At 39.7% G+C, this 839,086-nt stretch overlaps 2 protein-coding genes, 1 long non-coding RNA gene and 2 pseudogenes across 13 annotated transcripts; 2 read left to right on the forward strand and 3 right to left on the reverse strand.

The window, feature by feature from the left end:
* Positions 1-7,471: 7,471 nt before the first annotated feature.
* Positions 7,472-41,609, reverse strand: LOC109276919 (vesicle-associated membrane protein 8-like). 4 transcript variants are annotated; one of them, XM_019466209.2, is made up of 7 exons: positions 41,462-41,609; positions 36,102-36,172; positions 32,062-32,158; positions 29,752-29,853; positions 20,063-20,221; positions 9,169-9,249; positions 7,472-7,659 (listed from the first exon to the last, which is right to left on the reverse strand). In XM_019466209.2, the coding sequence occupies exons 1-7, from the start codon at positions 41,537-41,539 to the stop codon at positions 7,648-7,650; spliced, it is 600 nt and encodes a 199-aa protein (XP_019321754.1). In that variant the 5' UTR covers positions 41,540-41,609; the 3' UTR covers positions 7,472-7,647. The 4 variants fall into 4 exon arrangements, with proteins under 4 accessions (XP_019321754.1, XP_019321746.1, XP_019321738.1 ...); XM_019466201.2 differs by lacking the exon at positions 7,472-7,659 and adding an exon at positions 9,041-9,083; XM_019466193.2 differs by lacking the exon at positions 7,472-7,659 and having other exon boundaries at positions 9,041-9,249.
* Positions 41,610-231,183: 189,574 nt separating this feature from the next.
* On the forward strand, positions 231,184-800,928 carry RASGEF1B (RasGEF domain family member 1B). 8 transcript variants are annotated; one of them, XM_053901455.1, is made up of 17 exons: positions 231,184-231,259; positions 345,632-345,679; positions 436,253-436,306; positions 640,568-640,654; positions 774,881-775,063; positions 776,762-776,884; positions 777,503-777,640; positions 783,795-784,007; positions 784,483-784,557; positions 786,149-786,244; positions 786,368-786,470; positions 787,908-787,987; positions 789,081-789,176; positions 794,211-794,306; positions 794,898-795,021; positions 796,415-796,487; positions 799,552-800,928. In XM_053901455.1, the coding sequence occupies exons 4-17, from the start codon at positions 640,589-640,591 to the stop codon at positions 799,574-799,576; spliced, it is 1,491 nt and encodes a 496-aa protein (XP_053757430.1). In that variant the 5' UTR covers positions 231,184-231,259; positions 345,632-345,679; positions 436,253-436,306; positions 640,568-640,588; the 3' UTR covers positions 799,577-800,928. The 8 variants fall into 8 exon arrangements, with proteins under 8 accessions (XP_053757430.1, XP_019321784.1, XP_019321793.1 ...); XM_019466239.2 differs by lacking the exon at positions 231,184-231,259 and adding an exon at positions 244,027-244,212; XM_019466248.2 differs by lacking the exons at positions 231,184-231,259; positions 345,632-345,679 and adding an exon at positions 345,839-345,953.
* Positions 363,711-364,194, reverse strand: LOC128776587 (60S ribosomal protein L23a-like; annotated as a pseudogene).
* Positions 515,174-523,670, reverse strand: LOC109276966 (uncharacterized). The gene is made up of 3 exons (XR_002084919.2): positions 523,527-523,670; positions 522,440-522,507; positions 515,174-515,869 (listed from the first exon to the last, which is right to left on the reverse strand). It is a non-coding gene; the product is annotated as an uncharacterized LOC109276966 (long non-coding RNA).
* Positions 708,439-708,838, forward strand: LOC109276961 (28S ribosomal protein S16, mitochondrial-like; annotated as a pseudogene).
* Positions 800,929-839,086: the final 38,158 nt, after the last annotated feature.

The following is an 839,086-nucleotide window of genomic DNA, read 5'->3' on the forward strand; positions in this document are numbered from 1 at the left end:
AATTCTAGGTTTAGTGAAGAAATCAAATGGCACTTTGGTTCTTGATCATATGAAGTATTTTTATGCTAAAATTGCTCAAGGTTTTAGTTCTATTCACCAGTGTTCTCAAATTTTATGATGGGATTATTTCATCCATTCTGTTGCACACTCAATGGGGTGTTGGCATTGTGTGAACTTACTCTTCAGTTCTGGGAAATGCTGCTGAAATGGTTCTTTGCTCATCTTCACCACCACCCCAATCTTCCTTTTCTCTGGAATTTTTATTTGAATGTGAGCCCTGGACCTCTGTTTTCCGTTGCAGTATGTTGATTTTTTACAACTTCTATGTTACAGGTTTTTTTTTTAAGGTTTTAATTAGCTCTAATTTCTAAGACCTTCCCCCCTCACCTTCATTATAAATTAGCAATGTGTTCTTACATGGACGCATTATTTTTTCTCAATCTCTAAGGTTATTAATAACTTTAAAGGTTTGTTTCCAAGATAACTTTGCTGTTGCTTTGAGCTTCTGCCTCATATTACACATTTTCCTCAAATGTTTGGTGATCTGTGGCTCATATTTAAAAGCTAATTGGATGTTGTGGATTGGGCTAGGGTTTAACTTTTGGGATTCAAGTCAGATCCAAGTGATCTGACTATTAAGTGCTCTGTCGTTTTATTGAGGAATCCTTTGATATTCCCCCTCTCCCTCACACCCTCCCCCCTGCCCTGCAGCCTCTGGGCCTTCCCTACCTGGTCAGATTCACCAGAAGTCTTTGTCTACTCTCCTACCAGAAGGGTGGAAAAAACGCAAAAAACTGGCTGCCAGTGTTTGGGATCCCAGTGAAGGAAAACGGCTGAGGGTTCTGAACAAGTAAAGTACTTTATTTTCTTCTCGCTATGCCTGTTGAGTACAAAGACCACCTTTTCTTATGTACTTCAGATAAACTCCAGTTTTCTGCCAGGAATGGGTTTCTGTTCATCAATACAGAGGAACTAGGGGTTTAACTGTCAAACATTTTGAACCAATCCTCTTACTCCTTTTACCTGTTTTTAAAGGTACCTGAGCTGTCCATTGCTAAGCCTTTGCAGGGGTTCTGTGGTACAGTCTGGGAGGGATATCCTCATTGCTGACAGCCTATTTGGTTTTCTCGTTGGTCGAGTCTGTTACCACTTGTTCATAAGCTTTGCAATTTCCCAAATTTTGTTGCTGTTGTCTCCTTTCCCGTTCTTTGTCCTCAAGGTTTTTAAATGTTGTCTCTCCACCTCCCACCCCCCACCCCCGCCCTTTAAAGTAACGGGTTTTAGTAGGATTTCAGAAGGGACTAGAAGTGATAGGGTCTTATTTTTTAGCAGCCTTTTTTATTTGCGTGGGGGTGGTTGGTGACGGAAGGTTTGGGAGAACATAAAGGGGCAGGTAAATTAAAATCCAGATAGTGTTCTAGAATAATACCTTCCAGAATTTGGCCAATAAATTTCATACGTAGTTTGCTAGTTTATTACGGAACCAATCTCTATTAATGGACAGTGTTAGGTAGCTTTTATTTCAATTCTCCACCAGTTTTGTAGACTGATTAGAGCTGTCAATCTTCCTTCTTTTCAAGTAATGTGAGTTTTCTTGGTCTGCCGGCCTAGTTCAAGTTTTGATACCTTTGGTTTACTAGGTGTGTGCTACCAGGTGAGTTACAATCTCTCTTCTTGGGGTTTTGGGCTTTTATTCCTTTCTTAACCTTCAATGAGCTTTATAAGGTTACAGGTTTTGTTACTACATTACTCTTTGCACATTGGGATGGCAGTTGCTTCATTGATGTGCACAAGTTAGAATACATTATGTGGAACATCTGTCCAGGTGTCCTTCATGCTGAGGTAATTTTGAAAGGTGGTTTCATTAACGTTAGCATCTAAGTTACAAGGCCTGTGCATTCTGTATGCACATTTGGTTTTTTACTGCTTGGAAAAGTTCTTTGAAATTGTTATCTTGTACTTTAAAAGTACCTTATGGCGTTGAGGTATTGGGAAAATCAAAACAACCCAATGCCTACCACAGCAAATTTTGGTTTTCTGAAATGTATAATTTTATTTGGCTTGGGGTCACATTAACTTGAAATGTCAAAATCTAGGTGAGTAAATTTCTTTGGGAGCAGTTTACTTCTAATTTATCAGCTCTCTAACATTTAAGCATGACTCCGAATTATTCATAAAAACTGATTTTTACTATCTACTTTGGGCAAGCTGAGAGTGCATTCTTTATCTTTTCTTCACTGCTGGCCATGTTGAAGTCTAGCCTGAAAATCTCCATGGCTGAAATAATTCTGGCAAGATGAATATCCAATTGTACAAATTGAATCTGCCTGGCCTGCTAATTGCTGTCAGTTGCCTATAATCTGGTAAAATTGGAGAAAGGTTAGTTATAATCCTCATTTCAAAGAGGCTTGAGCCCATTTACATCGGAATCCATCAGAATTGTTTAGGTGTTGCCTGGGAACTTGGATTTCACACCCCCCTCCAAGTGATCTTCGCTACTCTAAAGTTTTAGGTATTGTTGCTTTAAGATGGTTAAATAATGCTGTTTCATAAAGATTTTTTGTTTTTACTTTTATTTCGGGTAAAGACAAAGGTGTGTGTTTCATAAAACAATGCCACTCAAGCATTTTAATCATGATCCCTTAAGTCTCGCTTGGGAAAAAAATCAGAAAGACTTGGCATTCTAATGAGTGTACAAGATGATGAGTGTATGTGCTACGGAAGGCGAGCACCGAGATGACAATGAGTAATAGTGTACCAAGTGGGGGAAGAGATGTGGTGGAAGTAGCAGTAGGCTGGGAACGTGGGGAGTTGGTTTTATGATTTTTTAAATTAACTATAGGCGATACACTTTCCTTATTGCCTGCATATTGCCCCACTTTAGTTTGTCACTGATGTCACTCATCCATTCCATTGTGAATTGGTAATTAGTAACTGAAATTGACTTGCTGTAGTTTTGGGTTGGGCTTGTTACATATTGTCCCACTATCCTTAGCATCTTTTAGATTCTCTAGTAATTTCCAGCAGCCTCTTATTTTCAATGGCTGTAGTATAGAAGTAGCCTTAGGTAACAACTGTGGTATCCAAGGGACTATGCAATTTAGGAAGACAGCAATGGGTGACTGCTAAGTGTTAATTTACCCCAGTAAGCCCTGTACATTTGGGAGGACAGAAGGGAGGCTCTGAGGGCATGAAAAAAGGACCTTGCAAAATTACTGTACTGCTTTTAAAAGGTGATGCTTCATAAGAATTAGATCTTAAGTAAGAGCAAGGTGTTCTTTGTTGTTAACAGTCCAAATCAGTTACTTGTCAGGAGAGGAATTCTTTAAAGTCTTCGAGAAAGTACAGAATAGGCATTAGGGGAGGTGCTAATTCATTTAACAATGATAGAAGTTACTGAATTCTATTTTGGGAAACTTAAGTCACTTGATAGGAAGATCATTTAAACTTCAAGGTTAATTGGTATACAATTTATTTTGTAATTGGATAGGCTACATTGTTTGCACTTCAGGATTTAAATGCGAGGTTATTTTTCCTGCCTCTCATTTCTCTGAAAAATAAAATATTTGAAGAAACTTAAGAGGTCTGTTAATGTTACTAACCTAAAAGCGACATTTAACATGTCATGGAAGCGATGCTTTGAATAAATACTTAAGAAAAGGAATTCTATAATTCCCCTTTGTTGTTGTATGGATGGCCTTGGATTACACAAGGCTTAATCACACTTTTAGAAGACACTTGCCAATCTCACTAAGTAGAACCCGTTTAAAATAAAAATTGGAAGATGGCTCTGGCTATTACAAGTGTAGTTAAATTAGCTAAGGCAATAAAGAAAACTTCAAAATGCTCAGAAATTTGTTGTACATTGCTTCTACAATCATTGATATATAATAAAGCATGCTACTACTAGTCAATTAGTTTTATGTATTAAGACCTATCAGCATGTCTTTGTTTTGTTTTTGGTTTTTTTTTAGTACCTGGTTGACTTGATTTCACACTAACGTGATGTTCTCTGTACCATTTAACATTTTCAAAACCTATTCTCCTCCAGCAAATTCTGTTAGAACCAGTATTTCCATTTCCGGAAGCCTACTTTTAAGAGTTCATACTAAGTTTATAGTGGGCTTTAGTGGGGTTTTAATTTGCACTAAATTTTCTTTTCTGGAAGATTACTTATGTTCAAATTTATAATGTAGTGCTTCTGTCTTACAATTAAACTCTTATAGCACTCATGCATTTTTTGCACTGTCTTTTTGTTTTTCTTTTTTTTTTCAATTTAAGCTTTCCCTTCTTGGATGAATACTTTGAAATAACAGGTCTTATTCTTAGTTGAAAAGGTAAGAACTATCATATTTAAAATGTAACAGTTTTAAATGATGGGATTCTTTTGAAAGATTATGCAAAATGGTCAAATAGTTTTTTAATTTGAAGAGTCACTGAATTCAATGGAAGAAAGAAGGGTCATTTTCAGTTTTCTCCAGGATGTTCAGGAGGAAGGATAGTGAGAGAAGGAAGATTCTGTATGGGGATATTCAGTCTCTGGCCTCTACTGGGTTTGCTGTCAAATGTGGTGAGACTGCTGAAAGTGCTGGTAGGCATCTGCTATTCAGACTTGTATATATTTCTCAGAGGATGGCAAATTGAATTAGATGTGTAAAGTTGCACTAATGTTCACCAAGGTATTCCTACTCTGAATACAGAGGAGACCTAACATAACATTATTGTTCCACTATTCCATTTCCTATGTTTGTGTTCCTCAAGAATTCGGAGGCATTTGGGTCGTTCCTAGTGCTGGCCTGCCAAGAGAGAGGCTGACATTATGGCAGATCATGGTATGATGCTTAGAAGGTCTTCACTCCCTCACAAATGATCTCTGTGACCAGTTTGTGATTTGCCTTTTTGTTCTATAAAATCAGGCCAAGTTAAATAATGGGTTCTGTTATTTTAGGTTCTGCCATGATTCTATAATGAGAATATTAACTTTATTTTTTTAGAAGTCTCCTAAATATTTGGGGGGGGGGGAGGGGCAGAGGGAGAAAGAGAAAGAATCCCAAGTAGGCTTCATGTTGCCAGTGCAGAGCCTGACCTGGGGCTCCATCTCACAGCTGTGACATCAGGACCTGAGCCTATATCAAGAGTCAGACCACTGAGCCACTCAGGTGCCCCAAGAATATGTACTTATTTAAAATAAGTTAAAATCATCTTTTCAGATTTATTAAAATGTATAGGATATTGTCTAGCAGACTTAAAGCAATTTCTAGTTTAATACATAATTCAATGGAATAGACTTTAAAAAAAGAATGTTTCTGAGGTCCAGCTCTGTCATTTGCCCTGTGATGTTGGACAAATAAAATTTAACTTGTCTAAGCATCAGTTTTCCAACTGAAAATTATTTCTCAGATACGGATGTTTGATGATAGGCATGTGAATGTGCTTTGGAGTTAGTAGTTCTCAACTTTATCGTAAGGTTAAACACACTTTGAGGCCCTATCCCAGCCTTAAGTAGAATCTTCAGGGGGAGAGTCCAGGCATCTATATTAAGATCCCTGAGTCTGCGAGTTGAAAACCAAAGCTTCATATTTATTGCTATGACCGTGTTTAAGAGCTATGGAGATCACACGTAGGAAAAGGTATCAAATGTTAATACCTATATGTGCTGGGCAGTCTGAATATGAAGAGTATAATGTGGCCAGGCTTGTGGGGACTAGATACACATAGCTGTCTACCAAGATGGGATGAGTGCCCTTTGCAGTTTGCCTGGGCATCTGCTAGGACTTCCCACTTGTGCTTCTGTAACTCTTCTGGGCTTGCCTGGCTATGAACCTTCAGATTTAGTGTAGAGGTCCCTTGAGTTTGGTGAGTAATTTGAGATAAGCAGAAAGGCTAAAAAGGTTCTGGATTACAGAATAGTGTAAAAGCCTTTATAAATAAGAAATAAGGTCAAGGAAGCATTTTTGTGGGGAATGGAGGAAGAATATATCGAGTTTTGGGGATTTAAAATTTAAGGTGTTTGCATGATATCTAAGTGGGTGTATCCAGTAGAGAGTTGGAAAAAGATTTGGAATTCAGAAGAGAGGTTACTTGCTGGAGAAGGCAATATCATGGGAGTAAATAAAAGCACCCTAGAGAGTGTGGGAAATGAAGAGAACCAAAGGCTGAGTTCTGTTGCAGGCCATTTGATGAATGAGTGCACGATTAGACTCCCAAAGGCCTACTCTGCTTTCTGCACCCCCCCCCCCCCCCGCCCCCACACACAAACAAACAGCAAGCAGTGCCTTAATTTGCTACTCCTCTCTCTTACTAGCCCAGTGGAGTCAGGCAAGTGACATAGCTTATCCAGTTTTCTTATCTGTAAAATGGAAATAAGAGTCCCTACCTCAGGGTTGTGAGGATTAAAAAAGAATCTGTAATATAGTTAAGTGTTTTAACTGTCTTTGACCTATTGAGATAAATTCTTTTTTTTTTTTTTTTTTCCTTTTTAAGTAGGCTTCATGCCCAGCATGGAATCCAAACTTGAACTCACAACCCAGAGATTAAGGCCTGAGCTGAGATCAAGAGTTAGATGTGGTTTAACCGACTGAGCCACCCAGGCACTCCAAGATAAATTCAATTTCTAGTAAGATCCAATTACCAGCCCCACTTACAACCCACAAAATCTCCATCAGTGACTGGAGCTGGTGTTGATCATTATCTTTCTTGAATTTATTCTCTGCTGCACAATGTGCCACTTAAATAGGCGTTGTTTTAAATGTGCTTATGATTTTTTTCAGTCTTGCTGCCTCAACTGGAATGTTAGCTTCCATTGGGATTAGGTCCATTTGTTACACTTCCGTGTATAGCCACTAATTTCTCAAACATCAGTTATCTCTATTGATGTGGTAACTTACAATAAAATTGTAATGTTTTAGAACTATTTTGGTGCAGAGTGGGAGCTCAACAATGTTTGGATGCATAAATCAATGAAAAGTCTAAGATTGCCTTAATATTTGTTTCTATCTACTCAGGTATTTTCTGACAGATGTAGCATAAATAGCAGATAAACACTCCTTACTAAACGAGTGCTTTTCTTCCTAACTCTTAAGCTCTAAGACAGTTCTAAGACTGGGAAAACCAGCATTATGTGGGACTTAATAGCCTGGAACCAGAGTGATAGCTTGTGTCTTATTTGTGCTGCAAGTGGAGAGGAGCTTGTCACAACATGCTCTTCATTTTTAGGCTCCTGGGTCTTGGCATCCTAATATGTAAAATTGGGGAGGGGGTAGATTAAGTGATCTTTAGGTTCATGTCTTCTAGCAATACATATGCTAGTATTCACTGGCAATCAGGAAACAAATACATTGTTTTATAAATATACTACAGAAATGTAAGGGAGACACATTATATGGACTTTTAAAATAATAGCAAAATACATGGCAATTCTCACAATGCTTCTCTTTAAATTTCTGTCTCCCCCCCCCCCGCCCCAAACAACCTACCAACCTACAAAAAGCAAAAATATTCCATGTGTCTTATCTGGACCACAATTGAGGGGTCAGATAAGATACTCTGAGTTAAAGATACAGATTTCATATATACAACAGCCAGGACATGAATTCATAAAATCTCAGCTTTCTAGGTGTGTGACCTTGAACATGTCATTGAACTTGGCTATTTTCTGATCTGCAAAATAAAGATAATATGAGCAAATATTTACACAGCACTTTTCTATGTGCCTTACATTATACTTAATAGTTTTTACTTCTTTATGTCATTGTAAAATTAATGAGACATTCCTCCTCCAAAGCACTTAGTGCATTATATCAGAGTACATATTCAATATAACACCCATTTTTTCCTGACATAAATTACAGAAACTCTAAAGTTTCTAACATTTAAAATCCTTTAAAAAATACTTTGTGCATGGAAAGGTGATACTGTGCTGGAGGAATAACAAGCTTGGTGTCTATTTAAAGTGCTGATACTTGATCATTAGAATTAAAATGAGCTATCTACCAGATAGGAACCCATGTTTTTACTCTTCCCCATGGATCACTAAGTGATTTTTAAAACTGACTTTAGACCTCAAGTTCCCATTTAAGAAACAACTCATGATACCTTGTTACCAACTGCAAAGTGAAGCTGGATGTTTTGGTTATTAGATATCTTAGTGATTTGAGGTTATTGAGTGAAATGTAGGGGGAAAGCTATTAGGGTGGTAAAATGGGACAGGAAATCTCCAGGTTTATTGGAGATACAATACAGCTTCCTAATTTTAAAATCTTTACCCAAGGAAATGTCTAGTATAAAACAATGGTGTGAGTAGTCATTTCAAATGAAAGAATCTGTGGAAGAGGTGATTGTTTATTTCTGGACTGTGTACTCATGTGAAGAGTTATTAATTTTTATTTGTATTTAATTTTAGAGCAAGGGAGGGGCAAAGAGAGAGGGAGAGACAATCTTAAGCAGGTTCCATGCTCAGTACAGAGTCCAATGTCGGGCTTGATCCCATGACCCTGGGATTATGACCTGAGCCAAAATCAAGAGTTGGACACTCAACCAATTGAGCCACCCAGGCACCACAAGACTTCTATTTCTAAGGGAATTAATGAGATCACAGTCATTTTTATTCTGAGTAAGAAGGAAAATATTAGGGATTTAATGCCAAAAATGCAATCATTTTTTTCCTGTTAAGTAATAGTTAACACTTAAATAGCATTTACTATGTGGTAGACATAATTCTATGTGGTATTATTACTAGCTCCCTTTTACAGATGAGGAAACAGACACAGGTTAAACAACTTGTCCAAAGTCACCTGATGGTATCTTGCAGGGTGGAGAGTTAAACTTCAGTGGTCTGATTCCAGGGTTTGTGCTTTTAATCTTAACAAAGGGCAGAGAGGCTGGGGAAGTAGCTGGAGCAGTGGGGAAAAAACTGGCAGCATTACAGAAATGGAAGAGGTACGAAAATTAATAAAGCACACTACAAGGACAAGGAAAAACTTCCAAAACCCTCTTCCTTCAGTCTTCCTACCACTGGAGAATGCTATTTCATAATTGTTGATTGTAGAACTCTCTATTTACACACAACAATTTATTAGTAACTGCTGGGGATGGGGAGAAAAAGGGTCAGGGTCAGGTTGGTATTACATTTGTACTTAAAAGAATGATGATGATTGAGAGGAGAATTACCACAGTGATGATTATAATCTTTCTGAAGTGTTTCCACCATATCCTCCTGAGAATCTTTCTTGTTTTTTGGGACTCTTTGGCCTGAAATAAAAATAAACACAAATTTAATGTTTTCTTTCTGTATCTGGATTAATGGACACACTTCAATACCTAATAAAGCTATGTAAAAGAACAGATTTAGCTTGGTTTTGAGCAATCCCAGAGAGTGTCACAAAGTCTGCACAGCTTTTATAAAATGATGCACCAAGATTCCAGGTGCCTTACTCATTGAGTTCAGCTGTAATTTTATTAATATTAATAAATTAATATTTAATAAATATATTTAATAAATATTTATTATTTAATAAATATTTAATAAATTAATAGAATTTATTAATAAATAATTAAATTAACTCTGTGACTGTGACCAAGTTAATAACTCTTTGAGCCCCAGTTTCCTCATCTTCACTTTATGATTTTACTTAAATGCCACTATCCCTTACAACCCTATTTAAAATCGCTACCCCCATCTCCATCCCAGAAACCCTATTTCCCTTCGATACATTATTTTTCTCTAAAGTATTTGTCTCTTGGGGTGCCTAGGTGGCTCAGCCAGTTAAGCGTCTTGACTGGCTCAGGTCATGATCTCATGGTTTGTGAGTTTGAGCCTCTGGCTCTGTGCTGACAGTTCAGAGCCTGGAGCCTGCTTTGGATTCTGTGTCTCCCTCTCTGCCCCTAACCCATTTGCACTCTGTCTCTGTCTCTCTCAAAAATAATCATAAAAAATTAACATGTTCAAGGTATTTATCTCTTATCTAACATTATGTAAATCTTATTTATTGTGTGTTGAGAATGTAAGCTCTGCGAAGGCAGGGATTTTGGTCTGTTTCATTGACTGCTGTATTCCCAACAGTGCTTAACGTAGAATACTCCTCTATTTTTCTTTAGCACCCGTATATTGCTATTGAGAAATGTGATGCTATTCTAATTGCCAAGTCTTTGTATTTTCTCTCTGAAAACATTTAAAATCTCTCTTCCTTTTTTAATGTTCTACAATTTCAATATTACATACATGCCCTGCTATGGTCCTTGTTTTGTTCATTCAATCTGGAAACTCGTGTTATTTAGTTCTAGGAATTTTTCTTGTATGCCTCTAATTTTCTCTCCTTTGATTTCTTCATTGTCTGAAACTCCTGTTGTTCATATGTTGGATCTCAGACTGATTCGCTGTCTTATCTTTCCTCTTTCTCTTTTTGCTCTCCTTTCTGAGAGAATATCTCAACTTTATATTATAATAATTCTACTGAATTTAAAATTTTTACTATTGTTTTAATTTCCAAAAGATCTCTTTTGTTCTATGAATAAGCTTTTACATAGCTTTTCATTCTTGTTTCAGGGATGCATTACTTTCTATTATTTCTCTGAAGACAGAGAAAGGTTGGGGAATGGTCACCATATTCAAAGATACAGATACTCAGGATAAAACTTTTCACTTGATCCATCGGATTTTAATATGCTGGTCACTCTGGCCTCAACTGCATATGGTTTCTGAATTTAGACCCTCTCTGGTCTGTTGTCTTTAGGTACTTATTATCCTTTTGTCAGGGGTAAGGAGAGGAAGTGATGTGGCTCTAAAATGTAGGGAAGAGGCTCTGCAGGTAACATGTTCCTTTTAAAGACTTTATACCCAGTCTCCTCTTGAGACTTCTATTGCATGTCTACTTTTACAAGTACCATGTATCTTCAATTTCTGATTCTTTCCAAAGTTCTATGGCCTGGATCAGTTTGCATCTTAATGTCTTCTGGTACAAACTTAGGTTTTGAGGTTTTTGCTACTAAAAAGGTTAAAAAGTACTCATAATTGGTTTTCTAGCTTCCAAAATTGTTGCCATCTCTTACCTGTTGTCTTTTCCTTTGTTTTTTGTCCTAGTAATTTATACATTAAAATTCCTAATTATTGCTTTACCTATAATTTTATTGGAATTTTGAGTGTATGCCAAGATAAATGTATCTGTTTAATCTGTCAAATAAAAATCCATGACCCATATTTATCTGTAGGCAGACTGAGAGAAAGCTTACTGGCCTTTTTGTTAAAAAGCCAAATGGGCTTTTTTTTTTTTCCCCCCCTTTAAAAAAGCTTATTTATTTTGAGAGAGAGAGCACTTGTGCACAGGTGTGAGCATAAGCAGAGCAGGGGTGGAGAAGGAGAGAGGGCTCGATGTCAAGAACCATGAGGTCATGACCTGAGTTGACAGGAGTTGGAAGCTTAACTGACTGAGGCACCCAGGTGCCCCCAAATCAGCTTCTTAAGGACATTCAGTAGTCTTTTATATAAAGATCAAGGGGAAAAGAGAGGTAACTAATTTTGCAAGTCAAAAAATAGAGGTTTTTGTGAGAATGATTATGTGGTATCTGTGTGAAAAATATTCTGAGAAAAACTGTAAAATACTTCAAATATGTTTTATTGAGCTGCTTCTACTCAACTGTCCTCAAAGAGGAAGTCATTTTTTTCTTCATATAATCATGTATGCATAAAAGTGGGATTTGTTTGGAAGGTAAGGCAGTAAAGTGAAATAAAATCTCTTACTTTTTTTTGCCATATTTTTTGTGGGATTTAGATGTTGCCACTTACCCCATAAAAAAGACAAAATCTAATAAATTAATAGATCTGGCAGTATGGTAGACTAAGTAATCCCATAACCCTCCTGCCACTATTACTACTCAGAAATGCTAGATAAAATATAATAAGCAAACTTAAATTCATAGCAGAATTGGGAAGAAAGTCAGAGTACAGCCTGGTGCCGAAACTTAGGCAAACAGTGAGAAATTGCACTTCTGGTGCAGCTTGTCTGGATTTGAGAGGGTGAGGACATTGGCTTCTGTCATCCAGGGCTTGGGATTTCACTGCCCACAGGCACAGCAGGCTACTCTCTGGGCTCCATGAGGAGAACATGGAACTATATTGAATTTTCATCTTTCCTGCTAACTAGGCTCAAAACTTTGGAGTCTTCCTTAACTCCCTCTCACCACACATGCAATCTGTCAGCGACTCCAATTTGTTCCACCTTCAAAATGTATACAGAATCCAACCACCTCTCACCACTTGTACTGAACTAAATATTCATTTTATGTTACCTACACTTTCACCACTTTCTTTGCTCTTTAATTTTTTGCTGAAAGTCAGATTTCTCCTCAGAGAGAATTTTCCAACTACCTAAAATACCTCCTTTAGAATTTCCTTAGTGCAGATGTGATAAACACAGCCAGCTATCCACTGCAGACTTTAGTTCCCCTCTCATAATGTAGAATTATTGCTGGCAAGAGACTCTCCAATCACAGACCACATTTATCAGGCTCTTCACCCCACTCTGTGCTGTTTCCCTCTCTGCCTCTTGTACGTATGCAAAGCTGTAAGACTAATTCGTACCAATAGGTCGTGAGTAGAAATGATGGTGTCACTTTTGGGCTGAAGTGGCTATAAGCAAATATGCTTCTTCCACTCCATGTTTAACCAACTGCCACCTGAAATGGAAAGACTCTAAGGCCCCAGGCAATGGCAGAGTCACAAAACGGAAAAAGCTTGGGTTCCTGGATTGCCATGTGAAATTATGCCCACAGAAAACCTGTTTTAAATTGTTATGCAACCAAGAAATAAACCTTTATTTAGTTCAACAGTTAGTGTTTCTCTAATACTGCAGTTGGTAGTAGGATGAGATGTTATTAAAAGAGTCTAAAACATGTGGCATTGGCTTAACCATCAGGTGGTAGGCAGTGAAGAAACTGGTACTAGAGGCTGGAAAGATAAAGACCTATATTCTTCAGAATAAAACACTGGATAGTTTTACCAGTGCCTGTGACAACTTGGAAGGCAAATTGCCTATTGAGTCTTTCACTTTGGAAGAAAATGTTGGAAAACAGAATGGTAATGGTGTGAGTTCTTGTTACTGGCTGCATTTATCAAGGTACCAACTGGCTGGTTTGCAAGAAGAAATGAAAAAGGAATAGGGTGAAGAAATGTGGAACACTGAAACATTAGATAAGCTTATGTTTTTTTGGTCCAGAAATAGAAATATTGAAAAGGTCTTTAATGACAAATGCCCATTAAGAAGATTCTGTCCTCCCTCGATAACAGAAAAACTCCAAACCTATTAAAAAAAAAAAAATGGGAAAAGGACTTGAACGGACTTTCATCAAAGATCTATAAATGGCCAATAAGCATGCGAAAAGATGCTCAACATCATTAGTCATTGAGGGAATGCAAATCAAAAGGAGATGCTAGTTAAAAAAATGAGATGCTAGTTCATACCCAGTAGGATGTCTATAATTAAAAAAATGGAAAATAACAAGTGTTGGAGAGGATATGGAGAAATCTGAACCCTCTTACATTACTGGTGGGTACTTGTGGCTACCCTCTTACATTACTGGGTTCAACCACTGTGGAAAATAGTTTGGAAGTTCCTCAAAAAGTTAAACACAGAATTACCATATGATATAGCAATTCCATTCCTATGTATACACACAAAGGAATTGAAATCAAGTATTCAGACAAAAATTTGTACATGGATGTTAATAGCATTATTCACAGTAGCCAAGGCAGAAACAACCCAAATGTCCACCAAATGATGACTAATAGATAAGCAAATAGGGGTGTTTCCATAAAATGGAATATTACTCAGCCACAAAAAGGAATGAATTACTGACATATGCTACAACATGGATGAACTAGGAAAACATGCTAAGTGAAAGAACCAGCCACAAAAGACCGGATTGTATGATTCTATTTATATGAGATAGCCAGAATAGGTAAATCCATAGAGACAGAAAGTAGATTAGTGGTTGCCAGGGCCTGGGGAATAATTGTTTAATGGATATGAGGTTTCTTTTTGGGGTGACAAAAATGTTTTGAAACTAGTAAGGTGTTGGATATACAATACTGTGAATGTATTCAATGCCACTGAATTGTATACTTTAAAAATGTTAATTATACCTTATATGAGTTTTACCTCAATTAAAAAAAAAAAAAGATTCTGCCCGGTGGTGGAGACGAGGTTAAGGGTGCAATATGCTTCCTATCCAAGCCTAATGGCCTCAAAGTAGTTGTCTTTAAATTGAGAGGGAGGCATGAGGGCAAGGAGCAGGAGCAGGAGCAAAGAAATAACCGGGTTTCAGAATATTGTCCAGAAAAGAACTTTACATGTGGATACAGGCACTTGGAAACAACTAGAAGCAAAAAGATTCAAAATCAACCAAGTTTTGAAATGGAAAATAAAGCAGAACCTGGTCCTTTGAAAAGACCAAAACAAAAAAAAAACAAAAAACAACTTGATTAAAATAATTGAAAGGCTAAGAATGAGGAAATTAAACCAACCACAGGCACAAGACAAAAGTTAAGAATACAACCGCATATAGCATATAGTATAAGTTTTTATACACGGCTAGAGTCAGTCTTTTGAGGCAACAAAGGTAAAACTATAGCAGTGCATCCTACAACACATACAAACATTTAATGTGAAATTTGTCATATTAACAGGTTTAAGAAGAAAAATCATTATCTCAATTAATGTAAAGATAGCATTTGATACAATTCAACCCCCTTTCATGATAAAATTTCTTAGCAAATAAAGAATAGAAAGGAAGATTTATAAGTTGTTAAAAAGTATCTATCAAAATCTGAATGTAAATTTAATACTTAATTGGGAAGCATTAGAAATATTCATTTTAGGGGCGCCTGGGTGGCTTGGTCGGTTAAGCGTCCGACTTCGGCTCAGGTCATGATCTCACGGTCCGTGAGTTCAAGCCCCGCGTCAGGCTCTGTGCTGATAGCTCAGAGCCTGGAGCCTGTTTCGGGTTCTGTGTCTCCCTCTCTCTCTGCCCCTCCCCTGTTCATGTTCTGTCTCTCTCTGTCTCAAAAATAAATAAACATTAAAAAAAAATTATAAAAAAAAAAGAAATATTCATCTTAAATTGGGAACAAGTATTTCAGATATCACCATTTCTAGTCAATATTTTACTGGCATTCCTAGATAACATAGTAAGACAAGCAAAAATAAATAAAGAGGGGTGCCTGGCTCTAGGTGGAACACGTAACTCTTGATGTTGGGGTTTTAAATTGCGTACAAGTATTTCAGGTATCACCATTTCTAGTCAATATTTTACTGGCATTCCTAGATAACATAGTAAGACAAGCAAAAATAAAGAGGGGTGCCTGGCTCTTGGTGGAACATGTAACTCTTGATGTTGGGGTTGTGAGTTTGAGCCCCATGTTGGGTGTAGAGGTTACTTAAACAAAAAAAAAATTAAAAAATGAATATATATGGGAAAGGATGAAAAAAATATAGTCATTATTTAGTATATGATAAAATTTTTATGTAAAAATGCAAAGAAATCCATAGATAATATTACCATGAAAGTTCAGTAAGATTTAGGATACAACATTAGTATGCAAAAATTGATTGTGTTCCTACTAATCAAAAAACAGAGTCAGAAAGAGACCTAGAAAAATGGAGACCTAGCACATTCAGAGATGTGAAAACAATATTTTAAAGATGTCAATCCTCCCCACATTAATGTAATTCCAACTAACATCCTAAAATTGTGTGTGTGTGTGTGTGTGTGTGTGTATGTGTGTGTGTAACTCAAGATGTAGATTCTAAAATTCACTGAAAGAGAAAGCAAGACTTGCTAACACAATTTTCAAAAAGTAGAATACCATTCACTATAAGATATTAAGACTTCTTATAAAACCACAGTAATTAAAACAGTATAGTACTGGTCCAAGGATAAAGAAATGGATTAGTAGATATTAAATATGTATAGGGAGGGGCACCTGGCTGGCCTACTCGTAAGTGCATGTGGCTCTTGATCTTGCGGTCATGAGTTCAAGCCCCACGTTGGGTATGGAGATTACTTAGATAAATTAAATAAAAAGAAAAAAGAATAGAGTGTATATATATATTTACATATACATATATGTACATACATATACATATATACATATATGTAAATATATATATAATTGGCATTACAAACCAAACTTGGAAAGGCTGAGTGCTATTCAATAAATGGTGTTTGGGCAACTGATTTTTTGTACAGAAAATTATAAAATTTTGATTCCTACATCATACTCTATGCAAAAAACAAAATTCCAGATGTTTTAAAGATCCATGTTTAAGAAGCAGAATTTAAAACTTTTAGGAAACAATGTAAGAATATCTTTATAACTTTGGGAAAGGAAGGAGTTCTTTTTTTTTGAGAGAGGGAGGGAGAGAGCGCTAGCAGGGGAGAGGGGCAGAGGGAGAGAGAGAATCTCAAGCAGGCTCCACACTTCGTGTAAAGCCCAATGCAGGCCTTGATCCCAGGACCCTGGGATCATGACCTGAGCCCAAACCAGGAGTTGCATACTCACTGAGCCACCCAGGTGCCTCAAAGGAGTTCTTAAACAAGACCCAGAAAAGCATAAACCATGAAGGACAAGACTGATAGATATATTTGCCTAGATGAAAGTTAAAGACTTCTTTCCTAAAAAAGGTATTTTACATAAAGCTGAAAGCCAAGCCACATACTGGGAGAACATATTTACACTTTATACAACTAAGTATCAACAACTAAGAATTGTATACCATTTTTTATCCTTTATTATACATTAGTATTTTATGTATTTCCTATAAATTATTTTAAAAGATAAAGATTCACATTAGCAAAATGGGCAAAGGATATCAACAGGCAGTTAGTTCACAGAACAAATTCTAATAGTTAATAAACATAAAAATTGTTCAATGTCATTCAAAATTAGGAAAACACAAATTAAGACAATAGTTATCTTCTTTCCCTTACAGATTGTTAAAAATCATAATCTCATAATCCCAAGTATTAGAAAGAATGTGGGGCAACAGAACTCTCATATACTACTGATGGAAGTATAAATGGCACAACACTTCTTAAGGAATTTTGAAGTATTTAGTTAATTTAAAGATGCACATATTTTAAGATCCAGCAATTTCATTTCTCTTTCTACATATAGCAGAGTGAGGGTTCTACAATGAGATCAAGCATCCCAGGGAGTTGCATGAGATGCTCCACTGGAAAGCAGGAAATTAATTTTAGAACTTCTCTTTGTTTATTTTAATCAAAAAAATAGGAAGGGAATGAACATGTATTAATGTACAACATATGGATAGGTGCTGACACCTTCCCTAAGTGTGTACGTAAAATGATACATGAGGACGCTTAAGGTTTTTTAGGGGTAAAGTGTAAATTCCCTAGTGACAAAGAGTTGACCCCTGCCTACCCCTTTATCCATTTACCTGTAGTGTATTGCAATTCCTATAATTTACATGCGTCTGGGGAAAAGAATTTATGGGCAATATTATTTAGTTTTAACTAAACTAAAAAGTACACATGTGGCTTAAAAATTCTACCAATAAAGGGGTGCTGGTTGGTTCAGTAGGAAGAGTGTGCAACTCTTGATCTTGGGGTTGTGAGTTCATTACTTAAATAAATAAATAAACTTAAAAAAAATTATACCAATAAGGCAAACATAAACAACAAAAACATGGCAAAGAGGATATATCTCTTCTAGTTTGAGTATTTCATCTGCCATATTTAGAAATAAAAATATAATGATTATAATCAGATCTGACTTTTAATCACAATTACTATTAAAAACATTCTTATTAATATTTTTCTTAATCAGAGAGAAACAGTTTTAATCTTCTTAAAAAGCCAAATTATTTAATATTTTATTTCATCTTCATCCCATTCTTTTAATTACTACTTTCCTATATGCTTTATATTATATAGTGTTATTATAGAAGAATATATAATTTAGCTATATATCTAAATGCATTCTCAAGAATGCACTTGTAAATTTGTAAAATTACAAATAAGTATGCATGACCAAAAAACTCTACAGATCACTGTCTTAGAAACAGTTTTGCAGGGGAACCTGATTGAGGTGACTCAATCAGTTGAGTGACTGACACTTGGTTTTGGCTCAGGTCACGACTCATAGCTTGTGAGCTGGAGCCCCACATCAGGCTCCACACTATGGCCCTCCCATGTGCACTCTCTCTCTCAAAATAAATAAACAAAAAGAACAGTTTTGCAAAAGTGTACCAAGAGATATGAATAAGTTGTTCAAAGCAGTATTGTTCATAATAAAGTTAGAATCTACATTAATGTTTATTAAAAGGAGAAAAAATAAGTATACTGTGTTTATGTATTTTTAAGTTTTTTACATTTTATTTAGAGAGAGAGAGAGAGAGAGAGAGAGAGAGAATGGGGGATGGGCAGAGAGAGAATCCCAAGCAGGCTCTCCACTGTCAGCGCAGAGCTGGATGTGGGGCTTGAACACACGAATTTGAAATTATGAACCTGAGCTGAAATCAAGAGTCAGTGCTCACTTGACTGAGCCACCCAGACGCCCCCGACTACGTTTACTTAAATAGTAATGATATGCTGTCAGAAGTTAAACTGATAAAGCTAAGTGTGTCCAAATAAATACAGTTCATAAACATAATGTTGAACTAAAATCTTATGTTTTAGTTCATTATATGTACATCATAATGTCACAAACATAAAGTTAAAAATGCAAACTAAGAATGTAGATACATATATACCTACAGATACAAATCAGGACTCAAGCATACAAATGATTCATATCAAATTCATGATAGTGGTTCTGGTGTGGAAGGGGAATGGGCTTGGGAAAGGTACACAGGGACTTTAATCATAGTCTAATTTCTTTTTCAAATTTTTTAATGTTTTTTTTAAAATTTATTTTTGAGAGGGAGAGAGTGCGAATGGGGGAGGGACAGAGAGAGAGGGAGACACAGAATCAGAAGCAGGCTCCATGCCATCAACGCAGAGCCTGATGTGGGGCTCGAACTCATGAACTGTGAGATCATGACCTGAGCTGACATTAAGAGTCGGACGCTTAATGGACCGTGCCCCCACGCGCACCCAAAACTATCTTCTAATAGAAAATTTTGAACACATACAAAAATTGACAGAATGGTATAAAGAAACCCTATATACTCAACATCTAGTTTTAACAATTATCAACTTATGGCCAATTTTGTTTCATTTATACCTCATTCTACTCCCCCACTCCTGAACTATTCTGAAGCTGATCTCAGACATTACATAAATTCATTCAAAATATTTTAATATGTATTTCTAATAAGTGACTTTTTAAAAACATAACCATAATACCATTATTACATCTAAAAACCAATAATATTTCTTACTGTCATCTAATATCCAGTCAGAATTCAAATATCTACTTATTCATGAAGTTGTAAATGTTCATGTTTAGAGTTTGTTTGAATCAAATTTCAAATAAAGACCACACACTGAAATGATACACCTTCTAAATCCATTTTTTTGGTAAGTTCTCCCTCTTTTTTTTCCCTTGAAATTTATTTGTTGACTAATCTGTGTGTTTTTTAATGTAAGAAATACATCTGTTATGCAAATAAGTACCTCCTACTTTAATGGGTTTTAAATTTTCATTGTTTTATAATTAATACTTTAGTTGCATTCTTATAATTTTTTTTTAATTTTTGTTAACATTTATTTATTATTGAGTGACAGAGAGAGACAGAGCATGAGCAGGGGAGGGGCAGAGAGAGAGGGAGACACAGAATCTGAAGCAGGCTCCAGGCTCCAAGCTGTCAGCACAGAGCCCGACGCGGGGCTCAAACTCACAAACCATGAGATCATGACCTGAGCTGAAGTCGGACACTTAACCAACTGAACCACCCAGGAGCCCCTATAATTTTTTGATAAAGCCATAGTTTGGTGACATAGGATTATCTCACAGTATTCCTGATATTCCTCACAGTATTTCCTTTTGGCCATTTGTCTCAAGTCGTAAGACACTGTTTGGATATCAAGACAGGTGAACATCACTTACAGTTGTTTGGAGATCATCGGTTTTATCAGTGAAGATATTCAATCTTTCTTCATTTTCCAAAATTTCATCAATATTTTTGGACATAATATTTTTTACTTCAGTTACTTGGCTCCTCAGTGTAGATATTGAGCTATCACCTTGATTTTTATTGTATTGCATCTATATAGAAATGAAATATAATACAAATATTATTTTCTATAAATAAAATCTATGATAATAGATTGTACAAATTAGAACAAAAGTGTCAAAGGCGCATTTCAATTGTATTTCAGCATAAGGAATCAACTAAACTTCAACTTGTCCCACCTTAATCTTGCTAAAAAAGGGGAGAGGGTGGATGGAAGAGTGATATTTCAATATATTCAATCAGTGGTGGAAGTCTTTTTAAAAATTTAAGTTGTTTATTTATATATTTATATAGACTTTTAAAGAGAAGTTTTAGGGGTGCCTGGGTGGCTCAGTGGGTTAAGTGTCTGACTTCTGCTCAGGTCATGATCTTGCGGTTGGTGAGTTTGAGCCCCGTGTCAGGCTCTGGGCTGACAGCTCAGAGCCTGGAGCCTGCTTTGATTCTGTGTCTCCCAATCTCTTCCCCTCCCCCACTCATGCTCTGTCTCTGTCTCTCTCTCTCAAAAATAAACATTAAAAAAATTTTTTTAAATAAAGAGAAGTTTTAGGGTCATAGTAAAATTGAGTGGGAAGTATAGAGTTCTCACATACCCCTTATCCCCTCCCTACACCCCTCCCCCTCCCCAAAGCTCCCCATCAACAACCTGCACTAGAGTGGTACATTTGCTACAATGGATGACCCCACACTGATGCATCATTATCACCCAAAGTCCATAGTTTACATTAGGTTTCACTGTTGGTATTGTACATTCACTTGGTTTGGACAAATGTATACTGACATGTATTTACCATAATACAGTATCACACAGAACAGTTCCACTGCCCTTAAATTCCTGTGTTCCACCTATTCATGCCTCCCTTCTCCCTAAGCCCTGGCAACAATTGGTCTTTTTACTGTCTCCATAGCTTTGTCTTTTCCAGAATGTCATATAGTTGGAACCAAGTACTGGCTTTTCATATTGGCTTCTTTCACTCAGTAATATGTATTTTTTTTAAGTTTATTTATTTATTTCGAGAGAGACAGAGACAGATCGAGTGGGGGAGGGGCAGAGAGCTAGGGAGACAATCCCAGGCAGGCTCTGTGCTGTTAGCACAGAGCCGGGTGTGGGGCTCCACTCATGAAACCGTGAGATCCATGACCTGAGCTGAAACCACGAATTGGACGCTTAACTGACTTGAGCCACCCAGGCGCCCCTCACTTAGTAATATGTATTTAAGTTTCCCACATATCTTTTCATGGTTTGATTTACTCATTTTTTTTTTAGTGCTGAATAATAGTCAATTGTCTGGATGTACCACAGTTTATCCATTTACCCATGGAAAAACATCTTGGTTGCTTCCATGTTTTGGCAAGTATAAATAAAGCTGCTATAACATCTGTATGAAGACTTTTGTGTGGACATTACTTTTCAACTTATGTAAATAACAAAGGTGTGGTTGTTGGATCATATGGTAAGAGTATGTTTAGTTTTGTAAGAAACTGCCAAACTGTCTTCCAAAGTGACTGTAGCATTTTGCGTTCCCATCAGTAGTGAAGAAGCATTCCTACTGCTCTACTTCCTTGTCAGCATTGGTGTTGTCAGTGTTTTGAATTTTGGCCTTTCTATTTAAAAATTATTTTCATGTTTATTTATTAAAATTTTCTTTAACGTTTATTTAGTTTTGAGAGAGAGAGAGACAGAATGCAAGCGGAGGAGGAGCACAGAGAGAGGGAGACACAGAATCTGAAGCAGGCTCTAGGCTCTGAGCTGTCAGTATAGGGCCCAATTTGGGGCTTGAACTCACAAACCATGAGATCATGACCTAAGCCGAAGTCGGAAGCTTAACCGACTGAGCCACCCAGGTGCCCCTAAAGTCTTTATTTTTAAAAGTAATTTCTACAACCAACATGGGGCTTTAGCCCACAACCCTGAGATCAAGAGTCACATCCTCTACAGACTGAGCTAGCCAGGCACTCCTTTAGCCCCTCCCCCCCTTTTTTTGAGAAGGAGAGAGCATGCGCATGTGCAAGTGAGAGTGGGGGGAAGGGCAGAGGGAGAGGGAGAGAGAGAACCCTAAGCAGGCTCCACACCCAGCATGAAGCCTGACTCAAGGCTCCATCTTACAACTGTGAGACCATGACCTGAGCCAAAATCAAGACTTGGACACTTAACTGACTGAGCCACCTAGGCGACTCTGGCCCTTTTTTTTTTTTTTTTTTAATTTTTTTTTTTTAACGTTTATTTATTTTTGAGACAGAGAGAGACAGAGCATGAACAGGGGAGGAGCAGAGAGAGAGGGAGATACAGAATCTGAAACAGGCTCCAGGCTCTGAGCTGTCAGCACAGAGCCCGACGCGGGGCTCGAACTCACGGACCGTGAGATCATGACCTGAGCCGAAGTCAGACACTTAACCGACCAAGCCACCCAGGCGCCCCTCTGGCCCATTTTTAAATCAGGCTGTTTTATGTTATTGTTGAGTTTTCAGAGTTCTTTGTGTATTTTGGATAACAGATGTATCTTTTGCAAACATCTTCTCCCAGTCTGTGGCTTGTCTTCTCATTCTCTTGACAATTTTTTGAAACAACCTTACAATCTGTCTCTTAATTGGTGTATTTAGATCATTAACTTTATTATTATTATTTTTTTATAGAGTTTATTGTCAAGTTAGCAAACATACAGTGTATACAGTGTGCCTTTGGCTTTGGGAATAGATTCCTGTGATTTATCACTTATATATAACACCCCAGTGCTCATCTCAACAAGTGACCTCCTCAATGCCCATCACCCATTCCTCCTCCCCCCGCCTCCGCCCCTTCAACCCTGTTTGTTCTTTGTATTTAAGAGTCTCTTATGGTTTGCTTCCCTCTCTGTTTGTAACTACTTTTTTTTCCTTCTCTTCCCCCATGGTCTTCTGTTAAGTTTCTCAAATTCCACATATGAGTGAAAACATGATATCTGTCTTTCTCTGACTTATTTCACTTAGCATGATACCCTCCAGTTCCATCCACTTTGTTGCAAATGGCAAGATTTCATTCTTTTTCATTGCGAGTAGTATATATATATATATGTATATATATATATATATACACATATATATATAGTAGTACAGTAGTATATATATATATATATATATATACTACCTCTTCTTTATCCATTCATCAATGGATGGATATATATATATATATATATATATATATATATATATATATATATACATACATATACTACATCTTCTTTCTCCATTCATCAATGGACATTAATGGACATTTGGACTCTTTTCATAATTTGGCTATTGTTGATAGCACTGCTATAAACATTGGGGTACATGTGCCTCTATGAATCAGCACTCCTGTATCCTTTGGATAAATTCTTAGTAGTGCTATTGCTAGGTTGTAGGGTAATTCTATATTTAATTTTTGAGGAACCTCCACACTGTTTTCCAGAGCGGCTGCACCAGTTTGCAGTCTCACCAACAGTGCAAGAGGGTTCCCATTTTTCCACAACCTCACCAGCACCTGTTGTTTCCTGAGTTAATTTTAGTCACTCTGACCAGTGTGAGGTGGTATCTCAATGTGGTTTTGATTTATACTTCCCTGATGATGAGTGATGTTGAGCATCTTTGCCTGTATCTGTTAGCCATCTGGATGTTTTCTTTGGAAAAGTTAGACCATTAACTTTTAAAGTGATTATTGATATAGTTGGACTAATATTTACCATATTTGTTACTGTTTTCCATTCATTGTTCTTGTCCTTTGTTCCTATTTTATGTGGTCCACTTTATCCATGTTAACAAAAATGGTCATTCCAATGTAGCGTTATATATAAAAAGCTACAGCTGCAGAAAAATATTAAATAATAACTTATTGAACACTTAGTATGTGCCAGGTGCTGTTTTAAGCACTTCACACATATTAACTCATTTAATTTCCAAACCACCGTATAAGGTAGTACTTTTATCATCTTTTATTTTCTAAAGAAGAAAACAGAGACTGAGAGAAATTAATAAGGTAGTCAATGTTACACAGCTAGAAGCAAAACAAGGATTCAGACTCAAGTTCCAGAGATCAAGCCTTTACCCATTGTATTAATGACCTTAGTTTTGTGAATTTAAAATGTATGCATAAACTTATATATATTATAAACATATAATGTATACAAAAATGTATACTTACATACATGTGCATACATTTATATTTATATGTATGTTTATACATATAAATAATTCTGGAAGGTTATACACTAAACTGTTAAGAGTGCTCACCTCAGGGGGTTTGACTGAGATTGTAGGAGATACTCGTATTTTGCTTCATATACTTTTGTATTATTTTACTTTACTAATGAGCATTATTTTTTAAGCTTTATTTATTTTTTAAAAATTTTTTTTTTTTCAACGTTTATTTATTTTTGGGACAGAGAGAGACAGAGCATGAACGGGGGAGGGACAGAGAGAGAGGGAGACACAGAATCGGAAACAGGCTCCAGGCTCTGAGCCATCAGCCCAGAGCCTGACGCGGGGCTCGAACTCACGGACCGTGAGATCGTGACCTGGCTGAAGTCGGACGCTTAACCGACTGCGCCACCCAGGCGCCCCAAGCTTTATTTATTTTTGAGACACAGAGAGAGAGAGAGAGAAGGAGAGAGACAGAGCGTAAGTGGGGGAGGAGCAGAGAGAGGGAGACACAGAATCTGAAGCAGGCTCCAGACTATGAGCAGTCAGCACAGAGCCCGACGCAGGGCTCGAACTCATGAACTGCGAGATCATGACCTGAGCTGAAGTCAGATGCCCAACCAACTGAGCCACCCAGTTGCCCCAACTAATAAGCCTTATATTTTAAATTAAAAAAAAAACCCTGCTCGTTGGCAAGTGGTCAAATCCACCTTAGACAGAACTCTGATCTTGTTGGTTACTGGAACATGCAACTTACAATTGATGTTTTGTGAGGAGCTCACTAGGTAAATGTAGAAAAGAGGAGGTTGCTAGTTGAACTGTGTCCCCCAAAAGATATGTTCAATTCCTAACTCCAGGAACCTGTGAATGTTACTTTATCTGGAAATAAGGTCTTTGCAGATATAATTGACTTAAGATGAATAGTTAATTTTTTATTTTTCTTTTTGTTCCTTTTTTCTTTCTCTCCTTTTAAAAAATGTTTAAGTTTCTTAACCTAAGAGAATCATTTAAGATTTGTTAAGATAATGTATTTATAGTCCATTCATTGGCATGCAGATTATACACACACACACACACACACACACATATATTTAAATCTCTCAAAACATTTTTCTTTTGTTAATTATAGTATAAGAAATTCAACAACTTTTAAAAATTTTCTACAGATTTAATGCTTACCAGGTTAGTTTATAAATGTTAAAAAGAAATGTCTTTGATGTCAGATGTGTTACTGCTTAAAATATGCATGTTTTCATATGGTAACTAGTTTTGGGGGAGCTCTGTCAATAATATATTTTGGCTGTGTAGAATATGCAGAATTCTTCATAAAAAATTTATGAATTTAATATAAAAGCATCTATCCTTAATTATTTTTTAGGCATTGTGGTAGACACACCCTATGGTGACCCCCAATGTATCACATCCTTGTAAACCGCCCCTCCCCACCCCCAAGTGTGACTTGCTTCTAATTAAGAGTAGCAAAGGTGATGGGATGTCACTCTTGTGATTATGTCACATTATATAATATTTAGTAGACTGGAGTGAGAGAGATTCCTCTGCTGGTCTTGACAGGGAAGCAGCCATACTGAGGACAGCAACTGGCAAGGACCTGTTGTTGTCAGTTCCTAGGACCTGAGGGTGTCCCCTGGTCAATAGCCAGTAAAAAGCTGCATCCCTGGCACAGTTGTAAGGAAATGAATTTTGCAACAGGCTCTGAATGAGCCTGGAAGCCAAATCTTCCCCAGAGCTCCTGGATGAGAACACAGCCTGGCTAACAAACTCACTGCAACTTTGTGTGAGACCCTGAGGAGAACTTGTTAAGTCCTGCCTGGATTCCTGACCCACAGAACCTGGGAGATAATAAATGTGTGCTGTTTTAGGCTGCTGATTTGTACTGATTTGTTAAATACATAATTAGAAAACTAAAAAAGTTACACTGAGAATATTTTAATACGGAAAAGTTCATATACAGAGTGAACAGTATAATGCAGAGTGAACAGTATAACCCATCCCTATGCACCCATCACCGAGTATCGACACATGGCCAATCTTGTTTCATCTATACTACTACCAATTACCTCTTCCCCAAATGTATTGTTTCAAAGCACATCCCAGACATTCTATCATTTTAATCTGTAGATGCTTCGGTTTGTATCTCTAAAAGATATGGCCTCATTTTTCTTAAAAATAAAACTACAACATCATTATCATATCTATAAAAATGCCTTAATATCATCAAACATCCAGTTTGTAACAAATTTATAAAAAAAATCATAGTTGTTTTGTTTTTTAACATTTGTTTTGCTGATCCAGGATCTAAAGTCCGCATTTAGTTGATATGCATAAGTTTCTTTTAATCTGTGGATTCTCCTTAACTTTTTCCCCATTGCAATTTATTTGTTGAAGAAATTTGATTATTTGTCTTGTAGAGTTTCTCATATTCTGGATTTTGCTGATTGGATTGCTGTGTATCATTTAATGTGGTCACTGATCTATTTCCTGTAAACTGGTAGTTAGATATAAAGGCTTGGTCCTATTCAGGTTTGATGTTTGGGCAAGCCTACTTCAGATGTGTGCTATATACTACTTACTGTGTGACACCAAGAAACACATAACTGATGACTGATTGTCTCCCTTATTGTGACCTTAGGAGAATAATCAATGGATTTAGGTATTTTAAAAAAAAATTTCTTTTTTACATTTATTCACTTTTGAGAGACAGAGAGAGACAGAGCACAAGCGGGGGAGGGGCAGAGAGAGAGGGCGACACAGAATCTGAAGCAGGCTCCAGGTTCTGAGCTGTCAGCACAGAGCTGGATGTGGGGCTGGAACTCACAAACTGCAAGATCATGACCTGAGCCGAAGTTGGACGCTTAACTGACTGAGCCACCCAGGTGTCCCAATGGGTTTAGGTATTTTGAGTCAGTTTCATTTCATTTATTATGAATTTCCCCATCAGCGTTTCACCTAATTTTTTCAGTCATCAATGATCACTGCCTAGATCTATTATTACATTAGGGATTGTAAAATAGTGAAATTTATTACCTCTTCTTTGTTTATTAGCTGGCGTATTTCTATATTTGGTCTATATAAAGACCAAAAAAAAAAAAACAACAACCTTTTTCCCTACCAACTATTTGTTTTATCTGAAGTACAGTTCATATAAGAAAGTCAGAATAAATGGTTGAGCCTTTTATTTATTGGTTTTTGGAGTGATGAGGTGGATCCTTAGAATCTTCCAGAGCTGACTGATGAGGGATTATTCCCCCTCTTTGATAGTATCTAGGAACTCAAGGGAGTTTTAACATATATGATGTGTTACAATCCACTGCAGTTATTATTCTTTTTGATGTTCAGTTATTCCATTACTGACAAGTGTTAGCTACTTCAAGTTGGCTCCTAAAGTCTTTTGACAAGAGTACAGTGAACTTTGAAAGCTTCCTTTTTTTCTGGTATGACAAAATGTTTCTGGCTTATATGTTTCCTGCCTGACATCAGCAATTAGGTCTTATTCTTTTTAGTGTAAAATGGTATTTAGAGACAATAATCTAGATGCTAAGGGGGCACACTGCTACTGGGTTGGTCATTATTTCTAATGTTTTTCAATAGACAACCTAGGAAATACTTTTATTTTTTATTTTTATGATGTTTATTTATTTATTTTGAGAGAGAACAAGGAGCAGAGAGAGAGGGAGAGAAATAATTACAAATCACGAGGGGCCCGATCTCACAAACCGCGAGATCATGCCCCGAGCCAAAATTAAGAGTTGGTCACTCGACTGACTGAGCCACCCAGGTGCCCCATTATACTTTTTTTAAAAGAGAAAAAAGGATTGATATATTTTCAGTGAAAAAAATTTCAATATGTAACTTTCAATTAAAATTTTCAGTATTTAATTTTCTTTAAAATTTTTTTTTAATTTTCAAGTAAAATTTAGGATTATAAGGTTTTACTCACTTCTTTGACTTTATATTTGCAACTATTGCTGAAAACCTTGATTCCTAATGACATTAACTTGATTACTCAAAGTAATATATTTATATAAACCAATTTTAGAAGAGCAACACCAATGTCATTATTAACAATGGGACACTTGAAAATAAAAACTTTAATATTTATTTTTTAGTTCTTTTGTCATTAGGGTATAATCTCACTAGGAATATATAAATTGTTGTTTCTTAAAGTCGATTGAAATAAGTTTTCACTGTCTTTTAAGTCATCAACTCAATACACAATTAGGTTCTATGCTGACAGCTCAGAGCCAGGAGCCTCCTTTGGATTCTGTTTCCCTCTTTCTCTGCCCCTCATCCTCTGTCTCTTTCTCTCTCTCTTAAAAATAAATAAACATTAAAAAAAAAAACCTATTAGATTTTTTTTTTTGAGTTTTAGGGATTACTTTTTTAAAATAAAAAAATTGTTATGATAAGATATACAGAACAAAATTTACCACTGTAATGATTTAAAAAAATTTTTTTAAGTTTATTTATTTTGAGAGAGAGACAGCAAGAGTGAGCAGGGAGGGGCAGAGAGAGAGAGGGAGACAGAATCCCAAGCAGGCTCTGCACTGCCAGCTCAGAGCCTGATGTGGGGCTTGAACCCACAAACCATGAAATCATGACCTGAACAGAAATCAAGAGTTCGATGCTTAACCCACTGAGTCACCCAGACGCCCCTACAATTGTAATGATTTTTAACTGTGCAGTTCAGTGGCATTAAGTATATTCACATTGTTGTGCAATTATCACCACCATCCATTTCCAGAACATTTTTCATCTTCCCAAACTGAAACTCTGTACCCCTTAAACACCAATTCCTCCTCTTCCTTTCCCCCCCAGGCTCTGGCAACTGTTGTTCTACTTTTTGTCCCTACAGATCTGACTTTAGGTACCTCATATAAATGGAATCACACAGTATTTGTCCTCTTGGGACTGTCTTATTTCACTCTAGGGACTATTTTTTAAAAATTTAATTTAATAGTATTCTATAATTATGTAAAATATTTACATGGTTCTGAAGTCAAATTTGCAAAACAAGTTTCATTCAGAAAGGCCTTGTTTCTATTCCTGCCCCTTATCCCTATGTAGGCAACCATTAAAATGTTTTTGATTTATCCTTTTCTTGCCCCCAATCTCCCTTTTTGTTTTTGACTATAAGCAAACAAATAAATATGTTTGTATTTACTCCCTCTTTCTTAAATGGCTGCATATAAGATTGGTAAACAAATAATGGTATACCATATATACTTTATCTATCTTGCTTTATTCACTTACCAATATATTGAGGATATCATTCCTTATCATTATATAAGAATAGAAATCCTCAGTTCTCATCTTTACAGCTCTTATCTCCTAATTCCAAACTGATTTTTCAGCTGTCATACAATGTTTAGGAGTACAGTTGGAGGTTACATACCATATACTTCCCTAATACTTGTTGAAAATCTGCAGCAACTGCATTTGAAGGAGAAAAATGTTCTTGTGACATCAAAGGATTTCTCAGAAAAGTGTCGCTAACCTAGGGACATTAATGGAAATGTTTAACCTGTGTAGATAATTTAACTGGAGAATTACAGAGCAAATGTTTACTTGAAGCAAAATCTGGCAGAAATGTGAAGTAAAAGAATATTGTATTTCCGCACCGTTTCTAGCTTTTTGGTGGGAGAGTGTCCTTTCTAATTAAAGATGCAGTATTTATGAAAACTGTGCTTGCTCAGTCTTCTCCACTGCTGCAGTACAGATCACAATCTCACGTAGTGAGACTGCAGATACCGCTTGGAGCCTTTCGTATGTCTGAGGACTTGAGGGGAAGAACAGATGTTCACCTCTGGGAGACAAAGAAAGATGGATGGCCACGATATTTTCTAAATAAATGTGCCCTCCTGCTCCTACCCTCAAAGTCCACTCAACGATAACTAAACAATCCCAACTAAGTGTCATGATACTATCTTTCAAACCCTTATGGTTGTTAAAGGACATTGCAAAGTCTCAGGAAGGAATTCTTTCAATTGTTTGTACTCGATGTTGTATTCCCCAGAAGTAGTGGTAAAATTTATGTGGTTGGCAATTTGGTATCATCTGGTTTTGAAAAGGTGGTAAAGTTGGGATGTTTTGTCACAGTAGCAGAGAGAGAAAAAATTAGAGTATAGTCAGTTAAATGGCTAACAGTGTTTAGTATCTAGACTCTAGGGATTGTCAAGGCATATCTGAAGAGTGAATTACAGTTCTTATGATCCTTGATTCTATATGTGGTACAGTTTGAGCTGTATTAAAGCAAGATGGTACACTAAACAAATAAAATATATACATAATTCATGAATATGAATGGAAAATAACAATTAGTAACTATAGGATAGCTAATTTTTCCATGAATATTTTTTATTATAATATTGTTCTGAATTAAAAATTTGTGCATAAAATTAAAGATTAGTATCATTTACTTTTTTTTTTTTTTAACATTTATTTATCTTTGAGAGACAGAGAGAGACAGAGCATGAGCAAGGGAGGGGCAGAGAGAGAGGGAGACACAGAATCCAAAGCAGGCTCTAGGCTCTCAGCTGTCAGCACAGAGCCTGACGTGGGGCTAGAACTCAAAAACTGTGAGATCATGACCTGAGCCGAAGTTGGACACTTAACCCACTGAGCCACCCAGGTGTGCCCTTTTTTAACGTTTATTTTTGAGAGATAGAGACAGAGCATGAGCAAGGGAGGGGCAGAGAGAGAGAGGGAGAGTATCATTTACTTTTTTTTAAAGTTTACTTTATTTGAGAGAGAGAGAGGGAGAGTGAAAGAGTGAGAGAGTGAGCAAGCTGGGGAGCAGCAGAGAGAGACAGGGAGAGAGAGAACCCCAAGCAGGCTCTGCACTGTCAGCATGGAGCCTGACACAGGGCTTGATCTCACAAACAGTGAGATCATGACCTGAGATGGAATCAATAGTCGGATGCTTAACTGACTAAGCCACCCAGGTGCTCTAGTATCATTTACTCTTTAAAATAAGAAACAAATGTAATATCTGGGCTATAAAACTACTCGAATAATGGGTTAGCCCTACTCTGTGTCTGAGACTGGCTTTTATAAAGTCTCCTTGGTGCTGGTTGGAGATCAAACTTGGGGTGATAATCAGCAACAGCTGATATCTATTGAGAAGGCTAATTAACCTTTAAGAAATTTATAAAATCTCATGAATGTATGTAAGTACATATACATACGTGTTGTATTTACCATATTTTATATTTTCTGACAATTTTCAGTTAAACTTCCCTAAAGATAGTACGTCTTGATTAAACAATTTTTTTCTTTTCATTTAACTCTTATAATTGATTCATATTTTCAACCAGAAGTGTCTTGTATATAATTACTTGTAAATTAAATACACATGCTATTGAAAAGGTATATTAAATATTAGTAAAGTTTAATTTCTCTTTTACAGAACAAGATAAACACAAGGAGAGAGCCTAATAGATCTGTGTGGATAGTCTTTGCAGACCTTGCTTTAGGGTCAAGGGAAGTGTGAAAACAGGGCAGATGAAGGATAGAGTCAAATCTCTGAAGGTAAAAAAAAAAAAAAAAAAAAGAAATTTCTGAGGGTCATTAATAGCTCTGCTTTATAGACAAATCAGTGATCTGCTTTTGGTTAGTGACACTATTACTAACACAGTATAAAACAGAGACCTCATAATTTCAATAACTGAAAAAAATCCTTAAAGTAGTGTAAGAAGTTACTTACGTTTTTAAGAAATGCAGATGGTGTTATTGTATCCAAGGCATTGTCTGTGGCACATAGGTAAGTGATTCCATCAATAAAGAGAGTATGGTAGACAAAGCTTTGAAAAGAATACATTCATTTACATGATAACACTGAAGACATTAAGTACCCTCACAAAGAATATAATTTTGTTTCCAAGCTCTCATTAGTAGTATACAAGCCATATAGATAACTTTTTACAATAAGAATTAGAAAATCTTTCATATATGTGAAAAATTAAATTATATTAAATAGAAACTATAAAATTTGAATATGTATTTAATATTGTATCAGTAAAAATGAAATACAATAAAGAGAAAACTCTATATTTAAAATGACTTTGAATTAAAAAAAATTTTAATGTTTATTTTTGAGAGAGAGACAGAGACAGAGACAGAGCACGATGGGAGGAGGGGCAGAGAGAGAGAGGGAGACACCGAATCCGAAGCAGCCTCCAGGCTCTGAGCTGTTAGCACAGAACCAGAAGTGGGCTTGAATTCACGAACCATGAGATCATGACCTGAGCAGAAGTTGAATGCCCAAGGGACTGAGCCACCCAGGCACTCCTAAAGTGTCTTTGACAGAATCACTCATTCCAAGACTGAATCAAGATTCTCATCTTGATCAAATAGAAAATGCTATGTTCACTCATTTTTACTATCCCTCTATATTTTTTTAAAAAAATTTTAACATTTATTTATTATTGAGAGATAGAGAGAGACAGAACATGAGCATGGGAGGGGCAGAGAAAGGAGGAGACACAGAATATGAAGCAGGCGCCAGGCTCTGAGCTGTCAGCACAGAACCCGACCCGGGGATTGAACTCACAAACCGCGAGATCATGACCTGAGTCGAAGTCAGACGCTTAACTGACTGAACCACCCAGGTTCCCCGATCCCTCTATCTTTAGGTAGACATATTTAATTTTGGTATTTCCTGGCTTTCTATTATGATAGATTAGAATTTAAAAGTTGTAAACTGTTAATACTAAATATTCTGAAGAACCAGATGAACTGGGGAGGGGAAATTAAACTCCCCTATAGTGTGCAAAAGTGTATCTGAGCTGACCTTTTGTGCTTTCTCAGAGTCACATATTAGCAAGCTAGAAGACTCTTGGAAAGTACCTCTATCTTTACTGCCCAACAATCTAGAAAATTTAAAAACATGGCAACAAAAACAGTTGCTTGGTCCCTAGACTTTCATCTAGCCATTTTGAATACTCTATATTCAAATGGTTAACAGGCAACAGCCCTGGTCAAATGCTAAACTGGATATACACGAAAGTGATGAATCTTAGAAACAGGTAGAAAAGATAATCCCAGAGACAGCAAATGTAAGGCATGTGCCCTTTCAACGTAAATCCTTCATGTCTTATCATGAATATAATATGCTACATGTATATATATATCTGCTACAAATATTTTTAATGATGATATTGACTGATACATATAATTTCCACTTGGAAAATGTTTTTATTTCTAAATTGGGAGGAGTCTTTGTGGAAAAAAAAGTTGCTAATTCTATCATCTCTCTGAAAGTTATATGTGTGATCTGAAGTAAATTGATATTGGATGTATGGGAGGAGATATTTTAATTTTATGCTTAGTATGTTATTACTGAGTAACATTCAGACACCATCTTTAGGGGCTCCTGGGTGGCTCAGTCAGTTAAGCATCTGACTCTTAGTTTTGGCTCAGGTCATGATCTCATGTTGTGAGTTCAAGCCCCACGTGGGGCTCTGTGCTGAGACTGCAGAGTCTGTTTCTGATTCTCTCTCTCTCTCTCTGTCCCTTCCCTGCTCACACACACATACACTCTCTCTTTCAAAATAACAACAATAATAATAATAATAGTGATAATAATAATAGAGATAACTTGTCTTAAAAAAAAAAAAAAGAAATCTTTAAAAGTTAAAAAACCCTGGGGCAGCTGGGTGGCTCCGTAGGTTAAGCATCTGACTTCGGCTCAGGTCATGATTTCACAGTTCATGAGTTTGAGCCCCATGTGGGGGTTTGTGCTGACAGCTCAGAGCCTGGAACCTGTTTTGGACTCTGTGTCTCTCTCTCTCTGCCCCTCCCCTGCTCATTCTCTCTCCGTGCCCCACCCCCCCATAAACAAACATTAAAAAGAAAAAGAATTTTAAAAGTTAAAAAACCTTGATTACCTGATGTTTAAGATATACTGGTAACTAACAAAAGCAAGATGAGGAAAAGTGTGTATGATGTACTACCACTTATCTATCATTCTCATATTTTTTCCTAAGGGAAATGCACATATATATGCATGTGTCTCTTACAGGAAAAAAAGCAAAGAAAAAGAAAATGACAAACTAAAAACTTAGTCAAAATGGTTACCTGTATAGGGGGAGAGGGAGAACAGTGCAGAGAAGAAAGAATAAAAATTAGACTTTTTGCAGGAAACTTGTTTTCTCAATTTGATTTTGGAATCACATATATGTTTTGCCTAATAATAAAATGCTATCAAATCAAACTTTAAGAGAGAAATGCTTAAAAATAAAAAACACAAAGACAAAAATGAACTTAACTTTGTATCAAGTAACCCAGACAAGAGATGATGGTGTGCTTCCTACGGTAATGGTGGAGGTGGTCAGGTTCTGGATATATTTGGAAGGTAAAGGCAACAGGATTTGCTGACGGGCTGGATTTGGATGTCAAAGAGACAAAAGTCGAGGATCAGAAAGGTTTCAGGCCTGAGGAACTGGAAAGGTGATATGTGGAAGACTGCAGGAGGAGGCTTGGTTTTGGACATAAGTTTGCAATGTCTATCAGATGTCCCACAGAGATGTGGAATAGGCAGCTGGATATATGAATCAGGAGTTCAGGAAGAGGTATTCAAAGGATTCAAATTAGAATACACAATATAGGTAAGTAAATTGTAGATGAGAAAAGTGTCTTTTTGAAATCGCACTGGCTAAGAAGTGAAAACAAAATTAGAATATCACCATTTTACACAAGGAATATCAATGGCTGCTAGCATGGCAAAAGGAGACAGAAGCAGACACATGTACCATCTCATGAAAAAAACACCTACAGTCTTGCCGTAGGGATCAAGCCTGTGGATTCAGCTGCCTGAAACATGGTATACTGCATTTTGAATATGCAATCAGCAATACCAGAGTGTGGGAAACTCTACACTCTACAGGTTCTTCAATGATAAATTGTAAGGAAAAGAAAGGGATGGAGAGGGAAAATATAGAGATTTAAAAGACACCAAAAGAAAAGAGCCGGCAGGATTAGGCACTCATGTTTGAGGTTGCCTATTTGGGTTGAGGCAATGAAGAAACAGGGTGAGTAACTGCTATAGAAGCTGGAACACTGGTTGGTTTGGGGGAGAGGGAGAAAGCTGTGGATGGGACAGGGCACATGGCCAAAAATATTCTGTATTTTTGGCTTGGGTGGTAGCTGCATTGGTGGGCAGGTTCCCTTGTAAAGCTTCATGAAGTTATCCTTTTGCTTGATGTGTTTTTTGTATTTTGTTTTATTTTACAGTATAAAGGTTAAAAGAAACCTACTCTTGAAAAAACCAATGGTGAGTCTAAAAATAATAGATGCTCTCTTACTCTCCACCTGTTCTTTCACTAGCAAAATGTTTTCAAGACTGGCTTAGGCCATACCATGTAATGTCCCAAGTATAGCTTAGAGTGGTCTTATTAAAGATTTTTCAAGTGGAAGTTTCCTTTTTTATTAAAGAAATATTTTGGGTATACTAAAGAAGTATGAAGAATAAGATAATGAGAACACTTTAGACCTACTATCTGCTTAAAATGTTACAGATACCATAATGTCCCATGTATACCCTTCCCCAACTTCGTTTTTCTCCCTTCCCTTTGCAGAGGTAACCACTATCTTGAATTTGGTGTTAATCATTCTCATCTGATCTTATACTTTTACATATAGACGTTCTCTCTTCTGAAGGTTCAATCAAGAGCATGTGCAACCAACATTTTTTTCTCATGTCATTATTATTGCTAAAAAGCAGACCTTTATTAGAATGTAACTTACCTTCCCATCTGCATTATGGTCTTTGGCTCGGCTCTAAGAAGCACCAGTCGAAGCACTGTTGCCGCTGCTTCCTAAAAATAAATTATCAGCGTTTACTTTGTGGACGATTGTAGTGTCTTTCATTATGCCTCCTCCTAAATTTACCAATGTTCTCACTGGTTTATTAAAGAACAAGTGTTCATGAGGAGAACTAATGGGTAGTCATAATACACGGTGAAAGGCAAGTTATAAAATATTCATTTGAATATGAAGGAAAATATTAAAATTACACAAATATATGTTGTGTGGATACTTACATGTGCAAATGCAGGTTGCTTAGAGTTACAGCTTACATATGGCTTTAAGGCTGGGAAGCACTATCTAATCAAGTATCTTTTCAGTGTCACTGAAATATGTAAAAATGTTAATGGGTTAAAAGTATTCAGCTCTTATTCTCTGAATATCCTAAGCAGTCTTTCTTTAAAGATAAAAATTTTTATCCAATATTATTTACTGATCTCTTTTTATGAAAGAAATAATTGCCAAGATCCCTTATTATCTGTTTCTTGTAAGGCTCATTTTCTGGGGAAAAATGTGCAAGGTGTTAATGACTATCCAGAATATCTTAAATATAGTTAATTGTATGGAGTCCTATTAATTTACTTTAGAAGTGTGAAAGGAACCTGAAAGTTACCTAGGAAGACTTGAATAGTCACATTCCTAATTAGCTTTTCCATTTCCACAAAATGACACTTGAAATAAAAACTTTTGGGGAGGGAAAAACTTATTATTAATAGTAGAAAGTAAAACGTGAAATTCTTGGTAGTGCTTGAACAATCCAGGCGGTATTGTCCAGGGGAAAGATTTCCTATGAAACACAAAAAATCAAGGGAATATATAAACTTTCAGTTACTATATTATCATTACTGGAACATTCTCCTAGCTTTCACCAAGTGTCCTTTTTAGGTTATATAAACAAGGAAATCATAGCAAAATCTGAAATAAAGTGAATGGCAACATGAGGCAGGAACATGACTGACAAAGTAGGCTCTAGCTCTATTTCTGGAATTACTGTGCTACACACCTTAAGAAAGTGACTTGTTTGGGTCTGTTTCCTCATGTGAAGAATGAAGGAATTGGGCAAGACGCTCTCTAGAGTCCTGTCCAGCTCCAGGACCCTATAACAGCAGCGGATTTGATCTCACAATTAAGCTTTGGTAGATACTAATACTTTTCTAATGAATGTAAAATATTTGTGACATTAATATTTAGCACTAAGGAAAGACACGATAGACTGTTCCTTAAAGCTCCTTGTCACCCTTTTTCTTCCCCCTGGTCAGCTTTCTGCACAGCAGTCATGCCAAACCTTTAATCCTCTCCTCTAATTGCATACTGGTCCAGCCCATTCCACTGTCTTACTTTCCTGCATGCTTCATAAAGAGAGGCCTTTGGCCTTATGAATTGCTTCAGCTTTCTGTCTCTCTTCTTCCTTGTTTGTTTTTAAGTTTAGTTATTTTTGAGAGAGGGAGAGAGACAGAGAGAGCGATTAAAGGAGGGGCTGAGAGAAAGAGGGAGAGAGAGAGAGAATCCCAAGCAGGCTCTGCACTGTCAGTGTGGAGCCCAATGTGGGGCTCGAATCCATGAACTGTGAGATCATGACCTGAGCTGAAGTTGGACGCTTAACAGACTAAGCCACCTAGGTGCCTGTTTTTTTTTGTTTTTTGTTTTTTTAAGGTTTATAGTTTTGACAGACACAGAGATTGCAAGCAGGGGAGTAGCAGAAAGAGAGGGAGAGAGAGAATCCCCAGCAGGCTCTGTGCTGCCAGTGCAGAGCCGTACTTAGGGCTCGAGCCCATGACCTGAGCTGACATCAAGAGTCAAACGCTTAACATACTGAGCCACCCAGGTGCCCCAATTAGTTCTTTATGAGAACCTACTATATACTATGGATCATACACTGCAAAGACAGAGATGACATTCCTTGTCTTGAAGGAATCTGATCAGAAAAAGAAGATTCCAATTCAGCCTGGTAAGTAGTTTCTTAAAGGTATGTAAATTAGCCTAGGCATAGAGAAGGCTTCAAGGAAGAATTGAGAAAAGTTTCAAAGTCCAGAAGAGGTTATATTACTAAAAAGTGGAGAAAAATGGGGTTCTAGGGAAAGGGAATGGAAGCTGCAAAGGGAGACCTTGGTGAGATCAGCATGAAGTGCAGGGTAGCCAGAGCACAGGAATATTCAGGAAGAGAAGGAGGCAGTCATGGAAAAGCCCTACCACGTAGGGCCCTGAATTCCAGGCTAAAGGAGTATGGGCTTTACTCTGAATGTAATCAGGTGCCACGAAATGATTTTAAGCAGGGGAGTGACTCATATTTGCTTTTTTTTTTTTTTTTTAAATTTTTTTTTAACGTTTATTTATTTTTGAGACAGAGAGAGACAGAGCACGAATGGGGGAGGGTCAGAGAGAGGGAGACACAGAATCCGAAACAGGCTCCAGGCTCTGAGCTGTCAGCACAGAGCCCGATGCAGGGCTCGAACTCACGGACCGTGAGATCATGACCTGAGCCGAAGTCGGCCGCTTAACCGACTGAGCCACCCAGGCGCCCCTCATATTTGCTTTTTAGGAACAATCACTTGAGTAGCAGTGTGGAGGCCAGTTCTGAGAAGGATGAGGCTAAAGTCTGAGAGATCATGCCTAAGAGGTATTTTTTTTTCTTTTTTAAAAATTTTATTTATTTATTTATTTATTTATTTACACAGAGGGTGCAAGTGAGCAATGGGCAGAGAGGGAGAGAGGGAAATTGAGAGAGAGAGAGAGAGAGAGAGAGAGAGAAAACAGGGTTCACCCAAAGCAGGGCTCAAGTTTGTCCGATGCGGGAATCAAACTCACAAACTGTGAGATCATGACCTGAGCCAAAGTCAGATGCTTAACCAACTGAGCCACCCAGGCACCCAAGAAGCATTTTCAATAACCCTGGTATCAGGGCCTAGAAGGTTCAGAAGCAAGGATTTGGTTTTAAGACATATACTGGAGATAGAACTAATAGAACACAATGACAAATGAACAAATGTAAAAGTGAAAAATGGGCAGTTGAAGAGGACTCCCCAGTTGCCAGCTTGAATGGCTCAGTAGAACTACTCAGCAAGGTGAGAAACAGATGAGGAGGAATCTTCTAGGAAAGATTATTAGCTCTGGACATGGTATGTTTGAATGTCTATTGGGCAATGTAACTGTCGAGAGAGATCACTCTGGAAGTGGACTTGGCAGTGGTCAAGGTAAAGGTGTCTACGGGTGTGAATGAATGTGTCACGTTAAAAGAGGATGGAAGTAAGAATCTTGAGCAACATAGCACTTCAGGGACTGGTAAAGAGGAGAGCCAGGAAGGAGACCAAGTTCTCTGTCTCTATATTCAGACTCCTCCATTCCCTGAGAGAAAGAAGACATTCCTCTGTCCCAAGACTCACATCTCCACTGCTATGCTGGATTCCATTCCGTTGAGCTCCTTCAGGGCTTACCGTACTAACAACCTCCTCCTCTCTTAGATCTTCAACCTTTTCTCCTTCCCATTAGCCTACATACATTGAGAATCTTCCCTGTTTTGAAACATGAGGCCTCTTCCTGGATCACACTTCCTCAGCTTTCACTCTGTCTCCCTCCCTTTCTAAATTCTCATAAAGATGGTCTAACTACACTCACCCTACTTCCTCATCTCCCAATCAGTTGGCCCAAAGCAGCCTGGCTTCCGCCTCTACCACTTCTTCCAAACTGCTAACTATGTGGTCACCAATCACCTGCTGATTGTAGAGTTCTAGGAGTACCTTTTAGATCTTGTTCAACTTCTTTGGGGTATAAAACATTCTTGTAACTCTCTTCCCTTGGCTTTCAGGACACCACTGCCCTCATTTGGTGTCCCACTTGTCTATTTTGCTCCTGAACAGTGTTCTGCCTTTTGGTCCTTTTCTCTCCTCACTCCCATACTTTTCTTTTCCACCCCCTTCTACTATCCTCAACTGTTAGCCCTGACCCTCTGAGGGCTACCCTGTTGGACATTCTTCGACTTAAATCTTTTTGGAATAAGGTGGATAAGGAAGTACATAAATAGATTGGTGTCTTCTAACAGGCAACAAAATCCAACCTGTCTCAAACTGTACTCTCTTCTCCTACATTCCCTCTGACTTCCTCCCTCACAATCCTGCTCCTCCATCTGTAGTTTCAATCTTGTTTAATGCCACCTAAGAAAAAAATTTAACGAATCATCACATTGTACACCTTAAATTTACACACTGTCATACGTGAATTATGGCTCAGTAATTGTGGGGGAAAAATATAAAAAAAAAAAAAAAACAAAGAAAAAAATGGAGAATCACCTTGGCATGACCCTATTCCCTAGTTTTACAAAGTCTCTAGGATCTGCCCCCTCCTTCCTATTTGCACTGTCATTCGCCCTTACCTCAGGCCCTGCAAACTCCTAGAGAACAATACCATCCTAACTGGTTCTTTCCCCTTCAATCCACCTTCCATATTGTAACTAGACCAAATTTTGTGGAAGATGAACCAGATCCTGCTATTAATGAATTTAATTGCTCAACAGGTTCCCCTGCGATAAGAAAACAAACTAAATATAGGACTCTTCCTTAACTAACCTCTGCCGGCTTTCTTGACCTCATTTTTAGCCCTTACATACTGTGACCCTGTGCTCTAGCCACACTGAGGTTCTTGAGGTTCCCCCAACACACTATGCTGTTCCCTCTGAATGCAGGAGTCCCCATTTCCCTTTCCCGTCCCAGGCTAACACTAACTCTCAGAAGGCTTCTACGCCAAGCACCCTAATATCACCTCCGCTGTGGTCAGCAAGCGGCCACCCATCCTGAGTGCTACAGACGCAATCCCGACCTATCTCCGCTGGCAGACTTTTTACACTGTAGGACAAACTGTATATAGCCCATGGTCATAAAGAGACAACGAGCTCATCAATGGGCAACTCCGGGTCCTGTTTTCTTTTCAAATAACACCTTTACCAAATAACACATGTTCAATAAGTGTGTTTTGAACTGCAAGTCATTTCTCCGCAGGGGAGAGAAAATCTTTTTAAGGGTCTCCGGAATTGCAGCAGCACGTGGCTACTAATCACCGCCAAATGGGTCGCGCGCACCACCAACCCCAACCCCCAGGCGGCGCACGTGTGGCTCCGCAGTTCGGAAGCACGCCGGCGCTCGCCCGGGATTCACCGCCTCCCAGAAGCAGGCCTTTCTCGGGGCGGTGCCTCTCGTCCCCAGTGCCGGCTCCCAGCCGCCCGGCAGCGCAGCGTCCTGAGGGGCGGACCCGGCAGGCGCCACCCTTGAAGTGCGGAACCTGCCAAGGCGGAGGTCCGGACCCAGGGGTACCTGATAGGAGCCGCCGGTCAGGGACAGCTCCGCTAGGACCGCTCGGCCATTAGCAATACAGCTGTAGGTGATCGTCATGGCGGGCGGGCCAGTTAAAAAAAAGGCTCCCGCCGCACCTAACCGCCGGACACAGCCTCGGGGCCGTACCTGGGGCGGGGATCCGGGCGGTGCTTGCGCAGGCGCGAGGAGCGATCGATTGGCGAGGAGGGTGGCGGGGCCGTCCCTGGTCTGGGCAGAGCCTATGAGGAGACGGGGGCGGGGTTTCGTAAAAAGCGGGCTTTGGGTGAGTGAAAAGTTTCTCCTTCGTCGTTATCCTCAACATCTTTTGGTGAGAGCCAGTTTACTTCACAGTACTTACCTACCTATGATTCATTCACAGTCTACGACGTGTAAAGTATAGCCCTTGACTTAAAATACACCAACTCAGCAAGTATTTGTTGAAACCCCACAGTGCAGGCCCTGGCCCCTGGCGTTGGGAGTTCGTACTCTGCAAGTGGTTACAGAGGCATAGGCAGGCAGACGCCAACCTCAAGTGGCATGTGTGTGCCGCGGTGGAAAGATAAACTGAGTTGCAGAAGCTGGAGTGGAGGCAGCTAATTGTCCTTGGCAGAGGGAGCAAAGCTTCCAGTGTCCTTCTGGTTTAGGAGGGGCTGATATTCTCTAAGTGGGGAAGGATAGGACAGTGTTAACAGAGGGAACAGCTTCTGTAAAGGGTTTAGAGTGGCACGTGGGTTTAGGGAATGCATATGAGTGAGTGTGGTAGGGTTGGGCAGGAGGTGAGAGGGTAGGAGTGGTAGAATGACTTGTTATTCTAGATCTTGAGTTCCCTGACAAGACTTTTTTAAAATATAAGCTTAAGAGAAGGTCATATATTTTCATTAGCAGGTTGTCGTGGTGGAGTGAAAAGAAGTTAGACAAACTTGGATTAAATATAGGCATTGTTCCCACCCCCACCTCCTGTCATTTGGAGGACCGGGGAACTCTTGATCTTGGGGTCATGAGTTTGAGCCCCACGTGGGGTGTAGAGATCACTTAAGTAAAAAAAAAAAAAAAAAAAAAAAAAAAAAAAGGCATTGTTATTTACTCTGTGCCTTTATTGTAACTTAGCCTTTCTGAGACTCAGTTTCCTAATCTATAAAATGGGGAAAGTCATCAAGTTTAAGTAATTAGGCAAAATACTCAGCATACCGTAGATAAGCAATTGCACCCTTAGTGTGATAAATACATTAATGAGAATTACTTTCTTGCTCCCAGTGGTATAACTTTAAAGGAAAAACAATCGATGTCCTTCTGGGGTGATTGGCAGAGGTGAAGACAGGTAATCAATTGAGCTTATTTTAACCCAGTGCAGTCAGATTGGATTTGACAAGGAGGTAGCAAAACTTGTCTGGACTGTAGCTCCTGAGGAAAATGCTTTGTTGAATCATGTATACTCCTATATAAAGGAAATCTTGAATCAGTGTGTCTTATCAGCTTAGAGAGAATGTCTTGTGTTACAGGTGGGGGTCACGTATTAAAAGCATTGGTCACATTATTTGTATGTAGGAACATGAAATACATTAATTCTGAGGTAATCGTTGGAATATTTGTTTTGTTTTTTAAGATTTTACTGTTAAGCCATCTCCACACCTACCAACGTGGGGCTAGAACTCACAAGGATCGCTCGCTCTACCGACTGAGCCAGTCAGGTGCCCCTCGTTGGAATATTCTTGCTTACAGTAAAAATAAGCTGAATAAACTTGGCCAAATTGCAGCACCCCTTGTGTTTGGTAAGTGGTGGAGCCAAAAGAGACTGGGCAATGAAGTCATGAGCTGTAGTAATGACAACATGCATCTGGTAGTTGAAAGGGTGTATATGGGGCCTTCCTCATCCCAGTCTCACCTTGTCCCATTGAAACAATCCCGTAAAGCAAGTGTGATGGGTTCAGTTTGCACAAGCCACAAATTCAGGCCCACAGAAATGCCAAATGTAAATTATAATACAACTCTATCTTTCTTTGAGCCCCATTTTACCTGATATCTGAAGCTTAATCTAGTCAATGCCAGGTTTCCTCAGTCAACTCCAAATTTACTTCTTCCCTTCTTTCTATCCAGGGTAGGGGCGGCATCTGTGTGTGTGTGAGGGCCTTGGTGGTGGGGGAGACCTGAGTCGTGATAGTCGTCTCTTTAAGGTGGCTCCTGCTGCTAACGTTTGTTTTCTGTCTCGGGTCATCAGTTCACACACTGCACTGGGAAACTCAAGGCCCCTTCAGCCACTCTGGTTGTCTCTCAGCCACTTTTGTAGCCCTCCTGGGGCGAGGAAAACTTTCCCCTGCTCCCTCATGCCATTCTGAGGTGGTGGGAGGCTTGAGAGGCTGTCTCGGGCCTCTGGCCAACACACCATGCTGCCACCCCTCCGGTCATGCTGTCGTCGTGTTGTCATTCTGTCGTCATGTGGGAAGCAGCTCTTGGACCTGTCTCACCTGGGAAGCAAGCCCTTGGGTCCCCAATTAACTGAGAGCTTTCTCATCACCACACTCCCTCACCCCTCACCTTCCAGTGGGGACTCTAGCTAATTGGATTGCTTCCTTCGGACTCTGTCCTCTTCCAGCCTGTGGAAACTCCAGCAAGTTTAGGTGGGGAACCTCCTACCACCCAGGGCATTCTTCCCAATTTATGGCATTAATGTTGGCTTCTGCTGCCTAAAACTTTTCGTATACTCTCTCTTCAGGGAGTTTCCAAAACCTATTTTGAAACTTTAAGAACTGAGAATCTTTTCCTTCTTCCCCTGCTCTTCCACCTCTGCCCCTTCTCCTCCTCCATTTTCTTTGTTCTCTATTTTTATGCAGAGAATAACAGAATGAAAAGCAACAGGTAATATGAAACATCACCGGCATTTTTGTCTTTCCCTTGATTTTTTTTTTTTTTTTTTAATTTTATTTTTGGGACAGAGAGAGACAGAGCATGAATTGGGGAGGGGCAGAGAGAGAGGGAGACACAGAATTGGAAACAGGCTCCAGGCTCCGAGCCATCAGCCCAGAGCCTGATGCGGGGCTCGAACTCACGGACCGCGAGATCGTGACCTGGCTGAAGTCGGACGCTTAACCGACTGCGCCACCCAGGCGCCCCCTTTCCCTTGATATTTTGACAAAACCTTGAGGGTGGAGCAGAGTGGGTGGTGAGAAGCTGGATCCGTGGGAAGGAGAAATCAGACATTCACTATTGTCCTTTTTTTTTTTTTTTTTTTTTTAAATATTTAAGTGTTTATTTTGGGGGAGGGGAAGTGAGAGAGGGAGGGAGGGAGAGAGAGAGAGGGAAAACGAGTAGGGGAGGGGCAGAGAGAGAGGGAGACACAGAATCCAAAGCAGGCTCCAGGCTCTGAGCTGTCAGCACAGAGCCTGAAGCGGAGCTCGAACTCACCAAACGCGAGTTCATGACCTGAGCAGAAGTTGGATGCTTAATCGACTGAGCCACCCACGCACCCCCACTATTGTTCATTTCTTTTAAAACAAGCTTTTAGACTTTATGACTACTGTCATTGACTAGTGAACCTACTGCCATTGCTTTTTACAGATTATCTTCTCAGATGGAAAAGTCACTAGTTTTTAAATTATCCAATTTCTTAGGTCACCGAGGAGTTTGTAAATATTCCATAAGCTGGAGACTATCAAGCACTCATTAATTCAGGATTATTATTTAGTAATGAAATTCTCCTCTAAAGGATTTATTCCTCTTTTACTTCTTGCTCTTCAAAATGAGAATATTTATATATTTTTTTCTTACAGTATGTAATTACTGTAGAAATTCAAATGATATGGCAGTAAAAGTCTTTCTATTTTTACCAAACCATAAAAAACTCACTGTAATAATCTAATTTATATTCCACTGTTTTGATGCATTTTTATATTTAACATTAGTGATACATGCATACTGTTTTTTCCAAAATCTGTTTTTTAAAGAATATTTTAAAAATTGTTTTTATTATTTATTTATTTATTTTGAGAGAGACAGAGTGTGAGCAGGGAAGGTGCAGAGAGAGAGGGAGACATAGAATCTGAAACAGGCTCCAGGCTCTGAGTCAGCACAGAGCCCAACGTGGGACTTGAATTCACAAATCACAAGATCATGACCTGAGCTGAAGTCAGACGCTTACCTGACTGAACCACCCAGGCGCCCCTGTTTTGTTCTTAAATCCATAACATGTTGCTTTCTTTGACCATCACATATATTTCAAATATTTTCTTCTGAGATTTATCATTTCCTTTTTCTTTCTGGTGCCTATTCTTTTGCAGACATTTTTGTTTTTTGTTTCTTACTTAGTTAAACATAATGTTTTTTATTATGATGTTGGAACTTAGACAGGGCTTCCTTTCCTGTTCCCATATGAAAATATTTCCTTAATTTTCTTCTGTTACTTTTGTTTGTTTTAATGGTTAAGTCTTTAATCTACCTGAGATTTGTTTCTTTGTCTCTTGTGAGGTAAAAATTTATGTTTTTCCAAAGGTACAGCCAGTTGTTTCAGGCCACTTACTTGAAACGCCACTTTTGCCATAAACTAAATTCTTCCACAACATTGTTTATTGGATTTTAGAGTTGACATACATGTCCTTTTCTGTGCTGATATCACAGTGATTCAATAACTGTAGCTCAAAATGCTTTAAATTTCACAGATTGGAAAGAATTAATATATTTGCAATATTTAATATTCCTATCAGGAACATGGGTTGACTTTCTATTTATTCTTTATTATAGCTTCCTGTAAGAGCTCTATGAATTTCTTCATAAAGGCTTGACAGATTTTTTTGTGTGTTTATTCTAGGGTATTTGACTATTCTTGTTTATAGACTTTGTTCCTCATTTTGACTTAAAACTGGTAGTTTGTGGCAATAATAATAATAATAGTAATAATTATTATTATTTAAGTAGGCTCCATGCTCAACATGGGGTTTGAACTCCCAACCCTGAGATTAAAAGTCCCATGCTCTACCAACTGAGCCAGCCAGGTGCCCCTGTTTCTGGCATGTAGACCATCTCTTGGCCATGATGCAGTTTTATCGAGTGCAACAGCCAAGAAATAATTCTTGAGATGTATGGTGCAACTTAGTAAGTTTATTTAAGTTGCATGAGGATGGGAGTCATGGGCAGAAAGGGCTGCACTTTTGCTGAATGAAGCTGGTGGTTATATGCTCAGTGCTCTAGGGGGAGGGGATATGCAGCGAGTATTAAATCATAAATATCTTCTTTGAATTTCTACTCATGAAACTACTTTCATAAAATTTCTCTGTTGCTTATCATTCATTTTGGTGTTAACTATCAGTGAGATACACAAGCAGTCATGAATCCCTTTCAGGATGTAGCAACCAGCACGTATTTGATCCTTGTCAGAACTATGTGGGCTATAGGTCAACATTCGGGGCTAAAGGTGAACATTTTTCTGCTTCTATCCTTCACCAACCATATTTAATTTATTTACATATAACCACTGCTCTGTTGTATTGTAAACTCCTTAAGGCCAGGAGCCTCATGCACGGCACATAGATCATGTCAATAGTAGGATACTATTGCTGACTCTCATATTAGGCTTTCCATTATATTTAGCAGCTAAGTGGAGGGGAACCTCAGGTAGCAATGACATTTGTGGAAACTGGATGATGATTGAAGACAGTGTAGTGGAAGGAGATTGAAGGGACTTTGGAGTCAAGCAGACCTGGATTGTAATGCTGACTTTACCACTTTCTAGTTGTGTACTCTTGGTGTCTTTGAACCTCGGTTTCTTTCTTAGGCTCATCTCTGAACTTAATTCAGAAAATGAATTAACATACCTAAAGCATATGGTGACTGGCCCCAGGAGGTGTTTCAGTGTGGATGGCTGTTATGACCATTATGAGTCCATATTGTCATGGAACGAAATCAATAAGATACACGTTTAAGAAAGCACAGCCAGGCATATACGAGTTGCCTCTTAATAGATTCAGTGAACATATTCGAATCATAATTCAAGGCACATGATACAGAAGTTTTCCAGAATTCTTCCTTTTGACAGATGTGTTATGTGTTGGCTTCTCCTCTGTAATAAATTTCCTGAGAACAGAGGTCAAGTATTACCGATCTTTTTATCTCTAGCCCCTCACGCAGTGGTGGACACAATTTAGGTGGCTGCGTTTCCTAGTATGAAGTACAGTAATTTATTTAACCATTCTTCGCCTACCTTTATTTTTTGTTGTTAATACAAAAATGTTGGATTCTCATCTTTGCTAGGAAGTGTAGCCAGGTTTAAGAGAGGGTATGTAGATGGCAAACATCTCTGCAGGACACCCAAATGTAACTATTATATTATAGTTGGTTTTAAATCTAATTGCTGTGTCAGGGCCAGCAGAGGGAGCACAGAGCACAGCTTTGAAAGACAGTGCAGCTGTACTGGGGAAGAATGAAAAAGGCTACTCAGGACTTTTACAGAGGAAGGAAATGACAGCTAGGAAGAAGGTCATTCCTTACTTTTGTTCTCTTCTGCCTTGCTTTCTTTTGTAACTCATTCAGGCCCTGACAGGCCTGTTCTCATCTTTTCTTTTGCCCCTTGCTCAGCAGATTTTCATAACCCTTCCCTTCCCTCTAGTTAATTACACAGGAAGACCCACAAGTGCAATCATGTTCTCCAAGCTGGTTTCCCTTTTAGGCAGCTTCGTTACTTAGTTCAGATTCAGGGATGGACATTGGTGTGGGTCCCAGAGAAACACTGAAGAACCCAGGTGCCTTGATTCACAATTCCCACTGAATAAAGCCACTTGGTGGTGGTGGTGGTGGTGGGGTGGTACTGAAAGGGCTGAGTTGAATTCTTCTCTGCATGAGGAATTGAAGAGGTAAGTGAGGACTGGACAGAACGGTTAATAGGGAGTGGGGTTCCTAGAGAGTAGAGAAAATGTTACTTCCTGCTTTATTGTCTTGCATAAGCAGATTTATGACAGGTGCAGAACCACATGTGACATGTCAACAACCACAAAGAAGCTAATATAGGCCAGTGTTTCTCATTTTTTTCTCTGAAAATACAAGGATGTTAATAGACATGTGAGGATAAGATCTACGATCAAGTAACTGTGTGGAAACTGCATTAAAAAAATTGAACAGATTTCTCTACTGTGGAAGTTCTTAGATCCTTTAGCAGACTAATAAATATGGTTTGTGAATCTCTGGCAAAAGGATATTATATGCATGTGGGATTTCCCAAACTTGTATGGACTGAACATTTTTAACAGATGGCATCTATGGGATGAGTATTTTATGAATCCCATTTTGGAAAGTGCTGAAATAGACTTGTCTAATGTTCAGGAAATTAGGCAATTACTCCAATGAGATACAGTCACGAAGAACTTTCAAAAGGGCACTGTTTTCTTCAAAGATCTCCTTTGACTTCCCATTCCCACTGAAGGGGGGTGTGGAGGAATGAGTTAAGTAGTTAATGAAGGAATAGCAGAATCTCAAGTGGGACTTTCTGAAGTCTCTCGTGTCCCTCCCCCCACCCTCCTGCGAGAGATTCTCACCACCTCATCCCCGTATTTGAGGATCTCTTGAATTGTGCCCACTACTGTAACTGGGAGTGATCGTATCTCTCAGGTGTATTGGAGGAGATAAAATGGTTGTGAACTATTCTCCTACAAGTCAAGTACAAAATTCTCTGCCTGTTGTTTAATGGTTTCTATTGTATTTCCCAGCCCCAGTATCTCCCAACTTTAACCTTCTTCTTCTCCCCATTAATTGCCACCATAGCCAAGTTAATCTGCTCACTGATCTGAGATCATATTATGCTAATTCTGGGCTTGAAGCTTCTGTTCACATAATTTTCCTCACATTCTCCTAATTCTTCTTCTATCCTTTGAAATCCAGCTGAAGACCTTCAGAGTAGTGTACCAGCTACACCACTTATTTTTTTTACATTAGGGGTTTCAGCCATTAATCGAATACAGCTAATTCTTTGTTAACAAGCCTGTTGGGTTTCAAAAGTTAACAAGTTGATTGTTTGGAATGTAGAGCACTTTTCTCTGCAGAAATATTGTAACTGAGTCAAGGTGTATTTGAAATAGAAATAGTAGAAAACAATCTTTAGTAATTAAACAAAATAGCAACTCTAGTGATTAAACAAAACAGGGAATCAATAAGATTGAATTAGCTCACTCCCATTTATCTTGGTGCTGGTGTTTAAGGAAGAGCAGGTTTAATTAAAGGAGGATAGAGAGGTGTTGGAAATTAGTGGATATTCTGAATGGGCCTTATGGGGCAATTTCACAGGCTTTTTGTTATGTCTTTATTACTTCACAACTCCTAACTCTGCATGTCCATGATGCTGGTGTCTGGCTGTTAGTGCTTTTGTACTTAGCCATGGTTTGGATTATTTTTGGCTTAAAAAAGGTTATGAGAGAATGTCAGCAAAAATGGCAGAAAAAAGGACCTTCAAAAATTTTCCTCTTCATAAGGGCAATGATAAAAAGACAAACTCTTTGGAATTCATTTTATAACATATATATTTGTTGAATCACTGTGTTATATAGCTGAAACTAATATATGTCACCTATACTTAAAAAAAACTTCAGAATTGGGGCACCTGGGTGGCTCATTTGGTTGGGTGACCGACTTCGGCTCAGGTCATGAACACAGTTCATGAGTTGGAGCCCCGCGTCGGGCTCTGCTGACAGCTCAGAGCCTGGAGCCTACTTCAGGTTCTGTGTCTCCCCTCTCTCTACCCCTCCCCTGCTCACACTCTGTGTCTCTCTGTCTCTCAATAATAAATAAACATTAAAAAAACAAAAAACAAAAAAACCCCTTCAGAATTAAAATTTCAGAACTCTAGAAATTAACCAAAGGCTTATTTGGTTAACCCAAGGATCCAACCCAAGAATCATTTACTCAAGAAAAGTGTCTGAATCTTAGTAAGAATGGTGGGCTCTGTGGCATTATAACTTACCCTAACCCCACCACCCACTTTCCAGTTATGTAGTAGCCTTAAAAAATAACACCCCACATTCCTGGGGCAGCTTGGCAGCCACCAGAGAGGGCAGAATGAATTTGGAACTCTTTCAAAGTCCCATTCTCATAAAATTGTCATTATCTGATCTGTCTAGTGCTTCTCTGGAAGAGTTCACTTACAAGGCTGACTCAAAACTCAGTGCTAAAAACTAACCCCCCCCCCCCCCCAACCGCCCCCAGCAGGGAACATTGCCAGAAAACAATTACAGGCAAGGGTTTTAACTTGTAGATGCTTATATGATGGATAACAGTTGAGCAAACAATAGACTAACCAAAAGCTTAAAAGGAATAGCTGGTGAATGCACTGTCCATAAGGGCTTTGAAAAACTTGGACATATACCTGGTAATCTAGAAGGCTGTGTTACATGGAAGAGCTCTGAGCATGCTTGGGAAAGATGTGAGAAGGCCCTAAGCTGTCCTGTCTGACTGACCCTAAAATTTTATGCAAGTGGGAAGTGAAGGCTGAGTTTGAAAGACATGCTCCAACACTACACCGAACTACTCACGGCAAAGCCTGGGAGATTTATTAGTTCCAGGTGTTTAAGGATATTTCTGGCCAATCATTAGTTGACCAATTAGCTGACTAAGTAGGGACGCTAACATAACAAAGAATGTAGACTTTACAAAATTAGTTCAGAAAAGTCACTAAACAAACAACTAAGTATAGCAAGTGGCAACATTAAACTCTGAAGGTAGGGGTGGTGGATCTGACTGTCAGAGTTGTCACATTGTATTATTTTAAATGTCTGTTTTTTAAAAAAAATTTAAATGTTTATTTGTTTATGAGAGAGAGAGAGAGCGCTCATGCAAGTGGGGGATGGGTAGAGAGAGGGGGACAGAAGATCTGAAGCAGGCTCCACAGTGACATCAGCAAGCCTGATTCAGGGCTTGAACTCATGAACTGCAAGATCATGACCTGAGCCAAAGTCAGACACTCAACCAGTTGAGCCACCCAGGCACCCCTTAAATGTCTAGTTCTTATCAAAAAAATCATGAGACATACGCATAAACAAGAAAATATGCTCCATAAGAGGAAAAAAGTAATCAATAGAAGTCATTCCTAAGGAATCCCAGATGTTGGACTTACAAGACACAGATTTTAAATCAGCTGTTTTAGATATTCCAAAGAACTAAAGCAAACCCTATCTAAAGAATTAATGTATAATAGTGACATTTCAACAAATAGATAATATCAATACAGAGATAGGATTTATGCAAAGGAAACAGATATAAACTCTGGAGTTTAAAGTATAAAAACTGAAATGAAAAAAAATCACTACAGGAGCTCAACAATAGTTGAACAGGCAGAAAAAAGAAATAGGGAATTTGAAGATGGATATATTGATATTATTCATTCTGGGAAACAGAATGAAAGAAGAATGATCAAAAGTGAATAAAGCCTTACAAACCAGTGGGACACCAACAAATGTTACCAACATAAGCATAATGGAAATACCAGAGGAGAGGAGAGCAAGAAAAGGGCAGAAAAAATACGTGAAGAAATAATGGTTGAAAACTTCACAACTTTGATGAAAGATATTCATCTAAACACCCAGGAAGTTCAGAAAACTCCACATAGGGTAAACTCAAAGGGATTCACTCCTAAACATGGTGTAATCAAACTGTTGAAATCTGAAGGCAAAGATAGAATCTTGAAAAGGTGGGTACCTGAGTGGCTCAGTCGGTTAAGAGTCTGACTTTGGCTCAAGTCATGATCTCATGGTTTGTGAGTCCAATCCCTGCACTGGGCTTCATGCTGGCAGTGCTGAGCCTGCTTGGGATTCTCACTCTCACCTCTCTCAATCTGCCCCTCTCCTGCTTGTGCTTTCTCTCTCTCTCTCAAAATAAATAAATAAACTTAAAAAAAGAATCTTGAAAATAGCAAGAGAGAAGGATTCATTACATATAGGAATCTCAATAACATTAACAGTTGATTTCTCATCAAAAGTCATAGAAGCCAGAAGACAGTTGAATGACATATTCAAAGTGCTGAAAGAAAGAGAGAAGGGAAAAAAAAAAAGAAAAACACCACCGTTAGCCACAAATTCTATGTCTGGAAAGAAGAAATAAAAACACTGCCAGATAAACAGGAACTGAGAGAATTCTTCATTAGCAGATCTGCCCTGTAAGAAAAATTAAATGAAAGAACACTATATAGTAACTCAAATTCACATGAAGAAATAACACCAGTAAACACATAGTTAAATGATAATATAAATGTAGCTTTTGTTTGTTACTCCTCCCCCCATATCTGATTTAACTGCATAAAGTTATAACTATAAAGGTATGTTGATGAGCACACAATGTACACAGATCTAGTTTTTGATAATAACAGAAGAGTGGAGGGTAATGGAGCCATTTAGAGCAATTTTTAAAATATACTATTGAGGGGCGCCCGGGTGGCTCAGTCGGTTAAGTGTACGACTTCAGCTCAGGTCACGATCTCGCAGTCCGTGAGTTCGAGCCCCGCATTGGGCTCTGGGCTGATGGCTCAGAGCCTGGAGCCTGCTTCCAATTCTGTGTCTCCCTCTCTCTCTGCCCCTCCCCCGTTTATGCTCTGTCTCTCTCTGTCTCAAAAATAAATAAAATGTTAAAAAAAATTAAAAAAAATATGCTATTGCAATTAAGTTGGTACTAATCAGAACCAGATTGTTATAAATTAAGATGTTACTGGTAATCACCAGGGCAACTAGTAAGAAACTAACCCAAAAATATATAATAAAAGAATTGACAAGGGAGTTAAAATAGTACACCAGAAATGTCTATTTTAATACAAAAGAAAGCAATATCAGAGAAATCAAGGAGCTAAAAAAATCAGAGTAGAAAACAAATAGCAAAATGGGAGATGTAAATCTTATCAGTAATTAAATATAAATGTATTATACTCTCCAAATTAAAGGCAGAGACTGGTAGGATGAATTAAAAAACATGATCAACTGTATGCTGTCTGTAAGAGACTCACTTTAAATTAAAAGACACAAATAGTTTGAAAGTAAAAGGATGAAAAAAGATATACTATGTAAATAGCAATCAAAGAGGTGGTGTAGGTATACTAATGTGAGGCAAATAGACTCAGACAAAAATGTTACTAGAGACAAAGAGGATGTTTTATAATGATTAAAGGGGCAATACATCAGGAAGACGAAAGCATCCATGCATATAACAACAGAGTGTCCCATTGTATGAATTAAAAACTCCCAGAATTGAAGGAGAAAATAGGAAATTGAAAAATAATAGTTGGGACTTCAATGCCTCACTTTCACTAATAGGTAGAATAAGGAGGCAGATAACAAGGAAATAGAAAAATTGTATAACATGATACACCAACTAGACTAATAGACAACTCTAGGACACCCCATCCCCAAACAGAATGCATATTCTTCTCAAGTGCAAATGGAACATTCTACAGGATAGACCATACATTGGGCCATAAAAAAGCCTCCATAAGTTTAAAAGGATTGAAATCATTACAAAATATGTTCTATAACCATAAATCAATATAATTAGAAATCAATAACAGAAGGAACTTTGGGAAAATATATATGAAATATATGAAAATTAAATAACACATTCCTAAAATAACCAGTGGGTTAAAGTAGGAAATCACAAGAGTAATACATCCATACTTTCAGATGAATGAAAGTGAAAATACAACATGTCAAAATATAGGATATAGCTAAAAAACATACTTAGAGGGGAATTATTTATGGGAGTAAAGATCCTAAGTACAAATTCTATAAATAGATAAATACAGAAGACTATCCAAGTCATGTTCTCATGTGATAGCAGAGAAGCAGGAATAAATAAACTCAGTCAAGCAAGCTTTTTCCAAGCTTCTGCTTGTGTTACATCTGCTGATATCCTGTTGGCCAGAATAAATGACATGACAGAGTCCAGGGGAGGGGCATGATACACTCCTCACAGTGGGAGGGCCTTGGTGCTCCCACTATTGTATTTCCCTATTAGGTTGCTCGTTTCTGTTTCCCGGTTTTTGAAGTAGGCATAGGATTGCAAGAACCCAAGATAAAAGCAGTGGAAACCATGTTGCTTTCATTGTTCAAGATCTGTGGTTGCGAATTAATATTTAGCATGATTTTATATGTTAGAAAACTGCTTTAACTGTGTATTCTAATCATTGGTGTCCATGGGGGAAATATTTACTTGTTGTGTTACGTTCCTAATTAGCAGGGTCAGTTCTGTTCAGATGTCATTGTTTAAAAGGTACTAGAAAAGGATTCTTTGATACGGTTTATCTTTTAGGGTGTCTGTCTTGAATTAGGGAGTCCTGCTGGAGTTCTCTTAATTAGCTCAGAATTAATAATCTTTCACTAACCGGTGAAATTGAAGGATGGAATTGGAAAAAGCCTGAATATTGTATCACATAATTTTTGTATTGTCCACTTGGTGGTGGAGTTGTTTTTAGAAAGCAGTGTAAAGTAATAAGCTAAGCAAAAAAGTAGTAGAATCTCATGAATTCCTTGCCATGAGAAAAACGCAGCACACATTTCCAGTAGATATTCTTCTAGGCAGCATTGTTACTTTTATTAAAGTAAAAGAGCTAATGTAATCTCTTAAAGTATAAGAGATAATATCCCCCCCCCCCCCCCAAAGAGGTGTGATAATTCATTTCCCAGCACATCAGATGAAGCTACTTGCTTAGTGGTTAGAGTTCAATACTCAAAAATAGAGATTTTAGAAATTGTCTTAATTTGGGTAATCCTGAACACCATCTAATCTTTTTTTTCTTTTTGTTTAATTTAGAAAAATCCTTGTGTAAAGTAATTCTCCTTATGCAATTTTGTCTAAGTCCTCCTACTCAAAGTGTGGCAACACTGGTATCACTTGTACTTGGGAACTTATGAAAAATGTAGAATCTTGGCCCTCACCCTAGATCTACTGAATCAGACTGCAATTTAACAAGATCTCCAGGTTTTTTGCATGTTCTGTAAGATGCACTGTTCTCCACAGGTAACATGCAAGCAGTGGATGATGAGGTAGAAAAGGAAGAGAAGTAGGACAGGTATCAGGACTGGCATCATTTAACAGATATTCACAGACTTATTTTCAACCTTTAATTGCTTATTTGAAGGCATCCTGAAATGCTCATGCTCTAGCACTGGAGACTGATTGTAAACACGAAGCTACCTAGAGTTCTTTCAGATTCCAAAAGAAAGAAAGCAGAGTTATGTCAGTTATTTTCATACTCACCAATCAGTCGTTAAAATATGGGAGATTCTGGAGACTGGCGTTCTAATTTGGCCCAGCCAAAAACTGATGGTGTCACATACGGCAAGACCTTAATCTCTTAATTTTTAGCTTCTTTATCTAAAAGTGAGGTGGTTCAGCAGGTTTATCCTTTTCAATTTTTCTAAAAATCCTGTGGTTTTAGGTACAGTCAGGGCTGATATTCTGCTGGTAAACCCAGGTATAGCCATACCTGTCTTTATATTGGCATCTGCTTGGAGTGCCTGGTGCTGGTGTCCCACTGGTTGTTACGTAGTTTGCTCCTAACTAATGATTGAAGGGGAACTAAGTACCAAGGACTGTTAGGAACTAAGTATTATCACTATAGGTTCCAGAATCCTTGCATGTCATGGATTCAGATACATGTAAACATAGGCCTGTGGTATAAGAAAGCGGAGTCAAACAGTGTAAGGAGTAGAAAGTACATGGGCTTTGTGTCAGTCTTGGGTTCATGTTTCATGTCCTAGTTTTGCTGCATATTGGCTTGTATGGGTTTATTACCTAAATGCACTTGGCATCAGCTTTGTTTTGTAGCTGAAAAATAGGATTAATATAATAATATGTACCTCACAGTATAATTATGAGGAATTAATGAGATAATTTATACAGAGAATCTGGCAAATGATAGATGTTCAATAAATGTTAGTTTCCTTTTCACTTATGTATCCATACACAGAATAACTCGTACAAAAATTTTTTCTTCTGGAAACCTCTGTAATGCGATATACTGAACGAACAGAGGCACTGGGTGCCTTAATAATGATAAAAGAAGATCAGGGCATCTGTGTGGCTCAGTCATTTAAGCATCTGACTTTTGATTTTGCCTCATGTCATAATCCCAGCGTTGTGGGATTGAGCCCTGCATCAGGTTCCACACTGGCAGCACAGAGATTGCTTGGGATTCGCTCTCTGCCCCTCCCCCACTCACTCTCTATCTCTCTTTCTCTCAAAATAAACAAACATTTAAAAAAATAATAAAAGAATGGGAATGCAAGCTGGTGCAGCCTCTCTGGAAAACAGTATGGAGGTTCCTCAAAAAACTAAAAATAGAACTACCCTACGACCCAGCAATTGCACTACTAGGCATTTATCCAAGGGATACAGGTGTGTTGTTTCAAAGGGACACATGCACCCCAATGTTTATAGCAACACTATCAACAATAGCCAAAGTATGGAAAGAGCCCAAATGTCCATCGATGGATGAATGGATAAAGAAGATGTGGTATAGATATATACAATGGAGTATTACTCGGCAATCAAAAAGAATGAAATCTTGCCATTTGCAACTAGCGGATGGGACTAGAGGGTATTGTACTAAGCGAAATTAGTCAGAGAGAGACAAATATCATAAGACTTCACTCATATGAGGACTTTAAGAGACAAAACAGATGAACATAAGGGAAGGGAAACAAAATAATATAAAAACGGAGGGGATAAAACAGAAGAGACTCATAATTATGGAGAACAAACTGAGGGTTACTGGATGGGGTGTGGGAGGGGGGGATGGGCTAAATGGGTAAGGGGCACTAAGGAATCTACTCCTGAAATCATTGTTGCACTATATGCTAATGTAAATTGGATGTAAATTTGGATGTAAATTAAAAAATAAATAAGCTCTAAAAAATAATAAAAGAATATAGCTAACTTTTACGGGAATTCCAATTGGGGAGGAGGAGTTTATAACTCCACCTAGGATTCTTGGTTAAAATCAAAGATGACTTTCTTCTTTAGGCCAGTGGCCTTTAACTTTTTTGTTTGCCTGTCCTCTATAAAAATTTTGAAACAAAAGCAGCCATGTTCTCCACATACAGTAAAAACAATTTTTTAAGGTTTATTTATTTATTTTTTTGAGAGAGAGACACAGTGTGAGGTGGGGTGGGGAAGGGGGTGGGGGGAGCAGAGAGAGAGAGTGAGAAACAGAATCTGAAGCAGGCTCCAGGCTCTGAGCTGTCAGCACAGAGCCCGACATGGGCTCAAACTCATGAACCGTGAGATCATGACCTGAGCCAAAGTTAGACAGTTAACTGCCTGAGCAACCAGATGCCCCTCCACATACATTTTTAAATTTACATCTAAAATTTTTTCATCATAAGTTTAAATAGTTGTAAAGGATACAATTTCTGGTGTACTATAAATATTACCATTAAAAAATAAAACTACTGTTTATCTCTCTTAGATTTCAAATGTTTAAAGTTTGTAAGAAGCATGCTGGGAAATTCCAACCTGCAAGGAAGGCCATTCTTGTATTTTTACAATTTTTTTTAAAGTTTATTTTTGAGAGAGAGAGTGTACACAAGTGCAGGGGAGGGGCAGACAGAGGATCCCAGGTGGGCTCTGTACTGTCAGCACAGAGCTGGACATGGGGTCGAGCCCACAAACCGTGAGATCATGACCTGAGCTGAAATCAAGAGTCGGGGACTTAACTGACTGAGCCACCTAGGGTGCCCCTACAATTCTAATTAGTGAGAAACAGCTTGGTGAGGATTTGCTTTCCCCAGTGTCTCATTCTGTGCCCTGGGTGCTTGTTTTGCTTCATTTCAAGAAGAGAAGGTGAAAAGTTACATATTTTTTTCTGACAGTTCAACACTCCATCTTTGAATAAAAGGGAGGTTGGCAAACTTTTTCTTAAAGGGCCAGATAGTAAATATTTCAGACTTTGAGGATCATACAGTCTGTGTCACAACTACTCAATTCTCCCTTATAGTGTAAAAGTGGCTGCAGACAATACCTGAAAGGACAGGGCTGTGTTCCAGTGAAGCTACTACCCTATTAACAATCACTCTTGGGGCGTGCCTGGGTGGCTCAGGTGGGTTAAGTGTTGGACTCTTGATTTTGGCTCAGGTCATGGTCTTATGGTTGGTGAATTTGAGCCCTGCGTTGGGCTCTGCACTGATGGTGTGGAGCCTGCTTGGGATTCTCTGTCTCCCTCTCCCTTTACCCATCTCCTATTTGCTATCTCTTTCTCTCTGAAAATAAATAAATAAACTTTAAAAACAACAACAACAAAAGCAGTCACTCCCTCCACCTGCACACAAGCCCTAGGAAACTAGGCTTTTAACCTTCTGTCTCTCGATTTGCCCAGACTGGACTTTGGGAAGCCTACTTAGAACTTGTTCTGGTGATTTTGTATGAACCTGATTCTCCATAGTGAATTTCTTTCCGCCTGAAAGGCCTTGAGGGGCTTCTGTTTCTTTAAAAAAATTTTTTTTGTATTTATTTATTTCTAAAGTAATCTCTATACCCAACATGGGGCTCAAACTCAAAACCCCGAGATCAAGAGTTCCACTGGCTGAGCAGCCAGGCACCCATGGGGCTTCTGGGCTTCTGTTTCTTGCACTGAACTTTGATTGGTTCAGTCAGAGTTAAGAGACAAACCTAAATGACATATCATTTTCAGCATTTAAAAAAGAGCTTGTTTATTAATATGTGATAAATGGTATGAAATCATTATATTTATATTCAATTGTATACAAGTAAACATATCAATATTTACAGCATGCCAAAAATTACATCCTTTGAAGACATTTAGAATTATGGTGAAAAAAATTAGATATTTCATTTAAAACTGTGCAAGATACATTGTTTTTTAACTTGTTAAAGGTGAGAATCAAGCTAAGGAGTCTGAAGTCTTGTGTTAGGCAGGGTGTCATTATCTCTAGAATGTTCCTTGAAAATAAGGCTTTGACTATACTTTTTGGCTTCAGTCTTTAAACAAAAGTTTGCCAGCTTTTCCAAATCATTTTGTTTGATTCCTTAAATGACAAGGAAACATGCATTTATTATTTAAAACTTTTTATTTTATTAAAAAAAATTTTAATGTTTATTTATTTTTGAGACAGAGGGAGACAGAGTGTGAGTGGGGGACGGGAATAGAGAGAGGGAGACACAGAATCTGAAACAGGCTCTGGGCTCTGAGCTGTCAGCACAGAGCCCGATGCGGGGCTCAAACCCACAAACCGGGAGATCATGACCTGAGCCAAAGTCAGACACTTAACCAACTGAGCCACCCAGGCGCCCCTAAAACTTTTAAACAATATAGATGTGATGGTCCTACCTTTAACCACACTTTTTAGAGGTTAATCATAATTAACAGATTTTTATCCTTTGAAATCTTTCTCTGACACAGGAGATGTAAAAGAAATTTACTTGGTACATTAGATGATCTCTTGAGGTGCTTCCTAGCATCTAAGATTTAAATACAAATTCAGTGCTTTTCACTGAGCTCTCTTTGAATTCCTAACACAGTGCCCTACCTCTGATGCTGAATGAATCTTTGTGGACACTGATCTCTAATTTAAATGATTCAAAGCCTTGACAAAGAGGTAGCAAGTAGATTACTTAAGATGTGAGTCTGAAGCGCACATCCCTACATGTAGCAAAGATCCTCTACAGTGCTTTTTTTTCAATAATTGAAGATTTTATTCACTTTTTAAATGAGTTGATATCTATTATACAGAAATAACAAATGTCTTTTTTGTCAAGTACTGTGTTCTATATCCGGACAAAATGAAGTGAGTGCTTATGCTATGTCATTAATACTAATAATACCTGACACCTATAATTGCTTTGTATTTTCTTTTTTTTTCAAATTGCTTTGTATCTTACAAAGTACTTTGAGGTGTATCTTATTTGACCCTACTGAGGCAGACTTAGTAAGGGTTATACCCATCTTAGAGATAAGTAAATGAAAGCTAAGAGAGGCTCATGAACTTACTCAAGGTCACATAGTTAGTGGCGGAAACTGAAAGAAAACATGTTGACTTTAGTGTTCTTTTCTCAATCTACATACAAAACGTTGCCCAGCAATTGCCTTTATTAAATGAGAATTTGGGGGGTAATTATGGGATGGCTGGCAAATACTACTGCAATTTTCAGTTACTGTTGCACCACTTCCTCATCTTGGAAGCTAAGTGACAGTTTAGCACTTAATATAATTCAATAAGTTAGCTGTGGCCTGAGGAGGGTGCTCTTATTCAACCCAAGGTTTGAGAATTGATGTTAAATTTAGTTTGTAACTACATATTGCCTAAATAAGTGAGTGCAAGTGTATTTATCTTGCACCAAATAGAGTATTTTAGTTCAGTTTCATATATGAATACACACACACATACACACACACATACATATCATATTCAAAGAACTGAAATCTTGTCTTTTCCCCTTACTCTGAATATACTGTAGATTTAAAACAATAAAGAATCTTCCAAAGTTGAGATTGATTTAACTGTGATTCTGAAAGGAGGGAGTGAAGGGGGAAATGAGATTGGATCAAACCAGCACTGAGAAGATGGTCAGCAGCTGGTCAAATTCCTTTAAGGAGCCCTTCTGACCTTTGTCCAACCCAGTCCTGACAATGCAGACATCACATAAATTGGATTTCCTGTGTGGGCATTAAGTTTTTGGATTAGCTTGTCTAAACATTTGGCTAAACCAAAAATTATGAAGTTAACACTGTTTTTCTTGATTTACTGATATTAGAATTAACCTTAGATTCTGCTTTTGTATCCGAGCTGCCCCATTTATGGACTAGCCTGGGTAATACCTTTCCTTGGATGGGCTAGGTTCCCTTCCCTGTACTTGCCACTGTCACACACCCAGATACTCAGGTCTCTCTTGAGCAGGTGCTGTCCCTTCCACCCAAGACTGGGAGGTCCTAGACAGATTAGGAACATCATGTGGTCTGTTGACTCAATGATCACTCTCACTGTCTGGCCTCTAGCCAAGACATTAATTTATTGAAACCCATTATACTGTGGTACATTTAATTCCTTAAATAGTGTCAATGGGTGATGGGCATTGAGGAAGGCACTTGTTGGGATGAGCACTGGGTGTTGTGTGTAAGCAATGAACCATGAAAATCTACCCCAAAAACCAAGAGCACACTTTACACACTGTATGTTAGCCAAGTTGACAATAAATTATATTAAAAAAAATAGTGTCAGACAGCAGTGACCCTGCCACTTCCTAGCCTGGAAAGTCTAGGCAAGTTACCCAACCTTTGGGTTTCGCTTTCCTCACTTGCATAAGGCTAATAATGGTACCTACCTTAAAGTATGGTTGTGGGGATTTAAAGATGCTGTAGGAAAACCTCTAGCACATGGCCTGATGGATACTTAGTATTATTAACTATCCTTGGGTATAGGCTCCAAACTTAGGGGGTAGGGTTTTTTGGGTGGGGGAGGAGGTGCAAGACTAGTAATAACAAGTTTAGGAACAATAAGTTGAAATAGGGAACAAGGAAAAATTCCTATAAACTCATAAGCAGGAACTTAATATTAGGAACTTAAGGAGAAAAGACTCAGAAAGGAAATTAGTGGTAATTTTGGGAAATAGCATCCTGGGTATGAGAGGTGGTAAAGGGGGCTCAGGTTAGAGTTGGAGATCTAGCAACTCCTTCCTTAAGCCATCTAACAGGAAGGATGTCTCAGTGTTAAATATCTCCAGGGTGATGGCTGGAGTAGCTCAAGTAAAGGAAGATCAGCACTTGCATTATACCCAGGAAGACAGAGATAGGAAAAATGTGTAAATTGACACCTGAAATGATGAAAATTCAACAGTGATTCATTGCACATCTATTCCATTTATCCCCTCAGTGTTTGACTCTTTCAGAGTTTATTTTTACATGGTTGAAATAACGTATGTGCTTATGATTTTTTTTTAGTAAAGAAAGATCTCTCTTTTGGAAATTTCAAATATTTTTTGATTTGGCAAACTTTTTATAGCAATCGATTATTGAATTCTCAACAGAGCATTTGAAGTGATATGTTTAGTATGCAATCATTTTTTACTGCTGAAAAATAGAGGATTCTCCCAATATTCTTATCATCATTTAAATTTGTGTTTTAAACTTATCCTCATCTTCCTTCTCTGTTTTCAACTTCCTAAATGCTGCAGAGAGAGGACGAAGCAGAATTGATGTGAACAAGACTTCCCTGAGAAAGGGGAATCTATTAGAGATATAGGATACCTTAGTGGACTCAAGAAAAGATGCAGAAGAGTAGTGTGTATTTCTGTGTATGTTTGGGAGATGGGATGAGGATGGTTATGTAAAAGGAAGTGTGTGATCAACTTAGAATTAAACTTCAGTTATCTATTTTAAATGACATTCTTGATTCCAGAATCTTTTTTATTTTATTTTTAATTTTTTAAAAAATTTACATCCAAATTGGTTAGCATATAGTGCAACAATGATTTCAGGAGTAGATTCTTATTGCCCCTTACCCATTTAGCCCTTTCCCCCCTCCCACAACCCCTCCTGTAACCCTCAGTGTTCTCCATATTTATGAGTCTCTTCTGTTTTGTCCCCCTCCCTGTTTTTATGTTATTTTTGTTTCCCTTCCCTTATGTTCATTTGTTTTGTCTCTTAAAGTTCTCATATGAGTGAAGTCATATGATTTTTGTCTTTCTCTGACTGACTAATTTCACTTAGCATAATACCCTCCAGTTCCATCCATGTAGTTGCAAATGGCAAGATTTCATTCTTTTTGATTGCTGAGTAATACTCCATTGTGTATATATACACCACATCTTCTTTATCCATTCATCCATTGATGGACCTTTGGGCTCTTTCCATACTTTGGCTATTGTTGATAGTGCTGCTATAAACATGGGGGTTCATGTGTCCCTTCGAAACAGCACACCTGTATCCCTTGGATAAATGCCTAGTAGTGCAATTTCTGGGTTGTAGGGTAGTTCTATTTTTAATTTTTTGAGGAACCTCCATACTGTTTTCCAGAGTGGCTGCACCAGCTTGCATTCCCACCAACAATGCAAAAGAGATCTTCTTTCTCTGTGTCCTCGCCAACATCTGTTGTTGCCTGAGTTGTTAATGTTAGACATTCTGACAGGTGTAAGGTGGTATCTCATTGTGGTTTTGATTTGTATTTCCCTGATGATGAGTGATATTGAACATTTTTTCATGTGTCAGTTGGCCATCTGGATGTCTTCTTTGGAGAAGTGTCTATTCATGTCTTTGGCCCATTTCTTCACTGGATTATTTGTTTTTTGGGTGTTGAGTTTGATAAGTTCTTTGTAGATTTTGGAGACTAACCCTTGATCTGATATGTCGTTTGCAAATATCTTCTCCCATTCTGTTGGTTGCCTTTTAGTTTTGCTGACTGTTTCCTTCACTGTGCAGAAGCTTTTCATCTTGATGACATCCCAGTAGTTCATTTTTGCTTTTGTTTCCCTTGCCTCTGGAGACGTGTTGAGTAAGAAGTTGCTGTGGCCAAGATCAAAGAGGTTTTTGCCTGCTTTCTCCTCGAGGATTTTGATGGCTTCCTGTCTTACATTTAAGTCTTTCATCGTTTTTGAGTTTATTTTTGTGTATGGTGTAAGAAAGTGGTCCAGGTTCATTCTTCTTAATGTCTCTGTCCAGTTTTCCCAGCACCACTTGCTGAAGAGACTTTCTTTATTCCATTGGATATTCTTTCCTGCTTTGTCAAAGATTAGTTGGCCATATGTTTGTGGGTCCATTTCTGGGTTCTGTATTCTGTTCCATTGATCTGAGTGTCTGTTCTTGTGCCAGTACCATACTGTCTTGAAGATTACAGCTTTGAAGTATAGCTTGAAGTCCAGGATTGTGATGCCTCCTGCTTTGGTTTTCTTTTTCAAGATTGCTTTGGCTATTCAGGTTCTTTTCTGGTTCCATACAATTTTTAGGCTTATTTGTTCTAGCTCTGTGAAGAATGCTGGTGTTATTTTGATAGGAATTGCATTGAATATGTAGATTGCTTTGGGTAGTATCAACATTTTAACAATATTTGTTCTTCCTATCCAGGAGCATGGAATCTTTTCCCATTTTTTTGTGTCTTCTTCAATTTCTTTCATAAGCTTTCTGTAGTTTTCAGTGTATAGATTTTTCACCTCTTTGGTTAGATTTATGCCTAGGTATTTTATGGTTTTTGGTGCAACTGCAAATGGGATCAATTCCTTGATTTCTCTTTCTGTTGCTTCATTGTTGGTATATAGGAATGCAACCGATTTCTGTGCATTGATTTTATATCCTGCAACTTTGCTGAATTCATGAATCAATTCTAGCAGTTTTTTGGTGGAATCTTTTGGGTTTCCCATATACAGTATCATGTCATCTGTGAAGAGTGAAAGTTTGACCTCCTCCTGGCTGATTTGGATGCCTTTTATTTCTTTGTGTTGTCTGATTGCTGAGGCTAAGACTTCCAATACTATGTTGAATAACAGTGGCGAGAATGGACATCCCTGTCTTGTTCCTGACCTTAGGGGGAAAGCTCTTGGTTTTTCCCCCTTGAGGATGATATTTAGCATTGGGCCATTCATATATGGCTTTTATGATCTCAAGGTATGCTCCTTGTATCCCTACTTTCTTGAGGGTTTTTATCAAGAAAGGATGCTGTATTTTGTCAAATTCTTTCTCTGCATCTATTGAGAGGATCATATGGTTCTTGTCCTTTCTTGTATTGATGTGATGAATCATGTCAGTTGTTTTGCGGATATTGAACCAGCCCGGCATGCCAGGTATAAATCCCACTTGGTTGTGGTGAATAATTTTTTTTAACGTATTGTTGGATCTGGTTGGGTAATATCTTGTTGAGGATTTTTGCATCCGTGTTCATCAGGGAAATTGGTCTATAGTTCTCCTTTTTAGTGGGGTCTCTGTCTGGTTTTGGAATCAAGGTAATGCTGGCTTCATAGAAAGGGTTTGGAAGTTTTCCTTCCATTTCTATTTTTTGGAACAGCTTCAAGAGGATAGGTGTTAACTCTTCCTTAAATGTTTGGTAGAATTCCCTGGAAAGCCATCTGGCCCCGGACTCTTGTTTTTTGGCAGATTTTTGATTACTAATTCGATTTCCTTACTGGTTATGGGTCTGTTCAAATTTTCTATTTCTTCCTGTTTCAGTTTTGGTAGTGTATACATTTCTAGGAATTTTTCCATTTCTTCCACATTACCCATTTTATTGGCATATAATTGATCATAATATTCTCTTATATTGTTTTTATTTCTGTTGTGTTGGTTGTGATCTCTCCTCTTTCATTCTTGATTTTATTTATTTGGGTCCATTCCTTTTTCTTCTTGATCAAACTGGCTAGTGGTTTATCAATTTTGTTAATTCTTTCAAAGAACCAGCTTCTGGTTTCATTGATCTGTTCTACTATTTTTTTGGTTTCGATAGCATTAGTTTCTGCTCTAATCTTTATTATTTCCTGTCTTCTGCTGGTTTTGGGTTTTATTTGCTGTTCTTTTTCCAGCTTCTTAAGGTGTAAGGTTAGGTTGTGTATCTGAGACCTTTCTTCCTTCTTTAGGAAGGCCTGGATTGTTAAATACTTTCCTCCTGTGACCGCCTTTGCTGCATCCCAGAGGTTTTGGGTTGTGGTGTTATCATTTTCATTGACTTCCATATACTTTTTAATTTCCTCTTTAACTGCTTGGTTAGCCCATCCATTCTTTGGTAGGATGTTCTTCAGTCTCCAAGTATTTGTTACCTTTCCAAATTTTTCCTTAGGTTGATTTTGAGTTTGATAGCATTGTGGTCTGAAAATATGCATGGTATGATCTCGATCTTTTTGTACTTAGGGCTGACTTGTGTCCCAGTATATGGTCTATTCTGGAGAACATTCCATGTGCACTGGAGAAGAATGTATATTCTGCTGCTTTAGGATGAAATGTTCTGAATATATCTGTTAAGTCCATCTGGTCCAGTGTGTCCTCAAAGCCATTGTTTCCTTGTTGATTTTTTGATTAGATGATCTGTCCATTGCTGTGAGTGGGGTGTTGAAGTCTCCTACTATTATGGTATTACCATCGATGAGTTTCTTTATGTTTGTGATTAATTGATTTATATATTTGGGTGCTGCCACATTTGGCGCATAAATGTTTACAATTGTTAGGTCTTCTTGGTGGATAGACCCCTTGATTATGATATAATGCCCTTCTGCATCTCTTGGTACAGTCTTTATTTTAAAGTCTAGATTGTCCGATATAAATATGGCTACTCTGGCTTTCTTTTGTCGATCATTAGCATGATAGATGGTTCTCTATCCCCTTACTTTCAACATGAAGGTATCTTTAGGTCTAAAGTGGGTCTCTTGTAAACAGCATATAGATGGATCTTGTTTTCTTATCCATTCTGTTACCCTATGTCTTTTGATTGGAGCATTGAGACTACTGACGTTTAGAGTGAGTACTGAAAGATATGAATTTATTGCCATTATGATGCTTGTAGAGTTGGAGTTTCTGGTGGTGTTCTCTGGTCCTTTCTAATCTTTGTTGCTTTTGGTATTTATTTATTTCTATATATATGTATAAAAAAAATATATATATATATATATATATATATATATATATTTTTTTTTTTTTTTAATCTTTTCTCCCCATCAGAGAGTCCCTCTTAAAATTTCTTGCAGGGCTGGTTTAGTGGTCACAAACTACTTTAATTTTTGTTTGGGAAACTTTTTATCTCTCCTATTTTGAATGACAGCCTTGCTGGATAAAGAATTCTTGGCTACATATTTTTCTGATTCAGCACGCTGAATATATCCCCCCACTCCTTTCTGGCCTGCCAAGTTTCTGTGGATAGGTCTGCTGCAAACCTGATCTGTCTTCCCTTGTAGGTTAGGGACTTTTTTCCCCTTGCTGCTTTCATGATTCTCTCCTTGCCTGAGTATTTTGTGAATTTGACTATGATATGCCTTGTTGATGGTTGTTTTTTGTTGAATCTAATGGGGGTCCTCTGTGTTTCCTGGATTTTGATGTCTGTGTCTTTCCTCAGGTTAGGAAAGTTTTCTGCTATGATTTGCTCATGTAACCCTTCTACCCCTATTTCTCTCTCTTCCTCTTCTGGGACCCTATGATTCTGATGTTGTTCCTTTTTAATGAGTCCCTGATTTCTCTAATTCTTAAATTGTGCTCTTTTGCCTTCATCCTCCTCTTTTTTTCTGCTTCATTATTCTCTATAAGTTTGTCCTCTATATCGCTGATTCTCTGTTCTGCCTCATCCATCCTTGCTGCTGTGGCATCCATCTGTGATTGCAGCTCAGTTATAGCATTTTTTATTTCATTCTAATTTTTACTTCTTTTATCTCTGCAGAAAGGGATTCTAATCTATTTTCGACTCCAGCTGGTATTCTTATTATCGTGATTCTAAATTCTGGTTCAGACATCTTGATTGTGTCTGTGTTGGTTAAATCCCTGGCTGTCATTTCTTCGTGCTCTTTCTTTTGGGGTGAATTCCTTCATTTTGTCATTTTGAAGGGAGAAAAGGAATTAATGAGGTAGAAAAATTAAAATTAAAAAAATATTAAAATTAAAAAATTAAAAACACACACACACCCAAAAATAGAATAAATGATGCTAGATCCTAAGTATGTTTTGGCTGGGTGCTGAATGTCATTTGACAGATTAGAGAAAAAAAGCCGGGGAGGGAGAAAAAAAAGGAAATCATTTGAGAATTTGAAAAAATGAATACACTGAAGTAGACTAAAATGAAATGATGGGAGTAAGATAGAATTTGAAAAAATATACACAAAAGTAAAGAATATAGTAGAAAAAATTAAAGAACAATATTTTTAATAAAAATTAAAAATAAAAATTAATTTTTTCTTTTTCTGTATTCAAGAAAAATAAAAGAAATGGAAAAGAGAAAAAAGAAGAAAAGGGAAAAAAAGGAAATCATTTGAAAATTTGAAAAGTGTAGACTTTTCACTGTAGTAGACTAAAATAAAATGATGGAAGTAAAATAGAATTTGAAAAAATTTACATGAAAGCAGAAAATATAGTAATAAAATTAAAGGAAAACATTTTTAATAGAAATTGAAAGTAAATTTGAAGTTTTTCTCTTCTGCCTTCAAGTAAAAGAAAAGAAACAAAAAAGAAAAAAGAGAAAGAAAACAAAGGAAATAGTTGAAAAATTTGAAAAGGCAAATACACTGAAGTAGGCTAAAATAAAGTAGTGGAAGTAAAATAGAATTTGAAAAAATTTACACAAAAGTAAAAAATATAGCAATAAAATTAAAGAAAAATATTTTTAATAAAAATTGAAAATAAAAATGAATTTTTTCTCTTTTTGTATTCAAGAAAAAGAAAAGAAGTGTAAAAGAAAAAAAAAAAAAGAAAGAAAATTGAATAGATGGACCTGCTAACAGATTGAAGTAGGACTGAAATTACTTCATTTTTCCCTAGAAGTCAGACTGTGTAGCGCTTTATAGTCCATAAACTAAGCAGACGATGAGACTTGTGTTCTTGAAGAGTGAAGTTGGCCCAGTTGAGTGGGGCTCAGTATAACGGCTCCGCTCTCCACTAGATGGCGCTGCTAGCCTACTGGGGTGGAGTGTTGTGGCACTCGTAGGTGCATATGCACATGCGTGGGAGTGGTGAAAATGGTGCCACCCAGCTACCCAGTCTCCAGTATTGGAACTCTGATCTCCCGGATCAGCAATCGTGCACCCGTCCTCTGTCTTCAGCTTTCATCCACTCCCCACTTTTTCACTGTCCGTGACCAGGCCCTGGACAGTACCTCTCTCCTGAGTTTTGTCTCAGATGCGGCTCTTTTCCCCGGCCCCTTACTTCTGAAGGACTGCGGCTTTGACCCGTTCCACCCCCTCTGCGGGAGAGTCTCACCGAGCAATGGCTGAATGTTGGCTGCACCCAGGAACGCTTGCTGGACCCTGCTGCTGCCAGTGCCCCGAGACTGGCCAGGTGCCAGACTGCCCCAGAAAAAGTTCGCGAGATAGTGTAGCAGCAGCTTTTCAGGGATTATGGAAGATCACAACACACATCTGGCACCAGGCTTCACCCTCAACGACCTTGTTCCAGCACCAGCGAATGTGGCCATTTTCTGGGGTCTGCTGGGACCAGGTGGTTTCAACAGTCTCTACCAAATGTCCTTCCAGCAGTGGAACCGCTTTTCCCTGTGTGGCCTGAGAACCTCCGGACCCCACTCTGTTCCTGGGGATTCGCCTTTCCCACCAGAGCACCGCCAGGTATCAAGCTGCGGAGTTATAGCCTTTGCGCTCCCCTTATTTACAGTCTTAATGGAATTTAAACCCTCTCCTTTCTCCTTTCTCCCCTTTTAGTTTAGTCCCTGTGGCTGTTTTCAATTTTCCACTTTCTCTCCAGCTGCTTTTGGGGAGGGGTGTTTTCCCATATTCTCCCCCAACCCAGTCTCTGTCCTCTCTCTGCTCACAAAAGCACCTCCCTTCCCGCACCTTCTCACTCCCCAAGTTCACCTCTCTGTGCCATGTACCTGCTGAATTCTGTGCAGGTTGTTGAACAGTTGTTGTTCTGTTCAGGTTGTGCAGATTGTTGTATTAATCCTACAATCAGTTTTCTAGGTGTATAGGATGGTTTTAGTGTTGCTCTGGCTCTATTTCATGGATGCGAGACACACAAAAAATTTCCATGCTGTTCCACCATCTTGGCTCCTCTGATTCCAGAATCTTAATTAAGTAAACTGTAGTAGTCGGGCTAGGCTAAGCTATTCTATGGAACAGATAAACCTGAAAATCTCAGGGGCTTAACAGAACAAAGGTTTATTTCTCTAAATATTTACATTATAGTCTGATGTAGGTCGGGTAGCTCCCGTGCTTGGCTCTCCTCCAGGTGGTGACTCAGGGGTCCAAGTTGCTTCTTTTTTGCCACTCTGATGTCTTAGTACTTTGTTACCACCACATGGATGGGAGAGAGGGTGTGGATAAGGTACATCCCTTTTGGATTAGAAGTGACACATCACATCAGCTCATGTCCCATTGTTACGAGTTAGTGACATGATATAGAGCATTCTCCAGAATAGATCACATATTAGGCCACAAAACAAGTCTTAAGAAATTAAAAAAGATTGAATTCATATCATGCATCTTTGACAGCCACAACACTCTGAATATAGAAATCAACCACAAGAAAAAATCTGGAAAGAACACAAATATGCGGATGTTAAGTAACATGCTACTAAATAATGAATATGTCAAGCAAAAAATAGAAGAAGAAATAAAAAAATACATGGAGACAAATGAAAATGAAACCACAATGGTTCAAAATCTTTGGATGCAGCAAAAGCTGTTCTAAGATGGAAGTTTATAGCAATATCAGCTTACCTCAAGAAGCAAGGAAAATCTCAAATATATAACCTAATCTTATACCTAAAAGAGCTAGATAATGAACAAACAAAACCACAAACCAGTAAAAAGAAGGCAATAATAAAGATTAGAGCAGAAATAAATGAAATAGAAACTAAAAAAAACCCAAAACAAAACAATAGAACAGACCGATGAAAACAGGAGCTGGTTCTTTGAAGAGATCAACAAAATTGATAGACATTTTAATGTATTGTTGGATTCAGTTTGCTAATATTTTGTTGAGGATTTTTGCATCTATGTTCATCAGAGATATTGGCCCATAGTTCTCCTTTCTTGTACTGTTTTTATCTGGCTTTGGTATCAGTGTGATGCTGGTTTCATGGAATGAATATGAAAGCTTTCCTTCCTCTTCTCTTTTTTGGAATAGTTTGAGAAAAACAGGTATTAACGCCTCTTTAAATGTTTGGTAGAATACACCTGTAAAGCCATCTGGTCCTGGACTTTTGTTTGTTGGGAATTTTTAACAATTTTTTTGATGGTTTTTTTAAAATTTATGTTTCTTTCTTTTTTTAATATGAAATTTATTGTCAAATTGGTTTCCATACAACACCCAGTGCTCATCCCAACAGGTGCCCTCCTCAATGCCCATCATCCACTTTACCCTCTCTCCCACCCCTCATCACCCCAATTTTATTCTCAGTTTTTAAGAGTCTTTTATGGTTTGGCTCCCTCCCTCTCTGTAACTGTTTTCTTTTTCCACTTCCCCTCCCCCATGGTCTTCTGTTATGTTTCTCAGGATTTACATAAGAGTGAAAACATATGGTATCTGTCTTTCTCTGTATGACTTATTTCACTTAGCATAACACTCTCCAGTTCCATCCACATTGCTACAAAAGGCCAGATTTCATTCTTTTTCATTGCCAGGTAGTATTCCATTGTGTATATAAACCACAATTTCTTTATCCATTCATCAGTTGATGGACTTAGGCTCTTTCCATAATTTGGCTATTGTTGAAAGTGCTGCTATAAACATTGGGGTACAAGTGCCCTATGCATCAGCACGCCTGTATCCCTTGGGTAAATTCCTAGCAGTGCTACTGCTGGGTCATAGGGTAGATCTATTTTTAATTTTTTGAGGAACCTCCACACTGTTTCCAGAGCGGCTGCCCCAGTTTGCATTCCCACCAACAGTGCAAGAGGGTTCCCGTTTCTCCACATCCTCTCCAGCATGTATAGTCTCCTGATTTGTTCATTTTAGCCACTCTGACTGGCATGAGGTGGTATCTCAATGTGGTTTTGATTTGTATTTCCCTGATGAGGAGCGAGCGATGTTGAGCACCCTTTCATGTGTCTGTTGGCCATCTGGATGTCTTCTTTAGAGAAGTGTCTATTCATGTTTTCTGCCCATTTCATCACTGGATTATTTGTTTTTCAGTTGTGGAGTTTGGTGAGCTCTTTATATATTTTGGATACTAGCTCTTTGTCTGATATGTCATTTGCAAATGTCTTTTCCCATTCTGTTGGTTGCCTTTCAGTTTTGTTGATGGTTTCCTTTGCAGTGCAGAAGGTTTTTTTATCTTGATGAGGTCCCAATAGTTCATTTTTGCTTTTAATTCCCTTGCCTTTGGAGATGTGTCAAGTAAGAAATTGCTATGGCTGAGGTCAGAGAGGCTTTTTTTCCTGCCTTCTCCTCTAGGGTTTTGATGGTTTCCTGTCTCACATTTAGATCCTTTATCCATCTTGAGTTTATTTTTGTGAATGGTCTAAGAAAGTGGTCTAGTTTCATTCTTCTGCATGTTGCTGTCCAGTTCTCCCAGCACCATTTGTTAAAGAGACTGTCTTTTCCATTGGATATTCTTTCCTGCTTTGTCAAAGATTAGTTGGCCATACTTTTGTGGGGCCAATTCTGGAGTCTCTACTCTATTCCATTGGTCTATGTGTCTGTTTTTGTGCCAATACCATGCTGTCTTGATGATTATAGCTTTGTAGTAGAGGCTAAAGTCTGGGATTGTGATGCCTCCCACTTTGGTCTTCTTCTTCAATATTACTTTGGCTATTCGGGGTCTTTTGTGGTTCCATACAAATTTTTGGATTTCTTGTTCTAGCTTTGAGAAGAATGCTGGTGCAATTTTGATTGGTATTGCATTGAATGTATAAATTGTTTTGGGTAGTATTGACATTTTAACAATATTTATTCTTCCAATTCATGAGCATGGAATGTTTTTCCATTTCTTTGTATCTTCTTCAATTTCCTTCATAAGCTTTCTATAGTTTTCAGCATATACATCTTTTGCATCTTTGGTTATATTTATTCCTAGGTATCTTATGATTCTTTGTGCAATTGTGAATGGGATCAGTTTCTTTATTTGTCTTTCTGTTGCTTCATTATTAGTATATAAGAATGCAACTGACTTTTGTACATTAATTTTGTATCCTGCGATTTTGCTGAATTCATGTATCCATTCTATAAGACTTTTGGTGGAGTCTATCAGGTTTTCCATGTATAATATCATGTCATCTGCAAAAAGCGAAAGCTTGACTTCATCTTTGCCAATTTTGATGCCTTTGATTTCCTTTTGTTGTCTGATTGCTGATGCTAGAACTTCCAACGCTATGTTAAACAACAGCAGTGAGAGTGGACATCCCTGTCGTGTTCCTGATCTCCGGGGGAAAGCTCTCAGTTTTTTCCCCATTGAGGATGATATTAGCTGTGGGCTTTTCATAAATGGCTTTTATGATGTTTAAGTATGTTCCTTCTATCCCGACTTTCTTAAGGGCTTTTATTAAGAAAGGATGTTGAATTTTGTCAAAGGCCTTTTCTGCATCGATTGACAGGATCGTATGGTTCTTATCTTTTCTTTTATTAATGTGATGTATCACATTGATTGATTTGCGAATGTTGAACCAGCCCTGAATCCCAGGAATGAATACCACTTGATCATGGTGAATAATTCTTTTTATATGCTGTTGAATTCGATTTGCTAGTATCTAGTTGAGAATTTTTGCATCCATATTCATGAGGGATACTGGCCTGTAGTTCTCTTTTTTAGCTGGGTCTCTGTCTGGTTTGGGAACCAAAGTAATGCTGGCTTCATAGAATGAGCCTGGAAGTTTTCCATCCCTTTCTATTTTTTGGAACAGCTTGAGAAGGATAGGTATTATCTCTGCTTTAAATGTTTGGTAGAATTCCCCTGGGAAGCCATCTGGTCCAAGACTCTTATTTGCTGGGAGATTTTTGATAACTGATTCAATTTCTTTGCTGGTTATAGGTCAGTTCAAGTTTTCTATTTCTTCCTGTTTGAGTTTTGGAAGTGTGTGGGTGCTTAGGAATTTGTCCATTTCTTCCAGGTTGTCCAGTTTGTTGGCATATAATTTTTCATAGTATTCCCTGATAACTGCTTGTATTTCTGAGGGATTGGTTATAATAATTCCATTTTCATTCATGAATTTATCTATTTGGGTCATCTCCCTTTTTGTTTTTGAGAAGGCTGGCTAGAGGTTTGTCAATTTTGTTTATTTTTTCAAAAAACCAACTCTTGGTTTCATTGATCTGCTCTACAGTTTTTTTTAGATTCTGTATTGCTTATTTCTGCTCTGATCTTTATTATTTCTGTTCTTGTGCTGGGTTTAGGGTGTTTTTGCTGTTTGCTTCTATTTCCTTTAGGTGTGCTGTTAGATTTTATTTAGGATTTTTCTTGTTTCTTGAGATAGGCCTGGATTGCAATGTATTTTCCTCTCAGGACTGCCTTGGATGCATCCCAAAGCATTTGGATAATGTTGTATTTCCATTTTCATTTGTTTCCATATATTTTTTAATTTCTTCTCTAATTGCCTGGTTGACCCATTCATTCTTTAGTAGGGTGTTCTTTAACCTCCATGCTTTTGGAGGTTTTCCAGACTTTTTCCTGTGGTTGATTTCAAGTTTCATAGCATTGTGGTCTGAAAGTGTGCATGGTATGATCTCAATTCTTGTATACTTATAAAGGGCTGTTTTGTGACCCAGTATGTGATCTATCTTGGAGAATGTTTCATGTGCACTCGAGAAGAAAGTATATTCTGTTGTTTTGGGATGCAGAGTTCTAAATATATCTTATCCAATGTACCATTCAGGGCTCTTGTTTCTTTATTGATCCTGTGTCTATATGATCTATCCATTGCTGGAAGTGGGGTATTAAAGTCCCCTGCAATTACCACATTCTTATCAATAAGGTTGCTTATGTTTGTGATTAATTGTTTTACATATTAGGGGGCTCCTGTATTCGGCACGTAGACATTTATAATTGTTAGCTCTTCCTGGTGGATAGACTCTGTAATTATTATATAATGCCCTTCTTCATCTCTTGTTACAACCTTTAATTTAAAGTCTAGTTTGTCTGATATAAGTATGGCTACACCAGCTTTTTTTTTTTGACTTCCAGTAGCATGATAGATAGTTCTCCATCCCCTCACTTTCAATCTGAAGGTGTTTTCAGGTCTAAAACGAGTCTCTTGTAGACAGAAAATAGATGGGTCTTTTTTTTCTAATCCATTCTGATACCCTATGTCTTTTGGTTGGAGCATTTAGTCCATTTACATTCAGTGTTATTATTGAATGATATGGGTTTAGAGTCATTGTGATGTCTGTAGGTTTCATGCTTGTAGTGTGTTTCTGGTACTTTGTGGTCCTTGCAACATTTCCCTTAGAATCCCCCTTAGAATCTCTCGTAGGGCTGATTTAGTGGTGATGAATTCCTTCAGTTTTTGTTTGGGAAAACTTTTATCTCTCCTTCTATTCTGAATGACAGATTTGCTGGATAAAGTATACTTGGCTGCATATTTTTTCTCTTCATCACATTGAAGATTTCCTGTCATTCTTTCTGGCCTGCCATGTTTCAGTAGATAGGTCTGCCACTACTCTTATATTTCTACCTTTGTAAGTTAGAGCCTGTTTATCCCTAGCTGCTTTCAGAATTTTCTCTTTATCCTTGTATTTTGCCAGTTTCACTATGATATGTCGTGCAGAAGATCAATTCAGGTTACTTCTGAAGGGAGTTCTCTGCCTCTTGGATTTCAATGCCTTTTTCCTTCCCCAGATCAGGAAATTCTCAGCTATGATTTGTTCAAGTACACCTTCAGCCCCTTTCTCTCTCTCTTCTTCTTCTGGAATTCCTATGATACAGATATTGTTCTGTTTGATTGCATCACTTAGTTCTCTAATTCTCCCCTCATCCTCCTGGATTTTTGTATCTCTCTTTTTCTCAGCTTCTTGTTTTTCCATAATTATATCTTTTCATTCACCTATTCTGTCTTCTGCCTCTTCAATCCATGCTATGGCTGCCTCCATTTTATTTTACACCTCATTTATAGCCTTTTTTAGATCCTCATGACTATTTCTTAGTCCTTTGATCTCTGTAGCAATAGATTCTCTGCTGTCCTCTATGCTTTTTTCAAGCCCAGCGATTAATTTTATGACTATTATTCTAAATTCTTGTTCTGTTATATTGCTTAAATCATTTTTGATCAATTCGTTAGGTGTTGCTACTTCCTGGAGTTTCTTTTGAGGAGAATTCTTTTGTTTCGTCACTTTGGGTAGTCCCTGCAGTAGCTCCAAACTGCAGGGCACTTCCCCTGTGCTGTACAGAGAAACTTGTGTTGGTGGGCGGGGCCACAGTCAGACCCAATATCTGCCCCCAGCCCACCACTGGCGCCACAGCCAGACTGGTGTATACCTTATCTTCCCCTCTCCCAGGGGCAGGACTCACTGTGGAGTGGTGTGGTCCCTGTCTGGGCTACTTGCACACTGCCAGGCTTGTGGTGCTGCTTCAATGGGATCTGGCCAAGGGTGTATTAGCCAGGGTGGATCTGCAAGGTGCATAGGGGCAGGAGGGGCAGGCTTAGCTCACTTTGCCATTGGTGGTCCCCTGCGGGAGGGGCCCTGCAACACTGGGAGGGAGGCAGGCCCATCAGAAGGATGGATCCACAGAAGCACAGCATTGGGCATTTGTGTGGTGCAAGCAAGTTCGGTGATGGGAACTGGTTCCTTTTGGAATTTTGGCTGGGGAATGGGAGAGGGAAATGGCACTTGCCAGTGCCTTCGTTCCCCCACTGAGCTGAGCTCTGTTTTCCGGGACTCAACAACTCTCCCTCCCAGCGTCCTCTTGCCCTCCCCGCTCTATGAGAGCAGAGCTGTTGACTTTTAAGATTCCAGATGTCAAGTCCTGCTGGCTGTCCAAACTCATGGAGTCCAGCCCCTCTGCTTTTGCAAGCCAGACTTTGGGGCTGTGCCTTGTGGGTGGGCTGCCCCTCCCCCCCCCCCCCCCCCCGGCTCCCTCCCACCAGTCTGTGTAGCATGCACCACCTGTCTGCCCTTTCTATCCTCTTCCGTGGGCCTCTTGTCTATGCTTGGCTCCAGACAGTCCGTTCTGCTAATCTTCTGGCGGTTTTCTGGGTTATTTAGGCAGATGTGGGTGGAATCTAAGCAATCAGCAGGACGAGGTGAGCCCAGTGTCCTCCTACACCGCCATCTTCCTGGGATATGAAGGCTGGCCCACAGGGGATAGGGCGCCAGGCTCTGTGCAGAAAGAGGATGCTCAGGATGCTCCTCTGGGCTGTCCCTCCACTGTGGGATCCAAGATCTTTTTATTTATGTTGAGAGAGAGAGAGAGAGAGAGAGAGAGAGAGAGAGAGAGAGAGAGACAGGGTGCAAGCGGGGGAGGGGCAGAGAGAAAAGGAGACACAGAATCCAAAGCAGGCTCCAGACTCCCAGCTGTCAGAATAGAGCCCAATGCGGGGCTCCAACTCGTGGAACACGAGATCATGATGTGAGCCAAAGTTGGACACTCAAGTGACTGAGCCACCCAGGCGCCCTGAGACTTTTTAGATTACTGATTCAATTTCATTGCTGCTAATCAGTGGGTTCAAATTTTCTATTTATTCCTGCTTATTTTAAAAAGTTACATGTTTCTAGGAATTTATCCATTTCTTCTAGGTTGTCCAATTTGTTTGCATATTATTTTTCATAATATTCTCTTACAATCTTTTGTATTCCTGTGATATTAGTTGATATTTCTCCTCATTTCTGATTTTGTTTATTTGAACCCTTTTTTTGTGTTCATCAATAGATGAATGGATAAAGAAGTTGTGATACACACACACACACACACACAATGGAATATTAGTCAGCCATAAAAAAGAATGAAATCTTGCTATTTGCAGTGACTTGGATGGAAGGAGTATAATCCTAAGTGAAATAAGTCAGAGAAGGACAAATACCATATGATGTCACTCATGTGTAGAATTTAAGAAACAAAACAAATGAACAACAAAAAAAGAGACAAACCAAAGAACAGACTCTTAACTATAGAAAACAAACTGATGGTTACCAGAGGGGAGTAGGGTGGGGGGATGGGTGAAATAAGAGAAGGGGATTAAAGAGTACATTTATCATGATGAGCACTGTGTATGTATAGAATTGTTGAATCTCTATATTGTATCCCTGAAACTAATATAACACTGTATGTTAACTATACTGGAATTAAAAAAAAAAAGAGTGACAACTTGATAGAGTTCAGGGACTAAAACATAGCCTTAAATAAAACAGCAAAAGCTACAAATTTTCCCATTAAAAAAAAAAAGAATTAGTGACATGATCCCACCAGAATTTACAGGGGCTGGGTGAGAGGGGAGCACATGAATATTTGGTGAGGCATTAACTATTTTTGCCATAAACACATTGCCTCCATTATGTTATTCTGTGTCCTTTATCTTCTTGTGGTAAGTATCTCATGGGATTAGCATCAGGAAAAAGTTTTCTTTTTCCTGATGGGTATACCCCTCTCTCTCTCTCTCTCTCTCTCTCTCTCTCTCTCTGTAGTCAAGAAATTTAAATTTAATGTCTGCTGATCTCAGATTTTTGGTAGCTATCATCTATTCTGTTCCTCTGCTGGGTTTCTAAAATTATTTTATGATTTTATTTTTATTAAAAAAATTTTTTTTAATGTTTATTGATTTTTGAGACAGAGAGAGACAGAGAATGAATGGGGAAGGGGCAGAGAGAGAGGGAGACACAGAAACGGAAACAGGCTCCAGGCTCTGAGCCATCAGCCCAGAGCCTGACGCGGGGCTCCAACTCACAGACCGTGAGATCGTGACCTGAGCTGAAGTCGGACGCTTAACCGACTGAGCCACCCAGGTGCCCCTATGATTTTATTTTTAATGGACATATTGTATTTGTTTTTATTTTAAGTTACCACCTTCCTTTCTAGTTATAGCTCTTATATTGACAAGGATGTTTTTGCTGCAGCAGAAAATTCAACTAATGGTTCAAACAGTGAATGCTTTATTTAATCTTTCAAGGCTTGATTAAATTCGATGGTACAACAATATCATAGATACTTTATATGTATATCATGTATACTTTATTTTACTTCTCTGCAAATCTCACTGTTTGGTAGTGTACCCTGCCCCCCACTTGTCATGAATAGCTTAGTAGTTCTAGATGCTACATACCATGGTAGACCTTGGTCAGGTCTGGGTCTTGGGATGCAAGAAACAAATGATACTCACCAATGATATCCAGATTACTTATCATGGCATGGCTGCAATGTAGTGCCATGCATGCAGGCATGCATCATTTCTAGTTGTTGTATAATACTGTGTTATATAACCTGAGGAAAATGTTGTAAATGATGCTGGTGACAGCTTAGGAAATTGTATCTAGAGTTGGATGTTAATCCAGGAAAATGGCTTGTTAAAGTTTTTGTAGTCATGTAAAGAAATTATGTTGGTATATCAGGTGACATGTTTGGCAGGGTGGGGTGGGGTGGGGGTGGGGGTAGTATTAATAGAAATGGTGAGAAGCAGGTGGATCCTGGATATAGTTAGAAGGATTTGCTAATGAACTGGAGAGAGACAGAGATGCTGAGAATGGCTCCAAGTTTTTGGCCTGAACAATGGGAGGAATGGAGCTGCCATTTTTTAAGAACAATTTTTTTAATGTTTTTATTATGTTTTGAGAGGGAGAGAGAGAGAGAGGGAGGGAGTGCTAGCAGAGGAGGGGCAGAGAGAGAGAGGGAGGGAGAGAATTCCAAGTAGGCTCTGCACTGTCAGCACAGAGCCCGATGAGGGGCTTGAACCCATGAACCATGAGATCATGACCTGAGCTGAAATGAAAAGTCAGATGCCCAGCTGACTGAGCCACCCAGGTGTCCCTGGAGCTGCCATTTATTGAGATGGGGAATATTGGAAGAAGTTGGTGGTGTTTCATAAAATAAAATGGATTAGGTTGTTAGCAATAATTGGTGGCAGGATACTATAAGGAGTCTGGACTGGAGCTAAGATAGAATGCTGGAATCAGAGCACTGCCCCAGGTCCTAGGACTTAGACAGAAAAGATATGTGGCATAGGCAAGGACTGCTGTATGCTGGAGCCCCTTCTTCGCATTCCAGACCATGTTTACCTCCAGGCATCATTGGCTACAAGTGTTAAATTTACAAAGAGCTCTGATATCCATTATTCCACTCAGCCCTCAGGAGAGCCCTGTAATATGGTGACTTCTCTTATGTCTGTGACTGAAGACTTGAAAACAATCTCAGAAAAGTTGTTGTTCATGCATCATTTAATAAACATTTATTATGTGCTGGCTATATGTCAGGAAAAAAACCCTAGCTCTCCTGATTCAAGGCCAATATTCTTTCCACATATCTACTTCAATATAGTGATTCTGGCTTCCCTCTTCTCTGAAATTTGCCTCCCAAATATTCCTATTCTATTGTGGTTTTTAAATGTCTACAAATTCATTAATACTTCTAATTCCCCTCTTCATGAATGTGGGCTGGTTCACTTCTAATGAATTAGAATGAAGCAGAAGCGATGGTGTATAAACACAGAGACCATGTGGTGAAAGAGATGGCCAACTTCCCTATGAGAAGGACCACAGAGTGAAGAACTAAAGCCTTTGGGCAAGAGACATGTCAGTGACCTTGTAGTCAGATCCCCTAGTCCCAGCCTTGCCTTCAGATGAGTCTGTAGCCCCAGCCTACATCCTGACTTCAGCCTCACAGCTAGAACCATCTCAATAAGCTGCCCTTGGATTTCTGATTCTCAGAAACTATGTGAGATAATAAATACTTGTTCTTTTTTTTAAATTGAATTTTTAAGGGGAAGGTTCCAAGATGGCAGAACAGCATGGAGGTTTTTTTGCATTTCACATCCATGAAATACAGCAAGATCAACACTAAATCATCCTGGACATCTAGAAAACTGATTTGAGGATTAACACAACAATCTGCACAACGGCCAAGTGGGATTTATACCTGGATGCAGGGCTGGTTCAATATCCTTAAAACAATCAATGTGGTTCATCACATCAATAAAAGAAAGGACAAGAACCACATGATCCTCTCAATAGATGCAGAGAAAGCATTTGACATAATACAACATCCTTTCTTGATAAAAACCCTCAAGAAAGTAGGGATAGAGCCTCAAGATCATAAGAGCCGTATATGAAAGACCCAACGCTAATAGCATCCTCAATGGGGAAAAACTGAGAGCTTTCCCCGTAGGTCAGGAACAAGACAGGGATGTCCACTCTCGCCACTGTTATTCAACATAGTAATGGAAGTCTTAGCCTCAGCAATCAGACAACACAAAGAAATAAAAGGCATCCAAATCAGCCAGGAGGAGGTCAAACTTTCACTCTTCGCAGATGACATGATACTCTACATAGAAAACCCAAAAGAGGGGCGCCTGGGTGGCGCAGTCGGTTAAGCGTCCGACTTCAGCCAGGTCACGATCTCGCGGTCCGTGAGTTCGAGCCCCGCGTCAGGCTCTGGGCTGATGGCTCGGAGCCTGGAGCCTGTTTCCGATTCTGTGTCTCCCTCTCTCTCTGCCCCTCCCCCGTTCATGCTCTGTCTCTCTCTGTCCCAAAAATAAAAAAAAAAAACAAAACAAAAAACGTTGAAAAAGAAAACCCAAAAGATTGCACCAAAAAAACTGCCAGAACTGATCCATGAATTCAGCAAAGTTGCAGGATATAAAATCAATGCGCAGAAATCAGTTGCATTCGTATACACCAACAATAAAGCAACAGAAAGAGAAATCAAGGAATCGATCCCATTTACAGTTGCACCAAAAACCATAAAATACCTAGGAATAAATCTAACCAAAGAAGTGAAAAATCTATACACTGAAAACTATAGAAAGCTTATGAAAGAAATTGAAGAAGACACACACAAAAAAAATGGAAAAAGATTCCATGCTCCTGGGTAGAAAGAACAAATATTGTTAAAATGTCTATACTACCTAAAGCAATCTACATATTCAGTGCAATCCCTATCAAAATAATACCAGCATTCTTCACAGAGCTAGAACAAACAATCCTAAAATTTGTATGGAACCAGAAAAGACCCTGAGTAGCCAAAGCAATCTTGAAAAAGAAAACCAAAGCGGGAGGCATCATAATCCCAGACTTCAAGCTGTACTATAAAGCTGTAATCATTAAGACAGTATGGTACTGGCACAAAAACAGACACTCAAATCAAGGGAACAGAATAGAGAACCCAGAAATGGACCCACAAACGTATGGCCAACTAACCTTTGACAAAACAGGAAAGAATATCTGATGGAATAGACAGTCTCTTCAAGTGGTGCTGGGAAAACTGGACAGTGACATGCAGAAGAATGAACCTGGACCACTTTCTTACACCATACACAAAAATACACTCAAAAAGGATGAAATACTTAAATGTAAGACAGGAAGCCATCAAAATCCTCGAGGAGAAAGCAGGCAAAAACCTCTTTGATCTTGGCCGCAGCAACTTCTTACTCAACATGTTCTGGAGACAAGGGAAACAAAAGCAAAAATGAACTACTGGGATCTCATCAAAATAAAAAGCTTTGGCACAGTGAAGGAAACAATCAGCAAAACTAAAAGGCAACCGACAGAATGGGAGAAGATATTTGCAAACGACATATCAGATCAAGGGTTAGTCTCAAAATCTACAAAGAACTCATCAAACTCAACACCCAAAAAACAAATAATCCAGTGAAGAAATGGGCCAAAGACATGAATAGACACTTCTCCAAAGAAGACATCCAGATGGCCAACTGACACATGAAAAAATGTTCAATATCACTCATCATCAGGGAAATACAAATCAAAACCACAATGAGATACCACCTTACACCTGTCACAATGGCTAACATTAACAACTCAGGCAACAACAGATGTTGGCGAGGATGTGGAGAAAGAGGATTTCTTTTGCATTGTTGGTGGGAATGCAAGCTGGTGCAGCCACTCTGGAAAGCAGTATGGAAGTTCCTCAAAAAATTAAAAATAGAACTCCTACGACCCAACAATTGCACTACTAGGCATTTATCCAAGGGATACAGGTGTGCTGTTTTGAAGAGGCACATGCACCTCAATGTTTATAGTAGCACTATCAACAATAGCCAAAGTATGGAAAGAGCCTAAATATCCAGTGATGGATGAATGGATAAAGATGTGGTGTATATATACACAATGGAGTATTACTCGGCAATCAAAAAGAATGAAATCTTGCCATTTCAACTACGTAGATGGAACTAGATGGTATTATGCTAAACAAATTAGTTGGTCAGAGAAAGACAAAAATCATATGACTTCACTCATATGAGAACTTTAGGAGACAAAAACAGATGAACATAACAGAAGGGAAGCCAAAATAAAAACAGGGAGGAGGACAAAACAGAAGAGACTCATAAATATGGAGAACAAACAGAGGGTTACTGGAGGGGTTGTGGGAGGAGGGATGGGCTAAATGGGTAAGGGGCATTAAGGAATCTACTCCTGAAATCACTGTTGCACTATAGGCTAACTAACTTGGATGTAAATTAAAAAAATAGATTAAATAAAAATACCAAAAAGTAAAAATAAATAAAATTAGATTTTTTAAAAATACTGAAAAAAAGGACAATCCATAATTTCATAGAAGAGTAATATCTATTCCCAGAAAAATTCCAGTAGTATAAAAAGGAAAAATTAAAATGAAACTCTCCTTCTCCCACTCCTGATCTCTATTTCTTTTTTTCCAGTTTTATTTAGATGTGATTGGCAACTCACATTGTAGTAGTCCAAGGTGTACAATATAATGATTTGATGTATGTATAGAATTGTGACATGTTTGCCACAATAAGTTTAGTTACATCCGTGAACCCTAATCTCTAGTTCTTCATTCCAAGATCTCTTGGATCCCAAGGACCAAGTTATTCTAGAAATTTTTCATGCATATGCAGTATGTGCATGAATCCTTCTACAATATTCACCAAAAGATCACATGATGCTCTTTTGAAATACTTAATATATTTTGAAGATGTCTTCGTATTAGTGCTTACACACCTATCTTATTCTTCTTAGTTGGTTTTCCATTTTTGAATGTACCATATTTCTTTTAATCATCATATAGGTATTCAGGATATTTCCAATACTATTTTCTGTTATAAAATATTGTGATATTTTCATGCTTTTGTGAGCACCCTCAGGTAAATTCCTACTGTTGTAATTCTGACATCAAAGGGTATATGCATTTAAAGGTGACACTGCTCACCTGCTCCACAATCTTTGTCCCCAGTTTATATTGACAAAAGTATGAGAATGCTGTCTCCCCACAAACATGTGCCTATCTTTGATATGCATTTTTTTGGCCATTTTTCTTTTTTTGAGAATTGCTAGTGCCTAGTAGAGTGTTTATCATATAATATGGAACATAATAATAGCAATATCTAGCATTTTCTGAGCCTTCTTATACTTTACATATATTTTAATACTTACAAAGACCCAAAAAAGTAGGAACTGTTATTAGGAAGCTTATGCCTGATGGGTCACCTGGGTGGTTCAGTTGGTTAAGTGTCTGACTTTGGCTCAGGTCATGATCTCATGGTTTGTGGGTTCAAGCCCCTTATCAGGTTCTCTGCTGTCAGCACAGAGCTCACTTCAGAACCTGTCCCTCTCTCTTTGCCCCTCTCCCATTTTCACGTGCACATATGTGTATGTGTGCACACACATGCTCACTCTCAAAAATTAAAAAAAGAAACATTTAAAAAACATGGTTATGACCGGTGAGAAAACCAAATCAGAGAGAGGTTAAATAAAGTGCTAAAGCCCAAGGGTATCTGGCTGGCTCAGTTGGCAGAGCATGTGACTCTTGATCTCAAGGTCATGAGTTCAAGCCCTACATTGGGCATAGAGTTTACTTAAAAACAAAAACAACTGGTAAAGGTCACATCAACCAGAAAGTGTGGAGCCAGGATGCAAATGATACTGAATCTAAAAAAAATAGTTATTGAATGATGAATGAATGACCTGTTTGATTCCTTTGTTCATTTTTCTACTGAGTTGTTTTTCTTTTTTATTGGTAGGCACTCTTTATATATTATGACTATTAACTCTTTTTCCGTTCAATGTGTTACAAATATTCTCCCCAGTCTGTTACTTGTCTTTAATTTATTTATTTGTCACATTTTGGTATTCATTCATTAATAAAACCCCAAATCAATAGTTAAAAATATTACCCAGATAGTGTTGTTAAAATTTGTAGTGGCCATTTGAGAAAAGTAGTAATAATTTAGGTATACAGAGGAACTATGATGTGGATAATATAAGGTCTCACTAAGTTAATCTAAATATGAAAAATAACCTCAAGGGAATTAGTTGCTTTGTTCACACTGAGGTACTTTAAAATTACATTTCCCCTTTAGGCATATTTATAATTGAAAAAGAAGGAGTTGGGGGTGTTCATGTATATTAGATTGACATTTGGGGAAATGAATTTTTACTTCATCTGTAACAAATGAATCCTAATCAGTTAAGTGGCTCTGGGCTAAAGGAAGTATAGTAACTTCGTCTCTTATTTTGTTTCCATTTTTTAAAGTGGCCCTTTTTGGTCCTGTGAAACTCTTCCTGTCCTGCTGGCTGAATCACATATCACTTCCCTTGAGGCCTCTAACCTTTCTTGGAGCCCCTAAAGCATTTGACTTTGAGACTCCGTGTCAGACACCTTTCTTACTGTCAGAGCCCCACATTTGTTTAGGTGTCCTCAGGGATGTGATCATGCTCTAGCTTCAGAGGTTGAAGCAGAATCGGTCAAAGCCTAAGTGCTCCCGACTTTAGCACTGGGGGGCTTGTTAAACATTGCTGATACCCATTCCCAGAGTATATGATTCAGCGGGTCTAGGGTGGGGTGTTCCTAACCCTAACGAGCTTTGAGGTAATGCTGATGGCTCAAGGACCATACTTTGAAAATCACTGACCTAAGCCAGTCATGATGATCCGAAATCCTTTGCCCATGATTGGTTTAGGTGTATTATTCTTGATTTTCTCTATTATGTCATGTGGATATCACACCTGGAAAGTGACACAAAAGTAATTTCTCAGGTGATAGCTCTCAATATGTTCTGTGTACAATATGATCACCATTTTATATGATATCTGTGCTTTCGTTTCTAAAGCTTGTGCCCATAGCATAGACCTAAGTACGTAAATACACAAGATGCATAAACATGTGTTTGCAACTCTGCAGTTCAGGTTAACTGCTTTTGTGGGCAAGTCTGGTACATGACCTTGGATATGAGAGCAGCTTGTGTGTGAATTTTGCTTTTCCTGTTCTGTGCTAACTTCTTGAACTAGCTTAATTTCTTGGTCTTTGATTTTCTCATCTGTAAAATGAGGATAATCATTCTGAATTTATGGAGTTCTGAATATTAATAATAATGTTTGTAATGTGCCTGTCATATGGTAGACAGTCAAGATAAGGTCTGATAAGTATTATTATTGTTATATGGCCATTTCCGAAGGTTTCCAGGTTAGTAGCAACTTGGTTCTTTGGTATTAAGGCCCTACCACTAGACTTGTAGTAGTCACATTCTTAGTTAAGATTATGTGCTTACTGGGGTACCCTGGTCCCATCTGTCATTCTCATGGCACCTACCTATGTTATGGACCAGCACTGTAAGAAGAGAGTGGATGTAGCTTTGTCCCTCACTTTCTGGGCCTCTGTGTCTCAGTGAATATTGCTACTTCTAATTGGTAAAAATATTACTAAGTGCCAGATAATCCCTGGTTCCTTTTTAGCTGATCAAAAGAAGGATATTCTCTGAATTACTTATTGAAGCCTAACCATTTAATATTACTCTAGTCGCCTGTGAAATTTATTCAAGAATGTAGGGAGATGTCAAAGCGTGGCCTTTGTAAGTTTTTCTTTTTCTTTCTCTATATAGACTCACTGAGGACTGCTGAGAATAACCCAGAAGCCAAAGGGTACAGAGTTTATTATTCTTCTTCAAGCCACTTAGACTTAAACTAAATATTAAGAAAATGGAAAACTCAAAATAAGCCATGATGAAGTCACCATTTTTCCTAATGTTCTACATTTGGTACATTTAGTCAATAATGTTTTGATAATATTCATGTGATTACTTCATGCATTATTATTAGCTATTCATTTAAAATCTAATTTATTGGTAGGGCAAGGGTTTACTCTATTTTTGTGAAAACTCTGATTCTACAAGACATTGGAACTTTTCAAATGCAGATTTTCACTGCACTTACAACTACTTCAAGGTTGACTTCCAAATCTGTACTAGTGGTACTATGGAAACCTTCTAGTGTGTGCATGGGTCACATAATTATAAATTATACTTCTTGCTCATTTCAGTGCTTTTAATAATTCTTTAACAAAACTTGAAAGGCCAGGGAAAATGCTTCACAGGGGAAAAGCAATACAGTAATTTTATTTTCTCTTTATTGAATCAATGCAATTTATTAAAAAAATTTTTTTTAATGTTTATTCACTTTTGAGAGACAGAGAAAGACAGAGTGTGAGTGGGGGAGGGGCAGAGGGAGAGGGAGACACAGAATCTGAAGCAGGCTCCAGGCTCTGAGCTGTCAGCCAGCACAGAACCGGTGCGGGGCTTGAACCCATGGACTGGGAGATCATGACCTGAGCCAAAGGCAGATGCTCAACCAAATGAGCCACCCAGGTGTTCCAACTTTCACATCATTAGAAGTCACACATATTAAACCAGTGTGAGTTTTCTGTGATTATCACTCAAACTTATTTACTAATCATTTCTCTAAATAGCAAGATAAATCTCCACTCAGTCTTTCCCTCTCCAATAGTCCCATAAGAAGTCATTTTGCTATTAGCCTGGAAATGTTCCAAAAGCAGAACAGTGTGCTGCTGGCAGTCTGCAGTGTGGCCTCAAGGGGGACATCAGATGTTGGTTCAAATGTGACTTCCATGATCTTGATCCCACATCTGAAAGTAAAGATGCAGTGTGTCTCTGTAAAGGTGGTGCTGAAAAGGAGTGTTCTGTCTCTGCCAGCCCATCAGCCTCTGGGGAAGTGCAATCGAAAAGCCATCGGTGGACTCCTGGGCATTTCCTTTAATCTGGGTCTTTTTTGGGGTTTTGAAATATGGTGGGAGCAACCAATTTAAAGCAAGCAAATGCTAATCAAGCAAGCCAGCTGTAGGAGCAGCTCTCATCTGGGGATTTAAAAACACTTTGCAAAACATTAAGTCATTAATCTTCACAGAGGCTCTCTGGAGTCACAAGCATCTATCACCACCCATCTTTGCCACTAGGAAACCTGAGAATTCACAGGCACAGTGTAGGGCTGCACCCAGGGTCCCAGGTGGGTCCTGTAATACAAACTGTGATCTGATCATCAAGCTCTGGCATTGATCTTGTGAGTAAGGCAGAGTGGGCATGTGGGAAGATGTGGCTGATGTGATGAGGCCACGTTTGGGTCTGTGGAAGTGCTGGCTTCATCTGGACCTCACCCAAATGAAGCTGTGTGTCATCTGAGGAAATAGTAATAGCAAAAAACTGAACTGTTACGTCTGGCTTTAGTCCTTTCCTTTCACTGATCATTTCTCTCCTTACTGTTTCCTCTTTCACTCTTTCTCTCTCTCTCTCTCTCTCTCTCTCTCTCTCCCTCTCCCTCTCCCTCTCCCTCTCCCTCTTTCTCACTTAAATTTATTTATCTTGAGAAAGAGAGCAGAGGGGCAGAGAGACAGAGAGGAGAGAGAGAATCCCAAGAAGGCTGACATTGTGAGTATGGGGCTCAAACTCAGGGGCTGTGAGATCACGACCTGAGCTGAAATTAAGAGTTGGACACTCAACTGACTGAGCCACCCAGGCACCCCTATAATCACTCTCCTAATTAGATTTCTCATGTCTAAACTCATAAATTCACAGCCTTTTAGAACACAAAGAAACATCAGAAATTGACCACTTAAAAAAATTTTTTTTTAACGTTTATTTATTATTGAAAGACAGAGAGAGACAGAGCATGAGCAGGGGAGGGGCAGAGAGAGAGAGGGAGACACAGAATCTGAAGCAGGCTCTAGACTCTGAGCTGTCAGCACAGAGCCCGACGCAGGGCTTGAACCCACAAACCGCGAGATCATGACCTGAGCCGAAGTAGGACGCTTAACCGACTGAGCCATCCAGGCGCCCCAAAAGTTGACCACTTTTAATCTTTACATAAAATTTTTATAATCAGGGCAGGGGTATAATGTATTGACAACGAAAGCCTAGGCATTGGGGAAGACCTCTGTTCCGATTGCTTTACATTTCCCCATGAAAGTCTGGCCCATGGGAGTTGCTTCATAAATGTATTTTGAGTGAATGTATGAATGAGTAAAACTATATTGGGGGTAAGGGTCGGAAGGAAAGGAATTGTGGCAGTGGTAATTGTTCAGATACTGTTAAGATGAGGCTCAGAGATTTACTAGGTCATCTTTACTGGTTGCTATACTAGTGGTTGGGAACCTTCAATATACTTAAGGCTCTAATTTATAAGACAAAATACTGAGGATCACAGAGTTTAAATGACATGCCTGAAGTTTCATAATTCATATAGTAAAATTTGAGAAATCACTGGATTCTTTCCTACTTGTGTAGACCTAAAAACAATTGGCATAATGTCTCGCTAAGTGAGTTAAAGTCCTGGTCTGTCACTTGTTATCTGTGACTGGCCAAGGTCACTTAATTCTAATAACCAGTTGTTTCTTCATCTGTAAAATGCTAATGATACTAACTTTACAGGGTCCTTGTGAGGATTAATAAGATAATGGATATGAGAATAGTTAGATGGTGGAGCATTATATATTAAGAAGTAGGTACTTTATAATTCTATTTGAATATAAGGTTCTTACTGGAGTTTTTTTCTGAATTACGTATAGCAGCTAACTCATAGTGACTCATTAGACTTGTAGACACATTTGATTGTTGTTAAGCCAAAGGGTGTATTATCTAGAAAGGAAATGTCATAAATATGTCTGCTAACGTCAACCATTCCAAACAAAGAACAATTAGATATTGCATCACTGGCAGTGTTGAAATGGAAAAATTAGAAAATATGCAGGAAGTTTATTGGAGGCTGGCTGAATGGGTAGAGTTGGTATTTGTTTACTTGGTGGCAACCCAAGCATTCACTTATTGAGTGTGAGCCTTTGATTGTACTGAGTATATTGGGTGGCTAAATCTTCTACTAAATTTTACCAACGGACAGAGCTGTACTAGGAGCTGCCATCTCCCAAGCTCTAGACTTTCTCTCCCTAGCCCCATGCTGTAGCCAGCATTCACTGCTTTTTTTTTTTTTTTTAAATGTTTATTTATTTTGAGTGGGGGCGAGGAGCAGTGAGCTGGAGACGTAGAATCCAGAGCAGCGTGGGTACTGTCAGTGCTAAGCCAGATGCGGGGCTCGAACCCACAAACTGTGAGATCATGATCTGGGCTGAAATCAAGAGTCAGATGCTTAACCTTTGAAGCCACCCAGGTGGCCCAGCATTCGCTGCTTCTGATCCCAGAGCCCCGCAGGTCTATTGTCTTTAGCCCTTGCTTGTCACTAGATTTTCGGAGTCACAGATAAGCTTATTTTACTTTTGGGTGTAAACTATACCTTTAAAATTTTAAAAATAGGTATTTACTATGCTTTTGAAAAGGAGGTAGGGGTGGGCTTAACTCTGCTCTACCCCACTGACATGCTGTGGGGCCTAGATCCCCTCTTTAGGGATGGGGCACACCCATCCACCCCGACTGCTGGGAATATGGGCTGCCAGAGGTTCATAGCTGTGTCCTTCACTGTGCTAGCTCCTCTGTTGCAGGAAACTCCTTGCCCAAGGTTATGCCTCGTCTTGGCTGATGGGGGTGTACGAGGTCCTATCGCCTAGCTTCAGTTCTGAGCAACTCTGAAGGGCTGTCCCAGCTCCAGAGCTCCCCGAAGGATTGGCTGAGAGCTTGGTTGCAAGTCTATTGCTGTTGGCTCCTCCCTCTGCCCAGCCCTGCCTTCTTCACGTCCTTATAGGTAAAATATCTCCCGAGAACACTGTCTGAAATCCTCCGGCACACAATGTTCTATCTAAGATTCTATTTAGGAACTCAATCTAAGACAGATTGGAAGCTCACCAGAGAAACTACTCAATGGCCTGCTGAAAAAATACATCCGTGATTTAACCGGTATGGTTGATGTCTATTACATATTTTCCTGGTAAGCCTTTGCTTTTCTGGAATTGTTTTCCATTACTTCCGGAAACCCCCCTTCCCTGCGAATCCAATTACATTGTTTGTTACAGGAGCAGCCATATCCTTTTTTTTTTTTTTTTTTTAGTTAATTTATTTTTTAAAAAGAGAGAGAATAGGGGGAGGGGCAGAGAGAGAGAGAGGGAGGGAGGGAGGGAGAGAATCCCAAGCAGGCTCTGCATGGTGAGATCATGACCTGAGAAACCAAGAGCGGGATGGACACTTAATCAACTGAGCCACCCAGGTGCCCCAGGAGGTACCATATTCTTATGTGACCCTACTTTTTATAATTATTTTTCTAGCTTAATCTAGGCCAAACGGTAATTTCTGCTTCTTGCAACCAAATGTTCTAAACTAGCTCACTAAGTTAAAGCATTATTTTATACACCAGCAAATTAATAGGTGTGATTTATTAGATTAATCTACTGCAGCCCAGCAGAGGGAAGGTTTTAAGATAGGATAGATGAATAAAAATATAAAATATGTATTATTTTTTTTCCTTAACATGAAAAGGTGTATACAACCATTGTAGAACACTTTGAAAGGAGGGAGAAAAGAAAGATCATAATCCTACTGCCTAGAAATAGCTATTATTAATTTTTATATGTTTTCTTCTAGTATTCATCTAGGGTTACATATTTATGTAAATAAATTTTCTGTTAGGACAATGGGATCACACTGTTGGCAAACTTTTAAAATGTTTTTTTTTTTTTAAAGAAGATATTTTTTAAAGTATTTTTTTAATGTTTAATTTTGAGAGAGACAGAGCATGAGCAGGAGAGGGGCAAAGAGAGAGGGAGACACAGAAGCAGGCTCCAGGCTCCAAGCTGTCAGCACAGAGCACAATGCAGGACTCAAACCCACAAGCCATGAGATCATGACCTGAGCCGAAGTCGGACACTTAACAGACTGAGCCACCAGGCACCCCTAAAATGGTTTTAATGTATTGTGAACATATTTCATATCATGAAGTATTCTTCTACTATGTACGTTTAAGTAACTACATAGTATTCCAATGTATGGTTATATCATTATTTATTGAACCAAATACAAATTTAGGTTGTTTCCAAATTATTTTTGTCACCAGTGATATAGTGACTGAGATCTTAAGGTAAATCTTTGAACACAATTCCCAGATGTGTAATTGCTGAATAAAACCTTTGTAGATTTTAAGACCTTTCATAAGAATTACTAAATTAATTTCTAAAATGATTCTATCACCCTATACAGCTGCTAGCATGCTATGAGAGTACATTTTTATAATATTGGGTTGTTTTCTTGAAAGAATTTTGTCAACTTGATAGGCAAAATGATGCTTGCTTTCTTTAATTTGTATTTCTTTAATTACCAACAAATGAAACCTGTTTTCATGTTTATTATCTCTCTCTTTATGCGTGTGTATAAAAGTGTATGTACACACATACGCATATCTAGTTGTGCCATGTGTCAGGGTGTTAGTTGCCTACTATGTCCTTTGACCAAATTTTTCTTGGCATGTTAAACTTTTTCTATGTAATATAATGCAAATATTTCTTCTCATTTGTCATTTGCCTTTTAATTTTGTTCACTGAGTCTTTTGATGGATTCAGTGAAACTTAATAATTGTTTCTTTTGTGATTTCTGTTATGCTTGGGGAGGTCTTATCTGACGCTAGGGCAAAGGAACTTTGATGGGAGGTGGGTTCATTTGGGGAGGGAGGCAAAAGGGAGCAGACAGAGAGAAAGGTTGATTAAGCCTGAGGCTAACTCCAGAATCCTGACAAAGGCTCCGGAATTGTGTCTTCCCCTCCTTAATTTTACAGATGAAGGAGCAGAGGTCCAGGGAGAATAAGAAGTAAGATTGAAGTAGTGGATTACAAAGTCTCCTAATAGCAGCATTATCCGTAAAGGGATATATTGCATTTTTATAAAATATAATTAATTTAGTGTTGGTAAAAAGGAAAAAAAATTCCTTTTGTGTTCTTCCTATATGCTTATGTTGCTTACAACATTGAGCTAAAGAATTTAAAATGCCCCTGAAAGCTGATTACATCTTTACACATAGAATTGATGGTTCTAATTTCTTTTTATTGATTGTGTAGCGTTTTATAAAAGCTGTATGGATGTCATGGTGCTTACCCAAAGCAAACTCACCGCAGCAGTCACCATCCATACATAATTGTTAACAGTGTCTACAAATTAAACTGGAGCTACCGGAAACCAAAGAGGAAGAACAGCCTATATAGTATTCAATATCAGGTAGTTTGTCTTGTTGGCTCAAGGACTAGAAACAAACAGCAAATGACAGAATATTCCAGAAGCAGTCCTCACATCTATGAGGTGGAATGCAGGGCTTCCAGATTTGACAAATAAAAATATAGGGCACCAGGTTAAATCTGATAAACAATGAATGTTTTTACAGTACGTCCCAAGTAAAGCATAGGATGTAACTAAAAATTTATTCACCATTTATCTGAAATTGAAATTTAATGAGGCATCCTGCATTTTATCTGGCAACCCTAGCAAGCAGGACCTTTTGTTATACATATTAAAATACTAAACCCATTGCATGCGTGGATGAGCCTGGTTCTGTATCACTGCAATTACAGTGGTTGAATGAAGAAGGTACTTTGAAGGAAAAGTTCACCAAGAAGCTCACACTGATGTGAAAATTAGCAATAAGAAGCAGAGATAGTGGGGGCACCTGGGTGGCTTAGTCAGTTGAGCATCTGACTCTTGATTTCAGCTCAGGTCATGATCTCACAGTTTGTGGGTTCAAGCCCCACATCGGGCTCTGCTCTGACAGTGCAAAGCCTGCTTGAGATTCTCTGTCTCCCTCTCTCTCTGCCTCTCCCTGTGTCTCTTTCTCTCTCAAAAATAAACATTAAGAAAAAAAGAAGCAGAGATACTGTATTAGAGTTTCAGGGCTCACATTACAAAATACCATGAACAGCTGATTCAAAATAACAGAAACTTGAGTCACGGTTCTGGAGGCTGGAAGTCTAAAATCAAGATGTTGGCAGGGCCATGCTCCCCCTGAAATCTGCAAGGGCATCATAACCTGCCTCTTCCTACCTTCTGGTAGTTTGCCAGTAATTCCTGGTGCTCCTTGGTTTGCAGCTACATTACTTGAGTCTCTGCCTCTGGCATCACATGGCATTTCCTTGTGAGTCTTAGGTTTCCTATGGCACTTTCCTTTTCATAAGGACACCGGTCATATTGAGTTAGGACTCACCTTACTGACCTCATCTTAATTTGATTACATCTGTTAACACCCTATTTCCAAATAAGGTCATATTCACAGGCGCTGTGACTTCAATATACCTTTTTGGAGGGGTACAATTTAACCTATAGCAGATAGGATTGCCTAATACCTTTAATTATATATAAAAAATAAAATTAACTGTAGTCATTTTATTATTTGCTAATTCTAAGTACAGATACTGACTGGGCAATCAGCTCCTATTCAGATATTCTCTACTGGAACGATTTTCATTTTTAAAAGGACAAATAGAAGTTTTTATGTGAGGTTCTAGAATTTAGGCTTACAGCTTTTGCCCGCAGCCCAAACTTAATGTTAGAAGGAGGAAGCTCTGGGGATTGCAGAAGTTCATATTTCCCTGAACATAAGGCAAAATGTTCTTTCAAACAAAAATAATAGTCATTGCCATGGACTCTCAGGTGTGATAGTCAAGTGGAGACTACCTCTGCAGTCCCAGAGGGACCCCTCATAGCCACTTTAGTGACTTCTGTTACAATTATCCTAGAAGAGAGGGAGAGATGTTATAAAACCTTCAGAATCTTTTGCTTTCAAAACTTGTAAATCATTTTTAAAGTGCTTTGGAGGGGTCTTTAGACAACACAATCAGTGCAACTCCTTAGTGGCAGACAGGTTAAAAGGAGAGCCTGAACAAGTAACAGAGGTGACCACGTAACACTTGGATTTAAATTATGATACCAGCAACATGATATAGTTAGTCCAAGGCTAGACCAATTCCATTTTCTAATTCAGAAGAAGTCAAGGAAAGGAGGGCATTTGAATATATTTATTCTTGGAAAGATGATATGACAGCATTAAAGAAGAATTTGAAAAAAATTTAAAAATTGCTCTGATCTCAGAAACTTTACACAAGTTTGTTCATTTCTGTAACTTTCCACTCCTTTTGTAATACAGTGACATACTGTTCTTTTTTCTTTTCAAATTTTTATTTAAATTCTAGTTAGTTAATATAGAGTGCAATGTTGGTTTCAGGGGTAGAATTCAATGATTCATCACTTACATACAACAGCCAGTGCTCATCACAACAAGTGTCTTCCTTAATGCCCACCCGTCTAGCCCATCCCCCACCCACCTCCCTCCATCAACCCTCAGTTTATTCTCTAACTTTAAGAGTCTCTTATAGTTTGTTTCCCTCTCTCTTTTTTTTCTTCTGTTTGTTTCTTAAATTCTACATATGAGTATAATCATATGATATTTGTCTTTCTCTGACTTTGCTTAGCATAATACACATCATTGCAAATGGCAAGATTTCATTATTCTTGATGGCTAAGTAATATTCCATCGTGTGTGTGTGTGTGTGTGTGTGTGTGTGTGTGTGTATGTGTGTGTGTGCCACATCTTCTTTATACATTCATCAGGTGATGACGTTTGGGCTCTCTCCATAGTTTGGCTATTGTTGATAATGCTGCTATAAACATCGCGCTACATGCATACTTTCAAATCTGTATTTTTGTATCCTTTGGGTAAATATCTAGTAGTACAAATTACTGGATCATAGGGTAGTTCTATTTTTAACTTTTTGAGGAAGCTCCATACTATTTCCCAGAGTGGCTGCACCAGTTTGCATTCCCACCAACAGTGTAAGAGGGTTCCCCTTTCTCCACATCTCACCAACACCTGTTGTTTCTTGTGTTGTTAATTTTAGTCGTTCTGACAGGTATGAGGTGATATCATGGTTTTGATTTGTATTTCCTAGATGATGTGTGATGTTGAACATCTTTTCATGTGTCTGTTAGTCATCTGGATGTTTTCTTTGGAAAAGTATCTATCTATTCATGTCTTCTGCCCATTTCTTCACTGGATTATTTGTTTCTTGGGTGTTGAGTTTGATAAGTTCTTAATAGATTTTGGATACTAACCCTTTATCTGATATGTCATTTGCATATATCTTCTCCCATTCTGTAGGCTGCCTTTTAGTTTTGCAGATTGTTTCCTTCACTGTGCAGAAGCTTTTTATCTTGATGAGGTCCCAATAGTTCATTTTTGCTTTTGTTTCCCTTGCCTCTGGAGGCATGTCAAATAAGAAGTTGCTGTGGCTGAGGTCAAAGAGGTTGTTGCCTGTTTTCTCCTCTAGGATTTTGATGGTTTCCTGTGTCACGTTTAGGTCTTTCACCCATCTTGAGTTTATTTTTGTGTATGGTGTAAGATAGTTGTCCAGTTTCATTCTTCTGCATGTTGCTGAGCAACATACTGTTTTAATGTTGGTGTTTCTCTATGGTAAAGTAAAGCATATTTTTGTCATTTAAAAATATTTCCTTTGAAAATTAAGGCCATCTGACTTTTTTTTTTTTTTTAATTTTTTTTAACGTTTATTTATTTTTTTGAGACAGAGACAGAGCATGAGTGGGGGAGGGTCAGAGAGAGGGAGACACAGAATCTGAAACAGGCTCCAGGCTCCGAGCTGTCAGCACAGAGCCCGACGCGGAGCTCGAACTCATGGACCGAGAGATCATGACCTGAGCCGAAGTCGGCCACCCAACCGACTGAGCCACCCAGGCGCCCCAAGGCCATCTGACTTTAAAATACATCTCCTACTTGGGCCTATTATGTAGAAAGATTACAACAAAGTTGTTAGGAAATTGTTTCACATGGTAAGTAAGGTTGATCATGACAGGGGACTTTGGTTGTTGTTGGAGAGGGTTGCAGACTGAGTGCCTTTCCCTGTATGCTTGTGATCAGGTGTACAAATGTTTTGCCCCACAAACTTAAGTCTAGATATAAGAAATTATTTCATTTCCCATGATTTTTTTTCTGTTCATTTGGAGTGGGAGGAACTATTTTTTGAAATGGATTCATCTCTGATATATTTTTTCACTGTTTGTTCTTAGGCAACATCTGTTAGTCACTAACCTGGACTTTCTCTGAAAGGTTTCACTCTGTAACCAAAAGTGATGTATTTTCTTGGCAAATCCTGACTCAATAGACTTGTAGATGCTGGATATTTCCAAGATAGGAAGACCCTTAATAGGGAGTGGGTGGACTTACAGAGTGATGGGGGAACTTCATCTGCATTTGCTCTTTTGACACCTTTTAAACTTGAACCATTGGTAAGGAAGAAATAAACCTTTCACTATTTGCAGATGACATGGTACTATATAAAGAAAACCCTAAAGCCTCCACCAAAAACCTATTAAAACTGATGAATGAATTTAGTAAAGTTACAGGATATGAAATCAATTGATAGGAATCTGTTGCATTTCTTTTTTTTCCCTTTTCTCTTCTCTTTTTTTTTTTTTTTTAATTTTTGAGATAGAGTGTGAGTGCAGAAGAGGGGCAGAGGGGGAGAGAGAGAATCCCAAGCAGACTCTATGCTCAGCATGGAGACCGATGTGGGACTCAATCTCATGACCCTGGGATCATGACCTGAGCCGAAATCAAGAATTGGATACTCAACTGACTGAGCCACCCAGGTGCTCCTGTTGCATTTCTACACACTAATAATGAAGTAGCAGGAAGAGAAATTAAGAAAAGAATCCCATTTACAATTGCACCAAAAATGGTAAAATGTCTAGAATGAACTTAACCAAGGAGGTGAAAGACCTATACTCTAAAAACTATAAAGCATTGATGAAAGAAATTGAAGATGATACAAACAAATGGAAAGATCATGGATTTGAAGAACCAACATTATTAAAATGTCCATACTACCCAAAGCAATCTACAAATTGAATGCAGTCTCTATCAAAATACCAATAGCATTTTTCACAGAACTAGAACAAATAATACTAGAATTTGTATGGAACCACAAAAGATCCTGAATGGCCAAAGCAATCTTGATAAAGAAGGACAAAGCTGAAGGTATCAAAACCCCAGATTTCAAGATATACTACAAAGCTGTAGGAATCCAAACAGTATGGTACTGGCACAGAGATAGACACATAGAAGAACAGAAAAGAGTAGACAGCCCATAAATAAACATGCTTAGGTGCTCAATTACTCCATGACAAAGGAGGCAAGAATATAAAATGGGGGAAAAGACAGTCTCTTCAATAAATGGTGCTGGGAAAACTTCACAGCTACATGCAAAAGCATGAAACTAGACCACTTTCTAACTCCATACACAAAAATAAACTCAAAATGGGTTAAAGACCTAAACATGAGACCTGAAACCATAAAATTCCTACAAGAAAACATAAGCAACAATTTCTTTAACATTTGCCTTAGAAACATATTTCTAGATATGTCTCCTCAGGCAAGGGCAGCAAAAGTAAAATTAAACTATTGGGACTACACCAAAATAAAAAGCTTTTGTATAGCAAAAGAAACCATCAACGAAAACAAAAAAAGCAATCTACTAGTTGGCAGAAGATGTTTGCAAATGATAACCAATAAGGGGTTAATATCCAAAATAGGTAAAGAACTTCTATAACTCAACACCAAAAAAACAAATAATCTGATTAAAAAATGGGCAGAGGACCTGAATAGGTATTTTTTTTTTTTTAGAGAAGACATACAGCAGGCCAACAGACACATGAAAAGAAGTTCAACATCACTAGTCCTCAGGGAATTGCAAGTCAAAACCACAATGAAGTATCACCTTACACCTATCAGAATGGCTAGAATACAAAAGACAAGAAATATTAGGCGTTGATGAAGATGTGGACAAAAAGGAACCCTGTGTATTATTGGTGGAAATGCAAGTTGGTGAAGCCACCAGGGAAAACAGTATGGAATGTCTTCAAAAAGTTAAAAATAGAATTACCATATAATCCAGTAATACCACTACTGGATATTTACCCAAAGAATATGGAAACACTAATTCAAAAAGATATACACTTCTATGTTTATTGCAGCATTATTTACAATCGCCAAGATATAGAAGCAGCCCAAGTATCCACTGACAGATGTATGAATAAAGAAGATGTGGTGTAAATATACAATAGAAAATTACTCAGCCATAAGAGAGAATGAGATTTTGCCATTTGCAACAATACAGATTTGCAACAATACAGGTTACAAGTGAAATAAGTCTGTCAGAGAAAGACAGATACCATATGATTTCACTCATAAGAAGTAAAACAAATGAACAAAGAAAAAAAGGAACAAATAAAAACATACTCTTAAATACAGAGAACAAACTGATGGTTGCCGGAGGGGAAGTGGGTAAGGGAATGAGTGAAATAGGTGAAGGGGATTCAGAGTACACTTACCATAATGATCACTGAATAATGTATAGGATTGTTGAATGATTATACTATATACCTGAAACTAATATAACACTGTATGTTAATTATGCTTCAATTAAAAAAAAAAGAAAAAAAAACTAAAGTTGAACCATTGGTTAGGTCAACCCCCTCCCATCATTCACTTCCTCTGCTTCACCCTTTTTGGTGCTTGAAAGCTAGTACGACTGAAGCCTCTTGTATATTCCCACTGTGGCCCAGTTTCAGAGTCTGTCCTCCCCGAAGCAGGACATGTGTGGTGTCAGTTCCCTCACTTTGCTTAGCACTAGTCATTTTCCTAAACCTGAGATTTGGGTACACTTGGAGGCTCCTGCCTCACTCCCTGGCTCTCTTGTGTTGTTAGCCAGGGTTTCACCCTCCAATGACTACTGGGTTCTAACACTCTCCCTATGCTGCATCCTCTCCATCCTGTGTGTGCCAGGAATGTGTTCTGGCTGTCAGCTCTGGGCCCTGTTAACTTGTTTTGTTCTTGCTCAGCTTTCTCCCATAAGCTACAGAACTGCCTCTGCTTCCAGGATAGGTAACATAGGCTCTGCTTTGCCTTGGACCAATGTTATCATGTAACTCTGGACTCCTTCTTGACCTTGGATTTACAGCTGCTATTTTCCACCCACTGCTGAGTAGCCTCCCACAGTCTTTTCTTGGACTTCCTTTGTGGATCTTTGTTTCAATCACTGACGTTCTTTCCGTTGTTCCCAGCCCATGTTCTTTTGCTGGCTGGATCTTTTCAGGCAACTGTCCTAACCTGACTCTGAGGCACATCTGTGGTATCCTAATCTGCTTCCTCCCCACCTGTTCTGTGCTGCTGGGAAACGCCATCGATCTGACACTGAGTTCTGAGATATAACAAGATGGGCCCACTATTTCTGAACCATTTGTGGATTTTTGTCTTGAGAGTTTTACCCATGCTGATATTGGGTCTTCTCAAGTTCCTTCTATTTTTGCATTATCTATTTCAGAACTGTGGTAAAGACAGCTTATAGGACATGCTCAAAAGCATTTGTTGATTAATGAGTGCACAAATGAATGAATGGAAGAAAAAAAATCCAAAGCTCAGGAAAGGTATCTGATCACTCACAATAGATAGTAGAAGAGCTTGTTCAAAACCAGTTCTGCTTGACTTCAGTGCCCATAGGAAAACACCCAAAGTGACAGCTAATAGATGGAGTGGAAGAAATACTCATAATTTTGTCCCTAGCTAGGGCGAGTTAAAGAGGAAACATTGATAGTTTTTAACCTTTTTACATGGCTTCTAGTTTTATTGATTGTGTCTTGGAATGTCGACTGTGAACTGTTGTACTGTTGCAGTGTCTGTGATTATGTTGGAGAAATGGCAGTTGTTTTGTGTGTGACCCAGGCAACATGTACTGCTCATTAACAGCAGTGAAAGTGAAGGTTCTCTTGAGAGGCCTGGGAGGAGAAAAGCACCAAATGGGGACTTGAGACTTGATTGTCATATGGTTATGTTGTAGCATGAGGCAAACATGTACCCCAAACAATGGGCCTCATGCTTTTGTGGTCATGTATCAGAAAAGACTTGGAATAAAGATGTTTTTTCTTATCCTGGGAAGGTCTTAGGAAGGTTTTGAAGGCTCCTACGTATGTTCCAGTGTTTGAGATATTCTGTGTAGACATTCTTAATCTTTTGTGTTTTTTCTTTTTCTTTTTCTTTTCTTTTCTTTTTTCTTTTTTTTGTGCCATGGATCCTTTTGGCAGTCAGAAGAATGTTTTTGAATGCATAAAATGAAATGTGTAGGATTACAGAGAAAACAAGTTTTATTGGAATCCAGTTCATATGATATAGAGATCTAGTAACTGTTGTAATTTTGAATTGGTGATGTGTACAGATGAAATGGCAAGGAATCAGCAACAATGTGATGTGATAGAAAAATATCTGGGCTTTCTGTAGGTGACAAATTCATAGGTGCCGCTAATACCACTGTGGTTGGTGCACCATATTATAATGGAAGGAAACCTAAATTAGAGGTTTGTGGGGGAAAAAAGGTCATTCTTTTTCTAATCCAAGTTCACAATGCCCTAGGTGAAGAACCCTTTTTCTTTGGATAGGAAGACAGACTGGTGGTAAAGCAGCCACTACAGATCTGGTCACCCAGGCCTCCTCATAGGTGGCAGCAGGATCTATAAGGCAATTACTGTGTGACAACTGAGCCCAGATTCATCACTTCACCTCTTTATGCATCACTTTCTTCTCTGTCACTGAATGAGATGTGCTGGCTCCATCTTTACCCAAAGGTTAAATGTAGTGATCTCTGTCCAATAAAATATGTCACATGCCTTCATGTCCTTAGAAGCAAAGTCAATATTTAGTAGGTGTAATTTCATCTAGACAGATGTAGGGAAAATTAAATGGGAGAGATCAGTTTTCATTATTCATGACTCTTTCTTTACCCAGTTTTTTTTCTTCTTTGATGCCCTTCCTAATAAATATCATCTCTTGATAATAATTTCCAGGATCAAAATGAGAAAAACCTGGGTTAGTCCTGTTTCCTCCTTCAGTAAAATGTGGCTTGTTACCATGTCATTATTAATAATTTAATAAAATTTCTTTGTTAGTTGAAAGATACTGAGAAAAACCAAAAAAGCAAAAAAAAAAAAAAAAAAAAAAGGAAAAATCACCTTCAATTCCTCAACTATTTTAGAGAGCTGCATGCAGTAAGAAATGGAAGTCATCCTGTTCTCTGCACTCCTCCCCCACAAGATAAACACAGGTAATAGTGTGGGTTTAAAATTTTTTTTCAGCTTTCCTCAGTCCGGTATCTGTGTGTGGTGTGTGTATGTATGCACGCTTGTGTGTGTTTGTATACATGTGTGTTTGTGTATGTGTGCATGTGTGTATGTGTGTGTATTTTATGGATCATTGTAGTCAGCCGTGGTAACTCTACTGCTTTCTATCCGGGGTGCTTTTCCATACCATTTCTTTGGCCAGATCGGTATTTTTAGAGGTGGCACTTCATGTATTCCATGTGGTCCTTGGTGTTGGTCACAGAGCACTGCCCTCCCCTGACGCAGGGATGACAATTGAGACATGAGCCTGGTGGGCTATAGGGATTGGTTAGTCAGGAACAGGGATTTGTAGGATATTATCTAGGTTGACTCACTCAACAGTCTTTCAGCATCTACTTCCTTTGCTCTCCTTTGCCGTGGAGTTCAGAATGTTAAATTTTCCCAGATCCCTTTGCGGTGGAGATGGACATGTGCCGTTGTTCTGCCAGTAAGAAATAAACAAGTCTGCTGAGAGTTTTGGGGGAGCCTTTGCTTTCCTGATGCAGACGCCACTGCTGCTTCCTTCTCACACGGTCCCCAGAGGTGTGCTAGCTGGAGCAGCAGGTGCTGCCTTCAGACCACAAGGAAGACTGACAGAACATCAGTGCCTGTGACTTGAGGCCATCAAGCTGCCTGCTTTGGGGATTCACTGTGGTTGAAACTCTTATGTGCTGAAACTAGTATTAGTTGGATTTTCTGTCACTTGCCTCTAAATGCAAACTCTCATTAATTCAGCATGTGTCTCAAGCTGGAACAATTAGTAAAAGAGAAGACAGCCTCTTTCCTCTGGCATCGCTCAGTCGGAAGGATAGGAGTCTGGGTGCTCAGGGACCTCTTCAGCCACCCTGGAAAATGGGTTTATCTGAAGAACAAAAAGTGTGACACACTCAGGAGAGGACAGCAGAGCCTGATGCTATCCTTTGAGTTCCTAAATCTAGTCATGTCTAAAGCCAGGAGCTCCGGGTTTATGATAATGTTTTCCTTCTTGCCCTGCGTGTTTAGTTATGTTTCTATTTATTTTTAGTTTTGTTTCTCTCACTTGTGATCAAGAATCTACAAATGACTCATTCTCTTATACTCACATGTATGCCTCTATTCCACAGAGACATCTAGGGTTAGTAGTTTGATATATGTCCTCCAAGATACTCTCTCTCTCTGTCTCTCTCTCACACACATACACACTCAATATGTATATACATATAGGTATTTTATATTTAAACACAAATGGCATCATACTTTATGTATTTTTATGTATCTTTTCTTAACACATTTTGTGTATCTTTCCATTTTAATATATAAAAATCTACTTCATTCTTTTAATAGGTGCATAATATATCATGGAAAAGTTTTATCAAAAAAATTTTTACTCTTATTTCTCTTGATGGGCATTTGGATTATTTTCACACGTCTCTGATTATAAACAGTAGTATAGTGAACTTTCTTGCAAGAAATCCTTGTGCAGTTGTGCAAGTATTTTCTAGGATGGTTTTCTTTTATACGTAGAACTGAGCATGTCAAAGTATTTGTATGTTTTGAAATATGAATAGATGTTGGTCAATTTATTTGCACAAAATTATATTAATTTAAACTCCTACTTATCCCCAGAACAATAAATTAATTAAAAAATTTTTGTCACTGGGATGCCTTGGTGGCTCTGTCGGTTAAGCGGCTGACTTCAGCTCAGGTCATGATCCTGTGGTTTGTGCGTTCGAGCCCTGCATTGGGCTCTGTGCTGACAGCTCAGAGCCTGGAGCCTGCTTTGGATTCTGTGTCTCCCTCTCTCTCTCTGCTCCTCCCCTGCTTGTGCTCTGTCTCTCTCTCTCTCTCAAAAATAAATAAACATTTAAAAACAATGTTCTTTTAAAGAAATTTTTTTTGTGAAGCTGTCAAGTGTCAAAATATCATTGCACTGTTTTAAATAAGCATTTTTCTGATTAGTAATGAAGATGAATTTATTTTAAAATATTACTGACCATTTACAGTTATTTTGTGAATTGTTTTTCATATTCTTTGCACTGTTTTTCAATGAGTCTGTCTTCCTTCATTAATTTGTATGGTCTCTTGTGTATTGAGGGCTATATTAATTTTTTAGTGACTCTGAGCATTGCAAATAATTTCTTCCAGGCATATTTTTGGGGGGGTTATCTTTTATTTTCATTTCAGATTTTGGCAAAACTAGGCTTAACATGGGATTTTATAGTTTGATAGTTGTTTTGAGCAGTTTATTAGACTAATGCCAGTGCAGATGCTCCACTTGTGTATTTCATATCAATAAATATTGGTTGATTATTTACTGTGTTCAAGAGTGTAGCATTAAAATTTTTAAATTATTATGGTAAAAATATACAAAAACATAAAATATATCACTTTAACATTTTTTCCCACAATTTATTTATTAATTAAAGTTGTTTTTGAATGTTTATTTTTATTTTTTTGAGAGCAAGAGAGAGAGAGACAGAGTATGAGCAGGGAAGGGGTAGAGAGAGAGGGAGACACAGAATCCGAAGCAGGCTCCAGACTCTGAACTGTCAGCACAGAGCCGGACACAGGGCTCGAACACACAAACAGTGAGATCATGACCTGAGCCGAAGTTGAGCGAGATCATGACCTGAGTCATCCAGGTGCCCCTCTGTAATTTAAATCAGAGGAAACATTTAAGCGAACTTAGTATGCATAGCAACTGGTAACAACTGGATTTCTTAGCACACAGGACTAAAGATCACAAACATATGAGATAAAAATGTCCATTGCACATAATTTTTAATAACTTTAAATGCTAAATAATTAAAGAGTTTTTTTTTTTAATTTTTTTTTCAACGTTTTTTATTTATTTTTGGGACAGAGAGAGACAGAGCATGAACGGGGGAGGGGCAGAGAGAGAGGGAGACACAGAATCGGAAACAGGCTCCAGGCTCCGAGCCATCAGCCCAGAGCCTGACGCGGGGCTCGAACTCACAGACCGCGAGATCGTGACCTGGCTGAAGTCGGACGCTTAACCGACTGCACCACCCAGGCGCCCCTAAAGAGTTTTAATTGATTTTGAGGCAATGGGTATATGCATTTTTACTTTTCAGATAGAGATATTATAAATATAAGTCACATTGATAAAGTTTTGTGACTTTTAAAAGTTTGAAAACTTGGCTTACAGAAGTAATTTTCCTGACTCAAGCATGTATCTGAAAACAGTGTAAGTATTTCTTTGTTTTCTTAAAAGCACAGGCTGGTTTATTTTTAGTGACAACAATAATTTTCATGAAGGAGAAAGGAGGATAAAAGTGTATGAAAGGTCAGTTCCTCAAAATTTTAAATTTGAATGATACCACGTCTCAACATATAGCATTATGACATGTTCTTTTTTTTTAAGTTTAATTAATTAATTAATTAAATTAACTTGTTTTATTTATTTTTAAAATTTACATCCAAATTAGTTAGCATATACTGCAACAATGATTTCAGGAGTAGAGTCCTTAGTGCCCCTTACCCATTTAGCCCATCCCCACTCCTACAACCCCTCCAGTAACCCTCAGTTTGTTCTCCATATTTATGAGTCTCTTCTGTTTTGTCCCCCTCCCTGTTTTTATATTATTTTTGTTTCCCTTCCCTTATGTTCATCAGTTTTGTCTCTTAAAGTCCTCATATGAGTCAAGTCATATGATTTTTGTCTTTCTCTGACTAATTTCACTTAGCATAATACCCTCCAGTTCCATCCACATAGTTGCAAATGGCAAGATTTCATTCTTTTTGATTGCCGAATAATACTCCATTGTGTATATATACCACATCTTCTTCATCCATTCATCCATCGATGGACCTTGGGCTCTTTCCATACTTTGGCTATTGTTGATAGTGCTGCTATAAACATGGGGGTTCATGTGTCCCTTTGAGACAGAACACCTGTATCCCTTGGATAAATGCCTAGTAGTGCAATTGTTGGGTTGTAGGGTAGTTCTATTTTTAATTTTTTGAGAAACCTCCATACTGTTTTCCAGAGTGGCTGCACCAGCTTGCATTCCCACCAACAATGCAAAAGAGATCCTCTTTCTCTGCTTCCTTGCCAACATCTGTTGTTGCCTGAGTTGTTAATGTTAGCCATTCTGACAGGTATAGGGTGATATCTCACTGTGGTTTTGATTTGTATTTCCCTGATGATGAGTGATGTTGAGCATTTTTTCATGTGTCGGCCGGCCATCTGGATGTCTTCTTTGGAGAAGTGTCTATTCATGTCTTTGGCCCATTTCTTCACTGGATTATTTGTTTTTTGGGTGTTGAGTTTGATAAGTTCTTTATAGATTTTGAGACTAACCCTTGATCTGATATGTAGTTTGCAAATATCTTTTCCCATTCTGTAGGTTGCCTTTTAGTTTTGCTGATTGTTTCCTTCGCTCTGCAGAAGCTTTTTATCTTGATGACGTCCCAGTAATTCATTTTTGCTTTTGTTTTCCTTGCCTCTGGAGACATATTGAGTAAGAAGTTGCTGTGGCCAAGATCAAAGAGGTTTTTGCCTGCTTTCTCCTCGAGGATTTTGATGGCTTCCTGTCTTACATTTAAGTATTTCATCCTTTTTGAGTGTATTTTTGTGTATGGTGTAAGAAAGTGGTCCAGGTTCATTCTTCTGCATGTCACTGTCCAGTTTTCCCAGCACAACTTGCTGAAGAGACTGTCTTTATTCCATTGGATATCCTTTCCTTCTTTGTCAAAGATTAGTTGGCCATACGTTTGTGGGTCCATTTCTGGGTTCTCTATTCTGTTCCCTTGATTTGAGTGTCTGTTTTTGTGCCAGTACCATACTGTCTTAATGATTACAGCTTTATAGTACAGCTTGAAATCTGGGATTGTGATGCCTCCTGCTTTGGTTTTCTTTTTCAAGATTGCTTTGGCTATTCGGGGTCTTTTCTGGTTCCATACAATTTTTAGGATTATTTGTTCTAGCTCTGTGAAGAATGCTGGTGTTATTTTGATAGGGATTGCATTGAATATGTAGATTGCTTTGGGTAGTATCGACATTTTAACAATATTCTTCCTATCCAGGAGCATGGAATCTTTTTCCATTTTTTTTTTTGTTTGTGTCTTCTTCAATTTCTTTCATAAGCTTTCTATAGTTTTCAGTATATAGATTTTCCACCTCTTTGGTTAGATTTATTCCTAGGTATTATGGTTTTTGATGCAACTGTAAATGAGATTGAGCCCTTAATTTCTCTTTCTGTCGCTTCATTGTTCATTAACAATTTTTTTTAATTAAAAAAATTTTTTATTGAGAGAGTGCACGCATGCATGTGATGAGGGGAGGGGCAGAGGGAGAGGTAAAAAGACAAAATCCTAAGTAGGCTCCTTGCCCAGCCCAGAGCCTGTAGTGGGGCTGGATCCCAGAAGTGTGAGATCATGATCTGAACCAAAATTTAGCATATTGTCTTTTTTTAAATGTTTATTTATTTTTGAGAGACAGAGTATGAATGAGGGAGGAGCAGAGAGAGGGAGACACAGAATCCAAAGCAGGCTACAGGCTCTGAGCTGTCAGCATAGAGCCAGATGGGAGGCTAGGACCCAGAAACCATGGGATCATGACCTGAGCCGAAGTTGGTTGCTTAATTGACTGAGCCACCCAGGAGCCCCAGCATATTGTCTTTAAGTTTCATATGTGTTGTAGCATATGTCATGATTTCCTTCCTTTTTGACACTGAATAACATTTCAGTGTCTCACCACAAAAACAAAAATGTAGCAGTATGAGGTGATGGGTGTGTTAATTAAGTTGATTGTGGTAATCATTTCACAATGTATGTGTGTATCAAATCATCACATTGTATACTTTAAATATATGCAATTTTATTTGTCAATTATGTGTCAGTAAATCTGGAAAAAAAGTGCTGTTTAAAGATACATGCATAAAAAGATTTTATTTTAGGTATGTACCTTATTTTGTTCCTCCCTTCATCTATCGATGGACACTTGAGTTGCTTCCAGCTTTTGACTACTGTGAATAATAATGCTGTAGACATTGGTGCACACATATCTGTTTGAGTCCCTGCCTTCAGTTTTTAGGTTTATACCTAGAAGTGGCATTGCTGGGTCATATGGGAATTCTAGGTCTAATTTTTTGAGGAACTGCCATACATACTATCTTCTACAGTGGATGCACCTTTTTCCATTCTCAGCAGGAATGCACATGAGCCCCAATTTCTTCATATCCTCACCAACACTTGCTGTTTTCTATGTATGTATATATGTATGTATGTATGTATGTATGTATGTATGTATGTAGTAATAGCCATCATAATGGGTATGGAGTGGTATCTTATAGTGCTTTTAAAATGTTTATTTATTTTTGAGATAGAATGAGTGGGGAAGGGGTGGGGGTGGGCAGAGCATCCGAAGCAGTCACCACGCTGACAGCAGCAAGCCCGAGGCAGGCTCGAACTTACCAAACGTGAGATCGTGACTTGAGCTGAAGTCCTACACTGAACCCAGTGAGCCACCTAGGTGCCCCTCATCGTGCTTTTTAATCAGCATTTCTACATACAATGTAGAATGATCATTCGTGACATAAATTATAAGTGTTTTTTTTTAATTTTTATTTTTGAGAGAGAGAGAGAATGCAAACAGAAGAGAGGGCAGAGAGAGAGAGAGAGAGAGAGAGAGGGAGAGAGATAGTCTTAAGTAGTCTTCACTCTCAGCATGGAGCCTGACGAGGGGCTCAATCCCATGACCCTGGGATCATGACCTGAGCTGAGATTAAAAAAAAACTGGATGCTCAGGGGTTCTCAGTGGCTCAGTTGGTTAAGCAACCGACTTCGGCTCAAGTCATGATCTTGCGGTTTGTGAGTTCAAGCCCTGAGTCCAGCTCTGTGCTGACAGCTCAGAGCCTGGAGCCTGCTTCAGATTCTCTGTCTCCCTCTCTCTCTGCCCCTCCCCCCACTTGCACTGTCTCTCTCTCTCTCAAAAATAAATAAACATGAGAAAGAAATTTAAAAAAAATTGGATGCTCCACCGACTGAACCATCAAGGTACCTCATAAGTGATTTTTTTTTTAAAACTCAAAACTACTAATGTTCATAAATGGTTTTCTTAAAAAAAAACTACAATGAGGATTTACCATAATGTCTTTTTTAACTTCTGCTTCATTTATTTGCATTCTAGTGTGCTTTCCTGAGTGGGACAGTAGGGTAGAAGTATATTTTGTGCACCAGGAAATTACTGTAACCTGCATGTCAGTAATCTGAGTACACCCATTTCATGTACATGTGACTATGCCAGATGTTAGTGAAGTAGATGAATAAAATAAGATCTCTCATAGTCTGTGGTATGTTTATAGATATGGGGGAAATTTTTTGTTATTGATGCTGTTAATGGAATTTGATGTAATAAAATAGCCAACTATTTCCAAGATACAGCAAGACATTTATATTGGACTAAGCCTTTACACTCCTCTCAGAGGCCTTGAATCACCTCCTGGAGGAGCTGCCTTCCTCCTGACACTGCCACCTTTGCTGGTTGCCTTGCTTACTGGAGTCTGAGGTTAGGCCCTGTATCTCTCTGGCTTCACAAACCCACATGCTGAGCCCCAGTGCATGAAATTAGCTCTTTATGTCTGCGCTTGGACACTCAAGCCATGGCATTTGGCCTCCTGAGTGGGTACTGGGTCACTGGATGGTGGGCCCTGAGGGACCTTGATCAAAGAGCACCAGAGATAGTACGGAACTAGGCAAATAAACCCTCCTTTTCTCCCTTCTTTGGACTGCTCCGGGGCCATTATTTCTCGTAATCAGTTAGAGAAGCCCCACGTACCAAGGAACGGTCCAGCTGCCTGAGTGGTGTCACTCAAGAGCGTTGTGAGGCAGTCGGTGATCAGGAGGTGGCACTACATTGCATTGCTTTGCTTCTTTCCTCACCTCTCCTCTTCCTTCTCGCCTAAACTGTCTTGGACTTACAACTTCTGAATAAAGTATCAGCACTTTACTTATTTATTATTTTATTATTTTATTTTATTATTTATTAAGGTTTATTTATTTATTTTGAGGGAGAGAGAGCATGCCTGTGCGTGCTCACGAGCAGGAGAGGGGCAGAGAGAGACAATTCCAAGAGAGCTCCCTGCCCATGGGGGCAGGGGGGTTCGAACTCAGAAACCCCTGAGATCATGACCTGAGCAAAATCAAGAGTCGGTCACTTAACCAACTGAGCCACTCAGGTGTCCAAATGATAGCACTTTAATGCTCACTGTTAAGTTCTGCTTCCTAGAGGAATTAGGCAGAAACATCACCCAATGTATATTTTATGCTGAATTGTTCTTTTTTTAAAATTTTAACCATGTTTATTTATTTTTTAAAATTTACATCCAACTTACCATATAGTGCAACAGTGATTTCTGGAGTAGATTCCTTAATTCCCCTTACCCATTTAGCCCATCCCCCCTCCCACAACCCCTCCAGTAACCCTCTGTTTGTTCTCCATATTTATGAGTTTCTTCTGTTTTGCCCCGCTCCCTGTTTTTATATTGTTTTTGCTTCCCTTCCCTTCTGTTCACCTGTTTTGTATCTTAAAGTCTTCATATGAGTGAAGTCATATGATATTTTTCTCTGACTAATTTTGTTTAGCATAATACCCTCTAGTTCCATCCATGTAGTTGCAAATGGCAAGATGTCATTCTTTTTGATGGCCAAGTAATACCCCATTTTGTGTGTGTGTGTGTGTGTGTGTGTGTGTGTTTGTGTATACCACATCTTCTTTATCCATTCATCCATCGATAGACATTGAGGCTCTTTCCATTCTTTGGCTATTGTTGATAGTGCTGCTATAAACATGGGGGTGCATGTGTCCCTTCAAAACAGCACAACTGTATCCCTTGGATAAATGCCTATTAGTGCAATTGCTGGGTCATAGGGTGGTTCTATTTTCAATTTTTTGAGGAACCTCCATACTGCTTTCCGGAGTGGCTGCACCAATTTGCATTCCTACCAGTAGTGCAAAAGAGATCCTCTTTCTCCCCATCTTCGCCAACATCTGTTGTTGCCTGAGTTGTTCATGTTAGCCATTATGATGGCTTTTTTCTCCCCCAGTTCAACTCTCTGCACCGCGTACCTGCTGAGTTCTGTGGTTCAGGTTGTGCAGATTATTGTGTTAATCCTCAAATCAGTTTTCTAGGTGTGCAAGATGATTTAGTGTTGATCTGGCTATATTTCATGGACACGAGATGCAAAAAAGACTTCCATGCTGTTCTACCATCTTGGCCCCTCCTGAATTGTTCTGAACTAGCAGAACTTATAACTCTGGATGGGTATAAGAGATCAGTGAATTCTGAGATTTTAAAAATTGCCTTTTCTCAAAGCAGTTCAAATGAAGGTCCCATTTCTCCTTGGTATTAAGTTATGATTATTGAAGTTTAGTGAAAAATTCATTAGAAAAATAAGATGACTCCTGGGGCGCCTGGGTGGCTCAGTCGGTTAAGCAACTGACTTTGGCTCGGGTCATGATCTTGCCATTCATGGGTTTGAGCCCTGCATCAGGCTCTGTGCTGACAGCTCAGAGCCTGGAGCCTTCTTCAGATTCTGTGTCTCCCTCTCTCTCTCTGTCTCTCCCCCACTTGCACTCTGTCTCTCTCTCTCTCTCTCTCAAAAGTAAATAAATGTTAAAAAAAAAAGAACAAGAAGATGACTCGTATTATCATATATTGTTATCTTTTACTGGTCATACATGTAATACATGTTCATTGCAGAAAATAAAGAGAAGAGATGGTCAGTAATCATAACACAGGGACCACAGTTGGTTGATATCTTTTCAGCCTATTTTCTTTTTTTTTTTTAAATTTTTTTTAACGTTTATTTATTTTTGAGACAGAGAGAGACAGAGCATGAACAGGGAGGGTCAGAGAGAGAGGGAGACACAGAATCTGAAACAGGCTCCAGGCTCTGAGCTGTCAGCACAGAGCCCGATGCGGGGCTCGAACTCACGGACTGTGAGATCATGACCTAAGCCGAAGTCAGACGCTTAACCCACCAAGCCACCCAGGCGCCCCCTTTCCAGCCTATTTTCTATGTGTGTATGTGTGTGTACAAATGCATGTATATGTATGTATGAATGTGTATATCTTTTTATAAAAACAGGACTAAACAATTCATTCTATTTTGAAACCAGCATTTTGTACTCAATATATTAGGAATATATTTCTATTCCATTAGTTCTCCAACACTGTTCTTTTGCCTGGCTGCATAGCAGTCCATTAATGTTATCATCTGCTCCAATATTTTTTTATGAATATAACTTATTGTCAAATTGGCTTATATACAACACCCAGTGCTCATCCCAACAAGTGCCCTCCTCTCACATGCTCCAATATTAAGTAGGCTCTTGTGAGAATCATATGTAGAAGAATCTTTTTAAAAGTTATTGGTGATCTCTAAACCACTATACTAACGTAAATGATAATAATTATTATTTGTTGAACTAGAAAGTTGAAGACCTCCTTTTATTTGTGGTTATGTTTTTCTGCCTCATCTCTCTAGCCTTTGTCTTTTCTGAGTCATCTGTCCAGAAGAAGTTTAAAATAATAGTAACCAAAGTTAGTGAAATTTTCCGTGCTTCAGTGCAAGGCATATGAATTCTGGTGCTCCGACGAAAACTCATGAAAAGTATTATGCGAGTTTTTAAGTCATTTCTCTTTGGAGGTCTGGTGAAGTGGATTAAAAAATGAGCTTACTCTGTGTAACTTCTTTATGCATGCTTAACTTTTTCTGTTCCTAATAAGAAATGTGTGACCACCACATACTCTGAGTGGGCAAGCGTTCAGTGTGATCTCAGACATGTCAACGCTTTCTGACACTGCCTAATGACTTTTGCTGTGTGAAGAATAATGGCACCTGGAGGGGTTGCAGTAATGAGCAATTTCTTTATCAATAATAGATGGAACTAGTCAGTGCCAAGGTCCAAATTGTTAGGTAAATTGGACACAGGTCTCTAGTGGTACTGGTGTTTCTCCATGATTATCAGAGAATAGTTTCACTTACTGTATGAATGGAAAGCTGGGCAGTAATTTATGAGTATGTCCTAAGGGAGATCCTTTGCCTGGTAGTGAATGTCATCCTTTGCTTGCTAGTGGTGTCTGGTTTTGGATAGGAATTGGCAGGACGTTGGGCCTTGTGTGTTCAAATAATCTGTAGTTAAGAAATTGTTAAGCATTTGCATCTTTACATTACTCAGAAAGAAGCTAAGGCACACATACCGGCAAAATAATACAAGATACTTTCCTCTGGCAGCTGAAGACAAGATTCATTTTACTCAAGTCTTTGGCCATGGTGTTCATGATAATTCAAGGCGTTTTCCGACCTTGAAGATCCTTTGGGGGTTTTACCTGAGTCAGAAAAATTGCAGTAAAAGGAACAAAGCATTTCCTTCAAGTGTAAAAACTTCTGAATTGGGCCCAAAAAATGTGGATTGGTCTGTAGCAGAGCATTCTTTTTTTCCAGGCAGGTTTAATAATGATTAATGTTTTATTTATAACATTTACCAGAGAAATAAATCCAAGGCTGTGGCTTCAGAAATCTGTCTAAGGAATCAAAGAGAATCCTTCCCCTTTCTGGGAAAGGCACTGTTCATTGTCGTAGCCAAAGAAGACTTAAGAACACCTTTGGGGTGCTTTGGGCCTTCTTCACTTTTCAGGCTGCTCATGAAATGGTCTTATCTTTATTAACTCCCTCACATTAATTAGATTACATATTGGAGAAATATATGTTTAACTGCAATTAAATGTCTAGAAATTTACTGTGTGAAAAAACATTTATAATAGTCCTCTAATCAGCCAGCAATGTGGTAATAAAGCAAGGGAATTGTGAAACTGACTCAAGTTGTTTAAGTGTTTTTAATAGTACTGTTTAGAGTTTTGGATTCTATTCCTGTTGCCTGTCAAAATACAAATCTACCTCCTGTGGTGCTTATCATAATGTTTGCTTTTCTTATTTATCACTTAAGCACTTCTGCATTTACCTTACTGGAAGATTTTTTTTTTGAAGAAGAAGTGTGGAAGCTCTTTGTTTATCATTGGTTAAGGTGTTGAATTTGACTCTAGATCTACTTTCCAGAAAATGGATTCTAACTATGATTTGTGTTTATTTTTTCTGTGACATTTGACATAGTTCGCATTAGCAAAGCTGACCTTTGTTTGATTCCAGTAGCTGTTTCTTTAAAAAAAATTTTTAAATGTTTACTTATTTTTGAGAGAGAGAAAGAGAGAGAGAGTATGATTGGGGGAGGGTCAGAGAGAGAAAGAGACACAGAATCTGAAGCAGGCTCCAGGCTCTGAGCTATCAGCACGGAGCCTGATATGGGCCTTGAACCCATGAACTATGAGATCATGGCCTGAGCCGAAGTCAGATGCACCGAGTCACCCAGGAACTCCTCCAGTAGCTGTTTCTAAGTGATATCTTTATACTCCTTTTCTTTTGAGTTTTGGAGAATGCCATGTCCCTGCTGTGAGATGTCACTCAGCCATTAGCATGTGACATTGAGGAGACAGTTGTAGGAGGTGATTTAAAGGAGAAGGGCCCATGAAAACACAATATCAACTCTGCCATCATTGCCCCTCATCTTTCATCCAAGGAAACCCTCCTATTCCAGAGGAGGACCAGAGACTTCACCACCCTTTTCTGTTACCACCTTGGCTTTCACATATTTGTCCCTTGGCTACCCTTTTTTTGCTTTAACTGTGGACAGTTGAGTAACCCCATCAACAATCTACTGTTTTTAGGACACCAAAGCAAAGACATAATTTCTCTTTTCTCTTAAGAAGTGTAGATATCCTGCTCCCATTTTGTTATTGGTTAAGGAGATGTGATGGGCCAGGATTTCCTGTCCTTCAGAGCTCCTCTTCTTTAGAGACCTAGCTCTGCTTTAATTGTGGTTAGTATCATGCCAGGCACATGTAGTTGCTTAAAAATATTTCTTAAATTGGGGCGCCTGGGTGGCTCAGTCGGTCGAGCGGCCGACTTCGGCTCAGGTCACGATCTCGCGGTCCGTGAGTTCCAGCCCGCGTCGGGCTCTGTGCTGACAGCTCAGAGCCTGGAGCCTGTTTCGGATTCTGTGTCTCCCTCTCTCTGACCCTCCCCCGTTCATGCTCTGTCTCTCTCTGTCTCAAAAATAAATAAACGTTAAAAAAATTAAAAAAAAATATTTCTTAAATTGTTAAAAATAACATTCAACATTTGTGGAGTAATCACTATAAGCTGGGCACTATTTTAAGTGCATTGTATGAATTAGTGCATTTAACAAATAAAAGGATGTTATGAAAGATAACAGAAGAAAATGATTCCAAGTTTGGTAGACATTAATCTGGTACATATTTTTTGTCTTTGAATTCTTTAAGGTTTATTAGAAATGGTATTTAGAAAATTACCTGTTATAGTTATTAAAAATTTTAATACTACATTTACTTAACCAAGTATCTCTGAAATACTATCACTGTAACAAGTAATCAACATAAAGGTATTAATTGTATGTTTCACATTTTTATGTGAAATCTAATCTGGTAGATATTTTATTGAAATTTCTGGGTATGTTTAAACCCACGTTAGGGGTTACTAAGAAATATATACTGAATGCACTATAAACTTTTCACTCTTCTGTGCTTGAAGCAGGTGTTTAAATAATCTCACGGATCTGAGGAAACAGGAAAGAAATTTATATCTCTCTTTTCTCATATATCTCTCTTTTCTCATATGCAGTGATTGGATGTTTTGAAGTTTGGAAGTTGTTATTGTAAACCAAAATTATTGAATATTAATAGTATTTTCTTATATGTGTTTGAAAATGGATATTTTAATTTTATGCCACAGAAACTTGTGTAATGATAAACTCTTAGTGGATTGTTTTCTGACACATTATACTATTTTCCCTGAGAAGTCTTTTGAATGAAGAAAAGGTCTATCCTGAATACTGTAAAAATTGATAAATTTTTGATAAATAGCATGGCAGTGACTTTTACATCTTTGTCATAGTTCAAGACCTTTAACTTTGGATCTCAGTAAATGTTTGTTGAATACAGATAATTTGGAAAACAGGCAAAAAAATCATCCATATTTTCATCAAGAAACACATCCACCATTAGCATTTATGGGTATTTCATTCCCTATCTTTCCCCCAAGGATAATGAAAATGCTTCCATGTTATTATTATAATCTTTGTACCCATCATTTCAACTATGTTTTTTGAAAATGGAAATATCTTCATATCCCTTTTCTCATTATAATATGAAAGAAATAACAAATTCAAACCTTAAGAAATGCATTAAGTGCAAAATAAAAATTCTTTATAATTTTACTTCCCAGAGATAAGGTGTTTAATAGTTTTATCTGTCATTTGAAACACCTACTTATTATTCCATTCAGTGGGTATAATTTACTTAGGTTTTTAATTTTTGTAGGTTTTTCATTATTATCGGATATTTAAGATTTTTCTTCCAATGTTAGCTATTATAAGTAATACTCTAGTGAATATTTCACACATAAAGCTTTTCCCATATTTATTTCTTTTAGATAATTTTTTTCAAAATGGAATTATTGGATCAAAACCTATGAATGAACTCAAGGCCTTTGAAAAATATTTTCAAATTGATTTCAAAATGGTAATGCCAATTTACATTTTCAATAAGGTGGAAAGGTTTTAACCTGGTATAAAAATACCAGGTTCACAATACCAGTGCCAGAGTAGAGAATTATCATTCAACAAAGAACTTGCTAATGTTATGAGAAAAACAGCACTTCTCTGTGGTTTTATTTTGCATTTCTTTAATTTCTATTGGAACATTTCCCCAAGTTTGTTTATTCGTTGTATTTTCTTTTGTGGATTGTCTTTTTATATTATTAGGCTATCAGAGTTGTGAGTTTCCCTTTGTTGTATATATGAGCCCTACAAATTGTAACGAGAATGATCATTTATCTACTACATAACCTAATTTTTTCCCTCAGTGTATGCTTTTTAATTTTGAATTTTTTTTATTAGTTTGGAGAAATTTTCCAAGTTTTGGGTAATAAAGTTATTGATCTTTTGTTTCTTCTGTTGGTTTTAAGCTTAGGAATTCCTTCTCCCTCCAGAAGTTTTATAGCTTTTTTCTGCTATGAGTTTTTTTTTTTTTTTTCTTTGCTATGAGTTTTAACTACTTAACTTTTTGATCCATCTGGACATTACTTTAGTTACAGCAAGAAAGGAAGTTCTCTATTGGTTTTTCAATTTTTAATCTCATGTTACTGACATTTATTAAATAATTCTTCCCCTCTCTGCTGTTTTATGATAACTCCAATATCATACTTTAAATTTTTAGGTACCAAAAATTGATACCAAAAGTTAGGTAAGGTCTAAATCTGAGTTTTTTGTTATGTGGGTATGAGTGCCTTTTACATATTTGCTTATGTATTACATGATTTTAACTGCCTTAACTTTAGAGTTGATTCAGCACATATTTATCGAGAGCTCACATGTATTAAGCTCAGTAATTTATTAATAACATTTCTTTTATACCTGTTTATTTGATATTCTTACCTACTTGCTCTTTCTGATGAATTTTATATACATATATATATATATATATATATATATAAATTTTTTTTACATTTATTTATTTTTGAGAGAGAGAAACAGAGCACAAGTGGGGAAAGGGCAGAGAGAGAATGAGACACAGAATCTGAAGCAGGCTCCAGGCTCTAAGCTGTCAGCACAGAGCCCGACATGGGGCTTGAACTCACAAACCGCGAGATCATGACCTGAGCTGAAGTTGGGTACTTAACCGACTGAGCCACTGAGGTGCCCCTCTAACCTCTTTTCTTAGTTCTACTAGTTTTGAGAATTTTCTCTTAGGATATCAAGGTAGTCATTCACCTGCAAATAATGATAATTTTGTCTTTTTCATTCCTGTATTTATAATTTTTATTTATTAATATAAATAAGGTGAAATCTTCTTTGTTTTGTGCTTAATTTCAGTATAATGCCTATAGAATTTCTTCATTAAGCATGAGAATAATTGTTGGTTTGATATAAAAAATAGCTTCTATTTACTGGGTGTTTATCATGTACTAGGTGCTGTGCTATATATACATGAGGTCAATAGTGGTGTTATTTGCCCCTGGGTCTGTTTAACTTCAAAATTACCTTTTAAGCTGTTAATGAAATCAAGAATGGAGGTTAATTTCATCAAATACCTTTTGGCATCTGGTGATTTTTATTTGTTGATGTAATGGTGTTATAAATGTATTTTTGATACTTTATATAAATTGATATTCTTTCGTATTCCAAGAGAGAATTTCAATAACTTCCAATTATTCATATATCAGGGTGAAAAATAGTTAGGGTAAATGATTACATGGAGAATTGTCTTATGAATTTTCTTGTTTAATTTTTTATTATAGCATATTCTATTAATAAATGTCTCATGACTGGGCCTTTCTTACTTTCCCTGTTTAGTTCTATTTGGTTACCTTAGAAGATATTTTGTTAAATTCTATTTGCAAATATTTTACTTGTAATTTCACTCATACTCTTAACTGAAAATTTTCAAAAGTCTCCTTTCTTTTCTCCTCCCCTCCTTTTCCTCTTTTCCTTTAAAAAACATTCTGCTATTTTTGTAAGGTTTTGGCACCAGGGCTAAATTTGCTTTTCTAGAATTAATTAGGTTGTTTTCCATTTTTTACTTTGGAGCTGGATTTATTTGTTTGTTTATTTATTTATTTAAAATTTATTTATTTATTTTGAGAAAGAGAGCATGGGGGAGGGGAAGAGAGAGGTAGAGACAGAATCCCAAGCAGGCTCGGTGATGTCAGCATAGAGCCCGATGTGGGACTCAAACTCACGAACTGTGAGATCATGACCTGAGCCGAGATCAAGAGTCAGACCCTTAACTGAGTGAGCCACCGAGGTGCCCCATGGGTCTATTTATTTAATATGACACTCTCTGTTCCTAAAAATTTGAAAGACTTCACTTGTAAAATAGCATGAGCTGGGAACATAAGCATTCTGGTAAATAAGACAAGAAAAAATGTGAGAAGATAGGATACATATTTTTATTCCTTGCAAATGTCTGCTTTTCTTTATAAGTTAATTTTCCTTCTCAAATAAGAATAACAAGGACCTTTGTACTTTTGAGATTAATATATATTTTAATAGGGAATTTTCCTGCTGCAATAATGACATTTGCTGTTCCATCAGTTCAGACTTGATGCTCTGTTGACATTAGTGATCCCTGAAAAGCTTCTTGATGGTTTATTATTGTATTCTTGTTCTGCCCAGGCAACAAATCCACTTATTTTCCTCTTTGTTGGCATCTTGTTTAGAGCGTTTTATTATAATGACCCCTGAGGCTCTGCAGAAGGCACGATGTCCTTCTCCTTTGGGAGAAAGCGTAGTGCAGATTCTGGGAGCAAGGGCTACTTTGGAGATAGACGGATCTGACTTTCCAAGCCCATCACACCACTTATTAACCGTTGACTTTTCTAAGTCTCATTTTCCTAATTTGTGAAGTGGCAACAGAGATAAACCTCAAGCCATTGGTTTTACTAGAAAATAGTTTTAAAATGCTGAGCATCGATTCTGACGCACAGTAAACAATCAGTGGTAGCTCTTCTTATTTGATGTTTCATGTTCATTGCCTCTTTAGACCAATGGTGTCAAATGTGTTCGGAGATATAAAAAGTGCTACCTTTTTAATTTAAAAATAACTTTGTTGAAAAAAATAACTTTATTGAAGTATAATTTGTAAAGATGCAATGCTTCCATGAGTTTTGCCAAATGTATACACAGTCAAAATATAGCACATCGCCATCTGCCCGAATGGTCCCCATGTGTTCCTTCCCAACCAGTCCCATCTCCTCTTTTCAGTTCTTAGGCAACAACTGATCTACTTCTAGATTAAGTTTGTTTTCTGTTGACTTTCCTGAGAATGGACTTATGTGGTAGGCACTCTTTTACATTAGATTAGTTTTTTATGTTTTATTTTCAGGATAGTGTTTTAGAGATTCAACTATGTTGTTGCATGGAACAGTTTTTTTTTTTTTTTTTAAACTGCATTTGGGTTGTTTTCAGTTTGGGGCTTTTATGAATAAGGCTGCTGTAAACATCCATGTAACAGTTTTTAAAAAATGAGTGTGTACATATATTTTCTTTTGCAGGTATTTGGGAGAGGAATTCCTGAGTTACCTGGTCAGTGTGTGTTAAACTTCCTAAGAAATTGTCAAAGAGTTTATCAAAGTGGCTATACTGTTTTACATTTCTACCAGCAGTGTCTGCGAATTCCAGTTGTTCCACATCCTTATATTTAATATTGTCAGTTTTTAAAATTTTAGCCATGTGAGTAGGAAACTACTGGTATCTCATTGTGGTATTAATTGCATTTCCTTTGTGACTAAAGATGTGGAGCATCTTTACACATGCATTTTGGCATCCCATGCATCTCCTTTTGTGAAATTTCTGTTCAAATATTCTGCCCAGTTCAGCTGGCTTATTTGTCTTCTTGTTACTGAGTTAGAAGAGTTCTTATATATTCTGGAGATAAGTCCTTTATGTCAGATATATGAGTTTTGAATATTTTCTTCTAGAATTTTTATAGTTTGGCTTTTATATTTAGGTTTATGATCCATTTCAAATTAATTTTTGTGACCAGTAAAGATCAAGGTTCACTTTTTCCCATATGGATATCCAAGCACCATTTGTTATTGAACATAGATTGACCACGTATGGATGGGTGTTTTTCTTACTCTCTATTCTGTTCCATTGATCTATATGTCCATTTTTGCTGGCATAAAAATAGACATTTTTTATTACTATAACATTATATTAAATCTTTAAATCAGGTAGTGTGGATGTTTTGTTCTTCTTTTTCACATTTTTTTTGCTATTCTAAGTTCTTTATATTTCCATATACAGTTTAGAGGCAGCCTGTCAGTTTCTGCAGTGAAGTCTGCTGGGATTTTTATTGCTATTATGAAGAATCTATGGATCAATTTAGTGAGAATTGACATTTTAAGAATATTGAGTCTTCTGACCCTGAAAGTAAGTTATACATTTCCACTTATTTAGGTATTTATTTTGTCTCAGCAATGTTTTGTTGTTTTCAATGTAAGAACTCAAACACATTTTAAAATAATTGTCAACAAGTATTTAGTATTTTTGATTCTGTTATAAATGATATTGCTTTATAAAAAAATGTTTATTTATTTTTGAGAGAAAGGGAGAGACAGAGACAGAGTACAAGCAGGGGAGGGGCAGAGAGAGAGGGAGACACAGAATCTGAAGCAGGCTTCAGGCTCTGAGGTGTCAGCACAGAGCCGGACACAGGGCTTGAACCCGCGAGTCGGGAGATCATGACCTGAGCTGAAGTTAGAGGTTTAACTGACTGAGCATCCAGGCCCCCCAATGATATTGCTTTTTAATTTTAATTTCTAATTGCTTATTTCTGGAATGTAGAAATACAATTGATTTTTCGGTATTGCCATTGTATCCTGCTACCATCCTAAATTCACTTATTATTTCTGATAGCTTTTGTCTAGATTCCTCAGGATTTTCTATGTATATGAGGATATTGTCTACTAATAACAGCAATTTTATTTCTTCTTTTCCAATCTGTATGCCTTTTATTTCCTTTTTTTAAACGTTATTGCATTGGCTAGGACTTTTAGCAAAATGTTTAATAAGTGATAAAAGAAGGACTTCTTGTTTCTGATTTTAGAGGGAAAGCATTCAGTCTTTCACCAGTAAGTGTGTTAACTGTAGGTTTTTCTATATCAGCTAAAGACATTCTATTCTATTCCTAGCTTGCTGAGAGTTTAACATGAATGGATTTTGATTTTTCTCAAATGCTTTTCCTGCATTTTATGAGGTAGTCATATTGTATTCACTTATTTTTTTGCCAATATAGTGAATTACATTGATTGGTTTTCTGATGTTAAACCTTTAGTTTTGGGGACAAACCAAAACCATTTCTGGGATGCTATTTGATCATGGTATTTTACTCTTTTTACATATTGTTGGGTTTAATTCTGCGGAAATACCATTTATTTCATAAAGGTGGGTGATAGTCACATAGGATTTCATGTAACATTAATTCTGTTAAAAGAGATAGTGAGATGCAAGGTATAAGGTAGAGCAAACGTTTCTCTAAAATTAAGATTGTAGCCATCAAGGATAATAAGTGGTATGTTTTGTTGTCATAGTATTAACTGACACTAAACCAAAACTTTGTTTTACAGAAAAGTCTTTAGAAATGTAGAAAATTCATAAGAATTTTCCTTCCTCATATTTTTGTTGAAGTTGTCAGTTTATATTCCTGCTAGTGAGCTATAGAAAGCTTTCCAAATGGACTTCAATTATTCTACATGCCTTGAGAGCTGACAAATACAATAGCATAGACATTTTACATGGTCTCTGCAGTCCAATATCAAGACCTTTGTTCCCAATAGAATTTAAGTAATGTAAATAAAAGTCATGGGGGAATGAAAATAAGCAGAGCAAAGTCCTTAGGAGTAAATCAGTTATGAATGGTGATCCAAGGGTTATGCTTCTGATGCTGTTGAGGATAATTCTGCATTGTATTATATCTGAAGCTATGACTGTAAATCTGTAAGGTTGTCATTAGATTTGTCACAAAGGAATCTCTCTCTCTCTCTCTGGTAAAAGATAAAGTTCTTACCAGTCATCCAGGGCAAATGTGTTGGGACCACTTAAAAATACACAATGCAAACATTGCTTAGATTTACACTGAGGTGTGAATACCCTTCTTTTGAGAGTACCATAGTCCTTTCCCAAGGACCTCCAGGTTCTTCTGGTGCCCATTTACAGAAAGGGAGAACCACTCCAAGTATTAATCCAGAAAGCAATCTTGCAATAAAAAATCAGCATGAATACTAGTTCCTTTATGTATGAGACTCAGGAGTTCTGCTCTAGTATGAGGACTTTTTGAAAGCAAGATCTGCACACAGCTCTGGGTCTTGTATATTGTAGGGACTCAGGAAATGTTTGTTTAAAGAATATGTGGACATTTCAATGACAGAATGTGCTTTCTAATATGACCAAAAGTTCCAGTGTCAGAACTACCTATATTCCATAGCAATAACAGTCTAATTCCTGGGTTATAGGTTTTTAATATCCAAGGAACACTAACTTTTTATTGATAGAAGAATATTAGGTAAATGAGGACAAGAAGAGTTTGATGCCAGAGGTTTAACCTTATAAAGAAATCACCAGAGGTGGGGACCAGCAGAATCAGCATTTCTTGATAGCTTAGAAAGGCAAATTCTCTGGCCCCCATCCTGGACCCCACTGATCAGAAACTCTGGAAGGGGGGCCCAGTCATTGTTTTAACAAGCCCTCAGGTGAGACTGATGCATGCTAAGGTTTGAGGACATTGGTGTAAGGGCATGGATTCTCAACCATGGCGGTGAAAAATAGGCTCATCTGAGGAACTTCTAAAATATACTAATTGGTGAGGCGCCTGGGTGGCTCAATCGGTTACATGTCTGACTCTTGATTTTGGCTCAGGTCATGAGCTCACAGGTCGTGAGATTGAGCCCTGTGCTGTCAGCGCAGAGCCTGCTTGGGATTTTCTCTCTCCCTCTCTCTCCCTATCTCTCTGTCCCTCCCCTGCTCTCTCTTTCACTCTCTCTCTCAAAATAAATAAATAAACTTTTAAAAATATGTACTAATTTCTTGGTCCTACCCTAGATCAATTAAATCAAAGTTTCTGAGAATTGGGGTCGATGTTTGTTAAATACTCTCCAACTGAGTTTATTATTCAATCAGGGAAGAGAACCACTGACTGATATAGGGCACTGGTCTTATAAGGTTGTTTTTGGCTTTGGCATTTGTTTTTTACTTCTTTATTGAAGAAAAAACTTACATGCAGAAAAGCAGGTACATCATAAATGTGTATTTTGATAAATCATCGCAAGGTGAACATACTTGTGTAACCAACACCTGGGCCAAGATGTAGACCATTACCTGCACCTCTTCAGTCCCCTTGAGCTCCCCCTGATCATTACCCTTGCATCCCTCTTACATTACACATGCTTTCATGTAACCACTATTTCAACTCCATACACTATTGATGAGGTTTGTAGGATGTTATTTATTTATTTTTAATCGTGGTCTGCATCACTGACATTAGAATCACCTGACATTCTTGTTAAATTACAGATTCCTCCCCGCCTCAAATCAGAACTTCTAAGTTAAAATCTTAAAAAAAATTTTTTTAACGTTTATTTATTATTGAGAGACTGAGAGAGACAGAGCATGAACAGGGGAGGGGCAGAGAGAGAGGGAGACACAGAATACAAAGCAGGCTCCAGGCTCCGAGCTGTCAGCATAGAGCCTGACATGGGGCTCGAATGCACAAACCGCGAGATCATGACCTGAGCACAAGTCGGACACTCAACCGACTGAGCCACCCAGGTGCACCACTAAGTTAAAATCTTTAGGGGTAGGAGTATGAATTTTTAATAAGTTCTATATTTGTTCTTTGCACTGAAATTTGAGAACAATTATAACAGTCATTTCTGTCACTTATTGTGAATCTTCTATGTGCCAATACTATTCTAAGTGTTCTTCATATATTCATCTCATTTAATTCTAACCTCGACACTCTGAGATAGATCCTATTACCATTCTCATTTTTTTTTTCCAGATAATTAAACTGAGGCTTATTAAGTTAAACGACTTGCCCAAGGTTATACAGCTGGTGAGAACCAGACTCAGCTTGCAGTCTTGTATGTGCTACCACTAGCGTATTTTGTTTGTAGTAGGGAAACTAGGTGAAGAATGCAAATGCATCAGAATAACATTGTCCCATCTCTAATCTTTTTTAAAATAAGTGATCTGGAATTAGGAGACAAAATCCAAATTTCTTTGAGGACCACTCTTGTTTATCCTCATTTCTTTTGCTTTTCTTTCTTTCTTTCTTTCTTTCTTTCTTTCTTTCTTTCTTTCTTTCTTTCTTTCTTTTTCTTTCTTTCTTTCTTTCTTTCTTTCTTTCTTTCATATATCATTTCAAAATTCCCACATGAAGAAAAAGTCATTTGAAAAAATAAATTATTGTTAGTTTTAGTGACTTAAGGTACTACCCCTCTAAGTGGTTTCTTAAAAAATGAATCTATTTAATGCAAAAAAGAAAAAGAATCCAAGTTTTAATAGAAGAATTTTAGGCCAAAGTAGATGGGTCATTTTCAGTGTAAATGGGTATGTTTGGGGGCGTGGGGCCACAGTAGGATTCACAGACTATTTTCTTCTGTAGGTGAGTGACTGTACCATACACTTCCTAGTCTGTTTAGTGTGGTGTCTATTAGGTAGGAACTGCATTCTCATTCATATTGAAATTTATAAAGCAATGCAACAGCTGAAACTCTTGGTTTCATCTTTTTAGAACAAGGGTGGACAAATTACAGATGCTATGGCTGGTTCCAGTCCTTAAGCTATAGCGGCTTTTACCTTTTTAAATGTAAATTTGAAAAGACTGTTAACCTTTCTACTGGAACAATTGCCAAAGGATTGAGCACATTGTTTCTTGGCTCATAAAGCCTAGAAAGGTTTCCTATCTGGACCTTTATGGAGATTTTACTGACCCCCCATTTGGTAGATAATTCTGACATTGCAAGTTATGCCAAAGAAAAGGAGCGCACTCATATTGTTTAGGACATATAAACCTTATTATTAAAAAAATTGTTTTTAAGGTTTATTTATTTATTTAAAAAATTTTTAAAACATTTTAATTTATTTTTGAGAGACAGAGAGAGACGGAGCATGAGTGGGGGAGGAACAGAGAGACACACACAGAATCTGAAGAGGCTCCAGGCTCTGAGCTGTCAACACAGAGCCCGACACAGGGCTTGAACTCATAAACCGTAAGATCATGACCTGAGCCGAAGTCGGATGCCTAACCGACTGAGCCACCTAGGTGCCCCAAAAGTTTATTTATTTTTGAGAGAGAGAGAGGGGGGGGGGAGGGGCGCAGAGAGAGAGGGAGACACAGAATCTGAAGCAGGCTCCAGGCTCTGAGCTGTCAGCACAGAGCCTGATGCAGGGCTCAAACCCATAGACTGCGAGATCATGACCTGAGCCGAAGTCGGATGCCTAATCAACTGAGCCACCTAGGTGCCCCAAAAGTTTATTTATTTTTGAGAGAGAGAGGGGGGGGGGGAGGGGCGCAGAGAGAGAGGGAGACAGAGAATCTGAAGCAGGCTCCAGGCTCTGAGCTGTCAGCACAGAGCCTGATGCAGGGCTCAAACCCATAGACTGCGAGATCATGACCTGAGCTGAAGTCAGATGCTTAACTGACTGAGCCACCCAGGTGCCCAGACGTATAAACTTTATTGAATTAAGATGTGTTTGTTGGATGAGTATTGTGTGTGTGTCGGGGGTGGGAGTGTAAGCTAAAGGTCTGGGATCCTCTGCTTAGTTGTGCTGGAGGAGTATAACCCAATATGGTAGCCCTCAGGCTCTGATGATATTCTGTTTATTGAAATCAGTAAGTATTTGATAACTATTCTTCTTATTAACCACAACCTAAGATTTAATTTAATTTCTCAGACAAGCTTGGAGCTTGTTGGGAGAAATGAACTCCTAAACCTGCTTTCCTAAACTCTATTACTGATTACTTTCTCCATGTCAGACATTAGTCTCTAAGTGGTTTACATTATTTTATTTAATCTTCCCAACTTCTCTGTGAGGAATTATCAGCTTCCTTTCACAGATGAAGAAATGTGAGACAGAGACTTTTCCAAGGGCTCTGGCTCTGATTCCTTAAAGTGAGATGTAGGGACGAGGGACCAAAGCAGGTGTAGCCAGAAACAGAGGAAATCTCCACACTGAATAATAAGCCAAGAAAGCATTATTATCCAAATGTTGAATCCATCTATAAATAGGAAATCTCTCTTTTTTTCTGGAATGTGCAAGCAAATTAAAAAACATCCTTTATGCACAGCAGGATTTCGGAACAGATGCACACATTGCTGCTTACTGCTCAGTTTTCAATTTGTTCTGCAGGCCATGGAGACAGGCCAGCTCTATATGTAGGTTGGAATAGAAAAACGCCCAAGTGCCTGAATTCTCTATAGCAACAACATGGGATTCAGGAATGTGAGGCAAAAGGCTTCCTTCCTTTCTGCACTCCTTTCTGGCTACTCACTGATGCTTGAAATGCATTTAACCAGGGACAAAGGCTTTGAAAGTCATTAAGAAACACTTCACAGCAGCCACTCCTGAAGGCTCGCATACCATTCTGTATGTCTTAATCCTTATCATACTGTATAGACAGGGACTGTGAATTATATTTTTATAATTAGCATCCAGCACAGTGTCAGGCCCTAAATAAGTTGATTATTAAATATTTGTTGAATGAATAAAAGTTACACTTGTACTTAGGTATAAATGACTCATATTAGAACCTTTCCCGACAGCTGGTTCTGCCAGGGCCTGGGTGCTGAAGGGGCCCCAGGAGAAGAGGAAAGAACCAGAGGGAGGAGGCTGAGAATACTAAAGAAACATCATCTCCTTCACAGTTTCCCTTGCAGCCAACCCTAAGTTGGTTCACTGAGAACGGAGCTGCTCGAGAGACAGGGGAAAAAACCTATGTGCTGGCTGTCATGCAAAATGAAAACCAGTGGGTACAGTCACTATGAGCATTTCCTTTAGTGCCCAAAGTGCATAGTGGGCTGCCTAGAGCTATAATCCTGTGCCAGGACTACTATCACATATCTTTTGGGTATCGAGTCTAAGCATAGAACTTTGGTTTTGTTGTTTGCAGTGACTTTTTTCTTCTGTGACATGGTTTTAGGGTTTGGTGTTAGTGACTATGCACATCACTAACTTCATCTGCAGTTCCCAGGGGACACGTCATTGGATAATGCTGTCCCATACCTAGCAGGCTGGAATGAGTGACATGTCCAAAGCTGACCAGAAATGCTGGACCAGAAATGCCCAGTAACACTGTTCTGGGAGCAGTCTTCAGCTAATAGCCGGTGGGTGTTTGGGAACAAATACCCCACTGCTGCTTCTCCTGTTGGATGACCTGAGAATGTGTATTTTATACTGTTTCCCCATTTCCCCATGGTTTAGGCTGTAGTCACCCCCAACAGTAACTAGCTTGGCATCATACCTTTGGTGACTTTTTTCCCTTCCCTCCCTCATTTCCTGCTCAGCTATTGGAGGTAAGGCAATGGGTTTTGCTCATTCCAAAGTACACTCTAGTATCTTGTAGTCATCACTTAAAAACTGCTGGGTTTGACACTGAGATACCACCTCATGCCAGTCAGAGTGGCTAAAATGAACAAATCAGGAGACTATACATGCTGGCGAGGATGTGGAGAAATGGGAACCCTCTTGCACTGTTGGTGGGAATGCAAACTGGTGCAGCTGCTCTGGAAAACAGTGTGGAGGTTCCTCAAAAAATTAGAAATAGATCTACCCTATGACCCAGCAATAGCACTGCTAGGAATTTACCCAAGGGATACAGGAGTGCTGATATATAAGGGCGCTTGTACCCCAGTGTTTATAGCAGCACTTTCAACAATAGCCAAATTATGGGAAGAGCCTAATGTCCATCAACTGATGAATGGATAAAGAAAATGTGGTTTATATACACAATGGAATACTACTTGGCAGTGAGAAAGAATGAAATCTGGCCATTTGTAGCAGCGTGGATGAACTGGAGAGTATTATGCTAAGTGAAATAAGTCAGGCAGAGAAAGACAGATATCATATGTTTTCACTCATATGTGGATCCTGAGAAACTTAACAGAAGACCATGGGGGAGGAGAAGCGGGGGGGGCGGTGGGAAGTTACATAGAGATAAGGAAGCAAATCATAAGAGACTCTTAAATACTGAGAACAAACTGAGGGTTGATGGGCAGGGGGGAGGGAGGGGAAAGTGGGTGATGGGCATTGAAGAGGGCACCTGTTGGGATGAGCACTGAATGTTGTATGGAAACCAATTTGACAATAAATTATATATATATTGAAAAAGTGCTGGGTTTGTTTGAAAACATTTTTTTAATGTTTATTTTTTGAGAGAGAGATAGAGTGTGAGTGGGGGTGGGGGGGGTGAGGGTAGGGGGATGGGGCAGAGAGAGAGGGAGACACAGAATCTGAAGCAGGTTCCAGGCTCTGAGCTGTCAGCCAGCACAGAGCCAGATGAGGGGCTGTAACTCACAAACCTGAGACGAAGTCGGCCGCTTAACTGACTGAGCCATCCAGGTGCCCCTGGGTTTGTTTTATTTTGTTTTGGTTTTGGTGAGGGTTGGGAGAAGTGCGGGGTGGAGGTACAGGGGTGTGAAGGTATGGGTTTCTGTTGACATCGGATTTCCCTGGCTCACTGTGGACTGTTAATTCATCAGTGTTGAGGGAATGAGAGTCCTTCTTGTCTACTAGTAATTGCATCACTTGGGAAAAATCTCCTCTGCTTGAAATACAGTTTTTCACAACCAGTCTTTTCCTCAGTTTTTGCAAAGCTGATCTGATGGCCTTGCTCAAGAGCATCTCCTCAGAAAAGCCCCGATGAGAAAAGCCATTTAGCTTCCATTTCAATCAGGTACCAACACCCGCTTGCCCTTGTCCTCGTCCACTTTATTTCCCTCATCTGGGCAGTGGTGGGCACATACTGGCATGCAGTGGAGCCTTTAGGTGAGATGTAAGGGGTGACGCAGCTCTGCTCCGTGCTGTGTGTCGCCCTGAGCGGCAAGTTTAGGCAGCTTGCGACATAGTAAGACAGCGGTGTCAGAGTATTATGAACATGTCAGGATGATGAATTTACTTTAACAATATTACCATTGGCGGCACACGCAATGCACTATATCTCAATCTGTCATTTTCCATGGTCATGTATTGTGTGGAATCAAGCTACTTTTTTTTTCTTTTGGTATTGAGTGACGCTCCTAATGGTGGTGGTGAGAAAAGCAGAAGTGGATAATGATTTTGGGTAGCCTTGTTTGAGTTAACCGTTGTTGCCAGGAGACAGGGAGCTAAGGGGTGTGTGTGTGTGTGTGTGTGTGTGTGTGTGTGTGTGTGTGTCAGAGAGAGGGGGGGGGCAGAGGGAGACACAGAGAGAAGGAAGTGTGGGAGTAGAAACAGGGAAAGGGCGAAAGAGGGTGGAAGCAAGGTTATTATTAAAGCATTTAAGCCCTGGGGTAAAGTCTTTGTTAGGTCATCCAGGAGACCTTACAACATAAGGATTTACCTGTACTGCCTTCTCAGGGTCAGCTTGCTCAAAAACAGGGTGGGAAATTGGCACCTTTTATTTGCAGCCCCTATTTGGTTATCAACTTGGAAAATGATTTAACATGTCATGCTTTTCTCCATTGTTTTCAAGTCTGCCATGAACCCCCACTCACCCTGTGGCTGCTGGTCACTTCCTGGGGCTCTCAGACACGTCTCATTGATAGACTGCTGCTTCTCTGCACAAGGACAAGCAGAGAGTTTGATATAGATGAGGCATCCTTCCCATTTCCTGCCATATTCCCTTATTCCCCTCCCAATTGCCAGCACCTCACAGTGGGGTATATTAGTGTACTTGACTTTCTTTGCTGGACAGTTGGGGAGACAATGAAAAGAAATTAAAAGAGGGGCACCTGTATGTCTCAGTTGGTTAAGCGTCCAACTTCAGCTCAGGTCATGATCTCATGGTTTGTGAGTTCGAGCCCCACATCAGGCTTTCTGCTGTCAGTGCAGAGCCCACTTTGGACCCTCTGTCCCTCTCTCTCTGCCCCTCTCAAAAATAAATAAACATTAAAAAAGGGAAATTGAAAGGTAGGAGTTGAAAATTTATATCTGTGGGAATATACCCTTTTGGAGGATTTAAGAGGAAGAAATGCAAGAAATGAAATCCTTCACGGGAGAGTGCCTGTAGTAAGCTGAAAAACAGCTGCACAAAGATATGAGATCCTAATCCCTAGAACCTGTACATGTTCCCTTATAAAGAAAAAGTCTTTTCAGATGTAATTAGATTGAGGATCTTGACATAAGGAGATTATCCTGGATTTTCCAGGTGGGCCTTAAGTCTAGTCACAAGTGTGCTTCTAAGAGAGAGGCCAAAGGAGATTATGCACATATAGGAAAAGGGGGTGTGAAGAGGGAGGCAGAGATTGGAGGGATGTGGCTTTAAGCCAAGGGATACAGATAGCCACCAGAAGCTGGAAGAGGCAAGGAAACTGATGGGATTCTTGTATGGGTGTGTTCCTCATCTCAGAATCATTCCTGTTTCATATAATTCCTTCTCACTTCCCTCCTTGAGAGTATCTCCAGGTCTTGTTTGGGAGACCCCACACCTTTCTAGGAACTATTCCTCTTCCTTCCTTCGTCTGGGAGTCTGTTTCCCCAAGTCTGAGTGGTGGGGCCTAAAGTGATGGCACCCCACCATGGAAGATGTGATCGTAGATCTAAACACGATGGAACTGTCTAGATGGAGGTCAGATGAGGGTGGGGACTGTGATACCCCAAGTCTCCCACTGTGATCCAGACTGGACAGGGGTCTCCCTTTTGTGTCCTCTTTAAGATCTCACAACCAGAGTTGAGTTACTTCTATTTTGTCTCCCAAATTCACACACACACACACACACACACACACACACACACACACACACACACATTCCTTTTATGGACAAACATGAATTCCCAGAGACAGTGCAGTTTAGACCCATAAGGAGAAGGAAAAAAAATCTCTAACTGCCTCATAATTTGTAACGTGTGGTGCTACCCATCGAGTCAGTCCACTACATATTGTGCCAAGCAGTGTTGGTTCCTTTTCTCCATTCTCCCTTTTATTTGTTTATTTATTTATTTAAAAATATTTATCTTTTTTTTTTTTTTTAAAAGCTTATTTGTTTTGAGAGAGAGAGAGGGGAAGAGAGAGAGGGAGAGATAGCACAAGTGGGTGAGGGGCAGAGAGAGGGAGAGAGAGAATCCCAAGCAGGCTCTGCACTGTCAGGGCACAGCCTGATGTGGGGGTTAAACTCACAAACTGTGAGATCATTACCTGAGCCAAAATCAAATGTCTAACGCTTAATTGACTGAACCACCTGGGCACCCCTCATTTTCTCTTTTAAATCGTTCCCGTTAGGATCTACTGGGAACAAGTAGAGGGTCTAGTATCAGCCCATTTGGCTCTTAATGGGTCTCTTTAATCATCCAAAGGTTAGTATTCATATAATTGCCTTGCTAAGGGCTCAAAGTTTTATTCTAGTTTTTATATGACAGAAGGAAGGTAACTAACGTAACGTTGTATATCAACTATACTTCAATAAAGAAAAGGAAAGAAAAAGAATAAGGGGGCAAGTGATTTATGTTTCCATTCACTCAGTTGACTGGAACTGTGGGAGTCAGTTCAGAGGTTCAGGGAGAGAATAATTAGTCTCATTAAAGGAACAGAAAGAGGAAGGTCTGTTACGCTTAGAAGTTGTGTTGACAGTTGATCATTGTTGAGATTTAAGAGTGGACTAGACTCTCTCTTACCTTCTGGTTTTCTGGAAAGCAAAATGGAGCCCTAGTTGGGCTGTCTTCTGGAGTTCTCACCTAGAAAATGTTAGCTATGCGTAAGAGTTTCTTTCTCTTGACATATCTGCCGATATTGTTAGACTTTTTAATCTTTTGCCAGACTTCCAAATATGAAATAGTATCTTACTCTGGTTTTAATTTGCTTTTCTTTGGTTATTAGTGAGCTTAAACATCTTCTCATATGTTATTCAACCACTGGATTTTTTTCCTCTACAAATTGCTTGCTCAATAGCCATTGTTCTTTTTCTGTTTGTTCAGTTTAGGTTTCTCATGTTGATTTATATGATTCAAGATACAAATTGATGTTGAAATATCTTAAGAGTGATGTTATTAAGATAGAGATGTAGATATTCCTGGCTGTTACCCCCCCACCTCACAAGAAGACCAGGTAGAAGCTGTCCATGGACAAGATGAGACACCACTGTGAAGATCCTAGAATCTGGGAGTGAACCTGAAACACTCCCCTGGGCAAGAGAGACTGAGACAGACCACTTTAGAAGTGTAAGAGGAGCACTACCTTTTGACTGCATTGCCTCTCCCCTAGGCTGGCACAGCAAGAGGGTGCCCCAGGGTCAAGAGGGTGCCCCAGGCCTATGGTTTCTCTAGTGGGAAAAAGAGAGCCCAAGGTGTTCATTTAGCTCCCCAACATTACAAGATGCTTCCTGGGAGGCTCACTGGGCTTATCCTGTCCTGGACTCCTGGACTCGGAGTCCAGCCAGTAGCACAGCCTGAGGCCCTATCCAATAAGAGATTGTGGAGCATGCCCACAGCCCTGCTCGACTATGGAATCCAACCAGAGGTTGTGCTGTCAGAGAACACAGCCTATGACTCTGCTGGCCTAGAAGAGATTGCAGAGTCCCAACTGTGCCCACCCCCCAAGCCCAAGACCATAATACAGCCAGCAGATCTGCCCCCACCCAGCAGCCCCACTTGAACCATGTATGGAACCACAAAAGACCCTAAGTAGCCAAAGCAGTCTTGAGAAAGAGCAAAGCTGGAAGCATCATACTTCCTGATTTCAAGCTATCCTACAAAGTTATCAATCAAACAGCATGGTACTGGCATAAAAACAGACTCATAGAACCAATGAACCAGAATAGAGAGTCCAGAAATAAACCCACACATATAAGGTCACCTAATATTTGACAGGGGAGCCAAGAATACTTAATGATGTAAAGATAGTCTCTTTAATAAATGGTGTTGGGAAAATAGGATATTGACATGGAAAAGAATAAAATTCTGTTCATTCCTTATCTTTCACAACTCACAAAAATTAGCTCAAAATGGATTAAAGACTTAAATGTAAGACCCCCAAATCATAAAACTAGTGGAAAACATAGGAGGTAAGTTCCTTGACATTGGTCTTGCCATTGATTTTTTTTAGATATGACACCAAAACCACAAGCAATAAAGACAAAAATAAACAAGTGAGACTGCATCAAACTAAGAAGCTTCTGCACAGCAAAAGAAATGATCAACATGAAAAGGCAACCTATGGAATAAGAGAAAATGTTTGCAAATCATATATCTGATGGGGGGTTAATATCCAAAATATTTGCCCAATATGGCAAAACCCGAAAATAATCCAATTTAAAAAATGGACAGGGGCACCTGGGTAGCTCAGCTGGTTGGATGTCTGACTGTTGATTTTGGCTCAAGCCATGATCTCATGGTTTGTGAGACTGAGCCCCACATCAGGCTCCATGGTGGTAGCACAGAGCCTACTTGGGATTCTCTGTCTCCCTTGCTCTCTGCCCCTCCCCTGCCCCTCCTCTCAAAAATAAATTAAAAAGAAATGAAGGATCTGAATAGACATTTTTCTAAAGAAGATACACAAATGGCTAACAGGTACATGAAAAGGTGCTTGGTATCACTAATTATCACAGAAATACATATCAAAACCACAATTACATCTATTAGAATGGTTATCATCAAAAAGACAAAAAATCACAAGTGCTAGTGAGGATGTGGGGAAAGGGAACTTGTGCACTCTTCCTGGAAATGTAAATTGGTACAGCCACTCTGGAAAACAGTATGGAGGTTCTTCAAAAACTTAAAAATAGAACTACCATATGATCCAGTAAACCCACTTCTGAGTCTATATCTGAGGGAAATAAAATCGTTTTGTAGAGATATCTACACTCTCAGGTTCATTGAAACATTTACAATAGCCAAGACATGGAAACAGCCTAATTGTCCATTGAAGACTGAATGAATAAAGAAAATGTGGTGTGTGTGTGTGTGTGTGTGTGTGTGTAATATTATTTAGCCATAAATAATGCTATTTGTGACAGTATGGATGAATCTTGAGGGCATTATGCTAAGTGAAATAAGGCAGAGAAAGACAAATACTACATGATATTACTTTATGTGGAATCTAAAATATATGGATCTCCTAGAAACAGAGTAACTTGGTGGGTGCCAGGGATAGGAGTGGGGTCGGGGAAATGGGTGAAGATGGCCAAAGAGTATAAACTTTTGGTTATAATATGAATAAATTCTGGGGATCTAATGTACAGCATGGTGGCTATAGTTAACAGTGCTATATTGTGTTCTTGAAAGTTGCTAATAGGGTAGATTTTAAAAGTTCTTAGCATACACAAAGATGATATTTATGTGAGGTGTTAACTAACTTTATTGTGGTCATCATTTTTCAATGTATGTTATCAAATCATGTTGTATACCTTAAACTTATACAATATTATATGTCAATAATATGTCAATAAAACTAGGGGAAAAAGAAATGGCTTCTCTCAGTCCGTGGCTTATTTTTTCACTTTATTTATTTGTGTATTTATGTATTTATTTTTGCCAGATGGGGTTTTAACCATTAATGCAACTGAATTTATCAGTCTTTTTCTTTGTGGTTTGGCTTTTTCCATTTTATTGAAGAAATACTTTCTTGCTCTCAGATCATAATGATGTACTAGTATATCTCTCTGTGGAAGTTTTAGATTTTTAAATCATGTTTATGTCTTTTAATACATGTGGAATTTAGTTTTTATATACAGTATGAAGTAGGGATCTAAATTGTGTATACATTTACATTTGGAGTTCATTGTTTTAGCATTATTTAGTTTAATTATAATACCACCTTTGTTTACAGGCATGCCTCAGAGATGTTGTAGGTTCAGTTCCAGACCACTGTGTTGAAGCTAGTATTGCAATAAAGTGAGTCAAGTGAATTTTTTAATTTCCCAGTGCATATAAAAGTTATGTTTATACTATACTGTAGTCTACCAAGGATTCTGTGTAAAAAAAACAATGTACATACCTTAGTTAAAAACACTTTATTGCTAGAAAATGCTAACCACCATCTGAGCTTTTAGAGAGTTATAGTCTTTTTGTGGTGGAAGGTTTTGCCTTAATGTTGATGACTGCTGACTGATCAGGGTGACTGACCAACCTTGCTGAAGGTTGAGGTGGCTGTGGCAATTTCTTAAAATAAGATAACAATGAAGTTTGCTGCATCAATCGCCTCTTCCTTTCATGAAACATTTCTCTGGAGCATGTGATGCTATTTGATAGCATTTTACCCACAGGAGAACTTCTTCAAAACTGGAGTCAGTCCTCTCAAACCCTGCTGCTGCTTTATCAACTAAGCTTATGTAATGCTCTAAATCTTTTATTGTCATTTCTTCACCAGGAGTAGATTCCATCTCAAGAAGTCACTTTCTTTGCTCATTCCTAACAAGCAACTCCTCATCTGTTAAAAGCTTTATCATGAGATTACAGCAATTCGGTCATCTCTTCAGGCTCCACTTCTGATTCTAGTTCTCTTGCTGTTTCCACCTCATTTGCAGTTACTTCCTCCACTGAAGTCTTGAACCCCTCAAAGTTCTCCATGAAGGTTGGAATCCCCTTCTTCCAAACTCCTGTTAATGGTGATATTTGGACCTCTTCCCATGAACCACAAGTGTTCTTAATGGCATCTAGAATGGTAAAAGATTTCCAGAAGGTTTTCAATTGGTAGTTGTGGTAACTGTGGTGGCTATAGTCTTACAAAATGTATTTCTTAAATAATAAGATTTGAAAGTCAAAATTACTGCTTGATCCATGGGCAGCAGAGTGGATGTTGTGCTAGCAGGCATGAAAATAGTGCTAATCTTGTATATCTCCATCAGAGCTCTTGAGTGGCCAAGTAAATGTCAATGAGCAGTAATGAAGGAATTTTGAGAGGAATCTTTTTTTTCTGAGTAGTAGGTCTCAATAGGGGCTCAAAAGATTCAGTAAACCATTTGGTAAGCAGATGCACTGTGATCCATGCTTTCTGGTTCCATATACAGAGCACAGGCAGAGTAGATTCAGCCTAATTACTGAGGGTGCAAAGATCTTCAGGATAGTAAATGAGCATTGGCTTCAACTTAAAGTCACCAGCTGCATTAGCCCCTAATAAGAGTCAGCCTGTCCTTTGAAGCTTTGAAGCCAGGCAATGACCTTTCCCCCCTTGCTATGAAAGTTCTGGATGGCATCTTCGTCCAATATAAAGTTGTTTTGTCTACATTAAAAATCTGTTGTTTAGTGTAGCCACCTTCATGAATGCAGGTCTTCTGGATGGCTTGCTACAGCCTCTCCATCAGAGCTTGCTGCTTCACCTTGCACTCTGGTGTTGTGGAGGCGGCTTCTTTCCTCAAGCCTCATGAACCAAACTCTGCTGGCTTGAAACTTTTCTTCTGCAGTTTCCTGACCTCTCTCAGCTTTCAGAGAACTGAAGAGAATTAGGGCCGTGCTCTGGATTATGCTTTGGCTTAAGGGAATGTTGTAGTTGGTTTAATCATCTATCCAGACCAAACTTCCTCCATATCAGCTGTTTTGCTTTCTGTCATTCATGTGTTCACTGGAGTAGCACTTTTAATTTCCTTCAGTAATTTTTCCTTTGCGTTTACAACTTGGGTATCTGTTTGGCTCAAGAGGCCTAGCTTATAGCCTATCTTGGCTTTTGACATGCCTTCCTCACTAAACTTAATTATATCTAGCTTTTGACCTAAAGTTGAGAGACGACTCTTCCTTTCACTTGAACACTTAGAGGTCGTTGTAAAGTATTAGTTGGCTTAATGTCAATATTGTTATGTCTCAGGGAGTGGGGAGGCCTGGGAGAGGGTGGGTGAAGGGCAGGCGGTGGCACAGTCAGAGCATTTATTAATTTATTAATTAAGCTTTCTGTCTTATATGGACATGGTTTGCCATGAGGTAGCATCAAATATCACAGATCACAGTTCACCATAACAAATATAATAGAGGAAAAGTTTGAAATATTGAAAGAATTACCAAAACGTGACACAAAGACATGAAGTGAGCAAACACTGTTGGACAAATGGTGCCAATTAGACATGCTTGAGGCAGGATTGCCACAGACCTTTAATTTGTAAAAAATGCAGTTTCTAAGCACAATAAAATGAGATATGCCTGTGTGTGTATTTGTATTTATAAAATACCATATATAAAGTGTCCATTGATCTATTCATCTATTTCTGCTATAATACTGTTATAATAATTAGAACTTAACAATAGTAAGCCTTCATAGCTAGAAGAGTAAAATCCCCCTCCTCTACCTTCTTCAAAATTGACCCAGCTATCTTTGACTCTTTACCATATTTTTGCATGATTTAGCATAACTTAGAACATACGTGTACAATTTCATAACCTGCCATTTTCCATTTAACTTGATAACAGAAGATTTAAAAATGTTATTAAAACTTTTACCAAATTTTAAGATTGCTCATACTATTCCCTGTGTGTTGCATCATATTTTATTTAGCCATTCCCATGTTTCTGGACATCTAATTTATTTCCATGTTTTCTCATTATAAATGCTAACACTGTTGCAAATATTTTTATGCATAAAGGGTTTTCCATCTTCAGGATGATTACATTAGAGTATATTCTCACAAATGGAATACAATTGATAATTTGATTTTCAAAAGAATTTTACATTCTCTCCAGGAAGTTTTGAGGCTTTACATGTAACCAGATCTTCACCGGCCTTAGGTAGTCTCATTTTTAAAATGACAGAAAATCTCATCCGATTTAATACTTTTGCTTCTAGCTGGTCCTGAAGAGGTAATTTTCTAGAGACACTGAGTGATATTCCTAAATAATGAAGAAGAAATGGGCTAGCAATAATTATTTGCATGGAGATGGCATTTGAAGGAGGGAGAGAAGAGGGGCTTACAGAAATTAATCCTAGGGTAGCTCGTTTTTAAAGTTTAAAAATTTTAATTTTTAAAAAATGTTTATTTCTTTATATTTTGAGGGAGAGAGAGAGAGAGAGAGAGAGAGAGAGAGAGAACAAGCAGAGGAGGGGCAGAGAAGGAGAGAGAGAGAGAATCCCAAGCTGATAGCACAGAGACTGACATGGGGCTTGAACTCATGAACCATGAGATCATGACCTAAGTTGAGAGCACAAGTCAGATGCTTAACTGACTGAGCCACCTAAGTGCCCCTAGAGTGTCTCTTTTGGTTTGGTGTCAGGAAGAGGGTATTTCTGTTGGCTTTACTAACTATACACTCATTTCTTCCTCATGTCCCTGATTCCATATGCAGATTTTAGAATAAAGTGGCTTTTTGACAGATTATTTAAATCCTAGTGAGGTAGAACAGTATTCAGATTGTTTATAATGACTATAATCAGTGGCAAATTAGTTCAGCCTGTCTCAGTTCATTCTCTCTGACAGCTTCATGTTTATTTCACACTATAGAGGATGAAAAAGAAAACATATATAAAGGAGAATTGTTTTATTGTCATTTAATTATATGAATACTAACATAATCAAGAATGTGTTTAGGACTCTGTCCCAGCCACAAAAGGAAACTGAACCTTAAAGACCAAGCCAATTAGATTTCTTTAGGAAGTTTGGTTTACTATATTTGTTTCCTACATAATAGTTTCTTTTTGTATTGAGTTCTGTCAAATTGATATTTTTCTAGATGGAAATTTAGGAAATAGACAAGTCATGGTAACTGCAAACCATCCATGATTTCTTGACCTTTGGAATGTAGTGTATGGGATACCGTATCTTCTCGTCATGAGTTTGATGAATCATGCACTTTTACCTATTATTGCAATTAAAAAGTTAAGAATACATTAGATCTCCAGAACTTCAGTCATTGAAACATCATCACCTTTGATCAACATTTCCAATTTCCCCTTCTGGCAACCACTGTTCCACTCCCTGCTTCTATGAGTTTGACTATTTTACAAGCCTTTTTTTTTTTATAAAATTTTTTTTACATTTATTTTTGAGACAGAGAGAGACAGAGCATGAACGGGGGAGGGTCAGAGAGAGGGAGACACAGAATCTGAAACAGGCTCCAGGCTCTGAGCTGTCAGCACAGACAGCTGTCGGGCTCTGAGCCCGACGCGGGGCTCGAACTCACGGACCGCGAGATCATGACCTGAGCCGAAGTCGGCCGCTTAACTGACTGAGCCACCCACGCCCCTGAGTTTGACTATTTTAGATTTGACATATAAACGAGATCATGCAATGTTTGTCTTTCTGGATCTGCTTTATTTCACTTAGCATAATGTCTTCCAGTTTCATCCATGTTGTTGCAAATGGCAGGGTTTTCTTATTTTTTTTAAATGTTTATTTTTTTAGTTTGTTTTGAGAGAGAGAGAGAGTGCGCATGGCAAAAGGAGAGAGAGAGAGAGAGAGAGAGAGAGAGAGAGAGAGAGAGAGAGAGTCCCAAGCAGGTTCTGCACTGCAGCACAGAGCCTGACATGAGGTTGGAACTCATGAACCATGAGATCATGACCTGAGCCAAAATCAAGATGCTTAACCCACTGAGCCACCCAGGCACCCCGAGGGTTTTCTTCTTTTTACAGGCTGAATAACATTTTATTGTTATTTATATATACCACATTTTCTTTTTTTTTTTAATTTATTGTCAAATTGGTTTCCATACAACACCCAGTGCTCATCCCAACAGGTGCCCTCCTCAATACCCATCACCCACTTTCCCCTCTCCCCACCCATCAACTCTCAATTTGTTCTCAGTATTTAAGAGTCTCTTATGGTTTGCCTCCTTACCTCTATGTGACTTTTTTTCCCCCACTTCTCCTTCCCCATGGTCTTCTGTTAAGTTTCTCAGGATCCACATATGAGTGAAAACATATGATATCTGTCTTTCTCTGCCTGACTTATTTCACTTAGCATAATACTCTCCAGTTCATCCACGCTGCTACAAATGGCCAGATTTCATTCTTTCTCACTGCCAAGTAGTATTCCATTGTATATATAAACCACAACTTCTTTATCCATTCATCAGTTGATGGACATTTAGGCCCTTCCCATAATTTGACTATTGTTGAAAGTGTTGCTATAAACATTGGGGTACAAGTGCCCCTATGCATCAGCACTCCTGTATCCCTTGGGCAAATTCCTAGCAGTGCTATTGCTGGGTCATAGGGTAGATCTATTTTTAATTTTTTGAGGAACCTTCACGCTGTTTTCCAGAGCGGCTGCACCAGTTTGCATTCCCACCAACAGTGTAAGAGGGTTCCTGTTTCTCCACATCCTCACCAGCATGTATAGTCTCCTGATTTGTTCATTTTGGCCACTCTGACCGGCATGAGGTGGTATCTGAGTGTGGTTTTGATTTGTATTTCCCTGATGAGGAGTGACATTGAACATCTTTTCATGTGTCTGTTGGCCATCTGGATGTCTTCTTTGGAGAAGTGTCTACTCATGTTCTGCCCATTTCTTCACTGGATTATTTGTTTTTTGGGTGTGGAGTTTGGTGAGTTCTTTATAGATTTTGGATACTAGTCCTTTATCCAGTATGTCATTTGCAAGTATCTTTTCCCAATCCGTCGGTTGCCTTTTAGTTTTGTTGATTGTTTCTTTTGCAGTGCAGAAGCTTTTTATCTTCATGAGGTCCCAATAGTTCATTTTTGCTTTTAATTCCCTTGCCTTTGAAGATGTGTCGAGTAAGAAATTGCTGCGGCTGAGGTCAGAGAGGTTTTCCTGCTTTCTCCTCTAGGGTTTTGATGGTTTCCTGTCTCACATTCAGGTCCTTTATCCATTTTGAGTTTATTTTTGTGAATGGTGTAAGAAAGTGGTCTAGTTTCATTCTTCTGCATGTTGCTGTCCAGTTCTCCCAACACCGTTTGTTAAGGAGACTGTCTTTTTTCCATTGGATATTTTTTCATGCTTTGTCAAAGATTAGTTGGCCATACATTTGTGGGTCCAATTCTGGAGTCTCTATTCTATTCCATTATACCACATTTTATTTATCTATTCTTCCTTTGATGGATACTTAGGTTGTTTTCATATCTCAGGTATTGTGACTAATCCTGCAATGAACATAGAAGAATGGATATCCCTTTGAGATAGTGATATCATTTCCTTCAGGTACATATACAGAAGTAGGATTGCTGGACCATTTGGTAATTCTATTTTTAATTTTTTGGGGAACCTCCGTCTTGTCCTTGGTGGCTGCACCAGTTTGTGTTCCCACCAACAGTGTGCAAAGGTTCCCTTTTCTCCACAGCCTCACCAACACCTGTTATCTCTTGTCTTTTTGATAATTGCCATTCTAACAGGTGTGTGGTGTTGTCTCATTGGAACAACATGGTCTGCAGTTAACATACTGTATTGTATACTTGAAGTTTGTTAAGAAGGCAGTTTCTGAAGTTTTCTCACTATATTAGTTCTCATTTAATAAAAAAGAAAGAGAAGGAAAGCAGTAACTGGAGTGATGGGTATGTTAATTAGCTTGATTGTGGTGATCATTTCACAGTGTATACAATGCTTTGCTATTAAAACATCAAGTTGTACACTTTAAATACATACAATTCCTATGTGTCAATTATACCTTGATAAAGGTGAAAAATAATTTAAAACTCAAAGCAAGAAAAGGTTAAGAATAATTTTAATATACCCACATATTTGCCTCTTGATGATCTACTTGAGTACTTCTAGGAGTTATTCCAACAGATGTTTAGTTCTGGGTCTGTCTTATACCTTCTAGGTGGTGTCTCTGATTAATGCAAAGAAATGTTGGTATTCACATAAATAGAACACAAATAGAAAGAAATATCTATTAATAGAAATTATGTACAATTTTCTTCTAAAAATCTGGTTCCACCAAGAGAATGTGGGTATCTACATTCACCAACACAGGAAAACAAACCTTTACCAAACCCATATGCACAAGGAGAATTATAGTGAAGGTCTGCCTACATCAAAGACTGTCTGTGTTTGTCACCTGGCACCACTAACATATCAGCTGTATGATCTTAATCAAGTTTCTTAACTTTATGTGCCTTGTGGTTTCCTCATCTTTAAAATGAAGTTGTAAAGATGAAATGAGTTAACATGTATAAATTGTTTGCACCTGTAAGTAGTTGGTAAATGTTGGCTATTATTACTAGTTTGTATCTGGAACCCTGGGCAAAGTCCAAAGGCAGTGAATACTTTGGGTCTCAGGGAGACTTCTTGGGCCTTTGTCTGTTCCGAAAATTCCAGAAATGCTAGTGACACAGGTTGTGCTCCCTGGAAGCAGCTTCTAAAATGGGGATTAGCATGGTAATTTGAAACTCTTCAAGAGATCATTATCTGTGGAAGAGAATAAAGCAGAACTGGGGAGAGGTGGTTTCTGTTTTCCCTGATTAGATCTTGACTGATAAATATATACCTTTTCCCTCCTCCAATTAGCAAGAAAACTCCATGAAGTCAGGGGCTCTGTTTTTGCACCTGGATCTAGCACAGAGACTGGAAGGAATTTCAACAGCACTGTAGCCATTCTGAGTCCTGGACTCATTGGCAGCCCCTATCACCATCCAGACTTTTCTGTGAAACCTCAGATGCCAACATAACACATTCTGAAGACAATTTCAGTCTTTCTAACTCTCTCATTACTTTCACTGCAGTTCAAAAACAGTATAGAAAATGAAAAAGCAGAATTTATAGGTCTGTTTTTTATAGTAAGCTTTAATTGGAAGTAATATAATACTGTGTATTTCTTCTCTATTCCTTGCCCCTCTCCCTCCCTCCTTCCTTCCTTGCATCTCCGCCTCCTTCTTCTCCTCCCCCCTCCTCCTTTATTTTGCCATGGCTGCCTGGAAGCCTAGAGCCAAATCTTTCACCTGAATATGGTGGCTGTTTCAATCACCTTTTTTTTTTTTTTTAAATTAAATACCTGTTTATTTACATGGCTACTAGAGACCAGGTACTAGAGATGCCAAGAGAAGATGTGACTCCTGCCCTCCAGGAATGCTAATAGAAGAAACAGACATGTGAGTACACATGCTATAATGAAACCAAGTGTAGGAGCTCTCTTGGAATGCAGCAGAAGGCCTAATTCCGTGGGGGTATAGGTAAGCTATCACAGAGGGTTTGCATCTTGAAGGATGGATAGAATTTCTTCAAGTGGACAGGGAGAGGTAAGGCATTCCCAGTAGAGGAAACAGTAAGGAGTAGGAGAGAGTTTCTGGGTCCTTAAATAGGCTGCCACAGCTCGGGCTTGGAGGGCTATGTGGATCAGGGCTGATCTCAGTGGGAAGAGTCAGCCAACCAGATCATAAGGGCCCTAAGGCTTTTGTCAAGGAATTCGGCCATCACCCTGTGGTGATGACAAACCTCTGAAGGGTTGAAGTAGGTGAGCACCATTATGTAATTTTCATATTTACATATAATTTGTATATTTTATACAAATAGTATAAATAGATCTGAGAGGTCTGAGACCAGAGGCTCTCACAATTATTTAGGCAAGAAACAATGCCTGGCATAAGGGATGGTTTTGGGCTTGGAGATAAGGATATAGATTAACATGTGTAAGAAGGTAAGACTGATAGGATTGTGGGTAAGAGTGAAAATTCTGGAGCTGGGCTGCCTGGGTTTGAATCTTAGTTCCACCTCTTAGTAGCTGTGTGACCTTGTTACTACTTAAGCTTGGTGCTTCAGTTTTCTTCTCATACCCTCCTCATACCCTACTGTAAGATATTACTTAATACATTAAAAAAACCACAACAACTTAGAGAGGTATTGGCATATAGGAAATTATATTAGGTGAGGCAGGGATGGAATTAGGATGACACCAGATGTTGGCTTGGATGACAAGATAATGGGAGTCTTGTTAATTGAGGAAAAAAGAAAAGAGAAGGAATAGCATGTTGGAGGCAGGGTAGCTTGAGTTTAGTTTTGGCTTTCTGCATTTGAGAGAAATCCCAACTGTAAATTGTGCACTGATCTAAGCCAGTTCAATTTGCAAAGCTATTAGGTTCTTTTTGGTTGATATAGTAAGGACCTGAAAATCTAAGATGGATGAGGGTCAGCTATTCTATAGAATGATATCAGGTCACACTGGTAGCAAGTTTTAGAGCAATTTCTTCCATGCACACAGACTTTTATATTTAAGGTGGGCATTTATTGGCAAGAAGGCACAAAATAATTAATATAAGCTGTTTTGTAAGGTTGATAGAGTCATTGTCCTCTGTCCCATTAGCTGTCACAATGCCATCTCCATAAGAGGTTCAGCTGTGGCAGATACATGAAGCAACAAGCCCTTAGTCCCAGTGGCTGGAGAGAGGATTATTGAGGTATAAAATCTCAACCACTGTCCATAAAGATTCATACTCTAGGTTCTGCTGTCTCCTTAAACCTTACCCTTGTGAGGGAGGAGAGTGTTTTGAATGTATTTTATTCAATAAATATCAATGAAATAGTACTCATTTCTCCATCAAGAGAGCTTATTTCTGACTTCCTTTGGGCTACTCACTTAACCAGTGAAACTCATTTTTTAAATATTCATTATGCTAATTAGTGAACTCTGGTGTTGATGGAAGATAAAGATAAGAGAAGCGTGTGTAATAGTCACAGCTGGAGCTGGGCTTCATAACTGGAGCACTAGCTGACCACCCTTAGGACATGGATTCCTGGTTAGGTTAATTGGTAATACCTAAGGTGCAACTTAAATTTACCAACGTGGATATATAGGTATCTCTGTCTATGCTGGGGCATGTTAAAGTACAAATGCCATAGTTCAAATCCAATAGGCAATAAGATATATGTAAGAGTGGGGCTCAGGGGAAAAATCTGAATTGGAAACTTATTTTTGGTTGGCATATTTATTCCTCCCCCTTATTTTTTATAACACCGCTTTCCTCTTTTCATTCTTTTTGTTGTTGTTGTTGTTGCTGCTTAAGATGAGTTTTTATTTTTTATTTATTTATTTTTGAATTTCTTTCTTTTTTTTTTTTTTTTTTTAATTTATGTCCAGGGGCGCCTGGGTGGCTCAGTCGGTTAAGTGGCCGACTTCGGCTCAGGTCATGATCTTGCGGTTCGTGAGTTCGAGCCCCGCGTCGGGCTCTGTGCTGACAGCTCAGAGCCTGGAGCCTGTTTCAGATTCTGTATCTCCCTCTCTCTGACCCTCCCCTGTTCATGCTCTGTCTCTCTCTGTCTCAAAAATAAATAAAGGTTAAAAAAAATTTAAATTTATGTCCAAATTAGTTAGTATATAGTGCAACAATGGTTTCAGGAGTAGATTCCTCAGTGCCCCTCCTCTTTTCATTCTTATTTCATGAACCATTTCTTATGTATCTTTATTCTTCCCTGTAAGTCACTTTAAATCCTTTTTGGACATTGGAGTGTATAAATATCAATAAATAAGACTTTCCCTTCCATATCACTTGTTTTAAATTTCTACTAAGAACGATTTCTTCTGCAACTGACTTTTAAAACCATGTGCAAGATATTTATTGTCCCTTTTATTTTTGTCACTTTCTTTAAATTACTTCAAATTTTAGGTCAATTTCAGATTTGGACATATACACACACCTTTTTTGTTGTTGTTTTGAACCTTTTTTTATTTTGTTGCTCCTATCAGAAACACTTCACAATAATGAAACTGATGCATTTTGCCATTCAGTTGAGAAAAGCAAGGTTTTATTCTTCATATTTTTAAGCAAGGATATAAACCTTAAATTTTCCATTACTGCTTCCTTCACATAAGTGACTCTCCCCAATTGCTAGTCCTCAATTTAAATGTCACTGCTAGTTACATGGTGATGATATTTTTATATTACATACTGAAAGGAGCAATAACTATTTTGATTTAGTGATATTTTAGGGATATTTTCTTTTATAGGCTTGGAAAAAATTTTATTTTATATAACAAACATGAAAGTGACCAAATCCTAAGTATTTGGTCCCCCAAACTATCACAAAGTTAACACACGTGTATTTCTTACCCTGGTCAAAAAATAGAACATCACCAGTACCTCTACATCCCCCTTTATATCTCCTCCATATCAACAGCTCCCCTTTCTACTAGAAACATTTGTGTACAAGCATTGGTATGAACATATGTTTTCATTTCTCTTTGGTAAATGCCTAGGAGTAGAATGGCTGGGCTCTATTTTAGGTGTATGTTTAACTTTAAGTAAGTGACCAACTGTTTTCCAACAGTTGTACCATTTTGCATTCCCACCAGCAGTATATGAGAATTCCAGTTGTTCTACATATTCTCCAACACTTGTATTTTGGGTTCCTGGACCCAATGTCAACATGAGTTGGGGAGTTTCCACCAAGCAATTCTTGCACTCTAGCACTCTAACTGCAACCTATGATTCAACTTAATTCTGACCCTGTTTACCTGGAGATAGTGTCAGATTCCACAGGTTCAGTCCTACAAGACTGCCTCTCCCCAACTTCACATGCCAATCACAAGCCCCAGGTTGTTACCTGTGCTTCTGACCCACTAGCTATGGATTGGGGGGTTTCAACAACTTCCTCCTTGGGTTTGATTAATTTGCTACAGTGGCTCCTAGAATTCAGATAATTCTCTTCTCTTCTCTTCTCTTCTCTTCTCTTCTCTTCTCTTCTCTTCTCTTCTCTTCTAAATATGAAATTTATTGTCAAATTGTTTTTCATACAACACCCAGTGCTCATCCCAATAGGTGCCCTCCCCAACACCCATCACCCTCCCACCCCCCATCAACCCTCAGATTTTTCTCAGTTTCTAAGAGTCTCTTATATTTTGGCTCCCTCTCTCTCTAACCTTTCTTTCTTCTTCTTCTTTTTTTTTCCCTTCCCCTCCCCATGGTCTTCTGGTAAGTTTCTCAGGATCCACATATGAGTGAAAAAATATGGTATCTGTCTTTCTCTGTATGACTTATTTCACTTAGCATAACACTCTCCAGTTCCATCCACGTTGCTACAAATGGCCAGATTTCATTCTTTCTCATTGCCACGTAGTATTCCATTGTGCATATAAACCACAATTTCTTTATCCATTCATCAGTTGATGGACATTTAGGCTCTTTCCATAGTTTGGCTATTGTTGAAAGTGCTGTTATAAACATTGGGGTACAACTGCCCTATGCATCAGCATTCCTGTATACCTTGGGTAAATTCCTAGCAGTGCTATTGCTGGATCATAGGGTAGGTCTATTTTTAATTTTTTGAGGAACCTCCACACTGTTTTCCAGAGTGGCTGCACCAGTTTGCATTCCCACCAACAGTGCAAGAGGGTTCCCATTTCTCCACATCCTCGCCAGCATGTATAGTCTCCTGATCTGTTCATTTTAGCCACTCTGACTGGTGTGAGGTGGTATCTGAGTGTGGTTTTGATTTGTATTTCCCTGATGAGGAGCGACGTTGAGCATCTTTTCATGTGCCTGTTGGCCATCTGGATGTCTTCCTTAGAGAAGTGTCTATTCATGTTTTCTGCCCATTTCTTCACTGGATTATTTGTTTTTCGGTTGTGGAGTTTGGTGAGCTCTTTATAGATTTTGGATACTAGCCCTTTGTCCGATATGTCATTTGCAAATATCTTTTCCCATTCTGTTGGTTGCCTTTCAGATAATTATTTTCTTACTAGATTACTGGTTTATCATAAAAGGAAATAATTCAGCAATAGCCAGATGGGAGAGATGCATGGGGCAAGGTGTGGGGAAAGGGACACAGAGCTTCCATGCCTCTCCAGGTGCACTGCTCTCCCTGCATCTCCACATTCACCAATCTGGAAACTCTCTGAACCCTGTCTTTGGGGTTTGTATGGAGGCTTCATTGCATAGGCATGGTTGAGTAAATCATTGATTATTGGCAATTGATTCAGTCTCCAGACTCTCTCCCCACTACCTCCCATCAGGAGGGTGGGACTGTAAGTTCCAATTCTCTAATTACATAGATGGTTGTCCTGACAACCAGCCCCCATCTCTAGGTCCAAAAATCACCTCATTAACATAATGAAAGACACCTTGATTACTTTCATTACTTAGAAATTCTAAGGGTTTTAGAAGCTCTGTGCTAGAACAGGGGACAAAGACCAAATATATATTTCTTATTATAAATCACAGTATCACAATGTTAGTAAGGGCATTCTTAAGTTTTTTACATTCTAGTGTATGTGTAGTGGTATCTCAATGTGGTTTGAATCTCATTGTGGTATCTTGTCAGAGCTGTCAGCTAAGGACCTAGCTTGGGAACAAATCTTGTAGAGTTTGGGTGCTGGCCTCCTGGGTATTGTATATACACAAAATCAACAGCTGATTAGCACAATGACTCCAAATGATGGATTGGTCTTTTTATTTATTTTTTTTTTGCCATCAGTTCCAGTGACCAGTTTGTGGGATTTGTGCATCTTATTCCTACAGCCTTAGGCTCTGCCACATTAGGGGTATTATTCCAAGGTCTGATTCAGGGTTGGTAACACTTTTGCCAGAGATAGAGTATGGGTTCCACTAAATTTTGCAGAACCACAAAATGGAGTCCTTTGCCAGTAGGATAAGAGCTGCAGTAGTAGGGAAAGCCTGGTGGAAGCTTTTGAGATTGTCCCCTTTCCCATGGCCAACATAGTAAATTAAAAGTCGTTTCACATCCTGGGCATCAGGGAAGAAATTAATGCCACCATTAAAAACCTTAAAGGATAAAAGGGTGATAGTTCCCATCATATTTCTATTTAATTAATCAGTTTTTCTCCACAAAAACCAGACAGATCCTGATGATGATAATAGGCAAACTACCACAAATTAACCAAGTTGCATCTGTAGTTGCAGCTGCTGTGCCAGATATGGCACCTTTTCTAGAGTAGGTTAACAAAGCTTTACGTAGTTAATATTTGATGACCAGTGATCTGGCAAATATTCTTTCAGTTTTTCTCAGGAAGAATCAGTAGTAATTTGCAGGCATATGGGATAGACATCAGAATGGTCTTGACCCAGAAAGATGTTAGTTCTCTCATGTTTAGTCATAATATAATCCAAAGAGCTCTGGTCCACCTGGGTACTCTTCAGAACATTATATTGATCTACTGTATCAGTGACATTGATTAATTTTGCTGGATGAGCCATAAGTGACAAGAATGTTGGAAACCTTTGTAAGATACATACACTCCAGAGGATGGGGGATAAACTTGATGGAGAGTCAGACATCTGTCACATCAGTAAAATTTTAGAAAAAGTATTATGATCTGGGTCATGCCAGGGAATTCTCTCTGAAGTAAAGGACATGTTATTACAACCTCTACCTTCAATCATGAAGCAGCAACTTAGGTCTTTATGTTGTCGAGGCAGAATATTCTTCATTGAGGAATACTGCTTTGACCCATTTGTTGAGTAACACAGAAGAAGGCCTCCAGTTTTGAGTGTGGCCCAGGGCAGGAAAGAGTCTCACACTTGATAGATTACTGATGAGTCTACTCAACTCATGACTTGGATTTGACAGATCTAGGTCCAGGATGGGCAACTGAGGCTTCATGCTCACATGATAAAGATGAAACCTCTGACTGTGGTGCACCATGTGACCATGAAGTATGAACTCAGTGAGAGGTACCAGTGCAACAGTGGTGGATGACATGGATGTTGGGCCACCTGCTCATGTAGCTTATTTGTGCCCTTGGCCCTGTTCATGCCTGATTCCAGATGTAGCACTACATCTTTGGACTGGATTACAGTTGGTCCTGATTGACCCAGCTTGTACTTCATGGAGAATTCATTATGATTAGCTGATGAAGAAGGAAAGAGGCTGAATTTGTTCCATAGATGGTTTAGTTCAGGATGTGAGTGTAAACCAAAAATGGACTGCAGCTATATCATATCCTCACTTGGAGTGGGAAAGATAGCAGTGAGAAGAAATCATCCTAATTGGCAAAGCTTTTGTCATTGTCTCTGATTATTCAATTTGTCTGGAAAGAAAAGTGGCCGGAGGTAAGCCTAAAGACTCACAGGCAATGGAGAATGCCTTGGATGATTGGTCAGGTGCCTAGAGGAGATAACAGAAGACAAGACACAAGGATCTCTGGAAAAGAGGCATATAAACGGATCAATGGGACTGGGTGTAAAGTGCTGCATATATTCATGCCTGTCAGAAAGCATCCTCAGTGATGAGACACTCAATAGCCATATAAAATCAGTTGACATCTACCAATTCCTGCCATTGATGATCACAGTGTTGGTACGATTGGGATCATGAGCAGAGTAGCCAGTTAAGCAGGGATGGAGATTATGTATGGGCCCAAATGCATGGATGCCCACTTAACAAAGGAGACTTAATTACTGCCACTGATGAATGTCTACTCTTCCAGCAGCAGAGAGAATACTGATTACCCAGTACAGCACCATCCCTTGAGGAAGGCAACCAGCTATTTGGTGAAGAATTGATTCCATTGGGCGTCTTCCATCTTGACCAAAATTGACATATATTTCAGACATGGATTTGTCTTTCATATATTCAGGTCTTCAGCCAGCACCACCATCTGAGGGCTGAGGAACCTACTCTATAGAACGGAAGGTAAGACAATGGCCACATGACCATTAGATCTATTGGTCCTGTTAAATATTGCATTATTCAGAAGCTGCCTGCCACACAGTGGGATGAAATGGTCTTTTGAAGGTGCATATGATGCACCAGCATGGAGATGATATCCTATGAGGATGGGGCAGACTCTTTTGAGTTTTCTATGCACACAATATATAAATTAGAATCTTCCATGAAATATTGAACAGAATTGGTAATATTTGGCATTTCTTCTCTTTCCTAATTTCTTTCCTACTGTTCAATAGTGTCAAATTTTGTTTGTATAGATAAAGGCCATGTTATTGGGGACATAAATTTAGAGTTGCTATAATTTCCTGGGCAATTAAAACTTTTATCATTATGGTTCTGTGTCCTTTTTCTCTGCCTTTTTTGTCTTAAAGTCTACTTTATCTGTATTAAGATGGCTACATTGATTTCTTTGATTTGTACGTGCATATTGTATCTTTTTCCATTTTTTACTTACACATTTTTGTATCTTAAAATTTTTTTTAGTGTTTATTTATTTTTGAGACAGAGAGAGACAGAGCATGAGCCGGGGAGGGGCAGAGAGAGAGGGAGACACAGAATCTGAAGCAGGCTCTAGGCCCTGAGCTGTCAGCACAGAGCCAACGCAGGCTCAAACTCACAAATGGTGAGATTATGACCTAAGCTGAAGTCACACGCTTAAACTACTGAGCCACCCAGTCGCCCCTTGTATCTCTACTTTAAAAAAGTGTTTCTCTTTAAAACAGCATACAATGTGGTTTTTGATTTTTTAAAACCCAGTCTCATAATCTTTGTCTCTTAATTGGAACATTGAGTGTTTTTATGTCTAATGTAATTACTGATATATAAATCTACCATTTTCCTTTTTCTTTCTCCTTCTGGTCCTTTTTTGAATTAAGTATTTTTATTATTTATTTTTCTGTATTAATAGATTAATTATAAGATATTTTACTATGCTTTTAATGGCTATTCTTGATTGTAGATTACAATCTGCATCCCTGATTTATCAAAGTTTAACATAAATTAGTACTTAAAAATTTTTTTTATAATGTTTATTTTTTGAGAGACAGAGTGCAAGTGGGGAAGGGGCAGAGACAGGGAGACACAGAATCCAAAGCAGGCTCCAGGCTCCGAGATGTCAGCACAGAGCCTGACGCAGGGCTTGAACCTGCGAGATCAGGATCTGAGCCCAAGTTAGACGTTCAACTGACTGAGCCACTCTGGAGCCCTATAAATTAGTACTTTTACCTTTTCCCAGAAAATTCAAAAACCTTAGAATACTTTAATTCCATTTGTACTTATCCTGATCTATTATTGCTGTTTATTTAATTTTCTCTGTATTTTAAGACCTGCAGGATTTAGTGTTATTGCTTTATACAATCACTATTTGTTTACTTCCCATTTTTTCTCTCTTCATTCCTTTATTTCTTACATCTTTAATATTTTACCTATGATTACTTTTCTTTTGCCTGAAGGAAACTTTCAATATATTTTTTATATAGGTCTAGAAGTGGCTCTCAGGTTTTGTTTGTTTGTTTGCCTGCCTGCAAATGTTCTTATTTTACCAGCATTCTTAAGGGATATTTTTGTTGGGTATAGTTTGGCAGCTTTTTTCCCCTTTGGTGCACTTTGAAAAAAATATACATTGTCTTTTGATTTCCTTTGTCCCTGTTGAAAAGTGATATTTTCTGTTGTGAAGGCATTATTTCTTTTTGTAACGGGGAGTGCTTTCAAGATTTTTCTCTTTGCCTTTCTCTTTCAGAAGTTTTACTATGGTTTGCACAAGTGTGTTTTACTTTGCATTCATCTTGCTTGGGGTCATAGGGTATTTTGGAGCTGTGACACAGTATCTTTCACCAATTTGGGAAAATTCTCGGTCATTATTTACCTATTCTTTCTATTCTCTTCCTTTTAGATTATACTTACCCTTTCACTGTATCTCCTGTGTGTATTACTCACTTTTTTTTTTCCAGTTTATTTATTTATTTTGAGAGAGACAGAAACAGCATGAGTGGGAGAGGGGCAGAGAGAGGGAGAGAGAGAATCCCAAGGAGGCTTCACGCTGTCACTGTGAGATCATGACCTGAGCCAAAACCAAGAGTCAGATGCTTAATTCACTGAGCCACCCAGGTGCCCCGTCTTACTCAATTTTTATCCTGTCAGTCCTCTTGTTTCTTTCTTTCTTTTCTTTTCTTTTTTTTTAATTTTTTGACTATAGTTGACTACAATGTTACAGCACTTTCAGGTGAACAACATATTCACCTGATTCAACAACTCTGTTATGCTGTGTTCACAACACAGCACCTGTCACCGTACAGCACTATTACAGTACCATTAACTATATGTGGTACCTTTCATCTCTATGACTTATCCACTCCATAACTGGAAGCCTATATCTCCCACTCCCCTTCACCCATTTTGCCCATCATCCCACTCCCCTTCCCTCTGATAGCCATCATTTGTTCTCTGTATTTATAAGTCTGATTCTGCTTTCTGTGTGTTTATTCATTTGTTATGTTTTTTAGATTCCATGTATAAGTGAAATGGTTTTATGGTATTTGTCTTTCTCTGTCTAACTTATTTCACTTAGCATAATACCATCTAGGTCCATCCATGTTGTTGTAAATGGCAAAATCTCATCCTTTCTTATGGCCAAGTAATATTCTATTGTGTATACAGACACACACACACACACACACACACACACACACACACACACCCCATTCCTTCTTTAACCATTAATTATCAGTGGACACTTGGGTTGCTTCCATATCTTAGCTATTGTAAATAATGGGGCAATAAACATAGGGGTGCATATATCTTTTCGAATTAGTGTTTTGTTTTCTTTGGGTAAGTACCTGGTAGTGTAATTATTGGATCCTATGGTATTTCTATTTTTAATTTTTTTGAGAAACTTCCATACTCTTTTCCATAGTGTCTGCACCAATTTACATTTCCACCAATAATACACAAGGGTTTTTTTTCCTCCACATCCTCACCAACACTTGTTTCTTGTCTTTTTGATTCTGGCCATTCTGACAGGTGTAAGGTAATATCTGATGGTGGTTTTGCTTTGCATTTCCTTGAGGATTAGTGATGTTGAACATCTTGTCATGTGTCTGTTGACCATTGGTATGTCTTCTTTGGAGAAATGTCTATTCAGGTCTCTGCCCATTTTTAAATCAGATTATTCAGTTTTTGGTTGCTGGGTTGCATTAGTCCACATATTTTGGATATTAACCCCTTATTGGATATATCATTTGCAAATGTCTTCTGCCATCCAGTAGGCTGCCTCTTTGTTTTGTTGATGATTTCCTTAGCTGTGCAGAAGCTTTTAATTTTTATGTAATCCCAGTAATTTATTTTTGCTTTTGTTTCTTTTGCCTTAGGAGACATATCTAGAAAGATGTTTCTATGGCTTATGTCAAAGGAATTACTACTATGTTATCTTCTAGGAGTTTTATGGTTTCAGGTCTCACATTTAGGTCTTTAATCTAAGACCTAAATGTAAGAAAGTGGCCAGTTTCACTCTTTTGCATGTAGCTGTCCAGTTTTCCCAGCACCGTTTATTAAAGAGACTGGCTTTTCTCCATTGTATATTCTTGCCTCTTTTGTCATAGATTAATTGATCACATCAGTGTGGATTTATAGTTTGAGCAATTTTTGACTTATCTTCCAATTCATTAATTCTCTTTTTGACTATGTCTTGAATGTTGTTTAACACATAAAAGCTTTTTTTTTTAAGTTTGCCTTTTATTTTTATTTAATTTCAGTAGAATTAATGTACAGTACCATATACAGTGTTTCAGGTGTACAATATAGTGATTCAACAATTCTATACATAACTTAGTGCTCATCACAGTAAGTGTACCCTTGGGTTCCTAGGGGGCTCAGTTGGTTAAGCGTCTGACTCTTGACTTCTGCTCAGGTTATGATCTCACAGTTTGTGAGATTGAGTCCTGCATCTGTCTCCGAGCTGACAGTGCAGAGCCTGCCTAGGATTCTCTCTCTCTCTCTCTCTCTCTCTCTCTCAAAATAAATAAATAAATTAAAAAAAAAAAGCACAAAACAAAACAAGTATACTCTTAATCCCCTTCACCTATTTTATCCATCCCTCCCACCTCCTTTCTGATAACCACCAGTTTGTTCTCTATATTTAAGAGTCTGTTTTTTCATGTGTCTCTTTTTTTCTTTGTTCATTTGCTTTGTTTCTTAAATTCCGCATATAACACATAAAATCTTGAATTTTAATTATTTTATTTAAAAACTTTGTAATTCTCCTTTGGTTCTCTGTCACAATTTCTGGTTCTCTTCCCAAATTAAGAATCTTGTCTTTTATAGCCTTGAACATATTAAGTATAGTTATATTAAAGTCTGTGCCTATTAACTCTATGGGGAGTCTGGAGACCCTCTCTAGTAGGTCTGTATTTGATTGCTATTTACTTTTGTCTTTAGTCATATTGTCTTGTCATCTCAGGTCCCTTAGCTATTTTGATTAAGTGCTAAAGATTATGAAAAACTAGAGATAATTTGCAGCTCTGGATATTACCTTCCCCTCAGGGAGAATTTATATTTGCATTTATGTAGGCTAGGTATGCTAGAAATCCCAGATCTTCCTAATCCAATCAGCGTTTGAAATGCAAAGAAGTTGAGCTTCAACCTCTATAGGGGCTGATCTGTTTTCAGTTTACCCTTAGTCATAGTGGGTAGGTCCTCAAGGATCTCAAATTGTATGTTTAGAGGGTTGGGGGAGGCTTTATCAGCCACTTCTCATTTCCCAGTTGGCCCTGAATTCCTGTCCTCCTAGCCCTGTGAGTCTGTTAAAACCTCTTAATTGGGGCCACCTGACTGGATGGCTCAGTCAGTTGAGTATCCGACTTCGGCTCAGGTCATGATCTCGTAGTTCATGAGTTCACGCCCTGCATCAGGCTTGTTGCTGTCAGTGTGGAGCCCACTTTGGATCCCCTGTCCCCATCTCTCTCTGCCATCCCCCCATACTCTCTCTCTCTTTTTCTCTCAAAAATAAAATAAACCTTGCCAACAAAACAAAACAAAACAAAACAAAACAAAACAAAACAAAACCACCTCTGATCAGCTTCTCAGCCTCTCAGCTCCTACTAGTGGAACATTGACACAATTCTCTGGTAGAAAAGTGGCTTCAAATTCCGGGCTTTCTTCTTGGGTTTCCTTATTTTTCTGGGCCAAGATTGTGTAATTGTTTGCTGTCTTACTATCTGTGCCTTCAAACATTCAAAAAATATTTGATCAATTTTTCAAGTCATTCTCAGCAATAAGTTTGGTCTAAATCATCCAATCTGTATTAATGAAAGTAAAAGCCTTTTTATTTTTTTCTTTTTTTTTTTCAACGTTTTTTTTTTCAACTTTTTTTTTATTTTTGGGACAGAGAGAGACAGAGCATGAACGGGGGAGGGGCAGAGAGAGAGGGAGACACAGAATCGGAAACAGGCTCCAGGCTCCGAGCCATCAGCCCAGAGCCCGACGCGGGGCTGGAACTCACGGACCGCGAGATCGTGACCTGGCTGAAGTCGGACGCTTAACCGACTGCGCCACCCAGGCGCCCCAGTAAAAGCCTTTTTAAATATGCCTTTAATACTCAAAGAATTGTATTCTTACCACTCAAGAATTTCTGTAGAAACACAAGTGAATGCTTTAAATTAAGGTGAGATTATTACTTTAAATTTGCTTGAGTTTGATTAAAAGGATATGCCTATCTATAAAATAATGAATTTTCATGATTGAACTATATATCACCTTTTTAGATCCCCATTTCCCTTTCAAATTTGTGCCAATCATAGGCAAAATAACCCCAAATTCTTTTTGGTAGTCCTTTCTAACACATCTGAGATTGGATGTTAAATGAAACAGGGCTTATGAACTGAATAAGCTGGGGATCAGGACACTATGCTTTGTAAGTTTAAATCTTGTATTTTTTCATCTCATTTGGAAATTAGCTCAAACTTCTTTGATCTGGGGATGAATGAAATGGATTTTGGTTTTATATATACTTGAGTCAGAATATCGAAGAGGAAAGAGTATTGCCCTGAGAGTCGGAATGTTGACGACAAGGTAGAATGGGAGTAAGAGACTCAGCAAGAGGTAGATGAAACTGAAGAGGAAATAAACAGACTACTTACATACCTACCACTGCTCACTCAGAAATTTTCCTTCCAGAGCTTATTTTTTTTTAAAGTTTATTTACCTATTTTGAGAGAGACAGCGACAGTGTGAGTGGGGGAGGGGCAGAGAGAGAGGAAGAGAGAATCCAGTGCAGAGTCCAGCACAGAGCTTGAACTCACGAAACTGCGAGGTCATGAGCTGAGCTGAAACCAAGTTAGATGCTTAACTGACTAAGCCACCCAGGTGCCCCCAGAGCTTATTTTTTCTCCCTCATTGGAAAGGTTGTTCATTTTCATGCAATTTCTCTCATTTAGTAGACAGAGCTCACTGTGGATCAGAAAATCATTACTTATCATTGTTTTATCATATTACTATATTATTATCACTTACCACAGTGTGATACCAACCCAAGGGAAATTGAGCTGATTTTATTTTTCCTGACTTTCTGGACCTAGCGCACTTGGGCTTTCATTTTTTTTTTGACTAGGAAAATAGTAAAATTTATGTGTAGACAGCGTCAATTCTCTGGAGATATATGAAGAACCCAGAGTCAATTTTTTTTTCCACATACATAACTAGACTGACAAATGACTCGGTAAATGACAGTAAAGTAAAATAAAATTTTCGAAGTGGACTCCAGTAGAAGAATTTTTAATGTCACAGCTTATCACAATATGGATATATCAACTATGATATTTGGACAAATATGGTTAGAAAGAAAAACACCACGATTTCTTATTTTATGGGGCAGAAAATGCACTCAGTGTTTTTTTTTTTCTTCCATTTAGTGATATCTGTGGTTTCTTTCCTAGGATGTATTTCTGTATTAATAATGTGTGTATATATGTGCATACAGACTTACACATTACTTCTGATTACACTGGTTACTTATGACTTTTCATATGTGGGTTATTATCATTTTGTAGTTTATATATGCACATTATATTGAATATTTCTTTAGTGTCGATGAGAAAATAAACCATTGGTATGAGAAAACACTGGCATTACAAGGTATTCATCTGGAATTATTCAACCTTTCAGAAGCAAATGAGAAAGATTATAGGATTAGACCAAATCCAGGATTTCTTTTCCTCTCTGCCCATCTGTATTCATTATAGTTGAAAGATAGACAAATGAAACTATTGGTAGCTCAGTCTTTAAAGCTTTATTACAATTTAAAAGCATTAAAAAAGAGAGAAAATGGAAAAATCTTATCAAAGGCTAGAAATGATCATCATACTGAATAGTTGAATTTTCCAGCTTAATGACAATGAAGAATGAAGATAGGTGTTGTAAAGATATGACTTCATTATTGGTATCACTCAGTATTCTCAATTGCAAAAATTGAGTATAGAGCTTTTAAAAGCCTCTGTCAGCATACAGAACTGACAGTTTGGCACATTACTGGAGGAAATGGAATGGGTCAGTGATTTTCAATTCTATGTAAACTGCAAGCCCACAGCCTCGGCTATAACACCAGAATCCAAGACTTCTCTGGACTCTTGCTGTGGTTATTGTTATGCTTCTTGGACCCAGGAATTTTGATCAAGAAAAAGGAAAGACCAGAGAGCACTAAGCTGCTACATGAATGCAGAGGATATTGTCAGTTTTCTCTCAGAGAAAAAAAAAAAATCTATTTTTCTTCCCTTTCCCCAAAGTAACTTCCTTATAATCTAGGAATCCACCTTTGCCAACATGGCTCATGGACTCTGGTGGCAGATGGGCCCATGTTCAGTTCCAGGGGGTTCTGATTGGTGTAAGGGTAATTCTGTCCCTACTGTCATAGCGATTGGTTCTGGAATAGACATGTGTCATAATAACAGATGCTTGCTGGGCACCTTGGGTATTTTCTTTAGCTTTAAGAGTGGGCACCAGACATCTCTTCCTCTGGGCACATTTACGATGTTAGTCCTGGAACTACTACAGCCAACTTGAAGCAGAGACATGGAAAGAGAATAGAGAGAATCAAAGAGAAACGAACCAGGACCCTGACCCAGTCATCTCTGATCACTGCTTGGAGAGCTGTGAAGTAAAAATTTCCTTAATTGTTCATGAAATTTAAGTGAGCCATTTCTTGCAGCCAAGATTATTCCTACTGATAGAGAAATGAGGTCCACTTCAAGCCCCAGTGGTTCCTAATCCAGAGGACCACTCACAGGGTCTGCTTCAGGTATCCCTTGGCCAATTTGATCTAACAAGGAGGGTCACAGAGATGCTCTCCTCTGCTCCAGACCTATTTTCAAATTTTTTATGTCGTGGTCATGCTCTCCAAACTTCTCTGGTTTGTAAGCCTAGAGCCCTCCTACAAAGGCCACCTTTGCTGGGGTAGATCTTCTGGATGCAGTCTGATCCAGATCCCTCATCTTTGGCGCACAAGTGCCTGCCACGGTCACTCCAGGCTGTGGAGAAATTTCAAAAGATTCTTCTCTCTGGTAGTCCACCAGCTCCAACAAAAATGTCTAATGAAAATATTTGTCTGTGGGAAATTCATTCTCATGCCTGGCTTCTCTAATTTACCAATGCAAATTTAGTTTTTAAACTAATTTTGATCCAGGCACACAATCAGTTTTGGGAAGACCTATTGAATGCTTGTCAACTAAAAGTAGAAGCTACTGTGATAGAGGTAATTTGACAATAGAAAGTCTTTGTCAGGTGTGAAAATAAAACTGGAATCCTAGATGATCTCTAAGCCCAGTAAGAATAGCTGGCTTGCATTCCTGGGGTAAAATATCTATTGTGGGGGCTACTCTATAATACAAACTTACAGTGAAGCATCTTTGATGTGCATGGTGTAGAATATTGTGAGCCTGCAATCAGATAAGTTTTGTACTTTTGTTTAAATAGAACTGTCAAATCAAGACCAGGAGAAAGTGGGCGGGAGCTGGTGACCCCCCCAATCAGGAATGGTGGGGTAGGGATCACTGTCCTGAGTAAGAGATTTACCTATTGAGGTAGCTTCTGGTTTTATTTATTTACTTTTATTTTTTTTTTAGAGAGTGAGAGAGAGAGCAGGGGAGAGGGTCAGAGTTGGCGGTGGAGGGTGGGGTGGGGGGAGCGGGAGAGAGAGAATCCAATGCAGGCTTCTCGCTGACTCTGGGCTTGATCCCATGACCCTGGGATCGTGACCTGAGCCAAAATCAAGATTTAGACACTCGACTGAGCCACCCAGGTACTCCAGCTTCTAATTTAGAAGCCAGTGGTTCTGTGAAATTGTCTTTCTCTCTGTATATACATATTTAATACATGTATTGCAGGTCACTACACATAAAGGGCCACTGTGTCATATAGTAAGCTTAGGGTGACTACAAAGAATGGCATTTTATTCTTTGGAGGGTCTAAGTGAAAGTGACATAAATCCCCACCACGTTCATATCTGTACTCATGAAATTTTGTTGAGAATTCCTGTGAGAGAGAATGTCTCAGTATTGAGTCAGTTTTGTGGCCTTGAGCTAAGACAGTTGACAAGACATCTTATAATAAGAATAAGAGGGCAAGATGCCCTAAGGGCTTCACATACATTTATATCAAAATGCTGTGAAGGAAAATCAATGTTTTGCTTCTAGCAGTGAAAATCCAAACCTCACCAAATTACTAGGGATGAACACTTTATTTTCAAACATCAGAGAGGGGGATAACCTCCCCCACCAAGCTGAACAAATCCTTTACCATGACTCTGGGTATAACAGTGTGGTAGGCTTGGCAGTGACCTTATTTTGGAACCACAATGACCTCATTCCTCCTTCCATCCAAGCCTTTTTTCTGTTAAGTTTATTTATTTATTTTGGGAGAGAGAGAGAGAGATTGAGAGAGAGAGAGAGAGAGAGAGAGAGAGAGAGAGAGAGAGAGAGAAAGCAGGGCAGGGGCAGAGAGAAAGAGAAAGAGAAAATCCCAATGTGGAGCTTGAACTCACAAACCGTGAGAGATCATGACCTGAGCCAAAATCAAGAGTCAGAAGCTGAACTGAATCACCCAGGCTCCCCATCCTAGTCTTTTTTTTTTTTTTTTAAATTTGTTTTTTTTAACGTTTTATTATTTACTTTTGAGACAGAGAGAGACAGAGCATGAATGGGGGACGGTCAGAGAGAGAGGGAGACACAGAATCCGAATCGGGCTCCAGGCTCTGAGCTGTCAGCACAGAGCCCGACACGGGGCACGAACCCACATACCACGAGATCGTGACCTGAGCTGAATAGGACACCCAACCGACTGAGCCACCCAGGCGCCCCCCTAGTCTTTTTTTTAAAATGACCTCAGGGAAGCCTTTCCTGATCACTCCATCTAATATTTCACATCCTCTTTCTCTGCATCATGTTTCTGTAACACTCGTCTTGCCCAGAAGTAGCATCTTAGAGAAGGATTCGAGTGCAAGTAGTTGGCATGGGGGTGATCCCCAGAAGGCCAGTGGCGTGTGGGAGACTGAAACAGGAGTGGGTAGGAAGCCAGTTCAGGGTGCGGCAGTCAGCAGTTTACTGCTGTGGGCAGCTGGGACTCAGTTCTGCCAGGGCCTCTGGGAAACTGCACGGACATGCCTTGGAGGATGTCTGAAGCATCAGGAAGTTGGCGTGTTTATCCATCAGTTCTCATCAGTGGGTGTTGAGAGCTGCTGTGGGGGCTGGGGTTGCTGGTGGTGGTTGCGACTTTAACTTCCCAGTGGTTCCTGTCTCTGAGCTTGGACAGGTGTCCTCCAGCTGCCAGAGAAAGCCCTCTGCTTTGCAGAGGCTCCCAATAGGAGGTGGGAACAGAGTCCAAGGGAATCTGAGAGGGCACTGATCGTATCTGCTAGAGGATTTGTTACTCTCTAGTGGACTGTATATTTGTTTATTTTTATTGTCTATTTCCTACTATAATGTAAACTTCATGAAGACGGGGATTTTTCTGTTTTGTTCACTGAATGGCACTGGAAGCATGGTCTCTGAATTATTCACTCAACATTTAACAACACCATTTAGTGCCTACCTGAACCCTGTACCGCTCTCACACTCTCTGACACTATGGTCTCCAAGGGGCTGTGTTGATTCCCATGGTCTTTATACCTAATCCTTAGCCTGTACCTAGTCAAGATGAAGAATTACAAGGGGGAAGATGATAATTAGACAAACACTGTTGTTGTAATGCGTATTATTGTAACTAAATGAATAACTATGATGGCATGAACTGCTAGGTCAGAGAAAGATCACTTGGGAGTGGAAGAGAAAATGAAAGCAGCAGATTACAGTGCTTACTCCAACCCCAGCTTCCACAGACAGCCTCCTTGCTAACTCAGTCTGGACATGTGGAACCCCAAATCCAAAGCGTGTCTCTGGCTGACGGCAGGGTTCAGGTCTCATAACCAAGAAAGATGCTTTTGCTTTGGACTCCATGCTTCAGTCAATGCAGACTTAGATCTGCCAAATGGCACAGATGACTCATTGGGTGTGTAATTAGCAGCTATTCCAGAGCATTTTAAAAACATGTACGACTGTTAAATTACATCACACCTGCCCTGGATTTTTTCCTGTCACACTAAGTCCAAGTTTAGAATATTTATCTCAAAATATTTGGCTTATCTTTGCAGCCCATCACTGGGCTCTCTCTGAATCCCAGTTTTATCCCTGGTACCTTCCTGGTATTTCTCAATTTTACAAGTCAATGTTTTTTCTGTTTATTTTTATTTATTTTGAGAGAGAGATAGCAAGTCAGGGAGGGGCAGAGAGAGGGAGACAGAGAATACCAAACAGGCTTCACACTGTCAGTGCAGAGCTTGATGTGGGGCTGGATCTCATGAACCGTGAGATCATGGCCTGAGCCGAAGTCAAGAGTGGGTTGCTTAACTGACTGAGCCACCCAGGTGCCCCATTTACAAGCCAATGTCTAGCTCTCACTTACCTGCCCTGTCCTTTCACTCTCCTCCATCCAATGCTCACTCCCACCCACCCCTGCCCTTTCCAACACACGATAGATGTGATTACTATTCTTGAAAACTGAGTCGTAGGGCATCTTAGAACTTCAGTCAATAGGAAATATAAATGAATTTTTTGTATATAGCCACACCTCTTTCCCTTATATTAGTGGTATTCCTCAAGGATTGAAGGTTGAAACCCCTTTCAAGTTGCATTTACACAGTTTCTAACTTTGAAGTGTTCCTCTGCAGTCGAAACTGCAGGCAGCCAAACGTCTGGATACCCAGTGCAAAGTATCAATTGTTCTTGTTAACATTTTGTAGTGTGGTTTCTGGTTGGAGACTTTTCTCTACCCAACAGAGGAGTATACACTGTTTTCAAATAATTTGTGGGAACCTCTAGAGTATATCCCCAATGTTGGAGAGGAAATTTATTTCTAAATGCAAATCCAAATAGTTTTTAAGTGTAACTATAGAGAGGAAAATTCAGGGACGTGTGTTTATGCAGGCCCATCTGGCTTGGAGGTAAAAACCTCAAGAAGAGGTAGCTTTTGCTAAATAAGGTCATCATCAAAATAACATTTCTGAATATTATTTATCCTGCGTTATTATGCTGGGCACTGCACAGAGCAAAGTGGTCATATCCAAGCACCCGGGAGAATTAAAATGTGGTTGGGAGGTCCTGTACCCCAACTCATCAAGGTTTACAAAGGGGACCAGTGAGTAGAGGAATGAGTACTAGTGGGACCCTTCTGTCCCAAAGATGCTATGTGGACAGAGCAAATCCGCCGCATTATAAGGTCACATCTACCAGAGCCACATGGGTGTTGCCTAAGACCTCGGTTTTCCATCTCCAGAAGTAACAACAGGGGCACAAACAAGCAAATGAACAAACCACGTGGTTGTGCAAACACTACAAAAGTAGACAGAGAAAAAGCCTTTACATTATGTTAAAAAAATTAGGGCCAACAAAATGTACATTTTTATCTCTGAGCTCCCTTGGTGTTTCATAAAGGTTTTCTCCCAAGTAAAACAATGAGCTTGCTGGTGTGATGAATTCACAGACGCCTCCTTTGGCGTGAAGTATTCCTGTGTTGCAAATCACTGATTTTATTAGATGGCACCTCTAGCAGCAGTCTAATGCTGCCTCATGAAAAATCCATAACAATTCAATCTAATTTTAATGATTCTGGAAAATAATAGTACGTATTTGAGAACGGGCCACTTGCTCATATTCCTACTTTCCTGTCATGTCTGTTAAAGTGAATGTGATTCATGGACTTTTGTGGCTATTTTTTTTTTAAACAGTGTATCAACCCAACTCAGTTTATATCTTTATCTTCACATATCCTCCCTTCTCTGTGTATTTCTCGCATCTTGCATATGTTTACAGCTTGTTTACTTATTCATTTGGTTTCTAAGCTCATTGGAGGAAGATCAAAACTAACTCAGTTGAACATTTAAACCCATTATGACCCTTCTTCACAGAAAAATGCACATAATGGCTTTCTTTTTTGTTTTAGAGTGTAGCTGAAAATAACTATACCTGACGATTCTCTTCAGGCATATAATTAGAGAGCAGGAGGAGCTTCTAAGATAAACAGAAAATTGACGAAAGCCAATCTTAGAGTAGATTGTAACTCTGTGCTATTTGCCTTTTGATTCCTTTTGTTTACTTATGTGTAAATCTCTATTCATGTGACACCTTCATTGTGTGAAAGTCATGCTATTTTCCTGTCAGGGTAAACCCTCTGGGAATACACAAGAACTTGATGTGTGGTCTCAAATAGGTCACTATCTTTTTTTTTTTTAATATGGTTACAATAATTCATCTTCTAGAAGGCTAATACTGGAAGAGAACAGGATACTACTGTATTTTTGTATGATCTAATTCTTGTGTATTAGCATTACCATCTATCACTAATTAGAATGTACACAACCTTCAATATCTCAGGGTAAGAGAATACGTTACTTCTTGAGTTCCATAGTTGTTCACATTCCTTTTCTAGATATACATAGTTATTAGATTATGTTCATTGCGTGATTTTTCCTGTCAGGATCATCATTTACCAACAGCAAATATGTAGTTTGCTAATAAAATATTAGCCTATACCTATGTTTCTATTCCTGTTTTCTGGTACATATGCTTTTAGTGTGACGTATTTCTATTGGTGTACAATTTTAGCAAGATGAAGACAGTTGGTATTATTCCTTTGTTTTATTACATTTTAATGGTTTTAACCACCATTTGTTGTCTGCTGCTATTAAGAAATCTAATCTTGGGGTGCCTGGGTGGCTCAGTCGGTTAAGCATCCAACTTCGGCTCAGGTCATGATCTCACTACTTGTGAGTTTGAGCCCCGCATCAGGCTCTGCGCTGACAGTTCAGAGCCTGGAGCCTACTTTGGGTTCTGTGTCTCCCTCTCTTTCTGCCCATCTCTCATTTATGCTCTCTGTCTCTCAAAAATAAATAAAGATTCAACAATTAAAAAAAAGAAATCTATCCTTGAATAGATAATATAACACTTTGAAAATAAGTGGAAACAAGGATTTCCTAAAAGAAAATCAGAGTACTGAAATAATGGTAGAAGTCTGTTCAGTTGCCTCAGTTTTCCTAGTTAGAACAGAGTAGTCTGGAGAGATACAATTGAAATAAATGCAAGGTTTGTTGACTTTGCTACGTGCATATGCACACCTATGTAGGAGTGTTTGCCCAAATCACCATCTGTGGAGGTCAGGGAGGTCACAGTCTGCTATATGACATATTACATAAACAGTACTTCTGAGAACATTGGCGATCACCCCTAGAGGGGTGTGTCGTTTCATGGGTCAGATTCCATCTATATTTCTAAGTCCTGCCTTCCTGAACTTTAAAGCCAAATATACCTGTCTCATCCTATTGTCCCTCAGGTTAGTAAAAGATTTATTAACATACAAAAAGGTAAGAGAACCTAGTCCAGACAGCCTGTTTATCTAGAAAACTACTGATTTGGATCATACCATGTAAAATCTACTTTCAAAAATCCAAAGGAGAAATAAGTAACTTAATATATGAATTTTGGCTGATTTTTCTTGTGGTGGATGGAAATGTCAATGAACCATTCATACATTCTCTAGGGAATTACAGAATATTTGTCTTTAAGTGGGTTTTTGTTAAGTATGAAAATCTCTTACTGCAGTCTTTTTTTTCCTCCAGAGAGATCTGCTAGTGGGTAGGCTGTGGAATAGTTGATGCTTTCTCTTTTTCAGACCATGTCAGTATTTGTATTTTAGCACTTACAACATATAGGTTTGGTCTCTCTAATTCCTAAGACAATCCTTGATTGATCTTGAACACGGTGGGCTTTATTATGGTAGACTTGGCCTCATGAATTGGTGGGCATAGAATTACTGGTGCAGTGCTATGTTCTGTATCCAGGGTGCTTGGAATAATGCTAGGGTTGTCAGGCAGAGGTACTTTGGGCATATTCATGCTTCAATATACATATGATGCCTTATCAAGATGATTATTTCTTTTGCATGATGACTCATCCTAATACTACCATATTGAATTGTCCTCTTCTTGACCACTTTTCTGAATGTTCTTCCTTGGCCTTCCAGCCCTACTTTCAAGACACTTAAGTTGCTGGGACATAAAAATAAGATAGAAGAAATCCAATTGTCTAGAAAGTAGTAAAGAACATCTCTAGAGCATCTGGGGAAATTTTTCTGGTGTAGCCTAACTCCTGTCCACTCACTCTGGATTCTGGCAGTTTTCCTTATAACTCTTATGGCTCCTAGACAATGAGAAGCCTGACTGGGGAGAGAGTTTGCACCTTGCATTCACTGTCTCTTTTTTTCATAACTTTTCCTCAGCTCCTGAAGTTCTCCACAGTATCAGAGTAATGGATCTATGATGCTGTAGGTGGTTGGTGCAGCAGTATGGGGAAAACGTTTAACATTGTTCCAAGGGATATATAAAAACCACAAAATAAATGTGGTACAGTTCCCCAAAGGTCAAAGTATTTTTTCTTAAAGCTCTACAATTTAGGTTGGGCTCACCGGGGTGATTCTGATGCTCTGCATGTGACTGCTTGAACTAGAATATTTAAGGTGGCTTCTTTACTCACATGTTTGGTGCCTCAGGTGTGAGGGCTGTAAGAAGTGGGGTTAGCCAGCCAGGCAGCTCTCCCTCTTTCCACATGGTCTCTCCATTCGGGGAGTGAGACCTTTTATATGGTGACCCAAGGCCAAACTGTGAAATCACTTATCAAGTTTCTGCTTGCATCATAGTTGCTAATGTCCCATTGACCAAAGTAAGTCACGTGACCCAGCCTAGAATCAGTGTGGAGAGGGATTGAAGTCTAAAGGCATGATTCATTGGGGGTTGCCTACCACATGGAGGAATTACCTGAATTTTAGCAATGAAACAGGTAATTTCAAGATTTCAAGATTGTCTTTATGGTGGGCCAAGACTCATGTACTCTGGATAATGCATTTACTCTTCTCTGTTGCTGAGAACTGACCCAGGCCAGTTTGGCATGCCCATCTATTAGGTTCTTTTGGTATATCCTCGGAGATATTAATGGTTAGAGGTAAAGAGGGTCAACTGCTCTTTTATAACTTTGTATCAGGTTATGAGGGAAAGCAAGTCTCAGATCAAATTCTGCCATTCACATAGACATTTCTATAGGCAGGCATAAAATAATCCTAAATTATTTAGGGATCTCACCCAGGGCTCCATTCCTAAGGACAAAGATTCCAGGGCTCCCAAGAGTCTTACCTTCCTTTCCTTTTTTTTTTTTTTTTCAGTCATAGATAGTGTCTATAAAATATTGTAGCCAATTTGTATTTCTCCACTGCCACTGACTTCCCAAATGAAAGCCTCATTTGTATCAATTAACAAGCCACTAATTCCACCAATGAAAATCCACTTCTAACATTATTCTGACTAGGAAAGCTCTGGTAGTGGAGGGAGAAAACAATGTCTGAAGGCTTTTTAGTCATTACCTCTAGTGTATGACTTTTCTAATAAAATTTAGCTAATCATCTCCAGACTGTGGATTTCTGACCAGGGCAACATCTTATCCCAACAGTGTAATTGTAACTGACACACACTATCTATACTAGGGAATATTAAAGAATAGGTACTGTAGCGTGTACCTTAAAGGGTGCTTGCTTTGGTGGAAAAAATTGAGAAGCCTTCAGCAGCGTATAGGAAATTGGGACCTTGAGGATTATGCTTTGTGGATTCATTGCTTTTGGAAACAGCAACATCCTAGTTCTCAGGTAACTTGTTTCTAAAAACATTTTTTTTTAAATGTTTACTTATTTTTGAGAGAGAGAGAGAGAGAGAGATTGGGGGAGGGGCACAGAGAGAGGGAGACACAGAATCTGAAGCAGGCTCCAGGCTCTGAGCTGTCAGCACATAGCCTGACGTGGGGCTCGAACCCACAAACTGTGAGATCATGACCTGAGCTGAAGGCAGATGCTTAACCAACTGAGCCACTCAGGTGCTCCGGTAACTGTTTCTAAAACTGAGTTTTGTGCACATATGAAAATTCCATGATATGTGAAAATTTTATGAAAGTATTTTACTTATTATTATTAACTATTTTAAACATATACAAGTGTAGAAGCTGTACCCATCACCTAGCTTCCATGACTACCAATATATGACCAAACTGTTTAATCTCTTCTTTATTCTCCCTGCTTTCCACCCAGCTGCCTGATTTTAAAGTAAGTCCCAGGTATCATGTCATGTCATCTGTAAATACTTCAGTGTATTTTTCTAAAAGCAGATAAGAATTCTTATTAACATAAGCATAATACTATTAATTCATCTAAAAAATGAACAGTTCCTCGATATTTAGTGTTCAAATTTCTCTGAATCATAAATGTCTATAATTGGCTTGTTTGATTCTGGATTCAAACAAGGCCCAGAGATTACATTTGATTGATATGCACCTTGGGTCCCGAACAGAGTTTCCAAATGTCAACGCTATTGACACTGGACTGGATAGTTATTTGCAATAGGGGACAGTCCCATGCATTACAGGATACTTAGTAGCATCCTTCACCTCTGGCTTCCAAATGCCAATAGCACCAGCCCTCAATGCGTCAACCAGAAATGTCTCTAAATATTGCCCAATGTCCTGTAGGAGTAAAATTGCCTTAGTTGAGAGCCACTGATCTAGCATTCATGTTTAAATTTCTGGCGAAAATAGTTCACAGTTGGTATTGTATATTTGTTGTTGCATCATATCACAAAGCATAAAATAATTGTTTATCTCTTTTTGATTAATGATTTCATGTGTTGTCTACCTGATTTATCCATGCTAAAGTTTCTCATTTGTTTTTCACCCAAGAATTTTAATAGCCATTGATGATTGTTTTATTAGGGATTGCAAAATGGGGATTTTACAGTTTTATCATTCTTTCTACATTTATCAGCTGGGATTCTAGTATAAAGAAAAATGTTTCCTTATCAATGATTTGATTACACTGTAAATGAAGAAACACTATTCCTCTACTCACAACATTTCTGACACTAACTATGTGGATTTTTCACCAAGTAATCTTCTACCTGCAGGTTAAGGGTTCGGTCTCACAAGATTGCCCCCTACTTCTGATGCCAGTTGCCAAGTCCCAGATTGTTACCTATACTTTGGACCAATCAGCTATAAATCGGGGGGTCTTATGACCCCCTCCTTGGGTTCAGTAACTTGCTAGAGAAGTGCATAGAACTCAGGGAAACACTTTACTTACTAGATCACCAGTTTATTATAAAGGGTACACTCAGGAATAGCCAAATGGAAGAGACACATAGGGCAAGGTATTGGGAAGGGGCACAGAGCTTCCATGCTCTCTGGGCATGCCACTGTCCCAAGATGTGTTCACCTATCTGGGAGCTCTCTGAACCCTGTTGTTCAGGGTTTTTATGGAAGTTCCATTATATCAATTAAATCATTGGGTATTCTGATTGAGCTCAACCCCTAGTCCCTCTCCCCTTGGAGGTTGTTGGTTGGGCTGAAAATTCCAGTCCTCTAATCACACGGTTGGTTCATCAGCCAACCAGCCCCCGCCCTCCAAGAGTCACTGTTAGCATAAAATCAGGTGTGGTTAAAAGGGGTTTATCATGAATAACAAAAGATGCTCTTTCCACTCTTTATCACTGACAAAATTGTAAGGGTTTTAGATGTATGTTCTGTGCCAGGAATTGGGGATAAAAGCCAATTATATATTTCATTATTTTACAAGATCATGCTCCATCCCCTGGCCTTTGGACACAGATGCCTTACAGTAAACTGCTTGTACAAGTCAAAAGATACTAGCACATTACTAGAATCCATTTAATCATTATCCAGTCCATCATCATATTGTATGAAAATGTCTCCTAGGGAGACACCACTCAGGTTTGCAGGCTTTCATCAATCTTGTCAGGTTCCAAAAGGAGGAGAGGGGTGGGGGGTCTCAGCAATATATGTTCTTCATTTGCTTTTTTCACTTAACAATATATCTTGAAGAATACTCTATAGCAGCGTTTATCAATAGCAGCACTATGGACCAGATGATTCTTTGTTGTAGGGAACTGTTCTGTATATTGAAGGATATGTAGCATCCCTGGCTTCCACCCACCTGATACCAGGAGCACCTCTATCTGCCATTAGACAATCAGCAATGTCTCCAGACATTGCCAAATATCTCTTGGGGTGGGGGGAGCCAAAACCATCTGAGAACCAGTGCTTTGTAACAATGTTGAGAGCTTTCTCATTCCTTTTTAAGACAGCACTATACTCCATTTTGTGACTGTACCATAGTTTATTAAGTAACAACCTACGGATGAGCATTTAGGTTGTTAACAGTGTTTCACTATTACAAAATGTACTACAGTGAATGGTGTTTTGCCTACATCATTTTATGTTTTCACTAGTGTATTTGTGATAGGATTCCGAGAAGTAGGATTGCTAGGTCAATGGGTAAACATGTGTGTGTGATCTATCTCGAATTCCCCACCTTGGGGGTTGTACTATTTTTCATTCCCTACAGCAAGGTATGGAAGTGCATGTTTTCCTATAGCCTCACCATAGAGCATGTTACATATTTGGAATTTTGTTCGTATGTTTAAGAGACATTGGCTTTAGATTTTAAGTCAAAGAAAGTTTTCTCCATTTTCATATTATAAAAGAATGACCTATGTTTTCTCCTACTACTTACATATGTCTAGGTTTAACATTTAGATCCATTTGGAATTTATTCTGGTTTATGGTATGAGGAATAGTTTCAATTTTATATTTTTCTATATAGCTAACCAGCCACCCATTAGATAGACAATTTCTTCCATACTGATTTGAGATTGTGCCTTTATAACATCCTAAACTTCCATATTCAATTTGACATAGTTTTGGATTTTCATTTCTTTTTCTATTAGTCTATCAATGCATGTGCCTATACCAAAGGCTTTATAATATGTGCCTGGTAGGGCTATCTTTCCTGTCCCACTATTTGTTGTTATTGTTGTTGTTGTTAAATTCACAAAACAACTTAGGGAGAACTGACATTTTCATAATGCTGAGTTTTTCTATCCAAAATTATGACATGTCTGTCCATTTATTCAAGCCCTCTTCTATGTCTTGCAGGAGTGTTTTATAGTCTATAAACATTTTGGTCATCATACAACTCAAAGAGGAAGGCCCTCCTTCTCCCATTTCACTCACAGGGCACACACGTTTTGAGACTCATCTTTTCATTTTTGTTGTCATGATCATTGAAACCTGATTCTACCTTTCTGGAAACTTGGGAGGTAGGGAGATGAATTGCATATACAAGGAATATGGGCTTTGGAGTTAGGCTGCCTTTGGTTTGAATTTGGTTCTGTCATTTATCAGCTCTGTAATTGTGAGCAAGTCCTCCTTGGAAATTTAGAGATTTTTACCTTTTACTGTAATAAAGATGGAAAGAGATAACATATGTAAAGCAGCTAGCACAGTGCCTGACACGAATAAGAGCTCAGTTTCCATGGTAGCTGATACTAGGTGGAGTCACTTAATTTTCCCAGTAAGTATCCTGGTTGTGAACAATTTTCCAGTATGGAATTAAAAACCATATCACCGGCCTTCTGTGTGTTTGAAACATGGGTATCTCCTACATCACATATCTGTCTAAAAAAAGAAATCCATCCACCTTCTATCCATGTTAATTTCATCCATGCTTGGCAATACCATGCTGCTTTGTGCTTTTTCTCTTTTTCCATGAGTTGGCATTTTTTTAGACTTTACATTTTGTCTCATTTTGACAAAATGCTGGAATAACCTGCAAGTCGTGGTAGAAGTTTCACTCATCTGAACAGTGATGGATCATCTTTTCTAGGAAGCCATCAATCAACAGCAGCTAACAAGAATATGGAGTGGGGCAGGAGTGGGAGGGGGCCTGAAGGTCACTTTACTTGGTTCACTGACTACTTGCCACGAACCCTTTTGATTGATGTTGTGGAAATTTCTGCTGATAGCATCACTATTTCAGGACAGCGTTGACTTGCTTTCCCTGAGCGGATTTCTGATTTTAGTTGAGAATCAGCATTCTAAACTTTTGAAATTTCATGCAGACAGCAGCATTAATTGAGCACCCACTGAATACTGAGCACTGTGCAACGGAGTTAAAAGTCAGTAGAAGGCCCAGTGGTGGCCTGTCCCAGGCTGGGTGTCTGGGTTAGGCCCGGCTACACTCTGGGGACATGGGCCTGACTGGTCCACTTAGAGAGCCAAGGAAGGTGGGCTGGTCAGTGCTCAACTACCAAGGAGTGTTGGTTCACTGAGGGAAGAGTCATTATGGGGAAACCGAGTTAGGGAGCAGGAGTGAAGTTGGGATTCTCTTTTGGAGAACAGAGAATGAAATTTGGTGCTGTGGCCAACAGAGCAAGAAGAGGCAGTCCTGTAGTCCTAAAGCCTTGGTTGAAAGCTGTAGAGGCTGAGCAGATGGTGGGGCAGGAGTTAGGCCAAGGTCAGAGGCAAATAGCCAGCATTTCTCTTGAGAGATGGTTGTGCTGACAGAGTGTGGGGTATAGTGCACATTTTTCAAAGGGCAGTCCTAGACATCTCCAGGAGTCAACCACTGAGCAGTGGCCCCTCATCTTAAAGGGACCCTATCCTCAGGTCAAAGAGATTCTGTGCCTGTAGCTAATAGGCTCAGCACTCTATAAGCAAAACTGCTGTACAAGGCAGGGACAGAATTATACATATATATATATATATATATATATATATATATATATATACACATACCTACACACAGCAGGGACAGATCTATATGTATGATTCTGTCCCTGCTGTGTACAGCAGTATATATATATATATATATATATATATATATATATATATATACACACACACATATATATATGTGTGTATATATGTATATATACACACATATATATATATGTGTATGTATATATATATATATATATATATATAGAGAGAGAGAGAGAGAGAGAGAATGAAAATGAGCAGAGGAGGAGGGGCAGAGAGAGGGAGAGAAAGAATCCCAGTCAGGCTCTGCGTTGTCAGTGCAGAGCCCAATGCAGGGCTCGAACCCATGAACTGTGAGATCATGACCTGAGCTGAAATCAAGACTCACTTAACCTACTAAGCCACCCAGGCGCCCTGGAGGACAGAATCATATTAATAATTGCATCTATATTTAATGCTTCACAGTGTTATCTCTTGTTTTACCACACAAGTATAAATGCTGTCCTTTTCCTATGAAGAGGATTCTAATGGCTTCCCATTAACTCTTGTCCTTGGCATTGTTTTCCCTAAAGTGTTTATGGACTTGGGTTGATTAGACCCACTTCTGAGGAGTCAGGAGTTAGAATTGTCAGAGTGAAACCATGTATTATTGTCTACATACACACTTCTGTGGTATGCACACACACTCACTTATTCAACTGAACATTCTTATTGTGCATCCATTAGGTAGCAGGCACTGCTTTGGTGCTATAGACGTACAAATATTTCTATGTAAAGGATATATCTATATGTTTATTATGCCATACTATCACCTCTTATCCAGAGGTCAGACTGGTGGCAGCCTCAACCATTCAGAATGTAAGTTGGAAAAAGGCAACAAGAGAGGCTTGAAGCTGCAAACTGCTGAGGACTTGATTCCTTAGGAAAGACAGAATTGCCCTCAGGCAGTGGCTCAGAACAACTACGTGTGTAAGGCAGCAGATGATAGCGGCAGGACTCACTGACCTCGTGAGAAATGATAGCTGACAGCAGCGGGAGGAGACGGAAGAACTCTCGAGAGCAGAAGCATTTCTTTTGAATTCTCCCTTGTTCTTCGGCACAGTGGTCCGAGGCCATTAGGAGTAAGCAACCACAAGGACCACAAGAAACTTTTGAGCGCAGTACTGCATTAAATAGCCCCACACTTGATGTTCGTAATGGTACTAGTTCATATTTGCGTAGCTTTTTTTTTTTTAACACTATTCTTTACATTACATGGTCTTATTGAGTCAAAGGCAACCCCCCTATGGCAGCATGTATGAGAATCACCCAGAGGGTTTGTTAGAATAGGTTGCTAGAGCCCAGCCCTAGAGTTTCTGATTCAGTAGGTCTGGGGTGGGGCCCCCAAATCTGCCTAACAAATTCCCGTATGTTGATGATATTGCTGGTTCAGGGCCATCACCCTATGGGGGGGTATGTTTGGCCTCTTGTATTACTATTGTCTCTATTTTCCAAGGAGAGGAAATAGGGTTTCAGAGAAGCCAAGTACTTAACCAAGGCCACAAAGGTGGCAGAGTTTAAGTGTTCTGAGAATAAGTGTTTTTTGAACTATGTGCTGTTGTCTCAGATTTTTTTCCTTAAGAATTAAGAGAAGGTTTAGTACGTTTTAGATTTTCATCAAAATGCTTGGAATTAAAAACATTGCTATTCTGGCTATTATCAAAAAGACAAGAATAGGTACTGGTGAATATGTGGAGAAAAGAGAACCTTGGTGCCCTGTTGGTAGGGATATAAATTAGTACAGCCATTGTGGAAAACTGTGGAAGTTCCTCAAAAGATTTAAAATAGAACTACTTGGTGATCCAGCAGTCCCACTTCTGGGTATGTACCCAAAGGAAATAAAATCAGGATCTCCAAGATATATCTACACCCCCATATTCATTGCAGCATTATTCACAATAGCCAAGCGATGGAAACAATCTAAGTGTCTATCATTGAATTAATGGATAAAGAAGATGTGAGATGTGAGATTATGTATTTACATATATATTACATTTATACTGTATTATATGAGAGGAGATCTTAAATGTTCTCAACACACACGCACCCATACACACACAGATAATTGTGTGAGATGATGGATGTGTTAACTAACATTATTGTGGTAAGCATTTCACAATATATAAGGATCAAATCATCATGTTGTGTACCTTAATCTATATAATGTTACATGCTAGTTATATCTCAATAAAGCTGGGGGAAACATTGCCATTGTAGTTTATCATAAAGTTTATGTATTATGGCATATATTCTTCCTTGACAGTGTTACATGGGCTTTTTGGTATGTCCAGCCTCCATTCCACTTAGGACATTTTAAGCTTTGTTTATTTATTTTTGAGAGACAGAGAAACAGAGAGAGAGTGAAAGAGAGAATTCCAATCAGGCTCTGAGCTATCAGTGCAGAGCCTGATGCGGGGCTTGATCTCATGAACCGTGAGATGATGACCTGAGCCGAAATCAAGAATCTGATGCTCAACCAACTGAGCCACCCAGGTGCCCTACATTTAGAATATTTAAATAAATGCTAAGAAATTAGGATGAGTGGTTAAAAAAGGAATACAAGGAAGTGGGTTTTTGGATTGACTGGGGCAGGTGCAAATCCTTTGGAAAAGAACCATGAAAGAGTGGGAAAGCATGAGATTTCATAGATGAGAAGGAAGCTGGTATTTTGGGAACATTTCCCTGTGAAATTAATCTGCATTGCTTGTATTGACTTTGACTTGATGTTGCTTTTCTCTGCAATGGTCTCTTCTAACTGAACAAGCATTCTACTTCCAGGCTTGGAATGTCTAAGAAAAATCTATTCTGTTCATATATATGTGCCCATTTTCCGTCTCTGTAAGTGATTTTCTGTGAGCCTCTTTGTCCTAGCGCCTTACTGAATCAATTACAGAATTATGATGAAGCCTCCTAAGAAAGAATGTCTAAAGCCATCTAAGGTAAAATTCTGGGATTCCCCCATGTCCTTTCATTTCAAGACTATAATGCAGAGAAATGACATTAGTTTCTTAGGCTATAACCAGGTTGTATCAGCCGGATTCAGTCAGGAAAACAAAGCCACTGTAGGTATTTAAAACGTTAATACAGAGATTTAGAAGAGATTTAATACACGATGGTGCGTATGAAGCCATGGGAAAAGCTGGAGGAGTGGGAATCGTGGATACTACCACCAGCTCCAGGTTTACTGCCACGAGGAAGTGTAGAGCCACTTCCGCCCAGAATCACTCCCACCCACTTCAGAAAAGGTGGCCCCACAGCTTCTCTCAGCAGCGAGTGGCTAAAATGACAGGAAAGCAAAGAGGCTGTTGGAAAGGCATATCCGGGAAACTCACACATCCATCTGCCAATGCTGCCAGAGAAGGAGGATTGTCTGCATCCTCTCTTCCACCTTTCGAATCTTGCAGAGGCGCAATCTCTTCAGATTTAACTTGTTTAACAGGATCCACTTTGGAAAGTAAGGTTTGTGTCACACACAGATGTGGCTGTGGTCTCTTCCTCAAATTACCAACTAGGGGTGGATCCATGGAGTCTCTCTGGAAGTATACGTCCTCACATCTCATTACCAAACCTCTAAGCCGTGAAGTCTCACTGCAACCACAGAGTCTGGATTTGATTTTGCCTGACAGGTATTAATGACTTATTATTGATTACATTTTTATTTATAGTAAAACCTTAATTCATGGGAATCTTGCTAAAGCACAAACTTCCATTAATTATATTTTTCTCTCTCTGCATGATTAGAAAAGAAGTTTTACCACTAGAAAAGCTTCAATGAAAAGTTTTATTTTTATCCAAAAAATTAAAAAACATACCTAATTAATATATAACCATTGTATAAAACAGGGGAAAATATAATATTTTAAAATATATAAGTAAGTATATATTTGTTTAATATCTTTTTATTAGAAATTTAGTAGATTCCAGTTTTTGTTTTTGACTTTAATTACCAATGGTGATATAAATACTCTGATACATGCATCCTACAACAAGCAATATCCTTAGATAAATTGCTAGAAGTAGATATTTTAGTACCTAAAATAATGTACTTTTTGGAGATACTTGAAGTTATAAATTAACTTTCATAAAGATTAGGACACTTTTAATCTCTTACCAGATGTGAATGGCAGTTCCCAATTTTCTGAACCCTCACCAACATTGGTTCTTATCATATTTAGAAAAGCTGTGCTGGGGTACCTGGGTGACTCAGTTGGTTGAGTGACTGACTCTTGGTTTCAGCTCCCATCATGATCCCAGCATCATGGAATCGAGCCCTGTGTCTGGCTCTGAGCTGAGTGTGGAGCCTGCTTAAGATTCTCTCTCTCACCCTCTGCCCTTCTTCCTTGCTCACGCTCTCTCTTTCTAAAAAAAAAAAAAAAAACAATAATAATAATTTCTAAAAATGCTAACTTGATAGTTAAAAATTGTATTTAATTGTCTTAATTTGATTTTCCATGATGACTTAGAGAGGTTGAACCTTTGTTCATATGTTGTCAACTATTTACACATACTCTCCTGATGAAGTCACACCTTTAGCCTATTTTCTTTTCTGTTGGGTTGTTAGACTTTAAAAGTTGATTTGCAGTAGCTCTTTATATATTAAGGGTAAAATCACTTCTCTCTTATATATGTCAGAAATATTTGTCTCAAACTGCTGTTTGCCTTTTTGTTTTTCATCTTTTATAAAGCCTAAAGAGTTTAAAATTTTTATTTCATCAAAATTTCAATCCTTTTTAAAATGTTGTTTGCTCTTGAGGGCATGCTTAGAACGTCTTTCATCTAATATTATATAAATATTCCATTATTTTTCCCACACTTTTATTTTATTTAAAAAATTTTTTTCAATGTTTATTTTTGAGAGACAGAGAGAAACAGAGCTTGAGTAGGGAAGGAACAGAGAGAGAGAGGGAGACACAGCAGCCAGCTTCAGGCTCTGAGCTGTCAGCACAGAGCCCAATGTGGGGCTCAAACCCACAAACCGTGAGATCATGACCTGAGCTGAAGTCGACAGACTGAGCCACCCAGGCACTCCAATTTTCCCGTGCTTTTAAAGTTTCATTTTAAGTGTTTACACTTTAGTTCCATTAGGAATTTCATTTTGTGGAAAGATGAAACCTGGAGTGATATTCAAAATACTTAACAATGAGCATGCTATGGGTGCTGACCAATCCGAGTGAATGCCAGCCTTAAAAACTGAGTATAGCCACATTGGTTATTCTTGTTGAATATTGGACCTGGATGAAATAGATTTTTTTTCCTCATATGGTCAGATTACCCTGACATATATCATATCTTTTCCTCATTGATTTAAAATGCCTTCTTTATCCTAAATTTGGACTCTTTCTGAACTTCACTATGGACTTCCAATGAAATGACTGCCTAATTCTACCTATTCCTAGTAAGGGAGTAAATTCAACACTGTTTTGATTACTGTAGCTTCAGAAAACATTTGGCTATCTCATAGAACAATTCTTTAAAAATCTTTTCAAATCACTGTGACTGACAAGTAGGGAAAGGTGTCACCACACTGACACCTGATCACCAGGAGACAATAGGGCTGCTGTTACTCAGTGGAGGCAAGGAAGGATGTTTCACTCTCAAGTGTTCCATTGGGACATCTTTTGATGCTCTTATCCCCAATTAAAAAAAAAAATTATACTAAAGAAAAAACATGTATGGGGAAATCTAAAATGTATATTGTAGTAAAAATAGATCAGATTTACCTAGTTTCAGACCAGAGTGCTATGCCAGTCTCCTCAAAGCAGAGGCATATGAGGGAATAATTCAGAAATGCTGGAAAAATTAGAATTATTTCAGAAAATAGCGTTAGGAGAAATTCCATAAGATTTCTAGTTTTGAGTTGTAGCTCTTATGTAATTTTCTTTAGGAGATTATTTCTAATATTCCAATCATTCTTAATATTGGGAACGTTTTGTTGGTTTTCCATTTTCCTCTTTTGGGTTACTGCTATTTTTCTTGATTCATTTCCCTTTTAATTATATTAAATAATTTCGCTTATTTCCTTTTAAAAGTTATTTTGTTTTCTCCATTTCTTAGATACTACCTAGTTATTTCCTGAGTGTATGTGTGCTTCATGCCTACATGTTTTTATATGTGCTGCGTTAGTAACGATAGTACTGCTTGTCATTTTCTTGAAATGTCTCATTACTTTCTTTGGTCAGTAAAGCTTAATGCACATGTGAGATTAGTTATTGAAGTAATAATTAAGAACTAATGTGATTGTTATTTCTGTGATGAATGTAAATAATATGTATCTCAGCTTGGATGTAATGTTATGTAACTTTTGTTTGATAAAATATAATCTCTGGGGGCACCTGGGTGGCTCAGTCGGTTAAGCGTCTGACTTCTGCTTAGGTCATGATCTCACGGTTTGAGAGTTTAAGTCCTGCATCAGGCTGTCTGCTGGCAGTACAGAACCCGCTTCAGGTCCTCTGTCTCCCTCTATCTCTGTTCCTTCACTACTTGTGCTCTCTCTCTCAAAAATAAGTAAATATTAATATATATATATATAGATAGATATAATGTCTGTAATACATTATTGTTCACATATTTCATTGATGGTCATTCAGTAATTTTTCAAGTTAATTTTGACAGGGTCACATTTCACATATTATTGAATAATCTATATAATGAGCTTCTTTATTTGGAGAAGACAACATTATTTTACAGTTTTATGGAAAATATTATGATGAGACTTAGCAGCAGTTCAATTATATTAACAAATATTACTGAAGTTGGTACTTCTGGGTTGTGGGAAGTTTTGTTTATCTGTGTTTGCTTACCTGTGTTTAAAAATTTATTTTTTAATAACCACCTACTGCCTTGTTTAAAAAAATAACATTTTAAACATTGTGTTTTTTTTTTCAACAGAGCTCAGAGGGTGCCCACAATAAAAGAGATAAAGAAGGGAGTGTGGAGTACAAGATTGTAGTTTGCAGTTTGCAATTCTGCTCCTTCCCTGATTCTTAAGGGAGCTGAGCAAAAGTAATTTTTATGTTCTTCACATTTTCTAGGAATGCATTATTTAAGCAGGTGAATAATATTTAAATTTTTAATATTTATGACCTTTTATATGAAAAAGAAATGTGAGTGCTGGAGACTTTCTACTTGCAAAAAGTCTTTTCGGTTTTTCCATTTATGTTTGCAATCTGAAACGAATTCTGAAACGAATATACTAAGCATCCATATAAGTTTGCTAGAGTTGCCAGAATGAATACACAGACCAGAGGGTTCAAACAACAAATTTATCTTCTCACAGTTCTGGAGGCTACAAGTCAGAGATCACGGTTGTGATCAGCAGAGTTGTATCCTTCTGAAGACCATCTTCCTGTGTCTTCACATGTTTTTCCCTTTGTCCAAATGTCCTCTTCTCAGAAGGACACTAGTCATATTGGATTAGGGCCCACCCTAAGGAATCATTTTAACTGAATTGCCTTTGTAACGGTCCTCTCAATATGAAGTCACGTTCTGTGATACAGAGGGTTCTTCAACATATTAGTTTTTGCGGGGGACACAATTCAGTCCATAAGGGCAAAAATGTGCCTATCTATTCAGATGCTCTTTGGTTCTATAACCACACAGTGGCTCATGTCAATGGTATTTAACTTTTGAGTTGTTTTTTTCTTAACTTCTCTGAGTTAAGGACTCCTTTGAGAATGAAAACCAGGGCCCCTCTACCCAGAGAAATGCATATACACACTCAATTTCACATCAACTACCTCCTCACCCTACCTATGGCCCCCTAGGTCCAGATGCTATTAAAACCATGAAGCCAGGGAATTCAGTGATCAAATCCATCAGACAAGTTGTCTGAAGGTCACAAAACTTAGGAAGGTTCACCAGTACTAATTACAATTTTAGATCTTTCACCTAAATGTTTATAGTCCGTTGGCTATAAACTTGACAATTCAGGGAACTGAAAGTAGCTCCATAAAATCCTCACTGTAGCAAAATCAGCTCCCAAGTGCACGCTGAGAGGTCTCCTGAGTAACTGGGGCAGTTCTCTTCATTTCCAAAGAGGTCTCCTGATGCCAGATTTTAAGCACAGATCCTCAGTAAGAGAAGCCAGGCCTGCTTTTAAGCAGTCCCTGGGTGTGGGCTCCCCTGCCTCCGTGGGGTGCTTCCTGCAGAGGTATGGTCTGGTTTTGGCTAATCAGTGGATAGGAGGATCGTAGACTTATTGGGTTGATTTTCTCCTTGGGGACTTTTCCCATCTAGAACCTGAACTTCTCTGGAACTCGAGACTCTAAAGGAACTTAATATTACTCGAGGCTGAGTCAGAAGTCCAAGAGCTAGGCCTCTAACCAGTCCCTAAAAATGACAAGGATTATGTACCTTTGGTAGTGTTATCATTTGTGAATAAAGAAAAGGGAAAAAACCAAGCCAGCATTTATAGAAATGAGTTCTATGCCAGTGTATAGAGCTTTCTATAGAATGCATGGACTTGAATAAATGCTTAGACCCCTTGCAGAGAATATTTTAACAATTCTGTTTTTTTCTGGTACATTATATAAATGTATCAGTCTGAGGCCAGTTACTAGCTTTTATGTTGTTAGCATGGCACTTTGTCATGGTTTGTGTCAGGAAGGAAATTGGTATTTGGGTTCATTCTGTTTCTGAAACATTAAGTAGTTCTTTCTAGCTTTTGTTTTGCAGTTCATTTAAATTTGATTTAAGTCCATTATCAAAACAAAATTCAAAATGCTTATTCAAGAATACTGTGAAAGTGAGAATCACATAAAATTCCATATTATATAGCTACACTAAAAGTCTATACACAAGCCAAAAATATAGTGAAGGAAAAAAACTTACTTATCTACCAAAAATTCTTTAATTATAAAATTTTAATGTTTCTCTAGTTTCTCATAAGTGCATTTTATTTTCTTTGTCCTTTTGTTCATTTGCAAAATTATGCAGTTTTGAAACTATATTGTTACAAATATATTTTTATTGGAAATTAACTGACATACTAAAGATTGTTAACAAAATCTAATTTTGCTTAAAATACTGATTCAGTAATATGAAATAAACCTATGAATATATAAAACAAACTTGTATATTTATTATTTATTTATTTATATATTTATATATTGATTGATTGATTGATTTTTGAGAGAGGAGAGAGAGAGAGAGAGAGAGAGAACCTGCATGGGCAGGTAGGGGCAGAGGGAGACAGAGAGAGAGAATCTTAAGCAGGCTCCATGCTCAGCACAGAGCCCTGATGTAGGGCTTGATGTCATGACCCTGAGATCATACCCTGAGTAGAAATCAAAAGCTGGACGCCTAACTGACTGAGCCACCCAGGCACTTCCTATTTATTATTTTTTTAAAAAACAAACTTGTTTAAGAAGGAAATTTAGAGATCCTGTATTTGGATGAATTAAAACAACATCAGTATTAATATTTTAATTTCCTTTCCCAAATATGAAAACTCTTTTGATGTACCATTTAGTTTTATGTCACTTTATTGACCTTTAGTTGTCTGTACTACATAAGTAAGAAAAATCGTGAATATACAAAACTAATGTTTTTTTCTTCAAAAAGACTCAAGGAAAGGTTTATGGGTTAGATATTATTTGAAATAAATCTCAAAACAGATACTCAAAAATGGTTCAAATTACTTGTAAACAATGATCAACTTTTAACCTTAGTAATGGTGATAGTATTTACAGTTTTGGCTACAGATGGCAAGAATTCCTTATAAATACCTTTTTTTTTTTTCCCCAACTCAGATTTTATTCAGATTTCATCAGCTTTTTCACACATGTTCTTTTTTTGTTGTTGTTCCAGGAGCCAGTTCAAGATACCATATTGTATTCATTTTATTGTATCAAATGGTTTCTGTTGTTCCTATATTTTATAATAATTTCTGAAGAGTAGAAATTCTGTGTGTATGTGTTTATGTATTTTTCTTGTCCTCTGTGGCAGAATGGCAGAAGCAATCTTATGTGATTTGGAATCAAATTGACCTGAGTTTTAGTCCTAATTTCCTACTTAATTCTGGGGCATTGGTGGAGTCACCTAAACTCTCTAAATTTCATCCATAAAATAGAAATAATAATAACAATAATACCTGTCTCAGTGAGCTGGTGAGACTAAATGTGAATATACAATGAACTATAGCAGCAATTGTTGGTAGTATTATTACTTACTGTCTAATAAAGATACTAAAGAAAGAATTATCTGGAGAGCAGATGGTCAAAGATGATTTTTAAAAATGCGAGGAGGGGGAGTGGCACAGAAAATCACAACTTGACAAAGTCTGAAATAATCAGCAATCAATTGTTCAGCAGAATTAAGAAGCTTTCCTATTTCTTGCCAGCATATTTATATCAAATGTGTAACAGGGGGCCAGTTTTATTACTTGGCATGTTCCTGGCCATTTGTAAGGAAAATGTTCAGCAGCTGTTGATCTGGGAGGCAGATGGATGGATGACATTTATGAATTATAGTTTTTAGGTGGAGAAACTGAGGCACCAAGTGGTTAATTGTTTTCCCCAACCTTCCGCATCTATGAAACATCAAATCTGAAAGTATGGTTCATGAATATCTCCTGCCTTCCAGCTATGTGCTGCAGAAAGAAATTGCCAATGAATGAGATGGTAAAAATGGGGGGCTTTCTCTCAGGGAGGCCAGCTGAAGAGTCGTGCTTTTGTGTCTGGTACAGATGGCCAACTGGTAGTGCTTACCAGGGCTTCCCTCCCCTGCAGCCACCCACCCTCAAGTGACAGCTTTTTGCATCTTCTTGTCTAATTAAACCACCAACAGAGAATGCCAGTTATCTGCTTGCGTGACACTTCTGAATATTAAGTAGAATTTGTAATTAATTATTTTTTGAAAGGCTTGATCCTCTATAATTAAATAAATCTTTGCAAATTAATAATAGGGTAGCATGGTATGTGGACTGAAAACACCGTGAGCAACAACTTGGCAGTGAGGGAAGAACTTTGCATCTAATACGGTGTGTCTATTGATCAATCCTTGATAATCTGAATGCTCCTGGACTAACATCATGATGTGTTTCTTCTTTTTTCCATATTCTCGTGCACCCAAGTGGAACCAATTGTTTCTGCACAGGGTAAGATATAAAAATGCAGATTCGCTTAAATAACTTATTGCCCAACAAGGCAGTCTGTGTTGTACACGAAAATATGCCGCAAGCAGCTGTCTGCCTCATATCGCCCTCTGGGTTATGATTGTGGTGCTGTTTAGTAACTTTTGTGTCTTTTTGTGCTGGTGGCAACATTGAGACCTGATAACGGATGCTGGCAAGATCTTGAAAGCCAAGGCATGGAAAGAATGCTTTTAATCAGACGGTCATATTCTTCCATGATGAGCTTGTGGGGTGTGACAGAGCTGGCCCACCCCAATGGACAATCCAATATGCCACGCTGTCTAGATGGGGACAATCCAATATGCCCCCACTGCTATTTTGCCCTGGAGAGGCTGGGCAGCTGGGGAAGCAGGAGACCCATTGCTGGGATGTATCCTGCCTCCAGGGCCTGGCATCACAATTTTGCTTATTTGGTGGAGGCTGTTTAAGTCTGTGGGGGTCTAGGTTGTTGGCTGCCAAAGCTGGATTGGACAGGTGTTTAGCCAGGAGCGGTAGAGGGGGAGGATGATGGGTGGAGTCAGGTGAGCGAAAATGGTCCTGCTCTTTCCTTTCACTGCATCCCATTCCCTTTCCTTCCTCCTCCTTTCCCTATCTCTGTCTTTCCCATTGTCCCCTTGTCTGCTTGTGCATTTTTGTTGTAGTTGTTGGTGTGAGTATTGCCTTGCTTAGATTGCAGCTGTGAGAGTAACAGGATCATGCCTCAGCATTATAACATTTCAGATCTGGGAGGTTGTCTTCGGGGTTCTGGACCAGCCACAGAGAGTCGTGAATCTTAAAGATTCTGGAAGGATTTCAGGGTTTCTCCTAGGGGCTTGACTTTTTGTTACATGAATCTAGGAGTGCTATATGGCTTAGATGTAAGGGTGATGGTTCTAATGATAATTATTATCATAATAATTAATATGCATTGTATAATGCATACTCCGTATACCTTGTCTTTTGACATTTTAGTTAATTTTTTAATAGGTAACATGTCTTCATGATTCACAATGGAAAAATTAAAAGAGATACTTAGTAAAAATGTACACTCTCCCCTCCACTGAGTTATCACCTGCCAAAGAAATAAATATTATCCATTTATTATATATCCTCTCTGAGGTTTTTATGCATAAGAAGGAAAATAGGAACACATATATTTCCCCCCATTTCATGGCACAAGCAGTGACACATTATACATTGTTCTGTACTTCATGTGTTGTTTTTATTCAATCCTCACAGCAGTCCTATGTGGAATGAGCTGGTTGTTATTACCTGATTTTACAATTAGAATTCAGCTGTAGCTGCGTAACTTGCTTAGGGGCAACATAGCAGGGTGGTGGAGCCAGGATAACCCTGACTGTCCAGCTTGATCAGCTGTGATCTTGATCATTAGGCTGCCCTGCCCTGCTGCTGTGGACTCTCCACACTTCCTGCTGATTTGCACAGGCTCCCTGGGGGCTCAGTGTGGTGCTGCCTCCGACCCACAGACTCCAGGCAACAGTTAGGGAACTTACTCAGCTCTGCATCCATTGGCATTTCTTTTTCTTTTTCTTTTTTTTTCATGAAGTAATGATTTCTAAAAAATTGCATTCAAATATATATAACGCATAAATATATCATCTTAACTATTTCTGAGTATATACGTCGGTGACATTAAGTACATTGACATTATAGTGAAGCCAGTCTCCAGAATTTTAAGCTGAAGCTTTACCTCTTAAACCATAACTGCCTATCCCTGCTTCCCCAGTTCCTAGTAACCTCTATTCTACTTTCTGTCTCTATGAGTTTGACTACTCTAGGTAGTTAATACAAGTGGAAGGGTACTATTTCTCTTTCTGTGATTGGCTTGTTTCGTGTAGCATAGTGTCATTAAAGTTCATCCATGTTGTTGTATGTATCTGAATTTCATTACTTTTTAAGGCTGAATCACATTCTGTTATGTGTATACCATATCGTGTTTATTCATTCATCTGCTGGGAGGCACTTGGGTTGTTTCTATCTTTGGTTATTGTGAAAATAATGCTGCTATGAACATAGGTGCACTAATACCTGTTTATATGTCTACTTTCAATTGTTTTTGGTATACACCCCAAAGTGGAATTGCTTGATCATATGTAGTTCTATTTTTAATTTTTTCTCAAAAAAAATTTTTAATGTTTATTTTTGAGAGAGAGAAAGAGAGAGAGAGAGAGAGAGAGCAAGCGGGGGGAGGGGCATAGAGAGAGGTAGACACAGCATCTGAAGCAGGCTCCAGGCTCTGAGCTGTCCGCACAGATATGGGACTTGAACCCACAAACCATGAGATCATAACCTGGGCCAAAGTCAGATGCTTAATTGACTGAGCCACACAGGTGCCTGTAATTTTAATTTGTTGAGGAACTGTCATACTGTTTTCCATAATGCCTATACCATTTTACATTCCTACCAGCAGTGTACAAGGGTTCAATTTCTCTATATCCTCCTCAACATTTGTTATTTTGTTTGTTTTTAACAGTAACCATCCTAATGGGTGTGAGGTGGCATTTCTTTTATAACATTCCATTAAACACATTTCTTAATTCTTGGGTGGGGCCCACCTGCCTCTTCTTACCTCAGGTCCCTCTTGCAGGGGGGGGGGAAAGGAGCAACCAGCCTGGAGGCTGAGTGAAGCCGGTGGCTCAGCTCAGTATACCTGCTCAGACCTCTCCACCCCCCTGGGTCCTTGGTGACTTCCCTCTGTGCTTTAGAGTGGCCACATCTTCTTGTTGGTTATCAAGAGAGATTTTCTTGACCTTTGCAAAAAAGACAGGACAGGATCCTGGAATGCAGAGAAACCTTTCCCATCTTGTAGGTTTCACACATACTTTGTTCTTGGATGGCTGCTTGTTTTGTTAAAGTGGGAGACTTTTTAAACCCAGTAACATTTTCTTTTTTAAAAAAAAATTTTTTTTTTAACGTTTATTTATTTTTGAGACAGAGAGAGACAGAGCATGAATGGGGGAGGGTCACAGAGAGAGGGAGACACAGAATCGGAAACAGGCTCCAGGCTCCGAGCTGTCAGCACAGAGCCCGACGCGGGGCTTGAACCCATGGACCGTGAGATCATGACCTGAGCCGAAGTCGGATGCTTAACCGACCGAGCCACCCAGGCGTCCCTAAACCCAGTAACATTTTCATTCAATAAATCAAGTCATTTTAAGACAAGCCCTTCTTTCACATTTACACCAGCCTTTGTTTTATCCTCCCTGGGAAGAAGATGTAAATGTTTCCACCACAGTGGAATATTGCAGGAGACATTCTGTACGGTGCAGACTCTCCAGGTAGTGATTCAGTTAGGCACTTAGGTGAGCCATTTTTTTCCATCTTTCATCTTTATTCCATCTTTCAGTCTTGGGCTCTCTGGAGGTATTTCTTGGGAATGATTAGGCAGCTTTAATCACTCAGGACCCAGGCGTGGTCTCAGAGTTGTACCCGAGTGAGGCATTTGTCTGGGTTCCCACTGTAACCCCAACCTCTAATGCAAGGCTTAGCTGCCACTGGGAAGGAAGGAGGTGGAACACTTTTGTTTGGTGCTGTAATCCATTCTCGAACTATCTTCTCTGTGTCCCTGAACATAGCCATTTAAAAAAAGTGGTACTCTTTTTTTTTTTTTAATGTTTATGTATTTTTGAGAGAGAGAGAGACAGCATGAATGGGGGTGGGGCAGAGAGAGAGGGAGATACAGAATCTGAAGCAGGCTCCAGGCTCCAGGCACTGAGCTGTCAGCATAGAGTCCAACGTGGGGCTGAAACCCACAAACTGTGAGACCATGACCTGAGCTGAAGTCAGATGCGTAACTGACTGAGCCACCCAGGTACTCCAAAAGTGGTATTCTTTTTAATAATAAAAGCAAATACATGCTCAAAGCAGAGAACTTGGAAAGTGAAGAAAAACACACTACTATAAACATTGTAGTTCATGGGATTATAACACAGATACTGTTTTACAGTCTACTCATTGGCTTAAAAGATTGTGTAATTGTCCTATACTACTAAATATTGTTTCACTGTGTAACTTTCAATAATAATATTCATGGCATAATATGGATATACTATATTTCATTAAAAAATTCCTTTATTGTTGAAAATGTAGACACTTTCCTTTCTGGCTATTGTGAACTTTTATGAACATCTCAGTACATATATATGTGAAAATGATGCTATTTTTAAATGTTATTTTTGAAAAGATGTATAAGAAGGTCTGTTTTATCACAGGTGGCCCTGACACCACAGGGAAGTGAGTTGACAACATAGAGACAAATTTTGATAAAAGGGAGTGTAAAGAGAGCACCTTCCCTTTGAATTAAGTTGAAGCGTAAATGGGCACTCACAATGACATCAGCGAACTCAGAACAAACTCAACAGCACTATTGCCAATTTCATTTGCCAGGGTTCTAAGATGTTCAGGATACTCTTTTTTTCTCTCTCTGTTCATGGTCCCGATTAGTGGAACCGTTGGCAATATCTCTCTAACAAACAACCATACTCTCAAAATGTACATCTAATGCCATTGTTTATTTGTTTTGTGAGCTGTTAGATGATCAGAACAGTACATTTTCTGAAATAGTCTGTATTTCCTCAGGACATTTCTTTATTTCTTATTTTATGAACATTTCTTCACTTCTTATTGTAGGGACAAAAGCATTACAGTATGTTATGATATTTTTAAAAATCCTATTTTCTGGGGCGCCTGGGTGGCGCAGTCGGTTAAGCGTCCGACTTCAGCCAGGTCACGATCTCGCGGTCTGTGAGTTTGAGCCCCGCGTCAGGCTCTGGGCTGATGGCTCAGAGCCTGGAGCCTGCTTCCGATTCTGTGTCTCCCTCTCTCTCTGCCCCTCCCCCATTCATGCTCTGTCTCTCTCTGTCCCAAAAATAAATAAAAAACGTTGAAAAAAAAAATTAAAAAAAAAAAATAAATCCTATTTTCTAATGAGGATAACACCACAACTGGAAGCCTACATATTCTGACCAGTTAACTTGGAATCAGACAAATCATAGGTATGGTAAATAATATGTCATTAGAAAAAGAAAATTCTTTCTATAAATTTTCTAAATTTTTCTTAGAGCAACCAGAGACATTCAAAAAGTGTTTCCACAGGGCTGCCTGGGTGGCTCAGTTAGTTAAGCGTCTGACTTCGGCTCAGGTCATAATCTCATGGTTCGTGAGTTTGATTCCCACACTGGGCTCTGTGCTGATGGCTCAGAGCCTGGAGCCTGCTTCAGATTCTGTGTTTCCCTCTCTCTCTGCCCCTCCTCTGCTCACACTCTGTCTCGCTCTCTCTCAAGAATAAAATAAACATTAAAAAAAAAATCAAAAAGTGTTTCCACAAATTCAAGTCATATAAAGTGAGCATGAAAGCATGGCATGTATTATTTATTCAAAGGGCCCCACATGAACATAGAAAATATACAGATAGACTATAAAAACACAGTTCTAGGGGGTGCGTGGGTGGCTCAGTCTGTTAAGCTTCCTACTCTTGGTTTTGCCTCAGGTCATGATCTCATGGTTTGTGAGTTCCAGCCCTATGTCCGGCTCTGCTCTGCAGAGCCTGTTTGGGATTCTCTGTCTCCCCCTCTCTCTGCCCCTCTCCTGCTCTCTCTTTCTCAAAATAAATAAATAAACATAAAAAAAAAACCCACGGTTCTACAATGTAATAAATTTGGCCCACATCTAGATCTTCAGGGCTGAAGAAACTAGAGAAAGTCCTATCCCACCTCATTTGAGAGGTAAGGAAAATGAGTCCCACAGTATTCAGTGATTTGCTAAAGGGCACTGTGCTTACATTAATTTAACATGTAATTATGAAGGTTTGCTTCTCTTTTTAAAACTCAGATACAGTAAGCAGATAGTGTGGTGGGCTTATCAGGACCCCACTTGAAGGCAGAAACACTTGTTACCCCAAATACTAGGAATGTTGGCGGCAGGTAGCTCCCAGCTGGGTCCCCCTACGGGGACTTGTCCTTGGTGGCAGAAATTATTTTTCCCAAAGGTCACAGTCTTGTTTCAAGGGGCAGCTTGCATCTGAATCTTGGGCTGTCTGGTTGATGAGGAGGTATAAAGGCCTGGCCCCCTCAACCCCAACAGAGACAACTCTAAAGAACCAGGAGGATCAGCTGAAACCTTTGTGGCCCAAGTTCTCCCTCTGCACAATGCTGCTTTCTTCCCACCTCCTACTAAATGTCCTGCAAGCAAATTTCAGTTCAGAGTTTGCTTCTTAGGGAACTGAACTGCGACATTAGACAAATCACTGGGGGATATTTTGCATCATTGAGTCTTTATTTTTATTTATTTAATTTTTAATTTTAGAGCGAGTGTACACAAGTAAGGGAGAGGGGCAGAGGGAGGGAGGGAGAGAGAGAGAGAGAGAGAGAGAGAGAGAGAGAGAGAGAATTTCAAATAGGTTCCATACTCTGCATGGAGCCCAATGCGAACCCTGGATCATGACATGAGCTTAAATCAAGAATCAGTTGCTCAACTGACTGAGCCACCCAGGGATCCCTGGATCATTGAGTCTTTAAAAAAATATTATATCATGAATTTTATGTTGATGTCTTAATTTTTTTTAATACTCTTTATATATTTTCTTAGAGAGTAAACAGAGGTATTCAAAGTGGTTCTGTTAGCTCAAGTTTGAATATATATGTATACAAATAAGTATGTATTGTATACAGTGTACATAATATGAAAACACATGCATTTCTGGTAATTTTGCAGCATCTCAATAAGGACTTAAATATGGATGGGGTGCCTGGGTGGCTCAGTCAGTTAAGTGTTCGACTTTGGCTCAGGTCATGATCTCACAGTTCATGAGGTTGAGCCCCACGTCGGGCTCTGTGCTGACAGCTCAGAGCCTGGAGCCTGTTTCAGATTCTGTGTCTCCCTCTCTGCCCCTCCCCGACTCGCATTCTGTCTCTCTCTCTCAAAAGTAAATAAACATTAAAATTTTTAAAAAAAAATTTTGGAAAAAGATGTACCTCATTTATTAATTTTTTTTCATTCCTTCCTTTCACATCCAACATATCCAACATAGTCACAGTCATGATTAAAGGGAAAAGAAAATTTCCCAGGTTTTGTGTTTGGGAAAAAGGGAGGGATGATTGGTGGAAATAAGGAAATGAAAGATATTTGTGAGCTAATCTTATGGAAATTAAATCTGAGGATTTAAAAGTAAAAGAAAACATACAGAAATAAAATAAATGGCCAGGGCGCCTGGGTGGCTCAGTCGGTTAAGCGTCTGACTTCAGCTCAGGTCATGATCTCGCCGTCCTTGAGTTCAAGCCCCGCGTCGGGTTCTGTGCTGACAGTTCGGAGCCTGGAGCCTGCTTTGGATTCTGTGTCTCCCTCTCTCTGACCCTCCCCTGTTCATGCTCTTTCTCTGTCTCAAAAATAAATAAAAATTAAAAACAAACAAATGGCCATGTATCTATTACCCTGAATTCATATTTGTTAACAAATTATTATATTTAATCTTTTGAAATATGAAATAAAATGCTACAGATACAACAATGAAGATTTCTCTCTCAAAAAAATTTTTTTAATGTTTATTTATTTTTTAGAGAGAGCATGGGGGAGGGGTGGGGGGTGGGGACAGAAGATCCAAAGCAGGCTTCATGCTGACAGCAATGCGCCTGATGCTGGGCTTGAACTCATGAACTATGAGATCATGACCTGAGCTGAAGTAAGACCTTAACTGACTGAGCCACCCAGGCACCCTAGTGACCTGGGGATTTCTCTTAACAACATGGTACGGCCCCTGGTCCTCCCTGTTCTTGGTGCTTGTTTGAGTCACCAGTCACAGAGGCCAATCTTTGATCCCAGCAACACCAAAAGGGTGAACGTAGACAGGAGCCATGTGGAAGTGTCACTGGGTACCACCTATGTGTGGATAGGCACCCTAATGGAGTCAGGAAGGTACAAATTGAATTGCAGAGGATAAAACTTCAGTGAACAAACCCTTTGGGAAAATCGCTTCTCCTATAAGACAGTCAGAAGCATTTAAAATTCTTCATTAAAAAAAGTGTAGATTGAATGGCTTGTGTAAAGGGTTTGGAATTCATGGTGAATTCATAAAAACTCCTGATATTCCCAAACATGTTTCTCCTCCACTTTCCCTGTTCCAGTAAATCTGCTGAGTCACATGAGTCAGAAGCCTGGAAATCTCCTTGAATTCTCCTTACCTGACACACACAATTGATTTAACCTTCTAAAGGATTGTTCAAATCCATTCCTTCCTCTTTATGCTTGCTTCTGTCTGATTTGGAATCTCATCGGTTCTGGGTTGGATTACTATACAAGTTGACCAGCTCGTCTTGATACCCTTAATCTTGCTCCCCTGCCACTACTCTATCCCACCTCCCATGCAGGATTTGCATCGCCAGCAGTGTGGGTCTTCCTAAAATGCAAATCTGGCATATCTTTCTTTCTTTTTTTTAACTTTTTAAAATGTTTGTTTGTGTATGTATGTATGTATGTATGTATGTATGTATGTATGTATTTTCAGAAGTGAGAGAGAGGGTCAGAGAGAGAGGGGGACAGAGGATCCAAAGCAGGCTCCATGGTGTCAACTGAGAGCCCCATGCAGGGCTCGAACTCATGAACCCTGGGATCATGACTGAGTAGAAATGGGACGCTTAAATGACTGAGCCACCCATGTGCCTGCTCCCCTGCCTTTAAAAACGTTTTTTTTTGTTTATTAATTTTTGAGAGAGAGAGAGAGAGGGGAAGAAGGCAAGCAAGGGAGGGGCAGAGAGAGAGAGGGAGACACGGAATCTGAAGCAGGCTCCAGGCTCTGAGCTGTCAGCACAGAGCCTGAAGTGGGGCTCAAACCCACAAGCTGTGAGATCACGACCTGAGCTGAAGTTGAAGGCCCAACTGACTGAGTCGCTCAGTTGTCTTTTTTAAATATTTATTTTATTTAGAGACAGAGGGAGAGAGCCTCCCTTCCCTTTTTAAAATATTTATTTTATTTATTTTGAGAGAGAGAGAGAGAGAGAGAGAGAGAGAGAGAGAGAGAGAGAGAGAGAATTCCAAGCAGGCTCCATGCTGTTAGCACAGAGTTCCATGCGGGGCTTGAGATCATGACCTGAGCAAAATCAGGAGTTGGACACTTAACGGACTGAGCCACCCCGATGTCCCAGGCATACCTTTCCTTCTTAAAAACAACAACAAAAACCCCCAACTCATTGGCAGTTCCCCACTGCTCATAAAATAAATTCAAGCACCTCTGTGAGGCATTAAATCTCTCGCCATCCTGGCCTCTGGCTTTTGGCTTCATGAAACACCTCTCCCGGCTTCATGATTCATATTCCAGTAATGCCAAACTGACTGTATATCCCCGCACCAGTATTTCCTACCTCCGTGCCTTCGATCATACCTCTTGAGATATGATCCTTGTTCCTACCACTTCATTTGGCTAACTCCTACTCATACTTCAAGATTCCACATTCCTGTTTTCTCCTTGAGGAAATCTTGACACTTTCTTTCAGCACAGCTATCTGTTTTTACGTCTGTCCCTCCTATTCTGGTGTGAACTCCAAATCCTATTAAACTCTGCATTCTAACATCACACATAGTACCTGTACTTAGTCAATGCTTATAAATTTTGGTTGAGTATGAGATCAGTTTAGCTGGGAAAGAGGTTGACATACTATTCAGAACACCAGGTGGGTGACCAGACCTAAGCAGTGTGTGGACCACATAGAGCTTGATAGAAATCAGTGATACTAGCTGGGGCATCTCGAACACAGGCACGTCACCTGAAGTGGTCTTCTCTTTAAGAAAGAGGCAGAGGGCTGGGCACCAGGTGTGTTTTGAGTCTTTGTTGAACCTTTGAGAGCCTCATGGGCTCACACAAGCGAGATCACTGGAGTTGGGAAAGAGTGTGGACTTCATGTCATTGGGCAAGTGGAAGGGAAACGTGGATATGGTAGATGGGACAAGATGTAACTGAGTATTGCAGGAATGCACAAAAGCAATAGGAAATTTTGCATGGAAGGGACTGATCAGAAGACATCTTCCTCTTCCTCTTCTTCCTTTTTCTTTTCCATTCTTTTCTCTCATTCACTTCTCTTTTTACTTCTCATTCTGCTTCTTCTGCCTCTTTCCTTTAGTTTTGGCAGACATATTATATTTTATGTCCCAAATGACCTTTCAAAAGTAGTAGCACACAAATGAAAAAAGGTAGAGAAAAATCTGTGGAAGTATAAAATAAATTTGGGCTCAAAAGGAGGGTTGAAATTAAAGAGATGACAAGTAAAGTGGCTCATTCATTAAGCTGGGCATCACCAGCTTAAAATCAGTTGTAAATCAAGTACTTGCGTTATGCAAGGCATATGGCCTTGGTGCATAAATCTTGTAACGTTATTGCTGCTAAAATAAAGTGCAAGCTCAAAATGCTGGGTTAAGGACCAAAATAGGAAAATATATAGTGTTAGGTGATATGGCACAAAGCTTAATCTCCCTCAGGCCTGTCAATCATGCATAAGGTATTGAATATTTTTGGTCCTTTGTGGGTCAGAATTTGCATACAATATTTACAACTTCTTATGAATAGTTTGAGAAGCTCAGGATGAATACTGTGCATGTGAGTATTTATATCACAGGTAAAAGCCACCAGTGTTAGGATAAGACCATAGCAGAACTTCTATGCTCTTGGATTTATGGTGTTTTTGCTTGAAGGAGTTGTTTTCTGTGCTTAGTTCAAAATATGTGCACAGGTCAGGACATCATTTCAGCCTCTCTACTAGTTGTTCCTCACAGTGTGGGCCTTTGACCTGTATTAGAATAAGCAACTGAGGTGCTTGTTTTGGTCCAGATTCCTGGACTCACCCTCAGGTTGACAAGGGCAGAATACCAGGGAGTGGGTGCTAGGGCTCTGCAGTTTGGTGAGAAGACATTAGTGCCCACTGTCTGCAGCATGCTGTGTTCTGAAAGTGATGTTCATACCCAAGCAGCATGGACTGAAGAGACTGAAACATCATGTAAGCTCACAGTCACATTGGATGGAAGATGTGGTTAGCTGTCAGAGATTGCACTGGGGTCAGAAACTGTAGGCCATACCATTCATGTTTCACACATGGCAAAGCTGGTGAGTTTTGAGGGGCTGACTTAATGGTGGTCAAGGGCTCCCGGGTGGCAATGGGAGACCCTTTCCTGGTGAGACGACAAAGCAGTGGTTGGAGCAGTGCCCATGACCTTGGAGGGGGCCCTGCCGGGGGGTATTAACCACAGTTGTGTTTGGCTGCCTGACTCATGCATGGGAGGTTTTTCGGAGGGTGTGATCCTGACCTTGAGCAAAACCGCACAGGGAAGTGGTATGTTTTTGTAGGCTGTGAATTGCATCCAAGCCACCGCCAAATTCATCTGCTGCTCTGTACAGCTCCCGAGCCTTCAGCCAGCCAGCCCTTCTGCCACTGTGGCAAAGCAGGCCTGCAGGAAAGCTTCAGGGCCAGATGCATGGGCAGCGGGTCCACTGTATCTTAGTGCATGGAACAGAAAGTTGTATCATGATCCTTCTTAATGGCTTTCAACCCATTTGATGATAGCCCAGAAATTTAAACATATTTTCCTGCCTTGATCCACTCCCACTCTGATAACCTAGAATATTGCTATATCTGTTATATTATTTCTGTCTCTAGCAATATAATTCCTAATAAAGAATGTCATTGAAAATGCACCCTCTATTTTATTTAATAGAAGCATTAGTGTCTGTGATATACTCACATGACATCTTAGAAAAGGATATTGGATTTGTTCCAAGAATTTTTCAGGTTACTCCAGCATCTGGAGTATGTGAACATTCACTACTAATTCTAAAAGATGCTGCTTCTCTATTATACCATCCAGATTCATCATTATCAGACTGAGGGGTTATGGCTCACTTGTTTTGGGTCTGAATGTTCCTGTTGGGCTACAAGCTACAACATTTGCAGTGCCCCTAAGGACTTGAAAATGTTACCATTCTGACTTCACAGAGAGCCTCACAGCTCTGCCTCTGCATCCGTCTAAGTTAGAACCTCCCTACAGACCTCAGGACTGTCATGCTTATAACACATTTCTATGGATGCCAGCAGGGGTGCCCACACTTAGCTGAGAGAGAGGAGAAAGAAAGACAGCAAAGATCCTCTAACTCAGAGTTTTTGATAGTCTTACCCATTGGTTCCTGGGTTCTTTTTTGTTTGTTTATTCATTTTTTTTTTAGGTTCCACTTATGAGTGAATCATATGGTATTTGTCTTTCTCAGTCTGACTTATTTTACTTAGCATCATACCCATATTGTCGCAAATGACATGATCTCATACTTTTTATGGCTGCATAATATTCCAGTATGTATTTGCCACATTTTCCTTATCCATTTGTCTGTTGATGGACGCCTAGTTTGCTTCCATATCTTGGCTATTGTAAGCAGCGCCACAGTAAATATAGAGATGCATAGATCTTTACAAATTAGTGTTTTCATTTTCTTTGGGTAAATACTGGGAAGGAGGAGAAAGAAAGGCAGAGAGTAAAGGTCTTCTAACTCAGAGTTTCTGATAGTCATACCCATTTATTCCTGGCTTCTTGCTTTAATCTCTGACCTTCCAGATTCCGGGTCTTGTGAGTCTAGAGCTATCACACCTACCGGTGGTTCCCTGCCTTAGCTGACCTCTCTGGGACGCACACCTTGTAAGACTAATTCTTGTAGCCTACTTTTGCCTCTCTCACCAGCAGTAGCTGTCAGATCCCACCAGGCAAAGCAGGCCCAGAGTAACGACTCTGTCTGGCTCTTTGGATTCTGTTTCCACCAGAATCTAGAACTTAGCCAGACCTGGACCTAAGCTCTGTGTGGGCAGGTACTATGTTGATCTGCTCACTCTTACATTTCCTGTGTAGCTGGTACTCAATAAATGCTGGCCAAATGTTGAATGAAGCTGTGAATAGACTTGACACTTGAAGTAGTAAATATATGTTATAGGATTGGGAACATAGAAGGAAAATTATTTGAATAGGAGAACATAAAAACTGTGATTCTCTTTCTCATGTTTACAATAATTCCTGTAGTTCCCTCTGTTATCAAGAGATCTTTCCTGTATTCTTCTCAGTTCTCAGCAATAACAGGCAAAAATTGCTTTGCCATTCCAAAATACTGACCTAATAGGATTTCCCCTCTGTAATCTGAACTGTACACAGTACAGAGAAGAAGGCAAAAAAACTTCTCCAAGTCAGGGACTTAAACTGAATAGTTCTGGGGCCTAAAATCTAAGAGAGACCACTGTAATTAATGTTCCTGACCCTGAAACAAACATTTTTCTTCTCCCTCCATGTTAAACTCAAATAGCATATGAACCAACTTTTCTGCCAAAAAATGCTTTTTTAAAAATTGAGGTACAATTGGCATATAACATTATATTGGTTTTAAGTGTATGCCATAATGATTCAGTGTTTGTATAGATTATGATATGGTCACCACAATAAGTCTAGTTAAAATCCATTGCCAATACAGTTACACAAATTTTTTTCTTGTAGTGAGAACTTTTAAGATTACCATCTTTTCAATGTGCAAATATGCAATACGGTGTTCTAAACTATAGCCACCATGCTGTACAGTATATCCCTAGGACTTATTTATTTTATATTTGGAAGTTTGTACCTTTTGAGCCCCCTTTGACCACCCCAAATCCCTATCCCCACCCTTACAACCATCAGCCTGTTCCCTGTATCTATGAGTTTGTTTTTAAATTTTTTTTTAACGTTTATTTATTTTTGACACAGAGAGAGACAGAGCATGAATGGGGGAGGGGCAGAGAGAGAGGGAGACACAGAATCGGAAGCAGGCTCCAGACTCTGAGCCATCAGCCCAGAGCCCAACACGGGGCTCGAACTCACGGACCGCAAGATCGTGACCTGAGCTGAAGTCGGACACCCAACCGACTGAGCCACCCAGGTGCCCCATGTTTGTTTTTAGATTCCACATATAAGTGATCTCATATGGTATTTGTCTTAGTATAATGCCCGCATGGTCCATCCACATTGTTGCAAATGGCAAGCCTTCCTTTTTTTTTTTTTTAATTGCTGAATAATATTCCATTGTGTATATATGCCATATTTTCTTTATCTGTTCATCCATCGATGGACACTGTTTGTTTCCATATCTTGGCTATTACAAATATGCTGCAGTGACCATGGGGGTGCATATATATTTCTGAGTTAGCTTTTTTGTTTTCTTTGGATAAATACCCAGAAGTAGAATTGCTGTGTCATATCCAAAAATTCTTAATAAATGGTATTGAACCAGAATGGAATAAATGCATTTTTTCTCGTCCCAACTTTTATTTGTTGTAAAATAAGAATTGGCATATTAGTGTCTTCTCTGAATTAAAGCCTGAGATGAACAGCATGTTTCTAATTCATCCTTTTATTTATTTTTTTAAACTCTGACTTGGCTTGTCTTCTTGGCAATCATTGCAGTTTGTCAAATGACCTCCTGGGGCTGATATCACTATGAAAAGTTTGCACTGACCATTCCCTTAGAAAATTGTATTTTTCCTAAATGAAAGAACTAGAAAAAACAAACAGACCCTTGAGGCAAAGCCAAACTCTGGATAAGAACATATGTTTTTGCATAAATTTTAAAAGAGCAGAATGTACCTCAAGATATGAAGAGCCCAGTGAACTCTTAAATTGGTCCATGGTGTGTGTGTGAAGGGGAAAGATGGACAGAAAGGGGTTTCTAATATCTGACCTAAGGACAGCACCAAGGGATCAACAGCATGGTGGTGATTAGTATGGGTACAGAGCTATAGGTTTTCAAGTGTTTCCTCCTCTGAATCTCTCAGCAGTCTTACAATGTAGTTGGGTAGGCAAGATCATTCACTAACCTCCTCTTCTACATAAGAAATAGATGTTGTCTTCAATAAAAATTAAGGAAAAAAATAAATGGATGTACAGAATGTTGCTAAACCTCATTCAGCAAGTAAGTGGCAGAGTTGAGGATCAAACCTAGGTCTTTTGACCATGATTCTTGCTCCTTTCCAACATCATCTCCTGGAATAGTGACTACTGTATGTTCTTCAGGAGCTAACAACAGGTCACCTAGTCTACTCTGTTGCGCATTGCCTGGACTGGGGTTGATGTGAGATACTTGCTTTTCACATAGCTTTGGTTTTGGTTTCTTCAGGATATTTATTTATTTCGGATGATTTTCTTTCTTTCTTTCTTTCTTTCTTTCTTTCTTTCTTTCTTTCTTTCTTTCTTCATTCCTTCCTCCTTTCTTTCTTTCTTTCTTTCTTTCTTTCTTTCTTTCTTTCTTTCTTTCCTTCATTCTTTCTTTCTTCAAAATGCTTTCCCCAGCATACTATTGCTGATTAGGTCCAAATTCCTCAATAAATATTGGAATTTTACCTACCTGGAGTTTGTTCAAATACACTAATATTTTTGATATAAACATAAGTCAAAGCTATCATAAAGAGAAATTTGAAGCATGTTCATAGGGTTTGGTTTTCATTCTTTGGTTGCTTTTAGACCTAGGTTGTTGGGTTTAAATAGTGCCATAAATTGTGTTGTCTCTGACAGAGTGTAGAGTGGAAACCTCATGGCATTACCAAAATGTTTGGTTTCCTTCTAAATTTCTCACTGGTTGTTAGTTTTGATTCTTTTCTGTGGAAGGAAAAGACATTAAAACAGATTTATCCCATAGCTGATTCTTGATTATACCCATCTGCAATCCATTATCTGAAATTCTGAATTATAAAAAACTTTGAAAATCCTATTTTTTTAAATAAGTTATGCAAACTTATTTGGCGAAAATACCCAGATTTTAACTGACAGAAGTTTAGGCCTTATTTATTCCATTTAATGTGGATATTTATGTGTTTGCTTCAGGAATAGTAATATAAGGAGCTCCCCAGATCCCATATAGTGTATTCCTAATAGTGGTTGCATAAAATCTGAAAAATTCTGAATTCTGAAATGCATCTAGCCCCAGGGGTTTTAGGTAAGGGGTTGTAAACTTCTTCTAAAGAAGAGAAGAGAGGCATTCTGTGAATAACATAGAATAATGGAGAAACACAAGCAGTGACTACAGTACTTTTCATTCACATTAGTGGCCCCCCTGATGGAAGATTGTACATCTTCGTACCGTTAAATTCATGCACACCCATATGATTGATTGATTTTCTTTGGCAAATGAAATGTGAGCAGAAGAGATGAGTCATTTTCAGGCAAAACTTTAAAAGGCAACGGGTAGCTCTCCATTTTCTCTTTCTTCTGCCATGAGCTCAGCAGTGTTCCAGATGAAGGCTTAGGTCCATCATCTTGTGTTCCCGGTGAAGCCTGGCATGGAGCTGTGGCAGGAGATGCCATATGGAGACATAATGTGAATGAGGAAAAAACCTTCATTGTTGAAGCCTCTGCAGTACAACCTAGTCTATCTCCACTGACATGCAAAATCAGTGTCTCTGGGATGGAGCCATCCATTAATGTAACATCTGTGGGCACCGACAATTAATGACCAACAGTCAGTATCCTGTAGGTGTTCCCAGTTCAGCTATATGAATGAACGGTTAAGAAAGAGATACCAAGTCAGGCCTGGACTGCTGTACTGCTATGCTTCCCCCCAACCCCCAACACTCAGTGTTGGTTTCCATATGTAGACCCAAGGCCAAGTATCTGCTGACTTCAGGTATCCAAAAAATACTTGGACATTAACACATTTTTTACTTTACCTGATGTAACAAATTACATCAGTAACTCATGCTTATTATAAGAAGTCAACACAAAATAAAGAATACAAAGAAAATGTTTATTCTCTTTTTCTCTCCTAGTGGGTGTATCTTTCCATAACTTTTTCAATACTTGGCAAATATATATAGATATATAGGGTCACTTTTTAATGTTATCCTACCATGAACATTACTCTGACATGAATATCCATTCAATTCAGTTATTAGCTCCAACTAGACAAATGATTCTTTTAATATTAGCTTCTTTTATTATTAGCTTCTTTTATTGAGTGCTTACTATGTCCAAATAACTCTTGCAAATACTTTAGTTGATCCCTTTGTCAACCCTGGGAAGGTAGGTGCTGTTATAAGCATTTTCCATTGCTTATGAGAAAGTGAAGGCCTAGATAAACTGAGTAATTTGTGAGAGTCACACAGATTAAGAAGTGGCAGAATGAGAAACCCAGGTGGTCTGAGTCTACACTCTATGCTCCTAAACTGTGCTGTATCGCTTCTCTCATTGCAAAATAGTTCAGAATGAATGGGCAATAATTTACTCAATCATCTCCCTATAGATGGAGATTTGAAGGAATTTCCTTTTGTTCCTCTTCTTATTTTGCTACTTCCAACAATGTTGAAATAAACAACACTGAAATATACATACTGATACTCTTCTTATCTGTTAAAAAGAACCCCATGTAAATTTCTTCCTGTGCGAATTTCGGAGAACCCTACCAACCCTGGGAGTCTTGGTCCTGGTTCCAGTGACCAGGTAGGAATTCCTGCTTCATCAGTTCCTCTGAACTCTCCACATATCTCTCTAGCTCAGAGCAGACTGCAGAGGCCTGTTTAAGTCAACGCAACTTGCATTTAGAAACAAGAGGAAGTGAACTGTAAGGGATTATCCTCTCCTAGATGTGTCAGATGCAATCACACGGCATGGATTTATGAAGCGGAGTGAAATATTTGTTTTGATTGCTCACTGATTAAGAATACACTCTAATGCACAATCTTGACAGACATCTAGGGCAACTACCCTTACTTTAAGAATCTGGGTCAGGTTTGCCCAACTTCTTCTAATTCAGCAGTCTCATTTCATTAAAGGATTATGCAAAGAAACCTCAGCTGGGTCCACACAATTGGCTGCTTCATCTTTGGTATTTAATATTGCAGGACCCTAGCAGTCACCAATGTTATTGTCCATTGATTTGTAATGTCTTCTTCCTCACTGTTTAGTATAGAGTTAGAAAAGCAGTTAGCTGGGGAGCTTATGAAAAATGGACATACTCTATGAAAAGTGGCATATAATTTAATAATTTAAAATAATTCATTAAGATATTTGAGGTGAGGTATTGGACTAACCCCATATGTTGGAGGTGCTTAAAAAGGGGGTTTGCAAAATTATTTAAATGGAAATGTTTAAAAATCTCAAGAGGAATGTTTAAAAAATTTAATCTAGAAGCACTGCAGGGCAGGTATTTATCAACAGATTGCTACAATGTACTAACATGAAATTGGACAGTGAAAGAGTTTTGGTTATTTTAAAGTAAACTATCCAGGGAAATGCAGAGAAGAAAGTCATAGCATAAACAGGGGGATCTTATGTTTGTGGCTAGGTAGTGTATTTCTGTGTGGGGTAAGGGGTGAGGGTGGATAAGCATGTGGTCTCCTTTAATTTTTTCAGGACAATGTAGGCTTTAGGATAACCAAGAGTCACTCTATACAATGTATGTTTGAAAGAAATGCATTCAAGATCTTAAAAATTGATGTTTGCCTATGTAAGAACTTCTGCTTCAAAAGCAAAGCATCTACATCATTTCTGTTCTGAAGTGTTTGTCTTTCTTTCCTTAACAGCCTTCTCCCTTTTTATTTGCATTTCTGTGGGTGTAGGGGAAGGGCACAGGAGCATTTAGGGAGGAAGTCTTGTCCTTAAGCATGCAGTTTGCAGGCCTCAATCCATTCTTTTATTCTGTTCATGCAAGGGTGGGAAATGTGGCAGATATTTTAACCCTCCCACATTATCTAGAATACCACTCTTCCCCAGTGAGAGCCTGTTTCTACATCCATGGTGCTGATTAAGATGCTAATTTCACCAGTGGAGCTCTATTTCTGAACTCTATACTCATTAGCAAAAGCACAGGTGAAGACTGAGATATGTATACCTGAGTGCAATAGCAGAGTCCCTCTGGTGTGTGGACTTTCACCCCAAGACTGTGGGTTCCTGATTAGGACAACTCACTGCCCCTTGAGTAAAGCTTAAGCCAACGAACACATTATTGTGTTCCATTGTCTTTACTAAAGATTTTAAAGTAAATCATAGACATTTAACTGGAAGGACCTATGAAGCCCTTAAACTCAGCTGCTCTCCGTTTTATTTCCATCTTTCTATATTCATACAGATTTTGCCTTTGGTCACATATTTCCATTTCTAGCTCAGCTCCAGCCCCAGTATTACTCATGATGACAGTTCTCTTTGTACACCTAAGTCTATGAAAAAGCATCGTTACTTTTTTGAGTGACCATTTAAGTTACTTTATGTACTATTGCTGTTGTGCTAGGCACAATGTTTTGGCCTTAAAGACGTAAAGCTCTGCCAAAAAAGAAAAATATTTACAAATTTCTCCCTGGTGTGGAATGCCTTACACTTTGGTCCTTTAGGGCCTGCTTCCTTTTCACCTGTGAAGTGAGGGCCTTGAACCTTCCCTGTGAGCTCTGATCATCGGAGATGGTCTTCCTTGCCCTAGCAGTTACACCTTAGGCTAAGTCTGCAGAGCCTGTGAGGCAAAGCTGTGGAACAGGATCTGCATTATATTTTATTATTATTATTATTTGTTATTGTTTTTAGAGAGAGAGACAGTGAGCATAAGCTGGGGAGAGAGGCAGAGGGAAAGAGAGAATCTTAAGCAGGCTCCATGCTCAGCATGGAGCCCAACACAGGGCTCGATCACATGAGCCTGGGATTATGACCAAAGCCAAAATCCAGAGTGAGATGCTCAACTGACTGAGCCACCCAGACGCTGACTTGGGTGTAGGTATTTTCCTTTATGACGGTGAATCAGAGAACTCTGGACATTGCTAAGTGATAATCCAGCCAGCTCTGTTCCTGTAATGACTAGTGGACGTGTATGGTGATTGTGCCAAGATTCTGCCATAGGTGAGGTATCCTTTAGGCCAGGGGGTACATCAGAGGGAGAATCCATGGAATTCAACTGGCTTCCTTCAATTTTTATGCAATCATTAATCAAAAAAGCATGAAGAGTGTGACAGTCTTCCCATGTTTGCTTTTAAATTGAGTTTTGCCCTCTATGCAGGTGGCATAATTTGTTCAAGGCAGCAGACTTTGCCTCTGAATATTGAGAGTTGTTTTAGATGGAATAATGAGCTGGTATTGATGTCTGTATTTACTCTCAATTTAAATATTATTTTATAATTTTTTTTTGTTTTAGTGTTCATTTCTTCTTTAATGATAGTTACTCCCATTACACAGAAATTCAATATAGTGAAACTTAAAAGAAGAATTTATAGGTGTAGGTATTTATTCAATTTTTGGTACCTGTTGACTGAATTCAAGGAATTGCAGACCTTTGCTGATATTTCAATAAAAGGACTTTGTCATTTGTTCATTTGTTAATATATTCTACTGGTTGTTTCTCTCTCTGCTCTCCCTTCTTCAGTTTGCAAGGTTTTGTTCATCTCCAAAAGGGAGCAGTTTAGGCCATGTGCTTCAATACTTCCTGAGCCTTCTATTCCCTGGAACATATGGGGAAGAAGGATTGGCAGAAATTGGCTGCTTTTTCAGCCCATTTTTTCCCCCCTGGATAATTTAATTCAGTTCTTTGCTCTTCCTTTAAGTCATCAAACCATCAGGTCAAGCAAAGAAAAAAAGCATACTTATGGTCATACTTGATTATTCTTAATTTATTAGAAAGTAAAAATGTAAGGATAGAATATTATATTTTTCTATAGCCTTTAAGTGTGCTTTTTATTGTGTTTTTAGCTAAATTTTTATCTCTCCCTACCTCCCGCCATTATCCTTTAGCATAATATACTTTTTTATGCCTCTTCTTGTGACTCTTGATGAAATTTCATGACCCTATGATTCTCCTTTAAATTCATGTTTGGTCAATCTATTTCCTTTTTCAGAGACACTCGTTAGTTTTTTCTACCTTGTTCTGTGCCCTGGCAGTGGGACAACTTCAGCGGGCTGCCTCATCCTCTGGCTCTTGGTTGGTTTGGCCTACGGAGGTATTGGTGGGGATTAGAGGGAGGGAGGAGGGTGGGGCCTGTGCATCCATGGCCCCTCCCCTCTCTTTGTAGCATCCAGGGCATTAGCTGCATTTCTGGACAGTCTTATGTTTTCTGTAAACTGTCCCTGGCCACACCGCTACTTTGTTTCCAAATTCCAGCAGCCCTCTTTGTCCTTTCAGGCTTATGGATATTAACAAGGACCACCAATAACCAACTGCATTGTCTCTTGAGGTTCCCTGCCTCTAGTCCACCCCATCGTAGACAGGCTCTTGGTAAAACTTTCCTCAAGTTATTACACTGGAACGTGCCATCCGTGCCTTGTGGGCCCTGACGGAGAGGATACTATAATAAATGCCTGTATTACTGAGAGGTAGTATGGTCTAATGGTTATCTTCCATTTGGCACCAGACCGATTTGGGTTCGAATACATTCCCATCACTTGCTAACTTGGAGTGGGGATTATTTTACCACTCTGCGCCTCACTTTTTTCAAATTTAAAGTGGGGATAATATTACCTACCTCACAGAATTGCCATATGAATATGTATGAGTATTCAAAAATGTTAAGTATCATATTAGTTTAAATACATACATACATACATATATATGTATAGATACAATGTTTTAGTTTCCTCTCAATTTACACTGAGTAACTTCCTCACTGGGGAAGCCTGAGCAGTTACAAAGCAGTGGATTTTAGTTCCTCTACACTTTGTGCTGCTGATCTTCCAGTTTCAAGTTATGTGGACCTCCTCTTCCCTTGTGCCCCTGGAGTTTCTGCTGATCTAAATGACACTTTGTTTCCCACGGGTGGTTCTGGCTGCTCTCACCTCAAGTCTGTGGAATTTTCAGGAGACTCTCATTCAAGTGGTGAGTGCTAGACACAGGGGGTCCCTGGTGAAGTGAAAATCTGCTCAAGGGTGGGCATCTTAGCCCTGAGTGTTGGCTGCAGACTGCTCAGGTGCTATGCATCCTTGGGTAATCCAAGTGCTTTATAAGATAACTGGGTTTTGTTTCTATCTGCTTTAAACTGTATCTCTAAAATGTTATGAGAACACTGGCTAAGCCTAGAGAGGTGTTGCAAGGATTAGCTAATTGATTATTTTAAATGCTTTGAAGCTGGCAGAGGGTTCAGTAGGAAGGACAAGCTAAATAATTTTTGCAGGCTCAGTGGGAGTGCAAAGTGCACTAAATGACTCTTCTAATTTGTTTTGGTCTCTAGTAGGACTCGCTTATTGTATAACATGTCTCCTTAAAATGAGTTATGTATGTTACTGCATTTAAAGCATGACCTGGGGAAATGTTTTAAGATAAAAAGGTGTTTGGAAAATACACAAAACTTTTGTCAAATGGAGTTGCAGTTACTGAAGCCACCTGAGTTTTTCTGACTCCAGAAACAAAGATATCGGTACACTGGCATATTTACATATTTCCCCCTCTTTCGAGTATCGTAAGCATTTTCTTCACTGTACTGTGTCTAGTACACAGTACTAGTCCATTGGCATCTAGTCCATTGGTTTTTATGAGCTTGAAACCCTGAGCTATTAAAGGGTAAGCCTGTGGTACGGCTGGGGGATCCATCCCTCCAACCTTGAAGAGTGATTAACACAGAAGCATTAAAAACACGGCCCATTTTCTTTTTAAATGACTTAGAATTCGCTGAGTGTTTAATACTTTACTCCTGCTGGGACTTCTGTCCAGTATCCTCACCTCATCTTTGGAGACAGATGACTTTCCGGGGTGGCGAGCCAGGGAAACAGATCATTACATTTTTCTCTTTAACTACACACTGGATAAGCAATCCACTATTTATTGATTTAGAAAAATTCTTGTCTTGGATTTAAGATCCAGTTGAATGGGATATAGATGTCTGAGGTTCTTTTAATATCTCATTAAAAAAAAAAAAGATTAAACAAATTCCATGGTCTAGATGTCCCAACATCAAGCTCATATCCTTCTACTTCCAAAATATTTTAATATGGAAGAACTAGATTCACTAAAACTGGAAGGAAAAAAGAAATGGAGAAAATATCCTGAACAAGTAACATATAAGTTGAGATGTGTGCAGGACGAGGGGTCCCTGCCTGGGTGGTTGTGGAAGGAAGAGTACATGTTGACGATGGGCAAGCAGCTTGGATCTACGTGTCAGTGTCGATTGCCACTTGCTTCTTCACTTTTTTTCCCTCTGCTTTTTCAAAGTTGCAGTAAATTCAGAGCCTCCATTCTTGGTTCCCACAATTGCCTTCTTTATTAGGTATGCAGGGGAGGCTTTTCATTTTATACACATGTAGCACAGCTGTAAGTTGTACCATGTTTTACTACAGATCCCTAAAGTTAGATGAGCCCTAAAGAAGTAACAGTCTAGAATTTCTTGCCTTCTCTTTTGAAAGATCCCTGCAGAGAGGAACAATGTCTTTAGTTGAGTAAAGAGACTGTGGCAGGGCTGATCCTAATACATTCCTTGCAAGCTAAATTTACAAAGAAAGAGGAGGAGATCTGTCTTCTGGATACTTAAAATCTAAGATGAAAGATGAAATATAGAGTAATGGATGGGACTGACTATTCTAGTTCTCATCTACGATGCACAGACTTTATGATGTTGTTGTTGTTGTTGTTATTAAGAGTGAGACATGGAACAACTATCTCACCAGTTCTGTAGTGACAGCCTCAGAATGCGTTGCCTCTTAGAACTTCTCTTTGCTTGCACTGACCCTCCGCTTAAGAAATCTGCTAATCCAAAGGTCCACCTACTTTTCATACCTTATCTAAGAACTCTGAGCCCAACCTGTAAGCCATAAAAAATTGAATTTCCCTAATGAGACACTATTTCAGAATTTGTGTGTTTTCTCTTGCCTCAATGATTCAGTAAAACTCAATACTAAAAAATAAAACTCAAAATAAAAGCTTGCTTATGTCCTTACAAGGGCTTTTCCACATAGACAAATTTTAAAAATGCATCTTTTGAGGGTCTGGAGGAAGGTTTTTGGCTGAGGGTGAAGACTGAAAAGTTCACTGAAGTTCGTGTTCAGTCTGGATCTGCTGACCAGACAGCATGATGGGGTGCTTTTGCAGTCCCAGCCTTCCTCCATCAGGGCATCTGCTTATCCAGTTTCTCCCTGATGTCCCCAAGGGAACTTCTTCCAGGATCTCTTCATAGAGTTTTACAATTTCTGGCATAAGTATTTGTTGGGTGATCAAAGGCTTGGACGCCAAGGTACTCTGAAGACCCTTAACATTTCTGAGCGTCATCCCCAGAGATATTCAAGAATCCCCAGATCTGCAAACACCTCTGTAGTGTGTAAGTCCCCCACAGGATGCGTTTTTTTGTTTGTTTGTTTGTTTTGTGTGTGTGTTTTTTTTTTTTACACTGGCTGGAGCAGTCACCAAAATAGCTTCAGGATTCCTTTCCCCACTGTTTTCATATAGAGCATATTGTGGACTCTTTCAAGTCCTAGATCCAAGTTCATTGCCAAATTTAGCATTCTGCCCTTTCATGTATCCAAAATTCCCATGGGAATTCAAGACTTGTTCTCATAGCTCTGAAGAATCCCCAGGGAATTTCAAATTATGCTCCAAGTACTAGGTTTCTTTCATTCATCTTGCTGTATTTCCTCTGATGCTACAAGATGGCACTTTTCCCATCTGGTGGCAACTGCGATGGCCTACTGTGGCCGTGTTCCTTTTGCTGCTTGGCCTGAGAGTGGCTTCTATATGGCTCTTGTCCATTGAAACCACTGCTGAAGCTAGTACCTCTGTGGTTGATGCCAGCCAATACCAATTCCCAGGATGCCAGTGCCTGGTGGTGGGGCCCTGTTATCTGTACCAGGAGGGCTGCTTCCCAGGCCACAAAGCTACGAGCACCAAGGCTGGGATGCCCTATTTCAGAGATTACAACTGTGGTTGTAATCCTTCCTCTTTAAATCATCCTTCCTCTTTAAATCAAGCTGAAGTACAAAATGATTCAAGATAGAAGAAGATTCAGAGACACTTGTAACATAAAAATGTACAAGAGATCAGGTCTTGATCTAAGGGTCATGAGTTCAAGACATTGGGCTCTGCGCTGTGTGTGAAGCCTATTAAAAAAAAAACAACTAATTGTGTTCTATACTATGGTTCAGTACGAAAGCCGGTGTGTAAAACAATTTGAAAATACCCAAAGTCACCCTCGAAATTCCCTTAAATTTCTCCTAGACTACGTATAAATGGGCACATTTATATGCTACACTGAAGATCGATATATTATCTTCTGATTAATCAGACACAGCTGGTTTTCCCACTGACATTGAAACAAACCATTATTTCTTTGACTGCTAAAAGTAGTTGACTTGTGTTTAGAGGCCATGTTGTATCAGAAATATGGATCTTTAAATACTAAAAGCCTATGGAATCCAGTAAGATATTCATGCTCTGAGAGGTTAAAACTGAAGTGGACTAAGGGAAAATGTGGTTTTCATTATACCCATTTTTTAAAAAGTTAAACTGAGGCCCAGGGAGGTCAGGTGACCTGCACATTTAGAGAGAGACAGAGTGGCATCTAAACTTAGGCAGTCTGGCTCTTGTGATCTTGCTCTTAATTGCTTTGCTTTATACTTTTAACCATGATTGCACAACTCAAATGATCTTTTCTCTCTCTCTTTTCACTCTGGGCAGGGTGGAATTTACCAATTTAAATGTTTTTAATGGTGTGACTCCATTGCACTTTCTTGTTGTAGCAAAAATCAAGCTATACTGCAAGGCATCATGTATACAAAGAGATGATGCTCTGTGTTCTCGCCCTTAGACAGAACAAATGTTAACAGCTTGTGCATTTCCCCCCAGGATTTCTTTATTTCTGCCCCCCCCCCCCACCTCCAGGATTTCTTTTATGCATGCACTCACACACATTTTTTTTAACACACACTTTACTCTAATTTCCTTTTCCACTTATCAATGTCAGAGACATTTTTCTATGACAGAATGTAGAATTCCACCTCCTTCTTTTAAAGAGCTTCTTTAGTGGGTACCTATGATTCCACTACATGAATAATCCATCATTTATGTTTGTGTATTCCCTTACTGATGGATACTCAGGCTTAGAAAAAATTTTTCCAGGTTTTTACGATTCTAAACTCTGTGGCCAACATGCTCATTTGTTGTCTTAGTATGTTGTGGATTTACTTTTTAGCCTTAAATCTTTAATCCACATGGAATTTGTTTTGTGCAAGAGGTGAGGTGGGGATTATAGTGATTTCTTGACTTTCCTCATTCAAATGATTACCCACCTGAAGAGATTCAGTCTCCAGGCACCCAGGTAAACACGTTGCATCTGTTATAGGAATACATTAAAAACTGTAATAATGGGAATCTCTATGGTGGAAAATGATCGGCAGCATGTTGAGAAGAGGTAGCAGAAACAGCAGGCTCTTCCAGTATGGACTAGAGCAGGGAGCTCTGCTTTGGGGTTGGAATGCTGCATTTTAATTAGCAATATTACTCCCAAATGTTTAGCTGCAACAGTGGGGGGATTAGAGACCCCTGCCTGCTCATCATAATTCAGAACCTGAACATCAGAGTGTCTAATTAGATCTCTCTCTTGAAAGGTCAGCCAATGAAATTGTCATGTTGTGTCACTCAAGGTCTAGAAGTTACTCTGCTATAAGCTTGATGGATTTTTTTTTTTTTTTAAACTTAAAAGTTGCCTGTTCACGTCTAGGGTCTCTTGGCAGTCTTTGCTGGATGGAGATTCTGGCAGGCCATCATGCAAAAGACCTAGGAAATCTTTCAGCCACTTAGAACAATTCTTGTCCTTTATATTATTTTTCTTTTATCACTTTGGACACTATGCTGCAGAGGACATGTGTATCATCATAAGCTCTTTGGTGTATATTCCTATTCACAAGGAAAACAATATTCCATTCAGTTTTTGTTTGGGGGCTTGGCTTCTATAATTGAAATTACTTGATGGGGCGTCTGGGTGGCTTAGTCAGTTAAGCGTCTGACTTCGGTTCAGGTTATGATCTAACGGTTCCTGGGTTCGAACCCTGCTTCTGTCTCTGTGCTGACAGCTCAGAGCCTGGAGCCTGCTTCAGATTCTGTGTCTCCATCTCTCTCTGACCTCCCCTGCTCGCGCTGTCTCAAAAATAAATAAATGTAAAAAAAAAATTAAAAAAAAAGAAATTACTTGAAATTCTGTAATTTCAATTAATTTCCATGAGAAAAAAACTCCAAATAAGCTGTGCTCTTCTGGAAATTTTATCGCCACACAGAAATTATTGGAGCTAGATTTTCTCAGTTTTATCAGTGAAGTAAGTTAAGGAACTACCTTCATTCTTTTAAGCCACTAGGATCTTAATTAGAATTCTGTATGGGGTGACAAGTTCGGGGGGGGGGATGTGAATTATGGGCAATCCTTCTACACGACAGTTGCTGCTGTCTTGCTCCACTTAGCCCCTGCTAGAGGGCTGCATGCTCTTGGATGCTCAGAGCTGTTGGGCTCTTAGCCTAAGGATCTGAGACTAGGGGGAGGGATAATCCAAAGCTGAAAATTATCCTTACTACAATTTCAGTTATATTATGGGTTAAGTTAGCCTTTGTGGGGGGTATCAAGAAAATCTTATTATTACTAATGATGATATTTTCCAAAGTGTGGTTGCATCAGAATCACCTGGTATTTAATTAAAATGCTGCTTGTTGGATTCCATCCCAGAGTCAGAATCTCTGGTGGCGGAGCTCAGGGATCTATTTTTAAGCCACCTCTGTGATTCCTTTGTGCATTAAAGTTTGAGAACATTTGATTTATAACATTACTTTTATGGGAAAAATGTACTCCTACTTCCAACCAGTCGGCTTCAAAGTGTAGCTTTGGAATGTAGCGTGTGGGTACGTTGGGGCTGGCACGTGTGTGAAATCAGTGGTCTGCGTGACCTTTACATTGTAAAAGTGTCAAACTAGGGGCACCTGGGTGGCTCAGTTGGTTGGGTGTCCGACTTCGGCTCGGCTCATGATCTCATAATTCGTGAGTTCGCGCCCCATGTCGGGCTCGCTGCTGTCAGCACAGAGCCTACTTCAGATCTTCTGTCCACCCCGCACCCCGTCCTTCCCCTGCTCACACTCAGTCTCTCAAAAATGAATAAACATTAAAAAAAAAAAAGCGTCAAGCTAACAACTGGTGAGTAGATTATGGCTCAGGGTATTCAGCTTAATTGAGTTCTAAGGTATGGAGTGGAGACTATACAAAGACAGCATTGCTGCCAGAGTTAAAGCGCAGAACGGGGTTATTCAACTAGAAGGTGAAGGGACGAGAGTGGTTTAAACATCTGTATCCAGGCATCAGCTGGTTATTCTGCTCTTGGAGATTTGGATAAGAGGGTTCAAACCCTGGAGCCATCCCCTGGAGTGTCTAATGCCATTCCCAAGATTCCTGAAAATCTTGGGGGTCTTGGCTCCCAGGGTTACTTCTGGGAGAATCCCCTTTTTCCGTTTTGTGTCTTGGAATGGTCCTTTATCTCTGTCCGGTATGGTAGGCCCTTTCTTCTTGATCCCTGCAGCCACCAAGAGTTGTTTCATTAGTCAGAATCTTTATGGAAGATTGTGGAACCAAAGGTAGGAGTCAGCTTGCCACATCACGTGTCACAGAATATAACTTACAGTCATGGGTTAAACATTCCTGTCCTTAAAGGGAATTGGCTACACCACCACAAGGGTAAGTCTTCCCGGTCTAGCCACTTCCTATTGTATCCTAGCCTCTCTCTGCCTTGCTGCTTTTCTGCCTGCTTTGTCTCAGCCATATCTCCACACTTGCTCTCAGGAACTCCAAATTCTTCTTACTCTCTCATTCACAAGATGTCAACAGTCTAGAGCCCCCACTCCCAAATTCACAACCCAGGACAGCTTTTGCATACCCAATACCAACTGAGGTGCTTGGCTGAGCAAAAGGGCCAACCAGTCTTTTCCTTAAAAGAATTCATCCTCCTTAGAATACAATTTTGGGATTAACTAGACTTTTCCTAAAGTCTATTACATATTTCTTCCATGGAAACATTAATTCTGTCGAGGCTCTCCTGAACGCATAAAAGCTGAGAAAGAATCTTTCCTTCCTACATCATTAAAGAATCTTTTTTTGTTGGGAGATGCTCATCCAGAAAACATTAAGCAGGATTTTTATAAGGTTTTAAAAGGCAGGTGCACATCAGTGCACTCCCGTTAGTGAGCCGCATCAGTCTTTACAACACTTTTGCTAACGTGTTTGGGAATAGACCATTTCTGTTTGTAGCCAAATAAATGAAAGCAGAATCATTTCCCACTTGCCCCCAGAAAGAGTGATACCATTGCCAGGTGAGTGGCATCTACAGGGCCACTCAGGGCATTCTGTGTCATAAATTGTATTTTGAAAATAAAGCAACAGAGTCAAATTGTTTACAGGCAGTGTGCTATCTTTCCATCTTATCTTTTGTATGTCTGAGAGCTTTCTGTTTTACTCGAAATGGAAAGTCATTTCCCAGATGAGAGATCATTTTATTTAGTGCTCTTATTTTCTTGGTAAGTATTCTGAATTTTTTCCTATTAATTTCTATTTTTATGCACAGTGATTCTCAATTGGTGAGAAAATTATGATCTCATAATCTCTTTTCCTTGTACTTGCTGAATGATTAGCCTCATTTGCTGTGTGAGTTCCACTTCACGGCTGTGAAATGATGACTCTCCCTGACTCTGGCTAAGCATGTCGGCTTGATGGCTTTGACCTTTTCCACGAAAACAAGGGAGATGAAATGCTGTGACATGTGTGTAAATTGTCACTCAAATGGGGTTATTTTGGCTAACAGCTCGAAATACATGCTTTGCTAAACTCACAGAAGGTACCAGTAGACTGTTTTGTGTTTGGGGTTTTCTAAGGCATCAGAGAGTCTTGCAGTTTTTAAGCAAGGAGAAAAAAAAATCCTGATTAGCCGTTAAATACAAACAGTAAATTTACAACCTGAGTCACAAGCTGTGTGAATGACTGCATTACAGATTCCCACAAAAAAACCCTGTTCTTGAATCGTATAGTTAAATCTGCTTCATCTGCACTGCCGTAGATATTACTTCCCCTGCACTTAATTGGGATAACTGACAAATTCAGATTCACAGCATTCAGTAACTCCAAGGGATATATAAATATCTCACCAAATCCATTTAAATGGTATTCTGGATTTGGTCAGGGGTCTCACTGTAGTAATTTGCAGGTGTGACTGATATTAACTTATAAATTTCCTGTGACTGGTCCTTTGTTGATTTCAGGCCTCCCCCCTGTTTGATAATGATTGCTCAGCAAGCATATTTTACCTTCCTTCTCTGCAGGCCCTTTATTGCTTTGAGACGTCTCTCTCTCTCTCTCTCTCTCTCTCTCTCTCTCTCTCTCTCTCTCTCTGTTTGTATGTGTGTGTGTGTGTGCATGTTTTTAATAGTAATACATGAGACAGTATTTCCCACTGGAGCAGATTCATACAAGCTCGTGGAGCCATTTCTTACTTGGCATATTTCTCTCTTCACTTGGTTGTACTTTTTGTGAAGGGGACCTGGGCTCTGACTGGATAAGCAATGCCAAAACAATAGGGACGGTGTAGAAATATACACATGCTCTAACAGTCTGTACAGCATTGCGCTTGGCTGATAATTCTGTGATATGATTGTTAGTAATCACCATTAAGATGGGGTTGAAGTCTAGCGTAATAATCCTAACATGTTGCAGTAATGGAGCTGATAGATTTACATATGGGTGAAAACGAGTGGTTTTTAAAATTCGTTTTCTTTTTCATGACTGAAAGCGAGATTCTCATTCCCTGACATTAGAATATGATCTTTCTATCATTTGTTCTTTTTTTCTGTCACTAAAATAGTATTCTACATTGTTCATGGTTGAATTTCTCACTGCTTAATTTTTGACTTTCTTGAGAGACATGAAAAAATGAATTGTGCTACAAACATGTAAGATTATTTAAGACAGAACTGCCTGGCTTGTGTTATTAGTAATTATTGTCCTCAGCTAGCATCTCTCTGTTTAAATAGAAATCTTTAGGGTATTTCTTACTGCAGTTAGACTTAAGCCATTTTTTAAATTAGTTTAATTTAAGTTACATTTATTTTATAACCAACTTTATCTTTTCACCTTCATTGAGGCATTATATTGACAAAAATTATATATATTTAGGTTGTACAATGTGATTTTTTAATGGTATGCAATGTGATGATTTAATATACATATACTTCATGAAATGATTATTGCAAGCAAGCTAATTCCTATCTATCACCTCACATAGTTACTTTCTTTTTTCTTTTTTTCAATTTGAGCCATTTTGGTGGTAAAATGAATTAGCAGTAGTATGATCCTGTACATAGGGATGTGTCTTTTTTGTTAGTAATGAAGATGGAAGACATTTCTAACATTCATTATTACTGATGAGCATTAAGATGGGCATAAAACCTATCTCAATGAGATAAGCATTAAAATAAGGATGAAACTTCTAATAATAATAATGGCCATTATGTAGCAAATAGTTAATACTGAGAACTTATTATGTGACAGTCAGTGATGTAACTGGTTTATGTATGTATGAACTCATTTAATCTGCCCAACAACTCTATGGGGTAGATTTTTATTATCCCAGTTTAAAAACGAGAACCCGAAGAACAGAGAGGTTAATTAACTTGTCTGAGGTCAAGGAAGCCACAGAACAAAGGATTGTAGAATTGCCAGATTCAGAGGGAAACACACACACACACACACACACACACACACACACACACACACGACACTCATGCCATACTTGCTTTCTTTTTGCAATATTGGGACATAATTACACTAAAATTATTCATTGTTTATCTGAAATTCAAATTTAAATAAATGTTCTGTGTTTTATCTGGCAAACCTAAACCTAAATTTTCTAGCTTCAGAGCCCATGTTCTTAACCTTCATGCTAATTCTGCCTAAAACCCGGGCTTAACTGATGAGTGTTGACTTTGCACATCTTAGGTCAGTTCTTTTTTATATCTACTCAAGCTTTCGTTGTTCAAGAATGGTCTTCTTCCTAGAAGTAGGACTTACTATCTATATTAGTGAGAATATGTAAGTTAGCAAACATATACTTTTAATTCACTCTATGTTCAGCATTGTGTCAAAGATTAATAAGGCATGGTTTTGCCCCTAAAAGAACTCACAACCCAGTAGATGAGATGGGTATGTAAAAAGCTAATCCTATTACTATATACTAGTAGCTTTGTTGGAATATGAGCTGTACAATCTCGTAAGAAGTTTGGGGAGGGCATCTTAACGTAGGGAACATTTGAATTGGTCCTTGAAGGATGAATAAGAGTTCATCAGGGAAAGAAACTATTGGTGGGAAGGAAACAACATGAGAAAAGGCAAAGTTATGTGAAAGTTCATGGTGGAATAATTTTTTTAAGGTAAGGTCCACATGCTCTGCCTGATAGTGGATGATCACTGCGGAGTGGGATATGGCCACAAGGACTTCAATGCTATATTCAGAAAACTTACCTGGACAACTGGAAGCCACTGAAGATTTTAAAATGGAGAAGTGGCATGATCAGAGATGTGTTTTAAAACCATAACTCTAGAAGCAGTGAGACAGACTAGAGAGGAAAGGCTATGGGTCATGCATTTGGAAAGGACAGCTGTGGCGTGGACATGCAGGTGGGTCTTGGGAATGGCTGAATTTGCTCAGGAGAGTATGCAGACAAGGGGAGGGGGAGGTCTCAAGTCCTGGGGACATTGACATTTAGTTTGGGGGTAGGATGAGAGAAGACAGAAAAAGAGAATAAAAAGGGCAGTCACAGAGCAAGGAGAAACAAGAAATGGCAACATTATGGAAAACATGGCATGAGATAGTATGGAGGACAATGGGTTCCTCAACAGGGTCAAATAGTATGTCCAAAAGAGATGATGCCATTGGGCTGGACAACTGGGCCATTTTTATTTCCTTAAAAAAAAACTTCAGCTTTCATGGGCCATTTTTTTTTTGTTTTTTTTTGTTTTGTTTTGTTTTGTTTTGTTTTTTTTTTTTTTTTAATATATGAAATTTATTGTCAAATTGGTTTCCATACAACACCCAGTGCTCATCCCAACAGGTGCCCTCCTCAATACCCATCCCCCACCCTCCCCTCCCTCCCACCCCCCTTCAACCCTCAGTTTGTTCTCAGTTTTTAAGAGTCTCTTATGCTTTGGCTCTCTCCCACTCTAACCTCTTTTTTATTTTTTCCTTCCCCTCCCCCATGGTCTTCTGTTAAGTTTCTCAGGATCCACATAAGAGTAAAAACATATGGTATCTGTCTTTCTCTGTATGGCTTATTTCACTTAGCATCACACTCTCCAGTTCCATCCACGTTGCTACAAAGGGCCATACTTCACTCTTTCTCATTGCCACGTAGTACTCCATTGTGTATATAAACCGCAATTTCTTTATCCATTCATCAGTTGATGGACATTTAAGCTCTTTCCATAATTTGGCTATTGTTGAGAGTGCTGCTATAAACATTGGGGTACAAGTGCCCCTATGCATCAGTACTCCTGTATTGCTACTGCTGGGTCATAGGGTAGGTAGGTCTATTTTTAATTTTCTGAGGAACCTCCACACTGTTTTCCAGAGTGGCTGCACCAGTTTGCATTCCCACCAACAGTGCAAGAGGGTTCCTGTTTCTCCACATCCTCGCCAGCATGTATAGTCTCCTGATTTGTTCATTTTGGCCACTCTGACTGGCGTGAGGTGATATCTGAGTGTGGTTTTGATTTGTATTTCCCTGATGAGGAGCGACATTGAGCATCTTTTCATGTGCCTGTTGGCCATCTGGATGTCTTCTTTAGAGAAGTGTCTATTCATGTTTTCTGCCTGTTTCCTCACTGGATTATTTGTTTTTTGGGTGTGGAGTTTGGTGAGCTCTTTATAGATTTTGGATACTAGTCATGGGCCATTTTTGAAAGCAACATTGACAACCTCTTCTCTGTGGCGGTTTGGATGTGGTGTTTGCTACAGAATGCAATTCAAATGCTCTAAGTTGCCTTCAAGCTGATATTCTCCAAGAGTCCATTTTATTTACATGATGCTCCAGCTTCTGAAATTCTGAATTATTGTGCATAAAACAAGAAAAAAAATTATATGGGAAATATTATGGTCTAATACCAATTCAGAATACTTCAAGGTATAAGGACTTTGGCTATTTCTCAGTGGCATCAGAGGAGATGTGCTCCCGGTGTTGATGGAACTCACTCAGCTAATCCACTTTGCTGGATCTCTGACTATTTGCTCCTCCAGATCCTCTCTTTGTTCTCCTCTAGGCCCAGGAAGATGACCTGAAAGTACTGCCATAAGGAGATCCCCTTGCCTTCTGGCTTCTTGGTTGGGTTTGCCCAATGGGAGGAACTAACAGTATGTTGGAGAGAGGGAGGATTGGGGCGTCCTGCTTCCTCCCTGCTGGGCTACCACAGGTTGGCTGCTTCCCTCTCTTGAAGGCCATAACTCCAGAGTCAGGCATGGACTTTCCCAGAGCTCTTCTCCCTGGGTTCTGATAAACCCATGCCTTATCCTTGCCTTTTCAGGCCCTGGGTGGTAATCTCTTCCCTCTCAAATACTCCCCCGTGTTATTGGCTCCAGTGTATATGGTCACATATGCTTAACTGACTGAGCCACTCAGGTGCTCCTGTGCCATCCTATATAAATAGAAGTTATTACAATAGTAATCCTACTTTTCAGTGTTATATCATTATTAGGATACTCTGTCTCTAGCCCTACTTTCCAACTTTAATTCTTTTAAGGAAAAATATGAGGACCATTTTTTGATCAGGATGGTTTAAATTTAATCTTATTTGTTGCAAACACTTTATGATCTCCTGAGTTACCTTACAATCTTGTGCTTTTGTGAGTGTGAAACATACCACAGAACCATAGTTTTTGAGAGGAAATCTGAAATATATTCTAAACATCACATTTGATGATGATAATTTTTTTTGTTCTGGATGAGAGTATCTGAACATATTGTGAATAGAATAAGCAACAGAGGTCTGACCTGGGTAGAAAGGGTCATGTAAAAATGATCCCACTAGCATCTTAAATGCATGTAGACCTCAAAGACATGTCCACTCCTATACATGTTCTAGTGGAGCGTCATTACACCTTACATGGCAGAAAAGGAAGTGGAAACTGTATGAGTCTGAGTCCCAGGGCTAGAATGCACAAAACTGGGGCTGGAAATTTAGGCCTCCTAACTTTCACTTTCATGATATGTTATCCCACCTTTCATTCTGGAATTCTACAACTCCGATGGTAATGTTTGCAGCCACGTTGAGGGAGAAAGAAGCCAGAGAGCCTGGGGTGCTCTGCGGTCAGTCTCTTTAAATTTTGTTACTTGCTGCTGGTGAGAAAGAGTTAATTTGGCAACAAAGCCACCATAAGGTTACATTCATCCGAGAACCATGTAATTGGAATCCAACCTAGTGTTATAATTAACAGATACAGCAGGATCCTTATCTGAGGGGCAGGATAGATGTTGAATTCAGAGCAGAGGATGAATGTTGAATTCAGAGAATGAAGGCTGACTTACATCTCCTGTCCCTCTCTCTTTAGCTTGTTTTCTTGGTAATTTTCACCATCAACTCAGCCATATTTATGTTTGATAAAGTGATTCTTACTACTCTAAAATTCTTCAAATGGTCAAACCTTTATTTTGACTTTTATTTGGAAAAGATTTGGAAAAACAACTCTAGGACCCAAATGAATACTGTGCTCAATTGTAAAATTTAATGCAGTGAAACTAACAATTATAGCAACACTGCCATCTAACTCAAGTTAATCAATAGCGTCCTAGTTGCATTTGTACTTGAGAATCATGGCAGTGGCAAATTTACTGCTGCGAGCTTGAACTATGGAGAATTAATAATGATGGCATATTGTCCTATTGATGCAGCTCTGGTTGCCCAGCTGGAGTAGGGAATGATGGTCTGGTGCACTTTTTATGGCTCATGCAAATGAGTAGATAGTTGTGGGAATAAAGTTCTCTTCTTGATCTATGGCAGGAGATAGCTAGTCTGCAAGAGTTCATTTCAGACTGTAATTAGTTTATTCATTAAGGTTGGGGAATTCAATGACACAGCTGCATGAGGTATCATTGAAAGCTACCTGAACATATGGCAGAAGGATAATGCAAATTTGGCTCCTGAAAGAAAAAGGCAAAATGGTACAGCTTTGTGCTTTTATTTTATATCCTACAGTGATTCTCTGAAAGGGGGTGGTGAGTTGATTACACTCCAAACCTCTTAATATATGTTGATTTTAGATGGGGGGGGGGTTATTTATTTTCCTGGAATGTTATATACAGTGCATATAAGTGTTTATAACACATCCCCACACACATCCCTAGACATCTAGATATATACACAAGAGACTGAATGCTACTCTTTGCTCCCTAGCAAGAGAGACTAACACCTATACCTGTTAATAATGTTTCTATCTCCCCTTATGTGTTTAGAGTTAATTAGCAATATAACAAAGTTTTAAGTTTGATTAGAGATGCGTATACAGAGGTGAAATGAAACTATTGGTTATGTCCAACTTCTGTTAAGACTTATAGGTATTCACACATAGATGTAAAAATTCACCCTTGCTGGTGAAATGCAAGCACTTGGATAGAACAGATTCTCTTAAGTCTATTTTTTTTTTTTTTGTACCGTAAAGACTAATCTGACTTCAGACATACCCAGGGTTATAAGGTTTAAAATCCATATAACACTTGACTTGCAGAAGCCAAGGCCTGTAATTCAAGTAGGTTATAGAAAGAATCAAATTTGCATTGTGGAAGGAAGCCCAGTAGGTTAAAAAAAATGACTGGAGCAAAGCAAAACTTGATTTGAACCATTACACCAAACCATTCTTACTTACATCTCTCTTATATTCTTCATATGTCACCAATAAACACTCTAAATGAAAATGTTATTGAAGTCAAAGCATTCAACCAGGGAAACAAACAGGTGTGGAATTGTGACAGATCTCTCATACCTTTGTTCCTGGCAACTGATTTACTCCATAATTAGTGTCAAAAGCTATTTATTGATGACATCATGTGCTCATAACACTAAGGATTTTTCTTCTTGTGACTCTCAATCCAAACTGATGGATAACACAGATGAAACAAAATTCTTCTGCCAAAACTTGGATGTTGATTTAGGAAGGAATGCACAAGAATATGCAGTAAGTTGATACTAGTGATTGTTTCCTGGGCATCTGATTGATTAGAAGGAAGCTTTATATCCTATTCTGTAGTTTTCTGTATTGTATAAATTTTGTTAAAGTGTGTATGTGGGGGGGGGGGTTGGTCTCATAATGATTCAAAGTCTTTCATTTTCAGGAATGTAAAATCACTTCTGTGGAGAACCTAATGTCTGTGGTTTGTGGCTCTGAATGAGAGGTGGTTGAGAGAGGCAAAAGGGGACAACCACAGCTGTTAAGTGGTAGCTCAGGGAGATGTTAGGGACCAGAGTGCGGTTGGGATCTGAAACTCATATGTGTGTCAGAGCAAACCCAGCAGCAAATTCAGCCAAGGGATGGGTCAAATTAATTGAACACATGAAGAATCAAGTGATGATAAAATTGAGGTGTTGGGCATGTAGCGTAATCTGGATCTAGTCTGATGGTGGTCCACGAGAGCTGAAATGAAATGAATCAGGAGTCAGATGGTGCAGTGCTGGAGTCAGGAGACCCTCTTACATAAGACAGCTTTCCACCTCACTACCTCCCCCCCCCCCAAATTTCATATCTTTAGGTAAAATATTGCCCATAACAGAGAGAAACCTACTCAAATGTACGTAAGAGGAGGCAGTGGAAACATGTGGGTGGCTCAGGGAGTACAGACCTTGACTCTCTTTGCATTAATAGAGCCTGCTGTTAACCTCAGGAGAGGAGAAGCAGCAGAGTTTTGCACCTCCCGGATCACACTAATTTACCTGGGTTGTGTTGTTCATTTAGAGTCTAGACTGTTTTGTCCTTCTCATTGGGGGATGGTGAAAGCTATTCCTTTCTAGAAAATGTGTTTGCTAAGGGGTATCTATTGACTGATTCCTAATTACTCAACCCTCTACTGATGTTTTGTGTATGAAGAAATAAAAGTTACGACCTCTGCCTTTGGGAATTTTATAGCCCTTTTGAGGGGCCAAGAGATACAATCATTTATTCATTTTTACACTCACTCACTCACTATGCTGGATGCCACATCTACGACAATAAATGAGTAGAAACATCCTTGCCTTCATGAAGACTATAGTCTAATGAATTACTTAAGTGATGCAAAACTTCTGTTTTACTTGCTTGCTCCAAATGCCCTACCTTCTTGCTTAAGTCACTTTTTGTTTTGCAAATGCAGAATAGAAGAAAATTAAACAAGGCCTGGTACTATTAAAGCTTTGTTAATTTTCCAAAATGGTTTGAGCACATTTTCTAGTGTCTGGTGAAGAATTGTGATAATTAAAATTCAGCTATACTAATTAAAACAAGTGAACAAAATCTGTTTAATGTCCCTTTCTCACAATTTTTAATTTCCTTTTTGCTTACTCCTGACTTTGCAGAATTTTGTAATCCTCACTGGAGTTGTCCTGTCATTAGGGAAATTTATGAAGTTATATAGTTCAGTAAACCTGAGGGAATTATATATCAGTAATATTTGAATAAATTTAGGTTCCTTTGGGTCAATTCCTTTAAATCAGTGAGTTTAAGCTGATAGGTTTTCTGAAAGTCAACCTTTCAGAAGAAATTCTGACCAATGTTTATTATCTTAATATGTTAAGGTTAGAACTGAGTTTCCATAGAGTTCCCCAAATTTCCTCAGGAATGAAAAGCTGTATTTGTGATATAAAATCAGATACATCAAAAGTACCCAGAAGATAGACAGGAAGAAAGAAATCATACAAACTACTAATAGAGACTGTCTCTGGGTGATGAGATCATGAGGTTTTTGTTTATTTATTTACATCTTTTTATATTTCTGTGTCTCAATTTTAACATATGGGATATTTGGGGAAGAGTAATGATAGCAAGTTCTAACCACTTTCATGGATTGAGATTGCTGCCAAATGTAGGACTTTTTCTTCAAAGGCAGGTCTCAACTTCCTTTCAAACAACTTGAGATGGAGGCATCCTCTGGCTCAATTTGTTTTATAAATTGTTTTATTTATTAATTTAGAGCACTAAGTCGTCAGGCTCTACAGAGCTAGTTTGATTGAATAAGGGAGAGCTTAGCTTCATCTCCCTAATTTAGTCCAACTTTGAAAAATATAGTGCTGCCTTGTGATTTAGTGTAATATTGATTTGATGATTTGATTGATTTTGATTGTAATATTGATTTGACGATTTTGATTGTAATATTGATTTGATGCTAATAGCAATAGGAACAACAATAACAAGTAATGTCTTTACAAGGTGTTGAATCATAGACATGGGGGAGTTTTGAGGGAAATCAGATTTCTACCTGTCAGTGTAACTTTCAGCTCCACTCCCCACTCCAGAAATAGGAGAAACTTGGTAAGTTGTTCCAGGTGAAATGAGAGAGTTCAGGTCTGGCTTCATGAGAGCGGGATAAAGGTTCAGGCCATAAGGTGTGTGCCTGAGAAGGGGATGGGCTTTAGAATCTAAGAGCTGGTTTCAGTTCCTAGCTCCCTCACTGAATAGCTGTGTGACCTTTGACAAATTATTTAACCTTTCTGAGCTTCCTAACCTATGAAATATGGAAGGCAATTTCACCTTTCAAGGTTGCTTTGCGTCAGTAATGTGCATAAAACGTTTACCATTGTGCTTGGCACACATAGCTATTTTTGGAACGGAAGAAAGATGCCTATAGGTGGAAAAGTCCTCAGATGGCTTAATATCCCTGATTACCTAATTTGACAAAATCAACCTTTCTCGAGAATAATTGTCAACTCTGACAGGAAGTTAGGAACTTTGGTAATACAGGATGTATTACAAAGCACTATTGGGATTTAGAATCTTGTTAATGACATTGAATGGTTCTGCAAGCAAGGAATGAGTACTGTTGCCCAAACACCAATTAACTTCACCCCTCATTAGTAATGTGTGCCTGCGGACATTATTTCTTTTGCTCTATCTTATCTCACTAGGATGCCATCCAAGAGAACACTTAAATAAAAATCCAGTTGTCATGTGTTGCTGTTAGCAGAGCAAGTGTAAACACCATTAAGGTTAAATGTATTACACTAACCTCAGCTGAATGAGCGACAAGAAGGCCAAGAAGTACTCCATCTAAGCTGAGGAACAGCCGATTTTAAATGACAAAAGGGAACCTTCTAAACTTAGACCTGGGTTTAATTAGGGGTGTTGGGCATTCTTACCTGAAATCACAAGAGTAACCCGTTTAAAGTTACTCCTTCATTTGGGCGCGTTTATGACTTGTGATTATTCTTCCTGCTCAAGATGACAACTGAGGATATTTTATAGCCTTTTCTTCCTCTTTCTCCTTTTTCATTCTCGTCAAGAATTATTTACTGAGCATCGATGATGACCAGAACACTGAGCTAGATTTTGAGAGAGTCAAAAGTATAAGACAGAATCGCTGCCCTCCATATCTGTGCGGGCAGCTTAGTTATAAATAGAAAGGACAGAATAGCCACAGTAGAAGGTAGTTTTTGATGAGGAATGGCAGATGAGTTTCTATAAAAAATATTCTGTGTTGACAGGTTAGTAAAAATAGAGATTGAGCCTTTAGCTCCTTCCACCTTTAATAGGTGACAACATTTAATTTACCTTCAGTTTTCCCAGACCACAGTGGGTACTGCCTTGATCTACCTTTTCTACAGGAAGTAACATCCCAAGGTGTCACCTGGACCTTGAGAGCCATGGTCCATTAACACTAATGAGTGACTTATGGTTAAATCCTCGTGGATCCTGCTGAACATCTCCCTGAAGATATTGGTTCACATTTCATTTCAGTGGGCATCACACCAGCCTGCACTGAAATTGCTTGCATCATTTAACCTGTAAAGGTGTCCAACAAACCTATGATTTATGGTTTGGAAAATATTCAGCTTAGTCCAGGCTGTTATTGAAAATTTCCCGGTTTCTTGGTTACGGTTTCATGTTTTGGTCAAATACAATTATAAATTTCCAGGCCCTTCTTGTTTCCTGTAGGACTTGGGTCAAGATACTTTACATGTGTAATAATACAACTTTAAAATGACTGTTGTAACAATAATAGCATCATGTAAATGTACTTCTGAAAGCTAGAGGTTTAAGTTAAACATCCATGACAATTGAGTTGCCAGACTGTATATTTTTGTCATTATAATGATTTGTAAAATAACCATCAGATTCACAGGCATGTGGGTGAGCAATTCTTCAAATACTTTCATGAACAACCCAAGGGAACACACACACACACACACACACACACACACAAATCAAATTTCTATTTCCTACATAATTTTGAATAGTGTTTATATTAATTGTATCTATCTTGATTGTAAATGTGATGTTAGGAAACATTGTTGAGATGTGTAAGTCAAGGTCAATAAGAAGGTGTTCTTTTATGTGGTTTAGCCATGAGCCACAGCTTGAGGGCTCACCCTTCTAAGGCTAATGAGTCTTCTCTCGATTATCCTCTAAAGCTGTAAGGTTCTAAACCTTTGAACTTCTGGGGAGGGGGTGGGCAGGTTCTTTGTGCTTGCGTGTTTGCCCTTTTGTTTGGGGAACTGGTCCTCACCAGCATTTCCTAACAAATAGAGTCCCTGTTGTACTCTGGCTGTTAGATTGGGAGCCATTAATAATTGGCAATTTGTAGCTGTCATAATGATGCAGGGGATTTTCCAGATGGCTTTTCCCTTTCTCTTGAGAGGGACTAAGACTTCTGTTTATTCTTTTTGATGGGGTTTTAATCAAACAGACATTGGTCTTGGCCCTTGACCCTGGTAGGGACAGGACCTGGCTGTCTCATCTCTGGTCAGGGGATAGGCTCACATGCTTCTCAGAGCTCTGGCTTTCTGATAAAGGGACAACTTCAGGAGGGTGGGAGTAAGGTGTATTAGGATGGAGGTGGTAGAACTATTGGGGTGTTGAGATTGTAAAGTTGAAAAGGAAAAAAAGAAGGAAAGAAATGCCCATTTTATTTTTTAAAATGATGAAACCAGTTGTTGAGGGAACAAAAAGTAGGAAGATGAGAATATCATGTTTCTTTTGGGTCTATCTTTACACTACTCGCAGGCAAGGTACTTAAGACAAATTTTTTTTTTGAATGTCTATTTATTTATCTTGCACGTGCCTGAGCAGAGAAGGGGAAGAGAGAGAGGGAGAGACAGAATCCCAAGCAGGCTCCTTGCTGCCAGCACAGAGCCCGATGTGGGGCTCAATCCCAGGAACTCCAAGACAAGTTTAAATTTGGAACAAAACTGGTAGTTTCTGCTATGAAGTTTTATAGCAGGTAACCTTCTTAGCTCTTACTTTGTTCTCCTTCTTGTCCAACCACAGCTCCCACCCAACCTTAAGAAAAAAAAAAAGGGCTGCCTAGGTGGCTCAGTCAGTTGAGCGTCGGACTCTTGGTTTCTGCTCAGGTCATCATCCCATAGGCGTGAGATTGAGCCCTGTGTGGGGCTCTGAGCTGACAGCGTGGAGCCTAATTGGGATTCTTTCTCTCTCTTTCTGCCCCTCTCTCTAGCTCTCTCTCTCTATAAAATAAGAAGAAAAGAAAAAAAAAAAGGAATTTACTGTCAAGTTTTATAGTTGATGTTACCTGAGCAGCATTATGCCTGAGTGGGGAAAGTGGTAGTTGGGAAATGTCTTTCCTGTGAAACTGACGAATGTTCCAGTGTCAAGCTTCCTTCTGCCTCATAGTTCTTGTGCGTGGGCTGCCCTTTGACCCCGATCCTGTTCTCTGTGCCATCACCGAGGTCTCTGCTTAAACATGACCTCCTTGCCTACTTTGCCTGACCTGGTCCATCTGAATAAGATCCTCCCCTCCCTGCCCTGCTTCCTTCTTCCTCGTGGCCCTCATCAGCCCCTGGGTAACTGCTTATTGTCTGCCTCTCCCCCAAGAAAGAAAGCTCTAGGAGGACAGGGCCTATCTTCTACCGCTACATCCTACCTGGTGGAGCTTCACCTTAGGCTCTGCATGTACAACCTGGGCCTATAAAAACACAGCTCTGCCTTGTTTGTGGCATTATCATAGGTGCTGAATTCTGTGCTGTATAGCTGTTCACGTTACATTTCCTTTTTTAAAAAAAGTTATTTATTTATTTATTTTGAGAGAGAGAGAGAGAGCATGCATGAGCCGGCGGGGGGTGGGGGGAGGTGGGGAGAGAGAGAGAGAGAGAGAGAGAGACAGAATCCCAAGCAGGCTCTGCTCTGTCAGCACAGAGCAGAACGCTCTGTCAGCACAGAGCCCAATGCGGGGCTCAAACTCACAAACCATGAGGTCATGACCTGAGCCGAAATCAAGTCGGATGCTTAACCAACTGAGCCACCCAGGCTCCCCCACATTGTAACATTTCTGAAATCAGGATACAAATTAAAAATTTACACTTAATTAGTGGTTGCCACCCATCAAAGTCACTACTAAATTAATGTACATCTTGTAACTAAATGTGCCTTAGAATCAAGGAAACTATTGTAGACAGAATGCCCCCCTCACCACCCCATGCTGCACCCCAGAGATGTCCATGTCATAATCCCTGAAGCCTGTGAATATGTTACCTTACATGGCAAAAGGGACTTTGCAGATGTGATTCAGTGAAGGATTTTCACATAGATTATCCTGGATTATCCAGGTAGGCCCAATGGAATCATAATCATCTTTATGAGAGGGAGGCAGGAAGGTCAAAGTCAGAGAGGAAGATTTCACTATGGAAGCAGCAGTTTTAGTGCTTACAGGACCTCAAGTAGGAATGCAGACTCTAGCAGCTGGAAAAGGCAAGGAAAGGGATTCTCCTAGAGCCTCCAGAAGGAACACAGCCCTGCCAACCATTTTAGACTTCCATCTCCAGAACCATAAGATAATAGATTTGTATTGTTTTAAGCCACTAAACTTGTGTTGACTTGCTCTAGCAGCCATTGGAAACCAATACAGGCATGTTATTATAGACAATAACATGTATTACATTCTGGAAATTTTTGATGTCCAGCTTTGTAATCTTCTTGGGCATTGCTAAACATATGTCACAGACTCTGTCTTTCTGGTAAGACAATGTCATTGATATTTCAGGATCTAGACAGGGTGCAGTTGTTGAATCTTTTGACGCCATTTCACAGATATTGTCAGTGTTCCACCCATATCCCTTTGACCTACTCCAGATGTCAGCTATAGATAGTTCTTATATTAGAATGACCAGTCATCTCAGTTTGCTAGGACTTAGGGGATTCCCAGGACACAAGACTTTCAGTGCTAAAGCCAGGACATTCCTGTGCAAGGCAGATGGGTTGTTCACTCTACCTGTACATGGGATGTCTACCTGCATGTGTTGAAGACATTCTCTGGCCATAGGCCCCTCCTCATCTTCATACATGGTAGAAATTAACACTACAGAAGCATCCTACAAATAACAAGGGGTGAGAATTGATGGATATGTGTCCAGCTTCCCTACGTGGACTGTGGCAACATTCCGAGGCATATTTCATGCAATCACCTAGAGGGCCCCCTCTGGGATTGAGCCTGAATTGCCTACTGTGCTCATTAGTGACCCTCTTATTGACTTGTCTTGCTACCTTATCTTCAGCCCTCACCAAGTTTCCTGGACTATTTCCCAAATAAACTTTTTATACCCAGTCCTTGCCTCAGGATCTCCTTTTGGATGAGCTCAAACTGGAACATTACCCTAGGCTCAATCATCTTATGTGATAAAGTCCCAAATCCTTCACATGGTCCCAAACATCTGGACTCGGTCTTCCCCTCTAGCTTCATCCCTGCTGCCCTCACTCTTGCTCACCCATATCCAACCACATTAGCCAGTAATCAGAATCTAATCTGTTACAAATTCCTTCCTCACATAGGTCATTTGCACTAGCTCCTCCTGCTTGAATGCTCTGCCAAAGTTGTGTTCATTCTTTAGGTCCTCAATCAAATGTCACTTCCTCATGGAAGTTTCCCTGGCCCTCCAGATGATGCATGTTCTCTCTGACCCTCCTGCACTTTTCCCTCATGGCACTTACTACAGATAAAATGAGTTCATTATTTTATTGGAGGATGATTATTTGTTTATGTGGGTCTTGCAAAGGACTCGAGCCCACTAAGATTATACGGTGTGGATGTAAGGGAAAGCTTGTGGGGGGATGACAGGAAGAAGTGTCAGTGTCGTACATGTGTCCCTGTCCTCTGGCCAGCTAGCTGATGTGTTCTGGGTGAGGCATAGCTGGACAAATCGTGGTAAGTGCTCTAGGAGAAGGGCCCTGCTCTTTATCACTGTACATATTTACAAGGTAACTTGGAGGAGACGGGGGACATCTAGTCAACGTGTGACAGGGGAAGCTTCCTGGACAGAGAGATGGCCTAATTACACCAGAGCTTAGAACTCTCAGCCCAATTTTTAAATGGAAAGCCCTATCATTAAAAAAAAAAAAAAAAAAAAAGAAATTGAGGCCATTCTTTTAATATAAGTATATTTATTGATAGGTTTATACACGTAACACTGTCAAGCTAAATGCCAAATGGTAGAGAAGCTAAATTTCTTTTTTTTTGACATAATCATAAACAAAACAAAATAAACAAACATAGAGATAAATATTTAAAAATAGAAGTTGTAAAATTTCTTTGCACACCCTATAGATCATTTTGTGTGGGCCCCGAGGTGCACCCACCTCTCAGTGGAAATTACTGCTCTAGCACAGTGCTTTCCTGAGCAAAGTCTGATATGGTAGGCCTGGGTGGGGCCTGGGATGCTGCATTTCCAACTAGCTCCCAGGTGATGTCAGTGGACTTGGTTTGTGAACCATACTTTGAGTAACCTGGCTCTAAAGCATCTTGTCATCCAAATATTCATAAGCCACTGAGCTTTAGATGCCCAGGTTAAAAGAGGAATGTGACATATTCTGTTATTTTGGAATGATTTTCTTGTCTCATGCTTTGCTATTTCCAGGCAGAATCAGCGGAACGTGTGTGACCTTCACTGCATTGTTGAATGATTGCCCATCAGAAAATACAAAGAGTAAAAGACTACTGGGCAAGGTAAAAGTTTGTTGACTTTATTTCTCCTGGCCTTTAAAATCGAATTATCTGTTCCTGTTCCTGCAAAGACATGGCAAAAACGAGCCCATAAACAGGCTCCCTGCTGGATGCTTTTCATGTGCCATTTCAATTCATATGTGTCTTTAATGGCAGAAGCCTGTCTGAATACAAAGACATTCACTATGTGTGCATGTGTGCGTGGGTGTGAGGGAGAGAGAGAGACAGACAGACAGACAGACTGACTTGGCCTTCTCTCCTGACCCTCTCTACCAGACCTGTTGTGAGGGATAGGGCAAATCATTCAGGCTACGAGTGTGTGCTCAGGGATGCAGTGAGGATTTCCCAGCTAGTGACAGACTCTGAGTGATTTGTAGGCGTTTGTGTGCTGATTGTCTTGCCCTCTAGGCATGAGCTGTGTTGTATCAGGGGGGCAAGAGGGTTCCAATAGATTTAATATTCCTTGTATGAGCTTCAACCATCTGCCCGTCAGCTCTCAGTGTGAGCATAATATATGTTTCCAGAATAAAACACAAAGCTTGCTTTTTTCCCTCTTTGCCCCCCACCTCTTTCAGACTTTTTTCAGTTTGGATCATTTGTGTTTTCCTTCTCTTTTACGGTAGGTTACTAAGGTCACTCTCTCTACAATTATATTTACTTTTCCTTTGTTTTCTGATGCCTCTGGCATGTTTTAATAAATGGTTTACCTTTTCCTGATCACCATGTACCCTCTACAGAACTGTATCCTTGAAATTAATAAGGATCTGTGAAATCTTCTGATGCGTGCATGAGGTGGCTGGGGTTAAACTGTAGCCATTCCCAATGGGTGCAGATTAGACCCTTGACATCTACAGATTCTTCCCTGGCTAAATCTGAATGCTGTTTTCCTGAGGGATGAAACTTTAACCTTTTTCCTCCTTTGCGGGAAATCTTGTGACTGTTGATGGGCCTGTCCTAGTAGCTATAGCTCATTGCAGGACTAAAGTTATTTGGCGATTGGGTGCCTTTGAACCAGAACCCTTGTGTCATTTAAGGTAATTGGCAAATGGGAATCTTAAACTCTGAAATGGATGAAAATAAGTGAATCCAATCAAAGCAAGTTCTTAACTTAAAACCTCACTTAAATTGGAGAAATTTAGTGGGAGATTTAGAAAGGTTTTTAATTTATATGCAAGTTGGGTAGGAAACCTACTGGGACTCTCCTTGCTTTGCCCAGCAAGCAAATGTCAGGCAGGGGTGACTAACAGAAAGTGAACTTGGAATATTCTCTTGTGCAGGCTTGAGGGCACTGGGGTCAAAATTCTTCAGTCATGCTCATTTTTATTTAGTCAGAAAAATGTGCATGTTTTTGGATGAGACAGTGTATATTTAAAAACTCCTTCCTCTTTAAACTCATTTCACATTTGGCTTTTCCTACAGGGGGAGCTGAAAGAGGCCAATCCCTTGCCGCTCTTCTAGTCTAATGATGATGGGATGTAGGGAAGGTTGTGGGCTCTGGAGGGCTGCCTGGATGCCTGGCCAGGCTCCATCTCTTTCTAACTGCGTGACCTTGGGAAGGTAATAAACATCGCTGCTGTAGTTTCCTCATTTGTAAAGTAGGGACTATGATTGTGTTACCTGAAGGAGTTGATAAAATGATCAAATATAAAAATGTATAAGAATATATGCAAAGTGCTCAGCACAATGCCTCTCCTATATTGCCACGTTGGTTATTGTTACTGCTATTACCACGGAAATGGAAGTTGGAGAAAAATGGACTTGTGGATTCCACATCATGACTTGTGCTGCTTGGCTGTGGAAAATGTCTGAAACACACCTCTGCCCACGGAGAATTGAGAAGTTGGGGCTGATAGGGGAACAAACAAAGAAGATAGAAATGATATTTTTTCTTTTAAAAAAAAATTTTTTTTAAACATTTATTTGTTTTTGAGACAGAGAGAGACAGAGCATGAACGGGGGAGGGTCAGAGAGAGAGGGAGACACAGAATCTGAAACAGGCTCCAGTCTCCGAGCTGTCAGCAGAGAGCCCGACGCGGGGCTCCAACTCACATACCGCGAGATCGTGACCTGAGCCGAAGTCGGACGCTTAACCGACTGAGCCACCCAGGCACCCCCCAGAAATGATATTTTTTCAAAAAGCTTTGGTTTAAATTTGTGGCTGCTATAGAACTCATGGAAGTGTGCGGTTGGATGGGAACCATTCCTTCCTTTCAGGTTGGCACAGGATTAGTCTTGTCCTTCTTCCTCTCAAACCCCAGGTGTTAAGATTTGGTCTGACTTTGAGTTGTTTTTGAACTTGTGGGACTGATGGAGTCCTAGGGATGACCCTGTCCAGAGCTCTTTACTCTTGCTGAGTGTCTAATGCAGAGCAGATCTGGGCCTCTGTGGATAGTTATAACTGAACCAGCCTTTAGCAGGATGGTGTGCTTCTGGCCAGAGCTGACAGCCTGTCTGTTCCTTTGTCCCATCTGTCTTTCATGGGGACTTTCATAGATGTAGGCCACACTGGTTAAGATGGTGGACCAGTCCTGGGAGGGTGTAAAGCGATGAAATGCCAAAATAGCATTTACCTCCATTTGGATCTTCAGCTTTCTAGCGAATCCCATAGAGGGTACTTTCCCTGTGGAAGACCCAGGTGATCACAGGTTTAGCTCTATCCCTACAGCAGCCCTGCTCTTTAGCATCGGCTCCCTTTCTCTGCTCCACTGTTTGTGGGCTTTGTGGCCACCATGCTCCTGGGTGGTGCCATGGTCATGGCCCTGATGTTCCTCTGCCTAATGTTAGCTACAATGCTACTTGCTGCTGCCCATTGATGCACTTGGCACCCAGGCTCCATATTGGTGCCCCACTTCTTTCTGAAGTGAACTTTGGTTCTCTACCCTTGAGCCAAATGGTTCCTAAGGGTATGGTGTAGCCTTGATGTACTGTGGGTTTTGTCACTGTTATGCAATATCAGTCTTCTTATTGTCACTGGTGTTGTTTGGGGCATTACCACTGTCACTGGCACCATGATGAGCTAGACCTTTCCCACAAGCACAGTGACTCTTATATTAAGCCCCAAACTGAAGGGGGTGGGGGTGGGGGGGGGAGATGTAGCTTATTCTCTTAGTTTCTTATCATACCTATAATATTATAATTTTCCCATTTATTGATTCAATTTCTCCAGGCTACACCTCTCTCAAGAGTCATAGTACAAGTTCCCTGCAGGGCTGAGTTGGAAGCTGATTGATATCACACTGAATGGCTTAACCCCTTCAACAGCTTAACTTCCTTTTGTGTTGAGCATCAGCCAAATATATTGACCTAAACCTTGAATCTTTCCTGTGTTAGAATATGCCACCCTCCCATCTTAGACACCCAGGGCAGGGCTGGGAAAGCCAGAGTATTTCTTTGCTCATTGAAGAGCCTCTGGCCACCAGCTTCAAGTATTCTGCAGAGATTCTCTCAGGGAGTCCCATTACAGCTTTGTAAACAAATAAACCCTAGCAGCTGAGCCAGGACTAAAACCCCAAATTCCTGCATCAGGAGAGTAGGCTTGGCTGTGATGTGGGAGTGGTACGTCAAGGAAATGATGCTGAGCTCTTTTCCCTTCCTCCAACACATACATATAATCTCTCTCTCCCTTTTCTTTTCTTCTGTTTTGCACCTAGCTCAAGAAAAATGCTATTTTTCAGGGAAAATCTCCTCCCTGGCATGATTTAGAGAAGGTGTAGAGTTTCACACAATGGGCACTGAGTAAATGACTTAGTGGAGCTTGTGGGCTATCAGGAGATTTAGAATCTGGGCCCTGCTCTGCCAGTATACTAGCTGTATAAACTGGGTCAAAAGCCTTAACCTCTCTGTGCCTCTGATTCTGTAGAGTGGAGTGGGGGGGAGGAGAAGTGGTGGATTGGACTAAATTCTTAAAAACACTCTCTTTTTGAGGGAAATGAGCTTCTAACAGCTAGTGAGGGAAAAGGCCTAGTGTGTATCAGGCTTTTCCTCCCCTTCTTGTTGGCAGAATGGGGGCCCGGACAGAAGCCACATACTTGCTTGTTGTACCAAGAAAGAAGTGAGGCAAATACGAAGTTTAAATCAATAACATGACTTGAGCACAGAAGATGGAACTATTTTCTTCCAAATTGTTTTGATTGCGGCCAGTACCTGCTGTTTGGTATGAAATCCATTCAGATCATCAAAAACCCAAGGAGCATACAGTGCATGAAAAGATGTTGTAATTGGCACCATTGTAACTCTGTACGGTGTGTGATCTTAGTGCGAGGAGGGAGGATTGTAGGAAAACTTGTAATCTAATTTTCTTTGTTGTAAAATAGAATGTTACCATTGTATTCCTGTGGAATAATAATTATAACATCTCAGACAAATAGAGCGTCTTTCTCAGGAGGTGCTTAAAGAGCTCAGTAGACCTTCAGTCAGCCTTGTAAACACAGTGAAACCTGGCTTGGTTGCATTTCTCTCGACTGAAAATTCCTATTAGACAGCATCTCCCCTCATCCATCCTACTGGGATAAATGATTTTTATGCTGGCGAGGCTGACACCCCGAGAGACACTGAAGTGCCTTCTGCATCATCAAAGAATTATGAAACCTTCAGTAGTGTTTCAGTGTTAATTGCAATTGATGACAGCCTAATTTTTTGAAAAGTGGTAATTCATGTGTTGCATAGATGATAATTAGTCAGAATAGTTGATTAATCAGACTGCTCTGTTTTTTGACCATACTGAAGTACAGTATTTACAGTAACTGCAATACCGGCTCTCCCTGAGAGCCACGAAGGAAGCAGGATGAATTAAAGTAGCATTCTTTCTTTTATTATTATTTTTTTAATTGCAGTATAGCTGATATACAGCATTATGTTAGTTTCAGGTGTACAACATAATGATTCGATATTTGTCTATATTGTGAAATGATCACCACGATAAGTCTAGTTAACATTCAGCACCACACTAGGTACAGAAATTTTTTCCCTTGTGATGAGAACCTTTATAATTTATTCTCTCTTAGCAACTTTCAAATGTTCAATACAGTATTCTCAACCATAGTTGCCATGCTGTACATTACATCCTCATGACTTGTTTTCTTTATAGCTGTAATTTTGTACATTTTGACCCCCTTCCCCATTTTTCCAACTGCCCCCACCCCATGCCCTCTGGCAACCACCAATCTGTTCTCTGTACCTATGAACTTTTTTTTTTTTTTTTAAGATTCTACATGTAAGTGGATCATACAGTATTTGTCTTTCTCTGTCTTATTTCATTTAGCATAATGCCCTCAAGGTTTATCCATGTTGTCTGAAATGGCAAGATTTCATTTTTTTTTTTTAATGCTTTTTATTTATTTAAGAGAGAGAAAACGCATGTGTGCACAAACCAGGGAGGAGCAGAGAGAGAGAGGGTGAGAGAGAGAATCCCAAGCAGGCTCTGTGCTATTAGCACAAAGCTCAAATCGGGGCTGGATCTCATGAACCATGAGATTATGTGAGCTGAAATCAAGAGTTGTATGCTTAACCACCTGAGCCACCCAGGCACCCCAACATATCATTCTTTTTTTATGGCTGAATAATATCCCTCTGTGTGTGTGCTTTATTCTTCGACTTCTACATTAGTTTCTAAACTAAATGAGAAGAGAAAATAGGTAAGTTATAAAAATAGATTATATGCGCTGCTTATGACTTTGCCATCCTTAGGGTCATGGCTATTATTGATAACTAGACTGTTAGCTCTTACAGTAAAAGTGAGTGTCTTTAAAATTGAATTTTAGGGGCACCCAGGTGGCTCAGTCAGTTAAGCGTCCGACTTCGACTTAGGTCATGATCTCACTGCTCCTGAGTTGGAGCCCTGCATCGGGCTCTGTGCTGACAGCTCAGAGCCTGGAGCCTGCTTTGGATTCTGTATCTCCCTCTCTCTCTGCCGCTCCCCTGCTCATGCTCTGTCTCTGTCTCAAAAATAAATAAACATTAAAAAATTTTTTTAAAAAATTGAATTTTGGGGGCACCTGGGTGGCTCAGTCGGTTAAGCATCCGACTTCGGCTCAGGTCATGATCTCACGGTTCGTGCTGTGCTGACAGCTCAGAGCCTGGAGCCTGTTTCAGATTCTGTGTCTCCCTCTCTCTCTGCCCCTCCCCCACTCATGCTCTGTCTCTGTCTCAAAAATAAATAAACATTAAAAAAAATTTTTTTTTAAATTGAATTTTGGATGATATTTTGTAGAGCCTCTTCACAAATTCCTTAAGCAAAGCATCAGTGCAGTGTATTTAGCTAATTGGTCCACTGCAAATGTTTTATTAAAGGAATAAGATATTGTTTTTAAGTTTATTTATTTTGAGGTGGGGAGAGGGGCAGAGAGAGAGGGAGAGAGAATTCCAGGCAGCCTTGATGCCGTCAGCTCAGAACCCAATGCCAGGCTGGATCTCATGAACCTTGAAATCATGACTGAGCCAAAATAAAGAGTCGGACGCTTAACCAACAGCCACCCAGGTGCCCCTTAAAGGGGTAAGATCTTAAATCAGTTAAGATTAACTTGAAAACTTTTTTAAATGTCCAGGTTCTTCATGATGAGGTCTTCAAAAAAAAAAGTATTAGAATTGATGTTGTACTCAGGTTCACTGCAAAGAATGAAAAATTCAAGAATGTATAAAGAAGAAAATAAAAATAATCTATTATTTTATCACCCTGAGAGAACTGTTATTGCCTTTTGGTATATCTCCTTCCATTTTCTTCTGATGTATACATGTAAACATTTTACTAAGTTAGCACATACTGCATGTACTGAATGCTGTCCCCCATCCACATTATATAAAGGACATTTTCTAAGTCAGTAAATATTTTCTAAAAATATACTTTATGCTGACTATATATTTATGAATCATAATCTGTCAAACCAATCTCCTGTTGTTAGGTTTAGCAGGTTTACAAATTTTGGCTTTATAATGCTGCAACAAATATCTTTACTCATTTATTTGTCCATCCATCCATTCATTCAATCAACTTTTATTAAGTAGTGGGTGCCAGGCTGTGGGCCATGAGTTGAGGATATATCATTAATCATAACCTTTCTGATAATGTTTATTACTATTACTAACTATTGACCAGGTACTTTATTAGTATTAGTATGTTAATTATTGTGTCTGGAATTTTCGCTGTAAGCATCTTTGCTGTAGATGTCTTTGCTGCAAGTGTCATCACTGAAAACATTTTTTGCCATATAACTAATTGGCCATAAGGCCATTTTTCCATAAAAGATAAAAAAAAAAAAACACAACTGGTTGACAGCTTGGTTTGATTTCTTCATTGACACAGTACTCTCATTTTTATATTTCATAAACCTTAGCCTTCATAATGGTCTATACAGTGGTGTGGAGTTTTGAACCCACATGTCCCACAGTTTAGGAGCATCTATCAGCGGACATGTGATAATATACCAAGAATAAACAACCAAATACAAAGCCTAGTTACAAATGTGCATCCTAGTATTTGGAAAACTGGCATCTCTCTCAGTGAAAGAAGAAATTTTAACAAATGAAGAAAGAGTGTGATGCTGAATAAGAAGATGAATCAATAAGCAAAAAAAGTGTATAATATTGTGAATGAAATACTTTGGAGAAAGTGGTTAGATACAATCCACAAAGTAAAATTAATTATTTGCATGGTATTGCCATGAATCTACACTATACATTTTGAATGTATTAAAATATTTTGTATTTTGCAATTGTCTTTTTTTCTTAATTTTTAAAAAATGTTTATATTTGAGAGAGAGAGAGAGAGAGAGAGCAAGAAAAGGGGAGGGGTAGAGAGAGAGGGAGATACAGAATCTGAAGCAGGCTCTAGGCTCTAAGCTGTCAGCACAGAGCCTGATGAGGGGCTCGAACCCACAAACTGTGAGATCATGACCCGGGCGAAAGTTGGACACCTAACTGACTGAGCCACCCAGGTGCCCCTTCAGTGAAGTCTTTTTAATTTTGTTATCCTTATCCGTGTTTTATTATATCTTCTTTAATGAATGCTCCTCTTGTATTTTTCATGATTTTTATCTTTATGGCAATATTGCCTCATGGCCACTTGGTTATGCAGCAAAAATGCTTGTGGTAAAGTTGCTTACAGTGAAACTATGTAGAACCATTAATTATATGAATGTATGTTAGTATAATAATCATTGTAATAAGTTAGTATAGTAGTAGTAATGAATTAAATTCTTATGAGGTGGGTGTTATCATCCCTATTTTCCAGATAAGGAAATGGAGGCTTAAAGAATGAAAGTACTTGCCGGTAATCACTCAGCTGGTCCTTGACAGAGCTAGGGTTCAAACTTAGGCAGGCTGACTCAAGTCCTGCTCTTTTAAGCATGACGGGGACTGTGTCAGTAAAAACGACACTTGCTCCAATGGCCATGAAACGATTTTAAACGCAATACTCTTTGAGCGATTCTCTGGTTATTTTTTAGGATAAATTCTAGAAATAGAAATACTGAGTCCAAGAGTATGAACAACCCTTCAAGGTCCTAAATGGGGGAGGACCAGAGCTGGTTATTTATTTATTTATTTATTTGTCCTGGGTGTCTGCCATCATGCTACTAGCTAGGTAGACAGCAGGTAATAGGTGTGGTAATGATTCAGGGCCTGGGCAGGCCCTGGAGAAAGGCTGGGCAGTGCTCTTGCTATCGAGGCAGGGTCGGTGGGACTGCCCTTTAGAAATGTTTATTTCCTCTTGATGCAGTGTGGCAGAGGGGAGGCGACATGGAGAGGAAGAGTTCATCAAAGGAATGAGTCTAGACCACAAGTGAAATGTATAGCCTTTTAAGATGAATATCATCACAAGAAAATGCCTCTGCTCACTAAAAACCACCAGTTCAGCTAAAGACTTTCTTGATGTAGTGTAGCTTCCCTTGCGCTACACCATAAGTTACTCACATACAGCAAATGACTATCTGTAAATATTCCTTCTGCCCCCTCATTACTGCCACATTCTCCCTCAAGTCCCCCTTCCCCAGATGAACATTACCTGTCCTTTGCCAGCTTTCTGTGATGCAGTATCACATACTAGCAAAAGCACAGACTTGATTGGCCACTGTCCTAGTCTGATTCCTGTCTGTGCCCTGTAGGTTGGACAATCTTTTCTTCTTAAAATTGAAGTATCTTTGACACACAATGCTACGTTAGTTTCATGTGTACAACGCAGTGATTTGACATGTGTATATGTTATACTATTTTACCACTAGTGTAGCTACCGTGTGTTACCATGTAACACTGCTTCAATACCATTGACTATTTATATCCCCTGTATTGTACCTTTTATTCCTATGGCTTATTCACTCCATAACTGGAAGCCTGCATATCCCACTCCTCTTCGTTCCTTTTGCCATCGTCTGGCAACCATCAGTTTGTTCTTGATCTGTTTGTGCTTTTTGTCAGTTCATTCATTCATTTTTTTTTTTTTTTAGATTCTGCATATAAGTGAAATCATATGATATTTTCTTTCTCTGTCTTATTTTACTTAGCACAGTACCCCTTAGGTCCATCCATGTGGTCCCAAATGGCAAGATCTTATTCTTTGTTATGGTTGAATAATATTCCAGTGTGTGTGTGTGTGTCACATCTCCTTTATCCATTTAGCTATCAATGGACACTTGGGTTGCTTCCATATCTTGGCTATTGTAAATAATGCTGCAATAAATATAGGTGTGCATATATTTTTTTGAATTGGTGTTTTCATTTTCTTTGGGTAAACGTCCAATACTGGATCATATGATATTTCTATTTTTAATTTTTTGAGGAATTTCCACACTGTTTTCCAGAGGCTGCCCCAATTTACATTCCCACCAACAGTGCACAGGGATTCCTTTTTTTCCCCACAACCTCACCAACATTGACTGACTTTTTGATTCTTAGTTTCTTACCTTTAAAATAATACAGAGTTGGGGATGCCTGGGTGGCTCGGTTGAGTGTCTGACTTTAGCTCAGGTCATGATCTAGGGTTCATGGGTTTGAGCCCTGTGTCAGGCTCACTGTTGTCAGTGCGGAGCCTGCTTTGGATCCTCTGTTCCCCTTTCTCTCTGCCCCTCCCCCCTCATACTCTCCCTCTGTCTCAAAAATAAACAAAACATTAAAAAATTAAAAAAAATAATACAGGGTTGTTATGACAGGCAAATGTAGTGCCATGAGCAGAAAAAAATAACAGCTAACCTTCACTGAGTTCTTACTACAAGTATAACAAAACAGAACACTGTTCTAAGGGTTTAAAATGCATACATTTACTTATTCTTCAAAATAATCTGTGATAAACTGGATTCTAGAAAGCTCTCATGGTTTTCATCCCTGGTGTTACTTCTGTGATTATGTTACATGATGTGATAAAAGGGACTTTGAAGATGTGATTACATGACTAAGCAGTTGACCTGGAGATAGGATTATCTAGGTAGGCCTGGATATTATAATCACATAATCCCATGGGCCCTTTAAAGCAAAAAGTTTTCTCTGGCTGTTTGTAAAAGAAATCAGAGAGATTTAAAGTATGAGACGGGCTCAACTTGATTGCTGCTTTAAAGATGGGAGGGGTCACATAAAAAGAAGCCTGGGCAGCCTCAAGGAGCAGGGGGTGGCCGGGCTGACAACCAACCAGGAGGCAAGGACCTCAGACCTACGCCACAAGGAACTGGGTTTGGAAGTGGATTCTTCCCAGGGCCCAGAGATAAGAGTCCAGCTGGCTGCATATTGGTTTCAGCCTTGTGAGATCCTATGCAGCAGAGAACGCAGTTGAACCCACTCCCAGAACTATGACATGATCCATGGGTGTTGTTTTAAGATGCTAAGTTGTGAGAGCAATAGAAAACAAACACAAACCATATGCAGTAGCTACCTTTATTATTTGCCTAATTTGCAGATGCCCAAAGCAAAGCACAGAGAAGTGAAGTCACTTGTCCGAAGTCTCACAGCTATTAAATATCAGAAGTGGGATTTAGTAGTCTATCCCCAGAGCCCATGCTCCAACCCAGCGACACAGTGCCTGAGCCATTTGTAGGTACTCAATGCATATTAGTTTCCCTTCCCTTTTCTTTTTAGTGTAGCCCACAGGGCACCTACCTGCTACATTTCTTAATTTTGCTGATGTGGGTTGGCTGGTGCTGTGCCAATGGGATTCTGGATATAGAATACTTGGAGCATTAGTTTTACTCACTGGAGTAGGTCTTTTTATATTGTAACAAACCTGACTGAATATTTCATAGGCTAAAATGAAAAAAGATAAAACTAGAGATTTCAAAGAAAATTTGTTTTTGATAATCTCTTTACTGTGAAAAATAGTTGACTGCAAAAGTTGGAGAAGCACTGAACTGATGCATTCAAACTAATTTAGTTTAACACCTTTCCTTCCCGTTTCATTTCCTAAATCCAGTGACTTTGCTGTACCAGCTAGAGTTCTGGAATCTGAATCGGGAAATCTACATCTAGCTATTCATCACCATCCACCCAGCTATCCATCTTCTATTCATTCAGTCAAACAAGATTTACAGAGTCCTTCTATAATGCCTGAAGTGTCTCTAATAAAATGTGACTTGTGAAGTAATACAAACTTTTCTAGTTCTGCTTCCTTGTGTAGAACATTAGGTGATTTGACAAACTTTCCTTAGGGTCTCTATGGCCAATCAATCTGTTGCTTTTACAGTTCGGGTGTGCCCCGACTTCTGGATTTGTTAAGGTAGGGCAGTGCTTCTCAAAATCCATCCCAGGCACCACCTGCATCAGAATCTCCTGGGGTGCTTAATAAAAAAGCAGGTCCTGAGGTTGCCCCAAACCTTCTGAATCAGAAACACCGGGAGTTGGGGCCCAGGACTTCTGGTTTTAAACAAGTTCTCCAGGTTATTGCTATGCACACTAAAGTTTGAGATGTACAGCTATAAGGATGCAACACAAGTCTTGTGTCCTAAAAGTATCTCCCTTATTAAAAGACAACAAGCCTTATAGGTTTGGGAAAAAAAAACAAAAACAAAAACAAAAACAAAACCCAAAACAGGACCATACCTGTCTGTGTGTCTCCTGCCTTGACCATCCTTTTTCACCCTAACCCCTCACCCCAGCCAAGGCCAAGGAAGGAGCTGTGACTGTGATTATGGAGCGGATCTAGCCCAGCCCCCGTGCCTTCAAAGTCACTTTTCCCCTTCTGGGCTACCCCTGCCTGCTCCATTCAATAACAGGGGTTAATGTGAGGAGTGGGCGTCCCTCCTCCCAGGCTCTGGAGCCCTTCCCTTCCCCAAAGGGAGGGTGGGGCTGGCGCGTGCCGGTGGGGGAGCCCCTCTGGGCAGCTCGCGCCTTGCAGCAGCCACTCGTCCGGTCAGTCAGCGGCCCGAGGCAGCCGCCTTTCCCACCCCGGTTCGCGTCGAGGAGGGGGAAACTGGAGAACTAGGTCATCCTGGCCCTCCTCCCGAAGCCGACCCTCCCGGCCGTCGCCTGCCGGTCTCCAGCCGCGCGAGGCCGCCGGAGTGGCCGGGCAGGTGCCTGCGCCGCGGTGCTGTGCCCGCCCGCTGCCCTTGCCCGCGCGCTCCGCCCGTCCTGCGGCGCCGTTGGCCCTCCCGCCACCCCCTCGGCGGGGCCCTTCCCTTTACTATGGTAATGGTGACATTCAGCGGGAAAGGCTAGCGCGGACCGCAGCGCCCGGCTTCCGCGCCGCGGGAGGCTCGGTCGGCGGAGCGGGCTGCGGCGGCCGGGCAGCAGGCGCGCTCGCCCGGGCCCCGGCCCCCCCGGCCCTCCGGCCCTCCGGCCCCCGACCGCCGCGGGGCTAGCCCCCGAGCCCCGGCCTCGCTGGCCCCGCGGGCTGCGCGCGAGCCCCGGCCGCCCCGGCTCCCCCGCGGGGCGAGGACGCATCCGGCGCTTCGGGAGGGAGCCTGCCTCCGCGCTCGTATATGGCAAAGTTTCTCGCCGAGCTCCTGGGCTGCACGTTGCCGAGCAAGGGCGCCTCTCCCATGTTCGAGGTAGGTGGAGGGTGTGTCCCCGCAGCGACGGGCGTCCGCGGTGGCGCGGCGGCGGGCCCCGAGCGGGGCCCTGGGGTCCCCAGGAGTTGACAAGTGTGTGCGGTCTCACATGCGTGCTTTCCACCTGCAAGTCTGGGGTGGGGCAGGGCGAGGAGGAGACCTGAAGCCCGGGAGGCTGAATCCTCGCCTCCTGGACCTCAGTGAACCTGTTTTTCCTTCCTTCGTTGACAGGCGAGCACGTTTTCTGTCAGTCTGGACTGAGTTTTGCCAGTTGCTCTTTACCTAAAATGCTAGGAATGCCTGAAAATGAGCAGGATCCTGCAGTCCCTCTTTGCTGCTTACTTTGTTGTAGTGGTGGTGTTTTTTTTAACCCTTTAATCTGAAAAAAAAAAAAGTTAACGGTAAAAAATCTTTAGGTCAGGAGGTTTCCGCCTTTTTGCCTCCTCCTGCCCCCTTCCCCAAACCCCCAGCACGCTGCAAACTCCATTGAAGTTAACTCATTTCTTCTGTGAGTGAGATACATCGGGGATGAGAAGAGTTAAAGTGGGGTTTGCCAGATCAGGTGAACAAATCGCAATTCTGAAGGCAGGTACATCTAATTGCTCACACCTGCCTGAGGTGGCAATGATGCTGCTGTAAGCATCTCTGCAAGGAACCGTTTATGAGAAGGCTGGCTGGCTGGTCCTACTGAGGGAAATGGTGGCAGCCACTGTTTTATGGGAAACCTATATTGGCTGCTCGTAGGGACAGCCTCACACTGTGTACGGCAACCCCCCCTCTCCCCCTTCCCTCCACAGTGGGAACAGAGTGTATCCTTTGTCTCTATCTACCACCCTCCTCCAACAGACTGCCTGACAACTAGGCCTGGACCAGAGGGCAGTGGCAGTGGCCAGTGTCCTGAGTTCTTGCTCGGTACTCCTCACTCAGTCCTAGGGCCTGACTGGTCCTCCTGACAGCCTTGGGGCTCCTCCAGGAGCTACCTCTCTGTCTGCAGTTTCCTAGCTGGTCAGAGAAAGCAGAACTTGGGGTCCTCTGTCATGGATGTGAAAGCTCGTCCTTCAGCAAGGCAACTCTTGAGGCTGCAAACTCAGACTCTTCCCTGGCTTCTAGTGCGTCTCTTCTCACCTTTGGCTACTGTTGGTGTTCCACCTTCTATGGCCACGTTCCTTCGATCTTAGAGCTCAGATTGCCCAACCCATGATCTCTGCTGTGTGACAGATTGGTTTTTAAGCAGGGAGATCTCAATAAGAGGTGATGGAGAGGAGCTGGGAACACAACAGCAGACTGAGAGAAACCAGACTGAAATGCTTGGGTGCTTGGTGGCCTGAAATCTAAAAAGAAAATAATGAAAAGCCTGAAAAAGTAAAGTTTTTCAGGCCTGCAGCTAAAATTAGCCGTCTCCTTTGGCCTGTTACATCTCTGCCCATTTCCCTCTCTGTGATGTCAATGTTAGTTAGTGTTTGGGGGTCATTCCAGAGAGGTGAGATGCTCCTTTAGAATTGCTTTTCTCTCTGACTTGTCCTTTACTGTATTTAGATTTTTGTTTTTGTTTTTTTAATTTTTAAAAAATATTTATTTTTGAGAGAGAGAGAGAGAGAGAGAGAGAGAGAGATACAGAGTGTGAGTGGGGGAGGGGCAGAGAAAGAGGGAGGCACAGAATCCAAAGCAGGTCCAGGCTCTGAGTTGGCAGCAGAGAGCCCCGATGTGGGGCTCGAACTCACAGAGTGTGAGCTGAAGTTGGATGCTTAACCGACTGAGCCACCCAGGCGCCCCTAGATTTTTGTTTTTATTTATTTATTTTTAAAGATTTTACTTTTAAGTAATCTCTACACCCAACGTGGGCTCGAACTCACAACCTGGAGATCGAGAGTCTCACACCCCACCAACTGAGCCAGCCAGGTACCCCATGGATTTTTGTTCTTAAATTACCAACCCACATCAAGCAATTTTGTTGTCTTTGGTTGTTTATTCCTGTTTTATCTTCTAGCCAATAGATGCCCCACCTTGATTTCTTGGAATAATTGGCTCTCAATCATCGCTGGTTTGAGGGAGACTTAAAAAGTAATCAGAGACATACTTAGACAATTAAGAAAATGAGTAGCTGTTTTGTCTTTTTTTTTTAACATTTAATTTATTTTTGAGACAGAGAGAGACAGAGCATGAACGGGGGAGGGTCAGAGAAAGGAGACACAGAATCTGAAACAGGCTCCAGGCTCTGAGCTGTTAGCACAGAGCCCGACACGGGGCTCAAACTCACGGAGCTCGAGATCATGACCTGAGCTGAAGTCGGACGCTCAACCGACTGAGCCACCCAGGTGCCCCGGCTGTTTTCTCTTTGAAAGCTCTGGGGAAAGGAAATTCCCTCTGTCCTTGCTAACTCCATATATCTTGCTTTGTGCTATTTGCTGGGGGCAGAAGCCAGAGTCGTATCTGCTCTCTCCCTCTTTCTACAAATGATTGATACAGTGTTAGCTGAATCACCCCAGCAGGTATCACTTTTAATCAGTGTTGGTAGAAGAGTTAAGAGATCATCCCTTCCCCACCTATAAGAGTACATCTGCTCAAAGAGGTGAATGACTGAGTATGGAATGTGTTTTGAGGTTGCTTTCTTCTCAGGCAACACATTCTTACTCATAAATGAAGAGGCATTTGTTGAGGCCTCTATATTTGGGAGGGAGAGAAATGTGTAAGAAAGATATTCTTAAGCCTTTCTAAATATTCATTTCCTAAAAGCGAAAGTGCTAGGACATGAGAAAATTTAGGCAACTTTTCATTTCCACCAAATGCTCTCATTCTAACTTTGGAGGCTACCTTTAGTGTCTGGGGGGTCACGAGAGGAGGTGGATGTTTTCATAAGGAATGGCCTTTGGTTCCATTTTGGTTAGGAGGTGGCCACGAATGTAGGCTCTTCCTACCCAGGCCAGTTTGGTTTGCACAGAGGAGATTCTGCACAGTACCTGAAAGGGTACTGGATCCCGACAGGACCTTGTGTGTGTTTGCAGGTGTCTGACAAGGGCGAACAGGTGACTGGTATGGAGAACACAGAGGCAGAAAGTCACTGTGGCTGGAAAACAAGTCGAATGCATACCTTGTTGTGTCATTGTCAGAGGCTAAGGACCAATGGTGTGTATTTGGAACACAGTGTCTTCATGATCATGTTGTTCATCTTCCCTTTACTTTTTCTTAGTCAAGTATTTAAGTTTACGAACCAAGTCTTTAAGAAAGAATTATTAAAATTTCAAGAAAAAAAACCCCGAAAGGATAAGAAGTTTACCTCGGTCACAGCAGTGCCCTGAGCACTGGTTAGATTTTTGGGATAATGTTTGTATGCCTCACCATACTTGCATAGCTTCTGCAGAAAGAGTGGGCTTGCTGGATATTCTGATGTCTAGAAAAGTAGGACATTGTAAGCATAGAATGGTGGTTTCAGACCTAGCACGTCCTACTTATGTGTGTCCTGTAGGCTTAGATGGATGGATGTCTGGCCCTGACCTCCATTCCTGCCCCTGTTGGCTCTGACATATTATGAACCTTTGCATTGTGCCTTCATGATAGTCAATGATGGAGTCTGGTTTAAGAGCAGAAAGTGGCAGGAGAATTATAAAGTCAGAGGCAACTGCTTTTTCTCCTTCTGGACCCCCTTCCCTCAGTCAGCAAACCTGCATTGAAAAAAAATTTTTTTTAATGTTTAATATTTTTGACAGAATGTTAGTGGGTTAGGGGCAAAGGAGACACAGAAAGGGAGGCACAGAATTCAAAACAGGCTCCAGGCTCTGGCTGTCAGCACAGAGCCCGACGCGGGGCTTGAACCCACAGGCTGTGAGATTATGACCTGAGCCAAAGTCCGATGCTTAGCCAACTGAACCACACAGGTGCCCCTGCAAACCTGCATTTTTAATGCTGTGACCCTTCATCATCTAACCCGGAGGGGTACCTTTCAGGAGCCACATCCACTGGGGAGAACACATCTGGCTCTACAGAAAAGGGGTGTTCAATTCCATTCCACTGTTTCTGGATGTGGTCTCTAGAATTGTCATACCTCATGTATGTTCTACTTATTTCCACATTCTGTTTTCTTATTTCCACCGGTATTGCTGCCTAACTATGACTATAGCTTTATTTTAATTTATACATAATACATAATAACTGTCATTTATTGTCTACTCTGGTGGGTATTGTTCTAAGGGCATAATATACACAATCTCAGCTATCTTCCCTAATAGGTTCGCGATATAGGTGTTTACAACCATATACTTTACAGATGAGAAAAGTCAAAGTTTATAGAGTTTGAATAATTTGGTTAAGGTCACTTTAGGATGTGCTAGAGTGAGGATCTCAAAGTTCACCTACCTTCTTCAACTATGGTTACTTGGTATTTGGTGTTTTTGTCTTTTGTTTTCTACCTCAGTTCTATTCCTAGCCATACTCTTTCTCTTTGGAAATAGGAAAGGTAAACACCCTCATTCTTTCATTCTTCCATTCTTTCATCATCACTGTGTTACCACTGGGATGGCACGAGTACCTTACTCTTGGAAATGTTCGATCAAAGGCTGGTTGAACTCAGAGGAATTGTTAAGGGAAAGATTCAGTTCAATCACCATAACCCTTTATAGCTAGTTTCCACTTATGAGGCATTTCCTGCACGTCCTGTTTTATTCCCCAATGACATTATGAGGTAAATAGTGTTGAAGTGAGGAGGCCAGGGCTCAGGGTCATTACCTGAATTGTCCAAGGTTACTTCCTACCTCGGATCTGATCCTGGACTCTGATTCCACAGTGCTTTGCCAGCCAGCTGCATTGACTCACCTGATCTTTTCCTGGCCTCTGAGTTCTGGCTCATCCGCTCGATCTTTTGGACCATTGCCAAAGTCATTTTCTTTAATAGCCCGACTGAACACAGTGTCCATTTATATACCCCCAATTCTTTGGTGGTTCCCACTGCATGCAGATGCCATAGGGGATGCAGTTTCCCCTTGACAGTGTGGTCACTACCTAAATTTTCTTGTCCAGTCTTTCCTTCTTACTGTATTCCTAGCACGCTAGCAAACTTTTGTCTATATCCATTTCTTGGTCATGTCCTCTCACCACTAAGCTGTTGCTCTGCCTGGAGTTTTCTTCCGCCAATTCGTCTATTGATGTTTCCTCTCTCTGCAAGGTTCCTCTCAAATTTCGCCTCCAGATCCAGCCCCTTGGACAATAACCAGCCCTCGACTGCAGGCCCCCTGAATACTGTTTGTTTCTATAGGAGACCTAGGACATCTTTCTCTTGTAACTTCTCCCTCCATGCTTCAGTTGTCTGTCTTCAATGGAGATAATAACATTGTCGAATGCAGGTGGTGAGGGTTAAATGGGTTGGTGCCTGGAAAGTACTTAGAATAGTGTTCCATGCATGGTCATTGCTGAGGTCCTTGCCTATGCATCTCTGACCTCTTCAGGATCAAAAACTAAGTAATTTTTCTTTCCACAGCACCCACCAGAGTATTGTACACATCATTTTGCATCACATGATGGATCAAACTGATCTCATTCCGGAGGTTCATGATTTCCTTCGCCCTTAAACTATTTGTGATGTCTCTGAAGTTCCAATTTAACCAGCACCCTGTATCTTTATTTGCTAAATCTGGCAACCCTATCTTGCCATTCCCCTCCTCCCATCATAACCCAGCCCCTAGACTCCAATCCCACTCAATTGTAGAAGACTTGTCCCCCATCTTTCCTGCTTAATGGTTCCTATTGTGGCAGAGATCCTGTCCCAGGCCAAGGGAGACACCCATAGGGAATTGAAGTTGGACAGCTATCTGTCCCCACTGCCTCACTAGTATGGAAATGATGGAGTAAGCAAGCTTTCCTCTGCAAGTGTCAGGTCTGTGACTGAGAGAGGTGTATCACTGGCGTCCTGTTTATTCACTATTCATGTGTTCACCGGTTCACTCACTCACTCACTCATTTAACAAATGTTATTTATTAAACCCTAGCTTTGTGGTAGGCACCCCATGGAAGCCTTCCTAAAAGACATTCAAACTGTTTTAACTGTGAGCCACAGTAAGAAATATATTTTACATTGCAATCCTGAATGCACATAGCTATTTATACCTATAACATTGAAATTAAGTTTCAAGAATAACACTTTTACTTATGACAGGGGTTGTACTTTGATCTTTGCAGTTCTGTCCTTTCCATTCCATTTCTTCCTTTCTATTAAGAATTAAACAGGGAAAGACCTGCTGAATTGATTTCATGAGTTGTGACTCATAATTTGAAAAGCACTGCTATAGAGGATGGTAAGATTCTATTTTTACAGAACAATTTGTGTTCCCTCATTATTCCAGTACTATACTTACACATTATTACACTATACATTAGGAGAGTTTTGTGGTCTACTATGGGAAGCCAGTCACCATGAATAACCTTATTTCTTGGGAGAAAATATTTTCAGGGTTTCAAACAATTAATTTACCAAATAACGTTTGATAAATATTCTGCCTCTAAATTGGGTTATAGGTTTGGCATGTTACCTGAGCATATTTTATGATGTGCTTTTTATTTAGAACACTGTAGTTGGATTTCAATTTATTTCTCTTTGCATCTACTAACGACAAATATGTCCCACTAGCTGAATTACTCCCTAGGTTACATTTACGGATCTTTCCATTTTTTATATTTTAATTGACCCCAACCCTTCCCTCTTGAAAGAACTTAAATTTTCAAGCAGTCTTTTTTCCCCCTCTAATTTGCCTGGTAAGGATTTTGATTTTGTTCATTACAATGAGCTCCTTTGTTTAAATGAATCTTACATGCTCTCATCCACTTGGTCATTCTGGTGGGCTTCAAGCATCTGAAGAATGAACCATGTGGTCAGGTTGTTTTGAAAGCAACTAATTTGGATAAGGCTGTAGCTTCAGTGATTGGATGTTGGTGCTTGATCATAAGAGAGAAGTTTGAGAATAATAGCTCCTGTTGCCACAGCTGGGCTTTCGATGAGGGTCATTTGAATTTTAAGCTAATGGATACTGAGTTTGTCTTGTAAATTCACAATTCAGTTTGTTTGAGGGCCAATTGGATTGCTCTATCACATCTGAGCCATTGTGTACGCACAGGCAACTCTACTTACCTTTTGTGTTAGCTGCTTTTAAACTCTGCTTGTGGTCCTAAATGCATGCATTTCATTTATAGGAATATTTGGTCCCATTATGATTAGATCTGTCTAATGGCTTCTTGCTGAGAGACCATTACATGATTTTTTCCTTTTTGTATTTTGATAAGTAAAGGCTGGTGTTCAAATGGCCAGTGCTGTCTGCATGTCAAGAGGAGCAGGGATAGGAGCTTCACTCTTTGATTTATTTCCTTTTGCTTAGTTCTTTTCAATTTGTAATAGTATTCTTGTACGTTATGAATTTCTTTACTTCACAAGTCTTTGATAAAATACAATAGGTCTAGTAGTGACTTTTGTATTTAAAAAGTTCTACCTACTTGGAGTTGCCTATTGAAGTGTCCCATAAATAAAATGACAGCTTTTATCTACCTGAATTTTGTGATGAGTAAGGACTATGCTTTCTACCCTTGGAGAATCTTAAGTGTATTCTAGGCCTATTTCTCTACATACCTATAATATATTAAGTATTCTATATCCCTTTCAAAACTCTACACTTTCAAACCAAAATGGAGGACCCATCATTCCCCTGTACCCGGCTGGAACCCACTTCTCCTTTCCAACTCGATTGTCAGCCAAAAGCACCACATATTTTCCTAGAGTAGCACTTTGGTGCCATTTTTTGCTTTCTTTTTATTTCATGAACAATCTGTCAGTGACTCCCATAGATTCTTTCTTGGACTTACACCTTTCTTTTTATCCCTACTAGTCTTTGTATACTGATATGACAAGCATGTATTTACTTATTTTTAGAAAGGCATTTAAAAGAATATTTACTTATTTATTTATTTTATTTTATTTAGAGAGCTAGTGAGCGAGCATGCGTGGGTGGGAGAGGGGCAGAGAGGGAGATAGAGGGAGAGAAAGAGAATCTGTGCTGTCACTGTAGAGCCCGACTTGGGACTTGAACTCATGAACCATGGAATCACGACCTGAGCTGAAATCAAGAGTTGGACGCTTAGCTGACTGAGCTGCCCAGGCACTCCTGACAAACATTTATTGATTATGTACTATGACCAAGGAGTTGTAGAGTCTGTAGGGGATTTCACAATAAGTAATAATCAGTTTGCTTCTTTCAAGTCTCCATCTTCTCCCCTTTTCCTGAATATGCTGCTAGTATACCGCAATTCCTTTTCATTGTCACTTTCCTATGTAAGAGTCTGCCTGTGTGACTTTCTGTATCCAAAGGCTCAAGTCTTTAAGTTCTACCTAGGGTATTTTTAAGGTGCTGTTGTTAAATGTCTTACTCTGACTAGCTAACTTTACTTCCTGCCATTAATTTTCTTCAGGGATCCTCATAGGTCATATACAAATTCTTGACCCTGTGCCTTTGTTTAGGCTACTTGTCCTATCCTTTAGTATAATGACCTATCTTAATTTTTTCCATTTTTCCTAACCAAACCCTACCTAATTCCATAGTAAGGACCCAGCCCTTCATGAGCCTTCTCCAATTACAGGAAAGAGGCTAAGAGTACACAGGCTAGAGAATCAGATACTTGGTTTCCAGTCTGGGCTCCTCCACTTCTGAGCTATGTGACCTTAAATAAAATACATCCTTGCATCTCACTTTTATTTTTTATAAAATTGGGATAATAACAGTAGCTATCTCATTGAGTTGTTAATGAGGATTAAATAAGGTAATTCAAACAAAATACTAAGCATAGTGTTTGGCATGTAGTAATTGACAAATGAGAAAATGATGATAATTATATACTTTCACCTTTTGTTTCCAAAATATACTTTCACCTTGATCCCAATACCCTGGGGTCTCTCTCTCCTTTGACTATCTTAGGACATACTTTATGCTTTTCTGAATTCTCCACAGTGCTGAGCACAACCTAGGTGCTCAATCAGTGCTCATTAATTTTGAAAATATGCCATATGCTGTTTTAGCAAAATCTGGGAACCAATTTATTTCTGAATATATTTAATTGTATTTTATGGAAATGTGACAGCCACTGTCCTTTAGTGACTTACCCCCTAATCTATGGGATGTATATTGATGCTAAGTTGGGCTGCAGTTGTACCAATGACGATAATGTACTTTTACATACAACTCTGGCAGAAGCAGTACTTGAAAAATGTACCAATTATAAATGCTATTTGAATGAAATTCAACCATAGATTGCAATATAATTAAACACAGTATTTTGCAATTGGTTTGCAAACATGTGTCCTCAAAATAAGTCAAGTGAAGCAAATCCATGCTATAAGTCAAAATTTTATTCATCAGACTTTTATGTGGCATGCTGTTGGTAGAGAATTCTGGCTGGAGGTCAGGTTAGATTATTCCAAAATTAATTTACTCCAAGAACACTTACCCAGTGGGCTTTCTTATCATATTTCCAGTGGGAAAGAGGGAATAATGATGCCCTGCTTCTCAGGAAGCTGTTGGATGGCCTGAAAGCATGGAAATTTACTTTCATGGAGATTATTTGAACTCTGCTAGAAGTCAAGGGAGGGTGCCTACAGAGACGCACATGGGACTGAAAACTAAAGGGTGGCAGCATTATGCATCGCAAAGAACCTACAATGGGAGTCTTAAGATCTGGATTCTGAGCCTGGCTCCTTTCCTCACTGGCCGAATGCTCCTGGGGGAAATCTCCTTACCTCACTGAGTGTCAATTTTTATAGCTCTGAAATGAAAGTAACAATATTCGATTTGCTCTACTCCCAGAAATGATGTGAGGCTCCAGTGTGGTAATAAATGTGAAAGTCTTTCATAAAATGTCAAGCATTATACAAATGTGAATTGCTGTTACTGATGCTGTGATGGAGAGCACAGAAAGAGGAGGTGCCTACTTAGCATCCTGGGCATGCAAGAATCTGTTGGTGAATGGACTGTCAAGGATAGTATGGATGGTCAAGAATAGAAATACTTGTGTTTCAAAGGTACAGAAGGAAATATGAAGCAGTCATAATTTACAACTCGAGCTTCAACCCCCGTGCAGTAAGCCCTGGACTCCACTTGTACCTAGGGATTTACTTAAGGAAATCTCTACTTTCTAAGGACTCATTTAAGGACTAAGCTTAAATGAGTTTATGAATGAAATTCTATCAACATCGGGAGCAGGGCATGAGCAGATTTCAGTGGCATGGGGCAAATTGCAAGGAGGGATTGTGGGGCTCTGAAGAAAGTCTGAGAGTCTAGGATTGTATGCTGCAGAAATATATAGTGGCTGTTATTTGAACTCCCTCCCCTTTCTGTCTGTCTCCTGAGCCTAGCTACCCTGTGTCAGAAAAAAGAACTTGGCCCCACAACAGGGTCATCATATGTCATTCAGAGAGTAGAACTCAGAGGAGGGAACCCTTTCAGTGCAAGGGGAGCTCTGATGGCCTGGGCAGAGCAGCAGTAAGTAGTCTCCTGCAGTAGTAATTCAGGCACATGGGCAACCTAGAGCCAGTGCATCCTATGGTTGCCTGGACTGGTTCGAGAGCTCAGATGATGTAATTTCCCCCGGAGGACACCTACCAATACCAAGGAAGGTGGGATCCTTGGAAGAGAATCTGATGTTCTCAGGGTGGAGGTGGGTTTATGTGGCCAGGAAAATTTGGGTATGTGATAAGATGATTTCATTTGTAATCACATTTAGGTACAGAATATTGGTCTATATAATCCTTAATCAGTGTCCTTTCATATTCCATTTTGAATCAGTGTAGGCCATTTGTGAAATCTAATGCCCTAGGCCTTTGCCTTTTTTTTTTTTTTTTTTTTTTTTTTTGGTCCAACAGCTTATTCTTGATGTTCATTTTAGCCAAATTTCATAAATGTTAAAATGTGTTGTGTGTCTGTTAGGAGAAAGAAGGATGGTATGGGAGTGGTCAGATGCATGTACAGAGCTACACAGACAGGAAAACACACAGTGATTTGCTTCTAGAAGGGCCATGATGATTAAACCACATGACCATTGTTTAACATGAATTCAGAAATCTCATTGATTTTATTTACCAGCTTTGTTCCAAAACCTTAAATGTGTTATGTACATGAGACCAAGTGCGTGGGACCCTGATTTTCAGGGGTTAACAAATCAAACTACTTTTTCCTTTGAATTTCTCTTTTGCTTCCTTCCTCTCCTCCAGCTTAAGGAAGGTCCTTTCTGTGACATAGCTGTGTGCGACTTTCATTTTTTCTATCTCACTCTGCAAATAGAAACTGATTTCATTTTTTCTCATGTATAAGGAAATAGTGCATCTGATTTCACAGGCCAGAAAGAAATGATTGGAAAGCAGCCAGCCAGGCCCTGGGGAACCCCCTAAAATTATCCTCTACCTTATGGACTGTCCAGATTGTTTGTATGTGTGGCTAGGGAAGATGGGGGCAGGGAAGTGGGATTTGGGAAATAAAATTTTCTCATGCCCAGATGCTGTGAGTGAGTCAGATGGCTGGGTGAGTTTACCCTGATACCTCCTGTGATTTTTAGGAGTTCATTTGCTCAGTGCCAGGTTTGGATGTCCAAGCAGCTGGGCGGACCCTCTGGAGTTCTAGTTAATTCAGCTCCCTGTCTGCACATTGTGTGGACTTCCCTTATGTGTGAAAACTTCCTAGATAAATAAAGGGGTTTCTGTAGGGCTGCATCTTGATTGGAATTGCTGTGGGTTAGAGTGACTAAGAAATATACTCTCAATTACCAGAGTTGATGGATAATAGGCAATAATAACAGTTCTTTAGAATTTACCAAAACACCTTGCATACATAATTTTATTAGAAATGGAAAAACAGTGGGGAATTATTTGACTCTATTTACAGATGGAAAAATTAGGGAACAGGGTTAAGAAATACTAGCTTTGGAAAACAGCTTGGGTCTAAAATTATCCAGTCAACCTTATACATAATAAAAATAATTTATCACCTTTTCTATATATGTCTTCCTCCTTAGTAGAATTAAGAAGATACCACTATAAAAATGCCACCAGTTGAAACCATTACTATGAAATTCTTTGAAAAATCACAAAGTAGTACCAAAAAATGTAAGGTATCTTATCTCAAATACAGTTTGGAACAGTGCAAGGTATACTTGAATACCATAAAATGTTATTATTTAAATGAAAAACTAGGGGGACCTGGGTGGCTCAGTCATCAGAGCATGTGACTCTTAATCTCAGGGCCATGAGTTCGAGCCCCACTTTGGGTATAGAGTTTACTTTAAAAAAATAACAAAATAAAAAAAATAATTAATTTCATCATTAGTAAAGGTTCTTCCCTTTTCTCGCCTTGAAGAGGAATATGATAACAATTGAGAGAAACTTTCATTATCTCTTTCCAAAATTATTTTCAAGCCCTTCTTTGTCCTACAAAATTAGCATAAATCCCACCTGCCATTTCTAACTATCCCCATCTCTTCCTTCAGGTTCCTTATATCATTGGATGAAGAGTCCCCAAGCTGTGACCTATAAAGAATAATTAGATTTTTCTCTTGACAAACCATTCCTAAGGTACAACATGTTGGGGTGATTGCCCAGGATTTTATGTTGCAGCATCTCCTATCCTGCTGGTGGCTGAGAGTGTTATCAATAGTAGACAATAATCAACGATTTTGTGGCACAGTGCTTTATAGATTTTGAAGCACTTTGACTGAATCCCCTGAATGATTCTTAAAGTATTGTCATCCTCATTTGACAGACTTAGAAGCTGAGGTTCAGAGAGGTAACATGAATGTCCCCAGATAACCACAGCCAGAGAACAATAGAGCTAGGACTTCTGTTTCCATGTTCTCCCGGTCTTTCTAGGGCAACCTAGGTGTTTACTGTGATGCCCTCACCAATGTAAGGGAGCAACCAAGCTTCATATACATAAGTCGTCTCAATAATGACTCCAGTGTCACCAAGGCAAAAGTTGGTGTTCCCCACTCCCTATATCGTTAGTGATATTAAAGCCTGCTTTTTTTTTTTTTTTTTTTAAATAGAGATGCATACAACATTATATTAGTTTCAGGTGCACAACAAAGTAATTTCAAATTTGTATATATTGTGAAACGATTACCACAATTAAGTCTAGTTAACATCTGTCACCATACAAAGTTACAGAATATATTTTGTCTTGTGATGAGAACTTGTAAGATTTACTCTCTTAGCAACGTTCAAATACGCAGTACGATATTATTGACTATGGTCACCATGCTGTACATTACATCCCAGAATTTATTATTTTATAACTGGAGGTTTGTACTTTTTGATCACCTTCATCCGTTTTGTCCATCCCACCTCTGGCAACCACCAGTCTGTTCTCCGCATCCATGAGCTTTTTTATTTTTAAGATTCTGTGTGTAAGTGGGATGATATGATATTTGCCTTTTTCTGTCTTTGACCTATTTCATTTAGTATAGTGTCTTCAAGGTCCATCTATGTTGTCGCAAATAGCACAATTTAATTCTTTTTTTATGGTTGAATAATACTCCATTGTGTGTGTATATATATATATATGTATATATATATATACACACCACGATGTCTTTATCCACTTGTCTGTTGATGGACACTTGTTTCCATATTTTGGCTAGTGTACATAATGCTACAGTGAACATGGGGGGGGTGCAAATGTTTTGAGTTAGTATTTTTGTTTTCTTTGGATAAATACCCAAAACCGCTATTGCTGGATCATATGGTAGTTCTTTTTTAAACATTTTTTGAGAAACCTCCATACTGTTTTCCATAGTGGCTGCACCTATCTCTTGTCTTTTCTTTTTTTTTTTTTTTGATAATAAGGCTGCCCTTTAATGATTATCTTCTAGAGTTTAACCTAAATCTTTACTCTGTCACTCATCATTTATTATTTGTGTGACCACAGGCAAATCACTTCTCTAAGCTCAATGTCTTCATCTATGAAGTGAGGACAGTGATTGTTATCCTTATAAATGAGAAAATACATGTAAAGTGTTACATACTATGCCTGACACATAATTAACATCAAATGTTACCTTTCTTCTTCTTTTTCCAGTTCATAACATTTTAGCACTGTTCCTCCTGTATTAATTCTTTGGAGGTGGGGTCTGTTTTGAGTGGACATGTGATGGGTGTGGGGAAGGCTCCATTATAGATGGCACCTATTGTATACTTTGTCTGTGGCCCACATGAAAAGCTGGTTAGATGCCACAGCACTAGTGATGATAAAAGATTGGTTTAATTTTTACTTTTTTTCCTGGCCAAATAAACCAGTGTGTACTTTCTTTCTGAAGTCTCTTGCTTACAGCATTCTGTGCTCTGCTGATTACTCATTGAACGAGTATTCATTTAACCCCAATTATGTGTCCTATATGTGTGCTTGGTGCTATAAGGATTACAAAAGGAACAAGACATAGCCTCTGCCCCAAGTGTACTTGAGGAGGCTTGACTTCTAAGCATGAAAACAGAGGGCTATTCTGAACTGAGTGTGTGGTAGAAAACCAGTCTGCCTATTCTGGGGAAAAGATTTCACAGACTAACTCTTTCCAGTGTGCTTCCAAATGCTGTGACAACCACTTAAAATATTTGTGAAAAGAAGCAGTCAATTCTGCTTTTCCAGATTGATGCTATAAATAGGGAGAATAAGTTATTGGTGTTTTATAGCTTTTTAAGACACAGCAATGATTAAAAATGGTAAAAAGGTGGTGTTATGCCTGAGGTTACATCAAAACCTTTTTGAAACAGTGTCTCATTATTGTATTTTTTGATTTTGTTTTGTAGTGCCTTAGGCAAGTTAATTTCCACATATGTAAAATGCTCTAAATAAAAATATCTCACTGGGCTGTTATGCAGATTATATGAGATATGATGTAAAAACACTTAGCATAGCACCTGGTACATGGCAGCAAGTATCCAATTAGCAATAGTTTTCTTTCTACATTGGCAGATATGCTCCTTGTCTTTTCTAAACTAGAGGTTTAAATTAAGTCCTCCTTTTGAAGCTCCTCCTCCTTTTATCCACTTTTATTTTCCTATCCCCTGGAGCATTTCATAATGTGTGCAGCTCAGCATGGCTTTACATACATAGCCCATCAAAGAGTTAATAATGCTGTGCTCCAACCTTTCTAGTTTGCTGGAGCTACTTAATCAGAGAAATCATTGTGGTTCTTTTCATGCAACTCACTGATGTCCAAAGCAACTAATTAGAAAGAAGGAGTATAGAAAATCAATCTTTACTAACATTGACATTTCTTCCAATTTAAGCAATTGGTTTGCTTACATTCTTTGTGAAAACCTGTTGAGATCTAAAATTATCCCAGATGACTACATTAGAGAGTTCTAATAGGTTCTTAGTATCAGAATAAAGATTATTTGAACATTAAATACATAGAATTTGGAAGAGATCCAGCATATTGCATGAACTCACTAGACAAGTAGCTTTTACTCATGACACCATTAAAGAAGCCTCATATCAAGTTGGGGGACAGTATAACTCTTTGAGAACCTAGCCTAATTAGAGGGAACCGGTTTGTGTTAGGTATTTCCCTTTGCACCTCTAGTTCTTCATCTTTCTCTAGTCTGTACTCTAGGAAGCCAACCTGTACGAAATATATCCACAGGGTTCTCTTGGCCTCAGTTTCTAATTGGGTTTGGCCAATGGGGAGCATTGGCCAGAGACTGGAGGGAGTGGAGATTGTGAGGGCAAGGCATTTATTACTTCATCTTCCTATTTACAAGGTCACCTTGAACTGGCTGTGTCCCTCTAACTAAGATCACAGCTCCTGTAAGGTGGTCTTCTCCATATAGCCTCTCTGTTTCCAACTTCCTGCAACACTCCCTTCTCTTACTACTTTCTGGGGGGAGGGGTGGGTGGGTAATGGGGTATGTTACTAGCTCCAAGATATTGTACCATGCCTTGTGGTTTTTCTTATACCCTTCTTGTATCTTTGTAAATAGTCAGAGTTTTACTGAACTTCCCTTTAAATTACCCAATTTGAATATGTCATCTGTTTCCTATTAGAACTTCAAATGATAGAGGAACAATAGCAACTTCCTCTTGAAAGGTCAAAGTGACCGTCTGAATTACTGGTTTTTAAAAAATTCTGCCAATTCATAAAAGTGCTGTGTGCCTTGTTACATATTCAAGTAAAAGTGGATGAATTCACAAGAATGATATATAATGATGTGGCTTGTGTTTGTTGTGTTTTGTGATTAAATGGAATATTATTTGGGTTGAATGAAGATAGCGTTAAAGCTTCAGTAAATGCCAGTGTCGTAAAAGAGTAGGGCCTTTTAGAGGCGGAGTAGATGCTGAATGCATTGCATCTTAACTTTTTAACTTGCATGTGAGGAATCTGAATCACCAAGAAGTTAGAGGAGTTGCCCAAGGTCAGACAATTAATATGTGGCAAAGCTGGGTCTTGAACCACATCATGTGACTCTAAGACTAGTGGTTGTTTTGGTGCTCCAAATTGTGAAATAGAGTTAAATTCAGTTTCATTAAGCAAAATACATGGATTTGACTTAAATTGGTCAGCTTGCAATAAACTAAAAATGTACTTCAGTGTGGTGGTGTGGGTTTTGATTTGTTTTTAAACAGGAAATTAGGTGCAAATACGAAATTTCAGTTTACAATCACCCATCTGTCACATCAGCTTAGCCAAATAGAACAATGTTACAAAGATGTTAACATTTTTTTTTAGAATTTGTTTATTCATAAGGTAATTTTTGTTGTATAGTACTTTTAGTTTCAGAATATATGATTTATACTATTTCTGGGTGAATACTCAGCAATACTAATCCCAAAATATATTTTATTATTAAAAGAGTTTTGGGTAAACTGGTCTCTCACTGTTTTTATACCAGAAAAATATTTGATTTTTGATTGCATATGTGGTGTATGTACCCTGAGAATTGGAGTAGTTGTTACATGGAAGGTGTCAATGTTTCTGCCCTTAAGATCATCACAACCTATTGCAAGGGATATGGGATAGAGATTATATCCCATTGGAAAATAAGTGGGGTAAAATTTCTGCCTAAGTCACCTGTTAGCAGGACCTATAAGATGACCCTTTCATTTAAAGTGTAAGCCCCTGAAGTCAAGGGTGAAAAAACTGATATTTCTTCTACCTGTCTCCATGGTAGACAGGAAAAATGATACTTAGTACATATTTGACAAATAAATGAGATCACAAAAGATGTTCTTGTAGTATTTAAGGTGTAAGAAGGGCATTTGGACTCATCTGCTTTTTTATCCAGTTCATAGTTGTAAGACTAGATGGTTCACACATTGAGAGAATTACTTTACTATACATTGTGTGTGGGTGTGATGATTTTTTTTTCTATTTAGGTTTGCATATAGAAAAATTAGATTGTCAATTCAATACTATCTAATAAATTAAAAAGTGAAACTGTTTAGGTAAATGAATCAACAGGTTGATTTAAATCAATTTTACTATGAAACATCATCAATTTTCTTATACATGAAATCTTGAAAATTAATAAATATAAGCAGTTTATTGGCTTTTTAGTTTTTGTGCTTTGATACCATGAAAATAGTGATTAACACCAGCCAGATGTGTTCCTTTTCCTTGTACTTTTGAATCGCAGTAAGATGGTCTTTGCTCCAATTCTGCTTTCCTTAATACTGCACATTACTGTATTACGTGCACATTTTAGAATTTTTAACTATCAATTTTGCCTCTGTGTAATGCAAATAGATGCCATTCCCTTCAAAACATAAATGGGTACTTGTTTTATTTAATATCAAGATTGGCTCAATTATCTTTTGAAAGGTGGAGCTTTCAGAGAGACAGATCTGCTGAAAAGATAATGGTCAACTATGTGCTTACCCAGACATGAAAATTAGATTTTGATACTGACATTTCACCCCAAAAGAAAGTTAAATAGAAAGTTATACAGTGGTCCCCTAGAGAGAGGACCTCATTGCTCTTTTATTACTCATTCCATTAAATTAGTTTTCTTCCTCATTTGACCCCAAAGTGGAGGAATACAAATCTGACAGTTTGCAGGACTCACATTGAGCCATGTCTGTGAGTGGGTGGATTCATAGTATGCATATGTCTCTCTTTTTCCTTCTTCCTTTCTTCCTTCTAAAATGGTAAGAACCGGGGAAAACTCTCACTTGTGAAAACACACAGCCAGTTCTCTCTTTTCTCTTTTTCTCTATTTCCCTTCTGTATTGCGAGAGTAGAAATCTGTTCCTCAGAAGAGGTCCAGCAAGCTTTCTTGCTATCTCTAGATTCACTCTTTTCATTACACACTGCAACAAATGTGGAGTTACTGTCCTAACAAGAAAATCAATATTAGACAGTGAGAAGAACTATATTTATTTCTTCACTGTTGTATCCCCCAGAACATAGCAATGTTTTCCAAATAGCAGTCTTATATAATTAATACACAAATGAATACATTTATAAAACCACACTACACCATGGAGACCTTCCTTTCCCCCCATAATCAGGGAAACTTAAAAAATATTCTACTCCATGAGTGTACATACTAAAAAATGTAGAATATTTCTTTGATGGACTCCTTCCTCCTTTCTCTTTGACCTTGAAGACTTGTAGATTTGACTTTCATATTAACCTGACTTAATTTGCTTTCAAATATTGAGGTTGGATAGGAAGGATGTTAGCATTACTTAATGTGAAGGCACTCTACCCTAAAATATTTTATGATAACATTGGTTTTAAATTATAAGATATATTATGATAGAAACTTCAATGTTGTTTAAATTGATTAAAAATATTGGTATATGTCTGACATTTTTAATTTATAAAACTGAAATTTTATTCTTTTTAAGTTCCTAGTATTCAATTGAAGAGTAGAGAAGTGTGAAATATCATGTAGTTTTACTTACATTTTTGGTAATTGTTTTGTTTGTCCATTTAGATCTTTTGAATTTTTTAAAAAATAAATCTTTAATCACAATTAATTGGAACATTTAGATAATATAGAGATTTTCTTCACAAGGCATATGTTTCTGTTATATTCTACGATGTTCATAATTTTGAAAGGTGGTTACAAAAAATAAAAGTGGAAAATTTACTTATCATAAATACCACATTAACTTGAAATATTAAGATATATGGACTTTTGCTATAACAATTTTTAAAACAACATAATTGGCTTTTCTGTTTGAGCCAGTCTTTTTCCTACTTCTTGTGACTGTCCATGGTGCTGAAAGCATACTGTCTTGTTTTAGCCATAGTCGCAAAATGATGGTGATGTGAGAAATTTCTAAACTAATCCCTCCATTTTCAGTGAAAATTCTAGAAAGCAGAACTCACTTACCCAGTTTGCTACAGCTTGTAATGACTGATCAGGATAAATATCCATGTGTTTTCTCCACTTCGCCATACTGGAAAACCTGGCTTCAAACCTAGAGAACTCGTAGTAGAGTTAAATGCACAAAACTCTAGGGTTCAGTTTGAAAAAGCAGTTTCTGTATTGTGAGTCTTCATAAACCTTTTGGATGTGGACAAATATGTAAGTTTTTTCCCCTTGTTGTGTACACTGATGAGATTTCATCAGCTTGTAACAACCCTATTAGGGCTCTAAATCCTGTTTGAAAAAAACAAAACATTCTGAATTATTCCTCAGCTCTGAGTCTTTTGAAGACCTTCTTAAAAATCTGACTGATTTTGGAGGTGCCTGGGTGGCTCAGTCAGTTAAGCATCTGACTTCAGCTCAGGTTATGATCTCCCGGTTCATGGGTTTGAGCCCTGCATTGGGCTTTCTGCTGACAACTCAGAGCCTGGAGCCTGCTTTGTATTCTCTGTCTCTTTCTGTTCTTCCCCAGCTTGTGCTTTCTCTCTCCCTGTCTCTCAAAAATAAATAAAAACATTAAAACAATAAAAACAATAAGATCTGATTTTGGAATACTCTCCAAATGTGAACAACTGCCTCATTATCTTAGGATAATGAAATAATGATAATTTATTTAAACTCAGTGTCCACTCATGGTTTTAAATAATCATTTGGGAAAGGTGGCAAGATTTAGAGGAATAAATCTTGATACTGCTAGGTTAAAAATCTAGATAAAATATGAGCCACCCTTAAAAATTATTCCTAGAAGAATTTTATCTGGTAAGGCTTTATTTCCTTCCCCAATAGTTTGAGATGCTACTTGTCTGTAGCAAGTTTGTTCTTGCATGTTGGATTGCTAATTTTATTTTCCCCATAATTTTTGTTTTTGTTTGGCTGTCTTTAGGAAACACAAAATCTGTTTTGGTACCTCCTTTGAAAAAACTAATAAGATCACTTCTTTTTTTAAAAATTTTTAAATGTTTTATTTATTTTTGAAAGAGAGAGAGAGAGAGAGAGAGAGAGAGAGAGAGAGAGAGAGATAGAGCATGAGCAGTGGAGGGGCAGAGAGAGAGGGAGACACAGAATCCAAAGCAGGCTCCAGGCTCTGAGCTACTAGCACAGAGCCTGATATGGGGCTCAAATCCATAAACCATGAGATCATGAACTGAGCCAGAGTCAGACACTCAATTGACTGAACCATCCAGGCACCTCTATAAGATCACGTCTAAATTTTTTTTTTTTTCTGAGAGAGAGTGTGCGTGCATTTGTACAAGCGCAGGGGAGGGGGAGGGGCAGAGGGAGGAGGAGGAGGAGGAGGAGGAGGAGGAGGAGGAGGAGGAGGAAGAAGAAGAAGAAGAAGAAGAGAATCTTAAGCTCCATGGCCAGCGTGGAGCCTGATACAGGCCTTGGTCTCATGACCATGAGATAATGACCTGAGCTGAAATAAAGAGTTGGATGCTTAACCAACTGAGCCACCCAGGTGCCCCAATAAGGTTACTTTTAGAATATAGGGAAATTAAAAATAATATAGACATTTGTCTTCCAAATGTATCTAGTGGGGAAAAAAAAGCAACAAAACAAAACACCCTTTAAATTAAACCTGTGTATTCACTGTACTATGTAAGTGCATATTATTTACTCCTAACTGTATTAGGAAAAATTTAATTCATGACATTGCCCTGGCTTATCCTTCTTATCTTGTACTTTAGATTGTTTAAAAATTAACACTCATTATTTTTATAAATCTTTATTGGGGTGTAATTGACATACAGTAATTTGCTAGGAAAGTGTATTTTACAATTGCTGTAAAGTATACAATTTGCAGGTTTTTACATATAAATATACATGTGAAATGATCATAATCAAGGTAATGAACATATCCATCATTCCCAAAAGTTTTCTTATGCCCCTTTATAATCTCCCTTCCTGTTCCCAGCAACTACTGATTTGTCTTCTATCATTAAGGCTTAGTTTGCATTTTCCAGAATTTTACATCCATGGAGCCATACAGTTTATACTCATTTTTCTGGAGTTTTATCTTATTCCTTTATGTCATTCATAGTCCTCTGTTTTTTAGTTTGCTTTGACTCTCTGCATTGGTTTCTGTGCATTAGATAAAACAGCCAACTCTCTGTCTTGAAGGAGTGGCCTCATGTAGGAGATGAAACGTATTCAATTCTGCCCTACCTCTTGGTTGTCTCTCAAACCTTTGTGATGGTCCAAACAGTCTGCTTTATTTTTAGTGGCTCCCAGTAGTTAAAGGTGTGCCAAGACTTGTTATTATCCCAAAGGGGAAGATCTCAGGCAGCATCTAGATTCAGGCTGATTGGAAACCAGATGCTCAGGCAGCAGCTTTTAAAGTGTGCAAATATACCTCTTTCAGGGGAAAATCAGGAGATGGGTATTTCTGTGTGTTTCTTCTGTGTTGGGAGTTTTACTCATTTTTGTCTTGCTTGTCTCTCGCTATTTTGTGATCAATCCATGTTATTGTATCTATAGTTAATTCTTTATTTTTTTTGAGAGTACTTTTTTATGTGGATATGCCAAAACTGGTTTATTTATTCACTTGTTGGAAATTTAGATTGTTGTTTTTGGCTCTGACAAAGTTGCTATGAATATTCATGAACAAGTAGACATATACTTTTATTTCTTTTGGATAATGCTTAGAAGTGGAATGGCTGAATCATATGATAGGTGTATGTTTATTAAGAAACTATAAACTGATTTTACATTTCCATTAGCAGTGTATGAGTGTTTTAGTTCTCCACATCCTCACTAGCATGGTTAGTATGGTTAGCCCTTGTACTTTTAGCCATTCTAATAGATATGAAGAGGTATCTCATTGTGGCTTTAATTTATATTTCCCTAATGACTAATGATGTTGAACACCCTATCATGAGTTTATTTGCTATTCATATATCTTCTTTGGTCAACTGTCTATTCAAATCATTTGCCCATTTTGATTTTTTTTTCTTATTATTGCATTTTGAGAGTTCTTTATTCTGGAGACAAGTACTTTATAAGTGATTTGCAAGTATTGTCTCCCACTCTGTGGGTTTTCTTTTCATCCTCTTAACAGTGTCTTTTGACAAGAAGTTGTTTTTAATTTTTATGAAGTTCAATTTGCCATTTTTCCTTTAATTGATCATTTGATGTATTTAGGAAATACTTAATCCAAAGGCACAAAGATTTTCTCCTATATTTTCTTGTAGAAATTTCCCAGTTTTACATTTTACATTTATGCCATTGATCCATTTTGAATTAATTTTTGTACATAGTGTGAGATATGGATCAAAGTTCCCCCCTTTTTTTTGCATACAGATATGGAGTTATTCCCACTATTTATTGAAAGATGATCCTTTCTCCACCAAATTGCTTTTCTATCTTTGTTAAAAATCAGTTGTCTGTGGAAACATTCTGTACTTTGTTTTTAAATTTAAGATTAAAAAAAATTTTTTTAATTTATTTATTTTGAGAGAGAGTGAGCAGTGGAGGGGCAGAGAGAAAGAAGACAGAGAGAATCCTAAACAGGCTCTGCACCGTCAGCATGGAGCCTGCCATGGGGCTCAAACTCTTGAACCATGAGATCATGACCTGGGCTGAAACCAAGAGTCAGGCAATTAACTGATTGAGCCACCTAAGCACCCCAACATTCTGTACTTTCTACTAAATGTTACTGGGAACCTAAATCTGCTCTGAAAAATAAACTCTATTTTAAAAAAGGAAGAGGCAAAAGCAAAAAAAAAAAAAAATGAGTTGTTTACATAATGTGAATCTATTTCTAGACTCTCTGTTTCATGGATTTATTTGTCTATCTTTGCACTAATGCCACATTGTCTTGATTGCAGTAGTTTTATACTAAGTCTTGAAGTCAGATCCTTTAACTTTGATTATTCTTTTTCAAAGTTGTTTTTGGCTATTTTAGGTTTCTTACATTTCCATGTCAGTTTTAGAATCAACTTACAAATTTCTACAAAATAACATGCTGGGACACAACAATATTGTATCTTCTGATAATAAACATAATGTATCTTTCACTTTTTTTTTTTTTTAACGTTTATTCATTTTTGAGAGACAGAGTGTGAGTGGGGGAGGGCTAGAGAGAGAGAGGAGACACAGAATCCGAAGCAGGCCCCAGGCTCTGAGCTGCCAGCACTGAGCCTGACACAAGGCTTGAACCCACAGACTGCAAGATCATGACCTGAGCCTAAGTTGGATGCTTAACTGACTGAGCCACCCAGGCGCCCCATAAGCACAATGTATCTTTCCAATTCGTTTAGGTCTTTTAAATTTTTTCTCAGTGATATTTTATACTTTTCAGTGGATAGGTTTTACACATCTTTTGTCATATTTATCCAAGTATTTCGTATGTTTAATGTTATTGTAAATTGTATTGTTTTTTGAATTTTAATTTCTAATTGTTCTTTGGGAGTATAGAAAAATACAATTGGTTTTTGTATGTTGATCTTTGCTTTTTTTTAATGTTTAGTTTTGAGAGAGACAGAGTGAAAATGAGGGAGGGGCAGAGAAAGAGGGAGACACAGAATCTGAAGCAGGTTCCAGGCTCTGAGCTGACAGCACAGAGCCCCACGTGGGGCTGGAACTCACAAACCATTAGATAATGGCATGAAGTTGGATGCTTAACTGACTGAGCCACCCAGGCAACCCTGTATGTTGATCTTTGATCCTGCAACATTGCAAACCTCACTTCTTAGTTCTAGTTGCTTTTCTGTACATTATATTTTATTTTCTATGTAAGCATATTGATATATTTTTCTTTTATTATTTTAAAGATGTTTCTTCATTGTCTTCTTCTCTACCTTGTTGCCCATGAGAAATCTGCTGTCATCCTTCTATTTTCTTGTGTATGTAAGGTGTCTTTTTTACCTTTGCTGCTTTAAAATTTTTTTTATCGGGGCGCCTGGGTGGCTCAGTCGGCTAAGCGTCCGACTTCGGCTCAGGTCACGATCTCACAGTCTGTGAGTTTGAGCCCCGCATCGGGCTCTGGGCTGATGGCTCAGAGCCTGGAACCTGCTTCCGATTCTGTGTCTCCCTCTCTCTCTGCCCCTCCCCCATTCATGCTCTGTCTCTCTCTGTCTCAAAAATAAATAAAAACATTAAAAAAAAAAAATAAAAAAAATAAATTTTTTTTTATCATTGGTTCGAGTAATTTGTGGTGTGTATTGGTATCATTTTCTCATGTTTCTTGTGCTTGAGTTAATGAGCTTTTTGGTTCTGTGGGTTAATATTTTTATCAAATATTTATTCAGAAAAATTTTTTACTTCCTACCTCGTCTTCTTCAGGACACCAATATATGCATATTAGAGCTCTTGAAATTGTTTCACAGCCCATTGATTCTCTGTTTTTAAAATTCTTTTTTCTCTTTGTGTTTAATTTTGGAAACTTTCTATTAGTTTGTCCTCAATTTAATAATATTTTCTTCTACATAGTTAATCTGCCATTAATTCCTTCTAGTGTATTTTTCTTTTTAGACATTGCAATTTTAATTTCTAGAAGTTCAGTTTGGGTCTTTTTCATATCTTCCCTATCTCTACTAAGTTTTTGAAAATATGAAATATAGTTAAAAACTACTGTAATGTCTCTGTATGTTAATTCTAACATTTGTGTCAGTTCTGGGTCAGTTATTTTATTTTTTAAGTTGTGGGCCGTTTTAATTTTTTTTCCCCCCTGTTAAGCTTTGTATTTTCCAGCTTTCTTGCATGCTTGATAATCTTTGATTGGATGCCAGACATTTTAAGTTTTGCCTTTTTGAGTGCTGGACATTTTTGTATTTCCATAAATATTTTTGTGCTTTATTATTTAAAAAAAAATTGTTAGGGTCACCTAGAAGCATGTTTAGTCTAGGGCTGATTATTCCTCACTTCTGAGGTATCATTCTTCCAAACACCCTACCTGATGACTCCTGCATTCTGATGGTTCTTTGCCTGCTTTGTGGGAACAGGCCCTGTTCCCAGTCCTAGGTGAGCTGTAGGTACTGTTCTTTTCTAATCCTTTCAGGTGCTTTCCCCAGCCTCAGCTCTTTTTCTCACATTCATATGCAAATCAATTCCCTGCTAAATTGTTTTAGAGAGATCTTCTGCAGAACTTTGGAGTTCTGTTTTTGTGAAAGTTTTTCCTTTTTGGTATTCCATTGTACGAATTTCAGTTGCCTGGTCTCCCCAGACTCTGAGTGCTGCCCTTTCATCTCGGAATCAACTGGATTTCCTCTTGATTCCCTTTCTCTGGGTTGCAGCCTGGAAACTCTCTCAAGGCAGTATACTGGCCAAATGGAGGCCTCATCTTACTTGTTTCTTGTCTCTCAGGGATCATGGTTTTTTGTTGCTTGCTATCCTGTGTCTTGAAAACCTTTGTTTTATATATTTCATTTGTTTGGTTCTGTGGTTTCAGGCTGGAAGGTAAATCTGGTCTCTGTTACTTCAGATACTCTCAGGGAAGTAATTATATGCTACACCATGTGCCGGATGCAATAAATATAGCTGTAGGAATTCAATAAAAAATAGAAGTAATTTCTAGAGTGATAGGAGAAAGGTACATGGAAAAAGGGAATGAACTGGTATTTCAAGGTTAAGTAGGATTTGGATATATACAGTGGAAGTATCATATCCCTGTAGTCAAAGAGAGTCCTTCTCTTGTCACAGAAAAGCTATGAAGACATGAACGAACAAAACCTCTATTGTTGACTATTTTAAGCTACCGGTCTACATATTTACCTCAAGGAATTCTTTTTGCTTATCCATGTCTTTTCAATGGAAAGTATTAAGAGATTTAGTGAAATATAAAAGTCGGTCATTTGAGAATAGGTTGTTTGTTAATATAATACCAGGTTTTAATTTTCAACATCAACTTATTTTTTGAGTTTTCATTATAAATAATAAATGTTAAATAGGCTTTGAATCAAGTAGGTCTGGATTTGAATTCTGGCTCTGTCATTATGAACCGTGTCTTTAGATCAGTTACTTCTCTTAGTTTCAGTTTCTTCATCTTTAAAATGGGGATAAAGGGGGTGCCTGGGTGGTGCAGTCAGTTAAGTGTCTTACTTTGGCTCAGGTCATGATCTCATGGTTTGTGAGTTCAAGCTCTGTGTTGGGCTCTGTGCTGACAGCTCAGAGCCTGGAACCTGCTTCAGATTCTGTGTCTCTCTTGCTCTCTGCCCCTTGCCTGCTCATGCTCTGTGTCTCTCTTTCTCTCTCTCAAAAAAATAAGCATTAAAAAAAAGTTTAAAAATGGGGATAATGATGGTTGTTATCAGGGTTAAGTGAGATCATTCATATAAAGTATTTGGAACAGAGCCTAGCAATGACTGAACCACTCAATAAATGATTGTTGCCACTATATGTTATACTATGAAGGCAGAATGACAGTTGCATGAAGCTATCTTGTGGCATTAAATCTTCTGACATAAAACTGTCCTTTTGTTTTTTCCTCATTGACTAATATAGCTGATAAAACTATACTCAAGTGTAATATTCCTCTATTCGTCTTGTAAGCTTCATTTTATTTAGTATTCTCAGTCTTTGTCTACATGATAACAGACATGTGGGAAAAAATTGAAAAAGCATTGAATGTGGATGACTGGGTTCATCTTAATAGCCATGCTGGATTGACCAGATGTGTTAATTAACACAGACCTTGACTGTGTTAATTCTGTTTGTGTGTGCTTCTCTTCCCAACTTTTTATAGTTTGTAGATTTTGTAGCCACTGTTCCCACATTGGTCCACTGTGCTTTCCAGTAAGCACTTGTTGACAATTTTTGGGTTTTCCTGTTCTCAGATTCATTAGATATACCCTTTGCTTTTTTCTCTTTCCTCCTTCATGGCATAACAAATGGGTCTTGTGGCTGCTGGTGATTTACCCCTATCGACTCAAATTTTCAGGTTCCTGGGGAAATCTTATTATTTAATTGTCACCATTTGATGTAAATATTGCTCATGGATTTTGGTTTTGGTATCCTAGTTGCTCTGTTTTTATGGGGGGCATTTGTGGAGATTTAAAAACTACATTGTGGCTGCCATCATATTCCCAGAATTCCTTCCTCATCAGTCTTATTTTTCACATTTATCTCTTTATTTGAGATATAGCCAACAGTTTTCTGGAAGCTTTGACCCAAAGGTTAATGAAATGGAAACTAGATTGTGATAAAAGAAACTAGCCTAGCTGGAGGTGGCTTGCTGGTGGGATTCTTTTAATGCAGGCATTTAATTTTTCTGGATGTGTCTGTCTGTGACTTAGGATACAATACTTCCTTATTATTTAATTTGCAAATATGATAATGTATTTATCATTTTTATGCATTTCAGATATGCCATGTATCAATTTATATTTTCCTGCCCTATAAATATGAGAATTGCTCAAAAATCTCTGATATAGCACCATTACTTAAAATTCAGGTATTGGTTTTACTCAATACCACCAGAATTATAAAGGGATTTTACTTTTGCCACGTTGAACACTTTTTAAAAAAGTCTTTGTGGTGAGCTGAGGTTGCTTTCTTTTCTTTCCCTGATTTCTTATTTTTCTTTATCTTAAAAATCATTTGGATTGAAATGTAGGAGATAAAAAGGTTTTTTTTAGGGTTTTCATTGGCTTCAAACCCAGAGTGTGTCAATTAAACCAATCCAATTTCTTTTGGAACTTTGCCCCCCCATCCCCCCCTTTTTTTTGAGGAAATTAATCACTGCAGAAATAAACATGTCATCTGGTCATTTGCAACCTTATGGATTTTTGTTCAAGTTTAAAATTGATTAGTAGAAGCAGTGCTGGTAGTGGTCTGGGGTGAGTGAGAGAGGAAGGAAGCAGAATTAATTATCTCCCCAAATCTATCACACTCCAAGGGCATTTTCTGCAGAATCATTATTGTGAGTGTATTGTTGGACCATGAAAGGTGAGTGTATTAGCAATTTTACCTGATTCACAGGAGAAGAAAATTGGAATCTGAGGATTTTTTTAAAGTCATGGAAAATATAATTAATTCCCAAACTTCCTCCTTGTGTACTATGTTCTTCTGTAGAAAAAGCTGAACTTTTAACGGCATTAATCACTAATGACTTACTTTGCCTTACAATAACCATTTTCATTTAGTTTTCAGAGAGATTGAGAAAGCTCTCCTGTTGGAAACTACTGATCACATACATTTTTGTATACAAGTAGACTTCAATATATTTGGATGATTTACAGTAAGAAGAGGTTTTCTTTCTTTAAAAAGATCTTTTTTAATGTTTATTTATTTTTGAGAGAGTGAGAGCTGGAGTGTGAGTGGGGGAGGGGCAGAGAGAGAGGGAGACACAGAATCAGAAGCTGGCTCCAGGCTCTGAGCTGTCAGCATAAAGCCTGATGCAAGGCTCCAACTCAAGAAGTGTGAGATCGTGACCTGAGCCAAAGTCAAATGCTTAACCAACTGAGTCACCCAGGTGCCCCAAGAAGAGGTTTTCTTCTCATCTGATTTCATCTCTTGGTCCCTAGTACTGCCCCTCTGCTCCTCTCTTGAGGTTTACCGAGTGTGGTACCCACTTTAGGACTGTTTAATCCCCAATTCCCCAGCTATTGTCTCCTCTCTGAAAAGCCTCCAAACATCAGCTGTGTTAGTAAGAATTAATCTTTCCATTCTTATTTTGCTCAAAACTCAATTCCTACAGGAAGCCTCCTCCTATTAAATGCTATTTATTCCCTCTAATGGTGCCATTGGGCAAATGCCCTCAGCACATATATATTTGATTTTAACAATAATGTTTCCCACTAACTTAATATAACTTCCAATACAAACTGAGGTGTTAATAAATGATTATTAACTAACCTATCACCTGTCCTTGTAGGAGAACTATTAAATAAGCCTCATGTAAGATTCTGTATTTATTCAGGTTTTGAGTGTTTGAAGGTAAATGATTTATGGAAACAAAAGAGGATGAGTTTAGATGAATTTACAGAATTATTTTTAGCAAAATAGCTATTATGTATTACTGTGTACCAGGCACTCTACTGAGGAAACTCGATTATCTTGTCTAGTTCTCCCAATACTTGGAGATAGGTACTATTATGATACTTATTTTATGAGTGGTAACCTTGATGCTTAAAGAAGCTAGATAAATTGTCCAAGATCACCTAGGTAATAAATGGCAGAGATGTGGTTTTATTACAGGCAGTCTGCATCTAGAACTTTTGTTTTTAACCCCCCATTCAGCTCTTAATGCCAAGAATAAGAACACCATGACGAAGCATCTTTTTTCCTTGTCCATTTTTATCATACCCGCGTAGATTTAAATGATCCAGAACAGAGTTTTACAAAATCTTGTTCCAGACAACCTGCATCAGAGTCACTACTATCATTTAACCAATTCATTGGCTAAGCATGGCATGTGGGATATAATCTAAGATCAGCTTTAGATTTTTCTCCCACTATCCTGGTTTTAGTCAGAGGTCCACTCCATACCAATTCTTGCTTTAGGACTGTTTTTTCTTTCCTTGTACAGATGAGATGTTCAATGTCGTGGAACTGGTTTGAAGCATTTCTTTTGTAAATTTTCGCATATGGAAGGGGAGGGTAAGTTGGTGTGTTTTGCACTCACTTTGATATTTATCATATTGTGCCTGTGCAGAATATCTTCATTTTGCCCCTGTAGACCCACTCCCTATTCCTATCCATCCTCTTGTGTGGCCCAAGAGGGTGACATATATGGAGCCATTTACCAATGGGCTCTGTTGCCTTCTGGCTTCCTATTGAGTTTGGTCAATGGTGAGTCTGAGAAGAAGCCAGGAAGAAGGGAGGAGCATGATGTTGGCTTAGTAATTCCTTGACTCCCTCTCTACAGGATTTTCTTTTGGGCTGCCTGCATTCCTCAACAAAGGTTATAGCGTTTGTCAAGCAGTCCTCTCCGCATTCCACCTTCTGATTCTGGTGTCAATTTCCTTCTCTTGTCCTTTTGGATCTAATGATGTTGACTGTTGCCTTACTGCTGTGAGACCTGGGGCACTGTATTATCTCTCGTCATTTCCCTTCCCCTTGTGCATACTGTACACTCTGGCCACAACTTTTGTGAATACTTCCTTTATTAAGCTTCCCTCACATTAACCAGCTTCAATGTGCAGTCTGTTTCCTGCTGGGATCCTATTTGATAAGACACCCTAGTTGAAACTGATTTTGTGATGCTGTCATTTTAACATCCTGTTACATAAATGTATTAAAAATATAGATTCTTTGGACCCTTACTAGACTTACTGAATCACAATTTCTGGTGGTGGCAGCATTTGGGATTCTGCATTTTTAACAAGCATCTCTGATGATTCTAGTACTCACTAAAGATTTAGATTTAACAGAAGTCTAACATCTATTTAGGAAGAAGAAATCAAGTTTTGAGTGAGGCCCAACCTCTAGGGATTTAACCATTTTGCCAGCCTAGAAGGCTTACTGAGTTCAAATTGGCAAAGTTCTTTGGGTTTCAGTAATTGAAAAATACTGTGTTCATACTATGCACAGAGCATTTGTGTTTTCTTGTATTTTCTTTCAAAGTTGGCTTAATTCTTTTAAGTGAATTGATATTTTTGACTCCCATACAAATCTCCTATGCATGGTTTTTTTTTTTTTTATACTTTTCTTGAGATTATAGACATGGCTTACCAGTATCTATACAAGGTAATTGTTGGCTTAATACCATTTGTTGTTAATACTTCAACAAACAATGTTTTAAATAACTATTACTGTACATGCTTTGTAGAATATTTTTTTAAAGGGAGATTTTTGGAGTTACTTTTTTAAAAAAAATTTTGATGTTTTACTTATTCTTGAGAGAGAGAGAGAGACAGAGAGACAGAGACAGAGACAGAGACAGAGACAGAGCATGAGCAAGGGAGGGGCAGAGAAAGAGAGGGAGACACAGAATCCAAAGCAGGCTCCAGGCTCTGAGCTGTCAGCACAGAGCCTGACACGGGGCTTGAACTCATGAGTGGTGAGATCATGACCTGAGCTGAAGTCGGACGCTCAACCGACTGAGCCACCCCGGCACCCCTGGAGTTACTTTTAATGGAGATGTGGCAGGCTTAATAATGGTCCACCAAAAATGTCCATGTCCTAATCCCTGGAACCCTAATGAATGTGTTAGGTTACTTGCCAAAGAGGAATTAAGGTTGTAGATGAAATTAAAGTTGCTAATCACATGACCTAGATAGGCCGAGATTATTCTGGAACATCTGAGTGGTGTTAATGTAATCACAGGGGTAGAAAAGGGAAGCAGAAATCAGAGCAATGTGATCTGAGAGGGACTAGACCTGTTGTTGGCTTTGAAGATGGAGCCAAGGATTGAAGACTTCCTCTAGAAGCTGGTAAAGGAAATGGATTCTCCCCTAAAGCTTCTGGGAAAGAGCACAACCCTTTTGACACATGAATTTTAGCTCAGTGAAACCCATGTTGGACTTCTGACCTACAGAAATATAGAGTGATACATTTATATTGTTTTAAGCCACTAAATTGATGGTATTATATCACAACAACAATAGAAAACTGATCCGAAGGGTTAAGGGAAATAAGGGGAGGGAGGTTTCAAATAGTAAATCAATACTTTAACTGGGGTCACTTACTCTGCAAACCCTTGAAGTAAAGAAAGGCTGTAATTGCCATGTCTGAATGTTTGAAAATTTAATTCACTCCTTTGGAGCTATAATGGGTGACATCATGACTTTTTGATATTTTAATTATGATGTTGGCATGGGAGCAAATTGCACACTGAGAGTGAGAACTGGGAACCTGTGGTGCACTATTGGACCCATTCTAAGCCAGGGCTTGACTGTCTAGGATGTAGCCGAGTTTCAGTGAATGGCAGGCCAACCCCCAGGGATGATATCTCCATAGAGAACTTGTTCTTTTGTGTCTCTGGGAACCTGTTAGCCCATTGCTGTGCAGGTAAAGGAGGCTGGGCAAAGAAAGAGCAGGAGCACATGTGTCTGATTATCTTTCTTATCTTTTCCATTTTCTATTGTATTTTTTAATTTTACTTATTATCTCCCAATTTTCATATTGAAATGTTCTCATTTTCTATCATTTTTAATTCCCAAGAATTAATTTTTGATTTTTGAATGATGATAAGGACTCCCTCCTTGACCAAACTTTAGTCAGGCTCTGCTGACTCTTTTTGACTGTGCCTCCCTTTGGTCGGCTAGCCCAATTTTAGCAGGAATCCTGCTGAGCCAGTTTATGGAGAATTCGACCCACCCTCAACCCTTGATACCCAATCAAGTTCTTCATCCTCCTCCCTTTGAGACCTCACAAACTTCCTTAGTATTCCATCTCAAATTTCCATCTGATGACTCCCTCAATTCAGCCTGTTGTCCACAAATCCCCAGCTGTCCCTGTGGCTTTCAGAGTTGAGCTCAGTCTCTCTCCCTTACTGCTAATAGTTTGAATCTCTTTTGCAGTAATTTTGAATAAAGTCTTCCTTGCCTGTTAAACTTGTTCAGTGCAGTTTCTCTTGGACACTGCTTCTTTTATATAGACTCTTTTTCTTATTTTTTTCAGTTCAGTATCTTATCAGAGAACATTAGTGGTGTTTATTTTTTTTTTAATTTTCTCTGCATTTTTTTCTATAACTTTAGATTTTTTTGAGTTTTTTTTTTTTTTTCCTGTTTTTCACATTGAAGAATGAAGCACTAAAATTCTGATTGGAAGTCCTGTGTGTGACTTGTGAACTGAAGGGCTTTGGTGTAAGATAGCTGGGCCAGGCCATTTCATTGCCTCTGTGCCTTCCTGAAGCAATTCCCCATGGATAGCATGGCTCCTTTCTCTGGGGCTGGTGTTTGGAGGGAAATTTCCCAAACTCTCCTTGCCTGTTGGGAGAGAGAGAAGCAGAAAGCTAGCTATGTGAGTTCTGGAAGCAAAGGTGAGTGAGAAACTAGGAATCTCATCTTTCAATATGTGGTTTTTAGGTACCCCACCTATTTTTGTGTCCTATCCCTTATTCTTCATCTCCCTGGTGACTCCTAGTCCACACCTCCTGAATCTAGAGTCTTCTCAGGGTGGGGAAGATAGGTAGAGGTCTCATACAATCTTAGGCAGACTCCTAGCTAATCTTCCTGTTTTAACCCTGCCCAATTGCCCACTCTTGGAGGTACTTAGTAACTCTAATTACCAAGTCTTTTCAGCATTCTGAGGAAGTAATTGCTTGGTTTCTTGGTTTATTTCACTGCTGGTTTAGGGTTAAGTTTTTTTTTTAGGTCTGCTAAGTCAGTACCACCAGAAACAATATTTCATTTCTGTTGTTTCCTAATTTTTTTTTTTTTTTTTTTGGTCTTTTCTCAAAGTGGAGTATGAGAAGGTGTTCAGTGCATCATGTTTAACTGGGAGTAAATGTGTACATTTTAGAAAGGTTTTCAAGATAATTATCTTCTAGTTTCCTCTCAGTCAGCAAGAAATTCAATTCATGTTAACATCCAAGTCCTCCCAGCAAATTCAGAATTAATAAATGGTGATGGAACTATTGATTTATTATGTAAATAGGTATACTATGTTTGCTTGACACTTTTTAAAAGGCATAAAGCAGCACTATATTAAATAAATCCAATTGAAGGAAAAGAATTCACAATGGAGAATAAATTACATAAGTGGAAACTACCTTACCCACCATATTGCATTAGAGCTGAAGATTATCTCAGTAATCACTTAACAATAGGGGTCCATATTGATTTTAACTGCTAATTATGTCAGGGATATGCCCCCGAGTTAGAATTTTAAATTTAATTCTGTGTAATCTGAAAGTACTTCCTGAACTCTGAGTTGTAATTTAAACAGAAAAAAAAAATTACAGAACTCAGCAAAACAACAAATCTGAGTAGTTAGTTTATCCCACATGAACTGATTAAGAACTTTTTCATCATTTTTTTTATCATGGCAGGGTCTGGCCTTGTGTTTTAGACCAAGGAGTTATAAGCTGGGATATTTAAGGCTAATCCAAGTAGAATAAAGCTCCAGACAAACTCAGAATTAATAAATGACAACAGAACTATTCCATGGAACTAAGCCATTAAGAGTGGATATTTCCTTTGTTTGTCCAGGGCATTTGAGTGAAAAATAAAAACTTGATTGGAATTTAAGGAGATGTAAGCAAAATAAAGAAGGATCAGGAGTAAATATGGAGGAATATAATGAAATCCTGTTTGGTAGAATCTAAGACTCCTATTTCTCCGGAATAATGTTTCAAATCTCTGCCCTCCTTTTAAAGGATGTAAAAGCAAACATTGATGACAGCTTTTTTTCCAGAGCCAGGAATGATTCTTGGATCAATCTTGGTCATGTTCTTCATTTACATAAATTTGGTAGTGGCTGAGGTTTTTGAGAAATGTTTTTAGGTCATTATTGATCAACTCAGCTGATCAAAGGACTCTGTTTAGAGTAGGGTCCTCAAGTATCATATGAACAGTACATTTTCTTAGATGTTTGGATCCAACACAGGGTTTAAAATATCTTGTTAGTAGATAGATATGAATTTTTGGCTGTCAAGGAGATGTGGAAGATTAGCTGAATTGACTCCCACTTCACTTCATTCCAAACTCATGTTATAATGTTCCAGAACCTTCCCAAATTTTAAAAAATGCTTCTTATTAAAAGCATAGTTCAATAACTTGATGCCAGGTGGTGAGGAGAATCAATTTCTAAAGAATCTTCTGGCACATTTATGTTTTGATGACTAAGATAACCTTTAAAAATATCCTTTCAGTAAGCTGCTTTTACCTGTAAAATAAGATTTATATTTAGACACTCTTTCAACAAAGCCAAAAAGTTTTCCATACAAGGAAAGATAGGTTGTCATGCTGTGTCTTTAGTTTAAATACAATGAAAGAGACTTACAAATTATTTTCTCAAACTACCTTTGCCAAATATCCAGCTAGACTATTGTCAGTATTTCAGTCTACAAGTATGTATTAAATGTCTTAACACGTCCTGGGCTACAGAAAACGTGTTTTCTTATTTAATTTTATGAAAGCACCTACCACAGTTCCTATCACGTGGTAGATGCCTAATGAACATTTTCTGGACTTCATTACCTGTTAAACTTTTTGACCACCCACTTAAAAGTTCTTCAAAACTAAAGTATTAAACAGGACTTAAGTCTTTTAAGCAATTGAAGATGAAGAAATGTTTGAATCATAGTCTTGAAGTAAATACATTACCTGTGACTTAACCCACAGACAGAGTTGATATTTAATTAGTATCCAATAAAAATATAAACTATACCTGTTGGAATATTGCTGTTGCTCTGACTACCTCCTCCTCTGGGTGCCCTCAGCACCCTGGACCTCCCTACAATGCAGCAATTGAAAAGTTAAAACCTGGACAATGGGGGTGGGGTGGGGATAGGAGTTGAGAGGTTGGAGGTGGAGGGTGGAGGTCTTCAGGGTTCATAGTCTATTCTGATTAGTCAATGTCTAGGATACACTGTTATTGAATATCTTGATATTGCCCTTCTCTACTCACCAGGTGATTTTTGCTTAGGGAGTGCAAATAAATGTCAATATTAGCTGGATGCAGATTTTATTAGTAAGCATATAGGGGAGATGCTTATAGTAAGGGGGATAGAATGTAGCATTTCTCAAGCTCTCGTTCATGGAAATATTTTTTCATTCACTTGCAAAATGTTACATTGAACAAAGTTGTGCTTATTTCTTTGATGTAGGACTTTTCAAAGCTGTTAATATATTACTTTACATGTTAAGTCTCTAGGAAAGGGATATCTCTATTTCTCAAACTTATTTGACTGAAGAACCCTTCTTTCCCCCTATGGGACACCAACTGATATCAATTGATAACAATGTGTACTAAAATCCTAAATATTTAGAATAGTCCTTGCTTCTCATATATGTTAAAAAAATTAGCATTATTCACTCTTTGAATTATCAGGGTTCTGGCAAGACAGAAGAAAAGTTAGATTTGACTATCGTTTTAGTCAGGCTAGGTTAGGTCATGTGTAGGAACGTGTAACTCCTGAAACTCCGAGGTTTAACACAGCAGTTGCTCACGTAAAAGTTTCTGTAGGTTGAGACACTGCCCTTCCAGTAGTGGCCCAGTATTTGGGCTGTTTTTTCCTTATAATGGGGAGCACATGGAATGTTTGGTGGGCTTTACTCTCTTCACCGAAACTGTATTGCAAAAGTCAGGATTATGTAGTTCAATATGTTGATTTTCCTTCATTTTTATTTTGGCAAATAAATAAAAAGCTACATGTTTTTGCCTTCTTCCAAAAGTTGTTTTTACCATTCTTCAGATTTGCCATTAAAAAGTATCCATAGTCTTTCTTAGCTCATGCTTAGAGTATATACCATTTTTATCATTGCATGATTAAGTATTTAGCTCAAGTTTTAAAATATACAACCTATGCTGTAAACATACAGAATTGAGAGTTTGGTTATCAGATTTCTCTGCTTTTTGCCACTTTGTTTATATATTGATGTTGTTCATTTTAGTTTTACTTATTCTGGTGTCTATTTAGTTAATTTGGGTGTAGCTCTTTAAGAACTCTACATTTTTTTTCTAAACAATGTCTTTTATCACGATTATTTCCTAAAAGACACTTGCCAAGTGAGAAATCTCTCTTGATTTTATCACAACTGACAGTCTTGTTGAAGAGATATTCTTGTCTTTGTTGTCAAGAGGATAGTGCAAAAGATATTATCAGGGACAGAACTTCACAAGAACAGCTGAATAGAGTATCCTGTGGTGCCTGTTCTAAATCAGTTGCTACTAATTTTTCATTGTTGTGAGTAGCACTTCCACTCACATTTGTTCAGATGTTCATAAAGCCCCCAGTGTTGCCTTTGCCTCTCAAGACGCTGGATAATCTTCCTGAATTTGAACACTTTATTGTTAAGAAAGGAGTGACCTTAACCTGGTATGACCAATGCTGAAGGATGCCTTGAGAAGGGAAGAAATGAGCCCTTTATACTCATTACTTAAATATTTTTCCAGAATGATTTGGACTTAATGGGGTCTACTAGTATAATTTTCTTTTTCATAATGCTATAGGGGAGGAAAAATATCTTTTCCTTCTACCCTTTTAAGTTTTTTTGTTCGGGCCCTTATGACAAGACACGTTAACAATAGAAAAGCATACAAATGTAATTAGTAGAACTTTTGACATGACAGCCTTGACAATGAAATGAAGACCAGAAGAAGTTGTTAAACCTGAGTGTTTTTATGCAAGGTTTGATGAACAGTGGAAAGTTATGGAAAAAGGTGATAGGACAAAAAAGATATGAACTAAGTGTAGTAAACTGGGAGAAACAGCAAGCCCTGTTTGTTCAGATTCCTCTCACGTCCCTCCATCTTGGAAATAAGGATGTTCTTTTCCTCCCAGTATAGGGAGCCCACCACCCACATGAGGGTTTTATGACCTGCTTGAGGGGAAGGTCAGAAAGTCCTTCCTGAACATGATGTTTGTCAAGTTTCTTTAGCCTAAAATATTTTGAGGTGCATGTTCTGAACTGCATCAATGCTGTGAGTAAACACACTAGGAAGTTCAGTGGCTCCAACTGCACCCAAGACTTTTCCTTTTTGGGTGCTCTTACTTTTTCTTCCCACTGGCCTTTTCCAATTTAAGAGATCGATAATGAACAAATACTGGGCAGCAGATATACTAAACCCCTATTGATAGCAGTTTCTCCGGGCGCCTGAATCCAGGGCTGTGAGAAAATAATTTTTCCTACAAAGAAGCTGGAGATGGGGTTTAGAGTCCTCAGTCTTTTGGATCTTTAAAATAAAAATATTTTAATAATTTAAAAGCAATATGTGCTTGCTGTAATAATATTAGAAATGACAGAAAAAGAAAAAGAAAAAGAAATCTTCGTTTAGCTGCTACCACTCTCCTACACAGAAATAACCACTGTCATCAGATCTGTATTATGGTCTTTTATGACCTTTTTAATACAGGCATAAATAATTTCTCAAGGTTGCAATGATAGTATAGACACAATTCCATGTTTTCTTTGCTGTTATGTTTTATAGACTGTTTTCCATGCTTTTAACATAATCTGTATATTTATCATTTTAGTGGCTGTTGAATGGTTTACTGAGTTGACATATCATTATTTGAAATTGAATTATTGTTAGAAGAAACAGATTCTTCGAGAACCGTTTCCCTTTCTATCCTTTTTGTTTGAGCAGAGTTCTGGAATGTATAGGTCATTCTCCTCTCCACCTGGGGCATGTGCTCACCTATTCCTTAACATTCCTGTTTTCCCTCCAATGCTTGAAATATATATATATATATATATATATATATATATATATATATATATATATATATATATATATATATTTTCATCTAGGCATGTGAGTAATACTAGAAATTTATTTGGAAAGAAATAGTTAAAGAAGTATTTTCTCAGGAAAATCTTTTTGGATGGGATTGAAGGCAGGGTTTTTCCTTTTATCTGACATTCAATTCCAAATGAAAATAGAAGGAACTGCAGCTGTATTTTAATGACAGAGTTGTGCATACATAGGTCTGAGGAACTTTTTGAAACAGAAAATGATCACTAATGCCTTGAACTGATTCATTATTGTGTGTGTACTTATTTAAGCATATTCTTGGGTCCTCTGCATTCAGACAGCCTGATTTGTAATATATGCCATTCTTTTCCATGCTTTGCATATCAGAGATGATGCCTTTTTTTTCTCTCTCCCCCTACTGCTGCTGCCTCTACCTGGGATTATGCAGATTCTGGTTTAAACCTCTTTATTCTTTTCTGCAAGTGCACAGCATGATGGGCTTCATTTCTGCGAGTAAATGATAATGGATTTCAGCTTTCACCAGTGACATTTGGAAACTACATGTCTTATATAATATGTGTGCCACACAATAAAAATGGTCACCCTGTCTAACGATGTGAAAATGTAAATAAAAATGGAGTGTTGTCAATATGTAGAGGCCACCTCTTAAAACAAAAGTGTGTGTGGGGGGGCTCCTAATTATTTTAATGGAGCCAATTTCATGATTTTTCAAGCTGGATATAAGGACAATCTTATCGATAATGGGTACTTGGGATAATCAAGGGAAGGCTGTTGGAAGGGATTTAATTTATTCTGTCAGATATTCAAGGCTATAAAACATTTCAACAAATCAAAGCCATCATTTGAGGAATAACAAAGATTAAAAGGCAGCATTGGCTACCATACGCTTGTGTCCTTCTTGCCCTTTCATCTGAGTGCCTGTTTTGTATTAAATAAAGCATACTTATCCCTGATTAGCATTTATTTCTGTCTCATTGGGTGTACAGTGCTTTTTCATGCTTTAGATGTAAAGGGACTCAACTTCTCGTCTAAAATAACTGAGTATCTTCTGTTTATAAAAATGAACACAATGTGTGAAGGGTGTGGAGACAGAGTTTTGATAAATTGTTCAGGCCTGGGCTTTATGGCTGTAGTCTGTGGAGGGAGGAGAGGCCAGGGCACTTGAAAAGAGCAGAGGTATTTCACTAAAAAGCAATGACCTTGAGGATGAGGCTACCGAAACCTCAAATCCCAGTTTTGGTTCTTGAGGCAAAGAAACCTTTGCCTTATTCCTTTATTCTCCTTTTCCTTATTCCCACTAAGGGAATTTGCTTATTCCCTACCATCAGAGAATGGGCATCAGTTTCCTGTCTTTATGAAAACACAAGTTATTGAGCTTCTCACTCCCATGCTATTTATTCTGTAAGAGAAAGAGGGGGCTTTTCTGCTCCAAATGCCCAGGGAGGACCCTTCCTCATTTCATATTCCTGAATCATCTGGGCCCTTGCACTTGGAGTATTGACCTGTGGCAGTGACACCTCCACCTCTGTGTAATATGTCTTTCAAGTGAGAAGCCTCTTCTGGTCAATACTGAATCAATTTGCTCTGGCAGTCTAATTGAATGCCTCCCTCAGACAAATGGGTCACCGGGGGAAAGGGGAAAACCTTGATATGCAGATAAGAATCGAAGCCCCAGAGAAGGCTGTTTTAAAAATGTATATTCCTCCTGAGAAGGAGCCTATGTAACGAAAGCAGTGCTAGCTATTTGCTCAGCAAAATGAACGTAAATCAATCTGCTTGCATCCTCCTTTTTATTGCACTACTTTTTACTTTAACTTGATCCCTGCAGAGAGAGAGAGAGAGAGAGAGAGAGAGAGAGAGGGAGGGAGAAAGAGAAGACCCAAAGTCCAGAATGAGACTAGGATGAGCTTAAAATTTTGATTATGTAGATTTTTTTAAATGGCACACTATTTCCATTTAGCAAATTATGCTGATGTTTAAATTATCTGATATCCTTAATATTAATAAAAGACAGCTTTTTGTTTAGATGAGCTTGTTTTTTCTCTCCGTGTTCCCTTGGGGGTTTAAGGGAAGAAATGGGCAGAAAACTCTGCTGTGAGAGCTCAGCATTGTGTTAGCCTCTTTCTAACACCTCACTCTTAGTTCTTACTCCAGCTCTACGAGAAGTAGTAACCCTTGATTTACAGAGGAAGAAACTCAGAGAGCTTGGATAACTTGCCTCAGGTAATTTAGTTGCTTATCTATGTGAACCAGATTGTGGTGTCTCCAAGGCCAGTGCTTCTTTTTGTATAGGGTTAGATTTTGATAGCAGTTTCTAAAGTGGTATCTCGGGGATAGCTCCTTTTGGGCATCTTTCTATCTGAATGATGCAAAAATGGACACATACTCTGTGTATTAGTTTCCTATTGCTGCTATAACAAATTGCCATAAACTTAGTGGCTTTAAACAAATTTATTATATTTCAATTCTGGATATCGGAAGTCCAAAAATGTGTCTCTCAGGGCTCTAAAATCAAGGTGCTGGCAGGCTTGCATTCCTTTCTGGAGGCTGTAAGAGAGAACCTGCTTTCTTACCTTTTCCAGCTCTCGAAGCTGCCCTCATGCTTTGGTACATGGATCCTTCCTTCATTTTCAAAGCTGGCAGTGGCGGGTTAAGTCTTTGTCACATTGCATTATTCTGACTTCTGTTTCTGTCACTGCTGTGATTATACTGGGCCCAACTAGATAATTCAGGATAATCTTCATATCTCGAGGTCAACTGATTAGCAACCTTAATTCCATCAGCAACTTTAATTCCTCTTTGCTCTGTAACCCGACATAGTCACAGGTTCAGGGAAGTAGGACATGAACATTTTTGAGGGACCATTATTCTGCCTACCATATGAAATCTTTTAACAGAATAATACACTTGTGAGTGACCCAGCATTTGAAATCAGATTGCCTGATTTAAGTCTTAACCCACTACTTTCTCACTGTATGCTTTAGGGCAGGTCGAGTGCATTCTCTGTGCCTTGGCATCCTCATCTATAAAACAAGAATAATAATTTGTTGTGGAGATTGAGATTATGTATACAAAGTGCTCAGTATGTGCCAGCACACTGTATACAGTAGACATCCAATGAATATTGGCTATTATTATTTACAAAACATCACATGCATGCGTGGTGCTTTGTGTTACACAAAGGTTTCACAGTTATTCTTGTTAGATTTCAAACCATGCCGTGGCACTTATTGTTAATATATTTCCAGTTTATTGTGAACTTATTTTAAATCAAAGCTGTAATTGTTAAAACAATAGCTTAAAATTAAAGGAAACTTTGGGGCAAATCCACCATATTAATACCTCATCATAATTATTTAATATTTAAATATGTCTAGGTTTTTACCTTTACACATTCTGTAGTTACTTATAAACTTCTAGAGAGGAGGGACAATGATTTTGTTTCTTCTGTAGACTCAGGCTTGAACATAATTAGCAAGAATGAGTGCAAGTAAATGCCTGAAGGAATCCAAGGAGGCTGAAATGGCTAAAGGTGAGGGCATGGGCTGGGAAATGGTGATGCTTTTGCATTCTCTTACTTTTTTTGCTGCATTGAAAGTCTCCTACTGTGTCCCTTAATTTTGATGTGTTTAAATCTTTTCAACTCAGTGAGGACATGGCAACTTATTAAGAGCTGACTTGACCAATTCAGTGAATTTGGCTTTAACCATGTGCAGGTAACAGAAAACTGGTCTCAAATTGGCTAAATCAATGAGGTGTTTATTAGCTCACGTAACTGAGAAGTCACAGAGGTAGGTCATGCTGGAGCCAGTGGTTCACTGATAACCATCATTTTGTCTCCACCTTTCTCTTCTCTGTTTTTGCTAAGACTGCTTTAGCCTAAGGCTGGCCTCCTTTGTGGTCATAAGACAGCTGCTATCAGTTTCTAGGGGCTCCATGCTCCCTTGCTTATGTCCTGCAGGAGGAGAGAGTACAACTCTCAATAGTAGTCACAGAAGAGTAAAGAACTATCTTTCTTAGAAGCCTCCAAGAAGTTCAGTTCCCACATCTCATTTGCTTAGATGGAGTCTCAGCCTCTTTAGTCATCCCTGAACAAATTATAGTGACCATGGGAGATGAAGTACTCAAGTTGCATGGTGAGAGGAGGTGGATTCTGAGTGGCCAAACACAGCAAATATGAAAACAACTCAGAGCATCTGGGGGCATAAAAGAAACTCTTCTCCTAGGTTGTGAAATCTGGCTGAGTTGGGGGTCCTAGTCCTTTATAACTTTATCAGCAGGTCTCTTTAATCATCCTTCTTGGTCATCATCTTGTTAATTTATGGAGCATTTCTTAAAGATTTTGATGCAGAGATTTGCTTTTAAAGTGCTAAATACTTCATTTATTTACAAGGATTTATCAAACTTACTCAAGCCAGATGCTCTTCTAAGCCCTGGGGATTCAGAAGTGAAAAAAACAGAGCCCCAAACTTTAAGGATCTTACCACTAAATAGAGTCTCTGAACTGCCAGGATCCTTAGTTTCAAGGGTTAATTCATATCCGATTCTTAGTATGATTTTTATTGTGTCAAAGTTAAGTGTTCATATCTGTACATGACTATAAAGAACCCACTCATCCCAGAGGGAGCAATTTTGGAAAAGAATCAAGTAATATGGATGAAAGGTGCATAGTCAGTAATGGAGATTGACACAACTTAAACTTCTCATATTAAAGTCATAAACATGGGGTGGCTGGGAGGTGGGACAAAGTGTTTGGGAGTGGAATATAGAATGAGGTGGTATCCTGAAGTGCCTGCTTTGGAGGCTTGGTGTGAACTGAATTGAAAGTGGTTTGAAACCATGCAGTTACATCACAGTTCGTAACCTCTATTGGGAGGCCCTAGAGAGGAACCTGGGATCGAATCTGTCAATTAAAATCCTATTTTCTCTGCAAGAAGTAGGTCCTCTGGGTCATCCTGAGAGCTTCCACTGATGATGAACTTCACATTTTAACTGCTTTCTCTCTAAATAACTACCTCCCTAGGGTGGAAGGTGCAGATCCCTTGGTGCATACAAAACTTACTTAAGTCATGAATTGACTTCCTGTAGGTCAGTACAGGAAATCCCAAAGGGCAAGGGTCTAGACTAGGGGCAAGAACTGGAGTTAAACCAAGGTGCTTAAACTGTATCCACTCACGTGGTTGCCATTTTCTCTCCATTTGTAATGGTTCAGTGCTGGAAGAACAGAGGAAGCCTAATTATATGGAAACACATTTGGTGTTATAATCAAATAAATTTCAAAGAAAACTAAGATGACATTAATGGTATTTTTAGTAGTTATACATATGACAATTAGTCACAATGATATGTTCTGCCAGTTATTCTAATTAGTATTAGTTTGACATAGCTGGACCAATTTTGCATTTTCCCTTTGCTTTGTTAGTTTTTCAGTATCCATAAGTAGCAGTAAGGCTTGTTGGGGGATCCTTGGAGAGGACCTGTTAAATAAAACTCTCTGTCTTCCCTGAGGGCTAAGAAAGGTGAGAAGTAAGAGAACCGAATAAAACTGATGGGGGTTAAAAATACTACCTTTATTACTCAAAAAGGCTCAGTTGGTGGATATATTTAATCATACTTTCTTACCTGGTTATTGGCTGTGCTGGACCAAGGCAGACTCTCTGTGGGTGGGGGAGGGGGATCTCATAGGGGATTTTAGGAGATGACTTGGGGCTGCCCTGGAGAAACAGCCAAAAAAACCCAAGAGATAGAAGGGAAGAGTTGAGCTGATCATGTCCAGTTTATTCCTCCAAATTCATCCATCAAATAGGTTAATCCCATAGAGACGTCATGGGTGTTACACTAAATGAGCTCCCTTTATCAAGAGTAGAGAAGTATTCCCTTTGTGTAAATAATTTTTCTAGATATTTTATGAAGTTTAATTCTCTATATACTGACAAATTATGCTGTCAACTAGAGGCAAGGTCTTGGGTTGCCACAAGAATTTTTATCTTCTATCATCCTCTCTTCTACCCCATCCTCCTCCTCATAGACTAAATCTGGCCCCTGGGCTCAGGCTTCTTGAGGTCCTCCTTTATATTTATTTAAATTATTTAATTATACTAAATCTCATATTTAATCCTACTCAGTAGGTTTGTAGCTTGTCATGTACCAGTCATTTTATATTCATTATCCCATTTAATCTACAACAAACCTGGGGAATAGGATTTATTCTCATTTCTAGATGTGGAGATTCTCAGAGAGAATTTATCCAAGGCTAAAAAGAGGGTAGTGAAAATAGGAATCAAACCTGTGTCTCTACACCTTAAAGCTGAGAGAAACTGATAACTCCAAGCACATTATTTCTCCAAGTCTCAGCAGTGGTGAAGAATAGGTTTGAATTGGAGATGAACTGTACCCACCCTGACCTGTGAAATGAGAAAGTTCACATAGGTCTTTGATAGAGGTGGTTCTGGTTAAGAGCATAGTTGGACACTGAACTCTCTGAAAATGTGGAGGGAAGGTAAGAGAAGACTAACTTACATTTTTTTATGATTTTATTTTTAAGTAATTTCTACACCCAACATGGGGCTCTGAAGCCACAAGCCCGAGATTAAGAGTTGCATGCTCCTGAGCCAGCCAGGTGCTCCACTTACATTTTTAATATAGGCATCTGTCCTAGCCTGACTCTACATGGAGAGAAGTTAAAGCTGGGCAGGCTGCAGGGTTAATTTTTCTAGCTTTCTTGCACACATAGACATGAACTGGGGAAAGGCTTGATTTCCCTTTGGCAGGGGGGAGCCCTGTGGTGGAGAGATGGTCAGGTATGTATACAGTTGAGCAGTTTCTTGATCTACTGTTCTCAGGTACCTGTTCTCACCCATTGGCCCCTGAAGGCATCCTTTCTCTTAAGACCCCTCTTCCCTTTCCTCCTCTTTCTCCAATACAGGAAACTGGCAGGAGTGGAGTGCATGGCAACCTGCACTGCTAAGAACTCTTGTGGCTCCATGGTCAACAAGAACTTCTCTGTTGTTGGTAGAGGAGAGAGAAAAAGAAAGTGTATATTCTATTTTTTTCCCTTGAGGAACGGGCAGCTATGACCATGCATACTTGTTTCTGAAGATCTATGGTTTTTTGACCACCTTTGTCTCTGGAGCAGAATGTTTTCCTTCACTTTCTTCTTGGTGGATAATGCCATAGTGTGTGCCCCCACTCCCAAGCCACTAGTGTAAATATTAAGACAACTAGTCATTCAAATTCCATCTACCTATAACAGAGCACTAGAAACTGTCATCAGATTGACTGTACCACATGCATAGCAACTTTTTGATTCAAGAAACTTGCAAGTGTTAAAGCTCAGGGTTGCTGTGCTGGTGTATTTATAATGGCTAATTTTTTTTTCTCCCCTCCCTTATCTGGATACCTAATAAGAATATGAACATCTCACCCAGAACTATGGACAAAAAACCCAAGCCTGTGGTGTGTGAATGACTAAATATTTGGCTGAAACTTGATATCTGGTACATTGATAATTCTAATTGGCATTTGTAGATTTACTCATTTCTCCTCCTTATACTAAAAAGCAAAATAAATAAAAGAAGAGCAATGAAAATCCATTTTTCTTCATTTCCACACTGTTCAAGGAAACTATATAGTAAATACTCCAGGAAACTTAACTCAATTTTAAATTCTGTAAATAAATGTGAAAAGAAAAAGAAAACCCATGTTTGATTGATTTCTTCCACTCTGCATCCATCTCCTTTACAAACAAACTGGAAACAATGACAGGATTCTGTTTCATTGATTTCTCTCTTGGTTGGGATGATGAAGGAGTTCATCAGTCATTTCTTTAAAATTGTGTCTTTGAGATATTTGTGGTGTTCATGGTGTACTTAAGAGTTTAGTCCTTGAACTGATTGCCAAGCAGAGACTCATTTACAGACTTCAGTAGAAATATGTAACCTACACGTCCTTGAGTTTGGCAGGACTTACTGAAAAAGTGCTCATATGTTATGTACAATATATTTTCTCATAAGGCACCTTAGTGCCATGTCCTAGATCGAAATGGGCAAGGTGATTCTGGCCAAGAACATACAGATGGTTAAAGCTAGCCAGGGATGGAGGAATTTGGTTTAGGTTTAATTTGAAAGAGTCACCAAAGGGTGGTTTGTCTCAATTTTCTTTGTGTAATTGCAAAGACTTGTGGTGAGCAAAAGTTGGGGGGAAAATCCTTATATTTTTTGAGAGCTGACTATAGGCTAGCCCTTGTGCTAAATGCAGTGGTATACTGGTAAATGTTAAACAATCATTTAACAAAAATTTTAAAAAGCCCAAACTGTTTTCATTTTTGGTATCTGCCAATTTTCTGTGGTGTAAATATTCCCACTATGGCTAACTGCAAGCCATGAATGTGATGTTATTGAAAGGGTTGAAAGGGGAGTTGGGAAGAGATGCTACCAGTTGACTCTTGTGAACTAATAGGAATGAACTTCAGCATACCACTGGCTGAGTGTTTTATATGTACTGAACTTTCATAACAACTCTATGATTTAGGTGTTGTAACAGCCTCATTTCAAAGATGAGAATGCTGAAGCACCGAGAGGTAAATTAACTTACCCATGTTACATGGCTGGTAAGTAGGATAGTAGGATGTGCTCACAGTAATCTAGCTCCAGAGCCTGTGTTCTTAACCACAATTCCATATTAACTGCAGCCCATGTAGTAGTTTCATCTGCAGTTTGGAAATTTGGTGGGAGTATTGTTTAGAATATGAGATTGTTGAGTGTGAAAATTGTAAAGTGGAAAATACTGGATTAATCTCTAAATTTATATCTATGTAAGTTCATCTCTGTAAATTACTTAAGATAATGGCTATGAGGGACCATCAGTTGGGGGCTAAAGTAGTGCCCACATGTGGAAATATCTTTAAGACTAAGTGAAAAACATCTCAAGGCAGGGCGTTTGAATAGAAATATGGGGAGACCCTGTGGATGGATGGTGATGATGGGCTAAGACTCTATCAGCAGGGACTGATAGTGTCTGACCCACTGGTTGGGCAAAGGATGTTTAGAGATTAGGTTATAATCACAGTTTGATTATATTATTATACTGTTTTCACATACATGTAGGAGAGTGTCTCAGTCTTCTATTTTGAATATATCTAATTTCACCAATGGTAATCCATTTCTAGCATCTGTTATGCCAATTAAAAGCCACTAATTTCACCAATGAAAACCACTGTCAACATTTATTAAGCCAATTGTGAAAACCTCTGGTGTTGATCAGAGATAAGGATAGCTGAAGGCTTGTAGTAGTTGCCTCTGATTAAATAATTGGTGGCTGACAACCCCTGGAGAATGAATTTCCACTTAGGGCAACTGTAGTTACCATGTGGTTTAAACAAACAACATATAATACCATGGTGAAACCAAATACGAGTTGTGAGGGGCATATCCTTTGTCCCAAGATATTTAAGTATTTTGAATGTTCTTTCTAATCATAGGGCATCATTATTCCTCTCCTCTAAGGACTGTCTCCAAGACTGCAGAGACAAAACCATAGCTTTCTTTTCTTTGTGGTACAAGATTACAAACAAGGGCAGAATGCACTGTTGTAAATAGACATGAATGGAGACAGTCTGGTTTGATAGAAATATACTTTCAGTTATTGTGATGAGTTAAACTATAGAACTTCCTAAAAGGATAGATATCCATTTTTCTGTCATGTAAACTTTGTTTCCCTAAAAAATGAACTGAAAGAAATGCTAGAAAAATGTAGAAAATAAATCCCCGCCATCCTCTATGTAGTTCCTTGTTTTTCATTTCTTTGAAATTCAGTGTGGTAAATATTGCTCATGACTTGAAGACCAAATGAAATGTGTAGTAACTTGAAACTCTGCCTACCATTAAGTCTGTTTTTTTTTTTCTGGTAATTTTGTGTGTCAATGCAGACAGATTGATGGCTTGTCCCATTAAGGTGAAAAAGACAAATAAAGAGAATAGACAATTAACCTTCCTAACCAACCTGCAAAATGAAATATTCATGGAAACTAGGGTTCTTAATTAGCCAGGGGCCATGGAAAAATGAGTTTATGAAAGGCCACTTGAAAATTAAGATTGCAAATACATCTGGATTTTTACATTGTTTGGGGTAGATCCTAATTGGGATCTCCAATAACTCAATGATAAAAATCTTATGTCAAGTTCCTTAAGAGTGTCTAGATATGAAGTGATGATTTTTGTTGATATTTGTGTCCTAGAGAAGAGGGTTCAAAATTTGATGTGCAATATTTTAAAGAAGGATTTGAATGAATGGGTTACTATCTTTCATTGTGGAGTGCTTATGCCTGGAATAATTCTACACTTTCTGGCTTCCACATCTTTGAGTATATTTCCACCTGTCTGTATTGTCTTATCCTTGCTCTCTCCCTGACTTCTCCATTCTGAACTATATTGTTTCTTTTGTTTGTTTTTGTTTGTTTGTTGTTTTTTTTTTCCTTTGGTGCTAAATCTGGTATTTCTTCAACTATAGGTAAGTGAAGCCAGGGAGGAGACTTGGATTTGGATCTGGATCCATTCTGGGTCTTTGTGGTGGGTTTAGAAAGATAGGTCCAAGTGCAAGTGCTGGGAATTATGTGTGACAAGTTGAACATGGTACCTGATGAGGAGGGCCCATGAAACAGGGATAAGAAGGCCCTTGTACCCACCAGGCCTACTCTTCCATGCCTGATACTGATAGGTATCAGTAATTGATCATGACATCCTTTCCTCTAGAAACTGGATGTGGCCTTGGACTTCTTTTCAACAAAGTGTTCTAGGCAACTAGTACACTTAAATGAATGCTATGTGTGATCTAATTGGGTCACTCATCTGGGGGATAACAAATCAGATAAGGCAGTGTCTAGAATAGCAGTCAAACAGGCCATAGGCATTGTTGGAGCAAGCTGTTAGCTACTAACTGGCCTGGAACTCCAGTCTTTTGAAGAGTGACAGGCAAAACATGAACCACTCAGTTGTGAAGGGACTGAGATGGGGAACAGGACAGAATTCTAGAACTAGACTGTCAAGTGGGGACTTGTGCTCAAGAAGGAAGAAAAGTCATTTTATCAGGACTGGGGAACAAGGTTGAAGCTGAGTTAACGGCCAAGAGAGCTTGATGTTGTTCCCCGGAATAATGGGACAGAAAGGAGAGACAGAAAAACAATCTTTATTGGGCACCTGCTGTGTGCCAGGGATGGTTTGATGCTTTACTGACCTGATCTTATTTCAGAGGCAGCTTCTATAATCATCCCTTTTGCCTAGGTTTATTCCTGGGCTGGATCCAGGCTGAGCTGCTGGATCAGGCCAGAGCCTTCACTTGCCCCCTACTCTGATTACTTGTCTTTTAAAATCCCCAACTAGATTTTAAGCTCTTGAGGGAAGACATGGGACCTATTGCTGCTTTGTATTCTCCCCAGGGTGCTACTTGCCGTAGGTAGGACTCAGTAAATATTTGTTAATTGATTGCTATATCCTGGTACATGCAAACCTACTTTAGAGGAAACATATTTCTGGGGACTGTGTCTCAAAGCAGATCTCTGTGAGACCAATCTCAATTGTCCTTGCACTGTGGTCTTGTGGTCACTGAGTGAGCAGGTAACAACAGTAAGAAATGAAGTCTGGATCTAAATGTTGTAAGTGATTGGTCAGAATTCACTCAGTGGATTGCTTTCCACATCGAACCTCTGTGAGGAAGAGTCTGGGCTAACAGCTATGAAAGCCAGAAAGGAAACACAGTGCTGAATTCTTCCAGCCTCTCTAGGCTGGGACTTTACGAGTCCCAGGATATGCCTCCCATACTCTCTGTTCACCTCAGCTTGCCTTTTGTGCTGTCCGACATTCCCACAGCACTTACTTGTGTCTCTAAGTCAAGCCCAAGAGACTGTGTGTTAAAATACAGCCAGTGTCTGGAAGATTCAAATTAAGCCAGTATCCTCTGTTTTGCAAAATCAAGATTATGGCGCTCTATTAGGGCTGTCAGGTTAAGCTTGGAATGGCAAAATAATTTGAGAGGAAACCTGTGTCCAAGTAAAAAGCAACCCTAAAAGACAGGCCCAATCAACCTTTCTCAACATGGGCCACCTCCCTTTAGGTATTTGTGGTGGATGCTGAGACATGCAGGTAAAGTAACATGGGCTTGGTTGGGGGGGGGGTAGTGTTTTTATTTTGTCACTTACTTGTTTGGGCAAGATAATAAAATTCTCTGACTCATGGTTTCTACATCTCTAAGATAAGGGTAACAATGCCTGCATGTACAATTTTTTATAAAGATTTTGGAGAATGTTCACAAACTGTGCAGCATGTAGTAGATACCCAATAAAGTGTGGATGTTATTACTAAACTTTTGGTTGGTTTTTGGAAAATAGGGGATGAACCCATTCTTATCTGTTTTTATTCTTTTCTGACTTCTCCTTTATCCAATAACAAGCCAATAAACAAGCCAACCATCCAATAAAATGTAAAGTCATTGTGATGCATCACTTTTTTTTTCTTTTGGTATCTTTTACTCATTGGATATGGAAGTATTTATCATTTATTATTTTGTCACTCAGGTCACATACCAGAATGCATGTGCAAGTGCAAAAACATGAAGTACCTGCTTATAGTTAGAGCATTTAATCCAGACTATTAGGAAATTCACAACAGAGAGACAAGGGCAAGGTGAATCTTTGATGTACAGATGCTATCGAAAGAAGCAAACATGAATTCCAAAATGCAAATATTGAGGATGTCTCCCTACTTCAGCCCCATGTCTGTCAGGTTCTTTCTTCAAAATTGTAGTTCTGGGATTGTTCTAGCTTTCATTCATCTTTGGATCCTAAGTGATATTCTTATTTAGGAGCTGTTTTTTACATATCTTAGGCACTTGTGGCAGATCAGTGAGATGTACTAAGGCAGTTATAACCCATTAACATCTTGGTACACATTTTTAAGTTAAGGAAACATAAACTCATGATAAAATGGAACTTGCTATGTTGTATGTATGTGTGTGTGGCCCCAGTCACTATAGAACTGTTTAATATTCTGCAAAAATATTTTTACAAGCTCAGTTCCAGTTACTATAATCATGGCAATAATTTTTCACACCCCAGCACCTATTAAATTAGCAAGCCAGTTCTTTTCTTGAGCCATTATTCAAATGGATTCTGTCTGCATTCAAATTAATTTCAAGATCATAGAAATTAACAATGGGAAAGGTACATTAAATCACCTACTCCATTTATTTGCTACAGGACAGGAGAATTGATCTTTACATCATAATCTCTAGTGCTTTGTCCAGTCTGTTTTAAATGTCTTGAATAAGTGTTATTCTGATTCTGGGTGGTCATCTAATAAAATTCCAGGCAAAATTCTTTTTCACAGTCTACTGGAATATCTATGGATTTTCTGGTGCTTTGCAATTTGCCAGTGCTCAGAGCTGCCAGGAATCAGGCAATGAATTTTCTAGAAGAGTATGAGTGTGTGTGTGCATGCATGCACTCATTGAAGAGGGTTGGGTAGATTGTGTGGGGGGAAGAGAGAGGCAAAAAGAAGGCAACTTGAGAAGGATGATATATTTGATTACATTTGAGATCTGACAGTTGTTTGCCCTGACTAAATGCCCTTCAGGAATTGAAGGGAGCAGTAGGCATAGTCACTAACCAGGGGAGGCAATGAAAGATGTGGGTAGGTCTGATGACAATTTGAGTGGTAGTTAATGAAATTTTGTGAGGTCAGTCATCTAAAAGCCAACTAAAACATCCTTTAATTTAAGGTTGTACTTTATCAATCTTACACATGGATAGTTTAACTTATAGGCTCTAAAGTAGAAAGTAATAGTCCAGGCATTCTAATGTTAGCTATTTTTCTTTCTTTACAAATTTAGTTGCAGCATTCTAATTAGATAGATAAATGGATAGATACATCTATATTCACCATCCAACTCAAGAAACAGAACATTATTAGCACAACAAATCCTTGATTGTTGTTTTAGTTAACTCAAATGAGATAGAGAAAAGGCATGAATCAAACACTTTGTAAATATTAGGGCACAAGGCTAGACCAAACTTTAAGGTCTTATTACAACTTATTCATTATTCAAATTAAACATGCTTCACAGAAGCCAGAGAAGGAATTGGTGCCCTAGAACTGACATGAAAAGCATGAGGATCCCTTCAGAATCTCATGGAATATAAACATCTTTACATTCATTCACCCTCTGTTGTGCTGCTCAAATTCTCACTTGAACATCCAGGACAAGTATTTGTTCAACTCTTGCTTAAATACCTCCTGTGGTGAAGAAAATCATTAGCATGCACAGCTTCAGTAATAATGGTATGAAGGTTCTTATTTCCTTTGAGACCCAACCCTACAATTTTGAAGAAAGAACCTGACAGAGATGGGGCTGAAGTAGGGAGACATCCTCAATATTTGCATTTTGGAATTCATGTTTGCTTCTTTTGATAGCATCTGTGCATCAAAGATTCACCTTGCCCGTGTCTCTCTGTTGTGAACCCTGTGTCCTCAACATGTCTGCCCAAGGGTCTTACACTTAAGGGCTGTACAGAGCTAATCTAATCTCTTGGAACAGCTCCTCACACGTTTGAACACAGTTGCCATTCCTCTTTTCTCAACCCTCTAGTGCTCCCCTTCCAGTTTCCTTTTTTTTTTTAAGTTTAGATATTTATTTTGAGAGAGAGAAAGAGCAAGCAGGAAAGCGGCAGAGAGAGAGAATTACAAGCAGATTCCACACTGTTAGTGCAGAGCCTGATTCTGGCTCAATCCCATGTACTGTAAAATCATGACCTGAGCCAAAATCAAGAGTCAGACACTCAACTGACTAAGCCACCCAGGTGCCCCACCTCCCAGTTTCTTAAGCTAATTCACTCTTTCCAAACACGGTCACTTCCTTTGCTTGGTTTGCACCTGACTGTCTTCAGTGGTGGCTCCAGGTAAACCCATTCTTCACAATGTTCCTGAAATATATTCCTTCAGTGCTCGGGACATAATGAGGGCTTACTATATACTTGCTAAGTGGGTAAGCATAGCCTAATCAATCCTGCAGCATATTTATCTAGTATTGTAAGCCTTAGCCTACAAAAACAAATTTTCTTCATTATCTCCCATATTCTCTTCTTGAATCTCAGTTCTCATTAGAATAAAAGGTGAAAACACAACCTTTGTTTCCAAATCCTTCAGTCTCTCAGGAACTGATCCATCTTTTTTGATAAGCCAAAAACACAGCAAGAATTACTTCAAGCCTTCCTCTCTTCCACCTACTCTTCAAAAAAAGGAAACCAACTTGTGTTTAACATATATAGAATTCTCTCAATGCCAGCTAAAACATATTGAATCTGCACAAGGCACAAACTACAGAGCCCTCTCCCAGAACCTTCAGAGGACATGGCATAGATGTGACAGCAGTTGTATGGTGGTTCTACTCAGGCTGCTACTGGTGTAAGAGAAGTCCTTGTGCAAAGTAGGAAAAGGGGCCCTGGCTGGCAGGCTCTTAGACCCACCCCGTTTCTGTCCTCTTGGTAGCCCTATTCCCTTCTCCACCTGGCACTGTTGTGGGCTCACACTCAGACAAGCCAGAAAATCAGATGGCTGATAATAGGAAAAACTCTTGGAAACTCTGGCTGGTTAAAGGATGATGTTAGGAAAAGAAACAAACCAAATGCTAAGAATTATTTTAAGGGGAGCGAGCCAAATGAATTTGTTTAAATTTGGTCATTCCTGCCAACCAAATACACTTTTGCTCAGACATGGGCAATTTTACATAGAAAAATATTAACAGAGCCCTTCAAGGGTGAGGAAAGCTTGCAATTTGGAAGTGGACTGGCTGTGAGTCCAGGACTGGCTGATGCTGTTGAGTCCACCAGTATGGGACCACCAGCCTTGCCTGGTAAATGGTGCTGCACAAGACAGAAGGTGGAGGAGCCACCACAGCAGGTTGCCTGAGGCTTGATGGTCACAGCTCTCAAGCCCAGTTATTTGTCTGGAGATGAAAAGCTGAGCTCATAAGGAAGTGGAGAGTGCTGGAAGAAAGAATTAGCACATCCCTCCTAGGGAGGCCAAATGTTAGATCAATCACTTCCAGCCACTGCAGGGACTTCAGGGAATGAGATGTTAATTTATGCGCATTGCCATCAGGAGGCTGGGAAGCAAGTGTTGTAATCTGCCTGATTCTCAAACCGACAGAGCTGCCTCTCTGTAATCTTTGGGTTCCAGTCAAGTGCAGACCGCTCCATGGCAGTGGCCACCTATGACATGAGCAGACCAGTTCCCTTCCCTCACTCCCCACTATTTCTTTCTTCCTTCTCCCTGTACAAGCCTGAGATGCTCTGGTGGTAGTACAATAAGGAAAACTTTGCATCCACATAGAACAATTGGTGACTGACTGAAAATGCTTTTCTGCAACCTGCAAGGAAACAGTGAGTGTGTGAAAAAGAAATAGGTTCATTTCATGTGGTTTTGAAGAGGCCATTTGGAACCATGGAAAATAACACCCAGCTTTGCAGAAATGGAAAGTTGACCTTGCGGTTTGTGTATGGCTTTTTTATCCCTCTCACAAAAAGCGTATAATCTGTCTTTTTTGGGGAGGGGGTTGGAGAAGAGGTAATGGAACCATCAGCAAGAAAACCAGAATTCACCCCCCAGCAATATGAATAATTGGAAGTTCTTAAATGGAAATTGGCATGGTTACAGATGACATAACATTTGTTGATGTAAAATGGGATGTCCCCAGAGGCATAGATAGCTTTAATTGTTCCTGTCCCAGAGCTTTTATGAACCTGGGAATAATCTGTATTTTGTAGTATCTTTGTGGCAGGTGCCCTGGATAGCAACAAAGACATGTTTTTAATAAAGTTCTCTTTCCAGACAGAGCCGGAAGGCTTACAGAGCAGTGCTTTGTACTGCATGGCAAGTGTGATATGCCAAAGTTAATTTCCATTTCTTTTTGTGTTCTGTCACATATAGGACACCCTGTAGGGTTTAGCCATGTTCTTGACCTTGATGAAGCTCTCTCTTCATTTTCTGATTTATTTCCTCATCTCTGTGTGTTTCTCACTCAGGGTGCTGGGAGGGAAGATTACATGGTTGGACTTTTGAAGAGGAGAATGGGAGGTGTTCTTGGTCCAGTGTGTGGAAAGGTTAGACTGAACAGTCCAAGTGAGGGGACTCCTGGTGGACCTCTTATGCTGATGGCTCTTGCCAACATCTAAGAGCTTGGAAAAATGTTATGACTCTGGGTCATGGAGGAGAGGTTTGTGTCATTATTTCTGAGGCTGGTTGATCCTTAATGTCAGTGTGCCATGGTTCACTGATTATTCACAGAATCACAGGTGAAAAAGCCTGACCTCAAGGGCTGTCTTTACACTGTGTCCAAATTCACATCCACTAAGTTCTAAGTCTTCTACAGACCATGTTTCAGTGGAAATCATCTTTGTATTGTATCCATTTTTTTATTAAAAATTTTTTTTGATGTTTATTTTTTTAAGAGATCGAGAGAGAGAGAATCAGAGCACAAGTTGGGGAGGGATGGAGAGAGAAGGAGACACAGAATTTGAAGCAGGCTCCAGGCTCTTAGCTGTCAGCACAGAGCCCGATGCGGGGCTCAAACTCATGAACCGCAAGATCATGACCTGAGCTGAAGTCAGACACTCAACTGACTGAGCCACCCAGGTTGCCCCGTATTGTATCCATTTTTAATGTGCACTTCTTTTCTCAGTAAGGTGTTTTACACAGTGCTCTGCACAGCAGTGAAAACATTCTTGGATTTTGAGATATGCAACCTACTTCCATGGCTTGACCCTTGGCACAGGCTTCAGCAAGGACTGGTCTGTCTGTGAGGTCCAGATACCGTGCCTTTCACTCTTACCCACTCTCTTTGCATTGCTGCAGATATCACTAAGTTGAGATCTTTTATCTCACTGAGATGGCATTGCTCTGGGCTTTCTGCCACTCTGGTCTCCACTGCTTCATCTACCCAGGCTACATTTCATGGCCTATCTCTTCACTCAACACTCTGCTAAAAACAGGCTAAGGAATCTCTGTCCTTATTGAACTTATATTCTAGTTAGGAGGGAGAGAGTTAAAAAAAATAAGTAAAAAAGAAAAGCAACATCAGCATATCTACATGTAAGTGTATATGGGAGTGTCAGTGCAGGGTTAGATCTTGTGCTACAGTGCCGTCCCCCTCCCCTTCGTAAGAGCTCTGCTAGGAAACTACCATCTTTTTTCTGGGTAGCCATGGCCCCGGACTTCCTTATCCTTCTGGGAGTTCTATTACAAACCCCCATAAAAATTGAGCACAGAGGGAAATTGTGCTGAAGGTGGAGAGCTGTTTCAGTAATGGCACAGAAACAGAATCCAGTATGGTAATCTGAAAATCTGAGGCTTTGACTTCATCCAGATCCATGCATTCAATTTGGGCTGATTTAAAAAAAATCTTTTTTAATGTTTATTTATTTTTGAGAGAGAGAGAGAGAGCGAGCATGAGTAGGGGAGGGACAGAGAAAGAGGGAGACACAGAATCCGAAGCGAAGCAGGCTCCAGACTCTGAGCTGTCAGCACAGAGCCTGACATGGGGCTCGAACTCACTGACTGTGAGATCATGACCTGAGCTGAAGTCAGACGCTTAACCCACTGAGTCACCCAGGTGCCCTTTGATTTGGGTTGATTCACCTAATTAATTGTAGCACTGAAATATTGTGCTCATTACCACTCACTTCTAAAAGAAAGGGATGCACGTATAAGGAGTGATGTGGTACTTTGCCATTTAAATAAGATATTCATGAACACAATCTCATTTTAGCCTCACCTCGGTCTTAGATGGCAGGCACAGCAGACAGCATCTTCCCCATGATAATATCATACCTACGAATTCCAGTCTTACTGTGTTTCCCTAAGTAAGTTACTTAAATCCTCAAAGCCTGTTTGTTCATCTCTAAAATGGGGATAACACTACTTAGCTTGCACAGTTCTGGTGAAGTTTTAATGAAAAAATGTAGATAAGGTACCTAAATAATGCCTGACACATCATAGGAATGCTAAATGACAGCTATTGTTGTAATCATTAGTATCTACAGTTGAGGAAACTGAGGTTTAGAGAGCATACTGCATAACAAAAATTTGTCAACCTGAGTCACAGGCACAGCATCCTTTTAATAAGAATATACTGTTTTTGAGAAATCTCTTTATGATTTAAAAATATTCTTTTTTAATGTTTGTTTTTTGAGAGAGAGCAAGCACATGAGCGGCGGAAGGGCAGAGAGAGAGGGAGACAGAGCATCCAGAGTCAGCTCTGCACTGACAGCAGAGAGCCTTACACAGTGCTTGAACTCACGAACAGTAAGATCATGACCTGAGCTGAAGGCAGCCACTTAACTGAGTTACCCAGGTGCTCCAAGAAATCTGTTTACGATTTAAAAGGTAAAGGCTGGGCACCTTTTTCAGGGCCCCCGGCTGGCTCCCCAAGCATTGGGAAGGCTGGCATCTGAAAGTCAGGACTCTCCAGCAGTAGGAGAAGGCTTAGGTAACAGGAGTGGAGGGGTGGCCCTGAGAGGGGCATGTTTCTCATTTTGGTAGGAAATGTGATGAGAGGTATAATGGATATATGTCCTCTGGTTAATTTGCATATCATCCATATCTTTTTCTTCCTGATCAAATTTTCCACTTTGCTTTTTAAATGAGTAAATAAATACACAAATATGGTTCCATCACTTACTTGCTGTAATTATGGCTGTGGCCTAGTCTCACAATGGCTGTTGCCCCACTGTAATGATAGATCACATCATGCATAGTGTGAGGGGGTTGCCTGGTTGGCTCAGTCAGTAGAGAATGCAACTCTTGATCTTGGGTTGTGAGTCCAAGCCCCATGCTGGCATAGAGCTTACTTAAAATTAAAAAAAGGAGGGGCACTTGGGTGGCTCAGTCAGTTAAGCATCTGATTCTTGATTTCAGCTCAGGTCATAATCTCATGGTCCATGAGATCGAGCCCTGCATAGAGCTCATGCTGATAGTGTGGAGTCTGCTTGGGATTCTCTCTTTCTCCTCTCTCTCTGCCCCACTCCCCACTCATGCTCTCTCTCTCTTTCAAAGTAAATAAATAAACTTAAAAGAAAAAGGAATAATGTGAGGAATAAATGAGTGTATGCCAAGCATTTAGCATAGTTCCTTACATGTCTGTTACAAAGGCTCAAAAAGTGTTAGCTATCATTATCATCGTTGTTTTAAAAAGCAATGGTAAGATCTTTTGGCTGGTATATATGAAAATATATAAACAAAACACAAGATATATAAACAAAACATTTATTGAACCTTTCTGTACATCAGACCATCTGCTGGGAGTTTACCTACTCATCACTGACTTGATCCTGGTGTGAGGCCCATGCACTGCTGGGGCAGAAACTAATATCATTCCCATTTGTTGTATGTGGAAACTAAGGCTCAGAGAAAATAAGTGATTTTCAAAGTCATTCAGCTAATAAAAGGCAAATCAGACTGAAATCCAGGTTTTTTTGCTTAAAACATAATGCTTTCTCTATAATCGCATGGTGTTGCTCTCCCCTGACCTGCTTTTGCCCATCTCTGCTGATTACCATGCTTTCCCTGAATTCTAGTTTGGCATTGTGGCAACCCAAATTCCTTTGCTTGGAGTCTTCAGGGCTGGCTTTCACTTTCTTGCTTTACAAAGACTTTTAATGCTTAAAAAAGGTTTTTTTTTTTTTGCATTTAAAATTTCCTGTCCTCCAGTTTCCCAAATCCACAAATTCAGTGTTCTACCTCCTATATCTCATTAAAGAATTGAATGATGGCTACATTGAGTAATCTTCGGGATTTATGCTGAGAACCTTGAACATGGTCATATAAAGAGGAAGATAAATTCAGAAGTGGTGGCCGTACCTACCATCTGTGAGAGAGACTCAGAGCATCATAGTGCTTATATGTGTGTTTCAATCAGTGAATGAAAATTTGCCAAGTTGGCCAATTGGTTGTAAAAGAGTGAATTATATAATGTTTCTTTACAAAATGAAAGCTTAGTTTTGTTTGATTTTTGGCCTGGTTTCAGTTTCATTCTTGCCTTTTCCCCTTTGCCAGGGCACTGCTTCATCTGCTCTAATTGTTGCCTTGGGGTCTCCTATGATCTACTTGAATACTGCAGAGCCCCAAAGAGGTCCAGCAACAGTCAAAGCTTGTGTGCACTAGGCTGCATGCTGTGTGATTACACTGGCTACGGAAATGCAGCAGCCTGAAGGGGGCTCCATGAGAGGGATGGGCTTAATCCCTCATATCCCCTTGCCATAGGCTGAAATCAGACAACTATTTAGTAATCTGGACATTTCTAGTCGGTTCTCATGGAGAAAAATGATAAGGGTCAGATCTATAAGTGAGTCATTCATATATTCACCTGTTTATCAAAAAGTTATTGGGGTTCTTGGGTGGCTCAGTCCATTGAGACTCTTGATTTCGGCTTAGGTCATGATCTCATGGTTGTGAGTTCGAGCCCTGCATTGGGCTCTGCGCTGACAGTGCAGAGCCTGCCTGGGATTCTCTGTCTCCCTCTCTCTACCCCTGTCCCCACCCTCTCTTAAACATAAAAAAAGTTATTAAGGCCTCCTATGTATTCCTCTCTAGAAGGTAAGCTCCCAATATCAACATGCTGCCTTACATGATAATTTTCTGTTGAATGAATGAATGAATGAGTGGAGGAAAAGCACTATGCTATGGGAGCATGTAAGAGGCAGACTTAATTCCTCAGAGATGACTCTGGGAGGAAGAGATACATAAGAAGAGATGAAGGGCAAGTAGACATTAGGCATGAAGTAAGAAATATGTTTTTGTGGATCTGAATCCAGCAGTGCAGTTTTCTCCAGAGCCCTCATCATGAGAGTGGACAGAAGGGGGCAAGGATGGGCACATCCAGGCACAGAGAGACCCTTCAGAATAAGAGAGATTGGCAGCACAAGAATAGCAGTGGACATGGGGAAACAGATAGCTTGATCCATTTTTTGCTTATTCAACAAATACGTACTAGCATTAACTATGTGCTGGCACTTAAAAAAAATTTTTTTTTACATGTATTTATTTGTTTTTGAGAGACAGAGAGAGATAGAGCACAAGTGGGGGATGGGCAGAGAGAGAAGGAGACACAGAATCTGAAACAGGCTCCAGGCTCTGAGCTGTTAGCACAGAGCCCGACGTGGGGCTTGAACTCACAAACAGCGAGATCATGACCTTAGCCGACGTCGGACGCTCAACCTACTGAGCCACCCAGGCACCCCTGTGCTGGCACTTGTTAACACTATTCTGTATGCTTTATAAATTCATCTTTGTAACAAAAGTATTGTTCCCATCTTACACATGGGAAACTGAGGCACAAAGAAGTTTAATAACTTACCCAAGGTCATATGGTAAGTGGTAGATAGAGCCAGGATCCAAACCCAGGCAGCCCATTTTCTTTTTCTTTCTTTCTTTCTTTCTTTCTTTCTTTCTTTCTTTCTTTCTTTCTTTCTTTCTTTCTTTTCTCTCTCTCTCTCTCTCTCTCTCTCTCTCTCTCTCTCTCTCTCTCTCTCTCTCTTTCTTTCTTTCTTTCTTTCTTTCTTTCTTTCTTCTTCCCTCTCTCTATTTATTGTCAAGTTAGCTAAATACAGTGTAATCTTGGCTTCAGGAGTAGATTCCCATGATTCATCTCTTACATACAACACCCATTGCTCATCCCAATGACTGCCCTCCTCAATGCCCATCTCCTGTTGTCCCTACCCCCTGAACCCCCCAGCTTCATCAAACCTCTGTTTTCTGTGTTTAAGAGTCTCTTATGGTTTGCCTCCTTCTCTGTATCTTATTTTTCCTTCCCTTCCCCAATGGTTATCTGTGAGGTTTCTCAAAGTCCACTTATGAGCGAAATCATATGATATCTGTCTTTCTCTGACTGACTTATTTCACTTAGCACAATACCCTCCAGTTCTATCCATGTTGTTGAAAGTGGCAAAGTTTCATCCTTTTTCATCACTCAGTAGTATTTCCCATCAGGGCTCATTTTCCTAACCCCTTCACCATGCTAACTCTTGCTGATGAGCAAAAAAAGTTGATCAGACACATGGTCTTTCAAGACAGGACAGGCACCTAGAGGCTATCTTTATACAAGGGGAAGGAGGCTTTCTGTATCAACACTGACAACTTTGCGATAATACAGGAATCTACATTTCTGTTGCATTTAAAAAGTTCTTAACCTTTCTCACCTTTGCTATTGTATGTGAAGAGGAGGCATGGGGGGCTGGGAGGGGGAAAGACAGAGAGAGAGAGAGAGAGAGAGAGAGAGAGAATAAGTGGGGGGAATTCTAGTTCAGCGTTTTGGGTATTAGGCTCTGTTCATTTCTAGAAGGTGATCACTGCCAAATCTTCCTCCTGTGTGCCCAAATCTGCTTATTTATGAAGTCTGACTGTTACTTTTGTTTTTCATTGCTCCAGACACAATCAGAATCTCCAAATACATTTGTAAAAAACTGTACTGTGGTAAGAACACTTAGCATGAGATCTGCCTTCTTAAATCTTTAAATGTATGGTGCAGTATTGTTAACCACAGGTACAGTGTTGTGCAGCACATCCCTAGAACTTGTTCATCTTGTGTAACTGACACTTCATGCCCATTGAACAGCCTCTCCCTCTTGCTCCCTCCTCCAGCCCCTGACAGCCACTACCCAAATAATTTTAAGGTGTCTGGAATGGTAATGATCAGAGTCTGGTGCAGAGATAGTATGAGGTGTCCTTCTCCAAATTACCTAGACAAAACTTTGATGCAAAGATTTAGCAGACATAGTTGTAATGATTACCCCAAAGAACACATTTGTGTATTTCTAGTAAGATATTAAAACGATGTCTATGTTTACATTAAAAAAACTGATGGCAGATTTCTCTTATAAACTTTCCCACATGGAGCTCTTCTGGTGTCCTATGTTTGCTAGTGAATATAATGCCTATAATGGGGTCCAGAAGAATTCTGTGAAAGGCCAGTATCGATAAGATTCATGATATGAGACAGTTGACAGGGTGCTGGTAATTCAGATTTGCTAGGCTGGATTGACAGAAATGACTTGGTGAAAACAGCACGTAGCTATTGTTTCCAATAGATTTTGCTTCTAACCTGTATTTAGTGAGTAGTGCCTACAGCCAATTGTATATTGGTTTCTGGACTAGGAGCCCAAGCTCATTTTTCTCTCCCTAAAAGCGCTATCATTTCCAGAGGGCAGTGCGTGTTAGAAACCTGTTCTTGGGGCTGCTTTGTCAGGAGAGGGAGATATAGTAAGAGGCTGTCGGGAACAAACAAAGACATCCTTGACAATGGCGATTTATCTTGCTACCTGCAACATGCCCTTTGGTGTGATAGCTGCCTGGGCTGGCTGGGATTATTTATCTTGAGCACACACTGATATATGGAAGTGTGCTCCTGGCAGGCTTCCTTGCTTTCTTCCTTTCCTGCCTGGCTGGTCTCCTCCGTTCATCCTTCCATATCAGAGGGCTGTCAGCCAGCATGGTCCTGGGGAATTAGAGGGGAGGGCAAGTGCCTGGAAATATCTTAGGAGAAATGATCTTCTTTGCAAGCAGAACTTGCTCTAGTTTCTTTTTTTTCCTGTCAGGCCTTGGGAAATCAGATGCCTCAGAGCTCAAGCTCCTAGCAGGTGCAAGGAGTGTGGGACTATGCTTCTTTCTGGCAGTGATCTCATTCAAGCAGCCCCTCTCTCATCTTCTGCCTTCAGAAAGGCCTCCTTCCTTTCTTTCTGCTGCTTGGGCTTGTTCCTGGTGATGCTAACACATGAAAGTTGCAGGAGAACCTCTGGCAGCCACTCTCCTCCATTTATGCTTCAGAAAATGCTGCTCCCTCTGTTAAGAATCTTGCCCCCCCCCCCCCCTTTACTCTTGACTGACTTCTGCTGGTTATTCACACATTCAGTTCAGGCATGACCTTTTCTCAGCACCGCTTGCCCAGTTACCCATCTTAGACTGTGCAGTGAGTTTTTCAGGCACTGGGAAGCTGGAGAAAGAGCTATTGTTCGGGGTGCTTGGGCATTGGCTCAGATATCTTCCCCCACTCCCAGCACAAGTCCGCAGTGTGCATGTGTGCACAGACACACACACACCACACACACACACACACACACACACACACACACACTTTCTCTTTTTCTCTATCTTTCTCTGCCCCCCAAAGAGAATGTGCTCATATCTTTGCTGGTTTAGTTCATAAATCAGGCAAGCCCAGTGTCTGTGAGTGGAATTAGGCTTGCAGAACATGGAAGTCCTCAAAAGGCTTTTAGCTGAGAAGAGTTTAATGAAGGAACTATTTCCAGTAGGGTGGGTGAGTTAAAGAACCAGCAAGGGGTAAAATACTGAAGAACGAGTGACAGCAGGAAGGGACAAGGCTCAGGAATAAAGCTAGTGGGGCCTTGAGCGAGATGGTACTGCACAACAGGGCTGACCCACGGGAGCTGTGGCCGCAGAGAAACGCAGCCTCTACTTGAAGCCTAGTGAGGCAGGGAGGGGGTAGGGGAAAGTCGTCTATCCTCCAAGATGAAAGAGGCAGAAGGAAGCCTGGAAGTCGGAGTCCATAGAGGGCACACTTCTGGGGCACAGAGCAAGGCAGAGAAGCTGTGGAGAGTACAGGATCTGTGGGCAGGAATTAGGGGAGGTTGCAGTAGGGAGTAAATCAAAAATAGCCGGCATATGAACATTCCGTTTGTTCTGTGAACCCCTCTGGCAGTCTGGAAAGCTAACAGGCCCTTTTTCAAAATAATGTTTCTAAATACAAAACACAGAATACATAGGATGACAAAGGAAACCAATTATATTGAAATACAGCTATCAAAATACTAAAAATAAATTGTGATACAATAATATATATGCTGATTTATTAACACATGAGACTAAAAATATCTGGTGGTAGATCTAACAATTGCCAAGCTTTCTAAATAATGATAAATGTAAATGGTATTTCAAGACAACTGCAACTGCTGAAATGAATACGGAAATATCTGTGATGTTTTTATTGATGCTAAAATCTTAGGTTCTTCTAATACTACCATACTTGGTTGTCTACATTCATAGTTCAGGAATGTGCTAAATTTCAGTTGAGTAGAGTTTAGTAACACAGATCAATATATAATTTTCTCCATCTAAGTTCACAGACATCTGAATTCTATCCAAGGGTTTCTTAGGGGTCTGGAGACTCAGGGTCAAGACTACTTGCCTTAAATATAAGTGCGAGGGTGTTAAGATCTAGTGGAGTGGTGTTGTAAGCCTGACTATGAGAAGGCAGCAGTATAGCCAGGATCCAGGTTCTTATCAGTAGTGAGATCGTCCCCATGCAGTGTCCCAGGGCCCTAAAAATACATGCCAAGAATGATGTATTTGCTCATTTCTCTGGTCAGCGTCTACTTCTGTAAGTAGTATATCCTTGGCTATGCTAGAATGTAAATATATATATATTTAGGTATGTGTGTGCATTTAGTCATGTCCAGTCCAGTCTCTCAAGGTCCCAAGAAATTTGAAAGGAAACATTTTGGTCCAGGTTTCCTGAAGATGGAGGTATGCATCTGTGAGTCTCTTGGAGCTTTGTTATACAAAAAAAAAAAAAAAAAAAAAAAAAGGCACTTGTCTCTTGGTGAATTTTATGTTGCATTTATCCAAGGTAGTTCACTTGTGATCTAGGAGAAGCAACAGATCTCTGGTTGTTTTAAAATTATTATTATTGATAACAATACTGATGTCTTTTTAAAAATTTATCACTTTTTAAAAAATGTTTATTTGAGAGGTAGTGAGCACGAGTGGGGGAGGGGCAGAGAGAGAGAGAGAGAGAGAGGGAGACAGAGAATCTGAAGCAGGCTCAGTGCTGTTAGTGCAGAGCCTGACACGGGGCTCAAACTCACAAATGGTGAGATCATGACCTGAGCTGAAGTAGGATGCTTAACCAACTGAGCCACCCAGGCACTCCTCAATACTGACAAATGTCTTAATTTGCATAATGTACTATTAAATCCATGTTCTTATTTGCTCTCCACTCTAACTCCTGAGGAGGATAGCTCCGTTATAGATGGAAGAACTAAGTGTCAGAGGGGCTAAGGGAAATGTGGGAGCCAGGACTAACAGATAATTTAGTACTGGAAAAAACCTAAAGTACAATCCACGTGGTGACTGTTATGCATGCCTGTGACAAGGTATAAGGGTTGAGATGAGGAGGAACACTGATGAGATGTTTGAGTGGAGAATAATGACTGGAGAATAATGAGAATAATGAATAGAGATGTTTGAGGTGGAGAGTTCAGCGACTGCCATCACCAGGGGGATGGTTGTGGTGTTCTGTCATGTGGTGTTCCTCTAGATTGTCTCAGTTCTGAGCTTTGATGATGTTCCAGAACAATGGCTTTGAACAAACATTCAATTTAGTGACTTTTCACGTGGTTCTACTTTGTTTAGATGATATAAGTCTAGATATTTGGATTTACCTCAACTTATTGAATAGACCTGGGAAACAGCTTCAATGTCACCTAGAATTACCTCCTTATAACTTTATAAATGAGGAAACTAAGACCCAGAGAGGCAAAGTGACTTGTCCAATATCACAGAGGTGGCTAGTGTGGAGGACTGCATGCAATAAACTGAGGAGAGTAAGAGGGCAGAGTTGACTTTCAACAGGGAAAATTTTCTATAGAAGTTGATTGTTGAGTTTTAATGGAGGTGAAAGTTCTAGTAGGTCTATGGAAAGAGAAGGATTGCTATGGAAAGAGAAGGACCAACAAAAATTTTAACTATCTAGCTGCTGGATAATAATGGCAGATAGTAGCCAGGGGGTTATTGTAGCTATGGACCCATAAGATCTTTAGACATAGCACTCACTCATACACCTTCAACTCCACACCTTAATCCTGAACCAGTGCAGAAAATAGAAACTCATTCTGAAAGGACATGGTGTAGGTAGTAGGCAGAATACTAAGATGGCCCCCAAGATTCCCAACCTCCTTTATATATTCTTTATAATCTCCTCTCCCTTGAGTATGGACAGGTCTGTGAATGTGATGGAATTCACTCCTATGATTAGGTTACATTACATGACAAAGATGAAAGAATTTTGCAGATGTAACCTCAAATCAGCTGATTTTGAGTGAGTCAGAGGGATATTATCCTGGATAGTCCTGACTTACTCAGTGAGAGTTATTCAGAAGATGCAGAGAGTCATAGTAACAGAGATTGTCCTGCTGGCTTTGAAGTAAGCCTCTGTGCTGTGAGAGACCAACATGGCTAGAACTTGGGACAGCTCCTTTAGGAGCTGAGAGCGACCTCTGGCTGCAGCCAGCAAGAAAACAGGGACTTTAGTCCTATAATTCAAGGAAGTGAATTTTGCTCACCACCTGAATGAGCTTGGAAGAAGACCCCAAGCTCCTGATAAAACCACAAGCCCAGCTGACACCCCAAGACCTGATGAGAACCCAGTTAGGCTCTGCCTAGACTTGTAACATAAACTATGAGGTAATAAATTTTTGTTAAAAAAAATTCCCTATCTAGGTAGGTGCCACTTTCCTGGAGTGTCTCCAAGTCCAGGAGCATAAATTCAGGCAAGAACAGCCCCTTGGGAGATACATTATTTACTCTTGGATGTCAGGACTGATGTGTTTTTTCATAGTATAACCTATTAATTATACAGGCCAGTAGCAGCAGATTTTCAGAGAATTGACTCATAATTTTGTGAACCATTCTGCAGAGAAATAGTTTTCTTGGGAGTCACATCCAGCTTTGTAAGAAGCCTTACTTTAGAGAAGATAATATTCCTGGAAACCTACCAGAATAGGTCTTACCCTCCTGGATATAGGATTTCTTTATTTTAAGCAAAATCTTTGCTTGCTTGAAGAAATGAATCTTTCTGATATATGAGGGAGCACACTGGTGTTTTTCTTTTCTGTTGCTTTATTATCTAAGAGTACCTTTTAATTCTTTCTTGTACTGATAAAACAGAAAATACTGAAAAGCGTTCATTTCTATTTGGCACAAGACTTCCTGGGAGAGGAGGACTTAGACCTTTGAATGGGACTGCCCTCTTTCATCCCATGAGACGGTGCTTTGTTGCATGGGACTCTCTTCATTACCTGCATTTCTCGTGGTTACCCTGCTGCTTGGCTTCCATTCTACAGTTTGGGGTTCATCTGTTCTGAGAGGAAAAAGTAAGGTTGGAAAAATTCTTGCTCAGGAAGAACCACTTGGTGGCATTTACTTATACACTTCTAGTGTGCAAATTCTTTATTTCAACTCTCAATCATGGCGGAACGCTTGTCAAGAAAAGATTGTTCTAGTAATCTTCAGCTGTATCCTCCAGATCATTCTAGACTTTGTGGCTTTTCAATCCAAATCAAAATGGCTGACAAAATTCTACTTTGTGGTTAGCACAGAAGGGGGCTTTAAGGAATCATGTCCATGATCAAGGAAGCCCTAAAATGTGGTGCTATTGGTTTCTACAACTCGGAGTGTCCAGGTTCCCCTGAGAGCAGCGACCAATGAGGGGCAAAGGGAGAAGTGAGAACATTGCCTCTGAGGAAGCACGCCAGATTAGTTCAACGGCCTTTGAAATTCAGAAATAAATCTCTGACTGGGAATCCTTATAAAGTGACTCGGGAAAGTGGAAAGAATACTGGACTAGGATTCCATTCTTTGCTGTTAATAACTGATTGGGTAACCTTGGCTAATTCATAGAACCGTTCTAAGCCTCAACATCATTAGGTATAAGAATGGGTCTTTCTGTTCAATTTCTTTGTCCTCAAAGAGCAGAAACTAGCTGTCACCACCTTAAGCAGAAGAGGATTGTTTGGAAGGTGCTGGGCTGCTCATGGAACATGCAAAGGCTTGAGACCCAGGCTGGAAAAGGACAGGAACAGAACAGGTGTGACTGAAGTCTGTGGAGCAGGAGTGCCTGCCACAGTAGTGAACGTGGTCAGCCTTGGTGGGTTCTTAGAGGCATAGTTCTTAATCCCCTTTCTACAGTAAATACTTGTCTCTGCTAAGTAGCTACCCAGCTGGGGCTAAGTTTCCCAGCCCTTCTTGCATATAGGTGTGGCCATGTAACCATTTCTAACTAATAGAACCTGAATGGAAATGATGTATGTTGCTTCCTGGCCATAGTGTTTCAGAAGCAGGGATGCTCCCTCCATGTTTCTTTCCTCCTCTGCTGGCTGATGCAGATGACTACACCTGGGCATGGTGGTATCAAAGGATGAACCACTGGGAGGAGTTTCAGGAACATCCACCTTGTATTCTTACCTGGGTAGAAATAAAATTTTATTATGCTTGAATTTTTGTACATATATAGATCTATTTGTTACATCAACCAGCATTATCTTATAGGAAATAGGTTCCTTTGGCTAATCTCTGATCTTATTATTCTATGTTTGTCATATCTTCAAAACCCATTGTCTGTCTGAACTTATAGTGGAAAGAGAAGACCAGTCTACATTTCCTGTACTTATCATACCTATAAGAGGACACAAATATATGATTAAAAAATTGACACCCTAAAGATTTATAAATCATCTTCCTAACTTCTTCTACCCCAATTTCCACCCTTTGAGAGACAGTATGGCATAGTGGTTAAGTGTGTAGACTATGGAGCCAGAATGTTTGGATGTAAATATTGCTTCTGTTGCTTACTATTTCTGTGAACTTAGGCAAGTTACTTAACCTTTCTGTGTCTCTGTCTCTGAATCTGAAAAATAGGGATAATAATACTACCTACCTCAGAGGGTTATGAGAATTCAATGAATTACAGTAATCCTCTTTTATATATACATCCTAAGATCCCTACTAGATGCCCGAAATTGCAGAGAGTACTAAGTCCTATATATGCTATATTTTTTCCTATATGTACAAATTTAATTTATAAATTTGGCACAATAAGAGATCAGCACTAATAACCAATAATAAAATAGAACAGTTATAACAATGTAGTGTAATAAAAGTTATGTGAATATGGTCTCTCTCCCTGTCTTTCTCTCAAAATATCTTATTGCACTGTACTTACCCCTCTTCTTGTGATGATGTGAGATGATAAAATAACTATGTGATGAGATGAAGTGAGGTGAATGATGTAGATACTGTGACATAGCATTAAGCTACTATTGACCTTCTGATGGTAAGTCAAAAGGAGGATCATCTGCTTTCAGACCATGGTAGACTGTGGGTAACTGAAATTGCAGGTAAGGGAGCAGGGGGGACTACTATGGTACAGCTAAGCACTTAGAGTATTTTCTGGCTTGTAGTAAGCACACAATACATGTCATTTCTTATAATTTTTAGGACTTATTGTTGTGGTTTAGCCTAGGACTTCCAAGAACCTTTGCATTTGTGTTTAGTTCTTTCATGTTAACATCAGGAGAATCCAGGCAGCTTTTACATAAATGGATGATGCCACTGTTAATGGGACAGAGATAAATCTAACACTCAATAAAATGACTGCAAGCACTTAGTGACCTTGTGCATTAGAAATCTAAAAACATGATGATGATAGTTTTATACTTTATAGTGCTTACTATGTGTCAGGCATTGTTTTAACTTCACATATATTAGCTCATTTAATCATCACAGTGAATCTGTGAGGTAGGTATGATCATTTTCCCTATTTTACAGATGGGAAAGTTGAGGCACAGCAAGGTTAAATTGCTCACTGCAGGTCACACAACTAGTAAGTGGCAGAGTTGTTGCTTCAAATCCTGTTAGTCTGGCTGCAGAAGCCATGTGTGGGTCCTGCTCATATTTATCACCTAGTCAAGGGTTTTTAGCACTTCACTCTTTTGTGAAGTCTTTCCAGGTCTGTTCAGGGGGGTTGTTCACTGTTTTTTATGCCAGCCACCATAATATCTTGGACTGTTTTGGTTGCAGTGGGAACCATGCTGTGTTGTAGTTATTTGTTCATGCTTCTGTGAGACCCTTGTGCATGTTGACTAGACTTGTACTTCTCAAACTTCAAAGTGCCAATGAATTGCCAGGGGCTCTTGTTAAAATGCAGATTCCAATATAGTAGGTGTGATAGTTAATTTTATGTGTCAACTTGACTGGGCCATTGGATGCATGGATATGTGGTCAAGCACTATTTCTGGGTGTGTCTGTGAGGGTGTGATTAACATTTAAATCGGTAGACTGTGTGTAACAGAATGCCCTCCCTAATGCAGGTGGGCCTTATCCAATCAGTTGAAGGCCTAAATAGAATGAAAAGGCTGACCCTTCCCTAAGCAAGAGAGAATTCTTCCTGCTTAACTGCCTTTAAACTTGGCCTCCTCCTGCCTTTAGACTGGAACTGAAACATCAGCTCTTCTTGGACCTCAAAACTGCCATCCTTGGACTAGAACTAAACCATTGGCTCTCCAGCTTGCCAACTCATGCTGTAGATATTGGAACTTGTCAGTGTCCATAATTGTGTAAGCCAATTCCTTAAAATAAGTTCCTGTGTGTGTGTGTGTGTGTGTGTGTGTGTGTGTGTGTATCTATATCCATAGCCCCTTTATCTTTATCTCCTATTGTATCTGTTTATCTGAAGAGCCCTAACTAAGACAGTAGGTCTGGGGCGGGACCTGAGATTCTGCATTTCTAACAAGTTTCTAGATAATGCTGATGCTCCCAGGCAGTGGACCACGTTTTGAGAGGCAAACACAAGACTGTCACGCTCACCTTTCTATCCTGGGTCTCTAATACGGAGTAGGCACCCAGAACATTTCTTTTGACTATTTTGAATTAAGTTTTCTTACCAGGTGAAAGATTCTCTAAAAGGAAATTCAAGGAAATGGTGATAAGACGTGATTTTGAAAGCTGTAATTTCAACTTCAATGTAGTCCAAATTTGACCTAAATTAAGAGAAAAGAGAAAAGAAAATCAGAAAAATGACAAATTGTAAGAGCTAACATCTAGGAAATGGAAAGTAAGATTAATGAGACTGATTGGAACCAATGGAATCTATTAGTGGTTATGCATAGTAAAGATGAAATTAGTTTTAGCACTTGTGGTTTTAATAGCATAGATTTGAAACTACACACTGCCTGTGTATCTTAACATTATGTAAAATTTAGTTCCGTGCGTTCATGCACCAAAAGTCATTATAATCATCTGCAAGGATGATAATGTATCCATGAAGTTTGAGCCTGATAACCCTGAGTAGTTTCATGGGTCATTATTTTCTGCTGTGGACATGGTGTAGCCCATTGGTGGTGTTTCCCTCTTGGAACTTTGCTCCTGAAGTTTGGTGACAATATAGTCAGCTCAACAATTCAGAGTTTGATTTTTGTATGGTGAGTGTTGACAACATGTTTCATCATTGACTTTGTTTTTTCCTAGTAACTAAGGTATATCTACCAGATTCGTGAACCTGTGACTCCTTGGGTTAAAATAACCTCCGGAGGCACATACAAAAGAGAAGTGCTAAAACAACAGCAAAGGGAGACAGTAGGGGTAAGATATACAAATAGACATATACATACAGTCTAAGATGCTGTTGATTTATAAATATCGCTAATGTATGCACTGGTAAAATTTAAAAAAATACACTAAAACATATTATTATGTTATAATAATGTGACATTATTAGATTTTAATATGCATACCAATATCAGAGGTGTCAACATGTGAAAAATGCATATTTTAGGATTTCTAAAATACACACATGTATACATGTGTGTATGTATGGATATATAAATAAATGCACATACTGATTTATACACTTAGATATATAGGCAATATTAAAAGGTATGCCTCTAATATGTTGAAGACCAAACTCTAAATGGGAGGCTACAGATACTCTATGTAGAATGTACGGAAAATATGTTTCCTCTGAGCTAGAATATGAGACCACTAGTGATACTTTTAAGCCCGTTTGTTTGTTCGTTCATTCATTCATTCATTCATTCATTTAAAGTAGGACCCATGCCCAATGTGGGCTTGAACTCACAACCGTGAGATCAAGAATTGCATGTTCTACCAACTGAGCCAGCCAAGTGCCCCTTAAGCTTATTTTAAATGTTGGGAATGATTGAAATAGAGTCCCTCTGTAATGTTCCTAGGGCTTAAGCTATTGCAAGCTTTAAAAATAATGCTTATTTTGCCCTGTGAAATTAAGGATCTCCAGTTAGTAAAGAGAATTATAATTCAAATAAAAGCTATTTGGTTATTCATATGAAATATATACTCTATGATATGTCTTCATGCTATCTTCAATTTTTTTCCCCAGACATTTTAGTACAGATCTGCTGCTTTTTAAAATCTTATTTGATCTGAGGTCTTGCTCTGATTGACCCTGTTAATCAAACCAAATTGCCAAGGCTTTCACTGGTGTGACCTTGGTTAACATTGCAGGGCAAGTTCAGAATTGCTTCATACATACAGAACTCCCAAAAGTTCAATAATGATCTTTAGGGTATGTGGACTTTGTGACAAGTGGAATGGACTTTATGTGAGAAACAATTAAAATTGCATCAATACTCACTAATGTCTTGCATCGAGGGATCAGAATTGTGAAAAAGCTATGAACCCCAGGAGCATGATGGATATTGTAGGGCAACCACAGTTGTCATGGAAAAGCTAATGATCATTATTTTTCATGGATGAACCTTTCACACTGCCAATAAAGCCTTTCAAATGGGTGGACATGTGTCCCTCAGGGAACACATTTAGGCATTGCTAAAATCTGTTTTCTCTCTTCCCTCTCCCCAAAGTCCCTTTAAGAGATTGATTATTTAATCTTGAGCCTTGTTTTATTTCATGTTGATTTCTGTTGATATCTTACATTTGACTTAAGGCTAGCTTATTCACTGCTAAAGCAAGAGATAGAAGAGGATCATTAAGGAGCTACCAAGGTAGCAAGGCTACAGGTGTCAATAACTATAAAATCTCATTTCTTTTAGGACCATAGGCATTCTGCAAAATATTATTATGTAAAGTGCATTTTTTTTGTCTTGAAAAAAGAACCAACACTATTTCAATAATGATAGAGATGGGAGCTAACGGTGCTTGCAGTTAACAGTAATTGAGTGTCTCCTGTGAGCAGGGCACTGGCAACAATCCTATAAGGTAGATTCTGTTACTAGACTGGTTATACAGATGCAGACACTGAAGCACAGAGGTGTTTGATAACTTTTCTGAGTATCAGTCAAGGTCCTGGCAAGAAATACATTCAAACTGGGTAACTGGAGGAGAGTTTATTAAAAGGGTTATTTACAAGAGTATTGGCAGGGTTTAGAGCAACCAACATAGAGTCAGCATTTCCACTCCTAGGACTGAGGGGATGGGGCCATGGAATAGTTCATGGATCCAAAGCTATATGAAGGGGGATTGCCTGAAAGGATCTGTGGATTTGGGGAGAGAGGTGTTGTTAGGCTCAAAGACTCCGCAGGAAGGGAGCTGGAGAATAGATACCCAACCTCACTCTCCTTCTGCTCTTGGATATCCTGCTGGTGCCTTCCATTGGCTGAATCCCACTGGGAACCAGAGGGCAAAAAAGCCCAATGATACAGCCCCAGTGGCCTAGACTTCTGGGGCACAGAGTTGGAAGGACTATCATCTAATTTCAACACCAGGGCTCCTAACTATTGCCTCGTGACTTCAGGTTGCCTTTCAGAATGAATCTAAGATTTAAAAAAAATCCGTAGAAATGTCTTAGCAGCCCCAAACATCATTTACTCATTCTTTATTATTCACTTAAAATTTCATTAAACTCTCTAGTATTACATAGTTCTGGAAGAACATCTTTCTTTCCCTGGATTGCATGAAGTTCAGATTTATCTTTGGCTCTCAATGACTATGTGTTTTGTTATTTCACTAACCCTGTGTGGAGTGTTCTTTTATTTTTGGAAACGATTCTCCAATAATTATTTTAGCTGAGAAGAGTAAGTTCTTATCTTAAAGTGATCTTTAAGCCAGGTAGGTTTGGACGTATTTTGCAGTGTCAAGAAAGTATCTGTTTCTAAAAAAGACAAGAAAATTGCCTTTTAGTGTATGTGTCAAAAAGCCAAATTGTCTGGAGAAAATAATCCTCCTTGTGAACAGGCAGGTAAATGAATAAATGTTATCTATTTTTAAACTGAAATGTGGTTATTTCCATAGATACCTGATTCATAAGGATTAATTATATAGTTGTGTTTTCCAAAGCCATTTGAATTATATATAGCAATGGTATGATAAATTTCTAACTTCTTATTCAAATATTTCACATTTTTCTTTCTAAACTCATTGATGTGCAGTGCCTTAAATAAAAGTTAATAGATTCAGTTTTCCATTTTTATATTCACCTGCCACAAGATATATTTTGGAAATGTATTAGACTTTATCAGTTACAATGCTTTTTATTTTTCTATGGTTGAAAAAAGTATAATGAATACTTTTTATGTTAAGATGGGTTCATATTGTGATGGTGTTTTGACCAGAGCAAGGTATTCTTTGTAGGGAATAGGGAGCCTCAGGTTAATCAGGAGTCTACATCTGGTCGTGGGACATGTGGTAGTCACATTAAACTGGTGGCAGCCAGTTCAATGATTATTCTGCTTAATAGCAGTAATAACTAATAGTAATAACTAACTAGTAATAACTAGTTTCATAGTTGCACACGATTGCATAGGTATCTTCAGCCTGAACTAAAGGATAGATCACTTATATCTGGGAGTGTGATCAATCTGGATCTTTACCAGTGTTTGAGATGTCACAATTGTATATCAAGTATCAGGGAGTTGTTGTTTCTACCTCAGTAAATATCAAGTTTTCCTACTCTTTTTGCTCGATGATCATTTGTTAGAACATTTGATGGGACAGAATGCACAGCAGCACTTAAAACCCTGAAGACCACATATCTGAATACCTTGACACAAATATTAAGAGAAGGACTATGATCAGACTTTGTAGTCTGCTTCTCAACCAGAAGTCCAGAATGCCCAGATTAAACCAAGAGATTAGATCCCATACCAAATATGAAGAGCCCACAGAACTGGGTGGGGTTATTATGCACATTACCTATTTTCTTTGTTTGCTTCCTGGATTTTTTTAGTGCTATTAAAGATTCAAGAGAGGTCTGTGGCCATGTAAATACAAAATTCTTACTCTAGAATGGCACAAGTCCCTCTCCAGAGGCCAATATTATATTTCAGGTGGCTCTCTTCTGAACCACTCTGTCCAATTTGTTCTATACGCTTGGTACTATTGTTTAACTTTCCTGCAAATCTCTGAACCATGGCATCTAGGCTTCTTATTTTCATAGCTTCTTTTAAAGCATGATATGAAGACGGTTGAGAATAGAAGAAAGCAATCAAGCATAGGGGCACTTGTACCCCAATGTTTATAGCAGCACTCTCAACAATAGCCAAATTGTGGAAAGCCTAAATGTCCATCAACTGATGAATGGATAAAGAAATTGTGGTTGGGGCGCCTGGGTGGCTCAGTCGCTTGAGCGTCCGACTTCAGCTCAGGTCATGATCTCGCGGTCCGTGAGTTCGAGCCCCGCATCGGGCTCTGGGCTAATGGCTCAGAGCCTGGAGCCTGCTTCCGATTCTGTGTCTCCCTCTCTCTCTGCCCCTCCCCCGTTCTTGCTCTGTCTCTCTCTGTCTCAAAAATAAATAAATGTTAAAAAAAAATAAATTGTGGTTTATATACACAATGGAGTACTACGTGGCAATGAGAAAGAATGAAATATGGCCCTTTGTAGCAACGTGGATGGAACTGGAGAGTGTGATGCTAAGTGAAATAAGCCATACAGAGAAAGACAGATACCATATATTTTCACTCTTATGTGGATCCTGAGAAACTTAACAGAAACCCATGGGGGAGGGGAAGGAAAAAAAAAAAAAGAGGTTAGAGTGGGAGAGAGCCAAAGCATAAGAGACTCTTAAAAACTGAGAACAAACTGAGGGTTGATGGGGGGTGGGAGGGAGGGGAGGGTGGGTGATGGGTATTGAGGAGGGCACCTTTTGGGATGAGCACTGGGTGTTGTATGGAAACCAATTTGACAATAAATTTCATATATTGAAAAAAAAAGTTTAAAAAAAAAAAAGAAAGCAATCAAGAATTTCCCTGAGCAGTTATGATTTTAGTTCTTATATTAGGGCTCACTTTTTCTCCTTAGGCACAGTTTCTCCTAGAGCACAAACTGATGGGTCAGAATGGGCCTTGGGTGATGTTAGGGACAATCCTGAAAGCAAGCATTAGTTCATAAAAGTAAGATGTTCCTTTTGAGTTATGGGAAGTAGTCAGTAGGCTTTTCTTCCACAAATACAATACTAGTCTTTGGGGGCTGCACAATGATCTGATTTTGGCCAAGGTACTCCTAAAGAGTTACCAAATAGTATTGTAACATTTAAGTGCCACCCATAAGGTAGAGTTAAGCATCACACAGTGAAATTTGTAGTATCAAGGGAATTAGATAGGTCTGAAGCAAAATTAAAAAAAAAAAGCTAACATGTCATGTGTGTAAAATCTGTGAAAGGGAGACAGCTTCCAAATGCACACCAACTTAATAAACCACAACTATCTGTCTAAGCAGTGAATACATTCCCAGAAAATAAAATATTTTTTTCCCTTGAGAATTCATTTATGCTTTCAATTAATTTGGGGCTTTTTGAAATATGTCAGGCATTGCATATGTTGCAAAATAATTGTCTAAGACCTTGTTTTTCCTTTTTTATCATACTGGAAATAATTAGTATAGCCAGTGAACCCTACACCTAATGCAAGATCCCTCATGAGTATTTCTACTGCTTTGTGACTCTGATACTTGTTCCTTTCCCAATCCCCTTTGTGAACATCTGGTTGCCCAAGTAGTTCAGAATCCTGGAGAATACTTGTGTGGGTCTGCGCCCTGTGAAGCTGTATGGGTATTCATATACATGTTGCTCATTATTTGGGAAATGGAATTGATAGTAGGGGAGGTGTTAGAAGGTGGAGGAGGGACAGTAAAAGGACCGCCCCTACCCCCCCCCCCCCCCCCCCCCGACTGAGAAGGCACTTTGAGACAGACGAGTGAAGCAGCTGCTCCATACTGTTTACACAGTTTGTTCAGGGTAACTTACTGAGGGGCGGGGGGTGGATCGGCTGACAGTGATCTAGGTGCTATGCAGCTATTCTCTTCCCTGAAAAGTTCAGACCTTAATCCATAGCTTTTATAGAGTGAGGGACAATGTGGTGAAGTCAAGGGTACTTTCTTTCCTAAAGTGGCACCATCTTTGTGCCAGAGGGAAGAAACTGTGTTATCTCTACCAGTCATGCAAAGTGGTGCCATCCTTGTGCCAGAGGGAAGCTCAGAGCAACTTTTCCATTTCCCAGTTAGCGTATACATTAACCTCCAAGGGGCTTGGAGCACATAGCCCTGAGTAAGGTTATTGCGCAGACATGAACAAGATGGAGGGCCAAAGATGGAATGGGTGTTATCAGCTCTCCTACATTCCACCCCTGGCATCCTATGGCTCGTATAATCTTTACATGCCATTCTTCTGCAGGGACCCTCGAGCCAGATATCGGGAGATGACTTGTATTCCTATGCCACGAGCAGCAATATAAACAGCAGCATGAGATTAACATACTTATAAAGCAAGCAGCAATGTGTAGAACTATGGTTTCTCATTGACCCAGTAAAGAGGTCCTTTCTGTAGACCCAGCAGTCAGAACGATTGTTAATTTCAGGGTAAGACGTGGCCTATGACCGGAAGATGTTTTCTGACACCACAGGAAGGGACATCAGCAATGTGAGGCTAGGGGCAATAAGAGATGTTTTACAGGCAATAAATATGACAAAGATGAGGGTGCCTGGGTGGTTCAGTTGGTTAAGCGTCCGACTTCGGTTCAGGTCATGATCTCATGGTTTGTGAGTTCGAGCCCCACGTCAGGCACTCTGCTGTCAGCATAGAGCCTGCATCAGATTCTCTCTCTCTGTCTCTCTCTCTGCCCCTCTTCTGCTCACACACACTCTCTCTCTCAAAAATAAACAAACATTAAAAAAGTAATAAACTGAATCTATTGATTACCCACCACACACAAAAAATGTGACAAATATTCATTTAGCAACAACACGGTAGTGGTTTGGTCCCCATGAGCTAATACCACCCCTGGCTGTTCACCATTCCTCATTCTTGGATGATGGGGGCAATGGCCACTCTAGCTACTTCTTGCTGAAAAGGGGCACAGATCAGGATTTGAGGAACGAAACTGCCTTGCATCCAACCGCAGTTATTCCCTAGTACCAAGCTGAGACCCCATCCTTCTAGTGCTGGTGTTTTTAGAACTCTCACGTATAGTCTTAACAGCTTATTCCACATTTCATAATGAGGGGAATTACATCAGTTCAGTTGAACAGTTGTCTCATTTCAGGAGGCGGTCTTGCAGGAAGGTGCTCAGAGTCGGGTCTATGGTGTACAAGCTATTAGGTAGAAAATTCAGGATCCTGCCTGGGTTTGTAGGTAAACAACATTCAAGGACAGTTAATCAGAACTAGAATCTAATACCCATAATAGTGTGTCACCAAAACAAATTTTTTTTTTCCTGTCTAAAGCCACTTTCATTTCCATCAAAAGTAGCCAAATTAAGACTAAGTTGGTTGTAAAACAAGTCCAATTTTAACAAGCTTGGCATAATTATTTACATAAGTGAAGCAAGAACAGTGACTGGCCATTTAGGCTTTTTTAAGTTTGCCTTGCTGGAACTTTTCATAACAAAGTTCAAATTGAGCTTTTAAGAGCCTTTGAAGGCTAGGTGCTAAGCCAAACACTTATCATCAGAGTCACTTAGAATACCTACAGATTTGGGTTACTTCCTCTCTTCTCAAGGTCCTCCAAATATCCTGAGGTTCCTGAGCCTGGCAGGAAGTGACCTTTGCTCCCCTGGTAAGCCTCCTGGGAACCCTGTAAGCAAGATACCAGGATGATTTTTTCCAAGGGGCTTCACTGGCCTCATAAAGTAAATCTTGGTTCCTTAAATCTGTCTTGTCATATCTGAGCCTATGTACATATGTCTCAAATGTAACATTCCAGTCAAAGCCTTGGTAATATAACCAGTGTTTTTAATGGTATCATGTTACAAGAAGAAGAGATTCTTATTGAACTTATGCAAATAACTATAACTGATTTCTCTTATGATGGAGTCTTTTGGTTTCATTTAAGTCAGCCACCATAGCAGCTACTGTAGCAATGGGCTGATTAATCATAGGTGCAAGGATAGATACTTAAGTCCCATACCAGGCTGACTATGAGAAACGGTCTTTCATCCTCTGGTATCCCACAGCTGTAACACCCAAGCTGCTAAACTTTCTCAGTTCTTTTGTTTCCCCCACAGTTTTGGACAGGATATCTAGCAATTCCTTAGGCATTTTGGTGGCATCCTTACACTCAGACACTGGTCCAAAATGCTCAAAAAACCTGGTCAAATCTCCCCACAGGGAGGTGGCTGACCAGCTGGGGATTTCCTCCATAGACAATGGGCTTCCCTCTATGGACAATGGGATTTCTCCTGAGGATGGTGAGCTTTCCCCTAACACGGTTCTTTTACCCATGCTTGTTTCATTTTTGGTCTCCTGGCTGGCTCACCAGTTGTTAGAAGGTGGAGGAGGGATAGTAAAGTATCCTCTAGATTAAGAAGGCACTTTAACACTGAAAAACAAAGCAAGCTACTCCATACTATTTACACAGAGTGTTATTCAGGGTAACTCACTGATGAGAGGGATCAGGCAGATAATGATCTAGGGACTATACAGCAGTGTCTCTGCAAAGTCTGGACTTTCAGCCTCAGCTTTTATAGATCTAGGGGCATTATGGTGATGTCAAAAGGTAGTTATCTGAAACGATGCCATCTGTGTGTTGGAGGGAAGCTCACAACAATCCTTCCTGCATTCTGGTTAGGGCATACACTAACCTCCAAGGGTCCTGGAACACATAGCCCTGAGGGAGGAGGTCATTGCATGGACACAAACAAGGTGGGGGGCCAAAGATGGAGTCAGTGTTGTCAGCACTCCTACAGGAGGGCAAAGAGAGATCAAGTGAAGAACATGGGAAGATCTAAGATGTTTTCACAATGCAGCATTGAATCGTAGAAAGGAAACTAAGGCCTTGGGACAGCAATTCTGTTTTTTAGGACATAGCTCACATAAAGCAGTCTTTGACCTACCTAAGAGTATTTGGCTATATTTTGATGTGGTCTTAGATGAAAGTATCTTGGGTTGAGTTATAGCTAGAGAACCTTGTGGACTTAAGAGTTGGCTGAAGGAATATCACGAGGACATATGAAGATTACCTCTTAGCCAACAGTGGTCATTTCTTGTCTACTTGCTCTGTGCCAGGAAATGTGCTAAGTGATTATGGCATTTTCTCCTTTAACCCTTATAACAGTCCTATGAAATGGCTCTTAATAGTAGTCTTATTTTACAGATGAAGAAATTAAGGCTGAAAACTTAGAAGCTGAGCTTGGAAAGCTTAGGTAGCATGTTCAAGGATGTATAAACAGAAATACGGTAATGCTCATGTTTGAAGACAGGTTTCTCTGACTCAGTAAGGTATTTTAATACAATAACAATTTAAGCATGTAAGTAATTGCGGGAGAAGCCTCTATGAGACCTGAAAGTGAATGTCAGTAGTTTTGCGCGGTAGGGGTGCCTTGGTGGCTCAGTCGGTTAAGTGTCCAACTCGTAATTTCAGCTCAGGTCATGATCTCATGGTTCTTGAGATCAAGCCCCACATTGGGATCTGTGCTGAGAGCATGGAACCTGCTTGGGATTCTCTCTCCGCCCCCCCCCTTTCTTTTTGCCCCTTCCCTACTCATTCTCTCTCTTTCTCTCTCACTCTCAAAATGAACAAATAAACCCTAAAAAGTAATTTGGCATGTTCAATAGGGTCCCTAAGCTCCTAGCATGTTTGCAGTGGTGTTGGAGAAGTACCAAGTGGGTCTTCTGGGAAAGGGAGGTTTTAAATATATAATTGGGGAATTTTCATTTAGTGGCTAAAATTCCTCTGGGAGTCCTTTGAAGAGCTGATGTCTAAATGGAGAACAATGAAGGACAGTTGTGACCCCAAAGCCAAGTCAAAGTATTTTTAATCTAGGAAAAGTAGAATCCTCTCTTAGACCTTTGGAATAGATCAACAAGCAGAATTTGTAGGAAGTGAGAGACATTTATCAGTCCTCAGAAACTGCAGGTAGGTGGGAGTGGAGGTCTCCTGATACTGAGGCTTATGGTTGGAGAAACCCAAATTGAAGTTTTTTAAGTGTAGGTCGCAGAGCAGGGTTTGTATTTCAGACCATAAGGAATCTATTATACTTTGGGGGTCTCCCAGCCCTTCTTCTGAAGTATATAGGGATGACTCTGACTTAGGGAAAGACCGTCTTGTGAAGAACATGGGGTTGTTGTTACTAGAAACTTTGGGAGTCTACACTTCCTGTATATTTCTATCATCTTGAGAGTTAGGAGGGGAAATCAAAGCAATGGGAGTGCTACCGGTCATAGCATTTCATGTCATCTGTCATTTTAAGGAAACATAGGTTTTATCATTTGGGATTCATCTTATATTCTCCAACTAATTAAACAGGAAAATTAGAAGATCAGTATCTACATTCCAAAGAATCCTGTAATTTAAAGAAAAAATTCACAGTACAATTTTTTTACATAGAGTTACTCCCTGGGCATTAAAGTACACATTTATACGGCATTAATTAATTCAAAATGACTAGGGAGAAAGGAACATAGATGTGAAGAGTTCGGAGCCACTATCAATTGGAGATCAGTCAGAAATAAAGATACATATCTCTAAGGCAAAATATGAGTCAAGAGGAAAGCTGGATTTTATTTACAGACATTCTATTCACAGGCATAGCTTCTTAAGCATACTTGTGCTGGTTTTGTATAATGCTGTTGCTGACCACCTCTATTCATCTTGGTGTTTCTATATGGCTGATTCCACAAACTGTTGTCAAGAATAGGAAGTCAGCTTTCAGTGACCATACTATAAGGATCCCTTTCTTGAATAGAAAGGCTTGCCCCTAAGATAGTCATAGATCAGTTATATTTTTTTATAATTTCAAATCAGCATTCAGTATTGACAACCTGTGTCGTAGAAAAATAATGGTGCCCTGCTTATATATAATCTCTGTTTGTGAAATCTCTGCATAGGATTCTGTATAGACAAGTTCAGCGTTGTGTCTGGAACTTTGTATTTCTTGTATTTTATTCATTTATAAATAATACAAAGGCTATCCAGGATCTTATTTCTTTTTACCACAACCATCCTTCTTTAGACCAGTATAATATATGACTGTGGAAAGAGAAATGGAATTAGTCCCCACATTTTTGAACCCCCTTTGCTTATTAAGTGTCACAAAATAAGACATGAAAAACAAAAGAAACATGAAGGTGGAAATATTTTTAACTGAAAAATAGGTGAAATAACTAAACATTAAGGTAAGTACTCATTGATTTACCAAATATTACATTCAAAAGGCAATCTGCCTGCTTGACTTCTCTCCTGAGATGCCTCACAAACTTTTCAAAAGTCTATATTCTAAATGGAGCTCTACATTTTCTTCTCTGAACCTGTCCCCCTCCCCCCCCCCCCATCTCCAGTTTCCCCAATTTCCACAAGTGTTCAGGCTGGAACTCTATGAATTGCTCCTGATACACCTCACACTCATTTTACAAGCAAGTTCTGTTGACACATACGTACAAGCAAGTGATTCTGAAATGTCTTTAGTCCATCTGCTTTATCCACAGACATGGCCATTTTCTTTCTTTTTTTTTTTTTAATGTTTATTTATTTTGGAGAGACAGAGCACAAGTAGGGGAGGGGCAGAGAGAAAGAGAGGGAGACACAGAATCTGAAGCAGGCTCCAGGCTCCTTGCTGTCAGTGCAGAGCCTGATGCGGGGTTCAAACCCATGAACCATGAGATCATGACGTGGGCCAAAGTCAGACACTTAAGCAACCAAGCCACCCAGGTGCCCCCATTGCCATTTTCTTAGTACAAGACATTCTTTTGTTCACCTGAACTACTGTATTAGTATGCTAACTGGCCTCTTGTCTTTAACTTGTGTATCCTCCTATCTATTATCCACCCAGAGATAGGAAGGATTTAAAGAAAACCATCAGACCATTTTTGCTCCCTGGTTATAATTCATCAATACCTTCCCATTGTACTTGGAGCAAAATCTAAAATCCATATAAAGTCTACACAAAGGGCTAAAATCCATATAAAGTCTACACAAAGGGCTAAAATCCATATAAAGTCTACATAAAGGGCTACAAAGTCTTGTATGATATGCCTTCTGCCTCCTTCTTCAACCACTCGGTTTCTGTTCTTTAGCCAGCACTGATCTGTTTGTTGAACACGTTGTGTACTCTCTGCCATAGGGCTCTGCTGCACCTCTGAGTGCCCAGTATTCACATAGCTCTCCCATCCTGTAGGTCTTGGCTCAAATGTCACTTCTTCATAGGGTCCTTGCCTCATAGGTTTCTCTTGTTATTTTCTTTCTGAGTTTCTTATTTCATTTATAATACATAATACAAATTTGTAATTATTGTTTATCTGTTTGCTTATGTATTTCTTTCTTCCCATTCCATATGTAAACTCCATAGAACAGAGACAATTACTTGTAAACAAGTTCCTTGCCCAGGTCTTGCACACAGTAGGTAACCAGTAAGTAGTTGTTGAGAGAATCATCTTAGAATTCACTGCCCCACAGAAAATTTGAAAATAATAGTTGATTTCCCAGGCACCCCATAAAAGTTTACTTATTTCAAGGATGCAATTTATCCATGGCTCTGGGATTAGCAGCCTGAGTTATGGTTCTATGGATTCATAGCAGGGGCTATGCAGTGGGATTCAGGAAAAGGAGAAGGAATGATTTGCTCTCACTTTCTTACATACAGATTTAGCTGTAAGCTCAGTTATGAAACTGAGAAAGTTTGTCTTCAGCATCTTTATACTTCCTTTCCCGAAGACTTTATTTCAGCTGCTGTAAGGGGCAGAAATCCATTCAGGAAAAGCCAAGAAAGAGGAGATTAGATAATGGGTAACCAAGGATAGGAACTCGATCTCACAGAAATAGGAACTGGGAAGCCAGTGAGACATACAAGATATCCCCAAATGGCATGATTGACAAAGTAAGAAGAGAACAAGGGGAGAGTAGAGGTAGAGGCCAAGGGAAGAGATTCAGGAGAACAGAGATGTTAGTGTCAGGAGCTGCAGAATGGTCAGGTAAATGAGGACTGCAATTTGGCATTTAAGAAGATCATGATGACTGGGGTATAGAGCAAGGTGGCAGTTGGTGGGGGGGGGGGTCTGAGATACAGAGTAGTAGGCAGTTACCTCCCAATTTCACCTAGAGCTGATCCTGCACAAAGGAGTCTCATTTAGGTCTGTTTGAATACTTTGTTAGCAGCTCTTGGAAAGGGTTTGTTGAAGAAGGAGGTTGAAGCTCTTGGCTTAAATGAAGGTTCTGGATTATTTATGGATTTAATTTATCCCTGTGATCCATGTCCCCAGTTGACACAGACTATTAAGAGTTAGCTGCATTCTTTTCTCCTTGAAAAAGTAGGAAGAATATTTAATCATAACTGCGTTGCACTAATACAGATTTTAATAAAACTGGGCTGAGCTAGGACTGGGAAATTGCATAAGTGATTGGAGAGCGAACGTTCCTCTGGGTGCACTCTGTGCACTGGCATAATTCTTAGGATTGAAATACAGTATTTAATCCAAAGAGAACACAGCGTTTTCATAAATGCAGTTTAAAGTGCATGTGAACACATGCAGCACACATGAACAGAATATTCTGGGAATTTTAAGCCTCCCTATAACTTGGGTAAAACTTAAAAGCACATCTGTGATGAATTTGATAGCATGTTCATTTAAATTAGTTTACTTTCTGTGGAAATCAAGGTAACGACTATTGACTGAACCCCTCCACCCCTTGTACATACTCAGTCTTTCTTTGAGTGTAAGAGAGAGGGCCTGAAGAATTATTGCCATCTGGAGCTTAGAGATCATCTTGTACAGCTTCTCCATTTTGCAGTGAAGCAACCGGGGGGATGGCTAACAGAGGAGAAATGACTTGTCCAAGGTGCCTAACTGTTTTAATGCCAGAGCTAGGAAAAGAACTGAGTTTAGGGTACTTGCTATAGGGCAGAAACCACATTACTACTAATGTTAGCAATAAAAAAGCGCAATCCTACCAACTCTTCTAACTCCTCTCTAGATAAATATCTCTAACCCTGCCAGAGTTTTCTTTCCAAAAAGAAATCCAATTATGCAATTCCTACTTATGTAAAAGTCTTTAATGGCTCCCCACTGCCTATGGGGCAAGGTCCACACTCTTTTGAATAATAGCCAGAACCCTACCTATTTCTATGGTCCAATGTAACTACCTCCTGCCCTTCAAGCTCTGCCTTTCAGACTTAGCATCCATGTGCGGTCACAGAATCATAGCCTCATACTTTTTCACAGTCTCTGCCTGAGATTCTTAACCTTCTTCCAGTGCTTCACATTGCCTGTTTATCTTCCAGACTCAGCCTAAGCACCACTACCTCCCAGGAGCCTTCCCACACCTTCTCCCTTTGTGTTCCCTTTCTACGATTTTGCATTTCTGTTAGAATACATGCCACATGGACATTATTTACTTGTATGTATGACCATTGCACTAGGGAATCCTTGAGTTCAGAGAGAATATCTTACCATGTTTACATTCTGAGTGCCCAATGCCTGGAATGTCTAGGTGCTCAGTAAATGCTTATGGAATTGAATCAAACAACAGCAACAACACATTCAGATAGTTGTGACCCCCTAGTAGAAAATTTAGGTAAGATTATCTGTGAGCCCTTACATTTGAAACTGCCCTACTTTGTCCACCTCTTCCATCTATTGTCTATAACCTTACAGAGAATTTGGTTGAGTTGCTGTTCCCCAGGGATACTGTCTGCGTTTATTGCTTCCCCATGCCCTGGTAAGTGGCATTGACCCTGCTTGGCAAGCCCATCCTCCTTGTTTATTTAGAAGTTACTGACTACCTGTATGTCTGATATTGTACTGGTCTTTTTACCTGTCCAAGTAGGACTCTACTATTCAGGCTATCCAAGTCTTACACTTGTGTCTTCTGACCAATGGTCTCAGCCCTCTTTACTATGTTAGCACTTCCTATAGGTACTGTGTATTTGACATGTGATAATATGTACTACCTTCTTTGGTTTTTTCATTCCGGGCATATTGACCTACCCAACTAAAATATGACTCTTGAAGGTAAGAACTGTATCTTCAGCTCCTAATTTTATGAATCACCTTGGTAGTTGTTGGCCAATGGTTGAAAGGACTAAGGGAACTATTTTCTAGTGAAACTCTAATTTTTTTTCAATGTAGCTTTTATTTTATATTTTAAGTATTTTGCTTGAATGTTTCTTTTGCTACATAGATTCCAGCAAAGGATAGTCTAGTATCGGTCAGTATTTTTTCATCGAGTACCCAGCACTCTCTAAGATCTATTTTTATTGAGATGTAATTGATAAATTACATTGTATTTGTTTCAGGTGTACGACAATGATTTGATATTTGTATATATTATGAAATAATCACTGCAGTAAGTCTAGTTAATATATATCACCATACATGGTTACAAAATTTTTTTCTTATGATGAAAACTTTCAGTGAATAAGTGCCTACTATGTGTTTTCTACTCTCTAAGCAACCTTCAAATCTGCAATATAGTATTATTGACTATAGGCATTATGCTGTCCACTACATCCCCATGAATTATTTATTTTATAGTTGGAAGTTTATACTTCTTCTTTTTTTTCTTTCTTCTTTTTTAAAAGTTTATTTATTTTGAGAGAGAATGTGAGTGTGCACAGGGGATGGGCAGAGAGAGAGGGAGAGAGAATCCTGAGCAAGCTCTATGCCATCAGCACAGAGCCTGACATGGGGCTTGAACTCATGAACCCTGAGGTCATGACCTGAGCCGAAATCAAGAGTCAGACGCTTGGGGTGCCTGGGTGGCTCAGTCTGTTAAGTGTCTGATTTCAGCTCAGGTCATGATCTCGTGGTCCGTGAGTTTCAGCCCTGGGTCAAGCTCTGTGCTGACAACTCAGAGCCTAGAGCCTGCTTCAGATTCTGTCTCCCCCTCTTTCTCTGCTCCTCCCCTGCTTGCATGCTTGCACTCTCTCTCTCTCAAAAACAAACAGACATTAAAATAATAATAACAATAATAATAATAATAATAATAATAATAATAATAATAATAAAAAGCCAGACGCTTAACCAACTGAGCCACCCAGGTACTCTGGAAGTTTATACTTTTGAACCACCTTCACCCGTTCCCCCCACAGACTGCGGCAACCACTAATCTCTTCTCTGTATCTGTGAGCTCGGGCTTTTATTTTGTTTTGTTTCCTTTTGTTTAGATTCCACATATACTAGTGAGAATATTTAGTGAGGCAAATAGTATTTGTCTTTCTGTGTATGGCTTCTTTCACTTAGCATTATACTCCCAAGGTCCATCCCTGTTATTGCAAATGTCAGGGTTTCCTTCTTTTTTATGGCTGAATCATATTACGTGTGTGTGTGTGTGTGTGTGTGTGTGTGTGTGTATGTATATATATATATATATATGTATGTATGCATAACACACGCACACCACATTTTCTTTATTCATTTAGACCCTATGATTTTGCTACTGGAATCACCTGAGTGTGTTTGTGATGATGCTATGCAAGAAGGCAGGTCCGGATGGCTGTGGTCAGGGATTCTGGAATTGAAGAGTGACTTTTGGAAGCATAATTGTCTGAGTTCATTAAAAGTAAATCTCCCAGATGGGAAGACTAGATCATGTAAAGATTTCCTCAAAGTGCAGTGATTTATAGAATTAATACAATAGCAATTAAAATCTGGGATAGAGAGAAGAGTTTATCTGAGAGAATAAATAAAATTTACAAAGGAGTTTCTTTTTTTTTTATTAAAAAAAATTTTTTTTTAACGTTTATTTTTGAGGCAGAGAGAGACAGAGCATGAACGGGGGAGGGTCAGAGAGAGACGGAGACACAGAATCTGAAACAGGCTCCAGGCTCTGAGTAGTCAGTACAGAGCCCGACGTGAGGCTCAAACTCACGGACAGTGAGATTGCGACCTGAGCCAAAGTCGGATGCTTAACCGACTGAGCCACCCAGGGGCCCATGGAGTTTCAATAAAAGTGTATTTGAGAGGCTATTTCTATCAGATTTTAAAGCAAAAAAAGTTGTAATAATTAAAATATTTTAGTACTCATCCACAGATTGGAAAATAAATTACTATTTTGTTGATTTGATGTCTGTGTGTATGTTTCATATAATGTATATGTAAAAAATGCCTATAACCAGTACCACCCTGCTCCTAGTCTTTCTTGGAGCTAGCAGTGGAAAAAGCCTTGCATATGCCTTTCCTTCTCCCCTTCCCAGAGGCAGTAGGAAAAGAAACTGGATTATCCCAAAATAAAGGCATTGGGAAGTGTGTCACAAAACCATGGCCCTTTCACATAAAAAAATTTTAACTATATGATTCCAGAGATAACATAAAAACAGTGGAAAGGGCCAGATTTTTTCCCCTGTAAATATTGTTGAAATGACCAAGTAGCAATTGGGAGGGAAAATCAGTGCAAACCATCTAATAAGATAAATACCAAATGAAACACATAAAAATCGAACCATAGTCCAGCATGAAGAAAGTGATTTCAAGAGTTATCAAACTCTAGAAGGGATATATATTTTACAAGCTTGGGGTTTAGGCAGGGGCTTAATGGTGACTTCATAGCACATAGAGGCCTGTAGTAATTGTACTGACTCTGTCCAGCACCGTGTCCCTAACAGCATCTGGCACATAGTAGGTTCAGTAAAAGCTTGCAGAATGTGGGTGTGCATGGATGTTTGAGGCAATGTGTAGACCCTTCCATCTGATAAAGTGTGAGAGTTCTCTGTGTGCTTGTTCTCGTCTTGGCTCTCTGAACCCTGAAGAGAGGAGATGAAAAGACCCCACAGGGCCATCAGGCACCACTTCTGCTGCTTGAGGGCTGTGCTGTTCTTGTTCAGTGGGATGAAGGTGCAGACAAGGAGGAGATCCTGGAACCATAGAGAAAAAATAAAGCTCTCTCAAGGATATAGGATAGGGAGTGGGTTGAGGGGGAGACTTAGTGAATTTCTAAATGCTCTTTAAGTGATCTCAATCCTCTTCCTCTTTTGTGGCGGCAAATAAAATGATTGCCTCTCCTGCATCATGTCTTTCTCTATGTACAAAATAGCTAATAGAGGGCTGCAAACTGAAAAAAGAGTTCCTTCTTCTGGATTTTTGTTGGTTTTATAACTGCTTGAATACAGGGATCAATAAATAGACTCGTTGCACTATAGTAACGCCTTGTTTACTTGTCTGAGTTCCTTCCAGAAGGCAGGCCTTTGTCTGTTTGATTCACCAGTGTATCCTCTGCACTAAGCTTATGCCTATTTTAGAGTAGAAACTTGAAAACGTGTGTCAAATGAATGAATAAGGGCCTACTGTGTGCCTTCAGAGAGCTGTAAGTGAAGACCTGTAAGACACAGCCTTTGCCTTGGAATTTATCATGTAAAAATATCTGGTCTTTATTAGTGTTTTCCTTGGGGCGCTGTGTTTTCAAGGAATGCTCAGTGTGTGAATTCTACACCTTAATTAGCTTTGGAGACATACGGATCCAGAATACATTATAATCATTTGTCTCGGCCTTATTCGTGCACTGGGTTCATCATTGTTTTATTTTGAGCACAGCTCCTTCTTCCCCTCTCTACTGTAGAGTTATTAATAGTAATCGGAGCTTCCCGGCGTCAGTCAGCGGCATGCTGAAAGGGATGTTCAAAAGAGATAGGAAGGATTCATCTCCCAAGTAATTTGTATGCCAGGGAGTACCACTCCTTAGAAATCCTGTTCTCTGTAGCTGACACGGTTCACGAGAGGGCTGGCGTGGAGCAGTGAGCCACGGCAACCAGAGTAGACAGGGAAAAACTGGAGCCTAGAGCTAAAGCCCTCCCCTATCCCAGGGCTGAACAGGTGCTAAGGGGGGTTGCCTGGTAGAGGCACCAGCTGGCTGTGGGAAGAAAGAACAAGGCAGATCGGCGGACCAGGGAACCCAGGTGATCACAGGGCGGTCCTAGCAGAGGCTCTGAATGTAGAAAGCAGATAGCAAAGCATATGGGAGATGATTAAGTGGAGTGGTTGAGAAGGGCAGCTTTTGAAAGCAACCCAAGTGTCTCTCAGTGGATGAATGGATAAGCAAAATGTGGTGCGTACATACCGTGGACTATTATTCAACCTTAGAGAGGGAGAAAATCCTCATATGTGCCACAGCATAGATGAACCTCGAGGACATCATGGTAATGAAATAAGGTGGTAACAAAAAGACAAATACTGTATGATTCCACTTACTTGAGGTTCCTCAATTAGTCAAATTCAGAGACAGAAAGTAGAATTGTGGCTGCCAGCGGCTAGGGGAGTTGGGGAATGGGGAACTGTTTAATGGGTGCAGAGTTTCAGATTTGCAAGATGACAAAGTTCTGGAGATTGGTTGAACGATATTGTGAATGCAGTTAACATTATTGAACTGTACACTTAAAAATGGGTGGTACGGTAAATTTTATGTTATATGTATTTTACCATAACTGAAAACTTAAAAAAAATCAGAGATAAAATAAAGAAAACAAGAAAGGCGTCTTTGAACACAAACTGAGTCCAAATCCTGGCACAGACACTGACTAGATGAGTGCCTTTGGGCAAATCAGGTAACTTCTTTGGGCTTTGGTTTTCTTTTTAATATAGGGGTGACAGTTATAGTACCTATTCTTTCGGCTTCTTGCGAGGATTAAATGAGATACCGTATGTAAAGTCCATGGCACTTAAAAGAGCGCAATGGTGTTCATTTTCACCATGATTATCAGGAGAATGTGTAACAGTTCAAGTATATAAGCAGGTGGTTTGCTTTAGGAAGTCTGTGAGCATTCTATGGGCATGGAGTTCCAGATTCAGATTGAGGGACATGACTTCAGTTTGTAGTGTGACCTATAAAAAGCAAGGTATAGCCCCATGCCAGGGTCAACAAATACTTATGGAGTACATACTAGCGGCCAGGTGCTGCTTGAAGGGTAGGGAGACAATAACGTGATCTCACTCACAGTATGGTGGATATGTTGTCAAGTTTTTAAGGTGAAGATCCAGTTATTTTATCTGGATACATGATAGGCACTTAGTATTAGGTATATTACAGAAGCCTGGTCAGTTAATAGAATTATGGCACCGCAAGACAAGGATTGGATTTACAACTAGAGTAACTTTACGTATTGAGATTTTTCCATTTGCCAGTGACAGAAATCGCAAGTCAACATAGCTTGAGCACAAATTTTAACGTACTGCTTTACAAATGGAAAATCTGGTAGTATACCTGACTTCAGGCGTGGCTGGACCCAGGTGTTCTAATGATGTTGGAAATCTATCTCTTAGCGAGTCTTCACTCTGCTTTTCCCTGTATTGGCGTCATCCTTAGGCAGTTCATCATGATGGTGGTAACACAGCCAGTAATGCTGCTTGGTTTCTATTCTATCAACTTAACCCTCCTGTTCTTCCTCTTTCTTTTCCTTTTCTTTTTCCCTTTTTTTCTTCTCTCTTCTGAACTATTCCATCCAAAAAGCCATTAAGTGGGACTGAGCAAGCTAAGAGTCTTTGCTGGGGGGCAGGGGTGGGAAGCTGTGGTGGCACAGAGCAGGGTGTTCAAGCCCAGCAGGGGTGAGAAGGGTGCCCACATGGGAGTGATGAAGCCCATTTTGGGTAAGGAGAGCATTCCAGCAGAGGGTGATCTTGGCAGCGCATCCTGGGAGAAGGGCTGCTCAGTGTTTTGTGTCAAAGCCCGTGTGAGGTGAGGATAGTAGTCAGTGCAAGTTGTTGGAGATCAGGAAGGATGAGGAGCATGCTCACAATGGAGGGCCTGGCGTGGAGCCCAAGGGGGGTGAGGAGGGTGCCTGTGAAAGGGGATATCCCAGAAAAAGGTGTCAGAGCCTGAGAAGGGTGAGGGGGCTCTCCCTGTAGGGTGGAGTGGCTTGGGAAGAGGTGTGCAAGTCCAGGCATAGCGTGAAGGGCTTTCACAGGGGAGCCAGGTTCTCACTGTGAGAGCAACGTGTTTCAGATATGAAAGGGAGAAAAATAAATGCAACCCTGTTAGATTGGATTGAAATTTTATTTTTCACTCTCTGATCAGTAGGTAGATATAGATAAATAGATAGATGTAGAAACAAATATAAATGTAAATGTGTATGTATATGCGGTAGTGGTGTGTGTGTATCTATGTACCTATGTTTCTAGATACTATTATTCACTAAAAGAAGCCAGGGATTCCTGGGGAAATAGTTGAGTGAAGGGCTGGGGCAGGGAAGACCCAAGTTGAGCCTGGAACATTTTGTGCATGAAAGCAAGGAAGGGCTAAAGAATGCGAGACATACGTTAAAATGACTCAGGAGCAGTGTAAAGGGCTCCCACTGGCCACACATGGGACAACTTGAGCTTCAAAATAAATAATGATAGCAACAGGTTAATGCCCACTGAGTAAAATCAGGGAAGCCTGAGTTGAAATTGACACAAATTGAAAGTTGATGGCTGTGAAAAACGGATATGTATGTACTATCATCGCAAACTGTTTACTAATTACAATGGGAAAGGAATGTGGAGGTGACGTCTCCTAACAAAAGACTGGTATTAGAGGTGTCCCATAGTCCCTCCAGGTCCACTTGTGACGTCTTCTTTCTGCTCCTCCCAGGGAGGCTGGCCTCTACTGACCTTCACTCCCTTGTCCTCTGGTTTCTACTTGGGTTTGGCCGATGGACAGTGGCACCAGGTGATGAGAGGGTAAAGGGCTAAGTTGTCTGGCTCCTTGCTGGCTGGGCTGCAGTCTGGCAGTCCTGTGCTTCAGCAGTGAGCCTTCTCTGACATCTGCAGCTCTCACTCCTGGCACAAAACCCTCCCCTGGGCCCTGTTGGGGCAGCAGTGATAATCATTTGCCACTGTTGTTAGCTGGAGTGAGTCCCCATTCTTTACCGATTTCCCTTAATCCTGTCTTCACCTCTGTATAACATCCCTTCGTTAAACCCTCTTCAGGGCGCTCCCTGTTTCCTGCTGGGAGCCTGACTAATACAGCGTTATAGTATTATTAGCAGAAGGAAGGGCAAACGGTAACAGCAGATGTCCACGGCAACTGATGCTGACCCGCCATTGCTCCTAGATTAGAACGTCCAGTCATCTCCCCTATAGATAGGATTGGGCCCCCAGATGTCAAGTGACCTGGGGTGTGGAAAGAGAACAACATCAGAGCAGCAGCTCAGTGACCAGAGAGGAATTTTGTCCCAGTCATGTATACAGATAGTCCTCTAAAAGGAAAGACTCCTTAAATTTATGTGGGAGAGTCAGATACTTTCCCCTTGCCTTCATTCAAGGAGGTGGTATCCCTCCTTACCTTATGAAAGAATCACAGTTCACAATGTCCTGGGCCTTTTGAATTAAACTGTCCTTGTGATTTCTTCCAAAGACGATCAAATAATAAAACAACCCGAAGGTCACGGCATTATCGTCTTTCAAGACTGTGCAGTCTTGACTATACCATTAACACTGGACAAATCATAAGTGGCAGATGTTCTTATTTCTGGAAACTTTCCGTTTCAGCCACTCCTTCTTGTGTTGTTCTGGGAAGCAAGCACAGACAAGGACATGGAGTAGGCTTTCTTAATGTCAGATCAGCTCAGAGGTGTCCTTTGTTCCAGCCTCTGAACATGGGGTGACACTTTGGAGTACAGCCTGCTAAGAGAGCAGGCAAGCACTCCCATGAGTTATTGGGTTGCTAAGCACCCCATTTGCAGAGTGATCCCATTAAATTACCCTGTAGCTCCAATTAAGGGAACTCAGACCAGAGTCCATATTTAAGAGTGCTCCCTTGTCAGTTTTATCCTGGGGTTTAAATTGAATTCTTAATGTGGGTAGGGCAAACTGAAACATTTCCTAATTCTGCTAGATGTAGCAGAGGAATCATGCACAGGAGCCCCCTTTCCAATGTGGGCGGGGAAAATGGGTCATATCTGCTGGGAGAGATCACTTAAATTCCCTTTTGTTTTCCATTAAAGTCCTGCACACAATGTACTCAGTCACAACAGCGAACTTAGATGTCAGAATACTCATTTTCATAAATGGGTCTGGAAAACAGTCACATTCACCCCTTGCTGTTTTCAACTTTGGAGTAACTTTATAGAACACACTATTTTAATTACCACTGACTTACACGAGTTAAGGTCAGAAGTCCAGGATAGGCTGGTATAATTGGATGGTAGAAGAAAATCCTGGATTTCTTTTATAAAGTTGTTTTTTTTTTTTTCCTGTTGGTGCCTCGTGTGTGTGTGTGTGTGTGTGTGTGTGTGTGTGTGTATGTATGTGTATGTGGGGGTGGAGGGTATGCCTCAGTATGTAGACTATTTTCACTTAAATGTCTTGCAGTTTACAATAAAATACCATGCAGATGGTCCCCAAGGTAGGCACACCCAATTTGTGAATGTGACTGTGGTACCAGTTACATAATCACCCTCCCCCAACCTTCCTCACCACAAAGCTTCTCTTCTCTCCCTCCCTTCTTGTCATTTGCTGGCTTCAAAACACAATCTTGGGGTCCTTGGCCACTGATACCAACTCGAGTCTGACTTGGGTAAATTTCTGATCCACTACCTCTTTTCCATAATATCCTTTCGTCCTCTTGAAGTAATTATGCATGCAATACAGTTTCTGTGTATTTTGTGATTTTCATTACTCTGAACTCTGCTCATTCTTCCTTGGGCAATTTTCTGATATAAATGGTAGTGTTTAAGACCATGAATCAGACAGACAGGTTCAAGTCTTGGTTCTACCACTTACTAGCATTATGACTTTGGGCAAATTATTTTGCTTTCTGTGCCTCAGTCTTCCGATTGATAAAGTTGAGATAATAATATAATTATACTCATTTCTTAGCCATGTTATGAATATCATGTAAAACAATGTAAGTTGGATGGTGTGGCAGGAACACATTGTAAGTGCTTAAAAACATGATTTGCTGATGTCTGCTATTATCTTTGTTTCTTCTTTTTCTTCCTTGCTCTATCCTCTCTTTTCTAATTTTCCTCAAGTGTTTGAGAAATTTTTTTTCCTTTTTCCTTTCTTTTTTTTTTAATGCTTATTTATTTTTGAGAGAGAGAGAGACAAACGGAGCATGAACAGGGGAGGGACAGAGAGAGAGGGAGACACAGAAACTGAAGCGGGCTCCAGGCTCTGAGCTGTCGGCACAGAGCCCGACATGGGGCTTGAACTCACGACCGTGAGATCATGGCCTGAGTTGAAGTCAGATGCTTAACTGACTGAGCTACCAAGGTGTCCCAATTTTTTCCCTCTTTTGATGATCTTCCCCCATTTCTGTGTTCTTCAAGCTGAGGTACAGGTGACAATAGGCAGTAGTCATTCCCTAGTGAGGGCTGGCCTGGGCTCAGTGTCATCTGCTACAGGGAGCTACCTGACACCCTACTTTGTTTTTCTGCTAGTCTTTGCCTGTTTTTAGTCCTGAGTGACCCTATGGCTCCTAAAGATCAGAGTAGTGCTGGGGATACACTTGCATCAAGAAAAGCAAAACTATCTGCTTGGGAGGGGAGGGTGAGGGCATCAGACGTATTAGTAGTAAATAACATTTCTTGACATTTCTAACAAGGCCTCTTCAGAATTCCAGAATTTCTACCTTAGTCTCTATCCTCTTCAAATTAAATATGCTTTTTGATTCATTCAGTTTTTGAAGATACTGTTAGTGGGAAAAACAAAATGGTTTCTTAATTGACTTGATCATTTTTCTGCTTTGTATGACTGTTACAAAATAGTATACTATTTTTTATTGAAATTGTGTAGCATCTTAGTAATATTCAGCATTAAATAGGCCTTTGTGTTGTAGCCTGTAGAATTATTTCTATGGGGAAAATAAGCTCTAAGTCCTTAATACCTAACTAATGAAAGAAATCTTTAGAAGGCTACAGGTTTGTAAATGGGGGACTGAATGTATAGTATGATATGTACAATGCAGGTCAACTTTTACAAGGTCCAACCTCCATTCTGTCTAGATAAGACAATGACCAGGAGAGACCCAAAAACTCATTTAATATCAAATAAAAATGTTATTTCTCTGGAATTGGATTGGATTTTGTATTAGTCAAGGTTCTCCAGAGAAACAGAATTAGTAGGACACACACATACACACACACACACACACACACAGAGAGAGAGAGAGAGAGAGAGAGAGAGAGAGAGAGAGAGAAAGAAAGAAAGAAAGAAAGAAAGAAAGAAAGAAATGTATTAAAAGACTTGGCTCATGCAGTTTTGGAGGCCAAAAAGTCCCACAGTTTGCTATCTGTAAGCTGGAAAACAAAGAAAGTTGGTGATATAATTCAGTTCAAGTCTGAAGGCCTGAGAACTAGGGGGTCAGTGGTATAAGTTCTGGAGTCCAAAGGTTTGAGAACCATGGCTCCTGTGTCTGAAGACAGGAAAAGCTGGATATCCTAGCAGAAGAAAAGAGAGAGATCATTTGTCCTTCCTTCTCCTTTGTGCTCCATTCAGAAGCCCAGGGGATTGGAAGATGTGCCCCCAGCTACCGTCCCCCCCCCCCCACTACACCCCCACTGGTGAGGGTGGATCTCTTTACTCAGTCAACTGAATGAAATGCTAATCTCTTTCAGAAACACCACACAGATACACCCAGAAATAATATTTTACCAGCTATCTGGGTGTCCTTTAGCCCTGTCAAATTGACACATAAAATTAACTATCACAACTTTTAATCCCCTTTATAAATGGAAGCCTGTCCTTTAGCTCAGGTTTATTCTCATGGCTAAATGGAGTACAAAGTCTGAATCCATGGATGATGGATAGAATATGATATAAAAACCCAATTTCTAAATTTCTAAAAATATAAACAAACTCAGAATTTGTTTGCTTATGTTTTTAAGTTGGAAAGGTTGAAAAACTGTTGCAAAGCTACTTTTGGACTTGTTTGAGTAATTTACCAACATTCAGCCCGTTTCAATTATCCTTGCCCACCCACTGGTTCAACCAAATTAAGAATTTTAACACCAGGCATTTAAAAGGGAAAGGAAAAAGAGATTCATGTATTTGGATTCTTCAAAGAGAAAGTGAGAGGGAATTTGTGCCAGTTTCTGTATTTTCTTACTTCTCATCCCAAGTTACTGCTGTCCTTGGCAGGCAAGTCTTCCTCAACTTGTAGTTTGTGTACCATGTATCTATTTGAATTCCCTGGGGTGCTCATTAACATGCACATTCCTGGGGACCACCCAGAATTTCTGATTTGGAATTTCTGGAGTTGGGGTTTGGCAAATTGCATGGCTAACAGCCCCCCAAATGATCTTTATGAACTCTGAAGTTTGAGGACTGCTGATGCAGACATTCTGCCTTAGGATGTTAAGTGGTTGACAGTGAATGTGATGTTAATGGCCCCTTTTTACTCAGGATTTGGTTTTACTGGACCTCCACATTTTAGATTCTTGACTTTTTGAGGAGGATTTGTCAGGGTCTATGTAATATTAGTTTGTTGGGCTGCCATAATAAAATACCATAAACAGAGTGGCTTAAAGAACACAAATTTATTTTCTCACAGTCCTGGAGGCTAGGAGTTCCAGATCAGGGTGTTAGCAAGGACTGGTTTCTGGTGAGATCTCTCTCCTTGGCTTGCAGATGGCCGTCTTCCTTGTCTTTGCATGGTTTCCTCTGTTGGTGCATGTTGTCTGTGTCTTCATCTCATATTCTTACAAGCACATCAATCATATAGGATTAGGGCCCACCCACTGAACCTCATTTTATCTGACTTACCTCTTTAAAGGCTCTATCTCCAAATACAGTCACATTCTAAGGCATTGAGAGTTAGGACTTCAACAAATGAATTTGGGGGGAAGCAACTCACCCCATAATAGTCTAGATTTCAAACCGCTGTGTAAATAAGTGCAAGATGAACACTGCAGATTTATGATCAGGTTCCCTCCCCATTCTGGCTTCTGTCCATTGAAGGGATGCTTACTCCTGGTTGGTCTCTTTTTTTCTCTCCTCTAAGACAGCAGGAAGGAGGAAGGGACAATGAGACCTTGATTTTCATTGGCTCTGTTCTTCCTAAGCTCCATTTCTTTGAGTGTGGGAGAGTCTAATTACTGAGACTCAACTGCTTAAATGACTAAGAATGGTGGTTCTCAAAGGAAATCTGAGAAGCCAAACTCTCCTCATAAGTAATATTAAGATCTTTCCTTTTTTTTTTTTTTTTTTTTTTTTTTTTGTTAAACTGGATGACATCTGCACTGATTGTGCAAGAGCAGGGCTGACCAGAACTGCTGGTGCTTCCACATGAATTGAGGCAGTAGCACCAAAGCTGTACTAGTAGTCATTATATAATTTCACCACAGTGCATTTGCATTGCAGGAAATAAAATGCCAGTTTCACTTAAAAATGCCCTTGTTGAAATAGTAAAAATTACTAGGTTTGCTATATTTCAGCCTTTGAGTACACCTGTTCTTAGGATGATAGGTGACAAAATGGGAGGTATGCATAAAAGTACTCTGCTGCATACAACTTCCAGTGGCTGTTTTGAAGGAAAGCACTGGTATGATTGAATTGTGAGCCAAAGTAGCCTCTTTTTTTCATGAAACACCATTTTAACTTCAAAGAACGAGTGATGAACTCTGGTTATATTCAGACTCGTGTGGCTGGCAGACGTGTTCACAGAAATGAATGAAGTGAGCCTGTCACTTCATGAAAAGCGACTGACAGTGTTTGCTGCCCATGATAGAATTCAAGCTTTCAAGTGAAAATTGGAATTTTGGAACACTTGTATCTGTTACTGTGAGCTTGATAGCTTACCAACATTTGAAGATTTTATACTGAGGTTGGTGATTAAAAAATGTGATTTCTTTCATATTACGTAATGAAATGTGTCAATATTTGGGAAACCTACATAATTCATGGAACCACTCTTTTCCAAATGAAATAATACATGATGCTACAAAATCATGTGTGGGTGAAAGATCTATGTGTGGGTTCAAGATAGGGGCACCTGGGTGGCTCAGGCGGTTAAGCATCCTCCTTTGGCTCAGGTCGTGATCTCGGGGTTCGTGGGTTTGAGCTCTGCGTCGGACTCTGCTGTCAACTTGGAGCTTGGCGCCTGCTTTGGATTCTGTGTCTCCCTCTCTCTCTGCCCCTCCCCCGCTTGCACTCTGTCTCTCTCTATCAAAAATAAATAAACGTTAAAAAAAAGTGCAAGATAGACCAGCAAATTCTTATGTAGCAGTTAGTTATATGATTTCAGATTCTTATTGCAACCGACCTTTAAGAAACTATAATTGTCAAGTTTTTGCATATTATCAGAGAAGAATATTCACTATTATCTGAATGGATTATTACAAATGCTCTTTCCTTTTTCAACCACATATCTGAGTGAGGCTGAAGTTTCTTTATTTAATGCAACCAAAAATATATTCTTATCAAAGTAGATTAAATGCAGAAGCAAATATGAGGATCTAGCTGTCTTCTATTTAAGCTAAACATTACTGATTTGCAAAAATATAAAGACATGCCATTTTCTGACTAATTGTTTTTGTATTTAGGGATAGACACAAAATACGTAAATAAATTTTATTTATTTAACATGTAATGGGTTTTTCATTGCTATTTTAAAACAAATTGATAAATACACATTTAAAAAAAATTCTCAGTTCCAATTTCTAATACAGTGACTACCTATGCATATAACCCAATAAACAAAGGCTCTTTGGGAGCCCCAATAATTTTTAAGAATGTGAAGGGATCCTGAGATCCAGCAGTGTGAGGACTACCAAATTAGACATTTTTCTAGCTGTATTGTGGTAATTGGTTTAGAGTTAACTTTGATTCATGGTGCAGTTAGAGCCAAATATATTCACTATCTGAATGCTAAACATAGTAAGGTTGACTTTTGCTTTTTTCTCATTGGGTGAAAAATCCTATTGGTATTCCATACCAAAGTATTCTCATGCATAGATTAATGCTTGTTTTACCTTTCCTAATTCCAAATAAGATTAGATAATCATGAACCAACTGGAAAACAAAAAGTCTTCTCTAAGAACTAATGTTTGTGAGAGTTTTATTTCAATGTAATGAAAATGTGTTTAAATTAGCAGAGAGTAAATTCTGCCCTATAGAAATGCACTTGGAAATCTTGCCATCAATGTACTATTTTCCTCATTCTGCTCCTGTTTTGTCCGTTTCCATTTTACAGAGCATTTGTGCCCTTCCCCTCCTCATCTTTCTTTCACACCTCTTCTTTTATTCATCCCCCCCCCCCCCCCCACCGCCTTTTTCCTTTTGCCTTATTACAGCTGGGGTTATTTCCTCACATGCTGCACTTTGTGGTTTCTGCAGCGTCCTCTAGGAAAGATGCTGAATCAGTCACTATGAGCAAGGCACTGACAAAGTGTAGGTACACCTTCACATTCTCAGCTCCAGACCTTCCACAGTCTTCTGTTCAACATGGGACTAAAATTCAACATGGAACTCTATGCTGTGCTTCCGTTCTTAGATTTCTAGAGTCTGTGAGGGAAGGATAGGGAAGAGGATTTTAACTTAAAACTTATACCTTCTAAAAGAAATGACTTCAGAATAAGTCCTGCTGTTTCACTGGGTGCTTCATAGATTTCTTTCTCATTTTTCCTCTAGTCCAAAAGTCACTCCCGAGTCGGCCTGAAATCAAGCACGAAGCAAAAGGTATGTTTTTTTCCCCTCTGCATCATTCTGTAAAAAATAATTATTTTGGTGGATGCTTTTATTTATTTTTTTAAAAGAGAATGATTTCTTTTTTGAAGGTAAGGATACTCCCAGAAACAAGGTATTTTGGAATTTTCATTTACTTTGCTTCTACAATAGCAAACCTGAAATGGGAGAAGAAATCCTTGAAATGAAATGGAACAAGAGAGATTCTGGAAACCCAGTGACAGAAGCTGAGAATTTCTCATGGCTTACAAGCAATTCTGAAAGCAAGGTCAGAAGATAATGTGCCAGATTCAGTTCTCGTATTTTTTAAGCCCTTGGCAATGAAGGAATTTGTTTCTATCTCAGTTCATGTGTCCACTAAACTTTATTCTCTCAGGATCTGTTATGGAGAATGACCCTCACCTATGACCTGTGGCGAATTGGCTAAAACATGAGCTCTGAGTTAGAAAGAATTGCTTTCAATCCCTGGTTCTGTTACTTTATTAGCTATGTGACCTTGGACACATTTGTACAAAGAAGATGATTGTACCTACTAGTGTAGTATATTCTAAGGATAAAATGAGATAACATATGTGAAAACACTTATATCGTAGTGCCTAGCACAAAATAGGCATTTAATTTTTAAAATCCTAATATTCTTTCATTGATACTTTAGATCAAAACAATAGAAAATTTGAAATTCCAAAATCTTAATCCTCAGACACACAGACATACACATTTACATATATTTAAATTATGTTAATTCCTGGTGATACATAGGGCGATGATATAAATAGATTTATTAGAATTTGGAGAAGTCCATGTTAAAAAATTATTCTAATGTCGATGTTTGAACTTGTTGGAGTACTTGCTGAACCTTTGAGGATAATGGACGAGTTAACTCAGAATACCTTTCTTGATGTTAATTGTTAGAGAAAAAACACTTCAAGAATGCAAAGCATCTAAGAGATGCTTAAGGAGATTAAAAGAGGTAACATCTGTGAAAGCACTAAGCCCAGTGCCTAAGTACATAGTAACTGTTTTTATTAGCAGAACATCATGTTGCTTGGGAAGAAGACAGGCAGACAGGGGTTCCAGCCCAGCCTCAACACTTACCTGCTAATAACAGCTAACACTGATAGAGCAAACACTGTGCTCCAGGTACAGTTCTGAGCACTTTCCAACGATCAACTTATTTAATACTCTCTACAGCCCTCTGACATAGGTGTTCGTGTATCCCCAGGGTCTGTTGGCAGAATGAAATTACACCAGTGATTTGAACAGAGAAAATTTAATATGAAGAACTGTTACCCGGTTGTAAAGTTGTTAACTAGGTAATGGGAAGAGTACAAAACATAGGGGAAGGAAAGAAAAATAAGAGAAAAACAGAAAAGGAGACAAATCATAGGAGACTCTTAAATATAGAGAACAAACTGAGGGTTGCTGGAGGGGAGGTGGGTGGGGAGATGGGCTAAATGGGTGATGGGCTTTAAGGAGGGCACTTGTTGGGAGGAGCACTGGGTGTTATATGTAAGTGATGAATCACTGGGTTCTACTCCTGAAACCATTACTACATGGCATAGAGCATTTTTGCCCTTGACTTGAATTTAAATAAATTAACAAAGGGGCATCTGGGTGGCTCAGTTGGTTAAGAGTCCGACTTTGGTTCAGGTCATGATCTCACAGTTTGTGAGTTTGAGCCCTGCGTCGGGCTCTGGGCTGACCGCTCAGAGCCTGGAGCCTGCTTCGGATTCTGTGTCTCCCAATCTCTCTGCCCCACCCTGCTCGTGCTCTGTCTTTCTCCCTCTCTCTAAAAAATGAATACACATTTAAAAAAGTTTAAATAAACAAAAAGAAGACTATAGGGGTGGGGGTGGGGAGCAATTCCAGGAAGCAGGTATCACCCCCAGGGTGGAGGGAATAAGGCAAAGAGATTGGATTATGAAAACTTCTTAGATCTTTAGAGGAAGGGCCCCACAGAGTTGAGGTTCAGACCTCTGAGGAGCGGGTGCTGGCCAGCATGCTGTGAGTCTGCACATGTGGCCAGACTGGACTCAGTGGCTGTGCAGGAAGCACAGAAGGATAATGCTGCTGGTGTGAGGCCCAGAGGAAGCACAGCTGAGGGAGCAAGTTCCTTCTCGCTTCTCCCCCTCTGCACCCCCTCTAGTGCTTCTCACTGGCAGAACTAACAAGAAGCCAGCTGACTGTGCAGGAATGTGTTTCTCAGAGCCCCAGGCCTAGATCACAAACCAGGTTACAGAAAGAAGGGTTTGGAGATGAGAGATAATAATTTAGCAACTGGTACCATTATTAGTTCCTTTTCGTAGATGAGGAAACAGAGGCAGAGATGTGTTAAGCTCTGTTTGCCTGGTGTTGTGCTCTGAGTATTTGTGCCCCCCTCAGATTCAAATTGGAATTTGATGATATTAGGTGATGATATTAGGATGGGGGACCTTTGGGAAGTGCATGGGTCATGAGAGCTCTGCCCTCATGAGTAGGATTAATGCTCTTATAGAAGAGACCCCACAGAGCTTCCTTAGCCCCTCCTCACAGCAAGATGTGTGCAACACAGTGAGATGTGAGCACACGGGCACCCTGATGTCAAGCTTCCAGCCTCCAGAACCATGAGAAATAAATTTCTGTTGTTCATAAGCTACCCAGCCTGTGATATTTTGTTATAGCCACCTGAATGTACTAAGACACCCATCTAGAATGAGGCCGGTCAGAAATTAAACCTAGCCAACCTGGCTCCAAAATTTATGCTTTTTAAGTTCTTGTACAAGTAACCATGGGCAAAAACACTCCAAGTCTTATTTTTAAAATCTACAAAATGAGGGGCACCTGGGTTGCTCAGTCGGTTAAACGTCCAACTTCAGCTCAGGTCACGATCTCATGGTTCATGGGTCTGAGCTCCATGTCAGGCTCCACACTGAGAGTGCGGACGGAGCCTGCTTGGGATTCTGTCTCTCCCTCTCGCTCTCTGCCCCTCCCCTGCTTGCACTCTGTCTCTTTCTCAAAAATAAATAAATGTTTGAAAAAAAAATCTACAAAATGAGAATTATAATTCCCAACTTCTGGGGTTGTTCTAGGGATTAAATAATATAAATGATGTGCTTATTGTATTTCTAGTACATAGTAGGTTCCTAATATTAGCTCTTGCTAAATATGGCATTTCTCTTGTTTTGAGTAGAGGGACCTCATTTTGCCTCAGTGACTCTATGTGCAGTTTCGAAAGGATTGCTCTTGGCCTTGGGACGATCCCATCTACAGTGAGTTGTTCATTTAGTTGATTATTGCTCCAGGTTAGCATGTGTAAGTGTTTATGTCAGAAAGTGAACAGCAGAGAGAATTTAATACTGGAGCTTGACCAATGGAGGTTTTATTGATGATGTCCTTAAAAATCAGAATTTATTAGGGGTGCAACACGGCACTGAATTAGTCTTTCAATTCAGATTTTAAGAGGTGGGGGAAATCGCTGAATTTATTTATTCATTCTTTGACACAACAGTTATTCATTGGGTACCTAATTGCACCAAACATTATCTAGGAGTGGTATCCAGGAGTGATATAAACAGAGAACAGACCCTGCCCTAGAGACTGTTTCTTCCAATCTGGGGGGGGGGGGGGGGGGGAGGGGGGAGGGGCATGTGATGCATCAACCCAGATGCTTATTCTCACTCCTTGTTTTTGACAGGTGTATATGGGTGTATCTTTCTTGCTATCATGCTATCATGTGGGTAAAATATCTATTGGGCCTACTACAGAGTTGACTAGTACCCAGTGGAGATTGTGTGGTGGTAGAGAGGTGTTAGGGAGGGCAACTGCCTCTTCCAAAGGACAGTCGTTCAATAACTGGGGAAGAGGTGAGTCTCAGAGCAGACTCAGGGGCTGAGTGGGAGAGGCCGGGAGGCAGCAGCACTGGAAAGCTCTTGGGCTTCTGGTGGGAGGTCATACAATGTTTGTGTGCAGGGATAGGAGAGTTAAGGGCTCCAGGCCTGGTGCTGTGATGCTGTATGGGCCCTTTTGTCCTTGCATGATTGATAGACTGGGGGACAGGACCTGGGAACAGGCAAGGCCTCAGAGCCCTGGAAGCAGCTGAGATAGTATCAGGAACCTCTCCCATAAAAATTGGGTTGTTTTTATGTTTTATTTCCTCTCTGTGTTTACTTTCTGTCTGCCTAAAAGTGCCATATATCCTGGTATCCCTAAGGAACTAAGGGAAGGGCTTTATATATGAGCTTTGGCCAGAATTTTAAGGCGAAGCTGTCGTGGAGGCTAGCATGGTAGCCATTCATTTGGCAAGTAAATACTCTGTTACCCCAGTGTGGAATGTCAGTGAGCGAGGCTGAAATAAATAGAAGACTCTTTTGTCTCTTTCCCACAAAACTTACTTTCCTACTCCCCAATTATCTTTTCAAGATTAATAACAATATTAGTAATAGAAATAGCATACAATCAGTGTTCTGGTTGCTTTGCAAACATTCCGTGGTTGCACTGTTTTCATTCGATTTTAATCAGAAAGAAAATTGAACTGCCAAAGCCTAAGGTTAACAGAGTGTTTTAAATATTTTGTCTCCTGCCCAAACATTTCTCTGGTGTTCAGGGATCTTGAGTTTACTACATATATCCTTTTTTCTATTAAAACCATCTCTGCAGATCTGATAAATAAATTCACAGTAAGTTACACTTGAATTATGTGGTTTAAAGTCTAATCTCTCCTAAGAGTATTTGCATTTTAATAGGTGATAGAGCTAATGAAATGGAGTTGAAGGGGTAGAATTTTCTGGCATTAGCAAGGAGGGAACAATTTTGGGTTGGTAGAAAGATCTTATCCTTGCTTCTAAAATTACATCGTTTACCTGTAAGATGGATTCTGGAGGATATATTAACTGATTAGATGATCTAGGGTCACAAATGTATACAGTGGGTGGTGAGTCAGTCCTCTAATTTGGAGCATTGAGGTTGGCATTTTGTTGCTCAGCCCATGATCATCTCTTCCTCCCACCCCATTCCCCACCCGCCTCCTTATTTATGAGCATAATGTCCATCCTTCCCACAGAACTATTACTTTCCTCCAAACAAAAATTGTGTTTTGTTAGTATTTGTACCTTTCCTCTACCTCCTCCTCTATGGTGCCTAGTGTCTGAGAGCTTTCTAAATGTTTATATCTGAGTAAACCTGAGTATATTTAAGTAAACCATGTTATGGACAATAATGGAGCCCTGTGTTAGTCTCAGGTCCCTGGAGAAGTAGCTTTTAGGTTTTCCTGGTAAAGACTAAAAAAGACTCTTGAACATTTCCTGTGGTATTATTTTCATTTTCTAATTCTATCTTTATGCTCCATCAGCAGTGTTCTTTTGCCCTTCTATGCCCTCCATTCAATCCCCACCCCTCACACACAGCATGGTACATTTGTTATGATGGATGACCCCACAGTGATGCTTCATTATCACCCAAAGCCCATAGTGTACATTAGGGTTCACTCTTGGTGTTGTACATTCTATGCATTTCAAAAAGTGTATGACGTGTATCTGCCATTATAGTGTTCTACAGAATAGCTTCCCTGCCCTAAGAGTCCTCTGTGCTTCACCTGTTCTGGTCTCCATCCCCAGCCTCTGGCAGCCGCTGATCTTTTTAGTCTCCACTGTTTTGCCCTTTCCAGAATATCATATTGTTGGAATCATACAATACGTAGCCTTTTCAGGCTGGCTTCTTTCACTTTATAATATGCATTTAATGTTCTTCCATGTCTTTTCACAGCTTGGTAGCTTATTTCATTTTAGTGCTGAACAGTAGTCTATTGTCTGGATGTACCACAGTTCGTTTATCCACTCACCTACTGAAGGACATCTTGGTTGCTTCCAAGGTTTGGCAATTATGAATAAAGCGTCTATAAATATTCATGTGTGGGTTTTTACGTGAACATACGTCTTTCATTCGTTTGGGTAAATACCAAGGAGTGTGATTGCTGGATCAATTTTTCTTTTTTCTTTTCTTCCCCAAAATGACTCACAGCCTTTGCTCAATTGTCTTTGAGTACCTGCTTCAACTTGTGTATTTTCTCAAGTGTCCTTCCTGTTCCTGGCTGTGTATTTCATGCATGGAGCCTCTAGAGTCCCTGAGAATGATTTACGCCCCACTTGGGAGAATATAAGGAAAGAGAGACACACTATGTAACAACAGTACAGAGAAATTTTTAATGAAGCAGCTAGATTTGGGCAAGTTAAGTAAAAACCAGAATATGAGCACCCAAGAGTTAAAATTCTGTCTGCTCATGTGTTCCCACTGGCATCAGAGAGAGTCATTTGGGCCTTTTACGTAGCTGCGAGGATCTGAATCTAGCTTAAGGGAAATTGAAAGTCACTGCTTTCTGGTAGTGGCAATTCCCCTTGAAGGTCCTGACAGGAGATGGGAAGGAAATCAGAATCCCTGAAGTGGAGCCCATATTATCTTTCATCTGTGTTATCTTTCCATGGCCTATGAAAGATACCAAGTGGCTTTCTGGAAGATGCAGCCCAAATAAAAAATGCCAAACAAGCAAGATGAATTTAAAAGAGATGGAGATCATCTCTACAGACTCACAACAATGGGGGACTCTAGGAGAGCCTACTATTTTTTCCAGAAAAACAAAATTAAAAATAACAGACACCTGAATTCACATTTCTATGTTTTGGTTTTTAAAAATGCTATTTTACTTTTCTAGAAAGAGGGAAGTTTTTCAGTTGAATATTGTTCAAAGGATCAGTAACTGTGTGTCAGACACACTGACAGTAACCTTTACAATTATCTCATTTGTGAATTGTATCCTTAAAAAACCCGGAAGGACAAACCAGGCATTTCAGCAATGTAGGTCAAATTCTATTGCCATGAGCTCCAGGGGACGGGCTGTCCAGTGCTTTCTTTCCCGCCTCCTGAACTTGGGTTATACTGAATGGTATTTGGAAAATAGGAGCCTTAGGCTGAGGCTCGGGAAGACTGTCGTGGGTTTTTAATGTGATGGCATTTATTAAATGGGTATTGGAGTCATTTCACTTTTCATTTTATTCCTATTCTTTTCCCTTGCCTTGGTGAAGAGCAATCTAAGTCTAACCAAAGCTTGTAGTCCCTCTGTGTCTCATTGTCCTGTGACTCAGGTCAAAGGTCTCCTTCATTCCTGTCTTCTCTTCCTTAATTTTCCAATACCCTGAGACATTCCAAAGACACAATGTATACTCAGACTTACTTAAGTTTAAGCCTAGTATCTCCAACTCAAAAGAGTTGGCTTCAAGGGTGGTGTAGGCCAGCAGTTCTAAGAATCCCTTTTATCGAAGAGCAAATGATATTCGTATAAATTCTGTGGGAGTGAGGCCTGAGCTGGATTGTCAAAGCATCTGCCATATATATCTGGAGCAAATGAAAAATAATAATGCCTCTGAGTACAGCTCTCCTTATTAAATATTATATATGGTCACTACCCAATCCTCCTGTGGTATTTCTTCAAGCTGGTCCTTTAATGGGCTTTTCTAACCTGAATTCAATCCAGTGTTTCAGAATGACAGTCTGTCTACAAGGAGAGCTAATGAGCTTAAACCTGGTAGTAGGAGGAGATTAGGTGAGGTTATACCAGGAAATGTCACAAAGGGTCCATAAAGCAATCCAAGTGCAATGCGATTTCTTCTCTCTTTCTGTCCTTTTAATGTTTATTTATTTTGAGAGAGATAGAGGAGGGAGCAGGGGCAGAGAGGGGGGAGAGAGAGAATCCCAAGCGGGCTCCATGCTGTTAACGTGAAGCCCGACATGGGACTCGATCTCATGACCGTGAGATCATGACCTGGGCTGAAATCAAGAGCCGGACACTTAACTGACTGAGCCGCTGAGGTGCCCCAATGCAATTTCTTCTTGTAATTGAAGGGAATATGAGCTCTGAAAAATTCATGGCACTTCAACTCAGAATTGATCTAGATACCCTTGTGTCAGACAGTTCTGAAGTCAAAACTTTGATTTTGTGTCCATAGCTTTCTCTAAGTGGCCTTTTATTTTAGGTTAACAAAAAGAAGGTATTTCAATTTACATAAATTAAAATCTTCCATCTTTCAGAAATGCTTTAGTTAGGATTTCAGAAGGAAAAATGAAAATATATACATTTCATTCATAGACAATCTCTATGCAGAGATTTGGCATTAACAGCTTAGTATGTTTTGCCCATTTGAGTGATTTTTTAAAATTTGAGCATAGTTGACACACTATGTTATATTAGTTTCAGGTGTACAATTTAGTGATTTGATAAGTTTATACATTATGCTGTGCTCACCACAAATATAGCTACCATCTGTCCCATTACATTGCTACTACACTATCATTGACTATATTCCTTATGCTCTGCTTTTTATTCCCATGACTTACTCATTCCATAACTGGATGCCTATACCTCCCTCTCTCTTTAACCAATTTTGCCCAACCCTCACCTCTGGTAACCATCAGTTCTCTGTATTTTTAGTTCTGATTTTGCTTTTTGTTTGTTTATTCATGTTTTAAGATTCCATTTATGAATGGAATCATATGGTATTTGTCATTCTCAGTCTGACTTATTTCACTTAGCATTATACCCTCTAGGTCCATTCATGTTGTTGCAAATAGTACAATCTCATCCTTTTTTTATGGCTCAGTAATATTCTATCGTGTATATACACCACATCTTCCTTATCCATTCATCTATTGATGGACACTTAGGTTGCTTCCATGTCTTGGCTACTGTAAATAACACTGAAATAAACATAAGGTGCATGTATCTTTTTGAATTAGTGTTTTGATTTTCCCTGGGCAAATACCCAATTGTGGAATTATTGGATGATATGGTATTTCTATTTTTAAATTTTTGAGGTACCTTCATACTATGTTCCATAGTGGCTGCACCAGCTTCCATTCCCACCAACAGTGTACCAGGGTTTCCTCATGTCCACATCCTAACATTTGTTATTTTTTTCTTATTTTGATTGTAGCTATCCTAACAGATATGAGGTGATATTTCATTGTGGTTTTGACTTGCATTTCCCTGATGATTCGTGATGTTGAGCATCTTTTCAGGTTGTTTGTTGGCCATCTGTGTGTCTTCTTTGGAAAAAATGTCTATTCACATCCTCTGCCCATTTTCAAATCAGGTTGTTTGCTTTTTTGGTGTTGAGTTGTAGAAGTCCTTTATATATTTTGGATATTAACCCCTTATCAGATATATCATTTATCACTTGCAAATATCTTCTCTCATGCAGTAGGTTGCCTTTGTGTTTTATTGATAGTTTTCTTTGCTGTGCAAAAGCTTTGTGTATGTGTATATATGTATGTCTGTGTGTGTATATATCTATCTATATCTATATCTATATCTATATCTATATCTATATCTATATCCATATCTATATCTATATCTATATATAGAGAGACAGAGAGACAGAGACACCCAATAGTTTATTTTTGCTTTTGTTTCCCTTGCTTCAGGAAATATATCTAGAAAAATACTGCTATGACTGATGTCAGAGAAATTACTGCCTCTGTTTTCTCCTAGGGTTTTTGTGGTTTCATGTCTCACATTTAGGTCTTTTATCAATTTTGAGTTTATTTTTGTGTATGGTGTTAACAAGTAGTTCAGTTTTGTTCCTTTACAGTGAGCTGCCCAGTTTTCTCAGCACCATTTACTGAAGAGACTGTCTTCTCCCCATTGTATATTCTTGCCTCCTTTGTCATAGATTAATTGACCATGTAAATGTGGGTTTATTTCTGGGGTCTCTGGTTTGTTCTATTGATCTGTGTCTATTTTTGTGCCAGTACAATTCTGTTTTGATTACAACAGCTTTGTAGTGTATCTTCAAATCTGGAATTGTGGTATCTTCAGCTTTGTTCTTCTTTCTTAGGATTGCTTTGTCTATTCAAGGTTTTCCAATTTTGTTCTTGTGATTTATTTAGTTTAATACCATTGTGTTCAGAAAAAATGGCATAGTATTATTTTAGTCTTCTTAAATCTATTGACGCTTGTTTTATGGCCTAATACGTGATCTATTCTGGAGAGTTTTCCAGGTACTCTTGGAAAGAATGTGTATTCTGTTGTTTTGGATAGAATGTTCTGTATATATCATTATGTCCATCTGGTCCAATGGGTCATTCAAATACATTGTTTCCTTACTGATTTTCTCTCTGGATAATCTATCCATTGATGTAAGTGGACTGTTAAAGTCCCCTACTGTATTATTATTACCATCATTTTCTCTCTTTATGTTTGTTAATATCTGCTTTTTGTATTTAGTTGCTCCAATGTTTGGTGCATAGATATTTACAATTGTTATATCCTCTTGTTGGATTGATACCTTTATCATTATGTGATGCTCATTTTTGTCTCTTGTTACAGCATTTATTTTAAAGTCTATTTTGTCTGATATAACTTTTACTACCCTGGCTTTTTTTTTATTTTTATTTTTTTCCACTTCCATTTGTGTGGTGAATGTTTTTCTATCCTTTTACTTTCTGTCTGTGCCTTTTAGGTCTGAGGTGAGTCTCTTGTAGGCAGCATATGGATGGGTCTTGTTTTTTAATCCATTTTACTCCTATATGTCTTTTGATTGGAGCAATTAGGCTGTTTACAGTCAAAGTAATTATGCATAGGTATGTACATATTGCCATTCAAAAATTTGTTTTCTGGCTGGTTTTTTTAGTCCATCTTTGTTCCTTTCTTCTTCTCTTGGTCTCTTTCTTTGTGATTGGCAAGTATCTATACTGTTTTGTTTTACTTTCTTTTTATTTATTTATTTATTTATTTATTTATTTAAAAAAAATGTTTATTCTTGAGAAAGGGAGAGAGACAGAGTGTGAGTGGAGGAGCAGCAGAGAGAGAGGGAGACATAGAATCTGAAGCAGGCTCTAGGCTCTAAGCTGTCAGCACAGAGCCTGACATGGGGCTTGAACCCACAAAGCACAGGATCATGACCTGGGCTGGAGTCAGCTGCCCAACCAAGTGAGCCACCCAGGTGCCCCCTTTCTCTTTATTTTTTTTGTGTGCTGTCATAGGTTTTGGGTTTGTGGTTACCATGAAGTTCATATATAATATCCTAAGTAGCAGTGCATATTAATTTGATGACTGTTCAAGTGCAAATACATTCTTAAAAAAACAGAAATAGGGAAAAAATGTTCTTTCTTTCTTTTTACTTTTTTTAATTCCTTTTTACTCCCTTCTCCACACTTTATGTGTATATTGTCATATTTTATACCTTTTAATTCATATTTATGTTTAATTATGGCCATTTCTTTTCCCCTTAAGTGCCTTTAACATTCTTGTAATGCTGGTTTCGTGGTGATAAACTCCTTTATCTTTTGTTTATATAGGAAATTCTTTACCTTTACTTCAAATCTGAATGATAACCTTGCTAGATAGAGTATTTTTGGTTGTAGGTGTTTTTGTTTCAGCACTTTGACTATATCATGCCACTCCCTTCTGGCTTGCAAAGTTTCTGCTGAGAAATCAGCTGATAGCCTTATAGGTGTTTCCATCTAGGTAACTTTTCGTTTGTCTTTTGTTGCTTCTAAGATTCTCTTTTTATCTGAACCTTTGACACTTATTTTGTGCCATGGTGTATCTCCTTGGGTTCATCTTGTTAGGAACTCTCTGTGCTTCTTGGACTTGGATGTCTGTTTTCCTGTCTAGGTTAGGAAGTTTTCAGTTATTTTTTTCTTCAAAAAAGTTTCCTACACATTTTACTCTCTCTCTTCTTCTTCTTATGGGACCCCTATAATGTGAATGTTTGTTTGTTTAGTATTGTCCAAGAGATCTCTTAATCTATCCTCCTTAAAACAATTTCTTTATTCTTTTTGTTGGTCAGCTTATGTGCTTTCCATTACCCTGTTTTCCAGATGATTGATATGTTCTTCTGCATCCTCTAATCTATTGTTGATTCCCTCTGGTACTGTTTTTTTATTTTAGTTATTGTATTTTTCAACTCTCGTTGGTTCTTTTTAATATTTTCTATCTCTTTATTAAAGGTCTCATTGAGTTTTTTTTCATTCTTTTGTCTAGCCACGTGAGTATCTTTATAATTATTACTTTAAATTCTTTATCAGGTATATTGCATATCTCTGTTTCATTTAGTTCTTTTTCTGAGGTTTTTTTTTTATTCTTTCCTTTGCAGCATATTTCTCTGTTTCCCTATTTCGTTTGACTTCATGTATTTGTTTCAATGGAGTAAGCAAAACGGCTACTTCTCTTAAAGTTGAAGGAGTGGTGTCATGTATGGTCCCCTATGCAGACTGTGTGTGCTTGGTGACTTTTGCTGGCTGGTTGGAGCTGTGGCTTATAGGCTAGTTACTGTTTTAAACAGTGGCTTTTTATAGAAAGAATAAAGAAAAAAATAATAAAATTAAAAAGATAATAAAAGAAAAGAACAAGAAAAGCACAAAACCAAAAAGAAAAAAAATTAAAAATTAAAAAAAATTAAAAACTAAAAACTAAAAAAAACCCACAAAAAAGTCCCATAAAACCATGGCTTGTTTTCTGTGTCCCAGCACCACAGTACAGCTGATGTGGGCTTGTGGACTCTGGGCTTTCTGAGGTCACAAACTTTCTGTGACAATCTGACCCACCAGTTATGGCCTCAGGACCCTGAAATTATGGCACCTGTAACCTGCCCCTTATGGTGGCCAGATCCTGCTCCAGTCTGGGCTTTTGAGGTGGAAGGGGAGAGAATGTTCTCGGTTCCTTGACCCTTTTAAGCCATGGCCTTTTTTCTGTGCCTCAGCATGTTTAGGGCTGGTATGGGCTTGTGGACCCCAGGCTCACTGAAGTTGTAAGCTCACTGAGAGGACTGGACCCACCTGTTATGGTGTCAGGACCCTGCTCTGGTCTAGGCTTTTAAGGCAGGGGTGGGAACATAAACCATGTTGTTCTCCAGTCCTTTTGACCTGGAAAACTTTCCCGCAGCTCCTCTGTTCCTTGTCAGAGTTTGTGTTGTCTCTTATGTGCTAGTTGCTCTTTCAAATCATGGGTATTTTTTTTCCTGTGCCTGAGGACAGAGGGATCTATTCCTGGTCCCTCAGTTCTGTCTCTCCTCATTGCCATTGGTAGTAGGGGTGGGGTTCCCTTTGTTATCGTGTCTCAGTCCCTCTTGCTATTCTCTTGCCATTCTCTTTATCTTTGGGTTGTTCAGTAGCTGTTCAGTCAGCCCTCTGTTCTTTTTCAGAAGGAATTGTTCTATTAATAGGTGTAATTTGTTGTGTTCCATGGAAGAGGTGAGTTTAGAATCTTCCTATGTTTCTATCTTGAACTGGAACTCCATTTGAGTGATTTTTTAAAAATACTGAGCCAATATATTTAAATGTGAGTGTTTTTACATAAATACCTAGATTTGGAGCTTGTCCTGAAATATTGGAATACCTGGAAAGTTAGCATGATTTCCAAATGACAGTAATCAACCCTAGCTGAGCAGCCACTCTCCTCTGAACAGGGCAAGGCACCTCCAGTTCACCACATTCCTCCTCACTTTGTCCCATTGTCATCCTGATACCCTCCAACTTATGCTCTTTATGTTTTCATGACCCTGAGAGATATTTGAGTTTTTGAACTCTAGTCTATTGGATATCATGCTTCTTCTATTCTTGAGGCATTTTAAGTCCTCATATAGATATTTTAGTTGAGATCAACTCCAGATGTCTTCTAGCAAACACATTCTATTTGGCAATTAATTAGGGTTCAATTTGTTTTAGTAACATGCTAACCTTTAGTAAAGAATAATTTTAAACTTTTTTTTTTGGTTGAAACAGATTTTCTTATGTATTATGATATTTAAGGCTTTCTGGTAAAAGATAATTTGGTTTCATAAGTCTTGCATTTCCCATCAGATCCTTGACTTACAGTAGTTCTGCATTCTGTTTAAACTAAGAATAATTATCCTTTAAAATGGAACCAAAGTTAGGAATCTGATACATGAATATCCTAGCTTCCTACATAATGATGGAAGTCCAAGTCCAGACATTATTCAAAACATGAATGCTGCAAACAAAAATATTCTCAAACATCAAAAATGTGATCACAAGACAAACCAACATAGGGATAAAACAGGAGGGAGAAATATGATAGGCCACAAAAGGAGGAGTGGCAAGGAAAATCTAGACATTAATATGCAAATTGTAGGGTTCCTGGGGGCTGCTGCCTGAGCTGATGGTTCCAGGACCACAGCATCACTGCCATGACCAGGTCTAGATCTAGGATGTGAGAGGTAAGGTAGATACAAAGTTTAAGAGGGTGCCAAAAAACTTAGCAATCATGATAAGTACTTTGATGCATGATTTAAAACATTTAATACAATATTTTATAAATAAAATTAATGCAAAAAAATTGATGATGTATAAAATGGTCTTGTTGGCCAACATGCTGAAATTTGGCCAGCACTTAGGAATACTTACCCAATGCCAGGTATGGAGCTAAGTACCTTTCATGCTTTTTAAAAAAGTTTAATATATAAAACAACTTTATGAGATAAATTCTATTATTTCCCATCCTTCTTCCCATTTTATAGGTGAGAAAACTGAGGCTTAAAGTTGAGTGACTTGTTCAAGTTAGAGCTTTTAATGGATAGAGCCAGGATCCAGGCACTTGTATCCAGAAACTGCTTGTGTTCAGAGTACTATGGGATTGCTCAGCCTACAGTTAGATCATCAAGTTCTGTGGATGTTGAGATGACTCTACTATCCTGGTATTCCTACTGCATAGGGATAGGTTCATGACCTCAGAGTAGCCATGTGTAGACTGACTTGGGGGAGCTGAATTAATTTGATGGCAAGATATAGCTTATTGGTTTTCCTATGCTACATGGTTTCTGTCCCAGCCAGTGTTAGGAGGAGGGGGAGAAGAAGGAAGAGTGTAGGCAGTGGGGAGAGAGAGAGAGAATCAGGAAATATGTATGCATACAGGGAGAGGCAGAAACCTAAAGACTGTGAGACCAGGATAATGAACTATTGTAGAGGTAAGAGTAAAGAGGAAGAGACTGTTTCTGCATGAAGTTCAAGCTCAGAATGGAGAGCAAGGGCTCCCTGCTGCTGAAGTGGACCCATGTATCTCAGTGCTAGAGCTGTAGTGAAATGCTGCTTCAGTCTCTGGGAGTTCATCTGAGGTCACTCCAGCCTGTTTTCTGCTTCCTTACTGTGTGTTCTTCCCCATAATTCTCTACACATCCATAGCTTAACAGATAGCCTCAGGTGTACCCCATAACCTGAAATAGACTGGCAGGCCCTTATTCCCAGTTTCGTGGGTCTCTCTTCCCAGCCTCAGTTGCCCTGTCCTCCTGTCCTTTCTCTGTTTTTACCCTTTTCCTGGCCATGTTGCCTCCTCTTGCTTTAATGGAAGGGTGCTCATCAGTGGAGCCATGTTTTTCCTTCTGTGATGTTTTATGAAACTGTAAAGACCCCAGTGGTCTGTGATCCTTCACTGACTCTCCAGTCAGTTTCTTTATGCCCCTGGGGCTGAAGGCAGAGGGTCAAGAGCCAAGAGGGTTGGCCAAGAAGTGTCCAGTGTCTGAGAGGTAAGAAAGAGAGGTAAGAATTGGTTAGATTTGCAGTACACTCTAAGCACATCTGCTTACTTTAGTGGCCTAATTCTGATGGAATATTACCTTCAGCTGCAGACTTGCTGCTAATGCTGCAACCAGACTTGTAATACAGCTGGTAGATTTTGCAGGAGCACTCAGTGCACTAAAAATAATGATCAACCCTCTAACTCAGGGGCTCTCAGTCCTACCAAATCCAATAACCCCCCTCTGGCAGTAAATATTTAACATTTTGTAACGACTCCTTTACTATTTGTATGGACAATATGACCTACTTACACACACTTTAAATAAAATTCTCTAATTGTATAAGAAGAAATAAAAGGAAAGTGAATTAATAAATGAAGCAAATGTAAATTCTTGGGCAGGACCACACCAGACACATAAAAAGCTGTCGGATATGTTTACCTCTTTTTAGAATCATTGAGAATGGGATGGCGAATAGTGCAGTCTGATACAGAGCTTTTATATTAGCCACTCAAAACCCATGAAGAATGTTATGGTCAGTGACATGATTTCCCAAAATGGAAACTATGGTAAGCAGAGTAATGGCTTTTCCAAGGATGCTTATATCCCAATTTCTGGAAACTGAATATGTTACCTTACATGGCATAAAGATTTTGTGGATATGATTAAGTGAAGGATCTTGAGATGGAGAGGTTACACTATGTTATCCTGGTGGGCCCAATACGATCACCAAGGTCCTTATAAGAGAGAGACAGCAGGGTCAGAGTCTGAGAAGATGTGACAATGGAAGAGGAGGTTGGAACGGTGCAGGGCCATGAGCCAGGGAATGTGGGCAGCCTCTGGAAGTCAGAAAAGTCAAGGAAAGGGATTCTCTCCAAAACCTTCAGAAAGTACATAAGCTTGATGACCCATTTCAGACTTCTGATACCTAAAATTGTCAGATAATAAATTGTATGGTTTTAAGCCACTAAGTTTGTGGTGATTTCTTACAGCAGCAAAAGAAAACTAACCTAGTGACTGACTCTTGCAACATTCCAAATTACCGAAGTTCAGTCTTTATAAGATTTATATGATAGCTTTCTTCCTGGGAAATTTATTGAATAGTCAAAGTGGGTGACAGTATTTTGTGGTTATATGTAAAATGGAGCTCGCTTGTAGACTGAACTAATTATAAACAGGGTTTTCACTGTGTTGCCAGGTTTTCTGTTTTCTCACTCTTTAGGTCTCTGCTCTCACCCATTTGCAGTTTTGCTTCACCTTTTGTTCAGCTTCCACCTTGTTTTGAGTTTCCTTGCCTTGTGATTTCACCTTCCCTTTGCAGAGTAGCCCTTCAAGATGTTTCTGCAAACATGGTTCCCTCTCTTAGGCTGCCAGATGTTAAAATTCTTATGTCAGGAACATACTCTTCCTTCAACCTAAAATGACCTTCAGCCTGCAGTTCCTAGGTTTGACTGATGCCTGGTGATCCTTCCAGAATTTGGTACCATCATTTCTAAGCAGCTTCTTTATCCTCCACTGTCATGGGTAGGTCCTTCTCTTGGGTCTTCATTGGTCCCTGAACGTATTTATCTTTTATCTATCATCTATTTTTAAATTTTAATATGTAGACACTGTGCTAAATACTTTAGAATATATTTTGTCATTTAAATCATGTATCAATCCCATGGGTTATTTTTTAATCCCTATTTTACAGGTGGGGAAACAGACTCAGTGAGTAAATATTTAAAACCTAAAGATGAAAAAATGATTCTTTTTCTTAGAATTCTTTATATTTACAAAACATTAAATTTCAGTGGATTATATTTAAAAAGATTAAAAGTTTACAGCTTTTTACTCATTGGTTATCATTTGTTAGGCTTGTATGTATATACAGAAGTTTCTAGACTATGCCCCAAGCTCTTCAGGATGCTTCCCTTTAGAGTGGATGAATGGTTTACTTTATACATTTGTGGTATTTGGGCTTTTTACAGTGGTCAGTTAATGGAGTCAAATTTATTTGGCTTCCATGTATAAAGCCTAAATAAAAATTAAAAAATAAAAGTTTGTATTATAGTTAAACATAGTGTATGTGTGTGTATAGGTACAAATTTAATTCATTCACAAATTGTTCCATACTTACTTACTGAGTGTCACTATGAACCAGGTTGTGTTCTAGGCCCTGGGGATAAGAGAGTGAGTATTAAGAAAGACAGTGGAGCTCTCACTATAGTGGGGAGTATATTCAACACTGCATCAGGCAGTCACAGTACTAAGAAGAGAAAGAAATCAGGATAAGGTGATAGAAAGTGGTAGGAAGTTCTCTATTACGTAGTCAACGAAGGCTTCTCGGAGGGGCTGTTACATGTGCATGAGGCTGAATGAAATAAGGGAGAAAGCTGTGTGAATATCTGGTGAAATGTCTTCCAGAATGTAATTTGCAATTATTATCTAATAGTTTGGGTTTTATTTTGAAATCAGACTTAAATATATGAATATTACTTTTTTTTTTTAATGGTGAAATACTTTAGATTTAACCACCTGGACTTAGTTTAGATGATCCCAATTTTGTTGGCAACATCCAAAGCATCATAGTCAGGAGCTGATCAAACATATGCCTTCTTCTTTCCATTGGGCCTGATCAGTGTGTTGACCTTGGCCACGTCAACATCTTAGGGCTTCTTCACAAACTGTTTGATCTGGTGTTTGTTGGCCTTGACATCTACAATGAACACAAGAGTGTTTTTGTCTTTTATTTTCTTCATGGCTGACTTGGTAGTCAAGGGGAACTGGATGATGGCATAGTGGTCAAGCTTGTTTCACCTGGGGGAGCTCTTTTGAAGATATTTGGACTGCCTTTGGAGATTCATTGTCTTGGGCCTTCAGAATGTAGATGATGCATGGATTTTTCTTTTCTTTTTTTTTTTTTTGGTGACTGTGGACACTTTTCAGCACTGCTTTCTTGGCTTTCAAAACCTTTGCTTTGGCTTCAGCTTTGGGAGGGTCAAGGGCTTCCTTCCTCACTATTGGAGCCATCATTATGAAAGGGCTGAATGAAAAGTACTTATTGAGCATGTGCTAGGTGCTTGGTGGGTGAGGTGGGTTGTTGGATAGCAGGGAAATGTGAGATCTGATGGTGGCTACCTAGTTTACAATCTTGATGGAAACTGAGAACAACACATATAAAAGTATCAAATGGAAACAGTATACAGTTATCTGGTGCTAAATTGTGTGGTACAGATTCTAGGTTTGACGGGACCCTGTTGGGTCTTACAGTTTCAGCAGTAAGAGTTTAATTTTGCTACATTTGAATATTTAAAAAAATGTTTATTATTTTTTTTTGAGAGGGAGTGTATGTGAGTGGGGGAGGGGCAGAGAGAGAGGGGGGCAGAAGATACAAAGAGGACTCTGTGCTGACAGCAGAAAGCCTGATGTGGGGCTCAAACTCATGAATTGTGAGATCATGACCTGAACCAAAGTCTGACCCTAGATTTAAACATTTTTAAGGACAAGTCTGTAGACTGAGGCAAGGTGAGAAAAATGTTCTTTAATGGAACTTTAGTTTTCATTCCTTTGGAATTTCCTTCTCTTAAGGAGCTATTTATGGAGTCTGTGAAATGTGATTCTAACTGGGGATAGGAAATGATTGGGAATCCAGAAAATCGGTTTGCATCCTGTGATATTTTGAGTAGTGGTAGCTTTCCACGGACCCAGACTCCTGAGTCACTGAATATGGTGGGAAGGGTAACAAATGCATTCTTTTTCCTACTTCTCTTCCCGATCACTTCTCTGTGCTATGAACAAGTGAAAGTTGTGATCTTGATTTAGACTTGTAATCAAATGGATATCATCCATTGTCTAGCACAGAGCTCTTGATAATGCCTCCCATTTGGAGCTCTCAATAAATGATTCATGACTCAGATAGGAATATGCTAACAGTATTTGTGCTGGTGGGATTATGACATTTTTGGCATTTTCCAAGTTTTCTGCTTTCCGCAAATCCCACTCACTCATAGTATGGCTTCTGATTATACTTTGGTTTCTGATTATATTACCTTTGAAATAAAAAAAAAATGAAAAAATAATTCAAAGAAATCATTGGATTTATTACATTATTGAGTGCTTGTTCAGTTTGCACAATAGATTTTCTTTGTTAAATTTAATTTTTTGCTTCAAAGATTTTATGCTTGAATCAACTTTTTCTTTTATTTAATGATGAGTATTATTGCAAGCATTAATTATAATACCTAGTTTTCACATTATAATTCTCATCCTAAAATGTATAAACATATTTTTTAAATTCAGTAATCCCTTAAGTTCAAGCCTGCATAGAAGATAGGCTTCAAGTATTTACATTTTATAGAAGGGCTTGAAGGCTAGGTGACTAAAACAACAACAACAAACCAGTTACATTTGCAACGCTGCCTGGTCTGTTCCTAAAGCTACTACACAGGATGCTAGTGAGAACGTTTCTGAAATATATGTAAGGGCTGCTACAAAACTGAATTGGAAGGCTTTCCCTGTGGTTTTGATGAATAATTTGATTAGCTGAAAAATCAAAGACTATATTCCCCCTTGTTTTGTTCTCTGGTGTTAGAATTCCAGGCAATGATCTTGACGAGCTGCTTCTCACATGGGGGCCTTTGATTGTTTTGGAAGAGCTTTGTTGCGATGTGTGCATGTCAATGTCCTGGCCCCGGAACTGTTGTCTGTGTGTACCTTCCTTGCTCATCTTCTGCTTTGCTCCCTGTGACGGGATCGGACCTGCCACGCTGGATTGATTCCCAGGCTCCTCCTTGTCTGTTGGTCTTTGGCAAGGGTCAGTTTATGGGGAACATTAGGGTTAGAGGGTGGTAGAAGCCAGGACCCCAGATCCTGCAGGAGACCCCAAGTCCTGCCTTCTTTTGTGATTCCTCCAGCTTTAGGGCTGGTGGTAGCTTTCTGCTATTGCCAGTCTCTGGGCTGTCTTGCTTTTCTGTTGGGTTTCTCAGCCTCTCTTCCATTAACTGTGCTATCAATTCTCTGTTACTAAAGTCTCTGATGTAGATATATAGGTGGTTTCTGATTTCCAGTTAGACCTTGAGTTATCCAGTTACCAGTTCTCAGGGATGATTGCCAACAGAACGAACCATTGTCTTTGTGAGAATTTTCAGACAGTTAAAGTCCATGAAATTTACCTCATTTTAGACCTTAAAGAAGAGAATAAAGTGGGAAAATGGAGATAATAGTCTTATCATTTTCTAGGCAGGTCCTTCTGAGCTAATGGTTTATTTTATATACTGCTATAAAATGAGACGTGTTAATTATGTTGACCTGTGAGGTTCTTTATTGTCCACCTTAGATTAGTAACATTTCATAATTAGCAAATGATATAATGTAGTATAAAATGAAACTGCTGTAATATAGCGATTGAGTTGTTTCAAAGTTTATCCCTAAAAATACAATATCTTTGTCATTATGTGAGAAAGACATTCTCCTTATTAGCATACTACAAGATAGGCTGGGATATGAGTTTATGTGATTTTTCTAAGACAGAGGGAAAATATCTATCCAGCATTAACAAGTATGTAGTGATAAGTAAGGAGCTATCATTTCTTTATATATTTTTAAATGTTTATTTACTTTTGAGAGACAGAGACAGGGCACGAGTGGGGAAGGAGCAGAGAGAGAGGGAGACACAGAATCCGAAGCAGGCCCAGGCTCTGAGCTGTCAGCACAGAGCCCATTTCAGGCGCGAACCCACAAACTGCGAAATCACGACCTGTGCTGCAGTTGGTGCTTAACGCTTAACCAACTGAGCCACCCAGGCGCCCCTAGAGGCTATCATTTCTTTAACCGTGTGGAGTTCTGCAATGGGGAATACATTGGACTAGCAATTATAAAACACAAATCTTGCCCTTGGTGAGGGTCACTAGAGACAAGAATGGGCAAGTGATGTATTGAGCAAGGGCTCTATAAGAAGTGAGGGCACAGGTCAGGGCAGAGGGAGAAGATAAGCATAGATGTGTTTTAGCTCACCTCTAGCCATGACCTGATTGCCTGGGGAACTCTGGAGCATGAATGACACCACAGAGAAGCCCCATGTTGAGACAGGGTGGCTGAACTTTGGTTCATTCAGTCATTGACTGTGGTGGCCCCTGCATGGGGTATAAGTATGTAACCTCCACAGAGGGCATTCTCTGGAGAAAGGTTGTAGCTGTGAGCTCCTAGCAGCAACACTGCAGCCTCTGAGGGATGGGTAAACTGACCTATAAAGGAGCTTTGTACGGGCACCCACAATAGCTACTATAGATATCAATACACAGCACCCTGTCTCCACCACTTATAAACCCTTCGGCAGTGGGCAAGACATATAATCTCTCCAAGTCTCCTGCATTTGTTTAAAAAATGAAAAATACAATAATAACCACTCTATCACTTTTCCTATTACTCATAAATGTGCTTTGAAAGAAATGAAGTACTCTGGAATATTTATTTTTTAAATGTTTTTTTTTGAGAGAGAGAGAGAGAGAGAGAAAGAGAGAAGATCACAAGCAGGCTCCATCCTGTTAGTGTAGAGCCTGATGCAGGGCTTGAACTCATGAACCATGAGATCATGACCTGAGCCAAAGTTGGAGCCTTAACTGACTGAGCCGCTCAGGCGCCTCTGGAATATTTTCCTAAGTAGCTAGTCTATTGGGGAGACAGCGCAGGGTTATAAAGCTGGTTTGAAAATGCCAGTTTTAAACATGATCAGGATATTCCCTTGGATTCCTCTGAAAACATAGCCCCAAACGAGGACTTGGGTGAAGGTAGTTTATTCTGGAGATGATGCTAGCAGGCAGCAGTGAGGGGGTGGGGGTTGTGAGGCAGAGACGGAGGGTAATCCAATATACAGCTGTGCTACTGAGGTCCCTGCAGTGGTGTGGGCGGGCTCAGTCATGCACACTGGGGGCAAGCTGTTAGCAGGCAGGGAGCGAAGGCACGAGTGGCACTGTTCACCCCAGTGCCCAAAGTCTTCTGTCTGCTACTACCACGCTCTTGGTGTTGCTCAGATCCATAAATCCGCTTCATGAATTCTATTCTGTCACTGATTCTTCAAAGACTAGGCTGTCCCTGTCTCTAAGAAAAGATTTATCAATGCAACCAGCTACAGGCCCTTTTGCTGCAGCTGATTTTGAGGCTGCAATGGATAGCCATCATCTCTCTCCTCCACTATCCATTCTTGACTTCCCTCATCCACAACCAACACTTCTCAGGATGCTTGCTCAGTGGGTGACCCAGACCCTCACCCCTGGTGGGGAGGTCGAAGCCTGGGTTGACTGGCTTCCTACAATTGCTTGTTCTCTGTGATCAGTTGGTGTAGAAACACCCCAGTGTATCCCAAGATATCCAGACTTATTCCTCCTTTTTACCCATTGTGTAGCAGCGACTCTGTCTCCTTAGGATTGTCACAGCCAGTTTCTCTGCTAGTATGGGAACTCCATTCTGTACCTGTGATCCAGTGGCATGAAGAGCCTGAGTGACCAGCGGGTTTACAGCTTCAAGCTCAGCGTCTCATGGAGAAGTATTGGCTTCCAAGAACCAGAGCCTCTATTTTAGCAAAGGTTAAAGTTGTAGAAACGAGAAATCCCAGTTAAACAGTTGTGTCACTGGGAATGATGACAAGAGTCAACCTTGCACTCCTTGGTGGCCAGACCTTTGTTTTCCAGGTTTGAGATACAGAGCACCAGCTTTGGGGTGCACAGTATTGTTTCAGTGCATATAATGAATCCTGGGGAATGGCATCCCAACCCTGCCAGTTGTAGACATGGACTGATGCCATATTTGAGCCAAAATGAGGCCATTCTCAATCCTAACAGATAGGGTCCTTCTAGGTGATGCAATATACAATAGGACCCGTGGATTCGGGGGTCAAGTATCCACTGTTGCATCTTCTCTAGGAGAGAGGTGGTCACCATAAAGCGACTCTAACTCACGTAACCAACTAACTCTGAGATCAGAGGCAAGCCCAAAAGAAGGTCAGTCAGGGCACCAGGTATGTTTGCTACAGTTACTATCACAGATCTTTTGTGAGGTTCCTCCTTGCATGCGATGCTAGGCTAGCGACTATACCCAGGAAGTGCACTAACACTAGCTATCTCTTATCTTCTATCCTGTTCACACAGTCACTCAGGAAATACTGGGTAACTTTTCCAGAACTGTGCCAGGTTCTATGTTAGAGATAGAAATATGAGTAATTTTCTGTCCTTTGGAAACTCACCACCTAGTACAGGAAATAGATATATAAATAGTGAACTATATTTTGTAATTGATGCTTTTTAATATAGTGAATACAAGAAAAAGAGTAATTTTGCCTGAAGAAGTTTGGAAAGACTTCTTAGAGGAGGTGATACTTATGTTGGTCATTATAAGATGAATATGAGTTTTCAAGAGACATTGGTAGACAGAAGGAATGCTGGGTAGAGAAACAAGCATGAACAAAGGCACTGAGACATGAGGGAACATGGCACGACATGGGAATGACAGGAGCTTTAGGTACTTAAGAAAAGGGTATGTGTTGTTGGGATGGGAAGGGGGTAGTCAGAGAGGGGCAGAATGTGAGGAGAAAGGAAAGGTTTAACCAGGTCAAATGGAAAGGCCCTGTATTGTATTCGAAGGAATTTGGACCTGACATCTCCAATGTAGACATGTGTGTATAGGCCATTAGCACAGTGGAAACATTAAACTGGGATGTGAATGGGTAGATAAGACAGTGTTGTAGTGAAGTTCCCAGAGCCTATGCCATAGCATTACCAGAAGGCTGGAGCTGGAAGGAACCTTTCCTGCCATTTTCGAAAGTGTTTCAAATGATATCCTACAATGGACATCAACATAGTCCAGTATGGTCAGAGCTACTCTGAAGCAATGAAGATGATGGGGTCAGAGGAGTCTGAAGGGAAGGAGCCCTCAGACCTAACTAAATGCCCCCTTGCTCTTTTTGTTTACCAGGTAAAGAAATGAATAGTTGTATGAAATCATGTGTGATTTACCCCGGGCTAGAACAAGAATCTTTGAGGGTCTGAAACCCTTTCTCCTTACGGTTATTTTCTTCAGATATCAAAAGGTTATGGACACAGAATCTCAAATGACATGTGCGAACTTTTTTTTTTTTTTTTTTTTTTTTTTTTATAAAATATTGAGTGTTAATAAGAGTCTAGTCAATGTTGGCTAGTCTTACTATTTCAATTAACCAAAGCACACAAACAAGTATGTTTTGGAAGCAGGTTAGGGGAAATGTGAGGGAGAAATGGGGTAAGAATGTGCTGAGTCCCTGCTTGGATGGCGACTGGGGAAGGGAAATATGGGCATCCCTAGTGATGGGAAGTTTGTCAGAAGTTGTCTCTGACATGTCCTGTTCCCTTTTTCTGAAATTATTCCAGTCTCAACATTAAGCCTAGAAAATCAACAAAGACTTGGAAAAGGGGGGGGGGGTCTGAGTGGTGTTGGAGGCAAGTTATAAATACTCTATCTCCTTGTTGCTTGGAGCTCTTATCTTTTGCCTTATGGTGACATCTATCTTCTTTTTAATTTGATCCCTAAACTAGATATCTCCATTGGATGAAAGGAGCAAAGTGGGGAGGAGAAAGAGAGAAGAGGAAACATGCCCATGAGTGGGGATAGCAGGACACAGGGCCCTGCTAGAATTACTTAGGGGGCATTTTTCAAACCACCCATGGCTCTTCTTCCACTAGTATAAATGTTAATAATACTTCCCTGTGGGAGAGGTGAGGTCACTAGTGAGCCACAATAGAATATGTCCTATCCCTTAAGCGTGTTAGGGAGAAAAGGGGCTCAGAACTCCTGAATTAACTGTTGTTTTCACCTTACCCTTCTGATAAATTCTGGGAGAATCCTTTCTAATTTCATATTCTTCATGACATTAGAAAATGGATAGCTCCTGGTGTTTGTTTATTTATGACAGCCCTCAGTTTATAATTAATCCTAATTAATGATAGCATGATAAAAATCATAAATATCACTGCTAAGAGTCTTAGGCTCATATGCTAGATAGTTCAGGACAAATGTCTGCATTTGTTTCATGTTTTAGCAATGGAAAATGGAATAAGAGGGAGGATGTTTCCTATATGTTTATTGTGATACTGTGTCATAAAAACATTCCCAGTGTTCTAAGTTGGTTTTAAACACCTACAAGTATGAGTGAGTAATAGCGATGTGAAAAAAAAGATCACAAAGAGCTTTGTGTTTTGGTAATTTGTGGGCCGTAAGGATGGATGAGGGGGAAGATTTAATACTTTATAACCACATCTTTTAAATAAAATAAGTTTAGTACAATTGCGTTGCTTGCTTCCATGAATGGAAAAGGTTTTTTATTTCTCCAGTGTATTTTAGAAATATTTAAGTCGTGAAAAGAAAGGGCACAGGGTTAACTGTATTGTAATTTTATCCTTTTTTTTTTTGCTTTAAAAAATTCATCACAGAAATATATGCACATGGTTTTAAAAGTCAAGTAATGCTAAAAGGCTTACATATAAAAAAAATAGCAGTCATCTGTGCCCTCCCTCAATGCCATTCTCCAGAGGCAGTTAACGGTTTGCAACTCTTTTCATGTACTCTGACTTCCTATTTTATGAAGCCAGAATTTTCAGTCTCATACCTTGTCTTCTTACCTTCTATATCTTTTCAAGATTGCTATTTCACAAGTTTGGGTTAACTTCGTGTTCCTGGTTTTTTTATTATTTTTACTAAGTAAATATTATTTTTTACTGAGCCAAATAGGCCAGGATTCCATTTGCTTTACTTTATAACCTTTTTTCTTTTTTTAAAAAGAAATTTTAAGTTTATTTATTTTTGAGAGACAGAGAGCACAAGCAGGGGAGAGGCAGAGAGAGAGGGAGACACAGAATCGGAAGCAGGCTCCAGGCTCTGCACTGTCAGCACAGAGCCCGATGCGGGGCTTGAACTCACAGACCCTGTGATCATGACCTGAGCCGAAGTCGGACGCTCAATTGACTGAGCCACCCAGACGCCCCACCTTTTCTCCTTTTTTAAAAAAAGTGAACTATAATTAACATGCAGTATTATATTAGTTTCAGGTGTACAATATCATGATTCAGCAATTCTCTACACAGTGCTCAACAAGATAAGTGTTCTCTTACTCCTCTTCTCCTCTTCACCTATTTATTTTATAACCTTTTATTTTTCCTGAAATTAGTAATTGCCTCATTCATTATTTTTATCTGTTTCACTGCCTTCGGATCTTTGGTTCAACTCTTCCGATACCCTCCAGCAGCTTTGTAAAATGTCTTTCCTGAGATTTTTCTCAGAGTCAAACCTATCTAACAATCTGTTATATTCTGTCCTCTTTAAAAAAATTTTGTTTTTAATGTTTATTTATTTTTGAGAGAGAGAGAGAGAGAGAGAGCGAGAGCGAGCGAGCTGGGGAGGGGCAGAGCGAGAGGGAGACACAGAATCCAAAGCAGGCTCCAGGCTCTGAGCTGTCAGTACAGAGCCCACCGCTGGGCTGGAACTCACGAACCAGGAGATCATGACCTGAGCCTAAGTCGGAAGCTTAACCAACTGAGCCACACACACGTCCCCTGTCCTCTGTTTTTATTTTTTTTAATTTTTTTTTTAACGTTTATTTATTTTTGAGACAGAGAGAGACAGAGCATGAACGGGGGAGGGGCAGAGAGAGAGGGAGACACAGAATCAGAAGCAGGCTCCAGGCTCTGAGCCATCAGCCCAGAGCCCGACGCAGGGCTCAAACTCACGGACCGCGAGATAGTGACCTGAGTTGAAGTCGGAGGCTTAACCGACTGAGCCACCCAGGCGCCCCGTCCTCTGTTTTTAAAGAGGTCAGTTACTCTGCTCCGCCCTGGAGTGGTTGCTCCCCGGACCTGCTGTAGGACTGCTGTCCTTTGCCTAATTCACTTTGCTTCTCTCTCCTGTGACCAGGACGTATGTCATTTTTCTTTCTTAGTTTGTTTTTTAATCCTCCTTGGCTTCCTGAAAAGCTATTGGAGGTCAATTTTCTGAGACTTTAATATTTGACAATATTTGCTGGACTTTGACACTTGATAGTTTGGCTAAATCTAGAATCCTTGGTTTCAAATTATTTTCTTTTGAAACTTTGAAGCTATTACTATGCTGACTTCTAGTTTATAATGTTGCTTTTGAGAAGATGGATGCTTTTCTTATTTCTGATCCTTTTCCTGTGACCACTTTTTCCTTGCTACAAACCTTTAAGATCTCTTTATCTCTGGTATTCTCAAATTTTACAATGCTATCTTCAGTATGGGTTTCTTGTTGACTCATTTTGCTGTGTCTTTTAAGCAAGAAACCCATGTCCTTCAGTTCTGGCAAATTTCCTTGAATTGTTTCTTTGAGAATTTCTTCATTAATGGTTTCTCTGTTCTCTCTTTTTAGAATTCCTAGTGGCTAGATTAAACCTCTACCTTCTGACGTTTTTTTGTCCTATTTACCATCTTTTTGTCCTTTTGTCCTATTTTCTGGGTGAATTCCTTGACCTAATGTTACTGTTCTTTCACTGTAAACTTTAGCAATATTTTTAATATCTAGAAGAATTTTCTTTTTTATGTTTATTTTTACAGTATGTTTTCATTGCATGGCTCTAGTCTCTCCCTCCACTGGTAGAGATGCTAATATGCACCCTTGGAGGAGAGGAAGGCACTTTTGAACCTCTTTGCCATGAATATGTCATATCCCTTGGGCATGTTGGGAGAAGAGTTTCAGAACCCCTGAGAATATTGAAAAAGTGTCTTTGTAGTTTTGATTTTCTTCCTGCATTGTTTTAGTTTCTTCTTAGTTTTTTTTTTCTCCCTCATTATTTGTTTGCTTGTTTCACTTGGTGTTACAGACTTTCCTCAAATGCCTGGAGTCTGTGGCTGTCCATTCATGTTTATGAGTGAATCTTTAGAAAGCTGATTGGAAGTTGTGTCTGTTCTTTGGACTTTTCAGATGATGGGCTTTGTTGCAAGGTCGTTATGATGACATGGGTTTTTCACTGGGGACCTTCAAATGTCAGAATCTGTAGTGTTTCGTCTGGGGGTGGTTAAGATTTTCTAGAGAAGTTTTCTTCAGTCTTCTGGATGTTGCCTCTGTTTAGTCTGCAGACTTTCACTTAATCTCCCTGTTTTAATCTGCACACCTCACCTCCACTCTCCCTTTTGCCTCTTGCCTCTGAGTGTGGACCCTCACTTTCTTCCTGCAGCAGTGGTAGAGGGGTGGTCAGACGCAGCTTTATCCTACCTTCTGTGCTACCCTGTCTGGATCCAGTAGGTATTTGTAATTTGCTTCTCTTCATTATCTTCCTTTGTAAGCATTTAGATGTGTTCTTCCTTCTTTCTGGCAAGTCATTTACTTCTCTATTGCTTTCTGCTGTCTTATAATTTAGTTCAGAATTACAATTGTCTCAGAGTCTGATCAGAGATTCAATTCCTGTTTCTGATTTTTACTTCCTTGAGTATTAGGGTGATTTTTAAAATGGGAGAGCTTGGACCATCTTGAAACTGAAAATCCAGCAGTAATCACTTTAATTATAATGGAAAATAATTGGGGATGGCTAAGTAAGTTGCTGAATGGAAAGACTTTTTTTTCTCTTAAATTTCCCGTTTGCTAAAAGCTGAAACACTGATCTTATGAAAACATTTTTCTTAAATTTGTGAAAGTGGATGGGGAGACCATGAAAGTGATTGATTATGGCTGAAAAATCATATTGCAGCTTTTTCCCCATCATTGATAGTGTGAGAATTTCTTCCTTTCTTTTCATACAAATTCATATTTTCAGATCACACCAAGATTTGAATACAATGGAAGGAAATTGTGAATTGTCCAGGCTGTCCGTAGTGCTCTGCATCTTTGCACAGAAATCCCAAGTACAATCTTAACCTATGGGAAAAGTGCTCAGTATTCTGGTGTCATAGAACTGATGTATCATGTTTAAAGTAATGGAGAGAATTAGATGAAGAGTCTAATGGCTGGGTTAGTTTGGGAGAAGGATGCGAAATTGTCTCCTTAGAGAGTGGTTTTGTGGGAGTGATACAAACAGGAACTAGGTTATAGGTGGTCAGAGAAGGCGGTTGATGATAATTGCTATTGAACATTCACTTTGTGGCGGGGACTGTGCTTGGAAATGCTTTCTGTTCCATTCCATTTCCATCCTTATAATAACCCTATGTGGAAAATACCGTTACCTTTATTTCACAGGTTGAGAAGCAGAGGATGAAGTGACTTGACTGAATTTACACAGACCCAGTATTCAATCCCTGGAAGCCTGCCCCTGGAGCCTCTGCTACTAATGTAGTCTGCAGTGACAAAGAGGCCATGGAGACGATATATAAAAAAGGGATGCAGTGGGTATAGACAAAGGAGGCCTCTGGTATGGGCAAGGGAGGCAGCCTGTATTGACAACATTCAAGGAAACCGTGCCCCAGGGTCTTGCGAATATTGCTGGAATGAGGGCGTGAGGAAAGGAACTGGGTAAACATTTGCTTCTGTTTGAGTGCGTACCTCCCAGCGCCCCTCCACCAATTAGGAGAGCTGTCTTCAAGGATGCTGCCTCAGATTCTGAAAAGAAGACCCCAGGACACTCATTAATGAGAGGAGGGGAGTCACAGCTGACAGAAAAATAAAGCTCTCAGTGGGAGACCTGAGGCCCTGGTAAGGCCTGGAACTTGTTGACTGAGCAGCAAGAGACCCCCTCTCCCCAGTACTGGGCTCCCCTCACTCAATAGCCTCCCTGCTGCATGTTCGAAGAGCCCTCTCCCCCATGACTCGCCTTATATGGGACAATTAATGAGCAGCGTGATGACAGGAGACACCTCTCCATATTGCTCAAGCTTGGGCTTGTGACCAGACAGTCTGCCATTGCCCTCCTGGTTCCATTAGAGAAGAAGTGCCTTTTCAGCAGTTTGCAAAATTAGGTTGTGAAAGCAAAGGGCACGGAGTTAACTGCATCACATCTTTCATTTATTTAGTCGATTGCTTATGGGAGAAGCATGGATTTAGAAGGGAGGGCTGTTTTGTTCTAAGATGTAATCCCTCTTTAATCAATATTAAGATACTTATTAGACTTACTTGGGACAAGAATGGCTGGATTCTGTTACTCACTAATTTAATACAAAAGGAAATCCCTTAGAGTTTTCAAAAGGTTTTCTTCTATGTAACCGTTTTTGTTTCTAAGAGGAAGGTGTTATTTTTCCCTTTCTAAGATCAGGAGACTGAGGCTCAGAGATGTCTATGTAAGTGCTATGCCCAAGGCCATGCAGGGTTGAAACACACATGGAACTAAGATTGACTTGCTCATAATCCTGGGTCTTTCCTCAGTGTCCTATTGAGTTGCGTGTTGTGTAACATTTGCTAAAGCCAATAGCTCTTCGAGGCTTTAAAATCATTCCTGTCACAAGGTCCCAGGAGATCATCCAGGAAGAGTCAGTCAGTTGCTCGTTAGACATTTCTTTTTTGATCACATGAGTCCTCACTACATTTCTAGGCACATGGAAAAAAAAATCAGGTCATGTTTTAGGTCTTTAAGACATTTTCAGTCACATTGGAAGGTAACTAAACAAAATACTTAGGGAACAATTAAGTTCTTAATTGCTACTAAATGGTAAACGTGGAGCTGCTCAAAAAAAGGGAAAGAGATGGCAGAGGCTGAACTACCTGGGGAATGGAGACAGTGGAGACATGTGAGTAGATATGGAGGAATGGGTAAGGATAGAAAGATGGTTGAGGCCGAGAAGGGCAAGAAAAGGTTTTTCCTACCAAAGGAAACAGAATTAGAATACGCAAGGGCCAGCTTCAGAGTTTGAGGAATGTGTGAATGTGCAGATATACATCTCTTTGGTCTCTTTTCTTCTCTTGGTTTTCTTTCTCTCACAAGACTGCATAACTCATTGAGTATATTGTCTAACTTTAAATTCTAGCCACTTCCTTCCCCAGAATTGATTTGAAGGAGGTTTTTTTTTCTTCATAACACTTCTCTATGTTTATCAGAATATCCATATGGAAATAATTTGTATTATTTTAATAAATTTAGAAAAGATAAACAAGAATAGGACTGTCATGCAAATGTCTCAGTGCCTACATAGGGGGAGAACCTCCATAAATGTGGCAGGCAGAACTAGGCATTGCCCTTCAGTATTTCCATAGTGTTGCAAATCATCTCTTTTCTTCACTACACCATGAGCCCCTAGAAGGAAGAGACTATGTCACATGCATCTTTATATCCCCAGTCTCTAGTATATACCTAGCTGGGAGAGGTTATTTAAACTTTACCATTCATTTATTTGAATGAATAAATGCACATAAAGGGAAGTCTAGCTTTCATCCTGTGTACTAATTAAGATAATGATAGCTGCTATAATAAGTAAGCCCCTAAACTTCAGTGACTTTGTACAACAGAACTCTAGTCATCACGCATAATAGTCGAATGTGGTGTCCATGACTGATGAGTGGCCTTCCTCTACTTGGTGATTCAGGAGCCTGGGCTCCTTCCAGCTCATCGCTCTGCTTTCCACTGGGGCTTCAGAGCCCACTGTAGCTGGTGGGCAGACTGGGAAGAGAGTATAAGGAGGGCACAAACAACACACATCACTGTGTTCACATTCATTTAACTAGAATTAGCCACATGACCTTACCTAGGAACAAGGGGGGCAGGACATGTGGTCTGTGGCTGGGCAGCTTTCTCAAAGAGACTCAACACCCATCATCATGGATGAGAAAAATATGGATTTTAGTGGAGAGTTTGCCATCTCTACCACATCTGACCTTTAGCACTACCTGCTCTGTGACCTCAGGCAAGTTCATAGCCTCTCTAGATCTCAGTTCCTTACTTGTAAATGGGGATAATATGTTTATCCTGTGTGATTGTTGTAAATATTACATGGTACATATATTTGAAGTAGTTAGTAGTAGTACTTAATATATAAGAGATGTTATAATATTGTTACATTTTGGGGCACCTGGGGGACTCAGTTGGTGCCTGACTTTTGACTTCAGCTCAAATCATGATCTTACAGTTCATGGGATCGAGCCCTTCGTTGGACTTTGTGCTGACAGATCCCCTCTCTGCCCCTTCCCTGCTTGCACATGTGCACCCATGTACACATGTACTCTCTCTCTCAAAATAAATAAACATTAAAAAATGTTACTTTTTCATACTTCAATTCCAGTAAGATACTTACCGTGTTAACATTTTTCTTTAACCATGACCATAGCACATACAGAACTAGGAGGACAACCCAAGAGAATATGTAGTCTCATGTCTTAAGTTAGAGGAAGAGGTGGAGATTTTTAGATTAGTAACTCCTACTGGGGCCATGACACACACTAAGGCTAGGGTAACATATGGTGCCTGTTTGGTACTGTGGACTTTAGATAAAAAGAGGATTTTTTTTTTTTTCCTTCAAAACTTACTACAGATGTGCTAAGAGAAGTTAGATATTGTCAGTGTGAAAAAATGATTCTTTTGTAGATTCTCACTCCTTTCTAGTGGAGCTAGATAGAATGGGATTATTACAAGTTTATCCCATAGACCAAGGAGAACAAAGGAGTGTAAGGACTCAGGGCCATGGGGAAAGAAGGGAAGGGAAGGAGAGGGAAAAGTACAGAGAGTAAGAGAAGGGAAATAGAGCTGGGATGGGCCCCCTGGGTCTTCCTTTATTTCCTAGCTGTGGGAGTGTATTGGCTGCTGAAGGCTCATAGCCTAGCCAGGTCCTCTCCCAGAGATTGCCCTTGGTTGTAGGGAGGTGCCTACTCCAAGGTCAAACCCCTCCTAGTCAAGGTGGCATTACCAAGACCCATTGCAGAGTCTCTGAAGAGCCATCCCAGATTTGCACTTCCCAGCGGAGTTGGCTGAGGTTTTGGTTGCAACTGAGTTCAGCTTCTCCTTCTGCTCGGTTCTGCCAGGTTCCTACACCCTTAACAGCTGTGGTTCCCAGCCCACTTCCAGGAAGTTTCCTGCACAGGACTCCGCATCTCAGAATCTGTTTCCTGGGAACTGTACCTATGAGAGAAGAGAAGGGAAGGGAAAGGAAGTGTTATGCCCAGAATTTGTGATCCCCAAAGACCACCAGGGAGCCGAGTCCGATGCAAAAGCAAAGAGCCTTTATTTGAGCTAGCTCGAGCTCAGTCTCCTACCTGCACCGATGCAGCGGTGAGATGCCAGAGAGAGAGAGAGAGAGCGAGTTTCAAAAGCACAAAGGTTTTATAGGGATCTAGGGGCGGTTGGTGGGGTAATGGTCGTGGCCTTAGCCGATTGCCTGGGGAAGGGTCAGAGTCCCATTGCGCAGGTTGCCAGGCGTGGTTTGAACGGGAAGTTCGAACGGGTGAGCGGGAAGTTACTCAAGGGGAGGAGGCGTGGTCTGAGGTTTTAGCTGGAATTTCTTTCTGTGGTTTTCCTGGAAAGGGGGCCATGTCGGGGACATAGTCACTCAAGATGGAAGACACAGAACAAAATGGAGTCGGCCGGCCTGGGTCCGCTCTTTCAGAAGGAGAGCAAAGGAAGAGGAGAGGACCCACAGGAGAGGGAACTTTTGCTTTTGGATGGTCTTAGGCAGCACTTCCTGAAGGTGCCAGTATAAAAGGCCTCCTTCCTGTTTACCTCCGGGAAAACTCAAGGTTAAACAATATGACTCTGGCTTCAAGTGGAGGGCTCTGTGTGTTCTTCTGGACACCCTTGATATGCTTGCCCAGCTATCAGTGAGTTTGTTTAATGATGGATTGCTCTGCTCACCTTCCACTATTAAGGGCCAGTGCTGGTGTTATATAGTAATTCTGCAGGCAGAATGTGCCTTTTACAAAATCTGTTTTCTCCCTGCTTTTCTGCTTGCCACCAAACATAGTCTAACTTACCAAGTTCTGCTCTGAACAGAACAACCATGTACCTTCCACATTCACGTGTTAGAAGAAAAGAGGAAAATTTTATTTATGGCTTCTATAGTGAAAGGCTTTCACCCAGAGGGCTTATGTTGCTTTTCACTCCTGCCAACAGGCTATGAAAGTATGTTTTATGGTCTTCTGTGCCAAGCACACAGTGGGCCTGTAAAATAGATTAAAAAAATTTTTTTTAATGTTTGCTTATTTTTGAGACAGAGAAAGACAGAGCATGAACGGGGGAGGGTCAGAGAGAAGGAGACACAGAATTTGAAGCAGGCTCCAGGCTCTGAGCTGTCAGCACAGAGCCTGACGGGGGGCTCGAACTCACAGACTGTGAGATCATTACCTGAGCTGAAGTCGGATGCTTAAGGGATTGAGCCACCCAGGCGCCCCAGCATTTTAAAATGAATTGCATGGAATCTGTAACCAGTGTGACCTCACTGGCTGCGGTGAAAAGGATTCCTGGGAAAGCTCAGGCCCTGAGGCTGCCATGCACCTTCAGGCATTCCCAGCCTTATCCATTTGCTATCTTTTTTATGGACTTATTCCATAACAGAGCTCCCACTTCAAGGATACTGTGAATATTCTAAAATTTTCCTCTGTTTTAAAGGGTTTTGTTTTCTTCATGGGTGGGTTTGCCACCATGAGATTCAATTTCCCTGATAGAAGTGTGTGCTCTGCCTCTCATGTGTGATTAATTCAGAGGAAGCATTTATCCGTTGTGATCTAAATGTGTATTTGTTTTACCCTCAGCCAACAAGACAATTACAAATGTTGTCTTTCCTGCAACTATAGGCTTGGAAATGCGGTTGTCACAGTGAAAGCTACAAAGCGTATGAGTTCCAGGCTCTGTGCTGACACTTGACTAGCTGAATACAAGTAGGAGCCAGAAAGTGAAGCATTTTTCACTTGGAGATGATCAATGCTTTTCTGCCCCACAGAATTTGGCAATGTGCTTTACTTGGGCCTTAATTTGACCCAGAGCTGTCCCTGGAAGCATGCAGAGTGACATGTGCTTCTTCCTCCTGCCTTAGGGTCCTTGTCGACTCCAAAATCTCTGATGGGTCCCAGAATCTGGGACAGACTCTGCCTGCAACTTGAGCAAGTGGCTCATTCTGTATTCTCAAGGATGGAGCATCTCCATTGCTATCCTGGGGAAGGTGGAGCCCAATGGGACCATAAATCCACATCTCTCAGACCTATTTGCCTAAAACCCATTACTCCTCTGTTGTCACATGCTGAACATTCATTCATAATAAATACGTTTCTGCCCATAGTTCTAAAGACAGAGATGATGGTGAAAATAAGCTGATAACTGTGCCATCTTTGTTATTAAAACTGGAAAAAAAATATGACTGAGGTGGTGCCCTTCCTACTGACAAGCCTGAATATCTGATGCTATCCTGTGATGGTTCCTTAGGGAGTACTTTTATGTCATTGTCTTATAACTGTCACTCTACTGTGCCAAAGGGAAACTTTATTGTCATTTGCATATTCTGAAAGTTTATTGAATTTTAAGAGATGTGTGCCTGAAAAATAACTTGTCTGGATATATTTAGGAATTTGCATTTTTTTTTTCCTGGTTGAAACTGCCAAGCCTGGCTCCTACTGTAATCATTTATTTAGTATAGCTTTATGTGGATTTAGTCCAAGTACTTGGGATTTAAAAAGGTATGAGCCATGATTCCTGTACATCGTAAAATGAGCAAGTAATACCTGTAAGCAAGTAGTTGGTGTCCTGAACCCTCACTGGAGCTATGTACCAAGCGCTCCGAGTGTAGACAGGAAGGAGGAGGGAAGAGCCAACCAAATCAAGCTGGGATACTACGGTCACAGTGGAAATGGCATTTGAACTGGGTTGTAAAGAGTAAGGAGGAGTTTGGAAGAGTTTGGATGGTAGAGATAAAGGATAGGAAAATATAGCAAAGATCACCCCAGACAAAGGGCAGAGCATGATAAGGCAAGGGTATACAACACAATGGGGCATGTTTGTGGATTCGAAAGGCATTCCGGGGGCAGAAAGGCACACAGAGATTGTCAAAAGCTCTGTATGATAGTTTGAGGGATTTGAAACTTAGGTGGAACCATGGAGGCTTTTAGGAAGGAGAATGAGGATAAGAGTGAACAGCAGTCAAATACTGCACAGAGGGTGAGTAAGATGAGAAGTAAGGTGAGGTGGTAAACAGATCAGCCAAGGGCCCTGGTAACCCTGGAGGGAGCAGCTTCAGCCAAGTGGTGCCGGTGGAAGCAGGCAGCAAGGAATTAGAGTAGCTTGCAGGTCAGGGATGTCAGCTATAAAGGGAAGGGGAGAGTGTGGGATGGTAGATAGAGGATAAAGGATGGTATGGGAAGATGTATTTTTTAGAATGCTAAAGATTTGTGAGGATGGTTCACCACCTTTGTGAACTGTTTGCTATTTGTATGTTCTGCTGGACGTCTCTGATGTGTTTGACTCTCCTGAAATCCCCAGGTAGAAATGGGTGTTGCTTGGACTTTCTTCTTGGCTTTTGAAATACTCAAGGAAACCTGGCTGCTTACATATTTGCTTTTCCTTACTAGACCATAAGTGGCTTGAAGACTGGGATTGTGTCTCATACCTGACACTTAGTAGGTGTTCAACTGGGGTTTGTTGCAGAATGACTGAATGACGATGTAAATGTTGCAGGTTGAAGAGAAGGAAACCATGGACACAGAGAGGTTGAAGATAAAGAGAGAAAGGAGACATTGATAAGAGGAATTTTCAGAAGGTAGAAGGGGATAGATCCTCCAAAACAGTGGTCAGCAAACTTTTCTGTACAGGGCTGGATAGCAAGTATTTTAGGCTTTGGGGGCCAGGTACTGTTACTAAACTCTGCCATCACAGTGTGAAAGCAGCTGTACATGATAGATAAAAGAATGAGTGTAGCTGTGTTCCAGTAAAGGTTTGCTTATAAAAAACAGACGTTGACCTGTGCGCTTGAAGAACTAGAAGGGGAAGAGAAATTGGCACTAGCTAGGAAGGTGTAGGAAACTGAGCTAGAGAAAATGGGGGAGGGGAGGGAAGTTGAAGGAAGTCGTTTGCATAAGAAAGACTATGTTAAGAGAGGAATGGAGCAGAAGTGGGAACAGAGTTTTAAGAAGAATGGAGGGTGCTTGGGTGGCTCAGTTGGTTAAGCTTCTGACTTTGGCTCAGGTCATGATCTTGCGGTTCATGAGTTTGAGCCCCACATCAGGCTCTGTGCTGACAGCTCAGTCTGGAGCCTGCTTCAGATTCTGTCTCTGTTTCTCTCTGCCCCACCCCTGCTCACACACTGTCTGTCTGTCTCTCTCAAATATAAATAAACATTAAAAAAAAAAAGACTATTAAGATGAATGAAAGCATTCCAAAAGAACTCTCTAAAGAATCTTATCAGAAATATACTGGGAAAATTTTAGGACAGCGGTGGAACCAGGTAGAGTTGATACCATGGTCTCAGTAAGCAGAGTTATGTGAATTTCATCACTTTCATAGGAGTATCAGCTTAGTGTACACCCGAGTGCTATGCCCTAGTGAGGGGATAGACATTTTTCCGGGTCTTGGGACATCCACAATGATCCCCATCTCATGAAGGCCAGGAGAATTAATGAATGGCCTTTCCTGCTGTGGGCAGGATGGCGAGTGCTGACATCAAGGTAGTAGCTTGCATGGGCTTGTCATTTCTTCCATTAGGGTTAGGAATCTACCATTTTATGAACCCAGAGTTCCCCTTCTTTCCCAGGCCCCTGGTACCTCCAATTTTTTGACCCTTAGACATAAGGGTTTTCTGTATCCCATTTCAGGGAATAGAACATTCCACTTGCCCACTTTATCAAGGGAAGCTACTAGGATAGTCTTCGAGTGGTCCTGTACCTTCTCTTAGTTGACCAATAAATGTCCATTACATTTGCAATGCCAAGCATTAGTATTTTTCTACTGGTGATTACCTTGATTTTCTCTTCAGAGATACAAAGGTTCTCACCAAAACGACAACAACAACCAAAAACCAAAACCCAAAAACAAACAGTAATTATAATGAGAACCACAGAAATATAATCCCTGGCAGGGAACCTATAGCGTTTTCTGTGGACTGCTACTTTGGACCTCTATTCCATGCTCCCTTTACTATGCTCTCCACTACAGGAGAGGCCAGAAGGTTATAACTTTGGAGATTCTCTCCCAGGTATGATCTGGATTTCTCCTCTGGGATCACTAGTATGTGACTTGATGTAGAAAAGGAACAAGAGGCAAGGTGTGAGGTCTCACCTTCCTGATTACATTGGCTTCTGCAGCCCTTGGGCTCTCCCATGCTGATGGAGGAAGCTTGGTCCTATCAGCAGGTCTCTGATAGGCTGTGCTTCAACACAGGTGACAGAAGTTTTTTAGATTGTAACAGAGGCTATGTGATTATGGGAGCTGTTCTTGGAAGCTTAACTTAGTCTATCTCTCCATTGCTTCTACTGAATTTGCTAAGCACCTAATACCTGGCAATGAAATATGTTTTTGCTTAAACAAGCTATAGCAGTATCTATTGTCTGCAATAAGACCTAACCTGATGCAGTGTCCCATCAGGCCTGCAGGCTGAGCTAGGAAGTCCAGAAAGGGATGGCTGCATTTTGCAGGCATGATGGTGAGGGACTAGATTGAGAGGCAAGCAGAAGCCAGGACCCACATGCAGATTGAAATGGTGAAGCCAGGTGGAAACTGAGAGTTTGGGAGGGTGGGGAAGTCTCCCAGCACAGGGGGTCTTCATTGAGGTAAGGGCTGCTTTCACTGGGTGTAAACAGGTGAGGTACATCTTCGTATCCATGAGGAAAACACTAATGCTTATATAAATCTCCCAATGTGCTGTTAATGGAGTGACATTTAAATTTGATCACAGAGTGCAATAAAGTATGACTGAAAAATTAAATGAACCCCTTTTAGACGCTTAGTAAAGATTTTTTTGTGTGTGATTATGATGCAGTAAACTGCAGTGAGATGCCCATGCTAGGCCATTGCTGGGTCCACTCACCATGTTCATTGTCAATGAGCTGATGGATCTCTGCATGCCATGGCCCTTTAGGAGTTATTTGCAAATAGCGAAACCACAAATACTTATATGTTTTATATGTTAGTTGTAAGCTTGTTTCTTAGTCAAACCATCAGATTAGATAGTAAGTAGGCCAGCCACATCTTTATTTTGCTTTAAAAGTGCTTCATATGTTAATCAGAATCTGGTGATTATTTAACGAATACCTGATAACTGAATTATGTCATTCAAATGTGATTGAGACCTTAAGAGTCTGTGGATAAAAATGAAATCATTTTATCACTAATGTCTCATTTATAAATCCCTTACTTGCTATCTCATGCGAGACTCTCAGATTTCCCTCAAAGTTTCCCTCACTTAAAACTAACAAAGACCTGGGTTTGTGTTGACAGCAAATATTTTTATGGAATTTGGTCAGATGGCTGGAAAGTAGATATATTTATATCTGTTCTTCCAGTTGTTTTTAATATTTGAATAATTCATCAGAGATCACACACTGAAGCCTGCAAATGTGTTTTGTGTGCATGGCTTTTATAAAATGTATGAATTCATTGCCAACAATAAAAATCAAGAAATGCTCCTGGAAAATCCAGGTCTCCCAACAACATAGGTGCTCACCTTGGCTAAAACAGAGTAGCTGCTGTCCCATCAGGAGGCACGTGGCAGGCCATCTCTGGGAAGTCCCAGCCAGACTTCCTCCTTTACACTGGCTGCCCGACTCCTGTGAGCATTTAAATTTATGACCACATAATAGCTTATGATTGAATAAATAAAAGTTGTCGCTTAGAACTGGAACATGGGGTCCTCTGAAAAGAATCAATGATGTTAAGAATATTTAGCCATCAGTCATGAAAATTGTATTTGTAGTGTAATTGTCCTTGTGAAAAAAATTATTTGGATTTCTGTTTTGGGCTATATAGATTATGAAGATTGACCAAGTAATTCCTATCCTACGCTATCACTAGCCTCTTCATCTAACATCCACTGAGCGCTTCCTCTTGCTAAGTTATTATTTATGCAACTTGGAAAACATTTTTGCAACCGTGGTATTCGTTTGTCTTGTCCCTCTTGGTGATCCTCTTAGGTTGCTTATTTAGTCTATTGTTTCAGATTATCTATCTTGGCTACATTCCTGGGGGAACTGGTTCTGCTCTATTTTCTTCTCTTTCTTCCAGTGTGTTGTTTTGTGCACTAATATCTGTATCATCTTTTTTCTCTTTTAGTTTGAAAAACGTATCAGTCAATGAAGGAAGCGTATGCTTGGAGAGTGAACATAGACCTGCAGTCACTATTTTGATAAAACATACACAGAAATCCAGTGTAGTATGTATCAAGGAATTAAGTTTATTCATTTATTCATTCAGTTGTTCACTCATCACATACTTCTTGGATAACAAATGTGTGCCTGGTGTTTCTAGATCCTAAGGATGCTCTAGAACCAACATCCAGCCACATTCCATGGGGGAGTCAGGCAGTAAACAAATATCTGGTAATATCTTATGCCAGTGGCATGAGGAACAATGAAGGAGGGGGATGATGGAGTCATGTGGGTTCTATCCTAGATAGCAAGGCAAGTATGGCCTCTCTGAAGAGGTGACGTTTGAACATGGAACAAGGGAATGAGCCCTGTGGATGTTTGTTGGAAGCTTGGCTGGCTGTTGGAACAGCTCTTGCAAAAGTCCTGAGGAAGGAATGTTCTTGGTTTGCTCCTAGAAAAGCCTGAGGCTAGTGTGACTGGAATGAAATACCTGAGGGAAAAGGTGGGAAAGGTCCAGGTTCATGTCAGGTAGGCTTCTGAGGCTTTGGAAAGGAATTTGGGTTTTATTTTAACTGTGATGGGAAACCAAGTAAAGAAGATTTTTTTTTTTTTAAGATGGGAGACCCTTGAGCATCTGTCTATACATAGATGAGATAATGCCTGATCAGTGGTGGGCATAAAGTTCAAGTTCCACACAACTAAAGTGGTACACAGAACTTGGCTGTAACTATGGTCACCCTTTGCTCTTGTCCTGCCATTGCCCTGGGGTTCTTCTCTTCTCTTCTCTTCTCTTCTCTTCTCTTCTCTTCTCTTCTCTTCTCTTCTCTTCTCTTCTCTTCTCTTCTCCCCTCCCCTCCCCTCCCCTCCCCTCCCCTCCCCTCCCCTCCCCTCCCCTCTCTCCTCTCCTCTCCTCTCCTCTCCTCTCCTCTCCTCTCCTCTCTTCTCCCTGACCCCCTCCTGTTGGTGCAGGCTGTTCCCTGGAGAGTGTAGCACAGTGCAGAAATGGTGCGGGCAGGCTTGTCATACATTTGCGATTTGTGGTATATCCACATTGGTATTCATTTGAGTCTTCTGGGAGAACGTGGATTCCAGGAACAGTGGTCCACATACTTTTTGAATATGCGATCTCACCAATATGAATATCTGAATGTTCACTCAGGGACACATCTGTGCTTATTGGAACTGACGGCGGAAGCTCTGGCTGCATAGCAAGCTTTCTGTTCACAATTCTCCAGGTGCACATTTGGATGGATATGCATTTAGTCAGGTGCATCCATTAGAAGGGATAATTTTGATAGACAAACTAATTTGTAATACCCCATTGACCAAATGACAAAAGCACTCACTTTCCCATACTCCAAAGTACCTCAGTAATTACCTAACTGTTTGGAATTATTCTCATGTTAAAGACCTTATTACTTTTCCTCTTGTAACCACTGTTGGGAGGGCACTGGTTTATCTGTTTTTCTAGTAGAGAGGGTGATCTACCATTGGGTTCTAACTAAAGCCCACTGATAATAAGTGTTCTCCTTGTCAAAAGTTAATTTTCATCATACGTTAGAAAAATTATTATAGTATTGTTTTGTTCCTGTTTTCACTTTGGTGTGATTTTAACTCAAAGTAATATGCAACACAACTCAAAACATTACGTCATCTACTACTCTGCCCCTTGTTTCTAATTCCCAGGACCTGACTCTTTTATTGCCAGCTTCAATTTTTGAACTTGCTGTTCCTGCCTTTTATGCTCTTCCCCAACATACCCACATAGTTCCATCACTCATTTCCTTAAGGTGTCTGTACAAATGCCAACTTACTATTGAGGCCTTTTCTGACTATCTTGTATTAAATACATATCCTGCTATGGCAGTCATCTCTTTTGCTCTGTATTATTTTTCTCTATAGCATCATCACTCCCTGGCATGCTGTTTATTTACTTGGCTCCTTGTTTATTGCCTCCCTCACTAGAGTGCAAGTTCTGTGAGAGTAAGACCTTTGTTTTGAATATGGCTTCTTTCCTGAATTCCTGGAGCAGCGTTGCACACAAAAGAGTCACTCAGTCAATATTTTAGAAAGTGGACTATAATGAGTAATGGCTGATGAAGTCAAGTTCAAGCCCTAGAGCCCCATTAGCAGTATATTCTCACCAAGTGAGCAACATTCCATACAAATATTGAAAGCCCAAAGTAAGCAATCTTTCTAGCCAAAGATTTATACAGGCCAGTTTTCTATGGGTATTGGTTGTTTTCTCTTAGGAAAGAAACTTGCAGGTGTGATTAACAGACTATATTGGAGTGGGCCTTTGAATTTGTTCTTCTCAAAATTTGCTCTGCTGACCAGCAGCATTGGTATCACCCCAAGCTTGTTAGAAATGCAGGATCTCAAGGTCTACCCAATCTGCTTAATCAGAATCTATGTTTAATGCAGTAGAAGCCCATGTAAAATTAAGGTTTCAGAAGTACAGCTCTAAGTCACCTGACTTTGACCCAGAAATCAGAAGAGATCTTCTAGAACTTGGTCACTTAGTTTTGGAAATCGTCATTAGTAAAAGGGTCATTTTAAGTACTTCATATTTTTTTTCTCATTAATTTGAAACAAATAGGGAATTTGGGTTGGTCACTTAATCTCTCTGTCTTCAAGTGCTTTCTCTCTAGGAGGAGGTATTTGGTCTAAATGTTATTTGTGTGTGTGTGTGAGAGAGAGAGAGAGAGAGAGAGAGAGATTGAGAGATTGGGATATGCCTTTCAGTCAGAGAAGATCTGTGGATATCTTCAGTTTCACTTTCCACTCCCCGCTTCCTATTTCTATCCTCCTAGTGATCTGTAGGGCATCAGATGGAGACATTGACTTTCTGAGAAAGATGATGTCCATATTCTGTTTGAGGAAAACAGCCCAATGTTCTGGTCCCCAGAAAGAATACTACCCAATGTGTTAGTTAGATTGAAAACAGTAGTATTTGCACTCGAACTTTGGGTCAGGCCATTTGTGATTTACATCATAAACTGACATAATCCAACAACTTGATAAGGTGAAAATACTGCAGTTGTCTCCATTTACAGTCGTGAAAACCAAGGTCAGAAAGGGGTCAAATCTTTGTCAAGTTCACACACTTCACAGAGCGGAGAAGCCCAGATTCCAACCCAGGAAGTCTGGCCTTCGGGCCTGAGCACTTCACTTTTTCTGAAGAGGAATCTTGCAAATTAGTAATATCTATTAGAGAGAAATATGGATTAAATGTTGGTGAAAGGCAGTTGGGCACTTCATTGGGACTTGTTTGAAAGGCAAAAATATGACATACTGTATTTTGAGCTGAGTGATCAACCTTTTTTTGGAGGCTCCTATGTAAACCTTTTGTTATGCAAAACTGCTAATGGGATTTTCCAATGCGAAAGCCTTCTGGATGATGAACAAGTTGTATGTATTATTCACTGTAACTCCTAACAAGTAGAATAACTTGAGGTTGTTAAAACGGCTCTCAAGCCACCTTCAGGCTGTCATTAGCATGCAAGTGCGGGCAGCTCAAGTGCAGTTCCACGACTTGGTGACGGGAAGGGAAGGAGGCAGTGAGAAGCAACCCACATGTGTGTTTAACACCTTCTATGTGAGGCCTGCGCTGGATGTCTTACATACGTTCTCCTACTCAATCTTCACAACATACCAATGAGATAGTATCATTCCCTCCCATTGTACAAGAGGGAATACCAAGGTTTTTGGCCTTATAAGTACTTGCTTGCTCTGAATCTCACCACTAACTGCTAACTGATGGAGGCAGGATTCAAACCCGGTTTAGTTGATCTCAAAGCTCATCCCCATTTAGCACTTTGGAGAATAACTGGGAGATGCATATGGTGATATGTTTAAAATATTAGAAGTATGGATTTCAGATCTGTTTATTTAAAAGACTTTATTTATTTTGAGAGAGCGAGAGAGAGTGTGTGAGTGAGCAGGGGAGGGGCAGAGAGAGAAGGAGAGAGAGAGAGAGAATCCCAAGCAGGCTTCATGCTGTCAGTGCAGAGCCTGATGCAGGGCCCCATCTCATGAACTGTGAGATCATGACCTGAGCCAAAATCAAGAGTCGGCCGCTCAACCGACTGAGCCACCCAGGTGCCCCGAGGTCACCATATTTATTTAAAAAATAGATATTTCCCCATCTTAGTAAAATGATGCTATTCCCACTGCCTTCCAGCATAGATTAATTGACAACAGTAATATCAGTAAATTAAAAAAAAAAGATAAGTGGTTTCTGAAGACATCACTGAGTCTCTAAAAACAAGAGTAGTGAACAACTGGTTTTTGTGTAGTCAGACACATTATCTACTGCATCTCAGTCCTGCTAAATTATCCATTCGTTTACTTTATTTGGGGGGAGAGGTTGACTTTGCTCGGAGGTAGCTGAAGTTATAAATACGTACATATGTCTCCAGCCATCTTAACATGCCACTCCACAGTTGGTGTGCATTGATCTGTGCTGTAAACACGCTTGGCAGGAAATCCACCCTAGTCTTCATTCTAGTGATTTGATTCACTGGATGCAGTTACCCTAATGCTGGCAGAGTCTTCAAATTAAAAACCCATGCTGATTTTACCTATCCTTGTTCTTAGCTCCTACTAAGATATGAGAGACTTTGATTCAAACAGGTCAGCCCAGCCATCCCTGTGAGGTGGAATTTCTTGACATATTTCTAGACATGTTGAAGGCAAAGTCTGCAAAGGAGAGGTGAATCTCTTTTTGCTAAAAGTGCAGAGTATTTTTCACATTGCAAAAGGAATGCAGCCGAACCTCTCAGTCACCATGGAAGCATGTGGCTTTCTGCATTTTACAAAGTGGCTTTCGTAGCCTTTAATGAGGCAGCAGCCCCAGAAATTGCTAGGGAATCAGCAGATTTCCCCCATTCCCAATTTAAGTGGTTTCTCTCTTTTAAAATTAAGGGCTTTCTGGAAATCCTCAAAACAACCCATTGTTATGCTGCATCTTCTGGTGGCCTTTCTTAAATAGGGGGTCTTAAGTTTAGTAATTTGGGAAATCATTTTTGAATGTAGAGTTATCAAAGCTTACAGGGTGATCATTCTAATTTGAATAACCCTTGCAGTGTCTGGTGCAGAATGAAAAGGAAGGCCAGTCGCATCTCCCACATCTTTCCTTAGCTGGGGCTTCTTAAAATCCTCCAGTTATTCTCTGGTGACAGTATTTTTTCAGCTTCCTGAGGCAGCCAGCAAAACTCCAATGTAAAAGGATTTGTCATTTTGATTCTAGTCGAAAGGAAGCATTTTGTACAGTACGCGAAAAAATATAGAAGTCTTTTCAGTGGATGAACAGCCTATTATCCATAGCGAAACTACTGTGTTTTATGTCTGTCTGAGAATTAGTGATTACAGCGACAGCCCAGGCAGGAAGCAGCTAAGCCACTGCTGAATCGTCGTGGCCTGAAAATGGATGGGAGCTTTATTTTTTTTTAAGTACTTTCACTTGGTTCCATAGTCTCCCTTTTCTAAAGTACAAATGAGCTCTTTGGTTAGAAATCCTGAGGGTAAAAGGCAGCTACATAAATGGAGGAGACATTCTCTGACTGCCCGGTCAGTTTTGCAGTTGGACAGGAATGATGGATAACCGATTCATTCCACTGGTGACAAAGCCTACCTCTTTGAAACCTGTTTACTTCTGTTGGATGATCCATCACCATTTCCCCACTGCGTCTGTGATGACCAATTGAAGAGGAAGATCAGTACCTTCTATGACTAAGGTGTCTCAATTTTAGCAAGCACATAAAACAGTCTTTTGTGGAGCTTTACGGCAGCTTCGGTATTTAGACACCATGACCACTAAGGTTTGAACTCACCTTTTCTGCTTTTTGGGTATAAAAACGCTCCAGGAGGGGGAGACAGGAAAAAGAATGTGGCCACAGAAAGGGCTGTTGGATTAGTTGAGGAACTCGTAGTCATCCTAATTAGATCGAGCACTTTTTGTTCTTGGACTCTGTGCCCACGGTGTGGGTGTGCGACTTGTGTGGTCACACAGTATGGGGTCTCAGAAGAGCCCTGTGCTTGCTTCAGGGCCCTGCTGTCTGTCACCTTCTTGAAGTTCTTAGTAATGTTTGAGCAAGGAATACTTTTTGTTTATTTTGCACCAAGCTCTGCGAATTATGTAGCCAGTCCTGCTCATAGTTTAATCTTAAAAAGTGGTAGAGCAGGGACTCTGCCCAAATATTTCTGTCTCTTGTTTGTTACCAATTGGGATTGCTTTCCTTTTTGATTTTTTTTTTGTTCTGTTTTTCTCCTTCTGTTTCTTCTACACAGAAAGGAAATTTCTATAATGTACAGTTAAGAGAAGGCCTGAGCTGGGGTCCTTCTTCATTTACTTGCTATGTGACCTTGGGCAAGTAACTTTATTTCTTTACGACTTAGTTGAATTACTAGTAAAATGAAATTGATAACGGCATCTAACTTACAGGATTAGATGATGCTTATAAAGCTTTTAGCATAGCACTTGGCCGTGGCAAACACTCAGTAAATAAGAACTGTAAATTTTATCTTTTACTGATTTTCTCCAATATTTTATTATGAAAATTTTCAAACACATAGAACGGTTAAAGAATTTTATAGTGAACACCCATGCCCATGTTTTAGATTCTCCCATTAACATTTCATTATATTTCTTTATTGTATTTCTACCCATCTCTCTATCCCTCTAACCTCTATATCTGTCCACCGATCTTATTCTTGTGATGAATTTCAAAGTCAGTTGCAGCCGTGACTTCCCCTAAACATTTCAGCAAGTAAATCATAAAATTCATTATTTGTTTACATATTTTTCTTTTGAGGTAATGGACGTAGAGTGAAATGCCCAAATCTTAAGTATATAGTCACTGAGTTTTGACAAAGGCTTGTACTTGTTTAACCCAAATCCTTATTAAATTATGGAACATTATCATGACCCAAAAAGTACCCTCATGCTCCTTCCTAGTCAGTCCTTGCCCACACCCCCACCCCCACCCCACCTCTGTTTTTTTTTTCAAACCTTAGATAAGTTTGCCTGTAATGTAACTTTATATAAAGGTAATCATACAGCATATACTCTTGTATAAGACTTGAGGCACTCAACATCATGTTTTTGAGATTCATTCATGTTAGTGTTCTTTTGTTTGTCTTGTTGAGAACTAGTCTATGTATGACTATACCATAGTTTGTCCATTCTCCTATTAAGGGACACCTGGACTATTTGTAGGTTTTAGCTATTATGAATAAAGCTGCTATGAACATTCCTGTAGAGATTTTATTTTTATTTTGGTGGAATTGTTAGGTCAGAGAGGAGTTATAGATTTAGTTTTATAGGAAACTGCCATAAATCATCCCCAAATGGCTGTATCTAGTAGTGTGCTCTATCAACTGGCTCTCCAAAAAAGAAAAATGAGAAAGAGGAGGGGGAGAAGAAGGAGAAAGAGAAGACGAAGAAGAGGAACAAGAAGAAAAAAGAGGAAGAGGAGGGAGAGGGAGAGGAGGAGGAAGAGGAAGAGGAGGGGGAGAAAGGATCACTCATAACACTAAGTGCAAAACTGCCAATTCCATGGTGTAAATACTTCCACCATGGCCAATTGTAAGCTGCCAATGTGAAGTTGTTGAGGGATAAGATGGGAAGAGTGTACATGATTGATTCTTGGGGCCAGTGCAAGCCCGCTCCTGCACACCGCTGGAAGTACCATTTTATATTCCCACCAGCACTGTAGAAGAGTTTTGGTTGTTTCATATCCAGGTCAACATTTGGTGTTTTCAGTCTTTTTAGTTTCAGTCGTCTTGATGGATGTAAAATGACATCTCATTGGGATTTTAAATTTGTATTTCTCTAATGAGAATGCAGACGTGTTTACTGGCCTTTCATAAAACTGCTTTAATGATGGATCTGTTGAAATCTTACCCATTTTTTATTGGAAAGATTTGCCTAAGAAACCTCGAGTTACCTCCAAGTGTTGAAGATATTTCCTACCTTTTGTTGTAAAAGCTTTATTATTTAACTTTTATGATAAGCATGCAATCCGTTTCAAATTAGTTTTTGTATTTGGTGTGAAGTAGAGGTCAAAGTGCATTTTTTTTGCATATGGATATCCAGTTATTATAGCAACATTTGCTCTGACATTTCTTTCCCTATTAGATTGTCTTTATCAAAAATTAAGGGAGGGGCGCCTGGGTGGCTTAGTCAGTTAAGCATCCAACTCGGCTCAGGTCATGATCTCACGGTTTGTGAGTTCAAGCCCTGCATCGGGCCCTGTGCTGACAGCTCAGAGCCTGGAGCCTGCTTTGGATTCTGTGTCTCCCTCTCTCTGCTCTTTCCCCACTCATGCTCTCTCTCTCTCCTTCAAAAATAAATAAACATTAAAAAAATTAAAGGAATGTTTCTGTTTCTTTTCTCTATTCTGTTCCAGTGATTAATTGGTTGATTACCATGCCAGTTAGGTATTGTCTTGATTGCCGTAGCTTAATAGTCTTGAAGTCAGGTACTGTAAATCCTCCTAATTTATTCTTCTTTTTAAGATTACTTTGGATAGTTTAGATCCGTTGCATGCATCATATTTTCCCCGAATTTAGTCTGAGAACATAGCAAATCATTTTTTAATAATAACCTGTCCACTTTTAGAAGTTAAAAATTCCTATTAAGCATTTAACATATTATGAATATTTTATAAATACTAAGCACCCAATCAGCAATTCTCCAACACTGTAGTAAAACATTGTCATTATTACTTTATTTCATGCAAAGGGTAAGTAGAGCACAGGGTTACTTGATAACTGCCGTATGGCTGTTAGGTAAGGTAGGAATCAGGTTTTCTGCATTCAGAGACAGTGAATTCCATTAAATCATGCTGCCTGCAGCAAATAGTGTCAGTTCTTAATAAAAGAAGGATGCTAGATTTTCTAGTGGTCTGTCATCAGGTAGAAGTCTTAGACTATTTTTGAGTAATAAATATGTGCCAATAATGTTGGTTATTTCAGTGACCTTTCTTGACTTCTATAAGAGTAGAAGGAATTCTACTGATGTCAAACAACATCCCCCTTCCAAAACCATTCCTAGTCCATGTTGGAATCCCTTCTGAGAAATGTTAGAATTTAAGGGAGCCAATTAATCACATTCCCCTTCCTTTGGTTTTTAATTTAATTTAAAAATTTTAAGGTTTATTTATTTATTTTGAGAGAGAGAGTGAGAGAACGAATGGGAGAGGGGCAGAGAGAGAAGGGGGGAGAGAATCCTAAGCAGGCTTAATGCTGTCAGCATGGAGCCTAATGTGGGGCTTGATTTCATGAACTATGGGATCACAACCTGAGCCCAAATCAAGAGTTAGATACTTAACTGACTGAGCCATCCAGGAGCCCCACATTCCTCTTCCTTTTAAATTCTGAAACACTTGAGAAAGATATATAGAAGTCAGAGAAGAATCAAAGTCTAATACTGGCAAAGTTGGTTCAGAATCATGTGATCAAAGTGGGCTTCCTGTTTCTTATCTCCTGGATTGAGCTTACTTCCCAGATGCAGTCTATGTAATCAGGTAACTGGACTTCTCACCCCATAGGGTCAGCATCTATCCTGGGAGCACTCCCACAGAGAAGCAGGAGTAGGGAGAAGAATGCATGCCATCTGTGTATAGGCAGCTCTGAAAGAGAGTCTAGAGACAGCCTTGGCTAAACATGAGCATTGAATCTGTCCTCTGTCCGTGGGGAAGAACATAAAAGGGTGAGAAGAGAAGGCAGAGCAAAGATTTCCCTCTAAGTCGAGAGAGATGGGGTCAAGGCCCTTGGAGGAAGCATCTCTGCTTGGCCCTTTCAGCATGGGAAACCCACTTCTCAGGGCAGCCTACTTATTTTTAAACATCTCTTGTGATAAATTTCTTCCTTATCTTAAGTTGAAGCTGCCTCTTTAAAGTGCTACCTTTTGGCCCTAGTTCTGTTCTCCTGATACTCATGGGATAAATCTACATGTTGTTTCAGCAGACTTGAAGTACCTGAGGTGCTTGTTGTTATTTCCTTGTTCCTTGGCCCATGTTTAGCAGTTCTTAACTTTCTCAGATTGTGAAATGTACACTGTGTGTTTTCACCTGCCCAACATCCTTTCATCCATTCTCTCTTCTGGTAACAGCCCTCTAATTTTTCTTCAGGAAACCCCCTATTTCCTGCCTGAGCTATTTAATGGGATGGGTTTGAACACTGCCTCTCTCTAGTCCCCTTGTCCTTAGCTCTAGGAGTGGGTAAGTGATCCCATGACCAGTCAGTGGGTTTGAAATCACCAAAGTCAAGAACCCATAAGAACTTTCACTTCAGGAGTATAACTACATGCCTAGAATATTATCTTCCGGTATACTGTATCACCAAAGCAATATGGATATTTACAAATATTTTATTTATTTGTCAAATTTAACGTCCCATCCATTTTCAGGAAGAATTAAGCACTAGCTAGATATTTCTTTAGCTCCATTGACTTGCTATCATTGGAGTGACCTCCAGAATGGCTGGAGAGAGTTGTTGGCAGATTATGTCTGAATCCTCTGCCCCTTGATTGCACACAGATTTTAATGAATATGCAGACAGGGCCCTTTCTGCTGGGTGAGATTGCCTCTGTGAAACTGACTGTTCTGTTCCATAAAATAAAATGAAGTAATCTATACTTCCCTTTGGATTCCTATAATGTACAATGAATGATGAAGTTTTTATCTTACCCTTCTTATTTTCCATAATTAAGAATGAAATTTATTTAGTGAACTGTACTGGCTACTTAGTGTTCTTGCATTACCCGAGGTAATTGTTACTCAGAACCAGTTCTTTATTGCCGGCATTTAAAGGTCTATTTTTCTTTTGTTGTGGTTTCTTGGCTTTGCTCCTGGCAGGGATGACAAATTAATAGGCATCAGGTACTAAAAGTATTTGCAATTAGAGCAAAGTGGTAATAAAGGTCACCTGTTCCAAGAAAGGTTTTCTTTCAAAAAAAAACAAAAAACAAAAACAACACAACTGCTTAAATCAATGCACGTTGTATATAGATTGTTGTCTTTGCTGCAACCCCTTTTCCACAAATCAGGTCTTAAATATTTTTTCTGCTGATTTAAAATGGACAATAATTACAAATGTTAATCTTTAGCTTGATCGTTGTCATTTGTATTTTGTACTAGATCTCTCTGTTATAGACAAAAAGAAATAATGACACCTGTTTTAGCCTCATCCCATTTATTTATTCAAGAAATATTAATTGAACACTTCTTATGTGCTTGCATCTGGGGATGTAAAGACTCAAGGCTACAGGCTGTCCCCTTGAGGCATCATAGTCCATAAGAGAGAGAGATGGAGAGAGGATAATTGCTAAGCAATGTGATTAATTTAACAACACAGAATGTTGGAAGTACAAGGGAGGCTGTGATTAATTCCATCTTGAAAGGTTAGAATGGATAGTCTTTAGGAAAGAGATGTTTTAAGGGATGAGTAGAAGCTCTTTCTGAAAGCTTCAGAGAAGTGAGAGAAGTGGGAGAAGAGCATGTCAGGTGAGGGGAGGAGCCTGTGCAAAGCAAGGCAGTGTCAAACAATCTTTTTCATTTTGAGAATACAAGCAATTTGATGTTTTTGAAATATAAAGTCTAAGGTAGGAGATCTGGAAGTCTAGGCTTGGGGGTCATGCATGAAAGAACCTGTGTTTGTCCTGTGTTAAATTTTCTTTTTTTGGAGATAAGAGGATTTTTAAAGCAGGGGAATAGCATGATTAGCATTATGTTTGGTAAGATCTCTCTGGAAGCCATCTATGAGTAGATATTACTTGCTAATTTTAATGAAACATGCAGTTAGCAGCCAACTGTTTATGATAATATGAGTCTAGGAAAAGTGAATAATTGAAGCCCTTGGATGAAAATTTTTTGGCATAAGTAAAAAAATAGGTATTAGTCCCTTCCACTGTTACTAAATAACTATGTGACTTTGAGAAAGTCATTTAACTTCTCTTGGTCTTGGTTTCCTTCTGTTTCTTCATATAGCCAATGAGGTAGCTGAATAGATTCTCTGAAGTATCCTCCAGTGCTAGTATTTTATGGGTATCACCCAGTGGATTTAGTTTCCTTCCTTACCAGGCCAAGTAAGAGAGTTTAAGTGGAAAAGGAAACCAGATATCTCTTGCCCTGCTCTACCAACAAAAGACAGGGCATGCTATATTTTCTGGGGAGAGGAGAGCTTGCTTTGATTAATGGACAATTGCCAGGCGTCTTTTAGGATGGTTTGCACTTTGATAAATAGGAAACTTCATTTCCAGATAAAAGTTTAAAAATCTGTGAAGATTGAAGGCAGAAATCATGTTTTATTTATCTTTGTATCTCTGCTGTCCTGTAGTAAATTTTCCTTCTAAAGCACTAACTGGAAGAAATTTCCAGGGGCCCTTTTAATTGGCTTCTCTTTGCTCATTATATTTTCTATGCATCTACTTTTCTATTCTTAGTTTGAAGCATTCTTTTTCATTTGTCTCAAGGCATATAGATTCAACAGAAAATGCAGGAAAATAGCTGTTTCGTGTCACCAGAATACGTTGAAGAGTAGGCTTTTCATTATAATATTCTTCATTCAAATTCAGAATAATATGGTGGCAAAATAGTTGTTCCTAAGTAAAGGAATTATCCAGTGCAAAGGACCACAGAGAACTAAATCTTAGAAATATTTTATCCTGTGTTTTAGAGTTTGTAATAATTCAGTTATTGGCATTTGGATTAGACTATATTCATGGTCAGATTGAGTCTTTTCACCTTTATGATACCAATTCCGATGTAACATACTTGACTTTTGATGTAAGTGATACTTGTACCTTTCAGTACCAGTGCAAAAGGAAGATGATATACTGTATGAAGGCAGACGTCTGGAAATCAAGAGTTCTAGAAAGTACTTATTTTTAAAAATAGAATTTATTGTCAAATTGGCTTATGTACAACACCCAGTGCTCATCCCAATAAGTGCCCTCCTCAATGCCCATCACCCATTTTACCCTCTCCACCACCCCCGCATCCACCCTCGGCTTGTTACCTGTATTTAAGAGTCTCTTGTGGTTTGCCTCCCTCCTTCCCTCTTTGTAACTATTTTTTCCCCTTCCCTTCCCCGATGGTATTATGTTAAGTTTCTTAAGATCCACATATGAGTGAAAACATATGATATCTGTCCTTCTCTGACTGACTTATTTCACTCAGCAGAATACCTTCCAGTTCCATCCACATTACTGCAAATGGCATGATTTCATTCTTTCTCATTGCCAAGTAGTATTCCATTGTGTATATAAACCACATCTTCTTTATCCATTTATCAGTTGATGGACATTTAGTCTCTTTCCATAATTTGGCTATTGTTGAAATTGCTGCTGTAAACATTGGGGTACATGTGCCCCTATGCATCAGCACTCCTATATCTCTTGGGTAAATTCCTAGTAATGCTATTGCAGGGCCATAGGGTAGATCTATTGTTAATTTTGGGGGGAACCTCCACACTGTTTTCCAGAGAGATCGCACCAGTTTGCATTCCCACCAGCAGTGCAAGAGGGTTCCTGTTTCTCCACATCCTCACCAGCTTCTATAGTTTCCTGATTTGTTCATTTTAGCCACTCTGACTGGTGTGAGATGGTGTCTCAGTGTGGCTTTGATTTGTATTTCCCTGATGAGGAGTGACGTTGAGCATCTTTTCATGTGTCTGTTGGCCATCTGGATGTCTTCTTTGGAGAAGTGTCTATTCATGTCTTTTGCCCATTCCTTCACTGGAATATTTGTTTTTTGGGAGTGGAGTTTGGTGAGTTCTTTATAGATTTTGGATAGTAGGCCTTTGTCTGATATGTCATTTGCAAATATCTTTTCCCATTCTGTCAGTTGCCTTTTAGTTTTGTTGATTGTTTCCTTTGCAGTGCAGAAGCTTTTTATCTTGATGAGGTCCCAATAGTTCATTTTTGCTTTTAATTCCCTTGCCGTTGGAGATGTGCCAGGTAAGAAATTTCTGTGGCTGAGGTCAAAGAGGTTGTTGCCTGCTTTTTCCTCTAGGGTTTTGATGGTTTCCTGTCTCATGTTTAGGTCTTTCATCCATTTTGAGTTTATTTTTGTGTGTGATGTAAGAAAGTGGTCTAGTTTTATTCTTCTGCATGTTGCTGTCCAGTTCTCCTAGCACCATTTGCTAAAGAGACTGTCTTTTTTTCCATTGGATATTCTTTCCTGCTTTGTCAAAGATTAGTTGACTATACATTTGTGGGTCCAATTCTGGGTTCTCTATTCTATTCCATTGGTCTATGTGTCTGTTTTTGTGCCAATACCATACTGCCTTGATTACAGCTTTGTAGCAGAGGCTAAAGTCTGGGATTGTGATGCCTCTGCTGTGGTTTTCTTCTTCAATATTACTTTGGCTATTCAGGGTCTTTTGTGGTTCCATACAAATCTTAGGATTGTTTGTTCTAGCTTTGAGAAGAATGCTGGTGCAATGTTTATTGGGATTGCATTGAATGTGTAGATTTCTTTGGTAGTATTGGTATTTTAACAATATTTATTCTTCCAATCCATGAGCATGGAATATTTTTCCATTTCTTTGTGTCTTCTTCAATTTCCTCATAAGCTTTCTATAGTTTCCAGCATACATATCTTTTACATCTTTGGTTAGATTTATTCCTAGATATTTTATGGTTCTTGGTGAAATTGTAAATGGGATCGATTCCTTGTTTTCTCCTTCTGTTGCTTCATTATTGGTGTATAAAAATGCAACCGATTTTTGTGCATTGATTTTGTACCCAGCTACTGGTGAAATCATGTATCAGTTCTAGGAGTCTTTTGGTGGAGTCTCAGGCTTTCCATGTAGGGTATTATGTCGTCTGTGAAGAGTGAAAGTATGACTTCTTTTTTGCCAATTTTGATGCCTTTTATTTCATTTTGTTGTCTCATTGCTGATGCTAGGACTTCCAACACTGTGTTAAACAACAGTGGTGAGAGTGGACATCCCTGTCATGTTCCTGATCCCAGGGGGAAAGCTCTCAGTTTTTCCCCATTGAGGATGATATTAGCTGTGGGCTTTTCACATATAGCTTTTATGATGTTTATGTTCCTTCTAACCTGACTTTCTTGAGAGTTTTTATTAAGAAAGAATGTTGTATTTTGTCAAATGCTTTTTCTGCATCTATTGAGAGGATCATGTGGTTCTTGTCCTTTCTTTTATTAATGTGATGTATCACATTGAGTGATTTGTGAATATTGAACCAGCCCTGTAGCCCAGGAAGAAATCCCATTTGATCATGTTGAATAAATCTTTTTAAATGCTGTTGGGTTTGATTTGCTAGTATCTTGTTGAGAATTTTTACATCCATGTTCATCAGGGATATTGGTCTGTAGCTCTCCTTTTTTTTTGGGGGGGGGGTCTCTGTCTGGTTTGGGAATCAAGGTAATACTGGCTTCATAGAGTGAGTCAAAAGTTTTCCTTCCATTTCTATTTTTTGGAACAGCTTGAGAAGGATAGGTATTAACTCTGCTTTAAATATCTGGTAGAATTCCCAAGGGAAGCCATTTGGTCCAGGACTCTTACTTGTTGGGAGAGTTTTGATAACTGATTCAATTTCTTCACTAGTTATGGGTCTGTTCAAATTTTCTATTCTTCCCATTTGAGTTTTGGTAGCGTGGGGGTGTTTAAGAATTTGTCCACTTCTTCCAGGTTGTCCAATTTATTGGCATATAATTTTTCATAGTATTCTCTGATAATTGTTTGTATTTCTGAGAGAATGGTTATGATAAATCCATTTTCATTCATGAATTTATCTCTTTGGGTTCTCTCTCTTTTCTTTTGAGAAGTCTGACTAGATGTTTATCAATTTTTTTTCAAAAACCAACTCTTAGTTTCATTGATATGTTCTACTGTTTTTTTTTTTATTCTATATTTTTTATTTCTGCTCTGATCTTTATTATTTCTCTTCTTCTGCTGGGTTTGGGGTTTCTTTGTTGTTCTGCTTCTAGTTCCTTTAGGTGTGCTGTTAGATTTTTAGTTGGGATTTTTCTTGTTTCTTCTTCTGTTTTTTAATTTTTAACGTTTATTTATTATTGAGAGACAGAGAGAAACAGAGCATGAGCATGGGAGGGGCAGAGAGAGGAGGAGACGGGGAATCTGAAGCAGGCTCCAGGCTCTGAGCTGTTAGCACAGAGCCTGATGCGGGGCTCAAACTCACAAACCATGAGATCATGACCTGAGCCAAAGTCGGACGCTTAACTGACTAAGCCACCCAGGGGCCCCTCTTATTTCTTGAGATAGGCCGGGACTGCAATGTATTTTCCTCTTAGGACTGCCTTTGCTGCATCCCAAGGGGTTGGATTGTTGTGTTTTCGTTTTCATTTGTTTCCATATATTTTAAAATTTCTTCTTTAATTGCCTGGTTGACCCATTCATTATTTAGTAGGATGTTCTTTAACCTCCATGCATTTGGAGGTTTTCTTAAGATTGATTTCAAGGTTCATAGCATTGTAATCTGAAAGTGTGCATCGTATAATCTCAGTTCTTTTTTATATTTATTGAGGGCTGTTTTGTGACCCAGTATGTGATCTATCTTGGAGAATGTTCCACGGGCACTTAAGAAGAATGTATATTCTGCTGCTTTAGGATGAAAAGTTCTAAATATATCTGTCAAGTCTATCTGATCCAGGGAATCATTCAAGGCCATTGTTTTCTTTCTTTTTTAAAAATAATTTATTTAAGTTTACATCCAAGTTAGTTAGCATGTAGTGCAACAATGATTTCAGGAGTAGATTCTTAGTGCCCCTTACCCATTTAGCCCTTCCGCCTTCCAGCAACCCTCTGTTTGTTCTCCATATTTAAGAGTTTCTTATGTTTTGTCCCCTCTCTGTTTTTATATTAGTTTTTCTTCCTTTCCCTTATGTTCATCTGTTTTGTATCTTAGAGTCCTCAGTGAGTGAGGTCATATGATATTTGCCTTTTCTGACTGACTAATTTCTCTGAGCATAATATCCTCTAGTTCCATTCATGTAGTTGCAAATGGCAAGATTTCATTCTTCTTGATTGCCGAGTAATACTCCATTGTATATATATATACCACCTCTTCTTTATCCATTCGTCCATTGATGGACATTTGGGCTCTTTCCATACTTGGGCTATTGTCAATAGTGCTGCTATAAACATTGGGGCGCATGTGCCCCTTTGAAACAGCATACCTGTACCCCTTGGATGAATACCTAGCAGTGCATTTGCTGGGTATTAGGGTAGTTCTGTTTTATTTTTTTTGAGGAACCTCCATACTGTGTTCCAGAGTAGCTGCATCAGTTTGCATTCCCACCAGCAGTGCATAAGAAATCTTCCTTCACATCCTTGCCAACATCTGTTGTTGCTTGAGTTGTTAATTTTAGCCATTCTGACAGGTATGAGGTGGTATCTCTTTGTGGTTTTGATTTGTATTTGATGATGAGTGATGTTGAACATTTTTTCATGTGTCAGTTGGCCATTTGGATGTCTTCTTTGGAGAAGTGTCTATTCATGTCTTTGGCCCATTTCTTGACTTGATTATTTGCTTCTTGGGTGTTGAGTTTGATAAGTTCTTTATAGATTTTGGAGACTAAGCCTTTATCTGATATGTCATTTGCAAATATCTTCTCCAATTCTGTTGGTTGCCTTTTAGTTTTGCTGATTGTTTCCTTCACTGTGCAGAAGAATTTGAAAAATTTACAAAAAAATAATATAATAGATAACATTAAAGAAAAATAGTATGAATTGAAAATAAAAATAATTTTTTTCTCTTTCTGTATTCAAGAATAAGAAAAGAAAAAGAAAAAAAAATGAATAGATGGACCAGTGAACATACTGAAATACGATTGAAATTACATCGGTTTCCCCTAGAAGTCAAACTATGAAGCACTTTATAGTCCCTGAACTAAGCAGGCTGAGAGAATACTGGTGTTCCTGAAGATTGAGGTTTGCCCAGTCGGGCAAGGCTTAGTGTAATGGCTCCGTTCTCCACTAGATGGCGCTGCTAGGTGTGTTGTGCGTGAGTGGGAGGGGTGGAAATGGCATCACCCAGCTACCCAAGTCTCTAGTATTGGATCTCTGTTCTCCCTGACAAGCAATTGCACACCTGTCCTTTGTCTCTGGCTTCTGCCCACTCCCCATTTTTACACTGTTCATGACCAATTCGTCAGGTTGCCAGGTAGCACCTCCCTCCTGAGTTTTGTCTCAGATTTGGCTGTGTTTCCCAACCCCTCACTTCTGAGGAACTGTGGCTTTGACCCCCTCAGACCTTCTGGGCGAGGGTCTCACCAAGCAATGGCCGGGTGCTCGCCCACCCCCAGGAATGTTTGCAGGACCATGTTGCTGCTGATGCCCAGAGACTGTGCCTGGGTGCCAGCCCACCCCAGAAAAAGTTCATACGATCATGTAGCAGCAGTGTTTCAGGGATTATGGAAAATCACAACACATATCTGGCACCAGGCTTCCCACTTAACGTCCTTGTTCCAGCACCAGCAAATGTGGTTGTTCTCTGGGGTCCGCTGGGATCTTTGCCTGTGGGGTGGCCACACAGTCTCTACCAAATGTCCTCCCAGCAGGAGAACTGCCTCTCCCCATTTGTCCTGAGGACCCCTCGGACCTCTCTCACTGCTCCTGGGGATTCACCTTTCCCACCAGAGCACTCCCAGGTATTGAGCTATGGAGTTTCAGACTCTGCGCTCCCCCTGTTTATAGAGTCTTAATGGAATTTAAACCCTCTCCTTTTTCCTTTCTCCCTTTTTTGTTCAGTCCCTGTGGCTGTTTCCACTTTTCCACTTTCTCTCCAGCTGCTTTTGGGCGGGTGCTTTTCTCACGTTCTCCCCCCATCTCCTTCCTCTCTCTGCAGGCAAAAACAGCTCCCTGCCCTCCGCAGCTTCTCTCTCTCCCAGTTCACCTCTCTGCGCTACATACCTGCTGAGTTTCTGTGGTTCAGGTTGTGCAGATTGTTGTGTGAATCCTCAAAGCAGTTTTCTAGGTGTGCAGGATGGTTTAGTGTTGATCTGGCTGCATTTCAGGGATGAAAGATGCAAAAAAACAAACAAACAAAAAAACAACAAAAAACTTCCATGCTGTACTGCCATCTTGGCCCCTCCCTCATGGCAGTTGTTTATTGATTTTCTGTCTAGATGATCTGTCCATTGTTGTAAGTGGAGTATTAAAGTCCCCTGCAATTACCACATTGTTAGCAATAAGGTTACTTAGGTTTGGGACTAATTGTTTTATATATTTCCGTGCTATCAAATTCGGTGCATAGACATTTATATTTGCTAGCTCTTCTTGATGGATAGACCCCATAATTATTATATAATGACCTTCTTCATCTCTTGTTTAAAATCTAGTTTGGCTGATATAAGTATGGCTACTCCAGCTTTCTTTTGACTTCCAGTAGCATGATAAAGTTTTCCATCCCCTCACTTTTAATCTGAAGGTGTCCTCCGTTCTAAAACGGGTGTGTTGTAGACAGCAAGTAGATGGGTCTTATTTTTTTTTTTTTTATCCATTCTGATACCCTATTCTTTTGATTGGAGCATATAGTCCATTTACATTCAGTGTTACTATTGAAAGATATGGATTTAGTTAGAGTCATTGTGTTATCTGTAGGTTTCATGCTTGTAGTGGTGTCTCTGGTCCTTTGTGGTCCTTGCAACATTTCATTCACAGAGTCCCCCTTAGGATCTCTTGTAGGGCTGGTTTAGTGGTGATGAATTCCTGCAGTTTTTGTTTTTCTGGGAAAACCTTTATCTCTCCTTCTATTCTGAATGACAGGCTTGCTAGATAAAGGATTCTTGGCTGCATATTTTTCCTGTTCATCATATTGAAAATTTCCTGTCACTCCTTTCTGGCCTGCCAAGTTGCAGTAGATAGGTCTGCTACTACCCTTATGTATCTACCCTTGTAGTTTAAGGCCCCTTTATTACTAGCTGATTTCAGAATTCTCTCTTTATCTTTGTATTTTGCCAATTTCACTATCATATGTCATGCAAAAGATCAATTCAAGTTACGTCTGAAGGAAGTTCTCTGTGCCTCCTGGATTTCAATGTCTGTTTCCTTCCCCAGACTGGAGAAGTTCTCAGCTATTGTTTGTTCAAGCACACATTTGGCCCTTTTCTCTCTCTCTTCTTCTGGAACTCCTGTGATACAGATATTGTTCTGTTTCATTGAATCACTTAGTTCTCTAATTATCCCCTCATGATCCAGAATTTTTTTTTACCTCTCTTTTTCTCAGCTTCCTATTTTTCCATAATTTCATCTTCTTTTTCACCTATTCTCCCCTCTGCCTCTTCATTCCTTGCTGTTACCACCTCTATTTTATTTTGCGCCTGATTTATAGCATTTTTTAATTCATGATTACTATTTTCTAGTTCCTTGCTCTCTGTAGCAATAAAATCTCTGCTGTCTTCTATGCTATCTTCAAGGCCAGCAATTAATCTTATGACTATTCTAAATTCTTGTTCAGTTGTATTGTTTATATCTGTTTTGAGCAATTCTTTGGCTGTCATTTCTTCTTGGAATTTCTTTGAGGAGATTTCTTCCTTTTCATCATTTTGGCTAGTTTTCTGTCCCTTGTGTGTTTTATTTTTTTAATTTTTTTTTTTTTAATTTTTTTTTTTTTTAACGTTTATTTATTTTTGAGACAGAGAGAGACAGAGCGTGAACGGGGGAGGGTCACAGAGAGAGGGAGACACAGAATCTGAAACAGGCTCCAGGCTCTGAGCTGTCAGCACAGAGCCCGACGCGGGGCTCGAACCCACAGACCGTGAGATCATGACCTGAGCCGAAGTCGGACGCTTAACCGACCGAGCCACCCAGGCGCCCCCCTTGTGTGTTTTAAAAGCTTGTTATATGCCCTGTACTTGTGAGCACTACTATATTAAAGAGGAGTCATGCACTGTCCAGGGCCTGACCCTTCAGGAGGTATTTATTGGAGAGTGTTACTTGCTCTCTGTTGTGACTTTGGTTACTTTATCTTCCTACTCATAGTGATGTTTTGGACCCTCCACCAGGTGTGCTGTGATTTGTTCATTGAAGTAGACCTATGGCCTGTCAGGTTGTCCTGGTGGGTCCCTCGAAGTGACTCTGTCTCTTTTCCTCCTGGACTCTTGGGGTTCAAAGTCCTTTGGCTTCAACACTTCTTTGAGAGATGAGGGAACTTTGATCCCCCTACTTTCAGCCATGTTGGCCCCTCTTTCCCTAGAAGGTATTTAAATACCATTTTAAAATGACCATAATGATAAAAGAATCACAGCATTTTCTATCATATTTACTTTGTTTTTGAATATGTGGTTAATTCAGTTTTCTGAAAGTACCTAGAAAATCATTGTGAAATTCACATTCAGTACCCTTACTTTTATTTTCTGAAGGTGTTTACATAATGCTTAAAGAAAGAGAAAATAATCACAACTTCTCTCTCTCTGTCTTTATGCAGACCTACATAGTTTGCATATTTGCCAAATTTAATGTTAAAATGAAAAGCATCTTCAATCTTTCTCACCAGTGTCTTTAAGTCTTTACTTTTTCCTCTGAATTATTTAAACTGTGTTTCTTAACTCCATTTACTTGCTCTTTTGTTTCTTGGATAAAATACCTATAGTTGCAGGAAATTCAGTCCTCACTTTGTCTGAGAGTATTCTGTTTATCTGTGGAAGTTTCAGTGATCAGTTGGCTTTGGAGTGACTAGTTTTCTCATTATCATAGGCATTCAGGTATATATCTGCTAACGGAAGTATACTACCTAAAGACATAGTGTGATTGGCTTCATTCATGTGGAAGAATAATGGGTTCCATTTAGGGAAAACATGTACTGTATCTTAACAGCATGAGTCAGCAGAATATGGCAGTTAACAACATGGGCACTGGATTCCAGCCGACTGGATATGAACCTCAGCTCTGCCACTCATTGGTTATGTGAGCTTAGGCAATTATTTAATCCTTCTTTGCCTTACCAGTGATAATAAACTGTATCTATTAAAATAGATATCTACTTGGATAATAAACTATATCAAATAGAGTGTGTTGTGAAAATGAAATAAATTAATTCATTTGGAAAACATAGATCAAAGAATTAAAAAAAAAATTAGCTATTATTTGAGGTCCTGCTCATTCCTTTTCAATTTGGTACCAGAAAGGGATGTAGGAAGAGGAATCTGAAAAGTCTTTATTTTTTAATGTTTAGAAGGGCTCAGGGCACCTGGGTGGCTCAGTCACTTGAGTATCTGACTTTCACCCAGGTCATGATCTTGCAGTTTGTGAGATGAAGCTCTGTCCTGACAGCTCAGAGCCTGGAGCCTGCTTTGGATTCTGTCTCTCTCTCTCTCTCTCTCTCTCTCTGCCCCTTCCCTGCTCACTCACTGTCTCACCCCCCCTCAAAAATAAATAAACATTAAAAAATTAAAAAAAAAAGAAGGCCTCTCCACAGTCAAATGTCTGAGCTGTTTTTAAGTTAATCTCTCCACTTCGTCACTTAAAAAAACAAACAAACAAAAACCCACAAAAAACCCCAACAAAGCAAAACCCCCAAAATACCTGCACTGTAAAGGGCCAAAACAATTTAAAATTTTAAGTGTCTCAAAAATGCCTTAAAAATGCCCATAGCCTCCTTTATATGGTGCAAAGCAGGAAATAAATAAGAAGTTTGGTTATGTGAAGCACGGGGTTCAAGGAGAAGGCAGGGGTCATAGAGAAAAGTGATATTTAATTTAGACATGGTGAGTCTGTATTCTGTAAATCATTCAGGTGAAAAGATTTAAGAGGATTTTATATGAATTTGGAATAATAGTCTATGAATGGAAATATGTATTTGAGAGTTTTGGACAACTGAAAGAGCAGAAGTTGTTTGGAGAAATGGAATAATAATTAGTGGGCAGATGATTGTGGTCATAGAGCATGATATAACAGTTTAGGATTTTAGAAGTAGAGCAGTCCTGGCTTATGACAAACTGTAGTATGAGAAAATTGAAATTAAGAGGATGTAAAAGAGGGTAAATTTTCACTTTTATAATCACATTGGAAAATGACTTTGCTGTTTGCAGAATTCTTTTTAAATAAAATAATGAGGGGCATTAAGGGAACTGGATTAGAGGTCTGAATGTCTTCTTTTCTAGCTGCCCTGCCTAATTTCTCCTACAACTTAGTCCCTGGTAGAAAGTAGCTATTCTTAGACTCATGATAAGCTTTGGCTTTTTAAAAAGACTTCTTTAAAGGAAAGATTGAGGTTAAATAATTTGACACCTATAAAACCTATTTCTGTGCAAAATAAGTTGCCAACAGTGATGTAATGAAAATACTTGATATTAGCTGTCAATAGTGAATGTTAAGTGTCCCAATGTAGGGAAGGTAATTGACCAAGGCAGGTGTGAACATGGCTTAACTATAGATAAGATTGAGGTCTTCTGAAGAGTTCTCCTAAGTTCTGCTCCCACTCATAGTGAAGTTCACTTGGGTCATATAGATGACTTGGGTACCTTATTGTGAAGGAACTTTATGCTACTGGGCTTGTTCATAGACTATGTGCTGTTGTTTTCTTCTCAGGCCTCACACAGGGTCTGGCTTTCACCCTCTTCCCTACTTCACTCAGCACAGTTTTACAGTAATGCCCCATAGATGTTATATTGTATTCACCACTTTGAAGTCTTTTGGAGCAGTAATGGTTTAATTCTATTTTTGAAAGAAATTCTTGATGATCTATAAATTTATGTGTTGATTATATCAAGATGATTTTGACAATGATCACCACTTTAAATCCTTAACCAGCCATTTATAAAAAATTAAAGAGTTGTAAAGATACATATATACATATAAATGCATTCTCCAGACAAATGCATTCTCCTTGTTATTCCCTGAGGCTTTAGGTCACAAACCATCTTGTAATCTCCAGGTCTACTGGATGGGAGTATGTCTGACACCTTTTCCCAAAGTAGATCTGACTGAAAACATGGTCTATTACTTCCCCAGCCTCCTTTTTGAGTTTTATTCTGTACTATTGCATCCCTCCTGATGGTCAGGGGAAGCAAGGAAAAAGGAGGACATGCCTCTGGCTGGTTAGCACAGAAGAACTAAGGCGCAGCTTTTATAGAACTCATTTATCCTGGATTTAACACTACTTTATGCTTGCTTTTCTGAAGAGGAGATGTGAAGGTGAGGGAGGAAGAGAAGTAAACGAAGGAGGAGAAGAATGGTACCCCTGCTGTGAGACAAGCCTCGGGAATCTAACAGGAAGAAGGCAGGAGAGAGAATCCTAAAAGAAGTTAGGATTCCAAATTACCATAGCACCTTGAAGGCAGAGCTTTAACCTTTGTCATACACAAAACTTCACCTTGTATGACCCAATACTATCGTTGTCTCCACCACCGCCATCACATGCTCTTCTTGGAGTGGAAGTAAGAAAATGGAGGAGAGACTTGGGCTCCTTCTGGGAGATCAACATTTGTTTATTTGTTCACTCAACACATTTTGATGTTCATTGAGTACTTATTTATATAGTCATTGTTCTACACACTGTGTGGCTAGTGGGAAAGAGATTTAGAGAAATTGGAATTTTGATTGTTTCTGGATTTATACGGAATAAAAAATAATCTCAATCACTCTTATAATCTCCCTGATGAACAAATGTTATGTACATATGGATTGGTAGTTTCTACACCACCAACCTATGAAATGTTAGAGTCTTTTACTCCTTTTCTTCTATATATTTTAAAATAATTTATTAATATATTTAATTATTAAAGATTGGGAAATTATCCAGGTCTGTTTTCATTCCAAGGTAAGAAGTTGTTTGGAGACATACCAATTTATTGTCTTGGCAGTTTGCTTAAACTGGCTCTATGGTTTTTAGTCTTCTGAAAGCCAGGGTGAAGAGTGCCAGGTTATTTGGCAAGATTTCTGTTCCACTGTGCAGTCAGACAGACATATGCTGAGCTGTGGAATAAACCCAAACCTTTTCTTAGACTAGGGACTTATGAGGCCTCTGAGGATGTAGGTCATGGTCACTACCATATACTGAAGAACTTTATATTGAAGATCTGCCAGTGCATAGCTGAGATGGTAAACTTGTGGCTTTCTGTTGAGAGCAGACATGAGCCATTCTGACTGAATGTGGAGTTTCTGGACTGCTGGTAAATTGGCTAGAGATTACCAACACAGGGATGTCCCCATGCTGACATTTGGCCAGAGAATTTGGCACCAAAGAAGGCCTTCTTGGCCAGCTCCTGTGAACAAACTGGCCTAGAGTTTGACAATGAGAGTTGATAGTAATCCAAGGCTAAGGTGCTTCTTTGGAGAACATCTAAAGTTCCGTTTTTACTTATCTTGTTTTTGTATCTTTTCATAATTATAATTGAATAATTTATATATTTCTCTGTTAATAATTGCACTTGAATTCAGCTCATCTGATCTGCTTTTCTATTATACTAAGTGAAATTATCAGTTATTTCTAAAGAGAGAATTGGTATTGTGTTCTTTTTGTTTTCAGTTAAGTTTAAGAAGTTAAACTGTATCTTTGGGCAGTTTAGGACGTTACATACACTTCTGATGGTGGGGTTTGGAAACCTCTTCCTAAGTTACTAGGAGTGAAGAATCTGGTAGGAGTAACTGGATGTGAAAATGTGAAATTAATGACCAAATCTGCCATCTTATAACAAGTTTCTTGCCCCCGTGGTGAACTTCTCTGTACAAGTGGAAAACTGGAACAGCAACAGGTTGGTCCCTTTACTTAAGTAATTAATTAAAAAGTCTTGATCCTTCCTTGGTGAAATGGAGGAGATTTCCAACAAGAGAATAAAGTTTGCAGTGTTGGCGTGGAATGTTGGAAGCTGGACAGCTCCATCACCGGGATCAACCTGGTCCAATCTTTTTGCTACTTGTTCCATGTTTTAATGGGTTAGTGTCTCTCTTGAGTGCATATTTATTTAATCTTTTGCTCACATTTGGCTTTCTCTCTTTAAGTCTTCATTTTTGTCTTGTTTATTTCAGGTTTTCATGTAGTTGCGATATATGGAGACATGACTCTCATGTGTCTTATTTAATTTTTTCTCTAGTTACAAATTCTGTTCTCTCAAGCAGAGATCAATGAATTTTGCTCTACATTTCAAATAACAGTAGCTATTATTTTTAAATAACTAGCCATGAGCTTTATGACATAGGTGTATTCTTTTAAATTATGCCCTCATTTGAATATCTGCCTGTACTGCTATGTTGAAATACAGTTATCTCTGATTTAGTATGATTGCCTATTTTCAGACAATGCATTCTTGAAAATGTGCATGAAAGATGATCAATGGACTTCAAAATTTTAAGATGCCATGGGGTGGGATGGAGAGCTAGTGCTAGAGAGCTGAAATCTATTCCAAAATCCTGATTACTCCTACCCTTTTTTTTTTTTTTTTAAATTTTTTTTTTCAACGTTTATTTATTTTTGGGACAGAGAGAGACAGAGCATGAACGGGGGAGGGACAGAGAGAGAGGGAGACACAGAATCGGAAACAGGCTCCAGGCTCTGAGCCATCAGCCCAGAGCCTGACGCGGGGCTCGAACTCACGGACCGTGAGATCGTGACCCGGCTGAAGTCGGACGCTTAACCGACTGCGCCACCCAGGCGCCCCACTCCTACCCTTTTAGATACTATCTTCATTGATCTATTTATCTTATTTCATGTTACATTCTTTAATTATTTTCTTTCCTATAGACCATACAATTGACAAGCTTAAGTCTCATCATTTCCTGACTGAAGTTGGGGTTTGTCATATTTGATAAAGCTAAAGTTTGCTTTTTTTTTAAATCCAAAAGCATAATCTTTATCTCCATTGATTCTTCTTTTATGAATTTCATTGAAGTTTAGTAGTATTATTTATATAGGTTGGACACATTTCTTGTTAAGCTTATTGTTAGGAATTTATTCATTTAATTTCTGGGCTATAAAGAATCTATTGACTTTCTTACTTTGATTTTTCTAAGCAGACAATCATGTGATCTGCAAACAATGACATTTTTGTCTTTGTTTCTAATATTTATTGTTCTGATTTCTTTTCATATTGCATTGGCTTTTAATATAACATTTTTTTGGGCTTTTAATATAACATTAAACAGTAGTTGCAGTGGGCACTTTGTCTTTGTCTTTTATATCATGATTTTGATGAGATCTTTATTACTTGTTACTAATTTTAGCATATGAATGAATTGATTTTTGTTGCATTTTGGTTCAAAATGGGGTAAAAAATAGAACATAATTGCACGTAGAACATAATGGCAAATAATTGCACATAAAAGATACTATGACAGAGGTAAAGATGGTGTCACTTCTGGAATTGAACTAGTGGTCAGCTAAAAGCATTGCCATACAATGGCCTGAAATGATCCCTAGGCAGTTTATGTTCAAAAGTCTACTTTAGGATAGAAACAATTTTTTGGATATATTTATGGAAATGTGAGGTGTATCAAGGTTCAAAGTTATAAATATGACATCTTCATATAAGAAATGTGGCTGTGACTATTAAAAACATGGTCTGAAATTTAAAAAAAAACATTATTTTCTGAGATTAGACCACCAGTGATCAGAAACTGTAGAGGGTACGACCCTCTTCCTCATTACCTCATAAACAAAAATTGGAACATGGATTTCTGATTGTCTATGAATTTAGACCAAAGTAAGTAGAATTATAAAATGAGAAGGGCACCTAATAAGAAGCATATGCATACCTAGGGAATTAAACTGCTTTCGTGCAGTTAATTTGTGGGCATGTTTAAATTAGTCTTAATTACTTGGAAATACAGATAAACAAGCATCAAAGTACTCTCTATTAAAAAAAAGCATTTCATGATAGCAAAAAACCAAAGTCTAGAAATACTAAAAGATAACTTTGTAAAACTTTAGTTGAAGAAGTTTAAAACATTTTTCTCCCTGAAGAGGCTATAGGTTTTGTTTTGTTTTTATTTTTTGGTAAATTATAGTGCAATAGTATATTAAAAGTAACTCTTTGGAAGAGGTTTGACTGAGAATCCCTCTGGGATGTCTTTAGTGGATCAATGGAAAAACAAATGCATCTGTAGTAGCTCGAGGCTTCATGGCTGCCTAGTTGGCCTGGAGCCCAAAGGGCAGTCACCAGCATTCTTTATGACATCTCCAAAGATGTGTGATGATCTCTGGTGTGGTTAAAGCCACTTTTCTTCTCTTGTCTGAATTGGAGGGTGTGACAGAATAAGAAGATATGTTTACAGGTAGGTTCCCCCCTCCAACATGGACTTCATTAATTCTTTTTGTACATCCAGTGCTCCAGTCAAACTAGATTGGTAGCTGTATCCCAACACTGCCACCATTCTTTGCACCTCTGAGCCTTTACTCTTGTCTGTTACATCTGTCCAAAATTCCTTTTCTAACTTTTTCATCTGTTCTACTCCAACCCAGTGTTGAAAGGCTAGCTGATCTTGAGTAGGTAAAAAAGAAAATTGTAACATTGCCTCATTTGTCTCCTCTTCTCCCAGTGTTGAAAAGCTAGCTGATCTTGAGTAGGTAAAAAAGAAAATTGTAACATTGCCTCATTTGTCTCCTCTTCTCTCTTGTCACTCCTCTGCCACCAACCAAACACAAAACCAACAAAATCAAATTCTCTCTGAGCTTCCATAGCACTGTTTACTTGTTTGTTACATTCTAGTTTGTACAGCAATTATTGTGCATTTTGATCTCTACCAAATTATCAACTCATAAAGGAAGAAAAAAGTATTTTATTCATTCGCCTCTTCGTTATGTATTCTCTGCTTTCTCTCTCCTCACTTTTCACTGTACTTTGCATATAGTGGATATTATAACAAATACTAAAGTATCTTAAAGATAAATTCTGTCATTACAATGAGATGAGATCAATGTACATGGCATGCACCATCTCAAACTCTCTGAAAAGGGCAGTTAAATAAAAAGGTAAAAGAATCAAGGGAATTTTTCTTTTTTTTTTAATTAAGTTTTAAATTTTAATTCTAGTATAGTTAACATACAGTGTTATATTAGTTTCAGGTGTACAATATAATGAGTGATTCAACTATTCTATACATTATTCAGTGCTCATCATGATAACTGTACTCTTATTAAAAATTTTTTTAATGTTTTATTTTTGAGAAAGAGAGCATGAGCAGGGGAGGGGCAGAGAGAGAGAGAGAGAGAGAGAATGAGACACAGAATCTGAAGCAGGCTCCAGGCTCTGAGCTGTCAGCACAGAGCCCAATGCGGGGCTCGAACTCACAAACCACGAGATCATGACCTGAGCTGAAGTCGGATGCTTAACCGACTGAGCCACCCAGGTGCCCTATCTTTTTTTTTAATTTTTAAATTTATTTTGAGAGAGAGAGAGAGAGAGAGAGAGAGAGAGAGAGAGAGAAAACAGTGGGGGAGGGGCAGAGAGAGAGAGAGAGAGAGAGAGAGAGAGAGAGAGAGAGAATCCCAGCAGGCTCCATGCTGTCAGCACAGAGCCTGACCCAGGGCTTGATCCCACGAACTCTGAGACCATGATCTGAGCTAAAATCAAGAGTCTGATGCTTAACCAACTGAGCCACATACGTGGCTAGGGTACCATTCCTCCACTCACCACCCCTCTGGTAGCCACCAATTTGTTCTCTATAGTTAAGAGTCTGTTTCCTGATTTGTCTTTCTTTTTCCCCTTTGCTCATTTGTATTGTTTCTTAAGTTCCACATATGAGTGAAATCATATGGTATTTGTTTTTTTCTGACTGACTTATTTTGCTTAGCATTTTACTCTCTAGCTTCATCCATGTTGTTGCAAAAGGCAAGATTAAAAAAAATTTGTTTAGTGTTTATTTATTTTAGAGACAGCATGAGTGAGGGGAAGGGCAGAAAGAGAGGGAGACACAGAATCTGAAGCAGCTCCAGGCTCTGAGCTGTTAGCACAGAGCCTGATGCGGGGCTTGAACTCATGGACTTTGAGATCATGACCTGAGCTGAAGTCAGACGCTTAACCTACTGAGCTACCCAGGCGCCCTGCAAATGGCAAGATTTTTTGTTTTGGCTAAATAATATTCTTGTGTGTGAGTGTGTGTGTGTGTGTGTGTGTGTGTGTGTATACATATACATACATACACATACATACATACATACATACATACATACCACACCTTCTTTGTCCCTTCATATGGACAATTGGGCTGTTCCTGTAACTTGGCTTTTGTAAATAATGATATAATAAGCAGGGTTGCATATATCTTTTTGAATTAGTGTTTTTGTATTCTTTGGGTAAATATCCAGTAGTGGAATTACTGGATCATATGGTAATTCAGCCTTTTAATTGTATGATGACCCTCCATACTGTTTTCCACAGTGGCTGCACTAGTTTGCATCCCCACCAACAGTGAATGAGTGTTGCTTTTTCTTTACATCCTTGCCAACACTGTTGTTTCTTGCGTTTTTGATTTTAGCCATTCTGACAGGTATAAGGTGATATCTCATTGAAGTTTTGATTTGCATTTCCCCGATGATTAGTGCTGTTGAGCATCTTGTCATATGTCTGTTGGCTATCTGTATGTCCTTTTTGGAGAAATGTCTGTTCATGTCTTCTGCCCATTTTTTAATTGGATTCTTTGTTTTTTGGGTGTTGAGAAGGGACTTTTTCTTGAAAGTATTTTAAGTCAAAATTATGATGGTAATGTACCTAGAGCAAGATGGCTCTCATTTAGCTAGATCATGTCACATTCCCTGGAGACACACTCTGACGTGGAGATTTGTGTAGAGGGAATTTACTGGGGAGTGTGGGATGGGACCAGAACCTGTGGAAGGGAGGCAGGATGGAAGCAGGACTGGGCAGTTCCAACATAGGCCTCAGCTGGTCTCCTGGAGAGCTCTGGAGTGAGCTCAAAGTTGTTCCGTCTTGATTTTGAGTCAAAAAGGTCAAGTCTTTATACCACCATGTTGACCTTTATTGGAAAAGGTGACCTTGGGCTAGATGACCCTTTTTTTGCTGAAGGCAGTGACTAGATGGTGACTTGGCTGAGAGCTATCAGCTGCCAGCATTCCCAGAAGCTGGGGGAGTGAATGCCTCAGTTTTAAAGAGGGGATCTGAATGACATATCTTGGCACTATTTCTATACTAACAGGGTTAGGACACTGGTTGGTTAATTTAAGAACTCAGCTAAAGAGGAGAATCATAAAAACAATACATATATATCCACAAATACTTTATTTCAACTTAAAGCATATCAATGTATATTTATTTGCCAATCTTTTAATTATAGGAATAAGGCCTTTATTTGAGTAGACTGTCTGGTTGATGTTATATATCTTTTACAAGTGACATAAAATCATTGTGTAAAAAATTTAGATACTTGTGAAACATATTATACATATTTTGAAAGCAGTATTTTTACTGATTTGCCTTTATTACGTCTTTGTTTTAAAATTTGCTTTATATTTTATCATTGCATAAATGCACATCTATTTTAAAATATCACATAGTTCTATAAACCTTATAATTAAAACAGCAATACTCTATCCCACCCCTTCTCACCTCTGAGCCTACTCTCCATAGGCAACTATTTCAACTTTTTTGGTCTGGATTTACCTCCATACACATATCTCTATTTTAAATTGTTGTTATTGTCTTGATTTTTCAGTTTAGGTAGTTTGCGTTGATGTCTGCTATACAAACTAATTATTTAGTTTTCTTATATCTCCTGTATTTGTCTCCCTGGCCCCTTTCTTCAACACACACTCTCCCCTTGGCTTCCAAGTGTGGTTATGTTCTAAAGTTGTGGTTGATATTATTGAGCCTATGTTACTATCATTTACAGGTAAACCATGTAGTATGTTATGATTGCATTTACTTTTCTATGTAACTTTTATGTGTGTGTTTTTTTTTTTTTAAGAGTTAGTGATTATCAGAAACTCTCTCTGTTTCAATCTCTTCAACTGTAAAATGGGAATAATAACTGTACCCACTTCTTTGGGTAGTCAGAGCCATATAAGTGTTAATTACTAATTTTCATTGACTTTTTAAAAGTTTATTTATTTGAGAGATACAAAGACAGTGTGAGTAAGGGTGGGGCAGAGAGAGGGAGAGAGAGGGAGAGAGGGAGAGAGAGAGAGCGCGAGCGAGAGAGAGAATACCAAGCAGGTTCTACACTGTCAGTGCAGAGCCTGGTGTGGGGCTGGAACTTATAAAACCGTGAGTTCATGACCTGAGGTGAAACCTAGAGTAGGATGCTTAACCGACTGAGCCACCCATGTGCCCCTATTGACTTTGTTTTTTATCTTTCAGTCCCTAACTCATCTCACACTTCTGACCATTATAAATCTCCTTTTAATACACTTCACCACATATTAAGTGCTCAATGAATAACTGTTGAAAGATATGCACAACCAATACTTTAATTGTACTTTATGAACAGCAGAGTAATTTAATTGAGAGGACAATGCATTCAGAATTGGGAGGCCTGGTTTAGGGCCTGGATCTGCCTCTACCTAACTGTATGACCTTGGGCTGGCATATTTGATCACAGCTTTATCATCTGCAAATGAGAGAATTGAATTAGGTAATCCCTAGGGTATTGTTTAGCTCTGTAATTCTATTAATGAAATGAAGGATATGCAGAGAATACCAAAGTGTATACAATATAAGATTGTAATGATATTAACGGCCACCACTTCTAGCAGAAGACCTCCCGAAGACCTCTTAATAACCTGTCAGGCAAGATTATGAAGACATCACTCACACTGAGATAAAGGAGAATTTTGCTTAGTCATTCTGTGCCAGCAATTGTCCTGCCCCTTTGGGACACCTGGTTGTAATTTGAGGGAGCCACCACTAAATGTCGCTATAGGTTACTTAACAGTGGTCAGGAGAGCTCTAAGTGTCAGCCTACAAGCCAAAGAGCTACCATGTAGTTTCCTTATAGATTTGGAACCATGTACTTGAAATACTTAAATTCAAACATAAGGAAACACTAAGACGGAAATTATGATTTTAAAAAGCAGATGGTAAAACCATCTAAAATGCCCTTTACTTCTTCCATTTGCCTTTTCCCTCAAAGGCTGTTTCTGCGTATCTAGTTACTGGTGTAAACTGGGTAAACTGGTATTTAAAGGAACTCCCAACTGAGGAATTGCTTGACACTTTGGCCTATATGTTCATGATTTCTTTCTTCTCAAGATAAAGACAGCAAGCTACAGAAGGAACTATGGAATTTTCTGTTTCCTGCTTCTTGCTTCTGTTATATCTCCAAGCTTATCTACAATCCTAGGCACTTTATTTCATTAATTTTATGAAAATATGGCATATTTTAACATTAATATTTACTTATTTTAACATTTCTCAAATTGTAATGCTTTATATAATCAATGGGAACATATAATTACTATTTTTTCTTTTTTAGTGATGTCTTATAATCAATGATGTCTTACGTGATAAAATACCATATCTGCTATTATGGGATACCCATTTTTTTTTAACGTTTATTTATTTTTGAGACAAAGAGAGACAGAGCATGAACGGGGGAGGGGCAGAGAGAGAGGGAGACACAGAATCAGAAGCAGGCTCCAGGCTCCGAGCCATCAGCCCAGAGCCCCACGCGGGGCTCGAACTCACGGACCGCGAGATGGTGACCTGAGCTGAAGTCGGACGCTCAACCGACTGAGCCACCCAGGTGCCCTAATGGGATACCCATTTTAATTTATTAGAATTTAGTGCTATGTCAAAAGTTGTTTGATAGATAAACTTCCTTTTCTAGTCTGATTTTTTTTTAAACAGTCTCAGAGTGGAAGAAAGCACAATATTTATTGAATGTCCACCATTCAATAAAGTGCATATATGATTGTATTTAATCTTCATCATGCTGTGAAGTGGGGTTTTTTGTTTGTTTTCATTATATAGTGAAGTAAACTTTACACTTTATAGTCAAAGAGGCCCAGAAAGTTCAGTAACTTGTACAAAGTCATACTGCTACAATGGATCACTAATCAAAACAGTGCATTTTTATGTATTTTGGCTACAAATCTTATACTTTTTTTAACAATATTAATTACACTGATATTTTGTGGTGCACAGCTTCTCTTTAGCAGCCCATACAACTCAGCCCTCTTTGAACAACGTACAGCTGTCTTCTGAGAGCCCTTTAAAAATGTTGAGGTGTCCAATTAAACAATATAGGAATGTTTTTTCTGAACTTTAGCCTCAATCTTTGTGATCAGAAGTATGCAGTGAGACTTGATGTCCCTGAGATATGAATTGTTTGTTGTTCCATGGGCTTCCCAGAGTAAACAGTGTCCCTGCAACATGGGGCACAAGACAGCTCAGCTCGTTCAGGGCATTTGGATTTCCTTCGTCTTCTGGCAGACCATTCTAGGAAACCATTTTCATTATACCTTGAATTAAAAAAAAAGTTTCTAACTTATAGAAAGCTGGTTTATCTACTTTAGGATATGGTTTCAATCAGAGTTTACAAGCCTCACGGAGGGCCAGTCTGTATGTTGTTAATGGGAAGGATTTAGTTGTTCTTCCTTAAGTGCCCAAGGGGCAAGGCTGAGAAACAGAGCAAATTTCTTTCAAAGGTCTTTGTTGTGACCATCCCTTGTATGCAAATGGCACTTACGGGTAAAGTCAAAAAGGATGAGAGAACAGAAGGCAGTTTTCTGGTCGTCATTGTGTTTGCGTAGGCCTGGGGTAGCTAAATTTTCAATTCCCTGCAACTCTCAGAAATTGCTGGAAAACATTCTCTTCGAATTACTCACCTCATGTCCTGAAGGCCATTTGTTGTCTACAGCCTGTACTTACGTTTTCTGTTTATAATCCTCTTTATTTCAAATTCTCTTATTTCTAAATCTAAAAACAAAACATTAGCAATCTGTTGGAGGTACCGTTCCATTCATCTGTCTAGGGATTTATCGTCAAAATACTTCTTTTATATCAGCAACTTGAGGTCTTACGATGATAAATAATCTTCTGTCCTGTTTTACAATGATTTCCCAAATAGAGGGCCCAAGATAGCATGTATAGTGTATAATAGCCAAAAATTCAAGATTGCTAAGAAATGAGTTGATCACAATTGCTTAAAATTCCCTTGACTTAAAGAGAATACTGTTTGCATGGGGCACCTGAGTGGCTCAGTCGGTTAAGTGTCGGATTTCAGCTCCGGTTATGATCTCATGGTTCATGAGTTTGAGCCCCGCATCAGGCTCTGCATTGATGGTGTGGACCCTGCTGGAGATTCTTTCTCTGCCCACTCCCACATGCTTGTGCATGCACATGCTTTCTCTCAAAATAAATAAACCTTAAAAAAAAAGAAACAAGAAAACCATTTGCTGATGCAATTTTGAAATGATGTATTTAACTTTCCATCTCTCAAAGGAAGTAATGACTCTATTATATGTTATCTGGGTAACATTGGATAAAACCTGTTTTCACCTATTCAGAGCCATCTGTCCGTGTTTGCAGTGATTGCTCTGGGAAGGAAGGCCAAGTGATAGCTATGAGGCTTTTCATTTTATCTGAGATTCTTGAATCCTCCCATGTGAAATTGATGAGTTATATGATATATGTGGCAAAACGCAAGGAATTCAACAAATACTTATTGAGCACCAGCTATGTGTCATGCATGGTACCATATGCTGTCACTGACATAGTTCCTGCCTTTGGGGGAACTAATATTCTATGAGGGGTGCAGACAAGTAGACAGTTACAGTTCACTGTGATAAGCAGTCTGACAGGGATTAGTGTGGTATGAGGTGAGAGCACATAGCATGGTTCTGATTTGGAAGATCAGGGAGAATTTCTTTGAGGAAGTGCTATCTCCTAGGTTTCTTCTAGGAAGTGCTTTTCTGTGACATTCTGGTGTTTCTACTCTTCTGACTGTTTTTTGTTAATTTCTTTAGCTGGTTCTTTCTCTTCATCTTAATAAATATTAGTGCTCCCTAGTGGTTTGTCCTAGTTCCTTATTTCTTATAATCACACATTTTCCTAGGCACTCTCAATTATAACTGTGGCTTCAACTACCCTTATACACAGTTGGTGCCTAACTATAGCAAGTCTTAGGCTATTAAAAAGAGCTTTATGACTTGAGAGTTTTCTGTAGTTGAATCAATAGGTTGTGATGAGTAAGGAAGAGAGAAGAATCAAAAAAGACATTGAGATTTGTGGTCGAAAGAGGGAATACAATGGTCTCACCAGTAAATAAGATGTGAACAATTGGAGACAGTTTTTCAGTAGGGGAATGCAATGTGTTCAGTTTTGGACAAGTTGGAGATGCCTATGGGACATTCCAGTGCAGATATTTAATAGACAAAGATATTTAATAAAATAATGAATCTGAAGCTTGGGAGGGAGGTTGGGGATGAACATCCATATTTAGAATGATCATCATATACTAATAGTTGAAGCCATAGAATAGATGGATTATGTTCATATTCAATAAATTAAAAGAAAATCTATGTACCAGCCATTGTGACATTTAGAATAGGAATATGAATATGGCTTGGCCTCTGCTTCCAAAGACTGCTCTGGGGTAAGGGGCATAATCAAATAAATGCAATATAGTGTGGCAAAGGTTATTGTAGAAATATGTGCAAAGCACAGAAGTGGCACAAAGTAAAAAGAGATCACACAGGAAGGATGGAAGACGTGTAAGAGAAGCAAACTAGGATCGAAACAACTCCTAGAACTTCTCCAAAGAATATGGGAAGCTTCACAGATTTGCTTGTCGTCTCCCAAGGCACATGTCACATCTCATTCATCAATATCCTCCCAGCAGAACCCAGCCTAATGCTTGCAACATAAGTGCTCTGTAATGTTTGTTGAATAAATGGGCCCAGGGCAGTTGGAAATAAATGAGAAAAAAAAAAAGCATGGGATTTCCTCAAGCCCTAGGGAACACTTTAATCATCTCTTATTAGCCTTTCACGTTGGGGGTACTTGTGCAGGTGCAACTCAAATTCTCTGAAGAAATGAAGATGTAGCAATTTACAATGAGGACAAGGGCTGCGTCTGGCAGTGGTCTAATTATGAAATGTGCTTATGGCAAGCTAGATCTTTTATTTTTGTTTCTGGTGCACAGTAAAGTTGTGGAGCCATTGTTTTTTTGTTGTTGTTGTCAAACTGTCACTTACAGTGTCTGAGATAATATGGTGCATCACCATTCATTTAAATTTTTTTTTTTTTTAACATTTATTCATTCTTGAGAGTGAGAGAGACAGAGCATGAGTGGGGCAGGGGCAGAGAGAGAGGGAGACACAGAATCTGAAGCAGGCTCCAGGCTCTGAGCTGTCAGCACAGAGACTGACGCGGGGCTCGAACTCACAGACCGCGAGATTGTGACCTGAACCGAAGTCAGACACTCAACCGACTGAGCCACCCAGGCGCCCCATCACCATTCATTTATTAATGACAGCGTCAGGCTTTTAAACAGGAACCATCACATTGGGCCTTGCAACCTCCATGCTTGTTGTGTGTCCATTTAAATGATTTGTAATCATCAGTAATTATGAAAATGTCTTTCTTTCTTGACCTTCTCCCTCCCCTCCTACCCCACCCTCTAAGTTTACATGTTAGTATTTTATCAGCTTGGATTACAAATTAACATCCTTGACTTTCTTTTCTTTGTTTTTTCCTAAAGATATATTTAGTTATATCTTAGTAAACAAAATACTATGAAAAAGAGAAAGACATTGTGTTAAAGCCTTATGATAGAAGATATTCCCACCACTTCATTAGTCAGATCCCCTCCAAGAGTTAAGCACCTGCAACGTCATTGTTCAAGGCTGGTACCAGTTTCAACCCCATCTTTCCTGTGAAGTTTGAAGGAAGGACTCGTATCATTAAACACCTACAACTAAGCTTGAGATGAATATACTTCATACCATAAGTCATTATCCATGTAGTTTAGCCAAGAGCATGAAGATTTTCCAGTTTATAATAACCTGAAGATCATTCAAAGGAGGCCAATCCCTCCTCCCTGCTCCCAGCTACTTGCTCTTCTTGAGCCCAGGCTTCAAGTAAATTTGTAACTTTTTCCTTGCCTCCCCATTCACCATAATGGGCTTAGTGGCACAGATATAGCCCGTGGGTATTGGCGAAGTCCGTAGAGTAAGTGTGGCTGGAGACAGAGCTGGAGAAGAAGTCTAGAGTTCCCAGAAATAATAGTAATAGTTACTTTTTTAAAAAAATGTTTATTTTTGAGAGAGATAGACACAGATTGCAAGTGGGGGAAGGGCAGAGAGAGAGAGAGAGAAAGAATCTGAAGAAGCTCCAGGCTCCAAGCTGTCAGCACAGAGCCTGACATGGGGCTCGAATTCACGAACTGCGAGATCATGAGCTGAGCCAAAGTCAGACGCTCAACCGACTGAGCCACCCAGGCGCCCCAAAGATAGTTACTTTTTATTGAGCACACATCCTCGTAAATTCTTGCAAAATAGTCTAAGGTAAATGGTCTTGTTCTGATTTTACAGATAAGGAATTGAAGCTCAGAGAATTTAAGTGATGAACCCCAGTCCACATAACGACGGGGCAGAGCTGGGATTTTGGCCCATTCCCTTTCCATTAAGTTGCCCTGCCTCCTCGGAAGCACACTTTAGGCCTAGCCATGCTTTTATGTGAGTGTCTTTTAGAAAAAGGTGTCAGGTTGCTAAGAGATACATAACAACAGTGACTTTCTTCTCTGTTCTTGGGAAGGCAAGTGGTGATGTGCCAGGGCCGAGGTGGGAATGAGGAGGAATGCAACAGGGAGGATGAGAGTATAGATATTGGTAGCAGCCAGTAGTTGGCTGAAGATGTGGATTCTCTTCTGTTTACTTCAAACATGAGTATGAGTAGGCAGGAAATGAGAATAAGTTTAGTGACAACACTTCTCTCTACATTAAGGAAATGCAGTCTTAGAGATGAAGGATAATTGGAATAATTAATTTGGAGTAAAGATCCCGACTTTCTAAAGATTCATGACCATGGTGAATTATGCTAGTAATTTGGAAGGATACACTCCCAGCTCCTCAAGGGCATAACAGTTCCAGGGAAGTCCACAGACCTATGCAGCGTGAGCAAAATGGTATTTCCTTCTGTGAATTTCTTTGTTCCTTGGTGCTCTCTTTGGCTTTACCTAGTGGCAGATCTGGAAATCTGGAGCTGTCAGCTCAAGTCCAGTCCCTGCAGAGCACAGTGGCAATGTTCCAATTCCTTATGGTGGTGAGTGTGAAGACGATTCTGCATGCAGGGTAATATTTATGGCTTGTCAGCTGTTGGCACTATAGAAATGGGCTCAAGATGGCTAGAGCAGCTTTAGTGGATGATGAATGTTTAGAATGATGATCTAGGGAACTGAGTTACAGCACAGCCTCCTAGCGTCAGAACGTTCTAGTCCAGAACATTCCCTAGAAGAAGAAATTCTTGATTCAGCAGTAACCCAGGGCCAAATATGACCAGAGATGTTGAACATTTGCCTTGGACTTGCTGTTTACCTCAGAAAGTCCATTTGCTCATAGCTTTGTGTGTGGTATGTGTCTCCTTGTCCACTTCCCTGATACATCTGAAGATGTGGGTGATTGAAGGGGCTTATGTCTGTTTCCACCCTGCCCTTGTCCCATGACTCAGTCAGTTGATCATCACCCTGAGCTTAGTGTTAATATTTATTTCTGAAGAGTAAGACAGAATAAATCTATCCACGTATCAATGCCGTTATGTGTACAAAGTATTTTAAAGTATATGTTTTTCATTTCATCTGCATAATAACCTTCTATGTGGGTAGGAAAAAGTCTATTATGTTCTCTTGAAGATGGGAGCCCATGATTTAATCACAGTTATGAAAATAGTAATTAGTGGAATCAGGACTAAAGTCAGGTGTTTTTGATTCCTAGGTCCATACCCAGAGGCAGACAAACTATAGCTTAGGGGATGAATCTGGCCCACTGCCTGTTTTTGTACAGCCTGCAAGCTAAAAGTGGTTTTCACGTTTTTAAATAGTTGGGAAAAAAAGTAAAAGAAGAATAATATTTTGTGACATATGAAAATTACACGTAATTCAAATTTCAGTGTCTGTAAAATAAAGTTGTGTTGGAATACAGCCACACTTATTGATTTATATATTGTCTATGACTTTTTCATGCCGAGTTGTGACAGAGACCTTATGGCTCACAAAGTCTAAAATATTTACTATCTGTCCTTCTATAGGAAAGGCTTGTCAACCATGGTGATAGATGATTAGTGAATAGAGATCCCGGTACATATTATGGTATTAGATTGCTAGGGTTACCATAAAAAGCATAAACTGGGTGGCTTAAAACAACAGAATTTCATTGTCTCACAGTTCTGGAGGCTAGAAGTTCAAAATCAAGGTGGCAGCAGGACCATGATCTCTCTGAGACTGGGTAGAATCCTTCCTTGCCTCTCCCTGCCTTCCGGTGGTGGCCACGAATCCTTGGTGTGCCTTTGTTTGCATCTGCATCCATCCAGTCTCTGCCTCCATCATCACATGGCTGTCTTCACTTCATCATCCTTCTGTGTGTGTCTGTGTCCAAATTTTCCCCTTTCTATAAGGATAGCAGTCATATTGGATTAGGACTCACCCTAATGGCTTTATCTTAACTGGATCATCTGTAAAGACCCTATTTCCAAATAAATTCACATTCATAGATCCCAGGGGTTAGGACATTAGCATCTCTTTTTGGGGGACACAATTCAACTGATAACACTTTTTTCACTATAATGGATTGTCCCCACATTAGCATTAGTCTTCTTCTTTCCCTACCTCAATCCCTTTGTTCCTCCTTCCCTGCTTCTTCCTTTTCCTCCCTCTTGCCTCCCTTACCTCAGTCACTATACATTCAGCAAACGTTTATGATGTCCCTACTGTGTCCTCATCCTTACACCCATCACTATGCTAAAGCATAGGGTACAAACTTGATGAAGTGTTGGCCTCTGATAAGCAGTGTGGGTCAACTTCTATCAAGGGGTTTGTATAAGGGACAGTAGATATTACAGTCAAGATTTGGAGGGATCTTAAGCATCTAAATTCCCCAATATTGAGTAATAATATTTCAAAATAATTGATTTAAAGTATTTAAATTTAAATAATTGATTTAAAGTATTTAAAGTATCACAGCTTACTGACTCAAAAATTATAGATGCTAATAGACATAGAATTTTAATGTAGACTTCCCTTACTGTTCTTTTAAAATCAAAATGTACTGAAATATTCTGCTCCTCTCATTTGCTTCAGTTCCTTCTATCTTTCTTCCTTTCAGCAGGTATCAGGTCCGATTAGGATATTCTGCTCTGGGAAGAACAATGGAATGACCCTGAGTAGGGTCATTTGGCCTTGTTATATTAAGTTGATGGCTTTAGAGAGATTTGGTCTGCAGCCTTGAGAAATGAAGCTCGACATCACTCAGTGGGTGTCATTTGCCCCAATATGTTGTATTTTGTTGTGTCTTCATTGAGGCTCTTTGTTGTTCTGCTCTCTCCTCCTGGCACTAATTGGCTATGTTCAAATACTGTCATGAAGTGCATGAAATGTGTTCTGACAGCTTCTCCTCCCTTTGCCCCAGAGCATACCATCTTGTTGGTCTCACAGGATCTTCCTGGCCAGGGTCAGGGGTATGAGGGTGCAGCCAAGGGAGTCTGGCCTCTTCATGGTGATTCTAGTGGGGGCTATTTGTGGACAACAGCCTCGGGTGCCATCATTTTACCTCTATGTTATTTGTAAGCCATGGAATTCCTTCTGCTTGCTGTATATTCAGAGCTTCCTACTGGTTATCTACCTCAAAGATACTAACCTGGTGGAAATATCGAAGGTCCGCTCCCTGCAGGAAGGGGGGGAGCTGGTACTAAAAATGTAATACCTCTTCTCCCAACGGTATTCTCTTCCTAGAGTTCCTAGAGTTCCTAGAGTTCCTAGAGTTCACAGTTGCTGTCAACCTTAACTTTATTTTTGGACTTTATATATACATTTCTCAGTTTATGTTCCACCTAGCCCTTTTAAGGGAGCTTAAAAAAATCTCGTATATAATTCACTATGAATGCAAAGGCTCATTAGCTTTTATAAATGATGCTGAGTAAGAAGAAATTAGTGTTTATCAGTAAAGAACCTTTGATATTGGTATTGTCAGACTGGAGCAACCTCACTTTGTTAGTTTTTAAATGAATTTCTTATTGTACTCTGATGGTTACAGAGTACGATTCTCATAGCACAGTTCTACCCTAGAAATACTTCTGAAGGTCAGTGACCTGAATCTCGATTTGACTACTTACTAGTTAAGAACACCCGGGCAAGTCACTTAACCTTTCTGTTTCTTGGTGTCTTACAATGAGATTAATAACACTACTTTATAGTGTTGTTTGGAAGTTGAAGTGAAACGATGTGTGTCAAGGTGCTTTAGAGATTGGAATTTTTATGTAAATGTCAGAAGGCATTGGTATTGCCACTAATTAAAATTATACTTATGGAAATTCAAAGACACTTTTTCCTTTTTGTGAAGTCAAAAAAGGCATAGTTATCATTGTTGCTAACTTGCTGTGGGTATAGCTGAGACCACTGATTCTCAAGGAATGGTTCCCAGACCAGGAGCATCAATCTAACCTGAGAATGTGTTAGAAATGCAAATTCTTGGGCCCTTTCCCATACCTTCCACATCAGAACCTCTGGGAGGTGCAACCTGTTTAACAAGACCTCTGGGTGATTCTCATGACACTAACACTTGAGACCCACAGACTTAGATAAGTTATGCCCAATTGGGTATGTGTAGGTTCTGAATTTGCTGATTATTTTCTTAATATGGCTTTCCTCTCAGACATGGGAGGGATCTGAAAAATACAAATGTGTGCACCTAAGATTGAGTTACCACCATTAGTTGACTTCCTGCAATATGCCTACTGGGTGTCCCATTTTCAGCATTGACAGAGATCCTAGGATTGGAGGTTCTGGAAGCATTACCTTTGTTAAACACAAACTTGTCAGATTATGACGGGGACCCAGTGAGGGATTTAAGGTGGCATATTAACAGTTGAATGAGAGGGCTGTAAACTATTCAGTGAGATTCAATAAAGCTGCACTGAGCTTGATTCCTGTTTTGGCTACCTCTGAATATCAAGTGTTGTCGTCCCTCAAACAGTCTTTAGTCTTCCTCACATGAACACTCACCTATTAATGAGTCTGGGCCCTACCCCTGAGATGCTCTGCCAGGTCTCAGAAAAAGCCAAGTGCCCTATTGTACACCCTGTATTTTCCCATCATGTCCCTGGATTGCAGCTATATCGTGGCGGTCATGACAGGTGGTCGGTAGTTACTTGGGTGAAGTGAAAAACAGAGCTATAAACTTAATTAAGCTGGAGGAGGGGAAGGTGGTGGGGAAAACATTAGGGAAATCACGGTGCTATTGTGTTGATCCACAAGGGCAGAGGTACATGGAAGGTGTTTAATAAGTATTGAATGAATGAATGAGGAATGAATTTCGTGTTTTGGGAGCTAACCTGCCTATTTAACTTAAGAGCATCTATCTTATCCCAAATGAACAGACATTATGCCTTGATTGAGTGAACTATTAGATATGTTTAGTTTTAAATGCAGACATAAATAGATTTGATCTTTCCATGGTTCGAATTTCCTCCCATCAGCTTTCCCTTAATTATCCACAAGTGTTCCAAACCTTCATTAGCTAAATAGGATGCAGATGATGGTCATTAGTCTGGGATATAAATCCTGCTGGCACATTCAATGGCTTTTCACTTGGTTAATTGAAATTTTCAGTATTCATGGACTACAAGAAAACACTGTAATTTTATCATTTATTCAGGGGTATAATTTTTTTCCTTCAGCTGGTCGTGTTTTATAATTATGCACTTAAAAATATGAATGCCACACTTTGCCTGGGGGCATGCCACTATTTTCAGCGTACATGTATCAATACTAGTTTACTAAAGCATGAAGGCCAAATGGAAATTTATGCTTTGTCTAGAAATCCTAAAATTGGCCGACTGTAATGTCTAAGAAAGCATCCAAGTAGTGTGTACTTTGGGGACCCATCAATTCACGTGTAAATGACTTCCAACTTGTTAGCAATATGAGTAGGTCTAGTCCTGACATCTATCACTGAGTAAGAAGTCATCCAGTGTGCCTGTGTGGTACAAATGGCAGGTTTCAAATGGAGATGCTTTACGCAGGCGTCATTCCTTTAAATGGTGCTTAGCTTTCAACTGTTTTTGACCATTTATCAAAACTAGCTGTCCTGTTTTGTAGTGCCTGGCTGAGTGGGAAACACACATACACACACATACAGGAACAACTGGCGCTTGGAATAAAATTTTGTAACATTACCATCTATCTCAGAGATTCGGTTTCTGAATTCCTTAACTTTTATAATCCAATGCTTAAGCCATTCTCTTGCACCTGGCTTTGTGCCAGTTTAATCAAGTAAGCATCATATGTTTGCTGTTTTTAAAATATAAATCTTAGTTACAGACATTACATGGCAGAAATCAGCTCGGTAGAGTTACAGTGTATCTGTTTGTTTGTTTTTTCTAAACCTACTTTAGTGGGACTGAGACAACGTTGTAATAACTCTCAGAGGTAAACTCTCTCTTAAAAAAGAGTGTAGAACATATGGAGTCTCTTTTCAGTGCTCATTTTGCAAACTGGAGACTCCCATCAGTGAGAATGGGGTGAACAGCTGCCCTTCCCGCGTGTTTTTGTAGGCTGGACTGGATGAGCCATCAATCGCTGATTCTCCGTTTGGGTTCTTGGACCAAGGCCTTACGAGGGCCAGTTTTTCATCACAAGTCACTCTTCCTTCTGCGTTGCTTTTGCCTTTCTGCCCATTTGGAATATTTCTATAAATGGTTGTTAATGTTAATTTAAGGAAGATGTGTTTAGCCACCTCAGTCTTCTAAATTGACCATTTTATAAAATGTTGTGTTATGCTTTTGTGGATCACCTGTAAAACTCTCTCTACCTCTGTTAGGTAATCAAGAACTGACCATGTTATTCAGTCAAATGTTCTTTCCTCAGAGGATGGAGGGAAGAAGTAGGCAGTATATTCATCGATTTCTAAATGATGTGCCTAATGAAATCAGGCCCATTTTCTTTAAATTAGCCAGGGTTCCCATGACCTAAAAGGACATGAATATGGGTTTCCTCATTTCAAAATGAAGAATTCAAGACCTTATGGTCAGCCATCCATCTTAAGCTCACAAGGAGGTCTTTTAAGGAGGGACACTAGAATAAATGCCTAGATTCCTGAGCAATGGCCCATTGGTTTATCTGTCTAGTGATTCTATCATAAAAGGCCAGCAAACTTCTAAGTCCTAATAAGGGATCATGTTCAACTAGAGTAAGTCAGTCACAACCAGTATCTGCCCTTGGCAAAGTGTATCAAAGTAAAGTATATTATAGTGGACACCACAGGGCTCTGCACAGATGTCCCGGTTGCTAGGGGAGCAGCTGGCTGACTACTGTCAGCTGTCGGCCCTCTCAGGAAATTGCCCTTGGCTAAAAATAGTCATCTTGTCCAGGGTCATGCCTCCTTTCCAGGGCAGCTCTTAGCTCCTCCCAAGATGGGGACCAGTCTACCCCAGTTCAGGGCTCCCCGTTTGGTGGACTGAGACCTTCGTTGAGTTTGTACCGGGGCCTGACTCCCTCCTCTGCTTGGCCCCGCACCCTTCCCTTTCCTTCCACAAGTGGAGTTCCCGAGAGCATCCTCTTAAGTAAACCTCCTGTGTGCTAATCTCCATCTCACAGCCTGCTTTTTAGAGAGCCTGATGTGACCTATGTTTTTTATATCTTTTCCCAACGCCGTGAGTGTCCAGTGTCCTCATTATGTAAGTCTTCATTTCTCTCCTATCAAAATCTGCTTTTGAAATTTATAGGAAAATTAAAAAAAACCTATCATCAAAAATCTGCTCATAGGAAAGAATCTGGTGAACTCATTCCCTCTAAGGTATAACAGACCAACAATTATAATACATGAAATTTTTAATTTGCCCCTTTGCATTGACACTTACACCCTAGCATCCCTTGAGAGTTTGTCTATGATGATTCAAAGACTGATTGGAAAAACAGAGCTCTAATAAGTGAGATTTCAGGTATCAGTATATAAATGGATAACAAGTAGGGCCTCATCTTTCTAGATTCATTTGGCGAATTGCTACAACTTCTATGTATAATACTGTTCACCCCATGCTGGTCACCTTGCCAACAGGGTTAGAAGCCAGTGCTCTAAAAAGTCATTGTGTACCATTGTGCTTGTGCTCCTGTGACAAACGCAGCATCATGCACACTTTGGTGGAGGAGACTCATTAGGGGTTTCCTCTTTAGTACAAAAATATTGATGCAATAGTCAAGAAGGTCACAGTGTGGGTAAGTCACCATGTTTTGAGCCTTTCATTTCCAGTAATTAAAGTGAACATGTTATTGGAAGGTTTAGAAAGCCCACCCAAAGTCATTTACAATAGCTGTAATTAGGAAACTGGAATGCCAGTTCAAGTCTTTCGAGGGGAACAAAATGAGACCAACCGAGCGTGTAAGTAAAATCCCCTTAGAAAATGGCCAAATTAAGGATACAGACTCTCATTGACCCATGCCCTACCTCTTCCACACTCATTCCAGGTACTGAGATTTCACTGTACATTTGTCCTTTAGTTCAAGTGGTTCCTTTCTATAAATGTAGCATTTCTATAAATGTAGAGCTATTTGTATTTTTTTTTTTTTTTTTTTTTTAGTGAAGCCAATTTCACCCATCTCTGACTCTCATTTCTCCTCCAAACATGTTTCCCAGGTCACCTGAGTCTATTCTCGAAGGTTGAATGGCATTGTTTAATTTCAAAGATCATTTCCCCTGGGGCTAGCATACTAATGTCTGAGTTCTTAGACATGTTCTTTAATTTATTTTCCCCACTGGTATATCTTAAACTTACTTAAAAATGCAATTAGAGTGTCTCAAGTTGCCTCCACATGGAAGCTAGAATTTGGGTTCTCCAGATTTTGACCATTAGACTGTTTCCTGGAAAAAAATAAGTTACCCCAGCCAGGGAATCAGGGTCATTTCAATGACTAGCTCCCTTTGAGTTTAGACCACTGCTTCTCAACTGGGGGTGAGTTTCTTACCCCCCTCCCCCAGGGGACACCTGGAAATGTCTGGATACATGTTTTGGTTGTCACGACTGAGGTTGAGGGGATGTGCTGCTGAAATCTGGTGGGTAGAGGCCAGGGATGCTGCCTAGCACAGCATGCCCCCACCTTCACAACAAAGAATTATCCAGCCCAAAATGTTCATAGAAAAATCAATAGCCAAGCCAAGTGGATAATAGACGATAGAAATATACAAAATAGAAAATGTATTTTACTACTATTTGGGAGTCTTTTATCTCTTTTTCTCCTTTCTCCCTTGGCTTCACTTTGTAATGTTTTTATATGTGAGGCTGCTTTTCCAGCACTGTGCTTCCAAAATAGTGTTTTGGGATAGGGACTGCAGTTTTTTGTTTTTTGTTTTTTTTGCATCCATTCAGTGCATATTATTGGATACCTTTTTTTGTGCCAGGCACTGGGCTAGTGATTGGGCTATAGCAATGACCAAGTCTTGTTGGGTCTTTACCTTCCTGGACCAGGCATTTGAGAGTAAATATTGGGCCCTCTTTCATAACGTGGTGCTTATGTATACAAGTACATAAAGATGAAGGAGGATCATTAGGAAAACATTTGATGGGAAGATTACAGGTGGGGTGGTTCAGTGTAGCATGTTGAGAGCTGTTTCTTTGGCTTTTCTCTCTGTCTCTTTACTGGCTCAATCTTTGAATGACAAGCAAGAATCTTTCCATCCAAAAAAGAATACTGAAACAAAAGAAACTAAAATACACCTTTCAGCAGCAAAGGACAAGATGGCATGGAACTTCCATAGTATATCCAGTCCTGTCAACATGGGCTGCTATTTGTCAGGGTTGTAATTAGGTCAGTGGGTTTAATTATGGTAAGAAGAATGAGTCACATGATCTTATTCTCTTTGAGCAAAGATGGCTGTTTCTTTTAGGGGAGCCATTATTTTTTTTTCATTTTCTTGATAATTCTGTTGTGTCTGTTTTTATAAACTTTTCATCTTGCCCTTCTTTTTTGAAATTTGCTTTTCTTCTTTTCTTTTACCACTAACATTCTTCCCTTCTTTTCTTTTTCCACTTTTAACTCAAACTTTCTAGATAACTTTTATACCTTCCCTCCCAAACAAAGCAAAAACACAAAAACTGCCAGCAAACCATGTATCAAGATCATACCAATCTAAACCTTGAACTTATTTTTTTCATTAAAGATGCTTTTTTGTATATGTATCCACATCTGTGTTTTTGATCTTTTAATGCTGCATATTATTTTGGGCTAGAATATATGCTGGCTCAGATCTTAATTATCTTTAGGGCTTGTCCCAAAACAAAGCAAAATCATAGGTGAGGTGGGAGATATTTTTATGTTATGCAAGGAAAGAATGTGAGAAAGTTTATGTATATTAGATCTGTAAGCCATACCAAAGTCTTTATTTGTTTTACATTTCTTTTTTCTTTGACTCTCCAACCAAGATAAAATTGTCGGCATAAATATGTATATGTGTGTATACATATGTATATACATTCATATTATATCTATATGAATGTTTACTGTAACATAGTTTGTAACAGCAAACAAAAATAAGCAAAAAGCAACAACAAAAGGTCCAAAACCTGGAAATTACCAAATATCCATCCAGAAAGGAAAGTATACATAAATATGGCATATCTCTATTATGGAATATGATGAGGCTATTGAGAAGAATGAGCCAATCTATATGAACTGACCTGGAAAGGTGCTGATACTATATCCATTCATTCATTCATTTATTTATAGAGGGGGAGAGAGTGTGAGTGGGAGAGGGGCAGAGGGAGAGAGAGAATCTTAAGCAGGCTTCATACTCAGCATGGAGCCCAAATGGGGCTTAATCCCATGACCCTGGGATCATGACCTGAGCTGAAATCAAGAGTCAGCCATTCAACTGACTGAGCCACGCAGGTGCCCTACTGATACTGTGTTCTTAAGTAGGATGATATCTCAAGAAAGAAAGAAATTTCTGTACGTGTGTATGTAACATACAGATAATTAATATGTAATTCATGTAATTACATATAATGTAATATGTATTTGGATAAATGGGGAAAGTGTGTAAGGATTTTGTGTTCACAATTTTTATTATTGAGTACCTCAAGAGACTAGGTTTGAAAGGAGATGGACTCATTATGAATATATGTTTTGTAATTAAAGAAAAAGTAGAAAGGTTTACTGAAAAATATTTCTGTACCATTTATGTGGTTGACCACAAAATCTTTTAACTCTTCACAAAACAGTCCAAAAGGAGCAAGCTTGCATATAAATCCCAATTGGCCTTGCATGCTAAAGTGCTTTTTTAGTGGCTCATGAGGCCAGGAAAATAAAAACATGTAGCTAGAAAGTAAATCACGGGGAGAACAAATGTGCTAAAGAAAGTAGAGATGTGATGGCAAGACCTGGTACTGCTATTCAGATTCACAAATCTCTTCAATGGGGAGAAGCTCCACTTCATCACTCAGGCTCATAATAGGTTTCATCTGAAAGATTGGGCATTTGACATTTTGCACATCTTTAAGATAGAGTACCAAGGTGGGTTCTAGAGTCAGACTTCTTGGCTTTGATTCCTCACCTTTTTCCAAGGTATGTGATTTTTGACAATTAACCAAATTGTGCTGCAGCTACCTTGTTTGTGAAATAAAGGTATATAAGAGTCTTATCTCACCCTATTGTTGTTGGCCCATAATCGATGTTCCAACTTGGGTAAGGTGGCAGTGGGAACAGTGAAGGGCAGGCAGTTTTTAAAATCCAGAGAAATCAATGGGGTCATAAGAAGTGGTGCCCACTATGGATTGCAAATGAACAGGGCAGGGTCAATATCATTACACTTTGATGATTCTAATGTGTCACCCGCTTTCCTGTTTTGTAGACCTCCATTTTCAGCACATTGGCCAGTGAAAAGTCCTTATCTGACTGCAAAAAGGTAAGTTGGCCTCCAAGATTTCTAACCTGCTGTCAGAGTACTAAAAGGCTTCAGAGTTGATGACATTCAATGGAAAAGCTATGGGATCAATGAGAATGTCCTGGTGACATGTTGTAGCTCCCTTTCTTCAGAGATGGCAATTTGAATGGTTCTCTTTAAGGATGTGGAAAACTCTCTGTTATCATTTGACAGCATTTTGTTATAAAGCAGCTCTGGTTGCATATATTTCTATATTGCTATTATCTGACATTTCATTCTGCAAGATGAGCATCAAGGGAGTCCAGGACAAGCTGCATTGCAGGCATCTATATCTTTGTTTCCAAATTTAAATGTAATAAACATAAACTCAACACAGTATAAAAATGATTTTGCATTTTGAAAGCTGATCATATAGCATAAAAATCTGGTTTGGATTCACCACAGTCAAGTTTGAGAAGCTGTCATGCTTTGCAAAAGGATTAGCCTCGCTAGCATCTGATGGAAGACGTTCCTGTAATGGATCATGTCTGGAGACTGCCTGCTATTGCAGTAGCAGCGTGTCTAATTCCTGGCCTTCGCAGTCCAGGGGGCACTTTTATCCGCCTCTTTAATCTCAGGTTTAACTAGATCTTCTCCTTCTTGAGGGGAAAGAAGCGATTTCACAGTCTGAACAACTCAAATAAATTCTTTGACACTATCTATTGATATGGAAAACCAGGTGCATAAAGAGTTGACCTGTGCCTCATATATTAGTAACTTGGCATTTCTTAGGGTTTTATATCATGACGTTGTTTTGCTGTGCTGGTTTTGCTTATGAATTTACTTGATATGGAAATAGGTAGCTGGGATCTTCATCTTTAAAGCTGATGTGAGGATCCACTATTCTGAATGCCATCCATTTCATTATCTTGATAGTTATTTATTGCCTATTAAATCTCCATCTTGATTGAGTTCTGCTGTGTTCGTCTTGGTCTGGCTGTCTGAGAGTAAGGTCTGTGTCATATTCTTAACATTATGGATCCTAGAGGATGAAGGGACTTCGGGGCTTCTCTAGTCTCCCCTTTCTCCCAGAGTGGGACTGCCATTGGTATCATATAAAGATGGACTTAGCCTCTACCTTGATACTCTATTGACAGGGAACCCAATGACTCTGACTGTTCACTTGTGAGACAAATCAAACTATTAGAGGATTCTTCATTTTACTGAACCATTATCTGTCTCCTTTTGATTTCTAAGTTTTAAAGTATGAAGGCAGTTAATATGCTTTCTTCTGAATCTTCTCTTCAGCTCACCTATGGGTTAATGATTTTCCTTCTTTATTTCTAGTAGAATATTGTTATAATTGATTTCCAAAATCATAGACTGCTGGGATCTATCTGGTTTCAAAACTTGGCTCTGCTACTTACCATTTATGTGACCATGGGTTAGTTACACAAGCTATCTGTGCCTCACTTTTATCATCTGTAGAATAGGGATAATAATTATATCTACTTCACATGATAGATGAGTAATATACATAAAGTATTTAGAACAGTGTTCAACACATAATCAATGCTCTATTAGGTATGATTATTATTATTATTATTATTATTATTATTTCTAGACCAGGTAATCCTTTTTTGTTTTGCATACTCTTTGTTACCAATGTCAAAAATTATGTATTGTTCTTCAGTTGTGGTCAGTTTGGCAAAAGCACTTTGAGACTTTTCACTCTTCATTCAGCAGCTTTGTTTACATACTTGGTGTATACCAGGTACATCATCAGACATGGGCTATGATGCAAGGGCAATCTACAGGCTTTCTTTAGTGTAGCACTAATGATCTAGTAACACAACGTAAGATGGCATCAGTTTCTATTTATCAGTCATATCCCTCTGTGGGCCTTTTGAAGGGTGAAGTCCTTGCTCATGCTCTTAAGATATTTTCACATGAGCTACATTAAAACATGACTCTCTTATAAATTTATATAGATGAGTCTTTGAGTATGAATATAGGCCATTATGTTTATTTTATTCATTTTTATAATTTTGATCAATCCAGATAATTTTAAAACCCAGTTCTGTTATCCAACTTATTTACTACCTCTCTCAGTTCTGTGTCATGCACAAAGTAGCATAGTCTCTGTGACTGTGCTTTCATTCATCCAGCCAGTCAGTTACCAAGTGTTCACTGAGAACCTGCTATATGTTTTGAACTGGAATATCATGGTGAACAAGTTACGTATGATCTTTTCCCTCATAGAATATATGCATAGTTGTTGGACAAGTAAAATTGTGATGGATGATATGATTCTCTTTTTCATTTGGGAGGTTACAAGATCTTATACCAAGAGAACCTAACCTAATCTAGGAGTCAGGGAAAACTTTCCTGAAGAAGTGGACTTCTTGCAGATACCCAACGTATAAGACCCCCCCCAAAAAAAATAAACATAAAAATAAATAAATAAAAGCCTGATAATGGAGGGCCTTGTAAACCCAGAGTTTGGATTTATTGATTTATTAAATCTTGGATTTATTGATTTATTGATATACTGATTCAGGTAACAGGGCCCGGGAGGAAGTTGATGAGTTCAGATTGGTATATGTCAGGTTTGTAGTGTTTGTAAGATCTCCAAGCAAAGATGACCAGCAGGCATTTGGGTATGTTGGTTTATAATTCAGGAAAACATTCTAAGAGATGTGAATATGGGAGGAATATGCATATATAGAACAATTGAGAGAGGAGGAAAGGACAAGATTGCCTAGGGAATGTGTGAAGAAGAATTGAAGAATGTTTATAAGAATCCAGGAGCATTGGTATATAAGGGCTGGGAGAGGACTATTTCCTGTGAAGTAAAGTGAGAAGATAGGGCCAGAGAAGCTGGAAGAAATCAGAAGAATGTGATGTCGCAGAAATCAAATCAATAAAAATAGAAAGTCGTTAAAAATGAGGTAGTCACTAGTATAAAAACTGTTGCTGGGAGGTTAAGTAAAATAAGGACTGAAAAACATCCCCTAGGTTTATCGATATCCTAGGTCATTGTTGGTTTTAGTGAGATCCAAGTGATGGGTGTAGAAGCCAGGTTACAGTGAGTTTAGGAAGGAGATAGAAATGGTAGAATGGTCTTCTTTAAAGGAAAGTGTTGGAAAAGGAAGGAAAGAGGTGAGTAGTTAGTGGGGAGTTACTGGGTTGAGGAAGCGTCTCTTCAGATGGGATAGATTTGAGCAAGCATGGTTAAGTGCTAGGAAGAAGACAATAGAAAGGTAAAGAGATGCTAAAGCACAGCATTAACCTTAGATACATGAAGGGATGCCTCTTGCTGTAAAGTAGCAGGGAAGGAAGAAAGGATAGAACTCATATGGTTAGGAGTTATGAAAGCAGGGAGACAGAATGGGGCCATGTCATTAGACAACTCTGGTCAATTCATCTACTTTTTTGTTGAATTTTTTGGTGAGAAGGTGGTATTATTATCAACCAACTTTGAGTCTACACAACTATACTGCTTCAACAGTATTTATTTAACCTACAGATATTCCTCTACCATATTTTACATAGTACCATGCACATGATCAGCAATCTCTGGCTGTCTTGCCTATTCAGTTGGGGTCTGTTTTAATAAAATTACTCCCAAATCTGTGTCTCAAGTAATGAAAGCTCTTCTGAACCCTAGATCTGTGTTGTTGATTAACTAGAGGTCTTTTTCACCATGGTGCCCCATAGACCATGTTTTAATGTAAACAAATTTTTTACACATATTCTCTCTCATGCTGAACTTTTCTCTCTTCTAGTCACCACTCCAGTTAATGGCTTTACTGTTCCAAGCTAGAAACCTCAGTGTCATCCTTGATTTCTCCTGTTCCTTTATTTTCCACATCCAACTAGTTATCAAATTCTGTAAATTCCATTTTTAGATGCCCCTAGAATCTATCATCTCTGTCCTTTCCTTCTTATTCCTCCTTTGGAAGGTTGTAATAACTCCTTCTTTGCTCTTTTCTTACACCAAGTCTTCTCTTCCTCATTCAATTTTCCAAAACACTGCCAGAGTTACTTTCTAGAAAACAAACAACAAACACAATTATTCATGTCAAACCTCATTTAAAAACATCTAAGTGCTAGGGGCACCTGGGTGGCTCAGTCGGTTGGGCGGCCGACTTCGGCTCGGGTCATGATCTCGCGGTCCGTGAGTTTGAGCCCCGCGTCGGGCTCTGTGCTGACAGCTCAGAGCCTGGAGCCTGTTTCAGATTCTCTGTCTCCCTCTCTCTGACCCTCCCCCATTCATGCTCTGTCTCTCTCTGTCTCAAAAATAAATAAACCTCAATATGGGACATTTAAAAAAAAAATCTAAGTGCTTCAAATTTTATTCAAAATAGACCCCATACTCTTCTGTATAACTTGACAAGTTATTCCCATTATCTTCAGCCCCATCTCCTGGTATTCTACTAGGTGCTGGGATCTAGAGGCCTTGAGCAGACTGCTTCTGAATACAAAACTTTTTGATAACCTTGTGTCTATGTACAGATTGTTTCCTCTTCTTGAATGCTGTCTTCCCTTTCTTGTTTGCTTAAAAACTTAGTCTTCTACGGAGAGACCCCTCACAGTATCATTTCCTTTTCAAAGACTTTCTTGGTTTCTCCAGGAAAGATGAGTGGTTTTACCTCCTGAGTTCATAACATTTTGTACTTACACCAAAGTATAACACCTAACAACAACCACAAAGCTTGTCAAATGTTTACCATATTCTCGGCCCTGTGAGAAGTGCTTTACGTGGATTCTATCATTTGATTTTTATAACAGTCCTCTGAGGTAGGTAAAATTATTACTACCGTTTACAGATAAAGAAATTGAAGCCTAATGACATTGAAGACCTTGTGTGGGAATATTCCAGTAGTGGGTGTTGGAGCCAGGATGTGAATCCAGGCAGTTTGATGCCAGGACCATTGCTTTAGTGTTTTGCTACTTCCTTCTGCCATTGGATTCTAAATACTTATCTATGGGTTCAGCTTTCCTCTGAACTATCTTCTCTTAGAGGGGAGGAACAATGACTGATTCTGTTAGGATGAATAATACCCTGCTGGTAGTAAGAGCTAATAAAGTTTTATTGAGTGAATGGATTTGCTGGATACATGATTGTCCATTAGTGTAATATTCTGGGACTATTTAGTTTGTTAAAAACAACACAAAAGTTTTTTCCCCCTTTTCCTAGGAGTTGAGAAAAGAATATTTACACTCAGTTTATTTTTGAAGGCAATTTCTGTACTAAAATAAGGTATTAATGGATAGCTGGGCAGCAGGATGTGATTCAAGTGTTTCGTGAAAGATAGCAAATACCCTACTTCCTAACCACTACCACTCTTTAATTTGGAAAACCTAAAAACATTTAGGGAATATATATGAATCCATTCATTCATTCATGATTATTTATTGAGTTCCACCTGTTGCAAGGCTGTTATTGTTAAACATGTTATAGAGGAAAAATGAATATGCCAAGATATGAAGAGACATAACTCTAGGGAATGTATTAAATCAAAGTAGACTCTTATAAGATAGGCATAATTTATATCTTCTGATTTCTTTCTTCTATAACCTCTCTACCCCACACTATTTAACTAAAGTAGACACATGGGGGGATGTGTACTGTGGAACAAGCAGCAGAGAATGATCCTCAAGCATGTTCCATGTCTCCTGCTACTTGTTTTATGTTCATTGATATTTATATCTTTGTGTCTTGATACTTTTAAGTCTCTCAGTGCAAGATATTTGGACCCAGATATGTCAACTCAGCTATTTTTGTATAGGGACATTCTGTCACTGGACTATTGAACTTCCAATACTTTAATTTGAAATAATGGGAAAAACATATTATCTTCACCCCTTCTCGGAGGCTTTTTGCTCTGACCCTGACTCCCACCCCTGGTATACAGGTCACAGATAGGTTAGGGGTGATGGACGGGTGAGGGTGATGGATGGGGCGAGGAAGGGGTAAAATGAATCCCAGGGATGAGTTAAAATATTAGAGATTTCCATTCACAAATTACTTGGAAATGAAAAATAGGGGTTTTCCGGTTTGGTGTCACAATGACCTGCTTTATCCTGTTGTAATGTTTATCTATATATGGTAACCTAGAATCCCAGCCACAATCCTTGTCTGTATTCGTACAATAGGTTCCTCTGGTTAGAGAGTTTATTTTAAAAATTCAGCTACCATTTTGATAGTTTGTTGTACCATGGGTAGGGTAAAGCTCCATTTCTCTCTCTGTATGTCCCTCTGTTCTCTCTCCCTGGACTTCTGATATCTTAACCCATATCAATGACAACTTTTAAAAAATAGTATATTTAGGAAATGTATCCCTATCATATAGAAAATATTGTTTTTAGAATATGTGGGAACCTGAAGGAAACCTATCTGTTGGTGGCAGCAATTTGTGGGATTATATGTGGTTGTGTTGACTGTGCTAACTATGCGCCCTTGGCTTTGACTTGGGCCCATCCACTATTACTAATGATATGTGAATGTGCAGAGCATGTACCCATATTGTCTCTTAGCCCACTGTGTGATATTTTTATTTTTAATAGACATAAGTGATGCTTCCCTCACAGAGGCAAGGTAATTTTACTTCAGGAAGAGATAATTAAGAATATAGAATGTATGTTGGAAAATTCGAGTTTTTCATCAGTGTTGATGAATCGGTCTCTGGGTAAACACTGCCCAAGATAGTAATATCAGTAGTTAAGATATTTACTCACAGTTGGTTCCTCAGCCTTGTGAAACTATACTGTATCTGGCTTCCTCTTTCAAAGACTAAGACTTAATATCTAGACAGTGTTCATTGACTTCTACAAAGCTGGCTACCAAAGTCTCAGCTTTTTGGCAGAATTTCTGGGCTGGTAGGTCATGGTGGCTTTTCCCCATGCCCCTGAGAAAGGGCATAAGACCAAATCAACCCTGTCAGCATCAAGGAAATTCCTCTGTCCTCCCCTCTCCACCCCCTGAAAGACAGAATCCCATGTTCTGGAGCAGTCACAATGAAGGGTATCATTTCAAATAAATTTAAATGCTGTTTACTTAAAAAAAATTTTTTTTTTTAATGTTTAGTTTTGAGAGAGAGAGAGAGACAGACAGACAGAGTGCGAGTTTGGGGGGGTGGGCAGAAAGAGAGGGCGGGCCAGAGAGGGAGACACAGACTCCGAAGCAGGCTCCAGGCTCTGAGCTGTCAGCACAGAGCCTGACACAGGGTATGAATCCATGAACCGTGAGATCACGACCTGAATTAAAGTTGGACACTTAACTAAGTGAGCCACCCAGGCACCCCTGTTTACTTTTTAAATAGATTTTTTTGGGAAGCTAGGAAGGTTCATTTTTGGAAGAGTCTGTTTTTGCTGACTTGATGTAGTGCTCTCTGTTGGGTAAGGGATGATATATGTATATTTGTAAAGTTCTATCCCTTTTTCAATGTGCCAACACAGGCCACTAATTTATGGAAAGGACAGGTGTATCTCCTTGAACAGAGGGAAGCACTTTACCCCTTCCTCCTTTCTTGCCTCCTTGCCTCTCCCCAGCCTTACTCTCCTAGCAAAGAAAGAGTTCTTAGCATTCATATGCAATATTTAGGATATGATAGGTGATTCTGGATTCCATGCACTCTTCTTTCATCTCTTATTATCTGATTCTGGTTTTTATTGTTTCATTTTTCCAATCCCACTCTCCCGAGATGCAACATGGTGCAGGGGTTAAGAACACAGGATCTGGAGACCAATTTCTGTAACTGGAGTCCCAGCTCTATCATCCATCAGCTCTATATCTTTGCCCACAGTTACTCAGCCTCTCTGTACCTCACTTGTCTCATGTATAAAATGAGACAAATCATGGTATAAACCTATAGAACTGTTGTAAGGATTGAATAGGTAGATCCATGTAAAATTCTTAGAACAGTGTCTCAGTATGAGATGTTCATTATTCCACCCCTGTGCTTGCAGAGAATAATTTGAGCCTTGGTATTTTGAGTCCCTTTGTCTTTTTGCTCTAAAAGAGTAGCAGCATCAAAGAAAATACATCAATAGATTTGAGCTAAAATGCACTAGTTGCACTGGAGAAATACCCTTGTATGGGTCTCTAATTCTTAGTAATTCTAATTCTTAATAATGAGAATGCACTCAAGTTCAATATTATTATGGGTTTCAACTCTGTCGGAGCAAAGCATTTCTTAATAAATGAAACATAAAGCCTTTCTAATAGTACAGTGAGTACATTTTTCTGTATCTCTAGCATCTTTCACAACTTTGAGTCCGTAGTAGACATTTAATAATGTTTGTAAATTCGTAAACTTGGCATAGTATCATTCCACCAAAAGCTTCCAACAGAGGGCTCAAGGTGGAAAAGGAAGGAATGGGGAGAACCCACTCTTTGTATGTCCTCTTATGCCAGCACCTAGAATATTCACAGGTAGGTAAAAATACCTTATCACTTGCTTGGAGGTACAGAATAAAATATAAAATATCCCTGTCCCTCAAATAAATATATATCCATTGCCTTTTCTAAATGTTGAGATATGAGTTCCTTTGCCCATTAGCCTATATTTGTCTCCTTTTTGTAGGTATAACATACACCAGGCATTTTTGCAACCATAATTTCTAGCCTATGCATCTCAATAACTTTTACAAATTTCTTTTTCTTTTTTATTTATTCTTCTTTTTCATCTTCTTCATTTCTCTATTTAGCTTTCTCTACTCCCTCCCTCCTTACTTCCTTTTTTCTTCCCTTGACCTAATATATCAGGTAACAAGGTATAGGTTATAAGCTGTGTCCATCTCCCCATCCTACTCCCCATGGACACATCAAGTTTATTCAAATCTTCTTTAGGCCCTGATTGAGAGGGTAGTTTGGATTCACCTAATAAATTCCCCAATTTATTAATTAGTACATATTGAAAGTCTTTCATGATTATTTGGAGGATAAAAGACAAATGAGAGCGTCTGGGTAGCTCAGTTGATCAAGCATCCGATTTTGGTTCAGGTCATGATCTTGTGGTTTGTGAGTTCGAGCCCCACATCGGGCTCTGTGCTGACAGCTCAGAGCCTGGAGCCTGCTTTGGATTCTGTGTCTCCCCCTCTCTCTGCCCCTCCCATGCTCATGCTCTGTCTCTCTCTTTCTCAATAATAAATAAATGTTAAAAAATTAAAAAAAAAGACAAATGAGTCCCTGTCATGAATGAACTCATAGTTTAGGGGGGTGGGCAATACTATACTTGGATAAATCACAACAGGGTAAGTTCCATAATGACTGTATAAACAAAATACTTTGATAGCAGAGAAGAGGTTGTGATAACTTTCCCTGGGAGAGCCACTAATTTGGTCAGTCTCCCCCTCCTGTTCTTCTCTTACCAGGACAACATCTAAATGCCCTTCTGGGTTCTCTCTGCTTGGTGGCCAGGACTATTTATGTTTTGAGTCAGAGGCTGGAGGGTGGCCTTCTCAAAGACTTGCCTGCCCCATTGGAATTAGTGGGATAACTCCACTGTTGCTAGCATTTTAAATATTGTTATAGGAGATCATGTGCTCTGTCCTGCTTCTGGGGTTGAGCCTAAATTTAATGATCTTTAAAACCACAGACTGTGTGGGCTTGTGGACTGCCTACATGTGTTGAAAAAAAATGATGCTGCTGGTATGGAATTGCAAGATAAGCAGAGAACCCGGTAAATGACTCAGTGGGAGTTTTCCCCAAGGGAAGGATAAAGAAAAGAGTGTACTGTTTTTTGGCAAAGGAAACTGGCACTTAACATGATTATTGCAACTCTGGGCACTTGGGTTTTCCCACCGGGGAGATCAAATGTGATAACAGCAGAGCTGCTCTTCCAAAGCAGAACCTTCGTGAGCTTCAGTCTCCAACTGAGATGTCAAATGGCCAATATCCCTGGCAAGAAGAGCAGTTTAATTAATTAGAGCCTTGAGCTGGCAGCTTGCCGCAAAAGCACCTGAACTTGGTTGCCTGTGAAGAGAACTGCAGAAGGCTGCTTCCAGGGACTCGCCGCTCCCCCAGAAGACTGCCTCAAGTGTCCACCTGTCTCCATGGGAAAGACTCCTGATGAGGGATCTGTTTCCACTTGATTTTCTTTATAGAGAGGTTTCTGGCAAGTCTTTTCCTCTCCTGAAGTCCTAGAGGTGGATGACAAAAAGGAAAGTGTTGTTTTCAGTTTCTGTTTGGAGAGCCACAAAGGCCGGCATCTGGAGTAAGCAGAAGGTGTCTAATGAAAGGTTGCACTCTGGTGAATCCGAGCTTGTGATCTTGCATTATGGAAAGCTGGAAATCCTAAGGTTATTCAAGCAGGAAGAGGTCTTGCGGCTGGTCTAGAGTCATCAAGGTAATCTGGCATTTTGAGAACCATCCCCCTGTTACCTCTTAAGGGACTTTGAGACTCAGGTGTCAAAAGCAATGCTGCCAGGTGTCTCAGAGGAAGCATCCTGCAGCTTTGCAAATGTTTTGTGTGCCCTTGTTGTGCCTCCATGCAGCACCTTCTGCTCAGGGTTGCTATAGGGATGCCCTCTGGAAGACTGTCTTCAGTTTACTTCTAAAGGACAGAGATAGGCTGGAGGACAGAGCTATGCTTACCCTTCCTTGCAGAGATATGCTGAGGTGCAAATCACATGATTGCAATGAGGACCACTGACGGTGCAGCTTCCGGTCCTGCTCCAACCAGGGCATCTGGCTTTCTTCCTTTGGTTTCAGTATTAATCATGACAGGGGAAATTACTCTGTGTGACCATTTCCTCAGTGCTCCTCGTAGCTCTCTAAAGTTTTCCAAAAATCTTGTAGGGCTCTAAAAGAATGTGGTAATGTACTTTTACTCATCAAGTGGAATTATTTCATTTGTCGGTAAACATAGGCCATGTAATATGTAGAATATTTATAGCATCAAGTGATATAATCTGTAGTTGTATATAAGTACTAAATGACTCTGGAGCCAAACTGTCTGAATAAAATGCTGCCTCCAGCATTCATTAGCTCTGTGATGCTCAGCAAGTTACTAAGCCTCTCTGTGCCACCATTATTATTTATTATTTCTTCTTCTTCCTTTTCTTCTTCTTCTTCTTCTTTCTTCTTCTTCCTCCTCCTCCCCCTTTTTCTTCTTCTCTTCCTCTTTCTCCTCTTCCTCCTCCACTTCCTCCTCCTCTTCCTCCTCTCCTCCTTCCCTTCCTCCTCCTCCTTCACTTCCTCCTTCTCCTCTCCTTCTCCTCTTCCTCCTCACCTCCTTCTCCTCCCCCTCCTTTGTTTTCAAATGAGAAAATATAAAAACATAAATGTAAAATTAAGATATTGTGTTATGGAGTGCCTAAGTTAGCAAAGTACAGTATTACTTAAGAATGTGGGAATGACCAACTAAGGATATGGTGATCAAAGTCTGGAGACTAAATGGCCTTAGCCAGACTGAAAAGAACAAGGTGAGAAACCAGGTGAAAGATGTTTGGGGAACACTACTTTTTGGGGGTGAAACTAAACAACAGACACAAAAGGAGACAAAGCTAATGAGCCAGGAGAGAGGGTCTGAGAGTTTGAAGACATTGAGAAAAGGTGAATCAATTGGCACAGGAATGTTTTGGAGATGGAGAGGAAAGGATGCTGGCCATGGGAGCCAGAGCACAAGTATAGAAATTAACCTTGACTAGAAGGAGAAATACCTCACCTGCACAGAGAGCATTTCAGGATGAATGGATCTGGGTGGGGATAATAAAGTTACCTACCTCAAGGAGTTACCGCTTGGTGATGACATCAAACTCAAATCTCATCAGAGTCTACTTCATTTCTGGAACTGGCTTCTCTTGATCTAGAGACAGATCTATCTACCCCCTCCATGGCAAATTATCTCCCTCCCTCCACAGGCAACAGACAGTGGTAAGACACAAGTGAGATAAGCACATTACTTCCTATCACCAGAAAGGGGAAGCAGACTCACGGCAGCTGCTGGGTGTGTAAGCTGGACATCTGTGCGTTACTTTGGGTAGCCTTCGCTTCTGTCTCTAGGGGAGACGGAGGCCCCTGGCTCTGCCTCTGAGAGGGTTTTTTTTTTTTTTTTTTTTTTTTTTTTTTTTTTTTTTTTTTTTTTTTTTTTTTTTACTGTTACCCTCTTTGGCCACAAATGAAGGTGGCATTACAGAATATGCCCTCACCAAGCTGTGAGCACAGACATCAACACTGAATACTATACCTTGCCCACTTCTAGCACCCACCTGCTGACGTAGACAACTTCATTCTTTTTTTTAATTAATTAATTTTTAATTTACATCCAAGTTAGTTGGCATATAGTGCAATAATGATTTCAGGAGTAGATTTCAGTGATTCATCCCCTATGTATAATACCCAGTGCTCATCCCAACAAGTGTCTTCCTTTATTTTATTTTTTTAAATTAAATTAAATTAAATTAAATTAAATTAAATTAAATTAATTTATTAATATGAAATTTATTGTCAAATTGTGTCTTCCTTAATGCCCCTTACCCATTTAGCCCATTCCCCCACCCACAGCCCCTCCAGCAACTCTCAGTTTGTTCTCTGTATCTAAGAGTCTCTTACGTTTTTCCCCTTCCCTGTTTTTATATTATTTTTGCTTCCTTCCTTTTATGTTCATCATGTGTTTTTGGAAGTTCCTAATAGTTTTTCACATGGATTTCTCAGCCTTCCTTGTGGAAGTCTGCTAACTGGTTAGACGATGGAAGTTGGTCATTGCTTTGGCTGCTAGCTTTCCATGAAAACACTGCTTACCTGTCAGCCAGGTGGGCGGGCAGGCACCACTGCTGTGTAGCTCTGCTTCAGCCCCTGGCAGGGGGCTGCTATTCCTCAGTGATAAAACTGGAGAACGCCTCTCCCCTCCAGCTCTGCGAACAGCTTGGGCCCTCAGTACTGCTGTTCTCAGAGTTCCACAAAGTCTTGCATGAACACAGTGTCTTCAATTTAGGGTCTTACCACCTTCCCCACTGAGGCTCAGGACCCATTCCTGAATCTAGGAGGAAAGGTATATGCCACAGCATCCTCTCCATTATGCTCCTCATCCATATCTTTCCTTTCTCCTGAACACCCTTGTACTGAATTTTCTGCCTTCTCTTTTCTTTTATCCAAGCACAGCTCCTGTGTCTCAGTCCATTAACGTATGTGCTCAGATGGTCGCCAGCTCAGTTTCATAATAAACAGGGAATCTTAGAATCCCAACCTGGACAGCTAGGATGCTCTGATAATCTACTTCTTCAAGCTGGGAGTAGCTCAAAGTCTTTGCTCCCAAGAGTCCTAGTTCTAGAAACGCATGAAGGTTAATTAACCAAAATGTTGGTCTTTTTGTTCCTTCAGACACCAGTCATTGCTAGAGGAAATCTGTGTTTATGTTTCTAATGCTCTCTATCTCTGTAATGTGCATTTCAGCACTGTCTGGATTTAAAGGATTGAGAGAGTCAGAGTGTCTGTAGATTCTTATCTTGACCTCCATTCATAAACAAAGGAAGCTAGATCATTTATCGAGCCACCCATTCAACATCCTTAGAACCAAGCTTGCTACCTCAGCATTTTAAAAGTTAAATCACTATGTTGTACACCTGAAACTAATGTAACTTTGTGTGTTTAGTATACTCAAAACAAACAAATAATAAATAAATAAATAAATAAATAAATAAATAAATAAATAAATAAAAGTTGGCTTTTGTATGCAGGCAAGCTATTTCTAGTGGAATCAGAGAGTACCCGGTAAGGTCATAACCTAGTCAGGAAAACCTGCCAGTTTAGCTTTAACTTAATGTCATTTTATTGCCATTTGTAAAGTTTTTTAAAAAAAGATTTTATATTCTTTTTAAGTCAGTCTCCTCCCTCCCTTCCTTCCTTCCCTCCTTCTTTCCTTCCAATTCCAGTATGGTTAACATACAATGTTATATTAGTTTCAGGTGTGCAATATAGTGATTCAGCAATTTTATACATTAGTGCTCTTCATGATGAGTGTACTCTTAATCCCCTTCACCTATTTATCCATCATCCCCCTATCCACCTCCCCTCTAGTAACCATAAGTTTGTCTTCTAAAGTTAAGAGTCTAGGGGTTCCTGGGTGGCTCAGTTTGTTAAGTGTCCAACTCTTGAATTGAGCTCTGGTCATGATTCCAGGATCATGGGATCGAACCCCGCCTTGGACTCTGCACTGAGCATGGAGACTGCTTGGGATTCTCCCTCTCTCTCTTTCTCTCTCCAGTGCTTGCACACTCTTTCCCTCTAAAAAAAAAAAAAAGTCTGTTTTTTGGTTTGTCTCTTTTTTCTTTGTTTATTTTTTTAAATTCTGCATATGAGTGAAATCATATGGTATTTGTCTTTCTCTGACTCATGTCACTTGACATTATATCCTCTAGATCCCATTCATGTTGTTGCAAATGGCAAGATTTCATTTTTTTTATAGCTGAGTAATATTCCATGCCCCCCCCCCCCCAACATACATCTTTATCCATTCATCTATTGATAGACACTTGGGCTGCTTCCATAATTTGGCTATCATAATAATGCTGAAATAAACAGGGATGCATATATCTTTTCCAATTAGTGTTTTTGTATTTTTTTTGCTAAACACCCAGTAGTGTGATTCCTGGATCATAGGGTAGTTCTATTTTTAATTTTTGAGGAACATCCATATTGTTTTTTACAGTGGCTGCACCAGTTTGCATTCCCACCAGCAGTGTAGGAAGGTTCCATTTTTTCTATATCCTCATCAACATTTTTTTGTGTGTGTGTTTTTGATTTTAGCCATACTGACAGGTATGAAGTGGTATCTCATTGTGGCTTTGATTTGCATTTCCCTGATGATGAGTGAAGTTGAGCATCTTTTCATGTGTCTGATGAAAAGGTATAGCCTTTAGGGTTTTCTAGAGCCTAGAAAACCTAGTCTGTTTGCTATCTGTATGTCTAGTTTGGAGAGATGTCTGTTCATGTCTTCTGCTCATTTGAATTGGATTATTTGTGTTTTTTGGGGTGTTGAGTTGTATCAGTTCTTTGTATATTTTGGATACTAATCCTTTATTGAATATGTCATTTGCAAATATCTTCCCCCATTCCATAGGGAGAAGTTTTGTTGATCGTTTCCTTTGTTTTATAGAAGCTTTTTATTTTGAGGAAGCCAATAGTTTATTTTTGCTTTTGTTTCCCTTGCCTCAGGAGACATATATAGAGAATGTTGCTGTGGCTGATGTCAGAGAAATTACTGCCTATGTTCTCTTTTAGGATTTTTATGGTTTCAGGTGTCATATTTAGGTCCTTAGTCCATTTTGAATTTATTTTTGTGTATGTTGTAAGAAAGTGGTCCGGTTTAATTGTTTTGCATGTAGCCGTTAAGTTTCCCAGCACTGTTTGTTGAAGAGACTGTCTTTTTCCCATTGAGTGGTTTTGCCTCCTTTATTGAAGATTAATTGACCATTTAATCATGGATTTATTTCTGGGTTCTCTAATCTGTTCTAATGATTTATGTGTCTAGTTCTGTACCTGTACTATACTGTCTTGATTACTATACCTTTGTAGTATATCTTGAAATCTGGGATTGTGATACCTCCAACTTGTTCTTCTCTTTCAGGATTGCTTTGGCTATTCAGAGTCTTTTGTGGTTCCATACAGATTTTAGGATTTTTTTTTAGTTCAGTGAGAAATGCTTTTGGTATTTTGATAGGGATTGCATTAAATCTGTAGATTTCTTTGGATAGTATGGAAGTATAGACATTCTAATAATATTTGTTCTTCTAATCCATGAGCATGGAATATATTTCCATTTGTTTGTGTCATCACTTTCTTTCATCATGTTTTATAGTTTTTCAGAGTATGGTCTTTTACCTCTTGGCAAGTTTATTTCTAAGTATTTTATTATTTTTGGTGCAATTATGAATGGGATTGTTTTCTTAATTTCTTTCTGCTCTTTCATATTTAGTGTATAAAAATGCAACAAGTTTGGTATATTGATTTTTTTTTTTATCCTGTGACCTTACTGAATTCATTTATCAATTCTAGTAGTTTTTTGGTATAGCTTTTAGGGTTTTCTAATATAGTATCATGTCATTTGCAAATAGTGGCAGTTTTATTTCTTCCTTACCAATTTGGATGCTTTTTATTTCTTTTTCTTGTCTTTTTGCTGTGGCTAGGACTTCTGGTACTATGTTGAATAAAATTGGTGAGAGTGGACATCTTTCTCTTGTTCCTGATCTTAGAGGAAAAGCTCAGTTTTTCACCATTGAGGATGATATTAGCTGTGGGTTTTTCACATATAGCAAGCCTTGCCAGCAAGGTCCATGATGGTCTGATGTGGGAGTGAAAATTCGTGCTACCTGGGAAAATTCGTGCGGAGGCCAGCTGTGTTGGAGAAGTAAGATCCTGGGAAATGCATGGGGGCAGGGCAGGCTGTAAACAAGCTAGGTGGAGAGTGTTGGCATTGGTTCCTGCAGGTGTCCATGTATCTAGGCTGGGAGACTGCTCTTTTGTTCATTGAGAAATCTCCCAAAGATCCCTGCCCTTGCACTGTGGTTAGTAAATAAATCTCCTTCCTGTATATACCAGGTGTTTTTTAAACTGCTTCATCTATGCTGTATCTCTGAGAGGCTGTTTGTTGTGCTGTCTCTTTAAAGGCAGGATTCAGTTTCCTATCGCCCTCCTGGCTCTCCAGGAGCTGAGCCCACTGATTTTTAAAGTTCCAGGTATTAATCTCTGCTGATTATAAGAACTTGTGAAGTTTTCAAACTCTGGATTTCAAAGCTAAATGTTATGGGGCTTTGTCTTTTGCATGCTGGGTGCCTGGGGTACTTGGTGTGGGGATCTGTTCCTCTGCCCTCACCGTGCCCACCAGATTCCTCCCTCCTGTGGACGTTCTGGAGGGTCCATTTAGCACTCAACTTTGCCTCCACTCTTCCTACCCTCTTCGACATGGCCTCTTCTCTACACTTAGCAATGGAGAATCTGTTCTGCCAGTCTTTGGGTCATTTTCTGGGTTATTTACACTAATGTGGATGTTACCTAATTGTATCAGGAGGTGAGTTTAGGATCTTCCTACTCTGCCATCTTCCCCACACAAAAAAAGAAAAAAATATTTTATTATTTTTTTAAAATGTTTATTTATTTTGAGAGGGAGAGAGCGCTCACTCACAAGTGGGGGGAGGGGCAAAAAGAAGAGAGAATCCCAAGTAGGCTCCATGCTGTCAGTATGTGGTGCCCAACATGAGGCTTGATCCCATGAACTGAGAGATCATGACCTGAGCTGAAATCAAGAGTCAGATCTTTAACCAACTGAGCCACCCAGGCACCCCCAAAAAATGTTAGATGAAAGAATAGTCATAAGTCCAGGAATAAAGGAAACTGAAATAAGATTGATTCTACAAAAATTAGCGATATATACTCTTAGAAAATAATATTGATTGATTCAAGGGAGATTATTGGAGTTAGCACAATGTTATGATAAGACCTAGATCTTAGATTTGATTTCATTATGGATTTGTGTGGTTTGGGGGCAATATCTTAATTTCAGCATCTATTTCCTCATTCACCAAATGGTTATAATAGCATTTAGGCCCAATATAAGAAGCGTTTTTGGGGATTAACTGTTCACCTGCTGCAGTGGCATGAACGTGGTTCCCTGGTGTGAGGGTGGAGAAGAGGAAAAGAGGGAGAGGTGAAGAAAGAAGACCATGTTTGCTTTCTGTAAAGTCCATGGGAGGATAGAAGGGGAAGATTTTTTTTTTTAATGTGCAGTTTTTATGAAGGGAAGAAGAGAGAGGAAAGGTCCACTTGGGGGAAATTTATTGTGCTGTTTCACGCTTTACTAATGAGAGAAGCTGGAGGGAGGGTGCCCCTCTTCACGAATCAAACTATGATGAACCCTATGTACTATTGGCTCTTCAAAGACAGGAACAATAATGCTATTGTTTCTCCCAGCACATTCAGACTGAGCAATGAAACAGAGCTCGTTTTTAATAAATGCCTGTTGAATGATGAATAAATGAATGAATGGATCCAAGGTATAAATTAACCATATGAGGGTACAAAACAATCTTCAGATAAATGCTTTTTGCATGAATGAGTACGCGTCCACACAACTCATACTTGATTGTACAATTAAAGTATAAAAACAGGTGGGCACAAAACAGTTAAAGTGTAAAACCCCAGGGAAACAGCAGGTACACTGCTGCTGCTGTTGCTACTAAGGACATTTAGGAATTTATTCATATGATAAAGGAAATGACCATGTAGATGTAGTTTGGGGACTTCCAAATAATAAAGGAGTCTCTTTTGTACTTTCAGTATGCAGATTTATCTTCCAAAAACTAGAGCAATTTTTAAAACCCCTATTGCCACAGTGATACAGACAGTGTTTTCCAATTATGTATTGGGAAAGAGCAGTGGCCCCTGTAAAATCAGAGCTGTGTTAATAAGGTATTTAAGTCTGACCTGGAAGTATTTGCCAAACATTTAGACTTTAAGGAACTGTAAACCCACCAGGGCTGTGTTTGTTCACTGCTGATGCTCTGTTTACATTGGATGCATAAATGAGTGAATCAGGGGAAATTGGATAAGAATTTCTTGAACCTGTGGGGCACCTGGGTGGCTCAGTTGGTTAAGTGCCTGGCTTCGCTCAGGTCATGATCTCACAGTTTGTGAGTTCAAGCCCCGTGTTGGGCTCTGTGCTGATAGCTCAGAGCCTGGAGCTTGCTTTGGATTCTGTTTCTCCCTTCCTCTGCCCCTTACCTGCTCACGCTCTGTCTCTGTCTCTCAAAAAAAACAAAAACAAAAAAAAAAACAACACAACAACAACAACAAAAAAAGAATTTCTTGAACCTTCTATTCTTCTGTTAAGCTTGCTGGAACACTAACTCCTAGAAAGTATAGGACAAAGAGCAGATTGAGTAGATGGGAGATTGTGATATATAACAGCCCCATTCACAGGAATGTTTAGGACTTGGCACGGAAGAAATGGAAGAATGCAGTTATCTGCAAGCCTGGACAAGTTTTTTCTGACACTCTAAAGTTCGTGTTATGCCACTTTGCTTTTATGGAAGACCTACATTAGTGTCTTTTTATTTTTTTTTTATTTTTAATTTTTTTTTTTTTTGCTAACCAAAGGAAATTAGAAGAGGATTTTTATTTTTACAAAATGGTAATTGCTTCTCTTTATAACATTTCGGGTTTAGGATAGGTTTTATAGTAACGTTCTACTTTTGGATAGTGGAGGAAAAGTATTTTTCATTTAAAAACAAAGAAGAATTTTAGCTGGCATAGGGAACAACCAAAGATAAGCAGGGTATAGATACGACTCAGGAAATAATATCAATAAGAATATACAGTTATGAGATGTACTTTAGGGATAAAGAATGAGAATATTTTTAATTTCTTGGATAACCTCTGGGGAAGGATTTTTTTTAAATATAATTCATTGTCAAATTGGCTAACATACAGTGTGCTCTTGGTTTTGGGGGTAGATTCCCATGGTTCGTCACTTATATACAACACCCAGTGCTCATCCCAACAAGTGGCCAGGCCCTCCTCAATGCCCATCATGCATTTTCTCCTCTCCCTCACTGCCACCCATCCATCCTCAGTTTGTTCTCTGTATTTAAGAGTCTTTTATGGTTTGCCTCCCTCCCTCTTTGTTGTCCTCCCTATTTTTACCCTCTTCCTTTCCCCCATGGTCTTCTGTTAAGTTTCTCAAGTTCCACATATGAGTGAAAACTTATGATATCTGTCTTTCTCTGACTGACTTATTTCACTTAGCATAATACCTTCCAGTTCCATCCACATTGCTGCAAATGGCATGATTTCATTCTTTTTCATTGCCAAGTAGTATTCCATTGTATTTATAAACCACCTTCTTTATCCATTTATCAGAGACATTTAGTCTCTTTCCATAATTTGTCTATTGTTGAAAGCATTGCTGTAAGCATTGGGGTACATGTGCCCCTATGCATCAGCACTCCTGTATCCTTTGGATAAATTCCCAGTAGTGCTATTGTTGGGTTGTAGGGTAGTTCTATGTTGAAGTTTTTGAGGAAACTCCACACTGTTTTCAGGAGTGGCTGCACCAGTTTGCATTCCCACCAACAGTGCAAGAGGGTTCCTGTTTCTCCACATCCTCACCAACATCTGTTGTTTCCTGAGTTGTTCATTTTAGCCACTCTGACTGATGTGAGGTAATACCTCAGTGTGGGTTTGATTTGTATTTCCTTGATGATGAGTAACATTGAGTATCTTTTTATGTGTCTGTGGGCCATCTGGATGTCTTCTTTGGAGAAGTGTCTATTCGTGTTTTCTGCCCATTTCTTCACTGGATTATTTGTTTTTTGGGTGTGGAGTTTGGTAGGTTCTTTATAGGTTTTGGATACTAACCTTTATCTGATATGTCATTTGCAAATATCTTTTCCCATTCTGTTGGTTGCCTTTTAGTTTTGTTGATGGTTTCCTTGGCAGTGCAGAAGCTTTTTTTTTCTTTCCTTGATGAGGTCCCAATAGTTCATTTTTGCTTTTAATTCCCTTGCGTTTGGAGATGTGTCAAGTAAGAAATTGCTGCGGCTGAGGTCAAAGAAGTTGTTTCCTAGGGTTTTGATGGATTCCTGTCTCATATTTAGGTCTTTCATCCATTTTGAGCTTATTTTTGTGTGTAGTGTAAGAAAGTTGTCTAGTTTCAATCTTCTGCATGTTGCTGTCCAGTTCTCCCAGCACCATTTGCTAAAGAGACTGTCTTTTTTCCATTGGAAAGTCTTTCCTGCTTTGACAAAGATTAGTTGGCCATACATTTTGTGGATCCAATTCTGGGTTCTCTATTCTATTCCATTGGTCTATGTGTCTGTTTTTGTGCCAATACCATACTGCCTCGATGATTACAGTTTTGTAGTAGAGGCTAAAGTCTGGGATTCTGATGCCTCCCACTTTGGTTTTCTTTTTCTTTTTAATACAAATTGACAAGAGTTTGCCAACATAGGGTAGAGACAAATACCAAAAGTCTTGCTAACTTTAGGGTCTTTAGAATAAGAGAAAGAGGAGCAGTAACACTGGTAATGCCAAGCCACTTGAATTAGCTGAGCTTTCTTAACACTTCTGTATCCTTAGATATGCTGCTATTCCTTCTACTTTCCCTCTGACTCTACCAGGAAAGCACTTCATTAGGACCTTAATCACCTGTTACCTCTGTGTCAGAGCCTTCCGTGACTCTCCAGGTTGTTTCTGTTCTTCATTCCTAGCACACTGGACATTTGTTTTGTTTTTATAGTACTCATTCATATATGTTTATTGAGCACCTACAGTGTGCCAAGCACTGGAATGAACAAGATGAAATTGTTTGTCAGGGGTTCACAGTCCAGTGAAGGAAATAACATTTACAGTAGACTAATAAGAAAAAGGCTAAGAAGGATGTCCCGTGGAAGGCAACTTCGTGGAGAGTGGGGTGTATTCAGACCATTTCAGAAAGCTTAGGCAAAGAGAGATAGGCTAGAGGAACCTATGGGTACATTTCTAGCATTGCCAGTAGTTCAGTGTGTAACTACCCCATGTCCAGTTCTTGGAATTAAACTGACTTGCCTGTAATGTAAACCACACACGACAGATGGCATTAAGGAAAACTGCATGGAACCCTGCCAGTTCCATCCCATTTGCTTCCATGTTTGATCCAGACATGTTTGCTTTACTGCTCACTCTCATTTTTCCAGATTCTAAATTCCTGACTCTATCTGAGATAGAGATCTACCTCTAGAGTGTTCCTCAGGTTCTTAACTCTTCCTGGCCCTCCTTTGTATACTGCTGCTGGTTTAGCTTTCTCACCCACCCCTGGTCTCTTCCAGGTGAATTCACTCCTCTTTAGGTCCTAGTACCACAGGGAGCCACCCCTACCTGGTTCCTCAGCTGGTGCCACAATCCTCCTGGGAGGCTGGGCTTTCCATCATCCATCTGGATAGAGTCACTGCTGCTACCTTTTGCCTCCTGCACCTGAGAAATAGGCCTGGGTGAGAAGACATAGACATGGCCATGAGGGGCAGCAGATGACTGGGCTTATGGACTAGAGCCCAAAGAGGTAAATTAAGGAGGCAGAGTGGTGTCTGTTTCTGCTTTTGAGGTTAGGAGCTTAGGCAGAGGTTATACCTGCTCACTATACCTTAGAAACACCCGAGGAGAATGAGCAAAACTAGAGATTCCTGAGTGCATCTCCCTTCCCTGAGATTCTGATTCAGTTGTTCTGGCAGGAGGCCTTGGAACTGACAAACTTTGAAGCTCTCTGGAGGATTCTACTGTGCAGTCATAGTTGAGAACCATTGAGCTAAGAGTGTGAGTAGTTTTCCATTCGAAGTCCTTTTTCTTATTAACTGGCCCTGGTTAAGTGGACTGAGTTTGCTATTTAACCTGATCTCCCCCATGCTGTGGACATTGTTCCCATGTGTCTACTAATGGGGGTCTGAAAAGCAGTGGCACTTCCCTCATTGATCTTTATTTTATACCACTCCTAATGTGGCCTCAGTGCTTTTACTTGATCTAGAACTAGAGCTTAAGCTAAATGTGGATGGCTTCCATATGTTCTAAGCTCAAGTCATAAGCTGTCTCTTGAAGACCATCCTCATATGGGTTTCAGAAATTGACAACTGGAAGTCCTCTGTCTAAATACTTGCACAGGTATTTTCCTGAGTAGGTGTTGCCATGTTCTGTGTGTGTGTGTGTGTGTGTGTGTGTGTGTGTGTGTGTGTTTTAATGTAGTGCTTCTCAACAGAGACACATGTCAGTCATCCTGGGGGAATTTGTCTAGATATACATACCCATCCTAACCAGCTCTCCCAGGAAGAATATTTGGTCTGTGAGTAGATCCATGATAGCATTTGTGCATACATGGTTAGGAAAGACTTCCCAGATAAGTCTAATAGTTCAGACCCTGACTGATCCTCTGCTAAAGGTGAGTAAGTTGGAACCAATTATTTGAAGATTACCTGGAGAACATCATTATATATTTGAACTCTCACCCTGAAAAGTGCAGCCATTTGTGATGGAAACTGCTAGGCTAGCTGCCTACCAAATCTGTTCCATCCCTTCTTCCAAGGGGAGAATAGATATGCTTTTAATTCACAAGGACTGATAGACTGCTATTATGAAGGATTTCACAAAGGACCTGCTCCCCTCCCATGGCCACAATGAAGGTTGTTACCCTTACCAGTATGGCAGAACACAGAGCACCTAACAGTTAGCTGTACTCTGTTCCTTAGGAGAATTCCTGCCCCTACAGTTAATATAAAGCCTGACCTCTAATTCCACGTATCAATTTATGTCATGAATCTAGAAGACACAGTTCAAAATCCTGCTTGTCCAGAACCATCTGTCCTCTGCTCTTTTCCTTATACTAATGGTCCAATGGAATGTATTATGGCTTCTTCTACATAGAAACTGACATTCCATGTATCTCAACATTGCTGAATTTTTGTATAATGATTTACAGCTTTCCTCCATACAAAAAACCCTACAGCTTCCCTCGCTATTTTTTTTTTTTTTGCTTCACCTCGATTGTTACTACAACTTCTGGCACTTACCTAGAAAAGTTACCAGTTACTCGAGATCTGTAAGACATCATTTTCTATGTCAAGAAGTAATTAATTGCTAATTCTTGTAGGCTCTGGGAATCAGAAAAACAATCTGGATGAAAGAAACCTTACATTCCCAGTACAAATACAGAGCCTGTCCCAGACAAAATATGGAGGACTACTTTCTGGATTTATTTAAAATCAACAGAAATAATGGAATTTCACTATCCTGTGCCTGTGGACCTAGCCTGGCTTTCAGTGTTTCCTGTCACATTTGCCCCTCAGAAACTGCTTCCTCCCAGACCCCCCTTCTTAGTGCAGCTCCTAGAGACTAAGGTAGGGAAGCAGAATATATGGGTGTGGACTTTCTACGACAGAGAGCAAGAATGCCTTACAATACCCGATTCCAGGGTATATGGGTATATGGGTATGGGCCTCAGCCCACCATTCATCTCAGCAATTCCTCAGTCATACCAGTGTGTGTGATGTGGCAAATCCAGGATGGCCTGAAGACCTACTGCCTAGGGACAGGCCAGGGAAGAATGGCATGCACTTTCGCCTAGCCTTTAAAAATGGAGTCAGCTATGAACAAAAGCTGCAAAGACTAGCTGGTAGTGTTCATTACTACTGGCAGTCTCCCCTTTGATTCTGACTGCTTGCCCTCACTCTTTTTCTAAAAATTCAGATTTCAACAACCACCTGCACCTCTTTCCATATTGGTCATGCTTTCTACCTCTCCCACCAGTATTTTGGACTTCTACTCTCCTCTAAGTCTTCTTGCTCAGTTTATCCCCACCCCACTTGTCTTAGTCCATCCAGGCTGGTATAATGAAAATATCATAGACTAGGTGGCTTCAAAAACAAATATTTGTTTCTCACAGTTCTGGAGGCTGGAAAATTAAAAAAAAAGGCACTGGCAGATTGGTGTCTGGTGGAGGCTGCTTCCTGGTTCATAGACAGCCATCTTCATGTATATGTTTCTTAAAATATATATAAAATAGAATAATTATTTAAGGGCCTACATCTTTCTGCATTGTAACAATAATTTGGAGGAAGAATTTAAGCTACATCTTGAGAAAAAATGGTGGGGCTCAAAGCAACCAATGTCTGATATATGAAGCTGACTACTTATAAATTGTCCAGAATATGGGATTGAAGCACAACATTCCAATGGAGTTTATATTTGGACATAAAATGGGGGAAGCTGATTAATGCAATCAATACTAGTAATATGCTGCAGCAAATAACGATAGATGTTAAAGGTAAAGTGAATACCTTTTGAAAATGTAGCCACAATAACAACTGAATTATTTTTTTCCCAAAAGGCTAGGGAGAGTTGGCAGGTAATAATTTGAAGATATTCAAATTCCTATTAGAACAATGAAGAGAAGAGGAAATTTGCTTATAAAATGAAAGTGGACAAGTCAGGTGACACTGAGGCAAAACTGTGAAGCTAGAAAGTTTCATTGTGGAGCTCTCTCATAGGCACAAAAAGTGATTAAAAGTGGGAAAAGTGCAAACAGAGCTAAGGTGTCAAAAATGAAGAAACAAAACATTTAACAGCAAACATGGTAGCTCAGGAAGTGAAGAGCACAGTCAAGTGTTGAAGAGTGTGAGTGAACGTCTAGGGCTCACAGATTTGCTGTTGTGCTACGTAAAACTTTTTGAAGACTGTATGGGAGGAAAATCTTTGGCAAATAGGATGAAGGAGGGAAGAAAAGAATGTCAAAGGCTAAGAAAGATATTAGAAATTGGAGGCCACCACCATTTCTGAAAGTATATTATAGTAGACTTTAGCTGTAGGACTACCTGCAGTGGTCAGCTAGGTCCACGAAGGGCACATCACAGTGTGTTGTAATAGAGCATATGTGGTGGGGAAAACACGAAGGAAAATCACAGAACATTCCAAAGGAAAAGGTGAAGAGAAGGTATGTTATATTTGAATTAGTGATAGGATTTTGTTTGTTCCAACATACCATGATTATTTTTAAGACTATGCAAAAATATACAGTGCTAATGAGATGTGTTGAAAGATCTTTAAATTATTCCTAGGCCATGTGGCCAGTATATGTGACCATTTCTAAAATCATTGATTAGAAAGGATAGAAAATGAAAGCACTAGGTAAAATGGTAGCCAATACATGACTTTGTGCATAGTCTGTTGATAATCTATTAGTAAGGTTCACCCAGAGAAGCAGAACAAGTAGAAGACCTATATCAAGAGATGTATTTCAAGGAATTGGTATACGGTTGTGGGGCTAGCTAGGAAAGTCCAAAATTCCTAGAGCAAGCTCTCAGGAAAGAAAAGCTAGAACTCCCAGGCAGGGGCTGAAGCTGCTGTCCATGGGTAGATTTTCTTCTTCTGAGAAGACTTTAGTCCTGCTCTTAAGGCAGTTCTGAATGATTCAGGTCCACCCAGATTATCTAGGATGGTCTCCTTTAAAGTCAACTGATTATGGATTTTAATCACATCTACAAAATACCTCCATGGTAATAGCTAGATTTGTGTTTGGTTGAATGATTGGAATTTTAGCCTGGCCAACTTGGCCCATCAGGAGACTATCAAACTATCAAATTTTCTTAAGAAAATTTGGTAAGAATGGGGTGTTAAATGGAAAAGGAGAAAATTATAGGAACTCAGCCAGGGAATATCCTGGTCACTTATTCTGACAATAAGAGAAAGGGAGATTGCATTTAAAATATAAGAGTGGAATTGAGAAATCTGGATGGTGTAAGTCATTAATTCACTCACTTCATCATTCACCTATCCATGTACATGCTCATTCATCAAACATTTGTTTCTAGTTAATGTAGAGATACTGAGATTATAGCAATATGACACAGCTTCTTCCAGTAAGTATGTCCCAGGCTGGTGAGAGAGATACATATGTAGAAAGACATTTTCAAGATGTATGTTTTAGAATACAATATTATAGCAGTGTATATATGCGATGGTTACAGCAAGGCAGAGCAATGATGATAGTAGACAAATCAAAATGGACTTGCACTGAATGTGTAAAATGGTGATAGACCAGTGAGAATTCTAGATGTATATGAGGAGAGGATGAATAAAGAAAATGGGAATAAAATAAAGGGGATAGAAAAGTTACAAGCATGGGAGGGTAACGCTTCTTATGCTAATTTTCCTCTTACATATGCATGATGGGTGGCACCCCGAAAGAGTATGTGTGATCCCACCAGCGGTAATGAAGCTCCTTTTATGGCCTGTGGAAAAGTAGCACAATCTCAGAGGGCAGCTGTGCATCTGCTAGACTAGAGGGAAAAAAACACACTGTATAGAATTTTTTCTCACCTCAGGGTTACGGAATTTCATCTTTAAGAAACCTTAAGATAAGAGTGATGGTTGAGTGTATGGGTAACTGAAATACCAGATGTCTGCATTGGCTCAAAAGATTCCACTGGAAAGAAATGATTTTTAAGGAAAACATATCTATCCCAAAAGACACCAGTTTATGTTTCCTCCTTTTCCCTTCTGCCCTTGCAAAATAGATCCCCCCTGTATTAATTTGGACTGTTGGTTGCAAGTAACAGAAATCAATTCAAACAGGATGAACAAAAATTGATTATTTGTGAGAATGCAGGAATAGATCATAGAACCAAGGGGTAGGCAGGTAGCCAGATTTCAGAAAGGGGCTGGGCCTGGGATCTTCACCCTGTCTCTCCTCTCTTTTCTCCTTATTAATTTCATTCTCTCTGGGGAGCAGTGGTCTTTGGTCTCATCCATAGGGTGAAATATCTGCCACGTCGTGGAATAATTGCTCCAGACTTAACAATTATAGATGCAACCACACATAGAGATTTTCCCAGTTCCAAATTGGATTGGCTTAGTTTGGATCAGGTATCTGCCCTGTTTAATCAGGTATAGCCCAGGGCTTTGCCTAGAGAGGCCATGAGGTCTGTTGTAGGAGGGATGGATCGTGCACTAGTTAAACCTCTCCAGGGAACCACAGGGAAAGAGAAAGGAAAAGTGAAGGACATTGTGGACCTTTAGTCTCACCTGTGAACTTGATTCCTCTCTTTATTTGTTTTCATCCTGACCTATGGGTGGGCCTTATTTTCATAGCCCTAGAAAATTATGATGTCCAAGATCCATAGTGAAATCTTGAGGAAACCAACAGCCAGTGTGCTTCATTTGTGTTTCCATTTTAGTAAGACTGTAGTAACTCAGTGAATTAAACAGCTACCCTTCCTTTTCTTCACTTCAATCTACCTATGCCAGGAATTAAGAAACAAAAATTCAGTAGATCATTCTGTTTTCACCTAGCTCCTCTTATGTGCTTAGTTTTGTGGAGATCAATATCAGAGATACAGAGGGAGCAGAAGACATGGATCTTGCAAGAAAGAAAGAAAGAAAGAAAGAAAGAAAGAAAGAAAGAAAGAAAGAGAAAGAGAGAGAGGAAGGAAGGAAGGAAGGAAGGAAGGAAGGAAGGAAGGAAGGAAGAAAAAGGGCTTATCTATTGGAACAATAAAAGAGAAGATTGAGAATAAAGCTGCATTATATCAGTGTGTTCCAATAGAACACATTACTATGATATGTATAATATCAGAAAGAACTAGAGGAATAAAATACTTGGGACACTGTCTTCCCTGTGACTCATGTTACCTGCCAGGCCAGTCTTCTAGGTTTAGAGTGGGGAAAAGCATCCCCTGCCCCTTGCACCCTGTCTCCTTCCTCAGGGAGAGAAGAGAAAGGCTACTGAGATTGGGGTTAGAAGCCCCAAGAAATGTCTGGATGGGGAGAAGGTGAATATGAATATTGAAATATTTCTGAACTTGACTAGTAGTTTTTGAAATCAAATTTATTAGACTTCTCTCTCTATTATGCCATACTGCCTCTCTCTAGATGTGTAAGTGATGGTAATCACTCTATTTTTCTGAGCTTTAGTCCTAGTAATAGTATTATAATGATAATATATTTTACATGGTTAATACCCTAATAAGAATACTACATATAAGATTAAGTGAATTGTATTTGACAAACTTCATTTTAGAAAGCCAACAGGAAAAACCACATCCCAATGAGATTAAACGCTGACTTAAGTCCTCAAAGCGGGAAATTGCTAAGTTAATTTTGCCTTTATCACTGCTCCATTCCCTATTCCTAGAGGGCTTTGCAGCTGCTCTTGGAACCTGTACCCCAGAGCCTCTGAAGCACCTGTTGGCTCCTGGGTGAATGGTGGTGAACTTCAAAGTGAGTTTTTCCTAGTTACTGTTATTACCTATCTCTCAATGAACCCTATAAAGAGCAGTTAAGCAGATGAAATTTAAGTGAAAGAATTTAGAGATTTGTGAGGAAAGACTATCAATAGGTTTAAAAATAATTTAGTATCTCCTAGCCCTGGATAATTTTCTCCTTCTTTAATAAACAGTTCAACAGAGTGAAATATTTGTTTTTGGCAGAAAGGGGCTATGTCATTTCTCAGTGTATCAGTAGTTTCAGAAGCTTGGTTTTATAAAAATAAATGATCTCAAAAGTACCAGAAATTACCCCTCCCTCCCTCCCTCCCTCCCTCCCTCCCTTCCTTCCTCTCTCTTTTTTTTCTTTCTTTCTTTCTTTCTTTCTTTCTTTCTTTCTTTCTTTCTTTCTTTCCTTCTCTCTCGCTCTCTCTCTCTCTCTCTCTCTTTCTCTCTCTCTGTCTCTCTCTCTGTCTCTCTTTTGAGCACAGGAAGGGCAGAGGCAGAGAGAGAATCCCAAGCAGGCTCTGCGCCATCAGTGCAGAGCCCAATGTGGGGTGCAATCCCATGAACCGTGAGATCATGGCCTGAAGCAAGATCAAGAGTCAGATGCTTAACTGACTGAGCCACCGAGGTGTCCCTAAAATTCTTAAAGCTAAATTTGAATTTTAAAAACAAACCTGTCACATCATACTTTTAGGGAGATGCAATGGAATCTCGCTCAGAAATTATACCACAAAGGGAAATGCCTCTGATTGTGGTTGCTTCCTAAGGTGTGAGTAAGGACTCAGGAAAGCAGCCACAATTTTATTGTAATAAATATAAATAGGAAATATAATATTTCCCCTCTTCTCTATAGTTATACTTAGTGTAGTAGTACATAGGATATTCTTTCAAGGTTATAATGGTTAATTTTATGTGTCAACTTGGTTGGGCCCTGGTGCCCAGATATATGGTCAAACGTTCTGGATGTCTGTGTGAGGGTGATTTTGGATGAGATTAATTTAAATTGGGGGACTGTGAGTAAAGCAGATTGCCCTCCACAATGTGGGTGGGCCTGATCCAATCATTTCAAGGCCTGACTAGAGAAAAAGACTAACCTGACCCTAGCAACAGGGAATTCTGACAGTAAATGGCCTTTGGACTTGAACTGCAATGTGGCTATTCCTTGGGTCTCTAGCCTGTAGGTACCACCTGCAGATTTTGGACTTGTCAGTCTCCATTATCGTATGTACCAAATCCTTAAAATAAATCTCTGTCTGTCTCAAGTGTGTGCATGTGCGTGCACATGCACGCATACATGCACACACCCTTCCTATTGAATACAGAGGTTGAGTTCCATTATTTAAAGAAAAAAATAAAATGAAAAAGAAAAGGGCAGCTCCCTTTAAGAGTAGCTCCCTTTAAGAAATTATTTAAATTTTTTTTAACGTTTATTTATTTTTGAGAGAGAGAGAGAGAGACAAAGTGTGGCAGGAGAAGGGCAGAGCGAGAGGAGACACAGAATCCAAAGCAGGCTCCAGGCTCTGAGCTGTCAGCACAGAGCCTGATTCGGGGCTCGAACTCACAGACTGTGAGATCATGACCTGAGCCAAAGTTGGATGCTTAACCGACTGAGCCACGCAGGTGCCCCAAGAATTTATTTAAATGGTGCAGACTCTATTAATTCCTTCAAAACACTCCCTCTTGAATGTATAAGTTTATTAATCATTTAAAAGGTGCTTTATTTAAGCAAGCACTTAATGAGTTGGAACAAAAGCTGTAATAAGTACATTATGTGGGACACATTTTAACAAGTATTAGAGTGTGAACTCATGGAAGACAGGGTCGTTTGCATCATATTGAGTTCAATCTCTGATCTATTGTATTGAACCTTATGAAATTGCCAATATTAGAGTGTGTCTGACTTATTAAAAGAAGTAATTGTATATGGTTCAATCTAATAAATGTATATCACATATTTTTATGGTTCAATCTAATAAAAGTATATCACATATTTTTATATGATAATGGCCAGAAAAGAATACTTCCAGGTTCTTTCTTCATATACATAGTTTCCTTCGTTTAGAATCAGTCATTTATTTATTTATTTTTAGGGCCAGCAAGGTAAATATAAGTTGGAGGTAATCAAATACTGTATGTGAAGAATACACAAACTTGGGCAGGATGATAGGTTCTTTTAAGTATTTTTCATCAACTCTTGAGATTTCAGTTCTTTTGTGAGTATACTGCAACAGCCCTGAGATCACAGATACAATCTCTCCCCCCACCAATGTACAGCTTCTTGCCTCAGTCACTACCATTCCATGCAAGTGAACTGGCTATGTGCCAGGTATTCATGCTGTTGCTATTGAAGTGCTAGCTGATATTCAGTGTATCTCTTAAATGGTGTTGATAAATCTGCGCAAGAATAACGTATGACATTTCCAGTGATCCCTAGCAGGGCAAGATCCATAGCTGTAAAATACCTTACCAGTTTAGAAAGCTCATTCTCCTTTCATCTTCACACAAACATCATGGAATGCATTGTCTTTCCCATATTTATAATGGACAAGATGCAGCCTAGAGAGCCAAACTCACTTGCCGAGGTTACATAACTTAATGGAAGGAGCCGGAACTGTAAATTACTCCAGACACCGGTGCTTTGCCACCTAGAGATTGATTTCCAGCTTTCCTGCAACTTGCTCTTCTTCTGATTCAGTTCTTCCCATTTTGTGGATTAGCTCAACACTGGACCTCAAGCTGCTTATGCAGCAGGATTCTGTGAACATTTTCAAAGCCATTTCCAAGGAAAATCTTAGCAGCTCCCTGCTGCATTCTGGTGAATGGTCTCGGCTGTGTCTGGGCTTGCTCTTGTTCCAAAATGCAGTGCTGTCTTAGCAAACTTTCTGTAAAGCGTGTGCACTTTGAAAGCGTAGCCATCTGCATGCAGTAGAGCTGAAAATGTGGCATCAGAACAGCTGGCTGGTTAAAATACAACCTCCTTGTGGAGTGCATTCCAAAAAAGACGACATCAGGATACCCATGTAGCTGCTGTATAGTAAGCTGAATTCAGAAACAGTGGAAAATGTGAGAGGAAAAATTTGTGAGGGATTTTTCGAGGCTCTGCCTCAAGTGCCAGAGAACAACAGGGAATAAGTGGGAATTATGTGACCATAGACCAGCCTGGCTGTTAACTACTGTGAACTGAAGAGTCCTTTACCAGTGAAGGTGCAGAGGGATGATTAGTCTCAGACAACATGCCCTGGAGGACAAGGGCTGTTCCTAACTCTGATTTGTGTCTAACTAAGGACTGTGCATTGGACCCAGACACTTGCATTAGAAGAGAAAAATTGTCAAAGTCAGCAGAATGTTCTTTGTGGTCACAGAATAACACCGACTCTCTAGTTAAGGCAAAATTACCCATCTCTTTCAATATGTTTTCGCACCCTTGCTGGTATCTTTTATTCTTTGAAGGAAAAAAATTGCAGTTCTCTTTTGCTATTTGGGTTATCTGAATAGTAGACTGTCTCCACTACTGCATAAACTCACAGAGTTTGTGAATATATCTTCAAATTTAGTTCACAATTTCCCTAATTATAGATTTTCTTTCCTGTGAATTTATTTTTCAGTCTTTTGCCTAGATATTTATAGTTGCTTCATGCTTTCTGGCTTAGTGCCACAGGGGCAATTCTGGCATGAAACATACATTAGCAGACTAGAATACAAGATCAATCTCTTATCTTACTAATTAGTACCCGTTCCTGCTGACAAAATCTTCAGGTCTTAAAAGGAAAACAAACAAGTTACCTGAAAAGCTGAGGTAAGATATGTATGTAATTTCACTTGGCTGGCAGAGGAATTACCTCTGTCAGAGGAATTTCCAGTGCTGACTTTCTGGTTGGTACAACTTAAACAGCAGCCAAGGTAACAAAGCTGCCTCTGGCCTTGAGTCTCACAGCTAGTGAATTGAGCCTCACTTTCCCCACTGTAAAATTGGGACCATCAGGGTTACTCTGTAGTGTTTGAAGATCAAATGAGATGATGAATAAGAAATGCTTTGTTTGGTTTTTTAAAATTTTTTTTGTTTATTTATTTTAGAGAGAGAGAGACAGAGACAGAGCCCAAGTGGGGGAGGGGCAGACAGAGAGGGAGACACAGAATCCGAAGCAGGCTCCAGGCTCCAAGCTGTCAGCACAGAGCCCGACGTGGGGATTTGAACCCACAAACCGTGAGATCATGACCTGAGCCAATGTCGGATGCTTAACCTACTGAGCCACTCAGGCGCCCCTGAATAAGAAATGCTTTGTAAGCTGTAAAGTGCTGTAAGAGCTTTAGCTGTGGTGGTGATGATGATGATGATGATGACAATGGGATATGATTTTGGGAAGTCAGTTTCTACACTGTCAATTTTAAAGTTGCCCTTTTATTTTCTTGTTCTCTTTAGATTAATGAACTTGTTTGTAGGTATCATAGTAAGAACACAGACACACACACACACACACACACACACACACACACACACGCACGCACATCACACAATTCTCTGTATATTTCTTCTAAGAATTACCAAAAGATTAGCTTTAAAAATGGCTACACGGAGTTTTGAGACAGGCTGGCAAACTATGGCCCACAGATGAAATCTGGCCAGCTGCCTGTTTTTGTAAATAAAGTTTTATTGGAACACAGTCTGTCCATTTGTTTACAAATTGGCTATGGCTCCTATGCTGCAGCAGCAGAGTTGGTTTCTTGCACTAGAGCAGCCCAAGAAGCTACAATATTCACTGTCTGGCCCTTTACAGAACATATTTGGTGACACCTGAATTAGATCAAAGGGTTTGGCATAATAAAAGAAATGTTAACATTGTAGTATGAGCATATCCTTTAATATCCCCAGTGGTTCATTGAAATGGACATTTTGATACATTGGTGGTGAGAAAGTAAATTGGGATAACCTTTTGGAAGAGCGATTTGGCAATACATATCAAGAGTTTGAAAAATTCTCATCCAATTTTAGTCACTGAATACAAATACTATGAATATTAACAGTGCTTACTGTTGAGATATGGTACTTCAAATGATTTTAAAAGCGAACAAAGGCTCTTCTGATTTTAAAATTCCCTGCTGTTGGGGCACCTGGGTGCCTTAGTGGGTTGAGTGGCTAACTTTGGCTCAGGTCATGATCTCACGGTTCGTGAGTTCAAGCCCTGAGTGGGGCTCTGTGCCATCATCTCAGAATCTGTAGCCTGCTTTGGATTCTGTGTCTCTCTCTCTCCCTGTCCTTCTCCCGCTCGTTCTGTCTGTCAAAAAAGGAATAAGTGTTAAAAAAAAAATTAAAATTCCTTGCTGTCACTTGGGAATCTTCATAAGAACCAAATAAAAATACAAACATACCAATGTACATAATGTTGTGGGGGGAAAAAAGCCCCTGGTTCAATGTCATTTTAGTGGTTGTTGCTTATGGAGCTATGGAGTGAAGCCCTTTGATATGTATAGAAGCATCTTGCATTTTATTTTGCAAGTTTAGAAACATTTTAGATTTCCTTTAAGTTGAACAGATCCTGGGCTCCAAGTCCCTCTAGTACTTTTTAATCCAATGTTTCTGCTTCTCTTGTAATTGATACACATGCACATTCACACAAACACACATACCCAAAAGGACAATTAAGTATTACAACAAAAATATTGTTGTTTCAACGTCTCTTTTTCTAGAGCAATTAATTTCATGTGGAAAGTCTTTGTGTTCAGGGGGCCTGGGTGGCTCAGTTGGTTAAGCGTCCGACTTCGGCTCAGGTCGTGATCTCGCGGTCGGTGAGTTCAAGCCCCGCGTCGGGCTCTGTGCTGACAGCTCAGAACCTGGAGCCTGCTTCTGATTCTGTGTCTCCCTCTCTCACTGACCCTTCCCCTGTTCATGCTCTGTCTCTCTCTGTCCCAAAAATAAATAAAAATTAAAAAAAAAAAGTAGAGAGGGAAAGATGGAAGACACAAAAAGAGGGATTAAAAATAAAAAGAGTCTTTGTGTTCAACCAACAATCTCTTTTCATTGGTGGAAAAGAATTATAGTGGCTAAATACATTTCTGTAAAGATTCAGGAAAACAAAAACAAAAACCTGTCTCTTGTAGAACAACTAAAGCTGCAATACCAAAATTTTGCCCTCAAAAAGAAAAAAGTAAAATAAATAAAATACAAGTTTAGTGTCCTAGCTGTGGTTTAAAAATGACTTTACAGTGGAATCTATTTGCATTTATTATTCTTCTATCATTGGTAGTAATAGTAGTTCATTCTCACATTCTTCCTCCAGTGAGGAATGCATCAGAGAAAGTGGTAACTCATGGCAACCAGACGCTGTGTGAGAGGGGCAAACTAACTTGAAGTGTACTTAATACTTTTTTGGCAAGAAAACCTTATGGAAGCAATTTTTCTTTTCCCAATTTTCATAATTCGCAAATAGCGCCCTGTGGAATGTCCTAATGAAGGTGCTGTGGGATACGTTACTAGTGGTTGGAACCTAGTTAACAACTTCTGGAGTTCACTTTCAAAGCTCTATAACTGTTGTAGAAAGTCTGGGGGCTTCTAAGGGCATTCGCAAAAGCTGAACGAGGGCTTATGAAAAGCGTGTTGTTTTTTTTTCACACCTAGAGGTGCGATTTTGGTGATTACAAAGTGACTTTTGTTTCAAGAAAGAGTCAAGAGCCAGACTCATGAAAAAAAATAGACTGTGTATGCTGTGTATTTATTGATTAAAATAAGAATGTGTGGACAAATATGATTTATAGGTAACCATGCCCCTGGGTATCAGTAGAGTGCTACTTGTTTGGAAGGACTAGACACCCTGATGAAAAATTCTAAGAGACCTGTTTTTTTTTCCCCACTTAAATACACAGGCACACCACAAAGTGTTATTTCAACGTGGAAATAGGATGAGTATTGTTTCTATTTTTACTGTTAATATTTTCACCTGCAAAATAGAAAAACTTGACAAACTGATTATTAAGTCTAAGAATATAGACAAAAACATGAAAAAGTTAGGACATGGGGGAAAGTGCTCATTGTACTTATCTCCCTAAAACAAGACTTGGTGACAGTTCTCAAAGGAAAAGAAACCATCAAATCTTAAAGATGAGAATTAATGGAGATTCTCTGCATTTGCAGAATGGACTGCCTTCGTTCTGAAGACCATTAGCCCATGGTGACTGTGTTAATTGTACTTTGCCCTATAAATTAAGTTGCAGAGTAGATTTTACCACAGGGGGAAAAGATTTTACCTGGAAAGTTATATTTGTGATGTGTGTGTGTGTGTGTGTGTGTGTGTGTGTGTATGTGTGTGTGCACGCATGTGTGTGTTATGATATATACATATGTGTGTATACAAATGCGTGTATCTATCGTATGTCTATACATTCACATACATGCTACAGCATTATTTGCAATAGCAGAAAACCCCAGAAACAAGAAACTCCAATGTGTATCAATAGGGAACAGACTAAATAAACCATGGTTCTATAAAGCAGCTTTTAAAAGGAATGAAATAAATCTCGAGGTGTTGCTATGTTCTCCAAGACATAAAATCAAGTAAAAAGAAAAATGCTAAGCAGTATGAATGATTTTATATATATGTATGTATAAATTTATATGTATGTGTGTATATATATACATATATATACACATATATATGTATATATATGTATGTATATGTATATATATATATATATAAAGAAATGCACACAGGTACACATAGGCTAATGAATGATAACTTGTTTTGGAAGCATGCGTAAAAACTATTGTGAACACTTAGACTTGGAGAGGAGTAGGCTTTGGAGGAGAGAGAATTTTACATTTCATATGTCTTTCTGAACTGGATACAGGTTTTACTATGTTTATGTAATAATTTTCTCATCTCAAAGTGTCAAGGTTTATCCAAGGGGTAGTAGGAGGTTTGTTTTGTTCCATATGCTTTTCAGCATTTGAAAATATCTACGTTATTAAAAACAACATTTGTTAGCTAGAATGACAGTTGACAGACTTTTTACCTATCCAGAATAGTAAGGGAATTTTAAAATTTTAAATTTTTCGTTGCTTTCTGTGCTACAGTTAATAATGAAGTCAGGTGGTACCTACTGCCATCCCTAGCCTGTTATCACTTCTGTTATCCATGCTGCTTCCTGCAGAGAGGAAACTCGGCAGAGGACGCTCTTTGCAGCTGTATGTGACACATGTATTTAACCACCACAGTTGCAGTTATAATTTCACATCCTGACAATGCACAAAGTTGACCAGATCTAACAGCCAGTAGTTTGATAATGGAAAACACAGGGGCTTACAGTTCAGGGTTTAAATTTTCTCGTGACTTCAAATTCCATAATCAAGAGAGCCCAGCTTTCTGAACTGTCACCTTTCTCACACGGAAGAAACCAGAGAAAGAAGTGAAGAGATCAAGGAAAATCCAGTGGGAGCCATATATCTGTATTATCACCTGTAGTATCTGATTTCTAAATTTGATGTAGACAGTATGTCTTCAGTAAGTATATAAGTACAGCTTTCATCAGTATATCAACACTTATTTGAACTTATGTTGTGAGACAAATTGGGGAAATATCAGTAGTACCTCTAACTTAGGGGTTTGTGATTTAGATTGCTTTGGAGTTAGCTCTCTTTTGGTTCATCCATGGAACCAATATTGTCAGAGAGAATGACCCTAAATCCACTCACATCAGATAAAAGGAGGGATTATTGTTGAAGGGAAAAAAAAATATGAGGATGCATTGGAGGGAGTAAGAGATGCAGAGATAAATTTCCCAGCATCCCCCACTTCCCCCAAGGCAGCATATTTCAGTACCAAGAGAGGTCTTCTTTTTTTAATTTTTTATATTTACATCCAAGTTAGTTAGCATATAGTCCATCCACATTATTGCAAATGGCAAGATTTCATTCTTTTTGATTGCCGAGTAATACTCCAGTGTGTGTGTGTGTGTGTGTGTGTGTGTGTGTGTGTGCCCATTCATCTGTCGATAGACATTTGGGCTCTTTCCATACTGTGGCTATTTTCAGTAGTGCTGCTATAAACATTGGAGTGCATGTACCCCTTTGAAACAGTACACCTGTATCCTTTGGATAAATACCTAGTAGTGCAATTGCTGGATCATAGGGTAATTCTATTTTTAATTTTTTGAGGAACCTTCATACTGTTTTCCACAGTCGCTGTACCAGTTTGCATTCCCACCAGCAGTGCAGAAGAGAACTCTTTCTCCGCATCCTCGCCAGCGTCTGTCATTGCCTGAGTTGTTAATTTTAGCCATTCTGGCAGGTGTGAGGTGGCATCTCATTGTGGTTTTGATTTGTATTTCTGCCAAGAGAGATCTTCTTTGCCATGATTTCTTCTGCTGGGGGAAAGTGAGAGGGTGTCCGTGAGTGCCTGGCTTCTCCAGCTGTGTGGGATGCTGCCAAAGAGGATCATTTTCTCTCTTGCCTCATCCAGAATACTAGGTCATGTGCTGAATGACTGGGGGTGGGGGGTGGGAATGGGAAAAGGCTGGGAGAGTGGCAGATAGGATTCTCAGAGGGCATTAAAGGGATGTGGATCCTACTAATTGCATCATGGACTCCATCAAGAAGCCCTCCCACAAGCTGCTGGCCATATCTCGCCCACAGCTCCCCCTAATTGGCCATGAGGCACCCCAGCACTCCATGCGCCCCCTTCATACATACCCTCACCCTGTGGCCAGCTTTCTGTGCATGCTCCTGATCATGGCGAGTGAGCTTATGCAGATGGCTAGTGAGCATGCACAGACACAGATGGCCAACAGGTACATGACAACATCTCTAATCATCAGGGAAATGCAAATCAAAATCACAATGAGATATCTATCACCTCACACCTGTTATAATGGCTATCATCAAAAGAAGTGAAAGATAAGTGTTGGCAAGGATGTGGAGAAAAGGAAACCTTTGTGCGTTGTTGATGGGAATATAAATTAGTACAGTCACTATAGAAAACAGTATGGAGGTTTCTCAAAAATTAAAAATAGAACTGTCATGTGATCCAGCAGTCATACTTCTGGGTATTTATCTAAAGAAAATGAAATCAGACTGTTGAAGACATATCTGCACCCCCATGTTCATTGCAGCACGTTGTTCACCACATCCAAAATATGGAAACAACCTAAGAATCCATTGATGGATAAATGGATAAAGAAAATGTGGCATATATAGCAAATGGAATATTATTTACCCATGGGAAAGAAGGAAATCCTACCATTGCAACAACATGGATGGACCTTGAGGGCATTATACATTTTTATAGACAGAGAAAGACAATGCTGTATGGTATCACTTATTGTGGAATTTGAAAAAGCCAAACACACAGAAACAGAGTAAAATGGTGATTACTGGAGTCTGGAGGGTGGGAGATATTGGTCAAAGAGTACAAATTTCCAGTTATATGATAGATAAGTTCTGGATATCTAATGTGCAGCATGGTAATTATAATTAATAATACTGTGTTTTGTACCTGCAAGTTACTAATAGAGTCGATCTTAAATGTGCTCGCCACTAAAAAGAAATAGTATTCATTTGAAATGATAGGTTTTTTTAATGTTTATTTATTTTTGAGAGAGAGAGAGACAGAGACAGAGTGTGAATAGGGGAGGGGCTGAGAGAGACACACATAGAATCCGAAGTGAGCTCCAGGTTCTGGGCTGTCAGCACAGAGTCAGATGTGGAGTTCGAACTCATGAGCCATGAATCATGACCTGAGCCGAAGCTGGACGCTTAACTGACTGAGCCACCCAGGCACTGTTGAGGTGATAGTTTTGTTAGCTAACCCTACTATAGTACCCATTTCACAACAGATAAGTGTATCAAATCAACACATTGTACACCTTAAACCTACACAGTATTAAATGTCAATTATATCTTAATAAAGTTGGAAAAAAACTTGTTAATCATGCATATAGAGGTTATATCTTACTATGCATACTCATTACTTTGGGGAAGAGAAGAAATCCCAAACTGTAGTATAGTTTATCCCAGTAGGAGATTTGACTTTTAAGACCAATACTGACGTAATCAGGGGACCAACATTACTTTAAAGCATGGTATTGGTTAGAGACTGGAGGACATCTGTAATGTCTATTTCTTATCAGATAAATGATGAAAATCTTATAGACACTGGGTGCTTTTCTGAATGGAACTTTATAATCAGCCCTTTGCATAGCAGTTCAACTAATAAGCTGCCTAGGACTCTAGGTGAATTTTTTTCTTTTCCAAAATTGTTTCAAAGCTCACTCTAGCTAAGAAGCTCTGATATATGACAATTTCCTTCAAGTGATTTTTCAGGTATGATGTTCTCTAAATAGACTCAATGTTTAGTTTAGATGGGAAATTATACAATATTAAAGCTATAGAATCATCACTTTTCTAAATATACTTTCAAAATGTTATTCCATCTTCCCTCTTAAAAAATGCATATTTGAATCTGTTGGTCCAGTATTTTACAGGAAGAAACAAGTGGGTTTCAGGCATAACTGTGTTACTAAAGGAAGCAGGAAGGCACAGAGCCTATGATTACAATAGTTTGTGGTCAAGGAATTCTTGAGATTTAATTATGATTTTGCTACATGACCAAGTTTCTTTACTTTTCTGAGTCTTGGTTTTCTTCTTACTGAACATCAGAAGTACTTACTAATTAGTGTTGTTGCCAATGCTGATGAGATAATATTGATAGAGGACATATTCCAGAATCAGGTATACAGCAAATGTGTATAAATGTGTCTTTAAATGTTGTTACTTTTAACTATTATTATACATTTTTACTATTAACACAAAAAAATCTGTCACATTCTATGCAGGATTGTGTATCTCCTTTATTGATTTCTGATTCTGTCTATTTATTTATGGACCAAGCTATGTGAACCTAAATTTTTTCTTGGTAAGTAAAGTGACTGTTTTAACTGTTGCTTAAACCTCATCAGGTGCTATCTTTTCAGATGTTTCTGCATTTACCCTAAAATTGAAAAGACGATATTATCCATTATGTCACTGAGTGATCCCTACTCCCTCCTTGCATGGGAATTTTCCCCTCAAGTGGTTCTAGGAATAGCTTTATCTCCCTTGGGAAAGTAGTGTGTTTCCTCTTCTCAGATCAAGATGATTTATGTGACTTATCATGTTTTCCTCTTAGTCTTGTTTGTCAGGAAGATTATAGTTGTTCTTTTTCACTCAATTGCAACCACTTGACTTATTGTTATATTTTGAGTATTTTTCTTCTCCTCTTTACCATTAAAAATATTTGCTTATTTGTTTGTCTTCCTTTTATCCAGTGTCTCATATCCTTTCAGGAAAGAGGAGAGGCAGAAATGTATGTATTTATATGTGTATATATGTATATGCAGACCTACATATGTATACACATATCTTCGTACAGAAATACTTCCATATGAATTTTTATCTGAAAGTTTGACACCCAAGTTTAAATTTTGATATTAGCAACTTCTTTAATCCAACTACTGCTTTCTTTCCCTGTGTTCACTTCCTTCACATGTTTTTCTAACCCATTTTCTTGGTGCCCAAGATGCTATATTTCTAAGTGGGGAAGACTCAATGAAAATGAATAAAATGGTCATCAATGAGTATGTCCTACTAGGGGGTTTGAACTCTTGAGAAGAAGACTGGGCATAATGAGGTCAGAGTTGCTTTGCATAAAAAAGTTGAAATTTGAGCCTTGAATATTATGCTAATTCTTTAAAAAAAATTTTTAATATATATTAATTTTTGAGAGAGAGAGACAGATAGACAGACACAAGATCCGAAGCAGGTTCCAGGCTCTAAACTGTCAGCCCAGAGCCCAACGCAGAGCTCGAACTCATGAACTGTGAGATCATGACCTGAGTCAAAGTCACACGTTTAACCCACTGAGCCATTCAGGTGCCCCTATGCTAATTCTGATGTAAAAAAAACTAGGGTAAGGGTGGGCTGTTTTCAGATATTATTACTGAATTTAATGGGATTGCACTAGTTTGCCCATAGCCTCAGGTGAAATTGCTGTTCTTTATCTTGGTACTTGTTTTTTTTTCACCCTAGCTACACATAAGATGTCTTTTCATATCTGCAGGGTAAGAGAATGAGTTTTGTTTTGTCACATGCCTGACTCTGCTCTTAGAGACAGGGAGAAAATATGGCTTAAGAGCCCCTGGTTGTTGAATCCCATTTTCTTGTCATTTTGTAGTACACTTGTAAGATATTTCTCAGGACAACTTAACTATCCTTGCTTAATGTTGTCATATTTTCCTCCTTGTGGTTGTTTAAGACGACAAGAGGCCTTTTATCCTGTTTCGTGAGGAAATGCAATGTATTATTAATCATGATTACTTTATTCATAAGTCAACACTGCCTCAGCAGAGCCAGGATCACACCAAGGATAACTCTTCCTGTGTGAAAGAATGCTTTCAGGTCATGGACCTCTTCAGGGATGTTTCTTTTCATCTCATAGAATGTTTTTTGACTTTAACATAATGGTGGATTTTATATAGGAAAGCTGTTCCCCTTTTGGTACTCATTTTGGACTTATTTTTTCAATGCCTATTGAACTACCATTGTGAGTTTTATGCCATGTTGGGGTCTGGACTGAATATAACCAACACTTGGTACCTTAAAACTGTAGTGAAGGCTGAAGTAAGAATATAAGGTGGTTGGAAGGTAATTTTTGTTGGTCGTCTTTCAAATTTTGATTCTAAGATCAAACACTGGATATGGGAAGGGTTTTTTATAAATTTGGCATAGGCTCTGTTATTGAAATTGGGGTGACCAGTTGTCTCATTTTTAGCACTGAAAGTCCTAGGTCCCAGAAACCCCTCAGTCTCAGGAAAACTAGGCTAGTTGGTCACACTAAATTTGAAGCTCAGATAGAAACTATACCATAATTTGGCCACAAAGTGGTTTGGACTCTGGGATCTTAATTTCTAGTAAGGCTATCTTAAACACAAAATTCTGTTTTCAAGGAAATTACGCCTACTTATTAGCTTAAGTAAACATGCCTTATTATAAGGAGTGTTATGAAAATCAAAGAAAAATTGAGCAACCAGGCTCCAGGAGAAGTGATATTGGGTGGCTCTGAGGATCTCAGCAGCTTAAGTTCAAGGAGTTTTAATCTGGTATTCTGCCATTAACATAGTCCCTTAGGCTCTATGCCCCATAGTTCAAATATTTGAGAACAAGAATCTCAATGGCTCAACAGTGTCTAAGGATTAGATTGTTTCCTCTTAGTGCTTGTATCCAGACCTGGTCTATTTAGCAGTGGCTCAGGGCCCAGATAGAGATCATTGCAATTGACTGTTTAGCATCCATCCCATCCCAGCTGATCATTGTAATTTCATTCCCCTTGGCTGTGGTTTGATTAGGAATGGATATGTTACCCAATTCTGGTCAATGATACCTAAGGGGAATCTTTTAGAGGGCTTCTGGAAATGGTTCATAAATCTTCAGAATGAGACACAAGTCCCCTGCGTACTGCTCTGTCTACTTTTGTTGCCTGGAATGGTGGCAGCCATCTTGCTGGTGGCCTGATGATGAGAATCACACAAGAAGGGCAGAAAACAGAGAGAAATCCTAAGTCTTTGATGACATCTTTGAGTCAGTAAACCAACCCAGAGTGAGCCCTAACTCTGGACTTGCTGTAATTTGAGAGTTAAGAAATTCTTTGTTTAAGACATTTGACAACTATATAATGTATCTAGGATGTATAATATATGCTAGTGGAATAATGCATCCTCCTCCTTCTCCTCATCATCATATGTCCTAACAAACACCAACTGGGTCAGCTGGTAAGAGTTGGTAGGGCTTCTCCTATGGGTGGGATATGTTCTTTTTTAAAAAAAATTTTTTTTAACGTGTATTTATTTTTGAGAGAGAGAGAGAGAGAGAGAGAGAGAGAGAGTGCAAGGTGGGGAGGGGTGGGGGGGGGGGTGGGACAAAGAATCTGAAGCAGGCTCCAGGCTCCGAGCTGTAAGCACAGAGCCCAACACCCACGAGCTGTAAGATCATGACTTGAGCTGAAGTCAGACGGTTAACCACCCAGGTGCTGGGTGGGATATGTTTTTTAAGAAAGCATGAGAGGAAAGAAAATGAGGGGTACCACTTCTATATGGGTAAACCAGAGATACACTGCATCTTCTCTTCTTTTACTATTAAATTTTTTAATGCTCATTTAATTTTTGAGAGAGAGAGAGAGAGAGTGAGCGCTGGGGAGGGGCAGAGAGAAAGAAAGGGAGAGAGAAATCCCAAGCAGGCTCCATGCTGTCGGCACAGAGCTCCATCTCACAAACCATGAGATCATGACCTGAGCTGAAACCAAGGATTGGACATTTAACCAACTGAGCCATCCAGGTGCCCCATTTCTCTTTTAAATCCCTGTCCAAATGACTTGGTTCCTGTCGTGAGTGTGCTGGATATATACTCCCTTTCTCCTTAAAGAAAATAAAAGATCCTGTGTCCTCTTACTTACCAATGCAGTGGTGCTAGTCACATTTTGAGAATGACTTCAATAAGTGATGAGCTCTGCTATTAGTTTCTGGAAGGGAGGAATGAAAGATAACTAAAAAATAGAGCTATCATGGTAAGGTAGACATCTTCTAATATTAATTGGACCAATTAACTTATTCAGGGAAGTATTTTGTTTGGTTACCCAGAATATACTGTGTAAGCACTTCATTTTGGAGTATGTACAGGAAGTTTCATTGCTCAAGGGCAAATATTTTACAGGTGCTTATACCTATACATAAATATTTTTAAAATGGCAAAGCTAGGCATTTGAATAATATTTATTTTTATAATTGTTCAGGCTTAAAATTTGCCATGTTTGTGTCACTGAGCTCTGCATATTATGATTGTTGTTTCGTGTGTGAGTTAGATTGGGAGAATCTTGGATTTTCCCATGGTAAGAGGGAAGCTTCTTTGGAAGGAAGGTTTTCTTTCCAGCCCATCTAAAGGTATTAAGAGTAATCTGACTGGCTGCTAAAGCATATGGACAGAGCTGGCTTGACAGGTATGTGGGCTATACAATCACACAGGACCCCACCTTCAGAAGGGCCTTGTGCTTGATTTAATCTGCTATAGCCATCTTGCAATTCTTAGTAATTTTTTTTCATTTTTTCCCTACTATATTTTCTGTTTCATTTTTTTCATCATGACAAATGTACTCATGAATCCCGATGCCTTAATTCTCCCACCCCCTACCCACCTCTCCTCTGGTAACCATCAGTTTGTTCTCTATAGTTAAGAGTCTGTTTCTTGGTCCCCTTTGTTCATTTATTTCTTAAATTTCACATATGAGTGAGATCATATGGTATTTGTCTTTTTCTGACTGACTCATTTTGCTTAGCATTATATTCTCTAGTTTCATCCATGTTGTTGCAAATGGCAAGATTTCATTCTTTTTTTATGGCTAATATTCCAATACACACATGCACACATAGATACATACATACATACACACATATCATATCTTCTTTATCCATTCATCTATTGATGGACACTTGGACTGCTTCCATAGTTTGGCTATTGTAACTAGTGCTTCCATAAACGTAGGGGTGAGTGTATCCATTTGGATTAGTGTTTTTGTACTTTTTGGGTAAATACCCAGTAGTACAATTCCTGGATCATAGGGTAGTTGTATTTTTAATGTTTTGAGGAACCTCCATACTATCTTCCACCGTGGCTGCACCAGTTTGCATTCCCACCAACAGTGCATGAGGATTCCTTTTTCTACACATCCTTGCCAACACTTGTTTCTTGTGATTTTGATTCTAGTCATTCTGACAGGTATGAGGTGATATTTCATTGTGGTTTTGATTTGCATTTCCCTGATGATATGTGATGTTGAGATCTTTTCATGTGTCTGTTGCTACTTGGATGTCTTCTTTGAAGAAGTATCTGTACTTACTGGAAAGATGTTGTTGAAGCTTATTGTTTATAACATTATACACTATCTTTATTATAGGGATCAACGAAAGATACTTCTTTTTGTTCTTAGTACCAAGAAAGCTTTTCCTGGCCAGTTTAACTGCTTTATCTCTAGGATATAGAACGGTATGGTTGTGTTTTCCTGGTTGTCTTGGTTGCTAGAAAGCTTTGAAACAAGTAGCAAATGACTAAATGCACAAACCTCATTGTTTGCATATTGGTTTTTTTTTTGTTTTTTTTAAATTTTAACGTTTATTTATTTTTGAGACAGAGAGAGATGGAGCATGAACAGGGGAGGGGCAGAGAAAGAGGGAGACACAGAATCTGAAACAGGCTCCAGGCTCTGAGCAGTCAGCACAGAGCCCGACATGGGGCTCGAACTCACGGACCGTGAGATCATGACCTGAGCCGAAGTCGGATGCTTAACCGACCGAGCCACCCAGGCGCCCCTTTTGCATATTGTATAGTAACTTCATTTTTGCTTTCATCTTCCACACCTCATTTTCTTTCTACCTTCATTTTCTCACCCACTTATTTTTTTAATAGCAATCTATTTTTGTGGTGGCATGTGCAATATGCTTTAAATTTCTCTGGAATATGGAGTATAATAATAACTGTATAACAAAAATTATTTTTTGCATATGTTTCCTATGTTGCATATGCACTATGTTTTCACCTGGGAGCATATAAGGAAAACATTTTTAAAGGGTGGCAAGATTTGAGGGGCAAAGGACAATGACAGAGTTTTTTTTACCATGTGAGATACAAAGAAGTCATTTATTTTATTTTCTATTTTTTGAGAGAGAACATGTGAACGAGCTGGGGAGGAATGGGGTGGAGAGAGAGAGAGAGAGAGAAAGAAAGAGAGAGAGAGACAGAGAGAGAGAGAGAGAGAGAGAGAGAGAGAGAATCTTAAGCAGGCTCAATGCCCAGCACAAAGCCCACACTCCCATGAGTGTGAGATGATGACCTGAGCTGAAATCAAGAGTCGGATGCTTAACTGACTAAGCCACCCAGGAGCTCCCAAAGAAGTCATTTTAAAATGGTGTGAATGCAAGGAATAAGGAAAATATTCGATGATAATAAACTTGACTTTGAAATAGATGCTTTCTCTGAAATTCAATTGTATTTGAGTTTTTTTTTCACGGTGACTCTTGAAAATCTCTCCATCTTTTCGTGCCTCATTCTCATCTCTGAAAAGTAGATAATAACATACCATATGTTTCCAAATATTTAGGAGAAGTATTTATTATTACCAGAGTTAAAAAAAAGCAGAATTACTCTTACTATAGGTATTTTTATAAGCACGAAGAATTCATTATTGTTGATATATTTAATAAAGCCACTTTTATTTCAGTGCTGTTTCTTATAGGGCTTTTTTTTTTTTTTTGGCAGAGAGTGGAAGATTGCTAATATACTGGATATAAAGTAAGTTTAGGAAGAAATATGTGAAATTGTAATATGTGGCTTTGTTTTCTCATTTCAAAGTTGCATTGTCATGCTTTCCCATGAAATTTTTGACCCAATAATGAATTTAATATTCATTCACTAATGTTTATTGAGAACCTATTGTGTACCAGGCATTGTCCAAAGTGATAAGAATACCCTTCTTCCGTGGTGTTCACATTGTAGCGATTTCCTCCAAATTGTCTTCATGTATTTCTCACACATATGTCCCTTTTCCAATACTGTATTTTATTCTCTTATTGGCACGTTAAAATCAAATTTGCCTGAGATATAACATCTACCAATGTTCTGAGTTTTCCTCCTCTTTCTATTTTTACTGATCAAATAGCTGGAAGTTTCATTTGATTTGCTAGTGAACTACATATTTTACTGATTATAGGGGTTATGTGATGTTCTTGATTTGGGCTAATTTACATAATTTCCTGATTAAGCTACATATTAGCCTTTTGACCTTTGCACTTCTTCAAAGTGCAGAGAATAATTAGGCTGCACAATTTGATAGACGGAATTTACATCTGCTAAAAATTTTTTTTTACCTCAATTAGCAGACATTTCTGATAATATACAGAGTTTCTTTCAGGCTAAATGTGAATAAGTTATTTTCATTCTGTCAGGAACTGCACCATTGAGCATTGCCCATATTTAAAACAAAACAAAACAAAACAAAACAAAACAAAACAAAACAATGCCACTACTTCTAAGCAAGGAAGAAAAATAATCAGAGCATTTGCCAATGGAGGACAGCAATTTCCTAGTACCGACAGTGTCCTTGCTTTACCACTTGGAAGCAAAAGGGGGTGAAGTTGTTTGTAAAAGCACATGAGTTTGCAGTTAGCACTCAAATAAAAATGTAGTACAATGCCTAGTTAGGTGAAGACTTGAAATTTCTTCTCTAGAAGGAATGCCATTTAAATATTCAAATCACTTCTCTGACTAGATGGAGAAAAGCCACCTTGAAATAGCTTTGTCCTGAGGATAATTATCCTGGAGGAAAGTAATAATGTGACCTTCTTTTGTAAGGCTTGGCAAAGGCCAAGGAGACTTTAAGCCATGATTCTATGGTTTTTTGAGGCTCACTGTTATCAGCAGCTCTCTGGTGGTTTTGATAACTCTAGGATGTCAGTCTCCTTTCCTAGTTCAAAGAAACTCATCGTGAAGAAAAGAGAAGTCTCACCTTCTCGTTGCTGCTTCAACATCAGGACATTTAAGTCTGTGGTGGCATTGCTTTAGGAACACAGGCTACAGCTATGTTACTGTAGCTAAAGAACAAAGACATTGGAAGTCAAGGGGGTTAACCTTGTGGAAACAGAATTTCGTTTCCTTGGTAGATCAGCTTGGCCTGCATAAGGATCCAAGCCAGCCCAGAAGCCATGAAACAATGGACAGAATCCTTTCGGGCTGTGTGAATTTTTTGTAGTGATTTCGTGTGACAGTCACAAGAACAACTGAGAAATGAAAATGGCAAGTGGGCTGAAGAGACTTACCAGTTTTGTCAATGTGAAGGATCTGCGATAAGGACTTTTAGTAAACTTCCAAGGATCTTGAACAACTCTGGGGAGGGGGAGAAACCTCCGAAAAGGGGAAACTCTTAATCTGCATGTTAGAGTGGGGGTGGGTGGGTGTTAGAGGTGGATATTTTTAAATATGAAGAATAAGAGAAATGAAGCGGAATAATCTAATTATATACATAATATTAGCCCATGTCAAGATGTTTGCAAGTGGATCAACTGTGACTGTTTTTCTACAGCAACGCAGGAGAGTGGCTGACACTCTAACAAGGAGTACTGCACTGAAGCAGCCCTTGCGGCTGCTTGGTGAAATAGCTAGTGGGGTTTTTCCAGTGGTTAATGTGAGTGGTATCATTTCAGTTTAAAGTGTTCCCACTTGACTATGTCTGTGAATCTTTAAGTAGGCCTCTTGCTACTGGAGAAAGACTGTGCAGAGTTTTAAATCCAAGACTGTTCTATAATCTTACAATCCCTCTTACAATCCCTTACAATCCCTCTATAATCTTACAAGCAGGGCAAAAGGAGTGCTACCTCAAATCACTTCAGTCTCTTTTCTGTTTCTCTCAACACATGGAAATAGTTTTCTTATGATCTGAGAGGGACTTTATTTGGTTCTCTTGGCCAAAGTAGTGTCATCATGGGGCTTTAGAATGGACTTTGGTTTTGGGTGCCTTGGTGGCTCAGTTGGTTAAGCTGCTGACTCTTGGTTTTGGCTCAGGTCATGATCTCACGGTTTGTGAGTTCCATTCCTGCATTGGGCTCTGCACTGATAGTGCAGAGCCTGCTTGGGATTCTCTCTCTCCACCTCTCTCTCTCTCTCTCTCTCTACCTCTCTCTCTCTCTCTCTCTCTGCCCCTCCCCCACTTGTGCTTGCTTGCTCTCTCTCTCTCTTTCAAAATAAATAAACTTTAAAAAGAAAAAGAATGGAGTTTCACTTTTATCTTCCCACTACTCCAGTAGACAGTCCGATTATTTTTCCTGTGTTAAGACTGGTTGTAATGCCCATGGGCCCCTGCAAAACTCTCCAAGGGCACATTGCACAATAGTGCTTCAGCAGAGTATAAGGGTGAGTTTCTCATAGATCTAAAATATGTCCTAGGGGTGCCTGGGTGGCGTAGTCAGTTGGCCATCCATCTCTTGATTTCAGCTCAGGTCATGATCTCATGGTTCATGAGATTGAGCCCTGCATCGGGCTCTGTGCTGGCAACTTGGAGCCTGCTTGGGGTTCTCTCTCTCTCTCTCTCTCTCTCTGCCCCTCCTGCCTTCCCTCCCTCTCTCTCAAATGAATAAATAAACTTAAAAAAATATAATATGTCCCAGAGTACTTTCTCTTTTCCACTTCAGGAACTATATATAGTATTTTAAATATTCAACATTTAATGGTCATGAAAAGCTATGTCAGGAATAACAGGTCTGATATTGCCTGGCACAGGATCTGGCACATAGCAGATAGACAATAAATGCCTGTTGAAAAAAATAAATGAAAAATTGCATATTAAGAAAATATCTATTTGGAAGGGGAGGAACAAATTAGCAATAAACTGGTAAATCACTGTCACATTTACTAACTTACAAAAAGTCTGCATAAAATCCCAAGGAATAACTAAAAGAATCCCAATTAGTGATACTTAGAAAAAGCACATGGCCTGTCAACATCCCTGCTGTCTGTCTGATTGGTGAACATAAGCAAAGTTATCTAATCAAAGAAACTAATCACAGCCATCGCTAAGGAGAAGGAGGTAACTCTTTTGGATTTTTAGTAAATTTTGAAGGCTCTTGAACAAGTCAGGGAGCAACAGAAACCTGAAATTTATATTGCAATTTTGGTAACTCCAATGTACAAGATTAAATTAAATGATCTCAGTAGGCTCTAAAAAACCCCAGGTCACCCATACACATTACTCATATAACCACATTTTGTTTTTCATGTAACTACTTTATGATGTATAAGAAGATACAAAGAGAATCTCTCAAGGTACCAGTTAATTGTAAGCACAATAGCTTTGGTTGGAAAGTGGTAATGTTGAGCCAGAGATAATAAATATACAAGCATTTAATGCCTTCAAAAAGGTATAGACTATACTGTATTACACCTTCTCTGTATAAAAAAAGGCATGACTAAGCTTTCTCCTTAAATTAGAAGATTCACTGTGAATAAAAAGGCACCCAACTCAGGTAATTATTCCAAACCACTCATACATTTTATAAGTAGCTGAGCTGGAGGCAGAATAATGGAATTCTTTGAGTTCAGGTGTGATAGGAAGTTTGACCTCACAGAACTAAGCAAAGTGCCAAACCTGGCACCCACCTGGGGTATCTATAGATCGCAGGTTGTCTGAAGCCTGGGTTTGAATAGACCACATGTGCACTAAAGGAGGAAGCAAAGCCTAGAGCTGCAAGCAGATTAGGAAGTCAGGACAGAGTTTGCATGCAAACACAGAGCAGTATGCTCAGTGGTATGCCAGAAAATTTTCTGCCCCCAAGATGATGTGGCTATGCACCTGGTTCCTTTTTTTACAATTAAAAAAAATGTTCATTTATTTTTGAGAGAGTGTGAGTAGGGGAGGGACAGAGAGAGAGAGAGGGAGACACAGAATCCAAAGTAGACTCTAGGCTCCAAGCTGTCAGCACATAGTCTGACGTGGGGCTCAAACCCACGAACCATGAGATCATGACCTGAGCCAAAGTTGAACACTTAACCAACTGAGCCACATAGGCGCCCCTATGCACCTGTTTTTAGCTTTGTCTCTGGGTAGCACAAGGAAATAAAGAAAACTGCCTCCTCTGATAACCCCTGAGCATAAGCTTACACTCACACTGGATTGTGCCTTGAATTCACACTGTCTTGTTGGGGCCCAAACATTCCAAGCTGTATGTGAGATGGCCCTGGCTGATGTGGGCTCAGGTGGCAAGCAGAAGCCAAACAAACTTCCCTGAAGGTATGTGCTTTAAATAGGGCCTCCAAAAATCCCACAGATGAGGTTCCAAGTCAAATGCACTCATAATTAAAAAAAAAAATCCCTATATACATGAGGAAATAAACTACCACAAGTGAGAAATAGCAGTAACAAAGAACTATAGAAACAGATATGCAGGAGCTACCAGCATTGGAATGATCAACTATCAAATGTAATATGTAATAATAAAAAATGGAAGGTAATCATTTCACCATCGAGAATAAGAAGATACCCACTATCATTGCTCTATATTCTCGACTGGGGCAGGAATGAATCAATGGCCCACGGTTTCTATTTGTATTTTCTTGACTAATAAATAAAACTCTAATATGTCTATATTATCTTGCTGTGTACCATAACATAGCACCCCAGAATGGATAGCTTAAACAACATAAGTTGATTTCCTCCCAGTTCTTAAGGCCTGAAGTCTGGATTCAGGCTGTCAGCAGGGTTGGTTTCTTCTGAGACAGTTTTCCTAGGCTTGTAGACAACCATTTTCTCCCTGTGTCTCTGCTTGGTGGTCCCTCTGTACATCTGTGTCCAAATTTCCTCTTCTTATAAGGACATCACTCAGATTCAACAAGGCCCATCCTAATGACCTAATGGTAACCATCTCTTTAAAGATTCTTTCCAAATACAGTCACATTCTGAGGTATGAGTGGGTTGGAACTTAAGCATATGAATTTTTGGAGGACATAACACAGCACATAACAGTGTACAAGGGTGATAAGTGCAATAGGGAAAAGTAAGGTGGCTCAGTTGGTTAAGCATCCAATTCTTGATTTCGACTTGGGTCATGATCTCATGTTTCATGGGTTCGAGCCCTGTGCTGGGCTCTGTGCTGACAGTGCAGAGCCTGCTTGGGATCCTTTCTCTCTCCCTCTGTCTCTGCCCCTCCCTTGCTTGTGCTGTCTCCCCTTCCCCCTCCCCCCAAATAAATACATAAACTTAAAAAAAAATAAGGTGGGAAAAGGGATTGGAAATATCTAGAGGCTGCAGTTTGAAATTGGGTTGTCAGGTATAGTTTCACTGAGAAAGTGACACAAGCAAAGACCTCAAGGAAGTGTGGAAGCAGGCCATACATGTGTCTGGGAGTATTGGTGTATTCCAGAAAAAAGTAACAAAATACCATTTTATATTTATGATATCAGCAATAACTAACAGGTCTAAGGACACCAGGTTTTGGCAAGGATATTGAGAAATGGGAACTCTAATACACTGCTGGTCATAGGGATATAAATTGCTGTAAACATTTTGGTAGACATTGAGTCATTTCCAAGTAAGACTGAAGATGCTTATGTACTATCGCTTGGCTATTTCAATCCTAGGTATACTCACAAAGAAACCTGTACCTAAATATTAGGACAGAAGTATAAGAATATTCATGGCAACATGGCAATATTCATAGCAGCAAAAGAGTTGGGAACAATACAATGTCCATCTAGCAGAAGAATTAATAAGTAAATTTGATGTATAAATAAATGAAATATTCTATGGCAGGAGAACTGGATAAAATATAGCTCTGTGTGTCCACATGGATGGCTATAAAAATAATGTGAAGCATATATACAGTATTCTTCTGCATAAGTAAAGTTCAGAAACAAGCAAATTAAATTATTTCTTTTAGGGACACACACACATGGTAAAACCACCAAAAGCAGCAAGGGGATAGTTAAGGGGATGATTAGGTAGGATGGACATAACTGATAGATCAGATATGGGTTCAGGGGAAAAGGATAATCCAAGACAATGCTGGTGGTTTGTCTTGAGCATATGGTAGCATTTACAAAGGTGGGGAAGCCCAGGAGAGAGCAGATTTGGCAGAGAGAGGGGTAACTGGGAGCTCATTTTTGGACAAGTTAGTTTTGTCTGTTATATATCCAGGTGAAGATGTCAAGTAGGCAGTTATATCTATGGATCTGGATTACAGGGCAGATATGAAGGCTGAGACAAAAATTTCAGAGTTATAAGCATGTAGATGATTGTATCAGTTAGAATATTTCCTGTTACAGGATACCTGGCGGGGGGGGGGGGGGGGGGCTCAGTTGGTTGAGCATCTGACTCTTGATTTCGGCTCTGGTCATGATCTTACAGTTAGTGAGTTCAAGCCCCACGTTGGGCTATGCTGACGGTGAGAAGCCTTCTTGGAATTCTCTCTCTCTCTCTCTCTCTCTCTCTCTCTCCCCCTCCCTCCCCCTCTCTCCCTCTTTCCCTCTCTCTCTGCCCCTGCCCTGCTTGCACTCTCTCTTTCTCAAAAAAACAAAACATAACAGAAAGAATATTTCCTGTTACACATAACAGGAAACCCAAATAGAAATAGGTTAAATGATAATTATACATAAGAGGAAACCCACGTATAGATCTGGTTTGGTTTATATAGCACTTTGATGATTTTTTCAAAGATCCAAATGTTTCTTTCTTTCTGTTGTACTGCTCTAGTGTCTGCTGCATCCCAAAGTTGGTTTTTGTGTATTTGATATCAGAGCAGTGGGCTTTCTTATTCATATGTGAAAGGAGGAGAGAGAGGCAAAGAGAGACAGACACACACACTGACTAACTGTGGCTCTCAATATAAAAAGGTCCTGGCCAAGAAACCCCTAAAAAGCCTTTGCTCACATCTTATTGGTCCAAACTGGCTTATGTTTGCTCATCCCTGAACCAGTCACTGGCAGAAGTCATGCTATTTCTACTACTGACTTGGACAGAGTGCCTGGAGTGGAATCAATCCGTGAAGTCAACCTCAATGTCAATTATTTAAACCCAGGAACTCAAGTAGGGAAAAGGTAAAGATACAGGACAGAAAAGAATCCAGGTTTGTATCCACTGGAATTCTAATATTTAGAAGCTGACCTGAGGAGGAGGAAGAAACAGCAAAGTAGATGAATGAACTGTGGCCAGTGAAGGAAGGAGAAAACCAAGAGAGTGTCATGTCACAGGTAGATAGAAGAAAGTGTTTGTTGGGGGAGGGGGCCGCCCAAGTGGCTCAGTTGGTTAAATGTTTGACTTTGGCTCAGGTTGTGATCTCATGGTTCATGAATTTGTGCTTCTCCCTCACTCATGCTCTTACTCTAAAAAATAAAATGGACATTGAAAAGTAAAAAGAAAGTGTGGGAAACTGCAAAATGCTTCAAGGGACAATACAATGAGGCAGAAAAGTGATCTTTGGATTTTATTAGAGTCAGGTAAGGCCATTGTACTGTAAAGCATTCATTCTCCATTGGGGTGGGGCTGGAGGCAGGCTACTAACTCCAAATGCATGAAATCCTAGTATAGGTAAGTTATTGTTTCTGGAGGAAGAGTAGGAGTGGTAAGAGTTTATAGTTCTTTTTTCCATTTACTAATTATAAATTGATAATCATTATGAATAGTAGTTGTCCATAATTGGCCTTATTATGCAGGTAAAAATATCCCTTTTTTGGAACTTTACAGATAGACCAAAGATCATCTAGGAAGAAAAAAAGCAAAATGAATATGAAAGTATTAAAATCTGATCTCTTTATCCTCCTTCTTGTTGGATTCCTATACATTCTTTTTTATTTGTGCATGCCTGAGTAGACCACAGGTGTGCAGAGGGCAGGTATGTCAAAATTACCTGACTACACATGTGAAATTTGCATGGATGTCAGTGACAAGTCCATAGTCCCTTATGTTGAGAAATAAAATCATAGAGGGATGGAATGCTGTAATGCTGCATGTTCAAAGCTCAGGAGAGACAAAGTCAAAAGTCATATAGAGGAGGTAAGGGCCAAAAGAAAAGGGAATATGAAAGAATGATAATATAGCAAGTTTTGCAGGCCATTTGGACTTTCTTATATCATTCCTTCAAAGTCTGTTTCTCCCTTGAATTCTGAGCTTCTTCAGGTAAAGTACTGTGTGTTTTTACATTTGTGTTTTCAGGGCTTAAATAGAGTGCTTTGCCTATAAAGGTGCTAAGTAAATGTAAGGACAGAGGTTGAATGGAATGGGCCAGGTTGGCATAAGACTTAAGTTTCCTAAAGGAAACCAAGAGTTTTGCTTCATTGTGTGAAGCTATTTGTTATGTTGTAAAACCTGAAAAGAGGACCCCCATGTTAAGAAATTAAATGTTTCCTAAAAGGCTCCATTGATTCTATTAAGCCAGTGGTTCGACCAGGGACAATTTTGCTCCCCAGGGGATATTTGGGAGCATCTGAAGACATTCAGTGCAGTTTTCCACACAGTAAACTGTGCATTCACTTCCTGTTTCCTTGTAGAATAGAGCCTATAGTGATTTAGGTAACGATACCTGGAGAAGAGCAGAACCAATCCTTGATTTGCTGGTTATGTGGAGCTTTTAAAAATATTCCATGTGGTGTTTTTGTCTAGAATTTACAGACAGACACCTTGGGGTGACAGAAGTTGAACTTCACCTGTTTATATCACTTTTCTGGATAGAAACTTCATCATTCTTCACATGAGGACATAACCTAGCACACCTGGAATGCACAACAAAGAGAAAACAGCGATCAAATGAATGGTAGGGTGTGCGATGAAATGTACCATTTTGCCTCTCTCCACTCCCCACTTTGTACTCAAATGGCACAGTGCTTAACCATGTAACAATGCTGCTGTGTCCACTTGGGCTTCCCATTTGAAAATGAACAGCAGTTGGTGTCTGACAAGCTGAAGGATGTTGAATAAAGGTTTGACACAGCTGTAAATGGTAGGGAGCTCCCCAGGATAAGGCAGAGAGTGTTTGGATCATTTCAGATTTGCCAGGCTTCTGTGCAATCACTTCTGCACACATAGTTGCAGTGTCTCTCATTATAATTTTAAATGCTGAGCTTATTTTTTAATGCACATAAATTGCCTTCAATAGACTTGGTGATTGAACACAGTAAATATTTTTCTGTGACACTAAAAATAGTAAGAACTCTGGAAAGCATTTCTCTTTCCTTTCCGGCAAAGGCTTATCTTCCTGTAGAGCGTGAGCTCTTGAACCTGATCATTTACACACACTCTTCTCACTGCGTCTTTTGCCATCTTCACTAAGGTGAGCTTGGTCAAATCCCACTGCCCTTAATAAAACTGAGTGGGGCTGGGCCATCTGTCGCCCTTGCATGTGTGGTGGGGGAGTGGGGTAATGCCTTTGGGAAAGGTGGTGGATTTGGGACAGAAAGGACCTTCCTCCATCCAGATACCTTGTCACATAGCTGGGCTACTGCACCTTGATTCCTTATGGCAAAAAATCAGCTTGCTCCTTCTGCACATTTTCAAGGGCCTGCCATCCCCTGAGGAGCCGTTCATGCAAATTATATGTGGCAAAGCTTGTCTTTCTGTGTTTTCTGTGAGCACCCACCTTTACATTGCTGTGTTAGCAATCTGGTGTCAGACTAAGGGGCCCCACCATCTGGGCCCCAAGAATGCATTCTGGAAAATGATCTTGATGGGTGGTGGAGGGAACTTACATTAAAAAAAAATCCATGTTTATGGTTCCAAGTATGATTATCTAGCATTGCCCTAAATAAAATAGCTTTTCTTCCAATTCATACAAAGGACAAGCGGATTGAAAATGAGAAATAAAAATGTATAGCCCAGGACAGAGTTCACAGATATTCAGAGGGATAGCCCTTCAGACATTTCACTTTAATGTCTCTCCATATTTTCAGAAGCTGGTGCATTTCTATCTTGCCTAATAGTTTTATAAAAGTAAAATAAGTTATTGTGCAGGAAGAATGAATGGGGTTCTATTGATTCTGCCATTTTGTTTTCTCACATTGTTGCCTTAAGTCAATACTTTTATATTTCAGTAATTTTATAGAGAAAAAGGTATAGAGAAAATATCGCTAATGTCTTCTAACATTTGGGAAAGTTCTCATTATGTTGATAAATCTCCTTTTGGGGAGCGAGAAGGCGGCCACTAGAATGAGTCATCTCAGGTCAACAGCATGAATTCAGCACAGGAATTGGATATTTCGGTCTCTGTGTGTCAATCTCTCTTTTGACCCCTGATACTCTGTTGAGATTTTTCATCTGTAAAACAAGGGAATTGTGATCTGTTCCGCTACCTCTCCTACTGCTAGATCTAGGATCCCTGAACTGTTCATTGTCAAAGATGTAGTAGGCCTGTGTTCCTGATAACACTGTGATTATTGGCCTCAGCTGACTCCATACAAAAATGAGAAGATGCTTTTATTTTTTTATTTTAATTTTTAAAAAAATTTTAATGTGTATTTTTTAGAGAGAGAGAGGGAGGAAGTGGGGGAGGGGCAGAGAGAGGGAGACACAGAATCCGAAGCAGGCTCCAGGCTCTGAGCTGTCAGCACAGAGCCTGACGTGGGGCTCGAGCCCATGAACCAGGAGATCATGACCTGAGCTGAAGTTGGCCGTCCAGATGACTGAGCCAGCCAGGCTGGGTCAGCCAGAAGATGCTTTTGAAGTTCCAGAGAAATTGAGTGTCTGTTCCTTGAGGGCAAAACACTGACTGAGCATCCTTTCTGGTCTGGTATGTGTGTGCATTTGTGTGTGCAGAGGTCACCGAAAGCTGCTGCTGCTGGGGATCAGGTCCTGGGCGCTAGTGCCAAGTGGACCCTAGGAGCAGGGAAAGGTCTTTGGGGCTTTGCGGCCCACTGTTGTTACGATGCCAGCAGGAAGGGATAGCCTCAAATACGCTGCTGAGACAGCAAAGAGGCTTCTTGCCAGAGAGGCTGCTGCTTGGCAAGGCGAGAAGAAGAGCTGTGAATCTATCACCCAGTTGGCAACAGGCCTGGTGGTTACAAAGGGTTGACACACAAATCCAAGGGGCTCTGGCTGTGATTTTTGAGTAGACCCCTTCTGGCAGTTCTTCCCTGGAGCTCAATCGGCAGGAATGAATAGATGACATAGACTCGCAAGTCTTTTGTAAAAACAGGCCAGTCATCAGTACATCCATGAATAAAATACATTTACTGATAGGATTGCTAAGAAAATGACATCCACAGAGTTATCTTTTATTTTTCAGTAAATGGGTAAAATACGTCATGGTATTTTTTTAAATTTTAGGATGTTGTAGAATGTTAAATGAAGACCTCAGGTTTGGAAGCTAGCTCACTTGAAATGTGATCTTCAGGTATTATTGTGAGGAATACAAATAAGGGTGCTTCTCAAGAAAAGGGAAAAGATGGAATATGCTGAATCCTAGCATAAAACTCTACATGTTGACCTCTGTTGTGGGTTGAAGTGTGTCTCCCACCCTCCCACGCCCCCCAATTTGTAGGTTGAAGTCCTAACCCTCAGTAGCTTAGAATGTGCCTGTATTTGGAGATAGGGTCTTAAAGAGGTAATTAAGTTAAAATGAAGTTATTAGGGTGGGCCAATATGAATGGTGCCCTTAAAAGAAGAGGAAATTTGGACACAGAGACGCATAGAGGGAAGACCATGTGAAGACACAGGGAAAAGACAGCCATCCACAAGCCCAAGAGAAAGGCCTCAGAAGAGACCAGCCCTGCAGGCACGTTGGTTGCAGACTCCTGGCCTCCAGAACTGGGAGAGAATAGATTTCTATTGTTTAAGCCCTTCAGTCTGTGGTATTTTGTTAAGGCAGCCACAGCAAACTAATATACCGACCAATTTAATTGGGAGTCATGTGAAATGGGCTACAAATCTTATCAGAAAGAGTCTTCCTTCATCTGATATGTAAAAAAAAAAAAAACGTCTAAGATGTATTCTTTCCAGCTCAGTCCACACAGTGAAACAAAGAAGCAGGTTGAGAAATTGTAGCCAAAAGAGAGTATTGCTCTCTATAGAGAAGAACAAGCAATCTATAATCTGTTAGCTAGTCCTCCAGACGTTGCCTTCTCCCTCTCCCTCTTTCTTTTCTATCCTTCTCTCTCCCCTTCATACCCTCACTCATATACAACCACATCCATGATCTTTAGGCCTGTGTGAGAAGTATCATTCCACATTCATTGGAGAACTGAAGGTGGCCTGTGTGGCTGGAGGACCGAGAGCAAAGGAAACTGACATGCAGTGAGGTTGGAGAGGTGCACAGGGACTAGATGACCACAGACTATGACAAGAATTTTTATCCTAGTCCTCACAGCAACAAGAAACCGTCCAAGGATCTTAACTGGGGAGGTAACAGTAATCAAATTTTTATTTGAAAGGATCGCTCTACCTATAATATAGATAATGGATTGAAGGATGCCTATAGTAGGTCCAGGAGTATCAGCTTCAATGGTATTCTTATAGCCCAGGCTTGTGGCACTGGAGATGGAAAAAATGGATTTAAGAATTAAGAGGTTCACCTAACTCCCATTAGGGTGACTACTATCAAATAATTAGAAAATTGTAAGTGTTGGAGAGGATACGAAGAAATTGGAACCCTGTGCACTGTTGGTGGGAGTGTAAAATGGGGCAATCGCTATGGGAAACAGTACAGTTATTCTTCAAGAAATTGAAAATAGAATTACTGTACGATTTAGCATTTCTACATCCGGGTGTACACCTCAAAGAATTGAAAGCTGGGCCTCAAAGAGAGATTTGTGCACCCATGGTCATAGCATCATTATTCTCAATAGCCAAAAGGGAGAAGCAACCCAGGCATCCAGCAACAGATCAATGGATAAACAAAATGTAGTATATACACACAATGGAATATTACTGGGCCTTAAAAAGGAAGGGAATTATGACACATGCCACTATACAGTTGAACCATGAGGACGTTATGCTAAGTGAAATAAACCAGTCACAAAAGGACAAATACTGTATGATTCTGCTTATATGAGGTACCTAGAGTAGTCAAATTCATAGAGATGGTAGAAGAATGGCTGCCAGTGCTAGGGGAGGGAAGGAATGGGGAGTTATTGTTTAATGGGAACAGAGTTTTCGTTTGGCAAGATAAAAGTGTTCTGGGGATTGGTTGCATAACAATGTGGATATTCTTACTAGTGAACTGAAAAAAAAAGAAGTTGGCAAGTTTCGTGTTATATATACTCAACCACAATTTAAAAATTTCATTAAAAAAAAGAATTAAGAGATATAATGGAAATAATCTGATCATGGGTTGGATATAAGTGATTAAGAGGAACATCGAGGATAGCTCTTAGGTTTCTGACTTGCAAAATGGCTAAAAAGTGGTGTTACTCACTGATTTAGCAGACAAGATTATGGGACCCAAGTAATAAGTGCTGTCTTACACATTTTTTTAATTAAAAAAAATTTTTTTTAACATTTATTTATTTTTGAGAGACAGAGGCAGAGCATGAGCAGGGGAGGGGGAGAGAGAGAGAGAGATACAAAATCCAAAGCAGGCTCCAGGCTCCAAGCTGTCAGCACAGAGCCTGACTCAGGGCTTGAACTCACAAACGTGAGATCATGACCTGAGCCAAAGTCGGACGCTCAACTGGCTGAGCCACCTAGTTGCCCCTTACACATTTTTGCTTTGAGATAGAGTTGAGACGTTCACATGGTAACATGGAGTAGGCATCTGGATCTATGTTGGATCTATGCTGCTTAGAGGAACAGCATAGGGTTGAGTCACCAAAGTACACATGAATGAGAATGTGGGCAGGAGGTTAAAGGAATGGAAGCCAATCCGCATCAATTAATATGGAGGTTATTTAAAGGTTGGGTAGGAACAAACTGGGGGTTGATGGAGGGAGGAAGATGGGTGGGACATGGGCTAGATGGGTTATGGATACTAAGGAGGCACTGGATTGTGATGAGCGTCGGATGTTGTATGTAAGTGATGAATCACTGAATTCTACTCCTGAAACTCCTGAAACTCTACTCCTGAAACATACTGCACTGTATGTTAACTAAAATAAATAAAGAAAACAACAACAACAGAAATAAAGGTTGCGGGGTGGGGGGGAGATGAAAGATGAGCTACGTAAAGAGAGAAAAGGATTCCAGAGATATTTGTGAGGTAGAATTACACAAATATATGGACTGATTGGTGAGGGGGGTATCTATTAGAGGGTCATGGTTAACCCCTTCAGGTTCTTAATTTTGGGAATTGGGTAGATGGTGATGTCATTAATGAAACCTAGAATATTTAGGAGATATAAAGGAAGTATAAAGACATCCTAAGTTTTCAACCTGTCGAACATGAGGTATTTATGGACAAAATCAAAGTTGAGCATGTAATAGGCAGCCCAATAATGAGTCTGGATCTCTGTCACAAGCTCTGTCCTAGGGAGCTAGATCTGGAAATCAACAGCATAGAGGTGATAGTAGAAGCTGTAAGAATGAGCAGAAAAGACCAAGGAACAGGCATAATAGAAAATAAGAAGGCTGAATACAGATCAGTCAGAGAAAGATGAAACCCAAAAGGAACATCAAAGTAGAGGAGAAGGGGGAAAATACTGTTACAGAATCCAAGTTTAAGAAGGCAGGAGGTATGAACTATGACACTTTGTACAGCAAGGCTACTGAGATTAGGGCTGAGAAATACCACTGGACTGGTCAGTAGAGAAGTCCTTGATTGACCTGAATAATAGTTTCTGGAAAGTGGTTGAAAGACAGGAAGAATTTTGAGTGGAGTGAATTGGCAGTAAAGAAATGGATTATACTTTCTAAAGGTTGGCCAGAAGAAGAGGGGAGAGTGAAGGAATTGGCTAAAGGAAGACGGTGAACTGAAGGAAGGTTTTTATTAACTGGAAAGTGGTGAGAAAATCTATAGACTGGAAGGAAGAAAGTACTGAAAACAAAGGTTAAAAAATACAGGAGGAAAAGGCATGGGAGACCCCCAAAGAATATGAAAAAAGACAAAATTGATGCACAGAAAAAGAAATGTCTAGTTCTTAAGCATGTGAGGGAATGAGGTCAGAATAAGCATGGCTATGGACATATTTGGTGACAGTGAGGAGGAGAGAGGGGGAGGTTGAGGAGGTTCATGCCTGATTGCCTCTATTTTACTGTAAAATGAGAGACAGCTTCATTTCCTGAGAGCAGCAAATAGGGAATGGAGTCAGGGACTCTAAGATAGTGATGAAATCTTGAAATATGAAGGCAAAGAGGAAGTTCACTAGCTTAGGCTGAATAATTGCTGGGTGGTACGAACAGAGTTTGGGAACCATAAGTACAGTTGATATGATAGTGTAATCTCTTTTGAAAGTGATCCCTGGTCTGGGTAGAAGAACATGGAAGGCAGATGGTGCATGAATTAAGGAAGTTGAAGGGCAAGTGCAAAGAAAAAGGTTAAGTGGTGAATGTGCTAGTAAATGAGGGGTTGAAGTGATGATTTGTTGAATCAATCCTGGAAGAAGGAAATGAAGCCAAGTGGGTTGAAAATGAGAAGTCAAGCCACATGAGATCTGAATGAAATCTAAAAGCAAAGATATTCAGAGTTAGAGATTTGAGAGTACCAGGCAAAGAAAAAGATCATGGCTAGGAGAAGGCATTGAGTAAAGCATGGTTAAAAGTCATTGAAAGTTAAAAAAAAAAAAAAGACATGGGCTTATTTTTATCATGATTTACCATGACAAATAAAATGAGGTGAAATCTTTGTCAGTAGTGACCAGCCAGGGCTGGGGTAGCAGAAGATATGCTTAATGATGATTGATTATGAGAAATTTTCCCCTTAGTAAAGAGCATTTGCTCGCTCATTTATTTTTGTGCATGCTTATTTACATAAAGGGAATGGGCTGTCTGGGTTTTTCCATTTCCAAAGTCAAATAAATCCCCAGGAGCTGGAGAAAAAGCAACACAGATGTGATTGCTGCTTTAAATAATGAATTTTCCCTCAATGCCACCAAATTGCAAATGAGTCACAATACACTCATGATTATTTCCTTAATGAAAATGTGACCTTAAGACATTCCCAGCAACATAGTAAACTTCTGTTTGTTGGTACAACAGGCTTTTCATTAACTTTTTCACACATGCCACAGGATCCATTTTCTGTTTATCAAAGCTTTATATTTGAATCTCTCCTAAGTTTTATATATGGACTTGGAGAGTTTTCCTTTTCAGCGTCTAAGAGAGTGGAAGGCTCTCCCTTCCAGTTCTCCAAGCACCAAAGCCACTAAAAGCAAGATGGATGACTGGAACAATTTGCAACCTTGGATGACAGTTGTCCTGGAAAATTTAAAATCCCTGTAAAGTTCTCTTAGTGAAATACTATTACCTAACTAGCTCAGATTTAGTCTTTATGGTTTGTGTTATCCCTGTTTGCTTACATTGAGAACAAAGTTGATAGAGGTGGAGAAAAGAGGTTAGAGGACTTAAAAAGTTTATGTAGCTTAGGCAAAGTCCATGAGGCTGAGCTGCGTGGTTTCTATGACTCAGTTCTTTCACTTCTAGGTGATTTGTTAAGCATATCAGGTGTCGGGCTGTGCCTTGTAAATTATCCATCGAGAGTGTTCCAAATTATTTATGGTGCAGTTTTATTCTTCGTAGCTGTGTCTTAAATGGCTGCATAGAAAAAGCCACAGCAAATTTACGTGAGCATGACTTCTGTCACCTGGTGAGGCACTGAGATGGCCAGGGCACTGTGAAACATGCATTTCTCAGGCTTCACTTTCACGGGCCAGAAAATAGCCTGCTATTGTTTTCTTCTGTCTGGTTGTCAGTGATGCTTCTGTCAGAAAGTTAATTGTTCTGGTCTGGATCAAAGGGTTTGGTCAAACAGTATGGGTAGAAGAGACACTGAAGAGTCACGGAAATGTTGTTTGACAGAGCCAGAAGTGGGTAATGGGCGGGAATCAAGGTCACTCAGCTGACTCAGGGCTACCAAGGGGGCAGGTTAGCTCAGCACAGTCCGAGGGAAACTGTCCTTCTCCATGTCTCCCTAGGTATCAGTGGATCACGAATCTTTTCAAATGCATTCGTATTCCTTACAGACATACCAGTATTTCCTGAAACTGGCTACTACTCTTACCTGACCCCAGGCCACTGTTCAATGTCAAAGCATTTGGATCTGCTTTTAACCAACAACACAGATTGTCTAAACCTTGAGTTCCTGACCTTTTTCCAGTGAAGTCCCTATCAAAATTTTTGCTGTGAGAAATCACAATTACAAAGGAGATTTGCAGATGTTAGAGTCCACCCACTGCTCTAGATATAAAAAGGTTTCCCTTGGTTGAAGAAGGTCATCAGAGAACTGTCTACCTCAATCCTTATTATTGGGGTCTTGTCAAAGTGTTTTAACTGAATTGCACTTTGGGGTTGGAACTGCTCGTGGCTCCCAGTGCAGGTTGACATCAGCAACAGCTATTGACTATTGCCTTCACCATGGGATGTGTTTGAGGGCATTGCTCATCACATCCCACAAGGTCCCCTTTATGAGGTCCCACAGGGGACATTGCTTTTAGGTCTCAGTACCAGAAAAAAACCATGTTACTCCCGGGTAGTTGGTTTGTTTTCCTCTTAAAGTTGCAATTCATCTTGTAATATTATGTGTTTCCTCTTTGTCCTAACCATTAGAAAGTTAGAGCTGAATTGGGGACATAGTTCTAAAAAGTACAATGCTAATTTTATCCTTAGCTTTATTACATTCCCATCCAGTGTACCTTTTTTTATACTGACTCCTTCAAGCAGTTTATATCCTTTTGTGATTGAGGTGTTAAGAACTAAGTGAAATTCTCTCTAATGTGAAGAAATTATGGTACACGGTCTCAAGTGTTTGCAAGTAAAATAGAAAAAAGTAAAAAACAGCTGCTGATGTTCAAAGAAAACGAAAGAACGCACAAGTGGAATTGGCTTAGTTCAAAGTGTTTGTCTCTTGGAAAGAATGTGTGCTGTACAGCTTTGTGTTATTTATTTATTTATTTATTTATTTATTTATTTATTGTCATTTAAGTCAAGAAAAAATGGCTAGATTATGTACTCCTTGGAGTGTGTTCTATAGGGCATTAGTTCTTAAAGGATTCTATGTTCAAATATGCTTGGGGCCCTCAAGGAATATACTTATTTAGCTTTTTAAAAGCCTAAACTGCAGAATTTCTAGAAGTTCTTAGCATACATTCATTATGGATCTTCAGGAGGCAGCTTATGTGATGCAGAGTTCTAAATTTACTTCACCCTTTATTTTTCTTGGAGCCTCTTCAAGAGCTTATCTTCTCTGAGAAATGCTACAGTGGAATAATATCATTATTATTATTATCATCATCATTATTATTATTAGGAAGGACTTTGTTTTCTCTTAAAAGTATAGGGCATGTTTATTTAATTTTGAATGAGTGAGAGAGAGGGACACAGAGTGTGAGCAGGGGAGGGGCAGAGAAGGAGGAAGACACAGAATCCAAAGCAGGCTCCAGGGTCTGAGGTGTCAGCACAGAGACCGACACAGGGCTTGAACCCAGGACCATGAGATCATGACCTGAGCCAAAGTCAGACACTTAACCAACTGAGCCATCCAGGCGCCCCTCCTTGCTTGTATTCTTAATTTCTTATTTAAAATTTAAAGTGACAGTGCTCTAAGAACATAAGCAACGCAGACATTTATAAACCATGTATGGTACTTTGTGGGCATATTTAGCAGGGTCTTTCATATTTAGGTTATTCCTTCTTAATGTTTAAGATTCTTAACTATAGAATCATGTGATGTTGAGGTGGAGTCCTTAGCAACATTCTGATTTAATGACATAGTTACACTTCAGGAAGGCACAGTAGTGAAGTGGTTGGAATTTGGAATGAGACATAGTTTCAGTTATGTCTCTATTACTTAGTAGATATGTGACTTTCTAGATCTGTGACCCTGGAAAAGTTACTTAAATTCTATCAGCCTTAGTGTCTTTGTCTGTAATGTGGGGGTTACAGTGTACCCATCTCATAGATTTGCTGTGGGGATTAAATTAATTTGTGTGTTTGTGCCTGTGTATAGTGTCTAGCACAGTGGTTTTCATGTAATAACTACCTAATAAACAATAACTATTATAATTTTTCTTTAGTTAGCAAATATTTATTGAGCAACTGCCAGGTAATGGGTACTGTGTTGTATATATGGTTGTAAATACAAATGAGGCACAGTCCCTGCCTTTGAAGAACATAGGCGAGTAGACAAATAACAGTTACATAAAGGTGTAGAGTGAAGAGGTTATGAATTAATGATAAATATAAACATAGAGTGGAGTCATAGAAGAGAGAACTGTCAGTTCTTTTGGGACAAGGTGGAAAGGTGGCTTACATGAGGATCCCTAGTAAATGCTACACTGGAAATTAAAAGGTGATGAGGTGTTTTCCAGGGAGAGGACAGCGAGGCCAGGGCTGCTGGTGAGAGGGCTTCCAAACTGACTTATGAGAATGAACAGAGGAAGAGTAAATTTGGGAAACTACAGGGAGCTCAGAATAGATGTGAATGACACCTGTAGGCAGAGGTGTGAAACGGCGTGGCCAAGGTTGGCAGTGGCTAGATCATGAGGATCTTGGATCCCAAACGGAAGTGTTTGCAAATTATACTGTGAGATTGAGGCATTGAGGCATTTCAGCAGGGGAGTCACCGTATCAGGATTGTTTTAGGTCAGTACTAGTCCATTTGCAGTCAGTGTACTTGCTGCATTAATATCACCTGGGAACTTTACTAGAAATGTCAATTCTCAGGCCCCACACAGAGCTACTGAATCAGTCTCAGCAATTTATGTTCTGGCAAGCTCTTGTAACATTAAAGTTGGAGAAGCACTGTTTTAGATGGATCACTCTCTGTACTTTATAGAGGATAAACTGGACAGTCTCCAGTTAGAAGCAGAGAGATTAATGAGTGAAGAGCCATTGTCTTCAGTGGAATGATGGCAAGGTCTGAACTTAATCAGGTGTGGAGAAAAAAGAGGAAGAAACAAATAGTAGAAATATTAATAAAGTTTATTTTATGGAACCTTAGTCATTGCCTGGGTATTGTATTAGGAAAAGGGATGATTCAGGGATAACTTCAGGTTTCTTGTTTTATTTAGGATGTGATATTATGCATGGAAATAGAGAATATAGGAAGAGTATAAGGGGTTTTTGTTTGTTTTGTTTTGTTTTTGGCAGTGAGAGGGCTGAATTATAATGAGTTTTGTTTCTAGTATATTAGAAATACCTGTAAGACATCCAGACAAAAGTGTACTATTGGCTTTTAGACACAAGAGCCCAGTGCTGAGGGATGATGTCTTGACCAGTGTCAAGACTTTTGTGTTAATGGATTTGGGGCTCACAAATATCAAAGGATGGCTGAAGAAGCAGGAATGAATGAAATTGGAAAGTACAGAAATTGGGTAACAGCAGATGTATTAGTGGGCTTTTCTTGTAAGGCTGTTTATCTCTCTGATCTCATCTCACACCATTTGCTGTCAGCAAGGTACATACCAGTCAAACTAAAGCACTTGATGTTCACTGAACACACGTGCTATCTTAACCTCTAGGCTTTTGTGCATACTGTTCCCTCTGTCACAAACATTCCTTGCCTCATTCCTTGTTTAGCTCTCTGCATCTAGCAAATGCCTATTGATCCTTCAAGACCCACCTCCAGAATGATCCTCTATCCAGGAAAAGTACCCCTTCTAGATGTTTGCTTAGGGTTACTACATGAGTAAAATGGATTCTTTGCTTCTTTTGTGCTTAGGTCCTGATGTTAACGTCTATGTCTGTTAAACATTTCACCCGTCCCTGGCAGGATGCCTGACACGTAGCAGGTGCTCAATAGCTAAGTGTTGGATGAATAGTGAAAGAATGATCAGAGAAAGAAGAGTTTTCAGAGGGCCAAGAAAGCAAAGTGTTAGAGGTAGGAGTGTAAGGAGGGAGTGATGGCATAGAAACCAGTGATGGAAGTTTCTAGAATGGAGGGGTCAGTAGTCTTAAAAACTTCCAGGCAATCTTGTAACATTAAGACTGAAATGGCCATGGGATTTAACAATCAGGTCAGTGGTGCCCTTTTCCAGAATAGTCTGATGGAGTGAGCCCTCATAAGAAATCAGACTGCAGGGGTGCCTGGGTGGCTTAGGCAGTTAAACATCAGACTCTTGGTTTTGGCACAGGTCATGATCTCACAGTTTGTGAGTTCGAGCCCTACATCTGGCTCTGCACTGACAGCACAGAGCCTGCTTGCAATTCTCTCTATCCTTCTCTTTCTGCCCCTCCCCCACTTTCAAAATAAATGCTCCCTCTCTCTTTCAAAATAAATAAATAGGGGCGCCTGGGTGGCTCAGTCGGTTGAGCGTCCGACTTCGGCTCAGGTCATGATCTCGCGGTCTGTGAGTTCGAGCCCCGCATTGGGCTCTGTGCTGACAGCTCAGAGCCTGGAGCCTGTTTTGGATTCTGTGTCTCCCTCTCTCTCTGACCCTCCCTTGTTCATGCTCTGTCTCTCTCTGTCTCAAAAATAGATAAACGTTAAAAAAAATTCAAAATAAATAAATAAACTAAAAAAAAAAAAAAGAAAAAAAAAAGAAATAAGTTTGTAGTATGTGAGGAACAGCTGGTAAGTAAAAGAGAGGAACCCAAGACTATAAGTAACTGGCCCAGGATAGAAAGGATGGAAGGAGAAGACATGTGGCCAAAAGAAGATTCTTTGAAATGACAGATGATTTAACATATATGTGCTGTTGAATAAAGGTCTGGTGTAATTAGGAATCTAAAGTAAAGGAGGAAGAGAAAGAATGATAAGGGAACCAGATTCCAGTTTGAGGAAGGGATCAAGCTTCACAAAGAAGGATTAATCTTAAGCTGGAAGAGGGCCTGGAAGGGAGTGGAGACGGGTGTGGACACAGACAAGTTTATAGGGGTGGGGAAGGGAGTTTGGAGAGTTGAGGATTGATAGCTTAATTTTCTCAGTGGAATAGGGGACAAACTAGAAGTTCCTGTTTATGAACTCTGTGTGTGTGTGTGTGTGTGTGTGTGTGTGTGTGTGTGTGTGTGTGTGTTTAGGGTTGGTTTGGACAGGCTGGGTTGTGCTCATAAAGGTTCTAAGTAGCCCTGTAAGACCTGACAGAGGGCCCTGACCAGAAACACGTTATTTTTTTTTTCTCAGAAAAGGAAGTCCTATCATTTTAAGGGTAATACTCTTTATGAATTGTAAGAGTTTATTGATTTTGATGAGAACTTTCCATTGAGTATGTAGGGAGTGCCATAAGGTCATTATTGATTTATGATATGATGCTCAAGAGACTATCACTGAGGAAAAAATAGGTATCCTTCCATAATTCAAGAAATGTTATTTGTCTCACTGTCAAGATATTTATATGCTATGTAAATGATCTGAACATTTAATAACAATGTAATCGATGTAAGCTTCCCACATTACAAGAGGAAGAGGGAAGAATCCAACCATGTTATTACTTTGGTTGAGTTTGTCATATCCTGTAGTTAAATGTATTAGCAACCCATGCAGTGCTGCTTTGAATAAACTATTAATCAGTATAAAAGTATAAATATATGCACCTTGAAATCATGATTTTTTTGGTCCCAAGTGGCATCATAATATTAATCACTAACATCTTCCATAATGCCATAAATTATGCTATAAGCTTTCCTAAGGTAATCCCACTGAAATGTCATAATAACAAAAGGAAACATTTAAGGCAGGAAATATTTAAGGCATATTTTATAGATGAGGAAATGGAGGCTTAAAAATAGGTAGCTTTCTTCTCTTTTGGCTTGCTATTCAAAGGAGATGTAAAGTTCAGAAGGCCTGATATTTAGTAAGCTTAGAGTTCTGCATCTGAACTACAGTTTCACAGCTTTCCCAGTTTTCCAATTTTACAACATTGAATAACCTAGTTATAGAAGTTTAAATGTCCAGGCTAGCCTAGACTAGCCCCTGTGCTCATGTTGGACAAATACATGGCATAGTGCCTTCCCATTCCCCCTCTGTGTATGCTGCAGACATTGATGATCAGTCGTAGCCTGATTTTCTTGGAGCCCAGAGTTGGCCTCAAAGATCTTCATGAGATACTGCTCCAAGCAACCACTACTAATTGATTTAACATCTCAGGCTAAAATACCCAATTATTTTGTGAGTCACAGCTGGTAGACTGGAATATAGGTTTGGAACCTCTGAGAAGCAGCAAGGATGGGATAAGACCAACAAGAGCTTTAATGGCGGAAACACCTGTGAAGATAAAGAGGAAGGGAGAAGTTGTAGGCAGGGAGAGCCTTCAGTCCACACTACAGGCTTGACATCTGCGAAAGGATGGAGGGAACAAAGGACTGGATAAGTAGGGTCTCATATTGTAGCATAGTTCGGAGAAAGTCTCAGCCAGGATGATGAGTTTCTTGAGCCAATGTGTCTCTTAGAAGACTCCTCCATTGGCAGGAATGGGCTGGCTCTCATACTTGCCCCCCTTACCATACTCGGTCACTGGCTATGAGGCTGGAGAAAGCATGGCCTCGAAGCTAGAAGCCACAGATCAACTATGCTCTCTAAGACAGCGTCCCTTGATAGAGATCTGAGTGCATACCTCCATGGCAGCCATAGCAAGTATCCCTACAAATGTCTTAGCTGATTCTTTATAGATCTGTTAGCAACTGTGATTTTGCTGCCAAAGCTGACAATTCACAAAGCCACTGAAGATTTCTGAGCAGGTAGAAGATGAGAACTCTAATTCTCTTTCTTGAAGCTGTGGCTCACGTCTCTTGAGTTTTCAGGAGTTGTATGTGGGAGAAGTTCCTGTGTGTTTTTGAAGTCCTTGTCTCCTCCCCTCTGCGTTAGAGTCTGAGGAAGAAGGTTAAGTGCCAGCCACTTTTTTCTTCTTTTTCATTTGGCAACTAATCATTGGTCTTATCACTTCATTCAGTTGGAAATTATGTTTCACTTCCACTTAGCAAAAGCCATCCTCTTTGTTACAAGGATTGTAAGATACTAACTCAATTTTTAAAGTAAAACATTGTTATGTACAGGGAATGTGTTTAAGATCTCCAAATGTTCCCTAAAATTACAAATATAGAAATGTTTACACTGCTCATTGGCTTTCTCCCAAGTTATATTTTCACTGAAAGACATATGCATTTATTTTTCTTATGTGACAGGCATTTTTTTTTTTTTCTGAACAAGGAATCAAAGATTCTGCCACATCAAGAGTCACTAAGAATAAGTAGCAACTCAGCAAAGCTGCTTGGCTGGCAAATAGGTTTATTCACTAGCTAAGTGAATTGGTCCTGTGTAGTGCTCTCAGAGCATGTGGGACTCGATGTACTCCTGTAAAATGACACCTTACCACACTTTTAACAATGACAACAACCGCAGCTATTACCTACCATTTATTTATTGCTCATTGCCAAGGCACTGCATCTGAAATATATTGATGCCAGCTATTTACAACAACCCTGTGAGAAAGATGGTACTATCTACCCCCTTTTACAGAGAAGTAGAAGAAGAAAAAGGATCAGAGAGAGATTAATAAGGTTACAGTTAGTGAGGGGTAGAACTAATATTTAAAGCAACCCACTCCTTGGCTCCAGATTCCAAATTCCTCTTTTTAAAAATATTTATTTATTATTTTTGAGAGAAAGAGAGAGCACGTGTGTGGGGGAAGGACTTAGAGAGACAGAGACAGAAGATCTGAAGCAGGACCAGCACTGACAGCAGAGAACCTGATGCGGGGCTCAAACTCACAAACCATGAGATCATGACCTGAACTAAAGTTGGATGCTTAATGGACTGAGCCACCGAGGTGCCCTCCAAGCTCTTAACTATTATTTAGGTTATTCATAATGAGCCAGAAGTTGTAGGTCAGATCACTTCAGACTAGCCATCTGCTACATACAATATTATATCCCCCTCTCCCCAGTTTGATCAGATTTGCCTTTAGGGCTGGATGCAAACATCATATAGAACACATAAAGTTAGTAAGGCAGCCTCTATCTAAATATTGTAATTGTGCCTCACAACTTAAGGTTAGCCCAAGAAAAAGGAGCTTTGTAAAGGACTTTTCTAAGGCACATTAAAAATAGAGAACAGTTTCTTGTTTACCTCTTCTCATAGTTTTCTTGGGGCTGAGGATTGTGTTATATAAGCTATAAGTGAGCAGAGGCCATGTCTAGCTCATCCCCAGCTCCTAGCACCATGCCTAGAATATAAAGGAAGCTCCATTCAGATAATGCACTGAGAATTGCTGGCACACTGCTGAGAAAATGTGATTGTTCATTTAATAGAAGATCATAGGCAGGAAAAGAATATTGTAAGTTCATTTAAATGAAGATGGAAAAATATCTAGAATGACTGTATCCTAAGTCGCATCCGTAGTCTACTCTTCTTTGAGGTCAAGGGTGGTGCTTTGTGGATCTTATTTTCCTAAAGGACACAAAAAGGGGCAATTGGCTTAGCCATTGAGAAGGGAAAATGAAAAGGAACATCTGACTGCTATTTTTTTAATGCCTTATTACAAGTCCTGGAAAAATGTGTATAGCAGATCAAAACAGCCAGGTGTTTGGATAACAGCCCTCTGGGGCCAGCTGGCAGAGGGCAACTGGTCATCAGAGTAAATGGAAAAAACATCCTCTAAAAAATGAAGAGTTAGCCCAAGAGAGGGCACAGAAAAGCACCCAGTGTGGGGGAGGCTATAAACAGATCATAAATTATGTGGATGAAAGAGCATTGAAGGAGCACATTTTAGAAGGTGCTGGGGTCTAATAAAAGGTCTCTAATCAGCAGAGGCAACCGTCAAGCTAGGGATGTCAATTGAACCTTCAGATGTTGGTGGATCAGAAGACATGTAAAGCATTCAAGAGGGAGAGCAACTCACTTCAGTGCATGCTCTGATGACAACCACCAACCCCAGTGGTCTAAATTACAAGGCAGGTCTCTCCACCTTGAGTGCAGGGGATGAAAACTACTAAATTTCAACAAATACAATGTAACTAATGGCCTTATGAGGAAGTAATTCAACAAATATGTCTTGGATTTTGAACTTGTCGTTTAGTAAAATTATGGACTATATTTAAAAGGAAGAAATTCAAATTATTGCTGTGGTCTCCCTATTCTCCACCCCCTTCAGTCTTCTCTGACCCCACTTATGTCTGTGTTATCATAGAAGACAACTAACATTGCTTGGCACTTGCTACTTATAAACACTGTTATAAGTATTTTCCCATAAATTGTTCATTTTCACAGTAGCTCTCTAAGGTGACACTGTTATTATCCCTATTTTATAGATGAGGAAACTGAGTCATAGAGAGGTAATTGATAAAGGAAAAAAGGACACCTAAACCCAATAGGGTAAGAGAACATTGTCCCACCATTGTTAAAATAAGCTTCTGGTTATGGTAACCGAGAGCTGGAGATGAAAGGTAAGAAGGGCAGACAGGAATGGGAGAAGATTTTTGCAAATGGCATAATGGATAAAGGGTTAGTATCCAAAATCTATAAAGAACTTATCAAACTCAACACCCAAAAACCAAATAATCCAGTGAAGAAATGGGCAGAAAACATGGATAGATACTTTTCCAAAGAAGACATCCAGGTGGCTAACAGACATGTGAAAAGATGCTCCACATCACTCATCATCAGGGAGATACAAATCAAGATCACAATGAGATACCACCTCACCTGTCAGAATGACGAAAATTAATTCAGGAAAAAAACAGATGTTGGTGAGGATGTGGAGAAAAGGGAACCCTTTTGGTGGGAATGCAAACTGGTCCAGGCACTCTGGAAAACAGTATGGAGGTTCCTCAAAAAATTAAAAATAGAACTACCCTACAACCCAGCAATTGCACCGCATGGTATTTTTCCAAGCGATACAAAAATTCTGATGCCAAGGGGCACATGCACCCCAATTTTTATAGCAGGGCTATCAACTAATTGAATGGATAAAGAAGAGGTGGTGTGTGTATATATGTGTGTGTACACATACACACACACACACACGCACACACACACAATGGAGTATTACCCAGCTATCAAAAAGAATGAAATCTGGCCATTTGTGACAACATGGATGGAAGTAGAGTGCATTATCCTAAGTGAAATAAGTCAGTCAGAGGAAGATACATATCATATGATATCAGCGCTATGTGGAATTTAAGAAACAAAACAGATGAATATAGGGGAAGGGAAGGAAAAATAAGGTAAAAACAGGGAGGCAAACCGTAAGAGACTCTTAAATACAGAGAACAAAGAGGGTTGCTGGAGGGGAGGTGGGCCAAGGGGATGGGCTAAATGGGTGATGAGCATTAAGGAGAGCACATGTTGGGATGAGCATTGGGCATTACATGTAACTGATGAATCACTGGGTTCTACTGAAACCAATACTATATGTTAACTAACTTCAATTTAAATAAATTAAAAATTATAACATTTGAAAATTTATAAAATCATAAATATAAAGTAAGCATATATATATATATATATATATATATATATATATATATATATAATTTATATATATGAAAGAAAAGGTCAGACAGGAGAAATTGGCAAGAAACTAGAGAAACAATCTTTTAAAATTTTTTTTTTAAAACAACGTTTGTGTGTTTTCAGAGAGAGTGAGCATACACCAGTGGGGAAGGGGCAGAGAGAGAGAGGGAGAGAGAATCTCAAGCAGGCTCTGCACTGTCAGCACAGAGCCCAATGTGGGGCTTGAACTCATGACCCGTGAGATCAGGACCTGAGCTGAGATGAAGAGTTAGATGCTTAACAGGCTAAGCACCCAGGCACCCTGAGAAACCACCTTTTTAAGGGGCAAGAACACCAGTCTTAAAAGAAGAAAGGTAAGAACTAGGCCCAAAGTCTATAAAATGAGACCAATATTTACTTACTAAAGGGACTTGAAAGCTGAAGGAAAATCACTAAATTTTAGAAATAAAACCCATCTGGTCATGCTCAAGTCAGCCCAGTAATTACAAACCTTGGAAAGGCATTGGGGAGAAGAGAGTGCAAGAGAGGGCAAGAGAGCACAGGCGGGGGTGTGCAGAAGGCAGAAGAGCTGTGCTGTTGCCTGTATAGTGCTGGCCATCTGTCACCGTCCTTAAACCCTAAGGGCTTTGGCTTCCACACCCTCTCTCATCTTCTGTGGGGTCCTCGGAGAGAAATTAACCGGGCTCCTACTCCCCTGGCACAGCAGTCTGTTGTTACACATATGTTCAAATTGAGACCCTGTCTTCTATGAGAAGCTGTTTTTCATTTATGCATATGTAAGCCGAATCAGCTTAACCAACCACTAGAGGTCCAAGGCCATTCCTAGCAGGTGTCTTTCTCCACCCCCGCCCTCCCCTGTCCACCTCCCCGGCTTCTGCTGTTGCCTTCAAAGCAGGTGCCCTACCCTGAGTCTTATAAATGGAAAGTGTCCACATATAAGGCCTCTCTCTGCCTCACGACTCTTCACCTCAGTCACAGCAAGAGTCGCTACGGCCAAGAACTGGGCCAGCAAAAATACAAAGATGTTTTTCAATGAGGCAAAAATATGCAAACAAACTGGTTTGAAGGGAGGTGCAAGGCAAATCGAGAGTCTGAGCTCTTGACCTAGGGCAGAGGGAGGAAGCTCAGAAATCAACGTGCTTGTGGCTCAGAAGTAGGCATGTAGGGACTCCACTGATTTCAGTATCCTATGTGAGTCTAAAAGGAAAAAAATAAAACATGAATACTCCAAACTTTATCAGATTGCACTCCTCACAACAAAAGTTTGGATTAAAATTTCTCTCATTTCATCAGATGTCTGATATTGTTTATTTGAAGTCTTCATGTAATAAATATGGAAGAAGTTATCTCTTCTTCTAATTTCCTCTGCTTTGGTTGCAACTTTGGGTGTGCCTAGTTCCTGGGGACGCAGCCCCTCTTCTACTGTGGTGAGACAGTTGCCTCCTGGCCTATGTTTCTACATCTCAAGGGTTACTATCTCTTTTGTGAGGAGCTAATCTCCCAAACTGTCATGTTGAGGGTATGAGATGGGTGCAGACAGTAAACTTCCTGAGAAGAGACAGGGTCAAAAATACCTCACCCAGTTGGAAACCGTAGCCAACTGGGGCAGGCAGAAGTGTGTGTGTGTGTGTGTGTGTGTGTGTGTGTGTGTGCACGCCTGCCTGTGTGTGTGTGCCTGTGTGTATCTATGTTTGTGTGTGTTTATGCATGTGCACATCAATCTGCTGGCAACATCTATCTTGTCAGTTTATCAGGCAAATCTTCAGGATTAACTGACTGGAGACCTCTTTTTAGAGTAGACTTGCTTCTTTGTTTTTTTTTTAATGTATTGTTAGACACAGGTGTATGTACAGGGTTTGGTCCGACAGTGGTTCTCTGCACTGGCTGTATAGTGCCAATACCTGGGGAGCTTTCAAACTACCAGAATGTGTGGGAAAGTCTGCTTCAATTGGTCTGGGTGTGGTTTGTGCAGCAGAACTTTTAAAAGCTCTCCAGATGATTCTAATTTGCAGACAAGACAGCACCAAAAGTGTAGAGCTCCTTCCTAATGAGAACCTTAAAGAGGATTCCTTAGGCTAAGGGGCCAGATGAAAGGACATGTTATGATGATATCATTAGTTGTAAAGAGGAAAAGATACTGCAAGTAAATATTTAAATGCAGGTCTTTCTGTTTACAAAACAGCAGGACCAAAAGCTCTGAAGTAGTAGGGGAAGCCACAGAAAACACTCGATCTCTTCCAGTTGTATTCTTGCAAATGCATTTATGTCAAAGTATATTATGGCCCCCTTCTCTTAAATACTAGGAGAGGCTCAGGAAGCCTGGAGTCCAGAGGTACAGCTCTATTAGCAACATGTCCACTTATTCTCCCTGGAGAACTCCCTGGAGTTCAAGCAACAGAATAATCTCTACAAACAAAACCACTGCTTTCAGCGCACATCAAGATAGACACCCAAGCCAAGCTGTCTAGATCTGTCACCCCCAATTTCCAGGTGAACAGACTGTGAAACCAGAAAATTATGCCACAGGGGGTTTGGAAAAGAGAATGGCAGTCAGGTTTGCATTGTCTTTCTGCATCACAGACACTCAGGCAACTTTCCATGATATGATTAGATTTCAGTCAAGGAATTTCCTTCCTTATAATTTTATCAAACAGTGTCAAGGATAACACACCTTTGCTGAGCACAGCTGTGTACCAGGCATTCTGCTAAGGACATTAAATGGATTATCTATCTCATTTCTTTCACATCCTCTACAGGAAGTAGATGGCTGTTTTCTTCATTTTACGGGTGAAGAAACTGAGACTTAATGTGGCCTTATGACATGGTCATTATCTTGTGTCTAGTAAATGATAGAGCAAGGATTTAAATCTAGATCTGTGACTTCAAAAGTCATGCTTTTATTACTGAGTTACTGCCCTTGGTTTATAGACTTCCAGAATAAAGCATTCCAATTTTCCTTGTTTTTCAGTCCCTTGGCTTATCCCTTTCTAAATCTGAATCCTAGTAATTGTACGGATGAGCAATTTTTTGTTGTTGACTTATTTAAAAATGAATCTTTCTCTAAGAGTTTGCCGATGCATACGTGTACTCAAACAATAGCTGACTTTATCACTGGGGATTGAGATGTTTCTGTATGCAATCTGATTAATCACAAGAAGGGAACAACAGCAATAAAAATTAAAGAGCTGCTGAATATGCTCATGTGCTGATTCATGCCATTGGTGCTGCTATTTTGTCAACATTGAAACTGGATTTTATCTTTATACCGTTCCTTTTCTGTTTGAGCTAATGGTTGTGATAGCATTTTGCTCAATCTGCCAGAGATACTTGAAAATCTTCGCAAAGTTATCATTAGTAAGTAATGCAAAACAGAGCCAGTCAGGGTTTCTCTGTCATGGATTCATCGAGTGAAGATATGAGGCATGAGGATACCTGACTTTTTCTAACATTGGCTGTATACCACAAAGTAATAAACAGAGAGGACAGGAGGACAGCAAATGAAGGTTCTGTTAAATTGCATTTGATGTGTCTATATAAGGGTCCCCATGTATATGTCTTCTACTAACTTCTATCCTGCACATTAATGTGATGCCTAGCCTCTGAGAAATCTTGTCATTTCAGTGTAGGCTGAGCCTTGGGTTTACTACCTAAGCTTGCCGTGTTCTTCTGAGGGCCTAGATGGGATGGCTCTTCTGTCACAGTGGTGTGTATCTGGCCATTATAGAATGGTCAGGGACTCTTGCCTGGGTCTCTGCACTTGAACTCACAGTGTCAGCAGGTGAAGGCTGTCCATGTGAATTTGTGGAATCTCTAGCACATCTAAAATCCGTTTCAGGGGCGCCTGGGTGGCTCAGTCGGTTAAGCGTCTGACTTCAGCTCAGGTCAGATCTCGCGGTCCGTGAGTTCGAGTGCCGCGTGGGGCTCTGGGCTGATGGCTCAGAGCCTGGAGCTTGCTTCCGGTTCTGTGTCTCCCTCTCTCTCTGCCCCTCCCCCGTTCATACTCTGTCTCTCTCTGTCTCAAAAATAAATAAACGTTTAAAAAAAAGTTTAAAAAAAATAAAAAAAAATAAAATCCGTTTCAACCTTCTCAGGGTCTTTTGAGGCCAGAAAGCCTAGAATAAATAAATCTGAAAGATCAGTTTATTTCCTTTTGAGGCTTGTATTCCTCTGATGCCAAGATCAATTTTTTTTTTACCTCCTCAAATAAAGCAGGTGGCAGAAAGTCTTTTTATGCTGTTGGGCTCTTCTAATTTCTGGGCTCAAGATTTGACCGGACTTGAGAAGGTGAGGGGAAGAGGTGATGCTCAGTCTCATTCATTGGTTGGCAGAGCAGCCGTGTGCCGCTCTCCGTGAACCATGGGCAGGAAGCATTTGGCTGAATGCTGGAGATGTCCTTTGATGGGGAGACCAGGTTTTGTTTCCTTCTGGTTATAATATATATCATAATTTATATAATGATATCTGTATAATTATATATATTATGCTATACTATAAGTTATCACTAAAATGAATTTTGGAAATAATGCAAAGATATGAGCAAAACCTAGAAAGAGGCTGTAGTGGTCAGAAGGACATTGTAGTGTTCGCAGGGCACTCCACAGCTTGCTTGCCCTCCAGACACTTGTTGGAATTGCACTTCCCCACAATTCCCTTGAATTAGGCGTGGTCTTATGACTGCTTTGGCCAGCCAGGTGCACATGGACAGGAAGCTGAAGCTCTGAAGGCCGAGTGTTGCAAGGCTTGCCTTTCTGCTCGCATGATGGGTGCTGCTCCATTAGCCCCGGTCCCTGAGGAAATCTTCTTATGGTTCTGCTTGGGCTATGTACAGAGAACAAGAAGTAATCCTTTGTTATTTGAAGCTACTCAATTTTGGGGTTATTTGGATTGGCAGCATAGGCTGATTGATAAGGAAATCATCATGTTAAAGCCTCCATTTTTTTTTTAAATATGAAATTTATTGTCAAATTGGTTTCCATACAACACCCAGTGCTCACCCCAAAAGGTGCTTTCCTCAATACCCATCACCCACCCTCCCTTCCCTCCCACCCCCCATCAACCCTCCGTTCTCAGTTTTTAAGAGTCTTTTATGCTTTGGCTCCCTCCCTCTCTAACCTCTTTTTTTTTCTTCCCCTCCCCCATGGACTTCTATTAAGTTTCTCAGGATCCACATAAGAGTGATAACATATGGTATCTGTCTTTCTCTGTATGGCTTATTTCACTTAGCATCACACTCTCCAGTTCCATCCACATTGCTACAAAAGGCCATATTTCATTCTTTCTCATTGCCACATAGTATTCCATTGTGTATATAAACCACAATTTCTTTATCCATTCACCAGTTGATAGACATTTAGGCTCTTTCCATAACTTGGCTATTGTTGAGAGTGCTGCTATAAACATTGGGGTACAAGTGCCCCTATGCATCAGTACTCCTGTATCCCTTGGGTAAATTCCTAGCAGTGCTATTGCTGGATCATAGGGTAGATCTATTTTTAATTTTTTTGAGGACCCTCCACACTGTTTTCCAGAGTGGCTGCACCAGTTTGCATTCCCACCAACAGTGCAAGAGGGTTCCCGTTTCTCCACATCCTCTCCAGCATCTATAGTCTCCTGATTTGTTCATTTTGGCCACTCTGACTGGCGTGAGGTGATATCTGAGTGTGGTTTTGATTTGTATTTCCCTGATGAGGAGCGACGTTGAGTATCTTTTCATATGCCTGTTGGCCATCTGTATGTCTTCCTTAGAGAAGTGTCTATTCATGTCTTCTGCCCATTTCTTCACTGGATTATTTGTTTTTTGGGTGTGGAGTTTGGTGAGCTCTTTATAGATTTTGGATAGTAGGCCTTTGTCTGATATGTCATTTACAAATATCTTTTCCCATTCTGTTGGTTGCCTTTTAGTTTTGTTGATTGTTTCCTTTGCAGTGCAGAAGCTTTTTATCTTCATGAGGTCCCAATAATTCATTTTTGTAAAGCCTCCATGTTGAGAGGTAGTAGAAATATGACAAAGGAAATCGCTCAAGAGGAAAGGTCTTACAAATTTCTTGTTTGCTTGTTTTAACCTTAGGAATTGCTGGCCAGAAAATAGAGGAAAGGATTGAAAGGTATTAAAATGTCCAGGCCAAGCCCTATAAAGCTCCTGTTTTTTTTTTTTAATGGAGTAAAATATATATAACATAACATTTCCATTTTTTATATGTACAGTTTAATGGCATTAAGTATATTCACACTGTTGTGCAGCTATAACCACCATCCATCTCTAGAACTTTTCATCATCCCAAACTGAAACTTTGTACCCATTAACCAATAACTCTGTTTCCCGTTTTAACCTCCTGGCAACCACCACTTTACTTTCTGTCTCTATGAAGTTGACTATTTAGGTACCTCATATAAGTAGAATCATATAGTATGATTTTTGTATCTGGCTTATTTAAAGCGTCTTTTTTTTGTAAAAAGATTGCCTTCTAGTTTTTGCTAGCAATTCCTTTATCTGTCTAGCTATTTCCAAGACAGTCTTAGCTCAGAGAAGAGAGGAGTGACAGGAATCTGCCATAATCACTGACTCTGGCAGTGGGTTGAGGCGGCTGCATGCTTTCCAGGCCAGAGGTCAGTAACCTTTCCAGACTGGAATGCCAGAGTTCTAAGACCTGTGCTTCCCTTGGGTCAGGGGTCAGGGATGGTTTCCAACCCTGAGTGACCAAGTTCTGCCTCCTACTGATATGGGAAGGCAGGTTGCCATATCCTAAAATCGAGGTAGAGAGCTTTGATTTCTTTCAGTTGTAATGATTGAGCGCATTGACAGCAGGTGATTATAGCTTTCAAAAGGGGCTATGACAATGATGACAGGTCCCAAAGCCATGGAAAACCATCCTATGGACCATCAGAGAAAGAGGAGGGAGGCTTCTTCATCATTCTTTTCACTTAAAGAAACGTTATGTTGTGGGAAGTTGTCTGGGTCAGTCTTTTTGCTTTTTGGCAATTGCTCTCCCCCGCCCTGCCCCAAGAATTGTACTTGTTAGAAATACATGAGCAGTCCAGGGTGAACATTGGAGGGGCGAGGGATGGCCATGGGAGTAGACTCAGTGGCACTGATTTGAGGGCACATGGGCAGAGTGGTGAAATCTCTGTATTCTGGCCATCTTGAGGTTTGGAAATCATCACAGTCAAAGGTTTATTTTTTTTTAAAAAGGGTCATAGGAAATTTCAATAATTGCCATAAAGATAATAAAATTGTTCTCTAGTTTACATATCTCCCCAGAGGTATCATCTATGTGCCAGGCATTTAACTGGGTGCTGAGGATTCAGCAGAAGCATAAACACACATGGTTTCCTCCTTCATGGAGCTCCCAGTCTAGGGAGCAGACAAATTTTAATCAATAAGTCAGTCAATAAGTATTTATTGAACCTGTATTATGTTCCAGACACTGGGGATACTCTAGGAAGCTAAGCAGACACAAATCATGTAAACAAAATGTCAAATTGTAACTCTAATAGGGGCTAGGAAAGAGATGCGTTCTGTACTGTGGGAGCCTATAATCCGAGTTTAAAGTAGCCAGGGAGAGCTTGCTTGGAGATCCAGGGCACAAAAGAGCTTCACCAGCTGAAACGGGACAAATGTGCACTTGAGGCAGAGGGAATGGCACTGCAAGGGCCTTGCGGGTGGGAGCTTGGGGAGAATGAGTATGAATGGAAGCCTTTTGTGGTTGGAGTGGGAAGAAGGGATTGGTGGACAAGGTAAGGCGGGGAGGGTAGGTGGGAGCTAGTCCAGAAAGGTATCCTTATAAAAGTGAGAGGAGAATGACCTGTTATTTTCCTTGTTAGGATGTGTGCATCTTTTCTTGGGACGCCTGGGTGGCTCAGTCAGTTGAGCATCCGACTTAGGCTCAGATCATGATCTCGCAGTTTGTGAGCTCGAGCCCCACATTGGGCTCTCTATTGTTGGTGCAGAGCCTGCCTTGGTTCCTCTGTTCCCCCTTCTCTGCTCCTCCCCCACTTGTACTCTCTGTCTCTCTCTCAAAAATTGATACACATTAAAAAAAAAAAAAGAATGTGGGTATCCTTTCTTTTCCTTCTCAGTATGCCATCATGATTAACAAAGAGCGTAGTTTCTGGAGCTAGACTGCCAGGGCTGGATCTCTGCTTTCCCACGTATAAGCTTTGTGACCAGAGAAAGGTGTAACATCTCTGCATCAGTTTCCTTATCTGTAAAATGGCAACTATAACAGTACCTACATCATAAATTTGTCAGGAACATTAAATGAGTCTATATATGTAAAGTGTTTAGAACAATACCAGGCATGAATTAAAAGCACCATGTGAATAAGACCTATTATTAGGCCCTGTATTGTAGAGAACATCACTAGTCACCAACTGTTGTTCCCCAGTTACTTCACGAAGGAGAAACTCAAACCGAATTATATCCAGAACACATAATGTTTGCATGAACAGAAAAAAACCTAAAACAAACTGTAGGTCTCTTCAGTGTCCATTTATAGTATAGAAAAGTGCATTTCTCAAGTAAATCACCTTAGAAAAGTGCTCTTTCAAAGCTGAGAGAATTAAAATACCTTCTCCTTTGCCCAGTGTGTATTTGAGATTTTTGGAAGAACATATATTCCTGATACTGATTCAGATGACACTTGGAACTGACTCAGGGCAGAACTTACCTCAAATCCTTTCATCATTTTGCCATCGATGTAACTGAGTAATCTTAGACGGTAGAGTCAGAAGCAACCTTAGAGATCAGCTAGTCATTTGTTCTGATTTAATTGGCTGTTGGTTTCTGCATGAAGTGATCACATTAGAAAATAAGAGCTGCCAGTTTAAGAATTTAATAGACAAGTAATTAATTAATTAATTTATTTAAAAAAAAATTTTTTTTAACATTTATTTATTTTTGAGACAGGGAGAGACAGAGCATGAACGGGGGAGGGGCAGAGAGAGAGGGAGACACAGAATCGGAAGCAGGCTCCAGGCTCTGAGCCATCAGCCCAGAGCCCGACGCGGGGCTCGAACTCACGGACCGCGAGATCTTGACCTGAGCCGAAGTCGGACGCTTAACCGACTGAGCCACCCAGGCGCCCCGACAAGTAATTAATTTAACTGAGATGCTTCAGTGAAAATCATAAATACCATCTGCAGCTTCTCCTTTGGAAAGTGGTGATACATTTTTGCTGAAGTTTCCTTTCTCTTTTAAAAATCTATTTCTGAAAAATAAAAATAATAAGCAGCCTTTGTACCTATAGGTTTGGTAACATTGTGAGTCATCAGGCCCTCCATGTGGACGATGCTGTATTATTAAACAAACTTCTATTGAAAGCTCACTATGTCTGAGGCTTGTGATGGATGCTTTTATATGATGCCTCATTTAATCCTCATGGTAATTATGTGGAGTCCTGGGTAGGTCTCGGGCCCCACTGGCCTTGGATCCCATCTCACCCTTCCTGTGTTGTGTTCTGTATTGCAGAAGACTGACTCCAGCAGCTGCAATTCCTAGCGTTTCCTGTCCAGTGGTTCCTTCTTGGGTTTGGGCATTGGGAGGCACTGGTAGAGACGTTGGGTGGCAGTGGGGAGAGAAGTCAGGGTATTTCTTCCATTTCTCTGCCTTGGGCTGTGCCTTCTCTATGGCTCTAGCTCCCATGGGACTGTCCGGCCATGGTTCTAGCTTCCACTTGGTGGCTCTGCCTCTAGGTTCCAATAACATTATCCGTTCCCTTGGTCTCTCTAGCCAGGGGATGGTAGAACTTCCTGCCCTTACTCATCTCTGGATTGCCCCATTGCCTGCTGTTTGGCTTCCAGATTCCATCACCTGTAAAATCAGTTCTCTGCATTAAAAATAAACTAATTTCTTCTTTCTTGTTTAGGCCCTAACTGATAGAGTTCAGTATAAATATACGTGTGTGTATGTGTGTGGAAACAAAGGACCATATAGGCTATATATCACAATTTTTTTTCTTTTTAAATTTAATTAAGTAATTAACTTATTTATTTAAGAGAGAGTATGCACAAGTGGGGGAGAGGGGCAGAGGGAGAGACAGAGAGAAAGAGAGAGAAAATCCCAAGCAAGCTCCACACTCAGTGCACAACCCGATGCGGGGCTTGATCCCACGAATCTGGGATCATAACCTGAACTGAAATCAAGAGTTGGATGCTCAACCGACTGAGCCACCCAGGTGCCCCAATATATATCACAATATTAAGCTCAATAGTAGAAATCTACCAATGAAATCAAAGTCCTAGCACTTCTAAGTTCATATGTACCTTTTCTATTGTCATGTTATGGTACCTTCATAACTCTCTAGGAAAGGTAAACCCCTTTTTATAGAGGTGATCCCTCTTGGATCATCAGTATCATAATGGGGTTTACCACAGCTCTGTTTTAGTTCAATTGGATTGATGACTTATTGCGGGATGATTTTGAGGGTCAATATCCTACATGTGTCCAGAAATGGAATTATTAGGCCTTGAAGCAGCACATTAAAAAAAAAAAAACAAACCCTTTTATGTGACTACTAAAGCTTCGCTCCTTTGGGAGTCCTCAGTAGATCCATGGAGCCACCAAGCTCTGACCACTCTTGAGAACTTTATTCCTCATTTTGAGTTTAACTCAGAATCATGATATGGACACTCTTAAATTATTGGTAAGTCCCACATGTAAGATCAAAGGCTTTGGACTTTGCCATAATTTTAGACTTAATTTTTTAGACTGTTTATAGGAATAAATCACAGGCTAGAATGTATGTGGTCTGAAAACACTGAAGGATGCTTAGGATAGCAAAAAATCAATAGGGCTCGACAGTATTTTTAGATTTCTAGAATATCCTTAAAGGGTAAGAATTTGTCCAGGGCCCGGCAAGGGGTGAGGTAATTAACCCCCTCAGATTCACCTGGGGTCAGGAGCAAGCCTTGAAGGGTGGTTCTCATACCTCGCATACCCCTGCCCTGCAATAGGGCTGGTCTATGTGCTGCCCTGAGGCGTGATCTCATGCCTGCCTTTTCTTACCTCATTGTCCTCACTTCTGCTGGTCCTCTCACCTGCACCCACACCGGCACTGTTCAAATCCTCCCCATATATCTTTCACAGCCTGAGTGCCACTTGCTGCCCAATTCCTCCTAAGTAACTTGTTTTCCTTCAAACTCTTACGGTGTGCCTACTTCCCATGATCTTGTACTTCTTCATTTTACTGGGTTTTATTACGCTTTAATTTCTCCAATTGCGTTAGCCTTGTCTTTCCAAGTAGATCACAAACTCCTTAAGAGAAGAACTATTTCTTACTTTTGATCATCTGCCACACTACCTCGTACAGAGCCAATACGTGTTGAATAATTGATTTGGTGTGAAAACTGCTTCAGTCTTCTAGCTCCCAGCCACTTAATCTACTTAGTTACCTTACTGCTGTCTTCTTTAGCCATTGGGCAGCCACTGCACAGTACAAGTTTTGAGCACTAACATATTTCTTCCAGTCAAAAGAGAACCATGACAGAGTTCCAGACACGGTGGCGAGGAGAGAGGGAGAAAGAAAAAAGTGTATTTAGAAACCCAGCTTGTTCTCTGACCTCAAAGAACTTGTTTGCTGGAAGTTACTGAAAAACAAAGCTGCTCAGAACATTTATCAGTCTGTCTTCAGACCAGAACAATTATCAGTCCATCTTCAGACTCTGGGATGTCTTCAAACAACAATAGGAAATGACATATGCCAAGAAATTCTTGGTGGGACGTTTGGGTACAAAGGGTTTTCTTTCTTTCTTTTTTTTTTTTTTAATGTTTACCTGTTTATTTTTGAGAGAGAGAGAGAGAGAAAGAGAGAGAGAGCCAGAGATACAGGGAGACAGAGGATCTGAAGCAGGCTCCATGCTGGCAGCAGAGAGCCCTATGCAGGGCTTGAACTCACAAACCATGAGATCATGACCTGAGCCGAAACCGAGAGTTGGATGCTTAACTGACTGAGCCACCAGGTGCCCCCAAAGGGGTTTTGTGCTTTAAGAACATTAGCTTCTACATCCATATGAAAGACCAGAAGGTCATGGTTGAGTAACTATTATTTACTGAGCTAAGAATGCTATGGTAACTTAAATCTATATGCTGGATTTTTCACCACAAATGTAGATCTAGGTATTCTAAATTACACTAAAAATGAGAAAACTGAGATCCAGAGTTTAAGTAACTTAAAATAAAAAAGTCACCTCCTCCAAGAGGCCTTCCCTGGACCAGGATGGGTTAAGCACCGTTAGATTTCCCATAGCAACCTGTGGCTATCTTATCATAGTCCCTACATATTATTTTATATAGTGAGTAGAAAGTAATATAATCATTTATTTTATAGATGTGTCTCCTTTGTTAGATTGCAGCCTCCTTAAGGATAAAGTTCAGCTTCTGAGTTTTCTCTGTGTTACATTTATACTCCCACTTTCATACATGTCATAGACCTTGGGGTTTTCTACCACAGAATGCCCTTCAGTTATTGAGAATAATTACCAGCTTTATTATACAGTCAGGGTTCCTCTGTGTGTCTTCCTTTTTTATGGAAGAGAGCATTTAGGACATTTTCTTTCTTAGGAGACACCAGCCCCACTGCATTTTAGTGGCCAGAAAGGCTCTGTTTCCACAAGTTAACATCAAAAGAGGATAGCTTATAGTCATAATTGCTCCCTGGGAGAAGGGTTGCCACGGACACTGGAGAACATTCACGGTTAATTTTATAGAACCATGGCTAATGGGACAAATCACTCAGCCATGGAGACTCCTCAAGCTCAAAAAGCATAGAGATGCAAAGAGGGAAGCAGGTCATGGGCTCTGCCCTGGGCTTCTGAGGGGGTCTTTGGCAAGGGGAAAGCAGGCAGATGTGACTCACCAGGTCAACTGTGGGTGGCATTGGACTCAGCTGTCACAGCTGGGCTGACATCAGCAGCAGGGGATTGACATCAGTGCAAAGACAGCATCAGCGAGCGAGCCAGGAGTGTGTGGTAGGGACAAGCAGGGTTTGAATACCCAGAGAAGAAAACCTTCTGTTGGGCAGGGGGGGGGGGGGGGGGGGGGGGGGGGGAGGAGGACTACCAAATAGCAGCAGTAAGCTGGGTTGTTTTTTTTTTTTTTTGCCATCCAAGGTCTAACTAGGCACAGCTGACTTGGTGCTCATCTAAGGAGGTGCTGTGATGTGTCCTAGATCACATGGAATATTAGAGGTGAGGGTGAGCGGTAAGACTCCCAGGCCGGTGCTCTCTCCATACACCATACAGAAAGGGAGACAAGAGCAGATTTTTACAAAAAGTTGTGAAATCAGGTTAGGAACAACCTGACCCTTGAACAGCCTGCTTCTCAAAGCACAAAAGGTCTTTTGGGTGTTTAGTGACGGCAGTGATTTGACATAGCAGCTTTTCATTACTTCCTGGAGGTGATTCTTACAGATTAAGCCAGAAAAAGATTGCCGTAGTGCAGTCATCATGCATGTGCTGATCTTTATTGATGTTAAGAAGCAAGAAAGAGATTTAAGTGGGAACCCTTCCTGTGCAGGCAATACTCTGCCTTTCAAACAGGAAACCGTAGTGCATAATTAAGACTATAATAATCTTTAAAAGATAATAAGCAGCTTGAATTCCCTAAACACTTCACTTTTTCAAAATGCTTTGATGAATCCTATCTCATTTGATCTTCATAGCTACTTCTGCATAACTTGGGAGGCAGTAGTAATCACCCATTTTGTAGATGAATCCGAAACCAGAGAGGTTTGGTGATTTGCCCAAGACCACACAGCAGGTACTGTCAGAACTGAGACGAGCATTTTGCTTCTTTATCTGGTGTTTTTGTGTAGTAAAGTTCACAATCCCTTATCTGAAATTCTGAAACCCAAACAAAAACAACATAAGTCTATTTTTTTCTTTCCTAACTCATTTGCTGGCAAAATTTTTACCTATCTTGATCTAGTTTTGGCAATAAAACCTGTTTCGAGATGACGTGAAGCTCTTTTTGTCCTCTTTAGGGAGAATATTCGTATGTTTTTTACCAAAATTTTCATGTGTTCAGTTGCAGGATGCTGCCCCAAATCAGTGTGTTATATTTATTCTATTAGTCATATTGTCTTTCTACAGTCTCTCCCCAAAAAATTCTGATTTCAAAAGCACAATACCAGAGTTTTGGATGATAATTGTAACTCTGAAGTAGACTGTCTTTGTCATCTAACAGAGGGAGGCAATAAGGTATTTCCATTAACCAGAGATTCTGGTTAACAGTCACCATAGATGGCGTACATGTATTGCTAATGTTGAACAAATGAGACCATAATGAAATAGACTTAATATCAACTCAGCAGTTGTTGTGAGAGTGAAATAAGATAATTCAGGTAAATCATTTATCACAGCGTCTGGTTCATAGGACACATTTCATAACGAGAGTGTTAGCTATTATCTTTCTCAATAAACTTTGTATCCCCATGTTACAGATGACAGAGGTTAAGTAACCCACAAGGTCACATGGCCAGTAAGTGGCACCGCCGGGGACGAGACACCCAGGCTGACTGTTCCACCCAAAGCATATGCACGACCAATGGGGTAGAAATAATTCTAGGATCTTCCAGGGGGCTCTAGAAGTCCTTCCAGATCATCATTATGAAAATTAATTACTGAATCATTGGACTGCAGCATGTGGAAGTGTTGTTTAATAGCCTGCTGGTTAAGAGGTTTTGCTGGCTACAGATAGAAGGAGTAGGAGAGGGAGAGGGAGGGAGAGGGAGACAGAGAGAGGGAGAGAGAATAAACTAGAGAATGTCTTATAAATTAAAAAGTTGGAATGACTTTATGGAACAATTGGCAAACCTCTATGTCAGAGAATTATTACAAGAATATTAACTCCTTTGGATAGACTAGATGAGGTCTTCCTGGGAATTCTGGCAAAGAAAAGATACTCCTAGGACTTTCCCCAAAGTTCTGTGGACTAGGCCAGTGAAACCTATGGTTTTTGGGTAGAATAATAACTGTGTGTGTGTGTGTGTGTGTGTGTGTGTGTGTGTGTGTGTGTGTGTGTGTAATGAGAATTCCCTCCCCTTCTACCCTCCTGACAGCTCCCCTGATGACAGCTTTTTTGCCTTCTCAATTTCCTGCTTTGAACCTAGGAAATTTTCATTTGCTTTGGTGGGGAAGGTGGTGGGCTGAGAGAGAAGGGGCAAGAAGAGGAGAGTGGGATACAGATCCTTGAGAGAGGAGAGGAGAGGAGAGGAGAGGAGGGAAGTGCTTGCTTCAAAAATGGATTCCAGTCCAGCCTCCGTCCTTCACCACTCCCATCCCAGATGGTGAGAGCAGAGCTCCCATGTCTGTGCCTGTGGTCTGTCCGGGCAGCCTGGCAAGACAGTGAGCCCCTCGGTGGCTAAGCCCGAGATTAAGAGGACCTCAGTGCCATTGTGCTGGCAGCTGCTCAGGCTCACCCGTGTGCCGTGCGGCCTCAGCGCATGTCTGGTCTTCCTCGCTGTTTGGAGCAAGGCACTTGAAAGGCGCCCCCTCCCCCAGACTCCTTGACATTTGTCCAGAGATTAATTGGGCTAATCCCCTTCTTGGAAGAATAGGTTGGAGAGTATGTATTCAGGGAGGGTGAGGAGGCAGGCCAGGATTGAAGAGGCTAGCATTAATGAAGGCACTGGGGCTTGCTGGAGCCTTTGAAGGAAGAAAAGAGCAAATTTCTCTGCTGTTCCTGGACAAGGCTGACAGGTGGGCAGGGAGACTGCGGTTCTTCTGTTCCGCCCGGCTTTGCCAGAAGGTCTGTGCGCACCAGCAGTAACAACTTTTGACAGCACCAGCTGTCACTCAGGGAGGGAGCGCTCCCGGCACACCTTGGCCTGACATTCTCGTTTCTTGTACTGAGGGCAGAGGGTGAGAGCCCCAAGATAGGCCATCCTGAGTGTGGAAGACACGCATTGCCCGGACGCTTGTCTGGGATGCTTACAAAAGTGTATATTTACAGATTGTTTTGAATCAAGCATTCAAAATAAACATCATTTATTACTTGAGATTTATGGTCGAGGGGAGGCAGGGGGCCGCGTACAGTGTTTTCTTGTGCTGTATGCAGCTGTCCATACTCGACAAGGGATGCAAGTCTCTTCACCTTATTGTCTAGTAATAATAGCTAGCGTTCCCTGGGAGCTGCGTGTGTGCCAAGGCACCGGTCTAAACATTTTACAGGTATTAATTAATTTCCTCTTCATAACAGCCCAAATGAAGTAGATGCTAATATTGTCTCCATTTTACAGAGTTAGTACTATGCCCAGGATCATTTGTAAATCGTGGCACCAAGGCTCAAATTCCTACAGTCTGCACTGGCTGCACTGCTAACAGAGAAAAGGGACTAAGCATTTTGCCTGGGCTAGTCTCGGTTTGGAACGTGACTTCAGTGAGATTGAACAGTTAATTGAGGATAATGCATCCCGGGAGAACTGAGGATAAAAAGCCATGGAAATGCTCTGAGGTCCCTGGGAACCCTCTGAAAGATATGTGCCTAATTGTACTATCGGTAGAAGATTTCCTCCAGCTAACAGGATTGCACGCATGTGCTGTGTTCATTGTCAATTGCTGTAGGCACCAGCTTTAACAAATACGAAAGGGCTGGTGGTTAATCAAATGAACTTAAGAGAGTTCTTTAAATGGGATTTATATTGATGTCCATCATAAAAACTATCAATAATGAGGAACTTAAAAAACGTCATTGCGAAGTGAAAGGGAATCTGCAAAGGTATGAATATCTGTTCATCCTTTATCAGAGGTGAGGTAACCAGGTCAGAGAAATGACAGATGCTAATAATGGCAGAACAACAATGGGGAGGCATATCTTTGTGGTTTTGAGCACTGTGAGAGATCTTTGAGTTCGGAGCATCTAACGTAAATCTGTTTGTTTCTTCTATGTAACCACTGTCCACTCAGCAGGTAGCACACACACAGCCTCTTTGGCCAGCGATATTCTTTCCTATTTTGAGAATCGGTTTCCTGGCACCAGAGACCAGTGCAGATTCTTAAGTGGGGTTCAGGAAGAGAAGGGAAAGTAGATGCAGAGGCAAATCACCCCCCTCTTTGAACTTTAAATCCACCTAAGAAGGAGTACTGTCTTCATTTTATGATGAGGAAACTAAAGATCAAGGAAGTTGCTAACCCAAGACCACACAGTGAGTAACTGGCCAGACTGGACCTGTGCACAGGCTGTGACGTCCAGGGTGGTGCTTTCTGCATGGCCTCCACTCCTGCTTGTCACCATGTGTCCAGCACTAGGTGGTGAAGATGGTGAAGGAAGGAAGGGGAGAACCTCATCTTGCCAGACTGGCACCATACCCCATCCCTCCTCGGCTTTGTTGCCAGACTGTTTTTGCCACATCCTAGTCAGTCTCCTTGCTATAGGCAGGGAAGGTGTGGGGGGAAAGGAGGTAGACATCCTTGCTTCCTAATTTCCCTCTTATATCCTTCTCCCAGTTCAACCACAACACCCTCTCTCACCTCCTAACTGCTCTCATCCCATGTGGATCTTCACTGCTTGTTTGAAGCTGAGAGCTCACTGCTGGTGGCTACTTAAGATGGAAAATGACGGGGGCGCCTGGGTGGCTCAGTCGGTTAAGCGGCCGACTTCGGCTCAGGTCATGATCTCGCGGTCCGTGAGTTTGAGCCCCGCGTTGGGCTCTGTGCTGATAGCTCAGAGCCTGGAGCCTGTTTCAGATTCTGTGTCTCCCTCTCTCTGACCCTCCCCCGTTCATGCTCTCTCTCTGTCTCAAAAATAAATAAACGTTAAAAAAAAAAAGATGGAAAATGACAAATGACTTTGGTAATCTTTGGTAAACTCCTGGGCTTGAGATATTTGAGCTCACAAATTGAGATCTAGGTAGATCTTTCTGTGTAGTTGGGAAGGTCTTTCCCCCCCCCCCCCCCCAACGTTCGTCACTGGAGCAGAGTTATAGGCTCATTACACCCAGAAAAAAGCTTGATGCTAGAGTTTGTCAGAAGAGAACCTGTCCCAAACCAAAGATTTCCAAATAAACTATTAAAACAGGCTCTTTTTACAAGTTGGGATCACTAGCAAAATCTCTTGCTTCTCCATATGTAGAGTCTTCTGATAAAATGCTCAGTGGTATTCAAGTTGTACTACTTTTTGCATAAATATCAGCCTTATTTATACAAGGTAATATCATATATATCTATCTGACTTTATTTTAAATTTTAAATGTATTTATTTATTTTTAGAGTGCATGCGAGCAGGGAGGGGTAGAGAGAGAAAGAAAAACAGAATCCCAAGTAGGCTCTAAGCTGTCATTACAGAACCTGACCTGGGGCTCGAACCCACAAACCATGAGATGACAACCTGAGCCAAAACCAAGAGCCCAATGCTTAACCAACCAAGCCACCCATGCACCCCATACCTGACTTTATTTTAACATGGTTTAATTTGATAGGTGACAGGATCAAACCCAATTTTTCCTTCGTGGTACTGATATGGTGTTTTGGGTCCACATAGCCCACTGCACGTACCATTCTATGGTCTTTCACTCACATGCCTTTGCCTCACATCAGATGTGAATGCCTTAGTTGCATGGACCGTGTTTTAACTTCTTTTGCATCTTAGTGGAACATCTTTCCACCCTTACCCTGTCCAATCCATTTTCCACTCAGTAGCCAAAGAGAGCTCTTGTGAAAACATAAATCAGATTGTGTCGTTTTCTTGCTTAAAACCCTTCAAGGTTTTCCCATTGCCTTAAAATACAATGTGCATGCCTGACTGGGGCTCACCACTCCCTGCAAGTTCTGGCTCTTGTCTCCCAGCTGTAAGCTCCTGGCCTTGGCTCAGTGCTCTGCTGCCTCAGGGCCTTGGAACCTGCTCCTCTCTCTGTCTGGAATGTTCTTCCCCTGGCTTTTGTACAGTTGGCTCCTTTTCAAGCCTCAAGTCTTAAATGCTTAAATGTCACCTTAAATGTCAGAAAGACCTTTCCCTGAACACTCCACATGAAGCAAGTCATTTCTGTTATGTTCTACCTCTCCACTCTGTTTAAATTTCCTTATAGTATGTATCATGTTCAGCGATTACTTTTATTAACTCACTTTGGGTTCTCTGTTTCTTTTATTAGAGTGTAGGCATCAAGAGGCCAGGGGCCTCTTTCGTTCACAGATGGATCTTCAGCACAAAAAATAGTGGTTGGTATGGATCGGTGCTCCATGTATATGTGCTTAATAAATGCATGCATGAATGAACAAATGAACAATCACAGAGATTTTCCTATAGTCATTACCCAATAGGAATTACGTGTAGGGATTCTACCAATGGTTTGAAACTTTTGTATTTACCCAAATGGATGGTGTGACCCCTCATGCTTGTGAACACATGCCAACCACAAGAGAAAGGCTTATTCATATTATATATTTTATTATTATTATTATTAATTATTATAAGAGAGCACTGCCTGAGAACGAGAGCAGAGACAAGGGACCCAGTGCTACTCTGCTTGTCTGCTGCTCCCGCATAGTCTGGATACCTCCTTCTGCTGAACCCTGCATCTTTTCAAGCCTGAGACGGCCACACTGCCTTTGGACACTCTTGAGTACAAATGAGAATGAATTGGGAGATTCTCAGTCCTGAATTTGAAAGATTTTTCTTCATAGCTCTTTAAATAACGCATCTGCTTTTACAAGAAGCTTTAAAAGACATGGAGGTGGATAATTAGGATCTAACCCCTCGTAAGGCGGCCGCTGCCCTGATGACAACATCATGCCCTCCGGAAGCTGGCCATCTTCAGAAACTGGTTATTTATACTGTCATATCCAAAGCCTAGGTTTCTTTTTCAGATCTGGTGCTAGCATGCTGAGAAGCAAAGGAGTGAGCCTCACTGACTCTATAGACATTTAGGGTGACTTATTTTTGGCTCTGCCGGAAAATTTCCAAATTTAACTTAAAGGAAAAGTGACCAGACCCCAACAGACTAAGGTGTGCTCAGTACCTCTATTGTTCCTCAATTTATGCACTAGGGGCCTGGGAGCATACTGTGGAAAATAACTTCTCCAAAACATATTATCAAGATCGTTTGAAATGTATTTTCTGAGACAAAGATGTTATCTTATTTAAAATTTTGTATTTGTTGGGACACCTGAATGGCTCAGTCGGTTAGGTGTCTGACTTTGGCTCAGGTCATGATCTCATGGTTCATGAGTTCGAGCCCCACGTCGGTCTCTGTGCTGACAGCTCAGAGCCTGGAGCCTGCTTCGGATTCTGTATCTCCCTCTTTCTCTTGCTCCTCTCCCATTTGTGCTCTGTCTCTCTCTGTCTCTCAAAAATAAAATGTTTTTTAAAAAAGTTTAAATCAACTTTTAAAAAATAAATAAAAATTTATATATGTTTATATTTATAGTGCTTACTAGAATTTCCAGTGTACCATTTTGGTTAAGTTCCTACAGCACTATTAATAATAGCTAATGTGGACTCAAAATAGAAAATGACAAGGATTATTCTAATAACATTCAGGAAAAATTTCATCCCTGCATTATCAGCTCTGAGATTGAAAAATAATTTCCTAAATTGTGGCCTAAGGTGATAATCTCCTAAATACTGTCTCTTCTCTCAGTTCTTATTTTGTTTATTGCCTTTGAATCATTTATGGATTTAAAGCCACCCCACTGAGTACCAACTCATCTCTGCCAGGTGCACTGGGTCTCAATGGGTTGGAAGTGAAATGTGGGATCCCAAGCAGGGAAAGAGATGGAAGCCACACTCACAGTTTATTTGCTCACAGATGTTCACAGAATAGAGGCTGAAATTTAAGAAGCAGTTTCTTTCTCTTTGTATTTGTGAGGAGACAAAGAAAAATGGTTGTGTGGGGGTTGGGGAGGCAAGGGGCAATGAAACTCTGAGAAGAATTGGGAATATCCATGTTCATCAGCCCTGGCAAGAGAATAAACTCATTGACAAGGGTATTGATTTTTATTCTCAGGAACACAGACTAGGGCATTTGACTCTTGATGAATCATTACCAAGTGACTTTTACATGAGGAAGGAACTAAGGCTTGATCCAAGATGAGGACTCCAAGAACCATCCATTGATTTCTCCCCTCTCCCAGCACCCTGAAGAGCTGTGGAGGAATCATTATGCAGTGTCAGGGTCATGACAACTCCCGATGCTTTGCGATACTGCTTAGACCTTGGCAACAGATTCCCCCTCTGCCTATGTCAGTGACGCCAGTTTTGGTCTGTGTTGACTGCGGTGACAGGTCGCCTCCTGGTACTGAGTTCTCTGTTCTCTCATGCAAGGAAAGGGAGGACATTGTGGATGAAAGAAAGACATTTGCTGTGACTCTCTAGGCGAGGACTTTCTAGGCTAGAAGTGTAGAAGCCACAGTGTTTCCTCCTGTGTGCGCTGCTCCTATAGTCAGGGTTAGTCACCAAAGGAGTAATTGCTTTTGGATTATGACTTTTGTGGTCAGAACAGCTAGATTTCTTTTAGATTTGATTAAGTGTTGGTGTTTAAGATGCTTTTCCAATGTGTTAGGATTCTTCTAAAATTGCACTTGTTGTGATGAGCCCCGAGGGTTGTATGTAAGTGTTGAATCACTAAATCCTACACCTGACACTAATATTACACCATATATTGGCTAACTAGAATTTAAAAACTTGGGGGGAAACTTATTACATATATTTACATATATTTTAAATTAATGCTAGGTTTTGCAGGCCAGTAGACATTATTCCATTCATATTGCCAAAGATCTTATTTAAGAAAACATCCGTGATTAGGCTTACTAAATCAGGACATTCTTTTATTTTCCTATCTCATTTACTAATTATGCAAAATAATTTTTTTATCTCGTTCAGCTAATTTCCACATGACATTTAAATTTGTCAATCAGTTACTCTTGAAACTAATCAGATGATGTCAAATCCCTAAACTTTTAATAAACAGGTTCAAACCCCACAAAATGTCTTCATTTGAGAGACTGAAAATAGATGTAAATCTTTAAAAAGAGCAGATAAGAGAATATTTTAAGTGAGACATAGTGTTTTCAGGCAACAAGATCACGTAATCATGGGAATATTTCCAGACATCTGTTTTCAAAATGTTCTCTTTTTTAAAAAAAAGCAATTTCTAAATTCATTGTAAAAACACTCCTCCATTATGGAGGGGTAGATTTTAAAAGAAAATAGAATTACATTTTTAAAAAAATGAATTAGTGGATTTATTGTTTTGAAAAAATACCTTCTAGATACCTTACAGGGGTAGCAATCTCTTATATTACAGAGCACATCAGAAGATTTGTATTTATTAAAAGAGAAATACGAAACTCACCTGTAAGCCTGAAAACTTCAGTATTGCCATGAGACAGTGGAGTACCAGAGTTTCATGGATACTGCCATCCCATTGCAAAATACTCTAGGCAATTAATGAATAGTAATTGAGTATGTAAAGGGGAACATGGTGCTCTGAGTGTTTTTTTTTTTAAGTTTATTTATTTATTTTGAGAGAGGGAGAAAGCATGCGAGCAGAGGAGGAGCAGAGAGAGGGAGAGAATCCCATGCAGGTTCCTTGCTGTCATCACAGAGCCTGATGTGGGGCTTGAACTCACGAACCATGAGATCATGACCAGAGCCAAAATCAAGAGTCAGACACCTAACCAACTGAGCCACCCAGATGCCCCACTCTGAGTATTTTGAATAAAATAACTTATAATTCAGGCCGGGAAACATGTATGCAAGAAGAGAAGAGGAGAATCCTTCTTTCCTCACAGCAAACCAAGATATCCTAAAGCCATTTCTCTCTCCTAATCTTTAGGTCCTTTCAAACTCTGGGGCATTCTAAAGGAATGCCTGAATCTTCTCTCTGCTGCTGGTGATCAGTCTTAAAGGGGCAGATGGCACCTTGTTTACAATAGCCCTGGGGTGAGGATATCAATTACCTATTAAAGGGAAGGAACTCACGGCCCAGAGGAGATACTCATTGCACCAAAGGTCACGAGTCAATGACAGTTTAGGACCTAGAACATTAACTGGAGCTTTATTCACTCAAACACCCAATTTTCCGGGACAGAAAGCAGGCTGGTTTCCCCTAAAAGATGGATCCTTTTTCTGTGGCATCTGACACTCCATTTTTCTTAATTACCTAGTTGTGGTGCTCAAGAAGATGTGAATGTGTCTGTGTGGGACTAAAAGATAAAATCAAACTGTTCAGATATGAAGCATTGTGTGAACTGAAAGGGACATGTTATGATCGACAAACTGTCAGAAGAAATAATGATGAAAAATTTCATTCAACGATAACTAATTTCCTTATTGAAAGGAATCAGTCTTCCAATACTGTTCCACACCATGTACGTACTAAACGGGGCCTTAACCTGTGCCTTCCCTAGCGGCACAAACAGCACCCCCTTGAACCGTACAATGCAGAAGTCCTGGCCCCCTGTGAGGGCAGTGCCAGGTACATAGTAGGTGCTCAGTAATGCACCTGGATGGGTGCACCCTGGATGGGTGCACTGGATGGGTAAATGCACTCGGTGGTCTCTTCAACTTCCAGAATCATTTCCCTGTGAGACTCCAACACACCCTCTAGTCTTCCTGGTTGGGGGGTTGAGATACTGGTGCATTGTGTCACCTATTGTGTTAGTAGGCAGGAACCATATTATTCTCTTCCTTTTACAGGTGCGCGTGTGAGTGGCTAGTGATTGACAGTTTAGAAACAAGACTGCCTCTGGTTTTACCTTGATCCTGTAGTCCTAACTTGCTCTTTGGTCAAATAATAGTGAATTAGCCTGGACCTACAGAACAGTGGTCATCCAACTAGCCATTAAGTGAGCATTTTTTAAAAACTTGTTATGGCCAGGCTATCCTGGGAAGTACAAAGATAGATGATATAAACTCTGCTCTCAAATCATTAGTTAGTACATGGCAACTTCTAGAAAGTTGGGGGTTATCGGAAGGGGGCAAGTCCATCAGGTCAGAGGCTTCCCAAGGTATTTGCACTTAGAAGAAGACTGTGCTGTTGGCCTATTTTGTGGGCCCCTTAGAATATGGTTTAAAATGGAGATGTCAGAATTGAATTTTAATGATATTCAGAAAAGAGGAGAAAGATGAAGCTTCTATGGCTCACTCTTACCCCCTGCCCCATCTGTTCCCCAAACATAGGCCTGGGCAGCACTCAGTTTCCCTCCCCAGGGGAGATCAGTGTGGCGGCAATGTGAGAAGGACAAGGAGGGGGCAGTGGAGGTCTGAAGAAAACAAGATGGTTCGGAGTAGTGTGAGAGGGAAAGGCTGTATATGAAAGATGTGCTATGTATAGAGATGTCGTTGGGGTGCCTGGGTGGCTCAGTTGGTTAAGTGTCTGACTTTGGCTCAGGTCACGATCTCCCGGTTCGTGGGTGTGAGCCTTGCATCCAGCTCTCTACTGTCAGCACAGAGCCTGCCTCGGATCCTCTCTTTGCCCCTCCCCACTTGTGCTTTCTCTTTCTTAAAAATAAACAAACATTTAAAAAAAGATGTCATTAATAGTAGCTAACATTCACTTAGTGCTCCCATTTGTCAGAGACAAGTCTCAGCACTCTGCATTCATTGAATCTTTGTAACCACATGTGGTTGATATTATTAATATTATAGTGTTGTTCAGATAAAGAGATGGAGGCATGGAGTCATTAAGTTTCTTGCTCAAGGACACACCTAGTATGTGGTAGAGGTGGGTTTTGAATACTTCACCACCGCTCTATGCTGCACAATACAGGAGTCCTCCCTTCTCTGCGGTTTCTGTTAACATCAGTCTGAAAGCAGATGATCCTCCTTCTGACATCAGAAGGTCAATAGTAGCCTAACACTAAATCACGATTCCTACATCATTCACCCCACTCCATCTCATCACATGGGCATTTTATTGTCTCACATCATAAGAAGAAAGGGGAGTTCAGTACGGTAAGATTTTTCAAGAGAGAGAGGGAGGCCACATTCACATAACAGTATATTTTTATTAGTACATTAATAGTGTATATTTATTACAGTATATTGTTATAATTGTTCTATTTTGTTATAGCTACTGTTGTTAACATTTTGCTGTGCCCGATCTGTAAATGAAACGTCATCATAGGTATGTATATATAGGAGGAAACATAGTGTATACAGTGTTCCATACCATTTATGGTTTCAGGCATCCACTGGGGGCCTTGGAACACGTTCCTCCTTGGATAAGGGGGTACCACATATGATACTTGGATGTGAGAAGTACATTGAATGTAGGGCCCAAGGTGGGCACCCAAGTATCTAGTGTAGAACCACCCCCACCCCCCATGATATTATCATTACGATGGGGAACACCAGAGGAAGAGCAGATTCGGGAGGCCAGCAAAGAGTATGGTTTGGGACAATTTGAAACTAAGGCATCTTTGGGACCTGTAGTTGGAGATGTTGAGTTAGCTGATGGTATAGGGTTCTGGAATTCAGGAGAGAAATCTGAGCCTAAAAGAATTTGAGATAGATCTAAACAAAAACAAAGTAACAAACAGAGAAATGCACATAGCAGGAAGCCAAACATTTTTATAGTACTTGAAACTTTGACCCTAGATTTTGAGCAGCTGATTTTCAGAGTTGCTAGTTACCACGATCCCTAGCATTTATACAAAATAGGCTTTCACACATAAAGTTTATTTCTCTGGCTCTTCTCTTAGAGGGCCACACTGAGTGGTAATTTTTTTCTTCTATAGCCTTGATGGATTTGCAACCATACATCTGTAGTCTTCCACTCAGCATTTGTGGCACCGTTTGCCAGCATTATTGGTATAGTTTGTGTCCGTGGAACTGATTGACATATGCGGACATCTGATGCACCGTATTGGTCCCATGAACACTACGTACCCACCAAAGAAGCTGACTGATAGCAATACTGAGAAAGAGGGGAGATCCTGTTGGTGTTTTTATGAGTCCGTGAAAATAATGTTTCTGGGCTTATATGTTCAATAAATCTACTTGCAAAACCGATGGAACATTCTATATTGTGGGGAAGATAAATTAGCCTGATGCCTGTGCAGTTCTTTGTTTCCTGTTCAATAAAAGAGGGCTGCCCACATAGAGCTATTGCCCACAGGAAACTGGGTTTCAATCTTTTAATAAAAGATGTCCTTGAAGGGTAACACGTGCACCCTCTCCAACCCCAAATTAGAATATGCCCCTATTTTCGGACCTTGGATGAATGCCTATCAGAGAATCAGTTTCATGGAGATTTTGGGTGATGGGTGGTTTAAAACCAAAGGTCTTCAGCATTAGATTAGTGGTGGCTTCCTGTGGCCAGAAGTCATTCCCACAAAGCATCTTCTGTCTGTCTTTCTGTGGGGTGGAGTGGTGGACAGTGCCACTCCACACGAGGACCTGGCACTCGCTGGGACTTTTCGAGGCAGAAAATGGACAGAAAATTACAAAGAGAAAGAAAAATGGCAACCAATACATTAAGCAGTGCACAGTCATTCTGAAGAAAAGCTGGGCCTGCAGATTTCTGAATAAGCAGGATGATAGGTGCCCCAGGACATGCCTCTAATTTTCTCTCTCTAATAGGAACTGCCTGAAGGGCCATTCCTTCTATTCTGTGTGCAGCCAGGATAGCTGTTGCTAAGCGAGTCACCGCTGAGAGAAACTGATGTTTTCTTGAAAGAGGCTTTAGCATTATTCTTCCATCTCTCTCTAAACTACCAGTGTTTAAAATTTTTAAATTGTCTTCCCCTACTGATAGAAAAACTTCAGTAAATGTTTGTATTCTTTTTTTTTTTTTTTTTTTTTTTTTTGAGACAGGGAGAGACAGAGCATGAACAGGGGAGGGTCAGAGAGAGAGGGAGACGCAGAATCTGAAACAGGCTCCAGGCTCTGAGCCATCAGCCCAGAGCCCGACGCGGGGCTCGAACTCACGGACCGCAAGATCATGACCTGAGCCGAAGTCGGCCGCTTAACCGACTGAGCCACCCAGGCGCCCCGTAAATGTTTGTATTCTTAAATTGTGTGTGTGTGTGTGTGTGTTTACACTCATGCCCGCCACTGACTCTTACATAATAAACATTTGAAAACTCTGCCCCTTGCCTATTCAAGTGAAGCTCTTTGGAATGGACATGGGTGAGCATGTCATCAGTATTTCAGTTATAAATTGTTAGTAGTTGTTAGTGAAAAAGAAAAAAATTGTTGTAATGCCATATGTGCATATATATCTTGATACCTTAAACTGAGAAGTCTTGGAATGAAGAGAGAAAAGACTGGAAGACACTTCTCTAGCATCCAGCAGAGAAGCGATTATGGAAGTCAGCACATTCCTCTGTTCAGTGGTTATGCACTGAACACCTACTTTGTGCCTTCAAAGAAAGCAGGTCTCCGCCTGAATGAGCCTATGTTCTCCTGAGGAAGCCCAGCTGCCCTGTTCCATGACTCAAGCGGGTGCCATTTACCAGGCAGCATGGAAGCCCTTGGAGGGGTGGTGTTGGTGAGGAAAGGAAACTTAACTCCTGCTGGGGCAGGTAGAGATCAACAGTGTGAGGAAGAATAATGCAGTGGGAGGGGAGAGATGGTAAAACGGGCTGCTCCTTCTGGTGGGACTGAGACAGCTCGGCAGCTGGGACACAGCTAGTCCTGTGGATATCCAAGGAGGAACATTCTGGGTGTTGATTTGGGGTCCCATCCTTGCACATGAACACAGCCCAGCAGGCCTGAGAATGACCTCCTGAGTGGCTTGCAGGCTCCCGGGGAACAGGAGGCCCATCCTCGGCAGCTGTGAGCTGCCACATAAATAAGGCACCAGAGCTTTGTTACACTCAGTCTGCTCCCTGTCAGGCCTGACAAGGCAGCCCCCTTTGTGCTCCCTGATAATGGATTTCCTTTCTGAGGCGCCATCAGGTTCTGAAACACGAACCGTGAACTGGTAAGCCCAGCTCCTGTGTCCCCGCTTCTCCCTCTACAAGGCCGGGTCCTCAGAAGCTTTTAAAGACTTTTATGAACGTGGATTGTCATTGTCTTGTATAAAATGAATGTCCAAGCTTTGCACGCAGTTTAATCACCAGCTGGCTAGACCTCAGCCTGTGGTTACGAAAGTCTTTCAGAAAAATCGGCCCCTCGGCCACTGCTTGTGAGGAGGGAGAAGTATAAACTTCTGTTGTGAGGAGAGTTGGGAGTCTTTGCGGTCTCTCCCCCTTATGTTCCTAGTGAGCTTTTTTTTTTTTTTAACTTATAGAAATAACGCATTTCTTAGTAAGTTCAACAGTACAATGGTAGAAAAAATAGCAATCTCCAACCCTTCTCTAATAATTTGTATAGTAGAATAGAGCAGAGGTCAAGCTTACCCACACTGCCTGATGTAGACCCTGCCTGCCCCTTGCTAGTGACCTTCACAAATCAATCTATTTTGGCCTCATTTTCCTTATCTATAAAATGGGAGTCATAACAATCTTTTACTTACTTTACGAGGTTGTAGTATTAAATGAGTAGCACGTTATACATTTACAAATAATATCTGGGAAAAAGTAAGCACCATATTCATATTGACTCTTTTTAGCATAGCTATTAGGAAATGTCATTTGTTTCTTTGTTTGCTCGTAAATCATCACATAGAATTTGGCAACTCATTTTTTTTTTTCTTAATTAACCTTAGTTCTATTGCAAGCATCTTTCTAGATCCAAACCTAAACATATGTAGATGTTATGGTCAATTTTTAATAGCTGCATACTACTACTTAATGTGTACTGCCATTTATTTGTTTGAACATGTATAACACTTCAAGTAGGTTGTTTCTAAGTTCGTGCTCTTACAAACAATGTAGCAATAAGGACTACTGCACATATACCCTTTGTTCTGTTGCTTTAGTTTCTGAAAGATTCTTCAAAGTGGGATTGCTAGATGAAAAGTTCAGAGACTCCATCTTCTATTCTTTTATGATTTGTAATTCTATCTTGAAATTTTTTTATTTGGTTAAAGTTGACATAATGTCACATTAGTTTCAGGTGTACAACATAGTGATTCAACTTCTCTATACGTTATCCTCAGCTCACCACAAGTATAGCGACCATCTGTCACCCTAAGTTATGAGATTTTAAAATGGTAATAGATGTCCCAAAATATCATAGCAATTTGCACTCCTACCAGAAATTTATGAGTGCTCGTTTCCCCGTGTGCTTACCAGCAATGGATATTATCAATCTTTAATTTTTTCCAGTCCAGCAGGCAAAAAATAGAATCTCATTGTCCTCACTGACTACCAGTGAGATTGGGTATATGGAAGGGTTCTAAGCTGAGGCATTTAGTAGTAGGATTTCTGGTTTGAAAGATCACTGGGGCTCCATATGGAGAGTCAACGAGGATGGGAGTAGGGAAGGCTTGTCTGGAATTATGGAGGATGGTCAGGAGGTTGTTTCTGTTCTCATACTTTTATCTATTATTTTGACACTAATCTCTACTCCCAGATGTCAGCCTCTAACCCTGACCTTTATCCTGGCTGCCAGCATCACTGTCCTTTTGCTGTAACAGGCATTACTGTCTGGATGCCACTTGCAGAGAAAGCTCAGCCTCAAAATGTCCAGAACAAGTCTCTGTCTTCTGTTTTCCCTCTCCCCAAATCTATCCCTTCTCTTATTTTTCTTGATTTAGTTAATGGCCTCACTGTCCCCGTAACTGAATCTAGGATTAGGTTTAGTTAGTCTTGCCTAAACTACAGCACTTTGGAGTCACCCTTCAATCCTTGTTCTCTACCTCCCACGGCCCATCTGTCACCAAGTCCTGTGATTTTACCTCTGTCTGGTCGCTTAAGTCCTCCTTGTGTGTCATTCTCTTTGCAGCTGCCATTTGATCACACCTCCATCATCTCCTTCTTGCTTATTATATACCTTCCCAAGTTCCCAGCCTGATCAGACGCCTTAGTTCTATTCTCTCTGCTTGGAATTTTCTTCCATCATATATCCCCAAACAGTGAAGTGAAACTCTCCTACACTCAGCTTGAGACTTCCTTTTCCTGCCAAGTCCTCTGTTGCTCACACTCGACTTCAGGAAGGACCAATAACTCCTTCTCTTGTGTTCCTGTTGTACTCTCTACATCACCCTGTACTTGAATCCATAGCACTGTCTCCTTCAGAGATCTCTGACCTCCTTGAGAACATGGGCCATGACTTTCTCATCTTTTTATCCAGCACACTACTTGGCAAAAGGTACTAGTTAACAAGAAAGGCACACTGGTTTAAACTTTTGTGGCTAAGAATTAAATTACTAGTAAGTAAAATGTCTTATCTTTAATTTTTTAAAAATTTTATTCATTTTATTTTTTTTAAAAAAAGGTGCTTAGAACGTAGTAGTTTGTTATTTATTCAAACACTATTTTACTTTTTTAAATTTTATTTATTTATTTTGAGAGAGAGAGCAAGGCAGAGAGAGAGGGAAAGAGAGAATCCCAAGCAGGCCCCGTACTGTCAGCACAGAGCCAGGAGATCACGACTAGGGCCAAAATCAAGAGTCAGATGTTTAACTGACTGAGCCACCCCAGTGCCCACCTTCTAAGAAATTTGGAAAGAAACTGAAAAGTGGAGATAAAAAAGTGGTATCACGTCATCTATGTTTTCATTTATAATTTTATGTTGCCTTTCCCCATCTTAGTAGAATGAGTTCATAATAATCAATAGTGGGATGAGTACCTCCCATCTTTATGTCCCCATTCCTAAAGTCTGGGAACCCTAGAATAACCCAAAAAGAAGGGAGCCTGCTGTAATATTAATTAATACTGGGAAGAGAAGGGCAATCCTTTAATATAGTAAGAGTTAAGAAACGCGTTACCGGAATGTTATCTTTCTCAATGTTTTGATAGATGTAATATGTTCCAGTGTGGTGCCATGGAGTTTACAGCTAAATTCCTGTGGGAACCGAGCTTGGGATGAATTGAAATGGATAATGGGTGCTCATCTTGAAACACTACCACCCACTGTATGCTTTATCGCTCATCATAATGTTTTTTCCCTCAATAATGAAGTTTCTCAGATGAGATTCTGCTGACCTTCCTTATTCATTTTCAATGACCAGCGTAAATGATGAGCAGACTAGTATCTGTTGTCTACTTTATGGTAGGGCTTGAAAAAGACAAGGGAGATGAGCCAAATCTCATCCCACCAGACCTTTATATCATTAGACTCAGAAACAAACAAAGCAGTTGAACTTCCTTTGGGATTTCTGGTGTGTGCTTCATCAGCTATGATGGTAAATCTGTTTTGTAACTGACTCTTCTCCCTCCTTCTTCCATGATGAGGGATGTGGTTGCAATTTCAATTTGTGCAGTATAACATCTTAATTTCTATTCTCAATCCTGTGGTGTTGGACATTTAAGTTTTTCCCCGTCTTACTGTTGTAAAAATTATAGTTAATAAATATTTTAGGCATTAAGCATTTTTCTGTATTTCAGACTTTATGTCCCTAAGCCATTTCTAAATACAAAACTACTGAATCAAAGGATTATTAGAACAGTTTAAGGGCCTTGATACATTTTGCCCATTTTTTTTTCAAAAGGGTTTTTCAAATTTACATACTCCCCCGTTATGTATGAAAGTGGCCATTTTGTCACACCATTTCAAAGAGTGAGTGTTGACTATTAAAAACTAAATCCCTGCTAATTTTCTAGGTGATATATATTATAATAGGATATTTACAGATGGGACCTCACATCTTCAGGAAATCTTCAGACTGACCAAGATTGTTCATCTGTTTGTAAAGTTTTTAACTAGACTCAAAGTCTGTTATAGATAACTTTAAATGTTCTGATAGCCCTACAATTCTAGGCTACTCTGAACATTATTTCCATTTACAAGGTACACAGTTACACTTCAAAAATGGATTGTCATGAGTAGTCAGTCTGTGTCGTCTTTGTGTAGGAGGGATGACTCCTGTAAGAGATGGCAGAGGCCCCAGGGAGAAAGGAAAGGAAAGATGTTTGATTAGGGGTAAGTTGGGTAATCAGGGAAAGGATGAGCTCACTGAAATTTGCTAACCGTAAATCGTAGTGTTATGACCAAAAGGGTTGTTAGAGAATGTAACCAGGGGCTTGCTTGCTTTTACAGCTTAAAAAAAAAAAATCACACACATTCCTCTAGATAAAGGCAGGGGAGGGGAAAGGGTAAAACGACAGCAAAAAACCTTGTGAGTCTCCACTACCTTTAAATCTAGACCCTCTGAACATCATTGCAATTCATGGAGGGTCCCTGTTTTTCAAGATACTCGGTTGCCTCTGTAGAGTTATCTGCCCTTCCTGAGCTCCTAACATGCAAACTGCAAGGTTTGGATATCAAATCACTATTTGGAAATCATAATTTCAATGTTCCCCAGAGCAGGAAGTTGCTATTTGTGGCAAATCCTTCTCAAACTATCTCTAGCACTTCACAGATATTTTCTCACTAGTCACCACATATTTTTATTGTTGTTCCTTAATATTTGGAAAGTTGGTCTGGTAAGATAAGATTCTGCTGCACTCCCTTATTTGTTTTTAATGCCCAACCAAAGCAATCGACAAATGTGTATTGTTGTCTACTTTGTGGTGGGCCTTGAAAAGGACTGAGAAGACTGGCCTAATCTCATTCCACTAGCCTCTTCTGTTTAGGAAAAAAGCTAAGGTGATTAGTGACGGAATTCTGCTTCCAAATAGATTACAGTCAAGTTTAATAGAGACACACATCCACTAGCAATGGAATTATTTCAGTGGGTAATATGTGCTAAATGTTGGGGTACAACTGTGAAGACAGACCAAAATTAATAAATAGTTAAATTTTTCTAGAGGTTAACAATTTAGAAAAACTTGCAAATAAATCATTCTTATTTGAGGTTTGCTAAAACCCTGCTGTGTATTGTAGTGACATTTTATAGCTATTAAATAAACACCAAGTAGAATTCCATGTGTCAGGACATAGAAAGGAACAAATATCTCAAGTTCATGGCTCAGTGAGAAGGTTCACCTTCCTGGATTAAAATATTCCAGGGGCGCCTGGGTGTCTCAGTTGCTTAAGCGTCTGATTTCAGCTCAGGTCATGATCTCATGGTTTGTGGGTTCGAACCCCATATCAGGCTCTGTGCTAACACCTCGGAGCCTGGAACCTGCTTAAGATTCTGTGTCTCCTTCTCTCTCTGCCCCTTCCCCACTCATGTTCTGTGTCTGTCTGGCTCTCTCTCTAAAAAAAATATAAATAAACATTAAAAAATTTTTTTAAAAAGATGCCACAAAGTGACTTGCAGGGCATGTGATTTCCAAGGTATAGGAACCTTTGGAACTAAATTAGATATCCTTGATTTTTTTTTAAGTTGTGATTCGAAATATGATGTCTTAAAAGTGACGCTTGCATGGATATACAAGTTGAATTGGGATGAAGAGGAACTGATTTATAGAGGCTGACTAAATAATATTGTAATAGCCAATGTATGATACACTTGGACTTCAATTTGGATGGGAGGCTGGTGTCAGATGGAGAGCAGAAGTTCTAATTGAAGGATGTATCAAAAGTCAAACATGGAGATCTTGGCAGTAAAATGGATATGGTTGATGACAAATAAGGGGAGAAAATTCGATTTTGAGGCTGGGAAAAAGAAGAATGGCAGTTCAGCTGGCACAGACCCGGCTCCTTGAATTCTCAGGCAGGCAAACAATTCTCTGAAAGCATTCCTGTTGCTAGTGGAGCACAGGGCTGGAGGTCATGACACAGCAGTTTTCCGGTTTGTTTATAATCACAAAGTTAATTTGATTGGGGGGAGCTCTCAAATAAGAGCTAGGGAGACTGCAAACCTGAGGAATAAGTCTGTCAAAGCAATGCTTCCAGTGTTGGTGAGTGTGTTTTTCTGCTGCAAGGACATCAACACTAAACCACTTTATCCCATTTTCTCTGCCTTGTTTAGGGAAGGGGTTTCTGCAAGCTGCAACATGGACAGTTAAGACGAGAGTTCTTTTGTAAGATTTCCATTTGTGTAGATTTATAAAGTTTTCAATCTCCTTGCAGAAAAGTAGATATAACTATTTTGACAATTTGTATTTTTCTGGTTTCCCCTAACAGACACAGTTGCTGAATACCCCTTTAGAACACAGTACTGCTATTTTAGTAATGCGGACATTTGAACAGGTCAGTGGTAACAGAAGCTTTCAAATACAAGGGTGTTCTAAGCAGATTTCAATATAATTAGTAGCTCATGGAATAATTATATTTTCATGTTCCAGAGTTTTTCTCATTTTAATAATCAGGAATATTATATAAGAGGAGTATTATGTAACCAGATCTCACAGATTTTAGTGAATAATGGAGAGGAGGCTAGGTTAGGTATATTTCATGGATATAGAAGAGTCAGAATTTTTAAATGGCTTTTTACTTTACCCGAGTCTCTGTGTGAGGGAGGCAAGGAAGCAAAATGTGAGGAAGCACAATGCTAACAGGATTTTTTTTTTAACGTTTATTTATTTTTGAGACGGAGAGAGACAGAGCATGAACGGGGGAGGGTCAGAGAGAGAGGGAGACACCGAATCCGAAACAGGCTCCAGGCTCTGAGCTGTCAGCACAGAGCCCGATGCGGGGCTTGAACTCACGAACCGCCAGATCATGACCTGAGCCTAAGTCAGACGCTTAACCAACTGAGCCACCCAGGCGCCCCCCAACAGGATTTTTTTAAGTAATGTATTTTTTTTTTAATTTACATCCAAGTTAACATATAGTGCAATAATGGTTTCAGGATTAGAATTTAGTGATTCATCACTTCCATCCATATAACACCCAGTGCTCATCCCAACAAGTGTCCTCCTTAATGCTCCTTGCCCATTTAGCCCATCCCCTCCCCCACAATCCCTCCAGCAACCCTCAGTTTGTTCTCTGTATTTAAGAGTCTCTTATGGTTTGCCCCCCACCCTGTTTTTATATTATTTTTGCTTTCCTTCCCTTCTGTTCATCTGTTTTGTATCTTAAATTCCATGTAGGATTTTTAAATCCTTTTGTTCCAGATCTTTCTTGAGTAGATGAGACCTTAAGTCAATAGTGGTAATCAGTGGCTTCCGGAGGCAGACTCTTTGATCTGAAGTGGGGAAAAAAAAGGTATCTGGCCAAAGACCTTCCAGTGTCTGGGGCACAAGAGAAGCTGACAGTTCTGCCTTCTTTCTCCTTCTCTCCTCCACAGACCACTCTTCCTCCTCTAGTGAAGTTTTCCTGCATTCTCTGAACTTTGCTAGGTTATCTGTATGGACTTTCTGCTCTGGAAATTATCATACATTGTGCTGTAAAAATGTATTCCAGGCTCTTCACAGCAAGTTGACAAGCATTTCCTAAAACCTACTACTATATAGTCCATACTAGTTCCTGTGCAAAAAATTTCCTTTATGTTGATTGAGTCTGGGTCTTTGTCTCTATGGAAGCCTTGATAGAAAGCTAAGTAATACTTCCAGTAGGATGCTGTTTGTTTGGGATTTGGAGAGTAATGCTGGGACAGAAGTTCATTAGTGAATTAGTGAATATATATATATATATATATATATATATAGTGAATATATATATATAGTGAATATATATATATATAGTGAATATATATATTATTATTATATCTTATTTAACATTTGTTAGGAAAAATGGTACCTCCTATACCCTCTTAGTGCTCAGTAAACTGATATAAACTATATTAAGGTAATGATGTTGGTAAAAGTTGCTTTGTCATTCAGAAACACATTTCCATCATTGGGAAATAAATCGTCTTGAGTGGATAATTTGTGTAATGTTCCTGTTGTGCCTCTTTAACTGGGTGTTTCATGTATGGAAAATACGTGTAACTTTTTTCGAGAGATAAAGCCGCAGAATTTATTCAGACCATTTTACTGCATCTGCTATGTGGAGGCAATTTTTTTGTTTTGTTTTATGGAAAAATGATTTTTTTCAGTAGATTAATATGGGCATGATGTATTTCCATGGTGGGAATGAAGAGGGGGATGCAGAGGTAGAGTTGGGAGAATATAGAGGAGAGAGACCTAGGTAGAAACAGAACAGATCCTAATAAAGCCTGTGTGTCCTTTAGGAAAGAGAAAAAGGCACAGCTGCTCCTCTGAATCTAAAATAAATAAATAAATAAAGATTTGTCATTTAATTATTCAGCTACATACGCCCTGTTAGTGATGAGGGTGAAGAGAACTGAATAATCTATTTAAATTAAACTGTCACAAGGCATTCTTCGGGGCCCTGGCTACTTCTCTGACTCACTGTGGGAGGTTTGCTTTTGGGGTTGGCATCAGCCCAGTCGTGATGGTCTGATGTCCTTGCCAGCAGAAACTAAGGGGTGGGGAATGAGTGGGGCGCAGGGGGAGAAGGATACTTGGGACACCTGTGCTTACCCTCCCAGACTCAGGGAAACACACTCCCTATGAGAACACAAACCCATGCCTGCTCCTGTGATATATCATACCCTGTAATTCTAGGGCAAATCATCATTCCTTTGCTTGCTTTTGAGATCTTTTTTTTTTTTTTTTTTGCCGAACCAAAGTTGGACTTTTCCACAAGATTCCCTACCCAGCGTTTAAAGCTCGCTCTGATCTATTCCCCTATTACTTTTGTTCCATTACCAAGGTTCTGTAGCCTTCAGTTATAGGACCCAGGTGCGATTATGCTAGCAGCTAAATCTGGTCCCTTGATAACTAACCAAAGGCAATGGCTTCCTGCAGAGGCTGCTCTAGACTTGGGCTTGCTGTGTGGTCAGACTACTAATTGCTGCCTGCGACGTTTGTCCCAAATGCCTAGGAATGAAAATATTCTAGTCTAAGACTCTTGTTCTACCTCTCCTGTGAATTTGAAGTTACATTTGGATGGTTCTAAAGGGGGCAGGCAAGGTGCCTGAGGTCATAGCTCTTCTCTGGGTCTCACATTCCTCACCAGATAAAGGAGAGGGTTTTCTTAGGTCATTGCCAGCTCTAACACTAAGAGATCACAGTGTCCACATCTTTATCACTGTTTTCCTACCAGTTCCTGCTCAAATCCCATCTGCTTGTGAGGCCTCTTTGACCAGACTCCCCCGCCTCCGTCAAAATTAATCTCTCTCTTTGCAATATCATCTCACCATGTTCCATTATAACCCTCACCGCAGCCTGCTTTGTATTTTCGGCCTTGGATGTGTATCTGTCTGCCTGACTAGACTGTTAAGTCCTGGGTATCAGCGCTGCTCATGTCTTATTTATCTTTCCATTTCTCACAGTGCTTCCTGCACTGCAGGCAGGCACTTGAGAAATGTCTGAGTTGAACAGAACTTCTCACTTGCAGTCACAAGGAAATGATCTGTAAGCAAGAATTTAGGAATACAACAGGTAAAGTCTCAATTCTTATTAACCTCATTAAGAGTGTAGCAATTGAGGAGATAGCTCCTTGCTACCAGACCAAAGTTAATTAAAAGGACAGCTGGCTCCAACAATCCTAGTTCCCTAATGCACTTTTAAAGTTCTATAGCAAACAAGGTTCTTTCAATTCCTGCCAGATTAATGACCCTACAAAGAAGGGGCCTCTACAGATATTCCAGGAATAGCAAGTCTTGGAATCCACTGCGCACAGAGACTGATCAGAAGTCTTTTTCACTCTCCTAAGACAGAAAATTCAAAATGGTATTATTTCAATGCATTCTTCAAAGATTTATTGAGTCCATAGTATGTTCAAGGTTTTGGGGGACATACAAAGCTGAAAACACAATTAGCAAAGTGAGTAAAATGTCAGTTATGGGGTTCAGAGGGAGAAAGCTCATATCTGACTGGACAAATCCAAAAAAGCTTCCTGTACAATGTAGAATTTGAGGATGGCATTCAAAGATAAATGCAATTTAAGTAGATGAGCAGAAGTGAGGAAGTGGGGAACGCTGGAGCATGGATTAATAGTCCAGTTTATTCAGGATAGGGGTTATGTATGTCAGAGCAATGGGAGATAAGACAGGGAAGGTAGAGGGGGTTCATGCTGCGTGGGATATTAGATCCCAACTGGGTGGCTTGTCCTGAAATTGGCAGGCAGTAGGGTGCTATAAAAGGATTTGATCAAGGGAGTGAATATTTTCAATCAGAGATCAGCAAACTCTGGCCAGTGGGCTACATCCAACCTGTTGTCATGTTTTATTGGAACATGGCTGTGCCCATTTATGTATGTACTGTCTGTGGGTGCCTTTGGGCTACATGGAAGAGTTGAGTGATTGTGAACGAGACATATAGCCATATGGCCCACAGAGCCTCAGCCATTTACTCTCTGACCTTTTATAGAAAAAGTTTGCTGACCCCTGAGGAACATCACTTGTTCATTCACCCATTCATTTATTCACTCACATATTGATTAATTCAACAAACGTTCAGCATTTCCTGAGTGCTAGGGATATGCTCTGGTGTGGTTTTCTTTCCCCATTATTTAATTTAAAGTTAGATCTTTATTCAAATTGCTCTTCAGGATTATTGACTGAATTTAAATTATTGTGTGATTCATTGATAGACTTGCAGTTTCTTCAAATGCTCTGAAAATGTTCATTTTTCAAGCATTCTTAGCTAATCTTTTTGGGGCTAAAGTTCAAGGAATATCTATATATCTATATATCTATATATCTATATATCTATATCTATATATCTATATATATATCAATGATTAGGTACAAAGCAAAAATATAAGATAGTAAAAGTTAAATAATGCAGTGGAAAGGTTATCATATTGTAAGTTAAAGACAGGGAAGCCAGTTATACTATATAGATGGTCCCTAACCTTCAGGTTTGACTCAAGATTTTCCAACTTTACGATGGTGTGAAAGCACAATACACATTTAGTAGATACTGTTCTTTGGATTTTTAATTTTGATCTTTTCCCAGGCTAGTGATATGCCATACTGTACTCTCTTGTGATGCTGGGCAGTGGCAATGAGCCACAGCTCCCAGTTAGCCACGTGATCATGAGAATAAACAGCTGATACACTTATAACCATTCTGTTTCTATACAACCATTCTATTTTTTACTTTCATTGTAGTGTGCAATAAATTACATGAGATAGTCAACACTTTAGTATAAAGTAGGCTTTGTGTTAGATGATTTTGTCCAACTGCAGGCCGTGTCCGTGTTCTGAGCACCTTTAAGGTAAGCTAACCTAAGCTATGATGTCCAGGAGGTTAAGGATAGTAAATGCATTTTCAACTTAATAATAGTTTCAACTTATGATGGTAGGTTGAGAAAGATATGTGTAAGCAAAAATTAATTTGGCCTCCTTATTGATAATGGTATATCTTAACTTTTCCTCTAAGGAAAGGTAACAGTAGAAGGGAAGGTTACAGGCCAGCCTCTCCAAAGCCTCCTGCCCACCCCACGTCTATGCCAACTGTTCCCACCACTTTCTCTGTCACTTCTGTGACTTTGCATGTTGCTATGGAAAGTCGTCCTGTGACTGCATTAGTTTGCTGGGGCTGCTATAACAAATACCATAGGCTGGGTGGCTTCAGAGAAAACAGGAATGTGTTTCCTCATAGTTCTGGAGGCTGGAAGTCTAAGATTAAGGTGGCAGCAAGGTTGATTTAATTTTGGGACCTCTCTCCTTGACGTGTAGATGGCTGTCTTCTCCCTCTGTCTTCACATGGTCCTTTCTCTGTGTGCTCACATTTTCTTTGTGTCCTAATCATCCCTTTTCTCATAAGGAGCCCAGTCATAATTGGATTAGAGCCCATTCTAATGACCTCCTTTTACTTTAATCATCTCTTCAAAGACTCTCTCCAAATACGGGCACATTCCAAATTACTGGAGGTTAGGACTTCAATGTATGAATTTGGAGGGGATAGTGATTCTCTTCCATTTTCCCCATAAGGGAGAACTTTTCCCCCTCAAGTGAACATGAGTAGCGGTAGTGTGTTCCCCATCTAACATTTATGTAATAAGTGAAAAAGCTCATAACGAAAACGTGTGATTATAATTGAATATATAACGTGTGTATTATGTATAGTGCTCTCTGTCTCTTCTGTCTCTATATATCACATTTGGTAATATAAATTTATAACTATATATAACACACGTGCACATATGCACACACATGTTTATTTTTTATTTTTTTATTTTTTCACACACATATGTTTAAACTCATGTATAAAATCAGAAGACTGAAAGAAAGCATACCAAAATAATAATACTAGTTATCTTTTGGTTGTGAGACTATGGATCCCTTTTTTTCCCTCCATGTTTTAGTATTTATCAAATTGTCTACAATTAATATGAATCACTCTTTATTTTTAAAGTTTATTTGTTTATTTTGAGAGAGAGAGAGAGAGAGCACCAGCAGGGGAGGGGCAGAGAGGGAGGGAGAGAGAGAATCCCAAGCAGGCTCTGTGCTCTCAGCAGAAATCTCATGAATCATGAGATTATGACATGAGCCGAAATCAAGAGTCAGATGCTTAACTGAGCCATCCAGACACCCCAATATGAATTACTCTTGAAAGAAAAAAAGCACATTTACTGAAATTTAAAAAGTAAATAAATTATGCATCCCTAGACAAGTTATTCATAAGAAAATAACTGGCAGTTTTCATTGGCTCTTTTGGAATAAGTCCTGCCATAGAATTATTGCAAGAATTAGTGAAGCACTTTGAAAAGGAATATTCTAAGAACAAATTACTCTTTCCAGAAACCCGAAAAAAAAAGTCAAATTTGAACCTTGACAGTCTATGAAGAAGTGAAAAATTAATAAGAAAACATTAGAATACCAAACAAGTAAAAATACGAAGTTCTAAACATATTTTAAACTTTATTATCAGAAGGATTATGCTAACACGGCAGTGCTGATTATCTTTGAGACTTGGACTTATGAGTATCTCTTGTTCTCTCATTAATAACATATGACTATGTTTTAGTCATAATCATGTATTACTTTAATAATCAGAAAAGAAAAGTGAGTTCAAGAGCTAGCAAGCTGTGAGACCGACAGAGAGGCTTAATCAGTGTACTGACTCGGTCTTGGGTTTGGTTAGTGTAAGTTTTACCAGCAAGATAAGGAAATTTCTTCCAATAAGAAAGGTAGCAGAATTGAACATTTTTTTTTCCAGATTGAGCTTGGTCCCTGACCTGGCTATGGGCTTAATAATCTGGGGCTTCTTAAAAATGGGTAATGCCCATTGTCGCCACAAAGACATAACGCAAGGTTCACCTGCAGCTGTCTGTGGAATGCAGGCGGTGGGCCTGAGTGATAATGCAACCCACTCATGTTTCCTTTGGCCTGGGTAGTTTTTTAAGAAAATTGAAGATTTACAGTGGGTTCTACTCCTGAAGCCAAGACTACACTGTATGCTAATTTCAGAATAAAAAAAAAAAAAAAAAAGCATGGGACGTCTGGGTGGCTCAGTCAGTTGGGCGTCTGACTCTTGATTTAGGCTCAGGTAGTGATCCCAGGGTTGTGGGATTGAACCCCGCGTTGGGCTCTGCACAGAGCAGAGAACCCGCTTAAGATTTTCTCTCCCTCCTTCTGCCCCCCTCTTGTGTGCTCTAAAATAAGAAAAAAAATTAATTAATTAAAAAAAATTTTAAAAAGCGAAAAAAAGTAAAAAGAAAATTCAGACTTAGATTAAAAACTTAGGATTCTGGCTTCTAAAGACAAAACACGAAAATATTTGGTGTGCATTCCAGTATGGACACCAGCTCTAGGAAGGTGTAGATGCCACTGGTCCCTGTTATTTCCCCAACATTGGCATAATGTCATGGCTGCAACTCTTCAACACACCTGTGCGGCTCCACTGACTAGTAAGCCGGGCCATGAGCGCCTCATGTTTCAAGAAAAGAGCTCTCCTGGGGAGAGGGGAGGATTCATAAATGTTTGATGTGTACACGTTGGTGTGTTTACTCATGTCAATCACCTGCCTGCCCCTGTAACGATTTGAAGTCATGACCCTTGTGTGGACATTGGGGAAGTTGTGCTGAGAGTATCTCCAAGGGTAATAGAACCCTAAGGAAACAGGTGTCACGGCCCAGGACCAGGCTGGGTGAGACTGAGGGCAAAATTGTCAGGGATACTACATACCTCCCCTGTCATCCTCCCAGAAGTTCTAAGATATTTACCCTGTTGAAAAGCTGTTAGTCAGAGAGGCTTGGTGATGGCATGGAAACAAGGTACTCCCACGTCTCAGTGTCGTAGGAAGCAGGTTTTATTTTTTCCTCATACTGCATATGTCCTTTGTGTGTGACTAGGGACTCTACATTGTGTTCTTTTCACTTTGCCACCTCAGCTGACAAGCAGACGATGCCTGGAACATTGCCAATAGCTGTGGTAGAGGGAATGAGTGATATAGTAAATTGCTCACTGGCTCTCAAAACTCCTGCTTAGAAATAATACGTGTTTCTGCTCACATTTCATGGGGCGGATTAAGTCACATGGCCGTGCCTAACTACAAAGATTATGCCTCACACAGTCCTCCCAAACCCAGAAGTCAGAGAGTCAGAAACGTTTGGTGGATATCACCAAGGACTATGGCATAAACCTCTGGAATCTCTCTTAATTGCTGGTCCTGCAGAAAGAGTTCAAATCATTCTATCTTAAATTGAACTTTAGAAAGGAGTGACTGATAAACATTAACCTGACTGGTCATGTTGACATCTGAGGGATCAGGGACCATGTACTTGGAAATGAACTTCAAGGAGGTGGGCCCTGTTTGTCCAGTAGGAGTTGCTCTGTGGCATGCTGAGTATAGTGAACTTTTAAATAGTTCCTCACCCAAAGCCTTAAACACCATTCCCACTGTGTCAGCACAGCAGAAGAGCAGAAGCTCTTGTTTCTTTCCAGAAATAAAAAATAAAAGATAGATAAAATGAAACTATTATTTTGACCCGTCATTGCTCCCCGTCTCATCCCATCCTCAAAATGACTTTCAGCATATGTGATTTTTGGACATGGCATGATTTGAACGTATTGACAATTTAGTATATTCTTTGAAAGTCCCATGAAGTCTACACAGATATTCTCCAGGTATGTTTGTATAGTGGTAGTGAACGTCTTGCTAAGCATCTAAAATTAGATCATCGAATAACCAAGTATGATTTCAGAAAACTCTCAGAACTTCTATTCACAAAGTCAGTGCACTTGACTGGTTTGCATTTTCCTAAGGGAATGCATCAGTATTGTTCCCTGAAAGATTTTGGTGGGTGTACAGAAGTATTCAAACAGACAACTTATTCTCTCAGGGGGAATTTTAGCTACTGAAAAGATGTATGAGCAGTCATCAAGATTTATACTGCTGTTTATTTTTAAAGTACCTCTGTAGGATGTGTCTTTGTAGTGCGAGGAAGAGGAAGGTTAATTATTGAAAGATTTCAGACAGCAATAGAAATATTTTGCCTAAAAATGTGATTTGAAGCTGGGAGTAGTCTGGTATGGCTGGGCATTTATTTTCTTTAATCAAGGAGGGGTGATAAGAAATATTTCTATATATTAATTAAATAGAAGACATAGAAGAAATGGTGGGGGAAATTAATGTTAGAAAAGCTCTATATTACTCACATATGATTTGAAGTTCTTTTGTTTTCATCAAAGACTCAAAAACCTCTTTTGTGGGTCTCTTTATGTTTTACCTACCCTGTTCAAAAGGAGAAATGAAAAATATAGTTAGAATTTCTTCTTAGGAAGATCTTCTCTTCTAAAGTACGTAATCCACAATGACATAATTATTTGATCTCCCCAAGTCAAGATCCATGAAAGACCCAGTCTCAGGGCTCAGAAAGCAAAATCACACAGCTCAATTTGGCCAGTGATCTCATAATATGTGAAAAATCATAGTTTGAGTTGTATGTATCAATGGATTTCTAATGACCGGTTTTGTGTAAGTAGAAACCCTTTGGATTAAGAATAGGAATGATGATGGCCTCGATAAAAGGGACAGGAGAATCAACTGTCCCTTTGGGAGAGTGGGAAGTAACCACCTTGAATGCCAACAAACTCCCCAAAGTCCTCACCTAGTATCCTGGCTTCCTTCAGACTGACTGTTCTCAGACTTTCCTTCCGCAGAGCCGGCTCCCCAGCGGCCTTTCTGCAAGACGTCTGGCAGTCTAGCGCTCTCCAGAGAAAAGCTGTTCATCCCAGGCAGCAGGAGGTTGTATGCCTTCTTTTCACAGCAATAGGTGGCTTGCTTTCATCTAAGGATCACTGAAGGGCCTTGCAAAGAATAAAGAAATACTTGCAGATCATGGAAAACATGTTACCCCATTGTACAGATAGAGAAGCTGAGCCAGAGAGACTTATAACATTTTTTAATTAAAAAAATATTTATGTTTATTTTTGAGAGAGAGAGATAGAGAGACAGAGAGTGAGCGGGGAGGAGCAGAGAGAGAGGGAGACACAGAATCCAAAGCAGGCTCCAGGCTCCCAGCTGTTAGCACAGAGCCCGACACAGGGCTCGAAACCATGAACCATGAGATCATGACCTGAGCTGAAGTTTGTTGCTTAACCAACTGAGCCATCCAGGCGCCCCAAGACTTAAAAATTTAAAAGGTCATTTTCTCAATTAAAGCAGAAGTCAGAAGGCCTATGTCATGACAGTGATTCTAAAGGACTGATCTGATTAAATCACAATTCATAGGCACTTTTTTTTTTCGTCTTCAAAATCAGCCCTGCAATTAAAACATAATTATGCTTTGCTCTTTTGTGGTACCTTTCACCCAGGGAACAGAAAGTGCTTCACAAACATTAATTAAGCAGCACAACACCCCTGTGAGGAAGGTAGGAATTATCCTTCTCTTAGATGTGGTGACATGGAAACAGAAGAATTTAGAAGCTATCCGTGATTACAGTGGGGATTGTTGTCCAAGTTTCCATATGGTTGAAGTCTCTCTGTAGTCTTATCATTCAGTTAAATGGTCTTTGAAATGCATTAATAATCTTTTGTGGAAAGCATTTTCAACTGCTTGTTGTTATTAGCATTTTATTATTTTTTATCTGTGCTGTTGTGAGTTCTTTTCATTGCATATCTATTTTTAATATTAAGTCAGAGCTCAAGTTACAGGGAAATCTTTGGTATTTTCATTTCTTTCAAATCTGAAAGTCATTTTAAGTGTTTTTATCTTTCAGTAAACTTTTTATTGAACTATACTGAAGTAATACATAGGTAGAGAAAAGTGCAAATATCATAAATATAAGTCTTGGTGAATTTTAACAAAGCAAATATACCAGTGTACCAGCACAGGGCATTAACAGCACCCAGAATCCCCTTGCCTGTGTGCCCACATCCGGTTACTGCCCTCCCAAAGATAACCAATAGTCTGCATTCTCACAACATACATTAGTTTTGTCTATTTTTGTACTTTAGATACATGAATCGTTCTGTAGGTACTCATTTATGTCTTCCTTTCTGTTAAAAAAATTGAGGTAAAAATGACATACAACATTGTAATGGCTTTAGGTGCATAACATAATGGTTTGATAATGTGAACTGATCATCACAATAGGTCTAGTTAGCATCTGTCACCGTACAATATCAATTATACATCATTACACAAAAACAAACAGATCACTACCTAGTTACAAATTTTTTTTCTTGTAATGAGAACTTTCAAGATTTAGTCTTAGCAGCTTTCCAATATGCAATATGGTATTATTAATTATAGTCTCTGTGTTGTACAATACAGCCCCATGCCTTATTTATTTTATAACCAGAAGTCTGTATCTGTTGACTTCCTTCACCCATTTTGCCCACCCTTTACTCCCTGACTCTGGCAGCCATCAAACTCTTCTCTATATCTATGAGCTTGGGTTTTTTGGGTTTGGGTTTTGTTTTACATTCCACATACAAGCAAGATCATAAGACATTTGTGTTTCTCTGACTTATTTCACTTAGCATAATGTCCTCAAGAGCCATCCATGTTGCTGCAAATGGCAAGATTTCCTTTTGTAGGGCTGAACAATAGTTCGCCATTGTGTGTGTGTGTGTGTGTGTGTGTGTGTGTGTGTGTGTGTGTGTATGTGAAATATTTGTAACATTTCCTTTATCCATTCATCTATCAATGGATACTTAAGTTGTTTCCATATCTTGGCTATTATAAAATGATGCTTCAGTGAACATGGAGGTACATATATCTTTTTGAGTTTATGTTTTTGTTTTCTTTGGATAATTACCCAGAAGTAGAATTGCTGGATCATATGTCTTCTTTCATTAAGCATTATGTTTGTGAGATTCATCCTTGTTGTTGCCTGCCATTATAGTGAGTTCATTTTCATTGCTATAGAGTAATTCAGTTGTTTAAATACACCACAATTTCTTTATTCTACTGTTGATGAACAATTGGCTTTTTTTTTTTTCCAGTTTGGGATGATTTGAGTATTCTTTTTAAAAGTATGTTGTGGCGCCTGGGTGGGTCAGTCGGTTGAGCGACCGGCTTCGGCTCAGGTCATGATCTCGCGGTCTGTGAGTTCAAGCCCCGCGTCGGGCTCTGTGCTGACAGCTCGGAGCCTGGGCCTGCTTCAGATTCTGTGTCTCCCTCTCTCTCTGCCCCTCCCCCACTCATGCTCTGTCTCTCTCTGTCTCAGAAATAAATAAACATTACATTTCAAAAAAATAAATAAATAAAAAATAAAAGTATGTTGTTATGCACTTTCTTCTTGAATTAGGTTGAAGTAAGTAAAAGTTATTCTTTTCATTTATCATGGAGGCATTGAGACAAAAGAATGATGTGTACTAACAAGTTACTAAATGTTATTCGTATAAAGAGGATTGAAAGCCTTAACCTGTTTCCCAGTTGTAGAACAGGAATAATTAACATTTTTCTCTAAACCTGAAAATATCACCTGCCTTATTGGTTGGTTAAGTTCAAAAGAGGCAGCTTAGAGAAGTAAAAAGAGCTCAGGTGGCAGGTAAACCTGAGTGTGAATTCTCACTCTACCACTTACTGTGTGACCTTAGCCAGCTCATTCAATGGCACGTTTCTTAGCCATCGAATGGTCTCTAGGTGGGGCACCTGGATGGTTCAGTCAGCAGAGCATGTGACTCTTTAAAAATTTTTTTTAATGTTTATTTATTTTTGAGACAGAGAGTGACAGAATGTGAGCAGTGGAGGGGCACAGAGAGAGGGAGACACAGAATCCGAACGAAGCAGGCTCCAGGCTTTGAGCTGTCAGCACAGAGTCTGACACGGGGCTCAAACTCACGAACCATGAGACCATGACCTGAGCCGAAGTTGGACGCTCAGCCAACTGAGCCATCTAGGCTCCCCAGGGCATGCAGCTCTTGATCTTGGGGTTGTGAGTTTGAGCCTCACATTGGGTGGAGAAATTACTAAGAAAAAAAAAAATCTTGAAAAAAATGGTCGGTGGGTTTGCTCAAAGATTTGAAACTAAATACATAGCACTCAGTGGGAACAAAGTGAATGGCATATATTATTAGGTATTTTCTGACCCAGCGTGACTCTTCAGTCCTACCAAATGTTAGTCTGACTTGGTTTATAGTTTTGGATTATTAAGAATACTTACTTGAAAAATTCAATAAATAAGTGTACAGTGAGTATAGAGACATCTATTTTCAAAGAGAACTCTAATAGTAAAGGGAATTTCAACATTAAGGATTTCTGTATTTCTTTTTTGAGATATATTAATGAACATAGAGTGGCCAATTGATTCATTCCTGGTCTCTAGAAGAGTTTATCATACTTTATCATATAATAAAAGAGCAGATCAAATATCATCACAGACATACTCTGTAAACAGCTTGATTTAATATATGGTTTAGGTTTGGAAAATTGCTTGGCTGTAAGGTCAGATTTCGGTGAAAGTGGAAACTTGGGCAGCAAATTGCTATGGAACGTTGTGTTTGTTGGATCCTAGATCAAGTAGCTTCATGTTAAATGATATTTTAGAAATGATAACAGTTGTCACAAATTGGATGGGAGGGGTGGATTTTTTTTTAATTCATCTGATTCTCATGTGGCTGGTTGCCAGTTAAACACATTTTACATTATTTTTGAGTTTCTACGGGAGAATCATGTATCTGAATCACTGCTTTGTCCTATTCTACCTTTTCCCATCTGAGGAAATGGTACCCCGTTGCTCAGGCCAGAGCCTGAATGTTCTTGACTTCTCATTCTACCCAGACCTATCTAAATCAACAATTCCTGCCAGTTCCTCCTCCTTAATATTTTGTGAATCCACCCACTTCTGTCTATCTTCCTGCCACAACCATAGTCTAGTCTGCCAGCATCGCCCGCCTGGATCATTTCAGGAACCTTATACCTCATCTTCCAGCATCCATTTTCCCTCTTTTGCAATACTATCCTGATGTTGTAGCTACAAGTTAGCTTTCCAAACAAAACAGAGCAGTTCCGTTTTCTGCTTTAGCCCTTTTAATAGTTTCACACTGAGTTTAAGGTAAAGTCTATACTCCTCAACTCAGCCTAGAAAACAGTCCTTGTTTCCTTTGCTGCCCTGCCCCAGAGATTGCACACTGCAGTCACATAGGCCTTTTTCCTGGTCCTTGAATGCACTGTGTTCCTCCTTCGCATGCTTCTCTCTATACCCTTTCTTTTCCTTGCAAACGCCTACTCATTCTTCAGGTCTCAGATTTAGTATGTTTTTGTTTTGTTTCATTTTGTTTTGAGGCAAACATCCCGTGACTCCATCCATTAAATTATTGGTTCCCTCCATTGTTTACTTTTGTAGCACCTTCTATTTGTATTTATAATACTGTTCATACTTAGAATTTTGCATTTAATGCTTACTAATAGTCTATAAGCTTTATGAGAGTAGGGATTCTATCTACTTTGTTTACTTATGTGTCCCTATTACTAAGTCCTCAATAAACCTTTATTGACTGATTCAGTCATGTATTTCTATAAGTTCGGATTAGATTGTTAGTACCTCCAAAGGAAACAGTGGACCCATTTTTATCTCTTCACAAATGTGGAAGTGATTATTTTAAGACAGTTCAGGAAATTGTCCATGTTGTTTGTGAAACTAAAGATAGAAAACTCTGCAAAAGGAATTATAAAGGCTTTATGCTGAAACTGCTGTTTTTCTTGATTTATTTTGTTATCAGTAGATAGGCCTTAACTTCACAATATAATTTAAAGAACAACAACAAAATACAATGCGTACGGTCTTTGATATCACAGTAACACTATGCAGCAGGAAAGTTCCCCACAGGAACTCCCTTTCCAGTCTAAGTTTTCTAAGCTTTTAATTACTTCTCTTCTCCATGTGCAGCAAGACCATCTGAAAGCTCAGAGATGATGCCTCTTTGCCTCCTGCTACATCAGCTGAGTGCAGTGTTCGTTCCTCAGAGTGGAACATGGGAGCCATTTCACTTACATCACCTAAGGTTTTTACTACAAGTGCAGATTCCTGCTTTTCTCAGAAACCTGGAAATTAAAGTCTCTGGTGGATGAGGCCCAAGGAACTACATCTTTAATAAGACTCCAGGGTTTCAAAATTATTGGGCTAGTGCCTAGTCATTACGTGTTAGGAACTGACAATAGGCATATATGGTACTAACTTGGAGGAACACAGAAATACAATCTCTGTCTACCTTTGTCACTAAGGCTCCCCGTGTTAGCTTTAACCTTGAAATAAGCCTGAATCTCTAGCATGATAGAGCTCATAGAGACACAGTGAAAAAGACCTTAAAAGACCATTTGGTTACGTTTTGTGCTTCAGGCATATTTATACCCAAACTACCTGGGATTGTTAATGGACTTTTCCCTTACTGGAGATGTTTCAGGGCAGAGAACCCATTAAAGTATCTTGGGTTTTTCACTGACTCTATCAGATCATCTTAGGTGATCTTCTTGTAACTCTAAAACCTTTTGGCTTTACTTAACTAAGGTCCATTTCTTCTTGTTTGGTACCTTGTAAATGTAGAGAACAACTAACATGGTCACATTCTTAAAATACTTACATACAGACACCCCATTATTCACTAGGACTAATGCTGAACGGTACCCTAAATACAGACTCATTGAGTTGGAAGCCATCTTAAACACTACTTAAGTTGAACATTCTAATTTTACAGACATGTAAACAAATGTAGGGATTAGATGTCATTCAGTTATACATCTGATGGATTTATGAATATATTTCAATACCTCAAATTAATTTTTATCTTGAGTCGTATTTTCCCATGGTGCGGTTGGAAAGCATCCGGTCCATCTAAATTCGAATCTGCTTTTAAATCCTTCTCTATCACCTACTACTACCTGTATGATTTCAGCACCTTATTTGACACACTTGAGCTTCATTTTCATAACATTGCACCATATATGAAGATAAAATCTACTTTTGTATAATCATATTGAGAACTAAATGAGATAACACATAATGCCTGGCACATAGTAGATGCTCAGTTAAAAATTCATGTTGTTGGTGCAACTTTTTTTTTCTTTTAGGAGGTTCCATGCCCAACATGGGGCTTGAACTCACAACTCTGAGATTAAGAGTCACATGCTGTACTGACTGAACCAGCCAGGCACCCCAGTGCAATTTTTGGAAGGCAGTGTTGCAACATGTATCAAAATATATGATATGTATACCCTGTGACTTGGCAATTCCAGTCAACATAGTGAAATCAAGCACCACATGCAGAGTTTGGAAATCTACAAAGCAGCTGGCTATTACAGGGCTTTAGTTACATAGTTGGTAAAGGCTTATTTCCTCAAAGGAGAATCTCCAGTAAAATCTTGATACAACCCAAACCACCTCCTACAGTGATGCTGTCTTCTTCTTTTTTTAATGTTTATTTATTCTTGAGAGAGAGAGAGAGAGAGAGAGAGAGAGACACCTGCATGAGCGGGGGAGGGGCAGAGCAAGAGAGGAACATAGAATCTGAAGGAGGCTCCAGGCTCTGAGCTGTCAGCAGAGAGCTCAAAGCAGGGCTCAAACTTTCAAGCTGTGAGGTCATGACCTGAGCCACCCAGGCGCCCTATGCTTTCTTTCTTTCTTTCTTTTTTTGTGATGCTGTCTTCTGACAACTTTCTAGAAAAAGTTAACTGCACCTACATTGGTCATAAGAAAAATAATCATGATTAAAAGGAGTTCATAGTTTACTTAGTGTATATTTTCTACCAACCCTAAGTTTACTCACTGAATCTTTGCCATAACTCCGATGTAGATAACAATATTATCCATATTTTAGAGCGATTAAGTAACATATGCATCCTGTGGGGGAGCTGTGGAGTGGAAGCCTTGTCACACGGTTAATGATTGAATCAGGATGAGACAAGCTAGTTTGATTCCAGAGCCAAGTATCCAAATCCGTAAATCTTATTGGTAGGGATTTAACAAAAATTACTGTGAGTGCCCATCGCAGACTTTCTGAGGCACAAAGGTGTAAAGCAGGTAGAGTTAAAAACAACTGTTGGGGTGCCTGAGTGGCTCAGTTGGTTAAGCGTTGGACTCCTGATTTGGGCTCAGGTCATGATCTCACGGTTTTGATAGATCCTCACTGCTGGGCTCTGTGCTAGCCACAGGTAGCCTGCTTGGGATTCTCTCTCTCTGCCCCTCCCCCACTCGTGCTCTCTCTGTCTCTCTCAGAATAAACAAACTTTAAAAAAATATCAACTGTCAAAACCATTATGCTTTCCTGTCTTTCCATGCCCTCCTATGTGGTCTGCTTATTAAAAAGAAAATATACTACCATACATGTGATTCCCTTAATAACAATAATCAATTACTGTGCTCTTATTTTTACCCACCAAACTCTTTACACAGTCTTTGAATTGCCTCAGGGAGTGGGGTCCTCGTTTGAAAGACCTTGATGAAGAGACCTAATTAGGTACAGATGTCCTTGAACACTTGTTTTACTTACTAATGGTTGGGTGTAGATTTCCTTCTTTTCCCTGGTCAAGGAAGCTGAGGTTCTGAGGCAGCCACAGACTGCAACATAAATATGGGGAGGAAGGGAGGGGAAATCTTGGGAAACTCAAAGACCTGATATTTCCCAGACATGCCCCAATCTGCTTTTGACCTTACTCCAGAAGGCGTGGTTTCCACAACAGTGTATGTAACGTAATGGGACCCCTCTAAAGCAGGTCCGCCTGACACCGTAGACTTTCCTTTCTTGTAGCCTGGGATTCTCCTCTTTGGTTCTAGTTGCTAAGGGCTGAGAGAGGGACTGGTGCTTGGACCGCACACTGCAGGGGCATACCTCCTTTCTCCACCGCAGCTCCGGTCTCAACACTGCTTCCTTCCCCACCAACATCACCGGGCTGGGTGGGGACAATTTGTGCCCCAGGTCATATGTGCCATTTACAAGTGCTCATTAATTATATCCTCCTATACTACTTGTAACTAGCCTTTCCTGGTGAGTAAACCGAGAGCTAAAACAGCTTCTCTTTACATTTGGCTGCAGAAAATACTGAGAAAGATTTGGGAGGTGAGAGAATCTGCCCGAAGCAGCACGGGGGTGCACACAGAGCCAGCCAGAACTCAATTCCGAGCGTTTCCAATCTATTAGGCAAGATTACCTCCCAGTTTGCTGTGTGGGCCGCCTCATTCTCCTGACCTGGTTATCTCCTGACCTGAGTTTTCTTTTTTGAGACGAACAACAAGGTTAGAAGAAGGGTCAGCCGTCTGGGTGACTTGGCAATGGCTTCCATTAGGACTGCTTCCTTTCTCCATAATGATGCAATTCAATCTCACAGTTTAAATGCTTGTCCCAAAATATTTCAAAATGTGAAATGCATACGAGCCAAATGACAAAAATGTTTTTTTAAAACAACAAAAACATGGGCTTCTTGTCATCCACCACACTGGCTGTTTCTGTGTCTGTTCAGTCAGTAAATTATTCTGTCTGATCTTCATTTCTGATGATATCCAGATGGTCTAAAAGTCAATCTTTTCTGAAAAGGAGAAATTCTCTGTAAAAAGTCAATAGCCTTTATGTTCAGCTGGTGTGGATAGGAATTAAACGGAATGACACAGGATTGTCTGTACCCAATTAATACTAATTGATATTTAAACAGTTACAGTGCCTATATAGTCAACCTGGGGCTGGATTTAATTATTGTTCTGAAGTCTTAAAAGGAAAGTATATTTTTCCCCCAAATGATCATTTTTGTGAAAGCCCAAATTGCTAATGTTAACTTTTCTTTTTTTCTATTTCTCTCAAATCTTCTGGAATTAAAATACTGTTTTGATGGGTTCAGAGACATTCTATAGTCAACTTACCACAGGTAGACTCAGAGAGTTTAAAAAGGGTTGTGGTGTGTTTAAGGCTTATTCTGTTTGCTTTTAAATGTAACCTTAAAATGGTTAATAATAGCACAATGCTAATATAATTTTGAAGTCACTATCGTTTATCAAACTTCTAAAATTTTTTTTAATGTTTATTTATCTTTGAGAGAGAGAGAGAGAGAGAGAGAGAGAGAGAGAGGGAGAGAGAGCATGAACAGGGGAGGGGCAGAGAGAGAGGGAGACACAGAACCAGAAGCAGGCTCCAGGCTCTGAGCTGTCAGCCCAGAGCCTGATGGGGATCTCGAACCCACAAACCATGAGATCATGACCTGAGCCGAAGCAGATGCTCAGCCAACTGAGCCACCCAGGCATCCTTCATTTATCAGACTTCTAAAACAAAATGGTAATTTTCTTTTTCAGAATGAAAATATCAATATTAGCTTGTATTTATTGGGTCTCTATACTAAGCACTATGGTAGATACTTTTTTTTTGTTATCTCAGTTCTTTTTAGAACCCAGAAGGTGGACATGATTATCCATATTTTATGGACATAGAAACAGAAGCACAAAATATATCAGTAACTTCCCCAAATTGCAAAGGTTATAAGAATAGGAACCCAGGAGTGTTAGACTGAAAATCTAGCACTCTCCACTTCTGCAAGATAATTTACCAAATTAAAACCCCCACAGACTATGTTCGTATACAACAAATGAAAGGTAAGCTTTGGTACATGGTTGCTCATTACTGCTAGAAGCCAATGGAAATAGGTGACACTTCACTGCCCCTTTTCCCACACATAGATGTGTTCATATCAGGTTCTAGAATACCACTTACTGATTTTCTTACTGGCTGGATTAGGGGAGAGAACCCTACATAATTGTACATTATATGGCAGATACTTAGATACAGAACTTTGGAAATGCTTTTAGTTGTGAAAACCCAATAAAGAAGTATTAGGATTTGAGAAACACTCTGGGAAGTGGGGAGAAAACCGCAAAATGGATGTTGCCATACAAAGACCAGATATTCAAAGAATATAAAAACTCCCACGTTTCCCTTGTTATCTCCATCTTTCCCTTTCCCAGCCAATCCATCTCTCTTTGCTTTTGTTTTTATTCTCACTGTCATGCTTTGCGATTATAAACAGCTTTCTTCTCTAACTCACCCGAAAGATGTAACCGCCATCCGCCAATGTGGGAGCTCTCACCGTGAGTGTAAATGAAGGTGGCCATGGGCACCAGTGTGGGCTTGGAAGCGGCTGCCTGGACACTGACTCCTCAGAGTGTGCTTTGTGAACCAGCAGCCCTTGGTAATACCTGGGAGTCTGTTAGAAATCTCAGGCACTATCCCAGACCTAAAGAATCAGAATGCACCTTTTAACAAGAGCCTCAGGAAATTTACATACATAGTAAGTCTGAGAAACACAGACCTAGGAGAGTCTTTAGGTCTTTCCCTCCAGAGTAGATTTACTGCTCTGAAGAGGAAAGGAATCACTGAAGAACACCAGTTCTGGGTTCTTTCTCAAATTAGCTATGGTTAGGACCAAGGCTGTCTTGTGGGTGGGGAAACGTGTCACTGCAGGGAGCAGGACAAACCTGCACAGGTGAAGTGTCTGGTGCAAATTCTGGTTGCCATTTGACTACACCGTTGATGAGGTTGTCACAAAGCCAGTCCTCTGCAGCCTGAGTTCTTGTGGCTGCTACTTTAATTCCCGATTAACAGGTACACACACAGACACCCATGCACACACGTGCACTGCCACCCACATCAAAAATAGCCATGTATGCACCTAAAGAAAAGGGAAGAGAGAAATTCAAATCTATTATATGCCTACTTGCCAGCATTGCGGCAGGTGCTTTTATCCTAAAGACTAGACAGCATGCAGAAGAAAATCAGGTCTTTGTGAGCACACATTCAATTACGAGCCAAACTTCATTAAGCAGAACCTTTGCACATTAAAGAGATCTATAACTGGTATTTTTAATGATGACCTCATTAAATGATTAAATTAAATGATAAGATCCTAAAAATCTAAATCATAAAAGAGTAATTAAATTATATTAATTAGAGTTCTCATGTTTATAATATCATCTTAAGCGTCTGTTTCCAAGGGACTTCAAATGAAAAATACATATTCTAGCATAAATATTATGCACTTAACCCCAGACGTTAGTGACTCGAAAGGGATCCTGTTTCCCAAAAATGGTTTTCTGGGATTGGAGACTGTGTGTGAGTACCGTAATTTATCCGGCCAGCCTCTGGGAAGGCTGTGTCTTACAACATTTCTTTGTTTTATAACTTGTAAAATTTCCCCAGAGTTTACCCTGCATATGGACTGCTACAGAGTTACTCATGCTTCCCTTCCTAGCATGGGGTTACTCAAAGAATCCGTGAATGGAGTTTTAGTCCTGTCACTGAGATGGCTAGCTGGAAGATTCATTTGGAGCTGTCACTGAATCCCTTTGGGTTTCATGTTTGTCCTCTGTGAAATGTTAGTGAGCTTGACTGGACTCTAAGATCCCTTCTGCCCCACATGAACATTCTAGACTCTGTGAACAGAATAATTTAAAATAGAACATGTCAACAAGGATTTAGATGGGTTCAGCTGGGTCTCATAATATGCTTCCAGCCTTTCCTGGCAGATGCCAGTGAATCAGCATGATCTTGACATAATTTTCACTGTTCCATGAGAGTGTCAAATAATTACAGTGCAAGTAGTTTTCCACAGATCTAAATTTATATGGTATTTATTTTTATCAAATGGTATTGATGATAGATGGTAATTATTGTTTTTATTTTACAAAGTAAAAAAAATGGTATTTCTAAGACATCTGTCTATATTCTGCTTGTCTAATTAGTCTGATCTATAAGTCCAAAAAAAAAAAACAAAACAGGATTCACGAATTCAGACATCCTAATCACATACAATCTTGGGTTCTATTGAACAAGTGATTTTCACTTTGAAATCATTTTGGTGGGGGCAATGGGATTCTGGATCTCCACTTCTGCTACAGCCAGTTACTATCTCTTTTTTTTTTATGCTATATTACTTTTATTTTATTTTTTTTCAATATATGAAATTTATTGTCAAATTGGTTTCCATACAACACCCAGTGCTCATCCCAAAAGGTGCCCTCCTCAATACCCATCACCCACCCTCCCCTCCCTCCCACCCCCCATCAACCCTCAGTTTGTTCTCAGTTTTTAACAGTCTCTCATGCTTTGGCTCTCTCCCACTCTAACCTCTTTTTTTTTTTTTTTCCTTCCCCTCCCCCATGGGTTTCTGTTAAGTTTCTCAGGATCCACATAAGAGTGAAACCATATGGTATCTGTCTTTCTCTGTATGGCTTATTTCACTTGGCATCACACTCTGCAGTTCCATCCACGTTGCTACAAAGGGCCAGATTTCGTTCTTTCTCATTGCCATGTAGTACTCCATTGTGTATATAAACCACAATTTCTTTATCCATTCATCAGTTGATGGACATTTAGGCTCTTTCCATAATTTGCCTATTGTTGAGAGTGCTGCTATAAACATTGGGGTACAAGTGCCCCTATGCATCAGTACTCCTGTATCCCTTGGGTAAATTCCTAGCAGTGCTATTGCTGGGTCATAGGGTAGGTCTATTTTTAATTTTCTGAGGAACCTCGACACTGTTTTCCAGAGTGGCTGCACCAGTTTGCATTCCCACCAACAGTGCAAGAGGGTTCCCATTTCTCCACATCCTCTCCAGCATCTATAGTCTCCTGATTTGTTCATTTTGGCCACTCTGACTGGCATGAGGTGATATCTGAGTGTGGTTTTGATTTGTATTTCCCTGATGAGGAGCGACGTTGAGCATCTTTTCATGTGTCTGTTGGCCATCTGGATGTCTTCTTTAGAGAAGTGTCTATTCATGTTTTCTGCCCATTTCTTCACTGGGTTATTTGTTTTTCGGGTGTGGAGTTTGGTGAGCTCTTTATAGATTTTGGATACTAGCCCTTTGTCCGATATGTCATTTGCAAATATCTTTTCCCATTCCGTTGGTTGCCTTTTAGTTTTGTTCGTTGTTTCCTTTGCTGTACAGAAGCTTTTTATCTTCATAAGGTCCCAATAATTCATTTTTGCTTTTAATTCCCTTGCCTTTGGGGATGTGTCGAGTAAGAGATTGCTACGGCTGAGGTCAGAGAGGTCTTTTCCTGCTTTCTCCTCTAGGGTTTTGATGGTTTCTTGTCTCACATTCAGGTCCTTTATCCATTTTGAGTTTATTTTTGTGAATGGTGTGAGAAAGTGGTCTAGTTTCAACCTTCTGCATGTTGCTGTCCAGTTCTCCCAGCACCATTTGCTAAAGAGACTGTCTTTTTTCCATTGGACGTTCTTTCCTGCTTTGTCAAAGATGAGTTGGCCATACGTTTGTGGGTCTAGTTCTGGGGTTTCTATTCTATTCCATTGGTCTATGTGTCTGTTTTTGTGCCAATACCATGCTGTCTTGATGATGACAGCTTTGTAGTAGAGGCTAAAGTCTGGGAATGTGATGCCTCCTGCTTTGGTCTTCTTCAAAATTACTTTGGCTATTCGGGGCCTTTTGTGTTTCCATATGAATTTTAGAATTGCTTGTTCTAGCTTCGAGAAGAATGCTGGTGCAATTTTGATTGGGATTGCATTGAATGTGTAGATAGCTTTGGGTAGTATTGACATTTTGACAATATTTATTCTTCCAATCCATGAGCAGGGAATGTCTTTCCATTTCTTTATATCTTCTTCAATTACCTTCATAAGCTTTCTATAGTTTTCAGCATACAGATCTTTTACATCTTTGGTTAGATTTATTCCTAGGTATTTTATGCTTCTTGGTGCAATTGTGAATGGGATCAGTTTCTTTATTTGTCTTTCTGTTGCTTCATTGTTAGTGTATAAGAATGCAACTGATTTCTGTACATTGATTTTGTATCCTGCAACTTTGCTGAATTCATGTATCAGTTCTAGCAGACTTTTGGTGGAGTCTATCGGATTTTCCATGTATAATATCATGTCATCTGCAAAAAGCGAAAGCTTGACTTCATCTTTGCCAATTTGGATGCCTTTGATTTCCTTTTGTTGTCTGATTGCTGATGCTAGAACTTCCAGCACTATGTTAAACAACAGCAGTGAGAGTGGGCATCCCTGTCGTGTTCCTGATCTCAGGGAAAAAGCTCTCAGTTTTTCCCCATTGAGGATGATGTTAGCTGTGGGCTTTTCATAAATGGCTTTTATGATGTTTAAGTATGTTCCTTCTATCCCGACTTTCTCAAGGGTTTTTATTAAGAAAGGGTGCTGGATTTTGTCAAAGGCCTTTTCTGCATCGATTGACAGGATCATATGGTTCTTATCTTTTCTTTTATTAATGTGATGTATCACGTTGATTGATTTGCGAATGTTGAACCAGCCCTGCATCCCAGGAATGAATCCCACTTGATCATGGTGAATAATTCTTTTTATATGCTGTTGAATTCGATTTGCTAGTATCTTACTGAGAATTTTTGCATCCATATTCATCAGGGATATTGGCCTGTAGTTCTCTTTTTTTACTGGGTCTCTGTCTGGTTTAGGAATCAAAGTAATACTGGCTTCATAGAATGAGTCTGGAAGTTTTCCTTCCCTTTCTATTTCTTGGAATAGCTTGAGAAGGATAGGTATTATCTCTGCTTTAAACGTCTGGTAGAACTCCCCTGGGAAGCCATCTGGTCCTGGACTCTTATTTGTTGGGAGATTTTTGATAACCTATTCAATTTCTTCACTGGTTATGGGTCTGTTCAAGCTTTCTATTTCCTCCTGATTGAGTTTTGGAAGAGTGTGGGTGTTTAGGAATTTGTCCATTTCTTCCAGGTTGTCCAGTTTGTTGGCATATAATTTTTCATAGTATTCCCTGATAATTGTTTGTATCTCTGAGGGATTGGTTGTAATAATTCCATTTTCATTCATGATTTTATCTATTTGGGTCATCTCCCTTTTCTTTTTGAGAAGCCTGGCTAGAGGTTTGTCAATTTTGTTTATTTTTTCAAAAAACCAACTCTTGGTTTCGTTGATCTGCTCTACAGTTTTTTTAGATTCTATATTGTTTATTTCTGCTCTGATCTTTATTATTTCTCTTCTTCTGCTGGGTTTAGGCTGCCTTTGCTGTTTTGCTTCTATTTCCTTTAGGTGTGCTGTTAGATTTTGTGTTTGGGATTTTTCTTGTTTCTTGAGATAGGCCTGGATTGCAATGTATTTTCCTCTCAGGACTGCCTTCGCTGATCCCAAAGCGTTTGGATTGTTGTATTTTCATTTTCGTTTGTTTCCATATATTTTTAAATTTCTTCTCTAATTGTCTGGTTGACCCACTCATTCTTTAGTAGGGTGTTCTTTAACCTCCATGCTTTTGGAGGTTTTCCAGACTTTTTCCTGTGGTTGATTTCAAGCTTCATCGCATTGTGGTCTGAAAGTATGCATGGTATAATTTCAATTCTTGTATACTTATGAAGGGCTGTTTTGTGACCCAGTATATGATCTATCTTGGAGAATGTTCCATGTGCACTCGAGAAGAAAGTATATTCTGTTGCTTTGGGATGCAGAGTTCTAAATATATCTGTCAAGTCCATCTGATCCAATGTGTCATTCAGGGCCCTTGTTTCTTTATTGACCGTGTGTCTAGATGATCTATCCATTTCTGTAAGTGGGGTGTTAAAGTCCCCTGCAATTACCACATTCTTATCAATAAGGTTGCTTATGTTTGTGAGTAATTGTTTTATATATTTGGGGGCTCCGGTATTCGGTGCATAGACATTTATAATTGTTAGCTCTTCCTGATTGATAGACCCTGTAATTATTATATAATGCCCTTCTTCATCTCTTGTTACAGCCTTTAATTTAAAGTCTAGTTTGTCTGATATAAGTATGGCTACTCCAGCTTTCTTTTGGCTTCCAGTAGCATGATAAATAGTTCTCCATCCCCTCACTCTCAATCTAAAGGTGTCCTCAGATCTAAAATGAGTCTCTTGTAGACAGCAAATAGATGGGTCTTGTTTTTTTATCCATTCTGATACCCTGTGTCTTTTGGTTGGCACATTTAATCCATTTACATTCAGTGTTATTATAGAAAGATACAGGTTTAGAGTCATTGTGATGTCTGTATGTTTTATGCTTGTAGCGATGTCTCTGGTACTTTGTCTCACAGGATCCCCCTTAGGATCTCTTGTAGGGCTGGTTTCGTGGTGACAAATTCCTTCAGTTTTTGTTTGTTTGGGAAGACCTTTATCTCTCCTTCTATTCTAAATGACAGACTTGCTGGATAAAGGATTCTCGGCTGCATATTTTTTTCTGTTTAATACATTGAAGATCTCGTGCCAATCCTTTCTGGCCTGCCAAGTTTCAAAAGAGAGATCAGTCACAAGTCTTATAGGTCTCCCTTTATAAGTTAGGGCACTTTTATCCCTTGCTGCTTTCAGAATTTTCTCTTTATCCTTGTATTTTGCCAGTTTGACTATGATATGTCGTGCAGAAGATCGATTCAAGTTACGTCTGAAGGGAGTTCTCTGTGCCTCTTGGATTTCAATGCCTTTTTCCTTCCCCAGATCAGGGAAGTTCTCAGCTATGATTTCTTCAAGTACACCTTCATCACCTTTCCCTCTCTCTTCCTCCTCTGGGATACCAATTATGCGTATATTATTTCTTTTTAGTGTGTCACTTAGTTCTCTAATTTTCCCCTCATACTCCTGGATTTTTTTATCTCTCTTTTTCTCAGCTTCCTCTTTTCCATAACTTTATCTTCTAGTTCACCTATTCTCTCCTCTGCCTCTTCAATCCGAGCCGTCGTTGTTTCCATTTTGTTTTTCATTTCGTTTAAAGCGTTTTTCAGCTCCTCCTGACTGTTCCTTAGTCCCTTGATCTCTGTAGCAAGAGATTCTCTGCTGTCCTCTATACTGTTTTCAAGCCCAGCAATTAATTTTATGACTATTATTCTAAATTCACTTTCTGTTATATTATTTAAATCCTTTTTGAGCAGTTCATTAGCTGTTGTTATTTCCTGGAGATTCTTCTGAGGGGAATTCTTCCGTTTGGTCATTTTGGATAGTCCCTGGAGTGGTGTGGACCTGCAGGGCACTTTCCCTGTGCTGTGGTGTATAACTGGAGCTGGTGGGCGGAGTCGCCGTCAGACCTGACATCTGCTCCCCGCCCACCGCTGGGGCCACAGTCAGACTGGTGTGTGCCTTCTCTTCCCCTCTCCTAGGGGCGGGATTCACTGTGGGGTGGTGTGGCCCGTCTGGGCTACTTGCACACTGCCAGGCTTGTGGAGCTGGGGATCTGGCGTATTAGCTGGAGTGGGTAGGCAAGGTGCACAGGGGCAGGAGGGGCAGGCTTAGCTCCCTTCTCCTTTGGTGATCCACTTCAGGAGGGGCCCCTCTTCCGTGGGCCTCTCATCTGCGCTTGGCTCCGGAGATTCCGTTCTGCTAGTTTCTGGTGGTTTTCTGGGTTAGTTAGGCAGGTGTAGGTGGAATCTAAGTGATCAGCAGGATGCTCGGTGAGCCCGGCGTCCTCCTAAGCCGCCATCTTCCGGTCCCGCCCTGCTGCCTCAGGCGCCTTCTGGCTCCCCTTAGCCATTTTTTGTTGTTCCTGTGCCTCTAAGCCCACAAAAAATCACGGGCATGGGGAGCGGGCGACTGGATCATCAGACTGACAGAACTCCCTGGGGAAGATCAGCCCGTTACTATCTCTTAAGTTTCTGTAATACCAATCATGCAGATAGTTCACACTCCCTGTGTGCATGTGCACATCTGTGTGTGTGTGTGTGTGTGTGTGTGTGTGTGTGCGCGTGCGTGCACACGTGCTTGGCACCAGTACTCAATATGTTCTCAGTGTGTCTCGTTTGTTCTCCCAAAGAGTTTGGAGTTAGACACAATCCAGAAGCTATGGACTATTGTCGCAGAGTTTGCCCTGCAATCAAACTGCCCGGGCTCCTAGATCCAGCACAGAAAGCTGTGTAACCTCGAGGAATCGACTTACTTTTCTATGCCTAAATTTCCTCATCTGTCAAATTTCAAAATTAACATTAACTACCTGATAGGGTTGTTCTAAAGATTTGCTGAGATAATCCCTTAAGTGTTTAGTATAATGCCTGATGCATTGTAAGGGCTCAATACATAACAGGAAAAACAAGAAACAGAGAACAAGCCAACAAAAAACCTTTGGGAGTCAGACAGATGTGCGATCTGACACAACCCCCCTCCATCACCATTCCCACCTCCTCCATTTTACTGGGTATCTTTAGACAAGTTACTTAGAATCTCTGCATCTTGTTCTTCTCATCTATGTAATGCCTGCCTCACACATTTGTTGATCTCACCATTTGTCACCAGTATCAATTAAGTTATTATCTGTAAAGTACTGAAAATTATGCTTGACTCATTGTAGTTTCACAATGAATGCTTTATCTCCTCCTTGCCCTTTCACAAATCTGTGTTCCACACAGCCCACCTTTGTATGTGGCACATACTAACGATTAATGGATGTTTATTGCAGCCCTGTACTATCTCTCTCACCACCTCTCACTTACCTTGTTACTCTACAAAGTTCCTCTACAAAGAAGAGCAGAGACCAGCAATCTTACTGGTTGGGACTCCAGATACTTAGGCCTGTTGGCTGTTCCTCTGCTGTGGCCAAGACTGATCCTGATGAACTTCTCTGATGACCAGTTTATCAGGAAAGACACTGGATAGGGACATTTTATGATATCTTGTCACAATTCAGAGATTTATGGGCCCAACACATTGTTTTAAAGACTTGCTATATTTTCAGAAGGTTGTGGCTTGATATCTCTCTTTCCTGAGAACTCCAACCTCTTCCTTTTTTGCAGTTCTCACATTGTCAGTTCATGAGACAAAGTGGACTGCTTTGTTGAACTCTACCACAGAGACTGGCATGCGTGGGGAAGACTTCTAAGACATATTTGGGGGTTTATACTGACATACCTCTCATGTTAAATAAATTTCATTTGTCTTGAAAAAAAAAAGGGGGCACAGCACAGGGAATACAGACACTTGTGGTAAGCATAGTATAATGTATAGACTTGTTGAGTCGCCGTTGTACATTTAAAAGTAATATAACATCATATGTCCTCAGTAAGAAAAAAAAAAGGAAGAGAAAAAAGGACAGCACTCTTTTAAGAGCCATTTTGGAGTGAGATAATGTTTATTTTCAAAATCGTTGGGATGAGGCAATGAAGGAGTGAGTGCAAAATAAATCACTAAAACATTTATGAATATATATAAAAAATCCTGCCTAGATATTAATGTTCTAGCATATAAGGATGCAGAGCTCATTGCACTAAACCCTGGCCCCCTGTCTTTTTTTTTCTCTCAACTTCTTATAACCTGGAACATGTTCCTTTCCCTTTATCTTTTTAACATTGTTTAAAAAATTAATCTAGCATTTTAGGAGAGATTCCCTTCAAAATGTGAGAATTTAGAAGGAGTGGTTAAAATTCTGACTCTTTAAGACTTGAAGATGTATTTTCAAAATTATGGGCTAATAAAGTGGAGGGTGTGTTCTGCAATGATGGGTTTCCCACGAGGCGGCAGATGGCAAGTGGCCAAGAACAGGAAAGGAAGGAGCGCCATGACTGGAACATTCGCTTTGAGCACATTTGTTGGAATGTGTTGCTCCTCAGGTGTCTGCCTTATCCACTGCTCAGAACAGAACATTCCTTTACTGTATTTCAAGCACCTAGGGTAGCTCCGGACACAGTACTGTTTGCAACTCTTAGAAAAAGAGATTGTAAAATCTCATTAAATATTTACCCTCTTGATAAAGCTCTGTCAAAAGAATGAATTTGGACTTGTTTTGGTGCCTTTTCCTTGGCACCCTTTTTAACATACCTTTTTGTTACTATGTGACAATGTGTCTTGGGTAAAATGTGATTTTTGAAGAGCCTCACCCCCTCTTGGGGAGACAGAGTAACAAGTAAACAAAACATGTGTTGACATTCACCAGATTAGATCAGTTTTTCCCAAATTTAAATTATTCAGAGACTGTTCATGATTTTCCTTTTGCCTTATCTATATATCACCTCTTGTATTACTCCATAGTTTTTTTCTTTAAATAATATCTAATAAATTATTGGTGTTATGTTCTGGTTTCCTAACATATATAAAAAGAAACCCATGACAAGTAAAATTAAAATTTTAAATGTGTGTATTTCTTAAAATCATCCTTTATGACACTAGTGATAAGCACACTAATGTTTGGGAAACATTGAACTGGGTTGTCCCACTGTTGAAGTTGAAATCAGGCCAAGGCTACGTTCCTAATAAGGGATTGGGAATGTAGGAGTTAATTTGCATAGCCAAGGTTGGTAGAAATACCTGTAGGTATGCCCAGGTATTTAAGGCCTTCTTCCCTTTCTGTCTGCTCTATTCAGCCTGCTCTATAATTCTAATTCTGTGTGTCTGAATGTTAGGCCTCCTCCTTCTCTTTTGTGTTCTTGACCTCCATTCTTAATTACTACCTCTGCTTCACCAGTGATTGTGATCTATGGGTTGCCAACCTCATATGAATGAAAACCTGGTGCTCACACATAGATGTCTCTTTGCCCTGGTTTCCTTTTGGCCTTTTCGACTGTGGGATTCCCCCCAATTTCTATTATTATGAAATTAGCAACAACAAATTAGTACAGAACAGCAAATTAAGGTCTACACTGCTTAGGAAAGAATGATCTGGAAGGATTTTGTGTGATTAGGAATGGGGCTGTTGTCAATTAAAAAATAAAATCTTGTGAGAAACTTAAACAGTATGTCTGCCTGTGTCTCTCATGATCATTTTATATCTTAACTATGAAAAATGTGGACCACCCTCACTGGTTCTCTCATTATCTCCTGAGCCAAAGTAGTTTTCATTGCTTCAAGAGTAATGGTTTCCAAATATTGTTAAGCATTTCGCTATCTTTCACATGCATCCCCAGAGACAGTTTCAGGACAGGAGAAATGGAAATTGAAAGACAGTGAGGAAATTTACTAGTCTAAAACTCAGCCTTCTGCTTCTGGTTTAGGACTCTATTCACTAATCTTTATTTCCTCACCTCTTTTCTCGAGCTGAAAATAACATGTATAAGTTGTCATCAGATAAAAAATACCTAAGACTCTTCCTTTAACAACATATTCTCTAAATAAGATGTGGATGTTTTTTTTAAGGGACAAAATCTGTATGTAGCCCTGCTAAGTAATAAGTAATAAGTAGTTGGTTTACTAAATTCACAAGAATTCCTTTAAGATAATACCAATGGATGCTGTACTTCTGATAAATGGGATAGAATTGGGGGGCTGTGAGGTTCTACTGTAACATTAGTAGTTTTCACCTGTGGTCTTATACTGATGCAATTCAAATCACCTTTTGGGCAAGGAAGGGTCATGCCATCTGTTGAAACATTAAATAGAGGAACATGCAGAGATGTCCTATACTTTTCAATTCTCCTTTCTCTAAAATGTCTGAGTTTTTACCTGGGTTTTGGAAATATGGAATTCCTGAGTCATACGAACCACCTAAGCAAATTTAAAACCAAAGTGGCCCGTTGAAATGGGACTGTTGCCAAGGGCGGAGGTAGAAAACATGTTCGTGTGTCTTTGAGGCTAGGACAGGATGTTATGCATGGTGTGTGGGCAGCTGTTAGGTTGGGAGTCCTCTGAGAGATAGCTGAGTGTGCTGTGCCTGCGAAACTGACTCCTTTCCTCTGTCACAACCACATCGTTGTATGCGTGTGATGGGTGCAGCCCTTTACAGTGATATCTGCGATAATGTTTGTTCTTGCTTTTGTTGGATGTGTGGAACTAGTTCCTTCTCATCACCTGTGAATGTCTTCAAACCTAACACAGGCTCAAAAGCATGGTTAAGGAGAAGCAGAAATGGAAAGCTCTCACCTCGTGTTTTTTTTTTTTAATAATTTATTTATTTTTTTAAGTTATATCCAAGTAAGTTAGCATATAGTACAACACTGATTTCAGGAGTAGATTCCTTAGTGCCCCTTACCCATTTAGCCCATCCCCCCTCCCTCAACCCCTCCATAAACCCTCTGTTTGTTCTCTATTTTTAAGAGTCTTTTATGTTTTGTCCCCCTCCCAGTTTTTATATTATTTTTGCTTCCCTTCCCTTATATTCATCTGTTTGGTATCTCAAAGTCCTCATAAGAGTGAAGTCATGTGATATTTGTCTTTTTCTGACTGACTAATTTCACTTAGCATAATACCCTCTAGATCCTTCCATGTAGTTGCAAATGGCAAGATTTCATTCTTTTTGATTGCCAAGTAATAATCCATTGTATATGGATACCACATCTTCTTTATCCATTCATCACCTGCAGTTTTTTAATGATGGTTTTCAAACTGTTAACAATACTGAAAATGTTTGCTAAGATAACAGAGCCAAAAAGGGTACAGTAGACTAAGAATATCAGAATAACAGATGCTTGGGCTTGACAGACGAGACTCACTTGAAAATGAACAAAGAGTGTACTTGCAAGAAAAGGGAGGCCAAATTTTTCTCTTTAATAGTCTGCATTTTTTTCTTAGCTCTATATTTCTTCCAAAATCCCCACACATGTACCTTGTGTCTCCACAGTTTCTAAGGCAAAGATGAGGCCCTTTAAGATTAAAATAACCTGTTTATTCATAATTCAGTTCTTAATTCTGCTAAAGTAAATAAACTAATAAATAATTGCAGAATTCCTTAATCCTAAAGCTCTATTTTGGCCCATTTAATTTCTTCACTTGACTTTGATAACATAAACACTGATAATTCATATATGGAAAGACAAGCACCTTGATTGGTGTTTTTTCTGAGTGGCAACTCAGAAGCAGCCCCATCTACAGAATTTCTGTCGCTGCCTTTCAGAGTCTGCCTTGATGTATCCATGAACTGGATCCTTAAATCTATTGGTGGAAATTCACGTTGCATCACCCCACAGACCAAAACCATCAGTGGTTTAAGTAACGTAATCCATCACAGTGGAAAGGGCACTGAAAACCTGGTTTCAAATCCTGGTTTTGTCACGAACGAGTTTGGTGACTTTAAGCAAGTAACTTCTTTGGCCATCACTTTTGATGAAATAAAATTGTTGAATCAGATCTGGGCTTGTCTCAAGTGCAAATTCAGATTCATTGGGAGTGGCATGCCGGATAATGTTGAGAAGGATTAAAAGACTACATCCACTCTCAGAGGGAATGCGCATCCTCTTTGATTCAGGTTTAGGCTTATCCTGATAGATTAGCTCTGTCTGTCCCGGACAGGTAATGGCAAGAATGCCTTGTATGTGCCAGCCTTAGCTAGAGTTGCACTCTATGGTGCATTTCATCTTTATTTGTGAGAGGTATAACCCATTTCAGAAGCAGCATGACTATTTTATAATTTTCAGAACCAGAAGTAGAAAATTCTCTCAAACAAGACAGGCTTTTAGAGACTCAATTCAAGAGTTGGAACTCCTTGGCTGAACCTCTCATACTTTCTTTCTGACAATTAATAAGCAGGTGGAACGAATGGCCAGATGATGCACCCTGTCTGGGGAATCAATGGAAGCATCTAGAAATTCCTTCTTCATTCAGGCTCATTAGGTGGGACTTGGAAGGTTTACTTTGCTTACTGTCAATCAATTTATTTTTATTTTATTATTATTTTTTTAATTTTTAAAAATGTTTATTTTGAGAGAGAGAGAGACAGACAGAAAGAGACAAGGAGAGAGGGGGAGAGAGAGAGAAAGAGAGACAGAGAGAGAGAGAGAATGAATGAATCCCAAGCAGGCTCCGCACTGTCAGTGCAGAGCCCAGTGCAGGGCTTGATCTCACAAACTGTGAGATCATGACCTGAGCTGAAATCAAGAGTCTGACACTTAACTGACTGAACCACCCAGGAGCCCCCAGTTGATCAATTTATAATACATTAGTATGAAGTGCATAGACCTAGTTATAATCTAGAGACTTTATATAATTTTCATTCGCTAGGATCCGCTCTGAGAGGTCTTCAAATCAAGCAAAAATCATAAAATTATTTAAGCCTACATAATCTTAAGGAGAAAGTCTGCCATGTAAGTGTAATATTGACTTCTACACTTACAAATTTATGATAAATGCCCTGAACAGCTTAAGATACACAAGTCTGTCTTTTGTGGGTTTGTTTGTTTAGTACAGGTTTTCCTACTTCCTAAAAATGTGAGGGAAATTTGCGCCACTGTTTATTTATCCATTAGAATAATTTGCCTGACTTGAAGCTGAGGTTTTGGAATCACTATTCATTACCATCTGGAGTGTACTGTGTCTTTGAGTAAGACTTAGAGTTTGGGAGTTCCAGTCTTTTTTTTTTTTTTTTTTTTTTACTTGATATATTCCTAAATTTAGGAAAATTGTTAAACCCCTGTTTTTCTGCTTCCCTCCCCAAATGATTCAATACTTGCTTTTGTCCCTTGACTGTGCCTCAAGGACATTTGAAGAATCAAAGAAGAAGCTCCAGGAGATGGATCCATCAAGGCCCTCTAGTGAAAGTCACTCCTGTCATTGTCTGCTAGGTCCCAGTTACTTATCCTGGGCCTTTCTTTATGTTAAATATCCCTGCATATTCTTTTGAGGACAAAGATGCCATTTATCTGAGAGTTATAGCACCCAGAAACTGCAGAGGCTCAGAAGAAATCATTTTGACTGTGAAATATTAATACAATTGTTACCTTAATTCACAAAACAGGTTCACCTACTTTGTAACTTCTTAAATGTCTGGGAGAACTTATGCAGCCAAGGCTGCTATCAGGGCATAAGAGTGTGTTGGCAGGTGCCCTAAACAGGTTTTATAAAACCACTGTAGACTCTTATAGTTTCTTCATCTGTGGTCGCTTGTTCTGCTAAAGGCAAAAAGGAACAGGAGTAACATGTCATGACTTCATTGTCCTTAAAAATTTATTAACTTCAAGAGGACAGCTGCATATATTTTCAGAGAATACAATTTTATTTCAACCAGTCCTCTCTTAGACTGTAATTTGAACAGACTTTATTCATAGTATTAGAACTGGTTGACGATTTTTCTGCCAATATCCATCCTTTCTCCTTTCCAACCAATGTCCTCATTCTTTATTCCATATGACCAGTGGTGCATGAGTCAAGGTTTAACAAAATCATGATCTCTAAAGGAAAAAACAGGGGTCGTGATTTATATCATTTGCTAATTTTTTGGTGCAAATACTCCCATCATGGCCATTTTCAAGTTGCCAACGTGTCATCACTGAACTCAGATTTGGGAAGAGATGCACAGTAACACATTCTATAATATGACCACCACCCAAAACTGTAGGTATAAATGCACTGAAGAGCATAGATAATAGTATCAGGTAGTAAAATATTGAGAAAGTGGTGAGTTTTGAGTATATATGACTCTTGTTTTAAACATAATTTGTTAGTACCTATACTTTAATTTTTTAAATAACAACCAGTGTTTAACAACTGGCCCACAAAATTCCTAAAAATTTAATAGTCAGTTCATGTGAGCTCGTATGGACTGGTCCCAGCACCCCATTACAAAGGAGATATTTAGAAACTAAAGTTTATTAATTTCCTGGAATGCTCGAAAAACCGGGCAAGGAAATGTAAAGTGATTGTAAACTCCCATCCTAAGCAAAGTAAATTAAAGAGCAGGGATATGTCCATTTAACATGCTTTATTTGGTGCCAGTACACAACCCTGGCATTTGTGCACTTAATGCACAGATCATATCAAAAGCAAAGAGTGGGGAGACGAGGCTTGCCAGATAGGCCTCTCCTAAAAACATCAAAAAGCCTCTTCAGAATTTTGAAAGGAATATAAACACAACTGAACACAAACCAAGAAGAACTTGGAGAGATACATTTTTACAAAGTTAGTTTAATCTAGACAGTATAAACATATAGAGATAGTATTAAATCTGTCTGGAAAGGCAGTACTGCAGATAACATTGTTTATTGTGTATGAAATGAAGGAAGTAAAGAAGACAGGCCAAAAGGAAACAGATCCTTACAGTTTGATGTATGTAGGTAGATTAAGAAAGTACATTTTGTATTTACTTTGGCTATAAGTGAATGGATCTGAGACCACCACGAGTCAGTCTTCAAAGCTCGGCTGCTTTGTTAGAATAGCTTAAAGTGCCAGAGGGGAATATGGATTCTTCTGTGTCTAGAAATAGTGGGCAAAGATTTGTTTTACAAATCTTTCTTCTTCTCCTCCAGAAACTGCTTCCAAACAACACATTCCCTCACCGCCCACTTCCTATTGATTCTCCCTTTTCTACTGTTGCCAAGCACTTACCTGGAGGTCTCCTTATCCATTTCTTGCCTAGTCTCCCTCACGGTCTCCTCCCAGCATTTGCTGCTCTTGGAATTACAGCTTGAGTCACAGTTCCGGGAAGGCTATCTTGACCCCCACGTTCTAGCTGGAAGACACGATGAGTTGAAATGACTTGCTTATTGGTATTTCTCTCCCAATAGACTTAAAACTGCTTGAGGTTAGAAGTGTATCTTATTCTATTGTATCCTATGTGCCTAGATCAAATCCTGATTTTGTAGTAAGTGCTCAAAAAATGCTTTTTCTGAATGAGTAAAATAAATGAATCAAAGTCCACAGAGGAGACAGAATCCAAAGGAAGCTAGAAGGCTTTCCATTGCTTAGTATACATAGTAACATCTATATTACTAGGTGATAATATTGCCTTACCACTCTCACTGAATAAAGGAACAGAACAAAGTCAATTAAGAATTTTCCTTTAATGATCATGCCTGCTATTGCCTTCTTCATGCCAGTCCCTGTTATTCTCCCATTAGTTACATTAATATCCTTGCCCCCCTTTGCCCTAATTGCCTTCCTGGGCTACTTGCTTACCGTACCAAATACAACAGATGGTCTGTAATTACCTGGGATGAAATGAAGGAGGACAGTCATTTCCAATGTTAGGGACTCACCACCCCTGAGCACCTGTGTTACTTCTCTCCTCCCTTTACCTATACCTGAATAATTAAATGCACGCTCCTTTGTATTACTCTTTAGCACTCTGGCAACAGAGTGCTATCTTTATAGTCACAGAGATGAAGCAAAGTGGAGTAAGGAAAAATTACAGGTTGGACAGGTGTCTGTCTGGTGATAGCCTAAATTATTATCTTCACAGGAAGCAAAAAGTTGATGGAGGCCTTTTACACACCTCTAAAGACATGAAATTCAGGTTCTAAATTAGAGGTAGAATTACATTATGTAGTTTGATATTTTGTTCTCAGGCATATGAGAGATGTCTGGAGATAGAATAGCTTTAGAACCTATAGATCGGGACTGTTTAAGTGGGAAGATATGTCACATGCACGATTTTTAATAGGCAGAAATACCTTGCACTTTGATTTTTCAGAGATTTTCTCCCTTCAGTCCACTAGACTAAGCATGGATTTTTTTTTTTTTTAATTTTTTTTTTTTTTTTTTTTTTTTAATTTTTATTTTTGGGACAGAGAGAGACAGAGCATGAACGGGGGAGGGGCAGAGAGAGAGGGAGACACAGAATCGGAAAGAGGCTCCAGGCTCCGAGCTGTCAGCCCAGAGCCTGACGCGGGGCTCGAACTCACGGACCGTGAGATCGTGACCTGGCTGAAGTCGGACGCTTAACTGACTGCGCCACCCAGGCGCCCCTAAGCATGGATTTTATTCACTGCTCTCAAAGCCATTTAGGCACAACTGGTGACAGTCCACCAGCAGCGCGAAGAACTTTTACTTCCTTTGTGACCGCAGCATATGGAACGTCCCATTAGCATGGATGACATGATCAGTCTTTACCTATACTTTTTCCACTTGTTAAATCAGAATCAGAATATCTGGGAGTGGGACCCAGGAATCTGCATATTTAGCAGGTTCCCAGATTTTATTGATAGACTTGCAGACTAATGTCTACCTATTTAGACCATTAAAAAAATAAATAAAATGCAACAAATACCCTGTCATTTCTCTGTAAGCACAGTGGAAACAGCATTTTTCATCGCTGCCGTGAGTTGATAAAGGGATGTGTTGGAGAGCCATGTTGGATGTGTGTGGCAGAACCTGAGCTATGGTGGGTGGAAATTTGGAGCAAGCTGTAAAAACTAGTAGCCTTATAAATGGATAGCAGAATGGCCTATCATTGAACATTGTACATTGTGTATGAAATTGCCTGTTGTAGAACAGGCAATAATATAATAATACAGGTGGGACTGAACAAGTAAGTTTCCTGGGTCCCAGATAACAAGTACATTTCTTTGCATGGTGTCTAGATATTAGGTGAGATACGGACTAAGAATTGTTTAGGCCTATTTATTTATTCCATTCATTTGGCAGATAATTTGGGGGAACTCACTTTGTCTCAGGCACTATGCTATATTCTAGGAATATAGATGTGAGAAAAACTGATGAATTTCCTATCCTCTTGGGGCTTATAGCAATGTGGGAAGGAAGATATTAAATAAATATTCCTGGAGTCACAGAAGTAAGTAGACAGGTACATTTTGTGGTAAGCGCTGTGAAAACAAACTACAAGGTGCCAAGAGAGAATGACAAGAGGATCTAATACAAACCAGGATAAAACATTTAAATTTCTAGTGCAACTGATAACTCAGCAGAAAAACCTACTGCTATTTATTATTATATATGGAATAAATATCATCAAAATAACAGCAACCATTAGTGAGTACCAACTATCTGTTTTGGCACCATGGTAGATTTTTCCAAATGTTTTCTTGCTAACCTTCCCGATGGCCTGATAAGGTATGTCTTATTTCACACATAGGAAAGCAAGTCTTTCAGAGCTCTTAAATGCCTGAACTGGGATTCAAATTCCGATACCAATGCCTATATTCTACTCACTGCAACACATTAGACAGATTCCATAGAGCAAACTCTTCATAGGTGTATCTGAAGTCATCCAGCCTACTATTCAACACCTCATTTTATAGACTCAAATGCAGGAGCCAGGCACCTATAAAAACTCAAGTGGAAACTTGCTGATAGTAGAGCTGAGTCTACAACCCAGGTTTTGAACCTTAGTCTAAAGCTCTTTTCACTCTACCACATTCCCACTGCATATCACAATTATGTGTGCCCTAGTAGGAATTTAGGATTTGATTGAATCTCCGTGCTAGGCTGTAGAAATAATTCCCACTTTCCAAAAATCATGTTATATGGTTCTTATTTATAATTATTTCCATAGTTCCCTTCTGAATATTCAAAAAAACCATCCTATGATCATTAGTAGTAATGTGATGTTCTTTAAGTGCAAATAATGTGCTGTTGCACACTCTTTGTACGGAATGTTCTTCTCGGTTGTATTTTCAGTAATAGGAATGGATTTGTTTTTTCTACCTTTTGCCCTGGTTACATTAATCCCAAGAGCACCAATGGCAAGGGGTCTGAGATCCATAGACCTGCAGCCTAAACATGGTATATCTTCCTAGAGCATTAATTTAGCCAGTGGCAAGTATTTTTTTAACCCTTTTCTTTGACATTACAGCAAACATGAATATACTAAGGAATAGAATGCAATATTAGAATACATTTTTTAGGTAAATAGAAGACTTCAGAGAAATTATATGGATATAGCCAGACATTTCAGACTAATATTTTCAAAAGCATACTGTGTCCCCTCAGTGTATCCCCTGTCCATCCTGCAGCCCACATTCATATCCCTGTGCCCATACACATCCACTCTTTTCTGCCATTAGGGATAATTTGGTGAAAACAAAATGGAGCAAATGTGCCTTAAATTCATCATGTACTCAGACCTTTATCTATTTATGAAGGCATGATGGGGAGGAAAATTTTGTGCTTTGGAATCAATAAGGCTTGAGTTTGAATCTTGAAATCATAACTCCCTAGCTATGTGACTTCTATACTCTGAGTCTCAGGTTATCTAGCTGGGTATTAGAGATGTATTGTGTACACCATAATCCTATTTTTATAATTAAAAGAGATTAATTAATAGGCCAGTATCTAGGGTATAGATGGCATTGAAGAAATGACAGTTGATCATGATCACATATTTGTCAGCTGGCAGGCGGAGGGTAGAGGCATGGAGTGTGGCCAGGAAAATGAGGAAGATATTGATCCAAAAGAATTTCCATCACATCTTGGCTTCTAGAGTATTGAAACAAGATGTAAGAACAAAATACACACACACACACACACACACACACACATACATGTGGGTATACATGCACATACACTCACATACCTGCACTCGTGGAAAGAGGGGACAAGCAAATAGTAGGTGGGAAAAATCAGACCATAGGAGAAAGACTTGAGAAGCTTGAAACTTTATGAAATATCAGGAGAATGAATTGAACTGTCACAAGGAAACCAACAGTAGCCTTTCCATCTTGTTTCCTCTCAAACACTAATTTATGAAAAGTTAAGGAAACAATCGGGATATGCTTTTTTTCCCTCTCACAGACATTTTATTTTAAATCTAGTCTTTATTTGCTTCACGTCTATTGCAAGACTGATATTCATGATGTCAGGGTTAGAAATTACATTGTACCAGAACTTGTGTGACTCAGATCTTGCCTTAAATTTGAACTTTTTGATTTTCCGGTTTATTTTCCTACTTCCTGTTTCCAAGGACAAGAGCTTTAAAAAGATCAGAAAATAATTATCATACAACATTAGGCCGGAAAAAATGTTTTTATAAGTCAAGTGCAAATTCATCAGAATGATACAGCTTAAAATATCTTTGGTAGGCTATATATAAGTTTATAGGCAAAAAAACCAAAAACCAAAACAACAACAACAACAACAACAACAACAAAACCCTTGTATTCAATTCATCCAAGCTATGAAAACTCTACTGTTGGTTGACAAAATCAGCCAACAAATTCCTGTAGTCCTCATACATTATGTTTGTAAGTGCCCTCCCCCCGACACCCATTGTGCATGGAAGCCTAAACAACAGTTTTGTATAGATCCATCTTCGGTCTGGGACGAACGTGAAGGGAAGAAGTAAAGAGAAGGCAATTGCTCTGAAGATCAAAGTGTTAGGCTTGTCCGCTGGCCTGGGGGAAGTAGATAGACAGAATTCCATACCCTCCTCCGGAGATGATATTCTACCTACTTCTGTTCTATCTCAGCTGCCACCTGCATCTCACTACACTGACTCTCACCACCCTCTTTGGGAATGAGAAGATAAGGGTCCTCATATCACATTCTCTAGGTATAGAGAAGACGACTTCCTGGTCTTTATCTTCAAGCCGGCAGCATCTCCAGGTTGTTTCTTGCTTAAGCACATAAGGAGGCTTAACATTTTCTTACTTTTTTAAAAGTTTGAATGTTACCTCTAACAGTAAGAGGATCTAAGAGCAATAAGAATCTCCCCGAACCACATTCCCCCATAGCTCTGTCATACCTCCTGCTCAGATATACTTCTCAGAGCCTCTCTTCCTTATACCTTTTGAGGATATTCAGATAGACCTATCCCATTGAAGAATCAGAAATAGGAGGAAGTGACAAAGCTCTTAGAAATGGTTACATTTTTCCTCTCTGCCAAATATCTCTGAACATTGCATCACACCAAGATCTACTGTGGTCAATTCTTGCTTAGCTGGAAAGGTGTTATTGGCTGGCTAGCTGGCTTTGGAGAGAAGATCCACTGCTCATCTTAATAGTGTATGACTAAAGCATAAAGAAAGGGAAATGCTGACAGTTTTGATCGGAGACAAAGATGGTCTATACCAGATGCACACACTTGTCAGGCCCAATGACTCATTACTTGCTTCAAAGAGACGTCATGAGGCACAGGGGCCTTGAGACTCGTTCTGCCTTGTGGCACCTGGATAAGGTGAAAGGAGTGGGTATTGAAGGGATCCTGACAAGTACCTTCTGAGCATCAGCTTCCAAAGAAACCCCTGGGTATTTTATTTTCACAGCTTAAAGAGTTTGGGCAAATTTCCTCGACCACTGAATTGACTGTCATTTTATAGACACAACCATAATTAGGAGTGTTTGTTTTCATAATACGTACTTTGAGATGACAACCGTCAGGACAGAGGGTCAATACTGTGACTTCACTGAAGTCAAGAGCACTTGGCATTTGTGGTGAATTGTTGTTGCCTCTCTCCATTTCAGCAGGAGAAGCAAGTTTAGAATTTGAGGCTGAGTGTAGGTTTTCTTAAGACTTTTCCTAGCCATGGGCAGTTACCTACAGAATGTGATACGTGGAGCATTTCTTCATTCCACAGATATTTACTGAGTCAGGCACTATACTAGATGCTGGGAGAAAACAGAAGAAGCAAGTCCCTGGCCTCACAGAGTCTATAGACCAACATGAGAGTGGCCCATCAAGTATTTCCACAGGGAGTTGGAACCCCAGACCTCTCACGGGCCCCTACCAGCCTCAGTAAGTACTGTGGTTTCTCAGCTCTCCATCAAGAGTCAGCAAAGTCTGGCCTGCTCACCTGCCTACCACATCATCTCCTGAGGAACTTGTTTGCAATGCATATTTATGGGACCTACCCCAGTCCTTCAGCTAAAAATCTTTGGCCTTTTTAACAAATGTCCTCAAATATTTCTTATGCCATTAAATTCTCCCTGCACATTTTAACTATGATGAGCCTTTATAGTGTTTCTGAAAGAGGGAACACATGAGCAAGGATGTTGGTCTTTGGTGGAGTGAGCACTGGATTTGTGGCTTTCAGACAGGACATCAAATGTTGGTTTCTCCAGTTGCATCTTTGCTTTTGAGTCTAAGTTTGCTTATCCCTAGACCATTGAAGGATTGTACATGATAGTGCGAAGTTGTGGTCTATGATAGCTTCTTTGACTTTGTTATCTAATTAGTAATAAGTTACTCATAAACAATGTTAGAACATAAGCCACGGACACGAAGAAGATATTTGTAATACTTATATACAAGGCACTATATACTATTCATATTAAGGAATTATTTATTTGTACATAAAGAATTCTACAAATCAGTAGACAAAAGACATTCATATAGAAAAATGGGCAAAGGGTGTGAACACACAATTCACAGAGAAGAAAACTGAATCAGAAAAACCTCAATCAGTTACGAGGAAATATGAACTAAAACTATCATGAGGCACTGTAATCTAACATTAGCAAAAATTAAGGTCTGACAATATCAAGAATTGTCACCATGTGGGTGAAATGGTACTTGACTGCATTTGGTCTTGGGAATATAATTTGATATGCCCACTTTCATATGCCCACTTTCATATGCCCACTTTCAACAGGTAGTGTTGAGGCCATGTAGTAAAATTCAAGATATAATACCTAGGTCTCAACATTCCACTTCTGGGTACATACGCAACAGAAAAATCCACATCTTGTAGGTGTGCACAGAGTTATGCGATAGGATGAGTATTGAAACCTCTCTTGTAAGAGTAAAAAAAAAGAAACAATCTATACATCCATTTAAAAAGGAATGGGTAGGGGTGCCTGGGTGGCTCAGTCGGTTAAGCGTCCGACTTCGGCTCAGGTCACGATCTCACGGTCCGTGAGTTCGAGCCCCGCGTGGGGCTCTGGGCTGATGGCTCAGAGCCTGGAGCCTGCTTCCGATTCTGTGTCTCCCTCTCTCTCTGCCCCTCCCCCGTTCATGCTCTGTCTCTCTCTGTCTCAAAAATAAATAAACGTTAAAAAAAAAATTAAAAAAAAAAAGGAATGGGTAAGTAAAATGAACAGTTAGAAGTGATCATCTAAAGTAACTGATTGAATCTCCAGAATTTTATGTTGAGTGAAAACAGAGAACCAAATACTCAGTATGAATCATTTATATAAACAAAATATATTTCCACTGGTAATTAACACAAAAAACAAAAATAATATTCTAGGTTCTCTAATGCACATTTATGTTTGTAAAAGTTTTTTAATGAAATAAAAGAAAATTTGTTGCATGAGAATAATAGGAAAGGGATAGATAGGTGGCATAAAAAGATGTTTGACTATCTGTCATTTAACTCCATAAAAGCAAAATATTAAAACCTGGAAGAGAGACAACCAAACATTGACAGTTGCTAAATCTGGATCATAGGGCTGTGAGCATTCGTTATTATGTTATTCTTTATAGTTTTCTATAACACTAATGTTTTTGAAAATTAAAAAAAAAATGAAACCAATTACTCTTTGTTTTCTCATCCCTGGAGAATCTATATGGATCTACAAGAGGTAATTGCTAACCTGGAATGCAGTGAGGGGTCCTGGGATACCTACTGGCTGGGCCATCTGGGTTGACTGGGGACTGTTGGAGGTCCCCAGAAGACTTTCAGGACTCACCCATGGAGGGAGGCCCCAAGAATGTGAACCATGTTTGTAGTATATTTGTATTTGTTTTTAATGCTCTCAGCCACTATTTATGTAGACAGTGAAATTACCACTCAGAGACTCAGAGAATAAATAGCTCTTTCTTCTCTTCCATGTCCCTGCTTCTCACCCCCCACCCACCTGCGGTTTGGCAGCCGCACTCGACTGCCTTACAATTGGCCGCCCCTCTCCATTTCTATTTTATCTTCCTGTCTGGGAGGTGGTTGCTGTGGGAGTACGAAGGAGACAAGGAAAGGAGAAAAGATGGAGAATGTAATTGACTCTGTATAAACGAAGGACATCTCTTGGCTTATCCAAAAGGTCAAGTTTCATGCCCTGACCCACGCATGATTTTAGAGATGAGGCACTGGAGATTCTCACTTCCAGGCTCCTCAGCAGTTTCGTAGTGACCCGGAAGTTTTATGCTGCCTGTCTTCCAGAAATGTGGCACATGTGTGCGCGTGTGCGTACACACACACACACACACACACACACACACACACACTCCTACCTCCCATGTTTTAGTAAAACCTCTGGTTTGTTTGGGCAGCATCTACACCAATGAATAAACACCAGGGTTCAAAAGAGTGGAACACAAGGCATCACGTTCATTTTAACCTGCTCCCCCATGTATGCATTTAGGTTTCAAGCTCCAAATGATACAAGCCAGAGGAAAAAGAGCGTATTTTTCTCTGCAATTAATGTGTTATCATTTGGCTTTGATATGCAACTATCCAGGCCTCTCTCTTCTTGGAATGAGGTTGGATGTTTGTTGATTCTGTCCACCTAGCGAAGAACTGTCTTGGTGTCATATAAAGCTGTGGTTTCCAAAAGATGTGATCCTAGTGCCAGCAGCATCGGCATCACTTGGAAACTTGTTGGAAGTGCACATTCTTAGACCCTCCCCAGACCAGCTAGTAGGTAAAGACCCTGGACCATCTGGGTTTTTAACAAGGCCTCTAGGTGATTCTGCTGCACAGTGAAGTCTGAGAGCCTGTGTTACAGAGAAACAGCACTGATCCAGGGATCTGGAGATGAGAGTTCAGATCTCAGTGCCTTTAAGCAGCTGTGCCACCTTGGGCAAATAACTCATTAAGATCAAGTGTTTCTTTATATATATTGTAAACAGCAGCTATCTAATGAATGAGTAATGTCTATGAAAGTTCTCTGAAAATTGAAGGATGGTATAATTTAAGTTGTTATTATTGCTGTTATCTCATCCTGGGAGTGGTTTTGTTTGGTAAATCAGATGTTCTGATTTAAGACTCTCTTCTGCTTCTCTTAGAAGCAGCTTGTTACTATCCATGAAGAGTTGCCAGATTTAGCAAGATACAGGACACCCAGTTAAATTTGAATTTCTAATAAACCATAAGTATTTTTTAAATATAGATATGTCTCAAATATGGAGCGGATATACTTACATTGAAAAATAACTCATTGTTTTTAAAAAGTCATACATTTGTAATAATTTAATCTGGTGTCCTATATTTATTCTGGCAACCCCATATGTATAGGGTCTTTTTTTTTAAGATTAGAAACTGGGTCTTCATGATTTCAAAATGTTCATGGATAACAAGGAATGCTTCAAGCTTCAAGTAACAGAAACTCTTAGTTTTTTTTTTTTTTTAACAAAAGGAGTTTATTTATCTTATATAGCAGGTAATCTTGGAGAGAGACAATTGTAGGAAAGATCCAGTGGTTCAAAGACATCAAGGATCTAGTTCTGAGTTCCTGTGATTCTCTTGGTCTTTCCCTCCTGATCACAAAATGGCTCTAAGCATCATACCCTCACAGAGCTTTCTTGTCAGACAACTTCATGGTATCAGGAAGAGGAATTTTTTTTTTCAGAATCTTCCTGGAAAACTGGAAAATTACCTAGCTTTTCCATTCACTAGAGTGGAGGAATGAGCTGGGAAGCATTTGGGGTAGCTGAGTGGGGTAGCTAAGTATCTGCCAGTGTTGAGCAAATATTTATTGAACGCCTACTATATGCCAATCCTTGTGTCTAGTGTTAGAGACACAGAATGTGTAAGACAAAGTTCCTGTCCTCCAGGAGATTTTCCTCAGGAAGGCAGAGTTAACACAAGATTTGATATCATTAGCTATGTGCTTTGTAGAACCCTAGTAGGTTCTAGGTGTAATGAGAGCCTGGGGCGGGGGGGGGGGGGGGCACTTCTCTCAGGTCAGAGTTGAGAAAAGGCCTCCTGAGGAGACATTACTTAGCAGATAGTAGATGCTTGGGATTGTGTGAGGATCAAATAAGTACATGTATATACAAGTCTTTATTGTAGTTTCTGCACCTAATAAGGATACAATAAATGTTAGCTCTTGTGATTACTATCATAGTGGGAGTCAGTGGGTGCTCTGTCACATGGATGCCCATCTTTTATCAGCTGATCTAGATTAGGACATATGACCTGCCTTACCTTATACAAGGTTAAGAGGTTGACTATGAGTGGTGAAATTAAGCAGAAACTAGGCAGATGGCAGAGCCAGGGAAACTAAAATTCATACATCCAAAGAACTGTCTAATCAGTGTTCCTCAAAATTTTTATAGCCCCTGCTTCTTTATGTATATAAGTGTATGATCCTCATATGATTATTGATGTTAATTGAAATTTAAAACAAATTCAAAACTGTAGCTGAAACCAAATCAAAACAATGGGACAATATACTGCTTATTTTCAAGTTGTATCACATCTCCCCTTCCCCAGCAAAATCCATTTAGGCACCTACCTTTTGCCTACCTTGTTAATACATTATTGCTTTGAAGATCATGTGGATTGGTGGGTTTTAATTCTGTGATTACCCAGGTCTCTGGATGGTGCTACTTCAGGGACTAAAGAGAAGGCCAAATTTTCTAGACCCATGTGCATGCATGCACATGTGCGCGCGCGCACACACACACACACACACACACAAAACTTCCATATAGCTAGAGGTCAAAAGCCAAGATGGAAGAGTCAGTCTCCCTGCTCTACTAACGGTGACTTCGGGCAAATTTTTTAACTTCTTTGTGCTTTGGTTTCCTCATTTATAAAACAAGAATGACAATGAAATTTCCTATCTTACAATGTTAAGAGTGAGAATTAAATGAGGTAACCCACCTGGAGTGTTTATTAGCACAAAGCCTGGCAGATTCTAAATATGCAATGATTGTGACTTTTTAGTGGTCCCATTTTTATTATTACATATTGGTAGTTTGAATTACGACTTTATACAAGAAAGAATTTCAGTGCCAAAAAAGAAAACCACAGGAAAGGCCACTGTTCTCATCAGCACCCCCTTCCCCACCTTCTTCTATAGCTTAAGACACTGAGGTCTGGAGAAGGTAATTGACTTGTCTGAGGTCATTTAGTTAGTGGTAGACTTGAGTCCAGACATCAGGTCCCCAGACCATCAGGGTAAAGATTATACAGATTCACAGTTCACAAGGTTTTTACAGCTCAAAAGAATTTTACTTGAATTATTGTAAAACTGGCCACAGATAGCAAGAGTCGATATGAATGTATCAGGTACTGGTTTCCATGCTTTGAGGTATGATGTGAACCGTGGATATACCCACTGTAACAGCAGATATTAGCATCCACTTGGCCACTGACTTTTCGACTGCTACCCCAGACCCGTTCCACCCTCAGCAGTTTTAGAGAACAATCTCTCCTCCTGGCTGGCTGAACCCTCACTGAGCCACCAAGTAAACTCAGGGAGGTGGGCTTAGAAAACTAAGTTGTCCCTTCCAGAGAAGAAAGTCACCCACACTCCTTATAGGTATTCCATTCTCATGGGCTCCCAGTCTGGAATCCCAGAATTTATCTTTAATTCTCCTTTCCTGCCCCCCCCCCCCCATTCCTATGTTACTGTCTAACTTTTCTCCAAAACCTGGGTCTACTTGTTTCACTAATGTAATCTCTTCTACTAGCCAGGTCATTCCTCTCACTGGACCCAGCAAGTCATAAATCTGGTTAAGATGGGCTTGGACAATAGGAGTTATTGTCTCACATGACGAGAAATCAAGGAAGGCAGCTGCAGAGTTGATTCAGTGGCTCAATATTGCCATGGGTGCTGGACCAATTCCTCTCTAATTTTCTTGTGTTCATTTAATGATACAAGATGACACGTACCACAGCTCCTGGGATTGTGTCCTTTTAAGACAGTGTCCTGGGTAGGACATTCACCCCTCCCTGCCCTCTCTACCCCTGTCTCTCCTTGTTTATGATAGAAGACCTTTCCAGAGTCCCTCTGGACATTCCCTTCTGTGCCAGGATGGATTCAGTTGTCTGTGCCCCAGCTGCAGGGGCATTTGGGAGACTCTGAACTCTGTCAGGTAGGAGGAATGGAGGGAGGAATGACTGTTTGGTAGGTGTATCAGTTTGCTGGGGCCACTGTGACAACAACAGCCTGGGTTTAAACAGTAAGTATTAATTTTTCCATAGTTCTGGAGGCTGGAAATTCATAATCAGTGTGGTGACAGCATTGATCTCTTCGGAGGCATCTCTCCTTGGCTTGTAGATGGCTGTCTTCTTGCTGTTTGTTCCCATGGCCTTTCCTCTGTGTGTGTGCATCTCTGGTGTCTCTCTCTATATCCACATCTCCTCTTCTTATGAGGACACTGGTCAGATTGGATTGGAGCCCACCCTGAAGGCCTCGTTTAATTTAATCATCTCTTTAAAGGCCCTGTCTTCAAATACAGTCACATTTTGAGGTACTGGAGGGGGGGCGGCTAGGACTTCAATATATGAATGGGGGGGGAGGATACAATTTAGCACCTAACAGTAGGTAACCAACTGTACCTGTCACCTTGCCATTGACAGATTTCTTTCTGCCTTTCCCGGAGTCTTTGCTTGTTCTATCCCTCTGATCCACAACCACCTTCTTCTCTTCAGATATCCAAAAGACACTCATTTTCCAAAACAAATCCAAAGTTCTCCTCCCCCAGGGATCCTGTTCCCACACCTTTCCTCATCTTGCCAGCCCACTTAAATTGAATTCTGCCTCTCAAGCCATATGTCTGCATCTTCACTGTTGAAGATTTGTCAGCTGGGAATAACTCAATTAGAGCTGATATTATAGACAAGTCATGACATCACACAGTGTGAATTCTTGTTTAGACAAAACCTGGGTTTTATTGAACTTTGAAGCTGGGAAAGAGTCATCATGCTGAGATCGGAATGTGATCTGAAACCTTTCCTCAAATCTGCAGGTGAGTTCATGGGTGTCACATGTTAAAGTGGGGACGTGAGAGGAACTTGGGACTCAATCTGGGATCTTTTGAGGGGACTTTAGAATAAGAAGCTGGAAAATGAGTATTTAGTTACAAAAGGGAAATTGGTTGGGCACCATTTTGTATACGTTGAATTCCCAGTGAGGAGATCCTCCACAGAAAAATAGTCTTGTGCTATATGCTTTCTCCTCTCCACGTGTTATGCTTATTATAATGTGTTAGTATGGAAATGGGAGAATGGCAATTTCAAGATTAAAAAACTCAGCTCGTAGACTTTTATAGCAGCAACCATGTTTCAATTTTATTTTGAAATGTGCAATTAACTCCCTCATCCTCTATAAAAAGAATGTATGTCTCAGAGGAGGGATCTGGAGTCGCTTATTGATAAGATCCTCCTGGGTATGGAATTCTCATTTGCCACAGCTTCTCTTGGTGACTTTTTAAAATGGACTTTTGCAAGGTTATTTTGAATCTGGAATTTTTTTAAAAAGAAACTGCTACTACGTTGGCCTGCTTTAAGGCGCTGTGCTTTTTTTGTTTGTTTTGTTTTGTTTGTATTTTTTGTTTTTTGGTATTTATTAATTTAATATGATTTATAGTCAAGGAAGCTAATATACAGTGTATACAGTGTGCTCTTGGTTTTGGGGGTAGATTCCCATGATTCATCACTTATATACAACACCCAGTGCTCACCCCAAAAAGTGCCCTCCTCAATGCCCATCACCCATTTTCCCCTCACCCCCACCCCTGCCATCAACCCTCAGTTTGTTCTCTGTATTAAGAGTCTCTTATGGTGTGCCTCCCTCTCTGTTTGAAACTATTTTTTCCCCTTCCCTTCCCCCACAGTCTTCTGTTAAGTTTCTCAAGTTCCACATAGGAGTGAGAACATATGATACCTGTCTTTCTCTAAGGCACTGTGCTTTCAAGTTGCTCCCCTCTGTCAGTGCAAAGGTCTTTTTATCTCTGATCAGTGATGGACTTCAAAGAGAGGGACAGGTTTGCACATCGTCCTCTCCACCAATTCCTTTTTTTGTAGCTTTTATTGAAAGGAGGCCAGTGCATGCCTACATACATGACATGCACACAACGTAACAGGTGTCCTGGGCCAGAACCTTTCTTTCAAAGGTCAGCCCCCCAGTGATGTTATGAGCCATGAAAATGGTCTTGCAAGTCAACAGCACTTTGTTGTCAGGCTTATAAGGAAAATATAGTGTCAGAAGTTTGGCTTTATGGTTAAATGATCCTCTATTTTGTCACATGCGCGTCTGGCATGCTTTCTTATTTAAATCAGCGGAGGTCTATCAACTCTAATCCACTGTGGTAAGTTCTAAGTTCCTGGCATAAATAAAGTGCAGTAGGAACATGAAGCAAGGCACCATTAGCTCTGTCTGACAAAGGAAGAATCAGAGATGAGTTGAGATGGAAGGAAGCCTTGAAAATTAATAGAGTCGAATTTTGCCAGATTGGAGAGTACATAGAATTCTGGGCAAAGGCAACTGCATGGAGGGGTGAAAATGCAGGGTCTGGTGAGGAGATGTAGAATCATCACAGAATAGTCAAGGCACTGGGACAAGGCTGGGTAGTTGAGATTTTAGAGAGAAGAAACAAATGCACAAATTAGGTCTTACAGGGTGCTAGGTATTGTGAAATCGGACAAAGGAGCCTCAGTGGAATAACAGAGTATACAGAAAAAGATCTTGGCACTAATATTTCATACGATTGTAGGGACCATAGACTAATAGTTGTAAAGTAGTTAGAAAAAGTGTTGTATTACATGTTCTTAATGAAATTATTTGGACAATAAGTGCATATATAGTAGACACAGGGTTTGTGTAGAGGTCAGCATATTCACAGAAGTCTTCCTGGAGCGGGTGGGGTTGGGCCAAGGTCTGGCAGGTGAGAGAGACTTGAATTATGAGAGAGGAGAAGAGAAAGCATTCTCCCTGAGCAAATGAGTAGGACTGTGGGGGCAGAGGTGGTAGATATGAAGGACAATAAATAAATGAGCCCAGGTTTATGCTGTGGAGTTGATTGGCTTACTTAAGTACTTCTCAATACTGACTGCGCTTTGGAATCACCTAGGGAGATTTAAAAAAATATTGATGGCTGGGCCCGTCACCCAGAAATTCTAACTAAATTGGTCTGGAGTGTGGCCTGAGCAACAGGATTTTTAAAAGCTTCCAGTTGATCAATGGTAGTGTATAGCCGGGTTTAGTACGGAGACCAGTACATTCCAAGATGAGGACTTTGGATTTGGTTTGACGGGCATTGCATGTTCTTAAGTGATGGAGAAATAGAAGTGATCTGTTCGAGGAAGATGGTGGTTAAAAAGTGCATTGGAGAGAGTAAAGCTCATGGAAATGAGCCCAACCAGAAATTCATGGGGAAGTCCCGGTGTGAATTATCAGAGCATCAGGCTAGCCTTGTGTCCTTGAGCAAGGAAGGAAAAGGGCAGACCCCAGAGATGCATTAAAGACTCATCCCGAGGAGCACCTGGGTGGCTCAGTTGGTTAGGCTTCTGACTTCAGCTCAGGTTATGGTCTCATGGCTCGGGCATCCAAGGCCCGCGTCAGGCTCTGCTCTGACAGCTTAGAGTCTGGAACCTGCTTTGGATTCTGTGTTTCCCTCTCTCTATGCCCCTCCTCCCTCTGCCCTCCCCCTCCCCCCCAAATAAATAAACATTAAAGAAAAAAAAAAAAAAGACTCATCCTGAGAACCTAATGACAGCAGGATTTAGCAGGGAGAATGCTGATTCTGGGAGTAGATGGACATGGGTTCAAATTGCAGCTCAGCCCAGTTTTTAGCATTATGTCCTGGGCAAGGCCTTTAACTACTCCTTTGGGTCATCTCTCTGCTGTAGAGATGATAAACCTGACAATTGCAAAGGAGGAAGAGTAAGATGAAATATACAAAGTACCTAGCATAGAGCGAGTATTCGATAAAAGCAACCTATGGTATCATTTCCATAGGGAATTTAAAAAGCTGACTAATTCCATAGGGAATTAAAAAAAACTATGGTATCATTTCCATAGGGAATTTAAAAAAAAAAGAGCATTTATTTTGCAGACAGACCAGTGATCTAAACCCAGCTCAGCCCCTTGAATATCATGTGACTTTGGATAAGGGACAAGATTCTCCACACAAATCTTCCCATCTGTAAAATGGGAACAGTAAAATAGTACTTCCTTTCTTTTTAGGGTCCAGTATTATTCCCTTGAATGAATATAGTACATTTTATTTACCCATTCCTCAGCTGATGGACATGTGGGTTGTTTCCACTTTTTGGCTATTATGAATAATGCTGCTGTGCACATTTGCATACATGCTTTTTGTATGGATGTATGTTTTCATCTCTCTTGAGTATATATGTGGGAATGGAATTGCTAAATCATATGGTAACTCTGTGTTTAACATTTTATTTTCCACAGCATGTGTACTACTTCACATTCTCTTAAAAAAAATTTTTTTTAACATTTATTTATTTTTTGACAGACAGAGAGCATGAGTGGGGGAGGGCGGGGGGGGGGGGGGAGACACAGAATGTGAAGCAGGCTCCAGACTCTGAGCTGTTAGCACAGAGCCCCATGTGGGGCCTGAACTCACAAACCATGAGATCATGACCTGAGCTGAAGTCAGATGCTTAACCACCCTTACTGTCAATATGTAAGAGACCCAATTTCTCCACTTCCTTGCCAATGTTTGTTATTATTTGTATCTTTTATTATAGCCATTTTAGTGGGTATGAGGTAGTATCTATTGTGGTTTTGCACTTTTCTATTAGCTAATTATGTTGAGCATTTTTTAATATTCTTAGTGGCTATTTGTAAATCTTTGGAGAATTTTTAAAAAATCCTATGCCTATTTTTAAATTGGGTTATTTGTCCTTTTATTATTGAGTTATAAGAGTTCTTTATATATTCTGGATGCAAATCTCTTATCAGATATGTAATTAGCAATTATTTTCTTCTAGTCGGTGGGTCATCTTTTCACTTTCTTGATGGTGTCCTTTGAAGCACAAATGTTTTAATTTTGATGAAGTTCAATGGACCTATCTTCTTTAGTTCTTTGTGTTTTTGATGTTGCATCTGAGAAAATTTTGCTCATCCCTAGGTCATGAAGATTAACTCCTATGCTCACCTCTAAGACTTTTATAGTTTTAGTTCTTACATTTACATGTGTGATCCATTTCAAGTTAATTTTTGTCTGCAGTGTGAGGAAGGAGTCAAGTTCATTCTTTTGCAAATGGGTATGCACCACTTGTTGAAAAGACCATTCTTTTTGCAATAAATTGTTTTGGCACCCTTGTCAAGAATGTGTATATCTAGGGGCGCCTGGGTGGCTCAGTCAGTGAAGCATCTGACTTCAGCTCAGGTCATGCTCTTACACTCCATGAGTTCAAGCCCCGCATCAGGCTCTGTGCTGACAGCTCAGAGCCTGGAGCCTGCTTCGGATTCTGTGACTCTTTCTCTCTCTGCCCCTCCGCCTCTCGTGCTCTGTCTCTCTCTCAAAAATAAATAAACATTAAAAAAAAAAAAAAACATTTTAAAGAATGTGTATATTTAGCCTTATGCTGTCTTATCTTTTCAATGAGAAATAATTCAAGTTCAGGAAATCTTACAGGACACGCTGTTACTATTCTCCTTTGTTATTTCATGCCATTGAAACATTTTAAATTATCTATCGTTGCTTTTTAAAAAAATTGATCTCAGGTCACCTGAGTGGCTCAATCAGTTAAGTGTCTGATTCAATTTTGGCTCAGGTCATGATTGTGGGATTGGACCCTGCATTGAGTGTGGAGCCTGAGTGTGGAGCCTGCTTAAGATTCTGTCTCTCTCCCTCTCCCTCTCTCTCTCTCTCAAAAAAAAAAAATTGATCTGATTTAGCTTTATTCTGTATTTCACATAAAAAATTGGTGGTGAGAAAATTATAGTTGTTTTTCACTTTTGCAAGAAAAAAAAAGCAAGCGAGCAAGCAAACCATGCAGACTTGGCTTGAGGTCCCAGCTGTGGTCCACACACTGTTGTTCACTGTCACACATTCTCCCAAACACCTCTCCCTTTCAGCATACTTTCCTTTAATGCAGAACCCGTCTGGACCAACAGTAGGTTTTGTGGTTGGCTAACCATGCTTAATTCTTTCTTTGTGTTCATCACTGTGGACTTTCAACACAACTCGAGCAGTCTTGTTTATCTACCTCAAATGTCTCAAAAATCCTTTTAGAAATGTGCATTGTTTCTCTACCCTGAAGGTAAAACACCACAACCTTGTTTAAAGTAAAGCTCATGTGGCTAGTAGGTTAGGAACAGAAGGATTGATTGTCCTCCCTCTGGGTCTCGTCCTCATTTGTTCAGCGAAAGGATGAAGAGCAGGGCTAAAAAAGAGCCAGCAGCCCCGTTCGCCAGTGCTACTTTCTGTTGAAGGATAAGGCAGCATATGGGGCTGCCTTTCATGGGACATTCTGCCTACAGAGTGCGTGAAAGGCAGGCAGTGGGCATCAGGCCTTAGGGCAGAGTTAATCCGTATCCTCATGGGCACAATTGATTTCCAAGTCTTCAAGCTGCCCCAGTTGTGATCTCGGGACATCAGACTATCAGAGCAGAGGGTAATTTGAACCCAGAAAGGACAGTCAAAAGTGATTCCAGAATGGAATTTAGTGTCTACTGATCCCTCCCCTGGCCTGGACTATCAGTGATTATCTCCTTAATGACATATGCTACGGTATTTTATGTTATCTTTGTAGAGAGGAGCAAGGTGGACATGTGTGGAAATGGCATTTCAGTGCATCCAGAAATAGTACCGAAAAGACAAACAAAATGGCCTCGAATCATTTTTGTCAGATGATCTAAGGAATTAGCACTAGGTTTGGTTTTCTCTGAAGCCTGGATAATTCTTTAAAATAGCCCAAGGAAAAAAAAATAATAATACAAATAAAATAGCCCAAGAAATTAATTTGTTGACAAATTTCTTTTTAATTTTTTCTTAACATTTATTTATTTTTTTGAGACAGAGAGAGACAGAGTATGAATGGGGGAGGGTCAGAGAGAGAGGGAGACACAGAATCTGAAACAGGCTTCAGGCTCTGAGCTGTTGGCACAGAGCCCGACGCGGAGCTTGAACTCACGGACCGCGAGATCATGACCTGAGCCAGAGTCAGACACTCAACCGACTGAGCCACCCAGGTGCCCCTAATTTGTTGACAAATTTCTGAAAGACAACTGTAATTATGCCATTCATATAATTTGTGCCCATTTCTGCTTTGTCCTTTCTGGGTACTTGCCAGAGATAAAGGATTAGTTTATTCCACATCAGAAATGGGAACTTACTGTCCCTACTGAGGTACTTCTTCTTTGTGGTTGAATATAAGGTAGAAAGGCACAAGTTACAGGAATATCATTTATTGAAATTGGATTTTCCTTTGAAGAACTGTGTATTTATCAATTTAATTTGTAACATAGATGTATTCTGAAGCACTTACCTTCAGTAGAGCCTATTACTTTGAAGTTCTAAATCCCTCTCTAAACCTTTTCTAGGCTAAGAGTTTCCAATCTTTCTTGACTACAAGTTGATTTCAAATTCAAAATACTCGTGGTTAAAAAGCTGATTCTCAATGGTGGACAGTCGAACCTGGAGGGTGTTTAGAAAAGCGTGGTTGTCACAGGGACTGAAGGACTACTGGAATAGAGTGGATGGAGCAAGAAATCTAAATGTCTTGAAATACGAGGGACAGTCCTGCACAACAAAGAATTTCTCCCCGCCTCGGAATTGTGAACAGAGCCCCCTGCACGGAGAAAATGATCCATTCACCTGCCCCCGAGTCTTGTCCCTATACTTTTGAGTGGACTGATGTGTACGTGTCTACACATCCTGGACCTGATAACCAGAATGAGCAGTCACTGGGTGGTCTGATGCAGTTACAGTATCACCTAGGTCTGTGGTGCTCATTTTTCTTACTGCTTCCCCTGTGACCTGAACTCAGCCGAACTATCCCTAGGTACCATCTTCTCCCCAGTCTCATTCCTGCCACATCCTGGTATTCTTATTACTAATAATAACTAACAGGGGCACCTGGGTGACTCAATCAGTTGAGCATCTGACTTTGGCTCAGGTCATGATCTCGCAGTTCATGAGTTCGAGCCCCACATCAGGCCCTGTGCTGACAGCTCAGAGCCTGGAGCCCGCTTTGGATTCTGTGTCTCCCTCTCTCACTGCCCCGAACCCTGCTCGCACTGTTTTTCCCTCTCAAAATAAATAAACATTTAAAAATTAAAAAAAAAACACACAACTAACATAGACTGAGAGCTTATTTTATAGTAGGGAGGGAGCAAGATGATTTTTATGCATTGTTTCATTTTGTCACCATCATGATCCCCAGAGGTGGATGTTATAGTATCTTCCACAGAAACTAAACTGTTACTTTGAGAGGTTAAATAACTTCCTTAAAGTTGTAGAGAGGGAACAAAGAGGTTGTAGAGCTGGAGTTTGGTCCCAGGTCTGTCCATGTCCAAACCCCTCTCCTTGTATCCACTGTGCTGCATTGTCTCCCAGCCTTTGTCTCGTGGCTAATGGACTCTGCATGGGCTTCCCTGCCAGCTTGTTAACCATATATGCTAGGACTCCTTCCTTTCCTCGTCCTCATCCTAGCCTCCTTTGCCTGGCTGATTCCTACTTAGACGCCAGTCTCACTTCCTTGAGGAAGCTTTTGGTGACTTGCCCACTTTGGAGGCAGGGACCTCCTTTCTGTGCACCCTCAATTCCCCCAATCATGGGCAATAAGGACATAAGTACAGTTCATGTGTCAGTACCCCTTGTTAGACACTAGGGGATCATGGCTTTTTTTTTTTATCACTCTCTTCCTGATGACTAGCTCAGGCCCAGCACATATCAGGTGCTACACACGTATTTGTGGATGTGGAGAGGGTGGCCTGGGCTCACCCTTTGGCTCTTGCCATTCTAAGAGTGGCTCAAGTGGGTACCTCTCCCTGGTTACAACCAGCCCTCAGGATTGGGACCCTCTGCTAGGCCAGCTCTAAGTGAGGGGCCTAAGCTCTAAGCAGAGCTTGGTGGGGAGACCAGCACTGGTGGAGTATGGTGGCAGGGATTTTCATGAGAGAGCTGGTGGGGAATTTGTGGTACTATAGCAAGACGTACAGGACAAGTGGGACAAACTGTCATAATGTGGACTCCTTGGGCCACATAAAGAATTAGAAAGGGCTTCCTGATCCCCTAATTTCCTCTGACCTCAGTGCAATTTAACTAGAACCCAACGTGGGTCCAATGGAGTCCCCATCCCCAAACCCTCCAAGCAACTTGATAGGAAGAAAGTTGTGGGTTTCAGGAGAAAAACAATTGAGAAGGAACATTTCTTTAGGAATGCTTTTGGTACTTAACATTAAAAAAAACTAGGTCATTATTAGTCAACAACTCATGCATTTATTTTGATGAGCTTAGATAGATTCTCAACATAATTATTACATTGCGGTGGTGCCTACTGTATGCCAGGGTCATTAAATATGTGTATGTGTGGGTTCATTTGTTTGTTTATTTATATATCTTTCTAATGCTTACCATACTTCTAAGACGTTGGTGTTATTTTCACTATTTTACACATAGGAAACAAAGTTTATGTAAGTTGCCCAAGTTCCTGCACCTTGTAGCTGGCTGAGATGGAATTTGAACTTGTGTCTGTTTGAATCGACAGTCTGATGAGCTGTTGGTTGCCTCATACAAATGCATCACTGCTGTTTTGTCCCGCTGTCTTGTCACTTCCTCATTCTTACAGAGACAGTGTTGTCTGTCACTGGGGTGAGCCACGTGGCCCAAGAAAGCATGAGGAAAAGAAGACTCAGGAATGACAGGGGTGGGTGTGTGCAGAGGAGAATACTTGGCCTTTCTTTGCCAAAAAGTGGGATAAAACCTCTGCCAAGTTGCACGTGTAAGTGATCTCTGATGTGACCGGAAGCCTTTCTTCTCCTTTAGGATCTTCTTCATCAAGCAGAAATGATTGAAAATGCCCTGGGTTAAAGAATTTACCTCTGTTTATTCTTATCCAAATTTTGTTTTTTAAACCCAGAAAAATATTCACTCTGACTCAACCAGGAAACCTGTATTCATAAATAGATCCTCCTGAACATAATCAAAATGATAATTTCCTCCTCTGGGCTAGACCAACCCTGGTCACCCCACTGCAATTATTGTCTATCTGCCAGGCTACTGTGCCATTTCATTTTGTCAATCCACACTCATTTCCAGGCAGCGCAAAGAGTGGGTGTTTTGTTGTTGTTGTTGTTGTTGTTGTTTTTCTGCAGCTCAAATCCTCCCAGTCTCCAGAGGCAAGCGTGACTGCTGTAAGTCAAATCGAATTTGCAATTCCCAGGGTCGCTTTTATCACTGTTGTGCAAACACCATTCTCCAAAAAACCTGTCTGAGGAGCAGCACTGGATACCCCTGTGTCTCCTGACTCCACCTCCATGCATATTCCTGTCAGGCTGGCACAGATATGGCCTGGTGATACTATGAAATGGCTGTTCTTTTCTGAAGTGCTCCCCACATATGTGGCTCCATTAACGATGGGGGTCATCACTAAATAAAGGAAATGAGTGAGTGGAGGGGGAATTGTAAGTGTTCCCTGGAGGTTAAATATTTTAAATGTGGATATGTGTGTCCATTTACGACAGGGCCGCTTCCTGTCCTGAATCCCCTCTGCAAACATAGGACAATGTCACGAGGTGTTCGCCGTGGATAATTACACAGCGTGCTGCAGGGACATCTTTAGAGGTTGTCATCAGGAGAACTTTTGATGATAGGCAGGTGAAGACTCTATTTCCATTGTCCGGAGAGAGAAGCTGATGACAGCGAGATTTCAGCATTGTAGCCTGTGTCTGTCAGCACGATGTAATCAGCTTCTGATAATTTAGAGGCAGTTTTTCTGCTCAGTGAATGATTTAGGGCCTTTTATTCTGTGATTGCCAGCACTTCTTTCACATAAAGGGCACGGGGAGGGGAAATGAGATGAAACTCAAACACGTCCATTTTTCCAACTCATCGGCAGGTTTACTGAAGGACGCCCCGTAGGCTGGGGAGAATAACACCCATAGCTGGGGTGCCTGCGATGGCTTTTGGAGGAAAGTATATTTAATAGATCTGTATCACTCCATTCCTAAGAATTGTCACAGAAGAAATTTAAAAAATAAAAGTCAGGAAGCAGAACTCCCATATTTGTGCCCCACCTATAAGGTGTAAGAAGAGAACGTCCAGGTCATTATGGCTGAGGATCTCACCAACGCCCAGTCCACACCGTGCTCCTGGAAACTGTCTCTTCCTCCTGTTTCCTTAGTCTCTTTTGCTTCTCTCCTCCCTGTTGGCACATCCTCAGCCTCCTTTGCTAATTCCTAGTTTTTCCATTCCTCACCGTGATGGGGGAACAAGGTTAGTATCTCTAGTTAGTATCTCTTCTCTGCTCCACTGTCTTCCCCAGAACAATTCCATACACTTCTGTGTCCTCACTCACGCTTGGATCCTTTAAGGCCCGCGCTAAGCATCTCACTGCCTGCTGGGTATCAACATAGAGTCTAGTAGGCACATCAAAAATCAAATAAAACTTGGCTTCCCTTCCTTTCCCTGCATCTCCTGGGCCCCTAATTCCCGCAATTGCTTATCATCATGAAAAGTGTCCATTTATTGCTGCTAGAGCAAAGATTGCTTCACATCCTGTGTAAAAAAATCAAGAAGACTGTTACAATGGAAAATCCAATACCCTTTAACCCAGCAATCCCACTTTGGGTTCCATCTTATTGAAATCAAAGTGCTACTCTATATAAGACGATATGTGTAAGGTTGCTTATTATTTGTAGTGGTGGGAACTTGGCAGTGACCTGAACATCCATTAGGGAGAGTAGATGGCAGTGAATTATAGGTACTATGCAGCTATTTGATGGGAAATGTAGCCTATGTATTCTGAAGTCAAAAAGCAACTTGCAAAGTAATGTGTATAATATTATTTAATTCTTGTACTAACAAAATGAAAATGATAAAAAACCTATATGTGTATATGTGTTTGTGTGCTTGAATGGACATGAGGAAAGAAGTGGAAGGATGTTCACACTATTAGTATTGTGTCCCTGGTTGGGGCAGTGGCCAGGAGGAGTGAGGACATGTTGCTTTTGTTTGTTTTGTTTTATTTTGTTTTGTTTTGTTTTGTTGCACATGTTGCTCTTGTAATATTTGAAAAAAAAATCTAATTGTTCATCCTCCCATATTTCTTGCTAGTCATTCAAATAAGAATATTAGCATCATTTTAGTCACGCCCTTTCCCTTCCTCTTTCCAAGGATTTATTGTTTTTATGTTTGTATCCTCCATTACACTATAAAGCCACTGTGAGCAATGACCTTCTGCATAATACCTTGCATATATGTCTTAATATTGACTTGAATGAAGATTCTCGTGTGTGTCATTGCTCCATATTTCTCTTATAGATATACGTCTAAGCTTTTATTTCTAATTCAGAGAGATACTGATGCTTTCATCAAACTCTCAAGTACATATTGCCTTTCCCCACCCTGCTTTGGAAAATTGCCCTGGGAATATATAAAATATTACATCATGTACTTTTCCATCCCAGGTTTACTTATTTAGTCTTTTCTTACACATATTTTTACTTACCTCTGCATCCTGCTTTCAGGATCATTTAGAGTTCTCTGAGCACGAGGCAGGTAGACAGGGGATAAACAGCCCCCTGAAGAGCTGTGTGCATATTTGCAGTGATTCAGGCAAATAGTAGCACACGTGTCAAACATAACGATGAAGAATTTGGTCAAACATGTAGGTGACTTCTGAGATCAAATGTTTGGCGATATGAAACCACAACACTCAGGCATTTTAAAACCAACTCTTTAAGCCTAATCTCTGTACTAAAGATCGGGTAGGGAACATTTTGCTGTACCCAAGGGAACCTTTCAGCACACCCACGACCTTCATACACCCACATCCAAACACATACACATAGCAGTGAACTTTACCTGAACCCTAACTTGCTGAATCATTATTTCACTGGCTTTGCTCCAGTGGCTTTCCAGGACTGATGGTTAATGTGTGAGTCTCCTGAAAGGGGAGTGGTAGATGTCCCGTCAGTCCTGATGAGTGAATTGCTGTATCTTTCCACCAGTTCTGCATGCACTGTTCTAGTCTGCATTCCACAGCCTTGAACAAATTCTGATGCAAAGATCTGCCGTTGATCATCCTCATAGTTTGTGGGATTGCACAGCACATTGAGTGACCGGGCATGATGTCATTTTCATGCAAATAAACAAGAACACAGGATCTCTGAAAGCTTACTGAGTTAAATCATCAGTATGCATTTATATTCCCAACACTTGTCAGGCCAAGAGTTCAGCATAATAGCAAATATTAATCACAATGTTCCTTTGTTCCTGGAAGTTGCCATATATCACTATTGCCATTTTATCAATAGGGGAAGTGGCGACCCTGTGACTTACCCACAAATATACTGCTCATAGGAGACAGAATTTGACATTGCATTAAGAAAATACACTCTGCAAATAGTGAGACCCCACTAGTTAAATACAATTGACATGGAACAAATTGTGGATCCTAAAGAATGCCACCCTTTGTGATAATATCTCCATACAGTTATATTAATAGGTTCTAGGTTGAACATGGCCAATAGATAGAATTTCGTGTAGGAATTGTGCTTCTTGAGCTCTGCTATCTGTGTGTTATGCATATTTTAAGGGTTGATATCAAGCTAGTAGCTATTAGGGGGCTGTACTTTTTTCTATTGGAAGTTAATTCTGAAGATGCCCCTTCACTCCAATCATTTGACTATTCTGGTTAGAGTCAACTCTTTGGAAAGATATTCTTATACATCTTGGCTCTTTATTGATCCCACCTTCCCTGCAATCCTCCTCCCCAAATAAATAGGAAATACTACCCCAAGCAGAAAAATGTCCTCTGAATGAGTATAATCACCTAGCGTTAGAAGTTAGCGGGAGCTTTGCCCAGGGAGAGGAATTAGAAATCAGCCCATAAAAATAAATGAATCTGTTTCCATAGTGACGGGAATCTTTCCCTCCATAGTTTTTATCTTGCGTTCCCCCACAGATCCCTTAGGCAGAATAACAATAAACTCGAAGAAAACATTTTATTATCTTAATGGATTCTTAATTTAAAGCCAAAAGCCTTTAAATTATCTTCCCAAGGATACCATTGGCCATAACTTTTGGAATTGAATACCTGAACAGAGTTGTGGGAGGAATGTTACCTCCCAGAACCCAGCCAAGAGGGAGATGCAGAGTGGGGAAGACCTAGTGGGTTACACATGCATTTTGTATGCAGCCTTCCTGATGGGTAACACACCTGTCATGTTTAATATTTCATTGGTGAAGGAAATGTACATCTGTCTGTGTTCATCTGCCGAATGAAATTTTGCAGTGATGAAGCCTGCATGTGGTGAACACGACAGGGCTTCCTCATTACGTCCCTAAATCGTATTCCACAGCAACTCGGAGGAATCCATGCTAGCAGCAAAGCCTGAGCCCCTGCTCTTTCCCACCAGCCAGCTCCAGGGGGCCTTTACCTTTGTCTCTGCAGCTGTGACTGGGCCTGCCTCTGCCAATCACACTGAAGAGGCTGAGGGAGGCCCAGCTGCCATTGTGAGAAACACAGTGGCAGAGACAAAGGACCCAGCAGAGCAAATTCCTGGGCAGAAACGTCCTAGGGTGCAGGTGAGAAACTGGGAGCTTCCCCGGGAAGACAGAGCAAGTGGGAATTGTCCTGGTAAAAACATGGCAAACTCATTGTATTAGTGGTCCATGTGTGCAATGGTGCAAGCTGCATGAATGGACATTATTTCAACACTGTCAAAAAACTAGATGTGAAAGGTCTCAGTAAATACCCTTGATTTTCTGAAGTCATCTCAGTAGAAAAAAGTCTCTACTCCCTTCTTCAGTCCCTTACGAGGGATGAGGGTGAATCTATGTCTTAGTTCTCTTGGAAGGTCTTAGTTTAATGCTTGTTGTCCCAAGATAACTATTAATGCCACCCCTCTCCAGTCTCAATAATATCTCAAAAGTTTGGACAATAAACACTAAGGTCACTCTGTCGTAATCAATAAATTTAAGTCCAGTATTCCACTACTGACATTTTCTCTGTCTCTTCCTATAAATATCACATGCTTTTTCCTAGATAGATTTTTGCAACTTTCCCTTAGTGCAACAACTACCAGGTGTGGACTCTTTCAAGATAAGTGGAGCCATGAAGACATTTTTCTCAAGATGAAAATTGGAGAAGGAAGGAGTTGCTTCTTTCTTATATTCTAATACTTAGGTTGTATAATAACCTAATCATTACTTTTTCACTCCAGATGCAAATTTATTGAGGAGAAAAAGAAACTATTACTTACCTTTCTATTACCCATTCTATTCATAGGTATTTAGTAGACATGTACAGATGCAATCATAAAGGAATGAATACAGCAGTAGGAAGGGAACAGTTTATTTGGGCCTGAAACCAAATAAACTTTTGGGGAGAGGGTTTGGGAACTAATACATGACAGTTGGATAGATAAGGCAGAAAAAAAGAAAGAATTTTGAACACTATCATTTTCTTTCTCATAATTTGTTAACTTTTCCTAATTATAAAATATTGCATGTTCATGTTCATTTATGAAATTTAGAAAGAGAAATAGGCCAAAAAGAGAAAGAAAGAAAGAAAGAAAGAAAGAAAGAAAGAAAGAAAGAAAGAAAGAAAAGAAGGAAGGAAGGAAGGAAGGAAGGAAGGAAGGAAAGGAAAGGAAAAGAAAAGAAAGAAAATCAGAATAACCATGATGAGCTTTGGGGGGTTTGGATGTCTTGTGTTTCCTATTATGTTCACAGACATATAAATGTGTGTCTGTACATTCACGTGGTTTTTGTCATACAGTTCGTTACTGGAACCACTACTCTTGTAAGGTCTGCACTGTCGCAATTAACAAGATTTCTTATAAAGTAGTCTGCACTTCTTGTTCAGGTGGCAAATGGGAACTCAGAATTATCTGGAGAATTTTTGTGAGTTCTCCAAGTGGCAGAGGAGAAACATGAAGAAATAGTGGAGATTGTTTTTATTGTATTATTTGGTGGCGGAGACACCATCCTTTCCAAGGATATTCTGCCTTTTTCCAGAGTCTTCCATCACTAAAGTTCAAGTGAGTACTCTCAGGAATACAGGACTTGGAATCAAAATATTGGTACATAATTAATCATATAATGGTGGTCTAAGGCTGGGTGAGTTATTTTTTTTTAATTTTTTTGAACATTTATTTATTTTTGAGAGACAGAGAGACAGAGCATGAGCAGGGGAGGGGCAGAGAGAGAGGGAGACACAGAACCCAAAGCAGGTTCCAGGCTCTAAGCTGTCAGCAGACGGCCCGATGCGGGGCTCGAACCCATGAACCGTGAGATCATGACCTGAGCTGAAGTTGGACGCTCACTGACACCCAGGCACCCCAAGGCTGGGCGAGTTCTTTAACCACTCTGAGCCTCAGTTTTATCACTATGGAAGCATTGGTTCTCATCACATGACATCATTGTGAAGATCAAAGGAAATCAGGAACATACTTGACAACACAGGCGGTGATCATTAGGTGATGGTGGATTTAAGGAGTGGTGTAACATGTTCTTTATAGTTCCTTATGGAATGGTGTTGGTGTGGAGAACGCAGCATTTGGGACATGGAGATAGGTTTGAGATTGTGTTTCACCCACGATGACTTTGTGATTGTTAAGGCAATTTAAAAACTTTTTTGAGTCTTTGTTTCCTCATCAGCTGCCTGAAATCATGTATAAAGTGTTAATTTAACAAATAAAATTTGACATTATAACAATGATTACAATAGTGATGACACGATGATGAGGAGGATGGTTTCCTTGTTGGTGGAGTTGGAAAGTGGAGAGGAGAGGAGGAAGAAGATTTCATAATGTATCATAATGATAGATGAGAGAATGATATTTTACTATTAATGTCATAAGCCCTATATCCTTGAATGGAGGTGTACTTGATTTCAGCTGTTTTCAGCCATGGCTCTGCATTAGAAATCACAGGGGAAGATGAGAAAACAAGCAAAAAATAATACCTGCGACTAGTTAAATAAGAATCTCTGAGGCGTTACATTGGATATCATATTTTAGAAAGCTCCTTCGCTTGTTTTCGTAGTCTGTCGGGGGTGAGAGCCACTGCTACATGTCCCTGCCTCCAGAAGGAAGCTCTTGGTAAAAAGCAATGACTAAGTTTTATAACTCAGGAGACTTGAACAAGAAACTTGTGGGGACTTCGTACCCCACGTTGGCAGGAAGCTGGAGAAACTAAGACTGAACCCATTGGAGCTGGAGGAGCCAGCCCTCCCAGGGAAAGAAGCTCCCTCCCAAGTGGCTGGATGCTTTAAAGCACAGAGTTCAAAGGCAGCAGTGAGTTCAGCTCAGCAGGGCAGACCTCATTGTGATTCCAGGCACTCATCCTTCATCTGGATGGCTGTGGCAACCCCCTCACTGTCTCCCTGTCTCTAGCCTTAACCCTCTGCAAGCTGTTTTCCACACAGTCTGGCCAAAACCTGTATTCATTCTCCATTGCTGCACAGTAAATCATCACCAACATGGCAGCATAAAACCACACCCATTGATTAGCTCACATTTCGGGAGGCAGAGGAGCTGGATTCCCTGCTCAGGATCTCACCAGGCAAAATTGAGATGTTGGTTGGCTGTGTTCTCATCTGGAACTCAACACCCTCTTCCAAGCTCATTCAGGTGGCTGATAGAATTCAGTTCCTTTCTGTTGAAGAACTGAGGTTCCTGTTTCCCTGCTGGCTAGCAGCCAGGGACCAGTCTCAGCAACTACAGACCATTCCCATTTCTCATCACATGGCCCTTCCAGCAATGGAGAATCTCCCTCATAACAAATGTATCTCATGCTTTGAATCTCTTTTGCCAGGAAGAGGTCAATTCCTTTTTTTTTTTTTAATTTTTTGACATTTATTTATTTTTGAGAGATGGAGAAACAGAGCATAAACGGGGGAGGGTTAGAGACAGAAGGAGACACAGAATCTGAAGCAGGCTCCAGGCTCTGAGCTGTCAGCACAGAGCCTGACGCAGGGCTCGAACCCACAAACCCTGAGATCATGACCTGAGCCGAAGTCGGATGCTCAATCAACTGAGCCATCTAGGCACCCTGAGGTCAATTCCTTTTAAGGGCCCATCTGATTTGGTCAGGTTCACCTAGGATTGTCTCCCTATCTTAAAGTCAACTGACTTGGAACCTTAATTACATTTGCAAAATCCCTTCACAGTGGCACCTAAATGAGTGTTTAAGTCAATAACTGAGAGAAGATGTGTGTGCACAATGGGCTGGAAATTTGAGGGACTGCCTTAGAATTCTGCCTACCATGGAGTCTAAATATACGCTTAACACTTTTCAATGGGTACTTATTTTACCTGCTGAAGAAAGCCCATGCTCCTTTGTATAGCATATAAGGCTCTATATAATCTGGCCTATCTATCCAGACTTGCCTCTCGTAACTCTGTGCTCTGCCCCTTACTCCAGCTGTATTACATATGTCTGCATCTATTTGTTCATAATTTTGTGGCTTTGTACACCATTTTGGTTTTCACTTCTAAGCTTTAGCTGATGGTGTTCCCAGTGTTAGAATGCCTTTCCCATCTGTATATATATGATCCAGCACGGGCTTTATCCTCTAGGAGCCTCCCTTGATTCATCCATTTTCTCAGTAAATATTTGTTAAGCACGTATTATGTGCCAATCATGTCTCAGATACTGGAGATCTACTAGTAAATCTGGCAATGTCTCTTTCTCTCTTACAGAGCTTACCTACCAGTTGGGTAAACAGGAAAAATGCAAAAATAATTATAAAATTTGTCAAATGGTGATAGTGCTCTGAAAAAGAGTGAAGCAAAAAGAGAGAGAGAGAGTGATAGGCAAATTGTTATTTTATATACCACTCACCTGTAATGCTTCTGTCATAGGTGACATTTAAGCAAAGATACAAAGGAAATAAGAGTGAGCAGTGGGGAAATATGAGGGAGAGCCTCAAGGTTTTTCCCTTCTGTTTTTTTTGTCTCCATGATTTGCTGAATGGACGAATGGGGGGGGGGGGCAGGGAGAGAAAAAGAAAAAGAAAACAAAGAGTGTTCTAGGCCCATGGAACAGCAAGTACAAGGCTCTGAGGTGGGAAGTCCTTTGATGCTCAGTTAATATTTGCCTGGCCTGATGGAAGCGATTAGGCTTTTCAGGGAAGAACTCTAGCCATTGGCAGCTGAACAGGGAGGAGAAAAAATAGACGTCATGGTCCGATTCCTGGGCAAGGACACTAGTGAGTACGACAGGGCATCATCAAGTACCAACAAGTAGTCTGTGTTCACGGCAGAGTACTAGGTCCCATGGGGCCCTTAGGCCCCAAACAGGGAAACTGAGGCTGGAAGGACAAACTCAAGACATTGAGGGTAGGGAACTCAGAGAGAGTGGGCCGATCCCTGCTGATTTGAGTTGTCACCCTCAGTACCTGCTCTGTACTTTGAAAATCCCTATTGCCATTCATCTCATTTCATTGAAAATAATGGTTTACAGGCCCGTCTCCCGGCCTCCCAGAGTTGGGAATTAGTAAGGGTCTCCCCTGTGTCCCTGGTGTCCAGCAAAGTTGCCATGAACCAGTCTCTTCTGGCATGGTTGTTGGTTCACAACCCTAGGAATTCCCTGGGTGAAATTTGAAGCTGGCCCTTATAAATGGAGGGTGGAGAGAGGCCAAAGAAAGAGGCAGGCCACTCCAGATTGGTGGGTGGCAGGCTTCATAAGCAAAGGAACTTACATATGAGGTCTATCTTAGGCAGCTGCAAAGTGAGTAGATCTCTGCACCTGCCTGCCAGAGCCTGAAAAGTTTATGCAGAGGCCTTAATCAGGTCTAGTCACAGTCCAGAGTCCACAGATCAGATGGTCTCAACAATACCTTAGTCTCTCAAGGTTGTGTTCTTGAGATGGCCCTAGCCATGGGAACAGTGGGCAGAACATTCCAAGGACAGGGGAGAGGTGAGGAGCCTCCAATTGTCCAGGTCCATCTCTTCAGTCAACCAGTGGTCACATCCTCTTGAGGACCTCCTTCAACAATGGTCAAGTTGCCAAATGGGGTGGGGGTGAAGCATGAAAGCTGACAGGACCTGTAGGGTTTGGTTTGTTGACTAGGCTTCTCTGATTGACCTTTTCAAGGTAGCTTGGATAACATAGTGTTTGCTGCAGGGATATATATTGACTTAGCACTCTAATTAAAACTAAAACTGGAAAGCTTTCATGATACCACTCTAGGGGATGATAAAGTACACTCACTCACCTTTCTCTTTCTCCTTCACTTTCTGGGCCCATCTCCAAGTGGTAGCTTGTTTTGTTTTCTTTGTTATGAGGCTTTTTCTGCATAGTCATAGTTTCTACTGCTTCATAATTTTGGATTGCACGTGCTTTTGGCTTGCCATGAACCCAGCCCTTGTTCATGGCATTTTTTCAGCTTCAGTTCATGCCACCAACTGGTACACTCTGACTGCATGACTTAATTCAAATTTAGGAGACAGAGAACTTAGTTGTCCCAGCTCATCTTTTTTTTAATACCAGCAAGCCAAAGGATTAGCTTAGCTCAGGTGCTCACCATTAGCTTAATTATCTGAAGCTTGGATGGGAGTAGGAGGAAGGAAGTAAAGAAAAGGGATTATGCTGTATAAAATGTAGCTGCCTAGATACCAGGGGCTGAGGAGGGTGGTTCCCTCAAAAGGCAGTATAGGCAAGCAGACATTAGTTGACATCTCTAATTTGAGGAATGAGATGCACCCTTGAGGAGGAATTGAGAGTTCACTGTGGAGTTTAAATATCATCACTAAGTACCGAGAGTCCAGAGCAGGCTTGTGAGGGAACAACGAAAGCAGTATTCAGTAAATCCAGCAAAGGCCAGTTGGGAATAGGAACCAGTAAGCCACCAGAGGAGGAATGTAAAGAATATCTCTAATGGAGACTCATCTATTTCTCTGCAGAGGTTAGCATCTGCCAATCCTACTTTATTAGGCAATGGAGGAATAGGGCAAGCCCTCAAGGCCATATACATGTAAGATGGTGTTAAATTGCTCTAAGACAAGAACTGAAGGGATGCTGAGAGTTTGTATAATTATAGCTGGCATGTTCCAGTGCTCTGGTTCTCATTCACTGAAGACTTACTTACTTTGTGTCTTAAATACTGGGAGTGTGGCAACCCTTCCCCACTCTTGATGCTCCCTGTCTCCTTGGCCCAATTTATTTTTGTTCATAGCATTTTTAACTTTCTTAAATTCTACCTATTTCACCCCTTTATTTTTTATTTCTATTTCACCCCTTTATTTTTTATTTCACCTGTGGAATCTAAGATCCAGGGAATCTGAGCTCCATGAAAGCAGGGATGTTCTTGTTCAGTTTTATATTTGCAGCATCTAGAGAGTGCTTTGCTCAAAAATAACTTATTGAATAAATTAATGAATTCCATCATCGATCTAGGTTACTCGCACAGGAAGAAACAGATCATATTCATAAATCAGAAGCTATCTAGGTGTTCCCTGGCAACACTGATGAGGCATGTATACATTTTTACATTTGAGTATTTTCCTCTATTAGGCATAAATATGTCATCAACATGCTTACCAGTATATTAGTCAGTATAGGCTACATTATACTGTGATAACAAATTGACCTCTAAATTCTTAGTGGTTTAACTTAACATACACAGTGCTGGGTAGCAGGAGCCTCTACTCCATATAGTCACTCAGGAACCCATGCTAACAAAGCCTCCGTCATCCTCTGACGCCATTGCCTCAACATGATACAGTTGGCTGCTACAAGAGAGAACAAGGATAATTTATAACTCTCTTCATGTTTGCTTTGAGTTTGCTCCTTTCTCCAGTAAGACCACCTCTTTTTCCAAGATGACCCATGTATCCAGGAAGGAGAGGAAAACTCAACTCTATCATAGCTAGTGACTAATGCTATGGAAATATCATTTATATTTCGTATGAAAAGCTCTTGGAGAACACAGAACTGACTTTTGGGGTTAAGTTGTTTAGTTTAATAAGGTTTGAAATACAGGTCTAGAAGTGAATAATGATAATAACGTGAATGTTATTCCATATGTATGAGCAACACTTGAAGCAAATTTATTTTATTTTATTTTTTTTAGTAAATTAGAGGGAAACAAAACACACACAAGGATGTCATGAAGTGGTCACTGATGCACTCAAGTGATTCAGTTAAGATTCTGGCCTGTTGTGAAATTCTGTATCTGAACCACCACTCTCAGTACTCATTCCCCTTCCCCTCATAGAGAGGAAATTTGTTTTTACCACTTATTAGTGTGAAATTGCTGCAACAGAATCCATCTTTCTGAATAGAGATGTCTATTCGGACCTGACCTCCAAGGCCCCATTAAGCAGGAAAAGCAAGAGCTTACTATTTTGGAAAGGCAACACATTCTGGCTTTTTATCTTATTATAAGGGAAATTCCATCTTACCAGCTCAGCCACTGACCTCCAACACTCAGGCTTGGCAGGAAAAGTTGTGCATAGTCTCAACAAGCCCAGTTTTCATAAATTCGCCCTGCTTCTTATGGGAAATGTTTGCAGAAAGCAGTTATATGAACAGGCAAGGAATAATGCCCTGTTCCTCTTACATTCTTTTAATTTATGGATAGACTAGTTGACAAAGTGGCTCATGCAAGCAAAAGAAGTAGAATATTAGGCAATGTAAAAATAGCATTCACTTTCATTATTATGAAAGTATCTTCATTGTAAAAAATACTAGAAAATACAGAAATGCACACAGAATGCAACTTAGCAATAAGGACTCAAAACTGTATTCATTGTCACCTATTTTGTGCAAGGAAGAATGGTAAGTGCTGGGATAAACCAGTGAATAAAACAGATAGAATCCTTGTCCCCATGGAGTACTGTTCAGAGATAATCACTGTTACATATTTAACTGTCAAACGAATAGCCTCCCAGTCATTTTTATTTATTGTATTTTATTTTTGAAGACTTTATTTTTAGCAGTTTTAGGTTCATAGCAAAATTGAGAGCAATTTCAGAGATTTCCCATCTACCCCCTGCCCTCACACACACAGCCTCCCCCATTATCCACAGCTTCCACCAGAGTAGTACATTTGGTACAACTGATGAACCTATACTGACACATGATAATCACCCAAAGTCCATGGTTTACCTTAGGGATCACTCTTGGTGTTGTAACTTTCATGGATTTGGACAAGTATAGAGTAACATGATGACATATATCCATCATCACATAGTATCAAAGTAGTTTCGCTGCCCTAGAAATTTCCGGTGGCTCCACCTATTCACCCCTCTCCTCCAACCCCTGGCAACCACTGATCTTTCTACTGTCTCCGTATTTTGCCTCTTCCAGAATGTCATACAGTGGGGATTATACAGATTGGCTTCTTTCACTTAGCAATATGTATTTAATTTTATCCATGTCTTTTCATGGCTTTACGGTTTAATTATTTTTAGCACTGAATGATATTCCATTGTCTGGATGTAGCCACAGTTTATTTATCTATTCACCTATTGAGGGACATCTTCAATTGCTTCCAGATGTTGGCAATTTTGTATGCAACTATTCAAAATTTTGAATAAACATCTGTTTGTAGGGTTTTCTGTGGACATAAGTTTTCAGATCCCTTGGGTAAATACCAAGGAGTGTGATTACTGGATTGTATGGTAAGAGTATGTTTTGTAAGAAATCGCCAAATTATCTTCCAAAGGGGATGTACCATTTTCTATTCCTGCAAGCAGTGAACGAGAGCTTCTGTTGTTCCACATTTGCCAGCTTTTGGTTTCATCAGTGTTCTGGATTTGGGGCATTCTTACAGGTGTGTAGTCATATCTCATTGTTTTATTTTTAAGTTTATTTATGTATTTTGAGAGAGAGAGAGAGTGAGTGCAGGAGGGGCAGAGAGAGAAACCCAAGCAGGCTCTACACTGTCAGCGCAGAGCCCGATGCGAGGCTCAAACTCATGAACGGTGAGATCATGACCTGAGCTGAAACCAAGTTAACCACTGCTTAACTGACTGAGCCATCCAGGCATGCCTCATTGTTGTTTTAATTACATTTCCCTGATGATATATGATGTGGAACATATTTTCAGATGCTCATTTGTCATCTGTAAATCTTCTTTGGTGAGGTGTCTGTTAAGGTGTTTGGCCCATTTTCTAAACTGGTTGTTTTCTTATTGTTGAGTTTTAAGAGTTCTTTCTTCTTTAATACACACACAAAAATTTTTTTTAAAGAGTTCTTTGTATATATATATTTTTTTTTTTTTAATTTTTTTTTTTAACGTTTATTTTTGAGACAGAGAGAGACAGAGCATGAAGGGGGTAGGGGCAGAGAGAGAAGGAGACACAGAATCGGAAGCAGGCTCCAGGCTCTGAGCCATCAGCCCAGAGCCCGACGCGGGGCTTGAACTCACGGACCGCGAGATCGTGACCTGAGCTGAAGTCGGACGCTTAACCGACTGCGCCACCCAGGCGCCCCAAGTTCTTTGTATATTTTGGATAACAATCCTATATCAGATGTGTCCTTTGTAAATATATTCCTCCAGTCTGTGGTTCGTCTTCTTATTCTCTTGACATTGTCTTCCACAGAATAGAAGTTTTTAATTTTAATGAAGTCCAGCTTATGAATTATTTCTTTCATGGATCGTGCCTTTGGTATCATATCTAAAAAGTCATCACCATACCAAAGGTCATTTAGGTTTCCTTTTATGTTATCTTCTAGGAAATTTATAGTTTTGCAATTTACATTTAGGTCCGTGATCCATCTTGAGTTGATTTTTGTGAAGGGTGTAAAATCGGTCTAGATTCTTTTTTTTTTTTTTTTTTTTTTTGCATGCAGAAGTCCACTTGTTCTAGTACCATTTGTTGAAAAGAATGTCTTTGCTCCATGGTGTACCCTTTGCTCTTTTGTCAAAGATTAGTTGACTGTATTTATGTGGACCTATTTCTGCCTCTCTTCTCTGTTCCGTTGATTTATTTTTTCTATTCTTTTGCCAATACCAGCCTGTCTTGATTACTATTGCTTACTTCTAATCATTTTCATTTTTGTTTGTACACACACACACTTCAGGAGAATGAACCAAATGGGTATGGGTATAATTTACCACTGCTTTGAGTGTAGCCTATTTTCAAATCAAAGTCATTCTCAGAATATATGAGATTCTCAGATCCTCCAAATCAGGACACATGCATTGGACTTACATTAAAAATTACAAAAGGAAAGCAAACATCTGCATGTGCCACATGATTTTCACTAAATTGATACACTTAAGGGCTACATTTCAAGTATATGGATGGCATCCTTAAAAAGTAACCAATCAAGCAAGTCCTCTTGATCCATTACAAGTTTTAATATTAAGCTGAATTCTTAATGTTAAGAGTAATACTGACCTTAGCCAGTTTCCAAATTTCAGCCAAAGCAATAGATTTCATAGAGACCAGAGTTTAAATTCAGCCAGAGAGGGGGAGCCTCCTGGATAAAAATAGAGAAAACAACTCTTCCTTGCTCTGAATTCTGTTATGTTTTCTGTTACACTGTCATTTATTTGGCAGTCAGGTACTAAGAGATTGTAGTTCTTATCATACCAGGTCACATAGAGTTCAGATAAAGACCAAATGTAATGATGCATTGTGGTGCAACAAATTTTTATTATTGTTGGTGTTATTTTACTATTTGTATATGCACACTGATATTAGAGGGTAAATCCTGAAGGTAAAAAGAGAATGCTAGGAAGAATATAGTGGCTGTGTTGTTATGTTTTATCTGTATTTTTAACTTTCTATAAGACTTTAAGTAATGAAAATCCATTAAAATAAGGGGGATAAGGAATTAGAGGGAGGGTGAGTCAGAGAAAGCACCTAAATACCAGGTTCCAAACAAGCGGTGGTGGTTCATCCTCTGAGTTTCTTAAATGGATTTTTTTTTTATATTTATTCATGTTTGAGAGACAAAGACAGAGCACAAGTGGGGGAGGGGCTGAAAGAGAGAGAAACACAGAATCTGAAGCAGGCTCCAGGCTCTGAGTTATCAGCACAGAGCCCGACGCGGGGCTCGAACTCACAAACCACAAGATCATGACCTGAGGCTGAAGTCGAACTCTCAACCGACTGAGCCACCCAGGCGCCCCAGATTTTTTTTTTTTTTAATTCAGAGCCTAAATGGATTGTTATGCATCAAGAGCTTAATTCTACCCAATCTGTCTTTAACTGTCAAGTACATTTTCATGGTTCAGAATCATCTTTTTTTATGATTATAAATTAAATGGTGGAGACACTCAGAAAGAATAAAGTGTCCATTCAGAGTATTGCTTGAATGTTGTTACTGGGGTTTACGTCTTCCTGGTATTGCACAGTTGGGCCTGGCATCTGCTACACCTGCTCTTCACTACAAGCGGCTGCCTTTCCCTGACAATGGAAAGGCATCGCCCTGTCCTTGAATATGACTGAAGATGAAGTGCATGAAGATGTCTAGGCCCACCTGGTGTAATGCGTGGAGGAGTCAGCTGCCCACGTTCTCAAGGCTGAAGCAGCCCCAATGGGAGGAGCAGCTGATATGCATGTGCTTACATCGGCCCATGCTGCAAAACCACCAAACACTAGCTTTGCATTTGGATGGGGGACACTTCTCTTCAAGGCTGATTAATTATACAATTTGCGTCTAGCAATCACTTGTCAATTATAAGCAGCAGGCAGCAGATGATACTGTAACTGTCGGCTCAATAGTAATTTTTAGAGAGAAGTGTTCAAAATAGAATTGGTTCAGGAAACAATGTAATTAAATAAGCAGCCAAGGGAAAATATGTTAACTCTTCTTATTGCCTTACTCTACCCTTTTCTATTTGGCTGAATGGAAGTTTTTTCTTAGGAGTTGTTAATGCTGATTTCTTTCCTTTTTTTTTAAATGTTTATTTACGTTTTTGAGGAAGAAAGAGACAGAGCGTGAGCAGGGGAGGGGCAGAGAGAGAGCGAGACACAGAATCTGAAGCAGGCTCCAGGCTCTGAGCTGTCAGCACAGAGCCTGATGTGGGGCTTGAACTCACAGACTGTGAGCTCCTGACCAAAGCCAAGGTCGAATGCTTAACTGACTTAGCCACCCAGGCACCCCTGTTACTACTGATTTCTAAATGGATACCAATGTTGCCTTTTGATGTGACTTGATTTTATAACTACAGCTGCATAATATGCAGAAATGCTGCTAGTGTTGGCAAATCTATTCAATTTAAAATTTTTCTGTTAATGTTATCTAAGTTTTAGAATAATAGAAACTTGAAAAGAGAATTGAGGGAAATTCCACCCAAGGAAGGAATACCCTTTATTTTAGTAAAATGTCCTTAAAGCATTTATCAGCAACCATGCATCAGTAACATTTTAGGCCAATCAAACTACCAACAAAAAACTAAAAAACTACCAACAACATAGCGATAGCAACAAGGCAAAAACAACCGTCAAAAACGCCAACCAAAACACATCAGTCTTACAATCTGTAAAATTCTTACTGGCTAAGTCAGTTCAGTATTTTGATAAGCTAGTTCAAATTTAGTATTTATTTGTAAGAATAAAATAAAATAAATGTATCAAAAAACAAAATTATAGTCTTCTCTACTCTGTACCCCTCCTGAAAAAAAATGTTTAATTTTAAAGAAAGACCTGAATGTAGATGGTGAAGAAACATATTGCTCCTTGTGACCTAGCAGTGTTCTGACCGGTGAAGTTTTAGGGTGCAAAAAATTTTATGAATATCAGTTACTATTATTATCAGATAAATGCTATGGGGCATTTACCAGAGTTGGAATGCCCCATCAGTAGCTGCAAATCATTAGTCATGCTCTCCATTCTATCGAGTGTCCCTTCCTTTCCATGACAAACCGGCCATCTTGCCTAGGACGCTCTACACAGATACTGGGAAATGTAAAGAACCTTGGAAGGTAGTTGGTGCTGTCTAATGTCATTTAGAGTTAACAGAATCTGTTCTAAATGTTCCTGATAAATTAATCAACTCTTTTCTTATTTTTTTTTTTAGCGTGGTATATCAGTGAACAGCATAGCTTTTGGAGCCAGACAACCTTGGGTTCAAATCCTGCTTTGTAATTGTATATAGATTATCTTAACCAATTTATCTCAATGTATTAAGTGTTGGCTTCTTGTTATGCATAAATATTAATCATACTTACTTCATAGGGTTTACTTAACATACTACCTGCATACAACTGTCAGGTAGAGCAATTAACTGAGATTATTCCTGGTTATCTCTCTCTCTCTCTCTCTCTCTCTCTCTCTTCTCTCTCTCCTATCTATCTGGATGTCTGTGTGGGTGTGCAAACACTTCTCCTTACTGTTTTCAACCTGTAATACTCCTCTCCAGGTTTTTCACATGTGTTATGAAGTTCCTAGTTGTAAGCAACAGAAACAAGCTCTGGCTATTATAGGCAGAAAAACAAATGTCGTAAAAGATAGTGCTGGAGGAAATATACATTTGGTAGCATGCCTATTGGTACAATCACTTCGGGAAACTAGTATAGTTTATTAAAATTGAATACAATCTGGTAATTCTGGTAATTCTACTCCCAGCTATATACCACATAGAAAAAAAAATATATATCTATACCAAAAGGCATGGGTAGGGATGTTCATAGCATTATTATGCATGATAGCCCCAAATGGAAACAGTACAAATGCCCATCAGCAGTGAAATGGATAAATTTTTATATGTTCATAGACTGGAATACTACAGAGCAATGAAAGTAAACCAATTATAGACGTATACAAGCATGATGAATCTCAAAAACATAATGATAAAGAAAAGAATGAAGATCCAAAAAGATACATTTTGCATAATTTCATTTGTGTGAAGTTCAAGAACAGTGGGGAACAGGGGAACCCAGTGGGGTTAGAAATCAGGATAGTGGCTTCCTTCACAGGCATGACCGGGAGGAGTTTCCACCTGGATGGAACCTTGACTGGCCTCCAGGTTGCTGAGCAGGAGACCATCTGTCCCAAAGGAAGGAGAGAAAACTTCTATCTTCCTTGACCTGAGAGGTCTGGGAAGCCCCAGACTGCTTTGATCAGAGAGATGAAAGGAAAGTCAGACCAACCGAGGGACAAGGGGGCAGAGGTGATTCCATGTGCTAAACCATAACTGCTTTTCAAATTTTTACCTTTCATAAGAAAATTTCAGAGGAAAATGTCATTGGCATGCATCCTCTCTAACTAATCTACTAAGCATCACTGTAAATTCGATTTCTTTTTTTTGTTTGGAAGAAAAAACATTTGCGTGGTACTATACATTCTAGTTTGTAAGTCATGCTCATACGCTTTATCTCATGTGGAGTATCGCTCTGAGATTTGAAGACAATGCCAAAAATGCCCCTATCGTTGTGTCTGATCAGAGTGACCATTCATTACAAAACTATGAGGTAGGTAGGGCAGGTAAGAAGTGTCTTTACTTTGAGGAATCAAAAAGAAAAAATTCTCAAACTCAGCTCTTCTGACACTAAGTACTATGCTCTTCAAGTTGAATGCAGTTTGGATAATGTATAATATCTAAGAAAACCAAACAGCTGATTTAACAATTGAAGTATAAAATGAGCATATAGTGCTCTGCTATAAACCCTATACCAGATGCGTCTCTGAGCATGTCCAAGTAGGAGTTACCTTTGGTCTTGGTCTTAAGTCTAGCCTAGATGGCTTTTCTTTTGCCAGGAGGAGCTTATCTATTGGTTAGTCAATAACTGCTTCCATAAAATGCCATTCCTGTTCCCTGAGAAGTATAGCCATAATCACATGTAAATATCTAAAATGATATAAAGTACATGGTGTAGACTCTGCAACGTGGAAAATATTTTTAGGTATTTTTTTTCTTGCCCTATTAGAATGGAGAGGGCTGCTTTGGACTTATAAATCACTGTAGAATAGGGGCACCTGGTCTGACTTCAACTCAGGTCATGATCTCATGGATCATGAATTCAGGCCCCATGTCGGGCTCTGTGGTGACAGCTCAGAGCCTGGAGCCTGCTTCTGATTCTGTGTCTTGCTCTCTCTCTGCCCCTCCCCCAACTTGCTCTCTGTCTTTCTGTCTCTCTCTGTCTCTCTCTCAAAAATAAACATTAAAAAATTGTAAATTGTTGCCGAATAGAACATTCAACCAGGGAACCCAAAAACCCAGTGATGGGACAGATGCAGTGTTAGGTACCCACTGTACCTGCCCCCACAAATGCAGCTCTTGGTTGTTCTTCTTTGCTCTATTTCCTATCAAAACCTGATCTTATTCTCCTTTGGTCATTTTCCCCTTATTGTGAATTAGAACCCACATGCCATCTTTCCCAGGGAATTTTACACACTAGGCCTTTTTGCCAATAATTAATTACAGAATGAATGTCTTTTCCGTACAAAAGAAATCTCAGGTGCAGATAACCAGTGGGTGGAGCATCCTTCACCTTTGTACTTGAAATTGCACTGTCTGTCTGCTTTCTGGGAAGACTGTGTCCATGGGTTATGGCTCCATTTGTGAACTGCCATCTGACCTCACTTAATTTCTAGTAGCATAAGGAAATTTTAGGATGACTAGTTAAGGGCTATGTTATTTGGAAATGTTATTGCTATGCTCACTTCTTAAAATGTTAGACTAACTCTGAACAATCATTTAGCTTCAAGGAGGGAAGATCGATTAAGACATCTTTCACTTTACCATGTCCAGATCTGAAAAATGAATCCAAGAGTCACTGTAAGAAAGATATGAGTACAGTCAAAATACATCTGCTTAGGGAACCGAAAAAAGCTTGAAAGCGTGAGAATAAAGGCTTATTTCCTTTTTCCTTAGAAGTTGTGTTGGAGTGTAAAGGATGCATGGGTATTTTCATTTTTTATTTTTTGCATTGCATAAAATTTGTACTAATATCAATTGATTGGATCTTTGAAAACAGAAATTTTGTCTGTATTGTTTCAGAATCCAAAACTTAGCCTGAACCTGTTGTTAAAGGGCATTTAGAGGTGCCTGGACCAGATGAAGCTCATACATTTTCAGACAGATCATTTTTAGTGATTCCAGAATCCAGTTTGACTGCCTTTGTCACTTGTATTTTACGTGAGCTCCTGATTTGGGAAAAGTGCTGGAATGTATCAAGTACAATTTGTCGTAGTCTTCTCACATCATATCAAGATAAATTTGCCTGAAAGCATAGGTTTCACCTATCATGCCATGCACACTGTGGCAGTTTGTATAGACAAACGAGTTTTTAAAATACAGTTGAATTTTGTTAGCTCTTTTTTAACTGCTTACCAACAAGATTGGTGATTATCTTGCCGCTACTTTTAGTACATGGCAATGCTACCTTAGTACCTGGCCGTGCTTAGAATTTTAGGAGGGTTCCTGGCTTCATTAACTGCAGGGCCCTCAGCCAAATGCAAATGCAGGACCCTTGGTTCAAAAAACAGGTGAAACTAATGCCATTAAATGTACTAACATATATAGTGTTGTCCTTTCTTCTGAAGTCTCTGTCTCGTCATGGTGTTTTTTATTTGCTGTTGTCATTCCACGTAAAGAAATATTAAATCAAATTATTAGTATGAATTTTATCACTTATATATACAGATTGCAATGCTAACTTTAAATGTAAATATAAGAGCATTTAACTTTTATGCAGACCCACTGAAATTAAACAATACTTACTGGCTTGCGTAAGCACATGTATTTCATTCTTGCCAGAACAATGGACATACTGCACAGTTAACTCAAGCGTTTTTATTCCACCTCTTGACACACACATACTATACCAACACTTTCTACTTTTGGTTTATGGAGGAATCAAGAAAGACTATAAGGAAAAAGAATTGTGGATTGCCCCATCTTTTCCTTTCTTTCTATATGATCATTTTTTAGCCTAAGTGGCTGGCTTACGGGAGAATAAATATGATTAGGTTCCTTAGTTGTTCATGTTTCTTAAAGCACTATTGCCTTCAATAGGCAAGTTCAAGTCCAAATGGAAAGCATGGTCTGATGGGGCTCTTAGTGTCTCTGTTTACTCATGTGTAGACATAACGCACTTACACCTTGTACTTGCACTAAGTCTCTCTCAAATGCCACCCGTTGTGGTTCCACTGGCATTTTATGCTCATGAGACATTGCTGACACCGTATGCAAATAAGATGACAAGCAGCAGCAGTCATACGTACTGTGTGTATTTCCTCTATACGTGTGTATCCTCCAACCATCATCCCATCGGATTTCACTTACAAAATGAAGTTTCATGATAAAATTATTGAGAATTTTAAGATGGCAACAACAGAGCATTATGCCAAGCACAGGGTTCTTGTGAGCACTGAGTTCTGTGTATAGGTAGAGCTGGCTCCTATACCCATGGAGCTGGCTCTGAATGTTATAGTGGAACTATAGTGAAGGTGATTTGTTGCCAAAATGTCAGCCAGAGGATATCTACCATAATTTACTTATATCTTGCTGATTTATTCACATCACCTGTACACATTTTGTTCCTTTGCTGTGGAACAAAAAGCACACCTTAGTTTAAAAGTTAAGTTGGTTTAAAGGTTAAAGTTAATTGATATCCCTAATTAATGAGCAGGTTTTTATACCTTTGATAGATGACTTCTTTTTCCCATTTCCTACCCATGCTCTAGAGACACCTCCACTCTCATTTGGGAACACAAAAATATAATACTCATTATCTGGATATATTTACAAGATGGAGTGAGGGCATTTACTAGGCACAGGCAAAGAACCAAGTAATATTAAAAACAAAAGAAAACAAAACAAAACAGGGCACCTGGGTGACTGAGTCAGTTAGGCATCTGACTCTTGATTTGGGCTCAGATGATGATCTCGTGGTTCCTGAGATCGAGCCCCGTGTGGGGCTCTGTGCTGACAGCATGGAACCTGCTTGGGATTCTCTCTCTCTCTCTCTCTCTCTCTCTCTCTCTCTCTCTCTCTCCCCTCACCCTGTTCTCTTGTGCTCTCTCTCTCTCAAAATAAGTAAATTAAAAAAAAAAACCCTTGAATATTGTTCAACAGTTAGCTGTCATGAGGACAATAGACTGATTCTTTTGAATCCAGTTTTCTTCTCTATATCCTGAAATGTCACTGCCTATTTTAGTTCCCAGGATCCTGCCTGAACTCTGGGCCTTCAGCCTCACACTCTAATATGTTCTTCACCATGACACCACAGTGATTTTTGTAGAGCACATGGCCGATCTAGGTGCTCCTTGCCTAAAATATTTTGCTGGATCTTTCATATCTTCATGATAATCATCATCCTTAAACGTTTGACCCTGCCGTCCTCTCCAGCTTCCATGATAACCTGTGTCCCTTCAGACAATTTGCAGTTATTTAAATACCTTTGCTCTCTCATCCCTCCTATATGTGTGTTAACCTACTGCTTAGAAAACTCTACCCTGTTTTCTTTGCCTGTTCTCTTGTTTAAGAAGCGTCTTAGGAATTCAGCCATTCGTTCATTTACCTATTCATTTATTTACCCGATGTGTATTTGTTAAGTGCCTATGGTATGTCAGGTGCTGTGTTAGAGTTTGGAGACACAGTGATGGATAAAAATAGAGAAACCCTGACCCGGGGGGAACTTAAGAATTATGGGGAGTGGAGACAAATAATACATATTCAGTATTTTTGCTATAAGCACCTTCCCACAAGTATATTCATCACAGGCATTTTCACTGCATAACTAATTGGCCATAAGATAATTTTGGTATAAAAGATAAAATCATGAAAAATGAAAAGGACCTTCATTCAAAAGAACATAATGAAACATGAAAAATGAGTAATAAAATTGAAAAGATTTTATTGTAAAATATGAAATATTTGAATACATGTAAAATGTATATAGTTTTATGGCAATATTACACAAATAACTGATTTTATTTTGCAGATTGTACCTAAATGCTTACCTTCAAAGTCTTTTGGTCATAGTTTTATGCATTTGTGGGGGTTTTTTTGCTTATTTATTCCTTTGTCTCCTTTAGCATCTTGCTTTTTCTTTTTTCACTGAAATTTCTTCATTCATTAAGAGAGGTATCAGTTTCCAAACACTGGAATATATATTTGTAACTAAGCTTTGTATTGTGTTGTGAAACCCGTCTACACTGTTATGTGTTCTTGGCATATTGTCACATGTCTACTGGTAGACATTCCTAAGTTCTATCAGAAATGTGGGTTCAAAATTCTGCACCACTGTATAACCATTATCAGGGCTAAGATTTTTTTTTAATGAAAAATATTTTTTTATCTATCTATCTATTTATCTTAGAGAGACAGAGAGAGAGAGAGAGAGAGAGAGAGAGAGAGAGAGAGAGATCATACATGTGAACAGGGGAGAGGGGCAGAGGGAGAGAGGGAGAGAATCTTAAGTAGGGTCCATGCTCAGCACAGAGCCTGACATGGGACTTGATCCTATGACTCTGGGATCATGACCTGAGCCAAAATCAAGAGTCGAATCCTCAACCAACTGAGCCACCCAGGCACCCCAAGGCTAAGTTTTATATAATATGCAAAAGGGTTTACTGTGTCCATGGAGAAATCAAACTAACCTTCAACCAGTTATCTTTTTATCTCTTAGGGCAAAATTGCCTTGTGGCAAATGAGTTATGTGGTGAAAATATTTACGGTAAGGAATCTACAGCAAATATGTTTATGGTGAAAACACTACCTAGAACCCAAATAATATGTGCTTTCTTATTAAAAGTCCTACAAATACAGGTACAAAAAGTGCCCAAATCAAGAACAGCTCTGATAAGAGCTGCCAAGGAGAAATGCTGTGTGGGATGAGAACACAGAAGGAGGGAAATAGAACCCGTGGAAATGACAGCTGAGCTGACACTGAAGGGAGAATTGGAGTGACTTGGAAAGTGAAGTGAGGAGGCTGAGTGGGATGCAGGCATGGGGGGAAAGTTTTTCCAGAGGAGAGAAGAGCATAAGCCAAGGTCCTATGGCAGAAGAGAACCTGTCACTCAAAACACCAAAGGGAGGAAAATGGTGCAATATGAGCCAGGTGAGGCAGAAAGAGGTTTGACCAGGGAGGGTCTTGTAGGCCAAGATAAATTTTAGTTTTTATCTGAGAGCAGGAGGAAACCTCTGGAGTGTTAGATTTAAGGGGAAAGGCAGTAGAGCAGGAGGGTCATAATTCCATTATTCTTAAAAAGACTTCTCAGTCTCTCAGGTATAGTGTGGAGAGCAGATCTGAGGAGAGGAACAGTGGAGAATCCTCCAGAAGTCCAAGGAAGAGTTGTTCATGAGTGAAAGTAGGTAGAAGTGAGTTTACCACTCGTGTGAAGATTTCTTGATTTCCCTGAACCTCACCCGTCTCCACCATCAGGACTGGATTAGAGCATCTTTCCTTGTGCCTCCTTGAAACCCTGTGTTTGTTGTTGTTGTTGTTGTTGTTGTTGTTGTTGTTGTTGTTGTCATTTAATCCACACAATGAACTTGTTGCAGTGGGCATTATCATTATCTTCATTTCCTGTGGGAGGAAGTATAAAGTTTGGAAAGGTGAAGCAACTTGCCTGGGTTTCCACAACTAGTAGATGGTAGAGCCAGTGTCTGTGAGAAGGGGAGGCGAAGGTGTGAGAAAGAACTGGGGAATGACTAAGCCAAGTGTTTGCATGGGAGAGAGAAGACAATTTTGGCTGCCCAAGAAAGTTCAAGTTGAGACAGGAAGACAGGTTGGAGCCAAAATGTAGTACAAAATTGCCATCACATAATGATACATTTAAAAAATCAGAACTCCAAAGTAGCGAGTGCTCTCTGCACCTTTTGGTGCCCAAGGAGCACCCTGATGCAAACCCACGGTCCCCCCACATGCCTGACCTGCACCCTTACCACGTCCTCCCCTCTTCTTGGAACCCTAGCAAGAGTCTGTATTCCTTGCCTCTACTTCCTTACTCCCTAGAACCCCGGAATAGAACAAGTAATTGTTGCCAGCTCAACCTCCACTTTCAAGCAATGTTTAAGTTCTCATGATTTTAATTGCAACCCCTTTCTTAAGTCTCTCCATTTGTGTGGCCCTGCTGCGACTTGGCTAGTCCAGATTTTCAGGCATTAGCCCATCTTTCCGGATTTGTTCCAACGGCAGCTTGAGTAGTTACAGTCTTTTCCCCTCTCACATTCGCGCTCCTGTCTGCCAGCCAAGGAATCCATTCAAACATTGTTATGAAAGAATCCTGGGCTTCCCGCCTACCTTTCCTGTGCCATCTCTCACCACCTCTGCCTTACCCTGTAAGATCTAACAGCTTCAAATTATTTGTGGCTCACATAAAAAGTCAACATTTCTTTTTACTCCATACCTCTTGCCCTCATGATATTTCCTCTTCCTGAAACACTGTAAACCATGTTTCAAATCCCCAGCCCCCTCCAGCCCCTCTGTGCCCCACACCACTTCTTTGTCTTCCTAACTTTGCTTTGATCTCTTGTGCTCCACTCCTGCACCAGCTCCTCTTAGAAGCCTCCAGGTCACAGGAACTGCTCTCCTGGCTGGGCTGGTTGCTCTTCCTCCTCAATCCTTAATATGCACTGCTCCTTTTGGATCCTCTCTTGCCCCCTGGACTTGGGTGAGCTCCTTGAGGGTAAGACAGCCTCTAATTTGCTTTTTTTTTAAATTTTTTTTAACGTTTATTAATTTTTGAGACAGAGAGAGACAGAGCATGAACAGGGGAGGAGCAGAGAGAGAGGGAGACACAGAATCTGAAATAGGCTCCAGGCTCTGAGCTGTCAGCACAGAGCCCAACGCAGGGCTCGAACTCACGGACCGTGAGATCATGACCTGAGCCGAAGTCGGATGCTTAACCGACCAAGCCACCCGGGCGCCCCAGACAGCCTCTAATTTGCCTGAGTATCCTCAGGGCCTGCTCAGTACTGATGTACAGAACATCACCCATTCAAACTCTGTATCTGCTTTATCACCAGTCGCTGAAGCACCCTTTCTCCAATTCATTTGGGAACCTTTCCTACACTGACTACCTAAAAGTCCCCAAAAGGTTTCTGCCCTAAAAGCTCTTCCCCTGATACTATCTTTCTTGCTAAGATGGCTTGTGTTAATTATTCACAGCTACCATAACCGAGTATCACAGACTAGGTGGCTTAAACAATTTATTTTCTCATAGTTCTGGAGGGTAGAAGTTTGAGTTCAAGGTGTCAGAAGAGTTGGTTTCTTCTGAGACTTTTGTCCTTGGCTTGTAGATGGCCGCCTTTTCCCTGTGACTTCACGCGATCTTCCTTCTATATATGTGTATGTATAAATCCCTTCTTATAAGGACCAGAGTCATTTGGATTGGGACCCTAAGGACATATTTTAAATATTAAATCACCCCTTTAAAGACCCTAACTCCAAACACAATCACATTGTGAAGTACTGGGAGTTAGGATTTCAACATATGAATTTTGGGAGGACACAATTTAGCCCAGAAGATGCCTCTTACCCGTTGATAGCTTTCCCCAAATTGACTGCCAGTCTCTAAGCAGCCCTCATCTGCAAAGATGCAGGTTACAGCATCCCTGGCTTCCTCCCTCCCTCCTGTTGAAAGCTCCATTGTGATCACCTTAGATTTGGATCTCGCAGGGCGCAAACATTTGGGATCATTTTGGGTATGAAATTGACCATATGGGAACATATGACATATGAAGTGACATATGGGAACTGGGAGATCAATTTTTTCTATGTGATGTTTTCTCATGTTGACATAGATGACCTCTCATTTTCATTTTCCTTCCTATCTTTTCTGAACTGCTAGAGAATTTAGGGTTCATATCATACAAGTGAATAGACCATTGTGTGGTGTAACTATCACGTCTTGGTTTTGACATTCCAAAGAGATGTATAATTCTTTGGTGGTGCTGATTGTTTTCAAATATCTTGCTTTATTTTGATCGTCTTTTAAGAAAATACAAATTATATGCTATACTTTTTATTGCTGAAGTAATAAAATCCCAGACAGGTCACACATCAAGTAAGTGTCACAGCTGTTCTCAAATTCAAATCTTCACAATAGGAGGCCAGGGCCCTTTCCATTATATCATTATTATCTTATTTACTAGGTCCCTAGAGCTAGACATATATTTGTTTTATAAGCATTTACTTTTATGAGCCTATGCTTATTTTATTAACTCATAATTGATTACTTTTAAAAAATTTATTTTAATTTTATATTAAATTAAATTATATTTTATTTAATTTTAAATAAATTTATATTTATTTTAAATAAACTATTTAAATATATGTAAATAAAATAGTTTATTTTAAATATATTTAAATAAAATAGTTTATTTTAAATATATTTAAATGTTTAATATGTTTAAAATAATTTATTTTAAATAAATTATTTTAAATAAATTTATAATTATGATTTACAATGTAAACTTTTGAATATTTTTTATTTTTTAATTTATTTTAGAAAGAGACAGCATGAACAGTGGAGAGGGGTAGAGGGAGGGAGGGAGGGGGAGAGAGAGAGAGAGAGAGAGAGAGAGAGAGAGAGAGAATCTCAAGCAGGCTCCAAACTCAGTGCAGAGCCCAATGAAAAGGCTCAATCTCACGGCCATGAGATCATGATTGGAGCTGAAATCAAGAATCAAACATTAAACTGACTGAGCCACCCAGGCACCCCAACTTTTGAATATTTTTTAAAGATAAAAAATAAATTTATCTATATAAAGTTATTTAATAAACTTCTGTAGCTTTCCTATTGTATCTGTAGCTTTTACAATTATTATAATCTATAATTGTTAAAATTTTTATTGAAAACTTTATAAGCCTTTGTATTAGTTATTAACATTTCTATACAAAAATTCTTATAAACTTAGCACAGAGCTAAGTTATAGTACTCAGAGGATAATTTATTGACTGACAAAGGGGAGGAAATCTATTAAACCATAATAGAGATTCATAGGTATGTGATATTTCACTCTGAAGAGGGCATCAAGGAAGAATAAAATAGAACATTTGTTACTCACATGAAAGAATAATATTAACATTTTTTATGCATTTTTTTTTGTTTGGGTGAGCCAAATTCTAATTTAAATCCTCTAGGCGAGCCTATGGTGTAGGTATCATCTTGTTTTATATTTGGGGAAACTGAGGCTTATCGTGATTCAGCAGCTCTTACTCAAGATCTCAAAGCTAGCGAGTTATGGGGCCAGAATTTGAGCTCGTGCCTCTGACTCCATGCTTATTGTTTCACTGTGACACAATCTGAAGAAATTACAGTATAGAGACATAGTCAGCAATTACTCATTGAAACCAGGGACATACTGGGTACAGACACTTGAAGTAATGAAGCCCATAAAAGGGGCGTTGTACTGCTTTGGTTGGTCATCTGACACTGAGTTACTAACCCCCGTGGGCTTTAGTGTCTTCATCTATAAATATGTAGTTAATTGTGACATCTTTCTCATAAGTTTGCTATATATAAAAAAAGAGTTGTGTGTATATGTACATGTGTACATATATGACAAATATGAATTTTAGCTGTGTCAACCAGTTTAATCCTTTTGAAAAACAATAATTGGATGGTATAGAATAAAAGCCATAAAAAAGGTCCATATCTTTGGCACAGGAGCCCTACTCCTTGAAATATGTTCTGAAGAAATGATTCAAAAGAAAAAAAGAGTATACTTGCGTGTTAATTATAGGAAAAAATAGTTTGGTTGTTCCTCAGAAGGTGGAACATACAGCTAAATTATGATCTAGCATTCCCACCCCTATGTGTATAGTCAAGAGAAATGAAAACATACATCCCATCCATTGGACATGAATATTCATGGATGCCTTATTAATATCCACAAAGTGGGAACAACTCAAATGGATGAGTAGATAAATAAAACGTGGTATATCCATTCAGTGGAATATTTTTCACAATGAAAAAGGATGAATTAGTGATACATGCTACAACAGTAGGATGAACTTTGAAAATATGCTAAATGAAAGACCACATATTATATGATTCCACTTATATAAAATGTACAGAATAGGCAAAAATATAGACAGAAAGTAGACTAGTGGTTGCCTGGAGCCTGAGACAGGGAGGAGAGCCGCTGGAGAGATGCTGAATGACTGCTAGTAGATAATGGGTTTCTTCTGACAGGGGACAAAAATATTTTAAAATCACATTGTGGTGATGGCTGTACAATACTGTGAGTAAACTAAAAAATGTTGAATTGTTCACTTACTATTTTTTTTTAATTTTTAATTTTATTTTAGAGAGAGAGTGAGCAAAAGCAGAGGAGAGGGGGAGGGGAGAGAGAGAGAGACAGAGACAGAGACAGAGACACAGAGAGAGAAAATCTTAAGCAAGCTCTACACTCAGCACAGAGCCTGAAATGGGGCTCAATTCCACGACCCTGGGCTCCTGACCTGAACTGAAATCAAGAGTCGGATGCTCAACCGACTGAGCCACCCAGGCGCCCCTTCATCGTGTGCTTTATATGGGTGAATTATATGTGACATGAATTGTTTCAATACAACTGTTTTTTAAATTTCAAAAACAGTTAGAGGAAAAATGGAAATAATAAAAATATCTACCAAGATACCGAATACATTATGTTCTATTTTGTTGATGGAATATTATGTAGTCACTAAATATTAAGTCCAAAGACTGTGTAATAACAGAAAACATGTAATGTGATGTTAGGTGGAAAATGTAAAAGAGTGTGATGCAAAGTGGTGTCGTAGCTAATTATACGTGCATTTGGATAAAGGCTGGCAGGAAACTCATAGACACAAGCAGGCAGTGAAGGGAATGTGTCTCTTTCTTTCAGGAGTCCCATTAATGTTGTTGAGTGTTTCGAAAGCACTTGTTTTAATGTTCTTTGTAATGGTAGCCTTGTGGTAGGTACAGGTGCTACTGAAGATGCATAAAACATAGCAAAGGAAGGCAGAAGCACAGGAGACATTTTAAAAACCAGCATGTGAAACAGCCAAGAAATGGAAATTTACATGCAAAAATTTAGCTGAGCATTTAAGGGAAATGAGTACTGAGGGAGGTGCTGAAGAATGCATAAGCAGGGCGCCTCTACCAGAATTCTGCCCAGAAAATATAGAAACTGGACTATTTGTGGGTACATTTGCCCCTGTGACTCTATGCCTGCAAGTTTTAGAGGGAGAGGAGTTTCATATACTGGAGCTGGTCTAGGTCTGTGATAATAACCCAAAAGGAAGTAGGAAAACTTAGCAGTATGCACAGTTTACTTAAGTTCACCAAAATTGTTTTAGAATGTGGAAAAAGGGAGGAAGTCTGGGTAAGCCTAAGTGAGTCAACATTTAATGGCCCTCCACCCAGTTCTCCTCCCTTCCCAAGGCCACCTCACCTCTGCATCTGTGCACTTGACCCTTGCAAGGAAGCAACTTCAGCGGGGATGGGCGGGGTGAACCCAATTCCCTGTTGGTTGGCCTCAACCATCAGGTCAGGCGGCCAGAGAAAACAGGGGCCAGAGCAACACTGACGACCTATAGCATGTCCTTTTTCCGGAACTTTCTCCTTCCTGGGTTCCCACTGAATGTTTGCAATGTCCCAGTTCCCTCAACATCCTAGGTCCCAGAAACAGCTGATGACTTTTGTGAGGAGCAACTCAAGTGCTGCGTTGGCAGTTCTTTAAAAGCACTCCCAATCATATTTACTCCAGATAAATAATGTGACAAGGCAAGGCTAGATGGAGGCATGGCAATCTTTAAATTAGGTTCTGGTTCCATCTCAAAACAGAACACATTGTTCCTAGCCCCTAGGTGTTGGGGAGGAGGGGTGGGGAGCTGATGGACAACAATGTCCATCAGATTGCTGAGGGAGGACTCATTCTTTCCTTCAGGGTTATTAGATTCATTTGAGCTGCCCAGCGATGCACCCTTAAGTAGATGCCATCTGGACTGATCCCACTGTTCAATCAACTAGCTGAGCCTAACAGGTGATCCTTATGTCCTTTAAAATCCTAGATTATTTCTGTCCTTTAGCACCAGGGATTGCTCTTACCTTTCAGGCGCCAGGATAAACACTGAAGGTTGTAATTACAGTTCAAGTCCTTAACCACTTCTTCCCTCTCCCTTTAGGAATTCAGTCATAGAACAAAAACACCAGGTACCTTTCCCGTGGGGATCTCTGAGCAGTTCTGTAGCTTCTCAGGGGTGCTCTGAAGTTATTACGAAAAGAAGATGAGGGCAGTAATTGCTCTCTTTTTGCAGGGAGCTGCCTGAGGCTTCAACAACTTTTCTCTAATTCTCTGTAATTCCACTTGGTCCAAGTCCATTCTCAGCACCCCCGTGCCCCACATTTAGCAAATGGGGAGTTCAATGCAGAGCAGCAGTTAGCACCAGCCACCCAGCCGCTCAACCCCCCGAACAACAACAGCAAAACCTTATGTGGAAATCCTGAAATGAGGAAAAGATACAGAAAAAGGGAGACACTGGCTAATAATAACTGTATGCCCATCACTACTTTGTGTTGCATATGAACCCATGATTTCAGAAATTCCCTTGTAGGTATGGCTGAAAATCATCACACATTTCCCCACCAAACCAGTAATTTCTAGGTAAGAAATCTATGTTTTGCAACTACTGGGTTTTTTAGTCTTAACTATACACAGTGCAAACATATCAAGGGAATCTTTAGTCTAAAGAAAATCAGGCTGCAAAACAACCTAAGAAAACTAGTTGTATGTTGCCATAGCAACTGGACCAGCCTCAGAGTGAAGGGCAGAGTTCTTCAGATTCATCTACTGTGTCTGCATATTGACTTCCTTAAAACAGAATCATATGTCCTGATCATCAACATTTTCATTTAAAAAAAAAAGTTGTAATCTCAAGTAGATATGTTTTGACCTTTTCCCTGGTGCCATGCAGTGTCTTTTTATCTCTGGAAGGTGGGGTTTGGTAATGGGAGCCCTTGGAACTTTCATCATGGCTTCACTAATATGGTTAGGACCTGAGCCAACAGGGTTTGATAGTAATTAAACTTTGATGGCTGGAATATGACCTGTGAAGTGAGTTGCTAGTCTCCATTTAACTCCTAATGGACAGAAATCCTCACCTCCCTTGGAATCCAACCATAACCCCTGTTTTCAGACCCGGGGAAGAAGGCAGATGTTTGAATGACTTCTCCTAAGGGTAAACTACAGGGCTTCTTCCCCAGAAATTATGCCTCACCTTTCCAGGTCACAGACATCTCCACAATTAGTCTCAAAATATCCTGCATGATGTGTGTTGATAATGCAAACCACATTCACAGGCAGGGCCACCCTGGAACAAGTAATTTGCCCAGGGTAAGATAATTAGTAACAGCAGGGGTAGAGATTCCAGAGGGCCAAACTCTATCCTTTGCTAAGACCACTGAAAAATCTTCTTTTCACTCAAGGAACATGGCCAATTAATGGACAGCAGGAGGTAGGGATGGATCAATACTTGTTAATTAATTTTTAAAGGTCATTTTTATTTTATGGGGTTATTGGTACCTACAGTTAAGTGTTTTTCTTCAGTAACAATCCTCTTGGTGTCTCCTCTAAAAAGACTGCAAAGAGAGTGAAAAATGTGTGTTATGGGCATGAGAACTGGGAGCTGGAGAGAGCCGGATCTGGAGGGTCTTTGGAAATTAGTGACTACATAGAGAAAAAGATTCAGCTGGCAAAAAGAAAGATTGCTCTAACAGAAAGCACCTACAGTATATCTTAGTCAGTTCCTGCAGCTATGACAAAATGCCATAGACTTGGTGTCTTATAAACAACAGAAACTTCTGTCTCACAGTTCTAGAGGCTAAAGCCTGAGGTCAGGGCTCCAGCACTGTTGGCTGAGGGCCCCTTTCTAGGTTATAGACTTCTCATTGTATCTTCACACAACAAGGAAGCTCTCTTGTGTCTCTTTTAATTAATTAATCAGAACTTAATCCCATTTATGAGGATTCTACTTTCACGATCCAGTCAGTTCCCAAAGGCCCCATCACCTAACACCATCACCTTAGAGATTAGGATTTCAACATACAGATTTTTGCAGGGACACAAATGTTTAGAGCACAGCAATGTATAAGACCAGTGCTACACTGTGAAGGATTCAAAGATAACTAAGACACGAGTTCTTGTCCTCGGTAGCTCACATTCCCAGAAGAAAGTGACAAGTACTCTAATAATAGTACATGGACTTTGTGGTAGGGAGAGATTTACTCTGACTCTAGTCAGAAGTAGAGGAAAATACAATCTACAGATTTAATGTAATCTCTATCAAAATACCAACAGCATTTTTCACAGAACTAGAACAAATAATCCTAAATTTGTATGGATTCACAAGAGATCCTGAATAACCAAAGCAATCCTGAAAAAGAAAAAGCTAGAGGCATCTCAATTCTGGACTTAAGTTATATTACAAAGGTGTAGTCATCAAAACAGTATGCTACCAGCACAAAAATGATGAATAGATGAGTAGAACAAAATAGAGAGCCCAGAAATAAACCTATGATTATATGGTCAATTAATCTTTGACAGAGGAGGCAAGAGCATGAAATGGGAAAAAGACAGTCTCTTCAACAAATGGTGTTGGGAAAATTGGACAGCTCCATGCAAAAGAACGAAACTGCACAACTTTCTTATACTGCATGCAAGAGTATACTCAAAATGGATTACACCTAAGTGTGAGACCTGAAACCATAACAATCCTAGGAGAGAGCGCAGACAGTCACTGCTTTGACATTGGCCACAGCAACTTTTTCTGGATATGTCTCCTGTGGCAAGGGAAACAAAAGAAAAATAAACTTTTGGGACTACATCAAAATAAAAAGCTGCACAGCAAAGGAAATCATCAACAAAATTAAAAGACAACCTACTGCATGGGGGAAGATATTTGCAAATGACATATCTGTTTAGTATCCAAAATATGTAAAGAACTTATAAAACTCAACAGCAAAAAAAACCCCCAAATAATCTGATTAAAGAATGGGCAGAAGACACGAATACACACTTTTTCAAAGGAGACATCCAGATGGCCAACAGACTCATGAAAAGATGCTCATCATCAGTCATCATCCGGGAAATGCAAATCAAAAGCACAATGAGCTGTCACCTCACACCTGTCACTATGGCTAAAATCAAAACACAAGAAACAGCAAGTGTGGGTGAAGATGTGGAGAAAAAGGAACCCTCATGCACTGTTGCAGGGGAATGCAAACCAGTACAGCCATACTGAAAAACACTACTGAAGTTCCTCAAAAAATAAAAAATAGAGTTACCATATGATACAGTAATTGTACTACTGGATAGTAACCCAAAGAAAATGAAAACACTAACTTGAAAAGTTATATGTGCCTCTATGTTTATTGCAGCATTATTTACAATAGCCAGGGTATGAGAGTAACCCACGTATCCATCAATAGATGAATAAAGTTGTGTATATACATACATACACACACACACAAAGACGTACATAATGGAATATTACTCAGCCATAAAGAAGAATGCAATCTTACCATATACAGTGGCATGGATGGATCTAGAAGGTATAATGCTAAGTGAAATAAGTGAGAAAGACAAATACCATATGATTTAATTAATATGTGGAATTTAAGAATTAAAACAAATGAACAAGGAAAAAAAGAGACAACCAAAGAACAGACTCTTAACTCTAGAGAACACTGATGGTTATCAGATGGGGGGTGAGTTGGGGGATGGGTGAAACAAGTGAAAGGGATTAAGAGTACACTTTTTTTTTATTTATTTTTTAAATGTTTTTATTTATTTTTGAGACAGAGAGAGACAGAGCATGAGCAGGGAGGGGCAGAGAGAGGGAGACACAGAATCTGAAACGGGCTCCAGGCTCTGAGCTGTCAGCACAGAGCCCGATGCGGGGCTTGAACTCACAGACCGTGAGATCGTGACCTGAGCTGAAGTCGGACGCTTAACCGACTGAGCCACCCAGGTGCCCCAAGAGTACACTTATTGTGATGAGCAGTGAGTAATGTATAAAATTGTTGAATCACTATATTGCACACCTGAAACTAATAGAACACTATGTTAACTATACTGGAATTAAAATTTAAAAATAAAGAAAAGAAGTAGAGAAAAATAGCAAAATGTTTCTTAGGGAATCTGAGCTGGGCTTAATAGGACAGGTAGGAAATCATAGGCAGATACTAAGGAAAGGATATTTTAGGAACTGGGAACAACATTAACAAAGGCATAGAATGGAAGGAAACACATTGAGTAATGTGGCTTGAGTTTTAGGTTAAATTGTGGGACAGAATTAGAACTGAGGCAGAAAAAGTAAAAACAAAACAAAAAGAAAAAGGAAAACAACAACAAAAAACAACCCCCCCTCCCCACCCTGCCACAAAAGTCACTATTTGGAGTATTCTGAAAAGCAGCTAGAGAACTTTGGATAGTATCCCACATAGAATTAAAGATTTGAAGACTGACATTGACTTGTGGCCAGTGTTTTTGTGCAATGAGCTATTAGTAAAGTTATTTTTGTTTTAAAAAGATTCACATAGTCTGATTTATGTTCTAGGAAGATACCTTAACAGATTAGGCTGAAGTATTTTGCATCTAAGTCAATATGTGTGCATGAATTCCTTCAAAATGTCTTAAACGGTTTTGTAATATGTCCTTGTACAAGGTTAACTGAGTTTGCACAGACTGCATATTGAAGATGCCCGTGCAAAACTGCTGACTTAGGTACTTCAAGTGACAACCCTTAGGTTTATGTGCTTGAGGCACTATTGTGAGCAACTGGAAAATGGTTCTGTGCAGCAGAAAAGCCAGCCAAGTCTGAAATCTCTCTGTGTCTCTCTCTCTCTTTCTCTCTTCATGTGTTTCATTTCTTGCAGGAACAGCAATGGAAGCTTTCGATGTACAGCAGCGGCATAACTCCAGTCTGCTTTACAAGCCCTCTGACTGAGAAGCCAATTGGCAAAGTAAGAATGAATCCATTTCTTACTCAACAGTATGATCTGAGTGTGTTGGCTGTTATGCCTTTTGTCTTGAGCTATTTGGGTGAAATAATCAAACTGAGCTCATAAAAGTGGTTGATAAAATCCAAATTTTGACCGGTCTGGTTGGCCCTAGTGTACCCTTGCCCTTAGCAAAATGTTAAACTGAGAGATGTTAATCTGAGGTGCCTGTGTTCAGCTTCTACCCCCACTCCCATCCTGCTGATGTCCTCCCTTTCAATGTCCTGCTCTGATCTCTTTAACTTACCTTCCCTGGTCTATCAGAACTTGTTAGAAGGAAAGAGGGTGCTTTTAGTAATTTACATTGTAGGGGAGAGGGGAAAAAAAAAACAATTTTTTTTCTCTACTCCCTTAGGCTTAGTACCTGGGGTTATGCAAATCAAACTGGAAAAAAAGAGACAGATAAACAAGAGAAAATGTTTATTACTACAAATAAGGAGCCCTTCATAGAAAAGAAGTGAGGGGCCAAAGAAGCAGTTACATATTCCGGGCTTATACTATTTTAACAAAAAGCAATAAAATGTGGAGAAGTGCAGGAGAAAGGAGAAGGTCGGGGGGGGGGGGGGTGGTGGGGAGAGGTTGGGCTTCTCAGAATGGTAAATTGTGAGAAGATAAACATATGGAGAAAATTAATGGGTTGATAAGAGTTATTTATTAAGTTTGTTATGTAGACTCAAGTTGGTGCCTTACCCATTGATAAGAATCATCTCTGGTGATAAAGTCATCTTCTTGCTGGTATGGGAGAAGAAGACACATTTAAAAATTTATGTAACCTTTGGGGGCGCCTGGGTCGCTCAGTCGGTTGGGTGTCCGACTTCAGCTCTGGTCATGATCTCACAGTCTGTGAGTTCAAGCCCCGTGCCAGGTTCTATGCTGGCAGCTCAGAGCCTGGAGCCTGCTTTGGATTCTGTGTCTCCCTCTGTCTCTGCCCCTCCCCTGCTCATGTTCTGTCTCTCTCTCCTTCAAAAATAAATAAACAATAAAACATAAACAAAAATAAAAATGTATATAACCTTTAGAAAGGGAGATTTATGCCCTGCTTTTAGACTGAAAGTGATGGGGAACTGTTTCTTAGTTGACTTCAGCTCAAAATAATTCTTTTGGCAAACTGGCATATCTGGGAGTGGCATATTCTGATCCCCTTCAACATGTTAGTGTTAGGTCCAACCACAATACTACTTTTAACAACATACCTGTTATTCAAACTCTCTTGTGCAATGAACGACTACTTCTAGAAGAGAAATTACAGGTTTTGCCTGAAGTGCTACTCTTCTGAACCTGAAATCATACCCATCAATCCCACCAAGAAGTATAGAGCGTGATGGTTAAGTTTGGGCTCGCTAGAGCCAGCCTGCCTGGGTTCAAATCCCAGCTCTGCTATTCACTTGCTATGTGACTTTGAGCAAAGTCACCTGTAAAAAGGACATCATTACAGTACCTGCCTCATGGGACTGTCACCAGATTAAATAATTTAATATAAATCCATAACAGCAAGTTTTAATTTATTTTTTATTTTTTTTACGTTTATTTTATTTTGAGAGAGAGAGAGTCAGAGAGAGAATCCAAAGCAGACTCCGCACTGTCAATGTGGAACCTGATGTAAGGCTTGAACTCACGAACAGTGAGATCTTGACCTGAGCTGAAACCAAGAGTCAGACACTTAACCGACAGAGCCACCTAGGCGCTGTGTAAGTTGTTATTTTTACCTATTTTGTTCACTATGTATCCAAGCACTCAACAAATTATGCAAGTGAATGAATGAATAAATGAAAGACAATACACATGGTAAGCCTAGAGGAAGCATATCCTCAATTTGTTTATGTCAAGAAATGGAAGCTGGGGCGGAGTGGGGGGGTGGCACCCCTGAGTGGCTCAGTCGGTTAGGCATCTGCCTCTTGGTTTTGGCTCAGATCATGATCTCATTCATGGTTTGTGAGTTTGAGCCCCGCATTGGGCTGTGTGCTGACAGTGCAGAGCCTGCTTGGGATTCTCTCCCTCTCTCTCTGCTCCTCCCTGGCTCATTCTGTCTCTCTCCCAAAAATAAATGAAAACATAAAAAAAAAAAAGAAAAAGAAGAAGAAATGGAAGCTGAGGAAGGGGATAGAAGAGAAGCATATGTTGGGAAGAGAAGCCTAAGTCTGGTATATTGAGCACACCTTACCAGAAGGACCGCAGTATATCTGGGATTCCTGCTGCCTTTCTGTCGTTTGCCCAGTAGAGCATCTTGGGGCCACACACAATCCGGTGCCCAGGATGAAACAGAGCTGCTGTTGACAAAGTCAAAAACAAACAAAACTTCTTGTAATAGGGCTTTTCTCTCCAACTTATAGGTATCTGTGGGCGGAACCAGAATTTGTTGTACCTTTTTTTTTGTAGGTACTCAATAAATATTTTATTTTATTTATTATTTTTTAAATTTATATCTGAGTTAGAGTTTTTTTGTACTTTTTAAAAGGAAATGAATCGGGGCGCCTGGGTGGCTCAGTCGGTTGAGCATCCAACCTCAGCTCAGGTCATGATCTCATGGTCCGTGAGTTCGAGCCCCGCATCAGGCTCTGTGCTGACAGCTCGGAGCCTGGAGTCTGCTTCAGATTCTGTGTCTCCCTCTCTCTGACCCTCCCCCTGTTCATGCTCTGTCTCTCTCTGTCTCAAGAATAAATAAACATTAAAAAAAATTTTAAAGGAAATGAATCTATTTGCCTGGCGATTCCTGGTAATTTTGCCTTGGTGGCAAGTCCCGCCCAATGCAGCAGTCCACAGGGTGTGAAACCCTGGCCCAACAGAAGCCTCTTCCTCATGCAGTTGCAGGCCTGACGTTTTGCAGGCATAGAAGGGAAGCAACCCAAGCTACTTGGAACTGAGTTTCTGTACTTTGTATTCAGTGGGTCTGCACTTCCTCTCTGCTGACTTGAGTTCCTAGTGAAAAGAGTATCACTTGGCACAAAGATTAAACAAGCAAACAAAAACCCTCTCCGCACATCACAAAATGTGTTGGCAACTGCCCCAGCCCTTCACTGCCTTGTCTCTGCTTCATTCCCCTTCAGCCCCACCTATTTTGTTTATATAGGTTCTTTTTTTAAAATTTTTTTAAATTTTTATTTATTTTTGAGAGAGAGAGAGAGAGAGAGAGAGAGAGAGAGAGAGAGTGAGCATGAGCAGGGGAGGGGCAGAGAGAGGGAGACACAATCCAAAGCAGTCTCCAGGCTCTGAGCAGTCAGCACAGAGTCAGATGCGGGGCCCTAACCCACAAACTGAACCCTGAGATTGGGACCTGAGCTGAAGCTGGACAGACACTTAACCAGCTGAACCACCCAGGTGCCCCAACTTTGTTAATATAGGTTCTAAATAGACCAGCAGTTTGTGGGGACAGAAAGAAGACATTTCAAAGGCTAACATCAGATGTCAATAAACCTTGGAGGGCTCTGTTTTGACTAAGTTTCACTTCATCCAGTAGACAGTTTACTGAGTTTACTGAGTTTACTCAGTGTTTTCCTACACCTGATCAGAAACAGTAACAGCACTATAAGAATGGTAGGGAGTGACTTTCTGGAATGCTTTTCAGAGAGCAGAAGGAAATTAAGTGTAGTATGACCATTCTTGGTTTGATGGTATTTCACTCTGATTCTCAGGTCTCTCCCCTCTGGCAGGGCAGAATTAGCAGCCAGGTATCCATACAGTGGCACCGGGACTGTCTTGGGTTGAGTGGATTGCTCCAAAGCTCTGGCTTCTGGGATCTATACATTTGCTGTCAAATACTCTAATGAATTCGTTTTGCAATCAGCTCTGTTTGCCATCTACCTGAAGGGGGAAAAGGATGCCAAAAATGTAAGCAAAGTCAAGCTTTTAATTATAGGGGTCAATGGAAAGCAGCATTGGTGTGAATAATTGAGTCTATGGTTACTTGACCCTGAATCCAAACTCTCTTCCTCACATCAAAAAATGTTCTGTTGGGTGAAAGGCTGCACGCCGGACCCAGTTATGGTGTCCCAAACTGAACCAAGGACTACTGTTCCCTTGCTATGGGGGGTGTAAAGGTGTTATGAAAATCCCAATTGGATAACAGAGAATACCAATCTGAAAAAATAATATTTTGGGACCGACTCCAGTCTTATAATTAAATGATAACTCTTCATTAATGGTTATGATTAGAGGGTACATATAAAGGAGGAAAACTTCCGGGAGCAGAGAGGGAAAAGCCAAAGAAATCACTCTGGGCAGCAGGAAAGCAAGCCTGGAATGTGTGATTATCCACTCTCAGATCAAGAGGAGTTGCGTGTTTTATTTTGCATAATTGGAGTCAGCGCCTTTTGAACGAAGCATACAAATTTATGTAAATAAGAATGCAAATGTTAAAAATATATGTCTTGGGATTTCCAGGGGATGACCTGGCAGCTTTGTCTTCCTTGCCTTTGCAGCTGCTAAATATCGTGTTGTGAAAGCTCAAGATGAACTTATTCCCCCAAATCCCACAATGTTATAACTGGAGGACTTTCTTTGTAATTCATAGGAGATACTCTGGAGAATGAATTAAGACAGACTACTCTTTAATGTATTTGACCGTAAACATGTTGCCCCCAAGAGGTTGCACAGGCTAGCAGTAAATGCAAAAGGGATTTTGGGATTTCAATAAATTAATGGCAGATCCAAAGTGGACTGTTGAAAGGGAATAAGACAATGATGATGGAGACAAAAACAGGGATTTTGAGAGATAAGTAACATTAGAGGACGACATAAAATTTAACTTAACAGGCTCTCCCACAAAATTCTCATTGGCCCTACTGGCAAGACAAGAGACTGGGCTGAAAGAAGCATTATTTCAGCTCAGCAAGCATTGTGTAGATCATGCGGAGTCAAAACAACCCAGTAAAGTGCCATGACCTTGGCAAATTGCGCAGAATACACAAAGCAGATGGAGCTGTTTTTAGATTAGGAGCTGCCCATGACCATGGCTATGCCAACCTGCCTTTCTCAAAAGGAATTTAGGTGATAGGTAAGCATGTCCCCAGTCAAAAGGAAAGTAACTTTAACTTGATTTGACTAGAAGGAAATGGAGAGAGACACCGCCTTGAAGGATAGCAGTGTTATTAAATGGAAGGGTGGCTAACAAAACAAACAAGGCTCCCTGGGCCTTCTGTATTTCCGGGTGAGCGAAAGGGAGACTGGAGGAGGTAGTTGGAAGTAACTGGATAAACAATAGATAAAAAGAAAGGAACTGGTGAACTCAGAATCAACAAAATGGAGCACCGCTTTATTTCAAAGGTGGGAGGCATCTGTGGGAAGAAAATAAAGAGAGGTGTCCCTTTAAAAGATTAATCTTTAGCTCCTTTTAGCACTTGGAGAATATTTCTTATCAAAGGTAAGTTTAGGGTAGCAAACAGGGACATTTTAAGAATAGTCTTACAAGTGACAGCCCACTGAGAATCATTGAATGTTACATCATGATGTGGTAGCTGGATCTGGATAGATAGCACCTATTCTGTGAGAAGCACCTTGGGATTAATATTCAATATTCAGGGCTCTCAGTGACCCGAGAGAATGTAGAAGCCAACCCACAGGCTTACTGCTGCTTCCAAAAAAAAAATACCAAAGTCAGGAATAGTAATTAGAAAATAATAATAATGCTGAGCAAAGCAAGCCATTACAACTACTACAGTTGCAGATAAACAACATTTTAATTCTTTGAGCATGAGCTGTATGATTGGATCACTATCTCTATACATTTAGCTTCTGGTCTATGGAGCAAAATGCATTAAGTATTTCTCTTCTAGAGCTTTTTGTGACAAGGTGAGAAAGAAACTTTGAAAGTAAGGGGTCAATTTTCTTCTTGTGAGATAATGGAAGTTTTAGTTGGGATATGTCCATCCAGCTAAAGAGCACATTTTCCAACCTCCCTTGCAGCTAGATGTGGCAACATGATGAGATTATTGTCAGTGGGATGTGAATGGAAGTGATGTATGCAAGTCGTGAGTTATGCCTTTTGTAGGGAAAGGCATGCCTCGCTTGCTGTCTGGACTACAGATGAGGTAGCAAAAGCAAGAAGAGCCACCTTAGACCAAGAGAGGATGGCAGAAAAATGAGATTTAAGCGTCAGGGTTTCTGACTCCATAGAACTGTTGACTGCTTTTGTTCAGCCTTCTATTGCCTGAGACAGAAATCAACTTGCATCTTGTCTACACCACTACTATTTTGGCCAGTGGTACAGTGGCCAGTGGTATCCTAGTGCACAATTAGACCATGGGGAAAGTGGCTGCATGCTCTGTGAGAAGTCACTTAGAATCTAGTGAAAGTAGAAAACAGTAGGCAATATCAATTAAAGAAGTGAAAATGCCTAGTTGCTAAGACCCATCTCCCAAATTGAGCCTGAGTAAGGAAGGCGAGATAAACACATTAAGGTCTGTCTCTGCGAATGAGGTGATGAGCAGAAGTCCGCTTAGCAGAGAACCCTGTCTTTGAATTCTGAACATAATAAACTCAGATATCTATCATACCCTGAATTTCGTAAAAGCTCCCCCTGGAACTGAGGCAAACCAGTTTGTGCTGAAAATACTCAAACTCAGGAACAGCAATGGGACCCATTATCTGGTCAAATAACATTTCTATTGATATTCATTGTATGTAGGAGCTGCCATTAGTTTGAAAATATTTATAAATATCTTCATGCATATATTTGACATTGTATTCTATTCTTTCACCATTGGAAGCAGGTTTGGATTCCCTGGGGTAAACATTTTGGGCTCCAGCTTTTGCTATAACCCTGTCACACAGGATTTTTGTCAGCTATTTTCAACTTCTTGTCCTTGTTCATAATGGTTGTTAAAGTAGTATTCGATGTGAGTGACCTACTGCATCTACAGACATAGAATTTTACAAAAGTCAGAACCCCTCTACTGTCCTGTACTGGCCCACCTTAGAGATACTGCAGGTTTGATTCCAGACCACCACAATAAAGCAAATATTGCAATAAAGCAAGTCAAGTGAATTTTTTTTTTTTTTTGCTTCCTAATGTATGTAAATGTTATGTTTATACTCCGCTGTAGTCTTTTAAGTGTGCGGTAGTATTGTGTCTAAAAACAAATACCTACCTTAATTAAAAAATATTTCATTGCTAAAAAATGCTAACCATCGCCTGAATTTTCAATGAGTTTTTTGCTGGTGGAGGGTCTTGCCTTGATGTTGATGGCTGCTGACTGATCAGGGGGTAGCTGTGGCAATTTCTTAAAAGGAGACAACACTGAAGTTTGCCACAGCGATTGACTTTTTTTTTTTAAACAAATGACTTCCCTGGAGCATGAGATGCTCTTCGATAGCAATTTGCCCATAGGAGAGCTTCTTTCACAACTGAAGTCAATCCTCTCAGACCCTGTTGCTGCTTTATCAATGAAGTTTATGTAATATTCTGAATCCTTTGTTGTCATTTTGACGGTCTTCACAGCATCTTCACCAGGAGTAGATTCCATCTCAAGAAACCACTTCCTGTGTTCCTCCATAAGAGGCAATTCCTCATGTGTTCAATTTTTGTCATGAGATTCCAGCAATTCATTCACATCTTTAGGCTCCACTTCTAATTCTGTTGCTATTTCCATCACATCTGCAGTGATTTCCACCAAAGTCTTAAATCTTCAGTTTGTAAAAAATAAACGAGAACAAGATCTACAATATCTGTGAATCACAATAAAGTGGAGCACAATAAAACAGTAGAAAATATCAATTAAAGAGGACTGTCTGCAAATATTAAATAACCAGAGATGAGAATATATATCCTTTAAATTTAGATTCTTGGATTCCCACTATTACCCCAGCATACCCTTGGCTGAAGTTTGGGTCCACTGGCAGGAGTTCACGTGGGTAACAAATGCAACCTGATGCACCAGGACAAGAAATCTATCCATCCCAGTATTCCTAGCAGAAAAAATGGCCCCATTAATAGGTCTGATAAGCTCCAAAGAGTTATAATAAGGTTTAACAAATATGCTTAAACCAATAGCTGTTCAACTTATATTCTCCCATCAGTATATAAAAATATTCAATGCAAGATCCCAAAACCTACAGAAAATAAATGAAATATGAACAATGAATATCTATAGAATATATTTTATTAGGTCTACAAAATTCATCGGTTCAGAAGCAGGTAGATGCCTATACACTATAAAAATGGGAAACAACAAACTTGAACAAAAATCATTCTTATTCTGATCTTGCCTTACAGCTTATCTATAAAGGTTGAAATATATGGTACAACATGTACAGCCATATTATGATGTACTTGATGTTTAAATATGAGGTAAGTGTTTTATTAACAATACACACACACACACACACACACACACACACACACACACACACACCAGACCCTTGCTACTGGAGACTGTGCCATTATCAAAGGTCATGGAGTCATATTTATATTACAAAACTCCTGTTTATTCTTTTCTTATCTCAGTGTGCTGACACTTTCCCATTAACACTGCCCTGATGTCTCTCCCAGAACCCAGCTGAAAAATATCAACCGGAACTTCTGATAGAAAATGCTTAGTAGACTACCTCATCTGTTATTGACAGAAAGAGAAACTTTAATTTGTCCAACCTGGGAATAGGGAAAAAAGATCTAAGACTGCCATAAGATACATATACTCTCTATTCACATAGATCTTAAAAAAAAAATAATATCACTAAACTCTGAGAAATAACACTGTAGCATTATCAGCAGAATTCATATAGAACTTAGGCAGTTTTGCTTCCTTCCCAATACTGAGTTCCCTTGAGAAAGCCAAAGGAAGCCCTTCTTGAAAAATTACAGTCTAAGCATTCTATGCCAACCAAATATCCATGAAGAAATAAATAGATATTGAATGGCTTCCATGTGTGAGGCAATCTGCTATAAACAGTAATCCAGGTTGGTTGGGTATAAGTGATAACAGCAATAATAATTATTGTAATAACCACCATTGTTTGAGGACTCTGCAAAACACTAACCTAAGTTCTTCATATCCAGTCTCCCATTTAATCATTTTACAGATGAAGCCTAGAGAGGATAAAGAACTTGTTCAAGGTCACAGAGCTAATAAATGATAGAGTTGGCATCCAAAACTAGGCATGCCTGACTCAAGAACCCCTGCCTAACCACCTGCTGGAGAGATGGGTTTTTATTTGGACGATCTCTTTTCTGTTCCTAGTTAAAATATAATCAAAGTTTCCCGAGAGCACACAGAAGGATGCCAAAAAAGTATGACCTGGCTTATATTATGGGTCACTCTGGCTACAGCTAACCAACCTTAGATTTTCATTTTCCAAAGGCCCCAGTTAAAAATAGCAACCCTGCACAAGTGGAAATAATGTGTGATCATGCAACGTTAGGTTGTCTCTTTAAAGGCAGTTGCTTTACAAAGAACTTTAAAGGGGGTATGAACTGCAAAGGTATCACCATGAGGTTACTCAGATCAAAATAGTATCCTTCAGAAGCCTTTCCATATATTTTGGTGTCCCAGTTTGTCTCCATTCGGAGAAAGAGGTTTCGTGTTCACCTAATTCATGAGGCTATGCGTTTAATTTTAAGAACTTTAACACTTTCAATGAAGAGTCAAAGTGGTATTATTAAATATCATTAAAGTTCAATTTAACAAAAGAATCGCAATAAAGCCAAGGGTAGAGCTGGAATCTCCACTTGCCACTAATGCCTGGTAAGGTTTTCATATAGACCGTTTGGGTGCCTGGTGAAATAAACGAGTACGAATGAAGTGAACGGAGAGTAGATTGCATAAAAGTTTATGATCTGAAGAATAAGGGAGGTAATTAGTGGTGCGGTGAACTCCCCAATTGTGTCTACATTTTTAAAGGTCATTTCCTGCATTTTATGAGAGATGGGGAATTATATTTGGGCTCCCATAGAACTTTACTTTTACTATTATGAACATTTATTTCACTGGACCTCACTTAGGGTTGGTTGATTGCATGTCTGTCTTTTGCAGGGCTTGTAATCTCTGTGGCTGGGGGCTTAGGCGGGGCAGGATTGTGCCTTGTTCATTATTTATGTCCTCAAATCACCAAGCCTAATTCTTTCCACATTGTAAGCTGCTTTCCACATTGTAAGCTCCCCGTTACCAAGGGGAGAGAAGTGATAGAAAAAGAAAGGGAAAGAAGTTCTCATATTGTTGTATCTTAGATCCCTGTTTTCTTGATCACCTGGGTTCAGCCTGCTTTTCATTCAATGCCTTCTGAAACCTCTCTAACAAACAGTGAAAAACAGTGAAAAATTCAACTTTACCTTAAAAGACATTTGCTTACAGGGTAACTCTTAAAAGACATTATTCATTTGCAAAAGGCAGAAACTGATTTTTATAGCAAGAACTTACAAAGGGAAATCAGCATTTAGATTACAATAGAAAAAGAGGTTGAGGGTGGGAGGGTGGGAAGTGTTTCCATTCTTTGTGGCGTAGAAGATTCCTTCCTTCACTGTACCAGAGAAAGTAGTCTTGCCAAGGTCAGTAGGAAAATCCTTACTGCTAAATCCAGAGTACATTTCAGTTCTTCTTTGGCTTGACTCAACTGACCTTTTCTTGCAAGTTGTTCCTCTCTTGGTTTTTTTTGAGAGCTGACCCTGCAAATTCCCATCTGACCTTCTCAGTCTCCTCCACTGTTTCATTCATCTTTCTTCCTCAGTGATGCCTCCGATTTTGCTCTCTAGTGTTCCATTCCTGGTGCCCATTAAAAAAAAAAATCAACTCTCTCTCCTTAAGAAATTTTCTTCATTCTCTTGTTTTATTGCTCAGTATGTTCAAAAACTAAAGCAATTGGCCCCTCATTCCCTTCTGATTCTGCTGCTGTATAAATGCTCTGTACCTCTCCCAGTGAAGCGTTCCTACGTTCTTCCCAAAACTGTAAGGCAGGTACTTAGGTCCCATCCCTCATTCTTTCTCTTCCATTCAGTCAGCCATGCAATTCAGGTGGCTCTGAATCCTCGACATTCACCCTCTTTTCCCCCCTTGTGATTGTTGTAATTAAGGCCTTTGTCATCTCTCCTCTGGTTCCAGATGAACTCCCTAACTGGTTCCCCTCTCACCACTCTCACCTTCTTTCAGCACCCCATCAATACCACTATAGAGTTATCCTTTCCAAGTGCAAATATGATCAAGCTCCTTACTTGACTGAGAGGTGGAGTGACTTCCCATTACTACTGAGTTAGGCTGAATGTCTCAATGGCAGAGTGAGGCATGTATGACGACATACCTCCTGGCCACCCCAGCCTCAGCTCCATTGCTCATTCCCTCGACTCCTACACACTACTTCACAGCTCTGTGCCATTGCGCAAGCTGTTCCTGCCTAAGCCCCTCCTCTTTTTCAAAATCTGTCTTACCATTCACTTCCACTTTTCTTCTGCTCCTCCTCCACCCTCTATTCTGAGTTAAACCTGTACTTGTTTTCTATTACTGCGTTGCTCTTACTTTGTTGAAATTGTTTGCTTGGATTTCCGTCTCCTCTTAGTGACGGACCATGTTTCTTTTCTTTGTATTCCTCCCTGTGTGGCACAGTGTATGGCACACCCCAGGCACTGAATGGTCTGGAAATCTTATTTGTGCTTGTGAATGCTTTGTTTATTTCACCACAAACCTGGAATCCAGAGCTCATTCAAACCCAGAATTCAGAACTTTTCTTCCCACTTACAAATTTTAGGATTCTCTTGGCCAGATAACCCAACTCTAAACTTTCATTAATTAAAGTAAAACACTTCCCACAGATGATTAATGCCCACTGTTATGCTGGAACTCATTGTAAGAAAAGGAAAGTTTTTTTTATCAATTATAGACCATGAAGACAGGGCCTTGGCCAATGTGTATTCCTCCCTATTTAACTGATAACAGTGAGATAGTTGAGGAAGATGGGTATATTATCCTGTTTAGGTAATTCTACCAGATCTATTTTATTAAATAGGATTGCCAAGGGAGCTAGAAGTGTCTGCTCTGCCTGTAGAAGGTAAGAGTGATCATGGTCAGCATTTCCAGAAGCGGCCTATGCAAAGAGAAGGAAAAATGGTTGGTTACTGGCTTCAGCTTGGACAGATAGGAAGTCAGTCATGAAAGAAAGTTCAGCCTTTTGTTCCTTGAAAATATCTGACCAGTTTAAAATCAGGCATTCTGATAGGTTAACTCCAAGTGTGAGAAGATGAGAGGCTTGTACATATGGATTTCAGTGTCTCACAAAGAAGAATTTGTAGCACTAAAACTTACACTTTTTCATTTTAGTCAATATTAGTAATCATAAAAATAAAATTTTATGGCATCCTTTTTTCAAAGAGCAAATTAGATACAGAAAAATCAAGAATCTTCACATATTTTCATTTTAGCATGGAACAACTCTTACTATGAGAAAATTATACATTTATAATTATATGATCAGACAATTTTACTAAGAATAGTAGGTGAATATCATTTGATCCATGGTGCTAAGTATTCTGGGAGATACTAAAGAAGTTATTCCTGTCTTAAGGGATAAAGAATGGCTTATTCAGCACTGGAAGGTAATTTAAATGTCATCTAGTCCAACTTCTCATCTGATGCTTAAATCTGTCCTACAAACACCTGCCAACCCTCCTGTGGCCATTTCCAGTTAGAGGGAGATTTCTACCACCTGAGGCAGTTCATTTCATATTTATATAGCTCTTATTATTAATGATAATAAATAAGGTGCATTGCGTGCTTACTATGTGTTAGACACTGGGCTAAGCATTTTATCTTCAAAAATCCTGCTTAATCTTTATCATAACCTCATTAAATGGTACTGTTATTATTTCCATTTTAAAGATAAAGGGGAAATTGAGGCTTAGTGAGGTTGGGCAGCTGCCCAACATCATCCAGCTTTAAGCAGAGGACCTGGTTTTGACTACATAGTCTACGTTCCTTTTTTTTCCTTTTTTTTTTTTTTAAAGTTTATTTATTTATTTTGAGAGAGAGAGAGAGAGAGAGAGAGAGAGAATTCCAAGCAGGCTCTACACTGTCAGCACAGAGCCCCACATGAGGCTCAGTCCCATGAACTGCGAGATCATGACCTGAGCTGAGATCAAGAGTTGGACACTTAACTGACTAAACCACCCAGACACCTCAACATAGCCTACATTCTTTTTTTTAAATTTGTTTTGAGAGAAAGAGAGAGAGAGAGAGAGAGAGAGAATGAGCAGAGAATGGGCAGAGAGAGAAGGAGATAGAGAATCCCAAGCAGGCTCCATGCTGTCAGCACAGAGCCCAATGTGGGGCTTGAACTCATAAACCGTGAGATCATGAGCTGAGCCGAAACCAAGAGTCAGACGCTTAACCAACTGAGAAAACCAGGTGCCCCTAGTCTACAATCTTAAACAGTATGCACATGCAGCCTCTCTAATTCAACCTCTTCCCTTTGGTGACATGAAATATACCTTCTTATAGCTTCTATTCATGGGTCCTAATATTCAAAGGTCCTAATTTTTAATGAGGTGGCACTAAACACGTCCAGCCTCTTTTCCACATGGTAGGTCTTTAAATAGTTAAGACATTTATCTTATCCACTCTACCTCCTCGATATTTCCACTGGATACCCAAGTGCATTGCCTTCCATTTTTCCTTGTGTGCATTGATTTCAAGGTCCTTCAACATAGTGGTCAATGTCCTCTGGACAAACCCCACTTTGGGGTCTGATACATTTAACACAGCATAAAGTCATGAAATCATAGCTTAAAATCCAGCTTTGTTAGAAGAGTAGAAACACAAGGTTGAGTCATATGCTTGTGGTCAACCAAAGCCACTAAGTGTTTTGCTTATATGTTGATAAGCTATCTGTCTGGTATTGTGTATTCTTTACACAGTTAGCTTTTTTAACTGAAATTTAGAGTTTCATACTTCCCTCAGTTACATTTTACCTTAAGAGTATAGTATATTGTTTCTAGAATGCTATAGTCTTTTAGGATCAAAATGCTGCAACTTAGTATTTTTTATCTTTCCCTTTGTATTTGTTAATTTTTGCCATATATTAAGCCACCCTAAACTTGGTGGATTTGGTTCCTAATTCTATGTGTCAGAACTTATGCTGGGCTCAGTTTAGCAGTGTTTCTGGACTTCACCACTCATATATCTGTGGTTAGCTGCTAGGTCACCTGGAGGCTGGTGGGTCTAAAAAAGTGTCAGCTGGGATAGCTAGTCTCTGTTCTACATGGTTTCTCATCCTCCAACAGGCTAGCCTGGACTCGCTCACATATCAGAAGAGAGGTCCCAAGATAGTAAACAAAACCAAGAAAGACCGTTTGAGTCCTAATAAACTCAGGACAGAGACACCATCATTTTCCCTGTAGCCAGTTGGCCAGAACAAGTCCCAAGGCCAGGAATCTTCAAAGGCTGGGAAAACAGCCTCCATCTCTTGATGGGAGGAGCTTCAAAGTCACTTTACAAAAGGCCACCATATCAGAAGACATGAAAATTGTGGCCATTTTTTTTAAATCTCTCATACTCTTAGGGTCATGCCATTTGCGGATTTGATAATCACATCATCAAAATTATCCTTTAAAAAATTCATAGGAATTTCTGGGCGCCTGGGTGGCGCAGTCGGTTAAGCGTCCGACTTCAGCCAGGTCACGATCTCGCGGTCCGTGAGTTCGAGCCCCGCGTCAGGCTCTGGGCTGATGGCTCGGAGCCTGGAGCCTGTTTCCGATTCTGTGTCTCCCTCTCTCTCTGCCCCTCCCCCGTTCATGCTCTGTCTCTCTCTGTCCCAAAAATAAATAAAAAACGTTGAAAAAAAAAAAAATTCATAGGAATTTCAATATAATAGGGTCCAAAAATGAAGTCCTATATAGCATAGTACTTTGGCTCTTACAACCTACTTAGACAACCATAACAAACACACTGTAAACAGTAAAAGAAAAAACTTACATGTTAAATAAACTATGCCATTTTCTTTCTAAAGACATATAAAGAACAAAGAGATCTTTAAGGCCAGTACCAGGAAAAGAAATGTAGATGACTGTAAACTTGATCTAGATTTGAAAAAGAAAAGGCTAGAATCTGAGTTAAAAGAGAAATGAGAAAGGTGTTCAGGTTAGGAATTAGCATGTGTAAAACCAAATAGACACAGAATAGACCAGAGTGACAATTTTGAAGAGTTCCTCTGAGGAGTAAGTGGTGAGAGAAAGGGAGGCCAGGTGTGGGGGACCCATAATGAGAGAACTTGAAGGTGGAAACTTGAATTTGAATTTGATTTTGTAAATAACGAAGAACTATGGATGGTTTTGATCAAAAAGATAATGTGATTCAAATTTTTGCACAACTAACCTCATATTAGTTAAATTTTTTGAGTCAAGAAACCATTTTTTTGAGTCAAGAAACCACTGAGAAACTCTTACAGCTTTTTTATTCCTGATTTAAACCAAATACCTGATAACTTTTTCTTAAGGTAGTAAAAAACAAAACAAAACAAAAATGACCTAAATAATTACCCTGTCAATGAGATTTATTTCTGCCGATTTAAGGAGCAGACAGAAGGTGTCAACATCTGGAAAGAGGTGACTATGTTGTTTTTCTTAAAGAAGAAGAAAAAGGAATGTAACTACTTCTGCTTATATTTGAGTCATTATATCATGTGTACAGATTTTTCAAGGTTATTTCCCTCAATGACAAAATGATAGTTTGCAGAAATAAAAAGCTGACATTTTCAAGATTTAAAACTTAGTGATTGAACAAAACCCTGAGTAATCACAAAAGTCCTAGTTTTCCATTCTGGTATAGAAGTGCTCTTACAATAAGTTAAGAGGTCATGACAGACACCCAACCATGTCAGATACTCTCAGTCTGAGTCCTAGTGTGGTATCTCTGTAAGTAACAGAATCTCTCTCCAATGTACCAATGTCAGGGCACAGAGAGTGCTGGGAAAATTATTGAATATTTGGAAAATAGTCTGGGGTCCCACTGAGAAAAGCTCTATGGCCAGTCAGAATTCCATCACTCGGTGGATGGTGCAATAAAGGCCATCTTCACTACTTGTCTGGAGACATTCTTGGAATACATACTTTCTAGAAGAAATCAATTTAAATCCTCATCTCCCTTGTACACTGAAGTGAATTTCAGATTGATCCAAGATTTAATGTTAAAAAGAAAAAAAAAAAACCAAAGTCCTAGGAAAATACTTAATGATCTGATACTATAATAGAGCAAGACTTTCTAAGCTGAAAAGTATTAGAAACCTAAAAAAAAGTATTAGAACCCTAATGCACTACTGGATCCAGGAAATAATTATCAGTGACCATTAAAACTGATAGCTCAAACATTGATTGCCTGCAATGTTGATTACTTGCAACCACTAATTAACTTTAACATCAGTAAAAGTGAGACACGTAGATGTTATGTGTCTCGTGACATGATGCAAAAGGAGGTTCACAGTATCACCTGTGAAGTATTCTGTCTCTCTAAAATTAATCCTGAAGCTTACCAAATCTGTACCTATAAATATCACTTGATAGAAAATTCACAGGATAGAGAAATGTAGTAAATGACATCACATGGATATAATCATCCAAATCTAGAAAGGGGGCAGGGGTATTCCTTAGGACAAATGACTCCGTTTTTTCAACAAATGAATGGCATAAAATATAAAAAGGAGAGGGAACTTTTGTGATACATGACCAAACACAGTACATGGGTCTTACTTGAATCTAGATTTTAAAAAATTCGGCAATGATATTTTTAAAAATCAGAGAAAACTGAGTCTGACTAGATATTAGGTATTAAAGAATTATTGTAAATGTTGATGGGTGTATTGATTGTTCTTTGAAAAACTGTGATCAACTAGAAATATATTTTGAAGAACTTATATGTGACATGATATTGTGTCTGAAATTTATTTTAAAATACGTTAGCAAAAAAACAGTGAATGCATGGGAGGGAATGTATGATAATTTTTGTCCTCGGTAATGAGTACATGTGGATTCATTATAATATTTTTTTCTATTTTTATATAAGTTTGGAAGTGTCTGTTCAAATTATCTGAAAGTTGTTGGAAAAAAATATCACAAAGGAAAAGGTCAAGGTAATATACAACATAAACAAAATTAAGAGTTTCTATGTTCTCTTAAACAACAGGCTGGGGAAAATATTTGTTACAAATGTGACGAAGAATTAACATCCATTTTGAAATGCATACATGCACATACATATATGCATACAGGCTGATAGGAAAAATGCTAAGAACCCAATAGCTAAATGATATAAACATTGAATTCAAAAGGGATAATGCAAATTGCTTAAAATATCACTTTAGAGATAATCATAAAAAAGCAAGTTAAATCCTTTTCAACTGCTAAAGTAAGCTGTTCTCCAGAACATATATGCCTTTTGTGCCTTGGAAGACAATCATTTCCTATGATCAATGGAGAAAATTTTTTAAAATAGCAACAGATATTTTATTAAATGCCAGAGAAGTGTCATGTACAGTAAGAACTATGTTGGGAAAGTCCAACACTTCCAAGGGCTGATAAAATTCTGGCCAAGAGGCATGATGGGCCTGAAGAGGGAGTGCATTAAAAAAAAAAAAAAAAGAACTCGGGGAGCGGGTTGTGACACGGAAGGGCCTCACAGGATGCTTCTACAGGTGTTGACAGTGTTCTTAATTTGGTTACTAACTACGTGAGTGGTCCTTCATAACTATTTCTTAAATTGTATATATAGATTTCATGCCATTTTAATACATGCATTATATCTTATAATAGAAGTTTGTTCTAAAGTAAAGTCCAACCAGTATGGTCATCCACATTGTTTGAGTTGCCTTATGTGGTGGTTGGCCTGAAATTGCCCTGAGTGAGCAAAGAGGAGGATGACTGCCTTGGAATGGGGTCTGCATGGGAGTAGCAGACTCCATTGAGGTTCTAGAGTGGTGCAAGCTGTTTCTCAAGAGAAATTCTTAACTCATGTTTGGTTCTAGGGGCTCCCCAGACGCATCATTGGCTGCTGAAGAAGCGTTCATCTCTGGAACTACCTGAAAATTAGAATACCCCAGAAAAACCCAAGAATTCCCTGAGAATTTTCTTTTTTTCCAACAGTTCTTTGAGAAATAATTGACATACATTACTGTAGGAGTTTAAGGCATATAGCATGATCATTTGATTTACATATATGGTGAAATGATGACTGCAGTAGATTCAGCTAACAGCCATGTTCTCATACAGATACAATAAAAAGAAAAGAAAGAAGAAAAGAATAAAGGAAAAAAAAAAGGTGTTCTCCTTATGATAAGAACTCTTGGGATTTACACTCTTAACAACTTTCCTATATATCACACAGCAGCGTTAGCTATAGTCACCATGTTGTACATTATATCCCTAATGTTTATTTATCTTATAAGTAGACGTTTGTCCTTTTGACCAACTACCTCCAATTCCCTCTCCATACCTTGCCTCTGGCAACCACAAGTTTGATCTCTTTTTGTATGAGTTTTTGTTGTTGTTGTTGTTTGTTTGTTTGTAAGATTCCACATACAATTGACACCATATGGTATTTTTCTTTCTCTATCTGGCTTATTTTCACTTAGCATGATGACTTCAAGGTCCATTCATGTTGTCATAAATGGTAAGGTTTCCTCATTTTTTACGCTAAATAATATTCCATCATGAATATATATCACAATCTCTTTATTCATCCATCCATCCATGGACGCTTAGGTTGTTTCCACATCGTGGCTATTATAAATAATGCTGCATTGAACGCGAGGGTGCAGATAACTTTTCCAGTTAATTTTTTTAGTTACCTTTGGATATATTCTCAGAAGCAGAGTCGCTAGATCATGTGGTAGTTCTATTTTTTAAAAAATTTTGAGGATCCTCCATACTGTTTTCCATAGGAGTTGGACCTGTTTCTTTTTCTAATCCCATCCATATGGGATATTTTAATGGCTAGAAGAGCTCCATATACATTACACATAAAGCTAGCATCAAGACATCCTAAGAATGGGCAGGCTCTCAAATGGTTTTCTAGTAGTGAAGATGGATTTATTCTTATTTCTTTTCATCTTTTTACCTAGTTCCCCCAGGTGACTAATACCATGTGTTCATAAGATGGAAAGTGAAGGTAAAAGAATAGATGATTTGGTTAAGCTATGATCTTACAAAATCAACCAAGTTTGTACTCCAGTGTTAACTCTCAGTTCTAAGATGCTGTGTGCAGTTTGTAATTGGTGTGTCCAGAAGGCTGGCGTGTAAAGCAATTGTGTCAGGTCAATATCAAATCCTATTCTTAGCATCAGGTGCTCAACCATGATCTGTCCATGGTCATGCACTTTAAAAGAAATGATAAATGATAAAAACAACCAAAAATGTCAAAGAAAGATGTGACCATTTGTTGATACAACTGTGGAGATAATCAATTTACAAAGTCATTTAGAACAAGGAATTAAGGCTTTCCCTGAAACCATACAACTCACATTATGCTCTATAATTCTCTTTCCCCACTTGTCTTCTCAATTTGCTCCAACTTTATCAAATTACCTGGAACCTGATTATTATACTCTGTCCTCAAGAAAGTTTTTCCTGGGGACAAGGGAATTAGTCTATAAGTTTCATCCATGAGTTTGAAAATGTTAATTAATGACAAATTAGAATGGCATTTACAATAGATTATTTGCAATAGAATTTGGTTGTCTTTGCTTAGTTTTACAAAAAAAAAAATCCTCTTTTTGTGTTTATGGAAGTAATACTTTCAATGTTCTTCATTATGGCTAATCTGGAAAATTCAGGGAAGGTCAGCAGGAAACAAAAATTTCCACAATCCGAAGATAGCTACAATCCAAAGTTAACATTTTTTTGGTATTTTCTTCCTACTTCTGCATGCATTTGTGTTATATAACTAAGATTATAAAACATATGCAGTTTTGTACTCAGTTCTTACTTCACATTCCTATATGAGCATTTTACAATGTCATTACATGGATTTCAAAACTATCATTTTTTTTTATTGAGGCATACATTAACATGCAACATTATATTAATTTCAGGTGTGTAACAGAATGTCAAAAATCTCAATCTTAATAAATAATATTTGAGTATATCATTATAGCTTAAATTATTAAACAAAAATTTTTAATGTTTATTTATTTTGAGACAGAGACAGAGACAAAGCACAAGCAGGGAAGGGGCAGAGAGTGGGGGGAGAGAGAAAATCCCAACCAGGCTCCAAACTGTTAGCACAGAGCCCGATGCGGAGCTCAGACTCATGAACTGTGACATCATGACCTGAGCCAAAACCAAGAGTCGATCACTCTGCTACCTGAGTTATCCAGGTTCCCCTTAAATTATTCTTAAGTTGTGGATATTTTGTTGTTCCTAACTTTTGTCATTATCAATAATACCAAAGTAAAAAACATGAACATACTTATACATAGATCTATATATGTTTCTCTAATTATTTCTTTATAATTTTTCCTACACATGGCAAAGGCCAGAAACTTTTAAAATGTCGCAATATGTACTGCCTAGATGCATTTCAAAAGGTTATTTAGTATGTGGTTCTACTAGCATTATATCCGAATGCTAATCTCACTATACCTCTATCATCACTGAATATTATAATGTTTAATCTGCCAGGTCAAATCATGACATCTCATTGTTTTCATTTGCTAGTGTTTACTAATGGGGCTGATTTCTTTTCCTGTATCTATTTGGTTCTTTATTTTTATACTTCTGTAGAGTGTATGTTCACATCTTTGATCCATTTTTTTATAAGAACTTCAGTTTTTTTTTTTAATGTTTATTTTTGAGAGAGAGAGAGAGAGAGAGCACATGAACAGAGGAGGGGCAGAGAGAGAATCCCAAGCAGGCTCCACACTGTCAGCACAGAGCCCAAACCCATGAACTATGAGATCATGACCTGAGCTGAAGTCAGACACTTAACCAACTGAGCCACCCAGGTGTCCCAGAACTTCAGTTTTTTATATTGGCCTTTTTTTTATATGTGTGACAGGATAAAAGGAAACCATACTGAACCGTAAATGTTTGTGACCCCTCCCCCTTTTCCTCTCTCTTTCCCATCCCCCATTTCTCTTCTCATAAGAAGGAATGTTGAGCCTTCGGCTCTGTTAATTGGAGAGAAGTGTGGTTGGGAGAATACAGGCTAAATTATGTACATAAGTAAAGGCATGGCAATATATAAATGAATAAGATGTAGACATGTGGAAGCAGTTAACTGGGGGCTGCGCGGGGGGAAGTTATGGGAATAGCAAGAAGTTGGAGACACTGGACAGGAGGGAGAAGGAGAAAAGAAAAAAGGCCAGAATAGGCTATAGTTTGGAGACAGGATACTAAGAGATATGAATAGCTGCTCTGATTGATGAGGCTTCATGAGAAGGATAGGCAAAGAGGATTTTTAGTAAATTTTACTGTATTTTATGCAGTGAAACCCCATATTTGCTGTTACCTTTGCTTCTCAAGACAAAATAAAACCATGTTCCCTAAGTAAGTAACTCTATTACTCTTCAAGGTCATGGAGTTGGATTTGTGTTTCTTTTATATGTGTAATTGAGTTAGAATGCACCTTAAGAAAGGATCAGATAACCCATGTTTATTATTAAGGCTGAACTCACATAATAAATATAAATAATGCCGTAATGTGTTTAAACAAATATTTCCCCCCTATTGGCTGTTCCATTTTGTTTAAGAGAATTTGCACAGACATTCTAGAAGGTGGAAATAGCAACTTAGAAAAGTTAGACTGCAGAACGGTCCTTTCCTATTTGGGAAAGATGTATCCTTCCTTCCATCCTTCCTTCCTTCTCCCCCCCCCCCCCCTCCAAATGTGTGATATTACACACACATATAATACAGTGAGGTTTGAGAGAACACCCTCCCGCCCAAGTAGGTCACTTGGGTCAGCCCAGGAGATGACTTGTCACAACCAGTGAGTATGCTCACAGTTATTTGTATTATTATGATACTTTTTTACACTTAAGTGAGTCTCTATAGCTGCATATATGTCTTTATATGGCTACATTTACGTGTGTGTGTGTGTGTGTGTGTGTGTGTGTGTGTGTGTGTGTGTGTGTATGTTGGACTTACCCAATATCATCACCTTGCTTTTCTTCCAGTTTTTCTGTGGCATTAATATTTATATTTAACACTTAAATAATTATGGGATAAATGACTTTTGATATAGGATGAGTTGAGAATCTAGGTTGATTATTTTTTAAATTATCCAATTTGATCTAATGTCATCACTGGAAAAGTTAATTCCTACCCTGTTAGTATGTAACACTCACTTTATTATGTATCAAATTCTTAGAATCACTGGACTTTGTCCTTTCTTTTTTATGAGTATGCTGCATTTATTTTTGTAAATTTACAGTACCTTTTGATATTCCCTATTACTTTTTTCAAAATTATTTTGGGTATATTCTAAACATTTGTTGAAACTTTATCAAAAGTATTCTAAATCTATAAATGACTTTGCAAAATATTGAAATCTTTACCACATTTGCTCATCACATTTAGAATAAGGAATATCTCTCTGTTCTGATATTTTGTCTGTTTATTGGAAAAATTTTCTTTATGAAAGGTACCACACAATTTTTAGTCAAAGTTATTATTATACATTTATATATTCTGTTGATGTTATAAATGAGATTTTTTTTCTCATAATATTTCCAAACTGGTTATTGTGAATACTTAGAACAAATTTTGAACTTTGAATTCTTATTTTGAATCTGATCATAGTGAACTTTAAAAAAATTAATTCTAATATTTTATTAGTTGGTTCTCCCGGAGTTTTCTAAACAGATTTATGTCATCTATAACTAGAAGTAAAATGTCAGGAAAGACATGTAATCAGTTTTGTTTCTTATACTTTGATTGGAAGATTTTCTAGGAAAATTTTTACCTAATATTGAAAAACAATGGGAAGATCATGGCTAACTATGGAACACCCAGAGACATTCCTGTGTATTCAGAAACAGGAGAAGGATATTCATTAAGACCACATTTCAAATGTTATTTAACCTTCTCATTAACTTAATGGGGAAGGCATTATTGAAACAGAATACATTTAAGCTTGAGGGAATACCTAATACAGCAATGATACCATATTTTAGATGAGGAAACCAAAATGCAGACTGGTGAGGAACTTGCCAAGGGTCAAGCAAATGGGATTTGAACCCATGTCTGTGATTTGCCAGTGTGCTGTTCACTAGACCTTTTTGCCTACTTGACCTTTCAGCAAAAGCAAAGAATTTTATTTGTAAATTGCTTAAAAATTAATAAAATGCTTTTATACTTTGCATCTGATTTCTTTTCAGAACTAACCTTTGAGTTAAGCGAGCCTGGGATCATTCCTAAATAATACCAAATAAATATTAAAACTTTGTCTCTTACCTCATAGATGGTTTAGCTACCTCACAGTATCATCCACCTCCTGAAACAAAACAAAACAAAACAAAACAAAACAAAACAAAACAAGTAAGGCAAAGCCCTCAGAGAATGGCTGTTCTTCCAGTTCAGATATGCCCCTGATGCTTTAATTACATCTGTGGGTTTTCTCTTTCATATATATTTGATAATCTTGAATTGGTGTAATTTTGTAAGAGGATTGGTGTGAGTTTAGGGGTTTGGGAGAAACCCAGATGGAAAGACTCATTTTTCTATTATGTTGAAAAGGAGAACTACAGGAGAATTTTCAAGTTACACGTGGATGAAATTTGTATGAAGCAAGGTGATAAGCTTTTTTTCCCCAGACAATTTCCAAACCCACAAAGAGCAGCATTTGATATATTTTGAAACTGAGAATAGAGCCCAGATTCCTCACAGCTTGTCTGAGGTTTTAGCAACAAGCATTGGTGCCAATCTATGAACTGATACAGTTTCTGCTTTTCTTTCAAGAACAATCATAGCATTATATGTTTTTCCAATCTTTCCATTACAAAGAAAATGTAGATTTAGGGTTTAGGTGCCTGTGTTGTTTCTGTGTGCCTAACCTGTTTGGCTGGACTTCACAGTGGCCTTTATCCCAGATTTTCTGGTCCCGTGACTAAGATCAGGTTAGGGTGGGGCTCTGCCTTTCTTATTCTGAGTTACAATGGCATGGGGAAGCTGGAAAATACCCACTGTGCCCTCATAAAAGTATTTGTAATGGGTTCAGTTAGGAAAACAGTACTCAAGGGATTTTTTGAAGAAAGATTAGATGTCTCTCCATTAAACTGGTGTGTACAGTGTGTGTGTGTGTGTGTGTGTGTGTGTGTGTATAGCCACTTCTGGTAGGGAAAGGATTCTTGAAAGAATATTGGAGCTTTTTCTGAATCATTTGGAAAACAGTTCTTAGATGTCTTAATATTCAGGATTATTTTAATAGCATTAACAGTAATCAACTTTGTCATCATTTAGGTTTCTTATACAGTGTGCCCATACTATGAAATATTATCTAGCCATTAAAAACTATGTATTTAAAGCATATGTAATAACTTAAGGAAGCTGTTTTATAACAGTCAATAAAGATTTCAATTCATGAGCTCCTAGGTGGCTCAGTCAGTTGAGCGTCTGACTTTGGTTCAGGTCATGATCTCACGACTTACGGGTTCAAATCCCACGTCGGGGCTGCTTGGGATTGTGTCTCCCTCTCTCTCTGCCCCTCCCCCACTCATTCTCTCTCTCTCTCTCTCTCTCTCTCTCTCTCAAAACATGAATAAACATTAAAAAAAATTTTTTACTGTCAATTCAGATTTAAATTGTTCAAATCAGGTCTCTTTTGGTTGTCTGCAACAGTGAACAAGCTCAGATAAAAGGGGCTTTAAGTATGTTTGAGAAGTCTCATGAGAATCAAAGCATAGGAATCAAGGATGCATGGATCTCTTAGAATTTGCATCTGGAAAATTACTGAGCCTAAAACTCCTTTCTTGGGCACTGAATTTCCCTGTCAGAACTTCTCTCTACATGCATCCTCCATATTTTTCTCTCTACCAGGCCCACCTCTTCTCCTTAAACATAGATTTCGCTGTTTCATACCTTCAGCTTACACATCTCCAGATGTTTTCTTTAGTTTCTGTTATATCTCACATGTGTTCATCTTAGCTATATTACTCACTGGCCTCGCCTCTCAGTCCCCCAATTCCAAATTCCTAAACTGATTGGCTCAGCTTGTCTTTTTGAGTCAGACCACAATTTGTCAGTCTAAGAATAGGCCACCCTTGAGTCTGGGCTAGAAAGATCAGGTCACTTTGGTATGAGGTATGTACCCTTAGGCTGGAGGAACCCTAGGTAAGAAGCATCACAAATGTGGCTAGTCCTTAAATCCTTTGTGGAAATAGGCATGGATAGAAAATAGATTTAGGGAAATAAACCAAAATATTAACAGCAGTTGTCCCTGTACAGTGATACTGCAAATTGATTTCTTTTTCTTTATGTTGTCTAATTTTTCTTCAATGAGCACATATTATTTTATAATTACAAACATAATAAACTTCAAAATACTAAAAAATATTTTTAAAGGAAAATGGTGTTAAAACTAAGAGAGATTTCAGGATGATATAATTCAACACCACTTCCATTTACAAAGGTTGCAGCAAGCCCACGTAATTACATGGCTTACCCTGAGTGACTTCCCCAAGGTCACAGAACAAGGGAGACGCTAAGCTCCAAGGCTCCTGACTTGTTCCTGAATAAGCTCAGCAATGCGCAACACTGCTTTGTCTGAACCAAATCAGATAAATGCCCGTGATGGCAAGTCAGAGCCTGTAGGTAGTGGATCCCTGAATGTGAGATCTATCATAAACTATGCTCTAAATTTTTAGGACTTAGGCAAGTTTGTTAAAATAACACCCAGTTGACTTGAAACAGAACTCCAATAACCAGGTTTCATTAAACGATCATTTTGCTATGAACTGTATTTTGCTTCTACTTACACACTTCAAACTGTCAGCTCTGCTTTGTGTTAAAATAATACCGGGGCGCCTGGGTGGCTCAGTCGGTTAAGCGTCCGACTTCGGCTCAGGTCACGATCTCGCGGTCCGTGAGTTCGAGCCCCGTGTCGGGCTCTGGGCTGATGGCTCAGAGCCTGGAGCCTGCTTCCGATTCTGTGTCTCCATCTCTTTCTGCCCCTCCTCCGTTCATGCTCTCTCTCTGTCTCAAAAATAAAAATAAACGTTAAAAAAAAATAATAATAATACCAACAATAGTGATGCCGCGGAGGAATTAAGAAATTTCCAGACATGAAGTACAATCTACCTCTACGCTTGCATCTGTCTGTCTACTGAGGTGGTTTTGGCTTCCTTCCCTCCCATGTGTTTTCTCTTGATGAATTAACATGATCTCTTAAGAAGAGAATAAAGTCTTTTGGGGTGAGAGTGAAGTAGAGGGTAGGAGGGGCATAAAATCAAATCTACGCTAAGGGAGAAAAGAAAAGAAAAGAAAAGAAAAGAAAAGAAAAGAAAAGAAAAGAAAAGAAAAGAAAAGAAAAGAAAAGAAAAGGTAGAAGACTCTTAAGGTTTTATTCAAAAATAGGCCGTCAAGCTACCATGATATACCAGGCCTGACAGGAAAAGGTTCCCACACAGTTTGAAACTGGCTCCTGCTTAACCTGGAGGAAACAAAAGCCCTGAGGGATTTAGTCAGTTCTGGCCATCGAAATGCTTAGTGATAATCCAGCTCTAACACATTTAAGGTATGTGAATTCCTCTTGCTTACAGCCTCAGAGAAGCTTGAGATATGATTCAGGTAGAAGTCCCTGGGCCATTTAAAATTTATTTCATTGTTGGCTTAGTCTTCTAAGATGAAGCTAATACGATATATGTCACAAGAATGACAGACACAAGATTCAGAAAATCTCAGCAGTCTATAATGGTAGCTTGAAAAATCATTCCCAAACAAATGTGATGAAAAAAATTTAATATAAATAAATATAAATTCTAAATGGAAAAAAACAAAAATTAATCATGAAAGTAAAAGATAAGGCAATGTTGCTTGCTAGCAGTTGACATAAAAACATCTTTGAGGTATTAATTTCAAGTTAAATATGAGTTAAGCACATCCAAAACAATGAATAGAGGGAAAAACATGCAAAATAATTTTTTAAGGTTTTAGTATTTCATATTAGAAAATGGCACAAGCAGACTGGAACATGCTCAAAGTAGGAAAGAGAGTACACAAATCATGTCCTAGGGAATCAGGAATATTTATCCTGGATAAGGATATTCAGTTTGGGGTAGGGAGGAAGATGAATATATAATGGTTTTCAAATGCTTGAAGACTTCCTCAAGAAGAAAATTTTTGAATAAACAGTCTAACCTTGCACCTAAAGGAATTAGAAAAAGAACAAGCAAAACCCAAAGTTAGTAGAAGGAAGGAAATAATAAAGATCGTAGTGAAAACAAATGAAATAGAGACAAAAAAAATAGAAAAGATCAATGAAACTAAGAGTAGGTTCATCGAAAGGATAAATAAAATTGGTAAACTTTTAACCATATTCACCAAGAAAAAAAAGTGAGGGGATTCAAATAAATAAAATCTGAAATAAAGAGGAAAAGTAACAACTAACACCACAGAAATGCAAAGGATTGTAAGAGACTATATGAAAAATTTTATGTCAACAAATTGGACAACCTAAAAGAAATGGACAAATTTTTAGAAACGTATAATTTTCCAGGACTGATTCAGAAAGTAGAGAATCTGAACAGACCAATTACTAGTAACAAAACTGAATCTGTAATCAAAAAACTCCCAACAAACAAAAGTCCTGGATCAGATGGCTTCACAGGTGAATAATAACAGACATTTAAAGAAGAGTTAATATCTGTCTTTCACAAACTATTCAAAAAATGAAGAAAAATAGAAGGAATGCTTCAAAATTTATTTGATACAGCCAGCATTACCCTGATGCCAAAACCAGACAAAGACACTCCAAAAAAAGGAAATTAAAGACCAATGTCCTTGATGAACATAGATGCAGAAATCCTCAACAAAATGTTAGCAAACCAAACTCAAAAATACATTGAAAGGATCATTCACTATGATCAAGTGGGATTTATTACAGGGATGCAAAAATGGTTCAGTATATGTAAATCAGTCAACATGATACAGCACATTAATAAAATGAAGGATTAAGATCATATAATCATCTCAATCAATGAAGAAAAAGCATTTGACAAAATTTAACATCCATTCGTAATAAAAACTCTCAAAAAAGTGGGTATAGAAGGAACATACCTAAATATAATAAAGTCCACTTATGGCAAATCCTTAGTTAATATCATACTCAATGGTAAAAAGCTAAAAACTTTTCCCCTAAGATCAGGGACAAGACAAAGATATGCATTCTCATCACTTTTATTTAACATAGTACTAGAGGTCCAAGCACAGAAATCAGACAAGAAAAAGAAATAAATCTTATTAAAATGGGAGAGGAAGAAGTAAAACTGTCACTACTTGCAGATGACATATGTAGAAAACCCTAAAGACTCCACCAGAAAACTATAAGAACTAATAAATGAATTCAGTAAAGTTGCAGGGTGCAAAATCAATATATAAAAATGTTGCATTTCTGTACACTAACAACAAAATAGCAGAAAGAGAAATTAAGCAAACAATCTCATTTATAATTGCATTAAAAAATATAAAATAGGGGCGCCTGGGTGGCTCGGTCGGTTGAGCGTCCGACTTCAGCTCAGGTAACGATCTCGAGGTCCGTGAGTTCGAGCCCCGCGTCGGGCTCTGGGCTGACGGCTCAGAGCCTGGAGCCTGCTTCCGATTCTGTGTCTCCCTCTCTCTCTGCCCCTCCCCCGTTCATGCTTTGTCTCTCTCTGTCTCAAAAATAAATAAACGTTAAAAAAAAATTAAAAAAAAAAGTATAAAATACCCGAGAATAAATTTAACCAAGAAAGTAAAATACCCCTATTTTGAAAACTATGACATTGATGAAATAAATTGAAGATGATGTAAATAAATGGAAAGATATATCATACTCTTGGATTGGAAGAATTAACGTTGCTAAAATGTCCAGGCATTTTTAAAACTATGACATTGATGAAATAAATTGAAGATGATGTAAATAAATGGAAAGATATACCATACTCTTGGATTGGAAGAATTAATGTTGCTAAAATGTCCAGGCATTTTGAAAACTATGACCTTGATGAAATAAATTGAAGATGATGTAAATGAATGGAAAGATATACCATACTCTTGGATTGGAAGAATTAATGTTGCTAAAATGTCCAGGCTACTCAAAGCAATCTACAGATTCAATGCAAAACCTATCAAAATGTCAAGAGCATTTCTCAGAGAACTAGAACAAACTATGCTAAAACTTGTATGGAACCACAAGACCTTGAATAACCACAGAAATCTTGAGAAAGAACAATGCTGGAGGTATCACATTCCCAGATTTCAAACTATACTACAAATTATAATAATCTAAACAGTATGGTACTGGCACAAGAATAGACACAGAGATCAATGGAACAGAATAGAGACCCCAGGAATAAACCCATGCTTATATGTTCAATTAACCTATGACAAAGGAGGCAAGAATTTATATAATGGAGAAAAGACGGTCTCTTCACTAAAATGGTGTTAGAAACCCTGGACAGCTACATGCGGTTTTCACCTTACACAAAAGTAAACTCAAAATGGATTAGAGCCTAAATGTAAGACTGGAAACCATAAAACTCCTAAAAGAAGACATAGGCAGTAAATTCATGGACATTGGCCTTAGCAATGCTTTTCTGGAGATGTCCCCCCAGACAAGGGAAACAAAAGCAAAAATGAACTGTCGGGACTAACTGCATCAAACTCAAAAGCTTTTGCACACTAAGGGAAGCCATCAACAAAGCCAAAAGGCAATCTGCTGACTGGGGAAGGATATTTGCAAATGATCATCTGATAAGGGGTTAATATTCAAAATATATAATGAGCTCATGTAACTCAACACAAAAAAATCAAATAATCTGGTTTAAAAAATGGGGAGAGGATCTGAATAGACATTTTTCCATAGAAGATATACAGATGGCCAACAGATACATGAAAAGATGCTCAACATCACTAGTTATCAGGAAAATGCAAGTCAAAACCACAATGAGATATCACCTCACACCTGTCAGAATGGCTAGAATCAAAAAGCTAAAAAATAACAAGGGTTGGTGAGGATGTGGAGAAAAGCGAACCTTCATGCCCTGCTGGTGGAAATGTAAATTAGTGCAACCATTCTGGAAAACTTTTTCACTCAAAAGTTAAAAATAGAAGTACTATACAACCAGCAATTACACTTCTTGGTATTTACCCAAAGAAAATGAAAACAAAAAGGTATATGCATGCCTATGTTTATTGCAGCATTACTTACAATAGCCAAGATATGGAAGAAACCTAAATGCTTATCAATAGATGAATGAATAAGGAAGATATGGTATATATGGACAAAGGAATATTATTCAGCCATAGAAAGAATGAAATGTTGCCATCATGGATAGACCTAGACTGTATTAGGCTGAGTGAAATAAGTCAGAGAAAGATAAATACAATATGATTTCACTTATATGTGGAATCTAAGAAACAAAACAAATGAACAAACAAATGAATAATAACAACAAAATAGAACCGGACTCAGAACAAACTGGTGATTGCCAGAGGGGAAGAAGTTGGGGGCTTAGGTTTAATGGGTGAAGGAGATCATGAGGTATAAACTTCTGGTTATAAAATAAGTAAATGACAGTGATGAAAAGTATAGCATAAGGAATATAGACAGAATATTGTAATAACTTTGTATGGTGACAGATGGTAACTTCACTTATCATGGTGAGCATTTAGTAATGTACATAATTGTCAAGTCACTATGTTGTACCCCTGACACGAATATAATATTACGTGTCAACTATGCTAAAAATAAAAGTTATTAAAAATTACAAAACATTAAAATTAAAAAAAAAAAAATTTTAATTTAAAAAAATGCTCAAAGGATCCTTATGCAGTTAGAAGTCTTTGGTAAAAGACCAACAGGTTGAATTTACAGGAGGCAAATTCCAGTTCAAAATGGAGATAAATAAAATAAAGATCCTCCATCTTTATAATAATCAGAGCTATGCCCAAACTGGAATGAACTGTACAGAGTTCTCTTATTTAGAAGAGTTTTAGCAGAGGTTTAAAAATGTACTAGATGATGGTGGGGGTTCTCCTAAGACTAATGATATGAGTCTGTCTGCTAAAACTTAACAGTCCTTTAAAGCATTGTTTCTCTTTTTACACTATTCTCTGCATTAACTTAGTGGTATCACTGCCCTTGTTATTTTAAGGTAAACATTGAGACAATTAGGATATTAAAATGACTTAAAAGAGCAGTAAAACACCAGCAGTCTCGGTTGCCCCATGCATGCCTCAAGTAATGAGTTCACTTACACTCGTGGGGGTGGTGTTATGAAATCTCTACCGTATTTACTTACAGTTCTCTCTGCAAGCATTTATCGGACATCTGACACAAGCTAGGCAGACACTGTGTCAGGGTCCAGGACCCAAACATGAGAAAGACATGGTTCCTCAGGATGCAGTTTTATTTGGGGTTATAACCCACATATTGTGATATGTTCTTCATGCTAAAATGAACTTCTGTTTTAAACTTCCTTGATTTAATGCTCCTCCGTTTTTCAGATGCTTTGACCTCCTTAGATGAGTGTTGTTCAGGTATATGTACCTTGATGAACCACCTGTAATATATGACTTTCAGTTCAAATCTTTCAGTGTATTCAAGTTAAGAATGTGGTTTTATTGCATTTCTGTTTAAGTGAGCTAGAAAACAAATGAGTGTGTATTTGTTACCAACATCATCCCCTATGGTGCTGTCTTTGAATATCTAGCAGGTTTATTCAGTACGTATATATGAAGGTATCTTATGAGTTGAGCTGGTGAAATTTAAATTCTCAAGAAATATCTGATAATTAGAGGTCCTTTGATCTGATCTATTCCCTGGTTAATGTGTGAGCAGATATTGGCCTGCATTAAGCATTAAGATAAAAAAAAAAGGGAGTTAAATGGAGGTTAATTTTGCAGGAGGCGTTAGTGGTATCCAACTGGTTCTTTGGACTTTTGCTTAGACATGAGGCAACTGGCAAATTGAGTTCCAGTTTTACTTGCTCCTGAACTACCTTGCAACTAGCTGCTTTCTTTGTATTTTTTTTTACAAATTAAATCAAGTTTTTTAAATAAGCAATCTCTAGGGTTGCATGCAATTTGCTAAAACCACCAAAGTTCATCTGGGTTTGTGAGGAGAGGGGTCAGGGAGGAGAAATCCTTGACCAAGCCTGTACTACTACTTTTGGGACTGAAATGTGATCCTTTTCAACAGAAGAAAAGACAAATTAATTCCCCAATGGAGAACAATCATTCTCCTTAGCAAGCTGACCATATCTTCATTGTTGCTTGCTGCTTAGGTTTGGCTGTCTAATGAGTCCATATTCTGAGGATTCAAGGATACGAGCCATGTTCTTAGAAAGATTCATACACACTTTTTGGAATACTCATCTCCTTCAACAGATAGCACAACACAATTGACTGTAGGTTACTTTACTTCAGGGTGTCCGACAACTCTTTTAGAGACAATAATGATAACCTATGACTATTTTCTTTTAAAATGCGTTAGCTCTGAAGCAAAGTCATGCTTGGTGAAACCCACACTCATTCACGAAAGATACAACTGTAGGAAAATGGATGGAGCTGTCCAGCTTAAAAATTAAACAACAAAGTTTGTCAAACAGCAAATGAGTTTGCTTTATTTTATTTATATTTTGGACATCGATTAATTTATTGGTTTATCACAGGAGAGGTGGGGGGATTGGAAGACCCCCTATAGCAGTGGAGGAGTCACAGCCTGTCCTCAGAGCTACTTCTCAGTCAGGACACAGGACTTCATGGACGGGAACTTGTCCCAGGCAGCATGGGCAGTTGGCCGTAAAATCTCAGGGAAGTACAAGGTACATGACTAGCAGACAGTAGGACAGGAACTTAAGGTTGATTAGATCCACCTGCAGGAGGTAGGCATTCAGCTCCTTCAGCTTCAACAGGAAGTCCACCATGTTGGCATGCCATTGATCCCGTTGCCCCTGATGGCCCCCACCCTGGAATCCTTTGTGTGCAGCTGCACCCAGCTGGCTGCAGGTCGAAGTGCCTGGAACAGGGATAGCTGGGGAGGAGCATCTCCAGGGCCTCAGCACCCACGGGGCTCTCCTGTGTGTAGATCTTACTCCACATGTACAGGATGATGGTCCTCTCAGCCTCTGTCAGAGACATGGTGGGAGTTGACCTGGTAGCAAACTCAGAAGTAGCAGAAAAATTGTAACTCGGGACTTGCAAACTGTGGCAAACCATAGGCAAGTGCAGAGAACAAAGGAGGAAAGCATCCTTTTATAGAGAGGAAAGGATATAGTTGGCCCAGGTTGTTTTGAACAAAAGTTCATTAGAGGAAAATGAGAGTTGGAAGTGGTGGTGGCTTCTCATTGGCTACAGGGTAGGCCAGCTTGCTGTTTCCTGGCTGAGAGAAAAACTTCCTTCCTGCTGGACTATTAAGCTGCCAGGATTGGTAGCTTGAGAGCTCTCTCTTCCTGGCTTCCTGACTCCATTTTGAGTGAGGTGTCCTTTATTTGTTTTCACAGAGCTTAATAACAACAGTGAACCAGATATCACTAAATTATATAATGTCTTCCATGCAGTCTTATGAAATGCAAGAAGGATGCTTTTTCAAAGTTGTATCTGTCTATATTAGGAACAGAAATATCAGATGTCTTCAGCAGTTGCTGGGATCCATGAAGAATCTCTAATCTATATTTTAACAGTCCTGGTAACCCTTAGGTTGGAGTGGCTGAAATATCCATACCTGGCAGCTTTAGAGGAGTTCCTTCTAGGATACTCTTCCCTAGCAACCCTGGGAACAGCACCTTCACTGTCTTTCCTGCTGTCACACCTGGACCCTGGCTCTTGCAGAAGTCAGGCCTGTAGCTTTCCTCACAATAGCAGAAGCTCAGGGGCACCTGGGTTGCTCAGTTGGTTGAGTGTCCAACTTCAGCTCAGGTCATGATTTTGCGGTTCATGAGTTCGAGCCCCACATTGGGGTTGCCTCTGTCAGCCTGTCAGAGCAAAGCCCGCTTCGGATCCTCTGTCCTCCTCTCTCTGCCACTCTCCCATGTTCACTCTCTCAAAAATAAATAAATATTAAAAAAAAAAAAAACAATATCAAGATCTCGCATTGTTCTGTTTGTGGTTCTTTTCAGTATTTCACAATTTTGTCAAAAATGAGCAGAGCGTAAGAGCAGACTCAAAAGGATCCATTTTGCCGTTGGGTTTTTAAAAATGTATACATAAATTTATATTTAAGTCTGGACAGAGAGGGTCCATGTACATAAGTCTTCAAGACTGACTTATTCTTTTCAGTGTGTAAGGAAGCATGTTCAGTACAGGTGTCCTTACTAGGCAGGCTCACGCTTTTAGCATCCATTCATGTTCATATCATACAGCATCATACTGTCAACCCAGGTCAGTTTCCATGCCACACATTTCTGAAAGTCAGCTGAGACAACTACAGACTTCATTGCCAGGAATCTCCAAGCACCATTCCTCTATGTGCAGAGTCATGAACTGTTAATATGAGGGATGAAACAAGAAAAATTAATGTGATTTTGCATCTAATTAAGAAAATTCTCCAGTCCTGCAAAGTCAGTCTAGGTTCTTGTCTAATGATTCTTAATCAGTTTCTATGGCTTTACTACAGCCCTGCACCTTTATATTTTTCTCAAATTCTACTTCAGGCTATTAGACATTGATTCTGGCCAAAATTTTTTCTTCTTTTAATAGTTTTCAGATGTCCCATGTATAGTGTGGCCAAGATAAAATATGAATGTGTCAGAAATAAAACTGTTCACAAGCCATCAGTATAAATGCCTTGCTCATAAATGATGCATTCTAGGGAGGAAATCATGCTAGTATTTCAAGAGGCTCTGACTGCTCTTGTCTCCCAGTTTGATGGGAATCAATCTGGACTCCTACGAATCAACTGTGCATTCTTATTCTAGTAATGAGGTGAACCAGAGAAACTTTAAAGCATCAAAATATCAATTGGAGCTGGCTTGCAATAAATTAAGGTCCACCTTTACAGGTGGTTCAGGATATCACTGTTGGGTATAATAGCTCTTACAGCTTCAATAAAGCATTTAACAGAAGACTCCCATTTAACATCCTTGATGATGAATCTAAGTAGGACATTGATAATGGCCTAAGAAAAAGGCATCAGCTGTCAGACTATATTAAAACACACAAATGAATTAATGGCTCTTGATGATAGTGTTACTTCTAAACTCAGACCAACCAAGGCCCCAGGCCAATGAGAACCAGAGAGTTGTTACATTAGGTTGTGTCCCAATCTTGTTCATTAGTGAGTGGGGTCTGGAAATAGTGTTTCCTCTGATTAAACTCAACCCTAATGCCCTTGTGAGCCCTGATCCACAGCTTTCCTTAAATTTTATGAGCATGGCGACTCTGTTTGCCTAGCCCATCTTCTAAGTCTCTGGTGCCTAGTTACCTTCTTTAACTCTTTAGCCCGAGATGACTTTCTTACCTGGTTTTTGTGTAACCATTTTCCTTTGAACTGGACCTTGCTTCTTGCCTTCCTTAACTGGTCTCATCCTAGGTTTCCAGGATTAACTGGACATTCATATCATTGCCAACTAGAGCCAAATACCTCAAGATCCAGACAAGATGACCCCCTAAAACCTCTCAGATCTATCTTTCCTTTGACCACTGAGTCTGACCCAGATTGGATTGAGGTTCTTCACCATCCCTCAACATTTGTTTTGATGTAGCAACGCTTCCCAGCTTTAATGAGACTGACTTGGTACTGGCTTAGTCTTTTCTCCCAGGCAAGAGCTTCTATCATAGCATAGCCTTGGCTAATCCATGCAATGAGACATAGAGGTGTATTGCATAACACAAAGGGAACTTTCCAAGAGCATCAGCAATCTAGGATATTTCAAATATTCTCACAGATGAGAAACTGCCGAAGGTAACCTCTAACATCATTTTGCAAATTCAGGAGTGTGGCAAGCTTAAGAAAATATGCTTTTCAAATCCATTAAATTATAAACCAAGAGTGTGTTGTGGAAGTTACATCATGAGGAATTAATATTTATTATTCTTTACTATTAAAATATGTGAATTTTATATATTCAGCTGGCATTGAGCAATGCATCTCAGATAAATTTAGTAATACCCGTTAAATGATTCTATGGCAATGAATGCCAAATAAATTTTATTCTACTTATAGTTTATCAATAATCAGAAAAAATAATTTACCCCAAAGCTCCTTGCTAAAGTTCAGAGACTATATAACCACAATTAATACTGCTGAAATTGCAATGTAAACACACAAAATGGCTTTTTCACAGAAAAAGCTCCCATGTAACCCTGAGAGAAGCCTAGGAAAACCTCTTGGAAAGGGAAGCCATTCACAGACAGAATGAATGGTCAATTCAATCATCATAAGGGATCAACTGTATAAAGTAGCCAATATATATACCTGGTTATTATCTAAGGAAATCAGAGTTTGAATGAAGGATCTGTCATTACTTTTGGATCCCACTAATCCATTACTTTATTTGAATGTTAGAAAAGTATATTTTGTTTGAAGAAACAATCGACAGCTGAGCTCTGAAGATAGTATAATATAACAGTGGTCCTTCAGTGTTCCATTGCATGAGAATCACCTGGAGAACTTATTTAAAGAGCAGATATCCAGGCTGTACTGTGGTAGGTTCAGCTTCGGAGCTTCTGAATGAGGCTCAGCAGTACATATTCAAAATAAGCACCCAGATGATTTTGATGCTGGTCTCATGAAGGCCACTTTGAAAAACTGGGGGAGAAATATAGAGTTTGAAACAGACAGAAGGCTTCAAATCCCAATTTGAACCACTTATTTGTTTGTAGTCTTAGTCAAGTTATTACACTTTCTGAGTTTTAGCTTCCTCATCTGTAAAATGAGAATCTAATACTCTCATGGGACTGCTTTGAAAATAGAATGAAATGTGTGTAAAAAGCACATGGAGCATATACTGGGTGCTTGATAAATGTTAGTTTTCTACCTAAGGTCCTTGGTGGCTTATAGCAAAGGTGTAATGATAGGATGAAACTTTGAGGGAAACTCTAAGTCCACTATTAGTACATGACTATGTAATCTATTACTCAGACATGGACACTTCTGAGAGTAAAAGGAAGTGCTATTTTTTTAATATTTACTTCGAGAGAGAGAGAGAGAGAGATAGAGAGAGAGAGCATGAATGGGGGAGGGACAGAGAGAGAGGGAGAGAGAATCCCAAGCAGGCTCCACTCTATCAGCGTGGAGCCCCATGCCGGGCTTGAGCTCCTGATGGCAAGATCATGACCTGAGCCGATATCAAGAGTCAGATGCTTAACCAACTGAGCTCCCCAGGTGCTCCAAAAGGAGATGCTATTAATAATTGTGCTGAGACAACCAGAATAACCCCAGGGCTGTACAGTCACCCTGATTATTAGTAAGATGAAAGACCGCATAATTGCACTGCCTTACCCCAATCTATTCTACCTTCTTAAACTGAGAGAACAGGATGTGGTCTTTGCTGTTCACTTGGCAAAAGCTTTTCAAATACTGTTGGTAATCTTGCAGTCAGAATCTGTCCTTAATACATTTTTAGTGTCACTGCAGTGCCTAGTATCAGAACTATGTACTAAATAAACGTAGTAGTTTCCTCAGAAAATAATTTTGAATGCTTAAATGATTTAAATTCTGTGTTAATCCAATTTTCCCAAATAAAAAGCACTCTAAGTCAATTCTCATTTTTTATTATATCTGAAAATTTCCAAATAACCAAAATAATAGGGAATAGTACAATTCTATTCAAATTCCTGTTTTTATTCTTTAAAAACATTTTTTAAATGTTTATTTATTTTTGGAAGACAGAGAGAGTGCAAGCAGGGAAAGGGCAGAGAGAGGGAGACGTAGCAGGCTCCAGGCTCCAAGCTGTCAGCACAGAGCCTGACATGGGGCTCGAACCCACAAGGAGTGGGATCATGACTTGAGTTGAAGCTGGACACTTAACCGACTGAGCCACCCAGGCATCCCCGTTTTTTTTCTTTTATATAGAATTTATAGAATAAAATATTCTCTGCCTGTGAATCTCAGAATGCAGGGCAACTGACATCTTCATATACTTCAGAGTGTTATTTTAACAGTAAAGGCTGGTTGCTCTTCATTTTAACAGGATCTCATACTTGTTGTCATGATAGGAGAGACAGAAAATAAGGGAATTTTAGCTCTTTAATACCCTTGAAACCTAAATCATTTTACAAATGGGAAATCAAGGAATATTGATTTGAGGATATTGTACAAAAAATGTTTGTTAAATTAGCCTAGGACCAGAAACAATCTAAATGTCCAAAAAGGTGTTTAAATAAGTAATAAGAGCAATTCTCAAAATGTAATCCGTAAACCCTTGGGATTGACTGTGAGGTCAAAACTATTTTCCTAATAATGCTAAGACATTCTTCATCTTTTTCATCGTCTTGACATTGGCACTGATAGTACAAAAGCAATGGTGGTAACACTGCTGGTGGCTTAGCATGAATCAAGGCAGTGGCACCAAGCTATACCGGTAGGCGTTATAGTCTTTGCCACTGTACACGTCTGTTAAAAAACAAACAAACAAACAAACAAACAAACAAACAAACCAGCTGGTTTTACTTAAGAATGTCCTTGATGAAGCAGTACAAAGGACCAATTTCATTAAATCTTGCCCCTTGAGTACTTGTCTGTTAATAATCTCTGTGACGAAATGAGAAGCATGCGAGAAGCATTGTTATATACAGAAGTATAGAGGTTGGCTCAAGGAAAAGCACTTGTATAAGTGTTTGAGTTGCAAGTTGAACTATAAAGGGACATTTTTACTTGAAAAGCTGACAGGCAAACTGTAGTTATTCAGAAATGGGTATTTGGCAGATACTTTCTCCAAAATAAGAAGTGGACTTACCTCTTCAAGGAAAACAATGGACCACATTAATTGTCAGTGGTAAAATTTGAGCTTCCAATAGAAAATCAGAATTTTGGAGAGCCCCCAAGAACTTGACACATTCTCAATTCTTAAAGACTTTTGTGGGGAGATTGGTGGTGATATTAATAAATACTATTCTGTGATACAACATAATAAAATAGACCAACATTTGGGAGATCTGCATTACTCAGTAAATCCTATTTTCCAAATGATTAATACATGATGCTATAAAACATGCAGAGGTAAATGATCCATTCAAAGTGTAAGAGACCAATAGATTTTAATATAACCAAGTAGGAAAAGTTTATTTATGTGATTTCAGATTCTATATTGCAACTTATCATTAATATACTTCACCCTCTTTGATTTTTTTTGTACAGAAAATATTCACAATTATCTGAAAAGACTATCAAAATACTCCTCTCTTTTCCAACTACATGTCTATGTGAGGCCAGATTTTCTTTATATATTTCAACCAAAATGAAATTTCACAACAAATTGAATGCAAAAGCAAATATGAGAATCCATTTCTCTTCAATTAGGCCAAACATTAAAGAGATTTACAAAATTGTAAAACAATGCCATTTTTTCACGGTATGTCTGGAAAATATAATTAATTTTCACCAAATATATTTATATTAATATGCAGTGGGCTTATAAATGTCATCATAATTAATTAACATATGTTTAAAATTTTTCTCAAAATTGATTTCTAATACATAGACATTTGTATATAGTAAATTTTACATAAGTTTCCATATAAATAAGAAATCTTTGGACTCTTAAGTAACTTTTAAGGGTATAAAGGTTTAATAAGAGACCAAAGAATTTGAGAACTGCTGAATTATGGAATATTAATAAAATGGAATTCTATGTGACAGTGAAAAAGAATGAAATAGATTTGTAAGTACTTACTGGAATTTACTCTATTATATATTGTTTAGCTAATGAGGTAAGTTATGTTACAATATGTACAGTATGCTTCCATTTGTATAAAAATAGGGGAATAAGGATCATAACAATACAGTTACATATGCATAACATGCACATTACTGTTTATGAATGGAGATTTCTTGTATATCCTAAACTATGGTTGCATCTGGGAAAGTGACCTGGGGTTTTGGCAGATGGGAGAATAAGTTTTCATGATATATTTTTTAAAAGTACAATAGATTTATGCTATTAAAAAAAATTACATTTTGCATTTAAAAAATTACTATAGATTCATGCTATTAAGAAAACTAATAATTAGAAAAACAAAAAAACATATGGGAAAGTGATAAATTGAATACTATTAGATAAAAATACTCAATAGGACAGACCTGGCAACAGACCCTAGGCATATTAACACTGAGCTTGCCAAATTTGGCTCCTGAACTATTAAAAGAAATGGCTCCTTTTGAGTTCATAGTATCAAATTTGAACTTCCACCATAGCAAATAAGTACTTTTTGTCCTGCTTCCTATCTTTCTGCAAATATTTATTTTTCATTAATGTTAAGCAATTCTGCTGGCAGTGCTTATTTTTGTTAAAAAGTGGAATGGCAAAATTTCATGGGCAGGAAATGTCTTTTCTTCTCGCCAGATTCAGTTTATCAGAAGAGGGAAAGCAAGACAAACAGAGCCTGAAGGACAGAAAAGATAAGGTCATGCTCAGAAATGACTAAAAGGAACAAGGGAAAGAATTAGGATGAGGAAAGGAATGGAGGACATGGGAGAGGAAGGAGGCAAAAGAAAGTGCACCAGGGGAAAGATGAAGAATGATAGAGAAAGAAAGCTGGAGGGGAGGGGGCAGAATTAGTATAAGGTCAGAGAGCAAGCACATAGAGATAGGGGAGGGAAAGAGAAAAATAGAAATCCAAACAAAGGGAAGCTGAGTCAAAATAGTCTTGTTGAAGGGAAATAGCCCCCTTAGCAAGGAACTGAGGGATAGCTGACTTTGGCTCCAAGAGAAATGGGAGTGGAAATCACTGGACAAAAATCCAATGGAAATTGAGTGGGATGTGACAGGAGAGGATCCAGAGTATTTTGATTTGGAGGAGACTTTTTTTTTTTTTGAGATGTAAATTCTGAGGAGTTTCCAGGCACAAATGATGAGTCCCCTAAACTTTCTGAGTCCCCTAAACTTTCTGGTTCCCTCTGGAAAGCTGAAAGCATAGGGAAGGCAACGCTGAGCTGTGATGGCTGCGTAAAAGAGACGCAGAAAGAAACTTCTGTGATCCCTAATCCTGTGAGGAGAAAGAGAGGGGGCGCCGAATGAGTCCTTTATCCACCGGCCACACAGCCCAGCCGGAGTCCAAGGCTGTCTCAGCAGCTGAGCGTCAGCGCCATCAGCGCCAGTCACTTTTGACCCAGACAGTCCCTGACAACACGGAGTTCCACCCACCAGCCTCTGACTGGGGCCAAGGGCTGTGGGCGGCGGGAGTGAGCAGAACCACCTCCAGACTAAAATATTAGGGAAATGGAAACTTTGAGAGAAGGGGGAAAAGGGGATTGGCATCAGCAAAAGTGAAACTTTCACAGTAGAAAAATTTGAGTGCTTAAATCGGGGAGCAGAAGTAGGAAGAGGAACATTCATCAAACAAACAAGTATAGAATACGCCCAACTGAATTATTCCTTTTAACGAGTACTTATTCCGTAATAATAAAGAATTTGGGCATTCTGAGTCAGCAGTTTGTCAGTGTTGTTACCATCTCCTGGGATCCCGGATTCCCCCAATTTTATCTCGTAAGGCTGAGCTGTGGCAACCAGTTTATGTCAACCATCATCTGCTCTTTGCAAGCAGCTGGTTGTACCCAAGGGAGTCACAGAGCAAGTTACACGGGACACCAAAAGAACTCGCTGCACAAGAATAATCTGCTGATTTACTAGTCTAAGACATTTATTAGCCTACAGTGGATACTGAGATGAGCACCCATAAAAAGCAAGGATGGCATAATTTAGCCACATTCTTGTCTTTACACGCTACTACCTCTTGTCTGTATATTGTCAGTCTATAGGGGGATTATTAACATAATGGTCCTATATTGGACTAACATTAACCAAGAAGCAAGTGTTCTCAAGTAATGAGAAAAGTGAGCAAAAGGTTAAAAGATTACAGTACTAACAGATTATCTTGAAACATCTGGGGATGAGTCATTCCATATAGTTGGCAATTTATCCCCTGGAACACAGGAATATTTTTGCTGTAATTGTTTTATGTGGAAATCATATTAAACAAACATAATTTATTCTCCTCTTTCTTAAAGAGTATATTCTAGTTATAATTTTTCCTTTCCTTTATTACTCAGTATTATAAAATTCAGTTATTATTATAAAATTCAGTTATTTTTCTCTACAACGATATAGGGATGATCTGAGTCCTGCGGAAAGATGTAAATTTGTTTGCCTCCTATGCTCAATCTCTCAATCAACTGAATGTTTAAAGGTTGTCTCCTTAATTTTCTTTTTATAGCTTTCCATCACTTTCCTTGGTGCTAGGCTGTCAGCAGCTGTTCCACACCCCCAGATTCCTCCAGATTTGTCTCTAATCTACTAAGCTTAGAATTCAAATAGCTATGTGTACAAAAATTATGGATAAGGTACCGGGAAATAGGTTCAGAGTCGGTACAGGGAGCAAAACACCTGAATTTCAGTGTGACAAATTTGTCAGTCTGTTGTGAACTCTGTGACATCATTTGGATGCTCACAGTTGCTTTTGTTTGTTTGTTTTTTAAGTTTATTTATTTATTTTGAAAGAGAGAGCATGTGAGCAGGGGAGGGACAGAGAGAGGGTGAGAGAGAATCCCAAGCAGGCTCTGCAATGACGGCGCATAGCAGGATGCGGGGTTCGAGCTCACAAACTATGAGATCATGACCTGAAACCAAGAGTCAGACCCTTAACCTACTGAGCCACCCAGGTGCCCTGTCACAGTTGGTTTTATTTTATTTTATATTCTCATCTATGATCTTGTTAACAGAGACTGCCAGTTGAATTCAGGAAACATGAAGTACTCTGAACATAAATTGAGGAAATCCTAGGCAATTATTAAAGCTTTACTGAACACAACCTTGACAGTAAAAATAATATTTGTGGAAAGGGAGGGAAGATCCCCCCCCCAAAGCAAAACACATTTATTTATTACTCTCAAAACGCAAATTTATGGTTATTTTGTAAAATTTCAAAAATAAAAAGGAAACAAGTATCTCAAAAATATTGCTGGGGTGCCTGAGTAGCTCAGCCAGTTGAGCATCTGACTTCAGCTCAGGTCATGATCTCACAGTTCGTGGGTTTGAGCTCCACATCAGGCTCTGTGCTGACAGCTCGGAGCCTGGAGACTGCTTTGAGTTCTGTTTCTCTCTCTCTCAATGCTCCTCTCCAACTCATGCTCTGTGTCTCTCTCTCTCAAAAATGAATAAAACATTAAAAACATTTTTTTTAAATTGCCAAAGATACCTGCTGTGAATATTAAAATCTTTCATACAAACTTACAGATATGAAGGGGTACGTGCACCCTGATGTTTATAGCAGCACTATCAACAATAGCCAAGCTATGGAGAGAGCCCAATGTCCACTGACTGATGAATGGATAAAGAAGATGTGGTATATACATACAATGGAATATTACTCAGCCATCAAAAAGAATGAAATCGTGCCAATGACATGGGTGGAGCTAGAGTGCATTATGTTAAGCAAAATAAATCAGTGAGAGAAAGACAAACACCATATGATTTCACTCATATGTGGAATTTAAGAAACAAAACAGATGAACATATGGGAAAGGGAGGGGAGAAGAGAAGAGAGGGAAACAAACCACAAGAGATTCTTAATGATAGAGAACAAATTCAGGGTTAATGGAGGGAGGTGGGTGGGGGATGTGCTAGATGGGTGACGGGTACTAAGGAGGGCACTTGTGATGAGCACTGGGTGTTGTATGTAAGTGATGAATCTCTAAATTCTACTCCCAAAACCGATATTGCACTTTATAGTAACTGACTAGAATTTCAATTAAAATGTGAAAAAAATTAGTAAAAATTTTAAAAAATGTTAAAATCTTTCAGGAACTGCCATTTAAATAACTGGTTTTTTTTCTACATAGACCGATAAGATGGAGGTGTTAAGTAACTCTAGTCATTTTGTATATGCAAGTTTGTTGCCTCTCTACTTAATATATCATAATTAGTTTTTGCCTTACTAGATAATCTCCTTTGACAGCTTAATGATTGTATAATACATTGAATGGATGTCCTTCAATGTACGTATCTATTGATCATTGTACATACTGGCATATTCATATTTTCCCACTTTATGAATTTATCTAATTTTGGCATATATATTTATTTATTTTTATTTTTTTTAATGTTTACTTATTTTTGTGAGAGAGAGACAGAGTGTGAGTGGGGGAGAGGCAGAGAGAGAGGGAGACACAGAACCTGAAGCAGGCTCCGGGCTCTAAGCTGTCAGCACAGAGCCTGATGCGGGGCTTGAACTCATGGACCATGAGATGGTGGTCTGAGCCAAAGCTGAACGCTTAACTGACTGAGCCATCCAGGCACCCCTAATTTTTGGCATTGTTAAAATTTTGGTGTTTTGAACATAATTGTTCTTTTATTAGATGGTTGTAAAAGTTTTCCTTAAGATTTTATTTTGTCAGTTTTACCCATACTACTCAAAATGAAGTCATTTTTTTCTAGCAAAATATATTTGTACAAAGAGATGAACTAAAAAACAATTCATTTAGATGGAAATGTTCCTGACAGCAGACTCTGTGAAAACACACTAATCAAAGACATCTGAGGTTGTTTTGCTTACTCAGATGTCAGAAAGTTCTTTCTCTCTTGCTCATCCTACTGATTTTAAACTCTGTATTTGTTTTTTCATTTGAAATACAGTGGACTCCTCTTATGTGGATCCTGAGAAACTTAACAGAAATCCATGGGGGAGGGGAAGAAAAAAAAAAAAGAGGTTAGAGTGGGAGAGAGCCAAAGCATAAGAGACTCTTAAAAACTGAGAACAAACTGAGGGTTGATGGGGGGTGGGAGGGAGGGGAGGGTGGGGGATGGGTATTGAGGAGGGCACCTTTTGGGATGAGCACTGGGTGTTGTATGGAAACCAATTTGACAATAAACTTCATATACTGAAAAAAAAAAATGAAATACAGTGGACTCGTAAACAACTCAGGAGTGAGGGTTGCTGGTCCCCTGAACAGTCAAAAATTTGTGTATAACTTTTGATTCCCAACACTATTTTTTACAACCGTCTGCCTACTATTGACCCGAAACCTTAACAATAATATGAACAGTCTATTAACACACATTTTGTATGTTATGTGTATCACACACTGTATTCTTACAATAAAGTAAGCTAGAGAAAAGCTAATGTTATTAAGCAAATCATAAGGGGGGGCAACTGGGTGGCTCAGTGGGTTAAGCGTCTGACTTCCGCTCAGGTCACGTATCTCACGGTTCATGAGTTTGAGCCCCATGTCGGGCTCTGTGCTGACAGCTCAGAACCTGGAGCCTTCTGATTCTGTGTCTCCCTCTTTATCTGCCCCTTCCCCTTCTGCGCGCTCTCTCTCTCTCTCTCTCTCTCTCAAAAATAAACATTTTAAAAAAATAAAAAAAAAAAAAAGAAAATCATAAGGAAAATACATTTGCAGTCTGTTCTCTATTGGAAAAAATCTGCATATAAGAGGACCCCTGCAGCACAAACCTGTGTTGTTCAAGGGTCACCTGTAATAATTTTCAAAGAGCACTCTTTTTCTGAGTCTTCTGTATTCTCCAACTTATAAATAAAATTCTTTGGCTCCTTTTTAAGTAGCGGTGACTCAATCCTTATATTCAAACCAGGTATATTGTTTTTATATTCACTGGAAATAAAAGATGATATTACTTCACAGCATCCCAATGGGCAAAGAAAATTGCTATTATAGATGTATATGCCACCGGGAAATCTGCTCACTACTGATCTTTTTCACAGATATCTTGAGAAAGAAAACACAGCTTTCATTTCTGTGCTTCTGAAGTACATGAAAAAATATAGCAAGGAATTTAAAATCAGATTATATGACATCAAATTTATTAGAATTTATTAATTTTAATTCTCTAGCATGAATTTCCAGAAAAGGAGAAACTTCCCTTTGGAGACTCCATAATAGATTTAAAATGCATAAGCCAGGTGTTAGGCCTCTCCCAAAGATTTAACGTTTCCTTGAAAAAGAGTCTAAATGCAATAAGTTAAAGTAACCTAACTAATTTGCTGAGGGACAATTTAGCCATCTCAGATCTCCTAGTAACATGCTTTCTGACTGTGGGCTAGCCACTGGCTTGTCTAGGCCTCAATTTCCTTATTTGTAAAATGAAATGGTTGTAGGAGGAGATCTGAGATCTGAGATCTCCTGGGATCTCTCAAAGACAGCCTGCATGAGAACGTCAGTCCATCTGAAAAGCTAAGCTAAGGATATCCTTTAGGTAGGACACTGATTCAACTACCAGTAGAGATTGCAGGGGAAAAAAATCAATACTTTCTCACTTTCATTATTACAGTTGCTGGTTTCATTTCCTCCTTTTTAGGAATCCCCTGCTGTGATGTACAGGAAGGATGCTTGCAATGGAAGTGAGAGCAGAAACTCCAGGCAACATAGGAAACACTGAGTGAACCTATATGCCTGGATGGGGGTCCTGGCTATTTATGGTTCTGAGTAATTTGGAAGGAAAGGTATTTAACAGTATCCACTTCCTCAAATAAAACCTTCCTTATATGAAGGTACTGCCTAAAAGGTATTAAGTGTATGAGTCAAAATTCCAAGGCAAAACCTCCCTTAAGAATTTTCTTATAAGGGAAATAAATGTTGTCACCTAATGTCAAAGGTCAGTTGGAATATTTTTTGTCATAAATACCTATACTTGTACCAGTTAAATAGAAAACAGTGAGGGAGCCATCAAGTAGAAAAGCTCTTGAGCAAGGCTGGTAATAGAGATGTCTTGTAAAGAGCATGGATTCATCAAAGATTTATTTATGAGTGGCTAGTTCAAGTCCATCCAGAGTACCATTTTATTTTGCCAAGTAGGTGATTGGTGGGAATATGGACATGCCACTCACGGGGGCCAAAAACACTGCTCGAATTCCGCATCTCTTGTTGGCTGTTCATGCTGCAAGCTATTTACAAGAACCATGACCACCTGTAAGTCTGGGTCTACAATAGCATTTTTAGTTCTTTTCTGAACACAACATGCAATAGAAATACATTTGAAACTACGAACCAGTAATCACATATATGAATACGTGTATGTATGAATATAAGTAAAAACATCTGAAAAAAGTCTCAGGAAATGATATACCCACCATATGGGATGTACCATGAGCCTCTATTTAAGTCTATGCTGCTTTATTTGTTAAAAGCGTATGGCAACCTACTATACTGACTATGTGATCCACAGATAGGTTGCAGGCCATAGTTTAAAAACCACTGGCCTAGATTAATAATGATGATGATAAATATAAAAATAGTACATAATAATAATACAATAAAAGCATCAACCAACAGGACCCTGAGCCTTATTTAAAATAATCAGAGTTAAGAGTGACCTACAGTAGAAGATGTGGAGGAACTGTCTTCCAATGCAGGAGGATTTTCTGAGATAATAATTGACAATCACTTCGGAGACTCTTTGTCCCCATTCCACCTGTGTTCCTGATTCATCTAAATAGTGTTGCATTAGGTCTTTGAAAGATCTGCATCTATATATATTCTGACCTTAACTGTATTTGAGAGTTAAAGGAAAATTCAATTGTATAAAACACTATTATCTTATGAACTGCTAAGAAAGAAAATATGCTGTCAGTTGTGATTCCAAAATGCCTTTGGTTATATGACACATCTCTGCTTCAGAGATGTTAAAATGTGAGAAAAAGATTTTTAAAAATCTTTTTAACATTTATTTATTTTTGAGAGACATAGTGCAAGCAGGGGAGAGGCAAAGAGAGAGGGAGGCAATGAATCCGAAGCAGACTCCAGGCTCTGAGATGTCAGCACATAGCCCGATGCAGGGCTTGAACCCACAAACCGTGAGATCATAACCTGAGCCGAAGCCAGATATCAACCAACTGAGCCACTCAGGCACCCCATGAAAAAAAATGTTTAAATCAATACTAGACTCATCACTTGAAGAGTTCTCTTCAAGCCTTCTAGGTCCCCTGTTCTTCCCTAGGTAAAACCAACAGGAGTTTTCTTATTCGTGGGGAAAGTTACAGAAGATTATACTTTATTAATCCTATGAAATTTCATAGAATTTCATAGAATTTTAAAGGCACCCTCAGTGATAATCTGGACTATTACATGTTAACAGTTGAAGAATCTGATACCCAGGGAAATGATGTGACTCACCCCAGATAACATACAAAAGGAAGTTAAAAAACAAATGAAAAGATCTAGGTTGTCAGAGTGGAAAGGAGAAATAAACAGTAGCATGGAGAAAGTCAAGGTTGGAACCAAAATCTTGGTCTATTTAGTCTGTCTCCTCAGTTTTTGATATGGAATTGGTCATATGAAAACAAGGCCATTAAATGGGGGACCATCAGTGCCCCGTATGTTTTTGATCCAGTATCTCCATTCTGTGAAGAGGGAGAAATTATTGCCAGACACTGCCTCTCTTAAATATCTTTTTAGTCATAATATTTTTCCCTCCTCAAAAGCTCATGAGGTACCTTACTTGGTTTCAATCCATTTATTTATTTTCTGTTGGGCTATCAGGATCTTCCACCACCAACTCAATTCCCTTATTTATTATTTATATCCGACCCATTCCCCATAAGGATTAGTTGGATCGACCTTTCTGTCTAGTTAACATCATCTATCGTACTGTCCTCATTCTCACTGACTCTTGACAAAGTCCCAAAGTACTGCACATTATGCAGATCTGCCTGCTATCAGCCGCATGTGGTCTTCGGTTGCTTTACAAATGCTTCTCCTGCCAGTTCCTGTTTGTTTTTCTTTTAGACCCAACAGTTATCCCCCTCTTTTTATTATTAATAAAACAGCCTTTTATTAATGGTGTTTTGTGGTCCCTGTATGCTTGAAACACATTCTACATTCCTTTCATTTGACTCAGCAGTTGACTTGAAAGATGCTAACCGATCTCAAATTTGTGTATATTGTGCTCCTCTAAGGGCACAGCTTTGGCACTGCCCATGACTTTGAGGATGATGCTCTGTCTGAAACATTCTTTGATGGATATGGCCCCTGTCCTCGGAGCCGGAGCTAACCACTTAGTGGGAAGGAATATTCAAGTACACGCACACGCTCCACACTGAGACGCAGGAAGGAGCACATGAACAAAACAGCAAAGTTCTATTAATATTTATTCAAAAGAGGCTAGTTCATCAGCTGGTGAGCAGCCAAAGGTGCAGACCATTTGACTAAATTAGAGACTGACCTACCAGCCCAACACTCTCTGCATCTTAACACGTAACCCATACTTAACTGTTTCCAGGTCCTCAAGGTTACTCTGTCATCCCCTGTGCCTTTATCTGTGTACCTTCTCAGCCTAGAGCATCCTCACCACTTTTTTTTTTTATTCAATTAGTGTTTCTTGAACCTGCAATATGCAAGACCCTGTAGTGGCTTTGGGGGCTGACACAGTGATGTATTAGATGCAACCCTTGTTTTTTTTTTTTTAATATATGAAATTTATTGTCAAATTGGTTTCCATACAACACCCAGTGCTCATCCCAAAAGGTGCCCTCCTCAATACCCATCACCCACCCTCCCCTCCCTCCCACCCCCCCTCAACCCTCAGTTTGTTCTCAGTTTTTAAGAGTCTCTTATGCTTTGGCTCTCTCCCACTCTAGCCTCTTTTTTTTTTTTTTTTTTTTTTTTGTCCTTCCCCTCCCCCATGGGTTTCTATTAAGTTTCTCAGGATCCACATAAGTGTGAAAATATATGGTATCTGTCTTTCTCTGTATGGCTTATTTCACTTAGCATACCCTCTCCAGTTCCATCCATGTTGCTACAAAGGGCCATATTTCATTCTTTCTCATTGCCACGTAGTACTCCATTGTGTATATAAACCACAATTTCTTTATCCATTCATCAGTTGATGGACATTTAGGCTCTTTCCATAATTTGGCTATTGTTGAGAGTGCTGCTATACACATTGGGGTACAAGTGCCCCTATGCATCAGTACTCCTGTATCCCTTGGGTAAATTCCTACCAGTGCTATTGCTGGGTCATAGGGTAGGTCTATTTTTAATTTTTTGAGGAACCTCGACACAGTTTTCCAGAGTGGCTGCCCCAATTTGCATTCCCACCAACAGTGCAAGAGGGTTCCCGTTTCTCCACATCCTCTCCAGCATCTATAGTCTCCTGATTTGTTCATTTTGGCCACTCTGACTGGCGTGAGGTGATATCTGAGTGTGGCTTTGATTTGCATTTCCCTGATGAGGAGCGACGTTGAGCATCTTTTCATGTGCCTGTTGGCCATCTGGATGTCTTCTTTAGAGAAGTGTCTATTCATGTTTTCTGCCCATTTCTTCACTGGGTTATTTGTTTTTCGGATGTGGAGTTTGCTCACCACTTTCTTTACCTGGATCACACATATCCTATCTGAAATATCTCAAAAGAAGTACTTTCTTACCACTGCTCTGTCCATGTTCCCCTTCACTGTGCAACCATGGAGCCCTGAGCAACTATGGCCTGTCATGGCATTTGTCACAATATCTTGACTGTCTGTTCACATGTTTCCTTTCTCAACTTGCCTGAGAGATACCTGAAATAAAGTACCAAAGATCCTTTTTGAAATTTTGGCAACTACAGTGGTGCTGGCAGCTTGTCAATTCATATTGTCCAAAAAAAAAAAAAAAAAAAAAAAGGAAGAAGAAGAAAATAAATTTGAGAGAAATACTGTATCCACCAGTGGATGGAATAACTCTGGAGTTAGTGAACAAACAGAACCACGGTTAATCCTCCTAGATATTAGAAGTTATTCTTAGAGTCAGGTTGCTCTTTAGAGTTTATCTTTGGTGTGGAATGAGTCATATACGCTTGTTAGCAATACTTTAGAAAAAAATATCTTCTAAAAGGTTAGAGCCAGTTGGACCTCTGTTTCAATGACTCATCAGACAGCCTTAGAAACGTTGTTTCTTTCTTTAATACTGTAGTAGTTTTATGACTGCCATAATATTGTTGACACGCTATATCAATCTGCTCATTTTCTCTTGAATTATGATTTTCTTTACTTTTAAAATGTAGTTATATATGTATCAGCTTTAATACAGATCTATTAATTCATTTCACTTCACTTTATTCTCTACTATTGCTACCACCCCATTGACAGTGTTTTGGGAGCCAGGGAAAGGATCCTCTTTAAGTAAGGAGAAGGCAATTGGAGTCTATTTTGAAGTAATCAATGATAAATCTGATTATCAGTCAATTTGCATTCTTGAAACTTATAATCTGAGAGGTATTCCTTTTACCTTGAAGAAGGACATCTCTGGACAGCCCAATGGTGGGACTCAAGTATAAGTCACATTAGCGTGTCTAACTTCCCTGTTTTGCTAGGGTCAGCAAGTTTAGGGTAGTGAAGATGAAGTGGCCTCTGTAGTCACATTCCAACATCTGTGGAATGCCACATGCATTACGGATGACACAAAGGGCATCTGAGTCACATGAAGCTTGATTTAACTTCCTCTGCCATTTGCCACGTGGGTGATATAGGGCAGTCTACTTTACCTCTGTGCCTGTCAACTCATCTGTAAAATGGGATTTATTATTTTTTTTAATGTTTATTTTTGAGAGGGAAAGAGACAGAGTGCAAGCAAGGGAGGGGCAGAGAGAGAGGGAAACACAGAATCCAAAGCTGGCTCCAGGCTCTGAGCTGTCAGCACAGAGCCCGGCACGGGCTTGAACTCACGAACTGCAAGATCATGACCTGAGCTGAAGTCAGATGCTTAATGGACTGAGCCACCCAGGTGCCCCTGTAAAATGGGGTTTAAAACACCTGCCACATAGAGTTGTTCTGAAACACGTATGTAAGAGAGTACCTGTAAAGTCTCATATGTGTTTAATGTCAGGTACATATTAAATCTTAAAAATGTTTATTATCAATAACAGTATCACTTCTAGGCTATTTTATAAAATTGTTACCTCATTAAATAATCTTTCATTAGTATCTCATACCATTTAAATTTAAAAACGAGCCTATGGGGCTTTGGCACCACCTTTGACACTGTAGATTTGGAATTTCTTATGTAATTTGTTTCATATTGTTTATCACTCAGGATTTATTGCTGGCTTACCCTGTGCCAGGCACAAGTATTATTACAAAATTGAATCATTCATAGACCCAGAATACCATTATAGGTATTCGACAGAGTTCCTTGTACGTGGAGTCCTTGGTAAAACTGCCTGGTGATTTCTTTTGGTTGAATCAATGACACTGGAAAATTTTACTGATCCAGGTAAAGCCTGAGTTGGGGAAACAGCATTATAAAATGACTCATAAATTCAAAGAGCAGCTTCAAAATTATTTTGTCCATGATATGTAGGAAGACAGATTTTGATAAATCAGCAGAAAACAAGAGAGACTTATTCCAAAAAATCTAGACATGCCTACTTAGGCCATGAGGAATCACCTCAAGGTTCTGCTTAAGTTGGTTGAAGGGAAAATGCTATAGGCAGCAAATCTATTTAAAAGAATATTGCATTTTGGAAAGTTGTCCACAATTTAGTTTTAAGTGAAAGACAAATTTTAAAATACAGAAGATGTAGACATATAAACATTATAATGTGGAGAGAGAGTGGTGGGATTGCAGGTGGAGTTTTTTTTATTTGTGTGTCTTTCTAATTTTTAAAAAACAAGCATATACATCTTCTGCAGATAGAGATAAAAGCCACATAAAAGAGCAAGTGAGTGCTGTTTAAAATGTATCCGAATGAAGTTCAAGGACTTCTATAGCACTTAATATCACCTCCTAACAAGTGATTTAAGTATTGACAGAAAAGTGAAGGGAGAGGTGGATTTGATTTAAAGTATCCACACTGACAGGTCCCTGGAAACTGCAGTGCTTGCGGAAATACTCAGCAATACCTAAGAGTACAACGCACATGTCTACATTTATTTCCTATCCATATGGGCAAGAGCATCTTACACAAAATATTTTATTCTTATTTTTGAGAGAGAGAGAGAGAGAAAGAGAGAGAGAGGGAGAAAATCTTAAAGCAGGCTTCATGCCAGCGTGGAGCCTGATGCAGGACTGGATCTCACAACCATGAGATCACGACCTGAGCCGAAATCAAGAGCTGGATGCTTAACCAACAGAGCCACACAGGCTGCCCTTCCACAAAATGTTTTAAAAGTTACTTTTGCCAGGATCATTGAGACCAACATGCATCCTACAATATTTCAGTAAAAATAGTTGTTATAAACTGTGTTATTTATTTGTTAAAATTATAATCCTATCATAAAAGAGAAGAGTCTGCATGCCATTGCAAGAGAAGGACACAGGAACCTCTCGGTAAAGAATTGGCTTAACCGGCTAGTGATAGACTTGCAGAGCTTATTCTAAATCCAGAGGATTAAGAAGAACTAAACAAACAGAATTTTACCAAAAAAAAATTTACATTCATAAAAATTAATGTTGGTCATATGAAGCAGAAGCTTTCAAAGAAAGAGTAAGCTTGTGTTGCCTTCCAAAGTGAAAATCTCAGTAATTAGAATTCAAAAATCAGTATGGAGAATCGCCATATAACTGCTTAACAAATTATAACAAAATAACAAAGCACGCCAAATGTCAGACCACAAAACCTCACAGAACTCAACTTCCTCCTCAACCAGGAAGGATAAAGGCAGTCACAAAATAAAGAATGCTTTGTGTTTCAAGTTTTGGTTTAGATTTGCAGAAGCAGGATAAAAAGAACATTTTCTAAAATGAAGCTAAGACATCTTGAAGGTGAAGTCTGCTGGCAAGAAGCCATCAGACATTGAACTTTCAGTTACATGTCAGTTAAAGTGGAGGTCCAGGTTAGAGAAAGAAAAGCCAGAGGTAGCTACCTTGAAAGAGACATCCAATAATGCTACCTCTATGACCTCTTGTCAATCAAAAGCTGATGTTGGTTGGGGGCAAGGGGATCTGAGGGAGAGGGAAGATGTTGGGTATGCCAGGGAAGGATGGTATGATATTGGTTTGTTCATTTTTGTGTGGCTTGTTCCTTTCAGATCTAAATCTTTCATGATTGAGGAAGTAGAACGTAGGTTAATTATACATGTCTTCACTCTGATAATGTTTTGTGATTAGCCTCTGCCTTTTCCTGCCACTCCAAACACTGCTTGTCTTGAATGACAAATTATATGTGCTGGGAGTCATTGATCTTTCTTGGTTATTAATTCTTATTTATCCAGAAATCCATGGATAAAGAGTAGCAATTCAAGCAGAGACAGGTAGTAGTATTTCTAGTCTTACATTTGTAGACTTCTCAGGAGTGGGACATAGGCGAAATTCCAAATTGTAAAATACATATTTAGTTAAATAACAGATGATTTCTATTGTTGGGGCATGACCATTCCAATAGAGTTAAGGAGAGCAAAGTGAAACTCTCTATCAGGATTATTACATATGACATAACTTTGCAGTTAATTGATTAGTCATGGTAAGAACTAGATTGTGGTACTCCATGTAGGGGTCCAGTCTGTGCTTATAATAATAGTAACTTTAATTAAAATAGAAAGTGTCATTTCTTTCCGCAAATATGTTTTTGCAATTGTGTAAGCAGAATATGGTGAAAATGATTTCCCAATTGTTTTTAACCTGAGTACTATCCCATTTACTGTCCAGAAACATAGTAATTTGTTTATAAAATCTAGCCTTTATAAAAAGAAAGCGGTGTTAACATATATAAAACATAAACGTTAAAAATATATATATATAATATTAACATATTATCAATGATGCTAAATAGCTAGCTGTGTGATTTTTTTATTTTATTTATTTTTTTTTCTGCTGTGTGATTTTTTAAAATGTTTATTTTTGAGAGAGAGGGAGAGTGAGGGAGAGAACGAGTGGGGGAAGGGCAGAGAGAGAGGGGGACAGAAGATCTGAAGCAGGCTCTGCGCTGACAACAGAGAACTCATTGTGGGGCTCAAACTCATGAACTGTGAGATCATGACCTGTGCTGAAGTCAGATGCTTAACCAATTGAGCCACCCAGGGACCCTAGCTGTGTGACTTTTTGTTTTAAGGATAGATTCTGGATTGTTCATTTGAAAAAAATATTTATTGAGCATCTATTACTTGCCATGTAGTAGGGAATTCTCATCTCCAGGCATTTACAATTTAGTGGAGGAAACAGATAAAAGACAATAAGAATTCATGTGATAAATATGAACTTTAAAGAGAAGGACAATATGCTATAATAAATTTTGTAATTTATTGATTTGTTTTTCTGAAATGTATAAGTTTCCACTAGACTTAGGGCCAGCTAGATCTAGGGGCTCAAACAATATTATCCGGACCAGGGGCACTTTCTCTGTCTCCATATCTCAGCTTTGCTTTCTTTGTGACAGTGTCATTCTGAGACAGCAGACTGGCTCTGACAGCTCCAAGCTTACTCCCACCAAAACAGAAACTCCATCCTATTAGTTCTTGCAGTGGTCCCAGTGCTGAGTCTGATTGACCCTTTTTGAGTCCCATGTTCATTTCTTATGCAAGCACTGTGGTCCTGTGATATACCACTCTCATTGACTCCCTGGTCATATGGACTAACTTAGCAATGGGTGAGTCTCCAAGGAAGAACCAGGGTGCTACTAGCAGAAGAAATAAGAGATGTCCACCATGTATGATCACTGATTATATTAAACAGTATGAGCTCCCATGAGATTTAATGACTCCATGCTTTATCAATTTCTATGTCATATCAAATATATCTATTCTATACTTGAATATGATCTGTAAGGAGAAGTCTATATTGGGCCAATCAAGATGAACATGCACAGTCACTTACTCAAAGTGAAGTCCATCAAAGAGCTGTGCAGTATTCAAACATACCACTGAGAAGCCTGAGGCATGAGGCAGCAAGGTGGAAACTAAGAGACTGCTTTGGAAATTGAGGTGCAATAATGAAGAGGAAAGGAAACCAACATAAAAATAGAAGAAACAGGGTGGACCCAGTAGAGTATACTCCCAAATCCTTCAATCTGTTGATATTTAGGAGCTGCCTCTATGAATGGTCTTAGAAATTTGTCCTACTAGCCCAGAGAGATCATATAAATCAAATGAACTATGCTGACATCTCCAAAGGCAAGGGAATTAAAAGCAAAAATAAACTATTGGGATCTCTTCAAGATAAAAATCTTCTGCACTGCAAAGGAAACAATCAACAAAACTGAAAGGCAACTGACAGAATGGGAAAAGATATTTGCAAATGACATATTGGGCAAAGGGCTAGTATCCAAAATCTATAAAGAACTCCCCAAACTCCACACCCGAAAAACAAATAATCCAGTGAAAAATTAGGCAGAAAACATAAATAGACACTTCTCTAAAGATGACATCCAGATGGCCAACAGGCACATGAAAAGATGCTCAACGTCACTCCTCATCAGGGAAATACAAATCAAAACCACAATGAGATACCACCTCATTCTGGTGAGAGTGGCTAAAATGAACAAAGCAGGAGACCATACATGCTGGCGAGGATGTGGAGAAACGGGAACCCTCTTGCACTGTTGGTGGGAATACAAACTTGTGCAGCCGCTCTGGAAAACAGTGTGATTTCTCAAAATTTAAAAATAGTTCTACCCTATGACCAGGCAATAGCGCAGCTAGGAGTTTACCCAAAGGATACAGGAGTGCTGATGCATAGGGGTACTTGTACCCCAATGTTTATAGCAGCACTTTCAACAATAGCCAAATTATGGAAAGAGCCTAAATGTCCATCAACTGACCAATAGATAAAGAAGATGTGGTTTATATATACAATGGAATACTACTTGGCAATGAGAAAGAATGAAATCTGGCCATTTGTAGCAACACGGATGGAACTGTCTCAAGAGTGTTATGCTAAGTGAAGTAAGTCAGGCAGAGAAAGACAGGTACCATATGTTTTCACTCACATGTGGATCCTGAAAAAATTAATAGAAGACCAGGGAAAAAAAAAGAGGGAAGGAGACAAACTATAAGAAACTCTTAAATACTGAGAACAAACTGAGGGTTGATGGGGGTTGGGAGAAAGGGGAAAGTGGGTAATGGGCATTAAGGAGGGCACCTGTTGGGATGAGCACTGGGTGTTGTATGGAAACCAATTTGACAATAAACTTCATATATTAAAAAAAAAAAAAGAAACCAATTTGACAATAAATTATATTAAATAAATAAATAAAAATAAAATGCGTAAACTGACTATTAACCAAGAATATATTAAATCAGTGTTTCACTTTTCAATTTATGTGAGTGAAAGGACACCTACTGCATTTGATTTGATGTTTTTATTTATCTGCATTTTCATCTCTTACACGTTTTTAAGAAACCAAACACTATATTCTCTTGAATTTCCTGTTTTTTTTTTAAATTTAAAATTCCAAATTTAGGTTCCTGATTATAAAGTAAATGTGGAAATTCTCACCATTTTGTTGTTGTTCAATCTAAGGTAAAATATCAAGCCATGGGCCCCAAAGAACTTATTAAACCTTTGCTATGATAGATAATACTAGCATTGTGCTAGATAATACTGAAGATTATGAAAATAAAGACTGAGCACTTGATTTACTCATTTATTTAATAAATATTTATTGAACAAAGAAAAAAATGATCTATGTTGACTTTCAAGTAATTTTTTATGTTTATTTATTTATTTTGAGAGAAAGAGAGAGAGACACACACAAAGAGAGAGACAGAGCAAGTGAGGCAGGAGCAGAGAGAGAAGGAGAGAGAATCCCAAGCAGGCTCAGTGCTATCAGTGCACAGCAGGAAATGGGGCCCGAACCTATGAACGCTGAGATCATGACCTGAGCCGAAACCAAGAGTCAGATGCTTGACCAACTGAGCTAACAAGTACCTCTGATTTTAAAATTACACACTAAAAGAAATGTTTTTTTTTAATTCTTTTTTTTTATGTTTTATTTATTTTTGAGTGAGACAGAGAGACAGAGCGTGAGTTGGGGGGGTGGGGGACACAGAGAGAGGGAGACACGGAATCCGAAGCAGGCTCTAGGCTCTGAGTTGTCAGCACAGAGCCCGTCACGGGGCTTGAACCCATGAACCACAAGATCATGACCTGAGCTGAAGTCAGACTGAACCACCCAGGTGCCCCTAAAAGAAATGTTTTTAAACGCTTTAATTTTTTATCTCAGATAAACAGCAAAAGCAAGAAACAAACAAACAAAAAAGTTTAAAAACTTAAATTCAATCCTTTCTTTTCAGAGAAGCATATTTGTTTGATTTTCCAAAATATTGCTTGAATGAGGCTTTAACATGGCAGGTCAGCTACGTAAACAGGAAATTTATCAGTAATTTATCAGTAAACACATAACTGTGTTTTTCCACAAGACCAAGCTGTCCCAGTGATTTCCCAGTAAGTGTGTTTACTTTATTAAAGATCTATTTTCATAAGCTAGAGGTCATTACTAATCATGGCTGCCATGAAAATGCCATAAGTAAACCGAAAAATAGGCACATTGAACAAATACCACAGTAGAAATCCAGGCTTAGAAATAGTCATTTACTAAAAAATTAAGCCAAGGTACTTATCATCTTTAATATGTTCCCAAATCTTTCCAATTTAGAGACTGCCTAATGTTATATTACAATTACTTGTTACCCCCTCTATACCTCACAGCAGTTTGTATCTGTTATTATAGCATGTATCATGTTGCATTTTTATAAAATGTTATATGCACCTTTTTGTGGAAAAGGATTTATGACACATGCCACTTACATGTCTGCCTTTGTACCTGGACTGTGAGCTCCTTAAGACAGAGAGTAAATCTTTATCTTTTTATCCCCATGAACTGTGTTTGGTGCCTACAATTATACTTTATAAATGTTGAGTAAAATAAAGAATGAATAAATGTTTCACAGACCCTTCCATTTAACTGAATTACTGAACTCCTGTTTATTATCACCTTGATTAGTTTCCTGGTTTAAGTGCTTCAACGTTCAATTCTATGTAAGCTAACCAGCTTCCAAGTATATACCTGCTTGTAAAATTAGATGATGACTTATGCCAAGATTGTGGAATGACAGCTTAGTCGTGGGTCCGGTTCCCTGCTGGAGTGCTTGGCAGTGTCTGGTTAATTCACAAGAGAGACCCCCATTTGCCTTTTGGTGTTGAGTGAAGAAGAGAGTCCTGGTGACAAAACTGCTGGGATTAGACACATGTGGGTATGTTTGGCAAATTCTGGAGTCTGCTCCAAAGCAGGTTAGGGGACTGTGATATCTTCTGGAAGAGAATTAATTTTAAAAGAAAATAACCAAGCATGACAGACCAAGCCGATGGCACATTTTTCCTTATTTTGGAAGGAAAGAGAATTCTGTGCTCAGCCAGGTCTGTCACTTGTATTTGTCTCCTCTGCCTGCCATTAGACGCAAGGAAGGCAGAAGGATGATAAGTCAAAGTTGGAATAACTCTCTTAATAAACTCTCCAACATTTGGGGTTCTGGTTTAAAGTACTCTGGGATCCCTCAAATAGAGTGTAACACAAAGTAGGGTCAGCCATTCTGCTTCTGCCCCTTCCCCAGCAGCATTTTATCATATTCTACTACATAGTCTTAAGGGAAGAAGTTTAATCTCCTATCTTCATGTTTGCAGAGAAGGAACGTTATTCTCCTCCTGTTGGGACTGTGGTCTTTGAAACTAAGCTTCTAGCTTCTCTCCCAACCCCACACCTGCTTCCCACAAAGGAGGAACAGGAGCTCGTTTCAGGGAGAATGCCCACATGTTGAAAGTGACTCTCCTGCACAGAGATCTCTTGCTCTGTAGGACCCCTCAGGAGAGCAGAGGACACTCAGAGTCTCTGGCTTGCTTTGTTTCTGTACGAGAAAGCACAAAGGGAGAGAATCAACCTCGTACCCTTCCCTCTCTACTCTCTGGTCAGCCAATAACTGGGTTGATGAGGCAAGTCTGTGATCTTCTAAGCATCTGCCTGGGTGCTGAGTTTGTTCCAAACATCCATCTTCCCAACCCACCCCAGGCTCCAGTTGGCCCCAAGGTCTGCATTTGGATGGGGATGGGATAAAACACTTTGATTTTAGATCCAAATTGCATTCTCCAATCCAAAGTGTACCCAAGTTTGCAAGACACATTGGGCACTTTCCCAGTTCATTAACAATCTGGTTCATTAAGAAACTCGTAAGTGATCATCAATTAACTATCAGTTCCTAGAGTCTGTACTTTATCCATTGGGATTAGATAGGGAGTCAGGGTGGATCATAACCTCCTCTCCCATACACCCGAGATACTGCTCTGCCAGTCAAGGCCCAAGGAATCAGTGGGCTTTGGCCAACAGGGTAGTGGCAAAGGAGTGACATGCGCCCTAGAAAAGCCAACATGGCAGGCCTGATGGAGCAGTGGTGAACTATGCTTGGAGTAGCTGGGCGTTGGTGGGGGGCTGCATTGCCTAGCAGGAGTCTGTTCATGATTGCACGTGAGAATACAAGATACTACCTGGTGGCTTCCAGAAATGTTTGAGGCTAGAGAAGCTTTACATGGCTAGTGAGGACCTGCATCATGTTGGTGAAGCCAGTGATAATTAAATTATTCTTTTAAGTGATCTCATTCACTCACAAACTGATGGCTGCCAGGAAATCATGGCTACCCTTATTCTACTCTCTAACTGAGCACTTGTTCATCAGAGCACCTTGTCTGAAGCAGGCGATTATAGTAGGGATATGAACTGATTAATTCATTTGAAATGCTGATCATTCACATATTGCTGTTTAAAGGATTGCCAGTTGAAATAAGAAAGCCACTATTGTTAGGAGGTGTTAATGTGCTAGCTCAAGAATTTTAAATTATGTTTTGTTCATTTCTGAGTGAGTTTGGAGTATGAGTAAAAAGTAAGTCTGCAAACTAGAACTATGAAGGCTTATTCCTTAAATAATGTTTTAAAGCCGATGTCATTATCCAAAACTGATTCTCTGTGTCCTAAAGAAATTCTCTTTCTTGCCGCCTCAAAACCACATTGCGGATCAAAACTGTTCTCAAAGTGAGTTTTTTTCAGCTAAGTTATTATTTCAGAAGATAATGCCAAATCTACATACAGTTTACATTTGAAAACTGTTCCAACAAATAGATGCTACTTACTTTTTTAAATTTGATTTTTGACTCATCTCCTAAATATACACAAATATACACATGCATACACAAAATTTTATTTTGCTATAAAATGCATCTTTTCATCTATAAATATTATGGTTATAATTTTAGACATTTCCTTTTTTCTCTAAACAATTACTTATTCTCTTCCAGATAGTGGCAATATTTGTTTCCGAATTTCATTGAAATGAAAGCTAATAGAATTCTGAAATCACAGAAAAATTTTCACTTGTACAAAATTTTATTTATTTGTAATAAATATTTTTTATTTATTTATAATATTCATATGGTTTCTATTCTTTTTCCTCTCAAGAGTAATGTTTATATTAGTTTTCCCCTATCTTCTGAATCGGTATCAGAGATTTTTTAAACATCAAATTTGCATCTAAATTGAGTTTGATAAACTTTCATGTCACCCAACTATTCCATGTATTTAAGGGATTAGTTACAAAATGACACGTGTTCTCGATATTCTAAACGATTCTAAACAAGGCCGTGTTTGGGATGTTTTTCCAACTGTGTTGACAAACGGACAAATAGAAATTTTTTCTGCCATCCTGCCTCAGTAGCTTTATCTCAAAGTTAATAATAAGAGTGTTCTGATCACAGAAAGGCAGTTTGATGTGGTGGAGGAAAGGAGTAGGACTTTGGAGAAAAGGAGACCAGGGCTCAAACTACTTACTAGTTGTGTGATCTTGAATAAGTTATTGCACCCCTCTGGACCTCAGTTTCTGCATATGTGCAATAGGGATCAGGCATGTGTGCCGGGAAGATTAAGCAAGACACTTTTTGTGAGTACTTGTAACATGGTAGGCGCTGAAAAATGCCAGTTTTATTATCTCATAACATACTTCTTCCTGGAAGCCAGGCCATTTCTATGGATTTAATATACCATTCATCTTTTTAATAGTTATAAAGTCATGGGACTTTGGGACTATAGGTTACCTTAGAAATCAGTTATTTAATGGAATTTCACAGATAGGGAAACCAAGGCACTGGAAAGTTGAATGGTGTAGAGAGTCCTTTTCTATATGTTTTGTAAAATAAGGAAATTGGAGCCAGAATCATCACTTGCTCACGTTTCCATCTGAAAATGGTAGGAACAACCAACGCTCACAAAAGTGGCAATAGGTGTGAGGCAAACTTCATGACAGTTCATGGTTCATACCTCAAGTAAGATAAACCCAACCTATTCTGAGAGAGGGATTTCTTCACTTTACTATTATGATGCATCTGAATGCTTTGTAGAATCCTGAAAATTATGAACTGAATGAACATAATCAGTTGTCTAATATCGAAAGAAGTAGACATTGACTATGATTGATAATTCTACATCCCAAAGATATTTCAGATGCACTTTCATTTGAGACTATTACTATTGTTATCAACTGGGCCTTGAGAAGTAAGAAACTCGAAGCCCTAATTCCCATGAATTTACTACGTAAAGAGGGTTTCATATTCCTCAGCAGAACAAAAGGGTTGGATTAAAGCTGTATTTCCCATATTGCAATCCTTTACATCACCACTTCACAATTTTCATTGCATACAAATCTGTAATGTTATTTACTTTTTCAAATGGCTTCACTTTTTAAACTTAACCTCATCCTAAACCATAACGCCTAGCACATTTGCTATACTGATTTTTTTTAATTGTTTTTAATATTTATTTTTGAGAGAGAGAGCATGAGTGAGAGAGAGAGGCAGAGAGAGAGGGAGACACAGAATCCAAAGCAGGATCCAGGCTCTGTGCGATCAGCACAGAGCCCGACACGGGGCTTGAACTCACGAACTGCAAATGCAAGATCATGACCTGAGCCAGAGTCGGATGCTCAACCAACTGAGCCACCCAGGCGCCCCGATTTCATTTTTTCTAATATAAAGATAATTTCATGACTATTAAAATAAATACCTGTCTAAATACCACCTAAAATCACCTCATGTACCACTCTGGCTTCCTTATGGCCCGGCAGAATCTCAGTCTTATTCCTGCTCATCCCCGAGTCTAGTCGGAATAAAGTAAGATTTGCGACGACGAAACCCTTTCTATTCTCAAGTGTTTAGTCTGTGGGATAAAAAAGCCACCACCTTGGATCCATGTGCTTTTTGGGGGGAAGGGAGTTGTGGTAGGATCCATGTGCTTTTGAGTAAGCACTAAGAGAACACGAAGGCAAATCCAGTAAAATTTCCTGTTTAAAATATTGTTTAAAGAATCTAATCACCACCATGAGAAAGTATATTTTCAGATTACTTCCAATGGCATCGAATTAAGTCCAAATCTTTCATAGCAATTTGTACTTACCCAAGGACACTTGATCTAAAAACTAACATTCTTTAATAACATTCCTAAAAGACTATGGAAATTTTAACAAGCCCCAAAACAGCATTCCTGCAAAAATAAAATATTTGAATAGGAACAAGTGGGAGAAAGCACATAAAAAATTAGCTCTCATTAGTGAAGAATGTATATTTTGGAAAAGCTCTTGGAGAGTAAAAGGAAATCCCAGCCCCACATAAACGTTCCCTAGTAAACCTCTTGATTGAACTGGTTCATTTTCACAAAATTCTTTCTCTTCACCAAGAACTTAAAACTGCATTTCATCATTTCTCTCAAATTTAACAAGTCTATTTTCTTTTAGGTTTCACTAAATGCATAAGTAGAATCATGGCTATTTTCTATTAGATAGGTAGGTGATGCATAGATGGCATGGATGTATGTAGATAAACATATACACCCACGTATTCAGATGTATGTATACAGATATCTGTGTAATCAACACATACACAGAATGCTTTACTTGGAGGGACTTTAAGGTTCATTGAGCCTAGCACCGCCCAAACTGTGTTATACAATTTGCATGCAATGTTAAGGAGTTTCCTTTACGAAAAGGAAGCCATGGGGTGCCTGAGTGGCTCAGTCGGTTAGGTTAGGTTAGGTGTCTGACTTCTGCTCAGGTCATGATCTCATGCTTCACTGGTTTGAGCCCCGCGTTGGGCTCTGTGCTGACAGCTCATAGCCTGGAGCCTGCTTCAGATTCTGTGTCTCCCTATCTCTTTGCCTGTCCCCTGTTCATGCTCTGTGTGTCAAAAATAAATAAAACATTAAAAAAAAGGAATCCATGATGAAATAACTTTGGTAAACATTGGACTCAACAAACTTATAGGGGCACCTGGAGTGGCTCATCCGGTTAAGCGTCTGACTTTTTATTTCAGCTCAGGTCATGATTTCATTGTTTGTGGAGCCTGCTTGGGCTCTTTCTCTGCGCCTCCCTCGCTTGCGCTCTCTCTCTCTCTCTCAAAATTAATAAATAAGAATTTAAAACGAACAAAACAAAACAAACTTAACAACTTAGAACACTACATATATATTGAATTTTCAAGAAGGGCATATAGCAGTGCTTCTTAAACTTTAATGCATCTAAAATTGCATATTGAGTAGTTCTGGGATGGGATCTGGCATTCTGCTTTTCTAGGAAGCTCCCCAGTGATGCTGATGCTCCTGGTCCAAGAACCAAACTTTGAATAGCAAGGGTATAGGTTTCCTAAAACTTCTTTTACTTGTGAAACTAGTAAATACGCATGCCCTCCTTATACGTAATTGTTTTTTTGAGATGGTTGGTTGGTTGGCTGCCTTGTTGATTGTTGTGTGTCGGTTTTGAAAGTAGACATCAGTGTTTTATAATTTTTGAGACTATTAATATAGCTGAATCCCCTCATTTTATAAGGACGGTGAATATCATTTTAAAAAATCACTCTGAGTTTACCCAGTTGACTTTTACCTTTTCAGTGGCTTTGCTTTGTTTCATACAAGTTGTAATTTGGGAAAACTTCAAGTCCTGTACCATTGTGAGAAGGGGTGAAGGACATAAAAAGACATGTGTTTTTTGAGTTCTCTTTCAATGCACAGTGAAGGATGTGCACTTTACAAGCACAATAAAAAATGTACTTGACTCCTATAGCCAGACGAAATTTTACTAGCAAACAATTGTTTGGATTTATATTAGACATGTTTTTTTGTTGGCTGTCGAACGCTTAATCATGGGATCATACAGCAAAGTACCCGAGTGCTTTAGGTAGCCAGCAGACCAGCAACCCAACCCTCTTCCACCTCCTAATCCACTCACCACCATTCACCTCTCTATCCACTTGTCGAACCATTCACTCATCCACTCACAAATCCAGTCTCCACCCATCCGTTCAGTCATGCGACCACCACATGTCCACCTACCTACACAACCACCCACCCATCCATCTCCACACCCATCCCTTTACGTTAAGTTGTTGAACAATATTCACGTGACATGGTTTCTTTGCAAACAGAGTAAAGGCAAAATTGCTCTGTGAGTTTAGGGTAGGTAAAAGAGCAAATGACAAAAAAAAAAAAAAAAGAGTAAATGGCATATTATTTTAAAATCTCCTAATGTACAGTACTTCCTTATGCACTAAACTCCCAATCCGTAAATAAGAGTTTTTCAGTGGTGATTTTAAACAGTGGCTGGGATGGTGCTCATGTAGGGAGACAAACAAGCTGTCTGTGAGAGGAGATCTGAGTTGTCTAACATACCTCCTTAACCTGACCTTCCTCATTCTTCACTCCATGAAGTGTTCATTCAGTCCTTTCCTTCCACATTTCCTAGCATTCTCCTTCATGCTAGTCTCCAGCCAGCTAAACTAAGTTACTTGGAATTGCCCAAACCATGCCCGTAACTTTTCTCTCCAGCTGGACTACACTTCCTCTCCATCCTGTATGTCTAGTTCACAGCTTAGTATGTCTCTTTTCTCCCAAAAGTTTCCCCAAATCTGCTTTCCCTGATTTGTCATCCACACTTCTCCTGTGGTAATCACTACTTTGACCTTGTATTCTAGTTATTTATGGGTATGTTGATCTCACCTATTAGGCACAAAGCTCCCTAGGAAAAAAAATGAGGTCTGTGCCTGATTTTCTTTGCATTCTTCATAGACTCTCAAACAGAGCCACTCAGTAAATTCATTTCTTTCTGGAATGAGTGAAATTCACATAAACTTCTGATTAAATGAAAACTGAGTGTGCTGATTTCATGATTAACTAAAGAGTTTGAAGCCAAGAAATATCCCAGTGCCTATAAAATTTTAGTTAACTATATTGGTTCGTTATTATTCTGAATCTTTTGTAAAGTATTTTGCCAAGTCCTTGCCTGAGGATGCTAATGTGTTTCAAAGTGATGTTAGAATCTTGATTTAATTAAAGTGTTGACCTACTAGGGGCACCTGGGTGGCTCAGTCGGTTAATCGTCCAACTTCAGGTCAGGTCATGATCTTGCAGTTCATGGGTTCGAGCCCATGAACTCGGGCTCTATGCTGACCTGCAGAGCCTGTTTCAGAGTCTCTCTCTCCCCACCCGCTACCTCTACCCTGCTTGCATGTGCACTCCCTCTCTTTCTCTCTCTCTCTCAAAAGTAAATTAATACACTTAAACAAAAATAACATATTGACCTTCTGGAGCATAAGCTGTTAAAATAATAAAGAATAAAATAATATATTCTTACTTTTAGATATATTAATTCTTACATTATTTTTCTCTCTAAAATATTCCTTCTATTAATAGTCGATTCAATGTCAAACTTGTAAAGAATCACATAAGAGTTTTAGTCTGGGACTTAATGTCCAGTGACAATTTCTACTATAACCTCTGGCTTTCAGATCACGTTGGGGATGCAAAGTCTTTTTACCATCGGCAAAATTCTTACCCATCCTTTTTCCATTTAGGAAAATGATTATAGTTTTTGTTATTGCTATTCATTCCTTTACGTTGTCTCAAACATTATATGAATTCTTAATAATTATAATATGAAAGAGAGAGATAAAGAAGAAAAGAAAATGACTCAGCTGGTAGCTCAAAATAGTATCCTACAGATTTGTCCCAAGGCTGGAGATATGACTGCATTTATGTTAAAATCTTTATTTTCTGAAAAACATGTTTCTTCAAGTCCAACATCTTTAGGCATTAGTTTTAGTAACTTTGCTGATTGTATGATTGTATTGAGGTAGACCTACATTGTACCTTTGGTGTTTCTTTATCATCAAAATCTTTAAACTTTTTTTAAAAAATATTTATTCATTTTTGAGGGAGAGAAAGACGCAGAGCATGAGTGGGGGAGGGACAGAGAGGGAGACACATAGAATCTGAAGCAGGCTCCAGGCTCTGAGCTGTGAGCTGTGAGCACAGATCCCAATGTGGGGTTCAAACCTACAAACCATGAGATCATGACCTGAGCTGAAGTCAGACACTTAACCAACTGAGTCACCCAGGCGCCCCCAAATCTTTGAACTTTAAAATGACAATGTTTGCTACAGCTTGTGTAGCAGAGAGGTGAGGTCCATCCTCCACCCCACCAGAGGCCTCAGAGCCAATCTGGGTCAGTGGTGGGAAGCTTTGAGGTGCTGCAACGGGCACACGGGCCCAGTGCACACAGCTGCACCATGGCTTAGCTCACTGTTGTCCTCTGCAAGGGCTACCATGGAGGTCACATAACCATCCGCCTTGACCTGAGTGGCTGTACTAACCAGCATTTCTACCACATTGTGGCCAGTTGTATCCCAGGGATGGCCGTTGGTGGAGCAACTTGGCTCCTATGATCCACTGGCCAATAGTCATGGAGAGAAAATGGTTGCTCTCAACCTGGACCAGATTTAGCATTAGATGGGCCATGGGGCCCACCTCTCTAAGCCTGTGGAGAAGTCTCTGGGTCTTTCTGGCTTTTCCCCTCTGTATCCCATGATGATCACAAATGCTGAGAGGCCATGAAGGCAAAGGACACATGAAGTCCTCTTAGCATCTCAGAAAACTGATACAGAGTCTAGAGAAACAAAAATGAGCTGACTTTGAAGACAGGGCATTAGGAAAAAGGTCAAAGTCCTCTTACAACACTTGTGCAGAGTTCCGAGTTTTATTAGATTTGGGAGTCAATAAAGTGGAGTTTTCTAAGTCAAAAATAAATAAATAAAATGACAATTTTGAAAATTAGCTACCATACCTATTTTTACTTTGGATCGTGACAGGAAAGCATGAAAAGGGTTTCATCGACATTGATTCCGTTGTTGATGTAAATTTACCGGGACCTTTTCAGACCATAAGTCAACTGGCAAGTGCTGTAGGATGGAGCTGCTCCCACAATTGCCCAGGAGCTCCTGTTATCATTCCTCAGTGGCCAGACTTTGTCAGCCCTGTCAACCGAATGGATTCCTTAATTTGAGAGACATCACTTGATTCCGGTGACCATGAACAAATTTAACACATGTATAAAATGTTGTCATGACCAGAGTTCTCCATCACGTCTCCCTGCCAGGTGACCCTCTGTAACTGCCATGCTCCCGTTTGCCTTTGGCTTAGGACTATGGCCTTGGGCTCTCTGACCACCAAGAATGGAGTGATTGTGGGGGTGCCTGGGTGGCTCCGTCAGTTAAGAGTCGGACTCTTGATCTCGGCTTAGGTCATGATCTCAGTGTTTGTGAGTTTGAGTCCTGCATTGGGCTCTGCACTGACAGGGCTGAGCCTGTTTGAGATTCCCTCTTTCTCCCTCTCTTTCTGTCCCTCTTGGGCTCTCTCTCTCTCTCTCTCTCTCCCTCTCAAAATAAATACATCAACTTAAAAAAAAAATGGAGTTATTGTGGTTTAGGCACCTGGAAGTATTGCCCTTTCATTAAAGAGGAACAAAAGAAGGAAGGACGAGAACAGTACGTCAGCCTAGTGGTTTTCCTTCTCTCTGTGCCTTGAACAGTTTAGCAGACAAATGTTGGGACATACTTTTTAATTTCCAACAGTGTGAAGGGCACTTTTTCTTCAGTACTTATAAATGGGTCCTCTGGCACTTACTGGAAGTCCCATCCAGCCTGCCTGCCTTTGGAAGCCTCTCTTGACATTGGCATCCTCCATTGAAAGTCCCTCTCCTACTATCCCACCTCCCTGTCAGCTGCCCAGGATAGAGCGCCTCTGAGAAGTGGTCCCCGAGGGACACTCCCCAACCTGGCATGTACCAGCTCTCCTTTTTCGCACGTATCTGCCAAGTCTATAGCCCAGCCCCTCAGTCTTCCCCACCAAACCCTTTACCCTATGAGGCCTTGGAGGCAAGAGGGACCAGGGGAACTATCAGTACTTTCTCCTCTAGAAACCTGTAGACAGACTCATTTCATCATTTCTAGCATGGTCTCCTTCAGAAAAGATAGTTTAAATTGCAAACAATCCACTTTGCAGGCAATTGGGAACACAGACGGTTTGATTTGGGGACACTGTGTGTTTACGTTGAGGAAGTGAGGTTGCATATACAAACTACTGTCTGCTGCTGAGTGAGCACTTAACATTTTTTGATACATAACTGAATTCTCTGAAGACAGGAAACAGCAGGCAGCTGGTCTTGCACCCATTCAAGAAGCACTGTGCTCCTTTACAGCAAGAGAGCTGAACTCTCTTACAGCAAGAGAGCAATGAACTGTGCTGTCCGGACTGGGGCTAGGTATTTTGTCAGTCATTCAAAAGTCTCTTCTGATGGTGTGTCCATCAAATAGCAGGTCTGGGAAGTACTGCTCAGAGATGCTTGGTCTTATTCTTTGAAGATTAGAGTGGGGAGGGAACGGGAACCCAAAGTTGCACATAATTTTTTCTTTGCAGCTGGAGAAACTGAGGCAATGAAAAGAAGGACATTATGCAGGGGCCCAGAGGGGAGCCTGCAATTTTGAGAAAATGATCTTCATTTACCCTGTCATTTCCACGTAGCTGGTTGAAAGCTAATCTTATTTTTAGATAAGCTTAGTTGTCTGGGTTATTATTGGCCACTCCATCGCTGGGATATGTGGTGTATTTCAGGAATAAGGTTGGTCAGACCTTATATCTGATATATAAGTCAGATTTATATCAAGTACAAAATTTAAAAAATAGGTTTATTTCCTTATAAAACTATATATATTTTTAACGTTTTATTTATTTTTGAGACAGGGAGAGACAGAGCATGAACAGGGGAGGGTCAGAGAGAGGGAAACACAGAATCTGAAACAGGCTCCAGGCTCTGAGCTGTCAGCACAGAGCCCGACGCGGGGCTCGAACTCATGGACCACGAGATCATGACCTGAGCCGAAGTCGGCCGCTTAACCCACTGAGCCACCCAGGCACCCCAAAACTATATTATTTTTGTATAAATTCGTATTTATTTATTTTTGAGAGAGAAAGAGAGAGAGAGAGATAGACAGCCAGCATGAGCAGGGGACGAGCAGAGAGAGGGGACAGAGGATCCAAAGAGGGCTCTGCATGCACAGAACAGAGCCCCATGCAGGGCTCAAACCCACAAACCTCGAGATCATGACCTGAGCCAAAGGCAGTCACTTAACCGACTGAGCCACCCTGGTGCCCCCATGCACGGTGTTCTTTATGTCCATCACTATGATTATTAAGATCTTGTCTCTCACATCAATAAAGCTCCCTTAATGAGATAAAAAAATGGTTCCACAAACTTAAACACTTCTAGAAGTCTTTTTTTTTAAATCTAAACTAAATTTTGAAAAAGCCCAGCACAATATGTACCAGAGTTTTTAATAAGATAATTTTTCATATCACTTTAGGAAATTTAATCTTGTCATGAGATTAAATGAGTCTCTTGGAGAAGAGACTCTTCCATCTATCCTGAAATGCAAAGCAACTCTAAACGGTCCTTTTTGTGCTTTATCAGAGATGATGGAGATTTTTTATTTTTCATCCCGGTTACAAACGTCTTCAAACTTCAATGGACAGAGTTCCCTTGCTGTTACAAGAGAATTCTGGAATGCTGGGTCGATCTGTGCACCAGGTATCCTCACCCCAAAGAGGACAGAGGTGGAAGAACAGATTCTGTTGCCACTTTCCCATGTACTCCTCTCACATCCACTGTGGGGAATGGGTTTAAGGGTGTGGGATCCTCAGTGAGGTAGCCATGATTTTAGAATGTTCTATTTGTCTCTAGACTCTCTTGCTTGGGAATGGGATTATTCTATATTAGAAGAGCTACTAGTGTCCTCTCCAAGTAAAGCAGGAAACATTTTTAGGAAAGACTAGAAACATATTTTTATAATTATGATAACACTGGGTTGTTCTTGGATCATAAATTAGTCTCTTCCTTCTTAACCTTCCTTTCTCTTTTTCAGAGATTGGCCAAAAAGTTACAAATATTTCAATTCCTATTCTTTAAGGAGATTTTTAAAAATTTTTCATGTTCTTTCTTCCTTTCTATGTGATTTTATTAAGGAGTCCTGATTAGCATTCATAGTAGTGTCTATTCCCCTTTTCCCTTTACTTTTTGTTTGTAAATCATTGGCTGTTTTACAATTTTTATTTATGAAACAATGTTTATGTAAGAGACAATTTACATTTCGGAAAGAGTCCTTAGTGATTAAGAGAGAGAGCTCTGGAGCCAGACTTCCTGAGTTCAAGGCCCAGCTCTTCTAACTACTAATTTTGTGAACTTGGCAAGTTACTTAAACACTTGTGCCTCAGTTTCCTTATCTGTAATATGAGAATAATATCTTTTCCAAGGGTTTATTTGTAGGATTAAACAATTTAATACATATAAATGCATAGACCAGTACCATACAAAAGTAAAGGCTCAATTCATATATGATTCTTGCAACTATCATCATTAGTCTATCTTTATACAGTTAATAAATATATTATATGGCAACCTATGACATCCCTCTTAATGCCTAAGAAGCTACGACTGATTTTTTATTTCTAAATTGGTTAAAACCAACATATTTTTCCCTCTTTAGACAACTATTTATCCAACATAACTTTCTGAGGAAAGCTTAGCTTTACTTAGTTATCTAACGAGATAAAGTATACAAAGTACTCTGCAAATCGTAAAGTACTATACAAATGTCATTCATTATAACGCCTACTACTAAGAAAATTTCTATTTTCCAGATGCCATTATTTAAGAGAGGTCTTATCTTTCCTTTTGGAAATAAATTTGAGGTTATTTTCCCATAAAGAAAAATCTTCACAGAGTCTCAAAGATCTCAGAGTAAGATTTGTTGATGACATTTTTCATTATTGGGATAAGGATTTAGATTGTATCAGATTGAAACACATTTGCAATTTCAGCTTTCCTTCAACAAAGATATGAACAGATTGCTGTCTCTTGTCTATAAAACAAAACAAAGCACTCTTGGTTGCAGGAACTGCAAAAATAAATGTTAAATAAAATAGGTATCTAGAAACTTCGACCGTTAGGTCATTTGATGTGTACTGAATTTGGCTAACTGTAATAATTGCATATCTTAAGAAATTTCCTAAGAAGGAGATATCCAGTCTGCAGACCAACACTCGACTGCTGAGATTTCTTAGACTGTCACACACAGTATTCTCTCCTTCTTCAGTTTCCTTTTGTACACACAATGCAAGTCTCCCCTAAATAAGACCCTATCATGATACATATTATCCTCTTCTCAGGCTGTCAGCCCTATACAATCTGGCATTTCCTTATCAACCTATAATGTTGTCATACATAAAGTTATTTCCTGAGTGTATTTGCCTCCTTAGGTAAAGTTTAAGCCCTTGAAATTAAGGATCATACTTTATACTGTTCATAATCTTTTTACAATGGCCAGCCAAGTCCTAAGCATATAGTTGCTCAGGGAATGCTAATTGATTGGTTGATTGATTGATTGACTGATTAATCAAAACTCACGTGAGACTCTTCCAGAATCTAATGAGACAAAACCCACCTTTTCCCCAAATGAAACAAGACCTCATAACAGAGTTTTTTCACTTTGCTCAACCTCTTGTACAGCCTTCTCTGACGCTCCTGTGACGGGCAGATAAAGCACTACAAAGGAGAAAGATCTCTAGCTGGAGTTTAAAATGTCTGGACTTCAAGTACTAAATGCAAGCAGAATATTTAACCTCCTTGACCATCAATTTTCACATCAGTAAAATGGGAAAAATGATGTGTGCTGCCTCCTCATTTTGAGAATTGGGGAAAATATTTTATATAAAATGCCTAGCACAATGTCTTGTGGGGGCAGAGTAAGAGTAGGCTGGTAAACACATACCAAAGTGGAGGTGCTGATTTGACATTCACGGTGGTTTTCTCAAAGACTCAGTATGTCCAAAACCAAGCTCATGATTTCCCCCAAACCTGGTCCTCCTTCAAAGAATGGCACCATCATTTGTAGCAATGTGGATGGAACTGGAAGGTATTGTGCCAAGTGAAATAAGTCAGTCAGAGAAAGACAGATACCATATGTTTTTGCTCATAGGTGGATCCTGAGAAACTTAACAGAAGACCATGGGGGAAGGGAAGGGGGAAAAAATGAGCAGAGAGGGAGGCAAACCATTAGAGACTCTTAAATACAGAGAACAAACTGAGGGTTGATGGGGGGTGGGTGAGGTTGGGGAAAATGGGTGATGGGTATTGAGAAGGGCACTTGTCGGGATGAGCACTGGGTGTTTTATGGAAGCCAAGTTGACAATAAATTATATTAAAAAACAAATAAAACTATATATAAATGGTGACAAACTAAAAAACAAACAAACAAAAAACCCACAAAAAACAAAAACAAAGAATGGCACCATCACCCATCCACTTATGTAAACTAAAGTCTGGAATCCATCTCTAACACCTCTCATACCTTCTCCCATACCTCCCGTGCACAAACCAACACAGACTCATTACCTGCTGAGTCTTCCCACACCTCCCCACCTGCCACAACCACCAGATCGGTAGAAACTACCATCATCTCCCACTGGGTCCACCACAACACCTCCAACAGAGCTTCCTTCATCTATAAGTCGCTCCAATGTTCTCATAGTACAGGAGCGACCTTCCTTTATGAATGCAAATCATATCTCGTCTTTCCCTTGCTGCCTACCACTTTTAGAAAAACAAATACCCGAACCCTTCACTTGGCCCATAACATCTGGGATGATCTGGCCCATACTCTGCACGATATTTTCTGTTTGCCCCTCCGTATCCGCTTTATCCCTCTCCACCCCGTCCTGGGCCCCAGGAGCTGACTTTTATGTTCTGCCTCAAGGGGCTCCCTCTCTGTATGATTTATAGCTCATTTGACTAAAGAAAGATGGGAGATGGGAAGGCAGCTGGAAATTGCAGCACGGTATTTATTCCCCTGAATGTCTCCCTGCTGTGTAACCTCACACTGGTTGCATCTCCTTACGGCCAGGGCTTCTGTGAGCTGTCTCTTTCCTGTAGCTCTTGTCTTTCATAAACACTCACGCCTTCCACTGTGGTGCCCAGGCATAGTGACAGCTTTTCATTCTTTTCAACTTTGCATTCATAGTGGGTGCTGTACATCCCTTGTAGATTCCCCTTTACCATCCAGACACCATTGTAAAGAGTCCCTTGATTCACCTGTCCTCAGTGGCCCTGTTTGAGTATGCCCTGTCTTCTGCTAAACCTCTGACTGAATCATTCTTCCCTCCTCAAGCCACTGGCTTTTCAGTGCTTCAAACATGTCAGGCTTCCTTCCACTTCTACCTGGGTGAATCTTTCTCTTCCCCTAGTTAATGCTAATGAACCCCTCAAGTCTCAGCTCAGATATTGCTTCCTCATGGAAGCTTCTCCTGACTTCCAAAATAGGTCGAGTAACTCTACCGTATGCTTTCCTACTCTGTGCGGTTTTCCACAGCGCTTATCATTGGATAACAAGCACATCATCTAAATAAAGTACGTCTCTGCCATTATTGTAGGAGCCACATCTGTTTTGCTCATCACTGTGCCCAGTTCCTAACACACTGGGTGGCACGTGTGGTCCTTAGAACATAAATGATAAAAGAATGAACGCATTCAGTTTGGTAGCTGCTATCTAGAAAAATGCCAGTCTTGAGGACTGTATAAGTGGATCCCATTTATTTACTTTGTAGATCCATGTTCCATACGCTTAACCGGAGACAAAGATTACTTGTCATTATTTCTTCCAATCACAATTTCCAAAGCCAAGCATTTCAAAGTTACACGAGGAATTCTCTGACTACCAACTTGCCTCAAATGACTATCCCTCTCCTCTTTCTCTGTTCCTCATTGAATCGTTTTTCCCTTCCCATATTTCCATTATTTCTTGTTTGTAGCCTGGGATGCCCTCCTCTCTCCACCTACCCATATCCACGTAACTAACTTCTTTAACTCCGTCAAGGCTTTGCTCAAAAGTTTCCTCAATGGGGCCTACCCTAACCACGCTATTTAAAATTTCAGAAGCAACCTCCTCTCTGAATCAGCCACGTCTTGCTCTGTTTTTTTTGATAACTTTTATCGTCACCTAAAATCACTGATATTTTTATGACATTTATTATTTATTGTCTCCTCTAGTAATATCAGGCATCTCGAGTGCCTCCAACAGCACCTGAAACATAGTAGGCCTTCAAAAATGTTTGTTGATGAATTTATTTCATGCCCTTTTCTCAACCTTTTACTTGTCTGCACCTCTTTGTTCACATCTCTTCTTTCCCCCACAAACCAAAAGGCAATTATAGATTCCAAGATTGTTTCTTGCCCCTTCCTCTGCCTACACAAAACTTTACCTAGACAAAAATGGATGAAGGGGAGTGGGAGATACAGGCTCCCGGTTATGGAATGAATAAGTCATGGGAATAAAAGGCACAGCACAGGGGACATAGTCAACGATATTGAAATAGCATTGTATAGTGACAGATGGTAGCTATACTGGTGACGAGCATAGCTTAACATACAGAGAAGTTGAATCACTATACTGTATACCTGAAACTAATGTAACATCACGTGTCAAGTATACTCAAATAACATTTTTTTCACTAAAAAATAAAGAAGAAAGAAAAACTTCACCTAGACAAAACTTTATGATGAAAAAAATTTTTTAAAGAAATCTCATGTGTTTTAAAGGAAATGCCGTAAATACTTCGTAAATTATTAATTGAGCAATGTGAACACAGAAATCGTGCTTTTTGGATTAGATGTCCCGCACTCAGTAAATGTTTTGTTATGAGAGCAATAAAAATGAAAGCAGATGTTAATGAAAGTCCATAAAGGCATAAATAAAATGCCTAATCTCTATTTGCTAAGCAAATAGAGAATTCCTATCTCCATTTTACCTTAAGTCACTTTAGAAATATTGCATAAAAAGCAAATTTGTCATAGAATCTAACAGTAGAAACTTCTTATGAATTTGTATCTATGCCAGCCTGTGTTATTTCAGCATTGATGTTCAGAATAATTAGTCAAGGCTCTGCAAGATCCCAGAGTGCCTTCTGAATCATCCAACATTACATTCTCCATTGAATGTTGGTTATCCGTGCCCTGTGGATGTGGTCACCCTTCTGTAACTAGAGTATTTCAACCAATCAGTCTAACAAGAAGTACCTATTAAATGACTAGTATGTGCTCATCCTACCACTGTTTTATTAACCAGAACAGTGTGTCTCTGAGGATGCTAAGTACCGAGAATCTCCTGTATCACTAACAACTACAAATAACTTAGTCTGAAATTGCTTTCACCCAGATGCCGCTAAATGGCTGAGGAAAAGGAGAGGTGAAATCTGGTTACCATTCCTGTCCTTTCTCATCCCTTCCTGATGCAGCCTCTTCTCTGAGGCATCTACCTCCTATCTCCTCGTGATTAACCATGTTGAAACTCTAATTGTTTCTTTTTCCTTTAAGGGAAGCACGGTAGAAAATTTGATCTGAAATATTTTGTGAATCTTTTCCCCCTTTTACATTACATGTTAATAAAAGAGTAATTAGGAAGTACAGAAGGGAAAGCAAAGAAAAATCAATTCCTAGGTCTCCCACATATTTCATCATGGAAGGTAACTGCTGTAAATTTGGGGGAGTTATTTATTTTCATGGTTTTTATACACACACACACACACACACACACACACACGAACAGTAATCTGAAACATGTCCATGGTGGTAAGCTAGAAAAAGAACAGCCCAACCCTATAAAAGTAGCATCTATAAAAAACATACCTAAAAGAAAAAAAGAAAGAATGAAAACCTAGCCTCTAGGGTAAAGGTTAACAACTGAACTGTCATTTAGAGTTGATGATTTGCTTTCCCCTAAGCTTAAGACTTTCAGGGAATTAGTTTATGATCCCAGGCAGCTTTCTTGTCAGGGGGAGGGTGCCCAGTTAGCCCTAATTATTACATTTTGTTTCACATTCCCACTTAAACAGCTAACCTTTTTTCTAATGGGTCTGGACTCTGGCAGCCACAGCGTGAACTGACGGGAGGGGGCGGGGTGGGGGGAGCTGTTCTTTCTCTAAATGGCCTTTTGTGTGAGGATAATGACCCCACTCTCTTGAATAGGGTTTTTCTCTACTTGCTGTAGCTAAATGCATCATTGGAGAAAACAAAGCAAAGAGAAATTGCAGTAAAATGGTACATAATGGCCCCCTGGGATGGAGAGTAGGCTTGGCTCTCAGACTTCCCTCTCTTCTTTTTCTAAAGTTTCATACAGAATAGTATTTTACCTGGGAGGTGGGGAAGGTGGGGAGGGAGGTGGAGACTGGCACCCTGAGTGATTTGGGCAATGTTTCGCGTTGTGATTTGAGAAGACAAGCTGCCACTGAGTTAAGGGGTGCCTAGCAGTCTTCTCAGTAGAAATAATTCTCTGCTTCTTGATCCAGAGCCTGGGTCAGAATAAGTGCTCAAAAATAAGAATTTCTTCCTGGTCAACCTCAGGCTTCTGAAGGACACTGGTCATTCTTGTCCTTGTGCTACAATTCTGTTGTGATACTTGAATTCACCACATCCATGGCACGTGGGTGAGGGGTGGGGCTTGCGAAACAGATGATGAAAGCTTTTGGAAACCCACGTTATGTGTTAAGATTTAGAATTATGTTTAAAAATTCCATATAATAGGAGCAATGGTATAAAAGTTCACAAAACTTTAAGGCAGATTTTGATCCACCTGGTTTACATTTAAAATTAAATAAGGGAATATCTAGATTTCTCTGTAGTCTCAATAATAGGTTTCATTACCTTGGTGTAACTTAAAGTCACAACAGGGCAATTTTAAGGTCTAAAGACTCCCTACTCATACTAATTCACTATCCTCTTCTGTTGACTCTCTTCCTGTATGTAAAAAGCACTTTGCAAATTGCTAGACATTTTATAAATACTAGCCAGTGATCTAATTACTCACCCTCTTCTCCTCTAGTGAATTCCCTCCATTGCTACTTATTTGCTGGGTGCTTACTCATTACGGCCAATCCATTTCTCCCACCTCATCCCTTGGGTATTTTAATGGTTTCATTTAATAAAGTAATAACCCATAATGGGTTAATAAAGGGCAGTTAAGGATGCTGGAGTACAGCCCTTGGAAGATCTGTAGGGTACTTCTCTAAGGTGATTCATTTCCCCCTACTTCTGGGTGCCTTAGGTACCTCATCTTAAAGGGGGTAATAATAATACATATCTTTTTTACTCAAACAAGATTTGGTATGGCACATGTACGTGTGTTTACTATTTTTTCAGGTGGGCCTCTTCATCAGCCAGAGAGCAAGAAACAGGACTGAAACACGGACAGAAGGGAGCCGAGGAGATTTTCACTCAACAACTAGCTTTGCAAGGAGACACAACTGTTAGGAATTACAATATATATTAGTTGAATATAATCATTTTTGTTTCATCAGAAGAGACTCTGAATAGGTTTTAAGCAAGTTGCACTTAAAAAAAATTTTTTTTATAACGTTTATTTATTTTTGAGACAGAGAGAGACAGAGCATGAACAGGGGAGGGTCAGAGAGAGAGGGAGACACAGAATCCGAAACAGGCTCAGAAACTGTGCTGATGGCTCAGAGCCTGACACGAGGCTCAAACTCACGGACCGCGAGATCATGACCTGAGCCGAAGTCGAATGCCCAACCGACTGAGCCACCCAGGTGGCCCATGCAAGTTGCACTTTTATAAAACAGTATTCATTTTAAAATTCGGTGAAGTTTGGAGAACATTCAAGCAATCCAACTCCTTCTCAGTGAAGGTGTAATCCAGCCATTTATATGGATTCCTACACTTCCCGGAAAATTTGAGGCAAGTGCAGCTTTGCCCAATAGTTTCGGGCTGCATGGCACTAACGGGAAATACTGATTGGTTTATAAACCCTGCCTTCACATGTGGACTAAGTGCCTTTGACCCTTTCAAACTTACACTTTAGATGTGACCTAGTCTTTTTTTTTTATCAGTTTATTTATTTACTTTGAGAGAGACAGACAGACAGGGAGGGGCAGAGAGAGAGAGAGAGAGGAGACAGGGAGAGAGAGAGAGAATCCCAAGCAGGTTCCACACTGCCAGCACAGAGCCTGAAGCAGGGCTTGAACTCACAAACCACGATATCATGACCTGAGCCAAAACCTAGAGTCAGATGCTTAACCGACTGAGCCACCCAGGTGCCCCTAGATATGACCTAGTGTTTATAACCCATATGAGAATCTGAAAGGTAATGAATGTTTTTAATGTAGGAAGGCTGGTATATCTTAGACTGACACTCCTCTTAAGTGCTCTCTTTTGGTCTCTACATGTGTCATCATGAGTTAAACCATTTACTAGTGACCTGGATCAGTGCAGACAGGCTTGGGAAACTTACAAAGCAGATGTTAAACAGTGAAGGCTAAAATAAAGAAAGGTCACAGACTAGGGGGAGGACAATTACAATTAGATCATTATTGATGAAATGGTGACATTCTGTGTCCCTTTACATTACATGTGAAATTCATTCATTCATATATTCACAAATCTTTACTGAGTATCTCTTATTTGCTAATCATCATATTAAGGTTCAGGAACACAGAAGATAAATAAAACACGATTATCATTTCAATCAGGAGGTCACATTCTACTACAATATATGAAATGTAAGTAACAAAATAATAGCTCTCATTCAAGGACTTCTCCTGAAAATCATTGTTAAAGGGTTTTCATGGCCTAAGAGATACTAATTTTTATACTATATTTTAAAACTTACCTCCCTGGAAAAATAGTCACTTACTTGTATGAAGTGTATTATAGCAATAAACCATTTATCTTTAAGAATCATCATGAAGTTCACCTACATGTTGAGATAACTAAAAGTCTCACGTATCAAAATGATATTTAAATACTTTTACATCCTTTCGTTATTTAACCCATGCAAATGAAATTGTTACATCAGGCATCAGAATTGTACATGAATTTATAGTTTTAGAAATTTCCACAAATATTTGTCAAGAACTCAGGGAGAGTAATGTTTCTTGTGTAGTGCTAAACATTGGAAATGGGGGAGGGGATTTAAAAATCATAATTATGGTCCGGTTTTCCATAAAGTGTGCATCTGCTTAAATGTTAATGATGGTGTAAACAGGAGTACCTTGCGTGCCATAGATACATATCTCATCTATTAAGAGGGCACGTGAAACTCTTGTTAGAAAAATAAGGAAGTGGGTGGGGGCAGGGGAGGAAAATTTGCTTCGGACTTTTAAACCATAGCTCCTGACTTTCTTATCCGAAGACAGTTCTTAAATTTGAAATCCCAACTGATCTAAGCAAATTTTTAGCTTGCCAACTAATGAGTTTAGAAATGACACCCTCCTGTTGTTGCTTGATTTTCTTTCTGCTTCAGTTGTTCTTTCAGATAAAATGCTGAAATGCCAAGGAAGCAATTTTCAGAAACACATTGGTAGAGAAACCGCGGCTATATATTGAGATCACATGTAGGTGGACCTCACTGGTATTTACCTAAAGCCTCTATAACATCCTAATATTATTTAAAGGCAGAAAAATCCATGCTTAAGGAAGGGAACTTCTTAGCTTGGGGAGACAAAAGCAGAATAAAATTGCATGGCCATGAAGTCATAAAAAGGCTCTCTTCTTTTAGTTATGATTGCCAAATTCAGTACAACCTCGCCCTAACATTGGTTTGAGAGTAAATTTTTCAATATAAGATAAACTTGCTTAAATCTGGTCCAAGATAAGCTTTTAAAAAGCAGTAATATTAGACCCAAGCATTTTACTTAGATGATCTCATTTGGTCCTCATAACAACCTTATGAGATAGGTACCATAATTTCCTTCATTTTACAGATAAGGAAATTGAGATTTAAGCAACACAGAGGTTTAAATAACTAGCCCACATTTATAATTAAGGAATGGCAGGGCTGGAATGTGAACATAGATAAGGCTTCTCAAAGCCTTATTTATTTATTTATTTTTTGCCACTTCCTTGTCCAAAATCTCCAATGGCAGCTAATAGCCTATCAATCCAATTGATAAGAGATCATTGGGCCAGGATGTATCTTTGGAGAGCAGAGAATGAATGAAGGAATAGTCAGGCAAACACACAACATTTTTTTAAAACTAGCTTTGATGAAAGTTGCTAAAGGAGTGAATTTTAAAAGTTCTCATCAGAAAAATAAAATTGTAACTTACACATGGTGATGGATGTTAACGACTTATTGTGGTGACCATTTTGCAACATGTACACACATCAAATCATTATGTTGTACACCTGAAACTAAATGTTATTTGCACTTGTATCTCAATTAAAAAAAAAAAAAAAACAGCTTTCCAGTTTCAGTTCACCCTATGAGCTGTTGGTTTGCTCTCATTCTCAGATCCATTCTCCAATCTTCTCTGTCCTGCTTTCATGCCTTCTGGCTTCTGGCTGGGTTCAGCCAATAGGAGGCACTGGCTGGAGAATAGAGGGCTGGAGGAGAGAGAGGTCAGGGTATTTCTTCCTCATGTCCTCCCTACGAAAGTGCCTGTCTCTGGAAGTAACTGCATCTTTCCTGTCAAATGGCTGCTCCCACCCTATAGAGGTGCTATCAGCCTCCTCTTACTAGGCTCTAGGTGCTTCAGTATCCCTTATTTCTTCCCTTAGTCATACCTTTTTAAGTCATGTATTCACTAAAGTGGTACTTGAATTATCTGAAGGAAATGCTGTTTCCTGCTGAGACCTGAATGATAGACTTTGTCTTTCTGGTCTTATTCCTCCCTCCTCTCTCTATAAATCCATTCACTCTTTCATTTATTCAACACATATTCACTGAGCCAGGCACTCTTCCAAGGGCTGATGGTGAAGGACAGCAAGGTAAAAAAAAAAAAAAAAAAAAAAAAAAAAAAAAAAAAGCAGACAAGATCCTTGCTTTCTTGGAGCTTAAAATAGCTCATGCCTTCATTTCCCTATGCTTTTGTTCATTACCTTCTCTCCACTCATCTCTTGACAATTGTAATTTTTTAAGCCCTAGTTCCAATATTTCTTTTTTAAAATGTAAACATCTAGATTTCTTTTGAGCACTGTGAAAGGCTAGGTTTCTGTGCTAAGAACAATTCTAAAAAGAATTCTAGAAGTTTCCCGGTCATGCCATCATTCCAGATCTTCTTTCCAAGAAACCATAAATCTGAAAAATCCACAAAAGCAGATGGAATTTTCCTGAGTGGACTGCAGCTGACTATTTGCCCCTTTGAAATGTTTGGTTCCCCCAGATGATAAATAAATGCTTGTGGCAAGGATAATCTATCGGATTATTGAAGTATTTTTCCCTAATCATTTCTAAACAGATAGCAAGGCTTTTGTGCTCCCTCAAGATAGGGGTGCGTTGAGGAGAACAGATGTTTTCTACAACCTGCCTTCTTGACCTTTGTTTCTAGAGGCCCGAACTCTTGAGGAAATCATGGTAATAGGGAAGAGATGAAGGTGGAAGGAGGCAGTAAGCCTGACTTCCAATCTTTCAGCCAGGGCAAAGATCCAGGAAGGCTAGACCGGAAAGTACCTGAGCTCCCTGCATCCCCTGCCCAAAGTGGCACCAGGATATAGAAGCCCCTGCCTTGGAGTGCCTGGGTGGCTCAGTCGGTTAAATGTCCAGCTTCAGCTCAAGTCATGATCTCAGGGTTCATGAGTTCGAGCCCTGCTTCAGGCTCTGTGCTGACAGCTCAGGCCTGGAGCCTGCTTTGGATTCTATGTCTCTCCCTCTCTCACTGCCCCTCCCCCACTCACACTCTGTCTCACTCTGTGTTCTCTCTCTCTCTCTCTCAAAACTAAACACTAAAAAAGAAGCAGCAGCAGCAGCAGCAGCAGCAACCGCAGCCCCTGCCTTTGAGGGACACAAGTAGCAAGATGCAAAATTACCTTCATCTTCTCTGAAGTTTGGTTTTCAAATAAAGTAATGACATACTTTTAGAGGCCAATGTTGCTGAATTTCCTAGCAGCTGGACAGTGCTGCCTACTGTTGTGTTTTCCAACATTGGGGTCGTGATGCTTAGTTGACATCAACTCAAACATATGTCTAAATTTATATATGAATCATTAAATTGTATGTTCAAAACCCCAAGCTACTTATAAGAAATAGAATTGTAGTTCCATAGGTAAGTAGGAGTATTTCTTCCAAAAGGGCCTTTTGCTTTCTTGTCTGCTCGTTTATGATAGTGGGGCAGTGGGAGAGAAAGATTAAAAGAGACACCGCGTGAAAGAGAATTGGTGAGATTCAAGAGATGTTTTATCAAATCATTATAATTTAGGGTGGGAGTTGGCAAACTATGCCGACTTTTGTATGACCCACAAGCTAAGGATAATTTTTACATTTTTTAATGGTTGAAAAAAATCAGAAGAAGAAAACCATTTTGAAATACATGGTGAATTCAAGTTCAACATATTTTTTAAATGTTTGTTTATTTTTGAGAGAGAGCATAAGCCGTGGAGGGGCAGAGAAAGGGGGTGGGCAGAGAAAGGGGGTAGGCAGAGGATTTGAATTGGGCTCTGTACTGACAGCAGATAGCCCAATGTGGGGCACAAACTTGGAGCCTGATGTGGGGCTTGAAGTCACTAACTGTGAGATCATGACCTGAGCCAAAATCTGACACTCAACCAACACCCAGGAACCCCTCAAATTAAGCATATTAATATTTTTTAATATTAAACATAAAATTCAAATGTCAGGTCCATAATAGTTGTATTGGAGCATAGCTATGCTTATTTTTGTGGTTGCTTTTGTGCTACAATACAGAGTTGAGTAGTTGTAAAAAAGACCCAAAAAGTCAAAAATATTTACTACCTGGCCCTTTACAGAAATTTGCTGACCTTTGATACAGAGTGAATATGGTAATCCTTGTTCCTAGGCTTTAAACTTGGCTGTTCAGGAGAGGATCTGGTGACATAATATCTAGATTTATTTTTATTTATATAAGGAGTAGACAAAGGTAAAGTTGGAATCAAAATAGACTAAATCCAAAAATGGTGCCATCTCTATGAGTTAAACAGAAGTCAATACATTTTGAGTGAACATAGCCAGACACAGGAAGTTCTCTTAGAGACATTATGAGAGCTGGCATTTATAGAACTCTTACTATGTGCCACAGACTTCATTAACAGCTCAATCCTGAAAACCACCCTGAAAGATGGGTATTTTAAAGATGTTATTTACGTGGACCACTGAGTTGAAATATAAAAATCAAAAGGCTGTTCAATCCACGTGAAACACTAGAAGTCAGAGAGCAAAGAGAACATACTTCTAAAGTACAATGGGAAGGGCTGGGGTTTCTGCCCACCTGACGTGAGGTGTGGTCTTGAGATAAAAAGACCAACTTTAGGGGCACCTGAGTGGCTCAGTCAGTTAAACGTCCAACACTTGATTTTGGCTCAGGCCATGACCTCATTGTTCCTGGGTTCGAGCCCCACATCAGGCTCTGGCTGACAGTGAAGGACCTGCTTGGGATTCTCTCTCTTTGTCTCTCTCTGCCCCTCCCCAAATCACCCTGTCCCCCCCCCTCTCTCTCTCTCAAAATAAATAAACATTAAAGAAAAAAGACCAACTTTACAGAGCTGTTTTAAGGAATCAATGACCTAACTGATGTTAGGAAAAGCACCTAACATTGTCTGGCAAGCAGTGGTTGCCCAGTAAAGGCTGGTTTATTTCCTTCCTCTTTTCTAATTAAATTTCATACTTACTAAGATGAATGCAGCCTATGCATAAAGGAAGATTGGAAAAGCAGAGCAGTAGTTAATAAAAATGGCTATCCACCAGGACTTGGCAGTGGGTATGGGGTAGACAGGGATGGGAGTGGGAACATAGCTTCTCTATATATTATTTTTATATTGTTTTGATTTTTAAACATGTAAATTTATTAGCTACCAAAAACCTAAATTAAAAATCTGTAATAAGAATTAATTTAGGACCTATACATTTTAGAGCCTCCCTGGTAGAAGCCTACACAATTTTATGTTAGTGGTTTTTCCCATATGTTGATTTTATTCCATTCTATCCTTCTTTTTTTGTTTTTGTTTTTTTAGATTTTTTAATTTTTTTAAAGTTATCTCTACACCCAATGTGGTGCTCAACTTCACCACTCCGAGATCAAGAGTCTCATGTTCCACCAAATGAGTCAGCCAGGCACTCTCCCCCCAACCCATTCAGTTCTTTTAAAATTTATTGTTATTTATCTTTTAGAGAGAGAAAGAACACGCGAGCAGGGAAGCAGGGCAGAGATGGGGAAAGAGAGAGAATCTCAAGCAGGCTCCACACTAAGCATGGATTCAGGGCTGGATCCTACAACCCTGGGATCATGACCTGAGCTGAAACCAAGAGTGCAACACTCAACCCACTGAGCCACTCAGGCAGCCATGTTCTTTTTTCTAATGTACTTAGGAATTAACTTGTTCCTTGATTTGGACACATTATACATATCCTAATTTCTTTGTTTATGCAGATAACTCCCATGGATAATAGTAATTCTTCAGCCAGCGGTTCTTCTTCTTTTTTTTAATGTTTATTTCTTTTGAGAGAGAGAGAGAGAGCACAAACAAGGGAGGGGCAGAGAGAGGGGAGACAGAGAATCCTAAGCAGGCTTTGTGCTGCCAGCACATAGCCAGCCACTGGTCCATTTTTATAACTGAAACTTAGTTCTGAGAGCTTGTTATACCTGGTTTTCAAATACTTTTTAAAATACTTGTTATTTAGAAATAATACTTTTCAAATACTTATTGTTTCAGTGCAGGAGCATTATCGGTACAAACACATGTAGTCTATAGTAGGTAAAATACTGACTACTTACTGATGCCATCCCAAATTAAATAATAATACACTTAGAAGTTCAAAGAATTGTTTCTATTGTTTCTAAACTTACCAAAACATGGCAGTGGCTTGTGATTGTGGAGAGTAGAGAATCAAGTCCTAGCTCCTTAACACAGGTTGTGACAGTCCTCTAGGGCCGGGACCCTGTCTTCCACGCTGCCCATGTCCTGATGGCCTCTGCTTCACCCTCCGACATCACAAACCACTTGGGGGTCTCAGTGTCCGCATGCTACTCCTCACCTCATGCTGTCTGTCACTTAGTGGAGGCTTAGCAAAATATTTGATAAGTTGCTGAGTGAATAACCGATAAACTTTCTGATATTGATTTAATTTTCCAGAATGCTGTTTCTATTGGAAAGGAACTAGTTAGGCTAAATTACGTATGTCAACCCCATCCTTCTTAATAATTCTCTGTTGCTTTCTAATTTTTTTAAACTGTCTCTTTATGAGCCAGCTCTCCTGAAGTTTAGTGCATATGGATCACACCACCTATAGGTAAATTGGTGAAAACAAGTTTTGAGGCCCACTGAGCCTGTGGCTTGGAACAGATACTGGAATAAAGTATTGGGAAGCACAGGCAGAAGCAGAGACTTAGTCGCCCCACCCACAACTCTAGCAGAGTTTCTGGGCATAAAGCGGGTCCGCAGTCTACCCTGAAGAACAATAACCACTCCAGAGTCTGTTTTCATTCTCCTTCTGAAGACCTCAGAGATCAGATTCTATGAGTTAGCATAATATGCAAGGCTCCTTGTCCGTTGGTCCCAATTTCCCTTTTTTGAGCCATTTCCCCCAATGAAGCTCTCTGTTCCAGTTAGTCAGTCTCCTGAAGATATATGCTCTGTCAATTTCTACCCTCTTAAATCTTACTAAATCTTAATCATATCATTCCCATTAAAAAAATTCCCTAGGTTTGTTTTTTAAAGTATTTTTTTGTTTATGCCATTTAAAATTCTATATGTCATAAAAGCCTAAATAAAATTCATGTCTTTCCCATAATCTTTCTCTGCACCTGCTGTTTATACGATAACCTCTAATACTTGTCTATATGTTCCCTAATGGCTTCCTGGTTGCATTTGTTTTATACATCTTGTTTCCTCAAATAGAAGGGATGTTCTTCTGAGACATAATTTGGGTTTTCTACTTCTTTATCATTTCTCATAATGCCTACCACAGGGCTAGTTGGACTGCTAGGTGCTCTAAGGATACCAGTTAAATTGAATCTCCAGAAAGCATTTTTGAATTGGGAGGAAGAGAATGAATAGAATGAATACATACTATCTGCCATGATGGGTGTTCATTCTTGGTTATCTCATGTCATTTTCACAAAATATTGCCAAGTATGTGTTATTAGCCTTATCTCTTAGAGGTGAAGAAACAGATGTTCACAAACATTTAGTGACTTATCCAATGTCACACAGATAGTATATGGCAGAGCAGGATTTGAAAACGCATTTGCTTGATGTCATAGATTTTTCCCCTCTCTCTTTCCACTCAATATTTTAACAGTGGTAACAATCTTGAAGACTGGAGAGGATAAAATGTTATAATGCATTCTTAATGGGTAATCTGATGAAAAAAAATTAGTTTTGCCTATAAAATGGCATTTGTATCTTTTTAAAAAAATTAAATTAAAATCACATAGGGTACAACTTCTCTTTATCAAATAAAATATGGAAATAAGAGAGAATCACTAGGGAAATAAAGTTGATAGTTAAAGAAATACAACCTTAAGGCTCCTGGGTGGCTCAGTCACTTAAGCGTCTGACTTCAGCTCAGGTCATGATCTCGTGGTTCATGGGTTCGAGCCCCACATCAGGCTCTCTGCTGTCAGCACAGAGCCCATTTTGGATCCCTTGTCCCTCTCTCTCTGCCCCTCCCCTGCTTGTTCTCTCTCTCTCTCTCTCTCAAAATAAATAAATAAACTTAAAAAAAAAAGAAATCTAGCCTTGCCCTTCTTAGTTAACTATCAAAAAAATCCTGAGGTTAAACACACTTCAGATTTCTCAGTTTCTTGGAGAACAGCAGGGACATCAAAGCATATCTAATACTGTCTACAAAAAGGTCTTTTAAAGACCGAAATATTTTCTTCCTTTCTCTCTTGCTTTAACTTTAAAAGACAAACCAAGATAGTAACACAAGTGTAATTTTGAATGCTTTCCCAAACAAAATCTAGGCCCGAAATGCCAAGAAGACAATAGGACAAAAAAGAAATCTTGTAAAATTCTTGAAACCCAGATCCTCTTTCCACCTCCAAACTGCATTACCCACTCCCCAGGCTCCTGAGCCTCCCTCCTACCCTAGAAACAGAGGATGTGTTTGTTTTATCCTTTCTTTGTTGTGCTTTTTCTTTCTCACTGAATGGGAGACACCTGAGTCCTATAGTGGGCTTGCTGGATGTAGGCAGACTGTCGCTGGTAGCTGCTTGACCCAGGCAGGATGATGCGAGGCAGACCCAAGGAAGGATTCAGCTCCTCTTACAGCAGGACCACTCCCCATGAGAAACTCTCAAGCTCCCTTTGGGAGAGGACTACAGAAAAAAATGCATTGTATTGACATCCTCCTTTTCAGTTGTTCCCACCACCTTCCCTTCCTGTGAGCTCTGGAAACTCACATGATAAGTCATACCCCTGTATGTCCTCTAGCTGACAGATATCATTCTGAGGCTGGATAATAAGAGGAAGGGAAAGGATGGTGGGGGGCGGGAAAGGGGCTTTTTTGAGGAGGTTGAAACTTTTTTTACATAGAAAAACCATTTCCCTTTGTTCTAACCCCAGGCTTGTTTTAATTTTAAGCTATTAATTTGAAATAGCTAATCAGTTGCCACAGGCATACACACATTGCCAAGACTGCAAAATACCTGCCCTTTTCTAATCAACCCCAAAGTGATAATGATTTATATGTATAACGCACACTTAGCCTGAAAAGCCCAGGCAGTTTCTACAGGATGATTTGCCTATTTTATTCAGTAGGACTTTCTAATTCATACTAATGGCTGAGAGGCCCATGGAGGATTACAGCATGTTCACAACTGAATAATAGAGTGAACACACACTTAAAAAAAAAAAACCCACAAACTCTAGGAAGAAACTCTACAAAGCTTATTTTGGCCATTTATTTGGGCAAGTGTCATTTTGCTTTGAATGTTTATCATTCTCAATGGGGTACTATGGGAAATGTCCCAGGAGCCCCCAAAGAGAAGTAAGGTTTACATAGCATGAGCTGTCATTGCTGCTCTGATACCAAATATTTACTGGGAAGCAGGATGGGTTTCTTCATTTAAATGAGAATTATTTGGTTTGGCTTAACGAAGCAAGAATTAACTGTTAGCTGTATCACTTAGCCCACTGCTGTGATGTATTTATCTTTATTAAGGAAACCTAATACATTCTTGGCAGGTCACAGCGACATTTCACATCTGAGGGAATTGGTAAGAAAGAAGACCCTTGGTTCTAATTGGAATGACAGCAGGAATTTGAACAGCATGCAGTAAGAGTATTGAAATGTTACCGCCGTCCCAATTAGAGTTTGTGTCCTGTCTTCTACCCACGTGCCAATTAGATCTTCACTAACCTTGCAAAGCAAAGTCCTGACCACCTCCTTAAATCCCACTCCAGAGATTCCATCCCCATAATGGGTGTTCTCTCTGAGAGCACAACTCAGCATCGTTAAGTGCCCAACCCAGCGTGGCAACTTCTTTTGGCATTCTGCCATTCAAGTCAACTGCGGCGTTGACCCAAGTGAGATTATGAAATTTATCTTGGGAACATCATAATCCCAGGGAACATGATTGCAAAAAGGTTGGTTTAACTTGCTGGAATTTGACTTATCTTTTCCAAAAAGCCTTTATCAAACTAAGGTGTATTTAATATCGTGATTAAAATATACTAGAAGGGTGCCTGGGTGGCTCAGTCAGTTAAGCGTCTGACTCTTGGTTTTGGCTCAGGCCATGATCTCCCAGTTCGTGGGTTCGAGCCCTGAGTTGAGCTCTGTGCTGACAGCCAGAAGCCTGCTTGGGATTGCCTCTCTCCCTCTCTCTCTGCCCCTTCCTTCCCTGCTCACACTCGCTCATACTCTCTCTCTCTTCAAAAATAAATGAACATTTAAAATAAAATAAAATAAAATAAAATAAAATAAGATAAAATAAAATAAAATAAAAATACTCGACATTCAAATGAGATTTCTGAGGCAAAATATTTCTATTATTGTATCGTTATAGTATTAGAGATAAGGAGTCTTAAGAAAAAAGGATGAGAGAAACAAGAGAAGTAACTGAGGATTCCTTTTTCAAAGAGAAATTCTATTCACCATGCTACTTTACAATAGTGCTATTTTATTTTAGTGCCTGCCTCTCAAAGACCTCAATATATTTTACAAAAAAAAAAAAAAATCCTTTTATTATTGGTGTCTTAGGTTCTAAATTTTGTAACATCAAAAATATGCTTTTTTCCCAGTCATGAGAGAATCCTTTTATTTTTTTATAGCAGAAACATCATTTTGGTAGAATAATTGCGTTTGTCCCTTTCTATAAATTCTTGTTGCTGTTACTATTTCAAGAGAGATAGAAACCCCCCCTCCATTGCCTAGAATGGATAAGGAAAGTGAACATCTTCAGGCCACATTCTCATTATGGAGTTTGTTTTGAATTCAGTGTGGGAAACATGGAAAAATAAGCAGAACACTGAATTAACTTAATTAATTAATTTAAATTTAATTAATTAACAATTAATTAATTAATTAATTAATTGCTGTATTGCATATGATAAATTGCCAGTCTGTAAAGTGAATCAGTTGGACCTCAGATACAATACTTACCCAATGCTATTTGGATGGTTCTAGACTGAGCAATTGTTTGGCGAAGGTGTGTCCACAGAACACATAGATGTTGTAGGTAGGAGTATTGGTAATTCAATTTCCTTCAGCCAATTCTGAACAGATCCCTGTATGTGTTGGTAAAGGAACTGAACATGTTCCTTAAAGATGCCCTGATGTTCTTTTGGTCCAAGTTTTCTCTCTTTTTGTTATCATAGTCATATACTAACTGAGGTAATTCCATCCTAATATGCCCGTTACCTATCAAAATGGATGTCCCAGTACATTTCCCCCACAAGAGATGGCTTCTATGGATAAGCCTTGCACAGGTATCTAGATTGTCATATGCTCTAGAAACCTGTTGGGTTTTACTGTAAATGCTCTAAAATGTACCATTGCTAGTTTTAGGGTGTGTGAGTACATGGGAAACTGTCAACCAAAAATGGAGCTTGACTTTTACTGTGCCTCTTGATATTGAAATACAATTCTTTTTCTCTCTCTCTCTGCTGTAAGCTTAGAAATGGACTGGAACAAGTTAGTTGACACAATGGTGGCTTAATACTTTTCAGCCACTGATATGTAGACAATCAGTGCTTCATTTCCAATCATCGCTTTCTCTGGAGCGTTGTTTTTTGTGGCTCATTTGGAGCCAATAAAAAGATTCTTTGAAAAATCATTTCTTCTAAGCTCTTTCTGCCCTCTCTTTCAAGATGCAGAGGCAACAATTTCATGGACTATTCATTAATAATTTAACCCTCCTATGTTACAGTGGAAAGTGTCAGGGAATATCACATTTTATAAGGACGTATCTAGAAAATAGCTTTATCAGCGGGCATCAACTTGTCTTTACCTAAACACGGACATTGGACAGTGCCCACTGGCAATCTGCTGAATTCTGAGGAATAAATAACAACACAATCCTTCATAGGTTTTTTTAGGTTTATTTTTGGCCCTTGATGTCCTAGATATAGAAATATGCAGGAAGAGATTTATTTGTCTGTTGAACTCTTTGCTCTGTGTGGAATTATTTGAAGAATTATTTTAAAACTAAAATATTTTACTATACAAGGAGTGAGAGTGCGATCATGGAATGTTCCTCTTCCTGAAGTTGCTAACTGGCAATCCCTGCTAACAGCAGGCTACATCCAGCCCGCAGACATGCTTTCCGTGGTCTCTGTTTTCTTTTCTTTTAAAAAAATTTTTTTAATGTTTATTTATTTTGGGGAGAGACAGAGCACGAGCAGGGGAGTGGCAGAGAGAGAGGGGGTCAGCGGATCCCAAGTGGGCTCTGCTCTGACAGCCTGATGCGGGGCTCAAACTCATGAACTGAGATCATGACCGAGCCAAAGTCGGAGGCTTAACCAACTGAGCCACCCAGGCTCCCTTCTGTGTTTTCTATTAATTAACTAAGAAGCCATTTGATGCAAACTGGAAATTTCACATAGAAATGGATTGAGGGATTTAAAAATATCAATAGCGGGTCTGCACTAGCCCTAGGTAGGAGCTAAGTAGCAACTGCCCCCTTTAAATGGGGCTTAGGCCCTCCAGCAGATGAAGGGTGCACCCCCTCATGTCAGTCATAAATCTTTTAGTTGCCCCTTTATTTTTTTAAATGTTTATTTTGAGAGAGAGAGAGAGAGAGAGAGAGAGAGGCAGAGAGAGAGAGAGGGCGAGAGACTCCCAAGTAGGCCTCGTGCAGTTAGCACAGAGCCCAACGTGGGACTCTATCACATGACCCAGGGATCATGACCTGAGCCGAGATCAAGAGTTCGAAGTTCAACTAACTGAGCCCCTTGTGCCCAGGGCAACTCAGGTGCCCTTAGTTGCCCCATTAGAGTGGCATGAGCCCTCCATTTTGCCACTGTTCTCCTCTGCAGATCGCAAATCAAATCCTACTCTAGGTTTACCAAAGACATGTACTTTTGTGATCACTGTTCTTGACAAAGAACTTTTTGATATCATAATCTTTATTATAAATAATAAAAAGAAACTATGATAATGCTTTTTGAGTTCCATAAGTACCTTCCTTTCCAGGAAGATGAACAGTCATTCATTAAGCACCTATCATGTTCCATGCACCTTTCTTACCCTATCTCACGGGATCATCACAACTCTATCAAGTGGGTATTTTACCAACAAGGGAAGTGGAACTCAGAGAGACTAATTTGCCCAAGATCACACAGCTCTTAACTGACAGAACTAAATGGCATTTCTAGGCCTGCCTGGTTCCAAAGCCCAGACTCATCTACTAAGCCTCCCAGAGACTTCTGATGACTGCATACAAAATCTCATTCTTCTTGCCACATCCCTGCGAGAATAAGGAATTGAATCAGAGGGGTGGAAGTGGGGAAGGGAAATTTTTAAGCTTTTTCTTCTCAATTGTTATGTCATCATTTCCTCATTAGAACCACAATAAAATCACCAATTTTGGTTTCTGTAATTCCGCCGGAGCTGTGAAACGTATGTGTGGCTCCTGTAGGCTGCTAGAAGGTTGGCATCCACGTGACTTTTATTTTTTCACTCCTCAATTGCTGCACAGCTGTACAGAGCTCAAATTGTAATAAAAGTGGTTTAGTGCAAACCATACATACATAATGGTCTTTGATTTCCCCCTAGGCTTTGAAAATCTCTCTTAATTATCTGCCTGTACGCTTGGAATTTCTTTGCCAAGTCTATCTTCATTTACTGAAGTGTCTCCAGAGCACCACTTTTAGAGGAATTTCTTCAGAAGTGGAAACTGGCCCCAAGCCCTCATGTTGGGGAAGGTCAAGGAGAGCAATAAAGTTGACTTAAAAACTTACTCCAGCGGGGAAGTCACTTAAGGAAAGGTACTCTGTGCCTGCCGTGTAAGAAAAGTTGTAAAGATAGAGTAAGGGAGGCAAAGAACAGGCCGAACTGGAGGAACTAATAATTTCGTTCAGCTGATTACCTGGGTGGAGGAGGAGGCCTGCCTTCTGTTCTGTGTACCTCTAAATTCCTGCCCACCCCAACACACTTAAACCACCTTCCCAATACCTCCATTCATAGAGTCTTTCATCCATCAGTTACCCATACAAGCCATCTTTGAACACCTATATAAAATGACATCTCTCCATTCCCTTGTATCCCCTTGCCCACTTTACTTTTTCCTTTTCACTCTTACAATGGCACATGATATAATATATTCAGCTGTTTTATATATTGTTCGTCTTTCTCATTGATGTGTTAGCTGTCTGAGCACAAAGAACCTGGTCTGTTTTGTTTACTGCTATACCCTTAACACCTTGTTTGTGCAGAGCACATAATAGTAACTCAATAAATATGTTATTGAATTTTCAATATGTACTTAGGATCTAAAAATGAATAAGACGTAGTTTATACCTTCAGGTATTCATAGATCTTTTTTTATTGATAGATTTTTTTAGAGAGAGAAATAAACATAGGGGTGCCTGGGTGGCTCAGTCGGTTAAGCATCTGACTTTGGCTCAGGTCATGGTATCGTGGTTCATGAGTTTGAGCTCCACAACAGGCTCTGTGCTGACAGCTCAGAGCCTGGAGCCTGCTTCAGATTCTGTGTTTTCCTCTCTCTCTGCCCCTCCTCCACTCGTGCCCTATCTGTCTCTCTCTCTCAAAAATAAATAAACATTAAAAAATTAAAGAACGAAAGAAACATAAATGCAACTCATACCATACCGTGACTTGTATTCATGGCTTTAGCAGAAGTGCTTTAACTGGTTAGCATTGGATTCAATGGGTGTGATGGTTAACTTTATCTGTCAACTTGACTGGGTCACGAAGTACACAGATATTTGGTCAAACATTATTCTGGACATGTCTGTGAGAGTGTTTCTGTGTAAGGTTAACATTTGAATCAATAGACTGAGTACATTGTCTTTGCTGATGTGGGTGAGCCTCATCCAATCAGTTGAAGGCCTGCATAGAACAAAAAGGCTAATACCATATTGCTGCCACCACACCAGCCCCTCACTCTGTAGGTGTCAGAGGGAACTCCTCCTGCCTGACTGCTTTGACATGGGTCTGTTCTATTCTTCAGACTCTGAAACATCAGCTCTTCTTGGGTCTCAAGCTTGCCAGCTTTCAGACTAGAACTTACACCACTGGCTCTCAGGCCTTCAGATTCTGACTAGAACTACACATTGGCTCTCCTGAGCTTGCCAACTTGCCAGCTGTAAATCTTGGGACTTCTCAGACTCTGTACTCATATAAGCCACTTCATTATAATATAGATAGATAAACAGATAGTTCGATCTCCCATTGGTTCAATTTCTCTGGAGAACCCTAACTAATATGCTGGGTCAGGCATGCTAACTTTTGAAAGTGTTATGCCCTGCTGCTCTTAGAAGCAGATACCAAAAGGGTTAAAATGTGCAGGAGGTTTACTGAGGAAAGTGCCCATGGAGGATAGGGGATAAAGTGGGAAACAGAAGGAGCAGGCAGGGGAATCTTCAGCCCTTTCAGTGTAGGTCTGAAATCTAGGAAAGGAAAGAGGGAAGGAAGGACTGAGTAGGAAGAGTTTCAGACAGAGTTCTGAGAAAGTTTTGACCATCCTGATGGAAAGTCCCCACGCCAAAAGTGCCCATCTGAGGAATCCCCCCTTGAGACAGGAATGACCCAGCTCTAGTCCCCCACTGTGCACAGTTTTTGGCTGGGAGCAGCCCTGGGGAAGTGTGGCCTCTGAGTGAATGCTCAGTAAATCCAAAATATGCTGGAGGCTATCAATTCACCATGTGCCACCACAGGTTCTCTCAGAAGGAGAATCTGAGCAGGGCACCCTCATGCCCCTTCTTCTAGAATGCCCTCCTGAGGTTGAGTGTGGGCTTTCACAAGTTTTGGCAACCATAGAATCTGTATGTAAGGGAGACGATATGTTTTTAAGGGGAGATCCTAGGGACTTCATGGGGCACACGATCTTACTTAGATTGTCTATTTACCAAAGCCAACTTTGGAGCGGTCTCTGCTCACAAGCAAGAGTAGGATATGGTGGTGGGAATTCAAGGAAAGTGGGACATGGAAGCTGGAGTCTTAACTGGACTCTGCTATGGCCAGTAGCATGGGGACAGCAAGCACCTGCCATCCCAAGGGATAAGAGAAGGACCTGATGTTGGAAAGCAATCGGTGCATGGACCAGCTTTGGTACCCACACTCGACTTGACAGACCTCTGGCTGGGACTTTGAAGATCTGGCTACATTTCAATAGACTTAGGAGGAATATGGCAGAGATCAGCTTTCCTTAGTTGGAGCAGAAAATCTCCTGTGAGTGGGCAGGAAAAGATACTAGGCCACCTGTTCTTCTGGCAAACAAAACAGTGCTTGTGTTTGTTAAATGATTATAAATCAAGTTCTTTCTTTTATTTCTCCTTTAGGATCAAAATTTATTAGCAATTCGGAAGATTTGTGTGGGCTGGGCTTCCCCTGTAAACATTCCCCTCCGTTAATGTATTTCCCCAATTCTACAAATTAAGAGAACTGTCACTTAAAACTTGTAAAAAAACAACCTTGTCAATTAATTTTGATGGAGTCATAGTGATAAAACATTAGCATTAGACAGGAATTTGGAGAATAGGGAAATCGAAACCTGGAGTAATGAGTGATTGCCCAAGATCACCTGACTGATTAATGGCAGGAAGAAGCCTGGAACCCAATATTTAGTTTTCAGGCCAGACCTCTGCCCACCATGGTAGCCTAGTTTTCTTCTCTGATTGTACCTTGCTTTTTTTTATTTTAAGACCTTTAAGTTAAATGCATCCTTGGTGAGCCAAAGACTTTTTGTGACTTGTTTTCTAGGAAATCCCTTTTTTCCTCTGGCTAAGAGTTTAGTGACTTAATTTTAGAAATAAAACAAAAAGTAGGGCCGTGCTGCAGGAGCCTCTATAAATTCCATTGCCTTGAAAACTGACAGTGGCGAAAGCCTAACGTAAACGCTGTGAAGGGAAAGACTAAGAAGCTGAGGGCCTGAAATCACCCAGCTTTGTAAGCAGTAGATCCAACATTTGTTTACCGAGCGATTGCAAGATTCCAGCAGCTGCTTGTCTGGGGACTCTGAAGTTTCTTTGAGCTGGAAGGAACCTTGACAATTATCTATGAGGAAATACAGCCCCAGAAAAAGCAAGTTAGGACTGGAACACACACCTTCCAGCTCTCAGCCAGACGACTGTATACACCAAAATACTTTGAAGAGTCCAAATATGAGACTTTTAATCTAAGACAAATGAGTGCCAATTAGGAAGTCGTGTCAAAAGTCAGAGCACATTGGCAATGATAATCACTACTGAGCCCCTCTTACGGTCCAGGCACTGTTCCAAGCACTTTACATGGATGGGCTACTTCTGTCACTGGGCTATGCGTCAGCTTCACCACGTCATGTCCCAACGACAATCCCCAAATCCCAGTGGCCTACAACAGCAGAGGCTTGTTTCTCATGTGTTGTTTACTGGTTGCGGTGACTGAGGCTCTGCTCCACATGGCTTCTCCAACACAGGATCCAGCATGAAGAAGATGACCTTTGGTGAGATACATCAGTCTTGTGGCCAGGGTCAAAGGGCATAGTGATCCTGAAAGCCTCTGCTCAGTCATGGCATCTGTCACTTATACTTAAATTCCACAAGTCAAAGCAGGTCATAGGGCCAAGTCCGATGCCGATGGAAAGAACACATCAAGTCATGTGACAGTGAGCAGAGACGTGAGACAATGAACAGAGATACTTACATCTATATTTAAATTGAATGTTACATTTAATATATATTATACATTACATTTTTTTAACATGAGAGGCAGCAAAATATTTGAAACAATATCGCCATCTCCCACAGTGGGGGGGTCACCCCTTTACATTTACTAGCTTCTTTAATCTCCACAACAAAACCCATGTGATAGGTAAAAATATCATTTGATGCCCCACATTCATACAGTTAAACAGCGCTGGTATTTGAACCCCAGCAGTCTGGCTCAGGAGCCCACACTTCATCAGTAGGCTATGTCACTTTTCATAATATGCTGCCTTTAATCGGATAACCCTCTGACCCAGTTCCTCTCTCCCCCTCTCCCTCTGCCAACTCGGAAAGTCTGCCTGATGCCTAACGCCGAGACTTCAGCCATCTGTTATTTTTACCTGCATTGCCACATTCACTTATTTATTCAAAAAATATATACTGAGCATCTGTGAGCATGACATGATACCCAAACAGTAGGTGGAGAGTGGTTAGGAAGATAAATCAGCAACAGATGATGAGCTCTGCTCTCACAAACCTAGTCACGACATGCAGAACTCAAGTGCAGGGAGTAAGCTGATAAATTGTAACATGTATGAACCCACAGGAAATTGCTATGGGGAAGGAATAAGAGATTTCTTCAGAGGAGGGAGGCCTCGGAAAAGATGGGAGATGGGTATTTAGTTTAGCCTTTGAAGGAAAAGTTGGGTGTGAAGATGCACAGGTGAGGGGAAAGAACAATGTGTGAAGATAGGCTTGAGGGATCATACGGGGCAGCAGAGGCTTTAGTTCAAGGCACATGCTCAGCGGGGGCATCAGAAGCATTTATGGCTTAAAGCATAAGAGACTCTTAAAAACTGAGAACAAACTGAGGGTTGAGGGGGGTGGGAGGGCGGGGAGGGTGGGTGATGGGTATTGAGGAGGGCACCTTTTGGGATGAGCCCTGGGTGTTGTATGGAAACCAATTTGACAATAAATTTCATATATTGAAAAAAAAAAAAAGAAGCATTTATGGCTTGTCTCGGCAACACATACTGGCAAGAGTAAAGAAGACCTGGGGCGCCTGGGTGGCTCAGTCGGTTAAGCATCTGACTTCGGCTCAGGTCATGATCTCACAGCTCAGGAGTTCGAGCCCCGCATCGGGTTCTGTGCTGACAGCTCAGAACCTGGAGCCTCCTTTGGATTCTGTGTCTCCCTCTCTATCTCTGCCCCTCCCCCTCTCACATTCAGTCTCTTTATCTCTCTAAAAAATAAACATTAAGAAAATTTTTAAATAAAAAAAAAAGAATAAAGAAGACCTTTGTGGGACACCTGGGTGGCTCAGTGGAGCCAGTTGGTTGGAGCCAGTTGAGTGGAGGCTCAGTTGGTTAAGCGTCCAAATCCTGATTTCGGCTCAGGTCATGATCTCACAGTTTGTGAGTTCGAGCCTGATGTCAGGCCCTGCACTGATAGCACAGAGCCTGCCTGGGACTCTCTCTCTCCTTCTCTCTCTGCCCCTCCCTTGCTTGCTCTCTGTCTGTCAAAATAAATAAATAAACATTTACCACCCCCCCCCCCCCAAAAAAAGGCCTTTGTCACTTTATCTTACATTGGTGTTCCAATACTGGGTCACACTGCCTGTAGTGACTAGTAATGACTATTTCTAAAACTTCTGTAATTCTGAATTCTAAAACTCCTTTGCAATAATACAATTATATTGGATTATGTTTAATAAACTTTAGAAGTGTTACATTGATAAACATTATCTTCTAAAATATGCCAAATATTTTAAGAAACTATGTTTTGGCTCTTCACCATCTTTAAAAAATATACCAGCAGCTTTAAAAAATGAAGGTAGATTTCATGTCTTTAAATGTCCAATGGGCTCTGCAGTAAAACACGGTAGAAAGAAAGTATAATCATTTTGGCGGGGAAAATTGTTTTCACTCATTCATTCAACCAGCAAATATTTAATGTAAACAAGCAATTATTCTAGGTGTTGGAGAGGCAGCAATGAACAAGAGGCACAGATTTCTGCCCCCATGGATTGTGCATTTTGCTGAGTATGCAAAGAGTTGTAATGGGAACCAGAAAGCTCAATTGCACATTTATGGAGGAAGCAGACCTTGATTGTCAAAGCTGACTAGTATCATTTTTCTTCTGCAGAGCGCAGGAAGTCATTGAACATCTTCTGCAGAGAGGACATAATGAGAGCTAGGCTTTAGGGGGTTAATCAGGCAGCATTGTGCATGTGTGTATTGGGTGGGAGGAGTGAATTAGAAAGGGACTGGAAATGAAAAAGGGGCATCCAGAAAGTATCTGATATCCAGCAAATAGAAAAGCAGTCCGGAACCAGGGTAATCAGAGTGAATGTGAAGCCTGGACAAGATGTGAAAGATTGCCATGTGGTGAATAGCAGGAAAGGAATGGGAGACTGAGACACAAGAAAGAAGCAAAGTTCCTATGGTTTGCAGCCTAGTCTCTGCAGGGGTAAGGGGGTTTAGATATAGAGTGGGCATGCACATCAGCTTCGAAGTTGATTCTGATACTAACAGCGGTGAAGCTTTGGGTAGTTTACTTAAGCTCCCTGAGCTTCAGAATTTGCCCAATCTGTAGCAGTGAAATAGAACCCCTAAGTTGCAGGATTAAATAAGATAATAAATACAACGTACAGAACACAGACTATACTCTCAATAGCTTTTTGTGGTGATCATTATGGCTATGTGGAAGTTGAACTGGCTTGGGGCATGCATTTGAAATAACTGTAGGACATCCAAAGGGAGGTGTCAGGTGAGCAATCACAAAGGTGGGAGCCTTAGATGAGCTCCTATATCAATTACTAATAGTAATGTCTCATAGGAGATCCAAAGGGAGATGTTAAATAGATGATCAGAGAGGAGCCTTACATTAGTCCCTATATTAATTAATAACAGCAATATATTGGCATTTATTTTTTATGTTTTTAAGTTATTTATTTGTTTATTTATTTATTTATTTAGAGAGGGTATGAGCAGGGGAGGAGAAGAAAGAGAGGGAGAGACAGAATCCCATGTGGAGCCTGATACACGGCTCGAACTCATGAACCTGCAAGATCATGACCCGAGCCAAAATCAAGAGTCGAACGCTTAAGCAGCTGAGCCACCCAAGTGCCCCCCACGTTTATTTTTGAGCATTTGCTGTGCTAAAAATTTGACAAGCTTTAGCTCAGTCAGCCCTCACAGGAAGCCCTGTAAGGAAGATACGGTTGACATCACTATTTTAAAAAGAAAAAAAATGAGATTTAGCTGACTAAATTTAGCCCAACCTACACAGCTAATGAGAAACAGAACTTGAATTCAGGTCCTCTTGACTCTGAAGCCTTCAAGATATGGAGTGGCAAACCTGGAGGTGGCCAGGAATTGGGTTTGAGAATGCTGACTCCCCCTGCCCAAGCACCCACAGACACACCCATGCCACCACGTGGCTGGCCCTGAGTCTCCTGCTGTGTTCATGAAGAAATGAGGTCAGTCTGAAGGGAACCACCCTGCCCACCGGAGCAGCCCTCTCTTGTGGATTGGAGCAGATTTTATTGGTTTCACTCAGATACCAGTCAGTGAGCCTAATCATGATCATAGCTCTTTGGGCTCTCGAAAGGCAGTCACTGTCCTTCCTAGTTTACTGTCTCCTTTCTAACCAAGCCCCCTGGGGCTAGGAGAAAATGCAATGGAAATATACCAACCTAGGAGACGAGGTCCAGATTCACTATGGGCCTCCACCATTTACTACCTGTGTGATTTGGGGCAAGCTCCTTATCCTTTGGGGGCCTCTTTCTCTTCCTCTTTTGCAAAGCAGAGATAATGACCCAGGCTCAGATCAAACAACTAGGAAATGAAGGTATTTGCAGAAGGAATCACCATGTAAATATCAGCTGTTCTCTGGTGGCATGGTGGCATCGCCGGGTCCTTCCTAACGGTGGCCAACTGGAGGAATGAGACAAATCGGGATCTTTTTACCCTCAGAAGATGTCAACATCTTGAGCCACAGAATGCTTCCAAGGGGAACATCTTGCCTGACCCTGTAATTACACCACCTTGAACTTTTGTAAAACCTATTTAAACTCCTCTTTTGTTTCCCAAGTGCAGCCATATTGAGTCATTTTTCACTCAAGAAAAAGTGTCACATTTGCAGTTCTGCCCCTTCTATTTTGATGTTAATTTTAGCATTACCTGTGTGGATTGCGGGGTTTTGATCCAAAACAAGCCCTGCTTGGAATAGAACAGAGGCGGCTCTCTGACTCACTTAACAGTTTAAAAATCAAGCATGTGAATAGCTTTGCCATTTCTCAGTGAACAGATCCTGGCAACAAAGCCTACTGTGGTGTTCTTTCCTAATAATTTTCTGTATGATGATCTGACAAATTGGCTTTCAAAAATCCACGGCACAAAGATGGCATTTGCCAGCGAGTCTTTGGGAAGAATTTGCTATTATCAGAAGCAAGCATGATGCAAATTGTCCTCTGTGTTAGTCAAGGGGGGCTTGACTTTGCCTTTTCATTCTAAGTCAGTCCCTTTAAAATATTAACTCATCCCGGTGAGCAAAGACCTGCCTTTTTCTGAACGTTCACTTCTCACACCGCCTCACAGGCAGGCGTTTTCTTGTTTTTCTTTTCTTTTCTTTTAATGTACGATCTGGCCTGTCTAAGGAGACACCAAAATGCCAGAGCAGTGGAGCGAATAATCGGCATTTACTCTGGGCTCTGCCGCATTTTCGAACCAGAAGGACGACAGAGTTGAATGAGTGGGGGTCTCTCTGCATGTGGCTTTGTGCAGCCGGCCTGCCAAGCATTGCCATTCTAGCCCTGGAACCTGTGCCAGACTGTTAATGTCTTAATGCTTATTCAAGTGTCAGGGAGCGCTGGCAGATGTCAGACAGAATGGGAGGCTGTCAATAAGGAAATTACTTACATTCACAGGGTGATTGCCGCAGTCTGGCAGGTAGCGTTTGAAAAGAAGGAAGCAGAGGGGAAAAAAAAAGAAGGTGGCACCAAACAGCTTTGGGGGAGGGTCCTTTGTATCTATATCTAAATTGTTTAAAGATATTTTATTTTCCTGTTGTTTCTAGAGCCAGACTCCAGATACAGCGGTCTCAGGTCGATAAATACGCAAGCAGTTGTTTTCTGTTTCTGGAGACTTAAACAGAAGAACTGCACCACTGGGGCCTTTTGTTTTTGACACATGACAGATAATTCAGGTTCTTTCCTGAGCAGCAGAATTCCTTTCGCTGGTCATTGGGAAACACACATATGGTTTCTCATACTTTATATATTTCACTCAACGCCTACTTACGACCTACTATATGCTAGGTGTGCTAAATAGCCCAGTGACTAAATGTACACAGGAGATTTATTTTATTTGTTATTTGTTGAAAGTTTATTTATTTTGGGAGAGGGACGGAGTGAGTGAGTGGGGGAAGGGCAGAGAGCGGTGGGGAGAGAGAGAATCCCAAGCAGGCTCTGTGTTGTCGGCAAAGAGCCCGACTCAGGGCTTGAAATCACAAACTGTGAAACTGTGACCTGAGCCAAAGCCAGGACTCAGATGCTGAGCAGACTGAGCCACCCAGGCGCCCCAAGAAATATATTTTAAAACTCATTCGTTACATTCGAGGGAGGAAAAAGGCATCCTCTTTGCTGTGTGGTTTTAAGATTAAGAATTTGAACTAAGTAGAATCCCGCCCATGCAGATCTAACAGTGCCTGCCTGCTTCTTTGCCTGCATGATGAGGGGGACTTGAGGAATGGGTCTTCTGGAGAAAGAGGCTTGCAGGCAATCTTGCCTTTAAAAGCTTCTCTTAGTTATGGATTTGCCATGGTGATTCTATTTATTGCCTCCGTATGCCTGTAAAGCTCTTTTCCTGCCCTGTTTCTTTACTGGGCTTTACACCCCCCCGCCCCACTCCTCCACGTATGTATGTGTGTGTGCTTGGAAGGGGAGGGGGCAGAAATATCATTGGCATTAGTCAGTGCTCAGACGCAATGGTCTAATTACAAGGGGAAAAGTGCACATGTAGTTACAAAACGTACCTTTTAAATGAAAGGTCAGGACCCCCAGAATCACCCTGGAAACATGAGACACCTCCAGTGTTTATCCCTGATGATGACAAAAACACCATTGCATTTAAAGGGGAGCATGGCAATTATATTCATAGTTAATGGTGGCTTTTGGAGCTGTCTACACTTAATGTCCCATATCCCCTATTTAACATAGCCCCCTTTAATAATTCAGAATTTCTCCCAGAAGAAGTAGAAGAGAGGAAGTCAGGCACATGTGTTATTTGCTTCTAGACTACCTAAAGGAAAGCAAATATTTTACTAATGGAAACTCCAGGACTACAGGTGCCCAGGAATATAGGCATTGAGGACAGAGAACTTTTTCCCAGAGCACCTGAGTCAACTGAACTCCTGAAAGATACTGCTTCCAGGACAGGACTCCATGAGAATCAAACCCCAAACCCACTGGCTTAAAGGTGTGTGTTTGGGGGCGGGGGGGCAGCTACAGGCCAGACTTCATCTGGACAGGGAGGTGGCTCTGGCCGATCCCCATGGACCCCACTCCCCACCGCCTTTCCTGGCCAACATAGCTCCTCTCCCTGCCCACAGATGAAGTGGTGTGGAGTTTGGGTTCTGGATGAGAGTGTGCTCATGGCCACATCAGCACAGCCTCCCATGAGCACCCAGCCTCCCTGCTGGTCTTGCTATATACTCATGGATTGCCAGGGTGCACACCTCCATCAGTTTAACACTAGTCTTGGATGAGGCTCCCGGCCTTTTGAAGGGCCCCCTGACCCTTCGAAATGCCCTCCCCAAGGAGGCAAGGGCAAATTTCTGTCTGAAAAATCTGGTGTCACATAACTCATCACAGCTTTCCTTCTTTTCCTTGCTAAGCTGAAGCAGAGAGTAATCAGGCTGGAAACTCTCTGTGGCCCACATACTAGCTTTGAAACATCTTTCCTCATTAGAGCTATATGTTCTCCACCCACACCCTCGTAGTCCTTACCCACCTACGTGATGTCAGTCCAACCCTTTCTCCTATATGCTGCAGTATTAAACTCTGAGTAAAAGAGCATGCAAATCAATCAATCAATCAATCAATCCAATGCCTAATGCTGAAAGAAATACTTGAAAACACAGAGAAACATGCCATCAGCCAGACATAAGCAATATCATGACAAAATCCTGGAGCCGTCGGGAAAACACCACAAAGCATTAAGTTTCCTGTATGCATTTATTTTCCCAGTTGGTTACTTACAATATACTGCTCATTTTGCTGAAGCACTCTATTTTTTTAAAAATTAAAATCCATAGAGGGGTACCTGGGTGGCTCAGTAGGTTGAGCATCCAAGTCTTAATTTTGGGTCAGGTCATGATCTAACGTTTCTTGAGTTTGAGTCTACATCTGAGCTCTGTGCTGACAGTATAGAGTCTGCTCGGGACTCTCTCTCTCTCTCTATCTTAAAATAAATAAATAAACCTAAAAAAATTAAAATCCATTGCATTTTCAAGTTATTTTCTTTTTCTCCTCTATCCTTTCTACTTTTATGCTTGCTAAATTTATTATTCTAAATCTTTATGTTTCCTTTATCCTATTTTCTAAGTGGATATTGGTCAAGGAGTAATGAGAAAATTAAAGATAACAAGGCCATAACTATCATTAATTAAGTAGTTACTAAGTGCTGGGATAACCTTGTGAACCATTACCCCTATTTTACTGGTGAGGATTAAGGTTTAGAAATGTTAAGCAACTCTTGTTTTGTAATCCCAGCTCAAAGGTCAAAGTTCCTCAGGAACTACCCTCAACTAGGACAGATACCTCTTTAAATGTTCCTATAATCTTGTAACATCTTGTACATTTCCTTCATACTTCTTATGAGAGTTTGTAACATTACATTTATTTGGATAATTAATTGATTCAAGAATTTCTCTCCCAAGACTCTGAGTTAGAGTATAGCAGAAACCACATCTGTTTTTGCTGTTACTGAGCCTGATACACAGTAGGATTATAATACATATTGAGTGAATGAATATTGGAAGGACTTGCTTAGTGAGTAAATGAGTTCTTATCTGTCCAATTCCAGAATTCAAGAGGTTTCGTGTAGGCAGCTATGCTGCTGTTTTAATGAAATCCTAGGTGACAGAATATGCAAAGTTCTATATAAAGTGCAACATTAAGTCCTGCTAGCTGAACTGCCTGGGTTTAATCCCTGACACCAGTAGTGGATTTTTCAGGCTGTTTCATCTTGGACAAATTACTTGACCTCTCTGTGTGTCGGTTTTCTCATTTGCAATAGAAATAATAATGAACTCACCTTATATAATTATGAATCTTAAACAAATGTATAACTCCTCAGAAGAGTACCTGGTATTTAGCAAGTTTTGTATATGTGTTAGATATTATTACCATTCAGGAATTTAGCACAGGAAAAAAAAAACTCACTCAAAGAGTCCTATGTGATAGTATTTATTCATTGACTCAAACCCCCTGTTCTTGTCCTTCCTAAAGGAGGATCCTAGAGATTTGATCTCAAAGATGTAGCCCCAGGTTTTTCACTGTCAAATGGAAAACACCCAACATGTGTCCATCTTGAGATTTTTACTTTAAAAAAAAATTTTTTTTTAACATTTAATTCATTTTTGAGAGAGAGACAGAGCACGAGTTGGGGGGTGGGTAGGCAGAGAGAGAGGGTGACACAGAATCCAAAGCAGGCTCCAGGCTCTGAACTGTCAGCACAGAGTCCGATGTGGGGCTTGAACTCATGAACTGAGAGATCATGACCTGAGCCGAAGTCGGACGCCCAACCCACTGACCCACCCAGGTGCCCCAATTACAAATATTTTAAAAAAAATATCTAAAACCTTCCATTGGGCCCACATGCTGCACAATCTTTATCCGTAGTGTGGAATGAGGCAGAGCGATCAGGGGCCTGACCCAGAGGCCCTCTGTCCCATATTTCATCACAGCCTGCCCCTTCTTGGCTGTCTGGTCTCTGGGAAGTCCTTAACTAGTTTTTGTCTTCTTTCCTCAACTAGAAGACAGAGATGACTTCAGATTGTTGCAATGGTTAGATGAGATAAAGTTCTAAAGAACCTGATAAGTCAGAAATGCTTAGTGAAAGTTGGTTTTCTGTTGCCTCCTGCCTTCTTATTTTCCTTTTTATAGTTACTCAACCAGAACTTAACCAATACTCTGCTGTCCTTTTGTGCCTCCTCTGATCATTTTTTTAGATGACCCTTCCTATGGCCAGGGTCATCAAGTGGCCCTTTCCACCTTCACATTTTCTAGGTCCTGCCCAGGCTCAAAGTGATAGAAGCAGAGTAGTAGAGACATTCAATCAAAACACCTGAGTGGGAATTTGTCTCCAGTTCTGCTTCCGAGTGGCTACTTGATTTTGAGCAAGTTATTTAACCTTTCTCTGGGTTTCCTTTTGGGCATCTGTAAAAATGAGACTCATTCTCCACGATGTATGTTTTGTAATCGTGCCTTCCTTCCTGTGTCCTATCTGTTCATATCTGTGTCATAATGGCATCCACAGTGGTACTGTTTTCAGTTTACCCTTTTCAAAGCCTTTCATATCTATTGTGTTATTTGGTAACCATATCAAAATTGTGAGGGATTCCAGTTGGGCTGTCACTCTGTTTCCAGATAAGGAAATTGAGTTAAGAAAAGGAGAGGATATATGACACGGCAACATCACAGAGAGCCTAGAATCCAGACATATTTTACTGTGGCCTGTCAGACTTTCCTGGGACGCATGTCATTGGGCAAAGTGCTGGCAATGCAGCAACAGTCACCTACAGTCACCTACACAGGCAAAGGTAACTGATAACTAAAGCAATAGATGCTAATGAGTAAACCGCAATTCCTTTTCATTTTATTGATTTGTCTGTGAAGAAAGAAACCCTTTTTCTTGGGTGGAATTCATTGTGTGAGGTCATCCCATCTCTTACGGATTCCATGAAGATCTTCATGAGAGAAAGAGATTAATTTTACTTTGACATCATTACTTCAATTTTATGTAAGCACTAGCCTTGGGATGGATGCCTTTCAACAAGGGTCTCTTTAGATTCTAAATTATTCATGTTTTCTGGTATTCTAAAATTTTGCAATTCTGTAGGACAACAAAAATCCAAGTTGGAAATTAGATTGCTAAGTTTCCTTCTGAATCCATGTTTTAGGTCTGGGGGTATGAGAAGTACACAGAGTTTCAGTTTCATTTTTAGTGAAATTGAGACATAACAGAATTTACTCCAAAGCTGTGCAACAAGAATAAGAGAATAAGAATGTCTGGGTTAGTTTGTATTTTTCAAAAAATCTACATTTTCCTAGGACTTTTACAAGGTCTTTAAGGAACATTCGCATTTTTAAACATGTGTATTCGCACAGTTTAAACATTGATAAAATGGGAAAAGGTGTCTGTCGTGTGAGAAGTGTCCTTCCTGTCTGTCCCTCTTGCTGTATACCGCCTACCTACTTCCCATCTCCTCCCCAAATAGCTAACCACTTATCAGTTCCTTGTTTATCTGCTTAAAGATCTTTTTCACGTATGAAATAATACAGTACAAATATATGTGCCTTCTTGTTTTACCCTTTTATATACGTTATGGCATACACTGCATAATAACCTGTACCTTCTTCCACTAAGTCTATGAGCCGTGCATATCAGTACATCGTTTCCTTATTCTTTCCTATTATCCTTGCAAACTGTTTGATTCTGTGAATGTATCAGAACTTACTTATCCAGTTCTCTAGTGGTGGACAGTTAGTTACTTCTGATCTTTTCCTTGAGGAAATGAATAGCTTTGTTCATGCGTTACTTCACATAACGAAAGGAGCGTATCTTTAGGACAATTTTCCTTAGCTGCTATTGGTGGATCCAAAGGAATGTGCATTTGTAATCCTCCACAACAGTGGATTTTTGCTAATATGATGAGTCAAAGAAGAAGGTATTTTGCTATAGTTTTAATTTACATTTTTGTTAATATGAGTCAGATTGAGCATTTTTCCTTTGTGTAAAAGCCTTTGCAGATACAAACTCGCATGCTTGATCATTTGCTGATTTCCTGTTGGTTGTTGATGGTTTTCATTTAGTGCAAGTACAATAAATAAGCATATATTTACCATCTCTAAAGTTTGCTATGGGGTAGGCTTCTCTTTGAGGAGAAAGTGGCCATTCTTATCTCCCTTGTATTTAAAGCTACAGATGATTAGTTTTGACAAACCCTAACGAATCATGCATCTTTTTATCATTTTTAAGATTTGGCCAAAGTTGAATTGGAACAAATAGAAATATAACTATACCCAAAGTCCTTATCTTTCCCCTGCATCCCCCCATATGGTTGAACTTTTCTCATTATATTTCAAAGACACAATTACAACTGAGACAAACTCCTAGTCTTTCTTCCTTCGTGAGTAATTTCAGAATCATTTCACCAGTCCTTATGAGAAGAACTGGAAGAACTGATAATGTGAAAAGAAAAAAAAAAAAAAAAAAGGAACAGAATCTGTCTGCAACAGAATCAATCTAACACTACAGCTAAATGATTGCTCTTTTTTTCCTCTCTTAGATATTTGAAAACAATTATTTTTCCATTAATATATTATTTTCAGAAATTTGAAAAATCGTGGCATGTTCTAAGTTTGCTGAACATGCTATAAAATTAGCCTATTGACTTCCCAAGACATTAATTAGAAGAAAAGGGAAAGCTAGAGTGTGAAAGGAGAATGAGACTGCCTATGCACTGAATATTAATGAATTGATTGATTCAGCGTGTATTATTGAGCTGCAGTTATGAGCCAGGCTTTCTACCGGCCCCTGAGGATGTGTATTCGTAAACAAGAAGGGCATGCCCTTCTCAGAGCTTGTGTTCTAAACCAGTCCCTCTGTATCCTGATTACAGTGAGATTCACTTGGGGAAGCTTCACAACAGTCCAGTGTCTGGGCCCATGACAAGAAACTTCAGGGGTGCAAGTTGGGAACAAATATTTTTCAAAACTCCCCAGATGACGCTAAGTGAAGCTGGAGTGGAAAATCACTGGTGAGCTATACCCCAGAGATGGCTGTGAAACCACAAAGTATTTTGAGGAGGAAGTGGTCATGGAAATTTTGATATGATGTAACGTGAGCTGCACAGCAGCGACTTTGAAGCGTTCTTGGTACAATGTTTAACTTATAAGCAATAAAGCCTTAAGACCGGCATTCCAACTTAGAGATAACTTGGAAGATAGAAGAACAGGTTAAATGACACCTCCAGGAAAAATATCAGACAAACCCAGATTGTGGTACTTTCTCCAAGACTAATGGCCTGGTTTCTTTTAAAAAAAGTCCATGTTGAGAAAAGCAGAGAGGTTTGGGAGTGAGATGGGGACTGATACAGATTAATAGAGAATAACGAAACAACCACCAAATGTAACACCTTGATTACATCCTCGTTCAAAAAATCTTTGGGAATAAGTTTTGAGGACAATTTAGGAAACTTAAGTATTTAAATATATACTAGAAAATAAATGATATTAGTTAATATTGTTGATTTTTCATAGGTGCTTAGCTATATTATCTACATACAAGAATGTCCTTATTTTCAGAAGATGTATGCTAAAGTATTTAAGCATTTAAATTTAAGGGTATCAGCAACTTTCATGTGGTTTTTCAACAACACATATAGATAAGCAAATATAGTCACATTTTTTTTTCCAAAAAATCTTTTTTATTTATTCATTTTGAGAGAGAGAGAAGGAGAGAGAGAGAATCCCAAGCAGGCTCCACGCTATCGGTGCAGAGCCTGATGCAGGGCTGGAGCCCATGTACTGTGAGATCATGACCTGAGCCAAAATCAAGAGACTCGGTCGTTCAACCTACAGAGCCACCCAGATGCCCATCGTCACACTTTTTTAAGGCGTTTGAAAGAAAGTGAGGTATTAAAGATGAGACAGGGTGCTGCATAGTGATGATAATTTAATTCACTACCATTGATTGTATGTGCCAGATATCATACTAATGACTTTATATGCATATTAATTCATTTTAAAACAGCCACTATTATTTTAATTTTACAAATGAGAAAGCTGAAGCTTGTAATAAGGAACCAACTTAAGTTCAACTGAGCCAGAATTTGAACCAAGTTCTTTCTGTTTCCATTGTGGGTGATCTTGATTATTAGGCAGCATTGCCCCACCTCCAAACTGTGCTGTAACCACTTACGTGGTAATGGAAAGCACACAAGCTTTGAACTTTCTTCAATTACAAGAGTTATTGCAATGCATATCCATCTAATGTTTATGTGTCTGCTCTATGGACTGGGTCCTCCTTAGTTAGACCATAGTTAGGCCCACCTGGGTCCAAATCTTGGATCTGTCATTTGTTAGATGTTTGTTCTTAGGCAGTTTTTAAAAACATCCCTTGGTTTTAGTTCCTCTTCTGTGAAGATGGAGATAATATTAAGCGCTTTGTAGGATTTTTATCCAGAATAAATATATACAGAAAGCACTTAGCACAATTGCTGACATACAGCCAATCCTTAATAAATGGTGGTCACCACCCATCCCTCTACCTTTTTAAAAATTTAGTTAGAATTAAATGACTCATGGTTATACAAAAAAACTCCTGATACTCAACGTGGTTGCCAGGGCTGGATCCTGCAATCATTAACTATCAATTTGGCATCAGGGACCATGGCTTTGAATCTCTAAAACCTGCAACAGGAGAATGCAACTCATATTCACAAATATGTGCTTATTAGTATTAAATCATCAGCATAATAGTCATTATGATTCATTTATTAAGGCCGTGAGTTTATCAGACCTCTGCCTTCTTTTAATTAGTAACACCACAACACTGATAGAAGCAGGTCATCATGAAGCTGAATACTTCAAAACGAGCTCTATCTGTCCTTGACTTAGGTAGCTGAGCATCTGACATCTTATGAGTCTAATACATGCGCACAGAGCAAAGGAAAGTCCTTCCAAAATCTCTCTTGGAGCCAGCGGGCACACACTGGCTCAGAATAGCCCTGGACTGTTCCATGTTCCACAAGATCTATAACTCCACCTACTTTATGGACAGGCTGGTTTGATAAAAGAGGAATATTTTAGGGAAAGTGGGTTTGGTGAACTACATAGTAGATCAAAAGGTAGCAATATTTTCACTTATTTATTTATTCAATAGATATCGAACACTCACTATATACCAACTATTGCTGTGGGCATTGGTATTATAGATAAGGTCTTTGATCACACGTACTTTTTAATCCTAATTATTCTAGTAAAATTTTTATTCCAAATTTAATTCTAATAGTAATTACATAAATGGATAAATAAGATAATGTTAGAGAGTGATAATATGATCCTAAGGTTTCTTTGAGGGGCCTCTTCATTGTTAGAAACGACCTAGAACTAACACCTATACTGGCAATATTCATGACTGACTCCTTGTCCTTCAGGTCTTACTTCAAGAGAAGCCATCCTTGACCCCCGCTCTGAGAAGGCCCCATAGCTGTTCTCCATCTTAGGAATGATCACTGTGATGATTGGTTATTTCCCTGTTTTAAGCATGTCTTGCCCACCTGGAAGGAAGCGCTATGATAGAAGGAACCTTGTCTGTTTTGCTCTCGTTGGTTTCCAAATGCCTCTTACAGGATCTGGACTGTGGAAGTTTCTCAGTAAATATCTGTGAAATTAGGGCAACCAACCATTCCAATTTGCCTGCAACTGAAGATCTGCCCAAGACTTATGGTTTTCAGTGCTAAAACCAGCACAATCCCAAGAAAATGGGCATGGTTGGTCACCCTACAGGCAATGCGTATATGTTGGATAAGAAATTAGTCCCAGACCTTCCATTATTGAAGTTGAATGTCAGGTCTCATTAAACCAGACCCAGAGCAGAGGTGTCACTATGCTATGATGCGATTACTTGTAGCCACTGCCTCCAGTGTGGCCACGGCTTAGGGAAAAGTGAAAGAAGCTTCCCAGGAACTCTCAAATGTCATAATCACTATAATAATGTGCACATTGAACTCCAGGGAAAGGATATGCCCATAATCATAATGTTAGTGGGGTTGGGTCAAGTCTTTCACTCACTTCTGATCCTCTTCAAGCCTCTTGGCTAGCTGCTATCTAGATGGAACTAGTCTAAAAACTAATAATTAAAAACTTAATATGAAGGAGCATTTGACAGCTAGAAAACACCTCTGAAATCATCTCATCCAATTCCCTCATTTTACAGTTGAAGAAACTCTGAATCTGAGTGTTAAGTTCTTTAGCGGAGAGCCAAGCTTTATAGGATTCTTTTTCTTTGTTCCCATGCTAATGAGAGTCCTTTTGAAATATTGGTCACTGCTCTTGCTCTCTAGGTGAGAAAATGTGTCCCTTCCACTGTTTGCTTTCAACTAGCTGTCCTGTTTTGCATTTCTTTCCTCATTTTATGTGCTCTGGAACAGCTTTTGCTAGCCCTTTTGGCAAATGACTTTTTTCAATATACTGGTTGTTTCTCCTCAAAAGAATTCCTGTTTAACAGGTTCAAATATTCCCTCTTCCTTGAAGCATGGGTTGATTACTCTGAGATTTGGAGTGAAAATTTTTCAGCACTATGTGGTTTGAAGAAAGAAAGAAAAAGAAAGAAAGAAAGAAAGAAAGAAAGAAAGAAGAAAGAAAGAAAGGGAAGGAAGGAAGATGAGGAAAAGGAAGGAAAAAGGAAAATCTAAAAACTTCTGTAAAAATTTCTAGGGCCTAATAAACAACTTACTTGTCAGATGAGAATTTCCTGGAGCTTATGTCATTGAGATATACATTAAAGGATTGGCTTTGGCATTATATATGCGTTTTTCCTTACCAAGGGAAAGACATAGATCAAAATTCACATTCATTTTTATTTTGTTTTGTGTTGTGAATCAAAAAATGATAATATGTCTGCCATTAGCCTTAATGCAAGACCAGGGGCAGGACTAACCCAAATCGCATCTATTTAGAGATATTTTAAAAACATTCTGTCCTGGTTCAACTATTTTGGGAAAAGAATACAACTTAATGTTAGCATTTAAGAATTTTTTTTAATGTTTATTTATTTTTGAGAGAGAGAGAGAGAGTGCAAGCAGAGGAGGGGCAGAGAGAGAGGAAGACACAGAATCTGAAGTAGGCTCCAGGCTCTGAGCTGTCAGCACAGAGCCTGATGTGGGGCTCAAACCCACAAATCACAAGATCATCACCTGAGTCTAAGTCTGACACTTAACCAACTGAGTCACCCAGGCGCCCTAATGTTAGTATTTTGGAAGTTAGAAAGTTTGGATTCATGACTGCCTTTTGTAATAGCTGGTGTTTAACTTTTAACTTAGGAAGGAAGGACATTTCAAAAGGAGTTTATGAAATCTTTAAAAAATCACAACAAAACAAAATTTAAGACAAATGTTTTATTTATCTGGGGAAACTTTATCCAGACTGAGATATTTTATTTGACCCTCTGTTATACATTTCATGCTATGAGAGGTGTGAGGTTCATACCTCCATAGAGAAGGCCTTGTCTTCTCAGGCCTATTTCCTTACAAGCTTTTTCTTAGGAGATAATCCCTTTTAAATTGTTGAGCAATAGTCTGGACCAGAGAATTCCTCTTCTTTTCCAACTCTTCCCAAACTCCACATCTATAAGTAACAGCAGTGTCCTTCCACCCCATTGACTCGTCCAAACACATCTCCAAACACATACTTTGATTCTCTCAATAGACCTGAAGTAAATGGACCAATCCACGAATAGGGAGACCTGTCAATACATTCAACCTCCACTTTCCTTTATTTCTTGACCACTCTTCAGAGACAGCTAATTGGAGACAATTATGTGAATAATTGTAGATTCTAAAATTATCACTAGTTAATTCCAGACCCTGGAAACGTTAATCATATGCTAGTGGTGTTAGTCTGCAAGAGATTCGACTTTAAAGCAGGCTTCAGTCAAGAATCAAAGCTCTTTTGTGTGTTTACTCACAATATGCATCACCGTGTGAGGGGGGATACATGCAATTACATCAGAAAGCAATATCAACCGTGTGAGATGTATAACATTACTTACCAAATTTTTCACAACTTACACTTTTGTATAGTGAGACCAAATGAAACTCTCTGGACTTTTGGTTGACAGTTACACTTTATAAATGTGATTAATCAGTGCACAAAACAAGGTAAAGCAATAACTTTACCATTATAGATTTCCTTAAAATGTAAGCTTTAAATATGGACGTTTAAGGTTATGCAGTATAGCTATATGAAAATATCCAGCTTTAATTACAAAAATTGGGGTTTTTTTGAAAAACTTAAAAAATAAAATAAAATTATAAAACTTGTGTACTCACCACCCACAAATGATAATAATGGACATTTTGTCATAGCTGCTTTATGTCTTTATGAAAGAAATCAAACACTATACAAAAAATTGAAGCCCTCTTTGCCTCCTATCCTAGTCCCCTCTCTACCCCTTTCCAGAGACAACTGTTCTAATTCACTAGTGAAACACACTTAAACTATATGATCTGCTCTCTTTGTTTTTGTGCAGAAAATCTATTTAGCATTATGTTTTCTATAACAATATCTAAACATATATATGGAAATGCTGGCTTTACTATGGAAATAATATTATTCAACTGTCAAAATAAATGTTTGGATACTTTACAAAATTAAACTTCACAAAATTATCTAGAAATCACAACTATGCTGTAAATATTTTTTAAAAAATGATATAGTCTTATGAAAATCAATCATTTTAGTAGATGAAAGAGAAAATACCTTAGGTGTATGGTTTCATAATGATGACAGTAACTGCTTATTAGAGAAGCTTTTTTGATCAACATAATTTCTTTTTTTTTAAATTTATTTTAAAGAGAGGTAGAAAGGGAGAATCTTAAGCAGTCTCCATGCTCAACACAGAGCCCGATGAAAGGCTTATTTTCATAACCCCGAGATCATGACTGAGCCAAAACCAAGTCAGATGGTCAACCAACTGGGCCACCCAGGCGTCCTGATCAACATAATTTCTCAAATATACTTTATGGAGTCTGATTGATACTTTACAACATGGTTACTTTAAAGATAAAGCAACTAAGAGTTTACTATTTTATTATCTTGAATATTAAATAAGACAAATGGTAATGGCAATATTTAGAGAATTCTAATGAAAAATATGGGCAATTTCTAGAGAATTCTCCTTTATCATTTCCTCAAGGAGAATTTAACAGAGAAAGTTTGTCATCAATATTTGAAAACAAATTGTACTTCTACAATGTCAAAGTAGCTCCATAGATTTCACCCTTGCAGAAATAATTAGGAAGTAAAATCGTGTAGTTTTTGAAGTTTTGGGCTTATCATCCAGGCTCTTTGACTTGCATAACTTTGTTATTATCTTGTTGGATGGTCTTGGAGAGATCATTTAATCTCTCCAGAATTCAATTTCCTTTCATAAATGCCTTGGTTGGTGGCATTGGGGTGGGGAAAGATTAAAAGAGATGGTCATTAATATTTCTACCAGTTCTAAAATTTTATTATTCTATTATTATTTCTCCCTTCTCCTTTCCCATTCAATGTTCTAGGACATAGATTGGTAATTAGTCAAAACTGAGGGGATCTTCTAGCAAAATAATCAGGCTTAACTTTAAAGGGTAGAAGAATTTGAAACAGAAAACCTTTTCTTAATTCTTCATAAGATCAACTTATTCACAAGAAAGCAGACAAAAACCACTAGAAAGAGAAAATAGAAATACATTTATATTTACTACTCACTATACAGATTTTATAAGATTAATACTTATCTAAATAAATTCATGTTAAACAAAGTTGAATTTATACTCAAAACAGCATTATATCTTGTCAAAATGATGCACGTTGCAGGTTATGAAATATTTGTGCAGAAAATAATAAGTCACTATATATTATATAACCGATGGAGATGATGAGATTGTCTCATAACCTTATGATCAGGCCAAGGTATATTATTTCTCAATGCCAATATCCCTCCTGAGGATATTAGAAATAATTACTTCGTATGAGTAAATGAGAACTGGCAAATGAGTGAAACAGTAATGCTGATAAAGGAAAAATAATAAGTTTGCCTTTCAACAGTTCTTATCTAGTATAAAGGAAGATACTGTAATTTTTTACACCTCCCTAGGGGATTTTGAAAACCTACTACATTTCCCATGTGGTCGTTACATTCTTTTGTACAACCTTAAGTAAGTTCTGGGAGATAAAAAGTCATGGTGATACAGGATCACATGGATCTGTGGAAGAGAGTTCCCTGGAGTTATCTTTTCTAGTCAATTCCTTTGTCCTTTGGAGTATCTTCTCAGCAGAGTCGAATGAATGACTATCGTTAGTATTTTTAGTGATCCCAGGAAAGGAAAATATATGCCTCTGCAATGACAACTGTCAGAAATGAATGACCCTCACAGACCCAACGTTCTCCCTAAATGAGATAATGGATGTGAAAGAACATTGTCAACTATAATAAATGCTGGGAATTACTATTGAGATGACCATTCCAAGACTGACCCAAACATGTGTTTCATCACAAAAATCCCTTCTAAATGGCAGGGGGTGAAGGTGTTGACGGAGGGGGGAACGGAGGGACTCGGAATCTTGAATATCTACATCTTTGTGTCTTGCCTTCATCATCCTTTTCCCAGGTTCCAGGGAAATGCATGTACACAGGTCAATGCCAAACACATACACACTTTGCATTACTATGAAATTCCAGTGTGGTCCCCAAGTGAGCTAGGTTGGCCCACAGACAGAATTCCTTTTTCTCAGGGTAGAAGTAGGAAGAAGGTATGGCACCAAACTTGCCAAGCAGCCTCCTTCACCCTTTCACTCTCAGCAATCCGATGATGAGGAAAGGGAAGTCCAGGAAAATCACACTGAAAAGGAAGGGGAAAATAAGGGGTTTTCTCTAAGGTCTGGGGCGAGGCTGATCCAATTTGTCTGCCCAACACCTTGCACAGTAACTTATCCTACCATTGCAGCCACGTGGAAGAGAGAGTCCAAAGACAGGGGATCCCCAAAAATGAGTCCTATGCCTCCAAAATATTTTTGTCTTGACTTAGCCATACCACTATAGTATTTCATCATCCTGTGTAAAAGGGGTGGGGATGGGGGTGGGATAGTTATATGTTGTATTAACAGATCTTGCTTAGGTCATATTAACATACCTTGCTTAGGAACTGTTAAGTGATGGTTTCCAAATTGCATTTGATCATTCTTCATGTTTTGCTTTATAAAATTCTTATAAATCTTTTGGTAAAATGCAAGATAGACAATGTACATCATACTTAGTGGGTTTGTCTTCCTTGGTTTTGAAAGTGAGAAGGCCATGGTTGTGGTCTAGATTGACTATTGATAAGTAGGGTGATCAGTGCCTTCATTTTCTTACATGTATAAGCGAGGGCTAAAAGTCCTTATCCTTAAACTGTTCATCTCCATATTCCAGATGACATTGAGAAAGTGAAACGGGAGAAAATGTCAAAGTGTTTTGGAGAGTTACTCGGCCATTTCACAAGGCCTTTTAAGATCCAGAAAGAGGGGTTCAATGCAGAAAAAGGCTGCTTTTCTACCTCAGACATCTTTAATATTTTTCTTACACTGAAGCTGTGATCTGTTCCTTTATTCTTTTCTCTCTTTAGTCTTATTTTGTGTTATGGAGCCTCATTTTTCTTTCACATGGCAAATTTTACATATTTGAAGGCAGTTCACTTTGTGAGATTTTCATTTAAAGTTCAGGTGTTGGGGTGCCTGGGTGGCTCAGCTGCTTGAGCGTCCCACTCTTGATTTCGGCTCAGGTCATGATCCCAGGGTCACGGGATTGAGCCCTGTATCAGGCTCCGCACTGAACATGGAGCCTGCTTAAGATTCTCTCTCTCTCCCTCTCTCTCTCTCTGCCTCCATTCTGTCCTCCTCTCTCTAAAATAAAAATAATAAATAAAAAAAACAAAGTTCAAGTGTTTTAAGAAAATATTAAACCACAAATAATATTAAACTTGTGTCTCAAATAATAAACATTGCTTTCCAATGAAAACACTTGGCCTCTAGCTTAAATACATATATCTACTAGTTTTAACAGCAATATCTTAGACATGTAAAATGGGTCAAATTAATGGTATATTTTTTTAGGCAGGATTTCATAAATCTTATAGTAAGTAATTAAATCCATTTTATTTTATTTTTAAAATTTTTTAATGTTTCTTTTTTAAGAGAGAGAGAGAGAGAGTAGGGGAGGAGCAGAGAGAGAGGGAGACACAGAATCTGAAGCAGACTCCAGGCTCTGAGCTGTTAGCCCAGAGCCTGACGCAGGGCTCAAACCCATGGACCTCAAGATCATGACCTGAGCCAAAGTCGGACTTAACGGACTGAGCCACCCAGGTGCCCCAGTAATTAGATTCATTTTAAAGGGTAGGAAGATGGGAGCACTGGAATCAGAGAGATATAGGTATAATTTATGGCTTCTTCAGCTGTACGGCTATGGTAAGTTATTTACCTTCCTCAGTATCATTCCTTCCTCTCAGAAATGGAGAAAATAGTACCTACCTCTCAGAGTTTGGGCAAGGATAAAAGATAATGTAAGTAAAAAAAAAATGTAACACAAATACGGTGAAATACTCAACACAACGTAAAAGGAGTGAAAAATATCAACATGTATCAACATGAATAGATGAGCAAAGTCAAATGTTGGAGGGACAACATTGAGAAACATAAATAAAGGTAAGAGTATATTTAGGTAAATACACTCACATGGTACTCACATAAAATAATACCATCATTGTTCATGCAAGGTGGATTGAAAAACACATACTAAATACAGTGTGAAAGAGTCAGTGCCTTTGGGATGGTGAAAATAGGATTTTAGATGGGAAATAAAGGAGACTAATGATATAAAATAAATACATTAAATATAATAAAATTTTAAAAAGAGTATTGGACATGAATTAGTCATGATGATTGCTCTAATTTTGTGCACTTGAGATCCAAGAGGAAGGGAAGAGAAAAAAAATGTTTAGCACAGGGCCTGCCATATAGTCAAAGCTTAATATAAGTGGCTACTTTTATCATTTGAGTATCCTACTCAGCAGGGCTTTATTTGCATCAATTTGACTGGTATTATTGAGCTTACCAACATTTACAGGGATAAGAATTGAGCCAGTGGAGTCAAAAGACCAAGAAAGAAACTATGGGAAGTAGAAAATGGAAAAAAAAAACTTTTCATGATAGAGAATAATTGATACAAAATCATAACAGCGATTATTTATTGAATACTTACCATGTACTGGGCATTCATTAAGTCAACCAACACATATTTATGAGTGCTTATTGTGTTAGACATTATTCTAGACATTGGACATACAGCAGGAAAACAACTACAATGACAACAACAAACCATGCTGTTATGGGGCTTATATTCTAGCAAGGGGAGAGAGGCAATAATAAGTAAAATATACAATATGTTAAATAATAGTAAATTCTATAGAGGAAACAACAACGAAAGATATGGAGTGAGGGTTAGGGAAGGCTTTTCTAAGGGACATTCCTCCAAACCCATTTCACATATTATCTCTTTTAATTAATCTCACACACTGTGAAGAAGTTACTTTTATAAACTATGCTTGCTACCTTCATATGAGTAAGTTGGGGCTCAGAGTCCTTCAGAATCTCTTGTAAGGTTTGATAACTGGCTAAATGATAGGACAGGATCAGAGTTTGGGCCACATAGCTCTGGAGCTGTCCCTTCATGTATTACTTCTCATATGGGGAGCTAGAAGGGACTCTGGGAGATCCACCAGTATGGAGAGCAGGAATGGTTTGGTAAAACATTAAATCAATATTACTGTAGTGTCCCTTTTAGAGTTTGAGGATCTAAAGTAAACATTTTTTGTTTTGGTGGAAAAAAACTTAAGAAAGAAAAACTGGGCAAACTCTTCCAGGGTGGGGGGTGTATCGAGAGGTTATTAAGGCTATGTCAAATATTTCCACTAAGAAATCCTGATTTAGTCCAACCCTTTTAATTAATTGCTACAGGCCAGGGAACCTCAATATTGTACATAACTTGCACAACCGCAAATGGCTTGTTTGTTACAGAACCAGGATGGGAAAACTGATCTTGAAAGCCAAAACAACAGCACAACCACAATAGTTAGGCTGGGCAGCCAAGAGCCTCTGTGGCTCTCTGCATGACCGCCTCCTACTGAGCTCTTTTGGCTGAATGGCTTCTCCTTTAAACTTCCGAGAGGCTTAAAGTGAATTACTGAGTTGGGGAGACCCATTTGCAGAAGAAAAGGAGAACGTATAATTAGAGGAAGAGAAGTGAGAGGAGGCACAGATGAAGCTAAGAATAGGCAAGGTGAACTTCAAGATGACTGTTTCCACACTAGGAAGGAGGGGGAGACAAGGAGAATGGGGCAGGGACACACAGGGTTCCTCTAGCTCAGTAATCCTAATTATAGTCCTATAAGACAGGTATGAATAGTGTTGTTTTTTACATATAGGAAAACTGAAGCTCAGGAAAGATACTTTACTTACTCAAGGTCATGTAGCTAGCAAGAGTCTCCTAATGTTTCAAATTTTTTCTTTCCTTGAGTCTCTTTCTCCCCTTATTTGTTTCCATCGTTTCTTCCCTTCAGTCTCTTTTATTTGTACAAGGTGAAGCATTGAGGTTTTTACCCTTTTTCTAAAATAGTTATCAAGTATCCAATGATAGAGTATGTGGTTACCATGACAACACAGCCTTCACTGAGGACTGGCCTCCCCTTTGCCTCCAGAATCATATTTCATGGCACAGATTCCCTTCCTTTGTGGAACTTATAACAGCCTCAATTTTGTATTTTGTTTGGGTGACCATTTGCTTAACGTTTGTCCTCCTCTAGACCGGCTGGAAGCTTCACAATGGCAGGGGCCAGCCTACTTTTGCCTGGAGCCTGCCCCCAGCGTTTTGCACAATGCCTAGCATTCGGGCTCTGCGTAAATATTTGCTAAGCAAATGTTCTTGTGGTTTCTCTCAAGCTCTCTTCTGAAAGTATATGTACAGTAACCTTTAGCTCATGATTATGCTAATAGATACTGTATAACGAGTCGGGCCGGTATTTACAGGTAGTACACAGGTAAATGAACACACACACACACACACACACACACACACACACACACACACACGACTTCACAAACAGCCCCGGGCAGGCGGACTCAGGAGGAAACGCACTTCATTCTGAGCGGGCCGAACCGACGCCGGTAAACAGCACTGAGCCCGGCTGCACGGGCCTCCGCATTGTAGGAGGGCACCCGGGCGACCGCGCCGCGGGAGTCCCCAGCGCCCTGCGCCGCGTGGGCCGGTCCCGGGCGCTGGAGGCGGTGGCGGCGTGGGCGGTGAGCTGCGCCGTGATTGGTCCGCCCCTACCGGGGCGGGGCGGGGCTGGCGGCGGGAGGCGGGCTCGGAGGGAAGGGGGTGTGCGCCGCGGCTGAAGCCGTAGTTTCAGTATAAACAAGGCACCCGACTGGTCGGGCGGAATTTCTTTTCCTTCTTCGCGCGCGCTTTAGCTCTCTTTTCTTTGGCCGCGATTGTGGGCGCGCGGCAAACAGCCGGGAAACCGAGGACCCGAGGTACATCTGCAGGTGGGTTGTTCCCTGGCCAGCCAGTTCTCCCGGAGGGGCCTGAGCCTGGCAGCGGGAACGCGCGGCGGTGCTGTCCTCTGCGCTGTCCCAGACGGCCCCGGAGCTGCGCTCGTAGCGAGCCCGGCTCTCAGGCGCCCCGGCTGCCGGGTGCGCCTCGAAGAGGCGGGAGAATCGGGGCGACCAAACGCTCTCTGGCACAAAGCGCCTGGCAAAAGCTAGAAACCGAGGGAGTCGCCTGCCTGGCCGCCGAGGTCGCCTGGGCTGCCCCGGGAGCGGACCGGGTGCCAACAGGTGCGGGGCCGAGCCGCTGGGGCGCGGGCAGGGGCAGACTTGGGTTTTGCTTTGCGTCTCTCGCCCGGATCCCGAAGCTAGGCCTTTTCTTTGACATGTTGGTAGTTTTTGAGGGTTTGTCTGAGTTCTAGTCGCGTTCATCCTTTCTTCATTCTCTCCTCCTTTCCTGTGCACTGCTAGGTTGTTTCCTTCTACTTCTTGGCTAGTTTTCGTGCGTGTTGGCGGTGGGGTGGGGAGATTGTTTATTTTTGGTGTCGGTGCCCTATAATCTAAGGTCTGATTCTTAGGAAGGGACAGGGAGCAGAAGTCATGTGCTCGCCACTGACGAGGTGATATTTGTTCATGCCTCCGTTCACCTGGCGAATTTGGGACACACCGAGTCTCCCGGCACTTGCCCGAGCTCAGGTGAGTCGCCTCGAGACACCTGGCTAGGTTGTAATAACGTGAGCCAAAAGTACCTAGGAGCCTTGTGGCAGCTGGCATAAAAGAGGCTCCACTTTCTAGGGGAATCGTGGGGACAGCTTCAGCGCTGTACAAGGGAAAAGGGGGGAAAGGGGCTGGTAGGTGCACGCCTGTGTATGTGTATCTGTCTGCGTACCACTTGAGTATTGCTTCACACCTTACCCCAAGCAAATTGACGCAGTTCAGGAGAAAGCAAGGTATCCAAGTCCACTCACAGTGTCGAGGGTGGCACAAGTGAGATAAATAGCAGGAGGAGATCCCTGGGCAGCGACTTTCTCTTCTGAGTGTGGATGTGCCCATCTTCGCCAATGAATTCGGTGGGCACAGTGTGTGTAGATGAATATGCACACAAATTTGTGTGTATGTGTTTGGGCCGAATACGTCTCCAAGGAGTCCTTCGTCAGCAGCACCATGTGACCGCGGTCAGGAACTGCTGGTGTGCGTAGATCTATATTTAGCCCTGGATGATCTCCAACGGCGGAGGGAGGGTCTCTGAACTGGGTGCATAAAGGGGAAGAGTCTAGGGCTCAGGGTGTTGCACTCTTGAATAATGTCTGGTACAGTCAGACTCAGATGGGGTGAATAATTATTCTTTCCTCCTTTTGAAAACAGTAGCCAGAGCTTGGCATGTGATAGCTATGTCTCAATTTAAAACGTAGTTGGACCACTGTGATAAAACCTATGCTAAGAAACAAGGAGGTTACAATTAACCAGATTGTAGGCGTGATTGGACATTTGAGAGGAATGCCACTGGTCAGATGAGGTTTGAAGCAAATGTAGAATTGATTTTCAAAAAGAAATAAAAGTAAAAAATTTTGGCTGTTGAGATTTTTATGACAGAATAAAAGAATGACAGCTTGTTAGGTCCTGTCATTAATGGTTACTTTATATGGGGTGGGGAGGTGGGACAATGGTTGGGGCAGTGAGGACTCTGGGGTGCTTTTGACAGAGATCAGGGCTCACAAGCATTGCTGTATTATCCCTTTCAAGCAGATTTTTTTTCTGGCAAAGATGAGAAGATCAGTCAATGATTAGTAAGTTTCTTGTTGGCATTATTCCACTACATGTAGGTCAATCCTTTGTTTTCCTGGAGGTGGCAACATTTCTGGCTACTAAGCATACTGGCCTCCTACTTTCCAGTTCTCTAATGAAGTGTTAAATTCTTAGAATTTATTTCTCCCATGGTTCATTTTCAGTCTTGCTCCGTTTTATATACTCCCCAAGACATTTTCTCCAATACTACCACACCTAATACCTGGGATAACAGTGTCTTTTGGAATAGAAAATCACTGGAAAGCGTTTACATTTATTGTCTTTTTCCCCCAGCTTAGCATCTAATCTAATGTATTCTTAGGTATATATTACTTACTGTTTCTAAATATGTATTATTTCTTACAATACATATTTCTTATATTATTGGTAGCATTACGTTCTTACAATCTAAAATTAACCACTGGGTGAGTTTCTGTGCTAAGTAAGGTACGTAATTATGGCACATTAAATGATAGAATCAACATTATCAATCTCCAAAGGCTACCTGGAAGAAGTGGACTTTGGAGAAGCAATTTGGATGGCTCTGGAGAGTCTTCCCTGAGACAGGAGATGGGGAAAAGAGGGCATTTCTCCCTTACTTGGGAGAAGAATTTGAAATCCCTGAAGCAGGGATTGAGAATCTGGCATCTTGATTCTGATGCCACAAATAATAAATGGTAAAGACATTATAATGTATTGTGAAGTCTTACAGAGAGAGACAAATGGTGCTATTGAATATACCGCTTTAGATTTATGGCATTTTTGTGGTTAGTGGTCGTATTCAGGTATTATCTCCCTACTCCCTTCACTTTTCTAGAAATACAGTTGTTCTGTTTTGGTTCTCCAGTTAAACCTACGAAAAAAAAAAAAAAGATGTATACAACCCTTGATTATCTTAAAATAACAGATATTGTAGCCCAGTGCTGTGGGCAGATATCTACTCTGGGAATAGGGAGGTGCGTCCTGTCTGATCTGGAGCCCTAACAAGTCATTTGTTGTCTCCTTCTACCTGCAATATCTGTAAAGTTGATGGGGTATTGAGCTAGATGATTTATAAGTTGCTTTTAGTTCTTTGACCGTGGATTTATTCTGCTGTACTATCACTTCGTGCATTTGCATCCTAAATGGGGTGGAAGATTGGGGATGTAATGTCTGCAGTTACTTCCTGGGTATATGGTTCAGCTACTTGCTGGGTATATGAAAATGAAGCAAAGAGAGTGAAGTTTCTTTCTATTGATAAGCACTATGTAGAGATTTAATATTTTCTTGACCTGCTTTCTTTCCCCATAAGTGTATTAGAAAATACTAATTATCAAAAAAGTTGAGTTCGAATTTTTTTTTTTTTTTACTTATTAAGTCAGTGTTAACATTTATGCAATTTCTAACCAGTCTTTGACCAATAATTTTTTTCCTTAGGTTAATATATTTATTATTCCATTTCAAGGTATGTCTGTATCTAGAAGTCATTCGTTTGATTCAAATTTTATTAGGAAGCCCTGGTATGAAAGCCAGTTTTACACAGCGAGAGTACAAATTAACCTTGTAAGGGAGGAAAACACTTTACAGACTGCCTGTATCTCTGTATTTATCAAAAAGAGAAGGGACAAACATAGTTTTTCAAGAACTTGGAGCTGAAAAATAAAATTATTCCAGGAATCATGTTCCATAATAAAATGTAAATGGAAGATTCTGCTTGTTTACTAAGTGTCCTCACTAAGTATCAGGTCATTTTCCTGCTGAAATGAATTGGGTTTAGAAGAATAAACCCTTTCAGTAAAGGATGCTCTCTGTATGATACTCTGTAATTTGTCTTGAGAGCTTATGCTATAAATTTTGTTTAATGTTTATTTATTTTTGAGAGAGAGACAAAACGTGAGCAGGAGAGGGGCAGAGAGAGAGAGAGAGAGAGGGAGGGAGGGAGGGAGGCAGAATCTGAAGCAGGTTCCAGGCTCTGAGCTATCAGCACTGGGACTGATGTGGGGCTCAAACTCGCCAACAGCGAGATCATGACTTGAGCCGAAGTCAGACACTCAACTGACTGAACCACCCAGGCGCCCCCGAGAGCTTATGCTATAAATGATGACTCAACAACTTTATCTGTGCCATCCAGTATGATAGCCAATAGCCCCATGGAGATATTTAAACTTCAGTTTAGTTAAATTAAACAGAATTCAAAATTTAGTTTCTTAGTTATGCTAGGCACATTTTACATGCTTAGTAGCTAACTTGTGGCTAATGGCTGCTATGTTGGATAGTGTAGAAGAGGAAAATTTCCAATATCCAGGAAGGTTCTTTTTGACAGCATGTAATTAGATAATGATGATTTTGATTATCCAGAAGATCACTTTTACCCCTCTGGGAAAATGAAATAATTAATTCTCATCATAGATAGGCACTTAATACCTAGGAAATAAGACCAACTGACTTTTTCAGCCAGTATTTTCAACTGTACAACATGAACAATGCCACTTTCCTAAATTCAATCATATGCCAAGATGACAAACACCAATTTCTTAGTTTTTATTTCACCCAGAACTCGAATTGTCCTTTTACTTTTCTAAACCAGCACTCACCCTTACCACTGGAAAGCACCAATTTTTACAAAGACCAGGAACGTGGAGTCATCTACTGGTAAGATAAGGAACTACATGGAAGTTGTAGATGATTCAAAACAATGCACAGAGAATATCAACCTGTTTGTTCTGTGATCTGTGCCCACACAGTGAAGATTTATCTTGTAGAAAAGTTTTATATGACCCTCCAGGCCCATTTAGAGTTGCCATGTAGTGAAATATCATTTTGTGCTTTAATAAACTGTTACCAAGATATCTCCAAGACAAGAGACAACAAATTTTTGCTTTGATCTCCTTCCAAGGAAACCAAAGGTAGTCAGTATTTGAGTTACAACCCTCTTCCTCCATCAATTAGGAATTAGTTAAGATTTCTAAAGTAGCATCCAGAATAAATCAAGCAAAATGAAATAACACCTTCTTTAATAAAAAAAAATACCGACTTCCTGCTCCCACCCTGGTTATAAAATTTACTAAGCCTTTGGGGCTCAGTTTCAAAGAATGTACCTGTCTGGGAGCAAGTTACTTTTTAATCACATGCCAGAGAAGTGAGTTGATTCTGAGTTGTCTACTCTGCATTGTTTGCTCTCTCAGCGACCATACCTCTTTTCTCAAGGAGGTCAGAAGAGCATTTCTACAGTTTCCAGAGATGTTGCTAGAAATCTCTGCCTTTAGGACTCCCACTGGCTCAGGAACGATGCGAGAGGATAATCTAGACATTTTCAAGCTCAAAATAAGCCACATTTTAGATAGTGTCAGAAACGTGACTTTTACTTTCACCCTGACTCAAAAGCCCATGCAGCTACACTGTATGAGCATGAGGTCAGTCCTTGTATTCTGAGATCCAGAAGTGCCAAAAGGAGGCTAGAAGCACTGGAGGAAACCAGCTGCAGTAAAGCTGAAATATGTGAATGTGTTCTCCTGCAGCTTGCTGGATCCTCAAATGAAAAAAGGAAGAAGGTGCATCTCACCGAAGTGCAAAGTTCCTTTGGAATCTAGATGGGAACTGGGAAACCGGTAATTCCAGGATATTAAATTAAGCCTCTCGTCACTAAACAAATACACTTTCAAAGTTCAGCTGTGATAGGGAGGCCTTCCTCTACTTCAGTGGGTTGGTTTGTTTTCTTTTTAATTGGGACACATGCCTAGCATTTAAACAGAAACTAAAAGATAAGCGATCAGTATAAACGCATTGGATTTGTTCAATATTTCACCAAAGTACTCTCTGATGAAATATGGATTCAAAGCCCCTTATACCTTTTTTTTTTTTTTTTGAGTCCTACCTTTTCTAGCTCATTCTCTTAAGTGTACAGGAAATGCTGATTTGACATTCTGGTAGAGATTTACCCAGCACCTACAGCAGATGTTGAAGGATGGCTTTTGATTTAGTTCCCACACCCATCTTTACCTCAACCTCTTTTCCAATTTGAATTGTCACCTGAAACCACCTTATCCCGGTGCACCTGCCTCATCATAAATAACATTGTGCAAAAGCAGCCGCTAATTCAAACACAGTCTGCTGTTTAGAAAAAAGCAGCTTTTCATCTGGTGCTTTCCTTGGTTTGAAACCATTAGGCATGCCTTTCAAATCCATTCATCCCTTAAATCACCCAGAGCTTGCCTCCTTGCTTCTGGATCAATGTCAGGCTGAACTTTTTCAGAGTCCTTGGAAGAACATGATCTATCTTTGTGACTGAATTAGCTTCCCCTGTAACATATCTTGCCTGTCAACCAACTTTTCAGCTTACCAAGTTAATTTTAAGAAAGAACATTCATCTTGTATACCTGAGTTGGATACATCCTATACTTCCCTTTGGGAAGTTTTCCAACAGAACTTGTAATCTGTATGCTAATTTTCATGGCTCTGAGCTTTCTTTTAGCCTGGTTCATTGTTTTAAAAACCAAAATCTGTTTCCCGTTGTCTCATGACATCTTTCCCCATCCCAAGGTACCGTCACAATTTAAGGGAAAGAAAATACCTGTTTAAATATCTGGACCCAAATCAGAAGAAGTATCATTTAAAAATTTTCTTTAACTTCATTTGATCGGTACTAACTCCAAATACAAGTATTCCTTGATATCTAAGGAGCCAGGCTCGAATGTGTTAGACCAAGTTAGACGAGTAGATAAGTTGTATCTAGGCTCTGTGCAGGCCTGCACATGTGCTTCCTAACCTGGGGTCTGCACTCCCTCAAAGTACATGCAAACTTGTAGGTATATTTCTCTGAGGGCAGTGTGGGGAGAGATTTGTCATCTCCCTAGAAAGTTAAGAGCCACTGGCCACATAGAGTGTATTCTGAGTTTCCAGGAAAGGATTTACAAATGAAACTTTGGGAGAATTGCTTAGGAGATTACCCCGTCCTCTGCCTTATCTTTCTGCTAGTGATTTGAATAAAGTCAGCAGTTTTTCCAAGTATTTCATATAAATCTCTTTTTCTTCCCAAAGGAATTAACTATTTTGAAGTTTGACGGAATAGTAAAGTAATGCCAGTATTTTACCTTAATGCTGTCACACATTCTAACTTGGGGCAAGTCAGTTTTTCCTAAACAAGATTTGTGGTTAACAGGTCCCCACAGTTAGGTGTATTGGACAGGGTGAAATTTGTGCTAAGGAAGGGAGGTAGGCAGTGGAGATGTTGGTTTTGAGATTATGTTGCGAAGGGTCAAGGGAAGTAAATTGAGAGTTTAAAGGACACCAGGGACAGAAAATATTAATTCTGAGAGCTGTAAAGGGAAGGTTTGCTGCAGATAAGAAATCAGAACTACACTGAGATGAAATAAATAAGTAAATGGAATCTCTGGGATGAGAGCAGCCTCACCCTTTGCCCTTCTCCCACTACAGAAACCATCAGCACATGATTCCTAGAGTTCGTAGTGCCTGGGGACAAATGCTTTTCTGGATTCTCATGTCCAGGTCTCGGATGTTTTCTTTGTTTTCTAAAACAAAAACCAAGCTAACATTTAATCTTCTGAGCCTCATTTTTCAATTCCAGAACTGAAGCAGGTAAAATTCAAGTCTTGGATTACAAATCTGAGTAATACTGAACAAACAGTAGCTCTTTTTTTCTTTGTTTTAAGTTTGTTTGTTTGCTTATTTATTTTCAGAGAGACAGAGAGAGAGAGAGAGAGAGAGAGCATAAGCAGGGGTAGAGCAGAGACAGAGGGAGAGAGAGAATCCCAAGCAGGCCCCACTCTGTCAGCCCAGAGCCAGATGTGGGGCTTAAACTCATGAACTGTGAGACCCTGACCTGAGCCGAAATCGAGTCAGTTACTTAACCACCTGAGCCACCCAGGTGCCCCTGAGCAAACAGTGGGTCTCGATGTGGGTAATAACAGGGAAGAAAGATATTTGAAAGAAAACCTGCTGTGTTTATTCTTAGGTATTTAAGGTGCGCTTCCCAAAGAGTACTTTCTGTACCATTCTCCTGACCTCCCCTTGTTTGCCAAATGCATCTGTTACACAAGGCAGTTGTTCTTTCTAGAAAATGGCTAGACTGGCCACTTGTTAGAGATTGTCCAGAAATGGGTTTTCAATACTGTGATCCATGATCTTTATTTTGGTCATTTGTCTCATTAAGATTTTTTACTGGAAATGTATAAAGTAAGCAAAAGCAAATATGACTGCATTTAACTGAATCTAAGATGCCGTCCATTGTAAGACACTTTTATTTCATGTATCACTAAAAAAGGAAACAATATAAATTATTCTGATAACTTACAATTTGGAATAGAATGGTGGACTTTTCGTTTTATGGGTTAAATACTAAAAGTTCAAGGAAGACCATTTGCAGTGTAACATGACATAGTACAATAAATTTTGAACCTGGAACTTGGAGATCCAGGTTTGAAACACTGTCCTATGTGTCCCTTATCTGAAGTGTAATCCCAGTCAGTTTTGATAGTTCTTCTAAACCTTAGCTTCTTAGGTAGTCAAAACAGAGTGAGGATGTCTGCCAAACAGGGTAGCTGTAAGAATCCCAAAAGGCATTTGTAGGCAGTAAACCTTACACAAACAGGAGCTGCTGACATTCCCAGAGCCTTCTTCGATGTGTATCTAGGCATTTCTCAGGTTAGCAGCCCTGAAGGGGCATCAGAGAAGTAAAGGAAGGTAAAATGTGGAGACCTTTCCCTGCACAAAGGAACCCATAGTAGCAGAATGCACAACTGAGGAAGGGAATAGGCCTTAGGGCCAATACCTTAGAATTGAAAAGATGCTATCTTGAGTTTAAGGCAAGGTAGAAAAATATGAGCATTGTTCACAAATAAGGGGCTGGGATCTCTTGGAGTGACTTGAATCTCAGCATTTGATTGCTGCTGTGTGCAAGTTCAACAGTCAAGATAGTTCATGGGAAAATGAAATCAGTTGATTAGCAGAAGTTAGAGCTGATTAGAAGGCAGCAAATGACCTGTGACGGTCTCTCTTCTTAAAATTGACTTTATCTCAGTTTGGTTTCCATTGCTATTAGCAGTATTTTCCTTGGTGCTTGGTTGGAAGGGATTATCTAAGTGTTGATATTTCATAACTCCCAAAAGAGATCCTGTGAGTGATATAGTTTCCAAGGAACAATACAAAAACCTTTAGCCATCATTGCTCTAATAATGCTCTAAGAAGAACTTTGCTCTAAACGAATATGATAGTTTTGTTATACTTTATACTTTTGGAAGGAGTGAGCAAAATTGGGAATAATTTTCTAAATAAAAAACCTATGTGGGGGGCAGTGGAGGCGAATTACCTTCTGAAGTCTCCACAGCTACGAAGCACCAGATTAGGGCTTCATTAAATCTGAGCGCTTGGTCAAATCTGAGTCCTTGTGTGCTTCGTGGGAGTGAATAATTGAGAAGTACACATACTTGGTGGCTTTTGGTGCTGCTTCCTTAAAAGGGGACTGGATGACCCTTGACTATTGTTGGCTAATGCTTATTGTCAATAACAGAAGGCAGCAGGAGTGCAAGATTCAGGGGAGTCCACTGGGGTCACTTGATGCTATAGACACATCACTGTGAGATCTTAGCGTGGTTACCTCATTTCACCTTCCAGGTTCTTAGTTCGCACATTTATAAAAGCAGGAGACTGGAGCAGATTGTGATGGCACTTGGGCTTTGGCTTCTTCCATGGCCATTTTTGCAGTCATTGCTAATCACTTAGGACACACATTCTCCCACTTAGTTACAGCCTTTCAATTCTTCTTATTCATCCTCTGGCCTCCAGGCACCCGCTTCTAATTACAGTTGGAAAATGGAATGAAATCTATTTTTCATTCTTCACCAGATGATTTCAGTGGTCCTTCTGAACTCTGAACATTTTCTGATTTTCTGAAATTCCCAAGTCTTTTGGCCAACCATCTCCCAACATCATTTTATTAGGGATGGTTTCAGTAGTGATGAATAGGTAGAGAAATCAAAGAAAATCCTTGGCAAAAAGTACTTGGCAGAAAAAAAAAAAAAAAAAAAAACCCAAACAAGAACCAACTGCAAGGGCATGACAGAATGAGTTTCAACTGTCATCCTGTTTGTGAAGGACACCGTGTGGTTTTAACCATCTAAAGCTTTTTTAAGCCAGAGGTAGGTAACCAAATTCAGATGGACAGTTCCCTCCAGGCTGTCAGAAGTATCTTTTAGGTGCGTCTCATCTTCGGTCCCAGAGTTTCAGTTTAAGGACATTTTGAGTTTCTCAGCAAGGTAGATGGGCTCTTTTTTTTTTTTTATCTTCCCACCAAGGACAACTCATTTGCAAAGATTATATTGCACATGAATCGTACTAATAGAAAACTAGCAATTTGAAGAGGACAGAAACACACTTTGTCCACTGTCTTATAAAATGTTAACATTGAGTTATTTAATAATTATTTGTATGTGCAAGGTCTTACCAACTACATATGGAGTATTTGTGTTACTGTTTGCATCCCGTGTTCCTGATCCTGTGGCTGTTACGAGTATGTCCTGCCTCAGCCAGAGGCGTGGCAGTGATGGTGCAGGTCGTGACCCCTCTCCCGGCATGATTCTCAGTAATCAGCTTCTTCCTATTCGAGGCTTTTGCTTTTTGCATTCTCCCTCGGCACTGGTTTGTGGATGGGATAGAGTACAAAATGCTGAAGCTGGTTTTCTATTTCTTTTTCTTGATTCTTCCTTCCCTAAATGCTGTTTTCACCTTCCAGGTTGTCCTTAAAGTAGATGTGTTTTGTTTTGTTTTCTTTTCCCCAACACCCAACCCCTGACCATTCCTGCCGAGGCACGTGCACGTGTTATGATGCGGCGATCCCCGTTAGCTGCTGGAGCTGGAATAGATGCGCTAGGAGCAAAGGATGTGCCTTCTCAGGCAGGCCTCCACTCCCCTCCCCCATTCGGATGCAAATATCTTTTGGCATCTTGAAAAGAAGGATTAGCCCAGGTTGTGTCCTCCTGCAGCCTCCACACACCCTGTCCCCATCAGTCCAAAGCCTTCCTTCATTGTTTGCCTTCTGCAACTCTCAGTCTGGCAGCTCCTGAATGCCTCCATTGTCCAGACGTGCTGTCAGAAACCAAGAGTCTATTCTCAGGGTCGGGAGCTCTGTCCCTAGGAATCCAAGTAATAACTTAATAGCTTCTGGCCTCTACTGAGCACCCTCCAAACAAGGGCTTTGTGAGCTGCAAAGCACACAAATGGAGAGAACCATCATGGGGCTTCTTGTTCCCCAAATCAGGTGCCTCTCAGCCCACGTGTTTACTGAGAACTGAGGCTTTACAGAGCCCCCACCCCGAAAGAATTTGACACAAAGGGGCAAAAGTCAACAGCATCAGCTCTTCCAAGGGAGCTGGAGTCAGCATTAACTCTTGATACGTACGTTTGGAAACACACATGCACTTCACGTGCACGCGTGCACACACACACACACGGTGTGCTTTAATTCTAGGCCTCTCTTACAATTCCGTTTGTCCAACTTCTGTTTTGGTTGTCTCCTACTATGACCACCGTTAGTCTGATAGTTCTTACTTGCTATGTAATTCTTCCTAACCAGCTGGGAAGGTTTGTTCGTTTCTGCCTCTGGGTAACACTTGACTCAGTCAGATAAAGCAATTGGAAGCCCAGTTCTCTTCCTGTGAAGGAGGGGTATCTAAATGTGGCAGCCAGAGATTTGACTCTTCAGTCCAAACTGGGTCCTTTGATCTAAGCATTTTATGGCATTTGACTGAATGACATGGGTACTCAAAAGTATGCATACATGTGTTACTCTAAGAGCAGTTTGCTTTCTTGATGGATTCTGATACTGGATCAGAACCTAACCTATTTTTAAAAGTATTTATTCCCTCGTTGCCATGAAAGCCTACTTTTCTTTTGGACTGCAAATGACTCACACTATGTTTTCTCCTTTTTTTTTTTTTTTTATTCATTTTAGGAAAGCATGCCTCAGACTCCTCCCTTTTCAGCAATGTTTGACAGCAGTGGTTACAACCGAAACCTCTATCAGTCTGCAGATGACAGCTGCGGAGGGTTGTATTACCACGACAACAACCTCCTCTCTGGGTCTCTGGAAGCACTCATCCAGCACTTAGTACCTAATGTGGATTACTATCCGGATGTAGGTATCCCTGTTACTGTGAAACACATCGTTGGTATTCTTCAGAAAAAATACACTGTAGCAGGCAGGGACCCTAGATACTACTGAATTATATCTGGGTTGCCGAGAATTTTTCGAATAAGAAACTGCCTATTGATTATTCAGTATTTTGAGATCAAACTGAGCCTGGGTATGATCCAGGTTTTGATTATTGTCTGCAGTTTGGTTTCTATTCAGGGTTGGTACCACACTGTAGACAGTCAGATACCATGTAAATGAAGTATCTGTAGCTTTAATTCATGCATATACCTTGGTCCTTGCATAGACATGCTAGAGGATGTTGGATACTCCCAGAATATTTAATGCCTTTTTGGTTTCCAGGCCCATCGCTATGCTGAGAAAAGTGAAGTTCATAGGCGGAAAAACTTCATAGAAAGGAGAACAAGAGTTATATTCAAGATGCAATTCTTTATAGATTGCTAATATTTTACTTCGATAGCCAACATTTATATAGATAACACTTTCTATCTCAGGAATCCATTTACATTTTCTCAGCCTTTACAGCAATTCCAGGAGGCCAGGGAGGAGAACACTGAAATTCAGAACGTTGAGTAATCCACACACAGCCTCAACCCCTATCCGCAGTCAAACCTAGATTTTCTGTTTCTGGGCAAGTGGTGTTCCTGCCCCCCCTCCCCCTTCCTTGTGCTACAGCTGCCCCTGTTACTCAACAACAGCTGGTTGTTGATAAAGATTGCATGAAAATATCTAGACACTAGATTCATGTTTTTACAAATATAATAATGACCTTGGTGTGTGAAGGATAGTTTGTGCTTGCCACTGTAATTCACCATAGTGTTCCCTCTTGAGTTCTCTCTCTGTGTGTGACTTGTTACATAGCATTTTGAAATATGTTGCCACACAGGGAAAACTTGTAATCAAAAGTAAAAGGAATCCGTTGTTCAGTCGTGTAAGTGTTTATGAGCTACTAAAGGCGCCTAAGGGGGGTAAAAAAAAGAAAAAAAAGAAAAAAAAACATGGAATTTTTCTTTTCACTGGGAGGCTGAAACTATTATAATAAATAAGCTCTACTTCATTACTGGCTTCTTGGGAGACAATGTAGTTAAAGAAAAGTATATAGTGTGATACTGTGTTTTATCAAATTGCTTAGCTTTTGGGCAAGGAAATAGATCACTTGCAAGCCCACCTTTGAATGTTCTGGCACAAGCATACAAACACTACATTGTGCCACCCTGGATGCACTGGAGAGTTCTTGAGCTGATGTGGGTTGGTGGGTTTTTTTTTGGTTTCCATTGAGTTACCATAACATTTGGACCCAGAACAAGATTCTGTATGGGTGGTATATTTAAGTTAGATCTCTTTCTCTGCGCTGAAGTTCATTCCTCTTTACTAAAATGAGTTAGGTGTCCTGGTATACTGACTCCAGAGGCTGGACATGAAAATGTGCTTTGAATAATTTCGGTAGATAAACTTACCTTGTACTTCTGGGTTTTTTGGTGTGGTTGAAGGGAAGAGATACATCAGAAGGCAAAGGAAAAATCCATCCTCAGGTGTTTTACTGCTAAGCATTACTTTTGAAACGGTAGTATGTTAACTTTGACCCAGAGAATTTAATGGATTAAGATGTATCACATATGGGAAAGATACTAGTTTCGCGGAGAATGTAACCGTGATGATTTTTTTTCTCTCTTGCCACAGAGAACATACATATTTACCTTCCTACTCAGTTCTCGGTTATTTATGCATCCATACGAGTTAATGGCCAAGGTTTGCCACTTATGTGTTGAACACCAGAGACTAAGTGATCCTAATAGCGATAAGGTAATGATATATCTTGAACTTTACAGTTTTCTCTATTAGTATGCTTTCTCTTTTCTATTTCTATTAGGATTGGTAACTGTGTGGCTTAGATTTTGTGAAGTTGGTTTCCTTATCCGCAGGCTGAGGGGCATGCATGGTATCATGGCTGTGCAAAGGGAATTGGGAATGGTATAAAGGACACAATATAGGGTAGGACGCCAGAATTATTAGTGTTCATTTTCATCTAAGATCTTTATTTCTCTACCATTCTTGGTCCTATTGAAACATTTCAGTATATAAAAATACTGCCATGTTAATACCCGGGAGAAAAGCCATCATAATGTGTTTGCTGGTCATTATGAGCAGTATGGTACAGTTGTTTTAAGATAAACTGTCATGCCCTTCATGTCAAACAAACAAACAAAACCCCACAATATAAATTTAATGCCATGGAAGACCCCTAGATCCTGCCTTAAGTTGGTGGTACTTGGCATTGACTTAGGGGAGGGGGACTAGACTTCTTCTTTAACCCTAAAGACTTTGCACTAGAAGTTTACCAGTGACACTGTTTGCAATTATGTGTTTGATGCAGTCCATGGTGATAGACATCACTCAATGAGATTTGCTTTTTCTCCCCAGAACCAGATAAGAAAAATTGCACCCAAAATCCTTCAACTCCTGACAGAATGGACGGAAACGTTTCCTTATGATTTTCGGGATGAAAGAATGATGAGAAACTTAAAAGATCTGGCTCACCGAATAGCCAGTGGCGAGGAGGTTGGTATCCTGTATCTAGCAAAACCACTCGAATTTCCAGGCCAAGCCTTGGTGGGAGCTGGTGCTGAATTATGCATCAGACTCTCCACTGCTTCCTTTCTGTGTTGCCTTTGGGCATGTCTTCGACATAGCACAGTGGTCTGTTTGGTGTGTCAAATGGGGATGATTGTACAATCCCACTTCAAAGGGACATCATCTGGAGTTTTATGTGATTAATTTGGAGGTATGTTCATGTCCCTTCATGCATAGGATTCACACTGCAAGTGTGTTTTAGTTTTACTTATACTTTCCTTCCTTCTAAAAAGATTTGACATAGCAAGTTAGACATAAACACAAATAGGTATAAAATAAATAACCTAGGAATATATTAACAGATAATAAGTTGTGTATTGATACATCATGAATAGAAATAGACAGTTCGTACCGTGGAAGGAAGAAAACGAATAGGCTAATGTTGAGAAGCAGTGTAGTAGGACAGGACTGCTGTGATTTGACTGTAAACTTCAAGTAAAAGAGAAATACAGTTGGTTATGAAATGTTCACTGTCAGAAAAGAGAGAACGTACTAATTTTTCAGGGCATTAAGTTAAATGAAATTTTAAAAACTTTATTTTTTTAAATGCCTATTTATTTTCGAGAGACAGAGCGTGAGCGGGGGTGGGGCCGAGAGAGAGGGAGACACAGAATCCGAAGCAGGCTCCAGGCTCGGAGCCGTCAGCCCGGAGCCCGACGCGGGGCTCGAACTCACGGACCACGAGATCATGATCTGAGCTGAAGTTAGACGCTTAACCCACTGAGCCACCCAGGCGCCCTAAAAACGTTCTTATGGGGGCGCCTGGGTGGCTCAGTCGGTTGAGCGTCCGACTTCGGCTCAGGTCACGATCTCGCGGTCCGTGAGTTCGAGCCCCGCGTCAGGCTCCGGGCTGATGGCTCGGAGCCTGGAGCCTGCTTCCGATTCTGTGACTCCCTCTCTCTCTGCCCCTCCCCTGTTCATGCTCTGTCTCTCTCTGCCCCAAAAATAAATAAACGTTAAAAAAATTAAAAAAAAAAAACAAACCAAAAAAAAAAAACGTTCTTATGGAGGAGTTTATATAGGGGGCATAGAATGAGATCAGGGAAACGGCTCCATATGGTTTTTATAACAAATGCTCCTCAATGAAAACTGAGGCTATAAGATTAATGTATAATTAGCAAAGGTCATTCTTTGGGAGAGGAGAAGACAAAGAGAAAAAGATACAAGTCTTTTGGTGCCCGGAAGCAGATTCAAGGCTAGCACCTAGGATAGGTAGAAAAAGAAAGTAAGTAAGGTTCTTGGATAATCTTTCATAAATATCACTACCCTCAATTGAGCCTTTGATAAGAGCTAACTCGCTGTGAAAGATTCGAGGTGATCCTCTTTGAAGCAAGCCTGCAGGGCTGATATTTTGTGTTGAGGCTTGTTGGGCAAGGATGTCTTTGTAGTTTCTGTGCTGCCAGTGAGCTCCTGGGGACAAGTGACCTAGGCACAGACACCACACTTCTGCCTAGGAAAAGACTGACAAAGCATTTGGCAGTTGCAGAGATGTCTTGTTTCATTTGTCTTAAAATGCATTTTTCCGTTACAAATGACCTTCCTTGAGAACTCATTCTTTCAGTGGTATGCTATAAAGATCACGTAACATGATACCGTCTGTTCTCTCTACTTCGGGGTGAATCTATTTTAATACCATTTCCCCCAACTTAAAAAATTATATAAGATTTGCAGTTGAAAAATTTGTACTTGCTTCCCTGCAGTTATGCCCTCATGAAAATGGAATTAACCCTTTTACCCTTCCCTTATGACATTATATTGAACCCTGGTGCTCAAGACAGCCATGATTTATTTCTGTAAGGCTGAACGAGTGGTTTCCTGAGTTGTTTTGCAAGTTATGACTGTTACCATCATTTTGCCAGTTTGCATGTAACAGGTTCTAGCAAGGTATGAATTGGTAGGTCCTTCACTCAGAAAGGCAAAAGTTAACAAGTTAACTATCACCGGGCAGTTTTGTAGTAAATCTTACATTAGTGGGGTTATCTGTTGGGTTGCTAGGCAGAATCAATCCTGGCTCAGTAAACTTAGCTTATGACAAGATGCTCAAAAGATTAGTGGCATCGTAAGGACTTTTTCTTGTATGAAGGCTGAGTCCTGAGTTAGTGCTTTATTTTAGCTAAGTTGTACTTAGGTACTTGATAGGTCAGTCAACTTACCTTCCCTCTACTGCCTTTTTAAAAAGTAGAAATGGTTGCTTGATCCTCTCCAAAGGAAAACCTTAAAAATCTTCTTTAGATAAGGAGTCAGTGTTCTGAGAATTCCAGATGAGTGGCCTTTTGTTTTTCTCGTCATGGTAGTCAGTGAGGGAGATCATTTCTATCAGTGTTGGACAGATTGGATCCAGTCTTTTTTTTTTTTTTTTTTTAAACAGGATCAAGGCACTCAGGGGTCGGGTGGGACCAAAAAGGGCCAAACAGCCTTCTAACCTGGCTTCTTATCAGCACTCCTACGTTAATAGCAAATCCATGATAAACCTTGAGATTTTCCCATGGTTTTGAGTGTGAAAAGAGGAGACAGGAAGCTAAACCAAATCAAACCAAGGAATTGATTAACCTGGGGCTGAGCAGACCAGTGCCACCTGCCTTGGTCAGGTTGGGTTTTACAGTGACCTGTTGTTCCTGTGGCTACTTGAGGCCAGTGTTCTGAATCAGGTCCACACTTGGCAGCTGGCTGATGTGAGTATGCTTTGGCAAGTTCCCTAAATTCCTTCCTTGCTTCTTCTTCATTTCTATAAATCATGGAGGTAACTGCCCTGTGTTAATGTCCCTGTCAGCTCAAAAATTCTGTGATAGATGCTCCTTCCTCAGGTCTTTGCTTGGGAGGCCACATATCTGTTATGTGCTTAAGTGTCCGTCCTCAGAGAGACCTACCCTCACCACCCCAACCACCATCCCCCTCAACGCCTCTCATTACTGGCTTTCACTACTGTTTTCTCCATAACACTCTGTGACTAGTAATTACTTCATTTTTTTTTATGACTTGTTTTTCCTGACTCCTTGCTGTGCCCCCTTGGTTTGTCCTAGCTCAGTGCCTGGCATTTAATAGGTATTCAGTAGTGTTTGAATGAATGAATGAAGAGATGAACAAACAGACTAACCAGTTACTGGAATAGGAAAAAAAAAAAATATTTCCCTCCCCAGGAAGGAGTGTGGACTTGGGTTGAGACTTGTTGCTTCTTGCCTGGGACTTTAGGGATTTTTTTTGGCAGTCAATGAATCCAGGTGTGCCCTATATATAATTTTGTCGGGTTCTGCTGAATCTGCTAGGACACTTCTGCATAATTTGGCTTAATATGTTTCCCCCTGGGGATTTGCCCAAAATGAAGTGGTTTATTAGGACTTGCCTGCAAGAAACATGAAATGGAGCTAATGATTGAATTACATGACAAATGGCTATAGTGGGTAAAATGCAATTTTCTCTTCCTTAAGGGGCTGGTCTTTATTCTATCTTTATTTGCCAGGTAATTACTGTCACTGGCATTTGAAGTTATAAAAAAGAATAAGTGCATATTTAGCAATTCATGACTCAGTAAGGAAGCATGCTTAACAACACAGAGCTTGGAATGGAATCAAATGGCAGCAGGAAACTTAAAAGATGTCATACATATATACTCTATTTCTCTGCGTGTCTCTCTGTCTCTCTCACACACAGCTCTACCCTATAGCCTGTCATATATGTTTTCCCCTTACAGTTTGCTGTTTTTTTGCTCACTAGCTGAATCCTTGACTATATATCCCTCTACCTCTCCCCCCCCTAAAAAAAAAAAACACTTTTTAAAGTGTAAAATAAGAATCTTTCACCAGATATGCTAGTAGAACATTGATTCTGAATCTTTGCTACATATCAGAATCACTGGGAACATTTATTATGATATTGGGACAGGGGACTAAAGAAACCATTTTAAGTTCATAGATTTTTAATGTAGCTCATGATTATGAAAGTAGAAGAGCAAGGGAAATAAGGACAAGGGATTTATTATATTTTTGTTTTGTTTTTATTGATTGTTTTTATTGAGGTATAATTGACATATAACATTAGTTTCAGATGTACAACATCATGATTCGATATTTGTGTATATTGTGAAATGATCACATTCTGTCTAATTGACACCCATCAGCACACATAGTTACTGAATTTCTTTTTCCTTGTAATGAGAACTTTAAGATTCATTCTCTAAGCAACTTTTTTTTTTAATGTTTTTTTTGAGAGAGAGACAGAGTGTGAAAGGGGGAGGAGCAGAGAAAGAGAGAGACACAGAATTTGAAGCAGGATCCAGGCTCTGAGCTGTCAGCACAGAGCCCGACGAGGGGCCTAAGCTCACGCACCGTGAGATCATGACCTGAGCTGAAGTCGGACACTTAACCGTCTGAGCCACCCAGGTGTCCCTCTGAGCAACTTTCAAATGTGCAATACAGTATTATTAACTACAGTCACATGCTGTAATTAACACCCCTAGGACTTACTTATTTTATAACTAGAAGTTTGTACCTTTTGGCCACCTTCACCCATTTGCCCCTACTTCACCTCTCATGAGGGATATAAAAGAGCCCTTGATTCAACCTTGAACTGCTTCCGATTCCAAAGAAAAAGGCATTTTCTTCGAGTGACAAGCATATTACCAAATAGATAGCATCTTCTAAACTGATAACCGTAATGCTGTGTGGAAGATAGGTTTTTTGAAGGTTCAATTTTTTGAACACTTAGGGATTTCATTAATGATTTAGGGTGTCCTGTGAATGTAGAGAGAAAAAAAAGGTCATCTAGTGGACCAGTTTAAGGAACTGAGTGGAATAGACACCAGAGAAGCAGAGAAGAAGAAAAGAAAAAGAAGGCTGTGCATGCTTTTTGGCCTTGCCTGAATAAGAATCGATCATTTCCAGATGCATTTGTAATTGTCCTTAAGTATGCAAATACCTATTCATCTGAGTTTTTGTAACTTTTGCTCTGGTAAACCAAATTGCCTTTGTAAAATAATATGGCTCTTATACTTGTAGGTGAGATGCCATTCAGTTTTCAAATAACTAATTTCAGAAAGTAACATTGTAGTACCTTTTAAAAAGGGGCTAAGCATGGAGCATGATAACCATAGGCCTTTCTAACATCTAAATTCCCTGTCCTACTTCGGAGGTATTAAGGACCGCGTTAGCATATGTACCTTTCTCTGGTAATTTACCTTCAAGGATGCTTGTCATTTGTTTGGCAATTTGGGGCTAGAAAAGGAAGAATAAAAGAAGTCCATAACTTACATCATGATAATAGTACCTTAGGATGGATAGGTTGTGAAGTTATTTCTTTGACTTAATGAGTGTTTTGAAAATCAAGAGAATGACGTTTATCTCTAATACGTGCATTGTTTTAAAAACCAATTCCTCTTAAGTGTTGTGGCAGTAGCATGATGCAGTAGCAAACAAGGTGGCTGAGGGTAATAGCAGGTGGGGGGGGGTACTGCCACGTGGAAGACTTGGGTCGTGAACATTAGCACTGACTCACGAATGCAAAAGAAATGGACATGAGCCAAATGGAGGTCAGATACCAAAAATGAGTATCCACTTCCTAGTAATCCATGTTACACGTGGAAGTCAAGAAGGTGGTTGGGGGGGTGACTGGGAAGTAATGGTACTCTCTGTCAGGTTGCTGTGTGTGCTCCTAGACTAATGAGATTGGGCATGATAGGAGTGCAGAAATCAGGAAGGTGACCGTAAAGAAAAAGTGTTAGGAAAAGGATGCTCTGAGTTGAGATCAATGTATTTTAACCAAAAGTAAGCAATACATTCCTGTGCCAGCCCAGAGAGCATTTAGTCGTATGCAGTCGCTAATCTAAGACATCACTGTGGGGCTTTCATAGCCTCGCCTAAATTGTACTTTCAAGAGCAGCCTGAGAAAAGAACTAAATCTTACAGGTCTGAAAAGATTTAGTTACGTGTCTCTCGTAAACTGTTAGAGCTGGGCCGAAGCCTCCTGTAACTGGCCTGGTGGCTGTCCAACATCCAGGGAAAAACACTTAAGTACATAGGCTCTGAGTTTGCACAGCGGTGAAAATAGATGTGCAGAACAGGGATGTAATCCTTTGCTTGTTCCCTGACAGACATACAGGAAGAATGTCCAGCAGATGATCCAGTGTCTGATCCGCAAACTTGCCACACTCAGCCAGTATGAGGAAGTCCTGGCAAAAATCAGCTCCACGTCTACAGATCGGCTCACGGTTCTCAAGACCAAACCACAGTCCATACAGAGGGACATCATTACTGTCTGCAGCGACCCTTACACCTTGGCCCAGCAGCTGACTCACATAGAGCTGGTAAGGTCGTTGTCTACCCTGCCCTTTGCGACCGCAGATCTGGTTTGCTGTGGCAACCACACAAGTTGTTTGTCAGGGGTAATGTCATAGGAGAGGCTAGAATAATCCAAATGGGAAATAATCTGTGAAGTAGCTGGAATATGTGTGGCTTAGACATTTGAGATGAATGTTTCTGATTTTCTGGGAATTCACTTTAAAATAAATACTAAGCAAGACTGAAGAGTTTATTGAACTTCCTCATCTTCCCCCTCTACTTTTCCATAACCTGCTCAGCCTTTCACTATCTTGCATAGCACTGACCTAAGAAAATTGTCTCTGCTCAGATCTTGAAGATGATGACAACATTTAGGGTTAAAGGCTCATTTTACAAGCTGCATAAAAAGTGGGGGCGGTGCCAAAAGTCAACACAAGGAGTTGACAGTACATTTCTTCTTGTTTCCTTTAACACTGTTGACCTGTTGGTTTTGTGTTTCAGGAAAGGCTCAGTTATATTGGGCCAGAAGAATTTGTTCAGGCGTTTGTACAGAAGGACCCTTTGGATAATGACAAGGTAATCAGTCTACCCAGAGGTCAGCCCTGAAATTAGAAATGGAATTTCTTAGTCTGTAATAGTGGGTACAAGAGGCAGGAATTGGAACTATTTTGTCTTAGGTTTTAAAATCAGAAGGTTTTTTTTCTTTTCAGGCCACCTGGGTGGCTCAGTTGGTTAAGCATCCAACTTTTGATTTCGGCTCAGGTCACGATCTCGTAGTTCATGAGTTTGCGCCCCTCATTGGGCTCTGCACTGACAGCATGGAACCTACTTGGGCTCCTCTCTCTCTCCCTCTAGAGCTCTCTGCACCTCTCTCACTTATGCATGCTCGCTCTCTCTCTCTCTCTCTCAAAATAAATAAATAAACTTAAAAAAAGAAAGTTTTTCATTAGTCATGTCTGATTCATTGCCATTTTTCTTAAGCCAGATCTTCAAGTGCCTTTACCATATTTTACCGTATCACGAACCTTTAGCCTTTTCTTCCTCCATATTGGGAAATTTAATAAGCAAGTAGATGCAGGATTTGTGATGATGAGGTAGGAAGTAAAAGCATAATGGTTTTAGCAGATTAAATCAGAAAGAAAATACAAGAGAATGTTCTGCTCATGATTCAACAATAACAGGGGCAGTAAAGACAGGATGCACATCCAGCCACTGAGTAAGGGGCTTTACTGTTTGCCTCTTGTTATAAGGTGAATCCCTCATGACAAGTTTATTGCCTAAGTGAAGCTCACATGTAAAGAAAATAACACTGAGCATGGACTATATAAAATCAGTGTACACACATAGGAAATTTCTTCCCCCAGGGACCTCCAGAAATATTTCGAGTTGTTAGGCAAAGACTGTATCACCCACTAATGAAATCCCCCCTTTGGGAGTTAGGGGCAACAGCTGTTTTCCGGCCTTAGAACAGCTTCCCTCAGTACAGGAAGTGCGGATTAGGTTTTGCAGTAGAAGGCTAGCAGACTTTTTTGTTTCTTTGTATCTTTTGGAAGGAAGGAAAGAGGGGTGTAATTAACTTGTTCAAACTTGGCCTTGAACTCCAAGATGAGCTTAACTCCTTTTGCTTTCCTTTTGAATAATGTGTCATTCACCCTAAAGACCATGTTGGTGTAGACTTCCATTTACCTACGTTGGAAGATACTTAGTTTCTCAGTATATGATGCTCCAATATTTTGTCCTAGAGTTAATTTTAAGAGAAAATGTTCTAGTCCCCTGCTCTCTTGGCCTCTTCTTTCTGTGTTGATAGCAATTGGTATTCACACCCTATTAAGAAGTCAGGAATGTTTTAGAATGCAAGCAAACCCCTCCTTTGTGCTTGTGAGGACAGTTCCCACTGAGAGTGACTTAGGGAAGGGCACCATCTTGAATGCATCAGAGTATATTTCTAGATCTTACAGGTGTCACCTGACTGCACTAAGACATTTTGATATTTCTGTGAAAGGAGTCAAGAACGTTAGTGGTTTTCTCTCTCTGTGTCCCCACCCCCTCATTTTAGAAAGCTGTCTTAACCCATAAATTGGAATAAAGGCCCATATCTGACAAAGATGAAACCTGATAAACTCTTGTTTTGTCTCCAACTCATGGTCTCACTTTGCTCTCTCTGTAGAGTTGCTATAGTGAACAGAAGAAGACACGAAACTTAGAAGCTTACGTGGAATGGTTTAATCGCCTCAGCTACTTGGTTGCCACAGAAATCTGCATGGTGAGAAAATGAGTTTTCTCATTCTCCTAGCTCTCTCTATTATTTTTTCATACTTATTGGGTCTGTTGGATCTACATGTTGGCTAACTGCCCCCTCCCCCCTTTTTTCCCCACTTCTGTACAGCCTGTAAAGAAAAAGCACCGAGCAAGAATGATCGAGTATTTCATTGACGTAGCTCGGGAGTGTTTTAACATTGGCAACTTCAACTCCTTGATGGCGATAATCTGTGAGTGTTTTCTGGAAGATACGTGTCCTTTATTTTTATAGGGCCTATGAAATATGTCTACTAAAAATTTACAAATAGTACAGTTTTATTAATGAAAACTCTACTTTTTAACCCTGAATTGTCTTAGAATGTTCAGAATGCTTTAAATGTCCAAAGTCACATAAGTATGTATACTCTTTTTTAAGTATACAAGAATTCATGGAATATATTCAGTTTGTCCTCATCTGAACATTTATCTGTAAAAGCTCATAAGTGAGGTACTTTTCTAAATGAAGGATTTAAACAAAAATATTTGGGCAGCTTGTGTATCAAGCATTATAGAGATGCCTGATCTGAGGCTAAATTTTGTGATTCTGTCAGACTGGAGATGAGGGGGCCCTGAGAAACTGAAACATTTTCTGACTGCCCATGCAATACTTACCACCTTACGGCGCCTTATTACCCTAGTACACAAACTTTGCTCCTCCTTTATATCCTGGGGATTTTAACACCAGTGACCATGTTTCTTTTCATTGGTTTATTCGTTTCGTTCATTTTATACTGGTTGTCATGCCACAAGTATTGATAATGACTCTTTCATTTAAAAATACCCTAATTGATAGGATAAATTATATGGTTCTCCTACACATTGTAGGTATTCAATATTTACCTGACTCTCTAGGGTCAAAGTCAGTTTGAAGCCAGAGAATCCACCAAATTTAATTCAATCCCTTTGATCCTGATAAATCCCCCCTCTCACCAATTCTGTTTTCCATTTTCTTTTTGTTATAATTTTCCTTGTCTTCTCCCTAAAATACTTGCCAAATTTCAGCTTTTTGTCTGGTTTACTTCATGATGATGCTGAACAGATAGATAGATCATAGAAATCAGATACCTGTAAGTCCACAGACTACGTAATAGAAGATTACTTAATTTTCCCCCTTATCCCATTAAGAAAATGTCAAGACAAGCCATGTCATGGGAGAAAGTATTTGTAATACACATAGCTGAAAAAGAACTTGTATCCAGACTCTATAAAGGACCCTAAGAATCAATAAGAAGAAGACAAATAACCCAGTGAAAGAGGGGGCAGATACTTGGACCCTTCACAAAAGAAGATATACTAATATTCAATAGGTATATGAAACGGTGCTCTGCGTCATCAGCCATCGGAGAAATACAAATTCAAATCGCAGCGTAATACCATTTCACACACTGGAATGACTGAAATTAAAAGGGCTGGTTGAACCAAATATTGAGGATGTGGAACAAGTGGAATTTTCATATATTGTAGGTGAGAGTGTGGAATGGTATCACTACTGTGGAAAACTGGCAGATTTTTAAATAAAGTTAACTTACACTTAGTAATGAGCACTTTTTTAGAGGATAACTTCAAATGACTTACTTCTCCGTTTCAACTTTTTCTCCCTCCCCCTTCCCCCCATTTTAAATGGAAAGCTGGCATGAACATGAGCCCAGTCTCTCGACTGAAAAAAACATGGGCCAAAGTGAAGACTGCGAAGTTTGATGTTCTCGAGGTATGTGAAGCGGATGCCTTGCTGTGAAGTAACATTTTATACCCGGAAAGTGGAACTCTTCGGTGTGAGCTTGTCTCTTGATCAGGGAGTGCTACAGAGAAGAAAGCCCATCTCTTCTTATAGACACAGGAGATGGAAGGGTGTTAGAATTGGCAGAGGGGAGAATAAATCAGGTTGCAGGCCACCCCTTCCCTAGACAGAGGTGTTCATTTTAGGGTGAACTCACTGAGGAAATGGTGACCTGTCAGTTACATCCCATTGTATGCCAGGATGGAATCTGGGTCCTGAACCACTGGGAGTTCTATTTCAATGTGGGCCTACTACCTTCATTTATTTACAGTGTCCCAGGGGAGAAGTTCCCATCGCTACAGAAATACTCATTCACCATCCTTTCAGCAAATTTAGCTAACCTGTGAAAAAGCTCTTCTGATATAATTCTGAACATAGTAAGAATTGTACATGAAGGCATTTGTGTTTGGGTCATATTAATGTCATTATTGCCTTGGTGTGTTGGTGCTTTGAATCAGCTGTCTTTGGAGATAATGTGTTCTTTCCTAAGTTTTCCTCCAAATTGGGAAGTATCATTGGATATGTTGCATTATGCTTTTATTCATATTGTGTAATAAATTTCTTCTCCTTCTTATAAGATAGTATGCTTCAATTGCTTATGAATGATTTGCTAACAAATGCAAAGGATAAGTTCACTGCAGAGTGTTGGATCATTATGCATGGCTAACCATCAACTGACCCATTAACCTTTAGATGAGACCAGGAATTGGTTTCCTATGCTGGGGTTTCATTCTTTGTTATCAGTTTTAAGTCTAATCTCAACAGTGAACCCGGAAAGAATTTGTTCTAGGTTTGATGTGATCGAAGCTGACATACGCTTGTTTAAATAAGGCAAACCTCAGGAAAGGAAACATTTGTGTTCTGATATGTTTCATGCCTGTGTGTGTGTATGAGAGGGGTAAATCCTATTCTTAATGGGTTCCCTCACCTAGTGTGATTTTTTTTATGTAGAGTTAATAGGATCTTGCAAACTTTCTGCAGATGAGAAGTAAATGGTTAATACTCTTCTCTCTTTTGTGGACAGCATCAGATGGACCCTTCAAGCAATTTCTACAATTACCGAACAGCTCTTCGTGGGGCAGCACAAAGGTCTTTAACTGCTCACAGCAGCAGAGAGAAGGTGTGTACTTAAAGGGGTTTTATTCATGGTAGAGTTCCCATGTTGTTGCACTGAAATGCATAGAGAAGGAAAGTGCTAAAGAAAGGTACCATGTTATTATCCATTACAAATGGATATTATTGTGTTGTTAGTGCATTACTTAAATGATCATTTTGTAACATGTCTTAGTTGTTTTTCAAGCAATAAATTAAGTACTATGTTAAGATGACTGATAACATTAGAATAATTTGACTTCATGGAAAATAGACATTTTAGCTCTGCACAAGATAGCTAACTTAATGTAACCTTGTTTCTTAAAAGAATTAGCTTACCTCCCATGGTTAAGTCATTTATTTTCAGAAAGTAGGTTACTTGCTGTAGCATTAGGCCTGCTGTTACTAATTGGATATGCGGGCGGCAGAAAAAGAATGAGGGTGATGTCTGAGAAATTAATGGTCCTTATTCTATCTACCCTCACCTTAAACAATTTAATGCTACATCCCCTTGATTCTGAGGGTCCTGTCTTGCCCATGTCAGTGTTCTGTTTCCTTACATGGAAAGGAAAAGTCATTTCAACATTTAGGGATCATGTTATCTGCAAAGTTAACCCATGGTGATGGTAAATGGGCTGATGAAGTTGTTTGATGAGAGTTATTTCTTGCTTAGATTCTATCATCTTTTAAGTTAAACTGTGTCTTCAACAAATTTTTTAAAATGAGGGTAAAAAACACTTCAGGGCATCTCAATCACTTCCACAAAGAAGCTTCAGCTTCAACGATCTAAAATAAAGACAAACACAAAAAGAAACGCCACCTTCTGAAAATGTTAAATTGGTTCTCAGCAAAATCCAAAATATCAGTTCGGATAACATTTGAGAGATACTGTGAATAGGTTAATTTTTTTTTTTTTTTTTTAAATAAAGAAACAAGGTCAGAGAGGGGATGAAGCAGAGAGAACTCTCTTTAGCCCGACAGAGTGTACCAGCTTTTACACTTTACTTGCTCAAATCCCAGCACACCTGTGACAAGATTGAAAAAAAAAAAAAAAATTGAATGAGAAGTTTCTTAAGGTTGAGCTTCAGAAAGTCAACATGTGGGGGGCTGTCTGTATCTTCTCATTCACCCTCGCAGTTGGATGCAAGTTTCTTTCTGTGGAACCCTCCAGGAGAGCCAGGAGACTATAGAATCCTGTCTCTAAGCAGGGAGCTCTAGTCCTGGCCAAAGACATTCTGAAGTCCAGCCCCCAAAAAGATTATACTTGTGGGACTCTAATAGCCTTTTCCAGAAAATAGTCCAAGGTATTTACCCTTTACGTCATTTGATAAATTCTGTCTGCTTCAGTTTTGTTGTTTTTTTAAACTCAGTTATGTGTGAGCATATGAGTTATACTCTCTAGTTCACAAAACAAATGAAATCACCACTGTTAAAAAAAATTCCATTGCTTTTTCACAATTGGCCTCAAAGGCTGTGAATGAAAACATCTCTGGGTAAAACACATCTTTTATTCAAGAGAATTGAAGTGAGGGTAAATTCTCTTTATTCCTAAGTAATTTAAAAATCTTCGTAGCAACGTGATTAGAGTAATAGTATCTTTAATATTCTTTCAGATTTTAAGTTTATGTGGCCAAAGTGGCACATCTCTAGGTACCATATCAAGGTACAAATCAACTCTGTCTTCCACACAGAGGCCCTTAAATGATCTCTAAATAGCTGTTTTTCCTGTGGGTACTCATGCCTCCAGGTTTTTAACCATTCCTCATATGATTACATGGTTTTAAATCCTTTTACCATTTCATTTATGTTTGTGGAAACTTGTTCCTGCCCAACAGCATTCATTTCTAGGTGTGAAACTGATAATGAGGTATATTTACCAAGTCTCTGAATTAAGAATATTTTTAAAGGGGGGCACCTTTCAGTGGTAGAGCATGACTCTTGATCTTGGGGTCATGGATTCGAGCCCCACATTGGGGGCAGAGATTACTTAAAATCTATAAAAATATATTTATATATTTCTATTAATATTTTCTTATTTATATTTATAAATATGTTACACATTATATAAATATATTTATAAATAATTTTTTATGTTTAATTATTTGTTAACATATTTATATATTAAAAATATATATTAAAAAGTGAAAAAAAGAATATTTTGAAAGGAAATTAGAAAACATTATTACATGAGAAGTTCTCCCATTAAAGACATCATTGGCAAGACCTCCCAGTAACTGTAGACTTTTGCTGTCTCCTCTTGGTAACCCATACATCCACCTTAGTGCCTGGAAACCCAAAGTCCTTAAAACTTTCCTGATTTTTATCATGTTAGATTTGTTGTAGGGGGTACAGGTATGAAGAGAACTCTCAATGAGTAAATTAGAATTTGAAGAAGCCTGTGAGACTTCTTTCTGGCATGTGGGCATAAGGGGCATAAGGAACAGAACAGTAAAGGGAAATTACTTAGATTTCTATATTCTTGGAAGAGTGATTCAAACCATTAATAGTGGATCAATCCAACAATTCCACTTCTGGGTCTTTATCCAAAGAAAATGAAAAGATACATGCACCCCTAGATTTATTGCAGCATGATTTAAAATAGCTAAGATATGGAAACAACCTTGAGTAGCCACAGATGGATGAATGGATAAAGAAATTGTGGTGCATATACACAACAGAATGTTATTCAGCCATATAAAAAGAACGAACTCTTGTCACTTGTGACAACACAGATGAACCTCCTCAAGGACATTAAGCTAAGTTAAATAAGTCAGACAAAAACAAATACCAGATGATCTCTCTTACATGTGAAATCTCTGTTTCTCTCTCTGTCTCTCTCTGCTCTCTCTCTCTATGTATTTATATGATCATCTTGTAGGCACCACGAATGTAAAAATTAAAGGATAGCCTCTGTGCCTCGGCCAGAGGCACATGACAGGAAGTTAGGAAAAGTTTAAATATCAGTGTGAGAATGGTCAACACCACGTGAATCTCACTGCCCAGCACTGAGAATAGAGTGCAGAGATAAAATTCTTGCTTAAAAGCTGTCACACTATGCAAACATTGCACCTTGATTATAACTTAGTTTTCATTTCCCTATGATGGTGTATCCTTATTGTCTTATAAGTGCATCAATAATAGTTTTCCCTGTTTATGGGCCTTACTGTTTTTTTGGCAGTGCTTAACCGAGGTCAGACCTAAATTATTGAATTTAATCCTCACTACAACTCAATAAGGTTGATTTCATTTTAGGTTCCATTTTAATGTGAGGAAACTAGGTTTTTTTTATACCAGGGCTTGGTGAACTTTTCCCATTAAGGGCCAGACCATAAATATTTTAGGCTTTGTAGCTCATACAGCCTCCAATGCAACTAGTCAACTCTGATGTGGAGGCATAAAAGCAGACATGGACAATATGTAGATGAGTAAGTGACTATGGCTATTTTCCAGTAAAGCTGTCTGGCCACTGTAAGTTGAATTCCCTACAATTTTCATGCTCAAGAAATATTATTTTGATATTTTCCCAGCCATTTAAGAATGTAGGCCATACCAAAACAGGTCCTGGAGCTGTGCTGGGCTATGGGCCTCCATTTGTCGACTCCTGGGTTGTGCCGCCAATAAATTGGGGGACCACATTTTAAGCTGATTCCAATGGAATCTAGAACCCACACTTCCCAATTAGAGGAGGTCTTTCAAAGAAATGAAGTTCAGGTGTGCTTTTATGCTTGTTACTATAGCTGTTTCGTTCTAAAATAATAGAGAATTAGCCAGTAATATTTGAAGGAGGGGATCGTTACTAATTTGGCTTTAGAGACTTCCACAGACGATAGTAAATGCTTAAAAGTATATTCAAAGACACTATCAAAACTGAAGATTCACTTTGGCTATTTCAGTGACCAATGAAACAAAAATAGCCAAAGCTTGCTTTTTAAAAATGACTTTATGAAGAAATCTGAATTTATCTCTAGAGATGAAAACTGGTACTTCATATTTGTGTGTTTGAGCCCAAAGGTATGTTCTCCAGACCTCCCATTCATTTAGGATAGATGCACCCCATGAGTCATAAGCTTAGGGAAACTTCAAAAACCTGCTCTCCAGTAAACAGCTGAGGCGCACAACTTGTGTTTGGAACGTTATTTGCATTGTAGCAAATTTAGAGTCTTCAGAGACTTGTTGGCATTTGAGTGAAAGTGGAAGTTACTATGTCAGAGCTTTGTTCTTTGTTCGTTATGGACTTACCAGGATTTAGGATGCTTTCTTAGAGATTATTGTTTTAGGGTGATTAATTAAATACCACCTCATCAAATCAAAGACACGAGGTAAAGAAACCTTACTGGAGGAGGTTTATTGTTTTTCAAACAGACACTCTAATTTACACATTTATATTCCTCCTTCACTTGTACACATCTCCCAACATATTGTGCAAGGTACTGCTTAGGTGATTTCCCATGAGGACAGGTGCGTACTTGTTCTGTTCCATGAAGGCCAGGTTTACTCAAGAGGAAGTATGTAGCAACTATTACCTAAAATCCTGACCTCTCCCATGATCTTGAGCAATGAATGTTCATCTAACAAGACATTCCTCTAGAATGTAGAAGTCTCATTGATCTAACAGCACAGATTGTAGCAGGGAGTTGGGTCACGCATCTTGAAATCTTGGGACCTGCAGCGACAGGTATTCCGTTAATATTTTGCTCTAACTAAAGGGGTTGCTAAATGAAAAGCAAGAGTTCTTTTAGATCTCTCCTCCTTTGACGGCTAGACCTTTTAGATTTATTATACGCTGTTGCAATGGGAAAAACTGCAGAAACTACCTGAAGCCATCTACTTCCTAATGCCTATTGTCTCTGCTGCGTTTTGGTTAGTAATAGCATTTGCATCTTAAGCAAAATTATGTAAGGGAGGAAACTAATGTCATGGGAGGTAAACAAAACACTATCTTAATTCATGGTAGCCTTTTATGTAATCTGGAACTAATGTTGTTCATTAATTTCTTGTACTGTTTGATGAGAAGCTAAATATTTATTTACCCAAACAAATGGAAATCTTTTGTTTTCTCTAGATTGTGATACCCTTCTTCAGTCTTTTAATCAAAGATATTTATTTCCTCAATGAGGGCTGTGCCAACCGCCTTCCAAACGGCCATGTCAATTTTGAGGTAAGAATAGGCTGCAAGAATCTGTGCACAGAGAGGGTCCAGGCCCCCCTACGTTACATCTCAGGCCAGGCAGCCTAAGCTTATTCTGAAGTTCTAGAAGAAAGTTTTCTCCTTATTGTTTTGTAAGACAATAACAATACTGGGGCGCCTGGGTGGCTCAGTTGGTTGAGCATCCGACTTCAGCTCAGGTCGTGATCTCACGGTTCATGGGTTCGAGCCCTGCGTCTGGCTGTGTGATGACAGCTCAGAGCCTAGAGCCTGCTTCGGATTCTGTGTCTCCCTCTCTCTCTGCCCCTTGCCTGCTCATGCTCTGTCTCTCAAAAATAAATAAACATTAAAAAAATTTTTAAAAAGAAAGAAAGAAAATAACAATACTGAGTAGAAGAAAGCAGCTGCAACATTATTATTCATTAATATCTAGAGGTACATGAGTACATTTATACTTATTCCTCGCAAACACCTATAGCGAGTTTTTATCAAATTAAGAAAATCATGTAGTTCAGTTGATTAGAAGCCAGAAGGAAACATTAAATGGAATGCTCAGGATTTTTGATGGCTGCCTTTAAATGCACTTCTTTTATTGTTTCCTAGAAATTTTGGGAACTGGCCAAACAAGTGAGTGAATTCATGATATGGAAACAAGTAGAGTGTCCATTTGAGAGGGACCGGAAGATCTTGCAGTATCTGCTCACAGTACCAGTCTTCAGTGAAGATGGTGAGTAGGCCTTTCGGCTGGAACTGCCAGCAGCATCCACAACCCTGCAATTGGGAGATTCCTGTATCCATGCTTGGTGCCTGGTTCCTCCTATCGTAGGAGGCCTATCTTCTGACCTACTCCACTTGAGAGTTTTCTGTTGAACAGGAAACCGTATGATTTATCCCTAAAGTAGTTGAATCGGGCACTCATTCTTCACCCATAAGTAGTTTCTGTGTTTAAGCATTCTTTATAATACTAGATCTGCAAAGCTTTGGGCACAAATGGAAAGTCATTGAAGGATCTTTTTCCCCTTGTTTGGACATGCTTCATTGGAGAAAAAAGGTGTTTTGTTTGTGGTATGTTGATATTAAAAGTAATTTGAAAAAAGCAAAAATAAAAAAATAGTGGCTACCTGCTGCTTTTTGAAAAAGTAGTGGAAAATCTTGACCCGTTAAAACATTAAGGAATTTGGGGGGCTCCTGGGTGGTTCAGTCTGTTGAGTACCTGACTTCAGCTCAGTCATGATCTCGCAGTTTGTGAGTTCAAGCCTCACATCGGGCTCTGTGCTGACAGCTCAGAGCCTGGAGCCTGTTTCAGGTTCTGTGTTTCCCAACTCTGCTCCTCCCCGACTCATGCTCTGTCTCTCTCATAAACAAATAAACATAATTGTTTTTTTTAAATTAAGGAATTTGAGGCAGAAACAGTGATTGTCTATACTGAAAAAAAAAAAATTGGTTGGAAGAGAGTTAAAATTTGTAAAAGACTTAGGGATTTGTTGTACTGATCTTTTATATCCTAATATTCTAGAAATCAATAGTATTTTTCCCAGTAGATTGATAGTGTTTTTGATAATGACTGAAGTGCATTTTGCACTAATATTACACATTCCAGAGGGGGCTCGATTGTTATTAATCTCTACAAATAGGATTAATAACACACTTTAAAATCATTGCATGAGTTTCCTTTTGATTTACAAATAAAAAAAATATTAGAGGGGTGAAAATTTGACCTAGAAAATCTGGCTTTTTAGCTTCTAAAGGTTTTTTAAAAATCAAGGCTACCAGGAAAGGATCTCCCTCCCCTCCCCGTCTTCATAAAGAACATAAACATGAGCATAGGATAGCATCATGCGGCTTGCATTTGTAAGCTGTTTTGCCTCATAAACCGTCAGTTAATTAAGTGCATTTTTGGCCTAGAACCCGTTGGGTTTTGGGTCTGAGATGGTCAATCAGGGGCAAAGTGACATTCGGTGTTCGTAATGAAACTGTGATGCTTCTCAGTTGTCATTGGATTATTTTAAAGAGTTTTGCTGTAGGGGTGGGCTCCGGTTAAACAGGAGATGGATGGGGGCGGGGGCAATACCAAGAGAAGGCCTCAGTGTTAATGCATTCTTACCTGTGGTTGATTGTAGCACTCTACTTGGCTTCCTATGAGAGTGAAGGACCTGAAAATCACATAGAGAAGGACAGATGGAAGTCCCTAAGGTGAGTCTCTGTGCTTCTCATTGCTGGTCTATGGGCCATATCGGACGTACCTGGGGAAAGCCACGTGCTTTTCTGTAGGAAGTCCCTCCCCGTGTGTTCTGAGTCCTTTCTGCTCCTTAACTCTTGTCAGCTGGATTTTTGTGGCTTAGAGTCCTCATCATTCAGTTTTATCGCCTTTCACTTTTTTATACTGTCAGATACACAGTGACTCTCCTCTCCTTTCTTTCTCCCGTTATTTTATGGAAGAACTGAAATTACCCCATGGTATGGTCGAAAGAACACTGACTCTCCTCATCATCTAAAACAATAACAAGTTCAGACTATATTTCCGAACAGTTTTAAAACTAAAATTTTATTTGACCTCAGATAAAGGAGATCCAAGTACCAGTTGGCTCAGTAAATCTAAGCGTGTCACTCTTCTTAGTGACTGGATCTTGGTCCCCACTTTGGTTTGAGAGAGAGGAAGCTGGGACTTAAAAGACAATCCAGAACCTATTCAAATTAAAAAAATCGTGTTAATCTATTGGCATTCTCAAACAAATGTATTTTCTAAAAGAAAACAACAAGAATAGCTAAATGTATATTTTAACTATTTTAGATATTTTAATAGGTAAAATAGGCCAAGATATAGTAATCATGTAATCAGAATTGCTCTACTTGTATTTCTACTAAGAACCTCTGGGAACACGTGCCTTTTTGTACCAGGGTGGACAAGCATGGTCCTGTTCTTCCCGGAGTCATTTGGGAGTCTTCATTTTACTCGGTATTGGGCTAGGTTTTGCGAACCAGGGTGTCTGAGATATATTTGGTTTTGTGTGATTTCATTTGTTTCAAAGGAAAAGTTAGATTTTCTTTGTACCTCTCAACGTGGAGGGATGAGGTACAGAGGCATTGAAAATATCAGCCTTACAACACGTCATGGTGATGGGTAAAGGACTGGACACGTTTTGGTTTTTGTTTTTTATCCCAGACACAGACGTAAAGAAGGTGTGGCCAACACCTGCAATCAGAGGATATAACAGGGCTTGCTGGGTTGGTGCTCAGTTCTATTTTTAATGACATTGTGGGCCTGCCAGTGGCACATTTCTATTAAAACTTTGTATTACTCTGTGCTGGTATTGAAGGGTATTTACTGCACTCTTCAGCATTGTTCATGTGTAATACATGAGGCTCATAGTCCACATCTTGCTGGAAAAAGGATTTGGGAATTACTCCTTGTCCTCCTAATTGTTAGGTGAACTTTGCTTTCCACGCTTCTCCTCTTCATAATCCTTTCTTTCTTTCTTTCTTTCTTCCTTCCTTCCTTCCTTCCTTTTTTTAAAGCATGAGGTTGATATGGCCCTTGAGCATAGCTTAGCTCTGGTTACTTTTCCTAGAGACTTTTAAAAAAAGTAGTAAGCAGATAAATTGGTTGTACAAAAATGATGCCTGGTATCCGTGTGACCCATGAAATCCAGACACTTGAAAATAGTCCAAACCTACCACATCCTTCTTTTCCAGTTGTTATTCTTTTATGCCCTATTCCTCCTGATTGGTGGTTAGTTTGGAGGGGTTTGTAAGTCAAAGTAAAGATCGAATTGTACAATCTCTTCTCCTGTTTGTATGTATTATACAAACAGTATACAGTACCAGTTAACATTTGATTGGTTGAAATGTGACCAAAGAAGTTAGTGGAGAATTTAGAAATGCGAAGTGAAAAAGAGGGGCCCTGGACTGGCTTAAATTCAGACGCAAATCCGTGAATCCGAGCTGAGCTGTACTCAACTCAAGTGTTCAGTAATAATACTTCTGAGAAGCATTCATTGAGGGACTGGCCCCGACACAAATAGTGTGACTGGTATACAGAGAAATATGTATATAAACACAGTGAAGATGTATTTTTGGTATAAAAGACTAGTTTCACATGAAAATTGTTTTTTGTTTTTTTTTTTAATTTAAGTTTATTTATTTTTGAGATGGGGGATGGGGAAGGGCAGAGAGAAAGGAGAGAGAATCCCAGCCAGGCTCAACGCTGTCAGACGTGGTGCTCGAACTCACAAACTGTGAGATCATGACCTGAGCCGAAATCAGGAGTTGGACACTCAGCCGACTGAGCCACCCAGGCGCCCCAACCTGAAAATTGTTTTTAAGGAGCCCTGAAGACCAAACTGCCCTTTGAGTCCGGGTGTAAGCCATGCACTCTGCCCTTTCCATATCTGTGTAATGTCCAGCCCCCCCCCCCCCCCAGAGCCTCCCCCCTCCCTGACTCGTATCTCCCCAGAAAGAGTCTAAGGCAGTTTTCTCCTGTTACAGACCAAGGCGTTTTTTTGTAGCTCACTGCTTCTTGTCTCCCCTACAGTGTAAGCCCCCTGAAGGCAAGCACAGTCTTCCTTGTGCTCCTGCAGTGTTGGGTTACTGCAGGAGGCCAAGGCATAGCAATCACCAAGAGGATAAAGAGGGGAAATAGGCTATGAGCGTTTGCAAAACCCCGTGTGTCAAGTGGGTACGAAGACTAATTGTTCTAGAGTGATAGTACCTACCTGAAAACTTATATGTGCATTAGCTTTGAAGGCAATAAGATAATTTCACATAGACGCTTTTCCTGCTCACCCTAGAGTCGTTCATCCAGACACACTCAGCAGTGGCAATGACAAATGTACCTCCGAGGGGAGACACCTTTCTTGTCGCTTGCTATTTAAATGCTCTCAATGGACATGTAATGTGAAGACGCTTCTATTTACTGAGTAAACCCATCTGCGATAAGACCAGTGCAGACGCGAAAGCTTTTTATAATTAATGACTTCTGTTTGTCTTCTTGTTTTTGTTTTAATATAAAGCCACTCAAAGCTTTACCTAAAAACAAAGCTTTTGCCGTCTCCGTTAATATTTATTTGAAGTGACTAGCAAGTCACTAGCACAAAAACAGATGGACTTCAATGCTTCGTATTTTTTTCTTTCTCTTTTTAATTACATGTAATCAAACTTAAAGCCTAGGAAAGGTGAAACTAGTATCAGACAGGGCCCTTGAATCCTTACCGAAATAATCTGCCACTTTTGTTCTCATCCTGTCTTCTTTACATCGCAGGTCCAGCCTCTTAGGCAGAGTTTAACCAACGGGGGATGCTGACTGTCACTGCTGCTGCTGCTGTCGCTCGGATCGCTGAAGGGCTGGCCTTTGTTTTCTGGCATCTAGTTCTACAAAAAAACATGCTAAGTCCCCGCGAGCAAACTCACTCAAGAGCAGATGGGGGACTTGTTTCCCACAGCTGACAGATTGACTCGGATTTTGTGAGAGACTGAAATGTTCGCTGAAGACACTTGAGAAAGAATCCTCTACAGATCCCAGCTCTGCACATGATTCATCTTCTGGAATTTCCATGTGAATCACAGCTCTGCACCTGGATGGAGCTTTCTTTTGTGTGTGTGTGTTTTTTATTTGGTTGAACATTTGCTGCTAATGGGACTTGCCCAGCTGAGTGCTGGCTCTGAGGAAGCCCATGTTTCTTTGTTAACTTAAATGAAAAAGGGAGAGGAGGGAAGGGAGAAAACCTTCCATGTAGATCCCCGCTCCAGCCCCGTGGTATCGCCAGGAGGGGTAAGACTGGTTGAATGCTGACTCTGGACTTTGTTTCCCTTTAGTGTGTGCTGTGTTTTGAATTCCTCTCCTCCCTCTTCCTGCAAGATTTTGAGTTGGCTGCTGGTTAGCAAACTCCTTTTTACCCATATAAGTTATTTAATATAATGAAGCTCAACACTGTGGTAGGAAAATAGCCACTAGGAAAAAAAAAAAAAAAAAAAAGCAGAGTTTGTCACTGGACTGCTTAATGTTCTAGAAGGACTTTTCGTTTTCTCTGCCCTTCTGAGCTGTTTACAACTGACCACTGTGTTCTACAGATGTATTTTGCCGTAGTTTTTTGTTACTTAGTTTTCCATCATGCCAATTTTGTTTTCCTCTTGTAAATTTAAATTATCTGACTTTAAGGGTCTTGGAAAAACCCACAGCCAAATTACAATTTAATTTCTTGAACAGACTGATTTTTCATTATGTTTTTGGAGCCTGTCGGTGACTAAACGTGAACAAAGAATAAATTGGAAAGTGACCGGCCCCCTCCCCTCCACTGCAGCAGTGAACGCAAACAAATGGAAAACATCTTGCCGTTAACTCAAAGGTCGATCTAGTTGTGAAATAGTTTGCCTTGTTAAACATCTCAGTAAGGGTGTAGTTGCTCTGCAAACAGCCATTCTATTTATTTACTCTAGGAGAAACTGTAGAGTAGTAAACCGCGCTGATGAACAAAACAAAAACATCGTGTTCAAAACAGAGATGTATTTGAGAACCTCATGACATGGTTTCAAAACACAGAGCATGTATATGTATGCTGCACGCCGTCTCTGCAGACCTGAAACGTCTCCAAGCTGTCCCTTTACAACCATCAATATATTTTACACTCTGCGGCCAGGACTTGTGGCGTCTCTCCTTTCTTTTATGGATGCGACTGTGGGGGTGGGGTGGGGGTGGGGCTGCTGTCAAAGGAGTTCAACTCAAGTGACTGGCTAGGAGTGCGTCCGTCCTTGAGGAGGTGGCCTTTAGTAGGAGTATTTACGTGGGCATTTGCTTTCTGGAACTGGGTCAAAGTAAGCATTTAATGAACTGCACCTGCCAGGCACTTTCCAAGTGTTTAGCATGGACCAGGATCCTCCCTTTTTGGCACATGTTGGTAATAATAATCATAATTTGTCTAAGGCCCATAGCTAATGAGAGGCCCAAAGATTTGAAAGAGAACTTCTTTTTTTTTAATGTTTATTTTTGAAAGAGAGAGAGAGAGACAGAGTGTGAGCAGGGAAGGGGCAGAGAGAGAAGGAGACAAAGTCCGAAGCAGGCTCCCGGTGCTGAGCTGTCAGCACAGAGCCTGACATGGGGCTCGAACTCACAGACCTCGAGATCATGACCTGAGCCAAAGTCGGACGCTCAGCTGACTGAGCCACCAAGGTGCCCCTGAACAAGTCCTTCTGATTTCAGAGTCCAAGCTTTAACCATGCTGCCAAGCGTTCCCCAAATTCAGTATAACCTCTCAGACTTGCAAATAGCATGGTCATCTTGGTTAGGTGCAGATTTGGATTTGGAGGACTGGGGTGGAGCCTGGTGATGCTAATGCTATTGGTCCTGGAATCTGCTAAGAGTTGCAAGGCACGCCACAATACTGCTGCCTTGCCCTGAGGAACGCTCCTCCCTGAACTCCAGGCCCCTTTAATGGTTGCCATGACAGCAATGATGTTTATCTCTCAGCCACCTACATCCAGGGTCAGCTACCTCTGGGCTGCTGGCCAAGTCTGCCTGTTTCACAGGGCCCACAAGGTAACAATGGTTGAAAACATCAAAAGAATAATATTTTATGATATGTGAAAATTATATGAAACTTACATTTCAGTGTCCGTAAATAAAGTGGGACACAGCCACCCTCATCTAGTCGTGCATTTTCTTGTGGCTACTTTTTGCTGGAGAGTTTTATAGTTGTGGCAGAGCCTGGATGACCCACAGAGCCTCAAATATTTACTTTACGGCCCCTTCCAGAAAGTTTGCTGACTGACCTCTGATCTAAAGTGGTCATTTTGAGCATTACATAAATGAATTTGCAAAAATGCTATAAGGTCTCTATGATAGCATTAGATACATAAAGTGGCTGCTGAAAAAATTTTACCAAAGTGGTATTAGGCTTATGAAATGTGATTCCAAGTCTATTTAAACAAAAAGTTTTCACGGAAAGAGTTACCATTCTCACACAAACCCTCTTGTTTCAATATCTAGATAAAGCAGCGGTTTAAATTGTGTACTTTAGTCATCTGTGGAAATCATTTACTATTCTCCTCTTTGTGCTGTGTGAGTATTTGGACTCCCCAGCAGGTGATAGATACATGTATAATTTATGTGGCTGGATGTAAGCCTGGGTAAACACAGCATAAATAGCACCAGGCCATGTCAGTCCATAGGTTTCAATTCATGAGGTAATCTGTCCGGGCACGCCAGACATTCCGTAGAAGCAGGCTTGGAGCTGAGGCCTGGAGGGAGCCTTAGAACAACCTGGATTTGATAGGGAAAGAAGAATGTACCTTTCTCTATGTGAAGCGTCCCCTGGGTTTGTAGGTACAGGCTTGAGCTCCCCAGGGGTGGCCTGCCTTTCATCTAACAAAGAACATCATTGGATATGATTGTCTTGCCTTTGTTGTTGAAGGTTTTCAAGATCAGCTTTACCTCTCCACTTGGCCTGGCTCTGGCACCCCTGCCCACTTTCTTACCCGTCTTGTAATTTTCTCCTAGCATGCTTCTTTCTGTGCTTTTCTTTTTCTAACCACTGCCCATATGCCCCCTGCACTTAGAATCTCCAGAAAGCACACCCTACCATTGGAAGCTGAGTCGCTAAACTATAGAGGAATGTTGCACCGTAGATTATTAACATCTTCTACCCTTTGCTGGGGTACATTTTGTTGACTCTGTGACCTGTCTCAACAAAAGACAGTGTCTCCCTCTGTTCCAAACATATCTCACTATCCTGATGGAGAACGTACAACTGGGGGTAATTTTCTTTTGGAGCTAAGGGTTCAAAGGAATTCCTAAATTCATTTCCGGGGGGGGGGAGGGGGGGCGGGGAATATGGTTAGTTACCTGGAAACTACTAACTAAACATATAGAACTCAAAGTTATTCTGATAACAAATCCATCAGCTTTACCCTTAAGACATTTTTTCTTATTTTTTTAAGATTTTATTTTTCAGTAATCTCTATACACAACATGGGTCTTGAACTTACAACCCCAAGATCAAGAGTTGTATACTCCACTGAGCCAGCCAGTCACCCCACCCTTAAGATATTTTAAAAGGAAAGATGTTTGCCAGAAAATTGAGGTACTTCCTGGATTAAGTCAAGCCACAGTTTTTTGGTTTTTTTTTTTCTGGATTTGAATGATCAGATAAATCCCTGAGTTCTCTGCTTCATGTAATCAAGATCACCAACTCCACTAAATGCTAACAAGAGATGTTGGGGTTTGATGTTTATGTAGCAAAACCTAACAAGTTAGGGACCTAACATTCAAAACTAGCAAATAAGGCTTGCTCCATGCAAAATAGACCACTGTCCTAATTCTATATTTAAAATTAACTCCTTCTAAAGGGTATACATATCTGCCTTTTTTTTTTCTTTTTTCTTTTTTTTTAGGTTAATGCAATAAGGAAATTCCCAGGTTGCTAATTCCCTTTTTGGGGTTAGCAAGCTTCAACAGGCTTAATTCACACTCTGAAAGCCTAGAACCCTGTTTCATTTCTCTACAATTTAATCTAATAAGAGAAGAAACATCCAAATGTGTGTGATCACATTCTGGACAGTATGAGGCATCTGTCTTAGAATATTGTTAACTGTTAGCCCACTTAAGTGTAAATATGTACACAATCAAACATTTTAGGATTTCTAGGCAATGTTTTATAGATCATAATTTAGGAATTAAAGAGGAAAAAGGGAACTGATATTTCTTAGAATCAAGAAGAAAATTACGTACTTCTCGAAGGGTGCCAAACCCATGGGTTTTCTACCAGAAACAAAGTTTGCATTCTTTTCCTTTTTTCCACATACACCACTTGGATAAAATGGTAGTGTGAAATCCTCTTTCTCTGGATGAACTACTCTGGGAAAGTAAGTTCAGCAGAGCATATTGTCAACCTGGTTAAAACATGGCAGTTGGAGGGACTGTGGGCACTATTAGATTTCTTGCAAAGCAGTTATGAATTCTCATAAGGGCAGGTGAGCAGTGTGGGGAGTTAATGTGTGTTGAGTGTGTTGAATGCACGAGCAAGCAAATTATCAGTCTGGTTACTGGAGGTCTTTGCTTCCTTTCGGTGAAACAAATCTCAAATGTACCTCTAAGACATTTGGATTTTGGAAATAAGTATAAATTGAAATAATTCTGATCCATTCTTATGGGTAGGCCTATGCCCAGAGATCAACAAGGGAAACCCAAAGCACTGAGGTTTGTTTTCATCATGGTGATTATTAATTAGACTGTTAACACTCTCCTGTGCATATTAGTACCTATAATCATAACAAGAAATCCATCTTTAAAAATAATATTGGAGTCCATCATTTAAAAAAAAAATCCTGGGACCCCAAGATTGTTTAAGGTTCTGGGATAATTTGCAACCACTATGAGAGCATTAGATGAGTAGTATGAGAGCCAAGCACTAAACCTCACTGTGCTTAGATTTGTAGGACTTTGGGGCAGTCTCCCCACCTTTCCACACCTCGGTGTCCTCATCTGCAAGTAATAGGTCTGGACTAATTGCCCAGGAATGGCCATCCCAGATCTAAGAGACTGTGGTTTGGGAAAGCACTTTCTCAGCTTGCATGACTGAAGGGTGAATTAGCAAGTAAATACAGCATCCTGCCTTTGTGCCTCCAACCTTCTCTCTTCCTGCCTGCCTCTTTGGTGTTTTGTTTCATTGTGTTTGAAGAGGGAAGGGATCGGAGGCTAATTGCTACTCCATAGGAGACACAGGAGTGCTGTAGGCACAAGTCACCTCTGCAGTTTTGCCTCCCTTTGGGATAGAGTTTCTTTACAGCGAAAAATGACCATTCCTCACACCAGAGACCAGCAAACACCCTTTGAATGATTTCAGAGGTGCTAGATTAAGAAGGCACCGTTTCTGAAGACTATAAAAATAGCTTTGTGTGTAGACTACTCTCTGCCACAGCAGCTGTTGTAATTGTGCTTGTTTATATAGATAAAATCATACATAAATTGCCTGTTCACACCTAGTCATTTACAAATGAATCACGATTTGGCTTAAAAGACCAAGATTCAGACAAGTGACGATCTGAGCGCACCTGTGCATTTTGTCAACTTTCATTTCTTGGGCCAGAAGGGGGGCCCACCCATTAGAGGAAGTCCCAAGCTGAAGGAGACCAGAAAGGACACACATCAGTCCCCTGAGGTTGGACCCCTTCTTGCCTGGAGCTACTAATGCTCCAGGAATCCTAATCCAGGAAGATCTTTGCAATACAGAAAAGATCAAAGGAAGACCATAACAAGCAAGAATTCAGAAGAGGGAGAAAAATGTAGAGGGGTTTGTACATAACAAAGTTTTTGGCAAATTGAAGAAGAGGTGTGACATTGGCAGAGCTTCTGAGACACTCAGAACATTCAAAATCGAATAAAACAATGAAGCTAGGAAATATGTGGGGAAATAAGTTATTTGACACTAAAATGATACTAGGTAAATGAATAGAACTAGATAAGTAGGAAGATTGTTCTCAGCCATAGTAACTTACTTAACTGACGCCATAAAATGTTTTAAAATTCTGGAAACTGGGCATCACCAATCCCTCTTCCCCTATTGATTTTTATTTATTTTTATTTTAGAGAGTGAGCATGCATGAGAGGGGGAGAGGGGCAAGGAGAGAGAGGGAGAGAGAGAGAGAGAGAGACTGAGAATCTTGAGCCTCCAGGCTCAGCATGGAGCCTTACAAGGGGCTCAATCCCATGACCCTGGGATTATGACCTGAGCCAAAATCAAGAGTCGAATGCTCAATGGACTGAGCCACCCAGGTGCCCCCTCCTCCCCTATTCAAGAGTTGCCAAGTCCTTTGATGGAAGGCAAAGAGAAGCTTGCTGGATTGCTTATCCTCTCAGCCAGTTCAGATGTAGGAAATAAGGATAATCCCTGGGGTCCTTAGGTACCCCTCAAAGGGACACTGTAAAACGCTTTCTTTCCTTCAGAGTATTCTCTTGGCTTACACATAAAGCACTCCTGCTGTGATGTCAGGCACACAGTGGAATAAATGGGGCCCCTTAACTCTGCCCTTAAATTTTATAAGACAATGAAGGTGCAGACCTATCACCAAAATATTCTTGCACATGGAACTCCCTATATTCGGAGAGTTTAGAGTACGGTAAAAACAGTTCTTTGGTTTTTCTCCTCAAGGTATTTTTTTTCAGCCCACATCTGTCGATCTGGAACAAGCCTGAAGGGAGTTTGACTCTTCCTCATCCAGCCTCACTGAGTTTTCAGTTCCCAGACTCTGTCCTCAGTGGAACTATGGGTTCTAGCAGAGATGGAAGGAATGAAGGACAACGGTTGTATTACTGCTAAGATTGGCCACTTCTTTTAGCACAATACGCAGGTGCTTTTGGATCTATAGAGCCTCTCTTCTCTTTGCCTTAACAAAGAGTCCTAGCAGTCATCTCTGCTTGGAATGTGCCCGGGCTCCAGGACGTCGGTGGTCATGTGCTTCATGGGACTGGGGGATGAATGGAGGACACAGCTTTGCCAACAACAGACAACACTATTTCCAATAAGGTCGGTAAATTCCCAGCTCCCATCCTACCGCCTTAACACTCTCTGTGTCCTGGGGCTCCCCCTCCCTCCTGTCTCCAAAGCAACATCACTTTTTTCAGGGTTTACTGATCTTAGCTAGCAATTTGAAGGTTTGAATGTGTTAATTAATTCATACTACTATGTGATTGAGAATCATTTAATGTCAGCTTTCTAAGTGGTAGAATTTTAGGGCATACAATACAGTGACATTTAAAAATTTAGGCAGAGAGGGGAGAAATGTAGATGAGAAGGACTTGTAAAGCCATGAAATATAAGATCTTTAAGGGTTTTACGAAGCGATTGATTAGTTTCATCATGAAGCTGGTTGGTGACTGGGTTGGGGCCAGAACCCCAATCTAGGACTGTTGCCTCACACTAAGTAGATTCCCTCGAAGGCTGGGACTCTGCCCAGCTTCCCACCCTTAGCAATTCGTGGCGTTTTCAGCTATTCCAGCACTTTTGAAGTTACAGATTCTCTGTCAAAAAAAAGGTGGGGGGGGGGTTGGTGGTGGAGAAAATCTCATCTGAGATTTACTGAGTCCCTACGCATGTTGCAAACTGTGTGAACTGCCAGAGATCTTGAGGCGTGATTGAGACCCAGAACCTATGTTGAAGGGCCTCACCTTCTCCTTAGAAAAATCACCCTTGTAGCGTAACAGATGGAGAAAAGGTTTGGGCTCTGGGCTGAGAAGGTGCACTTTATCCTAAATGTCTATATGGAGCTACTGAAGAATTTTCAGCAGTGAGGTGACGAGGTCGAAAGTGCCTTTTAGCAAGATAACACTGGCTGTTCAGTGGAGGCTGAATTGGCACGGGGACAGGGGTGTGGTCATGAGGAGAACTTAAGGGACAGAGGAGACGATGCTCCTCTTAGACCAGACAATAAATTAGGAGAGCCTGAGCCAAAATAGGGAGGATGGAGAGGAGGAGAAAGATTAGTATAATATTGAGAAGGCAGAGAACTAAAGCCCTGGGGGAAGGTGACTGAGTGGGTGTGTGTCCTGGAGGATGAAGAGGAACTAAGTTCAGGGAGCAGGAGTCGTACACAGGTCTGTGTTAGGGGCTGAACTGTGTCCCCAACAAAGATGTGTCGGAGTCCAAGTGCTTGGGGTAGGTACCTAGGTCCCAGTCCTAGTCCCAATAGCTCAGAATGTGACTTCATTTGGAGCGAGGGTCTTTCAGGAGATAATCAAGTTAAAGAGAGGCTAAATTAGTGTGGACCCAAAAGCAATCCAGCTGACATCTTTACAAAGGGAGGGGAGCTGACACAGAGACCGCGGTCACCGGGAGAACACCATAGCAGGCAGTCACACTGCTACAAGCCAAGGAGCTACCGGAAGTTGGGAGACAGACCCTCCCCTGTGTCTTCCGAGGGAGCAGACCCTGCTGACGCATCTCTGATTTCCAGCCTCCATGACTCGGGTGGGAGAAATCGCTGTTGTTCGAGCCAGTTTGTGGTGCTTTGTCATAGTAGTCGTAGAAAATTAACAGTATGTCTCTTGTGATTAAATGATTTATTAGCTGAAGTCTGCCATTAATTAAACTTCCTCTAATAAAGAGAAGGTTTATAAAAGGGTTAGGTAATACTTCCAACACTTTACTTTGAACTCCACAACGGCAATCATCCCATTTTCTTGCCAAACATCCTGTTGAGGTTCCATGTTTCATTTATTTATTACCTTCAGTTGTATCCTATCTTAATCAATGCAAAATGAATAGGGAACTTGAAAAGTTTACATGAATCCGTGAAGGTGATTAAATACACCGCTGATGAGATCTGGTCCTGGGGCCCAGCCCATTGTGAGATGGAATATCTGGGCCAAATGGTAGAGTTGGAAAGGACTCAGGAAAAAAAAAAACATACTCCCTCATTTTACTGTTGCATATACTGAGGTCCAGAGAATTTATGTGACCCTGGGCTAGTGATTTAACAAACGGGTGACAAGGCTAGCAGTTAACATTTACTCTGTTGACCTGCAGTCAATTCTTTCTCCTTCTGCTGGTTCAATGCTGACTTTCCCTTGGAACCGAACTGGTCTGATGCTACCCTAGCTTCTGAATGCAGGTGTTAAAATCAAATGACACGAGACTCTCCATTGTCCCGTAGTTCCAGAGAAGAGATGTCATAAACAGAACTAGTAGTCCATAGGAGAGCAAGCACAAAGTGGATGTAAAGAGGAAAGGGAATTATTTCCTTACTGAATATATCTCACTGGCTACTTTACAGGCTCCTTTGCCTATTGCTTCACAGTCTCAAAACACTGTGTTACCCCAGGCTTCAGGGACTCCTTTATTTACTTCATAGGTGACTTCATTCAATCCTGTTACTTTAAAATCCTCTATCACCTGAGGTCTTTTCCATTTATGGCTCTAGGCTTTTTTCTCAGAGGTAGATTTACCTTGAAGCTTAAACCTTAGCCCTCTTATTGTATAACCCCTTCTAAGACCCTGGCCCTAATTTTATATTGAGTCTCCAAGTCTTTATCTTAAAGAAGCTTCTCCTAAAATTGTATAAACTCTAGATTCCACAAGTCTGGATCCATGCCTTACTGTCCCCTGGACTTCAGACTTGTACATCATACCTCCACTCGGATGGCTGTGTCCAAAATACAAAAGCAAAAAAAAAAAAAAAAAAAAATTGGGATTTTCTTGCCAGTAGTAGTCATTGGTGCTAGTCACTGAGTATTTCCAACTCTGATTTCCAAGCATGTGGTAGGATTGCATTTCCCATCATCCCCTTTGAAGTGAGGCAGAGCTCTGTGATTGCTTTGTCTGATAAAATGTGAGTGGAAGTGACTTCACTTCCCAGCAGGAGCTTTGGAAGCCAGAGTTCAATTCACGGTGCTCTCTTCCGACCGTTGTGGGGTTGGAGGAAGGGTGTCAGGAGGAAGCCTCAGGCCTTCTGGGTCCCTGAGTGATACTCTGAGAAGAGCTCCCTGCCAACCGGCGATGGACGTGTACTGTGAGTGGGAAAGAGGTTTATGTGAGTTAAGCCAGTGAAACCTGGGGGTCCATTTGTTACCACAGCATAGCCTAGCCTATCCTGATTGATATACTTCCCCAAAACGTCCTCCTTCCGGTTTTTCCATCTCAGTAAACACCAACTCTGTCCTCTGGGTTGCTCAAGCCAGATCATTTGGCCTCAATCTTGCTTCCTCTTTCTTCCACTGCACATCAATAGCCCTGTAGACTGTGCCTTCCAATATATCTAGAAATGGACTACTTATCACCTCTACCCCTTCCACCAGGTCAAGACACCATCATCTTTTCCACCATCATCATCTTGCAATAGCCTCCCAAACTCTGTGGCTTATGTGCCACATCTCAGCTAGGGGGGTGGTTTAGGACACAGGTCCATTTATGTGGCTCATCCCATTGCCCATATTATCATAACGGTTTCACATCTGGCTCCAAGTGAAATCCATGGTCCTGTAAGATTTAACCCTGCTGCTTTTCCAGTGTCACCTCCTACCATCCTCCCCTTCACTCATTCAGACCCAGACACACACTCCTTACTAGTCCCTACATACACCGAGCCTTGTCCTAACCATCCCGTTGGCCTGGAGCCTACTTCCCCAGTCAGGCTCGTAGCTCGTTCCCTCTTCTTCATCAAGTCAGCTCAGATGTCTCCTTCTCAGTGAGAAGTGGTTGGTCCCCTCTTGTGATATTGTGATTTGTAACAAGAAATATATATTTGGTCTTGGTCCCTTCCTGGTTTCTGACACAGAGCTTCCAAACCCTTGGAATTTTCAAAGCCAGGAGAGTCGGCAAGGAGTCTTTTGTTATGTTAATGAGGTAAGTTTTGGAAAGCACAAAAGGAAGGGCCTGGTTGCCAGGAGAACCAAACACATGGTTAGAGGATTGGAACTTTCACTCCCACCGCCCTAACCTCAGGGGAGAAGAGAGAAGCTGGAAGTTGAATCCATCACCAATGGCCAAATGATCTGATCCATTATCCCTACGCAATGAACCCTCCATAAGAAGCAAAGAGCAAGAGTGCAGAGGGTGTCCAGGTTGGTGAACACATGGAGAAGCAGAGAGAGCGGTATGCTCAGAGAGGGCATGAAAGCTCTGTGCCCCCTTCCCCAGACCTTGCCCTATGCTTCTCTTCCAACTGGCTATTTGAGTTATATTCTTTTATAACAAATTGGTCATCTACTAACTACAATGTTTCTCCGAGTTCTGTGAGCTGCCCTAGCAAATGAATCAAACCCAAGGAAGAGGTGGTGGAAACTTCAGATCTATGGCCTGTAGGTCAAAAATTCAAGTTACAACCTGGACTGCCCGTTGGCATCTGAAGTGAGGGCAGTGGGCAGTCTTGTGAAATTGAGCCCTTCACCTACGGGATCTGACTCGGAATTCAGCAGAATCATAGGCTGTAGCTGGTGTTGGAGAATCGCTTGGTAGTGTGCCACCCACGTGTTGCAAATGGAGATCAGAACTGTTTCCCCTAAGTCAGGAACCCGCTGCCCAACACTGAGTTGGTGATAATGTATTAAACTTACTACCACATGCTAGGTTCCCTGTTAAACTCCTGATGGAAATACACTAATTTACTCACAAATGTCCTGTGAAATGGAAACCATTCTTATTTTTATTTAAGGGGCAGAGAAACTGTGGCATGGAAATGTTAGAAACTTGTTTGCTGTCACAAAACTGGTAGGTGACACAACTCAGATTGATCTGTATCAGACTATAAAAGTCATGCTCTTAATTGCTACATCATTAATTGCTATGTCATAGATTAGGAAAATCCCAAAGACGTAAGAAAACTTGATTTTGGCAATTTTTAAAATAAGCATTTATGTCATCCTATTGGTGAACAAATTGAGGCCATATCACAACATGGGAGAATCCAGAGTTGCCGGGCAATGGCTCCCGGAGAGTGGGTTAAAGTCAGCACCCGCTCGCATACAGGTTGCTAACAGAATGATGGTGTTCTGATCCTGTCCTCATTGTGCTCTCATTTTTATCATTGACCAGCACGAAGACTGAAGAGTTCACAAAACTGATGAAGTTTTTGTTTCACTGTGGTGATGAATTAAACCCAACCAGATGAAGCTTGACAGACTGAAGTTAGGTTCAAAAGTCACTCTTATAAATTCAGGTGGAGGAAGGTGAGTCTCATAAAAGTTCATGTAAAGGACACTAGTGAGTCTAACTGACAACGTGCCTCCACTGTACTAATATAGGTACTTTTAGTAGCCATTTCAGTCTTCTTGAGAAAAATCTTGCATCCAGATGGAGGAAAACTAGAGGTCTAGAGGCAGGGGACTGCTAATCCACATCTGTTTTATGTCATCCTATTGTCTGGTCATCCTATTGTTTTTAGTTCTGAGTGCCAGGCTTGACGAGGAACATTGACAAACTCAGGAGCACCAAGAAGACAGTGATAAGTATGGTGAGGTTTTAGAAATCAAAGCCACGTGAGACTTTGCTGGACCCAGAGTTACTTAGCCGGAAGGGAAGATGTGGTGGAAAGTAACCACTGTCAGAAATCCTACTCTGTTGTGTAAGAGGGAAGAATTTGGCCCCAAAAGGGAAAATTACCTGGAGGCAGATTTCAAGTCAATGCAAAGAATTTTCTAATCAACATATATGTCCTGTGTCTCTAAGAGTTACAGGAGGTATTCCAGGGAATAGTAATGTGACCATACCCCTGCCTTCAAAGTGCTCACCGGCCGGTAAGAGAGACAGTTTGCTGGCTTGTAAACATCGACTTGCTCAAATGCAACCATTAAAGCCGCTGCAGAAGTCAGCAGTGGCACAGGGGAGAAGTGAGTGACTCCCTCTCCCTCAGAGGTCGGGGACACATAAGAGAAATGATTAAGCATAACATAGAAGCACAAGTATGAGTTTTGCAGGGGGCTGTGTGCGAGGGACATGCTCCCAGGAGAAACCAGTAAGGGAGTTAAGGGTATCATATAAGGATGGGAAGAAACCCAAGCAAAAGTGCAATTTCAGGTGAAGTCCCAGATTCAGCTGGATCCCCACTCCCACGAGGAGGATAAATTACACTCAGAGTTCGTCCTTCTAGAGGTAAAATAGTGGGCCTTTGGTACTTCCGCAGCAGTCTGTCGCTGGTTATGGGCACGGTGATGGAGGAGCGGTGGGGCGGGGCGTATAAAACTCCCAGGCGTATGGGGAAGCGGCAGGGCATCTCCACCGAAATCCTCTGAGGGTCACAGGTGCTGGGTGTGGCCATTTAGCAGCAGCACATGCTAAAGATGAAGGAGGGGTGCAAGAAAATGGTTAAAAGATCACATATAGCCAGGGGATCTGGGTCCATACTACCAGTGTCTTCTGTCAAAGACACGGAAGGGAGGGTCTTCTGGCAAAAAAAATCTAGCTGAGCAAAGGCATGACAAATGACATGTGCTTAGAGGAATAGATCCAGCATCACTCAACAGAAAAGGTGACTAGAACATAAGGAGGAGGGGGCGCCTGGGTGGCTCAGTCGGTTAAGCGTCCGACTTCGGCTCAGGTCACGATCTCGCGGTCCGTGAGTTCGAGCCCCGCGTGGGGCTCTGGGCTGATGGCTCAGAGCCTGGAGCCTGCTTCTGATTCTGTGTCTCCCTCTCTCTCTGCCCCTCCCCCGTTCATGCTCTGTCTCTCTCTGTCTCAAAAATAAATAAACGTTAAAAAAAAAATTAAAAAAAAAAAAAAGAACATAAGGAGGAGAAATGCTAAAGAGCTAGGGTGGTAGAATTTTGCGGTACTAAGGGAAAAAAATTCCAGCAGGTGAGCTCAAGAGAGACCGGAATCTTAAGGAGTCCTAGGGGACAAAACCTGTAATATACTGACACTTCACCGAGGCTGATTCTGGAAGGCGGTTCAGGATTCAGGATGCCCTTGGGATCTCATGGGCAGGAATTAACAGAGTATTTAGTTCTCTGATGGATTTTTTCCACCTTTCCTGATTCAAAATCCAAGGTCAAGAATCTCTTGGCCTAGCTAAACATCACTGACCTTGTCTGAGCCGAACTTTTTGAATCAGCACGCTTCTTAATTTGCTGTAAGCTTTGGGCAGGTACCAGACCCTGGTGCCCAACAACTGTCCCTGGGAGCACAGGGCAATATAACATGGGACACACTACAGGGGAGATGAGAACAGTGGTGGCCACGGTCCAGGTGCTGTGACTGACCGGAATAAACTTTCCAGGAGCCAGATCAAGAAGATCCTTGCCTCAGTTATCCATGGCTGTGTAACAACTCCGCAGGGCCGGGACTAGGGTGAGGTGGGGCAGGCGAGTAAGGCATGTAGGATACAAAGTGTCAGGAGGCATCCCTGTCAGTGTTGTGGAAATGTGAGCAAGGGCTTCCTTACAGTTTGCACCACAGATGCTTCACTTGCTTTACCCTAGCACCCACCCTCAGCCACCCCAAAACTTAGTGGTTTGACTCATGAACCTACGGGTCAGTAATTCGGAGCGAGCTGAGCCGGGCAGTTCTGCTGGTCGAGGCCAGGCTCGTTCATGTGTCTGTGCTCAGCTGGAATTGGCTGGTTGGTGATGGCCTGGGCTGGAATGTCTAGGGTGACTGGATACTCTCTCCATGTGGTCTGTCATCCACCAGCCCGCTGGCTTGAGCTTGTCCCCATGGACTTCCAAAGGTCCCAGAGAAGAATAAAAGAGGTCACACGTCCAAGTCCAGACTGAAGAGGTGGAGAAACGGCCTCCATCTCTCGACAGGAAGAGCTGCAAAGTCACTTTGCAAAAGTGCACGCATACAGGGAAGCGGACATCTGTGGTCATTTTTCAATTCACCAGAGCCTCGGTTTGCCAAAGAAAGGAGCTTCGTTTCTACCCAGTAGTCAAGGAAGCCACCGAAGACTTTTAAGCCATGGGGTCATATGATCAGATAGGATGGTAAGAAATGTCACTCTGGCAGCTGCAAGAAAGAAGGAAGGTTGGCAGAGTGAGATGGGAGGTAAAGAGACCAATGAGGTGCAGGTGAAAAACGACAAAAAGTCTAGAGAGCAACAGGGAGGAGAGAAGTCAGGAGCAGGCATATCTAACAGAACGATAAAACTGGCATGCTGGAAAAGCAAACTGTGGAACTGAAGATTAAAGCCATTTCCAGGTCAGGGTTTCCAGATTCAGCTGGGCTCTCAATGCTTCCTTCTTCTTGGGCTCCTTCCAGCCTTCACTTTCAAAACGTCTTCCACTTCCAATGCTGTTCACCCTCAGCTGACCATCTTGCCTCCTCATTCACTAAGAAAACTGAGATCAATGGGAAAACCAACCCATCTTCCACCTCCCTCCACCTACTCTCCACCCTCCTTCCCAACTGGGCTGCCAGGGCTCTCTGGGGAAATCTCTTCCTGTTCAAGCTTCAGGCCTTTCCCTATGATCTCCTCCCATCTTCTCCAGTCTCCTTAGGCCTTGCTCTATCTCCTTTTATGAAGTTTCAGTACTATGGGGACAAAGTCACTAAATGTATTATAGAGCTCTCCTTTTAAAATTTCCTTATGGGTACAGCTAGCAAATAATCAAGCCTTTCAAAAACACTTCCGACATTTTATACAAAGAAGGTGGCCAATAATGAGGTTTCTTTGTTCCTGGTTCCAACTTTGAAACTGTATGAAGAGGGTTAATTCTCGCTTGAGCCCGCACACCATATTTTTTATTCTGGGTAGCTCTGGTATTTTACCTGAGACAATAAATTGTCAGTGAGGTGCTCTGGGGCCCAAAAGAGATGGGAATGCTGGAAGAAGATCAGAGAGTAAGGACAGACAAGACTGAGGGAGTAGGCGGGATTCATTTATGTGGAAACATGAAAGCAGAGCTAACTAGGCAATGACTAATGATACGATAACTGTCTACAAACACCAAGTGTGTATGATGTGAATGCCAAGAAGTCGTTGCCTCACTCAGCACAAAGATACAATCTGAGCAGTAACATGGTAGACGAAAGAGATAGAGCATCCTTAGTTAGAGTCACCAAAAAAAATAAATAAATAAAGGAGAATAGAGATCAAAATGATTTCCTGAAGACCACTTCCTTTCTCTGAGGACAACTACTCTTCACTCACTCGTTTCTTTCTTCTATAAACTTGAAGTACTTAAGGAGCTCTAAAGAAGCCATCTCTTCAGCTCTTTCCATTCATACTTCAGAGGTCCCAGCCTCTAACCTTTCCTTCATTTACCGAGTGGCATGGCCTTCCTGAATCCTCTCCATCGTTCCTTTCCAACAACGTTCAGCCAAGAAATTACTGCTTAAAAGGCCAAAGCAATAGTATCTTGATGCATAACTTAACTCATCTCAGGAAAAAAAAAAATCGACACCTGGCATGATATTGCATTCAAGCGGACTGTTGATCCTTGAGGCACACCTGCCTGGAGAGATGAAGGTTCAGGGTGGGCTTTCACCACTACTGAAAACTCACCTGTCATGGACTCAGGAGTCCACTGCTCCCGGTATTCTCCCTTCACTCACTAAATCTCCCTTTCTTCTATGTGACATGGGCTCGCCCCTACTGTCATCATCTTCATGGAACACCATGGTCAGTGGTAGGCTCATGTCAGAGCAGAGGCACTGAAAGTGTCCCTCTTCACGGGAAATTTATCATCGGCATCACTGAAACCAAGGAAGTCACAATTTCACAGTCATCCATTCATTCAATGACCTCGCACGGCATGCAGACACAGCACTAGGTACTTCACTGAAAGCTTAAAGCTGGCCTCGCAAAGGGTGCCCAAGACGTGGTCTCAGCTTCCGGGGGCTGTCTGAAGGTTGCTTCTGCCATTCCATACACGGATTAGGAACTGCACTTCACAGAGCGTTCATGTCCAAGACTGCGTGCGCTGTAACGGGTAGTGGAGGATCATGGGAGTTGTATGTGTAGACAGGACAGGGTTGAACAGGAAGGAGATGGCTGTTTCTGAAGCTATTTGAAGAAGAAACACAAGAAGGCTTATTAACTGTGGCAAGATAAAGATGAGAGGTGGAAAATTATGAAACTTACTAGACCAACCGCGGAGAAAACGTGAGTCTGTGAATCTTGTACTAGCTTCCAGTGAGAGCTCAGAGAGAAGCCATGGACCCAATGAATGGCCAGAGCATCCCATCCACAGCATCTCGAACAGAACAGAACTGGGGGTTGCGGATAAAGGCATAGATTGCTGAACTTTTGGAACGGGATTACCAACTTTCAAAAAAGAAAACTGGGTATTAGGTACTTGCGGGGTCTTTGTTGCCCTCAGGTGGTGGAAACAAGGATAGCTCTCAAACTCTAACAGGAATTCAGTTTTCTAAGCCGCAGAGAGGCTGGAAGCTATTACATTTGAAATTAATGATTGGGTTTGAAAGCTTTGACTTCATTCGGGTGCCAACCCAGTTTGAGAACCTTTCCTGTTTTTATATGGTCTGTATTAGTTGCCTTGATTTCTACTTCTGCCCCTCTTGTAGAATTCCTCCAGTGTTAGGTGCAGACAGCTGTATCATTGGGGAAATGCTGCCACCTGGTGGGAGATGTGAAAAGAAGCCCTGAGGGCCTGCAAGAAATGGTTTACCCTGGAGAGAACACTGAATTTAATGGAGAAAGGGGGAATTCAGCCCTACACGAAATTGGGCAGCTGGCAGAATTGACCTTTGACATTTCTATCCTCCCTTTTGTAGGGAAAGGACATACACTAATTTTGAATTATAGGTTTGCCACTTCTGTGTGACCGTAAGTAAATTCATTCATTAGCCTCAGTTTCCTTATCCATAAAATGGACATCACAACACTTACAGAACACACTAAATATTATTTCCCTTTATTATTTGCCTCTATTATCCAAGGAGCTTCTTGTATTTTCCTAGCCCCCTCAGGCAGAAAAGAATTGCCCTGCTTATATTAATTCACACTGAAGTGTATGTGACTGCCTGTGCTGTTTTGGAGCGATGTCATCCCACAAAATGTAGGAGGGCAAAAGTAAAGGTTTATTTTTATAATTGAACGTAAATTTCTAGTTTTTCAAATTCAGCTCAGTAGAATTCCAGCCAAATTGAAGACTCATTTAGCTCAGTTTCTGCTTAAAGCCTCCATTGGCATATCCTCCCACAGGGCATAATGGGCTGGTCACCTCTTACTCTGGAACTCATCCTATACAAAAGTCAGATCCTGATGCAGGGGAGTCCGCAGGCCCCACAGAACTCTGGTTTCATGGAAAAGAGTCCAAGGACATGGTCTAAATCTTATCTACTTAAGGATATGGCACCAGTGCTTGTATATTTCTTCCTGCTTCTTTACAGTGGTAAGGGGAGAAATGGATAATAAAACTGGAGAAATGCTTTTAAGAAATGATATTTTTAACAATGGATAAGCAGTAGGGCCACTGATTTTCGTTTTCCAAAGTAAACAACTTGAAAGATGGTAACTGCATGCATTGGGAACCTAGGCAGTTCCTATATGACTTATATTTCCTGGAAGATTTTGCTCATTTCCTGCAGGTGTTGCCTGCTTCTGTAATAGTACTGTTCTTAAGGAGAAACACAGATCCCCAAACTCCTGCTACCTGGCCCATGGAGAGGGCTGGAGATTTTCCGCAGAAATTCTCCCCACCTCACACGTGGCCAGTAGAGGGAAGCCTGCTGTTTTCTGGGAGAGGAGAGCACTTTGTCTCTGCCTGGGGTCTCCTTAGCCCCACCCCCTTTCCATTGGCCCAGGACTTTCTCCCTGTATGGTTCTCACTTATCTTCAGTTCACATCATATAGGAACCGTTTTTCAGCTTCAGTCGTATTTACAAATATATTTCTTAGGGAACACTTAGAAGGCATCAACCAGCCTTGAGTTTTAGGTAAATGAAGAAGAAAGACCAGTTACATACTAAAGCCATTTCTATGTCAAGTGTAGTAATTACTGAGAGGCGAGGAGTGTGTTTAGATGGAATTTTCAAAAAGTCTCTGAAAATTATTTTGCGAAATTTAGAGCAGTTGGTAAAGTGGGCGGATATCGTGGTAGTGTGTTGCTACCTGTTACCTGTAGTGTTTTGTTAGCACACAGAGGGCATTACCTTCAGAAAAGGGACACTTGGTTTCCATTATTGGCTTGGGTTCCTACTTGTTTCTGAAAGATTTTTTTTTCAAACATTTCAGTGGAACCACTCATGAGCCCAGCATGGCCCGCCTTCAGCCTGTTATTCGAGGTCATGTGGAGGAGGGCTCCTTAGATTATCCCCTTTCACTTAGTGACAAATGCAGTTTGCCTCCCACTCAATTCCATCCCTCTGCAGCCAAAAGGTCTTCCAGCTCCTTGGAAACGCTTCAGTCTGATGTGGGTCATCCGAGCAGGTGGTATGGACAATTCCTTTTTTATAATGCTAGGCTAAGGAAAAGTCAGCCTAAATGAGCAAGGTACACAAAACATGCACGTATGTGTTCACACACATCCCAACTTTTCATCCCATGGCCTGGCTCTGGGTCTGAATCTGCCATCATGAACACGAGGGGCCAATTATCACGGCACTTACTCTTTTCCAATGCTTTGGAACAAAATTATCATAAACGAGTGACCCTGACCTGAAGTTCATGAATAGGTTGCAGAGGACCTGTGACCTCCTGAAATGGAATGTAAACTGTTTGTGTACGTATATTTGTGTGTGTTTTGCTATGTATATTTTTCTGAGGAGAAAGTCCATATATTTCCTAGAGTTCTCAAAAGAATTTTGCAATTCCCCAGGGGCCCTGGCACTAAATGGCATTCCAGTGTATAAGAATTTGGTCCTTTAGACCAATGAGTTCTCTTCTTGGGATCCAACTATTCCCTCTGCCGAGAGGAAAAAAAAGAAAGTTAACCAATATCTATGGAACATCAATTACATGCCAGGCATGTCCACACAGAGTAGCTCACCTAGTCATCTCAACACCCATGCAAGGTCAGTATCATTCCCCTGTTCACAGACACGGAAGAGAAAGCCCACAGAAGTCAAATAACTTGCTCAGCAAAACCTGGCATTCAAAAAAGTATCCCAGTCTCCAAGATGCACAACCCAGCCACTACCCAGCTGCCACCCCAGGATATTGATCATCTGCTGTCCTGCTTGACTTGGCCAACTCTCTCTCTTTGTTCTTTAGCCACCCTCTTGTTCTGTGAAAATCAACCCATTTCTATCTGGCAGTTGTCTGACCCTTTCCTCATCCATTCTTTGTTTACACACTGGTCACATATGGGTGGTTCCTGCACCAAATTTGTCTTGCAAATATTTTTTTAATGGTGAACAGTGTTTCATCAGTATATAGAAACTGGGATGGTTCACATGAAAGTTTGGATTTCAACTGTTTTGGAAAAATCAGAAGGGCCAGCATTACCAAGTCCACATTCTGTCTTGATAAATGCAAGCTGGAGGAAAGAGAGTAGAGGGGACTCATGTTCTCCATTCATGATGATCCTTACCACTCACTCTGGGCTCTTCTCCCTGGCCTGTGCATCACTCTCCTGTGACACCTGCTGGGGACCTTTGGCATCTGAATGTTCTACTCCCGGCCTCCCTTTCTCTTCCCTTCCTCTTTTCCTTCCCTCTACTGTGTATACTTGCCCAGTGAGGGGCTCTCCCTCCCTATAGTGCATACCTTTCATTTCTCTTTGCTTTCTTTGCCCTCTTTCTCAGGTTCATCTCCTCTCTGTGTCCTCCTATATCCTAATAAAGAATGAGAGACAAGCAGAGACAAATGGAGATGATGTTGTCTCTCTGTAGCATGTCTGAGCTCTGCAGACCTAAGGTACTAGGCAGAGAGAAAAGGGCCCATGGCTTCCCCCCTAGTCAATTAGTCTCTCTTTTCTAGTTTCCTTTAAAAAGAAAAGGAACAACCTGGCATACATAAGGGTTTTAGATGCCAGTTTTATCTCAACTGTCTTTTTTTTAAATGCTTATTTATGCATTTTGAGAGAGAGGGAGGGAGGGAAGAGAGAGGGAGAGAAGGAATCCCAAGTAGCAGCTCAGAGCCTGATGCAGGGCTTGAACTCACGAATGGTGACCTGGGCCAAAATAGAGAGTTGGACGCTTAACCAACTGAACTACCTGGGTGCCCCTTATCTCAGCTGTCTTGCATCTCAAAAATGAACAAATAAACAAAAAAGAGCAAAATGGTCAAGTTGGAGTTACTGAGAGAAGAGCTGAGTGAATGTTGATCTCACCTGCGCCCACCTCTCTTCTCCTGGATTATGTGTGACATGTAGACATGGACGTTCTTGGGCCGCAGTGGGCTTTTTCTGTGACACTGGGCACGCGATTCTTTGATTCCAACATTCCACTCTCTGAGTTCAGCTTCCCAGATATGATTAGATAGTCCGCCGTGTGGATTTGTTTATGGATATTTTATGTAGTGTGAGTTGTGCTGAAGTCCCAACATCTGTGCAAGTCAGCGAGCAGGAGATGGGGGGTAATGGAGATGGAATAGTACTGAGGGTTCCCCTTCTTGATGATGACAGTACATCTATCAAGTTCTCCAGGATCAACATACCCACTCAGTTCAGTGATGTTGAAAAGGTCAAGTCCTGGGGTGCCTGGGTGGCTCAGTTGGTTAAGCGTCCGACTTCAGCTCAGGTCACGATCTTACGGTCCGTGAGTTCGAGCCCCGCGTCGGGCTCTGGGCTGATGGCTCAGAGCCTGGAGCTTGCTTCTGATTCTGTGTCTCCCTCTCTCTCTGCCCCTCCCCGGTTCATGCGCTGTCTCTGTCTCAAAAATAAATAAACGTTACAAAAAAAAAATTAAAAAAAAAAAAAAAAAAGAAAAGGTCAAGTCCTGCAGGAGAGAGGGTGGCACATGTCACTTGGGAAGAAACCCACAAGGCTCTGCAGGTGGCCACCATCCCTGCATTGTCAACGTCACACACAGTGTGGCCGTCAGTACCCTACTCTTTGTTCAATGAATTCGTCCCAAATAGTATTTCATTCTGGTGGGTCTGGTGAATGGAAACATATTTTCCCATTGGAAAGAAGCACCCCACTTCAGAAATGTTTAATCGGAATACGTGGTTTGTCTTTGGCAGATAGCGGCTCTCATCTCTAAGTTCATTTATCCATAACAATTTCTCCACTACATTTTCCATCACAGATACACATCAGACATTTAAAGAGACTAGCTAGTTCAATGACTTCAAACCTTAGGACTGAGGACAGCTAAGCTAATGCACGGGACCAGAACACCAGAGCTGCCTGGCCTAATCTGTTCTGACTACATAATGGGATACTATTTTAGATTTGAAAGGGCTTGAGAATCACTGAGCTAGCCACAGTGGATCTTTTCACAAGTTTGAGCTCTTGGATGGACTAATCTTGTGCAAGCACAGAGCGAGGTAGCAGTAGAATCCGCTGCTCCCAGGCCTGAGCTCCCCCTGCCCATCTGCCACCGGAACCATGAGGAGATCCCTTTGGGCAACCCCTTGGAAGTAGTCCCTTTAATATGTCCGCAGTGATAGCATTTGAGGTATTCGTCTGAAAACACTTCTTGTTTTCTTTGGTTTTATTTTCCTGTGTGCTATGAAAAAGACAAATGCAGAGAAGAGCAGGTAGGGATGGAAAATTATCTTCTTACCTATCTTAACTCCCTTCCCTTTGCTTGTGGGCCACAGTATGGACATTACCCTCCTAGCCAATAAAACGTACCTTTTGGATATTGTAGAGTCTGTCTCTGTTCTCCTCATGCCTTTGACAGAGGCCACGAAACTGCTTTTTGGGTGCATTCAAGAATGGCATTAACTCCGGTAAGATTTCCAGACTTGCCATGTACCTGCTCTATCCTGTTTCCTCATGGACCATTGTTCATTGTGAAACCATACATTCATGGAAACCTTTAAAATTTTTTTATTTTATTGTATTTAAAAAATTTTTTTTAACGTTTATTTATTTTTGAGACACGGAGAGACAGAGCATGAACGGGGGAGGGTCAGAGAGAGAGGGAGACACAGAATCTGAAACAGGCTCCAGGCTCTGAGCTGTCAGCACAGAGCCCGATGGGGGGCTCAAACTCATGGACCGCGAGATCATGACCTGAGCCGAAGTCGGACGCTTAACTGAGCCACCCAGGCGCCCCTAAATTTTTTTATTTTAGTGTTTATTTATTTTTGAGAGAGAGAGAGACAGAGTGCGAGCATGGGAGGGGCAGAGAGAGGCAGAGAGACACAGAATTCGAAGCAGGTTCCAGGCTCTGAGCTGTCAGCACAGAGCCTGTCACGGGGCTTGAACCCATGAACTGTGAGACCAAGACCTGAGCCGAAGTCAGCCGCTTAACCGATGAGCCACCCAGGTGTCCCATATTCATGGAAGGCTTTAGATGACCTTGAAGAGCTCATCTGAGATCCAAAATCTTGATTTTATTCTGGGACCTGCCACCAATGCTTTCTATGACCTCGGGCAGTTTACTGGGTTTCTCTGGTTCTCTCTTTCACTCGTTCATATATAGGAGTGTTAAATAAAACATTTTCCCCTTTTGAAAATGTTAGCTGCTTATTTTAAGGAATTCCATTCACATATTTAAAATATTTACCACATGCATGTAAAACATTATAGACATGCATTTATAGACATAAATTATCTACCACATGCATCATGGACACTGGGTGTGGGGAAGGAGATGCAAAGTAAAGAAAGGAACTAAGAGGGATGTCTGACTGGCTCAGTCAGGAGAGCACACGACTCTTGATCTTGGGGTTGTGGGTTTGAGCCCCACGTTGGGTGTTGAGATTACTTAAAAATAAAATCTTTAAAAAAATAAAAAGGAACTAAGAACTTTATGATGAGGGTGTTATCCCTATTTTATACATAACTAAACTGAGACTTGGAAAAGTTAGGTCACACAGGGCCACCAACCTAGGAATATCTGGCATTCAAACACAAGTCAATTTAGTATCAAAGCCTCTGTCCTTCTCATCATCTTATATTTGCCACAAAGATGATTGGAATATGGCTTCTGTTCCCAAGGGGCTTTCAGTGTAGAATGGGCGGTAGTACATATACAGTAACAATTTAAGGAATAGTCTTTAAATTCTGCATAATTTAAGGCTGTGGGAAATAACATAGGGCTATGGGAGAATGGTAAATGCAAAGACTATTTAGGGTTATGTTTGGGTCTTTGTTGTTGGTGGTGTTGTTACCATAGTCGCAGCCTGAGCCTCTTATAATTCTGAATTCAAAGATGCATGGATGTGTATGAGGATACTCTGACGTTAATGGGGAAATCCACGCCACGGATGACAGCAAATACTGGTGTCAAAGATATTCAGTCAGCTTAAGCATTCCAACAGCTGTGAGGACCAGGCACTGGTGTAATTCCCTGACTGTACCCCATCCCATCTACCTAGGGTTCACAATTGAGTCATCTCCATGGCTCAGTGACATAGCCATCCCCCCTAGGATCTGAGCTTATCCTGCCTCTGCTATCTAAGGGCAAGTTAACACCATTCCCCAATGTAGGAATGAAGGATTTCAGATGTCCCACTGCAGCGTGCTGGAAGGAACCAAATACTCAGGCTCAGCAAAGGTTAAACCCCAGGCCAGATTCCAGATTTTTATCCTCTGAAGCTCTATGAGGGAGTTATTACTGCGTTCGGAGAATAAGAATCTGACCCAATGAAAACAAGCCAATTTATAGCTGTGTTACAGGCACATTCCACGTGTAACTCTCAACTAGCATTACATGCATTACATGCTAGATATGTGTGCAGCCCAGTGACCATTGTTACTGCCAGACCCAAGGCAGATTCATGTGAGTTTTAGATGTGGCATTCTTGGGATCAGACCCACCAAGTTCTGGGTAACCAGAGGGCTGCTCCAGTTGGAACACCTGTAGCCACTGCATTGGGGATTAAGAAGCACTTGTTCCTGCTGTAAGCCTTGCCAAATGTCTCCACAGCACAGAAATGGGATCCGGCCTCCATGGAGGGCAGAGGCCCCAGCTTGCATCACATTCTTCTAGGCTTAATCTACTCAGCAACCGAAGTGGAAACAGCTTTCTCCCCACTCATGGCCAACTGAGTGCGCAATTTAGTCTAATGCCATCGTTAGGCCTCCTTGTAACTAACTCTGCCCCCCACTCCTCCAGACAGCTATTTAGGACCCTGCTGAGGGCATGATTTGGGGTATGACAGTTCTTTCACAGGAAGGAGAATAACCTGTTAGGCACCTGGAAAAAGGTGAAGCTTTGACTGGCCATGACAACTTAGTTAATATTTATGTTTAAACTGCTTCCTTTATTCAGCTGAACAGGTAAGAAGTTATGAAGGTGGGCACAATAATATAGAACAAGTGCTTCTGGAACTTTTATTTAAGACTGTGATCCTGGGGTGCCTGGGTGGCTCAGTCAGTTAAGCATCCAACTCTTGATTTCTGTTCAGATCATGATCTCGCAGTTCGTGGTACCGAGCCCTGTGTCAGGCTCTGCGCTAACAGCTTGGATCCTGCTTGGGATCCTCTGTCTCCCTCTGTCTCTGCCCTTCCCCTGCTCATGCTCTCTCTCTCCTAAATAAACTTATAATAATAATAATAAAAAAAAAGACTATGATCTTGTGCCTTCAAGTGTGGCCCAATTCAATACACAGACACTGGCCTTCTCGGTGCATGTCTCCATGACTTCATTCCCAGGAGCAGGAACTGGGACAGGCAGCTTGGACTGACTTCATGAAGCCTGACAACTTGAGCACTCGAAATTGTTTCAAGGAATGGCAGAGCCCGGATTGTGGTCTGCGATGCTCATGCTTCCTGGACTGTCTGAGCCAGCCCCCCGGAGGAGGCCTTTTCAAAAAGGAGTGGCAAGTATCATTTAGTGTTTGCTTAGTAGTTTTTGATGCTAAACCCATAATTTCAACCATTATTTTTAACAAGGACCCCTTTGCCATCTAGCTGTAATTTCTTATATCCTGTCTCTTCTTTCTTCAGAGATAGTATGATAGGATATCCTGGAAGAGACTTGGGACTTGATTTTTTCTTTCTTTTTAAATTTTTTATAATGTGTATTTATTTTTGAGGACAGAGAGAGACAGAGCACAAGCGGGGTGGGGGAGGGGGTGCAGAGAGAGAGGGAGAGACAGAATCTGAAGCAGGCTCCAGGCTCCGAGCTGTCAACACAGACCCCAACATGGGACTCGAACTCACGAACCACGAGATCATGACCTGAGCCCAAGTCAGACACTTAGCTGACTGAGCCACTCAGGTCCCCCCTTAATTTTTTTTCTAAATGCTAAGGAGAAACCAAGAGAAATGTCATTTAACATTATCAAAAAGTATTTTCTGCCTTATTAGAAATGGCAGGTTAATTTACCTTTGGAGCATACTATCCTCTTGTTCTAGGCAAAACTAAAACAAAACCGAAATACTTTATTGGTAGACCAGTTTCATCATGCAAAAGTATCCATCATTGTTTTGGATGAAAAACTAGAGGCAGTGAGCCAACCAAAAACTGAGAAATGAAATGTTCCATCGTTAACACAGCCAGTGAGCTTGAGGTTAGTAGCATTGCGTCTCTCATTTTTTGTTGTCTCCAAAATATGGAGAAGGAGAAGTGTTCAGCACAGAACAGGCACTCAATGCACATCTGTTGACTGATGGACTGACTTGTTATCGCTTTGGAAGTGGTTCGGGTTCCTTTGCTCCAGATTGGGGTCGTCTCTCATCTTGGGCTTTGCCTTAACTAGATGGTATGTGTTCCTCAAGTCATATGCAACTTTAATTCTCAGAAGATCATCATTTAAAATGCACCAAAGAAAAACCTTTTTTTTTGTCTGAAAGTCATTTTACTTTTATTTTTTTTCAATATATGAAATTTATTGTCAAATTGGTTTCCATACAACACCCAGTGCTCATCCCGTGAGATGCCCTCTTCAATACCCATCACCCCCCTCCCCTCCCTCCCACCCCCCATCAACCCAAGAAAAACCTTTTAGAGAATCCCACTGGGAAACTTCTGTGGTGAGTGTCTTAGAAAAATGAAAGTGGAATATATTTTATTTGTTTGCTTTTTTTTTCCTAAACCAAACTGTTTTTGCAGTTAGGAAGGGCTACTACCACTGATGTGATTGGTAGTCTCTTCCTTCCCCAAAGTCTCTGTTGTTTTTTTTCTTATGTATGTATTGTTAGAAATGACTGCATCTCACCATACTCATTTCCCCCAATATCCTCCCTGAGTTTAGCAAGAACATCTGTTCTGCATGTATGCAACTTTTGGTCACGATGGGAAGAGATCTCTCTCAAGCCCCTCTGGAACATTGAGAGAAAAAGGTCCTGGAAAGAGACTACGAATGTTGGGCTGTTCTGATCTCTAATAGCCTCCATATGAAGGTAGTGAGAAGCAGAGAGCAAGCAGGTTGAAAACAATTGTAAATTGAAAAAAAAAATCATTCAGACCCCTAAGGAAGACAGACCAAGTAAAGATAAAGCTCCAGGACAACTGAAGTGACTGTATAGATTTAAAAAATCATTGTACTCAATGAAATCTTGCCCTTTGCAATGATGTGGATGGAGCTGGAGAGTATAACATTAAGTAAAATAAGTCAGAAAAAGACAAATACCATATGATTTCACTCATTTGTGGAATATAAAAAAAACAAAGAATGAGCAAAGGAAAAAGGAGAGAAAGACAAACCAAGAAACAGACTCTTAACTACAGAGAATTAACAGATGGTTACCAGAGCGGAGGTGGGTAGGGGGATGGGTGAAATAGATGATGGGGATTAAGGAGGGCACTTGTCATGATGAGCATAGGGTGATGTAAGGAAGTGTTGAATCACCATACTGTATATCTGAAACTAATATAACACTGTATGTTAACTATACTGGAATTTAAAATAAAATAAAATTGGATTAAAAAAAAAAACATTGGGGGATGCCTGGGTGGCTCAGTCGGTTAAATGTCCAACTTTTGATTTGGGCTCATGTCATGATCTCTGGGTTTGTGAGCTGGAGCCCACATTGGGCTCCATCCACACTGACAGGGTGGAGCCTACTTGGGATTCTCCTTCTCTCCCTCTCTTTCTGCCCCTTCCCTGCTTGCACATGTTCTCTCCTTTAAAATAAATAAGTAAACATTAAAAAAATTATCGTATTCGTGCCTAAAAGAGATAGTACATTACTGAAGGAATGTACTACGGTCAAATATATGGTATCTCAATTAAAAAGAAGAAGCCGCTCTGGAAAAGAGTGTGGAGGTTCCTCAAAAAATTAAAAATAGGGGCGCCTGGGTGGCTCAGTCGGTTGAGCGTCCGACTTCGGCTCAGGTCATGATCTCACAGTCCGTGAGTTCGAGCCCCGCGTTGGGCTCTGTGCTGACAGCTCAGAGCCTGGAGCCTGTTTCAGATTCTGTGTGTCCCTCTCTCTCTGACCCTCCCCCGTTCATGCTCTCTCTCTGTCTCAAAAATAAATAAATGTTAAAAAAAATTAAAAAAAAAATTAAAAATAGATCTACCCTATGACCCAGCAATAGCACTGCTAGGAATTTACTCAAGGGATACAGGAGTGCTGACGCATAGGGGCACTTGTACCCCAATGTTTATAGCAGCACTTTCATCAATAGCCAAATTATGGAAAGAGCCTAAACGTCCATCAGCTGACGAATGGATAAAGAAATTGTGCTTTATATACACAATGGAATACTACTTGGCAATGAGAAAGAATGAAATATGGCCTTTTGTAGCAACGTGGATGGAACTGGAGAGTGTGATGCTAAGTGAAATAAGTCATGCAGAGAAAGACAGATACCATATGTTTTCACTCTTATGTGGATCCTGAGAAACTTAATAGAAACCCATGGGGGAGGGGAAGGACAAAAAAAAAAAAAAAAAGAGGCTAGAGTGGGAGAGAGCCAAAACATAAGAGACTCTTAAAAACTGAGAACAAACTGAGGGTTGATGGGGGATGGGAGGGTGGGGAGGGTTCATGAGGGGTATTGAGGAGGGCACCTGTTGGGATGAGCACTGGGTGTTGTATGGAAACCAATTTGACAATAAATTTCTTATTAAAAAAAAAAAAAACCCTAGCAAAAACAAACAAACAGAAAGAACGAGGAGGAGGAGGAGGTGGAGGAGAGGAAGAAGAATTCCTACAAGCCAAAATCAATACAATTGTTTGGTTCCATAGTGCTCATGGTTGCCTAAATATGTTTGTTTTTAAGCACTATTCTTTTTATCAAGTACACAAGCATCTTCTCTTGCCATCTATTGATTATATGGGTTCGATAGCCTGTAAGTTTAATAATGTTTCCGGAATCACTGCAACTATGCATGGTAATACCCTAATGGATCACAATTGTTGAGCTCCTCCTATGTTAAGTGTGAATACAGTTCCTCTGTCTGTGGTATAAAGAATTTCCACTTGTCTGCCTCTTAAAAATATTTGGCTCACAAAAAGTGATAGCTAACAAAAGGTCCGACAAAGCAGATAAAAAATAGATCGATTTAATTCCTCTGAGTTCAACATCAACACGTTTTGGGCTGACAGGTAAATCTTGGCTAGAACAGACCTGAGAGCTAAGAGAAGTCAGACATGCAGAAAAATCTTTGCCTTATTCCCAGGGCAAAGGCCACATTTTTATTTTTCTTAATGGTATCACAAGGCTGTTGGAAGTCAAGCATCACATGGCAAGAGCAATGTGCTCCTTTTCACCTCTTTAGGAAGTGTGGATAATTCTGTCACCTGCCTGAGGCAATGACATGAACTCATGGAAATGGGCAAAGAGAAAAATCAGGGAGTGTGGTGTTGTGGTTTAATAGCATGTTATAAATAAGGACTGGAGTTGAATAACTGTCCAGAGGTAGGTTTGTGGATAGGGTAAAGTTTCAGGCCAAGACTATGGAAAGTTAGTTCCAAAATGACCATCCTGTACTCACGCTTCACAACTTTGGTTTTACAAAGCAGCGTAACAAATTGTCTCTCATCTGTCCCTGAATGTGAATTATCTTCATGGTCTGTGGTGGGTACAACATCAAATGGATGCGGTAAGTGGAACGCTAACCTTTTGTAGCAAATTAGTTTATGCTTCCTCTCCAAACGAAGACACGATTCCCTGACTGAATAATGAATACCAGTCATAGAGAGCACCATTCAGCCGTCTACCTGGGCTGCTTGCCTTCACTGCACATGATGCACATAGAGGCTGATTTTTCTGAAGCCAGCACAAGTCTTAGCTGGAGTAGAAGTGAAGGCTCACTTAGAGCAGATGAAGAATCTGAGCTTGTCCAGAGAGTGGAACGAGCTATTGCAGATATTTGGTTTTAGCAAATGAGTGGGACTGAGCAAAAAAATGAATCATGACCAGAATTGGGGGCCAGAGTCAGAGCTACTTTCTGAGGAGTGAAGACGGTCTCATAGGCAATTCAGGACTGTGTAGGTTAGGTCGGAAAGTGCTTTTCTCACCCAGGAAATAAAAAGGGGAAGGAAGATGTCTCTAGAAGCCTTGAGGTGTAGCGTGAGGAAGAGCAAGACTGAGGTGGGGAGAGAGGGCGAGTGCAAATAGAAACGGCATGGCCTCGACTCCCTTTGCCCACGTGTCTTACTTGTACTTCTGTAATATCTTTTCCTCATGTCCACACAGTTCCTCAAAGCATTTACTGGGAAGGCCTCACTTTGGACAAAATGTGTCCCTCCACCACTCCCGTCCCACCCTGTAGCTTCAGCTCTGATGCACGAAACCAAGCCAGAGAAGGTAGCCTCACGAAAGGTCTGAGAACCTGCCCTCGCCTAGCTTGGTGTGAAATGCAAACCACCAGGTCCCGATGGGGGCTGATAAGAAGAAACTAGAATCTGTATTTGAAGAGACCCAGGCGCTACAAACCACTTAGGGTCTGTGAACTTACTGTTTCTTTGCTTTCGGGTTTTCCTTTCTTTGTTTGCTCTCCCACTGTTGTATTATAGTGAAATTCTTTCACAAACATTCTTTAAAAAAATTTTTTTTTTCAACGTTTTTTATTTATTTTTGGGACAGAGAGAGACAGAGCATGAACGGGGAGGGGCAGAGAGAGAGGGAGACACAGAATCGGAAACAGGCTCCAGGCTCCGAGCCATCAGCCCAGAGCCCGACGCGGGGCTCGAACTCACGGACCGCGAGATCGTGACCTGGCTGAAGTCGGACGCTTAACCGACTGCGCCACCCAGGCGCCCCTAAAAAAATTTTTTTTAAGTATATTATTTTATTTTGAGAGGAGGCAGAGAGAGGGAGAGAGAATCCCAAGCAGGCTTTGCACTGTCCGTGCAGAGCTTGATGTGGGGCTCGAACTTACTAAGAGTTCGAGATCCTGACCTGAGCTGAAATCAAGAGTCAGACGTTTGAGTGACTGAGCCACCAGGTGCCTCTTTCACAAACATTCTAATCTTACCTCAGTTGAACTGAGGCACTGGGCTCAGGTGAGGGGAGACCACAGAAAGGAAGCTGCTTCTGTTACCCCTCCCTCCTCCGTGTAGTGGGTGCTTCTGTACAAATGGGGGCTTGATGTTTAGGTCACAGGGAGTCCTCTGCCGGGATCTAATGTCTTTCAGGAGCATTTTGTTAAACATTAGTGGAGGTAAGTGTTGGTAGCATCAGTTAGAAAAAGTGAGGTCAAGGGAAACTGAATTAGCTGACTCTTGACTACTTCCTGGGTCGCAGTTCATAGGGAACTTCCTGGATCTAAACCCAGATGTAAGGAGTCTGAGTTCAAATTTCAGATCCCTCAACCAGTTTACTGGACACAAGCATCCTGAGGAGAGGAGAGTATGACAAAGGAGGTAAGAGCCCAAGCTCAGAGTCAGACAGGTATCATAGGAACCCTGCCCTTTAATAGCTATGTGGACTTGAAAAAGCCCCTTGATCCCCGTGCCTCAGTTGCTTCAATGGCAAATGAGGATAATAAATTACTATAGAAACATCATGATGATTAAATGAGATAATATAGGTAAAATGCTTAGCACAGACTGCGGCCCATAATAAAAGCTCAGAAATGGAAATATTTATTTATCTTGCACCTAATAGAGTGTCTGGTGTATTGGGGATATACCATAATTATGTGTTGAATTTAGCTGAATCTTGGGTTTTTAGTGAACATATTCAGCAAGCTTAGTGAAGTGGTATAAATTTAATACAAGGTTCCAGACACATTTAAAATCAATCTGGAGTAATGAGAAGCTGTCACTTGCTCCGTTAAATAAGCTGGATAACAGCCCATGAGTCATCATCAGGGTTTAATATGTTTGCATTTTACACAGACAAATGAAATTCCGAACAAAAAGGCAGGAGAAAGCTGAGGGCTTGATGGCCAAAACTGGTTTCCAGGCACGTTGTGCTGCTAAGGATGTGAGGATTTCTGCCTTTGCTCTACATGTGTCTCTCTTGTTCACCGGAGAGCCAACTGCAAGCTCCAGGCTTAATGGCAGGAGGGCTGGGGTCACACGGGGCTTGACCCCTCACCCCCACAACTCTCTGCTCTTTCAGCAACAATCCCCCCTTGTCTTTAAAGTAGTAAAGTAACCTGTTCAGAAATGGTGAAATTATATCTTCTTAGGTAAACTCAACAATCAAAAAGGACACAGATAAAGTGCCAGTAAAAGAAAACAGAGGGGTTCCTAGATGGTTCAGTAGGTTATGTGACCAGCACTTGATTTTGGCTCAGGTAGTGATCTCACTAAGTCAGGATTGAGCCCTGAGCCAGGCTCTGTGCTGGGCGTGGAACCTGCTTGGGATTCTCTCCTTCTCCCTCCCTCTCCCTCTGCACCTCCCCTGCTTGTGTGTGTGTGCATGTGTGTGCTGTCCCTCTCTCACTCTCTCAAAAAAAAAAAAAAAAAAAAAAAGAAAGAAAAAAGAAAAGAAAAGAAAAAAAACAAGTCACTTAAAAGGGGTTTTCTTTTTTTTTTAATTTTTAAAAATGTTTTTATTTATTTTTGAGACAGAGACAGAGCATGAGCAGGGGAGGGGCAGAGAGACAGGGAGACACAGAATCCCAGACTCCAGGCTCTGAGCTGTCAGCACAGAGCCGGATGCGGGGCTCGAACTCACAGACTGCGAGATCATGACCTGAGCTGAAGTCAGACACTTAACTGACTGAGCCACCCAGGCGCCCTAAAAGGGGTTTTCTTAAGAGAAAGAGACAGCCCAACCATCCGATTAATTGTTTTCTGTGTGCTAGGAGCTCTGAATATGCAAATCTAGGTTAAGTGCAAAATAACCAAATAGACAATACATTCTATGAATTTAGAGGAGGAGGAGATGGTAGAGCAAATACTGACTTAGAAAATGGCGTACTTAAACTCCGTTCCTGCCTCTCCCTTCCTTTGGCACCCCCATCGGTTCCCACTCTGGCCCTGAGAAGCAGGATGGTTCCGGAACACCTCCACGCCACAGCCAATGTGCGAGGAGAGTGGCTGACCCTTACTTAGTCCAGAGCTTGCAGTCCTGGAGGCCTCGCCCTTCCCTTGGGTGGGGTAGGGGGGGGGTGGAGATTTGCGCAGGCTGTTTGGACAAGAGAGGACTGAATATGGGTTTTGAAGGATGGATGGACTTTGGGAAAGGAGGAAGATAGGAAAAGTTATTCCAGCTAGGAGAGACTAGGAAAAGTTATTCCAGCTAGGAGAGACGATAAAAATAAGTGAAGTTGAAAAAGTGGAAAATAAAAGATGCATTCTGAGAACATTGAATAAGTAAGTTTTATTGATGGTAGTTTCCAATTAGAGAAACAGTTCACAACATGGTCTTTTTTTTACCTCAAGATGCTGCACATGAGGGACATATGAGAGATCTGTGACAACTGCTTCCCCCTGGGATCCATGCTGGGTCCCTTCTTATCTTCTCATTTTGAGGAACCGCTGATCGTAAGGTGCCCCGAGGCTGAGTCTTGCCAGTCCATTTACGCAGGAGCAAAGAATGCAGAGAGTTTGCTATGCAGAAGAAAAGGAAAGGGGGTTAAGGGAAGAACAGCACATTCATCTGTATATTTCTGTTGGTAATCCCTTTTGCCCCCACTAACATAGCCATCCTCTGGTTGATGCTCTTGTGTTTCACTGAGACCCTGACTTTGGTTTGGGTGAGTAGACTCAGGAAAGGCCTGATGTGTCCAGATCAAACACACAATGATGCCATGAACTAAGAAATAAATCACTCCCCAAATTATTTTATTAGACTCCTACCTGGCCATCATGAAGCTGTTGATGCACTTCCTTCTATTTGGGTGAGACCAGAATGTTTGAGACACAGGTGGCTACAAAACCTGAGGTGCAAAATCATCTACAAAGAGATCCTACTTATTTTTAAAATTGTATTGCTTTGTTTTTAAAACCAATGCACTTACAGGATTAAACATTTAAAAGATATGAATGAGTAATGTAAAAATATCCCTCCTTTCTTGATCCTAAGCCATCCAGTGTTCCTCCTCAAAGATAAAGATGTTTCCGTTTTTTGTTCATGCTCCCAGATCCCATATGTGCGTATGCGTGCAGATATATACATTATGATCTTCAGTTCCGTTATGCATAGCTACATGACATTAAAAATAGAAGCAACTCCTCAAAATAAAAGCAGGTAACAATTCAGAGCCAGTTTCCAAGAAATCATTACGCCAAAATCTCGCTCCGATTTCTCCAATCAACTGTGTTTATTTGCATTGTAATTGTGCTGCCGTTTAACTCAAGTGCCAAAATAACTTCGCCGATTCAAGGCAAGGAACTCCTAAAATGGGTTTGCTAAGATGCAGAAAATGTTACTATTCCATATATGCTTCATTGTCTTAAATTTTTTTCCTAAATTGTTTCCAAGAAAATTTAGGTCTCAAGTCATTTCACTCACACATACTTAAGGATGCATCTAAAAAGTATTGCTATTTTCTTACATCATCCTAATGTCATTATCATGCCTAACCCAGTTAATAATTCCTTGGTATCAACCTAATGCCAAGATCATTTTCAAAATTTCCTGATTATCTAAAAATCTTTTTTTTTTTTTTTGACACCCTTGGGTGGCTCAATTAAGCATCCAACTTCGGCTCAGGTTATGATCTCACAGTTTGTGAGTTCAAGTCCCGCGTTGGGCTCTGTGCTGACAGCTCAGAGCCTGGAGCCTGCTTCGGATTCTGTGTTTCCCTCTTTCTCTCTCCCCCCCCCCCCGCCCCCCCAAAGATAAACGTTAAAAAATTAAAAATAAATTAAATAAATTAAAAATAAATAAATAAAAGTCTTTTTTTCTTTCTTTCTTTTTTTTTTTTTTTTTTTTACTTACAGTTAGTCTAATTCTGGTTTCAAACACAGAGTCTGTATATTGAATTGAACATGAATCTCTTTGAACCTGGAGCAGTACCTAGCCACCTTGAATTTTCCACATTCTGGATTTGTCTGTGTATTTTCTCATTGTATCATTTAACTTGATGCTTTAGCTCCTGTAGTTCTTGTAAACTAGAAGTTAGTTTGAGTCACAACTAACTAGAAGTTAGTTTTAATCACGAAGAGTTTAAGTTACACTTTTTTGAGGGAAGTGGTACAAAATACTTTATAGATGGTACTTGGAGTTTCTGTTGCATCACATCAGACAGTATGTGATATATGGTTCCTCCACCTTGATAATAATTTATTTAATGCAGGTGTCACAAATTAGGGCCCCTGGGCCAAATCCAGTCTGCCACCCAGTTTTGAAATGAAGGCCTTATTGAAACGGAGCCACACTCACTCCTTTAGGTACTAAGACTGTTTTGCACTACAATTGTAGAGGTGAGTAGCTATGGCTGAGATACTATGACCCACTAAGCCTAGAATATTTATTTTTTGGTCCTTTGCAGAAAAGTTTGTTGATTCCTGGTTTAGTGTGTTCGTGTTATGACTGACTTATCCTCCAAATGAGAAATCTGGGCTCTAAATGCTAAATCGATTTGTCTAAGCTGACACAGTAAGAGAAGGCAAAGCTCTTCTTTCTAGGTCCTGTCCCAGCTCCCTTCCCCACCTCTTTGCCCTCCTTCTAAGCCATTCAATGTCCTATAAAACAAGTAGTCAGACGTCAAAGTTTCATTCTCTTCCTAGCCTGGCCCATCAGCATTCAAACAGAACTAGAGCCCAGATGCTGGAATGATTCACAGGGAAGCAGAAGGTACAGTCTGATGCTTTTAGCTGTGAAAGAAATCTGACTCAAACTGGCTTAAATAAGAAGTTCCCTAACTCACCATACTTGAAGTCAATGATGTTGCCAAGGGCCCAGATTCATTCTACCCCTGTGCTCTGCTCAGTGTCGATTTCATTTTCAAGTTGGTTCCCCTGTGGTCTCAGATGGTGGCCAGTGGTAATCAGGTCCATGCCTCCTTGTCACACCCAGCAGGAGAGACATGATAAACCCTACTTTCAGAGATGGAGTATGAGTTCTTTCCTTTTGTCTGATTAGGCTCCCATGTCTGGAATAGGTGTCTGCCATAGTAACGGTAGCCAGGAGAATGCATTAACTCACAGAGAATGATCAAGACTCTCTCTCTGGGCCTCAAAGTGGGGTAGATACTTGAAGAGCAACTAAGGTTCTGGTAAAAAAGGCAGAAGGTAAAGTGAAGGGGAAAATCAGTTTGGGAAGAAATGTGGTTTAGGGTCTTTCAGGGCTAATAAGACTGCTGATTCCCACAGTGATTAATGGATGTTCTTACCAGGGGAGAAGACACCCTAACTAAAACTGTTGTCTTGAATCAATTATGTTATTCCCTCTACACTAGAAGGAGATTTGGTCACAGGATGGAATGTTTTTATGATATTTCTATGTCCTCAGTTTATAACCAAAGTTATTTCACAGGAAGTTTAAGGATTTTTTATCAAAACGATACTTAAGTGTTTTTCAAATATTTAAAATAAATTTGAAGAAAATAGCACTTAAAGGATAAGGAATTATTAATCAGTTTTAGGAACTTATACTAACTAGATCTGCAATAGTGAAGGAAAAACAGCAGTATGAACCCAAACTGTATGAATTATGACATAAGATTTTCAACTTAAGCAGGAAAAATGTCACAAAAAAAAAAAAAGAAAGCAGTTGTAATTTATTTCTGCCATAACAACTTCTTGACAGATTAAGTTTAGGACATTTAGATAATGCAGAGAGCATTACCTTTTTTGTATACCATACGTAATAAGATCTATAAGGAGACAATATAGTGGATGAGATTTTGGAAGATGTGGTTCAGTACTTCTCAAATATATAACTGAACATTATAATTGCCTGGAGAAGTTTTATTTATTTATTTATTATTTTTTTTTCTTTTTAAAAAAATTTTTTTTAACATTTATTTATTTTTGAGAGAGAGACAGAGTGCGAGTGGGGTCGGGGTAGAGGGAGAGAGGGAGACACAGAATCCGAAGCAGGCTCCAGGCTCTGAGCTGTCAGCACAGAGCCTGATGCAGGGCTTGAACTCATGAATCCTAAGATCATGACCTGAGCTAAGTCAGACGCCCAACTGACTGAGCTGCCCAGGCGCCCCTTTATTTGTTTATTTTTTGTTTGGTTATTTATTTTTTTAATTCAGAAATTCTGATTTAATTGGGTTGGGATAATTTTAAAAACTGCCAGGTGACTCTAGTGTGTAATCAACTTTAGTTGGAACGAAAGACAGACAGAAGACCCCACAGAGGGGCCATCTCCTCTGGGCTTAGACCCCAGGTCTGGAGTCTAAACCTGAGAGCCTAAGGATCATATTTCACTGACTCTAAGATCTACTCCACAGCCTCTGCCCACCTCTGGCAAATTTATCATTTCTGAAATTGGGATGCAGTCAGCAGGTCAGGTGCTCAGCCAGCATGAACATGTCCATTGCCACATGTGGCCAGGGTGACAGCAGTTTGGAGGCAGATGTTGGGACCAGTATTGCACCCTTTAAAAAATACAGCAATATTGGGACGCCTGGGTGGCTCAGTTGGTTAAGCGTCCAACTGCTGGTTTCGGCTCAGGGCATGATCTCACAGTTCCCGAGTTCGAGCCCCGCATTGGGCTCTGTGCTGACAGTGTAGAGCCTGAGGCTGCTTGGGTATCTCTGTCTCCCTCTCTCTCTGCCCCTACCCTGATCACTCTCTATTTCTCTCAAAATAAGTAAACATTTAAAAAATAAAACAATGTGGCAATACTGTGCATAAAATGGACTCTGATGACTCTTAGAATGTAGTTCAGGAAAGTCAGTTCTGAAAGAGAAGGAAACTTACAAACTGTTTAACCAGTTTATTTTGCATAGATATTTCTTTTTCGGTATGCACAAGAGTAATAAATGATAAAATCTGTTTAAATAAATCTGAAAGAACTTTTAAAAAATATAAAAGAAAAAATTTCAAATAAAAAAAGTTGGGGCCATAATTTAATTGGTAACAATTTTATCTCCTTTCTTAGTATATATACTAATGGGAGTATATAATATATTGGGATGTTTTGTGACCAATGGTAACTTAGATTAAATGAAATATGATAATCCAATGTTGGAATACATGTTTTCAAAAGAAAAAGATTATAAGATGGACAGCACCAAAGAAACCCCTTATTTTCTTTATTCTTCCCCGTGTGATAACAAGAACTTTATTTAAAAATTAGTTTCTGTTGGGGCGCCTGGGTGGCTCTGTTAGTTAAGCGTCCAAGTGTTGGTTTCAGCTCAGGTCATGATCTCACAGTTCGTGAGTTCGAGTCCTGCGTCAGGCTCTGTGCTGACAGCTCAGACCCTGGAGCCTGCTTCGGATTCTGTGTCTCCCTCTCTCTCTCTGAAACTCCCCGGCTCATACTCTGTCTTGTTCTCTCTCAAAACTAAATAAACATTAAAAAATTTTTAAAATTAGTTTCTCTTGGGACACCTAGGTGGCTCAGTTGGTTCAGTTTTGGACTTCAACTCAGGTCATGATCTCATGGTTCATGAGTTCCAGCCCCACATAGGGTTGTCTGCTGTCAGTGTGCAGAGCCCCCTTTAGATCCTCTGTCCGCCCCTACCCCGCTCACTCTTTTTCTTTCAAAAATGGATAAACATTAAAAAAAAATAGCTTCTCTTTTTTGTCTCCTCAAGACTGTTTCTGCACACCAGTCAATATATGGTCCTCTATCCAGGTAGTTGTTTTCCCCACTCTGCTTTCAACATCCTTTGTCAACGCTTGTTTTATGCAGTCATTAGCTGCCTTTATGGTGTAACCTGAAAGATGCTGAGAAGTTTGTCCAAGAGAAAAGCAATATCTCTCATCAATACTCAGACTTTAATGATACATATTCTTTACTTTGGGTTAAGGCATTACCATTGGACGCTATTCACTCTATGCTTGACAGAGGTAGTACATTAAATACTGCTTTCCTCACTAATAGTTGAGTAAACTAGTTTGTTGGAGTATTTCAGGTGTGTGGTTTGTTACAGAA

Source organism: Panthera pardus, unplaced genomic scaffold, assembly GCF_024362965.1.
Source record: "Panthera pardus isolate Hobbes unplaced genomic scaffold, ASM2436296v1 HiC_scaffold_13, whole genome shotgun sequence".
NCBI classification, from domain to species: Eukaryota; Metazoa; Chordata; class Mammalia; order Carnivora; family Felidae; genus Panthera; species Panthera pardus.

What these genes read in the sequence shown, in the direction of transcription:
- RASGEF1B (XM_019466239.2), top strand. Translation starts at nt 244,144, where the DNA reads ATGGCAAAGTTTCTCGCCGAGCTCCTGGGCTGCACGTTGCCGAGCAAG. An exon ending in GAATAGCCAGTGGCGAGGAG is followed by an intron (nt 777,641 to 783,794) that starts GTTGGTATCCTG and finishes GTTCCCTGACAG; the next exon opens with ACATACAGGAAGAATGTCCA. An exon ending in CTCCTTGATGGCGATAATCT is followed by an intron (nt 786,471 to 787,907) that starts GTGAGTGTTTTC and finishes TTAAATGGAAAG; the next exon opens with CTGGCATGAACATGAGCCCA.
- LOC109276919 (XM_019466193.2), bottom strand. Translation starts at nt 41,539, where the DNA reads ATGACGATCACCTACAGCTGTATTGCTAATGGCCGAGCGGTCCTAGCG. An exon ending in TGACCGGCGGCTCCTATCAG is followed by an intron (nt 36,173 to 41,461) that starts GTACCCCTGGGT and finishes ATTTATTTTTAG; the next exon opens with GAAGCAGCGGCAACAGTGCT. An exon ending in AAGTATTAGGGAAGTATATG is followed by an intron (nt 20,222 to 29,751) that starts GTATGTAACCTC and finishes ATTTCTATATAG; the next exon opens with ATGCAATACAATAAAAATCA.